General features: G+C 39.9%; 1 protein-coding gene and 2 non-coding genes across 3 annotated transcripts; all 3 read left to right on the top strand.

The window, feature by feature from the left end:
- The first annotated feature begins 159,240 nt into the window (after positions 1-159,240).
- HCN1 (hyperpolarization activated cyclic nucleotide gated potassium channel 1) lies at positions 159,241-958,525 on the top strand. The gene is made up of 8 exons (XM_057495355.1): positions 159,241-160,046; positions 204,827-205,250; positions 376,928-377,089; positions 433,782-434,000; positions 482,979-483,125; positions 501,612-501,852; positions 953,660-953,824; positions 957,472-958,525. Exons 1-8 carry the CDS (start codon positions 159,646-159,648, stop codon positions 958,347-958,349), a joined length of 2,637 nt encoding a protein of 878 aa, XP_057351338.1. The 5' UTR covers positions 159,241-159,645; the 3' UTR covers positions 958,350-958,525.
- Positions 407,376-407,479, top strand: LOC118919959 (U6 spliceosomal RNA). Its single transcript, XR_005027739.2, has one exon. It is a non-coding gene; the product is annotated as a U6 spliceosomal RNA (small nuclear RNA).
- Positions 958,526-1,138,187: 179,662 nt separating the features above from the next.
- LOC118925248 (U6 spliceosomal RNA) lies at positions 1,138,188-1,138,294 on the top strand. Its single transcript, XR_005029960.2, has one exon. It is a non-coding gene; the product is annotated as a U6 spliceosomal RNA (small nuclear RNA).
- The last annotated feature ends 15,139 nt before the right edge of the window (positions 1,138,295-1,153,433 follow it).

The following is a 1,153,433-nucleotide window of genomic DNA, read 5'->3' on the forward strand; positions in this document are numbered from 1 at the left end:
GCCTTAAGGGTTGGGAAGGAAAGGGAGAAGAAGAAAGCATGGAAGAAGTTGCAAGGAACATGACATACGTGGTAGATGAAAAGGCAGATGTGCAGAAGTCATGTTGAAGCAATGAGGTGGCCAGTTTTTCTTGGTAGGAAACTTTACTTAGAAGGGAGTAAGAAGGGCAGGCAAATGTGCGAGTCTGTCAAGGCTTGAATACCAATGCCAAGTGTTACGGGCTGAATGTCCTCACCAACCACGACCAAATCCATGTACTGACATGCTCCCCTCCTGCTGGGACTGTATGAGGAGATGGGATCCTTGAGAGATAATTAGGATCAGATGAAGTTACGGGGGTAGAGCCCTCATGAATGGGATTAGTGCCCTTACGAGAGTCACCGGAGGTCCATTTGCCCTCTACTCTGCCATGGCAGGACACATTGAGAAGCTGGCAGTCTTAACGAGAACCTGACCAGGCTGCACCCTGATCTTTGACTTCCAGCTCCAGAACTGTGAGCAATAAATCTCTGTTGTTTATAAGCCACCAAGTCTGTGGCATTTTTGTTATCACAGCTAACTAATGCACTAGGCTAAAGAGCACAGAGTTATTTCGTGGCATTTTGGAGGTTTGCAGTATTAAATGAACTACTCCTATATGCAAATTTCTGTTTATCCTTCACAGCTTCAAATATTATGTTCTCCTTGATGTTTTCCCCAACTCCTTCAGATAGAATAGAGAATAGGAAAAAGAATCAATAATAAAGAAAGACTAGGGTTGCAGCACAGCAGAAAGAACATTTTTTCTTTGTATATTTGACAGTAATTGATTCTGGTATTATACAGTTCAAGACAGTTGTAAATTTTATGGGTCCTAAAATATAGTATCTTAAAACAAGAAGATTATAGATTCCATGGTTGCAGAGAAAGAAATGAAATATTTAATTTAAAAAAATTTGGTTTGGTAGCAAATACAATCTGAATGAAGAGGCATAGAAAGGGAAAGATTGAAAACCTCGTTTGCTTTCTAATGACTATTTATGATATTATCTCAAGGTGGGCTGGAGACTCAGTTTTGAGTGACTGTCCCTGTGAAGGAAGAGATGTATCCAGCCCTTTCTCCAACCCCAAATGTCTTTTTTTTTTGGAGAGAAGGTTTATCAAAAGCAATTTTTAAAATTGCAACAGGGGAGAGACTGGTAACTTTGTGGATAGGATCGGGGAAGCTAGGTTGAAAATCTGTTGTAATTCAGATGGTGGGCCTGAACTAAGGCAAAGAACATCTGTAAGATGGAGATGAAAAAAAAATAAATTCCAATAAAGGGAATGAGGAAAGAAAGGGTCAGAGCTGAGGACAGAGTGATAAAATGAGACATTTCAGCCACTTGGTAGAAATAATACCATTCTTTAGCAGTTGGCAGGACTATAAAGATCATTTGGTTAATATGATAGGGTGCACTGCGTTCCAGCCTATTTTAAAAAATTGCACTTGCTTTTTAAGTTTAGGTTGTACTGTTTTGGGACCAAGAGCACAAATGCATACTCAATTATCCTTTCAGCCCTCCCCACATGGCCAATACTGTATCCAGGGAAACTGGTCATGTCAGAGTGACATAAAAATGAACTAAGACACAGAGGGAAAAAATGCACTTCACTGCTTGCTTGGGTCAGCTTGCCCAATAAGCAGCCTACATGAATTCCTGATTATCTTTTTTCTCTGCTTGTAATATTTTTTGACTACTCAAGAGGCAGACCTCTTCACACAGATTCTCTAGCTAAATATCCTTCTGTTTTTCTCTGCCTCTTCTTCAACCTTTGAAGCCATCCATGGTGATCAATACCAAAGAAATTTCTATTTGTGTTCCTTCTCCAAGAAAGAAGGCAGACACAGATGGATTCACAGATGGAGGTTTTCATAAACTACACTTTATGGCGTCTCCTTTTGAAGTCATTAGACTAGAAGTGCTGAGTTATGTGTTATTAAGACAGACTCTTGAAACTTTAAAAGGTGGATCATTATTCTATCATTTGTTTAATAAATGCTCCTTTGTTAATACAAAATGATTCTGGAAGCCCCAAAGGTATAAAATCAGGGCACATAACCTGAGAAATCTGTCACATTGTGACAAAACCTACGGAAAACAAAATGTTTTGCTGTTTTATATATACATGTTGTATCAACTATTCAATCCAATATTTGTTGAAATCTTTTCATATATACTACATATTCTTCATACACACACACACACACACACACACGAATTATTCTACTTAAACATTTTCAAAACATCAGTATTGCTAAATATTCCCTAGCCCAAATATTATTTTTATTTGCCCCTGTAAACTCAAATATTTATCTTCTCCTGTGGAATAATACTTAGCATAGGTTTCCTCCAAAAATGAGATAGTGGGCTCCTGCTTTAAACAATGTCTGTTGTTACAAAAATAGCATTCTAAGTAAGTTTTTTTTCAAGTTTCACAAGGTCTAGATACTTTTATTTGTCTTGCATTTGCCCTGTTAACTGATACTTAAAAGAAACTACTTCGCAGTCATGAGTTTCTTGGATTTCTCACTCTTGTGTTGCCAGTGCCAAAACTTGTAGAATAACTAAACTAATCTTTATGTAAATAGAAACATGCTCTACAGTGCTCTACAGCTGCCATCAAGATGAAAATACCAATCTTTTCACCTCACTCTGCTTACACCCAGCTAAGCAGCATCTGTAGCCGAACCTCAATTGCTTCCAAACAAAGAATTTTACTTAGTCCATTTTCATGAAGAAAATATTTGGATATTTTTTCCCTTCTTTTGTTAACATTTTCAGAGTTGTGTGTTAGCAGGATGAGATATTAAGAAATCATTCATTCCTCAAAGAACCCTTGAAAATTTGAGTACCTTTTGCTGTCGTATGGTATGATCACAGTTGCCCATTGCTGGTGTATTTTGATGTAAGGTGTTTGTAGACACGTTCCTAGTCCAATCCTAGGAATGTATACACATACACTATACATATATATAAAATCAGTGGTTAGTCAATCACAGAAATGGTTCTGAAAATCTGTGCTAACATTGGAAAGCCCAAGTGACAAGGAGAGACTTATTGTTATTTTTAGCTGTTAAGTCCAGTGGATAGTGACATGGCATCCCAATATAGCCAGAACTGCTACCAGTGTTTTATCAAGTGAGAGAGAAATAAACATGCTAAGCCATTGCCATGGGAACGAGGACCCTTCTCCCAGTTGAGAACTGCAGTTTGGTAATAACCATCCAACGTATGAAATTCCAGCATTATTTCGGAATACAGCGGGTATAAATTTCAGAGAAAGAACACATTATTAGAAATGAGAATACAAATTAAGGAAAAATCCAGTGTAGCCAGTTATGTAAAATTTCAGAGTCTGGAATGAGTGTACTATCTCCAGTAGACTTTTTTGTTTATTTTAAGCTATAGACATGGCCTCACTTGAAGTACCTGAATGTCAGCTCAGATAAATTACTTCACAGTTAAAAAGATTAGTATAAAAATGAATATGACTCAGACTTGGGAGTGGGAAGTGTGAGAGCAATAGTTTGAAGGCAAGAAGTGTCTGTGAAAGTGTCTAACATAATATCCATAATGAAAAATATAGGGTGGTACGAGTATTATCTTCATAGTTATTGATGTTAATATATGTGGGCAATTTGTATTGTTTTTGAATTAATGTTTATATAATTTTTCCTGAGTAAAATCCAATACTGGACCCTGCTCATTCAAGCAGGAAAACTTTTTTTTATCATGGTTATTCTGTGTCAGTAATGCATAAACTTTTTCTCATGGCAGAGAATCTGAAAAGTTGAGCTTGGGGTAAAATGGTCCAAAATCAAGGATTAAACCTAGGGTTTATATAGTTAGACCTTAGACTTAGTTTTGAATTTTTCCTATTTTTAAAAATTGTCTGTACATATCAGCTCATGAAAGACGTATTTGTCAAAATAAGATAGGATTTTAGGTTTTATTTGTTGATAAATTAAAAAAACTGCAATTTTTCCTTTAGCTGATTATGATAAGTAGAATTCCAAGATGGCCTCCCAGCTTCCCCATTTCTGGTTAGATGATCCCATTCGCTATCCAGGACTATAAATGTGAGTGGATTTTACTTTTGTGATTAGGTTACATTATGGCATGGTTACCCTCAAGACATGGAGATCATCTGGATATGCCTGGCCCAACCACACTAACCATTTAAAAGCAGTTTTTCTCTGGGTGGTCTCAGAAAGGGAATTCAGAGCAATTCAAAGCATGACAGGGATTCGAAACAAAGACTATTCTCTTTTGCTGAGATGGACAAGCCTTCTTGGCAAGGACCTGAGAACATCCTGCAGGAGATGAGATCTGTCCCCTCTCCACAGCTAGTGAAACAGTGGGGACTTACGATCTCAACTGCGAGGGAGTGAATTCTGCCAACAGCCTGAATGAACTCGGAAGCAGGTTCCTTGTCAGAGTTTCCAATTAGGGCAGCCCAGTTGACAGTGTTTTCAGCTTGAGACCTTGAGTAGAAAACTCAGTCACACTGAGCCTGATCTCCTGACCTATAAAACACGAGGTAATAAATGGATGTTATATAAGATTACTAAGCTTGTAATAATTGGATATATAGCAGTAGAAAACAAATACACTGTTTTCTGAACATGATTGTTTTGTACCTAGACAGTCATAGAAGCTCAAAGCTAGACAAAAGCAAAATGAAGATAGTATGAAGCATGTATTGCTCTCTTATAAAATATTTTATAGGTTTCAAACAGAGAAATATGTACTGTCCATGTAAAATTCTTCAGATTACTCTTTTCTTTAATTAACTAGAAATTCCAATGTATTAGTCAGGACTCTTTCTAGAGAAACAGACCCAATAACATCTTTCTCTTTTAGAGAGAGAGAGAGAGAGCCTGAGTGAGTGAGCCAGGGAGCAATATGGGGTGTGGGGGGAGAAGGAGATTGATTTATTGTAAGGAGTTGGCTTACAACATTATGGAGGCTGGGAAGTCCCAAGATCTGCAGTTGGTGAGCTGCAGACCCAGGAGAGCCAGTGGTGTCATTCCAGTCTGAATGCCAGCAGGCTGAAGAAACAGGAAGAACTGATGTTGCAGTTAAAGAACGAAGACAGCAAAAGCTGATACCCCAGCTAGAAGGCAGTCAGGTGGGAGAAGTTCCCTCTTACAGGAGGAAGCGTCTCGGCTCCAACATTTCTGAACCTGACATTGAACCTTTCTATTTATTTTTCATTGACACCCTCTCTGCTTATGTAACCACATGGTGTATGCCCAGCAGTGGTTTTTTTATTCTATCAATTTCATCTCTTGCTGTGTATCTTTTCACAAATCCCTCAGTGCTTTGGTGCATCAGTAATGTCCTTCACATCTTCCATGTACTGTGGATTTTTATTCCTTTTTCATCCCATTTCTTTGGACATTTCAATGGGACTTTTTTTTTTTAAGAAGGAAGAAATAAATAAGGGGGCTAATTTCATCTTCTTGAAATAAAGCCCCAGACTTAGAATATTTTTTTGTAGTTCCTTCAAATATTGTCTATCAATTCTATTACAGTTATCTTTAATACAAATTCATTAATACATTAAGTGGATATCATTGGGACATTTTAGTTTTTCATTAAAAAAATTATGCAGTTCTTTATGCATTTATGTTATCTGATACATTTCTTTTTTTTTTTTTTTTTTTTTTAGATAATTATTTTTTATTGAAGGGTAGTTGACACACAGTATTACATTACATTAGTTTCAGGTGTACAACGCAGTGATTCAACATTTATATACATGATAATTCTAAGTACCAGCTATCACCATACCAAGTTGTTACAATATTTTGACTATATTCCTTATGCTATACATTACATCCCGGTTGCTTATTTATTTTACAATTGGAAGTGTGTACTTTTTCTTGGTTGTTGTTGTTAGGGCATCTCTCATATTTATTGATCAAATGGTTGTTAACAACAATAAAATTCTGTATAGGGGAGTCAATGCTCAATGCACAATCATTAATCCACCCCAAGCCTAATATTCGTCAGTCTCCAATCTTCTGAAGCATAACGAACAAGTTCTTACATGGAGAACAAATTCTTACATAGTGAATAAGTTACATGGTGAACAGTACAAGGGCAGTCATCACAGAAACTTTTGGTTTTGCTCATGCATTATGAACTATAAACAGTCAGTTCAAATATGAATACACATTTGATTTTTATACATGATTTATATGTGGATACCACATTTCTCTCTTTATTATTTTTAATAAGATGCTGAAGTGGTAGGTAGATACAACATAAAGGTAGAAAACATAGTTTAGTGTTGTAAGAGAGCAAATGTAGATGATCAGGTGTGTGCCTGTAGACTATGTGTTAATCCAAGCTAGACAAGGGCAATAAAACATCCACATATGCAGAAGATTTCTCTCAGAACAGGGGGGGTGAGGTTCTAAGCCTCACCTCTGTTGATCCCCAATTTCTCACCTGATGACCCCCCTGCGACTGTGCCTGTCTTAGGTTGTTCCTCCCTTGAGGAATCTTACCCGTCTCTGGCTAACCAGTCATCTTCCGGGGCCATACAGGGAAATGTTAAGTTGGTAAGTGAGAGAGAAGCCTTATTGTTTGAAATGGTTAGCTTTTTATTTCTTTGCATATTTATGCCCTGTGGCTTCTATGCCCAGCATTTGTCTTGAGGTATCTTTACCACTTGGAGGAGTTATGATACTCGGTAAATTTGATATGAGGCACGAATTCTATTTAAGAATTCATTGTAATTAGGAAGAAAGAAGAAAAGCTATAGAAGTAGCAGGCGGGAGAAAACATGGGAAGATTGATTATTTCTTTGACATATCTTCTTGTAGAGTAACTTCAGCATGTATAGATTTTAAGCTACTACTTAAATTGCGCACACACATTAACATAATAGGAGTATAGTTACATAACCAAAGCATACCTGTAATTACCAGCCATCTCCAGTGAAACCAAGAAAACCAGTTAGGCACCCTAGGCATTTGTGAAAACTTATCAATGATATGATGGTTATTATCTAACTGAATTTGAGTAGTTTGAGAAAAATCAGACAAATTAAAACAACCCATTCCTGGGGACTGTTCACATGCCATATGTTCTTTTAACAGTAAATAGTCTGTAGTTGTAATACTTTGGAGCGCTACAATTTGCACTTCTCCAAATTCTTGGTTGAGTTCCAACAGTATAGATCCAGTCAAATTTGTTGTTTTACTGTATGCACAGGCCAGCTTAGATATCTCCTTCATTCCCATGGCAAGTCCAGGAGCTGGTGGGATGAGTGCATCTACAGCTGTGGCAGTGCGTGGATCTTTGTTGGGGTTTTTTGATGATCATCTTCTGTCATGAGTCTTCCCGAGAGTGCTGATGTTGGAAGTTCTCTTTCATATCGTTTCTTAGTTCATTTTCGGGGTAGCCAAATTAGGCTTTGATCCTCTGTATAAACACAAACAGACCCTTGGCCTACACTTTTATATGTCCTTTATATCATTGTGTAGAACTCATTAGAGGTCACCACATAGGAACTGCATTTTTTTTTTTTTTAATCATTAATCTACACTTACATGACGAATACTTTGTTTACTAGGCTCTCCCCTATACCAGGTCCCCCCTATAGACTCCTTTACAGTCACTGTCCATCAGCGTAGCAACCTGTTGTAGAATCACTACTTGTCTTCTCTGTGTTGTACAGCCCTCCCCTTTCTCCCACCCCGCTATGGATGCTAATCTTAATACCCCCCTACTTCTCCCCCCCTTATCCCTCCTTACCCACCCATCCTCCCCAGTCCCTTTCCCTTTGGTACCTGTTAGTCCATTCTTGAGTTCTGTGATTCTGCTGCTGTTTTGTTCCTTCAGTTTTTCCTTTGTTCTTATATTCCACAGATGAGTGAAATCATTTGGTATTTCTCTTTCTCTGCTTGGCTTGTTTCACTGAGCAAAATACCCTCCAGCTCCATCCATGTTGCTGCAAATGGTTGGATTTGCCCTTTTCTTATGGCTGAGTAGTATTCCATTGTGTATATGTACCACATCTTCTTTATCCTTTCATCTATCGATGGACATTTAGGTTGCTTCCAATTCTTGGCTATTGTAAATAGTGCTGCGATAAACATAGGGGTGCACTGATCTTTCTCATACTTGATTGCTGCATTCTTAGGGTAAATTCCTAGGAGTGCAATTCCTGGGTCAAATGGTAAGTCTGTTTTGAGCATTTTGATGTACCTCCATACTGCTTTCCACAATGGTTGAACAAGTTTACATTCCCACCAGCAGTGTAGGAGGGTTCCCCTTTCTCCACAGCCTCGCCGACATTTGTTGTTGTTTGTCTTTTGGATGGCAGCCATCCTTACTGGTGTGAGGTGATACCTCATTGTAGTTTTAATTTGCATTTCTCTGATAATTAGCGATGTGGAGCATCTTTTCATGTGTCTGTTGGCCATCTGTATTTCTTTTTTGGAGAACCGTCTGTTCAGTTTCTTTGCCCATTTTTTAATTGGGTTATTTGTTTTTTGTTTGTTGAGGCGTGTGAGCTCTTTATATATTCTGGACGTCAAGCCTTTATAGGATGTGTCATTTTCAAAGATATTCTCCCATACTGTAGGGTTTCTTTTTGTTCTATTGATGGTGTCTTTTGCTGTACAGAAGCTTTTCAGCTTAATATAGTCCCACTTGTTCATTTTTGCTGTTGTTTTCCTTGCCCGGGGAGATATGTTCAAGAAGAGGTCACTCATGTTTATGTCTAAGAGGTTTGTGCCTATGTTTTCTTCCAAGAGTTTAATGGTTTCATGACTTACATTCAGGTCTTTGATCCATTTTGAGTTTACTTTTTTATATGGGGTTAGACGATGGTCCAGTTTCATTCTCCTACATGTAGCTGTCCAGTTTTGCCAGCACCACCTGTTGAAGAGACTGTCATTTCGCCATTGTATGTCCATGGCTCCTTTATCAAATATTAATTGACCATATATGTCTGAGTTAATGTCTGGATTCTCTAGTCTGTTCCATTGGTCTGTGGCTCTGTTCTTGTGCCAGTACCAAATTGTCTTGATTACTATGGCTTTATAATAGAGCTTGAAGTTGGGGAGTGAGATCCCCCCTACTTTATTCTTCTTTCTCAGGATTGCTTTGGCTATTCGGGGTCTTTGGTGGTTCCATATGAATTTTTGAATTATTTGATCCAGTTCATTGAAGAATGTTGCTGGTAGTTTCATAGGGATTGCATCAAATCTGTATATTGCTTTGGGCAGGATGGCCATTTTGACGATATTAATTCTTCCTAGCCATGAGCATGGGATACGTTTCCATCTGTTAGTGTCCCCTTTAATTTCTTTTAAGAGTGACTTGTAGTTTTCAGAATATAAGTCTTTCACTTCTTTGGTTAGGTTTATTCCTAGGTATTTTATTTTTTTTGATGCAATTGTGAATGGAGTTGTTTTCCTGATTTCTCTTTCTGTTGGTTCATTGTTGGTATATAGGAAAGCCACAGATTTCTGTGTGTTGATTTTGTATCCTGCAACTTTGCTGTATTCCGATATCAGTTCTAGTAGTTCTGGGGTGGAGTCTTTAGGGTTTTTTATGTACAGTATCATGTCATCTGCAAATAGTGACAGTTTGACTTCTTCTTTGCCAATCTGGATTCCTTGTATTTTTTTGTTTTGTCTGATTGCCGTGGCTAGGACCTCTAGTACAATGTTAAATAACAGTGGGGAGAGTGGGCATCCCTGTCTAGTTCCCGATCTCAGCGGAAATGCTTTCAGCTTCTCGCTGTTCAATATAATGTTGGCTGTGGGTTTTTCATAGATGGCCTTTATTATGTTGAGGTACTTGCCCTCTATTCCCATTTTGCTGAGAGTTTTTATCATGAATGGATGTTGAACTTTGTCAAATGCTTTCTCAGCATCTATGGAGATGATCATGTGGTTTTTGTCTTTCTTTTTGTTGATGTGGTGGATGATATTGATGGACTTTCGAATGTTGTGCCATCCTTGCATCCCTGGGATGAATCCCACTTGGTCATGGTGTACGATGGTTTTGATGTATTTTTGAATTCGGTTTGCTAAAATTTTGTTGAGTATTTTTGCGTCTACGTTCATCAGGGATATTGGTCTGTAGTTTTCTTTTTTGGTGGTGTCTTTGCCTGGTTTTGGTATTAGGGTGATGTTAGCTTCATAGAATGAGTTTGGGAGTATCCCCTCCTCTTCTATTTCTTGGAAAACTTTAAGGAGAATGGGTATTATGTCTTCCCTGTATGTCTGATAAAATTCCGAGGTAAATCCATCTGGCCCGGGGGTTTTGTTCTTTGGTAGTTTTTTGATTACCGCTTCAATTTCGTTGCTGGTAATTGGTCTGTTTAGATTTTCTGTTTCTTTTTGGGTCAGTCTTGGAAGGTTGCATTTTTCTAGGAAGTTGTCCATTTCTCCTAGGTTTCCCAGCTTGTTAGCATATAGGTTTTCATAGTAGTCTCTAATAATTCTTTGTATTTCTGCGGGATCTGTTGTGATTTTTCCTTTCTCATTTCTGATACTGTTGATTTGTGTTGACTCTCTTTTCCTCTTAATAAGTCTGGCTAGAGGCTTATCTATTTTGTTTATTTTCTCGAAGAACCAGCTCTTGGTTTCATTGATTTTTGCTATTGTTTTATTCTTCTCAATTTTATTTATTTCTTCTCTGATCTTTATTATGTCCCTCCTTCTGCTGACCTTAGGCCTCATTTGTTCTTCTTTTTCCAATTTTGATAGTTGTGACATTAGACCATTCATTTGGGATTGCTCTTCCTTTTTTAAATATGCTTGGAGTGCTATATACTTTCCTCTTAAGACTGCTTTTGCTGCGTCCCACAGAAGTTGGGGCTTAGTGTTGTTGTTGTCATTTGTTTCCATATATTGCTGGATCTCCATTTTGATTTGGTCATTGATCCATTGATTATTTAGGAGCGTGTTGTTTAGCCTCCATGTGTTTGTGAGCCTTTTTGCTTTCTTTGAACAGTTTATTTCTAGTTTAATGCCTTTGTGGTCTGAAAAGTTGGTTGGTAGGATTTCAATCTTTTGGAATTTACTGAGGCTCTTTTTGTGTCCTAGTATGTGGTCTATTCTGGAGAATGTTCCATGTGCACTTGAGAAGAACGTGTATCCTGTTGCTTTTGGATGTAGAGTTCTGTAGATGTCTATTAGGTCCATCTGTTCTAGTGTGTTGTTCAGTGCCTCTGTGTCCTTACTTATTTTCTGTCTGGTGGATCTGTCCTTTGGAGTGAGTGGTGTGTTGAAGTCTCCTAGAATGAATGCATTGCATTCTATTTCCTCCTTTAGTTCTGTTAATATTTGTTTCAGGTATGTTGGTGCTCCTGTATTGGGTGCATATATATTTAAAATGGTTATATCCTCTTGATGGACTGAGCCCTTTATCATTATGTAATGTCCTTCTTTGTCTTTTGTTACTCTCTTTATTTTGAAGTCTGTTTTGTCTGATACCAGAATTGCAACACCTGCTTTCTTCTCTCTGTTGTTTGCTTGAAATATCTTTTTCCATCCCTTGACTTTAAGTCTGTGCGCGTCTTTGGGTTTGAGGTGAGTCTCTTGTAAGCAGCATATGGATGGATCTTGCTTTTTTATCCATTCTATTACTCTGTGTCTTTTGATTGGTGCATTCAGTCCATTTACATTTAGGGTGATTATTGAAAGGTATGAATTTATTGCCATTGCAGGCTTTAAGTTTGTGGTTACCAAAGGTTTAGGGTTAGCTTCTTTACTGTCTTACTGTCTAACTTAACTCGCTTGTTGAGCTATTATAAACACAATCTGATGATTCTTTATTTCTCTCCCTTCTTATTCCTCCTCCTCCCTTCTTCATATGTTGGGTGTTTTGTTGTGTGCTCTTTTTAGGAGTGCTCCCATCTAGAGCAGTCCCTGTAGGATGCCCTGTAGAGGTGGTTTGTGGGAGGCAAATTCCCTCAACTTTTGCTTGTCTGGGAATTGTTTAATCCCTCCTTCATATTTAAATGATATTCGTGCTGGATACAGTAGTCTTGGTTCGAGGCCCTTTTGTTTCATTGCATTAAGTATATCATGCCATTCTCTTCTGGCCTGTAGGGTTTCTGTTGAGAAGTCTGATGATAGCCTGATGGGTTTTCCTTTGTAGGTAACCTTTTTTTTCTCTCTGGCTGCTTGTAATACTTTGTCCTTGTCTTTGATCTTTGCCATTTTAATTATTATGTGTCTTGGTGTTGCCCTCCTTGGATCCCTTGTCATGGGAGTTCTGTGTACCTCTGTGGTCTGAGAGGCCATTTCTTCCCCTAGTTTGGGGAAATTTTCAGCAATTATTTCTTCAAAGACATTTTCTATCCCCTTTTCTCTCTCTACTTCTTCTGGAATGCCTATGATTCTTATATTATTTCTTTTATATTGATCACTCAGCTCTCTTAAAATTCTTTCATTCCTGGAGATCCTTTTATCTCTCTCTGCATCAGCTTCTCTGCGTTCCTGTTCTCTGTTTTCTAGTCCATTAATGGTCTCTTGCATCTCGTCCATTCTGTTTTGAAGTCCTTCCAGAGCTTGTTTTATTTCTGAATTCTCCTTCCTTAGTTCTTGCATATTTCTCTGCAAGTCCATCAGCATGGTTATGACTTTTGTTTTGAATTCTTTTTCAGGTAGACTGGCTAAATCTATCTCCCCAGATTCCTTCTCAGGGGAAGATGTAGCAGATGCCGAAGCTGTCTGGGTTAGTCTTGTCTGGATCATATTTTTTTGCCTTTTCATGTTGACAGGTGCTATTGACTGTCAGCTGGGAGGGCCAAAATTTTCACTTACTACTGGCCTTTCTTTACTGGGGCAACTGCGACCCCTAGTGGCTTGTGTTGGGTAATTGCGTGTAGAGTGGGTCTTTGTGTCTTGCCTGGCCGGGAGGGAGAAATTTCCCTTTCTGTGGGCGGAATTTGTCTCAGGCTGCTTCTCTGCTTTCGCAGCGCCCGGTGGGGTGATGGATGGGGGGGCTGCTTGACTGTTTGCCTCCGTGAGGGGTCTCAGAGCTGTTGCCCAGGGGGTTAGTGCACCCGGTTTTCCCTGTAATTTCCAGCTGCTGTACTGTGACCTGGGTTTTTTCCGTCAAGCTGTTAAGTCCCTGTCCCTTTAAGACTTTCAAAAAGCCCCCGCTTTTCTTTGTCACAGGGGCATCAGCTTCAGCACCCGCTCAGAGGTCTTACTCCCTGTTCCCCCAGTATCCAGGGCCCCCTGGGCATGTACTGTGTCTGCGCTCTGGCCCGGATGGCTGGGGCTGGGTGTTCGGCAGTCCTGGGCTCCGTCTCCCTCCCGCTCTGCCTATTGCTCTCCCGCCGGGAGCTGGGGGGAGGGGCGCTCGGGTCCCGCAGGGCCGGGGCTTGTATCTTACCCCTTTCACCAGGCGCTGGATTCTCGCTGGTGTAGCTGCAGTCTGGCCACTGTCCTGCGTCTTCTGGTCTCTCTTTTAGGGCTAGTTGTGTTTGTTGTATTTTCAAAAGTATATATGTTTTTGGGAGGAGATTCCCACTGTCCTACTCACGCCGCCATGTTGGCTCCGCCTCCTGATACATTTCTAAACAGTAATTTTTCCAAAGTAACAGTTTTGGAGAAAAAATAAAAACATGTGCAACTACCAACTTTTGGAAAAGCAAGCATTTTTTTTTCTTCCCCTTATCCAGGAATAGCTTATTTTGTGTGAATGTATATACATACACTATACATACATAAAAAATCAGTGGTTAGTCAATCACAGAAATGGTTCTTAAAATTTGTGCTAACATTGGAAAGCCCAAATGACAAGGAGAGACATTGTTATTTTTAACTGTTAAGTCCAGTGGATACTGACATAATTGGAACATACAAAGACTTTCAGACTTTGGCAGGGTTTAATCAGTTACATTCTCATCTTCTGCATTGCAGGGGGCTTCTTCCTGGGCAGAGCACAACTGAAGATCCATGAAAGAGAAGGAAAAGATTGGCTATGGAATACAAAAGGGATGTCTATGACCTAATCCCAGAATTATTTTAATTCTAGGGAATTAAAATTTAAAATAGTCTAAAAATAATAGAGTACCATTACACTTTGGTGTAGATGCTTTGATGTACTGATTATGATTTTAATTTTTATGTATTATCAAAGGCTAAATGAATTCATACATTGGTTGTTTGCCTTTATTTTTGTAGCGACAAGATTAATTTTTTAATTGCATTTTGAATTATATGTATTTTTTGAAGACTATTTTTTTCACATCAGTTTTAGGTTTAAGTACACAGATTTCACATATATTCCCTGCCCTCCTGATCCCATTATCCTGGGTAGCCTTCCCCATTTTCAACGTCACTCACCAGAATGGTAAAATTTTCTTACCAGGAATGAACTACATTGATACATACATCATAACAGCCCCAAGTCTGTAGTTTGCATAAAGTTTCGTTCTTTGTGTTGTACATTCAGTTTAGACATATATATATATATAATGACATTGATCCACTAATATAATACTGTACAGAGTATTTTTGCCACCCTAAGAATCTTCTTTGCTCAGCTTATTCATCTCCCCCACCCCCCCATCCCCATAAAGCACTGATCTTTTTGTCATCTCCATAGTGTTCACTTGTTCAGAATGTCATGTAGTTGGGATCTTACAGTATGTAGCCATTGGCTTCCTTCACATAGTAACATGCCTTTAAGTTTCTTACAAGTGTTTTTATGACTTGATAGCTCATTTTTTTTCAACACTGAGTAATGTCTAGATGTACCAGAGCTTATTTATCCATTCACCTGCTGAAGGGTATCTTGCTTGCATTGTAGTTTTGCCAACCATGAATAAAGCTGCCATAAACATTCATATGCAAGATTTTGGGTGGATATAAATTTTCAACTCCTTTGGTAAATACCAAGGAGCACACTGTTGGATCATATTGTTAAGCTGTCTTCCAAAGGGCTGTACCATTTTGAATTCATACCAGTAGATATGAGAGTTTCTGTTGTTCTACATCCTTACCAGCATTTGGTATTGTCAGTGCTCTGGATTTGGCCATTTGAGTAGGTGTGTAGTGGTGTCCAACTTCTGGTTTTCATTTCTCTGGTGTCACATAATGTGGAGCATCTTTTCATGTTGAATTATTATTATTATTATTTTTTTTTAAGAGGGCATCTCTCATATTTATTGATCATATGGTTAACAACAATAACATTCTGTATAGTGGACTCAATGCACAATCATTAATCAACCCCATGCCTAATTCTCAACAGTCTCCAATCTTCTGAAGCATAACGAACAAGTTTTTACATGGTGAACAAGTTCTTACATAGTGAATAAGTTCTTACATGGTGAACAGTGCAAGGGCAGCCATCACAGAAACTTTCGGTTTTGATCACGCATCATGAACTATAAACAATCAGGTCAATTATGATTATTCGTTTGATTTTTATACTTGATTTATATGTGACTCCCACATTTCTCCCTTATTATTATTATTTTTTTTAAATAAAATGCTGAAGTGGTAGGTAGATGCAAGATAAAGGTAGAAAACATAGTTTAGTGCTGTACATGTTGAATTATTTTTGATGACAGAACTTCAAGTGTCATTTAGGTAGACTTTTTTTTAGGGTTTTCAGCTCTTTGAATGATTTGAATATTAATAGTTTCTGAAGAATCAAATCCCTTGTAGACTGTAATATAAACAGAAAATAAGTTCATTTTCTAAATACATAAATGTAATAGGTCACCAGTTGAACTAAAATAAAAATAGTCAATTTATTGTTCTTGTCCTGACTTTGCACCTCTGTGATATCCTGCCTATGCTGTACATGTGACTCAGTTCCTGTTACAGGAAAAACAACATAGTTGCTGACTGATGACCTTTGGAAGTGGCTGTAAATTTGAGATACGTTATTTCACATTTCTGCATTTTGAGGATCAGGTGAGGATAGTGGAGAGGTGAACAGAATAGAGAATAAATATCTTGCATAGTCAGTGCCCTCAGCTTATTAGTGATGCTATTTCTACTGTTTTTCCAAATGGCTTCATATTAGAAAAGGCATAATTGGGTTTAGCCATCTGGGCACGTGCTGAGAAGTTGTTCATCCTAGGAAACCGGGACATCGTGGTCTCTGGGACTGGACTGTGGAGTAGAGTCAGTCCTCATGATCTGAATGATAAACTGGACATAACAGAGGGCTCTAAGTTGAAGGTTTAAGTAGGAAATCCCCTACCTTCTCAACTGCTGCCCAGAAAGAAGACTTAATCCAGAAACTTCTTTTTACTTACTTTGTAATTTTAAGATGAAAATAGTCATCTTAAAAAGTTACGCTGTGCATATGCATATTGTATATGCATATCTATCATCATCTAAACAAGAGTATGTTCAGATGATAAAATTTTCTTTTTTTAATATTTAGATCTGTTTACATTTTAACATCTACCTTATTATGCTTTGCTTTCATTTACTTTGCTTTTAAAAATTTTTTGACTCTTAACATCAATTTTATCACTCATCTTTTAATTTTTCCCCAAATCTTACTTAATTACTCTTCTGATCATGACTGATTATTTTCAAGGTACTAAATTTTATCTTTCTTTTATCATTTATGTTTACAATACTTTAAAATGTCTACTTTTCATTTTCTTTTTTATTGAAAATGTTCTCTGCTTTTAAATACTGGTAGAATTCCCTTTTAAACATTTGAATTTTAATTCAGCATATTTTTATTCTGAAATTGTTTTCCTCCTAAAAATTCAGAATATTTTTATTCTGAAATTGTTGTTTTCTTCCTATTAAAATATAATCAATTGATTGAAATACTTATGTTGTTTTTCTTAGTTCTTGCTTTCAAGAATTAAGGAAGGAAACTAGAAGCGGGTTCCCTATCTCTGCAGCTTTTACTATTTCTTCTAGACCACACTGCTTTCACTAATAATGTGATCTGACCTACTTAATAGTCGTAGAGAAGCCAAAGCATCGGTTTAATGAGGACATGCAGCTAATCTTGCATTATCGAAGCTATTTAAGGAAAACAGGGCTATACATAATCTACTCAGGTGAAGCATGTTCACAAGGCCATTTCCCTGTTCTGTCTAAAATTCTTTGTTACCATTCATTTTGGAGACACATTATCAAGTTCAGTCTATCAAAATGATAGAAAAGGAAACTCATACTCTTTGAAAACCCAATACATGAACTAACTGGCCTGATATGAGCACCAACAGGCTTTGTAATTTGGTTTAAAAAGCAATATATGCTTCTTCATGGGCAAGGAAATAACAAGTAAAACAATTAGATACCATTTCACACCCATCATATTGAAAAGTAAAGTAAAATTTTCCATTATTGCAAATGTGGCATTACATGTGGTATAAAAGGAGTGAAGAATAATTTTTCAGTATGTGCTAAAATGTACACATATCCTACACTTCATTATTTTTACTACTGGGTTTATACCTTACATCAGTGGCTCTGAAACTTTTGGTCTCAGGACGCAACAGAAATGAAGACTGAGAAATTTTAAATGTTTATTGCTTTATTTTAAAACAACATATACATTTTTATATGGTAAAATAATGTAGTTCATGAAAAATTTGTCTCCAAAAAAAGGGAAATTAGTGGGAAGAGTGGCATTGTTTATATTTCTTTAACTGATATAACAGAACACAGTTGGAGACTTGTATCTGCTTCTACATTCACATTGATTTGGTATGTTGTTTTGGTTGAACTATATGAAGAAAATACATATTTTAAAAAAGAAGAGACATTTAAATAGCTTTTACATATAATTATGGACTAGTCTTCTTTATACTACATCAGAACTCAATATATAGTACTTTTTAAATGTATACTGGCAGTGTAGAGTGTGTAGTCATGTCAATAAACATTTTACACTCTTTTGCACTAAAATCCACTGACCTGCCTTGTACTTTGAATAGGTCTTATAACCACACATACTTTTGTTAAATTACGCGTTGGAAATTTGGAAAATTTTGATTGACTGAGTTATGCATGCAAATCTTTCAGATGTACACTTATGAGAATGAAAAAGGCAAATTGTTTTTTTGTATTACTCTGTGAATGCTTTTGACTTTGCATATGCTCTTAAAACATCTTAGGTACCTTCAGGACTTTCAGACCAAACTTTGAGCACTCATGAATTAGAATAACCCTTAAAGATGTGCACAAAGACACATGAATTATGTGGTTAATTAAAGTTTAAATTATATTGGGGAAAATAAGAAACACCTGAATGTTCAATAGAATAGAAAAACATTATGGTAGAGTCATATAGTTAAATTGAGTGAACTAGGATAAATGTATCCTCATGAAGAAATTTAAAAAATACAATGCTTAGTGGAAAAATTAAGTTTGGGATGATACAATGCACGTAAAATTTAAGAACACATATAAGAAAATGTTGCATATCGTGTATGAATACATAAACATGTGGTAAAATACATGAACTAGATGGGAAAGATACTAACACCAAACTATGTGGGTAAAAGGGAACTGAGCTCCTTAAAAAGCCTCAGAGGAACTATCAGGTCAAAGTCAACAACCTTAAAAAGTCTGGCATTCTCATCAGAAGAAGAGTTAAAGGTTCTCATTTAGAGGCCGTATCTGCACCTGCACTTGCTTTCCTTAGCTATTGAACTTCTGGCCTATATTATATAATCTGTAATAAAGCCTTCATATAAATCTAAACATGAAAAGTTAAATGTTTTGAGGCTATTGAGAGGCATATCAGAGCCTAAATTAATTTCAAATAATAGTGTGGCCTTGGGGTGATAGAAGTAAATGGAGAATCAGTCCTTGACTAATTATATAGAGTTTGCCCCTTTGATAAATCTAAAAAGATTTCTCTCTGATGTGGAAATTCTTGATACTGCATACTCCCAGAATTCATGCTAGACCATTCCTGAGAGAGAGAACAATACACCCACGTATCAGGAATTCTCATTTGGGAAGAGCAAATAAATTCCATATACCAATACTTAATCTAGGTCCTTAGCTTCAAATACGAATAGGCAAAGAAGAATCAACAGTGCTTTTAGGAAGCAAAACATATAGAAAAACACCAAACCAATAAAACAAGAATAACTATCACCAAAGAAAAGAATTAGTAGAGGGTAAGAAAAAAGCTTCATATATACATAATTAATATCCATTGAGATATTTGAGAAGGTATCATCAAAATATTCTAAAAATTAACTGTGCTTTATAGGAAGTAAATATCTGATTACTATAATTAAATATACCTCAATGGATGAACTAATATAAGGGACACAGCTGAAGACAGAGTGAACTAGAGGATGGAGCCAACAGATTGCCTTGGAGAGCAGCGAAAAAAGACAAAGGTTACAAATGTGAATGAGATGAATAGACATAGAGGTTATATTCCAAAGTATGCTTAATAGATATTATAAAAAGGAAGAACATAGCAAATGGAAGGGAGGAAGGAAAAAGGAGAGGAGGGAGAGAAGAAGAAAACAATGAAATAACACAGACCTGGAAAATGACTTGAAAATTCAGATTCAGAGGGTCCACAAAATGGTTTCAAAGTGCAAAACAGAAAAACAAACATAGGTAAAATAAAATAAATAAAGCTATTAAAAATACTTTCATACTAAGATGAAAATCAGGATGTCATCACATTTTATGTATTTTTCATATACAAAATTCATTTGCTATTCTACCAATTATGTGTGTGTATGTGTATATATATATATACACATACACACACATATACTTATATGCTAGGCACATCTATGTGCTTTTAATTAGTACCACCTGATTTTGGAAAGAAGAAATATCACTGAAATTGTAAGTGTGAGTTAAAAAAAATAGAAATATATCACCATAACATTGTTAAATATTATTTCCTTATAATTAATACATAAATTTAGTGCAATTTCTATCCCAATCCTAGAAGATAGTTTATGGACTTTGAAAATTTGATTCATAGGTTCATTTGAGAGAAAAATACTAGTCAACATTTATAAACTTAGTTGGTATTATCTTGTTGGAAATCAAATTATGTTTTGAATTATTGAAAGACATGTATTTGACACCAAAATAAAGAGATTAGTGGAGCTAAAACTTAGAAAGCACACCTAAATGTACTGTGGAATTTAGGGTATAATAAAGGTAGCATTTTATATTAATAAAAAAGATGGCTTATTCAATATATGGTATTGGATAGTATCTATATGACAAATAGATATGCTTTATTTCATTAATAAAGGTAAAATAAAAAGATTGACTCTGTAAAGGGTGCCAAAATAAATGTATGAGAATATTTCTGTGGCATCACTTTGCTACCTTATATATCTGGTAGTCGCTCCCTATCTCTCGCCTTCACCCTCTATCCCTGCCCAGCTATTGTTTTAATCCATAGCTCTCATCTCCACCTGACATTATGTATTTCTATATTGTATGTCTCTTTCAACTAGATTGTATATTACATGAATACAGAGATTCTGTCTGCTTAGTGATTCACGGTATCCCCAGTGCTTTGATAATGCATGGTATGGAGCAGGCACTGAAAAAGTTTGTTGAATAAGGAAATTATCATGATTATTGAGAGCATATTCATATACCATCTACTTTAGTCTTTTGAAGTACAAGTGCAATTATAAAATGGAATATAAAAATGTATTCATTTATCTTTCATGGGAGACATAAACTTAAGATTGATACCCCAAACTTTCATTTGCAAATAAATAAAGTGTTTTCCTTTTCTCTTTGTACCACTGCCATTTTCAACGTATAAAGCATTTGTTTAAGAGGGAGGTTTTGAGGGAAAGAGAAGGCATAGTGTTTTTAATTTACTTTGCATATGCAAAAGGAACTTACTGAAAATGGTGATGCTTCTTTTTAAAATGACATTGGTGACTGAAAGTCATTGTTTTGAAACCTTAAAATATTGTACTCTTCTGGCCATTTTCTAATTTTTGAACCATCTCAGTTGGAATCTTTGTTTATCTCTGCCATTATTTTTTAAATTTCCAAATGTGCATTCTTACATCATTGTTGGTTACAGACTGTACTTGTCTAAGTTGATTTCACAAGAGAACAAATTATCTTCATTGCTTTTTGAAAAGTGCTCTAAAAATAAATCATTACTTGGCTTATGACAAATGAAGTACTTACAGAGAAAAAATTAGTTGATTATTTTGAATTACAAAACAATGTTTACAAAAGTCTGTGGATATGCTCATTAATAAATTAGCAGTTTTAAAATAAACATTTCATCATTACGTCTGCAACATCACAATTTCACACATCTTGATTCTTAAATTCCAAGAATTCAAAGACTTGGATGCATATAAAATAAAGGTTATCTAATTTTATTAATTTTTAGCTTTGTAATACATTAAAAGACTATTATAAGTTAATTCCTATAGTGTTTTTCCTTTAATTTTCATGCACCTACATAATTTAAACCTGAGAGCATGTGAATGTGAGACTAAGATTAAAAATGTTCTACAGTTATCTCATATTGAATACATCATACTTGGTAAAGGAAATTTGAATGAAATCATTTAAGATTAAATTACAGCCTATTGGAGGGTTTTTTAAGACACCAGTGGATTTGGGGGTATATATAGGTTAAATCGCAATCCCTTAAAGAGATTTAATCCTACTGTTGGATAATTTTCTGTGGCTAAATAACCCTATATATTAAAGTCACCAAAAACTTTAGTCATGATAAGAAGCATAGCAGCATATTATAATCCTCATATGCAAATAATTTTTAAGTGAACAGAAAATATAAATAAAGAATTCTATCAAATAATTTTAGTAAATTGTACAGTTGAGATTGTCTCTTTAGGAAACATACAATTTTAGAAGTAAATAAAGTATTTAAATATCCAATAGATCAATAGATGTTACCTAAGTCTGATCATGTATTCTATTTTAAATTTCATCATTTAAATACCTTGAATATGAGAAACTCATAACAAATAAATTTAAAAATTGACCACTGTTTTCTGTTCTCCTGTCATAATAACTATCCATACTTCTTGAGAGGATACTTCCACACTCACCTGATTTGGGAGGCCTTGCTAACGTTTCATTGATTCTATATGAAGCTAAGATTAAGTTTTTATTGATTCAATGTGAAACTAACAGCACAAGATCAGAAAGAATTCAGAAACATTATTTGAATGCAGATACATTGTCTTCCTCTAAATAAAAAAACCCACAAGCCTCCTCAAGAATTTGCATGTTTTGTGGATATATTCCAATAAACTGTAGACCAAGTTTAGTGATGTGAACCGTTAATCCATATTTCTTTAAAGGTAAAAATTGTCCAAGTGAATCATTATCTCCCTCAGGGTAATAATTATATTAAATAGTAGAATTAATAAAGAATGTATTACTTCTGATTTTTACTCTGGTGTCTTTTACCTATCAGTGTCTAGTTTGAATTCCCCTAACTCAAGGGCTTGTGTTTATTTGGGAGATGAACTTTGAAAGCACAAGTAAAGCATTGGGAAAGTGAGACAAGGAAAGTAGAAAAATCATTAAAGAGTGCATTAATAAGCAGGTTTCTGATTTGGGCAAGTAAGGTTCCATGTCATTGACAATTTTGTTGATTTCACTTCAGAACTGGCCCTCCAAGTCACAGGCACTAAGGTATTTATACGCCATTGGGGTCCATTTTTGATGGAACGTTTTCCCTGGGAAATAAAATTTTCAACACTTTTAGGTTGTTCTGTATACAAGAAAAGAAGCTCTGCAGAGAAAGTTCTCAGGAAAAGCATAGTTATTGTCAATAAGATGAGAATTTGAGTATGCCTAATCATGATTGGTGAACCTTGATTGTAGGAAAGCTGTTTTCTTTTTTATGCCTATGCCACACCCTGTGAAATATGAGTCATGTACTCAAATTAATACTGAAAGCAGTATCTTAGGTCTACTAGACAGTGTCTCCTAAATTCCTGAAATTATATTTTTCTTTTCTATTATTACTGGGTTTTCCCATCATTCTCCCGACCTGGTCTTCAAGTCCCATAGTCTGCTTTGTCTATGCCTTACTCTTTTTTGTGTGTGTGTGTTTCCCAGTTTTATTGACATACATTACTGTCAGTTTAAGGTGTACAGCGTGGTTTGATTTACATATATTGTGAAATGATTACCACAACAGGTTGAGTTAACATGCTTTATCTTCTATATATACAATAAAATGTAAAGAAAAGTTTTCTCTTTGTGATGGCATTTTTATAGGATCTACTGTCTTAACTACTTTCCCATATGTCATACAGCAGTTTTAACTATAGTTATCATATTGTACATTAAGTCTCTAGTGCTTATTTATCTTATTACTGAAACTTTGTGCCTTTTGACACCTTCCTCCAATTCCCCTTAGCCCTGCCCTGGTAACTGAAAACCTGAACTCTTTTTCTGAGTTTGGTGGTGGTGGCTATGCCTTACTCTTATACTGAGCCATTTGGCCTGTCTCTGGCTTACCTTCACCCCACTTTTACCCCTCAGCCCAGAGCATTTCCTTGGCCTTCATTGATTTAGTTGTTAGCCACTGAGTCTTTGTTAACTTATGTACTGTGTTCTGTTCTCATCCCCACATGAGTAGGATCAGGTAATTCTCATTTCTCATTATGTCTATAATACTGAGAAAACATGCCCAACTAAATTAAGACAAAGCAGTATTACCTCTTTAGAATGAAATTCTCATTTCACCTGAATGAGTAAATTTATCCAGTAAACTACCAAATGACTCTCTTCTAAATAGATAATCAAAATCTACAGCTGGCCTGGTTGTCATATCAATGAACACCGTGAAACAGTGAGTTTGCATTTCATTCACTGCCAGCAAAAGAATATTTGCATTAATATGTATTTAAATTTGACTCAAGAGTATTTGTGAGAAATTCATGTATTTTTCTTCAAGTTTTGAATAAGCTCATAATACAATTTTCTTCCAACCATTTAAAATAGGATAGAAACATGACTGAAGACACTCTTCAGATAAAATACACTGGTTAATGACATTCACTTAGCATTCCCTAAAGTAAATTATGTTGAGACTGGATTCACTGACTGAGGATCTTATTAGATCAATTTTGAATGCTCCAAAATTGACATGTTACATATTATTTGCAATAGAGTATTAAATCAACAACTTCTTCTCTTATGAAATCTTAACTGTGAGCAGATAATATAGTAGGGAATACTGAAGAAAAGCTTTTTAAAATTACGTTAAAACTGAATTATTTTCTGAGGATTGAGTTACTATGAATTGTAAAACCTGTTTCAATTGAAATAGGAAAACTAAATATGAAATGATTTTTATGTAGTGATTTTGTATTCAGTGACAGTAAGATGTATTTTTTATACAATTAAGAGTAGAACTCTTACATTGAAAGGGAAAGTAGTATTTAGGGTTTTAACTTACCAGTGAAAATATGTCAGTTGCTCTGGCTACTTCTTATCCATATAGATAAGGTTTCTAGAGGCAGAATTTGGTTCTGCATCCTGAAGCCCAAAATACACATAGATAAATTCACACAAAGAGTTTGTAGAGATATTTGAGAGACACCAAAAGTACTGAAGAGAGAAATCTTTATTAACAGGGCAAAAGAAATAATGGTTTAGACCTCTTTATTCTGAGGACGATTTTCACAACTCCGAGCATTTTAAAGTGACAAATGTGAATGAAATAAAATTTATGCTGTGTACTTATTAGTAAATCTTTAAGGATGAAAGCAAGAATCTGGGCTTACTAGGGAACATCAGAGCATGCTAAGGAATAGTTTTGCCCTGAGAAAAATTTGATTAAATCAAAGGAAATTTATATGAGTATATTTTAAAGGGATGGGAGAATTCTGGGAAAATGGCTACCCAGTTCCCAACACCAATTTCCATTCATCCCTGACAGAAATGATAGTGAGCTCTGTAAGTGATTTTCTCATGCCAACTTATGTTCAATATCAAAACCTGATAAAACAATACAGAAACAAATTAAGACTATATGTCAATTATCTGGTAAATATAGAATTAACATTTAAATAAACTGTTACCAAATAAAATTGAGAAAACATTGCTCACAGGGAGGGTACAAGCACCCAGTGGGCAGATAGCAGACTTGAAGAGAGGGATCCTGGCTTTTGGGGTGTGGGACTTTGAAGCTGCGCAGTTGGTGGTCGCTAGCTCATTCCCTAATGTGACCAGGAAGCAAAGCCAGGGTCTGTACTTTGCTGTTGCAGATGTATGATGTCACAGAACCTTAGCTTCGCCAGTTTTGCTCCCTCAAATTCATGGTTGAGGGTGTGCCTGAATTGACTGCATTAAACACTAGGCTGTAACCTATTTCCTGAGCATTTTTAGAGAAAGCCATCTCCCTCTTGTGAAGGCCAGTTTTAAAGTGACTAGACAAATCAAAACTGAGTGGAGAATGTGTTTCAACTGCATCAAATGTAGCTAACAAAATATAGACTGAGAATTAATGATTAGATTTAGTAAGATGAGTTCCTATGTCACCTGAGATGAGCTATTTCCTTGGAGCAGTGAGGTCAAAGCTGGATTAAAGCAAGTCCCAGAGAATGGGGAATAAAAAGTGGAGAAAACCAGTAGAGAAAATATTTAGAAAAATGCTATTTTTAAAGTGAAAAGAAAAATTAATGGTAGCACATGTAATATCTAGAGGGCTTTTTCTTTTTTTTTAATTAAGGTATCATTGATATACAATCTTATGAAGATTTATTTGAGCAATGTTGTGGTTACTACATTCTCCCTATTATTAAGTCCCCACCACACACCCCATTACAGTCACTGTCTATCAGCATAGTAAGATGCTATAGAGTCACTACTTGTCTTCTCTGTGCTATACTTCCTTCCCCATGCCTCCGCTATATTGTGTATGCTAACATAATGCCCCTTAATCCTCTTATCCCTCCCTTCCCACCCACCCTCCCCAGTCCCTTTCCCTTTGGTCACTCTTAGTCCATTCTTGGGTTCTGTGATCCTGCTGCTGTTTTGTTCCTTCAGTTTTTGCTTTGTTCTTATACTCCACAGATGAGTGAAATCATTTGGTACTTGTCTTTCTCTGCCTGGCTTATTTCACTGAGCATAATACCCTCTAGCTCCATCCATGTTGCAAATGGTAGGATTTGTTTTCTTCTTATGGCTGAATAATATTCCATTGTGTATATGTACCACATCTTCTTTATCCATTCATCTACTGATGGACATTTAGGTTGCTTCCATTTCTTGACTATTGTAAATAGTGCTGTGAGAAACATAGGGGTGCATATGTCTTTTTCAAACTGGAGTGCTGCATTCTTAGGGTAAGTTCCTAGAAGTGGAATTCCTGGGTCAAATGGTATTTCTATTTTGAGCTTTTTGAGGAACCTCCATACTGCTTTCCACAATGGTTGAACTAATTTACATTCCTACCAGCAGTGTAGGAGGGTTCCCCTTTCTCCACAACCTCACCAACATTCGTTGTTGTTTGTCTTTTGGATGTTGGCCATCCTTACTGGTGTGAGGTGATATCTTATTGTGGTTTTAATTTGTATTTCTCTGATGATTAGCGATGTGGAGCATCTTTTCATGTGCCTGTTGGCCATCTGAATTTCTTCTTTGGAGAAGTGTCTGTTCAGCTCCTCTGCCCATTATTTAATTGGGTTATTTGCTTTTTGGTTGTTGAGGTGCATCTAGAGGGCTTTTAATCTTTTCTTTCTCTTTCTTCTTTCCATTCTTCCTTCCTTCCTTCCTCTCTGTTACTCTATTTTTTTTTTTCATGATAGGAGGGATTTCAGCATATTTGTTTGTGATGGGAAGGATATACTAAAAAGTGAGAAACTGATGATCTGGCAGTGAGTGTGGACAGTTACTGGAGTAGTGTCTTTGAGTGGTAACAGGAGATGGGATCCAGTGCAGCCGTGGAGAGACTGGTCTAGATATGAATACCGACAGCCTTTCAATAATAAGTTGAGTGAAGACAGAGCCTTGTGCATATAGGCAGGTAGCTTGATGGTTACGGTCAGTGAAACCTGTGGAAATTCTCTGCTGAGTGGTTCTGTTTTCTCAAAATAAGGAGAGATGTGGTCAGCTGAGCATGCATGGGCAGGAGGAGGAGAAATTGGAATGTGGAAACTTTAAGCTGGTAACCAGATATAATCAACTATTTACTTGAAGAGAGTAATTTTCAGATCCTATTTTGTTCCTGGTCAATGATTTTAGGACTACATGCATTTTATTCTGGTTTGAAATGATTCCTTAGATTAAATATTGGACCTTAATTTTAAGATTTAGAAATAATGTGGGTTATATTGTTTTGGATCTATGGTTAGCTTTGATTCTAATGTCTGGTAGCAGCCACTTTTGACTTAAGTATATATGTCAAGTCTTCAGTCTCCGTTATGTGAGGCCAAGCAAACAAAGTTGTATAGTTGGGGTACAAAATACTATAGGTTAAATAAGAGAAAAATTCATCCAATTGAGGATATGGAAAGATGTCTTGGAAGAGATGACATTTCAAGTTTGATGCATTATTATGGATGACATTGATAAAAGACATCATCTATGATAGAAATAAGGGTTCTGACATAGGATCTTGGGGAATGTTTATAATTAGAGGATTGGAAGAGGAAGAGAAGGAAGAATGATGGTTGGGAAGAGGAAAAACAAGAGGAATAAGAGGACTAAGGCAGTTCAGTTCATCCAGTTACTGAAATGCTGCTTTAATGCCGAGCCAGGTATTCTAAGCACTAGAAACCAAAGAGCAAGTCCACACTTCTAAAGCATTCACAGTCTAATGGGAGACTTAATTGGATGTCTCTCCCATGGGTGGAAATTTTTAGGTTGAGGAAATTCTGAACACATTTTAAAGGAGAGAATAAAGAGCCAGAGAATACTGAGAAAACTATAATATGTTGAAGGGTGAGCTGTATAGTCCAGTTATTTATTAGTACACAGATAAGTAAAACCTGACTAATCTGTTGAATTCTTTTTCTTTAAAATCAATTTTACTACGTACATGTAGAAATAATCTTTCATTGACTACTCTGAATATCCACCATTTGTTTCCGCTTGCTCCATGATCTCAGGACACAGCAGTTCTTAGCAATGCTGCTGTGAAGTTGTATGCAGATCAGCTGGCTAGAAGTAACCTTTGAAATTTTGCTGTTCAGTGGAGCATGAGGTCATTAAAGGTGGAATTCTCTTAAGGCTAGCTGGGAACCATTGGTGAGCTGCACAGGTCAGAACTACTACTGAACCTCATTTTCTTCTTATAATAAAGGCTTTCTTGTTATACAGATTTGTTGCCACACGTAACTTGATTTAAGGCGTAACTCCATTAGCTGAATGTCTACATTTAATTTACTGAATAATTCAAATTATAAACTTACTGCACATTGGATTTACCTCCATAAAACATTGCATGTTATTATCTTCCTTTGAACAGTAAGTGTGGAGAAAGCTTAGATCTGTCACTAAAAATATTACAGGCATTATAGTATGCATTCACAAAAATTTCATGGATAGGGATTTTTCTCCCCTTTCTATGTGAGGTCCTATAATATGTTCAGCTTCTCTTATTTTCATCTGGCAATCCTTTTAGGGGCAAAGGTTGCTTGCTGTTTGGAGCAGATCTCAATATTGCTTTAGGACTTTCTGTTATTAGGCACTGGTGACAGGGCTGCAGGCATGTGACCTATTGTATAGCTGGGCCCTCAAGGTAGGACTTGAACTTAAACCCAAGACTCCAAGCTTCTAGTCCCATGCCTCCTCTGTAGTTTACAGTATATATTATTCTTTACTAATGTAATGTGTTTGTTTCCTTTATTATTGTGGATGTTAATTAGTATCACATCTATCTTGATAATTAAGGAACTCTGAATTTCCGAACCCACTTCTTTCGAAATATTTCCTATCATCAGCGTCAGTCTGGTGGTAATCTAGTGCTGTCACTGTCTTTCTAACAAGTGTGATTTGGTGACAAAGTCATGAACTCTAATTGCTGATCCAACTTCATCTTAGGATAGAGGAGAAAAGAAAGAACTTTCTCCTATTGTTATGCTCAGCTGTGCTCTCCCTGCCACTCTGACACTATAGGCTTGGACCCCTAGATTCTGAGCTCTTTCCTGAAACAGCTTTTTCATGTATACACACAGGCAATATTCCCATAGGGTCAGGGTGGCAGGAACAGCAGGGGTTTGTGTTGTATATAACCAGCCTTCTCTAGTGACAGATTTGACCCTGGTATTGAGTCTGAGTCACTTGTTTAGAATCCCTTCACTCATTAAGAATTTATGTAGTGTCTTTGTCCATGACCCCAGATTAGGTCACTTCATTTTATCAGCAACATTCCATATTCCATTTCAAGATACAATTGTCTGACATTTCACTTTTTCTTTTCCAGTCCATTTCTTCATTTCCCATGTCAGTCTTTTTATATCTCTTAGCAATCTTTTAATAGTTCCTTTCATAAAAATATTAATATAACAAACAAACTGAAACCAAACCACCAAACTAAAAAAGAAAATATTGAAACCCCATCCCAGCAGGCATGCAGTGCTATGGAAATATGATTTTTGGAACTGTAACTTCTTCATAGAATCCAGTAAGAATTTGTGTGTGTTTTTAAACATTAAGTCAATTGATAAAATGTCCAAGTCATAGAACAATGGAAATTTTGACAGCGTATTTATGTTAACACATAAATCATATCTGTAAAAAGAAGGAAAACATGCGGAATCTGTTACAAGTATCAGGGACCCCACTCTCACCACCTGCCTTTGTGGACTCAGTTAACACAGGGTATAGAGAAAATTTAAGGCTTAAAATTTAGTTTATCAAGGCCATGATGCATACTTGAATTATTACAACAAGGTGATGGATTCTTCTGGCCTAACTTTGACCATTGTTTATATAATTCAAAAACCCCCTCTTGCTTTGGAACTTCTCATACCAGAATATGATAACGGATAAGAGCACAAACTGTGAACTTAGATTGCTGAATTTAAATTCCATCTCCACTGCTTATTCCCTATGAGAGCTTGAGCAAATTAACTCAGATTGTCAATGTATAAAATGAGAATAATAAATTTATCTACTTCATGATGGTTAAATAAGATATTTCAGTTGAGGTGTTTAACACAGTGGTTCATACAGAACAAATGCAGAACTGTCTTACTCACTATTATAATAGCCCAACTCCCATGACAAGCACTGGGATGGGAAAGGGGATCCTGTGGGTGGTTTGGCTTCTGCCCTGAATGTTTTCTTTTCACTCTCTGAGTGCTCAGCATTTTGTAGTTTACAGAAACATGGTGCTCATGAGCACTTTCAGGTTTCTAAATTGCTTTTCTTTAGCAGCTTGACATTAAGGTCATTTGGTTTCTTTTTCCATGTCCAGTATCACTGAGCCAGATAAATATCAATAAAGTGGGAAAAAAAGTACAACATCTAAGACAAATTGGAGTGCAAATTATAACTGAGTGGACTTGTTTAATAGAGAAGGAAATGCTGGATAATAGAAGTTTCCAATAATTCCTATTGCTCAACTACAGAGGAAAACATAAACATAAAATAAAGCACATAGGATACAAGGTACTTAGTATCCACAGTTACCCTTGGACAATTCAAACCTCAACCTTTCTCTTCAGATTCCATGAAATAAGTCTGATAAAATTTGCAGTTCTTCAGAATAATGTAATCTGAAAATTTATTTAATTACTCATAAGTCATGATTTGTATTAAAGCTTAATGTGAAACTTAGTAGCAGAGAAACCTAATAAATTTATTATTATTTGAATTGTGGCAGAGTTCATCTTATAAAATATTGGGCAAATTTGATTAAGTACTTGGCTTAAGAGCATATGAAGCCAATGGTTGGAACAAGACTGAGGTGTCTCTGATTCATGGCTTTTTAAATCAACTCCCAAATACTATTTTGCTTTACATTTTAACTACATAAAATTCTTTGTGGTTTTGTTTTCTGTATAGAAATGTAGCTCAGACTTTGATTATTTATCTGACTAATCTCCAGACAAAGTTATAAAGATTTAATTATATTAAATTAAGAATCACTTGAACATCAGATATGAAAGTGTTTTTATAAGGATTATCAAAAACATCACATTTAGCATTATTTGGTCAAGATAACCATTCCACCTATCTCTTCCCATCAAAGGGCTTATATTTTTATTAAGTATGTACATGGCCTTGAGTGAATGCAGTTACTTGATCCTAAAATATGGTAATTGAAGTTCTCCAAGTTTTATTTGATGGGCATAGACTATGCAGTTTGGAAGCTGCTTTCTTTTAGAACTAATGGAATTAATATTAGTATTTTTATAGCAGCTCCTATTATCAACCCTATACAATGTTCTGCACAGTGTATGTCTTAGGCCAGGTTCCCCAGAAGTGACCCTAAGATGCGGATCCTTGTTCTACTGGTTTATGGAGAAAGGGCTCCTTGGTGAACCCACTAAGGGAATGGGGTAAGCAGGTGGAGAAAAGTTGAAAAAAGGCAACTTGGATGCACTTTCGGCAAAGCTCTGGAGTCAGCCAGATCCTCCAGAAGTTTGGAGAGGAAGTCGTGCCTCAGGGTGTGTCCTGATTTTAGGTGTGGGAGCTGGCTCTAGTCATTCATTGTTCAAAGATCTTTTTGAGCAAACTGTAAACTCCCAGGCTTCCCCTGCCTGTCTGTCCCCTGGCAAAGCAGCCACAAAGGCAGTTCTCCACAGCTGGGGGAGGGCTACCAAGAAAGCATAAAGACGGTCTATAGAATTCTCTCCGATCTTTGTATGAGCTAAACATCAACATCTAAATTTAATTGAAGAAATTGAATGAACTTTAGCAGATTTTTCAAAATCACACAATAATGAAGGTTAGGAGCTGTATTTGAACAATTTCTAAATCTTCACAATGGTAATGATGTCTCAGATTTATCACAATGCATTGATTCAAGATATTAAAATGAATGTAGTTTTCAAATACCTCAAAAAGTTTTATAAAATATTTGAGAAGGTGGTACTATATTTCATACATATTATTACTGACCAAATAAATCAGAGCTATTAAGTCCAATTTTTTAGTGCTTCCAAATGTAACAATGTGAGATTACTACAGTTGTGTATAAATGGTCATGGAGAGTTTCAGAAGACCTTTAGTTTCAGGATCAGTTAGCAATGACTTATTGATATTAGGAAAAATAATTTACTAAAATGTACAAAATGATGGTGTTTGAACCCACTACTGGAGATTTATCATCTGGGTGCAAGGGCAAGAGCCCCATTTAGAATAAAAGTACCCACTGCTTTAGAATTTACAAGGAGTTTTCTGAACAATATCTCGTTTATTTCCCATAATAATTCTCTGCTGCAGGCTTTTTTTATTGTTCTTATTTTACACATGATGAATTTGGGGATCATAAAGGTTAAGAAAAATTACCATGTCACCAGCTAATTAGATTAATGATGTGAGTGCAGGTATTTTGACTCAAGAGCATCATAGCAGAATCTACTGCACTGGGGGCCAATACTCACATGTGTGCACTGCATATCCACTGTGTTCAGTGTGCCCCTAGATACTTTCATGTGCTTCCTACCAGAAATTAACAGATCGTTCACATAAAACCTGTGTGTGGGGTTGGGGGACAGTAGTGGGCCCACTTGAAAAATTCACAGAAATGCATACACACTCGTTTATCATTTCAGTTGATTCCATGACATCCAAATCCCCAGATTAATAGCCTCATTTTAGAAAACTCACCAAGCATGAGTGGGAGACAAGTCTTTGAGGATGCTTAACTACATGGTCTGCACATGAGAAACTTGGAGCTCAGGAAAGAAAGAAGGAAATATAAAAAAATGGTAGGAAGTTACCAAAGCTTCATTCTCATGTTCATCCATGTTCAAGGATGTCCCTGAATATTCTTCATTCAGTTTTGGGATGAATTGGTCATTATCTTCTAGCTTTTCCAAGTTAACATCCTCTAATTTCCCCCAATTTGTAGTCTCTGTATTCTGATCATCCTGCCGTGTCCACACACTTCCTTGCCCCCAGCCACACACACACACACACACACACACCCTTCCTCATAAAGGCCATGGGTATCAGTGTTCAGGAAAAAAACAAAGACATGCTCATATTAAGATAACTCAAGAATTGTTTTATTAAGGACCTATTTACAAGGATTTGGACAGGCTGCAGAGAATCCACAAAGTACCTTATGGTTAGTAACAATGGGGCTATCCCTAACTTGAGGTCTTGGGAAAGGGTAGAATAATTACTAGAACTTGGAAGCAAAGAGTTGTGTTAATAAGATTGTCTTAAACATAGCTGCGACTTTGGTCCAGGGACACTGCCAGCCTGAGATAAGTATTCAATATAGGATGCAGGGGATACATACTCTGACTTCCCCCTCCTAGGCCCTATGATTTTGTGCATGGGATCCCCATGGTCCAGCCAAACCCAGCGTGAAACATAAAAGAATCATCTGCTTTAGTCCAGTTAGGGCTTCCTCCCAGCAGAAAGCAACTCCAGCCTGGATCCAAATGGGGAAACAATATATCTTCCAAAAAAAAGCAGGAAAACATGTATACAGCCCACTCCTCTTGCCTCAGTCAAGACCCAGATATCATCTACTCAAGGTAGAGTTCAAATTCCTCCTCTTTTTGAAGTCTTTTCTGTGCTCTGCCCCATTCTGAATGTAAAGCAGGCCTTATGCCTTGAAAAGACATACTGTGAGCTGAGCACACTGGCTCTCAATCTGCCCTCTACCTTATTTAAAGAATAATTTCTCTTTAGTTTTATCTTTTTTATTAATTGAGAAGTGTCTTAAATGGAGGAGCTATGTTTTACATAGTTTTGACTCCTTCTTAGCACCCCAGTGAATGTTTGAGTGATAGGCTGAGGGCTCTGAAGATTAGTTTTGCCTATCTTAAAGTGAGGAATAATTACCAGTAATTTTTCTCTTAAAGCATAAATCTCACCCATTTTTTTTTCTCTAAGCTTGCCAGACTAAAAAGCATTTTATCTGGGTTGCTTGGATACTAATGTTTTCTTCTATGCTTTATGAAAAGACTTTGTAATGCCTCTCAAACAATTTGTTCAACCTTTTAATTTTCTCAAGCATGGAAGACATAGCCAGATGCATTCTAATTTTGATTCACTTACTATAACAATAAGATTAACATAACACTTTTCACATATTGATTTATTTTTTCACTCATTTAATACATTCTTTAAGATGATACATATTTTTAAGATATGCCTAAAAATTATAATCAAAGACAGATACCATTAAGTGATTAAAAGGGAACAGCACACTGAAATCAGAAACCAGAGGCTGCTGCTGGTAGGGGGCATGAACAAAGGTTTTCTGGGAGGTTGTGCTAGGGAGGGGGCTGACAGCGGCTTTTTAGACAGACAAGGTAATCTACACCTTTCTGCCTTGGCTGATAACAACCTTTTACTCTGATTCTCTAATCATATTCCTGTTTACTTTCTGCATCTTGGATCAAGAGATCGGTAGAATTAGAAGGGACTTGGTACAACTGATTAGTGATAAAAGTGATACCTGGAACAGAATTGGTCCAAGGATACATAGCCAATTCTAGTGTGTTTTTGTTTAGAAACCATCTTTTGTGTTCCAGACCAGAGTTCATGTTGCCCTTTTTCCTGGAGATATATAATTAACTTAGGAAGCCTGAGGAGAAGAGTGGTAAAGGCACTGATATTGCAAAGGAGTAGAGGGAGTAAATATTTCAGAGCTGACACAAATAAATCTACAGTCCTGCCTGGCTCCTTGATACAGAATATGATCTGTGCACATTCTAAAATCAGAGGCTCTGAAAAGAGCTATAAACCAAAATAGTAAGAGAGTCCTTTTTCCATCCTGGAAGTGTGTTTACAATTTTCTCATAGAATGAAAATCTGAAAATCTGACCTGAATTTAGGGTGGAGAAGACAAGCCAGGTGTTTTTTAAAGGGAGTGAAAAAGAGCATGTTCTAGAAGTGGTGAGACCTAGAGGAGCATAAAATATGTGACTTGGTATCGTTCTTAGATGGGAGATGGGTGTCACACACATGGCAGAGCTTTTGGCAACTGTGAAAAAACATTGTCTTACTTTCTAAACTGATTACAAATGATAAGTAGTAAAGTTATGCATGCCATAGAGTCCACAGTATAACTTATTGGAATGACAGGTTAATGTTTGTAAAGGCAGAAAAGGAGTCTAGATAGAATATACAGATACACTTTTTAAAATAAATATTCCCAAGATTTATAACAAAAAAGTAGAGCTCTCTTTTCCTCATCAAATCATTAGAATAGCTTTTTAAAAACCTGAAGTGGCTAGGAAGAATTAATATAGTCAAAACGGCCGTCCTGCCCAAAGCAGTCTACAGATTCAATGCAATCCCTATCAAATTGCCAACAGCACTCTTCAACGAACTGGAACAAATAGTTCAAAAATTCATATGGAAACACCAAAGACCCTGAATAGCCAAAGCAATCCTGAGAAGGAAGAGTAAAGTAGGGGGGATCTCGCTCCCTAACTTCAAGCTCTACTACAAAGCCACAGTAATCAAGACAATTTGGTACTGGCACAAGAACAGAGCCACAGACAAGTGGAACAGAATAGAGACTCCAGACATTAACCCAAACAATATGGTCAATTAATATATGATAAAGGAGCCATAGACATACAATGGGGAAATGACAGTCTCTTCAACAGATGGTGCTGGCAAAACTACAGCTACATGTAAGAGAATGAAACTGGACCACTGTCTAACCCCATACACAAAAGTAAATTCAAAATGGATCAAAGACCTGAATGTAAGTCATGAAACCATAAAACTCTTAGAAAAAAAACATAGGCAAAAATCTCTTGGACATGAACATGAGTGACTTCTTTATGAACATATCTCCCTGGGCAAGGGAAACAAAAGCAAAAATGAACAAGTAGGACTATATCAAGCTAATTCTTCCTAGCCACTTCAGGTTTTTAAAAAGCTATTCTAATGATTTGATGAGGAAAAGAGAGCTCTACTTTTTTGTTATAAATCTTGGGAATATTTATTTTAAAAAGTGTATCTGTATATTCTATCTAGACTCCTTTTCTGCCTTTACAAACATTAACCTGTCATTCCAATAAGTTATACTGTGGACTCTATGGCATGCATAACTTTACTACTTATCATTTGTAATCAGTTTAGAAAGTAAGACAATGTTTTTTCACAGCAAAGGACACCATCAATAGAACAAAAAGGCATCCTGCAGCATGGGAGAATATATTCATAAATGACAAATCCGATAAAGGGTTGACATCCAAAATATATAAAGAGCTCACATCACGCACCTCAACAAACAAAAAGTGAACAATCCAATTAAAAAATGGGCAGAGGAGCTGAACAGACAGTTCTCCAAAGAAGAAATTCAGATAGCCAACAAACACATGAAAAGATGCTCCACATCGCTTGTCATCAAAGAAATGCAAATTGAAACCACAATGAGATATCACCTCACACCAGTAAGGATCGCCACCATCCAAAAAATAAACAACAACAAATGTTGGCAAGGTTGTGGAGAAAGGGGAACCCTCCTACACTGCTGGTGGGAATGTAAATTAGTTCAACCATTGTGGAAAGCAGTATGGAGGTTCCTCAAAAAGCTCAAAATCGAAATACCATTTGACCCAGGAATTCCACTTCTAGGAATTTACCCTAAGAATGCAGCACTCCAGTTTGAAAAAGACATATGCACCCCTATGTTTATCACAGCACTATTTACAATAGCCAAGAAATGGAAGCAACCCAAGTGTCCATCAGTGGATGGATGGATAAAGAAGATATGGTACATACACACAATGGAATATTACTCAGCCATAAGAAGAAAACAAAGCCTACCATTTGCAACAACATGGATGGAGCTAGAGGGTATTATGTTCAGTGAAATAAGCCAGGCGGAGAAAGACAAGTACCAAATGATTTCACCCATCTGTGGAATATAAGAACAAAGCAAAAACTGAAGGAACAAAACAGCAGCAGACTCACAGAACCCAAGAATGGACTAACAGTTACCAAAGGGAAAGGGACTGAGGAGGATGGGTGGGAAGGGAGGGATAAGGGCAGGGGAAAAGAAAGGGGGCACTACGATTAGCATGTATAGTGTGTGGGGGGCACGGGGAGGGCTGTGCAACAAAGAGAAGACAAGTAGTGATTTTACAGCATCTTACTACACAGATGGACAGTGACTGTGAAGGGGTATGTGGGGGGGACTTGGTGAAGGGGGGAACCTAGTAAACATCATGTTATTCATGTAATTATAGATTAATGATACCAAAATAAAAAAAATAAAAAAAATAAAAAACTGAAGTGGTATTTAACAGCATCCTAGTGATCTATAACAGAGTTGTAAGGTGAGATATAAGGTTTGATTCAGGAAGCTCTTGTCTTCATTTAAAAAATATACAGTCCATATGTTATTTAGATTTCTTAGCTTTTAGCTAATGTCCTTTTTCTGTTCCAGGATCCCATCCAGAATATACTTAGTTGTCATTATCTCCTTAGGATCCTCTTCTTGCCTGTATTATTGCTTAGCATAAAATCCTTCTCTGTTGCTTAAATTACTTGCAAATGTTCTTAAATGGAATGAGGAGGATAAACATAGATAAGAAGTGTGAAGATCAGGATGACGACAAAATTACTTATATTTTATATTTGTATTACATCTGCCTCACTAGTTCTGTGCCTTGGTTTTCCCTTCCTGGTATTTTTAATGTGAACTGAATTTACAGACTGATTTCAGTTCGGGGATGTGCTGCCATCTTGAAACATAAGCAGTCACATGTGAAGAGGCTCTCTGTGTGAGCCAGAAAGTCCCAAATGGAGCCTCTCTCTGTCATAGAAGTGCAACTTAACAATTTTCAAACATTTTATTCGCTCTGCCAATTACATTTTAGCCTCTAGGCTCATTTAAAAACATCACAGGAAAATAGGCAACTCTTGCCAACACAGACAACAGACAGGATTAATCCAAGGCATATTAACAGCACTTTAAAGAACAGCAGAATTGCAACACTATGTTCAGAGCAAAGATAAGCTAAGAGAATTATAGAATTAAGTGGGAGAATACTTTAGCAGAGTTAATTGTTTTGGGGGCTCCTAGAACCAATCTAAGATTGCTTGGAAAAATACATGTATATTTAATATATACTTGTGTATTACTGATTTTCCAAGACTCTGGTGAAGAGGGGAACACAAAGGTGAATTAGACATGATCTTTGTCTTTAAAGGAATGTACAGCATAATCGGGGGCATCACACATGTGTGCACAAATAATGGACAAGGTATTGTTGTGAAAGAAGGTGCTGAACATGAGCTGAGTATGAAAATGGACACTTCCAATGTGCTAAATTAGGTGTGCTGAAGTAGAAAGCTGCTCGTAAATTTTGCCTCAGCCCAGTACTGAGCTTAGCAAGATGGAACAACTGAAAGGCAGCCTGCAAGTAAGGGAGATTTTAGCTGCAGCGTATTGTCTCTTAAGGAATGAGTCTTGCTCGTTTCATTGGCATCAGACCCATAGGGAGCTGTTAAACATTCTTGATGCCTACAGAGCCTCTTAGCGTCACGATGCCAGTGGTAAGGAAAATGACCAATCAGTGGCTAAGAGAGCAGATTGGTCTCTTCGTTTGAAATATGCCTCATTTTTAGTAAGAGTCGGTCTTGTATTAGGACCAAACAGCTGATGAGTGACCAATTCATGGCCCAGTTAAGAATGGCTCCTATTCCTCTCTATATAATGTCTACGTAAATTTCTCTGATATGAAGAGTTACAGAGAAAGACAGACTATAAAGAGTACTATAGTGTCAGTCTCTGCAGTGAATGTAAGATAGGATTTTAACATCTTTGAACTCTAAGGTAGTATTTATGTACATATCCTGAAAACAACAAAGTTGGATGTACTCCAAGCTGCACTGGACTGTATAAAAAAATACTATTTCCCACAGCCCAAGATAACAGTGGAGTCGGGGATGTGTTGAATTGCATCAGGAAAGCATTCACTCATAGGAGAAAGCCCCGATGCTAACTCCATTTGTTTACTTTCTTTACAGCTCATTGAATCTCTGTAGGAAGATGAAGTGGAGTGGGGATGGAAGTTGTAGCATATTTGCATCCAATCTGGATTGGTTTTCCTTTCTGTAGATGTGGCTAAAATTGTTGCAGCTTTATTTAAAATGGTTTCTTTTGTAAATGTAAAATAATAAAATTGCACCAGTCCACAGTGGGCTTTTATTTTCATATAGGAAAAGAAAACTACTAGTGGCTGTGTTTTATTCTTAAATTTTCACAAACTAAAATTCTGCAGAATAAGCACCAGGCAGTCACAGTGCTCAGATGTAAATATAATTGGCCCATGTAGTTCATTCGGAAGAACCTTGAGCTTAGTATGAAATTGAATGTGTCAAAAAAGGGTTTACCAGTAGTTACCTCCAACTGCACATTGTATTCTTGCTACAGTTTCTTAAATCTTCCTACAAGACACTCTGATGCTAATTTGTGAAGCTTGTGTTGCCTTTTAAGTGTACACAAGCATGTTAACCATGCCTACCAGCCATAAAGATAAGCAGTGATGGTAGATATTATTGATTTATGCACAGCAGAGGAAGAGGAGCACAAAAGCAAGAAAGCCTCAACAGGGAAGACTGAAGATCAGAGGGAGAAAACAGTCCTTAGAGTTAGGACAGTACACTCCCTCAGCTGCCACAATTCAGCTACTCATCTGCTGCACCAGTGACCCAGGAAACGGATGCTGCTCGTTTTGGTGCTTAAAACTAAACTCTCACGAGTCATAAATGCATATGAAAACTTCATCAGCCCTGGGAAGTATTTGCAACACATCCTTCTGACTAAAGGTAGTGCTCTAATATGAGCTCATACAAACAATAACACCACCAATAACCCAACAGTTCAAAGTGGGAAAATGACATGAATAGAGACCTATAATGTTTGTAATTTTTAACTTAATTTTTCATTCTCTTAATATCTATTTCATTGAATACTCAAGATTTGCCAGGTATGTTGCTAGGCACTGTGGGTGTGGATGTGGCCGTGATAGGTTTTTTATTCTAAGGAACACCCAGTCACTTTGCTAGAGACAGAAATATTAAGACACAACTTAAAATAACAAAGACATTAACAAACCATTAAGAAAAGGCAGGGAAGTGTCTTCAAAGGAGGAATAGAAGAAGATTTGTGAAGGAATTAAGTGGTCAGTACTGGGATAGAGGGTGACCAGGTAAACGGGGCAACATGAAACACATTTGTTGTAATGAGAGTGGAATTCCTCTTACTCACCTATAAGCAGTGAATTGCATTAGTTTTTTGACTCCCATTCTCCCTCTCTGCCTCTGAATATCTATGGATGAGTAGAGAAACTTAGCCATGAAAAGAAAACTTTATGCATCTAAGTTTTCATTTCTATTTATAACAAAACTGTATAATATAGATATTAGATGGGTTGAATTTTAGAAGGTGATAATTGAGACAGTTCAGAAATTGGAATAGATGCCATCTGGGCCATAATTGTGCCATAAACTTCAAAACAGTCAAACTACTTCAGTCTGACAGTGCATAATAAAATTGCACATGTTTAGTGATACTTTCCAAAACAAAATTTGAATCCTGGAGAATTTTTTGAAAAACAAAATCAACATTTACCTATTATACAATTAAGGAACTGTTTAATATAACATGTTTTAAATTATTGTAAAAGAGGCAGTGGAACAGATTTTAGAGTATTGCAGTATGCATGGCTACTCCTTCCCTGAAGTAGCTTCAAGATTCAAAAAGGGTATGCAGGGGATATGTAGGCAATTTCACAAATAATAATACTATAGCTACATATGCATAAATCACATTTAATGAATTTAAAATAGCCTCTCAGAATACTTTGCTGGCTCACATATCTTCATGGTTCCTTGAAGCTCTGATTAATTACTTCTACCTCCTCCTTAGCTTTCAAATATAATTATCTTAAATAGCACTTATTTCTGGCTGTTGTATACTGTGATGGAGGATAATGGAAATGCAGGTAGGCTGAAATTTCTGGGTGAGGTTTTAGAAGACAAAAGGAACTTTTAAGCTGTAATTTTGTTATATTTTGAGGTCAGAACTTTTGTTTCCTCCATCCAGAAGTGTCCTGCTTCAGTTTAGTAATGAATGCAATGAAAAGCACTCTTCAGTTGCCATTTTACTTGCACCTCTCCTCTACTCCTTCGACTTTTGCAAAAAAGGAAATCACATCAATTTAGAATTGTCTGCTGCAAATCTTGTGATCTCTAATATGGGAGGTTTTTCACTACCTGTTTCATTAAGAGCCGATACTAAACAGTGTTCTCATGCTTTAAATAATTGTGTACTGGCTGCCCAATAAAGAAATCACCCACTGCCTTTCTTCTTAGTGATATACAGTGATGAACATATAACAGTATTTTTGTTTTTTGTATTTCATATCTTACTGGTAGTTATGAATAACTCATTTCCTAATTGTATTAAAATAGCCTTACTAATTTGAATCTGTTCTCCAAAGACACATTCTAGGTTATCAAACTGCCACATGTTCAACTTCAACATAATTTAGATTTCTTGATTAGAATCTCATATGTTTCTAGTGTAGAAAATTAGATAGTTTTGTATGGGCTTAGAGCCCAAAATTCAAGCCCCTGCTCTGTCCCTTCCATTCTGAGTTTCACCATTCACTGGAAAACACTTCCCACCTCTCTGGGTGTTCCCTTAAATATATGACTAACTTTCTAAATATAATGCTTAATGATATCTTGATATTATTTTTCAATTTTAGATTTCCCAGTATGGAGGATGGGGACTTAGTTCCTGTATACTACTACACCAAACAAATTATTTTTTTCATTTTCCCGATGAGTTTTATATCATAATTTTGATTATATCACAATTCTAAGTTTACCTAATCGAGATTATATAAATATTATTCACAACTGAACCAATGGTTTGTGGTGATTTCATTTACTTTCTTATACTCCTTTGTTATTCCCTGAGTTAATAATTGCCTCTTTTTTCATTTGCTCAATTCTTAATTCTATCAGTTTGTAAGCAATCTATGTGCTTCTGTATGGTACTGCATGTCACCTCTTAATATGTGCTAACAAATTTGGAAACTAATAAAATCCATCTTGTTTTCTTAAAGATATTCCTCCTGAAGCCCTCTGTCTTCTTGATTTGATCTAGTGTAGATGATCTTTGGGTCTGCTGCACAAACATATCATGAAATTGCCTTCATTTCTCTTTTGGGTCAGAGCCCTTGTATCCTGGGGCCAGTGCCTTCCACTTAATTCAGTTTCTTCCTTGTTTTGATGGAGCAATCATAGTTCCTGAGAAAGGATTCAGGGGAAATAACTTTTTAAGAATGTGCATGTCTAATAAAATACTCACCTATGCCTATGAGTAAATGACAGTATGGCTACTTCTATAATTCCAGTTAGGGAATTCTTTTCCTTCAGAATTATGAAAGCATTGTTTCTTTGACTTCTAATTTCTAATATTGCAGCTAGAGACATCTAATGCCATTCTGCTTCTTTTGTTTTTCTATAGGAATTGATTCTTTTTTTTTTCTTGGAAAGTCTCAGGGTCATTTAATTGTTCCAACAACCTAAAATTTCATTATGATATAATGAAGAGTAGATTTTTATGTTACTTAAAAAAAAAACTATTCTAAAACTGTTGTATATTTACAGAAATAATTTGAAGGTTTTACCGAGTTCCCATGTACTGTACACCCAGTTCTTCTATTATTAGCATTTTATATTAGTATGGTACATTTGTTACAACTAATGAATCAATATTAATGCCCTTATTATTAACTAAGTTCCATGCTTTATGTTTCTGTTGATTTTATCTAATGCCATTTTCTGTCCCAGGATCCCATTCAGGGTCCTGCATTACCTTTAGCAGTCATGTCTGCTAAGGCACCTCTTGGCTGTCATAGTTCCAAAGGCTTTCCTTGTTTTTGATGATTGACAGTTTGGGGATTTCTGGTCAGATATTTTGTAGAACGTTTTTTCACTGCGATTTATCTGATTTATTCTCAGTATTAGACTAGGATTATGGTTTGGGGAGGAACACCACAGTGGTCAAGTGCCATTTTAATGAAGTTATTTTAAAGTTTCATTTTATCAAGATGATGTATCACTGTTGTGGTGGCTAAGGTGGTGTTTGTCAAGTTTCTCTGCTGTAAAGTCAACTCTTTTCTCACCTTTTTCATACTCTGCTCTCTAAAAGGAAGTCATTATGTACATCCTGCAATTAAAGTGAAGAGAATTATGCTCCCTCTGCTTGAGGGCCAAGTATTGTCATAAATTACTTGAATTATGGGAAATTTGTCTTCTCTCGCCCATATATTTATTGATTCAATCATTTATTTAGATCACTATGGACTAATGGTTATTTATTTTATAATTTTGTGTGCAATCAATACTACAAAATTTATTTTATTGCTCAATTTTTTTTTTTTTTTTTTTACTGTTTTCAATTGAAAGCTCTTTCAGTTGACTCCTAATCACTTTGGTATCTCTTACTATGGTGGGTATTACTTTTTAAGCCCTATAATTCCTTCTGGTACTAGATTATATTCCAAGCTTATCTTGTATATTTCCTTCCCCAGGTCAAACATCAACTGTTTCTTTAAGGAAGCCTGGTTCCTTTTACTGAAAATGATATTAGAAACCAAGATCTGGGTACTAGGTGTGTGTGCTCAGTGCTGGTAGGATATCATTGTTTTTAGTCTCTCTAAACTGACAGAGCAAGAAAATATATGTGTATATACTAACCCATGCATATACACATACCTATTGATATTTCTATATGTAACTATATTGGTCTGTGTTAAGATAAACATGAGTTCATACTGGGGTCTCTAAACCATGCTAGCCTTCTCCACTTGTTTATCTACAAACTACCACTTCAACAATGGGCAATCTGTCTTCCACAATTGGACATTCATTTGGTTAAATGTTTAATTTCACTAAACATAAATCATAGTATGAGAAATATTAACACATAGTCTCCTAGATCACACTTTATCATCTGGAGTACAGTGCTTACGTACAATATTTTGCATTTAGTCTTGCATATTCAATTCATTTCCAAAGTTACTTATATCAGCACTTTTCTGCTACCATCTCCCATTCTCTTAAGTGAAATTACGTAAATTTGTAATACAGTTAGATTATTTTCTTATATCCTGCATTCCATCCTGAAATTCCCCTGACATCCTGAAAACTTTTTTTCAAAACTATGCGTATGGGAAGATTCATCCTTTGTGCTGTCAGTTCTTGTGGGTTTTGACAAATGCCTAGTGTCACATATCCACCATTACAGTATCATACAAAATAGTTAAACCACCCTAGAGAATCACCTTTGTTTCACCCATTCAACTCTTTTTCTGTGAACCCTTGCAAGCATATTATTTTTGCCATCTCTGTAGTTTTACCTTTTCGAGAATGCCATATAATTGAAATCATATAGCATGGAGACTTTTCTGACTGACAGCTTTCACATAGCAGCATGTATACAAGATTCATACATGTCTTTTTTGTGGCTTGATAACTCATTTGTTCTTGTTACTGAATGGTATTTGATTTTATGGGTGTGCCATATTTTGCTTATCGATTAACCTATTGAGGGACATCTTGAACATTCTCAATTTCTGCTGATTACAAATAAAGTTGCCCTGTAAACATACTTGTGCAGGTTTTTTTGTGGAGACAAATATTTAAACCAATTGAGTAAATACCTAGCAGCATATGGTAAAGCTGGGTTTAGTTCTCTCGAGAGCTTACGGTCTTCCAAGGTAATGGTATCATCTTGCCTTTCCATCGGCAGTGAGTAAGAGTTCCTGCTGCGCTGGGGCAGCTGCCTCTAGCGTGTTTGACAGTGGTATTAGTGGCTCTACTTAAATGGTAGTAAAGAAGTTGTATAGCTTCATCAACTCCAATAATCCATCTCTACCTCTCTCTCCACTCTCCTTCATTTCTACTCCAATCTTAGCTCTTCCCATCTTTGTATCCTTATTTCATCTGCTTTAAATCCAGAATAGCTTAACAACTTTATAAGGACAAACATGGTATTTTCTACTTCTATATGACAGAGCTTCCCCTGAATTCTCCAGTTGCCTATGAGCAATAGCCCGAGTCAGTCATTTAAGAGAGAAAGGACTCAGCTGATCGAGTAAGGTCATGATAGAGAATCAGTTTTCCATGGTCCACAGTTTGTCAAATCAAACTTTGATCCTTATAATTATTCCATTTACCTAAATAATATTTACTGCTTCTTATTATAATAAAGTATAGCTTTCTATAATATATAATAAGGATAGCTTTATTTTTAAAGGAAACAAAAGTTTAATAAATAATGAGGAGAGCTTCTATGAACAGAATCATTACCAAGATTTTAAGTGAAGAGTATTGAATAAATAACATGTTGTGGATAATCACTTCTATTATTTTCAATGTAGCCTTCAAGTGGCTAGGTCAATATATGTCTACTATGTCTTTTCGCTTTTCAAATCCTCCTAGTAGGTTAGTGATATTAATTTTCTTTGTGGATATTAACATATCCTGAAATAGCTTTCCTGAGCCAGCATTTCTGAGGCAGTTTATTGTAATACACAAGCAAAGAGAAAGCCCTGTACAATAGAAATTAGGTAAGAATTAGGACACCTACATTTAGTATTCAATTTCACCATAATTTTGCAAAATAAATTGTGGAAAGCATTTTATTTCCTCACCATTTCAATTTTCTATCTGTAAAATGGGAAGGCTGTTAATGTTCTCTAGGTGATATGTTTCTCATAAATCTGGCTTATGAATAGAAAATTTAAAAATATGGCATAAATTCAATACATTTAGAGGGATTATTCTGATGCTAACTTACTCCCAAATTATACTAGGCCATTTTGGAAACTTATTTTAGCTTTGCAAATCGGTATATTTTCCTTGGGTGGGAAGTCGCATGATTAAGTAATTTATTGGGCACCGTCAAAATGAATTTTATTCTGGAGCATAGAGTATAGCTAGCCTGTTAGTGTAGTTAAAATATTTTATTAAAAGAGATTCCTATCTTTGGGGAACTGCATCCCCTACTTATGAATCTTCTTTGTCAAAGGTGACAATATTACAAAACAAAAACAACAAACAAGAGAAAGAAACCAGAATGAACTAGCTTACTTTGAAAGGTACCTTATCTCAGATCAATTCCTTATCCAGTAGCCTGAAATAGTTTTACTAGTTGACAGCTTCATATGTAGCACCATCCTGAATCCAGCTTGCAAAAATATTGACAGTAATGTAACATAACATTATTATTTAAAAACATTCAATAAATAATTCTACCCTGCAATAGGAAAATTACAGTGAACTATAACTTCAGATATGCCACAGACTTCCAGTGTACCTATAGAAAGAAAATTTCTTATTTTCAACCCTTTGGTGAGTCTTTCTATGGCAGAGCTCTCTGCGAACCTCTCTGAACTGTTATAGTAATCTGTGGGTATTGTCCAACAGTTGAGCTATGCAGATGCTCTTTCTTGTTGATGCGTTTACTTTGGTAACTGCTGTCCTGCTCAGTGTTGACTGTCTTCTGCTGGGTGTTAAGCTCTCTTCTCATGTCACAAATGGACCACTGTGGACAAGATGGCCATAGGGAGGCTGTGTAAGTGTGGGGACAGGGACTGTGTGGGTACTATCTGTACTTTCTGCTCAATTTTGCTGTGAACCTAAAAGTGCCCTAAAAGTAGAGTACCTTATTTCAGAAAAGGTAAGACCCTGGAGGCAGAACAGTTATTAATATATTTTTTTACACTTGACTGTAAAGTGTTTTTACTATTTTGTTTCTCTGCAGAATACACACTTACATGTTTTATAGCCCTTTACTTTATATATATGTTCTGGACTGAATTGTGTCCACCCAAAGCTCACATGTGGAGGCTCTAACCCCCAATGTGACCCTATTTGGAAATAAGGCTTTCAAGGAGGTAATTAAAGTTAAATGAAGTTGTAGAGTAGAACCCTAATTCAATAGGACTGTTCTCCTTACAAGAGTAAAAATACCAGGAGAGTGTGCATACACAGAAGAGGCCACATGTATGCACATGAGGGATAACTCAGCAAGGAGGTGTCAGTGTGCAAGTCAGGAAGAGAATTCTCATTGGAAACCAGTCCTATCAGCAATGTGGGCTTAGAGTTACAGCCTGTAGAATGTGAGAAAATAAATTTCTGTTATTTTAGCCACCCTAGCCTGTGGCAATGTGCTGGACAATGCTAGCCTAGTGATATATACACATGTATATACATGGAAATGGAGTACATCTAGACAAGTATCATGATAGAATGAACTTGAACCACTAGACAATGCTGGTGGTGATGCTGATAAGACCAGCATAGGAGATAGGGAAGAGGAGAGTCTCTCTCAATCCTCATCTCCCAGTAGAAGGTTCCCTATTGACCAATTTATCGATTTTTCTCACATTGGCTGAATTTAAAAGGATACAGCTGGCAAAGGAATAATACAATTTTCAGAGTCCCAGGACAGCATCACAGAGCAAAATATGAAAGAGTGGCTATGGAGTTAGGAGACAGTAGCTTAATAATCACATTATATAGCAATAAAATTAGTTGAGAAATAATCTAAAATGGTAGCATGAGGGCTATAAATTAGACAAGCTAGAATGAATTCGTAGACAGTAAAACTTATATAATGAAATGAGTTATTACAGAGTAAAAAGGGTATTAGTACATAATCTTTCTCCAGAGATCTTGAATAGCAGAGATTTTTGACTCCATTGGATGTTTTACTTCTCTCCTATTTGAAGATAGGGAAACATACTATTTTCCAAATTTTTTATTCTAATATCCTTAACATATAAGCTTACTAATCAAAAGGAAGTCTTTTTTATTGATAGATTCATCCTTTGATTCATTGAATACAAACACTCCTGTTGTTAGTAAGGGAATTTGATGCAAGTATGGATCATATGTAAACCTTAACTTAAAGATGTTTAGTCTATTGGACAAAACCATCTATGTTCCTAAGTAAATAAAATATGAGGTACTATATTTTGTATGTGCCTGATAGATTCTTTATGTTCCAGGTGATAGAATATCTGAGAAAGTTGCTTATGAAAAAAACATAAAACTTGGCTCCAATCACTGAAGAGTCCACGCCCTACTGTTTTCCAAAGTAGAGACATTATGGCTTCATTACTCAGTTCTGGTTTCTGCACTACTTGTACCATTTTCAGAGATTCTGGAATGGCAGGGCAATCAAAAAATACAGTCATTGTTGCTCTCTCAATAGGTTCAACAAAGTTAGTACTGAGTCTCACTGTCTGAACTCAGAGTTATAAAAAAGAGTTATACTTGGCCAGGCCTGCTTAATATACTTCTGAATCAGGAATGAGATCAGATCCACTTAAAGTAAAAGGAATGAAGAGGGAGAAAAATGATTTCATAGAAGAGAATTGGGGATTTGTTGCCAAAAAAAAGGCTAATGGCTATATGTCAAAAATGGAACAAGCATCTGGTACATAATGTATTTGTCATAAGGAAAGGCACAGATCTATGGGTGATCAAAGGTAGAAAACATGGTCTTAAGTAAAGTCATTAAAGAGATGATATTTGAGTTTAGCCAAGAGGAATGTTGAAATGCGGTGAATTGAGAGATTACATTCTCAGAAAAGGGAAGTGACTGGCCAAAGACAGAAAGAAAATAAAGGGAAGAATGCCTGGGAAACATTGAAGTGTGGACAGGGCATAAGATGTTTGTGGGAAAATAGTAAGAACTAAGAAAAATAGATTGGCAGCAGATTACGGAGCACTTTGGCAGTCTCAACAATTCAAAGTTATTTCAGTGGGCACAGTGTAACCATTGATTTCCAGCAGAGATGTAATGTAATCTTTAATTAAAGGAGACAAGTCTGATAACACCAGTGCTTAGAATAAATAGGGTTAAAGAAAACAGAGGCAGAAAGACTAGTTAGAAAGTTATTTCCAAAGTCATAACACAAAATAATGAGACTGGGATTATCACAGTAAATTCAGAATGAGAAAAGGCAATGAGTTCCTGTGACGTTGGAGGTGACAGGAGCAGCAGGACTGGATTTGAATGGCAGAGAAAAAGGAGGAATTAAAGATGATGTAGTGGTTGTACATCTGAACACTTGAATACCTTTAATGGACTAAAGGAGGATGTAATGGATTGCAGATTTAGCAGAAAGATAATGCATTTTATTAACTTGTTTTGTGATTTGTGTTATTGAGTTTTATCAGGGACAGAAGTAACAAGAGTATGATAATATATAAAATATGTTGGTTTCCTTTGCTTCTGTAATGAACTACCACAAATTTAGTGACTTCAGTAACACAAATGTATTATCTAATAGTTCTGGAAATCAGAAGTCCAAAATGGGTTTCACTAGAATAAAATTCAGGTGCATTCCTTTGGAAAGTTCTAGGGGAGAGTTTATTTCCTTGCTCCTTCCACCTTCTAGAGGGTACATGCATTCAATACTGTGTGGGCCCTTCCTCCATCTTCAAAGATGGCAGTAAACATCTTCAGATCTCTCCCTGACTCTCACACTGACCTCTGGCTGGATCCCATACTTCTTGCTTGGTACAGGTCCCAGTGATGTCCCTGGAGGGTGGGAAGGGGATACCTGGTAAGCTGAAGAACTCAGTGAGGAGAAGGGTAGAGCCTGCTTTTTCATTGTGGCAGGATAGGATGCTAAAAGGCGGATCCTAAGAGGCAGTGGGAGGCCTTGTTCTGCCAACAGTATACACACACACACATATATAAACACACACACATAAATAAATATACATTATATATATATATATGTGTATATATATATATATATATATATGTGCACTTAGAGAAAAATACATTTGCCCAACATTTTTCTGGGTGGGGATTAGGACAATATCAAAATTGGGTTGGCAATACCAAAAACAAATGCTGTGTCAAGCTGTTCTAGATATATTCTCTTTCAAATTACTAAAATTATTGCAACACTTGGCAACCATGAATTTGAATATTTTTGGTTCTTTAGAATATTGTGGTAAACTGGAAAAAGATGGCTGTCATATTCGAAGATTCTCAAATAAAAGTGGTGTCTATTTCTCTAACTGTTGTATCTAGCCTTAGGAATGTGAGTTGGTTATTAGCAAATATGACACAAGCTGAAGTTTGAAAAGGGCATGCATGTTGAGATTTGCTCTCTCTTGCTTCTTTTTTCCATTAGCATATGAACAAGAAACCACATCAGTCACCCATGTCTGCTGGCCATCCTTGCTATACCAGTTAAGGGCTCAGACATGTGAAAGAGGTCCTCATAGACCATCCACCCCCAGGAAAGTGGTCTAGACCATAAGAAGAATCCAATCAAAAGATTTCACAGAAATGTGAAAAATACTAAATGATTATTGTTTTAAGCCACTAAGTTTTGGGTTGGCGTGCTATGCTGCAAACAAACAAATAAACAAAACCAACTGATACAGAAATTACTATTGTGTAGTTCATCTAGTTTTTGAAGGCAGTTGCCTGTGATAAAAAGCAAAAAGCCCTCTGAATGTCATTGCACTTTTTATTAAATGACATGAATTGACAAATAATGTTTATCCTTATTGTGATATAAAATAATATTTTTATTTGGTATTGTGTCATTTCTGAAAGGTCATATCGGACACACAAATTTTAGTAATTATAAGCCCCAAAGCTGCTTGAGCACTTTAGCTCTCTTGTTTATTCCAGCCTTTTCAATCAAAGATAAAAGTTTTTGGGTGTCTAGTATGACTATCTGTCATATTCTGCCTACTACATTTCACCATAACTTCCTTGAAGACCAAAGTTACTCATCTCAAATAGGAGAGCCCAGGTTCAAATACTTTAGATACTTGACAGTCTAACATTGTCTTCTAAATTGAGAATCTTTAGATTCAGAAGCCAAAATTATGATCCTATTCTCCCCATTTTTGTATAAGTTGAAAAAATGTTAAGTCCATTGTAGGCTAATGCATTAGAGAAAAAAGTAAACATGTGATCTTTAATTCCCAAAAAACTCAAAAGACTAATCCTTCCAAAACAAAAAGGACATGGCAGCTATTCCTGGGTATTTCTGTTCCTGCCTGAACAGGAAAAACCATTCAGGATGCTCCAGATTTCTACTACTTCTTAGTGATATTTATTATTAAAAGGGACATAATTTATGAGATATGTAACCAATATATTTTGTATTAACTGTTAAGTCTTATCATCCTGCAGCTCCTTATCCATTTAACCAAAGACCTACCCAATTTAGGGGGAGGGCAGAGTCATCTTAGAACAATGGACTTGCTTGGAAGTGGCTTCTTAGAGACACAGTAAAAATAATTACTATGAAACAAAGGCCTGAACATTTGGCATATCTTTATTGTTTATTTTCCCTTCTATTTTATGTTCCTCAACTTTGAATTTTAGGAGAGAGGTATATAGTACTCTTCATTCCTAAAACAATACCATGAAAAAGTAAATATTTCAGAGAAGCTGATCCATACATATGTAATTGGGAAAAATGTAGATATTTTACCAAGAATTATAATTTTACATGTATGGTATCCAGTTTAATTTTGAAGAGAGTGTTTTGGATTCTCATTGAGAAAACAGACTGCTGTAATATTAATAACACAATGGGGAATAATTTAGATAAATTCTTTTCCATGTTATTAAACTACTTTACTTAAAAATAAAATAGGATTATTCATATTTGTTTTTTTTTTTTGAGAGGGCATCTCTCATATTTATGGATCAAATGGTTGTTAACAACAATAAAATTCTGTATAGGGGAGTCAATGCTCAATGCACAATCATTAATCCACCCCAAGCCTAATTCTCGTCAGTCTCCAATCTTCTGAAGCATAACGAACAAGTTCTTACATGGCAAACAAATTCTTACATAGTGAATAAGTTCTTACATGGTGAACAGTGCAAGGGCAGTCATATTACAGAAACTTTCGGTTTTGATCACACATCATGAACTATAAACAATCAAGTCAGATATGATTATCTCATGTTTGTTTTTATAAAATGAAAGAAGAGTCTATGAAACTTAGAATAAGTGGTAATTCATTGTGAACCCCCATTTTGTTTATTTAATATACAAAGTGGAAAGGAAGCAATATAATTAGAATTTCATAAACAAAAACTTCAAAACATAAAAATTCAATAATGTTTTTCCAGTTAAAATAATCACATTAGAATCAGTCTTTTTCAAAGTTACAAATAAATTAAATGCCTTTTCCAAAGAGATTGTCTGTAAATTAGAATTTTTAAAAGTTGCCGTATGGGAATGATCTCAGTGCTGTCAGTTTCCAGTTTGGGGAAAGTAGTTGTTGAGCACTGTTCCCAGGGCAATGGATGTTATCATGTTTTTTAATAATTATTTTTATAAGCATTTTCAGTTTTACCCCTTTTTCATTAAAATATTTTCTCTCTAGTTCTTTCTACTTTTCTATCCTGTCTCCTGCTTATTTATATAAAACTTTCATAAATGTGGTTGATCATGGTCATAACTTTGTAATAATAGCATTGTACTAACTAGTTTTTAAGGGGATTTTATTCAAAGAACTAAAAATCCCTCAGATATCATATTAATTCATCGTATATCTTTTCGGTGAGACTAAACAGGTTTTGGCTCTTTTCATAGATAATGTATTTCAATCATTTAATAATTAGAATAAAAATAATATCCCTAGAAATAAAGACACCTGAATGTATTATATAATGTGTTTGTGTTTAATAACTCTTGAATATATATATGCTATTTACTTTTATGTACCTATGTATAAATATTTACTTGGAAGAATAATTTATATAACTTTTAGAAATGATTTTATAGCATGACAGACACATGACCAAGTAAAATATAAAGAACACATTGTAAAAAACTGCAGACACGTCAAGTAGTATTAACTACTTTACACCAGCCTTTAATGCGTATGTCTCCTTCTACTTTTGCAATTTAGCCTCCTTTTTTTTTCTAGAATAACTTTTCTAATTTGAAATATGACCATTTTACTTCTCTATTCAAACCACTTAAATGAGGTTTTACTTTTCTACTGAGTTGTAGAAATGTTCAAAGTCTTTAGGGAGACTTTGTACACCTCCAACAAAACAGTTCCTGTTTCTCCAGTCTCCTCTCCCACCCTTCCACGAGCCAACACGGCACTCCCGACGTATGCAACTACTAATTATTACCCCAATTCACTCTGATGCTTCACCACTCTAGCTTTTTGTTTGTTTGTATACTATTTTCTCACCATTAAGTAACCCACTTTTCCTGTTCCATTTGCAAATCTTTGAAAATTCAGAATAAGCAAATTTCCTCTTGGAAGCTTTTTCTGATCTACCTGTGCAGGGCTAATCACTTCTTATTTTTTGCTACCAGTGTGCTAATTATTCAATTAACAAGATGTACTGAGGAGTATTAATGAATATACTTGTAATTATTTATCTCTCCAAACAGATTGTGAGTACCATGGCAGTAGAGATTTATTCATCTTTGTGTTGAAAGTACCTAGCAGTCATTGGAAAATACAAAGTTCTAAGTGTTGATTAAAGTAATTATATATATAATTATAAAATTATGATAAACAAATATATAGTTCAAAATTATAATATATAAATATATTCTTAGAGTGTTAAACTGGAAAATGTATTACAAAACTAACTTTATTTTCCGTGACCTTCAAGCAGAGGAAAGCATATTGAATCTCTCTGCTTAGGAGAAGGAGGCATGCTGACTTTTCATCTAGCACATAGCCTTCAGTTCTAATAATATATAGTCTATAATGTATATAATGTAATAATATATATGATTATATAATAATTCATTATGCAGTATATATATATTTATAAATACAGTAATATATTCACAAATATAATAATATATGCTTTTATAATAATATATATTATATATAATCCATAAGAAAAAGCTAATTGTATCCAGCCTTGGATATAGCTTTTAATGAATGATACATTGAGCAAAACACGAAGAAAAGATGTCAGAAGATATTTTGCAATTTAATATCCTTTAAAGAAACCTGTATTTTCATGACTCATTTTAATGATTTCAGTTGAGATTAAATTAAAATTTTTTCTTATTAAATTAATCAGTTTTTAGTTAAATATGAGTAACATTGGAATCTTGAGCAAAATGAATCCCACTCATCATACTTGTAATAAAGCTCATTACTTGGCATTTCCCCACTAGAAACCTCATGAGTTTCAAACTGAAAAAAAATGCCTCACAAAGAAAGATAAAAATAAATAAACAACAAAGTACCCTGCCTTATTTTTAGAAAGGAATTATTTTCTTTTGCTAGTGTAGAAATAAAGTTCTTTTGAATCCATGTTTTTTTTTCCAAATATTCTCTCTTCTAAATACACAGAGGAGAAGCTGTCCGTTGTTTTACTTTTACTTCAAGAAACATCAAATGTTCTTTTCTTTGCTGTAAATCATTTTGTATTAGCAATTAAAATAAGTATTTCTTGCACTTTAATCTGATACAGAAGAAAGGTAGAGTCTTTTATTGTATTGTATTTTTATTTATTAGTCACAGAGGAAATAGGCCTGTTTTAATCACACTGCAGGCGAATATTTGATTCAAATGAATGTTTGAAAACAACTATAGGGAATCTTTCCAAAATTTAAAGAACAACAGAAAATTCCATCCACAGAGGGTGGTGTACAGTTGTTTTCACTTGTTAAGTTTTTTATCAGTAAAAGAAAGGAACCAATGGTGACGGCTATCCTCCTTTTTCTCTTCTGTCTGAGAAAAATCCCAGAGAACCATTGGTTTGTTTAATAGGTTTGCTTTATTATAGTGCTGATCTTAAGTTACTAGGTATATAAAGCCTAATAGAATTTTGTCTTTTTCCAATACTGTTTTCATCTCCTCCCCGAATTTATTTTGCAGTTCTTGGTCTATTACCAAACAAGAAATTAAAGAATATTAATTTTCAGTGTATTACTTAGAATAGAATGACCATACAGAGCTTACTCAAACTTGACATGGCCCAAACTGAATTTATTAGGATGACCATGCTGGTACCTTCCAAAATATTCTCATCTATGAATGACATCAGCTTTCAGATAATCACTTGAACCATTAACCTAAACATGATCTGCAACTTCTTTGTGTTTCACCTCTTATATCAAATAAACCTCCTAACAATTCTAAGTTGCCACCTCTCTCACCCCATTTCTACTGTCATAAGACAGATCAGATACAGACATCTGGACTGGATATGATGAAAGACTGAACACAGTGAGCAACCTGAGGATGAGTTACTGTCTCCTCTCGAAGAAAGGCTAGACTTCCTTAAAAGAGGCGGATTGCCCGACTTCAGCGCTCCTCTTCTGCAGCTGAACACTGCACTTGTAGGCGTTCCTCTAGCGCCTCTGTGACTCTCCCAAGGAGAAGTAATGCAGGCGTGCTCATGGTGCTTGCTGAGGTATAATTAATGAAGTCCTTTGTCTCTCTTCCAGAAGTCTGTCATTTACCAAAATCTATGAAACAGTAACATGCTGATTTGTTGTTTGCTAAGTAAAGTAAAATTAACCTTATATCTGATATGAGTTATTTAAGTGTTAAATATGCAGTTATACAGCAATCTCATTCCTAAGTATTCATCCAAGGAAATGAGCACATATGTCCACCTAAGGATCATACACAAACCTTTGAAGCAATCACCCCACACTGGAAATAGGCTAACACCTATTAACTTTGAATAGATGAAGAAACTGTGGTACATCCATAGATGACAATGCAGCAATAAAAAGGTACAAACTAATGTTATGCAATATGATGAATCTCAAAAGCATTATGCTAAGTGAAAGAAGTCATATATAAAGACTCCATATTTTCTGATTCCATTTATGTAAGGTTTTGGAAAAAGCAAAATTATAGAGAATGAAATCCTATCAGTGATTGCTAGGGAAAGGAAAACATGGGAGAATTGACCACAAGGGGGCATAGCGGAGCATTTTGGGGTGATGAAATACTCTGTAACTTGACTATGATGGTGATTATACAACTGATATATTTATCAAAACTCAACAAGCTGAACTTTCCACTTAAAAAGGATGAACTTTATTTTAATTATATTTCTATGAAAAAAATGTTACCTGAAAGTTCAGTTAAATGTTTTATTTTTATTTAAATCAATATGTTTGTTGGAAACTTAAGTACTTAGCAAGTACAGAGAAAGGAGAAATGTAGTTTCCTACCAACAGAGAATCAATGTGCTGTAGGAGAAAGCACGTGTTTCCAGAAGTAAAGATACCAGGGTTGAAATCTTGGCTCTTCTAAACGTGGGCCTTGTCTGAGACGTCTCCAATCTGACATGCTAAGGAACTCAAATAAGAAGGTAGGCTTTGGATGGTTTCTGAAGTGAGTTTCAGTATTTAATCATTCTTGTGAGAGGTTTAAGAACCACCCATATACACTTCCTCTAGTCAACAGTTCTTGCCTAGATTATCCACTAATGTTCACTTCAGCTATGGCAAACTACTAACATCTGATAGAGTTCACTGCACTGATTAGGAGATTTAAGGGATTGTCTTATTTTTATCATTTGTTATCAGTTGATATACAATATTATATTGGTAGGTGGCTGTTGAAAATAAATACACTGAGGTTGCCTAGGCATCATAAAATTTTAAAGTAATTAATGATCGAAATCTAAGTTTCTGGTAATTCCTCACATTTTACCAGTGACTGTCCTGACACTTTTCTTTCTTGTTTATAATTACTGAGCTTGGCTCCCTACCTGGACAGGTTGGTCATTTTCACACCAGGGAAGCCGAGCTCTTCTCTCAGATGTGGTAGGGAGACAAGTCCAGTGTCTGCCCATCTCTCTTTTTTCTTATGTAAAATGATACCCTTCAGCAGCATTCACAGCTGCTGATTAATTCGGTTGGCCAAAGACATAAAGTGACTCAAATCATATTTGCAGCTGAAATTAAATTCAGCTTCCTACTCTAAAGAATATTCAGTGTTGTAATCTTCCTTTTGCCTCAAATGTCATTATTTGTAATTTCTACCTGACAAAATTCTACTCAGTCTCAAAATTCTACTCAATTCCAGTCCTCTGAGGCATAAATAAAAACTTCCAGCATTTTATGCATGTTTCTCTCATGTTTCTATCATGTATAATCCAGTATGTATTATACATAATGAATGCTCAGTAAACATCCAATAAATGAAAAAATGGTTATATGAGTAACTCTAATTGCTGTGATTCATGCTCTCCTCAGACCTAATTAATCATTCAGCCACTTTGATTTTTTAATGTAATACTTTTTGAAGTAAAGCACACATAGAGAAAAGTGCTTCAGGTGTATGTGTGCAATGAGATAAATTTTCACAAAGTAACCACACTGATGCAGCCAGAACCCAGACTGGGAAACAGAACACGATCAGCAGCCCAGAAGCAAGCTCATGGCTCTTCTCAATCCTATTCCTCATCAAAGGTAACCATTATCCTGACTTCTAGCACCATAGATTAAATTATCTGTGTACCTAACACTGAAGAAACCATACTGTTTTGTGTGTATGATTTCTTTATCTGAGTATTGTATTTATGAGATTCACCTATATAGTTGCATTTTTAGCAATAGTTCATTTATTCTAATTGCTGCATAGTAATCCATTGTATAAAAATACAATTATCTACTTTATTGTTATGAGAATTTGAATTGTTTCCAGTTTTTTACTCTTACTTATAATGTCACTATAAACATTTTATACATGGCTTTTGCTGATTGTATGCAAGCATTTCTGTTGAGTATATACTTAGGAGTGAGATTTCTGGGTCAGACATTATTGATCTTTTTTCTAAATATTTCACCAATACACAGTCTTCAACCTTATTTTCACTGAATTAATTAATTCATACTCAGGTAATTTCTAATTAGGACTAGTAAAGTGGCCTCAGAATTGATCTTTCTGCTTTTATCCATTACTACCATCATTTTCCCCATTTTGGCAGAGAAATCTGTATAAAACCCAATTTTCATCATGCCTGCAATTACTTGAAAATGTTTTACAAATTCCTTGTAACTTACAAAAAAAAATTGAAGTTTTATATCTGGCATACAATTTACTTCATGACCTTTGGGTTTTAAATTTTTAGCCTCAAAACCTCCAGTTCTTATGATCATAGTATTTCATTTCAGTGATTTACAATTTCATCACAGCCACTCTTCTAACATATTTAGTCAACACGGACTTTAACTTGAATGTAGAGGTGTTTTCTTTTTGTTGATTTTAGGGAAATTCTTCTTGGCCTAGAGGTCACCCCCATTGAGTTATAGCCTTCTGTAGGCAATGGCTGATCTTTGGCTCACAGAAGATTTTGGTATTACCCTGGTTACTTAACAAATACCGCTGGAGATCCTAAGCCTTGGAGTTGAAGCATAGAACGTTCAGAACGCTGTGTTCACTCTCTAGAGGTGGAGCAACATTGATTGAAGGATCCAGGTAGGCTGAATCCCCAGGTGAAATTTAGTACAGGTTGTAGAACCACATAAGAAGCCATGAAAGAAGCCTACCAAAAGGTTATTGGAAATGTTATTTAAGAGAGCAGTGATTGTGGTTGAGAGGTACAGGAGGAAACTAACTCCTCTCTTGAATTTCCAGAACTTTTTCTTATCTAAAGTGCCTTATTCTCAGGAAGCAGGGACTAGAAGGGAAAATCACGATTATTCATGATCAAAAGTTTGCTTGATGGTAAACTAGAACTTTGGCAGCAACTGAATTGTGAAAGCTTATATGCACCAAGACTTAGAATTCATCTATAAAGTAGAGAAATACCAGTTACTATAGATTAAGTGGACCACTCCAGCGAGGGCAATTAAGCCGAAGAGCAGTACAATAGCATATGTCCTCACAGGCAACTGATCAAATTTAGGGTGTTGGGAAAAAGGAAAAAGGGGACCAAGTTAAAAATAACAGAACTAAGAGCCATGGACCCTTTCTAAAAGTAGTTGGACAATAGCTATTCAGACTGAAATCAATTTGAGTAAGTATGTAATGTTTTGTACAGAGTTAATGGCTGTCTGAAAAAGTGTTTTCAAGTTATACTCCTGCCAGGGCACTCACATAATCTTCTCAAAAAATGGGAGGCTCTGAATCTGCAAATGAGGCAAACATAACAGGCTAACTAATTAACAGGTTATGTGGTAGATCTTGGAAACTCTGAGACACCTCTGTAGAATAACTTCTGGTGGTCAAGGACACTCTTAGAGAGTTCATTGCAAATTTCTGACTCTAGAGACTAAGTCTCAGTTTTTTGCTTATTTTGTTTGTGTGTGGGGTTTGAAAATAAGCTTGATATTATTGTAGGAACTGTTACTGGATATTAGACTGCTAGGATGTGATAGGATCTAGATAAGTCAATGATGGGTAAACATTTATCCAACTCTGATCCGAGAACCATGTTGAATACTTACTAAAATCCAGAATTCTGGGCTCCTCCTCAGAAATAATTGGCTTGGAACCTTCAGACAGAGGGTGAAGAGGCGGTAGCCACCAGGAAAATACATTATAAAATAAACAGCCCAGGTGATTCTCTGTGTAAGAAAATTTGAGAACCTCTATTTTGACAGGGGTCAAAATGTGATAGAAATATATCAGAATCTCTGATACACCATATGGTTAATCTCACACATATCAAAATCTCTGATACACCATATGGTTCATCTCACATACAACCAGTTTAAGAGTTAATACAGGGCAAACTTGAAAGAGTTCAAACTAAACTCTTGGAAGGATTGAGAAATTATGGTACAGTGAGTGAAGACAAATAGCTGGAATACAGATAGCTCCAATCAAAAGAGTAAATTCAAAGTCAAACAAAATTAGCATGGCATGAAGAGATCTGGTCCAACATAGTGGAAAAGATTTTAGGCAGAGGTGGAATCATTTTCTGAAAGTTCTTCTACATGGGAATTTGGCCTGTAGGCTTCTCTTAATAATCTTGGTCATATTTTCAAGTTGGAACTCAATTTGATAAGGTACTGTCACTGTTTTGTGATGTTTGCCCCTATGGGGCTTCAGAATCCACCTAATTCCCTAAAGAGCTTATAGTATTCTCCTCATAACTCCAATCAAAAGAGTAAATTCAAAGTCAAACAAAATTAGCAAGGCATGAAGAGATCTGGTCCAACATAGTGGAAAAGATTTTAGGCAGAGGTGGAATCATTTTCTGAAAGTTCTTCTACATGGGAATTTGGCCTGTAGGCTTCTCTTAATAATCTTGGTCATATTTTCAAGTTGGAACTCAATTTGATAAGGTACTGTCACTGTTTTGTGATGTTTGCCCCTATGGGGCTTCAGAATCCACCTAATTCCCTAAAGAGCTTATAGTATTCTCCTCATAGGAGGAGCCATGTCAGCAGCCTTGGTTAGTACTTGAAAATGTCTGTTTTATTCCTAGTCTGATCAATTTTGTGTGTGTGTGTGTGTGTGTGTGTGTGTGTGTGTGTGTGTGTGTGTGTATTTCTAACCATCTCTTTCCTTGTCCATAGTTAGGAATCTTGTCTGGGTTATAGATCCTGATAATCATGTTCTATATTAATGTTTATTCATAGCAGTTGGTATTTTCATAATCCTAAGAAAGGAAGCACTTTTTCTAAGAATTTAGTGTATAAATATAAAGACAGATAAAGATCTTAAAGAAGGGCGAACACTTTTTTCTTCTTCCAGTAAAACATCAGAGGGATTTTTCCAGTGTTCCTTTTCTCTATTCCCTCTCAATCTCTTGGCTTCTTTAATTTATCCTTTCTTCTCCATCTTCTCTTTCCTGCCATAATCTACTTTATAGTGTTCTGTTATCAAAAATTCATGTGTATTTGTATACTAGAAACAAAGGTTAACCAGTTAATGATTAATAAAACCTTAATGCTATATATTAAAGATAAAAGCATCCATTATAATGCATTTAGAAAATCACTCTGTTAACCAGGGGATGTAAATGTCAGTTTACTTCAGTAATCATTTCTGGTCCCATTATCTCAACCCTCTCACAGATTGTTATATGAACTGCTATTCATCATAGGAATTTTTTAAATGCTCATTTAAAAATAACTATTTCAATTGTACAAAATAAAACTGGCTTCAACTTCTCTTTTACAATTAATAGAGTAGTTCCTATCAGTAACCACTGGGAGGTAGCACATGTATTGTGTTTTCATTACATTTTTGTGTAAAGTTATGAAGCAAGAGTTTATATTACTTAAAATTAATGATAGTATCTTATTATTTGTATTAAATTTCTATTAAAATATATAATTAATAACTGTTCTCAAATTAGTGAATAGCAAAAGCTAAATAGTACAAGCAAAGAAATGCCATCCGTGCTGTGTTAGGAGGCCAGCGTTTTCCATTGAGAAAACACACAATGCTAAATATTTGAATAGTTCCGCATCTCCATCACTTTTTGAAAAGCTGAGGAATAGGAAGTCTTATTTATGTTCAATTTGACAGTAGTTTTGAAACAAAAATAATAATAATTGTGGTTACATGTCTAAGCTCGAAAATAGTATCCAATTAGGAAGCTAATTTACAGACCTGCATATATAACATCTCAGTGGAAACGTATCTCTTCTCTGCATAGATTTTCTTTTAATAGCCATTAAATTGTTACTGCTACTAAAATATATTGCCTGGAATTTGGACAGTTTAGATCTATTGCAGACTCACCACAGTAAGTCAATTTCCTATTCATGACATGCCATTTCAAACTTTATTAGTATGAAAATTAACCTCAAAACATTTTTTAAATGTAGAGTTTAATGTCTTTAAAAGTGTCAGATATTTTGATTTTTTGCCAATGTTAGATATGACAAAATGAAAAACTTTCTTGTTCCAGGAATTTGGGGCTAATTTTTGACTAATGTTGGATTGTGAATCACTTCTTTCTCAGTGCTTAGCTATAATTCAGTAATACTGTATATAATGGAGAAACATTTTGTTATAAGATTATAATTCATAAATTATATCAGAAAAAAAATCACAAAATTAATTCATCAGTACAAGTAATTATTAGGTGCCACATTTGATATAGAGTCTTAAAATAGATCCTTATTAATTTAATGATTGTGAATATTGGTCCTTTAACCAGAGCAAACCATCTTTCAGAAAGAAAGTAAATGAGAAAAATATTCATATGATTGCTTGATTAACAAAAAGAGGAAGTATCTTACACCAGCCATGGTTAGGGAATATCAGGGTGCCTAAAAGGACATTTAAAGACAAGTAGTCTTTTCCTTGATATTGCCTTGGCATTTTAGAAAATCTAAAGAGTAATACCTATTAATTATTACTTTATAATATCAAATGCAATAGCTACTATATTTGTATTGTGAATATTTACTTTGCACTTGTTATTATCCAAATATGTAACTCCATAGCTATTATAATGAATCGATCTTTCAGAAAAGAACTCTGGGTTGATTTTTGCTGTATAATTTAAAGTTGTTTTAGAGCCTACTAGACAGAATAACAGAGTATTACCATTTTGTATTTTAATCTGAGGATTTCTCCTCTTGCTACATGAATCTGCCTACAGAAGTACCAGAGCATGTCCTCTTAGCTCTGCGGGTCACCCCCATGTGTGAATTTAAATAATTAAAGACCAAACATATGATAACCAGAAATAGAGTACAAGCTACCTTAACCAGCCATCATGTAAGTTACTGCTTCATTTAGTTTCTCCATTCCCCTTGAAAACAGAGTGGACTGCTGTTTCTGATACACTGAGAATTCACAAGGAAGAGTTTCCTCTCCATAAGCCTGCAGACGTCTACTCTAAGGTGTTTCTTACATGCTTATCTAGTGCATCAGTCAGGGTTGTTAAGCATCCTCCAGATAGTTTAAGCAGAAAAATTACATGTCTAAAATATGAGATAGCCTACAGAATCTCCAGGAAAGCTGGAATCACAGTCTTTGAGACAGGACTGACCCAGCATTTGAGGAGCTGGAGCAGTGGAACAGGAGTGGAACTCTGGCCCGTCACCTCTCTGTTCCTCCCTTGCCTGATCCCATGTCACCCAAGAGTGGTATCTTGAACATTTCTGTGGACACTTAGTCCACAGGTGGCCTAGAAAATGCAAAGCTGTGGTACTGTTAGCCTTCAGGAGGACTGAGCCAGCAGGAAATTTGAAAAGGACCAACAAAAAACCCCTTTAGCCAGGAAATATTGGGGTTTTGAGTTGCTAGAATATATTCTAGAAGCACATACTTCAGGTAGGTACTTCCTTTTCATCCCAGTTACTCCTTGTTTCATAGGAAGGGGTATGGCCATAACAACACACAAGTTCCTAGGCTCATAAAAGAGATCTTGGCTCGGAGCCAATGCAGTCCGGCACACTGGTGTTACTAACCGTCACTGCTAATGGCTGGCAACTTCATATTAGAATCGCTGTCACACTGCTGAAATGTTCACCACCATTCGCATTAGAAATTCAATCCTTGTAGCCACTGTTTCTCCACAGAAAGAAAATCTAGGTAATTTACCTCTTTCCTAATGCGTCCCCATCTTAACTGGAAGGAGCTTGACCAAGACAATTTCTAGCCTCTGCTTCAGGGAAGCCTAACTCAGAATGTGGAAATTCTCCAAATCCGAGAATGAATGTTCAATATTTTTGCATGTCCCAAGGGCACACTCAGTGTTCATTAGGCTTTGGTTGTGTTTTGTTCCCAAAGCAGTTTATGTTGGTTGCACTTAAGCAATTACATAATTTAAACAAATACTATGTAAATGCATGGAAAGTAAATAAAACAAAATTATTTCTTTGAAAACTTTGTTGAATACTTTGGAAAAACTTGATGAAGGTGAGTTGCTTTTAAAATACTATTAAGTTAGGTGTGGGTGGAAAAATCATGAAGCCCTAAAAGGGACTCATCAGGTTCAGGTTAGGTTTTCATTTCACTCTTAATAAGGCAAAACTTGAAATCTATTATAGATAGCCCATTCTGGGTTTGGATAATGAAGGAAAGACAATAGGTTCCATCAGTCAGCAGACCCATATTTAAAGAAAAGATGTTGGCCCTACATCAAAAGATTGCTAGCACAGTATTTATTAGGATTAAAAACTGGGAGTAAAAAAATCATGGTATTGAACCCTTGAGGAGAGCTGTCTATCAATCTGATAGTCATAGTTTTAAGAAAGCATTAAAGTTGTTTATTGAACAAATGAAAATAAATCCACAATATAGCAAACTTTATTTTATGATTCCTCACTTGGATTGGCTTTTTAAAAACTAACCAGCTGATTAGTCTTGATCCCATTGATAAAGTGTCTTCTCCAAGATGTCCAAATAATTAAAATTATGTTTATAGCTTGAATACTTGTGTTGTTACTTTGATTGAGATTAATTTCCTATGGATTCGATTTTACCATTAAGAAAATAGATGAAATAATAGCCTCAAATTATTTTTGCCAAATATGCACAGATAAAATGAAGTGAAGAATACAAATTAGTATGTATAATTAATTACATCTGCTTCCAAGAAGAGGCATTGATGAGTTTTATATGTCAGCATTGGTTTAAGTTACAAAAGGCAACTGAAACAATTATGTAGTAATTATCTTTTTATTTTTATCATACTCTTCACTATCAGGATCTGTGATATGTAATTTGCTTTTATATCTGCACTTACTATCTTAGTTAGTTGTTATTCAAAGTTAGTAAACATTTTGGATGCATTCTGCTTTAAAAATGAAGTTACTGGCACAGTTGTATTATGGTGTTTTCTCTTGCTACAGTTAGCTCTAGTTCCTAATATTTACTGGGACTCAGTATTCTGATGTTTGTTTCTTCCTAGATCTTTATTGATTCCTGCACTCTGTTCATGTCCTTAATTTGGCTCATCCATCTTTGATAAGAATTACTGACACTCTTAAGGTCATCTCTTATGCAGAACCCCTGCTAAAACCTTGATGGTCAGATTCTGAGTCCTAAGTGCAATTCATGCTGATGTCCATCACCTACTCTTCTATTTCCTGACTGGTTACAGCTTTTCTAGTTCTACTCATTTTCTCCCATTCATCTCTTGCTGAAAACAAAGGCCTCAAATTTTCAGGGAACTGAACTATCTCAGAATATAACTATTAATCCTCTTTGGTTCTTGGTATCATTTATCTTTCCCTTGTACTGCTCTGCTGTATTTATTTTTCTAATTTGTTTTGTTTATCAGCCCATATTTCTGAGACAAATTGATTCTCTCTTGTCATTTGTAAGTAGAGCTCCATCCATTACACCTTAACATATTCAGTCAGGATTGCACCCAGGTACATATAACAGAAGAATCCAACTAAGAATTGCTTAAATAATTAGTCATTTGTCATATATTTTTCCTCCACCACAAGAAATCTGGAGTTAAGAGATCCAAAATCAATTTTTCAGCAGCATACTGTAAATAGGGATCTAGAGTCCTGTCTTTTTGACTTCCTAATTAACTTCCTAAATACTTATGTCCCTTTGCTTTTTCCAATTTTCAGCCTCTTCTTTCTTTCAGGAAGGATACCTTTTTGCCTTTAAACTTCAGAAAATAACTTTACTGAGGTAAAATTGACATGCAGTAAACAGCACATATTTAAAATAAACAATTTGGAAAAATTGGATCTGTGTATACACACACAGTATTGTCACTGCATTCAAAATAATTAGCATACCCATGACCTCTCCAAGCTCCCTAATATCCATCTGTGTTCCTTCCTCCTAACCCCCTCCATCCCATGCTTTTTGTCATTAAAATTTTTTTCCCATTTTCTAGAACCTTATAAAAATGGAATCATGCAGTTTACACACTTTTTATTTTTTTGTATGGCTCCCTTCACTCCGTATAGTTATTTTGAGAGATTCATTCATGAGCTAATATATATCAATAGCAAATTCCTTTTTATTGCTGAGTAATATTCCAGTTTACAATATAACAGAATATGTTTATTCCATCACCCAAAGATAGACATTTGGGCTGTTTTCAGTTTTTCTTTCAACCTTACAAATACGGCTTCTAGGGCATTTGCATAAGAGGCATTATATGGATATATTTTATAATACATTTTGCATTGTATCATTTATTATAATACACAATAAAATATTTATTGTAAATATTAATGTTGTATGAATCTTCGGTTTCCCAAAACAAGTGTACCATTTATATTTCCACAGACTGTACATGAGAGTCCCAGTTGCTCTATATCCTCACCAAACACATAGCATAGTCCATCTTTTTAATTTTAATGTAGTGAGCATATCATTGTGAAATTACTTTGCATTTACCTAGTGACTGGTATTGTTGAGTATCTTTCCATGTGCTTATTTACCATCTTTATATATTCTTTTGCCTGTTTTTCACTTTTTCTTTTTGCCTGTTTTTTACTTTTTACATAAAATCTTTTGCCTGTTTTTACTGGGTTGTTTTCTTAATATTGAGTTCTATATTCTGAATACAAATCCTTAGATATATGATTTGCAAGTATTTTCCCTTACCTACGGATTATCTTGTCATTCTCTTAACAGTGTATTTTGCAATTAGAAAATATTAATTTTAATAAAGTTAGACATTATCAATTTTTATTTATATATTATACCTTTGGCTTCATATAAAAAAAAATTCAACTAACTAAAGGTCGCATGGATGTTTCTCCAGTATCTTTTTTAGAAAGTTTTACTTTGAGGGTTTAAATTTGTGTATGATATATGTTGATTTTTAAAATGTTAAGCAGTATGGGTAGATGTTCATTATTTGTGACAATGACCAAATTTTTCCAGTATCATTTATTGAAAAGACTATCCTTTCTCCACTGAATTATCTTTATACCTTTGTTAAAATCAATTGGTCATATACATGTGAGTCTATATTTTGGAGTATACAATTTTGTGTAGTAAGATGACCAGGACTTTCTTTCAAGCAGTGCACTTCATTCCTGTCCAGAAGAACAGAGGAAATGCTAAAAATCTTTTGAGGCTTAAGGTTTTATTACTTTTTGTTTGTTCTGTAATGAAGCTTTACTGAAGGACTTGAAACTTTGTCTCATGGGCCAAAACTGTTCATATAGCAGAATGTAGTTGCAAGGCAGTGAAAGGATGAATATCTCCAACCACTATAATGGAATATGTCAGGAGAGAATGGGGATGGGGATGATGTTTGAGTAACTGGTCCAGGAAGATTTAAAATAACTTCAGTCATCTGATTTTTCAAACCTTCCTGGCTATTTTGTTATATTTACTATGCTTTATAGCAGCAAGAATTTTTCATCTTCTATATTGTAGAAGGGTTTTCATTTTACATTGGGTATTCCAAGTTCCTAACTTTAAATTATTGGGTGAAGTCATAATTTCTCCAGAATTAAGCAATACTATTGCTGTTTAGACTGAATTTCTTTATCCATTAAATATACTTATCTAACTGTAAATTAATTTTTTTGTAGAAAATTGTCTTATTATAGGAAGATCCAAGTTCTCTATAAGATCCATTTTTGTTACTTTTGGTAGTGAGATTCAGTTATCAAGATCTCTAGTAAGAGCAGAATTTTGGACTAGCTATTCCAGGATATCACTGAACTATAGGTAGTAGATGAGAAGGAACACTCCTGTATAAAGGGTAGTGTTTTTGCTCAAGCAACTAATGCACATGTCAGCTGATACTCCCCCAGCCTTGTGCCACATAATGTGGGTGATACTGGATATTAAAACTGGAAAATATTACATTTTGTATTCAGAGTTTCTTCTGACCATGTAATATTGGCCAAAAACATATACTTTGGAGGCAGCCTTGATGATCATTTTGTTTTCTCTCTTGTGACTCTTTAGCTTTATAAAGAAATGAAATCTTCTAAGTTACTGAAGAACAGACTGATCTTTGACATCTTTGAATCATCCTACAATTGCAGTAACTGCAAATAAATGCCATCAGTATATCTTTAGATGTCGTTAATTACAATATACTGATAAAACACTATTTTTGAATCCATCTTTTCCATGACATAACCTAATATTACCTGGAGGCTACAGCCCAGAAGCAGACGGCAGCAGGAAAAATAAGGTCTACCACTGAAGTGAGGAGAAGTGAATCTTTCCTGGGAATTATTTTCTTATTCTATCTGAAATGTACTGTTGTATAGTGATGATAACACAGATCATTTGGGGGTTCTAATACTAATTCCAACTCTCATTAGCAGAATGAACTTGGGCAACTAGTGAAATTGCTCTTGATTTCTTAATTTGGAAATAGAGATAGTAAAATCTGTTTAATAGGGTTGTAAATTTGTTGTTACCATATGTAGAATATCTTATGTGTAATGAGTACTTTTAAATGGGAGTTAAATATAAGAACACGCAATAATGGTAGAAATAACATGGGGAAAATCATAATTGCTTCCTTTAATTATTTCTCTGAAAAAAAATAAATACTAGACTCTCTATTTCCTTCTATTCCAGAGAACATACTTACATTGCTTACTTTTACATCCCCTTAATCCACCCTTTCCCCAGGAATTTGTTGCTCAGATGTAAATCTTTAATAGTTAATAGTGAGAATAAAACTAAAACATGGTACCGAAAATGGATGCCAAATTCCATTGACTCACCATGGTGGAGGTTTAATAAAATAATCTCTTTTCCCTTGGATTTAGGGCCAGAAACCTTAGGCTAAAATGTAAACTTATGGAATCAACAACTTTAGTATCTCTTCTCAGACTTAAATAGAAATCCAGCTGAATCATTATTGGAATTACAAAATGGATTTAACGTAGATATGAAGGCATTGCTCTTTCAAGTTTGTACTGTTGAAGTCTGTGTATCTACATATTTCTTGAGATTTTCAGCCATTTTCTAGTCACTGAGCTGTCAATGCATCATTGTTCCAGTTTAAAATTCATCTCAAAATTTAAATCTAGGGTTAGTGTCATTGGAGATTTTTCTTATGTTAACAAAATGTGTGAGAAAAACAAACACTGGTGATCCAACATAAACAAAATAAGTCAACTGTTAAGATAAATGGCATTTTGTGATTCCTGACATATTATGGAATCAGGCATAAACTAGATCTCATAGCATTTAGTATCAGTCACCACTGTCTGGACAATTAACTAAAATTTCATATTCCTTGATTAGGGAAGTATAAATAATCTGGTGACTGGGAGAAAAAGACTTCAGTACCTCTACTTTAAATACTTGAGTTTCTGTTATAATTCATTCAGTATGACCACACAGTTCAGGCATACATGTGCTCTTTCTATTTTACATGCAGTCAAAATGTTCTGTGTTAGGATTTCTTTATCTTGTTCTCCAAATTTTATTCTCCTCATAAATGTACCTGATAATTAAGAGCTAGTGGCTGATACATCAAAAATGTAGGACATGCAATGTGGGAAAGGTAAGGGTTGTGGAGTAAGACTCAACGAATTGCAAGTCTCAGCCCCACGATGGATTTGCTTACCCTGGCATCAGGGTTAGAGTTTGGCTCAGGGTCAAGATCAAGTAATTAGAGTTCTGTGTTTCACTTTCCTCGTCTGTAAAATGTGAATAATAACACTTCAGACAGAGCAGTAGTAATAATGGTAATACTAAAAAAGGTTAATAATGAAGTGTCTGACACAGGTTATCCTAAAAAAAGTGAAGCTTTTATAAGAGTATTTCTTTGTGCTTAGCAAGGGTGGGTTTGGATAATATGAAATAACAGGTGTTTTCGCTTTTATGTCTATTACATTTCTGGCTGTTGAGCCTTTCTGTCACACTTTAAGAAGTTTCTCTTCAAGGAACTAAACTCTTAGGGGATAGAATGTTCAACAAATTCAGGGTTGTAAAGGAATTTATTCCCTATGAATTCGGGAGTTTACACAGTGGAGTGTAAAACATGAATTGGGTAAGGAAGCACAGAGCGAGCACTAAGAGTTCAAGAGAGAAAGTAGAGTATTTGTTGCAAGTCTTTTATTTTGCTCTCCCACCTCCATACTGTAAATATCATATCATTAGAAGGATATCATTTAAATCAATGTGTTGTCAAGTGTATGTACGAGTGTGTGTTTGGGTGTGCTTGTACATGTGTGTGTTAGTATATGTTCACACATTTTGAAAAGAAAAAGAGAAGCTCTTTTGGTTTTTTTATCCCTTAATTATTTTCATCCTCTTTCTTTTTTCTTCTCTTTTGTCTCTAAAAAAACCTGGTGCCTAAGAAATATGTTTATTTATGTAATGATGGACATAAAGATTCAGCACAAGTTTAAAATAACAACCACCACACAGCATATTGGGAACATTTTAAACTAAAGCGGGTTATCAGCTCTGATTGAACTGCTCTGGCCATTTGCTGCCTAGATGAAGCTCTGTTGTGCTATCCTTGACTGAAACTCCCAGGGAATGTGCAAAATGTTGCTTTGGAATACAAGGAAGGGAACATCTTAGACGTACAGCTATATGCACTGAGAGGCAGGAAATGGCCAATTCAGCTGTAGTATTATTTCATGTGAGTAACATGTAATGTTTAAACTTTCTCTTTGTTTTTAAAGTAGGAAGAATGGCTGTATACATTACAAAGCTATAAATCATATTTGATTTGAATATAGCTGGCCTTATTAATATCTTCCAATTCTCAATGCCTTTTTATAATATAAAGAAATAGAAAAATCAGTGTATGAAACTCAGATACAGTTCGATGATATCATGTATTTAGCCCAGATTCTGCCTTAGAAATTACCACATAGATGAGCTTGAGGCTATAACATTCAAAAGCATTCTATGAATATTTTGATCGTGAACAAATTTGAGAACTCTTCTCACTTTGAATCCAGGCAATTAAAATGCAATATTTGCCAGTGAATGTAATTTTATGTATATTAGAATTAATGAAGTTGTATTTTCAAACAATAGAAATATCCACTGCACTGAGAAGTTTTTTTGGATATATGGAAACACATTTTATTATACTTTGTTTTCATCCTTTTAATTTTGGGGCCACTGATTATAAAAAGTTTTACCAGGTGACCAGAGTTCATGGCTTCCTGACCCAAAGACAACCTCCTCCTCTTTATCTGAATTAACCAAAGCACCACTAAAAACTCTAGCACCTTAATGAAATATGATGCATAGGTTTACAATGTTCATGTAGCAGTTTTTCAGGCTTATCTGTAGCCCTTTGTGGTCAACACCTTCAGCAAAATCTTAGAAAACTGAGTTGCATCAGTCTTGCCTTTAATGGGTTAAGTGATACCTAGTTTTGTGTTTCTGATTGTCAATAAACAAAACTGGGGTGAATAATCCATAAAATACAAGATAAAGTACTTTTAAAATATTTTCTCACTTCTGTGGTTAATTTATAGCATATGCATTAGGTGTTAGACTTAAACTGATGTCAGTAATCTGAGTTCCTCATGACTAAGAATTCAGAAAGTTCAGTGGCCAATTTGGCCTCACCTATCCAAATCTAAACCTCCATTACTGAGAGAAAACACCAAAGCACTTAAAGGCATTTATATTATATCTAACCAGTTTTATTCGTTAAACCTCTCTCTTGAGGACTTCTTAAAGGTGAAAAGAAACCACCTTCTTCTTCAGCTGCAAAACCACAAAATATTACAATCAAATATTTCATATCGAAGGAAGAAACACAGGGAAAACAGCTAACCCACCCCTACTCCCATGAACAGAATAAACCAGCTTAGATGGAAGAGTGTTGTACAGGCCAGGGGGTGCTGTGATCCCTTTCCTTTCTTAGGGTTGTCTGCCTCAGTGTTGTGGGGGACGTCAGGCAAGACTGTCTTGTGGGAAAACATTTATCTGTTGCTTCTATCCCCTTTAATCCAATGTGACCCATCTAAAATTATGATTAATACCATGATACAGAATTGTTCCAGGCCATTTGTGAGGAGAGTTGAATGGTGTTGCCTGGGAGGCCATGCTTTCAGTGTAATTAAAGATCTGGGGTTTTTTTGTTTAATCCCTAAAGAGAAAATTTTATTTCTGCTATCATTATCCCATCATCCAGAAAAACACAGAAGTCTCAGAATGAACATCTCAATCTACAATAGTATGCAAATATTTTATGGTTAATAAAGAAACCCGTACAAACTGCATAAAGTGATGTTATGTAGTTATTTTCTTGTTTGTTAGTAGCCTCCTCCATGAGACTATAAGCCCTTTGAAGTTCTCTGGGTCACTGCTGCATCTGCTGTGCTCAAAACAAAGCCTGGCACACTATAAAAGTTCAGTAAGTGTTTGCTGGATTAGTGAATCAATAATAAGAGTCCTGTAGCAAGAAGTGAGTATTCTGGCAAGATAACTGTGGTGGGAGGAGAATGATATGATATGGGGTTCTTGAAAAGAAACAAAGACTTCAAGGCCAGGACAGAGACATTCCCCTAAGCCAGAGATATATAGGGAGGATTGAAATGTGGTATCAGAACTCACACCATATCCTCTCTATACTTTCTCATTTATTGCATATAAATAGGAAAATCGCATGTATGTGGAAGTATATTGTTATGTATTATGTACAATATAGGTTACATATAATATACACTTATATATGTATAAATGGGTTTAATTACATATGCATATATATCATAACTTAAACTTTATATATAAGCTTTATTGCATATAAATAAGTATAATAAATCATTTACATATATGTTTGCTATATACATATATAAAGTATACATATATCTATAATACATATATGCGTTATATATATATATAATAGCCAAAAATAGAGGAAGGGTCTCACATGGCATTTATCCAGTATGTTTAAAAGTAGGAGGGAATAGATTTATGATCCTCCTACACACACATACACACACACCTTACATATAGATACTCCAAGAATATACTTCCAAAAGAAAGTCAGTGGGAACATAGGTATCACTGAGTCACAGATAGAGGTGAGATATTAATTAAAGGAGGGTTTATTTATTTATTTTTCTAACTGGTATAATGATTCCCATAGAGAAGGTGATACTCACTTGAGAGTAAGACTAATTGATATCTTTATAAAGACTTCTGGAGATAATAGAATCCCCAGCATAAGAATGAGCTTAAATACAAGGCTGGAAACTTGATTACTGGATGAGAGAGAAGAGAGTATAAAGGAGGTAGATATAAGTTTTTGTGTCTCAAGTGGACATTGGAAAATATGAAAATTTTGCAAAAATTGGATGAAAGAAAATGAGATAGCTGATGGGAAAAGTGAACTGTATAAAGGTAAACATTGAGATTACTGGTCAAATGTCCTTCTAAATTTGTGAAATCATGATATTTTTTGGAATGAGGACACCTTGTTTTTTGCATTTTCCCAGAAGTCTTTGCTTCAGTGGATCAGGCATGAAGAAAATGAACCCTGCCTGAATCAAGGTTTACTTTTGGAATGGAATCTTACTCCTAAAATCTTCCTCAAAGTGGTTTATCCCACAGACATTTTAAATAATAATTGAGTCGCAAACTTTCCTAAATTAAATGGTATTATGTAAATTTTTTTGAAGAAAGCTACCAAAGGACTATTCAAAACAAATTGCCATTTATCCCATTGATAAGAAACCTATGATAATTATGTATGTCATCAAATGCTTTTAGGCCAAAGTGCAGCACTCCTTCTATATGTGGAAATAATAGCTTCTAATGGAGAAATGGCCACCATATAATAAGGTACCATCAGAATTCTTGTTTAATGCAAGTATAGCAAAGCAAAGTGAATTTTGCTTGATTGCAAAGCTCAGGACTACTATCTCAGGTAAGCAATGACCACTCTGATTTTCTTTTTGAATTCAGGATGTTACATACAGTCTACTCCCCCATAAATGTGGAAAGGATACAGCCCTTTAATCACTTCTGCCTGGTCTCACGAGATCATTCTGTGCACTTCCATTTCTTTTTGGAAAACAAGTGTGCAGTTGCTGAGGTTTCTTTATATTTCTCATGCTATAAATAGAATAAAAAAGACTAAATAATATGAGTACAACTCATGTTGGGCACTGAGATGTTTTTAAATCATATTTGAATGGGGGTTTCTTTGTGCTTTTGATAATTCAAAAGAACAGGTAAGATGGTGCTGCCGTATTTTGCAGCTATGAATTTAAGAGAGTGAGATCATTAGTTTTTGCCTTCAACCTGCCACACTATTCATAATACTCTCTTTACTTTCTGTGCTTGCTGGCTTTTGGCACTATATGAAACCCTTCTACACTGAAGTGCTCTATTTAGAATTAAGGCAACTCTGGGTCATGTGGCCTTAGGCTGATACAGAAATTAATTCTTCATGTCTTAGAACTTCTTGCTCTAAGACTGAATAGAAACAGATATAATCAACAAAATGATTTGTCATGTATTTTGATAGTTAATGCACCACTGGAAAATGAGTCATCTTCCTGTGCATATACTTTTTTAAGAATATAAAACACGTTTATGTTGTCATGGAGGACTAAAAATTAGGTGGTTGAGGTGTTTGATTTTTCATTGTTCCTGGCTCTATATTCTTCTTACTTATTTTGGGCTCAACAGAAGCACTAACAGCTCAACTCTGGGAATGAGTTGGCATGTTAGCCTTGACTTGAGACAGCTGCTAAGGCCTGGGAAAGCTCCTGGCCTTTTCCATGCACAAAGCTGCCCATGCTCATGCAGTTTTGAGCTAGCATTTACCCAAAAAGAATTTATTTAATAGTTCCTATTTATAGCATGATCCAGAGCTGAATATAATTTTTAAATGTGTAGAGGTAGAGTTCTTATACTCAATGTAATGGATGAATACAAAATTTGGAATGAATGATATGAGTGAATACTCAAATTTTAGAGATGATGGGTACTAGAGAATGGAGAGGAAATTTTTAAGTAGATGATTCTGAGAAGGTCTTACACAGGCAACATCACTGAAAATAGAACTTTAGTACTTAGTAGAAATAAAAATTAATACACTGAATAAAATATAGTAAAACCAAAATTAAAGTTTCTAGATTAAATAATATTTTCAAATAGTTACAAATTTCCAATATGAAAAAGTTTTGAAAAGAAGACAGGCCGTTAGATTTCATACACTGCTATATGGGTACAAAAGCTTAGGAGTGTATTCACATGTTGTATGTTTACTTATGATGCTTAGAATGTTATGTATCTAGATTTGGATCTTCAGTTCATTTTCTCGATTATTTTTTAATTAATTATTTTTGAATATTGTGTTTGGAATGCCAAAAGAAAACAGTTTTCTATAATTGGGTGCATGAAACAGAGCAATGGTTTGGTCTTGTAAGAGACAGGTCTAGATTAAATTCAAGTTCTGTCACTTACAACTTATTGGATGTGGGCAAGTCATTTACTCCTTGGTTCTAGTTTTATCTATCTGTGACACAGGGGATGAACATATTTGTAGCTGATAAAACTGGAAAATCCTATATAGAAAGCTTGAGAATTGTCAGGGTAGAAAATGGGTGATGGAGATATTAAGGATGGAAAAAGATCAAGTGAGTAGAGAAATTCCTTGGCAGAAATGTCAGGAGGGAGATGACACAGCTAGGTGAGGAATAACTGGAGAAATAGATTCTAAATGAAGATTTTACTATATTTTGCTGTATTACTTATAGAATAAAATTGTATTCTGTATCCTTTATTAATTCTTCAGTAAGTAACTTATTCCTAATTCTAAAAGAATTGTTTATCTTTGGTGAATGGAAATGAGTTAGATCCTGTCTCCAGGTTAAAAAGTGATATTAGCTGCTACTTTCCATGGACGAGTCATATTTAAGATATATTTGTAATGTGGACAATAAAAAATTACTTCCAGGATTGCTATATGTTTATAAAGTATTGAGCATGATATCTGATGTAGAGCATATGCTCAGTGTAGCTTAGCCATTTATTATTTCTAGAGATAGTAGTATCAGCCACAATAATGTATAAGAAATCTCAAAGGTGGACATAAGTTGTATTCTAATGATGTTTTAGCAAAGAGACAGTTTGAATTTTTCCTTCTAAAGTTTGCTTATATAATGAATACATGACTGAATCTTGTCACGATATGAAATTTATCACTTAAATAAAAATTATTATTGTCTACTTTTGACTATATAGCTAAATATGTTGACTTCAATTTAGGGTATATTTTCTCTTGGACTTCAAAATCTGGACAAGAGTATGTAGCAGTAACAGTTTTCAAGGTTAAATAGGTGTTTTTAAAGGCATCCTCCAATGCAAAGTCTGGTTTACAATCTGTCTGGTTTATTTTCCAAACTGTGCAGAATACAGTGAATATTCACATGAACGACACAGTGTTAAACAATGTATTTGCCTTCAAGTGATGAAAAGAGGTGTTGATTGAAGAGGCCCTGGTTGGGTTGGTATTTGTGTGGGGTGTGGAGATGGTCATTCATCCTTTTGTGAGCTGCCAGTCATCATGGAGGACACGTGTCTGTGTGAGGCTGTAAACCGTGGCTCCCTTGGTGCTTTGCATTGCCCGAGCCACGCAGATGCTGCAAGAAACCTCAGCACGCATCACCTCTGGAAGCATTTGACTTTCTCCAGAGAGGTAGCTGGGAAGCTACTTTCCCAGTTCTTCCTGGTTCCCTGTGGATTAAATCAGGCAGACATTCTGTCATGCAAGTCCTGTGTGACTTTAAAAATATAAGTAACACCTTTGGAAAAGAAGTACCCTCTCAGGAAGTCAGCTCTCAAAAGAGATGAAAAAGAAGAGAGAGGAGAAGAAAAAAAAATATTTAGGTATTATATATATGCATATCTGTATTTTAGTTTCTAAAGATGCCACCTGACTGTGTGAGAGAATCAGACATCATTATTATACTAAATACAGCCCTTAATATCCATGAGTATATTTTGAACTAAATAAAAATCAGTCTTTTTCTACTTGTGTTGACACCCAAAAGTTAAAGAATGGGTGTCCCTAATTAATCCTTTAATTAATTTGTCAAAACAATCCCTCTTACCGTTGAATTTTGTGGCAAGTTGCTGACAAGCCAGAGAGAAGACAGTGAAAGCAGAGCCAACAGTTGGTTCAGTTAAAAGAAAGAGAGAATTGCTGACAGAACCTATATATCTATTGTACAAAATCAATGAAGAGATGATCTTTTCCAATTTCATTTGCTTTAAAAAATCATATATAGCAATGTAGAAATATGCTCTTTTCTGGTTAGAATTATTCTGTAGTTAATAGTTTCTGGACATTTTACAGAACACTTTCAGGGTATGTAAATAGGTGGACAAAAAGTTGTAATTTGTGAAGTGACTTTATATCTCAATCTAGAAATTTCTGATTATAGCACCTTATAAATGGTACTGAAAAGCACAATATTTTTCTAATTGTTTTACCCATGAAATGCTTTTTTTCTCAGCATACCTGTGGAGGAATACTAGAACAGTGTTGAATTATCATAATTTGAAGAAAAACTGTATATCCCTGGTGTCTGGGAATGCAAAGATAAATAATCCATAGTGCCTGCCTTTGAGCAGGGGACGGGTAAATCCATCACAGTGAACTGTCACAATTATAAAGATACATTCAATAATGATAATAAAATTCATGTTTCCAAGGTAGTAAAGAGGAGGGAGTGATTGACTTTGCCAAGAAGTTATGTCTTCACAGAGAAGGTTTTGGGAAAAAATTAGTTTGAGAGGATTGGGAAGAGCATTTCATACAGAGAAAATAGTAAATGCAAATCCCTGAAAAATTTTATGCCAGAAAGAAAGATACAAATAAAATTTAATTTTTAAGAGCAATTAATCTAGCAAATTAAGAATTAGTAGGGGAGGTCAGTGACTCAGTTCAGTACACACAGTCACCAGGTGACTAAAAAATTCACTAGACCTCTTCCTCATCACTTTACTGGTGCAGTCTTCCCACCTTTGGGGCTAGGAGGGATTTGAAATACAAAATATCGCCAAACTCATCACTTCAGCTCTAGATTGTGAGTTAACTTGGACTGTTATAGACTGGTCTAGAAAGTTGACATCTGTGTCTATGGCATCTAAGTTCATATAGCTGGGGAATACATAAAGTTTTCAAAGGTCAGAGACTTCCTATATAATCATATGTTTTCATAGAGCAGGATCTAATTTATTCTGTTACCAGGTAGCAGAATGTGTGAGAACTGCTTGAAAATAAGTAGAAAAACTAAGTAGGCTCTCATGCCGTCTGAGAGCTGGCAAAGAGAACAGTGCCATCAAGCTCCACTCTACATTAAAGGGTGGCTGGGAGCCAACCAAGTCCAGCTTTCCACATGAAGGTGAAGCGTGGAGTTGCCACCCACATCACAGCTGGCTTCTCAAGTCATCTCATCAGTGTCACCTACAGAGCATCCTTCGCCTGAGATAATCTGGCAGAATCTCCAACCCAAGGATACTGGGATGCAGCCAGTCTCTCAGCATGGAAGTTAGCTCCCAGAAAGCTCATGTGACTGTTGTGTGTAGGGCTGATGGGAGGAGGGTGATTTGGAGCAGCTTGGACAGTAAAAGCTCCTTATGGGTATAATCACTTATTACTCAGGCTGCTGGACTATTTTTCAGGCAGTGAAAAGCTCCACAAACAATCTGATTTTGTTTACTTTTTAATTTAGTGAAAGATAACTATTTAAATAAGAGAACACCTATCAGCAAAAGTGTGTGGCAGACCACTAAGCAGTGTGTCCCAATAGAGTCTGAATTTGAGAGTAGAAATACTCTATTCATAAATCAGAGCACTCTGACATCTTGTCCAATGGCAGGCTTATTAGGCAGAATTCATGATATTTAATTTAACATAATCTGGGGCAATATGTAGACAGCTCCACTGACTTCTGGAAATCCATCCTTATGATTACAAAGCCAATGACTGTATTGATTCAGAGTTTATTTCTCCCAGGTTAAAGGGAGAGTTCTGTTTCTAAAAAAAAAATTAGTAATATACTTAGGAAAAGCTGAGGTTGCAACTGTGAGTGTAGGCACAGTAGAATAAGGTGGGGCTTGTGGCGCTGGAAGTAGGGGAAGGGCTGATCCTTACCTGTGTGACCTGATATGAAGTTGGTCATGAAGCATCTACACACATTTCCAGATCATCAATCAGTACTACCATTCAAAGAAAGACCTGTTAGGAATAAAAACAAACTACCCAATGGCAGAAGAATCCCATACCAACTATCTCCATTGCTGGCCAGGTCTGTTGTTCTTATGAACTGACAACCAAGGATCTGAAGACACTTGATAAATATCAACAGCATCCGAGAGAAAAGCCTAGATAAACAAACAGAAAGATTAAAGGAGATAGAAATCAGTTTGAAAAGAAGGGTATGATAAAACTATAATTACCATGCTCAGATTAGTTTGAATAAAAAGTACATATCTATTCAAGCAAGAATGGGCTGATTTAAAAGAGAACTCTGAGAGGCTTTAATAAAGTTGTTTCCAAAAAGCAGTAGTTTCCAAAAAGAATGAATTGCAGTACTAAAAGACATAGAAAAGTGTATATTAAAAATGCAGAGCAAAGCCACACAGAGTGAGCAAACAGTAATAAATGTAAATAATGTAATAGATGTAGATAAACCAAGAAGCCCAGCCTTTATGTAATAATAAAGGAAAGAATGCACAGAGAACTGGTGAGGAGAAAAGGATTAAGGAATAAATTTCAGTGAAATAGGAGAAAGAAGTGGGCTATAAAAATATTTTATAAGCATATTTTCTTTTCCAAAAGAAGAGAAAACAAAAATTAAATTGCAGAATGATATATGTAGTGTGTGTTACCATTATCAAAAATTCAATAACATGAAATATTATAGTACTGCAATGTTTTAACACATGATGTGATATGATACATAGTTGTATGTACATGTGTATATGTGAGTGTGTGTTTGTGTAAGGGCTGTATAGAGATTGAGCCAAATCATAAAAATCTGCAAGAGAATGATAGACATAAAAAACATAGTAGTGGCAAACTCTCTTGGACCTAAACATGAGCAACTTCTTTATGAACATATCTCCCTGGGCAAGGGAAAAAAAGCAAAAATGAACAAGTGGGACTATATCAAACTAAAAAGCTTCTGTACAGCAAAGGACACCATCAGTAGAACAAAAAGGCATCCTACAGTATGGGAGAATGTATTCACAAATGACATATCCGATAAGGGGTTCTCAGCCAAAATATATAAAGAGCTCATGCACTTCAACAAACAAAAAGCAAATAATCCAATTAAAAATGGGCAGAGGATCTCAACAGACACTTCTCCAAAGAAGAAATTCAGATGGCCAACATGAACGTGAAAAGATGCTCCACATTGGTAATCATCAGAGAAATGCAAATTAAAACCACAATGAGATATCACCTCACATCAGTTAAGATGGCCAACATCAAAAAGACAAACAAATGTTGGTGAGGGTGTGGAGAAAGGGGAACCCTCCTACACTGCTGGTGGGAATGTAAATTAAATTAATTCAAACATTGTGGAAAGCAGTATGGAGATTCTTCAAAAAGCTAAAACTAGAAATACCCTTTGAGCCAGGAATTCTACTTCTAAGAATTTACCCTAAGAATTCAGCAGCCCAGTTTGAAAAAGACAGATGCACCCCTATGTTTATCACAGCACTATTTACAATAGCCAAGAAATGGAAGCACACCTAGATGTCCATTAGTAGATGAATGGATAAAGAAGATGTGGTACATATACCCAATGGAATATTATTCAGCCATAAGAAGAAAACAAATTCTACCATTTGTACCACATAGATTGGGCTAGAGGGTATTATGCTCAGTGAAATAAGCAAGGCGGAGAAAAACAAGTACCAAATGATTTCACTCACATGTGGAGTATAAGAACAAAGAAAAAACTGAAGGAACAAAACAGCAGCAGAATTACAGATCCCAAGAATGGACTAACAGTTACCAGAGGGGAAAGGACTGGGTAGGAAGGATGTGAAGGGTGTGTGGCAAAGAAAGGGGGCATTACAATTAGCATGTATAATGTGGGGAGAGGCAAGGGTAGGACTGTGTAACATAGAGAAGAAAACTAGGGATTTTACAGCATCTTACTCTGCTGATGGACAGTGACTGTTATGGGGTTTGTGGGCGGGGACTTGGTGAAGGGTGGAGCCTATTAAACACAATGTTCCTCATGTAATTGCAGATTAGTGATACCAGAATAAAATTAAATTAAAAAAAAGAAAAGTTATAATAATTCTCAAGCCAGAGGAAGTTCCCAATGTACAAAAACTTAAGGAGCATTAAGACACATGTTTTAATGCCACCATCATAGACAAATAGTGTCCATCAGGTAGGATGCATGCAGGAGAGTCGTCGTGCGATAGGACTATTGCAGGCAGGCAGTCCCTTCCTGGTCTAGTATAACAAACATATACTTCCTTCCCTTTAGGAGATACTGAAGGGTCTATATATAGTTCTACTGGGGGTGCATGCACTGACCATAATGATAAAACAAAATTCTCCAGTAAGACGCTGCTACACTCCGGCCATTAAGGATACACATCTGTGGGCTTAAGTAGCACCCTGCTGTTATTCCAAGAATACACAGGAGGCCAGATTCCAGTCCTTGTCCCTAAGGTGACAGGAGAGCCATCCATCCTGTGGTCCATGTGTCAAAAGGACCAAGCCCAGATCCAATCTATGGAGACTCTGAGGTTCAGTGCAGTTGGTGCTGGCATCAAAATGTTATTCTCGTGGCCATACCTCAGCTTCAGTGCTTCTTCCTCGGTTTGTACTTTCAGTTGTATAGGCAAAGCAGCCACAAGTGTTGACATGCCTAAGGAGCTCAGGGCTCTCCTTGGAGGTCTCTCTGTTGAAGCCATAGATTGGCAGCAGGCCAGTTACATCATCAAGTGATTGAAGTCCAGTGAGAATCCTGGCCATAGGAACCCCAACTTCCCCACACTCCAGCCCTCCAGTATTCTCGCCTTACAATCTACATGCTTTCAATCTTCCGCAATGGTCCCTGGGCGAGAAAGCTGGAGAACTGTTACAATATTCCACAATAGCAAGTCAAGGTAACAACAGCTTTGAGGTTATAAAAATTAAGATACAGGAGCCAAGATGGCATGTGTAGAGCATCGGAAATCTCCTCCCAAAACCACATATATCTATGAAAATATAACAAAGACAACTCTTCCTAGAATAAAGACCAGAGGACACAGGGCAACATCCAGACCACATCCACACCTGCAAGAACCCAGTGCCTCATAAAGGGGGTAAGATACAAGCCCCAGCCCGGCGGGTCCCGAGCGCACCTCCCCCCAGCTCCTGGCGGGAGAAGAATAGGCAGAGCCGGAGGGAGACGGAGCCCAGGACTGCTGAACACCCAGCCCCAGCCATCCCAACCAGAGTGCAGACACAGTGCGTGCGTGGGGCCCTGGATACTAGGGAAACAGGGCAGCAAGACCTCTGAGCGGGTACCGGAGGCCTGGCGCCAGAGGACATAAGAAAAGTGAGCAGCCATTTTTTTTTCTTTGTTTGTTTTTCTGTTTTGTTTTGGCGAGGCTTTTTGGAAGTCTAAAGGGATAGGGAAGCCAATACTAGGGAAACAGGGCAGCAAGACTGGTGAACAGATGCCTGAGGCTGGCACCAGAGAATAAAGAAAAACGAGTGGCCATTTTTTTTTTTTTTTTAATTAAAAAATTTTTTATTTTTTTTTTGTGGTCGTTGTTTTGTTTTGGCGGGTGCTTTTTGAAAGTCTTAAAGGGGCAGGGTGGGACACTTAATCCAGAGGTAGGGAATCTGGGGATCTCTGGGCACCCTAATCCCCTGGGCTGCAGGGAGCAGGGAGGCCCCTTACGGAGATAAATAGCCTCCAGGGAGCTCCCCCTCCAACGCGACTCCACCACTTCGGAGCAGCTGCCCGAGCCAGGCAACGCCCACAGCAACAGCGGAGATAAACTCCATAGCAGCCGGGCAGGAAGCAGAAGCCCTGTCTGTGCGCAGCTACCCAGCACAAGCCACTAGAGGCCGCTGTTCTCCCAGGAGAGGAGGGCCACAAACCAACAAGAAGGGAAGTTCTTCCAGCCGTCACTCGTCCCAGCTCGGCAAACTATCTCTATCACCATGAAAAGGCAAAACTACAGGCAGACAAAGATCACAGAGACAACACCAGAGAAGGAGACAGACCTAACCAGTCTTCCTAACAAAGAATTCAAAATAAAAATCATAAACATGCTGACAGAGATGCAGAGAAATACGCAAGAGATATGGGATGAAGTCCGGAGGGAGATCGCAGATGCCAGAAAGGAGATTACAGAAATGAAACAAACTCTGGAAGGGTTTATAAGCAGAATGGATAGGATGCAAGAGGCCATTGATGGAATTGAAACCAGAGAACAGGAACGCATAGAAGCTGACATAGAGAGAGATAAAAGGATCTACAGGAATGAAACAATATTAAGAGAACTGTGTGACCAATCCAAAAGGAACAATATCCGTATTATAAGGGTACCAGAAGAAGAAGAGAGAGGAAAAGGGATGGAAAGTATCTTGGAAGAAAGAATTGCTGAAAACTTCCCAAAACTGGGCGAGGAAATAATCAAACAGACCACGGAAATACACAGAACCCCCAACAGAAAGGATCCAAGGAGGACAACACCAAGACACATAATAATTAAAATGGCAAAGATCAAGGACAAGGAAAGAGTCTTAAAGGCAGCTAGAGAGAAAAAGGTCACCTATAAAGGAAAACCCATCAGGCTAACATCAGACTTCTCAACAGAAACCCTACAGGCCAGAAGAGAATGGCATGATATATTTAATGCAATGAAACAGAAGGGCCTTGAACCAAGGATACTGTATCCAGCACGACTATCATTTAAATATGATGGTGGGATTAAACAATTCCCAGACAAACAAAAGCTGAGGGAATTTGCTTCCCACAAACCACCTCTACAGGACATCTTACATGGACTGCTCTAGATGGGAGCTCTCCTAGAAAGAGCACAGCACAAAACACCCAACATATGAAGAATCGAGGAGGAGGAATAAGAAGGGAGAGAAGAAAAGAATCTCCAGACAGTGTATAAAACAGCTCAATAAGTGAGCTAAGTTAGGCAGTAAGATACTAAAGAGGCTAACCTTGAACCTTTGGTAACCACGAACTTAAAGACTGCAATGGCAATAAGTTACTCTACAAGAAGATATGTCAAAGAAATAATCAATCTTCCCATGTTTTCTTCCGCCTGCTACTTCTATAATTTAATTGGTACTTCTATAACTTTTCTTCTTCCTTCCTAATTACAACCCTTAAATAGAATTCGTGCCTCATATCGAATTTACCGAGTATCATAATTCTTCCAAGTGGTAAAGATACCTCAAGACAAATGCTGGGCATAGAAGCCACAGGGCATTAATATGCAAAGAAGTAAAAAGCTAACCTTTTCAAACAATAAGGCTTCTCTCTCACTTACCAACTTAACATTTCCCTGTATGGCCCTGGAAGATGACTGGTTAGCCAGAGACGGGTAAGATTCCTCAAGGGAGGAACAACCTAAGACAGGCACAGTCACAGGGGGGCCATCAGTTGAGAAATTGGGGATCAACAGAGGTGAGGCTTAGAACCTCACCCCCCCTGTTCTGAGAGAAATCTTCTGCATACGTGGATGTTTTATTGCCCTTGTCTAGCTTGGATTAACACATAGTCTACAGGCACACACCTGATCATCTACATTTGCTCTCTTTCAACACTAAACTATGTTTTCTACCTTTATCTTGTATCTACCTACCACTTCAGCATTTTATTAAAAATATTAATAATAAAGAGAGAAATGTGGTATCCACATATAAATCAAGTATAAAAATCAAATGAGTATTCATATTTGAACTGACTGTTTATAGTTCATAATGCATGAGCAAAACCGAAGTTTCTGTGATGACTGCCCTTGTACTGTTCACCATGTAACTTATTCACTATGTAAGAATTTGATCTCTATGTAAGAACTTGTTCGTTATGCTTCAGAAGATTGGAGACTGATGAAAATTAGGCTTGGGGTGGATTAATGATTGTGCATTGAGCATTGACTCCCCTATACAGAATTTTATTTTTGTTAACAACCATTCGATCAATAAATATGAGAGATGCCCTCACAAAAAAAAAAAAAAAAAGTACACACTTCCAATTGTAAAATAAATAAGTAACCGGGATGTAATGTATAGCATAAGGAATATAGTCAAAATATTGTCACAACTTGGTATAGTGATAGCTGGTACCTAGAATTATCATGTATATAAATGTTGAATCACTGTGTTGTACACCTGAAACTAATGTAATGTAATACTGTGTGTCAACTACCCTTCAATAAAAAATAATTATCAAAAAAAAAAATTAAGGTACAGCAAGATTTTGATACAGGTAACAAAAATTATAACAATCCTCAAGCCAGAGGAGGTTCATTAAAATAAAAGTCATAAGAATCCTCAAGCCACATGAGGTTTCCAATGGACAAAGACTTTAGGGGCAATAAGACACGTGTTTTAAGGCCACCAACATAGGCAAATCTTGTCCGTCAGGTAGGACGCATGCAACAGAATTGTCCTGCGTTAGGACTGTAGCAGGCATGCTATCCCTTCAAGGTCTAGTATACCAAATTGTTCAATGGTTACTGTGAGGTCTGTATATAGTGCTACCAGAGGTGCATGCACTGGCCATGTCAATAAAGCAAAACTACAGGATAAGATGCTCATGTGTTCTGGCCATTTAGGGTACACTGCTGTGACCTTCGGCGACCACCCTGCTATTATTCCAGGAATAAACAGGAGGCCAGGTTCCAGGCCTTGTCCCCAAGGTGCCAGGAGAGCTACCTGTCGCTCGTCCATGTGTTGAAAGGTCCAAGGCCACTTCCAGTCAATGGAGTCTCTGGGGTTCAGTGCAGTTGGTGCTGGCTGCAAGATGTTATTCTGGTGGCCGTACCTCGGCTTCAGTGATTCTTCCTCGGTTTGTCCTTTCAGTTGTAATGTGCAGCAGCCACAAGTGTTGACATGCCTAAGGAGCTCAGGGCTCTCCTTGGGCGTCTCTCTGTTGAAGCCATAGACTGGCAGCAGGCCAGTTACATCATCAAATGTTTGAAGTCCAATGAGAATCCTGGCCATAGGAACCCCAACTTCCCCACACTCCAGCCCTCCAGTATTCTCGCCTTACAATCTACATGCTTTCAATCTTCCACAATGGTCCCTGGACGAGAAAGCTGGAGAACTGTTACAAGATTCCACAATAGCAAGAGAAGGTAACAACAGCTTTGAGATTATAAAAATTAAGATACAGCAAGATTTTGATACAGGTAACAAAAATTATAACAATCCTCAAGCCAGAGGAGGTTCCTTAAAACAAAAGTTATAAGAATCCTCAAGCCACATGTGGTTCCCAATGGTCAAAGTCTTTAGGGGTGATAAGACACATGTTTTAATAACACCAACATAGGCAAATATTGTCCATAAGGTTGAATGCATGCAAGACAGTGGTCCTGTGACAGGACTGTAGAAGGCAGGCGGTCCCTTCCAGGTCTAGTATCACAATCTTTTACTTCTTTCCCCATGTGGGTTACTGAAGAGTCTATATATAGTGCTTCTGTAGGTGCATGAACTGGCAATAATGATAAAGCAAAAGTGCCTGGTATGCTGCTCCTTCCTTTCTGGACATTCAGTGTATACTGCAGTGAGATTTACTGACCACCCTGCTGTTATTCCAGGAATACACAGGAGGCCATCTTCCAGGCCTTCTCCCCAAGGTGCCAGGAGAGCCAGCTGTCGTTGGTCCATGTGTCGAAAGGTCCAAGGCCATGTCCACTCAATGGAGTCTCCCGGGTTCAGTGCAGTTGGTGATGGCAGCAAGAAGTTATTCTGGTGGCCATACCTTGGCTTCAGTGATTCTTCCTTGGTTTGTACTTTCAGTTGTGTAGGGGAAGCAGCCAAATGTGGTGATATTCCTAAGGAGCTCAGGGCTCTCCTTGGGGGTCTCTCTGTTGAAGCCATTGACTGGCAGCAGGCCAGTTACATCATCAAGTGGTTGAAGTTCAGTGAGAATCCTGGCCATAGGAACCTCAACTTCCCCACACTCCAGCCCTCGAGTATTCTCGCCTTACAATCTACACATTTTTAATCATCCACAATGGTCCCTGTGCGAGAAAGCTGGAGCACTGTTAGAAGATTCCACAATAGGAACAGAAGATAATAACAACTTAGAGATAATAAAAGTTATGATACGGCAAGATTTTGATACACATAAGAAAAATTATAAGTATCCTCAGTCCAGAAGAGGTTCCTAATAACAAAAGTTATAAAAATCCTCAATCCAGAGGATGTTTCCAAAGCACAAAGACTTTAAGGTCGATAAGACACATGTTTTTATGCGAGAATCGTAGGGAAATCTTGTCCCTCAGGACGGACGCATGCAAGACAGTGGTCCTGTGATAGGACTGTAGCAGGTAGGCGGTCCCTTCCAAGTCTAGTATGCCGTACTTTTACTTCTTTCCCCTTGGGTGTTACTGAAGGGTCTATATATAGTGCTACTGCAGGTCCATGCACTGGCCATAATGATAAAGCAAAACTCCCCGGTAAGATGCTCCTACCTTCTGCCCATTCAGTATACACTGCTGTGATGTTTGGTGGCCACCCTGCTGTTATTCCAGTAATACAAAGGAGGCCAGCTTCCAGACCTTGTCCCCAAGGTGCCAGGAGAGCCAGCCATCATTGGTCCATGTGCCTAAAGGCCCAAGGCCACATCCACTCAATGGAGTTTCCGGGGTTCAGTGCAGTTGGTTCTGGCTGCAAGATGTTATTCCAGTGTCCAAACCTCGGCTTCAGTAATTCTTCCTTGGTTTGTACTTCCATTTGTATAGAGGAGGACGCCATGTGTGCTAACATGTCTACTCCGCTGAAGGCTTCCTTTCAAAAGTGTCTCTGTTGAAGCCGTAGCCTAGCAACAGGACAGTTACAGCATAAAGTTGTTAAAGTTAAGTGAGTATCCTGACCATAGGAACCCGCCATCCCCAAAGTCCAGCTCTCCAATATTCTCACCTTACAATCTACACACTTTCAATATTCTGTAATGCTCCCTGTGCCAGAAAGCTGGAGCACTGTTAAAAGATTCCACAATACAAAGAGAAGATAACAACAAATTTGAGATTATAAAAATTAAGATACAGCAAGATTTTGATACCGGTAACAAAAGTTATAAGAATCCTCAAGCCAGAGTAGTTTCCTAACAAAAAAAGTTATAATAATCCTGGAGCCAGAGTAAGTTCCCAATGCACAAAGACTTTAGGGGCCATTAAACACCTGTTGTAGTGCCACTAACATAGGCAAATCTTAGAATTCATCTATAAAGTGCAGAAATACCAGTTACTATTGATTAAGTGGACCGCTCCAATGAGTGCGATTAAGCCCAAGAGTAATACAATAGCATATGTCCTGAGAGGCAAGTGATCAAATTTAGGGTGTTGGGAAAAAGGTAAAAGGGGACTAAGTAAAAAATAAGAGAACTAAGAGCCATGGACCCTGTCTAAAAATAGTTGAACAATAGCTATTCAGACTGAAATCGATTTGTGTAAGTATGTAAATTTTGTACAGAGTGAATGCTGTCTGAACAAATCTTTTCAAGTTATACTCCTACCAGGGCTCTCACATAATCTTCTCAAAAAAATGGGAGGCTCTGAATCTGCAGATGAGGCAAACATAACAAGGCTAACTAATTGACAGGTTATGTGGTAGATCTTGGAAACTCTGAGACACCTCCTTAGAATAACTTCTGGTGGTCAAGGACACTCTTAGAGAGTTCATTGCAAATTTCTGACTCTAGAGACCGAATCTCAATTATTTTGTTTGGGTGTTGGGTATGAGAATAAGCTTGATATTACATTACTGTAGGATCTGTTACTGGATATTAGGCTTCTAGGATATGATAGGATCTAGATAAGTCAATGATGGGTAAACTTTTTTCCAACTCTGACCCAAGAACCATGTTGAATACTTACTAAAGTCCAGAATTCTGGGCTCCTCTTCAGAAATAATTGGCTTGGAACCTTCAGATAGAGGGTGAAGGGGTGGTAGCCACCAGGAAGATACATTATAAAATAGGCAGCCCAGGTGGTTCTCTTGTGTAAGAAAATTTGAGAACCTCTATTTGGACAGGGGTCAAAATGTGATAGAAATATATCAGAACATACAACCAGTTTAAGAGTTAATAAAGGGCAGACTTGAAAGAGTTCAGGCTAAACTCTTAGGAAGGATTGAGAAATTATGGTACAGTGGGTGAAGACAAATAACTGGAATACACATAGCTCCAATCAAAAGAGTATATTCAGAGTCAAACAAAATTAGCATGGCATGAAGAGATCTGGTCCAACATAGTGGAAAAGATTTTAGGCAGAGGTGGAATCATTTTCTGAAAGTTCTTCTACATGGGAATTTGGCCTGTAGGCTTCTCTTAATAATCTTGGTCATATTTTCAAGTTGGAACTCAATTTGATAAGGTACTGTCACTGTTTTGTGATGTTTGCCCCTATGGGGCTTCAGAACCCACCTAATTCCCTAAAGAGCTTATAGTATTCTCCTCATAGGTGGAGCCATGTCAGAAACCTTGGTTAGTACTTGAAAATGTCTGTATTTACAAGGGTGACTGTTTCACTGCCTTTTGATTCCTAGTCTGATCAACTGTGTGTGTGTGTGTGTGTGTGTGTGTGTGTGTGTGTGTGTGTGTGTATTTCTAACCATCTCCTTCCTTGTCCATAGTTAGGAATCTTGTCTGGGTTATAGATCCTGATAATAATGTTCTATATTAATGTTTATTCATAGCAGTTGGTATTTTCATAATCCTAAGAAAGGAAGCACTTTTTCTGAGAATTTAGTGTATAAATATAAAGACAGATAAAGATCTTAAAGAAGGGCAAACACTTTTTTCTTCTTCCAGTAAAACATCAGGGGGATTTTTCCAGTGTTCCTTTTCTCTATTCCCTCTCAATCTCTTGGCTTCTTTCATTTATCCTTTCTTCTCCATCTTCTCTTTCCTGCCATAATCTACTTTATAGTGTTCTGTTATCAAAAATTCATGTGTATTTGTACACTGGAAACAAAGATTAACCAGTTAATGATTAATAAAACCTTAATGCTATATATTAAAGATCAAAGCATCCATTATACTGCATTTAGAAAATCACTCTGTTAACCAGGGGATGTAAATGTCAGTTTACTTCAGTAATCATTTCTGGTCCCATTATCTCAACCCTCTCAAAGATTATTATGTGAACTGCTATTCATCATAGGAATTTTTTAAATGCTCATTTAAAAATAACTATTACAAGTATACAAAATAAAATTGGCTTCAACTTCTCTTTTACAATTATTAGAGTAGTTCCTATCAGTAACCACTGGGAGGTAGCACATGTATTGTGCTCTCATTACATTTTTGTGTAAAGTTATGAAGCAAGAGTTTATATTACTTGAAATTAATGATAGTATCTTATTATTTGTATTAAATTTGTATTAAAATATATAATTAATAACTGTCCTAAAATTAGTGAATAGTAAAAACTAAATAGTACAAGCAAAGAAATGCCATCCGTGCTGTGTTAGGAGGCCAGTGTTTTCCATTGAGAAAACACACAATGCTAAATATTTGAATAGTTCCCCATCTCCATCACTTTTTGAAAAGCTGAGGAATAGGAAGTCTTATTTATGTTCAATTTGACAGTAGTTTTGAAACAAAAATAATAATAATTGTGGTTACATGTCTAAGCTCGAAAATAGTATCCAATTAGGAAGCTAATTTACAGACCTGCATATATAACACCTCAGTGGAAACGTATCTCTTCTCTGCATAGATTTTCTTTTAATAGCCATTAAATTGTTACTGCTACTAAAATATATTGCCTGGAATTTGGACAGTTTAGATCTATTGCAGACTCACCACAGTAAGTCAATTTCCTATTCATGACATGCCATTTCAAACTTTATTAGTATGAAAATTAACCTCAAAACATTTTTTAAATGTAGAGTCTAATGTCTTTAAAAGTGTCAGATATTTTGATTTTTTGCCAATGTTAGATATGACAAAATGAAAAACTTTCTTGCTCCAGGAATTTGGGGCTAAGTTTTGACTAATGTTGGATTCTGATTCACTTCTTTCTCAGTGCTTAGGTATAATTCAGTAATACTTAATATATAATGGAGAAACATTTTATTATAAAATTATAATTCATAAATTATATCAGAAAAAAATCACAAAATTAATTCATCAGTACAAGTAATTTTTAGGTGCCACATTGATAAAAAGTCTTAAAATAGATCCTTATTAATTTCATGATTGAGAATGTTGGTACTTTAAGCAGAGCAAATCATGTTCCAGAAAGAAAAGAAAGAAAGTAAATGAGAAAAATATTCATATGATTGCTTGATTAACAAAAAGAGGAAGTATCTTACACCAGCCATGGTTAGGGAATATCAGGGTGCCTAAAAGGACATTTAAAGACAAGTAGTCTTTTCCTTGATATTGACTTGGCATTTTAGAAAATCTAGAGTAATATTTATTAATTATTACTTTATAATACTAAATGCAATAGCTACTATATCTGTATTGTGAATATTTACTTTGCACTTGTTATTATCCAAATATGTAACTCCGTGGCTATTATAATGAATCAATCTTTCAGAAAATAACTCTGGGTTGACTTTTGCTATATGATTTAAAGTTGTTTTAGAGCCTACTAGACAGAATAACAGAGTATTACCATTTTGTATTTTAATCTGAGGATTTCTCCTCTTGCTACATGAATCTGCCTACAGAAGTACCAGAGCATGTCCTCTTAGCTCTGCGGGTCACCCCCATGTGTGAATTTAAATAATTAAAGACCAAACATATGATAACCAGAAATAGAGTACAAGCTACCTTAACCAGCCATCATGTAAGTTACTGCTTCATTTAGTTTCTCCATTCCCCTTGAAAACAGAGTGGACTGCTGTTTCTGATACACTGAGAATTCACAAGGAAGAGTTTCCTCTCCTTAAGCCTGCAGACGTCTACTCTTAGGTGTTTCTTACATGCTTATCTAGTGCATCAGTCAGGGTTGTTAAGCATCCTCCAGATAGTTTAAGCAGAAAAATTACATGTCTAAAATATGAGATAGCCTACAGAAACTCCAGGAAAGCTGGAATCACAGTCTTTGAGACAGGACTGATACAGCATTTGAGGAGCTGGAGCAGTGGAACAGGAGTGGAACTCTGGCCCGTGACCTCTCTGTTCCTCCCTTGCCTGATCCCATGTCACCCAAGAGTGGTATCTTGAACGTTTCTGTGGACACTTAGTCCACAGGTGGCCTAGAAAATGCAAAGCTGTGGTACTGTTAGCCTTCAGGAGGACTGAGCCAGCAGGAAATATGAAAAGGACCAACAAAAAGCCCCTTTAGCCAGGAAATATTGGGGTTTTGAGTTGCTAGAATATATTCTAGAAGCACATACTTCAGGTAGGTACTTCCTTTTCATCCCAGGGACTCCTTGTTTTGTAGGAAGGGGTATGGCCATAACAACACACAAGTTCCTTGGCTCTTAAAAGAGATCTTGGCTCGGAGCCAATGAAGTCCGGCACACTGGTGTTACTAACCGTCACTGCTAATGGCTGGCAACTTCATATTAGAATCGCTGTCACACTGCTGACATGTTCACCACCATTCCCATTAGAAATTCAATCCTTGTAGCCACTGTTTCTCCACAGAAAGAAAATCTAGGTAATTTACCTCTTTCCTAATGCATCCTCATCTTAACGGGAGGGAGCTTATCCAAGACAATTTCTAGCCTCTGCTTCAGGGAAGCCTAACTCAGAATGTGGAAATTCTCCAAATCCGAGAATGAATATTCAATATTTTTGCATGTCCCAAAGGCACACTCAGTGTTCATTAGGCTTTGGTTGTGTTTTGTTCCCAAAGCAGTTTATGTTGGTTGCACTTAAGCAATTACATAATTTAAACAAATACTATGTAAATGCATGGAAAGTAAATAAAACAAAATTATTTCTTTGAAAACTTTGTTGAACACTTTGGAAAAACTTGATGAAGGTGAGTTGCTTTTAAAATACTATTAAGTTAGGTGTGGGTGGAAAAATCATGAAGCCCTAAAAGGGGCTCATCAGACTGCTTCTCAGTAGTTCAGTTAGGTTTTCATTTCACTCTTAAGAAGGCAAAACTTGAAATCTATTGTAGAGAGCCCATTTTGGGTTTGGATAATGAAGGAAAGACAATAGGTTCCATCAGTCAGCAGACCCATATTTAAAGAAAAGATGTTGGCCCTACATCAAAAGATTGCTAGCACAATATTTATTAGGGTTAAAAACTGGGAGGGGGAAAAAAATCATGGTATTGAACCCTTGAAGAGAGGTATCTATCAACCTGACAGTCATAGTCTTACAGAAGCATTAAAGTTCTTTATTGAACAAATGAAAATAAATCCACAATATAGCAAACTTTATTTTATGATTCCTCACTTGGATTGGCTTTTTAAAAAGTAACCAGCTGATTAGTCTTGATCCTATTGATAAAGTGTCTTCTCCAAGATATCCAAATAATTAAAATTATATTTATAGCTTTAATACTTGTGTTGTTACTTTGATCGAGATTAATTTCCTATGGATTCGATTTTACTATTAAGAAAATGGATGAAATAATAGCCTCAAATTATTTTTGCCAAATTTGCACAGATAAAATGAAGTGAAGAATACAAATTAGTATGTATAATTAATTACATCTGCTTCCAAGAAGAGGTATTGATGAGTTTTATATGTCAGCATTGGTTTAAGTTACATAAGGCAACTGAAACAATTATGTAAGTAATTATCTTTTCATTTTTATCATACTCTACACTATCAGGATCTTTGTTATGTAATTTGCTTTTATTTCTGCAGATACCATCTCAGTTAGCTGTTATTCAAAGTTAGTAAACATTTTGGATACATTCTGCTTTAAAAGTGAAGTTTCTGGCACAGTTGTATTATGTTGTTTTCTCTTGCTACAGTCAGCTCTAGTTCCTAATATTTACTGGGACTCAGTATTCTGATTTTGTTTCTTCCTAGATCTTTTTTGATTCTTGTACTCTGTTCATGTTCTTAATTTGGCTTAACCATCTTTGATAAAAATTACTGAAGCTCCTAAGGTCAGCTCTTATGCAGAACCCCTGCTAAAACCTTGATGGTCAGATTCTGAGTCCTAAGTGCAATTCATGCTGATGTTCATCACCTACTCTTCTATTTCCTGCCTGGTTACAACTTTCCTAGTTCTACTCATTTTCTCCCATTCATCTCTTGCTGAAAACAAAGGCCTCAAATTTTCGGGGAACTGAACTATCTCAGAATATATTAATCCTCTTTGGTTCTTGGTATCATTTATTTTTTGCTTGTACTGCTCTGCTATATTTATTTTTCTAGTTTGTTTTGTTTATCAGCCCATATTTCTGAGACAAATTGATTCTCTCTTGTCATTTGTAAGTAGAGCTCCATCCATTACACCTTAACCTATTCAGTCAGGATTGCACTCAGGTGCATATAACAGGGGAACCCAACTATAAATTGCTTAAATAATTAGTCATTTGTCATATATTTTTCCTCCACAACAAGAAATCTGGAGTTAAGAGATCCAAAATCAATTTATCAGCTGAATACTGTAAATAGGTACCTAGATTCCTATCTTTTTGGCTTCCTAATTAACTTCCTAAATACTTCTGTCCTTCTTTTGCTTTTTCCAATTTTCAGCCTCTTCTTTCTTTCAGGAAGGACACCTTTCTGCCTTTAAACTTAAGAAAATAATTTTACTGAGGTAAAACTGACATGCAGTAAACAGAACGTATTTAAAATAAACAATTTGAGAAAATTGGATCTGTGCATACACACATAGTATTGTCACAGTACTCAAAATAATTAGCATACCCATGACCTCTCAAAGCTCCCTAATATCCCTCTGTGTTCCTTCCTCCTAACCCCCTCCATCCCATGCTTTCTGTCATTAAAATTTATTTTTTCATTTTTCTAGAACCTTATAAAAATGGAATCATGCAGTTTATACTTTTTTTATTTTTTGCATGGCTTCCTTTACTCAGTATAGTGATTTTGAGATTCATTCATGAGATCATATATATCAATAGTAAATACCTTTTTATTGCTGAGTAATATTCCACTTTACAGTATACCAGAATTTGTTTATCCAGTCACTCGTTGATAGACATTTGGGTTGTTCTCAGTTTTTCTTTCAGCCTTACAAATACGACTGCTGGGGCATTTGCATAAGAGGCATTATATGGACATATTTTATAATATATTTTGCATTGTATTATTTATTATAATATACAATAAAATATTTATTGTAAATATTAATGTTGTATGAAACTTCTGTTTCCCAAAACAATTGTACCATTTATATTTCCATATTCTGTATATGAGAGTCCCAGTTGCTCTGTATCCTCACCAAACGCATAGCATAGTCCATCTTTTTAATTTTAATGTAGTGAGCATATCATTGTGAAATTAATTTGCATTTACCTAGTGACTGTTGTTGTTGAGTATCTTTTCATGTGCTTATTTACCATCTTTATATCTTCTTGGGTGAAGTTTCTGTTAAAATCTTTTGCGTGTTTTGACTGGGTTATTTGTTTTCTTAATATTGAGTTCTGTATTCTGAATACAAACCCTTAGATATGTGATTTGCCGTATTTTCCCTTACCTATAGATTATCTTGTCTTTCCCTTAGCAGTGTATTATGCAATTAGAAAATATTAATTTTAATAAAGTTAGACTTTATCAATTTTTATTTATATATTATACCTTCGGCTTCATATTAAAAAAAAACCTTAACCAGCTGAAGGTAACATGGATTTTTCTTCTGTATCTTCTTTTAGAAAGTTTTACTTTGAGGTTTAAATTTGTGTATGATACATGTTGATTTTTAAAATGTTAAGCAGTATGGATAGATGTTCATTTTTTGTGAGGATAACTAAATTTTTCCAGTATCATTTATTGAAAAGACTATCCTTTCTCCACTGATTTATCTTTACACCTTTGTTAAAATCAATTGGTCATATACATGTGAGTCTATATTTTGGAGTATACAATTTTGTATAGTGAGATGACCACTTTTCTTTCAAGCAGTGCACTTCATTCCTGTCCAGAAGAACAGAGGAAACGTTAAAAATCTTTTATGAGGCTTAAGGCTTTATTGCTTTTTGTTTGTTCTGTAATGAAGCTTTACTGAAGGACTTGAAACTTTGTCTCATGGGCCAAAACTATTCATATAGCAGAATGTAGTTGCAAGGCAGTCTGAAAGGATGAATATCTCCAACCACTATAGTGGAAGATGTCAGGAGAGAATGGGGATGGGGATGATGTTTGAGTAACTGGTTCATGAAGATTTAAAATAACTTCAGTCATCTGATTTTTCAAACCATCCTGGCTATTTTGTTATATTTACTATGCTTTATAGCAGCAATAATTTTTCATCTTCTATATCGTAGAAGGGTTTCCTTTTCACATTGGGTATTCCAAGTTCCTAACTTTAAATTATTGGGTGAAGTCATAATTTCTTCAGGATTAATCAATACTATTGCTGTTTAGACTGAATTCTTTATCCATTAAATGTAGTTATTTAACTGTAAATTTAATTAATTTTTTGTAGAAAATTTGTCTTATTATAGGAAGATCCAAGTTCTTTATAAGACCTATCGTTACTTTTGGTAGTGAGATCCAGTTATCAAGATCTCTAGTAAGAGCGGAATTTTGGACTAGCTATCCCGGGATATCACTGACCCATAGATAGAAGATGAGAAGAAACACTCCTGTATAAAGTGTAGTGTTTTTTTTTTTGAGAGGGCATGTCTTATATTTATTGATCAAATGGTTGTTAACAACAATAAAATTCTGTATAGGGGCTCAATGCACAATCATTAATCAACCCCAAGCCTAATTCTCAACAGTCTCCAATCTTCTAAAGTATAATGAACAAGTTCTTACGTGGTGAACAAATTCTTACATAGTGAATAAGTTCTTACATGGTGAACAGTGCAAGGGCAGTCATCACAGAAACTTTCTATTTTGATCACGCATTATGAACTATAAACAATCAGGTCAAATATGAATATTCGTTTGATTTTTATACTTGATTTATATGTGGATCCCACATTTCTCCCTTTATTATTATTATTATTATTATTATTATTTTTAATAAAATGCTGAAGTGGTAGGTAGATGTAAGATAAAGGTAGAAAACTTAGTTTAGTGTTGTAAGAGAGCAAATGTAGATGATCAGGTGTGTGCCTGTAGACTATGTGTTAATCCAAGCTAGACAAGGGCAATAAAACATCCACGTATGCAGAAGATTTCTCTCAAAACAGGGGAGGAGAGGTTCTAAGCCTCACCTCTGATGATCCCCAATTTCTCACCTGATGGCCCCCCTGCGACTGTGCCTGTCTTAGGTTGTTCCTCCCTTGAGGAATCTTACCCGTCTCTGGCTAACCAGTCATCTTCTGGGGCCATACAGGGAGATGTAAAGTTGATAAGTGAGAGAGAAGCCATACTGTTTGAATAGGTTAGCTTTTTACTTTATAGTGTAGTGTTTTTGCTTAACAACTAATGCACATGTCAGCTGATACTCCCCCAGCCTTGTGCCACATAATGTGGGTGATATTGGATATTAAAACTAGGAAATGTTACATTTTGTATTCAGAGTTTCTTCTGACCATATAATATTGGCCAAAAACACATACTTTGGAGGCAGCCTTGATGAAACCATTTGTTTTCTCTCTTGTGACTCTTTAGCTTTATAAAGAAGTGAAATCTTCTAAGTTACTGAAGATCAGACTGAACTTTGACGTCTTTGAATTATCCTACAATTGCAGTATCTGCAAATAAATGCCATCAGTATATCTTTAGATGTCGTTAATTACAATATACTGATAAAACACTATTTTTGAATCCATCTTTTCCATGACATAACCTAATATCACCTGGAGGCTACAGCCCAGGAGCAGACGGCAGCAGGAAAAATAAGGTCTACCACTGAAGTGAGGAGAAGTGAATCTTTCCTGGGAATTATTTTCTTATTCTATCTGAAATGTACTGTTGTATAGTGATGATAACACAGATCATTTGGGGGTTGTAATACTAATTTCAACTCTCATTAGCAGAATGAACTTGGGCAACTAGTGAAATTGCTCTTAATTTCTTAATTTGGAAATAGAGATAGTAAAATCTGTTTAATAGGGTTGTAAATTTGTTGTTACCATATGTAGAATATCTTATGTGTAGTAAGTACTTTTAAATGGGAGTTAAATATAAGAACACGCAATAATGGTAGAAATAACATGGGGAAAATCATAATTGCTTCCTTTAATTATTTCTCTGAAAAAAAATAAATACTAGACTCTCTATTTCCTTCTATTCCAGAGAACATACTTACATTGCTTACTTTTACATCCCCTTAATCCACCCTTTCCCCAGGAATTTGTTGCTCAGATGTAAATCTTTAATAGTTAATAGTGAGAATAAAACTAAAACATGGTACCGAAAATGGATGCCAAATTCCATTGATTCACTATGGTGGAGGTTTAATAACCTCTTTTCCCTTGGATTTAGGGCCAGAAACCTCAGGCTAAAATGTAAACTTATGGAATCAACAACTTTAGTATCTCTTCTCAGACTTAAATAGAAATCCACGTGAATCATTATTGGAATTACAAAATGGATTTAACGTAGATACGAAGGCATTGCTGTTTCAAGTTTGTACTGTTGAATTCTGTGTATCTACATATTTTTTGAGATTTTCAGCCATTTTCTAGTCACTGAGCTGTCAATGCATCATTGCTCCAGTTTCAAATTCATCTCAAAATTGAAATCTAGGGTTAGTGTCATTGGAGATTTTTCTTATGTTAACAAAATGTGTGAGAAAAACAAACACTGGTGATCCAACATAAACAAAATAAGTCAACTGTTAAGATAAATGGCATTTTGTGATTCCTGACATATTATGGAATCAGGCATAAACTAGATCTCATAGCATTTAGTATCAATCACCACTGTCTGGACAATTAACTGAAATTTCATATTCCTTGATTAGGGAAGTATAAATAATCTGGTGACTGGGAGAAAAAGACTTCAGTACCTCTACTTTAAATACTTGAGTTTCTGTTATAATTCATTCAGTATGACCACACAGTTCAGGCATACATGTGCTCTTTCTATTTTACATGCAGTCAAAATGTTCTGTGTTAGGATTTTTTTATCTTGTTCTCCAAATGTAATTCTCCTTATAAATGTACCTGATAATTAAGAGCTAGTGGCTGATACATCAAAAATGTAGGACATGCAATGTGGGAAAGGTAAGGGTTGTGGAGTAAGACTCAACGAATTGCAAGACTCAGCCCCATGATGGATTTGCTTACCCTGGCATCAGGGTTAGAGTTTGGCTCAGGGTCAAGATCAAGTAATTAAAGTTCTATGTTTTACTTTCCTTATCTGTAAAATGTGAATAATAACACTTCAGACAGAGCAGTAGTAATAATGGTAATACTAAAACAGGTTAATAATGAAGTGTCTGACACAGGTTATCCTAAAAAAAAGTGAAGCTTTTATAAGAGTATTACTTTGTGCTGTAGTGTGGTATCCCTTAGCAAGTGTGGGTTTGGATAATACGAAAAAACAGGTGTTTTCGCTTCTATGTCTATTACATATCTGGCTGTTGAGCCTTTCTGTCACACTTTAAGAAGTTTCTCTTCAAGGAACTAAACTCTTAGGGGATAGAATGTTCAACAAATTCAGGGTTGTAAAGGAATTTATTCCCTATGAATTCGGGAGTTTACACGGTGGAGTGTAAAACATGAATTGAGTAAGGAAGCACAGAGCAATAAGAGCTCAAGAAAGAAAGTAGGAGTATTTGTCGCAAGTCTTTTATTTTGCTCTCCCATCTCCATACTGTAAATATCGTATCATTAGAAGGATATCGTTTAAATCAATGTGTTGTCAAGTGCATGTACGAGTGTGTGTTTGGGTGTGCTTGTACATGTGTGTGTTAGTATATGTTCACACATTTTGAAAAGAAAAAGAAATGCTCATTTGTTTTTTTTTTCCCTTTATTATTTTCATCCTCTTTCTTTTTTCTTCTCTTTTTTCTCTAAAAAAACCTGGTGCCTAAGAAATGTGTTCACTTATGTAATGATGGACATAAAGATTAAGCACAAGCTTAAAATAACAACTACCACAACAGCATATTGGGGACATTTTAAACTCCAGCGGGTTATCAGCTCTGATTCAACTGCTCTGGCCATTTGCTGCCTAGATGGAGCTCTGTTGTGCTATCCTTGACTGAAACTCCCAGGGAATGTGCAAAATGTTGCTTTGGAATACAAGGAAGAGAACATCTTAGACTTACAGCTATATGCACTGAAAGGCAGGAAATGACCAATTCAGCTGTAGTATTATTTCATGTGAGAAAGATGTAATCTTTAAACTTTCTCTTTGTTTTTAAAGTAGAAAGAATGGCTGTATACATTACAGAGCTATAAATCATATTTGATTTGAGTATAGCTGGCCTTATTAATACCTTCCAATTCTCAAAGCCTTTTTGTAATATAAAGAAATAGAAAAATCAATGTATGAAACTCAGATACAGTTCAATGATTTCATGTATTTAGCCAAAATCCTGCCTTAGAAATTACCACATAGATGAGTTTGAGGCTCTAAGATTCAAAAGCATTCTACGAATATTTTGATCGTGAACAAGTTCGAGAACACTTCTCACTTTTAATCCAGGCAATTAAAATGCAATATTTGCCAGTGAATGTAATTTTATGATCATTAGAATTAATGAAGTCGTATTTTCAAACAATAGAAACATCTACTGCACTGAAACAGTTTTTTTGGATATATGGGAACACATTTTATTATACTTTGTTCTCATCCTTTTAATTTTGGCAGCCACTGATTATAAAAAGTTTTACCAGGTGACCAGAGTTCATGGCTTCCTGACCCAAAAGCCAACCTCCTCCTCTTTATCTGAATTAACTAAAGCACCACTAAAAACTCTAGCTCTTTTATGAAATATGATGCATAGGTTTATGATGTTCATGTAGCAGTTTTTCAGGGTAATCTGTAGCCCTTTGTGGTCAACACCTTCAGCAAAATCTTAGAAAACTGAGTTGCATCAGTCTTACCTTTAATGGGTTAAGTGATACCTAGTTTTGTGTTTCTGATTTTTAATAACTGAAACTAGGGTGGATAATCCATAAAATACAAGATAAAGTACTTTAAAAATATTTTCTCGTGTCTGTGGTGAATTTATAGCATATACCTAACACTTAACTTGATTTCAGTAATCTGAGTTCCTCATGCCTAAGAATTCAGAAAGTTCAGTGGCCAATTTGGCCTCGCCTATCTAAATTGAAACCTCCATTACTGAGAGAAAACACCAAAGCGTTTAAAGGCATTTATATCTAACCAGTTTTATTCATTAAACCTCTCCCTTGAGGACTCCTTAAAGGTGAAAAGAAAAGAAACCACCTTCTTCTTCAGCTACAAAACCACAAAATATTACAATCAAATACTTCATATTGAAGGAAGAAACACAGGGGAAACCAGCAAACCCACCCTTACTCCCACGAACAGAATAAACCAGCTTAGATGGAAGAGTGTTGTACAGGCCAGGGGGTGCTGTGATCCCTTTCCTTTCTTAGGGTTGTCTGCCTCAGTGTTGTGGGGGAAGTCAGGCAAGACTGTCTTGTGGAAAAACATTTATCTGTTGCTTCTATCCCCTTTAATCCAATGTGACCCATCTAAAATTATGATTAATACCATGATACAGAATTGTTCCAGGTCATTTGTGAGGAGAGTTGAATGGTGTTGCCTGGGAAGCCATGCTTTCAGTGTAATTAAAGACATGGGGCTTTTTTTGTTTAATCCCTAAAGAGAAAATTTTATTCCTGCCATCATCATCCCATCATCCAGGAAAACACAGAAGTCTCAGAATAAAAATCTCAATCTACAATACTATGCAAGTGTTTTATGGTTAATAAAGAAACCCGTACAAACTGCATAAAGTGATTTTATGTAGTTATTTTCTTGTTAGTAGCCTCCTCCATGAGACTATAAGCCCTTTGAAGTTCTCTGCCTCACTGGTTTATCTGCTGTGCTCAAAACACAGCCTGGGACACTATAAAAGTTCAGTAAGTGTTTGTTGGATTAGTGAATCAATAATAAGAGTCCTGTAGCAAGAAGTGAGTATTCTGGCAAGATAACTGTGGTGGGAGGAGAATGATATGATATGGGGTTCTTGAAAAGAAACAAAGACTTCAAGGCCAGGACAGAGACATTTCTCTAAGCCAGAGATATATAGGGAGGATTGAAATGTGGTATCAGAACTCATACCATATCCTCTATATACTTTCTAATTTATTGCATTTAGATAGGAAAATTGCATTTATGTGTAAGTATATTATATATATTATATACAATATAGGTTACATATAATATATACTTATATATGTATAAATGGGTGTAATAAATTACATATGCATATATATCATAACTTAAACTTTACATATAAGCTTTATTGCATATAAATAGGTATAATAAATCATTTACATATATGTTTATGTTATGTACATGTATAAAGTATACACATATCTATAATATATATATATGTTATTTTGGCAATTTTATATATATATATAATAGCCAAATCTAGAGGAAGGGTCCCACATGGCATTTATCTAGTATGTTTAAAAGTAGGAGGGAATAGATTCATGATCCTCCTATACACACATACACACACACCTTACATATAGATACTCCAAGAATATACTTCCAAAAGAAAGTCAGTGGGAACATAGGTATCACTGAGTCACAGATAGAGAGGTGAGATATTAATTAAAAGAGGGTTTATTTATTTTTCTAACTGGTATAATGAATCCCATAGAGAAGGTGATACTTTAAACACAAGAGAGTAAGACTAATTGATCTCTTTATGAAGACTTCTGGAGATAATAGGATCCCCAGCATAAGAATGAGCTTAAATACAAGGCTGGAAACTTGATTACTGGATGAGAGAGAAGAGAGTATAAAGGAGGTAGATATAAGTTTTTATGTCTCAAGTGGACATTGGAAAAAATATGAAAATTTTGCAAAAATTGGATGAAAGAAAATGAGATAGCTGATGGGAAAAGTGAACTGCATGAAGGTAAACATTGAGATTACTGTACAATGTCAAATGTCCATTTAAATTTGTGAAATCATGATTTTTTTTTCGAATGAGGACACCTTTTGTTTTGCATTTTCCCAGAAGTCTTTGCTTCAGTGGATCAGGCATGAAGAAAATGAACCCTGCCTGAATCAGGGTTTACTTTTGGAATGGAATCTTACTCCTAAAATCTTCCTCAAAGTGGTTTATCCCACAGACATTTTAAATAATAATTGAGTCGCAAACTTTCCTAAATTAAATGGTATTATGTAAATTTTTTTGAAGAAAGCTACCAAAGGACTATTCAAAACAAATTGCCATTTATCCCATTGATAAGAAACCTATGATAATTATGTATGTCATCAAATACTTTTAGGCCACAGTGCAGCACTCCTTCTATATGTGGAAATAATAGCTTCTAATGGAGAAATGGCCACCATATAATAAGGTTCCATTAGAATTCTTGTTTAGTGCAAGTATAGCAAAGCAAAGTGAATTTTGCTTGATTGCAAAGCTCAGGACTACTATCTCAGGTAAGCAATGACCACTCTGATTTTCTTTTTTGAATTCAGGATGTTACATACATTCTACTCTCCCATAAATGAGAAAAGGACAAGCCCTTTAATCACTTCTGCCTGGTCTCACGAGATCATTCTGCGCACTTCCATTTCTTTTTGGAAAACCAGTGTACAGTTGCTAAGGTTTCTTTATATTTCTCATTCTAGAAAGAGAATAAAAAAGACTAAATAATATGAGTACAACTCATGTTGGGCACTGAGATGTTTTTAAATAATATATGAATGGGCGTTTCTTTGTTCTTTTGATAATTCAAAAGAACATGTAAGATGGTGCTGACGTATTTTGCAACTATGAATTTAAGAGAGTGAGATCATTAGTTTTTGCTTTCAACCTGCCACATTATTCATAATTTTCTCTTTACTCTCTGTACTTGCTGGCTTTTGGCACTATATGAAACCCTTCCACACTGAAGTGCTCTTTTTGGAATTAAGGCAACTCTGGGTCATGTGGCCTTAGACTGATACAGTACTTAATTCTTCATGTCTTAGAACGTCGTGCTCTAAGACTGAATAGAAACAAATAAAATCAAAAAAATTATTTGTCATGTATTTTGATAGTTAATGCACCACTGGAAAATAAGTCATCTTCCTGTGTATACTTTTTAAAGAGTATAAAACACGTTTATGTTGTCATGGAGGACTCAAAATCAGGTGGTTGAGGTGTTTGATTTTTCATTGTTCCTGGCTCTATATTCTTCTTACTTATTTTGGGCTCAACAGAAGCACTAACAGCTCAACTCTGGGAATGAGTTGGCATGCTAGCCTTGCCTTGAGACAGCTGCTAAGGCCTGGGAAAGCTCCTGGCCTTTTCCATGCACAAAGCTGCCCATGCTCATGCAGTTTTGAGCTAGCATTTACCCAAAAAGAATTTATTTAATAGTTCCTATTTATAGCATGATCCAGAGCTGAATATAATTTTTAAATGTGTAGAGGTAGAGTTCTTATACTCAATACAATGAATGAATACAAAATTTGGAATGAATGATATGAGTGAATACTCAAATTTTAGAGATGATGGGTACTAGAGAATGGAGAGGAAATTTTTAAGTAGATGATTCTGAGAAGGTCTTACACAGGCAACATCACTGAAGATAGATCTTTAGTACTTAGTAGAAATAAAAAATTAATACACTGAATAAAATATAGTAAAACCAAAATTAAAGTTTCTAGATTAAATAATATTTTCAAATAGTTACAAATTTCCAGTATGAAAAAGTTTTGAAAAGAAGACAGGCCATTAGATTTTACACACTGCTATATGGGTACAAAAGCTTAGGAGTGTATTCACATGTTGTATGTTTACTTATGATGCTTAGGATGTTATGTATCTAGATTTGGATCTTCAGTTTAATTTCTTAATTAATTTTTAATTGATTATTTTTGAATATTGTGTTTGGAATGCCAAAAGAAAACAATTTTCTATAATTGGGCCCATGAAACAGAGCAATGGATTTGATCTTGTAAGAGACAGGTCTGGATTGAATTCAAGTTCTATCTCTTACAACTTATTGGATGTGGGCAAGTCATTTACTCCTTGGTTCTAGTTTTATCTATCTGTGACACAGGGGATGAACATATTTGTAGCTGATAAAACTGGAAAATCCTATAGAAAGCTTTAGAGTTGTCAGGGTAGAAAATGGGTGATGGTGATATTAAGGATGGAAAAAGATCAAGTGGGTAGAGAAATTCCTTGGCAGAAATGTCAGGAGGGAGATGACATAGCTAGGTGAGGAATAACTGGAAAAATAGATTCTAAATAAAGATTTTACTATATTTTGCTGTATTACTTATACTATAAAATTGTATTCTGTATCCTTTATTAATTCTTCAGTAAGTAACTTACTCCTAATTCTAAAAGAATTGCTTATCTTTGGGGAATGGAAATGAGTTAGATCCTGTCTCCAGGTTAAAAAGTGATATTAGCTGCTACTTTCCATGGACGAGTCATATTTAAGATATATTTGTAATGTGGACAGTAAAAAATTACTTCCAGGATTGCTATATGTTTATAAAGTATTGAGCGTGATTCCTGGTGTAGAGCATATGCTCAGTGTAGCTTAGCCATTTATTATTTCTAGAGATAGTAGTATCAGCCACAATAATGTATAAGAAATCTCAAAGGTGGACATAAATTGTATTCTAATGATGTTTTAGCAAAGAGACAGTTTGAATTTTTCCTTCTAAAGTTTGCTTATATAATGAATACATGAATGAATCTTGTCATGATATGAAATTTATCACTTAAATAAAAATAATTATTGTCTACTTTTGACTACATAGCTAAATATGTTGACTTCAATTTAGGATATATTTTCTCTTGGTCTTCAAGATCTGGACAAGAGTATGTAGCAGTAACAGTTTTCAAGATTAAATGGGTGTTTTTAAAGACATCCTCCAATTCAAAGTCTGTTTAGTTTACAATCTGTCTGGCTTATTTTCCAAACTGCAGAATACAGTGAATATTCATGTGATCCACACAGTGTTGACCAATGTATTTGCCTTTAAGTGATGAAAAGAGGTGTTGATTGAAGAGGCCCTGGTTGGGTTGGTATTTGTGTGGGGTGTGGAGATGGTCATTCATCCTTTTGTGAGCTGCCAGTCATCATGGAGGACACGTGTCTGTGTGAGGCTGTAAACCGTGGCTCCGTTGGTGCTTTGCATTGCCCGAGCCACGCAGATGCTGCAAGAAACCTCAGCACGCATCACCTCTGGAAGCATTTGACTTTCTCCAGAGAGGTAGCTGGGAAGCTACTTTCCCAGTTCTTCCTGGTTCCCTGTGGATTAAATCAGGCAGACATTCTGTCATGCAAGTCCTGTGTGACTTTAAAAATATAAGTAACACCTTTGGAAAAGAAGTACCCTCTCAGGAAGTCAGCTCTCAAAAGAGATGAAAAAGAAGAGAGAGGAGAAGAAAAAAAAATATTTAGGTATTATATATATGCATATCTGTATTTTAGTTTCTAAAGATGCCACCTGACTGTGTGAGAGAATCAGACATCATTATTATACTAAATACAGCCCTTAATATCCATGAGTATATTTTGAACTAAATAAAAATCAGTCTTTTTCTACTTGTGTTGACACCCAAAAGTTAAAGAATGGGTGTCCCTAATTAATCCTTTAATTAATTTGTCAAAACAATCCCTCTTACCGTTGAATTTTGTGGCAAGTTGCTGACAAGCCAGAGAGAAGACAGTGAAAGCAGAGCCAACAGTTGGTTCAGTTAAAAGAAAGAGAGAATTGCTGACAGAACCTATATATCTATTGTACAAAATCAATGAAGAGATGATCTTTTCCAATTTCATTTGCTTTAAAAAATCATATATAGCAATGTAGAAATATGCTCTTTTCTGGTTAGAATTATTCTGTAGTTAATAGTTTCTGGACATTTTACAGAACACTTTCAGGGTATGTAAATAGGTGGACAAAAAGTTGTAATTTGTGAAGTGACTTTATATCTCAATCTAGAAATTTCTGATTATAGCACCTTATAAATGGTACTGAAAAGCACAATATTTTTCTAATTGTTTTACCCATGAAATGCTTTTTTTCTCAGCATACCTGTGGAGGAATACTAGAACAGTGTTGAATTATCATAATTTGAAGAAAAACTGTATATCCCTGGTGTCTGGGAATGCAAAGATAAATAATCCATAGTGCCTGCCTTTGAGCAGGGGACGGGTAAATCCATCACAGTGAACTGTCACAATTATAAAGATACATTCAATAATGATAATAAAATTCATGTTTCCAAGGTAGTAAAGAGGAGGGAGTGATTGACTTTGCCAAGAAGTTATGGCTTCGCAGAGAAGGTTTTGGGAAAAAATTAGTTTGAGAGGATTGGGAAGAGCATTTCATACAGAGAAAATAGAAAATGTAAATCCCTGAAAAATTTTAAGCCAGAAAGATACAAATAAAATTTAATTTTTAAGAGCGATTAATCTAACAAATTAAGAAATAGTAGGGGAGGGCGGTGACTCAGTTCAGTAGACACAGTTACCAGGTGAGTAAAAAATTCACTAGACCTCTTCCTCATCACTTTACTGGTGCAGTCTTCCCACCTTTGGGGCTAGGAGGGATTTGAAATACAAAATATCGCCAAACTCATCACGTCAGCTCTAGATTGTGAGTTAACTTGGACTGTTATAGACTGGTCTAGAAAGTTGACATCTGTGTCTATGGCATCTAAGTTCATATAGCTGGGGAATACATAAAGTTTTCAAAGGTCAGAGACTTCCTATATAATCATATGTTTTCATAGAGCAGGATCTAATTTATTCTGTTACCAGGTAGCAGAATGTGTGAGAACTGCTTGAAAATAAGTAGAAAAACTAAGTAGGCTCTCATGCCGTCTGAGAGCTGGCAAAGAGAACAGTGCCATCAAGCTCCACTCTACATTAAAGGGCGGCTGGGAGCCAACCAAGTCCAGCTTTCCACATGAAGGTGAAGCGTGGAGTTGCCACCCACATCACAGCTGGCTTCTCAAGTCATCTCATCAGTGTCACCTACAGAGCATCCTTCGCCTGAGATAATCTGGCAGAATCTCCAACCCAAGGATACTGGGATGCAGCCATTCTCTCAGTATGGAAGTTAGCTCCCAGAAAGCTCATGTGACTGTTGTGTGTAGGGCTGATGGGAGGAGGGTGATTTGGAGCAGCTTGGACAGTAAAAGCTCCTTATGGGTATAATCACTTATTACTCAGACTGCTGGAAGCAGTACACACTACTTTTCAGGCAGTAAAAAGCTCCACAAACAATCTGATTTTGTTTACTTTTTAATTTAGTGAAAGATAACTATTTAAAATAAGAGAACACCTATCAGCAAAAGTGTGTGGCAGACCACTAAGCAGTGTGTCCCAACAGAGTCTGAATTTGAGAGTAGGAATACTCTATTCATAAATCAGAGCACTCTGTCATCTTGTCCAATGGCAGGCTTATTAGGCAGAATTCATGATATTTAATTTAGCATAATCTGGGGCAATATGTAGTCAGCTCCATTGACTTCTGGAAATCCATCCTTATGATTACAAAGCCAATGACTGTATTGATTCAGAGTTTATTTCTCCCAGGTTAAAAGGAGAGTTCTGTTTCTAAAAAGAAATTAGTAATATACTTAGGAAAAGCTGAGGTTGCAACTGTGAGTGTAGGCACAGTAGAATAAGGTGGGGCTTGTGGCGCTGGAAGTAGGGGAAGGGCTGATCCTTACCTGTGTGACCTGATATGAAGTTGGTCATGAAGCATCTACACACATTTCCAGATCATCAATCAGTACTACCATTCAAAGAAAGAGCTGTTAGAAATAAAAACAAACTACCCAATGGCAGAAGAATCCCATACAAGCTATCTCCATTAGCTGGCCAGGTCTGTTGTTCTTATGAACTGACAACCAAGGATCTCAAGACACTTGATGAAAATCAACAACATCGGAGAGAAAAGCCTAGATGAACAAACAGAACGATTAAAGGTGATAGAAATCAGTTTGAAAAGAAGGGTATGATAAAACTATAATTACCATGCTCAGATTGGTTTCAATAAAGAGTACATATCTATTCAAGCAAGAATGGGCTGATTTAAAAGAGAACTCTGAGAGGATTAAAAAAAGTTTCCAGAAAGCAGTAATTTCCAAAAAAAATGAATTGCAGTTCTAAAAGACGTAGAAAAAGAAATTTAAAATGCAGAGCAAAGTCATATAGAGCTAGAAAACATTAAGAAATGTTAATAATGTAATAGATGTAGATAAACCAAGAAGCCCAGCTTTTATGTAATAATAAAGGAAAGAATGCACAGAGAAGTGGTGAGGAGAAAAGAATTAAGGAATGAATTTCAGTGAAAAAGGAGAAAGATGTGGGGTATAAGAATATTTTATAAGCATATTTTCCTTTCCAAAAGAAGAGAAAACAAAAAGTAAATTGCAGAATGATATATGTAGTGAGTGTGTCACCATTATCAAAAATTCTATAATATGAAATATTATAGTACTGCAATGTTTTAACACATGATGTGATATGATACATAGTTGTATGTATATGTTTATATGTGAGTGTGTGTTTGTGCAAGGGCTGTATAGAGATTGAGCAAAATCATGAAAATCTGCAAGAAAGTGATAGACATAAAAAACATAGTAGTGGCAAACTCTCTTGGACCTAAACATGAGCAACTTCTTCATGAACATATCTCCTTGGGCAAGGGAAACAAAAGCAAAAATGAACAAGTGGGACTATATCAAACTAAAACGCTTCTGTACAGCAAAGGACACCATCAGTAGAACAAAAAGGCATCCTACAGTACGGGAGAATATATTTATCTATAAATGACATATCCGATAAGGGGTTGACATCAAAAATACATAGAGAGCTCAAGCACCTCAACAAACAAAAAGCAAATAATCCAATTAAAAAATGGGCGGAGGATCTGAACAGACACTTCTCCAAAGAAGAAATTCAGATAGCCAACAGGCGCATCAAAAGATGCTCCACATCACTAATAATCAGAGAAATGCAAATTAAAACCATAAGGAGATATCACCTCACACCAGTTAGGATGGCCAACATCCAAAAGAGAAACAACAAATGTTGGTGAGGGTGTGGAGAAAGGGGAACCCTCCTACACTGCTGGTAGGAATGTAAATTAGTTCAACCATTGTGGAAAGCAGTATGGAGATTCCTCAAAAACTAAAAATAGAAATACCATTTGACCCAGGAATTCCACTCCTAGGAAGTTAACCTAAGAATGCAGGAGCCCAGTTTGTAAAAGACATATGCACCCCTATGTTTATCGCTGCACTATTTACAATAGCCAAGAAATGGAAGCAACCTAAGTGTCCATCAGTAGATGAATGGATGAAAAAGATGTGGTACATACACCCAATGGAATATTATTCAGCCATAAGAAGAAAACAAAGCCTACCATTTGCAGCAACATGGATGGAGCTAGAGGGTATTATGCTCAGTGAAATAAGCCAGGCAGTGAAAGACAAGTATCAAATGATTTCACCCATCTATGGAGTGTAAGAACAAAGCAAAAACTGATGGAACAAAACAACATCAGACTCACAGAACCCAAGAATGAACTAACAGTTACCAAAGGGAAAGGACTGGGAAGGATGGGTGGGAAGGGAGGGAGAAGTGGAAAAAGGGGCCTTATGATTAGCACACATAATGTGGTGGGGGGCAGGCACGGGGAAGGCAGTGTAATACAGAGAAGACAAGTAGTGATTCTATAGCATCTTGTTACACTGATGGACAGTGACTGTAATGGGGTATGTGGGGGGGACTTGATAATGGGATAGTCTAGTAACCATAATGTTGCTTATGTAATTGTACATTAATGATACCAAAATAAAAAAAAAAGGAAGTGCAAGAAAAAAAAAAGACTGAGGGGAAATTTGACTTTCTGCAAAAAAAAAAAACCATATTGGTGGTTAACTCTGGGGAGGGAGGGAGGAGAATGGGTTTGGGGAAGGATTATATACTGTACTGGGTCCTCAAATCTATCTGTAATTTTAACTCTATATATGAAAGATAAGCAAATATGCATCATTTTAAGATTTGGTAAAGCTGAGTCATGGATCTAAGGGTATTTGCTATATTTCTTTATTTTGTGAAATTTTATAGAATTCATAATTATAAGGTAAAAATAAAATCCTAAATATGTAGATATGGCTATGAAATTCCTGAGAAAATGCCTTGCAAGAATATAACTTTGTAAGTAATGTTTCTTTCTCTTTTTCTCTTTATTGCCTACTGATGTGATAAATTTGAAATAGAGAGATTGTCTTGGGAAATAATTAAAAACAAAGTGGACTTGAGGAGATAGCTGAAATCACACTTATGAGAAGTAGTTAACACTGGGAAGACTTATATGAAGCCCCTAGCAAATTTATTAGGCTCAATATGGAGCTTTACCTACTTTCCTAGAGTGGGAAGCCTTTTGAGGGCAAAGTTAATCTGTCTGTGTGTTGATGAACCTATTGGCTCATGAGTAAATCTTCAATGAATTGGGAATAAAGAGACTATGATGACTTGCTCTAAAGAATAATATGCTTTCTGTTTCACCCAGAATCTTAACGGTATTCAGGATTGAATTTAATTTGTACATTCAATGATGGGAAATTTCAATCATTTTGCCTCTTGAAGTCATTGTGGAATGCTCTAATATTTTTTTCTTGTGCATTTGGAATACTTTTCAAATTAAACATCCATTACATGTCGCTATTCATTTTCAAGTTAGTAGTGGAAAACGAAAGCAAAAGGGATGACAACACAAGTAAATGCTCTGAGCTGAGCAGTTGAATACGCTTCCTCCCCATTCTCGGGAAGCCATATGTAGAGTGTGCTTGATACACACTAAGTGAAGTACTCCTATAAGTGTTCCACAAATATATGGAGAGGTGGGTGACAGAAAGACGTGTTCACATATACCTGCATATAGAAACAAGGAGATGAATATAGATATAGGCATGAATATATAGAGATATATAGAGATGGAGTTAGCTAGGCGAAAATCATCTGAGTAATGCCCTCAATATCTAGGAAGGTATATAGTTATTGTAGTATAATACAGGAAGTGTAATACAGAAATATAATATAATACAGAAAGAAAGCAATGTTATGATTAGCTAGTGAACAACATTCAGAATCTGAGAGAAGAGAATGCTTCTGTATTTTCTCTTTTTGGTTCACACACAGTCCTCTCTCTTCTGCCTTCCTCCCTATTCTCAACCAGTCTCACCTGTTCAGTCTTTTCCATGGCTCTTGTCCCTCTACTGATCTTCTGTCCTGGAGATGCCCTCAAAATCTCAAAAATCATGCACAGTGTGTGCTTCCAGGAAGGGTTGCTTTAAGTCCTTACAGTTTCAATGGAAGTGACTATTAACTTTGATGTAATTTAGAATGAAGCTTCTATTGCTTTGGTGATGTGTCTAAGGTGGAATGTATACCCTCTGGACACACACCTTCAAAATGAAGGAACATGATTTTAACAATTACATTTATATTCAGTTTTTATAAGTTCCTTGTAATATGTATTTTATAATGCTCTATGTTGCAATAATAAATATACATATAGAAGTATATAAAATATAATTAAGTGTAAATGCATAAATGCACATATATTGTGGCCCAATTTGTTTAAATAAGAGAGGTTACTATCAAAGGCTACTCGGTAGAATAAGAAAAACTATTATTGATATTGTTCAACTTTATATGTTAATTTTGCTGCACTTTATACAGTAACAATAGCAACAGAAAACAGTATATTTTTATACCATCTTAATAAATTTGCTTTCCCTACTAGGAATAAAGAGAAGGAAAGAAGGGGCAAAATAAATCTCTCATCCTATTCTATGAGGTAAATAGCATATAAAACGATGATTTTCAAAGTATGTCAGCTCTCTCAGGATGAAATGAAGGATACAGAAAGAACATCGGGTGACCAGATCGCCTTTAATATGCTGTGCCCTGCTGCTCTTCCTGTTCTGCTTCCTTCTTCCCTCCTCCAGCCACCTAGGTCCTTCATCCTCATAAATCAGAGCATGTCATTCTCCTGGTCTCAGCTTTCCATTTCTGCCCGATTCGGTATAAAATCTAAAATCCTTTTTCTGTGCCACAGAGTACATGATCTGGCTACCTCTGTGATCCCATTTCTTACTGCTCTTTTACCTTTGCTCATTGTCTCAGTATAACAAACGCATTCCCTTCTTCCTCAGGGATTTGCATTTCCTCTTCTCTCTGTGTTCAGTATTTTTTCCCTATAGACTCATATGGCTCCCTTTCTTACCTTTATTCATTCCTTCTTTCAAATAGTACCACCCTTTCAAATGACCATTGTGACTAGGATCCCTATGTCACTTTATATCCTCTTAATTTACTTTAATAATCCTCTTGGCACATATTACCTGGTACACTAGACAGAAGTTGAATAAAAAATGAGCTGGGAAAATTCACTCAGTCCTCTTGACTTTAAATTTCTCATTGAAAAATAGGAAAGTCTTAAACAGATCAACTTCCAGGAACCTGTATATATCCATGGAAGTTCATAATGAAAGTACATTTGTCTGATTTGGTTTGAATCAGCAGCATTATTGTTAGTTCATTCAACAATTGCAATTTTTTGGAAGCTTCTTGGCAGATTGCTCTTCTTTCACCAACATTTAGCAACAGTAATATTTTCTTTGGGATGAACACTGTTGAAGCAGATTTCTTTATAGATTGAGAAGAGAGGGGTTACTGACATGGTGAGCAAAGCTACAGGCCCTCTCCCAACATTGGTAGAGCCCAGAGCAAGAGATACACAAACATATTTCTAAATATGTAAACGTTTTAAATTAAACTATTCTCATGGTCCAGACTAGTCCCCTCAGTTCATCTACCCTCACCAAAAACTGTTCCTTGAGTATATGCTTTGACATCTGGAAGCTGAAGGGGCAGCCGTTCTGCCCAGCCCACCATGCTGTACAGAAACCTAGAGGGTAGTAGGAACCTGATGAGAAAAGGCAAGGTGGGGGCAGGGGCCTTGGTGGTTACAGGATGTTCTTGAACTTGTAATAGAGATTGACAAGGTCAAACTCCCCAGAAAGCCAGAAACAGCAGCTTTCCTCCCCTATCATATCACTTTTCTGACTCATAATTTCTAGGCAGTTCAAAGACATATGCCACCCACCTTCAAAGATTTGGGACTGTGAAACTTGAACAAAGACAATCACTCTTTCTCTGTTTTTCCCAGAAAATGGCTGTGATTTTCTCATCTCACCACCCTCCACACACACACATGTATATACATACACACACACACACACACACACACACACACACACACACACACACACACACACACACACACACACAATTTCTAGCCTGAGAGGCTTAGTTCAGCTGAAATATTCATATCTTGTGATTTTTCATCATAACCCAAACTGTTACCAAACTTCCCAGAACTTTTCATGGGTACCCCAAAACAAAAGAGAACATTTTTGTGTCAGTATTTGTAATATGTGTGATACTCTCAAGGCAAATGTTCCTCTTGCCCAGGTCTGAGTACAGGATCAGTAAACAGTGTCATGTCACTTATCTAAAAAAATCACTTAGTTCTCAGGGGTTCAGTGACCCATGGAGGCCTTATATACAGCACTTAATTTTGCAAGAGTGTTATTTCTTTTTCCGATATTTCTTAACAATAAAACAACCTCTACCACTATCATGAGAATTATAAAGTTGGTTTGACAATTACAGATTGATTCATGGGAAAGCCACAATAGTTCAGATACATTGGATGTCATAAATAGTGTACTCCCAAGATGTTTTGCAGAAAATGCTAACAATTTGTGTCTAAAAGTTTTTACTAAATATTAATGTAATTTGCATTCTACTGTATATAAAAAAGACTCTCCTTAAGTGAATCTAAGTTTAATCCTAAGTAATAAATAGCTGCCTCATTGGAAAAATATATGATTTAAACAGAACAACTGTATTAATTTAATTGTCACTTAAGATTAATTGAAATATAGTTGACATACAATCTTATATTGGTTTCAAGTATACAACAGTGGTTCAGCAGTTACATACGTTATTGAATCCTCACCCCACTATCTGTCAGCATAGGAAGATGTTGCAGAGTCACTGGCTGTATTCCCCATGCTGTTCTACCATCCCCTTGACCAACTTATATTACGACTGAGAATTTTTATGCCCCTTTATCCCCCTCACCCTTCATTCTTAAATAACCCAACCCCTTCCCCTTGGTAACCACCAGTCACTTCTCAGTGTCTATGAGCTTACCGCTATTTTGCTCATTTTGTTTGTTTTGGTTTTAGATTCCACAGAAAAAGTAAAATCATATGGTATTTGTCTTTCTCCACCTAGTTGATTTCACTTAGCGTAATACCCTCTAGGTCTATCAGAGTTGTTGCAAATGGAAGGACTTCTTTTTTTCCAATCCCTGAATGATATTCCATTGTGTATATGTACTGCTTATTCTTTACCATTCATCTGTTGATGGATGCTTTGGTTGCTTCCATATTTTGGCTGTTGCAAATAATGTAGCAATAAACGTAGGGGTGCATGTACCTTTTCAAATCAGGGATTTTGTTTTCTTTGGGTAAATTCCTTGAAATAGAATTACTGGGTGGTATGGTATTTCTATTTTTAGATTTCTGTGGAACCACAATACTGCTTTCTACAGTAGCTGCACCAGTTTACATTCCCAGCAACAGTGTAGGAGGGTTCCCTTACCTCCACATTCTCTCCAACACTTGTTATTTCTTTTCTTTTTTGATAATGGCCATTCTAACTGGTGTGAGGTGATATCTCATGATGGTTTTGATTTGCATTTCCCTGGTGATTAGTGACGTGGAGCATCTTTTCATGTGCATGTTGGCCATCCATATTTCTTCTTTGGAAAATATCTTCGGGCCTTCTGCCCCTTTTGTAATTGGGTTATTGGTTTTTTTGGCATTGACAGATATGATTCTTTATGTATTTTGGATGTTAACCACTTATTAGATAAGTCATTTATGTATATGTTCTTCCATACTGTAAGTTACCTTTTTGTTCTGCAGCTGGTGTCCTTTACCTTTTTGTTCTGCAGCTGGTGTCCTTTGCTGTACAAAATCTTTTTTAGTTAATGTAGTTGCACTTGCTCATTTTTGTTTCCTTTGCCCAAGGAGATAGGTCCAGGAAAAATTGCACATGCTTATATTCAGTAGATTTTTGCCTATGATTTCTTCTAAGAGTTTTATGGTTTCATGTCTTACATTTAGGTCTTTAATCCATTATGAGTTTACTTTCATTTATGGAGTTAGACAATTATCCAGTTTCATTCTCTTCATGTAGCTGTCCAGTTTTCCTAACACCAGTTATTGAAGAAACTTTCTTTTCCCTATTGTATATTCATGGCTCCATTATCATGTATTAATTGACCATATATGTGTGGGTTTATATCTGAGCTATCTATTCTTTTCCATTGATCAATGGGTCTGTTCTTGTGCCAGTACTATAGTGTTTTGATTACTGTAGTTTTGTAGCATAGCTTGAGATCAGGGAGCAAAATACCCCAGCAGTGTTCTTCTTTCTCAGGATTGCTTTGGCTATTCAGAGTCTTTTGGGGTTCCATTTGAATTTTAGGATCATTTACTCTAGTTCTTTGAAAATGCCAATGGTATTTTGATAAGGATTGCATTGAATCTGTACATAGTTTTGGGCAAGCTGGCCATTTTGACAATATTAATTCTTCCTATCCATGAGCACGGGACAGATTTCCATTTATTGGTGTTGTCTTTAATTTCCCTCATCAGTACCCTATAGTTTTCAGAGTACAGGTCTTTCACCTTGTTGATTATGTTTATTCCTAGGTATTTTATTCTTTTTGATGCAATTGTAAATGAAGTTTTCAATTTCTTTTTCTGCTAGTTTGTTGTTAGTATATAGGAATGAGACATATTTCTGTATATTAATTTTGTATTGTGCAACTTTGCTGAATCCAGTTATTAGTTATAATAGATTTTTGGTGGAGTATTTAGGATTTTATGTATAAAATATCATATGCAAATAATGACAGTTTTACTTCTTCCTTACCAATTTGGATGCCTTTTATCCCTGTATCTTGTCTGATTGTCGTGGCTAGGACCTCCAGTACTATGTTGAAAAAATATGCTGAAAGTGGACATCCTGTCTTGTTCCTGATCTTGGAGGAAAAGCTTTCAGCATTTTGCCTTTTAGTATGATGTAAATGTGGATTTGTCATATATGGCCTTTATTATGTTGAGGTACATACCCTCTATACACATATTGTTGTGAGTTTTTATTTATAAATGAGTGTTGAATTTTGTCAAATGCTTTTTCAGCATCTGTTGAGATGATCATATGTTTTCTTTTCTTTTTTTATGTGGTGTATCACATTGATTGATTTACAAGTATTGTACCATCCTCGCATCCCTGGAATAAACTCCGCTTAGTCATGATGGATGATCCTTTTGATGTATTTCTGAATTCAGTTTGCTAATACTTTGTTAAGGATTTTTGCATCTATGTTCATCAGAGATATTTGTCTAAAATTTTCTTTTTTTGTAGTTTATTTGTCTGGTTTTGGTATTAGAATTATGCTGGACTCATACATGAGTTTGGAAGTATTCCCTCCTTTTCTACTTTTTGAAATACTTTAAAAAGGATGAGTATTAGGTCTTCTTTAAATGTCTGGTAGAATTCAGTTATGAAGCCATCTGGTCCTGGAATTTAATTTTTGGGAGTTCTTTAATTACCAGTTCTGTTTTATTAGTGATAATTGGTCTGGTCAAATTTTCTGTTTCTTGCTGGGCCAATATTGGAAGGTTGTTCTTTTTTAGGTTGTCCATTTCTCCTAGGTTGTCCAATTTATTGGCACATAATTTTTCACAGTGTTCTCTAATAATTCTTTGCATTTCTGTGGCATCTGTTGTGACTATTCCTTTTTCATTTCTGAATTGTTTATTTTTGTCTTCTCTATTTTCTTGATAAGTCTGGCTATGAGTTTATGTATTTTGTTTATTTTCTCGAAGAACCAGCTCCTGGTTTCATTTACTTTTTCTATTATTTTATTCCTTATTTTATTTAATTCTGCTCTGATCTTTATTATATCCTTTCTTCTACTAACTTTGAGTTTCATTTCTTCTTCATTTGTAGTTTCTTTAGTTGTGAGTTTTCAATGTTTATTTGGGATTGTTCTTGTTTCTTGAGGTAGGCTTGTATTGCTATAGACTTTCTTCGAAGTACTGCTTTTGTGGCATCCCGCAAATTTTGGACTGTTGAATTTTTGTTTTCATTTGTCTTCATGTGTTTCTTAATGTCTGTTTTAATTTGTTCATTGATCCATTGATTATTTAGAAGCATGCAGTTTAGCTTCCAGATTGTGGGGTTTTATTTTGTTTTGTTTGTGTGATTTATTTCTAATTTCATACCGTTTTGATCTGAAAAGTTGCTTGATAGAATTTCCATCTTTTTGAATTTATAGATGCTCTTTTTGTGGCCTAGTGTGTGATATATTCTGGAGAATATTCCATGTACACTTGAGGATAATGTGAATCCTAATGCTTTGGATGCAATGTTTTATAGATGTCAGTTATACCTGTCTGATCTAATGTGTTGTTCAGTGCTTGTGTTTTCTTACTTATTTTCTGTCTGGTTGATCTGTCCATTGAAGTAAGTGGTGTGTTGAGGTCTGTTAATATGAGTGAGTTGCAGTCTATTTCCCCCTTTAGTTCTCTTAGTATTTGGTTTACATATTTAGGTGCTCCTATGTTGGGTGCATAGATGTTTAGAATGGTTATATTATCTTGTTGGATCAATCCCTTTATCATTATCTAATGACCTTTTTGTCTCTTGTTACTTTCTTTGTTTTGAAGTCTATTTTGTTTTATGAAAGTACTGCTACTCCTGCTTTTTGCTTCCTATTATTTGCATGAAATATCTTTTTCCATCCCTTCACTTTTAATCTATGTATGCATTTAGGTCTGAAATGAGTCTCTGGTAGGCAGCATATAGGTGGGTCTTGTTTCTTTATCCATTCTGTCACTGTGTGTTTTGATCAGTGCATTTTGATCAGTGCATCCCTTTACATTTAAGGTAATTATTGATATGTATCTGCTTACTGCCATTTTATTAATTGTTTTCTGGTTGTTTTTGTAGTTCCTCTCAATTCCTTTCTTACTCTCTATACTCCTGTCATATGATGGTTTTCTTTAGTGTTGTGATTGCATTTCTATTTAAATTTATTTTCTGTATCTATAATAGGCTTTAGTTTTGTGGTTATCATAACAGTCACAGATATTTTCATAAACATATAGTAGTCTATATTAAGTTGATGATTTTTCCATTTCAAACACAATATAAAAGTATTTTCTTTTTTTATTTTTCCTCTTCTACACTTTAGGTATTAGCTGTCATAATCTGCACTTTTTTGTGCCTTCTTTGACTGATTTTGTGTATAGTTGGCTTTACTACTTTTGTTATAATTTCATACTTCCTTGGTAAGTAATTGGTCTACTACTTCACTGTGGATTTATTTTTACTGATGAAAAATATGTAGGTTTAAGAACATTTCCATCTACAGAAATCCTTTTAACACATACTGTAAGGGCAGTTTGGTGATGGTTAATCCTTTCAGCCTTTGTTTATCTGGGAAATTTTTAATTTCTCCTTAAATTCTGAATGATAATTTTGCTGGCTAGAGGATTTTTGGTTGAAGGTCCTTCTGTTTCAGTACATTAAATATTTCATGTCACTAAAATTTCCACTGAGAGTCTGCTGATAGCCTGAAGGGGTTTCCCTTATACATAATATTTTTTCTCTCCCTAGCTGCTTTCAGTACTCTCTCTATCCTTTATCTTTGCCATTTTAATAATTATATGTCTTAATGTTGTCTTCCTGGGGTTCCTTTTGTTAGGGGTTCCCTGAACTTCTAGGACCTGGGTGTCTTTTTCCTTCCCCAGATTGGGGAAGTTTTCAGCAATTATTTCTTCAAAGAGACTTTCTACCCCTTTGTCTCTTTCTCTTCTCATATCCCTGTTATGCAATATTATTTCTTTGGTGTTGTCACACAGCTCTCTTAACATCCTCTCATTTCTAGAGATTCTTTTGTCTCTGTTCATCAGCTTTGTTGTGTTCTTCTCTAATTTCCATCTTATTGATTGTCTCCTCTACTTGAAGCAGTGTATTATTCATTCCTTCCATTTATATTCCATTTCAATTACTCTATTCTTCAGCTTTGAGTAACTGTTTTTCAGCTCTTGTATCTCTTTGTTGAAGTCCTCCCTGAGATCATCATACTTTTTCCACATATTAGTAAGCATATTTATGATATCCATTTCATTTTTCCCTCTTTCTGGTATCTTATCCTGTACTTTTGTTTGTAATATTCCTCTTCCTACTTATTTTGTCAGGGTTTCTGTGTTTCTTCCTTTGTATTAGATCTGCTATGCTTCCTGGTCTAGAGAGTAATTACTTTGTGAAGGAGGCATTCTGTGGTGCCTGGAAGCTCAAGATCATTTACTCACTGGTTCTCCTTTGCAGTGGAGCCCCAGTTGCAGCTGGTGGGCTGTGGGCCCACTGCCTTTCTGTGTGTATTTTGGCAGTGATCTATCTCAGTCCACCATGGATGACAGTTCACTTCAGTCAGCTCTTTGTGTGCCCAGCAGTGATGGTGCTTCTGCTGGGATCATTGTAGGTGGGACCACCCTCTGCCTGCCCTGCAGTGATGGTGGTGCTGCTGGGATAACTGGATGGGGGTCGGGGCAGGCATGTGGTGCTTGGGAAGCACTGGGCTGGTCACCTGCTAGGAACAAGGAGCACTTGGAGCTAGCTCCCACAGGTACCTCCCCAGTTGGGTTGAGAGAGGGCCAAGAAAGCTGGGAAGGCCTCCCTCTGCTTGCCAGGCAGCAAAGTCTCCCTTTGCCTTCCATGTAGCAAAGTCTGTCACTGCTAGGCTGGTTGCCCTGGTGGTGCAGTTGGGTGCATAGGGAAGCATCTCAGGGGTGAGCTGCCCATGTGGGGTGTGGGGCCTTTGGGGCTCCTGCAATCCCCCAAACAGTTGGGCTGAGGGAGGGCTGAGGAAGTGTCCACTTGGCCTTTCTCCTGTGGAAGGAGATCTGTCCAACCCGTGTCCCTCTGACACCCTTCCCACTGATGGTAAATCTTTCAAACTGCCACCTCTGTGTGGGGTCTCAGCAAGACCAATGGAGTGTGTCTGTCCTCCACAGGCAGCAGAAGTCTTGGCCTCACATAGTGCTCCAACTCTCCCTGGTGTCCAGCCTCTTTAATCACCAAAACCCAAAGCAATGTGGACTTGTGTTCCCAGAGAAGATCTCCAGGGCCAGGTGTGCAGAGTTCCTGAGTACTTATCCCCTCCCTGCTCCATTCCTCTCCCTCCCACTTGTGGCTGGGATCGGGGAAGGGCTGGGGTCCCTATCTTGGCTCTCTCACTTTACCTTTCTCTGTGTGGTCCTCTCTTCCTCACCAGTGTAGGTGGGCTGTTCTGCAGTCTTCAGGGTTAATTGTGTTTTCTGTAGTTGCTTCCTTGGTGCGTGTGTGTGAGGAGGTTTCTACCTTGCCTTCCTTGACTTTATTTTAATAGGACAGACCATCATATCTGCCAGTGTTGAGAGAATGTGGATAGATCTGGGTAAGACAGTCACCTAGAAAAATATTAATAGGTATAAATATGGTAATAATATTTAAAGACCTCTAACTACATTTCTTACAAAGTACAGGTGCTATATATACTAAATTCCATTTTAAAACAGCATGTTAACATATATGCTAACTTTGGCTTTACTCTAAACTAAGGTTTATGCTAAGGTTGACTCTAAACAAGGAAGTGTCAGCGTACTTACTGAGTTCCTGTTTAGGATAAGGCACAGTGCTGAGTTATCTGGGGAGATACAAAGATGAGGAAGACAATTCTTGATCCTAAGAAGAACTTACTAAGACAAATATATACATTAGTATAGAATATCCTAAAATATGATTGATGTGTTTATAAAAATTTTGGAGACCTCTCTATATGCATTGTCATAAACATCCAAAAAGACAGATAGCCATCTGAGATTATTAATCATATTATGGATAAGGTTATGCCTTAATTTCTATCGTGACTTAGTAAAATAGAGGACTGGCATTGGAGCTATAAGCCTTTGATTCCAAATTGAGTGCTTTTTAATCACATGACGCTTTCTTTTTCTTTTTCAGATGAAACATCATGAATTTTACAGGGCAAATATTTTGGTTTTGGATGAATCTCTGTCTTTAGCTGATGAGAGTTGATATTAGAGAAATCAAATTTATTTTAATATGTCTAAACAATGTATTATTAAATAATATGGTAATAAATCAACTATGGATCCCATAAACAGGATAGAGATTAGATTATCTGAGCTGCTTTCTAAATGGAAGTTGACTCGTCTTGGGGCATTTTTCAGAGATGAGTTGAGACTGAGTGAGGGCTCGTTTGTTCTGTAGGTCTATGTTTTGTAAAGCAATTAAAACAGGGTTGGCTCTTTATAAATGCTTGATATATATTAGCTATTACTGTTTTTGGCTCTTTTTGAGTTCATCAGAGAGCTAAGTAAACCTTTGGCTCAAACAGAAATCCCAGGCAGCAGTCACCAAGCTTCCTGCCAAGCAGGGTAAGTGACAGGTGTCTCACAGAGTGCCTCTCACCCAGAGCCAGGGTCATCCACACGGAAGGCTGCTGGTGAGACTTGTTGCAGCAGTTGGCTTCATAGCTTCTAATTCATCATAAATTCTTGACTGTAAAGAGGGAGAAAGACAAAAGGAGGAAGGAGAAATACATGACATACTGTGCTAATAACTGTCTGATTCTACCTGGCATGGACCCAAATTCCTATGTGAGAGAAGTTTAAATGCTGACAGCAAGCTCACTTGAAATGTATCCGGAACATCAGAGATCACCCAGCTCTGGCCAATAGAGAAATCAAGCTCAGGGCATTTCACTATTGTTATTTTACAAATAATTTTTTCCTGTGGTTATGGTTGTATTCTTTTGCCTTTCTCTGTTTTTTTTTTTTTCTGTAAGGAACACTCTTCTTTGCTCATAATCAGTAAATTTCCTTCTATTTGATTTAGTCTCTACCCTAGACTGTGACCTTCCAAGGCAGAGACCAATGTAATCTTTTCACATCAATAATCCTCTGATCCTATAATAATGTTGTGCAGATAATAATTAAATGAATGATTACTAGTATTAGGTAGGAACTGACAATCCATCCAATTATCTAGAAACTTTTAAAAAATAATTGAGTAAGCCTGGTTCTGTTATAATCCAAATGTAAATAATGTAACAAACACTAAGAAACGATCTATTGAAAATTGAAAATAAGCCATGGCATTATAAGCCTAGTTGTCAACTTGTAAATTTTACAAAGATCAAAGATTATGAAAATAGGTAAAACAAGTTTTTGTTGTGATAAATGGACCTAAAAACTTAGAATCAAAACATTTTCTAGTGACTATGGTACTGTTTGTAAGATATAATTTTATTTTCTCATTTTGAAATACTAAACTCTTATGTGACATGTGGGAGTTAATTTTTGGGCCATTGTAGTCTAGCTGCTAAAAGAATGCAACATATTAAACTGTGTGTGAGGTTTTAAATAAATGGTTCCTTCTGTCATATTTGTAGGACTGAGTCCTACAAATTGCAGTTTGATTTCAGAATCATGTGCATATTCAGCTGATTCTGGTTCTGTGCCATTTAAATGTTATTAGTTCACACTGGAGTAGTGTTAGATGAGTATTTTTCTCTCCCGGAGGATAATTTAGTCTGTTGCATGTTAACCAGTTGACTATATCCCCTTAACTGTAGCTGATGTTAAATAAAACATCTATTTCGGGTAAATTAATGATTTATTTGAAGCATGTTAAAACAGTCCAGCTTGAATTTTCCATTAGAAAACAATTTATTTCAACCTTATTTTCAAAATAAAGTTGTTTTCACTGTAAATCAAATATCTGCTCAGGAGTGTTTCAATTTCTTAGGGTTTTGTAAAGGAAAAACATCAGGTAAACAATACTTTCCCACTCTTTTTTCATTTTATGCACTCTGTCTTTACCACCTTTGACTTACAGGACATAGTAAAGTGTTTGATACATGGAAAGTATTTACTAAACATTTTTTGACTGAGTTAATCAATAAATGAATCCTAACAGTGAACATTCACCTGACTACAGCTTTTTCTTTGAAAGATGAAATGTAATGACATTTATATTGCTAATTTGATGTCAGTCTGACCTTAATTTTTGACGACTCTTTACTCTGTCCTCTTGCATGAGACTAGAACTACACCACGGCTTCCCTAGGATCCTGCAGCCATTTCAACTAAAAGTCCATATATAAATTAGGTAGAATACTGGAATTCATCCAGTTTCTGATCTAGTGTAGTAATCTTTCATGAGCTATGCTGTAATTTCTGGATCAAAAAATCTTGAAAGAGAGTCAAAATCTTTAGAATAGCTATGAGTAGTAGGGTATGCCAGGAACCATAAACAAGTGGTTCTAATTCCCCAATATTCATTTTCAGTGTCCCCATGGTTACAAGGTAAATAGAGAAGCAAAATAATCACAGCACAACACAATTCATTAATGAAATGATCACTTATAAAATTAGTCTGAATTCAAATTTTATTTTTCCTAGTGTTTATATGGCCTGTGTTTTGGATGCTTGCAACAGGACAGTGCAGTACAGAGAAAAATGATGACAAAGTAAAATTGTCAATGTCAAGATTTCATGAAACCAATAATATGATGCCAGACTACTGCTGAAATCCAGTGCCCAACTATTTCCCAGTAGTAAAGGTATAATCAATATACCTTTACTTTGTGTTTATTGCTACAATATAACTTTACATTTGTGTCTATTGTTACTATTGCATAACAATAGACACAAATGCAAAAAAAAATCTCTAACTCTTAGAATAAACAAATGAAATGAATGAAATTGTGTGTGTTTGTGTGTGTTTGTGTGCGTGCATGTGTGTGTTTGGAACAGGTAAATTTTTGGACAAAATTATATGAGGGGAGTAGGTATCTCAAAAGAGAATATTTGCTCATCAAAGAATTAAAGTATCTGATAAAAATGTTGATGAATATTGTATACAAAAATATGATTTATGAATGGTAATTTAGCCATGAAAATCAAATGTGAGGTAAAAGCTGTGATTTTGTGATATCATAAAACTTTGGCCGAAAGATTATTCCTGGAAAAACAAAGACAAAGTTTAATTAATTCACATTCAAATATTAAGTGTATTGGTGTAAGTACTCATTTTGTTAAATACAAAATAAACACTTTGAAAATTTTAGTTTAATTCTAAAATAGAAAATAACAATCAGTTTTAAAAATTATTTAGTTGAGTATCTAATTTATATGGTCATTTTCCAATATAATTTATCCTCATATAACCAAACATCCTATATTTCTAAGCATGATGTTAACAGATCCAAAGATATGGCAACTACAAAATAGACCTTTTTAGCTCCCTTCTGTAATTGCTAGAGATTCATTCTCAACTGAATACACACAGCCTCTGAGACTAACACAACCATGAAGAATGGTGATATAAGACAAACACAGACATCATCAGAAACTCAAGGGATTATTGGAATATAACTAATTAAATGGTAGCATTTGTTCAGCATCATGAAACCAGAATCATGTCTGCTTGAATTTATGGAAGTGCTTCTCAAAGTGTTGTCTACTCACAGACACCACTAGAAATAATGAATCAATCAGAATCTCTGGATTGGGTATCATGATATCTGTATTATTTTACAAAGTCTGAGAGATTCTTATGCATATAAATTTTGAAAACTCATGTTAATTTTAAGTATTGACCATATTCTTCTTAATATACTTGTTTTACCTAAAATTTCTGTCCTTTGGAGATGAGAAAAATATTCTAATATTTTTTTCCCGAAGAATCACTGATCCTATTTCAAACATCTTGATCATGATCAGGCTTTTGGGACCTAGGTAAATTTGTGTCCATTGAAACAAGAAATGGATTTCAATCTTGTCACACATTCTCATATTCCTGCAAGGATCGTTGTTATGGCATTATCTTATGTCATTTGACCTAAGACAAAGTTATCTATTTTCTTATCTAAGAAATACCAGTGGAGTCTATTTGACTGCCATCTGTTATTTTTATTTTATTGTAGGTGTGAAAGCCATTTGTGTTTTTATTATATCTTTATAATATAAAGTTCGTAAAACTCCCAGTAAAGAGTACTCACCAGTCTACCACATACCAGTTACATGTAAAGTTATCTGTAGAATGATATCTCTCACTTTCTACTGCTTTCTAAATCTTTCATCACCTTTTAATTATTTTCCTAGGGCTTACAATCATGCTCTGCCTTTCCTCCTTTAAAAATAAAACAAACAAAGCACCTTCTTCCTTAATGAAATAATCAAAATTTTAAGGATCCTCACTTGATACTTTGAAAAACTTAAATTTAGCAGTTTATTATGTTGTTACATTAACATGAGTTTTGATAATATTGATAAATGATCCAAGAGCAATTTATGTGGATGTATTTATGTATTTACATATATACAAACCCATACATAAGATCATAATTTAGAATAATTAATTGATTAAAATAAAAGTTAAAAATAAATTCAATAATTTTTCAAACTTTAAATTTCAAACTTACAGAAGTTTTGCAAGAATAAGACTTCTATAAAGAACACCTATATACCCTTAACTCAGACTTATTTCTTTTTAACATTGTAGCTCAGTAACTCTTTTTCTGCCCCCTCTCTATATACACTATATATTCTATACCATTTGATACTATACATGGTCCTTTAGCCCTAAATAAACTTCAGTGTTTCACTCAAAATATATTCAAATATTACCAAGAATTGGATATTCTTTTATCAGTTTTGGTAAACTTAACATTGATAAAATACTTAATCTACCATAAGTATTACAATTTTGTTAAGTAACTCTAAATGCTCATTAAAGAACTGTTTTTCCTCTTGTATAAAATCCAGTCTATAATGAGCTCTTAAATTTAATTTTTATGAGTTAACCTGAAACGTTTTCACAGTCTTTCTTTGTCATGAAGACATTTTAAAAGAACTTTTAATTATTTATTGTACTGTTTCTCATTTTGTATTTATCTGATATATATCCTCATGATCAGATTCAGATTATGCATTCTTGGTTGGGAAGAATCCTGAGTGAGGTGTCTTGCTCAGGGAATCACACCTGGAGGTACGTGATATGCCCCTGTCCCTCTCTAGTGAAGACAGTTTGGTCACCGGGTCATTTGTCTGATGTCTCCATTCTGTGATACTACATGTCCTTTGCAAGTAGTAAGCACTCTGTATGAAGACACTGTAAGGTCATGTAAATATGCTACCTGTCATCCATTGGCAATAGCATCCATTGGTGATTCTTATCTGTACCTATCTACCACAATGATTACAAAATATTGCCATACTAATCCATACTTAGTAGTATTTTACTGTAAGCAAGGGTTTTCCTCCTCCCCTCCCTTTATTTGTTTATCTGTCTTTTTAAAAAATTATAACTTATTATTGTCCTTAATTATTTTGATGCTCAAAGTGACCCAGATTTTGTCAGTAGAAGCCCATTCTAGCTGACTCCTGTGTTCTTGTGATAGGCCTACATAATTTTCTTGAACATTTCCTTACTTTCTGGTGTAATCCAATATTCCAAGCCCATCTTCATCTTTGTTGCTCCAGCCCTGGTGTCATTTCTCTAAAAAAACTGAGGATTTTTATAGTGGGGAATAATATTAAAGATATAACCTCTGGTCAATGTATACTTATTTTTATTGTGATGACTTTATTTCTAGGCTATTTTAGCAGTTGAGAGCTAATAAAAAAACCACACACACCTACCTATATACATACTCATTTATACATTACTGATATATATGCATATCCATGTGTATACATGCACTGAAGTATTTTAAAAATCAGGACCTGGCACAGAAACATACCATCCCAATCCATCCTGAAAGGTTTTTCCTTTATTTTCTCCATTTCATATTTGGTGAGTCTTTTCTTCTGCCCTAAAAACCCTGGCCCCCAACAACATTAACACATTTGCTGACAATCCTATAACATATCTAAAATGGTTTAAGAATGGCTTCTTCCATAATAATTGATCAGTAAGTCTAAAATAACTAGCATTTTTTCTGTTCTGATCCAGCAGAAGTATGCCTCTATTATTTGAAAATGAGTCTGCTTTGCTATTTCCCAAGAGGATATATGCTAGCATATATTTATTATTGTTAGTTTTATATTTATATTTTGCAATAATAACGAAAATTCTCTTCCTGTGAATCAGAACATTGTTTCTAATCCATGGATTTAAGCATTTCCTCCTTAAATAACTATGAGGAATTTGTGGAAAGGAGCCCTAGACATAATTAAGTCAAAATACAAATTAGAAACTAAGCAGGACCTTCCCAATTAGCTTTCCTTAGTTTATTGCCATATTCTAAAATCCCTACTTTACTGTAAGTTCCTTCAGCACTTGACTATATTTTCAGAGTCAGTTGTGAAGAAATACAAAAACTGTAGTGTTGAGAGTAAACTTCCCAGTCAGACGAATCTACTTTTGAGGCCCAAAAGCACCATTTTCTAGATGAGTGAGTTCTTTAAGTAAGCATGCAAATAAACCTAGTTAAAAGGCTTGTTTGCAAAAATTCATATGGAAACACAAAAGACCCCGAATAGCCAAAGCAATCCTGAGAAAGAAGAATAAAGTAGGGGGGATCTCACTCCCCAGCTTCAAGCTCTACTATAAAGCCATAGTAATCAAGACAATTTGGTACTGGCACAAGAGCAGAGCCACAGACCAATGGAACAGACTAGAGAATCCAGACATTAACCCAGACATATATGGTCAATTAATATTTGATAAAGGAGCCATGGACATACAATGGCGAAATGACAGTCTCTTCAACAGGTGGTGCTGGCAAAACTGGACAGCTACATGTAGGAGAATGAAACTGGACCATTGTCTAACCCCATATACAAAAGTAAACTCAAAATGGATCAAAGACCTGAATGTAAGCCATGAAACCATTAAACTCTTGGAAGAAAACATAGGCAAAAACCTCTTAGACATAAACATGAGTGACCTCTTCTTGAACATATCTCCCCGGGCAAGGAAAACAACAGCAAAAATGAGTAAGTGGGACTATATTAAGCTGAAAAGCTTCTGTACAGCAAAAGACACCATCAATAGAACAAGAAGGATCCCTACAGTATGGGAGAATATATTTGAAAATGACACATCCGATAAAGGCTTGACGTGCAGAATATATAAGGAGCTCACACGCCTCAACAAACAAAAAACAAATAACCCAATTAAAAAATGGGCAGAGGAACTGAACAGACAGTTCTCCAAAAAAGAAATACAGATGGCCAACAGACACATGAAAAGATGTTCCACATCGCTAATTATCAGAGAAATGCAAATTAAAACTACAATGAGGTATCACCTCACACCAGTAAGGATGGCTGCCATCCAAAAGACAAACAACAACAAATGTTGGCGAGGCTGTGGAGAAAGGGGAACCCTCCTACACTGCTGGTGGGAATGTAAGTTAGTTCAACCATTGTGGAAAGCAGTATGGAGGTACATCAAAATGCTCAAAACAGACTTACCATTTGACCCAGGAATTCCACTCCTAGGAATTTACCCTAAGAACACAGCAATCAAGTTTGAGAAAGACAGATGCACCCCTATGTTTATCGCAGCACTATTTACAATAGCCAAGAATTGGAAGCAACCTAAATGTCCATCGATAGATGACTGGATAAAGAAGATGTGGTACATATACACAATGGAATACTACTCAGCCATAAGAAAAGGGCAAATCCAATCATTTGCAGCAACATGGATGGAGCTGGAGGGTATTATGCTCAGTGAAACAAGCCAAGCGGAGAAAGAGAAATACCAAATGATTTCACTCATCTGTGGAATATAAGAATAAAGGAAAAACTGAAGGAACAAAACAGCAGCAGAATCACAGAACTCAAGAATGGACTAACAGGTACCAAAGGGAAAGGGACTGGGGAGGATGGGTGGGTAGGGAGGGATAAGGGGGGGAGAAGTAGGGGGGTATTAAGATTAACATGCAAGGGGGGGTAGGAGAAAAGGGAGGGCTGTACAACACAGAGAAGGCAAGTAGTGATTCTACAACATTTTGCTATGCTGATGGACAATGACTGTAAAGGGGTTTATAGGGGAGACCTGGTATAGGGGAGAGCCTAGTAAGCATAATATTCGTCATGTAAGTGTAGATTAGTGATACCAAAAACAAAGAAAAAAAAAAAAAGGGCAGTTCCTGTGTGGTAACCTCCAACGAGTTCTACACAAGGGTATAAAGGGCATATAAAAGTGTAGGCAAAGGGTCTGTTTGTGTTTATACAGAGGATCAAAGCCTAATTGGGCTACCCCAAAAATGAACTAAGATACGATATGAAAAAGAACTTCCAACATCAGCACTCTCTGGAAGACTCATGCCAGAAGATGATCATCAAAAAACCCCAACAAAGATCCACGCACTGCTACAGCTGTAGATGCACTCATCCCACCCATTCCTGGACTTGCCATGGGAATGAGGAAGGAGATATCTAAGCTGGCCTGTGCATACAGTAAAACAACAAATTTGACTGGATCTATACTGTTGGAACTCAACCAAGAATTTGGAGAAGTGCAAATTGTAGCGCTCCAAAGTCTTACAACTACAGACTATTTACTGTTAAAAGAACATATGGCATGTGAAGAGTCCCCAGGAATGGGTTGTTTTAATTTGTCTGATTTCTCTCAGACTGTTCAAGTTCAGTTGGACAATATCCACCATGTCATAGATAAGTTTTCACAAATGCCTAAGGTGCCTAACTGGTTTTCTTGGTTTCACTGCAGATGGCTGGTAATTACAGATATGCTTTGGTTATGTAACTATACTCCTATTATGTTAATGTGTGTGCACAATTTAAGTAGTAGCTTAAAACCTATTCATGCTGAAGTTACTCTACAAGAAGATATGCCAAAGAAATAATCAATCTTCCCATGTTTTCTTCCGCCTGCTACTTCTACAGCTTTTCTTCTTCCTTCCTAATTACAACCCTTAAATAGAATTCGTGCCTCGTATCAAATTTATCGAGTATCATAATTCTTCCAAGTGGTAAAGATACCTCAAGACAAATGCTGGGCATAGAAGCCACAGGGCATAAATATGCAAAGATGTAAAAAGCTAACCTTTTCAAACAATAAGGCTTCTCTCTCACTTACCAACTTCACATTTCCCTGTATGGCCCCAGAAGATGACTGGTTAGCCAGAGACGGGTAAGATTCCTCAAGGGAGGAACAACCTAAGACAGGCACAGTCGCAGGGGGGCCATCAGGTGAGAAATTGGGGATCAACAGAGGTGAGGCTTAGAACCTCACCCCCCCTGTTCTGAGAGAAATCTTCTGCATACGTGGACGTTTTATTGCCCTGGTCTAGCTTGGATTAACACATAGTCTACAGGCACACACCTGATCATCTACATTTGCTCTCTTACAACACTAAACTATGTTTTCTACCTTTATCTTGTATCTACTTACCACTTCAGCATTTTATTAAAAATAATAATAATAAAGAGAGAAATGTAGTATCCACACATAAATCAAGTATAAAAACCAAATGAGTATTCATATTTGAACTGACTGTTTAGAGTTCATAATGCATGAGCAAAACTGAAAGTTTCTGTGATGACTGCCCTTGTACTGTTCACTATGTAACTTATTCATTATGTAAGAATTTGTTCTCCATGTAAGAACTTGTTTGTTATGCCTCAGAAGATTGGAGACTGACGAAAATTAGGCTTGGGGTGGATTAATGATTGTGCATTGAGCATTGACTCCCCTATACAGAATTTTATTGTCGTTAACAATCATTTGATCAATAAATATGAGAGATGCCCTCACAAAAAAAAAAAAAAAAGGACAGACTTCCAATGGTAAAATAAATAAGTAACCGGGATGTAATGTATAGCATAAGGAATATAGTCAAGATATAGTCAAGATAAGTAACAGCTTGGTAGGGTGATAGCTGGAACCTCGAATTATGTATATAAATGTTCTACCACTGTGTTTTACACTTGAAACTAATGTAATGTAATACTGTGCGTCAACTACCCTTCAATAAAAAAATAATTATTAAAACAAAAAAAAAAAGGCTTGTTTGTAAATTAAATGAACAGTTTATGTAAAAGTGCTTAGGACAGGGTCTCACACAATAGTAAAGTTTGGTTAGTATTATTGTTACATAAAGCATATGATATCTGCATACATTATTTAATCCACTTGGAATCTTAGTACCTTATTCTAAATTGTGATTGTGTAGTTCCTGATTTTAACTGTATTTCACTGTGGAAATCCACTTAGTAAATAGATTGCTGTATTTTTCAGTCACACATTCTTTCCTAAAGAGATAAATGACGGGGTCAGTTTTTAATTTCTTCCATTAGTTTATTATAGAATAACTCAATCGTTCGCAATTTTGTAAAGCCATAAGATTGCCTGATTCCTAACTAGCACATAGATTCACTGTTCTTCAAGTATATCCAATAAAGAACTGATCTTAAAAATAAAAAGCTTGTAAGTCTAAAAAAGGAAAGGCATTTGAAAGGTATAGCTGAGAGGAAGTCAGTGCATAAAATGCTGACCTTTCATCAAGTACTGATTTTTCTGCTTTCCTGTGGGAGCATTAAGGAGAGAATGATCTCATAGATTTCCACTAATGTTGTGACCTATAGCTTCCACCCAACATTTCTGCCAATTATGGAGACTTCCCTATTGTCTTCACAATGTGCTTACCTGTTTTCTTATGCTAGGTTGACAGCTTGTTCACTTCCCTTGGCCTTGACCTTGGCTTTGACATCCACAGGAGGTAGGCAGGCTGTCAATACTAATATAAGAATAGTGCAAAGAGTGTCTGGCAGCTTGAATCTGGGACAACTTTGGCAGGTCCTGCAGATTTGTATTCTCCATGTGATTATTCAGCTGGCTCCCCCCATCCTAAAATGTTAGAATGCATTCCACTGCTAGACGGCTCATACATGTAATTAGAGAGGCGTGGTTTTTGCTATTCCCATCCCGTCTGCAACAGCTTGAGTACCACTGCATTACTCATTAGGAGTCATAAGCCCTGACCTACTGAATACCCAAAGGGCTCAAAAGCTAGGGGTGGACAGCTTGGAAGGGAGCCAACATTGCTTCTGACCTTGGGTGGTCAAATCAGCCCAAACAAGATTTATATTCTGCATCTCACATTAAAAAAAAAAAAAAGATTTTAAAAGATTCTACTTCTATGTGTTTCCATGAGACCCAGTATTTTTAGCTATATTTGCTTTTTATTTATTAATTTATTTTTACATTTTTAAATTTAGGGAGCTGTGTAAGTTTAGCAATATAGCATAGCAAATTAACAGTTTCCAAAAAGGATTCAAAAAGTAAAAAGTATGAAAATATATATTGTAAAAAATACCCTTTAGTTATCATTTCCATACTAATAATAGAATACATTAATGTTCTTTTTTTAATAATCAGGAGTAAGACAAGTAAAAAAGATTCAGAAGAACTGAATTTGCAACCCCTTTGTTTCTTTCTGGAAATAACTCCCACCTAACTGGCTTTATAATTTGGGCAACTTGGTATTCTAAACAAATCAGGTGGAATATATGAAAACAGGTGTAGGAAGATCTGTCTTTGACATTCTTGCTATTTATTTAACAAAGGCAAGAAAACTGACTGAGTTACAAAATCAAAATGATGAATGAAATCTTCCCAACAATGCTTCTACTCATGCTCCTAATGGGAGTCCAATAGAATATTTTCCCAGTAGTGACATATCTGAATGTTATCCTGACTCTGTCCTCCACTATCATGATCACAGTGACGTCTGAAAATGGAGAAAAGTTGTATGGAGGGAAAGAAGGAAAGAGAGGAAGAGAGGGAATGAAGAAAAGGAGAAAGAGATGGAGAAAAAGAAAGACAAGAAGATAAGGAAGATGATGGGGAGGACAGAATAAAGGCATGAAAGTGGAATAGGGAAATAGTAGAATGAAGTAGTTTTACTTATTTTGTACTCATAAGGATTTTTCTAAAGAAATATAAAAATTCACAAATAATTAACAACAAAATTACCTGTCTTCTGCCTTCTTATACCTCCTCCCCAAGTAACTTCTGTTCTTGGAATTTCTTATCTTAGTAATTAACAACCTCATTATTCCCTTTGTATAGCTGGGAGAACTTGGGGTCATCCTGGCCTCTTCTCTCTCACATCTCACATCTGTGAATCCTGTTGGCTGTACACTCGAAACAAATCTAGAATCCTGTGATGTCTTTTTACCTCCAGCAATATCCCTCTGGTAAAAAGTACTATTGTTTTATGCCTGGACTTTTGCTTTAGCTTGCTAACTGGTTCCATGCTTCCATCACTGCTATCCATCAGTTGAAGTCTCAATGAAGCATCAGGAGATATTCTTTTAAAACATTATGCCACTCTTTAGCAAAAAAATATCTAATGCCTTCCCATCTTACAATGAAAGTCAAAGATTTTACTATGACTTACGAGGTGCTACTTATTCAACTTCTCTGCCTCCACCCTCTGCACCCACATCACAACTATCTTTCTAAACTCAACTGCTACTATTCTTCCCTTACCTCTTGTTCACTTTGTTTAGCAATTCCTTGATCATGTCAAATATGTTCTTGCTCCAGGAACTTCTTGCTTACTATGGTCTATGCCCTTTCTCTGAAAATTATCCTCAGTTTTGCTCAATTAACTTTGTATTAGTAAAGTCTCTCCTGATCATCTATCCATGAATGTCTAATATACATATTTTACTTACTTACTTGTTCATTATCTGCCTCCATCCATTAGAAAAACATGCACTACATGAGAGCAGAACTTTGCTGGTTTAATTCATTCCTCTATTCCCAGGACCTAGAAGCATATGCTACTTCTATCTTACTTGCTATTTAGGTGCTTGGTTATTATTAATTAAATAAATTAATGAAGGATTAGATTAAAGATGTGATTTATATTAGAACAAGAAAAACTGAACGTAGGCAAAATTACAAAGGAAGCTTAGTTCATTTTTGCTCTCCCTCAATCCCTTTTTCACTTTCTTACCCCTGTTCTAGGAGACTGGCAGTAGCAGTGTAATATAAGGAAAATGAACTTTAGGATCAGAAAGTTTGTGACTGACTCCTGGCTGTATGACTTTGGGCAAGTTGCTTATCTTTCTGGGACTTCGTTGTTCTCTACTGCAAAATAGAAATTATAACTTTACCCTGTAGAATTGTTGTGAGTATTAAATAATAAGAAGAATATAAATTGTCTAGTGCAATTTTAGCACATTAAGACATTCAATTATTTCCGTTTTCTCTGGTTTCTCTTTCAGTATTGCTTCTTATTTTCTATTTAATGTTACCCTACAGTGCATGGGACCATATGCTTGAGTGCTTCAGGGTCTGACAAAGGTCTGGAACTCTCTAGAGACTAATGAGGTCTTCCAGTACTTGTCTAATTTCTAAGACATTGCTTTAACTTGAGGCACTAGAGTTGTGTGTATTGCTATATAGCAGAAAGGCCCTGTCAGAGATCCACTCAGATTCCCTCAGATGAATTTTACCACTTTTACACATACCTTCCCTGGATTTTGTGTGCTTCTGCTGCTGACTAGCATCTACTACTTATTTGGGAGGACTTCCCTTGGGCTAATAAAGCTCCTGTGTCCTTGGAGTTAGAGAGTCAGAAATACCTAGGAGTTTACACCACCCCCCTTCACTTCAAGGTCCTTAGCTATTGAATGACTGGTGTGGGAATATAAAAGTTTGATTTCCTTGTCCCTGGTTAGAATAAATTCTGAGATCTCCTCCAGAATCAGGCTCATGCTTCCCCCCATGGGATTTTGCCTGAAATTGCAAATGTCCTTGGTTTCTTTCCCTTTTCTATCTTGTTTCCATCACTCCCTCATGTTTTTCCTGGGAACATTTCCTCAGTATATGACTTACACAAAAATCTTGATCTCAGGTCTGCTTTTGAGGAACCTGATCTAAGATTGTCCCATAAATCAATGTCAGGAGGAATCATTGATAAACTAGAGCCTAGTGTTACTACCTAGTTGTAATTAATCTGAATAATACTTTCCCAACCCTAATGCATTAAGTAATTTGGATTCTCTAACAATTAAGGAATTTTATATAGGAAAAAAGTATCACATTCACCAAAGGGACCTGTTTTCAAAATTGGATCCACTTTTCTTTATTCTCCATTCTTGAAGTAGATAGGCTTGAATTGTGTGTGTGTTTGTTCTCTGCTTGTGTGTAATCTTTAGAGACAATCCTCTAATATTCAATTGATTCCTTAATTTCTCTGTGTTGTTGTTCTTACCTTTACCAAAAAGGCTATACTTACTTATGTATAGCTCATTCTTCAAGTGTAGGCCATTCCCTTCTCAATAAAAACTCAGATAAATTGACACCCTTCTTTCTTTTCTCTAGTTCTGTATTAATCTTCTGTGTAATGCAATTTAGCATATTTTTCAAACACTTGTTCTCTATTTATTCTATCAGTTTTTGAGAGCCAGGAGTCGAAATCTCCATAAGTAATTGTGGATTTGTTTATTACCATAGTTCTATTAGGTCTTCCTTCACATATTTTGCTTGGTATAGGTATATATTTAGTATTGCTGTGTCTTCTTTGTGGAGTTACCCTTTATCACTGTATATCTTTCTCTGTCTCTGGTAATTTTATTTATTTTGATGCCTACTTTGATATTAATATGTTTTTTAATATCATACTTAGTATCATGCTTATTAATACCCATGCTTTCCTTTCTTTTTGCATGATGTAACTTTCTCTATCCTTTCACTTTCAATCTGACTATATCATTGAATTTGGAGTTTCTTGTAGATAACATATTGTTGGGCCATGTTTTTAAATATAGTCTCCCAGGCCCTGTCTTTTAATTAGTTTATTTGGAACATTTATATTCATTATAATTGTTGATCTGTTAGGGCTTAAGTTTGCCATTTTATTCTTTGTTTTCTGTTTTTTCTATCTTTTTCTTCTTTTTCCATTTTCTTTTTCAGCCACTTGAATCTATAAATTTTATCTCTTGCCAAATTTGGGAAATTTTCAGCCATTATTTCTCCAAGTATATTTTAGCCTCTTTCTATTTTCCTCTCCTGGGATTCTGATCCTGGAACATTAATGTTGCATTTTTTTATTGTGGCCCCACAAGTCCCCTGAGGCTTTGTGCATGGTTTTTTCAACCTTTTTTCTCTCTGTTGTTCAGATTATGTAATTCTTTTGTTCTATGTTGTAGTTTACTGATTCTTTCCTCTTTTCTCTTCATTCTGCTGTTGACCCATTCACTGAGCTTTTAATTTTGGTGGTTGTAATTTTCAGTTATAAAATTTCCATTTACTTCTTTTTTATATTTTCTGCTTCTGTCTATTTTTATATTGAGTCTTCCTATTTTTTCATTTGTTTCAGATATATTCATAATTGTTGAAGCATTTTTATCATGTGTGCTTTAAAAATATTTTTTGGATAATTTGAAGTTCTCTGTCATATACCTGTTGATATCTATTGGCTTTTTAAAGAATTCAGTTTGAGATCTTCATAGTAGTTGGTATGACAAATAATTTGCAGTTGAGATTTTTGTACCTTTATATGATGAGACTTTGCACCTGATTTTGTTTTAGATAGCTTTCTCCTGGTAGATCAAGAGATGGTAGGGACATCTCCTTGCTGCCAGGTGAAGGTAGAAGTTCAAGTTCCTCACTCATCCTCAGTTGCTACATGAAGGTGCTGGGTTCCACATTATTGTTGGGCAGTGGTAGGTGTTCTAGCTGTCAAGTGGCCTCCATTGACAATCTGATGGAGGTGTTCTTATTACCACTAGGTGATAATTGAAGTTCTGACTGTCCACTAGGTTTCTTCTGATATCATCCCAATGCAGGGTCGGGGGAAGGTACCTTGTTAGTGCTGAGTGGGTATGTAATCAGGTGTCCCACATAATCTCTACTGCCACTGCAGTTGAGGCAATGGTTTCCCCTTACTAGCTGGCAGGAATGAAAATCCCAGCTCCTGACTTGGTCTTCTCTGACATTACCCTGACAGAAGTGTTTAGGAAGCTTTCTACAGCTTCACAATGGTGGACATCTAGATCCCCCATTTGACCTTTCTTGTTGGGGTGAGGTATTTATTTCCATAGTGTTTTTCTGGAGTAAAGTGTTTATTGTTTAAATAAGCATTTTGTTTTTCTATACTGTCTCCTTCCTGGTCCTTTGGCTAGACAGATAGCATGCTTTTTTTAGGGATTTCTTTTTTTTTTTGTACCCATTGCTGTTTTCAGGTTGCCATTCACTGTAATTTTCAGTCTGAGATATATTAAGTAAAAATAAAACCCAGGGAAGTACTATGATCTGTTCTTTGGGGTCCCAAATTCTTGCCAGTTTACCTTCTTTCCTTTATCTTTCAGCATCTCCTTATGTTTGTTTTCTATATATATATATCAAGTTGTTTTTAGTCATACTTAGGAAGGTATAGGGAAAGTACATCTTCACCGTCTTCCTGGGATCAGGAGTCAGAAGAAATTTTTTGTTGTTGAAAATTTTGAATGTATATGAAGACTTCAATAACTGTTTGCTAATTTATTGATAGGTTGAAATAAACACATAAAACAAATGAGTAATAGAGTAAACTATTATCTAGGATGTAGGTAAATGTATTGGGATATAGTTTTGGTAAATCTTGGACTTAAAATCAGTCATAACTGTAATATTTTAGTTGATCATGTAGCAGATTACATTCCATGGTGTCCTTTATATCATTATTTTTAAATAGTAGATATTGTGATTTTTAGGCCTTATAAATATTAGGTTTTCCCAATATTGAAAACACACCTTGTGTCAAGCCACAGAATTCTTCCCTATGCCCTGAGGAAAATTTATTAAGTGACAGCTCTTATTAAGGTAACTGTATTCTCTCTTCAGAAAAGCTATTTAGGGGCAAGAGAGAGCTTTGCCAAGGTGTCCAGTAAAAATTTGTTCCTGTAATTTTATGTGGGACAAGCATTTTGTGCCTAGGTCACATTAAGATTTATTTTAAACTCTCAGAATGACTAGGAGGAAATTTTGACATTTCAGTGTACACTTAGATAAGATGAACATTCCCATGAAAACTTTAACAATACTTTGTATTTGTGGATGTAATATTTGGAAACTTCTTTAATGTAGCTTTAAGATAAATTCTTTCCATACATTTGTCATTCTAAGTAAGTAAGCTACCTCATAAATTATTTTCAATTCCATTAAACTGCCTAATAAATGTATAGAATTTGAGGCAGCATGTACACAAAAGAGAGAAAATAATAAAGAAGTATCAGAAAGAGAGAATTCCTAATTATGTTTAAAAAGTGATATTCTGTGATTCATCATTAGATTAAAAAATCTGAGTACTTTGTTAAGAAGCTTCTCCTTCCATTAATCTGTGACCTATGAGAGATGAAGAACAACACAACAGAAAAGGAAGAGGATCAGCTTTTAATCCAAGTGGATTAGTTAACCAAAGCCTGTTAACGTGCATTACATGATTTATAAGTTAATGTCCCAAATGTTATGTTAAATTCTTACAAGGGACAGAGTGTTCTAGTTTGTGTTCAAAAAGTCAATGTAAGCTGATCTTAGGGACAATATGTGGCATAAATCCCTATTAAATACCTTATATTTAATTTTATCAATTGTGCTATCATCCAGTTGATAAATGATTCCTTAACAGTGATGTATACAGTCTTAGCTCTTCATTTAGAATGGGGCCGTTTGATATTTTATGGCTTGTAGAGAAGCTGCAAAGGAAATACCGATATGTTGTATAATATTTAACTTTCCACTATTTTTCATATTTATTGATTGCAGCCTCTCAAAAAATCCCTCAAGTGAAGAAGTATATGCATATTTGCTTCTAAGTTAGAGAGGATGCCTTTGAGATACATAGGTAAAGGTGACCCAATAACTGGATTATCAGTGAAGAAAACTAAGATGTAGCCCTAGGTATCATTAATCCATAGTTATCTTATTCTCGGACAAATCTCTTAAATTTATCGTAACCCAGTATCCTCATTCATAAAGTACAAAAGTTGCCCCACACCAGTGACATTCAAGTCATGTTCTCTGGAGACCTATATTTCTTAGTGGTAATCAAGATTGCCTCAGGAGATGGGGTCTTTGGGGTTCCTTCTATAACCAAAGCAGCCTTAGTTCTTTCTGGTTATAGACAGATCACTCTTTAAAATTTAAAATTAAAATATTTTAAATAGTTCTATTAAAAAAAATAAACTTATAAAACCATGCATAAGATTCTATTTGGTTGCTCCCTGCTTTATGGTTATCTGATTTGTCAGAGATTACAGAGGGGGATAGTGGTAGGAAATAAAATTCTTATATCAGAACACAGAGTTTAGATTTTCTATTCTACACTTAGAATAATAAACTTAAGGTAAGTGTGTGTGTGTGTGTGTGTGTGTGTGTGTGTGTTTTAAGTAGAAAGGAAGCTAGTCTTTCATTTTAACAACTAACAGAATTTGGGCCAATTTATACGCCTTCATCTTATTTTCAATTTTAATTGAAGTTCAAGTGTGCACTAAAGCCTTACACAAGAGGCCACTCTCTCTTAAAATAAGCTTTCATTAAATGTGTATATATATTTATGTCAATTATGAACACATTAATATTCATTAAGTATACACACATATAGTGTGTATATCATTAAGTATATATATAAAATTTCATTAAATATATACTTATGTCCATTATGAATACATTAATATTCATTTTATATATATATATTTATAATGCAAGAGGTATATATATATATATATACACACATATAGTGCAAGAGGTATAGAAAGTTAATCTGAAATGTCCTATCACATCGGAAAGCAAGCAAACAATCTATCAAAGACTGTAGAAGGAATTCCAAAAAGACTTTTGATCCACTGTAAAGAAATACTCACTGGCGAGTTTTGGGACATCTTAAACAACAAATAATAAAACTACAATGGATTGAGACACATCAAATACCTTAAAATCTGTGGTCTCATTATCAAACCATAGTTGATAATACTGTATTGTTAATTTGAAAGTAGCCTGGCAAGTGAATTTTAAAAATAGAAAGTGTTAAAAAACAATTTTGAGAATTTGAATAAAAACTGGATGTTTTGGGATACTAAGAAATTATTATTACAATTTTAGGTAACATAGAAGTATGTGATTGTGTTTAATAAGAAGAATATTTTTCTTTTAAAGATATATAATGAAACATTTATGAATGATATTTGATGTCTGGGATTTTATTCAAATGTTCTTGGTTAAGGAAGTGAATAAGAGTATGAATGAAACACAATTATCCATAAATCGACAGTTATTGAAGCTGGGTGACTCTGAGTACATGGGGATATATTACACAATTCTCTCTACCTTTGAATATGTTTTAAATTTAAAAATACAAATTTAAGAGATAGTGTTAAAATTTAAAGTAAGGCTTTAATAACTAAAATTCTAACGCTGAGTTATCTTCATCTTTAGTGTCACTATAAAGTTTCCACAGGTAAGTGATTCTTAGAAGGACCATGAGTCCATCCCCAAACTGTGAATTAACCTGCTAAAACAACACAAAATAGATACCTCAGTCAGGCAGTGGACTTTTCCATTCTAATTGCCTCTGCTATTCTGGGTGTCAAAGACTCTTCCCTTCACTTTGTAAAAGTACAGTTCATATTTGCTTGGAAGAACTGGAGGTGGTGGAATATATGGCAGTGTGATGAAGGTGGTTACAAAAGCCAGTCCAGTCACATAATTCAAGAACAAGAAGTCATCCCATTTCTGCACCATGCAAAGGCTGATGATGTAGCTGGCCGTGGCCTCCACGGTAAGGAGCTAACATGGTCTCTCAGCCTGATTATGCTGCGGCCTTCTCTCATATGCTGAGGATAGGCTGCAGCCCTGGCTTTGGCCCTCTTTCGGGCTTTCTTCTTAAACTTAATGCTTAGCAGACATAAGAGGCTGGCCCTGATTATCTGTACTGAATCAGCATATATCAGAACCCTGTTCTCCAACTCTCAGTCTTCTCTAAGATAAACGTCATCCTGAATCTCTGACCATAACCTAGGTTAATGCACTTTTAGATGACAGGGGAAAATGGGGTTATTGTCCTCAATTTTCTTTTATGTACTGTCAGTGTGGCCCCAACTCTGTAACTGACTTTTCTTGAATATTTTGTTTAATTATCTAAAACCTGGTTTGGAAGCTAAAAACTCAATATGTGTCCTCTCTTGCCTTCCTTTTTTTTTTTTTCTTTTCTCACTCCTTTGTAACAATCCTACTCTTTAGAGCAATGTAGATGGTACTGATGGACTAAAGGAGAACTGGAGAAAAGATAATAATAAAAAATCATATTTCAAAATAATTTCTCACTGTATCAAGGCAACCTAAAGAGATTGCAATCCGGGTCAGAAAACAGTACTGGTAAACAGGATTTCACTGTAGCCTATTGATTTTTGTTTGTTTTGTAACAAACAGACATCTTGCTCTGCTCTAGGAATGTTAGATGAATAATGCATAATCCTTGCCCTTGTTGATCTAACAGCTCATGATACTTCAGATGCCACACAAAGATGTGCTTGAAGTAAAATGGGAGTCTGAGAAGCAGTGCTTTAACTCAGTTCCAAGAAAAGCCACTCAGAAGTGAGAACACTAAAGCTGTGTCTTGAATGATTATTTAGTCAAGTTAAGAAAGGAGAGGGGGCATTTCACATTGAGAGAGGGACAGGAAGAAAGCATATAGGACTAAAGAAGGGTGTTCTGGGCCAATAACTAAGAGCATCCTTGTGTTACTTGGACATAAAATATGAGCCAGGAACAATAAGCAAGTTATGTGCTCATGATATTTGACCAAGAAGGGTTGGGAGCAGGAGAGGAACAAGGCCCTTACATGTTTCACAGATAGTTTTCTCTATGTGAAAATTGACTCCAGGAAGCAAGACTAAATTCCTGGCATGGCTGTTAGAGGCCAGAACTGGAGCAGGGCTAAGAAGAGATGGGGAGGGGGGGATGGTGTTGAGGAAGAATCTTGATTGGCAGAAGTACAGAAAATGTTGTGAATTCTGTAGGCTCCCTTCAATGTCCTTCCCTGGCCTCCACTTCACCATTTACAAGCATGAATGAGAGGCCTTGGATTTTCCCTTGCTCCTGGCAAGAAACTCTCCCCATCTTTTCCCCTCCCAGCACTTCCAGCCTCACCAACATTCTTTGTGTGAACACCATCAGTAGAAATCTCATTACACCCTTTATCCTCACAGTCATCACAAGGTGCCCAAGGATCTCAGGTCATGCTTCCTTGCTAATTCTAATCCCTATCTGGCTCTTTGAGCAGCAACATATTCTTCTACCTTCTAGCACTCCCAGAAAAAAATGCTATTTCTCCCAAATGAATTTTTTCTTGCAGCATTTCTGATATACTATACATTTTACTCATTTGATTGTCCCACTTCCTGACCTCTCCCCTCCACTGTCAACCCTCTACCAGTGCACACCCTAGAATGTAAGTTCTGTGATGGCATCAGTATTTATCTATTTGTTCATGGCTATTTCCCCAGTGTTTAGGACAGCATCTAGCACAATAAACATTAGTTAAATGAGTAAACTTAAAAGTGAAAGTAGTAACAGGGCTTGTCTATCAAATGGACTTAAAGGGTAAGGGAAAAACGACAATTGAGACCGATTTCAGCTTTTTGGCCTCAATGACCAGAAGGTATAATTGTAAATCTAAATATGTGGTTTCTCTTTGTATGCTATACTAATTTTTCATTCCCATGGCACTCTGCAAACAGTTAAATTTATTTGTTAACAACCAGTGAAATTTGTTTCTGGGGAAACCTTTACAGATATTTAGAGATTAATATTTTCAGTGCAATAGTCAACAGAAACAATTTTTAATCCCATTTCCCAAGAATCTGAGGATTCATTAATTATATGTTAAATATCACAGGGTTTCAGGCTATGGAGATAAATTAGTTGCAAGTGCTGTACTGGAACATTGGCATCAAGACTCAAGAAAGAAAATGAAGGAGGAAGAAAAGAGTTAGAAGTTGGAAGGAAAAGGTAAAGGGATTAATTTTTTGACATTTCTAAAGAAAGACAACCTCAACAAAGGACAGATATGGAAGTTCAAGAAAATGGGGGGAAGGAAATTGACAAGTGACATCAAGCCTCACCTCAGCCAAGGATAGAATGTCCCCATATTCTGAGGCATGTTTCAAATTCATATTTTGTTATTCAATAAGAAATTGCTTGATATCTGACTTTTCGATAAAATTCCTCTAACTCTCTTCACCCCATATATACAGTGTATTTGCCAGTATACATATGACTCAAACATATATATACAGAATTTCCTATGGAAGGTTTTACATTTTGGCTCTTGACTTGTTTTGATTATTGCAGAATCATTATATGTAATCATATATAAATAGGTAGGAAAGAAGACAAGTTTAAAAGACATCAGGAAAGAAAGTTATATGGGAAAGTGGAAAGGGAGCTCTCAGGAAAGGAAGTTTTATGGGAAAGTAGAAATAGAGCTCTCAGGAAAGGAAGTTTTATGGGAAAGTAGAAATAGAACTCTCAGGAAAGGAAGTTTTATGGGAAAATAGAAATGTAAATAAAAAATTGCATTTATTGTCACATGCAGTATTTATATACCTTAAAAATATTCTCATTAAATCATTACCATTATCCTGGAAAGTATTTATCATTGTCCCAATTTTACAAATGACAGTGAAGAATAAAGTTACTCAGCTGTAAACTGAGGGAATGGAAACCTAATTCATGTTGTCTGACTTCAGATGGACTGTTCTTTAACATACATTTCATACATATCTCAAAAGAAAAATAATTTTTGTGTGTTAGTTTCTAAAAGCCTTGTACAAAATAAGAACATGGTAATCATGTTTGGATTGCTAACCCTCCCATGCTTTGTTGGCATTTATAAAATTCTACTAAATTTGGCTCAGAAGCAACACACACACTACAAGGAAGCAGTTGTTTTATGAGTGTTTTGGGAAGGAGGAGAGAAAGCAGGAATGCATTGTGGGAGTGCAGACAAAGAGCAGTGTTGTTAATGTGAAGTAGTAACTAAGAAAGGTTTTGAGCTTCAGAATAAGAGTGGGATATATAAAGTAATACACAAGATTAACCTGGATTATAAGAAAATGTAAAGGCTAGGAGTTTCCACATTTGCCATACTGAAATGTTTAAAAATAATTACTTCATAATGGTGTATATGTCTCATATTCAATTGCATTAATATATTTATTCACTGTCTAAACTTAGGCAAGGAAAAAAAATTCAACATGCATTCTTCCACAGAAGAAAAAGAGTGGATAAATCACATAGATATACCATTAGGAGAATAGAATGATTTGAATGAGATATCCAGTAAAGATGTTGCTAATACCATTCTTTTGTTACATTGTACATTCACTAGACTGAAATACTTGTTATTTATTTTTGGCATGGCATGCATTACTTTATTTCATTTTCTAAGTTATAAACAAATGACTTGACCAATGAGAACACAAGCATTCCTAAATATGAATGTTATGAACTTGTGCTGGAGGCAATAAACACCTGTTCACACCTGAGAACCAGTTATTGCATTGTTTCATACCAACGAACAACTTTCCTGGAGATATAGAAAGGGTTTTAATTCTGTGTCTTCTACTTTATGGAATTTGAGATAGTTGAATAGACTCTGAATATTATCTCTAACAGGTGGATGGAGAATATTAAATGAGCTTACATATACAAGCTCAGTGGTTGGGATATGGTAGGCATTCCATAATGACAATTGTTCTTGCCTTTTATTTATTAACTGGGAGTGAAGGGATAAGTGTGGAGGAAAAGGAGAACAGAAAGAGGAAGGAAGAATAGAAGAATGGAAGGACAAAATATAAGTAGTGTAGTGTTATTTTAATCCTTTATTTGAAGAAGTGATTCAATTTCATCAAAAGAGCCATAGAACTCAAATCTTTGAGTGATGTACCAGATGAAACATGGCAATTAAGTGCTGTTACCTATCAGAGATGACTAGGTCTACAACATTTCAATGTTGATCAAGCTCTACAGGTGGAAATATTCCTATTATTTTAATCATTTTGTGGGGAAAATAAAATGCTTCATAATTAAAATGTTACTATAAATGAAGCAAGAAATACTGCTGATAATTAAATGAAAAGATTCTTAAAAGTAAGAAACAGCGTAAGAGCTTGTTTTTAATTATATTTTGCTAACACAGTTTCCATAAATATCATCTTACATTTGGCTTATATCTGCAAAATTCCAACTGTTCGAAAATCTGTACGTAACAAAGAAATGTGTACCATGACCTATGAATCAAGTATTCCTAAAAATGTACAGATAGAGTTTGTTTACCTTTAGATTGATCATTTATTGAAAGAATTAAATTATGCATTAAGCAGTTGGCTTTCAGAATAAGTTTGGTAAAGTGATGCAGATTTTTTAAATATCATAAAACCATAAATAATTTTACAATTACAGATTTTCTGTTAGTCAAAAAACATCAGACATGATTATATATCTACTGTAAGGCTTCTTTCTGGGTATGTGAGAAAATTTTCCCACAGAATACCAATTTGGTACAGAATATTCTACAGTAGAAAATTTGGAAATATAAGAAATTTAATATCTCTGAATTTTGTTCCTTTGAGAAGTGTCTGTAAGGATTTAGGCCAGTTTAATTACAGTATCTTCTCATGGCCTGTCAAGTATTTATCAAACATATTCCCCTGTCAACATAAAATTGGGAGCATTCACTTCTTTTAATAAGTTAGGCAGGTTTGCATATATAATGTGCATAATATGCTCAATAAAATTATTTTTTGCATTTCATACAGGATCTACATTTACTAGAACATACTCACCTGGAAGGAGAAAAACCGCTATTGTGGTTTATCTCCCCATTATTCTCAGTCTCTGGAACCTATAGTTTTCCCAGGTCTGGAATTTATTAAATACTATGAGAATGAATATAATACTTGGCAATTTTAGAGATATCAAGCCTTTATGAGTGCCAGAAAGAACAGATGCCACGCAAAAACAGAATTTTGCAGGGGAAGTAAGCTCTAGAGAAAGTTTCATAAATAAATATAGAATTATGATTTGAAAAGAGCTAGTTCCTTTGTGATTGTTATAGGAAGCTTAAAGCATCTAAAACATTACTATTCTTTTTTTAATGAATAGGAGGTAAGAAATGGAAACTGTTAATTTCCTGTAATGTAGGAGTAGTCTACTATGGTAAAAGTGGGAGTATTACCATAAATTAGTTTGATTTCTAAAGAACAGAAATTTACTCAATATTATAAGAATGTTCAAATGAGCTTTGTGAAAAATTCTCTTTCCTTTTCATATGTGTCTCATTATTCCCCCTATGAATTAATGACAAGTTTATTGAAGATGGTGGGAGGACAAGAGTGTAGGTAACAGGAGACACTTTCTCTGCATTTGCTATTCATCTGCAAGACAAAGGGCAAATGCACGTTACATTGTTTGATACCTGTACCCAGGTGGTAGTCTTCCCAGTGTGCTATTTAACAACAAAACAAGGTATCTGAAGACTCATCTGGGTTCAGTAAAGCATAATGCCATGATCCATTAGTAATGTCCAAAGACACCTGGTGAAAGGGGTGACTGGGCTTTTGCTGAAGTATTTGCAACTCCTGACCTAGAACACTGCTGGTATTTATTGAATGCTGAAAATTTCATGGGAGAATCAGTATTTGTTATTTTAATAGCTTTCTACTTCATCTAAACACAGGGTTTAGAAAAATTCAATTTTTAGTTTTTTGTTATATTGCTAACTACTAATTCTCATGTTGTCTCAAGACTGTGATTTTGATGATGCAATGGAATGGTGAAATGAAAAAAACATGTCATGATAGAGAAAAAAAAAAGATCTATCCTGCTCATGCTCTGGAATTTCTCTCCTCTTATTCTCTTACGTCCCCCAGTGTTCCCATCTTCTTTGATCTCTCTTCCTTTCTGAACAGTATTATTTAAAAATGTTCTTCTCTCTTTGAAGCAGCTAAATTTGAGTTGATATATGCAGTGTATCAGTTCCAAGTTTATCAGTAAATACTCAGCAGGAAGCTACCCCTCACAAGTGCACTTCGGGTTACTGGCAGCCACTATGCTTTGGAAGGCTGCCGTCGTTTTCTCTTGCTTAAATGATGCCACTTGAAAAGACAAATACCACTATAATTCCTGTTGAGTTGGGACACCAGTCTTCATCTAGTACACTATGATTTCATGAGAGCATAAATCAGGCTCACAAGATAAATATCTGAGTCAGCTGTTCCTACTTTTGTATTGAGTCTAATTAAAAGCATGAAACAAATGCTTGTCACACATTCTGCCTCACTGAAAAATAAATAAATATGAAGACAAAGACTTAGAAGATATGGCAGTTGGAATGACAACAGGTAATTTTATCCAGAGGGGCCTCAGTCAGCTATCTAACACCCAGATAGTAAGTTTAACTCAAAGTAGCATAAAACATGTTAAACATGTTAAATGCTAAAGAATTCTAATTAGTACCATGACAAGATATTTTTATTAAGATGGATGGCTGTCAAGTAAATCATAGATGTAGCTAATATTACAGGTGGGCTGTGAAGAGGTCTGGTTCTAGACAACTATATAATCAAAATTCAGACTGGACGCTTAATAGCAAAAAGGGACACCAGGAAAGTAAATAAAAATTACTTAATTTTTTGAGTACTTACTTACTAACCAACAAATTCATTGTATTATAATTGCTGAACTTATAGTTCTTTTCAGAAACCTTTTCCAAAAACAGAATTGTTAGTAAAAATTTAGATCTATTGATACATAGTGTAAAACATTTATGTTGATTATATGAATTTTAAAAATAAATTAAGTAGAATAATAGATGTCCTGAGAGGATTTTACTGATTTGATATGTATTTCTGCCTGAGTATTTTCAAAGGTACTATGTTTTCAACTCTACCAGGGTAATATTTTAAATTAACATTTTTCAACCTAAACTCATCAGTGTTTTCTTTATTTATGATTTATGCTTTATGACTTGTAGGATTTTTAACGTTCTGGTTGTCCTGCCAAATTTTAGATTCTATAGCATCATAGACCCTCTCAATTTCATTTCATTCATTTTCAACATCATAGTTGTAGCAAAACTTTTTGCATGTTATTACTCTGACTTCACCAAACGCAGCCTGGTGGTGGTGCGTATCTTGCAGGTTCCAGCCTGGGCTGTGGTACACAAATCTGCCACCAACGGTTGTCAAAGCCGCCACCTGGTGCTATGCATGTATCAAGTGTATATATGAGTAAATGTGAGTCAGTGTAGACTAGAAAGGGTAATCTTCTCTCATTTACTGTTACATTTTGTTATAAAGATCCCAACACTCTTATTTCCTTTGCTCATACGTGTTAGTGAAACAGTTCTTTCGTTTCCTCTCTCATGGACACTGAGGCATCCATGAGGGTGGGGAGGGGTGAAGCCTAGTAACAGGCACTAACACTGTCTTAACATCAAACTTCTTTGTCTTACGACTGTTTTAGTTAGTGGTTCAGGTTCATGGTGCCTGTCTTCTTTCCTTGGCATGAGTTTTCCTAAGAAGCTTCTCAGTCTTCACACAAATTGGCTTCTGATTGTTCATTCACCAATTTACCAGTCTGCTTATTGACACTCCCAATTTATGTTTGGGCATCCAAAGTCAACCTAGCCCCCACAGAAGTAAAAAGTGTTTAATCAATTCATGACCTGTAGTACCAATTATTTGTACTGAACTCCGGGACCAGGAGTTGCCTACTGCCATTTCAGGCTGAGGTAGTCTGTGAATCTGTGAGTTCCCAATTCTTCGGACTGTCCTTGGAATGACTAATTTACCTTATTTCCAAGTCTTGCTATTCATAAGCATTTCAGTCATGTAATGTTCCTGGAGAGTGACCTGATTTGTAGCATTTAAGTACTTTACAAGACTTCTGATGAATAAGGGAATTTCATTCATTTATTACATACTTAAATACCGAAATATAATATATTATTAATTCCCTCAACTCCTAATACATGCCATATATATGAACACTTTCATTTCTTCTGAAAAGTTACATTTTTTAAGATTCTGGTCATAGGATACTGGCTTTCTTTATCCAAATTCTATTTAGTGTCTCTGTGACAATATACCAACATCTGTTTTTACTTAAGAAAAATAAATTCTTATCAAGCCTAAAATTTAGGGTCATTTCTTTCTTGCATTAAGTAATCTGAATAATTTTCAATTATATTATTGACTCAATAATTTTATTACTATTATATGAAATGACCCTAGTTCTGTAATGCAATGTTTCCATAAAAAATACACATGAAGATGAAAGAGAAATAAATATTTTGTGAAAATTTTTTTACCTTGTAAGACTATCTCCTTAAGCCTATAGTCAGTTGTATTAAAAATAAGGATTGAAATAATTATTTAATTACCAATACATAATCAGATCTTTCATTGTAAGTTTCTTTCCTTGAAGGGAGAAAATATGTCTATTATTTCATTATCTGAAAACAATTTATTGAATAAGACTAGATGGCAAACATTGTTATAAGTGCTGGAGATCCATCAGTGAATGAAGCCTTATGCACTACATTCTGGTGGGGAGACAGACGTCAATAAATATAGAAGTCAAAATATTAAGCATGTCACTTGGTGTCAACAGCAGTGGAGAAAAGTAAAGCAGGGATGGGAGATAAGGAGAAATAGGAGGGGTTGCCTTTTCTGTAAAGCTATCAGAGAAGGCTTTATGGATAAGCTATCCTAAAGCAGACACCGGTTTGAGGTGTGAGGGAAACACGGCAGGTAGAAGGAAGAGTGTTTACCAGGACCTGAGGGAGAAGTGTACCTGGTAGGTTTGAAAAAGAGTAAGAAGGTCTGTGCAGCTGGAGCAGAGTTTGGGGGAGGAGAGGTGGGCAGTGATGTCATAGGGGTATTAGGGCCATTGTCAAGATCATGCCTTTTACTGGGAGAGTCAGTCCCTGGGAGGACTGGGATTAGAGGAATGGCCTGGCTTGGCTTCTGTTACAAAATACTCACTCTGGTTGTGGAGTTTGAGTTTAAATTATAAGAAAACAAAGCAGTGAGAAGTGGTCAGATTCAAAATGTAGCGAAAATAGCGATTGTTGTCAAATTGGATATAAAGTGGAAAGAAACAGAAAGACAAAACCATGTTTTCTATGTGAGCAGGTAGAATGCATTTTAGATTTGTAGTGAATATTTTACAAAGATTGTTAAAAAAAGAAATGGGTTAAGAAACTTTTCTAAAAACAAGTGCTACCAAATAATATTCTTAAAGAACATACACTGAAGTGTACATATATATATTTAGTTAATATAGTTCACATATAAAAGTAATGAAAAGTAAACAGTTTTGATGAATACAGATAGATCAGTGGATCTGTGAGTCCTTTGGTGTGGGAAACAGATGCCAACGCTGGCAAAGGAAATTATTAGACCTACATTAGGAAGTTTCACTAGTCAAGATCCTGGCAAGACAAAGGTGGTATACTTAAAAGATTTAATTGAAGATATTTTAATGAAAGGAGATATGCACACAGAGATATGAGCAGAGTTATGGAAACCAAGGATGGTGAAGCAGCGACTTCAGAGGTAGGCACAGCAGTGACAGGAGAGAGAGAATTAATACTGAAAGGGCATAAACTATATCATTGAGAAGGCTTTACGAGCTGTGGCCATGGAAGGAAGCAGCCTAGAACAGGACCGTGGTGATGGAGGGAGGAAGTGGGACAACGGGAATAAAATCCCTCTTTTCTTCCCCTGCCCTTCCATCTTCTCCTATTCCCTCCTTTTGGCCTTGAGAGACATCAGAGCATATGGAGCCCTGGCAATGCAATCCATGGGTGTCAGCCTTTGGGACACAGAGAGGGAAGAGAGGGGCAGACATTGAGTTTGGAGGGACAAATAAAGAATATACAGTAGAGAATTTCATGGAATTAATGGAATATCTGAACACCAAGACATGAATGAGGACAGGAATCTCTGTAGGAGAAACTAGAGGTTGCATCTCTACATTGTTCTCATGGAAAATTCAGTTTCAACTGCCCACTTTCTCACTTAGTCTGTTCTGAAAAGCTCAGATTCTGGGAGAATAACTTCCATGGTGGTAGGAGAAAGGAAGGGAGGAAGAGTCCTCTGAGTGGAGCATGATCCTAACCATGAGAAGTTAGGAACAGGCTCTAACTCAAAGAAGTGGATTGTAGACAAAATCAACATAAGGCTCCCTCCTGCAATAAAGCATTTATATAATATATATATATATATATATATATATATATATATATATATTATATATCACATTATATTTACCCAAAAGGAAAGGTAAGTTTCTCTAAATGGACACCAGCAATTCAGAAAAGAAGAATGTTGTTTAATTCACATTTAATTCAAATTAAACCTTTGTCCTTTTGTGGGATTCTTTACCCTCTTTTCTCCAGCTAAAATTTTATCCCTAACTCCAGGTCATTTATTTTAAAATCAAAAGCTTAAGAGAGGATTTAAGTGGATAAGTGTAAAGTAATTGCTACTGTTGGGGTGGGAGGAACAAAACAAATAAAACCTCAGAATATAGGGTTTTGTAAATTGCTAGGGACAAGAATTACAAAAATTAACCTCCTTTAACCCAACTTATGCATTCTAAATGATTCAGAGATAAAACCAGTAATAGTCTCATTTGTACTAATATGCAACTTCATTTCCAGACTTCCTCTGAAATTTCTTGCTAAAGAGGTGGAGAAAGTCAGCTGTGAGACTGAAAGTTGATCAATGGCGTCTTTGTTGGTGACAGCACCCACCTCTTCTCTCTTAGACAATGAGTGAGTCATGAGGTTTGGCCTTGGAAGTGAAAGGTTAAGAGGGAACACAGTTCTAAGAAGGAAAATAAAATTCATCAGTTCACTATTGGCAATGGCAAACTGTTAACCCTGTTTTGTCTTGTTCATTCATTCATTCATTCATTCATTCATCTGGTGAGGCATTTAATAATTTTCAACGCCAAGAAACTTGTGAGTTTGAGAAATACATATACTTGTTACTAAAACAGGGAGGAAGTACATCACTGAGTTGGGAGCACAGGTAGCTTTGGAGCCAGATGGAGTATGGTCAAGAGGGAGTGCCAGCCCATTAGGTCAAATTTTTATGTGAATAAACTCTGCATCCTAGCCTGTAAATGTAGACAGTATTTCCCTTAAGAATTTAAAGTGAGATACCTGTGGAGCACATAGCTCAGGGCCTAGCACCAGGTAGGCTGGTATTATCACTAGAAGTTATAGAACTAATATTGCTCATACTCTAGGGTAAAAAATGCACATTGGTAACTAGAATGCCCTGTACTCTTTGCACAGTAGTGAAATGCGTAGTGATATATGGAACAAATCAGTAGCCAAAAATTTATCTGAACAAACATAACAAACTCAAACATAACAAAACTCAAGTGCTATCTTGAGCAAAAGTGGTGAAAGCAAGCATCCTTACCTTGTTCTGCATCCCACAGGAAAAGCTTTCCATCTGTCACCACTGATGTGATATTTGCTGTGGGTTTTTCATATATATGGCTTTTATTATGTTGAGGTTGTTTCTTTCTATCCTAGTTTGTTGAGTGTTATTGTGAAGGGTATTGGACTTTATCAAATGCTTTTTTGTTCATCAATTGACATGACCGTAAGGATTTTTCCTTTGTTTTATTACTGTGGTATATTACATTGGCTGATTTTTGTATGCTGAACCATCTTGCATTCAGGAATAAATCCCACTTGGTCATGGTGTACAATTCTCTGAAAATGCTGATGAATTTGTTTTGCTTTTATTCTGCTCAGAAATTTCACAACAATGTTCATAAGGGGTATTATTTTTCTTATAATTTTCTTATAGTATATTAATCAGGGTAATAGTCTAGTAGAATGAGTTAGGGAGTGTTCTGTCCTCTTCAGTTTTTTTCAAAAAGTTTAAGAAATGTTGATATTTGTTGTTCTTTAAATGTTAATAGAATTCACCAGTAAAGCTATCAGGTCCAGGGCTTTCCTTTTCTGGGAGATTTTTGATAACTGATTTAATCCCCTTACTAGTTCTATGTCTATTCATATTTTCTGTTAATTCATGATTTAGTTTTGTTAGGTTTCATGTTTCTATGAATTTTCCCATTTCATTTAGGTTACCCAATTTGCTGTAGTACTCTCTTACAATCCTTTTGATGTCTATAGAATCCATAGTAATATCCCCATTTTAATCCTCTCTTTTTTTCTTGGTCCATCTAGCAAAGGGTTTTTCAATTTTGTTGATCATTTCAAAGAACTAACTTATGATTTTATTAATCTACTATTTTTCTGTTCTCTATTTCTTATATCTATGCTCTAATCTTTATTATTTCCTTCCTTCTGATGGCTTTGGGTTTAGTTCTTTTTCTAGTTTCTTATCTTTTAAATTTAAGTTGCTAAATTGAGATCTTTTTTTTAAATGTAAGCATTGATAGCTATTACTATGCCCCTTAGCACTGCTTTCATTGAGTCCCATAAGTTTTGGTACGTTCTGTTTTTGTTTTCATTCATCTTAAGTATTTTATAACTTCCCTTGTGATTTCTTCTTGATCCATCGATTGTTTAAGAGTGTGGTGCTTAATTTCCAAAAATTTGTTAATTTTCCAGTTTTATAACTGGTATTCATTCCTTATTCTTTTCCACTATGGTCAGAGAAGATACTTTGTATGCCAGCTACCTTTCAAAATCTATTGAGAGTTAATTGTGGCTTAACATAAGGTTTATGATGGGAAATGTCCCTGTGCACTTGAGAAGAATGTTATGTAGTTGATTACTATGGTGTACTTTGTTGTCTGTTAGATCTAGTTGGCTTATTGAGATGTTTAAGTCCTCTATTTCTTTATTTATCTTCTGTCACGTTGCTCTAACCATTATTGAGTGTAGGGTATTAAAGTCTCCAACTATTATTATAGAACTGTCTATTTCTTCCTTCAGTTCTGCTAGCTTTTGCTTCATAGGTATATTGACAGTCTGTTATTAGGTGTGTAAATGTTTATAATTGTTACATCATCTTCCTGTACTGAACCTCTTATTAATATATAATGCCCTTCTTTGTCTCATAACTTTTTAATGTAAAATCTATTTTGTCTTGCATTAGTATAGCCATCTCTGTTCTCTTTTGGCTACTATTGGATGGAATATCTTTTTCTATCCTTTCACTTTCAGTCTAGTTTTTCCATGTTTACTTTGCATCAATTTTCTAAATTCTATTACTAATTATTATGATGGGCATGCAGTTGATTCTTCTGGGTTCTCACAGAGGCAATATTATTGACTAAAATATGACATATTGTAGACATGCTGGGTATGAGTGTCTTGTTCTGACTTTAATAGTTCTATTGTTTTACTTTAAACATAATACTTGTGCTTGCTTTCCAGACAGTCAAGTTTGCCTGTGCATAAGACACAGAGGGGCTCTAAGGTTGCCTTTGGTGAACTGTCCTTTTCATTATTCCTTACCATTGCCCTCTTTAACAGAGATACATCTGATTTTATTTCCTTCCATATAAAACACATGTTTAATATATTCTTCTATCCTACTAAGAAGACTAAAATGTTTTATCCTTTAAATCTTTGTTTTCCTTAGAATTTTCCAATAAGCTGTCATATTTCAAGTCACCCATCTTTTTTGTTTCATTTCACATGTGCTTACATTGCTGCACAGTGGTTTTTAGTTTCATATCAGTCTGCTGCTGTCTGCAATTTGATATTAAGCAGAGCATTAAAGGTGACAGCACATTTTCAAAGGTGCATGATTGTTGTATGTACTGAACAGCAACCATTACAACTACTGATGGGACATTTTCATGAAATTAATTAATAATTCTCAGAAATCTGAATCCTCTGAAATACAATGCACTTTGATATCATGGACATCTAATGACATAGAATCAACATAATAGCAATCATATTTTTAAGATGACTGAAAAACACACTCTAATTTAACCTGGTGGATTTCAGCCTGAGGTAATACATCAATGAACAGACATGGAAACATGCTAAGAAGAGGTTATCCTCAAAATCCAGACCTGTCCTGGGATATAGTATGCATGCATCTGGAGTGGGTTAGGGGAGGATAGATTGATGGGCAAAAGAAAGTGATAGTAAGAAAGTAATGTTTAGGTCTGGGGCTCGGAAGTGGGAAGATAAGGAAGAGCAGAGCCTAGATTGCTCTTACCTATGATTCTAATCTCTACAATTCTGCTCTGAGCAAATAATCAGTCCCTAATTTCTTCCTTTGTCAAAAAACTTTTCTAGTTATGCAATAAATTCAGAAATAGATCAGAACAATTAAACAATGCCAAAATTTGCCTGTTCCAGCCACCGAAGCCTAGTTTCATGATTGGGTCACATTTCCAATTCTGTCTGTCTCTCATTGTTTTAATTCTTTTGTAGCTTTCACTCTGTTCTGATCTTCTTGGAAGTTCTTTTTTTCTAAGGGAGTTTTTTTGAATGTAAGTACACATTCTAAATGACTTTATCTCCAACAATCTGAAAATAGAGTGAAGAAACTTGACTTTTTCTATTGCTGACAACTTTAGGTTAATAAATTAATATACACATTCTCAAGTTTTAAAAAATCATGTATGTTTTTGAGAATTTAAATGAAAGAAAAAAAGTGGCCTAAAAGTTATGCCTGGAGCATCCAATGACTTGTGACCTTTAAGCATTTCTTTGTTCTATTTTGAAACTTGTTTTTCAGTGATTCTTTTATATTAGTTTATTACAGACATTGAGATTGAAAAAAATTCTGACCAAAATAACTGCCTGGTCATGATTAAGAGTAAGTTAGAATAAAACAAATAGAAGGATTGGCTAGAAGAAAAGATAAACTGACTTAAACTCAGCATAACATTTTAGATGGTATATTTTAAAATTATTATAACATTTAAAATTTATGTTAAAATATACATTGTCATACTCATGACTGAAAATAGTGGGATTGGAGAAGCTGCAGAATGGGAGAAAAAGTAGGAACATCTTTAGTCTAATAAAGAAAAGCTGCCTGAGTAATCAGGCCTTTCTTAGGAAGAATTTTGCTTTAGACCATGTTTGTTTTTATTTATTTCCTTTGGCTTCCTTCTGCCCTTGCTTGGCACCTGGTATTCTCCTCTGAGCTCTTGGATTTCCAAAGGCCCTACTTTGACTGATCAGATCACTCTATTGTTCCTATTTTCTCTGTTGTTTACCACTGAAATTTGGCCACCTGTACTTGGGGTTCTAGTTTTTGATTAGTTGAAAACAGATGGTGTCTGAGTCAGGATGAAGCTCACTGAAAAAAGAGATTTAGCATAGACCACGGTAAGTGGAATGGTAAGGGGAAATTTACAGAATTAGAACACAGGCCTAATGGCTTCTTATTTTGGCTTCTGTTTTTTTTTTTTTTCTCTGTTCTGTGCTTCCTGTCTTAGCCTCTGTTAACCCATGAGGGCATCTAATTGGCTTCCTTTGTGTTTATCTTTGCCTCTACCAAGGTTAACTGGCTTCATCACTGTTCCATTTTGTAGGAAAGCCCCTTGATTGGCCCCACTCATTTTTCCACGGCAGGCAGCTCATCATGGATTCTCTCCCTGAGGGGCCCACTCCTCTCCCTCCCACAAGTACGGCCAAAGCTGATAGGAACCCGTAACATAAGGGATTCTTGGCAGGGCAGGGTTTCCTTTAAAGAGGCTGTGCGCTGGAAGGCAGTGCTGTATCTAGAACAGATGTTTGGGGCCATTTGGGAATCTCGAAGCTCTTCAGACTCCTGCGCTGCCCTGCTGAGTGACTGGTGAGTTTGGCAGCACGTCTTGCTTCCACTAGATAATCCAATGGGTTTGGGGGACACTGAGGGAATAAGAGGATTCTCAGAATGCTTTCCTCAGCATCAGTAGGAAGCTTCAAGTGTGGCTTGAGAATACCTTCCCCCATCTGAAATGGTGATTACATTCTGCATAAAACATCTTGGCTTCCTGGTGAGGTGTAGGTAAACACTGAGCGACATGCATGCCACTTAGTGTGTTTTATTGATTACATAACCTACCACAAATGACAAACCGGCTCTGGCGAGGTTTTCCTAACACATTTTTCTCTCAGTAGTGGTGGCTGGAATATCTGCTCACATGTGTGCTGATCAGTGGCCTTGGTAAGAAGGAAAGCCCATCCCCTGCTTAAGGATCTCCAAGAGAATAAATACGGATAAATGTAAGGAGGTCAGTTGTCTGTCCCTGGGTGTAGTCTTCATCTGAAAATCCCCAAGCAGCTGATTAACCAGACGACTCACACACACACACACACACACACACACACACACACACACACACACACACACGCACGCACAGAATTTCTCTTCTTGAGATTTATTATCCATTGTCAAATCTTACTTTTGTACATCTCGATTTACACGTGAATTTTCGGCATGCGGAGCCAGCCTCTTTACCTTTGCTTAACTACCACCATTCAAACTGGCACTCAGGGTGACAGTGTCTCAGTGAGTTTGAAGATGTTTATTTCTTTTGGACAAACATACATCCGCCAGCTCAGTCTTTCTTTGTTTCTCTCTTCCCTCACGTGCAAACATATAGAGTCTCTCACGACATGTGCAAATAAAAGTCTCCGAGGGCTCCTGAGTTCAATGTCACGCTGGGCCGAAGTGGAACAGGAGTGGAAAGCGTGCGGCGCGCGGGCGGGGAGAGGCCCTTTCCGGCCAGCAGAGGGCAGCCGAGCGGAGGCGCTGGCGCTCGAGGGCTGAGCGGAGCCTCGCCTCGCTCGGCAGCTTCAGCTTCAGCACCAGGTGCGCCGGAGCCCGGAGCGCAGCCGCCGAGGGCAGCGGCGGCGGCGGGAGCGAGGCGCGCAGGGAGCAGCGGCGCGGGCGGGAAGCAGGAGCCGCTGCCGCCGCCGCCGCCGCCGCGACGGGCAGCCGGGCTCGCGGGCAGCCGGCTCGAGCCCCTGCCCCTCAGCCTCGTGCCCCCGGCGCCGGGCGGCCGGCGAGTCTGGAGCGCGCGCGGCCGTCGGCCCCGTGCCGTGGACATGGAAGAAGGCAGCAAGCCCAACTCCTCGTCCGGCAGCCGGGACGATGGCCACAGCGTCTTCCCCGCCAAGGCGCCCGCGACGGGCGCGGGGCCGGCCGCGGCCGAGAAGCGCCTGGGCACCCCGCCGGGGGGCGGCGGGGCCGGCGCGAAGGAGCACGGCAACTCCGTGTGCTTCAAGGCGGACGGCGGCGGCGGCGAGGAGGCGGCCGGGGGCCTCGAGGACGCCGAGGGGCCCCGGCGGCAGTACGGCTTCATGCAGAGGCAGTTCACCTCCATGCTGCAGCCCGGGGTCAACAAATTCTCCCTCCGCATGTTTGGAAGCCAGAAGGCGGTGGAGAAGGAGCAGGAAAGGGTTAAAACTGCAGGCTTCTGGATTATCCACCCTTACAGCGATTTCAGGTGAGGACCCGCGGCACCGCCCCACCCTCCCTTCCGGGCGCGCCCTCCCACCGCGCTTCCCGGCTCCTGGGAGGGGGCGCAGGCGCCCGGAGGGAGGGGCGCCGGGCGCGCGGGGGCGGTGCTGCCGGCGGCTTCCACTCGGGGAGACGAGGCTCCGCTCGTTCAGCTAGCTCCCACCGAGGGGGCTTGTCTCAGGAGTTTTGTTGCTGGGAACCGCGGGGGCCGCCCTCCTGTTTTTGCCTTGAGAACTTTGGGGACAGATGGGGGAAGAAGGCCACGCTGACCCGCGGATGCGGGAGGATGTTAAGTTGGTGTCAGGGAAACTTTTACTTCGGAGATGGGAGTGTAAGGAAGCCGCCAGAAAGCGTCTTGGGGGTGACACCCTTTCTCGCGTTGCTTCCCCAAGAAGTGGGTCCCTCCCAAAGGGGATAAAGGCGCCCCCGGGTTAAGGAGGAGAGGACGGGGCAGCCGGAGACACTGACTCACAGGTCCTTGTGTTCCAGTCGCCCTCGCCCCTGGGGAGAGTTCGTCTGTTTTTCATCTGTCTGCAGGCACTGGGTATCAGTGCATTTCCTCAGAGCAGCGACTGGCAGGCTGAGGAAGGGTGATTTGCGCTTGGATAGTCCTCGAGTTGAGATTTCAGGGGTGCCGGTGCTGCCAGGTTGGGCAGCAGCGTGACAGGAAGCCTGGAGTTCCTGAAACAGACAGGGGGCGTTTTCAGAGCCCCCTTCCTGAGACAGAGAGACTTCCTTTCTTGACCTTGACTTCAAGTCTATTTCAGAAATCTCTTGCCCGTTTCCCAGTTTGGGAACAAGGACAAGAGAGCCGTCAGCTGTTTGGGAAGCTGATTCGAGGATTAAGACGTTGTCTGATCTTATTTGTCACCCAAGTATTTCGCTTATAAGCATGTTCAGAGATTATCAAACGAAGGTCATGAAGTAGACCTTTTTTTTTTTTTTTAACGTGCATTCACCCTGAAGCTCCTGAATAAGATTGGGCTTTCCATTTACAATTAAAAAACAAAAAAAACTCAGGGTGGATTTATTAACTGAACTCTTTCGAAAAAGAATTGACGAAAAGGAGTATGTGTGCAAGCCCAGCAGTTTTTATAGGCTTCTGTTAAACAACAAATGTAGCAGTAAAAAGTAGCATTATTTTGAGTTATGTTTAGAAACTAGAGAATTGCTACTAACCCCTCGCCTTAATGGAGCTGTCCACGGTGCTGAATGACGTTAGTTCTGAAAAACCCACATACTCCTGCCACAGATAGCCTTAGAGTGACTGTCTTTACCCTCTCTAAGATAAATATGTATTGTCTCAGAAATAAATAGCCTCTATTATTTATGCATAGAGTGAATGGTTTTTAGGAAGTACATAATTTTAATTCTTGTTTGCAAAAACACGGAAATTACAAAGGAAGGCAGACTTACAAAACCCAATGACATATGTAGCCTACACAATTGGGTTTGAAATAATGTTCCTATTAAAACTTTTTACTAAATAATCAAGCTTGTTTCCTCCATTAGAAAGTCATTTATAGAAGCAAACTTATAAATGGGCTTGTTCTAAGGTATCTAGGGTATATAAGATTGTCATGTTCTCTAGAATTTTAAAGATTGAGATCAAATGTAGAATACTACTTGTCCCTCAGTCCTCACTGGGAATATGTTGCAATGCATATTACATTTTTTTCATGAAAAAACTTTGTATGGAAACAGCCTTCAGTCTTAGTAACAAAAGTAAGTATGGTCTTTCCAGAAATAAGAGGTTCAATATTCACATGCAAATAAAACACTAATCTTTGTTTATTTAATTTCACACCCAATTAAATAATTACATAAGATACTTTTATTTCTTGAACAATATGGAAAGAGTCTACAGTCTTCAAAATGGTGGCATATGTCAAGTAATTAAACTTCCACCACATACTGGACAAAAACATAGGGCCACCATCAGGAATTGGAAAGTGTGCCAAAATCTTTCAAATGAATGAAATTCATGAAATTAAACATCCTTTACATTTTTCCATAAATCATATAAGACTATATCTCTCTTTAAAAACAAAAACATTGTTATTAATTAAAAGGAAGAAATTGAATTCAGATGATGGTTCAACTTTCTTATTTATTTCAAAGAAATGGAAGATGGTTAAAAAGTGAGCTAATATTCAAACTCCAGTGTAAAGTATTTTGGAATATTTGATATAATTAGAAAAAGAAAATGACAGACATAAACTCTTACCATAATTTAGGTTTTTAAGTGGAAAGTATCTGAAAAAAATAGATTTAAAAGTCATAATTACAATATATATCATTTTCTAAAACAAAGGCAACAATCTCATAAATACCTATTTGCATACATTAAAACACTTAGATGTGTAATTAATGTTTTCATATGATCTCAATGCTAATATAAAATTTCTCAAAACGATGTAATGAAAAAAGCAAAGATAAGGAAGACAAACTTCTGGCAGTATCTTTTCCTTTTCTAAAGGAAAAGCAATATGAGACGAATCTCCAACATAACAGAAATGTTATGGTCATCTGTTCACCTCAGGTACTTCCCTGAAGAAGACACTTTAAGGGGTTTTTTGCTGATTCCTGTAATGCCCAACTTATGATCAGCAATAATTTAGCAACTGAGAAAGTGGCACTTATGAATAAATTTCCATGGAGGGGAGAGCAATACTAGAAATAAAGATACCCAGAGGGTTTTTTCCTTGGCACTTTCATAAGCTTTTGCATGGCCAGGGAAGTTTACTCTGTCTGCTCTTTGGTCAGCCCCACACTGCTGAGTGTAGCGTGAGTCTGCTACTCCAGAGCAGGTCAGGACTTTAATACCATGGCTAATGATCTGGTATTCCTTCTCAGGAAGATTTCTAAGGTGGCTTCCTTCCTACTTCCCTTAGGCGACAGAGTAGTGCTCCCACTGAGACTCTGGGAGAGCTAGCTAGGTGCCTCTTCCACCTGCCAGGGCCCAAGAGTGCTATTGCTGTGTCTGGCAGCTAGTTTTCTCCTACCTCCGGTGGAAGTAGGGCAGAGGCGCTGTATTTCCCTTCTTTCTCAGGAGAGGATGATGTTAGAAACCTTCAGGGACTAAAGAAGAGTCAAATGCTACTGAGTGTTAGAAATAACTGGGTGGGAGCTAGAGAATTTAGTGTGTTTACTTATAGAATGGTTTATAATAATCCAAACTAGGGAAAATAAAGATAGCTACTTAAAAAATAAAATTACACTGATCTTTGCATAGTAATGACATGGTCACAGACTTACCGAGTTTACCTGTGTACACACACACAAAAGTATTTAATGTGGAGGTTAAATATGATGTTTTTTGAGATTACTAACAGTGATTATGTATTTATTAGCTGAAATTTTAATTTTAATTTATTTTATACAAAAGAGACACTGGCCAAGCATTGTGCTTTCACAGCCAATCCGTAGTCATGATATAATCATGTAAATGGATTGAAAGAATAATGTAGAGTACTTCTGTGGATTTTTATCATGCGAGAAATATACCTTGTAGGACTTTATCACCAGACTGTTTGCCTTTTCAGTGATTCTGACATCATTTTGCTGGAGCATGCTTACATAAGGGCTCTTTCAGAAATGATGCTCTTATTCCATATATATTGTCAGCCAACATCTTGCCACTGGTAAGGGAGGATATTTTAATATCTGGACTTGTTATTTTGTCCACTGCTTTTTATCAGTTAGTGTAAATAACTGCATGAAGAGCTTACTGTATCCTAAGTACACAAGGACTACAGATGGAATCACTTCCTGAAGATACTGCCCTTTCTGGCCATCCATCTCTGCCTCCCGGTGCATCCACAACTGTGCTGATGTCAGAGGTCACTGATGTGTTTGGTAGTGAAGGGAGGGTTCACCCATATTACACAGAGAATAAACCCTTGTTTGCAGGAGCTTCTCAGGAGAAAATAATTCAGTCTTCTGGGGTTTAAGGACTAATTAGCCTACTGTTATGTTATCTTTGAGCTGAATGTACCCTGTACTCTCCCAGCAATGCTCCTTTTATTTGCTTTTCATGTCTACACAGCCAAAGTTAACCCTAAAAATTTACTTTTTTCTCTGTTAGGTGAACCTTTTTATTTCTTATGAATTCGATTAAATTTTTCTTAGTCGCCCTAGCAATTGTGAGACCCAATTAAAGTGAAATTATTTGGAAGATTTGGAGTTATGAATTTATTCAGTTCCTTTTTCCTAGTATACATCTTTATTGCATAATACTTAATTGAATGTTATACTCTACTTTATTGAATGTTTCACTATTTAATTGCATTTAATAGTATTACAGTGATATTTTACTATTAAAATATTACAGGATGTTTTCCACTTTTTTCTGACCAGCTTTCCCTTTAAATCTATTTTTGGGGGACTTGTTATAAATTGAGGGTCATTGGGAAGATGAACTTTTACCAATTCATATTAATTATGTGGACCTGTATTGTTAACTTGAATATTGATTAATATTGAAAGAATTTTAAATGCATTGGAATAATGTTACTTATTATCATAGGCTCACTGAAGAAAATCTAATTAAACTATATCTACTTGATTAAAAATCACAAACAACACCAACACCAAAAAGCAACTTAAATAGTATTTGTAATTCTGCATTATTCCACTCAGTGAACCTATGTCCCAAAGTGAGTATGAGGCAAGCAAAATGTGTATGATGTGATTTTCATGTGAGCATTTGCCAGTCTGTTTTTAGCAGGTAATTCACTTTATTACTTAGAGACAAAACATGGGCTCAGGATGAGAACTATCAAATAGAGTTCCTTATAAGTGCAATACAAATTTTGGAAAACAATAGCACTGTAAGAAGTGTACTGAACATTTTCAGCACCTGTGACGAAATTTCATTTTTACCCTTTTGTGTAAAGAAGTAGAAAACTATGAATTAGGCTGCCATCATGTATCTTAGGGCAGAGGTAGCGGTTAATGAAAAACATCTGCATGCACTAGGAAAGAAGATTACATTCACTTACACCAAGTAGTCTCTTCTAAAAATAATTTTCTTTGTGAAGGCATCATGATGTACAACTTACTGTTATTTTGCCTGAAAAAGAAATCAGGGGACATGGCTTCCTTGTGCATCTGTTAATTCTGTGTGTGTGTGTGTGTGTGTGTGTGTGTGTGTGTGTGTGTGTGTGTGTGTGTCTTGAGGATGTGTGACAGGAACTATTCAAGACACATCTGTATATGATTATGGACACATAAGAATAAGCATATATCGACATTGGTTATGCTTGGGTTTCCATTTATCTTACACATTTCACCCAAGTTTGAGTGACAAAATTGATTTCTTGACTCCTTTCAAGTTTTTTAGTTCATTTCCCCATAATAGTTTTTGATTGTTTCATCTAATAACTGATGATCCAGTTAAAGCAAAATGGCAAAATTACACAAGCCCTATATTTAAAATTTGACAGTCTCATTTATATATACCCATTTATATTTTCAAGGCATTAGCTATAACTCTAAATAAGTAAGGCTGGTTACACACACAGGGTTAGCAACTATTTACATTTTGTACATTCAACTTTCTTTCCAATATTTCAGTATTATGAATAGTGCTGCAGCAAACATCTTTGTGTATTACTCTTCGTTATATTCTGGGCAGAGTTCAAGGGATAGAATTACTGACTATAAACTTTAAAGAGATTCTCTGTATGTTGGTTTTACCAATTAATACTGCCACCAGTTGAGACACTTCTTAAAATTATAAGAGTGATGTAGATTCTGCAATGTTATTTCTGTTTAGAGATGCACAGGCAGTTTTAGGACAGAAAGTCAAAGCTGTCCTCTATTCTATTCTTCATAGAGTGGCAAGAGTGATCTTAAAAAGCAAATAATGGTATCTAATGTCTAATAATGTTGTCATGCTGCTTAAAATGCTTTCGAAGCTTCCCATTACTCTTGGAGTACATTTAACAGACCTTCCATGAGCTACAGAACCTTGCATAATTTCAACCTATAGACAATACCTCATCATGCACCACTCACTCTCTTACTGTTTCCCAGCCATTTGTGTAATTTTCACCTGCTAGAACAAGCTGAGTTCTCTCTTGCCAAGAGATTCTGATGTGACATTTAACCCCACTGCCTGACATTTTCTTTTCACTTTGCATTATTCTGCATCATAGCTGGTTTTTCCTACTTTGGGATTTTAGTTTAATCATAGTGACATCCTTAGCACTTCCCCTCTTCATTTTATTTTACATCTGGGCTTCTTGTTCATCAGAATTTCTAATTACATATTTATGTATGTTCTTACACTAGAATTTAAGCTCCATGACCTTATCAATGTTATTCAATTTTCTATTTTTAATGTGCGCATAATAGACTTTTTTTTTCCTGTTAAGCTTTTTCAAATGCTTTACTTTTAACAGCATTTTTTAGGTATAAGTTACATACCATGCAATTTACTCATTTAAATTGTATGAATGTTTTCTAATATGTTCACAGAATCATGAAACCATTACCAAAATCAATTTTTAAAGAATGTTATCACCCTCAGAGGGAGTCCTATATGCATTAGCATTCATTTTTACCTTCCCATTCCCTCCCCTGGCAGTTCTAAGCAACCACTTATCTACTTTCTGTCTCTATGATTTTTGTTTTATTCTGGACATTGCATGTCAGTGGAATCATACAACATGTAGTCTCTTATTGACTTCTTTCACTTAGCACAGTGTTTCCAAGTTTCGTTCATGTTGTAGCATGTTTCAGTACTTTATTCCATTTTTTGCTGAATACTATACCATTATGTGGATATACCAATTTTAATTTATCCATCCATCAGTTGATGGACATCTGGAGTCTTCTACCTTTTGGTCATTGTGAATATGCTGATGGAAACATTCTTGTACAATTTTTTTGTGCAGAAATGTATTTTCATATATCTGAGAAGTAAAGTTGCTGGGTCAATATAATAGACTTTTAACAAATATTATTGACTGAATGGACAAATGATTAGTCTCTGACCATGTACACATTTACTCTTAGAATTAATAAATCCAGAGAAAGAAAGCCCTTTCTTTCTCTACAGCAATTTCTGGCATACCTTTCTTGCTGCCACCTGTCGGTGTGTCCCAACTATTTTATTTTCCTACCCAATGTGCAGATGACTAAGAGAAATTACAGGAAGGTTAAGCAGCATGATATGGTAACATAGATAGATAGTAAGAACCTGGCCAGGAATTCAGCTTTTATGAATCTTAATCCTCTCTTTCCAACTGTTTTACCTAAAAAGAAATAAAATTACTGGTATAAATATTTCTCCAAATCTGCAGAGAAACATTACAGATTAAACCTAATAATTTATTCCTTCTCCCTCTTGAAACCACTTCAAAATAATATGACAAGCACACAGAAAACTAGAGGAAAGAAGAGAAAGCAGAGAACAAGAGATCTCAAATACATTTTAGAAAATAGTGAATGGAGAAGTTATTCTACTTCCACGATCCTTCTTCATTCAACCCCAAAAGTGTTCAGGACATGAAGGTACTAGTTAAATTATTTTCAGGAAAGACAGACTGAAATCAGTAGGATTAAATAAGGTCTCCTTAGTGAGTACTGAACTCTCAATCCTAAAATTTAGAATGCATGAAGACTGGTCATTTCTCTGCAGGGAGGAAACTGGAGAAAAATACCTGCAATGTGAGACATTTCAGTCTTCCAGTAAAAATTCTTATTTATTACCTAAAATCTTGCAAAAAGCCTCACATATGTACAAAGAGACTGTAATTATATTTTGGTATATTACTGTCTAATGGATCTGAAAGCAAAAAGATTATGAAACTTTTGAGACAAGTCTCTATCATAAAAGACAAAAAAAAAAAAGAAAGTACACAGGACAGAGAAGCACTTGGGATAAGGGAAAACTACATTAAAAAAATTACTCTATAAATGATATCTTCGGGAAGATATTTAATCTATGCAATATAAGAGCAATATGCTGTGAAAAGAGTACCCAGAGAATAAAAAAGAGCACTTGGATGTAATAAGGTGTCACATAAAAATTAGGAAACCTTGCCAACTTAGGGCAAAAAGAAGAAAAAAGAATAGAAAATATGAATAATATAAAGGCTAATTCATAAGATTAAAATCTATAAAAGGCATTCCAGAATGAGAACAAAGTGTAAAAATGGACATATGGAATTAACAGAGACATTTTAAACAAATTTTCCAGATAGGGAGTGAAATGTGTTTTCTGAGAAACTCAGAGTGCTTAGCACTGAGAAAGAAAAAGACCCCAGCAAGGGTCATCACACAGAAGTGTCAGGACACCAGTGAATTAGAAAAAAAGTACTGAGTCTTCCTAAAGAGAGACTTAGATATGAAGTGGGGAAAATACGGCAAGCTAAAAGACAGTGCAACCAATTCTACAAAATTCTGAGAGAAAGTGATTTCTGAAAGAATCGTGTATCTTGTCATAATATGAACATTAAATAACGACATTCAGAATTTAAGACTCTAATGTTAACTACCCATGTATCCTTTCTTAGAAAGTGGCTGGATATTGTTCTCCAGCAAAACAGGGAATCACACTAAATGATGTGAAAACTTAGAGAATGAGATATGGGATCTAACCCAGGAGAACCTTGAAAATTAGGCGTACTCCTTAGCAGCTGGCCTTGAGGAAACACAGTTCAGACAAAGACAGGAAAGCAGAGCACTCTGAAGAAAGACTTTCAGGGGGAAAAAAAATGAATATGAGCATTTAAAAAGTAATATTTAATAGGTGTTCCACAGAACATTTGAAACAAGATATCTATGAATTTTATATAAATACCTGTAGGTACATTGAATGCAAGTAAATAAACAAAAGACCTTTATTAACTCCGGAATAATGTGAAGGGGAATAAAGAAGGGAAATTCTTTGCTTGGCTCAGCAATGAGTAACACTTGGTCATAATAATGTTAACAAGATTGATTGATTGAAGCAAAGATTATGGCCCAGTTATTCTGGGAGGGCTAGAGAAAGGTTAAAGAGGGTTCAGTGTTGTAAGAAAGCTAGATGCTCATCTGCCATAATTGGAAATTACCAGGGTTTAAAGTTGATATATCAATTTCTTTTTGAAATATGAATTAAATGTCAACCTATTAGGATGTTTGAATTAGGGAAGTAGGTGTGTTCAGTCAAAAGAATGGGCTATATTCTTCTTATAATTCTTGTAATACTATTCTGTTTAAAAAAAAAAAAAGACTATGGGTATGTTTTGAAGTAAGTTTTGTTAAGAAAACAGACTCTGAAGCCAGACTGTTTAAGTTAGAATCCCACCACCTGCCGCTTTAGTATCTGGGCCTCAGTTTTCTCAATTACAAAACAAGGAAAATGGTACATGTATCTTATGGGACTCTTTGGAAGATACACATTTTATATTGATATAGATATTTAGTGTCTAAATATATACTACTTGGAAATTATGCTCTGCACCTAGTGCTGTGTGTTAGCTATTATTACGACTGTAAAGTTGAAAAAGAATTAAGAAGTGTGAACTCTTTGGAAAAGGAAAACATTGTCTACATGCTTGACAGTCTTCAGAATCCCCAAGCAGATGTGTCTGGAAAGGCAGGGCCATGTAAATCATACGCTAGTCTGTTTTTTTTTTATCGTCATGGAAGTCTGGGCAGCCAAAGCCCTGATGTGCAATGGCAGTTTTTGTGTATGCTATGTGAGACAGGTTTGCTCATGGGGCAATTAGCATTGGAATACTTCTGATACATCCTGTCTCTGCAGAATTTTCCAGATATAGCAGTATTATCTTCTGAGTTGGTGTAGAATTCTACAGTAGTCCAGACTTAAAAATAGCTCTGAGGGATAACTCTAATGGTATTGAGTTGCATGTCTTCCTTCCTGTTTATTTTCATCAGAAAATGGCATAAACCATTTGGGATCTTATTTCAAATCAGTTTAATGTTATATATGAGCCAAATAAGATTATTGATAACTTGCTAATTCATTTTCTTTTTTATTGTTACACTAATAGTCTATGAAAAATGGTTATTTAGAAATGTAATTTAAGAAACATTGCAAATTCAAGAATGATTTTTAAATATCTTTTTTACATCATTTTGGAGCAACATGACTTTCTGTCTTGTAGAAAGTGTGTTAGTCTTATTAAAAAAGAAAGATACCTTATTAAAATTTATACAATCTTAGTTGTTTGAGAGATATAAGCAGAGACTGAGAAAATGGATATTGAAACTTTCATGAGTAGTACTTAGAGGGAGGATGAGGATTTCTTATTTTTTTTCTGTAGAAGGTTATTCATTGTTTAAGTGATTATTTTTTTTAAAAGATTCTTTGTTCTGAGCAATAGATTTGGTATTTGTCTTGAATAGCCCTGTAAGTGAATTATGATGAAGATTAGAGACAGATATGTTGTCTGGGATCATATGTATTTTTTTTAACCTATAAGATAGCAGAAATATATGCCAAAAGCACCTAATTATGGTTGTATATGTACTGAACAATTATAACCCCAGAATTCTGTTAGCTGTAATTATTAATTATACTGATTATTCATGGCTATCTAGTCATGTTAGTAAGTCTTGGACTTCCAGGCTCATAGAATGAGAATCAAATGAAAGCTGTAGTAGACCCTCTACCCTGGAAAAGTGCATATATTCACAGAATTTTGTCTGTGATTTTGGGAGGTTTATGTTCCCTGCGAGCACATTTTTTTTTGAATTCCAAGTTAAGAATCCATGAGCTATCTAATATTTTTAAACAGAAATATGGTACTCAAAACAATGTATGGAAGATAGCAGGAGATAGTGTTTTGTTTGGACCAGCCACTTAAGAATTAGAATTGAAGCCAGAAAGACTTGGCCTTGAGAGAGAGAGAGAATTCCCAGTCAATTAGGTAGTTGTGTTTTGAGGCTTTACCTGGTCCTCAGGAACTGAACAGAGCTTTGTCTGGAAGGGTCAGTCAGTACAATAAGGCACAAAGTTATAACTAGAAATATATCTTGGGTGAATTAATTTATTATTATAAGTTAATAATAAATTAACTTATTTTTTGCAAATGATGTTTACCTTGCCTTAAAAAGATGATTGAACCAACTGATAAATGATAAAATTAACTTTAAAGTTCAGTAAGATGGGTGATTATAAGATAAATATTTAAAAATACATCAGTATCTTTCTTATGTATTAACAACTATGATTGAGAATGTACAAGAGAAAAACATTACTGATTACTGAAACAAAAATATGAACTATTTACCCAGATTCAAATTAATATAATAGATGAGTTATACAATAGTGTTAATCAACTAAAATAATTAAGTAAGATCTATTCTTATCAGTTTGCAAGAAAATTAAATCTAAATATGTTTAAATTTATAAAATCTAAAAATAACTGAACTCAGAGTTTCTAGAAAAATATTAGTGAATTATTTAATAATATTGCTATGGAGGAGAGCTTTCCAACGTATAACTCCAAAGACTATGTAAATTGTTTGAACCTCTCTGAAGGTCAATTTTACCCTATATAGGGTTATTGAAAATGTGTGGGCTAGTAAATTATCTTACAGAAAATATATGATATGTTTGCAAATACGTGCAAGAATGATCCTTATAATAGTTGTCATAACAGATATAACCTGAGTAAAATTTCAACCTTGACTTAAACTCCTAGCCCCACCATTTCTTCATTGAACTTAACACAATTTATTTTGCTAAATATTTTATCTAATTTGATTATTGTCTCCCCTTATCTATAATTAAGCCTCAGTTACAGTGAGGGTTTAAAAATATTTTATTTTAACCACTGTATTCTGAGAGCTGTACCCATGCATGGCATAAAGTAGGCACTCATTAAATATGAATGAATGAAGGAACTTTAGCAACATTATGCTCAATCTTGGTTTTTATACTCGATTTCCAACTAATAGACGGTCTTTTCCCCTGTATTTCCTGCATAAAATGGAATATTTTAACTTAGCTTTAAAAAATTGGGAACATATATTATGGATATCTTGGGATGGCCTTTGTTTTACAGCCCTCTAAAAGCATTTAAATGTCACTGCCTTTGGAATCAATGCTATCGTCATCAAAACAGAGTTGAAAATACATCTCTTTGGGCAGTGACTAAGAACGAATGACATTTCTTTCTTGTATCTTTCATCTTTCTTCTTCTTTTTTTTGCGTTTGCCAAATTGGGCTGTCTTGGTATAACAGTGCACATGTCATTTCAAGCCCTAATGTATAGAGATGGAAAATTCACACTGTCTCTATAGGTATAATTAATAAAGTAATAGGGAATTAATTTTGAATTTTAACTCTGTGGTAAGTAGGTTCTTTAACTATGCTCACTAAACCTAAAGAAAAATCGTGCCAAGCAAAAATTTTCTAAGCAACACTAGTAAACTGGTCCTTGTGTAAAGTTAATGGAAAGGATAATCAGAGATGTTAATTCATGAAAATTGAAGTTGACATAATTTTCAAAAGAAGAAAGGGAACTTCAGTCTGAGAAAATAGTGGTAGCTTAGTTTTTGCACATAATAACCAGAGCAAATAGATAGCAAAACCAGAAACACCATGGACAACATTTTTGGCAAAACTGTCCCCATAATCCTAAATGATAAGTACAGGCATACATACCTTATTTTATCATGCTTGGCTTTGTTGTGCTTTAAGATAGTATGTTTTTTACAAACGGTCTGTGAGGACCGTGCACCAAGCAAATCTGTTGGCGCCATTGTTGTGAAAGCATTGCTGTCCTTATGTCTGTATCACATTTTGGTGATTCTTGAAATATTTCAGACTTTTTCATTATTGTATTTCTTATGGTGATCTGTAATCAGTGGTCTTCGAGGTTACTATTTTAACTGTTTTGAGGGTGCCATGAAAATACCCATAGAAGATGGTGAAATTAATTGATATATGTTGCCCGTGTTCTGATTGCTCCACCAAATGGCTGTTCACCAACTGTTTCCCTCTCCTCAGGCTTCCCTTTTCCCTGAGATAACAACAACATTGAAATCAGGCCAGTTGATAACCCTACAATGGCCTGTAAGTGTTCAAGTGAAACGAAGAGTCACATGTCTCTCACTTTACATCAAAAGCTAGAATTGATTAAGCTGCGTGAGGAAGCCATGTCGAAAGCCAAGATAGGCTGAAAGCCAGGCCTCTTGTACAGTTAGCCAAGGTGTGAATGCAAAGGAAGCGCTGAAGGAAATTAAAATTGTTACTCCAGTAAACACACGAATGATAAGAAAGTGAAACAGCCTTATTGCTGATATGGAGAAGGTTTTAGTGGTGTGTATAGAAGATCAAACCAGTCATATTTCCTTAAGCCAGAGCCTAATCCAGAGCAAGGCCTTAGCTCTCTTAATTCTGAAGGCTAAGACAGGTGAGGAAGCTGCACAGGAAAAGTTGCAAGCTAGCAGAGGTTGGTTCTTGAAGTTTAAGGAAAGAAGCCGTCTGCGTGACATGAAAGTGGGAGATGAAGCAGCAAGTGCTGATGGAGACGGTGCAACAATTTACCGAGAATATCTAGCTAAGATAATTAATGAAGGTGGATACACTTAACAGCAGAGTTTCAATATAAAGAGCCTTCTATTTGAAGAAGATGCCATCTAGAACTTTCATAGCTAGAGAGAAGATGTCATTGCTTGGCTTCAAAGCCTCAAAGAACAGGCTGACTCTCTTGTTAAGGGCTAATGTAGTTGGTGACTTTAAGTTGAAGCCAGTGCTCATTTACCATTCCCAAAATGCCAGGGTCCTTAAAAATTTTTGACAAATCTACTCTGCCTGTGCTCTGTAAATGGAAAACTGAAGTCTGGATTATGGCAGCTCACTTTACAACATGACTTACTGAATTTTTAAAGCCTTCTGTTGAGACCTACAGCTCAGAAGAAAAGATTCCTTTTAAAATATGACTGCTTATTATTGACAGTGCACCTAGTCACCCAAGACCTCTAATGAAGATGTACAGATTGATACTGTTTTCAGGCCTGCTAATGCAACATCCATTCTGCTGGATTCATGGATCAAGGAGTAATTGTGACTTTAAAGTTTTAGTATTAGGAAGTACATTTGTAAGGTTATAGCTACCATAGATGTTCCTCTGACAGATTTGGTCAAGATAAATGCAAAACCTTCTGGAAAGGATTCACCATTCTAGATACCATTAAGAACATTCATAATTCATGGGAAGAGGTCGAAATATCAACATTAACAAGAGGTTGGAAGAAGTTGATTCCAATTCTCATGGATGACTTTGAGGGATTCAAGATTTCAATGGAGGAAGTAACTGTAGATGTGGTAAAATAACAAGAGAACTAAAATTAGAAGTGGAGCCTGAAGATGTGAGTGAAATGCTGCAATCTCATGATCGAACTTGAATGGATAAGGAGTTGCTTCTTACAGATGAGCAAAGAAAATGGTTTCTTGAGGTGAACTCTACTCCTGGTGAAGATGCTCTGAAGATTGTTGAAATGACAACAAAGGATTCAGAATATTACATAAACTTAGTTGATAAAGCAGCAGTAGGGTTTGAGAATATTGACTGCGATTTTGGAAGTTCTATCCTTGGGAAAAATGCTATTAAACAGCACTGCCTGCTGCAGAGAAATTGTGTGAAAAGAAGAGTCATCAATAGAGCAAACATCACTGTTGTTTTACTTTAAGAAATTGCCACAGCCACTCCAGCCTTCAGCAACCACCACCCTGATCAGTCAGCAGCCATAAACATGAAGGCCAGACTCTCCCCAGCAAAAAGATTACAACTTGCCAAAAGCTCAGATGAGGGTTAGTATTTTTAGCAATTAAAGGATTTTTTAAGATATGTCCATTTTTTCAGACATAATGCTATTGTATACTTAATAGGCTACCATGTAGAGCAAACATAACTTTTATATGCACTGGGAAACCAAAAAGTTAATTTGACTTGCTTTAGTAGGATATTTGCTTTATTGGTGAGGTCTGGACCTGAGCTCGCAGTATCTCCGATGTATTATGTAGGTTGGGACAAACCTGTGACAACTGCAAGACCTGTGTTTTTAGAACCTCCTCCTAGGTTTAAAGAAGGAGATATGGGAAACAAAGTCATCTTATATACCTGAGTATAGGTGTACCCCCTGCATACCCAATGGGTATTTGATTGGAAGAGCGTTTGAACTGGGATGGTATTCACACAATCCAATAGGAAACTGTCTGTAGTAATTTGAAGAGGAGAAATGGCTTATACCAGTTCTGGGACAGGAAATACATGTTAAGGCCTGTAACAACTTGACATATGAGACAGTAAAGAAGTTATCAGATACTACCAGGGTAATATAAAGAAGAATCAGGAGCCTGCTTGAAGAAACCAATATAGGCTTCAATAGATAAGAATATCACTGAATTGAAACTCATCAGATGTTTAAATTTGAGTTTATAATGATATAAATAATGGTTACTCACTGAAACTTTATAGGGTACCACTTCATTACCTTGAAACCTGGGTAAATAAAAGGAAAGAATCAAGCACTTACCCTGCTTTACCTATATTATCTGAACCAATGTGTAACCAAATGTAGAGGTGGAAAAGAGTTTCCATATAAAATTACTAAAGCTAATACATGAATAGGTAATGACATAGTTAGAAAGTAATGATTTTATCCACAACCCCCCATTCAATTCATGTATCTAAATGTTGAACATCAATGACCATTAGTTACAAAAAAAGACAAAACTACATACTGCATTTTCTTGCTGAAGGAACATATACCACCTACAGTTTTGCAAGTGGATAGAATCTGAGTCTAACCAGGCCTCTGGGTCCTGGTATCAAACTGCCAGAAATACAGAGTGTGGAGAAACATGCTGAACTTGCACCATGAGCATACAATTAGCAAAACCCAGCATTGAAGAACTAATGGGGCTGCCAACCAGGCTCCTCAACAGGTAAATAAGGAGATGAATGAGATGGAGGGCAGATTGAGGCACTCTTAAAATGGAGGTTTGGAGCAGACCAAACTCTACCATTTCATCACAATTGTGATGAAACTATGGAGAAATTCAAGGAAGCAGCTACTATGAAATTCAGCAGAGCTGTTATGTTAGAGGGTGCCAGGGGACTGTGATTGGGACTGTGAATGTGGACAGGCTTCTTGCATCGGGGGCAAAGTTCTTGTCCTGAGCAGTGATTTCAAGGGTGTTTGAATAAATCACTCTTCTGTGGTTCTCCATCTCTGTTTTATTTTACAATAAAAAGTAAGGGGAAATGAAATGGAAGAGGTCTTAATTTTTTCAAAAAGAAAGATCAGGCTACAATGCAAAAGAAGTACAATATTACTGTTCAACTCTGTGTTTTACTCAGAGATTCTGATTTGTATTTGCAACAAATCCCTAATAATGCTAAGGCAAAGCAATGTAGTGAAACTTTATAGTGAGAAAATTACCCAACATAATCTCAGAAAAGTCAGAACCTTAAATAATTTTAATTTGGTTTGAGGAGACAGTCAACCTCTTTAAAGCTAATCTGTAAAATGTGAGAAAATAATCTGTCCCCTTGAAAATGTAATATGTGAAAAGTGCTTGACATATAGCTAATATTTAACAAATATTAAATTCCCTTTTCATTTCGTTTTTGTTATCCTGCTAATGATTACTCTGTAAGTACAAATAATGAAATAACAGTAGTTTATCTAAAAAACATGGGATTACACACATGAATTCACTCATTCAATAAGTATTACTAAGTACTGAGTATGCTTTCAGGGACTGTTATGTGCATTAAATAAGAAAATAAATGAAACCAAGTCACAACTTTTTGTCTAGTAAGAGGACAAATATATAAGGATATAACTTTAATGGAGGGAAAGAATGCCAATAGGGTAATTGTACAACATGATATACTTCTAGGAAAAAATCATGATGCATTAATTCTATAATAATCATTAGCTAAGGTAAATTTAGAATTTTTTTTACTGTTTATTTCTCAGAATTTTTTTTTGTAAACCTTCACAAATAATCCATACTTTTGCATGTATTAAAAAAAATAAATAGTAATTCCCTACTGGGATAAAATTATCTCAGATTTTTAACATTTAAATCTTTATTAGTCCTTGTTATACTGTTGTGATTTCTGAAAACAGTATTTTTAGGCTTGTTTTAAAAGTCAATCAAGTTGTGAATTATTTCAGAATTTTGTGTTTAAAAGAAAAATCTATTGGAAAATAGCAAAGGAATTTACTTATTGACTAAAATGTGGACTTCTTCTGTATCTCTTCCCTGTGTAAAATAAAGGTAATTTATGTTCGTTCTGTATCAACAAATCAAGTTGGGAAGAGAGAGAAAAGCGCTTAACCTACTTTTCTTTCTTCAGTTTTTAACTTTATCATGCTTGTTAATTGCCTGGGTGTCCTTTAACCATCTATTTCCATGATTCTTTCCCAGAGGCTTGGTTTAATTTTAAAAGTGCAGTGTATTCAGCCCTAATTATGTGAGAACTCACTGCAGGCAAAAAAGCAAATGATAGTAATGACCAAAATGTGTTCTTAAATCAGTGCCACAGATACCACAAACACATAGTTTGTAAACATTGAATAACTAGGAAGTACACCCATATAAGGTAATACTTAAATTTAGTGATGTGAAAATAGGATTCCTTCCTAGAAAATAACTTCACTGTGTTTTTTAAAATATGTATTTTTTGAAGTTTTGCATTTTTTATTTCTTATCAAGTATTTAAATCAGCTGAACATCCACACAGTCTGAAATTCTTTTCATAATCAATATGGTTCTAATTTCTCTGAATTAGAATGAAGTTCACAAAATGTGTAATTTGTATGGGAAATATTGTCCATTGTCTTCTTTGAAAACCAAGCTACTATGTTGACTTAAGTGTCAACAATAAATTAAGATTTTAAGCATTATCTGTCACAGTTATTTTTACATTAACATAATGGAAAGAACTACCATTGAAATGTTTTAACTGGTCACATTGGAAAAAGCAACAGTGGTTTGTGCTACAAAGATGTTCAAAATGCAATATTACCTACTAAGTTCTAACTATGTGCCAGACACTCTTAAGTCTCTTTATATTATTTATGTTATTTGTATATTATATATCTTACTGAGTCCTTTGAGCATCCCTACTAAAGGACTACTTGTGTCATATTATAGTTTAGAAAACCAACTCATGAAGAGGTTAAATGTTCAGACAGCTTCTAAGTGGAGAAGCTGGGATTTGAACTTAGGAATCTGGCTCAGAGCCCAGGATCTTAACCATTATTCTTTGTCCCAGAGGAATTCAATCATATCCTGATCCAGTGACTCAGTTGTTTTCTCTGACTTTATAAGTACTATTAGAGTTTATATATTCTTTTTCTGGTTGTAAGAATCTTAGTTATTTTGAGTGGGAAATTGTGCCCCAAAATTGTGGCAATTTTCTGAGACCTTCATTTCTAGTTCATCATGTTGGATTGGATCCTATGTGTCAAAACCTAATTATTTCAAATGTTCATTTGTTTTTCAGAAAAGCTAAATAATTAACGGTAAAGAGTTAAGGTTAAATATTAAAAACTGAAATGGTCATATCCAGGCAGGAAAATAAAACAGAAATGAAACTATAAAGACTTATTTTAGTTTTTTGACTCTATTTAAGTTTAATACTACAGAAAAATATAAGAACCAGTGAAAACAATTCTACTTCCTAAAAATGCTTTTAGTTTCCTTTCATTTTATTTTTCTGTATTCTTTTTAAACACTAGTGCTTATATACCAAAGTGTACAGACTATTCAAATGAAAATAGCAGTGAAGAGCTGTGCCCATAATGAAGGCACTGGTAGGTGTATGGAAATAGAAAGAGGTCATAAGACTTTAGTTACAGATATTATTGAAGAGAGACATAGTTAATTGCACAAAAAGGACAATGTGTGCCATTAGGTTGCAATGTACTACCATATAAATGTAATATTATATATTACATATAAGGTAGCTTATAAATTTGAGTTCATTAGAGTAAAAATAGATTACAATTGCTTGGGATATTTTAGGAGGATTTTATTAGATTTTGAGTCTACTGAAAAAAGGTAGTTTAGAAAGGAAAGAAACAATGTTTATGTGGCAGAAGCCCCAGAAATTTCCCCCAAACTATAGTCCTGTTGTATCTCTGAGATCATTCCCTCTGGTTTCTTTAAGTCTGATAACAAGATATTCCACTGAATGGACTCACTTATAAACAATTATTCTTACCATTGTTTATTGTAATTTTGGAGCTGTAGAAATAACCTGAAGAAAATAGATGCCAAACAGAATTAGAAGAGAAAAATAGAGATATTGGAGAACTAGGGAGAATCCTGCAGATACTTATCTGTATCAAAATGGGGTAAATTTAAATTCTTGGAAAATGAGATAGGTCATGTTTTCACCAGTATTTCAGATCAGGATTTCCTATAATAATGGTTAATTTTAAAATGCTTTTGATCATTTATTCTTCATAATTTAGGTTAATTTAAATTATTTATAAGAAACATGCTCAAAACACTTGAAACAACGCAAAATGAAGCAAACGCTTGGTTCTCGGTTATTTTTGCTACTTCCATAGCTTACCTCTTTACCTTTACAGACTTTTGAAAAGAGGTATTTATATTCACTATGCCTCTCTTGCTTGTCATTACTTCTAAATCACGTATTACCTGGCATTCCATTTAAGCAGTATCCTAAAAAACAACCTACCAGCCAATACATCTTGTAAGTGTTATTTAACCTCATTTCTAAATCTCATAAATAATTCCCAGACCTTACTTAACTTGAGCCCTTTTTGGCATTTGACATTTCTTCCTGACTTTTCTGACCCTTCTCTCCTCTTATTATTTTCCTACATCTCTGTTCACAGCTTCTTAAAGTCCCTGTCAGGCTTTAACTCTTCTGTTGTCAACTTACATGTTGGTCCTCAAGGTCTAGCTTCAAGGCCTTTTCTTTTTTCACTGTACATATTCTCCTTTGGAAATGTCATCCATTACCATGCCTTGAACTGTTGCTGCCTATATGCTAATGATTCCCTTGTCTATTCCATCCCAGGCCATACTCCTTAGCATCAGAACACATATGCAAGCACCTCTGTGATTTATTATGTTACCTTTGACCTGATAGGCAAACCTCCTTGTTCTTCCATGGCACTCAGCATCAGATGCACATATGCATCTAGAAACACACACACACTCACACACACATGCACCAGGCCCACCATGCCATACATATTGTACCTCCTAAATATCTCCTGAATCTATCTCTGTTTCTCCATCACCATTACCATGGATGAGGTCATCTTCCTCTCTAATTTTTCTATCATGACTCATCCACTGGCTTCTAGCACTGTTTCACATCTGTCTTCCAAACCAACACCATGTTGTTCCTACAACGTTTTGCTTATTATCAACATGCATGCAGTGGTCTTTCATGTGTCTCTAATTTTGCACATTTTTTTCTAAGTATTTAATATATGTCAAGGATAGATGTCTTTTGTGCATTTTTCCAAATACTGAATATTTGCCAGAGGATGCATATATTTAGTATATATCTAAGGACAAAGCCAAAATTTAAAAGCTAAATAAACACCTTTATCTAGTTATCTATTCTTCAGTGTTATGCAGAGGAACTGTGCTAGGTTCCAGAATTAAACTAGAGATAATAAACCAGAGCCAGACTATTTGCAATGAAATTTAAGAGGCAGGGCTGTGAGGAATTTTCTGAAACTCCATAGCTGTGCAATTCAATTCAATACTGATTTACCAATCACCTAGTGTGTGCCAACCAATAAGCTAGACCCAGGATGGAACACTGAAGAAGGCAGACATCGGTCCTGTTTTTTATCGCTTCCAATCTTGTGTGAAATGCATGCATTCAATGAGTAATGAAATATATTCACTGTTAACAGAGGAAATCTATAGGGTAATTTATGGAAGGATAGAGCTGGGGGTTTAATCTAATCCAGAGGCGTTAGGAAAAGCCTCCATGAAAATGTGACAATTTAATCAGAATCCAAAGACAAGCAAAAATGAATGAGGTAAACCAGTAGTTTCAGGTGTGGGTGAAGAAAGAACAAAAAACCTGAAAAATGACACTTGCAGACAAACAACTTCTGATGAACATTTTTTAGTTGTTTTCCATAAGTATTTGTTGGATAGATAAGATAGATGGGCTGATGAGAGATCAATAGGTAGAGAGAAGTATCTCTCAAGGATCACACTGTGTATGGATTTCTTCTATATTGTGTCATCACAGTCTTTGCCTATTTTTCCTCTGGCATGATTGTGTTTGAATCTATTTCCATTCAAAGCTCAGATTTCCCACAAATCTTTCAACACATAAATGATCATTTCTTTACTTTGCATTCTCTTGGAGTTTATTTATAATTCATATTCCATTATCTTGAGCTTACATTCACTTTCTGGTTATTTTAGTCATTCTATTCTTTCCTCTATTTCTTTCCAGAGCTTTTATGTCTTCTACCTCCTTTTGCTTTTGTTCTCTCCCTTACCATTATCTAAATGGCATGAATGTCTTGTTCCAAGACATGCTCCAAACATATCTTACTGAAAACATAGTAACTTTTGCCTTTGACTTCCATGTAGAGAAATAAAAAAAATTAATAGTACAATTATGGTTTTACTTTATTTTATGTAATATGACTTTTGATATAACATTGATAAATAAAACTATATAGGTATATATAGATTTGATTGTGTATGTGTATACTTTTTCTAGAGTAAGTTATACCTGTACTACTCTTTATGTAATGGCAAGACGTATTTTAAAAATCTAGTTGTTTTTCTGAAGATTTCATAGACAATCTAATTCTCATGATGACAAAGCAGACCATACTGGAAAAGCTAAGTGGTAAAGTTCATATGGACATTTGAAATAAAGTGATACATCAAGAAATGTATCTTCTGGGAATAAATCTTATATGGTACAGTCCAGCCATGTTGAAATACTCATACATACACTTACACACACATATTGTATAAATCATGTGAAGCATGGAAGTACACACCCAACTACAGTGGAGAGCTCCCTATGTGTTTTGATCCAATTAATCTATGGTCTGCTTACCAGCCTTTTCCTACAGCGTTTTCCTTTTTCACTAATGTAGCCTCTTCCCTATTAAAAGAGAAAATATCTAACATCAACCATTATTAATGGTATTTAGACTAAGTATATGCACACAGAGGTTACTTAATTTTTATACTTATGTTTGTTTATATCTAGTAGTAGAAAAGAAGTTATTCACAATGGAAAACAGTGAGCACATTACTTAATGCTGGTGGGTGATGGGAGCTATACAGAGATGACCTTAAATCATATTAGGCTTACTTGGCTCTTCCTTAAGGTCAAGCTGACTTAATACTTTGGGATGATCCAGGGAAAGGTCAAAAGATACTGTAAAGTATAACAAATGGAGCTAAAGTTGAAGAACATAAATTTGTGGTGCCACCCTGGCGTGGATGTGTGATTTTTCTCTAAGGTTTAGGTATCTCTGGGAATACAGAGAGAATTCAGATTATGGCCTAGATCCACATTTAGGTCTGGCCAGTGTATGTGTTTGAATGAAGGATCACTAGTGACTCACTGGGCTAGAAAATGAGAACTGTAGGTGATCCACTATGAAATCTAGTACGGTTGGGAAAGAAACAGCCAAAAAAGGTTTGAGTGAATGTATTATAGACATAATATGACTAGTGAGAGAGAGGGACTTGGCTGGCATAAGAGATCTTAAGAAACAAAAGTTGATTTCATGCCACATCTGAAATCAAGAGCAAAGCTGGTATCAGACATGATTTTGAAGGGGCTTTGCAAATTATCTCCAAGTGTGTAGCAGTCTGTCTCTCCTAAAGTAGATCTTGTAAAATTCAGAGTAGTTGTGAGAGTACTAGTTCCAGAAAGGTTATCAAATCATATTCTCCAAGAAATCATATTGTTACTTATTTATATTTTCCTCACCGCAATAATTATTTGGGAATTCTGAAGTTATATGCCACATACATACAACATATATTAAATGCTTTTATGTCCACAATCTCTTACTGAAGATGTATTCATTGTGGACTTTCTTACTTTAAATCCCACAGATATTTTTAGTTGTACTCTAAAATGTATTAGCAAAACATTCAGTTTTCAGGATACTGGGAAATCTTTTCAATTTGTAACATTATTTCCTGATTTATATGTAATGATTAAAAATACACTTAAAATTGTGTTAATTCTAAGAGATGGAAGAGAACACAAAAATTAAGTCTTATCTAATAAAAATGCATTACTATGAGTCCTAGTATAAATCACAAAATAAATATTCTCTGTTTCATCCTTCCAAACTGTTAGTTTATAATGTAAGCATAACATAATATTATGAACAAACATGCAAATTATGTAGATAGAAGATATTCAATGGAGAAATATTCTTTGTAGAATAGAAAATTTCCCTCTTTCTTCCCATTTTTTTTTGTTAGCCGTTTTAATAATTGGTGGCACTTAAAAAATATAGACCTCTAAGTTCTCCTCATAAAATAATTTTAAATGATTTAATTCTAACTGGAGATATTTGAAACTTTTTGAGTATTAATCCCAAAGAGATTTACATAATTCATAATACGCATCTTAGTTGGGCAAATTTGTGTAGATGTGTAGACTAGAAGTCAATCAAAATTAGCATTTTAATATTAAAATTTAAAGCATAATTGTCTCATGGAAAAAGCTTAGTACAATGCCTGAAAGGTCTTCATTTATTATTTAAATGTCTTAGGTTGTTGTTTCATCAAGGAGGCAAACATTATTTTGCCTTAAACATTAAAAGAAAAATTACTTAAAATGTGAAAATAAATAATAAATAATTTGGAGGAATCAATATGTTCATACTTAAAATTGTGTGCACTGAGAGAAAAGAAATACAATGATTTTGCTGTGCCTTGTTGTAGAGAGCACAAGGTGGTGACAGTTGCTTAGGGGTCTATTTTAGAATGTCTTATCAGTTGATTGTAGCTATAGAAAACTGTATTTGAAGACAAACACATTTCTCTGTCACCTCTAACCCTCCATTTGTGATGCTGATACAAGCAAAGAATTGTGCTACTTGAAAAAGCCACTAATGACTAGGGATGCTGGGGTGGAATTTGAAAAGATAACCTAAAGAGCCCCCAATGACCAAATATGGAACAAACCAAACAGCTGAATACAGAAGAATATTGAATTATAACCTGAAGTAAAAATAAGTATCCATGAGTCCATATTGATGTAAATAAGTAACTAAATCAATATATAGAGGAGAAGAGACAAATCTGTGGGTCAAAGAATTCCAGTTAATTTATGTAAATACTCAGCCCTCAAGGACATGTACTGTAATTCCCCATCCCTTAGTTGTGAGCTGTGAGTAGTGACTTCTTTCAAAGCAAGGGTGAAGTGGGAGGAACTTCGCAGTGGAGAAACCTGACCAGCACTACCGCCCAGCTAAGTGATCAAGATTAACCATGCTCACCCATGTTGCTAATTACAGACTTGTGACATGATGTGGGCTCTATCTGTGGCGTTGCTCTCTAAAACCCATAACCCCAGTCTAGTCATGAGAAAAACATCAGAAAAATCCCAAATTTGAGGATACTTTATAAAATACCTGACCCAGTTTTCAAAACTGTCACAAGCAGGAGTCACTGAGCCATGACAGCTAAATTGTACAATGGTGTTCTGGATAGGATCCTGGACCTGAAAATGGACAAGAGGTAAAAAATACAGACATTCGAATGAAGTATCGACTTCAGTTAATAATAATGTACCAATACTGGTTCATTACTTATGACTAATCTAAGATATAAAAATAGGGGAAGCTGGCTATGGGGTATATGTAAGTTTCCGTAAATTTGAAGCTCTCCTAAAACAAAGTTTATTTTAAAGAAAAAAGACAATAGAAACAATCTTTAACATAGCATATTTTTATGACACTGTTTGTATTTCTATGGCAACTTTCTGTTCCAAACACTTAGATCAAAAGCTGTTAACTTTTAGGCAAAATACACCTACTTGCTTATCAGTTATTTTGCCTTAAGGGCCTAACCAGTTCTTAATCCCTTAATAAATCCAGTTATTTTGTTCCAAACTGAATCAATAACATATTTATTTACAGCCTATGAATGCATACTAGAAATACACTTAATGTTGAGGAAGTGTCCTCTGAGAACACTCTATGACTAGTCAGGCCCACTGAAACCTAAGGAGATTTTACTGTCTAGTTTTTTGAGTTCATTATCATGATGCTAATAATATTATTTAAGAAACCCAAAATTTGTAAATGAGTACAATAAAATAACTTTTAGAACTTTCAGCACAAATACCCTAATAAGGAAACCTTCTTATGCACAGTAGATATGTGTCTTGGTAGGATGATCACATTTAATTTGAGGTACAAGCCTAGCAATCCACTCCACAGTTCTGTGGTGTTTTGTGATTGGTCAAATGCATTCCCATAGTCAAACTAATTTATACACGTAGATCAAGCATTGGATAATTTATATTTTACAACATTCTTTCTCTCTCTCTTCTTCCCACTTTCCCATTACATTTTTGAAATTCAGGAGAAAAATTTTAAAATTTAGATTTTAATTAAAAAATTTTAACACTTACTTGGTGCAAACATATTTTTTAATGGATTATAAATTTTAAACTAGCTAAAAAAATGTATTATCTTCTAAGTTAGATTTGGTGACTTTGCAAAAGGTAAATCCTTGAATGTAACAATAGCATTTTCTCTGCCACCTCTGACTCCTTTGTATTAGTGGTAACTTAGAATAGAAACCATATCCCTTCCATAAGGAAAGTCTTAACTATTCTTTATAGTGGAACATTTCATTCAAAGCTTTACTTTTGAAAGTGGATATGTTGAATAACTACATTCAATATAATGAATTGATTCCACATTTCTGATGTGGTTATCATCAAAAAATGTTACACTTAGCAAAGCTTACTTAACTTATAAGTATTGAGTTATTAATTGGAATTGATTTCACCTTTTCTATGTGGTAGTCATCAAAGAATATTACACTTGTCAAAAGCTATTCAACTTAGAAATATTGAGTTATTACTACATATAACTAGGTGCCATAATAGATTCAAAGAAAAATTAGACATGAGTCTCATTCTCAAGGGCCTTACGGTCTACCGGGGGTGGAAGGGTTGGGGGATGAAGCATTTATATAAGGTACTTTAATAATACATAATATCAGATTACCTAATGCATAATGAAAATAACTTCCTGTTAATGAACATTAGGGTTAATGGAATAAAGTGAATACTTGAAACTGCAAAGTTCCAGAGAGTTAGTGGACGTTGGTGGCATTTGAGTTGGACCGTGAGAAGAAGTGGAATTTGGGTGGTGGAGGTAAAGAGGAGAGGACAGACATTTCAAGCACGTGGTTACAACGCTGGTGATAACAGAACTGTTGGAAAGGGTAGTGAGAGATATTAAGGAAGGTGTTTGTTTCTCAAAAATGACTTGACAGTGGGCTTGGGTTTTCTGATTGAGAATGCATTTAATTGATGTTTAAGTACAGGTATTGGCACTTTCCCAGGAATTGAAACCTTTGGTATTATATTGAAAACAACTTGATCATGTGACTTAAAGTGTAACTTAGAGGCATCAAGTTCCTTGTGTCATCCATATGTGTCAGTTACTATTGTAAAGTGAGGTTTAGGAATATGTGTTTGAATCCTTTTTGTTAGGTGCTGTTTACTTAGGATTTTTTTTAAAAAACTAATTTTTTGAGGAAATCTTATTGTGAGTAAATACATTGTAATTAACTTCATTGTAGAATTATGTGAGTATATGTGTTACTAATATCCTCTGGAAAAATATGCATTAAAAGCAGGATTTAGTCATTTAAAAAAAAAAAAAGAGATCTTTTCCCAGTAGATAAATCCTGAGGTAATAGAGCTTATGTTTGATGCAGCTCAAACATTAAAGAAATTTATGTTTGCAAGTCATAGCATAATAAATGGAGGCTTTCTTGGATTGCAGTAGTGTAGGGCCCAACAGTTTAACAAATTTATTCTATTAAATATATGTTCCAGAATTATATAATCTTCTAATGGAAAATGATTTCCTATTAGGAGCGTCCGTCTTGAGGACTAATGCTTACATCCTTTCAGGAAAATGCACTGCTGTGTGCAAAAGCTCCTTTGGGAGTAATATTTTAAAGAGGCCGAGGGCTTGAAGTAGGCATTAAAATTCTCTCTGAGTTTCCATGGTTTAACTAAAAAATATATGGAATGTGTTGGATTTAGGATATGGCAATTACTCTTTTTTTTTCAGGAAAAAGCAAGCCCCAGTAAAGCATAATTTGAACTGGTTTTTCACCCTATGTTCCTAAATTTACTTTTCCTCCTTTTTCTTCAGTCTGTGTGGATTGAATATATCACATCTATGATTCAAAGCAAGTTTCTCCACTTTGGTTTATGTCCCATTATTTCCCCTCATCTGTATTTCTCATATTTTTATTCTTCATAATAATTTTTTAATAGTTTTCATACTGTCAGCTTTCAAATATGATCAGATTTCTCTTAGTCCTGGAAAGTAGAAAACAAGTATATGTACACCCCCCTCTTCCAGTCACAGAGGGGGATGGGGAACATTGCAAGTTACCTAAATAAGGGAATAAAAATTTTATTTGTTCTTCATACTACCCCACTACCATTGCTTTTGTATTGGTAACCCATCTTTGCATGATCAAACCAGAAATTTATGCTCCACTTTCATATTTCTCAAATGTTGAACATTATTTCTTATACCCATTTCCTAGTTTTACCTGTGTTTCTCTAACCTTGAACTTTCTATTATCATTAGCCTCTATTCCTTTATTTCTTCTGTACTCATCATTCACTGCCTCTACTCACATGATTTTTAAACCAGCACCTCCACTTCTGATCCTCAGTCTTCCTACTCTTTAGACTCATTTGTTTTCAACTGAAGCAGAACATTTTCACATGGGTGTTCTTCCAGCCTCCTCAAAATGAATATGCCACAGAGCCAGATCCTCCCAATCACAAATTTCTGTACCAGGCATCATCTTTACTCCTTTATGCTAGATTCTCAGGCTGGGAATCTTAGAATTCACTTTCCCTCGCCACTCTTCCTTCCATTTCCGTACTAGGTATTCTCACAAAGGAAAACCTATTTCCTCTTTGTCCTTTATTTCCACTGTGTCTAACCTAGTCAGACCTTCATCATCCTCATCATCTCATACTACTAAAACCTCCTTCTAACTGAATTCACTTTCCATCCCAATTGATCATTTACATTGCTTTCACAGCAAATTTCAAAGAAAAAAGAGTTATATTTCATTATGCCGCTCAGTTATTCAAGAACTTCCAGGCATTCTTACTGTATTCCATAGTGACTCAAAATTCTTTAGGCTATTTTAAAATTCCTTTTAATGGAAACCATTGTATCTATTCCTCTCTATTTCCAACTTCTCTCCAGAATTCACTCTTCTTCTCTACAAGGGTTGATTTCTGCCCAGTCTCTCAAATACTTTCACACTTCTTTACATATTGGCATATTTTATTCCTCTTGACCCTTTCATTTTGCCTTTCCAAATCCTGCCTGTCATATCTAGCTATTCCAACCCCTTCTCACTCCCCTTCCACATGTGTTGCATTTTTTGCCTTGAGCTGCATTTTCATGAATTTATTGCAGTTAGGTAGTAGTTATTGGCTGGGTCTGGGAAAATTAACCAGCTGTTAAGATCAGTTATACAGTCATTTACACTGATTTTGTCATCATTCGTTTTACTTTTATGCATATGATTCTTAAATGTGCATCACTGCTCTTTGTCCTCTTGTTGGGTGAAGAGCAAAGCCATACTTATTAGATGAATGTAGTTTTTATACACATTTTATGTGAAAATAAAACTAAAGTTTTAGGGAATTTTAGATAAACAATATGCATATTTTCAAGATTTGGATGATACAATAGCTATTGAAGTGTCTGTATTATTGCAGGTGAGAAATAATTCTATTTCCAGGCCAAATATTCTCAACCAAATTTTAAAAATTCAATTAATTTTTTAAAGTTAGGCTTTCTCAGTTTGAGCTTATGTTTTCAGTGAAGACAGTGATTCTCAATAACTCTTGAGGGTGGGTAGAGAACAGTAGCATCATCAATAACCAAAACTACTTCTATTCACTTGTTGAAATCTACATTCTAATTCAGTCATGTGACTTTCCAAGGTTTGAATGCTCATTCATTCAATTAATCATTCCTCAATACAACAATATATTTGGAACATCTACTTTCTGCCAGTATTAAGTCATATGCTGAACTGCTCCCTTTAGGCCTTTCCTAATCCATTTTTTTTCCATCTGAAATGATCTCTAGCCCCAACATCATCTTCAGGTATCAAAATCCCTGGATCAGCTAAATGTCACTTCCTGGCAGTTTCCCCTAGCCCCTGAACTAACTAGTTTTCCTCTCTTCTGAATATCTAAAGTGCTTTGTTTATGTTCTATTAATTGCCATCCAAATTGATCATATTGTACCTTGTATTTTAGTCATTTTCATACATCTTACTTATCATAATGTCTTATAAAGTGTAAAAGATAAAAACTTCTGTTGAACTGAAGTAAAATTTTGTGGCAGTGAAAAACATGCCACTACCAGTACTATGTTTAGGTGAATTATCAAAATAGCATTTCATACTAATCAATATAAGTACATGATGACTTGTCCTGTCTTGGCTTGGGTTATTAAAATCTAACTAATAAGAGACTTAGGAAAATACATATTTATTCCTAAAAGTGAGTCTTGTGAAACATTCAATTTTCATTTTAGAGAATCTTCACTGTCACATTAGTACAAATAAATAACAAAGACATATTAATTATTATGGTATAAGAACTAAACTTATATAACTATCTTGGATTAGTTACTCTGTCATCCTTGGAAAGACACATCTCTCTGTGCTCTCCATGCCAAGCCACTGCCTTCTTCTCACAGAGATCTCCATCTCCGCCTCATTTCCTGGTTTGCATTCTTGTTACCCAAGAATGGATATGGCTTTTGACCATCACTTTGGTTCTTTCTCCCTTTTTGTCTATAATTTCTCCCTTGGAGGACTCATGATCTCCCAGGATGTCAGTCTTTAAATCTATACAAAGACTCTTAAAGTTGTTTCTTCAGTCCTGACATCCCAAGTTCTAGAATATTACAGTTCCAACTCTTTTCTGGAATGTGAATATGAAACATTAAACTCATTATTTCCAAAATTGACCTTAAATTTTCCTTATATCTACTTATAAAACTTTCACGTGATGATTTTCTAGTTTTTCTGGTGTAAGAGACAGACGTTTTGACTCCTTTAATTCCTTCTCAAGACCAGACAATCCTACATCTTATTTTTTTCTCACAGGATTCTTTGCTGTCTTTTCTTTTCTGCCTTCCCCAAGTTAGCTTTCATATTAAATTTCTCAGTTTTTTGCTTTGACACACAACTAACTCCTACCAAATAAAACTCACAGATTTGAGGAGATTGGTTGAACCTATCTCTGTCACTTTATATAAGGAAAAAGATGGAGACCTAGAGCAAGGGAATTTTCTCAAGATTGTAAGGTTTTGATAATACTAAATATCAGAAGTTTAGCACTTGTTCGTCTAATCTAGTCTTTCTGCTATGTCATACTGCTTATATTTAAGTATTTTTTCTAACACCAATAATTTTTTTGGCCAATAATAAACATAAATATGACTGACAAGATAATAGCAGATGACTATTTTGCCTTAGATACATAACTATTATTTTACTATAAAATTATTTTAAAGAAAGGGCAATTAAATTGGAAAATATTTAAGCAAAAAGCACCAACATTATGCTTATTAAATAAGATTCCTGTGACTAAGTAGAGTGCTTGCTTGTCTGCAAATATCCATGAAGGTTGGAATTTGATAAATGGATATCACCTAAGTCCAAATTATGGATCTGTAATTTTGGATGCATTTTCAGTAGTACCTATTTGGAGGGAGGCAGAGATAAATACACAGTTTTGTATTTATGACTATTTTGATGATTAATACTTATTTTCAATTAAGTCACTCCTGTCTATATGAGGAAAATTGTGCTATGACTATGGCATAAACAATATTCTTTTTGTATGTAAAAATACAAATAAATACAAATAAAAATAAATACAATGCATGACACTGTATTGGAAAGAAGCCTGGGTTATTTACCAGAAACCCTGGCTTCAAGCCTCAGATGCCACTAACTAGCACACTGATCTTGGCTAAGTTACATACCATTTTGTTTCAGATTTCCCATCAGTAAACATAAAACTAATAAAACATTTTTGTATGTCTCACAGAACTGTTGAGTAAATACAATGAAAATGATTAGTGTGAACATACTTTATGAATACTCACTTGTTTTATAGCAATTGGAAAATAGCTGTTGTCTAACAAACTCCTACAATGTCATTGTAGTTTGACAACCAAGTTGAAAGGTAGCAAAACAGGGGTGTAAAGGTGATTCACCTTACTAGTATTAGTTCCTAGATTTTCGTCAAGTGAAAACTCAGAGTATCCTAGAATGTTTGGGTTAATAATTTGCAGAACATTTCATATTGATTCTAGGTATAAATTTCTTTCAGTATATGTTTGATAATTTTATGTAATATAAATTTATTAATGGCATCAGTGTCTGCTATTATTTTTCCAGAGTCTATACCATATGTTTGACACAGTGCTAGTACTTAAAATATCTCAACTCATTGTTATTTTTCTTGAAATTTTTTGGAAAATCCAGTAGTTTTCAATGTGAAGGGATTTGTCTTTCTAACATAATACCTCTATTTCTTTGGAAATCCGACATACAATTTTACTCAAAGTATAAGACAAGTGGGTATAAAACAAATAGTTTTCCCTTGAATGTTTGTTTTATAGCAAACAGTGTGAGAATAGCAGCTTCCACTCCCACCAGGTCTCAAGGCAGATTGTAGACCAAACAGTCCTTGAGCTCTGGTCTTAAGGTAAACCACTAGGTCACTTCAGGGGCCCAGGATATTTGAAAAATAACCCTCTAAGCATTCTTAATGCACCTCTTTGCTGCTTGTTTCTTGAAAGTTGTTGGCATTTGTAAGACCAGCCAATATGCATTCCGTGGCTCCTTGTCCACTCTCTTATTGTACCAGTTAAACTAAGTCCTTGTTTACTTTCAAGAATGTGTGAATTTGTTCACGTTTCTTCAAAGTCTTAATCTAGCCAAGTTTTATGAGTTCAGGCTCTTGAGTCTTTCCTCACAAGTTAAGCTTTCCATTTCTTTAATCATCTTCACCCCACCTATTCTTTACTGGAAATCACCTAGCTTGTTCACATTTTCATGATACTAAGGTGCCCAAAACATAGTAAAACATTCAAGGGACAGATACTTGTAAAACTGAAATTACAATACAGTGCCTTTATTTCTTAAAGCCCTGAGAATTCATGCATTCATTTATCCATAGAGAGTGTTCACTCTGGGATTTGTAGATAGTTTACTTAGTTGCAGGCACTGCATTAGTCAGTGTGGATATAATGGGAAGCAGAACAGATGTGTTCCCTGATCATGATACATCCACTGTATGTAGCTGGAGAAACAGACCTTAGAAAAATTGTCCACATACATATAAAAATACAAGGCATTTTCTGTGTGTAATGGAAAAGCCGAGATTATTGGAGACTGTATGACTGGGTTTCTGGCCAGTTCTGGAGGTGATCTCTTCATTCCGTCTACAAATAATTCTCTAGGGCTTACCATGTGCATTGCCGTACTGTGGGCTTTCTGTAAATTCAGTAGAAGAATAAGACATAGGCATTGCTTTCCACAAAAATACCAAGAAATGGCTGTGAGAACTTATGCCCACCCAGATGTTTTTTGCAATCTTGTATGAAGTGTGAATAAATATGTTTAGGATATGTTGCTATTTTTTACTGACCAGTAATTAAAACTAAGTAAAAACAGTGTGCTGGCTAAGAAAATAGTTCTACTTCAAATCCTCATAAATCCTTTTCCCACATCACCAGTTTGCCACCCCCTAAGGCCCCCCAAAACTGTAATTTGGAGATGCCATTGCTTGCTGCTGGATTAGGCTCAATACATTCTAAGGTTCATGTGCCACACATGTTTAGAGGAAAAAGAGGAGTGACTGTGGCTTAGAGACCTGAGGATTGTACTGGAGAAATTGCTTGTCCACTTGTGGGTGGAGAAGGTAAAGAAGTGAAGGGGTGAAATGTAATTCCAAGCACTTCCAGGGAGCAATTGTACAGAAGAAATCAAGAAAAGAGGTGTGAAGGATTAAGTAATTAGATTATGCTGTTTAAAGCTCTGTGATCTGGTTGAGGATTAGTGAGAGAAAAGGTCAGAGAGATTGGGTAGGAATGTGAATGAAGACATCTACATTGATTTTAAATTGCCAAAAGTTTTGGCATGATTTAATTCTCATTAACATTCTATAGGTTGATATTTCTTTTACACTTTTAGGTTAATACATAACACCATATGGGTTTTGAAATAATGACTTTTGAGTTACTAATCTCAAAAGTCAGCCAAGTAATTTCAAGAATTGCTATTTTTGACACATACACAATCCGTTCTTAAGGCTTTACTTTTTTTCCTGTCAGTTATCTCTCTGGTACCAAGAAAAGTCTTAAGATTTTATTTCTTCACAAGTTTTCTGTTCTTGTTATTTGCTTTTTTAGCTGTGGAAGAAACTGAATGCACAACCTGTCACTTACCTGAAGGTGGAAGCCGTATCTTTAAAAAATGAACTGAAATGTACAAATCACAAAAACTCGCAGAATTTACAAAATTTATAATTAGTTGTAACATGTCCTGTAAGTCACCGTGCTATATAGAAAAACACATGTAACTTCCACCTGTTAATGGGATTCAGTTATTTTCAGAGCAACATCATATTATGGATCTATTCTCTGTTGAAGCAAAAAAAGGTTGAAAAGTAAGTGTTACTGAAGGAAGGGATGAAAGAAAAGAGGCCAAACTACTTTGAATTACAATTATGCAGAAATGTATATATATATGCGTTCTTTGTGGGGACTGAAGTGAATTGGAGTGTGTATTTATTTGACTCATGTGTAGGTGACTGAAAATTTCTTCTTGTACTGGCAGCTCTGCTTAAAATACACCCTTGTGTTTGTGTGAATTGCCCAGGCAATTAAAGAAACTTGGTCCTCAATTCTTAAATATTCCACAGCAAATGTTACTCTGCCCACAAACTCTTGATACTTGTTACAGACCTGGGAACATATGCTCCTGGTAGAAGCATTTTCTTCCTTGATGCATCACCCATTCTGTTATTCAGATAATATGCAGCTGCCAGTGGGTAAAATCTTTAATGTATTTTGAGTATGAAGTAACATCGTTAAGTATTATCATTTTAGGGGAAAAAAAGAAGTTAAATGGAAATAGTATTCCCATTTATCCATGTAGAACCTAAATTCCATGAAAATGTATAATCTTCAGCTCTAGAAGTCTGTTAAATAAGTAGACATTGATTATTTTAAAAAGTATGACAAAGAAAATCTATGGTACTATAACATTTATGAGAACTTAACATTTTTTAAATTGAGCTTTTGTTAGATCACATTCTTGGCTGTTCCTGATCATAATCCTTCATTTTAACTGGGAAATCAAGGTTTTAAAATATATGAAAACACTTGATGCAGCCTTAGATTTGTTTTATATCATAATAGCTAAAGTGTTAACTAAAACAGTAAATACACCACCAGACCTTTTAACTTTTCATGGCATTTAATTCCTTTATCTCTACCTTGCATCTGTTTCTTTTGGTATTCCTAGTGACAACCTAGAAACTAGCAGTTTTAGTGCTCAGTAAATTTTGTGGTGTTGTTGCATTTACCAAAACAAGTTTTTGTAATTGTGTAGGTAAAGTATCAATTCACTGACTCTATTAAATCCTGCCCAACTCTCCTGTCTTTCCCCCAAGGAAGACTTGATCGATACTCTGGTTTTGTGTGCTTTAGGATTGCTCTTTATATATAATAGAATTTGTAATATTTTGCAAGACATTTTTTAATTGTGTTCTTAGACCTTTTCTTGAGGGCTGAGCTAGGTCTAATTTTTTTTGTATGTATAATGATAAACCCAGCAAGCAGCACATAGTTGTTGATAAATTAGTGTTTGTGCCATGACTAAAATGCAGGCTCAGGAGCTGCTCAGCAAATGCTCTCTTTGAATTTCCTTAATAATAATAATTTCTTTGAAGAGATGATCAAATTTTCTCTTTTGGAAACCCAGAGTATCTATAGTGTACTAGTTATGAACATGTCTTAGATTCTCTCCTACTTTTATTTAAGTACAAGTTCTTGTTTTCTTATTAAGTTGAAAGTTCTTGAGGGCAGATTTTGCATATAATTTATATTTGCATTTCTCAAAAAGTGATTAGAAAATATCTGCTATGTAGGAGATAGCCGATACATTTACTATTTGGAGAAAATATTTGGTACTAAATTTGACTCTTGCCTTCCAAGTGCTTTTTACCTTTCGATCATCTGAATTGACTTTAGTTTATAAACCAATGAGGTATCTTTGGAGGACAAGGCAGGAAGAATTGAGAAACCCCTTTGAAATAGGCAATACCGTTGCTCCTTTATTTAGAAGATGTGTGCTACTCTGGGTCTAGGGGCAGATGAGCTATCATGATGACTCTCTGGGAATGTAGGTAAGCTCTCAGTGGCTTCTGTACTGAAAGGCACTGAAACAAAAGGCCAGTCGTTAGGCCATACGTGCAGCACTGTAGTCTGTTCTCCTTCAGGGCTTAGACCTTCCACTGTGAAAACAATTTTGTTTTCATTTCAGATGGGTGACTGATAAGGATATGTGAAAATGTGGCTATGTTGCACTATTAAGTGTGATAAAGTGTTTGTTTATTTAATGCTACTCTTAAGTCTTTGAATCATTTATTCAGGTATTGAATATGGCATAAGGAATGTAGCCATGGAAGTTGGCTGTGGAAGTTGAGTTCAAAAGTACATTTCCTCATTTCCTGCCTACAAGAATTTTCGAAAGGTTCTTAGCTGGATGGCTTTGTTAAGTTTAGGTGACACTGCCTACCTCTTTGACTGTTTTGATAATAAATGAGAATGTTTACAAAGTGCTTATTATCTAGTAAATGTTACACTTTGTTGCCCTGATGCTGCCTTCTTTTCAGTATTCAGGAGGTAAATTATTTTATACAGAAATCAAGATTATGAACACATTCTAAAACTTCCAGAAAATATAAGCATTTTGCAGACTTAAGGACACAGTAATATGCTTGGACATTGATCCAGTACCTTCCATCACACCCTCAAACTGGAGCAATAATACAGAAGATCTGTGTGGGATTGGCAGTTTAGGAATGACAAAGAAGATGAGGGTTTGTTGAAATCTGCAGAGTCACAAGAAACACAGAGGAAGTGACCTGTATTATCAGCGACAAGAAAGATAAGATGGATGATTTGAAAATAAGCAATGTGGTAGGAAGATGATGGTAGCAGTGAGGGAAGAATTATTCTGAAATTAAAACCTCCAAACTAGAATAAACCTTACTTAGCTATGTATTTAGACAGGGACGAGTTCAGATATCTTCATTCTTCCCAAAATTTCACAGTGGTTGTATCACAGTCCATCTCCAAACATAAAGCCCTTAGCACCTGAAAGTCACATAACTGAGCTTCAAATTAAAGGTGTATTCAGTGTCTGTGTCATAGGACTATCAGGGACATCACCTAATATCAAGTTGCTTTTAGTCCATCCTTGGAAACAGTTAAAAAGAATGGATATCAGCTTATTGAATTTTACAGTAGAGTGAATGGTGCTAGAACACATTTATATTGGCATGGCCACTGACACTATTTTTACTTTCCTTGAATGAATAAAGTGTTACGAGTCATAAGTAGAGAATAAAATTTAAAAAAATCATTCAATGGTAAATTAAATAAAAATGCTAAGAAGTTAAGGAGTAGTTTTATACTAGATTTTTTAAAGAACTCTATAAATTTGTTCATTAGGAGCTATTATACATTTTGTACTTACCTTTTACAAATTAAGGATTTTTATTTTTATGGAACATCTATATGTCATCATAAAGATAGAATACTGTGGCACAGACCTACTTAATCCTCATGGAGTTCTGTCCCACTCTGTACCTTTTGATTAAAGCTGTAGACTTAGAGAAATACATTGCGTGTGTGACAATTAGGGGTTAACAGGTATTTTAATTCAGTGGAATGAAAGTTGTGGCCTTCATTTGAAATCTTTTTGAATGACATAATGAATTTATCCCTGAATAATATCTTTCTTCCTGTTTTCTAAAGCAAGAAAATTAGAGTCATTAAGAAAAATGCATTATAATTCTACCACTCAAGGAGAAATAAAAAAAGGCTTATTCCTATTCGATTTCCAAACCATCCATAAGATGGTTTGGAATTAAAATAAAAATTAAATCTCAAAATGTTGTGATAAATATTCATTAACATAAATGCGACTAATTTGGGATTTAATCATTGAGAAATTGGAAGTATGTATACTATTTGTTAGGCAATATAAGTATAAAGAAGATTGGCATTTGTGCAAAAGCAGTATTTTCAGACATTGGTAAGTGGTCCTTATCAAATTATTATTGACACAGTAGTATGGTAAGATATTCACTGTTCACTGTTAGGTGTCCTCAAATGCTGGAAATCACATAGAAGATAGAAGTTGAGGCAGGGAGGAGATAAACTCCAGCTGGGCTGGGTATGGGGTAAAAGTGAAAGCTGTGAAAGAGCTGGCATTTAAGTTGACCATTGAAGGAATATTCAGAAATTTAGAGGTTGAGTTTGGGTTTTGGTGGAAGGAAATCTGAAACATTTGTTGGGCAGTAGCAGAGACAAGGAGTCTGAAAAACAGAGTCTTTTTAATTTAGCTGACAACTTTGTATGTTCATAAAGGTAAGCTTGGAAGATACAGAATTAGGACGCTCTATAGAGGATTTTGAAAGATTACATTTTGTTTTGCAAGCAACAGGAAAGTCTGGTGAATATAAATAGGAAGTAATTGGGGCAGGTAGAAACAGGAAAATTAATAAGCAGAATAATGATATAAAAGTAACTTGATGGAGGATGTTGGCAATGGAACAGAATGAAAAGCTGAGTATGAAAACTATTGTATTAGAAGTAATGTATGGCTGGACAAAGGATGAAATGCCAGAGCTGGGCTGACGGAGGAGTCAGGGCTAATTTTTAAGTTTTCTGCGTAGTGACTGGTGAAAGAAAAAAAAAAATTGGAGAGGCTATGCTGTAATAAATGAGAATAAAAGTATCAGGAGAATTATTTTGGGGCCTTGAGGTTAATTGGCTTGGAATTTAAACCTGTTGGGATGGCTGTCCCATTGGGATGTTCAGAGGTCACTAACTATTCAAGGTGTAGTTAGAAATGCATAAGTGCATCTCAGAGGTTAAGGCCAGTAATTGCTTTGAGAATCACTGACATTAACATATTATTAAGGCTGTGGGTGTTGATGAAATCAAAGGGGAGAGTGAGTTAGGAGGATGAAAAGTTGGGTGAGATAGTCATGTAGAATGCCCACCTAATGGTGGAAGAAGAGGATTCAGGTGGAGGTCAATGAAAACAAATTTTCTGCTAATATATAAATAAGAATGATGACGAAAATGCAGAATCACAGAAACCAAAGATTTGGGAGCGTGTAGGAAGAGTGAATAGTCTAAGTTGTAAAATGCTACAAACAAGAGTATTTTTGAAACAGTATATCAAGAGTATGGACCAATGTAAGGCAAATAATATCAGCTGTTAGATTAACACACAATGAAAAAGTGCAGTTGCAGAGGAAGAGAAAACATGTTTACTTTTTCCTGGATTGGTATAGATCTTAGTACTTTTAGAGGGATTACATTTCTATTCCATTAGCTCATTTTAATAAATAAGATGAACTAAAACATAATGCACCTCCTACCCATCTCATGTTCTCATTGGGTAAATTGCTATATTTACTGGAAGGCATCTAAATGCCATCAAGTATGGACTCACTTAGTTTATCCATAAATCGGGCTAAACTTTCCTTCAGTTGCAATCTTAGCAAGGTTTTACTTGTACTAAGAAAGCTAGCATATTTGCAGTTCAGATTGCCTGTATTTGGATTGTTTTCTGGTATCTTCACTCTCCACCCCTGACTAACTAGTGAATTTATCCTTGTAAGACATCCAGGCGTTAGACCAAATAGTAGACCTGATCAAGAAAAGCAAAGCTTAGGAAAGGTGTATGTCCTGCAATATGTGAACCCCAGTGTGAGTGTTCTGTGTATAAGTAAGGTTTATGAGGTGTCAGAGGATGTCTGAGAACCCAGCAGATGTTCAGGTGTTAGCTGCTGAGTTGGTGGAGTGAATTACCGCTGGTAGCACTAAGAATATAGCATATAAGAGAAGTCACTTCATGTTATTGTTCAAGAAATAGGTGCCCCCAAATCAATACATTAATTGATTTTTTTAAATTGAGTCCATTATAAATAAAATTTGAAATGTAATTGCAGGGACTATGGGTTCTATAAAAAATAAATCCAGCTGGACATTTATTTACGTAGATTGATAAACTGGTTTGCAAATGTATGTCCAATTTATGGTTGTTACCTAAAAATAGAATTTTTAGGAGTGAGTCCTAAATATGAGTAATGGGACAGGTTTGTAGTATCATTTGACTGCAGTTATAGGTAAAATAGTAGCCACATATAAATCTTATGCCATTTCAAAAGTTTAACCAGATGTCCTTTTTTCCATTTTACTTAATGACAAATATTAATTTCAAGAGAGAGGAGAGAACCAGTCATTCAAACTGAGAAAGATTTAAAGGCAGTCACCTCTAGTAGTGAAATATGGAAATTATTTAAATATCGTCAAAGCTTTAGTTTAGAAATGTCTGACACATTATTTCAGCTAGAGCAGATATCATAAGGGGGACAGAGGAACATGAAGGACAGTGGGAGATTCTTGTTAGGGTTGTCTTTATTTACTACAAGCCTTACACAAAGAAGCATGACCGCATTTTGAATTCTTCACTGTTCAGTATCATGGACTCATGTTCACGCTGCCACTTTTTCTCTTCTAAACACTTATGGGGAAAAATGAATTTTTAGCTTAAAAATTAATTTGTCTATGAAAATTATTTTCATAGTAATTAAAATTCTATAGTTATTAGTCACATATTATTATAATTGAAATACTCTTTTATTTGTTCTATTTTATCCACTTTCTGTATAAGGTAAAAATGATTACCCAGGTTATTACTCTATTGTAATTGTTAAGACTGTTGGTTTTCCAAAGAGTGTCCTCTCTGCTGTGCTAGTCTTTCAGAGAAAGAAACTTTGTTTATAACAGGCCCACACTCTACACTTTGTATACATCATTGCATGCAGTCTTCCTGCAGAGAAACTCGGGGGGAGGCAGAAGAAAGTTGAACTTAAATACCTTGCCCCTAACCACACAGCTAGTAGGAATAAGGTTTGAACTCTACTTTGCCTTCAGAGTCCAACCAAGATCTCTTACAAATATTGTCTCTCTAGAGCAGGATGAATAGAAGGAGATGGATTTTATAATACACCAAACCACTGTGAAATCCAAAATCGTTTTGTTTGCAGGCTGTCTGACCTAAGAACATATTTGTAATCTCTTTGTTTCCTATTTAATTTATTTTAATGTATTCTGTGTTAGAATACATACAACCCTCAATGAGTGAAAATCCAGTTACTACAAAATGGATAAATTAAGAAATTATGTACTGCATTAATGGCTCTTTGCCATTTTAAAAAGGATTTCTTTAAATATCCCCCACTGAAGTGTATATGTTCATTAAAAATTCAATTGAGAACAAAACAAAATGAACAGAACAGCAGTAGACTCATAGATACTGAGAAGTGACCAATGGTTACCATGGGGGAGGGGTTGGGGCAGGTAAAGAGAGGGTGAGGGAGATAAAGGGGCACAAAAATTCTCATAATATAAGTTGGTCACAGGGATGGTAGTACAGCATGGACAATATAGCCAATGATTCTGTAACATCTTCCTACGTAGACAGATAACTGTACTAGTTAGGGTGAGAATTTAATAATATCAGTAACTGTTGAACCACTGTGTTGTATACTTAAAACCACTATAAGATTTATATAAACTATACTTCCATAAAAAATTCAATTAATATATCTTCTTAGTATTTACTATCCTAGATACCACAGAAGTTAAACAGAAGACAAGATGCAGTTGTAAACTTCAAAGAACTTAAGTCTAGTATTGATGGAGGAAACACAGACAATTAGTATCAAAAGCAAAAATAAAATAAGCATACTGAAAAGTATATACTGCTCTGTGGGCTGTAGAAAAAAACAGAATTGAGAAACGTATTGCTAGAATAGGGCTTGAAAGATAAGTGGAATGCTAATAGGAAAAAATGGTAGAATGGAGGTAACCTAATCTCTTGTACATATACCTAGGTGTGCATGATGGCAAGGTAAGAGCCAAGTACTCTTGCTTGTGACCTGAGGTGCTTGCCATAAAAGTGTTGAAGAGGCTAGAAGGGAGGAGGAGACTATGTTACAGAGTTCCTTGCAAATAAGGCTAAGTTGTTTTTACTTAATTTGAGAAAGTCATTGATGATTTTTTACCTGGCAAGTTACATGTTAGATTAATCTGGGACTGTCGGGTGGAGATGATCAGATTCCATACCTTGAGATATTGTAAGCAAGAGCTCGCTCTCCCTGCACTGGAGATAAAACAATGGGAATGAGAAAAGGGAATGGATAAGAAAGACAATTCTGTCACAAATTTGTAAGATATAGAAACGGAGAGTTAATGAAAAGGGAACGCCTGTGTATCTAAGATAACATTTTCAGAGCAAAGAATCAAGGAGAGAAACTCATGGGCAGATAGGCAAAATAGACCCATGAGGTCAGCATTCAGGAACATACTCCTTGCTTAAAAAACAGAAGTAACATCACACTTCCAGAGTGGGTGGTAACTGTATTTTCCTTGGCTAGTGAAGGAATGAATCCACATGAACCAAAAAAGGTGTTATATTATTCAGGGTCTATAACAAAATCTGGGTTTATGTCAGTACAATAGAGTCAATGTTACTTTAAAAGGAAATTATAAGGTTTAACGGGACTTTATATAAATACTACGACATCTTAATGGTTTCAGACCATTAAGTACCACTTATAAAAAAACTGGTGTAATAAACATTATTGCTATAATAAAGAGTATATGGTACTTTATCCTGTTGACTAAGAGGGATAGAGTATGATTTTTTTCTTAAAAATATAGCTTCTTCCTTAATGATAGCAATGCAAGGATGTCTGTAAAAGTGAGCATTTTTCAATGGGCTCCTGGATGCTCCCCACAGAATCGGGTTCTTTTGATAAGTAAGGAAACGTAAATGAATACTGAGCAGGCCACCAGCACTGTGTGCCATAGTTTGTTACATGCTAGGATGTGTGATTTGCATTTATTATTTCATTTATCCTGTAAAACCCTACACATTTGGTTATATAATAATTTTCATTTTACAGATCGGAAAATTTAGGATTAAAGAATTTAAGTACCTCGTCCCCAATAAACATCTGGTAAGAATTTCTGGTTGAAGGTAGCTGCAGTGGGAATCATAAAGGGAAAATGGGTGACTATAGCTTATATTTAGGTATTAGAACCAAACCGACTTAATGATTGATTAAATGTGAGATTGAGTAGATTTAGGGCCAGAAGTTACCTAGGATGGCTCTAAAGTTTCTGGCTTACAAATCAGATCCAGAGTTGTTCCATTCCCTGATATAGGGAACATATGAGCCATGCATGTGGGAGGTCATGCTGTTTGATATGTGTGTGAAATCCAAGGGGGTAGATTTAATAGGCTGCTGATTATAAAGATTAGGAGGCTTAGAAGACAGGAATGGACTGGAGATAAAGCTTTTGGAGTACTCAGTTATGAATTAATCATTAAAGACATGGATGAGTATATAATATTGCCCAAAGAGCATGTGTAGAATGGAATACCAAAGGGCTCTCTGTGTGACACCCAGGGGAACAGTGGTCGTCAAGGGCAAGGCAGAGAGAGGAGCTTGCAGAAGGCACTGATCAGAGTGTCCAGAGAAGTGAAAATCCTCAGGGCACACAATTTCCTTTTAGAGCCCAGTGATGTCACTGCTTTGTGAAAGAGCTATTACAGTATTGCATCTCCTCTACATCTCTCTTCTGTCCTTAGCGAATTAAATGGCACATTTTACATTTCCATTAAGAGAAGAGAAAGAAAAAAATAGAAGATTTCAATGACATTGCCAGTGCATTATGTATGATTGGCAGGGGTATCTGTATACTTGTCCATAGATTCTTAGGTAAATGTTAACAGAAAGACTGGTGAAATCTTAAAAATGTCAAACACTTATTTTTTATGCAATCCTGAGGGTGGAGATAAGGGGAGAGAAGGTATATTATAGTTGAACAACTGCTTTTATCCCAGTAGTTATTCATAATTCAGAATGATAGTAACTTTGAAAGGGTTATGCAAATGTATACCTTCCCAGAATGTAGCCCAAGTAGTCTAAGTAGGAGAATTAATGTAAGATGAAAATATCTAAGTGAACAGAGACTTCTGTCATAGAAGTTCATATTATTTGTATGATAAATACGCCAGAAGAGGACACCAATGACCAGGATGAAGTAATTCATTTCTGGCGACTACTTCATGGTTATAGAGATGTATCAGTTGTTTTGTTTCTTTAGTTTTGTATATATATACTGTAACTAGTATAAATAGTTCATCTAGTCTGTTAACTGCATTATCAGGAAATTTTGAAAGAACCTGCAGGAAAATAATGTTATAATCATCTTTGATGAATTTAGTTATGCTATGTTAACCTGGAACAAAGTTCCTGGTTTTCTCCCAATTTTAAAGTAAGATGAGACAAGAATGTTTCAGGGAGTAGTTTAGTAGCCATAGACATGTTGAAAATTAAATCAGAAATTTAAAAAAATTTGAAAAATAGTGGCAATCTATTTAAAATAGGTATTCAATGAAGTAGAAATAAAAGTACAAATTTTAGATAGATTCTAGTTTAAAATATAGAATCTGTTTAGTTGTTTTCAGCTTCAGGACAAAATTAGTTTCTCATTTCAAACTAAAGAAGAAGAAAGCATAAATATTTGGAGTACCGCAAAGCTATGGGTTAGTCGAGGATCCATGACTGACCTATTCTGTACTCATAGAGGTAAATCTGCAGTACCAGTATTTTTAATGTAACCTGTTTATTGTATATTTTAATCTGTGATACAAAGTACTTCAGAGTGCCTCCAAAGGAGTCTTCCCAAAATTGTTTCTTATGGTATATTTGTTGGTCTTATACTTCTTGTTTCCATCCATATTGTATGTTAATTTTAAGGGAATTTTTTTTTTTACCAGATATATGGAAGTGTGGGTATTTTGAATTTATTTGTATCACACTTTATATATATATCATATAATTTTCAGAATTGTATAATCACAATGCCATGTTTTAAGAATATATTAATTTTACTTAGATTTAAATGTATAGCCCTAGGAGGAGTTACCATATTTACAAAAACAACACTTTGTTCTTTTACTTAATTATTTAATTATGAGTCAGTAGTAATTTTTTGAGGGGGCAGAAAAATGGCCTGGTTATTGTCTCTATGTTAAAATCTGATTTTTTTTATTTGTTATAGGTTTTATTGGGATTTAATAATGCTTATAATGATGGTTGGAAATCTGGTCATCATACCAGTTGGAATCACATTCTTTACAGAACAAACAACAACACCCTGGATTATTTTCAATGTGGCATCAGATACAGTTTTCCTTTTGGACCTGATCATGAATTTTAGGACTGGGACTGTCAATGAAGACAGCTCTGAAATCATCCTGGACCCTAAAGTGATCAAGATGAATTATTTAAAAAGCTGGTTTGTGGTTGACTTCATCTCATCAATCCCAGTGGATTATATCTTTCTCATTGTAGAAAAAGGAATGGATTCAGAAGTTTACAAGACAGCCAGGGCACTTCGCATTGTGAGATTTACAAAAATTCTCAGTCTCTTGCGTTTATTACGACTTTCAAGGTTAATTAGATACATACATCAGTGGGAAGAGGTAAGATGCATCTTTTACTTTTTTTAATGCCTCTATATCATGAGATTATTAACTATCTCTGTTTTAAAATGAACAATTGTGTTATGTATGATGGATTTTATGAAATTCAAGGAGAAAAATTTCATTTGTTTCTCTGGTACATAAATGATATATTTCTATCTTCAAAAATATTGCCAAATAGTAGGTTTAAATCAACTGAAAAATTTAGTGATTGTAAAGCAATTGTTTTATGCTGATTCAGTTTCTTTTTTTAAAACAAATTCACTTTGGCTAACAAATTTTTATCCTAACCAATGCAACCCCTCCTTTACCATGGGAGGTTGTTTTTACCTACTATGAATACATCAGGTACCATCTTTGACAAAGATGTGTAGGGTCTGATTGCTAATCTAGTTTCTATTGATAGCTCTATGAGATAATGTGGCATATGTTTCCTTTAACATTGAAATTTCAGAGAATTTGTGTTTGAAGAAAATATAGTATTTTTGAGTATTTCCAAGTTTTATATGCAAAGATTAATTTTAGTATAATAATTTTGCTCATGTTGGCTATAATTATTTATTATCATTACTGTTTCTCCCTATTCATTTTATAATACTGAAAAACAGCATACCCAGGAAGGAAATTATTACATAGAAAACACAAATAGTACAGTGAATAAATACAGTGAATCTGGCCAATATTTTGCTGAACAGGGCATCTGTTGTTCTTAGGCAGTTGGTGGGACCCGAAAGGGCTCAGCTAACTGGAGTTTCTGAAGATCTGAGTTAAATGTACTATCACCAAGCAAAGGAGTTTATGTCTCTAATTCCAGAGTCTGCATATTAACATTTTTGACTTTCTTTTTCTTTTAAATCTACTTTTTTCTATTAATTATCACCTGTATTTTATTGTCTGCTTAAAAATGAGGGTCACAAATGCACTGCAGAGTACCTAATTCTGCACTAATGAAAACAATATACTGGCTCTAGATTCATGTTGATTTAATTACTACAGAAATGTTTTTTAGCATTTTTTTTTGTATACCTTTTATTTTCTTATCTCATTTAATTGCTTTAGTTAGGACTTCTGTACTATGTTGAAAAGTGTAGTGAGATGACAATCCTTGTCTTATTCCCCATCTTAAGATCTAGTGTCCTACCGTTAAGTATGATGTTAGCTATGTGTTTTTTTTGTAGATATTCTTTATCAAATTGAGGAAGTTCTCTTCTATTCCTAGTTGGTTGACAGTTTTATCTTGAATGGGTGTTGGATTTTGCTATATGCTTTTCTGCACCTATCAATATTATTATTATTTTTTTAATTTTTATTTTAGTATCATTAATATACAATCACATGAGCAACATTGTGGTTACTAGATATTCCCCATTATCAAGTCCCCACCACATACCCCATTACAGTCACTGTCAATCAGCGTAGTAGGATACTATAGAGACACTACTTGTCTTCTCTGTCCTATACTGCCTTCCCCATGCCCCCTGCTATGTTATGTGTGCTAATCGTAATGCCCCTTATTCCCCTTATTCCTCCCATCCCACCCATCCTCCCCAGTCCCTTTCCACTTGGTAACTGTAAGTCCATTCTTGGGTTCTGTGAGTCTGCTGCTGTTTTGTTTTTTCCATTTTTTTTTTTGTTGTTCTTATGCTCCACAGATGAGTGAAATCATTTGGTACTTTTCTTTCTCTGCCTGGCTTATTTCACTGAGCATAATACCCTCTAGCTCCATCCATATTGTTGCAAATGGTAGGATTTGTTTTCTTCTTATAGCTGAATAATATTCCATTGTGAATATGTACCACATCTTCTTTATCCATTCATCTACTGATGTCCACTTAGGTTGCTTCCATTTCTTGGCTATTGTAAATAGTGCTGCAATAAACATAGGGGTGCATATGTCTTTTTGAAACTGGGCTCCTGCATTCTTAGGGTAAATTCCTAGGAGCTTTTTAGCATTTTTAGGAAGAATTATGTTTTGAAAATTAGGTTTAAAATATCATAAAATGGAACTTTTGTGAGCATTAGCTCTGCTTTCTGTGAGGCTGTAGCAATAGTTTTCCATGTGCTTGTCAATGACAACTGGTTTGCAGGATTTCAGGTAATGACATTCAGTAATAAAACTGCGTGAGACAACTGCTAAAGAGACATAAATATGGATCATTCTTAAAACATGGATGTACATTGTATTTAATATCAGGCGAAGCACATTTGAGAAGTTAGATTCTTGTAATGTGTCTCTGTATAGCACATTTCACCCAAAATTTAATGAATGTTTGGATTTCAAACATTATACCAATTCGAGATTAATATCAAACAAGATGATTATTGATAATAACAGCTAACATTTATTGAGGACTTTTTATATGTAAATAATATATTTGATTCTTTACATGGATTAGTTTGTGAATCTTCCTAATAACTCTGGTACCTTGCCCAGATTTAGAATTAGTAGTAGGTGGAGCTGGGATTCTGACCTTGGAGATCTGACTCCAGAGCCATGCTCTTAACCACAGAACTATAAGCTTCTACTGTAACTATACTCTTTCATTGATAAATACCTTAATATTCCACCATTTTACAGATTAAATAAGAAATTGTAGGAAACTTTTCTTAACTAAGATTGTATCCACACAATATAAATAATTGAATAATTACCTTGTAAAACATGGCCACAAAAAATATTTGAATGAATAGCCTGTGAGAACAGTCACTCCTGATATAAATACCCAGTCAATTAAAAATACAGCAGGCAATGTGACTATCTTCAATGTCTTACAGTTTTAACCCAATTACTCTAGAGAATGGCAGCAGGATGAACAGATGGCATCCTGTCAGGTAAAATGGCAGGGCATGCAGTCATGGAGGAGGACACTGTACACTGACATCCTCTGGTTCCTGGCCGTGCTTATAGGCATCTAGTTTTGTGTAACATGATGGTATGGTTTTAAAGATTCCATGATGTAACTCAGGAGCATCAGCTCACTGCCATCATTACTGTAAAATATAATTTTATATGCACTTACAGGCATTTGGTCACCAAACACATTCAGGCCAGAGCTGTAAGTTGGCAAGGTCTATCTTATAAATAAATGACCTTGATAATTAGTGAACCAGAAGCTCATTTAAGTGAAGAATATTTTCTTTGTTTTATGATATCCCCATAGAATACCACATACATCATGGCTATTTGATGTCCATTAGTAACACTGTTACACAGGGAAGAAACAGTAATAATTAATCCAGAATTTAATATGAATTCATTGTTTCATCATCTACATGATTTAAAACAAAATCACAAAGAAACTGGAATGGTTCCAAACCAGCAAATCTCTACCTGATTTCTATAAATGCCAACAGGATGTGTCTACAAGTAGAAATATAACAAATAAATCAGAAGAAGTTGCTCTGTGAGCATTTGCAATGAGACTGCAGAGAAGATGTGAGTTCACCCACATGTCTTTGAGTTCTGAGTGTTTTAATACTAAGCTGCCAATGCTAAATTCAGCAAATTTGGGGAAGTAACGTGTGAAGTCTGGAAGCTGCCACTGTTCTAAATGAATCATTCCCAAGGAAAGCAGCAGCCTTCTATAGGAAACTGCTTCCATCTTCATGATACTCCCCCCAACCATGTGAATTAGTTCAACTGAAACTAATTTTCAGTTAATTTTGAAGTTAACTAGACTAAGTGCCAAAAGCCAGATAAACTAGAGAAATATTGTGAATGAAATAGAGAAACTTTAAAATTTAGCCCTTATGTTACTACCATTACTAAAATTGAATGTAGTGGCTAATGTAGAAGAAAAGAGCTGATTTGGCTAACAAGTTTATGAAACACATGGTGTTAAGAAGTCAGAAGGGAAGTTGTTTTCATGAAGCAATTATAAGATCAATGGCTTTAGGATAAAAAAAAATAGATCTCTTTGATGCTATACTGTATATGTATTGCCAGGTGAGGCGAAAATCTGGGGCAATTTAGATAGATCATGCCAAAAAATTCCATTTCCTGTAATCTGCAGAAAACTGAGGTGAATTTTTTCCACTCTTGTATTTTGGTTTAAAAAAATCATTCCCTTAATTCAGCATTGTTGTTAATATTGTATTTCAAGTAAAGACAATGACCCAAGTAAGTGTGCTCTTTTGTAACCAGTCACAGGGGGAACCAATTCTCTGTGATCCTCCTAAAAGAAACATCTAGAGAGGAAATCTCTGGAAATTAAATGAAATGTTATTAATAATTTGTGACAGTCACAAACCACTGGAGATAAAGGGTAGATTAAGAATTTAGTAGTTTAAGGTGAAGAGTGTTAGGAACCTTGAATTCTACAGCTTCTGATCCAATTTTGTCAAAGGGGTAGTGACCCTTGTGATTATTAGAGATTAAGGAAATAATAACTAAAGTGAGAAATGGTTGTCTTTTTGTAGGATTCAATGTCAAAGAAAGTGTAAATTCTTCATGAGCAATGTAAAAAAAAGTATGGGAAATAAATGATGCTCATATAATATCTATGGTTTTGTAATACATATGTATAATATTTTATTTTTATTCCTTATTTACTATCCCAGCAATCTTCTTTGTGAAGATTTTAGACATATAATAATTAACTAAATCCATTTTGAGGCACGAAAGAGGGCTTGTAGTTCAGATCTTTACATGTCTGTTTCACTTTCAGGTGAGTCATTGTTTCTGGAACATTGCAATGCTCTTCTAGCAATTGATAATAGATTTTTATATTGGCTTAGAGATAGACTTATATACAAATTATATTTAACAACAGAGCATTAACAAAGAAATTTATTCCACAGGGAGCTAATGCAGACTGCAGTTTCTGTCTTTGGTTAATTTTAGCATTCTAATTGATTTAGATTAGAAACTAACTCTTGCTATATATAAATTGCTTATGTGTAATTATACAATGTATATTCGAACTACTTTCATTTTTTAGAAAATACATAGAATTCTAGGCTTGCCATAAGCAAACAGCAGTGTTTTCCTAAACCTGCCCTCTACTAGAACTAAGAGAGGCTCCCTATTGCCTATCACATCACATCAAATCTGTGTTTCTTTGCTGTGCCTTCAAGGCTCTCCAGCAAACTGTTACCCTGTCTTACCCCGTCTCACTGTTGTCATTTCATATTTTTACCCAACAACTCTTTCCTGTTTGTTTGTTTTCTAGTTTTACAGTGAATCTTGCAGAGAATGATTCTTTCTGCTTCTGTAATTTTGCATGTGCCCCACCTCAGATTTGAAAAGCCATTCTTTTTCTATTACTCCTTTAATAATTGCGCTTAACTCATCCCCAGAAAATACTCTACATCAATGGATTGGGACTATTAAAGATAGTGGTCTGTATCTCTACTTTGAACAATTCTAGTGACTCTGACTGCATTTGCTAATGTTGATAATTGTGTTGCCAATGCTTACTTACATGCATTTTTCCTTTCTTTCATTGGACATAAACATCTCTAGGGAAGAGTTGGTGTCAGCTTTTGCCCTTGAATGTGCCTGTACACTAGTACAGAGTTTTAAACACAATAGGTTATCAGAGCATGCCTATCCTCTAAATCCATCCTCCATGTTCTAAATCCATTAAATAAAATTGCAATGGAACACTCATTCTTCACTCCCAAACTGAGTAGCTTCTATGTGCAGATGTTGCAATGAGAATACAAAGCAGATCCCAGCTTTGTAGGAACAGACGTGTGAGCAAATAGTCACAGATGGTGCTGTAAATGGTGGCATAAAGGAGGGAGTAAACAATGCAGTTTTGCTCAGGCAGGGAGATTCACAGACACTTGAACTGAGATTCAAAGCTGGAGGCTGGATTACCAAGCTGAGCTGGATGGGTTAGGAGTGCATTCCAATAAGAGATGAAATGGAAAAAGTCTAGCACAGTAGTTCTGGATCTTCAGACGCTAGGTTGTCTAGGGAGTGAATTTGGAGGTGTAACTAGGAATTTGTGCTAATGATGGACTTAATCAGGTCTCACTGAGGCATTTTAGGCAGAGGATTTAAATTGTAGCATGTTGCAGAGTGAGGAGGACTGGAGACCACTGAGGATGGAGTTAATAACGCCAGTTAAGAGAGAGATTTATCATTCATTTGCATTATTTTAATATGCAGATAACATAAGGCATGATACTTTTTTAGATATCTAAAGGAGGTTTATCTTTGTAAAGTACTCTTGTCCTTGAAATGTTTGTATCAAATAATTAAATGTGATAAGGACTTATATAAAGTATTTTTGTAATATTTCACAATTTAAATACCAACTACATTTGCTATAGTAATATATTTATGAAATGGAGCTTATACTAGAAATTAGTACATGTGGGTGTTTATTCAAATTGTGCCTTTTATTTTCTGTTTAACCTAGGTAGTAGCACTTAACGTGACTTATTTATGCCTACAAACTTAATACAAGGAACAGTTGTGAAGTTCTAATAAAATGAGATACATGGGAATTATTTAAAATATTTAAATTCATATATACCTCTAATATTTATAAATACGATGATTCGTTTTTCTCAGATTAGCAAACCTACTGACACTAACATTGTTACCTGTGTGTGAGTTGCTTTACATTTTCTGCAGGCAAATATTGATTCTACTAAAGACCACTAGATGTCCTCTTGGTTGTGTTACTTCAAGGTTCTTTATTCTAAAACACCGAAATAGTCTTCTTTGAAATTTTTCATTTATACTGTCTTATAATCATCTAATTTCTTGGCCATCTATGTCTAGATAAAGTAGATGACCATGGATATATCATATAATGTAAAAGTTATTTCTCATTATACTTTCTTCTCAAGGTAACAAAGAGTTTATAAAGTTCCTTCTCTGAAAAATCATTTTTTATTCCAAGAGAATTGTTTTCATATTCTACTGTTCATTTTTTAAGGTGGTATTTTGACAGATGCCCTGAAGTTTTAAGGTATAATATGATGAGTTCTATTTGGATAAGAAATGTTATTAAATCAAGAAAATTAAGAACAGATTAATAAATTGTGTGTGGGTATATGTATATGTGTGTCAGAAATAGGTACATAATCCTATAAATGCCCTTAGTCAGTGCCCTTCAGCAGGTCTGTATAGATCTGAAGCCTTTGATATGGAAATCTCAGTCTAGTGCTAAAATATTAAGATCAGAGTTGAAATGTTCAGGCCCATATTTCAGATTAAAATATTAGACTTTATCAATGCCCTATCATTGGCCTAAAGTATATTCCTATTTTGTATGGTTTTATATGCTTCCATGGCTATATGTTGGTAGTAATCAGATCCAAAGCTTCAAAATTATAAAACTTTCCCCCGTCTCAAGATCTACATGACTGTGTGACATCTCTGTAAAGACACCTCTTGAGCTCCTCAAGCTCAGTATATCCATTTCCCATTTTAAGATCTCTCGTTTATTGTTGCTCAAGTCAGAAATGTAAGAGGTATTATTCACCTTCTCTCACACTCCACAGTTAACAATAACCAAGTCCTAACAGTTCTACTTCTTGATGTGGTTTAAATTCTAATACTCCTTTCCTCAGTCCTCTCTATCATTGTCCTAGTCCAGGCCAAAATCAGGCACTTCCATTTTTCATTTTTATAATAAATCTATGCTTAGGCTTTCCCTTGCTTGCGTTCCCAGGGCCTCAAATGTGATATTTTTGGAAAGCAAGTATTACCGTGTCATCTACCTGCTGGAAACACATCTGACTTTTCATTACCATTACTACAAATTCCAAAATTCAAGATCCTTTGAGATCTGAGTCTTTCGCACTGTAGCCTGAGAAACTACTTGCTAATTATTTTTTCACTGTGCTGAACCTACTTGTCATATCCTCTGTTTTAAAGGCTTTACATGTGTTGTTCACTTTTCCCAGAACTTTTTTCTTTCGGTCTCCCTCAATTTATCCATTACATTTTGTCAGTTGACTTTGACTTTAAGCTTTTTGGGGTGAAATTAACTAATCTCTTAGGTAAAGTTAGTTCCGTCCCTAATATGCTGCCATAGCCCTGCATGGTTTTGCTTTGTAACACTCATCACTTTTGTAATTTTTCTTAAACGATGCCTTTTCATCTACAGTAAGGGCAGAGGTCATAGATTTCCTGTATCTTCAGTTCTTCAAATAGTATTTAGAAAACAATAGTGCACAAGGATATTTGCTAAATGAGTTAAATTATGTCAAGAGAATTTTAGTTCAGTAGAAAAGGCAAAAATGTAAAGAAACACATAAGTATGCCAGCAGATTGTCTTGAATTCAGTATTAAATGTATTTATGATATGATAATAAAACAGAAGAGAAAGATGTATGGAGAGAGTGGTAGAGGTTAGAAGTGAGGTTCTAAATAAGGCATCCTAAACATGGCCACTTTGGAAATTAGGTTTGAAATTATATGTCCATCTAAGTTGAAAAGCCTGGTAAATATTCCAAGGGATGTAAGAAATCATAGACAGTCAGTCAAGTTCCACATTTATAGATGGGGTGATAGTATTCTTCTGCCCAATCTCAGAATTATTCTGAGGCTCAAATAAGATGTTATTGTTGAAAATACTTGGATCTTAAAAGTTTATAAAAATATAAATTATTATCACAAAAGTTTCTAGTGTAAAATATGAAAATTCTCAACAGAGAGTTCTACTCTCAGTCCTTTGCTTTGCTGACTTACTGCCTTTGCAAATATTAAAAGCATTATAAATGTTACTATGTGTTATTTCTGCCCAAAAACTACAAAGTGGAGAATTGAAGCAGCAAATGAACCATGCTGATTTAGGACAGAATGCATTCAGCCTTATATTTATCTGAAGTTACTGAACAAATGTCTCAGTTTTGTCCTTTCATTGTGCATGCAGATGTATCTGGTATTAATGGCTACTGCAATTTTAGACTCATCTGTATGTCGTTAGAGTGAAACTGGGAATGCCATTGGTTTGTGAGTATTGGACACAATTTATGATGTGATTCTTGTTCAAACTTGAATTCTGGTTCAACTGCCAGAATGCTTCATAATAAACATGTGTTACTTTATCTGAGTAGTTACCTCAGTTGAACAGGTCACTTCGGTTGGTGTTATGTACTGCAGTGCACCTGTCTACAAACAAGAAAGGTGTGATGAGACATGACACAAATTGGAAATGAATGGTACAGTGACACTCAAGAATATTTTGTTGTTGCAATGAAGTGAAATTGAGCTTACTCTTATGAAAATGTTGAGTATCTTATCTAATCAGAGAATGTGTTCTTGTTTTGATTGTCAGTTTCTAACAAATCAACCTTTCACTTTAATCAGATATGTCAAAGGTGTTCTTATTAGCTTGAAATATTTTGGAAAAAAATTATGCTTGCATTATGTCAAAAGCAGCAGTTGATTCATTTTCTTTGGTTGAACCATAGTCATTGAAATACATTAGAAATTGTCACAGAAAGTCAGTTTTTGAGGTATTGTAACTGTGTTATGAAAGCTCAACAGTAAATAAAATTAGAACCCTTTAGTTGCAGAGGGTAATGACTAAGAAAGACCTGCTTTGACTTCTTTTTCTGTCTTGCTCCTTAGATTTTGTATTAGAGGAGTCATGTCTTAGTGTGAAAAGGAAATACAGTTGGGTGGTTATTTAATTCTGGTGGCTATTTTGAGTGAAGTCTGCCATTTAGACCATTTTTTTTTAAAGAGAGTCAAAATCTTTTCCCATCTTAAAGTAAAAGTATTTATTGAGTAAGGATTCTGGAAACTAGTCCCAGGGTTCCATATAATTTAAAGTAGTTAGAAAGTAAGAGAATAGCTTTTTAAAGATAATCTTATCCATCAGGAGTGGGAGAATAAAAAAAAATTTGAGGAGACTGGTCCTCAGTGGGAATATTTGCAATAACATGCTATTTATCTCAATGTGCTACTTTTTCTTGTTACTCTTGTGGATTTATGAGTTGGGTGAATGTGCAAAGTAAAGGAAATTCAGTTGAATTGAAATAAACATCAAGCAAACCTTGCCCAGTCATTTTTAGATACTTTCATCTCATTTTAAAATTGCAGATGGCTTCTACTTCTCATATAATAGAAGAGAAAATTCATATGAAAATGCTTTGTAAACTCTAAAATTTTAAGTCTAAATAGCATACAAATTATTTCACTGAGTTTTTTCTCAGAATTTTTAAAAGAATGAAATTCCCATCTTTTTCAGTAATCTACATCACATTAGAAAGTAAAATGTAGAATTTGGATTGTGGTGATGTGTGCTTTGACAAATAAGAATCCAAGAGCTGTAACTAATAGTACCTAACAGTAATATTTGGGGAATCAACTAACCTTGTGGATGTTACCGTGTTTTAGTGTGCAAACCAGTTTTCCATTGCATGATTCATCAACTTGATACTGAAGAGGAAGACAATTGTCCAGGACAACTCCTTCCAGTTGACTGGCAATTAATCACAAGCATTCAAATTTATAGGTTTTAATAATATTGTACAATTAAAAATACTTCCCATTTTTATTTAATCTGAAATTTTGGAAAATTCAGTCTTAGGTAGTCCTTAACCTGGTGAGATTTACCTTCCCTTTTCCATGGCATGTGTTTGTTGTAGAAGCAAAATCATTTTATAATGACAATAATTACCAAAAAATTCTAGTCAATTTATTAGGAGAATTACTTACGAACTTCTCAATTTATGATATTTTAGGCTCACATAAATTAATGACTTTAGAATAATATTAGAACATGTATGGATTCCGAAAGTAGTATATGTTTTCACTCTCCTGACTTGGAAGGCCAGCTTATGAGTAATGATTCTAAAGTTCTAAATGACTGACTCATTTTCTACTCTCAGATATTTCTTGGGAAGTATGACATGACTGATTAAAATTTTACCATTAAGGGATGATTAATATATGTGTCATGGCTTTCTCAGCTTTAAAAGTATCCTGTAGAATCTCAAATATACTTTAAGCCATTTTGGATAACATCTTGGCAGTTGATTGGCTGACAGGTAGTGAGAGTAATTCTCAAGTATTTGAGAGTAATTCTCTACACAAAAAAAGATAGTATATAGATGTGCATGTCACAACTTTAGTGAGAGGTACATTCATGTGAGAAAGGAATTCTGCAAGGATAATGAGACATTTTGTTGGACTTCAGAGGAAACAGGAGGACACCAGAAGCAATAAAAAAAAATATTTCACAGTTTTGCTGAAGTCTTTCCCTGCTGCCAAATTACCAGTATTTGCATAGTATCAAAGACGAATGTTTTAATGTTTCTAAGTGTTATTGCTGGGAATTTTACCAACTAAATATCCACCCTCCTTTCTCATTTAGTTGAATTGTTATTTCTGATGTTCCAAAAAATCTCCAAGGTCTTGAAATTAGAAGATGACTCTGTGGCTTCAGATGAAAAAATTTTTATGTTCTAGTAAAATGCTACTGTTTTTGAAATAATTTTGTTGGTAGCATATATCTTAAATGTATGATTCTATACATCCAGTTAAATATTAGATATGTAATGATATACTATCCTAAATAAAACTAAGAGATGTAGGTAGTTGCTTTTCTGACTCATTTGCAAACTTCATATCTTTTTATTATTATCAAATATCTGGCCACCTACCAGATGCTGAGTACTGTATTACATATAGGAACACATAGATGAATAATTCACAACCACTAAAAGAGTTTTTAAATAAGATTTTGTAATCTAGTGGAGGAATTAGAAAAAGAAATCAACAATCTCAACAGATACGTGTGAATTCCTATCTATTGGAAATTGCTAAATGGAAGATTTTGAGAATAATTCTAACACTACATTTCAGCTCATTCAGAAATTGATTCATTAAGTCCTCTAATGGAGCAAGAATGGGGAGTGGTGGTGGCTGGGCCAGATACTTACCATCCTTTAGTGAGTCAGTTGAAACAGAAAGGGCTGTTAAGTACAATAATAAATGCATATTTAAATGCCATATTATATAACATACCATATTATTATATAAATGTACATATTATGTAAATAAATGTACATAAAATACATATTAAATACTACATTAAATACATATGTACTAAAATGTGAAATTTGCTAAGTTTTACAAATAAAAAGTTTTATTTAAAATAATAATACTTTATTGAGATTGCAAAATGACTTCCTCATACTGGATTATGAAGCATTTGAAACATGAAAGTTTTTAGGAAGAAGAAAGAAAAATATATTTAAATTTCATTTAGCTTCAAAATTTGTAATTAGAGAATTTAGCTTAAAAAAATCTAGTTTCTCTCTCACTTGCTCTCTTTCTTTCTTTTCTATCATATGGATGCTCTCTTGCACTGAGATTTCTAACCAGAAAATATGTTATCACAATTCCTAAATGAATAATCCCTACTGTATCAAGAAACCTGGGTGCCCTTCTGCAAATTGGTTTTGTAGTTATGAAATACCAGCATCATTCAAAATGGCTAGAATTTTTCTTACATTTTACCCTTAAGTATATTATTTGTTTCCTTGCACCTCTACTTCTATTCCTGCATTGACTCACTTATAATATGAGTGGCTGTTGTAGGTATTACTGCATCTCTCTCTCCCTGATGAATCCATGTGTTGATGAATTCTGTCTTCAAACAAAATGCATTCTTTCCACCAAAAACTTGTCTCAAATATCCTTCAATGATAGGACTATTTATTGATGTTGTTTTTATTGTTGTTGTTATTGTTGTTACTGTTGTTGAGAGAAGCTGGAGACAGTGAAATTAACCAGATTCTGATAATGAAATGTATGCTTCAAAATAATAAAGGCCATATAGACAAACCCACAGCTAATGGTGAGAGAAGCTGAAAGCTTTTTCTCTAAGCTCAGGAATAGACAAGGATGCCTACTCTCACCACTGCTATTCAGCATAGTATTGGAAGTCTTAGCCATAGTAATTAGGCAAGAAAAAGAAATAAAAGGCATCCAAATTGTAAAGGAAGAAGTAAAGCTGTCACTATTTGCAGATGCTATGACGCTTATATAGAAAAACCTAATATGGTTTTATATGTATATATATAAAACTGGCCGAACTAATAAATGATTTCAGTAAAGTCATGGGATATAAAATAAACAAAAAGAAATGGAGCTTTTCACACTAATAACAAGGTCCTAGAAAGAAATGAAGAAAGTAATCCTATGTATAGTGGCATCAAAGAGAATAAAATATCTAGGAATAAATAAAAGTGAAAGATCTGTACTCTGAAAACTATTGATGAAAGAAGTTGAAGAAAGCACAAATAAAAGGAAAGATATTTCATGCTGATGAATTAGAACAATTAACATTATTAAAATGTGCATACTCCCCAGAGCAATCTACAGATTCAGTTTAACCCCTATTAAAATGCCAATAGTATTTTTTGCAGAGCTAGAGAAAATAATCTGAAAATTTGTATAGTTGCATATTTTAGAATCCCTCTCTCAGGAATAACCAGTACAAGCAGTCAAATTCAGTAAGAATAATACATTGTGAATTGAACTAGTTGAAAATTATAGAACACTCCAACCAATAAGAGCAGAAAACACCTCTTTTTTTTTTTTAAGTGCATAAAGAACATTCACTGAGAGAACTATTCTGGACCATAAAAAATTTTCAGTAGATTGGAACAAGGCATAAAATTTAAAAATGATTAAAGATATGATAATAGGAGTAACATTTACTAGTAGGCTAAGAATTGTACTTGAGTACTTTTCAATTGTTTGAATTGTTTGAAAAATGAAGCCCAAACAAAAGTAATATATTCAAAGGAAACTAGGTATCTATGAGCAACATTTAAGATATGGTGGTTTAATTCTTGCATTTCAAGTGTTCTCAAGATTTCAAGTATAATAAATTTTCCTTGTAAAAGAATTATCCTGATCATATCATATATTTATAACACTACTCTATTTGATTGGGTAAAGATCTAAAAATTAAGCATTAAATTATTTTTAGTGTGGAGGATAGGAAATTAAATTATGCAAATATCTATCCACATTTAATAAATTATTAAACTCACACTAAATCTGATGTTTTGAAGCTTGGAAATCAGTACTTCCATTAGTAGAATGATTTAAATTCCTATTAAGGTTGAGTTCACTTATAAAAACTAAGTAAAATAAAGCTTGCTTTATAATTGATACCCAAGAGGCATCTTGAAGGAAGTCACCAACTGGCATCTTAAGTGCCAGTTCCCTTTGATGCCTAAAAGAATGTCCATCAGCTTTCTACGTACTTTGTGAGCTTAGGAAAGATGTCATGTGGTAGCACCACTATGGTCACTCCAACTCTTCATGTCTTGTCTAAAATATAGCACATGGCATTTAATGGGGGTCCTACCTTACATTCTTATCTGCCTCTTTTACAAAATATTTGTATGCTGTTTTCAGTCATATTTATGTGCACACAGTACAGTAGAGAGGGAGCAAGACCTATTAAGATTTTGGACCATAGAGTATGATTGGGTTTAAATACTGGCACTGTCATTGAATAGCTGTCCAACTTGAGCAAAATTGTTCATCTCTCCATGCCTCACCTTCTTTATGTGTTTATAGACATAATGATACTACCTATTTAATAGGGTTGTTTGGGGATTAATTCAATTAATATTTCTTAGTGCTTAGAAGAGCATGCAATTTCATAGTAAGTACTACGTGTTTGTAGGGTAAATATATCACATTGTTGCGCAAAACCTTTGAAAGTTTTCTTTTATTGCACTCAGAATAAAGTCTGTACTGTTTAATTTGACTTTCAAAATATCAGCTTATATTTCCAACCTCTACTCTATATACCCAAGCTATATAGTCTAGGCTACTCCTGCATGTCTTTTCACACAAGTAATATTCCCTTGACTATGACACATTACTTTTACTTTTTCCCTAAGTTCTACTCATCTAATGTCTTAATTCAGATATCATTTCCTGCAAGAAACCTTCCCTTGCTCCGAAACTGTGATACACCCTCACAGAGAACTCTGTAATTTACCCCATCATAACATACTATATTTCAACTGCTTTTTACTCATATGACTAGACTGTAAGCTGTTTAAGAGTGGAAGTTATTTCTTGTGTACTGTTTTAATCTATAATTCATATCATACAATATGAACCCATTATATATGTATTCAATAAAACAAGAAAGGATGAATTTAATTAATGATACTATGAATGTATTATAGAAAAGTATAACACATTCCCCCCATCATGACCTCATTCACTGTCTAGAAGGTTGTCTTAAGACCAAAAATATCTATGAGAGAAAAATAGTGGAATGGTCAGGCAGCTCTGTGATTTATTTTGAATAGTTCAAAGTTTAATGCAAGTTAGCCACAGGCCTACTTAGTGACCCATTCAAGATACACCTTTTCTCCATCTCAGTTCTTCCAATGCCAAGTAGAGTTATTAAGCAAATAGCTCCAGTTCTGCTTCCCGGGTACATGGTAGATTGCTCTTCTTGACTTCCTTTTAGCTGGGTGGTGTCATGTGACAAGTTCTGGTCAAAGAGTTATAAAAAATAACTTTTATCTCTTTGAGTCAGATCATTTAGATGTCCATCAAGACCTTCCTGAGCTTTCTATCTCCTTGTTAGAATAACTGGCAATGGTCAAGAGGGAAGCTGCTTGGTCAGTCTGCATCCAGGTCTACAAGGAGCAGGACTACTCGCCCATCCGTGATGACTATGTAGCAGAAGCAGATAAAGACCTCCATCCACTCTGAGAAGCTACTAAGATATCTTGGGCCAGTGTTAACACATTCAACCCAGAAAACAAAAACAAAATTTTGTCCCGATCAAACCATTAACAACTCACAGAACATACACTAAGGAATATTGAGTAAGATTTCTAAAAACAGTTAGAGCACAAGAGAAACACTAAAGAAAATCCTCCTCCAAATTCTATGACACCTTTATTTTCTTCTGTAGCCCCAAGTTTTTAACAGTAAAGTGCTTGTATGACTGAACTGTGAGGAAACAATTTTGATTGTTTTCTTTGGAGAAAAACTGAACTTATTTTTTTTTTAATTTACTTCTAGGAAAGTTCTAATAGCATAATTGGGAGAAATTGTTTATAGAATAATTGTAAAATTTTATCACATTTAAATTATATCTTAACCTGAAACATTTACTTTCTCTGTGTCAAATAAAATAATTTAATGAAATAAATTATCATCTGGAGATTTGGATTAGGTAAAGAGGAAAATAATCTGAACTGTCTGATTTTGCAAGCTGAGTGTTATTTTGCCAATTTGGAAGTGTTCTATTTTGAATTTAGTCATCTCATTAATTGCTTTCCTTTTTTCATAGAATTTTTTTTCTTTATTTTGGATGTCAGAAATAAAATGATATAGCAACTCATGAATACATAAAACCAATGATTCTCCAACCAGGGGGTGGATCACACTGGTTTATTTACCCCAATAACACCTTCATTCAATTGGAATGAAATATAATGCCCAGAATAGAATATATAATACCGAGAGTCCTGAAATAGGATGTACTGGCCCCATGCTAAGTCTCCATAGTCTGTGTGTGTGTGTGTGTCCTGTTAACAGAAATACTTATTTTTTTACAATAGTAAAAAACAAAGACTAATAGATATTTTGTTTACAGTCTTTGTTAGCAAATCTTCTAATGGAAAATGCTACAGAAGAAAAAGACAGGGAAAAATTAATGCTACCATAAAGGTAAAGGTGATAAAAGGAACTCAAAGTATTGGCAGGACCTTGCTTTCTCAGGGAGCAGGGAAAGGTGTTCGTTTCATGAGAATTATTATTAGAGCTGCGATATCTGACCTTTCACTTCCTGGAAGAATAGATATTGTTATCTCACCCAATCACATTGATTGATTTGAAAATATTGAACCATCCTGGCATCCCTGTAATAAATCCCCTTTAATCATGATGTATAATCTTTTTAATATATTGTTGAATTTAGTTTGCTAATATTTTGTTGAGGATTTTTGCATATGTGTTCATCAGGGAGATAGGTCTGTAATTTTCTTTTTCCTTTTTTGTGGTATATGTCTGGTTTTGGTATCAGTGGTGCTGGCTTCATAGTATGAGTTTGAAAGAAAGTATTCCTTTCTTTTCAGTTTTTTGGGAATAATTTGAGGATAGGTACCAGTGCTTCTTTAAATGTTTGGTAGAATTTAACTGTGAAGTTGTCTAGTTCTTAACTTTCTGTTATAAGTTTTAAAATTACTGATTTAATTTTGGTACTTGTAATCAGTCTATTCAGATTTTCCACTTCTTTGTGATTCAGTCTTGGAAGGTTGTATATTTCCAGGCATTCATTCATCCATTTCGTCTAGGTTTTCCAATTTGTGATATATTGCTGTATTTAGAATTCTCTTCATGCTCCTTTGTATTTCTGTGATGTCAGTTGTAACTTTTCTTGTTTCCCTTCTGTTTTTATTTATTTGGGCACTCTCCCTTTTTTTCCTGATGAGTCAGCCAAAGGCTCATTGATTTTGTTTATCTTTTCAGAGAACCAGCTCCTGGTTTTGCTGATTTTTTCTAGTGTGTGTGTGTGTGTGTGTGTGTGTGTGTGTGTCTTTAGTGCCTATTTCATTTATTTCACTCTTATTTTTATTTTCTTCCTTATACTAAGTTTGGGCTTTGCTTATTTTTCTTTTTCCAGTTCCTTCAGGTGTAAAGTCACTGTTTATTTGGGAATTTTCTTGTGTCTTTAGGTAGGCCTCTATCACTATACACTTCCCTCTTAGAACTGATTTTGTGTGTCCCATAGACTTTTTTTTCATTTTGGTATCATTAATATATATAAGCAACACTGTGGTTACTAGATTCCCCCCTTTACCAAGTCCTCACCACATACCCCATTACAGTTATTGTCCATCAGCATAGTAAGATACTATAGAGTCACTACTTGTCTTCTCTGTGCTATACTGCCTTCCTTGTGGGCACTCCTCACGTTATGTGCACTTATTGTAATGCCCTTTATTCCCCGTCTCCCTCCCTTGCCACCTACCCTCCCAGTCCCTTTCCCTTTGGTAACTGTTAGTCCATTCTTGGGTTCTGTGAGTCTGCTGCTGTTTTGTTCCTTCAGTTTTTCTTTGTTCTTATACTTCACATATGAGTGAAATCATTTGATACTTGTCTTTCTCTGCCTGGCTTATTTCACCGAGCATAATACCCTCTAGCTCCATCCATGTTGCAAATGGTAGGATTTTTTTTCTTCTTATGGCTGAATAATATTCCATTGTGTATATGTACCACATCTTCTTTATTCATTCATCTACTGATGGACACTTAGGTTGCTTCCATTTCTTGGCTATTGTAAATAGTTATGCAATAAACACAGGGGTGCATATGTCTTTTTCAAACTGGGCTCCTGCATTCTTAGGGTAAATTCCTAGGAGTAGAATTCCTGGGTCAAATGATATTTGTATTTTTAGTTTTTTGAGGAACCTCCATACTGCTTTCCACAATAGTTGAACTAGCTTACATGCCCACCAGCAGTGTAGGAGGCTTTGCCTTTCTCCTCATCCTTGCCAGCATTTGTTGTTCCTGGTCTTTTCTATGTTGGCCATCCTAACTGCTATGAGGTGATATCTCACTGTGGTTTTAATTTGCATTTCCCTGATAATTAGCGATGTGGAGCATCTTTTCATGTGCCTGTTGGCCATCTGAATTTCTTCTTTGGAGAGGTGTCTTCAGATCCTCTGCCCATTTTTTAATGGGTTATTTGCCTTTTGGGTGTTGAGGTATGTGACTTCTTTGTGTATTTTGGATGTTAACCCCTTGTCAGATATGTCATTTACAAATGTATTCTCCCATACTGTAGGATGCCTTTTTGTTCTATTGATGGTGTCCTTTGCTGTAAAGAAGCTTTTTAGCATGATGTAATCCCTTGTGTTCATTTTTTATTTTGTTTCCCTTGCTCAAGTAGATGCGTTAAGGAAAAAGTTGCTCATGTTTATATTCAAGAGATTTTTGCCTATGTTTTCCTCCAAGAATTTTATGGTTTCATGGCTTACATTCAGGTCTTTGATCCCTTTTGGGTTTACTTTTGTGTATGGGGTTAAATAATAATCCAGTTTCATTCTCTTGCATGTAGCTGTCCAGTTTTGCCAACACCAGTTGTTGAAGAAACTGTCATTTCCCCATTATATGTCTATGGCTCCTTTATTGTATATTAATTGACCATAGTTGCTTGTGTTTATATCTGGGCTCTCTTGTCTGCTCCATTGGTCTATGGGTCTGTTCTTGTGCTAGTACCAAATTGTCTTGATTACTGTGGGTTTGTAGTAGAGCTTGAAGTCGGGGAGTGTAATTCCCTCAGCTTTATTCTTCCTTCTAAGGGTTGGTTCGGCTCTTCGAGGTCTTTTGTGTTCCATATGAATATTAGAGCTATTTGCTCTAGTTTGATGAAGAATGCTGTTGGTATTTTGGTATGGATTGCATTGAATCTGTAGATTCCTTTAGGTAGGATGGCCATTTTCGACAATTTTAATTCTTCCTATCCATGAGCATGGGATATGTTTCCATTTATTGGTATCTTCTTTAATTTTTCTCATGAGTATCTTGTAGTTTTCAGAGTATAGGTCTTTCACTTCCTTGGTTAGGTTTATTCCTAGGTATTTTATTCTTGTTGTTGCAATTGTGAATGAAATTGTTTTCCTGATTTCTCTTTCTGCTAGTTCATTGTAAGTGTATAGGAATGCAAAAGATTTCTGTGTATTAATTTTGTATCCTGCAACTTTGCTGAATTCAGATATTAGATCTAGTAGTTTTGGAGTGGTTTATGTAGGGGTTTTTATGTACAATATCATTTGCAAACAGGGACAATTTAACTTCTTTCTTGCCAGTCTGGATATCTTTTATTTCTCTGTGTTGTCTGATTGCTGTGGCTAGGACCTCCAGAACTATGTTGAATAAAAGTGGAGACAGTGGGCATCCTTGTCTTGTTCCAGATTTTAAAGGAGAAGCTTTCAGCTTCTTGCTGTTAAGAATAATATTGGCTGTGGGTTTGTCATATATGGCCTTTATTAAGTTGAGGTACTTGCCCTCTGTACGCATTTTGCTGATAGTTTTTATTATGAATAGATGTTGAATTTTGTCGAATGCTTCTTCAGCATCTATGGAGAATTTCATGTGGTTTTTATCCTTCGTTTTGCTGATGTAGATGATAATGGATTTTCGAATGTTGTACCATCCTTGGATCCCTGGAATCAATCCTACTTGATCATGATGGATGATCTTTTTGATACATTTTTGAATTCTGTTTGCTAATATTTTGTTGAGTATTTTTGCATCTGTCCCACAGATTTTGTAAAACTGTGTTTACATTTTCATTTGACTCAAGGTGTTTGATTTCCTCTTTGATTTCTTTCTTGACCTATTGGTTTTTCAGTAGCACGTTTAGCCTGTTTGTTTGTGTTTGTCCAGTACTCTCCTTGTACCTGATTTTTAGTTTCATATCGTTGGAAAAGATGTCCAATATGATTTCAATCTTTGAATTTACTGGGATTTGTTTTGTGGCCTAATGTGCTCTGTCATGGAGAATGTTTCGTGTGCACTTGAAAAAAATTTTATTCTGCAGTTTTTGAATAAAATATTCTGTATATCAAGTCCATCTCATCTACTGTATCTTTCAAGGTCAGTGTTTCCTTATTGTCTTTCTATCTGGGTCATCTATCCATTGATATAAGTAGAGTTTGAAGTTCCCTACTATTATTGTATTACTGTCAATTTCTCCCTCAATATCTGCTAATATTTCCTTATATATTTAGGTGCTCCTCTGTTAGGTGTATAAATACTTATGAATGCTACATCCTCTTCTTGGATTGATCCTTTTAAAATTATGTGAAGCCCTATTTCATTATTTATTACATTCTTTTTTTTACAATTTGTTTTTTCTGATGTGAATATTTCTATTCCAGTTTTCTTTTTGTTTCTATTTTCATGGGATATCTTTTTCCATCCCTTCACTTTCAGTCTCTGTGCATCTTTAGATTGAAGTGAGTTTCTTGTAGGCAACATATAGATGGAAAAGCATACAGATGTTTTTCCCATGTGTATTTTGGTGTTTCTTTCCTATTTAACTGACTTCTTTTAAATTAATATTTTTTCTTTTTCTATTTTATCTCCAATATTGAATGATTAACTATGCCTCATTTTTTTCCAGTGCTTGCTCTGTAAAAGGTTTACAATTCATCTTTACCTTATCATAGTCTATATTCCAATAATATTGTACCATTTAACACACAGTATAAGAAATTTAAAATAGTATAGTTTCCATATTTGCTCGCTGTCCTTTGTGTTATTGTTACATAATTTACTTCTATATTTGTTATAAATGCCACAATGTATGATAATTATTTTTGCTCTAAACAGAAAAATGGACTTACCGTTCCTGTTTTTTTCATTCCTTTGTGTAGGTCCAAATTTCCATTTGGTATCATTTTTCTTCTTTCTAAACTTCTTTTAACTTTTTTTTCCTAAAAAGGAAAACACATTATTTTTTATTAAGGTATCATTGATATACACTCTTATGAAGGTTTCAAATGAAAAACAATGTGGTTACTACATTCACCCATATTAACATGTCCCTCCCCATACCCCATTGCAGTCACTGTCCATCAGTGTAGTAAGATGCCACAGAGTCACTACTTGTCTTTTCTGTGGTAGACTGTCTTTCCCTTTTGTAGTAGTGATCTGATGTTGATTAGTTCCTTCACCTCTTTTATGTCTGATAGTCATTACTTTGTCTTTATTTTTGGAAGTTATTTTTGCTGCATATATTTCTAGGGAGCTTTTTTTTTAGTACTATGAAGATATCAGTCAATGTTTTTTCTGCATGCATTTTTGATGATAAGTCTGATGTGATTCTTTTCTTTCTTCCACTGTATGTACTATGACTTTTTCCTCTGTTTACTTTTAAGAATTTCTCTTAAGGATTACTTTTCAACAGTTTGATTTTTGTGTGCCTTAATATGATTTTAATCATGTTTCTTTTGTTGGAGTTTGTTGACTGCTTCGGATCTGTGGTTTATAGTTTTCTTCAAATCTGTAAATAAAGGCTGGAAATTATTTCTTCAGATATTTTCTGTTTCATCTACTCTTTTTTTGAAGCTTCATTCCTGGCCTTTGTAGTGACTTCACACGAATGTGACATGTACTCAGCCAAAGACTCAAGGAATTCTCTCTGCTAGTCTTCAAGCTTTGTCTTGTGAAGCTCCTTTACCTTTGGTATTTTGCCACACACATTCCTGTCACCACTCTGACTCTCAACTCTGTGAGACTTCTGAGCTCTGTTTTGGTTCCCTTTCTTTGCATTGTGCCCTAAAAATTCTCCCTAGGCAGGGGACTGGTTGTAAGGTTAGGGCTCAACTTATTTCCATCCTTTCTTCCACAGATTGTTCTGTACTGCCTGTTATCCAATATCTGAGCAGGAAAGTTTCATGGACTTTTTCAGGTTTTCTATTTTACAGTTGTTTAAACAGAAAGGGAAACCTGATCCCTGTTATTCCATTATGGTTAGAAGCAGAATGATGTGCCTTATTTCAAAATAATCACGTTTTATAGAGATTTTCATTTCAGAGATGGATATAATTTAAAATAATAAGATCATAACGTTTGAAATTTATCTGGTATAACAGCATAACTTACATTACGTTATGGATGAAGAAAAATTGTTACAAATGGCATCATTTGTTTTATACAATTATGTCTATATAGAAGGACCAGGCAAGCAGAATAAATGTGTGCATCACAGAAAGTTTTTTCATAGAAAAAGTAAAGATTATTAAACTGACCTTACATGCTTGTTATTATGCTTAACTAGCCATGATTAGGCTTAAATTATAGCCATTTGAAATTTTAATAATTGTAGTTCGTTAGGTTCTGGCTTCTATAACTGAGATTCCCAGTGCTTTGGGTTAGTTCACCCAGTCAGTTCACTTAGTATGGGCAATTTAAATAAAAGGCATGCTCATTTCATGGACAAAGGATTAAAGAAACAATTCTTGGCCATGATACAAAGTAACACCTACGTTTAGTATGTCATTGTAGACACTCTTGAAGAGGCACATGAATAGTCAAAGCTATTTCTCCCAAGAATACAATACATGTTCAAGCAGCCTAGGGCCTCTTTTTTAATTCAAATATCAAGCATTCTTAAATGATAGAATAATTGTGCAGTTTAGTTATCTCTCACCAAGACAACACTTTTAGAGGGACTTAATAGGAGGTAGTATGACGGTCCTGGCTAAAAATGTTTCATTCCCTTTTTTAAATTGAGACTTTTAAAGTGAGCTTTTTACTCTGTTTTCATTTTGCTACCAATAACCATTTTCAAAACAGATATGGTTCTAACTAATTCTTAACGGCATTCTTCCAATACTCAGGCAGTGGTTTTAATTTCAACCAAATGGATCCATCGAATGAGAATACTTTAGGATAAAATGTTTTCAGTGAAGGTAGTGAATATATTTTAAAGTTATATAATAACTTTACATAAAATGAATAATAATCAAGAATATATTTATGGATCTAGGTTGAAATATACATATACTTTTTGTTCCTTAGTAGAAACACAGATGAGCACCTGTGAAGAGTCAAAAAATGGGATTTCATCTCTGCAGTTATGCTGGATTTATCCATTAACAATTGGCTTGGTTACTTTCTTCTAAAATAGCAGATCTTTTTTACAGCACTAAACTTTTTCCAACCAAGTATTATGAAAATTGTTAAACATATAGAAATGTTGAAAGAATTTCACAGTGAACACATATACTATGTTCTTTAACTAACATTTTACTAAAATTTCTGTATGGCATATTTATCCCTCTATTCACCTATAAAGGTTTTCCCTCAATGCATTTGAAGGGAAGCTGCAGACCACAGATATTTTCCTCCAAATATTTCAGCATTTATCAGATACTCAATATTGAAGCTCTCAATATTATATATATACTATAACATATATCAGCACTTACTTTAATATAATATAGTTTTATAGCATAACAAGAATAAAAATGATCAGGTAGTATGAATAATATTATGAGCACTAAGAAACTTTGAGAGATTATAAAACCCATTCCAGTGACGATGGTTCTCATCATGATTATGTTTATTCAATGACTATCATATTTTCCTTTTCACATCTCTAGCTTCTTTATTCTTTAGTCATTTTTATGATCAAAGTAGTAAAGCTATCCTAACATTAGAAAATATTCTTAATGTCCTTTGATTTGGTTCCTTCACCTCTGTAAAGAGGTTGAATTGGGGGACACTGAATAACTTCCAGGTTTGGCTTTCCCTGATCCTCATTCTTCTCTTCCTAACGCATCAGATACACCGTGCCATGGTTTGTGAAAGCAAATAATTTGGACTCTTTCAAGCTACTGTTCTTACAGCCCATATTCAAAATGTATTCAGTGAGGGAAAAGAGAAGTTGATATTCTACCAATAGACATTTTATAAAGAATTGCTTGCTTCTTAATGCATTTCTGTTCACCAAATATTGTTTACAAGACTTCAGAAAAACTTTCCCTGCTTCTCTGTAGCTTTTCTTCTTTCTTTCCTTTTCCTTTTGTGATTTTTTTTCAAAGTAGGTGATTTCTTGAGAGCTGTATGAAAGGGTCTACAATTTATATAATAAAACAATAATAGTAACAAGTGTTCTCAGCAAGAAGCACCATGGCCCACATTATCCAAGTTCAGGTGTTTGGTGGTCTGCCAGCAGATAGGTGTCATGTAAATACTCAGCGATGTTAGGGAGACACTGACTTTTTTGATTTGTTGTTGTTCTTTGCTTTTTAAGTTCAATTCAAGGCAGTCTCTATCTTAACATTACAGAGCCAACATTTATTTCACCAAGAAAACTGAAAAGAACCAAGTTTGAAAACATAATTTGGCATTTTATTGTGTGTTTATGCTGACAGTGTTCTAGTGCTTCTTACAGACTGAAGTGTCCTAGAAACTGCTAGCTTGCCAGTTCTCTCTTCCGGTGTGGCAATCCATATATTATTCATTTTGCCTCTGTACTTTGTAGGTTCCATAAATAAAATGTGGTATGTTTAAATAAAGGTATCTAAATGTTTTCAAATTAGCTGAGAATATTACTGATACTTTGCTTGTGAATAGTTTATGAAATCATTTGGTATTATGACATTACTCTGATACGCAAACTCATGGGTAATAATCAAGTTAACCATAATAACCTTCCCTGCCACTCAAAGTAAATTGATGTATATTTCCCACCATATCCATTTAGCCCAAAGCTAACCATATTCGTAGACAGAAATATACAAGATAGGTTGTATCTGTATTGACTGTGAACCCTAAATCCACAGTTCTTGGCTTTTATTTCATATGCAAGAAATTAATTTTCTTCTGAAAGAATCTGTGTGGTACAGAGTAGATATTTTAGCTTTTTATTTTGACAATAAGGGACTTAAAAAGAAAGCTGCCATCTACTATTATTACAGTTTCGTATTAACACTAGAAATGTAGGAGGCCATGATGAACAGTCAATGAAAAGCTCCCTTGCTTTCTCGGATTAGTGAAAAATCTCACCATGGCTGCTCCTGGCCCACAGAGGAACATTTGGAGTCATGGCTTAGTCTAAAGCAAATCACTGAGAGGATTAAAGAGAATGTTATACATCCTTTTTCATGTTGCAAATTGATCAAATGCTACCATACCCTGATTTCTGGGAGAGAAGTGACACGTGTAATTTAGGAAAAGAAGACATTCCTGCTATTCAGGTATGAAGCCTTCTAGTGGTTTGGAATGATAAATGGCCTATTTTGCAGGTTCTGCATTTCAGTGTCAGTTGCCAGAAAGAAACCTGTCATCTCAAGAGGAGGAACAAGATGAAATCAGAATTACCAGAATTACAGAATTGTATTTATTCCTGCCTCAAGGCAAAGTCATCTTATTCAGCATCAGTTCTTAAGTGTTTGACTTTGAGAAATATATTTGGAGTAGACTTAGGCAAATTAATGGACCCTGAAGGTCATATATATGTGTATATACATATAAACATATAGCATATGTACACACACACACACACTCAATAATATATATTTATTTTCTGTGTTTTCTTTCTTTTCCAAATTAGATCTTATAACTCCTCTGAATCCTCTAACTAAAATCTTCCAATGACTTACAATAAAGTTTAAATGCCTCAGCATAACCAAGACCATGCACAGTCTGGCCCCTGCTTACCTCCAACTCAGCTTGTATCACTCACTGCTTTTGCAGACTATTCACTAATTTCATCAGAGTTATATTTGTTCCTTGAAACTTGACCCTTCATTAGCAGTTTTTGCATTGGTTGTATTTTCTGCCTCCTCATTCTTAGCTCAGATGTTACCAGAGGGATATTTTCTGAATACCGTTAGCCAAAATAGCTACTTCTCTACGTTTGCTTTCACATTATGATAGGTCTCTTCTTCTTGGCACTTAGGATGGTTTTGTTTATTATGTGTTTACTGGTATATTTCTCTGTCTCCATAAAATGGTAACTGGTTGAAATTAAAATATCTCGGCTTTCTGTATTAGTATCATATTCCCTCCACTTAAATATAGTCCCTGGTACATGGTGAACACTCAGTTGTTTGTTGAAAGGTGTTTTCTGGGAAAAGCCACTGCTGATGGTGGTATTTTTGTGATTTCCACATTAATATTCCAAACCACAGGTCTAGATAATCATGTAATTATTTTTAACAAAGAAGCATTATTAGATGTTTATTTACAATTAGCATGAATAATCTTTCACAATTATCATAAAATTGATAAGTGACAGGAATGTGATATGGTCAGTGTACACATGGTTGAGTTGAAACTTTGTTTCTATTTCTTTTGAGCTCTGTAACCTTGCTAAGCCTCTGTTTCTGCATCTGGATAGTAGGGGTAATAGATAACTCTTGGGAATGTTGGAAATGTTGAAGGAGCTCGTGTATCTGTAAAGAGCCCAGTACAGGGCCTGAACACAGGACATAGCATATGTAAGGGAGTTTCTTAACTGTAAACACAAAACTTCTGTCTGTATCATTCCAAATTTTCTCCTTTTTGCTGTAACTATGCCTTGTATGTAAACAAGGCCAGAGAAATAATTATATAGATGAATCAAAATATGGCATAATAATTTATGGAAATATTTACTTAACTGTGTTTAGGTGTTTATAATAAAGCAATGTATTTCACAAAGCAGCGTATGGTCAAGGCTTAGCTCGGTGCAATTTTGCAACTTTTTAAATTTGCATTTTATTGATATATTTTAAGAACATTGTTGATGCATAAAACAATACCTTTTAGGCTTCCAAAAATATATAGTTTTGCTTTTAAAAAGAAAAATTCCCTTTGTTGCTGAGAATGTTTTGCATTCTACTATTTTAGAGGTAAATTTTTAAATTAGAGCTCTGAATATTTTTCCCATTTCATATCTAAATAATAGAAGCATCATTAATTAAATATGTCCTTCTCTATAATATGTGCAGGCACTAAGTTTACAGAGGATAGTGGTATGAGGTGTTAGGGAAATATGGGCTATAGCAAGCCTGAGGGAACTGGGGTTACCAACCATATTTTTGTACTTGCTGTAGGAGAAGGTAAACCCTCTCTAATTGTACATGCAGATAAATGCTTATCTAATACTAACATGTAATCCAGTACCTCAAATAGCTACATGCTGTTAGATCAAGTGTTCCTATGAAAAAAAACCAAGGATAGTATTTTGGCCAGGAACCTGAGAACAGAGGAGAGACAGTTTATTCTTGTTATCTCAGAGCACTACAGGTTCCTGGCAAAAGGCCCCGTCCGTCCAGAGCTGACTCATAGCTCTATCACCAGTCTGCCTGATTTGTCATCCAGACTAATGCCAGTATGCCTCACATCCCAGTTTGCTTCTGTAAAAGCAAGAAGCCCCAGATTACCATGTGTTTTTCCATCCCTATATGGCTCCACACATCCACTATCCTTTCCGATCACCATCTCCTGCTCCTTTTCAACCACCATCCTCCACTGTTTCCACTGGGCCTGTGGAGAGCTAGAGGATTTATCAACAAAATCCCTCTGGCCTCTAATCCTTCTTTTACATATTCGATTCACTTTTTTTTTCTTGAACTGAAACCTAGTTTCTCACTTAAGGAAACTGCCCTGCAGCCCATGTAAGTGGTGACTTTTCTTTTTATTTCTGCTGATCCCCTAGGCCTGCAAGAAGAATGGGTTTGTTAGTCCTCATTGTCAGTTACAGCCCATTTCCCTCTCTCTAGCCCAGTGCTTCTTGACTCTTCTTTCCTACTATCTCCATATCCAATCTGTTGGCTCTATTTCATAGTAGATCTAGAATATGACCATTTCTAACCAGTTCCACCTTTACCATTCTGTTTCAAGCTACCATCATCTCCCACCTGGGTTATTCTAACACTTTGTTACTTCTACCCTTGTGCCCTTTAGGCTTTCTTTCCCTATGGCTGCCAGAGTGTACCTTTGAAAACCTAAGTCAAATTATGTCATTTCATGGCTCCACATCATCTAATGGCTCCAGTCCCATAAAGAGACCCAGATGGTTCTACATTATCTGATTTACCAATTACCGCTACTATTTTGTCTTCTACTATACAGTCCTTGTTTACGCCTCGCCAAACCGTCTTCAAGCTGTACTAAGAACTTTGCCAAAGATGCCCTTGACTCATGGCCTTTGCACCAGCTCTTTCTTTCACCAAATATTCTGTCATCTTTCACATCTCTACACAAAGGTCAAGTTATAAGTGAGATTGTCTTTATAAACCCTATATAAAGCAAGGATCTTTTCCCTATTGTTGTCCATCCACCCTGTTCTATTTTTCTCTTTGATAGCACTCATCACAACTTTGTGTATTTTACAATTATTTGCACTTCTCCCTCCAGAGTTAAGGCTTGAGGAGAAATGAGCTTTTGTTCATTTTTTATTTTGTCCTCTTTACCAGAACAATTTTGGGGATTTAGCAAATTTATAGTCATTATTTGTTGCATCAGTGTTTAAATTATCTCATCACTCTTTTGAATTAGAATAGAATGGATTCTTTACTTCAGTCACATTTACTTCAGAAACATTCAGTAGATGTTTCTCCTACCTGAAGAGAACTACCTTTCCCAGTCTAAGTGAAATTATAGAGGATGGAAAGGCAATGAATGCAGGATAATAATAGTAGTTAAGATTAAGATTTCTTGGGAATTTCTTATCTAAGTCAAGAAAAGGATATTACATAGCCTTCTTATTTAAAGGTTAGAATTTTAGAGATAGAGTTGATCTTAAGAGAAACTGAGACAATAAGGGGCAAGTGAACATGTCTAAAATAATTAAACTAATTCATGGCAGGCAGGGCTTCATCACATTCATTATTCTCCATTCAGGATTAGTTTATTTGACAGTGAGTATTTACTGAGAACCTACCCAGGGTATCCTATGGGCAAAGATGTACAGACACTATCTTCTCTGATAGATCTTACAGTAGTATAGGAGGTAAATGCTAACAATAATAAAATTAAACACATGGCTGGGCTAAATACTCTGAAGGAGGAGGCACATTTAAAAAGTGGTGTATGTTTGTGAGAGGAAACTGACCCTATCTGAAGGATAAAGTATGCTTTCCCTGGAAAAGAGCAGTCATGAAGCTAATGGGGTTTTGAGTGTTCAGACGGAATTAGCAAGGGGAAAAGAATGGGAACATGTTCCTGGCAAAAAGGCCAGGCATCCCCTAGAAGAAACAGGAAGGAGCCCAGTGCTAGTACTTAACTGAAGGAAGACTTAAGTGACTTTTAATGCTAGAATCCTGCTCTGATATTATTATTGTTATACTGACTACTTACTGAAGAATAATAGATATTGAAAACTGTAACTTAATACGCAACTTAACTATTAATAAAACGGTTCTTTTGCCTGCCTTTTTAGTTTTAGGAATAGGTTTGCCATTAGCTGAAAACCTCAACTTCTCTGGTTTGTGTTGATGGACTTATTTTCACTTCCTATTCTTTCTTTCAAAGAGCCCCTTCCGGACAATCTGGTTCTTTGTCGCTCATCCTTTCTCATACATCTAGCTTCCTATTTTTATTGCTGAATCATACAATCAGGCTTAATTGTCTCTTTCTCCAGCTGGCTCTGTCCTTTTAGAGAAAAAAAATTCTGCTATAGGTGCATTTTTTAAAATTAGGAAAATATGAGTGACTAAATATGGACACAGCTATATTTTAATGGTGAAATCTGAAGTCATAAAAGATGATGAGCGTCTTTCACATTTCATCATGGTGACCAATAGATTTTGAATCATCCTATCACAGGCTGACCTGTAACACTCACTGAAAAATACTTCTAAATAATTCCTTTCAAATAACTTTTAGTTGTTGCTTAAGTATTTTTCTTTTCAGAAATTTTAGATCAATTCAAAATTGAGTCACACAGTTTTTTCAAAGGACTTGTGATTTGAAATAAAAATAGAACTAAAACAAAGTCGGGTTTGGAATTATTGACAAATCATTTGATTTCCCCTCTGTTATCCATGAAGAATGAGATTTCCAAATAAATTCATTGCTTAAATATTGAAAGTGGGATGATTAACCTACTTAAGAAGAAGGCTTATAAGTCCTACTATATGGAAGTCTTTGGATGAATGTTAAAAAAAAATGAAGTTAACATATATGTAAAGTTTCTAAAACACTTTGTTCTCTGTACTTAAAAATAAGAAACAGAACTGATTTTAATATAGTCTATTGGTCATCTACAATTGGTCCTAGTTAGTGAATTGCACTGAAGGTAAATAAAACATTTTTTCTTTCTCAGTTTATTCAAATATTAATGTTCAAATATTTATATTAGGCTTACCTCTTCATAAAAATTTCACTTATATTTTCCCAGATGACATGTTCTAACTCAAGTAGATCAAATAAAAGATTAAGGTTGTTTGATACATTGTGCTTTATGGGCCCAGCATCTGCACTTACATGATATTCAAAATGTGGCCAGAAAACTTTTTTCATCAGATATTTAATTTCCCCCTTTACTGTATTCATATTGACCTAGCTCCACAAATAACTCTTGCTGAAGTATCTCATATTCTAAATTTGATTTATGGGGCTACAGTTAATGAGGAAATAAAGGGAAAACTTAATTTAGCATCTACAGATACTGTGCTAGCACTTCACATGCATTATATCATATAATCCACACAATAACTACAAAGATAGTTATTTATCTCTTTTACGATTGATGAAACTCAAGTTCAGAGAAACTAAGAAACTTGATCATCATAGAAAATCAGTGGAAATGTCCTCTAAAGAAAAATAATTGCTGGTGTACTTATGAATTTCATAAGTATATAATAATGCTCCATTGGCATCTCCATCTTCCATGCTTCACAGTGATTTGGAACACCTTTCCCTGATAGTGAGAGTACTACAGAAAAATAGAATTTAATTCAGTGTGATAACATGAGGTGAAATAAGGCAAACATGAGGAATCACACACTTCTATTTTCGGCTTTGTCACTATCTCATTAAATGAGCTTGGGAAAACATTTAACCTTTCAGAGCCTGACTTTCTACTTCTGGGGGAAAAAAAGAAGTATAACAATTATGAGATTCATCTAACAAGGGTTTTCTGAAGATTAAACAGCATTAATTTTAAGTTCCTGGAATAAAGATTGCTAGAAGCAAAAGCTCATTAAATAAATCATTCTGGTGAGCTCAAATCACCCTTAACAACTGCAGACTTTTTTCATTTTTTCCTAGTTACAAAGGACGCAAATATGTTTTATACCTTTCCCAGCGTCTCTCTTCTACTCAGAATCATTAATTGGGTTGAGAAGAAAGTTGCTGAAAAAGAGACTGATTTCTTCTAGTCTACTTCTATCATTGCTTCTGTGTGCCTTGGTGAAGTCATTTAAATACTGGAACCTCAGTTTTCTCATCTGAATAATCAGGGATTGGATTAGGTGGTCACTATCGTCTTTTTCAACTTTTAAGTTACATCGGTATGATCCAGTCTCCCAGAATAATAGATGCTTGGCACATAATAGATGCTCAGTAAATAACAGGTTGAGTAAGTAATGAATGGCTCATTACGCTGCCTTTATTGGCTTCATTACATGAGGTGATGCAGACCTGTCAGGGAGAGAAACTACAAGGATCCCTGTTAGGGCAATACAGGGGCAGGGGAGCATGTTTGAATGAAATTAATAGTTTTTTCTTATGCTTACCCATGAGAGTTGGGCCTCTGGCAACTTGCTAAAATTGGCTCAGTGTACTGTGTGTATTTGTGTTTCTGATCATCAGCAGAGAACTGCCTTGGCATAATAATCACACAGGTATTATGTTTTACTTGATTTCCTCACATAATTTAGTCCCTTAATACTCTCAGCATTTGTCTTCTGCTACTAGTGAGGTGGTTTTTTTGCTTCTTATTTTGAAATAATTTTAGATTTCCAGAAGAGTTATGAATACAGTAGAGGTTCTGTATCCCTTCACCCAGAGTCCTTTAATGTTGCATTTTATGTAATATATACATTTATTAAAACCCCAAAATTAGTTTTGGTACATTGTACATTGGCACACTATTAACTAACTGCAAACTTTGTTTAGATTTCACCAGTTTTCCACTCACATCCTTTTCATATTCTAGGATTCCAGAACACTTACATCACATTTAATCATCATGAGAACTGATCAGATATTTGCAGAATTTTTTTCTGAAGTTTTATCATCATTGGACTTGAATTACAGCTTTATTTTTTATGAAGAATATTGATGAGGTGAAGTGTTCTTTTCATCACATCTTAGCAGGATATATGACATCAACATGACTTACCACTGGTAATGTTGACCTTGATAACTTGAAGGTGGTGTCTGCTAAGTTCCTCCACTGTAAAGTTACTATTGTTCCCTTTTCTTACTCTGTTCATTAGAAGCAAGTCACTAGGAACAGCCCATATTCAAGGGTAGGAAGTTTATCACTACCACCTGGAGGGAAAAATACCAAAGAATCTGTAGACATGAGTTATAGTCACCACAATAATTAATAAAAATTTTGTGGGGGATGCTTTTAAGTTAAGTGACTATCCTGTTTCCCTTAGAGTTTTGCTCATTTTACCAGTCTTCATGAAACTTGGCTTCAGCAAATATTACTATGGTATCCCAATGGTGATTTTTCTATTTCTCTCATTTCTTCCACATTTATTGTAAATTCTTCTGTAAGGAAAATTTGCCCCTCCTCCTGTATTTAGTTCTTTATTCAGTCATTTGTTCACATTAGTATGGACTCTTGAATATTCATTTTATTCTTTGGGTTTTAATGCAAAACTGTTGTTATTTATTTTGTTGCTCAAGTTGTTCCAGCTGTAGTCAACTCCTTTAAGTTTGCTCCTGTGTCCTTTTGACATGTCCCTAATTTTTTTCCAGCATGAACTTTTGACACTACATGATGCTTTAGATTCCTCATGTATTTTCCCTTCTCTAGCTCTGGAATCTGCAGTTTCTCTAGGAAGTCCTAGATATTCTTATTAGAATAGTGTTTAGAAATTCAGATCTGAGCACCACTTGTGCTTATTGCTACTGAACTATCAGTGCTTCTAGACTCTCTCATCAGGCAGACAGAGGGAGAAGTCTTAATCCAGGTTAGTGTTAATGTATGAACACATTTCTTAAGAGGCTTGGTTTCTATTTCTTCTCATTATTTTAGTCACTTGAAGACTTTAATATGACTGATTATATATTCCCCACTTTTTCTACCAATTAAATGTTAAAGGTAATTTTTAAAGCACTTGGCAGCAAAGGAATAAGATTTTGCAACTATCTAAACTGTAGTGACTCCAAAATTGCACCCTAAATCACTTTTCTAAGTTTCAGGCTTATATGCCTAACTCCTTGCTGAATGTTCTTATTTGAAAATCTGTGTGGTACTTCAAATCCAGTATATTAAAAGGTGCACTCTTCACATACCCTATAAACTGATCTTTCTCCTTTTCCTGTATCTTAACAACAATACCACCCATCCAAGTCATTTAAGTTAGACTTCATCAGCTCACCCATCCAATCATTGAAGTCCTACTGCTTTTACTTTCTAAATAGAATCAATGTTCTTTTCCTTTCCTTCTTATCTTGTTCTAGTTCAGAAATTCATTGCTTTTCTCTGGGTGAATTGCTCCTGTTTCCTAACTGGTCTTGTTTATATGGACTTTTTTCCTGCCCATATCCATTCTTCTCACAGCATAAGCAAAAATCTTGCCATGTTACTTTCTGTTTAAGCTCTCTCAAATGAGTCTCCATGATTTACTGTAATAAATCCAGCTCTTTAAAATATCATACAAAGTTTTCTAAACCTCTGTGTTCCCCAAATCACTGTTGCTAGTGGCTCTTCTAGGGTGCTTCTGTTTCTTAAGTGCTTTTGTGCTTCTGCTTATTGCATCCTTTCAGCAGGAACAATGCCTCCCTTTCTCTCCCCTTTGCCCTCCCTCATCCCTACCCTTTACCGTGTGACACAACACACACACACACACACACACACACACACACACACACACACACACACACACACACACACACACACACACACACACACACACTTCTAGGATTCCTTCCCTGGTTTAGTAGATTTTCAATGCAGCCATGGCTGCCTGCACTTACATCGCTGTTGTTATTATTACTGACTGTTTATAACATGCCAAGAAATCTGCTAAGTCAATTACCTGCTTTATCTTTGTTATCTTCCTTAAATTATTACATCATAATTTCCCATCTGTGTTTCTGGATTCTCAAGTAGAGTGAGCTTCTGAGGAATGCACTAGACCTTCCCTTTGTTGTATCAGTGGTAATCACAGTTTCTGGTGGGTAGCAGGTTTGTCATCTATTTTATAGTGAATGAATGAATAGTTGAGTAGACTCTGGATGAGGGTGGTGTACAGGGAGGTCAGTTATAATCTCAGAATGTTATTTTGTTGAATTCAATTTCTATTCCTAGAAATTTATCATGTTTGCTGCTTAAATGGTATGGATGAGAACTAGGGAGACAACAGACACTGGTTATTTCTTAGTGAGTATTTAGGAGTTCAAAACACTTCCCTTAAGTGTATTACACAATTTTTCTCAATTAATCTTCACAAAAACACTACAAGGTAGGTTTTCTTCCCAATTGTATAAATGAGGAAATTAAAACTTTCACAGAGGTTGTTAGAGCTTCTTTTAGGACTCACAATACCATTTTGTCCATTTTACCTAAAGAGTGGGAAATGAAGTGTTGGGACTGAGCTGTCTTCAGTAGAATTTAGTGAAAATCATGTGCTGCATTTTTATGCCTGGCCCGTAACACCTTCCCACACTTTATCTTCCTGCTCCTCTCCTTGCTGTGGCTTCAGCTCTGGTCACTGCTTGTTGAAGATAGTGGAACCACAAAATGGAAAGAGCCTGAGTCCTGGAATTTCTACTTGGAACAGAGACACTTGTTAAAGCGAAACACCCTTTGGACTTTGAAGAGCATGATTAATTTCTGTTTTGTCAAAAATCTGAGATTTAGAGTTGGTAACAACTTTCTACAGTGGTGTCTTCATCACAGACACCTTCAAGATTAGGATAATCCCTGTGGTATATAGAATATATTTGGTGACTGATTAGACTCCATGACATTTCTATGTTTTTTATTGTGTATTGGAAGTATAGTTGTTCAGTGTTTATGGTGATAAGAGTCATTTTATTTGGCTAAAAGCTGAAAGAAAAATGGAACTAGCTGATAATATTTAAATCAACCAAGTTTCTTTTTAATTTACTGAAGGAGCAAAGAATGTCTTTTCATTAGCTTCTCTCTTTTCCTGGATTTTCAGTGTACTGTAAGGTAAAGATCATGTTTTTATTAATGAAACCATCATTTAAAAAACTTACTGCTACATACCAATTACATCTTTTAGTCACTATCATTTGCATACTTCATAAGTATATAAGATTACTTGAAATGATAGTTTAAAAGTGTCTTTTAAACCTTTTATTTTAGTTAGGTTATTTTTCCAAATCATTTTAGAAAAATAATTTCAGTGTTTTGAGTCGACTAACTATTGTATTTCAAACCATATTATAGGTAATCACTACAGGAGAGTCATTAGTAATCAGAATTTCCTGAAGAGAGGAGTGAGGCCAGTGCGTCATTCCCACGCAACAGTTCATGTGATCAGAGGAGGGCCGGCCAGGACACAGATGCAGGAAAATAGTAGATGACCCCAAGCCACCTATATTTGGCTTTAAAATGAGTCCAGTGGCTTTGAGAAACAGATTTACATTGAAAATTAGATAATATTTGACAACATTTCTATGGTTTTAATCCTTAAGTACATAATAAGTTATATAAAGGGGCTTTGACTGAGAATTGTGGCAAGATCCAAGATGTGGATCAATGGTGAAATGATCCACTGACAGAGCTTCTCTATTCTTGAGTCTTGTAACTAAACGCTGCATTCTGTACCAATATTAATATGTCTGTGAAGCTGCTTAGTTAGCATCTATCTCCTCATATAGGTACCAAAAATTTTTTTTTCATTCCTTGTGATGAGGACTTTTTAGGATTTTCTCTCTTAGCAGCATTCAGATATACCATACTGCAATGTGAACTCTAGTCACAATGTTGTACATGGCATCCCCAGGACTTATTTATCTTATAACTGGAAGTTTATACCTTTTGAACACTATCAATTCTCCCCTCCTCCCCCATATCTTCTCTCCCACTACTGGTAACTACTAATCTGGTCTTTTCTGCTATGAGTTTGTTTTTTTGTGTTAGATTCCACATATAAGTAATATCATACAATATTTAGCTTTCTCTTTCTGACTTATTTCACTTTACATAATTTCCTCAAGAACCATACTTGTCATAAATGGCAGGATTTCCTTCTCTTTTATGGCTAAACAATATCTCACACACACACACATGGACACCCCCCCCCACTGCTTCTATGTCTTCATTACTGTAAATAATGCTGTAATGAACATGGGGGTGCAGATTATTTCTTTGTTGTGGTGATTTTGTTTCCTTTGCACATATACCGGGAGTGGAATTGCTGTATTGTATGACAGTTGTATTTTCAGTTTTTTGAAGCTCATTTACTGCTTTCCATAATCACCGTATACCCATTTACTTTTAGTATAGATCCCACATGTTGTAATTCATTCTAGCTTAAAGATTCTTTTGCATATAAAGAGTAACATACAGTTTAAAAGATAATTTCCATTCTATTTTAAGCTTTGATAATTACTGCTTCCAAGAAAGGTTGTGAATATTTTTCATGTAAATTATTATGAATAAAAGGATTGAAAGAAGCAACGCAAATACCTTGATATTAATGAAAATTGGCGCATTCTATGTGAAGATAATCATTGGAGGTGGAGTGTGGGGTGAATTAATTTGGAGTGTGTCATATAGAAATAAAAAACATAGAAAATGGAAAATCCAAAAACATGGGCACAACATTCTATGTGAAGATAATTATTGGAGGTGGAATGTGGGGTGAATTAATTTGGAGTGTGTCATATAGAAATGGAAGAACATAGAAAATGGAAAATTCAAAAACATATGCAGAACTGAAGTTGCTGCACAGTGCTCCTTATGTACACCAAATTTTACTGTTTTGGTTTCTTGTCTGTTTTTGTCTAGCTAATTCAGTATTCGTGTTTTAAGATAGCCAAAGAGGAAAAATCAGGAGAGAAAGATGAAAAGCCACAGGGATAGCTCACAGACTAGATATCAGTCCCTAAATAATTGATAGGTGATTAGATTTGAAAGGCTTATCAATAACAAGAAACACTCAGGTAACCTTAAACCTGACTATTGTCAATGGGGAGAAGTGATCTATTTCAAGTTTCCTTTACTTTATCTGCTTTGGCAGCTCTTGTGAAAGAACACCATGGCAAGCCCCAGCATAAAAAAATGCTAGAGATCCCTAGTTTGTTGTAAGACATGTGTTTTACAAATATATCCCTATCTTTTCAGGAATATGTATCACTGGTTTTATTAAAATGACAGATCTATATTTTCCTAGGGAACTAGGAGATAGATGGATAGATAGTTATATATAATATGAATAAATAAATGAGGAAAATGAATCACCCCCCCCCCCCAGGGTAGAAATGAAAATGTTGAATTTCTTTGGATCTGCAAAGTTAAGATAGTGAGGAAAGGAAGGACATTTGAAAATGGCAGTTTGGGTTAATAGAGAATTCCTGAGTATCAGTGATCAATATCACAGAACAGATGCACTATAGGTAACTGCATTACCTATAGTGAAGAAATAGGATCTGGGGTGTCATTAGAACATCATTTTCCACTACCTACTGTACTTGACAAGAATAAACCTGAGTCCAAACAGCTGAATTTTACAAATGCATTATTCAACTTACTTTATCACAGTAACCGTTTTTTTTCCTACACTTGAATTTGGAGGGTCCATAAGACTATAGATTATTTACAATACCCTGGATCATACTTGAGAACATTTCTACCACAGAATGCAAACCCTACTGATTTGGTAATGATTATTGGTATAGTAAAAGTTTTTTCTTTAATTTCACTGAGGATTTCTACACTGAAATTAAATTACATCAAATAGTGCATCCCTCTATCCAACATTATTTGTCTTTTTAAATAATGAACTATTTGAAAATAATCATTAGGGATAGCTGCCAGTTGGAGATAGCCTGAATAACAATGTGCATCTCTCAACAATTAGTCTTTGCTCTAGAACATACCCAGTACATAAAACTTACAAGTACCCCTCTGTTTTCCAAGGTCATTTTCATTTAGCCTTTTGAAAACAGAATGGGGCAAAAGGGGATATAATCAAGATAAATGGCTGTGAATTTGTCAGTGAGTTTGAAATGTACACAGAGCTTTCAGGATTCATTAGTGTAGTTGGAAGATTGAACAAATATACCCAAACCAAGAAAAATGTAAAAATACACAAAATAACATGGTTTGATATAAATCAGTAGAGTGCAAATTATATTACATTTAGATGTCTGGAAACAAATATTTTCTTTGCATACTATCATGACATATCAAGATGCATTTATCTTTCAATACGAGAAAATTTAAATGGCTTTGATATTAATAAATATGTATTGTGTTGACTTCAATACACTGCCCTATCCTTTAGGCTATATAGTAGAAACTAAAATTGTTATAATACACACAGCTGGCCTTGAAGAGGTTTATAACCAACTGAATCTGAAATTTAGAATAATATATTTTATAGGCTAAAAGGTATATGAATGGTGCAGGTAACAGTTGTCATTAAAATTTGGAGATCACTGAAGAGTTAGAGGGCTTGATCTAGCATTTTAAATTAGAAACACTATTTAACTAAGAAGGAGACTGAGAAAAATCACGATACCAGAAGTAGTATTTTTAACTATTGGAAGATTAAGCATTACACTTGTGATTTTGATGAAGTTTGTTATTCATGTGTCTCAGAGGTTTTAAATCTGGGAACAAACTTCAAGTTAAACTCTTGAAAAATTTGTTTGCCAACATTTTTGTCCATGGGCAACATAAATATTTAGAGAGAGTATTCAGGTTCATACTTTTTTCCAGCTTCATAAAGTGGCCTAACTTCCCTGAAAGGTTGAGAATCTCTGCTGTGTGTTCAGAACTTTCTCCCACAGATACTTTTTTCATAGTCACTAATCAGCTTAAACTTGACTGTCCAAGTTACTGCATGTTTATGCTAAAATAGGAAATTTTTGACAAAGATGGTCTTGCTAGTCTACAGAACAGTTAATTGAATTTTTAAAATAAAGAACCATATTGAAATATCTTTTTTATGGCATGATAGTGGACTAATACAGTGTATAAATTCTAACATTATTTATGGTTCTTATTTTTAAAAATAAGGTTGAAATGAATGAAACTAATTAATGTTTATTATATAATTAGAAATTTAATGGGTGGAATTTCAATTTCAGGTACCAAATTAAGGTAACATAGTTCAAAACACTGTATTTTTTAAATCATCTTTTACAAATTATATTTTATTATTATTAAACAAATCTAAAATAAAGCTAGTTTTTAAAAAGCAAATAGTTTTCTTTTAGGTTATTCTAGATAAAAACAGTCTTCAAGAATATTCCCATTATTCTTAATTTTATACTATTTGTATTATGGACACATACCTTTGTGCAGAAGTAATTTAATTATTATAAAACAAAGCAGGTGTACAAGTTAAAGGATATTTTAAATTGTTCCCTATTTATCTAGTATTCTCTTCATTCTTCATTAAGTTGTTAAGCTAATTATGTATACAGAAGTAAAAATTAATATCTTACTTAATGAAAATCATATCATTAAATCTAATACCATGAAATCCTTAAGAAAAATATTTCATCATAAAAAGTTTGGAATTAGAATATATAAAAGTATCTTCTTGAAATAGAGTTGGTTGAAATTGAAATGGATTTTCATTCTTCATTTCAGAATAAAAATTCACTATATATTCCAATACCAGTTTTTAATTCTTAACTTCTGTTTTCACTTTTTTTCTGCATCTACAGTTATATTGTTATGCAGATACATGATTTTATGTGTTCACAGATAGTTTCATAAGGGGGTAAATACTTCAGTGCCATTTGTACTATATTGCTTACATTATCAGTGTTATTTTCTTCCAGAATATAAAACCTACAAGTAAAAGAGTTTAAATTAAAAGAGGGACTAAACACAGGGAAAGATATTTATTTCTGAGAGTGATAGCTCCTTGTAATATGTCCTCTATACCACTGTCAAAACCTTCTGCAACATAAACCTTCTCCTCCCGTATCATTCCTTAACTCCTTCATGACTCCTCATTTACTGCAGGATGATATTCTGACATATTAGCATCATACACAAGACCCCTTTTGATCTGACTGTAATTTACCCCAGAAGCAACTTTTACTACCACCTAATGCCAAAGTCTTTTTATCCCAGCTTCACACAGTTACTCTCCATTTCTCAAAGAAGCTATGGCATTTCAACTTGTTTGTACCTCTTGTGAAGTTTCACCCTCCCTCTCAGGCCATTTGTTGGCTTTTCCTCTCTGCTCCTGTTCCATATATAATAGTATGACTGTACTTAAAGTTTTTTTACAAGTCTGTCTCTACCATTAGACTAAAAGATCTTGGAAGATATTTAAAAATAATAAATAAAGATATTTAGTTATATTTTAAAGCAAGGACTACCTTATTCATCAGTGCATCCTTTGGAGCTAGTGGTGCAAGTAGAGACTTCATCTTGGTTTACCAAATTAATTCTCACCAGGCTAGGTAGAATTTATATTGTCACTGCAGTAGCTCTTATTAAGGCCTAATAGTCCTGATTACTTTAGATACAAAAGGACAATGTTAAGGCATGTCCATTGACACATATAAGCTCTTCACTCTGTCCTACCATTATGAAACAGCTATCATACCTAAGATACTTTGAGCACTAATATTCTCCTTAGTCCAACATAGCAAATGGGAAAAATACAGAGGCAGGAGAGTTAACATTCAGTTCCTTTATGACAGCTATAACCATACTGTCAGTGGACACTTGGATCACTCTTAAGTTTTGTTGTTGCAAGCAGTTTTACATTTCTTGTGGTATACATTTGCAAGATTATATGTAAAAGTAGAATTGCCTGCCAAATAATGTTGGGGAGATGGCAAAGATGGTGATATGAGAAGGGAGGCCGAAATCTCCTCCCCAAACCACATATAATATGAAAATACAACAAATGCAACTATTCCTAAGAGTGACCAGAAATAAGACTGTACCAGCCAGTCTACATCTGGGGAAAAGGGTAAAGTAATAAAGCTGCAACCCAGCGGGACATGGGTGCTCACCCTTCCCCAGCTCACCAGTGGGAGGAAGAGAATCAGAGCGGGGAGGGAGTAGAAGCCTAGGACTGCTAAATACCCAGCCCTAGAAATCTACTCCAGGAGCACAAACCCACATTGCATGGTGCTCTGGAGGTCAGAGGGGTTGAAAATCAAAGTCAGAGACTGAGACTCCAACCACATGTGGCCAACAGGTTCCCATGACCAGCTGCTCTCGGGCAAAAGAAAGGCGGAAACTTTCAAAGATTTCCCAACAGTGAGAGGGCTGCTAAAGGGGCAAGGGTTCAGGAGAAGGAACAGGTGGACAAAATCGTTCAGGCACACTCAGCCCAGCAGGTTGGGAACTTTCAGGAGCTTCAGGCACTCCATCCCCCTGGCTGGCAATGCAGCCCCAAGGCACCCCACCGCGATAAGCAGCCTGCTGCTCCTTCGTCCCTGAAGCATCTGCGTACAAAACCGCTGCTCCTGCCATCACTCCAGGCCAGCTGGAGGGCAGCCCGCCTACAGCAACTACACGGATTAATGCAAAGGCTGCCCACTGCACACAATGCTAACTGGCCCTAACAGCGGAGGCAGGCACTCCATCTGGGAAATGGGAAAGGGCTCTGTCCTCCCAGCAGGCATCAGTGAAGCTTGCCTGCAACCCCCTCCATCACTCCAGGCCAGCCAGAGGGCAGTCTCACCTATGGCAGCTTAGGAGATTAACGCAAAGACTGCTCCCTTTGCATGACTCACTGGCCCTGACAGCGGAGGCTAGCTCTGTGGCCAAAAAGCAGGAAAGAGCTCACTCTTTAGGGTAGGAACCTACACTGCTAACCTGTGACCACTGTCATGGCTCCAGGTACTTTGCAGCTCCTGAGAGCAGAGATTCTGGGTACTAGAAGGCACTGCCTACACAAACCTTACATTACTTACTATACAATAGGATTATGAAAAGGCAGAAGAACCTTGTTTAATCCAAAATCCCACAAACACCAGAAAAAGGATTCAGTGAAACTGAAATCACCAATCTTCCTGAGAAAGAATTCAAAATAAATGTCACAAGCATGTTAATGGAGCTACAGAAAAACACTAAAGAGGCAAGAGAGAAATTCAGTAGGGAGATAGAGACCTTATAAAATACAGTAGCTGAAATGAAAAGTACAGTGGAGGGATTTAAAAACAACAACATCGATGGAGCTAGAGGGTATTATGCTCAGTGAAATAAGCCAGGTGGAGAAAGACAAGTATCAAATGATTTCACTCATCTGTGGAGTATAAGAACAAAGAAAAAACTGAAGGAACAAAACAGTAGCAGACTCACAGAACCCAAGAATGGACTAACAGTTACCAAAGGGAAAGGGACTGGGGAGAATGGGTGGCAAGGGAGGGATAAGGGGAAAAGGGGGCATTATGATTAGCACAAGTAATATGGGGGCAGGGCGCGGGGAAGGCAGTATAGCACAGAGAAGACAAGTAGTGTTTCTGTAGCATCCTACTATGCTGATGGACAGTGACTGTAATGGTGTATGTGTTGGGAACTTGATAATGGGGGAAATCTAGTAAACACTATGTTGTTCATGTAAGTGTATATTAATGATACCAAAAAAATTAAAAGAATAAATAAATAAATAAATAAAAATATAGTATCTCCATCTAGGAAAAAATAATAATAATAATCCACTCCAAATGAAAGAGGACACTAATAAATGGAAATACAACCCATGCTCTTGGGTAGGAAGAATTAGTATTGTCAAAATGGCCATCCTGCCTAAAAAGATCTACAGATTCAATGCAATCCCTATCAAAATACCAACAGCATTCTTCAACGAACTGGAACAAATAGTTCTAAATTTCATATGGAATCACAAAAGACCCCAAATAGTCAAAATAATCCTTAGAAAGAAGAGGGGTGGATTATACTCCCCAACTTCAAGCCAGAGTAATCAGGACTATTTGGTATTGGGATAAGAACAGTTTCTTTAGCCATCTGACCCTGATGTTTTTTTTTCTCTTAGAAATACTTTTTAGTAATGACTCGGTTTTCAAATTGTTATTCAGATTTTCTATTTGTACTTGAGTTATTTTAGGTCATTTATATCTCTTTCCAAAGTGTGACTTAAGTTTAAAACTTGAGGGCATAAAATAAAGGTGCTCATATGTTACTTCATTTTAATATCTGCCGTTAATCATACTAGTTTTTTCTTTCTAATTTCTTTGGTTTTATTCTTCTGTTCATTTTCTAACATCTCTAGTCAGGTGCTTAGTTCATTACTCTCCCATCTTTTCTCTAATATAAGCATTAAGTCTGCATTTATACTTCTTAGTACCACTTTTGTATATCTGACAAGTTTCTTGTGTAGAATTATTATTGCTCAGTTTCACATTATCTGGAGATTTAGACTTAGCTATTTTGATTTATAAGTCTGTGTATTTTGATTGATTCCCAACAACTTACTTCTCTTTTCACAACTGTTTTATCTCACTGTTTTTGTTGTTGTTTTACTTTGTTGCCTCCTTGGGGTTGAGTCCTTTTCCTCCCTTCCATTTTCTCCTTACACCACTAATACCCAATTATATTATCCTGTCTCATTGCAAACCCAGGCCTAGAAAGATGGTTGATTTTTGTGGGATGGGTTTTATTTTGATTTATCTTCTGGGAATGTGGCTCTTGTTCTGTGTTTTGGGATATTGGAGGATCTCTCATTCAATGTTCCACCTTCTTCTGGAAGTCCCTGAACTTCTTACCCCACCTGCCTTTTTCACAAAGTGTATACAGTCCTTTCAGATATACTCTAGGCCAGTAGAACTTGACATATTTTCTCAGAATGAATTCCAGCTCCTGAATTTACCATTGTGGAATCCTATTTTCTATTGTTCCAATCTTTTAGTTTTTTTTTTCTTTTCCATAAGCCCAGACATGGGGCATTTATACATGTATACACACACACATACATATCCCCCGGCTCCTGCACCACTCAAGATCTGTTCTGCATCAGGTGGGGTTTCTCTATACATGCACTTTCTCATATTGTCCAAAAGTCTTTTATTTACATTTCTTAGTTGCTTTAAAGCAAATGAAAATTTGTTAGCATATAGAAAATGAGACTTAAGTTTTCCTGAGAATGGATGCCTAAAAAGTGGGGAGTCCTGATGGACTTGATTGTGGGTCCATAACTGGAGGGATTGGCTGTCCTAGCCTTTCTAACCCAGTTTAAGAGTATGAGACAAAATTGAGGTAAAAGTTTTGCATTAAAAAAAAATAAAGGACATGAAGCTAATATTTCAGATCAAAAATTCTTATCTGTGAATTTTGATTTTGTGTCTTATAATTTTCATTGTTCACATGTAAAAGAGAAATGTGAGCTATGCAATTTCCTTAGAATTACCGATTTCCCTCTTTTAAAAACCTTTCAAAAATTCATCCTGTAATCTTCACAGGTGAATTGGCTTTTTTTTTTTAATTTTAATTACAGGAGTACTGCAGCTATTCTATTAAAAAATTCTAAACATAAATCTTAAATATGCTAATAAGCAAAAAATCAAGGTCTTCATATCATTATATCATTCTAATTCACTAAATAACAATTGTCAATTGTTTGATGTCTGTACTTCCAGGTTGTTTATGCAGTCATTTACAATACAGAAAGACTTTACAAAATTTGTATGTTTTTAAAACTTTGATCATGTTGCCCATACCATTATGAAACTAGTTTTTTTCAATTAAAAATCTGTTACAGACATCTTTTCATATTAGCATTAGAGCTACCTTAATATTTTTAAATAATCGTGCAGACTTGTATTCTGTATTTCTACACAATATAATTATTCCTTAACTGATGGGTATTTAGATGGATTCCAGTTCATTGCTATTAGAAACAATGCTATAGAAAGTATTTTTATACATAAGCTCATTGATCAGACTTTACAATTATTTTTGTATAACAAATTCTAGAAGAAGAATTACTGAGTTAAAGACATGCATATTTTTATTTTGAAAGAAAAATCATTAAAATGACAATATTAAAATCATTAAATGTTTGGTTCTAGTCACAAGTATAGAGCTATCCATTTAATTTCAAGCAACCATACATTGCAAAAGCACCTGTCTCAAATATATGCCAACAGGCAAACATTTGCTTTGCTCTTATTGCCTATTTGATTTAGATTATATGCTTACATAATAAGATACTATGTTCTTCTCATTTTCATAAGCTTTTGATAAGCCTTAAATATTAAAAGTTGCAATGTTAATGTTCATGTTTTATTTCTATGGAAATATAGTAGAAATTATTTCAGAAAATATAGTAAAGCAAATCAAAATTTGTAAATTTATTGACACATGGCTAAATCACCTTATTTCTCTGTCCATCCCAAGCAGCAAACTAGTGTTGCTTAATAAAAGGTAAATTCAAGTAAATTACTGTTTAGGCGCAGACTGTGGGTAATTTGCTAATTTTATAAGGGCATAGTTCCCTTTGCCTGTATTTGTGAATTAGTTATGATAATCATTGTCTGGTATTTTGAAGTTGTGTCTTTAGTTTTGTTATTGCTCTCAATTATTCTCTAAGTATTTTCAATTATTCAGTATCCTGTATTTTATTTGAGAATCTTAACATTAAAATATTCAGTAGCTCAAGTGTATCATTTTTAAAAAGTTGTTTGATATATTTAGCTTCTGTGACCATATGACATGTAATTTCTGTCTCTTTATTATTAATACATTTGAAGGATCATTAATCAGCAGAGCACAGAACAGTAGTTAAGAGATGTTTTGTCACCTCTGTGACTGGCTCCTTAATTTCTTACAATGCCACTATTTATTGATTGGACGTTTTTATTGAGTCAAAAGCACAGATATTATTTAATGTTCCTAATTCGAAAGTTGAATAATGACCTTTCTATCAGAGTGGTTCAGAGTGTGAAATTGCCATCCAGTCTGCCTGTTGGCATCTTGGCTATGCCACTCACTAGCCGTACCGCTATAGACATGGGCAACCTCTGGGTAACCACATCTATAAAATGGGAGCCTGAGTTTTATCTTCCTCATTCTGTTGTTAAGATTAAGAAAGGAAATTTGGTTAAACTACATATAAATATATCGGCAGTTGGGTTATTTCTAAAATTCTTCTTGTCATTCCTTTGAATCTATATAAATTATCAAAAATCACTCCATTTGAGTTTGAATTCATTGCAATTATTTGTGAACAATCATTTTAGAGTTCATCACTGTAAAATTTTAAGTAGATAAGCAGTTCCCTTTCAAAATCAATTTTTGTTTTGCGTTATCTGCTATAAGTACTTGGTAACTATTAATAAATTAATCAATTTGTAAAAAGCAAAATAAATAGTTTTATATATATATACTTGCTTTGCTTTACCCCTTAATATACTTGCTTACTCATATATATGCAAAACCATAAAAATAAGTGAATATTTCATTAACTGAATAATCTTAGATTATCTGAATTATCTAAGATGCCAAAAAACAAAAGCAAAACAAAGAAATAGGAACTTACTATAATTGTGATTGAAATATTATATTTATGTCATGAAAGAAACTGTAATGCTTTTTAGAAAAATACCTGGCATTCAGTTACCCACCTCTTCCTGTAATGGTTAAGCTTTATCTTTACGTATATGGAGTTGCCTTTGATGTAAATTTTAAACTCTTCAGGTAGTATTGCTTGGTTTTCAAGTGTGCGATAATTTTCAAACTTGTAATAGAAAAATCACTATAAGGGAAATAGCTCAGAGAGGGAAATAGCTGCAAAATATTTGCAAAAAATAAACCTTTTACAAAAATCAAGAGAGAAAAAACACAGTATTAATACTCTGAATGGGCAGGAAGCCTGTTTTTATATTACTGTATAGCACTGACAGATACCTGTAACATAATAGGTTTCTAAGAAAGTTGAATACACAGAGGGAAATAATCACAGGTGTGTGTCGTGTTGGGATGGGGGTGCCGAATTCATCATCATCATATTGCAGTTGTCTGTTGAATACATATTATTGCTACAAAACATTAGCACAAAAAGAACTAACGTTAAAGAAGCATACATTATAATGAAACCAGTCAAAGTAGGGTTATTAAATACATAATAAATAAAACCCTGTAATAAAAGACAGTCTGCTCTCATTAAGAAAAATTAAATTGTATAAAAGGTTTTCTTCATCAATTATTTTTTAAAACTGGGTATAGATTTAATGTTTCACTACACTCACTCATGTCCCCAGACTAAGTAAGACTATGTTCCTGGCAGTGTGATAGAGAGAATAGACTGGCTACTATGACAATGCTGCCTCTGTAAGCTTTTACCTGGATTTATCCAGAAATTATGACATTAAATGTTTTGTTTTTATTATCAGACTAGCAGCCTTAATGATTCACTTTCTTTTGAATGTGTATACACAGTCTAAAAGTGTTTTTGGAAATGAAGGAAAAACACTATTCAAAAGCAAAAATAATATTTTACTGCAGGGATCAGAAAGAAGACCAGAAACACATTTCTCTTTTTTAAAAAAGCTTGGCAATATAATTCAATCAGTAACTAATTATGGAAAGTTTGAGTAGACCAAAAAAAGGCAAAGCTGTAAAACAATTAGTTGCATTTAATTGGGATTTTAGGGATTGCAATCTGGGAACATAGATTCAGGAGGAAACCCAAATGTATGCTCCAAGAGGGGAAAGGGCTTACTTATGATTTTTGACGGAAAAAAGGGGAACTCCGAGGGGGTTTACATGAGTTGTTTCAAAAGAATTAAGATTGGCTAAAGCTATTGTAACCTACATTTAGCTCCATCTAATTGGTTAGATGGCTAAGGCTATTCCCTAGGCAGGAAGTGCATTTTGTTGGAGGTAGCAGTTGTTTGTCCACGATGTTTATGGTTTGATGGAATAGAAAGTTTAACATTCTTCTGAGAACAGCTAGTTTCACAAAAGAGGAAGTGCATAGACCCAATTTCCTTAATGGCTCTTTGACCCTAATTTAATTTACTCTCATTGTCACTGGTGACTCCATTTTGTCTGCATTTACATTTGTTATATGATTAATCATATTTTTAAATCCATATGGCAATGTTTTCAGTAACTGGTGAGGTTTCATTTTGCTTTATTCTATGCCTTTGGACATAGTCCTTCACAAATTGATTACCACTTTAATGGTTTTGTTGGCAGTAGAGATTTTGTGGGCAAGGATTTCAGCTGTGAATTGCATATAGAAAGCATGTATCTACTTTTCCCATTAAAGAAACAATCATTTAATGCTATATTTAGAGTCCATTTTAAACATTCTATAGAGAGAGCATGAAACAATTATTAATTTAAAAAAGCTACTTGATAGATGTGCTGTCATTTACCTTTATCCATTATTCATTTGTAAGAAGTCATCTCTAAGAAGCTAGATTACATCATCTAACAGCCTTTCCAGACCAAACTGCCTTGTTCATATGTACCACTGCATAGCATTTTATGATTTTTTTACACAAAGATGCTGGAAACAAATTGGCAATTATTCTGGCCATTAGAATATCTTTGAGCCATATAAATCTTAAAGCACATGCCTGAAGGGATGTCTGAAAACAAAAGTGAATTGGTTAGAGATCTTTTTTTTTGGCAGTGCTGTAGCAAGGAATGGATTCAGAGTATATAAGATACTGTGACAACATACATTTGAGTTATCATCTATAATATTATAGGTCATGTTTCTTGGGTATTCCTGAATTTCTGAAAGGATGAGAGGTAGGGAACATTAATCCAGTCATACTGACCTATGAAATATAGTTAGTTGAGATACTTCCATTTCATTGAGCATAATACCCTCTAGCTCCATCCATGTTGTTGCAAATGGTAGGCTTTGTTTTCTTCTTATGGCTGAGTAATACTCCATTGTATATATGGATTTGTTTTCTTCTTATGGCTGAATAATACCGCATTGTGTATATGTGCCATCTCTTCTTTATCCATTTGTGGATAAAATGAGAGTTCCTGTGGCCAGGATTCTCACCTGGCTGTGGTTGACTAGCTCACTGCACACCTGTGGGAAATACATGGCTGTTGACCCTATAAAAATAGCTCCGCCCAGTGCTCTGGGCACTACATGGTGGCAGGGCTGTAAGGCTGCAGGAGAGCAGAGCAGAGGCTGAAGTGGTGGCAGCACCAAGGACAGAGGCCCAGAGGACAGCTGTGTGGGACAACTGTGCAGAGAGGCCCAGAGGACGGCTGTGTGGGACCACTATGCAGCCAGGGAGGCCCAGAGGATGGCTGTGAGGACAGAGGCACCCAGAGGCAAGGGGCGAGACCAGATTGTTGCATGGTCTGAGTTTAACGGGATTTTAGTGACTGACCTGCCACCTAGAAATAAAGTTGGGTATATCCCTTTCACCCCAAGAATGTTTTGCTGTCAATTTTATTGGTCACATTGAATCCATAGTGAACCTGCCTGGGGCTGAAATACATTGGCAAGACACCATTCATCTACTGATGGACACTTAGGTTGCTTCCATTTCTTGGCTATTGTAAATAGTGCTATGATAAACATAGGGGTGCATATGTCTTTTTCAAACTGGGCTCCTGCATTCTTAGGGTAAATTCCTAGGAGTGGAATTCCTGAGTCAAATGGTATTTCTATTTTGAGTTTTTTGAAGAACCTCCATAGTGCTTTCCACAGTGGTTGAACTAATTTACATTCCTACCAGCAATGTAGGAGGGTTCCCCTTTTTCCACATCCTTGTCAACATTTGTTGTTTGTCTTTTGGGTGTTAGCCATCCTAACTGGTGTGAGGTGATATCTCATTGTGGTTTTACTTTGCATTTCTCTGATGATTAGTGATGTGGAGCATCTTTTCATGTGCCTGTTGGCCACACATCTACTTTCATTGATTGTTAATAAGAATAAAAATGACATTTGAGTGCAAAATCCAGGCTTTTTTTGCCACTATGCCAAACTACATGCATGTGTCTATGCCAGTAATTTAATGAATACTCAGAGAGAGTACTTCTCAGACCTTGAATATGAAGAGAAGATTATAATGTTATAAATACATATGCTATCTTAATCACAGGAGAAATAAAGAGAAACTCTGGCACTGTTTTCCCAGTCAGCAATCACATAAGTATTCAATAGGAAGCAGCCAAATTCTTGATTACTTTTGGTATATATGGAAAGTGCGGGAGGCACAAGTATTAGTTTGCTTGGGCTACCATAAGAAAATACCACAGACTGGGTGGCTTAAACAGCAGAAATTGATTTTCTCACAGTTGTAGAAGCTAGAAGTTTAGCAATTTTGTTTTTCTCTAAAGCTTCTCTCCTTCGCTTGCAGATGGCCAACCACCTCCTTGCCGTGTCCTCATAGGGTCTTTCCTTTGTGCATACGAATCCCTGGTTGTCTCTATGGGTCTAAATTTCCTCTCCTTATAAGGACACTAGTCATTTTGGGTTATGGCCTCAATTTAATGGCCTCATTTGAACTTTATTACCTTTTAAAAGATTTTATCTCCAAATACAGTTACATTCTGAGATAGTAGAATTGAGACTTCAACATATGAACTTTGGGAGAGTACAGTTCAGCCCATAATGGTATACATCCCATTCTTTCCCACTTTCTTTCTGGAAAGTATAGATGAATTATCAGGACATGTAGAGATTTTTGTTAGTTTGGTTTAACTATTTTAAACAAAAATATTATTATGCAATATATGGAATCCCTAGGTATTGTTAACTAATCAAATAACTGGGACTCTACTACTATTTCTCTAAAGGATTTTGAGCTACCTGAATGGATACCATGAAGTCCATATACAAAAGACCATATGCATTACTCACAGGAATACATTTTAGGCCCTCACTCAAAGCTGATTTATTTTTAATTTATACATATTTGTCACAGAAATGATAATCTGATTTTCTAGGATTATAGCATTAGAAAGGAATTAGGGTTAGAATTAAGGTGATCTTAGCTCTCATATCCCAGCTTCGATTTTATAGGTGAGAAACACAGTCCCTGAAGGTCAGTGGAAGGATCCACTCTAAAACCTGCCTTCCTGGATGGATATCTACAGCTCTCATATGGGCTGTTTGCCAGTGTGGAGTTGGACTCCAGTGTCTTAGGTTCCACAGAAGCTATGCTTTAGTGGAAAAGGATGCTGAGTTTACCTACCCACAGCGGGGCAAAAACCTTTCCTAGATGTTTTTGTTCCCATATATAGAAGAAAAATCTACTTAATATGACAAGTCAAATGACATTGAAATACATGACCAAGGCCAGATATGTCCATCCACCACCCACAATATACTAGTCACCGTGTATCCACCCTTACTCTGTAATTTGCATAAGCATTATTCATTTTTAGCTTTTTCTGATAGTTGGCTAGAGGTAGTAAAATATGAATAGGAAAATACTTATCTTCTGTCCAACCCTGTACCCTCTTCTCCCATACCCTGTATTGTTTCAGTCTTACTTAATTAACACAGGAAAGAGGTGAAGAACTTAAGCTTCAATTTCTAGATTCTTCACATCCTGCTTCCCAGTGTACTTTGTTCACAGACACAAATTTGGGCTGTTTTTAGTATACTTAAATGCTTTTTCCAGGAAGTGTTTCCTAACTACTATAACTCACAGAGCTCTTTTCTGGAGTCCCCAGTAAATACCCCCTGTCTGGAATTCTCACTTGATTGTCATCTTGGGTGATGTGTGCCTTTTTTCTTAAATGGATTGCAGACCTCTTGGTAGCAGGGGTTTGATTCAATAGCTCTATAAATTTGCTTGTTCTCAGGTCAGGAACTACCAACAAAGTCCATTTCTGTCTCTTCCAACTGTTTCCAGACAGTAGCTTCAAAGTGAGCTGCTCTTAAAAACCTCCCCTTCCAGGTGAGCCAGACTATAGATTTCTGGCAGGATCTTTTGATGGGTAGTATCATTCTTATTATAATTTTACATGGAAAAGAACATTTTCATATGCTCTGAAGTTCATATAGTACACAGTTGGAAATTATTCTTAAAACTATCACTATTTTTATAGAGTAAATCCACATATTTACTTAATCCGTCCTTATAAAATGTCATGGCTGCATATCTAAACACATTACACTAATCACCCATGTTAGCTTGAGGGGGCTTCTTGTTTTTATCCTCCTGAAGCCAGCAGGTGCTGAGTTGTGAGCAGGCCTGGACAAATGGTCATGATCCAAATATCATTTTCTTTTAAGTTCATTGTCTCCATGGACCTTTAATGAGACAAATAAAGTTCCATGTTAAGATCTGCAGTGAATTCAGTCTCACATTTGTTTCAGTGAAGTAGCACAGAAAATTGAAAAGGTTAAAAAAAAACAGAAAATAACTCTGTGTAACCTGCCCATGGAGATTACTTGGCCAATGTCACAGCCAGTTACCCCATGGCAAACATCACCAGAGTCTAAAACATCACAAAACTTTTTTCCCAATGGTGATAAAAAGCAGCTGGCTGTCTATGTTTTTCTAAGAACTGTCAGTCACTGGAAGAGCTTCAAACTGTTCCAAACATAGAATGTCTTTTTTTAATGGAACCCCAGCAGTTTTTTTATTTGAAATCTCTAAGAAGTAACTTTCCTCTTTTAAGATAAACAAACAAGTAATTAACAGCCAAGCAAATAAAAGTACTCTTTGATTTGAAGGAAATTTTAAACACCTCTTCTTTTTCTAGTTATTTCTGGTCTTGCTTTAGATATTCTTCTAATTTTATTTTGGATGATGCAGAAGTTCTGGAGCTTTTCTAATTTAGTTTGTCCAGTCAGCAGCTTTCCCTTCACTATGCAATTCTAATGGAAATTATGAACTACTTATGTGGGAAAAAAATGTGCATAGCATAACATTGAACCATGCACAAGATTTCATAAGATTCATGGGCAAACTGAACCCTTCATATAGGTCCTTGTTTAAAAGCTTTCCCTAAATGGCTCTTTGACAGGGAGAAAGTCACAATTTCACTCTGCTAGCCCATGTTCTAATCCCCTGTTCTGAGAAGGCAATGGCTGGACTTTTTTGCTGTTTGCCATTTAACGTGTTTCATGTCTGTCTCCATGCGTTCTGTTGACCTATGCATGATTGTGTGCATGAACTATTTATTCCTTGGCACTCCTCTTTGTCTAGCTGAATTTCTCTTGAATGAGGAGTCAGACTAAATGAGTTATTTACAGATCACAGTTTTGTGCAAGGCATTGCCACTCTGTATAGTTGGCAATTCAGAACAGCTGATATTTTTGATTACCTCCTATAGGCAAAGCATTGTTCATGCACTGATTTATTTAAGTGTCAGTAACCTCAATGCAATGACCACTATATCCACAAGACACTGACACACACAATGCCTTTTGGTTGTTTGGTTATTGTTTAGTTGTTTCATATAGAGTCACTATATATATATATATATATATACATATATATATATATATAAAGTCAAATATCTTATTAAGATGTAGAGCCAGAGTAAGTTGCTAAACTAAAGGATTTGAATGTCTATGCTCATTTCACTTTAATGTACTTTAAATATATCAAGATATAAACATTTAAATAAATGTTGAGACTATACAACGATTTGTTGAGCTTTAAATATGTCTTTATTTCCTTTGCAAATATACTGAGACAATGATTTGTTGAAATTTAAGTATGGACTAATCAAGAGATAAGACTATTTTATTTAACAAAATTATACAATGCAAAGCACCATAAGGTGTTTGAGCATCTATTTCATAATGTGTATACCAACTGATTATCCTTAGAGCTCCCAACTCAGTCAGAATCAGAATGAAGAAACAAGGTTTCATAAGGAATTCCCAAAAGTTGAATTTCTCCTTGTGCATGACTGGTCCTGGCAGCTTGGATGTTAGAAGGCTTCTGTGTTTTAGTTTTTAAAAGTTTGGAAGTGTCTGAACTTCAATACCTATTGATCTCTGTTACTTGCAAAAAAAATCCTCCTTTTCCTGCTATTACCTGTTTTATCATTTATTTTTCTCTCCTGGGTAAACTCATTCCATGTCCATAACTTCTCATGACAGTGATTTCCACATAAATATTTCACTCTCAGTTCTTTCCTGAGCTCCAATTCCAAATTACCCATAAATGTTTTAACTTAGATATTCTACGGGCCTGAATTTTCAGGTCACTTATCTCCTCCTGGCTAATTAATTCCATTCTATATACCCACATTGATGTAACTCCTCTTCTTTCATAATGATCCAAATAAGAAAAGGTGGCAGGGGGAGATTATTTCTGGTGTGGAGAGATGGTTAATGTAAGGAAGCATCACTAATATGCAGTTGGATTTAGAGCTGGATGTTGTACTAGAGGTAACCTTTAGAGAAATAAAGAATCTCTGTGTGCAAAATGTGTCTGTGTTCTATGTTTTTCTCACCCTTCCTTCCTGTCTTCCTTCCTTTCTCTCATTCTTTCTTCTCCTCCTCCTCCTTGCCTACTACCCTCCCCTTCTCTGTAAGACTCCCTTGTGGCATAGCTAATGATGAGGTTTAATCACCTAAAAATCAGGTAATGCTACAATTAGAATTTGCCTTAGCAATCATTTAGTCTAATGATTTTTCTTTTCAGTTGAGAAAATTAGGATCTAGAAAAGTTAGGTGACATGGTCAACATTTTGTGCTAGGGCTACTTTCCTGGGCTCCTCGGGTATAGTAGACAAGTTGGGAATGCTTCAGTAGGTGGGTTTCACTAGAATTTCCATCATCTGTGACTGATTCAAGCAAAATGGATACATCTTCTTTCATCTCAGAGAGAGGATTCCAGAGGCAACAATTTATCTGAATTGAAAATAGCAGAATCAATATATCATGATACCTTGATGTAATATTGGCCAACTGAATGCAAAGAAAATGCATCACCATCAAACAACAGAGAGAACACCTTTTTCCTCTGAGTCCTGGGACTCTGCAGCACTTGGGGATGGAGGCATGACAGCACTTTCATTTCATCAAGGGAAACAATTTAGTAAATTGCCACTGAATACTCTTAAGAGTCCACTAAGAATTCTGCAAGTGTTAAGGTAGCTCCCAAAGTGTATGGCCCAAGCCTAGGTAAGAACAGGGGAAATTAGGGAATAATAATAACAAAAATAGCTACTTGTAACCATTTAGAAGCCATTCTCTTGTAGCCATTTTGCTCCTCTGCTTCATGTTTGCAGTAGCAAGGTTAAACGAGATTTCTTGCCTGTCTGTTAAACATGTGGGTATACCCATTGGAACTCTGCTCAGGTGTTACCTAGATTTACCAGCTTTACAGTTTTGCTAAATATGGCTCATTGTCAGGGATAAGCAAGGTTGTGATGAGAATATTGAACTTGTTTGCTAGTGTGAATGCAGCACACTGTGTCCCATGTGTCATAGATATGTTTGTGTGCCTGTCTATGTCTTTGTCAATCTGGCAGTCTCTACCAGTGTGTGTGTGTGTGTGTGTGTGTGTGTGTGTGTGTGTGTGTGTGTGTTTGTGTAGGAACTAATAAAGTCATTATTCTAAAAATAAGAAAAGATATGAATAGAATATATGAAAAATATTTCTGTTTAGTGATCCAAAAGATTTGAGGGAAAAGTGTTACTTTCAAGTTAATTTTCCTTTCTGAAAATTAAACTAGTGATTTTGTTAAATATTTTAAAATAAAAGCAGTAGGGTATGTTAAGACATATTTTATTTTCTTAACATTTCCAAAATGTAAATACTTTTAAAAAGTAGTAACCAAAAATTTCTGACAATGCTTTAGTGAAGGTATCTAGAGAGATATGAATAAACTTCTTACTCTAAATCTTCACTAATTTTTCTGTTGTGCTTACATTGAAGTAGACATTACCTATCATGATTTATAAAGTCTTATTATCTGACTATGTTTATGCAAATTAAGATCCCTATAAGGTGTGCAAATAATGGAATTTGTATAGTTATATTAAAATTCATTAACTATACTTCTTTAGACATGTTCACATTTACTGAGTGAAGTACAAGGAAATTAAAAAACAGTTCAAGAAGAAAGCCCATTCCAGGAAAAGAAAACTGCCTAAGCCAAACCAATATTTTTGATTTAGACCATATGATATAATGAAATAAAATGTATTTAAGACTTGAAAATGTATGAATAGAAGAATGCATGGATAATTGAAAATCAACAGCTTACTGGAATCCTCTATTATTTATTTTCTTTCTCTAAGGTAATTTTTGTTCCTATGGAAAATGAAGCATTATTCTAATACCCACAGTCAGTCAAATAATGAACTCCCCATTGACATTCCATTATGAGTCTCATTTACAAAATATCATCAATCATTTATGTCTACTCTTAAGGACTTCTTCATTCTCAGTTTAATTTCTTTATAAATACTAAGCACTTTAATATTTCACTATTTAAAAGCATTTATTATAAATGATATTGAAGGAGAAAAAATATCTATAAGAAATCTATATTCCCATTCACATGGAGGTATAGAACACTCTAGAAAGCACATGTAGAAAATGTCATGTTCACAAAATATCATTTTACTTAATATGGTAGAAAATTTGTCTAGTACATTTCATGGGGTGAACTTTTAAACAAATGTGAAAAAAGGTAGGTAAAGTAATCAAACAACCAATTCTGTTAGTTAGGATATTCCTGAAACTACCCTGAAGTTTTGGGTCTTCGAGTCTGAAAAGGTGTACAAGGACAAAGAGTTTTCTTCATTTAGACAAGAAAAGTGAAAGAGAAAAAAATATCTGTAAGTGGAATAAGTACTACACCCATCCAATTGCTGTCTTTTCTCTGATGATTGATTAATATTACTTTCTAAGAATAGGTTGGGCAGTGTCAAGAGTAAAGGACAAAGAAGCTGCAAGATATCAAATGTGTGCCCAATGTAACCATGAGCCTGCAAATTTATGAAGATCATGGAGCTGTCCTGTTTAGGTCGCTTGTCCAGATGTCAATATATTACTTAAAGAAACTTAACTATCAAGTGATTTTCTTGTCTAATTAACTGTTAGCACTTGCAACCACTGGATAAATAAGAATTATTACATAATGCCAGAATCTGTTGGCATATTAGTGGCCTTACGAAACATATACTCCCATTCACATGGAGGTATAGAACACTCTAGAAATCACATGTAGAACAGACAGAACCTCATTCTTTTCAAGCTTATAACCTCATGTTCTACTACCTCCTTCTTGTCAACCTAAGCCTTTGTTTACACTGTCTTTATTTGTTACTATTAACAACAACAATAGAGAAGACATGTTTTTCTTGCTGAGAAGTATAATGGTCTAATGTAGTCTGGTGGGCAGCCAGTGACATCTTCCTGGAGGGAGTAATCCCTGACTTGAATCTGTATGGATGAATAGGAACCAGTCAAAAATAAAGGGTTTGGAAAGGGATCCTAGGTCTTTTCTTGTTATCATAATGACTGATTGTGGGGAGGGCTTGCTATAGAGGGAAAAAAGTACTGACTCAAATGAGCTATTAGGATTTTGTTTGACCATAAGTCACATTGCATTTCTGTTTGTCATTTGTCAACTTGAGGATTAGGCTAATCTTTTTAGGATATTTTCAAGTTTTGCAATCAGTGATTTCATGTTTTATTTTTCAATCCCATAGTTCGGTGAATATTTAGTTATTAGACTAGTTTTTATAATAACATTATATGAAAATACAAATAATAAAGTTTGGCTAAAAATATCCCTTTTCATATGACAGACTGCTTGCTTTAAGAAGTTTGAAATCATGAAATAACAGTGATGATATCTGCAAAAAATTGTTTGCAATACTGATTAGTCCCACCGAGGTGAGTGAGCACCATACAGTGTAGTGGATGTGTAACTCAGATGTCATTTTCAATTTACTGTATTGTTTTTGTTTTATGTATCTTGCTGCCCATCACAGAATAATGAAAATACCTTGCTTTTTCTTTGCTCTTTGTTCTAGAGCAAAACTGCCTATTTGAATGTCAACCCTGTTGTTTCCACTGTGTGCTTTGGCCAAGTTAATTAAGTTTCTTTGTGACTCTATGTTCTCATCGGTAAAATGGGATATTAATAGTATCTACCATATAGAGCGTTGGGAGAATTAAGTGGATTAGTACATGTAACCACTTAGAACAGTGCCTAGGACAAGTAAATGTTCAGTACTGATGGGCCATTATGATTCAGGAGTCATGCAGTCTCCAAAATTGGATTAGAGACAGTGTGATGGTATAGACACAGCGTGACTGCGGATGTTTGCCTCACCGCCTCCCACTCTTATCTAATGCTTCCTAGAAACACTGGGATAAAGTTGTGAACACACTGGAGAGAGGCTGAACTGGGTGCCTATTCCTTCTTTCTTTTTTCTCCATGGCAACAAGGAAGGAACATATGTATGGCGTTTTAGGTTAAAAGGCTTCAGTATTTTGCTGTCTAGCCAGAATCTGGAATCAATTTATATTCATTGCCAAGAAGAGACCACCTAGTCACTGCCTGGGCTGTGCTCTGAGCCTGGTGTTGACATCTGTGAGACTGTGGGGAAAACAGTAGCAATGGAAACATCCAAATCTTTCCTTACCACACCTGTGAGAGAAGACTCCTTTCTTCCTGGGGTTTAATTGGCTTAACTCTACTGTAACCAATCATATTATATGTGTTTGTGAACCTCCTTACACCAGTGAATTACAGGCATATCTTCAAATACCATGGGTTAGAAATGAGACACACAAAAGAGCAGCTACACTACTTCCAATCAGTATGATCCTTGGCTAATGGGACTTTGAAAATAATTCTTAATATTTACTATCAATCCAGACAATAATATTGTTTTCTTAATTTTTAAATTTTATTTTTTTCCTTCAAATTCATTTAAAAGGACAGATACATTGCTTCATATTTCTAAGCACATTTAAGAAACTAGATCTCAAACATAAGAAAAAATACTTCATGAGATAAGGTTTATGTCAGAAAAGCTCATTTTATAATTTGCATATTAGTTGTCAACATAAATGTTAAGATAACTAAAGAATTATATTAAAGATATTTTAAATGTTTTTTTTCCTCCATGTGAAGATTTGTTATTTAAGGACTGGAGACAAAATCTTTTGTAAAATTACAAATTATTTATTATATGAATAATCATTGTAATATATCTATGCTGGGCCTATAATTTTACATTTCCTATATTCTTATATGGTTGTATTTTAAATTACAAGATGCTTTGCAAATTGAATACAGCATGATTGGTGAAACTAGTTTTATGTACATTTAACCAAAATGCCATATGACATAGCACAGCTAATTCCCCATCTTGACATTTTAAAATTATGCCTAACCACCAAGGCCCAGCACAGAAGTCACCTCTGCTATTCAGCTTTATAGATCATCCTAGCCAGAATAATTTTATCTTCCTTTATGACCTCTAGCAATTTTTGCATATGCATACCGTTCATGTTGCTATAATTTGCATGTGTGTTTTTTCCATATATTATAACATTGAAGGGAGGAATAATTTTATTCATTTTATTTATCTTCTACAACACTCTGATTATAATGGGAAGTTAATAATATTTACCAATTAAGAGTCTTTATAGAGAGAGTAGCTGCCAGTAAAGTTTTTTGATACTCAAACCCAGGAAAAATAAAGGTTAGATTCAGGGAGATAATATTGTAGATGTGGGAAATATTTAGTTCACTCATTTGGTTCAAAGACATATAAAAATATGATTTGTAACATTTAGGATACTGTAAGCTTAAGTAGAAGAATAAAAGCCTGAGTGTATTCCCTTATGAGTGGGAGAGGTGAAGGATAAGGTTTAGGATATTCAAGAATTTGGAAGATGGACCATTTGGGATTTGGGAAATTTACGTAAATTTTTCCAGAGGTAATAGGTATGTATCCTCATGGCATCATAAATAGCAAAAAATTAATTTTTGTCATTCAATGTCATTTTCAAATGGAACATTACATTTAATGATCAGTTATAAGCTGTTTCATTGTCATCTGCTATTGAGCATCTACTTATCTTTAAGTAATTCTTATAAATTTTAATGTAAGAACAGATCTTAAAAATATTTCTTCTAAATACTTTTTTGTTCAGAAACCTCATTTGGTGGTTTTTAAAAACACACATTCTAAAAACATTTCTTATAATGTAAATACCTTTTTTTCAGAGACCTCACTTAATGGTCTTTAAAACACTACTCAGAATGTAATTTCCCATGTCTAAGTGTTAGCAGTCAGCAATAATAGATATCTTAAATCAATCATCTCAGTATTTTCAATCCACATAGTTTTCATCTGAAAGTGAATGGCATGGCATTAGGAGAGCAATTTGTAAGTCTATTTCTGGAAGGCACTATTCCTTTTAGTAGTACACAAATCATTTTTTTCCCCCTCTTCTTTTGGTTTCAGCCCTCTGACAAAATGACTGAACTTGTAAACATACAAAAATTAAGAGAAGTTCACAGTTAGCTGTATTTGCACTAAGACATTATTAGCAATGGGATTTTGGGAGTAGAAAATGGGTCTTCCCTGCTGAGAGAGTGCCTTGGTTATCCCGAGAGTTGAGTTACAAGAAGGCTATCTTAATGAAGTCCAGATTTTGAACTGCAATGCTTGGGGTGGTCATGTTCCTTACTAAATTATAAAAGGAAGGAGAGAAGAAATAGATTTGGGAGAAGGTGGTAAGTTTCATTTTTAAGTGTTTTGAAGCTAGGTTCTTTTGGGAAATTTGAACAGAGACCTTTATATGCATAGATACTATTATGGACATGGAAATTTCTTAATGCTAATAAGCTCTTACCACCAACCTCCCAAGCATGAATTTCTGTGTGCCAAAATATTTTGAGCAGCATGCCACAGCAATTGCTAATGCAGGTGTTTGCTCAACTGTTACTTGTCAATAAGGCCTTTCCTGACTATCTGTTCATTAAAAAAATAAAAGCAGGTCTCCACCTTATCTCCATACTCCCTATTCTACTTCATCTGCATTTTGTCTCTATATTACTTATCATGATTTGACATTTTATATTGCATTTGTTTTTTTTTTAATCTCTTCATCCCACCCACAGCACTACAAAGTCCCTTCATGAAGGCAAGGGCTTAAGTTCAATGCTGTATTTCCAACAGCTAAATTTGTGCCAGACACATAATAGGTCCTCATAATTTTGTTGAGTCAATCAATGAATACTGAGTCAACTGATAATCCTTGAAGTTCTGTTTCAAAAATTTGAATATGTGGTAAGACTATTTCACCATTTAAAGAAATAAACATGTTTCTCCAATTTAAAAACAAAGCCATATGATTCTATTACCCTCAACCTTGGCTATATATAGGTTGAAATATAACAGATGTACATCCACACATACAAAAATGACACAGCCATACTTTCTTGTGAGAAGTGTTTGCAGATTTTTTCCAAATGATGAATCCTTATTATATTAGTCCTGGGCAGACTGCAGGATATCCAGGTTCATTCTTTTTACACACGAGTGACAGAATTAAGTTTTAGGGCCAAAGAATAGCCTAACTATGTACATACCCAGAAGGAGAATATTAAAGGACAATGAGAAATCCTTCCAAGTTTTTCACAATTCCTGTAATTCTTTGATTAAATATTCCATTCCTCTCATTTCAGGTTTGATTTAAAGTACCCGTTAGAATGAAAGTGCCTCTTGAACAGTGTGTATTTATTACTAATCCTTTGACATTAATTAATTACCAAAGCACTTTTATGGTGAGGAATATATTAGTAAACGATAATGGGTATCATGTCTACACATGAATGGAGGAGAGTGGGAAATAAATCTCTGCTTAGGAATCATCAAGCTTCTGTGTTCTGACTGCATCAAACATTATAATTCCTAACAAGGAAGGCCAAGCAAGGACACCCTCAAATGCATTTATAAATAAAATGCAAGTGGCCATAACTCTTACTGACTTTAAAATTAGGATATTTGTTATAATTCATAATAGATAGCCTGAGGTAGAGCAGGTTTGGAGGTAATTAATTTGGTGACTCAAAATTCTCATCAAACATCTCTATTCTTTTATGTCATCCTTTCAGCCCCTCCATCTGCAGTATCTGCTTTGGTCTCCATTACAGCTTGTGTCAGGTCACAATATGGCACAGAAATTATAAGTAGTATAGTGTACAGAAGAGAGAAAAAACACAGCTTTCCTGATTCTCCTTTTAGGAGTCAGGAGATATTTCCAAGAAGCACCCACAAAACCACCCTGCATGCCTAATTTTATACTAATCACTGTCAGGGAGAATGGGACTACCAGGTTTGTCTAATAACCTGGATTTATAGGAATTACATGGGGACTAGTGGACACACAAACTTCTCAATGCTATTAGGAAAGACTGAAGAAATAGCCATAATTAAGATGATGATGCCTGCTATTGGAGCAAAAAGCTCTAGAAACCAGGACAACTTAATTAAATCAATGTACATATGGAAAAGTTGAAAATGTGAACTACACAAATAGCCCTCTGTACTATTTTATTCAACAATACAAACATATCAAATATTTAGATTATCAAGTGAGCAAGATTGCCCATAATCCTTATCAATGCTAATACCAAGAGTTTAAGATGTGAACATGATAGAAAAAAAAAAGATACTTGTCACAGGACAAATTGTTTCATAAGAATTTGAAATCCCTCTAGTAGTTTTTTAAACATTAAATTTCTTTATATGTTTGTCAATGAAACATCAAATAACTCTAGAGTAAGGGTAATAAAAGTTCAAAGAACTATCCAATTTGTCTTTTGATCTTATATCTATTACTCAAAGTTTTAATCTTTTAAAAATTAAAGCAATAACAATGGTGTTTGGGGTGTTTTTTGGGTTTTTTTTGCTTACAACTAGGCCAGTTCAACTATCAAGTTTGCAATTTAGGAGAGAGAGGATGTAGAGATAAAAGTCAGCCAAATCATCTAAGTAATGCTGTAGTGACCTAATATTGAAGATACTTGGCTTGCTGATTTCCATATCTTCTGTGTAAACCATGTTAGCAACAGTAGATTACCTTATCTCTATTATAATTATGCTTCACTAAAGCTTCTCTCCCAGCTGGTAAGCTCGTGTGCTGGTGCAAAGACTATTGCTGTAAAATCTAATTATAATAGATTAGCCTTCCTGCCGAACATGGAGATGATCAGATGAAAAATGAATGAGTCAGTGGATTCTATGCTCTAGATGATATGGAATGTAGGAAAGTTTAAAATAAGGGAAATGTAGGCAGAAAAAACAGAAGATTCTGAGTCAGCTTTTAAAGATGCAATAAAAATACTCTGGGGAAAGGAGAAATGGTGGAAGAGGGGGAGGATCAGATGGAATTAAATATAGGTACAGGATGTTTAAAGTCATGTAATTAAAAATAAAAATAACTTTGATAATTAAAAATAGTGAAATAACTTCAATTTGCACTAACATTTTATGGCACAACTTCAGATAATCCATTTGGCAAGTTCCTACAAACTTCTTACCTTAGTCAGTGGATTGCCACTAGTCAAATCTCTCTGGAAGGTTTGGGAGTTAAGCTTGGTTTTCCCATCAGGTCATTTAAATCAGTTCTCCTCTCTATGTCAAAATATACTAGCACAAGAGGATGTTATATTCTTGGCTCCCAAGCAAGTCATAATAAAAATAATGATAATAGGCCCATATAATCCACTTGCAAAACTATAGATTAATTAGAATGGTATTGTTAATCTTAAACTTCTATTAACAATATTAGCCTTAGATATAAAGTTATTATATCAGTGTAAAAACTAAGTATTTGAATTTTATGAGAACAGGCAAAGACTGTGAAAATTAGATAAATCTTATATTACTGAAGAAATTTATAATAAGTAGTTTTATTTCTGATGTAAATGCTAACAACCAGTACAAAAGTATGAGATCCAATCTAATAAATAAAGTATAACAATAAATTTGATTGAATGTTATGAACTAAAGTTTCAAAGTGAACTCATAGAAGTCTTGAGGTTTCACATATCAAACAGACTTTCAGATATATGTAACAGGCTGGTTTAACAACATCTCTCAATTTTCAAAATGAATTTCTGAAACAAATCTATCTTTCTACAGGGCAAAAGCTTCAGAACTACATAATTTAAAAATAAAGGTAGTTTTTAAAAACAAAATTAATGTTTTGAATAAAAAAATAATTGTAATGCTCCTAAGATTTTAAAGCATACAGTAAAATTCTGTGAGCATTGAAAAACTAATCATAACAATAATAATAATTACAATTGCTAACATTTACTAAGTGCTTAGTAATGCCAGGAAATCTTCTAAACTACACATATTAAGTAATTTGGTCATTACAGTAATTCATAGTTAGACTCTATTAGGATGCCTATTAAATAATGAAAAAATGGAAGGTCATTCTCAGACCAGTGTTACTTTGGTCCAAGTTACCATGCCTTTTCAACTTTTGTTCTTTATAATTATAAAGAAAAAATGTAATAAGAAAATTCAAGGCCTCGTACCTTTCCTAAATCATTTGGGGAAGGTTGAATTGTGTTCATGATAGAATCTTGTTTATTAGGGTAAAGAGTTGAAGATCAAATGTTTTTAAGAAGAAAACTTTGTTCAAAATGTAATTTTTAAAACTCTGATATAAAAAGTAGCTCAAGAAGGAGAAAGGCTTTTCTCAATGTGCAATTACAAATGACAATGATGACTAAAACAGTAGAAATAATAAAAACAGTAACAAAAACCTGGCTACCCATGAGTTTATTGGAAAGAAGGACCTATCATAAGTGATGATAATACCGACTTTAAGTTTTTACTGATAATATAATTTCAGGCCCATCTCTTAGCAAACATCTTAAATACCATAATCATTGTTTTTGCTGTTTCTTTACATATGAATGTTAGATAGAGATGGGATAGGTATAGGTTTAAATACATAACCGTACAGAAATGCGAACAAGTGGAACAGGCTTTTAAGAATCCTGCCAAGAAAGGCCGAATACAGAATCCAGGTGTGTTTTAAAAATATGCCAAACCTAATAAAAATGGTTATTTCAATGGGATTCAGAGTTAGAACTCAGTCTTACCCTCATTTGGTTGACAGGCACTGTTGTAGGTGAGGATTCTTGTTTGGTCAGTATTTCCCACAGAATGCTTTTATCAATTCAGTCTTTTTAAGAAGCTGTGTTCTCTAGTGCCATCATGCTTTTTATTCTTTTTTATGTGTGTCTAAAATAAATGCCCTCTTGTCCCTCACCCTCTATGTTTAGATAACCTGTTAATCATTAAGATTTACTCCTGCATGCCAACATTTAATTCTGAAGACAGCTCAGAGCTATCCTGCAGTGTGCCCCACAACTCCTTCCTGTCTATGGATATTCATCACAGCCCTTTCATCGAATAAGATGTTTTATTACCCATCTTCTCCATTTCTTTACATAAGAGAGAAGTTTTCCTTCTTTGACTTTGTATTCCTAGAACCAAGAACAGTTTTTTGCACATAGGTGTAGAATAATTTTTGAAGAGGGAAGGGAAGTGCCGAGAGAGGATGACCAAAAGAGAGGAAGGTAATTTTGTAATGCAGGCAAATGAGTACATTTCAACTCAATTAATATGTCTTAATTCCACTTTGATGCAATTAGCTCATCTTGATTGTCTTAATTCTTTTGTACACTACACATAATTTTAAAAGCAATTAAGTTAAGTTCCCTTATGAATTAGGGACAATATTGTTAAACCCTGAAACATTTCATGAGCTTCAAGTGGACAAATCATGCAACAACTCAGTCCCTCTGTGACGGGCCTGAATTCTTTGTTATTCTCAACCCGACAGAAAATAACAATGCAGGTACAGGGGCCAGATTGACCTTTATTACATGTGTGTGGCTCATTCCAATATTGACTTGTCTTTATTCAAAGACTTTCTGCTTTGTAAAGCTCCTGTTAGTTGCATAAGAAACCACCTGAGAGTTTTTGCTCAGGCGTTTTCCCTCGTAGGGAGAAACCCATCCTAACGGAAGGCCTGAGCTTAGAGAAAGCCATTGTGAGAGCCATCCACTCAGGCCTGGGAACCTGTTGTCAAAAGAGTGTTTTATTTTAGTCTACCTTCAGTATTCCTTTCGCTCTCAGCTTCCTCAGCTTTCCTTAGCTTCCTTTCACTCTTGTTTTTCTTTGGGAAAAATTACTATCAATTTCTACCTTGTGATTACTGCTTTGTATTGTGCCAGTATACCCTTTTGCTGTTCTGGATTTTTATTTATAAATCTATAGTTACCCTTTGACACAAGGTTTTTAGATACTTAATGCAAATTTAACATTCTAATTTAAGATATATTGTAATATACTTGTGTAGTCATTGTAGAATTTAAGTAGATAAATTCTATATACAGAAACACTGAACTACCTGGAAGTGGAAAGTGCTGAGTAATGAAAAATGAGCATTTGACCATTAACTTTTAGACTTTATAAATATGGGAGAATAATGATGAGAGAGGGCTATTGTTTAAAAGGAAATTAGCTTCCCCCAATTAAGTTATTATATCCTTTTCATTCCTGGAAGACAACTAGGTATAAAGCTCAAAAAGGAGGTCAAATATGTATATAATCAAGGTGGTATTATACTGATCAAGGCTACTAGGGATGAGGAACAAATAGTAATTTCACTGTTAGGAAGAACAAATGAATGCTGGCTTCTGATGGAGAGAGAGTAATATTGACATTTGTGAGAGAGCTATTCAGTTTAATAGAACCTCAGTGAAATGGCAGCATGCGAGTTCTGCTGCTTATCCACAACTCATTACACCACCATAATTTCAAGTTATGCTGAAAATGCAATTCAGTTTTATTAGTGGCCAGAATGAGAATATTCTTCAAAGTAATTTTGTCTCAAGGCTTTAAATCATGTTCAGTTAGGAGAATCCTTACACTGAGAGGGTGATCTTAACATATAGAAATCTTATTTATCATTTTTATAACAATGATTTGACAGTAAGTTGATTTCTTGTTCATACAAGATATCACTCCTCGAGGCAACAGTTTCCTTCATTACAGCTTTGTTTAGTGATGGTAGAACAGGCATCATTATACATACAAACATATTCTATAGAGAAAATCACTTGTCGTGTGTGGGTTAGCTTTTTGAGGTCACCAAGTGCTACAGAGTGAGTAGAACTTGATATGTGCTGGGGAAGACGTCAGCTTAATAACGATACTTCCTCCATTCATTGCTCCCATTAGTTTCTGCAGACAAAAACATCTATAATAAATTTGATACCATTCCCTGGATAGAACATTAGGGAATGTAGCAGAGCATCTGAAGGAATAAAGGAGAAAATACCCACTCCTGTGACATAACTCATGAGTTTGTCCGTCCCATTGGAGGGAACCTTAAATCTGATGATTTTAATTTACCTTTCCCTTCTCTTTTCTCTGATACCTTCTTCCCATGAAGAATTTCAGTTCAATTTAATTTGACTACAATACAGGGAAGATTCTTCTGACAACATAATTATTCTGGGCTATTTTGTAAGGTATTTTTAGTTTACAAGGCTGAGAAAGAAAGGAAGCTCTTAACAAATAGAAATGTGTAGCTTCAGTATGCTTTACAAATCTCTTTATGTTTTTCTCCTGCTGTCTTTTTTTCCCTTCCCCTCTGATACAGATTAATAACAGATGTAATTCAGGCTGCCACCTGTCCCTTGTTTATTTGAGATTATTCCTTTTTATCATCTCATGTTCCTTACTACTGATAATTATGGAAAGCTTATTTTGATATCAGATTTTCTATGAAATATGATCCTTTAAAAAGAATGAAGATAACACTTGGCATATTTGACCTTACACAATTGGACCTGCTTAAAGGAACTTAGAGTCAGAACATATAATTACTATTTTAAGAGTCTACCTTTAAAACAGCCAAGAAAACACACACTGACTTCTTTATGTTTACATGGCATGTCTAATAGAATAAGACTTTGGAGTTGGAGGTAAGAATTTGCTGCAAGTTCATCCACACTTAATTTTCTTATTCGCATTACTTGTAGCGAGTAGAAAGTACATTTGTGAGGTACCAGAGTGGAATTAGTCATTTAAAATGTTTTGTAGAGCAAAATGAAGTTAAACTAACTGAGTGTTTAAATTTTGAAATAATTAACAATTCACCTTTTGTCAAATAAGAATTTTACTACATACATGACTGGGTCTGAGGTTACAGATAGTCAATGGTGAGGCCAGTGCTTTTGCCCAAGTGCCATATGTTTTTGTTCATGTTTCTCTAACCTGTGGACGTACTTGGAGGAACACCTAGTACCAACTAAAATTAAACTAATCTAGATAGAAATTGGAAGAAAACTCATAGGTAATCGAAAGAGGGCCTATAGAGCCAACTTGAAGGACTTAGGCATGGAAGGCAGGAGGACCCTCTCAGTGCTTTAGAGATAATATATTCTTTGTTATGGTACTCCTTTTTCTGGGATTCAGTTCTTTCAACTAAAAATAGAGACCAAAATGCTTACCTTGCAGGATTAGAGATAATGTTTATAAGACACCTTATGAAAGGTGTCTGCTATATGATGAATGTTCACAAACAATTATACATTTACTGAAAAGTACTTAAATAAATTTAACATCTAAAATTTTTTTTTATGAATTGATGTGAAACGTTATTGGAATTTTTGTGGGAATAATTTATATTATCTTAATAAATTTGAGAATGCTTAAGCCTGGCTCCTTTAAATGTAAGAATTCTGATGTAAATCTTACATTTGTAATTCTTATATTACTTTCAACATATGTCCAACTTAAAAGTGAAGAGATAGAGGGATTCTACTATGTACGGTCAAGTTCACTACATAAATTCGCTGCATAAAAAGGAAAATAAATTCAGGTATGTCAAATATTAAATTATTTCCTCTAGATTGATTAAGGGATTGGTTAGGGAAAAGCCATCAAAATACTTAAAATTTATTCCTTGGAATTTAACCCTTTGAGGAAAACTATGTTACAGTACTGTATTCTACTGTTCAGTATCATGTTGTTATGATGTTTTGAAATAATTAACAATTTACCTTTCTTACAAGTTCTAGTTTTACATGGTCTATCACATACCATAAATACTTTGTTTAATCAAAGTAATGTTGCCTTTTATCATTTGCCCATTCAGAAAATGAAATGTCAGCCCTAGTGGTAGGAAATAATTAAATTTATATGAAGTGTGGTCTATACCAGAGAGTTTTTCATCTATTAAGCTATTTTATTCTGAGGTGATCTGTAGGAAGGAAATGTGATACTTTTCCTTTTGGCCTTTTTATCACTTTTACTCTGACAATTCTCACTTTCTTTGTATTCCAAATCACAGGATCCATCTCAGGGGATTACCTTTGTAGCTGTTATTTTTACCCAGATGTTCATTCATAGCTTCTCACTGCAGTGTGTGTGTGTGTGTGTGTGTGTGTGTGTGTGTACTCGTGCATGCATACATGTATAAAATTCATCTATTTTCAGTCAACAGATTTTAAGTCAACAGACTTGTCTAGGACCTTTTCTGTGATATCATTCTGCTGATGAATATCCAGAGGAAGAGGATTGGGAAATACAGTCTGGTAGATTAAGAGGCATGTATATAAATGCAGAGAATAGTAGAATAAGAAAACCACAAAATGTGTGCACTTGGGTATACTGTAATATAATTGCAATGCTGACCACCTGGAGTTAGTGTCAAACTCCATAGGTTTAAAGATATGAAGCCCAACAAAACTGCTGTCACTCTAAATGCCACCCACAAGTTTGGTGAAGGGTCCCCAGGCCACCTGCACTTTTGACCAACTGGCCACAAATCTGAGAGTTCCCATGACCACTCTCAGGTTTGATAATTTATTAGAATGACTCATAAAATTCAATAAAGCACTATACTTATGATAACAGTTTTATTATAAAAGAAACACATGAAGACCAGCTAGATGAAAAAACACATAGGAGAAGGTCTGGAAGAGTCTCAGAGAGCTTTCATGCTCTCTCCCCATGGAACCAGGGAGCAATACATTCCAGGTGCACTGATGTATTCTTTAACCAGGAAGTTTCAAAGTCCAAACTTTTTATTGATTTTTCATTATGTAGGTATGAATGGTTGAAACATTGAATCATCAGCCACATGATTGAACTCAATTTACAGGGTCCCTCCCCTCCCAGGAGGTCACCTCATGGGTCTTTCTGATGACCAGCCCCGTCTAAGTAATATCCATAATATAAACTTAGGTGTGATCCAAGGGGCTCATAAATAACAAAGACACTCTTATTACTTGGGAACCTGGAACAAAGGACAGTGAAATTCTTTATTATGCAATAGTGATGAATCCAATATTAAATAGTGAAGTGTACTTTTCATCTTGGATAATACACATTTTCTCTTTTTGCTACCCACTAGGAAAATCTGATTTATAAAATATGCTAGTCTTTGAAGAATGACTTTAGAAATCAAGACCTAGATGTGTCACAGCTGAACTTTTTGCTAACATAAGTCCTCTAAGTTTTGTTTGCATTTTGTTTAAAGTCAGCTGGAAATTTTAGTCAAATAATTCAGGTATTTGATTTAATAAAAGTCACATTTGGAAGCTTTCTGTTAATAGAAATTATTAAACATAAAGCTTGTATAGAACACACTGTAAAAAAATCAGGATATTTCACATCCATAATTCAGATGTTCAGCTTGTCTTAAAAAATTAGATCCCGAAACCCAGTTCAAGTTCCAACAAGGCAACAGTCAAGTACAGCTGCCTTTTGGGGAAAGAACATGATTTCATTAATTCCCCATGGTTTCCAACATAGCCTATTCTCTCCAATACTAAAGCTTAGTGTCAGTTCTCACTTTTTATTTTTGCTTACACCGTGCGTTTGCTTTATAATAGTGGATAAATATTTCTTTGTATTCATATCTCTATGTAGAATGGAAAATCAAAATCAGCTTAAAAGTGGACATCGTATGTCCTGCATATCAAGAAAACAGAGAATACATGTATTTTTGCGGAAGTGTAAAAATTTCTGCCTGATTCGTATGAAAACCTTCAGCCTACTTGCCACTTTTCCATTATTTTTCTAGCTTCTGTAGACATGTAAGCCCATGCCCTTTGATTTACACTCAACAATCCAAAATTTAAAATATTTAAAGTCCACCACACGAACTCCTTAGGTAATTTGGTTTCCTAGAGTTTCTACTTACAGAACATAGGTACCCTGAATACTGCACTAATATGCATTAGCAGTAAATCATCCTGGTGTCCAAGGGTGTGAGTTTGGACAGTGTGATTTGACCATGTGAAACCTAAGCAACCTATGTAACTTGTTGAAAAGAAAAGAACTTCTGGGAGGATAAAGAGGTGCTGGATTGTGCTTAATCAAGCACCTAAAATAGCTGACTATTCTGGTCCTTGGCATTTCTTTATGTGAAAAAATGGATCGTATTGTTTTGAAGTTTTTGCATGTCAGCATTTCTGAAATAAGAATTTATCTGCCATATTTAATATGCAGTCTTTTCTCTTTAAGCCTCTAAATAAATGCCATTAAATTGATAGCCCCTAAACAAAGAGGAAATTAAGTAATAATTGCATTAATATATACACTTAAAGATCCTGCACAGTAAGTAAAAATGCTAAAGAATTCTGGCATGGTAGCAGTTCTAGAAGTAAAACAGTTTTGGAAAGGTAATCTTTCAGATCACTTGTGTAGGTAGTTGCCTGTTCCCTGAGTGAGACTGACCTGAGTGTGCTATCCTTGACTGTATTTTTAATTCCAGACCATTTCATCTTCCCTACTATCCTTCAAGAGTTGGGATTGCCTTCCTCATATAGGCAAATATATTGAGACTGCATGAAGAGATTCAAATATTTGCTTAAGTAAAACCTTGGTAGAGAATTAAAAAGTTTAAGGGACACTCAGGTGTTCCAGAAGGTCTCTCCCACTTACTCCCATTTGCTCCTTATAGAATTTTTCCTTTCCTTCCTGATTCCTAGTCTCATCAGTGGACCAGAGAGCTTTGGTGATGCCTCTGAGAGGCCCAGAATAAATGCCAGACTTGCCAGGCAATGACCCTCCAGCCTGCAACAGTTACTCCCCCTACACATCTCAGGCAGAGTAAATTTTTGTAAACACTATTTCCCTCAAGTCACTCTGCACCCCCAATCCTCCAACCTTTTCTGCGTGGCTTATGGGGCCCTCCACAAACTGGCTTTTTTATCTCTTTAAATCCTATCAATTGTTAAAAACCCAGTTCAGGTTTCATATCCTCTTTAAGACCTTTTCAAGTTTTTGTTGGACTTGTCTCTGAATTCTTTTTTTTTTCTTTAATTCGTTTTATTATCATTAGTCTACAATTACATGAAGAACATTATGGTTACTAGACTCCCCCTTTCACCAAGTCCCCACCCCCCCCGCAAACCCCATTACAGTCACTATCCATCAGCATAGTAAGATGCTGTAGACTCACTACTTGTCTTCTCTGTGTTGCACATCCCTCTCTACACCCCCCCCCCCACCTTATACATGCTAATCGTAAGGCCACCTTTCTTTTTCCCTGCCCTTATCCCTCCCTTCCCACCCATCCTCCCCAGTCCCTTTCCCTTTGGTAACTGTTAGTCCATTCTTGGGTTCTGTGATTCTGCTGCTGTTTTGTTCCTTCAGTTTTTCTCTGTTCTTATACTCCACATATGAGTGAAATCGTTTGGTACTTGTCTTTCTCCATCTGGCTTATTTCACTGAGCATAATACCCTCTAGCTCCATCCATGTTGTTGCAAATGGTAGGATTTGTTTTCTTCTTATGGCTGAGTAATATTCCATTTTATATATGTACCACATCTTCTTTATCCATTCATCTATTGATGGACACTTAGGTTGCTTCCATTTCTTGTCTATTGTAAATAGTGATGCGATAAACATAGGGGTGCATCTGTTTTTTTCAAACTGGGCTGCTGCATTCTTAGGGTGAATTCCTAGAAGTGGAATTCCTGGGTCAAATGGTATTTCTATTTTGAGCATTTTGAGGAACCTCCGTACTGCTTTCCACAATGGTTGAACTAATTTGCATTCCCACCAGCAGGGTAGGAGGGTTCCCCTTTCTCCACAACCTCACCAACATGTGTTGTTGTTTGTATTTTGGATGGTGGTGATCCTTACTGGTGTGAGGTGGTATCTCATTGTGGTTTTAATTTGCATTTCTCTGATGAGAAGCGATGTGGAGCATCTTTTCAAGTGTATGTCGGCCATTTGAATTTCTTCTTTGGAGAACTGTCTGTTCAGCTCCTCTGCCCATTTTTTAATTGGATTATTTGCTTTATGTTTGCTGAGGTGCGTGAGCTCTTTATATATTTTGGATGTCAACCCTTTATCAGATCTTTCGTTTATGAATATATTCTCCCATACTGTAGGGTACCTTTTTGTTCTATTGATGGTGTCCTTTGCTGTACAGAAGCTTTTCAGCTTGATATAGTCCCACTTGTTCATTTTGCTTTTGTTTCCCTTGCCCGGGGAGATATGTTCATGAAGAAGTTGCTCATGTTTATGTCCAAGAGATTTTTGCCTATGTTTTTTTCTAAGAGTTTTATAGTTTCATGACTTACATTCAGATCTTGGATCCATTTCGAATTTACTTTTGTGTATGGGGTTAGACAGTGATCCAGTTTCATTCTCTTACATGTAGCTGTCCAGTTTTGCCAGCACCATCTGTTGAAGAGGCTGTCATTTCCCCATTGTATGTCCATGGCTCCTTTATCATATATTAATTGACCATATATGTTTTGGTTAATATCTGGGGTCTCTATTCTGTTCCACTTGTCTGTGGCTCTGTTCTTGTGCCAGTACCAAACTGTCTTGATTACTGTGGCTTTGTAGTAGAGCTTCAAGTTGGGGAGCCAGATCCCCCCCACTTTATTCTTTCTTCTCAGGATTGCTTTGGCTATTCGGGGTCTTTGGTGTTTCCATATGAAATTTTTAACTATTTGTTCTAGTTCGTTGAAGAGTGCTGTTGGTAATTTGATAGGGATTGCATCGAATCTGTATATTGCTTTGGGCAGGATGGCCATTTTGACGATAGTAAGTCTTCCTAGCCAAGAGCATGAGATGAGTTTCCATTTGTTAGTGCCCTCTTTAATTTCTCTTAAGAGTGTCTTATAGTTTTCAGGGTGTAGGTCTTTCACTTCCTTGGTAAGGTTTATTCCTAAGTATTTTATTCTTTTTGTTGCAATTGTGAATGGAATTCTTTTCCTGATTTCTCTATCTATTAGTTCATTGTTAGGGTATAGGAAAGCCACAGTTTTCTGTGTGTTAATTTTGTATCCTGCAACTTTGCTGTATTCCAATATCAGTTCTAGTAGTTTTGGAGTGGAGTCTTTAGGGTGTTTTATGTACAATATCATGTCATCTGAAAATAGTGATAGTTTAACTTCTTATTTACCAATCTGGATTGCTTGTATTTCTTTGTTTTGTCTAATTGCCGTGGCTAGGAATAACAGTGGGGAGAATGGGCATCCCTGTCTTGTTCCCGATCTCAGAGGAAAAGCTTTCAGCTTTTCACTGTTCAGTATGATGTTGGCTGTGGGTTTATCATAGATGGCCTTTATTATGTTGAGGTACCTCCCCTCTATACCCATTTTGTTGAGAGTTTTTTTTATCATGAATGGATGTTGAATTTTGTCGAATGCTTTTTCCTCATTTATGGAGATGATCATGTGGTTTTTGTCCTTCTTTTTGTTCATGTGGTGGATGATGTTTATGGATTTTCGAATGTTGTACCATCCTTGCATCCCTGAGATGAATCCCACTTGGTCATGGTGTATGATCCTTTTGATGTATTTTTGAATTCGGTTTGCTAATATTTTGTTGAGCATTTTTGCATCTATGTTCATCAGGGTTATTGGTCTTTAATTTTTTTTTTTTTGGTGGGGTCTTTGCCTGCTTTTGGTATTAGGGTGATGTTGGCTTCATAGAATGAGTTTGGGAGTATTCCCTCCTCTTCTGTTTTTTGGAAAACTTTAAGGAGAATGGGTATTATGTCTTCCCTGTATGTCTGATAAAGTTCCGAGGTAAATCCATCTGGCCCGGGGGTTTTGTTCTTGGGTAGTTTTTTGATTACCACTTCAATTTCTTTGCTGGTAATTGATCTGTTTAGATTTTGTGTTTCTTCCTTGGTCACTCTTGGAAGGTTGTATTTTTCTAGGAAGTTGTCCATTTCTTCTAGGTTTTCCAGCTTCTTAGCATATAGGTTTTCATAGTATTCTCTAATAATTCTTTGTATTTCTGTGGGGTCCATTGTGATGTTTCCTTTCTCATTTCTGATTCTGTTAATGTGTGTTAATTCTCTTTTTCTCTTAATAGGTCTGGCTAGAGGCTTATCTTTTTTGTTTTTTTTCTCCAAGAACCAGCTCTTGATTTCATTGATTTTTTTCTATTGTTTTATTCTTCTTAATTTTATTTATTTCTTCTCTGATCTTTATTATGTTCCTGGTTCTGCTGACTTTAGGCCTCATTTGTTCTTCTTTTTCCCATTTTGATAATTATGATGTTAGACTATTCATTTGGGTTTGTTCTTCCTTCTTTAAATATGCCTGGATTGCTATATATTTTCCTCTTAAGACTGCTTTCGCTGCGTCCCACAGAAGTTGGGGCTTTGTGTTGTTGTTGTCATTTATATCCATATATTGCTGGGTCTCCATTTTAATTCATTGAGTATTTAGGAGCGTGTTGTTAAACCTCCATGTGTTTGTGAGCGTTTTTGCTTTCCTTGTACAATTTATTTCTAGTTTTATACCTTTTTGGTCTGAAAAGTTGGTTGGTAGAATTTCAGTCTTTTTGAATTTACTGAGGCTCTATTTGTGGCCTAGTATGTGGTCTATTCTGGAGAATGTTCCATGTGCACTTGAGAAGAATGTGTATCCTGTTTCTTTTGGGTGTAGAGTTCTGTAGATGTCTATTAGGTCCATCTGTTCTGGTGTGTTGTTCAGTGCCTCTGTGTCCTTGCTTATTTTCTGTCTGGTGGATCTGTCCTTTAGAGTGAATGGTGTGTTGAAGTCTCCTAAAATGAATGCATTGCAGTCTATTTCCTCCTTTAGTTTTGTTAGTATTTGTTTCACATATGCTGGTGCTCCTGTGTTGGGTGAATATATATTTGTAATGGTTATATCCTCTTGTTGAACTGAGCCCTTTATCATTATGTAGTGTCCTTCTTTATCTCTTGTTACTTTCTTTGTTTTGAAGTCTATTTTGTCAGATACTAGTACTGCAACTCCTGCTTTTTTCTCCGTATTATTTGCATGAAATATCTTTTTACATCCCTTGACTTTTAGTCTGTGCATGCCTTTGGGTTTGAGGTGAGTCTCTTCTAAGCAGCATATAGATGGGTCTTGTTTTTTTATCCATTCAGTGACTCTGTGTCTTTTGATTGGTGCGTTCAATCCATTTACATTTAGGGTGATTATCGATAGGAATGTACTTATTGCCATTTCAGGCTTTAAATTCATTGCTACCAAAGGTTCCAGGTTACTTTCCTTACTATCTGAAAGTCTAACTTAACTCACTTAGTATTGTGTTACAAACACATTCTAACGGTCCTTTTCTAATTCTCCTCCTTTTTCCTTCCTCCTTCATTCTTTATCTATTAGGTATCAAATTCTGTACTTTTTGTCTATCCCTTGATTGACTTTGGGGATAGTTAATTTAATTTTGCATTTGCTGCGTAATTAGCTGTTCTACTTTCTTTACTGTTGTTTTATTACCTCTGGTGACAGCTATTCAACCTTAGGAACACTTCCATCTATAGCAGTCCCTCCAAAATAGACAGTAGAGATGGTTTTTTGGGGGTAAATTCTCTCTGCTTTTGCTTATCTGGAAATTGTTTAATCCCTCCTTCAAATTTAAATGATAATCTTGCCGGATAAAGTAATCTTGGTTCCAGGCCCTTCTGATTCATGGCATTAAATACATCATGCCACTCCCTCTGGCCTGTAAGTTTTCTGCTGAGAAGTCTGATGTTAGCCAGATGGGCTTTCCTTTGTATGTGATCTTATTTCTGCCTCTGGCTGCTTTTAACAGTCTGTCCTTAGCCTTGATCTTTCCCATTTTAATTACTGTGTGTCTTGGTGTTGTCTTCCTTGGGTCCCTTGTGTTGGGAGATGTGTGGATCTCCATGGCCTGAGAGACTATCTCCTTCCCCAGATTGGGGAAGTTTTCAGCAATTACCTCCTCAAAGACACTTTCTATCCCTTTCTCTCTCTCTTCTTCTGGTATCCCTATAATGCAAATATTGTTCCGTTTGGATTGGACACACAGTTCTCTCAATATTCTTTCATTTTTAGAGATCCTTTTTTCTCTCTGTGCCTGAGCTTCTTTGTATTCCTCTTCTCTAGTTACTATTTCATTTATTGTCTCCTCCACCGTATCCAACCTGCTTTTAATACCTTCTATCATGCTCTTCAATGATTGGATCTCTGACCTGAATTCATTCCCGAGTTCTTCGATGTCTTTCTGTACCTCCATTAGAATGTTGATGATTTTTATTTTGAACTCCCTTTCAGGAAGAGTCACGAGGTCCATATCATTTAAATCTTTCTCGGGAGTTGTATTAATAATTTTACTCTGGACAAGGTTCCTTTGGCGTTTCATGTTTGTATATGGCGCCCTCTAGTGTCCAGAAGCTCTTTTATGGAACTGCTCAGCTCCTGAAGCAATGTTGGGGGTCACAGGGGAGTGGTACTAGTGCCTGGAGGGAGGAAGAGCTGTTCCCTGCCTCCCGGCTGCTGTGCCTATCTCCACTGCCTGAACCAGCAGGACAAGCACACAGGTATAAGCTTTTGTTCCAGAGCAGCCGGATGGATCCCTGCTTTCCACAAGTTTCCGGAATCCCAGCCTCCCCAGGAACTCTGCCTGTATTAACTTTCCAACCCCATAGTCGTGCAAGTCTCATGAAAGCACCATGAAATGTAGGTTTGTGCTCACAGCGCAGCTCTCTGGAGCTAGGTATTCAGCAGTCCCAAGCCTTGCACTTCCTCCCTGCTCCGTTTCTCTTCCTCCAGCCAGTGAGCTGGGGTTAGGGAGGGGCTCGGGTCCCGCGGAGCCACAGCTCTGGTACGTTACCCAGTTCGGTGAGGTCTGCTCTTTTCTCCACGTGTGTGCAGTCTGACACCGTCCTCTTTCCTGTTGCTCTCTCAGGATTAGTTGCACCAACTATATTTTCTAATTGTATCCAGTTTTAGGAGGAAGCCTCTGTCTCTCCTCTCATGCCGCTATCTTTTGTCAAGAAATCTGTGAATTCTTATTATACTTCCAATCAGCACCATAACACAGTATCCTGCCTTGTCATTTGTCACTTTAAATGCAGTAGTAATCACTCCCATGCTAGGTCTTTAAGTTTTCTGAGGATCCAGACCATATAAACCTATATATACCTTTATGCCAACAAATACAGAATTAAGCACCTAGAAAATGAGCAATATAGAGTTCTTTGATTAATTGGTTGTTTTTTCCTCTCTGGCCTCAGCAAGCAGATCTGTAAAATGGCAGCACTGTGAACAAAATCTTTTCTAACTTTGGTGCTCCCTAGAGTATGGGGGAAAGCCACAAACTTTTATCATTAAAGATAATAAATCTTAGCTGTTGACAAAAAAATTTAAAAAAAAACAAAAAACTTGTATAAAGGACTATATTAAAATTTCGTGTGAAATCAAAGGCAACTAAAGAAATTAAATGGTAGCTATAAAGCTTTAGAATATCTTACATCATGTGCATAAATTTGGATGGAATTCTTGTTTACTCAGTTTTTTTTTTTTACCAAAGTGTAATAAAATGAGAATACCTGAAATTGCAACATTCAAAAGGATCATTAATAGACAACTAACTTGACATATTTCCTCTTTTAAAAATATTTGTTGAAGAAAGATACTCTGAGCAGAGGCAGAAAGATAGGATTTGCAAAAATATTTTCACCAAAAGAGTTACACATTTTAATATGAAAAACTCATGGTATCCTGAAGCTAAAAGAATTGATATGAGCTTAGTAAATACTTAACACTTGTAGATAGATTATTTTTCCCCATTAAAAACTTCCAGTCTATTGAGAAAAGTTTATAAAAAGTGTATTAATAAAAAGTGCAAGCAATGTCATATTTACTAACCATAAAATGAACCATACGAGAAAATTAAAAAACAGTATGACTGTATAAAAAAATAGTCTTCAGATTAATACTAGATACACAATATTAGATTCTGACACAGAAAGTGATTAACATATATAGATATGTACCAAAAATAATTATTCTAATGAATATTTTTAATGTTACACTTCAATTTTTTCATTAATAAATGTACATTGTCTTTATTCATTAGAAATAATTTTATTTTTGAAAATAATTTGGTACAACTATTTTTAGTCCCATCAATATAATACCAATTTATTATCAGCATATAAATATTTGAAAAATAGATAATTTTTATTATTTTTAGAGCTTACTTTCATATTTCAAAATCACTATTGTTTGGACAAAAGATTTAATAAGTCCTCATACTTACAAATGCATATTTGCAATTACTTACATAATAGTTAGATATGAAATAATGACCATTTAGAAATTACAGAAATTCATACCTCAGTAAATTACCCAATAAAATTTAATATGATAGTGTTTCTTTTGGCACAATGATTATAAATGCAACAAATTATTTTTGAAATAATTTAGCCCCATCCTCCAAACAGAATAAATAGTCCTAATAGCTACTTATCTATCTAACTGTAAATCGTTTGGAGGAAGAGTGTAACTGAAAGAAAATGGCTTTTGTCTGTATGGTTATATCACGTTTGATCTTTCAAACATTTTATATTTGTTACTCTAACTTTCATGATAATAGTCCCTGAAATAGCACCATTTGGGAATGGTCTCCTGGTAGATATTCATACTTCATCTTTGACAAAGGTTTTCATACAGGTGTCAGGAAAATATCATCACTGCTGTCATTGATGATATTATATCCCGCTTGATTTTTCTTTGCAGAAAGGCTAGGATAAAGATTATTTGTTTTGCCTTATTTAATGGTGGATCTCTCAGCTGCCTTCCTTAGAAAGAACTGGCCACTGGAAACAGAGCCCACTTCTATTTCTTAATGGAGTCAGCCTCTCATGAGACATAGACTGACAAGAGTGCCAAGAGCATTTTTGAAAGGGTCTGTAGTGATTATGCTCTGGGCCTTGTTCCAAATTCAGGGCCTGTGTTCCAAAAAGCCCTGCTGCAATAGTGTGTGCACATACAACTCCAGATAGTCTTCTCAAAGTTAGAATTTTCCAGGTGCCCGTTTCCTACATTTGAATACAATCAACAAAATGAACACATTTTTACATTAGCAGTAGTTTCAGTGGAGACTTATGTGCTAAGTGGGTATTAAGCATTGAACATGGGCAAATATAAATTCTGAAGTAAAAGCATGCAGTTATGTACCAGTTACTAAGTGCTTTATGTGGATTGTATTAGTTTTCTAGGGCTGCTGTAATGAATACCACAGACTGGATGGTATTCCAGAAACAACAGAAATTAATTTTCTCACAGTTCTGGAGACTAAAGTTAGGTTTCTTCAGAGGCCTGAGACTCTGTGGCTAGTAGATCATCTTATCCCTCTGTATTGTAATGTCATCTTCTTAATAATGATACCAGTCACATTGGATTAGGGCCCATGCTAATGATCTCATTCTAACTTAATTACCTCTTTAAAGGCCTTATTTCCAAGTATAGTCACATTCTGAGATATTGGTGTTAGGACCTCAACATACGAGTTTTGAGATGCACAATTCATAACATATATCAACTCAACTATCCTCGTAACAACCATGTAAGATAGGAATAATTATTATCTCTGTTTTACTGAGGCAGAATCAGGGCACAGGAAGGTTAAGTAAGTAGCTTAAGGTCACATAGCTAGTGACTGAAGGACCTGGGCTTTGAATCCTAGGCAGTCTGTCTCCAGAGTCTGTGCTCTTAATGACTGCAAAATACTACAAAGAATCAATTTTGATATATATTCAGGTACTATACTTAATTAAAAATTGCAACCAGTGTTATTTTTTTTCCCAATAATATGCTATCCATGTGGTAATTTTTATAAATGATAGTAAAGTGGAAGATTTCTTGCTGTGGCATCAATTCCAATACTATGTAGATATACACAAATCATAGACATAAAATTTCAGTACATTACTAAGAAATTAGCATATTAACAAATAACAAGAACCCATGGAAACCCCTGTATTCCTGACTCGTAGCAATGAGAAGGCATTTCAAGCAATTTGGGAGAACTATGTGATAGATTAGAACCCTCTTATTGCATGCTGTTTGCTCAATAATGTAGAACAAGAAAAAGCAGCACTAAAAATATAGTTGACAGTAAAAGATGTAAAAGCTGCAGTTCTTTCCTACTGGAAATTCACATGGTTCAATGATGAGGATTGTGAGAATGTTGGGTTTCTGGATTAATGTGCATTGTCTTGAAGAAAACAAAATAAGAACAAAAACATAAAAAGTTCCCAATTCTGGAAGTGAATATTGGAGTACATTGGGAGAGATTAGGGGAGCTTTGATATTTCTACCTTAATGGTAGTTAAAGCAAACAAAGCTCTAAACTTTCAAGAATATGGGAGGCTCTGATAAGGAAGAGGCATGATAGACCAGTGATGGAATAGACTGAACTGGTGCGAATGGAAAGAATGGAAAATGAAGTTCTAAGGAAAATGCAAGTGAGGAGTGGGTAGAAAAATGGGCTTGAAAGATGAGTCTAGTTTTAGACATGTGATTTTTTGAGGTATAGATGAGATCTTCAAAAGATGAACTTTATCTGCCAGTTGGCAATTCAGAGAAGAGATTGGGGAGGGAGATAAATATTTGGTACCATCCCACAATTATTTGGGAATCAGAGGAAATGGATGAGAGAAGGAACACAGAGGGAAAGAGCATGAGGAAAGAATGAGTTTTGTGGAGTCTCTACATCAGAAAGTTTGTGGAGGAAGTTTTGAATAGATAAGAGACAATCAAAGCAAGTGTGGTCCCAGCATTGAAAAGACCAGGACATCTATTTCTGTACTATCAGTGCTTGTCATCTTACTTAATAGGAAGAAGGAAAGCAGGAGAGTAAGGAATGAATACTGTGGAAGTACAATGTTACTACTCAAGGGTTTTTGGACTCGAGAAAGTAAAGGCTCCATAGAAGTATGGAAGAAGTCATGGTGAGATATGACTAATGTAAAGAAGGAATTAGAAAAAGATATTGAGCTGTAGACAAAGAACAAACAATGGCCTTGTCAGGCTCATTTTATTGTGAGAAAGAATGGGACAGTGTCAGAGGTTCTCACTTTATATGCTGACAACCAGAATTCCTTGGAAAAAGAAGTGAAGGATAGATTTGAGTTAGGGTTTCAGTGGAAACACAGGAGATTGACTTTTTGGATTTTTATAGCAGTCAATCTATTCATTAATAATTAAAGATAATATCACTTATAATACTGAGCTGCTGTATGTTAAAGAAGAAGAATTCAAAGTCTGAGAGTCAAATAAGTAATTACTAGTTACATGGTTATGGAAATGTTTCTGAAATTTTCTGTTGTCTCTTTAAGAAAAAATGAGAATTTCAGAATTTCTTAAATAACATAGGTGAACATTTTGCAATATTTTAAAGGAAAATGATTGTGAACATGTTTATTCCGAACCAGAATGTTTTCATGTGGGTGTTTTTTGCCTTAGGGACATTTTGAAGCAGGCTCATCAAAACAACTATAAAAATGTGAAAATGTTATTTTTTTATTAAAAAGAATCTCTTATTTACATTTCATGCCTGAGCTCCATCTCCATTTCTGAGCATCCATTAGACTTGGAGGAAGGCTAAGTGTTATGGATGGGATGAGATGCTCATGCACGTATTATTAAGAAATAATACAGAACAAAGTTAAACTGTTTTTCAGACCAGATGAGCACATTTTAAGGTCAAATTGACCTTACCAGAATGCACACTGTTTATTTAGGGCAATTTAATAACTCCTTGGTCTTTTTGGTCTCCTGCTGGTTGCCATAAAGACTGGTCTGAATCCCCAGGGTGGATTAGACTCTAGTGTGTCAAGCTAAAGAGTGTCCAGCTTAACAGCCTTAGTTTACTCTGTTAACTAGTTTTTGAGCTCTGCTAGATGTTTACTCTGCAGGAAAGAGAGCAATTTGGTAACCCTAGAGTGAGACTGTTCCTTTCACATCAAAACTGAATTTCATCAAGTTCAAAGACTGTGAGCAAGACAGTATTACATTTGATTAAGAAGAACCTTATATGTTATATTTTATCATACTCATGAAAAACAGAATTTTATAATTGGAAGGGAACTTAGGGGTCTTGCAGTTCAACCCTCCTCCTAACTTGAGAATCTCCCTTTCAATATCTCTGACTAATAATTACTCATTCTGTACACTTACTGCCTGGAAATCACTATTTCATGAGGATGCCTATTCCATATTTCAGTGGGCTTGTTAATTACCTCTCTTTAACATTTATATGTAGGTACTAATTATGAGGAGAAACTTATAAAATATAAATAACTGCTTGCTTGGCGCTTCAAAATTGTGAGTTTCTTTTTGCTGCGTCTAGGCTCTGCTGGGTACAGTTGCTATGAGCCTATCAGTCAGATGGAATATGAAAAGTTGAAATCAGGGGTGGGGCAGGGATTTAGGGCTGAGGCTGGGGCAAGGCCAGACATCCAATAACTAACTTGGATGTTGAGGTCCAGTTAGAATTTGAGGTAAGTGGGAAAAAGCAGAGATGTCAAACATACTATTTGAATATGAGTGACAGAATATTTCACTCTTGTCATTCTTAAAGATAGAGTAGTTGCAATGTACTTCCAGATGTATTTTTTATTGTGATTAATTTTACCATTCTCATCTTATCTGATACTCTTGTAAGATCATATCCCATTATGTGTGTCTCCATCAGCTATTAAGAGGATCTGAATTCACAGTGTCTCGTTTTCTATATACCTTATGTCATGTAGAATATATGTATCTTTGTATTGAACTAAAATTACCTCTCTTTAACATTTATATGTAGGTACTAATTATGAGGAGAAACTTATAAAAATTTGCCTTTACTGTTAAAAAAATTTGTGACACTTATTAAAGTGTTAAGGCAAACTTTATTCAGGTGATATACCTATCACCATAGGTATAAGGACTACTGAAATGGGGTTTTGCAGCAGGGGAGAGAGATGGGACTCAACTCCTAATACAAGAAAAGGTGGGGATATATAGGCCCAGAACAGAGTAAGAGGAAGAACTTCAGGGCTGAGGGGGCATTCTAGCTGAACTGACCTAATAAGATTCTTGCTGAAGACAGACTAGCGTGAGGAGGCATCACATCACCTGGGGGATGGTGGGAGATGACGACTTTGATCAGATACCAAGTGTGTTCAGATATTGAGGGTGGAAAATTCTTGCTAAACTGACTTAACAGGATTTTTGCTAAAATTGGACAATGAAAGCAATGACCATGGAAGCCAAAAGTCTGGGCCTACTTAAGAAGAGAGTTGAGAGAAGCCCTACGAGAATTTGGTCAAGGAGAGAATTTTTGTCATTAGTCACCATGACCTTCCTGAGATTTCACTTCTCTAAGATAAACGTTATTTATGACTGGATGAGGAAAATATAGTATGTTTATGAACTTCTCAAATCCTGCTTAATGTCTTTGTAAGCTCTTACCTTCAAGTCTTCCTTTAAAGCAAAGAGCCAATTAAAAAAAAAACCCAACTGTTTCAGACATGACATTTCCAATACAGAATTAAATGTAGTAATGAGATCTTTGTCATAGAAATCTGCTGTTTACTCAAGGAGCTTATTTCAAGGTTTTTACCCTATTATACTTATGAATAGAATACTTAATAAGTACTAGAAAATAACATTATGGATATAGTAGTTTTGGTTTGTGGCTAAACTGTGTCAACAACTGCATTATAAAATCACAGTTTGAGAGATGCGGTGTACTGCTCAAACATTACAGAGGGAATGTACTGCTGCTGGAGTTAATGGAGAAGTCAGATTTAATGAAGGCTTTGCAGTTCTTTGGAGAAATGTGATGGATTTCACTGAAGATGTTATTTATAGACCAGCCTTTTTTTTAGCTGAAGCTCAAATGCAAAGTTTCAAGATGAATCTGCTTCTGTTAACCACTTTCTTGTTCATGGATTTCTCTTGAAGAAGAAAGGATAATCTCAAGGTGTAATTAAAATTTTGGCAAAAAATGTCAAAGAGCAAATCAGTGGTCACCGTATATATAAATTTATTTTGGGATTTGGATATATGCTATATAAAACTAATGACTTTATGCTTCTTAATCTGTTACCTTTTTGGCTACTTATGAATAATAAATAAAATTACTCTACAAAAATAGTCTTACAGAATTAATACCTTATACATAATTGAGAAATAGTAATTTGTTGAAAAATTTTCTCCACTAAGCTCCACATTATTATTTATTATTATAAATTCTTTTTTTCCCAGTCATCATTCTGTTTTTAATGGTGGGGTATTATAAATTCTTGATGGAGTTGCCCATAGTCTTCCTCCACAGCTACTAAATTGTAGAGGCAAAAAAGCAAAATGATAATTGCCAGAAGTATATATCACTGCTAAGAAAACAGTATGAAAATGAATGTCCTTTAGTAATCGAGTGTCACATATCATGATGCTGACTATAATCTGAATCAAACATGTCCGTCATGAGGCATTGAAAATATATTATACCTTCTTTTTGAAAATAAAGATAGCTTTTACCCATCTTCAACTTGCTACCACTTTGTAATTCTCCATAACTGTCTAAAGATATGATTTCCTTTTTTACATCTGAGAATTCTATTTGTGTCTTGGGATACACTTATTTTTATCCAGATTTGAGCTTGTGGATATATTCCTTTATGGACCCCATCCCCCAAATTGGCAGATTTTACTAAAACCCTCATGTGGCTTTATATTATTTTGGTAAGTTTGATATGAAATTCAATGGGTAATCAATATGTGCATGGTATATTTTCCACCCTTTGATTATGGATTAGTTGTCCATTACTTACTGACCCATTCTTCATTTTAATACCCAACCAGGAAATTGGGGAGAAAATTTTGATAGCCAGACATGCGTATCACAGAATATGAGGTAACTTATCAAAATTTAGACCAGTGAAATAGATATAATAGAGTATTACAGAATGCTAGTATGTAGCAGAGTTTTACTTAAGAATAGGGATAATGAGTGCCATTCCAGAATTATTAAGATCTGTATGCTTAAGATGAAGTCACTTAGTTTTCTGTGCATGGCTTTCAAAAATAGTATGATCCCTTTTCTCTTTTTCTAACAAATGCAAAATCAATAGAAATGAAAATTAGCTGCAGCTGTGATTTTATGAATAACTAGTTTCCTAGAAACTGCTTTGAAAGAAACTTCAATCCACAAATTAGTTTTTTACTGCTCTTCTAATAAACACGTGCAGATGGGAGGTTTATGAGTTTTCACTTTTGCTACCAAAATACATTAAATACATTTTTTGAAGATTACAGTGACTTTTTTTCAAGTTTAAGGAAATATTTAAGTAATTATTATCCTTATGGAATGGATAAATTTGCATGTTTTGCACTTGTTCACTAAAATAAAAAAACTCATCTGTTACAATATTTACCTCTTTTTAAAAAATAATGTGAAGGTTCATTGAAATTTTTATTTATTTAAACAAACAACGAATTCCCATATCATATATAATGGATGACTGTCATCATTTATCTTTTTATTAAATCTAGGCTTATAAAATTCAATTATATAAGGTGCATTTTTTACTATATTCAGTAATATATATATATACATATAAATATTATATATGGTAATGCTTACTATATGCAGGAAATTGGCACTTAATCATCTTGGTGAAAAAAATATAGTCGACCAGAAAACATGTCTTTTTGAAGTTTATAAATTACTTGGGGAGATAAGAAATGTGTCTTCACATTGAGGAGATGAATAGATTGGTAGACCGTAGTCAATTCTAGGCAATTATTAAATACATGATTTTTGAATGCTGGAAAAAAGAGATGATAGTAGATGCTTGGATAGTATACTGTTTGAACATGTCATATTCAAATAACCCTATGTGTTTCTTTGATGAAATTTGTATTCTGATTTCACAAAAAAATACAGAAGGTGTATTATATCTGGAATACAATGAGGGATTTGACAAACTTCTTATGACAATTTAGTGATATAGCTTCTTATAACCAGATAGTAAAAAATATGAATATATTTATGACTATATATTGGATTGACATAGCAATGAAACAAGATACCTGATTAAAGGATTAATCCTAATTAATGAATTAAAGGGCAAACCCTTTTCTCTGACCTAGCCATCAAAACTTTTTATACATTTTACATATTTCTTAGATGAAGACATTGAATGTCCATTTATAAGATTTATGAATTCTTTTTTTTGGTGTCATTAATGTACAATTACATGAGCAAATTATAATTACTCAACACCCCCCATTATCAAGTCCCCACCAAACACCCCATTACATTCACTGTCCATTAGCGTAGTAAGATGCTATAGAATCACTACTTGTCTTCTCTGTGTTGCACTTCTCTCCCCATGCCACCCCCACCACACCATGTGTGCTAATTGTAATGCTCCTTGTCCTTCCCTTCCCACCCATCCTCCCCAGTCCCACTCCCTTTGGTAACTGTTAGTCCATTCTTGGGTTCTGTGAGTCTGCTGCTGTTTTGTTTTTTCAGTTTATTCTTTGTTCTTATACTCCACAGATGAGTGAAATCATTTGATACTTGTCTTCCTCCGCCTGGCTTATTTCACTGAGCATAATACCCTCTAGCTCCATCCATGTTGTTACAAATGGTAGGATTTGTTTTATTCTTATGGCTGAATAATACTCCATTGTATATATGTACCACCTCTTCTTTATCCATTCATCTACGATGGACACTTAGGTTGATTCCATTTCTTGGCTATTGTAAATAGTGATGCGATAAACATAGGGGTGCATATATCTTTTTCAAACTGGGCTCCTGCATTCTTAGGGTAAATTCCTAGGAGTGGTATTCCTGGATCAAATGGTATTTCTATTTTGAGTTTTTTGAGGAACCTCCATATAGCTTTCCACAGTGGTTGAACTAATTTACATTCCGAGAAACAGTGTAGGAGGGTTCCCCTTTCTCCACATCCTTGCCAACATTTGTTGTTGTTTGTCTTTCAGATGGTGGCCATGCTAACTGGTGTGACGTGATATCTCATTGTGGTTTTAATTTGCATTTCTCTGATGATTAGCGATGTGGAGCATCTTTTCATGTGCCTGTTGGCCATCTGAATTTCTTCTATGGAGAAGTGTCTGTTCAGATCCTCTGCCCATTTTTTAACTGGATTATTTGCTTTTTGTTTGTTGAGGTGCATGAGCTCTTTATTTATATTGGATGTCAACCCCTTATTGGATATGTCATTTATGAATATATTCTCCCATACTGTAGGATGCCTTTTTGTTCTATTGATGGTATCCTTTGCTGTACAGAAGCTTTTCAGCTTGATATAGTCCCACTTGTTCATTTTTACCTTTGTTTCCCTTGCCCTGGGAGATAGGTTCATGAAGAATTTGCTCATGTTTATGTCCAAGAGATTTTTGCCTATGTTTTTTTCTAAGAGTTTTATAGTTTCATGACTTACATTTAGGTCTTGATCCATTTCAAGTTTACTTTTGTGTATGGGGTTAGACAATGATCAAGTTTCATTCTCTTACATGTAGCAGTCCAGTTTTGCCAACATCAGCTGTTGAAGAGGCTGTCATTTCCCCATTGTATATCCATCACTCCTTTATCCTATATTAATTGACCATATATGCTTGGGTTAGTATCTGTACTCTGTATTCTGTTCCACTTGTCTGTGGGTCTGTTCTCATGCCAGTACCAAATTGTCTTGATTACTGTGGCTTTGTAGTAGAGTTTGAAGTTGGGAAGTGAGATCCCCCTGCTTTATTCTTCCTTCTCAGGTTTGCTTTGGCTATTTGGGGTCTTTTGTGGCTCCATATGAATTTTTGAATTATTTGTTCCAGTTCGTTGAAGAATGCTGTTTGTACTTTGATAGGGATTGCATTGAATCTGTAGATTGCTTTAGGCAGGATGGCCATTTTGATTATATTAATTCTTCCTAACCAAGAGCATGGGATGAATTCTCATTTCTAAGTGTGTCCTCTTTAATTTCTCTTAAGAGTGTCTTATAGTTTTTAGGGTATAGGTCTTTCACTTTCTTGGTTAGGTTTATTCCTAGGTATTTTATTCTTTTTGATGCAATTGTGAATGGAATTGTTTTTCTGATTTCTCTTACTGCTAGTTCATCATTACTGTATAGGAATGTAACAGATTTCTGTGTATTAATTTTGTATCCTACAACTTTACTGAATTCAGATATTAGTTCTAGCAGCTTTGGGGTGGATTCTTTAGGGTTTTTATGTACAATATCATGTCATCTGAAAATAGTGACAGTTTGACTTCTTCCTTACCAATCTGGATGCATTTTATTTCTTTGTTTTGTCTGATTACCATGGCAAGGACCTCCAGCAGTATGTTGAATTAAAGTGGGGAGCATGGGCTTCCCTGACTTGTTCCTGATCTTAGGTGAAAAGCTTTCAGCTTCTCGCTGTTCAGTATAATGTTGGCAGTGGGTTTATCATATGTGGCCTTTATTATGTTGAGGTACTTGCCCTCTATAACCATTTTGTTGAGAGTTTTTATCATGAATGGATGTTGAATTTTGTTGAATGCTTTTTCAGCATCTATGGAAATGATCATGTGGTTTTTGTTTTTTTTGTTGATGGATTTCATGTGGTGGATGATGTTGATGGATTTTTGAATGTTGTACCATCCTTGCATCCCTGAGATGAATCCCACTTGATCATGGTGTGTGATCCTCTCGATGTATTTTTGAATTCAGTGCTCATATTTTGTTGAGTATTTTTGCATCTGTTTTCATCAGGGATATTGATCTGTAATTTTCTATTTTTGTGGGGTCTTTGCCTGATTTTCATATTAGAGTGATTCTGGCTTCATAGAATGAGTTTGAAAGTATTCCCTCCTCTTCTATTTTTTGGACAACTTTAAGGAGAATGGGTATTATGTCTTCTCTAAATGTCTGACAGAATTCAGCAGTGAATCCATCTGGCCCAGGAGTTTTGTTCTTGGGCAGTTTTTTGTTTACCGATTCAATTTTGTTGCTGGTAATTGGTCTGTTTAGATCTTCTGTTTCTTCCTTGGTCAGTCTTGGAAGGCTGTATTTTTCCAGAAAGTTGTCCATTTCTTCTAGGTTACCAGCATGTTAGCATGTAGATTTTCATAGTATTTTCTAATAAGTCTTTGTATTTCTGTGGTGTCCATCATGATTTTTCTTTTCTCATTTCTGATTCTGTTTATGTGTGTAGATTCCCTTTTTCTCTTAGTAAGTCTGGCTAAGGGTTTATCCTGTTTATTTTCTCAAAGAACCAGCTCTTAGTTTCATTGATTGTTTCTATTGTTTTATTCTTCTCAATTTTATTTATTTCTTCTCTGATCTTTATTATGTCCCTCCTTCTGGTGACTTTGGGCCTCATTCGTTCTTCTTTTCCCAGTTTCAATAATTGTGACTTTAGACAATTCATTTGGGATTGTTCTTCCTTCTTTAAATAGACTTGGATTGCTATATACTTTCCTCTTAGAACTTCCTTCTCTGCATCCCAGAAAAGTTGGGGTATTGTGCTGTTGTGTCTGCATATATTGTTTCGACTCACCTGTTTATCATTATGTAATGTCCTTCTTTATCTCTTGTTACTTTCTTTGTTTTGAAGTCTATTTTGTCTGATACAAGTACTGCAACACCTGCTTTTTTCTCCCTATTCTTTGCATGAAATATCTTTTTCCATCCCTTCAGTTTTAGTCTGTGTATGTCTTTTGGTTTGAGGTGAGTCTCTTGTAAGGAGTATATAGATGGGTCTTACTTTTTTATTTCTTTTATTACTCTTTGTCTTTTGATTGGTGCATTCAGTCCATTTACATTTAGGGTGATTTTGATAGATATGTACTTATTCCCATTGCAGGCTTTGGATTTGTGGTTACCAAAGTTTCAAGTGTAGCTTCTTTACTATCTGACTGTGTAACTTTAACTCACTTATTACACTATTATAAACACAGTCTGATGATTCTTTATTTCTTTCCCTTCATATTCTTCCTCCTCCACCCTTTATATGTTAGGTATTTTATTCTGTACTCTTTTGTGTTTCCCTTGACTGCTTTCATGGATAGCTGATTTTATTTTTTGCCTTTAGTTAGTATTTCGTTGATCTGCTATCTTTGTTGTGATTTTGTTTTCTCTGTTGACATCTATTGAGCCTTAGGAGTACTTCCATCTAGGGCAGTCCCTTTAACATACCCTGTAGAGGTGGTTTATGGGAGGCAAATTGCCTCAACTTTTGCTTATCTGAAAATTGTTTAATCCCTCCTTCAAATTTAAATGATATTCTTGCTGGATACAGTATTCTTGGTTCAAGACCCTTCTGTTTCATTGCATTCTCTTCTGGCCTGTAACTTTTCTGTTGAGAAGTCTGATGATAGCCTGATGGGTTTTCCTTTGTAGGTGATCTTTATTCTCTCTCTGGCTGACTTTAATACGCTGTCCTTGTCCTTTATCTTTGCCATTTTTATTATTATATGTCTTAGTGTTGTCTTCCTTGGGTCCCTTATGTTGGGAGGTCTCTGGGCTTCCATGGTCTCAGAGACTAATTCCTTCCCCAGCTTGGGGAAATTTTCATCAATTCTTCAGAGACACCTTTTATCCCTTTTTCTCTCTCTTCTTCTGGTACGCCTATTATGTGAATATTGTACTGTTTGGATTGGTCACACAGTTCTCTTAATATTGATTCATTCCTAGAGATCCTTTTATCTCTCTCTACCTCAGCTTCTCTGTATTCCTGTTCTCTGATTTATGTTCCATTAACTATCTCTTGCACCACATTCAGTCTGCTCTTAAGTCCTTCTATTGATTGTTTCATTTCTGTTATCTCTCTCCAGACTTCATTCCTTGGCTCTTTCATATTTCTCTGCAACTCCATCAGCATGTTTATGACTTTTATTTTGAATTCTTTTTCAGGTAGATTGCTTATATCTCTCTTGCCAGGCCCTCTCTTTGGCATTTGAGGTTCTCCAGGCATTTGGCTGGAGGAGGTTCTTCTGCCTTTTCATGGTGATGATACAAGTGATTGCTGGCAAGTGGAGCATGTGTCAGCTGGAAGAACAAACTCCCTTCCTGCTTGCTGGTCATTTTACCCTTCTTCCCTGCCTGTGTCAGTTATCCTCACACAGGGAGCAGTCTCTGGGTTAATTCCCTGAGCTGCCTTTGACAGGCCTGCCCTTAGGATGCCCTAGGTCACTGCCAGGGGTCACAGGCATGTGGCGTGTGTTCTCCTGTGAGAACAGCTCCCATTCCTGACTTCCAGACTTTGCGCTGGCTTCCTCTGTACTGGGCAGCTTCATGCTGATGACAGCTTCTGGGTCTTGCCTGGTTATCTGCGCCCCAGGAGAAGACTGTGTGGTTGCTGTGGGTGGGGCTGTTCTCTGGCTGGTCCACAGCAGTGGCACATCAGCTGGTTTGCTTGCAGTGCTGGTGGAGAGGAATGAATGGCAGGCTGCTTATCACCGTGAGGGGCTTCAGAGCTGCATTGCCACCCAGGGGGTTAGGGCACCTGAAGTTCTTTAAGATTCCCAGCCTGCTGGGCTTAGTGTGCCGGGATGATTTTGTTCACCTGTTATACCCTTGTACCTTTAAGACTTTTAAAGCATCCGTTTTTTTCTTTTGTCCCAGGGCAACTGGCCTTGGGGACCCACTCACAGTCTCTGTCTCAGATTTTACTTTTCCCTTTCTCTGATATCCAGTACACCATGCAGTGTGTGTCTGTGCTCCCAATGCAGACTACTAGGGCTGGTTATTAAGCAGTCTTGTGCTTCCACTCCCTCCCCACTCTGATTCTTTTCCCCTTGCCAGTGAGCTGGGGTGGGGGGAATTCTTAGGTCCTGCCAGGTCATGGCTTTGTATCTTACCGTTTTTGTGGGATGTTGAGTTCTTGCAGATGTAGATGTAGCCTGGCTGTTGTACTGTATCTTCTGGTCTCTCTTTTAGGAATAGTTGTATTTGCTGTATTTTCAAAATATGTATGGTTTTGGGAGGAGATTTCCGCCACCCTACTCATGCCACCATCTTGAGCGCCTCCAGATTTATAAATTCTTGACATTGAATAATGTCTTGGCACATAAATTTAGAGCCTAAGATATTGTAACAACTGAGAATGGTCCTCCAAATCAAATCGCATGGATTTTAATGAATATTGATGTATTTTCTGCATTTGGGATCAAAAAACACTTAAAATATAAATACACAATATGAATATATTCATATATATGAATAGGTATGTAAAGCAATATGAAGAAGGCTCAGTAGGCAGTAAGTTCTACTTGAATCTTCAGGGATATGACAGGGAAACTGCTAATAAGATGTCACAAATCTGTTTTAATTAATGTATACCATATCTCCTAGTATATTATCTAACTATTCAATAATTTATATTTCTACCTTAATATGAATAGCTAACTCATACCCAGAATAGTACAAAAGAGAAATTCACCATCCCAAATTGTCCATTCTTGTAGTTTTTCTGTTCCAGCAGCACCTTTTTCCTCAGTTGAGAAAACATATGAGTCAGCCTCAACTTCGCCAACTCCATTCATATAATTAGTGTATCATATGTGTTCTGTGAGTATAGTTGTAGTTGTTTAGTGCTGGGTTGGAAGTGAGCAAATATAGTAATATTCATTCATTTAGTTACTTATTCATTCCTTCATTTAAATATTCAAAAAATGGTTACTGAATACAAGCTGCAAGATTGTACTTTCAAGTGTATAGATCCCAGTTAGGAGATAAACATTTGTAACAGAATTGGAAAACAAAGTAGAAGTACCAAGAGAAATATATAAGTCAAATGTTAATAACAATAAAGAGAAATTATCTCTAAAGTACATCATTAGTTTATCATTATTTGGGAAGATAATACAATTCCATTGGCTTTTCCCCCAGTGTTATCTGCTAACATTATCATTTAAAAAAAATATCTCCCTTTGTAACTGTAACTTTAAAGTTAACAGTTGAATATATCAGTTTTGACTGTCATTTTGATTTTGAAATGGCTCCTGATCAACTTACCAATTTAGTGCAAAAAGTCATTGTGAATAGACATCTAAACTCAAATATTTCTTTCTTATAGGAATAAGAAGAATCTAAAGTTAGAAGAATGATATTACTCTTCAGAGAGAGAGAAAAATGTCAGTTAGCAACTTTTCTGATTATAATCTATTCAAAATGAAATCATATTTGGTCTTGGTTAAAAAATGCATGGTACCTTAGAGTCAAGTTAATTGGTGCCACATAAACAATTTGGGGTTATTTTACTAGGACACAGATTGGGGTCAAAAATAAGAGTTATTATCCAAAGACATAAGGATAAGTACCTTTGTATTTTTATTGTACATATTCATATCCAACCTAATATGTTCTAAAACCAGCTCAAATCTCTTCTGTATGAACAAGTCTTAAATTGCTTGAATATACACTGTACTTTCAATGGCTAGAACATTTTCTTTTAAGTGATGCTGTTCAGTATCTCAGTATAATAGCTTCTTCCAATTTCATCAAGATCTGATTTCAGCTAAGCTTTGTTGGAAACACCAGCCTAATAAAAAACAGCAGAAATCCTGTCACTGGAAAATACACAGAACTCCAACCTCTTCGGTGACTTCATCCGCCTACTGCTTGCCATAGTTCCTAGTTAAGTTCACTGGAGAGCATTTTGTCCTCTAGCAGAACTGTTGCTGTTCTGCTGTTACCACTGAAGTGTTCATTAAAGTAACACCTCAGAAAGAAAGCACAGTGATGTTCCCAAAGAACTGCTAATCTGAAGGAAAGCCTTTATTTTTTTAAAATTCTCTTTTCCTTTGTTAAAAAAAAGCACTTAAAAAAAAGAAAGATTACGGGCAAGGGCAGAGGGGAAAGGGAGTGACTGCATAATGGTCACGGAGAGTTTGCTTAGGGTGATGGAAAGATTTGGAAACAGTGGTGATGGGTGCCCAACAATGTCAGTGTAATTAATGCCACTTAATTATATACTTTAAAAAGCACTAAAACTATGTTAACATATTGTAAGAAGAAAATATGTGCACTAGAAAAAAATTCTGACATACAACAGAGTCAGATACCATGATGTGATAGGATATGTCTATCCTAGTCCAAAAGCTAAAGAAAAAGCATTAATCAACTTAACTGGGAAATTAAGTTGTAAAATGAATTTAGGTCAACATGAATTTCCCAGAAAAAACTTTATATGTTTTAGTATATAATAAGTGGTTATTTTGACATTGCCTGTGTGTAGTTTCAATCTTCATGTAAATAGGAAGGAGAAACCAGTTTTAGTCTCCAAGGGAATGGTGAGGGAGGAAAAGACATAGCTGTGTCCTATAATCAACATTATTATTATTTATTTATTTACTAATTAGGACTATGTATGTTCCTGCTAAAGTAAGAAAAAAAACACTGTGTATTAAATAATGAAACTGATTAACATTTTCTCATGCTTCTGCATATTTATGTCCAGAATAATGACACAATAATACTCAGAAAAAATGTTTTCTGAATTATCTGACTCTTCACAGGAAAATCTTCACTTTAAGCTGCTCTTAAAGACATTTAAACATATTATTTTTATTTTTATAATATACTGTGTAAAAAACTTACATTATACCATGTATGTACTCTAAAGAACGCTGATAAACAGCCATGTGTCCACATATGGCTTAAGAAATAGAATTATATCATTGCCTTTGAAGACCCTCTGCAAATATATTACCCACTTACCCATTCTTTCAGGGGTAACCATTATGAATTAGGTGTTATTTATGTTTTTGCTTTTCCTTATGTCTCTCTCTCTGTCTGTCTGTCTGTCTCTCTCTCTCTCACACACACACACATGCACGCACGCACGCACAGACCCTATCTATATATTCAATTCAGTAAATACAGTAATGTTTAATGAACATGAGGTAACCCTCCTTTGGTGATTAAAACTCATGCAGCCTCAGTGCTACTGGTCTGAATAGTAGTTAAGATTTTATTGTATTGACAATGTGGAATGTGAAAAACATTTCAACTGATTATGACTTGAACTTAATGACGTGGTATTTCTTCAATGTTATTTGACTCCATCTCTCACTGGTATTCCATTTCTAGTTATCCACTTCTTTCACTTGAATTGATTGCAGAAAAATATATAAATTCATCTCGCTTATGGATAATCAAGATTTAAACATATAACACTCAGTTTTTTATATTGTCTACAAATGTGTTTATGTTAGTTTGGCAATTCAGTAGCTTATTTTTCATTTCAAAGTCAAAATTTTGAATGAAAGCTTTAAAATTATTTAAACTGTGGTTATTCATTTTTATTCTGCATTTGATCGCAGAAGGTATCTTTAAGGAAGTGAATGTTAGGCAGATTTGGAGGTGGCTGGCTTACAGCAGGGGGTGGCTGGGTGTTCTAGGAGTGTGCAAGGAGACAGCATGACACTGGTCAGCACAGGGCAAATCTTATTCAGGACAGTTTTCAGCAGAGATGTAGGAGATGCCCAGTAGGTCATAGCTGTAGAGACTTGGTGATAGATAGGCTTTGATAATCAATAAATTATTGCAATTTGTACAGAATTGAGACAGCACTTAGGGGAGCTTTATCAAATACAGTGTGTGACACTGCCACCATTACCTAATGTAGATTCATTTCTACAACAACCATTTTGTAACAATATCTGTGGCATTCAGCCCACAGATTTTATTCATTTTGTAATAGAACAGTATTTTAGGTTTATCCTCTTAGATGAACATTTTTTGTATGCATGTGTGTGCAGAAAACATAGTAAAAACTAAAACATATTAAAAATGATTTGTGTATTTCATTAGAATAAGTCAGCTATATACAGTTATCTCTAGGTTCCAATTTTGTTGTTATATTGAAGGTAGGCCAGTAGTCGAAATACTTCATGTTATAGACATATTGCTCCTTTTTTTTGATTTTGAGATCACATGAGGTTAGAAATACCTACTAGAATTAAAAAAGTAAATTCATGGTGAAATATTTCCATCAAGCAGAACACAGTACATATTAGCAGTTTATAACAATTAGAATATGTAGAGTTTGAACAGCTCAAGAAGAAAATAATTAGAATACCAATAGCAAAATGTATAAAGTAAAGGAAATGTACAATTTATATATTCTGAAATACATAGAATAACAAAGACATGATAAATTGTAAAAACACTAATAATGAAATAAAATAAAATAGATAATATGTTCACTATTTCAGCAATGTTATGAAAATCAGAACAGTAAAAAATGGGTTAGTTTTCTGGGAAGCAGTCACTCATACATTTTGGTTGTATGTATGTATATATATATGTATATACTTTATGTGTGAGTGTGTATATATATATATATATATATATATATATATATTGGCAGAACTCTTTGAAAAGCCGTTAGGCAATTCTACCTAAAAATTTTATACTGTTTGACTTCAATATTTGAATTCTATCTTAATGAACAAACAACATATACAGAAAAGGCTCTATTTGCAAAGATGTTCACTGCAGCATCTGTACAATTATGCACACTTGGAATTAACCCAAACACCCTAACATAGGAAAATGATTATGTATACTACGGCCTATTCTGACAGTGAAATATTTTGGAGACTTAAACATAATTGTATACATAATTAAAAACATGGGGATTTTTCTTACACTGTTAAGGCAAATGAAATTATACATCAAGCTTACTTAAAATTATGCAAAAAGTATGTATATTGGTGTGCACAGGTATGTGTGTCTGAAAAATGATTATCTCCAAATAATGGAGTTGTGCATATATTTTTCTATTTCCACTTCTGTGTGTTTTCCATATTTTCTATTATACATAAGTTCATTTTATAGTTTGAAAGTAAAAAGGTTTGTAGATAGAACACATGGAAGGAAATAAGAAAGAGGAAAAGAAAACAACCAGAATTGATGAACATCTGTTTATGTCGAAGGTTGATTTAATACTTAAATATACAAGGTAGATATTATTATCTGCATTTGACAGATGAAGATACTGATGTTTAAAGGGTCTAGAATTTGAGATATTTGAGACTGATCCTTGGTTACAAATAAAAGGAATTGGGTTTTTAAACTCCAACCTATTGACTTAATGTGACTTCAGTTACCATATTTTCTTCTTTATGAAGTTAGATGATGGATAAAGAATATTAATCATTGTGTGGAAGAGGGAAAAAAAGCCTGTTGGCATAAAATTTATATGTAACTTGAAAATTCTGTCTCCCACTATCTGAGACTTGGAAACTAGCAGTTGAATCTAACCACTCCAGGTCTAGGCCCATCTTAAAGCTGCTTCTGAGGGCATTTAATAACCTTGATTTTCTTTTGTTCTTTACTCACTATCTTTAAAGTCTTTTAATTTCTGGGTGAGTGTATGTGTATGTGTGTGTTTTCCACTGGCTATATCAGTTTAATTACTTTTATTGACATTACAATGTTGATGTATCACTAGGTTTCTTAATACCAATTGGATATTTTTAACCTTATCCTTCTAAAAGCATTAATTGAATATTGCATATGAAGTAGATAAACTCAGATTAAGCCTTTTTTTTGGGCATTTAGAAAGAGCATAGGTTGTAACCTTACAGTTATATCAAATACCAGATCCCAGTTCAGCTGCTCACCAACTACGTAACCTTGGGAAAATGATTGGCATTCATGAAATTTTATTTCTTATTAAGCAAAATTACTGTAGAGTGTATCTCTTAGGGTTGTTGGATAAATTATAATGTATTTATAGAGCATCTTAGACATTATTCTCTACTTGATGGTTAATCAATAAATGGTTTTGATTACTCTTATTAATGGAGTCAATATTTCTGATTTTTATACTAAATATAATATTTAGAATATGAAACCTTTACATCATAGTAATTAGTAAATTCTTGTTTACGAGGTGGAGGAACTCATTGCTTACTATGCTACTAAAACTGAATCCAACACTTCTCAATTAAGATAAAATAGGCATTGGAATGACAAGATCCTCACATTTAGTTCATTTGAATAGTTGAATAGAACAAAACTTAACAAGAATTAACAATACTCCAAACTCTGAAATTAATCTACTGGTACTTACAGTAATTTTGCATCCCTTTCCTGGCAATCACTAACATTAAGTTGTGTAGATTTACTTCTTACTAATACTGTATAGAAGAAAAGTATAACCTGTAGCAGGACCATTGATTATTTAATGGCAGTAGCAGTTTGAACAGCTAGAGGACTATTTCTCCTTTCAGTAAAAACTCTATTAACTTCAAAGTCTATTACAAAGGTAATGTTATCTTTCAGTGCTTGATATTTCTAGCTTTCAAGGTGATTCTAGATATAATTTTTACATGGTTGTAGTCAAGTAGCCAATAGCACAGAAAAGACGAGAAGCAGAAGGACCAAACCGCCCATTCAAGTAGCAAGAGAAGAAGATGGGAAGGTAACTGAGTGACTAAAGAATCTAATAGTACCTTAATTCAACAGAATCAATAAAACAAACACCAATGAAATACCAATGCTTTGTCAGAGAATGAAAATCTAACATTTGGTTAATGTATTCAGATGGGGTTACTATTCATGCAATTTATAATAATATCTTTGAGTCAGGATTTTCATGTTGACTTAAATAATAGTTCAATGAAGAGGCTTTCATCCTTTGGTAAAACTTCAGCATATAGCAAGCATAAAATCTGGACAAAATATTTTTTAAAAAATTATTTGAAAGCACTAGAGATTAGTAAGAGGAAGTGCCTATCTCTCATGGGATTTTTACATTTTTTTTTTTTTTTTAATTCCCAGGGGCATTCCCCAACCCTAATTCAGGTTTGAGACCAGGAAGCTACAACTTCACTAGTCTGGCCTGTCAGAGGACAGAATTTGGGGCAAAAAAGAAGCTGTAAATTTAAGGGGAAATCCTGAAAAGCAGGGATCTTCTAAAGGGATCAAACATCCAAATCTTAGTACAATATCTGCTGAAAATTGTCTGACCTATAAATTATATGTGTTGATTGAGAAATTGTGCATGAGATTGCAGGGAACTAGTAAAAAAGCTGAAGTTAGTAGCTAAAATAACTGAAAATTTTAGCTGTTGCCAACCTCAAGTTAGTCTGATTTTGAAGTTTCAGTTCAAAGTCTAAGAGACTCTTAGAAAAAAAAAAAAGGATTTTCAGAGAAATATAACAAAATCCAGATTCTATTCACTATATCATTTCTAACATTTATTATCTAATCAAAAAACAGTAAACATGAAGAAACAGAAAAACATGACCTATACTCATATTTTCCTGTTTCTTCAATAAACAAGAAAATCAGCAGTTAATAGAATATGACAATGGCATAGTTAAATAATTTCAGTTAGCAGACAAAGATTTTCAGAGTAGCTATTATATTTTCAAGAATTTAAGGAAAAATAAATACATAATGAATGGGCACAGGATGGAATTTCAGCAGAAAAATTGAAACTATAACAAGAAAAATGGAAATTGCAAAGCTGAAAATACAGTAATTGAAGTGGAAAGAAATCACTGAGTAGGTTTAACAGAAGATTGTATATGGTAGAAAACAAGTAGTCAACTTGAAGATGGAATTTAATCTGAAGACAGAGGAAAAAGAGATGAAGAGAAATTAACAAAAAGCCTCACAGATAATTCAAGTGGTCTAATGTAATATAATTGGAATTCCAGAATGAAATGAGAGAAGAATTAGGGCAGAAAAAAATTGTAGACTTCCCAAAGTCATCAATTTATAGATCCAAGAAGTTTAGTGAGCACAAAGAATGAAAACCGTATGTATCTAGACATGTCATAGTCAAACTGCTGAAATCTAAGAAAGAAAATCTTGAAATTAAAATGGGGTTAGGAAGAAGAACTAAAAAATAAAATTAACTGCCAAGCAGAATTCTGTATCCCGTAAAACTGTCCTTAAAAAAATTAATATGAATAAAAAATTATTGATGGACAGGAACCAAGATTTTAATTATATGAGACTAGTACTACAAGATACTAAAAGGAAGTTCTTAAGTCTGAAGGCAAATGGCACAAGATGGAAACTCGCGTCTACATGCAGGAATAAGATTACCAGAAAAGTTTAAAAGGAACTGATGTATATTATGTTTGAAATCAGTTATGTGTGTGTATGTGCATATACATGTATTCATATTTCAGACTGTGTCATTTCAACTTTAACACTGAAAATAACAATTATGGAAAATGCCTCGATACTAAAAATAATGCAAACAACAGTGAGATTTATTGAATTATACATAGAATTTCTGAGTGATGAGTTTTGCTGCTCTATTATCTTTCTCCTCTGGAAGCATATCACTAGAAAATATATTAAGACATTTTCATCTACTGTATCATTCAGGACCAAACATGTTTCTTATTTCTGTGTTATAAGATAGTTTCCTGTTTTGTATTTCAATATAGGAGGGTCTAAATATCATTCATCTTATTGCTTTATGCAAAGATCATTTCCTGTATTTATACTGTGATTTGCATTCTTTTACAATAAAGGCATAATGCTATTGTATTCACTTTTATAGTGCATGGTTTAATCTCATAGCATGTAAATTGTGGCACTCAGCAGAATGCTGATACTTTATTTTGAAAAGATAGGATTGTTAAGTCTTATTGTTTCAGTGTTTCAGTAGCTTTCAAGTCAAGCATATAATTAACGTATGTGCGTGTTATGTCGTTAGGCTTGAAATGTTTTTCACATTTGAATTTTACACTTTGTAAAAAATGTTTTTGTTTTAAAAAGAAGCCATGTGCTTGTAAGCAATTAAAATGGGCTATGTAGTAAATTAATACAAAACATAAGTTTGACTCCTTTATTTCCCAAATCACTCCTCCCAACGAAGGTTGCTGAAACAGTTGACACATGTTGAGTTTGTTTCATTTTTTTTTTTTTTTACTTAGAATTACCCTACAAGCTATGCTAAGCTAGACCCCCATCTTCATCTTCTTTCCTACACTTTCATAAGTTTCTTACATATTGTGTAAGTTAGTTACGTATTTCTCCCTTTCTGGAGCATCACTGGATTGCCCTAAAATCTTAAGCAAAAGTAGTCTTACAGCAAAACCCTGGCAAGAACACTGAACCCCATCCACAGCCATTGATTTATTACTTTCCCTATTTAGGTCAACATTTCAAAGCATATGATGTGGACATTGGGTAGTAAGTAATCCTTAGGTGTCTGAGAGCAGAAATTCGTGCACAGTATAACTGGATTTTCTTATAAATCTCAAATAGTTTTAGCTAATGCATTTTAAAATTATGCCAGAATTATATCACTTCTTGTTCTCTCTTCTCCCCTCCACTGGCCACTTAGCAAATGGCTTCAAGACCACAGAACTGTGCCCTGCCACACTCCGCTAATGACCCTGTTGTCAGCACTCTCTGTCTCTTGAGGGATTGGGTAGTTTGCACGACACACAAAGGCCCTTCCCTGAGCCGTGAGTAAGGGCTGAATTCCAGCTCAGTCCCTGTTCCCCAAGTTTTATTCACTTGGCAAGCCATCCAAAGGAATGCTTTCTTTTCTACATTTATTGGCCTAGAAGGAGAGTCTTTATCTAATTCTTGCCATGCTTGTTGTCCTGTATAGTTTAGTTCTGTGCTTATCAGACAGCACACATAAATTTCAATAAATGAAAATATTCCTTGCATATTGAAACACATTAATGAGAATATGAACCAATGGGTTATCATCCTACCTTGGATTGGCAAATGAGTGCATGTGAGATAGTTTCTCCAGAGCCTTTGACACAGAAAGAAAGAACTCATCTTTATCACATCACTTGACTTGGAGAAACTTTAAATGACATTTAGTAAGGCATTAAATTATTCCATTCCTTGGATTAAACCTAAATTTGTAGGATGTAGAGAGGCACTGACTTGGAGTCCTGTACTTCAGTGGGATGTTTTCCTTTTGTTTGTTTGTTTATTGATTATTTTTGAGTTAGAGTAAACAAAGATTTTAATTTTTTTATTGAAATGTAGTTGATATACAATCTTATATTGATTTCAAGTGTGCAATGCAGTGGTTAAACAGTTAACTATATTATTAAATCCTCACCCCCACTAGTGCGATTACTATCTACCAACAAAGGAAGATGTTAACAGACATTAGCTATATTCACTGTGCTGCACTTCTATGTATTCATTAGCTATATTCACTGTGCTGCACTTCTATTCCTGTGACCAACTTATATATTATGACTGAGATTTTTGTGCTCTTTCATCCCCTTACCCTATCCCCCTACCACAGTCACTTCTTAGTGTCTATGCATGTACTGCTATTTTGTTCATTTAGTTTTGTTTTGTTTTAGTTCCACAAATAAGTGAAATCGTATAGTATTTGTCTTTCTCTGCCTGGCTTATTTCTCTAAGCATAATACTCTCTAGGTCCATCAATGCTATTGCAAATGGCAGGAAATTTTTTATTGCTGAATAATATTCCATTGTGTATATATACCACATCTTTATCCATTCATCTATTGATGGACGCTTAGATTGCTTCCATATCTTGGCTATTGTATATAATGTGGCAATAAACATAGGAGTGCATGTATCTTTTCTAATTAAAAATTTTGTTTTCTTTGGGTAAATTTCTAGAAGTGGAATTACTGGGTTATATGGTATTTCTATTTTCAGTTTTTGAGGAACCTCTATATTGCTTTCCACAGTGGCTGCACCAATTTACATTCCCAAAAACAGTGTAGAAAGGTTCACATCCTTGTCAACACTTGTTATTTCTTGTCTTTTGGATATTTGCCATTCAAAACTACTATGTACTGGCACAAAAACAGACCCATAGGTCAATGGAACAGAAATGAGATCCTAGCTATAAACCCATGCATATATGGTCAATTAATATATTATAAAGAAGACATGACATGAATATACAATGGGGAAAAGACAGTCCCTTCAATAACTGGTGTTGGGAAAAATGGACAGCAAGAGAATGAAGCTGGATTACTGTCTAACTCCATACACAAAAGTAAACTTGAAATGGATCAAAGACCTAAATGTAAGCATGAAACCATAAAACTCTTAAAAGAAAACATAGGCAAATATCTCTTGAACATAAGCATGAACTGTTTTCTCCTGGACACATCTCCTCAGGCAAGGGAAACAAAATAAAGTGAGCAAGTTGGACTACATCAAACTTAAAAGCTTCTGTACAGCAAAGGACACCACCAGCAGAACAAAAAGGCAACCTACAGTATGGGAGAATATGTTCATAAATGATTTATCTGATAAGAGGTTAACATCCAACTATACAAAGAACTCATATGACTAACACCAAAAAAACAAATAACTAGATTAAAAAATGGATGCAGGACATGAATAGATATTTCTCCAAAGAAGAAATACAGATGGCCAATAGGTACATGAAAAGATGTTCTGCATCCCTAACCATCTGGAAAATGTAAATCCAAACCACAATGAGATGTCACCTCACACCAGTTGGGATTTTTATTTTTCTAATCAATTATTTAACAAACGTACAATGTTTATTGAAAACAAAAATTTTTTACATAAGAAACACAGAAAACATACACCAAAGGCACTGATTCTCCAGAGCTTATTGTGAACCTGACACAATTCAGAATTGTGACCTCAGCATAGTAGCTCTCCCCTTAGAACTCAAAATCTTAGCTGTCAAACTTCCCCTAAACTCATTAGGACTCATTTGTCTCAGTGACATGTTCTCGAAAGCCAGTTCATGCCAGGCTGCTTTGTCTCACAGCCACTTTGAATAAGGCCAGTGTTCAAGAAAAAAGAGATCTGTGCTCTGGAATGCATAATACCTCAGGGAACTACATAAAATTTTCTTACCAAAGTTCCACTTGCAAGGAAAAGTGCAGGTTAAGCACTGTCTAAGTAAATTAAATGGTACACAATAAAAATATCCTTTCTATAAAAAACTCAAGTCTGAATACTGTACAATGGTCCAAATGAATATAGTTGAGAGATTCTGATCACCTTGGCTAAGGACAAAAAATAGTGTCAGATAATCTCTTAATACTCAGTTTAGAAGTGCCTTAGTACCATATGTAGTGATATAAAAGTATAACTTAAAACATTCTATTTGTTTTAATTCAAGGGTGGATGGTCTAATCTTATTCCAAGAATAGATGATGGGTGGAATGAATATACCTAAAGCCAGTCTATAAATATAATTTTCTCAATTTAGTTTTTTTTAACAAATCAAATGTAAATGATTCCTAGATTACTCAAGTGGCTGTACTTAATAGTATCAAATTTTGTAACTGAGTATTAAAGGCTGGAAATGACATTGTCTTAAAAAAGTAAACTAATAAAGAAAACACCCAAACAAAAGGCTGCTATAATGATCAATATTGTCTTCAACAATATTGTCTGCCCTGATGTAAAATCACAGAAACTATTGAAGCTAGAAATTTCTATACTATTAAGCATGAGCACAAGTGTTTAGCCTTTGATGTTTTGTTAAGATCTGTGGTCTCTGACCTGGAAGATCCATAGTCTGGTGAAGAAGATGATATTTAGCAAATAATTAAAGTGAGATGAACACTAAAAATAATATGAACAAAGTGTGCAAGTGTAGAGGAGGGAGATTGACTATGACCTAGAAAAGCATCTCAGAGATGTCATATTGGAAAAGAATTTGAAAAAAAAAAGTCTTCTCACTTCAAACTCTTTAATCGTCATGCTCTGTCTCCACACTGCCTCCAAGGTTATGTTTATAAGAAATGGAACCAGCAGAGTGCCAGGATCAGATTTATGGCTTACAGGAAGTGCTAAGTGAGTGGGGAGGCTTTTCAAAGCCCAGCACAAGGGCAGTTAGAGAAGAAGTAGAGGAGGGAGTATGAGGAGAGAACAGAACAATTCAGAGAAACATTTAAGAAGTAGAATTAACAGTGCCAATTAGAGGAAGAGACAAGAAGAAGAAAAATGTATTGTGGAGTACTCAGTTGCACTGTTCCCACAGATTATTTATATGAAACAGCTGAATTTGGGGCAGAATTAATGATACAGCTTTGAGCATAATAATTATTGCTATTTTTTATGTGATGATTTGGTATGTATAATCGTTCCTTTAATTTTAGATTGGCAAACTACACCCAATATTTCTTAGCATTCAAATCCAAAATGTCTGCTTTAAAAAAACCTTTCCACCACCACCACTCTTGTTCTCCTTTGTTCCTGCTCCCCTAGGTCTATGTCCTCCCTTGTTCCTGCTCCCTATGGACCCATGCTGTCAGGGTAACTCCTGTTTCCAGCTGTTATTAGATGTGTGACCTTGGGAAATACATGGAAATCTCCCTGTGTCATCAATGACGTTACCTGTCAAATGGAGATGATAATAGTAGAACCTGCCTCGTAGACTCAGGGCAAGATTTAAATGAGTTAATCTGTGTGAACTTCTCAGTTTATTTATTTATTTTGGAAAACATAATTTAATTAAAGTTAAACTTTGCTATTTGGACCAGATCCTTTGGGAGTGAGTATGAGGAGTACTCTTCAGATTATAGTTATCTTGAAATTGAGAGCCTAAGATGTTCATTGGCCATACATTTTTTTTATCCTAAGGATGGTTATTCATAGAACCCACATCAAAATTCCATAATTATGAAACATTATGAAATGGGTAAAGTATAGTTCTTATTAATCACATAAATGCTAGTAGTTTTTGCTGCTCTCAAAATACCAAACTAAATCTTCATAATAAAACATAAAAAGTGATTTGGCAACTGTGGACAGTGCTAGATTTCCTTAAGAGCTTACCTTATGAGAAAATGTTTATCAGTAACTGCTTTTAAATTCTGGTGAGTACTTTTGATTTTGCCAATTTTAATTTGGTGTTCTGCCCAAGACACCATTTGGATCTGATCAAAATGACTTGGTTTCAATATACTCCTCATTTCTGGATTTTTTCCATAGTCATCACTAATTACCCTCTCTCCAAGCTACACAGTATTTCCTTCATTATCTCGAATATTTTAAGTGAGCAGGAGTCTATGTCTCAAATAAAATACATTGGACAGTCTTACGATTAGAATAAACTTCCACAGAGATCTTTATACTTGCTTCTAGCTCTCAATTGTCTAATGAAATAATGAAAATTGGCTTCATCTGGGTTCTGGTTTGTCCTCATGATTCATTATCTATCTAATTAGTGGCTAATTAGCTCATACACATTGACAGAGTAAGATACAGTGTTTATATGTTTCGTGGGGTGGGAGAGTGTGTTGTCTGCTTTCCTTGGAGTTAGTATATAGTAAAAGAAGGAAATGTTTATTGGGAAAATGATTCTTGAAATCTTTGAACTAGAGAAAAACAGTGTAACATTAATGTGTCATGGTAAACTTCTTTTTCTCCTTTATTCTGAGTGAAAAAATGATCTTGGTAACTTTAAAAAGCATTAGTTCAACTGCCCTGATGGAGAAGAAAGATGACCTATAAAATGATCTTTTTATTTTAAAGCCTAAAAGTATTTCATTTTTTTACTGTAGATATTTCTTGCCCCATTTGTCCCTATTAAACTTTTAAAATAAATGTCACCTTCTACATTTTACTTGTCTTTACTTTCATAATCGTGTCTGTGATCTTTAATTACCAAACCAATTAAATTTGCCATCAGAACTTATACTTTCAATTTTAATGACATGGTCTGTACTTTTCTTAGACTGAGACTCAAAATCACAAGCAAAGACGTTGTGGAAGAATTATCTTGTCATACTTCGTAGATTTTGAAGACAGTGTAGACCTGAAGGCAAAATTTGAAAAGGTACAATGTTTTCTTTGGTCTTCCCATTTTCTCTTTCTGGAGACTTTTGCCAATTTTTCACATTTATTAAGCAGCATGAGCTTTCAGAAGGTTACTTAACCTCCAAGATATGGATTCCACATTGATAAAACTGATATAATTAATGGCACCTGCTTTTTCCTCCTCTTAAATATGTTTTAAGAACCAAAAATCAAAATGAGAATTTTTGTGTTAGAAAAGGGTTATTAATAAAAATATTTACCAATCAGTAAAACACAGTAATGAAAGCCAGTTGTCTACAGTACCATCTATAGTGCATACAAGCCAAAAGACAGTCCTGGTCTAAAACACTTGATATAACTATAATATGATGCATATGAAATATAAGCTATTAGTCATATTGTTCATAGGAATTATAGTATATGATAGTTGGAACAGAGAAACTTAATTTGTAAGTACAAATCAATAACTGTGGGATTTAGGGGAGGTAGTCAGATGTATTTGAAAGAAAAGTGTCCGTCACAGAATGTATCATATCTGATTGCATAAGTAATTAACAATTCTGTTTAGTCTGTTTGAGAATGTACGACATATAGGTGAAGATGTTCATTGCCTAATTGAAATTTATTTACAAGATTAAAACACCAGAATAATAATCCTACATATTATAAAGAAATAAGTGAAACTAAAGCAAATGTAATGATTTTATTTTTCACTTAAAATTTATTATTTTTCTAGGAATATAGAATATCCTTGGGTTAAAAAAAATAATCAGCCCTAACTTTGGAGTCAGATGTAGTTTGGTTTAGATCCCATTTCCACCATTACAGGCCATGTCACTTTTAGCAATTTAAGCTACTAAACATTTATTAAATGTGTACTACATGTCATGCAATGGAAATATAAAAATCAGTGCAATGTGTTCTCTTGTCCTCTCTTCTTATATTCTGTTCAAAAAGATAAACAAGGAAAGAGATAATGATAATGTAAAGGAAGTTTCTGGACCCAAAGGAGGAATATCTATGTCAGTACACGTGTAAAAGGATGTGAATGGCTCTGTGTGGTGGTGGTGTGTGTGTGGGTTTAGGGTGGGAAGTGCCAGGAAAGGAAAACTTCTTGGTAGGGAGCTGAAACCCATGTTGGGCCTTAGTCATTTTACTTATCTTTCCTTGCATTTTCTGAAATTTGGAGGAAGGAGCACAGAGAGTACTTCTGGAGGGCAAGAGGATTAAATACGACTTGCCTCCACCTTTCATAGTCTTAACGATATACACTGGAAGCCTAGGTGACTGGCATGGCTAGAAGGTAACTGGCAGGTTATCAGGATGTAAAGCTTGCCATAGTGTATGAAGGCTTAAGGGATCTGTGATCAGTGGCAGGTAATCAACAACCACTTACTGCTATATCTTCGAGAATTTTATCATGGCTCCTTCATCTAAGCACTAATGTAGGAACTGAGGTTGGATCAGGTCTAAAGGAGGGGCTTATGTGAACACATCAGTGGGAGAAATGGTTGACTAACACCCGCAATCAGAGTCTTTGACATTTTACAGTAAATTCCTTGATTCACTGGAAATTAACCAACTGGAAGACCAAGACTAAATGTTATAGAGAATGTCTAGGGACAGAGCAGAGCAGCAGTAGACTTTAAATCCTAGTTTGTGCAGGTGACTAGTTCTGTGGCCTTGGGCAAATCAGTTCCCTCTCTCATCCTCATATTTCTCACTTGCATTTGAACTTCATTTGGGGAGTTAATAATGCTTTTTTAAACATACTTAATTTATTTAATTTGTTATTTATTTGTTAATATTTATTATATTACATTATATTTAAAATAGATTTTAAAGAAGCGACTGTGTACAGGACTTAACCTATTGACTACTTTGTAAAATAATACTTTCTTCTTTACCTTCATCATCATTACAATTACTTGAGGCAAATGTTCAATATCTCTAACTTAGAAGCAAAATAAAATGAGGCCTATTTTTTCTATGTATATTCATTGCAGATTTATTTATTCAAGGCCAATTTACTTTTACAAGTTTAATTTATTGTGAAAATCTCTTATACTTTATATGTTTTCTTTTTAAGTTAGGAAAAAAGGAAGTTTAATCAAGGTTAGGATAATAAATGCTTGTATTTTAAACTGTTCTTTTCAGTTTGCTAATGAAAAGAGACTCACATTTAAAGAATTTTTCCTAAGTCAAATAATCTTCTGGGTAGAACTTTCAGCAATGTAAGCAAAATTAATTATCCCTTCAAACTACATTTCCTTCTGAATTGTGGTGGTAGGAGAATAATACTGATTAATTCCTGGACTTTGAGATCGCTGCTAGGGGCTACTCTGTGGTTCATTGAGCTCAGGTCTGAAAATCAATGCATGCTTTAATTCAGATGAGTAAATTTAACAGTAAATCTCAAGACAGCAGAGATTTTAACCAAAGATTTTAAAGATAATTTCTATAACCTGTTAGAATTGTCATAGATACTAAATTATTAATAGAATAAGTTTAAATATGTGGCCTGAGATGAAACTGAAGGTAATAAATGTAAAACTCACTGTGGGTAGATGACTTTCATAATAATTTAGGGAAATCAAATTAGAAAGAATATTACTGTAAATTTCTATATTATAAAATAATGGAATAAGATCAAGGTTTTTAGCTCTGTGACTATTAAGAAGGAAAATACAGTTGAATGAAATTTCAAAGTCACTTAAGTTTTAGTCTTCTAAAATTTAGGAATAATTTAAACTGAGTAAAGCAATCTCACCCATGAATAACTAGACTCTAGAATTTTCTTAAATTCATCTGAGTTTTAGTTGTATTGAGAAGTCTCGAATACTCTGTAAAATTACTCTGCCAAAGGTAATCATTTTTCTTCTTTAATAATAGAGTTGAATCAAGATTATTGAAAACTCCTGAGCTATATCTTTGCTGACAATAAGCAAAATTATAAAAAATATTCACTATCTTGAATACATTAATAGGATTCCTTATTGTTTTGGATTAAATTGTGTCTTCTGAAAATATGTTGAAGTCCTAACTCCAAGTACCTCAGAATACGATCTTATCTGGACACTGGGTCATTACACTGGTTACCAAGTTAAAATGAATTGATTAGTGTGAGCCCTAATCCAATATGACTTGATATCCTTATAAAAAAGAGATAATTTGGACACAAAGACATGCACGGAGGGAAGATGATGTAAAGAAACTGAAAGAATGCCATCTACAAGCTAAGGACAGCTGAGGCTGACGGAGCCTCAGAGAGATGCCTGGATCAGATTCCTCCTCAGCCCTCAGCAGGAACAGTCTTGTCAACACCTTGATTTCAGACTTATAGCTTCTAGAACGGTGAGACAGTAAATTCCCGTTTTTCTAAACTACCTAGTTTGTCACACTTTGTTGCTACAACCCTCGAAAACTAATACACCTGCCCTCTGGCTTCCTATTAAGTTTGGCCAATGGGTGGCCCCAGAAGGTGAGAGCAGAAATTGAGGCAAGGTCAGGCCATTTGTTCTCCTGGCCTGCTCTTGGCAAAGACCCTAGGGGCTGGCTGCACTCCCCTTTAGCTTGTCCTGTCCATAAAATTCTCCCCTCTCAATTTCTGATGCTACTCTCTCCTTGTGTCTTCAGGTCCAGAGGTTCAGAGGGCTCCCTGCCACTGCAAGGCTCACATGCACCATCTCTTCCTGCCTCTCCAAATCTTTCCCACCCCTTTGAAAGTAATCCCTTTAGGTTCTTATTAATGTATCTGCTTTGCATGTAACATCTTTGTCTTGGCAAGACTTTGACTGCTAAAAGACCTCTCCTCCTTATGAGAATTGATTACCTTCTATTTTGTACTACTACTGGACTTGTACATATGATCACTCTTATCACAATGTATTACAAGGCTTTGCTTGAATTAAGTCGTAACATCTGTAAGAGAAATTCCTCAAAGCTCCTTATTCTTCATTGTAATGACAGTACATTATACAGGTTCTAGCATAATGTAAGTCCTCAAAATATACTTACTGAATGAATGCATAGGTGAATATTTACTTTTGAAATGTTTGCATAACCTGTTTTAACCACAAAAAGAGACTTCAGGTAGCTGACAAAAATTAGCATCATATAATATTAAATATTAATAGGTAAATAAATTAAAACTAAAGGATAATGAGGTCAGGGAAGAAACATCAATACAGGAATAAGACTAGTATGTGAAATGTCATGATAGGGTATGTACTTGCATGAGGCAAATAACAAATATAGGTCTGTGCCTTCTAACATACATGTGAAGGCAAAAGAAGGTCAGTTACATGAATCACAATGTCTGTAAGTTAAATACAAACTAATTACTTAGGCAATGCATACATATCCAAAAGCTAATACCAGATTCAAATATCAATCTCCTGTGAATCCTCATAAACAGTCAAGCATATCATTGGTGAACAATGACTTCAATAAGCTCCAACAAATAATTAAAAACTGAGTTTCATAAGGATGGTTTTTCACTATATGTTCTTGTGGCCAATGTGTAATGCCTAAATATTGTTCAGTAAAGACTATTTCAATGAAGCAGGCTAAGCAAAACAATGTTAATCAGGTGCCCTGCCAGAATGGATTAATTTAAGCATCCATGCACAGACCTAAAATATAAAGACTGCCTATAGTTTTAATAAAATATTGATTATGTCCATAGTGTTTATATCATAAATATTATTTTTCTCACTATGATTTCTTTATTTTGTGGCAGTGATTTCAAGTCTTAGAAGTACTGAGAATGCAAATAACCATTCTTAACTGCTACAGAATGCATGATTTTACAGAAAGCCAGGCTACAGAGTGAAAACTGCTTATAAATATTTTAACCACCCGGTTAAGTTTATTTCATATTTAACAAACATAAGAGATAAAATGGTAAAAATAGAAATACATTTAAGATGAATAGATGCAAGCAAATTAGTAAAAGCCAGAAAATAAAAGTTTTCCCTTTTGTCCCTCCTAAATTTTCCAAAACAGGTTTCAGTGAATAAGGAGAATTGGAGCCCTGTATCAGCTATTTCAGATGAAAAATATTGTATAAGTAATTTAAAAAAATCCATGTGATAAAATCTAATATTCTGCACATACTTCTTTTTGTTGTCCCAGGAGGAAAAATATACCAGGATGAAGTTTACATAATGCTCACTGCTTGTCCTCAAAGAGAAAAATAAGCATTGCTTACTTTCAGAAGATTACAAATCCAATGCTTACAAATGGCCACATGTGAAAAGTAGAGTTGTTATTGCACTCACAGCAGGCTCAGTTTTGAGTCTGTCTACTAACAAATCATCACATCAAATGAGGAAAAAGTGTGTGTGTGTGGTATTTACATTATATCTTTTGCTTGTCAAAGAAAAAACATTTTTCAGGACCCAACAGATTCCCTCAGTCTCACCTGCGCATCTTGAACTTCTCATAGTGCCTGTGTTCAATGGTCTTCTCATTATCCTTATGAGTTAGGAAGAGAAAACAGATTCTCACTTTCTAGTGTCATTCAGTCTCAGGAGCCAGGCTTTGTCTCTTGTTTCTCCATGTAGAAGCTTTAAATTCCAGTAATGAAATTTGTTATACTCTCTGTTATTAATGTGGCAAGCACATAACTTGATTTTGATGGCTTTCGTCTTGTTCTAATGCTCAGCTACCAGAATGATCTTAGTACCGTCTGTGAAAATTTTGTTTATATTAATTATAAATACAAAACACACACACACACACACACACAGTTCACATCAGTGCTTGTGCCCACCTTTGGGCCACTCAGCACTTGTGAAAATACTTTCGCAGTTTTTCTTAGCCTAGGAAGCTCAGATGTTCCTGGGAGTTTTTTTTATGAAGAGTTCTCTCATTTCTTCCAGTTTGCTTTCCTCATATGCAGGGATTCCCTTAATCTTCTTCAGTACCTTCTTGGCTCAAAGTTCTTCACCATATAATTCGTGTTGCTTTTTGCCGATTAATGATCCCCAGGCTGAATTCTTTCTTTTCCCTAATCTTTCCCCATGTGCGGTTCTGTCTTCATTTCCTGAAAGAAATGTCCATGGAATGGTTCCTTTCTGTACCTTTTCTCTCTCCAGCAGGGCCACAGCGCATCCTTTCTTGGGCCTTCTTAAGCTAAGTATGTTAGGTTTCTTCCACTTTCAACAGGACCTCCCTCAAGTTTTACATATATTTCTCAGGACCATGGTTGTCCCTGTGACACGAGGGGCTTTCCCAGTAGCCAATATGATCCTGCCAGTTCTGTGATCGGGCTGTCAAGCCAATGAGACTGACATGGACAGGAGTCTCTTCAACTGCTCCATACATGTGGGTCATTAGGATGTCTACAATCTGACTTGAGATTTTGCCCACGCAATTTAGGATCTGCTTTCATGCAAAGAGAAATAAATGATTGAGGTGCCAAATATGTCTCTTTAGAGATGTATTCTCCTTTTATATCCATTAAAGAGATGTAAATCCTCTAAGATAAGCTGGTTTATGAAGCCAAGAAATAAGTTTCCTATAAGTTACAAAAAAAAAAATTTCTGTTACCACAAATTGTTACCAAATTTAAACTATGACTTACTCCCATTGGAGAAGGTTTTACTTATGAATTCTGACCATCTTATCTTTGTGTCTCAAGAGTTACTGAAAGAATAGAAAATAAAGAGAAACAAAAGACAATTCTCACTTTGTTAAAAACTGAGTTTTATAATATGTTGTTACTTTACATGAACCATTCTGCTCAGAATTCTGGGAATATGGATGGTACACTGTATTTAAGCAAATGGTGATTGTGTTTTGTAGACTACAAGTACTCTTCTAGTTTAAGGACAGAAAAATTGCTCAGTGTTGAAACAGCCAGAAAAGGCTGGATGAGAGAGAGAAAAATGTGAATTGTGACTAAAAGAATGGTTTAGAATTAAAGAAGTCAATTCCAGTGAGGAGACACCTTATAGAAGGGCAGACGTGGGAATAATCTATGTGTTTGTGTAGTGACAAAGTAAACAGTCACATTGAATGAAGTGTATGTGATGCATATGAAAGTAAAATAAGAAAAGGGCTGAGCTGGAGAAAGGCAAGTACCAAATGATCTCACTCATTTGTGGAGTATAACAACAAAGCAAAACTGAAGAAACAAAAATTAGCAGACTCACAGACTGCAAGAAGGGACTAGTGGTTACCAAAGGGAAGGGAGTTGGGAAGGAGGGAGAAGGGAATTAAGGGGCATTATGATTAGCACACATAATGTAGGGGGGTTATGGGAGAAGCCAGTATATAGCTCAGAGAAGACAAGTAGTGACTCTATGGCATCTTACTGCACTGATGGACAGTGACTGCAATAGGGTGTGTGTAGGGGGACTTGACAATATGGGTGAAGGTAATAACCACAGTGTTGCTCATGTGAAACCTTTGTAAGATTATATATCAATGATACGTTAATAAAAATAAAGATAAGAAAAGGGCTGGAATATTTTAAAAACTAACTGGGTTTTTCCAACTTAGATTTATGAATTAAAAGTTGACTTGCATTTATATATTACAGAGAATCACTTTCTGTGTTCAAAGATATTTTTATATTCTTCTTAAAAGAAAATATTTTGTGGTAAATTTAATGGAATATTTTGATGAGTTCATATTTTGCTGTATTCTGTGGGATACAGTTTTTGACATTGCTCTTTCTGAGTTACATGTCAAAGTTTTTGTTTATTCTTTGAAATCAGTATCAGGTATTCTTAGAAACTGAAAGTATATGATGTTTCATAATGCAATTATGGATTGAGTATGAAGTAGCTGGTAGGAACTCTTTCTCTATATCCATTCCATGCGGAACTCTAATGGCCTCATTTCCTTATAGTATCATTGAATTAATATATCTTTTATACATTAGCTAACCCTAGTTGTTATAATAACATATACTTGGCATTTCTGCTATTCCATAACAGCCATGAAGACAAGAGTCAAGTAAGTGATTTGTATAGAGTAGAAGCTTAATACATTTTTCTTGAATTGAATTGACTGGTACTTAATTGCTGCATGATTTTGTTCATGTTTCTCTAAGATGTCAACAGATGTTCATGGAGTAATTTGTTAAACAAATCATTGACTACAGCAGTTTCAACTGTGACTCTACTGAAGGTTTTGGGAAAACATGCTAAGTTCTTGAAGTTCCTTAATTGGACACCATACAACTAAGCAGCCCCCATTACTGACAATTATGATGTCTTTGGGCAATTAATTAGGTTCTCTATAAGAAAAAAACTAATACAGCATGATGGACTTCACAGAATGTGGAGTAGCAACAGTTGTCATGAGTTTTTAACATCAACTATGATTTTCCTTCTGTCCTCCATATGTTAAAAGGAAAACTGTCACATATGGTCTGTATACCATAATAAGGTTTTGTGGGCATATATCTAATTGTTTAGTTCTTATCTTTAATAAACTATCATTGGATAAACAGAAATAAACAAGGAACCTTAGTACCAATGAAATTTAATACAAAGAACATTTAAAAACACTCTAATTTAAGCAGAATTTTCTGGATAACTGGATAAAAGTTTCAAGACAAATTCCAGTTCAACAAAAATTGAAAAAAATCTATAACAATGAATTACCTCATGAAGCAATGAATTATTTTTGAGATATTAGAGACTGGATTTTTTTTTCAGGAGTTTCTTACATGAATAGAGTTTAGGAGGTTTCATATCAATTCTATAAACATTCACCAAATATGTATACTGTTCAAGGCTTTATGTGTTTATTTATTATTAAGGTATTATTAACATACACTTATGAAGGTTTCACATGAAAAACATTGTGGTTATTACATTCTCCCATATTATCAAGTTCTCCCCATACTCAATGAAGTCACTGTCCATCTGTTCAGTAAGATGCCACAGAGTCACTACTTGTCTTCTCTCTGCTACACTGTCTTCCCCGTGACCCCCCCCGATGCACCACGTGTACCAATCATAATACCCCTTAATCCCCTTCTCCCTCCTTCCCCACCCACCCTCCCCCACCTCTCCCCTTTGGTAACTGCTAGTCTATTCTTGGAGTCTATGAGTCCGCTGCTGTTTTGTTCCTTCAGTTTTGCTTCCTTTCCTCCTAGTTAGATTTTGAAAGATGTGAAGAAATTCAGCAGCTGGGATGGAATGAGGCAAAAGTCATTTCAATTAGCCAGATTAACAAGAAGGAAAGAATTTTGGGTGGGATAGTGTCCTAATAAAGAATGATTAAATATTGAGAGAGAAATATCCTTAAAAAATAAATTTGACCCAACTTTTACCACATCTTGAATTCAGCAAGAAATTTGGTCTTAATTCTTATTTGAAGCATAGTCTTTGAAGATTTTGAATTACATGATCAAATTAGCATTTTAGTAAAATCATCCTAGGTCAACAAGAGTTGGATTGAAGTATAAGTGTGGGAAGTGAAGAGAATGGAAATGAAGAGATTGGCCAGGAAGCTATTTTCATGATTCAAATAAAGGATGATAAGGAGGAAGTAAGGAAATAGAAGGAAAAACAGGGCAGGGTATTTGAGGTAGAATTTTAAAATTTAGGATACTTATTCCTACCACTGTGGAATAATAGTGTAAGACTGTAAGCAGCAGTCACAGGATATGTAAATATATAAGTAATCATAGCTGTTTTTTAGCTCATAAGGTAAGGAGGATAAATTTTGAGAAATTTCATTCAGGATTCTACCATTTTGTCTTTTGGACTTAAGATATTCCTACTATTGACTCTGCTGTAAAATAAAGCTCCTACCTTGTCCTTTTCAGGGGACTGTTAGCAGGTGGAAATTTGTTAGCAAAGAAAAAACAAGGATGTTAATCAATATGCTAGATGTTTCCTTCTTATCCATTGGATCCTTCTGTGTCCTTTTAAAAGATTTATATCATGGAGAAACTTTCAAATTTCTAATGTTTACTTACTTATCTTAATGTGGGTCATAATTCTATGGCAGTCTATGGGTAGTAAGTCTATGTAACTACTTATTCTAACCTGGATTGTTTTATATATTTGAAGGAAGTATCCTAAGTGCAGGTGGGAATTATTTTGATTCTGTAATTTAATCACATAGGAAATGTAGTTTTACATAATTCTTTCCTACCTTCTCACTTTCTTTCCTTTTTAAAAATCTGATACATCCTCCCAAAACCTCTTCTAGGCTTGGCTGATTATTATTATTTTCTGAATTATTTGCATTATAATTTTTCTTCTTGTTTTAGTATGAATAGCACTCTTTCCTAAGCAGAAATAGGTGATATATTTGGTTCTCTACTTCTTAAAGTTATTTGATATTTTTCTGCAACAGAGATTTTTCTTTTCTCTCATATTTATTTTTATTGATTCAATCACCTGTTTATATTATTGAGGACACATGGGTATTCATTTTATAATTTGGGTTATAATCCAACACTATGTCATTTATTTTGTTCTTCAGTTGTTCCAGTTTGGGACATTGGGAGCTCATAGAAAATAGCAATTAGGGGCCAACATCTAGGCACTAGATGTGCTCCCTGTTACTGGGGGTGTTATTTTGTGAACTAAAAAATTTTTCTTCAAACTAAGTAATTGCTTAAAGCATGTTACACATTTGATAAAATCCAAACTCCATTAAAATTCGTGGCAGATATTGTGGATTTCCCCCTGGTATTTATTTTCTATTTGTTTCCTATAATAGGACCCCTGAATATTAACTGGATCTGGGCATCAACAATAAATCCTGCATCTCTAAGCCCCTCTGCAGTTAGGTGTGGCCACGTGACAGTTACTGAGTATGGAATGAAGCCAATAACTTTACAGATCTTACAGTCCTTAAGTGAAGGAGGCAGATCTTTCTTCTGCTGCTGCTTCTTTTTGCTTGGCTGGAATACGGATATGATGGTGGGAGGCAGAGGGGCCAAATTAACTGCAACAACGTGGTAGAAGGACTCGGGTTCCTGTTCTTCATGTAGTCGTCACACGAGGCCTGGAATGCCAATACTTCAAAGAGAGATTAGATTTTTTCTTTTAATCCTTTGTTATTTGGGGTTTCCTATCACTCACACTCAAACCTAATCCTCCTTATATTTGGTATAACATTTTTTATGATATGAATCTTGACTACATCTGGACATGTTGCCCACAACTTCCGACTTTAGATGATTATGTGTTCTAGCCACTTACACCTAATTAAATAAAGATTTATTAAATACTTTCCATGAGCCAAGCTCTGTACTAGGAACTGTGAAGAAATTTAAAAATGAACAAGTTAAAAAGAGTTCCTTCCCTGCTGGGCTATCTGGCAGTCATGTAATAGGAAGTTTTGTGAACACACAATTAAGGTTTTTATGTCATATTTGTATATATGTCTCTACTTGAGATGCCCTTCATTTTCTATTGTCTTCACAGAGATCTCCTAATTGTTTAAGACTCAGTTGAAGCATTACCTCTTCAGGGAAATCTTCCCTGACTTCTGCAGGTAGTCTTAGCCACTCCTTCTTCATCTTCATCAACCTTTAATCTCAATATCAAATCAGATAATTTATGTACTAGACCACAAGCTCCTGAAAATTAGTTGTGTATTTTTACATAAGCATTATGAAAATTTCATATCATCTATGAAAATTCTGGCAGATGCAAGAAGTTGATATAATTCAACTTTATTAATTTACAGTGGATGACATTGCATCTGAAAGAAGGCAATATTAGTATCTACTGTACTATCCAGGGAACTTCCTTTCCCTTATCACAGTGGCAGGGAAGTTCAATGAATGATCCAAAGTTTGCATGATGATTCTAGAATCAAAGTACAGCTTTCCTGATGGCCTGGAGGGTGTTTGAACCAGGGCATATTGAGGTCTGAAGAACAATTACTGTTTACAACAGGATACATTGCAAGAATCATCAATTTTAGATTCCAAATTTCATCTCATCATAATGAACAAACTTGAAAATCCTTCATAATAGCAATACAGATAATATGTATCAATAGCTCTAACACAGCCACTTTTCACTCAAATTAGAATATATCACTTTATTTTGGTTGAACATAAGTTGAAATAATTGGCTAGCATTTGGCGGGCATATAGAGGAAGAAGTCCTATCTTTAAACACTGGAATCACCCTTGGCCCATCGAGATGCTCCTACAGTGAGAGGCATGTACAAACTGAGAAGAAGCACATATAAACTGAGTTTACTTTACAAAAGTTAATTTGTGAATGCAGTTCACGTTCATACTATCGCATGCAGGCCTCAAGTGTAGCAATGACTGGACTCTCCTGGGCTGTTCCAAAGATTGCCTGCTTGCTTCCTTTTTCTCTCACACCTTCCCTTCTTCCCTTCTGTTTCCTCCCCTCCTTCCTTCCCTCCATTTTTTCCCTCCCTTTCCCCTTCCTTCTTCCTGTCCTCTCTTCCTCCCTCCCTTCATTTTTCTTTCTGTCATTCTTTATCTATTTCTCTTCCTCAACCTGTAATCATATATAGCTGTACTCATAAATTTAATATACATGTGATATACTCTGTCATACACTTTAAGTAACCCAAATAGCCTAAATATGTCTCACTCCCATGAATAACCAAATTCCTTGGTTTTTTCTTCCCTGGGATATTACATTTATTGTATGGTAATCTCACTGTTCTTATTTGGTAGAGGGACCCTTATTGTTACAAATATAAAAGATCAATTTATTAGAAAATGATATAATACTGAGGACATGTTAAATACTAGCATCAATAGTAGTAAAAGAAGAAGCATGTTTGTGTGTTGATCATGTTTTAAGGCCTTAAAAGAAAGGTTTTTTTTTTATTCCAGGACATTGGGCAGGGTGGACATAGTAAATATTTGCAGGATTGATAAAATATAATGGTGGGGTTTTTAAAAGCAGACTGAAAACTCAGACAAAATTGTAGCAAATGAGATAAAGATAAAAACCATTGGTTCACCCTGCATAGCTCTTTTGACTTTGGAAAGGCTTCAATCTGGAAGCAAAGCTTTTGACCTTGTGAACAGGCTGTAGTTTTATCTATTAGTTTCTCAAAAGAGAAACTGTTATTGCAATACAGCCTGCTTGTATTCTCTGAAATGTCCTAAATGTACCCTTATCCTATTCAAACCACCCTTTCTTTTATTAATAAAGTTACATTATTCTCTAATATTAATGCAGATATTCTACATAGTAAAGTCTGACCTTTATGAGAATGCTTCAAAATGTCAGTCTTTTCATGGAAGCTGTCCTGTGTTTTGAAGATTTTCAATGTTCTGATTATTAGTACAACATTCCCCTTATCTTTCTCCTCCTAATTTTTTCAGAAAAAGACAGTGCACATTTGATAATAGAAACAGGTAATGTTGACTATTTGAGGGAAAGTTTGTAATTTATCTTCTGTTATTTAAATTACAAAAAGGTAAAAATTATGACCACAGAGAATAATTTGGATTGTAAGAAGGTGAAATGATCTGTCTCCCCATGGCTTTGAAAAGTAGGACACAGTGGCCTTTGTCTGGGAGTTTTCTGTAGTCCTACTTGGAGGTAGGAGAAAGACAAGATGCCCTTTTAAAACCTATTTCCTATTCAGAAATCATCACATTAAGCTTAAGAGCTAGTAGTATTCCTACTTGCCAAAAGCTTTCACAGTAGGCTTTTTTAAAGCTAAGATTGGAGCTCATTGATTTCTATTGTCCTTTAGTTTTCAGTGCTTGGCTTATGATATGTTGCCTCTCTGCATACAGTGTTTACATATATCTTTGATTACCCTCAGAATCCATAAACTTAAAATAAGTTTTTGGTATAATTCTGGTAAAAATATTTTTCTGAAAATACATGAACATGTATTGTATGTCCTTTTAAAATCAGGAATTAAATATTGGTAATGATTATTTTAACATGGAATTATAATATAATAGCTAGAAAATCCTTACCTTTATCTTTATTCAAATACTGATATAGAGTTTGAGAAATCAGTCTATGATTTTTAGTTAAAAAGGAATTTCTGAACATTAAGTTAACCCTTTTGCTTGTAGCTTGTCTTTCTATCCTTCCATTACAAGGGCCTAAATGTCCTTCTTCATCACTCTCACCCCTCAGCGGTGTAATCTGTGGCCCCACTTCTGACCGTGGGAAGGTGCCCCTTAACTGGCAATTTGCAGTGCTGAAGCATTTCTCCATACTACACGTTTATTTCGCTTTGGAAAAGGTGTTCCCTTTTTATGTTGTAAAGCTGTTTTTTCCTGCCACATTTTCCATTGGCCCTTGGAAGCATTTCAAATCTCAACAAGGAGCATGGAAATGCAGTGTGTTTCCCTTCTTTTCCCATCCTGTCATAGTCCTCTTAGCTGCTGCTATGGCAACAGACTGCCAACAGTTGTAGAAGAAACCGTGATCAGACTAAGGCCAGATGGAGGGAGTGGGTGCCAGTGGAGCATTACAGGAAAGCTGTGTGTAGCGCTGATGAATTGAGCTTGGCTGTGTTCCTCTCCAATAGATAGGCAAGACGGAAAGGGAAGGGAAGGAAAAGGGCAGGCACTGTGGAGCACCACATAAGCTGAGCAGTTGTTCACTTGAGTGTGGTCCATGTAAATGGGAAACTTACATCTCCTGCTTAGTTTTTTTTTTTAATGGTATAAAACATGCTAATGTCTATGCTCCATTTTGTTTTAAAAAAGCTTATAATGTGACTTCTGTTCTGACAGGTTATGAAACATTCCCTGTGCAAATTATATTTCATCCTATTTCCCTAGCCTCATGACTAATGATCTCCAGGATTCTTCTTATTAACAGAATACCTCTTTATTGTTGATGGTGACACTCAAAATATTTCATTTCATTAAGAAAAGTCACCATTGGTTTGCAGTTTTGTAGCAGCTAAATGTATTATAGTTAGGTTATAAATATTTTTTGAGAGTTTCTTTACGTTTAACAATTGTGTATTCTCAATGAGCTTGTATGATATAATAATCAAAATAAATATTAAATGAATGGAAAAGAATAACAATTGATTTAATAATAAAAACCAGATATCTGCAGAGAGCTGTACTTGTAAGAAAACAATTTGTTTTCAGGGAGAGGTTTTAAAGCCTTTTCAACTGATAATCAGACCATAAATAACTGGCATTTTGCTTATGCCGCCCACTCAGTCATTATTTTGGCCTGCCACCTATTCAAGTTTGATCCGGCATATCAAATCTTGTGTAATGTTACTTGTTATCAATCCATGATGTTTAACTGTCTCTGGTAGCATTTGATTTTGTTTTACAAAACTATTAAAATAGAGAGTGATGCAATTAGAAAAAAAATCATCAAGAGAAGTGGCACATTCACTGATGTGAATTTTCTTAAATTCTAGAAAAAAGTGTCATTAGAAACTTTAATAAATTGAGATAGCCATGCCATTTTTTTCTGAATATTATTAAACAAAAATGTGAGTTAGCTCACAGAACATAGATTATTTTTCCTCAAATTAAGTGATTTACATTTACATTTACTAAAGATTGAATTAAAAGTAATTATGTCCAAGCTATTAATTTTAGGATTTATTTTTGATTATGCATACCTTGTAACTTGCCTCACCATGGTGACTGATACTGACTAAATTATGTGCTAAGATCAGATAAATCATTGCACAAAGGCAATCCAGTTTTAAATAAGAATTATAGGCTATTGAAGGTACACTGTGAAATTACAAGGTGCTAATTTAACAGTTACTTCTACCATATCTAATATTCATTCACCTAATCCAAAAGTCCTTCACCTGTATGTCTTACATACTGCATATTACACACTACTTTAGTCACTGTGATTATTGTTTATGTCTATGACAAATACGTAAGAATTCTTCATAAATATTTCATCTTTAATAAGCACGTTTCTTTAATTTCAACTTGATTTACAATATCGTGGAAAATTATTCTAAATAAATTAATGATTTTTTTACCTGAACTATTGATTCTTTGCACTTTCAAACCCACTAGGAAATGGTATATTCTGCTTGTCTTAAATTCTATAGTCTGGCCAAGGTTGGACTTAGACAGTGTCTTAGCTAGAACATATTAATTTTAAAGTAAGAAAATTTGTATGTTTTGAAATTGCCCAAACTTATCAAATTTCACTAGATGAAAATGTCATCTGTATTTTTGTCCATATAAACATCTATGGTACAATATTCCCAATAAGGATAAAATCAACCCAAGAAAGATGTTTATTTAACACTATAATATTCTATAAAATATGTATATTACAAAATTATAATAATATAATTGATGAATATTGAATATGTTTCAAAATTATAAACAATCAATGCAGTATGTGTTTCTGTTTTTATATGTATGGGCATTTATGTGGGTGTAGATCTGAATAAAGATTATCAACCAAGTAGGTTGTGAATAGATAATCAAAAAATAAATAATTGGCACTTATAATTTTAAATTTTAATATACTCTAAGGAAGCATATATATTTTAGTACATAAAGTTTACCTTACATAAGAGCAATATATAAAAATACTACATTAAGTCAAGATGGCAGCATGAGTAGGGCGGTGGAAATTTCCTCCCAAAACTGTATATATTTTGAAATACAGCACATACAACTATTCCTAAAAGAGAGACCAAAAGATACAGTACAACAGCCAGGCTACATCTATATCTGTGAGAACTCAGCATCTTACGAAAAGGGTAAGATACAAAGCCACGATCCAGTGGGACCTGAGCACTTCCCCCACCCCAGCTTATTGGTGAGAGGAAAATAATCAGAATGGGGAGGGAGTGGGAACACAGAACTGCTATATAACCAGCCCTAGTAATCTGCACTGGGAGCACAAACACACATTGAATGGTGTACTGGATATTAGAGAAATGGAAAGGTAAGTTCTGAAACTGAGACCGGGAACAGGTCCCCACAGCTGTTGCCTTGGGACAAAAGAAAAGTGGGTGCTTTAAAAGTCTTAAAGGGACAAGGGTTTAGCAGGGGGACAAAATTGTCCCAGCACACTCAGCCCAGCAGGCTGGAAATTTTAAGGAACTTTAAGTGCCCTAACCCCCTGGGTGGCAACATAGCTCCAAAGCCCCTCACGGTGATAAGCAGGCTCCCGTTCATTCCTCCATCTGGCACTACAAGCAAATCAGCTGACGCGCCATTGCTGCAGACCAACCAGGAAGCAGTCCCGCCCACAGCAACCACACAGAGTCTTCTCCCAGCCTTCAGCTAACAGAGCCAGGCCCAGAAGCTGCCCCCTGCACACAGCTGCCCGGCACAGGAAGAGGAAGCCACTGCAAAGTCCAGAAGTCATGAAGGGGCACCATTCTCACAGGAGAACCCACACCGCACGTCTGCGACTCCTGGCAGTGACCTAGGCTATCCCGATGGCCGCACTGCCCACAGCAGCTAAGGAGATTAACCCAGAGACTGCTTGCTGTGTGTGGTTAACTGGCACAGGAAACGGAGAAGGACAAGGCAACCAGCAAGCAGGAAGGGACTTTGTTCTCCCAGCTGACACACGCGCCACTCACCAGCAATCACTTCTATTGCCATGAAAAGGCAGAAGAACCTGGTCCAGTCCAAAATCACTCAAATGCCAGAGAGAGGGCCTGGCAAGAAAGATATAACGAATCTTCCTGAAAAAGAATTCAAAATAAAAGTCATAACCATGCTGATGGAGCTGCAGAGAAATATGCAAGAGCTAAGGGATGAACTCTAGAGGGAAATAACAGAAATGAAACAAACAATGGAAGGATTTAAGAGCAGACTGGATGAGGAGCAAGAGAATGTTAATGGAATAGAAGTCAGAGAACAGGAATACAGAGAAGCTGAGGCAGAGAGAGATAAAAGGATCTCTAGGAATAAAAGAATATTAAGAGAACTATGTGACTAATCCAAACAGAACAATGTTCACATTATAGGGGTACCAGAAGAAGAGAGAAAAAAGGGATAGAAAGTGTCTTTGAAGAAATAATTGCTGAAAACTTCCCCGAACTGGGGAAAGATATAGTCTCTCAGACTATGGAAGCCCACAGATCTCCCAACACAAGGGACCTAAGGAAGACAACACCAAGACATATAATAATAAAAATGGCAAAGATCAAAGACAGGGACAGCGTATTAAAGGTAGCCAGAGAGAGAAAAAAGGTCACCTACAAAGGAAAAGCCATCAGGCTATCACCAGATTTCTCAACAGAAACCTTACAGGCCAGAAGAGAATGGCATGATATATTTAATGCAATGAAACGGAAGAGCCTTAAACCAAGGATACTGTATCCAGCAAGATTATAATTTAAATTTGAAGGAGGGATTAAACAATTCCCAGATAAGCAAAAGTTGAGGGAATTTGCCTCCCACAAACCACCTTCACAGGGTATGTTAATGGGACTGCTCTAGATGGAAGTACTCCTAAGGCTAAATAGACGTCACCAGAGAAAACAAAATCACAACAAAGAAAACAGACCAAACAAATACTAACTCAAGGCAAAAAATAAAATCAGCTATCAACAAAAGCAGTCAAGGGAAACACAAAAGAGTACAGAATAAAACACCTAACATATAAAGAGTGGAGGAGGAAGAACAAGAATGGAAAGAAATAAAGAATCATCAGACTTTGTTTATAATAGCGTACTAAGTGAGTTAAAGTTACACAGTTAGATACTAAAGGAGCTACACTTGAAACTTTGGTAACCATGAATCTAAAGCCTGCAGTGGCAATAAGTACATATCTATCGATAATCACCCTAAATGTAAATGGACTGAATGCACCAATCAAAAGACACAGAGTAATAGAATGGCTAAAAAAGCAGGACCCATCTATATGCTGCTTACAAGAGACTCACCTCAAACCCAAAGACATATACAGACTAAAAGTAAAGGGATAGAAAAAGATATTTCATGCAAACAATAGGGAGAAAAAAAGGTGTTACAGTACTTGTATCATAGAAAATATACTTCAAAACAAAGAAATTAACAAGAGATAAAGAAAGACATTACATAATGATAAAGGGGTCAGTTGAACAAAAGGATATAACCATTATAAATATCTGTGCACCCAACACAGGAGCAGCAACATATGTGGAAACAAGTACTAGCAGAATTAAAGGAGAAAATAGAATGCAATGCATTCATTCTAGGAGACTTCAACACACAATTCACTCCATAGGACAGATCCACCAGATAGAAAATAAGTAAGGACACAGAGGCACTGAACAACACACTAGAACAGATGGACCTAACAGACATCTACAGAACTCCACATTCAAAAGCAGCAGGATACACATTATTCTCAAGTGCACATGGAACATTTTCCAGAATAGACCATATACTAGGCCACAAAAAAGAGCCTCAGTAAATTCAAAAGGATTGAAATTCTACCATACAACTTCTCAGATCACAAAGGTAAACTAGAAATAAATTGTACAAAGAAAATAAAAAGGCTCACAAACACATGGAGGCTTAACAACATCTCATAAATAATCAGTGGACCAATGACTAAATGAAAACAGAAATCAAGAAATATATGGAGACAAATGATAAGAATAGCACAAGGCCCCAACTTCTGTGGGATACAGCAAAGACAGTTCTAAGAGGAAAGTATATAGCAATCCAGGCCTATTTAAAGATGGAAAAACAATCCCAAATGAATAGTCTAAAGTCACAATTATTGAAACTGGGAAAATAAGAAAAAAACAAGGCCCAAGGTCATCAGAAGGAGGGACATAATAAAGATCAGAGAAGAAATAAATAAAATTGAGAAGAATAAAACAATAGAAAAAATCCATGAAACCAAGAGCTGGTACTTTGAGAAAATAAACAAAATAGATAAACCCTTAGACAGACTTATTAAGAGAAAAAGGGAATCTACACACATAAACAGAATCAGCAATGAGAAAGGAAAAATCACTATGGACACCACAGAAATACAAAGAATTATTAGAGAATACTATGAAAATCTATATGCTAACATGCTGGTAACCTAGAAGAAATGGACAACTTTCTGGAAAAAATACAGCCTTCCAAGACTGACCAAGGAAGAAACAGAAGATCTAAACAGACCAATTACCAGCAATGAAATTGAATCGGTAAACAAAAATTACCCAAGAACAAAACTCATGGGCAAGATGGATTCAGTGCTGAATTTTATCAGACATTTAGAGAAGACATAATACCCATTCTCCTTAAACTTTTTCAAAAAATAAAAGAGGAGGAAATACTTCCAAACTCATTCTGTGAAGCCAGTATCACTCTAATATCAAAACCAGGCAAAGACCCCACAAAAAAAAGAAAATTGCAGACCAATATCCCTGATGAACATAGATGCAAAAATACTGAACAAAATATTAGCAAACCAAATTCAAAAATACATCAAGAAGATCATACACCATGATCAAGTGGGATTCATCTCAGGGATGCAAGGATGGTACAACATTCAAAAATCCATCATCATCATCCATCACATCAACAAAAAGGACAAAACTACACGATCATCTCCATAGATGCTGAAAAAGCATTCAACAAAATTCAACATCCATTCACGATAGAAACTCTCAACAAAACAGTTATAGAGGGCAAGTACCTCAACATAATAAAAGCCATATATGACAAACCCACAGCCAACATCACACTTAACAGCAAGAAGCTGAAAGCTTTACGCCTAAATCGGGAACAAGTCAGGGATGCCCACTCTCCCCACCCCACTTTTATTCAACATAGTACTGGAGGTCCTAGCCACGGCAATCAGACAAAACTAAGAAATACAAGGCATCCAGATTGGTAAGGAAGAAGTCAAACTATTCCTGTTCGCAGATGACATGATATTGTACATAAAAAATGCAAAAGAATCCACTCCAAAACTACTAGAAGTAATATCTGATTTCAGCAAAGTTACAGGATACAAAATTAATATGCAGAAATCTGTTGCATTCATACACTAACGATGAACTAGTAGAAAGAGAAATCAGGAAAACAATTGCACCAAAAAGAATAAAATAACCTAGGAGTAAACCTAACCAAGGAAGTAAAAGACCTATACTCTGAAAACTACAAGACACTCTTAAGAGAAATTAAAGAGGACACTAACAAATGGAAATTCATCCCATGCTCTTGGCTAGGAAGAATTAATATTGTCAAAATGACCATCCTACCTAAAGCAATCTACAGATTCAGTGCAATCCCTATCAAAATACCAACAACATTCTTCAATGAACTGGAAAAATAGTTCTAAAATTCATATGGAGCCACAAAAGACCCTGAATAGCCAAAGCAATCCTGAGAAGGAAGAATAAAGCAGGGGGCATCTCGCTCCCCAACTTCAAGCTCTACTACAAAGCCACAGTAATCAAGACAATTTGGTGCTGGCACAGGAACAGACCCACAGACCAGTGGAACAGAATAGAGAGTCCATGTATTAACCCAACCATATATGGTCAATTAGTATAGGATAAAGGAGCCATAGATTTACAATGGGGAAATGACAGCCTTTTTAACAGCTGGTGTTGACAAAACTGGACAGCTGCATGTGAGAATGAAACCGGATCACTGTCTAACCTCATACAGAAAAGTAAACTCAAAATGGATCAAAGAACTGAATGTAAGTTATGAAAACATTAAACTCTTAAAAAAAAAACCATAGGCAAAAGTCTCTTGGACATAAATATGAGCAACTTCTTCATGAACATATCTCCCAGGAAGGGAAACAAAAGCAAAAATGAACAAGTGGGATTATATCAAGCTGAAAAGCTTCTGTATAGCAAAGGACACCATCAATAGAACAAACAGGCATCCTACAGCATGGGAGAATATATTCATAAATGACAGATCCAATAAAGGGTTGACATGCAAAATATATAAAGAGCTCACACACCTCAACAAACAAAAGGCAAATAATCCTATTAAAAAATAGGCAGAGGAGCTGAATAGACAGTTCTCTAAAAAAGAAATTCAGATGGCCAACAGACACATGAAAAGGTGCTCCACATCGCTTGTCATTAGAGAAATGCAAATTAAAACCACAATGAGATACCACCTCACACCAGTAAAGATGGCTACCATCCAAAAGACAAACAACAACAAATGTTGGTGAGGTTGTGGAGAAAGGGGAACTGTCCTACACTGCTGGTGGGAATGTAAATTAGTTCAATCATTGTGGAAAGCAGTATGGAGGTTTCCTCAAAATGCTCAAAATAGAAATACCATTTGACCCAGGAATTCCACTCCTAGGAATTTACCCTAAGAATGCAGCAGCCCAGTTTGAAAAAGACAGATGCACCCCTATGTTTATCACAGCACTATTTACAATAGCCAAGAAATGGAAACAACCTAAATGTCCATCAGTAGATGAATGGATAAAGGAGATGTGGTACATATACACAATGGAATATTATTCAGCCATAAGAAGAAAACAAATTCTACCATTTGCAACAACATGGATGGAGCTAGAGGGTATTATGCTCAGTGAAATAAGCCAGGCAGAAAAAGACAACTACCAAATGATCTCACTCATATGTGGAGTATAAGAACAAAGAAAAACTGAAGGAACAAAACAGCAGCGGAATCACAGAACCCAAGAATGGACTGGCAGTTACCAAAGGGAAAGGGACTGGGGAGGATGGGTGGGAAGGGAGGGATAAGGGGGCCTAAAAAGAAAGGGGGCCTATGATTAGCATGTATAGTGTTGTGGGGGGGTACGGAGAGGGCTGTGCAACACAGAGAAGACAGGTGGTGATTATACAGCTTCTTGCTACACTGATGGACAGTGACTGTGGTGGGGTGTGTGGGGGGGACTTGGTGAGGGGGGAGCCTGGTGAACATAGTGCTCTTCATGTAATTTTAGATTAATGATACCAAAATAAAAAATAATAATAATAATTAATAATAAAATAAATGGGCAGAGGATCTGAACAGACACTTCTCCAAAGAAGAAATTCAGATGGCCAAAAGGCACATGAAAAGATGCTCCACATCGCTAATCATCAGAGAAATGCAAATTAAAACCACAGTGAGATATCACCTCGCACCAGTTAGGATGGCCAACATCCAAAGACAACAGGAAATGTTGGCCACAATGTGGAGAAAGGGGAACCCTCCTTAACTGCTAGTGGAAATGTAAATTAGTTCAACCATTATGGAAACCAGTATGGAGGTTCCTCAAAAAACTCAAAATAGAAATACCATTTGACCCAGGATTTCCACTCTTAGAAATTTACCCTAAGAATGCAGGAGCTCAGTTTCAAAAATACATATGCACCCCTATGTTTATTGCAACGCTATTTACAATAACCAAGAAATGGAATCAACCTACATGTCCATCAGTAGATGAATGGATAGAGAAGGTGTGGTATATATATATATATATATATATATATATATATATATATATATATACACAATGGAATATTATTCAGCCATAAGAAGAAAACAAATCCTACCATTTGCAACAACATGGATGGAAGTAGTGGGTATTATGCTCAGTGAAATAAGCCAGGTGGAGAAAGACAAGTATCAACTGATTTCACTTATCTGTGGAGTATAAGAACAAAGAAAAAACTGAAGGAACAAAACAACAGCAGACTCACAAAACCCAAGAATGTACTAAAAGTTGCCAAAGGATGAGGGACTTGGGAGAATGGGTTGGAAGGGAGGGATAAGGGGGAAAAGGGGGCATTACAATTAGCACACATAATGTAGGGGAGAGGGGGCATGGAGAAGGCAGTACACCACAGAGAAGACAAGTAGTGTTCCTATAGCATCTTCGTACGGTGATGGACAGTGACTGTATTGGGGTATGTGGTGGGGACTTGCTTACCGGGTGAGTCTAGTAACCATAATGTTGCTCATGTAATTGTACATTAATGATTCCAAAATTTAAAAAAAATACTACATTACTAAGGGAAAGATAATGCCCATGCATACATTAGAGTATCATTTTTAAAAACAAAATTAATTTTTTTCTTAGAGTGCAAAATATTCTGGACCAACTGTGATATTCTGCTATTTGAAAAGAATCATTTTTGAAAAGTTTTCAGGTGATCCTGAAGCTTCAATCTTCCTTTTTTCTGGATGTCTGATGTTAACTAATACATACCTCTGTCTCTATCTATCTCTCTGTCATCTGTTTGAGAGTCTGTCTTTGCAGGTTTGTTTAATTACAAAGGAGAAATTTAAAGCTTTTTTTTTAAAACACAGTCAGCTGAGCTATAAAAATCTTCCCCAGTCCAGTTTAACCTTAGTATATGCACAGAGTGTGGCTAACAAAATCTTTTACAAAAATCTTTATGACATGTAATCTACAATGATTTTGTACTGCCACATAAGAATTCTCTTAAAAAAAAAGTAATTCTCTTCATATTTTACATATGAAGTGTGAAACATTTTATAAGTTCCACTGGATTAAAAATTATATTAAATCATGTGAAGGCCCCAGTTTAGCCAGTCTTTGAATCTTTAGGGCTGTTCATCCTCCAGTTTCTTCTCATTCCTCAAAGAGTTGCTGTGAGAATAAAATTCAAAATAAGAGGATTATGGGAAGTACTTACAACCTGGAAAGAAATATATTAAAATGTAATGCAATATATTATTTTAAAAATTCTAGCAACTTCAGAATCACAAAGTTTTCACCAAGGACTTTGATACGCACAGATGCAAAAGGTTTTACTTAAAAACGCATGTTCTTCTGTCATTTAAAGAAGTCTAAGGACCTCTCAAACTTTGGTTGGGCTTATTTGTCAAACCTACGGAAGACGATCTTTTTTGTTTTAAATTGTAAGGATAAAAAAAGCAGTCCAGTGCTTATTCCTACTCTACTGAATGGACCCTTCTAAGAAGTGCTCTGTGGTAAATGTAAGATCAGTTAAAATGTTGTTCATGCTTTGTTACAAATGGTTATATCTTTCCATGTTCAGACAAAATGTCCTAAGTGTCAATGTAGCAAATAATTATACTGACATATATATAGTGGTTGTTAATTATCTATTAGGCCTATATCAGATCTTGAGTTCATGAAGAATACAGAATTTAAGCCAAGCTTTCACTACTTCCTTTCCTTCTTATAGAGGGTCTGTATCATTTCTGTAAGATACACATTTTTTTTCATAAAGCATTTTGGCATTTATTATTTTTCTTATTTGTTCCTTACAATACTCCTCTGATTTTCCCAGCTAACATGAGAGACCTAGAGAGTTGAAACTGCTATTCAACTTAAAATATTCCATGCCATACCCTGTGTCTTATAATAAAAGGAACCCATTAAATGCTGGCAGAGTAAATAAGTTAGTGAACAAATGACGGAGCATTCAGGAAGTCTAAGAAGTTCAGTGAGGATAAGCAACTTACCAGGTAACTCAGCAAGTGACTGGAGAAGGTTAAAGAAGTGATAATGGCTTGGACAGTGTGAAGAACTGGGCACTAGAGGGTAGTAAGTTAAAAAGCCCCTGGAAAAAAGTCTGAAATTCAGCTTTTTGAAACAAGGGATTGAATAAAATTAAGATATAGTTCCTTTTGTCTAAAATCCATTCCATCCTTTCCTACTTTTGTATTATGTCTCCTCGGAGCATGGAAAACACTGTGCGAACGTTGTGAGAGATTAAGGGATAAATTTGAGGCTGCTTTTGGATAAGGCTTCGCATGACAAGGCTTACCAAATATGAGTTAACTTGCAATACCCTTCCAGAAATTAAAAAAAGGTTATTTCTTAAATAGTCTGTGAAATAATATTTCAGAGTTCTGGGGAAGTGAATCCTACTTTATAATTTTCATATGCTGACTCTGAGTGTTCTTCACTTACTACAGTGCTTAAAGATGGCTAGTGAAAAGGAGGTGGGAAAAGCCAAATAGTAAGTTTAGGTGAATAGGGCTTTTTACATAAAAGGTTCATAAGGCAGGGAAGCCAATGGGTGGGCAAGGTGGGCTGTATGAGGAAAGGTTTTCTGTTTAAGATGGAAGCTCTTTGAACAAGTTCATATGTGGAATAGAAAGCCACTTGAGAAGGAGCAGTAATTATAACAGTCTGGGCAAAGGATGGTTGATGGAGAAATGCCAAGTATAATTGGGAAAGTATGGAATGGATTCTATAGCAAAGGTGGAGGAGAGTTTCCTCTACTATGAAAAGAGTAAGAATAGGAAGGAAAGTTGGTTGAACAATTTGATAATGATGGTTGTGTCAGCAGCAGCAGTGGGCACTGTGGTGGAGGTGAGTTGGGGAGGAGGGACAATGGGAAGGGACGTACTGGGAATTGTGGCACCACAGTTTATTCCTCAGAAGAAAGAAGCAAAGTCCTTTGCTTAGAATGCTGAGAAGGAGGAAGGCACAAGGAGGCTGGAAGAGAATGCAGAAGTATAAATAAATAATATTTTAGATACATTAAGTAAAGAAGCTATGAACTGTGGATTTATCAGTCATCGCTGAGGGGCCAGTCAGTTCTGGAAAGTGTGAATTCTTTTTAGTCTATCAGCAAGGCCATCCCCAACATGATTCCTGGCCACCCTTACAAATTTCTTTCTTTGCCACTGCACTGTTGGAATTCTATGACCTAGTCATACTGAATTTCCTTGCAGTTTTCCAAATGAGCAATGCTCTCTCCTGCTTCCATATGTTGGCACATGTTGCTCCCTCTGTTTCAAGTTTTCTTTTATCATGTTTTATCTGGTTGGTTCCTATACTTCAAGATCCTGCTCCAGCAACATCCTCTCCAAGAAGTGTTGTCAGTAGGGTTGCCAGGTGACATAGAGGATCCCAGTTAAATTTAAATATTTGGGACCTATTTATACTAAAAAAAGTATTCATTATTTATCTGAATCTCTATTGATCAGTCTGATTTGTATTTGCCAAACTTGGCAACCCTAGTTGTCAGCCCTAGATAGACTACGTTAGTTGTTTTCTATGTTCTGTTAAAGGACCCACTATGAGATACTGCCTACTATTCTATCTTGACTGTCTCTCCTATTAGACTGTGAAACTTCTTGGGACTAGGGACCATGTCTTGCACTTAGTCACACAGACAATGCCTAGCCCTTCATAGGCTGATTCACCATAGGCTCACCATGCTAAATTATTTAGTGCTTTCACTGGAGAAACTTAGCTGGTTGTCTAAGTAAGGGTTATGGACCTGGCTAAAAAGAAGTAAGTTCAGTTTGACCACTCCTTTTATTGTTAACTGTGGGAATGGAGAGTACCTTACTCTTTGTGGGCATATCTGAGTGGGAGATGCATTGCATTTCAGAAGAATCACCAGTCCTCTGTAGCCCTGTGGTTCTTGGTGTAACTTGTCAAACTGCTTATTATCAGAAAAACACTTTTTTTCTAAAACTGACCCAAATAGGATTATATTTTGTCATTAAATCCCTTCTGGAATTCACGACTATTGCTTCCAGAATAAAATTTAAATGCTATTCCCTGAGTTTCATGGCTCTGCACCTCACCCTCTCTTTTCATTCGCAGTACTTATATTTTTCCTACATGCCCTGGCTTCCCATTATGCAGAACCATTACTTCTCCCCCAAAATGCAGTGAAACTTCACATTGCAGCAACACTATGCTATACCTCAGTCTTCCTCTCTGCTTTAGAAGTCCTTCTCCAAACTGCAACTTAACATATCTTGCCTTCTGGAAAGCCCGTAACTCTCACTCTTCTGAACTCAAACTTAGCTATTCCCTATTTGGGCATTTCTGGAGGTCTTACCTGTGTCAGAATCAAATGAGTACATGTCATGCTTTCCCAATAAATCATGAAATACTTAAAGGAATAAGATGTATTATTTGTTCTTCTTGCAAGTGTACAGTAACTGCTTTACCCAGTGAATTGTACAGTCACAGCTCTAGGGCTGGAACCTTTCATGACACAAGCCTCATTGCCCCTGAGGTGATCTTTGAGACTGTGGTTCCTTACAGAATTGTGGTCAAAATACCCAGTATCAAATCATAGACTAAAAATACTTAATTATAGACTAAAAATACTTAAACATTAAGCATAAGAATAAAGAGCTCACAATAGCTATGATATTATTTATCAAATGTTTGTATGGTTCTGTGTACTTTCTTCAGTGTTCTCTGACTTGCTACATTGCTTTCAAACACATAAGACTACATCCTTTGGAATTTCTGAATTTCTTCCGTTTTTCTCAGTATGAAGATTATTAAGGCAGATTTCAAAGACTAGTTTTTCATGAACTCTGGTAACCCCCAAGGACATTTAAACATATTTTGTGATAATATGGAAGTGGCATATATCTTTTAAAGCAATATTATTCAGAATTCAATGAAAGTACAACCAACTGATACTATTATTTTTGTATTAAAACAGAATATAAACAGTCCGTGCTTTTTGATTGATGTGAACTGCTGTAACATGGGAAAATTACTTTTGTCCAGTGTTTCTCAATGCAAAATATTATTAGAGTTTTACCAAATATTTATTGAGGTACTATTAAGTGTCCGTTAGTGTTTAAGTGCTTGTGACCCATTAATGAAAAAAAATAGAAAAAAATTTCTATTTCCATGAAGATTTTATTTTAGCAGAGAGGCATATAGAAATAAACATAATAAAAGGTAAATTACATGATGTTATGAAATCAAAAGTTTTATGTAAAAAATTATGAAAGCCAAGTAAGAGAACAGGAGCGTGGGAGCAGGGATATCAGGAAGTGTTGGGATAAGGCAGTTTGTAATAATAAACCAAGTGGTCAGGGAAGGCCTCAGTGAAATGTAAAATTTGACCCAAGACTTGAACAAGGTAAGATAGCAGATTGATGGTAATACTGTATGCCTTGATCCAAATTTAGACAATCCTTGTTTAATACCTCTTGCATACTCTTCTGTCAAGATCACTATATTCACGTGCTAGTCTGACTTCTCCTAAGTATGAAAATCAGTAATGTCATGTCTGTTAAAAATAAGAGTCAAATCAATATTTCCAGTTAAAGACCTGTTTCTTCTCTATCACCCAGTCAGTAGGATCTGTGACTGTTTAATCCAGGCTTCCAAGATTAATTCCATCCACATGATGCATATGTAAAATCTTACTTTTTCTAAATTTGGCTTGAAAATGTTGAATATGTTAATTTGATTTTATCTACCTATCTAGACATATTTATCTGAAAGAAAAATTTCACAAGTTTTTACTTCATTTTTTTCCCCAAATTGTGATATATGTAATGTACTACTTCATAATAACAATATTTGTTGATTATTTTGAAATAACAAAAAAATGTTCAAGTCATAGAAATTGGAATAAGAACTCACATCATTTTGCTTATTTTCTCAGGAGGAATAAAAAATCAGAAAAAGCCCTTGTGTATGCACATATGTCTTTGAAAAGTCACTTATAACAATGGGTTTTCATGTTTGTGATGCTCACATTAGGACAAAGCTCTGGTAAAATATGCCTTTTAATTGTGAAATGGCTTAGATATATCAAAAACAGTGTTGGCCCACCATATGTTGTTCTAAGCCATCATCTTACTGATCTTTTAAATGTACTGTGCAATTCTTAAAAATGTATTTGATATTGAACAAGAAATACTTTTAGGAAAGCCTGAGCATGAGTCACCACTTTTATGCTTCCTGTAGAAACTTACCAAGTGCAGAGGATGGCAAAAAATAGAGCTCACCATTTCAAATTCTTAAATATCTAGTGATACTATGTGCTAGATTTTCAGTTTAGTGTATTAATCAGAAACATTTTTCAGTACCCAAGATTATTGTTGAATACACTCTGAAGAAGGACCTAAAGTTGTTAATGTAGTGGCATTACTCTTTTGGCATTAGATAGAAGAATGGTGAAAGTTTAAAGTCTTTCACAGTTCTACAGCATAAGAAAGTAACAAACAATTATTGCTAAAGGAGATGCAAAATGCCCGGTTAGTTACAGGTAACACTAATGGAAGTGTAAAAGAGGTAACCATTAAAAGCAGACAGTAAAGATTGGATTTTGGACAACTAGGATAATTGTGAATATCTGCTTTACCAACTAAAATAGATGGTTTGGTTGGTTACTCATCTTCTTATTTGAAGATTTATATGAATGACCCCAATTTAAAAATTATGATTAAGATTATAAATATTATAATTTTATATATAAATAAAATTGTATGTATGTATATATATTCCTGTACCTTTTTATAATTTTTGTAATAATAAACCTTTACCATATTTCTAAAACATTTCACTTAAATTACACATTAATTTTGATGAGAAATTGTTCTTCTACATGGTGATAATACCACTTGCCATAGTTAGGCTGAGTTGTGTAACCATAATAAGATAACTAAGTCTTCATCATTTGTACCTTAGTGCTTCATTTTATTTTTTAACAGGTTTATTATTCATTCTTTTGAATGGCTTAAAATTTCACCTCAAAATATGTGTCATCAGTAATAGAGAATGAGTGATCCATGCAGTAAAAATTGATGGTGTATAATTCTGGATACATCCTTGAGCAGTGTTATCTTTTATTTAATATCACATGTAATATTTATCTTTTATATGATTCTTAGCAGAAGAATCGTTCTTTATGCCTAGGGTATTGGATAAAAGCTGAGGTTTTAGCAATAACAGTTACAGATTTGAAATATGACTCCACCTCCTCTGGCTTGGTAAAATTTGGTATGTTACCTCATGTCCATGACCATTTGTTTGCTCATTTGTGAAATGGAGATAATTAGGTAATACCTATCTTGACAGTTTAAAAGTGCAAGCACTTACAATTAATCAATATTTAATAGCTATGATTCTTCCTATTACAACATCTATGTAAAAGGATTATGTCCAAATCTACTTCTGAATATGTGGAGTTACCGCTGCTGACACTTTCTATCCATGCTCCTCTATTACTGACATCCACCCTCTGTACCACACATGAGAATATAGCTTCATGATTTAGGAATATTTGATCTTGACCTTTTGGATCTTCCCTAGTATGTAAAGCTGAGAATCTTTTGCCAACTTTCTTTTCTAACCCTGAATTTTGTTCTTTTCTAAATATGTGAATAAATTTCCTTTTGACTCTTCTGTTGGAGAAAAAGAGGGCAATAGCTTTTATGAAGATAAATTACAAATTAATCCCTAGTCCAAAGCACCATTGAACTGGCTGGCTGGCTTAGTTAAAATATAAGTACTTCCCTGCTGTGCAAGTTGTTGGGACTTCATAAAATAGAAATTATTTGTAATGAATGAAACAACATTAGGTTTATGGCTTGTCGTAATTTTTAATAAGACAAAAATTTCACTTTGTGATTTTTGTACTGTTAACCACTTTTCATAGTAATCTCCTTCAATTTTTAATTGTCCATCCAAAACAGGATACATTTCAGAAAACTGGGGAAAAGAGAAGGAAAAGGGAGGAATATGATTTTCATTCAAGGTTTAACAGTACTGATACCATATTCTTAAGTGAAAAGAACCAGAATGAAGTGTGCATGGGAGATAGTCACACAGCAAAAAGTCATCACTTATTTGAACTAAGCTAATACTTTTGAGCCTGCATTGAGGCACAAACCAATCAATTGCTTTTGAATATTTTCCTAGAACTATAGTTCTCCATTAACAAATGTAATAAGTGATAAATACGGAAACTAAGTAGAAAACTACCATATCTGAGTGAACTCTATCAGGATATTAGGGCGTACGTATGAGGAATGAGTTTACCCAAATTGGGTTTTGGCTGTGACTCGAAAAGCAAGCTTACAGTTGCCAAATTGCCACCTGTGCCCTATATACCCCAGGTGTTCAGGCATTCAGAGCAGCTCTTCTTCCTAATGATTTCTGGGCCAGCAGCATTCCCACACACCCAGCGTTAGCTCATGCACTGAATCGATACTCAATTCTGAACCAAACATTAACATTCACCTTGACTTTGACCACTTGCTAATCTTTTTTTTTTAAAGTAATAACATTATAAAACTATAGGCTCTGTACCCGTTAGGATTAGGTTAAGCTGTTATTGTTAGAGACCCAGAATAAAACTAAAGTCCAGGGGTTACATGGCAGCTCCATGGTCATCAGGAATCCAGGCCAATTCTTTATCTCCATTCCACCAACCTCAGCCTGTGGCTTCTTTTATCGACGTTACATTATAATCAGAGTATGACTGCTGGAGCCCTCACATTTTGCCCTCATTTTGAAACAAAGAAGCAGAAAGGCAAAGGGTGAGCTCTCCCTCTTTGAGTCTCTTCCCTTCTTAAAGAGCTTTCCTGGAAGCCCCAATTAAGTACTTCTGTTTATACTTTACTGCTTACTCCTAGCTATGAGGAGCCTAGAAAATGGAACTTGTAGCTAGAAACATTTCTGACACTATCAAAGTAAAGTTACTTTAAGGAAAAAAGGGCAAAGGGCTATTGGATAGGCAACAGGGAGTTTCTGTCATGCCCTTTTTAAAATGTTTAAACTCTTATCAATCTTTGAAGATGTTTCAGCAAATATGTAGAGCTAGTAGCTTCTGTATAGCTGTACCTTAGCTTAGAGACAGTATACATACACCAATAATGTTCAAAGTTTAGTCTGCATAAAAGGGTTTTTTATAAAATATGGCTTCCAGATATTCTGGTTCCACAGATTTCTGAGCTGGTAAGCCTCAGAAATCTCTTTGGAGGTCCTGAGCCATCTTAGAGTTAGTGAAGTCCCCCTAACTGTGTGTGAAAGTCTTCTCTCCAGTATTTCTTAACAGTGCCAAGTCCAGAATTTCTCTTGGGGCATAAGGGTGGGCATCGCTTGAAAAGGGAGAGAATCTCTTGAAGTACAGAGTGTTGGCAGCTGCACAAGGAAAGCTTTCTTATGCAACTGAGGACATGCCTTTAGTCCATATCGAACATCTCGGCAGACAGTTTGTGGGTAGTGAGCCCCTTTCAAGGTTACCACTTCCTGTGAATCTGTTTACCTTCTAAGTCCTGATGTTGCAGTACATGGATGATCATCAGATCTTTGAAATGCTTCAAATTCAGCCTTTGTCCTCTTTCTGTCTTCTCCAGGTACTTGATGCTAGTGAAGTCAGAATTTAATTTATCAGATGAATTATAAGCAAAATGAGAAGGAACAGGTGGGCCAACTGAAGGGAAAATAACAGTAACAAGCCAACCAAGATCACTTACTGCATGCCTGCCAAATGCTTACTTTGGGTGTTTCCTTTTTTAATTTTGAGGACTTCAGTCAATCCTCAATACACCTCTCCAAAGTAGTTATTTTATCATCATTTGATAAATGAGGAAACAGAGTATCTGAGGGTAAACTATTCAAAATTACAGTTGGTAACAGGCAAAGGTAGATTCATTCCTGAATCCGACTTCAAAGCCATATTTCTTTGATTCTGCCATGCTGATTCTACTATGGCAGAAGGAGGGAGACAAACCTAAACCCTGATAATCCTCCTCTCCCTACCTTAACCAGACTGTGTCCACCTCCTAATTAATTGGCATAATAGTAAAGAAGGGGATTACAAAAGGAAAATGGAATAGGTGCAGGGAGCAAGATAGGAGAACCAATCTGTCACCAACTTGCCCTCCCCAGAGAAGTCTCATCTCTCTCCACTCCAGATACTCCCTTACCATCCCAGACTGTTTCCTTTAAATTCAGCTGCCATGTCAGAGTTTGTGAGCTTTCCCATTCGTCAGTCCTCCAGGCACCAGCCCAACCACAGTGTCCAGTCATGGCTGACATCAATCCTCATTCCTCTCCAAACTCTCTCTCCTCACTAACCCCTTAGGTTTGATCCTACCTTGTTCCATCATTCTTCATCCAGTGCTTTCCTACTTCCCATCAGACTGAAACATGAGAAAATACAAATGTGTGATATGTAACCAACTTAATGTCTGGCTCTAAACCTTTATTTAAAAAATCACTGGAATCAAGTTGTTTTAAGTCCCTCATTTTCCTGACAGGAGAAAAGGTGGTGTATGTATCCTTGTGGGTGTCCATGATAGATGTCAGCAGCCAGTAGTGATAATTTATTTCTGCCACTACATGCCCTAAATTATTCCGTTGGTCTCCTATTGGGCTGAGTCAATACCAGGCTGTGTTATGCTGCTCTACTGACATACTTTCTCTTATCTTTACCCTTTTTTCACCTGGGTTCTCATGTGGCTCTTACAAAATTGTTGGACCTTAGTAAGGCAATACAGCACAGTCATTCAGCTCTTTCTTCTGCCATTAACCAACTGATACATTTTTGGACATTATTTAAGCTCTAAGCCTTATAGTCAAACCTTAGAATATTAAAACTACCAGATTGGAGTCTTCAGAATACAGAAAAATGATTCTCAAAACTCACCTGGCACTGTTTGAAAAAAGCTAGCTATATTACAAAACCTATTCCCATGCCAAACTTGTAATCTTATTAGGATCCTTTCAAAGGTGGCATCTAACCTGATGTCCCTAATATTGCAGATCTCTCTTAATTGCCTTCCTTACAAGTTTCCTAAAGTCTACTGACTACGGAAAAAAATCAGGGGCAGGTTCCCTCAAGACTGAGTTAGGAAGCATAATGTTAATGACTGAATAGAATCACACTCAGGTTTCAAATCTTACTCTACTTTGTCCCTGGACTTTTATTCTTGACTGTCCCAGAGCATTCTATGACCATTACAGTCATTTACAGTCATTGTCCAGGAGTTAAGGCACGATCTCTGCCCTCCCTTCTCATTTGAGAGTCTCAGCCCCAGAACACACCACCAGTTTTTACATGTCCATCCTCTCTCTCTCTCTCTCTCTCTCTCTCTCTCTCTCTCTCTCTCTCTCTCTCTCTCTCTCTTTCTCTCTCTGAAGGCTGACAAGCCTTCATGTAAATGCTGTTTCTCCCAGCTGGCTCTTGCATGCTTGAACTTGTCAGAGCTTTCCGTGGATATTAAGTTCTATCCACTTTCTGTAATTTGTTATTTAACAAATGTGTATTAAGATCTAGTGGTATTCCAAATAAGAAATATGTAAGATGTTGAATTTTAAAATTGGAATACAAACTAGCTTATAACAACTGCAGAATGAAAGTTCAGTTGGTCAAGAGAGAAATCCCTGACCTTCTGTATTATAATTTGCTGCATGGAAGAAGTGCTAGACTTAGAATGAGTAGGCTTTTAGTAAGTGAGGTTCAGTGATTTGGATTTTCACTAAGAACTACATGTGATGAGGTATAAACTATGTGAAGGTGTAAACATGTGGGAAGGTGTAAACAGTTTTGTGAGAATACAAATAACTCATTAGTCATAAGCAAAGAGTACATCTAAGCATTTATTTTGGCTCTTTGGAAGTGGAGACATGAGCCACTTAAGTGACAAGCCAGAAGAATTTACTTACCTTAGGAAAGAATGCTAAATCATGAAACATAAGGGATTGTTTGACCAGAAATGTGTCTTAGGAGGTTTACCTATCATTGATATCCAAGACATATTGGAATAAAAGAGGGGAATGTGAACTGACCAGTCAAAATATAAATCCACTGCGTAGAAAGGTGAGGACTTGGCCTTTTTATTCTACATGTTCCTATACTGTTTGAACTTTCACAAAAAGAATGAATTTGTGTATTATTTGTGCAATTCCAATGTTTAGCAAAGACTAAAAGAAAAACAGAACAAACAAGAAATATTTCACAATGATCTCAAAGATTTTCAACTCAGCACTGGCTTAAGAGGTGTTATAAATGGGATGTCAATAACTTTAATTTAAAAATCATAAATGGAGATTGGAAAAAGGGATGGCTTATGAGACTGGCTTAGCAAGTCATAGGTAGTCATAACAAGTGTTTATTACAGACCTAACTTTTAAAATGTATTTGAAAGATCTGACATTCTTCTTCTTCGTTTCCTCTTGGGTTTGGTGATTAAAAATGTGGAACCATATATGTGATGCATCTTCTAACAAAGCTGCTCCTCTTAGGGTGTGTGATATTTTACATACTGCCCTCATCACTTTTCTTATTTTTCCTACCTTTTTTCTACTTATCCTAAGTTCCTAAATTAGTTCTTTATAAGTTTACCTTGTGTTGTAAGCTGTTTAAATTTTTCTAGAATGAAAATAGTCACAAATTAATAAATAAACATATGTAGAGATTCTTGAACTTTAACATGCAAGAGAGAAGCTTATTAGAACTGCAAATGCCCCGTGTGGAATCCCAGAGATGCTGATGAAGTTACTCTATGAGTCACACCGATGTTATGTTAACAAGGACGGTGGTGATTCTATATGTAAGTGGTCTGCTGGCCACACTTTTAGGAATCCTGGTTTAAAGTCTAATCCAGCAACATAAGGGCCACTTTGATTGTGTGTGTCCACAAATCAGGGAGGCTTTCTATGTTGAGCAAATTTTTCACACATTCAGAAGCATGCCAAACTGAGACCTTTGTTTTGTTTTGTTTTGTTTTCAACTTAATTTCAACCCATTAGAGAAGCATTACTCTAGCTACAGTTACATTGTGGGTATTAGTAGAATGAGGTGATTAGGAGACTGAAATAGATTTTATCACATTTTTCCACAGGATGAGATCACTGGCCTTTCTGTCTACTGAAACAGGCATTCATAGTCTCAAGAAGGAATTTTGATATATAAAATATCCTAAAGATTTTTAAAATAATTGATAAATAACCAAGTGAAGAGTTTGTGGGTTATGAATAATGTGATGAGGTGTCAGGCAGCATGCGTTGGGGCAAGGAGTGAAAGGACAGGACAAGGATCCAGAGATCTTCAGTGGATATTGAAAAGAGGGGTAGCTTAGACTGGGGAGAGAGCATAGTCTCAACCAAGACATCAGATTGGAGATAAAGGGAGTGAAGGAAAGAGAATATTCCATTACAAATTAAAGTTATTGACATCCCATTTATATTCACAACTTAATTCTGCGTCACTTCTCAAACTAGTCGTCTCATCCTACTAATGCTCAGCATGTAACTGTAGTCAGCGTAATGCTTTGCTAGTGGGCTGAACTTAAATTTAAAAAAGACAAAATCCAGTTAAGATCCACAGTTTGGCATGCATTTGAATCAGTGAAAATTTTGTTCTACATGGAAGGTCTCCCTGACTTGTAGACTTACACAATTAAAGTGGTCCTTATGTTTATTGGAGGAAAGAGACTTTAAACCAGACTTTAAAAAAACCACAAAATTATTAATTATCTGTTGTCATTATTTTAAAACCACTCATGTTTATGCCACCGTACTAGACTTAAGTTACTCATGTTAAAATCACTCCTGGGATGTGATGTACTTAGAATATACATGGATGAAAATCTTGTCCTTAAACTGATGCCAAAAAAAGGAAGACAGTTTTATAAAATAGATATGGAAAGGATACAACAGAGATCCAAGAACCAGAGGGTGAAAAATAGATAAGCAATTTCTATGAGAAACAGAGAAGGAAGACTTTAAATTCTTATAGAGAAACTAACATTGAAGTAAAAATTCTTATTGGTGATTTGATCATCTGCCCTTATGCTTTACATGTTTATTTTAGTTATTAATGGTTCTTGAAATAACACAAGGTATGGAAAAGTCAATTAAGGTGACCTATAAACAGCATGAATTTTAGGTGTTAAAGATCATAAGACTCAGTTGGAGAAATGAATATTCCCCCTAACCCTAAGCACTAGATGTGATATTTAAATGTAATATTACGAGTTACAGCACTTCCAAATATATCATCTGATGTAGACTGAAACTCCAATTTCTCTAGAATAACTACTTTCATATCTTATTGTTTTTTGTGGAAAACTGAATTATTAATATCAAATCTACTAAGAAATTTTAGGAGCTATGTGAAAATTCTAGCATTGCCAGGATTTAACAGATGTCAATATGAATAATAAAATATTGTTTTTGAGATACTACTATGAATTTCATGTTCCTTAATTTTGCTTATTCATGTCAATATATTGGTAGTGAAAGTCGATAAATCTTACTGTTTGGGGAATCATCTTTTTCTTCTTTAGTTTTTGCTGTTGCAGGCCTTCCTCCTCTTCCTTCTCCCTCTTCCTTCTCCTTCTTTCCTCTTCTCTTTCTATAATTTTTACTATTTGTGTTGCTATTACAATTTCACTTGGATTTGGGAAAATCAGACATACCTAACTGTTTTTACATAGGAATGTCATTTCAGATTTTCCTTGGGTATTTAAGTAAAGCTAAGTAAAACATCCTTCAGTTACTGTATCCTAAGAGTTGGTGTTTTGACTTATTTATTGATAATTATAAATGTTATGTGCTCAGTATTAGTTATGAATTTTTATAGAATATGTAAAAGCATATTTAAGAAAGCGATTAAGTATACAAGACTGCATATATGTATATATATATACATGTTAATATATAAGTGTACACACACATACACACTGGAGCTCACTGGGAAAGGTTCTAAGAAAAGAAGTAAAATGTTTAAGCAGTTAAATGTGGATTTCAAAAGTTAGTTAGGTTTTACAACATACTGCATATACAATACCCTTGAAAAAAACAGTTTGGTTCATTAAATCACAATAAGTATCTGGAAAATGTGAAATGAATATGGAATTGTTTAACATTGCTAGAAACTAGCTTAACAAGACCATTTTAGAATACATAATAATAATAAGCCACTGATATTTTAATTCTATTAAACAGTGTCTGCCAAGATTCTTTTCAGTGTATTAAAAATGTACAATCAGATTATAAAGAGAAGTACTACTTACTGAATTCATACTGCTGCTAAGATGTTATTTCTTTTATTAATCATCGGAATTTTATTAAGAAGGAGATTTTGCCCTCATTTTACAGTTCAAGAGACTGAGGCTTAGAAATGTTAAATAACTTACCACTTGTCACTCAGGATAGGTCAAACCATGATATTGCAGACTCCAAAAATCTGTACAAAATATAAAGTTTATGCTGACTCTGAAATATACTTACTACCTTAGGCCTGGGCACCAAAATTCTAAGTACATTCAAAATAATTCAGATAAATTTATGAATGCTAGATCTCAGTTGGCCAATAAGGGAGAAATGAGTGCAGTATAATATCAAGAGGAAAACATTCTTTTTTCACACTAGACTAGTTTCTTTGCTCTTTCTATATAACAAAAAGTAAGTTGCCAACATAAGCCAATAATTAACTCCTGTTATGAATATGCACTTTGTTTACATTTAGCAAAATAAATTTCTGTATGTCCCATCAAACAATGAGCTATTTGGATTTTTATTTCCACTTCTATCTTTATTTTCATGTTTGGTAGACAATTTCTCCCTTCATAATGGGTGTTATTGCTAGCATGAAGTTTTCTTTGACAATTTCACTTAGCACAATGTCCTTACTAAAGGATGCTTCCACATGATCAGGACAACATTCTTTCCTGAGGAAACAGACTGTGAAAATGAAAACTTGGGAGAATACTGACCAAGTCCATTTGGGATAATGATGGTGAAAACTGTCAAATACCATGACCATTTTCCCATGGTAACTCATTTTGATTTAAGGAAGAAAGAATTTTAGAGTGACTTAAATTTTACATTTACAATAAATGTACCAATTACTTATTTTATAATTTATACATTTATATTTTAGAGAATATTTTAGCATTATCTGGGAAGGTCAGAGTTAAATTGTTTTATTTTTCTTTATTCTGTAAGCAGAATATGTAGAGGCTTAAAGATAATTAATACTGTGTTATTGCAGCTTACTTGATACTCTCATGCATTTCAACTTAGGTAATTTTTAAAATATTGTAGAAAGTGATTCATAATGTAAATGACAACAAAACTAAAAATATACTGTATATTACCTGAAGAAAAATGTCTCTTGTTAGATTCTCATTTTGCAGACTCCAAAAATCTGTACAAAATATAATTCTCATTTTGAGAATCTGACCCCTGAGTTCAGCCTCCTGAACAATATGACAAACCAGTGAGTTTTAGTTTATAAACCCATCTCTTGTATTGATGCTTCTTCAATTCTAAATTTTTCCCAAGAAGAAAGAGGTAGGAATATACAAAAAAAACCTACTGATCTTTTGATTATAAAATATAAGATGTTATATTTCATATCTATATATAATCCTCTTATAGAAAAGGATTTTATATTCTAAAAATGTAGAAAATTATAATAAAGATAATAAATGTTACTATTAATCATTATGTTACCATATTCTTTTTGTCTGTTTTACAGTCCTTTCTTCTAGAAATTCACTTACTTTTTACAAAACATTATTGGTCTTCAGGGCTATGTCTTAGACCACCTTTTATCATTCTACGCACTCCTCATGGATAACTCACTCATTCCACGGTTTTAGGTGTGGCTGGGAAATTGGGAGCCTAGCTTCATGGGGTGGGTCCTGTGCAGTCACCCAGACTTATGAGAGCCCTGTGCTTAGCTTAATGCTCTTTTGACACCATCTCGAAATTCTTAATACTGTTTGACCAAGGAGCCTTGCATTTTCATGTTTCACTGGGTGTTGTGATTTATGTAGCAGATATTGGGAGTTTGTGATGATAGTAAAACTCCAGCCTTTTTCATTTCTAGCCATGAGCTTTGTTACAATCCTTCATCAAAGGGGATATGTTGACATATTCTTTGCACAAAGGTGTCTTCAGATTCCAAACTTCATGTTTGTGAGGCCGAGACCTCAGTGAAGATGACTTTGTCTAATTATTTGTTGGGCTTACGCTCCCCTAAAGTTCGTGATGATAAATTACAGGCTACCAGTGATCCGGACCACAAATACCCCAGTGCCTTCCCAATTCTTACCACTTGACAAATCTCTCTTCTGTATGTCATACCCACATGTCTAACTGCCCTGAATATTTCCAGTGGGGTAACCTATGGGCAATTAAGTTGCAGATTGTATAAAACTGAAATTCTACTTTTTCTCCTTTGAAAAATGGCTTTATATTTCCTATATTGAATCTTGGATACTTCCACTCACCTAAATACCACCAACTACAAACACAGAAGCCACCTTGTCTTTCTCCTCCTCTATTACATCCAATTCATCATGATACTGTCAGTTCTGTCTCTTGCTTTTAATTGCTTCTGCCACTGTTTCATACAGCCATTAACTCAAGCTTAAGTTATTCCAGCAACAGTTTCTCTTTTATAAATCATTCTTCAGTGTAGTTAAAGGAGTGATAGACGAAAAATTCCTATCTGGTCATCTCATTACCCTTTTTTAAGGCTCATATGATAACATTCTTATTTTCCTTATTAAATGATGCTTCTAAAGCCATTCATATTTGAAGCGCCCAGTATCTATCATCTTTCATCACAGCCATTCTCTCCACCAGAAATTCCCTCTCTTTTTCATTGCTCTGCATTCAGATATTTCATAGTAAGTTTCTTTAGGAGACTCTAACATCCAAGGTCTCTCACTTCCAGATTCTTTATCAGCTCATCTCTCTGTTTAGCTCATTTTCCATCACTCTCCCTTACTTCTCAATGTCCATTCCCACCACAGTTTGAGTTAGCTAACTTTTAGACATCAGTCAGGTTCTTGTTTTGCCCTACAAAATCGACACACCTGCACACTCCACACACATCAGTTATTTGACTTTATTTTCTAGGAAAATTCTTCTCCTCCTTCTATGCTAGCCACATTGACCACCTAGCATTTTTTTTAACGGTCAAATATGCACGAACATTAAGACCTTTACATTCATTGATTGATCTCTATCTCTGTCACTGTGATTCTTCTTCCAGAATTATTAAGACTGACTCTGCCACATCATTAAGTCTTTCTTTAATGAGGCCTATCTGCTTCAGTGATCCCAAATTACACTGCAAGTGCCCAACACTTGTCTGACTCTAGCCAAGCAACTTGCACTTACTGAGCTCTCTGGCGTTACTCTTCTTTTCCATTTTTTTCCCATAAAACTTATGATCTTCTTTCCAATATATTACATAATATATGTACTTAAATTTGAATTGTCTGTGTAACCCCTTCCTCCACCATTAGAATGTAAGCCTCATGAGAGCAGACATCTTTGTCTGTTTTATTCACTGATGTATCCTGAGATATATACATATTTGACCACATCTCTGAGTATTTACACAGAACTGACTCTTACATATTTATTGTTTCAAAGTAAATGGAATGTTTAGAAGTATTACTGCATTGTTGTCAGTTTCTTACACAAATGTACCAGTTTATCCAACTGATAGTGAATGAGTCCATTTCTCCATGTCCTCAATAGAAAAAATATATTTCAAATTAACCAATATTATTGGTGAGAAATATTATCTCTTCTTAAAAATTGTTTTATAATTTTTATTATTCAGAGGTTGAACATCATTTATATTTTATTGGCAAAATTTATTTTTTCTTTTGTGGAATGTATTTATAACCATTGCATAAATTTCTATTTGGATGGTAGTGTTTCCCTTGTGTATTTGTTACACATTTTTGCACATTAATTTTTATCTCTTTACCTTAAAAATATTTGATTAAAAATATTATTTTTCTAATAATTTCTCTTCTGCAATCTTCTGTTTATTGCCTATGCTAGCTTCATAAACATTTATAACCAAGTTTATTGACCTCCTTACCAGCAAAAGTAAGGGCTGTATTTTTCTCCTTTTCTCTCTTCTTTTATATAAAAACTACATTTGACTTTAAAATAGTCTTGGCCTTGCTTAGTATTTATCAAAACACATTTTAGGTACTTCCTCTTGTCATATTTCTTCTATAAACCAATTTTAGATCAGCACTCTGAATGATGATATTATTTACCTCAAGATTTACTCTGAGCAATGGGCTTGTGCCCACAATCTTGAGTGATATTGCTATATTGTCATAGTCTACTTATTTCCTCTCTCTTTTGGTTGAATCCCAGATCTTCTAAACAAAGTGATGACATATAAAGGTTTTCTGTTTCTGGAAAAAATGCTTTAATTAATTTTAAGAAATGATGGCATAATACAAAGTGTTGTCATTGACACCATGCTGATTTATACTAGGTGGGAAGATTTTGAAATTAGGTTGGGTGTATGTAATGTTCTGATGTGTTTATAATGGCTTATGTCAATATGCCTTAGGTTGGTGTACATCCCTTGAATAGTACGAAGCCAAATCAGCTAGATCTATGATCTTGCAAATTTGTTTAAAATTTTTATTATTTTTAATTCAACATATGTTCACTGAGCTTTATGTAAAACTGCAAATGTGTGTGAAGTACCCATAATATATTGGAAAACAAACTATTGTCCTTATATACATGCAGCAGTGGTCTAATGAAGAGGAAAATCAAACAGGCGATTATGCCTCAGCCTAATAACTGCTAAACTAAAGGACAGCTTTATTTTAAAATGGGAAGACAGGAGGAAGGATTTCCAATATATTCCCAAGGGGCACAGGAAAAAAGAGGTAAAGGAAGTAAAGGCTACAGGAAGTAAAGGCTATGCTGAGACCTCAGTTTGTAAAGGAGTTAGAAGAAATTATAGAGAACGTGACTAAAAGGTCAAAAAATCCACAGGCAACCAAGGCCACTCTAAAGCTTTTTCTTAAAATGATAAAATGGTGAGATATTTTAAAGTAGTTTAAAAAAGAATAAGTGGTGGCACAAATATGACTCATTGTGAGCACTGTTTATTATTTTTATTTCTGAACTTTTTCTAAATGCATAGACATGGCATTTGAAAATTACATTTCTGTTTGTGAATATTACAGCTTAGCCCTTCTTTTCACATTGTTAATACTCTTTTAGAAAGAATAAAACTGTATGTCATTAAATGAAGTAAAAAAATACTCTTTATTCCAAATGGTATACTCTATGTAAGTATAAAACTTTTCTGTTCTGTTGAAAAAAATGTTTTACTGAAAATGTAATTAAGGTTTCTGTACATCCTTATTTATAGCTGTTGTCTTCTGTCTTTAGATAAATACATATTTATATAAAGTGTGTATATGCATACATAATATATTACATTATATTATATATAATATATGTAAGTATATATATGTGTGTGTGTATATATATATATATATATATATATAATAGAAATATATATAATCTCCAAAGTGGAAGACAGAGAGTTCCTCACAAACCATTTCTATTGTATCCTAGTTTCAGAAAAGATGATAGATTTAAGGACAAGTTTATGTGGTCTATTTAAATAGCTATAAATTAAGACAAAACTATTATTAAAGGGCAGGAAATTATTTAAATGCAAAATTGCATCATCTTTATCTAGAAGAATGTTAACTCCACTTAGAATTAAATGGAATCATGCCTTGAAGTAAATTCTAGTGTGTATATTTTACAGTATCATTACAATTATGTCACCATGGAAGACATATTTGTCTTTTAATCTTTCACAATGACAAGTAGAACACGAGTTTTCTATTGAAAATACATTATCCACTTGAATTGCAAAGTAGATAGGCCTTTTGCTATTAACTTTAATGAATAGGTTTTTAAATATTTTTATAAATTTTGGTGAATAATTTAACAATCATTTGGGATTATGCATTTTAATTTTGATACTTAAAAGAATGAATAGATTTCAATTCAAAAATGTACAGAGGCCAAAATGTGTGAATGTGCCTTTTTCCATTATATTTATTGCTGTGACTCTGAGTAAAGTATATACATATAATTGTAAAGGCATTGTGAAAGATTTAACTGGCAAATTTTAGATTAATTTAAACATGTTTCAGCAAAATGCAAATGTAAGGTTTTTCTCTGTTGTTCAAGATGACCAGGGATGTCAAAGATAAAAAGATGTATTACAAATGTGAGGAAAGGACACACACACACACACACACACACACACACACACACACACACTCCTCAGAATATTTTGAAAGTGAAAACAAGTTAGAGTCAGTGAAATTCATCACAGTATATGGGAAAAGCACTCTAGAGATGAAGAATACTAGTCCTTGAGTTTTATATTGTTAGGGTCAAGGCATTTATTCTCTTTGGCTTCCATTCTTTCTACCCATTCAAAAATAATAAGTTGGGTGACACCTTTTTGCATTGTTGAACTTAGGAAATTGAATGATTTTTGTAGATGCTTATTTATTTAGCATTCTGCCAGGACTGCATTGTTTATGAAAAATGAGAGCTAGCTTTCAGTCCAGTGTAAAAATAATGAGAATATAAGAATGGGTAAGAAGCAGAAAACATTTAAGAGATAAAACATAGGAATGGGTAACATAAGAATGGGTAAGAGAAACTTAGGAATGGGTAAAAAGCACAAAATATTTAGGTGACAAAATTTATGGGAATATAAAGTGAACAAAAAGGGAATTGTCAAGGCTGAATCCTAGATTTCTTGGCTATCTAGGTAAATGTCTTTGCCACTGACTAACATGACTAAAATAGAGAATACTTTTTAAATGAAAGTCCAGGTTTACTTTTGGACAAGTTGAGTTTGATGAGTCTATCTCTCATAGTGAAACAAACAAGCAAACAAACAAACAAACAGATAGATATTTAACAGGGAAAATGTGTCCTATAAAAAGAGCTCTTGCAGGGGAGGTGTGATAGAAGTCAGCTAGACAAATTGAACTCCATAAAGGACAAGAATAAAAATACAATCCATGAATGAGGCTAAAAGAAGTAATCTGATAACTGATGTCTTGAGAAACTAAGGGAGCAGAAAGTTTTGAAAAGTCAATAGTCAAAAGTGTGAAAAGCAATAGAGACATTAAAAGAAAATGTACGTTTCAGAACATAAACAGTTATGACAGTAAGAGGATATTGATGTGAACTTTGGCAAGAAGAGGCAATGGGTACAAAAACTAAACTGTCAGGCTAAGGCAGTGAGTGAAGGTGAGGGAATGTAGCTAGTCAATGGGAGCAATATTTTTCATAGGAAATCTGAGGAGGAGAAAGGGAATGGTGTACAGATGTGGATTCTGGTTAAGAATTTCTTTCCCATTTTATTTTTGTTGTTTTTCATCTTTATTTTTTGATTTTTTAAAGGATGATTTAGATTTGAATTGGTTTATAGCTTAAGGTGTAAAAGTTATTCAAATTAAGGACAAAAGCAGAAGGGAATATCACATTTAATTAAATTTTCCCCTCCTTTTCTTTTTTTCCCCTCTAAATGGTACCTGGTTTAAATTGAATTTTTGGCACACACCAAGTGACTATAGAAGGACAAACCAAAGATGAGAGGTAGGTTGTAAGGAAGAGAGTTTAAGATTGAAAACTTCATATAGGGCCATCAAAAAGATTTCACTGGTGTAAAAGGCAGCCCAAGACAGGGAAACCATTTGAAAAGCAGCCACTCCAACCCAGTCAAGAACTAATGTAGGTCCAGAACATGAATGAGGAAGAAGAAATGAGGAAAGAGAAGAAAGCCAAATAAACAGTAGTCGCTGACTAACTGAATGATCACGAATCTCTAAGCATCTCCAGGTTTGAGCACTTGTACTGAAGCAGCGAATATTCCTGAGTCTAGAAAGCAGATCATTGGTCCCGCTGCCCCTGGAAGAGCCTCAGCCTTGTGTTCCCCTTTGATGTTAGGTCCTCATTCCTCTGGATTTTTTGGTATTGAGTCCACTTTAAAATTCATCTACTGATCATCAATTGCATCTCACAGTTCTCTGTCTTTTTGTCCAGCAATGACAGTTTTACTCTGTGTTAACTTGCAGTCTTGCAATCCCAGTTGGTTTGGTTGTAGACTTAGCTTGTCCATATTTTGGAGCTGAATTTGGTGTCTGTGCTCTGACATGCCCTAGGAGAGAAGTCTATACGACCATAAAATTCAATATTTGTCACACATATTCCACACTAAACATAACTATCTGCTTTATACTGGTTTTACTAAATACTGAATTCTCATTGACAACATGATTGTTGAATATTTAAAAGATATGAGTCATTTTTTTCCATATATTTAACCTACTCATTTATTTAAATTTGCTAGGTGAGCATAACTCTTCTGATTTTCAAATTAACAATAAAATTAATACCTCCTCATCCCTGTCAGTTTGGGCTGCTGTAATAAAACACCATAGACTGAGTGATTTAAAGAAGATACTTATTTCACAGTTCTGACAATTAGTAAGTCTAAAATCAAGTGGTGGGAGATTTGATGTCTGTTGAGGGTCCACTTCCTTGTTTCCAGATGGTCTTATTCTTGCTGTATCCTCAAATGGTGGAGTTTGAGAAAGCAAGCTCTCTGGTCTCTGCATGAAGACCCTACCCTCCTGACCTAATTTACATCCCAAAGGCGCCATTTCCAAATACCATCACATCGGGGTTAAGGCTTCAACATGAATTATCAAGGGATACAGTCCAATCTATAGCATTCTGTTTTAAAGGATAGTTATCCATAAGTTTGGTTAATGAATAAGAGAGGTTCTTAAATCCTTAAAAGAACTTTGTGATATTGACTGCATCTAAGGAATTTTAAAAATTACTTTGTTTCTTTTTTAGGGTAAAAATGTTTCCTGGTAGCTACTATTACCTACTGCTTTAAAAAAAGTACTTTGTAAATATTTTTATTTAAAATTTAATCCTAAGAATTTTAGAATTTCTCTCATTCTGTGTATGCAGTCTAGAAACTGGGCCCTTAAATATACCTATTTCCTTTAGGAAATGTTGGTTCTTTTTGAAGGGAGTTAGAAGAAGGGGTCAGAGAAATATAACTATAGAAGTAGACATATTAAAACTTTTCGCCTTTGTTAGTCTTTAATAAAAATGCATGTTTTTATTTCTAGATAAGCTACTAAACATAATACAAAAATATTCATTTCTGTTAATTCTTATACTACATAAATATACCAAAGGAATGTAATAATGTGGAGTCCAGAATCAATGCTGAATTTAGCAGAAAACAGGACACTGATTTGTGAGTTAGAATGCTGGGTGAAAGCTCAGATAATAATGATAGTAACCTTATGGACTCCTCCATTTAGAACTTGTCAGAAACACTGGAATCTATTGAGTTTAACTCATGCCAACTCAATAAGAATAAGTCCAAATCTTCAGTTTTTTATAGAATAGATTTTGGCTCATCTAGGTGTCTGTTACAGGGTTGGCCCATTAGCTCAAATTGATAATGGATCTGGAATGCCTAAGACACAATGGAGTTTATGTTATCAGATCCACCATGAAAGGAGACCAATATTTTTGTTAATTCAAAATAGCCTCAAAAACTTAGAATAGTCTGCACCCTCATAAAAAGAATATCTGCAATCCTGCAGTATTTAAAAAATTCTGCAAGTGTAACATGCATTCAAAACATTGAAACCAAGCTCTTCTGTTTAATAACAATTTTATCATTATAGAATGTATGACAATGCCTTTAAAAGTAATTAAAACTGTTTTCATACACTCATACATGTAATAATAGTTTAATCACTAGTTTATTTTACACACTTATTATTCAAACCACTATTACATTATTGATACTCAACAAAAAAAGAGGTTTCAATTTATTTCTACTAGAATTAACAGGAAAATATCTCATTAATATCATTGAGATTTTTTAAAACATGAAAGTTTTTGAGTAAGCAACACCTAGATTGCAATATTTATTTTATATTTGCATGAAACTCATTTAATACTATTAACAGGTAATAGGTTTCACACATCCATTCTCCAGTCATTCACCGTATATTTATGGTAATTAATAGTATGCCAAAGACCTTGAGAAACTAAGACAGAAATGACCATCCCCATCAAGTTTATGTTTTAATGGAGACAGTTTGAAGAGAGGGTCATTAAAGTTTTCAAATATGATGACCAGAAGTAAACAATATAGAAGCTAAGAGAAACGAATGTACATGAAGCTTGAGAATTAAGCAGTGTCCAGATCATGAAGGGCCACATATATTATACTTCAGATCTTGGCCTTTACCTCAAATTTAATGGACAATTGGTGAAAATTTCTAAGTATTTGCATTTTAGAAAGAAAACTCCAGTTGCAGGGTGTAGGAAGACAAATCTAGAGATGGAAATAATTTAGGAAGTCTTGAAATAATCCAGGTGAAAGATGAGGATTGTCTGAATTAAGAAATTTGCAGCTCAAGAACTTTCACAGGGGAGATTTATAGAATGTAGTTGTTAATTGGATGTGGAGGCCAAAGAAACAGAGTAAGTCTTCCATTACCCTGATGAGAGGCTATTCTGAGGCTTTATATGTATTAGTCCATGTGAAGAATTCAACTGGGATGTGGAGGGTGGGAGAGATTAATATAGCTTTGGAGATCTTCAGGGTGACTTGATTGTGATTTTTAAAATTAGTGGGGTTGTCTTCAATAGAGGTCAAGGTAATAGAGTTCCCTGCCTATAATAATAGGTGAAGTTATGGATGTGGTATAGTCCCTCAAGGAGAGTGTGTAGAGTGGAACCTGAGTAATTTCAACTCCTACAGAGAGCAGAGAATACATAGTTTAAGGATGCTGACTCTAATTTGACCAAAGAAATGGTAGTAAACAGGAACAATAAAAAATATTTCATGTCAGAAACAGAGAAAACAGTGTTAAGAAGGAGTAAATATAACCTGGTAAACATTTGGGGAGGTCAAGCAAATGTGTTTTACAAGTTGTTCATTAGATAGCAACGAAAGTACATGCCAATTTTACCATTAATGTTTTCAGTTGACAGGAGGCACCAGATTCCAAAATGTTTGAAAGTTGAATATTGGATTTAAAAAATGGAGAATGTGTAAATAATTTTTCAGTATATTTAAAAAGTAGATATTAGTATAGTGGATGGAAAGGAATATGTATGTTCAATGTCCTCTTTTTTTAGTATCAGAGAGATTTAAGCATGCTGAAATGCTGATAAGTAAAAATGTGAAGAAGAGTCTGAGGAAGAAGAGGGAATAAATGAAATAAGGTCACTGAGGATATAGTAAGATAAAGAAAAGAAAAAGAGATGTCAGGGAGAAACAGAGTAAATGAATAATAGAGGTTACTGACAATATTTTCTCAGTAAAATTTGAAGTGAAATATTTTCTTGCTATGGAGTGAGCAGACAAGGAAGGTATGGTGGACTTTGAGAGACCTGGGTAAGTTTAAACTAGTTGCTCTGCAGAATCAGATACATGCTGGCTGGGAATGTGTCAGTATCACCGAACAGTGTTGGAAACCTAGTTGACGTTAAAACTGTGAGGTAGTTATGCAGTTGGGAATTCTCTCTAGCAATATGTAGGAGCTCTTTGCAGAAGTAATAATGAGCACAGTCAAGTTAACCTTGGAACAGGATATTACCATGAAAATACAATAGAAGAGAAGAGAATTGATAATTTTGATAAGATATTGGTTCAAATAATGTTTTTGTGTCAGACTAAATAAGGAAGTGATGAGCAGAGAAAGGTCAGTGGGAGAAAACAGAACTTTCCAAAGACTAGCCATCTCAAACAAACAAAATAACAGTTCAGTGAGAGTAAGACAATGAAAAATAAAAACTAGATAGGAAAAAACATGTCATCAGAGAAGTAAATTGTAGTAATTCAAAGCTTGAATAAGGACAAGTTGCAATGACAGTTTCTGTATGGATATTGATCATGTAACCAGGATGTGACAAAGGATGACAGATATTCTAGAATTAATGGATACCAAAATTATAACAAAATTTGTATATAAATTTATTGTATTACAGGTGCATGATGATTCTATTCAAATGAGAGTCTTCATTCTGTTATCACCAAAAAGTGTTTGGAAAAATATATATAATAATCACAAAGGTCTCTATTTAATAAAATGTGCCACTGCTTTCTGAACTTGGAACTTGCTTCCTTCCTTCTTCCTTTTTTCCTACCCCTATCTTCCTTCTTTCCTTCCTTCCTTCTTTCCTCTTTTGTTCACTTCCTTAAATTATGTAAACATATGTTAAATACCTGCTTTGCCAATATAGTCCTTGACCTCCAGGTGCTCACTGTCTAGTGAGAACACAGACATCTAAACACATAATTACAGTCAAGTATTGAACACTTCATAGGGCTGTTGACATGGCCCTATGGGAAGAAGCTCTTAATTGTTTCCCTAGAGAGGTCAAATAAGTCTTTCCTGAATAAGCAATGTCTGAGCCAAGATTTGATGAATAAGGTCATCAGTAAGAAAAGGGATTGGATGGAAGGCATTATACCAGGAGAGAATAGTAGGTAAACAAATGGAGGTTGTGATCAATCATGCTGTGTAAAGGAAATTATGACAACTTTGGTCTGCTCCATGCATACAATACTTGTAGCAAGTGAAATGCAGAGAGATGGCAGATCACATCAGTCTTTTCTATAAGGCCAAGGAATTTCAACATCATCTATGAATCTCTAACAAAAGTTCAAGCAGGGAACTTCCATGATCAAGTTTGAATCATAGGATGATAATTCTGGCTGCCAAGTAGACTGTATTTTCAAAGAAGATGAGACTGAAGGCTTGAGATAGGATGTAATTAATAATATTGAAGAAATAATAATAGACACAAATTAATTTATGAATTAAATCAGTTACAACAAAGCCCAGCATAATTTTATGAGTGGGTGAGGGACTTGACAAAGTCCAAATTTATTTTTAAATATAAGTGTATGAAACACAAACTATTTACCAGGGGAATTATTGAAGGAGGTTAACTTAGAAGTTGGAAGTATGCTACAGAGACAAATTAGTATAAGCAATGACTGTTGGCACTTGAATAGATCCACAACTAATTGGGATGAACCAGTTAGTCCAAAACAAATATGTAGTTATGAATTTGAGTTGTATAAGACCTCTTACATTAGGGTTGACAAAATCAAATAATTGGGGAAGGGAAGATATTATAAAATAAAGGTTTCTGGTTCAGAAAGATAGATGAGGCACACATGTAGGTTTTCTGTCCCTCCTGAAACTCCAGCACAATTAAAGAATAAAACTGAAAAAAGGAATGCATCTGGAAGAGAACAAGAACAAAGGACCTTTAACAAGATGAGAAAGTTCTCAAAGTTATTAAAGGATTCAAAACCAAAGGGAGCAGAATGTGGAATGGCACAAGGAGAGGAAATCACGTCCTGGAATATTCTATATAGGGGTTTGCAAAAGGAGTGAGAGCCAGTCCATCAGTGAAACCATTGAGACATTTGGAGTTGGAATCAGAAGGTATAATGCAGAAAGTAATTGGGCAGTAGGGCTGAATACAGGAAAGGCACTTCATTTGAGGTCAGTAAGATATCTCCATGATGGTCACCCACAGCCCACTCTCATGCCCTGCACACACACATAGAGAATTTGGGCAGTTTTCACTTAATCCCCATGTAAAACTCCTCTTCTTTTCACTAAATACACAGTTTCAATAGATGCTAGAGGGAGTGGAATCAAGTCTTCAAATATCTGTGAGAACATTATTTTAAATCTAGACTTCTACACCCAGACAAGCTGTTGTTAAAGGAGTAAGATGGAATGATAATTTCACACATGTCCTGGAATGCTCTAAGCACACCTCACCCCAAATAAAGCTGTTATCTTGAGGTTAAAGGTGGCTTGTATGAGATGTGTTAAAGGAAACAATTACAATAGCTCCACAGCAGGTCTAGAGAAAAATGCTTGAAACAAATGGGCAGGCTTTGGAGAACAAAGTGTTTGTGTGACTATGTGAGTGAATGGTGGAGATAACGCCACAAGTACTGGAAAATCAGTGTCTAACGTATTTTGCACAGAGACAATATTTGATAGGTGGTTTTTGGTGATAAGAAAAAACAAATGTATACAGAAAAGACATATTACTTTTAGGGGTCTTTAACATATGGCAGTTTATATAATAATTATAATAATTCTGATATTTAAGTATTTTCAAAATTTCAGGTGAGGTCTGGTGAATATCTTGATGCACTATTATCTGAATTGATGAAATGTTATAATGCATATGTAATTCTGGAAGGTGTCCAACTAGTGAACCTGAAATCATGCCATTTTCCAATAGACTAAATCTTACTCAAATATTTATTGGGTTGCTAAGAACTTTGTCTACACCTATTTACTTTTTAAGTTTTAGTTTCTTTTTGGGAGGTTGCAGTACAAATGCTTTTCTCACTTACTGGGTTTCATCAAATGGCAAAACATGTGGTTTCTTTCCTAAGATTTGTACTTCTATCTTACTGGCTTCATACTCAAAATCATGTACTTAGTGATTTCTTTTGAAAGGCATTTGCCAAGACAGTGAACCAGCACCACTTTTTCTTCTAGAGCAGCTCTGACAAAAATACACTCAAAGAAATTAGAATTGTGACCCTGAGTGGCTCATCTGTCCAGATTAGCAAGATGGCATGCCAATGCATGAGGTCACTCTGATGGCTACTACTAAAAGAATTATGAAGAAGCATTATTTTCACCTTAACAGTTTTCTCCGAATCCAACTTTCCTTTCTCTTGTCTCCCTTATTGACTTCTCCTGTGAAATGCTGCAATGTGCTGCTTTGCACTCTACCTTCCTGGACTATAAATGATGAGTATAGGGTGGGGATGTTGAAAAGACACTGTGCAATTTATCCAGATATAATGGCCTCTATCACATTTTATTACATTTTATACTAACATTAGTTTTATTATTATATTTGTTTGTTTTAACAATAAAGGTTTAGGGGAGTTACCCACATAAATTAGTTTTTACCTTTCATTAATCTTCCAATTGTGTGTGTGTGTGTGTGTGTATGTGTGTGTGTGATGTTGGCTTTTCTGTGTTTTCACTTGTAAAAATTGTACTTTTCCATTTCTTAAGTAAAGGGGATTATGGAATTTTACATGTAGAGTGTACTTTAGTGGCCATTTGTTCCACTCCTTTATTTTAGCTATAAAGCTAAGGCAAATTTTTAGAACTGATTAGGGACTAGACTCTATAGTTTCCTAGATTCCAAGTTATTCGTTTCCCCAGTAGATAATTTTTTAAGTGTTTACATGGCAAAAGCATTTGCTTAGTGTCTTTTTATTTCATGTTAGCTCTATTTATCTCTAAGATTAACAAAATAATTGCCCCAAATTTGAAAAAATGTATGTTTTATACCTAGCCATTTAATGTTCCATGAAAATATATATATGACTAAACTTTAAAGATTTCACCATACTGCAAACAATGCAAGTTTAAATATTTTAAGCCTAAAAAATTGATTGGGATGGCAACATTTATTACTTATTAACTTAATAAAGTTCTTGAGTGTGAAACCAAAAACACTGGAGTAGATTCTTTCTCACAGAATTTATAGGCAATTGAAGACATAACAGTATGTAATATTATTTGAGGTAATACTTAAAAAATATATTAGCAAGAGACCACTAAAATGTATTATGCATTTAATGCATGTCTCAGGGACAGTTTAATGAAATTTGACTAACAAAGATTAGTAAAAAAGTTATTTCTGGATGATATATGAATGGAATGGAAAAATATGTCATATTCTTACTTGGTAATTCAAAGCAATTAAATAGCTATTTATCGACTCTAATATCTGCAAGATGATGTCTATAGATAAACAATTTCTGAGTATATAAAATGAGTTTAAGCATCCTGTTGCTTTGTTTGCTTTGATAGTTCAGTCACCAGCACTTATATATGGAAGTGGTCTTCTGTCTGTTCTAAGAGTGTTCATTATTTGGACAAATTTTAAAATACAAATTAATGAGATGAAGTGTCCGAAGTAAAATACCTGTTTTTACCAAAATTAAGTAAGCTTCTGCATTCCATTGTCTGGTATATTTTTGACCCTCAGAAAGCATAAATCCATGTGACTGGTTTCTTAAACTGAGAAAATGAACTACTGACAAAAACTAGAATAATTTTACTGTTTTTAGTTCAAAATGCAGACACAACTAAATTTATACTTATTGGAGCATGTAACATATTACAAATCTGATGAGATAATTATAGAAAAGAGAGTGAGAAAAAGATTGACACTTAACTATAAGGATAAAAATGAGATTATTATTAGTATTATATTTTTAAATGGATTATTACTCAATCTTCTGTAAAAAACACAGTGTTACAGAAATATCATGTGAAATTCATTCACAAGGGCTATGCAGAATTAATTGCTAATGTGTTTATTTGATTTTGCACCCTCTTTACACACACATGCATACATTCACTTACATATCCATTTATGATTGTTTTATTAAAAATCATTTTTACTGTGTACTAGACAGTAAGAAGAAAATGTTAAAAATGTTCCACTTTTTAAAATATTTAATATTTTCATTTTCAGTTTTCAAGACAGTATTTTCCCAAAAAAAGCTTCAGAAAAAATTTATTATATTTCATTACATCAATATTTTAGTGCTGACTTCATCCTGAAATTAAGTGTGTATGGAAAGCATCAAATAGCCTCCACACAAGCATTATTAAAATAAGGTTGGAAGATCCATCATCAAATATGTTTTTTAAAATTCTCTTCATTTAAATATTTTGATAGATGCATAATTTATGTACATTTTCTACATTTACGGCCATTTGAAATTTGTAGTAAAGGAATAGACAATGTTCTTAAGTTGTTTAATTTTAACTAATTTCATTTTTTTCATGGTACTAATCCACCAAAGTCTCTTTTTAATATTGCCATTTTCAATATTCATTCCTAATTTGACTTTCCCAGTGTGTAAGCTACTGCCTAAAGTAAATTAAGCACATGAGGGTTATGCTTGCTCTTTCATTTCTCTAGGGCAGTGTCCAGTAAACAGATGTTCTGTTACACTGCATAGTCCTCAAATAAGTTAAAAAGATACACTCCTTTATCCTAAGGAATTTTAAAAATGTGAAAATTTGTGTATATTCAGTTAACAAAATGTAACCTATCATAAGTAGTTTGTTTTTTATTTATTCCCAATTGTGAGCTAATACTGACCTCAAATTCAAAGGAAAATGAATGTTTAGTTGAAATGCTTCATCTCCACTAGGTATTCGTTAGCACTGACCCATTTATGAAAATTCTTTGAAGTTGAGTAACCTCTGTGGGAGGAAAAATATTTGCTGAGCATCAATTCTGTATCACCAGACATTGTGCTTCCCAGATTCCAAGGTTTTTACTTTTACAGTTTACACTATAACTGTCTCCTACCAAAAATCTTCAAGAAATCCACATTATAATATTTTACCAATATTCTTATGTTTCCTTAGTAATACATGATCTTCGATTTTTCTAGTAAAGTTAAGCAAATCAATTTTGCATAAAGACATACTTTTCTTAAATGTTTAGGTATATGAAATTATAATCCTTTGTAAAAAATGTATGATTAGAAATGGCTAATATAGAGTAGCAAAGTAATGAAACAAATTAATAGAGTCTAAGTAAAAAATAGTTAAGAAACATGACAATTGTTTTTACAATGAAAATATCTAAAATGGATTATTTTTACTTTATATATACATGTGTGTTTGTTAAAGAACTATGTGGACAAGATCAAAATAACACATGCACAGTTAACCATACTTTATTTTTTAATAGTCATGATTGATAATTAGTTCATTCTATTCTGTAATCAAAACTATACTTCTATAACTATACAATTTATAGTTGACTATGTAAGTACTGTGAAGAGACATAGTGATGAGACTACAGTCCTGTGATGAAGCACAGCCTTTTCTATAGTTCCAGTGATATGATATCTATCCTTCAAAGAAATGCTTTAATAGATGTGTATTTTCTTAAGATCCAATATCTCATTTGGGGAAAGGAAGTCAGCCTTAAATATTTTCTTCACACTCCCGTATTACATGAGGAAGGGAGAGAGGGACAGAGGCACAGGGTAGCTATGACACATACATTCTTCGGGAAATCAAATTTTGCACCAGATGGTAATTTGCACATGTAACTGAAAAGAAAACTAGTGTACCCACTAGGGCAAGCCAGCTTTCATTCTATCTCAGTTTCAATGAGGAGAGTTTTCTGAGAAGCTAAACTGAGAAGACTTAAAAGTAATTAGGAAAGTACCTAGGAAATGAAGATCCTTTTTCAATTTAAAATGTTTTTGAGAAAATGGGAAATTTTATTGCTTCCAAGTATTTGGGGGTAAAGCTAGTGTAGAAGAAGTTAATGATGTTGAATAAAAAATAATTACAGTAATTTGATAATGTTACCACATCCAAAAGCATAAGCAGTAGGCTTGTATTCCATATGTCTCAGTGTTTCAAATTTTATTTTTGTATTAATTCAGTTTTACTGTGCTTTAAAAAAGTGTTCACAACTGGTAGGGGAGAGAGTTGGTTTTCACTATAGATTGAGGAGCTCTAAACTAATTATTTAGGTTCCTGAAGGGAAAAAAGATCAGATTAATGTCAAACATTGGTAGGGACTTATTTTGAATAAAAGGCACCTTCATTTGACACTAGGCAAAAGCCAGTAAGAAAAGCTGCAGATTTATGTTCTTTTGATGGTGTAAAGGGTCAGAATTGAGGGAATTCAAACATAAGAATGCATTTCCTCTGAAAAAGGTAAAAATTTAAGCTGGAACTGAATAGTCATGGACTTTGGGGAATAGGAAGAACAAAATATAGGATAGATGGTGGTAGAAGGACTGAAATGAATAGACCATAGTCAAGGGCCTCAAATAAGGTTAAAGTCATTTAAAAATCTTTAGTAGCACAATCTAGTTTCCTCTCCAATAATCTTAAGTAGCTCAGGTATAGAAAGTGGCTGTTGTGATTAATCAGAAGTCAACATTTTGCAAAAAAAGTCAATGGAAAAATACAGTCATTAATAAATAGAGATACGTTGTGAGTAGAGATTGAAAGGTGGTTATGTGCCAAAAATGAGGAAAAGATATGGGGGGATAGCCAAACAGAAAGAACACTAAAGAAAAGGAATTTTCTTGTACAGCTGGATAAATAATTGTCCAAAAACAGCACAGAGAGCTGGGAAAATGAGGCTACTGCCAGCAGAACCTAAGGCTTAAGAAGTATGAACCAACTGAACCAACTCTGCTTGAGAAAGCGACTAGAGGAGCTGAATCTTTGAGGACAGGGTAAGGAGGACTCATAAGTCTCAGGAAAAGCACAGAAAAGGAAGAATTTTATGACAAGGCTGAGGTAATGAGAAATAGCTGACAATATAGGGGACTTTCTGGAAGGGACAGTAGAAAGAAGAACCCAGGAAAGAAGCACTCCACAGCGTGAGGTGCGCAAGCTTGGGAACGGATAATTGCACTTCAACTCCCTACAGAGGCTGATGGAAATGAGAGGCCCAGATGGTTGACTTCGCTGAAGGTTATGGGCCATTCTGAATGAGATCCTAGCTGGGGTAGGGGGCTGGTGAAATTCGTCCAATGATTGCAGTCACGGGCAGCATTCAAAGAAGTGACTGTGAAGAGTGCTTCTCGTATATCAAGTAAAACCTTCTGTACTTTGTACTTAAAGCATGATTGAGAGCCTGGGCCATTCTCAACATAAGAATTGTAGACGGTCCAGTAGGGCTCTTAAAATACTGGTTAGGATGACTTCATACTGAATCCTGGATATATGTGAGCTGTGAAACAGACTGAATGGCAAAAAGTTTGTTTTCCTGTATTGTGTCATCGTGGCACATAGACACTCCATTTAAAAGTTATGTTCAAGTTGTGCAGGTGCATATTTATAAAGAAAAACAAAAGAACCCAAGTTGTTTTACACCTTAAAAATAAGAATGTCAAAGAGCTGTTTCGGGCCCATTTGATTCTCTTAGTGTTACTTTGATAAGAATTTTGAAGGCATATTCAAAACCTTGAGTCAATAAGGAGATAATAGAAGCAACCTAGACTATAAATGATTCCTCTATGTGATGTCAAAGACTAAGGACAGATCAGTGCATACTATGAAAATTCTTAAATTACTCTTGACAATTCTTGTGGTCAGGTATAGTTGAGGATAGGCTGAGGCCCACTGATTTCATAGGCAGGCTCTTAGATTGAAAGCCTGTGAACCCACTTTATCAAGAAAGAATATGGAAGCATTTTTTAAAAACTCAGATAATTTATGGATATCTGCCATACAACATACTTTAAGGTTTGACCTTTTAAAAACAGGATAGAATACACAAAATACTATACTTATGGTGAATGATTCTGCAAATATTAGGGCAGAATTGGGGCTTATGAATTGAATTTTCTTAATCAGAGCATTTTTCAGTTTTGAAAAGTAATTAGCTGTCCTATCTGGATTCATTGGATTCCAAATGGGCAGAATTCCAGAACTATAATCTAAAATGAATTCAGTGAGAATTTGTGACTAGATCTTTCCTGTCACTGAAATCATATGAACAACACGGTGTTCTGGCCTGGACAAATGCAAAGCCCAGTGCTGCCCACTGACATACTACAGAGTCTAGTTTTTGACAAAAATAAAAAAAGAGCTGCTTTAAAACTCACTTTAATTCCTTTCTTTAGTTCAAGTACCACTTAAAAAGAGTATTGCTAATGGGTCAGAACAGCCTGTTTTTCTGCTACCCACACTGAACACTCAAATCAGGCTTCAAATCAGATTATTTGGAAGGCAGAAAATAATGAAGAGGTTTTTTTTTTTTAATTCCCTGGTTTAAAACACAGAAGCAAAACTTTGCACTCTTATGATCATAAAAGGTGACTTAGGCTTTTTTCTTAAACTCCTGCAGCACTCTCATTCATTCATTTAACAATTTTCTGGGTTTCATCTATGGTGCCATTCTTGTGTGAAGTCAGATTTTCATGCAACAGCATTAAGATAGTTGATTTAAATGGGAATTTATCACTTAAGGATGTCTGCCTGATAAGGTGTAAAGAAACTGAAAAAATTAATGGATTGATGGCACTGAACCAGTGGATCAGGAAGTTGAATAAAGTCATACTTAGATTTATCCTACAGACTGACTTAGGTGATAAATTGTGGCTGTGCATAAATTAAATCAGATATTTCCTTTTTTGGTTAGTGTGGATGTATACTACAGATATATATGTTCCATAAAGAAATAATCTCATTCCAAATCTTCCATACGTAAGGTTTTAACAGGGCCATTAATAATCTTAGCAACTGTCCATATGCTGATTATGTCTGCCATAGTACATTAGTTATAAGCACTCAAGAGACGATCAGTTTGGGCCCAGGCACTGTACACATTCATGTACACATCAAAAGTAATACTACATACAGTATGGTGTTCTTTTATTAGGGAGATATATCAGGATGGAGATACATCCTGAAATTTTGACTACTTGAAATTAGCCTCCAATCAATGTCAAAACTAACTAACCAGTGTCAGAATTGCCAACTTGCTTATGCCTCTTCCAAAGTTCAATTTTGGGGTAGCTTTAAAAAGTGAGATTACATTGAACACATAATGTTAGAAACCAAAAAGGGAAACGGTTTGTGAGATTATGTGAGCTAATCCTGAGCACTCTGTATAGTAGAATTAGTGTATAAATCTAGCAGTAGGACATAATATACTATTATATTGTGAGGTTGAGAATGGAAATTGGTAGAAAATAGGCTTAATTATAGGAATTATCCTGTCAGAATAGGAGTTCAGTAATCACATGGAAGCAAAACAAAACAAAACAAAACAAAAAAAAAGTTTCTAATATGTTATGAAAGGCCTTATATCCCTATTAACTTTCTTTATAAGAGTGGTGGCTTTGTTTCTCTGGAAAATATTTCAGAAATAATAGTGTTTTCTTAAAAGAATTGATGAATAACTGCTAGCATATCTTATCTTAATTTAGTAAAGAGTATCTTAAAAATCCCACAAAAATAATATAATTCCTCAAAAAGAAAGTAGAAAATTGATACAACTCAGCTGTACTGTGAATGGGCTCTAGTTCTCTATTAACATCCCAGACTTCACTCTAAAGTCTGATAATTGAATGACAGTTGCAGCCTGTATGCTTTTAAATTGGCAGAGTTGGAGATATTGTTTACTTCAGATTATCAGGTTTAGTGATTAGTTTCTTATTTGATCCAGAAGTTAATACTCTGTAAATTTACCCTATTACCCAACAGTGAACACTTACCCAAGACAGTGAGCCATTTTGTCAGACTTAGATATACATACAGAATTCTATTACTAAACAAATTTCATTTTTAATCTGTGGTGATATTTTTCTTACTTTAATAGTAGAAAAACTTTAATTTGTGTTTACTATATTGCTTTTAATGAGAAATTATTGATAGCTATGTTGATACAATTTCTGCTTACAAATTCAGCGGCCAAGATATATCAGAGAGAATAACATTAAAGGGATTTTTCTGTGGGTTTGACAAATACAAAACTGAATAACAAAATAGTTTAGAGGAAAATACAATTCTTAATGCTTTAGAGTAAATTGTGTATAGCTGTCTGTAATATCAAAATATGATTGATATGTTTCCTTTAAAGTCTAAGACCCTGATCTTACTTTTAAAAGGAAATGTGTACCTTTCCACAAAGAAGGATTTTTTTTTGTTTACTATAATTACCATGTAAAAAGGAAGATTGTTTGAAGAAATAATTAATGGCTAATAAAAATGTATAGAAGTGAAAAGCGTTTAATTAAAGAGATTTGGTGATTTTATAAAAGCAAAATCCCTGGCGTCCTGTCATCTTACTTCTATATATGTCAGTATGCATCTCTTAAGAATTGTTGAAGTTTCCTTATGAAGATATAGTTTCTAAATCAAAATACAAAATTTGTGTTTTTTTTCCATTTATCAGATAATTTCTCCATATATGGTATCTTTATTACTTCAAAAATAAATCATTCTTTGGACTAACAGTTACCAAAGGGAAAGGGACTGGGGAGGATGGATGGGAAGGGAGGGATAAGGGCAGGGAAAAAGAAAGGGGCATTACAATTAGCATGTATAATGTAGGGAGGGCATGGGGAGGGCTGTGCAACACAGAGAAGACAAGTAGTGAATCTACAGCATCTTACTATGCTGATGGACAGTGACTGTAATGCGGATTGTGGAGGAGACTTGGTGAAGGGGGGAGTGTAGTAAACATAATTTTCTGCATGTAATTGTAGATTAATGATAACAAAATAAAGAAAGAAAGAAAGAAATAATTCTTTTGGTGCATTATACAAAATGTGATTCTAAATATCTCAAAGTATCCTTTTTGTGTTTACACGTTTAAAATTTTTATTTATTAGTTCAGTAGCCCTTTAACAACTAAAAAAAAAAAAGCTTCATCCTAAAATGTAGATCTGCTCCCAAGTGGGTTCTGTTATTCTAGACTCGACGAAATATAAGCAGAAACCATATTCACAGTGGGAGAGTGATAAAACATGAGTTGCTAAAGAAAGGATTCAGATCTGATTCTGTTTCTGGTAATAAGTAGATGAATGAGAAGTTAAAGATAAAAAGTTGTATGTAAGTTTCCACTTCTAAAATTCTGATGGAGGTTGTTGATTAGTCATAATTTTTGTGCTTTCTGAAATAATCTCACCTATTACATTGGATTTTGTTAAAATATAACTAAAAGTAGTTCACAGGAAAGAGTCACCTGTACTATACACAAAAGTACAAATAGAACGAACAATTTTAATTTTTAAACCTGTACCATATAAATAGTACAAATGGAAATAATTTTAATTTTTAAAAGTGTTGTACAAATATTTTTTAATCAAATTCAGAGAACCTTTATGTCAAAGTCCACTATTCATGTTCATTATACACAATAAAGTACATCTACTCATAGCTGTAAAGCTAATTGTGATTAATTAGTTCTCAATCTTTATATTTTACAATTAAACTACTTTTGCTCCTTTTTTTTTTTGTCCTTCAACAAATTCCCTAACTAAAAGAGAGCTGAGAGGTAGAGAAGAGAGTGCCCATCATTTGTCAAATTTCTAAATCTGTTTTAAAGCTGTTAAAGGACAGTAAATGAAAACTAGTGGCAAAATCAATGTTCTTTAAAACATGATCCATGCATTTGAGCGTTCATATGATCTCTGTTCTTCTGGTGAACCCACAGTTGGTTGTAATATTCGTAAAGCAGAGTGCCAGGCCTCAATGCAAAGATAAAAATATGGAATCTCTGTTTCTATTGGTAAAAGTTCTTCCCAGGATTGTATTAAATAACTATTTAAACCACATAATGCCTACTGACATTGGTAGTATTCTTGACTCAAAAAAATTGATTGTAAGTTTTGTAAGAATCAATTTTCTGTTTTGGTCAACAGATTTTTCACATGACATATGATCTCGCCAGTGCAGTGGTGAGAATTTTTAACCTCATCGGCATGATGCTGCTCCTCTGCCACTGGGACGGCTGTCTTCAGTTCTTAGTTCCACTGCTGCAGGATTTCCCACCAGACTGCTGGGTGTCTCTAAATAAAATGGTTGTAAGTAATTTGTATTATTTTACACCCTGTGTTTTCACCATTTTGCCAAAAAGGTCTGATTTTAATGTCAGAATGATCTAATTTTTCTTCCATTAAATGTTCAGAGAAAATTTAAGTTGCTTCTGTGGATATAGAATCATGTTATATTTCTTTTTCTGTAATTATATTTCATTTACATGAAATGTTCCCGGGGATATATGTATTATAGCATCTTCTTAAAATATCTTATTCTGTGTATACTGAGCCATTTTATTTCAAAGATACACCTCTAAACACACATGCATACATGCAATCATAATACAGCGTTCTTTGACTACTGCTTATAATAACTCCTTTCTTTCCACTTTATTTAGCATTTACTATCTTCAAGGCATGCAGGTCTAGGCTTTTTAAACATGCAGAGGCATGAACATCAGTATAAATGCAAATGAGATGTATGACTTGCAATGACATTTCAGATAGTGCTTTTTGCTAAGGAAAACTTCATGGAAGTGGTAGCCTTTAAACTTTACCCTGAAAGATGTGTAAATTTAAAAAATCTGTGAAATATAAATTTGATTTGCATAGTGAAGTATATTCAGATTCATGTTTAATTTTATAGAATATGTTTTGATTTACATAGTGCAACACAAAATAATTGAAATAACAGTGAATATTTTTATATATAAATATGTGTATATATATTCCCAAATACTTTTTTTCCTTATATCTAAGTTCTCATATTTTCTTCTTGCATTACATTTTAATTACATTACCTTTAATAAAGTGATTTTAAAGTTAACTATGCATTAGAGTAGCCTTCTCTGTGCCATTTTATTTTCCTCCCTCTCCCCCTTCTTTCTATCTTTATTCTTTTCACTCCTTTCTTTGAGACATGACGTTGACCTGGATCTCTTCTTCATTTCATTCATATGTGTTTAAATATCACTGCCTCTCAGAAGCCTTCCCTGATCACCGCACTTAGTACATCACCAACTGGTTTACAGTTTACCTTGAAAGAAGTTAGCAACACGCATACACACATGCACACACACTTTTATTACTTATATTTTCCTGTGTCCCCCACACCAGAATGTCAGCTCCATTAGCTCAAAGAGTTTGTCTGTTTTGTTCTGTATTTTATCTCTAGTTCTCGAACAGTGCCTGACAATAATTTTTTGTAATCAAGTCACTTGTCATTGAAAGCTTATTTGAAAAATGGTCCATGTGAGAGTTTCCATTAAAAAAAGCATGGAGTTTGATCAACTCACTTTTCAAATCTGTGAAGTCTCTTTGATTATAGATCTGTCACTTTTACTTACCACTGAAAGTAAAAATATAATGACATTATTAAGGTACTTCTGGAGAGAGGGAGAAAAAAGGAGCAGCTGTATACCAGCTGTGACTGAGTGTATAATATCAGAACACCAACACTACTGCCAAAAGGTGGTTCATTATTGGCACCAACTAATACTTAAGTTTGCAAATAATTATTGTTTTAAATTTTCTGTAGGTATCTTTCAGAAAAAATAGCAATTGTCTTTATTAAAACAGTAAAGAGATTGTTTGGGGAGTATCCATAAAATGCATATGACTGCATAATCATAATGTAGGGCAATGTCCTACCTTATATATCCAGTGACAAGCACATTTAATGAAGAAAAATTTCAATTTGTTGATTATTTTTCTTTAAATGTGTCTGTATGTGCTCACTGGTGTGTGTATATCTGTATTTACTATGTCAGAGTCAGACCTTACTATATCCTAATGTTGTACAAAATACCTTTCCTGAATTTGCAATTTGTTTCTTGGATCTTTTTTTTTTGGTGGGAGAAGGGGTGCTGCAGGTTTACTTATGAAACTGGCTCTTACTTTCTTAACAATTATTAACATTATTTTCATGTTAACAGGGTAGGAAATAGTTAAGTCTATGCTCAACTATGAAGGCCAGAAATTATTTTATATTGTGAATAGTAGTGATATGAAGGAGACAACCATAAAAAACAATTTTTGTACAATAGTCTAATTGGTGTCATTTGACCTTGAAAATACTATTTTGTATCCTAAAGCTATGGAGTTATAGAAAGTCTTCCATTACAACAAAACAAAATGTATTTATACACTAAGAGAGCTATAAAGGAGGAAATTAAAATCCAATGTAAGTAAAAGCACCCCACATTTACATATGCTTAAATACACAAACCCCTGTACTTTGAAATCTGGTATCTTACTTGGTCTTCAAAACAGAAGGATGAGGTAAAGCACTATTATCCCCCATTTCACTGTTCAGAAAACTGAGATTTTAAGAGGTTAAACTAATTATCCAAATCACATGGGTAGTAGATTGATGCAACCAAGATCAGAATGCATATATAACTCTGTAATTTCTATTCTGAACTACATTATATTATATTGCATACATTGTAAAAAACAGTTAAAAAAATAATTACAGAAAATTAAAACTGCAGTCACAGAATGCCAGTTGTAGTAGAAAGTTGCTCGAAAATCAGCATTTGAGCTCTGACATTGAAAAGTGGCAAGAATGATATGAGATGTAGATGTAGAAAAGCAAAATCAAATTGGGAAGGAAAAAATTGAGAATCCAGGTGAGGGTGGATGCAGGACATGATACTTAGCCATTCTTCAGTAGATTATTGACAGTTATGCTTTGACATTTGGCATTGATACTAAATGATTTATGATAAAGATTGGGGTGTTCTATGAATTCCTTGTGTTCTCCCTCTTTTTCATATCTTGTATATTTAAATAACATATATCCTTAAATATTATTTTAAACCCTTCTTAACCATATTTGCATTTGTACCTATGTCCTTTTCTCTCTATATATTTTAAATCCTTTTAAAACACATTTGAATTTATGTCTATATCCATATATATATTTTTCTTAAATCCTCCTTAAGCATATTTGCATTTATATCTATATCCTCTTCTGTATCTATGTAACACTTGCCAGTTATCTATATATGTCCTGCAGAGTCAACGCTATAACTACACTGTATCTTTAACTGGTAACTTGTTCAATATATTTATTCTTATATTAACTGTTTCTAACCTAAATTTCATTCATAGAAGTAGGTTCAGTTCCTCTCAGATAGTTCCTTTACAACTTTATAAATTCTTCACCTAAGAATTCTTTAATGTTCTTTTTTAAAAAAGTCAGTCATTAACCATGATGGGCTACTTGAATTGACAAGGTAGTAGATAATGGCTTGCAAAATGCAATTTGAAGAGGGACTAATCTTGCTCTGCATTTGTAATATTTGTTTTTGCTTTACTCAAGAAATGCTATAATTATAGAATCCTGTCTGAATTAAAATCTTCAATTTATCAAATAATCAGGGTTAAATGAAATTAGTTTTGAAAATTTTGTAATCCCCATGATATTTTGTGACCGTTTTTAGGTGCTCCACACTAAAATTGTAATAGTACATTATAAAGGAATTAGAGATAATGATTGTTGGTTTAAATTATAATTATCTTGAAATATTAATTTTAAGATTCTATGAAAGTAAAAACTGATAAATTTGAACTTGCATATTAATTTTGATATAATTTAAGAGAATGACTTTACAAAATAGATAAAGCAGGATTTGTAGCTAAATAGTATATTCCTAGAACAGTGTTTCTTTAATTGAAGTCTACAGGTTTACTTTCAGAAAGTCCACAGGTTTTCTCCCAACAAGCTTGTAAACCTATGGATATATGTTAGCCATAGTTTGAAAGGTTTGAACATAAACATATTATGAATCTGAGATCATCTGAATACCCTAAATATGGAGACTGGATATGCTTTTGTCATTGAATTGGGCAAGGTATTATATAAAAAATTCTAGTTTATAGGCTTAATAAGCAAATGATTCATTTGGACCAAATGAGGGCTATATGACATTATATTAAATGTTGTACAAAATTTTCACCATAGACAAATTGGAGAAATGGGTTGGAAAACTAAGTCACTCATTACATGGCACACAAATATATCGTAGTGTGTAAAACCACATACTTTATAAAAACTAGTGCTGTAATAGCACTACATTTACATTGTGTACAACTATTTGGTTTTAGCAAAACAACATTATCCATCACAATAAATTCACATTAAGATGTTTATTGATTAATTATTTTGTTAGTATTTGATTTGTAAATTTATGTTTAACTTTACAAGAACTATAAAGATAGGAAACTCATACCTAGTTCATACTTATATTTATTTGACTAATACAATTAAAATAATTTAAGACAACCCAAAGGTAATTCCATGAAGGTAATCTTTTATTTTGTTGCATTTGAAGGTATCTCGGCATTATGTTAATCGCTAGAGATCCCATCCTGGAGGGCAGGCAACATACCTCACAAGTGTCTATGTAACCCACAGATCCTATGCCAGCCTTGCATATATTGCTAAATAAATATTGTTTCTAAGCAAACAAGTAAATTGTCAACAGTATTTAAAAATGGCACATAAAATAGTTATTTTATTATACATTTTCAGTGTTCTTCTTTGGAAAGTTTTTGCTTTAATAATGTGTACATGAAATTATTTTTTCAAAGATAAATAATCACTTGGCCAACTTGTGGACAATGTAGCATACTCAAAATTCATGAAGTCCAAATGAATAAACCTCTAATGCTCTTCATTTCTACATAAATAAGGTACTAATATTTTCTAGAAAAATATTATGATGTATGAACCATACTAGGAATATCAGAGAAGAGAGATATAAAATATCTAAAAGGGTGTAATTAATAAAATCTATGTGGAGAAGGTAAGAGATTTGATTGGAAGAAAATGTAAATCACTACCCAATTTTATTTTCATTTGAGACAGTGTGTCAGGAACACTTACTAATAACCAAGTCATCACACACTGGTTTCCAGTGCCCTTCCTGTTGGATGGGGCCCTGTGGTAGTTATGGTCAAGGGGATCTGAGTGGCCATATCCTATTTCACTTACAGGTCTAGGAATTGAAAAGCTGGTATATAACCCTCCAGTTCATTTTTTCCTCTCCAGAGGTGTGCCTCTTAATTTGTAATGGGCAACATAACATAACTTATCCTGACTCATCTAGACAGCAGAACAGGGAGGGAAAAAACTGGCAGAATTAAATTTGGGGATATGCATTCCAAAATTGCTTCGACCATTAAAACCTCTTTAGGCAACTCACTCAACTTGCCTGTAGTTAATCTATGAAATGAGTGTGTTTTACATACTCTTTGATTTAGGTAATCTGAGTATCTGCTTTCTGACAAGCATTGTCCTAGGCACTGAACATAAAGTAGAGAATAAGAAAAATTCTTGCCTTCACAGTGCTTACTTTCTAACCTGCTTTCATTCATGGCACTTCTTTCCAGGTGCTGAAACTATGCAGAGATTTAAAAATTTTATTTTCTAATCTAAAGGAATAGAAAATTATGTGCAAAGCCATTAATATGAATTTGAATTGAGGCTTCTGAAATGTATGCACTGCCCAGAGATCCCTGAGCAAGGGGACAAGTGCCAGTGCATTATTGAACTCTTTCTGCTTGCCAAGCCATGCATGCATGAAAATAGTCATTCTTACAAATGTCTTTTTCTTAATTTTAGCCACTAGAGACTACTACTTTTTTGTAACACACCATGGTGCACTATTGCCAGTCTTGTGTGGACTGAGATAAAGTCTGTGAGGAATGGGTGGGGGGACACAAAATAGGGGGATATTTATTTCAACTAGTCAGTGGGTTTTTCATAAGAAAACTTTAACTAAGAATGGGCATTGAGACATTTCATTTCTAGCTCAAAATCTGTTAATAGTCAAAATTAACAGGCAGGGGAACTAAAGTAGAAAGAATATTTTATTGTTATCTCCTATTTTAAGTGAATGATTTGGGGAAAAAAAGGAATACATGGTATTCACACATAAGTCCCATATACCTTGGATTATTATATTATTATCTATTGATATTATAGAAAATATATAAGGACATAATTAAAACAGGTTCATTTTTTTGTTTGAAGTCCCAATTAATTAATTACTGAAATAATCATTGATTGAAATAATATAACTAAGAAATGAAGCTAAAAATCTCTTAATTAAAAATGTATTTCACCTCTCTTGAGATCTAGCAAAGTATTTTGGATTTGAAATTCTATAAATTAGAAATTGTATTATTATATTATTGACTTTTTAATAAATAGAATGTTTTGCTTTAACAGAATTTTTTTAAAGTCCTAACAAAAAGTAACTAATTTGCTGACAAGTCACTATGTAACCTTACTGGGAAAAAGGTGCATTCATAGTTCCTATGAGTTATAGTAACAAAGTAGGTCAACAGGCTGCTGAGTGTTGTGATTCTCCGTTGCCATCCTGTATCTGCCTATTAGGACAGCCAGCGTAGTGACTGATCTCATGACCTCATCACAAAAAGTGAATCAATTCACATACTGCATTCTTCTTTCTCAGACATGTATTATTTTCTGGGAACAAACAATGTGGAAACAAATGCTATCTAGGATTTTCTTTACAAACGTGCATTTCAGAAAATCTTTAACATGAATTATAGTTTTGAGAAGTATTTTGAGAAGTATTTTATTGTTTCTGAAGATGTAATATATTCTGGAAATGAGTAACTGCTATGAGAAATTGAAATGGGCTCGTGAATCTTTAGTTCATTTCAGTTATTTTACATTATTCTTGCAACATGCCAATGAGCATAGACAATTTATCAGGTAAGATCTTAAAAATATGTACCAGAATCATTGGCTGGTTTTCTCTATGATATAAGGATATAGAGATGGTTCCAGTGTGACCAAGACTTAAATACCGTTCTAGTACTACCAGCCAGGTGTCTCAGAAACATGGCTCTGCCTAACTAAGCAAGAGTTAATGAACATCTGACTATTGTGCAACCTATTTCATACTCCCATGTATAGAATTATGAGTACTTCCCATCTTTGGACTGTAACTCTTTATTCTAATTGTATGAGCTTGATAGTGATGAAAAAGTACATAGGAAAATTTAAGAATTTGCCACCACCATATCTTTATAATTCATAAAAAGATACATAATAACAAACAACAACATATACTCTGTATTGCAACAGCATTTTCTAGGGCATGTCATAAAATTAACAACAATTTTCTCTAAATATATTCTAATGATAGAAATAAGTGTTAATTATAATACCTACTTATAACATCAACCAAAGCAATTGATATATATATATACAGAGCACCAGTGGCAGCCTTTGCCATTTGATTAATGTAGTAATCTAAGATACTAATTCCTGCAAGTTAGGAAAGGCCTTCAGTAGAAAAATGTTTAATTTCAAATTATATTAAAATGAGGACATAATTGTTTGAACATCTCAGTTTGCTACAAATTATATTTTTGTCTTTTAGGTGATTAAAAAAATTATTGTATTCTAAGATCAGCTATTTATATTTTTTAAAATGTATTTTTAAATATGGATTCTATTTTTTTAATGGAATTATAAGATGATTGGAAAAAAATACCATTTTGGTTAATACCAATACTAGCTCCCCATTGCTCTCAACAAAAACTAAAGCATTAATGCTCCATTAAATACTGACTTCATTCTGTCTAGCAACTTTTGTAATTATGCTGTCAACTAGGTTACCCATCTTTAAGGAAAAAGAAAAAAAGGTTTGGCATAGGTCTGTAATCAGTAAATATTAGGCAAATCAAATTAAAGTCATTATTAATTTACAATTTATTTATGGAAGTCATTCTCCTGAGAATAACTACTTTTCACTCATCACTGTTATTATTTATTTACAATTTCTTCTTACTATTTTACCAGAAAATTAGAACTTAAAAAAGTAGGTCTTTAAAAAAAGTCCTAAAAAGAGATTCAAACACATGTAGATTTTTATACAATTAATCATAGAAACATGGATACCTTATAAGTGGTAGATCTGGATGCTGTTTATATATGAAAATTTATGAGACTGACATGTTCTAATGTCTTCTAATGTATTTTTCTATCATTTAGCTGAATGCTTTGAATGAACAGACTGTTATATAGGTTTAGTGTTCTATAGAAATTAAATGATCACAAAATTTTAAAGAGAAACAAAAAAGAGGATGAACACATTATTTTGCAGAAGAATGGGGAAAAAAAAAAGAGAACTAGGAGATAGGAGCCAAATAGCTAATACATTGAAAGCATATTGCCTTTTTTCTTTCAGGCTGTGTTTCTGCCACTGAGGCCATTCACCATTATAATTAGATGTCTTTGAGGCTGACTCTGTTTCTTCCAAATGAAAGAAAACATACCTTATATCATAACCAGCTATTGGGTTAGATCTTAATACTGTTTCTTTTGTTGAGCTATATTCCTATTAAGATCTTTTATTTCTCATCTAATAAGTAAATGAAATGTTATGGGTATATTTCTGCCAATATTTGTGTAATAACTATTACAATAATTCCTCTAACAGTTAGAACTTCTACCAGGTATCTAATATTTAGTATATTCAATCAGGTATTATTATTGATTGATTCTTTAAGTATTGGACAGTTCTGTGACATCCATTCATAACCATGCTCAGGAAATTGTATATATCCAGTGATGAATAAAGAACTGGTTAATTACAATGTCATATTTTATGATGCTTCTTTACCTTTTAAAAGTACTTTTACATACAACAACCAATATTATGAATACATTATGAACAAAGAAAGAGACATTCAATGTATCTGTCAAAGGTCAAACAGAAAGACAGTGATAGTACTGGATCTAAGACAGCAGTCTTCTCCTTGTACTTTCTGCTATTTCCCATTAACACATGAATGCTTACTGAAAACCTTGAATGAAGAAGTTATGTCTAAGCGATTCAGTAAAATAGAAATCCCATTCCCTTTCATTGTTTTCATAATACAAAGCTTACCAAAACCTCTCTTGAGAAAATAGCTTGAAGGGTAACTGTAAGTAAAATTTATAACCTTGGATTTTTAACATTCTAATGAACAGATATGGACAGAATGACACAAATTCCAAGGTAAATTATAAAATTCAGTGGGTTAGGAATTATGGTCAAAATAATGGCTTTTTGAAACAAATTGACCTAATTGAAGGAGACCGTGTATCAAGCAGATGCACAGCTACTGGAAATCTAGTATGAGGAAAAGTCTGCAATGAAGAGATCTGAAGAAAGCATTAATACATAGGTATTATTAAAGGGCATACTAGGAGACATATACCTAACTAGGTAAGGTGGAGGGAGGATTTGTGGCATTTCATAGGACTGGGAAAGGGAATCAGTGATGGGGATTGGACACTTACTCTTCTTTTAGCACAATACTGAGGAATTCTTGGTTTGCCTGATTGACATTAGTGCCTAAAGCATAGCAGAAATGATAATACTTTGCTTCAACTAAAATTGAAGAATTTGTTGTTTAGGGTTAAGTGTTAAGAATCTGAAAGGAGGCATGCAAGTAATCTTAAATTAAATATGAGAAATGATATTGCAAAGTGGTTAAGGATGGTCAATCTCTGAAACTAGATTGCTTAGATTCATTTCCTGGTTCTTTCATACTTACAGCTACGTGACCTTGGATAAGTGACTTTATCTGTGCCTTGGTTTCCTCATCTGTAATGTGGGATGGGTAATTATATTCACTTCACAAAGTTTTGGAGTAATGAAGGAACTTATATATACCAAATATAAAGACCCAGTTCTTACTAAATTTCTTATCTCAATACACATTATTAACAGTTGTAGTTAAATGTGAGGAGAATTGATTTTTCTTGTCTATGAGTTTGTGCATAACCCTCCCATTAAAAAATGATTTAGGGTAGCTTGATGTACTATATATAATGAAGTAGAAGATGTACTATACATCTATAAATATGAAGAGACATGGAAAGAAAGTTTATATTTCATAAGCCTGGCTAAAGAGACAAAGAGAATTTGAATGTAAAATTGCTTTTATTTTCCTACCACTTCAGAACACTGGATAAAGTGGTTTAAACCCATAAGGATAGCCATAAGTAACATTTAGAATGAGAGAAACATCAATGACATTAAGTAACAGTTGGAGCAAAGAGCAGGAAGTGGATAGACCCTCCAGTTGGAATCCATAGAATGAAATAGACAGCATGTAAGTAGAATATTTTCAGCACTGTTTAATAATGTCTTCTGTGAAGGTGAAATATTTTAAACTGAGTAGACTGGGAATAAATTCTAGGGAAATTGAACTGTGTCACTACTTTGATACTCTAAATGAGCTCAATCCCCTGGCCCATGTGAATTGCACCTTAAAACGGTATCTTGAAGAAGAAATGGTGACTGATTGCATAGGATCTTTTATAAACCAAGAAAATGAGGGGAGAACTTGTTGTCCATGGAATATGTAAACAATGTTTGAGTTTACAATGAGAGAATGAAGATAGGTGCTGCAAATTACAGCCTGTTTTTTTATGCTAATTCCAAGCAAGACTCTGCAGTAAGTTATAAAAGAAATTGTTGTGAGTACTGAGAAAAGGCAGTGTTTCATCAGAGCAAGTACTGGTTTAATGAAAACTTCTCATCAGTTTATCTTTTTCTTCTTTTATATATAAGATATAATTAAAAAACTTGTTGGAAACCTTGCTAAGTTACATATACCAGCCCACTAATTCCTTTTTGAGATAGACTGGTACATCAGACTGGTGGTACATGCAGTTTATATAAGGCTTTCTGCAAAGTTCTTCATGGTATCTTACTATGAAATATTTAGACTAACAGAAAGTAGAAGCCAGTGGGTTAAAAATTGGTCAAGTGAGTGTTTTCTGTTCCTACACTGCAAAGTGCAGGTTACTTGACTGCTATCAATATAGAAAAAGATGTTTAGGACGTCTGTAGGATATGATGTATTTTCCTCATATTAATATTATCTGAGGTCTTTTCAACATAATAATAACCTGGCTGAGGCCATCAGAGATGCAGCTAGCACAAAGTACAAAAGAAATGGCTAAAATGTTGGGTATAGGTTCATATTTAAGATCTTTTTATATAGGAGGATGAACTGAATCTAACAGAATGGATTTTTTAAGTGGCAAAACATAAGGTCTTATAGTAAGATCAGAAAAATGAAAGGAAAGAGACCAGCACAAGAATCAAACATCATAGCTCTCAGCCAAAAGTGTAAAAAATACATAGGGTTTTGGTGACCCTAATTTCAGTATATGTCAATAATTGAGATACTGCCCATGCTAATTTGAAATAGAAATTCTAACCAATGACATTTTTATAAGAAAAAAACTTTAATTTTGGGCATCAAATTCTAAGATCTTTTAATTCTATAGCAATTATTTTCTGACCAGGAAGATGCCTAATTATCTCTTTGAAATGTAAATATTCACTGGTTATCTACCTTTATTCCTAAATGATGCTTTTAAAACTAATTTAGATCCATTTATAAATTAATTTTTATGTAAGATAAATTAAGAGCATCATGACACATCAGTAATTTGTTTTTCAATAACCACTTTTCTGATATAACTCACTTGATATTTAACATAGTATTTAGGTATTAGAGAAAGCATTAAAGCATATGTACATATTGTGAAAACCTACAGAGTTTAGCAGAGGAAATGAAATTATGCCAACTTGAATAAGAGATTTCATTGTTTTTATACTTACCCTCTCAATTATATAAACAGGAAACAGGCTCATTACCTTGCAATGTGTTTTTCGTTGGAGTGTATCTCTTACTGTGTAGCTGAATTTAGTTAGCAAATTTGTATCACTCATTATGACAGATCACTCTGGTGAACTCCTTGATTGAGAAACTCAAGAATATGTGGCTCACCTTCCACAAACAATTAACATCTTGTCTTTTAAACATTTATTCTATTTTTATTACTAGTAATAAAATATTTAAAAATATTTTTAAAGATTTATTTTTATTTTTAATCTATTTTTATTACTAGTAATAAGAAAAATATTTAAAATATAGCAAAAATATTATTCTAAATTATATTTAGTAGAATTATTAAATTAGTCATTTAACTGTTTCCATTTGGAGCACAGAGAAAAAGACTAAGTTATTGCTTAACTTGCTGAGAGGAAGTCAACATTTGTATATTTCACAATTTGACTTCACCAAAAATAATACCACTCCTAACACAATTGTGATTCTTTTGTTTGTTTCATGGCTGATTATTGTAATTGCAGCCAAGTTATGAAAAACTGAAACTACCTCTTCCTAAGAATGCTTGTTATTTCTTTATTTAGAGATAAAGGAGACAACAGATCCTAAGTTAACTCATCCTCTCTCTATGAATTTTGCATTTATAAAATTACATTTCTTTAGAGGATCCAGAGCAAACCTTGGGAAGAAGAGCATTAAACAGTAAACCATCTCATTCATATTAATAAAACAGAACTGATCAAAGTCATTGAGTAGCTCATTTTTTTTCACTTACTTCCTAATAATTTGGTGCAGAAGAGTTCAGTGGCAAGAGAAATGGTGAAAGTATCTGAAATTTATTCTAAAAAATATTTCTTGATTATGAAGTGAATGCAGGTTCAGCTCAAACCAGTGCTCTATGTTATATATGCCTCTTTGTATTGTGCTTCAGCTGAATATATAATGGAGATCCAAAAAATCTTGATTATCAAATAGTGATTTATACTTTAAGTATATATATATATATGAAATACATATTATATATTTATGATGATCCGTTTACCATGATAGGAAAGAAAAATCTTTCACCAACTTTTGAAAGCAAAAGTGCCTGTTCCTATAAAGGTCAACTGAGTCAACAAGAGTAATGAGAAAACATTGTTCACTGAAAATACTATGTAACATACAGATTTGACTGCACATAACCTGAGACTATCAAGGTAAACTAGCTTTTAAAAATAAAAAGAAGAAAATACAGTCAATTTAATCTGAGGTTATTACCCAAACATTGTCTGGCCTATCCAAACTAACTCCAAAATAGATAGCAAACTTAAATGCATACAGGAGCCAATCTAATCATACAAACATGTGAATTAGACCAAGTTTAAGACAAAAAGCAGCCCCTTGCCTCTTAGGAACTATGTAAAGCTTATACCCTAAGAGACATAGCTGCTTCTCAATTTCAGCTGATAATTGTGTGGAAATTTACATCCAATGATGCCCAAAGTTTTCAAGGAAAGCTGGATATTCAAATTTTTATGTAAAATGCCTTAATTTTCTAGATATAACAACATATACATATATATAAACATATTATTTAATTATGTATCATTTTACATAATTATTACTTTAAAAAAATAACATTTTTCCCAAAGAAAAAAACAGCAAGCTTGATTTACAGCCAAAAGGCCATTAGTTTCCAACTTACAAAATTAATCAAAAAGCTGGTAAGGTTGAATACATGCCTTGTGTTACATGCATTGGTTTCTTCCTTAACTCTCATATCAGGCCCTAACAGAATTCTTCCTTTCCTCTCCATTTACAGAAGGGAAAAAAAAATCAAGTAATGTAAAAAGCACCTAGGGAAAATGGAAGAAAGAGAATTTGTCCACATTAGCAGCTCATCCTGGACTTATCAGAATGGTTACATTAATTTGAATCTCATTTTACATGGATATAACTAGTTTGGCAATTTGTTTCAATATAATGATAAATTATTGAACAGCCAAGACTGAAAGAAATGGCTTGATAAAATGCATAAATAGAATTAAAAAGACAAGACAGACAATTTAATTAAATACTGTCTAGGTGAATTCTTTATTTTTGCAAGGGAAAAAATAACGCATTTGCAGTTATGATGTTACTGCCAAACAGCAAGAATTCACCATGGACAATCTATTGAGAAGGGTTTTCTTGAAATTAATATCCTTATCTTCTTTACTTCTCATGTTGTCTACTGCTGAGAAATATCTGATGAGTAATCCATTAATAAATCAAGATCTAGAGCTTTACGGAAGCCATCATAGACAGTTTCAGGGGACCTGGAATTCAAGTTGTTAATTCTAAATATTGCAGATGTAGAAGAGCTTTATTAATTATTGGGTATATATCATCACCTTTATGTCAATGGTAAAATCAGAAATATATCCAGTATCTTAAATTTATCACAAAAGAGATGTTCTTCAGTTTTGAGTATGTAGTATAGAGACTAGACTGAAAAAGATTGGAAGTATTGTGTATGCAATTAAATATATCACCCCCTATCCCCATACCACAGGATCAGTCTGCATCTACTTATTGCATGACATTAGGATTATTAATAACATTTGTCTATCATGTGTCTATTTATTTATTGAGTGACTAGTTTTATCTTTGCTGATCTAGTGGGAAAATAGATTAATAATAAAGCAAAGTCTTGCCCTAGTGGTTGTCTATTTTTCCCAGGAAAATAGAAAATAAAATAAAGAGCTAGAAGACATAATGCCAAGCAGCACAAATCCTACTATGAAGTCTAAAACAAGAGAACAGAATCCAGTGACTTAGGTCAAGCAGATCTAGTTAAGATAGATGGTTCTTAAATGCCATCTCTGAAAAGATGATGTTCAAGCAGAGAACTCAAGGAAATGAAGGAGTGAGTGACAAAAATATTTGCAAGACAAGTAGTCCAGGAGGGAGGCATATCATGTGCAAAGCTAACTGGTGTAGCTGGAGTGGAGTGAGAGAGGAGTACAAAAATGGTGTTGGGAAATGGATGGAGCTAGAGGGTATTTTGCTCAGTGAAATAAGCCAGGTGGAGAAAGACAAGTACCAAATGATTTCACTCATTTGTGAAGCATAAGAATGAAGCAAAAACTGAAGGAGCAAAACAGCAGCAGACTCACAGAACCCAAGAATAGACTAACAGCTACCAAGGGGAAAGGGCCTGGGGAGGTTGGGTGGGAAGGGAGGGAGAAGGGTAATAAGGGGCATTATGATTAGCACACATAATGTAGCAGGGGGCCCGGGCAAGGCAGTATAGCACAGAGAAGACAAGTAGTGACTTTATAGCATCTCACTACGCTGATGGACAGTGACTGTAATGGGGTATGTAGTGGGGACTTGATAATGGGGGGAATTTAGTAACTACAATGTTGTCCATGTGATTTTATATTAATGATACCAAAAAAAAAATGGTGTTGGGAAGACACCCAGGGGCCAGCTAAATCACAAAGGGACTTGTAAACCATGGGAAGATTTGGAGTTTTATTCTTTCTAACATGGAGAGCTGCATGAGACCCAGTTGCCTGTGTTGTGAGAACTCCTACCAGGGCAGAACACAGAGGGAGTACTGTATTCTTATTTCAGAGAAAAAGCTACAAAACCAGGGATGGGATGTGCAGGTCTAAGCAAATTGACAACAAGCAAGCGGTTGAGGCAGAGTAGCAAGCAAGTCCAGAGCAGTGCAGAGGTCTGCTGTGTGTAGTGAAAGCTCAGGGCATCTGGCCAGAGCAACACACAGCAACAACTGAGGTTGACCTGCACCAATGAGGTCCGGCAGTGAGGCAGCAGCCACCTTCCCCCTGGGAGAGCAAGAAGTGCAGTGGCCTGCAGAAGTAGGTCAGACTCATTGGGAAACACATGTAACATATTTCCTAGCATTGGAGGTAGAAGAGGGGGCTGAGTTTGTCTGTAGTAAAGGAGGGAGCAGCTATGAACTTAATTCAGGTATAAATATTAAGCAGACTTCGTGGTATTCTAAAGAGAGATGATTTAGGTAGATTCATTCTTCCATTATGTCAGTCAGTCAGTTATTATTTATCATTTGCCTGCTGTGTGCCAAGCACTGTTGTAGGTACTATTATTCTGCCCTGGTTGGTCTACATGTTAATTAAACTGTTGATGTTAAAACAGTAATTGAGGATAAGCTTGATTTCCTCAAGTATCTTGTTTGGTGAAGAAAAACCAAAACAAATGTTTGATTTCTGGAAGTTTTGGCCTTTCAGTGTTGCTTAAGCTCTTTGATTTATGTTTCTGTCTTCATTATTGAAAGATTCTTAGCATTTATTCCAAATTGAAGCTGATTCCTTGTGTGTGTGTGTATATATATATATATATATATATATATATATATATATATATAATGATATAAAATATTAATGTTTGATTTTTCTTTTACCCTCCCTTTTAATCCCCTTTAATACCACTACTTCCAAAAAGTCCTTGTTAAAATGCTCTGTGTACTTGTGTTTATATCAAATGAAACCATTAGGGATATGCTTTAAAATACTGCCACAATTATAAAAATATTATTCTGTTGGTTAACTGGCCAATTTTTTAACCCTGGAGAGGATTTTCCATGTTTCTATTAGTGATGTGCTCTATCTCACTCTACTTAAGTAGTAATCCAGGGAACCTGGAAAAACTTAAAGGAATTAAAACAGAACTGTTTAAATACAACAGGAGATTTTAATTTAACTCATTTTCCTATAAAAAAGACAAAGATAACATATTTTCAGGTATTTCCCATTTTAACTTGTATTTTTTCTTTTGCTAAAAGAAAAAATTTATTTGAAAAAGTGCCCCTATGTATTTAATTTGAAAGCCAAGATCATTTTGGCCTATCATATTTCCCTGATCATGATATATTTTTCTTGTCTTAAATTTGATTTTATCAAAAGTGTGCTATAGCCAGTCTGATATATGTATGGAATTGTATTAACAAGAGAGAAATTTTCTTTAAGTATTCATTTAATTGAAAAAAGTTACATTCAGGTCTCCTTTCTGTTTTTCTCTCATCACTCCATCTTTTCTGAAGAGAGAAAGCTGCACTTAGACTCATTAGGAAAATGCTTCTTAGTGATTGTTTAGTAAAATTTTAATGGGACTGCTAGTTGAACACATAAAATAATCAATTTATTAAATGGAAATAGCGCTTTATTCAAAATATAATCATGAGGTGAAAATACACACAATTATCAATTGAAATATAACTTCTAGTTCTGCAAGAGTTACAAATCTTCTTACAAAGTAAGATGTTCATGGAACCTGAGGAGTATTCAGAACATTACAGAATTCTTTCATGCAATTGCTGTCATATTAGGCATTTGATAGCTGTGCATAATTATTTTCACAGTGGTTGCTATGAAGAGAGGCATAATTTAAATGCATATTCTTCCTGTAGCTAGGGCTAGAAGAAACACAATCACTATCGTACAGTGAATTAAGGAAGTGTTCCTCTTTCTACTTGGTCCTTTACTAAATAATTGTGCTTTCTATAATGTCAGTCTAATATTTGCTTTCTGTGTATCTCATGTGCACATCATCTCATTTAATTTTCACCAATTTTAATGTGCACATTGCTAATCCCAGTTTTACAATGAGGGAACGGAAATACTGAGTTGTTAATATGTCCCCTATAAATGGTAGAGCTGAGATTTAACTAAGGTGCGTCTAATTCCAAGCCTCAGAACCTTCTTTATTGGCTTAGCCATTCTAACGTCTCAACATCGAAACTCTATTATCTAGTGTCGTAGCTCTGGCTGCCATGAAAAAATACCACAGACTAGGTGGCTTAAGCAAAAGACATTTATTCCTCACAGTTTCTGGAGGCTGGGAGTCCAAATCAAAGTGTCAACCAGTGTGGTTCCTGGCAAGACCTCTGTTCCTGGCTTTCAGAGAACCATTTTCTCAGAGTCTCCACATGACAGAGAGAGTGCAGGCTCTCTGGTCTCTTCTCATAGAGTCTCATGACACAGCCCATTGTGAGGATCTCACCCTCATGACCTCATTTTAACCTAATTGCCTTCCAGAGTCTCCATCTCCGAACACCATCACATTGGGGGCTGGAGCCTCAACATATAAATTGGGGTGGGGGTTGGAGGGACGCAGTTCAACCCATTGTATCTAGCTTGTTTGAACTCTTCTTTCAGTTTAACCCCAGCCTGCCACATATTTTAGGTGATCACAGTTGGAAGTGTCAGCATGTTACTGTTCCACCTGGTGGAGTAGCCAGCTGAGGGTGATCTTGCCTCTTGGTATTCACAGCCTCTGTAATCCCCTCCCACACTGTACCAGGGTTGGTCTGTTTTACCAGTAAATATGGCAGCAGTGCCCTTCTATTTTGGGTTCTCCCTCTCTCTCTCTCTCTCTCTCTTTCTTGGATCACTTGTTCCAAGGGGGAGCCAGCTGCCATGTGTGAGCAGTCCTGTGGAAAGGCACTGAAGTCTCCTGACAAGAGACATGGGAGTAGCTGAAAGTGGACCCTGCATCCCCGCAGATGATGCATCCCTGGCTTATTCTGGACTTTTCTTATGAGAAATCCCAAGCCAGGGGTAGCCAGCCAAGCCACTCCCTGATTTCTGATTCTCAGGGACTGTATGAGATAAGAAATGTTTGCTGTCTTAAGCTGATAAATTTTATGGTAATTTGTTTCACAGCAATAGTTAACAGATGCATCTGGCATTATCTTTTGTTTTCTGTCGATCTAGCCAAAGAAAATTCCAAGCCGCTTCTCCTCTTCACTGAGAACACACCTCAAATGTCACACTCTTTTGAAAACTTTTATTCACTTTGATAATCTCAGGATTTAAAGTTGCATCCTGAGTTAAAAGCACAATATGAAACAGTTGTCATATATACCGTGAATGTGATTGGAGGACACTTGGAAAATATATTCTAGGAAATTATGAAATGTCTTTATTCAAATACTATAAATTTAGAATTTGGGTTATTTAGTGGAAACCAGAATGAAATTTGCTTTTCATTATCTCTGAAGAAAGTATTTCTAAGCAAATTAAAAATAATTTATTTGTGAAGAATAAATTTAAATATTAAGTAAAAATGTTTGCAGTATTTGTGTTTTTTAATCACATTGATAGGAAATGTATATGTATTCATGTTGATGACTACAGTGCAATAGAACTGATTCTCCTGTGAGGCTTGAGTATATCATCATTTATTTCTGAAATTTTTGTATGTGTTAAGTCATTACCCTCATGTAGATACTTAAAAATACCTTTACTGGTATAATGCCCAACTGATAGTTAAATTAGCAACATAACTGCATTTCTTTTTAAAATACTCTGGTTCTGAATTGTCATCAGTTTAGATTGCCAATACTAATGTGATCCACAGCAGGGATATTTGATGTGTTAACATTAAGGAGGCAGCATTATGCAGAACAAAGTGTACTAGATAGATTTTCTAAGTTTTCCCTTATTGAACTGTTTAACCTTGCAAGTTAAGATTTATATTCTGTGGCCTCTCTTTACATATCTATAGAATAAGGAAATTGAACTATTAGTAGTTAGTTTTACAACTCTTTATTCAACAAAAAACTGGAGACAGTCATGTCAAATAAATGTGTGAACAAAAGCATAGCGCTCTGACTGAACTAGAGGTGGGGCCTGGAGCCCATGCTTCTATCTCACCACATCCTTCAAAGACGCTGTCAGTGCTGCAAGAAGCATGGTGTGGCAACTCAATGCATTGCATGCTCTCTAAACCTATTGTGTGTATATATTCCAGAATTATTCAGTACAAATCAGTTAATAAAATATATTTTGTTACTTGCCATGGCAAAGGGAAATTGAATAAAGGGTTTTATTTTGGAGCTGTTGTTCATTCATAACTTCTTTTTACTGGCTCATGAATCATTTGATCATTTCATTATTATTATTACATTGTAATTGGTGACCTCTATACGTAGGCCTTTATCGAAATTCAGTGGGTTTAACCAGCCTGCCATATGAAGTGAATAAATGCAGCAGGTAACACAGGTATAACAAAATGCAGACCCTCCTTTGCCTTAAGCAACACATGTTCAAGCCAAGAATATCTGGAATATCTCATATAGTCTGTTGGGTTTAGATAATGAATTCATTATTGGCTGTGTGCTGGCCTTGGTTAAAACTGATTGGACAGACCCTAAAACTCTGAGAATCTACTGCCAACATGGAATAAAAACTGTGGGAAGGAGAAGATCTGTGCCATAAGGAGCTTTCTCCACTGATATTCACAGAAGCCATATAGCATATTGCACACAAGTGCTGTCTATACATCCTTAGAGTCTTGTATTTATATATATGTATGTTAAACATTTGTAAATAGAGAGAAAACTGAAGCTTAAAGTCTTTTTTGCTGTGGAATAATTCAGGAAGTCCAGATAAAATATTCAAATCCTGGAGTTTTTAGTATGATTTAATTTCCTAGTGAGCAAGAACTCCATTTTGGTTTCTGGGGTGAGGGTGGGGGTCTGAGGAGCAGACCCCAAATCAAAAATGTGCACTTTCTTGAAAACATGTTACTATTTCATTTGTTGCAAATTGTTTTTCCTAAAATGTGCTATAGCAGAAAAAGTTTTTTTCTGTCAATATTATTAAATTTTATTGTGTTTGGTTGAGTTTATCTCTAATATATATATATATATATATATATAGGTATATTTGTGTGAACTGACTCTTTAAAGAATGTTAGAAGAAACTGTCTTTGAGAATTTTGTTAGTAGTTTCCAAAGTCTCATATGTTACCTTTTATTCTTTAGATGGATTTTGAACCCATCTCTAATGTTAATCAATAACAATTTTATTCTTTCATGTCTAACAGGTCCTTATGATTTTTTAAAAGTTTAGTCCTTGTCACTAATAAGGTCTATTTACCTAAGCCTTCTTTATAATATAAATATATTATCCTATTGATAGGTATTTCTGGTTGTTTGCTAGAATCTATTTCCCAAAAAAAATCTCTTTTCTGAATATATATCATTTTACTAAAAAAATATTATAAATTGGGATGACTAATTTTTCAGAGGAAGTTAGAAAAAAAAGGATGAACTTTTTAAGAAAGTTTGAAAGTGAAGTGTATACTTTATTGACTAATTATGTTCTGCAGGAGATATACCAGTCAAGTAAAATGCCTTGAGTATATTTAAACTTAGGTCATTAAGTTTTATACCTTACAATTTTTATGCACTAATAAATATGAATTTTTAATATGTAAATTACTGATTTCATTATTTTCTTTACAATTTGTAATGTTAATTATATCTCAACTTAGCTAGATCTTTTTTTTGCCAAAAAAAGAATTGATGTTCTTCTTACTTTGATATATTGCACACTTTGACTTTAGTCTTAGAAATACATTAGTCTTTATATAATGTCACAAGTGCCATTTTCAAAGAAAAAGAATAATCTATGTTTATATTATTCTTTAACAATATGTTGGCTCTTTTGAAAATAAGAACCTTAATTCTTTTAGAACATAGGATATCTTACAAAAATAGAATTTCATTTTTATTATTCAGTATTTTCCTTTTCAAAGTTTCAAAACACCCAGTGATGACCACTCTATTGGGTTGTTATGGAATTTATAAATATGGTCTATAAAATGCTTAGCACATCTGGCATATGATCAACACTCAAAAATATTAGACATTAGCAATATAATCCTCTAGCATCAAAATTTGGCAAAACTGGCTATTTTAAATTTATTCATACTCTTCATCACTGTTCAGACATTGGCCAAATACCTTTTCAGCCTACAACTCTGATAACTGATGATTCTAATTCCCATATAATTTATTCTCAGGACAATGCCAGTCCTCTCCCTCATGTACATATTATTTTAATTTCTATTTTCTTTTTTTTTTTTTTTAACTATTTAGTTCTACTTCCCTTCTGGATTCCTACTAAGTTTTGTCCAATGTGCAAGAATAATAGTCTTTGTTTCACTTCAAAAGGCTGCCCAGAGATGTTCATTCCAGTACTGTGTAAGCCTTTTTGATTGAAATAGTGCAGGGGCAGAAGTTTTATGGGCCAGACTCTATTTGTCCCTCAAGGGATTATCAATAGTTAGGGAACTATAATCTTATATGTGTTCATAAAAATGAAAAATTTACCACTTTCTTCATAAGTTATTACCTTGTGCCATAAGGCTAAAATATTAAGTATATAAAGCCCTCATAACTGACTTAAAATTCATTTCTTAAAAATTTTCTCCAGAGAAGTGAAAAACACTCTCTATGCTGATGCCTGCTATTAAATCAATTTTTCTGAATACACCTTGTAGGGAGTGAGAAACTGACCTGCATGTTCTTTGACACTGGGACACCACTCCAAGTTATTATTGATGCACAATGCCTGGTTTAACCCCTCCCCATCAAATCACACTGGTTAGGTTTGAGAGTAAACCAACAATGTTTGCAATTTTCCCATATGTGATATTTTATCAATTTGAATTCAGTCATTCAGTAAACATTAATTGAGCACCTACTATACATCAGTCATGTACTAAGACTTGTTTATGCTTTTTGTAATTGAAATTTCCCCAACTATACAACAGAAAATTTGCCGAATATTTAAGTCCTGCCCTTCTGTACTCATTTAATTATCCAGGGATTTAAAAGAAACAAAATATATTGGGAGATATGTGAGTGCTGGGTTTTGTTTATGCCTAAAGGTAATATATAAAGATAAGTGCTCTCCCTTCCCAGCTGTCAGCATTAGCTGAAGTTTCATAGACAACCAGCACCAACTTGTGCCTATACATATACCAAAATATATAGATACGCATATATACTTGGGACTTGTAATTGGCTCAATTCTTATTTATACTGCTGCTACTTACAGTCCATTCTCTTGTCCTTCTTCCTAGAACATCCAGCTTTGAAGTCATAACTGTCTGTCTACTAATCCTTACTGTAGCTGATCCCACTGCCTCTCCTACACATGTAAATTACTTTCCTATTTGCTTGAAGGTCTCAGCCTCATGCTCAGTCATTGAGTCCACAACTACTGCTATTATTTTTCTTGTGTATTTCGATATCGAAAGTGATGACTTTTCCATCCTCTCAAACTCATCTCCCCCAGTGATCTTATCCTCACTCCAGCACAGCAGCTTACTGGTCTTCACACAGACCTTTTCATTACCAATTCTACACCCGCTTCTGAATCTCAACTTCCAACATCCTGCTCCCTAGCCACCACCTTAAAGGACTCGCTCACTCCATTGCCTTGATGCCACAATTTTTACAGTCCACTGGGACCTTCAAACAGCTAACTGATTGTACCTTCTTTTCCTTATCTTTCATGCAACATACATTCTCACCCCACTCCCCAGAAGAGATAAGAGCTCTCCCTCCCCAGCTGTCAATATCAGTTGAAGTTTCAATAGACAACCATCACCAAGTTGTCAGCTGTGTGAGAGAGACATCTCAGAAGAGAATATCTCAGCCACAGTTGAAAAGCTCCATGGGAAGCTCCACACATCAGAGATGAGCCATTTTTGCTGATCTCTGCCCAAATTTCAGATTCACAAGCAAAGTAAAGGATTGCTGGATTTTAAGCCAATAAGATTTAGAACGGTTAAATCATTACAAATCATACATAATGCTTAATATAAAATGAGCAATTGCTTTTATTGCTAGTAAATCAAAATTAATAAATATGTATACAAATCAGCTGTTAACCACTTAAATTACACAAATTTTACTAAAATAATTCATTTTTACAAATTCATAAGTACATAAGTTAGAATGACTTGAAGATTTTTTTAAATGAATGCTTCTGCATTGCTTCAGTTTAGCAGTAAAATGTTTGAAAGGCAGACATCCCCATAGAGATAAAGGAAAAACTAATGACACTTGACATGGATAATCAAAGTTTTAAATAAGAAGAAATCCAAAACTCATTATCACTAACAGCAGAAAATTTGTAACTGACTGAATTCACATCTAAAGTCAAATGGTGCGATGTTACTCAAGTTTTACAGAGTATGAATATGTATGATAGTTAGGGTTTTTTGTTTTTTTTAAAGTATGTAGGAGTTATGATTTCACTTTGTGCCATAGTCTTTGCATTCATTATCTCATTTAATTCTCATAGTGATTCTGCAAGTTTCGTCTGTACTTTTAGGAAGGCCAATACAAGCACAGAGACATTTAGAGGACTCCTTAATGTAAAACAGCTAGCAAAAAGACAAGCAAGAATTTTACTTAAGCTCCATCTCTTTCCATCATACCACAGATTTTACAGGCCAAAGACATACTGTTCTCCTTGAGATAATGTCCTGAAATTTTGAAAATGGAAAGTAATCAAGAACTATCATCTCCATACAATCTTAGCAAAGTAGGATTTGTTCCCAAAGCTGAGGATTAGTTGAACAAGGACATGAAATACTCCCTTAAATTACTAAGAGAAAATTTCATTATCTATTATACCATAATTTCAATCAGGTTGTTTCATCAATGCTAACTAATCAAAATTTTTATGAATTAATACTTAAATTGAAAGTGTTTTCCTAGTTTGTAGTTTTTCCTAGTTCAAGATGACCTTTATTCTTTATATCCATTTTATACTTTGTTTTAATTGTACATATGACTATAGTTACCTAATAAGTACAGATTAGAAAATTAATATTCAATATTGAATTCTGTATTTTTCAATCCCTTGCTTTTAATTAGCAGTTATGAAAACATACATGTGAATTTAAACAGTATATTTTTCAAAACATACTGTTTAGTTTTAGGTATTTTTGAAATTTTATAGGAAGATTAATAAGCTCTGTATTTATTTTGTAAAATCTGTTTTCTTCACAAATTATTTTGTTGACACGCTCATCCATGTCATTGCATGTTGCGGCTTCTAATTCACTCATTTTCTATACAGTATAATATTCCATGCTGTGCATATGCTATTTCTTTTTTTGCTTATAAAGGTATGCTGCTATGAACATTCCTCTTTAAACACACACCCGTGCAGGGATTTCTCTTGGGTATTTAACAATAAGTGAAATTGAAAAGTTGTCAGATAAGAAAATAATGTGGATTAAACAAGTTAACTGTAATGTTTCGAACTGGAATTACAACCCTGTGTGGTTTTAGTATGTCCTTGTAAATTTAAAGAGAATGGGTTGAATATAAGATAAGGAAAGAGGAAGCAGGGCTTACTGTAGCATCTGAGTAGAATCCTGACCTCAATGTTTTCAGGAGCACATTATGTGTGTGTGTGTGTGTGTGTGTGTGTGTGTAACTTGATGATTACATTCTGCTATGAGTTAGAGAGGAAGCTTGGAAGACTCTATGGTACAGAAGCATAAAAAACTGCATTATGTGAACTCTATTAGGTAATACATAGAAAGGTAGGCCACCCAAGGCTGGGGTCCTACTTCCATGATGTTATCAGTGCCCAGCCTCCATCTACCATAGGATGGTGTCACTCAAGGGAAAACTTCCCTACCTAACCATCAAGTTCACGTTTCAGGCAAGAAGAGAAAGGGCAAAGGGCAGAAAAGGAGAACTCCAGTTGAGGGATCTCTTAAGTTTTCAGAACTCCACCTAGTAACTGACTTTCACCTCCATGGATCACTTAGTTACCCTGTTCTTCTAAAAAGTACAAATAATGTCTTTTATTAAGCTGGGCATATTGCCAACCCAAATCTTTTGGGTTCTATAGGGAAAAGGGCATAGATATTGGTAAAGCAATCAGAAGTGTGCCACATCATACAAGAAGGGTGTGGAATAATAGACATCAGTTCTTTTATATATATATTCAGAATAATAGAAATACAAATTTTTAGAGGCAAAAATAAACCTCAGATTACAGAAGTCCAAATTTGCTTTTCAAAATGGAAAAGATATCTAAAGAAGGTACATGACTCCTAGAATTATTAGTGACTGATCTCTTGAGCCAGTAAGGCTTGACACTTGGGCAGTTTTATTTCTGTTCCCCCAGGTGTTTCTCCCCTTTTTACCTGAAGAACTACACAGGCAAGGTCTCCACAGAGAACAGATGACATTCTCAAGTTACAAAATTGAGGGAAGATTTAAAAAGGGGACTATTTACCAAGTTGTGAGGGGGATGTTGGGGACCATGAGGGACAGACAGCAGGGTAACCAGGAATAGTACTCACAGAACTGTTACCAACGAGGAAACCTTAAAAAAGGGAGCTTTTAGATGGGGCTGCATCATTAAGAGTAGTTACCTTTATCAGAAAACACAGCCAGTTCACTCTTCCACCCAAAGTGGAAGCCCCAAAATACTGACTACCTTCATTCCCTCTAATCATCTGTCAGGGATTCCCATTGACTAAATCCAACTGGAAGTCAGAGGCAAGGGAGGCTATTACTGTAATCCAAATTAGGTCAGTTTCCTGGATAAACAGGAGGAGGACAGCCATGGAAAGACAGATTTCCATCACAATAGCTTAGTCTGAGGTCTGCAATAGAAACACTGGTCTACTCAAATATCCTAGAGGACTTTTGGCTCTTGATTTCTCCAGCACCCTGGTTATTAGCACTCCTTTGAGCTTCTAATTAACATACCACTGTCTGCATTTCCTGTAGGATACTGATTTCTTGAATCCAGAGTATCTCCCATTAGCTACTTACAAGTATTGGATAAGCAGCCACTTGGTAAACTGTTCCAGTGTTTCCATGAGACTTCCACCCTAGTAACTATGCCATATGAGTTAAGTTTGCTTGGCAAAGGAAGCTTGGGGTAGTATCATAGCGTACCACACTCCCAGTTCCCCCAAACAAGGCACAAGCTATTAGATACTTTTAAGTGTGCCTAGACTGTCACAATATAATGTTCACCCTCAATGCCTTAAGTGTCCAAGAAGACACCAGGCAATAGCATAAGTTCTTCATCATTGGTGCTTCCTGACACAAAAGGATACGTATGCAAAATACACTCAAGGACACAACTATTTATATCATAATATTCTGTGATGAAGATAAGCCACTCCAATGTAAATGTGCAATTTATGCTCTGGTAATACTTCCAGGTAGGGTTATACCAATGGCATATATAATTAGATACAAATTTCAAAATTAAAAAAAAATGAACTTTTACAGAGAGGTATTAGAACTTCGTACAAACTGGCTTGATTTACACCTTCTGCTCAAAGAAGCAATTCGCAGATGGCTGATGTCCTTAAGCATAGCGTTTGCTTCCATTGCCACAATTGTGTTTGCTTTCTTTTCCCACATCTGTGTTAATCTTAGGACCCAGCTGTTGACAGTTAATATTGATTTAGCAGCATCAGAGTCTAACTGGAAATGTACTATTATTTTCCTCATGGGCTTGCCAGACTGAACAATCCTGACCCTTTTCCTACCGTAATGTCATTTCAAGAAGATCTCATTGCTTGGTTTTAAAAGCTGTATACAAAACAATATTATAGATTAGCAGCCCATTAATGCTATCAGAATTATTCTTTGGCTCAGATGGGCTCTGTGATAGGTGATTGCCCTCACTTTATATATGCACATATCACATATTTAATTATATATTAAAAGAAAAAGAAGTGTTTATAATGGAGCAAACATGTTTAATCTTCATGTTTGCATATATTATTCAATAACTATTGTTCAGTGAATGTTTTCTCACCTTCCTTTGCTTGCATTTCAACAGAGTACTTGTAATCTTTTTCTTCTAACATTCTAAATATGGCAAGGCAGGATTAAAAGATAAACAGATGAATGCATTTTTATCTAACCAGTAAATCAATTCATAGACCTTTGTTGGCTTTTTTCCCCTAAGATGTAATTCACACAAAACTGCCACTTTAGAATTTTGAGGTGCCTACTTTTCCATATGCAAACTTGTGTGGTGATAATGCTATATGCCATTAATAACGGACGCTCCATGCCAGCCTCCAACCTTGTCAGCCTTACTTTGTAAAAATATATACTTTGGTATATTTAGAATATCTACTTTTTTCTACCTCTGTCCAATGGTCTAAGTGAGATTTTAAAATCTGCCTGACAGTTGTTTTTCCTCTTGCTTTTGGTCTCTTTTTTGGGAGCTATCCGGAGGGTTGACATTTTCCACCACACAGTCACACACCTTTAGCATATGACCTTGATCTCTTTTTTTTTTCTGCACCAATGATATGCTAGGTAGCTCCTACTTAAGGAAACTGCTTTTGTCTGCTTGGCCGAATTAAATAGATCACAGCTGACTATGGGTAACCCATTGTTTCATTTATTTACATTTTTGAGTACATTCAAAAGGCCTTAAGAAAAAATTTAGTTTTGTTTTGGGTGCCACGAGTAAAATTACACTGTACTCTTTCCAGTCACCTGCTGAAGGCAATGACCTTGTATTTATTTTAGCAATGAAACTGGATATAACATGATCACCTTCTCTGCAATGGCTATGGCAGGACAAAACAGTTGTTTAAAGGTCAAGGATGACAGGACCTTGTATAGTAAATGTTAACTATAGATTCTGCTCCTAACTCTGACCTTGACCTAATTTAGTACCAAATACTGATTAAAAATGGTTCCTCTGCTAATTGCAGTGTGTTTTTTCCAGATAATAATAATAGAAACATTGCATTACCATGGTAGGCAGGAAGTAAATTATTAGTAGCAATTCGTTCAATGCTGAAGTATCAATAGGCATTAAATACCTCAGACCATCCATCAAAAATAGTCCACTGATGTTTAACGGCTACACACTATGTACCTGACACTGTCCTAGGAGACACTACATTTGAATGTTCTTATTATCCATTGAGTTTTGAGAACTACATAATGTCAAACTAATTCAGGGTTGGTGGAAAAGCACACACCAACTTTCATGTATTTAACTTTGTCCTCTGTTATTTGGTCCATGCATGGGGCATGATTCTGGGAAGCCCACAGCATTTTAAGATTAGGTAGGTAACACAGAATGTTTGCATTTCCTTTATAAGTTTTTAATGTGTTAAGCATAGTGAAGACTAGTAAGGGAAAAGATAAAATTCAGTATCCCTATTTGCCAAAGATTCATGGCTTACTCTGAGATGGAGAAACCTCTGCACTTTTATCTTCTATCCTAAAGAGCATTGAGAACAATCATATCTGATTTTTTTTTTTTGGAAAACAAAAACAATGTTTTATTTTTTTTATATGCACAGTAATCATCAGAAGCTGAATAACAATACCATGTACATAATACTGCATATTAATATATGTGCCACCCATGCTTATCTCACTAGAGTTGTAAGAACTGTTTTCCCTAGGCTGGTCACATTTCTGCATTTGAATAATGGACCACCTTTTTACCTTCAATGTCAATGCTAGATTATCATCCTATGGGAACCAAAAGCAACTTCTGTTAGGTTGTTTGTCAGTTTGTATATTGGCCATGCATTCCATGTTTGTTTCCTGAAGAAAATATGTAAAGGGTGATATTCACATTATTAGAGTGGTGTTTCAGATGTAATTCTCAGCACTTTGAGTCCAGAAAAGCATAAAAATCTCATTGTGATAAGATATTTGCCTTCTCCTGGGAGAAAACAACCAAGAGAAATATTATGAAAAAATATCTGAAAATTATCTAGGGATGCCAGTCTTCTGATAAGGTACTCATGAAGGAAGGAATACTAATACATCTAAAATATTTTGTTTTATTTCAAGTTTTATATTAGTATTTAAATATATGCAGAGTTGTTTATGCCATCTGCTATACAGATATCAGATGGGAGAATAGATGATCAGACTGCTTAAGGACATCTGTTTGATTTCATTAAATTTAAAGTTCACTTTTCAATCACTTCATTCCATTCAGTGGAAATACCCTGAATCTTAATGACAAATCTGGGTTTCCTTTGTGGTTCAGGTGAAGGGATCTGGCTTCTTAACTTCCAGTGCAGTTCAAGGAAGCTATGTTCATAGAACAGAATAATACTTGAATACTGTCAGTAAGTCAGTTAAATATTTTTCCCAAGTTCCATAAATGTCAATCACTGCTGGATGATTGTGATACAGAGATGGCTAAGGTATGGTCCCTGCTTTTAGGGAGCTTTGGTTATACTGGTGAAGGCAAACAAACAGACGGTATAATGCAATCACACGGCAAATGGAAGCACAAGTGCTTAGGGCTATTTAGATGAAAAGATGGACCCAGCTGGGAGGGCTGATTTGGAGGGAGGACTGTAGAGAGATCTGTATGTTTGAGAATGTTGCAAGATGACCTGTATCTTGAAAGACTAGCAGAAGTGTCCAGGCAAAGACGAAGGAGGCCAGAACCCATACTGAGTTGGGGAAAACCACCTTTGTGAAGACATGGTGGAGAGTGAATTGGTGTGTTTGGGGACCTGCAAGCAGTTCAAAGGGGCAAGAACACAGTGTGGGTCTTGGTATAGTGGTTAGGAGAGTTCAGTAGTGTAGCTGGTGAGAGCAGAGGGGCTATAGCGTGACCATCTTGCTGTGATTCCCTTGGTAGGTTTGACTTACTCTTGAAGCCCTGAGGAAACTTAAGGCATGGAGGTGGCTTCAGACTTGCTGCTGGCTGCTGCAAATAGTGGACTGAACGCAAGTTAAAGCAGTGATAGTGAGTTGTCATTCATGTTATAATTTGTAATAATCCACAAGAAAAATGCAAGAAAAGAAAAGCGTTCTTCACTCGGATGAAGAAACGCTCCAGTGCTTGCTTCCACAGCACACATACTAAAATTGGAACCATACAGAGGTCATCATGGCCCCTGCCTAAGGATGAAATGCAAATTAGTGAGGCAGTCCATATTCTTCTGTAACTATGTGCGGTGATGAGAGTTAACTAAACTTATTGTCGTGATAATTTCATAATATATACATATATACATTTGCCCCAGAAGCTAATCCAGGGCTATATATCAATTATATCTTAGTGAAACTGAAGAGTAAAAAAAAAAGAGTTCTATTTTCCTATTCTAGAGAGAAGTAAAAACAAACAATAAAAAGACACCCTATATAGCCTCAGATATAAAGGAGTGGAATCCAAGTCTAAGAACAGATGGATCAGTTTAATACCAGAGACTCCCTATAAGATGATGGTCTCTAGCATCTTACAGGTTGATATTATCTAGTTTTGCCATAGTGTTTATCTCAGAAGTGTAATTTGGTTTTGAAAAACCTTGGAAGGGAAACACCTGGCTTCAGAGTTAGACAATCAAGGAAGAAGTTTACAGAGAACAAGCATGTTTATTAAGAATGACAAGTAATTTTCCGTATTATAAATATGTGAAAATAAAAGTAAACAATAGCAGGGCCTAATATGACTTCAAACCAAGTGATACTATAAGATGCCTTGGAGCGGAGCACTGGGCAGGGTGTGCGTGCCTAGCTGCAGGAAAGATGGGGATGGGCAAAAGAAGAATTATTTTTCATTGTTGTTTGTATGTGTGTCTTGCCAATGGGTTTCTGCCCTGGGCAAATTAACTATGGATTCAGTGAGAGCAAAGAAGGACAATGGAACGTTCTTGGGGTGAAGGGCTTATACCCAACTTTATTCCCATGGTGGTGGGTCAATCACTAGAATCCCGTCCACTCAGAGCAAGTCTGCATGCAGGAGGCCAGTCTCTCCCCCTGGGCCTCTCTACCCTGCAGCCGTCTCAGTCTCTGTCCTCGGTGTTGCCACCACTCCAGTCTCGTCTCTGCTCTCCTGCATCCATGCAGCTGTGCCACCGTGTCACCCAGAGCACTGGGCAGACAGCTCTTTATATAGAGTCAGTAATAACATATTTTCCACTCATGTGTAGTGAGCAAGCTGACCAAGGGCCAGGTGAGAATCCTGGACATAGGAACCTGCACTTTCTCCACAGTGTGTTTGGCTGGTTGCTTTGTGATAAATATGTACTTTCAAGCATGCTAACCTGGGGATTATTGGATGATAAAGTGGAAGCAGACACTGCTTAGCTGCTCTTCTGCTTGGATGCTTTGGGTCTACCCCATGGAGAAAAGGGAAGTATAACATGGAGCTAAATCAAGAGGTGCTAAACTGAGATGGGAGATTTGGGAACAATAGGTTTCACTGATGGTATGTTCAGTTGAGATGAGTTTAGTTTGGAGACATGGAGTTTGGGACTGTTTAAAGCCTAATATAGGACATCAATAAACAAGGTAAGAAGTAAGGAGAGTGGTCTGCTTATTTTGATGAACCATATCCAACTCTGCTCACCTAAGTAATTGAGAGTAAACTAGATGTATTGGGTTTGTTGCTTGTTTTAAGGGAAGGAGCTGCAAGGAGTGGGGAGATGAGATTAACAAATAAATTATTTATTGGAGTGAAACTTGTTAATATAGTTCATATGCATAAAAAACATCTCCTCCTTAGTCTAGTAAATGGCTCAGAACCCCTCTAATACCTTCAGATATATATTTTGATAGATGTAGATAAAGTGAAGGTTTCTATGGGCAGGATTCTCACCTGGCTCTCACTGGCTAGCTCACTACACACATGTGGGCAATATGTTGCTATTGACTCTATATAAACAGCTCCACCCAGTGCTCTGGGCAACACAGTGGCATAGCTGCAGGAGAGGAGAGGCTGGAGTGGTGGCAGCGCAGAGGACAGAGACTGAGACGGCTGCGGGGCAGAGAGGCCCCGAGGCAGAGACAGGCTTGTTGCATGCTGACTCTCTCTGAGTGGACAGGATTCTGGTGATTGACCTGCCACCATGGGAATAAAGTTGGGTATAAACGCTTTCACTCCAAGAACGTTCCATTGTCATTCTTTGGTCTCATTGAATCCATAGTGAACTTGCCTAGGGCTGAAAGGCATTAGCAAAACAATAAGGTAACAGTGGTCAATTGGTTATGAAGGTTTGTGTTCTGGAACTTCTTTCCTTCTCTTATGGTCCACTTTACTAACATCCAAAGTATATTACAAGGCTTAGTTGTTTTTTCATAAACTTTGAGGACAACTTGTTGGGCTTTAAGATATGTGAATTCTGACTTTTATTTTAGCTTTAATCCCTTGTATTCTGTGTCCATAGGGATTATTTTTTATTTTTTCTAGCTTACTGAAAGAGATAATTTACTATGAATGTATTTCATGAAGATTTGCTCCAAGAAGTAATTTATTACCTTTGAAAATGCCTTAGTTCACTATCAATTTGTCTTTAGAAATTTCTTAGTGCATTCTGAAATACAATTTTTTTTCCTGTATGGTTAATATTCTGAAGATCATTACTTTAACCCAATTTTCCTTCCCTTTCTTATTCCTGTACTTATATTAGCATTCTAAATACAAAATGTTCTTCTCCATTCTTTCTATTTCTGAACCTTCTCTGTCTAAACTTCATTGAAATACCCACCCATTTTATTTAGGCAATTTGGTCCTGCATGATGTAGCTAACAAATTACAGAGAAAATATGTAACCAGAACTAAATACGAATATTTTCAAGTTGGCATTCTCAGGAAACCATGTCATTGTCAATATGTAGTGCTAACTAATAGTAATACTAACATTTATACTTTTCATGGCCCCTGTTGTTTTGCTTTACAAGTAATGTCAATACATATTACCTCCTCTGGCAAAGCTGCCCTATATCTCAAAATTGACTATTGTCAGATTAATTTATAGAAATAACTGAAATTTAAAATATTTTAATTTTTTCTTCCTAACTTCTTTTGATACTTCCCCTACCCACTGGCTCACATTTCACCTCCATCATAATCAATAATCAATTACTCTCGTGTGTTACCAATTTTCTACTCGAAGTTTCTGTAAAGCTTTATGTTCCTCATGTGGAAACATACCAGTCTGAATTTTCATCCTTTGCCAACCTTCCAGGATGGCTTGCACTAATCCAACACTTTAACAGACTAGAGGATAAAGAGAATCCATTGAGCCATTCCATTTTAATCACATAATATATTTCTAGTGATGGGCAAAGGTAAGCCATGGGCATACCAAAGCAACAGCCATGTGCCTGTACCCCATCTTATATACCTGGTACATATTGACTTTAATCCTCTCTCCTTTCAGTTGGAAGGTCTTACCTATGACATTTGATTTCAACTCTGTGCATTCAAGCCTCACCTTTCCCTAAAGAATTTATCTTGGGATGTATCTCATGCTGTCTCCATCCTCTGGCAGGTTATACTCACCCAGGTCCAGTGTCTTGAGAGTCAGCCCTGAACCCTGTTGGGAACCTGCAGGCCATGGTAGGAGGATATTTGAATACTGACTTATAAGTAATGTACAAGCATTTAAATCATGACATCCCAGTGATGAGGCATTGACTTTACTTTCTTGCCTAAACCAGGGAGACTCAAGGTAATTTCTAGCCTCTTAGAAGATATGAGAGAGATTTTTAAGTAGGCCATTCTTTGCCTTGATTCTCTGATAAGAGAACCAGGTACTTCCTTCCCAAACCTCATCTGCAGTGTGATCGACGTCATCTCACTGAGGCTGACTGCTGCTTCAGCTACTTCAGTGTCACAGACTCACCAGGGAGAGCACACAAGTTGTACATGAGAAGGGCCACTATGCCACACCTTTTCTAGGCAAGCCTGGGGGTGGGCATACACATATACCTACACCCAAATCTCTATGCACAGATGATTTTGTTAACCCATGTCTCTAGTGCCTAAAGAAATGTGAAGATGAGAGACTTGACTCATTGGAGCATATTAATCGTTTTAGGAGTATTCTGGGAAAATCTGGCATGAGTCATGGAAGCGATGCACAGGAGAAATCATTAAGCTCTGAATGTTTACTTCTTTCCGAACAGTCCCTGTTGAATGAGAAATGCGTGCCATTAATTGCTAAGGTATTCTCTAGCTTTGCTAGTAAGCCATAGTGTTGTCTCCTTCCATATCCAGGAAAGTTAAGGAAGACCTGTATGTGAAGTGTCCGGATGTGTTTGTAAAAGTCAGTCTACCACTTTGTGGCAAATTTGGCATTTTACCTGATTAGTACTATTCCTGTAGAAGATTCTTAAGCAGTGTGCTCCTCTCAGGAAGCACTGATAATTATGCCTCACACCCAGAATTATGGGTGGGTTTGGCTTTAGGTAATATTAGAACTAGAAACAAATAAGAATTTACCAAAGGATTTACAGACCTCCATTTCTGATAACATTTGCCTTTTTATTATGATTCTTTTTCATGCAGAAATAGAATACAAACTTCTTCTTTCCTAAAAGTAAAATAACCTTAATTTTCTTCTTTATGCTATAAAAAAATAGCTAGAATATGTTCATTAGCATGATATCAAATTGAAGCCAATGAAGTTCAGTGGGAATATGCTTCATATTAATATTTGCTTTGACTAGTAATGCCATGGTTGAATATGAGACAATTTTCCATGTGTTTTTGTTCTGATTTGGAGAATTCAAAGGAGCTCATCAGAAATAGGAATTATGTCCAAGTCACCATTTTCCTGATTTTTCTTGTAAGCCAGTAGAATCAAAACCTGGAAGAAAAGGGAGAAAAAAAGTGAGAAAATGAAACAGATTGTTTCAAATTCTCTTATCTGTTTTATAGTTTGTTTTCTTATAGATTTACAAGTCAGCCTGTATCCAAATTTAGGGATATAGCTGAAAGAAGATAGTCTGAGCCTTGAAAAGAAATCTGTCATACACGAACACACTCACACTCACACTCACACACACACACACTCACACTTAATGTAATGTGAGTGGAGAATTGATTTACCAGAGACAGCTGAAACTCTAGGGATTTAACCTTTCTAGGTACTAGTAAAAAAGGTATTTGGTTTGATTCTGTTGGTCAAGAAGCGGCAATCCACCTCTCCTAAGTACTATTTGGTATTTGAATTTTCTGTAATGTTGTTCATGACATGAGAGAGTCCACACGTTATGAAACTTACGTTTGTATAAAGCTTATGTGGATTTGTAATCAAAGCAGAGTATTCTCTCAGAGCTGTAATTGAGACTTCTAGAAGCCTTACATACTAAGAATAAACTAAATACACAACATAGGATAAGAGCTTTAACTTGGGGTTAGGCTTCTAAAAATAACTGTCAGTGCTCAATACTTTCTGCTTTTTGCACAGTCTTAACAGCAGAGGATTTCCTAGGCTTATCTTGTCAAATTGCATAATCGATACGCCAAGTCCTAGCATTACTTGTAATTGAAGGCTTCATTTTTTCCTGCGATTTAAGGTCATGCCTTTGGTATTAAGTAATGTGTACTGTTGCTGATTTGTGTCATTACTTAGCTACAAATAAAGATGAATTTTAAACCTACTTTTTCTAAACACAGTAATTTTACTGTCGGTTCATTATCTTTTAAAGTTGTGATTGAAGTAACTTTAGCATAGAGAAATGGTTTTCTGTGTATTTAGCCATGGATCTAATAAAAGTATATTTGCCTGAAATAGGTAACTCCATAACATTGTGTGCGGCAAACTGATCATAATGGATATCCTCAGCACTTTACCCAGGCATACTGTAATAATGATTTGACTTGTACTGTCAGTTTCAGAGTGGAGATGGTTTTCCTCCTAAATAGCCATATGTGAGCAGAGTACAGGATAGAAATTATGAAGGTACAGCTTGAAATGCACTATGTCTGCAATCAGCAGGCCCGAGACCCAGTGGAGAGATACTACTTCTTTTTTTCCTTCTCTCTTTTCTTTATTGAAGAATAGTTGATATACAATATTATACTGATTTCAAGTATACAACACAGTGATTCAACAGTTGCATACTTTATTAAATTCTCACCCAACTAGTGTAGTTACTGTCTGTCAATATAGAAAGGTGTTACAGAACCATTGCATATGGTCTCCATGCTGTACTAACATCCCCTTGACCAATTTACACTGTGAGTGAGAATTCTGTGCCCCTTTATCCCCCTCACCCCTCTCCATCCCAGTCCCTCCCTCATGATAACTACCCAACATTTCTTAGTGTCTGTGAGTCTACTGCTATTATGTTCATTTTGTTTTGTTTTGTTTTTATACTCTACAAATAAGTGAAATCATATGGTATTTGACTTTCTCTGCCTGGCTTATTTCATTTAGCATATATACTCTAGGTCCATCCATGTTGTTGCAAATGGCAGGATTTCTTTCTTTTTTATGGCTGCATAAGTTTCCATTGTGTATATATACCACCTCTTCTTTATCTGTTCACCAATTGATGGACACTTTGGTTGCTTACATATCTTGGCTATTGTAAATAATGTGGCAATAAACATAGGGGTGCATGTATCTTTTCAAATAAGGGATTTTTTTTTCATCAGGTAAATTCCTAGAATTACTGGGTTGCATGGTATTTCTATTTTTAGTTTTTTGAGGAACCTCTGTACTGCTTTCCACAGTGGCTGCACCAATTTACTTCCCACCAATAGTGTTGGGAGAGTTCCCATTTCTCTACATCCTCACCAACACTTGTTATTTCTTATCTTTTGGATAGTAGCTATTCTGACTGGTGCAAGGTAATATCTCAATGTTTTTTCTTTTGCATTGTCCTGATAATTAACAATGTGGAAAAATCATTTCATGTGCCTGTTGGCCATCTGTATTTCTCTTTTAGAAAAATGTCTGTTCATGCCCTCCAACCATTTTTCTAATCAGGTTATATATTTATTTTTTTGATGTTGATGTGTATGCATTTTTTTAATATTTTGGATGTTAACCTCTTATCAGATAAATCATTTATGAATGCATTCTCCCATACTGTAGGTTGCCTTTTTGCTCTGCTGATGGTGTCCTTTGCTGTACAGAAGCCTTTTAGTTTTGGTTCCCACCTGTTCATTTTTTATTTTGTTTTCCTTTCCCAAAGAGATGTGTCCAGGAAAAAATTGTTCATACTCATGCTCAAGAGATTTTTGGCTATGTTTGTTCTAAGAGTTTTATGGTTTTCTGTCTTATATTTAGGTCTTTAATCCATTTGAAGTTTACTTTTCTGAATGGGGTTAGACAGTAATCCAGTTTCATTCTCTTACATGTAGCTGTCTGGTTTTCCCAACCACAGTTACTGAAGAGGCTATCTTTTTCCCATTGTGTATGCATGGCTCCTTTATCATATATCAATTGACCATATATGCATGGGTTTATATCTGGGCTCTTTATTCTGTTCCACTGATCTATGGGTCTGTTCTTATGCCAATACCATACTGGTTTGGTTACCATAGCTTTGTAGTGTAGCTTGAGGTCAGGGAGTGAAATACTCCCAGCTTTGTTCTTCTTTATTTGCTCTATTTCATTGAAAAATTACATTGGTATATTTATAGGGAATTGAATCTATAAATTGCTTTGGGCAGAATGGATATTGAGATAGTACTTCTTATCATGAGGCCATAGGCAAGTTAATGAACTTAATTCTCATTAATGAGATGAAGATAATGAAGGCTGTTCTAGCTACCAAAAGACTGTCGTGACAGTCATCAGGTCAAATTAGATTCTTATTGTGCAAGAACTATCTAAACCATATTCAATGTTTTTATTGTTGGTGGTATTATGATTACTGTTATGATTATGCAAATCTAATGGAAATAATACTTGCAAGCATGTAGAGATATGAAGGTTTCTTTTTGCTTTTAAGTTTTTAGACAAATCAGATAAAACCTTGGGTAAGTAATATCCAAGTAATTTTCTATGACTTTAAGATATATTGCTCCATGTATATTAGATAATAAAATTAAGTTGGGTAGTTGGAATACATGTATGTATGTATATATGTATTTGTTTATTTACTTCTATATTCATTACATTCTATATTCATGTATTTTAATTTTAAAATATGGTGATTCTGACATTCAGTTTGCTTATAAAAATTATGGAGTAAATTTTTTTCAAGATTTCCTGCAATCCCAGCTTTCTATGAATCTGTATATAGAAGTTAGTCTTCCTTAGGGAAAAATAAATTTTTATGGGTCAACTCTTTTATTTCATTTCATTATCCCTTGTACCTGCAAGGAGTGGAGGCTCTCATTCCCTAGCAAATTCAGGTAGAAAAAGAAAAATTTCAGGGATATGTTAAATGTTAAGAGCAAAGTACTATTACTAGGGTGGGATTTAAGAAAAGCTTGACTTTTGGGATAATGGGAAAGCTCATTTTAACCTCAACATAAATAACCAATTACTATGTAAGCTTCTTATTAACTTATACATTTCTTCTCTATGGTTTAAAATTTTCTGTGTTTTAGTTATGCTTATCTCTGAACATTAGATTTTTTTTAATTCCATAAATTTAATATAATAAAATTTGATTTGTTTTTAAAGAAGTTAGAATTGTACCCAGTATTAGACATTGCTATAAACATTCTTAAATCAAAAATAGATTAAATATTGTTGTTAGATTAAAACACACATATGTAACACACTGTTAATAAATTTAGACCCTGATTTACAGAAGTATTTTAGAGGAAAACACCTTAACACCTTATATGTATCAGCTCTTTTATATACAGCCGTTTTATGTGTCAACATTTTATATAGTGCTTCTCATTTAACCTTCATAAAAAGTACAAATTCTTTCTGTATTACAGACTGATGTGAATGTAAAATATGCAAATTATCTAAGGAGATTATCTAATACCTTATTTTTTATATAGCAACATAGACTTCTTTAAACAAAAAGTGACGTATTTAGTAAATCTTATGATAGCCATAATAACCACCCAAGGGCTATACTTCAGGCTGAAAAGATGTTCTTAACTCTTCTTTTTTTTATGTCTCAAGTGGCTAATTTCCTTATTAAGAGCAGAAGTTTAAAACTAACCAAAAGAATTGTGGTTTTTTTTATTTCACTTAAATTTTAGTAGTTTTTAATACTCCCAATGTTCTAAAACCTCTAATTAGCAGAATAAAACAACTTGAGAATGCCATCAAAACAGATGATCTATTAATTTGAAGATCTTTAGTGCAAAGTTGCCTTGCTAAAATCCTTAAAATTAATTTTAAAAAGTGCATATTAAATAATAGCACATAGGAGCCAACATGGCGGTGTGAGTAGGACAGTGGGAATCTCCTCCCAAAAACATATATATTTTTGAAAATACAACAAATGCAATTAATCCTAAAAGAGAGACCAGAAGACACAGGACAACAGCCAGACTACATTTACACCAGCGAGAACCCAGCGCCTGATGAAAGGGGTAAGATACAAGCCCCGGCCCGGCGGGACCCGAGCACACCTCCCCCCAGCTCCCAGCGGGAGGGAGAGGGAGCCCAGGACTGCTAAACACCCAGCCCCAGCCACCCGCACCAGCGCGCAGGCACAGTGCATGTGTGGAGGGCTGGAAACTAGGGAAATAGGGCACCAAGACCTCTGAGCGGGTGCCGAAGCTGATGCCCCTGTGACAAAGAAAAGCGGGGGCTCTTTGAAAGTCTTAAAGGGACAGGGATTTAACAGCTGGATGGAAACAGCATAGGTCACAGCCCAGTGGCTGGAAATTACAGGGAAAACCGGGCGCACTAACCCCCTGGGCAACAGCTCCGAGACCCCTCATGGAGGTAAACAGCCAAACAGTCCCCCTGTCCATTACCCCTCCGGGCACTGCAAAAGCAGAGAAGCAGCCGAAGGTAGACCACACCCACTGAAAGGGAAATTCCCCCATTCCGCCGGCAAGACACAAAGACCCAGCCTACACTCAATTACACAACACAAGCCACTAGGGGTCGCAGTTGTCCCAGTAAAGAAAGGCCAGTAGCAAGTGAAAAGTTTGGCCCTCCCAGCTGACAGTCAATAGCACCTGTCAACATGAAAAGGCAAAAAAATATGATCCAGACAAGATTAACACAGACAGCTTCGGTATCTGCTACATCTTCCCCTGAGAAGGAACCTGGGGAGATAGATTTAGCCAGTCTTCCTGAAAAAGAATTCAAAACAAAAGTCATAACCATGCTGATGGACTTGCAGAGAAATATGCAAGAACTAAGGAAGGAGAATACAGAAATAAAACAAGCTCTGGAAGGACTTCAAAACAGAATGGACAAGATGCAAGAGACCATTAATGGACTAGAAAACAGAGAACAGGAATGCAGAGAAGCTGATGCAGAGAGACATAAAAGGATCTCCAGGAATGAAAGAATTTTAAGAGAGCCGAGTGACCAAACAAAAAGGAATAATATAAGCATTATAGGGATACCAGAAGAAGAAGAGAGAGAAAAAGGGATAGAAAGTGTCTTTGAAGAAATAATTGCTGAAAACTTCCCCAAACTAGGGGAAGAAATGGCCTCTCAGACCACAGAGGTACACAGAACTCCCATGACAAGGGATCCAAGGAGGGCAACACCAAGACACACAATAATTAAAATGGCAAAGATCAAAGACAAGGACAAAGTATTAAAGGCAGCCAAAGAGAAACAACAGGTTACCTACAATGGAAAACCCATCAGGCTATCATCAGACTTCTCAACAGAAACCCTACAGGCCAGAAGAGAATGGCATTATATACTTAATGCAATGAAACAGAAGGGCCTCGAACCAAGACTACTGTATCCAGCACGAATATCATTTAAATATGAAGGAGGGATTAAGCAATTCCCAGACAACAAAGTTGAGGGAATTTGCCTCCCACAAACCACCTCTTCAGGGCATCCTACAGGGACTGCTCTAGATGGGAGCACTCCTAAAAAGAGCACAGAACAAAACACCCAACATATGAAGAAGGGAGGAGGAGGAATAAGAAGGGAGAGAAATAAAGAATCATCAGACTGTGTTTATAATAGCTCAACAAGCGAGTTAAGTTAGACAGTAAGATAGTAAAGAAGCTAACCCTGAACCTTTGGTAACCACAAACTTAAAGCCTGCAATGGCAATAAGTTCATACCTTTCAATAATCACCCTAAATGTAAATGGACTGAATGCACCAATCAAAAGACACAGAGTAATAGAATGGATAAAAAAGCAAGATCCATCCATATGCTGCTTACAAGAGACTCACCTCAAACCCAAAGACATGCACAGACTTAAAGTCAAGGGATGGAAAAAGATATTTCATGAAAACAACAGAGAGAAGAAAGCAGGTGTTGCAATTCTGGTATTAGACAAAAAAGACTTCAAAATAAAGAAAGTAACAAAAGATAAAGAAGGACATTACATAATGATAAAGGGCTCAGTCCAACAAGAGGCTATAACCATTATAAATATATATGCACCCAATACAGGAGCACCAACATATCTGAAACAAATACTAACAGAACTAAAGGGGGAAATAGACTGCAATGCATTCATTCTAGGAGACTTCAACACACCACTCACCCCAAAGAATAGATCCACCGGGCAGAAAATAAGTAAGGACACGGAAGCACTGAACAACACAGTAGAGCAGATGGACCTAATAGACATCTACAGAACTCTACATCCAAAAGCAACAGGATACACATTCTTCTCAAGTGCACATGGAACATTCTCCAGAATAGACTACATACTATGCCACAAAAAGAGCCTCAGTAAATTCCAAAAGATTGAAATCCTACCAACCACCTTTTCAGACCATAAAGTCATAAAACTAGAAATAAACTGTACAAAGGAAGCAAAAAGGCTCACAAACACATGGAGGCTTAACAACATGCTCCTAAATAATCAATGGATCAATGACCAAATCAAAATGGAGATCCAGCAATATATGGAAACAAATGACAACAACAACACTAAGCCCCAACTTCTGTGGGACGCAGCAAAAGCAGTCTTAAGAGGAAAGTATATAGCAATCCAAGCATATTTAAAAAAGGAAGAACAATCCCAAATGAATGGTCTAATGTCACAATTATCGAAATTGGAAAAAGAAGAATAAATGAGGCCTAAGGTCAGCAGAAGGAGGGACATAATAAAGATCAGATAAGAAATAAATAAAATTGAGAAGAATAAAACAATAACAAAAATCAATGAAACCAAGAGCTGGTTCTTCGAGAAAATAAACAAAATAGATAAGCCTGTAGCCAGACTTATTAAAAAGAAGAGAGAGTCAACACAAATCAACAGAATCAGAAACGAGAAAGGAAAAATCAAGACAGACCCCACAGAAATACAAAGAATTATTAGAGAATACTATGAAAACCTACATGCTAACAAGCTGGGAAACCTAGGAGAAATGGACAACTTCCTAGAAAAATACAACCTTCCAAGACTGACCCAGAAAGAAAAAGAAAATCTAAACAGACCAATTACCAGCAACAAAATTGAAGTGGTAATCAAAAAACTACCAAAAACAAAACCCCTGGGCCAGATGGATTTATCTCGGAATTTTATCAGACATACAGGGAAGACATAATACCCATTCTCCTTAAAGTTTTCTGAAAAATAGAAGAGGAGGGGATACTCCCAAATGCATTCTATGAAGCTAACATCACCCTAATACCAAAACCAGGCAAAGACCCCACCAAAAAAGAAAACTACAGACCAGTATCCCTAATGAACGTAGATGCAAAAATACTCAACAAAATATTAGCAAACCGAATTCAAAAATACATCAAAAGGATCGTACACCATGACCAAGTGGGATTCATCCCAGGGATGCAAGGATGGCACAACATTCGAAAGTCCATCAACATCATCCACCGCATCAACAAAAAGAAAGAGAAAAACCACATGATCATCTCCATAGATACTGAAAAAGCATTTGACAAAGTTCAACATCCATTCATGATAAAAACTCTCAGCAAAATGGGAATAGAGCGCAAGTACCTCAACATAATAAAGGCCATCTATGAAAAACCAACAGCCAACATTATATTGAACAGTGAGAAGCTGAAAGCTTTTCCTCTGAGATTGGGAACTAGACAGGGATGCCCACTCTCCCCACTGTTATTTAACATAGTACTGGAGGTCCTAGCCACGGCAATCAGACAAAACAAAGAAATACAAGGAATCCAGATTGGTAAAGAAGAAGTTCAACTGTCACTATTTGCAGATGACATGATACTGTACATAAAAACCCTAAAGACTCCACCCCAAAACTACTAGAACTGATATCGGAATATAGCAAAGTTGCAGGATACAAAATCAACACACAAAAATTCTGTGGCTTTTTTATACACTAACAATGAACCAACAGAAAGAGAAATCAGGAAAACAACTCCATTCACAATTGCATCAAAAAAAATAAAATACCTAGGAATAAACGTAACCAAAGAAGTGAAAGACTTATACTCTGAAAACTACAAGTCACTCTTAAGAGAAATTAAAGGGGACACTAACAGATGGAAACTCATCCCATGCTCGTGGCTAGGAAGAATTAATATCGTCAAAATGGCCATCCTGCCCAAAGCAATATACAGATTTGATGCAATCCCTATGAAACTACCAGCAACATTCTTCAATGAACTGGAACAAATAATTCAAAAATTCATATAGAACCACCAAAGACCCCGAATAGCCAAAGCAATCCTGAGAAAGAAGAATGAAGTAGGGGGGATCTCACTCCCCAACTTCATGCTCTATTATAAAGCCATAGTAATCAAGACAATTTGGTACTGGCACAAGAACCGAGCCACAGACCAATGGAACAGACTAGAGAATCCAGACATTAACCCAGACATATATGGTCAATTTATATTTGATAAAGGAGCCATGGACATACAATGGCAAAATGACAGTCTCTTCAACAGACGGTGCTGGCAAAACTGGACAGCTACATGTAGGAGAATGAAACTGGACCATTGTCTAACCCCATATACAAAAGTAAACTCAAGATGGATCTAAGACCTGAATGTAAGTCATGAAACCATTAAACTCTTGGAAGAAAACATAGGCAAAAACCTCTTAGACATAAACATGAGTGACCTCTTCTTGAACATATCTCCCTGGGCAAGGAAAACAACAGCAAAAATGAACAAGTGGGACTATATTAAGCTGAAAAGCTTCTGTACAGCAAAAGACACCATCAATAGAACAAAAAGGAACCCTACAGTATGGGAGAATATATTTGAAAATGACACATCTGAAAAAGGCTTGACATCCAGAATATATAAAGAGCTCACACGCCTCAACAAACAAAAAACAAATAACCCAATTAAAACATGGGCAGAGGAACTGAACAGACGGTTCTCCAAAAAAGAAATACAGATGGCCAACAGACACATGAAAAGATGCTCCACATCACTAATTATCAGAGAAATGCAAATTAAAACTACAATGAGGTATCACCTCACACCAGTAAGGATGGCTGCCATCCAAAAGACAAGCAACAACAATTGTTGGCGAGGCTGTGGAGAAAGGGGAACCCTCCTACACTGCTGGTGGGAATGTAAATTAGTTCAACCATTGTGGAAAGCAGTACGGAGGTACATCAAAATGCTCTAAACAGACATACCATTTGACCCAGGAATTGCACTCCTAGGAATTTACCCTAAGAATGCAGCAATCAAGTATGAGAAAGACCAGTGCACCCCTATGTTTGTCGCAGCACTATTTACAATAGCCAGGAATTGGAAGCAACCTAAATGTCCATCGATAGATGAATGGATAAAGAAGATGTGGTACATATATACTATGGAATACTACTCAGCCATAAGAAAAGGGCAAATGCTACCATTTGCAGCAACATGGATGGAGCTGGAGGGTATGATGCTCAGTGAAACAAGCCAAGCGGAGAAAGAGAAATACCAAATTATCTCACTCATCTGTGGAGTATATGATCAAAGGAAAAACTGAAGGAACAAAACAGCAGCAGAATCACAGAACTCAAGAATGGACTAACAGGTACCAAAGGGAAAGGGACTGGGGAGGATGGGTGGGTAGGGAGGGATAAGGGGGGGGGAGAAAAAGGGGGTTATTAAGATTAGCATGCATAGTGGGGTGGGAGAAAGGGGAGGGCTGTATAACACAGAGAAGACAAGTTGTGATTCTACAACATTATGCTACCCTGATGGACAGTGACTGTAAAGGGTTATATAGGGGAGACCTGGTATAGGCGTGAGCCTAGTAAACAAGTATTCATTATGTAAGTGTAGATTAATGATAAAAAAAAAAAAAGGCATTTCTTGTGTGGTGACCTCCAATGAGTTCTACACAAGGGTATAAAGGGCATATAAAAGTGTAGGCAAAGGATCTGTTTGTGTTTATACAGAGGATCAAAGCCTAATTTGGCTACCCCGAAAATGAACTAAGATATGATACGAAAAAGAACTTCCAACATCAGCACTCTTGGGAGGACTCATGCCAGAAGATGATCATCAAAAACACCCCAACAAAGATCCACGCACTGCTACAGGTGTAGATGCACTCATCCCACCAGTTCCTGGACTTGCCATGGGAATGAAGAAGGAGATATCTAAGCTGGCCTGTGCATACAGTAAAACAACAAATTTGACTGGATCTTTACTGTTGGAACTCAACCAAGAATTAGGAGAAGTGCAAATTGTAGCACTCCAAAATCTTACAACTACAGACTATCTACTGTTAAAAGAACATATGGGATATGTACAGTCCCCAGGAATGGGTTGTTTTAATTTGTCTGATTTCTCTCAGACTGTTCAAGTTCAGTAGGACAACATCCACCATATCATAGATAAGTTTTCACAAATGCCTAATTTGTCTAACTGGTTTTCTTGGTTTCACTGGAGATGGCTGGTAATTACAGGTATGCTTTGGTTACATAACTGTACTCATGTTAATGTGTGTGCACAATTTAATTAGTAGTTTAAAACCTATACATGCTGAAGTTACTCTACAAGAAGATATGTCAAAGAAATAATCAATCTTCCCAGGTTTTCTTCCGCCTGCTACTTCTATAGCTTTTCTTCTTCCTTCCTAATTACAACCCTTAAATAGAATTTGTGCCACATATCGAATTTACCGAGTATCATAATTCTTCTAAGTGGTAAAGACACCTCAAGACAAATGCTGGGCATAGAAGCCACAGGGCATAAATATGCAAAGAAGTAAAAAGCTAACCTTTTCAAACAATAAGGCTTCTCTCTCACTTACCAACTTAACATTTCCCTGTATGGCCCTGGAAGATGACTGGTTAGCCAGAGACAGGTAAGATTCCTCAAGGGAGGAACAACCTAAGACAGGCACAGTCGCAGGGGGGCCATCAGGTGAGAAAATGGGGATCAACAGAGGTGAGGCTTAGAACCTCCCCCCCGCCCCCCGTTATGAGAGAAATCTTCTACATACATGGATGTTTTATTGCCCGTGTCTAGCTTGGATTAACACATAGTCTACAGGCACACACTTGATCATCTACATTTGCTCTCTTACAACACTAAACTATGTTTTCTACCTTTATCTTCTATCTACCTACCACTTCAGCATTTTATTAAAAATAATAATAATAAAGAGAGAAATGTGGTATCCACATATAAATCAAGTATGAAAATCAAATGAATATTCATATTTGAACTGACTGTTTATAGTTCATAATGCATGAGCAAAACTGATAGCTTCTGTGATGACTGCCCTTGTAATATTCACCATGTAACTTATTCACTATGTTAGAATTTGTACTCCATTTAAGAACTTGTTCGTTATGCTTCAGAAGATTGGAGACTGATGAAAATTAGGCTTGGGGTGGATTAATGATTGTGCATTGAGCATTGACCCCCCTGTACAGAATTTTATTGTTGTTAGCAACCATTTGATCAATAAATATGAGAGATGCCCTCACAAAAAAAAAAAAATTATTATTATTATAATAATAGCACATAGGAAATACAGCATCATTGCTCATTTTACCTTGGCCAGGCTTTAAGTGAAAGCACACAGCGTCACTGAGGTTTCAGATTGAACCTGCCTTGTTGTGTCACGTGCACCTTCCACATTCTCTGGAGGATTAAGCTTCAGGAAAGGATTTCCTTCCAGAAATGCATCCTATTGGATACCAGGATAGTTTGTTCCTTCCCAGGCTTTGGGGATAGGAGGAAAGGAAGAGAACCCCTTGAGAGTTCTTGGCCAATAGGAATGTATAAAAGTGAAGTATGACTGTATGACCAGGTCATTTTTATTGACTTTAAACTCTCCAGGGCATTTTCCCTCAGAGATTTTTCTCTGAGATAATTTTTCCTCTAAATTCCCTTCAGGTGTTTGTTGGTTGAGATGAAAACACGTATTTTAAAGAATTTCTGTGCTATGGTTATATTCTTAAAATGATAAAAAATTCTGCATTATAATTATGAATTTGTAGCCATGAAATACATGGTTGTAATCTTTGGAATAGAGAGGGTTTCAACTATGGGTGAGACAGAACTGTAACTGAATTTCAGCTTTGGCACCTATGAAGTGTGGGACTTTGAGCAATTTCTTAATTTATCTAAGCTTTGCATTCCTATGTGGATACAGTATTAGGTTTCAAAGAGGTTATGAGGAGCAATAAGATCATATAATAGTACCTTGTGAGGAGTTAATTGCTCAGTGTATGCTAATATCTTCCATTGTTCCTTTATATTTATGCATATATACACAATAGTTTACTGATGCATATATATGCAAAAATATGTAAAATACACTTGCTTATATTTACCTATACAAACAAACAAAGAGGTACCCCATGAAAATATTTTGCTCGAAAGACTAATTGTAATTTAAAATCACACTTAAAATCAAAGTTATGTCTGATTTGGGGCCTTTCTGTAAGAGGTATTAATGAACACTTAGTATAAAAATTGGGTTAATAGACACCAAATTAAGAACTGATTTATTGATTTGTTTTATTTTTATTTTAAAATATTACAACAGAGAATGTAAACTAGTTCAACCATTGTGGAAAGCAGTATGGAGGTTCCTCAAAAAACTAAAAATAGAAATACCATTTGACCTAGGAACTCCACCTAGGAATTTACCCAAAGAAAACAACTTCTCAGATTCAAAGAGACATATGCACCCCTATGTTTATCCTAGCACTATTTACAATAGCAAAGATAAGAGAGCAACCTAAGTGTCCACCAGTAGGTGAATGGATAAAGAAGATGTGGTACATATACACAATGGAATACAATTCAGCCATAAGAAAGAAACAAGTCCTACCATTTGCAGCAACATGCATAGAGCTAGAGGGTATTATGCTCAGTAACATAAGTCAGGCACAGAAAGACAAGTACCAAATGGTTTTCCTCATTTGTGGAGTATAACAATGAAGCACAACTGAAGGGACAAAATAGCAGCAAACTCACAGACTCCAAGAAGGGACTAGTAGTTACCAAAGGGGAGGGGTGGGGGAGGGCAGGTGAGGAGGGAGGGAGAAGGGGATTGTGGGGTATCATGATTGGTGCACATGGTGTGTGTGGGGTCACGGAGAAGACAGTATAGTTCAGAGAAGGCAAATAGGGACTCTGTGGCATCTTACTACACTGATGGACAGTGACTGCAATGGGGTATGTTGGGGACTCAATAATAAGGGTGAATGTAATAACCACACTGTTTCCTTGTGAAACCTTCATAAGAGTGTATATCAATGAGACCTTAATAAAAATAGTATTACACCAACATTAAAAGAAATATGAGAAATAAAATCCATAATCCCTAACAAAATTAAATTTTAATTTAAAAGTCTACTTAATGCAAATTTTATATTTTAGCGTCTTTATTGAAGCAGGAAAAAGTACACTTAGCTCTCCAGATATTAATTGACCAGGGGACAAGCCTAGAAGTTAAAATGACCAGACACCATTCTTTTTATGACAACAGCAATTTAGTTATACAGTAACTTTATATTTTATTACAAAAAACTGAACCCTTCTTATAATGCAAAATGGTGGATATCAGAGGTACAAATGTTTGTGAAGAGATCATAACAGTACAAATAAGAAATTAAATTTCTCCAGCAAAATATATATGCAATGTATATCTTATTTTTTTTAAGTAGTATCACTAGAAGTCATGGCATTGAAATTTTTGGAGATAATGCTTTAAAGAATATAGATATACTAAAAGCCCAAGAGCTTCTATCATGTGAATAGAAAGGAAATAATTCACTACTTCCTAATACATTTAAAAATATAGTGCTAATATTATGTAACAAAGTTGACAAGTCATGATATCAACCCAAACAGTGTTACTAGAGTCTCTTAGTAGAGTCTCTTCCTGCATATTTTGGAGTTAATGTTGGCTTTGCACAGCACCATGCTATGGGGGACATGCTGCATTATATATCTATTTTTAAAAGAAATACTGACTATCTCTATTTTGACCTTATACCCAACATAGCTGGCAGTCTTTTTCTCCAAGTCTCCTAAGAAATGGCGTTCATAATATTCCTACAAATAATTCAATTTAGGATGGCTTCATTGAGTTGATCTCCACTTGTCTTCATACTGACATTATGCCTTAATATGATCTGTAGCAGAAAGTCACAAATAATATTTCATTCAACTAAAAAACCTCAAGGATGTTTCTTACATGTTTCTGTTTGTAATATATAAATTAAGTAACTCGAAAGGACCTATTTCAAAGAACAAAAAAAATTCTAATAACTTAAAAACAGTGATAATTCGATTTTAGTCACTAATCAGTGTAAAGCTTGCTCTAAAGTCTATTCCTGGTTTTCATACTTTAGCACTGTGAAACTCATGAAGAACAACTGCCTACTACCCTGACACTGATCTCTCATACACAGATGAAGTACAGTCATGGCATACTCAAGTGAACACATCTGTTTGGAATTGACAACCAGTTATGCTACATGTCTCATGACTTTAGGGAGCTTATGCTCTGCTATATTCCTTATCTTTACAGTTCCTTCTTGCAACTTTCTATTGCTGTAGTTGTTATAAGTGATAAGTTTATTCAGTGACTGAAGAAATAAACACACTGATCAGCATTTTGTAACCTCCCTCTGCAAAGCTCATTCTCCACCTGGCCTTCTAGTTTCACATTTTGTTACTTCTCTGATTCTTTAATATTTTAGCAGTTGATGTGTGTATTACTGAGTCTAGATTCTATAATTCAGATTTTGCTAAGATTTTTACCTATTAAACATATTCATACTCATATTTTCTTTCAAATGATAAAGAATAATTCAGGTATTCAATAATGGAATATTTTGGCCTTCTAAATTAACAAGATTTCAGTTTATATGAAAGATGATGTGCTGCAGTACTTTTGTTCCTAGGGTAAAACTATAAGTGACTTACAGTTTGAATGTCTTAAGTCAGGAAGTCAGGACACTTTCGAATAAACATTTCTTTTCTTTTTCTTTTTTTATTTTCCATAGCCCTCACCCTGACCCAAATTCAGCGACAATATAAACAGTGTCAAGCAAATACCTAGAGAGCATTTTAAGTTAAACCTAGAGAAAGCTTAAAATATATCTTTTTCTGTATGAAAGTTCCCAGATGGAATAATCAAACTTACTTACGTATGTTGCTGTTAATTTGCCTCTATATGTTTTCCTCAAAAAATTAATTTCAGTGATGCCTCAGTGATTAATTAAATGAGTAAACACTTTGAATAATGAAAAATTAATCTAAGGAGCAATTTGTTGATAAATCATTACCTAAAATGAAAACATGGTAAAACCCTGATTAAGTCAGAGTCTACAGGTAAGTTATCTACTATCAATAGTATTAAAATTATGTGTAAGTTTGTAATATTTGGATCATATGATGAAGCACTCTAGGTATACAATCTCCCATTCATGTTATTACTTTTGAGGTAGATTAAAATGCTATAGAGTCATATTTAAAAAGATGAAAATAGAACATCCATATAAAGAAAAAAGGCATATGGGGAATAGAAACATTCCTGGATTTTCACATAACTATCATATCCTAGTTTTTTTTTTTTCTTTAAGCCTCTTCTTAAACTTATTTTAATTCACTACACCAATAAGGGTTTAAACATGAGATTTGGGCTGATCATTTAGTCATTTGGCCTTAATATTTTGCCTGAAATTATAAATACAGTATATAAAATGAGTAATATTACATAGTGGCTAATCATATGGTCTCTAGAGCCAGACTGCCTGGGTTCCAAACACTGCATCTTCCACTTACAAATTTTCGGCCTTGACAAATCACTGTTTCCTCTGCTTCAGTGTTATCATTTATCAAGTGATGATAAGAATGATATGATGATATGTCTAAATTAGTCTTACATAACAATTGGTGCTTTGAACAGTTTATTTAGTACCATGCATGTTATTTGCATCCTCATATTGCTTCTCAAGATTTACCCTTTGTGTATTTTATCACAGTCTACTTAATTTTCCTGCTTTTACCATTTATTGCTGGGAATACAACAGTGGGCGGGGATTGATGGGAGGGTAGAAGGGATAAAAGATTTTAAAATGGTATAAAATATCATTGCTTTACTTCAGATTCTATTAGCAGCAGCCTCAGAATCACATGGCTGCCACCTAAATGCTCACATTCCACTGTGAGGGCTGGGTTGGCCCTTGTATATACAGTGTGTACAGACAAAATTTAATGTCTAAGGAAAATGATACTGGTCTGGTAGAATAACAGAAAAGATCCTTACATCTAATCATGTTCTTCTGTAAATAAAAACCTATATTACATGAATCTATCTAAATTTTCCATAATCCCTGATTTATTCTTCCCTTTTTCTTTTACCATTCATAAAAATCTAATATGCTATAAATAGGTCATATCTCTACAAAATTAGTGTTGTTTTTATATTTTATGCTTTTCTACTATTTCAGTTTGTCACTTCCCTTATACTTGTAATAACTTTTAAACTGACATTTTTATCTAGTCATTGTTGAATCCGTTCTCCACCTCAGAATTCCTCAACATCACCACTGTTAACAATTTGGTCCAGATAATTTTTGCTGTTGGGAGAGCTTCAGTTGTAGGGTATTTCACAACTTCAGCCTCTACCCATTAGATGTTAATAGCACTTTCCTTAGTCATAAAATCCAAGAGGTTTTACAGTCTTCCCTGGGTGGCAAAATCCTCAGTTGAGAACCACTGCTCAACAATTCCACCTACTCTATCTTAAAGTGCAGTTCAGATTATATCATTCACTGATGAAAAATTTTCAGTGGCTTCCCATATTATACCAAAAACTGTTTTGACTTCCTCTAACTCTGGCCATCACCATGTTTACTGGTATATTCTGCATTCTATCACGTACATTTTCTATAATTTAGACTGGCTCACTTATGAGAAACTCTTTAGATGGATGGATGGATAGATAGAAAGACAGACAGACAGATAGGAGTTATCAGGCTTTCCTACCAAATACCTTGCCTGTCTCACATCCAGCATCATATATCCGGATTTTGCCTGATTAAAACATGATGTTAATCAAATATCTTCACTTAGTAATTCAGTTTAAATCCCTTTTGAAATTGAGAGGTTTTGGCTTTATATACATATTAAAATACATTATAAAGTCACTGTAATTTAAAGCCATATGGCATTAGCATAAAAATAATCAAATAGATCAGTAGTTCTACTGATACTGAGCCCAGAAACAAACAACAAAATATTTAGAGAAAATATATAACAAAGAAGGTATTTTTATGTCAGTGGGGACCAGATTGTTCATTAGAAGTTATATGCTGGCTCAAGAGACAATCCTTTTAGAATGAAATAAAATGTGAACTTCATTTCATATACAAAAAAAAAAATCAAGTAAAAGATTTAATATAACTAAGTGTACAAATAATATCTAAAAATGTCTAAGACGTATGAATAATCTCAGATTTAGGGAGATTTTTTAACCAGTACAGGAAATCCAGCAGCTCTCAAGGAAATAAAGGATTTATTTTTCTTCATAAAATAATCAAAATTTTTGTATGGCAAATTCTATCATTAAAACGCAATCAGGCATACAGTAAGTTACGAATAAATATCAAGTGGTTAATGAATTGATATCTAGTCTTCAATATATATTACAAATAAGGAAAAAATAAGATGTTCATCAAAAATGAGAAAGTCCATTTGTTAATAAGTATATGAATACCTTCTCAACTTCGCTTGTCTAGGGAAATGCAAATAAAAGTTACAATTTCTCGCTATAGAGGATTTCTCACTATACAATTTCTCTCTATAGAGGACTACTATTTCTCATTATAGAAGATGATGTAATGTATTTTGACTTGTTTTTGGAAAATTACAGACTTTGAAACTGTGTTGCAGTATATTTTAAAGTCAAACTAAAAACTTTACTCTTTGACCCAAAACACTCCTGGTAATCTGATTGACAGAAATAAAGGTTATATGTATAAGGTTGTTTATTGCAGAATAGTTTGGAGGGGCAAAAACTGGAAAACAATAGAAAAATGGGTGAACTAACTATAGCATTATCAACAATAGGTTATTACATAGTTATATGAACACAACATTATTTGGAGGAGTTTTTCTGTGATAAAAGCAATATGCAGAGAAGTATAAATGATTGGTTGCATTTCTGTAGGAAAAAAAAAGCCAGAATCCATGTGTGTGTGTGTGTGATTATATCGAAATGAAGAAAGGTAAAGAGAAATGCATACCTGGTTTTGAGAAGTTGTAGGTGAAGAGAAAGGGAGGGAGACATGGATAAAACAAAGAGAAAAGTTGTTCTTGATTTTGAAGAATCAAAAATCGTGTATGAAAGATATTTATTTCAAGTCATTTAAAACTCTGTGCATGTGTTGTGTGCCTAAGGATATAAATGAAAGTGAACATAAACATATGTTCTTATATAAAATAATTTAGCTAACTAACTGCATTACCTTAGGAAACTGAAACTCTCTTCTCCAGTTCCACATACTGGTTCCCCTCGAAAACAAAGAAAAAACAATATGATCAGAATTAAAGTGCAGTCTTCACTGGACATTCATTTGACTTGAATTATTCCCATTATATTTAAGTCTATCAAGATGCCTTAACAACATGTCTTCTTTATGCCCCTGTGTAAGGAGAGGAAATCTTATATTAGATTTAACATCATCATAGTCAAAATTTATTCATTTTCTCTTTCTTTTGACAATAAAAAATGTTCAGTGTCTCCTCTGACTTATGTAATTTAGACTCTAGAACATGTTCAGTGAGACATGGCCCCAGCCTTGATCTATGAAGAGATGCAGGCACATGAAAGATCATCATATAACGGATGGAAGTTGCCATGACAGGTGAATACCTGGAGTTCTGATAGAACCCAAAGATATTTAAAGCCAGTCAGAAACAGATCAAGCTTATTTTCTTTGTATCCATTCTTTGTATGGATCATAGGGATTAAAGACTTAATTTAGTTTATAGTATGGTTTATAATAAATTCATTATTAGTATATCAGTGTATAACTAAGGTGAATTTCAGAAATTTAAATGTTATTTTAAATAACATGTGCATTCAAGGTTCTTAAAGAACACATTGAATTATGTGAATATTAGGTTCATTCCTGTATGTTTATTCATGTTTATTCCTTAGGTTTATTTCATATATGCAAAAAATGTAAGGCATGAATTTTGTTCATTCCCCAAAATGAAAACATGTGCACGGGTTCATTGTACTACTTAACTGGTATAATATATACAAATATTTTTCCCTTTACATTGAATTTCACTTGTATATTTGTGTGTAGTTAAATATAGATAGATTAATATGGCAATATGGCCTCATTTTATAAGTAAATAACAATGATTTCACTTGAAGAAACTTAACTCTTTCAACCAAATGGAGCTCATTGCTTTTATTTGCCAGCAGCCACGTGCAGTTCTAAAGTTCGTGAGGTTAGGCTTTCAAATCTTACCATGTTCTATTTTTTAAATCTATAAAGTTAGTTTGGAAGACCCCATCAAAACGGAGCAGAAATGTCCACATATATTTTATATATTTTCTAAATAACTTGAAATTTTTCTGACAATTCAAGAGTTAACTTGACAAAGGGCAGGGATGGTTTACAGGTGTGCTATGTGGCCCAGCCATTGCGCCGGGACCCACTTGCAGAAGGACCCTGTGTTCAGTTTAATGGTCTGCTGCTGTCTTAAATTCTCAGTAATTTTATCTTCGAATTCATGTTTTGTAAGTGAAGTCCACTGGGACAGTGGAGCATGCACAGGTGCAGCAGAACTGCGGGTAGCAGGTGTGCGTATTCAGGCCCAGGCCTGCAGGCACAACAGCAGAGACAACCTGACCTGGCACTCCTCAGCACTCTGTGTCCCCAGCAGGGACCAGATTAGCAAGGGCAACTGCGACCGTGGCAACCGAGGGAGGTAGGAGTGGCTCCCAGTGCCGGCAGAGAAAGGACGCACAGCGAGAGCCCGTTGCCTGTCAGTCCCAGGAGCCCATCTCTGCGGGACCGACACAGACGTTAAATCTCCTGCTTAAACTCCAAGATAGTGCTTTAGTACTCAAGTAGCAAACTTTGTCAAAAATCACTGCAAATGTGGGAATATAGATTCTTTGCAGTTTACAATGTGAGTTTTGAAAACTGGTGCAACATTGCAAAGTAAATATCCACCAGCCTATAATACAAATTAAATGTAAATATTACCACATTTGATGGAAAGCAACACTGTTTTCATAGGAAGTTTTAAATGAGCCAATTATTAAAAAGGAAGACAATTTTTAAATTAAATTTTCCTTTTAATTGAAAATACACGAATAGAATACATAAATCATTTTGATTATATATAAATCATGAAACTATTCTGGTTTCTTGCATGACCTCAGCAAGTTACAGGAAATGTCAGAAGAAATATTAAAATACCAATGCATACATTTATATTTAACATCATATTCAGCATAAAGACAGTATAAGGGGTCTTTGCTGTGATAGAATTGTTCTTTATTTTGATTATGGTGATGAATACATAAACCTACAATGTGACAAAATTGCATAAACTAAATATATAAATGAGTACATATAAACAAGTGAAATATGAATGAGATTGGTGGATTGTATCCATTTCAGTTTTCTGGTTGTAACATTGTAGTATAGTCTGCAAGATATTGACATTGGGGGAAACTGTATGAAGGACACATGGGATCTCTACTGTTTCCTTAAAAACAGCAAACCTGAAAGTGACAAGGAATGCATGTATTAACAGCAGACTGCTTCTATTTCATAAAGCTAGGCAAGCTTTGAAAAACATCAAGTCATTTGATTGGCAGTTAAGGAGAAGTAGCTGTGTAAATGCTCCATTACAATTTGATTTCTCCATACTCACAATTGTATAATGCTTTTCCGTTCAGGTCATACTCACATTTTATTCTGCTGTCCTAATTGCTTGGTCTATTTTCTTTTCTCTTCTGTTCCAGAATGATTCTTGGGGGAAGCAGTATTCCTATGCACTCTTTAAAGCCATGAGTCACATGCTGTGCATTGGGTATGGAGCCCAGGCCCCGGTCAGCATGTCTGACCTCTGGATCACCATGCTGAGCATGATTGTTGGGGCCACCTGCTACGCCATGTTCGTCGGCCATGCCACAGCTTTAATTCAGTCTTTGGATTCCTCAAGGCGGCAGTATCAAGAGAAGGTAATTTGTTTTATTTCTAACATCTTCAACCAGCTAGTTTGTAAATTGAATTCATGGCGTTCAAGGTAATTAAACTATTCCCTTTATCAAAAATATAATGAGATAAAATGCTTAAAGCAGGAAACACAATCTGTTTAGGTATTTTGAGGTTTCTTCAAAATGGTCCTCAAAACTTTTGTTTCCAATTTCTCTTTGAATATTTTTTTAAAATCTGAATTTGCATTCAAAGAAAAAATAGCTGCAGGTTTCAAAATGTATGAAGCTGATTTAAGGTACCATCATAATTCATTTTCTATTATATTTCAACAGTTAATATAAAGCCTTCTCTAGGATGTGTTAGAAAAATATGTTAGCTGATTAAATGGAGCAGGCAGTCATTGCACATGTCCCTCTGTGCCTTTCTGTATTTTATAATCATAATTTATATTATAATCCATATGCTTAGCTGAACATATGTTGCCCTTATATCTAGATAAGTCATCATACCCTCTAGTCTTAAAAATTCATATTAACAGCTGTTATCATGCATTTGTATGCACAATGTGTTAATTAAAATAATTGCTGTTTTAAACTTTTTTAAAAAGAGAAAAGGTGAATATATGCAATGATTTTTTTCATTGGAGTTTTCTTTTCATGTGCTGAGTTATAATTGGACAGTGCTTATACTCTTGACCAAACATTAACTTCCTCACAGCTAAATAAGAATATTTTATAACTGAAGGAAGAATTTATAACAAGAGGGGTCCGTTGCACATGACAGAGTACTTAGTATGCACCTTGCTAAAGAGGGTTTCTGAAAGTAATGGTTAAAATAGTTGTAGAATACTTCTGGTGAGTGATAACAGCTTAGGCTCATAATTACTTATAAAAAACAGTGGAAGATCACTTCAGTTACATTTATAGAAGTTTTCCACACTATAATCACACAATAGGATAAAGGAAATCTAGATACTTTATTTCCCTTGAATGTAATTACATTGCCACCCACTATTGCAGTGAGCAAGTTGGTATTTTATTACTGAAGTAATGAAAAGATGAACCACCAAAATTGCTTTGAAGTTCATTTTAAAGTAAAGCCTCCAATTAAATAGGAAAGCACAAAGTGCATAGTAAGGGAAAAGAGACTTGATACAATAGTGACTTTGGAAATTATATACTCAAGGCAATTGGGCTAAATTTGTGGAGATTTAGGATAAGACTACAGCATGGTATGTATTGCCATCACACTGTTTCTCTTTTCCCACTCCCTTTAAGTTTGCATCTTTACTACATATTTTCTTAAAAACAAACAAATCTTTGATTTCCAGGGTTTCATTAATTAGCATTGTATTGCACATACATGAATTCATCATTTTTTATCTTTTTAGAGCTGCTTTATAAGCCAAGGTTGATTTGGACACCCAATTTGCTCAACTGTATAATCACAGACATTTATAAGCAAAGATGTTAGGGTGTTTGCCATAAGTCATCAAGTTCTTGATCTTATAAGTGTTCAATATAGGGCAAACATACTGGGGTAAACCCTTGTTTCTTTCTGACATGTGGAACAATTTAATCAGAACAGCTGTTGAAAGAATATAATTTTTTTATATCTCCAAACCAAGGTCTGTCAAGAAGTTTGGTTCTAGAATATTGTACTCATTTTCCAGTCAGCATAATTCAGAGCAGGTCTTAAGGACCTTATGCTATCTTTTTGAATTTTTTTCATTTATGAACAATATGTGTCTGATTTTCAATTTAATCTTGTAGGAAGGCTCTGCATGGTGTATGACTAATTTACAGCATCTTTTGTGATTTGGCCAGGGAATTTTTTTTTTGCTTATTATTATTTTTTAATTTAGGTAAAATTGTCATAACATAAAATTCACCATTAACTCTTTTAAAATGTACAATTCAGTGATATTTAGTCCATGCACAATATTGTTCAATCAGCCCCTCTGTCTACTTCCAAGACATTTTCATCACCCCAAAATTCAATCCATTACCCATTAAGTCATCCCTCCAGCCCCCAAAACAACTACAAGTTTACTGTCAATAGATTTCCCTATTCTGGATATTTCATATAAATGCAATCATACAATACATGACCTCTTAAATGTTTTTGAGGTTTATCCACAGTGTATCATGTATCAGTGCTTCATTCCTTTTTTGGCTGATTAGTTTCTATTGTATGGAAATGATGCATTTTGTTTATCCATTTATCAGTTGATGGACATTTGAGTTGTTTCCACCTCTGGCCATTGTGAACAGAGCTGCTATAAACATTTAAACATTTGTGTACATGTATTTGTTTGAGTACCTGCTTTTTCGAATCTTTTAGGTATATACCTAGGAATGGAATTGTGAGATCATATAATAATTCTGCTTAACTTTTTTAGGAACTGCTTAATTATCTTCGTAGTTAATATTTGTCTTTAGGCATATTGGAACCATCTGCCATGGATGCCTACAAAATTGATATTATTTTCACCCACCATATATGCATTCATAACATCTTTTTTTATGTAAAAGACTTGAACTCTAATTAATACCTTATATAACAGCCATTCAGAATGCACTGGTATTCAACCCACCTAATCTGGCTTCAGAATTCACTCCCAGACATAACATTCTTCTGTCTCTGCATAACTCGTCATACTTTTTGGCTCAAGTGAACATACTGATCAAATTTAGTGTACTGCAAGTCATCCAGCCCACTTCAGAGTCATTTACTTCTTCCTTCCTAGGGAATAGCTGTACAATCTGGATCCCCAACCTTAAGTAGTTCTGTCAACCCAAGAAGTAGCATAAGATCCTCTGATTATGAGTGTTGCTACATGATACACCAGTGCTAGTAATTGGCAGAAGTATAGTAGCAGCAGCAGCAGCAGCCCCATTATCATTGTCATTATTATTATTTTCTCTTTGACCAAAAAATGTGTGATTTTTATACTGTAAAATTGCAGATTAAACTTTTACTTGAAGTGCTATGTATGCTGCTGATTTCATGGGCTATCATGTTTTGTGTTCTACTACTTTTCAGACAGCTACATTTTTCTCTTTTCTCAGATATAGAGACTTTATGGTGTGAGACAGGTGGTATTTAAACTGTGCTTCTCCCAAAATGCTCTGCTCTTATTACCAGCAAACTGTGTGTTTCTGTAACCGGTATATTGAGCAAGCTCAATTTCAGAAATAACCAAAAACGATTGTATTATTTTGTCTCCAAAAAATTGCCACCTTAACTTTATTTAGTGAGGGTCATCTTTTCTGAGAAAATTGAATCTTTCTGCACCCACACTGTCTTGCCAATGGATTTCAGCCCCAGGCAAGGTCACTATGGACTCACTGTGACTAAAGAAATGAGAGTAGAACATTATTGGGGTGAAAAGGTCATACCCAACGTTATTCCCACCGTGGCAGGTAAATCTCTAGGATCCCGTCCATTCAGAGCAAGTCTGTATGCAGCAGGCCCGTCTCTGCCTCTGGGTCTCTCTGCTCGTTCCCCCACCCCCGCCCACCAGCCTTCCCAGTCTCTGTCATCCTTGGTGCTGCCACCACTCCAGTCTCATCTCTGCTCCCCTGCGGCCTTGCAGCTATGCCACTTGTGCTCAGAGCACTGGGTGGAGCTCTTTATATAGAGTCAGTGGCAACATATTGCCCACACGTGTGTAGTGAGCTAGCCGACCAGGGCCAGGTGAGAATCCTGGCCATAGGAACCTTCAATTTATCCACCCACCCAGGGCTTTTTGGGGCCAAAAGCCAGGAGGGAGAAAGGCAGGTTTGCACAGGAGGCTCTCTTCTCCTTTCCATCATGAGCTTACCAGGTGCTGCTGTTTGTTTTCATGGTAGAAGACAGAAGGTGACAGTAAAGGGAAGGGACGTGGCCTGCTACATGGATTCAGCTTGTAACCTTTGGTGGGTCTAGCAGATGATTAAAGCTGACCCCTCCTATGGAGATCCTCTGGGCTCTTCAGGTAAGCCCTGCTGAGTCCCTCACTTGCCCTTCCCTGGATGAGGCCCTGAGAATCTGGTAGTTATCTCCAGCCTCTTTCTGTTGAGGGCTCTGGCTCTGGCAGGTGGCACTCTTGGACAGGACCCAAGATGAAGAAAGCTGGCCCCGCGTATGGCTCACAGGTATCCACAGGGAAGCACTCCTGCAGCCTCTCCTAGCCCCCCTCTCAGCAGTCCGCTGCCTCTCCACCAAAGCAATGAGGAACCTGTATCCGGCCTCCTCCAATTCCTTGGCAGGAATCAGGCCTGAGTGTCCACAGGCTATTACCATGTTCTCACATGTAATTCAAACCCCAGACAGATCTCTCCAAACTATGTGAGCTTATTTCAACGTAGTGTTTTGAAGCTCTCCTGACAGGTCAAGTGTTTAAATCAGCCCTCCCATAGCCCTGTCCCAAAGGGAGCTCGGAAAGGTACTCACAGCAGAGCCGTCACTCTCTCCAAAGAAATCCGCTTACTAATCTCATCAGGAAAGTTCTACCCCTGCCGTTTGGCCTCTGGGGAGCTCTGATGAGACTGAGACCTCTGGGAGTTTTGATACTTTGATCCATGGTGATGTACAGGTGTAAACCCATATATGAGATATCATTTTTTACAACCAATATTCTGATAACTCTAAGATAAGCAGTCAGTAAATGTGAGGAAGAAAGAATATGTCCTAATCTTATAGCCTTTCAGACCTTTTATCTCAGCTCTTCCCAGAGCCCCCTCCATGGATAATGTGAAAAAGTCACATATTCATACACACATATATATTATTGAAGTGAGCTTTTCCTTATAAATGTGTATGTCCTGAACATTCAACGTATTGTCTTTGCCCTCTATGCCACACCCTCATGGATTTTTAGTGCTTAATATGCACTTTGGGAAATATCTATCTAGACAAACACCCACAGTGACCATTCCTTTTTTTTTTAATGACCTTAGGTAGTTACTTTTTTTCTAGATATATCTGCAGTTCATCTAGTCTTAATTAAATGAAACTGCACTTGATTATCCTGTGTCTTTATTCAACTGCAACTTAGTTCTTACATTTGGGCACCCCAGGGAAGCCTACTATTATTTCTAGACTTGTCACTCTCTTTCCTGTCAAATAATTATAGTAATAGCAGCTTTTAGGTGTGCAATTTTCCCTCTGCAACAAGCAGGAATTTTAACACAATGCACATTAGGGTTTTAGAGTAAGGGATTTTCAACCTATCTTGGTATACTTGATGAACATGAGAGACTTTTAATGTGAAATTTGAATATGACCACAGAAAACTTCAATTATATGATGACATTATAAAATGAAACACCTTTATGGACTAAATAGCTTCCTGGATCCAAAGCAGGGGCAGGAATGATTTGTGCTTTCTAATGGTAGAGCACAAGACAGTGAGCTAGTGCTACTCCAAGCTTCAAATATTGATTATGTTTTATGCAATTTTTAAAATTACATGTTCTCAGCTTAATAATGAAAAGAAACTAAAATTTATGCAAAAGGACAAGATGAAAAAGTTACGTTCATCTCTGTAAGAGTTCACATGATGCCTATTAAGGAACATTTGGAATAATAAGGTTCATATTGATGTAAGTAGTCTAAAGCCATACAAGTGAATTATACATAATTCTGTAAGAAACCATACTGAATTATACAATTTTATGTAATCATACAAAAAATAATATTCTAAATGTAGTCAGTTTAAGCAAATACTTTTTCTTGGTTTAAATTAATAATTCATGGATCCTTAGTGTTTCCTTGGAAATGAAGGACTATTGGGATGATCACATACATTTCTTATTCCACAGAAATCATTTTTTTCTCTTTTGATGAGTCTAATCTTCCAAATTTATATAAGCTAATGATATGACCAGAAAGATAAAGCTAAGCATCAAAGCTGGCTCTCATTTCAATCCACTCAAATCCCATCTGCAATAAAGCAGATTTCAGGTCATTTAACATAAAGTGATTATGGTTTATATAGATTTTCTTGGTAATATGCCCTTCAAGAAGAATTTGACTGGAGGAGGACCAATGCCAAATAAACTTCTAAACTCTTATGGGTCTCTCAACCAAATCTTGTTTCCAGCAAAATAATTACTGTTCTCTCAGCAAACCAAATGATTCAGATCTGCCACACCCTTCATCCTACTCTTTTAAATACCTTTACCCCTTTCACTGTTTACTTAGGTTCTGCTTTTCCCTTTGGAAGGCCCTGATATCTTCCTTGATCATCCCAACCTATGGTAATCTGTTTATGGTGTATATTCCACCTCTTCATGAGGAGCATAAACATCATGGCAGGAAGACCTGTCTCTCTGATCTAGTGAATTTCAGCTCCATATTTAGAAACTTCAGTTTGATGTTTAGGATACAGCATTACTCAGATAGAACAGTGAGGATCAAGAATGTTTACTGGTGTCCAGCCTGTATTCTGACATAGGTAAGAATAAGAGTTCATAACTTGAACTTTTCTAAAATCTGTCACTTATGCATGAAAGCATCTTTTAAGAAATATGTATTGTGCTACGTATTTACTTGTATGTAAACATATTGTCTGGGTTGTATAGCATGTGCTTGCTTATGTATGTATGTGTGTATTTAGCTTAAATACAAGTCACTTTTTGGAAAGTAAATTTCCAATATGCTTTCCCTTCTGGAATTCTGAGACTGGTTTCCCTGTAAGTAAGAGGTATATTATCAAAGTGTTTTTCATGAAGTGATTTCTTAGATGCTGGGTTGATCAGGAGTGTGCTCTGCTTTAGGATATGATGGGACCCATTGTCTCAAAAAGATGGATGGGGAAATTTATCACTGCTGTCATGTGATTCTGCGTCTTCAATAAAAAAAATGACTCTATTATCAGAGTGAAGGCATAGCAAACAGGAAAACTTTGGAATAATGGCCATGATGGTTTATGAATAATACTATTACTCAATTAAAATATAGTTATATCCTATTTTCAACCAATCTTCATTCTATCAAGAAATGTAGTCAGTTGAGCCACTATTTGGTTTACCTATTTTGAAGACTCTGATTGTATTTTTCTTCAGAAGAGCAAAAAGACTTTGAAGTTACAATGATCCTGACCTTGGAAAAACATACTGACCCAGTGCTTAAATGAAAAATGACTTGATACCTTCATTTTCACTGGGGACACTGTTAGGGGAAGGATGTATCTCTACAATCCATATGCATTAACAAAACGTTTCACTTGCTTTTCTTCATTATTTATAAAGGTTTTCTTGCTTCCTTTACAAATAAGAATGCCATGAGTACAACTCCCACAGGATTCCTTAATTAGTCAGAAAGATTTCCAATTCGGCTTTACCATATACTTTTGCTTCCTGGCAGCTGAACTTAATGTACTCTGTTATGTTAAAGTGATAGGTTTGCCAAAATGTTCTCAGTCCAGGGAGATCCTGGGACTGGGGAATATCTGCGAGATTTTCTCTTAGGGAAATAGTGGTGCAATAGCCCTTGGGTTACCTTCATATGGCCACTTAAGTTGCTAACAAATCAAGGTCCTGTCAGGATAATATTTTACATTCTTAGCTGGGAAAAATATTTTTTACAGTAACTGAGCTCTGGGCAATATGGTCGTGCAAGTAAAGGAAGGGAGTTTGAGACTGTTAATTTAACTAAAATAGAATTTTGCTAACTGTAAATCTTACACCCTTTGTGGATAAAATTAAGTTTCCGGTGGCCAGGATTCTCACCTGGCACTGTTTGGCTGGCTCACTACACACGTGTGGGCAATGCATCATTATTGACTCTATATAAAGAGCCCTGCCCAGTGCTCTCGGCCACATGGTGGCTGCAAGGCTGCAGGAGAGCAGAGGCTGGAGTGGTGGCAGTGCTGAGGACAGAGACTGGGGAGGCTGTGCAGGCAGAGAGGCCCAGAGGTAGAGACCGGCTTGCTGCAGGCAGACTTGTTCTGAGCAGATGGGATTCTAGTGATTGACCTGCCACTGTGGAAATAAAGTGGGGTATAACCCTTTCACCCCAAGACTGTTCTACTGTCATTTCTTGGGTCACAGAATCCATAGTGAACTTGCCTGGGGCTGAAACCCATTGGCAAGACAATTGGCCAGTTGGCAGGATTCAATGGTGACCAAGGAAAAAGAACAGGCTGCCCTCATGGAAGAAGGGTTTCAGTAGGCTGCACCTATGGATGGGGAGACACTCAAGTGTCCCCCAGTGGACATGTGGTACTGTGAAGGGGTAGAGGACTGGGGTCCAGCCCAAGAGAAAGAAAATTTGTTGCTCACTGAAGTGGTGTCACTATGAAGTGCTGTGGAAATAGTAAAGGACGTAGTGGTAGCCTGAGAGGAAGCAGCACAAGAAGGAGCGGTGGCCTGAGAATGAGTGGCACGAGAGCCGCCAGCTGCTAGGTGCCATGGGGCAGTGAGGAATGTAGTGGAGCCGTTAGCCCCAGAAATGGAGGAGCAGAAATTTGATGAACAGGTGGGGGTGAAGGCCCTGCAGTGCCAGAGGCAGGGGCCCCGCCTTTGTTGAGACCCCACCTGGCTGAAAGCTGGTGGAAAGCCTGAAGGACTGGCAACCGCGGGCTCTTCCAGGAGAGGTGCGGCCCCCTCCCCAGGTCGTGGAGCACTCCATGCTCTGCTTCTATCCTCAGGCTCAAGCACAAAAGGAAATACAGTCTGCTTCTCCAAGGAGGAATTTAAGAGCCCCATGAAGGTCACAGGACCCAGATGAGGGTTGGTTTGAAAAGGCAGGAGCAGGCAGAAGGAAATTGGATGACTGGAGCTGTGGCAACAACTGAGACTGGAGCAGTGGTTCTGGCCGCTGAGGAAGAAGCAAAAGGCAGAGATAAAGCAACAATTGGCCTGTGTGTCTGCAAGACTTTTTGCTGGAGAGGCTGGAGAAGGTGGGTATTGTAAGGCCCACCCGTGGTCCTTTTGGTTAACTCATTTGAATAGAACTGGTTTGAATACAGCCAAGATGACCAGTTGGTGTCAGTGGATCTCCTCAGGCTTGAGGGTTATTATAATTTGTTGTAATTTTTGTTATTTATATATTGTCATACATTATGGAATTTGGGTACAGTGTTCCAGCTTCCTTGCACAGGGACCACTGCAGAGGATTGAGGGCACATAGATTGAGAGGCAAGAATCCTGGAGGGGTCGAATGTGGATAAAATGAAGGTTTCTGTGGCCAGGATTCTCACCTGGCCCTGGTTGGCTGGTTCACTGCACACGTGTGGACAATGCATTGTTATTGACTCTGTATAAAGATCCCTGCCCAGTGCTCTGGGCAACATGGTGGCACGGCTGCAGGAGAGCAGAGCAGAGGCTGGAGTGGTGGCAGTGCCAGGGACATAGACGGGGATGACTGTGTGGGCAGAGAGGCCCAGACGACAGCTGTGCGGGTAGAGAGGCCCAGAGGCAGAGACCGGCCTGCTGTGTGCAGACTCACTCTGAGTGGACGGGATTCTAGTGATTGACCTGCCACTGTGGAAATAAAGTTGGGTATAATCTTTTCCCCTGAGAACGTTCTGCTATCATTTCTTTGGTCACATTGAATCCATGGTGAACTTGCCCGAGGCTGAAAAGCCCATTGGCAAGACACCATTGATTTTCAATATTCATATTTTAGTATGTCCCACTGGGAGATGTGGTATCCCTCTTCACTCAGGCATACTTTCTGTACCAACACTCTGTGTCATATGATGAAATTTCCTACATTGTTATTGTAGGTATTCATGGATTTAGGTACTAAAGATCTGTCTTCACCAATTCTTCATTTAGTTCCTTGCAGTTTAAATATTTATCATTTACAACTCATCTGACTGCTTCTTGTAATGCCTTTAAAATAGAGTTGCAGTTTCTACTATTTCCTTTCATTGACCTATGGATTTAATTTTTCAGAATTGTTTGAACTTTCATTTGAAGGTACCCCCTGAAGTTCCCTTTTAAGTGTTTTACTGTATTGTATTTGTGCCCAAATATGTTATCAGACATAAATACACTATTAAGCACTTTGACAGGGCAGAAAGCTGTTTGTCAGGGATCCACTAATCTGACAAGAACCCGCAATAGACAAGAATCAGTGCATGTAACTTGCATTTGCTTAGTCATATCATTGGGATCCACTGGAAATGGGCCTTGAAGAATGCAGAGGAAATCAGCAGGCGCAGATGGTCACTGCGGGAGAATTGTCCCAGAAAAGAGCCCTAAATCTGAAAAGTTTCCTGGCAGACAGGACAAAATGTGTGAAGGCCCAGAAGTGGACATATGTGGACAAGACGGAATTGTCTAGTTTGAATGAAGCAAAACTACCTTGCTAGGGAAAGTGTGAAATAAGATTGTGTATGGTCTACCTGAAAATAGTTCTGACTGTCAGTGTGATGAGATTTTACACTAGGAAAAAGATATCCCCTCAAAAATTTTAGCAATGAAATGTGGTAAGCAGAGTTGGCTCTTAGGAAAATCACAGCAGCACCTGAGACACGGTGCACTCCTGACCTAGGCTGTAAGTTTTTAAGATCAAACAGAGCACTCCAAAGAGGTGCACTGATAGAATCATGACACAAACAGTAAACAAGAATAGAAACTTCAGTCTTTTAAGTAGTTAGGGACACGCTGATTGGTAAAAATTCTGGAAACAATTATTTTATAGGAAAGTAGGATCCAAATAGTCTTTGGAGATAAGATGAGTAAAGTCCCAAATAATCAATTTTTTATCCATTTATTGCATATATTTATTGAATGCTTGCTATGTCAGGCTAGATGCTACACATACAAAGTAAGCAAATAAACATGGTATCTTCCCTCATCAAGCTTCTTGTAGTACTGTGGGTATGGGGGGCATGACACTCAGAAAAAGATTCATAGAAAACAATAAGTTACTATAAAAATGTTAAAGTCCTATGAAGGGAAATGGAAAGGCATGATAAGAAATGTTACAACTTACACGTGATTCGTAAGGGATGCAGTGGGGGTTGGGGAGAAGAAAAATGATATTTAAGAGGAGACCTGAAGAATGAATGGAAGTAAGATAGTGAAGTGATGGGAGACAGCACTGAGGTGTGAAAAATCTTGCCGTAATTCAAGAAGAGACAGAAGGAAAGTGACTGAATAGAGAGAAAAGTGAAATGGCTTTAGATGAAACTAGAAAGATGGATAGGGTTACATTAGGTGGGACCTCATAGGCCTAGTTAACCATGTTGTATTTTAGCTTAAATGCTGTGAGAGTCTAGTAAGAATTTGAAGCAGAAGAGTAGTAGGATTAAATCTGAATGTTTTTTTAAAGAGTTTTCAGTCAACAATGTGTTTAATAGGATTAAAGGAAGACAAAAACAGTTGAACATTCTTTGATGATTTGATTTGGTAGATGTTCTTTGGAGAATCCCTAATGCTAACTAACTTAAAGACCCAGGTAGGATTTCAATTTTAGCAAATGGAATTTTTAAGTAGGGTGGAATTAGTAAAAGGTCATTCCAGATCTAATGAATAGGACTGAGGGCAAATGCTGAGCTGCTGAAAGAAGATTCAGTGAATTTAAAGAACTGTATGAGTTCACTAATAAACTTCATGACATGAGAGGCCAGGTCAGTGGTGTGGTACTGTTCCACAATGTCAGTTTCAGAACAGGTTCTTCCAGGTTATTCCTTCACTATCCCCTGGGACAGTGCTTCCCAAATTTTCATATGCATTGTGATCACCTGAAGAGCTTGTTAAAACAGATCTGTGTGCCCACTCCTGGATTTCTGATTCATTAGTCCTAGGGTGGCCTGAGAATTTGCATTCCCAACAAGCTGTCAGGTGCTGCTACTGCTGGTCTACAGACACCACCCTTTGAGAACCACAGCCCTAGGTTACTGTTCCTGCCTGTACTTGAAGCCATGCCATGGACGTGTCTGTCCTCTAGGTCACGACAAGAGGAAGGGAATATGGAGAGACTCATGCACCACTTCTAGGCTCACCTTCCATTGATGGAAACTTAGTGATTGCCACTCAAGGAAGCAGAGGAATTTAGTCTAGTTTAGCAGCTCTGTGACCAGCTAACAACTCTGTACATATACAAGAGGCAGAGAAAAGGTTAGGTAGGAAACTAGTGGCTTCTGCCATAGATGCTAGAGCAAAACTGAGCAGGAAAGTGGCTGGGATTTCCTGAGAAACTGATATACTTTGGATGGGTCAGGAGGATTTGAAAGGGATATTAGATGTAAGACCTAAAGCCATTTGTATTTGGTTTCATGAGCAATGGAGAGCCATTGAGACTGAATTATATGGCCTGACTCTATAAAATAGGTGGAAGAATAAAATGGAGGAAGGAACTTACGTTTTCCATTAAGACATAATGAAATAATAAACTGGAATGTATTATCTAGGCTTTTTATGTGCAGTGTCATATCTGCTGGCAGAATACATTAATAGATTAAAATGTAAATACATCAATGAAATATATACTCTTTTAACAAAGATTGCTGTAAAAAATTCATGTACCAATAATTTTATTTCCCAGCCCTTTTCAATTGTGATCTAATCATTCATTCTGAATTACTAACATTGATATTCTGTTATTTTCAATGAAAAACAATTTGTATAAGATAAAATTACAACAGATATATCATAAATAGTACGATAATTCACTCTTGAAGTCAGAATTTTTTTTCTCTCTAAAGAAAGCTTGAAATGGGAACTCATAAGTTTTGAACTAAGTATACTGATAGTGTGAACTTACATTACAAATTTAGAACTTGATATACAAATGATGCAAGTACAGACCACTTTGATGTAAAATATTTTAAATGTTTTTTGACTATACCAATATTTTAAAGGATACAAACATATATTCAAATGATAATATAAGGTGGATGATTATATTCTACATTCACTGTTTAAACTTTGCCAAGTGAAATTAGTATATTGATTTAAAAAGATTTACTGTCCTCCTACTTAACCATTATTATTAAAATTAATGAACTAAAATTCCAAAAGTTATTTAAGCAGTTGGGGAAAAGCCACTATAAAAATACTTAGCATTAGCATATTTAATGAAAAATGACCTTCAAGTTCAGTATTATAGTTTTATTAAGTGATATTTAGAGAGGATTCAAGATGTATATTACGTGACGCAAATAGATTATTTCAACTTTTTCTCAAGTAAGGAAATAAAATACTGAATTGCATTTTAATGTTATTTTTTATTTTTCATTTCCCAGTTGTGGGCTAATCATGAGAACGCTGAATTATTTTTTCATTATTATCAGTAATATCTTGCTTACTTGGAGCTCAGGTTCTCCAAATTAAGCTCTACTCTAAATTTAGGAGAAAAGCAACAAATTTAAAGCAGATACAGCACTGCTAATAGTAGGTGCCTGGAGAGGAATTAGAAGGAAGAATCCACAAAGAAGAGCAGGAACAGGAAAATGATAAAAAGCTACATTCAGCAACTAAAATGCCAGCCCTGTGGCACAATGCAGTGGAGGACCTTGCCTCTTCTGCACTAGTAACTTTCAACTAGTTTAGATCAGGCTCTGCTTGGAGGACTCCCATTCCACATCTGGGCTTCATCAAATTTTGATCTACTTATAAAATGTATTTTTACTACAGTGACGGTTTCTTCTGTTTGAGTAGCATCTGACAGCCAGATTGTAAAGCTGAGCTGGTGCTACAGACCTGGAGATTTGGGAACAGGCTGTAAGCTGGGATGAGGCCCTGAATCACACACCTGCAGTGTCCAGAAACGAATGCACCCCTCAGGCTCCCTGCAAGAGCAGTGAACGTTCTCCGTTCAATGACAGCTGCATGGTGCTCAGATGGAAGATGATAGTGGTGGAACTTTGTTTTCTAGCTTGCCCTAAACTTACTCTTTAATTGCACTTTTCATTTAATTCCTTCATATATTTTATCCAAAATTTTTAATTCTTAAAAACAAACACAAATTCTTAAAAACCCTAAAGACACATTTAAATTGGTGGTAAATATTACTTAGAGTATCTAGAAAATTTACAGTTGATTGAGGAATGAATATTCTGAAATATATTAAAATGTTTCAAGAGGGTGCAAGAATAAAATTCTTAATTATCTGGAAGTTTCTTTATTGGATCTCTGTTCCCTATTTGGATGACTCATTCTTCTCAGCTTCTTGGCAATAATATATAACTTCCTAGTCATCCAAGTTCCAGGAAGTTGTATGTTGGAGAAATCACAAAATTTAAGAAATTAAATTTACAAATAAATTTTCTGTTATTTTTATAAATGATTCAGACGACCAGATTCTCAGTTTGAAGAAATCAATGATATAGTCTTTATTTCAGTAACAGTGGTAGTCCCTTCTATTAGCAATCTGAAAAATTCTAGCAAAAAGAATGATATACTTTATAAAAATATGAAATAGTATCCCATTTTTTCATTTCAGTTTTAGATATTAATGAAAGCTGAATCTACACAGTTCTAAAGAATCATAACAAAAAAACCCAGTAAGTATTCTGAGTATGAATGTACACGAGGTTCCCTAGTATTAGAACATATCTGTAAGAATATAGCTGCATTTTTAAATGGCTAAATTATCATCCAGATTAATATTAATAGACAACATTAGCATAAATATTTTCTTAGTTTAAGAGCTATTAGATTAAATTTGTTTGATGGTCCTATACTGCGGAAAAGGAAGATTTTTCTGCTTAGGTAGCCTTATAATGTCACTCTCAATCGATTCACATTTTAGAGATTAGAAACCTGAGATTCAGGGAAATTAAATTATTCACTTTCACACATCTAACCAGCATAGTGGCAAGAATACCAAGCAACATCTTTACCTCCCTCTGCTGTGCTTTGGAGAGAAGCATACTTCATTAAAGAGGACAAAACTATCAGAAGTACTTTGCAAGTCAGGCTTTGCACTTTTCCTTCCAACCTCCAAAACACTGCAATGTCCAAAAAAGACCTCACTGTGAGCTAAAATTACTATTCTAAGGTTGTAGCATTTGTATAAACAAGTTTTTTGGAAAAAGCCAGCAATGCTCAGGTCAAACACTTAAAATCAGATTAATTACATTCTTCCTTGGATGAGCCCTTGTGCTTGGTGAACCACAGTGTAAGTGGACATTGTATCAAAATATAAATAGCTTTTCACTTAAGATGTTATTTTGCCAGTAGGGCTTAGGTGCTTTGTGCTTTATAAACCATGAACTTACACTTTACAAAATCAATTCTCATGATTTTTATTGACAATAAAGTAGTAGTCCACAGATTACATATAATTCCAAAGGTTTAATTTGGCTGTATTTGATGTAATATACTTACAATTCAGATGTCTGAAGGTTGTTAATGTCCTATGATATTCATCAATCTGATTGTATGCAGGACTTTCATTTAACTGAAAGAAATGTACTTGGCATGCTTTATAAAGTAGCTTTATAAAACCCCTAATATTGCAGAGAGATCTGAAGGGAAACATGAGTGCATACTGTGGCTAAGCATTTATCATTACAACTTCCCAACAAACCCCTAGAGGAGTTACTTTTCCTATTTGTTAGAGAAACTAATATAAATGGATTATCTTATTTATCTGAGGACACAGATCATTTCACTGTTTTAGAATGTAAGTAGTCAATTCCATGTGTTTTGCTAACAACTTTTTATGTTTCCCAGATGTTGTGTATGTTCAATTATTTTGGGGCAAGGACAAGTATATGGAAATACTCCTTTGATTAGTATTTTATTCTTTTATATTTTAATTTTAAAGTGTTACTGAAAAATATTAAGAATTTTTGACATTACCTGCAAGTAATTATTATTTTACATGAGTGAAAGTTAACAAGTTTTTATATTTCCTCATGGAATTTGAAACCTAGCTGTAGATTTTGAAATTATGTATTAATGTTTTAAAATAATAATTGCTAATTGTTCCATAAAAACTAAAGTTATAATAATTTAAAAGACGAGGTGGTGGCATTAAACATACAAAAAATATTATGATCGCGTGTGATTTGTAACAAATTATCAGCGTATTCAAGTGATAATGTTTGCCCTGTTTCCACAATGATGAGGGAGGGGCACCCTAGTATCTATTGTTTTCTGTAGAAACTTACCTGAAATTTGTTTACCATAGATTAGACTTTTGTTAGTTTTGAGAATTTCTCTGCAATTTTTCAGAAAAATACTAAATTATCTTCAAAGGCATCAGGATTCACAGGGAATAAACCTTTTTAATAATTAAAAGAATATGTTCTTCATTTCTGTACCCACTAATCCTACACTTAAGATTCTTATATAAATTAATTTTAAGAAATTGTATAAGGAATCTAACTTTGTTCCCTTGAAAAGAGCTTTGCAATATCATAACAACTCTCTTCTAATGGAAAACACTGTATGATTCAGTGTAGCTGAAGATAGCTGCTAATAATTACTGTGCTTACAGCACACTTGTCTTGACTGTGCTGTTTTCTCTGGAAAAGGAGGTAACATTTAATATTTTCTAGTTTTACAAAGAATAAGAGAATTAACCTCACTTTGAACAAACAATAGGATGTCTTAATCTCATAGTCCCAGGAAGTTTCCTCTGTTGTAAGTAACAAAAAGATTTCTTTATGATCCTCTGACACCAAAGTATAATATTTCTGTATCTGTAGTATATAAAAGGAGGTACAGGCCTAACAAGGAATTCATAGGTGCTCTTTCATGTGTCAGGACCATGAAATCTTAAGTTCTTTAGTTTTTCCTATTTTTTGTGTGTGTGATTAAATATACCTAACATAAAACTTACCATTTAACCATATTTTCATGTCCATTTTCTATAAACATACTTAATAACCCAGAACTCAGCAATCAGAACATTAATGCCCCTCTAACCTCACCCCTAATATAACTCAAGTTCTTACAGAATGTTCACTTAGCATGCACTAGATACCCATAATATATACAGAAAATAATGTATTCACACACTTCGACTTGTTCTTTGAGCTCTTGCTTTTCACTTCTTAATATACTTTAAATGTATTTCCATAGTTGACCTATTTTTAAATTTTTATTTTATTGTCATAATGCATAACATGAGATCTACCCTCTTAACAATTATTTAAGTGTACAATGTATCATTGCTGACTATATGCAGATCCCTAGAGCTTATCATCTTGTATAACTGAAACTTTATGCTTGTTGGTCAGCAACTCCCTTTTTCCTCCTTTCCTCTAGCCCCTGGCAACCACCATTCTCTTCTTTGACTCTATGAATTTGACTATTTTAGATACCTCATACAATTGGGATCCTGCAGTATTTGTCTTTCTGTGACTGGTTTATTTCACTCAGCATAATGTCCTGAAAGTTCATCCAGATTCTTGTATATTGCAGAATTTCCTTCTTTTTTAAGGCCAAACAGTAATACTGTATGTATACACCATATTTTTAAAAAATCCATTCATCTGTTTAGGCTGTTTCCAAATCTTGACTATTGTGAACAGTGCTGCAGTAACGTGGAGTGCTAATAGCTCTTCAAGATTTTGATTTCAGTTCTTTTGGATAAATACCCATCAGAGGGATTGCTGGATCTTGTGGTAGTTCTATTTTTTAATTTTTAAAGGAATCTCCATTGTGTTTCCCATAATGGCTGCACCATTTTGCATTTCCACCAGTGTGCAAGGGTATCAATTTATCCACATCCTCACTATTACTTGTGTTTGTTTGACAGTAGTCATCCTGACAGGTGTAAGGTTATATCTCACTGGTTTTGATTTCCATTATTGTGATGATTAGTGATATTAAACATTTTCCCATTTACCCGTTGGCCATTTGTATTTCCTCTTTGGAGAAATGTCTATTTAAGTCCTTAGTCCATTTTTAAAATTTGGTTATTAGTGTTTTGTTTGTATGCTTTTGTTTTTCTTTTTTACTCTTGAATTGTGCAAGTTGCTTGTAAATGTATGTCACTCCTTTTTTTTAATTGTGATAGGCAACCATCACCATTATCCATCTCTAGAACTTTTTCAGCATCCCAAAGAGAAGCTCTGTACCCATTAAATAATAATTCCCATCCCTTCTATTTGTTTTTGCTATTAAATTTTAAATGCATTTCTACTTTTGCTATCAAGTAGTAGTAGAATGCATTAGCAGATAGCATCAGTTAAAAAATGGAACCTAAGATTGTGTGCTAGAGTGCCCCAAGGTGCTACCCATCCCTTGTTATGCTTTCCATGAAAATATTCATTAGTCTAAGCTTTCTTCATAGGTCTTATATAGAATTATGGTAATCATATTTTTTAATTTATATTTTTTTCCTTGAGAAGGCAAATAAAACTATAGGAACTTTAATAAGATATTCATGGCAATCAAGAAATACCTTGATGTTTTGGGTAAATTATAAAGCTGGAAGTTTATTTACATTTGTTATAATATCCTTTCAGACTTTATCCAGGTCATTTCATTTCATTTCCAAACCAAAATATAAAGCTATTTTGATTAATTCATCATTGACTATCATCTCATAGGATTTTTAAAATTAACTATGGGTATGAAACAAAATCTTATTTTTATCTATTTTAGACAGTTACTTGTTGGCAATTTGTCACTTCTTATGTTAAAGAACGAGTACTCTTGAGATATGGGGACCAAAGTTAAGAAACATCTCTAAGTTTAACTTGACTTCAAAAAATTAATCAAAATTATTTCATGGCTTCAAAATATTTTAGACTATATTAAAAGTATCTTTTGAGGACAGAAAGGGTAATTTTATATTCTATTTACTTCCTAGAACACCAAATAAATATGGCATTGGTGCATAGTTAGTGCTTAGCATATTTCTTAAGTGAACTGAATAAAAGTTAAACAAATAACAATATAATTTGCCTTTGGCTACTGATTTTAGAGTCTCTTTTCTCTTAAGTCTAGTGAAGATTAATTTATCCCTTTTCAAATAAGAGGTCCTTGAATATTGATATAAGTTCCTTCCCTATCATTATTATTGTTGTTGATGATGTTAAAATCATTTCCTCTAACTTTGCATAAATTATTATTTTTACTACATTTTAACAAAAATAATATAAAGGAAGGAGATATATATTTATGATAATGAAGGTTTTATTCTTGAAAAAATAACTTTAAAGAATTAACCTAGAATCTTTTAGTTGATAAATTCTAAACTGGTTCGATAAATTTGAAGTATATTTGGAAAAAATTCAAATAATCAAATAGAAATATTTATTTTATATCATTTCAAACAAAAACTAAAATTACTATAAATTTTTACTTTCAGAAAAAGGTATACTTTTCAGACACACAGTTCAGAGACCAGTTAAGTGAATATTTTCTAAGGAGTGCTGCAAATTAAGAGGAGTAAAAAAGTGATAGGAAAGTGGGCAAGAGAGAAAAATCAAATGCCAGTGACTCAATATTGTAAAGTTCTGGAAGCTGGGAAGTTTGAGATCAAGACACAGGCAGAGTTGGTGTCTTGTTAGAGTGTGTTTTCTGGTTGATAGATGGTGCCTTCTTGGCTGTAATCTTACATGGCAAAGGGGGTAAGGGAGCTTTCTTGGGCCATATTAATTCCTTTGATTCATAAAGACTCTGTCCTCATGACCTAGTCTCTTCCCAAAAGCCCCACCTCCTAATACCATCACCTTTGGGATTAGGTTTTTACATATGGATTTGGGGGTGACAAAAGCATTCAAGCCATAGAAGAGTTATAAAAATATGACCCAAGAATTAACCTTGTACAAAGTACCAAAGAATAATAGAACATGCTGAATGGTATGGTGGCCATGGGGATAAGGAAAAGGTAGCACATTAAGAATTTAGAGACCTGGTTTTATTCCTGATATTTACTAACCAGTTGTGAAACTTGTGCAAATGAATATTCCATTCTGGACCTCGTTTCCTCATCTGTGAAATGAGAGGATTGGAAATCTCTCTCTCTCTCTGGTTCCCTCCAGCTCTGAATGTCTCCCTCTACACTAACTATATGTTAGATCTCCCTCGGATGACCCAGAAGGCACTATAAATATGCATGGGTCATCCTTAAACATATAATTCATTAATGTATAGTACTGGTTGGGGATGTAAGGTAAGGAAATCCCCTTTCTTAAAATTATCTGACTCCTTTTATTCTGTATAAGTGGTCTGCAGGGTTTATGCTAACAATTATTTTTAATATTTAATGCCTTCTTTCTATTTAATGCTCTTGGGGATTTTATTCCACTAGCTTTGGGTTTATAGCTACAACCTAGTTAGTAATGACATTACACTTTCTTAGTAACACCCAGTCGCACTGCTACCTAACTTCCAACAATCTCAAGTAGGTCAGTCACAAAGCTAGAAATAATTAAGCTTAAGTATTTAGGGAAATCGGTGTCAACATGTGTTATAAGAAGTGTTTGCATTTTCTGTGTTCTCAAATGCTTACCATCTTTTTAACTGGTTTTATCAAAAGCCATGAATTTTGTTCTAGATGAGTTTGAGCAGGGAGTCTGACAGCTAAGGCTGTAAAGATTAGGTTGTGCATGATTGTGTGCAAATCAGACCCCTAAGTATTTGGAAAGTTACAGTTAAAAATAGATCAGATCACTAAGAAAGGAGCTAAATAAATACCAACAGGACTAGGCAAGGACAATTCAGTGAAAAGCCAAGAGCGCTTCACCATATAGGTGCCTCTGAAATGAGAGATGAAGTTGAGCAGAAGCCTTAGGAAAAAGCAATCAAGAAATATTGAAAAATCCTGGCAGCAACCTCTGCCCTATGCATGGGACAGGAATTGTTATTCATGATGATTACCATGAATCACCAAGAACAATTTAAACCAGGTTCAGTACTTTCTATTTACTCTGGCCATGAAGTAAAGGGTTTGAGAACATTTTAGAATCGGAGTTCTAAAGCTATTTGTATTATGGAGTTGCAGAGATACCCAAATTTGAGATCTCTGGGGAGACAAAGAAATATCTTCATGTTTTTTTCTTAAAATTTTAGTATCTTTCTATAAATACGTTAATTTTGTACCCTTTCATATTTGAGTTTCCTTGGCCATATTTCTCAAGTATCCTTGTTTGTTGTTCAGGAAACTTTACTAATTAGGTTGGACATAATTTATGAAATTAGTATTTATTTAGCAACACTATGCCATTCACATTTAATCCTTAAATTTTGTATCTATAATTTCTATTATACCATTTTAATAGATGAAGAAACAGAAGATCATCTTGGGACTCAAGTTACAAGTTCAGGGCCACATAAACCAAAAGCAACAGGGCTGAAATTTGAATTCAGATCTGTCTCCAAAGGGAAAGTTCTTTTTAATGTATTCTGTCTTCCCTCCTAAAAAATCTTAAGGGAGGGCATGAATATTTGCTTCATCTTTAGTCCTTGAAAGACACTTCTTCCTTAAATTTTATGGCAAGTTCAGAAGTCAGTTTTAAAGTGAGCACATTTGGTTTTATTATTAATAATTTAAACTAATTATGGAATAGTTTAGGATAATGGAGATTAGGTTCAAGACAAATGAGAAAGTTTATAATTATGTCAAAATTTAGTCTTCGAGCAATCTCTTATATCTCAATATATTAATTACTGGCTCCTGCATTTTACTTCAACTGTAGTTGTCCATTTTTTGCTTGAGCACTTTCCTTTACAGGGATGTTACAACTTCACAGGGCACACGTTTATTTTGAAATGTTTTAATTTTATAATTGTCAAGCCTTCTATTAATTTGGCACCTGTCTCTCTTAGCTCCTAGCCATTGACTCTAGTCTGCCTGGAACAGCAGAGCACACTAAGTCAAAACTTCTCTTCCAATTACTTTCTTTTCCAGGATAGCATTCTTGCTTTTTTCCGTAAATCTTCATATGACATGTTTTCCTCATATTACAAATTTCTGGTTGCTTTCTTATTTTAGACCAGTAGTTCCCAGCCTGGGCTTAACATCTGAATTTCTGGAACGTCTTTAAAAACTAATAATGTCAGGAAGTCACTACAGGTTTTCACTCGCTTCGTTAACAATATGCAACACATATGTTCTGTGTATGAAGCACATGGTTCAGGGTCCCAGCTCCACAGTGAAGTTACTGTGGAGGAATTATAAATCTCATACCTTATTCATTTTTCCAAGTAAAACCTAGCTGTGAGTCTGAATTCTGCCCAAGAGAAGTAAAATTCTCACCAGACACTAAATCCTCCAGCACGGCATGTTTTTTTGCTGTTGTTGTCATGTTATTGTTACAAACTTGAAAACTTAACAAGATGCAGAGCTAAAATTATCCATTCTTAAAGGTTTCCTACATCTGTCATTACATTTTCTTATACTCATGACACAGGATGATCAGTTATTTCAATTAGGTCACACTTCTTTACCAACTACAACTAAAATGCAGAGAAATTTAAACACATACACTGGAATGTTTGGGGGTATAGACTAAAGCCACTTGTCTCCATATGAAAATTTATTTAAAGTTTTACAGTATATCCTACATGTTGTCTTATTTTAATATCACAAGGCTTTAAATTTATCACCACTGAGCAAAACTGATGATACAGGAAGATATATTTATTCCTTGCCTTCTCTGGTACTCTTTTACTCTCTCCTGTGTTCCCAGGCTTGAGGTACCAAGCAGAGTGGAGCTCAGTGAGCAATGACGATAGTAGTAGGAGAAGCCTCAAGAGGCTAGGTAACATATGGCCTTGTATGTGATTGAGAGATTTCAGCTTTCTCTCTAAGACTGGAATAGTTGAAAGATTTTAAACAAAGACGTGACATGGTCAGACTTAAATTTTAAGAGAATAATACTGGTTACTGGGTTGAGAATAAATTATGACCAGTCAAAAGATGAAGAGAGAGACCACTTAGGTTACTGAAATCATCCACATAAGAGATGATGATGACTTGGACCATGTTTGTAGAATTAAGATGACTAGATTATTATAAAAACAGATACAGAAATATTACTCATCAATAAAAATGTTTAAAATTTATTGATACAATGCACAACATGGATGTATCTGGGAAACACGCTAGGTGCAAAAATGCCAGATTTAAAAGGTTACAAAGTATATTATTCCATTTTTGTAAAATTCTTGAGAAGACAAAACAAGTGACAGAAGACAGAAGTTTCCTGGGACTAGGGATGGGAATGTGGGGTGACTACAAAGGATAACAAGGGAAGTTTTGAGAGTGATGGAAGTGTCCTAAAACATGGGCATGACAGTGATTGTTCATGGACAGGTACACTTTAAGTGTACATTATTATGTATAAACTGTAACTCAGTAAAGCTGTAAAGAAAAAATGTGTATCTAATAAGACTCGATGACAGTAGTGTATGAGAGAAAAACTTACAGGAAAACCAACTGAAGTGTTTTTGGTCTCAGCTACTGTTAGGGAAGTGATCATTGTCTGTTATGCAGAGATGAGATCTGATAAGGTAAAATGAGGTTTTGGGGGAAGATTTATGCTTTGGATGGGTTAAATATGAGTTGGTTTATTACACATCCAACTGTAGATTCCAATTAGGCAACTGACATACAAATCTGGATTAAAAGAAGTCTGCACTGCAGGTATACATTTAGGACTTCTCAAATTAAATACGCTACTTAAAGGCAGGAAATTAGAAGACAAACATTCTCTAAGAATGAATGATGGTACAGAAGAGAAGAAGGGCACTAAAATAACTTCCAAATTCTTGTGTCATTTATTATTTCTATTAAATGTCTATAACTCACCCCAGCTGCCTAACTAAACTGTAAGGAAAAAAAGTGTGTGATTGATTGAATGTGCCTGTTTAAGACCCTTTGGCACTGAGAAGAAAAGAAAAAAGAAAAAAATTAAAGTAGTATCATCATTTAGAAGCCTCAATTGATGTTGAGGAATTATAGCTTGAAACCATAAATACTTACTCAATTAAACAGAATCTACTCTTCTCTCAGAATAAAGTCACAAAAAATCTTACTGATTATTAGGAGCAATGTAAGCCCTTGACTCCTTAAAGATTGAGGGAACAAGATTAGAAACTCCCTGGCTTTGCTGTCTCTGATCACCTGGCTTTGACTATGGATATCCAATGACCCACTGGTCCATTTCCTGTATCCACTTCTTCACTTTCTTTGACCAAAAACAGCCAATTCTTTACCTGCATAACACAGGTGTTTTGACTCATCTTCATTTTGTGTTTGATACCACTGGCCTTGGAGTAGGTTCCTAATATTTCAGTAAGCAGCTGCTCTCCTCTTTTGCTAAGATGTTTTCTTGGCAATTGTGTTTTGTATTGTCTTCCTAGAGTAAATGGTTCTAACTTTAACATGACACTTTTTAATTTATACTAGTGAGATTGGAAGTCATTGTCTTCTCTCACCACTTCAGTAAACATACTCTGGAATTTATGATATTGGCTTGGCTCTGGAAAGCCAGTCAAATTTTAGATCACCCAATAATTGTTAGTTTCATAGTAGCTGAGTTGAGAAAACCTGGATTCTTTTCTTTTATAAATTCCGTAACTGGTTTTCTGAAAGCATCTCCTTTCCCTTGGTAAGATAATGAATGATGTTTATGATTCTGGTTTGTTCTCAATTTAAATTTTTCTATGATGAGACTAACAACTGATCAATACTTGGGTCTGAAACATGGATTTTGACTGGTTGTGTTTAATATATGTGTGTTATGCTGCATCATTGCCTCTTAATATCACGTCGGACTTAATAAGTACTATAATAATATCCATTTTAATTTTACCAGATATTATATATTTAAAGAAAAATATGCTTTTAATTGTACAAAATGAATGAGATCTTTGTCACGTTTTTCACTTTTGAAAAGAAAACTAACCCAAAGCAGAATAAACTGTAAGCATTGTAAAAGCTCCTTTCTTTATCAAGTGTATTGCATCTCCATGGTAATTTGATAGTGAGTCATTAATTCATTGTCTTCTTTTAATTATTCTCCAGATGATATTTACTCTTAGTAATTGTTGTGTATCCTCAGATATTCAGTTGCTTTAAATTTAGAAAGCCATGGACAGTGAAATAAAAACAGCTCTATTGAAAACAAACTAGAGAGACTTTCAAAAATAAATCAAGTTGTTACTAATGCTAAGAAATATTTTGATCAGAAATAATGAAGAAGAATATCAGGGATATTTAAATGATATCCTTTGTTTCAAACTACTAACTTTTTAATGCACTTATACAGGACTTACGTAAATAACTCATCACCCATCACTAACAGCTTAAAAAATTGGTTGAGGGTGGTTGAAAGAGGATATTGAGAATACACTATTAAAAGAAATGTTCAACTCTTCATTGCAATGAGGGTCCAACTTAACTAAACTTGCATATTTTCATTAAAGAATTACATATGTAACACAGCTGCTGTATCTCTTACACCAAAAGCAATGGTGTATTTTTTTCCCTGCATATATGTATAACAGTAACAATATTATACACAGCAGTAATAGTAGTATAACTTCATTCAGGTTCCCGGACCCAATTCCAATGTGTGTAAGTATGTGGGAGGGAGTCTTCCCACACATACTTACCCCAAGCAACTCTCAAACACCAGCAGGGTGTTGGAGAACTCAACTCAATTCTGATGCTATCTGCGCAGACAGCACCAGATTCCCAGGTTAAGGGCTCCATCCTCCAAGACAGCCCACTACCGGCCACCCAGACAGCAGTCACAAGGCCCAGGCAGTTCCCTGTGCTTCTGACCTACCAGCTACAGAAGGAGGTTCCCATGACCTCCCCCTTAGGTTCGATTAATTTGCTAGAGCGGCTCACAGAACTCAGGAAAACACTTAGTTCACCAGTTTAATAAAGTTTAATAAAGGATACAAGTTAACTCCTAGATGAAGAGAGATGAAGGGCAAGGTCCCAAATAAAAGAGCTTCTATCCTCGTGGAGCTTGGGGCCTGGTTCCATGGCCTGTGGAGGCGTTCTGGTTCCGCAGGCATAGAAGCTCTCCCTGACCAGGAAGCAGGGTACAACTGAGCAGAGGAGGCAGAGGAGAGAGGAAGCGAGCTCTTCTTTAGGGTTTTGTGAGGGCTTCCTTGCATAGTCATGATTGACTAAATTACTGGCCATTGGCTGATTCAGCCTCCAGCCCCTGTTCTTGGATGGGGGTCCAAACGTCTCTCATTAACATGACAAAACACCGGTTCACCTTTATGACTCTGTTGTTTTCAGGAACTGTGGATGAAGACCAAATATACCTGGGAGATATATATATATTTGGTCATTCATGACCAAATATGTATTTCTTACAACTCATTATATCACAACAGCACACACAACATAGAACACATACACACCCTACATAGCACACATGCACACACACAAAACACACAGGACATAATGTGGCAACAGTCAATGCACCTAAAAATTTGTTCAAATTCATACTGATTTAATCACTCTATACTAACCCAAATTGTTAGTTTAAAAGTTGCAGTCATGCATAGCCTGTAAGATTTAACCCTGGTGTGACATATTACCTCTAGATATATGACTAATGAGCTTCATAGTTTAGGAAACACTTTGTTCTTCACTATCTAATTTTTAAAAATTAAAGAACAAATCATTTAAAAGTTAAAGAACTAAGATACAGATCTTTCAGCTACTTCAAATAAGGCATATTAATCCTCCTTTGAAAAAAAACAAGACTAGACGTTTTGTGACAATGAATAGTTTTTTCATATTTCTCTCCAATGTATCATTAGAATAAGAAAAGAAGTTAAAGGCATTAAATGTTTTACATGTATTTGACGTTATCAAAGACAAATGGCCTTTTTGCTAGTACTTCAGAAGAGTACCTCAGGTCTGGCTCCCAGTCGAGACTAAATAATATAGTTTACAAAAAATATTTTAGAACATTTATAACAAATCAATTCAGCAAATATGAAACACCTACCATAAGTGAATCACTGTGTTAGAAAATAAAGATGCAATGGTAAGAAGACATCTCAGGCTGCTTTTGGTCTAGTAGAGAATACTCATGCCTTTAAGGAGCTTATGATCTTTCAGAGAATACAGACAATGTGATATGTAATTATGATAGATTGACAGGATGTGGACTTGGTGTTATGGAAGTCTAAATGGATCATCTAATCTAATCTGGATCCTTACTGGTATAAATTTTGATAAGCATCATCTAGGACATTATTAGAAATGCCAAATCTCAGTTCCAACCCCATCCTTACTGAAAGTGAATCTTCATGTTAACATGATCCCCATGTTATTTCAATGTATATTAACATTTGACCCAGGTATCAGAGAAAAATACTCAGAGAAAGTGACATTAATAATTAACTCCTAAGTAGGATATAGTTTGTGGAAGATAAAGGTAAAATGTGTTGGAAACAGAAAGATCATTGTCTTAATAAACCATATCTACAGCTTAAAGTACTTGTTGAGTAGAGAAAGTGTAGGGAGAATAAGGGAGGTGATTTCACTTGGGGCATATTGTATGATGTGCTATTGAGACGTGTTTTAAGGGTAGATGTTTAATAGGAAGATGGTCTTGTGAATCTGGAGATCAGGGGTTAGTTCCCTACTGAAGCTGTTGACTTGGAATTGGTGTTTTATTGATATAACTGAAGTCATGTGAGTAGGAAGGGTTGCTCAGGGAAACTGCATAAGGTGAAAGAGAAAAGGCCTTGGTCATAGTCCTTGGAAACACCAACATAAGGAGATGGCAACAAATAAGACTGCAAAGAGCAGCCAGAGAGGAAAGAGGAAAGCCAGAAGAGTGTATAGATGGGAGAAGACAAGAGTTAAGACATCTCTAGATGGAAGGGATCAATAGTTTGTGTTCTCCTCTAGGAGCCTAAGAAAATAATTTGGGTATAGGTTATTTATTGGAGAATAATTCCAAGAAGCAGGATGGAGAAGCAGGAAGAGTAAGACTGGGGAAAAGACAAAGCCAATGAAGTATTTTGTTGAGTTGTTTTCCAATATGGGCAAGTGAGACTTAGTCTAAGAAATATGTAGAATATACTTTAGAATTGTCTCTCTGAACAATGGGAGACTTTGACATTAATCTGTAGACTCAAGTCCCACATTAGTTGAATGTTGCCTTAGGAGGTGCTACCGTGTATGCCTCTCTCTATCCCTAAAATTCCATGCAACTCTAGCTTGAACTGAGCAAGTTTGCTAAGAAAAACTGCAGTAATAAAGATCAAAGCCATTTAGAGCAGGAAATACCCTCAAGGATTTTTTTAAATATCCAAGCAAACACTTTAATTCTATTATAATGATAATAATGAGTGTTTGAATTTCTAGCCATCATCTATTCCCTTTACTTTTATTCTGTAATTACTGAAAAGTTAAACTTACAAAAATGTTTTATATGAACAATTTCATAATTAAGCAATTTCTGCTAATTGCTAAATACCCTGACTGCTTGTTACTTTCTTCCCCCCCCCCCCAATTCCTTGCTTTAGTCTCAAATGGTGTTACACTGACTTTTGGAAAACTTTTTGGAATCTGACCATTCTCAAACCAAACTCTAGTAAGAAGAAGAAAGAAAGAATATTATAGTGTAATCAATTTCCAAGTTTTTTTTGGAAGTCTGACTTTATTTTTAAATATATGAAAGTATAATCCACTGTGAAGTATCTGAATGGATAGTGCTAGGCTCCATAAACAAAAGGGCAAATGCCTTTTTATATTAGAAGAAATCATTCTGGATGGAAGAAGAATAGCATTTTTTATCTGGTATTATTTTCTGTAAGGATGTTAAGATCATTTGTGAGGTTGTAATTTTGTCAGCTTTCCAGACCAAGTATATATTTATTCACTATTTCAAAAATCTTCCCCTGTATCTTGATAGCTGAAAATATTCACTTTCTTATAGAGAAACCCATGTTTCATTATCTTTCAAAAAAAGATAGAAATTGAAGGTAATATGGAAGTATCTCAAACTTCTGCAGAAAAAATAATTTTGCAACCATCTGCTTTTCTTGTGTAATTTGCTTTCAGTTTTTTGCATTTAGTATTCTGGAAGTCAAATTTAGTTATGTTAGGATAACTTATCTTACTCCATGACTTACTCTGATATGACTATGCTGCTTAAAAGAACTTCACAAAATAACCAAGATCCATTTTTGCTAAAAGAAAACATTTTCCTCAGTAAGTATGAATTGAAGATTTTTCTCTGATAGCAGAGTTCTTGCAAATGATTCAATCCCACAGTAAATATTTTTTAAATATTTGATAAACTCATTTGCATATAACCTCTGTTTTTTAAGTTTGAATTTTTTTTAATTGAAGTATTGTTGATATGCCATCTTATATCGGTTCTAAGTGTATAATACAATGGTTCAACAGTAACCCATATTATTAAATCCTCTCCTCTGCTAGTGCAGTTACTATCTGTCAGCATAGGAAGATGTTACAGAATCATTGGCTACATTCTGTACTACCATCCACATGACAAACATATTATGAATGAGAATTTTTGTCCCCTTTATCCCTCTCACCCTCTCCACTCACCTACCACACCCTTCTCCCATGGTAAACACACATCTCAGTGTCTGTGAGTCTACTGCTATTTTGTTCACTTTGTTTTGTTTTTAGGTTCCACAAGTAAGTGAAATCATATAGTGTTTATCATTCTCCACCTGGCTTATTTCACTTAGTGTAATACCCTCAAGGTCCATCCATGTTGTTGCAAATGGCAGGATTTCTTTTCTTTTTATGGAGAAATAGTATTCCATTGTGTTTATGTACCACATCTTCTTTATCCATTCATCTATTGATGGACACTTTGGTTGCTTCCATATTGTGGCTATTGGAAATAATGCAACCTAGCTTTATATATATATACACACACAAAGGGATTTGTTTACTTTTAACTGTAGGATCAAAATAGAAACCATGACTTCAATTACCATATAAATCAATGGCAATACTAAAAATATCTTTGTAAAATATGAGATAGTTTAGTCATAAATCTAATGATAATTGACTTAAAGTGATGATTGACTTTTGATATTTGAAGGGCCGTTTGAAATATTTTATTATTTCTAATTATGTTCAAAATCTATAACATATAATCATTTGAATATATATAATTACATTAATTTTTCATTCCATAAGAAAAATGTCATCTCAGATAACATTTTAACAAAGATGCTTTTGTAGATTGAGTGGTGAACAACAAGAAAAGGCAAAGACAGACATTTAACAAGTAATTGCAGATGCTCTTAGCATAATAAAGGAATAAATTCAAAATTCTTTGTAAGTGTATACCAAAAGGTATTTAAGGGGCCCAGGGAGTCAGACAGTACTTCCTTGATGTAGTAACTTTTGAGGAGAAAATTGAAGAATGAATAGATATTAGCCAGGAAATTATGTGGTGGAAGAGCATTCCAGATAGAGGAACTAGCATGAGCATCCAGAGACCAGAGTACGCTTAAGAATATTAAAAAATTAAATATACTAAGGCATGGTGAGGAGAATGAAAATGGACATGATAGAACAGGAGAGGGCACATAGGCCAAGGAAGTTGGACTTGCTCCTGAAGGCAATGGGAAACCATTGAAAGACTTAAAAGAGAGGAATGGCAATAAGCTTAGCACTTTTAAAAGATTCCTCTGTCTGGATTGTGGACAATGAATTAGATTTGCAGGAAGACATATACAAATAGATATGAAGAATGTAGTTAGAAAGCTGGGAATGAGATTAGTGGAGAGATAAAGTTCCTTTGACTAGAATGATGATGATAATGGAGAGAAATGGGAAATTATTGAAATTTTCAGAGGTAGAATATACATGATTTAGTGATATTTTGAGGACTGGGAGTGAAGGAGTAGGGGATATAAAGTGATTCAGTTTTTTGATAAGGACATAATTTCTTGGATATAAAAATAATAAATGTGTCATAAAAAGTTCCTTTTTTAGATTTGTTGGAATTGTGTACATTTGTCATGCCATCATTCTAGCTCTCTCCTTTTAACCAGAACATGCCAGAAAGATGGTTACACTTGTTATTTCCATTTCCACCTCTTACTTCCATTCACTCTCAAATCATTGCAACCTGTTTTGAATGATCCCTACTCCTAACAATACATACTGTCCAATGAAGCCGTTTAGGGCATAGTCACCAAAGACCTTGCTGAAGCTAAATCCAGTGGACACTTAAAATTATCTCTATTTAGACATCCCAGATATTTCAGAATGAAAATATGCTTTAAAAAAAGCTTTTTTGAAATCTCATATTCCAAACTAAACAATAAAATTATAGAAGTAAAAGATCAAAGGAAAGGAGAAGATATTTGGAATTACAATAATCTCTAAGAATTTCAGGAAATATTCAAGACTATAGGGGAAATGGGAGGGACTGTAGAGAAAATGTAGGGATTATAGAGAAAAATAGGAAAATGCAGAGAAGACTATGTGAAATAAATGATAAGAAACATGTACCAAATCCATCATAGAAGATTGAATTCAAAGGCTCAACATCCAATTGAAGGAGTTCAGCCTAGGATTGCCTATGTAGTCAGATTATGAATCAAGTTCAAATTTAATATAGAGATGTTTTTTAATTTTTTATTTCGATATCATTAATGTACAATTCCTTAAACAACATTATGGTTACTAGACTCCCCCCATTATCAAGTCCCCCCAACATACCCCATTACAGTCACTGTCCATCAACATAGTAAGATGCTATAGAATTATTACTTGTCTTCTCTGTATAAACAGCCTTTCCCATGTCCACCCCCAACATTATGTGTGCTAATAGTAATGCCCCATTTTCCCCCTTATCCCTCCCTTCCCACCCACCCTCTCCAGTCCCTTTCACCTTGGTAACTGTTAGTCCATTCCTGGGTTCTGTGAGTCTGCTGCTGTTTTGTTCCCTCAGTTTTTTCTTTGTTCTTATACTCCACAGATAAGTGAAATCATTTGATACTTGTCTTTCTCTGCCTGGCTTATTTCACTGAGCATAATACCCTCTAGCTCCATCCATATTGTTGTAAATGGTGCGATTTGTTTTCTTCTTCTTTTTTTTTTTTTTGAGAGGGCATCTCTCATATTTATTGATCATATGGTTGTTAACAACAATAAAATTCTGCATAGGGGACTCAATGCACAGTCATTAATCAACTCCATGCCTAATTCTCAAGTCTCCAATCTTCTGAAGCATAACGAACAAGTTTTTATATGGTAAACAAGTTCTTACATAGTGAATAAGTTCTTACATGGTGAACAGTGCAAGGGCAGTCATCACAGAAACTTTCAGTTTTGATCACGCATCATGAACTATAAACAATCAGGTCAATTATGATTATTTGTTTGATTTTTATACTTGATTTATATGTGAATCCCACATTTCTCCTTTATTATTATTATTATTATTATTATTATTATTATTATTTTTAATAAAATGCTAAAGTGGTAGGTAGATGCAAGATAAAGGTAGAAAATATAGTTTAGTGCTGTAAGAGGGGAAATGTAGATGATCAGGTGTGTGCCTCTAGACTAAGTATTAATCCAAGCTAGACAAGGGCAACAAAACATCCACAGATGCAAAAGATTTCTCTCAAAACAGGGGGGGTGAGGTTCTAAGCCTCACCTCTGTTGATCCCCAATTTCTCACCTGATGGCCCCCCTGCGACTGTGCCTGTCTTAGGTTGTTCCTCCCTTGAGGAATCTTACCCGTCTCTGGCTAACCAGTCATCTTCCGGGGCCATCCAGGGAAATGTAAAGTTGGTAAGTGAGAGAGAAGCAATATTGTTTGAAAAGGTTAGCTTTTTACTTCTTTGCAGATTTATGCCCTGTGGCTTCTATGCCCTGCATTTGTCTTGAGGTATCTTTACCACTTGGAAGAATTATGATACTCGGTAATTTCGATATGAGGCACAAATTGTACTTAAGAGTTGTAATTAAGAAGGAAGAAGAAAAGCTATAGAAGTAGCAGACGGAAGAAAACATGGGAAGATTGATTATTTCTTTGACATATCTTCTTGTAGTGTAACATAAGCATGTATAGGTTTTAAACTACTAATTAAATTGCATGCACACATTAACATAATAGGAATACAGCTACATAACCAAAGCAGACCTACAATTACCAGGCATATCCAATGAAACCAAAAAAACCAGTTAGGTACCCTAGGCATCTGTGAAAACTTATCAATAATATGATGGATATTGTCTAACTGAATTTGAATAGTTTGAGAAAAATCAGACAAATTAAAACAACACATTCCTGGGAACTGTTCACATCCCATATGTTCTTTTAACAGTAGATTGTCTATAGTAGCAAGATTTTGGACCACTGCAACTTGCACTTCTCCTAATTCTTGGTTGAGTTCGGACAGTATAGATCCAGTCAAATTTGTTGTTTTACTGTATGCACTGGCCAGCTTAGATATCTCCTTCTTCATTCCAATGCCAAGTCCAGGAACCGGTGGGATGAATGCAGCTACAACTGCAACAGTGCCAGGATCTTTGTTGAAGTTTTTTGATGATCATCTTCTGGAATGACTCTTCCAGAGAATGTTGATGTTGGAAGTTCTTCTTCATATCGCATCTTAATTCTTTTTCTGGGTAGCCAAATTAGGCTTTGATCCTCTGTATAAACACAAACAAACCCTTTGCCCACACTTTGATATGCCCTTTATACCATTGTGAAGAACTTATTGGCGATCACCACACCGGAACTGCTTTTTTTTTTTAAGAGAAAGAAATATTATCAGAAAAATGTATTTCCATAGCTGATCATCTGACACCCTTTAAATGATCAAAATTAAGGATATTTAAAGCATGCATTAATCATTGATTTACAGTTAGTTTCGTCCTATCAGGGAGTAATCCCCCTTTTCTTTCTTTTTTTTTTTGTTATCATTAATCTACAATTACATGAAGAATATTATGTTTACTAGGCTCTCCCCTATACCAGGTCCCCCCCACAAACCCCTTTACAGTCACTGTCCATCAGCATAGGAAAATGTTGTAGAATCACTACTTGTCTTCTCTGTGTTGTACAGCCCTCCCCTTTCTCCCACCCACCCCAATTATGCATGCTAATCATAATACCCCCTTTCTTCTCCCCCACCCTTATCCCTCCCTATCCACCCATCCTCCCCAGTCCCTTTTCCCTTTCCCTTTGGTACCTGTTAGTCCATTCTTGGGTTCTGTGATTCTGCTGCTGTTTTGTTCCTTCAGTTTTTCCTTTGTCCTTATACTCCACATATAAGTGAAATCATTTGGTATTTCTCTTTCTCTGCTTGGCTTATTTCACTGAGCATAATACCCTCTAGCTCCATCTATGTTGTTGCAAATGGTAAGATTTGTTTTCTTCTTATGGCTGAGTAATATTCCATTGTGTATATGTACCACATCTTCTTTGTTCATTCATCTGCTGATGGACACTTAGGTTGCTTCCATTTCTTGGCTATTGTAAATAGTGCTGTGATAAACATAGTAGTGAATATGTCTTTTTCAAACTGGAGTGCTACATTCTTAGGGTAAATTCCTAGAAGTGGAATTCCTGGGTCAAATGGTATTTGTATTTTTAGTTTTTTGAGGAACCTCCATACTGCTTTCCACAGTGGTTGAAGTAGTTTACATTCCTACCAGCAGTGTAGGAGGGTTCCCCTTTCTCCACATCCTCACCAAAATTTCTTGTTGTTTGTCTTTTGGATGTTGGCCATCCTAACTGGTGTGATGTGGTATCTCATTGTGGTTTTAATTTGCATTTCCCTTATGATTAGCGATGTGGAGCATCTTTTCATGTGTCTGTTGGCCATCTGAATTTCTTCTTTGGAGAAGTGTCTGTTCAGTTCCTCTGCTCATTTTTTTAATTTGCTTATTTGCTTTTTGTTTGTTGAGGTGTGTGAGCTCTTTTTATAATTTGGATGTCAACCCCTTATTGAATATGTTATTTATGAATATATTCTCCCATACTGTAGGATGTCTTTTTGTTCTACTGATGGTATCCTTTGCTGTACAGAAGCCGTTTAGTTCAATATAGTCCCACTTTTTCATTTTTGCTTTTGTTTCCCTTGCCTGGGGGAAATAAGTTCATAAAGAAGTTACTTGGGTTTATGTCCAAGAGATTTTTGCCTATGTTTTTTTCTAAGAGTTTTATGGTTTCATGACTTACATTCAGGTCTTTGATCCATTTTGAGTGGTGTTAGACAATAATCCAGTTTCATTCTCTTACATGTAGCTGTCCAGTTTTGCCAACAGCAGCTGTTGAAGAGGTTGTCATTTCCCCCATTGTATATCCATGGCCCCTTTATAGTATATTAATTGAACATATATGCTTGAGTTTATATCTGGACTCTCTGTTCTCTTCCACTGGTCTATGGGTCTGTTCTTGTGCCAGTACTAAATTGTCTTGATTACTTTGACTTTGTATTAGAGCTTGAAGTCGGGGAGTGTAATTCTGCCTGCTTTATTCTTCCTTCTCAGGATTGCTCTGCTGTTCGGGGTCTTTTGTCATTCCATATGAATTGTAAAACAATTTTCTCTAGTTCATTGAAGAATGCTCTAGGTATTTTGATAGGGTTTGCATTGAATCTGTAGATTTATTTAGGCTGGATGGCCATTTTGACAATATTAATTCTTCCTTGGGATGAATTTCCATTTAGTAATGTCCTCTTTGATTTCTCTTAAGAATGTCCCATACTTTTCAGGGTATAGGTCTTTCACTTCCTTGGTTAGGTTTATTCCTAGGTATTTTATTCTTTTTGATGCAGTTGTGAATGGAATTGTCTTCCTGATTTCTCTTACTGCTAGTTCATTGTTAGTGTATAGGAATGCAACAGATTTCTGTGTATTAATTTTGTATCCCACAACTTTGCTGAATTCAGATATTAAATCTAGTAGTTTTGGAGTGGATTCTTTAGGGTTTTTATGTACAATATCATGTCATCTGCAAACAGGGACAATTTGACTTCTTCCTTGCCTATCTGGATACCTTTTATTTCTTTTTGTTGTCTGATTGCCATGACTAGGACCTCCAGAACTATGTTGAATAAAAGTGGGGAGAGTGGGCATCCTTGTCTTATTCCCGATCTTAAAGGAAAAGCTTTCAGCTTCTTGCTGTTAAGTATAATGTTGGCTGTGGGTTTGTCATATATAGCCTTTATTATGTTGAGGTACTTGCCCTCTATATCCATTTTGTTGAGAGTTTTTATCATGAATGGATGTTGAATTTTGTCATATGCTTTTTCAACATCTATGGAGATGATCATGTGGTTTTTGTCCTTTTTGTTGATGTAGTGGATAATGTTGATGGATTTTTGAATGTTGTACCATCCTTGCATCCCTGGGATGAATCCCACTTGATCATGATGGATGATCTTTTTGATGTATTTTTGAATTCGGTTTGCTACTATTTTCTTAAGTATTTTTGCATCTATGTTCATCAGGGATATTGGTCTGTAATTTTCTTTTTTTGTAGTATCTTTGCCTGGTTATGGTATTAGAGTGATGTCGGCCTCGTAGAATGAGTTTGGGAGTATTCCCTCCTCTTCTACTTTTTGGAAAACTTTAAGGAGGATGGGTATTAGGTCTTCACTAAATGTTTGATAAAATTCACCAATGAAACATCTGGTGCAGGAGTCTTGTTCTTAGGTCATTTCTTGATTACCAGTTCAATTTCGTTGCTGGTAATTGGTCTGTTCAGATTTTCTGTTTCTTTCTGGGTCAGCCTTGGAAGGTTGTATTTTTCTAGAAAGTTGTCCAGTTCTTCTAGGTTATCCAGTTTATTACCATATAATTTTTCATAGTATTCTCTTATAATTATTTATATATCTGTGGTGTCTGTAGTGATTTTTCCTTTCTCTTTTCTGATTCTGTTTATGTGTGTATACTCTCTTTTTTTCTTGATTAGTCTGGCTAGGGGTTTATCTATTTTGTTTATTTTCTCAAAGAACCAGCTTCTGCTTTTATTAATTCTTTCTATTGTTTTATTTTTCTCAATTTTATTTATTTTTGCTTTAATCTTTATTATTTCCCTCCTTCTACTGACTTTGGGCCTCATTTGTTCTTCCTTTTCTAGTTTCCTTAATTGTGAGTTTATACTCTTCATTTGGGATTGTTCTTCTTTCCTGAGGTAGGACTGTATTGTAATATATTTCCCTCTTAGCACGGCCTTCACTGTTTCCCACAGATTTTGTGTTGTTGAATCACTGTTGTCATTTGTCTCCATATATATTGCTTGATCTCTGTTTTTATTTGGTCATTTATCCATTGATTATTTAGGAGCATATTATTAAGCCTACATGTGTTTGTGGGCTTTTTCATTTTCTGTGTGTAATTTATTTCTAGTTTCATAGCTTTGTGATCCGAGAAACTGGTTGGTACAATTTCAATCTTTTTGAATTTACTGAGGTTCTTTTTGTGGTCTAGTATATGATCTATTCTTGAAATGTTCCATGTGCACTTGAGAAGAATGTGTATCCTGTTGCTTTTGGATGGAGTGTTCTGTAGATGTCTGTTAGTTCCATCTGTTCTAACACTCTGTCTCTTTACTTATTTTCTGTCTGGTTGATCTGTCCTTTGGAGTGAGTGGTGTGTTGAAGTCTCCTAAAATGAATGCATTGCATTCTATTTTCCCCTTTAATTCTGTGAATATTTGTTTCACATATGTAGGTAATCCTGTGTTGGGTGCATAGATGTTTATAACAGTTATATCCTCTTGTTGGACTGACCCCTTTGTCATTATGTAATGTCCTTCTTTGTCTCTTGTTACTTTCTTTGTTTTGAAGTCTGTTTTGTCTCATACAAGTACTGCAACTCCTGCTTTTTTCTCCCCGTTAGTTACATGAAATATCTTTTTCCATCCCTTTACTTTCAGTCTGTGTATGACTTTGGGTTTGAGGTGAGTCTCTTGTAGAAAGCATATAGACAGGTCTTCTTTTTGAATTCACTCAGTGACTCTATGTCTTTTGATTGGTGCATTCAGGCCATTTACATTTAGGGTGATTATTGATAGGTATGTACTTATGCCATTGCAGGCTTTAGATTCATGGTTACCAAAGGTTCAAGAATAATTCCCGTACTATCTAACAGTCTAATTTAACTCACTTTGTGTGCTATTTCAAACACAACCTAAAGGTTCTCTCTTTTTCTTTTCCTCCTTTTTCTTCCTCCTCCATTCTTTGTATGTTATTAATCATATTCTGTACTCTTTGTCTATCCTTTGGGTGACATCTATTTAGCCTTAGGAACACTTCCATCTGTAGGAGTCCCTCCAAATGTACTGTAGAGGTGGTTTGTGAGAGGTAAAATTCTCTCAACTTTTTCTTATCTGAAAATTGTTTAATCCCTCCTTCATATTTAAATGATAACTTTGCCAGGTAGAGTATTCTTTGATCAAGGCCCTTCTGCTTCATTGCTTTAAATATATCTTGCCACTCCCTTCTGGCCTGTAAGGTTTCTGTTGAGAAGTCTGATGATAGCCTGATGGGTTTTCCTTCATATGTGATCATTTTTCTCTCACTAGCTGCTTTTAAAAGTCAGTCTTTATCCTTGATCTTTGCCATTTTAGTTATTATATGTCTTGATGTTGTCTTCCTTGGGTCCCTTGTGTTGGGAGATCTGTGCACCTCCATGGCTTCAGACACTATCATCTCCTTCCCCAGATTGGGGAAGTTTTCAGCAATTACCTCCTCAGTGACACTTTCTATTCCTTTTTCTCTCTCTTCTTATTCTCGTACCCCTATAATACAAATATTGTCCCATTTGGATTCATCACACAATTCCCTCAGTATTCTTTCATTCTTAGAGATTCTTTTTTCTCTTTGTGCCTCAGCTTCTTTGTATCGATAGATTTCTCTAATCTCTATTCATTTTACTGTTTCTAATTTCTCTAATTTCTATTCCTTTTACTGTCTCTTCTACTACATCTATTCTGCTTTTAAATCCCTCCATTGTATGTTTCATTTCAGATATGGAATTTCTTAATGATTGAATCTCCAGCTTAAATTCATTCCTGAGTTCTTGTATATTTTTCTGTACCTCCATAAGCATGTTTATGATTTTTATTTTGAACTCTCTTTCAGGCAGATTAGTGAGTTCAGTTTTATTTGACCCTTCTTCTGGGGTTTGCGAGATTTTGGTCTAAACCATGTTCTTCTGACATTTCATGTTTCTGTGTGGTGCCCACTAGTGCCCAGAAACTCCAGTCTCTGGAGCTTCTCAGCCACTAGAGTGAGGTTGGGGTCATAGGGGAGCGGAGCTGGTGCCTGGGGTGAGGAAAGATCTGCTTCCTGATTCCCGTCTGTGGTGCCTGTCTCAGGTGTCAGAGCCAGTGGGCCATGCACACAGGTGTAAGCCTCTGTGCTTTGCATCTCTAGCTCTTGTAGGCGGAGCCTCCCTCTGGCTGGACTGATGCCAGCACAGTGACTGCAGGTTTGTGAACCGGTGTTGACAGGCCAGGAGGAAGGCTCGGCAGGCTGTGTGTCACAGTCGGGGGCCTCAGAGCTGAGTAAGCAGCCAGGGGGATGGAGCACCCGAAGCTCCTCAAAGTTCCCAACCAGCTGGGCAGAGCACTCCCAGACAGCCTTGTCCAGCTCTCCCCGCCCCTTCAGCAGCCCTCTCTCTGCTAGGAAGTCTCTCAAACCGCCTGCCTTTCCCTTCTTCCAGAGCGGCTGGGTGTGGATCCTGACCTCCACAAATGGCCAAAATCTGTTTCTCAAGCACTCCACCTGTCTGAGCTCCCCAACGTCCAGAGCACCACACAGTATATGTTTCTTCTCCCAAAGCAGACCTCCAGGCCTGGGGGTTCAGCAGTCCCAGACTTCCACCCCTTCCCCTGCTCCGTTTCTCTTCCTCCCAGTGGTGAGCTGGGGTGGGGGAAGGGCTTGGGTCCCGCCTGATTAAGGCTTTCAAAGTACATTACCCTGTGTTCGTGTGGTCTGCTCTGTTCGTGAGGTCTGCATGCAGTCTGGTTCAGCCTTCTTTCTTGTTGCTGTTTTAGGGTTAGTTGTATCAATTAACTACATTTTCATACTATCTGTGGTTTGGGGAGGAATTCTCCATCTCACCTCTTATGCTGCCATCTTGAATTCCCAATATAGACATTTTAAGATAAAAAAAAATAGTCAAAAAACCTATATCCCACTCAATATGTCTTAGTTGTTTACTTGAAGATTGGGTTCCAGCCACAAGAATAAATAAGCCGAAAGAAGAATCTAAGCTCTAAGAATAGTGCAGCAAACCAGGGATGTTATAAAGGGAAATCCTAAAGGAAAATCTCTGAAGAAAACTCACTACATATTGGGTAGGATGGGAAAGGCAGAAAAAAAGAGTACAATAAGAGATAATTGTGCAAGGAAAAGAAGTCATTAAAAATCTAGGAAACAAAAGTAAATGTCATCACATGCTTTACCTAACATTGTGGTGCAGGATCAGGGTGATGTAAGTACTTTCTGAGTTTGGTAGGTTCAGTTACAGTTATAAAATTGTATTTCAACTTTACATTATACAGATGACAGAAGGTAGAAAGTAGAAGTGAAGGAAGGAGTTTGTTACTTTCATTGGGTGAACTTGTGTAGGGTTATCCAAACAAGAAATTAAAGTATAAATATATCATGTAAAGTTACAAAGGAGACCAAAGGAATTAACGCAAGTGATTCAAGTGACATGAGAAAGGAGGTGAGAAGATATGAGGGACTATAAATGGCTACACCACCTTTTTATGGCAAAAGTTAATAAATGATGCCTATAATTAATCCATATTGGAAATAGAAAGAGAAGCATGCTGCTTGGTGATACAGACAAAACACCTTTTTAAAGTGGTGACATGGGGGAAGTGAAAAGTGGTTTTGAGAACAGAATGTTGTCACTCATTGTAAACACCTAATAGATCTCTGAAGAATCAAATCTTAAGATGTTTAAAAATATTATTTTAAAACCATCAACTTAAATATAGACTTATATATTTAGAAAGCTATTTATGAATGTTATGGTAACCACAAGCCTAAAGCCTATAACAGATTCACAAGAAATAAAAAGAAAGGAATCCTGGAATAACACTAAAGAAAGATATCAAATCATAAGAGAAGTGTGTAACAGAGGAAGAAAAGAACAAAGGAGAATTCCCAAAACAACCAGAAAACATTTAACAAAATGTTAATAAATACACACCTATCAATAATTACTTTAAATGTAAATGGACTTAATGTATCAATCAAAAGACATAGTGTAGCTGAATGGATAAAGAAACAAGGTTCATCTATATGCTGCCTACAAGAAACTCATTTCAAACCTAAAGGCATAGGTAGACTGAAAGTGAAACAGTGGAAAAATATATTTCATGCAGATAAAAAGAGATAAAAGTAGGAGTAGCAATACTTAAATAATAAAATGGACTTCAAAACAAAGAACGTAACAAGAGACAAAGAAGGACAGTACATAATGATAAAGGGATCAGTCCAAAAGAGTATATAACAATTATAAATACCTATGCACCCAACATAGAAGCACCCAAATGTATAAAGCAAATATTAACATACCTAAAGGGAGAAATTGACAGCAGCAAAATAAAACTAGAGGATTTTAATAACCCACTTACATCAATGGATAGATCATCCAGACAGAAAATAAATAAGAAAATAGTGGTATTGAACAACACATTAGAATGGATGGGCTCAAGAGATACAGAACATTCCACCCAAAAGCAGCAGAATATACATTCTTCTAAGTGCACATGGAATGTTCCTCAGAATAGATCACATATTAGGACACAAAAAAAGTCCCAATAAGTTTAAGAAGATTAAAATTTTATCAAGCATATTTTCAGACCACAATGATATGAAACTAGAAATTAATTACATTAAAAAAAAACAGAAAAACAAATCCATGGAGGCTAAACAACATGCTTCTAAACAATCAATAGATCAGTAATTCAAAAGGAAGTTGAACAATACAAGTAGACAATTAAAAGAAACACAACAGTTCAAAAATATGTGACATGCAGCCAAAGGGGTTCTAAAAAGGGAAGTTCATTGCAATACATAGGCCTACCTCACATGAAACAAGAACAATCCCAAATAAACAATTTAATCTTACAGGTAAAGGAACTAGAAAAAGAAGAACAAACAAAGCACAAAGTTAGTATAAGAAAGGACATAGTAAAGATCAGAGCAGAAATAAATAGAATAGAGAAAAAACAATTTAAAAAAATTGGTGAATTCAAAAGCTCATTCTTCAAAAAGATAAAACAGACAAACCCTTAGCCAGACTTATTAAGAAAATAAAAGGACACAAACAAAATCAGGGAAAAAAGGAGAAATTACAACTGACACCACAGAAATTGAAAAAATTATAAGAGAATTCTATGAAAAATTATATGCCAATAAATTAGACAACCTAAAATAAATGAACAAATTCTTAGAAACATACAATCTTCTAAGATTGACCCAGGAAGAAAGAAAATCTGAATAGACCAATTACTAGTAATTAAACTGAATCAGAAATCAAAAAACTCCAAACAAACAAAATTTTAGAACCAGATGGCTTCGCAGGTGAATTCTACCAGATGTTTAAAGAAAAGCTATTGTCTATCCTTCCAAATAAAAGAGGAGGGAGTACTTCCAGACTCATTCTACAAGGCCAGCATTATTCAAATACCAAAACCAGACAAAGACACTACAAACAAAAAGAAAATTTCAGACCAGTATCCCTGCTAAGCAGAGATACAAAAATCCTCAACAAAATACTAAGAAACTTAATTTAAAAATACATCAAAAGTATCATCCATCACAACCAACTGAGATTTATTCCAGGGATACAAGGATGGTACAATATTCATAAATCAATGTGATATACCACATTAACAAAAGAAAGGATAAAAAAAATATCATCTCAGTATATGCTGAATAAGCATTTAACAAAATTCAACATCCATTCATGATAAAAACTCTCAACAAAGTGAGTATAGAGGAAACACCTCAACATAATAAAGGCCATATATGACAAACCCACAGCTAGCATCATACTCAATGTCAAAAAGCTGAAAGCTTTTCCTCTAAGATTAGGAGCAAGACAAGGAGGTCCACTGTCATCACTTCTATTCAACATAGTACTGGAGGTCCTAGCTACAGCAGTCAGACAACAGAAATATATAAAAGGCATCCATATTGGTAAGGAAGAAGTTAAGCTGTCGCTATTTGCGGATGACATGATGTTATACCTAGAAAACCCTAAAGAATCCATCCAAAAACTATTAAAACTAATAAATGGATTCAGCAAAGTTGCAGGATACAAAATTAATACACAGAAATCTGTTGCATTCTATATACTAACAACAAACTAGCAGAAAGAGAAATCAGGAAAAGAATTCAATTTGCAACTGTATCAAAAATAATAAAATACCTAGGAATAAACCTAACCAAGGAGGTTGAAGGCCTGTACTCTGAAAACTGTAAGATGCTCATGAGAGAAATTAAAGAAGACAGCAATAAATGGAAATCTATCCCATGCTTACGGATAGGGAGAATTAATATTGTCAAAATGGCCATCCTGTCCAAAGCAATTTATAGACTCAATATAATGCCTATCAAAATACTAGAATACCCATTCAATGCACTAGAGAAAATAATCCCAAAATTTATGCGGAACCACAAAAGACCCCAAGTAGCCAAAGCAATCTTGAGGAAGAACAACAAAGCTAGGGATATCATGCTCCCTAATTCCAAACTATACTACAAAACTACAGCTATTTAAACAATATGATATTGTCATAAGAACAGACACATTGATCAATGGAATGGAATAGAGAGCCCAGAATAAATCCACACATATGTAGTCAATTAATATATAACAATAAAGGCAAGAATATGCAATGGGGAAAAGATAGTCTCTTCAATAACTGATGTTGGGAAAACTGGACAGCTACATGCAAGAGAATGAAACTGGATTGTTGTCTAACTCCATACATGAAAGTAAACTCAAAATGAATTAAAGACCTGAATATAAGAAATGAGACCATAAAACTCTTAGAAAAAAAACAGAGGCAAAAATCTCTTGAATATAAGCATGAGCAATTTTTTTCCAGACACATCTTTCCCAGGCAAGGGAAACAAAATAAAAAATGAACAAATGGGACTTGTTCAAACTAAAAACCTTCTGTACGGGCAAAGGAAACCATCAACAAAACAAAAAGGCAGTCTACTGTATGGAAGAATAAAGTTGAAATGATATATATGATAAGAGACTAATATCCAAAATATATACAGAAAAAACAAATAACCCTTTTAAAAAATGGGTAGAGGACCTGAATAGACATTCTCCCAAAGAAGAAATATAGCTGATCAAAAAGCACAAGAAAAGATGTTCCACATCACTAGTCATCAAGGAAATGCAGATGAAAGCCACATGAAATATGATCTCACCCAGTCGGAATAACCACTATCCAAAAGACAAGAAATAACAAGTGTTGGCAAGGATGTGGAGTAAAGGAAAACCTGAACTGTTGGTGGGAATGTAAATTGGTGCAGCCAGTATGGAAAGCAGTATTGAGATCCCTCAAAAAACTAAAAACAGAAACACCATATGGCCTAGTAATTCCCCTTCTGGGTATATACCAGAAGAAAACAAAATCACTAATTCAAAAAGATATATGCACTCCTATATTTATGGCCGCATTATATACAATAGCCAAGATATGGGAGTAACCAAAGCACCCATAGTAGACAAATGGATAAATAAGATGCGGTACATATATACAACAGCATGTTTCTCAACCATAAAAAAAGAAATATTGCCATTTGCAACAACATAGATGGAACTAGAGAGTCGTGCTAAGTGAAATAAGCCAGGCATGGAAAGGCAAATACCACAGGATTTCACTTTTATGTGGAATCTAAAAAAACGAAACAGAAATAGTCTGATAGATACTGAGGAGGGACTGATGGTTACCATTGGGGAGGAGTAGGTATGAGTGGGTGAAACAGATGAAGGGGAAGGGGATAAAGAGACACAAAATCTGAATCATAATATAAATTAGTTTCAGGGCTGAAAGTACAGCATGGAGAATATAGTCAATAATTTTGTAACATCATTCTTTGTTGATAGTAACTACATTAGTTGGGGAGAACATTTAGTAGTGTAGCTAATAGTTGAACCACTGTGCTGTGTACTTGAAACCAATTTAATATTGTATATCAACTATACTTCAAGAAAATATAGCAGTAATACAAAATAAAATATGATTTTAAAAATGAAAGAACATTAGAATTTTGAATGGTAATTATTTTATAGTCTCCTTAGATCTGATGGGATAATCTTTTGATTTTATACATTCAAGAAAATTGTATTTGCATCTTTTTCAAAACTCTATTCATCAGTCACTATTAAGTGTATTAAGTCATCTTTTGCATGAAGTACATTACTACAATTAACAAAAACTTTTCAGTTTTATTATATTTTTACTTTGCCAGCTTATGCCTAACTTCCAACCTCTTATTTCATTGTCTAGCTACCACCAGGTGTCTTCTTCAAAGAGTAGTTTGTTATTTTTATTTCTTCACATTACATGGAAGTGATATTTTCTTTCATTCTTGCAAGTCTTGTTAGGTAAGAGGGAAACATAAACAAACAAACAAAAAAAGCTCCTCTTTTCAATAAGTGTTGTATTCTAACAAAGCTAACTACCTCCTTCCCAAATTCACTGGCTATGGTCCAATACCTCTTTTCCTTGAATACATGCCTTTGAGTGCTCCCCTTTTGAAATTTTATCCTTCTTTTGATTCTGCTAATGAAGTTTTTCTGGTTCTGCTTTCACATCTTGTTAATGTCAGTTTTCTCTTAACTTGATTAACCTCCATGACTGAACTGCTTTTAAAACAGAAGTTCCACTTTGTGTTTTTTGTCTCATTTGACACGTTCTCCCTTTGTCATTGACCATGCATGCATTTCTCTTTTCAGTGCCTGACCTACATGTAAGTATTAGGATGTGTCATGGACATCTTACACTTGACTTGTCAAAAACTGACTTTCCTTTTTTTTCCCCTTCTCTAATTTAATTGTGTTTCCTTAGGTCCTAATGTAACACAGTACTTGGCATATAGAAGTGGTTCTGATATTTTAGTTAAAAATTGGACTGCTAAGAGTTTCTGATTCAGGAGGACTGGGTGGAAACTATAAATGTGCATTTCTCACAAGTTCCACAGTGATACTGATGGTTTGTCAACCACACCTTAAGAACCATTGGCACATGGCCTCCAGTTAATATTTGTTAGATTAATAATTGTTAAGAGTCAATGAATGTCTGAAATATGTAATGTAGGCTCAAAAATCAAACTGAAGTCAGTGTAAGTAGATGACAAGAAATATTCATTGACCTTTAGTCTGAAAGAAGGAAGATCATTTGGTGTAACACTCTCTTACTGTAGTTTAATAGACAGAAGTCTAAACAGATTCAACCAACTCTGACTTTCCATAAAAACAAAATAACTTTATATGTAACATTTGTGTTTAGCTAAGCAAGCATTCGTTTTCCAATTCCAGAGATAGACATAGATTATTTTTTTCTCTAGATGAGTAGGCCTTTGCACCTAAGCCACATATTTCCCCCAAATGAATAAAATACCACTAAGTTTGAAAGCTACCTCCACATATCTGAGATGCATGTAAAGAATAGAGAAATCTAGAGCGTAGTATATTGGTTAAGGTGAAAGATTCTCCCTGGTCCAAACACTGTTTGGGCACGCAGTCCTTTGAGAAAAATAAGCAGATTCGTTGACATTTACTGGTTCTGAAGAAAGTTGAATACTTTATTTGTCCAGAACTGAAAGGACTTTCATAAATGCAGTAAATGTTGACACTGTGGCAGTCCTGTTGCCTTGAACTGTTTTATTGTTTTCCCAAGTTCAGATATTTGACAGGGCTCACCAGACTCCGCTCATACGAGACTTTTGTTTAAAGGCAAAGGATACAGTGCAGCAGAGAAAAGAGAATGCAGTCAAACACTCGTGGCCTGACAGCTGCCTCCAGTAGAAGCTCCCTATGGGCTCAATCTTTGGGCAACTCGAGCATGCTGAGTCACTGGCTCCATCTGCTGAGATCTGTACGATCTTGGTTTGGGGAGAGCTGACCAGCAAAGATAGCAGTAGCCCTTTAAGGAGTCAAACCAGGTTAGTCAGACCAAGCAGGCTAGTTGCAAATGATTAGTACAAAAGTTAAACTTTGGAGTTTCCAGTGGAGTTTCAGGTCCTAAATGGTACATCTAATATCCCACTGCCTTCTTTTTGGCCAAGTAAAATCAGATATACAAATGTCTCTAGAAATAAAGATAGAACTTTTCTTGTCCAGCTGCAAATCAGCTTTATCCTACACAGCAGTCTTGTAGAGAAGGCCACTGAAGCTCTTTGTTAAGGACCTGCAAGAGGCGCCAAGCAGACTGAATCCTAGCTCTCTAAAAGTGGGTTACCAAGGTTAGATAAGCGTATGGATTCTGAGCTCATCAGGATAAATGTACCCAATGTTCTCAAGTACATGCTAGAAGCCACTTATACCCAATGACAGGTATACAGATTCTGAGCTCATCAGGGAAATTAACCTAATGTTCTCAAGTACATACTAGAAGCCACTTATACACAGTGACAGTGACAGCATTGTGCCTACATTCAGAATACCTAAATCAATCAAGTTACTTCAGGAAAAATATATAAGGGCCCACAGGCTTTAAATACTCTAGGAGATAGTCTGGTGACCAAATGAAATCTCCTGACAAAGTTTCATTTCCCTTGAGAATACTACTCTCTCAAAGGTAATGTCTAAACAATATGGATATTATATGTCAGGAAAGCATATATGAAAAAATTGAAGAAATACAACAAAATGAACTGCCATTTCTCATTATATGTATGTGTTATCAGTTACCAGTTACAGTTATAATTATGACCAAGTAATTAGGAGGCCTAGGACTTCTAGTCAGAGCTCTGTTACCAGGAAAAAATTTGAGAAAAAAATCTTCCATAAATAATACATAAAATGTGATTAAAGGGAAAATCTTAATCCAATATCTTTACCCAGTTTTATTACCTACTTTTTAAAATTTGCACTCAATGTTATCACTTGTACAATTAAATTTTGGGGTGTTAATTTTTTTTCAATGTGTGGTCTCAGAATCATCTGCATTTGAAGCATCAAGGGATGTTTCTCAGTCATAAATGTATCTGAGTCAGCTAGGGATCTTTCTAAGATGCAGATTCTGATTTCAGATGTCTGAGATAAAGCCTGAAATTCTCTTCTAATATGTTCATAGGTAATATCCATGTTCCTATGTTCCTGTTTAATTAGCAGGGATGTTATTAAAAGAAAAAATATATGCACAAGTGTGTGTGTTTGTATATTAACAAAGGCAGCTTCAATGGAATCAATCTCTGGAGAAAAGCCTAAAAATCTGCATTCCCAAAAGACAACCTCCCTCCAAGTTGTATCACCAATCAGGCTTAAGAACTACTTGGCTAAATGAACTTAAGCATCTGAGTTAAGTTTCAGCTATAAAATTATATGGGTCTAGTCCCACCTGGATATTCTCCTAAATCCTAAATTGAAGTGTGACATACTCTCTTACTTTTCAGGGCATCTGTGTTGCTTGAGAATCTGTGACTTGCAAACAGGTGCCAAGCTCTCTGCCTCCAGATTCAAAATTTACTTAGGTCCAATCTTTTGCTTTAAGGTCTAAGATAAACGTTTTGTATTATCTAAAGTTTTGAGATTCTGTCTCCAAATGTAGAGTCAAAACATCAGCTTCATACTTCTTTTAGAACACAGCATGAAAAAAAAAAAAGCATCACATTTTTTTTCTTGACTTGTCCCTGGCTTTTCTGGGGTAAGACCTTTGAATTCACTCTGACCTCCTTTAATGCTTTCTTTCCATAACCTCTCAGTTCTTGACAGAAAATATTTACTTAAATCAATTACTAATATAGTATATGACAGAGTAGATACATTACAACCTAGTACTTTAGTTCCTTCCCCTTAAATGATTTTTTCATGTTCCTGTTATTCAAATGGTATTGAATGTAGCACAACAAAGTAACATGATGATTTCTCATGCAGCCTAACAATGTTTTCTAATTTCCTTTTTCCTTTCCATGCAGTATAAGCAAGTGGAGCAATACATGTCCTTCCATAAGTTACCAGCTGATATGCGTCAGAAGATACATGATTACTATGAACACAGATACCAAGGCAAAATCTTTGATGAGGAAAATATTCTCAATGAACTCAATGATCCTCTGAGAGAGGTAAGATTAATAGTCCTCAGTCTCCATGATACATGATCATTGTTTCTCTTTTCATAGGAAATCCTCAAGTCCATGTGATGACATTACTCAAAAAAAAAATTCAGAACTAAATGTTAAGGCATCTTGTTTTGCCTTTATTCTCCCTATGTTCTCCAATATATAGGCTTTTAATTGTTGGGGGAAAAATGTACTGGAAAATTGTTCTTCTGATTATGATTGTCAGAACTGTTTTACTTTCTATATCCCTAGTTATTAAAATTCCTTCTTGTATCCTCATTGTCTATACCTTCCCAATATTCCATTCCCTCATCTCATGTTCACCAAGCTACTTATTGTCTGATTTCTATTCTCCTCCCACATTCATTTTTCCCTGTTCATTCCCTGAACCCTGATCAGGACCGACCAGGTCCATTGTGATTCATTTCCTATTCACTAGTTAAAACACTGTACCACATCAATAATCACCTCTGCCTTGCATCTTCTTTCCATCCCTCCCTAGAAGTCAACCTTCTGCCCACTAGAACGTCAGGTGGCCTCATAGACCAAAAGAACATTCTCGATATTTCCTACACTGGTTTGCTGTTTCTTCATTCTTTTACTACCAATCTTCTCAAAACATTACTATATAATCATTACATTGTGGTTTGATCTCCATTTCTTTACCAAAATTTTTGCCTTGAAAGTTATCAGTGATCTGTTACTTATCAAGTGCTTTGTCTTTGAGCCCTTGGTGGTACTTTATAAACTGTTAATGAAACCCATGTGCTGAATCTCTTTTGGGGCTTCTTTAACACTGAACCTATACTAAGCCATTGGCTTTTCATTTTGCATTCTGAATTTATTCTTTTATTTTCATCTCATACTTTAATTTTGTAAATTTGAGTTCCAACTTGTTGCTGTAAGCTCTGTTTTCTTAAAAGCTACATGATACTCCCCTAGCCCTGTGTGTATATATGTACATATACATATACATATATATACATATACACACACATATAAACAGATGTATATATATATATGTGTGTGTGTGTGTATATGTGTATACACACACACACACATATATATATATAGTGACCTATGTAATAAAGTCATTATATTCCATCATTAAAACATTTATCTTTTGAAGTCTCTGTAAATGTTTTAATCATTCTCTCAAGTCCTTTGGAATGTAATTTTTTTTTCCTTTTTTAAATCTCTCCTTTGCACAACCAATCACCATGTGCCAATCACTGTGGCAGTACATCTTACATCTGTGCCCTCATTTTCTTTCTGTCTCCCTTCCTTCATGCCATCACCCTAACCATAGTTCTCTCACATAGACTCTTTGCACAGCCCCTTTAATTTGCCTTCTAGTGTCTGGTTTGTTTTCTCTAATTACCATTTGAAACATGACTGCCAGATTCATCTTTTTTTTATATGTACAAGCTAATCATTTCCCTGCTCAGAAACTTTCACTCTCCACATTACAAATTAATTCAGATACAGCCTCCTTGGGCTCACATTCCAGCCTTTCTGTGCTCTGATCCCAGCTAAATTTCCCATTTTGCTTTTCCCTGCTGCCCTACATGTTCCAAAGTGGCCTGCAGCCAAACTGTGCAACTTGCTGTTTTGCAAAAATCAATTATAATTTCTCACCTTGCATCATATGTTTTCTAGAAATGTCTCTCATCTGTTGGAAAAATCCTGTTCAAGTAATATTTATTTATTTATTACCTTCATTGAATTGCCAGACTAGAGCTGATCTCTCTTTTCTCTGACCTCCAGTGCACGGATTCCTTAATTCTTGTGTGCTATTTATCCATCCTGTCTGTTATCATTATTTTTCACACTTGTTTCTTCACTTTTGTCAAAGATTCCTTAAAAGCAAAGGCCATTGATCATATTTAATTTTTTCTTCAAATTCCTAGTTCTCGTAGCATGTATTAAAAATAATATTTTCATTTCAACAAATACTTTTACCATTTATAACCATTCCTAAGTTTCTGCATCCACTAAAAGTTATTTGATTGTTTGGTTTTGTTTTTAAGTCTTAGGCGACCAGGTAAGGCTCTTGACAATAAAGGGGGCTAAATGTCTGTTGTTGATTATCTAATTTCCATCAATCAAAAATAAATCAAATAAGAATATTATACATCTTTTTGCCTTGCCAAACGCCATGCAAACTTTTAAAAAAATGTTTATAAGCATATCATTTTTTTGCTAGTTTAAATCTATCAATATGTTTTGCTTTATCTCTTTGTTGGATTACATAATCTGTTTTAAATTAAAATACCCTTCCCTAAGAGGCAGAAGCTCAGAACACTGGAACCAAATTGGGTCAAAGGCCTGGAGGGATTCAAAGTCAGGCCAGAGCAAGGAGGTAAAGGTAATCCAAGAGACAGCATCAGGGATGGAATCAAATCAAAAGACAGGAGATAAGATAAAACTAGAGATGTATTTCAAAGATTGAGGGAAATATTCGCATTCCAGCATAAAATATCATTGAAGGAATAGAGAAAGCTGACAGGAAAAGGGAGTATAAAACTGAACCCTAAGGAGAAGCATTCCTCTGTGCTGAAAATTCTCAGTGTAATGTAAAATCAGCATAACAAGAAAATTTTCTTAATCCTGTGTGTTTTATTAACAACTCTTTCTCCTGCCACACTTTAATTTACTCTGAACTTCAATGGGAATAAAATCCACATTTCATTTTTACCCCCTTAGAACCATCCTCAGACATATGAAGACATATGTCCAATTTCCTCATTTCCTACAACTATCCAGTCACTACATTATTTTTTCCTTATATTTTTAGGGTCTAAGCATCTTTTACTGAACTTCTGAAGTGCACTCACAACTTTTCTCCCTGCCCATGATTGCAGTTAGCTCAAATGCATACCATCGCTACCAGATGGATTGATATTTTAAGACACAAGTTTGACTATTCCACTCTCTTAGAACCTGATCATAAACCCCTATGCCCTGCAGGAAAAAGTTCAAGTGCCTTGACGTGGCGCATGAGATGCTCCATGCCCTGCCTCTACCTTCTATTTCTTCCCATTCATACTTCATCACAGGGAATTGTTGATAACTTCCTGGAGGGAAATGCTGCTTTCTCTATCTTCAATCCTTTCTGTTCTGCTCACCTTCTGCTTTCCATTAAAACACTCTTACTAGGCATGAACTTCATAAATTTTCCCTGACCACTCTGACACTGTAATTATAAGTTGTCAGGTTATTGTTCATCTCTTTTAAGACTATGCCCTTCTTGAGACCATGTCTTAATATCTTCATATCTCTAGTGACCAGTATATAGTAGGAACTCATTGAATACTTACTGAGTGATTGGTCTTTAACATAATTATGAATGAAAACAGGGTAAGAATTATGGCTTCTTAATAAAATTAGAGGTCCTAGAAGTGGAAGCATGAAATATGCACACACTTAACACCTTGAAAAAGGTGAAAACAGTGTTCTCCATTTGCTCCCTTGCTCTGCAGCTTTCTGTCATTGGGCATCAGAATCACACAAAAACCTAAATACAATGTTATGCTTAGTTAAGGCTTTATTAGAAGGGAAACAGGATGAGTAGAATAGGAAAGTGAAACATAGTACAGAGATAACAAAAATCATTATTCAGCTAAAACTTGAATCTAATACAGCCAGACATGGTTTCTGAAGAGAAGTTCAAACAGAACGATGAGAAATATATCTTGCTCCCTATTAAATTGAGTAGTATGTGCCTGCTGTTTTAAAGCCATAGTGATAGATCACAATAAATATTTTAGAAGTAGTAAAATATATCATACCACCTTTGAAAGCTGCATCCCACTTAGAAATGAGGCATAAGTTTATGCAAATGAATGTTTTGGTCATTATTGTACTTTCAGTGCCTGGAGAGTGCCTGGCACATGGAAGACATTGAATGACTGATGCAGTAAATGTCAAATGAGTGAAATGAGGTTGCTTAGACAGGGAAAACTGGATTCTTTGATAGGTATTTTGTAATACAAGGTAAAAATATGAGATGTGCTTTGCACACACATATACACATCACATACAAATGCTAATCATTTATTCAATTTTGAGTCAACCACCATTTATATTATAATATGACTTTTAATTTAAAATGCTTAATTGTCCAGGAGGCTTATTTTTATTAAAATATTTTGCATGATTTGACATGCTAATCTATAGTTAAGAGCTGTGATTTCTGTCAACACAAGTCAGCAACATATAAAAATGAAGCATAGCTCAAACCTTCAGACTCTCAAAGACTTACACAAAGTAACTAAAAATAAAGCAAGTAAATGCAATGCTAAGGTAGGTGAAAATTATCCTATATCATAATTAATTAATCTGTATTATATTTTATACCCCAGCCTTTTTTAAAAATGTGTTTGAATAGTTTTAAATATGAAGATTCCCTAAGAAGTAAAATGGGAGAAAAATTTTATCTTTGTGACCTTTGAAGATTCCTACAGAAAACCTCATACTGTGCATATATAAATTAGTTCAGTTCGTAGATATTTCAAAAACACTATTTTTTTTTAAAGCACTCTCTTATTTCCATTTCTGTGGCAGGAATTAGATGATTTATCTTTTTCACATATTGGAGACAAATTGCTGAAATGCCTTTAACAAATACCTGGTTTTGTCTTATTGCTTCAGGCTCAAAATGTTACCTCCTCAGAGAGCCCTTCCCAGAGCAGTATCTAAATTAGTTCTATATCACATAAGCTTTTTTTGTTGTGCACATATCATTCGGTTGTCTTGTTCTCCATTAATATTTATTTGTTAATTGCCCATCTTGCTATATGAACTTGGAATCCAAGAAGGCAAGGACTTTGTCTTTCTTTATTTCTACCATAACTCCAGTCCCTAAATAGTACATACTTAATAACTACTTGTTTAATAAGTAATCAACTGCAAAGTAAATATGGATCTCATACCTGACAAATCATCTCAAAGAATCATTTCTTGTTAGAGCTTAGAGACAGCATTTTATCAATAAAACAGAGGAGCTTGTATGGATAAAAAGTGGTGCCCAGAACTAGGAAGCACTCTGACCACAGAACTTTCTTAGTATTGCTTTAGATTACACTGTGGAAAATACAGTTTCTAATATATAACAAAAGAAGCTGGAATCTTTAGCTTTCTCTGTGATTTTGTTTTGATATAAGCACTATCAGCCAGAAGGTCCCTTTGCATGTGGTTGTTACTATTTTCTTTTCAACTTCCTCCAGATTTATGCATCAATGATTTAGTGCAGAGTCAGCATGTGGTGGGGGCAGTATTTCAAGAGTACCATTGTAGAAGATGTCTAAATGTTCTGTCCAGTCTCTATAGCCTAGTAGCATCCATGGAATACAAAGAAAATAAATACTTTCCTCTTCTTGTATTCTACTCCAACTCATTCTACAATATTGTCAGTGGCTCATAAAACAAATGTTGCTAGTTTCTTTGTCCAAACCTAAGTAGTGAGCCACCTCAGAGTGTAAAAGATTCAGAGTGGTAGATAAAGTTGTGTTCTTCATCCTTGGGCTAGATCATATGATCTGAGCCTGACTCCATTAGAATTGTCAGCATTCTAGAAAGTGATTGTAAAGTCATCTTTAAAAAGTATCTTTATTTCACTGAGAGCAAAATGCATGGGCCAGAACAACTACAATTTTCTGAGAAAATCTTTAAGATGGTACTCAGAAATTTGGCATTTTAAATTAAAGTTATTATTTTATGATGTGTTCAGTATCTAGTATCTATAATGTATAATTTTCACTTTCTGGGTGCTCCATGTCTATGTCTAGTCAAAATTCTGAGTCTGGAAAGCTGGACTTCAGTGATCTCTAGAAACCTCTCCTCTCTCCCAGTTGTTCCTGACCTGGCTCAGCCTGGAGAATTTTCCTTTTTCTTCTCCTTCCACCCATTTATAATATGGTCCTGTTTCCCTGTGGCTATTCAGAAGTATTCAGTTTCATTGTTTTGAATAGTTTAAATCCCTTCTATGATACTCTCACTGACATGAATAGTTGATGCATCCTTTCAGTTATATAACAAAGAATGAATGCGTACTAAGAGGCTGGGCAGTATTATGGTTACGAGCATCGCCCGGTTCCACCAGCCACTTTAAATCCAGCTCCACAACTTACTGTATGTACAACTTGGGCTATTTCATAACTTGTATGTTTCACTTTCCTCATTTTTAAATATGAATGACAATGATAACTGCTTCATAGAGTTGTTATGAAGATTAAATGAGCAGAAAATATTTAAAAATTAGGAAAGTACCTGGCACATAGTAAATACACAGTAAAATTCAATCCTTGGTATTACTATGATTTAATGAAGAATAGGGTATAGACCCAGCCCTCATGGTTCTTACAGCTTAGTGAGATAGTTTATAAATTGTTTATAAATAAACAATTGTAACTTTTTGTAAAGACTGTGAGAGCGTCATTCAGAGGGTGATAGGCCATACATCAGAGGTACAGCCTTATCATGTGTCTCATTTCTTTTGGAATTTATTCTACCCTGCTAATAAGCTCTTTCTTCCTTTTAACAGCCAGCTTTCTGGAGACAATGTCTCAGCTTCAAAACTTGACAATGAAATGTTAGGACCATGAGACTGATGAATGTTTTAGTAAAAGCAGGCAGAATATTTAAAACTAAACCTAATTTAAAAAATTCAGTGAACTATACCCCTTTGCTTATGAGAGCCTTTTGGGATATATACAAAGTAAGAAAGTCTATTTTTAGCATGATCAGATTTATACTGATTTGATTAGAGCAAAATGGCAAACTTAACAGTCCAGAAGGAGGTTAATGCCCTTCTGAGCCTGTCTCCAAAGTTCAGAACTGATCTATTTTTAAACAATGGAGTGTGAAGAGCCATGGGCTGAAAATAGGTACAGATCATGTGTCCCAGTAGAATATAGGACATCAGTATATTTCATTTTCACAGAACATGAACCGGTCTGAGAGTATAATACTGTCCTTCTGACCTTTAATTTGTTAAATAAACTATTAAGAAAGAAAGCATCATTTGCATGCATATTTTAATGAGATTCTGAATTATTTTTTTAAAAGTATATACTTGTTGATTTTTTTTAATTCCCTCTAAAAATGTATTTAGTTAAGATAAGTTGCACAGGCTAGAATCATAGTGTTGTAAAATTATATATAGATCTTATCAATTGTCAGATATTGACTGAACAGACCCAGTAGTAAAAGGCTAGAAAAATTATGTAAGTGGCTTAGTCATGATCACATTACCAAGCAAAGAATTTGGTCTTCTTCTTACCCCTTTGACCCAGAGCTTTTCTCCTGCATCCCTCATTTCTAGAAAACAGACAAAAAAAACATTTATTGATTTCATAACATGTACAAAACATTGACCAGATGTGAAGAGAAGATAAATTGTAAAATGTGGTTTGCAGTCTCAAAATGCTTACTGTATGCTTGTAGAGAGAGAATATAAATACATAGAAAAGAAAAACTATGATCCCTGACTCCCTTTTCTGCACTTCCTTGCTAGCATGGGCTACCTCTTGTCTTCATGATACCAGCCATTCTGTCAGGGGTGAGGTGATCGTGTGGTTTTGCTTTGCATTTCCCTGAGGATCAGTGATGTTAAGAAAAGAAAAACTATGAAGGAAAAAGTTAAAATGCATTCTTAAAAATAGAAGATGTATAGAAAGTCATATATGATTAATTTCCAGAGAAAAGCAGATACTATATAATGAAATTTGAAATGTCTGAAACCACACAACTCCTGGAAGAAAACAGAAGAAGAAAGCTACTTGATGTGGGTCTGGCCATGATTTCTTGGATGTGATACCAAAGGCATGAGCAACAAAACCAAAAATAAGTATGTGGGACCACATCAAATAAAAGGCTCTGTACAGCAAAGAAAACCATCAACAGAATGAAAAGACAGCCTAGCAAATGGGAGAAAATGTTTGCAAACCACATGTCTGATAAAGGGTTAATATCCAAAATATATAAGGAACTCATGCAACTCAACAGCAAGAAAACAAATGGTCCAATTAAAAGATAGGCAAACAGACATTTCTTCAGAAAATACTCAGATGGCCAGCAGATACATTCAAAGATGCTTACTGTCACTAATCATCAGGGAAATGCAAATCAAACCCACAGGATCACCTCACACCTGCCAGAGTGGCCGGTATCACGAAGACAAGAGTTAACCCCTGCTAGCCAGGGTGTGCAGAAATAGGAGTCAGCGGAATTGGATGGAGAGGGGAGAAGATAATTTGCGTGTATTGTTGTAATGAGGGAGAGTCAGACCACTGAGCCTTTTCCTTGAGTTTTCCTGACACTGCTTCATTATTTCCCCTGCCCCATTACTTTCTTTGGCAGTGTTTATTTGGAGGACTTCAAAAATTAGTCCTGTGCAACACTGTATAATTCCATTTGCAGGAGGCCCTGAAATAGGTAAATTCATAGTAACAGAAAGAAGAATAGAAATTATCAGGGATTGAGAGGAGGGAGAAGGGGGAATTATTGGTTAATGGTTACAGAGTTTTTGTTGAGGATGATGAAAAAGTTCTAGGTATAGCTAGTCATGATGGTTACACACCCTTGTGAATACACTTGTGAACTGTACACTTGGAATGGCAACAACTATAAATACTGTTATATATATTTTATGAAAATGTAAAAAATTAATCCTATAAAAAAGCACCTACTCCTGTATCTCATCTCCATGCCATTTCCATCTGCCTGCTGCTCTTTTCACCCAGTTACCCGACATGTTTCCCAAAACTAAATATCTTTCTGAATTTATTTCTCTTCAGACCCAATTGCTTAGATGTTGAAGGATGTGGGTTGTGTCCCACATCTCCTCACGGTGACCCTAACTGGATCATGTGTAGCCCACCACTGCCACACTTTCAGAGCTGAGGTGCTGCTGTGTCCTGGCAGGTATTCAGGAGTGGGGGCTTCATCTTTCCTGCCACAGTTTCATCAGCCTAACTTGCTCTCTGAGTTTGCTAGAGCTGCCCAGACAAAACACAACAGACTGGGTGGCGTAAGCAACAGAAATTTATTGTCTCATAGATCTGAAGGCTGGAAATTCAACATCATGGTACCAGCAGATTTGGATTCTTTTGAGGCCTCTCTCCTTGGCTTGCATGTGGATACACTCTGCCTCCGTCCTGACATGGTCTTTTCTGGTGTCTATCCATCCCTGGTGTCTCTGTGTGTCTAAATTTCCTCTTCTTAAAAGGACAGCAGTCAGATTCGATTAGAACCCACCCATACAGCTTTGTCTTAACTTAATTACCTCTTTCATACAGTCACATCCGGAGGTACCAGGAGTTAGGGTTTCAACACAGGAATTTGGGGGGGACACAATTCATCCCATAGCACATACCAACATGTGCACTGCTCCATACAAATCTAACTAAAGTGACAGATCAATCAATGTTTAATGCATCTTAGGACTCATGCCTGGTTTTAGGACTTGGCTTGATTTTCTTGTGTCCTTTGCACATGTACCTATATTATTATGCACAAATTATTCCTCTTCATGACCTGTTAATGAGGAAAATGAATTTATATAGATTATATTATAAAATTTCAAATGCAGCTTTTTTATCAAAGTCTCCAAATCACCTTATTTCACAATTAAGTCTTCTAATTCATCCTACTGTCTGCTGGTCCTGTTTTAACTCCTGTTCTGCAGATCGCTCTTACAGCTTGCTTACAGCTTGCTGGCCACTGGAGCTGCGTTCTGCTGGGGCTTAAATCCTACTGAGCTTCAGGCTGTGATACTGAAGAATGGGGACAAGATACTAAGTCTCCAGTGAACACTGTTCTTATCAATATTGGATTCCTTGATTTAGGTTTTCTTGGTCTGTTTCTTCCTCTTTTTCTTTCCTTTATCATCAAATTTAAGTGACCAGTAAAAGGATTTTATGTTATCTGCTGCCATCTTACATGGTGCCTAATAAAGCAGTATGTTCCTCTGTTCTAGGAAGGCAAACAAGTGGGACTCCATTAAAACTAAATTTCCGACTTCATTTATGCTCAAATTGTAAGGTTTACATGTGATTTAATACATCAAATCTAAATTGATGCATATGAGAACTATAACTAAAACATTCAAATTTTTGAATGTTAAATTTATTTTGTTCTGATTTATCCATTACAAGCAGGCAGATTTCATTTAAGCCACTTAATCATAATTGGCTATTTGTATATGCAAAGATTTTAGGTTAATTACCTTTTAACTCATAATTGGAGGATATTACAAATCTAGCAATTAATGATGTAGCTGAGTTTCAAAACACAAGTAATTATGAAAAATGCTAAAGCTTGCCAGTATTTAAGAGGCCATTGCAGACTATTTCTCTCTATCCCTATTGCACTTTCTTAGCATAGAGCTGTGATTAACACAAGATGGAATATTGTGTGGCCATTAAAAATAACAATGAGTATGCTGCTTCAAAATGGGAAATATTTTATGTTGCAAAAGTGGAGAAAACCGAAACAGATATTGAATGTATATTATGATTACAACTATATTAAGGCAAATTGATTATCTTAAGGGAATATATAAATATATAAAATTACTTTCAAGAAGATGATGAGAATACAGAAATTTTGTTCTTATGTATTTTAAAGGAAATTTGAATATTCCTTTGTTTTCAAAGACTCTGAAATACAACTTGCTAGCTAATACAAATTACTTAGTTGCTCTTCTGTAACAAGATGGAAAACTACAGTAAACTATATTAATTCATCAATCCTCCCTCTTCTAACTCTAACTCCATTAACTTCCCCAAAGTAAACATTAAAGGTATTTCTTACCTTTGTATTTATTACATAATTTTGAAATTTAAATTATTTAGAAGTTGCAATAAAAGCTCTCTTCACAAAAATAAAACAGATTATCCCAACTGAGAGAGGTTTGTGGTAAATCCTACCTAATAGGACACATAAATCAAGGGAAATACTTTGAGTGTAAAAAAATTGAAGTGGTAACTAAGTTAATGGTCAATATTTGGATGCATGTTTAAAACATTTTTAAGCATTTTAAGATCTGCTTGTATGGGTTGATTTTCCTCTACATGCTTCTACCATGTTGAAATTTACTCCTCTTAAAAATCTTGAGATCTAAATCTAAACCACCAGATCATTATAAGCCAGGTGAGAATGCTCAGGGAAATTTGCTTTTTAATTGCCCTAATGTGCTTGCTTTAAAAAAAATGGTATGTGAATATAATTTACAATTCACTTTCAAATTAATTATATCATTAAGGCAGCTGTATTACACAAATCCTTTATTTTATCCTTGACTTAGGCCAAAAGGGAATTTTATTGACTATGCCCTAAGGATATCCTGTTATTTTCTTCTTCTGAACCAGTGTACCCATCTCGACTTTGGTCTTTAATAACCAGTCCCCAACTCAACTGTTTTTCTTCCTTTTAATCTGACCCAGTATCCTTTTACCAAGTTATCTTGAAATATTTGTTTCTTTGAAATTTTATAGAATATATGGTCTCTACCCATTCACTTGATCTTAACAGACATCATTTTACAATATAGCTATGAGTTATAATAATTAATAATAGATAACCCTGAGTGAATTTATTTAAATGCTTTACTTATGTTATTTAATTTAATCATTGCAGTGATCAGTGATGGAACTGCTAGTATTAACTCCATTTTATAGTTGAGAAAATTAATATTTGAAGTGTCTGAGTCACTTTCTATGGACATAGTCAGTTAGCCTTGGAATCAGGGACTGAGCCCCCCCCCCCACACGTATACACACAGAGTCTAATCTATGTTTATTTTAGTTATTATCTTATACTGAATAGGTACATATATATCTCCCTCCCTCAACTAGATACAGACTTTTAGATACTTCTTTATTTTAGGAAATAATGGTTTACACATCTGACTGCTTATAACTTTAACATAGAGTGTGTTATTAAAAGTATAGTTTGCCTCTAAAACTTCATATAGTTGTCTTAGAGGTAATGATTGCAGAGGACTTCCTTACAGGTTTTCAGTGAGAGCTTTTAAAATTAATTTTGGATATGAATAGACATTTCCAGATACTGATTTACTCCTCTTAAAAATCTTGAGATCTAAATCTAATCTTTCCAAGAATCAACCTAAACTGCATTTTACTGTCTATGGAAGTTTCACATTCCATTTTACGTCTCTCTTCAAGGTATAAATAAATATCAAAAAATTGTGCTTTATGCAAAACTGAAGGAACAAAACAGCAGCAGACTCACAGACTCCAAGAAGGGACTAGCGGTTACCAAAGGGGAAGGGTGGGGAGAGAGGGATAAGGGGATTGGGGGGCATTATGATTAGTTCACATGGTGTGTGTGTGTGTAGTGGGGGTCATGGGGAAGACAGTGTAGCACAGAGAAGACAAGTAGTGACTCTGTGGCATCTCACAAACACTGATGGACAATGACTGCAATGGGGTATGGGGGAACTCGATAATATGGGTGAATGTAGCAACTAAACTGTTTTTCTTGTGAAACCTTCATAGGAATGTGTATCAATGATACCTTAATAAAAAAAATGCTGTTAAATGTAGATTCAGCACTATATTACAAAAAAAATTGTACTTTATGTTTGTCTTGCTGAATTCTTCATTAAATGACATATTTAACTGCATTCTATATTCCAAATCCCCTTACATATGATATCACACTTACTTTACAGCAGCACTTTTTGTCCAGTAGAAATGTAATGTGACTCACATAAGAAATTTAAATTTTTCTAGTAGTTGCATTAACAAATAAAAAGAAATGTGGAATTAGGTATAGTAAATTTTCTTAACCATACTATCATCTCAACATGCAATCAGTATAAAAACATCATTAGTGAAATAGTTTACATTATGTTTTTTGTATTAAATCTTCAGAATCTGATGTATTTTGTTATAGTTAAAGCACTTCTCAATTTGGATGCTAAATTTTCCTCAGAAACCTTTGATTTTTATGTAGATTTCATAAAATTTACAGCTGAAAAAATGTATCCACCTATTCAAGTTTTCCCAACACAATTTAACATTTTCTAATAACTGAACCATCTGCTGTTAATTTTAAACTTAAGTGATTAAAATTAAGTAAATTAAAAATTCAGTTTCTCAGTTACACTGGTCACATTTCCAGTGGTCAGTAACTCCATGTGGCTAATAGCTACCATGTTAGAAAATGTTTCTTTATTAACAGAATATATGCCTTTAAATATCAGGCTTACTTCTTACACATTATGTGTTTTTTTGTGAAATGACAACCTTTTTGAGACTCATTTGGCGCATCTATACCACTGGATCAATAATGCAACTGTTTAGTCGGACTGTGGTTGTAATTAAATGAGAGAACAAAGCTCATCTTCATCGTGGTCATCCCACCACAGTCAGCCCGGTGCACTTGCCTTCCTGCTGGGAACAGCGCCTTCGAAAATCTAGATAGAGCTGCCATCTGTCACGCATAGACCCACACACAGTAAATTCAAACAAAGAATTTCATAATTAACTTCGACATTTTCAGGACTTGCAGTGATTCTAGGTATGTGCAAGGGTAAACTGCTCCCTAAAATCCATCAAAACCCTAAGTTAGGGAGCTGGGTTGCTTGACAGACCACAGTTCTTCATCTTGCAAATATGTGGTCTTGGGCAGATTACTGTCTTTTATAATACGGAGCAATAATAATATCTAAGCATTGGATTTTTGTGAAGGTTAAATAAATTTATATTCACAAAACATGTAGAGCAGTACCTTAGAACTGAGCAAGAATCAAAAAATATTCTCTTATTTTTTATCATGTTCATTCTTAAAATTATCCCTGCCTTAAAGAAACCCCTAACATATCCAATTACTCTGCTTCGAGTCTACCCAGTCCAGGCTACTGAATTGGAAAAAGAAAAAAAAAAAGAAGGGCAAAATCAGCAGCACTTTTTAAAAAATGTTCTAGTAGATAAAATATCACTTGTTATAGATTTGACTACATTGTGTGCCTAAAAATACAGTGTATGCACATGTAGGAACTTAGCAATGTAACAGCAGCTCTGTTTTGCTAAGATTACTCTATGATTCATTATTGTAATGATGGTAATTATATATATAGCTGCCATGTTTAAAACTTTTAGAACTGCTGTGTAGAATAAAATGTAGAATGGAAGAAAACTGTGTTTTACAAAATGGAACTTTCCACAAAGATACATAAGTTACCAATAAAGAATTGTAGTATTAGAAGGAGACTTAAAATATTGCTATTTTTTCAAATAATGACCAAACAAGATATTGCTTAATTTCCCAGCATCTCAGAGGACACACGATTCCCATAGATTTATGCTTAAAATAAATCTTTTTTGAAGAAATCTAAATAGATCAAATGCTGTTTTCCTGGTTGTCATAAAGTGAAACAAATGAAGAATCAAATTGCCAACAAAATAATAATAAAAGATATGCCATGGAGAGTGAAAAGGCAAGCAGACAGAAGATATGTGCAGTGCATATCCCAATAAGGAACTCATGTCAACACTATAAAAAGAACTCCTACAATAGAAAAAAAAGTAGCAAAAACTCTTGACTGGGCACTTCACCAAACAGGATATTCATCAGATTAATAAACCTATGATGATGTGCATAACAACTTTTATCATTGGGGAAATTTAAGACAAAACCACAATGAAAATAATCTAAAAATAAAAAGATATTCCTACATGCCTTATAATGGCTAAAGTTTAAAAAAGTGATAATATCAAATTCGAGGACAACTGGAACTTTATATATTGCTGGTATGTGTGGAAAATGACACAATCAATTTTAGAAAACTTTTGGTGGTACCTACTAAAGTTAAATATAAGTTTGTCCTGTTACTCAGCAATTTCAACATAAAGTAAATAATCAAGAGGAATCAGTGCATAAGACACTTTAAGAATTTTCATAACAGGTTAATTTTGTTAGCTTAAAGCTGGAAGCAACCTAAATGTCATGAAGAGTAGAATGGAAAAGTTTTGGCATAATTATAAAGTGAAATACAGCCTCAAATATAAAAAACGGATAAACTACCACCCTACAACATGAATGAATCACACTGGCTGATGAGCAAAAGAAGCAAGGCATGAAAAGACACATCTATGAATCCATTTATGTGAATTTCAAGAAATAAAACTTCTTGTGGTGATAGAAGGCAGAATAGCTAGAACCTCTGGGGTTACCTGAAAAGGGAAACAGGAAGCCTTCTAATCCATGTTCTGTAAGTGGATCAGGGTGGTTTTACAGGTGCACATACTTGAAAAATTCACTTAAGATTTGTGTGCTTTACTGTATCTGTGTTATACTTTTAAAAAATACTCTACACTGTGACTGAACAATGAACATGAATAATTCCATCATACTTGAACAAAATAATGGGAAGGACTGATGAAAAGACTTTCATATCAGAACTAAGTTGATATTACATCAAAGTAAGATGGAGGGCAGGGTTTTACCTGCTTTTTACAGATAAAAGTTGGTGTGTTTGGAATTTGAGCAGAAGCTTTGTCTATTTTCCCCTACTTTTAATTTTCTCATTTATTTATAAAAGTATGGAATTATGGTTATTTAGTTTATATTTTACAGTTAATCAAATATTACATTATTTTTTTGTTACTCAAACCATTACAGCTTTAGTTATCAGTAACTCTTTCAGGTGGCTCTTTGTAAATACCCTCATCATTGTGGGGTTTTTGTTGATGTTTGTGTTTGCTTTTTTAGCACTTCCATTCTTTATGGTTCTACAAGATACTATAGGAAAGAAGTAATTACATTTTTTTTGTTTAGTGTTAATAGTAAGCTTAGTAATTTGGAGTACCTTATTAAGGTCAGGGCCATGTGTCTCATTCCCTTAGGAACTGAGCATTGCTCCATTTAATGCACATAGACAATACTCATAACTCAGGCTAGACACATTGCTGAAAAACTCATTATAATAACTACAATAAAGAATCTAGATGGAGATTTAAAAATATAGCTTAACTATGTGTTTATTTAAATCAATGTGCTATAAAGAATTGTGATTGATGGAAAAGGAGCTTCAAAAATGTTGTTTTACTTATGAAGGGATATTAATAACTTCATTAAATATGTTCTCTTTAAGAAAATGTGCTATAAAGAAATGTGATTAATGGAGAGGAGTTTTTAAAAGTTTTGCTTCTGGAGTCACATGATTGTTTCTATTGAACTATATGCCCTCAAAGCAAGCAAATTTCATGAGAGGAGGAAGAACTTTTAAATGCAAATTAGTTTCTGTCTCACTACATCTTTTCCTATCAAATTATTTGTTAGAATTTACAGTTTCAGTTAGATAGTATTCATACTGGAGGTAAAGGAGAGAAAGGGAGAAAATAAGTAGACTCTTTCAAGCAATAACAATAATATGAAACTATGCCTGCAGTGTTATAATCACAGTTCTAATGGTATAGCTGAATAAGCTGTGCATCATAGTACAAGAGTTAGTCCTATAAATAAAAACCAGATAATCCTGGTCTTCCCAATTATTTTGTAAAATAACAGGTGAGAGAACAATAAAGAGAGAAATTTGTATAGGGCAAAGAACATGGATGAAAGGATTCCTTACTATTTTTGTTTAAAAATTCTTTTCTCTGCAGCCAGACTTATTTTCATTTTCTACACATTCTTTTTCTATGTCATTTTACATGTAAAATCATTGACTTTCAAAACCCAATTGGGTCATTTTAATGACATATCTCCGCCTTCTTTTGACTCATGCAGTTGCATCGAGCACTTTGAATGGCTCACCTTTTATCTTAATGAGGTTTTATAAAGAAGTATTTTGAATAGAAAAAATAATTTAATTTTTTATACACATAAAACTTGTTTCTCAAGTTATTTGCTTGAAAGAGCATTCCAAGTGATTTGAGTATTTTATTCCCTATAGGAATAAAACTAGACTCTGTGAGCACTTTTTATTTCACTATTGGAACTCCATCTTCCTTCTTTTCTCCCCCACTCCCTTCCTTCTATCCCTGCATTCCTCTTTCCTACCTTCCACCCATCCATGCGTACATATTTATGGAGCATTTAGTGTGTGCTGAACCTTACTGTGGGCCCCTATTCACACTTCACCTCTTAAGCGCCAGATAAAATTGACCATAAATTGCCCTAAATATAGCCTTGTCTGGAGTCAACTGTACATTATTTGAGCTTGAATGATGCTGCCCCCATACTACATGTAATATGTTTCTTTTGTTTTTGTTGCTATGTTCACTTTCTGGTTATTGCTGCTAATTTTTAAATATCTTACCATGAAGCCCCACTATTAGAGATTGCTCTGCTGAACTCACAAGATAATGTTAAAGATAAAACACCTCTTTCATGGTGGACCCAAAATTTTGTGCCCTATATATCAGCTGGAAGTTTTTACCTATTATGGGATAATACCAGGTCATTTTTTGAAGCAAGATTGGGGAAACTGTCTTGATAATGTTAAAACATCCAAATCTTTTTGCTCTTTCCCATCTCTTAGCAGAGTTTACTTCAGTTTCTCTCTCTTAAGTAAAATCACAAAATCAGGTTCAACCCTTTTCTCTTGGGGCTCATTGGAGAAGAATTTCTGAGAAATGGCAATGTGATAAAATATAGAATCTGATTATTCTGTTACATATGAACTTGCAAGATTAAAAACAGTTGATCCCATATCTCTGTTTTGGTACAGAGAGGTGGCCCTATCTCTAATCTTGGACCAGAATCCAAAGAATGAAATCAGAGTTGTAAATCTTCTAATTTACAATCGGCTTTATCCCAGAAATTAAACAAATATTCAGGGAAAGGAAAATATAACTTCTCTCTAGTCCAATACTTCCAATGGAAACCCAAGCGGCTTTGGAAACAGTGATTTTGTGGTCTAGCCCAAAAACATATTGAATTTATAATTATAGATTATACTTACAGTCTCCATTGTGTAACCTTTCTCTACACTTTCCATCGTCCTCCCTTTAATGTGAACAACATAAGAACAAACATCAAAGTGCTCTTGTCTGGCAGCTGAGCCCTTATTTCAGAATTCTAGTCAGGAAAGTACAAGTTAGATGGTTCAACACAATGAAGCACAGAAGCAGTAATGTCTTAGCAAGTAGGAAGTGATGTGGCTTCCTTTCTTCATTAAGAAAAAGCTAAAGGAAGACTAAAATATTTTAGTTTTTATTTTATATAAAAAATAATGGAGGAATATTAAGTTATTAAGATTTATAGATGGTTCGTTCACATTTATTAAATACCCAATATATGCCTATACTACACTAGGTGTAGGAAAATAATTTCAACACAAAAACAAAACATTGTTCATGGCCTTGAAGAGATATGTAGATTAGTAGAATTCATGTTTTTTTGGTTCTTAATTTAAACTGCAATGTTAGGCTAAATGTAGATTTTAATGTCAGCACATGTTTTCTTCCTGGTATGATTAATACATTTCTTAATTTTTGTCTACTTTTATCATCTTAGGAGATAGTCAACTTCAACTGTCGGAAACTAGTGGCTACAATGCCTCTTTTTGCTAATGCGGATCCTAATTTTGTGACAGCCATGCTGAGCAAATTGAGATTTGAGGTGTTTCAGCCTGGAGATTATATCATACGGGAAGGTGCTGTGGGTAAAAAAATGTATTTCATTCAACATGGAGTCGCTGGTGTCATCACAAAGTCCAGTAAAGAAATGAAGCTGACGGACGGCTCTTACTTTGGAGGTTAGTAAACAAAGATTGTGCCAGTTCTTTGATCATGTGTGGATTTTCTTCTTCAGCCTGTTGATATGATAGGTTCCATTGATTGAATTTGGTTTTGAATGTTGGACCAGCCTTGCATACCTGAAATTACTTGTTAATATATAAAAAATGTATTAAAATGTATAGAAAATTGTGGATTTAATTTTCTAATATTTGATCAAAATATGTTTGTCTCAGTTCATGAGAGATACAGCTTCCTTTCCTGTAATGTGTTTTTCTGGTGTTTGTTATTAGTATAAATCTCACCTCAGAGAATGGAATAGTAAGTGTTCTTTCTGCATCTATTTTCTGGAAAAAAGTTATGGAGAATTTATATCATTGCTTCCTTAAATACTTGGTAGAGTTCAAGAGTGAAAAATTCTGATGATACATATTTTTCAAGATTATTAATTATTGATTCAATTTCTATAATAGATATAAGGTTATTCAGGCTGTGTGCTTCTCATTGTATGAATTTCATTAGTTTGTACTTTGTAGGAAATTCTCCATTTTATCTAAATTTTCAAATTTATGGGCATAGAGTTGTCTGTAGTGTTCTTTTATTATCCTTTTCTGTGTTCCCAGCATCACTAGTGATAATCACTCTTTCATCTTTTCTTGTTGATAGTTTGTGTGTTCTCTTTCTTTGTTAGGCTCTCCTAGAAAAAAGTTCTTTAATCTTTTTAAATCTTTTGGTATCATTGATTTCTCTCTATTATCTGTTTTCATTTTATTGATTTCTGTTCGAATTTTTTTTTATTTCCTTATTCATCTTGCTTTAGGCTTCAACTGCTACTTTCTCTTGCTTGCAAAAATGGAAGCTTAGATTATTGATTTTATATTTCTTTTCCTTTCTCACATATGTATTTAATGTCATATGCTATAAATTCCTTTTTAACATTGCTTTTCCTGCCTCCCAAAAATTTGATGTCATATTTTAATTTTCTATAGTTCAAAATATTTGTTTAATTTCTATGGAGACTTCTTCCTTAACCTTTATGCTACTTGAAGTGTTTTAAGCATTTGGAGATTTTCCAGCTATCTTTCTGTTATCAGTTTCTAATTTAATTCCACTGTGGCCTGAGGATTTACTTTGTATGAATCATATTATTTTATATTTGCTAAGTAATGTTTTATGGCTCTGATTCTTGATGAATGTTCCATATGAATGAACTTGGAGAGAATATATATTCTGCTGTTATTGGATGGAACATTCTATAAGTGTCAGTTAGACCAAGTTGATTGATGAGGTCGTTCAGGCCAACTATATCCTTGCTGATTTTTGTCCTGCTTGATCTAATGGCCCCTTTATTATTATGTAATGTCCTGTTTTATCCCTGATAATTTTTCTTATCCTGAAATCTGCTTTGTCTGAAACTAATATAGCTATTCTAGCTTTGATTAGTATTAACACGATATATTCTTCTACATCCCTTGTTTTTTCAAGTTTTTTTATTGTGGTAAAATGCACAAGCATAAAATTTGCCATCTTAACCATCTTTAAGTATACAAACAGTTCAGTGATTCTAAATACATTCATAATGTACTACCACTATCACCATCCATCTCTAGAACTCTTTTAATTTTGCAAAACTGCAACTCTATACCCATTAAACAATAAATCCCCATTCCGCTCTTCCTCCCAGCCCTTGGCAACCACCATTCTGTTTTCTGTCTCCGATCATTTTACTACTCTTAATACCTCACATAAATGGAATCAGAGACCATTTATCTTTCTGTGACTGACTTATTTCACTTAGCACAACATCTTCTAGGTTCATCCATGTTGTATCATATGTCAGAACTTCCTTTCTTTTTAATGGGGAATAATATTCCATTATATGTATATACCACATTTTATTTATTCATCCATGATACACAACTGAATTGCTTCCACATTTTAGCTATTGTGACTAATGCTGCTACAAACATAGATATATTCATAGACCCTGTTTTCAGTTCTTTAGTATACACCCAGAAGTGGAAATGCTAGATCATATGGTAGTTCTATTTTTAATATTTTGAGGAACCTCTATACTATTTTCCATAGTAACTATACCATTTTACATTCTTATCAACAGTGTATAAGTGTTCTAATTTCTCCACATCTTTATCAACACTCATCATATTTTGTTTTTGATTACTCTCCTAATAGATGTGAGATCTTATTGTAGTTTTGGTTTGCATTAATCATTAATCCTCTAATGATTAGTGATGTTGAGCACCTTTTTTATGTTAATTGGTCATTTGAATATCTTCTTTGGAGAAGTATCTAAGACCTTTGCCTATTTTTAAGTCAGGCTATTGTTGGTTTTTAGGAGTTCTCTCTATATTTTAGACAATAATCTCTTATCAGATATATGATTTGTAAATGTTGAATCCCATTTTGTGGGTTACCTTTTTACTTTGTTGATAGTGTCTTTTGATGTACAAATTTGTTTAATTTTCATGAAGTCCAATTTTTCTGTATTTTCTTTGGTCATCTGTGCTTTTGGATCCATATGCAAAAAATTATTGCTGAACACAATGTTGCGAACATTTTGCCCAAATTTTCTTCTAGGAGTTTTATAGTTTTGGGTCTTACATTTATTTGTTTCATCCACTTTTAGTTCATTTTTACATATGGTCCTAGGTAAGGGTTCAACTTCATTCTTTTACTTGTAAATATACAATTTTCCAGAAACATTTGTTGAAAAGACTGTCTTTGCTAAATGATCTTGGCACCTTTGTCAAAAGTAATTTGATCATGTATGTGACAATTTATTTCTGTAAAAACATTTAATTTTTTTAAGACTTTTTTCAGCAGTTTTAGGTTTATAACAAAATGAGAGTAATATGCAGAGATTTCCCGTGTACTCCTTGACCACAGACATGCCTTATCAACATCACTCACCAGAATGGCACATTTTTTACCAATGATGAACCTACATTGCCCATCATAATCACCCCAAGTCCATAATTTATCTTATAATTCACTCTTGGTATTTTACATTTGATGGATTTAGACAAATGTATAGTGACATACATCTGTCATTGTATCATGTGGAGTATTTTCACTGCCCTTAAAATACTCTGTGCTTTCCCTGCTCATCAATTCTCTCTTGCATCCCACCCACCCTCCCACAGCCAGTGATCTTTTTTATTGCCTCCTTAGTTTTGCCTTTTCGGGAATGTCATATGTTGTAATCATACAGTATGCAGCCTTTTTAGATTGGCTTCCTTCACTTAGTGATATGCACTTAAGGTTCTTCCATGTCTTTTTATGAATTGACTGCTTGTTTATTTATAATTTATAGGATAATATTCCATTCGCTGAATGTACCACAGTTTCTTTATCCATTCACCTACTGAAGGACATCTTGGTTGCTTCCAAGTTTGGCCAATTATAGCACAAAATAATTTGCTGTAAACATTCATCTGCAAGTTTTTGTATAGACATAAATTTTCAACTCTTTTGGGTAAATACCATAACAAGGAGTATGATTACTGGATCATGTGGTAAGAGTATATCTAGTTTAATAAGAATCTGCCAAACTGTGTTCAAAAGTGCCTGTACTATTTTGCATTCTCACCAGCAATGAGTGAGAGTTCCTGTTGTTACAGATCTTCACCAGCATTTATTTGGTTTAGAAAATATTCCTGATTTGGGTCATTCTAATAAATGTATAGTAATATCTTGTTGTTTTTATTTGCATTTCCCTGATGACATATGATGTGGAGCACTTTTCATATGCTTTTTTGCCATATATATTTTTTTGTTTATTTTTAATTGAGTTGTTTATTTTCTTGTTGTTGAGTTTTAGGTGCTCTTTGTGTATTTAGGATAACAGTCCTACATCAGATGTGGCATTTGCAAATATTTCCTCCCGGTTTATGGCTTGCCTTCTCATTCTTTTGACACTGTCTTTTGTAGAATAGAAGTTTTTAATTTTAATGAAGCTCTAGTTTATTAAGTATTTCTTTCATAGACCATGTCCTTGGTGTTGTATCTAAAAAAGCATCAGAATACCCAAGGTCATCTAGCTTTTCTCCCATGTTAATCTAAGAGTTCCATAATTTTGTTCTGCCTTTAGGTCTGTTCTGTGATCCATTTTGAGTTAATGTTTGTAAAAGATGTGAGGGCTATGTCTAGAGTAATATTTCTTGCATGTGGATGTTTTGTTTTCCCGGCACCATTTGTCAAAGAGACTTTGTTTCATTGAGTTGGCTTTGCTCCTTTGTTGAACATTAGACTATATTTATGGAGATATACCTCTGGGGTCTCTATCCTGTTTCATTGATCTATATGTCTATTTTTTTTTTTTTTACCAATACCACACTGTCCTGATTACTGTAGCTTTATAGTAAGTCTTGAAGGTGGGTTATCTCTTCATATGTTCTACCTGGCCCACCTTACTAAAGTAATCATATTATTAATATATTATCCACTAAGGTAAAATTCCATTCATATACATCATTAAAATTTCAAATGAAGTATCTTAGTTTCCAGTAGTTCATGATTTTAAAGAAATATTCTATTTTTCTAATATAACATATTTCATCATTATTAATGTCTTTATCCATTCACCTCTTAGCAGTCATTTGTCTTTCTGCACAAAGTGTTCTAACTGAATCATTCTCTTAACTTTCCTTCTTTCAAAACATCTGCCCCGTAAGTTCATATGGTATAGAAATATGAAAAAAAAGCCTACCAGAAGGAAGGTACTCCCATGATTGTTACATTATAAATTATTTGGTATTGAGTGCTGCTTAATCATGCCTAACACTTTGCAAGCCTTGAGGAGACTATATTTTATATAGCTAATGTGCATATTTAGGATTTTTATGCCCAAAATGCATTTGGCCAGATAATGATCATCTGGAATTTTTTAATTTAGAGCCACAGATTTGAAAAACCACAGGCAATCACTATCATGGTGACTATTCATTATTTTTAAGAGGATTGCGGCATCTACCAATCTGTAGTTTACAGTTTACCTCCGATATTCATTCCAGATGAACATTATCTGGCCAAATGCATTTTGGGCATAAAAATCCTAAATATGAACATTAGCTATATAAAATATAGTCTCCTCAAGGCTTGCAAAGTGTTAGGCATGATGTTGAAGCACTCAGTACCAAGTAATTTATAATGTAACAATCATGGGGTTACCTTCCTTCTGGTAGGCTTTTTTTCATATTTCTATACCATATGAACTTATGGGGCAGATGTTTTGAAAGAAGGAAAGTTACACTGTACATTTCTAAAAGCTGATACTGATTTTCTAGAAAGTGAGGGGAATCTGTTGATGGTAAATTCACAGCTTGAGTACCTCCATTCTCCCACTATGTTTATGAGGAGGAGAAGGCAGCAGCAGAGATATACAGTATATCTTGTAGATTTTTTTTTCCTTTTGCTTCCTCATTTGCTGTCTCTTTAGACCATGCTAATGAAATCATTGTTTCAATACTTATAAGACAACTCTGTCAGATCTTTTTGCAGGTTTTATCTCACCTAGAAATGCCAGATAATGTACAACCATAGGGTGAAGCTTGGCTTTATCACTGGGTGAGAGAGCTGTTAACCTGCATCTATATCCTCAAGTCACAGTCCTGTGGCTCTGTAACATCACGTATAAATGCATCAATACATAATAAAGGATTATCCAAATGCCTGAGGCACTTATGAAAATCAGGATAAACATTAAGAAGACATTTGGTTTTGAAGTCGTTATGTCTTTCTCTCTTTAATGAAATAGGAAAGGTAGAAGAGGTCAAAGAAAAAGAGAAAGAGAAAATAATGAAGTCCTTGTTACAATTCTGGATGCTCTTGTATTCCTGTGATTGCTCACATGGAGATTTTATAATTAGAGAGTCTAGGCCACATCTTGAACCTAAAATAAAATCTCCATAAGGCAAGTGTACTTTCCAATCTTCACTTGTAGTTCTAGTTCACACACATAATTTTTTTAAATGCACCTCTACCTAGTTTCCAAATTTCAACATCCACCAAAAACTGGGGAAAGTCATTTTAGTGAAAAACATGGGGTCCTGATTGCAAGCTGAAACAAATCTAGGAGGTCATAACTCACTTTAGAATGTAAAATTGTTTTGAATATTTAAACAATGTTCTTTCTCCTTCTTTGAAAACAAATTGCTAAATTTTGATTACCAATGCTCTTCGGTATTCACATTTTACTTGTGTTATTGGAATGCTAACTTTTGTAATGATAAACTTTGTATGCTATTAAAAGAATTTCTGGTATTAAAGAACAGATGGAAGACCTTTTCCCCATTTTTGGATGCATAGCTCAGAGGGTGAAAAGAAGTAGGGCTTCCTTTCAAGGCCAACTGGAGGAAAATGAAGCAGGATATACAGCACCAATAAGGACAGTCTCTGAGAAAACTCTCTCCCAGATCGATGTTTTCTTTAAGGCTTTTCCTTAGTGTCTGTTTCAATGATTTGAGAGTAACCAATCTTTTGAACCTTTTTCAACTGAACTTTTAAAGCCCCAATTTCTGAATCCATGCCTGTATCCTAGGATTCCCAAAAAAGGGGGCTGCCAGCACCATCCTCTTTGTTTTTCTTCATCCATCCTGCAGCTATTCTTTCCAAAAGGTTCATTTGAATTGTCATGACCTTTGCCCTCTATCTAAGGTAGGTATCCAGATCCTTTAACAAAATCTCCAAAACGCTGTGCAATCTGGCCCAACCTATTTTCCTAATCTCAATTAGTATCTTTGCCCCCCCTTTTTACCAACGCGCAAGACACTAGTTCTTACTTAAGCAAGCAAAGATTGCCTTTGCAAAGGTTTATCGCTTTAGTTAAAAAAAAAAAAAATCTCTCTACGCTCCAGTCTAACTCATTACTTCTCATATTTTTTAAGACACCAATCAAATGTTACTTTTTTCATCTCCTAGGGGCAGATGTTTTTTTCTTTCTGCTTTCATAGCACTTTGACCTTAACTTATTATTGAACCTTTCCTTATTATTTTATATGAAATCTTCCATATTAGATTATGAATTTTCTGAACTTAGGCAGTATGATTTCTTCCAATTTAAAACTGCAGCACCAAAGCACAGTGCTTGAACTGTCACAGATGCTCAGTGAAAATCTGTACAATAAGTAGATGGATGGATGAATATATTTTCCCTTATCTCTTTACTGCTATCTCTTCTGCTTTCTCTCCAACACTAAAATAAGAAAAGCCATCAAGCATCCCATTCACTTTGTTATTATACCATGTTAAACTCACTGTCTTTATCTCAAGATAGGAGATCAATGCGAATAATGATAAATTGCAAGCTGAAACTAAATGAAACACAAACCCACAGCCTATTTCTGAGTGTTAATATTTAAATTACTTTCTGTTTTTAAGTTAATCTCACTGTATTAGGTGTAATTCTAGAATATAAAACAGTCAAATCTAGAGCAATGCTGTCTAGTAGAACTTTCTGTGGTGATAGAAATATACTCTCTTCAACACTGTCCGGTAAGGTAGCCATTGCCATATGCAGCTATTGAGCAATTGATGCTAGTCAGTCGAGGAATTGAATATAATTCTATTGTGTTGCAATTAAGTTAGATTAAATATGAACAGCTACATGTGGCTAGTACCTACCATATTGGGTAAATCAGTTCTAGACTGCTGTAAAAAGGGATGGGAAGGTGTTTGTTTACAAGGCAGTTGTATCTAGAACGGTAAAAAGGGGTATTATCTGCCCTCTCTTATTATCTTCTTGGAAATTTTCCAGTCTTTCAAAAATTCTTTTTCTGTGCTAAACTCCATATATCTGTAAAAGTTAATTTACCTCACAGATGAGGCAAATGTTGTTTCTCCTCTTCCTTTCTTCTTTCTTTAATTCCTTTCCTTTTTTCCTTCAACATATAGATACTGAAAATCTCTAATGTCCCAGGCAGAATTCTAAGTATGTATCATACAGTAACTTGTAAGATGAAACTCTAGTATTCATGGATATTATATGCTACTTACTGGGAGACATCCAGTAAGCAAAAAATAAATGTTGCATGAAATAATTTAAAGTATTAGTAGATGCCATGAAAACAAATCATAAAGCAGGATAATGAAAGAATAGTTGAGCAGAGATGTAAACAAAAAGAGATAGTTAGCCCTATAAATATCTGAGGGAAAAGCATGGGGAATAGCAAGAACAAAGTTCATGAAGTAGGAACATAGGTGGTAAATTCCAGGAGCAAAGGCTAATGTTGCTAGATCAAAGTGAGAGATTGAGAGAGTTATAGGAGCTGAGCTCAAAGTGGTGTCTAGAAAACAGAACTGGACATATGTAGACCATGATGTGTCTGTAAGTTGTGTATCTTACTAACAGACCAAGAACTCTAACATAATTCATGTGGAAAGTTGTGAATGGTGAACAAAAGTGGAGTTAATGAACTGGAGGCCCTTTATGGGGTAAGAAAATTCTTGGAGTTAGAGCAGAAGAATAAATTGAGCTAGATGCCCAAGAAGTGATGATCTGAATGGAAGGTATGGGGTTCGTTAAGCTATCAGTGATAACAAAGTCTAGGATATAACCTTTAAAACAATGGCTACATAGAAGTTTTTAAATGAGAGATTGTTAGTACCGAGCATGCTCAAACCAGTGTGTTGGATGAAGCATCTCCAAGCTTCTTGATGGACACCATGATATATGCTTTAAATGTTATGACAAGAATTATCTATATTTCAGTGAAAGCCTACTTAAACTAAGTTATGGGTATACTTTTAAAACTTTTTCCTGTATACATTATTTATACTTTTTATTTTCTCTCCATCTCTAATTTTTCTGGTTATTTATTTGCAACATTTATATAAAAGATGCAAAGAAACTACAAGACTGAAAAATTCCTATCATACTAAAAACTTACAGATCATCTTATATTTTTATTTGTATCACCAACCTTAGCACATTCCCTGACACATAATTTTTATTGAATAAATGTGGCATTGCAATTTTGGAGCCACCTTTATTTGGATAATATTTCATATCAAATTTCTAATAAATTATCTCTATTTATATTTCTTTTCATTTCTTCAATCATGAAATCATCATGCCACTCTTCTTTGTTTCTTCCGCAAGTTCTTAACAGAAGTTATAAATAGGAACCAAATCATTAGACTTAGTATTTTGCTAGTACCTTACCTAGAACAGAATAGAGCAGCAAGATTACTTTGCAGTTCCTTCTTTGGCTGTCCCTGGGTTTTTTATTTTTGTTGTTGCTGCTCTCTGGTCTCACATCTGGCATTTAGAGCCTCAGAACAGTGTTGCCGACCAAGGTCCTCTTGCCCTACTTCACCTCTGTTCATCCTCTGTCACAGCCAGGTATGATGAATGAGCTCACATTAGTAAGGCACTCTGAGTTCTTTGGGTAAATGCTGTGCAAACTATTATTCTGTTTGACACATAGTTTTAAGAACCACTATCATACTTCACTGTATTTGTGGCATCCAGGAGAGAAAACGAGAAGTGTGCCTCTAGGTGGGAGTCCTTCCACAAAGTGCAAGTACAGCCACAGCATAGAAAGAACTGGGGTTCAGATTTTATTTCTGGCATTTTCTCATTCTTCTCTCATCAATTCTGTTCCCTACTAGCAAATCAGAGTGAGGTGAGGTGAAGACCATCATTTTATGGGAAAAATAAGTGTCATCTTTTGAGGCATGAAATACACATTTGGAAACAAAATCTTTTTGATGTTCTCAAAGTTATATTTATATCCTACAGAAGAGGTAACAGATATGCATATGAAACATGCCTCACGGTGACACATAGTTAAGACCTTTTTTTGGTAAATGGTCCAAAACATACTGTTTCTGATTTGAGGAGCCCACTCTTGAATGGGTTCATTTGGAAGGCAGTGGTGTCCTGTGGTTACTTTATGTGCATCATTGCTGGTGGACAGATGGCTGGTTTCTCACTGTGTCCTCATTTCAACTCTCTCTAGCTTGCTCCTTTTCCATGTGGCCTTCCACTTGTGCTAATGACAGTGTTTTTATTCTTTGCTCTGTTTTGCTTACTCTTAAATTTAGACCCTCCCTTCAACTCTGAAGGTCCACAGTGCTAAAAATATACAGTGGTACCAGTGATCGCCCCTATTACACTATGTACCACATACAATTTAAAAGGTTATGTCTGAGGAGACTAAGCATATTTTATTGCTTGATTGTTCCCCTCTCATAATATTATAAATTAAATGATCAAATTCTATCTTTAGGAACAAAACTGTTAAAGGATTAGGAAGCAGCATAATGTGGTAAAGTACTCAGCATCCACAGAGCCAGGTTCTTGTCCCATCTGTCAGTAGGACCCAACTGTATGTCCTCAGGCAACTTGTTCAACATCTAGGGACTTGGGATCATCATCTGGAAAATGAGATTATTAATGTAGACACTCTCTGCAGCCTCCCAGCACTAGGATTCTGTTGGTGGCATATCCTTTTTTGACAGCTTGCTTGTTATAATAGCTTTGTGAGTATCTAAAATGTCTTCATGCCTATTCTAGAGTCCCCAGTAGTATTTTTGAAAGAAAGCTGTATGTTTTGTTTGTAGTATTCACATCGAAGATATTTTCCAGGACAAGATGCTAGCATTTTAAAAAGAAATGGATGCAGTTAATATTTGTGATGATTCATCTTCTAGGAGAAAAAAAAATTAACTACCACTCTTTTTCATGGGTAGTGAAAAGAACAGGAAGTGTCAGGTGCCGTTTGTAAAGCTCTTTGAAATGTGACAAGGATCATGTTTAAAGGTGTAGATGTCAGAGTCAGATCTTGAGAGGCTGTTGGGCCTTGAAAAAGTCACTGATCTTCTCCAAGCCCCTGTTCCAAATCTGCAAAATCAGGATAATAATAATTCCTACCTCATGAGTCTTGTTTAGAGGACTGAATGATTTAACATAGATAAAATGCCTAACACATCACCTGGCACAGTGTCTACGTCATGATGTTGGGCAGGAACGACAGCACCAGGACTGGTGTAGTATAGAGCAGCGGATGTATAAGACATTCCTGAGGCATGATTGACCCAGTGCTCGTAACAAGTGAATCAAACTGGAGAACTGGATTGTCAATTTGTATGTGCTCCCGATGAGTGTTAGTCTTAATCCAGTAGCAATGAAAGTCACTCTAAATCAGTGGGTCTGACTGGTGGGCGGGTAGGGAAGTGGGGTAGGGTAAATAATCTTGAAATCTATCAAATTGAAGAGCCTCAACTCTAAAAATTCTAGTTTCCTCACTACATACACCAAGAAATAATTGTAGGATTTTATAAAATCCAATTCTCCAAAAACTAGTGCTTAATGTGCCAGGCACTGTACTAAGTAATTTCACATATATTATATAACTCCATATGAGATTAAAATAACTACAAAGATATATAATCTCTACCATTGTCAATATCAATTTCCCAAATGCCTTAGAAGGGAAATGGAAAGATAGACATATGTTTTCAAAAACTAAATTATTCAGAAATATTTTTCTAAAATTAGGAAGGATCTCATACATGATCTCATCCACTTATATAAAAAAGAAGACTGAAATATGCATGGGCCACAGAGATCAGCAGTGACAGGAAAGGACTGTCATTTAGGCCACTGCTCTTCATACAGTAACAGGTATATTTTCTGCAAGTAGTTACCAACAATGTTACTTTATAGCATGTCATAAAACAAGGATTCTTTCCTCTTAATTATGAAACACATTATGAAATTATAAAACACATACACACAAACATACACATATACACAGACAAATTACTTCTAGCCTATTGCTAAATAATCTGTAGCTACTAATTCTAAGCACGCTTCAAGTAAGTGTTACTATTTTGACTTATCTCTTACCTGTGCAGACATGTCTCCATGGTTGAATTTACTTAGAAGTTACTTAGAAGGAAAGAGTAAAATTACTGGCCAGAATAGTCCAGCAGAAAGATAATGAAGCAGAAAATGTCTAGTCACTTTAAATCACATTTCATCACCTGTTTTTCACAGTATAATATGTTTACTGAAATGCTTGAATATCCTTAGCAAATTTAACATGTCAGAAGTACTTAAAAAGTTTCTTTGTACCTCATAACACATGTCACAAGAGAAACACATCAACAACACATTAATGTTTTAATGGCATGTAGTGAATCAGTTCCCTTTGCTGGGGAATGTTTGTGTGCCCCAAATAAAGGAATAAATATTCCAAAGATGTGTCTAAATATTCTTGATGCAACCAAGCCAATTAATAGCCACTCATGCTTAAATAGCCATACTGGACATAAATGAGAACATTAATTAAAATCTAATACAGATCACACTTTTTGAAGAAACAGCACTGGAAATCTTAATTGAATTCATTGTACAATGCAGTAGTTCACTTATTAATTCAGTACATATTTATCCTCTTATTGTAAGGATTTAAAATAAGCTTGTTAAAAATTCTCATTTTCTTGGAATTTATGAGATATTTGTAACTATAGAACAACCACCATGCTTCTTGCCTCACCTAGAGATTGGTAATATTGGTAAAACACTCAATAAATACTGAAATTGCTTTTGTATGCATAACATGCCAGTTTGTGCATGAACTGTTATAAGTTAGAGGAGAGAGAGGATACAGTGTGTTTGGACTCATGGTTTCTAATGGGTTATCTTTTTAAAGAAACAATGTAAATAAGTAAAGGTATCATTATTATCATTAAAAATTTGCCAGAGAGAAATAAACCATAATAGTATTTCTGTATCTTGTCTTCTGTATATCTCCCCTTTTTCCTATATAATTAGAAGTGGAGTATTCTACAGAAAAGTTGATTCCTAGTTTCTGAGAACCTTGAACTTGGTGTAGCTTGTGTTTTGGCATCAGTGCTTTTAAGTGCCAGACTATTCTGGTTATAACTCTATAGCTCAGAGTAAAGAAAGGACTTGAGCTAAGGCATTTGATCATTCTGGAGTCTGGTTTCTCTGATTGGACTTCTTCTTGGGTTAAGTTAGACACACAGGTGCCTGCTCACTTCCTTGCATTGTGTGATGCAGCCTTACTGTGTTCTAGATGGAGATTAATTTTCTTACTGGACTGGATTTCTTTGAGCTTCAGTAAGATAGCTGGGAAGGGTATTCCTCGCTGAGGATGCTACAGTGAAGAATAACATGTATTATAGGATTTGAAATGCTTGTGCTGCAGTCAGATAATCATAACACAGAAAACTTCAGGCAAGCTTTACCTGAGCAAATACCTTCTGAAAGTATCAGTTTGAAACTTGGGCTTCTATTACAGAATATATTCTTGTTCGAGAAATCAAGAAAGGAAATTTAAAAGCATGATCATAACCCCACCCCCTAAATCTGAACTTTATCCAGTAAAAGTTTGCAGTTGTCCAAAACCTTAGTTTTTATAAAGTTCCTTAACAATGTAGCTTTTTAAAAACATAAATTGGCCTGTGGTCTGTGCCCCAAAGAACAATAAGGGACATTTAACCGAGAAGACAGGGAACTGAGGGTGTTGGATGCCTCAGGTGTAAGAAAATCATAGAGTGCTGCCGAATGAATTTCTGCTTTATGGAGTCCCTCTGAGTCACTTATTTGTCATAATTACCATGTTTTTGTGTGAATGTGGCCTTATACCTTGAAATTTTGCTGGAGGGTAGATATTGTTTCAGGGAAAAACAAAAACAAAAATCAACATTCCTGCCATCATTAGTTTGAACATCTTCAGCCAAGTCCTTTTGTCACTAAAACTGTGAAGAGAAAGGAAACTGGTGATAATTGGCCTTGGCTACATTTTCAGATAACAGCCTTGAGATTTTTCTCAGGGATGCAAAAACGAGTAAGAAGCCAAGATATAGATATCTTTAATAACTGAAAGCTAGGATGATTCAGTAAAACTGTTTCAAGTAGAATACCCTTCCAAGTGAAATGCAATGTTTTTAAAATGTTCAAGTCTATAGGGGAACCTCAGAAATACCTAAGAATAAATGTAATTCCCACTGGCTTCTGAGTGAGAAGTCTATAATGATATAAGAAGAGTGAAAATGAGAAAAACAAATGGCACTTGAGGATATAAAATTTCATTTCCAGCCCAGAGAATAACATTTTAGAAAGAGATCTTGGATTTAAAGTTCAATTCTTTGCCTTTGCTGAGTTCATTGGCCCACTTGTGCCTAAACCAAATGCCCAAAGACTGCGAGTAGCCAGGGAAAGGGACAAGGTGGGCCTCCACAGAAAAGGGAAAAGTTATTACTTTGTGAGAGAGGTGACCCTAGGGTTGTCTTGACTCTGCCAGTGACTCAGAAGGGCTGGATTTGCCTTCCCACAAAAGATCTCTAACAACTGATCAGCAAGTCAAGGGCATTGCCATAATTGCAGGGATTTGGACTAGAATCTGATACAGTGGCAGTAGGAACAGAACACAAGGTTTTGAACATGTCAGTGAGGAACTTGCAATTAAGATCAAAGCTTCAGAAACTTCTACATATTTGGGACTGAAGAGAAGAAACTCTTTGAGGAAAAATATAATCATTGGAACAAACCAAAAAAAGATTAAAATAGATACCAAATTCCTGAAACATACACAATCCTGTGATTATCATGTTCTAGACGCACACTCTCACTCTGTCACACCTTGTTTTATTTTTCTACAGCAGTTGTCATTTGAGTCATCTGGAGATTTTCCATGTTTTTCTCTAGAATGTGAGTTTCATGAACATAAGGAACTCTTATACTTGAAGCACCTGGAATGAAAACTGCCCACATTAGACCACAATATACATTTCCTGGATGGATGGATGAATGAAATAATTTCTGAGCTGAGTTGTAAAATGTGAACAGTAGTGTGCTTAGTAAAAATTGGGATGGGGATGGCAAATTGAAGGAAAGCTTGGCTTATTTCAGAGAAAGAAATTATATGGCATCACTTCTGTTCTTTCACTTCAAGAAACTCATTTCTGATAGTCTGAAATCTATGCAGTTCATTCTGAAGTAAAACATGACCCTAAATGTGGACTTGGAAAATTGATTTTAAAGTAGTTGTTTCCCCTGTATTACAGGATAGAAACTTCTGGAAGTCCCACCCACAGTGTAATAGATTTAAGATTGATCAAGATTGTTCTTTCAACTTTAAATGGACCAATCCACTCTTATGGGGCATGGAAAGCAGGGAAGAACACTTAGATAAGATAAAGAAACCTCTTGTCCATATCTCTAAACTAATGACTGTAACATCAAATAGTTCAAAGACTTAACAGTTTGATTTGAAAGTCTCTCTTCTGCAAAGAGAAACTGCCATATGGCCTACATTGTGATCTTTCCATTTACACAGCAATTTAATATGCCTGGTTCATGATGAAATACCAGCTCCCGGCTGGGAAATTAAAGAAGCATTCAGCTCCTCTCAGCAAGAAGGCTTCAGTTTGATATATTCTGTAAACTGGATTCTGCATTAGCCAAGGGAAAGGATTGGCATAGTTAGGAAACACAGTTGGACTTGTTAAAACAAGTGTTTCAGTACACAGATGTTAAGTCTCTTTGGAGCTATGCTTTGGATCACATTGCTCCTACTTAGCTATCAACTAAATATATTTTTGTTTCAGTTCCTTTTAATTTTCATATTTACAGCAATTTATATGAAGGCAGCCTTCTACCTCTAAGGTATTTCAAGAATGTTTATTGGGAAAGAAAAGGCTTACAATGTATTAAAACATTACCTTTCCTTGTGAGTGCATTTTCATTAGCATAATACAAAATCTGTCAAGGTGCCATGGTGGAACAAAGATGACCTCACAAAGACTGAGAATCAAATGGTGGCTCTGTGACCAACTGGTTATTTACCCTTCAGTAGGTCAGTCAAATCTTTGACCCAGGTAGTCTGGAAAATAAGGGTAATAATACTTTGTGAGGCAGTTGCACAGAATAAATGATGATATATGTATATACATGTGTGTCTATGTTCGTGTGTGTATAAAATGCCATATGTGGTTTGGTGAAGTGGATACAGATGCAAAATCAAACATTCATTTGTTTTAATAGTCCATTATATATATCAGCATATTCACACATATCTGTATATTTGTTCAGTAGATACTTGACACAGGGTGGCATACTTGGGCTTGTAGTTGTTGACCCATCTTTCAGTGTCTTTCCATTCCCCCCAGATATTGGACCAGATAACCCTGAAAAATATCATTTTCCAGTGAAATTCCTTAGATAGATTTCATGGTCAAAGTTGATAGCTGGTAACATTTTCATACATGGCAAAAAACACTTTTTACTCCTTTCCTACACTTGCCTACTTGGAACTTAGTCTTTAAATGTACTTCTCCAGGTAACCTGCTCTGAATATTCAGGCTGGTCCACATATCCCTCCTTTCTAACAGTATTCTCTACTTATTTCTCTCTTTTTATTGAATGTATTATGATTCAATTATCTGTGCTTGCCTCCTCAACTGGATTTTTTTCAACTCTGCAACTTTATTCCCTAGTCCAGGGTTTTGTAAGTCTTCAGCAATGTGTGTCAGAATAACCATCCACACACACTCACAAATGAGCATATACACAAACATACTTTGTTTCTCATTCATAGTTTATTTCCCCATTCCAGATCATTATTTTCCTAATTGATCTATTGACATAAAATAATTTTCAACCTATTACATATTAGTCATTAAAATTAATATTGGTTATGTTAAAAATAATATAGTTATCAACTAAACATTAACACTTTACACTCTGACTAATATTCATTTGTTCAACAAGCTTTGAGACTCTACTTTATATGCCATTCACTAAGTTCTGTAATAAGTATGTCTTCAAGAAAGTAAACATGTAGGAAGTCAAATAGATGGGCAGATCACCATAATTCAATGCATTAAGAGCATAAGATAGAATCAAAACTTAAGATGAAGCAATTTAAAAAAAAAAAATCTTCTCTGAAGGAGGTGACACCTAACTTGAGTCCTGAAGGCTGAGTAGGAAGTAGTAGATTGAGGGGATAGCTGTGGAATGAGCATTCCAGATGGAAGGAACAGCAAAGTGTAAAAGCAGAGGATAGAAAAAGCGTGGCATTTTGACGAAATGCACATACAGCATTGAGAGTATTTGGAATGTAGAGTGGGAGGCAGACAGTAACAGAGGAGTTAATCTGGACCTATATATTTGCAAGAAATTAGGATTTCATCCTACAGGTAATAGGTGAGAATTGAAGGCTTTTAAAATGAGGAATGGGATGAACATATTTGCATTCAGGTAAAAAATGTTTTCATAGAGGGAGGCACTGGTGTAAGCAAATAGACAAGAGAGTCTTAAAATAGCTCAGGTAAGAAGTTTTAAGGATTTAAACTAATCCTTGGTAAATGATTAGAAAAAAAACTAAGGATAGAGAATCAGTGGAATTTACAGTCCAGCTGTTTATGGACAGTAAGAGAAAGGGAAGAGTCACAAATGATACCATGTTTTTGGTTTGAATGGCAGAGTAAATGTGATGTCATTTCACATGATAAATGAATATAGGTAAAGTAGGTTTGCAAGGGTAGAAGTGGGAGGATATGAGAGATGAATTGGGTGTTGGACTTGCTAGCCTATGTATTCTAAGACAGGGTAATATGTATCACATTTACGGTGTATCACAACATCTGCCACATTTGCTGTTATTTAATACATGTGTTTGTCCAATATCTATTTGTTGAATTGATGAATGAGTGACCGTCGAGCAGGCAGCTTGTAAATGTTCAGGAGGATCAATAGTCTGCAGTTCCAGGGACCTGCAATATGTAATGAAGATGAAGATGATTCTGGTTCACAATAAATTAGGAAAATTAATTTCTCTTCTGAAAGCTGCCACTAACATGAGAGCAGAAAAGATGATACACTAGCCTCATAAACATCATAAACATGAGGAATTCTCACAAAAGTGTAAGAGTGCATCTGTGTTCCTATTATAAACTATTATAACTTATTTAATATGTTATTAAATTTAGTCCACTACTCCCAGCCCTGCTGAACCAGATCCTGGAAAGAATTAAGCCCTATTGTCTTAAAGTATGTTACAAATAGGGAATTAACTTGGCACCTAAGCATCTAGAATGGTACTACTTATATACCAGCCTTGTGAGCATAAAATAGTCACTGAAACAATTTTCTGTGCTGTATGGTTTAGACAAGGAACCCTAGCTGAGAAAGTCCTCCCCCACTCCTAATGTTAGAACAATAGACAAAGCTTTCAAAAAGCATTTCTAATGTGTTTAAATAGAATTCTCTCATTAATAGTGATAACAGTCATTTTGCAAAGTTCAAAGGTTATCCAAAAAAGACTGCACACTTAAACCAAATGTCCCAGAGAGTTTAATTATACATGCTTTAACGTCTATGACATAATTTTAAGCCTCTGTTGTAAAAATGATGCAAAAGCTGGACGAAGACACAGAGTGATTGCATGTCTGTTCCTTGGATTTTCAGAGCAGGATTTATAGAGATATGAGACCAAAATAATGTCCTCATTAGTAGTGCCATCGGCCCATCAGCATGATGCTTCTAGTACAAGGGGTTTGCTATTGGCATCTGGTAGATGGAGACCAGAGATGCAGCAAAATGTACAGGCACTTTTGTTTGTTTTTTTTTTACAATGTACAGACAGTTCCTGACACCAAAGAATTATCCAGTCTGAAATGTCAGTAAGGCTGAGGTTGAGAAAGTCTGGTCTAGAGAGTCTCATTCAGTTTTACATACTGGAACACAAGTCTGATAATGAAGACAAGTCTGACAATAAGAAGAATAATCTTTTTTGCATTTGTTTTGCTTTTCTCCTGAGATTCTTTCAGCTCTTCCTACATTCTCACTTTATCACTGAAGATTCAACTGTTATCTGTCTTCCTGTTCAGGCATTTCTGCAAATGATGATAATGAAAATGCAACAATAATAAGTAAAAATATACCTCGATAAACCAATATTCTAAAATTAGGGCATTTTGTATTTTACTGGTGTTCAACACAACAAAGCTGCCTTTTGTTTTTAATTAATATCCTCTTAAAATTACTTGATATCCTTTTTTTAATGTTTTTATTTTGATATCATTAATGTACAATTACTTGAACATTATGGTTACTAGACTCCCCCCATTATCAAGTCCCCCCCCACATGCCCCATTACAGTCACTGTCCCATCAGCATAGTAAGATGCTATAGAATCATTACTTGTCTTCTCTGTATATACTGCCTTTCCCGTGTCCCCCCCCCACGACATTATGTGTGCTAAACTTGATATCCTTTTTTGAAATATATGAGTATATTCTTCTTGTCCTGTTAGTGTTATAATGTTATTTTGCTATTTTACTTTATTATTTTACTATTATTATTTACACTATTCCACAATTTATTAGACTATGATATACTATCCTACTAGTATTCTATTAGTATACTATATATACTATAGCATAATAGTATTCTACTATTTAAAATATCCCACAATAAAAACCTAAAAATAAAAAAATATAAGGAAAAAAATGAGCCCTTTTTGTAACCTTTATCTTTTTAGATGTGTTCCCCCTACCCCCACCTTCTCCAAAAACCTAAGAAAAATTTCTAGTTGACTATCTGGCTAAGTGAAGCTTCTATTGAATGTATTTTGAAAAGGTTGGAATCACATCTCAGTTAAGCTTATAAAGCATGAGAAGGTATCTTTTCTCCAGGATGAGACCAGCTCATCTCTGGTGGGAGAGTTGTTGGTATCCATTTATCATACTGACCAAGTAGGTCAGGGAAGAATATTTAAAAAATGTAGTTTGGATAAACTGTGGAGGTGTTTGACCCAGTTCTTCACTTCACTTTGCTGAAAATCACAAACTAAAACATGGTTTAGATATCCTTAATCCACTGATTTCTATTCTCTCTGGACTTTGTGATTTGACTAAATTAAGATATAATAAAGGCCATCTCTTTGGAAGGGAAAAAATCTGTGTAACCTAGGGGTTGACAACATAGGGTCTCTCTCATATATTCATCTTTTAACTTATTTATTGTTTTACAAACCTGTAAGAATTTGAAAACTCTTCTTATCGCAGTACAGAAAGCAGCAGAATATATCATGGTTGGATTTGTCAGTAGGTCTCTTGATATAACCTCTCATTTCAAAACTAGACTTTCTTTCAAAGTTAACTCATTCTGATAATACAAGCAAAAGCATTCTGTAAAATATATTTTACTATTATTATCTCTTTAATCCATATACATTTTACTTATATCAATTAATGCATGCTACTAACTAAACCAACTGATTACTTCTATGGATTAATTTTTATCATCAATGTAGACTTGAGCCTCTATACAAACTTTTTAATTCAGAACTTTAGTGTCATTTTTATGATCGCAATTATTACCTTGAATTTGCTCATTTGTTGTCATATAGAATGATGTTGGTCAGAATGGGACAAGCTCAAAGATATTTACCTTTTTTAGGATTGATTTGTGACTGTGCCTGTTTTCTTAGGGGAATGATAGTAGGATTACTTTGTCTAATAAATTTTTGCTGCTATCTTGCACAAAGATATTTCTAGCTAACCTCTCTCCTGCTACTTTGAATTACTCAGAAGTAAAAAATGAAAACTCCATAGGTAGGATATTAGTTTTTTTACTTACTTCAAGGCCTCTCTGTGCTACATAAGCTGGACTTGAAGAACTCATTGTGGTCTCTCAAGAAAGGGAAAGAAGAAAAGGAAGAGGCTTTTAACAAAATGGGCTGGTGTAAATATCTAAAAAGAGGCCACAGATGGAGATGTATGTGAGTCAGGCACTTCCAGACTGGTGCAGAGGCAAGCTCAGGGTAGCTGAAGTAATGGAGTCTATTGTAAGGAAGCATGAGAATAAAGGCAGCATGGAAAACCAGCACAGGAAAGTCAGAGGCACGCTGTATGGGAAATAAGGATACCCCTGAAGCCATCGCAATTCTAGTAGCCTAAAAGCCACATTAGGGATACACCATTACCATAACTCATGGAGTCTGACTTTTCTAACTGTTCACTCTTTATTTTCTCTCTCTCTTAGACCTATTAGTCACAATACAATATAAACCATTCATATGGAGAAGAATTCTAACCAGGCCTTCCAAAGGGCCGCTGGCCAGGTTGCAGATGACTGTCTTTGAGATACACATCAATCTTGGATGAACCAATTATCACAGATATTCAGAGTCATATGATATAAGCTTACCACTTGTATACACACACAAAAATACTGCTTTCAACCAATTTTATCTACTGGATTAATGTCAGGAATTTTCATGGAAAGAGATTTTCTGTGGGTGCCAAAATTTTGCTTGATTTTTTTTCCAAAACAACCTTTTGTCTTATCTTCACTCACTGGACAGACACCTTCCAGTGGTTTTCCTGTACATCTAGGTTCAAAATTATAGATACCTCATCACCATTCAATTTCTTTTGAAGCTTCATTTTACAGTAACTCAGAGGAGATCACTTCTGTTCTGGGAGCTACAGTTTTTTTTCAGGCAAATCCCTATTAACTCATACCCAACATTATTATCAAAACTTTTTTTACAAATCTTTATTTTAACTGATAAGAACCTACCTCCCAGTTCATTTTACAATTAATTTACATTAATATTCTTGTGTCAAAAAACAAAAGATAGGAAAAAGAACAAATTTACCTTTTAGAGAAAAAGAAGTTGAGTGCCTTTCCCATACATGGCAAAATATCTAGGCAGCTAGAACTCCCAACTCTATTCCATATAATCTTCTTTCCAGAGATAATGCTTCTTTGGAAATACATAAATTCTTTCCTTAACAGCCTTGCAATAACACTGTAAATCAAGACCAAACTTTCATCTATGGAGAAATATTCTCTATGCCAAATCAAACGTCTAGGGTCCTGTGAGGCTGCTGTTCTAGCAATTCCATGAAAACCCATTTCCGAACACTTTGAATCTGTGTTCATGATACTATTTCACTCTAATGTCCTCCTCTCCCCTTCCCTTCCTTTCTTCCTGTCCTCTCCATCCTCAGGGCCTAAGTAATGTTATCCCTATACTGCTTTCAGAGCCTAACGAAGGCCTTTCATGCCACCAAAGGTGTACAGAAAGAACCATACTGTGATGAATGATGATCACACGGATTTTTAGTTGTTTATAAATGTTAAAGTCACCAGCAAACAATTTAGTTTTGAAATTATCCTCAAGATTTTTTATATATATTGTGCTTGGAATTGTAATTATAAACTCTTTAATGCAGGATCCGTGTCTTTCGTATTTCCCATAGTTTCCTTCAGTGTGCTGGTACAGGGAAATCATGTGTTGATTTGAATTCTTGTAACCCTTTAGTTTCTGTTCCTTTTTGCCACTTTTTCCCAATTTCTCTCAAACAAGGAACCCTGCTATAAATGTGAATCTGACAGCTTCAAGACTTCATTTCCCAAAAAGCCCATCATTGGTATCACCTAAAAACTAGTTCTCAGGTGCCCCCAGTCCAGACTCAACTAAATCCTAATCTGCTTTCAGCAAGACAGCAAGGTGATTCTTCTACATATGGAAGTGTGGAAAACACTGCACTAAAGAACCCAGTCTGTATTTGTTGACTACTAATTTTTACTTTATAAAAGCCAAGAAAATGTATAATTAAATCTCTATTTGATGATTCGTGTGTATATGTTTGTGAAAGAATGAAAGAGACAACCAGGAGAAAATTTTGGAGTCAAGTTTTCTGCTCTACTAGACTTATCTCATAAATATCTAGTGAATATATTTTCTATTTAGGTTACTATTTCTCCTGTACTTAATTTTTTTAATGTTGCATAAGCATATTAAACCACATAGGAAAACAGAGCCATCAAGATATCACTTCAAAAAACTCAATTGAGGTATCTAAGGGATAAAATCATTTGATGAATTTTTTAAAGGCTGCTGTTTTTAAGGCATTTATAATTCAGAGTGTTTGATTAACTTTTAAAGAGTTGAGTGTTGGTAGATTTTTAAATCAAAAGGAAAGATTTGGAGTGGTCTGGTGGGTTTTTAGAGATGGATAGAAGCAGGAAAACTAGTCTTACCCTTCTTAAGTTTGATATTTTTATATGATTTTTGTTCACATAACAGATGCCCTTTAATCTTCCTTAAATCACATGGGCTTACATGGGGCTAGGAGTGATTGTTTCTTATCTACCCAATAGATATTCTAAAAATTACTAAGATAGTCCATCAAATATTACAGCTTGCCAAAAACAAGTAGAATAAATATATAGTAGATAACAGTTAATAAATAGTATTGTGTAAAACTGATTTTATGGAGACAAAAAACAGTTGTAAGAGTGACTTGCCAATGGTTTTCAGCCCTAGGCAAGGTTGCTATGGATACAATGTGACCAGAGAAAATGATATCAAACGTTCTTTGTGGTGAGAGGGTTTATTATCTGGCTTGTTCTCCCACCGACAGGTCAACCACTAGCATCTCTCCCTCCGCACAGACCACTGGGCCGAGCTCTATATAGCAACAAAAGTAAGATACAACAAGATACACTAGTATATATAGTGTTCCTGAAGAGCTCATATATAGTGCTACTGGAGGTGCATGCACTTGCCATAATGATAAAACAAAACCCACTGGTAAGATGCTCCTACCTTCTGGCCATTCAAGATATACAAATCTGATGTTTCAGGGCCACCTTGGAGTTATTCTAGGAGTACACAGAAGGCCAGCTTCCAGGCCTTCTCCCCAAAGTGCCAAGAGAGCCAGCTGTCGTTGGTACATGTGTGGAAAGCTACAAGGCCATGCCCACTCAATGGAGTCTCGAGGATTCAGTCCAGTTGGTGATGGCACCAAGAAGTTATTCCGGTGTCCAAACCTCAGCTTCAGTGATTCCATCCTAGTTTTTACTTGCAGTTGTATAGTGCAGGAGGCATATGTGCTAATATGTCCACCGGGCTCATTGCTCCCTTTCGGTGTCTCTCTGTTGAGGCTGTAGCCTGGCAGCAGGGCAGTTACATCATGAAGCGGTTGCACGTCATTGAGGATCATGGTCATAGTAACCCCACTTTCCCAACATTCCTCCAATCCCATAACCTCGCATTAAAATCTACGAGCTTTGAATCTTCTGCAAGACTCCCTAAGCGAGAAAGCTGGAGCATAGTAACAAGATTCCACAATAGCAAGAACACATAACAACAAATTGGAGACCATAAAAATTGAGATACAGTAAGATTTTGATACAGGTAACAAAAATTATAATAATCCTCAGGCCAGAGGAGGTTCCTAATAACAAAAGTTATAATACTCCTCAGGACATATAAAGTTCCCAATGCACAAAGACTTTAGGGGCGATTCAACACATGTTTTAGTGGCATCAACGTAGGCAAATCTTCTCCATCAGGAAGGATGCATTCAGGAGAGCTGTCCTGTGATAGGAATGTAGCAAGCACACGGTCCCTTCCATGTCCACTATGCCATACTTTTACTTCTTTCCCCTTTGGGGTTACTGAAGGGTGTATATGTGGCTACTGCAGGTGCATTCGCTGGCCATTATGTTGAAACAAAAGTCCCCGTTGAGTTGCTTCCAGCTTCTGGCAGTTCAGGATAGACGACCGTGGCCTTTAGCGGCCACCATGCTGTTATTCCAGGAATACACAGGAAGCCAGTTTCCCGGCCTTGTCCCCAAGAGCCAGGAAAGCCAGCCATCGTTGGTGTATGTGTTGAAAGCTCCAAGGCCATGTCCACTCAATAGAGTCTCCAGGATTCAGTGCATTTGGTGATGGCAGCAGGATGTTATTCTGCTGTCCAAAACTCGGCTTCAGTGATTCTTTCTTGGTTTCTACTTGGACTTGTATAGGGGAGGCCGCCATATGTGCTAACATGTCCACCGAGCCCAGGGCTCCCTTCCTCAGTGTCTCTGTTGAGGCTGTAGCCTGGCTGCAGGGCAGTTACATCATAAAGTGGTTGAAGTTCAGTGAAGATCCTGGTCATAGTAACCCCACCTTCCACACATTCCCCCACTCCAGCAATCTCGCCTTACAATCTACACGCTTTCAATCTTCCGCAATGGTCCCTGTGCGAGAAAGCGGGAGCACTGTAACAAGATTCCACAGTAGCAAGAGCAGATAACAACAACTTAGGGACCATAAAAATTAAGATACAGTAAGATTTTGATTTAGTTAACAAAAATTATAATGATCCTCAGGCCAGAGGAGGTTCCTAATAACAAAAGATTTAATAATCCTCAAACCAGGGGAAGTTCCCAATGCACAAAGGATTTAGGGGCGATAAGACACGTGTTTTATTGTCATCAGCGTAGGCAAATCTTGTCCATCAGGTAGGATGCATGCAAGAGAATGGTCCTGTGATAGGACTGTAGCAGGCAGGCAGTCCCTTCCATTTCCAGGATACCATACTTTTTCTTCTTTCCCTGTGGGGGTTACTAAAGGGTCCATATATAGTGCTACTGGAGGTCCATGCACTGGCCATTATGATAAAACAAAAGGGCCAGGTGAGATGCTCCTGCCTTCTGCCCATTCAGGATACACTGCTGTGTCCTTTGGCATCCACCCTTCTGTTTTTCCAGGAGTACACAGGAGGCCCGCTTCCAGGCCTTGTCCCCGAGGTGCCAGGAGAGGCAGCCGTCGTTCGTCCATGTGTCGAAACCTCTAAGGCCATGTCCGTTCAATGGAGTCTGCAGGATTCAGTGCAGTTGGCGGTGGCACCAACATGTTATTGTGGTGTCCAAACCTCGGCTTCAGTGATTCTTTCTTGGTTTCTACTTGGACTTGTATAGGGGAGGCCGCCATATGTGCTAACATGTCCACCGAGCCCAGGGCTCCCTTCCTCAGTGTCTCTGTTGAGGCTGTAGCCTGGCTGCAGGGCAGTTACATCATAAAGTGGTTGAATTTCAGTGAAGATCCTGGTCATAGTCACCCCACCGTCCACACATTCCCCCACTCCAGCAATCTCGCCTTACAATCTACACGCTTTCAATCTTCCGCAATGGGCCCTGTGCGAGAAAGCTGGAGCACTGGAACAAGATTTCACAACAGCTAGAGCAGACACAAACAATGTAGAGACAATGAAAATTAAGATACAGCAAGATTTTGATGCCGGTAACAAAAATCATAATAATCCTCCGGCCAGAGGATGTTCCTAATAACAAGAGATACGTTCATCCTCAAGCCAGAGGAAGTTTCCAATGCACAGAGACTTTGGGGTGATAAGACACATGTTTCAGTGGCATCAACATAGGCACATCTAGTCCGTCAGGTAGGATTCCTGCAAGAGAGCGAAAGGAATGTAGCAGGCAGGCCGTCCCTTCCATGTCCACTATGCCATACTTCTTTCCCCTTTGGGGTTACTGAAGTGTGTGCATATTAGTATTCGAGTTGCTTTCACCCACCATTATGATAAAAAAAAAAATTCCCCGTTAAGATGCTCTTACCTTCTGGCCGTTCAGGATACACGACTGTGGCCTTTGGCGGACACCGTGCTATTATTCCAGGAATACACAGGAGGCCAGCTTCCACGCCTTGTCCCCAAGGTGCCAGGAGAGCCAGCCATCATTGGTGTTGTGTCCAAAGCTCCAAGGCCATGTCCACTCAATGGAGTCTCGAGGATTCAGTGCAGTTGGTGATGGCAGCAAGATGTTATTCTGGTGGCCAAACCTCGACTTCAGTGATTCTTCCTTGGTTTGTACTTGCAGTTGTATGGCGGAAGCAGCTGTACGTGTTAACATGTCCACTGGGCTCAGGGCTTCACCTCTGGGTTTCAGTGTTGAACCCGTAGCCTAGCAACAGGCCACTTACATCATCAAGTGCTTCAAGTTCCGTGAGGATCCTGGCCCTAGGAACCCCATCCTCCCCACACATCCCCGCTCCAGGATTCTCGCCTTACAATCTACACGCTTTCTATCTTCCACAATTGTCCCTGTGCGAGAAAGCTGGGGCACCGTAACAGGATTCCACAACCGCAAGACAATATAACAACAACTTAGAGACAATAAAAGTTAAGATACAGTAAGATTTTGACACAGGTAACAAAAATTATAATAATCCTCAGGCCAGAGGAGGTTCCTAATAACAAAAGTTATAATACTCCTCAGGACATATGTTGTTCCCAATGCACAAAGACTTTAGGGGCGATTCGACACATGTTTTAGTGGCATCAACGTAGGCAAATCTTCTCCATCAGGAAGGATGCATTCAGGAGAGCTGTCCTGTGATAGGAATGTAGCAAGCACACGGTCCCTTCCATGTCCACTATGCCATACTTTTACTTCTTTCCCCTTTGGGGTTACTGAAGGGTGTATATGTGGCTACTGCAGGTGCATTCGCTGGCCATTATGTTGAAACAAAAGTCCCCGTTGAGTTGCTTCCAGCTTCTGGCAGTTCAGGATAGACGACCGTGGCCTTTAGCGGCCACCATGCTGTTATTCCAGGAATACACAGGAAGCCAGTTTCCCGGCCTTGTCCCCAAGAGCCAGGAAAGCCAGCCATCGTTGGTGTATGTGTTGAAAGCTCCAAGGCCATGTCCACTCAATAATTGAGTCTCCAGGATTCAGTGCATTTGGTGATGGCAGCAGGATGTTATTCTGCTGTCCAAAACTCGGCTTCAGTGATTCTTTCTTGGTTTCTACTTGGACTTGTATAGGGGAGGCCGCCATATGTGCTAACATGTCCACCGAGCCCAGGGCTCCCTTCCTCAGTGTCTCTGTTGAGGCTGTAGCCTGGCTGCAGGGCAGTTACATCATAAAGTGGTTGAAGTTCAGTGAAGATCCTGGTCATAGTAACCCCACCTTCCACACATTCCCCCACTCCAGCAATCTCGCCTTACAATCTACACGCTTTCAATCTTCCGCAATGGTCCCTGTGCGAGAAAGCGGGAGCACTGTAACAAGATTCCACAGTAGCAAGAGCAGATAACAACAACTTAGGGACCATAAAAATTAAGATACAGTAAGATTTTGATTTAGTTAACAAAAATTATAATGATCCTCAGGCCAGAGGAGGTTCCTAATAACAAAAGATTTAATAATCCTCAAACCAGGGGAAGTTCCCAATGCACAAAGGATTTAGGGGCGATAAGACACGTGTTTTATTGTCATCAGCGTAGGCAAATCTTGTCCATCAGGTAGGATGCATGCAAGAGAATGGTCCTGTGATAGGACTGTAGCAGGCAGGCAGTCCCTTCCATTTCCAGGATACCATACTTTTTCTTCTTTCCCTGTGGGGGTTACTAAAGGGTCCATATATAGTGCTACTGGAGGTCCATGCACTGGCCATTATGATAAAACAAAAGGGCCAGGTGAGATGCTCCTGCCTTCTGCCCATTCAGGATACACTGCTGTGTCCTTTGGCATCCACCCTTCTGTTTTTCCAGGAGTACACAGGAGGCCCGCTTCCAGGCCTTGTCCCCGAGGTGCCAGGAGAGGCAGCCGTCGTTCGTCCATGTGTCGAAACCTCTAAGGCCATGTCCGTTCAATGGAGTCTGCAGGATTCAGTGCAGTTGGCGGTGGCACCAACATGTTATTGTGGTGTCCAAACCTCGGCTTCAGTGATTCTTTCTTGGTTTCTACTTGGACTTGTATAGGGGAGGCCGCCATATGTGCTAACATGTCCACCGAGCCCAGGGCTCCCTTCCTCAGTGTCTCTGTTGAGGCTGTAGCCTGGCTGCAGGGCAGTTACATCATAAAGTGGTTGAATTTCAGTGAAGATCCTGGTCATAGTCACCCCACCGTCCACACATTCCCCCACTCCAGCAATCTCGCCTTACAATCTACACGCTTTCAATCTTCCGCAATGGGCCCTGTGCGAGAAAGCTGGAGCACTGGAACAAGATTTCACAACAGCTAGAGCAGACACAAACAATGTAGAGACAATGAAAATTAAGATACAGCAAGATTTTGATGCCGGTAACAAAAATCATAATAATCCTCCGGCCAGAGGATGTTCCTAATAACAAAAGATACGTTCATCCTCAAGCCAGAGGAAGTTTCCAATGCACAGAGACGTTGGGGTGATAAGACACATGTTTCAGTGGCATCAACATAGGCACATCTAGTCCGTCAGGTAGGATTCCTGCAAGAGAGCGAAAGGAATGTAGCAGGCAGGCCGTCCCTTCCATGTCCACTATGCCATACTTCTTTCCCCTTTGGGGTTACTGAAGTGTGTGCATATTAGTATTCGAGTTGCTTTCACCCACCATTATGATAAAAAAAAAAATTCCCCGTTAAGATGCTCTTACCTTCTGGCCGTTCAGGATACACGACTGTGGCCTTTGGCGGACACCCTGCTGTTATTCCAGGAATACACAGGAGGCCAGCTTCCACGCCTTGTCCCCAAGGTGCCAGGAGAGCCAGCCATCATTGGTGTTGTGTCCAAAGCTCCAAGGCCATGTCCACTCAATGGAGTCTCGAGGACTCAGTGCAGTTGGTGATGGCAGCAAGATGTTATTCTGGTGGCCAAACCTCGACTTCAGTGATTCTTCCTTGGTTTGTACTTGCAGTTGTATGGCGGAAGCAGCTGTACGTGTTAACATGTCCACTGGGCTCAGGGCTTCACCTCTGGGTTTCAGTGTTGAACCCGTAGCCTAGCAACAGGCCACTTACATCATCAAGTGCTTCAAGTTCCGTGAGGATCCTGGCCCTAGGAACCCCATCCTCCCCACACATCCCCGCTCCAGGATTCTCGCCTTACAATCTACACGCTTTCTATCTTCCACAATTGTCCCTGTGCGAGAAAGCTGGGGCACCGTAACAGGATTCCACAACCGCAAGACAATATAACAACAACTTAGAGACAATAAAAGTTAAGATACAGTAAGATTTTGACACAGGTAACAAAAATTATAATAATCCTCAGGCCAGAGGAGGTTCCTAATAACAAAAGTTATAATACTCCTCAGGACATATGATGTTCCCAATGCACAAAGACTTTAGGGGCGATTCGACACATGTTTTAGTGGCATCAACGTAGGCAAATCTTCTCCATCAGGAAGGATGCATTCAGGAGAGCTGTCCTGTGATAGGAATGTAGCAAGCACACGGTCCCTTCCATGTCCACTATGCCATACTTTTACTTCTTTCCCCTTTGGGGTTACTGAAGGGTGTATATGTGGCTACTGCAGGTGCATTCGCTGGCCATTATGTTGAAACAAAAGTCCCCGTTGAGTTGCTTCCAGCTTCTGGCAGTTCAGGATAGACGACCGTGGCCTTTAGCGGCCACCATGCTGTTATTCCAGGAATACACAGGAAGCCAGTTTCCCGGCCTTGTCCCCAAGAGCCAGGAAAGCCAGCCATCGTTGGTGTATGTGTTGAAAGCTCCAAGGCCATGTCCACTCAATAATTGAGTCTCCAGGATTCAGTGCATTTGGTGATGGCGGCAGGATGTTATTCTGCTGTCCAAAACTCGGCTTCAGTGATTCTTTCTTGGTTTCTACTTGGACTTGTATAGGGGAGGCCGCCATATGTGCTAACATGTCCACCGAGCCCAGGGCTCCCTTCCTCAGTGTCTCTGTTGAGGCTGTAGCCTGGCTGCAGGGCAGTTACATCATAAAGTGGTTGAAGTTCAGTGAAGATCCTGGTCATAGTAACCCCACCTTCCACACATTCCCCCACTCCAGCAATCTCGCCTTACAATCTACACGCTTTCAATCTTCCGCAATGGGCCCTGTGCGAGAAAGCGGGAGCACTGTAACAAGATTCCACAGTAGCAAGAGCAGATAACAACAACTTAGGGACCATAAAAATTAAGATACAGTAAGATTTTGATTTAGTTAACAAAAATTATAATGATCCTCAGGCCAGAGGAGGTTCCTAATAACAAAAGATTTAATAATCCTCAAACCAGGGGAAGTTCCCAATGCACAAAGGATTTAGGGGCGATAAGACACGTGTTTTATTGTCATCAGCGTAGGCAAATCTTGTCCATCAGGTAGGATGCATGCAAGAGAATGGTCCTGTGATAGGACTGTAGCAGGCAGGCAGTCCCTTCCATTTCCAGGATACCATACTTTTTCTTCTTTCCCTGTGGGGGTTACTAAAGGGTCCATATATAGTGCTACTGGAGGTCCATGCACTGGCCATTATGATAAAACAAAAGGGCCAGGTGAGATGCTCCTGCCTTCTGCCCATTCAGGATACACTGCTGTGTCCTTTGGCATCCACCCTTCTGTTTTCCCAGGAGTACACAGGAGGCCCGCTTCCAGGCCTTGTCCCCGAGGTGCCAGGAGAGGCAGCCGTCGTTCGTCCATGTGTCGAAACCTCTAAGGCCATGTCCGTTCAATGGAGTCTGCAGGATTCAGTGCAGTTGGCGGTGGCACCAACATGTTATTGTGGTGTCCAAACCTCGGCTTCAGTGATTCTTTCTTGGTTTCTACTTGGACTTGTATAGGGGAGGCCGCCATATGTGCTAACATGTCCACCGAGCCCAGGGCTCCCTTCCTCAGTGTCTCTGTTGAGGCTGTAGCCTGGCTGCAGGGCAGTTACATCATAAAGTGGTTGAATTTCAGTGAAGATCCTGGTCATAGTCACCCCACCGTCCACACATTCCCCCACTCCAGCAATCTCACCTTACAATCTACACGCTTTCAATCTTCCGCAATGGGCCCTGTGCGAGAAAGCTGGAGCACTGGAACAAGATTTCACAACAGCTAGAGCAGACACAAACAATGTAGAGACAATGAAAATTAAGATACAGCAAGATTTTGATGCCGGTAACAAAAATCATAATAATCCTCCGGCCAGAGGATGTTCCTAATAACAAAAGATACGTTCATCCTCAAGCCAGAGGAAGTTTCCAATGCACAGAGACTTTGGGGTGATAAGACACATGTTTCAGTGGCATCAACATAGGCACATCTAGTCCGTCAGGTAGGATTCCTGCAAGAGAGCGAAAGGAATGTAGCAGGCAGGCCGTCCCTTCCATGTCCACTATGCCATACTTCTTTCCCCTTTGGGGTTACTGAAGTGTGTGCATATTAGTATTCGAGTTGCTTTCACCCACCATTATGATAAAAAAAAAAATTCCCCGTTAAGATGCTCTTACCTTCTGGCCGTTCAGGATACACGACTGTGGCCTTTGGCGGACACCCTGCTGTTATTCCAGGAATACACAGGAGGCCAGCTTCCACGCCTTGTCCCCAAGGTGCCAGGAGAGCCAGCCATCATTGGTGTTGTGTCCAAAGCTCCAAGGCCATGTCCACTCAATGGAGTCTCGAGGACTCAGTGCAGTTGGTGATGGCAGCAAGATGTTATTCTGGTGGCCAAACCTCGACTTCAGTGATTCTTCCTTGGTTTGTACTTGCAGTTGTATGGCGGAAGCAGCTGTACGTGTTAACATGTCCACTGGGCTCAGGGCTTCACCTCTGGGTTTCAGTGTTGAACCCGTAGCCTAGCAACAGGCCTCTTACATCATCAAGTGCTTCAAGTTCCGTGAGGATCCTGGCCCTAGGAACCCCATCCTCCCCACACATCCCCGCTCCAGGATTCTCGCCTTACAATCTACACGCTTTCTATCTTCCACAATTGTCCCTGTGCGAGAAAGCTGGGGCACCGTAACAGGATTCCACAACCGCAAGACAATATAACAACAACTTAGAGACAATAAAAGTTAAGATACAGTAAGATTTTGACACAGGTAACAAAAATTATAATAATCCTCAGGCCAGAGGAGGTTCCTAATAACAAAAGTTATAATACTCCTCAGGACATATGATGTTCCCAATGCACAAAGACTTTAGGGGCGATTCGACACATGTTTTAGTGGCATCAACGTAGGCAAATCTTCTCCATCAGGAAGGATGCATTCAGGAGAGCTGTCCTGTGATAGGAATGTAGCAAGCACACGGTCCCTTCCATGTCCACTATGCCATACTTTTACTTCTTTCCCCTTTGGGGTTACTGAAGGGTGTATATGTGGCTACTGCAGGTGCATTCGCTGGCCATTATGTTGAAACAAAAGTCCCCGTTGAGTTGCTTCCAGCTTCTGGCAGTTCAGGATAGACGACCGTGGCCTTTAGCGGCCACCATGCTGTTATTCCAGGAATACACAGGAAGCCAGTTTCCCGGCCTTGTCCCCAAGAGCCAGGAAAGCCAGCCATCGTTGGTGTATGTGTTGAAAGCTCCAAGGCCATGTCCACTCAATAATTGAGTCTCCAGGATTCAGTGCATTTGGTGATGGCAGCAGGATGTTATTCTGCTGTCCAAAACTCGGCTTCAGTGATTCTTTCTTGGTTTCTACTTGGACTTGTATAGGGGAGGCCGCCATATGTGCTAACATGTCCACCGAGCCCAGGGCTCCCTTCCTCAGTGTCTCTGTTGAGGCTGTAGCCTGGCTGCAGGGCAGTTACATCATAAAGTGGTTGAAGTTCAGTGAAGATCCTGGTCATAGTAACCCCACCTTCCACACATTCCCCCACTCCAGCAATCTCGCCTTACAATCTACACGCTTTCAATCTTCCGCAATGGTCCCTGTGCGAGAAAGCGGGAGCACTGTAACAAGATTCCACAGTAGCAAGAGCAGATAACAACAACTTAGGGACCATAAAAATTAAGATACAGTAAGATTTTGATTTAGTTAACAAAAATTATAATGATCCTCAGGCCAGAGGAGGTTCCTAATAACAAAAGATTTAATAATCCTCAAACCAGGGGAAGTTCCCAATGCACAAAGGATTTAGGGGCGATAAGACACGTGTTTTATTGTCATCAGCGTAGGCAAATCTTGTCCATCAGGTAGGATGCATGCAAGAGAATGGTCCTGTGATAGGACTGTAGCAGGCAGGCAGTCCCTTCCATTTCCAGGATACCATACTTTTTCTTCTTTCCCTGTGGGGGTTACTAAAGGGTCCATATATAGTGCTACTGGAGGTCCATGCACTGGCCATTATGATAAAACAAAAGGGCCAGGTGAGATGCTCCTGCCTTCTGCCCATTCAGGATACACTGCTGTGTCCTTTGGCATCCACCCTTCTGTTTTTCCAGGAGTACACAGGAGGCCCGCTTCCAGGCCTTGTCCCCGAGGTGCCAGGAGAGGCAGCCGTCGTTCGTCCATGTGTCGAAACCTCTAAGGCCATGTCCGTTCAATGGAGTCTGCAGGATTCAGTGCAGTTGGCGGTGGCACCAACATGTTATTGTGGTGTCCAAACCTCGGCTTCAGTGATTCTTTCTTGGTTTCTACTTGGACTTGTATAGGGGAGGCCGCCATATGTGCTAACATGTCCACCGAGCCCAGGGCTCCCTTCCTCAGTGTCTCTGTTGAGGCTGTAGCCTGGCTGCAGGGCAGTTACATCATAAAGTGGTTGAATTTCAGTGAAGATCCTGGTCATAGTCACCCCACCGTCCACACATTCCCCCACTCCAGCAATCTCGCCTTACAATCTACACGCTTTCAATCTTCCGCAATGGGCCCTGTGCGAGAAAGCTGGAGCACTGGAACAAGATTTCACAACAGCTAGAGCAGACACAAACAATGTAGAGACAATGAAAATTAAGATACAGCAAGATTTTGATGCCGGTAACAAAAATCATAATAATCCTCCGGCCAGAGGATGTTCCTAATAACAAAAGATACGTTCATCCTCAAGCCAGAGGAAGTTTCCAATGCACAGAGACTTTGGGGTGATAAGACACATGTTTCAGTGGCATCAACATAGGCACATCTAGTCCGTCAGGTAGGATTCCTGCAAGAGAGCGAAAGGAATGTAGCAGGCAGGCCGTCCCTTCCATGTCCACTATGCCATACTTCTTTCCCCTTTGGGGTTACTGAAGTGTGTGCATATTAGTATTCGAGTTGCTTTCACCCACCATTATGATAAAAAAAAAAATTCCCCGTTAAGATGCTCTTACCTTCTGGCCGTTCAGGATACACGACTGTGGCCTTTGGCGGACACCCTGCTGTTATTCCAGGAATACACAGGAGGCCAGCTTCCACGCCTTGTCCCCAAGGTGCCAGGAGAGCCAGCCATCATTGGTGTTGTGTCCAAAGCTCCAAGGCCATGTCCACTCAATGGAGTCTCGAGGACTCAGTGCAGTTGGTGATGGCAGCAAGATGTTATTCTGGTGGCCAAACCTCGACTTCAGTGATTCTTCCTTGGTTTGTACTTGCAGTTGTATGGCGGAAGCAGCTGTACGTGTTAACATGTCCACTGGGCTCAGGGCTTCACCTCTGGGTTTCAGTGTTGAACCCGTAGCCTAGCAACAGGCCACTTACATCATCAAGTGCTTCAAGTTCCGTGAGGATCCTGGCCCTAGGAACCCCATCCTCCCCACACATCCCCGCTCCAGGATTCTCGCCTTACAATCTACACGCTTTCTATCTTCCACAATTGTCCCTGTGCGAGAAAGCTGGGGCACCGTAACAGGATTCCACAACCGCAAGACAATATAACAACAACTTAGAGACAATAAAAGTTAAGATACAGTAAGATTTTGACACAGGTAACAAAAATTATAATAATCCTCAGGCCAGAGGAGGTTCCTAATAACAAAAGTTATAATACTCCTCAGGACATATGATGTTCCCAATGCACAAAGACTTTAGGGGCGATTCGACACATGTTTTAGTGGCATCAACGTAGGCAAATCTTCTCCATCAGGAAGGATGCATTCAGGAGAGCTGTCCTGTGATAGGAATGTAGCAAGCACACGGTCCCTTCCATGTCCACTATGCCATACTTTTACTTCTTTCCCCTTTGGGGTTACTGAAGGGTGTATATGTGGCTACTGCAGGTGCATTCGCTGGCCATTATGTTGAAACAAAAGTCCCCGTTGAGTTGCTTCCAGCTTCTGGCAGTTCAGGATAGACGACCGTGGCCTTTAGCGGCCACCATGCTGTTATTCCAGGAATACACAGGAAGCCAGTTTCCCGGCCTTGTCCCCAAGAGCCAGGAAAGCCAGCCATCGTTGGTGTATGTGTTGAAAGCTCCAAGGCCATGTCCACTCAATAATTGAGTCTCCAGGATTCAGTGCATTTGGTGATGGCAGCAGGATGTTATTCTGCTGTCCAAAACTCGGCTTCAGTGATTCTTTCTTGGTTTCTACTTGGACTTGTATAGGGGAGGCCGCCATATGTGCTAACATGTCCACCGAGCCCAGGGCTCCCTTCCTCAGTGTCTCTGTTGAGGCTGTAGCCTGGCTGCAGGGCAGTTACATCATAAAGTGGTTGAAGTTCAGTGAAGATCCTGGTCATAGTAACCCCACCTTCCACACATTCCCCCACTCCAGCAATCTCGCCTTACAATCTACACGCTTTCAATCTTCCGCAATGGTCCCTGTGCGAGAAAGCGGGAGCACTGTAACAAGATTCCACAGTAGCAAGAGCAGATAACAACAACTTAGGGACCATAAAAATTAAGATACAGTAAGATTTTGATTTAGTTAACAAAAATTATAATGATCCTCAGGCCAGAGGAGGTTCCTAATAACAAAAGATTTAATAATCCTCAAACCAGGGGAAGTTCCCAATGCACAAAGGATTTAGGGGCGATAAGACACGTGTTTTATTGTCATCAGCGTAGGCAAATCTTGTCCATCAGGTAGGATGCATGCAAGAGAATGGTCCTGTGATAGGACTGTAGCAGGCAGGCAGTCCCTTCCATTTCCAGGATACCATACTTTTTCTTCTTTCCCTGTGGGGGTTACTAAAGGGTCCATATATAGTGCTACTGGAGGTCCATGCACTGGCCATTATGATAAAACAAAAGGGCCAGGTGAGATGCTCCTGCCTTCTGCCCATTCAGGATACACTGCTGTGTCCTTTGGCATCCACCCTTCTGTTTTTCCAGGAGTACACAGGAGGCCCGCTTCCAGGCCTTGTCCCCGAGGTGCCAGGAGAGGCAGCCGTCGTTCGTCCATGTGTCGAAACCTCTAAGGCCATGTCCGTTCAATGGAGTCTGCAGGATTCAGTGCAGTTGGCGGTGGCACCAACATGTTATTGTGGTGTCCAAACCTCGGCTTCAGTGATTCTTTCTTGGTTTCTACTTGGACTTGTATAGGGGAGGCCGCCATATGTGCTAACATGTCCACCGAGCCCAGGGCTCCCTTCCTCAGTGTCTCTGTTGAGGCTGTAGCCTGGCTGCAGGGCAGTTACATCATAAAGTGGTTGAATTTCAGTGAAGATCCTGGTCATAGTCACCCCACCGTCCACACATTCCCCCACTCCAGCAATCTCGCCTTACAATCTACACGCTTTCAATCTTCCACAATGGGCCCTGTGCGAGAAAGCTGGAGCACTGGAACAAGATTTCACAACAGCTAGAGCAGACACAAACAATGTAGAGACAATGAAAATTAAGATACAGCAAGATTTTGATGCCGGTAACAAAAATCATAATAATCCTCCGGCCAGAGGATGTTCCTAATAACAAAAGATACGTTCATCCTCAAGCCAGAGGAAGTTTCCAATGCACAGAGACTTTGGGGTGATAAGACACATGTTTCAGTGGCATCAACATAGGCACATCTAGTCCGTCAGGTAGGATTCCTGCAAGAGAGCGAAAGGAATGTAGCAGGCAGGCCGTCCCTTCCATGTCCACTATGCCATACTTCTTTCCCCTTTGGGGTTACTGAAGTGTGTGCATATTAGTATTCGAGTTGCTTTCACCCACCATTATGATAAAAAAAAAAATTCCCCGTTAAGATGCTCTTACCTTCTGGCCGTTCAGGATACACGACTGTGGCCTTTGGCGGACACCCTGCTGTTATTCCAGGAATACACAGGAGGCCAGCTTCCACGCCTTGTCCCCAAGGTGCCAGGAGAGCCAGCCATCATTGGTGTTGTGTCCAAAGCTCCAAGGCCATGTCCACTCAATGGAGTCTCGAGGACTCAGTGCAGTTGGTGATGGCAGCAAGATGTTATTCTGGTGGCCAAACCTCGACTTCAGTGATTCTTCCTTGGTTTGTACTTGCAGTTGTATGGCGGAAGCAGCTGTACGTGTTAACATGTCCACTGGGCTCAGGGCTTCACCTCTGGGTTTCAGTGTTGAACCCGTAGCCTAGCAACAGGCCACTTACATCATCAAGTGCTTCAAGTTCCGTGAGGATCCTGGCCCTAGGAACCCCATCCTCCCCAGACATCCCCGCTCCAGGATTCTCGCCTTACAATCTACACGCTTTCTATCTTCCACAATTGTCCCTGTGCGAGAAAGCTGGGGCACCGTAACAGGATTCCACAACCGCAAGACAATATAACAACAACTTAGAGACAATAAAAGTTAAGATACAGTAAGATTTTGACACAGGTAACAAAAATTATAATAATCCTCAGGCCAGAGGAGGTTCCTAATAACAAAAGTTATAATACTCCTCAGGACATATGATGTTCCCAATGCACAAAGACTTTAGGGGCGATTCGACACATGTTTTAGTGGCATCAACGTAGGCAAATCTTCTCCATCAGGAAGGATGCATTCAGGAGAGCTGTCCTGTGATAGGAATGTAGCAAGCACACGGTCCCTTCCATGTCCACTATGCCATACTTTTACTTCTTTCCCCTTTGGGGTTACTGAAGGGTGTATATGTGGCTACTGCAGGTGCATTCGCTGGCCATTATGTTGAAACAAAAGTCCCCGTTGAGTTGCTTCCAGCTTCTGGCAGTTCAGGATAGACGACCGTGGCCTTTAGCGGCCACCATGCTGTTATTCCAGGAATACACAGGAAGCCAGTTTCCCGGCCTTGTCCCCAAGAGCCAGGAAAGCCAGCCATCGTTGGTGTATGTGTTGAAAGCTCCAAGGCCATGTCCACTCAATAATTGACTCTCCAGGATTCAGTGCATTTGGTGATGGCAGCAGGATGTTATTCTGCTGTCCAAAACTCGGCTTCAGTGATTCTTTCTTGGTTTCTACTTGGACTTGTATAGGGGAGGCCGCCATATGTGCTAACATGTCCACCGAGCCCAGGGCTCCCTTCCTCAGTGTCTCTGTTGAGGCTGTAGCCTGGCTGCAGGGCAGTTACATCATAAAGTGGTTGAAGTTCAGTGAAGATCCTGGTCATAGTAACCCCACCTTCCACACATTCCCCCACTCCAGCAATCTCGCCTTACAATCTACACGCTTTCAATCTTCCGCAATGGGCCCTGTGCGAGAAAGCGGGAGCACTGTAACAAGATTCCACAGTAGCAAGAGCAGATAACAACAACTTAGGGACCATAAAAATTAAGATACAGTAAGATTTTGATTTAGTTAACAAAAATTATAATGATCCTCAGGCCAGAGGAGGTTCCTAATAACAAAAGATTTAATAATCCTCAAACCAGGGGAAGTTCCCAATGCACAAAGGATTTAGGGGCGATAAGACACGTGTTTTATTGTCATCAGCGTAGGCAAATCTTGTCCATCAGGTAGGATGCATGCAAGAGAATGGTCCTGTGATAGGACTGTAGTAGGCAGGCAGTCCCTTCCATTTCCAGGATACCATACTTTTTCTTCTTTCCCTGTGGGGGTTACTAAAGGGTCCATATATAGTGCTACTGGAGGTCCATGCACTGGCCATTATGATAAAACAAAAGGGCCAGGTGAGATGCTCCTGCCTTCTGCCCATTCAGGATGCACTGCTGTGTCCTTTGGCATCCACCCTTCTGTTTTTCCAGGAGTACACAGGAGGCCCGCTTCCAGGCCTTGTCCCCGAGGTGCCAGGAGAGGCAGCCGTCGTTCGTCCATGTGTCGAAACCTCTAAGGCCATGTCCGTTCAATGGAGTCTGCAGGATTCAGTGCAGTTGGCGGTGGCACCAACATGTTATTGTGGTGTCCAAACCTCGGCTTCAGTGATTCTTTCTTGGTTTCTACTTGGACTTGTATAGGGGAGGCCGCCATATGTGCTAACATGTCCACCGAGCCCAGGGCTCCCTTCCTCAGTGTCTCTGTTGAGGCTGTAGCCTGGCTGCAGGGCAGTTACATCATAAAGTGGTTGAATTTCAGTGAAGATCCTGGTCATAGTCACCCCACCGTCCACACATTCCCCCACTCCAGCAATCTCGCCTTACAATCTACACGCTTTCAATCTTCCGCAATGGGCCCTGTGCGAGAAAGCTGGAGCACTGGAACAAGATTTCACAACAGCTAGAGCAGACACAAACAATGTAGAGACAATGAAAATTAAGATACAGCAAGATTTTGATGCCGGTAACAAAAATCATAATAATCCTCCGGCCAGAGGATGTTCCTAATAACAAAAGATACGTTCATCCTCAAGCCAGAGGAAGTTTCCAATGCACAGAGACTTTGGGGTGATAAGACACATGTTTCAGTGGCATCAACATAGGCACATCTAGTCCGTCAGGTAGGATTCCTGCAAGAGAGCGAAAGGAATGTAGCAGGCAGGCCGTCCCTTCCATGTCCACTATGCCATACTTCTTTCCCCTTTGGGGTTACTGAAGTGTGTGCATATTAGTATTCGAGTTGCTTTCACCCACCATTATGATAAAAAAAAAAATTCCCCGTTAAGATGCTCTTACCTTCTGGCCGTTCAGGATACACGACTGTGGCCTTTGGCGGACACCCTGCTGTTATTCCAGGAATACACAGGAGGCCAGCTTCCACGCCTTGTCCCCAAGGTGCCAGGAGAGCCAGCCATCATTGGTGTTGTGTCCAAAGCTCCAAGGCCATGTCCACTCAATGGAGTCTCGAGGACTCAGTGCAGTTGGTGATGGCAGCAAGTTGTTATTCTGGTGGCCAAACCTCGACTTCAGTGATTCTTCCTTGGTTTGTACTTGCAGTTGTATGGCGGAAGCAGCTGTACGTGTTAACATGTCCACTGGGCTCAGGGCTTCACCTCTGGGTTTCAGTGTTGAACCCGTAGCCTAGCAACAGGCCACTTACATCATCAAGTGCTTCAAGTTCCGTGAGGATCCTGGCCCTAGGAACCCCATCCTCCCCACACATCCCCGCTCCAGGATTCTCGCCTTACAATCTACACGCTTTCTATCTTCCACAATTGTCCCTGTGCGAGAAAGCTGGGGCACCGTAACAGGATTCCACAACCGCAAGACAATATAACAACAACTTAGAGACAATAAAAGTTAAGATACAGTAAGATTTTGACACAGGTAACAAAAATTATAATAATCCTCAGGCCAGAGGAGGTTCCTAATAACAAAAGTTATAATACTCCTCAGGACATATGATGTTCCCAATGCACAAAGACTTTAGGGGCGATTCGACACATGTTTTAGTGGCATCAACGTAGGCAAATCTTCTCCATCAGGAAGGATGCATTCAGGAGAGCTGTCCTGTGATAGGAATGTAGCAAGCACACGGTCCCTTCCATGTCCACTATGCCATACTTTTACTTCTTTCCCCTTTGGGGTTACTGAAGGGTGTATATGTGGCTACTGCAGGTGCATTCGCTGGCCATTATGTTGAAACAAAAGTCCCCGTTGAGTTGCTTCCAGCTTCTGGCAGTTCAGGATAGACGACCGTGGCCTTTAGCGGCCACCATGCTGTTATTCCAGGAATACACAGGAAGCCAGTTTCCCGGCCTTGTCCCCAAGAGCCAGGAAAGCCAGCCATCGTTGGTGTATGTGTTGAAAGCTCCAAGGCCATGTCCACTCAATAATTGAGTCTCCAGGATTCAGTGCATTTGGTGATGGCAGCAGGATGTTATTCTGCTGTCCAAAACTCGGCTTCAGTGATTCTTTCTTGGTTTCTACTTGGACTTGTATAGGGGAGGCCGCCATATGTGCTAACATGTCCACCGAGCCCAGGGCTCCCTTCCTCAGTGTCTCTGTTGAGGCTGTAGCCTGGCTGCAGGGCAGTTACATCATAAAGTGGTTGAAGTTCAGTGAAGATCCTGGTCATAGTAACCCCACCTTCCACACATTCCCCCACTCCAGCAATCTCGCCTTACAATCTACACGCTTTCAATCTTCCGCAATGGTCCCTGTGCGAGAAAGCGGGAGCACTGTAACAAGATTCCACAGTAGCAAGAGCAGATAACAACAACTTAGGGACCATAAAAATTAAGATACAGTAAGATTTTGATTTAGTTAACAAAAATTATAATGATCCTCAGGCCAGAGGAGGTTCCTAATAACAAAAGATTTAATAATCCTCAAACCAGGGGAAGTTCCCAATGCACAAAGGATTTAGGGGCGATAAGACACGTGTTTTATTGTCATCAGCGTAGGCAAATCTTGTCCATCAGGTAGGATGCATGCAAGAGAATGGTCCTGTGATAGGACTGTAGCAGGCAGGCAGTCCCTTCCATTTCCAGGATACCATACTTTTTCTTCTTTCCCTGTGGGGGTTACTAAAGGGTCCATATATAGTGCTACTGGAGGTCCATGCACTGGCCATTATGATAAAACAAAAGGGCCAGGTGAGATGCTCCTGCCTTCTGCCCATTCAGGATACACTGCTGTGTCCTTTGGCATCCACCCTTCTGTTTTTCCAGGAGTACACAGGAGGCCCGCTTCCAGGCCTTGTCCCCGAGGTGCCAGGAGAGGCAGCCGTCGTTCGTCCATGTGTCGAAACCTCTAAGGCCATGTCCGTTCAATGGAGTCTGCAGGATTCAGTGCAGTTGGCGGTGGCACCAACATGTTATTGTGGTGTCCAAACCTCGGCTTCAGTGATTCTTTCTTGGTTTCTACTTGGACTTGTATAGGGGAGGCCGCCATATGTGCTAACATGTCCACCGAGCCCAGGGCTCCCTTCCTCAGTGTCTCTGTTGAGGCTGTAGCCTGGCTGCAGGGCAGTTACATCATAAAGTGGTTGAATTTCAGTGAAGATCCTGGTCATAGTCACCCCACCGTCCACACATTCCCCCACTCCAGCAATCTCGCCTTACAATCTACACGCTTTCAATCTTCCACAATGGGCCCTGTGCGAGAAAGCTGGAGCACTGGAACAAGATTTCACAACAGCTAGAGCAGACACAAACAATGTAGAGACAATGAAAATTAAGATACAGCAAGATTTTGATGCCGGTAACAAAAATCATAATAATCCTCCGGCCAGAGGATGTTCCTAATAACAAAAGATACGTTCATCCTCAAGCCAGAGGAAGTTTCCAATGCACAGAGACTTTGGGGTGATAAGACACATGTTTCAGTGGCATCAACATAGGCACATCTAGTCCGTCACGTAGGATTCCTGCAAGAGAGCGAAAGGAATGTAGCAGGCAGGCCGTCCCTTCCATGTCCACTATGCCATACTTCTTTCCCCTTTGGGGTTACTGAAGTGTGTGCATATTAGTATTCGAGTTGCTTTCACCCACCATTATGATAAAAAAAAAAATTCCCCGTTAAGATGCTCTTACCTTCTGGCCGTTCAGGATACACGACTGTGGCCTTTGGCGGACACCGTGCTGTTATTCCAGGAATACACAGGAGGCCAGCTTCCACGCCTTGTCCCCAAGGTGCCAGGAGAGCCAGCCATCATTGGTGTTGTGTCCAAAGCTCCAAGGCCATGTCCACTCAATGGAGTCTCGAGGACTCAGTGCAGTTGGTGATGGCAGCAAGATGTTATTCTGGTGGCCAAACCTCGACTTCAGTGATTCTTCCTTGGTTTGTACTTGCAGTTGTATGGCGGAAGCAGCTGTACGTGTTAACATGTCCACTGGGCTCAGGGCTTCACCTCTGGGTTTCACTGTTGAACCCGTAGCCTAGCAACAGGCCACTTACATCATCAAGTGCTTCAAGTTCCGTGAGGATCCTGGCCCTAGGAACCCCATCCTCCCCACACATCCCCGCTCCAGGATTCTCGCCTTACAATCTACACGCTTTCTATCTTCCACAATTGTCCCTGTGCGAGAAAGCTGGGGCACCGTAACAGGATTCCACAACCGCAAGACAATATAACAACAACTTAGAGACAATAAAAGTTAAGATACAGTAAGATTTTGACACAGGTAACAAAAATTATAATAATCCTCAGGCCAGAGGAGGTTCCTAATAACAAAAGTTATAATACTCCTCAGGACATATGATGTTCCCAATGCACAAAGACTTTAGGGGCGATTCGACACATGTTTTAGTGGCATCAACGTAGGCAAATCTTCTCCATCAGGAAGGATGCATTCAGGAGAGCTGTCCTGTGATAGGAATGTAGCAAGCACACGGTCCCTTCCATGTCCACTATGCCATACTTTTACTTCTTTCCCCTTTGGGGTTACTGAAGGGTGTATATGTGGCTACTGCAGGTGCATTCGCTGGCCATTATGTTGAAACAAAAGTCCCCGTTGAGTTGCTTCCAGCTTCTGGCAGTTCAGGATAGACGACCGTGGCCTTTAGCGGCCACCATGCTGTTATTCCAGGAATACACAGGAAGCCAGTTTCCCGGCCTTGTCCCCAAGAGCCAGGAAAGCCAGCCATCGTTGGTGTATGTGTTGAAAGCTCCAAGGCCATGTCCACTCAATAATTGAGTCTCCAGGATTCAGTGCATTTGGTGATGGCAGCAGGATGTTATTCTGCTGTCCAAAACTCGGCTTCAGTGATTCTTTCTTGGTTTCTACTTGGACTTGTATAGGGGAGGCCGCCATATGTGCTAACATGTCCACCGAGCCCAGGGCTCCCTTCCTCAGTGTCTCTGTTGAGGCTGTAGCCTGGCTGCAGGGCAGTTACATCATAAAGTGGTTGAAGTTCAGTGAAGATCCTGGTCATAGTAACCCCACCTTCCACACATTCCCCCACTCCAGCAATCTCGCCTTACAATCTACACGCTTTCAATCTTCCGCAATGGGCCCTGTGCGAGAAAGCGGGAGCACTGTAACAAGATTCCACAGTAGCAAGAGCAGATAACAACAACTTAGGGACCATAAAAATTAAGATACAGTAAGATTTTGATTTAGTTAACAAAAATTATAATGATCCTCAGGCCAGAGGAGGTTCCTAATAACAAAAGATTTAATAATCCTCAAACCAGGGGAAGTTCCCAATGCACAAAGGATTTAGGGGCGATAAGACACGTGTTTTATTGTCATCAGCGTAGGCAAATCTTGTCCATCAGGTAGGATGCATGCAAGAGAATGGTCCTGTGATAGGACTGTAGCAGGCAGGCAGTCCCTTCCATTTCCAGGATACCATACTTTTTCTTCTTTCCCTGTGGGGGTTACTAAAGGGTCCATATATAGTGCTACTGGAGGTCCATGCACTGGCCATTATGATAAAACAAAAGGGCCAGGTGAGATGCTCCTGCCTTCTGCCCATTCAGGATGCACTGCTGTGTCCTTTGGCATCCACCCTTCTGTTTTTCCAGGAGTACACAGGAGGCCCGCTTCCAGGCCTTGTCCCCGAGGTGCCAGGAGAGGCAGCCGTCGTTCGTCCATGTGTCGAAACCTCTAAGGCCATGTCCGTTCAATGGAGTCTGCAGGATTCAGTGCAGTTGGCGGTGGCACCAACATGTTATTGTGGTGTCCAAACCTCGGCTTCAGTGATTCTTTCTTGGTTTCTACTTGGACTTGTATAGGGGAGGCCGCCATATGTGCTAACATGTCCACCGAGCCCAGGGCTCCCTTCCTCAGTGTCTCTGTTGAGGCTGTAGCCTGGCTGCAGGGCAGTTACATCATAAAGTGGTTGAATTTCAGTGAAGATCCTGGTCATAGTCACCCCACCGTCCACACATTCCCCCACTCCAGCAATCTCGCCTTACAATCTACACGCTTTCAATCTTCCGCAATGGGCCCTGTGCGAGAAAGCTGGAGCACTGGAACAAGATTTCACAACAGCTAGAGCAGACACAAACAATGTAGAGACAATGAAAATTAAGATACAGCAAGATTTTGATGCCGGTAACAAAAATCATAATAATCCTCCGGCCAGAGGATGTTCCTAATAACAAAAGATACGTTCATCCTCAAGCCAGAGGAAGTTTCCAATGCACAGAGACTTTGGGGTGATAAGACACATGTTTCAGTGGCATCAACATAGGCACATCTAGTCCGTCAGGTAGGATTCCTGCAAGAGAGCGAAAGGAATGTAGCAGGCAGGCCGTCCCTTCCATGTCCACTATGCCATACTTCTTTCCCCTTTGGGGTTACTGAAGTGTGTGCATATTAGTATTCGAGTTGCTTTCACCCACCATTATGATAAAAAAAAAAATTCCCCGTTAAGATGCTCTTACCTTCTGGCCGTTCAGGATACACGACTGTGGCCTTTGGCGGACACCCTGCTGTTATTCCAGGAATACACAGGAGGCCAGCTTCCACGCCTTGTCCCCAAGGTGCCAGGAGAGCCAGCCATCATTGGTGTTGTGTCCAAAGCTCCAAGGCCATGTCCACTCAATGGAGTCTCGAGGACTCAGTGCAGTTGGTGATGGCAGCAAGTTGTTATTCTGGTGGCCAAACCTCGACTTCAGTGATTCTTCCTTGGTTTGTACTTGCAGTTGTATGGCGGAAGCAGCTGTACGTGTTAACATGTCCACTGGGCTCAGGGCTTCACCTCTGGGTTTCAGTGTTGAACCCGTAGCCTAGCAACAGGCCACTTACATCATCAAGTGCTTCAAGTTCCGTGAGGATCCTGGCCCTAGGAACCCCATCCTCCCCACACATCCCCGCTCCAGGATTCTCGCCTTACAATCTACACGCTTTCTATCTTCCACAATTGTCCCTGTGCGAGAAAGCTGGGGCACCGTAACAGGATTCCACAACCGCAAGACAATATAACAACAACTTAGAGACAATAAAAGTTAAGATACAGTAAGATTTTGACACAGGTAACAAAAATTATAATAATCCTCAGGCCAGAGGAGGTTCCTAATAACAAAAGTTATAATACTCCTCAGGACATATGATGTTCCCAATGCACAAAGACTTTAGGGGCGATTCGACACATGTTTTAGTGGCATCAACGTAGGCAAATCTTCTCCATCAGGAAGGATGCATTCAGGAGAGCTGTCCTGTGATAGGAATGTAGCAAGCACACGGTCCCTTCCATGTCCACTATGCCATACTTTTACTTCTTTCCCCTTTGGGGTTACTGAAGGGTGTATATGTGGCTACTGCAGGTGCATTCGCTGGCCATTATGTTGAAACAAAAGTCCCCGTTGAGTTGCTTCCAGCTTCTGGCAGTTCAGGATAGACGACCGTGGCCTTTAGCGGCCACCATGCTGTTATTCCAGGAATACACAGGAAGCCAGTTTCCCGGCCTTGTCCCCAAGAGCCAGGAAAGCCAGCCATCGTTGGTGTATGTGTTGAAAGCTCCAAGGCCATGTCCACTCAATAATTGAGTCTCCAGGATTCAGTGCATTTGGTGATGGCAGCAGGATGTTATTCTGCTGTCCAAAACTCGGCTTCAGTGATTCTTTCTTGGTTTCTACTTGGACTTGTATAGGGGAGGCCGCCATATGTGCTAACATGTCCACCGAGCCCAGGGCTCCCTTCCTCAGTGTCTCTGTTGAGGCTGTAGCCTGGCTGCAGGGCAGTTACATCATAAAGTGGTTGAAGTTCAGTGAAGATCCTGGTCATAGTAACCCCACCTTCCACACATTCCCCCACTCCAGCAATCTCGCCTTACAATCTACACGCTTTCAATCTTCCGCAATGGTCCCTGTGCGAGAAAGCGGGAGCACTGTAACAAGATTCCACAGTAGCAAGAGCAGATAACAACAACTTAGGGACCATAAAAATTAAGATACAGTAAGATTTTGATTTAGTTAACAAAAATTATAATGATCCTCAGGCCAGAGGAGGTTCCTAATAACAAAAGATTTAATAATCCTCAAACCAGGGGAAGTTCCCAATGCACAAAGGATTTAGGGGCGATAAGACACGTGTTTTATTGTCATCAGCGTAGGCAAATCTTGTCCATCAGGTAGGATGCATGCAAGAGAATGGTCCTGTGATAGGACTGTAGCAGGCAGGCAGTCCCTTCCATTTCCAGGATACCATACTTTTTCTTCTTTCCCTGTGGGGGTTACTAAAGGGTCCATATATAGTGCTACTGGAGGTCCATGCACTGGCCATTATGATAAAACAAAAGGGCCAGGTGAGATGCTCCTGCCTTCTGCCCATTCAGGATACACTGCTGTGTCCTTTGGCATCCACCCTTCTGTTTTTCCAGGAGTACACAGGAGGCCCGCTTCCAGGCCTTGTCCCCGAGGTGCCAGGAGAGGCAGCCGTCGTTCGTCCATGTGTCGAAACCTCTAAGGCCATGTCCGTTCAATGGAGTCTGCAGGATTCAGTGCAGTTGGCGGTGGCACCAACATGTTATTGTGGTGTCCAAACCTCGGCTTCAGTGATTCTTTCTTGGTTTCTACTTGGACTTGTATAGGGGAGGCCGCCATATGTGCTAACATGTCCACCGAGCCCAGGGCTCCCTTCCTCAGTGTCTCTGTTGAGGCTGTAGCCTGGCTGCAGGGCAGTTACATCATAAAGTGGTTGAATTTCAGTGAAGATCCTGGTCATAGTCACCCCACCGTCCACACATTCCCCCACTCCAGCAATCTCGCCTTACAATCTACACGCTTTCAATCTTCCACAATGGGCCCTGTGCGAGAAAGCTGGAGCACTGGAACAAGATTTCACAACAGCTAGAGCAGACACAAACAATGTAGAGACAATGAAAATTAAGATACAGCAAGATTTTGATGCCGGTAACAAAAATCATAATAATCCTCCGGCCAGAGGATGTTCCTAATAACAAAAGATACGTTCATCCTCAAGCCAGAGGAAGTTTCCAATGCACAGAGACTTTGGGGTGATAAGACACATGTTTCAGTGGCATCAACATAGGCACATCTAGTCCGTCACGTAGGATTCCTGCAAGAGAGCGAAAGGAATGTAGCAGGCAGGCCGTCCCTTCCATGTCCACTATGCCATACTTCTTTCCCCTTTGGGGTTACTGAAGTGTGTGCATATTAGTATTCGAGTTGCTTTCACCCACCATTATGATAAAAAAAAAAATTCCCCGTTAAGATGCTCTTACCTTCTGGCCGTTCAGGATACACGACTGTGGCCTTTGGCGGACACCGTGCTGTTATTCCAGGAATACACAGGAGGCCAGCTTCCACGCCTTGTCCCCAAGGTGCCAGGAGAGCCAGCCATCATTGGTGTTGTGTCCAAAGCTCCAAGGCCATGTCCACTCAATGGAGTCTCGAGGACTCAGTGCAGTTGGTGATGGCAGCAAGATGTTATTCTGGTGGCCAAACCTCGACTTCAGTGATTCTTCCTTGGTTTGTACTTGCAGTTGTATGGCGGAAGCAGCTGTACGTGTTAACATGTCCACTGGGCTCAGGGCTTCACCTCTGGGTTTCAGTGTTGAACCCGTAGCCTAGCAACAGGCCACTTACATCATCAAGTGCTTCAAGTTCCGTGAGGATCCTGGCCCTAGGAACCCCATCCTCCCCACACATCCCCGCTCCAGGATTCTCGCCTTACAATCTACACGCTTTCTATCTTCCACAATTGTCCCTGTGCGAGAAAGCTGGGGCACCGTAACAGGATTCCACAACCGCAAGACAATATAACAACAACTTAGAGACAATAAAAGTTAAGATACAGTAAGATTTTGACACAGGTAACAAAAATTATAATAATCCTCAGGCCAGAGGAGGTTCCTAATAACAAAAGTTATAATACTCCTCAGGACATATGATGTTCCCAATGCACAAAGACTTTAGGGGCGATTCGACACATGTTTTAGTGGCATCAACGTAGGCAAATCTTCTCCATCAGGAAGGATGCATTCAGGAGAGCTGTCCTGTGATAGGAATGTAGCAAGCACACGGTCCCTTCCATGTCCACTATGCCATACTTTTACTTCTTTCCCCTTTGGGGTTACTGAAGGGTGTATATGTGGCTACTGCAGGTGCATTCGCTGGCCATTATGTTGAAACAAAAGTCCCCGTTGAGTTGCTTCCAGCTTCTGGCAGTTCAGGATAGACGACCGTGGCCTTTAGCGGCCACCATGCTGTTATTCCAGGAATACACAGGAAGCCAGTTTCCCGGCCTAGTCCCCAAGAGCCAGGAAAGCCAGCCATCGTTGGTGTATGTGTTGAAAGCTCCAAGGCCATGTCCACTCAATAATTGAGTCTCCAGGATTCAGTGCATTTGGTGATGGCAGCAGGATGTTATTCTGCTGTCCAAAACTCGGCTTCAGTGATTCTTTCTTGGTTTCTACTTGGACTTGTATAGGGGAGGCCGCCATATGTGCTAACATGTCCACCGAGCCCAGGGCTCCCTTCCTCAGTGTCTCTGTTGAGGCTGTAGCCTGGCTGCAGGGCAGTTACATCATAAAGTGGTTGAAGTTCAGTGAAGATCCTGGTCATAGTAACCCCACCTTCCACACATTCCCCCACTCCAGCAATCTCGCCTTACAATCTACACGCTTTCAATCTTCCGCAATGGGCCCTGTGCGAGAAAGCGGGAGCACTGTAACAAGATTCCACAGTAGCAAGAGCAGATAACAACAACTTAGGGACCATAAAAATTAAGATACAGTAAGATTTTGATTTAGTTAACAAAAATTATAATGATCCTCAGGCCAGAGGAGGTTCCTAATAACAAAAGATTTAATAATCCTCAAACCAGGGGAAGTTCCCAATGCACAAAGGATTTAGGGGCGATAAGACACGTGTTTTATTGTCATCAGCGTAGGCAAATCTTGTCCATCAGGTAGGATGCATGCAAGAGAATGGTCCTGTGATAGGACTGTAGCAGGCAGGCAGTCCCTTCCATTTCCAGGATACCATACTTTTTCTTCTTTCCCTGTGGGGGTTACTAAAGGGTCCATATATAGTGCTACTGGAGGTCCATGCACTGGCCATTATGATAAAACAAAAGGGCCAGGTGAGATGCTCCTGCCTTCTGCCCATTCAGGATGCACTGCTGTGTCCTTTGGCATCCACCCTTCTGTTTTTCCAGGAGTACACAGGAGGCCCGCTTCCAGGCCTTGTCCCCGAGGTGCCAGGAGAGGCAGCCGTCGTTCGTCCATGTGTCGAAACCTCTAAGGCCATGTCCGTTCAATGGAGTCTGCAGGATTCAGTGCAGTTGGCGGTGGCACCAACATGTTATTGTGGTGTCCAAACCTCGGCTTCAGTGATTCTTTCTTGGTTTCTACTTGGACTTGTATAGGGGAGGCCGCCATATGTGCTAACATGTCCACCGAGCCCAGGGCTCCCTTCCTCAGTGTCTCTGTTGAGCCTGTAGCCTGGCTGCAGGGCAGTTACATCATAAAGTGGTTGAATTTCAGTGAAGATCCTGGTCATAGTCACCCCACCGTCCACACATTCCCCCACTCCAGCAATCTCGCCTTACAATCTACACGCTTTCAATCTTCCGCAATGGGCCCTGTGCGAGAAAGCTGGAGCACTGGAACAAGATTTCACAACAGCTAGAGCAGACACAAACAATGTAGAGACAATGAAAATTAAGATACAGCAAGATTTTGATGCCGGTAACAAAAATCATAATAATCCTCCGGCCAGAGGATGTTCCTAATAACAAAAGATACGTTCATCCTCAAGCCAGAGGAAGTTTCCAATGCACAGAGACTTTGGGGTGATAAGACACATGTTTCAGTGGCATCAACATAGGCACATCTAGTCCGTCAGGTAGGATTCCTGCAAGAGAGCGAAAGGAATGTAGCAGGCAGGCCGTCCCTTCCATGTCCACTATGCCATACTTCTTTCCCCTTTGGGGTTACTGAAGTGTGTGCATATTAGTATTCGAGTTGCTTTCACCCACCATTATGATAAAAAAAAAATTCCCCGTTAAGATGCTCTTACCTTCTGGCCGTTCAGGATACACGACTGTGGCCTTTGGCGGACACCGTGCTGTTATTCCAGGAATACACAGGAGGCCAGCTTCCACGCCTTGTCCCCAAGGTGCCAGGAGAGCCAGCCATCATTGGTGTTGTGTCCAAAGCTCCAAGGCCATGTCCACTCAATGGAGTCTCGAGGACTCAGTGCAGTTGGTGATGGCAGCAAGATGTTATTCTGGTGGCCAAACCTCGACTTCAGTGATTCTTCCTTGGTTTGTACTTGCAGTTGTATGGCGGAAGCAGCTGTACGTGTTAACATGTCCACTGGGCTCAGGGCTTCACCTCTGGGTTTCAGTGTTGAACCCGTAGCCTAGCAACAGGCCACTTACATCATCAAGTGCTTCAAGTTCCGTGAGGATCCTGGCCCTAGGAACCCCATCCTCCCCACACATCCCCGCTCCAGGATTCTCGCCTTACAATCTACACGCTTTCTATCTTCCACAATTGTCCCTGTGCGAGAAAGCTGGGGCACCGTAACAGGATTCCACAACCGCAAGACAATATAACAACAACTTAGAGACAATAAAAGTTAAGATACAGTAAGATTTTGACACAGGTAACAAAAATTATAATAATCCTCAGGCCAGAGGAGGTTCCTAATAACAAAAGTTATAATACTCCTCAGGACATATGATGTTCCCAATGCACAAAGACTTTAGGGGCGATTCGACACATGTTTTAGTGGCATCAACGTAGGCAAATCTTCTCCATCAGGAAGGATGCATTCAGGAGAGCTGTCCTGTGATAGGAATGTAGCAAGCACACGGTCCCTTCCATGTCCACTATGCCATACTTTTACTTCTTTCCCCTTTGGGGTTACTGAAGGGTGTATATGTGGCTACTGCAGGTGCATTCGCTGGCCATTATGTTGAAACAAAAGTCCCCGTTGAGTTGCTTCCAGCTTCTGGCAGTTCAGGATAGACGACCGTGGCCTTTAGCGGCCACCATGCTGTTATTCCAGGAATACACAGGAAGCCAGTTTCCCGGCCTTGTCCCCAAGAGCCAGGAAAGCCAGCCATCGTTGGTGTATGTGTTGAAAGCTCCAAGGCCATGTCCACTCAATAATTGAGTCTCCAGGATTCAGTGCATTTGGTGATGGCAGCAGGATGTTATTCTGCTGTCCAAAACTCGGCTTCAGTGATTCTTTCTTGGTTTCTACTTGGACTTGTATAGGGGAGGCCGCCATATGTGCTAACATGTCCACCGAGCCCAGGGCTCCCTTCCTCAGTGTCTCTGTTGAGGCTGTAGCCTGGCTGCAGGGCAGTTACATCATAAAGTGGTTGAAGTTCAGTGAAGATCCTGGTCATAGTAACCCCACCTTCCACACATTCCCCCACTCCAGCAATCTCGCCTTACAATCTACACGCTTTCAATCTTCCGCAATGGTCCCTGTGCGAGAAAGCGGGAGCACTGTAACAAGATTCCACAGTAGCAAGAGCAGATAACAACAACTTAGGGACCATAAAAATTAAGATACAGTAAGATTTTGATTTAGTTAACAAAAATTATAATGATCCTCAGGCCAGAGGAGGTTCCTAATAACAAAAGATTTAATAATCCTCAAACCAGGGGAAGTTCCCAATGCACAAAGGATTTAGGGGCGATAAGACACGTGTTTTATTGTCATCAGCGTAGGCAAATCTTGTCCATCAGGTAGGATGCATGCAAGAGAATGGTCCTGTGATAGGACTGTAGCAGGCAGGCAGTCCCTTCCATTTCCAGGATACCATACTTTTTCTTCTTTCCCTGTGGGGGTTACTAAAGGGTCCATATATAGTGCTACTGGAGGTCCATGCACTGGCCATTATGATAAAACAAAAGGGCCAGGTGAGATGCTCCTGCCTTCTGCCCATTCAGGATACACTGCTGTGTCCTTTGGCATCCACCCTTCTGTTTTCCCAGGAGTGCACAGGAGGCCCGCTTCCAGGCCTTGTCCCCGAGGTGCCAGGAGAGGCAGCCGTCGTTCGTCCATGTGTCGAAACCTCTAAGGCCATGTCCGTTCAATGGAGTTTGCAGGATTCAGTGCAGTTGGCGGTGGCACCAACATGTTATTGTGGTGTCCAAACCTCGGCTTCAGTGATTCTTTCTTGGTTTCTACTTGGACTTGTATAGGGGAGGCCGCCATATGTGCTAACATGTCCACCGAGCCCAGGGCTCCCTTCCTCAGTGTCTCTGTTGAGGCTGAAGCCTGGTGCAGGGCACTTACATCATAAAGTGGTTGAATTTCAGTGAAGATCCTGGTCATAGTAACCCCACTGTCCACAAATTCCCCCACTCCAGCAATCTCGCCTTACAATCTACACGCTTTCAATCTTCCGCAATGGGCCCTGTGCGAGAAAGCTGGAGCACTGGAACAAGATTTCACAACAGCTAGAGCAGACACAAACAATGTAGAGACAATGAAAATTAAGATACAGCCAAATTTTGATGCCGGTAACAAAAATCATAATAATCCTCCGGCCAGAGGATGTTCCTAATAACAAAAGATACGTTCATCCTCAAGCCAGAGGAAGTTTCCAATGCACAGAGACTTTGGGGTGATAAGACACATGTTTCAGTGGCATCAACATAGGCACATCTAGTCCGTCAGGTAGGATTCCTGCAAGAGAGCGAAAGGAATGTAGCAGGCAGGCTGTCCCTTCCATGTCCACTATGCCATACTTCTTTCCCCTTTGGGGTTACTGAAGTGTGTGCATATTAGTATTCGAGTTGCTTTCACCCACCATTATGATAAAAAAAAAAATTCCCCGTTAAGATGCTCTTACCTTCTGGCCGTTCAGGATACACGACTGTGGCCTTTGGCGGACACCCTGCTGTTATTCCAGGAATACACAGGAGGCCAGCTTCCACGCCTTGTCCCCAAGGTGCCAGGAGAGCCAGCCATCATTGGTGTTGTGTCCAAAGCTCCAAGGCCATGTCCACTCAATGGAGTCTCGAGGATTCAGTGCAGTTGGTGATGGCAGCAAGATGTTATTCTGGTGGCCAAACCTCGACTTCAGTGATTCTTCCTTGGTTTGTACTTGCAGTTGTATGGCGGAAGCAGCTGTACGTGTTAACATGTCCACTGGGCTCAGGGCTTCACCTCTGGGTTTCAGTGTTGAACCCGTAGCCTAGCAACAGGCCACTTACATCATCAAGTGCTTCAAGTTCCGTGAGGATCCTGGCCCTAGGAACCCCATCCTCCCCACACATCCCCGCTCCAGGATTCTCGCCTTACAATCTACACGCTTTCTATCTTCCACAATTGTCCCTGTGCGAGAAAGCTGGAGCACCGTAACAGGATTCCACAACCGCAAGACAATATAACAACAACTTAGAGACAATAAAAGTTAAGATACAGTAAGATTTTGACACAGGTAACAAAAATTATAATAATCCTCAGGCTAGAGGAGGTTCCTAATAACAAAAGTTATAATACTCCTCAGAACATATGAAGTTCCCAATGCACAAAGACTTTAGGGGCGATTAGACACATGTTTTAGTGGCATCAACGTAGGCAAATCTTCTCCATCAGGAAGGATGCATTCAGGAGAGCTGTCCTGTGATAGGAATGTAGCAAGCACACGGTCCCTTCCATGTCCACTATGCCATACTTTTACTTCTTTCCCCTTTGGGGATACTGAAGGGTGTATATGTGGCTACTGCAGGTGCATTCGCTGGCCATTATGTTGAAACAAAAGTCCCCGTTGAGTTGCTTCCAGCTTCTGGCAGTTCAGGATAGACGACCGTGGCCTTTAGCGGCCACCATGCTGTTATTCCAGGAATACACAGGAAGCCAGTTTCCCGGCCTTGTCCCCAAGAGCCAGGAAAGCCAGCCATCGTTGGTGTATGTGTTGAAAGCTCCAAGGCCATGTCCACTCAATAATTGAGTCTCCAGGATTCAGTGCATTTGGTGATGGCAGCAGGATGTTATTCTGCTGTCCAAAACTCGGCTTCAGTGATTCTTTCTTGGTTTCTACTTGGACTTGTATAGGGGAGGCCGCCATATGTGCTAACATGTCCACCGAGCCCAGGGCTCCCTTCCTCAGTGTCTCTGTTGAGGCTGTAGCCTGGCTGCAGGGCAGTTACATCATAAAGTGGTTGAAGTTCAGTGAAGATCCTGGTCATAGTAACCCCACCTTCCACACATTCCCCCACTCCAGCAATCTCGCCTTACAATCTACACGCTTTCAATCTTCCGCAATGGTCCCTGTGCGAGAAAGCGGGAGCACTGTAACAAGATTCCACAGTAGCAAGAGCAGATAACAACAACTTAGGGACCATAAAAATTAAGATACAGTAAGATTTTGATTTAGTTAACAAAAATTATAATGATCCTCAGGCCAGAGGAGGTTCCTAATAACAAAAGATTTAATAATCCTCAAACCAGGGGAAGTTCCCAATGCACAAAGGATTTAGGGGCGATAAGACACGTGTTTTATTGTCATCAGCGTAGGCAAATCTTGTCCATCAGGTAGGATGCATGCAAGAGAATGGTCCTGTGATAGGACTGTAGCAGGCAGGCAGTCCCTTCCATTTCCAGGATACCATACTTTTTCTTCTTTCCCTGTGGGGGTTACTAAAGGGTCCATATATAGTGCTACTGGAGGTCCATGCACTGGCCATTATGATAAAACAAAAGGGCCAGGTGAGATGCTCCTGCCTTCTGCCCATTCAGGATGCACTGCTGTGTCCTTTGGCATCCACCCTTCTGTTTTTCCAGGAGTACACAGGAGGCCCGCTTCCAGGCCTTGTCCCCGAGGTGCCAGGAGAGGCAGCCGTCGTTCGTCCATGTGTCGAAACCTCTAAGGCCATGTCCGTTCAATGGAGTCTGCAGGATTCAGTGCAGTTGGCGGTGGCACCAACATGTTATTGTGGTGTCCAAACCTCGGCTTCAGTGATTCTTTCTTGGTTTCTACTTGGACTTGTATAGGGGAGGCCGCCATATGTGCTAACATGTCCACCGAGCCCAGGGCTCCCTTCCTCAGTGTCTCTGTTGAGGCTGTAGCCTGGCTGCAGGGCAGTTACATCATAAAGTGGTTGAATTTCAGTGAAGATCCTGGTCATAGCCACCCCACCGTCCACACATTCCCCCACTCCAGCAATCTCGCCTTACAATCTACACGCTTTCAATCTTCCGCAATGGGCCCTGTGCGAGAAAGCTGGAGCACTGGAACAAGATTTCACAACAGCTAGAGCAGACACAAACAATGTAGAGACAATGAAAATTAAGATACAGCAAGATTTTGATGCCGGTAACAAAAATCATAATAATCCTCCGGCCAGAGGATGTTCCTAATAACAAAAGATACGTTCATCCTCAAGCCAGAGGAAGTTTCCAATGCACAGAGACTTTGGGGTGATAAGACACATGTTTCAGTGGCATCAACATAGGCACATCTAGTCCGTCAGGTAGGATTCCTGCAAGAGAGCGAAAGGAATGTAGCAGGCAGGCCGTCCCTTCCATGTCCACTATGCCATACTTCTTTCCCCTTTGGGGTTACTGAAGTGTGTGCATATTAGTATTCGAGTTGCTTTCACCCACCATTATGATAAAAAAAAAAATTCCCCGTTAAGATGCTCTTACCTTCTGGCCGTTCAGGATACACGACTGTGGCCTTTGGCGGACACCGTGCTGTTATTCCAGGAATACACAGGAGGCCAGCTTCCACGCCTTGTCCCCAAGGTGCCAGGAGAGCCAGCCATCATTGGTGTTGTGTCCAAAGCTCCAAGGCCATGTCCACTCAATGGAGTCTCGAGGACTCAGTGCAGTTGGTGATGGCAGCAAGATGTTATTCTGGTGGCCAAACCTCGACTTCAGTGATTCTTCCTTGGTTTGTACTTGCAGTTGTATGGCGGAAGCAGCTGTACGTGTTAACATGTCCACTGGGCTCAGGGCTTCACCTCTGGGTTTCAGTGTTGAACCCGTAGCCTAGCAACAGGCCACTTACATCATCAAGTGCTTCAAGTTCCGTGAGGATCCTGGCCCTAGGAACCCCATCCTCCCCACACATCCCCGCTCCAGGATTCTCGCCTTACAATCTACACGCTTTCTATCTTCCACAATTGTCCCTGTGCGAGAAAGCTGGGGCACCGTAACAGGATTCCACAACCGCAAGACAATATAACAACAACTTAGAGACAATAAAAGTTAAGATACAGTAAGATTTTGACACAGGTAACAAAAATTATAATAATCCTCAGGCCAGAGGAGGTTCCTAATAACAAAAGTTATAATACTCCTCAGGACATATGATGTTCCCAATGCACAAAGACTTTAGGGGCGATTCGACACATGTTTTAGTGGCATCAACGTAGGCAAATCTTCTCCATCAGGAAGGATGCATTCAGGAGAGCTGTCCTGTGATAGGAATGTAGCAAGCACACGGTCCCTTCCATGTCCACTATGCCATACTTTTACTTCTTTCCCCTTTGGGGTTACTGAAGGGTGTATATGTGGCTACTGCAGGTGCATTCGCTGGCCATTATGTTGAAACAAAAGTCCCCGTTGAGTTGCTTCCAGCTTCTGGCAGTTCAGGATAGACGACCGTGGCCTTTAGCGGCCACCATGCTGTTATTCCAGGAATACACAGGAAGCCAGTTTCCCGGCCTTGTCCCCAAGAGCCAGGAAAGCCAGCCATCGTTGGTGTATGTGTTGAAAGCTCCAAGGCCATGTCCACTCAATAATTGAGTCTCCAGGATTCAGTGCATTTGGTGATGGCAGCAGGATGTTATTCTGCTGTCCAAAACTCGGCTTCAGTGATTCTTTCTTGGTTTCTACTTGGACTTGTATAGGGGAGGCCGCCATATGTGCTAACATGTCCACCGAGCCCAGGGCTCCCTTCCTCAGTGTCTCTGTTGAGGCTGTAGCCTGGCTGCAGGGCAGTTACATCATAAAGTGGTTGAAGTTCAGTGAAGATCCTGGTCATAGTAACCCCACCTTCCACACATTCCCCCACTCCAGCAATCTCGCCTTACAATCTACACGCTTTCAATCTTCCGCAATGGTCCCTGTGCGAGAAAGCGGGAGCACTGTAACGAGATTCCACAGTAGCAAGAGCAGATAACAACAACTTAGGGACCATAAAAATTAAGATACAGTAAGATTTTGATTTAGTTAACAAAAATTATAATGATCCTCAGGCCAGAGGAGGTTCCTAATAACAAAAGATTTAATAATCCTCAAACCAGGGGAAGTTCCCAATGCACAAAGGATTTAGGGGCGATAAGACACGTGTTTTATTGTCATCAGCGTAGGCAAATCTTGTCCATCAGGTAGGATGCATGCAAGAGAATGGTCCTGTGATAGGACTGTAGCAGGCAGGCAGTCCCTTCCATTTCCAGGATACCATACTTTTTCTTCTTTCCCTGTGGGGGTTACTAAAGGGTCCATATATAGTGCTACTGGAGGTCCATGCACTGGCCATTATGATAAAACAAAAGGGCCAGGTGAGATGCTCCTGCCTTCTGCCCATTCAGGATACACTGCTGTGTCCTTTGGCATCCACCCTTCTGTTTTCCCAGGAGTGCACAGGAGGCCCGCTTCCAGGCCTTGTCCCCGAGGTGCCAGGAGAGGCAGCCGTCGTTCGTCCATGTGTCGAAACCTCTAAGGCCATGTCCGTTCAATGGAGTTTGCAGGATTCAGTGCAGTTGGCGGTGGCACCAACATGTTATTGTGGTGTCCAAACCTCGGCTTCAGTGATTCTTTCTTGGTTTCTACTTGGACTTGTATAGGGGAGGCCGCCATATGTGCTAACATGTCCACCGAGCCCAGGGCTCCCTTCCTCAGTGTCTCTGTTGAGGCTGAAGCCTGGCTGCAGGGCACTTACATCATAAAGTGGTTGAATTTCAGTGAAGATCCTGGTCATAGTAACCCCACTGTCCACAAATTCCCCCACTCCAGCAATCTCGCCTTACAATCTACACGCTTTCAATCTTCCGCAATGGGCCCTGTGCGAGAAAGCTGGAGCACTGGAACAAGATTTCACAACAGCTAGAGCAGACACAAACAATGTAGAGACAATGAAAATTAAGATACAGCCAAATTTTGATGCCGGTAACAAAAATCATAATAATCCTCCGGCCAGAGGATGTTCCTAATAACAAAAGATACGTTCATCCTCAAGCCAGAGGAAGTTTCCAATGCACAGAGACTTTGGGGTGATAAGACACATGTTTCAGTGGCATCAACATAGGCACATCTAGTCCGTCAGGTAGGATTCCTGCAAGAGAGCGAAAGGAATGTAGCAGGCAGGCTGTCCCTTCCATGTCCACTATGCCATACTTCTTTCCCCTTTGGGGTTACTGAAGTGTGTGCATATTAGTATTCGAGTTGCTTTCACCCACCATTATGATAAAAAAAAAAATTCCCCGTTAAGATGCTCTTACCTTCTGGCCGTTCAGGATACACGACTGTGGCCTTTGGCGGACACCCTGCTGTTATTCCAGGAATACACAGGAGGCCAGCTTCCACGCCTTGTCCCCAAGGTGCCAGGAGAGCCAGCCATCATTGGTGTTGTGTCCAAAGCTCCAAGGCCATGTCCACTCAATGGAGTCTCGAGGATTCAGTGCAGTTGGTGATGGCAGCAAGATGTTATTCTGGTGGCCAAACCTCGACTTCAGTGATTCTTCCTTGGTTTGTACTTGCAGTTGTATGGCGGAAGCAGCTGTACGTGTTAACATGTCCACTGGGCTCAGGGCTTCACCTCTGGGTTTCAGTGTTGAACCCGTAGCCTAGCAACAGGCCACTTACATCATCAAGTGCTTCAAGTTCCGTGAGGATCCTGGCCCTAGGAACCCCATCCTCCCCACACATCCCCGCTCCAGGATTCTCGCCTTACAATCTACACACTTTCTATCTTCCACAATTGTCCCTGTGCGAGAAAGCTGGAGCACCGTAACAGGATTCCACAACCGCAAGACAATATAACAACAACTTAGAGACAATAAAAGTTAAGATACAGTAAGATTTTGACACAGGTAACAAAAATTATAATAATCCTCAGGCTAGAGGAGGTTCCTAATAACAAAAGTTATAATACTCCTCAGAACATATGAAGTTCCCAATGCACAAAGACTTTAGGGGCGATTAGACACATGTTTTAGTGGCATCAACGTAGGCAAATCTTCTCCATCAGGAAGGATGCATTCAGGAGAGCTGTCCTGTGATAGGAATGTAGCAAGCACACGGTCCCTTCCATGTCCACTATGCCATACTTTTACTTCTTTCCCCTTTGGGGATACTGAAGGGTGTATATGTGGCTACTGCAGGTGCATTCGCTGGCCATTATGTTGAAACAAAAGTCCCCGTTGAGTTGCTTCCAGCTTCTGGCAGTTCAGGATAGACGACCGTGGCCTTTAGCGGCCACCATGCTGTTATTCCAGGAATACACAGGAAGCCAGTTTCCCGGCCTTGTCCCCAAGAGCCAGGAAAGCCAGCCATCGTTGGTGTATGTGTTGAAAGCTCCAAGGCCATGTCCACTCAATAATTGAGTCTCCAGGATTCAGTGCATTTGGTGATGGCAGCAGGATGTTATTCTGCTGTCCAAAACTCGGCTTCAGTGATTCTTTCTTGGTTTCTACTTGGACTTGTATAGGGGAGGCCGCCATATGTGCTAACATGTCCACCGAGCCCAGGGCTCCCTTCCTCAGTGTCTCTGTTGAGGCTGTAGCCTGGCTGCAGGGCAGTTACATCATAAAGTGGTTGAAGTTCAGTGAAGATCCTGGTCATAGTAACCCCACCTTCCACACATTCCCCCACTCCAGCAATCTCGCCTTACAATCTACACGCTTTCAATCTTCCGCAATGGTCCCTGTGCGAGAAAGCGGGAGCACTGTAACAAGATTCCACAGTAGCAAGAGCAGATAACAACAACTTAGGGACCATAAAAATTAAGATACAGTAAGATTTTGATTTAGTTAACAAAAATTATAATGATCCTCAGGCCAGAGGAGGTTCCTAATAACAAAAGATTTAATAATCCTCAAACCAGGGGAAGTTCCCAATGCACAAAGGATTTAGGGGCGATAAGACACGTGTTTTATTGTCATCAGCGTAGGCAAATCTTGTCCATCAGGTAGGATGCATGCAAGAGAATGGTCCTGTGATAGGACTGTAGCAGGCAGGCAGTCCCTTCCATTTCCAGGATACCATACTTTTTCTTCTTTCCCTGTGGGGGTTACTAAAGGGTCCATATATAGTGCTACTGGAGGTCCATGCACTGGCCATTATGATAAAACAAAAGGGCCAGGTGAGATGCTCCTGCCTTCTGCCCATTCAGGATGCACTGCTGTGTCCTTTGGCATCCACCCTTCTGTTTTTCCAGGAGTACACAGGAGGCCCGCTTCCAGGCCTTGTCCCCGAGGTGCCAGGAGAGGCAGCCGTCGTTCGTCCATGTGTCGAAACCTCTAAGGCCATGTCCGTTCAATGGAGTCTGCAGGATTCAGTGCAGTTGGCGGTGGCACCAACATGTTATTGTGGTGTCCAAACCTCGGCTTCAGTGATTCTTTCTTGGTTTCTACTTGGACTTGTATAGGGGAGGCCGCCATATGTGCTAACATGTCCACCGAGCCCAGGGCTCCCTTCCTCAGTGTCTCTGTTGAGGCTGTAGCCTGGCTGCAGGGCAGTTACATCATAAAGTGGTTGAATTTCAGTGAAGATCCTGGTCATAGTCACCCCACCGTCCACACATTCCCCCACTCCAGCAATCTCGCCTTACAATCTACACGCTTTCAATCTTCCGCAATGGGCCCTGTGCGAGAAAGCTGGAGCACTGGAACAAGATTTCACAACAGCTAGAGCAGACACAAACAATGTAGAGACAATGAAAATTAAGATACAGCAAGATTTTGATGCCGGTAACAAAAATCATAATAATCCTCCGGCCAGAGGATGTTCCTAATAACAAAAGATACGTTCATCCTCAAGCCAGAGGAAGTTTCCAATGCACAGAGACTTTGGGGTGATAAGACACATGTTTCAGTGGCATCAACATAGGCACATCTAGTCCGTCAGGTAGGATTCCTGCAAGAGAGCGAAAGGAATGTAGCAGGCAGGCCGTCCCTTCCATGTCCACTATGCCATACTTCTTTCCCCTTTGGGGTTACTGAAGTGTGTGCATATTAGTATTCGAGTTGCTTTCACCCACCATTATGATAAAAAAAAAAATTCCCCGTTAAGATGCTCTTACCTTCTGGCCGTTCAGGATACACGACTGTGGCCTTTGGCGGACACCGTGCTGTTATTCCAGGAATACACAGGAGGCCAGCTTCCACGCCTTGTCCCCAAGGTGCCAGGAGAGCCAGCCATCATTGGTGTTGTGTCCAAAGCTCCAAGGCCATGTCCACTCAATGGAGTCTCGAGGACTCAGTGCAGTTGGTGATGGCAGCAAGATGTTATTCTGGTGGCCAAACCTCGACTTCAGTGATTCTTCCTTGGTTTGTACTTGCAGTTGTATGGCGGAAGCAGCTGTACGTGTTAACATGTCCACTGGGCTCAGGGCTTCACCTCTGGGTTTCAGTGTTGAACCCGTAGCCTAGCAACAGGCCACTTACATCATCAAGTGCTTCAAGTTCCGTGAGGATCCTGGCCCTAGGAACCCCATCCTCCCCACACATCCCCGCTCCAGGATTCTCGCCTTACAATCTACACGCTTTCTATCTTCCACAATTGTCCCTGTGCGAGAAAGCTGGGGCACCGTAACAGGATTCCACAACCGCAAGACAATATAACAACAACTTAGAGACAATAAAAGTTAAGATACAGTAAGATTTTGACACAGGTAACAAAAATTATAATAATCCTCAGGCCAGAGGAGGTTCCTAATAACAAAAGTTATAATACTCCTCAGGACATATGATGTTCCCAATGCACAAAGACTTTAGGGGCGATTCGACACATGTTTTAGTGGCATCAACGTAGGCAAATCTTCTCCATCAGGAAGGATGCATTCAGGAGAGCTGTCCTGTGATAGGAATGTAGCAAGCACACGGTCCCTTCCATGTCCACTATGCCATACTTTTACTTCTTTCCCCTTTGGGGTTACTGAAGGGTGTATATGTGGCTACTGCAGGTGCATTCGCTGTCCATTATGTTGAAACAAAAGTCCCCGTTGAGTTGCTTCCAGCTTCTGGCAGTTCAGGATAGACGACCGTGGCCTTTAGTGGCCACCATGCTGTTATTCCAGGAATACACAGGAAGCCAGTTTCCCGGCCTTGTCCCCAAGAGCCAGGAAAGCCAGCCATCGTTGGTGTATGTGTTGAAAGCTCCAAGGCCATGTCCACTCAATAATTGAGTCTCCAGGATTCAGTGCATTTGGTGATGGCAGCAGGATGTTATTCTGCTGTCCAAAACTCGGCTTCAGTGATTCTTTCTTGGTTTCTACTTGGACTTGTATAGGGGAGGCCGCCATATGTGCTAACATGTCCACCGAGCCCAGGGCTCCCTTCCTCAGTGTCTCTGTTGAGGCTGTAGCCTGGCTGCAGGGCAGTTACATCATAAAGTGGTTGAAGTTCAGTGAAGATCCTGGTCATAGTAACCCCACCTTCCACACATTCCCCCACTCCAGCAATCTCGCCTTACAATCTACACGCTTTCAATCTTCCGCAATGGTCCCTGTGCGAGAAAGCGGGAGCACTGTAACAAGATTCCACAGTAGCAAGAGCAGATAACAACAACTTAGGGACCATAAAAATTAAGATACAGTAAGATTTTGATTTAGTTAACAAAAATTATAATGATCCTCAGGCCAGAGGAGGTTCCTAATAACAAAAGATTTAATAATCCTCAAACCAGGGGAAGTTCCCAATGCACAAAGGATTTAGGGGCGATAAGACACGTGTTTTATTGTCATCAGCGTAGGCAAATCTTGTCCATCAGGTAGGATGCATGCAAGAGAATGGTCCTGTGATAGGACTGTAGCAGGCAGGCAGTCCCTTCCATTTCCAGGATACCATACTTTTTCTTCTTTCCCTGTGGGGGTTACTAAAGGGTCCATATATAGTGCTACTGGAGGTCCATGCACTGGCCATTATGATAAAACAAAAGGGCCAGGTGAGATGCTCCTGCCTTCTGCCCATTCAGGATACACTGCTGTGTCCTTTGGCATCCACCCTTCTGTTTTCCCAGGAGTGCACAGGAGGCCCGCTTCCAGGCCTTGTCCCCGAGGTGCCAGGAGAGGCAGCCGTCGTTCGTCCATGTGTCGAAACCTCTAAGGCCATGTCCGTTCAATGGAGTCTGCAGGATTCAGTGCAGTTGGCGGTGGCACCAACATGTTATTGTGGTGTCCAAACCTCGGCTTCAGTGATTCTTTCTTGGTTTCTACTTGGACTTGTATAGGGGAGGCCGCCATATGTGCTAACATGTCCACCGAGCCCAGGGCTCCCTTCCTCAGTGTCTCTGTTGAGGCTGTAGCCTGGCTGCAGGGCAGTTACATCATAAAGTGGTTGAATTTCAGTGAAGATCCTGGTCATAGTCACCCCACCGTCCACACATTCCCCCACTCCAGCAATCTCGCCTTACAATCTACACGCTTTCAATCTTCCGCAATGGGCCCTGTGCGAGAAAGCTGGAGCACTGGAACAAGATTTCACAACAGCTAGAGCAGACACAAACAATGTAGAGACAATGAAAATTAAGATACAGCAAGATTTTGATGCCGGTAACAAAAATCATAATAATCCTCCGGCCAGAGGATGTTCCTAATAACAAAAGATACGTTCATCCTCAAGCCAGAGGAAGTTTCCAATGCACAGAGACTTTGGGGTGATAAGACACATGTTTCAGTGGCATCAACATAGGCACATCTAGTCCGTCAGGTAGGATTCCTGCAAGAGAGCGAAAGGAATGTAGCAGGCAGGCTGTCCCTTCCATGTCCACTATGCCATACTTCTTTCCCCTTTGGGGTTACTGAAGTGTGTGCATATTAGTATTCGAGTTGCTTTCACCCACCATTATGATAAAAAAAAAAATTCCCCGTTAAGATGCTCTTACCTTCTGGCCGTTCAGGATACACGACTGTGGCCTTTGGCGGACACCGTGCTGTTATTCCAGGAATACACAGGAGGCCAGCTTCCACGCCTTGTCCCCAAGGTGCCAGGAGAGCCAGCCATCATTGGTGTTGTGTCCAAAGCTCCAAGGCCATGTCCACTCAATGGAGTCTCGAGGACTCAGTGCAGTTGGTGATGGCAGCAAGATGTTATTCTGGTGGCCAAACCTCGACTTCAGTGATTCTTCCTTGGTTTGTACTTGCAGTTGTATGGCGGAAGCAGCTGTACGTGTTAACATGTCCACTGGGCTCAGGGCTTCACCTCTGGGTTTCAGTGTTGAACCCGTAGCCTAGCAACAGGCCACTTACATCATCAAGTGCTTCAAGTTCCGTGAGGATCCTGGCCCTAGGAACCCCATCCTCCCCACACATCCCCGCTCCAGGATTCTCGCCTTACAATCTACACGCTTTCTATCTTCCACAATTGTCCCTGTGCGAGAAAGCTGGGGCACCGTAACAGGATTCCACAACCGCAAGACAATATAACAACAACTTAGAGACAATAAAAGTTAAGATACAGTAAGATTTTGACACAGGTAACAAAAATTATAATAATCCTCAGGCCAGAGGAGGTTCCTAATAACAAAAGTTATAATACTCCTCAGGACATATGATGTTCCCAATGCACAAAGACTTTAGGGGCGATTAGACACATGTTTTAGTGGCATCAACGTAGGCAAATCTTCTCCATCAGGAAGGATGCATTCAGGAGAGCTGTCCTGTGATAGGAATGTAGCAAGCACACGGTCCCTTCCATGTCCACTATGCCATACTTTTACTTCTTTCCCCTTTGGGGTTACTGAAGGGTGTATATGTGGCTACTGCAGGTGCATTCGCTGGCCATTATGTTGAAACAAAAGTCCCCGTTGAGTTGCTTCCAGCTTCTGGCAGTTCAGGATAGACGACCGTGGCCTTTAGCGGCCACCATGCTGTTATTCCAGGAATACACAGGAAGCCAGTTTCCCGGCCTTGTCCCCAAGAGCCAGGAAAGCCAGCCATCGTTGGTGTATGTGTTGAAAGCTCCAAGGCCATGTCCACTCAATAATTGAGTCTCCAGGATTCAGTGCATTTGGTGATGGCAGCAGGATGTTATTCTGCTGTCCAAAACTCGGCTTCAGTGATTCTTTCTTGGTTTCTACTTGGACTTGTATAGGGGAGGCCGCCATATGTGCTAACATGTCCACCGAGCCCAGGGCTCCCTTCCTCAGTGTCTCTGTTGAGGCTGTAGCCTGGCTGCAGGGCAGTTACATCATAAAGTGGTTGAAGTTCAGTGAAGATCCTGGTCATAGTAACCCCACCTTCCACACATTCCCCCACTCCAGCAATCTCGCCTTACAATCTACACGCTTTCAATCTTCCGCAATGGTCCCTGTGCGAGAAAGCGGGAGCACTGTAACGAGATTCCACAGTAGCAAGAGCAGATAACAACAACTTAGGGACCATAAAAATTAAGATACAGTAAGATTTTGATTTAGTTAACAAAAATTATAATGATCCTCAGGCCAGAGGAGGTTCCTAATAACAAAAGATTTAATAATCCTCAAACCAGGGGAAGTTCCCAATGCACAAAGGATTTAGGGGCGATAAGACACGTGTTTTATTGTCATCAGCGTAGGCAAATCTTGTCCATCAGGTAGGATGCATGCAAGAGAATGGTCCTGTGATAGGACTGTAGCAGGCAGGCAGTCCCTTCCATTTCCAGGATACCATACTTTTTCTTCTTTCCCTGTGGGGGTTACTAAAGGGTCCATATATAGTGCTACTGGAGGTCCATGCACTGGCCATTATGATAAAACAAAAGGGCCAGGTGAGATGCTCCTGCCTTCTGCCCATTCAGGATACACTGCTGTGTCCTTTGGCATCCACCCTTCTGTTTTCCCAGGAGTGCACAGGAGGCCCGCTTCCAGGCCTTGTCCCCGAGGTGCCAGGAGAGGCAGCCGTCGTTCGTCCATGTGTCGAAACCTCTAAGGCCATGTCCGTTCAATGGAGTTTGCAGGATTCAGTGCAGTTGGCGGTGGCACCAACATGTTATTGTGGTGTCCAAACCTCGGCTTCAGTGATTCTTTCTTGGTTTCTACTTGGACTTGTATAGGGGAGGCCGCCATATGTGCTAACATGTCCACCGAGCCCAGGGCTCCCTTCCTCAGTGTCTCTGTTGAGGCTGAAGCCTGGCTGCAGGGCACTTACATCATAAAGTGGTTGAATTTCAGTGAAGATCCTGGTCATAGTAACCCCACTGTCCACAAATTCCCCCACTCCAGCAATCTCGCCTTACAATCTACACGCTTTCAATCTTCCGCAATGGGCCCTGTGCGAGAAAGCTGGAGCACTGGAACAAGATTTCACAACAGCTAGAGCAGACACAAACAATGTAGAGACAATGAAAATTAAGATACAGCCAAATTTTGATGCCGGTAACAAAAATCATAATAATCCTCCGGCCAGAGGATGTTCCTAATAACAAAAGATACGTTCATCCTCAAGCCAGAGGAAGTTTCCAATGCACAGAGACTTTGGGGTGATAAGACACATGTTTCAGTGGCATCAACATAGGCACATCTAGTCCGTCAGGTAGGATTCCTGCAAGAGAGCGAAAGGAATGTAGCAGGCAGGCTGTCCCTTCCATGTCCACTATGCCATACTTCTTTCCCCTTTGGGGTTACTGAAGTGTGTGCATATTAGTATTCGAGTTGCTTTCACCCACCATTATGATAAAAAAAAAAATTCCCCGTTAAGATGCTCTTACCTTCTGGCCGTTCAGGATACACGACTGTGGCCTTTGGCGGACACCCTGCTGTTATTCCAGGAATACACAGGAGGCCAGCTTCCACGCCTTGTCCCCAAGGTGCCAGGAGAGCCAGCCATCATTGGTGTTGTGTCCAAAGCTCCAAGGCCATGTCCACTCAATGGAGTCTCGAGGACTCAGTGCAGTTGGTGATGGCAGCAAGATGTTATTCTGGTGGCCAAACCTCGACTTCAGTGATTCTTCCTTGGTTTGTACTTGCAGTTGTATGGCGGAAGCAGCTGTACGTGTTAACATGTCCACTGGGCTCAGGGCTTCACCTCTGGGTTTCAGTGTTGAACCCGTAGCCTAGCAACAGGCCACTTACATCATCAAGTGCTTCAAGTTCCGTGAGGATCCTGGCCCTAGGAACCCCATCCTCCCCACACATCCCCGCTCCAGGATTCTCGCCTTACAATCTACACGCTTTCTATCTTCCACAATTGTCCCTGTGCGAGAAAGCTGGGGCACCGTAACAGGATTCCACAACCGCAAGACAATATAACAACAACTTAGAGACAATAAAAGTTAAGATACAGTAAGATTTTGACACAGGTAACAAAAATTATAATAATCCTCAGGCTAGAGGAGGTTCCTAATAACAAAAGTTATAATACTCCTCAGAACATATGAAGTTCCCAATGCACAAAGACTTTAGGGGCGATTAGACACATGTTTTAGTGGCATCAACGTAGGCAAATCTTCTCCATCAGGAAGGATGCATTCAGGAGAGCTGTCCTGTGATAGGAATGTAGCAAGCACACGGTCCCTTCCATGTCCACTATGCCATACTTTTACTTCTTTCCCCTTTGGGGATACTGAAGGGTGTATATGTGGCTACTGCAGGTGCATTCGCTGGCCATTATGTTGAAACAAAAGTCCCCGTTTAGTTGCTTCTAGCTTCTGGCAGTTCAGGATAGACGACCGTGGCCTTTGGCGGCCACCATGCTGTTATTCCAGGAATACACAGGAAGCCAGTTTCCCGGCCTTGTCCCCAAGAGCCAGGAAAGCCAGCCATCGTTGGTGTATGTGTTGAAAGCTCCAAGGCCATGTCCACTCAATAATTGAGTCTCCAGGATTCAGTGCATTTGGTGATGGCAGCAGGATGTTATTCTGCTGTCCAAAACTCGGCTTCAGTGATTCTTTCTTGGTTTCTACTTGGACTTGTATAGGGGAGGCCGCCATATGTGCTAACATGTCCACCGAGCCCAGGGCTCCCTTCCTCAGTGTCTCTGTTGAGGCTGTAGCCTGGCTGCAGGGCAGTTACATCATAAAGTGGTTGAAGTTCAGTGAAGATCCTGGTCATAGTAACCCCACCTTCCACACATTCCCCCACTCCAGCAATCTCGCCTTACAATCTACACGCTTTCAATCTTCCGCAATGGTCCCTGTGCGAGAAAGCGGGAGCACTGTAACAAGATTCCACAGTAGCAAGAGCAGATAACAACAACTTAGGGACCATAAAAATTAAGATACAGTAAGATTTTGATTTAGTTAACAAAAATTATAATGATCCTCAGGCCAGAGGAGGTTCCTAATAACAAAAGATTTAATAATCCTCAAACCAGGGGAAGTTCCCAATGCACAAAGGATTTAGGGGCGATAAGACACGTGTTTTATTGTCATCAGCGTAGGCAAATCTTGTCCATCAGGTAGGATGCATGCAAGAGAATGGTCCTGTGATAGGACTGTAGCAGGCAGGCAGTCCCTTCCATTTCCAGGATACCATACTTTTTCTTCTTTCCCTGTGGGGGTTACTAAAGGGTCCATATATAGTGCTACTGGAGGTCCATGCACTGGCCATTATGATAAAACAAAAGGGCCAGGTGAGATGCTCCTGCCTTCTGCCCATTCAGGATGCACTGCTGTGTCCTTTGGCATCCACCCTTCTGTTTTTCCAGGAGTACACAGGAGGCCCGCTTCCAGGCCTTGTCCCCGAGGTGCCAGGAGAGGCAGCCGTCGTTCGTCCATGTGTCGAAACCTCTAAGGCCATGTCCGTTCAATGGAGTCTGCAGGATTCAGTGCAGTTGGCGGTGGCACCAACATGTTATTGTGGTGTCCAAACCTCGGCTTCAGTGATTCTTTCTTGGTTTCTACTTGGACTTGTATAGGGGAGGCCGCCATATGTGCTAACATGTCCACCGAGCCCAGGGCTCCCTTCCTCAGTGTCTCTGTTGAGGCTGTAGCCTGGCTGCAGGGCAGTTACATCATAAAGTGGTTGAATTTCAGTGAAGATCCTGGTCATAGTCACCCCACCGTCCACACATTCCCCCACTCCAGCAATCTCGCCTTACAATCTACACGCTTTCAATCTTCCGCAATGGGCCCTGTGCGAGAAAGCTGGAGCACTGGAACAAGATTTCACAACAGCTAGAGCAGACACAAACAATGTAGAGACAATGAAAATTAAGATACAGCAAGATTTTGATGCCGGTAACAAAAATCATAATAATCCTCCGGCCAGAGGATGTTCCTAATAACAAAAGATACGTTCATCCTCAAGCCAGAGGAAGTTTCCAATGCACAGAGACTTTGGGGTGATAAGACACATGTTTCAGTGGCATCAACATAGGCACATCTAGTCCGTCAGGTAGGATTCCTGCAAGAGAGCGAAAGGAATGTAGCAGGCAGGCCGTCCCTTCCATGTCCACTATGCCATACTTCTTTCCCCTTTGGGGTTACTGAAGTGTGTGCATATTAGTATTCGAGTTGCTTTCACCCACCATTATGATAAAAAAAAAAATTCCCCGTTAAGATGCTCTTACCTTCTGGCCGTTCAGGATACACGACTGTGGCCTTTGGCGGACACCGTGCTGTTATTCCAGGAATACACAGGAGGCCAGCTTCCACGCCTTGTCCCCAAGGTGCCAGGAGAGCCAGCCATCATTGGTGTTGTGTCCAAAGCTCCAAGGCCATGTCCACTCAATGGAGTCTCGAGGACTCAGTGCAGTTGGTGATGGCAGCAAGATGTTATTCTGGTGGCCAAACCTCGACTTCAGTGATTCTTCCTTGGTTTGTACTTGCAGTTGTATGGCGGAAGCAGCTGTACGTGTTAACATGTCCACTGGGCTCAGGGCTTCACCTCTGGGTTTCAGTGTTGAACTCGTAGCCTAGCAACAGGCCACTTACATCATCAAGTGCTTCAAGTTCCGTGAGGATCCTGGCCCTAGGAACCCCATCCTCCCCACACATCCCCGCTCCAGGATTCTCGCCTTACAATCTACACGCTTTCTATCTTCCACAATTGTCCCTGTGCGAGAAAGCTGGGGCACCGTAACAGGATTCCACAACCGCAAGACAATATAACAACAACTTAGAGACAATAAAAGTTAAGATACAGTAAGATTTTGACACAGGTAACAAAAATTATAATAATCCTCAGGCCAGAGGAGGTTCCTAATAACAAAAGTTATAATACTCCTCAGGACATATGATGTTCCCAATGCACAAAGACTTTAGGGGCGATTCGACACATGTTTTAGTGGCATCAACGTAGGCAAATCTTCTCCATCAGGAAGGATGCATTCAGGAGAGCTGTCCTGTGATAGGAATGTAGCAAGCACACGGTCCCTTCCATGTCCACTATGCCATACTTTTACTTCTTTCCCCTTTGGGGTTACTGAAGGGTGTATATGTGGCTACTGCAGGTGCATTCGCTGGCCATTATGTTGAAACAAAAGTCCCCGTTGAGTTGCTTCCAGCTTCTGGCAGTTCAGGATAGACGACCGTGGCCTTTAGCGGCCACCATGCTGTTATTCCAGGAATACACAGGAAGCCAGTTTCCCGGCCTTGTCCCCAAGAGCCAGGAAAGCCAGCCATCGTTGGTGTATGTGTTGAAAGCTCCAAGGCCATGTCCACTCAATAATTGAGTCTCCAGGATTCAGTGCATTTGGTGATGGCAGCAGGATGTTATTCTGCTGTCCAAAACTCGGCTTCAGTGATTCTTTCTTGGTTTCTACTTGGACTTGTATAGGGGAGGCCGCCATATGTGCTAACATGTCCACCGAGCCCAGGGCTCCCTTCCTCAGTGTCTCTGTTGAGGCTGTAGCCTGGCTGCAGGGCAGTTACATCATAAAGTGGTTGAAGTTCAGTGAAGATCCTGGTCATAGTAACCCCACCTTCCACACATTCCCCCACTCCAGCAATCTCGCCTTACAATCTACACGCTTTCAATCTTCCGCAATGGTCCCTGTGCGAGAAAGCGGGAGCACTGTAACAAGATTCCACAGTAGCAAGAGCAGATAACAACAACTTAGGGACCATAAAAATTAAGATACAGTAAGATTTTGATTTAGTTAACAAAAATTATAATGATCCTCAGGCCAGAGGAGGTTCCTAATAACAAAAGATTTAATAATCCTCAAACCAGGGGAAGTTCCCAATGCACAAAGGATTTAGGGGCGATAAGACACGTGTTTTATTGTCATCAGCGTAGGCAAATCTTGTCCATCAGGTAGGATGCATGCAAGAGAATGGTCCTGTGATAGGACTGTAGCAGGCAGGCAGTCCCTTCCATTTCCAGGATACCATACTTTTTCTTCTTTCCCTGTGGGGGTTACTAAAGGGTCCATATATAGTGCTACTGGAGGTCCATGCACTGGCCATTATGATAAAACAAAAGGGCCAGGTGAGATGCTCCTGCCTTCTGCCCATTCAGGATACACTGCTGTGTCCTTTGGCATCCACCCTTCTGTTTTCCCAGGAGTGCACAGGAGGCCCGCTTCCAGGCCTTGTCCCCGAGGTGCCAGGAGAGGCAGCCGTCGTTCGTCCATGTGTCGAAACCTCTAAGGCCATGTCCGTTCAATGGAGTCTGCAGGATTCAGTGCAGTTGGCGGTGGCACCAACATGTTATTGTGGTGTCCAAACCTCGGCTTCAGTGATTCTTTCTTGGTTTCTACTTGGACTTGTATAGGGGAGGCCGCCATATGTGCTAACATGTCCACCGAGCCCAGGGCTCCCTTCCTCAGTGTCTCTGTTGAGGCTGTAGCCTGGCTGCAGGGCAGTTACATCATAAAGTGGTTGAATTTCAGTGAAGATCCTGGTCATAGTCACCCCACCGTCCACACATTCCCCCACTCCAGCAATCTCGCCTTACAATCTACACGCTTTCAATCTTCCGCAATGGGCCCTGTGCGAGAAAGCTGGAGCACTGGAACAAGATTTCACAACAGCTAGAGCAGACACAAACAATGTAGAGACAATGAAAATTAAGATACAGCAAGATTTTGATGCCGGTAACAAAAATCATAATAATCCTCCGGCCAGAGGATGTTCCTAATAACAAAAGATACGTTCATCCTCAAGCCAGAGGAAGTTTCCAATGCACAGAGACTTTGGGGTGATAAGACACATGTTTCAGTGGCATCAACATAGGCACATCTAGTCCGTCAGGTAGGATTCCTGCAAGAGAGCGAAAGGAATGTAGCAGGCAGGCCGTCCCTTCCATGTCCACTATGCCATACTTCTTTCCCCTTTGGGGTTACTGAAGTGTGTGCATATTAGTATTCGAGTTGCTTTCACCCACCATTATGATAAAAAAAAAAATTCCCCGTTAAGATGCTCTTACCTTCTGGCCGTTCAGGATACACGACTGTGGCCTTTGGCGGACACCGTGCTGTTATTCCAGGAATACACAGGAGGCCAGCTTCCACGCCTTGTCCCCAAGGTGCCAGGAGAGCCAGCCATCATTGGTGTTGTGTCCAAAGCTCCAAGGCCATGTCCACTCAATGGAGTCTCGAGGACTCAGTGCAGTTGGTGATGGCAGCAAGATGTTATTCTGGTGGCCAAACCTCGACTTCAGTGATTCTTCCTTGGTTTGTACTTGCAGTTGTATGGCGGAAGCAGCTGTACGTGTTAACATGTCCACTGGGCTCAGGGCTTCACCTCTGGGTTTCAGTGTTGAACCCGTAGCCTAGCAACAGGCCACTTACATCATCAAGTGCTTCAAGTTCCGTGAGGATCCTGGCCCTAGGAACCCCATCCTCCCCACACATCCCCGCTCCAGGATTCTCGCCTTACAATCTACACGCTTTCTATCTTCCACAATTGTCCCTGTGCGAGAAAGCTGGGGCACCGTAACAGGATTCCACAACCGCAAGACAATATAACAACAACTTAGAGACAATAAAACTTAAGATACAGTAAGATTTTGACACAGGTAACAAAAATTATAATAATCCTCAGGCCAGAGGAGGTTCCTAATAACAAAAGTTATAATACTCCTCAGGACATATGATGTTCCCAATGCACAAAGACTTTAGGGGCGATTAGACACATGTTTTAGTGGCATCAACGTAGGCAAATCTTCTCCATCAGGAAGGATGCATTCAGGAGAGCTGTCCTGTGATAGGAATGTAGCAAGCACACGGTCCCTTCCATGTCCACTATGCCATACTTTTACTTCTTTCCCCTTTGGGGTTACTGAAGGGTGTATATGTGGCTACTGCAGGTGCATTCGCTGGCCATTATGTTGAAACAAAAGTCCCCGTTGAGTTGCTTCCAGCTTCTGGCAGTTCAGGATAGACGACCGTGGCCTTTAGCGGCCACCATGCTGTTATTCCAGGAATACACAGGAAGCCAGTTTCCCGGCCTTGTCCCCAAGAGCCAGGAAAGCCAGCCATCGTTGGTGTATGTGTTGAAAGCTCCAAGGCCATGTCCACTCAATAATTGAGTCTCCAGGATTCAGTGCATTTGGTGATGGCAGCAGGATGTTATTCTGCTGTCCAAAACTCGGCTTCAGTGATTCTTTCTTGGTTTCTACTTGGACTTGTATAGGGGAGGCCGCCATATGTGCTAACATGTCCACCGAGCCCAGGGCTCCCTTCCTCAGTGTCTCTGTTGAGGCTGTAGCCTGGCTGCAGGGCAGTTACATCATAAAGTGGTTGAAGTTCAGTGAAGATCCTGGTCATAGTAACCCCACCTTCCACACATTCCCCCACTCCAGCAATCTCGCCTTACAATCTACACGCTTTCAATCTTCCGCAATGGTCCCTGTGCGAGAAAGCGGGAGCACTGTAACGAGATTCCACAGTAGCAAGAGCAGATAACAACAACTTAGGGACCATAAAAATTAAGATACAGTAAGATTTTGATTTAGTTAACAAAAATTATAATGATCCTCAGGCCAGAGGAGGTTCCTAATAACAAAAGATTTAATAATCCTCAAACCAGGGGAAGTTCCCAATGCACAAAGGATTTAGGGGCGATAAGACACGTGTTTTATTGTCATCAGCGTAGGCAAATCTTGTCCATCAGGTAGGATGCATGCAAGAGAATGGTCCTGTGATAGGACTGTAGCAGGCAGGCAGTCCCTTCCATTTCCAGGATACCATACTTTTTCTTCTTTCCCTGTGGGGGTTACTAAAGGGTCCATATATAGTGCTACTGGAGGTCCATGCACTGGCCATTATGATAAAACAAAAGGGCCAGGTGAGATGCTCCTGCCTTCTGCCCATTCAGGATACACTGCTGTGTCCTTTGGCATCCACCCTTCTGTTTTCCCAGGAGTGCACAGGAGGCCCGCTTCCAGGCCTTGTCCCCGAGGTGCCAGGAGAGGCAGCCGTCGTTCGTCCATGTGTCGAAACCTCTAAGGCCATGTCCGTTCAATGGAGTTTGCAGGATTCAGTGCAGTTGGCGGTGGCACCAACATGTTATTGTGGTGTCCAAACCTCGGCTTCAGTGATTCTTTCTTGGTTTCTACTTGGACTTGTATAGGGGAGGCCGCCATATGTGCTAACATGTCCACCGAGCCCAGGGCTCCCTTCCTCAGTGTCTCTGTTGAGGCTGAAGCCTGGCTGCAGGGCACTTACTTCATAAAGTGGTTGAATTTCAGTGAAGATCCTGGTCATAGTAACCCCACTGTCCACAAATTCCCCCACTCCAGCAATCTCGCCTTACAATCTACACGCTTTCAATCTTCCGCAATGGGCCCTGTGCGAGAAAGCTGGAGCACTGGAACAAGATTTCACAACAGCTAGAGCAGACACAAACAATGTAGAGACAATGAAAATTAAGATACAGCCAAATTTTGATGCCGGTAACAAAAATCATAATAATCCTCCGGCCAGAGGATGTTCCTAATAACAAAAGATACGTTCATCCTCAAGCCAGAGGAAGTTTCCAATGCACAGAGACTTTGGGGTGATAAGACACATGTTTCAGTGGCATCAACATAGGCACATCTAGTCCGTCAGGTAGGATTCCTGCAAGAGAGCGAAAGGAATGTAGCAGGCAGGCTGTCCCTTCCATGTCCACTATGCCATACTTCTTTCCCCTTTGGGGTTACTGAAGTGTGTGCATATTAGTATTCGAGTTGCTTTCACCCACCATTATGATAAAAAAAAAAATTCCCCGTTAAGATGCTCTTACCTTCTGGCCGTTCAGGATACACGACTGTGGCCTTTGGCGGACACCCTGCTGTTATTCCAGGAATACACAGGAGGCCAGCTTCCACGCCTTGTCCCCAAGGTGCCAGGAGAGCCAGCCATCATTGGTGTTGTGTCCAAAGCTCCAAGGCCATGTCCACTCAATGGAGTCTCGAGGATTCAGTGCAGTTGGTGATGGCAGCAAGATGTTATTCTGGTGGCCAAACCTCGACTTCAGTGATTCTTCCTTGGTTTGTACTTGCAGTTGTATGGCGGAAGCAGCTGTACGTGTTAACATGTCCACTGGGCTCAGGGCTTCACCTCTGGGTTTCAGTGTTGAACCCGTAGCCTAGCAACAGGCCACTTACATCATCAAGTGCTTCAAGTTCCGTGAGGATCCTGGCCCTAGGAACCCCATCCTCCCCACACATCCCCGCTCCAGGATCCTCGCCTTACAATCTACACGCTTTCTATCTTCCACAATTGTCCCTGTGCGAGAAAGCTGGAGCACCGTAACAGGATTCCACAACCGCAAGACAATATAACAACAACTTAGAGACAATAAAAGTTAAGATACAGTAAGATTTTGACACAGGTAACAAAAATTATAATAATCCTCAGGCTAGAGGAGGTTCCTAATAACAAAAGTTATAATACTCCTCAGAACATATGAAGTTCCCAATGCACAAAGACTTTAGGGGCGATTAGACACATGTTTTAGTGGCATCAACGTAGGCAAATCTTCTCCATCAGGAAGGATGCATTCAGGAGAGCTGTCCTGTGATAGGAATGTAGCAAGCACACGGTCCCTTCCATGTCCACTATGCCATACTTTTACTTCTTTCCCCTTTGGGGATACTGAAGGGTGTATATGTGGCTACTGCAGGTGCATTCGCTGGCCATTATGTTGAAACAAAAGTCCCCGTTGAGTTGCTTCCAGCTTCTGGCAGTTCAGGATAGACGACCGTGGCCTTTAGCGGCCACCATGCTGTTTCCAGGAATACACAGGAAGCCAGTTTCCCGGCCTTGTCCCCAAGAGCCAGGAAAGCCAGCCATCGTTGGTGTATGTGTTGAAAGCTCCAAGGCCATGTCCACTCAATAGAGTCTCTAGGATTCAGTGCATTTGGTGATGGCAGCAGGATGTTATTCTGTTGTCCAAACCTCGGCTTCAGTGATTCTTTCTTGGTTTCTACTTGGACTTGTATAGGGGAGGCCGCCATATGTGCTAACATGTCCACCGAGCCCAGGGCTCCCTTCCTCAGTGTCTCTGTTGAGGCTGAAGCCTGGCTGCAGGGCACTTACATCATAAAGTGGTTGAATTTCAGTGAAGATCCTGGTCATAGTAACCCCACCATCCACACATTCCCCCACTCCAGCAATCTCGCCTTACAATCTACACGCTTTCAATCTTCCGCAATGGGCCCTGTGCGAGAAAGCTGGAGCACTGGAACGAGATTTCACAACAGCTAGAGCAGACACAAACAATGTAGAGACAATGAAAATTAAGATACAGCAAGATTTTGATGCCGGTAACAAAAATCATAATAATCCTCCGGCCAGAGGATGTTCCTAATAACAAAAGATACGTTCATCCTCAAGCCAGAGGAAGTTTCCAATGCACAGAGACTTTGGGGTGATAAGACACATGTTTCAGTGGCATCAACATAGGCACATCTAGTCCGTCAGGTAGGATTCCTGCAAGAGAGCGAAAGGAATGTAGCAGGCAGACCGTCCCTTCCATGTCCACTATGCCATACTTCTTTCCCCTTTGGGGTTACTGAAGTGTGTGCATATTAGTATTCGAGTTGCTTTCACCCACCATTATGATAAAAAAAAAAATTCCCCGTTAAGATGCTCTTACCTTCTGGCCGTTCAGGATACACGACTGTGGCCTTTGGCGGACACCCTGCTGTTATTCCAGGAATACACAGGAGGCCAGCTTCCACGCCTTGTCCCCAAGGTGCCAGGAGAGCCAGCCATCATTGGTGTTGTGTCCAAAGCTCCAAGGCCATGTCCACTCAATGGAGTCTCGAGGATTCAGTGCAGTTGGTGATGGCAGCAAGATGTTATTCTGGTGGCCAAACCTCGACTTCAGTGATTCTTCCTTGGTTTGTACTTGCAGTTGTATGGCGGAAGCACCTGTACGTGTTAACATGTCCACTGGGCTCAGGGCTTCACCTCTGGGTTTCATTGTTGAACCCGTAGCCTAGCAACAGGCCTCTTACATCATCAAGTGCTTCAAGTTCCGTGAGGATCCTGACCCTAGGAACCCCATCCTCCCCACACATCCCCGCTCCAGGATTCTCGCCTTACAATCTACACGCTTTCTATCTTCCACAACTGTCCCTGTGCGAGAAAGCTGGAGCACCGTAACAATATTCCAAAACCGCAAGACAATATAACAAAAACTTAGAGACAATAAAAGTTAAGATACAGTAAGATTTTGATACAGGTAACAAAAATTATAATAATCCTCAGGCCAGAGGAGGTTCCTAATAACAAAAGTTATAATACTCCTCAGAACATATGAAGTTCCCAATGCACAAAGACTTTAGGGGCGATTAGACACATGTTTTAGTGGCATCAACGTAGGCAAATCTTCTCCATCAGGAAGGATGCATTCAGGAGAGCTGTCCTGTGATAGGAATGTAGCAAGCACACGGTCCCTTCCATGTCCACTATGCCATACTTTTACTTCTTTCCCCTTTGGGGTTACTGAAGGGTGTATATGTGGCTACTGCAGGTGCATTCGCTGTCCATTATGTTGAAACAAAAGTCCCCGTTGAGTTGCTTCTAGCTTCTGGCAGTTCAGGATACACGACCGTGGCCTTTGGCGGCCACCATGCTGTTATTCCAGGAATACACAGGAAGCCAGTTTCCCGGCCTTGTCCCCAAGAGCCAGGAAAGCCAGCCATCATTGGTGTATGTGTTGAAAGCTCCAAGGCCATGTCCACTCAATAGAGTCTCCAGGATTCAGTGCATTTGGTGATGGCAGCAGGATGTTATTCTGCTGTCCAAACCTCGGCTTCAGTGATTCTTTCTTGGTTTCTACTTGGACTTGTATAGGGGAGGCTGCCATATGTGCTAACATGTCCACCGAGCCCAGGGCTCCCTTCCTCAGTGTCTCTGTTGAGGCTGTAGCCTGGCTGCAGGGCAGTTACATCATAAAGTGCTTGAAGTTCTGTGAAATCCTGGTCATAGGAACCCCACCTTCCCCACATTCCCCCACTCCAGTATTCTCGCCTCACAATCTACCCGCTATCAATCTTATGCAGTGGTCCCTGTGCGAGAAAGCTGGAGCACTGTAACAAGATTCCACAATGGCAAGAGCAGATAACAACAACTTAGGACCATAAAAGTTAAGATACAGTAAGATATTGATTTAGTTAACAAAAATTATAATGATCCTCAGGCCAGAGGAGGTTTCTAATAACAAAAGATTTAATAATCCTCAAACCAGGGGAAGTTCCCAATGCACAAATAATTTAGGGGCGATAACACACATGTTTTTTGTCATCAGCGTAGGCAAATCTTGTCCATCAGGTAGGATGCATGCAAGAGAATGGTCCTGTGATAGGACTGTAGCAGGCAGGCAGTCCCTTCCATTTCCAGGATACCATACTTTTTCTTCTTTCCCTGTGGGGGTTACTAAAGGGTCCATATATAGTGCTACTGGAGGTCCATGCACTGGCCATTATGATAAAACAAAAGGGCCAGGTGAGATGCTCCTGCCTTCTGCCCATTCAGGATACACTGCTGTGTCCTTTGGCATCCACCCTTCTGTTTTCACAGGGGTACACAGGAGGCCCGCTTCCAGGCCTTGTCCCCGAGGTGCCAGGAGAGGCAGCCGTCGTTCGTCCATGTGTCGAAACCTCTAAGGCCATGTCCGTTCAATGGAGTCTGCAGGATTCAGTGCAGTTGGCGGTGGCACCAACATGTTATTGTGGTGTCCAAACCTCGGCTTCAGTGATTCTTTCTTGGTTTCTACTTGGACTTGTATAGGGGAGGCCGCCATATGTGCTAACATGTCCACCGAGCCCAGGGCTCCCTTCCTCAGTGTCTCTGTTGAGGCTGTAGCCTGGCTGCAGGGCACTTACATCATAAAGTGGTTGAATTTCAGTGAAGATCCTGGTCATAGAAACCCCACCGTCCACACATTCCCCCACTCCAGCAATCTCGCCTTACAATCTACACGCTTTCAATCTTCCGCAATGGGCCCTGTGCGAGAAAGCTGGAGCACTGGAACAAGATTTCACAACAGCTAGAGCAGACACAAACAATGTAGAGACAATGAAAATTAAGATACAGCAAGATTTTGATGCCGGTAACAAAAATCATAATAATCCTCCGGCCAGAGGATGTTCCTAATAACAAAAGATACGTTCATCCTCAAGCCAGAGGAAGTTTCCAATGCACAGAGACTTTGGGGTGATAAGACACATGTTTCAGTGGCATCAACATAGGCACATCTAGTCCGTCAGGTAGGATTCCTGCAAGAGAGCGAAAGGAATGTAGCAGGCAGGCCGTCCCTTCCATGTCCACTATGCCATACTTCTTTCCCCTTTGGGGTTACTGAAGTGTGTGCATATTAGTATTCGAGTTGCTTTCACCCACCATTATGATAAAAAAAAAAATTCCCCGTTAAGATGCTCTTACCTTCTGGCCGTTCAGGATACACGACTGTGGCCTTTGGCGGACACCGTGCTGTTATTCCAGGAATACACAGGAGGCCAGCTTCCACGCCTTGTCCCCAAGGTGCCAGGAGAGCCAGCCATCATTGGTGTTGTGTCCAAAGCTCCAAGGCCATGTCCACTCAATGGAGTCTCGAGGACTCAGTGCAGTTGGTGATGGCAGCAAGATGTTATTCTGGTGGCCAAACCTCGACTTCAGTGATTCTTCCTTGGTTTGTACTTGCAGTTGTATGGCGGAAGCAGCTGTACGTGTTAACATGTCCACTGGGCTCAGGGCTTCACCTCTGGGTTTCAGTGTTGAACCCGTAGCCTAGCAACAGGCCACTTACATCATCAAGTGCTTCAAGTTCCGTGAGGATCCTGGCCCTAGGAACCCCATCCTCCCCACACATCCCCGCTCCAGGATTCTCGCCTTACAATCTACACGCTTTCTATCTTCCACAATTGTCCCTGTGCGAGAAAGCTGGGGCACCGTAACAGGATTCCACAACCGCAAGACAATATAACAACAACTTAGAGACAATAAAACTTAAGATACAGTAAGATTTTGACACAGGTAACAAAAATTATAATAATCCTCAGGCCAGAGGAGGTTCCTAATAACAAAAGTTATAATACTCCTCAGGACATATGATGTTCCCAATGCACAAAGACTTTAGGGGCGATTAGACACATGTTTTAGTGGCATCAACGTAGGCAAATCTTCTCCATCAGGAAGGATGCATTCAGGAGAGCTGTCCTGTGATAGGAATGTAGCAAGCACACGGTCCCTTCCATGTCCACTATGCCATACTTTTACTTCTTTCCCCTTTGGGGTTACTGAAGGGTGTATATGTGGCTACTGCAGGTGCATTCGCTGGCCATTATGTTGAAACAAAAGTCCCCGTTGAGTTGCTTCCAGCTTCTGGCAGTTCAGGATAGACGACCGTGGCCTTTAGCGGCCACCATGCTGTTATTCCAGGAATACACAGGAAGCCAGTTTCCCGGCCTTGTCCCCAAGAGCCAGGAAAGCCAGCCATCGTTGGTGTATGTGTTGAAAGCTCCAAGGCCATGTCCACTCAATAATTGAGTCTCCAGGATTCAGTGCATTTGGTGATGGCAGCAGGATGTTATTCTGCTGTCCAAAACTCGGCTTCAGTGATTCTTTCTTGGTTTCTACTTGGACTTGTATAGGGGAGGCCGCCATATGTGCTAACATGTCCACCGAGCCCAGGGCTCCCTTCCTCAGTGTCTCTGTTGAGGCTGTAGCCTGGCTGCAGGGCAGTTACATCATAAAGTGGTTGAAGTTCAGTGAAGATCCTGGTCATAGTAACCCCACCTTCCACACATTCCCCCACTCCAGCAATCTCGCCTTACAATCTACACGCTTTCAATCTTCCGCAATGGTCCCTGTGCGAGAAAGCGGGAGCACTGTAACGAGATTCCACAGTAGCAAGAGCAGATAACAACAACTTAGGGACCATAAAAATTAAGATACAGTAAGATTTTGATTTAGTTAACAAAAATTATAATGATCCTCAGGCCAGAGGAGGTTCCTAATAACAAAAGATTTAATAATCCTCAAACCAGGGGAAGTTCCCAATGCACAAAGGATTTAGGGGCGATAAGACACGTGTTTTATTGTCATCAGCGTAGGCAAATCTTGTCCATCAGGTAGGATGCATGCAAGAGAATGGTCCTGTGATAGGACTGTAGCAGGCAGGCAGTCCCTTCCATTTCCAGGATACCATACTTTTTCTTCTTTCCCTGTGGGGGTTACTAAAGGGTCCATATATAGTGCTACTGGAGGTCCATGCACTGGCCATTATGATAAAACAAAAGGGCCAGGTGAGATGCTCCTGCCTTCTGCCCATTCAGGATACACTGCTGTGTCCTTTGGCATCCACCCTTCTGTTTTCCCAGGAGTGCACAGGAGGCCCGCTTCCAGGCCTTGTCCCCGAGGTGCCAGGAGAGGCAGCCGTCGTTCGTCCATGTGTCGAAACCTCTAAGGCCATGTCCGTTCAATGGAGTTTGCAGGATTCAGTGCAGTTGGCGGTGGCACCAACATGTTATTGTGGTGTCCAAACCTCGGCTTCAGTGATTCTTTCTTGGTTTCTACTTGGACTTGTATAGGGGAGGCCGCCATATGTGCTAACATGTCCACCGAGCCCAGGGCTCCCTTCCTCAGTGTCTCTGTTGAGGCTGTAGCCTGGCTGCAGGGCAGTTACATCATAAAGTGGTTGAAGTTCAGTGAAGATCCTGGTCATAGTAACCCCACCGTCCACAAATTCCCCCACTCCAGCAATCTCGCCTTACAATCTACACGCTTTCAATCTTCCGCAATGGGCCCTGTGCGAGAAAGCTGGAGCACTGGAACAAGATTTCACAACAGCTAGAGCAGACACAAACAATGTAGAGACAATGAAAATTAAGATACAGCCAAATTTTGATGCCGGTAACAAAAATCATAATAATCCTCCGGCCAGAGGATGTTCCTAATAACAAAAGATACGTTCATCCTCAAGCCAGAGGAAGTTTCCAATGCACAGAGACTTTGGGGTGATAAGACACATGTTTCAGTGGCATCAACATAGGCAAATCTAGTCCGTCAGGTAGGATTCCTGCAAGAGAGCGAAAGGAATGTAGCAGGCAGGCCGTCCCTTCCATGTCCACTATGCCATACTTCTTTCCCCTTTGGGGTTACTGAAGTGTGTGCATATTAGTATTCGAGTTGCTTTCACCCACCATTATGATAAAAAAAAAAATTCCCCGTTAAGATGCTCTTACCTTCTGGCCGTTCAGGATACACGACTGTGGCCTTTGGCGGACACCCTGCTGTTATTCCAGGAATACACAGGAGGCCAGCTTCCACGCCTTGTCCCCAAGGTGCCAGGAGAGCCAGCCATCATTGGTGTTGTGTCCAAAGCTCCAAGGCCATGTCCACTCAATGGAGTCTCGAGGATTCAGTGCAGTTGGTGATGGCAGCAAGATGTTATTCTGGTGGCCAAACCTCGACTTCAGTGATTCTTCCTTGGTTTGTACTTGCAGTTGTATGGCGGAAGCAGCTGTACGTGTTAACATGTCCACTGGGCTCAGGGCTTCACCTCTGGGTTTCAGTGTTGAACCCGTAGCCTAGCAACAGGCCACTTACATCATCAAGTGCTTCAAGTTCCGTGAGGATCCTGGCCCTAGGAACCCCATCCTCCCCACACATCCCCGCTCCAGGATCCTCGCCTTACAATCTACACGCTTTCTATCTTCCACAATTGTCCCTGTGCGAGAAAGCTGGAGCACCGTAACAGGATTCCACAACCGCAAGACAATATAACAACAACTTAGAGACAATAAAAGTTAAGATACAGTAAGATTTTGACACAGGTAACAAAAATTATAATAATCCTCAGGCTAGAGGAGGTTCCTAATAACAAAAGTTATAATACTCCTCAGAACATATGAAGTTCCCAATGCACAAAGACTTTAGGGGCGATTAGACACATGTTTTAGTGGCATCAACGTAGGCAAATCTTCTCCATCAGGAAGGATGCATTCAGGAGAGCTGTCCTGTGATAGGAATGTAGCAAGCACACGGTCCCTTCCATGTCCACTATGCCATACTTTTACTTCTTTCCCCTTTGGGGATACTGAAGGGTGTATATGTGGCTACTGCAGGTGCATTCGCTGGCCATTATGTTGAAACAAAAGTCCCCGTTGAGTTGCTTCCAGCTTCTGGCAGTTCAGGATAGACGACCGTGGCCTTTAGCGGCCACCATGCTGTTTCCAGGAATACACAGGAAGCCAGTTTCCCGGCCTTGTCCCCAAGAGCCAGGAAAGCCAGCCATCGTTGGTGTATGTGTTGAAAGCTCCAAGGCCATGTCCACTCAATAGAGTCTCTAGGATTCAGTGCATTTGGTGATGGCAGCAGGATGTTATTCTGTTGTCCAAACCTCGGCTTCAGTGATTCTTTCTTGGTTTCTACTTGGACTTGTATAGGGGAGGCCGCCATATGTGCTAACATGTCCACCGAGCCCAGGGCTCCCTTCCTCAGTGTCTCTGTTGAGGCTGAAGCCTGGCTGCAGGGCACTTACATCATAAAGTGGTTGAATTTCAGTGAAGATCCTGGTCATAGTAACCCCACCATCCACACATTCCCCCACTCCAGCAATCTCGCCTTACAATCTACACGCTTTCAATCTTCCGCAATGGGCCCTGTGCGAGAAAGCTGGAGCACTGGAACGAGATTTCACAACAGCTAGAGCAGACACAAACAATGTAGAGACAATGAAAATTAAGATACAGCAAGATTTTGATGCCGGTAACAAAAATCATAATAATCCTCCGGCCAGAGGATGTTCCTAATAACAAAAGATACGTTCATCCTCAAGCCAGAGGAAGTTTCCAATGCACAGAGACTTTGGGGTGATAAGACACATGTTTCAGTGGCATCAACATAGGCACATCTAGTCCGTCAGGTAGGATTCCTGCAAGAGAGCGAAAGGAATGTAGCAGGCAGACCGTCCCTTCCATGTCCACTATGCCATACTTCTTTCCCCTTTGGGGTTACTGAAGTGTGTGCATATTAGTATTCGAGTTGCTTTCACCCACCATTATGATAAAAAAAAAAATTCCCCGTTAAGATGCTCTTACCTTCTGGCCGTTCAGGATACACGACTGTGGCCTTTGGCGGACACCCTGCTGTTATTCCAGGAATACACAGGAGGCCAGCTTCCACGCCTTGTCCCCAAGGTGCCAGGAGAGCCAGCCATCATTGGTGTTGTGTCCAAAGCTCCAAGGCCATGTCCACTCAATGGAGTCTCGAGGATTCAGTGCAGTTGGTGATGGCAGCAAGATGTTATTCTGGTGGCCAAACCTCGACTTCAGTGATTCTTCCTTGGTTTGTACTTGCAGTTGTATGGCGGAAGCACCTGTACGTGTTAACATGTCCACTGGGCTCAGGGCTTCACCTCTGGGTTTCATTGTTGAACCCGTAGCCTAGCAACAGGCCTCTTACATCATCAAGTGCTTCAAGTTCCGTGAGGATCCTGACCCTAGGAACCCCATCCTCCCCACACATCCCCGCTCCAGGATTCTCGCCTTACAATCTACACGCTTTCTATCTTCCACAACTGTCCCTGTGCGAGAAAGCTGGAGCACCGTAACAATATTCCAAAACCGCAAGACAATATAACAAAAACTTAGAGACAATAAAAGTTAAGATACAGTAAGATTTTGATACAGGTAACAAAAATTATAATAATCCTCAGGCCAGAGGAGGTTCCTAATAACAAAAGTTATAATACTCCTCAGAACATATGAAGTTCCCAATGCACAAAGACTTTAGGGGCGATTAGACACATGTTTTAGTGGCATCAACGTAGGCAAATCTTCTCCATCAGGAAGGATGCATTCAGGAGAGCTGTCCTGTGATAGGAATGTAGCAAGCACACGGTCCCTTCCATGTCCACTATGCCATACTTTTACTTCTTTCCCCTTTGGGGTTACTGAAGGGTGTATATGTGGCTACTGCAGGTGCATTCGCTGTCCATTATGTTGAAACAAAAGTCCCCGTTGAGTTGCTTCTAGCTTCTGGCAGTTCAGGATACACGACCGTGGCCTTTGGCGGCCACCATGCTGTTATTCCAGGAATACACAGGAAGCCAGTTTCCCGGCCTTGTCCCCAAGAGCCAGGAAAGCCAGCCATCATTGGTGTATGTGTTGAAAGCTCCAAGGCCATGTCCACTCAATAGAGTCTCCAGGATTCAGTGCATTTGGTGATGGCAGCAGGATGTTATTCTGCTGTCCAAACCTCGGCTTCAGTGATTCTTTCTTGGTTTCTACTTGGACTTGTATAGGGGAGGCTGCCATATGTGCTAACATGTCCACCGAGCCCAGGGCTCCCTTCCTCAGTGTCTCTGTTGAGGCTGTAGCCTGGCTGCAGGGCAGTTACATCATAAAGTGCTTGAAGTTCTGTGAAATCCTGGTCATAGGAACCCCACCTTCCCCACATTCCCCCACTCCAGTATTCTCGCCTCACAATCTACCCGCTATCAATCTTATGCAGTGGTCCCTGTGCGAGAAAGCTGGAGCACTGTAACAAGATTCCACAATGGCAAGAGCAGATAACAACAACTTAGGACCATAAAAGTTAAGATACAGTAAGATATTGATTTAGTTAACAAAAATTATAATGATCCTCAGGCCAGAGGAGGTTTCTAATAACAAAAGATTTAATAATCCTCAAACCAGGGGAAGTTCCCAATGCACAAATAATTTAGGGGCGATAACACACATGTTTTTTGTCATCAGCGTAGGCAAATCTTGTCCATCAGGTAGGATGCATGCAAGAGAATGGTCCTGTGATAGGACTGTAGCAGGCAGGCAGTCCCTTCCATTTCCAGGATACCATACTTTTTCTTCTTTCCCTGTGGGGGTTACTAAAGGGTCCATATATAGTGCTACTGGAGGTCCATGCACTGGCCATTATGATAAAACAAAAGGGCCAGGTGAGATGCTCCTGCCTTCTGCCCATTCAGGATACACTGCTGTGTCCTTTGGCATCCACCCTTCTGTTTTCACAGGGGTACACAGGAGGCCCGCTTCCAGGCCTTGTCCCCGAGGTGCCAGGAGAGGCAGCCGTCGTTCGTCCATGTGTCGAAACCTCTAAGGCCATGTCCGTTCAATGGAGTCTGCAGGATTCAGTGCAGTTGGCGGTGGCACCAACATGTTATTGTGGTGTCCAAACCTCGGCTTCAGTGATTCTTTCTTGGTTTCTACTTGGACTTGTATAGGGGAGGCCGCCATATGTGCTAACATGTCCACCGAGCCCAGGGCTCCCTTCCTCAGTGTCTCTGTTGAGGCTGTAGCCTGGCTGCAGGGCACTTACATCATAAAGTGGTTGAATTTCAGTGAAGATCCTGGTCATAGAAACCCCACCGTCCACACATTCCCCCACTCCAGCAATCTCGCCTTACAATCTACACGCTTTCAATCTTCCGCAATGGGCCCTGTGCGAGAAAGCTGGAGCACTGGAACAAGATTTCACAACAGCTAGAGCAGACACAAACAATGTAGAGACAATGAAAATTAAGATACAGCAAGATTTTGATGCCGGTAACAAAAATCATAATAATCCTCCGGCCAGAGGATGTTCCTAATAACAAAAGATACGTTCATCCTCAAGCCAGAGGAAGTTTCCAATGCACAGAGACTTTGGGGTGATAAGACACATGTTTCAGTGGCATCAACATAGGCACATCTAGTCCGTCAGGTAGGATTCCTGCAAGAGAGCGAAAGGAATGTAGCAGGCAGGCCGTCCCTTCCATGTCCACTATGCCATACTTCTTTCCCCTTTGGGGTTACTGAAGTGTGTGCATATTAGTATTCGAGTTGCTTTCACCCACCATTATGATAAAAAAAAAAATTCCCCGTTAAGATGCTCTTACCTTCTGGCCGTTCAGGATACACGACTGTGGCCTTTGGCGGACACCCTGCTGTTATTCCAGGAATACACAGGAGGCCAGCTTCCACGCCTTGTCCCCAAGGTGCCAGGAGAGCCAGCCATCATTGGTGTTGTGTCCAAAGCTCCAAGGCCATGTCCACTCAATGGAGTCTCGAGGATTCAGTGCAGTTGGTGATGGCAGCAAGATGTTATTTTGGTGGCCAAACCTCGACTTCAGTGATTCTTCCTTGGTTTGTACTTGCAGTTGTATGGCGGAAGCAGCTGTACGTGTTAACATGTCCACTGGGCTCAGGGCTTCACCTCTGGGTTTCAGTGTTGAACCCGTAGCCTAGCAACAGGCCACTTACATCATCAAGTGCTTCAAGTTCCGTGAGGATGCTGGCCCTAGGAACCCCATCCTCCCCACACATCCCCGCTCCAGGATTCTCGCCTTACAATCTACACGCTTTCTATCTTCCACAATTGTCCCTGTGCGAGAAAGCTGGAGCACCGTAACAGGATTCCACAACCGCAAGACAATATAACAACAACTTAGAGACAATAAAAGTTAAGATACAGTAAGATTTTGACACAGGTAACAAAAATTATAATAATCCTCAGGCCAGAGGAGGTTCCTAATAACAAAAGTTATAATACTCCTCAGAACATATGAAGTTCCCAATGCACAAAGACTTTAGGGGCGATTAGACACATGTTTTAGTGGCATCAACGTAGGCAAATCTTCTCCATCAGGAAGGATGCATTCAGGAGAGCTGTCCTGTGAGAGGAATGTAGCAAGCACACGGTCCCTTCCATGTCCACTATACCATACTTTTACTTCTATCCCCTTTGGGGTTACTGAAGGGTGTATATGTGGCTACTGCAGGTGCATTCGCTGGCCATTATGTTGAAACAAAAGTCCCCGTTTAGTTGCTTCTAGCTTCTGGCAGTTCAGGATAGACGACCGTGGCCTTTGGCGGCCACCATGCTGTTATTCCAGGAATACACAGGAAGCCAGTTTCCCGGCCTTGTCCCCAAGAGCCAGGAAAGCCAGCCATCGTTGGTGTATGTGTTGAAAGCTCCAAGGCCATGTCCACTCAATAGAGTCTCCAGGATTCAGTGCATTTGGTGATGGCAGCAGGATGTTATTCTGCTGTCCAAACCTCGGCTTCAGTGATTCTTTCTTGGTTTCTACTTGGACTTGTATAGGGGAGGCCGCCATATGTGCTAACATGTCCACCGAGCCCAGGGCTCCCTTCCTCAGTGTCTCTGTTGAGGCTGTAGCCTGGCTGCAGGGCAGTTACATCATAAAGTGCTTGAAGTTCTGTGAAATCCTGGTCATAGGAACCCCACCTTCCCCACATTCCCCCACTCCAGTATTCTCGCCTCACAATCTACCCGCTATCAATCTTATGCAGTGGTCCCTGTGCGAGAAAGCTGGAGCACTGTAACAAGATTCCACAATGGCAAGAGCAGATAACAACAACTTAGGACCATAAAAGTTAAGATACAGTAAGATATTGATTTAGTTAAGAAAAATTATAATGATCCTCAGGCCAGAGGAGGTTCCTAATAACAAAAGATTTAATAATCCTCAAACCAGGGGAAGTTCCCAATGCACAAATAATTTAGGGGCGATAACACACATGTTTTTTGTCATCAGCGTAGGCAAATCTTGTCCATCAGGTAGGATGCATGCAAGAGAATGGTCCTGTGATAGGACTGTAGCAGGCAGGCAGTCCCTTCCATTTCCAGGATACCATACTTTTTCTTCTTTCCCTGTGGGGGTTACTAAAGGGTCCATATATAGTGCTACTGGAGGTCCATGCACTGGCCATTATGATAAAACAAAAGGGCCAGGTGAGATGCTCCTGCCTTCTGCCCATTCAGGATACACTGCTGTGTCCTTTGGCATCCACCCTTCTGTTTTTCCAGGAGTACACAGGAGGCCCGCTTCCAGGCCTTGTCCGCGAGGTGCCAGGAGAGCAAGCCGTCGTTCGTCCATGTGTCGAAACCTCTAAGGCCATGTCCGTTCAATGGAGTCTGCAGGATTCAGTGCAGTTGGCGGTGGCACCAACATGTTATTGTGGTGTCCAAACCTCGGCTTCAGTGATTCTTTCTTGGTTTCTACTTGGACTTGTATAGGGGAGGCCGCCATATGTGCTAATATGTCCACCGAGCCCAGGGCTCCCTTCCTCAGTGTCTCTGTTGAGGCTGTAGCCTGGCTGCAGGGCAGTTACATCATAAAGTAGTTGAATTTCAGTGAAGATCCTGGTCATAGTAACCCCACCGTCCACACATTCCCCCACTCCAGCAATCTCGCCTTACAATCTACACGCTTTCAATCTTCCGCAATGGGCCCTGTGCGAGAAAGCTGGAGCACTGGAACAAGATTTCACAACAGCTAGAGCAGACACAAACAATGTAGAGACAATGAAAATTAAGATACAGCAAGATTTTGATGCCGGTAACAAAAATCATAATAATCCTCCGGCCAGAGGATGTTCCTAATAACAAAAGATACGTTCATCCTCAAGCCAGGGGAAGTTTCCAATGCACAGAGACTTTGGGGTGATAAGACACATGTTTCAGTGGCATCAACATAGGCACATCTAGTCCGTCAGGTAGGATTCCTGCAAGAGAGCGAAAGGAATGTAGCAGGCAGGCCGTCCCTTCCATGTCCACTATGCCATACTTCTTTCCCCTTTGGGGTTACTGAAGTGTGTGCATATTAGTATTCGAGTTGCTTTCACCCACCATTATGATAAAAAAAAAAATTCCCCGTTAAGATGCTCTTACCTTCTGGCCGTTCAGGATACACGACTGTGGCCTTTGGCGGACACCCTGCTGTTATTCCAGGAATACACAGGAGGCCAGCTTCCACGCCTTGTCCCCAAGGTGCCAGGAGAGCCAGCCATCATTGGTGTTGTGTCCAAAGCTCCAAGGCCATGTCCACTCAATGGAGTCTCGAGGATTCAGTGCAGTTGGTGATGGCAGCAAGATGTTATTTTGGTGGCCAAACCTCGACTTCAGTGATTCTTCCTTGGTTTGTACTTGCAGTTGTATGGCGGAAGCAGCTGTACGTGTTAACATGTCCACTGGGCTCAGGGCTTCACCTCTGGGTTTCAGTGTTGAACCCGTAGCCTAGCAACAGGCCACTTACATCATCAAGTGCTTCAAGTTCCGTGAGGATGCTGGCCCTAGGAACCCCATCCTCCCCACACATCCCCGCTCCAGGATTCTCGCCTTACAATCTACACGCTTTCTATCTTCCACAATTGTCCCTGTGCGAGAAAGCTGGAGCACCGTAACAGGATTCCACAACCGCAAGACAATATAACAACAACTTAGAGACAATAAAAGTTAAGATACAGTAAGATTTTGACACAGGTAACAAAAATTATAATAATCCTCAGGCCAGAGGAGGTTCCTAATAACAAAAGTTATAATACTCCTCAGAACATATGAAGTTCCCAATGCACAAAGACTTTAGGGGCGATTAGACACATGTTTTAGTGGCATCAACGTAGGCAAATCTTCTCCATCAGGAAGGATGCATTCAGGAGAGCTGTCCTGTGAGAGGAATGTAGCAAGCACACGGTCCCTTCCATGTCCACTATACCATACTTTTACTTCTATCCCCTTTGGGGTTACTGAAGGGTGTATATGTGGCTACTGCAGGTGCATTCGCTGGCCATTATGTTGAAACAAAAGTCCCCGTTTAGTTGCTTCTAGCTTCTGGCAGTTCAGGATAGACGACCGTGGCCTTTGGCGGCCACCATGCTGTTATTCCAGGAATACACAGGAAGCCAGTTTCCCGGCCTTGTCCCCAAGAGCCAGGAAAGCCAGCCATCGTTGGTGTATGTGTTGAAAGCTCCAAGGCCATGTCCACTCAATAGAGTCTCCAGGATTCAGTGCATTTGGTGATGGCAGCAGGATGTTATTCTGCTGTCCAAACCTCGGCTTCAGTGATTCTTTCTTGGTTTCTACTTGGACTTGTATAGGGGAGGCCGCCATATGTGCTAACATGTCCACCGAGCCCAGGGCTCCCTTCCTCAGTGTCTCTGTTGAGGCTGTAGCCTGGCTGCAGGGCAGTTACATCATAAAGTGCTTGAAGTTCTGTGAAATCCTGGTCATAGGAACCCCACCTTCCCCACATTCCCCCACTCCAGTATTCTCGCCTCACAATCTACCCGCTATCAATCTTATGCAGTGGTCCCTGTGCGAGAAAGCTGGAGCACTGTAACAAGATTCCACAATGGCAAGAGCAGATAACAACAACTTAGGACCATAAAAGTTAAGATACAGTAAGATATTGATTTAGTTAAGAAAAATTATAATGATCCTCAGGCCAGAGGAGGTTCCTAATAACAAAAGATTTAATAATCCTCAAACCAGGGGAAGTTCCCAATGCACAAATAATTTAGGGGCGATAACACACATGTTTTTTGTCATCAGCGTAGGCAAATCTTGTCCATCAGGTAGGATGCATGCAAGAGAATGGTCCTGTGATAGGACTGTAGCAGGCAGGCAGTCCCTTCCATTTCCAGGATACCATACTTTTTCTTCTTTCCCTGTGGGGGTTACTAAAGGGTCCATATATAGTGCTACTGGAGGTCCATGCACTGGCCATTATGATAAAACAAAAGGGCCAGGTGAGATGCTCCTGCCTTCTGCCCATTCAGGATACACTGCTGTGTCCTTTGGCATCCACCCTTCTGTTTTTCCAGGAGTACACAGGAGGCCCGCTTCCAGGCCTTGTCCGCGAGGTGCCAGGAGAGCAAGCCGTCGTTCGTCCATGTGTCGAAACCTCTAAGGCCATGTCCGTTCAATGGAGTCTGCAGGATTCAGTGCAGTTGGCGGTGGCACCAACATGTTATTGTGGTGTCCAAACCTCGGCTTCAGTGATTCTTTCTTGGTTTCTACTTGGACTTGTATAGGGGAGGCCGCCATATGTGCTAATATGTCCACCGAGCCCAGGGCTCCCTTCCTCAGTGTCTCTGTTGAGGCTGTAGCCTGGCTGCAGGGCAGTTACATCATAAAGTAGTTGAATTTCAGTGAAGATCCTGGTCATAGTAACCCCACCGTCCACACATTCCCCCACTCCAGCAATCTCGCCTTACAATCTACACGCTTTCAATCTTCCGCAATGGGCCCTGTGCGAGAAAGCTGGAGCACTGGAACAAGATTTCACAACAGCTAGAGCAGACACAAACAATGTAGAGACAATGAAAATTAAGATACAGCAAGATTTTGATGCCGGTAACAAAAATCATAATAATCCTCCGGCCAGAGGATGTTCCTAATAACAAAAGATACGTTCATCCTCAAGCCAGGGGAAGTTTCCAATGCACAGAGACTTTGGGGTGATAAGACACATGTTTCAGTGGCATCAACATAGGCACATCTAGTCCGTCAGGTAGGATTCCTGCAAGAGAGCGAAAGGAATGTAGCAGGCAGGCCGTCCCTTCCATGTCCACTATGCCATACTTCTTTCCCCTTTGGGGTTACTGAAGTGTGTGCATATTAGTATTCGAGTTGCTTTCACCCACCATTATGATAAAAAAAAAAAATTCCCCGTTAAGATGCTCTTACCTTCTGGCCGTTCAGGATACACGACTGTGGCCTTTGGCGGACACCCTGCTGTTATTCCAGGAATACACAGGAGGCCAGCTTCCACGCCTTGTCCCCAAGGTGCCAGGAGAGCCAGCCATCATTGGTGTTGTGTCCAAAGCTCCAAGGCCATGTCCACTCAATGGAGTCTCGAGGATTCAGTGCAGTTGGTGATGGCAGCAAGATGTTATTCTGGTGGCCAAACCTCGACTTCAGTGATTCTTCCTTGGTTTGTACTTGCAGTTGTATGGCGGAAGCAGCTGTACGTGTTAACATGTCCACTGGGCTCAGGGCTTCACCTCTGGGTTTCAGTGTTGAACGCGTAGCCTAGCAACAGGCCACTTACATCATCAAGTGCTTCAAGTTCCGTGAGAATCCTGGCCCTAGGAACCCCATCCTCCCCACACATCCCCGCTCCAGGATTCTCGCCTTACAATCTACACGCTTTCTATCTTCCGCAATTGTCCCTGTGCGAGAAAGCTGGAGCACCGTAACAGGATTTCACAACCGCAAGACAATATAACAACAACTTAGAGACAATAAAAGTTAAGATACAGTAAGATTTTGATACAGGTAACAAAAATTATAATAATCCTCAGGCCAGAGGAGGTTCCTAATAACAAAAGTTATAATACTTCTCAGAACATATGAAGTTCCCAATGCACAAAGACTTTAGGGGCGATTAGACACATGTTTCAGTGGCATCAACATAGGCACATCTAGTCCGTCAGGTAGGATTCCTGCAAGAGAGCGAAAGGAATGTAGCAGGCAGGCCGTCCCTTCCATGTCCACTATGCCATACTTCTTTCCCCTTTGGGGTTACTGAAGTGTGTGCATATTAGTATTCGAGTTGCTTTCACCCACCATTATGATAAAAAAAAAAATTCCCCGTTAAGATGCTCTTACCTTCTGGCCGTTCAGGATACACGACTGTGGCCTTTGGCGGACACCCTGCTGTTATTCCAGGAATACACAGGAGGCCAGCTTCCACGCCTTGTCCCCAAGGTGCCAGGAGAGCCAGCCATCATTGGTGTTGTGTCCAAAGCTCCAAGGCCATGTCCACTCAATGGAGTCTCGAGGATTCAGTGCAGTTGGTGATGGAACCAAGATGTTATTCTGGTGGCCAAACCTCGACTTCAGTGATTCTTCCTTGGTTTGTACTTGCAGTTGTATGGCGGAAGCAGCTGTACGTGTTAACATGTCCACTGGGCTCAGGGCTTCACCTCTGGGTTTCAGTGTTGAACCCGTAGCCTAGCAACAGGCCACTTACATCATCAAGTGCTTCAAGTTCCGTGAGGATCCTGGCCCTAGGAACCCCATCCTCCCCACACATCCCCGCTCCAGGATCCTCGCCTTACAATCTACACGCTTTCTATCTTCCACAATTGTCCCTGTGCGAGAAAGCTGGAGCACCGTAACAGGATTCCACAACCGCAAGACAATATAACAACAACTTAGAGACAATAAAAGTTAAGATACAGTAAGATTTTGATACAGGTAACAAAAATTATAATAATCCTCAGGCCAGAGGAGGTTCCTAATAACAAAAGATATAATACTTCCCAGAACATATGAAGTTCCCAATGCACAAAGACTTTAGGGGCGATTAGACACATGTTTTAGTGGCATCAACGTAGGCAAATCTTCTCCATCAGGAAGGATGCATTCAGGAGAGCTGTCCTGTGATAGGAATGTAGCAAGCACACGGTCCCTTCCATGTCCACTATGCCATACTTTTACTTCTTTCCCCTTTGGGGTTACTGAAGGGTGTATATGTGGCTACTGCAGGTGCATTCGCTGGCCATTATGTTGAAACAAAAGTCCCCGTTGAGTTGCTTCTAGCTTCTGGCAGTTCAGGATAGACGACCATGGCCTTTGGCGGCCACCATGCTGTTATTCCAGGAATACACAGGAAGCCAGTTTCCCGGCCTTGTCCCCAAGAGCCAGGAAAGCCAGCCATCGTTGGTGTATGTGTTGAAAGCTCCAAGGCCATGTCCACTCAATAGAGTCTCTAGGATTCAGTGCATTTGGTGATGGCAGCAGGATGTTATTCTGTTGTCCAAACCTCGGCTTCAGTGATTCTTTCTTGGTTTCTACTTGGACTTGTATAGGGGAGGCCGCCATATGTGCTAACATGTCCACCGAGCCCAGGGCTCCCTTCCTCAGTGTCTCTGTTGAGGCTGAAGCCTGGCTGCAGGGCACTTACATCATAAAGTGGTTGAATTTCAGTGAAGATCCTGGTCATAGTAACCCCACTGTCCACAAATTCCCCCACTCCAGCAATCTCGCCTTACAATCTACACGCTTTCAATCTTCCGCAATGGGCCCTGTGCGAGAAAGCTGGAGCACTGGAACAAGATTTCACAACAGCTAGAGCAGACACAAACAATGTAGAGACAATGAAAATTAAGATACAGCCAAATTTTGATGCCGGTTACAAAAATCATAATAATCCTCCGGCCAGAGAATGTTCCTAATAACAAAAGATACGTTCATCCTCAAGCCAGAGGAAGTTTCCAATGCACAGAGACTTTGGGGTGATAAGACACATGTTTCAGTGGCATCAACATAGGCACATCTAGTCCGTCAGGTAGGATTCCTGCAAGAGAGCGAAAGGAATGTAGCAGGCAGGCTGTCCCTTCCATGTCCACTATGCCATACTTCTTTCCCCTTTGGGGTTACTGAAGTGTGTGCATATTAGTATTCGAGTTGCTTTCACCCACCATTATGATAAAAAAAAAAATTCCCCGTTAAGATGCTCTTACCTTCTGGCCGTTCAGGATACACGACTGTGGCCTTTGGCGGACACCCTGCTGTTATTCCAGGAATACACAGGAGGCCAGCTTCCACGCCTTGTCCCCAAGGTGCCAGGAGAGCCAGCCATCATTGGTGTTGTGTCCAAAGCTCCAAGGCCATGTCCACTCAATGGAGTCTCGAGGATTCAGTGCAGTTGGTGATGGCAGCAAGATGTTATTCTGGTGGCCAAACCTCGACTTCAGTGATTCTTCCTTGGTTTGTACTTGCAGTTGTATGGCGGAAGCAGCTGTACGTGTTAACATGTCCACTGGGCTCAGGGCTTCACCTCTGGGTTTCAGTGTTGAACCCGTTGCCTAGCAACAGGCCACTTACATCATCAAGTGCTTCAAGTTCCGTGAGGATCCTGGCCCTAGGAACCCCATCCTCCCCACACATCCCCGCTCCAGGATTCTCGCCTTACAATCTACACGCTTTCTATCTTCCACAATTGTCCCTGTGCGAGAAAGCTGGAGCACCGTAACAGGATTCCACAACCGCAAGACAATATAACAACAACTTAGAGACAATAAAAGTTAAGATACAGTAAGATTTTGACACAGGTAACAAAAATTATAATAATCCTCAGGCTAGAGGAGGTTCCTAATAACAAAAGTTATAATACTCCTCAGAACATATGAAGTTCCCAATGCACAAAGACTTTAGGGGCGATTAGACACATGTTTTAGTGGCATCAACGTAGGCAAATCTTCTCCATCAGGAAGGATGCATTCAGGAGAGCTGTCCTGTGATAGGAATGTAGCAAGCACACGGTCCCTTCCATGTCCACTATGCCATACTTTTACTTCTTTCCCCTTTGGGGATACTGAAGAGTGTATATGTGGCTACTGCAGGTGCATTCGCTGGCCATTATGTTGAAACAAAAGTCCCCGTTGAGTTTCTTCTAGCTTCTGGCAGTTCAGGATAGACGACCATGGCCTTTGGCGGCCACCATGCTGTTATTCCAGGAATACACAGGAAGCCAGTTTCCCGGCCTTGTCCCCAAGAGCCAGGAAAGCCAGCCATCGTTGGTGTATGTGTTGAAAGCTCCAAGGCCATGTCCACTCAATAGAGTCTCTAGGATTCAGTGCATTTGGTGATGGCAGCAGGATGTTATTCTGTTGTCCAAACCTCGGCTTCAGTGATTCTTTCTTGGTTTCTACTTGGACTTGTATAGGGGAGGCCGCCATATGTGCTAACATGTCCACCGAGCCCAGGGCTCCCTTCCTCAGTGTCTCTGTTGAGGCTGAAGCCTGGCTGCAGGGCACTTACATCATAAAGTGGTTGAATTTCAGTGAAGATCCTGGTCATAGTAAGCCCACCGTCCACACATTCCCCCACTCCAGCAATCTCGCCTTACAATCTACACGCTTTCAATCTTCCGCAATGGGCCCTGTGCGAGAAAGCTGGAGCACTGGAACGAGATTTCACAACAGCTAGAGCAGACACAAACAATGTAGAGACAATGAAAATTAAGATACAGCAAGATTTTGATGCCGGTAACAAAAATCATAATAATCCTCCGGCCAGAGGATGTTCCTAATAACAAAAGATACGTTCATCCTCAAGCCAGAGGAAGTTTCCAATGCACAGAGACTTTGGGGTGATAAGACACATGTTTCAGTGGCATCAACATAGGCACATCTAGTCCGTCAGGTAGGATTCCTGCAAGAGAGCGAAAGGAATGTAGCAGGCAGACCGTCCCTTCCATGTCCACTATGCCATACTTCTTTCCCCTTTGGGGTTACTGAAGTGTGTGCATATTAGTATTCGAGTTGCTCTCACCCACCATTATGATAAAAAAAAAATTCCCCTTAAAATGCTCTTACCTTCTGGCTGTTCAGGATACACGACTGTGGCCTTTGGCGGACACCCTGCTGTTATTCCAGGAATACACAGGAGGCCAGCTTCCACGCCTTGTCCCCAAGGTGCCAGGAGAGCCAGCCATCATTGGTGTTGTGTCCAAAGCTCCAAGGCCATGTCCACTCAATGGAGTCTCGAGGATTCAGTGCAGTTGGTGATGGCAGCAAGATGTTATTCTGGTGGCCAAACCTCGACTTCAGTGATTCTTCCTTGGTTTGTACTTGCAGTTGTATGGCGGAAGCAGCTGTACGTGTTAACATGTCCACTGGGCTCAGGGCTTCACCTCTGGGTTTCATTGTTGAACCCGTAGCCTAGCAACAGGCCTCTTACATCATCAAGTACTTCAAGTTCCGTGAGGATCCTGACCCTAGGAACCCCATCCTCCCCACACATCCCCGCTCCAGGATTCTCGCCTTACAATCTACACGCTTTCTATCTTCCGCAACTGTCCCTGTGCGAGAAAGCTGGAGCACCGTAACAATATTCCACAACCGCAAGACAATATAACAAAAACTTAGAGACAATAAAAGTTAAGATACAGTAAGATTTTGACACAGGTAACAAAAATTATAATAATCCTCAGGCCAGAGGAGGTTCCTAATAACAAAAGTTATAATACTCCTCAGAACATATGAAGTTCCCAATGCACAAAGACTTTAGGGGCGATTAGACACATGTTTTAGTGGCATCAACGTAGGCAAATCTTCTCCATCAGGAAGGATGCATTCAGGAGAGCTGTCCTGTGATAGGAATGTAGCAAGCACACGGTCCCTTCCATGTCCACTATGCCATACTTTTACTTCTTTCCCCTTTGGGGATACTGAAGGGTGTATATGTGGCTACTGCAGGTGCATTCGCTGGCCATTATGTTGAAACAAAATTCCCCGTTGAGTTTCTTCTAGCTTCTGGCAGTTCAGGATAGACGACCATGGCCTTTGGCGGCCACCATGCTGTTATTCCAGGAATACACAGGAAGCCAGTTTCCCGGCCTTGTCCCCAAGAGCCAGGAAAGCCAGCCATCGTTGGTGTATGTGTTGAAAGCTCCAAGGCCATGTCCACTCAATAGATTCTCTAGGATTCAGTGCATTTGGTGATGGCAGCAGGATGTTATTCTGTTGTCCAAACCTCGGCTTCAGTGATTCTTTCTTGGTTTCTACTTGGACTTGTATAGGGGAGGCCGTTATATGTGCTAACATGTCCACCGAGCCCAGGGCTCCCTTCCTCAGTGTCTCTGTTGAGGCTGAAGCCTGGCTGCAGGGCACTTACATCATAAAGTGGTTGAATTTCAGTGAAGATCCTGGTCATAGTAAGCCCACCGTCCACACATTCCCCCACTCCAGCAATCTCGCCTTACAATCTACACGCTTTCAATCTTCCGCAATGGGCCCTGTGCGAGAAAGCTGGAGCACTGGAACGAGATTTCACAACAGCTAGAGCAGACACAAACAATGTAGAGACAATGAAAATTAAGATACAGCAAGATTTTGATGCCGGTAACAAAAATCATAATAATCCTCCGGCCACAGGATGTTCCTAATAACAAAAGATACGTTCATCCTCAAGCCAGAGGAAGTTTCCAATGCACAGAGACTTTGGGGTGATAAGACACATGTTTCAGTGGCATCAACATAGGCACATCTAGTCCGTCAGGTAGGATTCCTGCAAGAGAGCGAAAGGAATGTAGCAGGCAGACCGTCCCTTCCATGTCCACTATGCCATACTTCTTTCCCCTTTGGGGTTACTGAAGTGTGTGCATATTAGTATTCAAGTTGCTTTCACCCACCATTATGATAAAAAAAAAAATTCCCCGTTAAGATGCTCTAACCTTCTGGCCGTTCAGGATACACGACTGTGGCCTTTGGCGGACACCCTGCTGTTATTCCAGGAATACACAGGAGGCCAGCTTCCACGCCTTGTCCCCAAGGTGCCAGGAGAGCCAGCCATCATTGGTGTTGTGTCCAAAGCTCCAAGGCCATGTCCACTCAATGGAGTCTCGAGGATTCAGTGCAGTTGGTGATGGCAGCAAGATGTTATTCTGGTGGCCAAACCTCGACTTCAGTGATTCTTCCTTGGTTTGTACTTGCAGTTGTATGGCGGAAGCACCTGTACGTGTTAACATGTCCACTGGGCTCAGGGCTTCACCTCTGGGTTTCATTGTTGAACCCGTAGCCTAGCAACAGGCCTCTTACATCATCAAGTGCTTCAAGTTCCGTGAGGATCCTGACCCTAGGAACCCCATCCTCCCCACACATCCCCGCTCCAGGATTCTCGCCTTACAATCTACACGCTTTCTATCTTCCACAACTGTCCCTGTGCGAGAAAGCTGGAGCACCGTAACAATATTCCAAAACCGCAAGACAATATAACAAAAACTTAGAGACAATAAAAGTTAAGATACAGTAAGATTTTGATACAGGTAACAAAAATTATAATAATCCTCAGGCCAGAGGAGGTTCCTAATAACAAAAGTTATAATACTCCTCAGAACATATGAAGTTCCCAATGCACAAAGACTTTAGGGGCGATTAGACACATGTTTTAGTGGCATCAACGTAGGCAAATCTTCTCCATCAGGAAGGATGCATTCAGGAGAGCTGTCCTGTGATAGGAATGTAGCAAGCACACGGTCCCTTCCATGTCCACTATGCCATACTTTTACTTCTTTCCCCTTTGGGGTTACTGAAGGGTGTATATGTGGCTACTGCAGGTGCATTCGCTGGCCATTATGTTGAAACAAAAGTCCCCGTTGAGTTGCTTCTAGCTTCTGGCAGTTCAGGATACACGACCGTGGCCTTTGGCGGCCACCATGCTGTTATTCCAGGAATACACAGGAAGCCAGTTTCCCGGCCTTGTCCCCAAGAGCCAGGAAAGCCAGCCATCATTGGTGTATGTGTTGAAAGCTCCAAGGCCATGTCCACTCAATAGAGTCTCCAGGATTCAGTGCATTTGGTGATGGCAGCAGGATGTTATTCTGCTGTCCAAACCTCGGCTTCAGTGATTCTTTCTTGGTTTCTACTTGGACTTGTATAGGGGAGGCCGCCATATGTGCTAACATGTCCACCGAGCCCAGGGCTCCCTTCCTCAGTGTCTCTGTTGAGGCTGAAGCCTGGCTGCAGGGCACTTACATCATAAAGTGGTTGAATTTCAGTGAAGATCCTGGTCATAGTAAGCCCACCGTCCACACATTCCCCCACTCCAGCAATCTCGCCTTACAATCTACACGCTTTCAATCTTCCGCAATGGGCCCTGTGCGAGAAAGCTGGAGCACTGGAACGAGATTTCACAACAGCTAGAGCAGACACAAACAATGTAGAGACAATGAAAATTAAGATACAGCAAGATTTTGATGCCGGTAACAAAAATCATAATAATCCTCCGGCCAGAGGATGTTCCTAATAACAAAAGATACGTTCATCCTCAAGCCAGAGGAAGTTTCCAATGCACAGAGACTTTGGGGTGATAAGACACATGTTTCAGTGGCATCAACATAGGCACATCTAGTCCGTCAGGTAGGATTCCTGCAAGAGAGCGAAAGGAATGTAGCAGGCAGACCGTCCCTTCCATGTCCACTATGCCATACTTCTTTCCCCTTTGGGGTTACTGAAGTGTGTGCATATTAGTATTCAAGTTGCTTTCACCCACCATTATGATAAAAAAAAAAATTCCCCGTTAAGATGCTCTAACCTTCTGGCCGTTCAGGATACACGACTGTGGCCTTTGGCGGACACCCTGCTGTTATTCCAGGAATACACAGGAGGCCAGCTTCCACGCCTTGTCCCCAAGGTGCCAGGAGAGCCAGCCATCATTGGTGTTGTGTCCAAAGCTCCAAGGCCATGTCCACTCAATGGAGTCTCGAGGATTCAGTGCAGTTGGTGATGGCAGCAAGATGTTATTCTGGTGGCCAAACCTCGACTTCAGTGATTCTTCCTTGGTTTGTACTTGCAGTTGTATGGCGGAAGCACCTGTACGTGTTAACATGTCCACTGGGCTCAGGGCTTCACCTCTGGGTTTCATTGTTGAACCCGTAGCCTAGCAACAGGCCTCTTACATCATCAAGTGCTTCAAGTTCCGTGAGGATCCTGACCCTAGGAACCCCATCCTCCCCACACATCCCCGCTCCAGGATTCTCGCCTTACAATCTACACGCTTTCTATCTTCCACAACTGTCCCTGTGCGAGAAAGCTGGAGCACCGTAACAATATTCCAAAACCGCAAGACAATATAACAAAAACTTAGAGACAATAAAAGTTAAGATACAGTAAGATTTTGATACAGGTAACAAAAATTATAATAATCCTCAGGCCAGAGGAGGTTCCTAATAACAAAAGATACGTTCATCCTCAAGCCAGAGGAAGTTTCCAATGCACAGAGACTTTGGGGTGATAAGACACATGTTTCAGTGGCATCAACATAGGCACATCTAGTCCGTCAGGTAGGATTCCTGCAAGAGAGCGAAAGGAATGTAGCAGGCAGACCGTCCCTTCCATGTCCACTATGCCATACTTCTTTCCCCTTTGGGGTTACTGAAGTGTGTGCATATTAGTATTCGAGTTGCTTTCACCCACCATTATGATAAAAAAAAAAATTCCCCTTAAGATGCTCTTACCTTCTGGCCGTTCAGGATACACGACTGTGGCCTTTGGCGGACACCCTGCTGTTATTCCAGGAATACACAGGAGGCCAGCTTCCACGCCTTGTCCCCAAGGTGCCAGGAGAGCCAGCCATCATTGGTGTTGTGTCCAAAGCTCCAAGGCCATGTCCACTCAATGGAGTCTCGAGGATTCAGTGCAGTTGGTGATGGCAGCAAGATGTTATTCTGGTGGCCAAACCTCGACTTCAGTGATTCTTCCTTGGTTTGTACTTGCAGTTGTATGGCGGAAGCAGCTGTACGTGTTAACATGTCCACTGGGCTCAGGGCTTCACCTCTGGGTTTCATTGTTGAACCCGTAGCCTAGCAACAGGCCTCTTACATCATCAAGTACTTCAAGTTCCGTGAGGATCCTGACCCTAGGAACCCCATCCTCCCCACACATCCCCGCTCCAGGATTCTCGCCTTACAATCTACACGCTTTCTATCTTCCGCAACTGTCCCTGTGCGAGAAAGCTGGAGCACCGTAACAATATTCCACAACCGCAAGACAATATAACAAAAACTTAGAGACAATAAAAGTTAAGATACAGTAAGATTTTGACACAGGTAACAAAAATTATAATAATCCTCAGGCCAGAGGAGGTTCCTAATAACAAAAGTTATAATACTCCTCAGAACATATGAAGTTCCCAATGCACAAAGACTTTAGGGGCGATTAGACACATGTTTTAGTGGCATCAACGTAGGCAAATCTTCTCCATCAGGAAGGATGCATTCAGGAGAGCTGTCCTGTGATAGGAATGTAGCAAGCACACGGTCCCTTCCATGTCCACTATGCCATACTTTTACTTCTTTCCCCTTTGGGGTTACTGAAGGGTGTATATGTGGCTACTGCAGGTGCATTCGCTGGCCATTATGTTGAAACAAAAGTCCCCGTTGAGTTGCTTCTAGCTTCTGGCAGTTCAGGATACACGACCGTGGCCTTTGGCGGCCACCATGCTGTTATTCCAGGAATACACAGGAAGCCAGTTTCCCGGCCTTGTCCCCAAGAGCCAGGAAAGCCAGCCATCATTGGTGTATGTGTTGAAAGCTCCAAGGCCATGTCCACTCAATAGAGTCTCCAGGATTCAGTGCATTTGGTGATGGCAGCAGGATGTTATTCTGCTGTCCAAACCTCGGCTTCAGTGATTCTTTCTTGGTTTCTACTTGGACTTGTATAGGGGAGGCCGCCATATGTGCTAACATGTCCACCGAGCCCAGGGCTCCCTTCCTCAGTGTCTCTGTTGAGGCTGTAGCCTGGCTGCAGGGCACTTACATCATAAAGTGGTTGAATTTCAGTGAAGATCCTGGTCATAGTAACCCCACCGTCCACACATTCCCCCACTCCAGCAATCTCGCCTTACAATCTACACGCTTTCAATCTTCCGCAATGGGCCCTGTGCGAGAAAGCTGGAGCGCTGGAACGAGATTTCACAACAGCTAGAGCAGACACAAACAATGTAGAGACAATGAAAATTAAGATACAGCAAGATTTTGATGCCGGTAACAAAAATCATAATAATCCTCCGGCCAGAGGATGTTCCTAATAACAAAAGATACGTTCATCCTCAAGCCAGAGGAAGTTTCCAATGCACAGAGACTTTGGGGTGATAAGACACATGTTTCAGTGGCATCAACATAGGCACATCTAGTCCGTCAGGTAGGATTCCTGCAAGAGAGCGAAAGGAATGTAGCAGGCAGGCCGTCCCTTCCATGTCCACTATGCCATACTTCTTTCCCCTTTGGGGTTACTGAAGTGTGTGCATATTAGTATTCGAGTTGCTTTCACCCACCATTATGATAAAAAAAGAAAATTCCCCGTTAAGATGCTCTTACCTTCTGGCCATTCAGGATACACGACTGTGGCCTTTGGCGGACACCCTGCTGTTATTCCAGGAATACACAGGAGGCCAGCTTCCACGCCTTGTCCCCAAGGTGCCAGGAGAGCCAGCCATCATTGGTGTTGTGTCCAAAGCTCCAAGGCCATGTCCACTCAATGGAGTCTCGAGGATTCAGTGCAGTTGGTGATGGCAGCAAGATGTTATTCTGGTGGCCAAACCTCGACTTCAGTGATTCTTCCTTGGTTTGTACTTGCAGTTGTATGGCGGAAGCAGCTGTACGTGTTAACATGTCCACTGGGCTCAGGGCTTCACCTCTGGGTTTCAGTGTTGAACCCGTAGCCTAGCAACAGGCCACTTACATCATCAAGTGCTTCAAGTTCCGTGAGGATCCTGGCCCTAGGAACCCCATCCTCCCCACACATCCCCGCTCCAGGATTCTCGCCTTACAATCTACACGCTTTCTATCTTCCACAATTGTCCCTGTGCGAGAAAGCTGGAGCACCGTAACAGGATTCCACAACCGCAAGACAATATAACAACAACTTAGAGACAATAAAAGTTAAGATACAGTAAGATTTTGATACAGGTAACAAAAATTATAATAATCCTCAGGCCAGAGGAGGTTCCTAATAACAAAAGTTATAATACTCCTCAGAACATATGAAGTTCCCAATGCACAAAGACTTTAGGGGCGATTAGACACATGTTTTAGTGGCATCAACGTAGGCAAATCTTCTCCATCAGGAAGGATGCATTCAGGAGAGCTGTCCTGTGATAGGAATGTAGCAAGCACACGGTCCCTTCCATGTCCACTATGCCATACTTTTACTTCTTTCCCCTTTGGGGTTACTGAAGGGTGTATATGTGGCTACTGCAGGTGCATTCGCTGGCCATTATGTTGAAACAAAAGTCCCCGTTGAGTTGCTTCTAGCTTCTGGCAGTTCAGGATAGACGACCATGGCCTTTGGCGGCCAACATGCTGTTATTCCAGGAATACACAGGAAGCCAGTTTCCCGGCCTTGTCCCCAAGAGCCAGGAAAGCCAGCCATCGTTGGTGTATGTGTTGAAAGCTCCAAGGCCATGTCCACTCAATAGAGTCTCTAGGATTCAGTGCATTTGGTGATGGCAGCAGGATGTTATTCTGTTGTCCAAACCTCGGCTTCAGTGATTCTTTCTTGGTTTCTACTTCGACTTGTATAGGGGAGGCCGCCATATGTGCTAACATGTCCACCGAGCCCAGGGCTCCCTTCCTCAGTGTCTCTGTTGAGGCTGAAGCCTGGCTGCAGGGCACTTACATCATAAAGTGGTTGAATTTCAGTGACGATCCTGGTCATAGTAACCCCACCGTCCACAAATTCCCCCACTCCAGCAATCTCGCCTTACAATCTACACGCTTTCAATCTTCCGCAATGGGCCCTGTGCGAGAAAGCTGGAGCACTGGAACAAGATTTCACAACAGCTAGAGCAGACACAAACAATGTAGAGACAATGAAAATTAAGATACAGCCAAATTTTGATGCCGGTAACAAAAATCATAATAATCCTCCGGCCAGAGGATGTTCCTAATAACAAAAGATACGTTCATCCTCAAGCCAGAGGAAGTTTCCAATGCACAGAGACTTTGGGGTGATAAGACACATGTTTCAGTGGCATCAACATAGGCAAATCTAGTCCGTCAGGTAGGATTCCTGCAAGAGAGCGAAAGGAATGTAGCAGGCAGGCCGTCCCTTCCATGTCCACTATGCCATACTTCTTTCCCCTTTGGGGTTACTGAAGTGTGTGCATATTAGTATTTGAGTTGCTTTCACCCACCATTATGATAAAAAAAAAAATTCCCCGTTAAGATGCTCTTACCTTCTGGCCGTTCAGGATACACGACTGTGGCCTTTGGCGGACACCCTGCTGTTATTCCAGGAATACACAGGAGGCCAGCTTCCACGCCTTGTCCCCAAGGTGCCAGGAGAGCCAGCCATCATTGGTGTTGTGTCCAAAGCTCCAAGGCCATGTCCACTCAATGGAGTCTCGAGGATTCAGTGCAGTTGGTGATGGCAGCAAGATGTTATTCTGGTGGCCAAACCTCGACTTCAGTGATTCTTCCTTGGTTTGTACTTGCAGTTGTATGGCGGAAGCACCTGTACGTGTTAACATGTCCACTGGGCTCAGGGCTTCACCTCTGGGTTTCATTGTTGAACCCGTAGCCTAGCAACAGGCCTCTTACATCATCAAGTGCTTCAAGTTCCGTGAGGATCCTGACCCTAGGAACCCCATCCTCCCCACACATCCCCGCTCCAGGATTCTCGCCTTACAATCTACACGCTTTCTATCTTCCACAACTGTCCCTGTGCGAGAAAGCTGGAGCACCGTAACAATATTCCAAAACCGCAAGACAATATAACAAAAACTTAGAGACAATAAAAGTTAAGATACAGTAAGATTTTGATACAGGTAACAAAAATTATAATAATCCTCAGGCCAGAGGAGGTTCCTAATAACAAAAGTTATAATACTCCTCAGAACATATGAAGTTCCCAATGCACAAAGACTTTAGGGGCGATTAGACACATGTTTTAGTGGCATCAACGTAGGCAAATCTTCTCCATCAGGAAGGATGCATTCAGGAGAGCTGTCCTGTGATAGGAATGTAGCAAGCACACGGTCCCTTCCATGTCCACTATGCCATACTTTTACTTCTTTCCCCTTTGGGGTTACTGAAGGGTGTATATGTGGCTACTGCAGGTGCATTCGCTGGCCATTATGTTGAAACAAAAGTCCCCGTTGAGTTGCTTCTAGCTTCTGGCAGTTCAGGATACACGACCGTGGCCTTTGGCGGCCACCATGCTGTTATTCCAGGAATACACAGGAAGCCAGTTTCCCGGCCTTGTCCCCAAGAGCCAGGAAAGCCAGCCATCATTGGTGTATGTGTTGAAAGCTCCAAGGCCATGTCCACTCAATAGAGTCTCCAGGATTCAGTGCATTTGGTGATGGCAGCAGGATGTTATTCTGCTGTCCAAACCTCGGCTTCAGTGATTCTTTCTTGGTTTCTACTTGGACTTGTATAGGGGAGGCCGCCATATGTGCTAACATGTCCACCGAGCCCAGGGCTCCCTTCCTCAGTGTCTCTGTTGAGGCTGTAGCCTGGCTGCAGGGCACTTACATCATAAAGTGGTTGAATTTCAGTGAAGATCCTGGTCATAGTAACCCCACCGTCCACACATTCCCCCACTCCAGCAATCTCGCCTTACAATCTACACGCTTTCAATCTTCCGCAATGGGCCCTGTGCGAGAAAGCTGGAGCACTGGAACGAGATTTCACAACAGCTAGAGCAGACACAAACAATGTAGAGACAATGAAAATTAAGATACAGCAAGATTTTGATGCCGGTAACAAAAATCATAATAATCCTCCGGCCAGAGGATGTTCCTAATAACAAAAGATACGTTCATCCTCAAGCCAGAGGAAGTTTCCAATGCACAGAGACTTTGGGGTGATAAGACACATGTTTCAGTGGCATCAACATAGGCACATCTAGTCCGTCAGGTAGGATTCCTGCAAGAGAGCGAAAGGAATGTAGCAGGCAGACCGTCCCTTCCATGTCCACTATGCCATACTTCTTTCCCCTTTGGGGTTACTGAAGTGTGTGCATATTAGTATTCGAGTTGCTTTCACCCAACATTATGATAAAAAAAAAAATTCCCCTTAAGATGCTCTTACCTTCTGGCCGTTCAGGATACACGACTGTGGCCTTTGGCGGACACCCTGCTGTTATTCCAGGAATACACAGGAGGCCAGCTTCCACGCCTTGTCCCCAAGGTGCCAGGAGAGCCAGCCATCATTGGTGTTGTGTCCAAAGCTCCAAGGCCATGTCCACTCAATGGAGTCTCGAGGATTCAGTGCAGTTGGTGATGGCAGCAAGATGTTATTCTGGTGGCCAAACCTCGACTTCAGTGATTCTTCCTTGGTTTGTACTTGCAGTTGTATGGCGGAAGCAGCTGTACGTGTTAAAATGTCCACTGGGCTCAGGGCTTCACCTCTGGGTTTCATTGTTGAACCCGTAGCCTAGCAACAGGCCTCTTACATCATCAAGTGCTTCAAGTTCCGTGAGGATCCTGACCCTAGGAACCCCATCCTCCCCACACATCCCCGCTCCAGGATTCTCGCCTTACAATCTACACGCTTTCTATCTTCCGCAACTGTCCCTGTGCGAGAAAGCTGGAGCACCGTAACAATATTCCACAACCGCAAGACAATATAACAACAACTTAGAGACAATAAAAGTTAAGATACAGTAAGATTTTGACACAGGTAACAAAAATTATAATAATCCTCAGGCCAGAGGAGGTTCCTAATAACAAAAGTTATAATACTCCTCAGAACATATGAAGTTCCCAATGCACAAAGACTTTAGGGGCGATTAGACACATGTTTTAGTGGCATCAACGTAGGCAAATCTTCTCCATCAGGAAGGATGCATTCAGGAGAGCTGTCCTGTGATAGGAATGTAGCAAGCACACGGTCCCTTCCATGTCCACTATGCCATACTTTTACTTCTTTCCCCTTTGGGGTTACTGAAGGGTGTATATGTGGCTACTGCAGGTGCATTCGCTGGCCATTATGTTGAAACAAAAGTCCCCGTTGAGTTGCTTCTAGCTTCTGGCAGTTCAGGATACACGACCGTGGCCTTTGGCGGCCACCATGCTGTTATTCCAGGAATACACAGGAAGCCAGTTTCCCGGCCTTGTCCCCAAGAGCCAGGAAAGCCAGCCATCGTTGGTGTATGTGTTGAAAGCTCCAAGGCCATGTCCACTCAATAGAGTCTCCAGGATTCAGTGCATTTGGTGATGGCAGCAGGATGTTATTCTGCTGTCCAAACCTCGGCTTCAGTGATTCTTTCTTGGTTTCTACTTGGACTTGTATAGGGGAGGCCGCCATATGTGCTAACATGTCCACCGAGCCCAGGGCTCCCTTCCTCAGTGTCTCTGTTGAGGCTGTAGCCTGGCTGCAGGGCACTTACATCATAAAGTGGTTGAATTTCAGTGAAGATCCTGGTCATAGTAACCCCACCGTCCACACATTCCCTCACTCCAGCAATCTCGCCTTACAATCTACACGCTTTCAATCTTCCGCAATGGGCCCTGTGCGAGAAAGCTGGAGCACTGGAACGAGATTTCACAACAGCTAGAGCAGACACAAACAATGTAGAGACAATGAAAATTAAGATACAGCAAGATTTTGATGCCGGTAACAAAAATCATAATAATCCTCCGGCCAGAGGATGTTCCTAATAACAAAAGATACGTTCATCCTCAAGCCAGAGGAAGTTTCCAATGCACAGAGACTTTGGGGTGATAAGACACATGTTTCAGTGGCATCAACATAGGCACATCTAGTCCGTCAGGTAGGATTCCTGCAAGAGAGCGAAAGGAATGTAGCAGGCAGGCCGTCCCTTCCATGTCCACTATGCCATACTTCTTTCCCCTTTGGGGTTACTGAAGTGTGTGCATATTAGTATTCGAGTTGCTTTCACCCACCATTATGATAAAAAAAGAAAATTCCCCGTTAAGATGCTCTTACCTTCTGGCCATTCAGGATACACGACTGTGGCCTTTGGCGGACACCCTGCTGTTATTCCAGGAATACACAGGAGGCCAGCTTCCACGCCTTGTCCCCAAGGTGCCAGGAGAGCCAGCCATCATTGGTGTTGTGTCCAAAGCTCCAAGGCCATGTCCACTCAATGGAGTCTCGAGGATTCAGTGCAGTTGGTGATGGCAGCAAGATGTTATTCTGGTGGCCAAACCTCGACTTCAGTGATTCTTCCTTGGTTTGTACTTGCAGTTGTATGGCGGAAGCAGCTGTACGTGTTAACATGTCCACTGGGCTCAGGGCTTCACCTCTGGGTTTCAGTGTTGAACCCGTAGCCTAGCAACAGGCCACTTACATCATCAAGTGCTTCAAGTTCCGTGAGGATCCTGGCCCTAGGAACCCCATCCTCCCCACACATCCCCGCTCCAGGATTCTCGCCTTACAATCTACACGCTTTCTATCTTCCACAATTGTCCCTGTGCGAGAAAGCTGGAGCACCGTAACAGGATTCCACAACCGCAAGACAATATAACAACAACTTAGAGACAATAAAAGTTAAGATACAGTAAGATTTTGATACAGGTAACAAAAATTATAATAATCCTCAGGCCAGAGGAGGTTCCTAATAACAAAAGTTATAATACTCCTCAGAACATATGAAGTTCCCAATGCACAAAGACTTTAGGGGCGATTAGACACATGTTTTAGTGGCATCAACGTAGGCAAATCTTCTCCATCAGGAAGGATGCATTCAGGAGAGCTGTCCTGTGATAGGAATGTAGCAAGCACACGGTCCCTTCCATGTCCACTATGCCATACTTTTACTTCTTTCCCCTTTGGGGTTACTGAAGGGTGTATATGTGGCTACTGCAGGTGCATTCGCTGGCCATTATGTTGAAACAAAAGTCCCCGTTGAGTTGCTTCTAGCTTCTGGCAGTTCAGGATAGACGACCATGGCCTTTGGCGGCCAACATGCTGTTATTCCAGGAATACACAGGAAGCCAGTTTCCCGGCCTTGTCCCCAAGAGCCAGGAAAGCCAGCCATCGTTGGTGTATGTGTTGAAAGCTCCAAGGCCATGTCCACTCAATAGAGTCTCTAGGATTCAGTGCATTTGGTGATGGCAGCAGGATGTTATTCTGTTGTCCAAACCTCGGCTTCAGTGATTCTTTCTTGGTTTCTACTTCGACTTGTATAGGGGAGGCCGCCATATGTGCTAACATGTCCACCGAGCCCAGGGCTCCCTTCCTCAGTGTCTCTGTTGAGGCTGAAGCCTGGCTGCAGGGCACTTACATCATAAAGTGGTTGAATTTCAGTGACGATCCTGGTCATAGTAACCCCACCGTCCACAAATTCCCCCACTCCAGCAATCTCGCCTTACAATCTACACGCTTTCAATCTTCCGCAATGGGCCCTGTGCGAGAAAGCTGGAGCACTGGAACAAGATTTCACAACAGCTAGAGCAGACACAAACAATGTAGAGACAATGAAAATTAAGATACAGCCAAATTTTGATGCCGGTAACAAAAATCATAATAATCCTCCGGCCAGAGGATGTTCCTAATAACAAAAGATACGTTCATCCTCAAGCCAGAGGAAGTTTCCAATGCACAGAGACTTTGGGGTGATAAGACACATGTTTCAGTGGCATCAACATAGGCAAATCTAGTCCGTCAGGTAGGATTCCTGCAAGAGAGCGAAAGGAATGTAGCAGGCAGGCCGTCCCTTCCATGTCCACTATGCCATACTTCTTTCCCCTTTGGGGTTACTGAAGTGTGTGCATATTAGTATTTGAGTTGCTTTCACCCACCATTATGATAAAAAAAAAAATTCCCCGTTAAGATGCTCTTACCTTCTGGCCGTTCAGGATACACGACTGTGGCCTTTGGCGGACACCCTGCTGTTATTCCAGGAATACACAGGAGGCCAGCTTCCACGCCTTGTCCCCAAGGTGCCAGGAGAGCCAGCCATCATTGGTGTTGTGTCCAAAGCTCCAAGGCCATGTCCACTCAATGGAGTCTCGAGGATTCAGTGCAGTTGGTGATGGCAGCAAGATGTTATTCTGGTGGCCAAACCTCGACTTCAGTGATTCTTCCTTGGTTTGTACTTGCAGTTGTATGGCGGAAGCACCTGTACGTGTTAACATGTCCACTGGGCTCAGGGCTTCACCTCTGGGTTTCATTGTTGAACCCGTAGCCTAGCAACAGGCCTCTTACATCATCAAGTGCTTCAAGTTCCGTGAGGATCCTGACCCTAGGAACCCCATCCTCCCCACACATCCCCGCTCCAGGATTCTCGCCTTACAATCTACACGCTTTCTATCTTCCACAACTGTCCCTGTGCGAGAAAGCTGGAGCACCGTAACAATATTCCAAAACCGCAAGACAATATAACAAAAACTTAGAGACAATAAAAGTTAAGATACAGTAAGATTTTGATACAGGTAACAAAAATTATAATAATCCTCAGGCCAGAGGAGGTTCCTAATAACAAAAGTTATAATACTCCTCAGAACATATGAAGTTCCCAATGCACAAAGACTTTAGGGGCGATTAGACACATGTTTTAGTGGCATCAACGTAGGCAAATCTTCTCCATCAGGAAGGATGCATTCAGGAGAGCTGTCCTGTGATAGGAATGTAGCAAGCACACGGTCCCTTCCATGTCCACTATGCCATACTTTTACTTCTTTCCCCTTTGGGGTTACTGAAGGGTGTATATGTGGCTACTGCAGGTGCATTCGCTGGCCATTATGTTGAAACAAAAGTCCCCGTTGAGTTGCTTCTAGCTTCTGGCAGTTCAGGATACACGACCGTGGCCTTTGGCGGCCACCATGCTGTTATTCCAGGAATACACAGGAAGCCAGTTTCCCGGCCTTGTCCCCAAGAGCCAGGAAAGCCAGCCATCATTGGTGTATGTGTTGAAAGCTCCAAGGCCATGTCCACTCAATAGAGTCTCCAGGATTCAGTGCATTTGGTGATGGCAGCAGGATGTTATTCTGCTGTCCAAACCTCGGCTTCAGTGATTCTTTCTTGGTTTCTACTTGGACTTGTATAGGGGAGGCCGCCATATGTGCTAACATGTCCACCGAGCCCAGGGCTCCCTTCCTCAGTGTCTCTGTTGAGGCTGTAGCCTGGCTGCAGGGCACTTACATCATAAAGTGGTTGAATTTCAGTGAAGATCCTGGTCATAGTAACCCCACCGTCCACACATTCCCCCACTCCAGCAATCTCGCCTTACAATCTACACGCTTTCAATCTTCCGCAATGGGCCCTGTGCGAGAAAGCTGGAGCACTGGAACGAGATTTCACAACAGCTAGAGCAGACACAAACAATGTAGAGACAATGAAAATTAAGATACAGCAAGATTTTGATGCCGGTAACAAAAATCATAATAATCCTCCGGCCAGAGGATGTTCCTAATAACAAAAGATACGTTCATCCTCAAGCCAGAGGAAGTTTCCAATGCACAGAGACTTTGGGGTGATAAGACACATGTTTCAGTGGCATCAACATAGGCACATCTAGTCCGTCAGGTAGGATTCCTGCAAGAGAGCGAAAGGAATGTAGCAGGCAGACCGTCCCTTCCATGTCCACTATGCCATACTTCTTTCCCCTTTGGGGTTACTGAAGTGTGTGCATATTAGTATTCGAGTTGCTTTCACCCAACATTATGATAAAAAAAAAAATTCCCCTTAAGATGCTCTTACCTTCTGGCCGTTCAGGATACACGACTGTGGCCTTTGGCGGACACCCTGCTGTTATTCCAGGAATACACAGGAGGCCAGCTTCCACGCCTTGTCCCCAAGGTGCCAGGAGAGCCAGCCATCATTGGTGTTGTGTCCAAAGCTCCAAGGCCATGTCCACTCAATGGAGTCTCGAGGATTCAGTGCAGTTGGTGATGGCAGCAAGATGTTATTCTGGTGGCCAAACCTCGACTTCAGTGATTCTTCCTTGGTTTGTACTTGCAGTTGTATGGCGGAAGCAGCTGTACGTGTTAAAATGTCCACTGGGCTCAGGGCTTCACCTCTGGGTTTCATTGTTGAACCCGTAGCCTAGCAACAGGCCTCTTACATCATCAAGTGCTTCAAGTTCCGTGAGGATCCTGACCCTAGGAACCCCATCCTCCCCACACATCCCCGCTCCAGGATTCTCGCCTTACAATCTACACGCTTTCTATCTTCCGCAACTGTCCCTGTGCGAGAAAGCTGGAGCACCGTAACAATATTCCACAACCGCAAGACAATATAACAACAACTTAGAGACAATAAAAGTTAAGATACAGTAAGATTTTGACACAGGTAACAAAAATTATAATAATCCTCAGGCCAGAGGAGGTTCCTAATAACAAAAGTTATAATACTCCTCAGAACATATGAAGTTCCCAATGCACAAAGACTTTAGGGGCGATTAGACACATGTTTTAGTGGCATCAACGTAGGCAAATCTTCTCCATCAGGAAGGATGCATTCAGGAGAGCTGTCCTGTGATAGGAATGTAGCAAGCACACGGTCCCTTCCATGTCCACTATGCCATACTTTTACTTCTTTCCCCTTTGGGGTTACTGAAGGGTGTATATGTGGCTACTGCAGGTGCATTCGCTGGCCATTATGTTGAAACAAAAGTCCCCGTTGAGTTGCTTCTAGCTTCTGGCAGTTCAGGATACACGACCGTGGCCTTTGGCGGCCACCATGCTGTTATTCCAGGAATACACAGGAAGCCAGTTTCCCGGCCTTGTCCCCAAGAGCCAGGAAAGCCAGCCATCGTTGGTGTATGTGTTGAAAGCTCCAAGGCCATGTCCACTCAATAGAGTCTCCAGGATTCAGTGCATTTGGTGATGGCAGCAGGATGTTATTCTGCTGTCCAAACCTCGGCTTCAGTGATTCTTTCTTGGTTTCTACTTGGACTTGTATAGGGGAGGCCGCCATATGTGCTAACATGTCCACCGAGCCCAGGGCTCCCTTCCTCAGTGTCTCTGTTGAGGCTGTAGCCTGGCTGCAGGGCACTTACATCATAAAGTGGTTGAATTTCAGTGAAGATCCTGGTCATAGTAACCCCACCGTCCACACATTCCCTCACTCCAGCAATCTCGCCTTACAATCTACACGCTTTCAATCTTCCGCAATGGGCCCTGTGCGAGAAAGCTGGAGCACTGGAACGAGATTTCACAACAGCTAGAGCAGACACAAACAATGTAGAGACAATGAAAATTAAGATACAGCAAGATTTTGATGCCGGTAACAAAAATCATAATAATCCTCCGGCCAGAGGATGTTCCTAATAACAAAAGATACGTTCATCCTCAAGCCAGAGGAAGTTTCCAATGCACAGAGACTTTGGGGTGATAAGACACATGTTTCAGTGGCATCAACATAGGCACATCTAGTCCGTCAGGTAGGATTCCTGCAAGAGAGCGAAAGGAATGTAGCAGGCAGGCCGTCCCTTCCATGTCCACTATGCCATACTTCTTTCCCCTTTGGGGTTACTGAAGTGTGTGCATATTAGTATTCGAGTTGCTTTCACCCACCATTATGATAAAAAAAGAAAATTCCCCGTTAAGATGCTCTTACCTTCTGGCCATTCAGGATACACGACTGTGGCCTTTGGCGGACACCCTGCTGTTATTCCAGGAATACACAGGAGGCCAGCTTCCACGCCTTGTCCCCAAGGTGCCAGGAGAGCCAGCCATCATTGGTGTTGTGTCCAAAGCTCCAAGGCCATGTCCACTCAATGGAGTCTCGAGGATTCAGTGCAGTTGGTGATGGCAGCAAGATGTTATTCTGGTGGCCAAACCTCGACTTCAGTGATTCTTCCTTGGTTTGTACTTGCAGTTGTATGGCGGAAGCAGCTGTACGTGTTAACATGTCCACTGGGCTCAGGGCTTCACCTCTGGGTTTCAGTGTTGAACCCGTAGCCTAGCAACAGGCCACTTACATCATCAAGTGCTTCAAGTTCCGTGAGGATCCTGGCCCTAGGAACCCCATCCTCCCCACACATCCCCGCTCCAGGATTCTCGCCTTACAATCTACACGCTTTCTATCTTCCACAATTGTCCCTGTGCGAGAAAGCTGGAGCACCGTAACAGGATTCCACAACCGCAAGACAATATAACAACAACTTAGAGACAATAAAAGTTAAGATACAGTAAGATTTTGACACAGGTAACAAAAATTATAATAATCCTCAGGCTAGAGGAGGTTCCTAATAACAAAAGTTATAATACTCCTCAGAACATATGAAGTTCCCAATGCACAAAGACTTTAGGGGCGATTAGACACATGTTTTAGTGGCATCAACGTAGGCAAATCTTCTCCATCAGGAAGGATGCATTCAGGAGAGCTGTCCTGTGATAGGAATGTAGCAAGCACACGGTCCCTTCCATGTCCACTATGCCATACTTTTACTTCTTTCCCCTTTGGGGTTACTGAAGGGTGTATATGTGGCTACTGCAGGTGCATTCGCTGGCCATTATGTTGAAACAAAAGTCCCCGTTGAGTTGCTTCTAGCTTCTGGCAGTTCAGGATAGACGACCATGGCCTTTGGCGGCCACCATGCTGTTATTCCAGGAATACACAGGAAGCCAGTTTCCCGGCCTTGTCCCCAAGAGCCAGGAAAGCCAGCCATCGTTGGTGTATGTGTTGAAAGCTCCAAGGCCATGTCCACTCAATAGAGTCTCCAGGATTCAGTGCATTTGGTAATGGCAGCAGGATGTTATTCTGCTGTCCAAACCTCGGCTTCAGTGATTCTTTCTTGGTTTCTACTTGGACTTGTATAGGGGAGGCCGCCATATGTGCTAACATGTCCACCGAGCCCAGGGCTCCCTTCCTCAGTGTCTCTGTTGAGGCTGTAGCCTGGCTGCAGGGCACTTACATCATAAAGTGGTTGAATTTCAGTGAAGATCCTGGTCATAGTAACCCCACCGTCCACACATTCCCCCACTCCAGCAATCTCGCCTTACAATCTACACGCTTTCAATCTTCCGCAATGGGCCCTGTGCGAGAAAGCTGGAGCACTGGAACGAGATTTCACAACAGCTAGAGCAGACACAAACAATGTACAGACAATGAAAATTAAGATACAGCAAGATTTTGATGCCGGTAACAAAAATCATAATAATCCTCCGGCCAGAGGATGTTCCTAATAACAAAAGATACGTTCATCCTCAAGCCAGAGGAAGTTTCCAATGCACAGAGACTTTGGGGTGATAAGACACATGTTTCAGTGGCATCAACATAGGCACATCTAGTCCGTCAGGTAGGATTCCTGCAAGAGAGCGAAAGGAATGTAGCAGGCAGACCGTCCCTTCCATGTCCACTATGCCATACTTCTTTCCCCTTTGGGGTTACTGAAGTGTGTGCATATTAGTATTCGAGTTGCTTTCACCCACCATTATGATAAAAAAAAAAATTCCCCTTAAGATGCTCTTACCTTCTGGCCATTCAGGATACACGACTGTGGCCTTTGGCGGACACCCTGCTGTTATTCCAGGAATACACAGGAGGCCAGCTTCCACGCCTTGTCCCCAAGGTGCCAGGAGAGCCAGCCATCATTGGTGTTGTGTCCAAAGCTCCAAGGCCATGTCCACTCAATGGAGTCTCGAGGATTCAGTGCAGTTGGTGATGGCAGCAAGATGTTATTCTGGTGGCCAAACCTCGACTTCAGTGATTCTTCCTTGGTTTGTACTTGCAGTTGTATGGCGGAAGCAGCTGTACGTGTTAACATGTCCACTGGGCTCAGGGCTTCACCTCTGGGTTTCATTGTTGAACCCGTAGCCTAGCAACAGGCCTCTTACATCATCAAGTGCTTCAAGTTCCGTGAGGATCCTGACCCTAGGAACCCCATCCTCCCCACACATCCCCGCTCCAGGATTCTCACCTTACAATCTACACGCTTTCTATCTTCCGCAACTGTCCCTGTGCGAGAAAGCTGGAGCACCGTAACAATATTCCACAACCGCAAGACAATATTACAAAAACTTAGAGACAATAAAAGTTAAGATACAGTAAGATTTTGATACAGGTAACAAAAATTATAATAATCCTCAGGCCAGAGGAGGTTCCTAATAACAAAAGTTATAATACTCCTCAGAACATATGAAGTTCCCAATGCACAAAGACTTTAGGGGCGATTAGACACATGTTTTAGTGGCATCAACGTAGTTAAATCTTCTCCATCAGGAAGGATGCATTCAGGAGAGCTGTCCTGTGATAGGAATGTAGCAAGCACACGGTCCCTTCCATGTCCACTATGCCATACTTTTACTTCTTTCCCCTTTGGGGTTACTGAAGGGTGTATATGTGGCTACTGCAGGTGCATTCGCTGGCCATTATGTTGAAACAAAAGTCCCCGTTGAGTTGCTTCTAGCTTCTGGCAGTTCAGGATACACGACCGTGGCCTTTGGCGGCCACCATGCTGTTATTCCAGGAATACACAGGAAGCCAGTTTCCCGGCCTTGTCCCCAAGAGCCAGGAAAGCCAGCCATCATTGGTGTATGTGTTGAAAGCTCCAAGGCCATGTCCACTCAATAGAGTCTCCAGGATTCAGTGCATTTGGTGATGGCAGCAGGATGTTATTCTGCTGTCCAAACCTCGGCTTCAGTGATTCTTTCTTGGTTTCTACTTGGACTTGTATAGGGGAGGCCGCCATATGTGCTAACATGTCCACCGAGCCCAGGGCTCCCTTCCTCAGTGTCTCTGTTGAGGCTGTAGCCTGGCTGCAGGGCACTTACATCATAAAGTGGTTGAATTTCAGTGAAGATCCTGGTCATAGTAACCCCACCGTCCACACATTCCCCCACTCCAGCAATCTCGCCTTACAATCTACACGCTTTCAACCTTCCGCAATGGGCCCTGTGCGAGAAAGCTGGAGCACTGGAACGAGATTTCACAACAGCTAGAGCAGACACAAACAATGTAGAGACAATGAAAATTAAGATACAGCAAGATTTTGATGCCGGTAACAAAAATCATAATAATCCTCCGGCCAGAGGATGTTCCTAATAACAAAAGATACGTTCATCCTCAAGCCAGAGGAAGTTTCCAATGCACAGAGACTTTGGGGTGATAAGACACATGTTTCAGTGGCATCAACATAGGCACATCTAGTCCGTCAGGTAGGATTCCTGCAAGAGAGCAAAAGGAATGTAGCAGGCAGGCCGTCCCTTCCATGTCCACTATGCCATACTTCTTTCCCCTTTGGGGTTACTGAAGTGTGTGCATATTAGTATTCGAGTTGCTTTCACCCACCATTATGATAAAAAAAGAAAATTCCCCGTTAAGATGCTCTTACCTTCTGGCAGTTCAGGATACACGACCGTGGCCTTTGGCGGCCACCATGCTGTTATTCCAGGAATACACAGGAAGCCAGTTTCCCGGCCTTGTCCCCAAGAGCCAGGAAAGCCAGCCATCATTGGTGTATGTGTTGAAAGCTCCAAGGCCATGTCCACTCAATAGAGTCTCCAGGATTCAGTGCATTTGGTGATGGCAGCAGGATGTTATTCTGCTGTCCAAACCTCGGCTTCAGTGATTCTTTCTTGGTTTCTACTTGGACTTGTATAGGGGAGGCCGCCATATGTGCTAACATGTCCACCGAGCCCAGGGCTCCCTTCCTCAGTGTCTCTGTTGAGGCTGTAGCCTGGCTGCAGGGCACTTACATCATAAAGTGGTTGAATTTCAGTGAAGATCCTGGTCATAGTAACCCCACCGTCCACACATTCCCCCACTCCAGCAATCTCGCCTTACAATCTACACGCTTTCAATCTTCCGCAATGGGCCCTGTGCGAGAAAGCTGGAGCACTGGAACGAGATTTCACAACAGCTAGAGCAGACACAAACAATGTAGAGACAATGAAAATTAAGATACAGCAAGATTTTGATGCCGGTAACAAAAATCATAATAATCCTCCGGCCAGAGGATGTTCCTAATAACAAAAGATACGTTCATCCTCAAGCCAGAGGAAGTTTCCAATGCACAGAGACTTTGGGGTGATAAGACACATGTTTCAGTGGCATCAACATAGGCACATCTAGTCCGTCAGGTAGGATTCCTGCAAGAGAGCGAAAGGAATGTAGCAGGCAGACCGTCCCTTCCATGTCCACTATGCCATACTTCTTTCCCCTTTGGGGTTACTGAAGTGTGTGCATATTAGTATTCGAGTTGCTTTCACCCAACATTATGATAAAAAAAAAAATTCCCCTTAAGATGCTCTTACCTTCTGGCCGTTCAGGATACACGACTGTGGCCTTTGGCGGACACCCTGCTGTTATTCCAGGAATACACAGGAGGCCAGCTTCCACGCCTTGTCCCCAAGGTGCCAGGAGAGCCAGCCATCATTGGTGTTGTGTCCAAAGCTCCAAGGCCATGTCCACTCAATGGAGTCTCGAGGATTCAGTGCAGTTGGTGATGGCAGCAAGATGTTATTCTGGTGGCCAAACCTCGACTTCAGTGATTCTTCCTTGGTTTGTACTTGCAGTTGTATGGCGGAAGCAGCTGTACGTGTTAAAATGTCCACTGGGCTCAGGGCTTCACCTCTGGGTTTCATTGTTGAACCCGTAGCCTAGCAACAGGCCTCTTACATCATCAAGTGCTTCAAGTTCCGTGAGGATCCTGACCCTAGGAACCCCATCCTCCCCACACATCCCCGCTCCAGGATTCTCGCCTTACAATCTACACGCTTTCTATCTTCCGCAACTGTCCCTGTGCGAGAAAGCTGGAGCACCGTAACAATATTCCACAACCGCAAGACAATATAACAACAACTTAGAGACAATAAAAGTTAAGATACAGTAAGATTTTGACACAGGTAACAAAAATTATAATAATCCTCAGGCCAGAGGAGGTTCCTAATAACAAAAGTTATAATACTCCTCAGAACATATGAAGTTCCCAATGCACAAAGACTTTAGGGGCGATTAGACACATGTTTTAGTGGCATCAACGTAGGCAAATCTTCTCCATCAGGAAGGATGCATTCAGGAGAGCTGTCCTGTGATAGGAATGTAGCAAGCACACGGTCCCTTCCATGTCCACTATGCCATACTTTTACTTCTTTCCCCTTTGGGGTTACTGAAGGGTGTATATGTGGCTACTGCAGGTGCATTCGCTGGCCATTATGTTGAAACAAAAGTCCCCGTTGAGTTGCTTCTAGCTTCTGGCAGTTCAGGATACACGACCGTGGCCTTTGGCGGCCACCATGCTGTTATTCCAGGAATACACAGGAAGCCAGTTTCCCGGCCTTGTCCCCAAGAGCCAGGAAAGCCAGCCATCGTTGGTGTATGTGTTGAAAGCTCCAAGGCCATGTCCACTCAATAGAGTCTCCAGGATTCAGTGCATTTGGTGATGGCAGCAGGATGTTATTCTGCTGTCCAAACCTCGGCTTCAGTGATTCTTTCTTGGTTTCTACTTGGACTTGTATAGGGGAGGCCGCCATATGTGCTAACATGTCCACCGAGCCCAGGGCTCCCTTCCTCAGTGTCTCTGTTGAGGCTGTAGCCTGGCTGCAGGGCACTTACATCATAAAGTGGTTGAATTTCAGTGAAGATCCTGGTCATAGTAACCCCACCGTCCACACATTCCCTCACTCCAGCAATCTCGCCTTACAATCTACACGCTTTCAATCTTCCGCAATGGGCCCTGTGCGAGAAAGCTGGAGCACTGGAACGAGATTTCACAACAGCTAGAGCAGACACAAACAATGTAGAGACAATGAAAATTAAGATACAGCAAGATTTTGATGCCGGTAACAAAAATCATAATAATCCTCCGGCCAGAGGATGTTCCTAATAACAAAAGATACGTTCATCCTCAAGCCAGAGGAAGTTTCCAATGCACAGAGACTTTGGGGTGATAAGACACATGTTTCAGTGGCATCAACATAGGCACATCTAGTCCGTCAGGTAGGATTCCTGCAAGAGAGCGAAAGGAATGTAGCAGGCAGGCCGTCCCTTCCATGTCCACTATGCCATACTTCTTTCCCCTTTGGGGTTACTGAAGTGTGTGCATATTAGTATTCGAGTTGCTTTCACCCACCATTATGATAAAAAAAGAAAATTCCCCGTTAAGATGCTCTTACCTTCTGGCCATTCAGGATACACGACTGTGGCCTTTGGCGGACACCCTGCTGTTATTCCAGGAATACACAGGAGGCCAGCTTCCACGCCTTGTCCCCAAGGTGCCAGGAGAGCCAGCCATCATTGGTGTTGTGTCCAAAGCTCCAAGGCCATGTCCACTCAATGGAGTCTCGAGGATTCAGTGCAGTTGGTGATGGCAGCAAGATGTTATTCTGGTGGCCAAACCTCGACTTCAGTGATTCTTCCTTGGTTTGTACTTGCAGTTGTATGGCGGAAGCAGCTGTACGTGTTAACATGTCCACTGGGCTCAGGGCTTCACCTCTGGGTTTCAGTGTTGAACCCGTAGCCTAGCAACAGGCCACTTACATCATCAAGTGCTTCAAGTTCCGTGAGGATCCTGGCCCTAGGAACCCCATCCTCCCCACACATCCCCGCTCCAGGATTCTCGCCTTACAATCTACACGCTTTCTATCTTCCACAATTGTCCCTGTGCGAGAAAGCTGGAGCACCGTAACAGGATTCCACAACCGCAAGACAATATAACAACAACTTAGAGACAATAAAAGTTAAGATACAGTAAGATTTTGACACAGGTAACAAAAATTATAATAATCCTCAGGCTAGAGGAGGTTCCTAATAACAAAAGTTATAATACTCCTCAGAACATATGAAGTTCCCAATGCACAAAGACTTTAGGGGCGATTAGACACATGTTTTAGTGGCATCAACGTAGGCAAATCTTCTCCATCAGGAAGGATGCATTCAGGAGAGCTGTCCTGTGATAGGAATGTAGCAAGCACACGGTCCCTTCCATGTCCACTATGCCATACTTTTACTTCTTTCCCCTTTGGGGTTACTGAAGGGTGTATATGTGGCTACTGCAGGTGCATTCGCTCGCCATTATGTTGAAACAAGTCCCCGTTGAGTTGCTTCTAGCTTCTGGCAGTTCAGGATAGACGACCGTTGCCTTTGGCGGCCACCATGCTGTTATTCCAGGAATACACAGGAAGCCAGTTTCCGGGCCTTGTCCCCAAGAGCCAGGAAAGCCAGCCATCGTTGGTGTATGTGTTGAAAGCTCCAAGGCCATGTCCACTCAATAGAGTCTCCAGGATTCAGTGCATTTGGTGTTGGCAGCAGGATGTTATTCTGCTGTCCAAACCTCGGCTTCAGTGATTCTTTCTTGGTTTCTACTTGGACTTGTATAGGGGAGGCCGCCATATGTGCTATCATGTCCACCGAGCCCAGGGCTCCCTTCCTCAGTGTCTCTGTTGAGGCTGTAGCCTGGCTGCAGGGCACTTACATCATAAAGTGGTTGAATTTCAGTGAAGATCCTGGTCATAGTAACCCCACCGTCCACACATTCCCCCACTCCAGCAATCTCGCCTTACAATCTACACGCTTTCAATCTTCCGCAATGGGCCCTGTGCGAGAAAGCTGGAGCACTGGAACGAGATTTCACAACACCTAGAGCAGACACAAACAATGTAGAGACAATGAAAATTAAGATACAGCAAGATTTTGATGCCGGTAACAAAAATCATAATAATCCTCCGGCCAGAGGATGTTCCTAATAACAAAAGATACGTTCATCCTCAAGCCAGAGGAAGTTTCCAATGCACAGAGACTTTGGGGTGATAAGACACATGTTTCAGTGGCATCAACATAGGCACATCTAGTCCGTCAGGTAGGATTCCTGCAAGAGAGCGAAAGGAATGTAGCAGGCAGGCCGTCCCTTCCATGTCCACTATGCCATACTTCTTTCCCCTTTGGGGTTACTGAAGTGTGTGCATATTAGTATTCGAGTTGCTTTCACCCACCATTATGATAAAAAAAAAAATTCCCCGTTAAGATGCTCTTACCTTCTGGCCGTTCAGGATACACGACTGTGGCCTTTGGCGGACACCCTGCTGTTATTCCAGGAATACACAGGAGGCCAGCTTCCACGCCTTGTCCCCAAGGTGCCAGGAGAGCCAGCCATCATTGGTGTTGTGTCCAAAGCTCCAAGGCCATGTCCACTCAATGGAGTCTCGAGGATTCAGTGCAGTTGGTGATGGCAGCAAGATGTTATTCTGGTGGCCAAACCTCGACTTCAGTGATTCTTCCTTGGTTTGTACTTGCAGTTGTATGGCGGAAGCAGCTGTACGTGTTAACATGTCCACTGGGCTCAGGGCTTCACCTCTGGGTTTCAGTGTTGAACCCGTAGCCTAGCAACAGGCCACTTACATCATCAAGTGCTTCAAGTTCCGTGAGGATCCTGGCCCTAGGAACCCCATCCTCCCCACACATCCCCGCTCCAGGATTCTCGCCTTACAATCTACACGCTTTCTATCTTCCACAATTGTCCCTGTGCGAGAAAGCTGGAGCACCGTAACAGGATTCCACAACCGCAAGACAATATAACAACAACTTAGAGACAATAAAAGTTAAGATACAGTAAGATTTTGATACAGGTAACAAAAATTATAATAATCCTCAGGCCAGAGGAGGTTCCTAATAACAAAAGTTATAATACTTCCCAGAACATATGAAGTTCCCAATGCACAAAGACTTTAGGGGCGATTAGACACATGTTTTAGTGGCATCAACGTAGGCAAATCTTCTCCATCAGGAAGGATGCATTCAGGAGAGCTGTCCTGTGATAGGAATGTAGCAAGCACACGGTCCCTTCCATGTCCACTATGCCATACTTTTACTTCTTTCCCCTTTGGGGTTACTGAAGGGTGTATATTAGTATTCGAGTTGCTTTCACCCACCATTATGATAAAAAAAAAAATTCCCCGTTAAGATGCTCTTACCTTCTAGCCGTTCAGGATGCACGACTGTGGCCTTTGGCAGACACCCTGCTGTTATTCCAGGAATACACAGGAGGCCAGCTTCCACGCCTTGTCCCCAAGGTGCCAGGAGAGCCAGCCATCATTGGTGTTGTGTCCAAAGCTCCAAGGCCATGTCCACTCAATGGAGTCTCGAGGATTCAGTGCAGTTGGTGATGGCAGCAAGATGTTATTCTGGTGGCCAAACCTCGACTTCAGTGATTCTTCCTTGGTTTGTACTTGCAGTTGTATGGCGGAAGCAGCTGTACGTGTTAACATGTCCACTGGGCTCAGGGCTTCACCTCTGGGTTTCAGTGTTGAACCCGTAGCCTAGCAACAGGCCACTTACATCATCAAGTGCTTCAAGTTCCGTGAGGATCCTGGCCCTAGGAACCCCATCCTCCCCACACATCCCCGCTCCAGGATTCTCGCCTTACAATCTACACGCTTTCTATCTTCCACAATTGTCCCTGTGCGAGAAAGCTGGAGCACCATAACAGGATTCCACAACCGCAAGACAATATAACAACAACTTAGAGACAATAAAAGTTAAGATACAGTAAGATTTTGATACAGGTAACAAAAATTATAATAATCCTCAGGCCAGAGGAGGTTCCTAATAACAAAAGTTATAATACTCCTCAGAACATATGAAGTTCCCAATGCACAAAGACTTTAGGGGCGATTAGACACATGTTTTAGTGGCATCAACGTAGGCAAATCTTCTCCATCAGGAAGGATGCATTCAGGAGAGCTGTCCTGTGATAGGAATGTAGCAAGCACACGGTCCCTTCCATGTCCACTATGCCATACTTTTACTTCTTTCCCCTTTGGGGTTACTGAAGGGTGTATATGTGGCTACTGCAGGTGCATTCGCTCGCCATTATGTTGAAACAAGTCCCCGTTGAGTTGCTTCTAGCTTCTGGCAGTTCAGGATAGACGACCGTGGCCTTTGGCGGCCACCATGATGTTATTCCAGGAATACACAGGAAGCCAGTTTCCGGGCCTTGTCCCCAAGAGCCAGGAAAGCCAGCCATCGTTGGTGTATGTGTTGAAAGCTCCAAGGCCATGTCCACTCAATAGAGTCTCCAGGATTCAGTGCATTTGGTGTTGGCAGCAGGATGTTATTCTGCTGTCCAAACCTCGGCTTCAGTGATTCTTTCTTGGTTTCTACTTGGACTTGTATAGGGGAGGCCGCCATATGTGCTATCATGTCCACCGAGCCCAGGGCTCCCTTCCTCAGTGTCTCTGTTGAGGCTGTAGCCTGGCTGCAGGGCAGTTACATCATAAAGTGGTTGAATTTCAGTGAAGATCCTGGTCATAGTAACCCCACCGTCCACACATTCCCCCACTCCAGCAATCTCGCCTTACAATCTACACGCTTTCAATCTTCCGCAGTGGGCCCTGTGCGAGAAAGCTGGAGCACTGGAACGAGATTTCACAACAGCTAGAGCAGACACAAACAATGTAGAGACAATGAAAATTAAGATACAGCAAGATTTTGATGCCGGTAACAAAAATCATAATAATCCTCCGGCCAGAGGATGTTCCTAATAACAAAAGATACGTTCATCCTCAAGCCAGAGGAAGTTTCCAATGCACAGAGACTTTGGGGTGATAAGACACATGTTTCAGTGGCATCAACATAGGCACATCTAGTCCGTCAGGTAGGATTCCTGCAAGAGAGCGAAAGGAATGTAGCAGGCAGGCCGTCCCTTCCATGTCCACTATGCCATACTTCTTTCCCCTTTGGGGTTACTGAAGTGTGTGCATATTAGTATTCGAGTTGCTTTCACCCACCATTATGATAAAAAAAAAAATTCTCCTTAAGATGCTCTTACCTTCTGGCCGTTCAGGATACACGACTGTGGCCTTTGGCGGACACCCTGCTGTTATTCCAGGAATACACAGGAGGCCAGCTTCCACGCCTTGTCCCCAAGGTGCCAGGAGAGCCAGCCATCATTGGTGTTGTGTCCAAAGCTCCAAGGCCATGTCCACTCAATGGAGTCTCGAGGATTCAGTGCAGTTGGTGATGGCAGCAAGATGTTATTCTGGTGGCCAAACCTCGACTTCAGTGATTCTTCCTTGGTTTGTACTTGCAGTTGTATGGCGGAAGCAGCTGTACGTGTTAACATGTCCACTGTTCTCAGGGCTTCACCTCTGGGTTTCATTGTTGAACCCGTAGCCTAGCAACAGGCCTCTTACATCATCAAGTGCTTCAAGTTCCGTGAGGATCCTGACCCTAGGAACCCCATCCTCCCCACACATCCCCGCTCCAGGATTCTCGCCTTACAATCTACACGCTTTCTATCTTCCACAACTGTCCCTGTGCGAGAAAGCTGGAGCACCGTAACAATATTCCACAACCGCAAGACAATATAACAACAACTTAGAGACAATAAAAGTTAAGATACAGTAAGATTTTGATACAGGTAACAAAAATTATAATAATCCTCAGGCCAGAGGAGGTTCCTAATAACAAAAGTTATAATACTCCTCAGAACATATGAAGTTCCCAATGCACAAAGACTTTAGGGGCGATTAGACACATGTTTTAGTGGCATCAACGTAGGCAAATCTTCTCCATCAGGAAGGATGCATTCAGGAGAGCTGTCCTGTGATAGGAATATAGCAAGCACACTGTGCCTTCCATGTACACTATGCCATACTTTTACTTCTTTCCCCTTTGGGGTTACTGAAGGGTGTATATGTGGCTACTGCAGGTGCATTCGCTGGCCATTATGTTGAAACAAAAGTCCCCGTTGTGTTGCTTCTAGCTTCTGGCAGTTCAGGATACACGACCGTGGCCTTTGGCGGCCACCATGCTGTTATTCCAGGAATACACAGGAAGCCAGTTTCCCGGCCTTGTCCCCAAGAGCCAGGAAAGCCAGCCATCATTGGTGTATGTGTTGAAAGCTCCAAGGCCATGTCCACTCAATAGAGTCTCCAGGATTCAGTGCATTTGGTGATGGCAGCAGGATGTTATTCTGCTGTCCAAACCTCGGCTTCAGTGATTCTTTCTTGGTTTCTACTTGGACTTGTATAGGGGAGGCCGCCATATGTGCTAACATGTCCACCGAGCCCAGGGCTCCCTTCCTCAGTGTCTCTGTTGAGGCTGTAGCCTGGCTGCAGGGCACTTACATCATAAAGTGGTTGAATTTCAGTGAAGATCCTGGTCATAGTAACCCCACCGTCCACACATTCCCCCACTCCAGCAATCTCGCCTTACAATCTACACGCTTTCAATCTTCCGCAATGGGCCCTGTGCGAGAAAGCTGGAGCACTGGAACGAGATTTCACAACAGCTAGAGCAGACACAAACAATGTAGAGACAATGAAAATTAAGATACAGCAAGATTTTGATGCCGGTAACAAAAATCATAATAATCCTCCGGCCAGAGGATGTTCCTAATAACAAAAGATACGTTCATCCTCAAGCCAGAGGAAGTTTCCAATGCACAGAGACTTTGGGGTGATAAGACACATGTTTCAGTGGCATCAACATAGGCACATCTAGTCCGTCAGGTAGGATTCCTGCAAGAGAGCGAAAGGAATGTAGCAGGCAGGCCGTCCCTTCCATGTCCACTATGCCATACTTCTTTCCCCTTTGGGGTTACTGAAGTGTGTGCATATTAGTATTCGAGTTGCTTTCACCCACCATTATGATAAAAAAAAAAATTCCCCGTTAAGATGCTCTTACCTTCTGGCCGTTCAGGATACACGACTGTGGCCTTTGGCGGACACCCTGCTGTTATTCCAGGAATACACAGGAGGCCAGCTTCCACGCCTTGTCCCCAAGGTGCCAGGAGAGCCAGCCATCATTGGTGTTGTGTCCAAAGCTCCAAGGCCATGTCCACTCAATGGAGTCTCGAGGATTCAGTGCAGTTGGTGATGGCAGCAAGATGTTATTCTGGTGGCCAAACCTCGACTTCAGTGATTCTTCCTTGGTTTGTACTTGCAGTTGTATGGCGGAAGCAGCTGTACGTGTTAACATGTCCACTGGGCTCAGGGCTTCACCTCTGGGTTTCAGTGTTGAACCCGTAGCCTAGCAACAGGCCACTTACATCATCAAGTTCTTCAAGTTCCGTGAGGATCCTGGCCCTAGGAACCCCATCCTCCCCACACATCCCCGCTCCAGGATTCTCGCCTTACAATCTACACGCTTTCTATCTTCCACAATTGTCCCTGTGCGAGAAAGCTGGAGCACCGTAACAGGATTCCACAACCGCAAGACAATATAACAACAACTTAGAGACAATAAAAGTTAAGATACAGTAAGATTTTGATACAGGTAACAAAAATTATAATAATCCTCAGGCCAGAGGAGGTTCCTAATAACAAAAGTTATAATACTTCCCAGAACATATGAAGTTCCCAATGCACAAAGACTTTAGGGGCGATTAGACACATGTTTTAGTGGCATCAACGTAGGCAAATCTTCTCCATCAGGAAGGATGCATTCAGGAAAGCTGTCCTGTGATAGGAATGTAGCAAGCACACGGTCCCTTACATGTCCACTATGCCATACTTTTACTTCTTTCCCCTTTGGGGTTACTGAAGGGTGTATATTAGTATTCGAGTTGCTTTCACCCACCATTATGATAAAAAAAAAAATTCCCCGTTAAGATGCTCTTACCTTCTAGCCGTTCAGGATGCACGACTTTGGCCTTTGGCAGACACCCTGCTGTTATTCCAGGAATACACAGGAGGCCAGCTTCCACGCCTTGTCCCCAAGGTGCCAGGAGAGCCAGCCATCATTGGTGTTGTGTCCAAAGCTCCAAGGCCATGTCCACTCAATGGAGTCTCGAGGATTCAGTGCAGTTGGTGATGGCAGCAAGATGTTATTCTGGTGGCCAAACCTCGACTTCAGTGATTCTTCCTTGGTTTGTACTTGCAGTTGTATGGCGGAAGCAGCTGTACGTGTTAACATGTCCACCGAGCCCAGGGCTCCCTTCCTCAGTGTCTCTGTTGAGGCTGTAGCCTGGCTGCAGGGCAGTTACATCATAAAGTGGTTGAATTTCAGTGAAGATCCTGGTCATAGTAACCCCACCGTCCACACATTCCCCCACTCCAGCAATCTCGCCTTACAATCTACACGCTTTCAATCTTCCGCAATGGGCCCTGTGCGAGAAAGCTGGAGCACTGGAACAAGATTTCACAACAGCTAGAGCAGACACAAACAATGTAGAGACAATGAAAATTAAGATACAGCAAGATTTTGATGCCGGTAACAAAAATCATAATAATCCTCCGGCCAGAGGATGTTCCTAATAACAAAAGATACGTTCATCCTCAAGCCAGAGGAAGTTTCCAATGCACAGAGACTTTGGGGTGATAAGACACATGTTTCAGTGGCATCAACATAGGCACATCTAGTCCGTCAGGTAGGATTCCTGCAAGAGAGCGAAAGGAATGTAGCAGGCAGGCCGTCCCTTCCATGTCCACTATGCCATACTTCTTTCCCCTTTGGGGTTACTGAAGTGTGTGCATATTAGTATTCGAGTTGCTTTCACCCACCATTATGATAAAAAAAAAAATTCTCCTTAAGATGCTCTTACCTTCTGGCCGTTCAGGATACACGACTGTGGCCTTTGGCGGACACCCTGCTGTTATTCCAGGAATACACAGGAGGCCAGCTTCCACGCCTTGTCCCCAAGGTGCCAGGAGAGCCAGCCATCATTGGTGTTGTGTCCAAAGCTCCAAGGCCATGTCCACTCAATGGAGTCTCGAGGATTCAGTGCAGTTGGTGATGGCAGCAAGATGTTATTCTGGTGGCCAAACCTCGACTTCAGTGATTCTTCCTTGGTTTGTACTTGCAGTTGTATGGCGGAAGCAGCTGTACGTGTTAACATGTCCACTGGGCTCAGGGCTTCACCTCTGGGTTTCATTGTTGAACCCGTAGCCTAGCAACAGGCCTCTTACATCATCAAGTGCTTCAAGTTCCGTGAGGATCCTGACCCTAGGAACCCCATCCTCCCCACACATCCCCGCTCCAGGATTCTCGCCTTACAATCTACACGCTTTCTATCTTCCACAACTGTCCCTGTGCGAGAAAGCTGGAGCACCGTAACAATATTCCACAACCGCAAGACAATATAACAAAAACTTAGAGACAATAAAAGTTAAGATACAGTAAGATTTTGATACAGGTAACAAAAATTATAATAATCCTCAGGCCAGAGGAGGTTCCTAATAACAAAAGTTATAATACTCCTCAGAACATATGAAGTTCCCAATGCACAAAGACTTTAGGGGCGATTAGACACATGTTTTAGTGGCATCAACGTAGGCAAATCTTCTCCATCAGGAAGGATGCATTCAGGAGAGCTGTCCTGTGATAGGAATATAGCAAGCACACTGTGCCTTCCATGTACACTATGCCATACTTTTACTTCTTTCCCCTTTGGGGTTACTGAAGGGTGTATATGTGGCTACTGCAGGTGCATTCGCTGGCCATTATGTTGAAACAAAAGTCCCCGTTGTGTTGCTTCTAGCTTCTGGCAGTTCAGGATACACAACCGTGGCCTTTGGCGGCCACCATGCTGTTATTCCAGGAATACACAGGAAGCCAGTTTCCCGGCCTTGTCCCCAAGAGCCAGGAAAGCCAGCCATCATTGGTGTATGTGTTGAAAGCTCCAAGGCCATGTCCACTCAATAGAGTCTCCAGGATTCAGTGCATTTGGTGATGGCAGCAGGATGTTATTCTGCTGTCCAAACCTCGGCTTCAGTGATTCTTTCTTGGTTTCTACTTGGACTTGTATAGGGGAGGCCGCCATATGTGCTAACATGTCCACCGAGCCCAGGGCTCCCTTCCTCAGTGTCTCTGTTGAGGCTGTAGCCTGGCTGCAGGGCACTTACATCATAAAGTGGTTGAATTTCAGTGAAGATCCTGGTCATAGTAACCCCACCGTCCACACATTCCCCCACTCCAGCAATCTCGCCTTACAATCTACACGCTTTCAATCTTCCGCAATGGGCCCTGTGCGAGAAAGCTGGAGCACTGGAACGAGATTTCACAACAGCTAGAGCAGACACAAACAATGTAGAGACAATGAAAATTAAGATACAGCAAGATTTTGATGCCGGTAACAAAAATCATAATAATCCTCCGGCCAGAGGATGTTCCTAATAACAAAAGATACGTTCATCCTCAAGCCAGAGGAAGTTTCCAATGCACAGAGACTTTGGGGTGATAAGACACATGTTTCAGTGGCATCAACATAGGCACATCTAGTCCGTCAGGTAGGATTCCTGCAAGAGAGCGAAAGGAATGTAGCAGGCAGGCCGTCCCTTCCATGTCCACTATGCCATACTTCTTTCCCCTTTGGGGTTACTGAAGTGTGTGCATATTAGTATTCGAGTTGCTTTCACCCACCATTATGATAAAATAAAAAATTCCCCGTTAAGATGCTCTTACCTTCTAGCCGTTCAGGATGCACGACTTTGGCCTTTGGCAGACACCCTGCTGTTATTCCAGGAATACACAGGAGGCCAGCTTCCACGCCTTGTCCCCAAGGTGCCAGGAGAGCCAGCCATCATTGGTGTTGTGTCCAAAGCTCCAAGGCCATGTCCACTCAATGGAGTCTCGAGGATTCAGTGCAGTTGGTGATGGCAGCAAGATGTTATTCTGGTGGCCAAACCTCGACTTCAGTGATTCTTCCTTGGTTTGTACTTGCAGTTGTATGGCGGAAGCAGCTGTACGTGTTAACATGTCCACTGGGCTCAGGGCTTCACCTCTGGGTTTCAGTGTTGAACCCGTAGCCTAGCAACAGGCCACTTACATCATCAAGTGCTTCAAGTTCCGTGAGGATCCTGGCCCTAGGAACCCCATCCTCCCCACACATCCCCGCTCCAGGATTCTCGCCTTACAATCTACACGCTTTCTATCTTCCACAATTGTCCCTGTGCGAGAAAGCTGGAGCACCATAACAGGATTCCACAACCGCAAGACAATATAACAACAACTTAGAGACAATAAAAGTTAAGATACAGTAAGATTTTGATACAGGTAACAAAAATTATAATAATCCTCAGGCCAGAGGAGGTTCCTAATAACAAAAGTTATAATACTCCTCAGAACATATGAAGTTCCCAATGCACAAAGACTTTAGGGGCGATTAGACACATGTTTTAGTGGCATCAACGTAGGCAAATCTTCTCCATCAGGAAGGATGCATTCAGGAGAGCTGTCCTGTGATAGGAATGTAGCAAGCACACGGTCCCTTCCATGTCCACTATGCCATACTTTTACTTCTTTCCCCTTTGGGGTTACTGAAGGGTGTATATGTGGCTACTGCAGGTGCATTCGCTCGCCATTATGTTGAAACAAGTCCCCGTTGAGTTGCTTCTAGCTTCTGGCAGTTCAGGATAGACGACCGTGGCCTTTGGCGGCCACCATGATGTTATTCCAGGAATACACAGGAAGCCAGTTTCCGGGCCTTGTCCCCAAGAGCCAGGAAAGCCAGCCATCGTTGGTGTATGTGTTGAAAGCTCCAAGGCCATGTCCACTCAATAGAGTCTCCAGGATTCAGTGCATTTGGTGTTGGCAGCAGGATGTTATTCTGCTGTCCAAACCTCGGCTTCAGTGATTCTTTCTTGGTTTCTACTTGGACTTGTATAGGGGAGGCCGCCATATGTGCTATCATGTCCACCGAGCCCAGGGCTCCCTTCCTCAGTGTCTCTGTTGAGGCTGTAGCCTGGCTGCAGGGCAGTTACATCATAAAGTGGTTGAATTTCAGTGAAGATCCTGGTCATAGTAACCCCACCGTCCACACATTCCCCCACTCCAGCAATCTCGCCTTACAATCTACACGCTTTCAATCTTCCGCAATGGGCCCTGTGCGAGAAAGCTGGAGCACTGGAACAAGATTTCACAACAGCTAGAGCAGACACAAACAATGTAGAGACAATGAAAATTAAGATACAGCAAGATTTTGATGCCGGTAACAAAAATCATAATAATCCTCCGGCCAGAGGATGTTCCTAATAACAAAAGATACGTTCATCCTCAAGCCAGAGGAAGTTTCCAATGCACAGAGACTTTGGGGTGATAAGACACATGTTTCAGTGGCATCAACATAGGCACATCTAGTCCGTCAGGTAGGATTCCTGCAAGAGAGCGAAAGGAATGTAGCAGGCAGGCCGTCCCTTCCATGTCCACTATGCCATACTTCTTTCCCCTTTGGGGTTACTGAAGTGTGTGCATATTAGTATTCGAGTTGCTTTCACCCACCATTATGATAAAAAAAAAAATTCTCCTTAAGATGCTCTTACCTTCTGGCCGTTCAGGATACACGACTGTGGCCTTTGGCGGACACCCTGCTGTTATTCCAGGAATACACAGGAGGCCAGCTTCCACGCCTTGTCCCCAAGGTGCCAGGAGAGCCAGCCATCATTGGTGTTGTGTCCAAAGCTCCAAGGCCATGTCCACTCAATGGAGTCTCGAGGATTCAGTGCAGTTGGTGATGGCAGCAAGATGTTATTCTGGTGGCCAAACCTCGACTTCAGTGATTCTTCCTTGGTTTGTACTTGCAGTTGTATGGCGGAAGCAGCTGTACGTGTTAACATGTCCACTGGGCTCAGGGCTTCACCTCTGGGTTTCATTGTTGAACCCGTAGCCTAGCAACAGGCCTCTTACATCATCAAGTGCTTCAAGTTCCGTGAGGATCCTGACCCTAGGAACCCCATCCTCCCCACACATCCCCGCTCCAGGATTCTCGCCTTACAATCTACACGCTTTCTATCTTCCACAACTGTCCCTGTGCGAGAAAGCTGGAGCACCGTAACAATATTCCACAACCGCAAGACAATATAACAAAAACTTAGAGACAATAAAAGTTAAGATACAGTAAGATTTTGATACAGGTAACAAAAATTATAATAATCCTCAGGCCAGAGGAGGTTCCTAATAACAAAAGTTATAATACTCCTCAGAACATATGAAGTTCCCAATGCACAAAGACTTTAGGGGCGATTAGACACATGTTTTAGTGGCATCAACGTAGGCAAATCTTCTCCATCAGGAAGGATGCATTCAGGAGAGCTGTCCTGTGATAGGAATATAGCAAGCACACTGTGCCTTCCATGTACACTATGCCATACTTTTACTTCTTTCCCCTTTGGGGTTACTGAAGGGTGTATATGTGGCTACTGCAGGTGCATTCGCTGGCCATTATGTTGAAACAAAAGTCCCCGTTGTGTTGCTTCTAGCTTCTGGCAGTTCAGGATACACGACCGTGGCCTTTGGCGGCCACCATGCTGTTATTCCAGGAATACACAGGAAGCCAGTTTCCCGGCCTTGTCCCCAAGAGCCAGGAAAGCCAGCCATCATTGGTGTATGTGTTGAAAGCTCCAAGGCCATGTCCACTCAATAGAGTCTCCAGGATTCAGTGCATTTGGTGATGGCAGCAGGATGTTATTCTGCTGTCCAAACCTCGGCTTCAGTGATTCTTTCTTGGTTTCTACTTGGACTTGTATAGGGGAGGCCGCCATATGTGCTAACATGTCCACCGAGCCCAGGGCTCCCTTCCTCAGTGTCTCTGTTGAGGCTGTAGCCTGGCTGCAGGGCACTTACATCATAAAGTGGTTGAATTTCAGTGAAGATCCTGGTCATAGTAACCCCACCGTCCACACATTCCCCCACTCCAGCAATCTCGCCTTACAATCTACACGCTTTCAATCTTCCGCAATGGGCCCTGTGCGAGAAAGCTGGAGCACTGGAACGAGATTTCACAACAGCTAGAGCAGACACAAACAATGTAGAGACAATGAAAATTAAGATACAGCAAGATTTTGATGCCGGTAACAAAAATCATAATAATCCTCCGGCCAGAGGATGTTCCTAATAACAAAAGATACGTTCATCCTCAAGCCAGAGGAAGTTTCCAATGCACAGAGACTTTGGGGTGATAAGACACATGTTTCAGTGGCATCAACATAGGCACATCTAGTCCGTCAGGTAGGATTCCTGCAAGAGAGCGAAAGGAATGTAGCAGGCAGGCCGTCCCTTCCATGTCCACTATGCCATACTTCTTTCCCCTTTGGGGTTACTGAAGTGTGTGCATATTAGTATTCGAGTTGCTTTCACCCACCATTATGATAAAAAAAAAAATTCCCCGTTAAGATGCTCTTACCTTCTAGCCGTTCAGGATGCACGACTTTGGCCTTTGGCAGACACCCTGCTGTTATTCCAGGAATACTCAGGAGGCCAGCTTCCACGCCTTGTCCCCAAGGTGCCAGGAGAGCCAGCCATCATTGGTGTTGTGTCCAAAGCTCCAAGGCCATGTCCACTCAATGGAGTCTCGAGGATTCAGTGCAGTTGGTGATGGCAGCAAGATGTTATTCTGGTGGCCAAACCTTGACTTCAGTGATTCTTCCTTGGTTTGTACTTGCAGTTGTATGGCGGAAGCAGCTGTACGTGTTAACATGTCCACTGGGCTCAGGGCTTCACCTCTGGGTTTCAGTGTTGAACCCGTAGCCTAGCAACAGGCCACTTACATCATCAAGTGCTTCAAGTTCCGTGAGGATCCTGGCCCTAGGAACCCCATCCTCCCCACACATCCCCGCTCCAGGATTCTCGCCTTACAATCTACACGCTTTCTATCTTCCACAATTGTCCCTGTGCGAGAAAGCTGGAGCACCATAACAGGATTCCACAACCGCAAGACAATATAACAACAACTTAGAGACAATAAAAGTTAAGATACAGTAAGATTTTGATACAGGTAACAAAAATTATAATAATCCTCAGGCCAGAGGAGGTTCCTAATAACAAAAGTTATAATACTCCTCAGAACATATGAAGTTCCCAATGCACAAAGACTTTAGGGGCGATTAGACACATGTTTTAGTGGCATCAACGTAGGCAAATCTTCTCCATCAGGAAGGATGCATTCAGGAGAGCTGTCCTGTGATAGGAATGTAGCAAGCACACGGTCCCTTCCATGTCCACTATGCCATACTTTTACTTCTTTCCCCTTTGGGGTTACTGAAGGGTGTATATATGGCTACTGCAGGTGCATTCGCTGGCCATTATGTTGAAACAAGTCCCCGTTGAGTTGCTTCTAGCTTCTGGCAGTTCAGGATAGACGACCGTGGCCTTTGGCGGCCACCATGATGTTATTCCAGGAATACACAGGAAGCCAGTTTCCGGGCCTTGTCCCCAAGAGCCAGGAAAGCCAGCCATCGTTGGTGTATGTGTTGAAAGCTCCAAGGCCATGTCCACTCAATAGCGTCTCCAGGATTCAGTGCATTTGGTGATGGCAGCAGGATGTTATTCTGCTGTCCAAACCTCGGCTTCAGTGATTCTTTCTTGGTTTCTACTTGGACTTGTATAGGGGAGGCCGCCATATGTGCTAACATGTCCACCGAGCCCAGGGCTCCCTTCCTCAGTGTCTCTGTTGAGGCTGTAGCCTGGCTGCAGGGCACTTACATCATAAAGTGGTTGAATTTCAGTGAAGATCCTGGTCATAGTAACCCCACCGTCCACACATTCCCCCACTCCAGCAATCTCGCCTTACAATCTACACGCTTTCAATCTTCCGCAATGGGCCCTGTGCGAGAAAGCTGGAGCACTGGAACGAGATTTCACAACAGCTAGAGCAGACACAAACAATGTAGAGACAATGAAAATTAAGATACAGCAAGATTTTGATGCCGGTAACAAAAATCATAATAATCCTCCGGCCAGAGGATGTTCCTAATAACAAAAGATACGTTCATCCTCAAGCCAGAGGAAGTTTCCAATGCACAGAGACTTTGGGGTGATAAGACACATGTTTCAGTGGCATCAACATAGGCACATCTAGTCCGTCAGGTAGGATTCCTGCAAGAGAGCGAAAGGAATGTAGCAGGCAGGCCGTCCCTTCCATGTCCACTATGCCATACTTCTTTCCCCTTTGGGGTTACTGAAGTGTGTGCATATTAGTATTCGAGTTGCTTTCACCCACCATTATGATAAAAAAAAAAATTCCCCGTTAAGATGCTCTTACCTTCTAGCCGTTCAGGATGCACGACTGTGGCCTTTGGCGGACACCCTGCTGTTATTCCAGGAATACACAGGAGGCCAGCTTCCACGCCTTGTCCCCAAGGTGCCAGGAGAGCCAGCCATCATTGGTGTTGTGTCCAAAGCTCCAAGGCCATGTCCACTCAATGGAGTCTCGAGGATTCAGTGCAGTTGGTGATGGCAGCAAGATGTTATTCTGGTGGCCAAACCTCGACTTCAGTGATTCTTCCTTGGTTTGTACTTGCAGTTGTATGGCGGAAGCAGCTGTACGTGTTAACATGTCCACTGGGCTCAGGGCTTCACCTCTGGGTTTCAGTGTTGAACCCGTAGCCTAGCAACAGGCCACTTACATCATCAAGTGCTTCAAGTTCCGTGAGGATCCTGGCCCTAGGAACCCCATCCTCCCCACACATCCCCGCTCCAGGATTCTCGCCTTACAATCTACACGCTTTCTATCTTCCACAATTGTCCCTGTGCGAGAAAGCTGGAGCACCATAACAGGATTCCACAACCGCAAGACAATATAACAACAACTTAGAGACAATAAAAGTTAAGATACAGTAAGATTTTGATACAGGTAACAAAAATTATAATAATCCTCAGGCCAGAGGAGGTTCCTAATAACAAAAGTTATAATACTCCTCAGAACATATGAAGTTCCCAATGCACAAAGACTTTAGGGGCGATTAGACACATGTTTTAGTGGCATCAACGTAGGCAAATCTTCTCCATCAGGAAGGATGCATTCAGGAGAGCTGTCCTGTGATAGGAATGTAGCAAGCACACGGTCCCTTCCATGTCCACTATGCCATACTTTTACTTCTTTCCCCTTTGGGGTTACTGAAGGGTGTATATATGGCTACTGCAGGTGCATTCGCTGGCCATTATGTTGAAACAAGTCCCCGTTGAGTTGCTTCTAGCTTCTGGCAGTTCAGGATAGACGACCGTGGCCTTTGGCGGCCACCATGATGTTATTCCAGGAATACACAGGAAGCCAGTTTCCGGGCCTTGTCCCCAAGAGCCAGGAAAGCCAGCCATCGTTGGTGTATGTGTTGAAAGCTCCAAGGCCATGTCCACTCAATAGAGTCTCCAGGATTCAGTGCATTTGGTGTTGGCAGCAGGATGTTATTCTGCTGTCCAAACCTCGGCTTCAGTGATTCTTTCTTGGTTTCTACTTGGACTTGTATAGGGGAGGCCGCCATATGTGCTATCATGTCCACCGAGCCCAGGGCTCCCTTCCTCAGTGTCTCTGTTGAGGCTGTAGCCTGGCTGCAGGGCAGTTACATCATAAAGTGGTTGAATTTCAGTGAAGATCCTGGTCATAGTAACCCCACCGTCCACACATTCCCCCACTCCAGCAATCTCGCCTTACAATCTACACGCTTTCAATCTTCCGCAATGGGCCCTGTGCGAGAAAGCTGGAGCACTGGAACGAGATTTCACAACAGCTAGAGCAGACACAAACAATGTAGAGACAATGAAAATTAAGATACAGCAAGATTTTGATGCCGGTAACAAAAATCATAATAATCCTCCGGCCAGAGGATGTTCCTAATAACAAAAGATACGTTCATCCTCAAGCCAGAGGAAGTTTCCAATGCACAGAGACTTTGGGGTGATAAGACACATGTTTCAGTGGCATCAACATAGGCACATCTAGTCCGTCAGGTAGGATTCCTGCAAGAGAGCGAAAGGAATGTAGCAGGCAGGCCGTCCCTTCCATGTCCACTATGCCATACTTCTTTCCCCTTTGGGGTTACTGAAGTGTGTGCATATTAGTATTCGAGTTGCTTTCACCCACCATTATGATAAAAAAAAAAATTCCCCGTTAAGATGCTCTTACCTTCTGGCCGTTCAGGATACACGACTGTGGCCTTTGGCGGACACCCTGCTGTTATTCCAGGAATACACAGGAGGCCAGCTTCCACGCCTTGTCCCCAAGGTGCCAGGAGAGCCAGCCATCATTGGTGTTGTGTCCAAAGCTCCAAGGCCATGTCCACTCAATGGAGTCTCGAGGATTCAGTGCAGTTGGTGATGGCAGCAAGATGTTATTCTGGTGGCCAAACCTCGACTTCAGTGATTCTTCCTTGGTTTGTACTTGCAGTTGTATGGCGGAAGCAGCTGTACGTGTTAACATGTCCACTGGGCTCAGGGCTTCACCTCTGGGTTTCAGTGTTGAACCCGTAGCCTAGCAACAGGCCACTTACATCATCAAGTGCTTCAAGTTCCGTGAGGATCCTGGCCCTAGGAACCCCATCCTCCCCACACATCCCCGCTCCAGGATTCTCGCCTTACAATCTACACGCTTTCTATCTTCCACAATTGTCCCTGTGCGAGAAAGCTGGAGCACCGTAACAGGATTCCACAACCGCAAGACAATATAACAACAACTTAGAGACAATAAAAGTTAAGATACAGTAAGATTTTGATACAGGTAACAAAAATTATAATAATCCTCAGGCCAGAGGAGGTTCCTAATAACAAAAGTTATAATACTTCCCAGAACATATGAAGTTCCCAATGCACAAAGACTTTAGGGGCGATTAGACACATGTTTTAGTGGCATCAACGTAGGCAAATCTTCTCCATCAGGAAGGATGCATTCAGGAGAGCTGTCCTGTGATAGGAATGTAGCAAGCACACAGTCCCTTACATGTCCACTATGCCATACTTTTACTTCTTTCCCCTTTGGGGTTACTGAAGGGTGTATATTAGTATTCGAGTTGCTTTCACCCACCATTATGATAAAAAAAAAAATTCCCCGTTAAGATGCTCTTACCTTCTAGCCGTTCAGGATGCACGACTGTGGCCTTTGGCAGACACCCTGCTGTTATTCCAGGAATACTCAGGAGGCCAGCTTCCACGCCTTGTCCCCAAGGTGCCAGGAGAGCCAGCCATCATTGGTGTTGTGTCCAAAGCTCCAAGGCCATGTCCACTCAATGGAGTCTCGAGGATTCAGTGCAGTTGGTGATGGCAGCAAGATGTTATTCTGGTGGCCAAACCTTGACTTCAGTGATTCTTCCTTGGTTTGTACTTGCAGTTGTATGGCGGAAGCAGCTGTACGTGTTAACATGTCCACTGGGCTCAGGGCTTCACCTCTGGGTTTCAGTGTTGAACCCGTAGCCTAGCAACAGGTCACTTACATCATCAAGTGCTTCAAGTTCCGTGAGGATCCTGGCCCTAGGAACCCCATCCTCCCCACACATCCCCGCTCCAGGATTCTCGCCTTACAATCTACACGCTTTCTATCTTCCACAATTGTCCCTGTGCGAGAAAGCTGGAGCACCATAACAGGATTCCACAACCGCAAGACAATATAACAACAACTTAGAGACAATAAAAGTTAAGATACAGTAAGATTTTGATACAGGTAACAAAAATTATAATAATCCTCAGGCCAGAGGAGGTTCCTAATAACAAAAGTTATAATACTCCTCAGAACATATGAAGTTCCCAATGCACAAAGACTTTAGGGGCAATTAGACACATGTTTTAGTGGCATCAACGTAGGCAAATCTTCTCCATCAGGAAGGATGCATTCAGGAGAGCTGTCCTGTGATAGGAATGTAGCAAGCACACGGTCCCTTCCATGTCCACTATGCCATACTTTTACTTCTTTCCCCTTTGGGGTTACTGAAGGGTGTATATATGGCTACTGCAGGTGCATTCGCTGGCCATTATGTTGAAACAAGTCCCCGTTGAGTTGCTTCTAGCTTCTGGCAATTCAGGATAGACGACCGTGGCCTTTGGCGGCCACCATGATGTTATTCCAGGAATACACAGGAAGCCAGTTTCCGGGCCTTGTCCCCAAGAGCCAGGAAAGCCAGCCATCGTTGGTGTATGTGTTGAAAGCTCCAAGGCCATGTCCACTCAATAGCGTCTCCAGGATTCAGTGCATTTGGTGATGGCAGCAGGATGTTATTCTGCTGTCCAAACCTCGGCTTCAGTGATTCTTTCTTGGTTTCTACTTGGACTTGTATAGGGGAGGCCGCCATATGTGCTAACATGTCCACCGAGCCCAGGGCTCCCTTCCTCAGTGTCTCTGTTGAGGCTGTAGCCTGGCTGCAGGGCACTTACATCATAAAGTGGTTGAATTTCAGTGAAGATCCTGGTCATAGTAACCCCACCGTCCACACATTCCCCCACTCCAGCAATCTCGCCTTACAATCTACACGCTTTCAATCTTCCGCAATGGGCCCTGTGCGAGAAAGCTGGAGCACTGGAACGAGATTTCACAACAGCTAGAGCAGACACAAACAATGTAGAGACAATGAAAATTAAGATACAGCAAGATTTTGATGCCGGTAACAAAAATCATAATAATCCTCCGGCCAGAGGATGTTCCTAATAACAAAAGATACGTTCATCCTCAAGCCAGAGGAAGTTTCCAATGCACAGAGACTTTGGGGTGATAAGACACATGTTTCAGTGGCATCAACATAGGCACATCTAGTCCGTCAGGTAGGATTCCTGCAAGAGAGCGAAAGGAATGTAGCAGGCAGGCCGTCCCTTCCATGTCCACTATGCCATACTTCTTTCCCCTTTGGGGTTACTGAAGTGTGTGCATATTAGTATTCGAGTTGCTTTCACCCACCATTATGATAAAAAAAAAAATTCCCCGTTAAGATGCTCTTACCTTCTGGCCGTTCAGGATACACGACTGTGGCCTTTGGCGGACACCCTGCTGTTATTCCAGGAATACACAGGAGGCCAGCTTCCACGCCTTGTCCCCAAGGTGCCAGGAGAGCCAGCCATCATTGGTGTTGTGTCCAAAGCTCCAAGGCCATGTCCACTCAATGGAGTCTCGAGGATTCAGTGCAGTTGGTGATGGCAGCAAGATGTTATTCTGGTGGCCAAACCTCGACTTCAGTGATTCTTCCTTGGTTTGTACTTGCAGTTGTATGGCGGAAGCAGCTGTACGTGTTAACATGTCCACTGGGCTCAGGGCTTCACCTCTGGGTTTCAGTGTTGAACCCGTAGCCTAGCAACAGGCCACTTACATCATCAAGTGCTTCAAGTTCCGTGAGGATCCTGGCCCTAGGAACCCCATCCTCCCCACACATCCCCGCTCCAGGATTCTCGCCTTACAATCTACACGCTTTCTATCTTCCACAATTGTCCCTGTGCGAGAAAGCTGGAGCACCGTAACAGGATTCCACAACCGCAAGACAATATAACAACAACTTAGAGACAATAAAAGTTAAGATACAGTAAGATTTTGATACAGGTAACAAAAATTATAATAATCCTCAGGCCAGAGGAGGTTCCTAATAACAAAAGTTATAATACTTCCCAGAACATATGAAGTTCCCAATGCACAAAGACTTTAGGGGCGATTAGACACATGTTTTAGTGGCATCAACGTAGGCAAATCTTCTCCATCAGGAAGGATGCATTCAGCAGAGCTGTCCTGTGATAGGAATGTAGCAAGCACACGGTCCCTTCCATGTCCACTATGCCATACTTTTACTTCTTTCCCCTTTGGGGTTACTGAAGGGTGTATATTAGTATTCGAGTTGCTTTCACCCACCATTATGATAAAAAAAAAAATTCCCCGTTAAGATGCTCTTACCTTCTAGCCGTTCAGGATGCACGACTGTGGCCTTTGGCAGACACCCTGCTGTTATTCCAGGAATACACAGGAGGCCAGCTTCCACGCCTTGTCCCCAAGGTGCCAGGAGAGCCAGCCATCATTGGTGTTGTGTCCAAAGCTCCAAGGCCATGTCCACTCAATGGAGTCTCGAGGATTCAGTGCAGTTGGTGATGGCAGCAAGATGTTATTCTGGTGGCCAAACCTCGACTTCAGTGATTCTTCCTTGGTTTGTACTTGCAGTTGTATGGCGGAAGCAGCTGTACGTGTTAACATGTCCACTGGGCTCAGGGCTTCACCTCTGGGTTTCAGTGTTGAACCCGTAGCCTAGCAACAGGCCACTTACATCATCAAGTGCTTCAAGTTCCGTGAGGATCCTGGCCCTAGGAACCCCATCCTCCCCACACATCCCCGCTCCAGGATTCTCGCCTTACAATCTACACGCTTTCTATCTTCCACAATTGTCCCTGTGCGAGAAAGCTGGAGCACCATAACAGGATTCCACAACCGCAAGACAATATAACAACAACTTAGAGACAATAAAAGTTAAGATACAGTAAGATTTTGATACAGGTAACAAAAATTATAATAATCCTCAGGCCAGAGGAGGTTCCTAATAACAAAAGTTATAATACTCCTCAGAACATATGAAGTTCCCAATGCACAAAGACTTTAGGGGCGATTAGACACATGTTTTAGTGGCATCAACGTAGGCAAATCTTCTCCATCAGGAAGGATGCATTCAGGAGAGCTGTCCTGTGATAGGAATGTAGCAAGCACACGGTCCCTTCCATGTCCACTATGCCATACTTTTACTTCTTTCCCCTTTGGGGTTACTGAAGGGTGTATATATGGCTACTGCAGGTGCATTCGCTGGCCATTATGTTGAAACAAGTCCCCGTTGAGTTGCTTCTAGCTTCTGGCAGTTCAGGATAGACGACCGTGGCCTTTGGCGGCCACCATGATGTTATTCCAGGAATACACAGGAAGCCAGTTTCCGGGCCTTGTCCCCAAGAGCCAGGAAAGCCAGCCATCGTTGGTGTATGTGTTGAAAGCTCCAAGGCCATGTCCACTCAATAGAGTCTCCAGGATTCAGTGCATTTGGTGTTGGCAGCAGGATGTTATTCTGCTGTCCAAACCTCGGCTTCAGTGATTCTTTCTTGGTTTCTACTTGGACTTGTATAGGGGAGGCCGCCATATGTGCTATCATGTCCACCGAGCCCAGGGCTCCCTTCCTCAGTGTCTCTGTTGAGGCTGTAGCCTGGCTGCAGGGCAGTTACATCATAAAGTGGTTGAATTTCAGTGAAGATCCTGGTCATAGTAACCCCACCGTCCACACATTCCCCCACTCCAGCAATCTCGCCTTACAATCTACACGCTTTCAATCTTCCGCAATGGGCCCTGTGCGAGAAAGCTGGAGCACTGGAACGAGATTTCACAACAGCTAGAGCAGACACAAACAATGTAGAGACAATGAAAATTAAGATACAGCAAGATTTTGATGCCGGTAACAAAAATCATAATAATCCTCCGGCCAGAGGATGTTCCTAATAACAAAAGATACGTTCATCCTCAAGCCAGAGGAAGTTTCCAATGCACAGAGACTTTGGGGTGATAAGACACATGTTTCAGTGGCATCAACATAGGCACATCTAGTCCGTCAGGTAGGATTCCTGCAAGAGAGCGAAAGGAATGTAGCAGGCAGGCCGTCCCTTCCATGTCCACTATGCCATACTTCTTTCCCCTTTGGGGTTACTGAAGTGTGTGCATATTAGTATTCGAGTTGCTTTCACCCACCATTATGATAAAAAAAAAAATTCCCCTTAAGATGCTCTTACCTTCTGGCCGTTCAGGATACACGACTGTGGCCTTTGGCGGACACCCTGCTGTTATTCCAGGAATACACAGGAGGCCAGCTTCCACGCCTTGTCCCCAAGGTGCCAGGAGAGCCAGCCATCATTGGTGTTGTGTCCAAAGCTCCAAGGCCATGTCCACTCAATGGAGTCTCGAGGATTCAGTGCAGTTGGTGATGGCAGCAAGATGTTATTCTGGTGGCCAAACCTCGACTTCAGTGATTCTTCCTTGGTTTGTACTTGCAGTTGTATGGCGGAAGCAGCTGTACGTGTTAACATGTCCACTGGGCTCAGGGCTTCACCTCTGGGTTTCATTGTTGAACCCGTAGCCTAGCAACAGGCCTCTTACATCATCAAGTGCTTCAAGTTCCGTGAGGATCCTGACCCTAGGAACCCCATCCTCCCCACACATCCCCGCTCCAGGATTCTCGCCTTACAATCTACACGCTTTCTATCTTCCACAACTGTCCCTGTGCGAGAAAGCTGGAGCACCGTAACAATATTCCACAACCGCAAGACAATATAACAAAAACTTAGAGAAAATAAAAGTTAAGATACAGTAAGATTTTGATACAGGTAACAAAAATTATAATAATCCTCAGGCCAGAGGAGGTTCCTAATAACAAAAGTTATAATACTCCTCAGAACATATGAAGTTCCCAATGCACAAAGACTTTAGGGGCGATTAGACACATGTTTTAGTGGCATCAACGTAGGCAAATCTTCTCCATCAGGAAGGATGCATTCAGGAGAGCTGTCCTGTGATAGGAATGTAGCAAGCACATGGTCCCTTCCATGTCCACTATGCCATACTTTTACTTCTTTCCCCTTTGGGGTTACTGAAGGGTGTATATGTGGCTACTGCAGGTGCATTCGCTGGCCATTATGTTGAAACAAAAGTCCCCGTTGAGTTGCTTCTAGCTTCTGGCAGTTCAGGATATACGACCGTGGCCTTTGGCGGCCACCATGCTGTTATTCCAGGAATACACAGGAAGCCAGTTTCCCGGCCTTGTCCCCAAGAGCCAGGAAAGCCAGCCATCATTGGTGTATGTGTTGAAAGCTCCAAGGCCATGTCCACTCAATAGAGTCTCCAGGATTCAGTGCATTTGGTGATGGCAGCAGGATGTTATTCTGCTGTCCAAACCTCGGCTTCAGTGATTCTTTCTTGGTTTCTACTTCGACTTGTATAGGGGAGGCCGCCATATGTGCTAACATGTCCACCGAGCCCAGGGCTCCCTTCCTCAGTGTCTCTGTTGAGGCTGTAGCCTGGCTGCAGGGCACTTACATCATAAAGTGGTTGAATTTCAGTGAAGATCCTGGTCATAGTAACCCCACCGTCCACACATTCCCCCACTCCAGCAATCTCGCCTTACAATCTACACGCTTTCAATCTTCCGCAATGGGCCCTGTGCGAGAAAGCTGGAGCACTGGAACGAGATTTCACAACAGCTAGAGCAGACACAAACAATGTAGAGACAATGAAAATTAAGATACAGCAAGATTTTGATGCCGGTAACAAAAATCATAATAATCCTCCGGCCAGAGGATGTTCCTAATAACAAAAGATACGTTCATCCTCAAGCCAGAGGAAGTTTCCAATGCACAGAGACTTTGGGGTGATAAGACACATGTTTCAGTGGCATCAACATAGGCACATCTAGTCCGTCAGGTAGGATTCCTGCAAGAGAGCGAAAGGAATGTAGCAGGCAGGCCGTCCCTTCCATGTCCACTATGCCATACTTCTTTCCCCTTTGGGGTTACTGAAGTGTGTGCATATTAGTATTCGAGTTGCTTTCACCCACCATTATGATAAAAAAAAAAATTCCCCGTTAAGATGCTCTTACCTTCTGGCCGTTCAGGATACACGACTGTGGCCTTTGGCGGACACCCTGCTGTTATTCCAGGAATACACAGGAGGCCAGCTTCCACGCCTTGTCCCCAAGGTGCCAGGAGAGCCAGCCATCATTGGTGTTGTGTCCAAAGCTCCAAGGCCATGTCCACTCAATGGAGTCTCGAGGATTCAGTGCAGTTGGTGATGGCAGCAAGATGTTATTCTGGTGGCCAAACCTCGACTTCAGTGATTCTTCCTTGGTTTGTACTTGCAGTTGTATGGCGGAAGCAGCTGTACGTGTTAACATGTCCACTGGGCTCAGGGCTTCACCTCTGGGTTTCAGTGTTGAACCCGTAGCCTAGCAACAGGCCACTTACATCATCAAGTGCTTCAAGTTCCGTGAGGATCCTGGCCCTAGGAACCCCATCCTCCCCACACATCCCCGCTCCAGGATTCTCGCCTTACAATCTACACGCTTTCTATCTTCCACAATTGTCCCTGTGCGAGAAAGCTGGAGCACCGTAACAGGATTCCACAACCGCAAGACAATATAACAACAACTTAGAGACAATAAAAGTTAAGATACAGTAAGATTTTGATACAGGTAACAAAAATTATAATAATCCTCAGGCCAGAGGAGGTTCCTAATAACAAAAGTTATAATACTTCCCAGAACATATGAAGTTCCCAATGCACAAAGACTTTAGGGGCGATTAGACACATGTTTTAGTGGCATCAACGTAGGCAAATCTTCTCCATCAGGAAGGATGCATTCAGGAGAGCTGTCCTGTGATAGGAATGTAGCAAGCACACGGTCCCTTACATGTCCACTATGCCATACTTTTACTTCTTTCCCCTTTGGGGTTACTGAAGGGTGTATATTAGTATTCGAGTTGCTTTCACCCACCATTATGATAAAAAAAAAAATTCCCCGTTAAGATGCTCTTACCTTCTAGCCGTTCAGGATGCACGACTGTGGCCTTTGGCAGACACCCTGCTGTTATTCCAGGAATACACAGGAGGCCAGCTTCCACGCCTTGTCCCCAAGGTGCCAGGAGAGCCAGCCATCATTGGTGTTGTGTCCAAAGCTCCAAGGCCATGTCCACTCAATGGAGTCTCGAGGATTCAGTGCAGTTGGTGATGGCAGCAAGATGTTATTCTGGTGGCCAAACCTCGACTTCAGTGATTCTTCCTTGGTTTGTACTTGCAGTTGTATGGCGGAAGCAGCTGTACGTGTTAACATGTCCACTGGGCTCAGGGCTTCACCTCTGGGTTTCATTGTTGAACCCGTAGCCTAGCAACAGGCCTCTTACATCATCAAGTGCTTCAAGTTCCGTGAGGATCCTGACCCTAGGAACCCCATCCTCCCCACACATCCCCGCTCCAGGATTCTCGCCTTACAATCTACACGCTTTCTATCTTCCACAACTGTCCCTGTGCGAGAAAGCTGGAGCACCGTAACAATATTCCACAACCGCAAGACAATATAACAAAAACTTAGAGACAATAAAAGTTAAGATACAGTAAGATTTTGATACAGGTAACAAAAATTATAATAATCCTCAGGCCAGAGGAGGTTCCTAATAACAAAAGTTATAATACTCCTCAGAACATATGAAGTTCCCAATGCACAAAGACTTTAGGGGCGATTAGACACATGTTTTAGTGGCATCAACGTAGGCAAATCTTCTCCATCAGGAAGGATGCATTCAGGAGAGCTGTCCTGTGATAGGAATGTAGCAAGCACACGGTCCCTTCCATGTCCACTATACCATACTTTTACTTCTATCCCCTTTGGGGTTACTGAAGGGTGTATATGTGGCTACTGCAGGTGCATTCGCTGGCCATTATGTTGAAACAAAAGTCCCCGTTTAGTTGCTTCTAGCTTCTGGCAGTTCAGGATAGACGACCGTGGCCTTTGGCGGCCACCATGCTGTTATTCCAGGAATACACAGGAAGCCAGTTTCCCGGCCTTGTCCCCAAGAGCCAGGAAAGCCAGCCATCGTTGGTGTATGTGTTGAAAGCTCCAAGGCCATGTCCACTCAATAGAGTCTCCAGGATTCAGTGCATTTGGTGATGGCAGCAGGATGTTATTCTGCTGTCCAAACCTCGGCTTCAGTGATTCTTTCTTGGTTTCTACTTGGACTTGTATAGGGGAGGCCGCCATATGTGCTAACATGTCCACCGAGCCCAGGGCTCCCTTCCTCAGTGTCTCTGTTGAGGCTGTAGCCTGGCTGCAGGGCAGTTACATCATAAAGTGCTTGAAGTTCTGTGAAATCCTGGTCATAGGAACCCCACCTTCCCCACATTCCCCCACTCCAGTATTCTCGCCTCACAATCTACCCGCTATCAATCTTATGCAGTGGTCCCTGTGCGAGAAAGCTGGAGCACTGTAACAAGATTCCACAATGGCAAGAGCAGATAACAACAACTTAGGACCATAAAAGTTAAGATACAGTAAGATATTGATTTAGTTAACAAAAATTATAATGATCCTCAGGCCAGAGGAGGTTCCTAATAACAAAAGATTTAATAATCCTCAAACCAGGGGAAGTTCCCAATGCACAAATAATTTAGGGGCGATAACACACATGTTTTTTGTCATCAGCGTAGGCAAATCTTGTCCATCAGGTAGGATGCATGCAAGAGAATGGTCCTGTGATAGGACTGTAGCAGGCAGGCAGTCCCTTCCATTTCCAGGATACCATACTTTTTCTTCTTTCCCTGTGGGGGTTACTAAAGGGTCCATATATAGTGCTACTGGAGGTCCATGCACTGGCCATTATGATAAAACAAAAGGGCCAGGTGAGATGCTCCTGCCTTCTGCCCATTCAGGATACACTGCTGTGTCCTTTGGCATCCACCCTTCTGTTTTTCCAGGAGTACAAAGGAGGCCCGCTTCCAGGCCTTGTCCGCGAGGTGCCAGGAGAGCAAGCCGTCGTTCGTCCATGTGTCGAAACCTCTAAGGCCATGTCCGTTCAATGGAGTCTGCAGGATTCAGTGCAGTTGGCGGTGGCACCAACATGTTATTGTGGTGTCCAAACCTCGGCTTCAGTGATTCTTTCTTGGTTTCTACTTCGACTTGTATAGGGGAGGCCGCCATATGTGCTAACATGTCCACCGAGCCCAGGGCTCCCTTCCTCAGTGTCTCTGTTGAGGCTGTAGCCTGGCTGCAGGGCAGTTACATCATAAAGTGGTTGAATTTCAGTGAAGATCCTGGTCATAGTAACCCCACCGTCCACACATTCCCCCACTCCAGCAATCTCGCCTTACAATCTACACGCTTTCAATCTTCCGCAATGGGCCCTGTGCGAGAAAGCTGGAGCACTGGAACAAGATTTCACAACAGCTAGAGCAGACACAAACAATGTAGAGACAATGAAAATTAAGATACAGCAAGATTTTGATGCCGGTAACAAAAATCATAATAATCCTCCGGCCAGAGGATGTTCCTAATAACAAAAGATACGTTCATCCTCAAGCCAGGGGAAGTTTCCAATGCACAGAGACTTTGGGGTGATAAGACACATGTTTCAGTGGCATCAACATAGGCACATCTAGTCCGTCAGGTAGGATTCCTGCAAGAGAGCGAAAGGAATGTAGCAGGCAGGCCGTCCCTTCCATGTCCACTATGCCATACTTCTTTCCCCTTTGGGGTTACTGAAGTGTGTGCATATTAGTATTCGAGTTGCTTTCACCCACCATTATGATAAAAAAAAAAAATTCCCTGTTAAGATGCTCTTACCTTCTGGCCGTTCAGGATACACGACTGTGGCCTTTGGCGGACACCCTGCTGTTATTCCAGGAATACACAGGAGGCCAGCTTCCACGCCTTGTCCCCAAGGTGCCAGGAGAGCCAGCCATCATTGGTGTTGTGTCCAAAGCTCCAAGGCCATGTCCACTCAATGGAGTCTCGAGGATTCAGTGCAGTTGGTGATGGCAGCAAGATGTTATTCTGGTGGCCAAACCTCGACTTCAGTGATTCTTCCTTGGTTTGTACTTGCAGTTGTATGGCGGAAGCAGCTGTACGTGTTAACATGTCCACTGGGCTCAGGGCTTCACCTCTGGGTTTCAGTGTTGAACCCGTAGCCTAGCAACAGGCCACTTACATCATCAAGTGCTTCAAGTTCCGTGAGGATCCTGGCCCTAGGAACCCCATCCTCCCCACACATCCCCGCTCCAGGATTCTCGCCTTACAATCTACACGCTTTCTATCTTCCACAATTGTCCCTGTGCGAGAAAGCTGGAGCACCGTAACAGGATTCCACAACCGCAAGACAATATAACAACAACTTAGAGACAATAAAAGTTAAGATACAGTAAGATTTTGATACAGGTAACAAAAATTATAATAATCCTCAGGCCAGAGGAGGTTCCTAATAACAAAAGTTATAATACTTCCCAGAACATATGAAGTTCCCAATGCACAAAGACTTTAGGGGCGATTAGACACATGTTTTAGTGGCATCAACGTAGGCAAATCTTCTCCATCAGGAAGGATGCATTCAGGAGAGCTGTCCTGTGATAGGAATGTAGCAAGCACACGGTCCCTTACATGTCCACTATGCCATACTTTTACTTCTTTCCCCTTTGGGGTTACTGAAGGGTGTATATTAGTATTCGAGTTGCTTTCACCCACCATTATGATAAAAAAAAAAATTCCCCGTTAAGATGCTCTTACCTTCTAGCCGTTCAGGATGCACGACTGTGGCCTTTGGCAGACACCCTGCTGTTATTCCAGGAATACACAGGAGGCCAGCTTCCACGCCTTGTCCCCAAGGTGCCAGGAGAGCCAGCCATCATTGGTGTTGTGTCCAAAGCTCCAAGGCCATGTCCACTCAATGGAGTCTCGAGGATTCAGTGCAGTTGGTGATGGCAGCAAGATGTTATTCTGGTGGCCAAACCTCGACTTCAGTGATTCTTCCTTGGTTTGTACTTGCAGTTGTATGGCGGAAGCAGCTGTACGTGTTAACATGTCCACTGGGCTCAGGGCTTCACCTCTGGGTTTCATTGTTGAACCCGTAGCCTAGCAACAGGCCTCTTACATCATCAAGTGCTTCAAGTTCCGTGAGGATCCTGACCCTAGGAACCCCATCCTCCCCACACATCCCCGCTCCAGGATTCTCGCCTTACAATCTACACGCTTTCTATCTTCCACAACTGTCCCTGTGCGAGAAAGCTGGAGCACCGTAACAATATTCCACAACCGCAAGACAATATAACAAAAACTTAGAGACAATAAAAGTTAAGATACAGTAAGATTTTGATACAGGTAACAAAAATTATAATAATCCTCAGGCCAGAGGAGGTTCCTAATAACAAAAGTTATAATACTCCTCAGAACATATGAAGTTCCCAATGCACAAAGACTTTAGGGGCGTTTAGACACATGTTTTAGTGGCATCAACGTAGGCAAATCTTCTCCATCAGGAAGGATGCATTCAGGAGAGCTGTCCTGTGATAGGAATGTAGCAAGCACACGGTCCCTTCCATGTCCACTATACCATACTTTTACTTCTATCCCCTTTGGGGTTACTGAAGGGTGTATATGTGGCTACTGCAGGTGCATTCGCTGGCCATTATGTTGAAACAAAAGTCCCCGTTTAGTTGCTTCTAGCTTCTGGCAGTTCAGGATAGACGACCGTGGCCTTTGGCGGCCACCATGCTGTTATTCCAGGAATACACAGGAAGCCAGTTTCCCGGCCTTGTCCCCAAGAGCCAGGAAAGCCAGCCATCGTTGGTGTATGTGTTGAAAGCTCCAAGGCCATGTCCACTCAATAGAGTCTCCAGGATTCAGTGCATTTGGTGATGGTAGCAGGATGTTATTCTGCTGTCCAAACCTCGGCTTCAGTGATTCTTTCTTGGTTTCTACTTGGACTTGTATAGGGGAGGCCGCCATATGTGCTAACATGTCCACCGAGCCCAGGGCTCCCTTCCTCAGTGTCTCTGTTGAGGCTGTAGCCTGGCTGCAGGGCAGTTACATCATAAAGTGCTTGAAGTTCTGTGAAATCCTGGTCATAGGAACCCCACCTTCCCCACATTCCCCCACTCCAGTATTCTCGCCTCACAATCTACCCGCTATCAATCTTATGCAGTGGTCCCTGTGCGAGAAAGCTGGAGCACTGTAACAAGATTCCACAATGGCAAGAGCAGATAACAACAACTTAGGACCATAAAAGTTAAGATACAGTAAGATATTGATTTAGTTAACAAAAATTATAATGATCCTCAGGCCAGAGGAGGTTCCTAATAACAAAAGATTTAATAATCCTCAAACCAGGGGAAGTTCCCAATGCACAAATAATTTAGGGGCGATAACACACATGTTTTTTGTCATCAGCGTAGGCAAATCTTGTCCATCAGGTAGGATGCATGCAAGAGAATGGTCCTGTGATAGGACTGTAGCAGGCAGGCAGTCCCTTCCATTTCCAGGATACCATACTTTTTCTTCTTTCCCTGTGGGGGTTACTAAAGGGTCCATATATAGTGCTACTGGAGGTCCATGCACTGGCCATTATGATAAAACAAAAGGGCCAGGTGAGATGCTCCTGCCTTCTGCCCATTCAGGATACACTGCTGTGTCCTTTGGCATCCACCCTTCTGTTTTTCCAGGAGTACAAAGGAGGCCCGCTTCCAGGCCTTGTCCGCGAGGTGCCAGGAGAGCAAGCCGTCGTTCGTCCATGTGTCGAAACCTCTAAGGCCATGTCCGTTCAATGGAGTCTGCAGGATTCAGTGCAGTTGGCGGTGGCACCAACATGTTATTGTGGTGTCCAAACCTCGGCTTCAGTGATTCTTTCTTGGTTTCTACTTGGACTTGTATAGGGGAGGCCGCCATATGTGCTAACATGTCCACCGAGCCCAGGGCTCCCTTCCTCAGTGTCTCTGTTGAAGCTGTAGCCTGGCTGCAGGGCAGTTACATCATAAAGTGGTTGAATTTCAGTGAAGATCCTGGTCATAGTAACCCCACCGTCCACAAATTCCCCCACTCCAGCAATCTCGCCTTACAATCTACACGCTTTCAATCTTCCGCAATGGGCCCTGTGCGAGAAAGCTGGAGCACTGGAACAAGATTTCACAACAGCTAGAGCAGACACAAACAATGTAGAGACAATGAATATTAAGATACAGCCAAATTTTGATGCCGGTTAACAAAAATCATAATAATCCTCCGGCCAGAGGATGTTCCTAATAACAAAAGATACGTTCATCCTCAAGCCAGGGGAAGTTTCCAATGCACAGAGACTTTGGGGTGATAAGACACATGTTTCAGTGGCATCAACATAGGCACATCTAGTCCGTCAGGTAGGATTCCTGCAAGAGAGCGAAAGGAATGTAGCAGGCAGGCCGTCCCTTCCATGTCCACTATGCCATACTTCTTTCCCCTTTGGGGTTACTGAAGTGTGTGCATATTAGTATTCGAGTTGCTTTCACCCACCATTATGATAAAAAAAAAAATTCCCCGTTAAGATGCTCTTACCTTCTGGCCGTTCAGGATACACGACTGTGGCCTTTGGCGGACACCCTGCTGTTATTCCAGGAATACACAGGAGGCCAGCTTCCACGCCTTGTCCCCAAGGTGCCAGGAGAGCCAGCCATCATTGGTGTTGTGTCCAAAGCTCCAAGGCCATGTCCACTCAATGGAGTCTCGAGGATTCAGTGCAGTTGGTGATGGCAGCAAGATGTTATTCTGGTGGCCAAACCTCGACTTCAGTGATTCTTCCTTGGTTTGTACTTGCAGTTGTATGGCGGAAGCAGCTGTACGTGTTAACATGTCCACTGGGCTCAGGGCTTCACCTCTGGGTTTCATTGTTGAACCCGTAGCCTAGCAACAGGCCTCTTACATCATCAAGTGCTTCAAGTTCCGTGAGGATCCTGACCCTAGGAACCCCATCCTCCCCACACATCCCCGCTCCAGGATTCTCGCCTTACAATCTACACGCTTTCTATCTTCCACAACTGTCCCTGTGCGAGAAAGCTGGAGCACCGTAACAATATTCCACAACCGCAAGACAATATAACAAAAACTTAGAGACAATAAAAGTTAAGATACAGTAAGATTTTGATACAGGTAACAAAAATTATAATAATCCTCAGGCCAGAGGAGGTTCCTAATAACAAAAGTTATAATACTCCTCAGAACATATGAAGTTCCCAATGCACAAAGACTTTAGGGGCGATTAGACACATGTTTTAGTGGCATCAACGTAGGCAAATCTTCTCCATCAGGAAGGATGCATTCAGGAGAGCTGTCCTGTGATAGGAATGTAGCAAGCACACGGTCCCTTCCATGTCCACTATACCATACTTTTACTTCTATCCCCTTTGGGGTTACTGAAGGGTGTATATGTGGCTACTGCAGGTGCATTCGCTGGCCATTATGTTGAAACAAAAGTCCCCGTTTAGTTGCTTCTAGCTTCTGGCAGTTCAGGATAGACGACCGTGGCCTTTGGCGGCCACCATGCTGTTATTCCAGGAATACACAGGAAGCCAGTTTCCCGGCCTTGTCCCCAAGAGCCAGGAAAGCCAGTCATCGTTGGTGTATGTGTTGAAAGCTCCAAGGCCATGTCCACTCAATAGAGTCTCCAGGATTCAGTGCATTTGGTGATGGCAGCAGGATGTTATTCTGCTGTCCAAACCTCGGCTTCAGTGATTCTTTCTTGGTTTCTACTTGGACTTGTATAGGGGAGGCCGCCATATGTGCTAACATGTCCACCGAGCCCAGGGCTCCCTTCCTCAGTGTCTCTGTTGAGGCTGTAGCCTGGCTGCAGGGCAGTTACATCATAAAGTGCTTGAAGTTCTGTGAAATCCTGGTCATAGGAACCCCACCTTCCCCACATTCCCCCACTCCAGTATTCTCGCCTCACAATCTACCCGCTATCAATCTTATGCAGTGGTCCCTGTGCGAGAAAGCTGGAGCACTGTAACAAGATTCCACAATGGCAAGAGCAGATAACAACAACTTAGGACCATAAAAGTTAAGATACAGTAAGATATTGATTTAGTTAACAAAAATTATAATGATCCTCAGGCCAGAGGAGGTTCCTAATAACAAAAGATTTAATAATCCTCAAACCAGGGGAAGTTCCCAATGCACAAATAATTTAGGGGCGATAACACACATGTTTTTTGTCATCAGCGTAGGCAAATCTTGTCCATCAGGTAGGATGCATGCAAGAGAATGGTCCTGTGATAGGACTGTAGCAGGCAGGCAGTCCCTTCCATTTCCAGGATACCATACTTTTTCTTCTTTCCCTGTGGGGGTTACTAAAGGGTCCATATATAGTGCTACTGGAGGTCCATGCACTGGCCATTATGATAAAACAAAAGGGCCAGGTGAGATGCTCCTGCCTTCTGCCCATTCAGGATACACTGCTGTGTCCTTTGGCATCCACCCTTCTGTTTTTCCAGGAGTACAAAGGAGGCCCGCTTCCAGGCCTTGTCCGCGAGGTGCCAGGAGAGCAAGCCGTCGTTCGTCCATGTGTCGAAACCTCTAAGGCCATGTCCGTTCAATGGAGTCTGCAGGATTCAGTGCAGTTGGCGGTGGCACCAACATGTTATTGTGGTGTCCAAACCTCGGCTTCAGTGATTCTTTCTTGGTTTCTACTTGGACTTGTATAGGGGAGGCTGCCATATGTGCTAACATGTCCACCGAGCCCAGGGCTCCCTTCCTCAGTGTCTCTGTTGAGGCTGTAGCCTGGCTGCAGGGCAGTTACATCATAAAGTGGTTGAATTTCAGTGAAGATCCTGGTCATAGTAACCCCACCGTCCACACATTCCCCCACTCCAGCAATCTCGCCTTACAATCTACACGCTTTCAATCTTCCGCAATGGGCCCTGTGCGAGAAAGCTGGAGCACTGGAACAAGATTTCACAACAGCTAGAGCAGACACAAACAATGTAGAGACAATGAAAATTAAGATACAGCAAGATTTTGATGCCGGTAACAAAAATCATAATAATCCTCCGGCCAGAGGATGTTCCTAATAACAAAAGATACGTTCATCCTCAAGCCAGGGGAAGTTTCCAATGCACAGAGACTTTGGGGTGATAAGACACATGTTTCAGTGGCATCAACATAGGCACATCTAGTCCGTCAGGTAGGATTCCTGCAAGAGAGCGAAAGGAATGTAGCAGGCAGGCCGTCCCTTCCATGTCCACTATGCCATACTTCTTTCCCCTTTGGGGTTACTGAAGTGTGTGCATATTAGTATTCGAGTTGCTTTCACCCACCATTATGATAAAAAAAAAAAATTCCCTGTTAAGATGCTCTTACCTTCTGGCCGTTCAGGATACACGACTGTGGCCTTTGGCGGACACCCTGCTGTTATTCCAGGAATACACAGGAGGCCAGCTTCCACGCCTTGTCCCCAAGGTGCCAGGAGAGCCAGCCATCATTGGTGTTGTGTCCAAAGCTCCAAGGCCATGTCCACTCAATGGAGTCTCGAGGATTCAGTGCAGTTGGTGATGGCAGCAAGATGTTATTCTGGTGGCCAAACCTCGACTTCAGTGATTCTTCCTTGGTTTGTACTTGCAGTTGTATGGCGGAAGCAGCTGTACGTGTTAACATGTCCACTGGGCTCAGGGCTTCACCTCTGGGTTTCAGTGTTGAACCCGTAGCCTAGCAACAGGCCACTTACATCATCAAGTGCTTCAAGTTCCGTGAGGATCCTGGCCCTAGGAACCCCATCCTCCCCACACATCCCCGCTCCAGGATTCTCGCCTTACAATCTACACGCTTTCTATCTTCCACAATTGTCCCTGTGCGAGAAAGCTGGAGCACCGTAACAGGATTCCACAACCGCAAGACAATATAACAACAACTTAGAGACAATAAAAGTTAAGATACAGTAAGATTTTGACACAGGTAACAAAAATTATAATAATCCTCAGGCGAGAGGAGGTTCCTAATAACAAAAGTTATAATACTCCTCAGAACATATGAAGTTCCCAATGCACAAAGACTTTAGGGGCGATTAGACACATGTTTTAGTGGCATCAACGTAGGCAAATCTTCTCCATCAGGAAGGATGCATTCAGGAGAGCTGTCCTGTGATAGGAATGTAGCAAGCACACGGTCCCTTCCATGTCCACTATGCCATACTTTTACTTCTTTCCCCTTTGGGGTTACTGAAGGGTGTATATGTGGCTACTGCAGGTGCATTCGCTGGCCATTATGTTGAAACAAAAGTCCCCGTTGAGTTGCTTCTAGCTTCTGGCAGTTCAGGATAGACGACCATAGCCTTTGGCGGCCACCATGCTGTTATTCCAGGAATACACAGGAAGCCAGTTTCCCGGCCTTGTCCCCAAGAGCCAGGAAAGCCAGCCATCGTTGGTGTATGTGTTGAAAGCTCCAAGGCCATGTCCACTCAATAGAGTCTCTAGGATTCAGTGCATTTGGTGATGGCAGCAGGATGTTATTCTGTTGTCCAAACCTCGGCTTCAGTGATTCTTTCTTGGTTTCTACTTCGACTTGTATAGGGGAGGCCGCCATATGTGCTAACATGTCCACCGAGCCCAGGGCTCCCTTCCTCAGTGTCTCTGTTGAGGCTGAAGCCTGGCTGCAGGGCACTTACATCATAAAGTGGTTGAATTTCAGTGAAGATCCTGGTCATAGTAACCCCACCGTCCACAAATTCCCCCACTCCAGCAATCTCGCCTTACAATCTACACGCTTTCAATCTTCCGCAATGGGCCCTGTGCGAGAAAGCTGGAGCACTGGAACAAGATTTCACAACAGCTAGAGCAGACACAAACAATGTAGAGACAATGAAAATTAAGATACAGCCAAATTTTGATGCCGGTAACAAAAATCATAATAATCCTCCGGCCAGAGGATGTTCCTAATAACAAAAGATACGTTCATCCTCAAGCCAGAGGAAGTTTCCAATGCACAGAGACTTTGGGGTGATAAGACACATGTTTCAGTGGCATCAACATAGGCACATCTAGTCCGTCAGGTAGGATTCCTGCAAGAGAGCGAAAGGAATGTAGCAGGCAGGCCGTCCCTTCCATGTCCACTATGCCATACTTCTTTCCCCTTTGGGGTTACTGAAGTGTGTGCATATTAGTATTCGAGTTGCTTTCACCCACCATTATGATAAAAAAAAAAATTCCCCGTTAAGATGCTCTTACCTTCTGGCCGTTCAGGATACACGACTGTGGCCTTTGGCGGACACCCTGCTGTTATTCCAGGAATACACAGGAGGCCAGCTTCCACGCCTTGTCCCCAAGGTGCCAGGAGAGCCAGCCATCATTGGTGTTGTGTCCAAAGCTCCAAGGCCATGTCCACTCAATGGAGTCTCGAGGATTCAGTGCAGTTGGTGATGGCAGCAAGATGTTATTCTGGTGGCCAAACCTCGACTTCAGTGATTCTTCCTTGGTTTGTACTTGCAGTTGTATGGCGGAAGCAGCTGTACGTGTTAACATGTCCACTGGGCTCAGGGCTTCACCTCTGGGTTTCATTGTTGAACCCGTAGCCTAGCAACAGGCCTCTTACATCATCAAGTGCTTCAAGTTCCGTGAGGATCCTGACCCTAGGAACCCCATCCTCCCCACACATCCCCGCTCCAGGATTCTCGCCTTACAATCTACACGCTTTCTATCTTCCACAACTGTCCCTGTGCGAGAAAGCTGGAGCACCGTAACAATATTCCACAACCGCAAGACAATATAACAAAAACTTAGAGACAATAAAAGTTAAGATACAGTAAGATTTTGATACAGGTAACAAAAATTATAATAATCCTCAGGCCAGAGGAGGTTCCTAATAACAAAAGTTATAATACTCCTCAGAACATATGAAGTTCCCAATGCACAAAGACTTTAGGGGCGATTAGACACATGTTTTAGTGGCATCAACGTAGGCAAATCTTCTCCATCAGGAAGGATGCATTCAGGAGAGCTGTCCTGTGATAGGAATGTAGCAAGCACACGGTCCCTTCCATGTCCACTATGCCATACTTTTACTTCTTTCCCCTTTGGGGTTACTGAAGGGTGTATATGTGGCTACTGCAGGTGCATTCGCTGGCCATTATGTTGAAACAAAAGTCCCCGTTGAGTTGCTTCTAGCTTCTGGCAGTTCAGGATACACGACCGTGGCCTTTGGCGGCCACCATGCTGTTATTCCAGGAATACACTGGAAGCCAGTTTCCCGGCCTTGTCCCCAAGAGCCAGGAAAGCCAGCCATCATTGGTGTATGTGTTGAAAGCTCCAAGGCCATGTCCACTCAATAGAGTCTCCAGGATTCAGTGCATTTGGTGATGGCAGCAGGATGTTATTCTGCTGTCCAAACCTCGGCTTCAGTGATTCTTTCTTGGTTTCTACTTGGACTTGTATAGGGGAGGCCGCCATATGTGCTAACATGTCCACCGAGCCCAGGGCTCCCTTCCTCAGTGTCTCTGTTGAGGCTGTAGCCTGGCTGCAGGGCACTTACATCATAAAGTGGTTGAATTTCAGTGAAGATCCTGGTCATAGTAACCCCACCGTCCACACATTCCCCCACTCCAGCAATCTCGCCTTACAATCTACACGCTTTCAATCTTCCGCAGTGGGCCCTGTGCGAGAAAGCTGGAGCACTGGAACGAGATTTCACAACAGCTAGAGCAGACACAAACAATGTAGAGACAATGAAAATTAAGATACAGCAAGATTTTGATGCCGGTAACAAAAATCATAATAATCCTCCGGCCAGAGGATGTTCCTAATAACAAAAGATACGTTCATCCTCAAGCCAGAGGAAGTTTCCAATGCACAGAGACTTTGGGGTGATAAGACACATGTTTCAGTGGCATCAACATAGGCACATCTAGTCCGTCAGGTAGGATTCCTGCAAGAGAGCGAAAGGAATGTAGCAGGCAGGCCGTCCCTTCCATGTCCACTATGCCATACTTCTTTCCCCTTTGGGGTTACTGAAGTGTGTGCATATTAGTATTCGAGTTGCTTTCACCCACCATTATGATAAAAAAAAAAATTCCCCGTTAAGATGCTCTTACCTTCTGGCCGTTCAGGATACACGACTGTGGCCTTTGGCGGACACCCTGCTGTTATTCCAGGAATACACAGGAGGCCAGCTTCCACGCCTTGTCCCCAAGGTGCCAGGAGAGCCAGCCATCATTGGTGTTGTGTCCAAAGCTCCAAGGCCATGTCCACTCAATGGAGTCTCGAGGATTCAGTGCAGTTGGTGATGGCAGCAAGATGTTATTCTGGTGGCCAAACCTCGACTTCAGTGATTCTTCCTTGGTTTGTACTTGCAGTTGTATGGCGGAAGCAGCTGTACGTGTTAACATGTCCACTGGGCTCAGGGCTTCACCTCTGGGTTTCATTGTTGAACCCGTAGCCTAGCAACAGGCCTCTTACATCATCAAGTGCTTCAAGTTCCGTGAGGATCCTGACCCTAGGAACCCCATCCTCCCCACACATCCCCGCTCCAGGATTCTCGCCTTACAATCTACACGCTTTCTATCTTCCACAACTGTCCCTGTGCGAGAAAGCTGGAGCACCGTAACAATATTCCACAACCGCAAGACAATATAACAACAACTTAGAGACAATAAAAGTTAAGATACAGTAAGATTTTGATACAGGTAACAAAAATTATAATAATCCTCAGGCCAGAGGAGGTTCCTAATAACAAAAGTTATAATACTCCTCAGAACATATGAAGTTCCCAATGCACAAAGACTTTAGGGGCGATTAGACACATGTTTTAGTGGCATCAACGTAGGCAAATCTTCTCCATCAGGAAGGATGCATTCAGGAGAGCTGTCCTGTGATAGGAATATAGCAAGCACACTGTGCCTTCCATGTACACTATGCCATACTTTTACTTCTTTCCCCTTTGGGGTTACTGAAGGGTGTATATGTGGCTACTGCAGGTGCATTCGCTGGCCATTATGTTGAAACAAAAGTCCCCGTTGAGTTGCTTCTAGCTTCTGGCAGTTCAGGATACACGACCGTGGCCTTTGGCGGCCACCATGCTGTTATTCCAGGAATACACAGGAAGCCAGTTTCCCGGCCTTGTCCCCAAGAGCCAGGAAAGCCAGCCATCATTGGTGTATGTGTTGAAAGCTCCAAGGCCATGTCCACTCAATAGAGTCTCCAGGATTCAGTGCATTTGGTGATGGCAGCAGGATGTTATTCTGCTGTCCAAACCTCGGCTTCAGTGATTCTTTCTTGGTTTCTACTTGGACTTGTATAGGGGAGGCCGCCATATGTGCTAACATGTCCACCGAGCCCAGGGCTCCCTTCCTCAGTGTCTCTGTTGAGGCTGTAGCCTGGCTGCAGGGCACTTACATCATAAAGTGGTTGAATTTCAGTGAAGATCCTGGTCATAGTAACCCCACCGTCCACACATTCCCCCACTCCAGCAATCTCGCCTTACAATCTACACGCTTTCAATCTTCCGCAATGGGCCCTGTGCGAGAAAGCTGGAGCACTGGAACGAGATTTCACAACAGCTAGAGCAGACACAAACAATGTAGAGACAATGAAAATTAAGATACAGCCAAATTTTGATGCCGGTAACAAAAATCATAATAATCCTCCGGCCAGAGGATGTTCCTAATAACAAAAGATACGTTCATCCTCAAGCCAGAGGAAGTTTCCAATGCACAGAGACTTTGGGGTGATAAGACACATGTTTCAGTGGCATCAACATAGGCACATCTAGTCCGTCAGGTAGGATTCCTGCAAGAGAGCGAAAGGAATGTAGCAGGCAGGCCGTCCCTTCCATGTCCACTATGCCATACTTCTTTCCCCTTTGGGGTTACTGAAGTGTGTGCATATTAGTATTCGAGTTGCTTTCACCCACCATTATGATAAAAAAAAAAATTCCCCGTTAAGATGCTCTTACCTTCTGGCCGTTCAGGATACACGACTGTGGCCTTTGGCGGACACCCTGCTGTTATTCCAGGAATACACAGGAGGCCAGCTTCCACGCCTTGTCCCCAAGGTGCCAGGAGAGCCAGCCATCATTGGTGTTGTGTCCAAAGCTCCAAGGCCATGTCCACTCAATGGAGTCTCGAGGATTCAGTGCAGTTGGTGATGGCAGCAAGATGTTATTCTGGTGGCCAAACCTCGACTTCAGTGATTCTTCCTTGGTTTGTACTTGCAGTTGTATGGCGGAAGCAGCTGTACGTGTTAACATGTCCACTGGGCTCAGGGCTTCACCTCTGGGTTTCAGTGTTGAACCCGTAGCCTAGCAACAGGCCACTTACATCATCAAGTGCTTCAAGTTCCGTGAGGATCCTGGCCCTAGGAACCCCATCCTCCCCACACATCCCCGCTCCAGGATTCTCGCCTTACAATCTACACGCTTTCTATCTTCCACAATTGTCCCTGTGCGAGAAAGCTGGAGCACCGTAACAGGATTCCACAACCGCAAGACAATATAACAACAACTTAGAGACAATAAAAGTTAAGATACAGTAAGATTTTGATACAGGTAACAAAAATTATAATAATCCTCAGGCCAGAGGAGGTTCCTAATAATAAAAGTTATAATACTTCCCAGAACATATGAAGTTCCCAATGCACAAAGACTTTAGGGGCGATTAGACACATGTTTTAGTGGCATCAACGTAGGCAAATCTTCTCCATCAGGAAGGATGCATTCAGGAGAGCTGTCCTGTGATAGGAATGTAGCAAGCACACGGTCCCTTACATGTCCACTATGCCATACTTTTACTTCTTTCCCCTTTGGGGTTACTGAAGGGTGTATATTAGTATTCGAGTTGCTTTCACCCATCATTATGATAAAAAAAAAAATTCCCCGTTAAGATGCTCTTACTTTCTAGCCGTTCAGGATGCACGACTGTGGCCTTTGGCAGACACCCTGCTGTTATTCCAGGAATACACAGGTGGCCAGCTTCCACGCCTTGTCCCCAAGGTGCCAGGAGAGCCACCATCATTGGTGTTGTGTCCAAAGCTCCAAGGCCATGTCCACTCAATGGAGTCTCGAGGATTCAGTGCAGTTGGTGATGGCAGCAAGATGTTATTCTGGTGGCCAAACCTCGACTTCAGTGATTCTTCCTTGGTTTGTACTTGCAGTTGTATGGCGGAAGCAGCTGTACGTGTTAACATGTCCACTGGGCTCAGGGCTTCACCTCTGGGTTTCAGTGTTGAACCCGTAGCCTAGCAACAGGCCACTTACATCATCAAGTGCTTCAAGTTCCGTGAGGATCCTGGCCCTAGGAACCCCATCCTCCCCACACATCCCCGCTCCAGGATTCTCGCCTTACAATCTACACGCTTTCTATCTTCCACAATTGTCCCTGTGCGAGAAAGCTGGAGCACCATAACAGGATTCCACAACCGCAAGACAATATAACAACAACTTAGAGACAATAAAAGTTAAGATACAGTAAGATTTTGATACAGGTAACAAAAATTATAATAATCCTCAGGCCAGAGGAGGTTCCTAATAACAAAAGTTATAATACTCCTCAGAACATATGAAGTTCCCAATGCACAAAGACTTTAGGGGCGATTAGACACATGTTTTAGTGGCATCAACGTAGGCAAATCTTCTCCATCAGGAAGGATGCATTCAGGAGAGCTGTCCTGTGATAGGAATGTAGCAAGCACACGGTCCCTTCCATGTCCACTATGCCATACTTTTACTTCTTTCCCCTTTGGGGTTACTGAAGGGTGTATATGTGGCTACTGCAGGTGCATTCGCTGGCCATTATGTTGAAACAAGTCCCCGTTTAGTTGCTTCTAGCTTCTGGCAGTTCAGGATAGACGACCGTGGCCTTTGGCGGCCACCATGCTGTTATTCCAGGAATACACAGGAAGCCAGTTTCCCGGCCTTGTCCCCAAGAGCCAGGAAAGCCAGCCATCGTTGGTGTATGTGTTGAAAGCTCCAAGGCCATGTCCACTCAATAGAGTCTCCAGGATTCAGTGCATTTGGTGATGGCAGCAGGATGTTATTCTGCTGTCCAAACCTCGGCTTCAGTGATTCTTTCTTGGTTTCTACTTGGACTTGTATAGGGGAGGCCGCCATATGTGCTAACATGTCCACCGAGCCCAGGGCTCCCTTCCTCAGTGTCTCTGTTGAGGCTGTAGCCTGGCTGCAGGGCAGTTACATCATAAAGTGCTTGAAGTTCTGTGAAATCCTGGTCATAGGAACCCCACCTTCCCCACATTCCCCCACTCCAGTATTCTCGCCTCACAATCTACCCGCTATCAATCTTATGCAGTGGTCCCTGTGCGAGAAAGCTGGAGCACTGTAACAAGATTCCACAATGGCAAGAGCAGATAACAACAACTTAGGACCATAAAAGTTAAGATACAGTAAGATATTGATTTAGTTAACAAAAATTATAATGATCCTCAGGCCAGAGGAGGTTCCTAATAACAAAAGATTTAATAATCCTCAAACCAGGGGAAGTTCCCAATGCACAAATAATTTAGGGGCGATAACACACATGTTTTTTGTCATCAGCGTAGGCAAATCTTGTCCATCAGGTAGGATGCATGCAAGAGAATGGTCCTGTGATAGGACTGTAGCAGGCAGGCAGTCCCTTCCATTTCCAGGATACCATACTTTTTCTTCTTTCCCTGTGGGGGTTACTAAAGGGTCCATATATAGTGCTACTGGAGGTCCATGCACTGGCCATTATGATAAAACAAAAGGGCCAGGTGAGATGCTCCTGCCTTCTGCCCATTCAGGATACACTGCTGTGTCCTTTGGCATCCACCCTTCTGTTTTTCCAGGAGTACAAAGGAGGCCCGCTTCCAGGCCTTGTCCGCGAGGTGCCAGGAGAGCAAGCCGTCGTTCGTCCATGTGTCGAAACCTCTAAGGCCATGTCCGTTCAATGGAGTCTGCAGGATTCAGTGCAGTTGGCGGTGGCACCAACATGTTATTGTGGTGTCCAAACCTCGGCTTCAGTGATTCTTTCTTGGTTTCTACTTCGACTTGTATAGGGGAGGCCGCCATATGTGCTAACATGTCCACCGAGCCCAGGGCTCCCTTCCTCAGTGTCTCTGTTGAGGCTGAAGCCTGGCTGCAGGGCACTTACATCATAAAGTGGTTGAATTTCAGTGAAGATCCTGGTCATAGTAACCCCACCGTCCACAAATTCCCCCACTCAAGCAATCTCGCCTTACAATCTAAACGCTTTCAATCTTCCGCAATGGGCCCTGTGCGAGAAAGCTGGAGCACTGGAACAAGATTTCACAACAGCTAGAGCAGACACAAACAATGTAGAGACAATGAAAATTAAGATACAGCCAAATTTTGATGCCGGTAACAAAAATCATAATAATCCTCCGGCCAGAGGATGTTCCTAATAACAAAAGATACGTTCATCCTCAAGCCAGAGGAAGTTTCCAATGCACAGAGACTTTGGGGTGATAAGACACATGTTTCAGTGGCATCAACATAGGCACATCTAGTCCGTCAGGTAGGATTCCTGCAAGAGAGCGAAAGGAATGTAGCAGGCAGGCCGTCCCTTCCATGTCCACTATGCCATACTTCTTTCCCCTTTGGGGTTACTGAAGTGTGTGCATATTAGTATTCGAGTTGCTTTCACCCACCATTATGATAAAAAAAAAAATTCCCCGTTAAGATGCTCTTACCTTCTGGCCGTTCAGGATACACGACTGTGGCCTTTGGCGGACACCCTGCTGTTATTCCAGGAATACACAGGAGGCCAGCTTCCACGCCTTGTCCCCAAGGTGCCAGGAGAGCCAGCCATCATTGGTGTTGTGTCCAAAGCTCCAAGGCCATGTCCACTCAATGGAGTCTCGAGGATTCAGTGCAGTTGGTGATGGCAGCAAGATGTTATTCTGGTGGCCAAACCTCGACTTCAGTGATTCTTCCTTGGTTTGTACTTGCAGTTGTATGGCGGAAGCAGCTGTACGTGTTAACATGTCCACTGGGCTCAGGGCTTCACCTCTGGGTTTCATTGTTGAACCCGTAGCCTAGCAACAGGCCTCTTACATCATCAAGTGCTTCAAGTTCCGTGAGGATCCTGACCCTAGGAACCCCATCCTCCCCACACATCCCCGCTCCAGGATTCTCGCCTTACAATCTACACGCTTTCTATCTTCCACAACTGTCCCTGTGCGAGAAAGCTGGAGCACCGTAACAATATTCCACAACCGCAAGACAATATAACAAAAACTTAGAGACAATAAAAGTTAAGATACAGTAAGATTTTGATACAGGTAACAAAAATTATAATAATCCTCAGGCCAGAGGAGGTTCCTAATAACAAAAGTTATAATACTCCTCAGAACATATGAAGTTCCCAATGCACAAAGACTTTAGGGGCGATTAGACACATGTTTTAGTGGCATCAACGTAGGCAAATCTTCTCCATCAGGAAGGATGCATTCAGGAGAGCTGTCCTGTGATAGGAATGTAGCAAGCACACGGTCCCTTCCATGTCCACTATGCCATACTTTTACTTCTTTCCCCTTTGGGGTTACTGAAGGGTGTATATGTGGCTACTGCAGGTGCATTCGCTGGCCATTATGTTGAAACAAAAGTCCCCGTTGAGTTGCTTCTAGCTTCTGGCAGTTCAGGATACACGACCGTGGCCTTTGGCGGCCACCATGCTGTTATTCCAGGAATACACTGGAAGCCAGTTTCCCGGCCTTGTCCCCAAGAGCCAGGAAAGCCAGCCATCATTGGTGTATGTGTTGAAAGCTCCAAGGCCATGTCCACTCAATAGAGTCTCCAGGATTCAGTGCATTTGGTGATGGCAGCAGGATGTTATTCTGCTGTCCAAACCTCGGCTTCAGTGATTCTTTCTTGGTTTCTACTTGGACTTGTATAGGGGAGGCCGCCATATGTGCTAACATGTCCACCGAGCCCAGGGCTCCCTTCCTCAGTGTCTCTGTTGAGGCTGTAGCCTGGCTGCAGGGCACTTACATCATAAAGTGGTTGAATTTCAGTGAAGATCCTGGTCATAGTAACCCCACCGTCCACACATTCCCCCACTCCAGCAATCTCGCCTTACAATCTACACGCTTTCAATCTTCCGCAGTGGGCCCTGTGCGAGAAAGCTAGAGCACTGGAACGAGATTTCACAACAGCTAGAGCAGACACAAACAATGTAGAGACAATGAAAATTAAGATACAGCAAGATTTTGATGCCGGTAACAAAAATCATAATAATCCTCCGGCCAGAGGATGTTCCTAATAACAAAAGATACGTTCATCCTCAAGCCAGAGGAAGTTTCCAATGCACAGAGACTTTGGGGTGATAAGACACATGTTTCAGTGGCATCAACATAGGCACATCTAGTCCGTCAGGTAGGATTCCTGCAAGAGAGCGAAAGGAATGTAGCAGGCAGGCCGTCCCTTCCATGTCCACTATGCCATACTTCTTTCCCCTTTGGGGTTACTGAAGTGTGTGCATATTAGTATTCGAGTTGCTTTCACCCACCATTATGATAAAAAAAAAAATTCCCCGTTAAGATGCTCTTACCTTCTGGCCGTTCAGGATACACGACTGTGGCCTTTGGCGGACACCCTGCTGTTATTCCAGGAATACACAGGAGGCCAGCTTCCACGCCTTGTCCCCAAGGTGCCAGGAGAGCCAGCCATCATTGGTGTTGTGTCCAAAGCTCCAAGGCCATGTCCACTCAATGGAGTCTCGAGGATTCAGTGCAGTTGGTGATGGCAGCAAGATGTTATTCTGGTGGCCAAACCTCGACTTCAGTGATTCTTCCTTGGTTTGTACTTGCAGTTGTATGGCGGAAGCAGCTGTACGTGTTAACATGTCCACTGGGCTCAGGGCTTCACCTCTGGGTTTCATTGTTGAACCCGTAGCCTAGCAACAGGCCTCTTACATCATCAAGTGCTTCAAGTTCCGTGAGGATCCTGACCCTAGGAACCCCATCCTCCCCACACATCCCCGCTCCAGGATTCTCGCCTTACAATCTACACGCTTTCTATCTTCCACAACTGTCCCTGTGCGAGAAAGCTGGAGCACCGTAACAATATTCCACAACCGCAAGACAATATAACAACAACTTAGAGACAATAAAAGTTAAGATACAGTAAGATTTTGATACAGGTAACAAAAATTATAATAATCCTCAGGCCAGAGGAGGTTCCTAATAACAAAAGTTATAATACTCCTCAGAACATATGAAGTTCCCAATGCACAAAGACTTTAGGGGCGATTAGACACATGTTTTAGTGGCATCAACGTAGGCAAATCTTCTCCATCAGGAAGGATGCATTCAGGAGAGCTGTCCTGTGATAGGAATATAGCAAGCACACTGTGCCTTCCATGTACACTATGCCATACTTTTACTTCTTTCCCCTTTGGGGTTACTGAAGGGTGTATATGTGGCTACTGCAGGTGCATTCGCTGGCCATTATGTTGAAACAAAAGTCCCCGTTGAGTTGCTTCTAGCTTCTGGCAGTTCAGGATACACGACCGTGGCCTTTGGCGGCCACCATGCTGTTATTCCAGGAATACACAGGAAGCCAGTTTCCCGGCCTTGTCCCCAAGAGCCAGGAAAGCCAGCCATCGTTGGTGTATGTGTTGAAAGCTCCAAGGCCATGTCCACTCAATAGAGTCTCCAGGATTCAGTGCATTTGGTGATGGCAGCAGGATGTTATTCTGCTGTCCAAACCTCGGCTTCAGTGATTCTTTCTTGGTTTCTACTTGGACTTGTATAGGGGAGGCCGCCATATGTGCTAACATGTCCACCGAGCCCAGGGCTCCCTTCCTCAGTGTCTCTGTTGAGGCTGTAGCCTGGCTGCAGGGCACTTACATCATAAAGTGGTTGAATTTCAGTGAAGATCCTGGTCATAGTAACCCCACCGTCCACACATTCCCCCACTCCAGCAATCTCGCCTTACAATCTACACGCTTTCAATCTTCCGCAATGGGCCCTGTGCGAGAAAGCTGGAGCACTGGAACGAGATTTCACAACAGCTAGAGCAGACACAAACAATGTAGAGACAATGAAAATTAAGATACAGCCAAATTTTGATGCCGGTAACAAAAATCATAATAATCCTCCAGCCAGAGGATGTTCCTAATAACAAAAGATACGTTCATCCTCAAGCCAGAGGAAGTTTCCAATGCACAGAGACTTTGGGGTGATAAGACACATGTTTCAGTGGCATCAACATAGGCACATCTAGTCCGTCAGGTAGGATTCCTGCAAGAGAGCGAAAGGAATGTAGCAGGCAGGCCGTCCCTTCCATGTCCACTATGCCATACTTCTTTCCCCTTTGGGGTTACTGAAGTGTGTGCATATTAGTATTCGAGTTGCTTTCACCCACCATTATGATAAAAAAAAAAATTCCCCGTTAAGATGCTCTTACCTTCTGGCCGTTCAGGATACACGACTGTGGCCTTTGGCGGACACCCTGCTGTTATTCCAGGAATACACAGGAGGCCAGCTTCCACGCCTTGTCCCCAAGGTGCCAGGAGAGCCAGCCATCATTGGTGTTGTGTCCAAAGCTCCAAGGCCATGTCCACTCAATGGAGTCTCGAGGATTCAGTGCAGTTGGTGATGGCAGCAAGATGTTATTCTGGTGGCCAAACCTCGACTTCAGTGATTCTTCCTTGGTTTGTACTTGCAGTTGTATGGCGGAAGCAGCTGTACGTGTTAACATGTCCACTGGGCTCAGGGCTTCACCTCTGGGTTTCAGTGTTGAACCCGTAGCCTAGCAACAGGCCACTTACATCATCAAGTGCTTCAAGTTCCGTGAGGATCCTGGCCCTAGGAACCCCATCCTCCCCACACATCCCCGCTCCAGGATTCTCGCCTTACAATCTACACGCTTTCTATCTTCCACAATTGTCCCTGTGCGAGAAAGCTGGAGCACCGTAACAGGATTCCACAACCGCAAGACAATATAACAACAACTTAGAGACAATAAAAGTTAAGATACAGTAAGATTTTGATACAGGTAACAAAAATTATAATAATCCTCAGGCCAGAGGAGGTTCCTAATAATAAAAGTTATAATACTTCCCAGAACATATGAAGTTCCCAATGCACAAAGACTTTAGGGGCGATTAGACACATGTTTTAGTGGCATCAACGTAGGCAAATCTTCTCCATCAGGAAGGATGCATTCAGGAGAGCTGTCCTGTGATAGGAATGTAGCAAGCACACGGTCCCTTACATGTCCACTATGCCATACTTTTACTTCTTTCCCCTTTGGGGTTACTGAAGGGTGTATATTAGTATTCGAGTTGCTTTCACCCACCATTATGATAAAAAAAAAAATTCCCCGTTAAGATGCTCTTACCTTCTAGCCGTTCAGGATGCACGACTGTGGCCTTTGGCAGACACCCTGCTGTTATTCCAGGAATACACAGGTGGCCAGCTTCCACGCCTTGTCCCCAAGGTGCCAGGAGAGCCACCATCATTGGTGTTGTGTCCAAAGCTCCAAGGCCATGTCCACTCAATGGAGTCTCGAGGATTCAGTGCAGTTGGTGATGGCAGCAAGATGTTATTCTGGTGGCCAAACCTCGACTTCAGTGATTCTTCCTTGGTTTGTACTTGCAGTTGTATGGCGGAAGCAGCTGTACGTGTTAACATGTCCACTGGGCTCAGGGCTTCACCTCTGGGTTTCAGTGTTGAACCCGTAGCCTAGCAACAGGCCACTTACATCATCAAGTGCTTCAAGTTCCGTGAGGATCCTGGCCCTAGGAACCCCATCCTCCCCACACATCCCCGCTCCAGGATTCTCGCCTTACAATCTACACGCTTTCTATCTTCCACAATTGTCCCTGTGCGAGAAAGCTGGAGCACCATAACAGGATTCCACAACCGCAAGACAATATAACAACAACTTAGAGACAATAAAAGTTAAGATACAGTAAGATTTTGATACAGGTAACAAAAATTATAATAATCCTCAGGCCAGAGGAGGTTCCTAATAACAAAAGTTATAATACTCCTCAGAACATATGAAGTTCCCAATGCACAAAGACTTTAGGGGCGATTAGACACATGTTTTAGTGGCATCAACGTAGGCAAATCTTCTCCATCAGGAAGGATGCATTCAGGAGAGCTGTCCTGTGATAGGAATGTAGCAAGCACACGGTCCCTTCCATGTCCACTATGCCATACTTTTACTTCTTTCCCCTTTGGGGTTACTGAAGGGTGTATATGTGGCTACTGCAGGTGCATTCGCTGGCCATTATGTTGAAACAAGTCCCCGTTGAGTTGCTTCTAGCTTCTGGCAGTTCAGGATAGACGACCGTGGCCTTTGGCGGCCACCATGATGTTATTCCAGGAATACACAGGAAGCCAGTATCCGGGCCTTGTCCCCAAGAGCCAGGAAAGCCAGCCATCGTTGGTGTATGTGTTGAAAGCTCCAAGGCCATGTCCACTCAATAGAGTCTCCAGGATTCAGTGCATTTGGTGTTGGCAGCAGGATGTTATTCTGCTGTCCAAACCTCGGCTTCAGTGATTCTTTCTTGGTTTCTACTTGGACTTGTATAGGGGAGGCCGCCATATGTGCTATCATGTCCACCGAGCCCAGGGCTCCCTTCCTCAGTGTCTCTGTTGAGGCTGTAGCCTGGCTGCAGGGCAGTTACATCATAAAGTGATTGAATTTCAGTGAAGATCCTGGTCATAGTAACCCCACCGTCCACACATTCCCCCACTCCAGCAATCTCGCCTTACAATCTACACGCTTTCAATCTTCCGCAATGGGCCCTGTGCGAGAAAGCTGGAGCACTGGAACAAGATTTCACAACAGCTAGAGCAGACACAAACAATGTAGAGACAATGAAAATTAAGATACAGCAAGATTTTGATGCCGGTAACAAAAATCATAATAATCCTCCGGCCAGAGGATGTTCCTAATAACAAAAGATACGTTCATCCTCAAGCCAGAGGAAGTTTCCAATGCACAGAGACTTTGGGGTGATAAGACACATGTTTCAGTGGCATCAACATAGGCACATCTAGTCCGTCAGGTAGGATTCCTGCAAGAGAGCGAAAGGAATGTAGCAGGCAGGCCGTCCCTTCCATGTCCACTATGCCATACTTCTTTCCCCTTTGGGGTTACTGAAGTGTGTGCATATTAGTATTCGAGTTGCTTTCACCCACCATTATGATAAAAAAAAAAATTCCCCGTTAAGATGCTCTTACCTTCTGGCCGTTCAGGATACACGACTGTGGCCTTTGGCGGACACCCTGCTGTTATTCCAGGAATACACAGGAGGCCAGCTTCCACGCCTTGTCCCCAAGGTGCCAGGAGAGCCAGCCATCATTGGTGTTGTGTCCAAAGCTCCAAGGCCATGTCCACTCAATGGAGTCTCGAGGATTCAGTGCAGTTGGTGATGGCAGCAAGATGTTATTCTGGTGGCCAAACCTCGACTTCAGTGATTCTTCCTTGGTTTGTACTTGCAGTTGTATGGCGGAAGCAGCTGTACGTGTTAACATGTCCACTGGGCTCAGGGCTTCACCTCTGGGTTTCAGTGTTGAACCCGTAGCCTAGCAACAGGCCACTTACATCATCAAGTGCTTCAAGTTCCGTGAGGATCCTGGCCCTAGGAACCCCATCCTCCCCACACATCCCCGCTCCAGGATTCTCGCCTTACAATCTACACGCTTTCTATCTTCCACAATTGTCCCTGTGCGAGAAAGCTGGAGCACCGTAACAGGATTCCACAACCGCAAGACAATATAACAACAACTTAGAGACAATAAAAGTTAAGATACAGTAAGATTTTGACACAGGTAACAAAAATTATAATAATCCTCAGGCCAGAGGAGGTTCCTAATAACAAAAGTTATAATACTCCTCAGAACATATGAAGTTCCCAATGCACAAAGACTTTAGGGGCGATTAGACACATGTTTTAGTGGCATCAACGTAGGCAAATCTTCTCCATCAGGAAGGATGCATTCAGGAGAGCTGTCCTGTGATAGGAATGTAGCAAGCACACGGTCCCTTCCATGTCCACTATGCCATACTTTTACTTCTTTCCCCTTTGGGGTTACTGAAGGGTGTATATGTGGCTACTGCAGGTGCATTCGCTGGCCATTATGTTGAAACAAAAGTCCCCGTTTAGTTGCTTCTAGCTTCTGGCAGTTCAGGATAGACGACCGTGGCCTTTGGCGGCCACCATGCTGTTATTCCAGGAATACACAGGAAGCCAGTTTCCCGGCCTTGTCCCCAAGAGCCAGGAAAGCCAGCCATCGTTGGTGTATGTGTTGAAAGCTCCAAGGCCATGTCCACTCAATAGAGTCTCCAGGATTCAGTGCATTTGGTGATGGCAGCAGGATGTTATTCTGCTGTCCAAACCTCGGCTTCAGTGATTCTTTCTTGGTTTCTACTTGGACTTGTATAGGGGAGGCCGCCATATGTGCTAACATGTCCACCGAGCCCAGGGCTCCCTTCCTCAGTGTCTCTGTTGAGGCTGTAGCCTGGCTGCAGGGCAGTTACATCATAAAGTGCTTGAAGTTCTGTGAAATCCTGGTCATAGGAACCCCACCTTCCCCACATTCCCCCACTCCAGTATTCTCGCCTCACAATCTACCCGCTATCAATCTTATGCAGTGGTCCCTGTGCGAGAAAGCTGGAGCACTGTAACAAGATTCCACAATGGCAAGAGCAGATAACAACAACTTAGGACCATAAAAGTTAAGATACAGTAAGATATTGATTTAGTTAACAAAAATTATAATGATCCTCAGGCCAGAGGAGGTTCCTAATAACAAAAGATTTAATAATCCTCAAACCAGGGGAAGTTCCCAATGCACAAATAATTTAGGGGCGATAACACACATGTTTTTTGTCATCAGCGTAGGCAAATCTTGTCCATCAGGTAGGATGCATGCAAGAGAATGGTCCTGTGATAGGACTGTAGCAGGCAGGCAGTCCCTTCCATTTCCAGGATACCATACTTTTTCTTCTTTCCCTGTGGGGGTTACTAAAGGGTCCATATATAGTGCTACTGGAGGTCCATGCACTGGCCATTATGATAAAACAAAAGGGCCAGGTGAGATGCTCCTGCCTTCTGCCCATTCAGGATACACTGCTGTGTCCTTTGGCATCCACCCTTCTGTTTTTCCAGGAGTACACAGGAGGCCCGCTTCCAGGCCTTGTCCGCGAGGTGCCAGGAGAGCAAGCCGTCGTTCGTCCATGTGTCGAAACCTCTAAGGCCATGTCCGTTCAATGGAGTCTGCAGGATTCAGTGCAGTTGGCGGTGGCACCAACATGTTATTGTGGTGTCCAAACCTCGGCTTCAGTGATTCTTTCTTGGTTTCTACTTGGACTTGTATAGGGGAGGCCGCCATATGTGCTAACATGTCCACCGAGCCCAGGGCTCCCTTCCTCAGTGTCTCTGTTGAGGCTGTAGCCTGGCTGCAGGGCAGTTACATCATAAAGTGGTTGAATTTCAGTGAAGATCCTGGTCATAGTAACCCCACCGTCCACACATTCCCCCACTCCAGCAATCTCGCCTTACAATCTACACGCTTTCAATCTTCCGCAATGGGCCCTGTGCAAGAAAGCTGGAGCACTGGAACAAGATTTCACAACAGCTAGAGCAGACACAAACAATGTAGAGACAATGAAAATTAAGATACAGCAAGATTTTGATGCCGGTAACAAAAATCATAATAATCCTCCGGCCAGAGGATGTTCCTAATAACAAAAGATACGTTCATCCTCAAGCCAGGGGAAGTTTCCAATGCACAGAGACTTTGGGGTGATAAGACACATGTTTCAGTGGCATCAACATAGGCACATCTAGTCCGTCAGGTAGGATTCCTGCAAGAGAGCGAAAGGAATGTAGCAGGCAGGCCGTCCCTTCCATGTCCACTATGCCATACTTCTTTCCCCTTTGGGGTTACTGAAGTGTGTGCATATTAGTATTCGAGTTGCTTTCACCCACCATTATGATAAAAAAAAAAATTCCCCGTTAAGATGCTCTTACCTTCTGGCCGTTCAGGATACACGACTGTGGCCTTTGGCGGACACCCTGCTGTTATTCCAGGAATACACAGGAGGCCAGCTTCCACGCCTTGTCCCCAAGGTGCCAGGAGAGCCAGCCATCATTGGTGTTGTGTCCAAAGCTCCAAGGCCATGTCCACTCAATGGAGTCTCGAGGATTCAGTGCAGTTGGTGATGGCAGCAAGATGTTATTCTGGTGGCCAAACCTCGACTTCAGTGATTCTTCCTTGGTTTGTACTTGCAGTTGTATGGCGGAAGCAGCTGTACGTGTTAACATGTCCACTGGGCTCAGGGCTTCACCTCTGGGTTTCAGTGTTGAACCCGTAGCCTAGCAACAGGCCACTTACATCATCAAGTGCTTCAAGTTCCGTGAGGATCCTGGCCCTAGGAACCCCATCCTCCCCACACATCCCCGCTCCAGGATTCTCGCCTTACAATCTACACGCTTTCTATCTTCCACAATTGTCCCTGTGCGAGAAAGCTGGAGCACCGTAACAGGATTCCACAACCGCAAGACAATATAACAACAACTTAGAGACAATAAAAGTTAAGATACAGTAAGATTTTGATACAGGTAACAAAAATTATAATAATCCTCAGGCCAGAGGAGGTTCCTAATAATAAAAGTTATAATACTTCCCAGAACATATGAAGTTCCCAATGCACAAAGACTTTAGGGGCGATTAGACACATGTTTTAGTGGCATCAACGTAGGCAAATCTTCTCCATCAGGAAGGATGCATTCAGGAGAGCTGTCCTGTGATAGGAATGTAGCAAGCACACGGTCCCTTACATGTCCACTATGCCATACTTTTACTTCTTTCCCCTTTGGGGTTACTGAAGGGTGTATATTAGTATTCGAGTTGCTTTCACCCACCATTATGATAAAAAAAAAAATTCCCCGTTAAGATGCTCTTACCTTCTAGCCGTTCAGGATGCACGACTGTGGCCTTTGGCAGACACCCTGCTGTTATTCCAGGAATACACAGGTGGCCAGCTTCCACGCCTTGTCCCCAAGGTGCCAGGAGAGCCACCATCATTGGTGTTGTGTCCAAAGCTCCAAGGCCATGTCCACTCAATGGAGTCTCGAGGATTCAGTGCAGTTGGTGATGGCAGCAAGATGTTATTCTGGTGGCCAAACCTCGACTTCAGTGATTCTTCCTTGGTTTGTACTTGCAGTTGTATGGCGGAAGCAGCTGTACGTGTTAACATGTCCACTGGGCTCAGGGCTTCACCTCTGGGTTTCAGTGTTGAACCCGTAGCCTAGCAACAGGCCACTTACATCATCAAGTGCTTCAAGTTCCGTGAGGATCCTGGCCCTAGGAACCCCATCCTCCCCACACATCCCCGCTCCAGGATTCTCGCCTTACAATCTACACGCTTTCTATCTTCCACAATTGTCCCTGTGCGAGAAAGCTGGAGCACCATAACAGGATTCCACAACCGCAAGACAATATAACAACAACTTAGAGACAATAAAAGTTAAGATACAGTAAGATTTTGATACAGGTAACAAAAATTATAATAATCCTCAGGCCAGAGGAGGTTCCTAATAACAAAAGTTATAATACTCCTCAGAACATATGAAGTTCCCAATGCACAAAGACTTTAGGGGCGATTAGACACATGTTTTAGTGGCATCAACGTAGGCAAATCTTCTCCATCAGGAAGGATGCATTCAGGAGAGCTGTCCTGTGATAGGAATGTAGCAAGCACACGGTCCCTTCCATGTCCACTATGCCATACTTTTACTTCTTTCCCCTTTGGGGTTACTGAAGGGTGTATATGTGGCTACTGCAGGTGCATTCGCTGGCCATTATGTTGAAACAAGTCCCCGTTGAGTTGCTTCTAGCTTCTGGCAGTTCAGGATAGACGACCGTGGCCTTTGGCGGCCACCATGATGTTATTCCAGGAATACACAGGAAGCCAGTATCCGGGCCTTGTCCCCAAGAGCCAGGAAAGCCAGCCATCGTTGGTGTATGTGTTGAAAGCTCCAAGGCCATGTCCACTCAATAGAGTCTCCAGGATTCAGTGCATTTGGTGTTGGCAGCAGGATGTTATTCTGCTGTCCAAACCTCGGCTTCAGTGATTCTTTCTTGGTTTCTACTTGGACTTGTATAGGGGAGGCCGCCATATGTGCTATCATGTCCACCGAGCCCAGGGCTCCCTTCCTCAGTGTCTCTGTTGAGGCTGTAGCCTGGCTGCAGGGCAGTTACATCATAAAGTGATTGAATTTCAGTGAAGATCCTGGTCATAGTAACCCCACCGTCCACACATTCCCCCACTCCAGCAATCTCGCCTTACAATCTACACGCTTTCAATCTTCCGCAATGGGCCCTGTGCGAGAAAGCTGGAGCACTGGAACAAGATTTCACAACAGCTAGAGCAGACACAAACAATGTAGAGACAATGAAAATTAAGATACAGCAAGATTTTGATGCCGGTAACAAAAATCATAATAATCCTCCGGCCAGAGGATGTTCCTAATAACAAAAGATACGTTCATCCTCAAGCCAGAGGAAGTTTCCAATGCACAGAGACTTTGGGGTGATAAGACACATGTTTCAGTGGCATCAACATAGGCACATCTAGTCCGTCAGGTAGGATTCCTGCAAGAGAGCGAAAGGAATGTAGCAGGCAGGCCGTCCCTTCCATGTCCACTATGCCATACTTCTTTCCCCTTTGGGGTTACTGAAGTGTGTGCATATTAGTATTCGAGTTGCTTTCACCCACCATTATGATAAAAAAAAAAATTCCCCGTTAAGATGCTCTTACCTTCTGGCCGTTCAGGATACACGACTGTGGCCTTTGGCGGACACCCTGCTGTTATTCCAGGAATACACAGGAGGCCAGCTTCCACGCCTTGTCCCCAAGGTGCCAGGAGAGCCAGCCATCATTGGTGTTGTGTCCAAAGCTCCAAGGCCATGTCCACTCAATGGAGTCTCGAGGATTCAGTGCAGTTGGTGATGGCAGCAAGATGTTATTCTGGTGGCCAAACCTCGACTTCAGTGATTCTTCCTTGGTTTGTACTTGCAGTTGTATGGCGGAAGCAGCTGTACGTGTTAACATGTCCACTGGGCTCAGGGCTTCACCTCTGGGTTTCAGTGTTGAACCCGTAGCCTAGCAACAGGCCACTTACATCATCAAGTGCTTCAAGTTCCGTGAGGATCCTGGCCCTAGGAACCCCATCCTCCCCACACATCCCCGCTCCAGGATTCTCGCCTTACAATCTACACGCTTTCTATCTTCCACAATTGTCCCTGTGCGAGAAAGCTGGAGCACCGTAACAGGATTCCACAACCGCAAGACAATATAACAACAACTTAGAGACAATAAAAGTTAAGATACAGTAAGATTTTGACACAGGTAACAAAAATTATAATAATCCTCAGGCCAGAGGAGGTTCCTAATAACAAAAGTTATAATACTCCTCAGAACATATGAAGTTCCCAATGCACAAAGACTTTAGGGGCGATTAGACACATGTTTTAGTGGCATCAACGTAGGCAAATCTTCTCCATCAGGAAGGATGCATTCAGGAGAGCTGTCCTGTGATAGGAATGTAGCAAGCACACGGTCCCTTCCATGTCCACTATGCCATACTTTTACTTCTTTCCCCTTTGGGGTTACTGAAGGGTGTATATGTGGCTACTGCAGGTGCATTCGCTGGCCATTATGTTGAAACAAAAGTCCCCGTTTAGTTGCTTCTAGCTTCTGGCAGTTCAGGATAGACGACCGTGGCCTTTGGCGGCCACCATGCTGTTATTCCAGGAATACACAGGAAGCCAGTTTCCCGGCCTTGTCCCCAAGAGCCAGGAAAGCCAGCCATCGTTGGTGTATGTGTTGAAAGCTCCAAGGCCATGTCCACTCAATAGAGTCTCCAGGATTCAGTGCATTTGGTGATGGCAGCAGGATGTTATTCTGCTGTCCAAACCTCGGCTTCAGTGATTCTTTCTTGGTTTCTACTTGGACTTGTATAGGGGAGGCCGCCATATGTGCTAACATGTCCACCGAGCCCAGGGCTCCCTTCCTCAGTGTCTCTGTTGAGGCTGTAGCCTGGCTGCAGGGCAGTTACATCATAAAGTGCTTGAAGTTCTGTGAAATCCTGGTCATAGGAACCCCACCTTCCCCACATTCCCCCACTCCAGTATTCTCGCCTCACAATCTACCCGCTATCAATCTTATGCAGTGGTCCCTGTGCGAGAAAGCTGGAGCACTGTAACAAGATTCCACAATGGCAAGAGCAGATAACAACAACTTAGGACCATAAAAGTTAAGATACAGTAAGATATTGATTTAGTTAACAAAAATTATAATGATCCTCAGGCCAGAGGAGGTTCCTAATAACAAAAGATTTAATAATCCTCAAACCAGGGGAAGTTCCCAATGCACAAATAATTTAGGGGCGATAACACACATGTTTTTTGTCATCAGCGTAGGCAAATCTTGTCCATCAGGTAGGATGCATGCAAGAGAATGGTCCTGTGATAGGACTGTAGCAGGCAGGCAGTCCCTTCCATTTCCAGGATACCATACTTTTTCTTCTTTCCCTGTGGGGGTTACTAAAGGGTCCATATATAGTGCTACTGGAGGTCCATGCACTGGCCATTATGATAAAACAAAAGGGCCAGGTGAGATGCTCCTGCCTTCTGCCCATTCAGGATACACTGCTGTGTCCTTTGGCATCCACCCTTCTGTTTTTCCAGGAGTACACAGGAGGCCCGCTTCCAGGCCTTGTCCGCGAGGTGCCAGGAGAGCAAGCCGTCGTTCGTCCATGTGTCGAAACCTCTAAGGCCATGTCCGTTCAATGGAGTCTGCAGGATTCAGTGCAGTTGGCGGTGGCACCAACATGTTATTGTGGTGTCCAAACCTCGGCTTCAGTGATTCTTTCTTGGTTTCTACTTGGACTTGTATAGGGGAGGCCGCCATATGTGCTAACATGTCCACCGAGCCCAGGGCTCCCTTCCTCAGTGTCTCTGTTGAGGCTGTAGCCTGGCTGCAGGGCAGTTACATCATAAAGTGGTTGAATTTCAGTGAAGATCCTGGTCATAGTAACCCCACCGTCCACACATTCCCCCACTCCAGCAATCTCGCCTTACAATCTACACGCTTTCAATCTTCCGCAATGGGCCCTGTGCAAGAAAGCTGGAGCACTGGAACAAGATTTCACAACAGCTAGAGCAGACACAAACAATGTAGAGACAATGAAAATTAAGATACAGCAAGATTTTGATGCCGGTAACAAAAATCATAATAATCCTCCGGCCAGAGGATGTTCCTAATAACAAAAGATACGTTCATCCTCAAGCCAGGGGAAGTTTCCAATGCACAGAGACTTTGGGGTGATAAGACACATGTTTCAGTGGCATCAACATAGGCACATCTAGTCCGTCAGGTAGGATTCCTGCAAGAGAGCGAAAGGAATGTAGCAGGCAGGCCGTCCCTTCCATGTCCACTATGCCATACTTCTTTCCCCTTTGGGGTTACTGAAGTGTGTGCATATTAGTATTCGAGTTGCTTTCACCCACCATTATGATAAAAAAAAAAATTCCCCGTTAAGATGCTCTTACCTTCTGGCCGTTCAGGATACACGACTGTGGCCTTTGGCGGACACCCTGCTGTTATTCCAGGAATACACAGGAGGCCAGCTTCCACGCCTTGTCCCCAAGGTGCCAGGAGAGCCAGCCATCATTGGTGTTGTGTCCAAAGCTCCAAGGCCATGTCCACTCAATGGAGTCTCGAGGATTCAGTGCAGTTGGTGATGGCAGCAAGATGTTATTCTGGTGGCCAAACCTCGACTTCAGTGATTCTTCCTTGGTTTGTACTTGCAGTTGTATGGCGGAAGCAGCTGTACGTGTTAACATGTCCACTGGGCTCAGGGCTTCACCTCTGGGTTTCAGTGTTGAACCCGTAGCCTAGCAACAGGCCACTTACATCATCAAGTGCTTCAAGTTCCGTGAGGATCCTGGCCCTAGGAACCCCATCCTCCCCACACATCCCCGCTCCAGGATTCTCGCCTTACAATCTACACGCTTTCTATCTTCCACAATTGTCCCTGTGCGAGAAAGCTGGAGCACCGTAACAGGATTCCACAACCGCAAGACAATATAACAACAACTTAGAGACAATAAAAGTTAAGATACAGTAAGATTTTGATACAGGTAACAAAAATTATAATAATCCTCAGGCCAGAGGAGGTTCCTAATAATAAAAGTTATAATACTTCCCAGAACATATGAAGTTCCCAATGCACAAAGACTTTAGGGGCGATTAGACACATGTTTTAGTGGCATCAACGTAGGCAAATCTTCTCCATCAGGAAGGATGCATTCAGGAGAGCTGTCCTGTGATAGGAATGTAGCAAGCACACGGTCCCTTACATGTCCACTATGCCATACTTTTACTTCTTTCCCCTTTGGGGTTACTGAAGGGTGTATATTAGTATTCGAGTTGCTTTCACCCACCATTATGATAAAAAAAAAAATTCCCCGTTAAGATGCTCTTACCTTCTAGCCGTTCAGGATGCACGACTGTGGCCTTTGGCAGACACCCTGCTGTTATTCCAGGAATACACAGGTGGCCAGCTTCCACGCCTTGTCCCCAAGGTGCCAGGAGAGCCACCATCATTGGTGTTGTGTCCAAAGCTCCAAGGCCATGTCCACTCAATGGAGTCTCGAGGATTCAGTGCAGTTGGTGATGGCAGCAAGATGTTATTCTGGTGGCCAAACCTCGACTTCAGTGATTCTTCCTTGGTTTGTACTTGCAGTTGTATGGCGGAAGCAGCTGTACGTGTTAACATGTCCACTGGGCTCAGGGCTTCACCTCTGGGTTTCAGTGTTGAACCCGTAGCCTAGCAACAGGCCACTTACATCATCAAGTGCTTCAAGTTCCGTGAGGATCCTGGCCCTAGGAACCCCATCCTCCCCACACATCCCCGCTCCAGGATTCTCGCCTTACAATCTACACGCTTTCTATCTTCCACAATTGTCCCTGTGCGAGAAAGCTGGAGCACCATAACAGGATTCCACAACCGCAAGACAATATAACAACAACTTAGAGACAATAAAAGTTAAGATACAGTAAGATTTTGATACAGGTAACAAAAATTATAATAATCCTCAGGCCAGAGGAGGTTCCTAATAACAAAAGTTATAATACTCCTCAGAACATATGAAGTTCCCAATGCACAAAGACTTTAGGGGCGATTAGACACATGTTTTAGTGGCATCAACGTAGGCAAATCTTCTCCATCAGGAAGGATGCATTCAGGAGAGCTGTCCTGTGATAGGAATGTAGCAAGCACACGGTCCCTTCCATGTCCACTATGCCATACTTTTACTTCTTTCCCCTTTGGGGTTACTGAAGGGTGTATATGTGGCTACTGCAGGTGCATTCGCTGGCCATTATGTTGAAACAAGTCCCCGTTGAGTTGCTTCTAGCTTCTGGCAGTTCAGGATAGACGACCGTGGCCTTTGGCGGCCACCATGATGTTATTCCAGGAATACACAGGAAGCCAGTATCCGGGCCTTGTCCCCAAGAGCCAGGAAAGCCAGCCATCGTTGGTGTATGTGTTGAAAGCTCCAAGGCCATGTCCACTCAATAGAGTCTCCAGGATTCAGTGCATTTGGTGTTGGCAGCAGGATGTTATTCTGCTGTCCAAACCTCGGCTTCAGTGATTCTTTCTTGGTTTCTACTTGGACTTGTATAGGGGAGGCCGCCATATGTGCTATCATGTCCACCGAGCCCAGGGCTCCCTTCCTCAGTGTCTCTGTTGAGGCTGTAGCCTGGCTGCAGGGCAGTTACATCATAAAGTGATTGAATTTCAGTGAAGATCCTGGTCATAGTAACCCCACCGTCCACACATTCCCCCACTCCAGCAATCTCGCCTTACAATCTACACGCTTTCAATCTTCCGCAATGGGCCCTGTGCGAGAAAGCTGGAGCACTGGAACAAGATTTCACAACAGCTAGAGCAGACACAAACAATGTAGAGACAATGAAAATTAAGATACAGCAAGATTTTGATGCCGGTAACAAAAATCATAATAATCCTCCGGCCAGAGGATGTTCCTAATAACAAAAGATACGTTCATCCTCAAGCCAGAGGAAGTTTCCAATGCACAGAGACTTTGGGGTGATAAGACACATGTTTCAGTGGCATCAACATAGGCACATCTAGTCCGTCAGGTAGGATTCCTGCAAGAGAGCGAAAGGAATGTAGCAGGCAGGCCGTCCCTTCCATGTCCACTATGCCATACTTCTTTCCCCTTTGGGGTTACTGAAGTGTGTGCATATTAGTATTCGAGTTGCTTTCACCCACCATTATGATAAAAAAAAAAATTCCCCGTTAAGATGCTCTTACCTTCTGGCCGTTCAGGATACACGACTGTGGCCTTTGGCGGACACCCTGCTGTTATTCCAGGAATACACAGGAGGCCAGCTTCCACGCCTTGTCCCCAAGGTGCCAGGAGAGCCAGCCATCATTGGTGTTGTGTCCAAAGCTCCAAGGCCATGTCCACTCAATGGAGTCTCGAGGATTCAGTGCAGTTGGTGATGGCAGCAAGATGTTATTCTGGTGGCCAAACCTCGACTTCAGTGATTCTTCCTTGGTTTGTACTTGCAGTTGTATGGCGGAAGCAGCTGTACGTGTTAACATGTCCACTGGGCTCAGGGCTTCACCTCTGGGTTTCAGTGTTGAACCCGTAGCCTAGCAACAGGCCACTTACATCATCAAGTGCTTCAAGTTCCGTGAGGATCCTGGCCCTAGGAACCCCATCCTCCCCACACATCCCCGCTCCAGGATTCTCGCCTTACAATCTACACGCTTTCTATCTTCCACAATTGTCCCTGTGCGAGAAAGCTGGAGCACCGTAACAGGATTCCACAACCGCAAGACAATATAACAACAACTTAGAGACAATAAAAGTTAAGATACAGTAAGATTTTGACACAGGTAACAAAAATTATAATAATCCTCAGGCCAGAGGAGGTTCCTAATAACAAAAGTTATAATACTCCTCAGAACATATGAAGTTCCCAATGCACAAAGACTTTAGGGGCGATTAGACACATGTTTTAGTGGCATCAACGTAGGCAAATCTTCTCCATCAGGAAGGATGCATTCAGGAGAGCTGTCCTGTGATAGGAATGTAGCAAGCACACGGTCCCTTCCATGTCCACTATGCCATACTTTTACTTCTTTCCCCTTTGGGGTTACTGAAGGGTGTATATGTGGCTACTGCAGGTGCATTCGCTGGCCATTATGTTGAAACAAAAGTCCCCGTTTAGTTGCTTCTAGCTTCTGGCAGTTCAGGATAGACGACCGTGGCCTTTGGCGGCCACCATGCTGTTATTCCAGGAATACACAGGAAGCCAGTTTCCCGGCCTTGTCCCCAAGAGCCAGGAAAGCCAGCCATCGTTGGTGTATGTGTTGAAAGCTCCAAGGCCATGTCCACTCAATAGAGTCTCCAGGATTCAGTGCATTTGGTGATGGCAGCAGGATGTTATTCTGCTGTCCAAACCTCGGCTTCAGTGATTCTTTCTTGGTTTCTACTTGGACTTGTATAGGGGAGGCCGCCATATGTGCTAACATGTCCACCGAGCCCAGGGCTCCCTTCCTCAGTGTCTCTGTTGAGGCTGTAGCCTGGCTGCAGGGCAGTTACATCATAAAGTGCTTGAAGTTCTGTGAAATCCTGGTCATAGGAACCCCACCTTCCCCACATTCCCCCACTCCAGTATTCTCGCCTCACAATCTACCCGCTATCAATCTTATGCAGTGGTCCCTGTGCGAGAAAGCTGGAGCACTGTAACAAGATTCCACAATGGCAAGAGCAGATAACAACAACTTAGGACCATAAAAGTTAAGATACAGTAAGATATTGATTTAGTTAACAAAAATTATAATGATCCTCAGGCCAGAGGAGGTTCCTAATAACAAAAGATTTAATAATCCTCAAACCAGGGGAAGTTCCCAATGCACAAATAATTTAGGGGCGATAACACACATGTTTTTTGTCATCAGCGTAGGCAAATCTTGTCCATCAGGTAGGATGCATGCAAGAGAATGGTCCTGTGATAGGACTGTAGCAGGCAGGCAGTCCCTTCCATTTCCAGGATACCATACTTTTTCTTCTTTCCCTGTGGGGGTTACTAAAGGGTCCATATATAGTGCTACTGGAGGTCCATGCACTGGCCATTATGATAAAACAAAAGGGCCAGGTGAGATGCTCCTGCCTTCTGCCCATTCAGGATACACTGCTGTGTCCTTTGGCATCCACCCTTCTGTTTTTCCAGGAGTACACAGGAGGCCCGCTTCCAGGCCTTGTCCGCGAGGTGCCAGGAGAGCAAGCCGTCGTTCGTCCATGTGTCGAAACCTCTAAGGCCATGTCCGTTCAATGGAGTCTGCAGGATTCAGTGCAGTTGGCGGTGGCACCAACATGTTATTGTGGTGTCCAAACCTCGGCTTCAGTGATTCTTTCTTGGTTTCTACTTGGACTTGTATAGGGGAGGCCGCCATATGTGCTAACATGTCCACCGAGCCCAGGGCTCCCTTCCTCAGTGTCTCTGTTGAGGCTGTAGCCTGGCTGCAGGGCAGTTACATCATAAAGTGGTTGAATTTCAGTGAAGATCCTGGTCATAGTAACCCCACCGTCCACACATTCCCCCACTCCAGCAATCTCGCCTTACAATCTACACGCTTTCAATCTTCCGCAATGGGCCCTGTGCAAGAAAGCTGGAGCACTGGAACAAGATTTCACAACAGCTAGAGCAGACACAAACAATGTAGAGACAATGAAAATTAAGATACAGCAAGATTTTGATGCCGGTAACAAAAATCATAATAATCCTCCGGCCAGAGGATGTTCCTAATAACAAAAGATACGTTCATCCTCAAGCCAGGGGAAGTTTCCAATGCACAGAGACTTTGGGGTGATAAGACACATGTTTCAGTGGCATCAACATAGGCACATCTAGTCCGTCAGGTAGGATTCCTGCAAGAGAGCGAAAGGAATGTAGCAGGCAGGCCGTCCCTTCCATGTCCACTATGCCATACTTCTTTCCCCTTTGGGGTTACTGAAGTGTGTGCATATTAGTATTCGAGTTGCTTTCACCCACCATTATGATAAAAAAAAAAAATTCCCCGTTAAGATGCTCTTACCTTCTGGCCGTTCAGGATACACGACTGTGGCCTTTGGCGGACACCCTGCTGTTATTCCAGGAATACACAGGAGGCCAGCTTCCACGCCTTGTCCCCAAGGTGCCAGGAGAGCCAGCCATCATTGGTGTTGTGTCCAAAGCTCCAAGGCCATGTCCACTCAATGGAGTCTCGAGGATTCAGTGCAGTTGGTGATGGCAGCAAGATGTTATTCTGGTGGCCAAACCTCGACTTCAGTGATTCTTCCTTGGTTTGTACTTGCAGTTGTATGGCGGAAGCAGCTGTACGTGTTAACATGTCCACTGGGCTCAGGGCTTCACCTCTGGGTTTCAGTGTTGAACCCGTAGCCTAGCAACAGGCCACTTACATCATCAAGTGCTTCAAGTTCCGTGAGGATCCTGGCCCTAGGAACCCCATCCTCCCCACACATCCCCGCTCCAGGATTCTCGCCTTACAATCTACACGCTTTCTATCTTCCACAATTGTCCCTGTGCGAGAAAGCTGGAGCACCGTAACAGGATTCCACAACCGCAAGACAATATAACAACAACTTAGAGACAATAAAAGTTAAGATACAGTAAGATTTTGACACAGGTAACAAAAATTATAATAATCCTCAGGCGAGAGGAGGTTCCTAATAACAAAAGTTATAATACTCCTCAGAACATATGAAGTTCCCAATGCACAAAGACTTTAGGGGCGATTAGACACATGTTTTAGTGGCATCAACGTAGGCAAATCTTCTCCATCAGGAAGGATGCATTCAGGAGAGCTGTCCTGTGATAGGAATGTAGCAAGCACACGGTCCCTTCCATGTCCACTATGCCATACTTTTACTTCTTTCCCCTTTGGGGTTACTGAAGGGTGTATATGTGGCTACTGCAGGTGCATTCGCTGGCCATTATGTTGAAACAAAAGTCCCCGTTGAGTTGCTTCTAGCTTCTGGCAGTTCAGGATACACGACCGTGGCCTTTGGCGGCCACCATGCTGTTATTCCAGGAATACACAGGAAGCCAGTTTCCCGGCCTTGTCCCCAAGAGCCAGGAAAGCCAGCCATCGTTGGTGTATGTGTTGAAAGCTCCAAGGCCATGTCCACTCAATAGAGTCTCTAGGATTCAGTGCATTTGGTGATGGCAGCAGGATGTTATTCTGTTGTCCAAACCTCGGCTTCAGTGATTCTTTCTTGGTTTCTACTTGGACTTGTATAGGGGAGGCCGCCATATGTGCTAACATGTCCACCGAGCCCAGGGCTCCCTTCCTCAGTGTCTCTGTTGAGGCTGAAGCCTGGCTGCAGGGCACTTACATCATAAAGTGGTTGAATTTCAGTGAAGATCCTGGTCATAGTAACCCCACCGTCCACACATTCCCCCACTCCAGCAATCTCGCCTTACAATCTACACGCTTTCAATCTTCCGCAATGGGCCCTGTGCGAGAAAGCTGGAGCACTGGAACGAGATTTCACAACAGCTAGAGCAGACACAAACAATGTAGAGACAATGAAAATTAAGATACAGCAAGATTTTGATGCCGGTAACAAAAATCATAATAATCCTCCGGCCAGAGGATGTTCCTAATAACAAAAGATACGTTCATCCTCAAGCCAGAGGAAGTTTCCAATGCACAGAGACTTTGGGGTGATAAGACACATGTTTCAGTGGCATCAACATAGGCACATCTAGTCCGTCAGGTAGGATTCCTGCAAGAGAGCGAAAGGAATGTAGCAGGCAGACCGTCCCTTCCATGTCCACTATGCCATACTTCTTTCCCCTTTGGGGTTACTGAAGTGTGTGCATATTAGTATTCGAGTTGCTTTCACCCACCATTATGATAAAAAAAAAAATTCCCCTTAAGATGCTCTTACCTTCTGGCCGTTCAGGATACACGACTGTGGCCTTTGGCGGACACCCTGCTGTTATTCCAGGAATACACAGGAGGCCAGCTTCCACGCCTTGTCCCCAAGGTGCCAGGAGAGCCAGCCATCATTGGTGTTGTGTCCAAAGCTCCAAGGCCATGTCCACTCAATGGAGTCTCGAGGATTCAGTGCAGTTGGTGATGGCAGCAAGATGTTATTCTGGTGGCCAAACCTCGACTTCAGTGATTCTTCCTTGGTTTGTACTTGCAGTTGTATGGCGGAAGCAGCTGTACGTGTTAACATGTCCACTGGGCTCAGAGCTTCACCTCTGGGTTTCATTGTTGAACCCGTAGCCTAGCAACAGGCCTCTTACATCATCAAGTGCTTCAAGTTCCGTGAGGATCCTGACCCTAGGAACCCCATCCTCCCCACACATCCCCGCTCCAGGATTCTCGCCTTACAATCTACACGCTTTCTATCTTCCACAACTGTCCCTGTGCGAGAAAGCTGGAGCACCGTAACAATATTCCACAACCGCAAGACAATATAACAAAAACTTAGAGACAATAAAAGTTAAGATACAGTAAGATTTTGATACAGGTAACAAAAATTATAATAATCCTCAGGCCAGAGGAGGTTCCTAATAACAAAAGTTATAATACTCCTCAGAACATATGAAGTTCCCAATGCACAAAGACTTTAGGGGCGATTAGACACATGTTTTAGTGGCATCAACGTAGGCAAATCTTCTCCATCAGGAAGGATGCATTCAGGAGAGCTGTCCTGTGATAGGAATGTAGCAAGCACACGGTCCCTTCCATGTCCACTATGCCATACTTTTACTTCTTTCCCCTTTGGGGTTACTGAAGGGTGTATATGTGGCTACTGCAGGTGCATTCGCTGGCCATTATGTTGAAACAAAAGTCCCCGTTGAGTTGCTTCTAGCTTCTGGCAGTTCAGGATACACGACCGTGGCCTTTGGCGGCCACCATGCTGTTATTACAGGAATACACAGGAAGCCAGTTTCCCGGCCTTGTCCCCAAGAGCCAGGAAAGCCAGCCATCATTGGTGTATGTGTTGAAAGCTCCAAGGCCATGTCCACTCAATAGAGTCTCCAGGATTCAGTGCATTTGGTGATGGCAGCAGGATGTTATTCTGCTGTCCAAACCTCGGCTTCAGTGATTCTTTCTTGGTTTCTACTTGGACTTGTATAGGGGAGGCCGCCATATGTGCTAACATGTCCACCGAGCCCAGGGCTCCCTTCCTCAGTGTCTCTGTTGAGGCTGTAGCCTGGCTGCAGGGCACTTACATCATAAAGTGGTTGAATTTCAGTGAAGATCCTGGTCATAGTAACCCCACCGTCCACACATTCCCCCACTCCAGCAATCTCGCCTTACAATCTACACGCTTTCAATCTTCCGCAATGGGCCCTGTGCGAGAAAGCTGGAGCACTGGAACAAGATTTCACAACAGCTAGAGCAGACACAAACAATGTAGAGACAATGAAAATTAAGATACAGCCAAATTTTGATGCCGGTAACAAAAATCATAATAATCCTCCGGCCAGAGGATGTTCCTAATAACAAAAGATACGTTCATCCTCAAGCCAGAGGAAGTTTCCAATGCACAGAGACTTTGGGGTGATAAGACACATGTTTCAGTGGCATCAACATAGGCACATCTAGTCCGTCAGGTAGGATTCCTGCAAGAGAGCGAAAGGAATGTAGCAGGCAGGCCGTCCCTTCCATGTCCACTATGCCATACTTCTTTCCCCTTTGGGGTTACTGAAGTGTGTGCATATTAGTATTCGAGTTGCTTTCACCCACCATTATGATGAAAAAAAAATTCCCCTTAAGATGCTCTTACCTTCTGGCCGTTCAGGATACACGACTGTGGCCTTTGGCGGACACCCTGCTGTTATTCCAGGAATACACAGGAGGCCAGCTTCCACGCCTTGTCCCCAAGGTGCCAGGAGAGCCAGCCATCATTGGTGTTGTGTCCAAAGCTCCAAGGCCATGTCCACTCAATGGAGTCTCGAGGATTCAGTGCAGTTGGTGATGGCAGCAAGATGTTATTCTGGTGGCCAAACCTCGACTTCAGTGATTCTTCCTTGGTTTGTACTTGCAGTTGTATGGCGGAAGCAGCTGTACGTGTTAACATGTCCACTGGGCTCAGGGCTTCACCTCTGGGTTTCATTGTTGAACCCGTAGCCTAGCAACAGGCCTCTTACATCATCAAGTGCTTCAAGTTCCGTGAGGATCCTGACCCTAGGAACCCCATCCTCCCCACACATCCCCGCTCCAGGATTCTCGCCTTACAATCTACACGCTTTCTATCTTCCACAACTGTCCCTGTGCGAGAAAGCTGGAGCACCGTAACAATATTCCACAACCGCAAGACAATATAACAAAAACTTAGAGACAATAAAAGTTAAGATACAGTAAGATTTTGATACAGGTAACAAAAATTATAATAATCCTCAGGCCAGAGGAGGTTCCTAATAACAAAAGTTATAATACTCCTCAGAACATATGAAGTTCCCAATGCACAAAGACTTTAGGGGCGATTAGACACATGTTTTAGTGGCATCAACGTAGGCAAATCTTCTCCATCAGGAAGGATGCATTCAGGAGAGCTGTCCTGTGATAGGAATGTAGCAAGCACACGGTCCCTTCCATGTCCACTATGCCATACTTTTACTTCTTTCCCCTTTGGGGTTACTGAAGGGTGTATATGTGGCTACTTCAGGTGCATTCGCTGGCCATTATGTTGAAACAAAAGTCCCCGTTGAGTTGCTTCTAGCTTCTGGCAGTTCAGGATAGACGACCATGGCCTTTGGCGGCCCCCATGCTGTTATTCCAGGAATACACAGGAAGCCAGTTTCCCGGCCTTGTCCCCAAGAGCCAGGAAAGCCAGCCATCGTTGGTGTATGTGTTGAAAGCTCCAAGGCCATGTCCACTCAATAGAGTCTCTAGGATTCAGTGCATTTGGTGATGGCAGCAGGATGTTATTCTGTTGTCCAAACCTCGGCTTCAGTGATTCTTTCTTGGTTTCTACTTCGACTTGTATAGGGGAGGCCGCCATATGTGCTAACATGTCCACCGAGCCCAGGGCTCCCTTCCTCAGTGTCTCTGTTGAGGCTGAAGCCTGGCTGCAGGGCACTTACATCATAAAGTGGTTGAATTTCAGTGAAGATCCTGGTCATAGTAACCCCACCGTCCACAAATTCCCCCACTCCAGCAATCTCGCCTTACAATCTACACGCTTTCAATCTTCCGCAATGGGCCCTGTGCGAGAAAGCTGGAGCACTGGAACAAGATTTCACAACAGCTAGAGCAGACACAAACAATGTAGAGACAATGAAAATTAAGATACAGCCAAATTTTGATGCCGGTAACAAAAATCATAATAATCCTCTGGCCAGAGGATGTTCCTAATAACAAAAGATACGTTCATCCTCAAGCCAGAGGAAGTTTCCAATGCACAGAGACTTTGGGGTGATAAGACACATGTTTCAGTGGCATCAACATAGGCACATCTAGTCCGTCAGGTAGGATTCCTGCAAGAGAGCGAAAGGAATGTAGCAGGCAGGCCGTCCCTTCCATGTCCACTATGCCATACTTCTTTCCCCTTTGGGGTTACTGAAGTGTGTGCATATTAGTATTCGAGTTGCTTTCACCCACCATTATGATAAAAAAAAAAATTCCCCTTAAGATGCTCTTACCTTCTGGCCGTTCAGGATACACGACTGTGGCCTTTGGCGGACACCCTGCTGTTATTCCAGGAATACACAGGAGGCCAGCTTCCACGCCTTGTCCCCAAGGTGCCAGGAGAGCCAGCCATCATTGGTGTTGTGTCCAAAGCTCCAAGGCCATGTCCACTCAATGGAGTCTCGAGGATTCAGTGCAGTTGGTGATGGCAGCAAGATGTTATTCTGGTGGCCAAACCTCGACTTCAGTGATTCTTCCTTGGTTTGTACTTGCAGTTGTATGGCGGAAGCAGCTGTACGTGTTAACATGTCCACTGGGCTCAGGGCTTCACCTCTGGGTTTCAGTGTTGAACCCGTAGCCTAGCAACAGGCCTCTTACATCATCAAGTGCTTCAAGTTCCGTGAGGATCCTGACCCTAGGAACCCCATCCTCCCCACACATCCCCGCTCCAGGATTCTCGCCTTACAATCTACACGCTTTCTATCTTCCACAATTGTCCCTGTGCGAGAAAGCTGGAGCACCGTAACAGGATTCCACAACCGCAAGACAGTATAACAACAACATAGAGACAATAAAAGTTAAGAGACAGTAAGATTTTGACACAGATAACAAAAATTATAATAATCCTCAGGCTAGAGGAGGTTCCTAATAACAAAAGTTATAATACTCCTCAGAACATATGAAGTTCCCAATGCACAAAGACTTTAGGGGCGATTAGACACATGTTTTAGTGGCATCAACGTAGGCAAATCTTCTCCATCAGGAAGGATGCATTCAGGAGAGCTGTCCTGTGATAGGAATGTAGCAAGCACACGGTCCCTTCCATGTCCACTATGCCATACTTTTACTTCTTTCCCCTTTGGGGTTACTGAAGGGTGTATATGTGGCTACTGCAGGTGCATTCGCTGGCCATTATGTTGAAACAAAAGTCCCCGTTGAGTTGCTTCTAGCTTCTGGCAGTTCAGGATAGACGACCATGGCCTTTGGCGGCCACCATGCTGTTATTCCAGGAATACACAGGAAGCCAGTTTCCCGGCCTTGTCCCCAAGAGCCAGGAAAGCCAGCCATCGTTGGTGTATGTGTTGAAAGCTCCAAGGCCATGTCCACTCAATAGAGTCTCTAGGATTCAGTGCATTTGGTGATGGCAGCAGGATGTTATTCTGTTGTCCAAACCTCGGCTTCAGTGATTCTTTCTTGGTTTCTACTTGGACTTGTATAGGGGAGGCCGCCATATGTGCTAACATGTCCACCGAGCCCAGGGCTCCCTTCCTCAGTGTCTTTGTTGAGGCTGTAGCCTGGCTGCAGGGCACTTACATCATAAAGTGGTTGAATTTCAGTGAAGATCCTGGTCATAGTAACCCCACCGTCCACACATTCCCCCACTCCAGCAATCTCGCCTTACAATCTACACGCTTTCAATCTTCCGCAGTGGGCCCTGTGCGAGAAAGCTGGAGCACTGGAACGAGATTTCACAACAGCTAGAGCAGACACAAACAATGTAGAGACAATGAAAATTAAGATACAGCAAGATTTTGATGCCGGTAACAAAAATCATAATAATCCTCCGGCCAGAGGATGTTCCTAATAACAAAAGATACGTTCATCCTCAAGCCAGAGGAAGTTTCCAATGCACAGAGACTTTGGGGTGATAAGACACATGTTTCAGTGGCATCAACATAGGCACATCTAGTCCGTCAGGTAGGATTCCTGCAAGAGAGCGAAAGGAATGTAGCAGGCAGGCCGTCCCTTCCATGTCCACTATGCCATACTTCTTTCCCCTTTGGGGTTACTGAAGTGTGTGCATATTAGTATTCGAGTTGCTTTCACCCACCATTATGATAAAAAAAAAAATTCCCCGTTAAGATGCTCTTACCTTCTGGCCGTTCAGGATACACGACTGTGGCCTTTGGCGGACACCCTGCTGTTATTCCAGGAATACACAGGAGGCCAGCTTCCACGCCTTGTCCCCAAGGTGCCAGGAGAGCCAGCCATCATTGGTGTTGTGTCCAAAGCTCCAAGGCCATGTCCACTCAATGGAGTCTCGAGGATTCAGTGCAGTTGGTGATGGCAGCAAGATGTTATTCTGGTGGCCAAACCTCGACTTCAGTGATTCTTCCTTGGTTTGTACTTGCAGTTGTATGGCGGAAGCAGCTGTACGTGTTAACATGTCCACTGGGCTCAGGGCTTCACCTCTGGGTTTCAGTGTTGAACCCGTAGCCTAGCAACAGGCCTCTTACATCATCAAGTGCTTCAAGTTCCGTGAGGATCCTGGCCCTAGGAACCCCATCCTCCCCACACATCCCCGCTCCAGGATTCTCGCCTTACAATCTACACGCTTTCTATCTTCCACAATTGTCCCTGTGCGAGAAAGCTGGAGCACCGTAACAGGATTCCACAACCGCAAGACAATATAACAACAACTTAGAGACAATAAAAGTTAAGATACAGTAAGATTTTGATACAGGTAACAAAAATTATAATAATCCTCAGGCCAGAGGAGGTTCCTAATAACAAAAGTTATAATACTCCTCAGAACATATGAAGTTCCCAATGCACAAAGACTTTAGGGGCGATTAGACACATGTTTTAGTGGCATCAACGTAGGCAAATCTTCTCCATCAGGAAGGATGCATTCAGGAGAGCTGTCCTGTGATAGGAATGTAGCAAGCACACGGTCCCTTCCATGTCCACTATGCCATACTTTTACTTCTTTCCCCTTTGGGGTTACTGAAGGGTGTATATGTGGCTACTGCAGGTGCATTCGCTGGCCATTATGTTGAAACAAAAGTCCCCGTTGAGTTGCTTCTAGCTTCTGGCAGTTCAGGATACACGACCATGGCCTTTGGCGGCCACCATGCTGTTATTCCAGGAATACACAGGAAGCCAGTTTCCCGGCCTTGTCCCCAAGAGCCAGGAAAGCCAGCCATCGTTGGTGTATGTGTTGAAAGCTCCAAGGCCATGTCCACTCAATAGAGTCTCTAGGATTCAGTGCATTTGGTGATGGCAGCAGGATGTTATTCTGTTGTCCAAACCTCGGCTTCAGTGATTCTTTCTTGGTTTCTTCTTGGACTTCTATAGGGGAGGCCGCCATATGTGCTAACATGTCCACCGAGCCCAGGGCTCCCTTCCTCAGTGTCTCTGTTGAGGCTGAAGCCTGGCTGCAGGGCACTTACATCATAAAGTGGTTGAATTTCAGTGAAGATCCTGGTCATAGTAACCCCACCGTCCACACATTCCCCCACTCCAGCAATCTCGCCTTACAATCTACACGCTTTCAATCTTCCGCAATGGGCCCTGTGCGAGAAAGCTGGAGCACTGGAACGAGATTTCACAACAGCTAGAGCAGACACAAACAATGTAGAGACAATGAAAATTAAGATACAGCAAGATTTTGATGCCGGTAACAAAAATCATAATAATCCTCCGGCCAGAGGATGTTCCTAATAACAAAAGATACGTTCATCCTCAAGCCAGAGGAAGTTTCCAATGCACAGAGACTTTGGGGTGATAAGACACATGTTTCAGTGGCATCAACATAGGCACATCTAGTCCGTCAGGTAGGATTCCTGCAAGAGAGCGAAAGGAATGTAGCAGGCAGACCGTCCCTTCCATGTCCACTATGCCATACTTCTTTCCCCTTTGGGGTTACTGAAGTGTGTGCATATTAGTATTCGAGTTGCTTTCACCCACCATTATGATAAAAAAAAAATTCCCCGTTAAGATGCTCTTACCTTCTAGCCGTTCAGGATACACGACTGTGGCCTTTGGCGGACACCCTGCTGTTATTCCAGGAATACACAGGAGGCCAGCTTCCACGCCTTGTCCCCAAGGTGCCAGGAGAGCCAGCCATCATTGGTGTTGTGTCCAAAGCTCCAAGGCCATGTCCACTCAATGGAGTCTCGAGGATTCAGTGCAGTTGGTGATGGCAGCAAGATGTTATTCTGGTGGCCAAACCTCGACTTCAGTGATTCTTCCTTGGTTTGTACTTGCAGTTGTATGGCGGAAGCACCTGTACGTGTTAACATGTCCACTGGGCTCAGGGCTTCACCTCTGGGTTTCATTGTTGAACCCGTAGCCTAGCAACAGGCCTCTTACATCATCAAGTGCTTCAAGTTCCGTGAGGATCCTGACCCTAGGAACCCCATCCTCCCCACACATCCCCGCTCCAGGATTCTCGCCTTACAATCTACACGCTTTCTATCTTCCACAACTGTCCCTGTGCGAGAAAGCTGGAGCACCGTAACAATATTCCAAAACCGCAAGACAATATAACAAAAACTTAGAGACAATAAAAGTTAAGATACAGTAAGATTTTGATACAGGTAACAAAAATTATAATAATCCTCAGGCCAGAGGAGGTTCCTAATAACAAAAGTTATAATACTCCTCAGAACATATGAAGTTCCCAATGCACAAAGACTTTAGGGGCGATTAGACACATGTTTTAGTGGCATCAACGTAGGCAAATCTTCTCCATCAGGAAGGATGCATTCAGGAGAGCTGTCCTGTGATAGGAATGTAGCAAGCACACGGTCCCTTCCATGTCCACTATGCCATACTTTTACTTCTTTCCCCTTTGGGGTTACTGAAGGGTGTATATGTGGCTACTGCAGGTGCATTCGCTGGCCATTATGTTGAAACAAAAGTCCCCGTTGAGTTGCTTCTAGCTTCTGGCAGTTCAGGATACACGACCGTGGCCTTTGGCGGCCACCATGCTGTTATTCCAGGAATACACAGGAAGCCAGTTTCCCGGCCTTGTCCCCAAGAGCCAGGAAAGCCAGCCATCATTGGTGTATGTGTTGAAAGCTCCAAGGCCATGTCCACTCAATAGAGTCTCCAGGATTCAGTGCATTTGGTGATGGCAGCAGGATGTTATTCTGCTGTCCAAACCTCGGCTTCAGTGATTCTTTCTTGGTTTCTACTTGGACTTGTATAGGGGAGGCCGCCATATGTGCTAACATGTCCACCGAGCCCAGGGCTCCCTTCCTCAGTGTCTCTGTTGAGGCTGTAGCCTGGCTGCAGGGCACTTACATCATAAAGTGGTTGAATTTCAGCGAAGATCCTGTTCATAGTAACCCCACCGTCCACACATTCCCCCACTCCAGCAATCTCGCCTTACAATCTACACGCTTTCAATCTTCCGCAGTGGGCCCTGTGCGAGAAAGCTGGAGCACTGGAACGAGATTTCACAACAGCTAGAGCAGACACAAACAATATAGAGACAATGAAAATTAAGATACAGCAAGATTTTGATGCCGGTAACAAAAATCATAATAATCCTCCGGCCAGAGGATGTTCCTAATAACAAAAGATACGTTCATCCTCAAGCCAGAGGAAGTTTCCAATGCACAGAGACTTTGGGGTGATAAGACACATGTTTCAGTGGCATCAACATAGGCACATCTAGTCCGTCAGGTAGGATTCCTGCAAGAGAGCGAAAGGAATGTAGCAGGCAGGCCGTCCCTTCCATGTCCACTATGCCATACTTCTTTCCCCTTTGGGGTTACTGAAGTGTGTGCATATTAGTATTCGAGTTGCTTTCACCCACCATTATGATAAAAAAAAAAATTCCCCGTTAAGATGCTCTTACCTTCTGGCCGTTCAGGATACACGACTGTGGCCTTTGGCGGACACCCTGCTGTTATTCCAGGAATACACAGGAGGCCAGCTTCCACGCCTTGTCCCCAAGGTGCCAGGAGAGCCAGCCATCATTGGTGTTGTTTCCAAAGCTCCAAGGCCATGTCCACTCAATGGAGTCTCGAGGATTCAGTGCAGTTGGTGATGGCAGCAAGATGTTATTCTGGTGGCCAAACCTCGACTTCAGTGATTCTTCCTTGGTTTGTACTTGCAGTTGTATGGCGGAAGCAGCTGTACGTGTTAACATGTCCACTGGGCTCAGGGCTTCACCTCTGGGTTTCAGTGTTGAACCCGTAGCCTAGCAACAGGCCTCTTACATCATCAAGTGCTTCAAGTTCCGTGAGGATCCTGGCCCTAGGAACCCCATCCTCCCCACACATCCCCGCTCCAGGATTCTCGCCTTACAATCTACACGCTTTCTATCTTCCACAATTGTCCCTGTGCGAGAAAGCTGGAGCACCGTAACAGGATTCCACAACCGCAAGACAATATAACAACAACTTAGAGACAATAAAAGTTAAGATACAGTAAGATTTTGATACAGGTAACAAAAATTATAATAATCCTCAGGCCAGAGGAGGTTCATAATAACAAAAGTTATAATACTCCTCAGAACATATGAAGTTCCCAATGCACAAAGACTTTAGGGGCGATTAGACACATGTTTTAGTGGCATCAACGTAGGCAAATCTTCTCCATCAGGAAGGATGCATTCAGGAGAGCTGTCCTGTGATAGGAATGTAGCAAGCACACGGTCCCTTCCATGTCCACTATGCCATACTTTTACTTCTTTCCCCTTTGGGGTTACTGAAGGGTGTATATGTGGCTACTGCAGGTGCATTCGCTGGCCATTATGTTGAAACAAAAGTCCCCGTTGAGTTGCTTCTAGCTTCTGGCAGTTCAGGATACACGACCGTGGCCTTTGGCGGCCACCATGCTGTTATTCCAGGAATACACAGGAAGCCAGTTTCCCGGCCTTGTCCCCAAGAGCCAGGAAAGCCAGCCATCGTTGGTGTATGTGTTGAAAGCTCCAAGGCCATGTCCACTCAATAGAGTCTCTAGGATTCAGTGCATTTGGTGATGGCAGCAGGATGTTATTCTGCTGTCCAAACCTCGGCTTCAGTGATTCTTTCTTGGTTTCTACTTGGACTTGTATAGGGGAGGCCGCCATATGTGCTAACATGTCCACCGAGCCCAGGGCTCCCTTCCTCAGTGTCTCTGTTGAGGCTGTAGCCTGGCTGCAGGGCACTTACATCATAAAGTGGTTGAATTTCAGTGAAGATCCTGGTCATAGTAACCCCACCGTCCACACATTCCCCCACTCCAGCAATCTCGCCTTACAATCTACACGCTTTCAATCTTCCGCAGTGGGCCCTGTGCGAGAAAGCTGGAGCACTGGAACGAGATTTCACAACAGCTAGAGCAGACACAAACAATGTAGAGACAATGAAAATTAAGATACAGCAAGATTTTGATGCCGGTAACAAAAATCATAATAATCCTCCGGCCAGAGGATGTTCCTAATAACAAAAGATACGTTCATCCTCAAGCCAGAGGAAGTTTCCAATGCACAGAGACTTTGGGGTGATAAGACACATGTTTCAGTGGCATCAACATAGGCACATCTAGTCCGTCAGGTAGGATTCCTGCAAGAGAGCGAAAGGAATGTAGCAGGCAGGCCGTCCCTTCCATGTCCACTATGCCATACTTCTTTCCCCTTTGGGGTTACTGAAGTGTGTGCATATTAGTATTCGAGTTGCTTTCACCCACCATTATGATAAAAAAAAAAATTCCCCGTTAAGATGCTCTTACCTTCTGGCCGTTCAGGATACACGACTGTGGCCTTTGGCGGACACCCTGCTGTTATTCCAGGAATACACAGGAGGCCAGCTTCCACGCCTTGTCCCCAAGGTGCCAGGAGAGCCAGCCATCATTGGTGTTGTGTCCAAAGCTCCAAGGCCATGTCCACTCAATGGAGTCTCGAGGATTCAGTGCAGTTGGTGATGGCAGCAAGATGTTATTCTGGTGGCCAAACCTCGACTTCAGTGATTCTTCCTTGGTTTGTACTTGCAGTTGTATGGCGGAAGCAGCTGTACGTGTTAACATGTCCACTGGGCTCAGGGCTTCACCTCTGGGTTTCAGTGTTGAACCCGTAGCCTAGCAACAGGCCTCTTACATCATCAAGTGCTTCAAGTTCCGTGAGGATCCTGGCCCTAGGAACCCCATCCTCCCCACACATCCCCGCTCCAGGATTCTCGCCTTACAATCTACACGCTTTCTATCTTCCACAATTGTCCCTGTGCGAGAAAGCTGGAGCACCGTAACAGGATTCCACAACCGCAAGACAATATAACAACAACTTAGAGACAATAAAAGTTAAGATACAGTAAGATTTTGATACAGGTAACAAAAATTATAATAATCCTCAGGCCAGAGGAGGTTCCTAATAACAAAAGTTATAATACTCCTCAGAACATATGAAGTTCCCAATGCACAAAGACTTTAGGGGCGATTAGACACATGTTTTAGTGGCATCAACGTAGGCAAATCTTCTCCATCAGGAAGGATGCATTCAGGAGAGCTGTCCTGTGATAGGAATGTAGCAAGCACACGGTCCCTTCCATGTCCACTATGCCATACTTTTACTTCTTTCCCCTTTGGGGTTACTGAAGGGTGTATATGTGGCTACTGCAGGTGCATTCGCTGGCCATTATGTTGAAACAAAAGTCCCCGTTGAGTTGCTTCTAGCTTCTGGCAGTTCAGGATACACGACCGTGGCCTTTGGCGGCCACCATGCTGTTATTCCAGGAATACACAGGAAGCCAGTTTCCCGGCCTTGTCCCCAAGAGCCAGGAAAGCCAGCCATCATTGGTGTATGTGTTGAAAGCTCCAAGGCCATGTCCACTCAATAGAGTCTCTAGGATTCAGTGCATTTGGTGATGGCAGCAGGATGTTATTCTGTTGTCCAAACCTCGGCTTCAGTGATTCTTTCTTGGTTTCTACTTGGACTTGTATAGGGGAGGCCGCCATATGTGCTAACATGTCCACCGAGCCCAGGGCTCCCTTCCTCAGTGTCTCTGTTGAGGCTGAAGCCTGGCTGCAGGGCACTTACATCATAAAGTGGTTGAATTTCAGTGAAGATCCTGGTCATAGTAACCCCACCGTCCACAAATTCCCCCACTCCAGCAATCTCGCCTTACAATCTACACGCTTTCAATCTTCCGCAATGGGCCCTGTGCGAGAAAGCTGGAGCACTGGAACAAGATTTCACAACAGCTAGAGCAGACACAAACAATGTAGAGACAATGAAAATTAAGATACAGCCAAATTTTGATGCCGGTAACAAAAATCATAATAATCCTCCGGCCAGAGGATGTTCCTAATAACAAAAGATACGTTCATCCTCAAGCCAGAGGAAGTTTCCAATGCACAGAGACTTTGGGGTGATAAGACACATGTTTCAGTGGCATCAACATAGGCAAATCTAGTCCGTCAGGTAGGATTCCTGCAAGAGAGCGAAAGGAATGTAGCAGTCAGGCCGTCCCTTCCATGTCCACTATGCCATACTTCTTTCCCCTTTGGGGTTACTGAAGTGTGTGCATATTAGTATTTGAGTTGCTTTCACCCACCATTATGAAAAAAAAAAAAATTCCCCTTAAGATGCTCTTACCTTCTGGCCGTTCAGGATACACGACTGTGGCCTTTGGCGGACACCCTGCTGTTATTCCAGGAATACACAGGAGGCCAGCTTCCACGCCTTGTCCCCAAGGTGCCAGGAGAGCCAGCCATCATTGGTGTTGTGTCCAAAGCTCCAAGGCCATGTCCACTCAATGGAGTCTCGAGGATTCAGTGCAGTTGGTGATGGCAGCAAGATGTTATTCTGGTGGCCAAACCTCGACTTCAGTGATTCTTCCTTGGTTTGTACTTGCAGTTGTATGGCGGAAGCAGCTGTACGTGTTAACATGTCCACTGGGCTCAGGGCTTCACCTCTGGGTTTCATTGTTGAACCCGTAGCCTAGCAACAGGCCTCTTACATCATCAAGTGCTTCAAGTTCCGTGAGGATCCTGACCCTAGGAACCCCATCCTCCCCACACATCCCCGCTCCAGGATTCTCGCCTTACAATCTACACGCTTTCTATCTTCCACAACTGTCCCTGTGCGAGAAAGCTGGAGCACCGTAACAATATTCCAAAACCGCAAGACAATATAACAAAAACTTAGAGACAATAAAAGTTAAGATACAGTAAGATTTTGATACAGGTAACAAAAATTATAATAATCATCAGGCCAGAGGAGGTTCCTAATAACAAAAGTTATAATACTCCTCAGAACATATGAAGTTCCCAATGCACAAAGACTTTAGGGGCGATTAGACACATGTTTTAGTGGCATCAACGTAGGCAAATCTTCTCCATCAGGAAGGATGCATTCAGGAGAGCTGTCCTGTGATAGGAATGTAGCAAGCACACGGTCCCTTCCATGTCCACTATGCCATACTTTTACTTCTTTCCCCTTTGGGGTTACTGAAGGGTGTATATGTGGCTACTGCAGGTGCATTCGCTGGCCATTATGTTGAAACAAAAGTCCCCGTTGAGTTGCTTCTAGCTTCTGGCAGTTCAGGATACACGACCGTGGCCTTTGGCGGCCACCATGCTGTTATTCCAGGAATACACAGGAAGCCAGTTTCCCGGCCTTGTCCCCAAGAGCCAGGAAAGCCAGCCATCATTGGTGTATGTGTTGAAAGCTCCAAGGCCATGTCCACTCAATAGAGTCTCCAGGATTCAGTGCATTTGGTGATGGCAGCAGGATGTTATTCTGCTGTCCAAACCTCGGCTTCAGTGATTCTTTCTTGGTTTCTACTTGGACTTGTATAGGGGAGGCCGCCATATGTGCTAACATGTCCACCGAGCCCAGGGCTCCCTTCCTCAGTGTCTCTGTTGAGGCTGTAGCCTGGCTGCAGGGCACTTACATCATAAAGTGGTTGAATTTCAGCGAAGATCCTGTTCATAGTAACCCCACCGTCCACACATTCCCCCACTCCAGCAATCTCGCCTTACAATCTACACGCTTTCAATCTTCCGCAGTGGGCCCTGTGCGAGAAAGCTGGAGCACTGGAACGAGATTTCACAACAGCTAGAGCAGACACAAACAATGTAGAGACAATGAAAATTAAGATACAGCAAGATTTTGATGCCGGTAACAAAAATCATAATAATCCTCCGGCCAGAGGATGTTCCTAATAACAAAAGATACGTTCATCCTCAAGCCAGAGGAAGTTTCCAATGCACAGAGACTTTGGGGTGATAAGACACATGTTTCAGTGGCATCAACATAGGCACATCTAGTCCGTCAGGTAGGATTCCTGCAAGAGAGCGAAAGGAATGTAGCAGGCAGACCGTCCCTTCCATGTCCACTATGCCATACTTCTTTCCCCTTTGGGGTTACTGAAGTGTGTGCATATTAGTATTCGAGTTGCTTTCACCCACCATTATGATAAAAAAAAAATTCCCCGTTAAGATGCTCTTACCTTCTGGCCGTTCAGGATACACGACTGTGGCCTTTGGCGGACACCCTGCTGTTATTCCAGGAATACACAGGAGGCCAGCTTCCACGCCTTGTCCCCAAGGTGCCAGGAGAGCCAGCCATCATTGGTGTTGTGTCCAAAGCTCCAAGGCCATGTCCACTCAATGGAGTCTCGAGGATTCAGTGCAGTTGGTGATGGCAGCAAGATGTTATTCTGGTGGCCAAACCTCGACTTCAGTGATTCTTCCTTGGTTTGTACTTGCAGTTGTATGGCGGAAGCACCTGTACGTGTTAACATGTCCACTGGGCTCAGGGCTTCACCTCTGGGTTTCATTGTTGAACCCGTAGCCTAGCAACAGGCCTCTTACATCATCAAGTGCTTAAAGTTCCGTGAGGATCCTGACCCTAGGAACCCCATCCTCCCCACACATCCCCGCTCCAGGATTCTCGCCTTACAATCTACACGCTTTCTATCTTCCACAACTGTCCCTGTGCGAGAAAGCTGGAGCACCGTAACAATATTCCAAAACCGCAAGACAATATAACAAAAACTTAGAGACAATAAAAGTTAAGATACAGTAAGATTTTGATACAGGTAACAAAAATTATAATAATCCTCAGGCCAGAGGAGGTTCCTAATAACAAAAGTTATAATACTCCTCAGAACATATGAAGTTCCCAATGCACAAAGACTTTAGGGGCGATTAGACACATGTTTTAGTGGCATCAACGTAGGCAAATCTTCTCCATCAGGAAGGATGCATTCAGGAGAGCTGTCCTGTGATAGGAATGTAGCAAGCACACGGTCCCTTCCATGTCCACTATGCCATACTTTTACTTCTTTCCCCTTTGGGGTTACTGAAGGGTGTATATGTGGCTACTGCAGGTGCATTCGCTGGCCATTATGTTGAAACAAAAGTCCCCGTTGAGTTGCTTCTAGCTTCTGGCAGTTCAGGATACACGACCGTGGCCTTTGGCGGCCACCATGCTGTTATTCCAGGAATACACAGGAAGCCAGTTTCCCGGCCTTGTCCCCAAGAGCCAGGAAAGCCAGCCATCGTTGGTGTATGTGTTGAAAGCTCCAAGGCCATGTCCACTCAATAGAGTCTCTAGGATTCAGTGCATTTGGTGATGGCAGCAGGATGTTATTCTGCTGTCCAAACCTCGGCTTCAGTGATTCTTTCTTGGTTTCTACTTGGACTTGTATAGGGGAGGCCGCCATATGTGCTAACATGTCCACCGAGCCCAGGGCTCCCTTCCTCAGTGTCTCTGTTGAGGCTGTAGCCTGGCTGCAGGGCACTTACATCATAAAGTGGTTGAATTTCAGTGAAGATCCTGGTCATAGTAACCCCACCGTCCACACATTCCCCCACTCCAGCAATCTCGCCTTACAATCTACACGCTTTCAATCTTCCGCAGTGGGCCCTGTGCGAGAAAGCTGGAGCACTGGAACGAGATTTCACAACAGCTAGAGCAGACACAAACAATGTAGAGACAATGAAAATTAAGATACAGCAAGATTTTGATGCCGGTAACAAAAATCATAATAATCCTCCGGCCAGAGGATGTTCCTAATAACAAAAGATACGTTCATCCTCAAGCCAGAGGAAGTTTCCAATGCACAGAGACTTTGGGGTGATAAGACACATGTTTCAGTGGCATCAACATAGGCACATCTAGTCCGTCAGGTAGGATTCCTGCAAGAGAGCGAAAGGAATGTAGCAGGCAGGCCGTCCCTTCCATGTCCACTATGCCATACTTCTTTCCCCTTTGGGGTTACTGAAGTGTGTGCATATTAGTATTCGAGTTGCTTTCACCCACCATTATGATAAAAAAAAAAATTCCCCGTTAAGATGCTCTTACCTTCTGGCCGTTCAGGATACACGACTGTGGCCTTTGGCGGACACCCTGCTGTTATTCCAGGAATACACAGGAGGCCAGCTTCCACGCCTTGTCCCCAAGGTGCCAGGAGAGCCAGCCATCATTGGTGTTGTGTCCAAAGCTCCAAGGCCATGTCCACTCAATGGAGTCTCGAGGATTCAGTGCAGTTGGTGATGGCAGCAAGATGTTATTCTGGTGGCCAAACCTCGAGTTCAGTGATTCTTCCTTGGTTTGTACTTGCAGTTGTATGGCGGAAGCAGCTGTACGTGTTAACATGTCCACTGGGCTCAGGGCTTCACCTCTGGGTTTCAGTGTTGAACCCGTAGCCTAGCAACAGGCCTCTTACATCATCAAGTGCTTCAAGTTCCGTGAGGATCCTGGCCCTAGGAACCCCATCCTCCCCACACATCCCCGCTCCAGGATTCTCGCCTTACAATCTACACGCTTTCTATCTTCCACAATTGTCCCTGTGCGAGAAAGCTGGAGCACCGTAACAGGATTCCACAACCGCAAGACAATATAACAACAACTTAGAGACAATAAAAGTTAAGATACAGTAAGATTTTGATACAGGTAACAAAAATTATAATAATCCTCAGGCCAGAGGAGGTTCCTAATAACAAAAGTTATAATACTCCTCAGAACATATGAAGTTCCCAATGCACAAAGACTTTAGGGGCGATTAGACACATGTTTTAGTGGCATCAACGTAGGCAAATCTTCTCCATCAGGAAGGATGCATTCAGGAGAGCTGTCCTGTGATAGGAATGTAGCAAGCACACGGTCCCTTCCATGTCCACTATGCCATACTTTTACTTCTTTCCCCTTTGGGGTTACTGAAGGGTGTATATGTGGCTACTGCAGGTGCATTCGCTGGCCATTATGTTGAAACAAAAGTCCCCGTTGAGTTGCTTCTAGCTTCTGGCAGTTCAGGATAGACGACCATGGCCTTTGGCGGCCACCATGCTGTTATTCCAGGAATACACAGGAAGCCAGTTTCCCGGCCTTGTCCCCAAGAGCCAGGAAAGCCAGCCATCGTTGGTGTATGTGTTGAAAGCTCCAAGGCCATGTCCGTTCAATGGAGTTTGCAGGATTCAGTGCAGTTGGCGGTGGCACCAACATGTTATTGTGGTGTCCAAACCTCGGCTTCAGTGATTCTTTCTTGGTTTCTACTTCGACTTGTATAGGGGAGGCCGCCATATGTGCTAACATGTCCACCGAGCCCAGGGCTCCCTTCCTCAGTGTCTCTGTTGAGGCTGAAGCCTGGCTGCAGGGCACTTACATCATAAAGTGGTTGAATTTCAGTGAAGATCCTGGTCATAGTAACCCCACCGTCCACAAATTCCCCCACTCCAGCAATCTCGCCTTACAATCTACACGCTTTCAATCTTCCGCAATGGGCCCTGTGCGAGAAAGCTGGAGCACTGGAACAAGATTTCACAACAGCTAGAGCAGACACAAACAATGTAGAGACAATGAAAATTAAGATACAGCCAAATTTTGATGCCGGTAACAAAAATCATAATAATCCTCCGGCCAGAGGATGTTCCTAATAACAAAAGATACGTTCATCCTCAAGCCAGAGGAAGTTTCCAATGCACAGAGACTTTGGGGTGATAAGACACATGTTTCAGTGGCATCAACATAGGCAAATCTAGTCCGCCAGGTAGGATTCCTGCAAGAGAGCGAAAGGAATGTAGCAGTCAGGCCGTCCCTTCCATGTCCACTATGCCATACTTCTTTCCCCTTTGGGGTTACTGAAGTGTGTGCATATTAGTATTCGAGTTGCTTTCACCCACCATTATGATAAAAAAAAAAATTCCCCTTAAGATGCTCTTACCTTCTGGCCGTTCAGGATACACGACTGTGGCCTTTGGCGGACACCCTGCTGTTATTCCAGGAATACACAGGAGGCCAGCTTCCACGCCTTGTCCCCAAGGTGCCAGGAGAGCCAGCCATCATTGGTGTTGTGTCCAAAGCTCCAAGGCCATGTCCACTCAATGGAGTCTCGAGGATTCAGTGCAGTTGGTGATGGCAGCAAGATGTTATTCTGGTGGCCAAACCTCGACTTCAGTGATTCTTCCTTGGTTTGTACTTGCAGTTGTATGGCGGAAGCACCTGTACGTGTTAACATGTCCACTGGGCTCAGGGCTTCACCTCTGGGTTTCATTGTTGAACCCGTAGCCTAGCAACAGGCCTCTTACATCATCAAGTGCTTCAAGTTCCGTGAGGATCCTGACCCTAGGAACCCCATCCTCCCCACACATCCCCGCTCCAGGATTCTCGCCTTACAATCTACACGCTTTCTATCTTCCACAACTGTCCCTGTGCGAGAAAGCTGGAGCACCGTAACAATATTCCAAAACCGCAAGACAATATAACAAAAACTTAGAGACAATAAAAGTTAAGATACAGTAAGATTTTGATACAGGTAACAAAAATTATAATAATCCTCAGGCCAGAGGAGGTTCCTAATAACAAAAGTTATAATACTCCTCAGAACATATGAAGTTCCCAATGCACAAAGACTTTAGGGGCGATTAGACACATGTTTTAGTGGCATCAACGTAGGCAAATCTTCTCCATCAGGAAGGATGCATTCAGGAGAGCTGTCCTGTGATAGGAATGTAGCAAGCACACGGTCCCTTCCATGTCCACTATGCCATACTTTTACTTCTTTCCCCTTTGGGGTTACTGAAGGGTGTATATGTGGCTATTGCAGGTGCATTCGCTGGCCATTATGTTGAAACAAAAGTCCCCGTTGAGTTGCTTCTAGCTTCTGGCAGTTCAGGATACACGACCGTGGCCTTTGGCGGCCACCATGCTGTTATTCCAGGAATACACAGGAAGCCAGTTTCCCGGCCTTGTCCCCAAGAGCCAGGAAAGCCAGCCATCATTGGTGTATGTGTTGAAAGCTCCAAGGCCATGTCCACTCAATAGAGTCTCCAGGATTCAGTGCATTTGGTGATGGCAGCAGGATGTTATTCTGCTGTCCAAACCTCGGCTTCAGTGATTCTTTCTTGGTTTCTACTTGGACTTGTATAGGGGAGGCCGCCATATGTGCTAACATGTCCACCGAGCCCAGGGCTCCCTTCCTCAGTGTCTCTGTTGAGGCTGTAGCCTGGCTGCAGGGCACTTACATCATAAAGTGGTTGAATTTCAGTGAAGATCCTGGTCATAGTAACCCCACCGTCCACACATTCCCCCACTCCAGCAATCTCGCCTTACAATCTACACGCTTTCAATCTTCCGCAGTGGGCCCTGTGCGAGAAAGCTGGAGCACTGGAACGAGATTTCACAACAGCTAGAGCAGACACAAACAATGTAGAGACAATGAAAATTAAGATACAGCAAGATTTTGATGCCGGTAACAAAAATCATAATAATCCTCCGGCCAGAGGATGTTCCTAATAACAAAAGATACGTTCATCCTCAAGCCAGAGGAAGTTTCCAATGCACAGAGACTTTGGGGTGATAAGACACATGTTTCAGTGGCATCAACATAGGCACATCTAGTCCGTCAGGTAGGATTCCTGCAAGAGAGCGAAAGGAATGTAGCAGGCAGGCCGTCCCTTCCATGTCCACTATGCCATACTTCTTTCCCCTTTGGGGTTACTGAAGTGTGTGCATATTAGTATTCGAGTTGCTTTCACCCACCATTATGATAAAAAAAAAAATTCCCCGTTAAGATGCTCTTACCTTCTGGCCGTTCAGGATACACGACTGTGGCCTTTGGCGGACACCCTGCTGTTATTCCAGGAATACACAGGAGGCCAGCTTCCACGCCTTGTCCCCAAGGTGCCAGGAGAGCCAGCCATCATTGGTGTTGTGTCCAAAGCTCCAAGGCCATGTCCACTCAATGGAGTCTCGAGGATTCAGTGCAGTTGGTGATGGCAGCAAGATGTTATTCTGGTGGCCAAACCTCGACTTCAGTGATTCTTCCTTGGTTTGTACTTGCAGTTGTATGGCGGAAGCAGCTGTACGTGTTAACATGTCCACTGGGCTCAGGGCTTCACCTCTGGGTTTCAGTGTTGAACCCGTAGCCTAGCAACAGGCCTCTTACATCATCAAGTGCTTCAAGTTCCGTGAGGATCCTGGCCCTAGGAACCCCATCCTCCCCACACATCCCCGCTCCAGGATTCTCGCCTTACAATCTACACGCTTTCTATCTTCCACAATTGTCCCTGTGCGAGAAAGCTGGAGCACCGTAACAGGATTCCACAACCGCAAGACAATATAACAACAACTTAGAGACAATAAAAGTTAAGATACAGTAAGATTTTGATACAGGTAACAAAAATTATAATAATCCTCAGGCCAGAGGAGGTTCCTAATAACAAAAGTTATAATACTCCTCAGAACATATGAAGTTCCCAATGCACAAAGACTTTAGGGGCGATTAGACACATGTTTTAGTGGCATCAACGTAGGCAAATCTTCTCCATCAGGAAGGATGCATTCAGGAGAGCTGTCCTGTGATAGGAATGTAGCAAGCACACGGTCCCTTCCATGTCCACTATGCCATACTTTTACTTCTTTCCCCTTTGGGGTTACTGAAGGGTGTATATGTGGCTACTGCAGGTGCATTCGCTGGCCATTATGTTGAAACAAAAGTCCCCGTTGAGTTGCTTCTAGCTTCTGGCAGTTCAGGATAGACGACCGTGGCCTTTGGCGGCCACCATGCTGTTATTCCAGGAATACACAGGAAGCCAGTTTCCCGGCCTTGTCCCCAAGAGCCAGGAAAGCCAGCCATCATTGGTGTATGTGTTGAAAGCTCCAAGGCCATGTCCACTCAATAGAGTCTCCAGGATTCAGTGCATTTGGTGATGGCAGCAGGATGTTATTCTGCTGTCCAAACCTCGGCTTCAGTGATTCTTTCTTGGTTTCTACTTGGACTTGTATAGGGGAGGCCGCCATATGTGCTAACATGTCCACCGAGCCCAGGGCTCCCTTCCTCAGTGTCTCTGTTGAGGCTGTAGCCTGGCTGCAGGGCACTTACATCATAAAGTGGTTGAATTTCAGTGAAGATCCTGGTCATAGTAACCCCACCGTCCACACATTCCCCCACTCCAGCAATCTCGCCTTACAATCTACACGCTTTCAATCTTCCGCAATGGGCCCTGTGCGAGAAAGCTGGAGCACTGGAACGAGATTTCACAACAGCTAGAGCAGACACAAACAATGTAGAGACAATGAAAATTAAGATACAGCAAGATTTTGATGCCGGTAACAAAAATCATAATAATCCTCCGGCCAGAGGATGTTCCTAATAACAAAAGATACGTTCATCCTCAAGCCAGAGGAAGTTTCCAATGCACAGAGACTTTGGGGTGATAAGACACATGTTTCAGTGGCATCAACATAGGCACATCTAGTCCGTCAGGTAGGATTCCTGCAAGAGAGCGAAAGGAATGTAGCAGGCAGGCCGTCCCTTCCATGTCCACTATGCCATACTTCCTTCCCCTTTGGGGTTACTGAAGTGTGTGCATATTAGTATTCGAGTTGCTTTCACCCACCATTATGATAAAAAAAAAAATTCCCCGTTAAGATGCTCTTACCTTCTGGCCGTTCAGGATACACGACTGTGGCCTTTGGCGGACACCCTGCTGTTATTCCAGGAATACACAGGAGGCCAGCTTCCACGCCTTGTCCCCAAGGTGCCAGGAGAGCCAGCCATCATTGGTGTTGTGTCCAAAGCTCCAAGGCCATGTCCACTCAATGGAGTCTCGAGGATTCAGTGCAGTTGGTGATGGCAGCAAGATGTTATTCTGGTGGCCAAACCTCGACTTCAGTGATTCTTCCTTGGTTTGTACTTGCAGTTGTATGGCGGAAGCAGCTGTACGTGTTAACATGTCCACTGGGCTCAGGGCTTCACCTCTGGGTTTCAGTGTTGAACCCGTAGCCTAGCAACAGGCCACTTACATCATCAAGTGCTTCAAGTTCCGTGAGGATCCTGGCCCTAGGAACCCCATCCTCCCCACACATCCCCGCTCCAGGATTCTCGCCTTACAATCTACACGCTTTCTATCTTCCACAATTGTCCCTGTGCGAGAAAGCTGGAGCACCGTAACAGGATTCCACAACCGCAAGACAATATAACAACAACTTAGAGACAATAAAAGTTAAGATACAGTAAGATTTTGATACAGGTAACAAAAATTATAATAATCCTCAGGCCAGAGGAGGTTCCTAATAACAAAAGTTATAATACTTCCCAGAACATATGAAGTTCCCAATGCACAAAGACTTTAGGGGCGATTAGACACATGTTTTAGTGGCATCAACGTAGGCAAATCTTCTCCATCAGGAAGGATGCATTCAGGAGAGCTGTCCTGTGATAGGAATGTAGCAAGCACACGGTCCCTTCCATGTCCACTATGCCATACTTTTACTTCTTTCCCCTTTGGGGTTACTGAAGGGTGTATATGTGGCTACTGCAGGTGCATTCGCTGGCCATTATGTTGAAACAAAAGTCCCCATTGAGTTGCTTCTGGCTTCTGGCAGTTCAGGATAGACGACCATGGCCTTTGGCGGCCACCATGCTGTTATTCCAGGAATACACAGGAAGCCAGTTTCCCGGCCTTGTCCCCAAGAGCCAGGAAAGCCAGCCATCATTGGTGTATGTGTTGAAAGCTCCAAGGCCATGTCCACTCAATAGAGTCTCCAGGATTCAGTGCATTTGGTGATGGCAGCAGGATGTTATTCTGCTGTCCAAACCTCGGCTTCAGTGATTCTTTCTTGGTTTCTACTTGGACTTGTATAGGGGAGGCCGCCATATGTGCTAACATGTCCACCGAGCCCAGGGCTCCCTTCCTCAGTGTCTCTGTTGAGGCTGTAGCCTGGCTGCAGGGCACTTACATCATAAAGTGGTTGAATTTCAGTGAAGATCCTGGTCATAGTAACCCCACCGTCCACACATTCCCCCACTCCAGCAATCTCGCCTTACAATCTACACGCTTTCAATCTTCCGCAATGGGCCCTGTGCGAGAAAGCTGGAGCACTGGAACGAGATTTCACAACAGCTAGAGCAGACACAAACAATGTAGAGACAATGAAAATTAAGATACAGCAAGATTTTGATGCCGGTAACAAAAATCATAATAATCCTCCGGCCAGAGGATGTTCCTAATAACAAAAGATACGTTCATCCTCAAGCCAGAGGAAGTTTCCAATGCACAGAGACTTTGGGGTGATAAGACACATGTTTCAGTGGCATCAACATAGGCACATCTAGTCCGTCAGGTAGGATTCCTGCAAGAGAGCGAAAGGAATGTAGCAGGCAGGCCGTCCCTTCCATGTCCACTATGCCATACTTCCTTCCCCTTTGGGGTTACTGAAGTGTGTGCATATTAGTATTCGAGTTGCTTTCACCCACCATTATGATAAAAAAAAAAATTCCCCGTTAAGATGCTCTTACCTTCTGGCCGTTCAGGATACACGACTGTGGCCTTTGGCGGACACCCTGCTGTTATTCCAGGAATACACAGGAGGCCAGCTTCCACGCCTTGTCCCCAAGGTGCCAGGAGAGCCAGCCATCATTGGTGTTGTGTCCAAAGCTCCAAGGCCATGTCCACTCAATGGAGTCTCGAGGATTCAGTGCAGTTGGTGATGGCAGCAAGATGTTATTCTGGTGGCCAAACCTCGACTTCAGTGATTCTTCCTTGGTTTGTACTTGCAGTTGTATGGCGGAAGCAGCTGTACGTGTTAACATGTCCACTGGGCTCAGGGCTTCACCTCTGGGTTTCAGTGTTGAACCCGTAGCCTAGCAACAGGCCACTTACATCATCAAGTGCTTCAAGTTCCGTGAGGATCCTGGCCCTAGGAACCCCATCCTCCCCACACATCCCCGCTCCAGGATTCTCGCCTTACAATCTACACGCTTTCTATCTTCCACAATTGTCCCTGTGCGAGAAAGCTGGAGCACCGTAACAGGATTCCACAACCGCAAGACAATATAACAACAACTTAGAGACAATAAAAGTTAAGATACAGTAAGATTTTGATACAGGTAACAAAAATTATAATAATCCTCAGGCCAGAGGAGGTTCCTAATAACAAAAGTTATAATACTTCCCAGAACATATGAAGTTCCCAATGCACAAAGACTTTAGGGGCGATTAGACACATGTTTTAGTGGCATCAACGTAGGCAAATCTTCTCCATCAGGAAGGATGCATTCAGGAGAGCTGTCCTGTGATAGGAATGTAGCAAGCACACGGTCCCTTCCATGTCCACTATGCCATACTTTTACTTCTTTCCCCTTTGGGGTTACTGAAGGGTGTATATGTGGCTACTGCAGGTGCATTCGCTGGCCATTATGTTGAAACAAAAGTCCCCGTTGAGTTGCTTCTAGCTTCTGGCAGTTCAGGATACACGACCGTGGCCTTTGGCGGCCACCATGCTGTTATTCCAGGAATACACAGGAAGCCAGTTTCCCGGCCTTGTCCCCAAGAGCCAGGAAAGCCAGCCATCATTGGTGTATGTGTTGAAAGCTCCAAGGCCATGTCCACTCAATAGAGTCTCCAGGATTCAGTGCATTTGGTGATGGCAGCAGGATGTTATTCTGCTGTCCAAACCTCGGCTTCAGTGATTCTTTCTTGGTTTCTACTTGGACTTGTATAGGGGAGGCCGCCATATGTGCTAACATGTCCACCGAGCCCAGGGCTCCCTTCCTCAGTGTCTCTGTTGAGGCTGAAGCCTGGCTGCAGGGCACTTACATCATAAAGTGGTTGAATTTCAGTGAAGATCCTGGTCATAGTAACCCCACCGTCCACACATTCCCCCACTCCAGCAATCTCGCCTTACAATCTACACGCTTTCAATCTTCCGCAGTGGGCCCTGTGCGAGAAAGCTGGAGCACTGGAACGAGATTTCACAACAGCTAGAGCAGACACAAACAATGTAGAGACAATGAAAATTAAGATACAGCAAGATTTTGATGCCGGTAACAAAAATCATAATAATCCTCCGGCCAGAGGATGTTCCTAATAACAAAAGATACGTTCATCCTCAAGCCAGAGGAAGTTTCCAATGCACAGAGACTTTGGGGTGATAAGACACATGTTTCAGTGGCATCAACATAGGCACATCTAGTCCGTCAGGTAGGATTCCTGCAAGAGAGCGAAAGGAATGTAGCAGGCAGGCCGTCCCTTCCATGTCCACTATGCCATACTTCTTTCCCCTTTGGGGTTACTGAAGTGTGTGCATATTAGTATTCGAGTTGCTTTCACCCACCATTATGATAAAAAAAAAAATTCCCCGTTAAGATGCTCTTACCTTCTGGCCGTTCAGGATACACGACTGTGGCCTTTGGCGGACACCCTGCTGTTATTCCAGGAATACACAGGAGGCCAGCTTCCACGCCTTGTCCCCAAGGTGCCAGGAGAGCCAGCCATCATTGGTGTTGTGTCCAAAGCTCCAAGGCCATGTCCACTCAATGGAGTCTCGAGGATTCAGTGCAGTTGGTGATGGCAGCAAGATGTTATTCTGGTGGCCAAACCTCGACTTCAGTGATTCTTCCTTGGTTTGTACTTGCAGTTGTATGGCGGAAGCAGCTGTACGTGTTAACATGTCCACTGGGCTCAGGGCTTCACCTCTGGGTTTCAGTGTTGAACCCGTAGCCTAGCAACAGGCCTCTTACATCATCAAGTGCTTCAAGTTCCATGAGGATCCTGACCCTAGGAACCCCATCCTCCCCACACATCCCCGCTCCAGGATTCTCGCCTTACAATCTACACGCTTTCTATCTTCCACAATTGTCCCTGTGCGAGAAAGCTGGAGCACCGTAACAGGATTCCACAACCGCAAGACAATATAACAACTTAGAGACAATAAAAGTTAAGATACAGTAAGATTTTGATACAGGTAACAAAAATTATAATAATCCTCAGGCCAGAGGAGGTTCCTAATAACAAAAGTTATAATACTCCTCAGAACATATGAAGTTCCCAATGCACAAAGACTTTAGGGGCGATTAGACACATGTTTTAGTGGCATCAACGTAGGCAAATCTTCTCCATCAGGAAGGATGCATTCAGGAGAGCTGTCCTGTGATAGGAATGTAGCAAGCACACGGTCCCTTCCATGTCCACTATGCCATACTTTTACTTCTTTCCCCTTTGGGGTTACTGAAGGGTGTATATGTGGCTACTGCAGGTGCATTCGCTGGCCATTGTGTTGAAACAAAAGTCCCCATTGAGTTGCTTCTGGCTTCTGGCAGTTCAGGATAGACGACCATGGCCTTTGGCGGCCACCATGCTGTTATTCCAGGAATACACAGGAAGCCAGTTTCCCGGCCTTGTCCCCAAGAGCCAGGAAAGCCAGCCATCGTTGGTGTATGTGTTGAAAGCTCCAAGGCCATGTCCACTCAATAGAGTCTCTAGGATTCAGTGCATTTGGTGATGGCAGCAGGATGTTATTCTGTTGTCCAAACCTCGGCTTCAGTGATTCTTTCTTGGTTTCTACTTCGACTTGTATAGGGGAGGCCGCCATATGTGCTAACATGTCCACCGAGCCCAGGGCTCCCTTCCTCAGTGTCTCTGTTGAGGCTGAAGCCTGGCTGCAGGGCACTTACATCATAAAGTGGTTGAATTTCAGTGAAGATCCTGGTCATAGTAACCCCACCGTCCACAAATTCCCCCACTCCAGCAATCTCGCCTTACAATCTACACGCTTTCAATCTTCCGCAATGGGCCCTGTGCGAGAAAGCTGGAGCACTGGAACAAGATTTCACAACAGCTAGAGCAGACACAAACAATGTAGAGACAATGAAAATTAAGATACAGCCAAATTTTGATGCCGGTAACAAAAATCATAATAATCCTCCGGCCAGAGGATGTTCCTAATAACAAAAGATACGTTCATCCTCAAGCCAGAGGAAGTTTCCAATGCACAGAGACTTTGGGGTGATAAGACACATGTTTCAGTGGCATCAACATAGGCAAATCTAGTCCGTCAGGTAGGATTCCTGCAAGAGAGCGAAAGGAATGTAGCAGTCAGGCCGTCCCTTCCATGTCCACTATGCCATACTTCTTTCCCCTTTGGGGTTACTGAAGTGTGTGCATATTAGTATTCGAGTTGCTTTCACCCACCATTATGATAAAAAAAAAAATTCCCCTTAAGATGCTCTTACCTTCTGGCCGTTCAGGATACACGACTGTGGCCTTTGGCGGACACCCTGCTGTTATTCCAGGAATACACAGGAGGCCAGCTTCCACGCCTTGTCCCCAAGGTGCCAGGAGAGCCAGCCATCATTGGTGTTGTGTCCAAAGCTCCAAGGCCATGTCCACTCAATGGAGTCTCGAGGATTCAGTGCAGTTGGTGATGGCAGCAAGATGTTATTCTGGTGGCCAAACCTCGACTTCAGTGATTCTTCCTTGGTTTGTACTTGCAGTTGTATGGCGGAAGCAGCTGTACGTGTTAACATGTCCACTGGGCTCAGGGCTTCACCTCTGGGTTTCATTGTTGAACCCGTAGCCTAGCAACAGGCCTCTTACATCATCAAGTGCTTCAAGTTCCGTGAGGATCCTGACCCTAGGAACCCCATCCTCCCCACACATCCCCGCTCCAGGATTCTCGCCTTACAATCTACACGCTTTCTATCTTCCACAACTGTCCCTGTGCGAGAAAGCTGGAGCACCGTAACAATATTCCAAAACCGCAAGACAATATAACAAAAACTTAGAGACAATAAAAGTTAAGATACAGTAAGATTTTGATACAGGTAACAAAAATTATAATAATCCTCAGGCCAGAGGAGGTTCCTAATAACAAAAGTTATAATACTCCTCAGAACATATGAAGTTCCCAATGCACAAAGACTTTAGGGGCGATTAGACACATGTTTTAGTGGCATCAACGTAGGCAAATCTTCTCCATCAGGAAGGATGCATTCAGGAGAGCTGTCCTGTGATAGGAATGTAGCAAGCACACGGTCCCTTCCATGTCCACTATGCCATACTTTTACTTCTTTCCCCTTTGGGGTTACTGAAGGGTGTATATGTGGCTACTGCAGGTGCATTCGCTGGCCATTATGTTGAAACAAAAGTCCCCGTTGAGTTGCTTCTAGCTTCTGGCAGTTCAGGATACACGACCGTGGCCTTTGGCGGCCACCATGCTGTTATTCCAGGAATACACAGGAAGCCAGTTTCCCGGCCTTGTCCCCAAGAGCCAGGAAAGCCAGCCATCATTGGTGTATGTGTTGAAAGCTCCAAGGCCATGTCCACTCAATAGAGTCTCCAGGATTCAGTGCATTTGGTGATGGCAGCAGGATGTTATTCTGCTGTCCAAACCTCGGCTTCAGTGATTCTTTCTTGGTTTCTACTTGGACTTGTATAGGGGAGGCCGCCATATGTGCTAACATGTCCACCGAGCCCAGGGCTCCCTTCCTCAGTGTCTCTGTTGAGGCTGTAGCCTGGCTGCAGGGCACTTACATCATAAAGTGGTTGAATTTCAGTGAAGATCCTGGTCATAGTAACCCCACCGTCCACACATTCCCCCACTCCAGCAATCTCGCCTTACAATCTACACGCTTTCAATCTTCCGCAGTGGGCCCTGTGCGAGAAAGCTGGAGCACTGGAACGAGATTTCACAACAGCTAGAGCAGACACAAACAATGTAGAGACAATGAAAATTAAGATACAGCAAGATTTTGATGCCGGTAACAAAAATCATAATAATCCTCCGGCCAGAGGATGTTCCTAATAACAAAAGATACGTTCATCCTCAAGCCAGAGGAAGTTTCCAATGCACAGAGACTTTGGGGTGATAAGACACATGTTTCAGTGGCATCAACATAGGCACATCTAGTCCGTCAGGTAGGATTCCTGCAAGAGAGCGAAAGGAATGTAGCAGGCAGGCCGTCCCTTCCATGTCCACTATGCCATACTTCTTTCCCCTTTGGGGTTACTGAAGTGTGTGCATATTAGTATTCGAGTTGCTTTCACCCACCATTATGATAAAAAAAAAAATTCCCCGTTAAGATGCTCTTACCTTCTGGCCGTTCAGGATACACGACTGTGGCCTTTGGCGGACACCCTGCTGTTATTCCAGGAATACACAGGAGGCCAGCTTCCACGCCTTGTCCCCAAGGTGCCAGGAGAGCCAGCCATCATTGGTGTTGTGTCCAAAGCTCCAAGGCCATGTCCACTCAATGGAGTCTCGAGGATTCAGTGCAGTTGGTGATGGCAGCAAGATGTTATTCTGGTGGCCAAACCTCGACTTCAGTGATTCTTCCTTGGTTTGTACTTGCAGTTGTATGGCGGAAGCAGCTGTACGTGTTAACATGTCCACTGGGCTCAGGGCTTCACCTCTGGGTTTCAGTGTTGAACCCGTAGCCTAGCAGCAGGCCACTTACATCATCAAGTGCTTCAAGTTCCGTGAGGATCCTGGCCCTAGGAACCCCATCCTCCCCACACATCCCCGCTCCAGGATTCTCGCCTTACAATCTACACGCTTTCTATCTTCCACAATTGTCCCTGTGCGAGAAAGCTGGAGCACCGTAACAGGATTCCACAACCGCAAGACAATATAACAACAACTTAGAGACAATAAAAGTTAAGATACAGTAAGATTTTGATACAGGTAACAAAAATTATAATAATCCTCAGGCCAGAGGAGGTTCCTAATAACAAAAGTTATAATACTCCTCAGAACATATGAAGTTCCCAATGCACAAAGACTTTAGGGGCGATTAGACACATGTTTTAGTGGCATCAACGTAGGCAAATCTTCTCCATCAGGAAGGATGCATTCAGGAGAGCTGTCCTGTGATAGGAATGTAGCAAGCACACTGTGCCTTCCATGTCCACTATGCCATACTTTTACTTCTTTCCCCTTTGGGGTTACTGAAGGGTGTATATGTGGCTACTGCAGGTGCATTCGCTGGCCATTATGTTGAAACAAAAGTCCCCGTTGAGTTGCTTCTAGCTTCTGGCAGTTCAGGATAGACGACCATGGCCTTTGGCGGCCACCATGCTGTTATTCCAGGAATACACAGGAAGCCAGTTTCCCGGCCTTGTCCCCAAGAGCCAGGAAAGCCAGCCATCGTTGGTGTATGTGTTGAAAGCTCCAAGGCCATGTCCACTCAATAGAGTCTCTAGGATTCAGTGCATTTGGTGATGGCAGCAGGATGTTATTCTGTTGTCCAAACCTCGGCTTCAGTGATTCTTTCTTGGTTTCTACTTCGACTTGTATAGGGGAGGCCGCCATATGTGCTAACATGTCCACCGAGCCCAGGGCTCCCTTCCTCAGTGTCTCTGTTGAGGCTGAAGCCTGGCTGCAGGGCACTTACATCATAAAGTGGTTGAATTTCAGTGAAGATCCTGGTCATAGTAACCCCACCGTCCACAAATTCCCCCACTCCAGCAATCTCGCCTTACAATCTACACGCTTTCAATCTTCCGCAATGGGCCCTGTGCGAGAAAGCTGGAGCACTGGAACAAGATTTCACAACAGCTAGAGCAGACACAAACAATGTAGAGACAATGAAAATTAAGATACAGCCAAATTTTGATGCCGGTAACAAAAATCATAATAATCCTCCGGCCAGAGGATGTTCCTAATAACAAAAGATACGTTCATCCTCAAGCCAGAGGAAGTTTCCAATGCACAGAGACTTTGGGGTGATAAGACACATGTTTCAGTGGCATCAACATAGGCACATCTAGTCCGTCAGGTAGGATTCCTGCAAGAGAGCGAAAGGAATGTAGCAGTCAGGCCGTCCCTTCCATGTCCACTATGCCATACTTCTTTCCCCTTTGGGGTTACTGAAGTGTGTGCATATTAGTATTCGAGTTGCTTTCACCCACCATTATGATAAAAAAAAAAATTCTCCTTAAGATGCTCTTACCTTCTGGCCGTTCAGGATACACGACTGTGGCCTTTGGCGGACACCCTGCTGTTATTCCAGGAATACACAGGAGGCCAGCTTCCACGCCTTGTCCCCAAGGTGCCAGGAGAGCCAGCCATCATTGGTGTTGTGTCCAAAGCTCCAAGGCCATGTCCACTCAATGGAGTCTCGAGGATTCAGTGCAGTTGGTGATGGCAGCAAGATGTTATTCTGGTGGCCAAACCTCGACTTCAGTGATTCTTCCTTGGTTTGTACTTGCAGTTGTATGGCGGAAGCAGCTGTACGTGTTAACATGTCCACTGGGCTCAGGGCTTCACCTCTGGGTTTCATTGTTGAACCCGTAGCCTAGCAACAGGCCTCTTACATCATCAAGTGCTTCAAGTTCCGTGAGGATCCTGGCCCTAGGAACCCCATCCTCCCCACACATCCCCGCTCCAGGATTCTCGCCTTACAATCTACACGCTTTCTATCTTCCACAATTGTCCCTGTGCGAGAAAGCTGGAGCACCGTAACAGGATTCCACAACCGCAAGACAATATAACAACAACTTAGAGACAATAAAAGTTAAGATACAGTAAGATTTTGATACAGGTAACAAAAATTATAATAATCCTCAGGCCAGAGGAGGTTCCTAATAACAAAAGTTATAATACTTCTCAGAACATATGAAGTTCCCAATGCACAAAGACTTTAGGGGCGATTAGACACATGTTTTAGTGGCATCAACGTAGGCAAATCTTCTCCATCAGGAAGGATGCATTCAGGAGAGCTGTCCTGTGATAGGAATGTAGCAAGCACACGGTCCCTTACATGTCCACTATGCCATACTTTTACTTCTTTCCCCTTTGGGGTTACTGAAGGGTGTATATTAGTATTCGAGTTGCTTTCACCCACCATTATGATAAAAAAAAAAATTCCCCGTTAAGATGCTCTTACCTTCTAGCCGTTCAGGATGCACGACTGTGGCCTTTGGCAGACACCCTGCTGTTATTCCAGGAATACACAGGAGGCCAGCTTCCACGCCTTGTCCCCAAGGTGCCAGGAGAGCCAGCCATCATTGGTGTTGTGTCCAAAGCTCCAAGGCCATGTCCACTCAATGGAGTCTCGAGGATTCAGTGCAGTTGGTGATGGCAGCAAGATGTTATTCTGGTGGCCAAACCTCGAGTTCAGTGATTCTTCCTTGGTTTGTACTTGCAGTTGTATGGCGGAAGCAGCTGTACGTGTTAACATGTCCACTGGGCTCAGGGCTTCACCTCTGGGTTTCAGTGTTGAACCCGTAGCCTAGCAACAGGCCTCTTACATCATCAAGTGCTTCAAGTTCCGTGAGGATCCTGGCCCTAGGAACCCCATCCTCCCCACACATCCCCGCTCCAGGATTCTCGCCTTACAATCTACACGCTTTCTATCTTCCACAACTGTCCCTGTGCGAGAAAGCTGGAGCACCGTAACAATATTCCACAACCGCAAGACAATATAACAAATACTTAGAGACAATAAAAGTTAAGATACAGTAAGATTTTGATACAGGTAACAAAAATTATAATAATCCTCAGGCCAGAGGAGGTTCCTAATAACAAAAGTTATAATACTCCTCAGAACATATGAAGTTCCCAATGCACAAAGACTTTAGGGGCGATTAGACACATGTTTTAGTGGCATCAACGTAGGCAAATCTTCTCCATCAGGAAGGATGCATTCAGGAGAGCTGTCCTGTGATAGGAATGTAGCAAGCACACTGTGCCTTCCATGTCCACTATGCCATACTTTTACTTCTTTCTCCTTTGGGGTTACTGAAGGGTGTATATGTGGCTACTGCAGGTGCATTCGCTGGCCATTATGTTGAAACAAAAGTCCCCGTTGAGTTGCTTCTAGCTTCTGGCAGTTCAGGATACACGACCGTGGCCTTTGGCGGCCACCATGCTGTTATTCCAGGAATACACAGGAAGCCAGTTTCCCGGCCTTGTCCCCAAGAGCCAGGAAAGCCAGCCATCATTGGTGTATGTGTTGAAAGCTCCAAGGCCATGTCCACTCAATAGAGTCTCCAGGATTCACTGCATTTGGTGATGGCAGCAGGATGTTATTCTGCTGTCCAAACCTCGGCTTCAGTGATTCTTTCTTGGTTTCTACTTGGACTTGTATAGGGGAGGCCGCCATATGTGCTAACATGTCCACCGAGCCCAGGGCTCCCTTCCTCAGTGTCTCTGTTGAGGCTGTAGCCTGGCTGCAGGGCACTTACATCATAAAGTGGTTGAATTTCAGTGAAGATCCTGGTCATAGTAACCCCACCATCCACACATTCCCCCACTCCAGCAATCTCGCCTTACAATCTACACGCTTTCAATCTTCCGCAATGGGCCCTGTGCGAGAAAGCTGGAGCACTGGAACGAGATTTCACAACAGCTAGAGCAGACACAAACAATGTAGAGACAATGAAAATTAAGATACAGCAAGATTTTGATGCCGGTAACAAAAATCATAATAATCCTCCGGCCAGAGGATGTTCCTAATAACAAAAGATACGTTCATCCTCAAGCCAGAGGAAGTTTCCAATGCACAGAGACTTTGGGGTGATAAGACACATGTTTCAGTGGCATCAACATAGGCACATCTAGTCCGTCAGGTAGGATTCCTGCAAGAGAGCGAAAGGAATGTAGCAGGCAGGCCGTCCCTTCCATGTCCACTATGCCATACTTCTTTCCCCTTTGGGGTTACTGAAGTGTGTGCATATTAGTATTCGAGTTGCTTTCACCCACCATTATGATAAAAAAAAAAATTCCCCATTAAGATGCTCTTACCTTCTGGCCGTTCAGGATACACGACTGTGGCCTTTGGCGGACACCCTGCTGTTATTCCAGGAATACACAGGAGGCCAGCTTCCACGCCTTGTCCCCAAGGTGCCAGGAGAGCCAGCCATCATTGGTGTTGTGTCCAAAGCTCCAAGGCCATGTCCACTCAATGGAGTCTCGAGGATTCAGTGCAGTTGGTGATGGCAGCAAGATGTTATTCTGGTGGCCAAACCTCGACTTCAGTGATTCTTCCTTGGTTTGTACTTGCAGTTGTATGGCGGAAGCAGCTGTACGTGTTAACATGTCCACTGGGCTCAGGGCTTCACCTCTGGGTTTCAGTGTTGAACCCGTAGCCTAGCAACAGGCCTCTTACATCATCAAGTGCTTCAAGTTCCGTGAGGATCCTGACCCTAGGAACCCCATCCTCCCCACACATCCCCGCTCCAGGATTCTCGCCTTACAATCTACACGCTTTCTATCTTCCACAATTGTCCCTGTGCGAGAAAGCTGGAGCACCGTAACAGGATTCCACAACCGCAAGACAATATAACAACAACTTAGAGACAATAAAAGTTAAGATACAGTAAGATTTTGATACAGGTAACAAAAATTATAATAATCCTCAGGCCAGAGGAGGTTCCTAATAACAAAAGTTATAATACTCCTCAGAACATATGAAGTTCCCAATGCACAAAGACTTTAGGGGCGATTAGACACATGTTTTAGTGGCATCAACGTAGGCAAATCTTCTCCATCAGGAAGGATGCATTCAGGAGAGCTGTCCTGTGATAGGAATGTAGCAAGCACACGGTCCCTTCCATGTCCACTATGCCATACTTTTACTTCTTTCCCCTTTGGGGTTACTGAAGGGTGTATATGTGGCTACTGCAGGTGCATTCGCTGGCCATTATGTTGAAACAAAAGTCCCCATTGAGTTGCTTCTGGCTTCTGGCAGTTCAGGATAGACGACCATGGCCTTTGGCGGCCACCATGCTGTTATTCCAGGAATACACAGGAAGCCAGTTTCCCGGCCTTGTCCCCAAGAGCCAGGAAAGCCAGCCATCGTTGGTGTATGTGTTGAAAGCTCCAAGGCCATGTCCACTCAATAGAGTCTCTAGGATTCAGTGCATTTGGTGATGGCAGCAGGATGTTATTCTGTTGTCCAAACCTCGGCTTCAGTGATTCTTTCTTGGTTTCTACTTGGACTTGTATAGGGGAGGCCGCCATATGTGCTAACATGTCCACCGAGCCCAGGGCTCCCTTCCTCAGTGTCTCTGTTGAGGCTGAAGCCTGGCTGCAGGGCACTTACATCATAAAGTGGTTGAATTTCAGTGAAGATCCTGGTCATAGTAACCCCACCGTCCACAAATTCCCCCACTCCAGCAATCTCGCCTTACAATCTACACGCTTTCAATCTTCCGCAATGGGCCCTGTGCGAGAAACCTGGAGCACTGGAACAAGATTTCACAACAGCTAGAGCAGACACAAACAATGTAGAGACAATGAAAATTAAGATACAGCCAAATTTTGATGCCGGTAACAAAAATCATAATAATCCTCCGGCCAGAGGATGTTCCTAATAACAAAAGATACGTTCATCCTCAAGCCAGAGGAAGTTTCCAATGCACAGAGACTTTGGGGTGATAAGACACATGTTTCAGTGGCATCAACATAGGCAAATCTAGTCCGTCAGGTAGGATTCCTGCAAGAGAGCGAAAGGAATGTAGCAGTCAGGCCGTCCCTTCCATGTCCACTATGCCATACTTCTTTCCCCTTTGGGGTTACTGAAGTGTGTGCATATTAGTATTCGAGTTGCTTTCACCCACCATTATGATAAAAAAAAAAATTCCCCTTAAGATGCTCTTACCTTCTGGCCGTTCAGGATACACGACTGTGGCCTTTGGCGGACACCCTGCTGTTATTCCAGGAATACACAGGAGGCCAGCTTCCACGCCTTGTCCCCAAGGTGCCAGGAGAGCCAGCCATCATTGGTGTTGTGTCCAAAGCTCCAAGGCCATGTCCACTCAATGGAGTCTCGAGGATTCAGTGCAGTTGGTGATGGCAGCAAGATGTTATTCTGGTGGCCAAACCTCGACTTCAGTGATTCTTCCTTGGTTTGTACTTGCAGTTGTATGGCGGAAGCACCTGTACGTGTTAACATGTCCACTGGGCTCAGGGCTTCACCTCTGGGTTTCATTGTTGAACCCGTAGCCTAGCAACAGGCCTCTTACATCATCAAGTGCTTCAAGTTCCGTGAGGATCCTGACCCTAGGAACCCCATCCTCCCCACACATCCCCGCTCCAGGATTCTCGCCTTACAATCTACACGCTTTCTATCTTCCACAACTGTCCCTGTGCGAGAAAGCTGGAGCACCGTAACAATATTCCAAAACCGCAAGACAATATAACAAAAACTTAGAGACAATAAAAGTTAAGATACAGTAAGATTTTGATACAGGTAACAAAAATTATAATAATCCTCAGGCCAGAGGAGGTTCCTAATAACAAAAGTTATAATACTCCTCAGAACATATGAAGTTCCCAATGCACAAAGACTTTAGGGGCGATTAGACACATGTTTTAGTGGCATCAACGTAGGCAAATCTTCTCCATCAGGAAGGATGCATTCAGGAGAGCTGTCCTGTGATAGGAATGTAGCAAGCACACTGTGCCTTCCATGTCCACTATGCCATACTTTTACTTCTTTCTCCTTTGGGGTTACTGAAGGGTGTATATGTGGCTACTGCAGGTGCATTCGCTGGCCATTATGTTGAAACAAAAGTCCCCGTTGAGTTGCTTCTAGCTTCTGGCAGTTCAGGATACACGACCGTGGCCTTTGGCGGCCACCATGCTGTTATTCCAGGAATACACAGGAAGCCAGTTTCCCGGCCTTGTCCCCAAGAGCCAGGAAAGCCAGCCATCATTGGTGTATGTGTTGAAAGCTCCAAGGCCATGTCCACTCAATAGAGTCTCCAGGATTCACTGCATTTGGTGATGGCAGCAGGATGTTATTCTGCTGTCCAAACCTCGGCTTCAGTGATTCTTTCTTGGTTTCTACTTGGACTTGTATAGGGGAGGCCGCCATATGTGCTAACATGTCCACCGAGCCCAGGGCTCCCTTCCTCAGTGTCTCTGTTGAGGCTGTAGCCTGGCTGCAGGGCACTTACATCATAAAGTGGTTGAATTTCAGTGAAGATCCTGGTCATAGTAACCCCACCATCCACACATTCCCCCACTCCAGCAATCTCGCCTTACAATCTACACGCTTTCAATCTTCCGCAATGGGCCCTGTGCGAGAAAGCTGGAGCACTGGAACGAGATTTCACAACAGCTAGAGCAGACACAAACAATGTAGAGACAATGAAAATTAAGATACAGCAAGATTTTGATGCCGGTAACAAAAATCATAATAATCCTCCGGCCAGAGGATGTTCCTAATAACAAAAGATACGTTCATCCTCAAGCCAGAGGAAGTTTCCAATGCACAGAGACTTTGGGGTGATAAGACACATGTTTCAGTGGCATCAACATAGGCACATCTAGTCCGTCATGTAGGATTCCTGCAAGAGAGCGAAAGGAATGTAGCAGGCAGGCCGTCCCTTCCATGTCCACTATGCCATACTTCTTTCCCCTTTGGGGTTACTGAAGTGTGTGCATATTAGTATTCGAGTTGCTTTCACCCACCATTATGATAAAAAAAAAAATTCCCCATTAAGATGCTCTTACCTTCTGGCCGTTCAGGATACACGACTGTGGCCTTTGGCGGACACCCTGCTGTTATTCCAGGAATACACAGGAGGCCAGCTTCCACGCCTTGTCCCCAAGGTGCCAGGAGAGCCAGCCATCATTGGTGTTGTGTCCAAAGCTCCAAGGCCATGTCCACTCAATGGAGTCTCGAGGATTCAGTGCAGTTGGTGATGGCAGCAAGATGTTATTCTGGTGGCCAAACCTCGACTTCAGTGATTCTTCCTTGGTTTGTACTTGCAGTTGTATGGCGGAAGCAGCTGTACGTGTTAACATGTCCACTGGGCTCAGGGCTTCACCTCTGGGTTTCAGTGTTGAACCCGTAGCCTAGCAACAGGCCTCTTACATCATCAAGTGCTTCAAGTTCCGTGAGGATCCTGACCCTAGGAACCCCATCCTCCCCACACATCCCCGCTCCAGGATTCTCGCCTTACAATCTACACGCTTTCTATCTTCCACAATTGTCCCTGTGCGAGAAAGCTGGAGCACCGTAACAGGATTCCACAACCGCAAGACAATATAACAACAACTTAGAGACAATAAAAGTTAAGATACAGTAAGATTTTGATACAGGTAACAAAAATTATAATAATCCTCAGGCCAGAGGAGGTTCCTAATAACAAAAGTTATAATACTCCTCAGAACATATGAAGTTCCCAATGCACAAAGACTTTAGGGGCGATTAGACACATGTTTTAGTGGCATCAACGTAGGCAAATCTTCTCCATCAGGAAGGATGCATTCAGGAGAGCTGTCCTGTGATAGGAATGTAGCAAGCACACGGTCCCTTCCATGTCCACTATGCCATACTTTTACTTCTTTCCCCTTTGGGGTTACTGAAGGGTGTATATGTGGCTACTGCAGGTGCATTCGCTGGCCATTATGTTGAAACAAAAGTCCCCATTGAGTTGCTTCTGGCTTCTGGCAGTTCAGGATAGACGACCATGGCCTTTGGCGGCCACCATGCTGTTATTCCAGGAATACACAGGAAGCCAGTTTCCCGGCCTTGTCCCCAAGAGCCAGGAAAGCCAGCCATCGTTGGTGTATGTGTTGAAAGCTCCAAGGCCATGTCCACTCAATAGAGTCTCTAGGATTCAGTGCATTTGGTGATGGCAGCAGGATGTTATTCTGTTGTCCAAACCTCGGCTTCAGTGATTCTTTCTTGGTTTCTACTTGGACTTGTATAGGGGAGGCCGCCATATGTGCTAACATGTCCACCGAGCCCAGGGCTCCCTTCCTCAGTGTCTCTGTTGAGGCTGAAGCCTGGCTGCAGGGCACTTACATCATAAAGTGGTTGAATTTCAGTGAAGATCCTGGTCATAGTAACCCCACCGTCCACAAATTCCCCCACTCCAGCAATCTCGCCTTACAATCTACACGCTTTCAATCTTCCGCAATGGGCCCTGTGCGAGAAACCTGGAGCACTGGAACAAGATTTCACAACAGCTAGAGCAGACACAAACAATGTAGAGACAATGAAAATTAAGATACAGCCAAATTTTGATGCCGGTAACAAAAATCATAATAATCCTCCGGCCAGAGGATGTTCCTAATAACAAAAGATACGTTCATCCTCAAGCCAGAGGAAGTTTCCAATGCACAGAGACTTTGGGGTGATAAGACACATGTTTCAGTGGCATCAACATAGGCAAATCTAGTCCGTCAGGTAGGATTCCTGCAAGAGAGCGAAAGGAATGTAGCAGTCAGGCCGTCCCTTCCATGTCCACTATGCCATACTTCTTTCCCCTTTGGGGTTACTGAAGTGTGTGCATATTAGTATTCGAGTTGCTTTCACCCACCATTATGATAAAAAAAAAAATTCCCCTTAAGATGCTCTTACCTTCTGGCCGTTCAGGATACACGACTGTGGCCTTTGGCGGACACCCTGCTGTTATTCCAGGAATACACAGGAGGCCAGCTTCCACGCCTTGTCCCCAAGGTGCCAGGAGAGCCAGCCATCATTGGTGTTGTGTCCAAAGCTCCAAGGCCATGTCCACTCAATGGAGTCTCGAGGATTCAGTGCAGTTGGTGATGGCAGCAAGATGTTATTCTGGTGGCCAAACCTCGACTTCAGTGATTCTTCCTTGGTTTGTACTTGCAGTTGTATGGCGGAAGCACCTGTACGTGTTAACATGTCCACTGGGCTCAGGGCTTCACCTCTGGGTTTCATTGTTGAACCCGTAGCCTAGCAACAGGCCTCTTACATCATCAAGTGCTTCAAGTTCCGTGAGGATCCTGACCCTAGGAACCCCATCCTCCCCACACATCCCCGCTCCAGGATTCTCGCCTTACAATCTACACGCTTTCTATCTTCCACAACTGTCCCTGTGCGAGAAAGCTGGAGCACCGTAACAATATTCCAAAACCGCAAGACAATATAACAAAAACTTAGAGACAATAAAAGTTAAGATACAGTAAGATTTTGATACAGGTAACAAAAATTATAATAATCCTCAGGCCAGAGGAGGTTCCTAATAACAAAAGTTATAATACTCCTCAGAACATATGAAGTTCCCAATGCACAAAGACTTTAGGGGCGATTAGACACATGTTTTAGTGGCATCAACGTAGGCAAATCTTCTCCATCAGGAAGGATGCATTCAGGAGAGCTGTCCTGTGATAGGAATGTAGCAAGCACACGGTCCCTTCCATGTCCACTATGCCATACTTTTACTTCTTTCCCCTTTGGGGTTACTGAAGGGTGTATATGTGGCTACTGCAGGTGCATTCGCTGGCCATTATGTTGAAACAAAAGTCCCCGTTGAGTTGCTTCTAGCTTCTGGCAGTTCAGGATACACGACCGTGGCCTTTGGCGGCCACCATGCTGTTATTCCAGGAATACACAGGAAGCCAGTTTCCCGGCCTTGTCCCCAAGAGCCAGGAAAGCCAGCCATCATTGGTGTATGTGTTGAAAGCTCCAAGGCCATGTCCACTCAATAGAGTCTCCAGGATTCAGTGCATTTGGTGATGGCAGCAGGATGTTATTCTGCTGTCCAAACCTCGGCTTCAGTGATTCTTTCTTGGTTTCTACTTGGACTTGTATAGGGGAGGCCGCCATATGTGCTAACATGTCCACCGAGCCCAGGGCTCCCTTCCTCAGTGTCTCTGTTGAGGCTGAAGCCTGGCTGCAGGGCACTTACATCATAAAGTGGTTGAATTTCAGTGAAGATCCTGGTCATAGTAACCCCACCGTCCACACATTCCCCCACTCCAGCAATCTCGCCTTACAATCTACACGCTTTCAATCTTCCGCAGTGGGCCCTGTGCGAGAAAGCTGGAGCACTGGAACGAGATTTCACAACAGCTAGAGCAGACACAAACAATGTAGAGACAATGAAAATTAAGATACAGCAAGATTTTGATGCCGGTAACAAAAATCATAATAATCCTCCGGCCAGAGGATGTTCCTAATAACAAAAGATACGTTCATCCTCAAGCCAGAGGAAGTTTCCAATGCACAGAGACTTTGGGGTGATAAGACACATGTTTCAGTGGCATCAACATAGGCACATCTAGTCCGTCAGGTAGGATTCCTGCAAGAGAGCGAAAGGAATGTAGCAGGCAGGCCGTCCCTTCCATGTCCACTATGCCATACTTCTTTCCCCTTTGGGGTTACTGAAGTGTGTGCATATTAGTATTTGAGTTGCTTTCACCCACCATTATGATAAAAAAAAAAATTCCCCGTTAAGATGCTCTTACCTTCTGGCCGTTCAGGATACACGACTGTGGCCTTTGGCGGACACCCTGCTGTTATTCCAGGAATACACAGGAGGCCAGCTTCCACGCCTTGTCCCCAAGGTGCCAGGAGAGCCAGCCATCATTGGTGTTGTGTCCAAAGCTCCAAGGCCATGTCCACTCAATGGAGTCTCGAGGATTCAGTGCAGTTGGTGATGGCAGCAAGATGTTATTCTGGTGGCCAAACCTCGACTTCAGTGATTCTTCCTTGGTTTGTACTTGCAGTTGTATGGCGGAAGCAGCTGTACGTGTTAACATGTCCACTGGGCTCAGGGCTTCACCTCTGGGTTTCAGTGTTGAACCCGTAGCCTAGCAACAGGCCTCTTACATCATCAAGTGCTTCAAGTTCCGTGAGGATCCTGACCCTAGGAACCCCATCCTCCCCACACATCCCCGCTCCAGGATTCTCGCCTTACAATCTACACGCTTTCTATCTTCCACAATTGTCCCTGTGCGAGAAAGCTGGAGCACCGTAACAGGATTCCACAACCGCAAGACAATATAACAACAACTTAGAGACAATAAAAGTTAAGATACAGTAAGATTTTGATACAGGTAACAAAAATTATAATAATCCTCAGGCCAGAGGAGGTTCCTAATAACAAAAGTTATAATACTCCTCAGAACATATGAAGTTCCCAATGCACAAAGACTTTAGGGGCGATTAGACACATGTTTTAGTGGCATCAACGTAGGCAAATCTTCTCCATCAGGAAGGATGCATTCAGGAGAGCTGTCCTGTGATAGGAATGTAGCAAGCACACGGTCCCTTCCATGTCCACTATGCCATACTTTTACTTCTTTCCCCTTTGGGGTTACTGAAGGGTGTATATGTGGCTACTGCAGGTGCATTCGCTGGCCATTATGTTGAAACAAAAGTCCCCATTGAGTTGCTTCTGGCTTCTGGCAGTTCAGGATAGACGACCATGGCCTTTGGCGGCCACCATGCTGTTATTCCAGGAATACACAGGAAGCCAGTTTCCCGGCCTTGTCCCCAAGAGCCAGGAAAGCCAGCCATCGTTGGTGTATGTGTTGAAAGCTCCAAGGCCATGTCCACTCAATAGAGTCTCTAGGATTCAGTGCATTTGGTGATGGCAGCAGGATGTTATTCTGTTGTCCAAACCTCGGCTTCAGTGATTCTTTCTTGGTTTCTACTTGGACTTGTATAGGGGAGGCCGCCATATGTGCTAACATGTCCACCGAGCCCAGGGCTCCCTTCCTCAGTGTCTCTGTTGAGGCTGAAGCCTGGCTGCAGGGCACTTACATCATAAAGTGGTTGAATTTCAGTGAAGATCCTGGTCATAGTAACCCCACCGTCCACACATTCCCCCACTCCAGCAATCTCGCCTTACAATCTACACGCTTTCAATCTTCCGCAATGGGCCCTGTGCGAGAAAGCTGGAGCACTGGAACAAGATTTCACAACAGCTAGAGCAGACACAAACAATGTAGAGACAATGAAAATTAAGATACAGCCAAATTTTGATGCCGGTAACAAAAATCATAATAATCCTCCGGCCAGAGGATGTTCCTAATAACAAAAGATACGTTCATCCTCAAGCCAGAGGAAGTTTCCAATGCACAGAGACTTTGGGGTGATAAGACACATGTTTCAGTGGCATCAACATAGGCAAATCTAGTCCGTCAGGTAGGATTCCTGCAAGAGAGCGAAAGGAATGTAGCAGTCAGGCCGTCCCTTCCATGTCCACTATGCCATACTTCTTTCCCCTTTGGGGTTACTGAAGTGTGTGCATATTAGTATTCGAGTTGCTTTCACCCACCATTATGATAAAAAAAAAAATTCCCCTTAAGATGCTCTTACCTTCTGGCCGTTCAGGATACACGACTGTGGCCTTTGGCGGACACCCTGCTGTTATTCCAGGAATACACAGGAGGCCAGCTTCCACGCCTTGTCCCCAAGGTGCCAGGAGAGCCAGCCATCATTGGTGTTGTGTCCAAAGCTCCAAGGCCATGTCCACTCAATGGAGTCTCGAGGATTCAGTGCAGTTGGTGATGGCAGCAAGATGTTATTCTGGTGGCCAAACCTCGACTTCAGTGATTCTTCCTTGGTTTGTACTTGCAGTTGTATGGCGGAAGCACCTGTACGTGTTAACATGTCCACTGGGCTCAGGGCTTCACCTCTGGGTTTCATTGTTGAACCCGTAGCCTAGCAACAGGCCTCTTACATCATCAAGTGCTTCAAGTTCCGTGAGGATCCTGACCCTAGGAACCCCATCCTCCCCACACATCCCCGCTCCAGGATTCTCGCCTTACAATCTACACGCTTTCTATCTTCCACAACTGTCCCTGTGCGAGAAAGCTGGAGCACCGTAACAATATTCCAAAACCGCAAGACAATATAACAAAAACTTAGAGACAATAAAAGTTAAGATACAGTAAGATTTTGATACAGGTAACAAAAATTATAATAATCCTCAGGCCAGAGGAGGTTCCTAATAACAAAAGTTATAATACTCCTCAGAACATATGAAGTTCCCAATGCACAAAGACTTTAGGGGCGATTAGACACATGTTTTAGTGGCATCAACGTAGGCAAATCTTCTCCATCAGGAAGGATGCATTCAGGAGAGCTGTCCTGTGATAGGAATGTAGCAAGCACACGGTCCCTTCCATGTCCACTATGCCATACTTTTACTTCTTTCCCCTTTGGGGTTACTGAAGGGTGTATATGTGGCTACTGCAGGTGCATTCGCTGGCCATTATGTTGAAACAAAAGTCCCCGTTGAGTTGCTTCTAGCTTCTGGCAGTTCAGGATACACGACCGTGGCCTTTGGCGGCCACCATGCTGTTATTCCAGGAATACACAGGAAGCCAGTTTCCCGGCCTTGTCCCCAAGAGCCAGGAAAGCCAGCCATCATTGGTGTATGTGTTGAAAGCTCCAAGGCCATGTCCACTCAATAGAGTCTCCAGGATTCAGTGCATTTGGTGATGGCAGCAGGATGTTATTCTGCTGTCCAAACCTCGGCTTCAGTGATTCTTTCTTGGTTTCTACTTGGACTTGTATAGGGGAGGCCGCCATATGTGCTAACATGTCCACCGAGCCCAGGGCTCCCTTCCTCAGTGTCTCTGTTGAGGCTGAAGCCTGGCTGCAGGGCACTTACATCATAAAGTGGTTGAATTTCAGTGAAGATCCTGGTCATAGTAACCCCACCGTCCACACATTCCCCCACTCCAGCAATCTCGCCTTACAATCTACACGCTTTCAATCTTCCGCAGTGGGCCCTGTGCGAGAAAGCTGGAGCACTGGAACGAGATTTCACAACAGCTAGAGCAGACACAAACAATGTAGAGACAATGAAAATTAAGATACAGCAAGATTTTGATGCCGGTAACAAAAATCATAATAATCCTCCGGCCAGAGGATGTTCCTAATAACAAAAGATACGTTCATCCTCAAGCCAGAGGAAGTTTCCAATGCACAGAGACTTTGGGGTGATAAGACACATGTTTCAGTGGCATCAACATAGGCACATCTAGTCCGTCAGGTAGGATTCCTGCAAGAGAGCGAAAGGAATGTAGCAGGCAGGCCGTCCCTTCCATGTCCACTATGCCATACTTCTTTCCCCTTTGGGGTTACTGAAGTGTGTGCATATTAGTATTCGAGTTGCTTTCACCCACCATTATGATAAAAAAAAAAATTCCCCGTTAAGATGCTCTTACCTTCTGGCCGTTCAGGATACACGACTGTGGCCTTTGGCGGACACCCTGCTGTTATTCCAGGAATACACAGGAGGCCAGCTTCCACGCCTTGTCCCCAAGGTGCCAGGAGAGCCAGCCATCATTGGTGTTGTGTCCAAAGCTCCAAGGCCATGTCCACTCAATGGAGTCTCGAGGATTCAGTGCAGTTGGTGATGGCAGCAAGATGTTATTCTGGTGGCCAAACCTCGACTTCAGTGATTCTTCCTTGGTTTGTACTTGCAGTTGTATGGCGGAAGCAGCTGTACGTGTTAACATGTCCACTGGGCTCAGGGCTTCACCTCTGGGTTTCAGTGTTGAACCCGTAGCCTAGCAACAGGCCTCTTACATCATCAAGTGCTTCAAGTTCCGTGAGGATCCTGACCCTAGGAACCCCATCCTCCCCACACATCCCCGCTCCAGGATTCTCGCCTTACAATCTACACGCTTTCTATCTTCCACAATTGTCCCTGTGCGAGAAAGCTGGAGCACCGTAACAGGATTCCACAACCGCAAGACAATATAACAACAACTTAGAGACAATAAAAGTTAAGATACAGTAAGATTTTGATACAGGTAACAAAAATTATAATAATCCTCAGGCCAGAGGAGGTTCCTAATAACAAAAGTTATAATACTCCTCAGAACATATGAAGTTCCCAATGCACAAAGACTTTAGGGGCGATTAGACACATGTTTTAGTGGCATCAACGTAGGCAAATCTTCTCCATCAGGAAGGATGCATTCAGGAGAGCTGTCCTGTGATAGGAATGTAGCAAGCACACGGTCCCTTCCATGTCCACTATGCCATACTTTTACTTCTTTCCCCTTTGGGGTTACTGAAGGGTGTATATGTGGCTACTGCAGGTGCATTCGCTGGCCATTATGTTGAAACAAAAGTAACCATTGAGTTGCTTCTGGCTTCTGGCAGTTCAGGATAGACGACCATGGCCTTTGGCGGCCACCATGCTGTTATTCCAGGAATACACAGGAAGCCAGTTTCCCGGCCTTGTCCCCAAGAGCCAGGAAAGCCAGCCATCGTTGGTGTATGTGTTGAAAGCTCCAAGGCCATGTCCACTCAATAGAGTCTCTAGGATTCAGTGCATTTGGTGATGGCAGCAGGATGTTATTCTGTTGTCCAAACCTCGGCTTCAGTGATTCTTTCTTGGTTTCTACTTCGACTTGTATAGGGGAGGCCGCCATATGTGCTAACATGTCCACCGAGCCCAGGGCTCCCTTCCTCAGTGTCTCTGTTGAGGCTGAAGCCTGGCTGCAGGGCACTTACATCATAAAGTGGTTGAATTTCAGTGAAGATCCTGGTCATAGTAACCCCACCGTCCACAAATTCCCCCACTCCAGCAATCTCGCCTTACAATCTACACGCTTTCAATCTTCTGCAATGGGCCCTGTGCGAGAAAGCTGGAGCACTGGAACAAGATTTCACAACAGCTAGAGCAGACACAAACAATGTAGAGACAATGAAAATTAAGATACAGCCAAATTTTGATGCCGGTAACAAAAATCATAATAATCCTCCGGCCAGAGGATGTTCCTAATAACAAAAGATACGTTCATCCTCAAGCCAGAGGAAGTTTCCAATGCACAGAGACTTTGGGGTGATAAGACACATGTTTCAGTGGCATCAACATAGGCAAATCTAGTCCGTCAGGTAGGATTCCTGCAAGAGAGCGAAAGGAATGTAGCAGTCAGGCCGTCCCTTCCATGTCCACTATGCCATACTTCTTTCCCCTTTGGGGTTACTGAAGTGTGTGCATATTAGTATTCGAGTTGCTTTCACCCACCATTATGATAAAAAAAAAAATTCCCCTTAAGATGCTCTTACCTTCTGGCCGTTCAGGATACACGACTGTGGCCTTTGGCGGACACCCTGCTGTTATTCCAGGAATACACAGGAGGCCAGCTTCCACGCCTTGTCCCCAAGGTGCCAGGAGAGCCAGCCATCATTGGTGTTGTGTCCAAAGCTCCAAGGCCATGTCCACTCAATGGAGTCTCGAGGATTCAGTGCAGTTGGTGATGGCAGCAAGATGTTATTCTGGTGGCCAAACCTCGACTTCAGTGATTCTTCCTTGGTTTGTACTTGCAGTTGTATGGCGGAAGCACCTGTACGTGTTAACATGTCCACTGGGCTCAGGGCTTCACCTCTGGGTTTCATTGTTGAACCCGTAGCCTAGCAACAGGCCTCTTACATCATCAAGTGCTTCAAGTTCCGTGAGGATCCTGACCCTAGGAACCCCATCCTCCCCACACATCCCCGCTCCAGGATTCTCGCCTTACAATCTACACGCTTTCTATCTTCCACAACTGTCCCTGTGCGAGAAAGCTGGAGCACCGTAACAATATTCCAAAACCGCAAGACAATATAACAAAAACTTAGAGACAATAAAAGTTAAGATACAGTAAGATTTTGATACAGGTAACAAAAATTATAATAATCCTCAGGCCAGAGGAGGTTCCTAATAACAAAAGTTATAATACTCCTCAGAACATATGAAGTTCCCAATGCACAAAGACTTTAGGGGCGATTAGACACATGTTTTAGTGGCATCAACGTAGGCAATTCTTCTCCATCAGGAAGGATGCATTCAGGAGAGCTGTCCTGTGATAGGAATGTAGCAAGCACACGGTCCCTTCCATGTCCACTATGCCATACTTTTACTTCTTTCCCCTTTGGGGTTACTGAAGGGTGTATATGTGGCTACTGCAGGTGCATTCGCTCGCCATTATGTTGAAACAAAAGTCCCCGTTGAGTTGCTTCTAGCTTCTGGCAGTTCAGGATACACGACCGTGGCCTTTGGCGGCCACCATGCTGTTATTCCAGGAATACACAGGAAGCCAGTTTCCCGGCCTTGTCCCCAAGAGCCAGGAAAGCCAGCCATCATTGGTGTATGTGTTGAAAGCTCCAAGGCCATGTCCACTCAATAGAGTCTCCAGGATTCAGTGCATTTGGTGATGGCAGCAGGATGTTATTCTGCTGTCCAAACCTCGGCTTCAGTGATTCTTTCTTGGTTTCTACTTGGACTTGTATAGGGGAGGCCGCCATATGTGCTAACATGTCCACCGAGCCCAGGGCTCCCTTCCTCAGTGTCTCTGTTGAGGCTGAAGCCTGGCTGCAGGGCACTTACATCATAAAGTGGTTGAATTTCAGTGAAGATCCTGGTCATAGTAACCCCACCGTCCACACATTCCCCCACTCCAGCAATCTCGCCTTACAATCTACACGCTTTCAATCTTCCGCAGTGGGCCCTGTGCGAGAAAGCTGGAGCACTGGAACGAGATTTCACAACAGCTAGAGCAGACACAAACAATGTAGAGACAATGAAAATTAAGATACAGCAAGATTTTGATGCCGGTAACAAAAATCATAATAATCCTCCGGCCAGAGGATGTTCCTAATAACAAAAGATACGTTCATCCTCAAGCCAGAGGAAGTTTCCAATGCACAGAGACTTTGGGGTGATAAGACACATGTTTCAGTGGCATCAACATAGGCACATCTAGTCCGTCAGGTAGCATTCCTGCAAGAGAGCGAAAGGAATGTAGCAGGCAGGCCGTCCCTTCCATGTCCACTATGCCATACTTCTTTCCCCTTTGGGGTTACTGAAGTGTGTGCATATTAGTATTCGAGTTGCTTTCACCCACCATTATGATAAAAAAAAAAATTCCCCGTTAAGATGCTCTTACCTTCTGGCCGTTCAGGATACACGACTGTGGCCTTTGGCGGACACCCTGCTGTTATTCCAGGAATACACAGGAGGCCAGCTTCCACGCCTTGTCCCCAAGGTGCCAGGAGAGCCAGCCATCATTGGTGTTGTGTCCAAAGCTCCAAGGCCATGTCCACTCAATGGAGTCTCGAGGATTCAGTGCAGTTGGTGATGGCAGCAAGATGTTATTCTGGTGGCCAAACCTCGAGTTCAGTGATTCTTCCTTGGTTTGTACTTGCAGTTGTATGGCGGAAGCAGCTGTACGTGTTAACATGTCCACTGGGCTCAGGGCTTCACCTCTGGGTTTCAGTGTTGAACCCGTAGCCTAGCAACAGGCCTCTTACATCATCAAGTGCTTCAAGTTCCGTGAGGATCCTGACCCTAGGAACCCCATCCTCCCCACACATCCCCGCTCCAGGATTCTCGCCTTACAATCTACACGCTTTCTATCTTCCACAATTGTCCCTGTGCGAGAAAGCTGGAGCACCGTAACAGGATTCCACAACCGCAAGACAATATAACAACAACTTAGAGACAATAAAAGTTAAGATACAGTAAGATTTTGATACAGGTAACAAAAATTATAATAATCCTCAGGCCAGAGGAGGTTCCTAATAACAAAAGTTATAATACTCCTCAGAACATATGAAGTTCCCAATGCACAAAGACTTTAGGGGCGATTAGACACATGTTTTAGTGGCATCAACGTAGGCAAATCTTCTCCATCAGGAAGGATGCATTCAGGAGAGCTGTCCTGTGATAGGAATGTAGCAAGCACACGGTCCCTTCCATGTCCACTATGCCATACTTTTACTTCTTTCCCCTTTGGGGTTACTGAAGGGTGTATATGTGGCTACTGCAGGTGCATTCGCTGGCCATTATGTTGAAACAAAAGTCCCCATTGAGTTGCTTCTGGCTTCTGGCAGTTCAGGATAGACGACCATGGCCTTTGGCGGCCACCATGCTGTTATTCCAGGAATACACAGGAAGCCAGTTTCCCGGCCTTGTCCCCAAGAGCCAGGAAAGCCAGCCATCGTTGGTGTATGTGTTGAAAGCTCCAAGGCCATGTCCACTCAATAGAGTCTCTAGGATTCAGTGCATTTGGTGATGGCAGCAGGATGTTATTCTGTTGTCCAAACCTCGGCTTCAGTGATTCTTTCTTGGTTTCTACTTGGACTTGTATAGGGGAGGCCGCCATATGTGCTAACATGTCCACCGAGCCCAGGGCTCCCTTCCTCAGTGTCTCTGTTGAGGCTGAAGCCTGGCTGCAGGGCACTTACATCATAAAGTGGTTGAATTTCAGTGAAGATCCTGGTCATAGTAACCCCACCGTCCACACATTCCCCCACTCCAGCAATCTCGCCTTACAATCTACACGCTTTCAATCTTCCGCAATGGGCCCTGTGCGAGAAAGCTGGAGCACTGGAACAAGATTTCACAACAGCTAGAGCAGACACAAACAATGTAGAGACAATGAAAATTAAGATACAGCCAAATTTTGATGCCGGTAACAAAAATCATAATAATCCTCCGGCCAGAGGATGTTCCTAATAACAAAAGATACGTTCATCCTCAAGCCAGAGGAAGTTTCCAATGCACAGAGACTTTGGGGTGATAAGACACATGTTTCAGTGGCATCAACATAGGCAAATCTAGTCCGTCAGGTAGGATTCCTGCAAGAGAGCGAAAGGAATGTAGCAGTCAGGCCGTCCCTTCCATGTCCACTATGCCATACTTCTTTCCCCTTTGGGGTTACTGAAGTGTGTGCATATTAGTATTCGAGTTGCTTTCACCCACCATTATGATAAAAAAAAAAATTCCCCTTAAGATGCTCTTACCTTCTGGCCGTTCAGGATACACGACTGTGGCCTTTGGCGGACACCCTGCTGTTATTCCAGGAATACACAGGAGGCCAGCTTCCACGCCTTGTCCCCAAGGTGCCAGGAGAGCCAGCCATCATTGGTGTTGTGTCCAAAGCTCCAAGGCCATGTCCACTCAATGGAGTCTCGAGGATTCAGTGCAGTTGGTGATGGCAGCAAGATGTTATTCTGGTGGCCAAACCTCGACTTCAGTGATTCTTCCTTGGTTTGTACTTGCAGTTGTATGGCGGAAGCACCTGTACGTGTTAACATGTCCACTGGGCTCAGGGCTTCACCTCTGGGTTTCATTGTTGAACCCGTAGCCTAGCAACAGGCCTCTTACATCATCAAGTGCTTCAAGTTCCGTGAGGATCCTGACCCTAGGAACCCCATCCTCCCCACACATCCCCGCTCCAGGATTCTCGCCTTACAATCTACACGCTTTCTATCTTCCACAACTGTCCCTGTGCGAGAAAGCTGGAGCACCGTAACAATATTCCAAAACCGCAAGACAATATAACAAAAACTTAGAGACAATAAAAGTTAAGATACAGTAAGATTTTGATACAGGTAACAAAAATTATAATAATCCTCAGGCCAGAGGAGGTTCCTAATAACAAAAGTTATAATACTCCTCAGAACATATGAAGTTCCCAATGCACAAAGACTTTAGGGGCGATTAGACACATGTTTTAGTGGCATCAACGTAGGCAAATCTTCTCCATCAGGAAGGATGCATTCAGGAGAGCTGTCCTGTGATAGGAATGTAGCAAGCACACGGTCCCTTCCATGTCCACTATGCCATACTTTTACTTCTTTCCCCTTTGGGGTTACTGAAGGGTGTATATGTGGCTACTGCAGGTGCATTCGCTGGCCATTATGTTGAAACAAAAGTCCCCGTTGAGTTGCTTCTAGCTTCTGGCAGTTCAGGATACACGACCGTGGCCTTTGGCGGCCACCATGCTGTTATTCCAGGAATACACAGGAAGCCAGTTTCCCGGCCTTGTCCCCAAGAGCCAGGAAAGCCAGCCATCATTGGTGTATGTGTTGAAAGCTCCAAGGCCATGTCCACTCAATAGAGTCTCCAGGATTCAGTGCATTTGGTGATGGCAGCAGGATGTTATTCTGCTGTCCAAACCTCGGCTTCAGTGATTCTTTCTTGGTTTCTACTTGGACTTGTATAGGGGAGGCCGCCATATGTGCTAACATGTCCACCGAGCCCAGGGCTCCCTTCCTCAGTGTCTCTGTTGAGGCTGAAGCCTGGCTGCAGGGCACTTACATCATAAAGTGGTTGAATTTCAGTGAAGATCCTGGTCATAGTAACCCCACCGTCCACACATTCCCCCACTCCAGCAATCTCGCCTTACAATCTACACGCTTTCAATCTTCCGCAGTGGGCCCTGTGCGAGAAAGCTGGAGCACTGGAACGAGATTTCACAACAGCTAGAGCAGACACAAACAATGTAGAGACAATGAAAATTAAGATACAGCAAGATTTTGATGCCGGTAACAAAAATCATAATAATCCTCCGGCCAGAGGATGTTCCTAATAACAAAAGATACGTTCATCCTCAAGCCAGAGGAAGTTTCCAATGCACAGAGACTTTGGGGTGATAAGACACATGTTTCAGTGGCATCAACATAGGCACATCTAGTCCGTCAGGTAGGATTCCTGCAAGAGAGCGAAAGGAATGTAGCAGGCAGGCCGTCCCTTCCATGTCCACTATGCCATACTTCTTTCCCCTTTGGGGTTACTGAAGTGTGTGCATATTAGTATTCGAGTTGCTTTCACCCACCATTATGATAAAAAAAAAAATTCCCCGTTAAGATGCTCTTACCTTCTGGCCGTTCAGGATACACGACTGTGGCCTTTGGCGGACACCCTGCTGTTATTCCAGGAATACACAGGAGGCCAGCTTCCACGCCTTGTCCCCAAGGTGCCAGGAGAGCCAGCCATCATTGGTGTTGTGTCCAAAGCTCCAAGGCCATGTCCACTCAATGGAGTCTCGAGGATTCAGTGCAGTTGGTGATGGCAGCAAGATGTTATTCTGGTGGCCAAACCTCGACTTCAGTGATTCTTCCTTGGTTTGTACTTGCAGTTGTATGGCGGAAGCAGCTGTACGTGTTAACATGTCCACTGGGCTCAGGGCTTCACCTCTGGGTTTCAGTGTTGAACCCGTAGCCTAGCAACAGGCCTCTTACATCATCAAGTGCTTCAAGTTCCGTGAGGATCCTGACCCTAGGAACCCCATCCTCCCCACACATCCCCGCTCCAGGATTCTCGCCTTACAATCTACACGCTTTCTATCTTCCACAATTGTCCCTGTGCGAGAAAGCTGGAGCACCGTAACAGGATTCCACAACCGCAAGACAATATAACAACAACTTAGAGACAATAAAAGTTAAGATACAGTAAGATTTTGATACAGGTAACAAAAATTATAATAATCCTCAGGCCAGAGGAGGTTCCTAATAACAAAAGTTATAATACTCCTCAGAACATATGAAGTTCCCAATGCACAAAGACTTTAGGGGCGATTAGACACATGTTTTAGTGGCATCAACGTAGGCAAATCTTCTCCATCAGGAAGGATGCATTCAGGAGAGCTGTCCTGTGATAGGAATGTAGCAAGCACACGGTCCCTTCCATGTCCACTATGCCATACTTTTACTTCTTTCCCCTTTGGGGTTACTGAAGGGTGTATATGTGGCTACTGCAGGTGCATTCGCTGGCCATTATGTTGAAACAAAAGTCCCCATTGAGTTGCTTCTGGCTTCTGGCAGTTCAGGATAGACGACCATGGCCTTTGGCGGCCACCATGCTGTTATTCCAGGAATACACAGGAAGCCAGTTTCCCGGCCTTGTCCCCAAGAGCCAGGAAAGCCAGCCATCGTTGGTGTATGTGTTGAAAGCTCCAAGGCCATGTCCACTCAATAGAGTCTCTAGGATTCAGTGCATTTGGTGATGGCAGCAGGATGTTATTCTGTTGTCCAAACCTCGGCTTCAGTGATTCTTTCTTGGTTTCTACTTCGACTTGTATAGGGGAGGCCGCCATATGTGCTAACATGTCCACCGAGCCCAGGGCTCCCTTCCTCAGTGTCTCTGTTGAGGCTGAAGCCTGGCTGCAGGGCACTTACATCATAAAGTGGTTGAATTTCAGTGAAGATCCTGGTCATAGTAACCCCACCGTCCACAAATTCCCCCACTCCAGCAATCTCGCCTTACAATCTACACGCTTTCAATCTTCCGCAATGGGCCCTGTGCGAGAAACCTGGAGCACTGGAACAAGATTTCACAACAGCTAGAGCAGACACAAACAATGTAGAGACAATGAAAATTAAGATACAGCCAAATTTTGATGCCGGTAACAAAAATCATAATAATCCTCCGGCCAGAGGATGTTCCTAATAACAAAAGATACGTTCATCCTCAAGCCAGAGGAAGTTTCCAATGCACAGAGACTTTGGGGTGATAAGACACATGTTTCAGTGGCATCAACATAGGCAAATCTAGTCCGTCAGGTAGGATTCCTGCAAGAGAGCGAAAGGAATGTAGCAGTCAGGCCGTCCCTTCCATGTCCACTATGCCATACTTCTTTCCCCTTTGGGGTTACTGAAGTGTGTGCATATTAGTATTCGAGTTGCTTTCACCCACCATTATGATAAAAAAAAAAATTCCCCTTAAGATGCTCTTACCTTCTGGCCGTTCAGGATACACGACTGTGGCCTTTGGCGGACACCCTGCTGTTATTCCAGGAATACACAGGAGGCCAGCTTCCACGCCTTGTCCCCAAGGTGCCAGGAGAGCCAGCCATCATTGGTGTTGTGTCCAAAGCTCCAAGGCCATGTCCACTCAATGGAGTCTCGAGGATTCAGTGCAGTTGGTGATGGCAGCAAGATGTTATTCTGGTGGCCAAACCTCGACTTCAGTGATTCTTCCTTGGTTTGTACTTGCAGTTGTATGGCGGAAGCACCTGTACGTGTTAACATGTCCACTGGGCTCAGGGCTTCACCTCTGGGTTTCATTGTTGAACCCGTAGCCTAGCAACAGGCCTCTTACATCATCAAGTGCTTCAAGTTCCGTGAGGATCCTGACCCTAGGAACCCCATCCTCCCCACACATCCCCGCTCCAGGATTCTCGCCTTACAATCTACACGCTTTCTATCTTCCACAACTGTCCCTGTGCGAGAAAGCTGGAGCACCGTAACAATATTCCAAAACCGCAAGACAATATAACAAAAACTTAGAGACAATAAAAGTTAAGATACAGTAAGATTTTGATACAGGTAACAAAAATTATAATAATCCTCAGGCCAGAGGAGGTTCCTAATAACAAAAGTTATAATACTCCTCAGAACATATGAAGTTCCCAATGCACAAAGACTTTAGGGGCGATTAGACACATGTTTTAGTGGCATCAACGTAGGCAATTCTTCTCCATCAGGAAGGATGCATTCAGGAGAGCTGTCCTGTGATAGGAATGTAGCAAGCACACGGTCCCTTCCATGTCCACTATGCCATACTTTTACTTCTTTCCCCTTTGGGGTTACTGAAGGGTGTATATGTGGCTACTGCAGGTGCATTCGCTCGCCATTATGTTGAAACAAAAGTCCCCGTTGAGTTGCTTCTAGCTTCTGGCAGTTCAGGATACACGACCGTGGCCTTTGGCGGCCACCATGCTGTTATTCCAGGAATACACAGGAAGCCAGTTTCCCGGCCTTGTCCCCAAGAGCCAGGAAAGCCAGCCATCATTGGTGTATGTGTTGAAAGCTCCAAGGCCATGTCCACTCAATAGAGTCTCCAGGATTCAGTGCATTTGGTGATGGCAGCAGGATGTTATTCTGCTGTCCAAACCTCGGCTTCAGTGATTCTTTCTTGGTTTCTACTTGGACTTGTATAGGGGAGGCCGCCATATGTGCTAACATGTCCACCGAGCCCAGGGCTCCCTTCCTCAGTGTCTCTGTTGAGGCTGAAGCCTGGCTGCAGGGCACTTACATCATAAAGTGGTTGAATTTCAGTGAAGATCCTGGTCATAGTAACCCCACCGTCCACACATTCCCCCACTCCAGCAATCTCGCCTTACAATCTACACGCTTTCAATCTTCCGCAGTGGGCCCTGTGCGAGAAAGCTGGAGCACTGGAACGAGATTTCACAACAGCTAGAGCAGACACAAACAATGTAGAGACAATGAAAATTAAGATACAGCAAGATTTTGATGCCGGTAACAAAAATCATAATAATCCTCTGGCCAGAGGATGTTCCTAATAACAAAAGATACGTTCATCCTCAAGCCAGAGGAAGTTTCCAATGCACAGAGACTTTGGGGTGATAAGACACATGTTTCAGTGGCATCAACATAGGCACATCTAGTCCGTCAGGTAGCATTCCTGCAAGAGAGCGAAAGGAATGTAGCAGGCAGGCCGTCCCTTCCATGTCCACTATGCCATACTTCTTTCCCCTTTGGGGTTACTGAAGTGTGTGCATATTAGTATTCGAGTTGCTTTCACCCACCATTATGATAAAAAAAAAAATTCCCCGTTAAGATGCTCTTACCTTCTGGCCGTTCAGGATACACGACTGTGGCCTTTGGCGGACACCCTGCTGTTATTCCAGGAATACACAGGAGGCCAGCTTCCACGCCTTGTCCCCAAGGTGCCAGGAGAGCCAGCCATCATTGGTGTTGTGTCCAAAGCTCCAAGGCCATGTCCACTCAATGGAGTCTCGAGGATTCAGTGCAGTTGGTGATGGCAGCAAGATGTTATTCTGGTGGCCAAACCTCGAGTTCAGTGATTCTTCCTTGGTTTGTACTTGCAGTTGTATGGCGGAAGCAGCTGTACGTGTTAACATGTCCACTGGGCTCAGGGCTTCACCTCTGGGTTTCAGTGTTGAACCCGTAGCCTAGCAACAGGCCTCTTACATCATCAAGTGCTTCAAGTTCCGTGAGGATCCTGACCCTAGGAACCCCATCCTCCCCACACATCCCCGCTCCAGGATTCTCGCCTTACAATCTACACGCTTTCTATCTTCCACAATTGTCCCTGTGCGAGAAAGCTGGAGCACCGTAACAGGATTCCACAACCGCAAGACAATATAACAACAACTTAGAGACAATAAAAGTTAAGATACAGTAAGATTTTGATACAGGTAACAAAAATTATAATAATCCTCAGGCCAGAGGAGGTTCCTAATAACAAAAGTTATAATACTCCTCAGAACATATGAAGTTCCCAATGCACAAAGACTTTAGGGGCGATTAGACACATGTTTTAGTGGCATCAACGTAGGCAAATCTTCTCCATCAGGAAGGATGCATTCAGGAGAGCTGTCCTGTGATAGGAATGTAGCAAGCACACGGTCCCTTCCATGTCCACTATGCCATACTTTTACTTCTTTCCCCTTTGGGGTTACTGAAGGGTGTATATGTGGCTACTGCAGGTGCATTCGCTGGCCATTATGTTGAAACAAAAGTCCCCATTGAGTTGCTTCTGGCTTCTGGCAGTTCAGGATAGACGACCATGGCCTTTGGCGGCCACCATGCTGTTATTCCAGGAATACACAGGAAGCCAGTTTCCCGGCCTTGTCCCCAAGAGCCAGGAAAGCCAGCCATCGTTGGTGTATGTGTTGAAAGCTCCAAGGCCATGTCCACTCAATAGAGTCTCTAGGATTCAGTGCATTTGGTGATGGCAGCAGGATGTTATTCTGTTGTCCAAACCTCGGCTTCAGTGATTCTTTCTTGGTTTCTACTTGGACTTGTATAGGGGAGGCCGCCATATGTGCTAACATGTCCACCGAGCCCAGGGCTCCCTTCCTCAGTGTCTCTGTTGAGGCTGAAGCCTGGCTGCAGGGCACTTACATCATAAAGTGGTTGAATTTCAGTGAAGATCCTGGTCATAGTAACCCCACCGTCCACACATTCCCCCACTCCAGCAATCTCGCCTTACAATCTACACGCTTTCAATCTTCCGCAATGGGCCCTGTGCGAGAAAGCTGGAGCACTGGAACAAGATTTCACAACAGCTAGAGCAGACACAAACAATGTAGAGACAATGAAAATTAAGATACAGCCAAATTTTGATGCCGGTAACAAAAATCATAATAATCCTCCGGCCAGAGGATGTTCCTAATAACAAAAGATACGTTCATCCTCAAGCCAGAGGAAGTTTCCAATGCACAGAGACTTTGGGGTGATAAGACACATGTTTCAGTGGCATCAACATAGGCAAATCTAGTCCGTCAGGTAGGATTCCTGCAAGAGAGCGAAAGGAATGTAGCAGTCAGGCCGTCCCTTCCATGTCCACTATGCCATACTTCTTTCCCCTTTGGGGTTACTGAAGTGTGTGCATATTAGTATTCGAGTTGCTTTCACCCACCATTATGATAAAAAAAAAAATTCCCCTTAAGATGCTCTTACCTTCTGGCCGTTCAGGATACACGACTGTGGCCTTTGGCGGACACCCTGCTGTTATTCCAGGAATACACAGGAGGCCAGCTTCCACGCCTTGTCCCCAAGGTGCCAGGAGAGCCAGCCATCATTGGTGTTGTGTCCAAAGCTCCAAGGCCATGTCCACTCAATGGAGTCTCGAGGATTCAGTGCAGTTGGTGATGGCAGCAAGATGTTATTCTGGTGGCCAAACCTCGACTTCAGTGATTCTTCCTTGGTTTGTACTTGCAGTTGTATGGCGGAAGCACCTGTACGTGTTAACATGTCCACTGGGCTCAGGGCTTCACCTCTGGGTTTCATTGTTGAACCCGTAGCCTAGCAACAGGCCTCTTACATCATCAAGTGCTTCAAGTTCCGTGAGGATCCTGACCCTAGGAACCCCATCCTCCCCACACATCCCCGCTCCAGGATTCTCGCCTTACAATCTACACGCTTTCTATCTTCCACAACTGTCCCTGTGCGAGAAAGCTGGAGCACCGTAACAATATTCCAAAACCGCAAGACAATATAACAAAAACTTAGAGACAATAAAAGTTAAGATACAGTAAGATTTTGATACAGGTAACAAAAATTATAATAATCCTCAGGCCAGAGGAGGTTCCTAATAACAAAAGTTATAATACTCCTCAGAACATATGAAGTTCCCAATGCACAAAGACTTTAGGGGCGATTAGACACATGTTTTAGTGGCATCAACGTAGGCAAATCTTCTCCATCAGGAAGGATGCATTCAGGAGAGCTGTCCTGTGATAGGAATGTAGCAAGCACACGGTCCCTTCCATGTCCACTATGCCATACTTTTACTTCTTTCCCCTTTGGGGTTACTGAAGGGTGTATATGTGGCTACTGCAGGTGCATTCGCTGGCCATTATGTTGAAACAAAAGTCCCCGTTGAGTTGCTTCTAGCTTCTGGCAGTTCAGGATACACGACCGTGGCCTTTGGCGGCCACCATGCTGTTATTCCAGGAATACACAGGAAGCCAGTTTCCCGGCCTTGTCCCCAAGAGCCAGGAAAGCCAGCCATCATTGGTGTATGTGTTGAAAGCTCCAAGGCCATGTCCACTCAATAGAGTCTCCAGGATTCAGTGCATTTGGTGATGGCAGCAGGATGTTATTCTGCTGTCCAAACCTCGGCTTCAGTGATTCTTTCTTGGTTTCTACTTGGACTTGTATAGGGGAGGCCGCCATATGTGCTAACATGTCCACCGAGCCCAGGGCTCCCTTCCTCAGTGTCTCTGTTGAGGCTGAAGCCTGGCTGCAGGGCACTTACATCATAAAGTGGTTGAATTTCAGTGAAGATCCTGGTCATAGTAACCCCACCGTCCACACATTCCCCCACTCCAGCAATCTCGCCTTACAATCTACACGCTTTCAATCTTCCGCAGTGGGCCCTGTGCGAGAAAGCTGGAGCACTGGAACGAGATTTCACAACAGCTAGAGCAGACACAAACAATGTAGAGACAATGAAAATTAAGATACAGCAAGATTTTGATGCCGGTAACAAAAATCATAATAATCCTCCGGCCAGAGGATGTTCCTAATAACAAAAGATACGTTCATCCTCAAGCCAGAGGAAGTTTCCAATGCACAGAGACTTTGGGGTGATAAGACACATGTTTCAGTGGCATCAACATAGGCACATCTAGTCCGTCAGGTAGGATTCCTGCAAGAGAGCGAAAGGAATGTAGCAGGCAGGCCGTCCCTTCCATGTCCACTATGCCATACTTCTTTCCCCTTTGGGGTTACTGAAGTGTGTGCATATTAGTATTCGAGTTGCTTTCACCCACCATTATGATAAAAAAAAAAATTCCCCGTTAAGATGCTCTTACCTTCTGGCCGTTCAGGATACACGACTGTGGCCTTTGGCGGACACCCTGCTGTTATTCCAGGAATACACAGGAGGCCAGCTTCCACGCCTTGTCCCCAAGGTGCCAGGAGAGCCAGCCATCATTGGTGTTGTGTCCAAAGCTCCAAGGCCATGTCCACTCAATGGAGTCTCGAGGATTCAGTGCAGTTGGTGATGGCAGCAAGATGTTATTCTGGTGGCCAAACCTCGACTTCAGTGATTCTTCCTTGGTTTGTACTTGCAGTTGTATGGCGGAAGCAGCTGTACGTGTTAACATGTCCACTGGGCTCAGGGCTTCACCTCTGGGTTTCAGTGTTGAACCCGTAGCCTAGCAACAGGCCTCTTACATCATCAAGTGCTTCAAGTTCCGTGAGGATCCTGACCCTAGGAACCCCATCCTCCCCACACATCCCCGCTCCAGGATTCTCGCCTTACAATCTACACGCTTTCTATCTTCCACAATTGTCCCTGTGCGAGAAAGCTGGAGCACCGTAACAGGATTCCACAACCGCAAGACAATATAACAACAACTTAGAGACAATAAAAGTTAAGATACAGTAAGATTTTGATACAGGTAACAAAAATTATAATAATCCTCAGGCCAGAGGAGGTTCCTAATAACAAAAGTTATAATACTCCTCAGAACATATGAAGTTCCCAATGCACAAAGACTTTAGGGGCGATTAGACACATGTTTTAGTGGCATCAACGTAGGCAAATCTTCTCCATCAGGAAGGATGCATTCAGGAGAGCTGTCCTGTGATAGGAATGTAGCAAGCACACGGTCCCTTCCATGTCCACTATGCCATACTTTTACTTCTTTCCCCTTTGGGGTTACTGAAGGGTGTATATGTGGCTACTGCAGGTGCATTCGCTGGCCATTATGTTGAAACAAAAGTCCCCATTGAGTTGCTTCTGGCTTCTGGCAGTTCAGGATAGACGACCATGGCCTTTGGCGGCCACCATGCTGTTATTCCAGGAATACACAGGAAGCCAGTTTCCCGGCCTTGTCCCCAAGAGCCAGGAAAGCCAGCCATCGTTGGTGTATGTGTTGAAAGCTCCAAGGCCATGTCCACTCAATAGAGTCTCTAGGATTCAGTGCATTTGGTGATGGCAGCAGGATGTTATTCTGTTGTCCAAACCTCGGCTTCAGTGATTCTTTCTTGGTTTCTACTTCGACTTGTATAGGGGAGGCCGCCATATGTGCTAAAATGTCCACCGAGCCCAGGGCTCCCTTCCTCAGTGTCTCTGTTGAGGCTGAAGCCTGGCTGCAGGGCACTTACATCATAAAGTGGTTGAATTTCAGTGAAGATCCTGGTCATAGTAACCCCACCGTCCACAAATTCCCCCACTCCAGCAATCTCGCCTTACAATCTACACGCTTTCAATCTTCTGCAATGGGCCCTGTGCGAGAAAGCTGGAGCACTGGAACAAGATTTCACAACAGCTAGAGCAGACACAAACAATGTAGAGACAATGAAAATTAAGATACAGCCAAATTTTGATGCCGGTAACAAAAATCATAATAATCCTCCGGCCAGAGGATGTTCCTAATAACAAAAGATACGTTCATCCTCAAGCCAGAGGAAGTTTCCAATGCACAGAGACTTTGGGGTGATAAGACACATGTTTCAGTGGCATCAACATAGGCAAATCTAGTCCGTCAGGTAGGATTCCTGCAAGAGAGCGAAAGGAATGTAGCAGTCAGGCCGTCCCTTCCATGTCCACTATGCCATACTTCTTTCCCCTTTGGGGTTACTGAAGTGTGTGCATATTAGTATTCGAGTTGCTTTCACCCACCATTATGATAAAAAAAAAAATTCCCCTTAAGATGCTCTTACCTTCTGGCCGTTCAGGATACACGACTGTGGCCTTTGGCGGACACCCTGCTGTTATTCCAGGAATACACAGGAGGCCAGCTTCCACGCCTTGTCCCCAAGGTGCCAGGAGAGCCAGCCATCATTGGTGTTGTGTCCAAAGCTCCAAGGCCATGTCCACTCAATGGAGTCTCGAGGATTCAGTGCAGTTGGTGATGGCAGCAAGATGTTATTCTGGTGGCCAAACCTCGACTTCAGTGATTCTTCCTTGGTTTGTACTTGCAGTTGTATGGCGGAAGCACCTGTACGTGTTAACATGTCCACTGGGCTCAGGGCTTCACCTCTGGGTTTCATTGTTGAACCCGTAGCCTAGCAACAGGCCTCTTACATCATCAAGTGCTTCAAGTTCCGTGAGGATCCTGACCCTAGGAACCCCATCCTCCCCACACATCCCCGCTCCAGGATTCTCGCCTTACAATCTACACGCTTTCTATCTTCCACAACTGTCCCTGTGCGAGAAAGCTGGAGCACCGTAACAATATTCCAAAACCGCAAGACAATATAACAAAAACTTAGAGACAATAAAAGTTAAGATACAGTAAGATTTTGATACAGGTAACAAAAATTATAATAATCCTCAGGCCAGAGGAGGTTCCTAATAACAAAAGTTATAATACTCCTCAGAACATATGAAGTTCCCAATGCACAAAGACTTTAGGGGCGATTAGACACATGTTTTAGTGGCATCAACGTAGGCAATTCTTCTCCATCAGGAAGGATGCATTCAGGAGAGCTGTCCTGTGATAGGAATGTAGCAAGCACACGGTCCCTTCCATGTCCACTATGCCATACTTTTACTTCTTTCCCCTTTGGGGTTACTGAAGGGTGTATATGTGGCTACTGCAGGTGCATTCGCTCGCCATTATGTTGAAACAAAAGTCCCCGTTGAGTTGCTTCTAGCTTCTGGCAGTTCAGGATACACGACCGTGGCCTTTGGCGGCCACCATGCTGTTATTCCAGGAATACACAGGAAGCCAGTTTCCCGGCCTTGTCCCCAAGAGCCAGGAAAGCCAGCCATCATTGGTGTATGTGTTGAAAGCTCCAAGGCCATGTCCACTCAATAGAGTCTCCAGGATTCAGTGCATTTGGTGATGGCAGCAGGATGTTATTCTGCTGTCCAAACCTCGGCTTCAGTGATTCTTTCTTGGTTTCTACTTGGACTTGTATAGGGGAGGCCGCCATATGTGCTAACATGTCCACCGAGCCCAGGGCTCCCTTCCTCAGTGTCTCTGTTGAGGCTGAAGCCTGGCTGCAGGGCACTTACATCATAAAGTGGTTGAATTTCAGTGAAGATCCTGGTCATAGTAACCCCACCGTCCACACATTCCCCCACTCCAGCAATCTCGCCTTACAATCTACACGCTTTCAATCTTCCGCAGTGGGCCCTGTGCGAGAAAGCTGGAGCACTGGAACGAGATTTCACAACAGCTAGAGCAGACACAAACAATGTAGAGACAATGAAAATTAAGATACAGCAAGATTTTGATGCCGGTAACAAAAATCATAATAATCCTCCGGCCAGAGGATGTTCCTAATAACAAAAGATACGTTCATCCTCAAGCCAGAGGAAGTTTCCAATGCACAGAGACTTTGGGGTGATAAGACACATGTTTCAGTGGCATCAACATAGGCACATCTAGTCCGTCAGGTAGCATTCCTGCAAGAGAGCGAAAGGAATGTAGCAGGCAGGCCGTCCCTTCCATGTCCACTATGCCATACTTCTTTCCCCTTTGGGGTTACTGAAGTGTGTGCATATTAGTATTCGAGTTGCTTTCACCCACCATTATGATAAAAAAAAAAATTCCCCGTTAAGATGCTCTTACCTTCTGGCCGTTCAGGATACACGACTGTGGCCTTTGGCGGACACCCTGCTGTTATTCCAGGAATACACAGGAGGCCAGCTTCCACGCCTTGTCCCCAAGGTGCCAGGAGAGCCAGCCATCATTGGTGTTGTGTCCAAAGCTCCAAGGCCATGTCCACTCAATGGAGTCTCGAGGATTCAGTGCAGTTGGTGATGGCAGCAAGATGTTATTCTGGTGGCCAAACCTCGAGTTCAGTGATTCTTCCTTGGTTTGTACTTGCAGTTGTATGGCGGAAGCAGCTGTACGTGTTAACATGTCCACTGGGCTCAGGGCTTCACCTCTGGGTTTCAGTGTTGAACCCGTAGCCTAGCAACAGGCCTCTTACATCATCAAGTGCTTCAAGTTCCGTGAGGATCCTGACCCTAGGAACCCCATCCTCCCCACACATCCCCGCTCCAGGATTCTCGCCTTACAATCTACACGCTTTCTATCTTCCACAATTGTCCCTGTGCGAGAAAGCTGGAGCACCGTAACAGGATTCCACAACCGCAAGACAATATAACAACAACTTAGAGACAATAAAAGTTAAGATACAGTAAGATTTTGATACAGGTAACAAAAATTATAATAATCCTCAGGCCAGAGGAGGTTCCTAATAACAAAAGTTATAATACTCCTCAGAACATATGAAGTTCCCAATGCACAAAGACTTTAGGGGCGATTAGACACATGTTTTAGTGGCATCAACGTAGGCAAATCTTCTCCATCAGGAAGGATGCATTCAGGAGAGCTGTCCTGTGATAGGAATGTAGCAAGCACACGGTCCCTTCCATGTCCACTATGCCATACTTTTACTTCTTTCCCCTTTGGGGTTACTGAAGGGTGTATATGTGGCTACTGCAGGTGCATTCGCTGGCCATTATGTTGAAACAAAAGTCCCCATTGAGTTGCTTCTGGCTTCTGGCAGTTCAGGATAGACGACCATGGCCTTTGGCGGCCACCATGCTGTTATTCCAGGAATACACAGGAAGCCAGTTTCCCGGCCTTGTCCCCAAGAGCCAGGAAAGCCAGCCATCGTTGGTGTATGTGTTGAAAGCTCCAAGGCCATGTCCACTCAATAGAGTCTCTAGGATTCAGTGCATTTGGTGATGGCAGCAGGATGTTATTCTGTTGTCCAAACCTCGGCTTCAGTGATTCTTTCTTGGTTTCTACTTGGACTTGTATAGGGGAGGCCGCCATATGTGCTAACATGTCCACCGAGCCCAGGGCTCCCTTCCTCAGTGTCTCTGTTGAGGCTGAAGCCTGGCTGCAGGGCACTTACATCATAAAGTGGTTGAATTTCAGTGAAGATCCTGGTCATAGTAACCCCACCGTCCACAAATTCCCCCACTCCAGCAATCTCGCCTTACAATCTACACGCTTTCAATCTTCCGCAATGGGCCCTGTGCGAGAAAGCTGGAGCACTGGAACAAGATTTCACAACAGCTAGAGCAGACACAAACAATGTAGAGACAATGAAAATTAAGATACAGCAAGATTTTGATGCCGGTAACAAAAATCATAATAATCCTCCGGCCAGAGGATGTTCCTAATAACAAAAGATACGTTCATCCTCAAGCCAGAGGAAGTTTCCAATGCACAGAGACTTTGGGGTGATAAGACACATGTTTCAGTGGCATCAACATAGGCACATCTAGTCCATCAGGTAGGATTCCTGCAAGAGAGCGAAAGGAATGTAGCAGTCAGGCCGTCCCTTCCATGTCCACTATGCCATACTTCTTTCCCCTTTGGGGTTACTGAAGTGTGTGCATATTAGTATTCGAGTTGCTTTCACCCACCATTATGATAAAAAAAAAAATTCTCCTTAAGATGCTCTTACCTTCTGGCCGTTCAGGATACACGACTGTGGCCTTTGGCGGACACCCTGCTGTTATTCCAGGAATACACAGGAGGCCAGCTTCCACGCCTTGTCCCCAAGGTGCCAGGAGAGCCAGCCATCATTGGTGTTGTGTCCAAAGCTCCAAGGCCATGTCCACTCAATGGAGTCTCGAGGATTCAGTGCAGTTGGTGATGGCAGCAAGATGTTATTCTGGTGGCCAAACCTCGACTTCAGTGATTCTTCCTTGGTTTGTACTTGCAGTTGTATGGCGGAAGCAGCTGTACGTGTTAACATGTCCACTGGGCTCAGGGCTTCACCTCTGGGTTTCATTGTTGAACCCGTAGCCTAGCAACAGGCCTCTTACATCATCAAGTGCTTCAAGTTCCGTGAGGATCCTGGCCCTAGGAACCCCATCCTCCCCACACATCCCCGCTCCAGGATTCTCGCCTTACAATCTACACGCTTTCTATCTTCCACAATTGTCCCTGTGCGAGAAAGCTGGAGCACCGTAACAGGATTCCACAACCGCAAGACAATATAACAACAACTTAGAGACAATAAAAGTTAAGATACAGTAAGATTTTGATACAGGTAACAAAAATTATAATAATCCTCAGGCCAGAGGAGGTTCCTAATAACAAAAGTTATAATACTTCTCAGAACATATGAAGTTCCCAATGCACAAAGACTTTAGGGGCGATTAGACACATGTTTTAGTGGCATCAACGTAGGCAAATCTTCTCCATCAGGAAGGATGCATTCAGGAGAGCTGTCCTGTGATAGGAATGTAGCAAGCACACGGTCCCTTACATGTCCACTATGCCATACTTTTACTTCTTTCCCCTTTGGGGTTACTGAAGGGTGTATATTAGTATTCGAGTTGCTTTCACCCACCATTATGATAAAAAAAAAAATTCCCCGTTAAGATGCTCTTACCTTCTAGCCGTTCAGGATGCACGACTGTGGCCTTTGGCAGACACCCTGCTGTTATTCCAGGAATACACAGGAGGCCAGCTTCCACGCCTTGTCCCCAAGGTGCCAGGAGAGCCAGCCATCATTGGTGTTGTGTCCAAAGCTCCAAGGCCATGTCCACTCAATGGAGTCTCGAGGATTCAGTGCAGTTGGTGATGGCAGCAAGATGTTATTCTGGTGGCCAAACCTCGAGTTCAGTGATTCTTCCTTGGTTTGTACTTGCAGTTGTATGGCGGAAGCAGCTGTACGTGTTAACATGTCCACTGGGCTCAGGGCTTCACCTCTGGGTTTCAGTGTTGAACCCGTAGCCTAGCAACAGGCCTCTTACATCATCAAGTGCTTCAAGTTCCGTGAGGATCCTGGCCCTAGGAACCCCATCCTCCCCACACATCCCCGCTCCAGGATTCTCGCCTTACAATCTACACGCTTTCTATCTTCCACAACTGTCCCTGTGCGAGAAAGCTGGAGCACCGTAACAATATTCCACAACCGCAAGACAATATAACAAAAACTTAGAGACAATAAAAGTTAAGATACAGTAAGATTTTGATACAGGTAACAAAAATTATAATAATCCTCAGGCCAGAGGAGGTTCCTAATAACAAAAGTTATAATACTCCTCAGAACATATGAAGTTCCCAATGCACAAAGACTTTAGGGGCGATTAGACACATGTTTTAGTGGCATCAACGTAGGCAAATCTTCTCCATCAGGAAGGATGCATTCAGGAGAGCTGTCCTGTGATAGGAATGTAGCAAGCACACGGTCCCTTCCATGTCCACTATGCCATACTTTTACTTCTTTCCCCTTTGGGGTTACTGAAGGGTGTATATGTGGCTACTGCAGGTGCATTCGCTGGCCATTATGTTGAAACAAAAGTCCCCGTTGAGTTGCTTCTAGCTTCTGGCAGTTCAGGATACACGACCGTGGCCTTTGGCGGCCACCATGCTGTTATTCCAGGAATACACAGGAAGCCAGTTTCCCGGCCTTGTCCCCAAGAGCCAGGAAAGCCAGCCATCATTGGTGTATGTGTTGAAAGCTCCAAGGCCATGTCCACTCAATAGAGTCTCCAGGATTCAGTGCATTTGGTGATGGCAGCAGGATGTTATTCTGCTGTCCAAACCTCGGCTTCAGTGATTCTTTCTTGGTTTCTACTTGGACTTGTATAGGGGAGGCCGCCATATGTGCTAACATGTCCACCGAGCCCAGGGCTCCCTTCCTCAGTGTCTCTGTTGAGGCTGTAGCCTGGCTGCAGGGCACTTACATCATAAAGTGGTTGAATTTCAGTGAAGATCCTGGTCATAGTAACCCCACCGTCCACACATTCCCCCACTCCAGCAATCTCGCCTTACAATCTACACGCTTTCAATCTTCCGCAGTGGGCCCTGTGCGAGAAAGCTGGAGCACTGGAACGAGATTTCACAACAGCTAGAGCAGACACAAACAATGTAGAGACAATGAAAATTAAGATACAGCAAGATTTTGATGCCGGTAACAAAAATCATAATAATCCTCCGGCCAGAGGATGTTCCTAATAACAAAAGATACGTTCATCCTCAAGCCAGAGGAAGTTTCCAATGCACAGAGACTTTGGGGTGATAAGACACATGTTTCAGTGGCATCAACATAGGCACATCTAGTCCGTCAGGTAGGATTCCTGCAAGAGAGCGAAAGGAATGTAGCAGGCAGGCCGTCCCTTCCATGTCCACTATGCCATACTTCTTTCCCCTTTGGGGTTACTGAAGTGTGTGCATATTAGTATTCGAGTTGCTTTCACCCACCATTATGATAAAAAAAAAAATTCTCCTTAAGATGCTCTTACCTTCTGGCCGTTCAGGATACACGACTGTGGCCTTTGGCGGACACCCTGCTGTTATTCCAGGAATACACAGGAGGCCAGCTTCCACGCCTTGTCCCCAAGGTGCCAGGAGAGCCAGCCATCATTGGTGTTGTGTCCAAAGCTCCAAGGCCATGTCCACTCAATGGAGTCTCGAGGATTCAGTGCAGTTGGTGATGGCAGCAAGATGTTATTCTGGTGGCCAAACCTCGACTTCAGTGATTCTTCCTTGGTTTGTACTTGCAGTTGTATGGCGGAAGCAGCTGTACGTGTTAACATGTCCACTGGGCTCAGGGCTTCACCTCTGGGTTTCATTGTTGAACCCGTAGCCTAGCAACAGGCCTCTTACATCATCAAGTGCTTCAAGTTCCGTGAGGATCCTGGCCCTAGGAACCCCATCCTCCCCACACATCCCCGCTCCAGGATTCTCGCCTTACAATCTACACGCTTTCTATCTTCCACAATTGTCCCTGTGCGAGAAAGCTGGAGCACCGTAACAGGATTCCACAACCGCAAGACAATATAACAACAACTTAGAGACAATAAAAGTTAAGATACAGTAAGATTTTGATACAGGTAACAAAAATTATAATAATCCTCAGGCCAGAGGAGGTTCCTAATAACAAAAGTTATAATACTTCTCAGAACATATGAAGTTCCCAATGCACAAAGACTTTAGGGGCGATTAGACACATGTTTTAGTGGCATCAACGTAGGCAAATCTTCTCCATCAGGAAGGATGCATTCAGGAGAGCTGTCCTGTGATAGGAATGTAGCAAGCACACGGTCCCTTACATGTCCACTATGCCATACTTTTACTTCTTTCCCCTTTGGGGTTACTGAAGGGTGTATATTAGTATTCGAGTTGCTTTCACCCACCATTATGATAAAAAAAAAAATTCCCCGTTAAGATGCTCTTACCTTCTAGCCGTTCAGGATGCACGACTGTGGCCTTTGGCAGACACCCTGCTGTTATTCCAGGAATACACAGGAGGCCAGCTTCCACGCCTTGTCCCCAAGGTGCCAGGAGAGCCAGCCATCATTGGTGTTGTGTCCAAAGCTCCAAGGCCATGTCCACTCAATGGAGTCTCGAGGATTCAGTGCAGTTGGTGATGGCAGCAAGATGTTATTCTGGTGGCCAAACCTCGAGTTCAGTGATTCTTCCTTGGTTTGTACTTGCAGTTGTATGGCGGAAGCAGCTGTACGTGTTAACATGTCCACTGGGCTCAGGGCTTCACCTCTGGGTTTCAGTGTTGAACCCGTAGCCTAGCAACAGGCCTCTTACATCATCAAGTGCTTCAAGTTCCGTGAGGATCCTGGCCCTAGGAACCCCATCCTCCCCACACATCCCCGCTCCAGGATTCTCGCCTTACAATCTACACGCTTTCTATCTTCCACAACTGTCCCTGTGCGAGAAAGCTGGAGCACCGTAACAATATTCCACAACCGCAAGACAATATAACAAAAACTTAGAGACAATAAAAGTTAAGATACAGTAAGATTTTGATACAGGTAACAAAAATTATAATAATCCTCAGGCCAGAGGAGGTTCCTAATAACAAAAGTTATAATACTCCTCAGAACATATGAAGTTCCCAATGCACAAAGACTTTAGGGGCGATTAGACACATGTTTTAGTGGCATCAACGTAGGCAAATCTTCTCCATCAGGAAGGATGCATTCAGGAGAGCTGTCCTGTGATAGGAATGTAGCAAGCACACGGTCCCTTCCATGTCCACTATGCCATACTTTTACTTCTTTCCCCTTTGGGGTTACTGAAGGGTGTATATGTGGCTACTGCAGGTGCATTCGCTGGCCATTATGTTGAAACAAAAGTCCCCGTTGAGTTGCTTCTAGCTTCTGGCAGTTCAGGATACACGACCGTGGCCTTTGGCGGCCACCATGCTGTTATTCCAGGAATACACAGGAAGCCAGTTTCCCGGCCTTGTCCCCAAGAGCCAGGAAAGCCAGCCATCATTGGTGTATGTGTTGAAAGCTCCAAGGCCATGTCCACTCAATAGAGTCTCCAGGATTCAGTGCATTTGGTGATGGCAGCAGGATGTTATTCTGCTGTCCAAACCTCGGCTTCAGTGATTCTTTCTTGGTTTCTACTTGGACTTGTATAGGGGAGGCCGCCATATGTGCTAACATGTCCACCGAGCCCAGGGCTCCCTTCCTCAGTGTCTCTGTTGAGGCTGTAGCCTGGCTGCAGGGCACTTACATCATAAAGTGGTTGAATTTCAGTGAAGATCCTGGTCATAGTAACCCCACCGTCCACACATTCCCCCACTCCAGCAATCTCGCCTTACAATCTACACGCTTTCAATCTTCCGCAGTGGGCCCTGTGCGAGAAAGCTGGAGCACTGGAACGAGATTTCACAACAGCTAGAGCAGACACAAACAATGTAGAGACAATGAAAATTAAGATACAGCAAGATTTTGATGCCGGTAACAAAAATCATAATAATCCTCCGGCCAGAGGATGTTCCTAATAACAAAAGATACGTTCATCCTCAAGCCAGAGGAAGTTTCCAATGCACAGAGACTTTGGGGTGATAAGACACATGTTTCAGTGGCATCAACATAGGCACATCTAGTCCGTCAGGTAGGATTCCTGCAAGAGAGCGAAAGGAATGTAGCAGGCAGGCCGTCCCTTCCATGTCCACTATGCCATACTTCTTTCCCCTTTGGGGTTACTGAAGTGTGTGCATATTAGTATTCGAGTTGCTTTCACCCACCATTATGATAAAAAAAAAAATTCCCCGTTAAGATGCTCTTACCTTCTGGCCGTTCAGGATACACGACTGTGGCCTTTGGCGGACACCCTGCTGTTATTCCAGGAATACACAGGAGGCCAGCTTCCACGCCTTGTCCCCAAGGTGCCAGGAGAGCCAGCCATCATTGGTGTTGTGTCCAAAGCTCCAAGGCCATGTCCACTCAATGGAGTCTCGAGGATTCAGTGCAGTTGGTGATGGCAGCAAGATGTTATTCTGGTGGCCAAACCTCGACTTCAGTGATTCTTCCTTGGTTTGTACTTGCAGTTGTATGGCGGAAGCAGCTGTACGTGTTAACATGTCCACTGGGCTCAGGGCTTCACCTCTGGGTTTCAGTGTTGAACCCGTAGCCTAGCAGCAGGCCACTTACATCATCAAGTGCTTCAAGTTCCGTGAGGATCCTGGCCCTAGGAACCCCATCCTCCCCACACATCCCCGCTCCAGGATTCTCGCCTTACAATCTACACGCTTTCTATCTTCCACAACTGTCCCTGTGCGAGAAAGCTGGAGCACCGTAACAGGATTCCACAACCGCAAGACAATATAACAAAAACTTAGAGACAATAAAAGTTAAGATACAGTAAGATTTTGATACAGGTAACAAAAATTATAATAATCCTCAGGCCAGAGGAGGTTCCTAATAACAAAAGTTATAATACTCCTCAGAACATATGAAGTTCCCAATGCACAAAGACTTTAGGGGCGATTAGACACATGTTTTAGTGGCATCAACGTAGGCAAATCTTCTCCATCAGGAAGGATGCATTCAGGAGAGCTGTCCTGTGATAGGAATGTAGCAAGCACACTGTGCCTTCCATGTCCACTATGCCATACTTTTACTTCTTTCCCCTTTGGGGTTACTGAAGGGTGTATATGTGGCTACTGCAGGTGCATTCGCTGGCCATTATGTTGAAACAAAAGTCCCCGTTGAGTTGCTTCTAGCTTCTGGCAGTTCAGGATAGACGACCATGGCCTTTGGCGGCCACCATGCTGTTATTCCAGGAATACACAGGAAGCCAGTTTCCCGGCCTTGTCCCCAAGAGCCAGGAAAGCCAGCCATCGTTGGTGTATGTGTTGAAAGCTCCAAGGCCATGTCCACTCAATAGAGTCTCTAGGATTCAGTGCATTTGGTGATGGCAGCAGGATGTTATTCTGTTGTCCAAACCTCGGCTTCAGTGATTCTTTCTTGGTTTCTACTTGGACTTGTATAGGGGAGGCCGCCATATGTGCTAACATGTCCACCGAGCCCAGGGCTCCCTTCCTCAGTGTCTCTGTTGAGGCTGAAGCCTGGCTGCAGGGCACTTACATCATAAAGTGGTTGAATTTCAGTGAAGATCCTGGTCATAGTAACCCCACCGTCCACAAATTCCCCCACTCCAGCAATCTCGCCTTACAATCTACACGCTTTCAATCTTCCGCAATGGGCCCTGTGCGAGAAAGCTGGAGCACTGGAACAAGATTTCACAACAGCTAGAGCAGACACAAACAATGTAGAGACAATGAAAATTAAGATACAGCCAAATTTTGATGCCGGTAACAAAAATCATAATAATCCTCCGGCCAGAGGATGTTCCTAATAACAAAAGATACGTTCATCCTCAAGCCAGAGGAAGTTTCCAATGCACAGAGACTTTGGGGTGATAAGACACATGTTTCAGTGGCATCAACATAGGCACATCTAGTCCGTCAGGTAGGATTCCTGCAAGAGAGCGAAAGGAATGTAGCAGTCAGGCCGTCCCTTCCATGTCCACTATGCCATACTTCTTTCCCCTTTGGGGTTACTGAAGTGTGTGCATATTAGTATTCGAGTTGCTTTCACCCACCATTATGATAAAAAAAAAAATTCTCCTTAAGATGCTCTTACCTTCTGGCCGTTCAGGATACACGACTGTGGCCTTTGGCGGACACCCTGCTGTTATTCCAGGAATACACAGGAGGCCAGCTTCCACGCCTTGTCCCCAAGGTGCCAGGAGAGCCAGCCATCATTGGTGTTGTGTCCAAAGCTCCAAGGCCATGTCCACTCAATGGAGTCTCGAGGATTCAGTGCAGTTGGTGATGGCAGCAAGATGTTATTCTGGTGGCCAAACCTCGACTTCAGTGATTCTTCCTTGGTTTGTACTTGCAGTTGTATGGCGGAAGCAGCTGTACGTGTTAACATGTCCACTGGGCTCAGGGCTTCACCTCTGGGTTTCATTGTTGAACCCGTAGCCTAGCAACAGGCCTCTTACATCATCAAGTGCTTCAAGTTCCGTGAGGATCCTGGCCCTAGGAACCCCATCCTCCCCACACATCCCCGCTCCAGGATTCTCGCCTTACAATCTACACGCTTTCTATCTTCCACAATTGTCCCTGTGCGAGAAAGCTGGAGCACCGTAACAGGATTCCACAACCGCAAGACAATATAACAACAACTTAGAGACAATAAAAGTTAAGATACAGTAAGATTTTGATACAGGTAACAAAAATTATAATAATCCTCAGGCCAGAGGAGGTTCCTAATAACAAAAGTTATAATACTTCTCAGAACATATGAAGTTCCCAATGCACAAAGACTTTAGGGGTGATTAGACACATGTTTTAGTGGCATCAACGTAGGCAAATCTTCTCCATCAGGAAGGATGCATTCAGGAGAGCTGTCCTGTGATAGGAATGTAGCAAGCACACGGTCCCTTACATGTCCACTATGCCATACTTTTACTTCTTTCCCCTTTGGGGTTACTGAAGGGTGTATATTAGTATTCGAGTTGCTTTCACCCACCATTATGATAAAAAAAAAAATTCCCCGTTAAGATGCTCTTACCTTCTAGCCGTTCAGGATGCACGACTGTGGCCTTTGGCAGACACCCTGCTGTTATTCCAGGAATACACAGGAGGCCAGCTTCCACGCCTTGTCCCCAAGGTGCCAGGAGAGCCAGCCATCATTGGTGTTGTGTCCAAAGCTCCAAGGCCATGTCCACTCAATGGAGTCTCGAGGATTCAGTGCAGTTGGTGATGGCAGCAAGATGTTATTCTGGTGGCCAAACCTCGAGTTCAGTGATTCTTCCTTGGTTTGTACTTGCAGTTGTATGGCGGAAGCAGCTGTACGTGTTAACATGTCCACTGGGCTCAGGGCTTCACCTCTGGGTTTCAGTGTTGAACCCGTAGCCTAGCAACAGGCCTCTTACATCATCAAGTGCTTCAAGTTCCGTGAGGATCCTGGCCCTAGGAACCCCATCCTCCCCACACATCCCCGCTCCAGGATTCTCGCCTTACAATCTACACGCTTTCTATCTTCCACAACTGTCCCTGTGCGAGAAAGCTGGAGCACCGTAACAATATTCCACAACCGCAAGACAATATAACAAAAACTTAGAGACAATAAAAGTTAAGATACAGTAAGATTTTGATACAGGTAACAAAAATTATAATAATCCTCAGGCCAGAGGAGGTTCCTAATAACAAAAGTTATAATACTCCTCAGAACATATGAAGTTCCCAATGCACAAAGACTTTAGGGGCGATTAGACACATGTTTTAGTGGCATCAACGTAGGCAAATCTTCTCCATCAGGAAGGATGCATTCAGGAGAGCTGTCCTGTGATAGGAATGTAGCAAGCACACTGTGCCTTCCATGTCCACTATGCCATACTTTTACTTCTTTCTCCTTTGGGGTTACTGAAGGGTGTATATGTGGCTACTGCAGGTGCATTCGCTGGCCATTATGTTGAAACAAAAGTCCCCGTTGAGTTGCTTCTAGCTTCTGGCAGTTCAGGATACACGACCGTGGCCTTTGGCGGCCACCATGCTGTTATTCCAGGAATACACAGGAAGCCAGTTTCCCGGCCTTGTCCCCAAGAGCCAGGAAAGCCAGCCATCATTGGTGTATGTGTTGAAAGATCCAAGGCCATGTCCACTCAATAGAGTCTCCAGGATTCAGTGCATTTGGTGATGGCAGCAGGATGTTATTCTGCTGTCCAAACCTCGGCTTCAGTGATTCTTTCTTGGTTTCTACTTGGACTTGTATAGGGGAGGCCGCCATATGTGCTAACATGTCCACCGAGCCCAGGGCTCCCTTCCTCAGTGTCTCTGTTGAGGCTGTAGCCTGGCTGCAGGGCACTTACATCATAAAGTGGTTGAATTTCAGTGAAGATCCTGGTCATAGTAACCCCACCGTCCACACATTCCCCCACTCCAGCAATCTCGCCTTACAATCTACACGCTTTCAATCTTCCGCAATGGGCCCTGTGCGAGAAAGCTGGAGCACTGGAACGAGATTTCACAACAGCTAGAGCAGACACAAACAATGTAGAGACAATGAAAATTAAGATACAGCAAGATTTTGATGCCGGTAACAAAAATCATAATAATCCTCCGGCCAGAGGATGTTCCTAATAACAAAAGATACGTTCATCCTCAAGCCAGAGGAAGTTTCCAATGCACAGAGACTTTGGGGTGATAAGACACATGTTTCAGTGGCATCAACATAGGCACATCTAGTCCGTCAGGTAGGATTCCTGCAAGAGAGCGAAAGGAATGTAGCAGGCAGGCCGTCCCTTCCATGTCCACTATGCCATACTTCTTTCCCCTTTGGGGTTACTGAAGTGTGTGCATATTAGTATTCGAGTTGCTTTCACCCACCATTATGATAAAAAAAAAAATTCCCCATTAAGATGCTCTTACCTTCTGGCCGTTCAGGATACACGACTGTGGCCTTTGGCGGACACCCTGCTGTTATTCCAGGAATACACAGGAGGCCAGCTTCCACGCCTTGTCCCCAAGGTGCCAGGAGAGCCAGCCATCATTGGTGTTGTGTCCAAAGCTCCAAGGCCATGTCCACTCAATGGAGTCTCGAGGATTCAGTGCAGTTGGTGATGGCAGCAAGATGTTATTCTGGTGGCCAAACCTCGACTTCAGTGATTCTTCCTTGGTTTGTACTTGCAGTTGTATGGCGGAAGCAGCTGTACGTGTTAACATGTCCACTGGGCTCAGGGCTTCACCTCTGGGTTTCAGTGTTGAACCCGTAGCCTAGCAACAGGCCTCTTACATCATCAAGTGCTTCAAGTTCCGTGAGGATCCTGACCCTAGGAACCCCATCCTCCCCACACATCCCCGCTCCAGGATTCTCGCCTTACAATCTACACGCTTTCTATCTTCCACAATTGTCCCTGTGCGAGAAAGCTGGAGCACCGTAACAGGATTCCACAACCGCAAGACAATATAACAACAACTTAGAGACAATAAAAGTTAAGATACAGTAAGATTTTGATACAGGTAACAAAAATTATAATAATCCTCAGGCCAGAGGAGGTTCCTAATAACAAAAGTTATAATACTCCTCAGAACATATGAAGTTCCCAATGCACAAAGACTTTAGGGGCGATTAGACACATGTTTTAGTGGCATCAACGTAGGCAAATCTTCTCCATCAGGAAGGATGCATTCAGGAGAGCTGTCCTGTGATAGGAATGTAGCAAGCACACGGTCCCTTCCATGTCCACTATGCCATACTTTTACTTCTTTCCCCTTTGGGGTTACTGAAGGGTGTATATGTGGCTACTGCAGGTGCATTCGCTGGCCATTATGTTGAAACAAAAGTCCCCATTGAGTTGCTTCTGGCTTCTGGCAGTTCAGGATAGACGACCATGGCCTTTGGCGGCCACCATGCTGTTATTCCAGGAATACACAGGAAGCCAGTTTCCCGGCCTTGTCCCCAAGAGCCAGGAAAGCCAGCCATCGTTGGTGTATGTGTTGAAAGCTCCAAGGCCATGTCCACTCAATAGAGTCTCTAGGATTCAGTGCATTTGGTGATGGCAGCAGGATGTTATTCTGTTGTCCAAACCTCGGCTTCAGTGATTCTTTCTTGGTTTCTACTTGGACTTGTATAGGGGAGGCCGCCATATGTGCTAACATGTCCACCGAGCCCAGGGCTCCCTTCCTCAGTGTCTCTGTTGAGGCTGAAGCCTGGCTGCAGGGCACTTACATCATAAAGTGGTTGAATTTCAGTGAAGATCCTGGTCATAGTAACCCCACCGTCCACAAATTCCCCCACTCCAGCAATCTCGCCTTACAATCTACACGCTTTCAATCTTCCGCAATGGGCCCTGTGCGAGAAACCTGGAGCACTGGAACAAGATTTCACAACAGCTAGAGCAGACACAAACAATGTAGAGACAATGAAAATTAAGATACAGCCAAATTTTGATGCCGGTAACAAAAATCATAATAATCCTCCGGCCAGAGGATGTTCCTAATAACAAAAGATACGTTCATCCTCAAGCCAGAGGAAGTTTCCAATGCACAGAGACTTTGGGGTGATAAGACACATGTTTCAGTGGCATCAACATAGGCACATCTAGTCCGTCAGGTAGGATTCCTGCAAGAGAGCGAAAGGAATGTAGCAGGCAGGCCGTCCCTTCCATGTCCACTATGCCATACTTCTTTCCCCTTTGGGGTTACTGAAGTGTGTGCATATTAGTATTCGAGTTGCTTTCACCCACCATTATGATAAAAAAAAAAATTCCCCATTAAGATGCTCTTACCTTCTGGCCGTTCAGGATACACGACTGTGGCCTTTGGCGGACACCTTGCTGTTATTCCAGGAATACACAGGAGGCCAGCTTCCACGCCTTGTCCCCAAGGTGCCAGGAGAGCCAGCCATCATTGGTGTTGTGTCCAAAGCTCCAAGGCCATGTCCACTCAATGGAGTCTCGAGGATTCAGTGCAGTTGGTGATGGCAGCAAGATGTTATTCTGGTGGCCAAACCTCGACTTCAGTGATTCTTCCTTGGTTTGTACTTGCAGTTGTATGGCGGAAGCACCTGTACGTGTTAACATGTCCACTGGGCTCAGGGCTTCACCTCTGGGTTTCATTGTTGAACCCGTAGCCTAGCAACAGGCCTCTTACATCATCAAGTGCTTCAAGTTCCGTGAGGATCCTGACCCTAGGAACCCCATCCTCCCCACACATCCCCGCTCCAGGATTCTCGCCTTACAATCTACACGCTTTCTATCTTCCACAACTGTCCCTGTGCGAGAAAGCTGGAGCACCGTAACAATATTCCAAAACCGCAAGACAATATAACAAAAACTTAGAGACAATAAAAGTTAAGATACAGTAAGATTTTGATACAGGTAACAAAAATTATAATAATCCTCAGGCCAGAGGAGGTTCCTAATAACAAAAGTTATAATACTCCTCAGAACATATGAAGTTCCCAATGCACAAAGACTTTAGGGGCGATTAGACACATGTTTTAGTGGCATCAACGTAGGCAAATCTTCTCCATCAGGAAGGATGCATTCAGGAGAGCTGTCCTGTGATAGGAATGTAGCAAGCACACGGTCCCTTCCATGTCCACTATGCCATACTTTTACTTCTTTCCCCTTTGGGGTTACTGAAGGGTGTATATGTGGCTACTGCAGGTGCATTCGCTGGCCATTATGTTGAAACAAAAGTCCCCGTTGAGTTGCTTCTAGCTTCTGGCAGTTCAGGATACACGACCGTCGCCTTTGGCGGCCACCATGCTGTTATTCCAGGAATACACAGGAAGCCAGTTTCCCGGCCTTGTCCCCAAGAGCCAGGAAAGCCAGCCATCATTGGTGTATGTGTTGAAAGCTCCAAGGCCATGTCCACTCAATAGAGTCTCCAGGATTCAGTGCATTTGGTGATGGCAGCAGGATGTTATTCTGCTGTCCAAACCTCGGCTTCAGTGATTCTTTCTTGGTTTCTACTTGGACTTGTATAGGGGAGGCCGCCATATGTGCTAACATGTCCACCGAGCCCAGGGCTCCCTTCCTCAGTGTCTCTGTTGAGGCTGTAGCCTGGCTGCAGGGCACTTACATCATAAAGTGGTTGAATTTCAGTGAAGATCCTGGTCATAGTAACCCCACCGTCCACACATTCCCCCACTCCAGCAATCTCGCCTTACAATCTACACGCTTTCAATCTTCCGCAGTGGGCCCTGTGCGAGAAAGCTGGAGCACTGGAACGAGATTTCACAACAGCTAGAGCAGACACAAACAATGTAGAGACAATGAAAATTAAGATACAGCCAAATTTTGATGCCGGTAACAAAAATCATAATAATCCTCCGGCCAGAGGATGTTCCTAATAACAAAAGATACGTTCATCCTCAAGCCAGAGGAAGTTTCCAATGCACAGAGACTTTGGGGTGATAAGACACATGTTTCAGTGGCATCAACATAGGCAAATCTAGTCCGTCAAGTAGGATTCCTGCAAGAGAGCGAAAGGAATGTAGCAGTCAGGCCGTCCCTTCCATGTCCACTATGCCATACTTCTTTCCCCTTTGGGGTTACTGAAGTGTGTGCATATTAGTATTCGAGTTGCTTTCACCCACCATTATGATAAAAAAAAAAATTACCCTTAAGATGCTCTTACCTTCTGGCCGTTCAGGATACACGACTGTGGCCTTTGGCAGACACCCTGCTGTTATTCCAGGAATACACAGGAGGCCAGCTTCCACGCCTTGTCCCCAAGGTGCCAGGAGAGCCAGCCATCATTGGTGTTGTGTCCAAAGCTCCAAGGCCATGTCCACTCAATGGAGTCTCGAGGATTCAGTGCAGTTGGTGATGGCAGCAAGATGTTATTCTGGTGGCCAAACCTCGACTTCAGTGATTCTTCCTTGGTTTGTACTTGCAGTTGTATGGCGGAAGCACCTGTACGTGTTAACATGTCCACTGGGCTCAGGGCTTCACCTCTGGGTTTCAGTGTTGAACCCGTAGCCTAGCAACAGGCCTCTTACATCATCAAGTGCTTCAAGTTCCGTGAGGATCCTGACCCTAGGAACCCCATCCTCCCCACACATCCCCGCTCCAGGATTCTCGCCTTACAATCTACACGCTTTCTATCTTCCACAATTGTCCCTGTGCGAGAAAGCTGGAGCACCGTAACAGGATTCCACAACCGCAAGACAATATAACAACAACTTAGAGACAATAAAAGTTAAGATACAGTAAGATTTTGATACAGGTAACAAAAATTATAATAATCCTCAGGCCAGAGGAGGTTCCTAATAACAAAAGTTATAATACTCCTCAGAACATATGAAGTTCCCAATGCACAAAGACTTTAGGGGCGATTAGACACATGTTTTAGTGGCATCAACGTAGGCAAATCTTCTCCATCAGGAAGGATGCATTCAGGAGAGCTGTCCTGTGATAGGAATGTAGCAAGCACACGGTCCCTTCCATGTCCACTATGCCATACTTTTACTTCTTTCCCCTTTGGGGTTACTGAAGGGTGTATATGTGGCTACTGCAGGTGCATTCGCTGGCCATTATGTTGAAACAAAAGTCCCCATTGAGTTGCTTCTGGCTTCTGGCAGTTCAGGATAGACGACCATGGCCTTTGGCGGCCACCATGCTGTTATTCCAGGAATACACAGGAAGCCAGTTTCCCGGCCTTGTCCCCAAGAGCCAGGAAAGCCAGCCATCGTTGGTGTATGTGTTGAAAGCTCCAAGGCCATGTCCACTCAATAGAGTCTCTAGGATTCAGTGCATTTGGTGATGGCAGCAGGATGTTATTCTGTTGTCCAAACCTCGGCTTCAGTGATTCTTTCTTGGTTTCTACTTCGACTTGTATAGGGGAGGCCGCCATATGTGCTAACATGTCCACCGAGCCCAGGGCTCCCTTCCTCAGTGTCTCTGTTGAGGCTGAAGCCTGGCTGCAGGGCACTTACATCATAAAGTGGTTGAATTTCAGTGAAGATCCTGGTCATAGTAACCCCACCGTCCACACATTCCCCCACTCCAGCAATCTCGCCTTACAATCTACACGCTTTCAATCTTCCGCAATGGGCCCTGTGCGAGAAAGCTGGAGCACTGGAACGAGATTTCACAACAGCTAGAGCAGACACAAACAATGTAGAGACAATGAAAATTAAGATACAGCAAGATTTTGATGCCGGTAACAAAAATCATAATAATCCTCCGGCCAGAGGATGTTCCTAATAACAAAAGATACGTTCATCCTCAAGCCAGAGGAAGTTTCCAATGCACAGAGACTTTGGGGTGATAAGACACATGTTTCAGTGGCATCAACATAGGCAAATCTAGTCCGTCAGGTAGGATTCCTGCAAGAGAGCGAAAGGAATGTAGCAGTCAGGCCGTCCCTTCCATGTCCACTATGCCATACTTCTTTCCCCTTTGGGGTTACTGAAGTGTGTGCATATTAGTATTCGAGTTGCTTTCACCCACCATTATGATAAAAAAAAAAATTCCCCTTAAGATGCTCTTACCTTCTGGCCGTTCAGGATACACGACTGTGGCCTTTGGCGGACACCCTGCTGTTATTCCAGGAATACACAGGAGGCCAGCTTCCACGCCTTGTCCCCAAGGTGCCAGGAGAGCCAGCCATCATTGGTGTTGTGTCCAAAGCTCCAAGGCCATGTCCACTCAATGGAGTCTCGAGGATTCAGTGCAGTTGGTGATGGCAGCAAGATGTTATTCTGGTGGCCAAACCTCGACTTCAGTGATTCTTCCTTGGTTTGTACTTGCAGTTGTATGGCGGAAGCACCTGTACGTGTTAACATGTCCACTGGGCTCAGGGCTTCACCTCTGGGTTTCATTGTTGAACCCGTAGCCTAGCAACAGGCCTCTTACATCATCAAGTGCTTCAAGTTCCGTGAGGATCCTGACCCTAGGAACCCCATCCTCCCCACACATCCCCGCTCCAGGATTCTCGCCTTACAATCTACACGCTTTCTATCTTCCACAACTGTCCCTGTGCGAGAAAGCTGGAGCACCGTAACAATATTCCAAAACCGCAAGACAATATAACAAAAACTTAGAGACAATAAAAGTTAAGATACAGTAAGATTTTGATACAGGTAACAAAAATTATAATAATCCTCAGGCCAGAGGAGGTTCCTAATAACAAAAGTTATAATACTCCTCAGAACATATGAAGTTCCCAATGCACAAAGACTTTAGGGGCGATTAGACACATGTTTTAGTGGCATCAACGTAGGCAAATCTTCTCCATCAGGAAGGATGCATTCAGGAGAGCTGTCCTGTGATAGGAATGTAGCAAGCACACGGTCCCTTCCATGTCCACTATGCCATACTTTTACTTCTTTCCCCTTTGGGGTTACTGAAGGGTGTATATGTGGCTACTGCAGGTGCATTCGCTGGCCATTATGTTGAAACAAAAGTCCCCGTTGAGTTGCTTCTAGCTTCTGGCAGTTCAGGGTACACGACCGTGGCCTTTGGCGGCCACCATGCTGTTATTCCAGGAATACACAGGAAGCCAGTTTCCCGGCCTTGTCCCCAAGAGCCAGGAAAGCCAGCCATCATTGGTGTATGTGTTGAAAGCTCCAAGGCCATGTCCACTCAATAGAGTCTCCAGGATTCAGTGCATTTGGTGATGGCAGCAGGATGTTATTCTGCTGTCCAAACCTCGGCTTCAGTGATTCTTTCTTGGTTTCTACTTGGACTTGTATAGGGGAGGCCGCCATATGTGCTAACATGTCCACCGAGCCCAGGGCTCCCTTCCTCAGTGTCTCTGTTGAGGCTGTAGCCTGGCTGCAGGGCACTTACATCATAAAGTGGTTGAATTTCAGTGAAGATCCTGGTCATAGTAACCCCACCGTCCACACATTCCCCCACTCCAGCAATCTCGCCTTACAATCTACACGCTTTCAATCTTCCGCAGTGGGCCCTGTGCGAGAAAGCTGGAGCACTGGAACGAGATTTCACAACAGCTAGAGCAGACACAAACAATGTAGAGACAATGAAAATTAAGATACAGCAAGATTTTGATGCCGGTAACAAAAATCATAATAATCCTCCGGCCAGAGGATGTTCCTAATAACAAAAGATACGTTCATCCTCAAGCCAGAGGAAGTTTCCAATGCACAGAGACTTTGGGGTGATAAGACACATGTTTCAGTGGCATCAACATAGGCACATCTAGTCCGTCAGGTAGGATTCCTGCAAGAGAGCGAAAGGAATGTAGCAGGCAGGCCGTCCCTTCCATGTCCACTATGCCATACTTCTTTCCCCTTTGGGGTTACTGAAGTGTGTGCATATTAGTATTCGAGTTGCTTTCACCCACCATTATGATAAAAAAAAAAATTCCCCGTTAAGATGCTCTTACCTTCTGGCCGTTCAGGATACACGACTGTGGCCTTTGGCGGACACCCTGCTGTTATTCCAGGAATACACAGGAGGCCAGCTTCCACGCCTTGTCCCCAAGGTGCCAGGAGAGCCAGCCATCATTGGTGTTGTGTCCAAAGCTCCAAGGCCATGTCCACTCAATGGAGTCTCGAGGATTCAGTGCAGTTGGTGATGGCAGCAAGATGTTATTCTGGTGGCCAAACCTCGACTTCAGTGATTCTTCCTTGGTTTGTACTTGCAGTTGTATGGCGGAAGCAGCTGTACGTGTTAACATGTCCACTGGGCTCAGGGCTTCACCTCTGGGTTTCAGTGTTGAACCCGTAGCCTAGCAGCAGGCCACTTACATCATCAAGTGCTTCAAGTTCCGTGAGGATCCTGGCCCTAGGAACCCCATCCTCCCCACACATCCCCGCTCCAGGATTCTCGCCTTACAATCTACACGCTTTCTATCTTCCACAATTGTCCCTGTGCGAGAAAGCTGGAGCACCGTAACAGGATTCCACAACCGCAAGACAATATAACAACAACTTAGAGACAATAAAAGTTAAGATACAGTAAGATTTTGATACAGGTAACAAAAATTATAATAATCCTCAGGCCAGAGGAGGTTCCTAATAACAAAAGTTATAATACTCCTCAGAACATATGAAGTTCCCAATGCACAAAGACTTTAGGGGCGATTAGACACATGTTTTAGTGGCATCAACGTAGGCAAATCTTCTCCATCAGGAAGGATGCATTCAGGAGAGCTGTCCTGTGATAGGAATGTAGCAAGCACACTGTGCCTTCCATGTCCACTATGCCATACTTTTACTTCTTTCCCCTTTGGGGTTACTGAAGGGTGTATATGTGGCTACTGCAGGTGCATTCGCTGGCCATTATGTTGAAACAAAAGTCCCCGTTGAGTTGCTTCTAGCTTCTGGCAGTTCAGGATAGACGACCATGGCCTTTGGCGGCCACCATGCTGTTATTCCAGGAATACACAGGAAGCCAGTTTCCCGGCCTTGTCCCCAAGAGCCAGGAAAGCCAGCCATCGTTGGTGTATGTGTTGAAAGCTCCAAGGCCATGTCCACTCAATAGAGTCTCTAGGATTCAGTGCATTTGGTGATGGCAGCAGGATGTTATTCTGTTGTCCAAACCTCGGCTTCAGTGATTCTTTCTTGGTTTCTACTTGGACTTGTATAGGGGAGGCCGCCATATGTGCTAACATGTCCACCGAGCCCAGGGCTCCCTTCCTCAGTGTCTCTGTTGAGGCTGAAGCCTGGCTGCAGGGCACTTACATCATAAAGTGGTTGAATTTCAGTGAAGATCCTGGTCATAGTAACCCCACCGTCCACAAATTCCCCCACTCCAGCAATCTCGCCTTACAATCTACACGCTTTCAATCTTCCGCAATGGGCCCTGTGCGAGAAAGCTGGAGCACTGGAACAAGATTTCACAACAGCTAGAGCAGACACAAACAATGTAGAGACAATGAAAATTAAGATACAGCCAAATTTTGATGCCGGTAACAAAAATCATAATAATCCTCCGGCCAGAGGATGTTCCTAATAACAAAAGATACGTTCATCCTCAAGCCAGAGGAAGTTTCCAATGCACAGAGACTTTGGGGTGATAAGACACATGTTTCAGTGGCATCAACATAGGCACATCTAGTCCGTCAGGTAGGATTCCTGCAAGAGAGCGAAAGGAATGTAGCAGGCAGGCCGTCCCTTCCATGTCCACTATGCCATACTTCTTTCCCCTTTGGGGTTACTGAAGTGTGTGCATATTAGTATTCGAGTTGCTTTCACCCACCATTATGATAAAAAAAAAAATTCCCCATTAAGATGCTCTTACCTTCTGGCCGTTCAGGATACACGACTGTGGCCTTTGGCGGACACCCTGCTGTTATTCCAGGAATACACAGGAGGCCAGCTTCCACGCCTTGTCCCCAAGGTGCCAGGAGAGCCAGCCATCATTGGTGTTGTGTCCAAAGCTCCAAGGCCATGTCCACTCAATGGAGTCTCGAGGATTCAGTGCAGTTGGTGATGGCAGCAAGATGTTATTCTGGTGGCCAAACCTCGACTTCAGTGATTCTTCCTTGGTTTGTACTTGCAGTTGTATGGCGGAAGCAGCTGTACGTGTTAACATGTCCACTGGGCTCAGGGCTTCACCTCTGGGTTTCATTGTTGAACCCGTAGCCTAGCAACAGGCCTCTTACATCATCAAGTGCTTCAAGTTCCGTGAGGATCCTGGCCCTAGGAACCCCATCCTCCCCACACATCCCCGCTCCAGGATTCTCGCCTTACAATCTACACGCTTTCTATCTTCCACAATTGTCCCTGTGCGAGAAAGCTGGAGCACCGTAACAGGATTCCACAACCGCAAGACAATATAACAACAACTTAGAGACAATAAAAGTTAAGATACAGTAAGATTTTGATACAGGTAACAAAAATTATAATAATCCTCAGGCCAGAGGAGGTTCCTAATAACAAAAGTTATAATACTTCTCAGAACATATGAAGTTCCCAATGCACAAAGACTTTAGGGGCGATTAGACACATGTTTTAGTGACATCAACGTAGGCAAATCTTCTCCATCAGGAAGGATGCATTCAGGAGAGCTGTCCTGTGATAGGAATGTAGCAAGCACACGGTCCCTTACATGTCCACTATGCCATACTTTTACTTCTTTCCCCTTTGGGGTTACTGAAGGGTGTATATTAGTATTCGAGTTGCTTTCACCCACCATTATGATAAAAAAAAAAATTCCCCGTTAAGATGCTCTTACCTTCTAGCCGTTCAGGATGCACGACTGTGGCCTTTGGCAGACACCCTGCTGTTATTCCAGGAATACACAGGAGGCCAGCTTCCACGCCTTGTCCCCAAGGTGCCAGGAGAGCCAGCCATCATTGGTGTTGTGTCCAAAGCTCCAAGGCCATGTCCACTCAATGGAGTCTCGAGGATTCAGTGCAGTTGGTGATGGCAGCAAGATGTTATTCTGGTGGCCAAACCTCGAGTTCAGTGATTCTTCCTTGGTTTGTACTTGCAGTTGTATGGCGGAAGCAGCTGTACGTGTTAACATGTCCACTGGGCTCAGGGCTTCACCTCTGGGTTTCAGTGTTGAACCCGTAGCCTAGCAACAGGCCTCTTACATCATCAAGTGCTTCAAGTTCCGTGAGGATCCTGGCCCTAGGAACCCCATCCTCCCCACACATCCCCGCTCCAGGATTCTCGCCTTACAATCTACACGCTTTCTATCTTCCACAACTGTCCCTGTGCGAGAAAGCTGGAGCACCGTAACAATATTCCACAACCGCAAGACAATATAACAAAAACTTAGAGACAATAAAAGTTAAGATACAGTAAGATTTTGATACAGGTAACAAAAATTATAATAATCCTCAGGCCAGAGGAGGTTCCTAATAACAAAAGTTATAATACTCCTCAGAACATATGAAGTTCCCAATGCACAAAGACTTTAGGGGCGATTAGACACATGTTTTAGTGGCATCAACGTAGGCAAATCTTCTCCATCAGGAAGGATGCATTCAGGAGAGCTGTCCTGTGATAGGAATGTAGCAAGCACACTGTGCCTTCCATGTCCACTATGCCATACTTTTACTTCTTTCTCCTTTGGGGTTACTGAAGGGTGTATATGTGGCTACTGCAGGTGCATTCGCTGGCCATTATGTTGAAACAAAAGTCCCCGTTGAGTTGCTTCTAGCTTCTGGCAGTTCAGGATACACGACCGTGGCCTTTGGCGGCCACCATGCTGTTATTCCAGGAATACACAGGAAGCCAGTTTCCCGGCCTTGTCCCCAAGAGCCAGGAAAGCCAGCCATCATTGGTGTATGTGTTGAAAGCTCCAAGGCCATGTCCACTCAATAGAGTCTCCAGGATTCAGTGCATTTGGTGATGGCAGCAGGATGTTATTCTGCTGTCCAAACCTCGGCTTCAGTGATTCTTTCTTGGTTTCTACTTGGACTTGTATAGGGGAGGCCGCCATATGTGCTAACATGTCCACCGAGCCCAGGGCTCCCTTCCTCAGTGTCTCTGTTGAGGCTGTAGCCTGGCTGCAGGGCACTTACATCATAAAGTGGTTGAATTTCAGTGAAGATCCTGGTCATAGTAACCCCACCGTCCACACATTCCCCCACTCCAGCAATCTCGCCTTACAATCTACACGCTTTCAATCTTCCGCAATGGGCCCTGTGCGAGAAAGCTGGAGCACTGGAACGAGATTTCACAACAGCTAGAGCAGACACAAACAATGTAGAGACAATGAAAATTAAGATACAGCAAGATTTTGATGCCGGTAACAAAAATCATAATAATCCTCCGGCCAGAGGATGTTCCTAATAACAAAAGATACGTTCATCCTCAAGCCAGAGGAAGTTTCCAATGCACAGAGACTTTGGGGTGATAAGACACATGTTTCAGTGGCATCAACATAGGCACATCTAGTCCGTCAGGTAGGATTCCTGCAAGAGAGCGAAAGGAATGTAGCAGGCAGGCCGTCCCTTCCATGTCCACTATGCCATACTTCTTTCCCCTTTGGGGTTACTGAAGTGTGTGCATATTAGTATTCGAGTTGCTTTCACCCACCATTATGATAAAAAAAAAAATTCCCCATTAAGATGCTCTTACCTTCTGGCCGTTCAGGATACACGACTGTGGCCTTTGGCGGACACCCTGCTGTTATTCCAGGAATACACAGGAGGCCAGCTTCCACGCCTTGTCCCCAAGGTGCCAGGAGAGCCAGCCATCATTGGTGTTGTGTCCAAAGCTCCAAGGCCATGTCCACTCAATGGAGTCTCGAGGATTCAGTGCAGTTGGTGATGGCAGCAAGATGTTATTCTGGTGGCCAAACCTCGACTTCAGTGATTCTTCCTTGGTTTGTACTTGCAGTTGTATGGCGGAAGCAGCTGTACGTGTTAACATGTCCACTGGGCTCAGGGCTTCACCTCTGGGTTTCAGTGTTGAACCCGTAGCCTAGCAACAGGCCTCTTACATCATCAAGTGCTTCAAGTTCCGTGAGGATCCTGACCCTAGGAACCCCATCCTCCCCACACATCCCCGCTCCAGGATTCTCGCCTTACAATCTACACGCTTTCTATCTTCCACAATTGTCCCTGTGCGAGAAAGCTGGAGCACCGTAACAGGATTCCACAACTGCAAGACAATATAACAACAACTTAGAGACAATAAAAGTTAAGATACAGTAAGATTTTGATACAGGTAACAAAAATTATAATAATCCTCAGGCCAGAGGAGGTTCCTAATAACAAAAGTTATAATACTCCTCAGAACATATGAAGTTCCCAATGCACAAAGACTTTAGGGGCGATTAGACACATGTTTTAGTGGCATCAACGTAGGCAAATCTTCTCCATCAGGAAGGATGCATTCAGGAGAGCTGTCCTGTGATAGGAATGTAGCAAGCACACGGTCCCTTCCATGTCCACTATGCCATACTTTTACTTCTTTCCCCTTTGGGGTTACTGAAGGGTGTATATGTGGCTACTGCAGGTGCATTCGCTGGCCATTATGTTGAAACAAAAGTCCCCATTGAGTTGCTTCTGGCTTCTGGCAGTTCAGGATAGACGACCATGGCCTTTGGCGGCCACCATGCTGTTATTCCAGGAATACACAGGAAGCCAGTTTCCCGGCCTTGTCCCCAAGAGCCAGGAAAGCCAGCCATCGTTGGTGTATGTGTTGAAAGCTCCAAGGCCATGTCCACTCAATAGAGTCTCTAGGATTCAGTGCATTTGGTGATGGCAGCAGGATGTTATTCTGTTGTCCAAACCTCGGCTTCAGTGATTCTTTCTTGGTTTCTACTTCGACTTGTATAGGGGAGGCCGCCATATGTGCTAACATGTCCACCGAGCCCAGGGCTCCCTTCCTCAGTGTCTCTGTTGAGGCTGAAGCCTGGCTGCAGGGCACTTACATCATAAAGTGGTTGAATTTCAGTGAAGATCCTGGTCATAGTAACCCCACCGTCCACAAATTCCCCCACTCCAGCAATCTCGCCTTACAATCTACACGCTTTCAATCTTCCGCAATGGGCCCTGTGCGAGAAAGCTGGAGCACTGGAACAAGATTTCACAACAGCTAGAGCAGACACAAACAATGTAGAGACAATGAAAATTAAGATACAGCCAAATTTTGATGCCGGTAACAAAAATCATAATAATCCTCCGGCCAGAGGATGTTCCTAATAACAAAAGATACGTTCATCCTCAAGCCAGAGGAAGTTTCCAATGCACAGAGACTTTGGGGTGATAAGACACATGTTTCAGTGGCATCAACATAGGCAAATCTAGTCCGTCAGGTAGGATTCCTGCAAGAGAGCGAAAGGAATGTAGCAGTCAGGCCGTCCCTTCCATGTCCACTATGCCATACTTCTTTCCCCTTTGGGGTTACTGAAGTGTGTGCATATTAGTATTCGAGTTGCTTTCACCCACCATTATGATAAAAAAAAAAATTCCCCTTAAGATGCTCTTACCTTCTGGCCGTTCAGGATACACGACTGTGGCCTTTGGCGGACACCCTGCTGTTATTCCAGGAATACACAGGAGGCCAGCTTCCACGCCTTGTCCCCAAGGTGCCAGGAGAGCCAGCCATCATTGGTGTTGTGTCCAAAGCTCCAAGGCCATGTCCACTCAATGGAGTCTCGAGGATTCAGTGCAGTTGGTGATGGCAGCAAGATGTTATTCTGGTGGCCAAACCTCGACTTCAGTGATTCTTCCTTGGTTTGTACTTGCAGTTGTATGGCGGAAGCACCTGTACGTGTTAACATGTCCACTGGGCTCAGGGCTTCACCTCTGGGTTTCATTGTTGAACCCGTAGCCTAGCAACAGGCCTCTTACATCATCAAGTGCTTCAAGTTCCGTGAGGATCCTGACCCTAGGAACCCCATCCTCCCCACACATCCCCGCTCCAGGATTCTCGCCTTACAATCTACACGCTTTCTATCTTCCACAACTGTCCCTGTGCGAGAAAGCTGGAGCACCGTAACAATATTCCAAAACCGCAAGACAATATAACAACAACTTAGAGACAATAAAAGTTAAGATACAGTAAGATTTTGATACAGGTAACAAAAATTATAATAATCCTCAGGCCAGAGGAGGTTCCTAATAACAAAAGTTATAATACTCCTCAGAACATATGAAGTTCCCAATGCACAAGGACTTTAGGGGCGATTAGACACATGTTTTAGTGGCATCAACGTAGGCAAATCTTCTCCATCAGGAAGGATGCATTCAGGAGAGCTGTCCTGTGATAGGAATGTAGCAAGCACACGGTCCCTTCCATGTCCACTATGCCATACTTTTACTTCTTTCCCCTTTGGGGTTACTGAAGGGTGTATATGTGGCTACTGCAGGTGCATTCGCTGGCCATTATGTTGAAACAAAAGTCCCCGTTGAGTTGCTTCTAGCTTCTGGCAGTTCAGGATACACGACCGTGGCCTTTGGCGGCCACCATGCTGTTATTCCAGGAATACACAGGAAGCCAGTTTCCCGGCCTTGTCCCCAAGAGCCAGGAAAGCCAGCCATCATTGGTGTATGTGTTGAAAGCTCCAAGGCCATGTCCACTCAATAGAGTCTCCAGGATTCAGTGCATTTGGTGATGGCAGCAGGATGTTATTCTGCTGTCCAAACCTCGGCTTCAGTGATTCTTTCTTGGTTTCTACTTGGACTTGTATAGGGGAGGCCGCCATATGTGCTAACATGTCCACCGAGCCCAGGGCTCCCTTCCTCAGTGTCTCTGTTGAGGCTGTAGCCTGGCTGCAGGGCACTTACATCATAAAGTGGTTGAATTTCAGTGAAGATCCTGGTCATAGTAACCCCACCGTCCACACATTCCCCCACTCCAGCAATCTCGCCTTACAATCTACACGCTTTCAATCTTCCGCAGTGGGCCCTGTGCGAGAAAGCTGGAGCACTGGAACGAGATTTCACAACAGCTAGAGCAGACACAAACAATGTAGAGACAATGAAAATTAAGATACAGCAAGATTTTGATGCCGGTAACAAAAATCATAATAATCCTCCGGCCAGAGGATGTTCCTAATAACAAAAGATACGTTCATCCTCAAGCCAGAGGAAGTTTCCAATGCACAGAGACTTTGGGGTGATAAGACACATGTTTCAGTGGCATCAACATAGGCACATCTAGTCCGTCAGGTAGGATTCCTGCAAGAGAGCGAAAGGAATGTAGCAGGCAGGCCGTCCCTTCCATGTCCACTATGCCATACTTCTTTCCCCTTTGGGGTTACTGAAGTGTGTGCATATTAGTATTCGAGTTGCTTTCACCCACCATTATGATAAAAAAAAAAATTCCCCTTAAGATGCTCTTACCTTCTGGCCGTTCAGGATACACGACTGTGGCCTTTGGCGGACACCCTGCTGTTATTCCAGGAATACACAGGAGGCCAGCTTCCACGCCTTGTCCCCAAGGTGCCAGGAGAGCCAGCCATCATTGGTGTTGTGTCCAAAGCTCCAAGGCCATGTCCACTCAATGGAGTCTCGAGGATTCAGTGCAGTTGGTGATGGCAGCAAGATGTTATTCTGGTGGCCAAACCTCGACTTCAGTGATTCTTCCTTGGTTTGTACTTGCAGTTGTATGGCGGAAGCACCTGTACGTGTTAACATGTCCACTGGGCTCAGGGCTTCACCTCTGGGTTTCATTGTTGAACCCGTAGCCTAGCAACAGGCCTCTTACATCATCAAGTGCTTCAAGTTCCGTGAGGATCCTGACCCTAGGAACCCCATCCTCCCCACACATCCCCGCTCCAGGATTCTCGCCTTACAATCTACACGCTTTCTATCTTCCACAACTGTCCCTGTGCGAGAAAGCTGGAGCACCGTAACAATATTCCAAAACCGCAAGACAATATAACAAAAACTTAGAGACAATAAAAGTTAAGATACAGTAAGATTTTGATACAGGTAACAAAAATTATAATAATCCTCAGGCCAGAGGAGGTTCCTAATAACAAAAGTTATAATACTCCTCAGAACATATGAAGTTCCCAATGCACAAAGACTTTAGGGGCGATTAGACACATGTTTTAGTGGCATCAACGTAGGCAAATCTTCTCCATCAGGAAGGATGCATTCAGGAGAGCTGTCCTGTGATAGGAATGTAGCAAGCACACGGTCCCTTCCATGTCCACTATGCCATACTTTTACTTCTTTCCCCTTTGGGGTTACTGAAGGGTGTATATGTGGCTACTGCAGGTGCATTCGCTGGCCATTATGTTGAAACAAAAGTCCCCGTTGAGTTGCTTCTAGCTTCTGGCAGTTCAGGATACACGACCGTGGCCTTTGGCGGCCACCATGCTGTTATTCCAGGAATACACAGGAAGCCAGTTTCCCGGCCTTGTCCCCAAGAGCCAGGAAAGCCAGCCATCATTGGTGTATGTGTTGAAAGCTCCAAGGCCATGTCCACTCAATAGAGTCTCCAGGATTCAGTGCATTTGGTGATGGCAGCAGGATGTTATTCTGCTGTCCAAACCTCGGCTTCAGTGATTCTTTCTTGGTTTCTACTTGGACTTGTATAGGGGAGGCCGCCATATGTGCTAACATGTCCACCGAGCCCAGGGCTCCCTTCCTCAGTGTCTCTGTTGAGGCTGTAGCCTGGCTGCAGGGCACTTACATCATAAAGTGGTTGAATTTCAGTGAAGATCCTGGTCATAGTAACCCCACCGTCCACACATTCCCCCACTCCAGCAATCTCGCCTTACAATCTACACGCTTTCAATCTTCCGCAGTGGGCCCTGTGCGAGAAAGCTGGAGCACTGGAACGAGATTTCACAACAGCTAGAGCAGACACAAACAATGTAGAGACAATGAAAATTAAGATACAGCAAGATTTTGATGCCGGTAACAAAAATCATAATAATCCTCCGGCCAGAGGATGTTCCTAATAACAAAAGATACGTTCATCCTCAAGCCAGAGGAAGTTTCCGATGCACAGAGACTTTGGGGTGATAAGACACATGTTTCAGTGGCATCAACATAGGCACATCTAGTCCGTCAGGTAGGATTCCTGCAAGAGAGCGAAAGGAATGTAGCAGGCAGGCCGTCCCTTCCATGTCCACTATGCCATACTTCTTTCCCCTTTGGGGTTACTGAAGTGTGTGCATATTAGTATTCGAGTTGCTTTCACCCACCATTATGATAAAAAAAAAAATTCCCCGTTAAGATGCTCTTACCTTCTGGCCGTTCAGGATACACGACTGTGGCCTTTGGCGGACACCCTGCTGTTATTCCAGGAATACACAGGAGGCCAGCTTCCACGCCTTGTCCCCAAGGTGCCAGGAGAGCCAGCCATCATTGGTGTTGTGTCCAAAGCTCCAAGGCCATGTCCACTCAATGGAGTCTCGAGGATTCAGTGCAGTTGGTGATGGCAGCAAGATGTTATTCTGGTGGCCAAACCTCGACTTCAGTGATTCTTCCTTGGTTTGTACTTGCAGTTGTATGGCGGAAGCAGCTGTACGTGTTAACATGTCCACTGGGCTCAGGGCTTCACCTCTGGGTTTCAGTGTTGAACCCGTAGCCTAGCAACAGGCCTCTTACATCATCAAGTGCTTCAAGTTCCGTGAGGATCCTGACCCTAGGAACCCCATCCTCCCCACACATCCCCGCTCCAGGATTCTCGCCTTACAATCTACACGCTTTCTATCTTCCACAATTGTCCCTGTGCGAGAAAGCTGGAGCACCGTAACAGGATTCCACAACCGCAAGACAATATAACAACAACTTAGAGACAATAAAAGTTAAGATACAGTAAGATTTTGATACAGGTAACAAAAATTATAATAATCCTCAGGCCAGAGGAGGTTCCTAATAACAAAAGTTATAATACTCCTCAGAACATATGAAGTTCCCAATGCACAAAGACTTTAGGGGCGATTAGACACATGTTTTAGTGGCATCAACGTAGGCAAATCTTCTCCATCAGGAAGGATGCATTCAGGAGAGCTGTCCTGTGATAGGAATGTAGCAAGCACACGGTCCCTTCCATGTCCACTATGCCATACTTTTACTTCTTTCCCCTTTGGGGTTACTGAAGGGTGTATATGTGGCTACTGCAGGTGCATTCGCTGGCCATTATGTTGAAACAAAAGTCCCCATTGAGTTGCTTCTGGCTTCTGGCAGTTCAGGATAGACGACCATGGCCTTTGGCGGCCACCATGCTGTTATTCCAGGAATACACAGGAAGCCAGTTTCCCGGCCTTGTCCCCAAGAGCCAGGAAAGCCAGCCATCGTTGGTGTATGTGTTGAAAGCTCCAAGGCCATGTCCACTCAATAGAGTCTCTAGGATTCAGTGCATTTGGTGATGGCAGCAGGATGTTATTCTGTTGTCCAAACCTCGGCTTCAGTGATTCTTTCTTGGTTTCTACTTGGACTTGTATAGGGGAGGCCGCCATATGTGCTAACATGTCCACCGAGCCCAGGGCTCCCTTCCTCAGTGTCTCTGTTGAGGCTGAAGCCTGGCTGCAGGGCACTTACATCATAAAGTGGTTGAATTTCAGTGAAGATCCTGGTCATAGTAACCCCACCGTCCACACATTCCCCCACTCCAGCAATCTCGCCTTACAATCTACACGCTTTCAATCTTCCGCAATGGGCCCTGTGCGAGAAAGCTGGAGCACTGGAACGAGATTTCACAACAGCTAGAGCAGACACAAACAATGTAGAGACAATGAAAATTAAGATACAGCAAGATTTTGATGCCGGTAACAAAAATCATAATAATCCTCCGGCCAGAGGATGTTCCTAATAACAAAAGATACGTTCATCCTCAAGCCAGAGGAAGTTTCCAATGCACAGAGACTTTGGGGTGATAAGACACATGTTTCAGTGGCATCAACATAGGCAAATCTAGTCCGTCAGGTAGGATTCCTGCAAGAGAGCGAAAGGAATGTAGCAGTCAGGCCGTCCCTTCCATGTCCACTATGCCATACTTCTTTCCCCTTTGGGGTTACTGAAGTGTGTGCATATTAGTATTCGAGTTGCTTTCACCCACCATTATGATAAAAAAAAAAATTCCCCTTAAGATGCTCTTACCTTCTGGCCGTTCAGGATACACGACTGTGGCCTTTGGCGGACACCCTGCTGTTATTCCAGGAATACACAGGAGGCCAGCTTCCACGCCTTGTCCCCAAGGTGCCAGGAGAGCCAGCCATCATTGGTGTTGTGTCCAAAGCTCCAAGGCCATGTCCACTCAATGGAGTCTCGAGGATTCAGTGCAGTTGGTGATGGCAGCAAGATGTTATTCTGGTGGCCAAACCTCGACTTCAGTGATTCTTCCTTGGTTTGTACTTGCAGTTGTATGGCGGAAGCACCTGTACGTGTTAACATGTCCACTGGGCTCAGGGCTTCACCTCTGGGTTTCATTGTTGAACCCGTAGCCTAGCAACAGGCCTCTTACATCATCAAGTGCTTCAAGTTCCGTGAGGATCCTGACCCTAGGAACCCCATCCTCCCCACACATCCCCGCTCCAGGATTCTCGCCTTACAATCTACACGCTTTCTATCTTCCACAACTGTCCCTGTGCGAGAAAGCTGGAGCACCGTAACAATATTCCAAAACCGCAAGACAATATAACAAAAACTTAGAGACAATAAAAGTTAAGATACAGTAAGATTTTGATACAGGTAACAAAAATTATAATAATCCTCAGGCCAGAGGAGGTTCCTAATAACAAAAGTTATAATACTCCTCAGAACATATGAAGTTCCCAATGCACAAAGACTTTAGGGGCGATTAGACACATGTTTTAGTGGCATCAACGTAGGCAAATCTTCTCCATCAGGAAGGATGCATTCAGGAGAGCTGTCCTGTGATAGGAATGTAGCAAGCACACGGTCCCTTCCATGTCCACTATGCCATACTTTTACTTCTTTCCCCTTTGGGGTTACTGAAGGGTGTATATGTGGCTACTGCAGGTGCATTCGCTGGCCATTATGTTGAAACAAAAGTCCCCGTTGAGTTGCTTCTAGCTTCTGGCAGTTCAGGGTACACGACCGTGGCCTTTGGCGGCCACCATGCTGTTATTCCAGGAATACACAGGAAGCCAGTTTCCCGGCCTTGTCCCCAAGAGCCAGGAAAGCCAGCCATCATTGGTGTATGTGTTGAAAGCTCCAAGGCCATGTCCACTCAATAGAGTCTCCAGGATTCAGTGCATTTGGTGATGGCAGCAGGATGTTATTCTGCTGTCCAAACCTCGGCTTCAGTGATTCTTTCTTGGTTTCTACTTGGACTTGTATAGGGGAGGCCGCCATATGTGCTAACATGTCCACCGAGCCCAGGGCTCCCTTCCTCAGTGTCTCTGTTGAGGCTGTAGCCTGGCTGCAGGGCACTTACATCATAAAGTGGTTGAATTTCAGTGAAGATCCTGGTCATAGTAACCCCACCGTCCACACATTCCCCCACTCCAGCAATCTCGCCTTACAATCTACACGCTTTCAATCTTCCGCAGTGGGCCCTGTGCGAGAAAGCTGGAGCACTGGAACGAGATTTCACAACAGCTAGAGCAGACACAAACAATGTAGAGACAATGAAAATTAAGATACAGCAAGATTTTGATGCCGGTAACAAAAATCATAATAATCCTCCGGCCAGAGGATGTTCCTAATAACAAAAGATACGTTCATCCTCAAGCCAGAGGAAGTTTCCAATGCACAGAGACTTTGGGGTGATAAGACACATGTTTCAGTGGCATCAACATAGGCACATCTAGTCCGTCAGGTAGGATTCCTGCAAGAGAGCGAAAGGAATGTAGCAGGCAGGCCGTCCCTTCCATGTCCACTATGCCATACTTCTTTCCCCTTTGGGGTTACTGAAGTGTGTGCATATTAGTATTCGAGTTGCTTTCACCCACCATTATGATAAAAAAAAAATTCCCCGTTAAGATGCTCTTACCTTCTGGCCGTTCAGGATACACGACTGTGGCCTTTGGCGGACACCCTGCTGTTATTCCAGGAATACACAGGAGGCCAGCTTCCACGCCTTGTCCCCAAGGTGCCAGGAGAGCCAGCCATCATTGGTGTTGTGTCCAAAGCTCCAAGGCCATGTCCACTCAATGGAGTCTCGAGGATTCAGTGCAGTTGGTGATGGCAGCAAGATGTTATTCTGGTGGCCAAACCTCGACTTCAGTGATTCTTCCTTGGTTTGTACTTGCAGTTGTATGGCGGAAGCAGCTGTACGTGTTAACATGTCCACTGGGCTCAGGGCTTCACCTCTGGGTTTCAGTGTTGAACCCGTAGCCTAGCAGCAGGCCACTTACATCATCAAGTGCTTCAAGTTCCGTGAGGATCCTGGCCCTAGGAACCCCATCCTCCCCACACATCCCCGCTCCAGGATTCTCGCCTTACAATCTACACGCTTTCTATCTTCCACAATTGTCCCTGTGCGAGAAAGCTGGAGCACCGTAACAGGATTCCACAACCGCAAGACAATATAACAACAACTTAGAGACAATAAAAGTTAAGATACAGTAAGATTTTGATACAGGTAACAAAAATTATAATAATCCTCAGGCCAGAGGAGGTTCCTAATAACAAAAGTTATAATACTCCTCAGAACATATGAAGTTCCCAATGCACAAAGACTTTAGGGGCGATTAGACACATGTTTTAGTGGCATCAACGTAGGCAAATCTTCTCCATCAGGAAGGATGCATTCAGGAGAGCTGTCCTGTGATAGGAATGTAGCAAGCACACTGTGCCTTCCATGTCCACTATGCCATACTTTTACTTCTTTCCCCTTTGGGGTTACTGAAGGGTGTATATGTGGCTACTGCAGGTGCATTCGCTGGCCATTATGTTGAAACAAAAGTCCCCGTTGAGTTGCTTCTAGCTTCTGGCAGTTCAGGATAGACGACCATGGCCTTTGGCGGCCACCATGCTGTTATTCCAGGAATACACAGGAAGCCAGTTTCCCGGCCTTGTCCCCAAGAGCCAGGAAAGCCAGCCATCGTTGGTGTATGTGTTGAAAGCTCCAAGGCCATGTCCACTCAATAGAGTCTCTAGGATTCAGTGCATTTGGTGATGGCAGCAGGATGTTATTCTGTTGTCCAAACCTCGGCTTCAGTGATTCTTTCTTGGTTTCTACTTGGACTTGTATAGGGGAGGCCGCCATATGTGCTAACATGTCCACCGAGCCCAGGGCTCCCTTCCTCAGTGTCTCTGTTGAGGCTGAAGCCTGGCTGCAGGGCACTTACATCATAAAGTGGTTGAATTTCAGTGAAGATCCTGGTCATAGTAACCCCACCGTCCACAAATTCCCCCACTCCAGCAATCTCGCCTTACAATCTACACGCTTTCAATCTTCCGCAATGGGCCCTGTGCGAGAAAGCTGGAGCACTGGAACGAGATTTCACAACAGCTAGAGCAGACACAAACAATGTAGAGACAATGAAAATTAAGATACAGCCAAATTTTGATGCCGGTAACAAATTCATAATAATCCTCCGGCCAGAGGATGTTCCTAATAACAAAAGATACGTTCATCCTCAAGCCAGAGGAAGTTTCCAATGCACAGAGACTTTGGGGTGATAAGACACATGTTTCAGTGGCATCAACATAGGCACATCTAGTCCGTCAGGTAGGATTCCTGCAAGAGAGCGAAAGGAATGTAGCAGGCAGGCCGTCCCTTCCATGTCCACTATGCCATACTTCTTTCCCCTTTGGGGTTACTGAAGTGTGTGCATATTAGTATTCGAGTTGCTTTCACCCACCATTATGATAAAAAAAAAAATTCCCCGTTAAGATGCTCTTACCTTCTGGCCGTTCAGGATACACGACTGTGGCCTTTGGCGGACACCCTGCTGTTATTCCAGGAATACACAGGAGGCCAGCTTCCACGCCTTGTCCCCAAGGTGCCAGGAGAGCCAGCCATCATTGGTGTTGTGTCCAAAGCTCCAAGGCCATGTCCACTCAATGGAGTCTCGAGGATTCAGTGCAGTTGGTGATGGCAGCAAGATGTTATTCTGGTGGCCAAACCTCGAGTTCAGTGATTCTTCCTTGGTTTGTACTTGCAGTTGTATGGCGGAAGCAGCTGTACGTGTTAACATGTCCACTGGGCTCAGGGCTTCACCTCTGGGTTTCATTGTTGAACCCGTAGCCTAGCAACAGGCCTCTTACATCATCAAGTGCTTCAAGTTCCGTGAGGATCCTGGCCCTAGGAACCCCATCCTCCCCACACATCCCCGCTCCAGGATTCTCGCCTTACAATCTACACGCTTTCTATCTTCCACAATTGTCCCTGTGCGAGAAAGCTGGAGCACCGTAACAGGATTCCACAACCGCAAGACAATATAACAACAACTTAGAGACAATAAAAGTTAAGATACAGTAAGATTTTGATACAGGTAACAAAAATTATAATAATCCTCAGGCCAGAGGAGGTTCCTAATAACAAAAGTTATAATACTTCTCAGAACATATGAAGTTCCCAATGCACAAAGACTTTAGGGGCGATTAGACACATGTTTTAGTGGCATCAACGTAGGCAAATCTTCTCCATCAGGAAGGATGCATTCAGGAGAGCTGTCCTGTGATAGGAATGTAGCAAGCACACGGTCCCTTACATGTCCACTATGCCATACTTTTACTTCTTTCCCCTTTGGGGTTACTGAAGGGTGTATATTAGTATTCGAGTTGCTTTCACCCACCATTATGATAAAAAAAAAAATTCCCCGTTAAGATGCTCTTACCTTCTAGCCGTTCAGGATGCATGACTGTGGCCTTTGGCAGACACCCTGCTGTTATTCCAGGAATACACAGGAGGCCAGCTTCCACGCCTTGTCCCCAAGGTGCCAGGAGAGCCAGCCATCATTGGTGTTGTGTCCAAAGCTCCAAGGCCATGTCCACTCAATGGAGTCTCGAGGATTCAGTGCAGTTGGTGATGGCAGCAAGATGTTATTCTGGTGGCCAAACCTCGAGTTCAGTGATTCTTCCTTGGTTTGTACTTGCAGTTGTATGGCGGAAGCAGCTGTACGTGTTAACATGTCCACTGGGCTCAGGGCTTCACCTCTGGGTTTCAGTGTTGAACCCGTAGCCTAGCAACAGGCCTCTTACATCATCAAGTGCTTCAAGTTCCGTGAGGATCCTGGCCCTAGGAACCCCATCCTCCCCACACATCCCCGCTCCAGGATTCTCGCCTTACAATCTACACGCTTTCTATCTTCCACAACTGTCCCTGTGCGAGAAAGCTGGAGCACCGTAACAATATTCCACAACCGCAAGACAATATAACAACAACTTAGAGACAATAAAAGTTAAGATACAGTAAGATTTTGATACAGGTAACAAAAATTATAATAATCCTCAGGCCAGAGGAGGTTCCTAATAACAAAAGTTATAATACTCCTCAGAACATATGAAGTTCCCAATGCACAAAGACTTTAGGGGCGATTAGACACATGTTTTAGTGGCATCAACGTAGGCAAATCTTCTCCATCAGGAAGGATGCATTCAGGAGAGCTGTCCTGTGATAGGAATGTAGCAAGCACACTGTGCCTTCCATGTCCACTATGCCATACTTTTACTTCTTTCTCCTTTGGGGTTACTGAAGGGTGTATATGTGGCTACTGCAGGTGCATTCGCTGGCCATTATGTTGAAACAAAAGTCCCCGTTGAGTTGCTTCTAGCTTCTGGCAGTTCAGGATACACGACCGTGGCCTTTGGCGGCCACCATGCTGTTATTCCAGGAATACACAGGAAGCCAGTTTCCCGGCCTTGTCCCCAAGAGCCAGGAAAGCCAGCCATCATTGGTGTATGTGTTGAAAGATCCAAGGCCATGTCCACTCAATAGAGTCTCCAGGATTCAGTGCATTTGGTGATGGCAGCAGGATGTTATTCTGCTGTCCAAACCTCGGCTTCAGTGATTCTTTCTTGGTTTCTACTTGGACTTGTATAGGGGAGGCCGCCATATGTGCTAACATGTCCACCGAGCCCAGGGCTCCCTTCCTCAGTGTCTCTGTTGAGGCTGTAGCCTGGCTGCAGGGCACTTACATCATAAAGTGGTTGAATTTCAGTGAAGATCCTGGTCATAGTAACCCCACCGTCCACACATTCCCCCACTCCAGCAATCTCGCCTTACAATCTACACGCTTTCAATCTTCCGCAATGGGCCCTGTGCGAGAAAGCTGGAGCACTGGAACGAGATTTCACAACAGCTAGAGCAGACACAAACAATGTAGAGACAATGAAAATTAAGATACAGCAAGATTTTGATGCCGGTAACAAAAATCATAATAATCCTCCGGCCAGAGGATGTTCCTAATAACAAAAGATACGTTCATCCTCAAGCCAGAGGAAGTTTCCAATGCACAGAGACTTTGGGGTGATAAGACACATGTTTCAGTGGCATCAACATAGGCACATCTAGTCCGTCAGGTAGGATTCCTGCAAGAGAGCGAAAGGAATGTAGCAGGCAGGCCGTCCCTTCCATGTCCACTATGCCATACTTCTTTCCCCTTTGGGGTTACTGAAGTGTGTGCATATTAGTATTCGAGTTGCTTTCACCCACCATTATGATAAAAAAAAAAATTCCCCATTAAGATGCTCTTACCTTCTGGCCGTTCAGGATACACGACTGTGGCCTTTGGCGGACACCCTGCTGTTATTCCAGGAATACACAGGAGGCCAGCTTCCACGCCTTGTCCCCAAGGTGCCAGGAGAGCCAGCCATCATTGGTGTTGTGTCCAAAGCTCCAAGGCCATGTCCACTCAATGGAGTCTCGAGGATTCAGTGCAGTTGGTGATGGCAGCAAGATGTTATTCTGGTGGCCAAACCTCGACTTCAGTGATTCTTCCTTGGTTTGTACTTGCAGTTGTATGGCGGAAGCAGCTGTACGTGTTAACATGTCCACTGGGCTCAGGGCTTCACCTCTGGGTTTCAGTGTTGAACCCGTAGCCTAGCAACAGGCCTCTTACATCATCAAGTGCTTCAAGTTCCGTGAGGATCCTGACCCTAGGAACCCCATCCTCCCCACACATCCCCGCTCCAGGATTCTCGCCTTACAATCTACACGCTTTCTATCTTCCACAATTGTCCCTGTGCGAGAAAGCTGGAGCACCGTAACAGGATTCCACAACTGCAAGACAATATAACAACAACTTAGAGACAATAAAAGTTAAGATACAGTAAGATTTTGATACAGGTAACAAAAATTATAATAATCCTCAGGCCAGAGGAGGTTCCTAATAACAAAAGTTATAATACTCCTCAGAACATATGAAGTTCCCAATGCACAAAGACTTTAGGGGCGATTAGACACATGTTTTAGTGGCATCAACGTAGGCAAATCTTCTCCATCAGGAAGGATGCATTCAGGAGAGCTGTCCTGTGATAGGAATGTAGCAAGCACACGGTCCCTTCCATGTCCACTATGCCATACTTTTACTTCTTTCCCCTTTGGGGTTACTGAAGGGTGTATATGTGGCTACTGCAGGTGCATTCGCTGGCCATTATGTTGAAACAAAAGTCCCCATTGAGTTGCTTCTGGCTTCTGGCAGTTCAGGATAGACGACCATGGCCTTTGGCGGCCACCATGCTGTTATTCCAGGAATACACAGGAAGCCAGTTTCCCGGCCTTGTCCCCAAGAGCCAGGAAAGCCAGCCATCGTTGGTGTATGTGTTGAAAGCTCCAAGGCCATGTCCACTCAATAGAGTCTCTAGGATTCAGTGCATTTGGTGATGGCAGCAGGATGTTATTCTGTTGTCCAAACCTCGGCTTCAGTGATTCTTTCTTGGTTTCTACTTCGACTTGTATAGGGGAGGCCGCCATATGTGCTAACATGTCCACCGAGCCCAGGGCTCCCTTCCTCAGTGTCTCTGTTGAGGCTGAAGCCTGGCTGCAGGGCACTTACATCATAAAGTGGTTGAATTTCAGTGAAGATCCTGGTCATAGTAACCCCACCGTCCACAAATTCCCCCACTCCAGCAATCTCGCCTTACAATCTACACGCTTTCAATCTTCCGCAATGGGCCCTGTGCGAGAAAGCTGGAGCACTGGAACAAGATTTCACAACAGCTAGAGCAGACACAAACAATGTAGAGACAATGAAAATTAAGATACAGCCAAATTTTGATGCCGGTAACAAAAATCATAATAATCCTCCGGCCAGAGGATGTTCCTAATAACAAAAGATACGTTCATCCTCAAGCCAGAGGAAGTTTCCAATGCACAGAGACTTTGGGGTGATAAGACACATGTTTCAGTGGCATCAACATAGGCAAATCTAGTCCGTCAGGTAGGATTCCTGCAAGAGAGCGAAAGGAATGTAGCAGTCAGGCCGTCCCTTCCATGTCCACTATGCCATACTTCTTTCCCCTTTGGGGTTACTGAAGTGTGTGCATATTAGTATTCGAGTTGCTTTCACCCACCATTATGATAAAAAAAAAAATTCCCCTTAAGATGCTCTTACCTTCTGGCCGTTCAGGATACACGACTGTGGCCTTTGGCGGACACCCTGCTGTTATTCCAGGAATACACAGGAGGCCAGCTTCCACGCCTTGTCCCCAAGGTGCCAGGAGAGCCAGCCATCATTGGTGTTGTGTCCAAAGCTCCAAGGCCATGTCCACTCAATGGAGTCTCGAGGATTCAGTGCAGTTGGTGATGGCAGCAAGATGTTATTCTGGTGGCCAAACCTCGACTTCAGTGATTCTTCCTTGGTTTGTACTTGCAGTTGTATGGCGGAAGCACCTGTACGTGTTAACATGTCCACTGGGCTCAGGGCTTCACCTCTGGGTTTCATTGTTGAACCCGTAGCCTAGCAACAGGCCTCTTACATCATCAAGTGCTTCAAGTTCCGTGAGGATCCTGACCCTAGGAACCCCATCCTCCCCACACATCCCCGCTCCAGGATTCTCGCCTTACAATCTACACGCTTTCTATCTTCCACAACTGTCCCTGTGCGAGAAAGCTGGAGCACCGTAACAATATTCCAAAACCGCAAGACAATATAACAAAAACTTAGAGACAATAAAAGTTAAGATACAGTAAGATTTTGATACAGGTAACAAAAATTATAATAATCCTCAGGCCAGAGGAGGTTCCTAATAACAAAAGTTATAATACTCCTCAGAACATATGAAGTTCCCAATGCACAAAGACTTTAGGGGCGATTAGACACATGTTTTAGTGGCATCAACGTAGGCAAATCTTCTCCATCAGGAAGGATGCATTCAGGAGAGCTGTCCTGTGATAGGAATGTAGCAAGCACACGGTCCCTTCCATGTCCACTATGCCATACTTTTACTTCTTTCCCCTTTGGGGTTACTGAAGGGTGTATATGTGGCTACTGCAGGTGCATTCACTGGCCATTATGTTGAAACAAAAGTCCCCGTTGAGTTGCTTCTAGCTTCTGGCAGTTCAGGATACACGACCGTGGCCTTTGGCGGCCACCATGCTGTTATTCCAGGAATACACAGGAAGCCAGTTTCCCGGCCTTGTCCCCAAGAGCCAGGAAAGCCAGCCATCATTGGTGTATGTGTTGAAAGCTCCAAGGCCATGTCCACTCAATAGAGTCTCCAGGATTCAGTGCATTTGGTGATGGCAGCAGGATGTTATTCTGCTGTCCAAACCTCGGCTTCAGTGATTCTTTCTTGGTTTCTACTTGGACTTGTATAGGGGAGGCCGCCATATGTGCTAACATGTCCACCGAGCCCAGGGCTCCCTTCCTCAGTGTCTCTGTTGAGGCTGTAGCCTGGCTGCAGGGCACTTACATCATAAAGTGGTTGAATTTCAGTGAAGATCCTGGTCATAGTAACCCCACCGTCCACACATTCCCCCACTCCAGCAATCTCGCCTTACAATCTACACGCTTTCAATCTTCCGCAGTGGGCCCTGTGCGAGAAAGCTGGAGCACTGGAACGAGATTTCACAACAGCTAGAGCAGACACAAACAATGTAGAGACAATGAAAATTAAGATACAGCAAGATTTTGATGCCGGTAACAAAAATCATAATAATCCTCCGGCCAGAGGATGTTCCTAATAACAAAAGATACGTTCATCCTCAAGCCAGAGGAAGTTTCCAATGCACAGAGACTTTGGGGTGATAAGACACATGTTTCAGTGGCATCAACATAGGCACATCTAGTCCGTCAGGTAGGATTCCTGCAAGAGAGCGAAAGGAATGTAGCAGGCAGGCCGTCCCTTCCATGTCCACTATGCCATACTTCTTTCCCCTTTGGGGTTACTGAAGTGTGTGCATATTAGTATTCGAGTTGCTTTCACCCACCATTATGATAAAAAAAAAAATTCCCCTTAAGATGCTCTTACCTTCTGGCCGTTCAGGATACACGACTGTGGCCTTTGGCGGACACCCTGCTGTTATTCCAGGAATACACAGGAGGCCAGCTTCCACGCCTTGTCCCCAAGGTGCCAGGAGAGCCAGCCATCATTGGTGTTGTGTCCAAAGCTCCAAGGCCATGTCCACTCAATGGAGTCTCGAGGATTCAGTGCAGTTGGTGATGGCAGCAAGATGTTATTCTGGTGGCCAAACCTCGAGTTCAGTGATTCTTCCTTGGTTTGTACTTGCAGTTGTATGGCGGAAGCAGCTGTACGTGTTAACATGTCCACTGGGCTCAGGGCTTCACCTCTGGGTTTCATTGTTGAACCCGTAGCCTAGCAACAGGCCTCTTACATCATCAAGTGCTTCAAGTTCCGTGAGGATCCTGGCCCTAGGAACCCCATCCTCCCCACACATCCCCGCTCCAGGATTCTCGCCTTACAATCTACACGCTTTCTATCTTCCACAATTGTCCCTGTGCGAGAAAGCTGGAGCACCGTAACAGGATTCCACAACCGCAAGACAATATAACAACAACTTAGAGACAATAAAAGTTAAGATACAGTAAGATTTTGATACAGGTAACAAAAATTATAATAATCCTCAGGCCAGAGGAGGTTCCTAATAACAAAAGTTATAATACTTCTCAGAACATATGAAGTTCCCAATGCACAAAGACTTTAGGGGCGATTAGACACATGTTTTAGTGGCATCAACGTAGGCAAATCTTCTCCATCAGGAAGGATGCATTCAGGAGAGCTGTCCTGTGATAGGAATGTAGCAAGCACACGGTCCCTTACATGTCCACTATGCCATACTTTTACTTCTTTCCCCTTTGGGGTTACTGAAGGGTGTATATTAGTATTCGAGTTGCTTTCACCCACCATTATGATAAAAAAAAAAATTCCCCGTTAAGATGCTCTTACCTTCTAGCCGTTCAGGATGCATGACTGTGGCCTTTGGCAGACACCCTGCTGTTATTCCAGGAATACACAGGAGGCCAGCTTCCACGCCTTGTCCCCAAGGTGCCAGGAGAGCCAGCCATCATTGGTGTTGTGTCCAAAGCTCCAAGGCCATGTCCACTCAATGGAGTCTCGAGGATTCAGTGCAGTTGGTGATGGCAGCAAGATGTTATTCTGGTGGCCAAACCTCGAGTTCAGTGATTCTTCCTTGGTTTGTACTTGCAGTTGTATGGCGGAAGCAGCTGTACGTGTTAACATGTCCACTGGGCTCAGGGCTTCACCTCTGGGTTTCAGTGTTGAACCCGTAGCCTAGCAACAGGCCTCTTACATCATCAAGTGCTTCAAGTTCCGTGAGGATCCTGGCCCTAGGAACCCCATCCTCCCCACACATCCCCGCTCCAGGATTCTCGCCTTACAATCTACACGCTTTCTATCTTCCACAACTGTCCCTGTGCGAGAAAGCTGGAGCACCGTAACAATATTCCACAACCGCAAGACAATATAACAACAACTTAGAGACAATAAAAGTTAAGATACAGTAAGATTTTGATACAGGTAACAAAAATTATAATAATCCTCAGGCCAGAGGAGGTTCCTAATAACAAAAGTTATAATACTCCTCAGAACATATGAAGTTCCCAATGCACAAAGACTTTAGGGGCGATTAGACACATGTTTTAGTGGCATCAACGTAGGCAAATCTTCTCCATCAGGAAGGATGCATTCAGGAGAGCTGTCCTGTGATAGGAATGTAGCAAGCACACTGTGCCTTCCATGTCCACTATGCCATACTTTTACTTCTTTCTCCTTTGGGGTTACTGAAGGGTGTATATGTGGCTACTGCAGGTGCATTCGCTGGCCATTATGTTGAAACAAAAGTCCCCGTTGAGTTGCTTCTAGCTTCTGGCAGTTCAGGATACACGACCGTGGCCTTTGGCGGCCACCATGCTGTTATTCCAGGAATACACAGGAAGCCAGTTTCCCGGCCTTGTCCCCAAGAGCCAGGAAAGCCAGCCATCATTGGTGTATGTGTTGAAAGATCCAAGGCCATGTCCACTCAATAGAGTCTCCAGGATTCAGTGCATTTGGTGATGGCAGCAGGATGTTATTCTGCTGTCCAAACCTCGGCTTCAGTGATTCTTTCTTGGTTTCTACTTGGACTTGTATAGGGGAGGCCGCCATATGTGCTAACATGTCCACCGAGCCCAGGGCTCCCTTCCTCAGTGTCTCTGTTGAGGCTGTAGCCTGGCTGCAGGGCACTTACATCATAAAGTGGTTGAATTTCAGTGAAGATCCTGGTCATAGTAACCCCACCGTCCACACATTCCCCCACTCCAGCAATCTCGCCTTACAATCTACACGCTTTCAATCTTCCGCAATGGGCCCTGTGCGAGAAAGCTGGAGCACTGGAACGAGATTTCACAACAGCTAGAGCAGACACAAACAATGTAGAGACAATGAAAATTAAGATACAGCAAGATTTTGATGCCGGTAACAAAAATCATAATAATCCTCCGGCCAGAGGATGTTCCTAATAACAAAAGATACGTTCATCCTCAAGCCAGAGGAAGTTTCCAATGCACAGAGACTTTGGGGTGATAAGACACATGTTTCAGTGGCATCAACATAGGCACATCTAGTCCGTCAGGTAGGATTCCTGCAAGAGAGCGAAAGGAATGTAGCAGGCAGGCCGTCCCTTCCATGTCCACTATGCCATACTTCTTTCCCCTTTGGGGTTACTGAAGTGTGTGCATATTAGTATTCGAGTTGCTTTCACCCACCATTATGATAAAAAAAAAAATTCCCCGTTAAGATGCTCTTACCTTCTGGCCGTTCAGGATACACGACTGTGGCCTTTGGCGGACACCCTGCTGTTATTCCAGGAATACACAGGAGGCCAGCTTCCACGCCTTGTCCCCAAGGTGCCAGGAGAGCCAGCCATCATTGGTGTTGTGTCCAAAGCTCCAAGGCCATGTCCACTCAATGGAGTCTCGAGGATTCAGTGCAGTTGGTGATGGCAGCAAGATGTTATTCTGGTGGCCAAACCTCGACTTCAGTGATTCTTCCTTGGTTTGTACTTGCAGTTGTATGGCGGAAGCAGCTGTACGTGTTAACATGTCCACTGGGCTCAGGGCTTCACCTCTGGGTTTCAGTGTTGAACCCGTAGCCTAGCAACAGGCCTCTTACATCATCAAGTGCTTCAAGTTCCGTGAGGATCCTGACCCTAGGAACCCCATCCTCCCCACACATCCCCGCTCCAGGATTCTCGCCTTACAATCTACACGCTTTCTATCTTCCACAATTGTCCCTGTGCGAGAAAGCTGGAGCACCGTAACAGGATTCCACAACTGCAAGACAATATAACAACAACTTAGAGACAATAAAAGTTAAGATACAGTAAGATTTTGATACAGGTAACAAAAATTATAATAATCCTCAGGCCAGAGGAGGTTCCTAATAACAAAAGTTATAATACTCCTCAGAACATATGAAGTTCCCAATGCACAAAGACTTTAGGGGCGATTAGACACATGTTTTAGTGGCATCAACGTAGGCAAATCTTCTCCATCAGGAAGGATGCATTCAGGAGAGCTGTCCTGTGATAGGAATGTAGCAAGCACACGGTCCCTTCCATGTCCACTATGCCATACTTTTACTTCTTTCCCCTTTGGGGTTACTGAAGGGTGTATATGTGGCTACTGCAGGTGCATTCGCTGGCCATTATGTTGAAACAAAAGTCCCCATTGAGTTGCTTCTGGCTTCTGGCAGTTCAGGATAGACGACCATGGCCTTTGGCGGCCACCATGCTGTTATTCCAGGAATACACAGGAAGCCAGTTTCCCGGCCTTGTCCCCAAGAGCCAGGAAAGCCAGCCATCGTTGGTGTATGTGTTGAAAGCTCCAAGGCCATGTCCACTCAATAGAGTCTCTAGGATTCAGTGCATTTGGTGATGGTAGCAGGATGTTATTCTGTTGTCCAAACCTCGGCTTCAGTGATTCTTTCTTGGTTTCTACTTCGACTTGTATAGGGGAGGCCGCCATATGTGCTAACATGTCCACCGAGCCCAGGGCTCCCTTCCTCAGTGTCTCTGTTGAGGCTGAAGCCTGGCTGCAGGGCACTTACATCATAAAGTGGTTGAATTTCAGTGAAGATCCTGGTCATAGTAACCCCACCGTCCACAAATTCCCCCACTCCAGCAATCTCGCCTTACAATCTACACGCTTTCAATCTTCCGCAATGGGCCCTGTGCGAGAAAGCTGGAGCACTGGAACAAGATTTCACAACAGCTAGAGCAGACACAAACAATGTAGAGACAATGAAAATTAAGATACAGCCAAATTTTGATGCCGGTAACAAAAATCATAATAATCCTCCGGCCAGAGGATGTTCCTAATAACAAAAGATACGTTCATCCTCAAGCCAGAGGAAGTTTCCAATGCACAGAGACTTTGGGGTGATAAGACACATGTTTCAGTGGCATCAACATAGGCAAATCTAGTCCGTCAGGTAGGATTCCTGCAAGAGAGCGAAAGGAATGTAGCAGTCAGGCCGTCCCTTCCATGTCCACTATGCCATACTTCTTTCCCCTTTGGGGTTACTGAAGTGTGTGCATATTAGTATTCGAGTTGCTTTCACCCACCATTATGATAAAAAAAAAAATTCCCCTTAAGATGCTCTTACCTTCTGGCCGTTCAGGATACACGACTGTGGCCTTTGGCGGACACCCTGCTGTTATTCCAGGAATACACAGGAGGCCAGCTTCCACGCCTTGTCCCCAAGGTGCCAGGAGAGCCAGCCATCATTGGTGTTGTGTCCAAAGCTCCAAGGCCATGTCCACTCAATGGAGTCTCGAGGATTCAGTGCAGTTGGTGATGGCAGCAAGATGTTATTCTGGTGGCCAAACCTCGACTTCAGTGATTCTTCCTTGGTTTGTACTTGCAGTTGTATGGCGGAAGCACCTGTACGTGTTAACATGTCCACTGGGCTCAGGGCTTCACCTCTGGGTTTCATTGTTGAACCCGTAGCCTAGCAACAGGCCTCTTACATCATCAAGTGCTTCAAGTTCCGTGAGGATCCTGACCCTAGGAACCCCATCCTCCCCACACATCCCCGCTCCAGGATTCTCGCCTTACAATCTACACGCTTTCTATCTTCCACAACTGTCCCTGTGCGAGAAAGCTGGAGCACCGTAACAATATTCCAAAACCGCAAGACAATATAACAACAACTTAGAGACAATAAAAGTTAAGATACAGTAAGATTTTGATACAGGTAACAAAAATTATAATAATCCTCAGGCCAGAGGAGGTTCCTAATAACAAAAGTTATAATACTCCTCAGAACATATGAAGTTCCCAATGCACAAGGACTTTAGGGGCGATTAGACACATGTTTTAGTGGCATCAACGTAGGCAAATCTTCTCCATCAGGAAGGATGCATTCAGGAGAGCTGTCCTGTGATAGGAATGTAGCAAGCACACGGTCCCTTCCATGTCCACTATGCCATACTTTTACTTCTTTCCCCTTTGGGGTTACTGAAGGGTGTATATGTGGCTACTGCAGGTGCATTCGCTCGCCATTATGTTGAAACAAAAGTCCCCGTTGAGTTGCTTCTAGCTTCTGGCAGTTCAGGATACACGACCGTGGCCTTTGGCGGCCACCATGCTGTTATTCCAGGAATACACAGGAAGCCAGTTTCCCGGCCTTGTCCCCAAGAGCCAGGAAAGCCAGCCATCATTGGTGTATGTGTTGAAAGCTCCAAGGCCATGTCCACTCAATAGAGTCTCCAGGATTCAGTGCATTTGGTGATGGCAGCAGGATGTTATTCTGCTGTCCAAACCTCGGCTTCAGTGATTCTTTCTTGGTTTCTACTTGGACTTGTATAGGGGAGGCCGCCATATGTGCTAACATGTCCACCGAGCCCAGGGCTCCCTTCCTCAGTGTCTCTGTTGAGGCTGTAGCCTGGCTGCAGGGCACTTACATCATAAAGTGGTTGAATTTCAGTGAAGATCCTGGTCATAGTAACCCCACCGTCCACACATTCCCCCACTCCAGCAATCTCGCCTTACAATCTACACGCTTTCAATCTTCCGCAGTGGGCCCTGTGCGAGAAAGCTGGAGCACTGGAACGAGATTTCACAACAGCTAGAGCAGACACAAACAATGTAGAGACAATGAAAATTAAGATACAGCAAGATTTTGATGCCGGTAACAAAAATCATAATAATCCTCCGGCCAGAGGATGTTCCTAATAACAAAAGATACGTTCATCCTCAAGCCAGAGGAAGTTTCCAATGCACAGAGACTTTGGGGTGATAAGACACATGTTTCAGTGGCATCAACATAGGCACATCTAGTCCGTCAGGTAGGATTCCTGCAAGAGAGCGAAAGGAATGTAGCAGGCAGGCCGTCCCTTCCATGTCCACTATGCCATACTTCTTTCCCCTTTGGGGTTACTGAAGTGTGTGCATATTAGTATTCGAGTTGCTTTCACCCACCATTATGATAAAAAAAAAAATTCCCCTTAAGATGCTCTTACCTTCTGGCCGTTCAGGATACACGACTGTGGCCTTTGGCGGACACCCTGCTGTTATTCCAGGAATACACAGGAGGCCAGCTTCCACGCCTTGTCCCCAAGGTGCCAGGAGAGCCAGCCATCATTGGTGTTGTGTCCAAAGCTCCAAGGCCATGTCCACTCAATGGAGTCTCGAGGATTCAGTGCAGTTGGTGATGGCAGCAAGATGTTATTCTGGTGGCCAAACCTCGACTTCAGTGATTCTTCCTTGGTTTGTACTTGCAGTTGTATGGCGGAAGCACCTGTACGTGTTAACATGTCCACTGGGCTCAGGGCTTCACCTCTGGGTTTCATTGTTGAACCCGTAGCCTAGCAACAGGCCTCTTACATCATCAAGTGCTTCAAGTTCCGTGAGGATCCTGACCCTAGGAACCCCATCCTCCCCACACATCCCCGCTCCAGGATTCTCGCCTTACAATCTACACGCTTTCTATCTTCCACAACTGTCCCTGTGCGAGAAAGCTGGAGCACCGTAACAATATTCCAAAACCGCAAGACAATATAACAAAAACTTAGAGACAATAAAAGTTAAGATACAGTAAGATTTTGATACAGGTAACAAAAATTATAATAATCCTCAGGCCAGAGGAGGTTCCTAATAACAAAAGTTATAATACTCCTCAGAACATATGAAGTTCCCAATGCACAAAGACTTTAGGGGCGATTAGACACATGTTTTAGTGGCATCAACGTAGGCAAATCTTCTCCATCAGGAAGGATGCATTCAGGAGAGCTGTCCTGTGATAGGAATGTAGCAAGCACACGGTCCCTTCCATGTCCACTATGCCATACTTTTACTTCTTTCCCCTTTGGGGTTACTGAAGGGTGTATATGTGGCTACTGCAGGTGCATTCGCTGGCCATTATGTTGAAACAAAAGTCCCCGTTGAGTTGCTTCTAGCTTCTGGCAGTTCAGGATACACGACCGTGGCCTTTGGCGGCCACCATGCTGTTATTCCAGGAATACACAGGAAGCCAGTTTCCCGGCCTTGTCCCCAAGAGCCAGGAAAGCCAGCCATCATTGGTGTATGTGTTGAAAGCTCCAAGGCCATGTCCACTCAATAGAGTCTCCAGGATTCAGTGCATTTGGTGATGGCAGCAGGATGTTATTCTGCTGTCCAAACCTCGGCTTCAGTGATTCTTTCTTGGTTTCTACTTGGACTTGTATAGGGGAGGCCGCCATATGTGCTAACATGTCCACCGAGCCCAGGGCTCCCTTCCTCAGTGTCTCTGTTGAGGCTGTAGCCTGGCTGCAGGGCACTTACATCATAAAGTGGTTGAATTTCAGTGAAGATCCTGGTCATAGTAACCCCACCGTCCACACATTCCCCCACTCCAGCAATCTCGCCTTACAATCTACACGCTTTCAATCTTCCGCAGTGGGCCCTGTGCGAGAAAGCTGGAGCACTGGAACGAGATTTCACAACAGCTAGAGCAGACACAAACAATGTAGAGACAATGAAAATTAAGATACAGCAAGATTTTGATGCCGGTAACAAAAATCATAATAATCCTCCGGCCAGAGGATGTTCCTAATAACAAAAGATACGTTCATCCTCAAGCCAGAGGAAGTTTCCGATGCACAGAGACTTTGGGGTGATAAGACACATGTTTCAGTGGCATCAACATAGGCACATCTAGTCCGTCAGGTAGGATTCCTGCAAGAGAGCGAAAGGAATGTAGCAGGCAGGCCGTCCCTTCCATGTCCACTATGCCATACTTCTTTCCCCTTTGGGGTTACTGAAGTGTGTGCATATTAGTATTCGAGTTGCTTTCACCCACCATTATGATAAAAAAAAAAATTCCCCGTTAAGATGCTCTTACCTTCTGGCCGTTCAGGATACACGACTGTGGCCTTTGGCGGACACCCTGCTGTTATTCCAGGAATACACAGGAGGCCAGCTTCCACGCCTTGTCCCCAAGGTGCCAGGAGAGCCAGCCATCATTGGTGTTGTGTCCAAAGCTCCAAGGCCATGTCCACTCAATGGAGTCTCGAGGATTCAGTGCAGTTGGTGATGGCAGCAAGATGTTATTCTGGTGGCCAAACCTCGACTTCAGTGATTCTTCCTTGGTTTGTACTTGCAGTTGTATGGCGGAAGCAGCTGTACGTGTTAACATGTCCACTGGGCTCAGGGCTTCACCTCTGGGTTTCAGTGTTGAACCCGTAGCCTAGCAACAGGCCTCTTACATCATCAAGTGCTTCAAGTTCCGTGAGGATCCTGACCCTAGGAACCCCATCCTCCCCACACATCCCCGCTCCAGGATTCTCGCCTTACAATCTACACGCTTTCTATCTTCCACAATTGTCCCTGTGCGAGAAAGCTGGAGCACCGTAACAGGATTCCACAACCGCAAGACAATATAACAACAACTTAGAGACAATAAAAGTTAAGATACAGTAAGATTTTGATACAGGTAACAAAAATTATAATAATCCTCAGGCCAGAGGAGGTTCCTAATAACAAAAGTTATAATACTCCTCAGAACATATGAAGTTCCCAATGCACAAAGACTTTAGGGGCGATTAGACACATGTTTTAGTGGCATCAACGTAGGCAAATCTTCTCCATCAGGAAGGATGCATTCAGGAGAGCTGTCCTGTGATAGGAATGTAGCAAGCACACGGTCCCTTCCATGTCCACTATGCCATACTTTTACTTCTTTCCCCTTTGGGGTTACTGAAGGGTGTATATGTGGCTACTGCAGGTGCATTCGCTGGCCATTATGTTGAAACAAAAGTCCCCATTGAGTTGCTTCTGGCTTCTGGCAGTTCAGGATAGACGACCATGGCCTTTGGCGGCCACCATGCTGTTATTCCAGGAATACACAGGAAGCCAGTTTCCCGGCCTTGTCCCCAAGAGCCAGGAAAGCCAGCCATCGTTGGTGTATGTGTTGAAAGCTCCAAGGCCATGTCCACTCAATAGAGTCTCTAGGATTCAGTGCATTTGGTGATGGCAGCAGGATGTTATTCTGTTGTCCAAACCTCGGCTTCAGTGATTCTTTCTTGGTTTCTACTTCGACTTGTATAGGGGAGGCCGCCATATGTGCTAACATGTCCACCGAGCCCAGGGCTCCCTTCCTCAGTGTCTCTGTTGAGGCTGAAGCCTGGCTGCAGGGCACTTACATCATAAAGTGGTTGAATTTCAGTGAAGATCCTGGTCATAGTAACCCCACCGTCCACACATTCCCCCACTCCAGCAATCTCGCCTTACAATCTACACGCTTTCAATCTTCCGCAATGGGCCCTGTGCGAGAAAGCTGGAGCACTGGAACGAGATTTCACAACAGCTAGAGCAGACACAAACAATGTAGAGACAATGAAAATTAAGATACAGCAAGATTTTGATGCCGGTAACAAAAATCATAATAATCCTCCGGCCAGAGGATGTTCCTAATAACAAAAGATACGTTCATCCTCAAGCCAGAGGAAGTTTCCAATGCACAGAGACTTTGGGGTGATAAGACACATGTTTCAGTGGCATCAACATAGGCAAATCTAGTCCGTCAGGTAGGATTCCTGCAAGAGAGCGAAAGGAATGTAGCAGTCAGGCCGTCCCTTCCATGTCCACTATGCCATACTTCTTTCCCCTTTGGGGTTACTGAAGTGTGTGCATATTAGTATTCGAGTTGCTTTCACCCACCATTATGATAAAAAAAAAAATTCCCCTTAAGATGCTCTTACCTTCTGGCCGTTCAGGATACACGACTGTGGCCTTTGGCGGACACCCTGCTGTTATTCCAGGAATACACAGGAGGCCAGCTTCCACGCCTTTTCCCCAAGGTGCCAGGAGAGCCAGCCATCATTGGTGTTGTGTCCAAAGCTCCAAGGCCATGTCCACTCAATGGAGTCTCGAGGATTCAGTGCAGTTGGTGATGGCAGCAAGATGTTATTCTGGTGGCCAAACCTCGACTTCAGTGATTCTTCCTTGGTTTGTACTTGCAGTTGTATGGCGGAAGCACCTGTACGTGTTAACATGTCCACTGGGCTCAGGGCTTCACCTCTGGGTTTCATTGTTGAACCCGTAGCCTAGCAACAGGCCTCTTACATCATCAAGTGCTTCAAGTTCCGTGAGGATCCTGACCCTAGGAACCCCATCCTCCCCACACATCCCCGCTCCAGGATTCTCGCCTTACAATCTACACGCTTTCTATCTTCCACAACTGTCCCTGTGCGAGAAAGCTGGAGCACCGTAACAATATTCCAAAACCGCAAGACAATATAACAAAAACTTAGAGACAATAAAAGTTAAGATACAGTAAGATTTTGATACAGGTAACAAAAATTATAATAATCCTCAGGCCAGAGGAGGTTCCTAATAACAAAAGTTATAATACTCCTCAGAACATATGAAGTTCCCAATGCACAAAGACTTTAGGGGCGATTAGACACATGTTTTAGTGGCATCAACGTAGGCAAATCTTCTCCATCAGGAAGGATGCATTCAGGAGAGCTGTCCTGTGATAGGAATGTAGCAAGCACACGGTCCCTTCCATGTCCACTATGCCATACTTTTACTTCTTTCCCCTTTGGGGTTACTGAAGGGTGTATATGTGGCTACTGCAGGTGCATTCGCTGGCCATTATGTTGAAACAAAAGTCCCCGTTGAGTTGCTTCTAGCTTCTGGCAGTTCAGGGTACACGACCGTGGCCTTTGGCGGCCACCATGCTGTTATTCCAGGAATACACAGGAAGCCAGTTTCCCGGCCTTGTCCCCAAGAGCCAGGAAAGCCAGCCATCATTGGTGTATGTGTTGAAAGCTCCAAGGCCATGTCCACTCAATAGAGTCTCCAGGATTCAGTGCATTTGGTGATGGCAGCAGGATGTTATTCTGCTGTCCAAACCTCGGCTTCAGTGATTCTTTCTTGGTTTCTACTTGGACTTGTATAGGGGAGGCCGCCATATGTGCTAACATGTCCACCGAGCCCAGGGCTCCCTTCCTCAGTGTCTCTGTTGAGGCTGTAGCCTGGCTGCAGGGCACTTACATCATAAAGTGGTTGAATTTCAGTGAAGATCCTGGTCATAGTAACCCCACCGTCCACACATTCCCCCACTCCAGCAATCTCGCCTTACAATCTACACGCTTTCAATCTTCCGCAGTGGGCCCTGTGCGAGAAAGCTGGAGCACTGGAACGAGATTTCACAACAGCTAGAGCAGACACAAACAATGTAGAGACAATGAAAATTAAGATACAGCAAGATTTTGATGCCGGTAACAAAAATCATAATAATCCTCCGGCCAGAGGATGTTCCTAATAACAAAAGATACGTTCATCCTCAAGCCAGAGGAAGTTTCCAATGCACAGAGACTTTGGGGTGATAAGACACATGTTTCAGTGGCATCAACATAGGCACATCTAGTCCGTCAGGTAGGATTCCTGCAAGAGAGCGAAAGGAATGTAGCAGGCAGGCCGTCCCTTCCATGTCCACTATGCCATACTTCTTTCCCCTTTGGGGTTACTGAAGTGTGTGCATATTAGTATTCGAGTTGCTTTCACCCACCATTATGATAAAAAAAAAAATTCCCCGTTAAGATGCTCTTACCTTCTGGCCGTTCAGGATACACGACTGTGGCCTTTGGCGGACACCCTGCTGTTATTCCAGGAATACACAGGAGGCCAGCTTCCACGCCTTGTCCCCAAGGTGCCAGGAGAGCCAGCCATCATTGGTGTTGTGTCCAAAGCTCCAAGGCCATGTCCACTCAATGGAGTCTCGAGGATTCAGTGCAGTTGGTGATGGCAGCAAGATGTTATTCTGGTGGCCAAACCTCGACTTCAGTGATTCTTCCTTGGTTTGTACTTGCAGTTGTATGGCGGAAGCAGCTGTACGTGTTAACATGTCCACTGGGCTCAGGGCTTCACCTCTGGGTTTCAGTGTTGAACCCGTAGCCTAGCAGCAGGCCACTTACATCATCAAGTGCTTCAAGTTCCGTGAGGATCCTGGCCCTAGGAACCCCATCCTCCCCACACATCCCCGCTCCAGGATTCTCGCCTTACAATCTACACGCTTTCTATCTTCCACAATTGTCCCTGTGCGAGAAAGCTGGAGCACCGTAACAGGATTCCACAACCGCAAGACAATATAACAACAACTTAGAGACAATAAAAGTTAAGATACAGTAAGATTTTGATACAGGTAACAAAAATTATAATAATCCTCAGGCCAGAGGAGGTTCCTAATAACAAAAGTTATAATACTCCTCAGAACATATGAAGTTCCCAATGCACAAAGACTTTAGGGGCGATTAGACACATGTTTTAGTGGCATCAACGTAGGCAAATCTTCTCCATCAGGAAGGATGCATTCAGGAGAGCTGTCCTGTGATAGGAATGTAGCAAGCACACTGTGCCTTCCATGTCCACTATGCCATACTTTTACTTCTTTCCCCTTTGGGGTTACTGAAGGGTGTATATGTGGCTACTGCAGGTGCATTCGCTGGCCATTATGTTGAAACAAAAGTCCCCGTTGAGTTGCTTCTAGCTTCTGGCAGTTCAGGATAGACGACCATGGCCTTTGGCGGCCACCATGCTGTTATTCCAGGAATACACAGGAAGCCAGTTTCCCGGCCTTGTCCCCAAGAGCCAGGAAAGCCAGCCATCGTTGGTGTATGTGTTGAAAGCTCCAAGGCCATGTCCACTCAATAGAGTCTCTAGGATTCAGTGCATTTGGTGATGGCAGCAGGATGTTATTCTGTTGTCCAAACCTCGGCTTCAGTGATTCTTTCTTGGTTTCTACTTGGACTTGTATAGGGGAGGCCGCCATATGTGCTAACATGTCCACCGAGCCCAGGGCTCCCTTCCTCAGTGTCTCTGTTGAGGCTGAAGCCTGGCTGCAGGGCACTTACATCATAAAGTGGTTGAATTTCAGTGAAGATCCTGGTCATAGTAACCCCACCGTCCACAAATTCCCCCACTCCAGCAATCTCGCCTTACAATCTACACGCTTTCAATCTTCCGCAATGGGCCCTGTGCGAGAAAGCTGGAGCACTGGAACAAGATTTCACAACAGCTAGAGCAGACACAAACAATGTAGAGACAATGAAAATTAAGATACAGCCAAATTTTGATGCCGGTAACAAAAATCATAATAATCCTCCGGCCAGAGGATGTTCCTAATAACAAAAGATACGTTCATCCTCAAGCCAGAGGAAGTTTCCAATGCACAGAGACTTTGGGGTGATAAGACACATGTTTCAGTGGCATCAACATAGGCACATCTAGTCCGTCAGGTAGGATTCCTGCAAGAGAGCGAAAGGAATGTAGCAGGCAGGCCGTCCCTTCCATGTCCACTATGCCATACTTCTTTCCCCTTTGGGGTTACTGAAGTGTGTGCATATTAGTATTCGAGTTGCTTTCACCCACCATTATGATAAAAAAAAAAATTCCCCGTTAAGATGCTCTTACCTTCTGGCCGTTCAGGATACACGACTGTGGCCTTTGGCGGACACCCTGCTGTTATTCCAGGAATACACAGGAGGCCAGCTTCCACGCCTTGTCCCCAAGGTGCCAGGAGAGCCAGCCATCATTGGTGTTGTGTCCAAAGCTCCAAGGCCATGTCCACTCAATGGAGTCTCGAGGATTCAGTGCAGTTGGTGATGGCAGCAAGATGTTATTCTGGTGGCCAAACCTCGAGTTCAGTGATTCTTCCTTGGTTTGTACTTGCAGTTGTATGGCGGAAGCAGCTGTACGTGTTAACATGTCCACTGGGCTCAGGGCTTCACCTCTGGGTTTCATTGTTGAACCCGTAGCCTAGCAACAGGCCTCTTACATCATCAAGTGCTTCAAGTTCCGTGAGGATCCTGGCCCTAGGAACCCCATCCTCCCCACACATCCCCGCTCCAGGATTCTCGCCTTACAATCTACACGCTTTCTATCTTCCACAATTGTCCCTGTGCGAGAAAGCTGGAGCACCGTAACAGGATTCCACAACCGCAAGACAATATAACAACAACTTAGAGACAATAAAAGTTAAGATACAGTAAGATTTTGATACAGGTAACAAAAATTATAATAATCCTCAGGCCAGAGGAGGTTCCTAATAACAAAAGTTATAATACTTCTCAGAACATATGAAGTTCCCAATGCACAAAGACTTTAGGGGCGATTAGACACATGTTTTAGTGGCATCAACGTAGGCAAATCTTCTCCATCAGGAAGGATGCATTCAGGAGAGCTGTCCTGTGATAGGAATGTAGCAAGCACACGGTCCCTTACATGTCCACTATGCCATACTTTTACTTCTTTCCCCTTTGGGGTTACTGAAGGGTGTATATTAGTATTCGAGTTGCTTTCACCCACCATTATGATAAAAAAAAAAATTCCCCGTTAAGATGCTCTTACCTTCTAGCCGTTCAGGATGCATGACTGTGGCCTTTGGCAGACACCCTGCTGTTATTCCAGGAATACACAGGAGGCCAGCTTCCACGCCTTGTCCCCAAGGTGCCAGGAGAGCCAGCCATCATTGGTGTTGTGTCCAAAGCTCCAAGGCCATGTCCACTCAATGGAGTCTCGAGGATTCAGTGCAGTTGGTGATGGCAGCAAGATGTTATTCTGGTGGCCAAACCTCGAGTTCAGTGATTCTTCCTTGGTTTGTACTTGCAGTTGTATGGCGGAAGCAGCTGTACGTGTTAACATGTCCACTGGGCTCAGGGCTTCACCTCTGGGTTTCAGTGTTGAACCCGTAGCCTAGCAACAGGCCTCTTACATCATCAAGTGCTTCAAGTTCCGTGAGGATCCTGGCCCTAGGAACCCCATCCTCCCCACACATCCCCGCTCCAGGATTCTCGCCTTACAATCTACACGCTTTCTATCTTCCACAACTGTCCCTGTGCGAGAAAGCTGGAGCACCGTAACAATATTCCACAACCGCAAGACAATATAACAACAACTTAGAGACAATAAAAGTTAAGATACAGTAAGATTTTGATACAGGTAACAAAAATTATAATAATCCTCAGGCCAGAGGAGGTTCCTAATAACAAAAGTTATAATACTCCTCAGAACATATGAAGTTCCCAATGCACAAAGACTTTAGGGGCGATTAGACACATGTTTTAGTGGCATCAACGTAGGCAAATCTTCTCCATCAGGAAGGATGCATTCAGGAGAGCTGTCCTGTGATAGGAATGTAGCAAGCACACTGTGCCTTCCATGTCCACTATGCCATACTTTTACTTCTTTCTCCTTTGGGGTTACTGAAGGGTGTATATGTGGCTACTGCAGGTGCATTCGCTGGCCATTATGTTGAAACAAAAGTCCCCGTTGAGTTGCTTCTAGCTTCTGGCAGTTCAGGATACACGACCGTGGCCTTTGGCGGCCACCATGCTGTTATTCCAGGAATACACAGGAAGCCAGTTTCCCGGCCTTGTCCCCAAGAGCCAGGAAAGCCAGCCATCATTGGTGTATGTGTTGAAAGATCCAAGGCCATGTCCACTCAATAGAGTCTCCAGGATTCAGTGCATTTGGTGATGGCAGCAGGATGTTATTCTGCTGTCCAAACCTCGGCTTCAGTGATTCTTTCTTGGTTTCTACTTGGACTTGTATAGGGGAGGCCGCCATATGTGCTAACATGTCCACCGAGCCCAGGGCTCCCTTCCTCAGTGTCTCTGTTGAGGCTGTAGCCTGGCTGCAGGGCACTTACATCATAAAGTGGTTGAATTTCAGTGAAGATCCTGGTCATAGTAACCCCACCGTCCACACATTCCCCCACTCCAGCAATCTCGCCTTACAATCTACACGCTTTCAATCTTCCGCAATGGGCCCTGTGCGAGAAAGCTGGAGCACTGGAACGAGATTTCACAACAGCTAGAGCAGACACAAACAATGTAGAGACAATGAAAATTAAGATACAGCAAGATTTTGATGCCGGTAACAAAAATCATAATAATCCTCCGGCCAGAGGATGTTCCTAATAACAAAAGATACGTTCATCCTCAAGCCAGAGGAAGTTTCCAATGCACAGAGACTTTGGGGTGATAAGACACATGTTTCAGTGGCATCAACATAGGCACATCTAGTCCGTCAGGTAGGATTCCTGCAAGAGAGCGAAAGGAATGTAGCAGGCAGGCCGTCCCTTCCATGTCCACTATGCCATACTTCTTTCCCCTTTGGGGTTACTGAAGTGTGTGCATATTAGTATTCGAGTTGCTTTCACCCACCATTATGATAAAAAAAAAAATTCCCCATTAAGATGCTCTTACCTTCTGGCCGTTCAGGATACACGACTGTGGCCTTTGGCGGACACCCTGCTGTTATTCCAGGAATACACAGGAGGCCAGCTTCCACGCCTTGTCCCCAAGGTGCCAGGAGAGCCAGCCATCATTGGTGTTGTGTCCAAAGCTCCAAGGCCATGTCCACTCAATGGAGTCTCGAGGATTCAGTGCAGTTGGTGATGGCAGCAAGATGTTATTCTGGTGGCCAAACCTCGACTTCAGTGATTCTTCCTTGGTTTGTACTTGCAGTTGTATGGCGGAAGCAGCTGTACGTGTTAACATGTCCACTGGGCTCAGGGCTTCACCTCTGGGTTTCAGTGTTGAACCCGTAGCCTAGCAACAGGCCTCTTACATCATCAAGTGCTTCAAGTTCCGTGAGGATCCTGACCCTAGGAACCCCATCCTCCCCACACATCCCCGCTCCAGGATTCTCGCCTTACAATCTACACGCTTTCTATCTTCCACAATTGTCCCTGTGCGAGAAAGCTGGAGCACCGTAACAGGATTCCACAACTGCAAGACAATATAACAACAACTTAGAGACAATAAAAGTTAAGATACAGTAAGATTTTGATACAGGTAACAAAAATTATAATAATCCTCAGGCCAGAGGAGGTTCCTAATAACAAAAGTTATAATACTCCTCAGAACATATGAAGTTCCCAATGCACAAAGACTTTAGGGGCGATTAGACACATGTTTTAGTGGCATCAACGTAGGCAAATCTTCTCCATCAGGAAGGATGCATTCAGGAGAGCTGTCCTGTGATAGGAATGTAGCAAGCACACGGTCCCTTCCATGTCCACTATGCCATACTTTTACTTCTTTCCCCTTTGGGGTTACTGAAGGGTGTATATGTGGCTACTGCAGGTGCATTCGCTGGCCATTATGTTGAAACAAAAGTCCCCATTGAGTTGCTTCTGGCTTCTGGCAGTTCAGGATAGACGACCATGGCCTTTGGCGGCCACCATGCTGTTATTCCAGGAATACACAGGAAGCCAGTTTCCCGGCCTTGTCCCCAAGAGCCAGGAAAGCCAGCCATCGTTGGTGTATGTGTTGAAAGCTCCAAGGCCATGTCCACTCAATAGAGTCTCTAGGATTCAGTGCATTTGGTGATGGCAGCAGGATGTTATTCTGTTGTCCAAACCTCGGCTTCAGTGATTCTTTCTTGGTTTCTACTTCGACTTGTATAGGGGAGGCCGCCATATGTGCTAACATGTCCACCGAGCCCAGGGCTCCCTTCCTCAGTGTCTCTGTTGAGGCTGAAGCCTGGCTGCAGGGCACTTACATCATAAAGTGGTTGAATTTCAGTGAAGATCCTGGTCATAGTAACCCCACCGTCCACAAATTCCCCCACTCCAGCAATCTCGCCTTACAATCTACACGCTTTCAATCTTCCGCAATGGGCCCTGTGCGAGAAAGCTGGAGCACTGGAACAAGATTTCACAACAGCTAGAGCAGACACAAACAATGTAGAGACAATGAAAATTAAGATACAGCCAAATTTTGATGCCGGTAACAAAAATCATAATAATCCTCCGGCCAGAGGATGTTCCTAATAACAAAAGATACGTTCATCCTCAAGCCAGAGGAAGTTTCCAATGCACAGAGACTTTGGGGTGATAAGACACATGTTTCAGTGGCATCAACATAGGCAAATCTAGTCCGTCAGGTAGGATTCCTGCAAGAGAGCGAAAGGAATGTAGCAGTCAGGCCGTCCCTTCCATGTCCACTATGCCATACTTCTTTCCCCTTTGGGGTTACTGAAGTGTGTGCATATTAGTATTCGAGTTGCTTTCACCCACCATTATGATAAAAAAAAAAATTCCCCTTAAGATGCTCTTACCTTCTGGCCGTTCAGGATACACGACTGTGGCCTTTGGCGGACACCCTGCTGTTATTCCAGGAATACACAGGAGGCCAGCTTCCACGCCTTGTCCCCAAGGTGCCAGGAGAGCCAGCCATCATTGGTGTTGTGTCCAAAGCTCCAAGGCCATGTCCACTCAATGGAGTCTCGAGGATTCAGTGCAGTTGGTGATGGCAGCAAGATGTTATTCTGGTGGCCAAACCTCGACTTCAGTGATTCTTCCTTGGTTTGTACTTGCAGTTGTATGGCGGAAGCACCTGTACGTGTTAACATGTCCACTGGGCTCAGGGCTTCACCTCTGGGTTTCATTGTTGAACCCGTAGCCTAGCAACAGGCCTCTTACATCATCAAGTGCTTCAAGTTCCGTGAGGATCCTGACCCTAGGAACCCCATCCTCCCCACACATCCCCGCTCCAGGATTCTCGCCTTACAATCTACACGCTTTCTATCTTCCACAACTGTCCCTGTGCGAGAAAGCTGGAGCACCGTAACAATATTCCAAAACCGCAAGACAATATAACAAAAACTTAGAGACAATAAAAGTTAAGATACAGTAAGATTTTGATACAGGTAACAAAAATTATAATAATCCTCAGGCCAGAGGAGGTTCCTAATAACAAAAGTTATAATACTCCTCAGAACATATGAAGTTCCCAATGCACAAAGACTTTAGGGGCGATTAGACACATGTTTTAGTGGCATCAACGTAGGCAAATCTTCTCCATCAGGAAGGATGCATTCAGGAGAGCTGTCCTGTGATAGGAATGTAGCAAGCACACGGTCCCTTCCATGTCCACTATGCCATACTTTTACTTCTTTCCCCTTTGGGGTTACTGAAGGGTGTATATGTGGCTACTGCAGGTGCATTCACTGGCCATTATGTTGAAACAAAAGTCCCCGTTGAGTTGCTTCTAGCTTCTGGCAGTTCAGGATACACGACCGTGGCCTTTGGCGGCCACCATGCTGTTATTCCAGGAATACACAGGAAGCCAGTTTCCCGGCCTTGTCCCCAAGAGCCAGGAAAGCCAGCCATCATTGGTGTATGTGTTGAAAGCTCCAAGGCCATGTCCACTCAATAGAGTCTCCAGGATTCAGTGCATTTGGTGATGGCAGCAGGATGTTATTCTGCTGTCCAAACCTCGGCTTCAGTGATTCTTTCTTGGTTTCTACTTGGACTTGTATAGGGGAGGCCGCCATATGTGCTAACATGTCCACCGAGCCCAGGGCTCCCTTCCTCAGTGTCTCTGTTGAGGCTGTAGCCTGGCTGCAGGGCACTTACATCATAAAGTGGTTGAATTTCAGTGAAGATCCTGGTCATAGTAACCCCACCGTCCACACATTCCCCCACTCCAGCAATCTCGCCTTACAATCTACACGCTTTCAATCTTCCGCAGTGGGCCCTGTGCGAGAAAGCTGGAGCACTGGAACGAGATTTCACAACAGCTAGAGCAGACACAAACAATGTAGAGACAATGAAAATTAAGATACAGCAAGATTTTGATGCCGGTAACAAAAATCATAATAATCCTCCGGCCAGAGGATGTTCCTAATAACAAAAGATACGTTCATCCTCAAGCCAGAGGAAGTTTCCAATGCACAGAGACTTTGGGGTGATAAGACACATGTTTCAGTGGCATCAACATAGGCACATCTAGTCCGTCAGGTAGGATTCCTGCAAGAGAGCGAAAGGAATGTAGCAGGCAGGCCGTCCCTTCCATGTCCACTATGCCATACTTCTTTCCCCTTTGGGGTTACTGAAGTGTGTGCATATTAGTATTCGAGTTGCTTTCACCCACCATTATGATAAAAAAAAAAATTCCCCTTAAGATGCTCTTACCTTCTGGCCGTTCAGGATACACGACTGTGGCCTTTGGCGGACACCCTGCTGTTATTCCAGGAATACACAGGAGGCCAGCTTCCACGCCTTGTCCCCAAGGTGCCAGGAGAGCCAGCCATCATTGGTGTTGTGTCCAAAGCTCCAAGGCCATGTCCACTCAATGGAGTCTCGAGGATTCAGTGCAGTTGGTGATGGCAGCAAGATGTTATTCTGGTGGCCAAACCTCGACTTCAGTGATTCTTCCTTGGTTTGTACTTGCAGTTGTATGGCGGAAGCACCTGTACGTGTTAACATGTCCACTGGGCTCAGGGCTTCACCTCTGGGTTTCATTGTTGAACCCGTAGCCTAGCAACAGGCCTCTTACATCATCAAGTGCTTCAAGTTCCGTGAGGATCCTGACCCTAGGAACCCCATCCTCCCCACACATCCCCGCTCCAGGATTCTCGCCTTACAATCTACACGCTTTCTATCTTCCCCAACTGTCCCTGTGCGAGAAAGCTGGAGCACCGTAACAATATTCCAAAACCGCAAGACAATATAACAAAAACTTAGAGACAATAAAAGTTAAGATACAGTAAGATTTTGATACAGGTAACAAAAATTATAATAATCCTCAGGCCAGAGGAGGTTCCTAATAACAAAAGTTATAATACTCCTCAGAACATATGAAGTTCCCAATGCACAAAGACTTTAGGGGCGATTAGACACATGTTTTAGTGGCATCAACGTAGGCAAATCTTCTCCATCAGGAAGGATGCATTCAGGAGAGCTGTCCTGTGATAGGAATGTAGCAAGCACACGGTCCCTTCCATGTCCACTATGCCATACTTTTACTTCTTTCCCCTTTGGGGTTACTGAAGGGTGTATATGTGGCTACTGCAGGTGCATTCGCTGGCCATTATGTTGAAACAAAAGTCCCCGTTGAGTTGCTTCTAGCTTCTGGCAGTTCAGGATACACGACCGTGGCCTTTGGCGGCCACCATGCTGTTATTCCAGGAATACACAGGAAGCCAGTTTCCCGGCCTTGTCCCCAAGAGCCAGGAAAGCCAGCCATCATTGGTGTATGTGTTGAAAGCTCCAAGGCCATGTCCACTCAATAGAGTCTCCAGGATTCAGTGCATTTGGTGATGGCAGCAGGATGTTATTCTGCTGTCCAAACCTCGGCTTCAGTGATTCTTTCTTGGTTTCTACTTGGACTTGTATAGGGGAGGCCGCCATATGTGCTAACATGTCCACCGAGCCCAGGGCTCCCTTCCTCAGTGTCTCTGTTGAGGCTGTAGCCTGGCTGCAGGGCACTTACATCATAAAGTGGTTGAATTTCAGTGAAGATCCTGGTCATAGTAACCCCACCGTCCACACATTCCCCCACTCCAGCAATCTCGCCTTACAATCTACACGCTTTCAATCTTCCGCAGTGGGCCCTGTGCGAGAAAGCTGGAGCACTGGAACGAGATTTCACAACAGCTAGAGCAGACACAAACAATGTAGAGACAATGAAAATTAAGATACAGCAAGATTTTGATGCCGGTAACAAAAATCATAATAATCCTCCGGCCAGAGGATGTTCCTAATAACAAAAGATACGTTCATCCTCAAGCCAGAGGAAGTTTCCAATGCACAGAGACTTTGGGGTGATAAGACACATGTTTCAGTGGCATCAACATAGGCACATCTAGTCCGTCAGGTAGGATTCCTGCAAGAGAGCGAAAGGAATGTAGCAGGCAGGCCGTCCCTTCCATGTCCACTATGCCATACTTCTTTCCCCTTTGGGGTTACTGAAGTGTGTGCATATTAGTATTCGAGTTGCTTTCACCCACCATTATGATAAAAAAAAAAATTCCCCGTTAAGATGCTCTTACCTTCTGGCCGTTCAGGATACACGACTGTGGCCTTTGGCGGACACCCTGCTGTTATTCCAGGAATACACAGGAGGCCAGCTTCCACGCCTTGTCCCCAAGGTGCCAGGAGAGCCAGCCATCATTGGTGTTGTGTCCAAAGCTCCAAGGCCATGTCCACTCAATGGAGTCTCGAGGATTCAGTGCAGTTGGTGATGGCAGCAAGATGTTATTCTGGTGGCCAAACCTCGACTTCAGTGATTCTTCCTTGGTTTGTACTTGCAGTTGTATGGCGGAAGCAGCTGTACGTGTTAACATGTCCACTGGGCTCAGGGCTTCACCTCTGGGTTTCAGTGTTGAACCCGTAGCCTAGCAACAGGCCACTTACATCATCAAGTGCTTCAAGTTCCGTGAGGATCCTGGCCCTAGGAACCCCATCCTCCCCACACATCCCCGCTCCAGGATTCTCGCCTTACAATCTACACGCTTTCTATCTTCCACAATTGTCCCTGTGCGAGAAAGCTGGAGCACCGTAACAGGATTCCACAACCGCAAGACAATATAACAACAACTTAGAGACAATAAAAGTTAAGATACAGTAAGATTTTGATACAGGTAACAAAAATTATAATAATCCTCAGGCCAGAGGAGGTTCCTAATAACAAAAGTTATAATACTCCTCAGAACATATGAAGTTCCCAATGCACAAAGACTTTAGGGGCGATTAGACACATGTTTTAGTGGCATCAACGTAGGCAAATCTTCTCCATCAGGAAGGATGCATTCAGGAGAGCTGTCCTGTGATAGGAATGTAGCAAGCACACTGTGCCTTCCATGTCCACTATGCCATACTTTTACTTCTTTCCCCTTTGGGGTTACTGAAGGGTGTATATGTGGCTACTGCAGGTGCATTCGCTGGCCATTATGTTGAAACAAAAGTCCCCGTTGAGTTGCTTCTAGCTTCTGGCAGTTCAGGATAGACGACCATGGCCTTTGGCGGCCACCATGCTGTTATTCCAGGAATACACAGGAAGCCAGTTTCCCGGCCTTGTCCCCAAGAGCCAGGAAAGCCAGCCATCGTTGGTGTATGTGTTGAAAGCTCCAAGGCCATGTCCACTCAATAGAGTCTCTAGGATTCAGTGCATTTGGTGATGGCAGCAGGATGTTATTCTGTTGTCCAAACCTCGGCTTCAGTGATTCTTTCTTGGTTTCTACTTCGACTTGTATAGGGGAGGCCGCCATATGTGCTAACATGTCCACCGAGCCCAGGGCTCCCTTCCTCAGTGTCTCTGTTGAGGCTGAAGCCTGGCTGCAGGGCACTTACATCATAAAGTGGTTGAATTTCAGTGAAGATCCTGGTCATAGTAACCCCACCGTCCACACATTCCCCCACTCCAGCAATCTCGCCTTACAATCTACACGCTTTCAATCTTCCGCAATGGGCCCTGTGCGAGAAAGCTGGAGCACTGGAACGAGATTTCACAACAGCTAGAGCAGACACAAACAATGTAGAGACAATGAAAATTAAGATACAGCAAGATTTTGATGCCGGTAACAAAAATCATAATAATCCTCCGGCCAGAGGATGTTCCTAATAACAAAAGATACGTTCATCCTCAAGCCAGAGGAAGTTTCCAATGCACAGAGACTTTGGGGTGATAAGACACATGTTTCAGTGGCATCAACATAGGCACATCTAGTCCGTCAGGTAGGATTCCTGCAAGAGAGCGAAAGGAATGTAGCAGGCAGGCCGTCCCTTCCATGTCCACTATGCCATACTTCTTTCCCCTTTGGGGTTACTGAAGTGTGTGCATATTAGTATTCGAGTTGCTTTCACCCACCATTATGATAAAAAAAAAAATTCCCCTTAAGATGCTCTTACCTTCTGGCCGTTCAGGATACACGACTGTGGCCTTTGGCGGACACCCTGCTGTTATTCCAGGAATACACAGGAGGCCAGCTTCCACGCCTTGTCCCCAAGGTGCCAGGAGAGCCAGCCATCATTGGTGTTGTGTCCAAAGCTCCAAGGCCATGTCCACTCAATGGAGTCTCGAGGATTCAGTGCAGTTGGTGATGGCAGCAAGATGTTATTCTGGTGGCCAAACCTCGACTTCAGTGATTCTTCCTTGGTTTGTACTTGCAGTTGTATGGCGGAAGCACCTGTACGTGTTAACATGTCCACTGGGCTCAGGGCTTCACCTCTGGGTTTCATTGTTGAACCCGTAGCCTAGCAACAGGCCTCTTACATCATCAAGTGCTTCAAGTTCCGTGAGGATCCTGACCCTAGGAACCCCATCCTCCCCACACATCCCCGCTCCAGGATTCTCGCCTTACAATCTACACGCTTTCTATCTTCCCCAACTGTCCCTGTGCGAGAAAGCTGGAGCACCGTAACAATATTCCAAAACCGCAAGACAATATAACAAAAACTTAGAGACAATAAAAGTTAAGATACAGTAAGATTTTGATACAGGTAACAAAAATTATAATAATCCTCAGGCCAGAGGAGGTTCCTAATAACAAAAGTTATAATACTCCTCAGAACATATGAAGTTCCCAATGCACAAAGACTTTAGGGGCGATTAGACACATGTTTTAGTGGCATCAACGTAGGCAAATCTTCTCCATCAGGAAGGATGCATTCAGGAGAGCTGTCCTGTGATAGGAATGTAGCAAGCACACGGTCCCTTCCATGTCCACTATGCCATACTTTTACTTCTTTCCCCTTTGGGGTTACTGAAGGGTGTATATGTGGCTACTGCAGGTGCATTCGCTGGCCATTATGTTGAAACAAAAGTCCCCGTTGAGTTGCTTCTAGCTTCTGGCAGTTCAGGATACACGACCGTGGCCTTTGGCGGCCACCATGCTGTTATTCCAGGAATACACAGGAAGCCAGTTTCCCGGCCTTGTCCCCAAGAGCCAGGAAAGCCAGCCATCATTGGTGTATGTGTTGAAAGCTCCAAGGCCATGTCCACTCAATAGAGTCTCCAGGATTCAGTGCATTTGGTGATGGCAGCAGGATGTTATTCTGCTGTCCAAACCTCGGCTTCAGTGATTCTTTCTTGGTTTCTACTTGGACTTGTATAGGGGAGGCCGCCATATGTGCTAACATGTCCACCGAGCCCAGGGCTCCCTTCCTCAGTGTCTCTGTTGAGGCTGTAGCCTGGCTGCAGGGCACTTACATCATAAAGTGGTTGAATTTCAGTGAAGATCCTGGTCATAGTAACCCCACCGTCCACACATTCCCCCACTCCAGCAATCTCGCCTTACAATCTACACGCTTTCAATCTTCCGCAGTGGGCCCTGTGCGAGAAAGCTGGAGCACTGGAACGAGATTTCACAACAGCTAGAGCAGACACAAACAATGTAGAGACAATGAAAATTAAGATACAGCAAGATTTTGATGCCGGTAACAAAAATCATAATAATCCTCCGGCCAGAGGATGTTCCTAATAACAAAAGATACGTTCATCCTCAAGCCAGAGGAAGTTTCCAATGCACAGAGACTTTGGGGTGATAAGACACATGTTTCAGTGGCATCAACATAGGCACATCTAGTCCGTCAGGTAGGATTCCTGCAAGAGAGCGAAAGGAATGTAGCAGGCAGGCCGTCCCTTCCATGTCCACTATGCCATACTTCTTTCCCCTTTGGGGTTACTGAAGTGTGTGCATATTAGTATTCGAGTTGCTTTCACCCACCATTATGATAAAAAAAAAAATTCCCCGTTAAGATGCTCTTACCTTCTGGCCGTTCAGGATACACGACTGTGGCCTTTGGCGGACACCCTGCTGTTATTCCAGGAATACACAGGAGGCCAGCTTCCACGCCTTGTCCCCAAGGTGCCAGGAGAGCCAGCCATCATTGGTGTTGTGTCCAAAGCTCCAAGGCCATGTCCACTCAATGGAGTCTCGAGGATTCAGTGCAGTTGGTGATGGCAGCAAGATGTTATTCTGGTGGCCAAACCTCGACTTCAGTGATTCTTCCTTGGTTTGTACTTGCAGTTGTATGGCGGAAGCAGCTGTACGTGTTAACATGTCCACTGGGCTCAGGGCTTCACCTCTGGGTTTCAGTGTTGAACCCGTAGCCTAGCAACAGGCCACTTACATCATCAAGTGCTTCAAGTTCCGTGAGGATCCTGGCCCTAGGAACCCCATCCTCCCCACACATCCCCGCTCCAGGATTCTCGCCTTACAATCTACACGCTTTCTATCTTCCACAATTGTCCCTGTGCGAGAAAGCTGGAGCACCGTAACAGGATTCCACAACCGCAAGACAATATAACAACAACTTAGAGACAATAAAAGTTAAGATACAGTAAGATTTTGATACAGGTAACAAAAATTATAATAATCCTCAGGCCAGAGGAGGTTCCTAATAACAAAAGTTATAATACTCCTCAGAACATATGAAGTTCCCAATGCACAAAGACTTTAGGGGCGATTAGACACATGTTTTAGTGGCATCAACGTAGGCAAATCTTCTCCATCAGGAAGGATGCATTCAGGAGAGCTGTCCTGTGATAGGAATGTAGCAAGCACACTGTGCCTTCCATGTCCACTATGCCATACTTTTACTTCTTTCCCCTTTGGGGTTACTGAAGGGTGTATATGTGGCTACTGCAGGTGCATTCGCTGGCCATTATGTTGAAACAAAAGTCCCCGTTGAGTTGCTTCTAGCTTCTGGCAGTTCAGGATAGACGACCATGGCCTTTGGCGGCCACCATGCTGTTATTCCAGGAATACACAGGAAGCCAGTTTCCCGGCCTTGTCCCCAAGAGCCAGGAAAGCCAGCCATCGTTGGTGTATGTGTTGAAAGCTCCAAGGCCATGTCCACTCAATAGAGTCTCTAGGATTCAGTGCATTTGGTGATGGCAGCAGGATGTTATTCTGTTGTCCAAACCTCGGCTTCAGTGATTCTTTCTTGGTTTCTACTTCGACTTGTATAGGGGAGGCCGCCATATGTGCTAACATGTCCACCGAGCCCAGGGCTCCCTTCCTCAGTGTCTCTGTTGAGGCTGAAGCCTGGCTGCAGGGCACTTACATCATAAAGTGGTTGAATTTCAGTGAAGATCCTGGTCATAGTAACCCCACCGTCCACAAATTCCCCCACTCCAGCAATCTCGCCTTACAATCTACACGCTTTCAATCTTCCGCAATGGGCCCTGTGCGAGAAAGCTGGAGCACTGGAACAAGATTTCACAACAGCTAGAGCAGACACAAACAATGTAGAGACAATGAAAATTAAGATACAGCAAGATTTTGATGCCGGTAACAAAAATCATAATAATCCTCCGGCCAGAGGATGTTCCTAATAACAAAAGATACGTTCATCCTCAAGCCAGAGGAAGTTTCCAATGCACAGAGACTTTGGGGTGATAAGACACATGTTTCAGTGGCATCAACATAGGCACATCTAGTCCGTCAGGTAGGATTCCTGCAAGAGAGCGAAAGGAATGTAGCAGTCAGGCCGTCCCTTCCATGTCCACTATGCCATACTTCTTTCCCCTTTGGGGTTACTGAAGTGTGTGCATATTAGTATTCGAGTTGCTTTCACCCACCATTATGATAAAAAAAAAAATTCTCCTTAAGATGCTCTTACCTTCTGGCCGTTCAGGATACACGACTGTGGCCTTTGGCGGACACCCTGCTGTTATTCCAGGAATACACAGGAGGCCAGCTTCCACGCCTTGTCCCCAAGGTGCCAGGAGAGCCAGCCATCATTGGTGTTGTGTCCAAAGCTCCAAGGCCATGTCCACTCAATGGAGTCTCGAGGATTCAGTGCAGTTGGTGATGGCAGCAAGATGTTATTCTGGTGGCCAAACCTCGACTTCAGTGATTCTTCCTTGGTTTGTACTTGCAGTTGTATGGCGGAAGCAGCTGTACGTGTTAACATGTCCACTGGGCTCAGGGCTTCACCTCTGGGTTTCATTGTTGAACCCGTAGCCTAGCAACAGGCCTCTTACATCATCAAGTGCTTCAAGTTCCGTGAGGATCCTGGCCCTAGGAACCCCATCCTCCCCACACATCCCCGCTCCAGGATTCTCGCCTTACAATCTACACACTTTCTATCTTCCACAATTGTCCCTGTGCGAGAAAGCTGGAGCACCGTAACAGGATTCCACAACCGCAAGACAATATAACAACAACTTAGAGACAATAAAAGTTAAGATACAGTAAGATTTTGATACAGGTAACAAAAATTATAATAATCCTCAGGCCAGAGGAGGTTCCTAATAACAAAAGTTATAATACTTCTCAGAACATATGAAGTTCCCAATGCACAAAGACTTTAGGGGCGATTAGACACATGTTTTAGTGGCATCAACGTAGGCAAATCTTCTCCATCAGGAAGGATGCATTCAGGAGAGCTGTCCTGTGATAGGAATGTAGCAAGCACACGGTCCCTTACATGTCCACTATGCCATACTTTTACTTCTTTCCCCTTTGGGGTTACTGAAGGGTGTATATTAGTATTCGAGTTGCTTTCACCCACCATTATGATAAAAAAAAAAATTCCCCGTTAAGATGCTCTTACCTTCTAGCCGTTCAGGATGCACGACTGTGGCCTTTGGCAGACACCCTGCTGTTATTCCAGGAATACACAGGAGGCCAGCTTCCACGCCTTGTCCCCAAGGTGCCAGGAGAGCCAGCCATCATTGGTGTTGTGTCCAAAGCTCCAAGGCCATGTCCACTCAATGGAGTCTCGAGGATTCAGTGCAGTTGGTGATGGCAGCAAGATGTTATTCTGGTGGCCAAACCTCGAGTTCAGTGATTCTTCCTTGGTTTGTACTTGCAGTTGTATGGCGGAAGCAGCTGTACGTGTTAACATGTCCACTGGGCTCAGGGCTTCACCTCTGGGTTTCAGTGTTGAACCCGTAGCCTAGCAACAGGCCTCTTACATCATCAAGTGCTTCAAGTTCCGTGAGGATCCTGGCCCTAGGAACCCCATCCTCCCCACACATCCCCGCTCCAGGATTCTCGCCTTACAATCTACACGCTTTCTATCTTCCACAACTGTCCCTGTGCGAGAAAGCTGGAGCACCGTAACAATATTCCACAACCGCAAGACAATATAACAAAAACTTAGAGACAATAAAAGTTAAGATACAGTAAGATTTTGATACAGGTAACAAAAATTATAATAATCCTCAGGCCAGAGGAGGTTCCTAATAACAAAAGTTATAATACTCCTCAGAACATATGAAGTTCCCAATGCACAAAGACTTTAGGGGCGATTAGACACATGTTTTAGTGGCATCAACGTAGGCAAATCTTCTCCATCAGGAAGGATGCATTCAGGAGAGCTGTCCTGTGATAGGAATGTAGCAAGCACACGGTCCCTTCCATGTCCACTATGCCATACTTTTACTTCTTTCCCCTTTGGGGTTACTGAAGGGTGTATATGTGGCTACTGCAGGTGCATTCGCTGGCCATTATGTTGAAACAAAAGTCCCCGTTGAGTTGCTTCTAGCTTCTGGCAGTTCAGGATACACGACCGTGGCCTTTGGCGGCCACCATGCTGTTATTCCAGGAATACACAGGAAGCCAGTTTCCCGGCCTTGGCCCCAAGAGCCAGGAAAGCCAGCCATCATTGGTGTATGTGTTGAAAGATCCAAGGCCATGTCCACTCAATAGAGTCTCCAGGATTCAGTGCATTTGGTGATGGCAGCAGGATGTTATTCTGCTGTCCAAACCTCGGCTTCAGTGATTCTTTCTTGGTTTCTACTTGGACTTATATAGGGGAGGCCGCCATATGTGCTAACATGTCCACCGAGCCCAGGGCTCCCTTCCTCAGTGTCTCTGTTGAGGCTGTAGCCTGGCTGCAGGGCACTTACATCATAAAGTGGTTGAATTTCAGTGAAGATCCTGGTCATAGTAACCCCACCGTCCACACATTCCCCCACTCCAGCAATCTCGCCTTACAATCTACACGCTTTCAATCTTCCGCAATGGGCCCTGTGCGAGAAAGCTGGAGCACTGGAACGAGATTTCACAACAGCTAGAGCAGACACAAACAATGTAGAGACAATGAAAATTAAGATACAGCAAGATTTTGATGCCGGTAACAAAAATCATAATAATCCTCCGGCCAGAGGATGTTCCTAATAACAAAAGATACGTTCATCCTCAAGCCAGAGGAAGTTTCCAATGCACAGAGACTTTGGGGTGATAAGACACATGTTTCAGTGGCATCAACATAGGCACATCTAGTCCGTCAGGTAGGATTCCTGCAAGAGAGCGAAAGGAATGTAGCAGGCAGGCCGTCCCTTCCATGTCCACTATGCCATACTTCTTTCCCCTTTGGGGTTACTGAAGTGTGTGCATATTAGTATTCGAGTTGCTTTCACCCACCATTATGATAAAAAAAAAAATTCCCCGTTAAGATGCTCTTACCTTCTGGCCGTTCAGGATACACGACTGTGGCCTTTGGCGGACACCCTGCTGTTATTCCAGGAATACACAGGAGGCCAGCTTCCACGCCTTGTCCCCAAGGTGCCAGGAGAGCCAGCCATCATTGGTGTTGTGTCCAAAGCTCCAAGGCCATGTCCACTCAATGGAGTCTCGAGGATTCAGTGCAGTTGGTGATGGCAGCAAGATGTTATTCTGGTGGCCAAACCTCGACTTCAGTGATTCTTCCTTGGTTTGTACTTGCAGTTGTATGGCGGAAGCAGCTGTACGTGTTAACATGTCCACTGGGCTCAGGGCTTCACCTCTGGGTTTCAGTGTTGAACCCGTAGCCTAGCAACAGGCCACTTACATCATCAAGTGCTTCAAGTTCCGTGAGGATCCTGGCCCTAGGAACCCCATCCTCCCCACACATCCCCGCTCCAGGATTCTCGCCTTACAATCTACACGCTTTCTATCTTCCACAACTGTCCCTGTGCGAGAAAGCTGGAGCACCGTAACAATATTCCAAAACCGCAAGACAATATAACAAAAACTTAGAGACAATAAAAGTTAAGATACAGTAAGATTTTGATACAGGTAACAAAAATTATAATAATCCTCAGGCCAGAGGAGGTTCCTAATAACAAAAGTTATAATACTCCTCAGAACATATGAAGTTCCCAATGCACAAAGACTTTAGGGGCGATTAGACACATGTTTTAGTGGCATCAACGTAGGCAAATCTTCTCCATCAGGAAGGATGCATTCAGGAGAGCTGTCCTGTGATAGGAATGTAGCAAGCACACGGTCCCTTCCATGTCCACTATGCCATACTTTTACTTCTTTCCCCTTTGGGGTTACTGAAGGGTGTATATGTGGCTACTGCAGGTGCATTCGCTGGCCATTATGTTGAAACAAAAGTCCCCGTTGAGTTGCTTCTAGCTTCTGGCAGTTCAGGATACACGACCGTGGCCTTTGGCGGCCACCATGCTGTTATTCCAGGAATACACAGGAAGCCAGTTTCCCGGCCTTGTCCCCAAGAGCCAGGAAAGCCAGCCATCATTGGTGTATGTGTTGAAAGCTCCAAGGCCATGTCCACTCAATAGAGTCTCCAGGATTCAGTGCATTTGGTGATGGCAGCAGGATGTTATTCTGCTGTCCAAACCTCGGCTTCAGTGATTCTTTCTTGGTTTCTACTTGGACTTGTATAGGGGAGGCCGCCATATGTGCTAACATGTCCACCGAGCCCAGGGCTCCCTTCCTCAGTGTCTCTGTTGAGGCTGTAGCCTGGCTGCAGGGCACTTACATCATAAAGTGGTTGAATTTCAGTGAAGATCCTGGTCATAGTAACCCCACCGTCCACACATTCCCCCACTCCAGCAATCTCGCCTTACAATCTACACGCTTTCAATCTTCCGCAGTGGGCCCTGTGCGAGAAAGCTGGAGCACTGGAACGAGATTTCACAACAGCTAGAGCAGACACAAACAATGTAGAGACAATGAAAATTAAGATACAGCAAGATTTTGATGCCGGTAACAAAAATCATAATAATCCTCCGGCCAGAGGATGTTCCTAATAACAAAAGATACGTTCATCCTCAAGCCAGAGGAAGTTTCCAATGCACAGAGACTTTGGGGTGATAAGACACATGTTTCAGTGGCATCAACATAGGCACATCTAGTCCGTCAGGTAGGATTCCTGCAAGAGAGCGAAAGGAATGTAGCAGGCAGGCCGTCCCTTCCATGTCCACTATGCCATACTTCTTTCCCCTTTGGGGTTACTGAAGTGTGTGCATATTAGTATTCGAGTTGCTTTCACCCACCATTATGATAAAAAAAAAAATTCCCCGTTAAGATGCTCTTACCTTCTGGCCGTTCAGGATACACGACTGTGGCCTTTGGCGGACACCCTGCTGTTATTCCAGGAATACACAGGAGGCCAGCTTCCACGCCTTGTCCCCAAGGTGCCAGGAGAGCCAGCCATCATTGGTGTTGTGTCCAAAGCTCCAAGGCCATGTCCACTCAATGGAGTCTCGAGGATTCAGTGCAGTTGGTGATGGCAGCAAGATGTTATTCTGGTGGCCAAACCTCGACTTCAGTGATTCTTCCTTGGTTTGTACTTGCAGTTGTATGGCGGAAGCAGCTGTACGTGTTAACATGTCCACTGGGCTCAGGGCTTCACCTCTGGGTTTCAGTGTTGAACCCGTAGCCTAGCAACAGGCCACTTACATCATCAAGTGCTTCAAGTTCCGTGAGGATCCTGGCCCTAGGAACCCCATCCTCCCCACACATCCCCGCTCCAGGATTCTCGCCTTACAATCTACACGCTTTCTATCTTCCACAATTGTCCCTGTGCGAGAAAGCTGGAGCACCGTAACAATATTCCAAAACCGCAAGACAATATAACAACAACTTAGAGACAATAAAAGTTAAGATACAGTAAGATTTTGATACAGGTAACAAAAATTATAATAATCCTCAGGCCAGAGGAGGTTCCTAATAACAAAAGTTATAATACTCCTCAGAACATATGAAGTTCCCAATGCACAAAGACTTTAGGGGCGATTAGACACATGTTTTAGTGGCATCAACGTAGGCAAATCTTCTCCATCAGGAAGGATGCATTCAGGAGAGCTGTCCTGTGATAGGAATGTAGCAAGCACACTGTGCCTTCCATGTCCACTATGCCATACTTTTACTTCTTTCCCCTTTGGGGTTACTGAAGGGTGTATATGTGGCTACTGCAGGTGCATTCGCTGGCCATTATGTTGAAACAAAAGTCCCCGTTGAGTTGCTTCTAGCTTCTGGCAGTTCAGGATAGACGACCATGGCCTTTGGCGGCCACCATGCTGTTATTCCAGGAATACACAGGAAGCCAGTTTCCCGGCCTTGTCCCCAAGAGCCAGGAAAGCCAGCCATCGTTGGTGTATGTGTTGAAAGCTCCAAGGCCATGTCCACTCAATAGAGTCTCTAGGATTCAGTGCATTTGGTGATGGCAGCAGGATGTTATTCTGTTGTCCAAACCTCGGCTTCAGTGATTCTTTCTTGGTTTCTACTTGGACTTGTATAGGGGAGGCCGCCATATGTGCTAACATGTCCACCGAGCCCAGGGCTCCCTTCCTCAGTGTCTCTGTTGAGGCTGAAGCCTGGCTGCAGGGCACTTACATCATAAAGTGGTTGAATTTCAGTGAAGATCCTGGTCATAGTAACCCCACCGTCCACAAATTCCCCCACTCCAGCAATCTCGCCTTACAATCTACACGCTTTCAATCTTCCGCAATGGGCCCTGTGCGAGAAAGCTGGAGCACTGGAACAAGATTTCACAACAGCTAGAGCAGACACAAACAATGTAGAGACAATGAAAATTAAGATACAGCAAGATTTTGATGCCGGTAACAAAAATCATAATAATCCTCCGGCCAGAGGATGTTCCTAATAACAAAAGATACGTTCATCCTCAAGCCAGAGGAAGTTTCCAATGCACAGAGACTTTGGGGTGATAAGACACATGTTTCAGTGGCATCAACATAGGCACATCTAGTCCGTCAGGTAGGATTCCTGCAAGAGAGCGAAAGGAATGTAGCAGGCAGGCCGTCCCTTCCATGTCCACTATGCCATACTTCTTTCCCCTTTGGGGTTACTGAAGTGTGTGCATATTAGTATTCGAGTTGCTTTCACCCACCATTATGATAAAAAAAAAAATTCCCCGTTAAGATGCTCTTACCTTCTGGCCGTTCAGGATACACGACTGTGGCCTTTGGCGGACACCCTGCTGTTATTCCAGGAATACACAGGAGGCCAGCTTCCACGCCTTGTCCCCAAGGTGCCAGGAGAGCCAGCCATCATTGGTGTTGTGTCCAAAGCTCCAAGGCCATGTCCACTCAATGGAGTCTCGAGGATTCAGTGCAGTTGGTGATGGCAGCAAGATGTTATTCTGGTGGCCAAACCTCGACTTCAGTGATTCTTCCTTGGTTTGTACTTGCAGTTGTATGGCGGAAGCAGCTGTACGTGTTAACATGTCCACTGGGCTCAGGGCTTCACCTCTGGGTTTCAGTGTTGAACCCGTAGCCTAGCAACAGGCCACTTACATCATCAAGTGCTTCAAGTTCCGTGAGGATCCTGGCCCTAGGAACCCCATCCTCCCCACACATCCCCGCTCCAGGATTCTCGCCTTACAATCTACACGCTTTCTATCTTCCACAATTGTCCCTGTGCGAGAAAGCTGGAGCACCGTAACAGGATTCCACAACCGCAAGACAATATAACAACAACTTAGAGACAATAAAAGTTAAGATACAGTAAGATTTTGATACAAGTAACAAAAATTATAATAATCCTCAGGCCAGAGGAGGTTCCTAATAACAAAAGTTATAATACTCCTCAGAACATATGAAGTTCCCAATGCACAAAGACTTTAGGGGCGATTAGACACATGTTTTAGTGGCATCAACGTAGGCAAATCTTCTCCATCAGGAAGGATGCATTCAGGAGAGCTGTCCTGTGATAGGAATGTAGCAAGCACACGGTCCCTTCCATGTCCGCTATGCCATACTTTTACTTCTTTCCACTTTGGGGTTACTGAAGGGTGTATATGTGGCTACTGCAGGTGCATTCGCTGGCCATTATGTTGAAACAAAAGTCCCCGTTGAGTTGCTTCTAGCTTCTGGCAGTTCAGGATAGACGACCATGGCCTTTGGCGGCCACCATGCTGTTATTCCAGGAATACACAGGAAGCCAGTTTCCCGGCCTTGTCCCCAAGAGCCAGGAAAGCCAGCCATCGTTGGTGTATGTGTTGAAAGCTCCAAGGCCATGTCCACTCAATAGAGTCTCTAGGATTCAGTGCATTTGGTGATGGCAGCAGGATGTTATTCTGCTGTCCAAACCTCGGCTTCAGTGATTCTTTCTTGGTTTCTACTTGGACTTGTATAGGGGAGGCCGCCATATGTGCTAACATGTCCACCGAGCCCAGGGCTCCCTTCCTCAGTGTCTCTGTTGAGGCTGAAGCCTGGCTGCAGGGCACTTACATCATAAAGTGGTTGAATTTCAGTGAAGATCCTGGTCATAGTAACCCCACCGTCCACAAATTCCCCCACTCCAGCAATCTCGCCTTACAATCTACACGCTTTCAATCTTCCGCAATGGGCCCTGTGCGAGAAAGCTGGAGCACTGGAACAAGATTTCACAGCAGCTAGAGCAGACACAAACAATGTAGAGACAATGAAAATTAAGATACAGCCAAATTTTGATGCCGGTAACAAAAATCATAATAATCCTCCGGCCAGAGGATGTTCCTAATAACAAAAGATACGTTCATCCTCAAGCCAGAGGAAGTTTCCAATGCACAGAGACTTTGGGGTGATAAGACACATGTTTCAGTGGCATCAACATAGGCAAATCTAGTCCGTCAGGTAGGATTCCTGCAAGAGAGCGAAAGGAATGTAGCAGTCAGGCCGTCCCTTCCATGTCCACTATGCCATACTTCTTTCCCCTTTGGGGTTACTGAAGTGTGTGCATATTAGTATTCGAGTTGCTTTCACCCACCATTATGATAAAAAAAAAAATTCCCCTTAAGATGCTCTTACCTTCTGGCCGTTCAGGATACACGACTGTGGCCTTTGGCGGACACCCTGCTGTTATTCCAGGAATACACAGGAGGCCAGCTTCCACGCCTTGTCCCCAAGGTGCCAGGAGAGCCAGCCATCATTGGTGTTGTGTCCAAAGCTCCAAGGCCATGTCCACTCAATGGAGTCTCGAGGATTCAGTGCAGTTGGTGATGGCAGCAAGATGTTATTCTGGTGGCCAAACCTCGACTTCAGTGATTCTTCCTTGGTTTGTACTTGCAGTTGTATGGCGGAAGCAGCTGTACGTGTTAACATGTCCACTGGGCTCAGGGCTTCACCTCTGGGTTTCATTGTTGAACCCGTAGCCTAGCAACAGGCCTCTTACATCATCAAGTGCTTCAAGTTCCGTGAGGATCCTGACCCTAGGAACCCCATCCTCCCCACACATCCCCGCTCCAGGATTCTCGCCTTACAATCTACACGCTTTCTATCTTCCACAACTGTCCCTGTGCGAGAAAGCTGGAGCACCGTAACAATATTCCACAACCGCAAGACAATATAACAAAAACTTAGAGACAATAAAAGTTAAGATACAGTAAGATTTTGATACAGGTAACAAAAATTATAATAATCCTCAGGCCAGAGGAGGTTCCTAATAACAAAAGTTATAATACTCCTCAGAACATATGAAGTTCCCAATGCACAAAGACTTTAGGGGCGATTAGACACATGTTTTAGTGGCATCAACGTAGGCAAATCTTCTCCATCAGGAAGGATGCATTCAGGAGAGCTGTCCTGTGATAGGAATGTAGCAAGCACACGGTCCCTTCCATGTCCACTATGCCATACTTTTACTTCTTTCCCCTTTGGGGTTACTGAAGGGTGTATATGTGGCTACTGCAGGTGCATTCGCTGGCCATTATGTTGAAACAAAAGTCCCCGTTGAGTTGCTTCTAGCTTCTGGCAGTTCAGGATACACGACCGTGGCCTTTGGCGGCCACCATGCTGTTATTCCAGGAATACACAGGAAGCCAGTTTCCCGGCCTTGTCCCCAAGAGCCAGGAAAGCCAGCCATCATTGGTGTATGTGTTGAAAGCTCCAAAGCCATGTCCACTCAATAGAGTCTCCAGGATTCAGTGCATTTGGTGATGGCAGCAGGATGTTATTCTGCTGTCCAAACCTCGGCTTCAGTGATTCTTTCTTGGTTTCTACTTGGACTTGTATAGGGGAGGCCGCCATATGTGCTAACATGTCCACCGAGCCCAGGGCTCCCTTCCTCAGTGTCTCTGTTGAGGCTGTAGCCTGGCTGCAGGGCACTTACATCATAAAGTGGTTGAATTTCAGTGAAGATCCTGGTCATAGTAACCCCACCGTCCACACATTCCCCCACTCCAGCAATCTCGCCTTACAATCTACACGCTTTCAATCTTCCGCAATGGGCCCTGTGCGAGAAAGCTGGAGCACTGGAACGAGATTTCACAACAGCTAGAGCAGACACAAACAATGTAGAGACAATGAAAATTAAGATACAGCAAGATTTTGATGCCGGTAACAAAAATCATAATAATCCTCCGGCCAGAGGATGTTCCTAATAACAAAAGATACGTTCATCCTCAAGCCAGAGGAAGTTTCCAATGCACAGAGACTTTGGGGTGATAAGACACATGTTTCAGTGGCATCAACATAGGCACATCTAGTCCGTCAGGTAGGATTCCTGCAAGAGAGCGAAAGGAATGTAGCAGGCAGGCCGTCCCTTCCATGTCCACTATGCCATACTTCTTTCCCCTTTGGGGTTACTGAAGTGTGTGCATATTAGTATTCGAGTTGCTTTCACCCACCATTATGATAAAAAAAAAAATTCCCCGTTAAGATGCTCTTACCTTCTGGCCGTTCAGGATACACGACTGTGGCCTTTGGCGGACACCCTGCTGTTATTCCAGGAATACACAGGAGGCCAGCTTCCACGCCTTGTCCCCAAGGTGCCAGGAGAGCCAGCCATCATTGGTGTTGTGTCCAAAGCTCCAAGGCCATGTCCACTCAATGGAGTCTCGAGGATTCAGTGCAGTTGGTGATGGCAGCAAGATGTTATTCTGGTGGCCAAACCTCGACTTCAGTGATTCTTCCTTGGTTTGTACTTGCAGTTGTATGGCGGAAGCAGCTGTACGTGTTAACATGTCCACTGGGCTCAGGGCTTCACCTCTGGGTTTCAGTGTTGAACCCGTAGCCTAGCAACAGGCCACTTACATCATCAAGTGCTTCAAGTTCCGTGAGGATCCTGGCCCTAGGAACCCCATCCTCCCCACACATCCCCGCTCCAGGATTCTCGCCTTACAATCTACACGCTTTCTATCTTCCACAATTGTCCCTGTGCGAGAAAGCTGGAGCACCGTAACAGGATTCCACAACCGCAAGACAATATAACAACAACTTAGAGACAATAAAAGTTAAGATACAGTAAGATTTTGATATAGGTAACAAAAATTATAATAATCCTCAGGCCAGAGGAGGTTCCTAATAACAAAAGTTATAATACTCCTCAGAACATATGAAGTTCCCAATGCACAAAGACTTTAGGGGCGATTAGACACATGTTTTAGTGGCATCAACGTAGGCAAATCTTCTCCATCAGGAAGGATGCATTCAGGAGAGCTGTCCTGTGATAGGAATGTAGCAAGCACACGGTCCCTTCCATGTCCACTATGCCATACTTTTACTTCTTTCCCCTTTGGGGTTACTGAAGGGTGTATATGTGGCTACTTCAGGTGCATTCGCTGGCCATTATGTTGAAACAAAAGTCCCCGTTGAGTTGCTTCTAGCTTCTGGCAGTTCAGGATAGACGACCATGGCCTTTGGCGGCCACCATGCTGTTATTCCAGGAATACACAGGAAGCCAGTTTCCCGGCCTTGTCCCCAAGAGCCAGGAAAGCCAGCCATCGTTGGTGTATGTGTTGAAAGCTCCAAGGCCATGTCCACTCAATAGAGTCTCTAGGATTCAGTGCATTTGGTGATGGCAGCAGGATGTTATTCTGTTGTCCAAACCTCGGCTTCAGTGATTCTTTCTTGGTTTCTACTTGGACTTGTATAGGGGAGGCCGCCATATGTGCTAACATGTCCACCGAGCCCAGGGCTCCCTTCCTCAGTGTCTCTGTTGAGGCTGAAGCCTGGCTGCAGGGCACTTACATCATAAAGTGGTTGAATTTCAGTGAAGATCCTGGTCATAGTAACCCCACCGTCCACAAATTCCCCCACTCCAGCAATCTCGCCTTACAATCTACACGCTTTCAATCTTCCGCAATGGGCCCTGTGCGAGAAAGCTGGAGCACTGGAACAAGATTTCACCACAGCTAGAGCAGACACAAACAATGTAGAGACAATGAAAATTAAGATACAGCCAAATTTTGATGCCGGTAACAAAAATCATAATAATCCTCCGGCCAGAGGATGTTCCTAATAACAAAAGATACGTTCATCCTCAAGCCAGAGGAAGTTTCCAATGCACAGAGACTTTGGGGTGATAAGACACATGTTTCAGTGGCATCAACATAGGCAAATCTAGTCCGCCAGGTAGGATTCCTGCAAGAGAGCGAAAGGAATGTAGCAGTCAGGCCGTCCCTTCCATGTCCACTATGCCATACTTCTTTCCCCTTTGGGGTTACTGAAGTGTGTGCATATTAGTATTCGAGTTGCTTTCACCCACCATTATGATAAAAAAAAAAATTCCCCTTAAGATGCTCTTACCTTCTGGCCGTTCAGGATACACGACTGTGGCCTTTGGCGGACACCCTGCTGTTATTCCAGGAATACACAGGAGGCCAGCTTCCACGCCTTGTCCCCAAGGTGCCAGGAGAGCCAGCCATCATTGGTGTTGTGTCCAAAGCTCCAAGGCCATGTCCACTCAATGGAGTCTCGAGGATTCAGTGCAGTTGGTGATGGCAGCAAGATGTTATTCTGGTGGCCAAACCTCGACTTCAGTGATTCTTCCTTGGTTTGTACTTGCAGTTCTATGGCGGAAGCAGCTGTACGTGTTAACATGTCCACTGGGCTCAGGGCTTCACCTCTGGGTTTCATTGTTGAACCCGTAGCCTAGCAACAGGCCTCTTACATCATCAAGTGCTTCAAGTTCCGTGAGGATCCTGACCCTAGGAACCCCATCCTCCCCACACATCCCCGCTCCAGGATTCTCGCCTTACAATCTACACGCTTTCTATCTTCCACAACTGTCCCTGTGCGAGAAAGCTGGAGCACCGTAACAATATTCCACAACCGCAAGACAATATAATAAAAACTTAGAGACAATAAAAGTTAAGATACAGTAAGATTTTGATACAGGTAACAAAAATTATAATAATCCTCAGGCCAGAGGAGTTTCCTAATAACAAAAGTTATAATACTCCTCAGAACATATGAAGTTCCCAATGCACAAAGACTTTAGGGGCGATTAGACACATGTTTTAGTGGCATCAACGTAGGCAAATCTTCTCCATCAGGAAGGATGCATTCAGGAGAGCTGTCCTGTGATAGGAATGTAGCAAGCACACTGTGCCTTCCATGTCCACTATGCCATACTTTTACTTCTTTCCCCTTTGGGGTTACTGAAGGGTGTATATGTGGCTACTGCAGGTGCATTCGCTGGCCATTATGTTGAAACAAAAGTCCCCGTTGAGTTGCTTCTAGCTTCTGGCAGTTCAGGATAGACGACCATGGCCTTTGGCGGCCACCATGCTGTTATTCCAGGAATACACAGGAAGCCAGTTTCCCGGCCTTGTCCCCAAGAGCCAGGAAAGCCAGCCATCGTTGGTGTATGTGTTGAAAGCTCCAAGGCCATGTCCACTCAATAGAGTCTCCAGGATTCAGTGCATTTGGTGATGGCAGCAGGATGTTATTCTGTTGTCCAAACCTCGGCTTCAGTGATTCTTTCTTGGTTTCTACTTGGACTTGTATAGGGGAGGCCGCCATATGTGCTAACATGTCCACCGAGCCCAGGGCTCCCTTCCTCAGTGTCTCTGTTGAGGCTGAAGCCTGGCTGCAGGGCACTTACATCATAAAGTGGTTGAATTTCAGTGAAGATCCTGGTCATAGTAACCCCACCGTCCACAAATTCCCCCACTCCAGCAATCTCGCCTTACAATCTACACGCTTTCAATCTTCCGCAATGGGCCCTGTGCGAGAAAGCTGGAGCACTGGAACAAGATTTCACAACAGCTAGAGCAGACACAAACAATGTAGAGACAATGAAAATTAAGATACAGCCAAATTTTGATGCCGGTAACAAAAATCATAATAATCCTCCGGCCAGAGGATGTTCCTAATAACAAAAGATACGTTCATCCTCAAGCCAGAGGAAGTTTCCAATGCACAGAGACTTTGGGGTGATAAGACACATGTTTCAGTGGCATCAACATAGGCACATCTAGTCCGTCAGGTAGGATTCCTGCAAGAGAGCGAAAGGAATGTAGCAGGCAGGCCGTCCCTTCCATGTCCACTATGCCATACTTCTTTCCCCTTTGGGGTTACTGAAGTGTGTGCATATTAGTATTCGAGTTGCTTTCACCCACCATTATGATAAAAAAAAAAATTCCCCTTAAGATGCTCTTACCTTCTGGCCGTTCAGGATACACGACTGTGGCCTTTGGCGGACACCCTGCTGTTATTCCAGGAATACACAGGAGGCCAGCTTCCACGCCTTGTCCCCAAGGTGCCAGGAGAGCCAGCCATCATTGGTGTTGTGTCCAAAGCTCCAAGGCCATGTCCACTCAATGGAGTCTCGAGGATTCAGTGCAGTTGGTGATGGCAGCAAGATGTTATTCTGGTGGCCAAACCTCGACTTCAGTGATTCTTCCTTGGTTTGTACTTGCAGTTGTATGGCGGAAGCAGCTGTACGTGTTAACATGTCCACTGGGCTCAGGGCTTCACCTCTGGGTTTCATTGTTGAACCCGTAGCCTAGCAACAGGCCTCTTACATCATCAAGTGCTTCAAGTTCCGTGAGGATCCTGGCCCTAGGAACCCCATCCTCCCCACACATCCCCACTCCAGGATTCTCGCCTTACAATCTACACGCTTTCTATCTTCCACAATTGTCCCTGTGCGAGAAAGCTGGAGCACCGTAACAGGATTCCACAACCGCAAGACCATATAACAAAAACTTAGAGACAATAAAAGTTAAGATACAGTAAGATTTTGATACAGGTAACAAAAATTATAATAATCCTCAGGCCAGAGGAGGTTCCTAATAACAAAAGTTATAATACTTCTCAGAACATATGAAGTTCCCCATGCACAAAGACTTTAGGGGCGATTAGACACATGTTTTAGTGGCATCAACGTAGGCAAATCTTCTCCATCAGGAAGGATGCATTCAGGAGAGGTGTCCTGTGATAGGAATGTAGCAAGCACACGGTCCCTTACATGTCCACTATGCCATACTTTTACTTCTTTCCCCTTTGGGGTTACTGAAGGGTGTATATTAGTATTCGAGTTGCTTTCACCCACCATTATGATAAAAAAAAAAATTCCCCGTTAAGATGCTCTTACCTTCTAGCCGTTCAGGATGCACGACTGTGGCCTTTGGCAGACACCCTGCTGTTATTCCAGGAATACACAGGAGGCCAGCTTCCACGCCTTGTCCCCAAGGTGCCAGGAGAGCCAGCCATCATTGGTGTTGTGTCCAAAGCTCCAAGGCCATGTCCACTCAATGGAGTCTCGAGGATTCAGTGCAGTTGGTGATGGCAGCAAGATGTTATTCTGGTGGCCAAACCTCGAGTTCAGTGATTCTTCCTTGGTTTGTACTGGCAGTTGTATGGCGGAAGCAGCTGTACGTGTTAACATGTCCACTGGGCTCAGGGCTTCACCTCTGGGTTTCAGTGTTGAACCCGTAGCCTAGCAACAGGCCTCTTACATCATCAAGTGCTTCAAGTTCCGTGAGGATCCTGGCCCTAGGAACCCCATCCTCCCCACACATCCCCGCTCCAGGATTCTCGCCTTACAATCTACACGCTTTCTATCTTCCACAACTGTCCCTGTGCGAGAAAGCTGGAGCACCGTAACAATATTCCACAACCGCAAGACAATATAACAAAAACTTAGAGACAATAAAAGTTAAGATACAGTAAGATTTTGATACAGGTAACAAAAATTATAATAATCCTCAGGCCAGAGGAGGTTCCTAATAACAAAAGTTATAATACTCCTCAGAACATATGAAGTTCCCAATGCACAAAGACTTTAGGGGCGATTAGACACATGTTTTAGTGGCATCAACGTAGGCAAATCTTCTCCATCAGGAAGGATGCATTCAGGAGAGCTGTCCTGTGATAGGAATGTAGCAAGCACACTGTACCTTCCATGTCCACTATGCCATACTTTTACTTCTTTCTCCTTTGGGGTTACTGAAGGGTGTATATGTGGCTACTGCAGGTGCATTCGCTGGCCATTATGTTGAAACAAAAGTCCCCGTTGAGTTGCTTCTAGCTTCTGGCAGTTCAGGATACACGACCGTGGCCTTTGGCGGCCACCATGCTGTTATTCCAGGAATACACAGGAAGCCAGTTTCCCGGCCTTGTCCCCAAGAGCCAGGAAAGCCAGCCATCATTGGTGTATGTGTTGAAAGCTCCAAGGCCATGTCCACTCAATAGAGTCTCCAGGATTCAGTGCATTTGGTGATGGCAGCAGGATGTTATTCAGCTGTCCAAACCTCGGCTTCAGTGATTCTTTCTTGGTTTCTACTTGGACTTGTATAGGGGAGGCCGCCATATGTGCTAACATGTCCACCGAGCCCAGGGCTCCCTTCCTCAGTGTCTCTGTTGAGGCTGAAGCCTGGCTGCAGGGCACTTACATCATAAAGTGGTTGAATTTCAGTGAAGATCCTGGTCATAGTAACCCCACCGTCCACAAATTCCCCCACTCCAGCAATCTCGCCTTACAATCTACACGCTTTCAATCTTCCGCAATGGGCCCTGTGCGAGAAAGCTGGAGCACTGGAACAAGATTTTACAACAGCTAGAGCAGACACAAACAATGTAGAGACAATGAAAATTAAGATACAGCCAAATTTTGATGCCGGTAACAAAAATCATAATAATCCTCCGGCCAGAGGATGTTCCTAATAACAAAAGATACGTTCATCCTCAAGCCAGAGGAAGTTTCCAATGCACAGAGACTTTGGGGTGATAAGACACATGTTTCAGTGGCATCAACATAGGCAAATCTAGTCCGTCAGGTAGGATTCCTGCAAGAGAGCGAAAGGAATGTAGCAGTCAGGCCGTCCCTTCCATGTCCACTATGCCATACTTCTTTCCCCTTTGGGGTTACTGAAGTGTGTGCATATTAGTATTCGAGTTGCTTTCACCCACCATTATGATAAAAAAAAAAATTCCCCTTAAGATGCTCTTACCTTCTGGCCGATCAGGATACACGACTGTGGCCTTTGGCGGACACCCTGCTGTTATTCCAGGAATACACAGGAGGCCAGCTTCCACGCCTTGTCCCCAAGGTGCCAGGAGAGCCAGCCATCATTGGTGTTGTGTCCAAAGCTCCAAGGCCATGTCCACTCAATGGAGTCTCGAGGATTCAGTGCAGTTGGTGATGGCAGCAAGATGTTATTCTGGTGGCCAAACCTCGACTTCAGTGATTCTTCCTTGGTTTGTACTTGCAGTTGTATGGCGGAAGCAGCTGTACGTGTTAACATGTCCACTGGGCTCAGGGCTTCACCTCTGGGTTTCAGTGTTGAACCCGTAGCCTAGCAACAGGCCACTTACATCATCAAGTGCTTCAAGTTCCGTGAGGATCCTGGCCCTAGGAACCCCATCCTCCCCACACATCCCCGCTCCAGGATTCTCGCCTTACAATCTACACGCTTTCTATCTTCCACAATTGTCCCTGTGCGAGAAAGCTGGAGCACCGTAACAGGATTCCACAACCGCAAGACAATATAACAACAACTTAGAGACAATAAAAGTTAAGATACAGTAAGATTTTGATACAGGTAACAAAAATTATAATAATCCTCAGGCCAGAGGAGGTTCCTAATAACAAAAGTTATAATACTCCTCAGAACATATGAAGTTCCCAATGCACAAAGACTTTAGGGGCGATTAGACACATGTTTTAGTGGCATCAACGTAGGCAAATCTTCTCCATCAGGAAGGATGCATTCAGGAGAGCTGTCCTGTGATAGGAATGTAGCAAGCACACGGTCCCTTCCATGTCCACTATGCCATACTTTTACTTCTTTCCCCTTTGGGGTTACTGAAGGGTGTATATGTGGCTACTGCAGGTGCATTCGCTGGCCATTATGTTGAAACAAAAGTCCCCGTTGAGTTGCTTCTAGCTTCTGGCAGTTCAGGATACACGACCGTGGCCTTTGGCGGCCACCATGCTGTTATTCCAGGAATACACAGGAAGCCCGTTTCCCGGCCTTGTCCCCAAGAGCCAGGAAAGCCAGCCATCATTGGTGTATGTGTTGAAAGCTCCAAGGCCATGTCCACTCAATAGAGTCTCCAGGATTCAGTGCATTTGGTGATGGCAGCAGGATGTTATTCTGCTGTCCAAACCTCGGCTTCAGTGATTCTTTCTTGGTTTCTACTTGGACTTGTATAGGGGAGGCCGCCATATGTGCTAACATGTCCACCGAGCCCAGGGCTCCCTTCCTCAGTGTCTCTGTTGAGGCTGTAGCCTGGCTGCAGGGCACTTACATCATAAAGTGGTTGAATTTCAGTGAAGATCCTGGTCATAGTAACCCCACCGTCCACACATTCCCCCACTCCAGCAATCTCGCCTTACAATCTACACGCTTTCAATCTTCCGCAATGGGCCCTGTGCGAGAAAGCTGGAGCACTGGAACGAGATTTCACAACAGCTAGAGCAGACACAAACAATGTAGAGACAATGAAAATTAAGATACAGCAAGATTTTGATGCCGGTAACAAAAATCATAATAATCCTCCGGCCAGAGGATGTTCCTAATAACAAAAGATACGTTCATCCTCAAGCCAGAGGAAGTTTCCAATGCACAGAGACTTTGGGGTGATAAGACACATGTTTCAGTGGCATCAACATAGGCACATCTAGTCCGTCAGGTAGGATTCCTGCAAGAGAGCGAAAGGAATGTAGCAGGCAGGCCGTCCCTTCCATGTCCACTATGCCATACTTCTTTCCCCTTTGGTGTTACTGAAGTGTGTGCATATTAGTATTCGAGTTGCTTTCACCCACCATTATGATAAAAAAAAAAATTCCCCGTTAAGATGCTCTTACCTTCTGGCCGTTCAGGATACACGACTGTGGCCTTTGGCGGACACCCTGCTGTTATTCCAGGAATACACAGGAGGCCAGCTTCCACGCCTTGTCCCCAAGGTGCCAGGAGAGCCAGCCATCATTGGTGTTGTGTCCAAAGCTCCAAGGCCATGTCCACTCAATGGAGTCTCGAGGATTCAGTGCAGTTGGTGATGGCAGCAAGATGTTATTCTGGTGGCCAAACCTCGACTTCAGTGATTCTTCCTTGGTTTGTACTTGCAGTTGTATGGCGGAAGCAGCTGTACGTGTTAACATGTCCACTGGGCTCAGGGCTTCACCTCTGGGTTTCAGTGTTGAACCCGTAGCCTAGCAACAGGCCACTTACATCATCAAGTGCTTCAAGTTCCGTGAGGATCCTGGCCCTAGGAACCCCATCCTCCCCACACATCCCCGCTCCAGGATTCTCGCCTTACAATCTACACGCTTTCTATCTTCCACAACTGTCCCTGTGCGAGAAAGCTGGAGCACCGTAACAGGATTCCACAACCGCAAGACAATATAACAACAACTTAGAGACAATAAAATTTAAGATACAGTAAGATTTTGATACAGGTAACAAAAATTATAATAATCCTCAGGCCAGAGGAGGTTCCTAATAACAAAAGTTATAATACTCCTCAGAACATATGAAGTTCCCAATGCACAAAGACTTTAGGGGCGATTAGACACATGTTTTAGTGGCATCAACGTAGGCAAATCTTCTCCATCAGGAAGGATGCATTCAGGAGAGCTGTCCTGTGATAGGAATGTAGCAAGCACACGGTCCCTTCCATGTCCACTATGCCATACTTTTACTTCTTTCCCCTTTGGGGTTACTGAAGGGTGTATATGTGGCTACTGCAGGTGCATTCGCTGGCCATTATGTTGAAACAAAAGTCCCCGTTGAGTTGCTTCTAGCTTCTGGCAGTTCAGGATACACGACCGTGGCCTTTGGCGGCCACCATGCTGTTATTCCAGGAATACACAGGAAGCCAGTTTCCCGGCCTTGTCCCCAAGAGCCAGGAAAGCCAGCCATCATTGGTGTATGTGTTGAAAGCTCCAAGGCCATGTCCACTCAATAGAGTCTCCAGGATTCAGTGCATTTGGTGATGGCAGCAGGATGTTATTCTGCTGTCCAAACCTCGGCTTCAGTGATTCTTTCTTGGTTTCTACTTGGACTTGTATAGGGGAGGCCGCCATATGTGCTAACATGTCCACCGAGCCCAGGGCTCCCTTCCTCAGTGTCTCTGTTGAGGCTGTAGCCTGGCTGCAGGGCACTTACATCATAAAGTGGTTGAATTTCAGTGAAGATCCTGGTCATAGTAACCCCACCGTCCACACATTCCCCCACTCCAGCAATCTCGCCTTACAATCTACACGCTTTCAATCTTCCGCAATGGGCCCTGTGCGAGAAAGCTGGAGCACTGGAACGAGATTTCACAACAGCTAGAGCAGACACAAACAATGTAGAGACAATGAAAATTAAGATACAGCAAGATTTTGATGCCGGTAACAAAAATCATAATAATCCTCCGGCCAGAGGATGTTCCTAATAACAAAAGATACGTTCATCCTCAAGCCAGAGGAAGTTTCCAATGCACAGAGACTTTGGGGTGATAAGACACATGTTTCAGTGGCATCAACATAGGCACATCTAGTCCGTCAGGTAGGATTCCTGCAAGAGAGCGAAAGGAATGTAGCAGGCAGGCCGTCCCTTCCATGTCCACTATGCCATACTTCTTTCCCCTTTGGTGTTACTGAAGTGTGTGCATATTAGTATTCGAGTTGCTTTCACCCACCATTATGATAAAAAAAAAAATTCCCCGTTAAGATGCTCTTACCTTCTGGCCGTTCAGGATACACGACTGTGGCCTTTGGCGGACACCCTGCTGTTATTCCAGGAATACACAGGAGGCCAGCTTCCACGCCTTGTCCCCAAGGTGCCAGGAGAGCCAGCCATCATTGGTGTTGTGTCCAAAGCTCCAAGGCCATGTCCACTCAATGGAGTCTCGAGGATTCAGTGCAGTTGGTGATGGCAGCAAGATGTTATTCTGGTGGCCAAACCTCGACTTCAGTGATTCTTCCTTGGTTTGTACTTGCAGTTGTATGGCGGAAGCAGCTGTACGTGTTAACATGTCCACTGGGCTCAGGGCTTCACCTCTGGGTTTCAGTGTTGAACCCGTAGCCTAGCAACAGGCCACTTACATCATCAAGTGCTTCAAGTTCCGTGAGGATCCTGGCCCTAGGAACCCCATCCTCCCCACACATCCCCGCTCCAGGATTCTCGCCTTACAATCTACACGCTTTCTATCTTCCACAATTGTCCCTGTGCGAGAAAGCTGGAGCACCGTAACAGGATTCCACAACCGCAAGACAATATAACAACAACTTAGAGACAATAAAAGTTAAGATACAGTAAGATTTTGATACAGGTAACAAAAATTATAATAATCCTCAGGCCAGAGGAGGTTCCTAATAACAAAAGTTATAATACTCCTCAGAACATATGAAGTTCCCAATGCACAAAGACTTTAGGGGCGATTAGACACATGTTTTAGTGGCATCAACGTAGGCAAATCTTCTCCATCAGGAAGGATGCATTCAGGAGAGCTGTCCTGTGATAGGAATGTAGCAAGCACACGGTCCCTTCCATGTCCACTATGCCATACTTTTACTTCTTTCCCCTTTGGGGTTACTGAAGGGTGTATATGTGGCTACTTCAGGTGCATTCGCTGGCCATTATGTTGAAACAAAAGTCCCCGTTGAGTTGCTTCTAGCTTCTGGCAGTTCAGGATAGACGACCATGGCCTTTGGCAGCCCCCATGCTGTTATTCCAGGAATACACAGGAAGCCAGTTTCCCGGCCTTGTCCCCAAGAGCCAGGAAAGCCAGCCATCGTTGGTGTATGTGTTGAAAGCTCCAAGGCCATGTCCACTCAATAGAGTCTCTAGGATTCAGTGCATTTGGTGATGGCAGCAGGATGTTATTCTGTTGTCCAAACCTCGGCTTCAGTGATTCTTTCTTGGTTTCTACTTGGACTTGTATAGGGGAGGCCGCCATATGTGCTAACATGTCCACCGAGCCCAGGGCTCCCTTCCTCAGTGTCTCTGTTGAGGCTGAAGCCTGGCTGCAGGGCACTTACATCATAAAGTGGTTGAATTTCAGTGAAGATCCTGGTCATAGTAACCCCACCGTCCACAAATTCCCCCACTCCAGCAATCTCGCCTTACAATCTACACGCTTTCAATCTTCCGCAATGGGCCCTGTGCGAGAAAGCTGGAGCACTGGAACAAGATTTCACAACAGCTAGAGCAGACACAAACAATGTAGAGACAATGAAAATTAAGATACAGCCAAATTTTGATGCCGGTAACAAAAATCATAATAATCCTCCGGCCAGAGGATGTTCCTAATAACAAAAGATACGTTCATCCTCAAGCCAGAGGAAGTTTCCAATGCACAGAGACTTTGGGGTGATAAGACACATGTTTCAGTGGCATCAACATAGGCACATCTAGTCCGCCAGGTAGGATTCCTGCAAGAGAGCGAAAGGAATGTAGCAGTCAGGCCGTCCCTTCCATGTCCACTATGCCATACTTCTTTCCCCTTTGGGGTTACTGAAGTGTGTGCATATTAGTATTCGAGTTGCTTTCACCCACCATTATGATAAAAAAAAAAATTCCCCTTAAGATGCTCTTACCTTCTGGCCGTTCAGGATACACGACTGTGGCCTTTGGCGGACACCCTGCTGTTATTCCAGGAATACACAGGAGGCCAGCTTCCACGCCTTGTCCCCAAGGTGCCAGGAGAGCCAGCCATCATTGGTGTTGTGTCCAAAGCTCCAAGGCCATGTCCACTCAATGGAGTCTCGAGGATTCAGTGCAGTTGGTGATGGCAGCAAGATGTTATTCTGGTGGCCAAACCTCGACTTCAGTGATTCTTCCTTGGTTTGTACTTGCAGTTGTATGGCGGAAGCAGCTGTACGTGTTAACATGTCCACTGGGCTCAGGGCTTCACCTCTGGGTTTCACTGTTGAACCCGTAGCCTAGCAACAGGCCTCTTACATCATCAAGTGCTTCAAGTTCCGTGAGGATCCTGACCCTAGGAACCCCATCCTCCCCACACATCCCCGCTCCAGGATTCTCGCCTTACAATCTACACGCTTTCTATCTTCCACAACTGTCCCTGTGCGAGAAAGCTGGAGCACCGTAACAATATTCCACAACCGCAAGACAATATAACAAAAACTTAGAGACAATAAAAGTTAAGATACAGTAAGATTTTGATACAGGTAACAAAAATTATAATAATCCTCAGGCCAGAGGAGGTTCCTAATAACAAAAGTTATAATACTCCTCAGAACATATGAAGTTCCCAATGCACAAAGACTTTAGGGGCGATTAGACACATGTTTTAGTGGCATCAACGTAGGCAAATCTTCTCCATCAGGAAGGATGCATTCAGGAGAGCTGTCCTGTGATAGGAATGTAGCAAGCACACGGTCCCTTCCATGTCCACTATACCATACTTTTACTTCTTTCCCCTTTGGGGTTACTGAAGGGTGTATATGTGGCTACTGCACGTGCATTCGCTGGCCATTATGTTGAAACAAAAGTCCCCGTTGAGTTGCTTCTAGCTTCTGGCAGTTCAGGATACACGACCGTGCCCTTTGGCGGCCACCATGCTGTTATTCCAGGAATACACAGGAAGCCAGTTTCCCGGCCTTGTCCCCAAGAGCCAGGAAAGCCAGCCATCATTGGTGTATGTGTTGAAAGCTCCAAGGCCATGTCCACTCAATAGAGTCTCCAGGATTCAGTGCATTTGGTGATGGCAGCAGGATGTTATTCTGCTGTCCAAACCTCGGCTTCAGTGATTCTTTCTTGGTTTCTACTTGGACTTGTATAGGGGAGGCCGCCATATGTGCTAACATGTCCACCGAGCCCAGGGCTCCCTTCCTCAGTGTCTCTGTTGAGGCTGTAGCCTGGCTGCAGGGCACTTACATCATAAAGTGGTTGAATTTCAGTGAAGATCCTGGTCATAGTAACCCCACCGTCCACACATTCCCCCACTCCAGCAATCTCGCCTTACAATCTACACGCTTTCAATCTTCCGCAATGGGCCCTGTGCGAGAAAGCTGGAGCACTGGAACGAGATTTCACAACAGCTAGAGCAGACACAAACAATGTAGAGACAATGAAAATTAAGATACAGCAAGATTTTGATGCCGGTAACAAAAATCATAATAATCCTCCGGCCAGAGGATGTTCCTAATAACAAAAGATACGTTCATCCTCAAGCCAGAGGAAGTTTCCAATGCACAGAGACTTTGGGGTGATAAGACACATGTTTCAGTGGCATCAACATAGGCACATCTAGTCCGTCAGGTAGGATTCCTGCAAGAGAGCGAAAGGAATGTAGCAGGCAGGCCGTCCCTTCCATGTCCACTATGCCATACTTCTTTCCCCTTTGGGGTTACTGAAGTGTGTGCATATTAGTATTCGAGTTGCTTTCACCCACCATTATGATAAAAAAAAAAATTCCCCGTTAAGATGCTCTTACCTTCTGGCCGTTCAGGATACACGACTGTGGCCTTTGGCGGACACCCTGCTGTTATTCCAGGAATACACAGGAGGCCAGCTTCCACGCCTTGTCCCCAAGGTGCCAGGAGAGCCAGCCATCATTGGTGTTGTGTCCAAAGCTCCAAGGCCATGTCCACTCAATGGAGTCTCGAGGATTCAGTGCAGTTGGTGATGGCAGCAAGATGTTATTCTGGTGGCCAAACCTCGACTTCAGTGATTCTTCCTTGGTTTGTACTTGCAGTTGTATGGCGGAAGCAGCTGTACGTGTTAACATGTCCACTGGGCTCAGGGCTTCACCTCTGGGTTTCAGTGTTGAACCCGTAGCCTAGCAACAGGCCACTTACATCATCAAGTGCTTCAAGTTCCGTGAGGATCCTGGCCCTAGGAACCCCATCCTCCCCACACATCCCCGCTCCAGGATTCTCGCCTTACAATCTACACGCTTTCTATCTTCCACAATTGTCCCTGTGCGAGAAAGCTGGAGCACCGTAACAGGATTCCACAACCGCAAGACAATATAACAACAACTTAGAGACAATAAAAGTTAAGATACAGTAAGATTTTGATACAGGTAACAAAAATTATAATAATCCTCAGGCCAGAGGAGGTTCCTAATAACAAAAGTTATAATACTCCTCAGAACATATGAAGTTCCCAATGCACAAAGACTTTAGGGGCGATTAGACACATGTTTTAGTGGCATCAACGTAGGCAAATCTTCTCCATCAGGAAGGATGCATTCAGGAGAGCTGTCCTGTGATAGGAATGTAGCAAGCACACGGTCCCTTCCATGTCCACTATGCCATACTTTTACTTCTTTCCCCTTTGGGGTTACTGAAGGGTGTATATGTGGCTACTTCAGGTGCATTCGCTGGCCATTATGTTGAAACAAAAGTCCCCGTTGAGTTGCTTCTAGCTTCTGGCAGTTCAGGATAGACGACCATGGCCTTTGGCAGCCCCCATGCTGTTATTCCAGGAATACACAGGAAGCCAGTTTCCCGGCCTTGTCCCCAAGAGCCAGGAAAGCCAGCCATCGTTGGTGTATGTGTTGAAAGCTCCAAGGCCATGTCCACTCAATAGAGTCTCTAGGATTCAGTGCATTTGGTGATGGCAGCAGGATGTTATTCTGTTGTCCAAACCTCGGCTTCAGTGATTCTTTCTTGGTTTCTACTTGGACTTGTATAGGGGAGGCCGCCATATGTGCTAACATGTCCACCGAGCCCAGGGCTCCCTTCCTCAGTGTCTCTGTTGAGGCTGAAGCCTGGCTGCAGGGCACTTACATCATAAAGTGGTTGAATTTCAGTGAAGATCCTGGTCATAGTAACCCCACCGTCCACAAATTCCCCCACTCCAGCAATCTCGCCTTACAATCTACACGCTTTCAATCTTCCGCAATGGGCCCTGTGCGAGAAAGCTGGAGCACTGGAACAAGATTTCACAACAGCTAGAGCAGACACAAACAATGTAGAGACAATGAAAATTAAGATACAGCCAAATTTTGATGCCGGTAACAAAAATCATAATAATCCTCCGGCCAGAGGATGTTCCTAATAACAAAAGATACGTTCATCCTCAAGCCAGAGGAAGTTTCCAATGCACAGAGACTTTGGGGTGATAAGACACATGTTTCAGTGGCATCAACATAGGCACATCTAGTCCGCCAGGTAGGATTCCTGCAAGAGAGCGAAAGGAATGTAGCAGTCAGGCCGTCCCTTCCATGTCCACTATGCCATACTTCTTTCCCCTTTGGGGTTACTGAAGTGTGTGCATATTAGTATTCGAGTTGCTTTCACCCACCATTATGATAAAAAAAAAAATTCCCCTTAAGATGCTCTTACCTTCTGGCCGTTCAGGATACACGACTGTGGCCTTTGGCGGACACCCTGCTGTTATTCCAGGAATACACAGGAGGCCAGCTTCCACGCCTTGTCCCCAAGGTGCCAGGAGAGCCAGCCATCATTGGTGTTGTGTCCAAAGCTCCAAGGCCATGTCCACTCAATGGAGTCTCGAGGATTCAGTGCAGTTGGTGATGGCAGCAAGATGTTATTCTGGTGGCCAAACCTCGACTTCAGTGATTCTTCCTTGGTTTGTACTTGCAGTTGTATGGCGGAAGCAGCTGTACGTGTTAACATGTCCACTGGGCTCAGGGCTTCACCTCTGGGTTTCACTGTTGAACCCGTAGCCTAGCAACAGGCCTCTTACATCATCAAGTGCTTCAAGTTCCGTGAGGATCCTGACCCTAGGAACCCCATCCTCCCCACACATCCCCGCTCCAGGATTCTCGCCTTACAATCTACACGCTTTCTATCTTCCACAACTGTCCCTGTGCGAGAAAGCTGGAGCACCGTAACAATATTCCACAACCGCAAGACAATATAACAAAAACTTAGAGACAATAAAAGTTAAGATACAGTAAGATTTTGATACAGGTAACAAAAATTATAATAATCCTCAGGCCAGAGGAGGTTCCTAATAACAAAAGTTATAATACTCCTCAGAACATATGAAGTTCCCAATGCACAAAGACTTTAGGGGCGATTAGACACATGTTTTAGTGGCATCAACGTAGGCAAATCTTCTCCATCAGGAAGGATGCATTCAGGAGAGCTGTCCTGTGATAGGAATGTAGCAAGCACACGGTCCCTTCCATGTCCACTATACCATACTTTTACTTCTTTCCCCTTTGGGGTTACTGAAGGGTGTATATGTGGCTACTGCACGTGCATTCGCTGGCCATTATGTTGAAACAAAAGTCCCCGTTGAGTTGCTTCTAGCTTCTGGCAGTTCAGGATACACGACCGTGCCCTTTGGCGGCCACCATGCTGTTATTCCAGGAATACACAGGAAGCCAGTTTCCCGGCCTTGTCCCCAAGAGCCAGGAAAGCCAGCCATCATTGGTGTATGTGTTGAAAGCTCCAAGGCCATGTCCACTCAATAGAGTCTCCAGGATTCAGTGCATTTGGTGATGGCAGCAGGATGTTATTCTGCTGTCCAAACCTCGGCTTCAGTGATTCTTTCTTGGTTTCTACTTGGACTTGTATAGGGGAGGCCGCCATATGTGCTAACATGTCCACCGAGCCCAGGGCTCCCTTCCTCAGTGTCTCTGTTGAGGCTGTAGCCTGGCTGCAGGGCACTTACATCATAAAGTGGTTGAATTTCAGTGAAGATCCTGGTCATAGTAACCCCACCGTCCACACATTCCCCCACTCCAGCAATCTCGCCTTACAATCTACACGCTTTCAATCTTCCGCAATGGGCCCTGTGCGAGAAAGCTGGAGCACTGGAACGAGATTTCACAACAGCTAGAGCAGACACAAACAATGTAGAGACAATGAAAATTAAGATACAGCAAGATTTTGATGCCGGTAACAAAAATCATAATAATCCTCCGGCCAGAGGATGTTCCTAATAACAAAAGATACGTTCATCCTCAAGCCAGAGGAAGTTTCCAATGCACAGAGACTTTGGGGTGATAAGACACATGTTTCAGTGGCATCAACATAGGCACATCTAGTCCGTCAGGTAGGATTCCTGCAAGAGAGCGAAAGGAATGTAGCAGGCAGGCCGTCCCTTCCATGTCCACTATGCCATACTTCTTTCCCCTTTGGGGTTACTGAAGTGTGTGCATATTAGTATTCGAGTTGCTTTCACCCACCATTATGATAAAAAAAAAAATTCCCCGTTAAGATGCTCTTACCTTCTGGCCGTTCAGGATACACGACTGTGGCCTTTGGCGGACACCCTGCTGTTATTCCAGGAATACACAGGAGGCCAGCTTCCACGCCTTGTCCCCAAGGTGCCAGGAGAGCCAGCCATCATTGGTGTTGTGTCCAAAGCTCCAAGGCCATGTCCACTCAATGGAGTCTCGAGGATTCAGTGCAGTTGGTGATGGCAGCAAGATGTTATTCTGGTGGCCAAACCTCGACTTCAGTGATTCTTCCTTGGTTTGTACTTGCAGTTGTATGGCGGAAGCAGCTGTACGTGTTAACATGTCCACTGGGCTCAGGGCTTCACCTCTGGGTTTCAGTGTTGAACCCGTAGCCTAGCAACAGGCCACTTACATCATCAAGTGCTTCAAGTTCCGTGAGGATCCTGGCCCTAGGAACCCCATCCTCCCCACACATCCCCGCTCCAGGATTCTCGCCTTACAATCTACACGCTTTCTATCTTCCACAATTGTCCCTGTGCGAGAAAGCTGGAGCACCGTAACAGGATTCCACAACCGCAAGACAATATAACAACAACTTAGAGACAATAAAAGTTAAGATACAGTAAGATTTTGATACAGGTAACAAAAATTATAATAATCCTCAGGCCAGAGGAGGTTCCTAATAACAAAAGTTATAATACTCCTCAGAACATATGAAGTTCCCAATGCACAAAGACTTTAGGGGCGATTAGACACATGTTTTAGTGGCATCAACGTAGGCAAATCTTCTCCATCAGGAAGGATGCATTCAGGAGAGCTGTCCTGTGATAGGAATGTAGCAAGCACACGGTCCCTTCCATGTCCACTATGCCATACTTTTACTTCTTTCCCCTTTGGGGTTACTGAAGGGTGTATATGTGGCTACTTCAGGTGCATTCGCTGGCCATTATGTTGAAACAAAAGTCCCCGTTGAGTTGCTTCTAGCTTCTGGCAGTTCAGGATAGACGACCATGGCCTTTGGCAGCCCCCATGCTGTTATTCCAGGAATACACAGGAAGCCAGTTTCCCGGCCTTGTCCCCAAGAGCCAGGAAAGCCAGCCATCGTTGGTGTATGTGTTGAAAGCTCCAAGGCCATGTCCACTCAATAGAGTCTCTAGGATTCAGTGCATTTGGTGATGGCAGCAGGATGTTATTCTGTTGTCCAAACCTCGGCTTCAGTGATTCTTTCTTGGTTTCTACTTGGACTTGTATAGGGGAGGCCGCCATATGTGCTAACATGTCCACCGAGCCCAGGGCTCCCTTCCTCAGTGTCTCTGTTGAGGCTGAAGCCTGGCTGCAGGGCACTTACATCATAAAGTGGTTGAATTTCAGTGAAGATCCTGGTCATAGTAACCCCACCGTCCACAAATTCCCCCACTCCAGCAATCTCGCCTTACAATCTACACGCTTTCAATCTTCCGCAATGGGCCCTGTGCGAGAAAGCTGGAGCACTGGAACAAGATTTCACAACAGCTAGAGCAGACACAAACAATGTAGAGACAATGAAAATTAAGATACAGCCAAATTTTGATGCCGGTAACAAAAATCATAATAATCCTCCGGCCAGAGGATGTTCCTAATAACAAAAGATACGTTCATCCTCAAGCCAGAGGAAGTTTCCAATGCACAGAGACTTTGGGGTGATAAGACACATGTTTCAGTGGCATCAACATAGGCACATCTAGTCCGCCAGGTAGGATTCCTGCAAGAGAGCGAAAGGAATGTAGCAGTCAGGCCGTCCCTTCCATGTCCACTATGCCATACTTCTTTCCCCTTTGGGGTTACTGAAGTGTGTGCATATTAGTATTCGAGTTGCTTTCACCCACCATTATGATAAAAAAAAAAATTCCCCTTAAGATGCTCTTACCTTCTGGCCGTTCAGGATACACGACTGTGGCCTTTGGCGGACACCCTGCTGTTATTCCAGGAATACACAGGAGGCCAGCTTCCACGCCTTGTCCCCAAGGTGCCAGGAGAGCCAGCCATCATTGGTGTTGTGTCCAAAGCTCCAAGGCCATGTCCACTCAATGGAGTCTCGAGGATTCAGTGCAGTTGGTGATGGCAGCAAGATGTTATTCTGGTGGCCAAACCTCGACTTCAGTGATTCTTCCTTGGTTTGTACTTGCAGTTGTATGGCGGAAGCAGCTGTACGTGTTAACATGTCCACTGGGCTCAGGGCTTCACCTCTGGGTTTCACTGTTGAACCCGTAGCCTAGCAACAGGCCTCTTACATCATCAAGTGCTTCAAGTTCCGTGAGGATCCTGACCCTAGGAACCCCATCCTCCCCACACATCCCCGCTCCAGGATTCTCGCCTTACAATCTACACGCTTTCTATCTTCCACAACTGTCCCTGTGCGAGAAAGCTGGAGCACCGTAACAATATTCCACAACCGCAAGACAATATAACAAAAACTTAGAGACAATAAAAGTTAAGATACAGTAAGATTTTGATACAGGTAACAAAAATTATAATAATCCTCAGGCCAGAGGAGGTTCCTAATAACAAAAGTTATAATACTCCTCAGAACATATGAAGTTCCCAATGCACAAAGACTTTAGGGGCGATTAGACACATGTTTTAGTGGCATCAACGTAGGCAAATCTTCTCCATCAGGAAGGATGCATTCAGGAGAGCTGTCCTGTGATAGGAATGTAGCAAGCACACGGTCCCTTCCATGTCCACTATACCATACTTTTACTTCTTTCCCCTTTGGGGTTACTGAAGGGTGTATATGTGGCTACTGCACGTGCATTCGCTGGCCATTATGTTGAAACAAAAGTCCCCGTTGAGTTGCTTCTAGCTTCTGGCAGTTCAGGATACACGACCGTGCCCTTTGGCGGCCACCATGCTGTTATTCCAGGAATACACAGGAAGCCAGTTTCCCGGCCTTGTCCCCAAGAGCCAGGAAAGCCAGCCATCATTGGTGTATGTGTTGAAAGCTCCAAGGCCATGTCCACTCAATAGAGTCTCCAGGATTCAGTGCATTTGGTGATGGCAGCAGGATGTTATTCTGCTGTCCAAACCTCGGCTTCAGTGATTCTTTCTTGGTTTCTACTTGGACTTGTATAGGGGAGGCCGCCATATGTGCTAACATGTCCACCGAGCCCAGGGCTCCCTTCCTCAGTGTCTCTGTTGAGGCTGTAGCCTGGCTGCAGGGCACTTACATCATAAAGTGGTTGAATTTCAGTGAAGATCCTGGTCATAGTAACCCCACCGTCCACACATTCCCCCACTCCAGCAATCTCGCCTTACAATCTACACGCTTTCAATCTTCCGCAATGGGCCCTGTGCGAGAAAGCTGGAGCACTGGAACGAGATTTCACAACAGCTAGAGCAGACACAAACAATGTAGAGACAATGAAAATTAAGATACAGCAAGATTTTGATGCCGGTAACAAAAATCATAATAATCCTCCGGCCAGAGGATGTTCCTAATAACAAAAGATACGTTCATCCTCAAGCCAGAGGAAGTTTCCAATGCACAGAGACTTTGGGGTGATAAGACACATGTTTCAGTGGCATCAACATAGGCACATCTAGTCCGTCAGGTAGGATTCCTGCAAGAGAGCGAAAGGAATGTAGCAGGCAGGCCGTCCCTTCCATGTCCACTATGCCATACTTCTTTCCCCTTTGGTGTTACTGAAGTGTGTGCATATTAGTATTCGAGTTGCTTTCACCCACCATTATGATAAAAAAAAAAATTCCCCGTTAAGATGCTCTTACCTTCTGGCCGTTCAGGATACACGACTGTGGCCTTTGGCGGACACCCTGCTGTTATTCCAGGAATACACAGGAGGCCAGCTTCCACGCCTTGTCCCCAAGGTGCCAGGAGAGCCAGCCATCATTGGTGTTGTGTCCAAAGCTCCAAGGCCATGTCCACTCAATGGAGTCTCGAGGATTCAGTGCAGTTGGTGATGGCAGCAAGATGTTATTCTGGTGGCCAAACCTCGACTTCAGTGATTCTTCCTTGGTTTGTACTTGCAGTTGTATGGCGGAAGCAGCTGTACGTGTTAACATGTCCACTGGGCTCAGGGCTTCACCTCTGGGTTTCAGTGTTGAACCCGTAGCCTAGCAACAGGCCACTTACATCATCAAGTGCTTCAAGTTCCGTGAGGATCCTGGCCCTAGGAACCCCATCCTCCCCACACATCCCCGCTCCAGGATTCTCGCCTTACAATCTACACGCTTTCTATCTTCCACAATTGTCCCTGTGCGAGAAAGCTGGAGCACCGTAACAGGATTCCACAACCGCAAGACAATATAACAACAACTTAGAGACAATAAAAGTTAAGATACAGTAAGATTTTGATACAGGTAACAAAAATTATAATAATCCTCAGGCCAGAGGAGGTTCCTAATAACAAAAGTTATAATACTCCTCAGAACATATGAAGTTCCCAATGCACAAAGACTTTAGGGGCGATTAGACACATGTTTTAGTGGCATCAACGTAGGCAAATCTTCTCCATCAGGAAGGATGCATTCAGGAGAGCTGTCCTGTGATAGGAATGTAGCAAGCACACGGTCCCTTACATGTCCACTATGCCATACTTTTACTTCTTTCCCCTTTGGGGTTACTGAAGGGTGTATATTAGTATTCGAGTTGCTTTCACCCACCATTATGATAAAAAAAAAAATTCCCCGTTAAGATGCTCTTACCTTCTAGCCGTTCAGGATGCACGACTGTGGCCTTTGGCAGACACCCTGCTGTTATTCCAGGAATACACAGGAGGCCAGCTTCCACGCCTTGTCCCCAAGGTGCCAGGAGAGCCAGCCATCATTGGTGTTGTGTCCAAAGCTCCAAGGCCATGTCCACTCAATGGAGTCTCGAGGATTCAGTGCAGTTGGTGATGGCAGCAAGATGTTATTCTGGTGGCCAAACCTCGAGTTCAGTGATTCTTCCTTGGTTTGTACTGGCAGTTGTATGGCGGAAGCAGCTGTACGTGTTAACATGTCCACTGGGCTCAGGGCTTCACCTCTGGGTTTCAGTGTTGAACCCGTAGCCTAGCAACAGGCCTCTTACATCATCAAGTGCTTCAAGTTCCGTGAGGATCCTGGCCCTAGGAACCCCATCCTCCCCACACATCCCCGCTCCAGGATTCTCGCCTTACAATCTACACGCTTTCTATCTTCCACAACTGTCCCTGTGCGAGAAAGCTGGAGCACCGTAACAATATTCCACAACCGCAAGACAATATAACAAAAACTTAGAGACAATAAAAGTTAAGATACAGTAAGATTTTGATACAGGTAACAAAAATTATAATAATCCTCAGGCCAGAGGAGGTTCCTAATAACAAAAGTTATAATACTCCTCAGAACATATGAAGTTCCCAATGCACAAAGACTTTAGGGGCGATTAGACACATGTTTTAGTGGCATCAACGTAGGCAAATCTTCTCCATCAGGAAGGATGCATTCAGGAGAGCTGTCCTGTGATAGGAATGTAGCAAGCACACTGTACCTTCCATGTCCACTATGCCATACTTTTACTTCTTTCTCCTTTGGGGTTACTGAAGGGTGTATATGTGGCTACTGCAGGTGCATTCGCTGGCCATTATGTTGAAACAAAAGTCCCCGTTGAGTTGCTTCTAGCTTCTGGCAGTTCAGGATACACGACCGTGGCCTTTGGCGGCCACCATGCTGTTATTCCAGGAATACACAGGAAGCCAGTTTCCCGGCCTTGTCCCCAAGAGCCAGGAAAGCCAGCCATCATTGGTGTATGTGTTCAAAGCTCCAAGGCCATGTCCACTCAATAGAGTCTCCAGGATTCAGTGCATTTGGTGATGGCAGCAGGATGTTATTCAGCTGTCCAAACCTCGGCTTCAGTGATTCTTTCTTGGTTTCTACTTGGACTTGTATAGGGGAGGCCGCCATATGTGCTAACATGTCCACCGAGCCCAGGGCTCCCTTCCTCAGTGTCTCTGTTGAGGCTGAAGCCTGGCTGCAGGGCACTTACATCATAAAGTGGTTGAATTTCAGTGAAGATCCTGGTCATAGTAACCCCACCGTCCACAAATTCCCCCACTCCAGCAATCTCGCCTTACAATCTACACGCTTTCAATCTTCCGCAATGGGCCCTGTGCGAGAAAGCTGGAGCACTGGAACAAGATTTCACAACAGCTAGAGCAGACACAAACAATGTAGAGACAATGAAAATTAAGATACAGCCAAATTTTGATGCCGGTAACAAAAATCATAATAATCCTCCGGCCAGAGGATGTTCCTAATAACAAAAGATACGTTCATCCTCAAGCCAGAGGAAGTTTCCAATGCACAGAGACTTTGGGGTGATAAGACACATGTTTCAGTGGCATCAACATAGGCAAATCTAGTCCGTCAGGTAGGATTCCTGCAAGAGAGCGAAAGGAATGTAGCAGTCAGGCCGTCCCTTCCATGTCCACTATGCCATACTTCTTTCCCCTTTGGGGTTACTGAAGTGTGTGCATATTAGTATTCGAGTTGCTTTCACCCACCATTATGATAAAAAAAAAAATTCCCCTTAAGATGCTCTTACCTTCTGGCCGTTCAGGATACACGACTGTGGCCTTTGGCGGACACCCTGCTGTTATTCCAGGAATACACAGGAGGCCAGCTTCCACGCCTTGTCCCCAAGGTGCCAGGAGAGCCAGCCATCATTGGTGTTGTGTCCAAAGCTCCAAGGCCATGTCCACTCAATGGAGTCTCGAGGATTCAGTGCAGTTGGTGATGGCAGCAAGATGTTATTCTGGTGGCCAAACCTCGACTTCAGTGATTCTTCCTTGGTTTGTACTTGCAGTTGTATGGCGGAAGCAGCTGTACGTGTTAACATGTCCACTGGGCTCAGGGCTTCACCTCTGGGTTTCAGTGTTGAACCCGTAGCCTAGCAACAGGCCACTTACATCATCAAGTGCTTCAAGTTCCGTGAGGATCCTGGCCCTAGGAACCCCATCCTCCCCACACATCCCCGCTCCAGGATTCTCGCCTTACAATCTACACGCTTTCTATCTTCCACAATTGTCCCTGTGCGAGAAAGCTGGAGCACCGTAACAGGATTCCACAACCGCAAGACAATATAACAACAACTTAGAGACAATAAAAGTTAAGATACAGTAAGATTTTGATACAGGTAACAAAAATTATAATAATCCTCAGGCCAGAGGAGGTTCCTAATAACAAAAGTTATAATACTCCTCAGAACATATGAAGTTCCCAATGCACAAAGACTTTAGGGGCGATTAGACACATGTTTTAGTGGCATCAACGTAGGCAAATCTTCTCCATCAGGAAGGATGCATTCAGGAGAGCTGTCCTGTGATAGGAATGTAGCAAGCACACGGTCCCTTCCATGTCCACTATGCCATACTTTTACTTCTTTCCCCTTTGGGGTTACTGAAGGGTGTATATGTGGCTACTGCAGGTGCATTCGCTGGCCATTATGTTGAAACAAAAGTCCCCGTTGAGTTGCTTCTAGCTTCTGGCAGTTCAGGATACACGACCGTGGCCTTTGGCGGCCACCATGCTGTTATTCCAGGAATACACAGGAAGCCAGTTTCCCGGCCTTGTCCCCAAGAGCCAGGAAAGCCAGCCATCATTGGTGTATGTGTTGAAAGCTCCAAGGCCATGTCCACTCAATAGAGTCTCCAGGATTCAGTGCATTTGGTGATGGCAGCAGGATGTTATTCTGCTGTCCAAACCTCGGCTTCAGTGATTCTTTCTTGGTTTCTACTTGGACTTGTATAGGGGAGGCCGCCATATGTGCTAACATGTCCACCGAGCCCAGGGCTCCCTTCCTCAGTGTCTCTGTTGAGGCTGTAGCCTGGCTGCAGGGCACTTACATCATAAAGTGGTTGAATTTCAGTGAAGATCCTGGTCATAGTAACCCCACCGTCCACACATTCCCCCACTCCAGCAATCTCGCCTTACAATCTACACGCTTTCAATCTTCCGCAATGGGCCCTGTGCGAGAAAGCTGGAGCACTGGAACGAGATTTCACAACAGCTAGAGCAGACACAAACAATGTAGAGACAATGAAAATTAAGATACAGCAAGATTTTGATGCCGGTAACAAAAATCATAATAATCCTCCGGCCAGAGGATGTTCCTAATAACAAAAGATACGTTCATCCTCAAGCCAGAGGAAGTTTCCAATGCACAGAGACTTTGGGGTGATAAGACACATGTTTCAGTGGCATCAACATAGGCACATCTAGTCCGTCAGGTAGGATTCCTGCAAGAGAGCGAAAGGAATGTAGCAGGCAGGCCGTCCCTTCCATGTCCACTATGCCATACTTCTTTCCCCTTTGGTGTTACTGAAGTGTGTGCATATTAGTATTCGAGTTGCTTTCACCCACCATTATGATAAAAAAAAAAATTCCCCGTTAAGATGCTCTTACCTTCTGGCCGTTCAGGATACACGACTGTGGCCTTTGGCGGACACCCTGCTGTTATTCCAGGAATACACAGGAGGCCAGCTTCCACGCCTTGTCCCCAAGGTGCCAGGAGAGCCAGCCATCATTGGTGTTGTGTCCAAAGCTCCAAGGCCATGTCCACTCAATGGAGTCTCGAGGATTCAGTGCAGTTGGTGATGGCAGCAAGATGTTATTCTGGTGGCCAAACCTCGACTTCAGTGATTCTTCCTTGGTTTGTACTTGCAGTTGTATGGCGGAAGCAGCTGTACGTGTTAACATGTCCACTGGGCTCAGGGCTTCACCTCTGGGTTTCAGTGTTGAACCCGTAGCCTAGCAACAGGCCACTTACATCATCAAGTGCTTCAAGTTCCGTGAGGATCCTGGCCCTAGGAACCCCATCCTCCCCACACATCCCCGCTCCAGGATTCTCGCCTTACAATCTACACGCTTTCTATCTTCCACAACTGTCCCTGTGCGAGAAAGCTGGAGCACCGTAACAGGATTCCACAACCGCAAGACAATATAACAACAACTTAGAGACAATAAAATTTAAGATACAGTAAGATTTTGATACAGGTAACAAAAATTATAATAATCCTCAGGCCAGAGGAGGTTCCTAATAACAAAAGTTATAATACTCCTCAGAACATATGAAGTTCCCAATGCACAAAGACTTTAGGGGCGATTAGACACATGTTTTAGTGGCATCAACGTAGGCAAATCTTCTCCATCAGGAAGGATGCATTCAGGAGAGCTGTCCTGTGATAGGAATGTAGCAAGCACACGGTCCCTTCCATGTCCACTATGCCATACTTTTACTTCTTTCCCCTTTGGGGTTACTGAAGGGTGTATATGTGGCTACTGCAGGTGCATTCGCTGGCCATTATGTTGAAACAAAAGTCCCCGTTGAGTTGCTTCTAGCTTCTGGCAGTTCAGGATACACGACCGTGGCCTTTGGCGGCCACCATGCTGTTATTCCAGGAATACACAGGAAGCCAGTTTCCCGGCCTTGTCCCCAAGAGCCAGGAAAGCCAGCCATCATTGGTGTATGTGTTGAAAGCTCCAAGGCCATGTCCACTCAATAGAGTCTCCAGGATTCAGTGCATTTGGTGATGGCAGCAGGATGTTATTCTGCTGTCCAAACCTCGGCTTCAGTGATTCTTTCTTGGTTTCTACTTGGACTTGTATAGGGGAGGCCGCCATATGTGCTAACATGTCCACCGAGCCCAGGGCTCCCTTCCTCAGTGTCTCTGTTGAGGCTGTAGCCTGGCTGCAGGGCACTTACATCATAAAGTGGTTGAATTTCAGTGAAGATCCTGGTCATAGTAACCCCACCGTCCACACATTCCCCCACTCCAGCAATCTCGCCTTACAATCTACACGCTTTCAATCTTCCGCAATGGGCCCTGTGCGAGAAAGCTGGAGCACTGGAACGAGATTTCACAACAGCTAGAGCAGACACAAACAATGTAGAGACAATGAAAATTAAGATACAGCAAGATTTTGATGCCGGTAACAAAAATCATAATAATCCTCCGGCCAGAGGATGTTCCTAATAACAAAAGATACGTTCATCCTCAAGCCAGAGGAAGTTTCCAATGCACAGAGACTTTGGGGTGATAAGACACATGTTTCAGTGGCATCAACATAGGCACATCTAGTCCGTCAGGTAGGATTCCTGCAAGAGAGCGAAAGGAATGTAGCAGGCAGGCCGTCCCTTCCATGTCCACTATGCCATACTTCTTTCCCCTTTGGTGTTACTGAAGTGTGTGCATATTAGTATTCGAGTTGCTTTCACCCACCATTATGATAAAAAAAAAAATTCCCCGTTAAGATGCTCTTACCTTCTGGCCGTTCAGGATACACGACTGTGGCCTTTGGCGGACACCCTGCTGTTATTCCAGGAATACACAGGAGGCCAGCTTCCACGCCTTGTCCCCAAGGTGCCAGGAGAGCCAGCCATCATTGGTGTTGTGTCCAAAGCTCCAAGGCCATGTCCACTCAATGGAGTCTCGAGGATTCAGTGCAGTTGGTGATGGCAGCAAGATGTTATTCTGGTGGCCAAACCTCGACTTCAGTGATTCTTCCTTGGTTTGTACTTGCAGTTGTATGGCGGAAGCAGCTGTACGTGTTAACATGTCCACTGGGCTCAGGGCTTCACCTCTGGGTTTCAGTGTTGAACCCGTAGCCTAGCAACAGGCCACTTACATCATCAAGTGCTTCAAGTTCCGTGAGGATCCTGGCCCTAGGAACCCCATCCTCCCCACACATCCCCGCTCCAGGATTCTCGCCTTACAATCTACACGCTTTCTATCTTCCACAATTGTCCCTGTGCGAGAAAGCTGGAGCACCGTAACAGGATTCCACAACCGCAAGACAATATAACAACAACTTAGAGACAATAAAAGTTAAGATACAGTAAGATTTTGATACAGGTAACAAAAATTATAATAATCCTCAGGCCAGAGGAGGTTCCTAATAACAAAAGTTATAATACTCCTCAGAACATATGAAGTTCCCAATGCACAAAGACTTTAGGGGCGATTAGACACATGTTTTAGTGGCATCAACGTAGGCAAATCTTCTCCATCAGGAAGGATGCATTCAGGAGAGCTGTCCTGTGATAGGAATGTAGCAAGCACACGGTCCCTTCCATGTCCACTATGCCATACTTTTACTTCTTTCCCCTTTGGGGTTACTGAAGGGTGTATATGTGGCTACTTCAGGTGCATTCGCTGGCCATTATGTTGAAACAAAAGTCCCCGTTGAGTTGCTTCTAGCTTCTGGCAGTTCAGGATAGACGACCATGGCCTTTGGCAGCTCCCATGCTGTTATTCCAGGAATACACAGGAAGCCAGTTTCCCGGCCTTGTCCCCAAGAGCCAGGAAAGCCAGCCATCGTTGGTGTATGTGTTGAAAGCTCCAAGGCCATGTCCACTTAATAGAGTCTCTAGGATTCAGTGCATTTGGTGATGGCAGCAGGATGTTATTCTGTTGTCCAAACCTCGGCTTCAGTGATTCTTTCTTGGTTTCTACTTGGACTTGTATAGGGGAGGCCGCCATATGTGCTAACATGTCCACCGAGCCCAGGGCTCCCTTCCTCAGTGTCTCTGTTGAGGCTGAAGCCTGGCTGCAGGGCACTTACATCATAAAGTGGTTGAATTTCAGTGAAGATCCTGGTCATAGTAACCCCACCGTCCACAAATTCCCCCACTCCAGCAATCTCGCCTTACAATCTACACGCTTTCAATCTTCCGCAATGGGCCCTGTGCGAGAAAGCTGGAGCACTGGAACAAGATTTCACAACAGCTAGAGCAGACACAAACAATGTAGAGACAATGAAAATTAAGATACAGCCAAATTTTGATGCCGGTAACAAAAATCATAATAATCCTCCGGCCAGAGGATGTTCCTAATAACAAAAGATACGTTCATCCTCAAGCCAGAGGAAGTTTCCAATGCACAGAGACTTTGGGGTGATAAGACACATGTTTCAGTGGCATCAACATAGGCACATCTAGTCCGCCAGGTAGGATTCCTGCAAGAGAGCGAAAGGAATGTAGCAGTCAGGCCGTCCCTTCCATGTCCACTATGCCATACTTCTTTCCCCTTTGGGGTTACTGAAGTGTGTGCATATTAGTATTCGAGTTGCTTTCACCCACCATTATGATAAAAAAAAAAATTCCCCTTAAGATGCTCTTACCTTCTGGCCGTTCAGGATACACGACTGTGGCCTTTGGCGGACACCCTGCTGTTATTCCAGGAATACACAGGAGGCCAGCTTCCACGCCTTGTCCCCAAGGTGCCAGGAGAGCCAGCCATCATTGGTGTTGTGTCCAAAGCTCCAAGGCCATGTCCACTCAATGGAGTCTCGAGGATTCAGTGCAGTTGGTGATGGCAGCAAGATGTTATTCTGGTGGCCAAACCTCGACTTCAGTGATTCTTCCTTGGTTTGTACTTGCAGTTGTATGGCGGAAGCAGCTGTACGTGTTAACATGTCCACTGGGCTCAGGGCTTCACCTCTGGGTTTCACTGTTGAACCCGTAGCCTAGCAACAGGCCTCTTACATCATCAAGTGCTTCAAGTTCCGTGAGGATCCTGACCCTAGGAACCCCATCCTCCCCACACATCCCCGCTCCAGGATTCTCGCCTTACAATCTACACGCTTTCTATCTTCCACAACTGTCCCTGTGCGAGAAAGCTGGAGCACCGTAACAATATTCCACAACCGCAAGACAATATAACAAAAACTTAGAGACAATAAAAGTTAAGATACAGTAAGATTTTGATACAGGTAACAAAAATTATAATAATCCTCAGGCCAGAGGAGGTTCCTAATAACAAAAGTTATAATACTCCTCAGAACATATGAAGTTCCCAATGCACAAAGACTTTAGGGGCGATTAGACACATGTTTTAGTGGCATCAACGTAGGCAAATCTTCTCCATCAGGAAGGATGCATTCAGGAGAGCTGTCCTGTGATAGGAATGTAGCAAGCACACGGTCCCTTCCATGTCCACTATACCATACTTTTACTTCTTTCCCCTTTGGGGTTACTGAAGGGTGTATATGTGGCTACTGCACGTGCATTCGCTGGCCATTATGTTGAAACAAAAGTCCCCGTTGAGTTGCTTCTAGCTTCTGGCAGTTCAGGATACACGACCGTGCCCTTTGGCGGCCACCATGCTGTTATTCCAGGAATACACAGGAAGCCAGTTTCCCGGCCTTGTCCCCAAGAGCCAGGAAAGCCAGCCATCATTGGTGTATGTGTTGAAAGCTCCAAGGCCATGTCCACTCAATAGAGTCTCCAGGATTCAGTGCATTTGGTGATGGCAGCAGGATGTTATTCTGCTGTCCAAACCTCGGCTTCAGTGATTCTTTCTTGGTTTCTACTTGGACTTGTATAGGGGAGGCCGCCATATGTGCTAACATGTCCACCGAGCCCAGGGCTCCCTTCCTCAGTGTCTCTGTTGAGGCTGTAGCCTGGCTGCAGGGCACTTACATCATAAAGTGGTTGAATTTCAGTGAAGATCCTGGTCATAGTAACCCCACCGTCCACACATTCCCCCACTCCAGCAATCTCGCCTTACAATCTACACGCTTTCAATCTTCCGCAATGGGCCCTGTGCGAGAAAGCTGGAGCACTGGAACGAGATTTCACAACAGCTAGAGCAGACACAAACAATGTAGAGACAATGAAAATTAAGATACAGCAAGATTTTGATGCCGGTAACAAAAATCATAATAATCCTCCGGCCAGAGGATGTTCCTAATAACAAAAGATACGTTCATCCTCAAGCCAGAGGAAGTTTCCAATGCACAGAGACTTTGGGGTGATAAGACACATGTTTCAGTGGCATCAACATAGGCACATCTAGTCCGTCAGGTAGGATTCCTGCAAGAGAGCGAAAGGAATGTAGCAGGCAGGCCGTCCCTTCCATGTCCACTATGCCATACTTCTTTCCCCTTTGGGGTTACTGAAGTGTGTGCATATTAGTATTCGAGTTGCTTTCACCCACCATTATGATAAAAAAAAAAATTCCCCGTTAAGATGCTCTTACCTTCTGGCCGTTCAGGATACACGACTGTGGCCTTTGGCGGACACCCTGCTGTTATTCCAGGAATACACAGGAGGCCAGCTTCCACGCCTTGTCCCCAAGGTGCCAGGAGAGCCAGCCATCATTGGTGTTGTGTCCAAAGCTCCAAGGCCATGTCCACTCAATGGAGTCTCGAGGATTCAGTGCAGTTGGTGATGGCAGCAAGATGTTATTCTGGTGGCCAAACCTCGACTTCAGTGATTCTTCCTTGGTTTGTACTTGCAGTTGTATGGCGGAAGCAGCTGTACGTGTTAACATGTCCACTGGGCTCAGGGCTTCACCTCTGGGTTTCAGTGTTGAACCCGTAGCCTAGCAACAGGCCACTTACATCATCAAGTGCTTCAAGTTCCGTGAGGATCCTGGCCCTAGGAACCCCATCCTCCCCACACATCCCCGCTCCAGGATTCTCGCCTTACAATCTACACGCTTTCTATCTTCCACAATTGTCCCTGTGCGAGAAAGCTGGAGCACCGTAACAGGATTCCACAACCGCAAGACAATATAACAACAACTTAGAGACAATAAAAGTTAAGATACAGTAAGATTTTGATACAGGTAACAAAAATTATAATAATCCTCAGGCCAGAGGAGGTTCCTAATAACAAAAGTTATAATACTCCTCAGAACATATGAAGTTCCCAATGCACAAAGACTTTAGGGGCGATTAGACACATGTTTTAGTGGCATCAACGTAGGCAAATCTTCTCCATCAGGAAGGATGCATTCAGGAGAGCTGTCCTGTGATAGGAATGTAGCAAGCACACGGTCCCTTCCATGTCCACTATGCCATACTTTTACTTCTTTCCCCTTTGGGGTTACTGAAGGGTGTATATGTGGCTACTTCAGGTGCATTCGCTGGCCATTATGTTGAAACAAAAGTCCCCGTTGAGTTGCTTCTAGCTTCTGGCAGTTCAGGATAGACGACCATGGCCTTTGGCAGCCCCCATGCTGTTATTCCAGGAATACACAGGAAGCCAGTTTCCCGGCCTTGTCCCCAAGAGCCAGGAAAGCCAGCCATCGTTGGTGTATGTGTTGAAAGCTCCAAGGCCATGTCCACTCAATAGAGTCTCTAGGATTCAGTGCATTTGGTGATGGCAGCAGGATGTTATTCTGTTGTCCAAACCTCGGCTTCAGTGATTCTTTCTTGGTTTCTACTTGGACTTGTATAGGGGAGGCCGCCATATGTGCTAACATGTCCACCGAGCCCAGGGCTCCCTTCCTCAGTGTCTTTGTTGAGGCTGAAGCCTGGCTGCAGGGCACTTACATCATAAAGTGGTTGAATTTCAGTGAAGATCCTGGTCATAGTAACCCCACCGTCCACAAATTCCCCCACTCCAGCAATCTCGCCTTACAATCTACACGCTTTCAATCTTCCGCAATGGGCCCTGTGCGAGAAAGCTGGAGCACTGGAACAAGATTTCACAACAGCTAGAGCAGACACAAACAATGTAGAGACAATGAAAATTAAGATACAGCCAAATTTTGATGCCGGTAACAAAAATCATAATAATCCTCCGGCCAGAGGATGTTCCTAATAACAAAAGATACGTTCATCCTCAAGCCAGAGGAAGTTTCCAATGCACAGAGACTTTGGGGTGATAAGACACATGTTTCAGTGGCATCAACATAGGCACATCTAGTCCGCCAGGTAGGATTCCTGCAAGAGAGCGAAAGGAATGTAGCAGTCAGGCCGTCCCTTCCATGTCCACTATGCCATACTTCTTTCCCCTTTGGGGTTACTGAAGTGTGTGCATATTAGTATTCGAGTTGCTTTCACCCACCATTATGATAAAAAAAAAAATTCCCCTTAAGATGCTCTTACCTTCTGGCCGTTCAGGATACACGACTGTGGCCTTTGGCGGACACCCTGCTGTTATTCCAGGAATACACAGGAGGCCAGCTTCCACGCCTTGTCCCCAAGGTGCCAGGAGAGCCAGCCATCATTGGTGTTGTGTCCAAAGCTCCAAGGCCATGTCCACTCAATGGAGTCTCGAGGATTCAGTGCAGTTGGTGATGGCAGCAAGATGTTATTCTGGTGGCCAAACCTCGACTTCAGTGATTCTTCCTTGGTTTGTACTTGCAGTTGTATGGCGGAAGCAGCTGTACGTGTTAACATGTCCACTGGGCTCAGGGCTTCACCTCTGGGTTTCACTGTTGAACCCGTAGCCTAGCAACAGGCCTCTTACATCATCAAGTGCTTCAAGTTCCGTGAGGATCCTGACCCTAGGAACCCCATCCTCCCCACACATCCCCGCTCCAGGATTCTCGCCTTACAATCTACACGCTTTCTATCTTCCACAACTGTCCCTGTACGAGAAAGCTGGAGCACCGTAACAATATTCCACAACCGCAAGACAATATAACAAAAACTTAGAGACAATAAAAGTTAAGATACAGTAAGATTTTGATACAGGTAACAAAAATTATAATAATCCTCAGGCCAGAGGAGGTTCCTAATAACAAAAGTTATAATACTCCTCAGAACATATGAAGTTCCCAATGCACAAAGACTTTAGGGGCGATTAGACACATGTTTTAGTGGCATCAACGTAGGCAAATCTTCTCCATCAGGAAGGATGCATTCAGGAGAGCTGTCCTGTGATAGGAATGTAGCAAGCACACGGTCCCTTCCATGTCCACTATACCATACTTTTACTTCTTTCCCCTTTGGGGTTACTGAAGGGTGTATATGTGGCTACTGCACGTGCATTCGCTGGCCATTATGTTGAAACAAAAGTCCCCGTTGAGTTGCTTCTAGCTTCTGGCAGTTCAGGATACACGACCGTGCCCTTTGGCGGCCACCATGCTGTTATTCCAGGAATACACAGGAAGCCAGTTTCCCGGCCTTGTCCCCAAGAGCCAGGAAAGCCAGCCATCATTGGTGTATGTGTTGAAAGCTCCAAGGCCATGTCCACTCAATAGAGTCTCCAGGATTCAGTGCATTTGGTGATGGCAGCAGGATGTTATTCTGCTGTCCAAACCTCGGCTTCAGTGATTCTTTCTTGGTTTCTACTTGGACTTGTATAGGGGAGGCCGCCATATGTGCTAACATGTCCACCGAGCCCAGGGCTCCCTTCCTCAGTGTCTCTGTTGAGGCTGTAGCCTGGCTGCAGGGCACTTACATCATAAAGTGGTTGAATTTCAGTGAAGATCCTGGTCATAGTAACCCCACCGTCCACACATTCCCCCACTCCAGCAATCTCGCCTTACAATCTACACGCTTTCAATCTTCCGCAATGGGCCCTGTGCGAGAAAGCTGGAGCACTGGAACGAGATTTCACAACAGCTAGAGCAGACACAAACAATGTAGAGACAATGAAAATTAAGATACAGCAAGATTTTGATGCCGGTAACAAAAATCATAATAATCCTCCGGCCAGAGGATGTTCCTAATAACAAAAGATACGTTCATCCTCAAGCCAGAGGAAGTTTCCAATGCACAGAGACTTTGGGGTGATAAGACACATGTTTCAGTGGCATCAACATAGGCACATCTAGTCCGTCAGGTAGGATTCCTGCAAGAGAGCGAAAGGAATGTAGCAGGCAGGCCGTCCCTTCCATGTCCACTATGCCATACTTCTTTCCCCTTTGGGGTTACTGAAGTGTGTGCATATTAGTATTCGAGTTGCTTTCACCCACCATTATGATAAAAAAAAAAATTCCCCGTTAAGATGCTCTTACCTTCTGGCCGTTCAGGATACACGACTGTGGCCTTTGGCGGACACCCTGCTGTTATTCCAGGAATACACAGGAGGCCAGCTTCCACGCCTTGTCCCCAAGGTGCCAGGAGAGCCAGCCATCATTGGTGTTGTGTCCAAAGCTCCAAGGCCATGTCCACTCAATGGAGTCTCGAGGATTCAGTGCAGTTGGTGATGGCAGCAAGATGTTATTCTGGTGGCCAAACCTCGACTTCAGTGATTCTTCCTTGGTTTGTACTTGCAGTTGTATGGCGGAAGCAGCTGTACGTGTTAACATGTCCACTGGGCTCAGGGCTTCACCTCTGGGTTTCAGTGTTGAACCCGTAGCCTAGCAACAGGCCACTTACATCATCAAGTGCTTCAAGTTCCGTGAGGATCCTGGCCCTAGGAACCCCATCCTCCCCACACATCCCCGCTCCAGGATTCTCGCCTTACAATCTACACGCTTTCTATCTTCCACAATTGTCCCTGTGCGAGAAAGCTGGAGCACCGTAACAGGATTCCACAACCGCAAGACAATATAACAACAACTTAGAGACAATAAAAGTTAAGATACAGTAAGATTTTGATACAGGTAACAAAAATTATAATAATCCTCAGGCCAGAGGAGGTTCCTAATAACAAAAGTTATAATACTCCTCAGAACATATGAAGTTCCCAATGCACAAAGACTTTAGGGGCGATTAGACACATGTTTTAGTGGCATCAACGTAGGCAAATCTTCTCCATCAGGAAGGATGCATTCAGGAGAGCTGTCCTGTGATAGGAATGTAGCAAGCACACTGTGCCTTCCATGTCCACTATGCCATACTTTTACTTCTTTCTCCTTTGGGGTTACTGAAGGGTGTATATGTGGCTACTGCAGGTGCATTCGCTGGCCATTATGTTGAAACAAAAGTCCCCGTTGAGTTGCTTCTAGCTTCTGGCAGTTCAGGATACACGACCGTGGCCTTTGGCGGCCACCATGCTGTTATTCCAGGAATACACAGGAAGCCAGTTTCCCGGCCTTGTCCCCAAGAGCCAGGAAAGCCAGCCATCGTTGGTGTATGTGTTGAAAGCTCCAAGGCCATGTCCACTCAATAGAGTCTCCAGGATTCAGTGCATTTGGTGATGGCAGCAGGATGTTATTCTGCTGTCCAAACCTCGGCTTCAGTGATTCTTTCTTGGTTTCTACTTGGACTTGTATAGGGGAGGCCGCCATATGTGCTAACATGTCCACCGAGCCCAGGGCTCCCTTCCTCAGTGTCTCTGTTGAGGCTGAAGCCTGGCTGCAGGGCACTTACATCATAAAGTGGTTGAATTTCAGTGAAGATCCTGGTCATAGTAACCCCACCGTCCACAAATTCCCCCACTCCAGCAATCTCGCCTTACAATCTACACGCTTTCAATCTTCCGCAATGGGCCCTGTGCGAGAAAGCTGGAGCACTGGAACAAGATTTCACAACAGCTAGAGCAGACACAAACAATGTAGAGACAATGAAAATTAAGATACAGCCAAATTTTGATGCCGGTAACAAAAATCATAATAATCCTCCGGCCAGAGGATGTTCCTAATAACAAAAGATACGTTCATCCTCAAGCCAGAGGAAGTTTCCAATGCACAGAGACTTTGGGGTGATAAGACACATGTTTCAGTGGCATCAACATAGGCACATCTAGTCCGTCAGGTAGGATTCCTGCAAGAGAGCGAAAGGAATGTAGCAGTCAGGCCGTCCCTTCCATGTCCACTATGCCATACTTCTTTCCCCTTTGGGGTTACTGAAGTGTGTGCATATTAGTATTCGAGTTGCTTTCACCCACCATTATGATAAAAAAAAAAATTCCCCTTAAGATGCTCTTACCTTCTGGCCGTTCAGGATACACGACTGTGGCCTTTGGCGGACACCCTGCTGTTATTCCAGGAATACACAGGAGGCCAGCTTCCACGCCTTGTCCCCAAGGTGCCAGGAGAGCCAGCCATCATTGGTGTTGTGTCCAAAGCTCCAAGGCCATGTCCACTCAATGGAGTCTCGAGGATTCAGTGCAGTTGGTGATGGCAGCAAGATGTTATTCTGGTGGCCAAACCTCGACTTCAGTGATTCTTCCTTGGTTTGTACTTGCAGTTGTATGGCGGAAGCAGCTGTACGTGTTAACATGTCCACTGGGCTCAGGGCTTCACCTCTGGGTTTCATTGTTGAACCCGTAGCCTAGCAACAGGCCTCTTACATCATCAAGTGCTTCAAGTTCCGTGAGGATCCTGGGGGAGGAACCCCATCCTCCCCACACATCCCCGCTCCAGGATTCTCGCCTTACAATCTACACGCTTTCTATCTTCCACAATTGTCCCTGTGCGAGAAAGCTGGAGCACCGTAACAGGATTCCACAACCGCAAGACAATATAACAACAACTTAGAGACAATAAAAGTTAAGATACAGTAAGATTTTGATACAGGTAACAAAAATTATAATAATCCTCAGGCCAGAGGAGGTTCCTAATAACAAAAGTTATAATACTTCTCAGAACATATGAAGTTCCCAATGCACAAAGACTTTAGGGGCGATTAGACACATGTTTTAGTGGCATCAACGTAGGCAAATCTTCTCCATCAGGAAGGATGCATTCAGGAGAGCTGTCCTGTGATAGGAATGTAGCAAGCACACGGTCCCTTCCATGTCCACTATGCCATACTTTTACTTCTTTCCCCTTTGGGGTTACTGAAGGGTGTATATTAGTATTCGAGTTGCTTTCACCCACCATTATGATAAAAAAAAAAATTCCCCGTTAAGATGCTCTTACCTTCTAGCCGTTCAGGATGCACGACTGTGGCCTTTGGCAGACACCCTGCTGTTATTCCAGGAATACACAGGAGGCCAGCTTCCACGCCTTGTCCCCAAGGTGCCAGGAGAGCCAGCCATCATTGGTGTTGTGTCCAAAGCTCCAAGGCCATGTCCACTCAATGGAGTCTCGAGGATTCAGTGCAGTTGGTGATGGCAGCAAGATGTTATTCTGGTGGCCAAACCTCGAGTTCAGTGATTCTTCCTTGGTTTGTACTGGCAGTTGTATGGCGGAAGCAGCTGTACGTGTTAACATGTCCACTGGGCTCAGGGCTTCACCTCTGGGTTTCAGTGTTGAACCCGTAGCCTAGCAACAGGCCTCTTACATCATCAAGTGCTTCAAGTTCCGTGAGGATCCTGGCCCTAGGAACCCCATCCTCCCCACACATCCCCGCTCCAGGATTCTCGCCTTACAATCTACACGCTTTCTATCTTCCACAACTGTCCCTGTGCGAGAAAGCTGGAGCACCGTAACAATATTCCACAACCGCAAGACAATATAACAAAAACTTAGAGACAATAAAAGTTAAGATACAGTAAGATTTTGATACAGGTAACAAAAATTATAATAATCCTCAGGCCAGAGGAGGTTCCTAATAACAAAAGTTATAATACTCCTCAGAACATATGAAGTTCCCAATGCACAAAGACTTTAGGGGCGATTAGACACATGTTTTAGTGGCATCAACGTAGGCAAATCTTCTCCATCAGGAAGGATGCATTCAGGAGAGCTGTCCTGTGATAGGAATGTAGCAAGCACACTGTGCCTTCCATGTCCACTATGCCATACTTTTACTTCTTTCTCCTTTGGGGTTACTGAAGGGTGTATATGTGGCTACTGCAGGTGCATTCGCTGGCCATTATGTTGAAACAAAAGTCCCCGTTGAGTTGCTTCTAGCTTCTGGCAGTTCAGGATACACGACCGTGGCCTTTGGCGGCCACCATGCTGTTATTCCAGGAATACACAGGAAGCCAGTTTCCCGGCCTTGTCCCCAAGAGCCAGGAGAGCCAGCCATCATTGGTGTATGTGTTGAAAGCTCCAAGGCCATGTCCACTCAATAGAGTCTCCAGGATTCAGTGCATTTGGTGATGGCAGCAGGATGTTATTCTGCTGTCCAAACCTCGGCTTCAGTGATTCTTTCTTGGTTTCTACTTGGACTTGTATAGGGGAGGCCGCCATATGTGCTAACATGTCCACCGAGCCCAGGGCTCCCTTCCTCAGTGTCTCTGTTGAGGCTGAAGCCTGGCTGCAGGGCACTTACATCATAAAGTGGTTGAATTTCAGTGAAGATCCTGGTCATAGTAACCCCACCGTCCACAAATTCCCCCACTCCAGCAATCTCGCCTTACAATCTACACGCTTTCAATCTTCCGCAATGGGCCCTGTGCGAGAAAGCTGGAGCACTGGAACAAGATTTCACAACAGCTAGAGCAGACACAAACAATGTAGAGACAATGAAAATTAAGATACAGCCAAATTTTGATGCCGGTAACAAAAATCATAATAATCCTCCGGCCAGAGGATGTTCCTAATAACAAAAGATACGTTCATCCTCAAGCCAGAGGAAGTTTCCAATGCACAGAGACTTTGGGGTGATAAGACACATGTTTCAGTGGCATCAACATAGGCAAATCTAGTCCGTCAGGTAGGATTCCTGCAAGAGAGCGAAAGGAATGTAGCAGTCAGGCCGTCCCTTCCATGTCCACTATGCCATACTTCTTTCCCCTTTGGGGTTACTGAAGTGTGTGCATATTAGTATTCGAGTTGCTTTCACCCACCATTATGATAAAAAAAAAAATTCCCCTTAAGATGCTCTTACCTTCTGGCCGTTCAGGATACACGACTGTGGCCTTTGGCGGACACCCTGCTGTTATTCCAGGAATACACAGGAGGCCAGCTTCCACGCCTTGTCCCCAAGGTGCCAGGAGAGCCAGCCATCATTGGTGTTGTGTCCAAAGCTCCAAGGCCATGTCCACTCAATGGAGTCTCGAGGATTCAGTGCAGTTGGTGATGGCAGCAAGATGTTATTCTGGTGGCCAAACCTCGACTTCAGTGATTCTTCCTTGGTTTGTACTTGCAGTTGTATGGCGGAAGCAGCTGTACGTGTTAACATGTCCACTGGGCTCAGGGCTTCACCTCTGGGTTTCAGTGTTGAACCCGTAGCCTAGCAACAGGCCTCTTACATCATCAAGTGCTTCAAGTTCCGTGAGGATCCTGGCCCTAGGAACCACATCCTCCCCACACATCCCCGCTCCAGGATTCTCGCCTTACAATCTACACGCTTTCTATCTTCCACAACTGTCCCTGTGCGAGAAAGCTGGAGCACCGTAACAATATTCCACAACCGCAAGACAATATAACAAAAACTTAGAGACAATAAAAGTTAAGATACAGTAAGATTTTGATACAGGTAACAAAAATTATAATAATCCTCAGGCCAGAGGAGGTTCCTAATAACAAAAGTTATAATACTCCTCAGAACATATGAAGTTCCCAATGCACAAAGACTTTAGGGGCGATTAGACACATGTTTTAGTGGCATCAACGTAGGCAAATCTTCTCCATCAGGAAGGATGCATTCAGGAGAGCTGTCCTGTGATAGGAATGTAGCAAGCACACTGTACCTTCCATGTCCACTATGCCATACTTTTACTTCTTTCTCCTTTGGGGTTACTGAAGGGTGTATATGTGGCTACTGCAGGTGCATTCGCTGGCCATTATGTTGAAACAAAAGTCCCCGTTGAGTTGCTTCTAGCTTCTGGCAGTTCAGGATACACGACCGTGGCCTTTGGCGGCCACCATGCTGTTATTCCAGGAATACACAGGAAGCCAGTTTCCCGGCCTTGTCCCCAAGAGCCAGGAAAGCCAGCCATCATTGGTGTATGTGTTGAAAGCTCCAAGGCCATGTCCACTCAATAGAGTCTCCAGGATTCAGTGCATTTGGTGATGGCAGCAGGATGTTATTCTGCTGTCCAAACCTCGGCTTCAGTGATTCTTTCTTGGTTTCTACTTGGACTTGTATAGGGGAGGCCGCCATATGTGCTAACATGTCCACCGAGCCCAGGGCTCCCTTCCTCAGTGTCTCTGTTGAGGCTGAAGCCTGGCTGCAGGGCACTTACATCATAAAGTGGTTGAATTTCAGTGAAGATCCTGGTCATAGTAACCCCACCGTCCACAAATTCCCCCACTCCAGCAATCTCGCCTTACAATCTACACGCTTTCAATCTTCCGCAATGGGCCCTGTGCGAGAAAGCTGGAGCACTGGAACAAGATTTCACAACAGCTAGAGCAGACACAAACAATGTAGAGACAATGAAAATTAAGATACAGCCAAATTTTGATGCCGGTAACAAAAATCATAATAATCCTCCGGCCAGAGGATGTTCCTAATAACAAAAGATACGTTCATCCTCAAGCCAGAGGAAGTTTCCAATGCACAGAGACTTTGGGGTGATAAGACACATGTTTCAGTGGCATCAACATAGGCAAATCTAGTCCGTCAGGTAGGATTCCTGCAAGAGAGCGAAAGGAATGTAGCAGTCAGGCCGTCCCTTCCATGTCCACTATGCCATACTTCTTTCCCCTTTGGGGTTACTGAAGTGTGTGCATATTAGTATTCGAGTTGCTTTCACCCACCATTATGATAAAAAAAAAAATTCCCCTTAAGATGCTCTTACCTTCTGGCCGTTCAGGATACACGACTGTGGCCTTTGGCGGACACCCTGCTGTTATTCCAGGAATACACAGGAGGCCAGCTTCCACGCCTTGTCCCCAAGGTGCCAGGAGAGCCAGCCATCATTGGTGTTGTGTCCAAAGCTCCAAGGCCATGTCCACTCAATGGAGTCTCGAGGATTCAGTGCAGTTGGTGATGGCAGCAAGATGTTATTCTGGTGGCCAAACCTCGACTTCAGTGATTCTTCCTTGGTTTGTACTTGCAGTTGTATGGCGGAAGCAGCTGTACGTGTTAACATGTCCACTGGGCTCAGGGCTTCACCTCTGGGTTTCAGTGTTGAACCCGTAGCCTAGCAACAGGCCTCTTACATCATCAAGTGCTTCAAGTTCCGTGAGGATCCTGGCCCTAGGAACCACATCCTCCCCACACATCCCCGCTCCAGGATTCTCGCCTTACAATCTACACGCTTTCTATCTTCCACAACTGTCCCTGTGCGAGAAAGCTGGAGCACCGTAACAATATTCCACAACCGCAAGACAATATAACAAAAACTTAGAGACAATAAAAGTTAAGATACAGTAAGATTTTGATACAGGTAACAAAAATTATAATAATCCTCAGGCCAGAGGAGGTTCCTAATAACAAAAGTTATAATACTCCTCAGAACATATGAAGTTCCCAATGCACAAAGACTTTAGGGGCGATTAGACACATGTTTTAGTGGCATCAACGTAGGCAAATCTTCTCCATCAGGAAGGATGCATTCAGGAGAGCTGTCCTGTGATAGGAATGTAGCAAGCACACTGTACCTTCCATGTCCACTATGCCATACTTTTACTTCTTTCTCCTTTGGGGTTACTGAAGGGTGTATATGTGGCTACTGCAGGTGCATTCGCTGGCCATTATGTTGAAACAAAAGTCCCCGTTGAGTTGCTTCTAGCTTCTGGCAGTTCAGGATACACGACCGTGGCCTTTGGCGGCCACCATGCTGTTATTCCAGGAATACACAGGAAGCCAGTTTCCCGGCCTTGTCCCCAAGAGCCAGGAAAGCCAGCCATCATTGGTGTATGTGTTGAAAGCTCCAAGGCCATGTCCACTCAATAGAGTCTCCAGGATTCAGTGCATTTGGTGATGGCAGCAGGATGTTATTCTGCTGTCCAAACCTCGGCTTCAGTGATTCTTTCTTGGTTTCTACTTGGACTTGTATAGGGGAGGCCGCCATATGTGCTAACATGTCCACCGAGCCCAGGGCTCCCTTCCTCAGTGTCTCTGTTGAGGCTGAAGCCTGGCTGCAGGGCACTTACATCATAAAGTGGTTGAATTTCAGTGAAGATCCTGGTCATAGTAACCCCACCGTCCACAAATTCCCCCACTCCAGCAATCTCGCCTTACAATCTACACGCTTTCAATCTTCCGCAATGGGCCCTGTGCGAGAAAGCTGGAGCACTGGAACAAGATTTCACAACAGCTAGAGCAGACACAAACAATGTAGAGACAATGAAAATTAAGATACAGCCAAATTTTGATGCCGGTAACAAAAATCATAATAATCCTCCGGCCAGAGGATGTTCCTAATAACAAAAGATACGTTCATCCTCAAGCCAGAGGAAGTTTCCAATGCACAGAGACTTTGGGGTGATAAGACACATGTTTCAGTGGCATCAACATAGGCAAATCTAGTCCGTCAGGTAGGATTCCTGCAAGAGAGCGAAAGGAATGTAGCAGTCAGGCCGTCCCTTCCATGTCCACTATGCCATACTTCTTTCCCCTTTGGGGTTACTGAAGTGTGTGCATATTAGTATTCGAGTTGCTTTCACCCACCATTATGATAAAAAAAAAAATTCCCCTTAAGATGCTCTTACCTTCTGGCCGTTCAGGATACACGACTGTGGCCTTTGGCGGACACCCTGCTGTTATTCCAGGAATACACAGGAGGCCAGCTTCCACGCCTTGTCCCCAAGGTGCCAGGAGAGCCAGCCATCATTGGTGTTGTGTCCAAAGCTCCAAGGCCATGTCCACTCAATGGAGTCTCGAGGATTCAGTGCAGTTGGTGATGGCAGCAAGATGTTATTCTGGTGGCCAAACCTCGACTTCAGTGATTCTTCCTTGGTTTGTACTTGCAGTTGTATGGCGGAAGCAGCTGTACGTGTTAACATGTCCACTGGGCTCAGGGCTTCACCTCTGGGTTTCAGTGTTGAACCCGTAGCCTAGCAACAGGCCTCTTACATCATCAAGTGCTTCAAGTTCCGTGAGGATCCTGGCCCTAGGAACCCCATCCTCCCCACACATCCCCGCTCCAGGATTCTCGCCTTACAATCTACACGCTTTCTATCTTCCACAATTGTCCCTGTGCGAGAAAGCTGGAGCACCGTAACAGGATTCCACAACCGCAAGACAATATAACAACAACTTAGAGACAATAAAAGTTAAGATACAGTAAGATTTTGATACAGGTAACAAAAATTATAATAATCCTCAGGCCAGAGGAGGTTCCTAATAACAAAAGTTATAATACTTCTCAGAACATATGAAGTTCCCCATGCACAAAGACTTTAGGGGCGATTAGACACATGTTTTAGTGGCATCAACGTAGGCAAATCTTCTCCATCAGGAAGGATGCATTCAGGAGAGCTGTCCTGTGATAGGAATGTAGCAAGCACACGGTCCCTTCCATGTCCACTATGCCATACTTTTACTTCTTTCCCCTTTGGGGTTACTGAAGGGTGTATATTAGTATTCGAGTTGCTTTCACCCACCATTATGATAAAAAAAAAAATTCCCCGTTAAGATGCTCTTACCTTCTAGCCGTTCAGGATGCACGACTGTGGCCTTTGGCAGACACCCTGCTGTTATTCCAGGAATACACAGGAGGCCAGCTTCCACGCCTTGTCCCCAAGGTGCCAGGAGAGCCAGCCATCATTGGTGTTGTGTCCAAAGCTCCAAGGCCATGTCCACTCAATGGAGTCTCGAGGATTCAGTGCAGTTGGTGATGGCAGCAAGATGTTATTCTGGTGGCCAAACCTCGAGTTCAGTGATTCTTCCTTGGTTTGTACTTGCAGTTGTATGGCGGAAGCAGCTGTACGTATTAACATGTCCACTGGGCTCAGGGCTTCACCTCTGGGTTTCAGTGTTGAACCCGTAGCCTAGCAACAGGCCTCTTACATCATCAAGTGCTTCAAGTTCCGTGAGGATCCTGGCCCTAGGAACCCCATCCTCCCCACACATCCCCGCTCCAGGATTCTCGCCTTACAATCTACACGCTTTCTATCTTCCACAACTGTCCCTGTGCGAGAAAGCTGGAGCACCGTAACAATATTCCACAACCGCAAGACAATATAACAAAAACTTAGAGACAATAAAAGTTAAGATACAGTAAGATTTTGATACAGGTAACAAAAATTATAATAATCCTCAGGCCAGAGGAGGTTCCTAATAACAAAAGTTATAATACTCCTCAGAACATATGAAGTTCCCAATGCACAAAGACTTTAGGGGCGATTAGACACATGTTTTAGTGGCATCAACGTAGGCAAATCTTCTCCATCAGGAAGGATGCATTCAGGAGAGCTGTCCTGTGATAGGAATGTAGCAAGCACACTGTGCCTTCCATGTCCACTATGCCATACTTTTACTTCTTTCTCCTTTGGGGTTACTGAAGGGTGTATATGTGGCTACTGCAGGTGCATTCGCTGGCCATTATGTTGAAACAAAAGTCCCCGTTGAGTTGCTTCTAGCTTCTGGCAGTTCAGGATAGACGACCGTGGCCTTTGGCGGCCACCATGCTGTTATTCCAGGAATACACAGGAAGCCAGTTTCCCGGCCTTGTCCCCAAGAGCCAGGAAAGCCAGCCATCATTGGTGTATGTGTTGAAAGCTCCAAGGCCATGTCCACTCAATAGAGTCTCCAGGATTCAGTGCATTTGGTGATGGCAGCAGGATGTTATTCTGCTGTCCAAACCTCGGCTTCAGTGATTCTTTCTTGGTTTCTACTTGGACTTGTATAGGGGAGGCCGCCATATGTGCTAACATGTCCACCGAGCCCAGGGCTCCCTTCCTCAGTGTCTCTGTTGAGGCTGAAGCCTGGCTGCAGGGCACTTACATCATAAAGTGGTTGAATTTCAGTGAAGATCCTGGTCATAGTAACCCCACCGTCCACAAATTCCCCCACTCCAGCAATCTCGCCTTACAATCTACACGCTTTCAATCTTCCGCAATGGGCCCTGTGCGAGAAAGCTGGAGCACTGGAACAAGATTTCACAACAGCTAGAGCAGACACAAACAATGTAGAGACAATGAAAATTAAGATACAGCCAAATTTTGATGCCGGTAACAAAAATCATAATAATCCTCCGGCCAGAGGATGTTCCTAATAACAAAAGATACGTTCATCCTCAAGCCAGAGGAAGTTTCCAATGCACAGAGACTTTGGGGTGATAAGACACATGTTTCAGTGGCATCAACATAGGCAAATCTAGTCCGTCAGGTAGGATTCCTGCAAGAGAGCGAAAGGAATGTAGCAGTCAGGCCGTCCCTTCCATGTCCACTATGCCATACTTCTTTCCCCTTTGGGGTTACTGAAGTGTGTGCATATTAGTATTCGAGTTGCTTTCACCCACCATTATGATAAAAAAAAAAATTCCCCTTAAGATGCTCTTACCTTCTGGCCGTTCAGGATACACGACTGTGGCCTTTGGCGGACACCCTGCTGTTATTCCAGGAATACACAGGAGGCCAGCTTCCACGCCTTGTCCCCAAGGTGCCAGGAGAGCCAGCCATCATTGGTGTTGTGTCCAAAGCTCCAAGGCCATGTCCACTCAATGGAGTCTCGAGGATTCAGTGCAGTTGGTGATGGCAGCAAGATGTTATTCTGGTGGCCAAACCTCGACTTCAGTGATTCTTCCTTGGTTTGTACTTGCAGTTGTATGGCGGAAGCAGCTGTACGTGTTAACATGTCCACTGGGCTCAGGGCTTCACCTCTGGGTTTCATTGTTGAACCCGTAGCCTAGCAACAGGCCTCTTACATCATCAAGTGCTTCAAGTTCCGTGAGGATCCTGGCCCTAGGAACCCCATCCTCCCCACACATCCCCGCTCCAGGATTCTCGCCTTACAATCTACACGCTTTCTATCTTCCACAATTGTCCCTGTGCGAGAAAGCTGGAGCACCGTAACAGGATTCCACAACCGCAAGACAATATAACAACAACTTAGAGACAATAAAAGTTAAGATACAGTAAGATTTTGATACAGGTAACAAAAATTATAATAATCCTCAGGCCAGAGGAGGTTCCTAATAACAAAAGTTATAATACTTCTCAGAACATATGAAGTTCCCCATGCACAAAGACTTTAGGGGCAATTAGACACATGTTTTAGTGGCATCAACGTAGGCAAATCTTCTCCATCAGGAAGGATGCATTCAGGAGAGCTGTCCTGTGATAGGAATGTAGCAAGCACACGGTCCCTTACATGTCCACTATGCCATACTTTTACTTCTTTCCCCTTTGGGGTTACTGAAGGGTGTATATTAGTATTCGAGTTGCTTTCACCCACCATTATGATAAAAAAAAAAATTCCCCGTTAAGATGCTCTTACCTTCTAGCCGTTCAGGATGCACGACTGTGGCCTTTGGCAGACACCCTGCTGTTATTCCAGGAATACACAGGAGGCCAGCTTCCACGCCTTGTCCCCAAGGTGCCAGGAGAGCCAGCCATCATTGGTGTTGTGTCCAAAGCTCCAAGGCCATGTCCACTCAATGGAGTCTCGAGGATTCAGTGCAGTTGGTGATGGCAGCAAGATGTTATTCTGGTGGCCAAACCTCGACTTCAGTGATTCTTCCTTGGTTTGTACTGGCAGTTGTATGGCGGAAGCAGCTGTACGTGTTAACATGTCCACTGGGCTCAGGGCTTCACCTCTGGGTTTCAGTGTTGAACCCGTAGCCTAGCAACAGGCCTCTTACATCATCAAGTGCTTCAAGTTCCGTGAGGATCCTGGCCCTAGGAACCACATCCTCCCCACACATCCCCGCTCCAGGATTCTCGCCTTACAATCTACACGCTTTCTATCTTCCACAACTGTCCCTGTGCGAGAAAGCTGGAGCACCGTAACAATATTCCACAACCGCAAGACAATATAACAAAAACTTAGAGACAATAAAAGTTAAGATACAGTAAGATTTTGATACAGGTAACAAAAGTTATAATAATCCTCAGGCCAGAGGAGGTTCCTAATAACAAAAGTTATAATACTCCTCAGAACATATGAAGTTCCCAATGCACAAAGACTTTAGGGGCGATTAGACACATGTTTTAGTGGCATCAACGTAGGCAAATCTTCTCCATCAGGAAGGATGCATTCAGGAGAGCTGTCCTGTGATAGGAATGTAGCAAGCACACTGTACCTTCCATGTCCACTATGCCATACTTTTACTTCTTTCTCCTTTGGGGTTACTGAAGGGTGTATATGTGGCTACTGCAGGTGCATTCGCTGGCCATTATGTTGAAACAAAAGTCCCCGTTGAGTTGCTTCTAGCTTCTGGCAGTTCAGGATACACGACCGTGGCCTTTGGCGGCCACCATGCTGTTATTCCAGGAATACACAGGAAGCCAGTTTCCCGGCCTTGTCCCCAAGAGCCAGGAAAGCCAGCCATCATTGGTGTATGTGTTGAAAGCTCCAAGGCCATGTCCACTCAATAGAGTCTCCAGGATTCAGTGCATTTGGTGATGGCAGCAGGATGTTATTCTGCTGTCCAAACCTCGGCTTCAGTGATTCTTTCTTGGTTTCTACTTGGACTTGTATAGGGGAGGCCGCCATATGTGCTAACATGTCCACCGAGCCCAGGGCTCCCTTCCTCAGTGTCTCTGTTGAGGCTGAAGCCTGGCTGCAGGGCACTTACATCATAAAGTGGTTGAATTTCAGTGAAGATCCTGGTCATAGTAACCCCACCGTCCACAAATTCCCCCACTCCAGCAATCTCGCCTTACAATCTACACGCTTTCAATCTTCCGCAATGGGCCCTGTGCGAGAAAGCTGGAGCACTGGAACAAGATTTCACAACAGCTAGAGCAGACACAAACAATGTAGAGACAATGAAAATTAAGATACAGCCAAATTTTGATGCCGGTAACAAAAATCATAATAATCCTCCGGCCAGAGGATGTTCCTAATAACAAAAGATACGTTCATCCTCAAGCCAGAGGAAGTTTCCAATGCACAGAGACTTTGGGGTGATAAGACACATGTTTCAGTGGCATCAACATAGGCAAATCTAGTCCGTCAGGTAGGATTCCTGCAAGAGAGCGAAAGGAATGTAGCAGTCAGGCCGTCCCTTCCATGTCCACTATGCCATACTTCTTTCCCCTTTGGGGTTACTGAAGTGTGTGCATATTAGTATTCGAGTTGCTTTCACCCACCATTATGATAAAAAAAAAAATTCCCCTTAAGATGCTCTTACCTTCTGGCCGTTCAGGATACACGACTGTGGCCTTTGGCGGACACCCTGCTGTTATTCCAGGAATACACAGGAGGCCAGCTTCCACGCCTTGTCCCCAAGGTGCCAGGAGAGCCAGCCATCATTGGTGTTGTGTCCAAAGCTCCAAGGCCATGTCCACTCAATGGAGTCTCGAGGATTCAGTGCAGTTGGTGATGGCAGCAAGATGTTATTCTGGTGGCCAAACCTCGACTTCAGTGATTCTTCCTTGGTTTGTACTTGCAGTTGTATGGCGGAAGCAGCTGTACGTGTTAACATGTCCACTGGGCTCAGGGCTTCACCTCTGGGTTTCAGTGTTGAACCCGTAGCCTAGCAACAGGCCTCTTACATCATCAAGTGCTTCAAGTTCCGTGAGGATCCTGGCCCTAGGAACCCCATCCTCCCCACACATCCCCGCTCCAGGATTCTCGCCTTACAATCTACACGCTTTCTATCTTCCACAATTGTCCCTGTGCGAGAAAGCTGGAGCACCGTAACAGGATTCCACAACCGCAAGACAATATAACAACAACTTAGAGACAATAAAAGTTAAGATACAGTAAGATTTTGATACAGGTAACAAAAATTATAATAATCCTCAGGCCAGAGGAGGTTCCTAATAACAAAAGTTATAATACTTCTCAGAACATATGAAGTTCCCAATGCACAAAGACTTTAGGGGCGATTAGACACATGTTTTAGTGGCATCAACGTAGGCAAATCTTCTCCATCAGGAAGGATGCATTCAGGAGAGCTGTCCTGTGATAGGAATGTAGCAAGCACACGGTCCCTTACATGTCCACTATGCCATACTTTTACTTCTTTCCCCTTTGGGGTTACTGAAGGGTGTATATTAGTATTCGAGTTGCTTTCACCCACCATTATGATAAAAAAAAAAATTCCCCGTTAAGATGCTCTTACCTTCTAGCCGTTCAGGATGCACGACTGTGGCCTTTGGCAGACACCCTGCTGTTATTCCAGGAATACACAGGAGGCCAGCTTCCACGCCTTGTCCCCAAGGTGCCAGGAGAGCCAGCCATCATTGGTGTTGTGTCCAAAGCTCCAAGGCCATGTCCACTCAATGGAGTCTCGAGGATTCAGTGCAGTTGGTGATGGCACCAAGATGTTATTCTGGTGGCCAAACCTCGAGTTCAGTGATTCTTCCTTGGTTTGTACTTGCAGTTGTATGGCGGAAGCAGCTGTACGTGTTAACATGTCCACTGGGCTCAGGGCTTCACCTCTGGGTTTCAGTGTTGAACCCGTAGCCTAGCAACAGGCCTCTTACATCATCAAGTGCTTCAAGTTCCGTGAGGATCCTGGCCCTAGGAACCCCATCCTCCCCACACATCCCCGCTCCAGGATTCTCGCCTTACAATCTACACGCTTTCTATCTTCCACAACTGTCCCTGTGCGAGAAAGCTGGAGCACCGTAACAATATTCCACAACCGCAAGACAATATAACAAAAACTTAGAGACAATAAAAGTTAAGATACAGTAAGATTTTCATACAGGTAACAAAAATTATAATAATCCTCAGGCCAGAGGAGGTTCCTAATAACAAAAGTTATAATACTCCTCAGAACATATGAAGTTCCCAATGCACAAAGACTTTAGGGGCGATTAGACACATGTTTTAGTGGCATCAACGTAGGCAAATCTTCTCCATCAGGAAGGATGCATTCAGGAGAGCTGTCCTGTGATAGGAATGTAGCAAGCACACTGTGCCTTCCATGTCCACTATGCCATACTTTTACTTCTTTCTCCTTTGGGGTTACTGAAGGGTGTATATGTGGCTACTGCAGGTGCATTCGCTGGCCATTATGTTGAAACAAAAGTCCCCGTTGAGTTGCTTCTAGCTTCTGGCAGTTCAGGATACACGACCGTGGCCTTTGGCGGCCACCATGCTGTTATTCCAGGAATACACAGGAAGCCAGTTTCCCGGCCTTGTCCCCAAGAGCCAGGAAAGCCAGCCATCATTGGTGTATGTGTTGAAAGCTCCAAGGCCATGTCCACTCAATAGAGTCTCCAGGATTCAGTGCATTTGGTGATGGCAGCAGGATGTTATTCTGCTGTCCAAACCTCGGCTTCAGTGATTCTTTCTTGGTTTCTACTTGGACTTGTATAGGGGAGGCCGCCATATGTGCTAACATGTCCACCGAGCCCAGGGCTCCCTTCCTCAGTGTCTCTGTTGAGGCTGTAGCCTGGCTGCAGGGCACTTACATCATAAAGTGGTTGAATTTCAGTGAAGATCCTGGTCATAGTAACCCCACCGTCCACACATTCCCCCACTCCAGCAATCTCGCCTTACAATCTACACGCTTTCAATCTTCCGCAATGGGCCCTGTGCGAGAAAGCTGGAGCACTGGAACGAGATTTCACAACAGCTAGAGCAGACACAAACAATGTAGAGACAATGAAAATTAAGATACAGCAAGATTTTGATGCCGGTAACAAAAATCATAATAATCCTCCGGCCAGAGGATGTTCCTAATAACAAAAGATACGTTCATCCTCAAGCCAGAGGAAGTTTCCAATGCACAGAGACTTTGGGGTGATAAGACACATGTTTCAGTGGCATCAACATAGGCACATCTAGTCCGTCAGGTAGGATTCCTGCAAGAGAGCGAAAGGAATGTAGCAGGCAGGCCGTCCCTTCCATGTCCACTATGCCATACTTCTTTCCCCTTTGGGGTTACTGAAGTGTGTGCATATTAGTATTCGAGTTGCTTTCACCCACCATTATGATAAAAAAAAAAATTCCCCGTTAAGATGCTCTTACCTTCTGGCCGTTCAGGATACACGACTGTGGCCTTTGGCGGACACCCTGCTGTTATTCCAGGAATACACAGGAGGCCAGCTTCCACGCCTTGTCCCCAAGGTGCCAGGAGAGCCAGCCATCATTGGTGTTGTGTCCAAAGCTCCAAGGCCATGTCCACTCAATGGAGTCTCGAGGATTCAGTGCAGTTGGTGATGGCACCAAGATGTTATTCTGGTGGCCAAACCTCGACTTCAGTGATTCTTCCTTGGTTTGTACTTGCAGTTGTATGGCGGAAGCAGCTGTACGTGTTAACATGTCCACTGGGCTCAGGGCTTCACCTCTGGGTTTCAGTGTTGAACCCGTAGCCTAGCAACAGGCCACTTACATCATCAAGTGCTTCAAGTTCCGTGAGGATCCTGGCCCTAGGAACCCCATCCTCCCCACACATCCCCGCTCCAGGATCCTCGCCTTACAATCTACACGCTTTCTATCTTCCACAATTGTCCCTGTGCGAGAAAGCTGGGGCACCGTAACAGGATTCCACAACCGCAAGACAATATAACAACAACTTAGAGACAATAAAAGTTAAGATACAGTAAGATTTTGATACAGGTAACAAAAATTATAATAATCCTCAGGCCAGAGGAGGTTCCTAATAACAAAAGTTATAATACTTCTCAGAACATATGAAGTTCCCAATGCACAAAGACTTTAGGGGCGATTAGACACATGTTTTAGTGGCATCAACGTAGGCAAATCTTCTCCATCAGGAAGGATGCATTCAGGAGAGCTGTCCTGTGATAGGAATGTAGCAAGCACACGGTCCCTTCCATGTCCACTATGCCATACTTTTACTTCTTTCCCCTTTGGGGTTACTGAAGGGTGTATATGTGGCTACTGCAGGTGCATTCGCTGGCCATTATGTTGAAACCAGTCCCCGTTGAGTTGCTTCTAGCTTCTGGCAGTTCAGGATAGACGACCCTGGCCTTTGGCGGCCACCATGCTGTTATTCCAGGAATACACAGGAAGCCAGTTTCCCGGCCTTGTCCCCAAGAGCCAGGAAAGCCAGCCATCGTTGGTGTATGTATTGAAAGCTCCAAGGCCATGTCCACTCAATAGAGTCTCCAGGATTCAGTGCATTTGGTGATGGCAGCGGGATGTTATTCTGCTGTTCAAACCTCGGCTTCAGTGATTCTTTCTTGGTTTCTACTTGGACTTGTATAGGGTAGGCCGCCATATGTGCTAACATGTCCACCGAGCCCAGGGCTCCCTTCCTCAGTGTCTCTGTTGAGGCTGTAGCCTGGCTGCAGGGCACTTACATCATAAAGTGGTTGAATTTCAGTGAAGATCCTGGTCATAGTAACCCCACCGTCCACACATTCCCCCACTCCAGCAATCTCGCCTTACAATCTACACGCTTTCAATCTTCCGCAATGGGCCCTGTGCGAGAAAGCTGGAGCACTGGAACGAGATTTCACAACAGCTAGAGCAGACACAAACAATGTAGAGACAATGAAAATTAAGATACAGCAAGATTTTGATGCCGGTAACAAAAATCATAATAATCCTCCGGCCAGAGGATGTTCCTAATAACAAAAGATACGTTCATCCTCAAGCCAGAGGAAGTTTCCAATGCACAGAGACTTTGGGGTGATAAGACACATGTTTCAGTGGCATCAACATAGGCAAATCTAGTCCGTCAGGTAGGATTCCTGCAAGAGAGCGAAAGGAATGTAGCAGGCAGGCCGTCCCTTCCATGTCCACTATGCCATACTTCTTTCCCCTTTGGGGTTACTGAAGTGTGTGCATATTAGTATTCGAGTTGCTTTCACCCACCATTATGATAAAAAAAAAAATTCCCCGTTAAGATGCTCTTACCTTCTGGCCGTTCAGGATACACGACTGTGGCCTTTGGCGGACACCCTGCTGTTATTCCAGGAATACACAGGAGGCCAGCTTCCACGCCTTGTCCCCAAGGTGCCAGGAGAGCCAGCCATCATTGGTGTTGTGTCCAAAGCTCCAAGGCCATGTCCACTCAATGGAGTCTCGAGGATTCAGTGCAGTTGGTGATGGCAGCAAGATGTTATTCTGGTGGCCAAACCTCGACTTCAGTGATTCTTCCTTGGTTTGTACTTGCAGTTGTATGGCGGAAGCAGCTGTACGTGTTAACATGTCCACTGGGCTCAGGGCTTCACCTCTGGGTTTCAGTGTTGAACCCGTAGCCTAGCAACAGGCCTCTTACATTATCAAGTGCTTCAAGTTCCGTGAAGATCCTGGCCCTAGGAACCCCATCCTCCCCACACATCCCCGCTCCAGGATTCTCGCCTTACAATCTACACGCTTTCTATCTTCCACAACTCTCCCTGTGCGAGAAAGCTGGAGCACCGTAACAATATTCCAAAACCGCAAGACAATATAACAAAAACTTAGAGACAATAAAAGTTAAGATACAGTAAGATTTTGATACAGGTAACAAAAATTATAATAATCCTCAGGCCAGAGGAGGTTCCTAATAACAAAAGTTATAATACTCCTCAGAACATATGAAGTTCCCAATGCACAAAGACTTTAGGGGCGATTAGACACATGTTTTAGTGGCATCAACGTAGGCAAATCTTCTCCATCAGGAAGGATGCATTCAGGAGAGCTGTCCTGTGATAGGAATATAGCAAACACACTGTGCCTTCCATGTCCACTATACCATACTTTTACTTCTTTCCCCTTTGGGGTTACTGAAGGGTGTATATGTGGCTACTGCAGGTGCATTCGCTGGCCATTATGTTGAAACAAAAGTCCCCGTTGAGTTGCTTCTAGCTTCTGGCAGTTCAGGATACACGACCGTGGCCTTTGGCGGCCACCATGCTGTTATTCCAGGAATACACAGGAAGCCAGTTTCCCGGCCTTGTCCCCAAGAGCCAGGAAAGCCAGCCATCATTGGTGTATGTGTTGAAAGCTCCAAGGCCATGTCCACTCAATAGAGTCTCCAGGATTCAGTGCATTTGGTGATGGCAGCAGGATGTTATTCTGCTGTCCAAACCTCGGCTTCAGTGATTCTTTCTTGGTTTCTACTTGGACTTGTATAGGGGAGGCCGCCATATGTGCTAACATGTCCACCGAGCCCAGGGCTCCCTTCCTCAGTGTCTCTGTTGAGGCTGTAGCCTGGCTGCAGGGCACTTACATCATAAAGTGGTTGAATTTCAGTGAAGATCCTGGTCATAGTAACCCCACCGTCCACACATTCCCCCACTCCAGCAATCTCGCCTTACAATCTACACGCTTTCAATCTTCCGCAATGGGCCCTGTGCGAGAAAGCTGGAGCACTGGAACGAGATTTCACAACAGCTAGAGCAGACACAAACAATGTAGAGACAATGAAAATTAAGATACAGCAAGATTTTGATGCCGGTAACAAAAATCATAATAATCCTCCGGCCAGAGGATGTTCCTAATAACAAAAGATACGTTCATCCTCAAGCCAGAGGAAGTTTCCAATGCACAGAGACTTTGGGGTGATAAGACACATGTTTCAGTGGCATCAACATAGGCAAATCTAGTCCGTCAGGTAGGATTCCTGCAAGAGAGCGAAAGGAATGTAGCAGGCAGGCCGTCCCTTCCATGTCCACTATGCCATACTTCTTTCCCCTTTGGGGTTACTGAAGTGTGTGCATATTAGTATTCGAGTTGCTTTCACCCACCATTATGATAAAAAAAAAAATTCCCCGTTAAGATGCTCTTACCTTCTGGCCGTTCAGGATACACGACTGTGGCCTTTGGCGGACACCCTGCTGTTATTCCAGGAATACACAGGAGGCCAGCTTCCACGCCTTGTCCCCAAGGTGCCAGGAGAGCCAGCCATCATTGGTGTTGTGTCCAAAGCTCCAAGGCCATGTCCACTCAATGGAGTCTCGAGGATTCAGTGCAGTTGGTGATGGCACCAAGATGTTATTCTGGTGGCCAAACCTCGACTTCAGTGATTCTTCCTTGGTTTGTACTTGCAGTTGTATGGCGGAAGCAGCTGTACGTGTTAACATGTCCACTGGGCTCAGGGCTTCACCTCTGGGTTTCAGTGTTGAACCCGTAGCCTAGCAACAGGCCACTTACATCATCAAGTGCTTCAAGTTCCGTGAGGATCCTGGCCCTAGGAACCCCATCCTCCCCACACATCCCCGCTCCAGGATCCTCGCCTTACAATCTACACGCTTTCTATATTCCACAATTGTCCCTGTGCGAGAAAGCTGGAGCACCGTAACAGGATTCCACAACCGCAAGACAATATAACAACAACTTAGAGACAATAAAAGTTAAGATACAGTAAGATTTTGATAAAGGTAACAAAAATTATAATAATCCTCAGGCCAGAGGAGGTTCCTAATAACAAAAGTTATAATACTCCTCAGAACATATGAAGTTCCCAATGCACAAAGACTTTAGGGGCGATTAGACACATGTTTTAGTGGCATCAACGTAGGCAAATCTTCTCCATCAGGAAGGATGCATTCAGGAGAGCTGTCCTGTGATAGGAATGTAGCAAGCACACGGTCCCTTCCATGTCCACTATGCCATACTTTTACTTCTTTCCCCTTTGGGGTTACTGAAGGGTGTATATGTGGCTACTGCAGGTGCATTTGCTGGCCATTATGTTGAAACAAGTCCCCGTTGAGTTGCTTCTAGCTTCTGGCAGTTCAGGATACACGACCGTGGCCTTTGGCGGCCACCATGCTGTTATTCCAGGAATACACAGGAAGCCAGTTTCCCGGCCTTGTCCCCAAGAGCCAGGAAAGCCAGCCATCATTGGTGTATGTGTTGAAAGCTCCAAGGCCATGTCCACTCAATAGAGTCTCCAGGATTCAGTGCATTTGGTGATGGCAGCAGGATGTTATTCAGCTGTCCAAACCTCGGCTTCAGTGATTCTTTCTTGGTTTCTACTTGGACTTGTATAGGGGAGGCCGCCATATGTGCTAACATGTCCACCGAGCCCAGGGCTCCCTTCCTCAGTGTCTCTGTTGAGGCTGAAGCCTGGCTGCAGGGCACTTACATCATAAAGTGGTTGAATTTCAGTGAAGATCCTGGTCATAGTAACCCCACCGTCCACAAATTCCCCCACTCCAGCAATCTCGCCTTACAATCTACACGCTTTCAATCTTCCGCAATGGGCCCTGTGCGAGAAAGCTGGAGCACTGGAACAAGATTTCACAACAGCTAGAGCAGACACAAACAATGTAGAGACAATGAAAATTAAGATACAGCCAAATTTTGATGCCGGTAACAAAAATCATAATAATCCTCCGGCCAGAGGATGTTCCTAATAACAAAAGATACGTTCATCCTCAAGCCAGAGGAAGTTTCCAATGCACAGAGACTTTGGGGTGATAAGACACATGTTTCAGTGGCATCAACATAGGCAAATCTAGTCCGTCAGGTAGGATTCCTGCAAGAGAGCGAAAGGAATGTAGCAGTCAGGCCGTCCCTTCCATGTCCACTATGCCATACTTCTTTCCCCTTTGGGGTTACTGAAGTGTGTGCATATTAGTATTCGAGTTGCTTTCACCCACCATTATGATAAAAAAAAAAATTCCCCTTAAGATGCTCTTACCTTCTGGCCGTTCAGGATACACGACTGTGGCCTTTGGCGGACACCCTGCTGTTATTCCAGGAATACACAGGAGGCCAGCTTCCACGCCTTGTCCCCAAGGTGCCAGGAGAGCCAGCCATCATTGGTGTTGTGTCCAAAGCTCCAAGGCCATGTCCACTCAATGGAGTCTCGAGGATTCAGTGCAGTTGGTGATGGCAGCAAGATGTTATTCTGGTGGCCAAACCTCGACTTCAGTGATTCTTCCTTGGTTTGTACTTGCAGTTGTATGGCGGAAGCAGCTGTACGTGTTAACATGTCCACTGGGCTCAGGGCTTCACCTCTGGGTTTCAGTGTTGAACCCGTAGCCTAGCAACAGGCCACTTACATCATCAAGTGCTTCAAGTTCCGTGAGGATCCTGGCCCTAGGAACCCCATCCTCCCCACACATCCCCGCTCCAGGATTCTCGCCTTACAATCTACACGCTTTCTATCTTCCACAATTGTCCCTGTGCGAGAAAGCTGGAGCACCGTAACAGGATTCCACAACCGCAAGACAATATAACAACAACTTAGAGACAATAAAAGTTAAGATACAGTAAGATTTTGATACAGGTAACAAAAATTATAATAATCCTCAGGCCAGAGGAGGTTCCTAATAACAAAAGTTATAATACTCCTCAGAACATATGAAGTTCCCAATGCACAAAGACTTTAGGGGCGATTAGACACATGTTTTAGTGGCATCAACGTAGGCAAATCTTCTCCATCAGGAAGGATGCATTCAGGAGAGCTGTCCTGTGATAGGAATGTAGCAAGCACACGGTCCCTTCCATGTCCACTATGCCATACTTTTACTTCTTTCCCCTTTGGGGTTACTGAAGGGTGTATATGTGGCTACTGCAGGTGCATTCGCTGGCCATTATGTTGAAACAAAAGTCCCCGTTGAGTTGCTTCTAGCTTCTGGCAGTTCAGGATACACGACCGTGGCCTTTGGCGGCCACCATGCTGTTATTCCAGGAATACACAGGAAGCCAGTTTCCCGGCCTTGTCCCCAAGAGCCAGGAAAGCCAGCCATCATTGGTGTATGTGTTGAAAGCTCCAAGGCCATGTCCACTCAATAGAGTCTCCAGGATTCAGTGCATTTGGTGATGGCAGCAGGATGTTATTCTGCTGTCCAAACCTCGGCTTCAGTGATTCTTTCTTGGTTTCTACTTGGACTTGTATAGGGGAGGCCGCCATATGTGCTAACATGTCCACCGAGCCCAGGGCTCCCTTCCTCAGTGTCTCTGTTGAGGCTGTAGCCTGGCTGCAGGGCACTTACATCATAAAGTGGTTGAATTTCAGTGAAGATCCTGGTCATAGTAACCCCACCGTCCACACATTCCCCCACTCCAGCAATCTCGCCTTACAATCTACACGCTTTCAATCTTCCGCAATGGGCCCTGTGCGAGAAAGCTGGAGCACTGGAACGAGATTTCACAACAGCTAGAGCAGACACAAACAATGTAGAGACAATGAAAATTAAGATACAGCAAGATTTTGATGCCGGTAACAAAAATCATAATAATCCTCCGGCCAGAGGATGTTCCTAATAACAAAAGATACGTTCATCCTCAAGCCAGAGGAAGTTTCCAATGCACAGAGACTTTGGGGTGATAAGACACATGTTTCAGTGGCATCAACATAGGCACATCTAGTCCGTCAGGTAGGATTCCTGCAAGAGAGCGAAAGGAATGTAGCAGGCAGGCCGTCCCTTCCATGTCCACTATGCCATACTTCTTTCCCCTTTGGTGTTACTGAAGTGTGTGCATATTAGTATTCGAGTTGCTTTCACCCACCATTATGATAAAAAAAAAAATTCCCCGTTAAGATGCTCTTACCTTCTGGCCGTTCAGGATACACGACTGTGGCCTTTGGCGGACACCCTGCTGTTATTCCAGGAATACACAGGAGGCCAGCTTCCACGCCTTGTCCCCAAGGTGCCAGGAGAGCCAGCCATCATTGGTGTTGTGTCCAAAGCTCCAAGGCCATGTCCACTCAATGGAGTCTCGAGGATTCAGTGCAGTTGGTGATGGCAGCAAGATGTTATTCTGGTGGCCAAACCTCGACTTCAGTGATTCTTCCTTGGTTTGTACTTGCAGTTGTATGGCGGAAGCAGCTGTACGTGTTAACATGTCCACTGGGCTCAGGGCTTCACCTCTGGGTTTCAGTGTTGAACCCGTAGCCTAGCAACAGGCCACTTACATCATCAAGTGCTTCAAGTTCCGTGAGGATCCTGGCCCTAGGAACCCCATCCTCCCCACACATCCCCGCTCCAGGATTCTCGCCTTACAATCTACACGCTTTCTATCTTCCACAACTGTCCCTGTGCGAGAAAGCTGGAGCACCGTAACAGGATTCCACAACCGCAAGACAATATAACAACAACTTAGAGACAATAAAATTTAAGATACAGTAAGATTTTGATACAGGTAACAAAAATTATAATAATCCTCAGGCCAGAGGAGGTTCCTAATAACAAAAGTTATAATACTCCTCAGAACATATGAAGTTCCCAATGCACAAAGACTTTAGGGGCGATTAGACACATGTTTTAGTGGCATCAACGTAGGCAAATCTTCTCCATCAGGAAGGATGCATTCAGGAGAGCTGTCCTGTGATAGGAATGTAGCAAGCACACGGTCCCTTCCATGTCCACTATGCCATACTTTTACTTCTTTCCCCTTTGGGGTTACTGAAGGGTGTATATGTGGCTACTGCAGGTGCATTCGCTGGCCATTATGTTGAAACAAAAGTCCCCGTTGAGTTGCTTCTAGCTTCTGGCAGTTCAGGATACACGACCGTGGCCTTTGGCGGCCACCATGCTGTTATTCCAGGAATACACAGGAAGCCAGTTTCCCGGCCTTGTCCCCAAGAGCCAGGAAAGCCAGCCATCATTGGTGTATGTGTTGAAAGCTCCAAGGCCATGTCCACTCAATAGAGTCTCCAGGATTCAGTGCATTTGGTGATGGCAGCAGGATGTTATTCTGCTGTCCAAACCTCGGCTTCAGTGATTCTTTCTTGGTTTCTACTTGGACTTGTATAGGGGAGGCCGCCATATGTGCTAACATGTCCACCGAGCCCAGGGCTCCCTTCCTCAGTGTCTCTGTTGAGGCTGTAGCCTGGCTGCAGGGCACTTACATCATAAAGTGGTTGAATTTCAGTGAAGATCCTGGTCATAGTAACCCCACCGTCCACACATTCCCCCACTCCAGCAATCTCGCCTTACAATCTACACGCTTTCAATCTTCCGCAATGGGCCCTGTGCGAGAAAGCTGGAGCACTGGAACGAGATTTCACAACAGCTAGAGCAGACACAAACAATGTAGAGACAATGAAAATTAAGATACAGCAAGATTTTGATGCCGGTAACAAAAATCATAATAATCCTCCGGCCAGAGGATGTTCCTAATAACAAAAGATACGTTCATCCTCAAGCCAGAGGAAGTTTCCAATGCACAGAGACTTTGGGGTGATAAGACACATGTTTCAGTGGCATCAACATAGGCACATCTAGTCCGTCAGGTAGGATTCCTGCAAGAGAGCGAAAGGAATGTAGCAGGCAGGCCGTCCCTTCCATGTCCACTATGCCATACTTCTTTCCCCTTTGGTGTTACTGAAGTGTGTGCATATTAGTATTCGAGTTGCTTTCACCCACCATTATGATAAAAAAAAAAATTCCCCGTTAAGATGCTCTTACCTTCTGGCCGTTCAGGATACACGACTGTGGCCTTTGGCGGACACCCTGCTGTTATTCCAGGAATACACAGGAGGCCAGCTTCCACGCCTTGTCCCCAAGGTGCCAGGAGAGCCAGCCATCATTGGTGTTGTGTCCAAAGCTCCAAGGCCATGTCCACTCAATGGAGTCTCGAGGATTCAGTGCAGTTGGTGATGGCAGCAAGATGTTATTCTGGTGGCCAAACCTCGACTTCAGTGATTCTTCCTTGGTTTGTACTTGCAGTTGTATGGCGGAAGCAGCTGTACGTGTTAACATGTCCACTGGGCTCAGGGCTTCACCTCTGGGTTTCAGTGTTGAACCCGTAGCCTAGCAACAGGCCACTTACATCATCAAGTGCTTCAAGTTCCGTGAGGATCCTGGCCCTAGGAACCCCATCCTCCCCACACATCCCCGCTCCAGGATTCTCGCCTTACAATCTACACGCTTTCTATCTTCCACAATTGTCCCTGTGCGAGAAAGCTGGAGCACCGTAACAGGATTCCACAACCGCAAGACAATATAACAACAACTTAGAGACAATAAAAGTTAAGATACAGTAAGATTTTGATACAGGTAACAAAAATTATAATAATCCTCAGGCCAGAGGAGGTTCCTAATAACAAAAGTTATAATACTCCTCAGAACATATGAAGTTCCCAATGCACAAAGACTTTAGGGGCGATTAGACACATGTTTTAGTGGCATCAACGTAGGCAAATCTTCTCCATCAGGAAGGATGCATTCAGGAGAGCTGTCCTGTGATAGGAATGTAGCAAGCACACGGTCCCTTCCATGTCCACTATGCCATACTTTTACTTCTTTCCCCTTTGGGGTTACTGAAGGGTGTATATGTGGCTACTTCAGGTGCATTCGCTGGCCATTATGTTGAAACAAAAGTCCCCGTTGAGTTGCTTCTAGCTTCTGGCAGTTCAGGATAGACGACCATGGCCTTTGGCAGCCCCCATGCTGTTATTCCAGGAATACACAGGAAGCCAGTTTCCCGGCCTTGTCCCCAAGAGCCAGGAAAGCCAGCCATCGTTGGTGTATGTGTTGAAAGCTCCAAGGCCATGTCCACTCAATAGAGTCTCTAGGATTCAGTGCATTTGGTGATGGCAGCAGGATGTTATTCTGTTGTCCAAACCTCGGCTTCAGTGATTCTTTCTTGGTTTCTACTTGGACTTGTATAGGGGAGGCCGCCATATGTGCTAACATGTCCACCGAGCCCAGGGCTCCCTTCCTCAGTGTCTCTGTTGAGGCTGAAGCCTGGCTGCAGGGCACTTACATCATAAAGTGGTTGAATTTCAGTGAAGATCCTGGTCATAGTAACCCCACCGTCCACAAATTCCCCCACTCCAGCAATCTCGCCTTACAATCTACACGCTTTCAATCTTCCGCAATGGGCCCTGTGCGAGAAAGCTGGAGCACTGGAACAAGATTTCACAACAGCTAGAGCAGACACAAACAATGTAGAGACAATGAAAATTAAGATACAGCCAAATTTTGATGCCGGTAACAAAAATCATAATAATCCTCCGGCCAGAGGATGTTCCTAATAACAAAAGATACGTTCATCCTCAAGCCAGAGGAAGTTTCCAATGCACAGAGACTTTGGGGTGATAAGACACATGTTTCAGTGGCATCAACATAGGCACATCTAGTCCGCCAGGTAGGATTCCTGCAAGAGAGCGAAAGGAATGTAGCAGTCAGGCCGTCCCTTCCATGTCCACTATGCCATACTTCTTTCCCCTTTGGGGTTACTGAAGTGTGTGCATATTAGTATTCGAGTTGCTTTCACCCACCATTATGATAAAAAAAAAAATTCCCCTTAAGATGCTCTTACCTTCTGGCCGTTCAGGATACACGACTGTGGCCTTTGGCGGACACCCTGCTGTTATTCCAGGAATACACAGGAGGCCAGCTTCCACGCCTTGTCCCCAAGGTGCCAGGAGAGCCAGCCATCATTGGTGTTGTGTCCAAAGCTCCAAGGCCATGTCCACTCAATGGAGTCTCGAGGATTCAGTGCAGTTGGTGATGGCAGCAAGATGTTATTCTGGTGGCCAAACCTCGACTTCAGTGATTCTTCCTTGGTTTGTACTTGCAGTTGTATGGCGGAAGCAGCTGTACGTGTTAACATGTCCACTGGGCTCAGGGCTTCACCTCTGGGTTTCACTGTTGAACCCGTAGCCTAGCAACAGGCCTCTTACATCATCAAGTGCTTCAAGTTCCGTGAGGATCCTGACCCTAGGAACCCCATCCTCCCCACACATCCCCGCTCCAGGATTCTCGCCTTACAATCTACACGCTTTCTATCTTCCACAACTGTCCCTGTGCGAGAAAGCTGGAGCACCGTAACAATATTCCACAACCGCAAGACAATATAACAAAAACTTAGAGACAATAAAAGTTAAGATACAGTAAGATTTTGATACAGGTAACAAAAATTATAATAATCCTCAGGCCAGAGGAGGTTCCTAATAACAAAAGTTATAATACTCCTCAGAACATATGAAGTTCCCAATGCACAAAGACTTTAGGGGCGATTAGACACATGTTTTAGTGGCATCAACGTAGGCAAATCTTCTCCATCAGGAAGGATGCATTCAGGAGAGCTGTCCTGTGATAGGAATGTAGCAAGCACACGGTCCCTTCCATGTCCACTATACCATACTTTTACTTCTTTCCCCTTTGGGGTTACTGAAGGGTGTATATGTGGCTACTGCACGTGCATTCGCTGGCCATTATGTTGAAACAAAAGTCCCCGTTGAGTTGCTTCTAGCTTCTGGCAGTTCAGGATACACGACCGTGCCCTTTGGCGGCCACCATGCTGTTATTCCAGGAATACACAGGAAGCCAGTTTCCCGGCCTTGTCCCCAAGAGCCAGGAAAGCCAGCCATCATTGGTGTATGTGTTGAAAGCTCCAAGGCCATGTCCACTCAATAGAGTCTCCAGGATTCAGTGCATTTGGTGATGGCAGCAGGATGTTATTCTGCTGTCCAAACCTCGGCTTCAGTGATTCTTTCTTGGTTTCTACTTGGACTTGTATAGGGGAGGCCGCCATATGTGCTAACATGTCCACCGAGCCCAGGGCTCCCTTCCTCAGTGTCTCTGTTGAGGCTGTAGCCTGGCTGCAGGGCACTTACATCATAAAGTGGTTGAATTTCAGTGAAGATCCTGGTCATAGTAACCCCACCGTCCACACATTCCCCCACTCCAGCAATCTCGCCTTACAATCTACACGCTTTCAATCTTCCGCAATGGGCCCTGTGCGAGAAAGCTGGAGCACTGGAACGAGATTTCACAACAGCTAGAGCAGACACAAACAATGTAGAGACAATGAAAATTAAGATACAGCAAGATTTTGATGCCGGTAACAAAAATCATAATAATCCTCCGGCCAGAGGATGTTCCTAATAACAAAAGATACGTTCATCCTCAAGCCAGAGGAAGTTTCCAATGCACAGAGACTTTGGGGTGATAAGACACATGTTTCAGTGGCATCAACATAGGCACATCTAGTCCGTCAGGTAGGATTCCTGCAAGAGAGCGAAAGGAATGTAGCAGGCAGGCCGTCCCTTCCATGTCCACTATGCCATACTTCTTTCCCCTTTGGGGTTACTGAAGTGTGTGCATATTAGTATTCGAGTTGCTTTCACCCACCATTATGATAAAAAAAAAAATTCCCCGTTAAGATGCTCTTACCTTCTGGCCGTTCAGGATACACGACTGTGGCCTTTGGCGGACACCCTGCTGTTATTCCAGGAATACACAGGAGGCCAGCTTCCACGCCTTGTCCCCAAGGTGCCAGGAGAGCCAGCCATCATTGGTGTTGTGTCCAAAGCTCCAAGGCCATGTCCACTCAATGGAGTCTCGAGGATTCAGTGCAGTTGGTGATGGCAGCAAGATGTTATTCTGGTGGCCAAACCTCGACTTCAGTGATTCTTCCTTGGTTTGTACTTGCAGTTGTATGGCGGAAGCAGCTGTACGTGTTAACATGTCCACTGGGCTCAGGGCTTCACCTCTGGGTTTCAGTGTTGAACCCGTAGCCTAGCAACAGGCCACTTACATCATCAAGTGCTTCAAGTTCCGTGAGGATCCTGGCCCTAGGAACCCCATCCTCCCCACACATCCCCGCTCCAGGATTCTCGCCTTACAATCTACACGCTTTCTATCTTCCACAATTGTCCCTGTGCGAGAAAGCTGGAGCACCGTAACAGGATTCCACAACCGCAAGACAATATAACAACAACTTAGAGACAATAAAAGTTAAGATACAGTAAGATTTTGATACAGGTAACAAAAATTATAATAATCCTCAGGCCAGAGGAGGTTCCTAATAACAAAAGTTATAATACTCCTCAGAACATATGAAGTTCCCAATGCACAAAGACTTTAGGGGCGATTAGACACATGTTTTAGTGGCATCAACGTAGGCAAATCTTCTCCATCAGGAAGGATGCATTCAGGAGAGCTGTCCTGTGATAGGAATGTAGCAAGCACACGGTCCCTTCCATGTCCACTATGCCATACTTTTACTTCTTTCCCCTTTGGGGTTACTGAAGGGTGTATATGTGGCTACTTCAGGTGCATTCGCTGGCCATTATGTTGAAACAAAAGTCCCCGTTGAGTTGCTTCTAGCTTCTGGCAGTTCAGGATAGACGACCATGGCCTTTGGCAGCCCCCATGCTGTTATTCCAGGAATACACAGGAAGCCAGTTTCCCGGCCTTGTCCCCAAGAGCCAGGAAAGCCAGCCATCGTTGGTGTATGTGTTGAAAGCTCCAAGGCCATGTCCACTCAATAGAGTCTCTAGGATTCAGTGCATTTGGTGATGGCAGCAGGATGTTATTCTGTTGTCCAAACCTCGGCTTCAGTGATTCTTTCTTGGTTTCTACTTGGACTTGTATAGGGGAGGCCGCCATATGTGCTAACATGTCCACCGAGCCCAGGGCTCCCTTCCTCAGTGTCTCTGTTGAGGCTGAAGCCTGGCTGCAGGGCACTTACATCATAAAGTGGTTGAATTTCAGTGAAGATCCTGGTCATAGTAACCCCACCGTCCACAAATTCCCCCACTCCAGCAATCTCGCCTTACAATCTACACGCTTTCAATCTTCCGCAATGGGCCCTGTGCGAGAAAGCTGGAGCACTGGAACAAGATTTCACAACAGCTAGAGCAGACACAAACAATGTAGAGACAATGAAAATTAAGATACAGCCAAATTTTGATGCCGGTAACAAAAATCATAATAATCCTCCGGCCAGAGGATGTTCCTAATAACAAAAGATACGTTCATCCTCAAGCCAGAGGAAGTTTCCAATGCACAGAGACTTTGGGGTGATAAGACACATGTTTCAGTGGCATCAACATAGGCACATCTAGTCCGCCAGGTAGGATTCCTGCAAGAGAGCGAAAGGAATGTAGCAGTCAGGCCGTCCCTTCCATGTCCACTATGCCATACTTCTTTCCCCTTTGGGGTTACTGAAGTGTGTGCATATTAGTATTCGAGTTGCTTTCACCCACCATTATGATAAAAAAAAAAATTCCCCTTAAGATGCTCTTACCTTCTGGCCGTTCAGGATACACGACTGTGGCCTTTGGCGGACACCCTGCTGTTATTCCAGGAATACACAGGAGGCCAGCTTCCACGCCTTGTCCCCAAGGTGCCAGGAGAGCCAGCCATCATTGGTGTTGTGTCCAAAGCTCCAAGGCCATGTCCACTCAATGGAGTCTCGAGGATTCAGTGCAGTTGGTGATGGCAGCAAGATGTTATTCTGGTGGCCAAACCTCGACTTCAGTGATTCTTCCTTGGTTTGTACTTGCAGTTGTATGGCGGAAGCAGCTGTACGTGTTAACATGTCCACTGGGCTCAGGGCTTCACCTCTGGGTTTCACTGTTGAACCCGTAGCCTAGCAACAGGCCTCTTACATCATCAAGTGCTTCAAGTTCCGTGAGGATCCTGACCCTAGGAACCCCATCCTCCCCACACATCCCCGCTCCAGGATTCTCGCCTTACAATCTACACGCTTTCTATCTTCCACAACTGTCCCTGTGCGAGAAAGCTGGAGCACCGTAACAATATTCCACAACCGCAAGACAATATAACAAAAACTTAGAGACAATAAAAGTTAAGATACAGTAAGATTTTGATACAGGTAACAAAAATTATAATAATCCTCAGGCCAGAGGAGGTTCCTAATAACAAAAGTTATAATACTCCTCAGAACATATGAAGTTCCCAATGCACAAAGACTTTAGGGGCGATTAGACACATGTTTTAGTGGCATCAACGTAGGCAAATCTTCTCCATCAGGAAGGATGCATTCAGGAGAGCTGTCCTGTGATAGGAATGTAGCAAGCACACGGTCCCTTCCATGTCCACTATACCATACTTTTACTTCTTTCCCCTTTGGGGTTACTGAAGGGTGTATATGTGGCTACTGCACGTGCATTCGCTGGCCATTATGTTGAAACAAAAGTCCCCGTTGAGTTGCTTCTAGCTTCTGGCAGTTCAGGATACACGACCGTGCCCTTTGGCGGCCACCATGCTGTTATTCCAGGAATACACAGGAAGCCAGTTTCCCGGCCTTGTCCCCAAGAGCCAGGAAAGCCAGCCATCATTGGTGTATGTGTTGAAAGCTCCAAGGCCATGTCCACTCAATAGAGTCTCCAGGATTCAGTGCATTTGGTGATGGCAGCAGGATGTTATTCTGCTGTCCAAACCTCGGCTTCAGTGATTCTTTCTTGGTTTCTACTTGGACTTGTATAGGGGAGGCCGCCATATGTGCTAACATGTCCACCGAGCCCAGGGCTCCCTTCCTCAGTGTCTCTGTTGAGGCTGTAGCCTGGCTGCAGGGCACTTACATCATAAAGTGGTTGAATTTCAGTGAAGATCCTGGTCATAGTAACCCCACCGTCCACACATTCCCCCACTCCAGCAATCTCGCCTTACAATCTACACGCTTTCAATCTTCCGCAATGGGCCCTGTGCGAGAAAGCTGGAGCACTGGAACGAGATTTCACAACAGCTAGAGCAGACACAAACAATGTAGAGACAATGAAAATTAAGATACAGCAAGATTTTGATGCCGGTAACAAAAATCATAATAATCCTCCGGCCAGAGGATGTTCCTAATAACAAAAGATACGTTCATCCTCAAGCCAGAGGAAGTTTCCAATGCACAGAGACTTTGGGGTGATAAGACACATGTTTCAGTGGCATCAACATAGGCACATCTAGTCCGTCAGGTAGGATTCCTGCAAGAGAGCGAAAGGAATGTAGCAGGCAGGCCGTCCCTTCCATGTCCACTATGCCATACTTCTTTCCCCTTTGGGGTTACTGAAGTGTGTGCATATTAGTATTCGAGTTGCTTTCACCCACCATTATGATAAAAAAAAAAATTCCCCGTTAAGATGCTCTTACCTTCTGGCCGTTCAGGATACACGACTGTGGCCTTTGGCGGACACCCTGCTGTTATTCCAGGAATACACAGGAGGCCAGCTTCCACGCCTTGTCCCCAAGGTGCCAGGAGAGCCAGCCATCATTGGTGTTGTGTCCAAAGCTCCAAGGCCATGTCCACTCAATGGAGTCTCGAGGATTCAGTGCAGTTGGTGATGGCAGCAAGATGTTATTCTGGTGGCCAAACCTCGACTTCAGTGATTCTTCCTTGGTTTGTACTTGCAGTTGTATGGCGGAAGCAGCTGTACGTGTTAACATGTCCACTGGGCTCAGGGCTTCACCTCTGGGTTTCAGTGTTGAACCCGTAGCCTAGCAACAGGCCACTTACATCATCAAGTGCTTCAAGTTCCGTGAGGATCCTGGCCCTAGGAACCCCATCCTCCCCACACATCCCCGCTCCAGGATTCTCGCCTTACAATCTACACGCTTTCTATCTTCCACAATTGTCCCTGTGCGAGAAAGCTGGAGCACCGTAACAGGATTCCACAACCGCAAGACAATATAACAACAACTTAGAGACAATAAAAGTTAAGATACAGTAAGATTTTGATACAGGTAACAAAAATTATAATAATCCTCAGGCCAGAGGAGGTTCCTAATAACAAAAGTTATAATACTCCTCAGAACATATGAAGTTCCCAATGCACAAAGACTTTAGGGGCGATTAGACACATGTTTTAGTGGCATCAACGTAGGCAAATCTTCTCCATCAGGAAGGATGCATTCAGGAGAGCTGTCCTGTGATAGGAATGTAGCAAGCACACGGTCCCTTCCATGTCCACTATGCCATACTTTTACTTCTTTCCCCTTTGGGGTTACTGAAGGGTGTATATGTGGCTACTTCAGGTGCATTCGCTGGCCATTATGTTGAAACAAAAGTCCCCGTTGAGTTGCTTCTAGCTTCTGGCAGTTCAGGATAGACGACCATGGCCTTTGGCAGCCCCCATGCTGTTATTCCAGGAATACACAGGAAGCCAGTTTCCCGGCCTTGTCCCCAAGAGCCAGGAAAGCCAGCCATCGTTGGTGTATGTGTTGAAAGCTCCAAGGCCATGTCCACTCAATAGAGTCTCTAGGATTCAGTGCATTTGGTGATGGCAGCAGGATGTTATTCTGTTGTCCAAACCTCGGCTTCAGTGATTCTTTCTTGGTTTCTACTTGGACTTGTATAGGGGAGGCCGCCATATGTGCTAACATGTCCACCGAGCCCAGGGCTCCCTTCCTCAGTGTCTCTGTTGAGGCTGAAGCCTGGCTGCAGGGCACTTACATCATAAAGTGGTTGAATTTCAGTGAAGATCCTGGTCATAGTAACCCCACCGTCCACAAATTCCCCCACTCCAGCAATCTCGCCTTACAATCTACACGCTTTCAATCTTCCGCAATGGGCCCTGTGCGAGAAAGCTGGAGCACTGGAACAAGATTTCACAACAGCTAGAGCAGACACAAACAATGTAGAGACAATGAAAATTAAGATACAGCCAAATTTTGATGCCGGTAACAAAAATCATAATAATCCTCCGGCCAGAGGATGTTCCTAATAACAAAAGATACGTTCATCCTCAAGCCAGAGGAAGTTTCCAATGCACAGAGACTTTGGGGTGATAAGACACATGTTTCAGTGGCATCAACATAGGCACATCTAGTCCGCCAGGTAGGATTCCTGCAAGAGAGCGAAAGGAATGTAGCAGTCAGGCCGTCCCTTCCATGTCCACTATGCCATACTTCTTTCCCCTTTGGGGTTACTGAAGTGTGTGCATATTAGTATTCGAGTTGCTTTCACCCACCATTATGATAAAAAAAAAAATTCCCCTTAAGATGCTCTTACCTTCTGGCCGTTCAGGATACACGACTGTGGCCTTTGGCGGACACCCTGCTGTTATTCCAGGAATACACAGGAGGCCAGCTTCCACGCCTTGTCCCCAAGGTGCCAGGAGAGCCAGCCATCATTGGTGTTGTGTCCAAAGCTCCAAGGCCATGTCCACTCAATGGAGTCTCGAGGATTCAGTGCAGTTGGTGATGGCAGCAAGATGTTATTCTGGTGGCCAAACCTCGACTTCAGTGATTCTTCCTTGGTTTGTACTTGCAGTTGTATGGCGGAAGCAGCTGTACGTGTTAACATGTCCACTGGGCTCAGGGCTTCACCTCTGGGTTTCACTGTTGAACCCGTAGCCTAGCAACAGGCCTCTTACATCATCAAGTGCTTCAAGTTCCGTGAGGATCCTGACCCTAGGAACCCCATCCTCCCCACACATCCCCGCTCCAGGATTCTCGCCTTACAATCTACACGCTTTCTATCTTCCACAACTGTCCCTGTGCGAGAAAGCTGGAGCACCGTAACAATATTCCACAACCGCAAGACAATATAACAAAAACTTAGAGACAATAAAAGTTAAGATACAGTAAGATTTTGATACAGGTAACAAAAATTATAATAATCCTCAGGCCAGAGGAGGTTCCTAATAACAAAAGTTATAATACTCCTCAGAACATATGAAGTTCCCAATGCACAAAGACTTTAGGGGCGATTAGACACATGTTTTAGTGGCATCAACGTAGGCAAATCTTCTCCATCAGGAAGGATGCATTCAGGAGAGCTGTCCTGTGATAGGAATGTAGCAAGCACACGGTCCCTTCCATGTCCACTATACCATACTTTTACTTCTTTCCCCTTTGGGGTTACTGAAGGGTGTATATGTGGCTACTGCACGTGCATTCGCTGGCCATTATGTTGAAACAAAAGTCCCCGTTGAGTTGCTTCTAGCTTCTGGCAGTTCAGGATACACGACCGTGCCCTTTGGCGGCCACCATGCTGTTATTCCAGGAATACACAGGAAGCCAGTTTCCCGGCCTTGTCCCCAAGAGCCAGGAAAGCCAGCCATCATTGGTGTATGTGTTGAAAGCTCCAAGGCCATGTCCACTCAATAGAGTCTCCAGGATTCAGTGCATTTGGTGATGGCAGCAGGATGTTATTCTGCTGTCCAAACCTCGGCTTCAGTGATTCTTTCTTGGTTTCTACTTGGACTTGTATAGGGGAGGCCGCCATATGTGCTAACATGTCCACCGAGCCCAGGGCTCCCTTCCTCAGTGTCTCTGTTGAGGCTGTAGCCTGGCTGCAGGGCACTTACATCATAAAGTGGTTGAATTTCAGTGAAGATCCTGGTCATAGTAACCCCACCGTCCACACATTCCCCCACTCCAGCAATCTCGCCTTACAATCTACACGCTTTCAATCTTCCGCAATGGGCCCTGTGCGAGAAAGCTGGAGCACTGGAACGAGATTTCACAACAGCTAGAGCAGACACAAACAATGTAGAGACAATGAAAATTAAGATACAGCAAGATTTTGATGCCGGTAACAAAAATCATAATAATCCTCCGGCCAGAGGATGTTCCTAATAACAAAAGATACGTTCATCCTCAAGCCAGAGGAAGTTTCCAATGCACAGAGACTTTGGGGTGATAAGACACATGTTTCAGTGGCATCAACATAGGCACATCTAGTCCGTCAGGTAGGATTCCTGCAAGAGAGCGAAAGGAATGTAGCAGGCAGGCCGTCCCTTCCATGTCCACTATGCCATACTTCTTTCCCCTTTGGTGTTACTGAAGTGTGTGCATATTAGTATTCGAGTTGCTTTCACCCACCATTATGATAAAAAAAAAAATTCCCCGTTAAGATGCTCTTACCTTCTGGCCGTTCAGGATACACGACTGTGGCCTTTGGCGGACACCCTGCTGTTATTCCAGGAATACACAGGAGGCCAGCTTCCACGCCTTGTCCCCAAGGTGCCAGGAGAGCCAGCCATCATTGGTGTTGTGTCCAAAGCTCCAAGGCCATGTCCACTCAATGGAGTCTCGAGGATTCAGTGCAGTTGGTGATGGCAGCAAGATGTTATTCTGGTGGCCAAACCTCGACTTCAGTGATTCTTCCTTGGTTTGTACTTGCAGTTGTATGGCGGAAGCAGCTGTACGTGTTAACATGTCCACTGGGCTCAGGGCTTCACCTCTGGGTTTCAGTGTTGAACCCGTAGCCTAGCAACAGGCCACTTACATCATCAAGTGCTTCAAGTTCCGTGAGGATCCTGGCCCTAGGAACCCCATCCTCCCCACACATCCCCGCTCCAGGATTCTCGCCTTACAATCTACACGCTTTCTATCTTCCACAATTGTCCCTGTGCGAGAAAGCTGGAGCACCGTAACAGGATTCCACAACCGCAAGACAATATAACAACAACTTAGAGACAATAAAAGTTAAGATACAGTAAGATTTTGATACAGGTAACAAAAATTATAATAATCCTCAGGCCAGAGGAGGTTCCTAATAACAAAAGTTATAATACTCCTCAGAACATATGAAGTTCCCAATGCACAAAGACTTTAGGGGCGATTAGACACATGTTTTAGTGGCATCAACGTAGGCAAATCTTCTCCATCAGGAAGGATGCATTCAGGAGAGCTGTCCTGTGATAGGAATGTAGCAAGCACACGGTCCCTTACATGTCCACTATGCCATACTTTTACTTCTTTCCCCTTTGGGGTTACTGAAGGGTGTATATTAGTATTCGAGTTGCTTTCACCCACCATTATGATAAAAAAAAAAATTCCCCGTTAAGATGCTCTTACCTTCTAGCCGTTCAGGATGCACGACTGTGGCCTTTGGCAGACACCCTGCTGTTATTCCAGGAATACACAGGAGGCCAGCTTCCACGCCTTGTCCCCAAGGTGCCAGGAGAGCCAGCCATCATTGGTGTTGTGTCCAAAGCTCCAAGGCCATGTCCACTCAATGGAGTCTCGAGGATTCAGTGCAGTTGGTGATGGCAGCAAGATGTTATTCTGGTGGCCAAACCTCGAGTTCAGTGATTCTTCCTTGGTTTGTACTGGCAGTTGTATGGCGGAAGCAGCTGTACGTGTTAACATGTCCACTGGGCTCAGGGCTTCACCTCTGGGTTTCAGTGTTGAACCCGTAGCCTAGCAACAGGCCTCTTACATCATCAAGTGCTTCAAGTTCCGTGAGGATCCTGGCCCTAGGAACCCCATCCTCCCCACACATCCCCGCTCCAGGATTCTCGCCTTACAATCTACACGCTTTCTATCTTCCACAACTGTCCCTGTGCGAGAAAGCTGGAGCACCGTAACAATATTCCACAACCGCAAGACAATATAACAAAAACTTAGAGACAATAAAAGTTAAGATACAGTAAGATTTTGATACAGGTAACAAAAATTATAATAATCCTCAGGCCAGAGGAGGTTCCTAATAACAAAAGTTATAATACTCCTCAGAACATATGAAGTTCCCAATGCACAAAGACTTTAGGGGCGATTAGACACATGTTTTAGTGGCATCAACGTAGGCAAATCTTCTCCATCAGGAAGGATGCATTCAGGAGAGCTGTCCTGTGATAGGAATGTAGCAAGCACACTGTACCTTCCATGTCCACTATGCCATACTTTTACTTCTTTCTCCTTTGGGGTTACTGAAGGGTGTATATGTGGCTACTGCAGGTGCATTCGCTGGCCATTATGTTGAAACAAAAGTCCCCGTTGAGTTGCTTCTAGCTTCTGGCAGTTCAGGATACACGACCGTGGCCTTTGGCGGCCACCATGCTGTTATTCCAGGAATACACAGGAAGCCAGTTTCCCGGCCTTGTCCCCAAGAGCCAGGAAAGCCAGCCATCATTGGTGTATGTGTTGAAAGCTCCAAGGCCATGTCCACTCAATAGAGTCTCCAGGATTCAGTGCATTTGGTGATGGCAGCAGGATGTTATTCAGCTGTCCAAACCTCGGCTTCAGTGATTCTTTCTTGGTTTCTACTTGGACTTGTATAGGGGAGGCCGCCATATGTGCTAACATGTCCACCGAGCCCAGGGCTCCCTTCCTCAGTGTCTCTGTTGAGGCTGAAGCCTGGCTGCAGGGCACTTACATCATAAAGTGGTTGAATTTCAGTGAAGATCCTGGTCATAGTAACCCCACCGTCCACAAATTCCCCCACTCCAGCAATCTCGCCTTACAATCTACACGCTTTCAATCTTCCGCAATGGGCCCTGTGCGAGAAAGCTGGAGCACTGGAACAAGATTTCACAACAGCTAGAGCAGACACAAACAATGTAGAGACAATGAAAATTAAGATACAGCAAGATTTTGATGCCGGTAACAAAAATCATAATAATCCTCCGGCCAGAGGATGTTCCTAATAACAAAAGATACGTTCATCCTCAAGCCAGAGGAAGTTTCCAATGCACAGAGACTTTGGGGTGATAAGACACATGTTTCAGTGGCATCAACATAGGCAAATCTAGTCCGTCAGGTAGGATTCCTGCAAGAGAGCGAAAGGAATGTAGCAGTCAGGCCGTCCCTTCCATGTCCACTATGCCATACTTCTTTCCCCTTTGGGGTTACTGAAGTGTGTGCATATTAGTATTCGAGTTGCTTTCACCCACCATTATGATAAAAAAAAAAATTCCCCTTAAGATGCTCTTACCTTCTGGCCGTTCAGGATACACGACTGTGGCCTTTGGCGGACACCCTGCTGTTATTCCAGGAATACACAGGAGGCCAGCTTCCACGCCTTGTCCCCAAGGTGCCAGGAGAGCCAGCCATCATTGGTGTTGTGTCCAAAGCTCCAAGGCCATGTCCACTCAATGGAGTCTCGAGGATTCAGTGCAGTTGGTGATGGCAGCAAGATGTTATTCTGGTGGCCAAACCTCGACTTCAGTGATTCTTCCTTGGTTTGTACTTGCAGTTGTATGGCGGAAGCAGCTGTACGTGTTAACATGTCCACTGGGCTCAGGGCTTCACCTCTGGGTTTCAGTGTTGAACCCGTAGCCTAGCAACAGGCCACTTACATCATCAAGTGCTTCAAGTTCCGTGAGGATCCTGGCCCTAGGAACCCCATCCTCCCCACACATCCCCGCTCCAGGATTCTCGCCTTACAATCTACACGCTTTCTATCTTCCACAATTGTCCCTGTGCGAGAAAGCTGGAGCACCGTAACAGGATTCCACAACCGCAAGACAATATAACAACAACTTAGAGACAATAAAAGTTAAGATACAGTAAGATTTTGATACAGGTAACAAAAATTATAATAATCCTCAGGCCAGAGGAGGTTCCTAATAACAAAAGTTATAATACTCCTCAGAACATATGAAGTTCCCAATGCACAAAGACTTTAGGGGCGATTAGACACATGTTTTAGTGGCATCAACGTAGGCAAATCTTCTCCATCAGGAAGGATGCATTCAGGAGAGCTGTCCTGTGATAGGAATGTAGCAAGCACACGGTCCCTTCCATGTCCACTATGCCATACTTTTACTTCTTTCCCCTTTGGGGTTACTGAAGGGTGTATATGTGGCTACTGCAGGTGCATTCGCTGGCCATTATGTTGAAACAAAAGTCCCCGTTGAGTTGCTTCTAGCTTCTGGCAGTTCAGGATACACGACCGTGGCCTTTGGCGGCCACCATGCTGTTATTCCAGGAATACACAGGAAGCCAGTTTCCCGGCCTTGTCCCCAAGAGCCAGGAAAGCCAGCCATCATTGGTGTATGTGTTGAAAGCTCCAAGGCCATGTCCACTCAATAGAGTCTCCAGGATTCAGTGCATTTGGTGATGGCAGCAGGATGTTATTCTGCTGTCCAAACCTCGGCTTCAGTGATTCTTTCTTGGTTTCTACTTGGACTTGTATAGGGGAGGCCGCCATATGTGCTAACATGTCCACCGAGCCCAGGGCTCCCTTCCTCAGTGTCTCTGTTGAGGCTGTAGCCTGGCTGCAGGGCACTTACATCATAAAGTGGTTGAATTTCAGTGAAGATCCTGGTCATAGTAACCCCACCGTCCACACATTCCCCCACTCCAGCAATCTCGCCTTACAATCTACACGCTTTCAATCTTCCGCAATGGGCCCTGTGCGAGAAAGCTGGAGCACTGGAACGAGATTTCACAACAGCTAGAGCAGACACAAACAATGTAGAGACAATGAAAATTAAGATACAGCAAGATTTTGATGCCGGTAACAAAAATCATAATAATCCTCCGGCCAGAGGATGTTCCTAATAACAAAAGATACGTTCATCCTCAAGCCAGAGGAAGTTTCCAATGCACAGAGACTTTGGGGTGATAAGACACATGTTTCAGTGGCATCAACATAGGCACATCTAGTCCGTCAGGTAGGATTCCTGCAAGAGAGCGAAAGGAATGTAGCAGGCAGGCCGTCCCTTCCATGTCCACTATGCCATACTTCTTTCCCCTTTGGTGTTACTGAAGTGTGTGCATATTAGTATTCGAGTTGCTTTCACCCACCATTATGATAAAAAAAAAAATTCCCCGTTAAGATGCTCTTACCTTCTGGCCGTTCAGGATACACGACTGTGGCCTTTGGCGGACACCCTGCTGTTATTCCAGGAATACACAGGAGGCCAGCTTCCACGCCTTGTCCCCAAGGTGCCAGGAGAGCCAGCCATCATTGGTGTTGTGTCCAAAGCTCCAAGGCCATGTCCACTCAATGGAGTCTCGAGGATTCAGTGCAGTTGGTGATGGCAGCAAGATGTTATTCTGGTGGCCAAACCTCGACTTCAGTGATTCTTCCTTGGTTTGTACTTGCAGTTGTATGGCGGAAGCAGCTGTACGTGTTAACATGTCCACTGGGCTCAGGGCTTCACCTCTGGGTTTCAGTGTTGAACCCGTAGCCTAGCAACAGGCCACTTACATCATCAAGTGCTTCAAGTTCCGTGAGGATCCTGGCCCTAGGAACCCCATCCTCCCCACACATCCCCGCTCCAGGATTCTCGCCTTACAATCTACACGCTTTCTATCTTCCACAACTGTCCCTGTGCGAGAAAGCTGGAGCACCGTAACAGGATTCCACAACCGCAAGACAATATAACAACAACTTAGAGACAATAAAATTTAAGATACAGTAAGATTTTGATACAGGTAACAAAAATTATAATAATCCTCAGGCCAGAGGAGGTTCCTAATAACAAAAGTTATAATACTCCTCAGAACATATGAAGTTCCCAATGCACAAAGACTTTAGGGGCGATTAGACACATGTTTTAGTGGCATCAACGTAGGCAAATCTTCTCCATCAGGAAGGATGCATTCAGGAGAGCTGTCCTGTGATAGGAATGTAGCAAGCACACGGTCCCTTCCATGTCCACTATGCCATACTTTTACTTCTTTCCCCTTTGGGGTTACTGAAGGGTGTATATGTGGCTACTGCAGGTGCATTCGCTGGCCATTATGTTGAAACAAAAGTCCCCGTTGAGTTGCTTCTAGCTTCTGGCAGTTCAGGATACACGACCGTGGCCTTTGGCGGCCACCATGCTGTTATTCCAGGAATACACAGGAAGCCAGTTTCCCGGCCTTGTCCCCAAGAGCCAGGAAAGCCAGCCATCATTGGTGTATGTGTTGAAAGCTCCAAGGCCATGTCCACTCAATAGAGTCTCCAGGATTCAGTGCATTTGGTGATGGCAGCAGGATGTTATTCTGCTGTCCAAACCTCGGCTTCAGTGATTCTTTCTTGGTTTCTACTTGGACTTGTATAGGGGAGGCCGCCATATGTGCTAACATGTCCACCGAGCCCAGGGCTCCCTTCCTCAGTGTCTCTGTTGAGGCTGTAGCCTGGCTGCAGGGCACTTACATCATAAAGTGGTTGAATTTCAGTGAAGATCCTGGTCATAGTAACCCCACCGTCCACACATTCCCCCACTCCAGCAATCTCGCCTTACAATCTACACGCTTTCAATCTTCCGCAATGGGCCCTGTGCGAGAAAGCTGGAGCACTGGAACGAGATTTCACAACAGCTAGAGCAGACACAAACAATGTAGAGACAATGAAAATTAAGATACAGCAAGATTTTGATGCCGGTAACAAAAATCATAATAATCCTCCGGCCAGAGGATGTTCCTAATAACAAAAGATACGTTCATCCTCAAGCCAGAGGAAGTTTCCAATGCACAGAGACTTTGGGGTGATAAGACACATGTTTCAGTGGCATCAACATAGGCACATCTAGTCCGTCAGGTAGGATTCCTGCAAGAGAGCGAAAGGAATGTAGCAGGCAGGCCGTCCCTTCCATGTCCACTATGCCATACTTCTTTCCCCTTTGGTGTTACTGAAGTGTGTGCATATTAGTATTCGAGTTGCTTTCACCCACCATTATGATAAAAAAAAAAATTCCCCGTTAAGATGCTCTTACCTTCTGGCCGTTCAGGATACACGACTGTGGCCTTTGGCGGACACCCTGCTGTTATTCCAGGAATACACAGGAGGCCAGCTTCCACGCCTTGTCCCCAAGGTGCCAGGAGAGCCAGCCATCATTGGTGTTGTGTCCAAAGCTCCAAGGCCATGTCCACTCAATGGAGTCTCGAGGATTCAGTGCAGTTGGTGATGGCAGCAAGATGTTATTCTGGTGGCCAAACCTCGACTTCAGTGATTCTTCCTTGGTTTGTACTTGCAGTTGTATGGCGGAAGCAGCTGTACGTGTTAACATGTCCACTGGGCTCAGGGCTTCACCTCTGGGTTTCAGTGTTGAACCCGTAGCCTAGCAACAGGCCACTTACATCATCAAGTGCTTCAAGTTCCGTGAGGATCCTGGCCCTAGGAACCCCATCCTCCCCACACATCCCCGCTCCAGGATTCTCGCCTTACAATCTACACGCTTTCTATCTTCCACAATTGTCCCTGTGCGAGAAAGCTGGAGCACCGTAACAGGATTCCACAACCGCAAGACAATATAACAACAACTTAGAGACAATAAAAGTTAAGATACAGTAAGATTTTGATACAGGTAACAAAAATTATAATAATCCTCAGGCCAGAGGAGGTTCCTAATAACAAAAGTTATAATACTCCTCAGAACATATGAAGTTCCCAATGCACAAAGACTTTAGGGGCGATTAGACACATGTTTTAGTGGCATCAACGTAGGCAAATCTTCTCCATCAGGAAGGATGCATTCAGGAGAGCTGTCCTGTGATAGGAATGTAGCAAGCACACGGTCCCTTCCATGTCCACTATGCCATACTTTTACTTCTTTCCCCTTTGGGGTTACTGAAGGGTGTATATGTGGCTACTTCAGGTGCATTCGCTGGCCATTATGTTGAAACAAAAGTCCCCGTTGAGTTGCTTCTAGCTTCTGGCAGTTCAGGATAGACGACCATGGCCTTTGGCAGCCCCCATGCTGTTATTCCAGGAATACACAGGAAGCCAGTTTCCCGGCCTTGTCCCCAAGAGCCAGGAAAGCCAGCCATCGTTGGTGTATGTGTTGAAAGCTCCAAGGCCATGTCCACTTAATAGAGTCTCTAGGATTCAGTGCATTTGGTGATGGCAGCAGGATGTTATTCTGTTGTCCAAACCTCGGCTTCAGTGATTCTTTCTTGGTTTCTACTTGGACTTGTATAGGGGAGGCCGCCATATGTGCTAACATGTCCACCGAGCCCAGGGCTCCCTTCCTCAGTGTCTCTGTTGAGGCTGAAGCCTGGCTGCAGGGCACTTACATCATAAAGTGGTTGAATTTCAGTGAAGATCCTGGTCATAGTAACCCCACCGTCCACAAATTCCCCCACTCCAGCAATCTCGCCTTACAATCTACACGCTTTCAATCTTCCGCAATGGGCCCTGTGCGAGAAAGCTGGAGCACTGGAACAAGATTTCACAACAGCTAGAGCAGACACAAACAATGTAGAGACAATGAAAATTAAGATACAGCCAAATTTTGATGCCGGTAACAAAAATCATAATAATCCTCCGGCCAGAGGATGTTCCTAATAACAAAAGATACGTTCATCCTCAAGCCAGAGGAAGTTTCCAATGCACAGAGACTTTGGGGTGATAAGACACATGTTTCAGTGGCATCAACATAGGCACATCTAGTCCGCCAGGTAGGATTCCTGCAAGAGAGCGAAAGGAATGTAGCAGTCAGGCCGTCCCTTCCATGTCCACTATGCCATACTTCTTTCCCCTTTGGGGTTACTGAAGTGTGTGCATATTAGTATTCGAGTTGCTTTCACCCACCATTATGATAAAAAAAAAAATTCCCCTTAAGATGCTCTTACCTTCTGGCCGTTCAGGATACACGACTGTGGCCTTTGGCGGACACCCTGCTGTTATTCCAGGAATACACAGGAGGCCAGCTTCCACGCCTTGTCCCCAAGGTGCCAGGAGAGCCAGCCATCATTGGTGTTGTGTCCAAAGCTCCAAGGCCATGTCCACTCAATGGAGTCTCGAGGATTCAGTGCAGTTGGTGATGGCAGCAAGATGTTATTCTGGTGGCCAAACCTCGACTTCAGTGATTCTTCCTTGGTTTGTACTTGCAGTTGTATGGCGGAAGCAGCTGTACGTGTTAACATGTCCACTGGGCTCAGGGCTTCACCTCTGGGTTTCACTGTTGAACCCGTAGCCTAGCAACAGGCCTCTTACATCATCAAGTGCTTCAAGTTCCGTGAGGATCCTGACCCTAGGAACCCCATCCTCCCCACACATCCCCGCTCCAGGATTCTCGCCTTACAATCTACACGCTTTCTATCTTCCACAACTGTCCCTGTGCGAGAAAGCTGGAGCACCGTAACAATATTCCACAACCGCAAGACAATATAACAAAAACTTAGAGACAATAAAAGTTAAGATACAGTAAGATTTTGATACAGGTAACAAAAATTATAATAATCCTCAGGCCAGAGGAGGTTCCTAATAACAAAAGTTATAATACTCCTCAGAACATATGAAGTTCCCAATGCACAAAGACTTTAGGGGCGATTAGACACATGTTTTAGTGGCATCAACGTAGGCAAATCTTCTCCATCAGGAAGGATGCATTCAGGAGAGCTGTCCTGTGATAGGAATGTAGCAAGCACACGGTCCCTTCCATGTCCACTATACCATACTTTTACTTCTTTCCCCTTTGGGGTTACTGAAGGGTGTATATGTGGCTACTGCACGTGCATTCGCTGGCCATTATGTTGAAACAAAAGTCCCCGTTGAGTTGCTTCTAGCTTCTGGCAGTTCAGGATACACGACCGTGCCCTTTGGCGGCCACCATGCTGTTATTCCAGGAATACACAGGAAGCCAGTTTCCCGGCCTTGTCCCCAAGAGCCAGGAAAGCCAGCCATCATTGGTGTATGTGTTGAAAGCTCCAAGGCCATGTCCACTCAATAGAGTCTCCAGGATTCAGTGCATTTGGTGATGGCAGCAGGATGTTATTCTGCTGTCCAAACCTCGGCTTCAGTGATTCTTTCTTGGTTTCTACTTGGACTTGTATAGGGGAGGCCGCCATATGTGCTAACATGTCCACCGAGCCCAGGGCTCCCTTCCTCAGTGTCTCTGTTGAGGCTGTAGCCTGGCTGCAGGGCACTTACATCATAAAGTGGTTGAATTTCAGTGAAGATCCTGGTCATAGTAACCCCACCGTCCACACATTCCCCCACTCCAGCAATCTCGCCTTACAATCTACACGCTTTCAATCTTCCGCAATGGGCCCTGTGCGAGAAAGCTGGAGCACTGGAACGAGATTTCACAACAGCTAGAGCAGACACAAACAATGTAGAGACAATGAAAATTAAGATACAGCAAGATTTTGATGCCGGTAACAAAAATCATAATAATCCTCCGGCCAGAGGATGTTCCTAATAACAAAAGATACGTTCATCCTCAAGCCAGAGGAAGTTTCCAATGCACAGAGACTTTGGGGTGATAAGACACATGTTTCAGTGGCATCAACATAGGCACATCTAGTCCGTCAGGTAGGATTCCTGCAAGAGAGCGAAAGGAATGTAGCAGGCAGGCCGTCCCTTCCATGTCCACTATGCCATACTTCTTTCCCCTTTGGGGTTACTGAAGTGTGTGCATATTAGTATTCGAGTTGCTTTCACCCACCATTATGATAAAAAAAAAAATTCCCCGTTAAGATGCTCTTACCTTCTGGCCGTTCAGGATACACGACTGTGGCCTTTGGCGGACACCCTGCTGTTATTCCAGGAATACACAGGAGGCCAGCTTCCACGCCTTGTCCCCAAGGTGCCAGGAGAGCCAGCCATCATTGGTGTTGTGTCCAAAGCTCCAAGGCCATGTCCACTCAATGGAGTCTCGAGGATTCAGTGCAGTTGGTGATGGCAGCAAGATGTTATTCTGGTGGCCAAACCTCGACTTCAGTGATTCTTCCTTGGTTTGTACTTGCAGTTGTATGGCGGAAGCAGCTGTACGTGTTAACATGTCCACTGGGCTCAGGGCTTCACCTCTGGGTTTCAGTGTTGAACCCGTAGCCTAGCAACAGGCCACTTACATCATCAAGTGCTTCAAGTTCCGTGAGGATCCTGGCCCTAGGAACCCCATCCTCCCCACACATCCCCGCTCCAGGATTCTCGCCTTACAATCTACACGCTTTCTATCTTCCACAATTGTCCCTGTGCGAGAAAGCTGGAGCACCGTAACAGGATTCCACAACCGCAAGACAATATAACAACAACTTAGAGACAATAAAAGTTAAGATACAGTAAGATTTTGATACAGGTAACAAAAATTATAATAATCCTCAGGCCAGAGGAGGTTCCTAATAACAAAAGTTATAATACTCCTCAGAACATATGAAGTTCCCAATGCACAAAGACTTTAGGGGCGATTAGACACATGTTTTAGTGGCATCAACGTAGGCAAATCTTCTCCATCAGGAAGGATGCATTCAGGAGAGCTGTCCTGTGATAGGAATGTAGCAAGCACACGGTCCCTTCCATGTCCACTATGCCATACTTTTACTTCTTTCCCCTTTGGGGTTACTGAAGGGTGTATATGTGGCTACTTCAGGTGCATTCGCTGGCCATTATGTTGAAACAAAAGTCCCCGTTGAGTTGCTTCTAGCTTCTGGCAGTTCAGGATAGACGACCATGGCCTTTGGCAGCCCCCATGCTGTTATTCCAGGAATACACAGGAAGCCAGTTTCCCGGCCTTGTCCCCAAGAGCCAGGAAAGCCAGCCATCGTTGGTGTATGTGTTGAAAGCTCCAAGGCCATGTCCACTCAATAGAGTCTCTAGGATTCAGTGCATTTGGTGATGGCAGCAGGATGTTATTCTGTTGTCCAAACCTCGGCTTCAGTGATTCTTTCTTGGTTTCTACTTGGACTTGTATAGGGGAGGCCGCCATATGTGCTAACATGTCCACCGAGCCCAGGGCTCCCTTCCTCAGTGTCTCTGTTGAGGCTGAAGCCTGGCTGCAGGGCACTTACATCATAAAGTGGTTGAATTTCAGTGAAGATCCTGGTCATAGTAACCCCACCGTCCACAAATTCCCCCACTCCAGCAATCTCGCCTTACAATCTACACGCTTTCAATCTTCCGCAATGGGCCCTGTGCGAGAAAGCTGGAGCACTGGAACAAGATTTCACAACAGCTAGAGCAGACACAAACAATGTAGAGACAATGAAAATTAAGATACAGCCAAATTTTGATGCCGGTAACAAAAATCATAATAATCCTCCGGCCAGAGGATGTTCCTAATAACAAAAGATACGTTCATCCTCAAGCCAGAGGAAGTTTCCAATGCACAGAGACTTTGGGGTGATAAGACACATGTTTCAGTGGCATCAACATAGGCACATCTAGTCCGCCAGGTAGTATTCCTGCAAGAGAGCGAAAGGAATGTAGCAGTCAGGCCGTCCCTTCCATGTCCACTATGCCATACTTCTTTCCCCTTTGGGGTTACTGAAGTGTGTGCATATTAGTATTCGAGTTGCTTTCACCCACCATTATGATAAAAAAAAAAATTCCCCTTAAGATGCTCTTACCTTCTGGCCGTTCAGGATACACGACTGTGGCCTTTGGCGGACACCCTGCTGTTATTCCAGGAATACACAGGAGGCCAGCTTCCACGCCTTGTCCCCAAGGTGCCAGGAGAGCCAGCCATCATTGGTGTTGTGTCCAAAGCTCCAAGGCCATGTCCACTCAATGGAGTCTCGAGGATTCAGTGCAGTTGGTGATGGCAGCAAGATGTTATTCTGGTGGCCAAACCTCGACTTCAGTGATTCTTCCTTGGTTTGTACTTGCAGTTGTATGGCGGAAGCAGCTGTACGTGTTAACATGTCCACTGGGCTCAGGGCTTCACCTCTGGGTTTCACTGTTGAACCCGTAGCCTAGCAACAGGCCTCTTACATCATCAAGTGCTTCAAGTTCCGTGAGGATCCTGACCCTAGGAACCCCATCCTCCCCACACATCCCCGCTCCAGGATTCTCGCCTTACAATCTACACGCTTTCTATCTTCCACAATTGTCCCTGTGCGAGAAAGCTGGAGCACCGTAACAGGATTCCACAACCGCAAGACAATATAACAACAACTTAGAGACAATAAAAGTTAAGATACAGTAAGATTTTGATACAGGTAACAAAAATTATAATAATCCTCAGGCCAGAGGAGGTTCCTAATAACAAAAGTTATAATACTTCTCAGAACATATGAAGTTCCCAATGCACAAAGACTTTAGGGGCGATTAGACACATGTTTTAGTGGCATCAACGTAGGCAAATCTTCTCCATCAGGAAGGATGCATTCAGGAGAGCTGTCCTGTGATAGGAATGTAGCAAGCACACGGTCCCTTCCATGTCCACTATGCCATACTTTTACTTCTTTCCCCTTTGGGGTTACTGAAGGGTGTATATTAGTATTCGAGTTGCTTTCACCCACCATTATGATAAAAAAAAAAATTCCCCGTTAAGATGCTCTTACCTTCTAGCCGTTCAGGATGCACGACTGTGGCCTTTGGCAGACACCCTGCTGTTATTCCAGGAATACACAGGAGGCCAGCTTCCACGCCTTGTCCCCAAGGTGCCAGGAGAGCCAGCCATCATTGGTGTTGTGTCCAAAGCTCCAAGGCCATGTCCACTCAATGGAGTCTCGAGGATTCAGTGCAGTTGGTGATGGCAGCAAGATGTTATTCTGGTGGCCAAACCTCGAGTTCAGTGATTCTTCCTTGGTTTGTACTGGCAGTTGTATGGCGGAAGCAGCTGTACGTGTTAACATGTCCACTGGGCTCAGGGCTTCACCTCTGGGTTTCAGTGTTGAACCCGTAGCCTAGCAACAGGCCTCTTACATCATCAAGTGCTTCAAGTTCCGTGAGGATCCTGGCCCTAGGAACCCCATCCTCCCCACACATCCCCGCTCCAGGATTCTCGCCTTACAATCTACACGCTTTCTATCTTCCACAACTGTCCCTGTGCGAGAAAGCTGGAGCACCGTAACAATATTCCACAACCGCAAGACAATATAACAAAAACTTAGAGACAATAAAAGTTAAGATACAGTAAGATTTTGATACAGGTAACAAAAATTATAATAATCCTCAGGCCAGAGGAGGTTCCTAATAACAAAAGTTATAATACTCCTCAGAACATATGAAGTTCCCAATGCACAAAGACTTTAGGGGCGATTAGACACATGTTTTAGTGGCATCAACGTAGGCAAATCTTCTCCATCAGGAAGGATGCATTCAGGAGAGCTGTCCTGTGATAGGAATGTAGCAAGCACACTGTGCCTTCCATGTCCACTATGCCATACTTTTACTTCTTTCTCCTTTGGGGTTACTGAAGGGTGTATATGTGGCTACTGCAGGTGCATTCGCTGGCCATTATGTTGAAACAAAAGTCCCCGTTGAGTTGCTTCTAGCTTCTGGCAGTTCAGGATACACGACCGTGGCCTTTGGCGGCCACCATGCTGTTATTCCAGGAATACACAGGAAGCCAGTTTCCCGGCCTTGTCCCCAAGAGCCAGGAGAGCCAGCCATCATTGGTGTATGTGTTGAAAGCTCCAAGGCCATGTCCACTCAATAGAGTCTCCAGGATTCAGTGCATTTGGTGATGGCAGCAGGATGTTATTCTGCTGTCCAAACCTCGGCTTCAGTGATTCTTTCTTGGTTTCTACTTGGACTTGTATAGGGGAGGCCGCCATATGTGCTAACATGTCCACCGAGCCCAGGGCTCCCTTCCTCAGTGTCTCTGTTGAGGCTGAAGCCTGGCTGCAGGGCACTTACATCATAAAGTGGTTGAATTTCAGTGAAGATCCTGGTCATAGTAACCCCACCGTCCACAAATTCCCCCACTCCAGCAATCTCGCCTTACAATCTACACGCTTTCAATCTTCCGCAATGGGCCCTGTGCGAGAAAGCTGGAGCACTGGAACAAGATTTCACAACAGCTAGAGCAGACACAAACAATGTAGAGACAATGAAAATTAAGATACAGCCAAATTTTGATGCCGGTAACAAAAATCATAATAATCCTCCGGCCAGAGGATGTTCCTAATAACAAAAGATACGTTCATCCTCAAGCCAGAGGAAGTTTCCAATGCACAGAGACTTTGGGGTGATAAGACACATGTTTCAGTGGCATCAACATAGGCAAATCTAGTCCGTCAGGTAGGATTCCTGCAAGAGAGCGAAAGGAATGTAGCAGTCAGGCCGTCCCTTCCATGTCCACTATGCCATACTTCTTTCCCCTTTGGGGTTACTGAAGTGTGTGCATATTAGTATTCGAGTTGCTTTCACCCACCATTATGATAAAAAAAAAAATTCCCCTTAAGATGCTCTTACCTTCTGGCCGTTCAGGATACACGACTGTGGCCTTTGGCGGACACCCTGCTGTTATTCCAGGAATACACAGGAGGCCAGCTTCCACGCCTTGTCCCCAAGGTGCCAGGAGAGCCAGCCATCATTGGTGTTGTGTCCAAAGCTCCAAGGCCATGTCCACTCAATGGAGTCTCGAGGATTCAGTGCAGTTGGTGATGGCAGCAAGATGTTATTCTGGTGGCCAAACCTCGACTTCAGTGATTCTTCCTTGGTTTGTACTTGCAGTTGTATGGCGGAAGCAGCTGTACGTGTTAACATGTCCACTGGGCTCAGGGCTTCACCTCTGGGTTTCAGTGTTGAACCCGTAGCCTAGCAACAGGCCTCTTACATCATCAAGTGCTTCAAGTTCCGTGAGGATCCTGGCCCTAGGAACCACATCCTCCCCACACATCCCCGCTCCAGGATTCTCGCCTTACAATCTACACGCTTTCTATCTTCCACAACTGTCCCTGTGCGAGAAAGCTGGAGCACCGTAACAATATTCCACAACCGCAAGACAATATAACAAAAACTTAGAGACAATAAAAGTTAAGATACAGTAAGATTTTGATACAGGTAACAAAAATTATAATAATCCTCAGGCCAGAGGAGGTTCCTAATAACAAAAGTTATAATACTCCTCAGAACATATGAAGTTCCCAATGCACAAAGACTTTAGGGGCGATTAGACACATGTTTTAGTGGCATCAACGTAGGCAAATCTTCTCCATCAGGAAGGATGCATTCAGGAGAGCTGTCCTGTGATAGGAATGTAGCAAGCACACTGTACCTTCCATGTCCACTATGCCATACTTTTACTTCTTTCTCCTTTGGGGTTACTGAAGGGTGTATATGTGGCTACTGCAGGTGCATTCGCTGGCCATTATGTTGAAACAAAAGTCCCCGTTGAGTTGCTTCTAGCTTCTGGCAGTTCAGGATACACGACCGTGGCCTTTGGCGGCCACCATGCTGTTATTCCAGGAATACACAGGAAGCCAGTTTCCCGGCCTTGTCCCCAAGAGCCAGGAAAGCCAGCCATCATTGGTGTATGTGTTGAAAGCTCCAAGGCCATGTCCACTCAATAGAGTCTCCAGGATTCAGTGCATTTGGTGATGGCAGCAGGATGTTATTCTGCTGTCCAAACCTCGGCTTCAGTGATTCTTTCTTGGTTTCTACTTGGACTTGTATAGGGGAGGCCGCCATATGTGCTAACATGTCCACCGAGCCCAGGGCTCCCTTCCTCAGTGTCTCTGTTGAGGCTGAAGCCTGGCTGCAGGGCACTTACATCATAAAGTGGTTGAATTTCAGTGAAGATCCTGGTCATAGTAACCCCACCGTCCACAAATTCCCCCACTCCAGCAATCTCGCCTTACAATCTACACGCTTTCAATCTTCCGCAATGGGCCCTGTGCGAGAAAGCTGGAGCACTGGAACAAGATTTCACAACAGCTAGAGCAGACACAAACAATGTAGAGACAATGAAAATTAAGATACAGCCAAATTTTGATGCCGGTAACAAAAATCATAATAATCCTCCGGCCAGAGGATGTTCCTAATAACAAAAGATACGTTCATCCTCAAGCCAGAGGAAGTTTCCAATGCACAGAGACTTTGGGGTGATAAGACACATGTTTCAGTGGCATCAACATAGGCAAATCTAGTCCGTCAGGTAGGATTCCTGCAAGAGAGCGAAAGGAATGTAGCAGTCAGGCCGTCCCTTCCATGTCCACTATGCCATACTTCTTTCCCCTTTGGGGTTACTGAAGTGTGTGCATATTAGTATTCGAGTTGCTTTCACCCACCATTATGATAAAAAAAAAAATTCCCCTTAAGATGCTCTTACCTTCTGGCCGTTCAGGATACACGACTGTGGCCTTTGGCGGACACCCTGCTGTTATTCCAGGAATACACAGGAGGCCAGCTTCCACGCCTTGTCCCCAAGGTGCCAGGAGAGCCAGCCATCATTGGTGTTGTGTCCAAAGCTCCAAGGCCATGTCCACTCAATGGAGTCTCGAGGATTCAGTGCAGTTGGTGATGGCAGCAAGATGTTATTCTGGTGGCCAAACCTCGACTTCAGTGATTCTTCCTTGGTTTGTACTTGCAGTTGTATGGCGGAAGCAGCTGTACGTGTTAACATGTCCACTGGGCTCAGGGCTTCACCTCTGGGTTTCAGTGTTGAACCCGTAGCCTAGCAACAGGCCTCTTACATCATCAAGTGCTTCAAGTTCCGTGAGGATCCTGGCCCTAGGAACCCCATCCTCCCCACACATCCCCGCTCCAGGATTCTCGCCTTACAATCTACACGCTTTCTATCTTCCACAATTGTCCCTGTGCGAGAAAGCTGGAGCACCGTAACAGGATTCCACAACCGCAAGACAATATAACAACAACTTAGAGACAATAAAAGTTAAGATACAGTAAGATTTTGATACAGGTAACAAAAATTATAATAATCCTCAGGCCAGAGGAGGTTCCTAATAACAAAAGTTATAATACTTCTCAGAACATATGAAGTTCCCCATGCACAAAGACTTTAGGGGCGATTAGACACATGTTTTAGTGGCATCAACGTAGGCAAATCTTCTCCATCAGGAAGGATGCATTCAGGAGAGCTGTCCTGTGATAGGAATGTAGCAAGCACACGGTCCCTTCCATGTCCACTATGCCATACTTTTACTTCTTTCCCCTTTGGGGTTACTGAAGGGTGTATATTAGTATTCGAGTTGCTTTCACCCACCATTATGATAAAAAAAAAAATTCCCCGTTAAGATGCTCTTACCTTCTAGCCGTTCAGGATGCACGACTGTGGCCTTTGGCAGACACCCTGCTGTTATTCCAGGAATACACAGGAGGCCAGCTTCCACGCCTTGTCCCCAAGGTGCCAGGAGAGCCAGCCATCATTGGTGTTGTGTCCAAAGCTCCAAGGCCATGTCCACTCAATGGAGTCTCGAGGATTCAGTGCAGTTGGTGATGGCAGCAAGATGTTATTCTGGTGGCCAAACCTCGAGTTCAGTGATTCTTCCTTGGTTTGTACTTGCAGTTGTATGGCGGAAGCAGCTGTACGTATTAACATGTCCACTGGGCTCAGGGCTTCACCTCTGGGTTTCAGTGTTGAACCCGTAGCCTAGCAACAGGCCTCTTACATCATCAAGTGCTTCAAGTTCCGTGAGGATCCTGGCCCTAGGAACCCCATCCTCCCCACACATCCCCGCTCCAGGATTCTCGCCTTACAATCTACACGCTTTCTATCTTCCACAACTGTCCCTGTGCGAGAAAGCTGGAGCACCGTAACAATATTCCACAACCGCAAGACAATATAACAAAAACTTAGAGACAATAAAAGTTAAGATACAGTAAGATTTTGATACAGGTAACAAAAATTATAATAATCCTCAGGCCAGAGGAGGTTCCTAATAACAAAAGTTATAATACTCCTCAGAACATATGAAGTTCCCAATGCACAAAGACTTTAGGGGCGATTAGACACATGTTTTAGTGGCATCAACGTAGGCAAATCTTCTCCATCAGGAAGGATGCATTCAGGAGAGCTGTCCTGTGATAGGAATGTAGCAAGCACACTGTGCCTTCCATGTCCACTATGCCATACTTTTACTTCTTTCTCCTTTGGGGTTACTGAAGGGTGTATATGTGGCTACTGCAGGTGCATTCGCTGGCCATTATGTTGAAACAAAAGTCCCCGTTGAGTTGCTTCTAGCTTCTGGCAGTTCAGGATAGACGACCGTGGCCTTTGGCGGCCACCATGCTGTTATTCCAGGAATACACAGGAAGCCAGTTTCCCGGCCTTGTCCCCAAGAGCCAGGAAAGCCAGCCATCATTGGTGTATGTGTTGAAAGCTCCAAGGCCATGTCCACTCAATAGAGTCTCCAGGATTCAGTGCATTTGGTGATGGCAGCAGGATGTTATTCTGCTGTCCAAACCTCGGCTTCAGTGATTCTTTCTTGGTTTCTACTTGGACTTGTATAGGGGAGGCCGCCATATGTGCTAACATGTCCACCGAGCCCAGGGCTCCCTTCCTCAGTGTCTCTGTTGAGGCTGAAGCCTGGCTGCAGGGCACTTACATCATAAAGTGGTTGAATTTCAGTGAAGATCCTGGTCATAGTAACCCCACCGTCCACAAATTCCCCCACTCCAGCAATCTCGCCTTACAATCTACACGCTTTCAATCTTCCGCAATGGGCCCTGTGCGAGAAAGCTGGAGCACTGGAACAAGATTTCACAACAGCTAGAGCAGACACAAACAATGTAGAGACAATGAAAATTAAGATACAGCCAAATTTTGATGCCGGTAACAAAAATCATAATAATCCTCCGGCCAGAGGATGTTCCTAATAACAAAAGATACGTTCATCCTCAAGCCAGAGGAAGTTTCCAATGCACAGAGACTTTGGGGTGATAAGACACATGTTTCAGTGGCATCAACATAGGCAAATCTAGTCCGTCAGGTAGGATTCCTGCAAGAGAGCGAAAGGAATGTAGCAGTCAGGCCGTCCCTTCCATGTCCACTATGCCATACTTCTTTCCCCTTTGGGGTTACTGAAGTGTGTGCATATTAGTATTCGAGTTGCTTTCACCCACCATTATGATAAAAAAAAAAATTCCCCTTAAGATGCTCTTACCTTCTGGCCGTTCAGGATACACGACTGTGGCCTTTGGCGGACACCCTGCTGTTATTCCAGGAATACACAGGAGGCCAGCTTCCACGCCTTGTCCCCAAGGTGCCAGGAGAGCCAGCCATCATTGGTGTTGTGTCCAAAGCTCCAAGGCCATGTCCACTCAATGGAGTCTCGAGGATTCAGTGCAGTTGGTGATGGCAGCAAGATGTTATTCTGGTGGCCAAACCTCGACTTCAGTGATTCTTCCTTGGTTTGTACTTGCAGTTGTATGGCGGAAGCAGCTGTACGTGTTAACATGTCCACTGGGCTCAGGGCTTCACCTCTGGGTTTCATTGTTGAACCCGTAGCCTAGCAACAGGCCTCTTACATCATCAAGTGCTTCAAGTTCCGTGAGGATCCTGGCCCTAGGAACCCCATCCTCCCCACACATCCCCGCTCCAGGATTCTCGCCTTACAATCTACACGCTTTCTATCTTCCACAATTGTCCCTGTGCGAGAAAGCTGGAGCACCGTAACAGGATTCCACAACCGCAAGACAATATAACAACAACTTAGAGACAATAAAAGTTAAGATACAGTAAGATTTTGATACAGGTAACAAAAATTATAATAATCCTCAGGCCAGAGGAGGTTCCTAATAACAAAAGTTATAATACTTCTCAGAACATATGAAGTTCCCCATGCACAAAGACTTTAGGGGCAATTAGACACATGTTTTAGTGGCATCAACGTAGGCAAATCTTCTCCATCAGGAAGGATGCATTCAGGAGAGCTGTCCTGTGATAGGAATGTAGCAAGCACACGGTCCCTTACATGTCCACTATGCCATACTTTTACTTCTTTCCCCTTTGGGGTTACTGAAGGGTGTATATTAGTATTCGAGTTGCTTTCACCCACCATTATGATAAAAAAAAAAATTCCCCGTTAAGATGCTCTTACCTTCTAGCCGTTCAGGATGCACGACTGTGGCCTTTGGCAGACACCCTGCTGTTATTCCAGGAATACACAGGAGGCCAGCTTCCACGCCTTGTCCCCAAGGTGCCAGGAGAGCCAGCCATCATTGGTGTTGTGTCCAAAGCTCCAAGGCCATGTCCACTCAATGGAGTCTCGAGGATTCAGTGCAGTTGGTGATGGCAGCAAGATGTTATTCTGGTGGCCAAACCTCGACTTCAGTGATTCTTCCTTGGTTTGTACTGGCAGTTGTATGGCGGAAGCAGCTGTACGTGTTAACATGTCCACTGGGCTCAGGGCTTCACCTCTGGGTTTCAGTGTTGAACCCGTAGCCTAGCAACAGGCCTCTTACATCATCAAGTGCTTCAAGTTCCGTGAGGATCCTGGCCCTAGGAACCACATCCTCCCCACACATCCCCGCTCCAGGATTCTCGCCTTACAATCTACACGCTTTCTATCTTCCACAACTGTCCCTGTGCGAGAAAGCTGGAGCACCGTAACAATATTCCACAACCGCAAGACAATATAACAAAAACTTAGAGACAATAAAAGTTAAGATACAGTAAGATTTTGATACAGGTAACAAAAGTTATAATAATCCTCAGGCCAGAGGAGGTTCCTAATAACAAAAGTTATAATACTCCTCAGAACATATGAAGTTCCCAATGCACAAAGACTTTAGGGGCGATTAGACACATGTTTTAGTGGCATCAACGTAGGCAAATCTTCTCCATCAGGAAGGATGCATTCAGGAGAGCTGTCCTGTGATAGGAATGTAGCAAGCACACTGTACCTTCCATGTCCACTATGCCATACTTTTACTTCTTTCTCCTTTGGGGTTACTGAAGGGTGTATATGTGGCTACTGCAGGTGCATTCGCTGGCCATTATGTTGAAACAAAAGTCCCCGTTGAGTTGCTTCTAGCTTCTGGCAGTTCAGGATACACGACCGTGGCCTTTGGCGGCCACCATGCTGTTATTCCAGGAATACACAGGAAGCCAGTTTCCCGGCCTTGTCCCCAAGAGCCAGGAAAGCCAGCCATCATTGGTGTATGTGTTGAAAGCTCCAAGGCCATGTCCACTCAATAGAGTCTCCAGGATTCAGTGCATTTGGTGATGGCAGCAGGATGTTATTCTGCTGTCCAAACCTCGGCTTCAGTGATTCTTTCTTGGTTTCTACTTGGACTTGTATAGGGGAGGCCGCCATATGTGCTAACATGTCCACCGAGCCCAGGGCTCCCTTCCTCAGTGTCTCTGTTGAGGCTGAAGCCTGGCTGCAGGGCACTTACATCATAAAGTGGTTGAATTTCAGTGAAGATCCTGGTCATAGTAACCCCACCGTCCACAAATTCCCCCACTCCAGCAATCTCGCCTTACAATCTACACGCTTTCAATCTTCCGCAATGGGCCCTGTGCGAGAAAGCTGGAGCACTGGAACAAGATTTCACAACAGCTAGAGCAGACACAAACAATGTAGAGACAATGAAAATTAAGATACAGCCAAATTTTGATGCCGGTAACAAAAATCATAATAATCCTCCGGCCAGAGGATGTTCCTAATAACAAAAGATACGTTCATCCTCAAGCCAGAGGAAGTTTCCAATGCACAGAGACTTTGGGGTGATAAGACACATGTTTCAGTGGCATCAACATAGGCAAATCTAGTCCGTCAGGTAGGATTCCTGCAAGAGAGCGAAAGGAATGTAGCAGTCAGGCCGTCCCTTCCATGTCCACTATGCCATACTTCTTTCCCCTTTGGGGTTACTGAAGTGTGTGCATATTAGTATTCGAGTTGCTTTCACCCACCATTATGATAAAAAAAAAAATTCCCCTTAAGATGCTCTTACCTTCTGGCCGTTCAGGATACACGACTGTGGCCTTTGGCGGACACCCTGCTGTTATTCCAGGAATACACAGGAGGCCAGCTTCCACGCCTTGTCCCCAAGGTGCCAGGAGAGCCAGCCATCATTGGTGTTGTGTCCAAAGCTCCAAGGCCATGTCCACTCAATGGAGTCTCGAGGATTCAGTGCAGTTGGTGATGGCAGCAAGATGTTATTCTGGTGGCCAAACCTCGACTTCAGTGATTCTTCCTTGGTTTGTACTTGCAGTTGTATGGCGGAAGCAGCTGTACGTGTTAACATGTCCACTGGGCTCAGGGCTTCACCTCTGGGTTTCAGTGTTGAACCCGTAGCCTAGCAACAGGCCTCTTACATCATCAAGTGCTTCAAGTTCCGTGAGGATCCTGGCCCTAGGAACCCCATCCTCCCCACACATCCCCGCTCCAGGATTCTCGCCTTACAATCTACACGCTTTCTATCTTCCACAATTGTCCCTGTGCGAGAAAGCTGGAGCACCGTAACAGGATTCCACAACCGCAAGACAATATAACAACAACTTAGAGACAATAAAAGTTAAGATACAGTAAGATTTTGATACAGGTAACAAAAATTATAATAATCCTCAGGCCAGAGGAGGTTCCTAATAACAAAAGTTATAATACTTCTCAGAACATATGAAGTTCCCAATGCACAAAGACTTTAGGGGCGATTAGACACATGTTTTAGTGGCATCAACGTAGGCAAATCTTCTCCATCAGGAAGGATGCATTCAGGAGAGCTGTCCTGTGATAGGAATGTAGCAAGCACACGGTCCCTTACATGTCCACTATGCCATACTTTTACTTCTTTCCCCTTTGGGGTTACTGAAGGGTGTATATTAGTATTCGAGTTGCTTTCACCCACCATTATGATAAAAAAAAAAATTCCCCGTTAAGATGCTCTTACCTTCTAGCCGTTCAGGATGCACGACTGTGGCCTTTGGCAGACACCCTGCTGTTATTCCAGGAATACACAGGAGGCCAGCTTCCACGCCTTGTCCCCAAGGTGCCAGGAGAGCCAGCCATCATTGGTGTTGTGTCCAAAGCTCCAAGGCCATGTCCACTCAATGGAGTCTCGAGGATTCAGTGCAGTTGGTGATGGCACCAAGATGTTATTCTGGTGGCCAAACCTCGAGTTCAGTGATTCTTCCTTGGTTTGTACTTGCAGTTGTATGGCGGAAGCAGCTGTACGTGTTAACATGTCCACTGGGCTCAGGGCTTCACCTCTGGGTTTCAGTGTTGAACCCGTAGCCTAGCAACAGGCCTCTTACATCATCAAGTGCTTCAAGTTCCGTGAGGATCCTGGCCCTAGGAACCCCATCCTCCCCACACATCCCCGCTCCAGGATTCTCGCCTTACAATCTACACGCTTTCTATCTTCCACAACTGTCCCTGTGCGAGAAAGCTGGAGCACCGTAACAATATTCCACAACCGCAAGACAATATAACAAAAACTTAGAGACAATAAAAGTTAAGATACAGTAAGATTTTCATACAGGTAACAAAAATTATAATAATCCTCAGGCCAGAGGAGGTTCCTAATAACAAAAGTTATAATACTCCTCAGAACATATGAAGTTCCCAATGCACAAAGACTTTAGGGGCGATTAGACACATGTTTTAGTGGCATCAACGTAGGCAAATCTTCTCCATCAGGAAGGATGCATTCAGGAGAGCTGTCCTGTGATAGGAATGTAGCAAGCACACTGTGCCTTCCATGTCCACTATGCCATACTTTTACTTCTTTCTCCTTTGGGGTTACTGAAGGGTGTATATGTGGCTACTGCAGGTGCATTCGCTGGCCATTATGTTGAAACAAAAGTCCCCGTTGAGTTGCTTCTAGCTTCTGGCAGTTCAGGATACACGACCGTGGCCTTTGGCGGCCACCATGCTGTTATTCCAGGAATACACAGGAAGCCAGTTTCCCGGCCTTGTCCCCAAGAGCCAGGAAAGCCAGCCATCATTGGTGTATGTGTTGAAAGCTCCAAGGCCATGTCCACTCAATAGAGTCTCCAGGATTCAGTGCATTTGGTGATGGCAGCAGGATGTTATTCTGCTGTCCAAACCTCGGCTTCAGTGATTCTTTCTTGGTTTCTACTTGGACTTGTATAGGGGAGGCCGCCATATGTGCTAACATGTCCACCGAGCCCAGGGCTCCCTTCCTCAGTGTCTCTGTTGAGGCTGTAGCCTGGCTGCAGGGCACTTACATCATAAAGTGGTTGAATTTCAGTGAAGATCCTGGTCATAGTAACCCCACCGTCCACACATTCCCCCACTCCAGCAATCTCGCCTTACAATCTACACGCTTTCAATCTTCCGCAATGGGCCCTGTGCGAGAAAGCTGGAGCACTGGAACGAGATTTCACAACAGCTAGAGCAGACACAAACAATGTAGAGACAATGAAAATTAAGATACAGCAAGATTTTGATGCCGGTAACAAAAATCATAATAATCCTCCGGCCAGAGGATGTTCCTAATAACAAAAGATACGTTCATCCTCAAGCCAGAGGAAGTTTCCAATGCACAGAGACTTTGGGGTGATAAGACACATGTTTCAGTGGCATCAACATAGGCACATCTAGTCCGTCAGGTAGGATTCCTGCAAGAGAGCGAAAGGAATGTAGCAGGCAGGCCGTCCCTTCCATGTCCACTATGCCATACTTCTTTCCCCTTTGGGGTTACTGAAGTGTGTGCATATTAGTATTCGAGTTGCTTTCACCCACCATTATGATAAAAAAAAAAATTCCCCGTTAAGATGCTCTTACCTTCTGGCCGTTCAGGATACACGACTGTGGCCTTTGGCGGACACCCTGCTGTTATTCCAGGAATACACAGGAGGCCAGCTTCCACGCCTTGTCCCCAAGGTGCCAGGAGAGCCAGCCATCATTGGTGTTGTGTCCAAAGCTCCAAGGCCATGTCCACTCAATGGAGTCTCGAGGATTCAGTGCAGTTGGTTATGGCACCAAGATGTTATTCTGGTGGCCAAACCTCGACTTCAGTGATTCTTCCTTGGTTTGTACTTGCAGTTGTATGGCGGAAGCAGCTGTACGTGTTAACATGTCCACTGGGCTCAGGGCTTCACCTCTGGGTTTCAGTGTTGAACCCGTAGCCTAGCAACAGGCCACTTACATCATCAAGTGCTTCAAGTTCCGTGAGGATCCTGGCCCTAGGAACCCCATCCTCCCCACACATCCCCGCTCCAGGATCCTCGCCTTACAATCTACACGCTTTCTATCTTCCACAATTGTCCCTGTGCGAGAAAGCTGGGGCACCGTAACAGGATTCCACAACCGCAAGACAATATAACAACAACTTAGAGACAATAAAAGTTAAGATACAGTAAGATTTTGATACAGGTAACAAAAATTATAATAATCCTCAGGCCAGAGGAGGTTCCTAATAACAAAAGTTATAATACTTCTCAGAACATATGAAGTTCCCAATGCACAAAGACTTTAGGGGCGATTAGACACATGTTTTAGTGGCATCAACGTAGGCAAATCTTCTCCATCAGGAAGGATGCATTCAGGAGAGCTGTCCTGTGATAGGAATGTAGCAAGCACACGGTCCCTTCCATGTCCACTATGCCATACTTTTACTTCTTTCCCCTTTGGGGTTACTGAAGGGTGTATATGTGGCTACTGCAGGTGCATTCGCTGGCCATTATGTTGAAACCAGTCCCCGTTGAGTTGCTTCTAGCTTCTGGCAGTTCAGGATAGACGACCCTGGCCTTTGGCGGCCACCATGCTGTTATTCCAGGAATACACAGGAAGCCAGTTTCCCGGCCTTGTCCCCAAGAGCCAGGAAAGCCAGCCATCGTTGGTGTATGTATTGAAAGCTCCAAGGCCATGTCCACTCAATAGAGTCTCCAGGATTCAGTGCATTTGGTGATGGCAGCGGGATGTTATTCTGCTGTTCAAACCTCGGCTTCAGTGATTCTTTCTTGGTTTCTACTTGGACTTGTATAGGGTAGGCCGCCATATGTGCTAACATGTCCACCGAGCCCAGGGCTCCCTTCCTCAGTGTCTCTGTTGAGGCTGTAGCCTGGCTGCAGGGCACTTACATCATAAAGTGGTTGAATTTCAGTGAAGATCCTGGTCATAGTAACCCCACCGTCCACACATTCCCCCACTCCAGCAATCTCGCCTTACAATCTACACGCTTTCAATCTTCCGCAATGGGCCCTGTGCGAGAAAGCTGGAGCACTGGAACGAGATTTCACAACAGCTAGAGCAGACACAAACAATGTAGAGACAATGAAAATTAAGATACAGCAAGATTTTGATGCCGGTAACAAAAATCATAATAATCCTCCGGCCAGAGGATGTTCCTAATAACAAAAGATACGTTCATCCTCAAGCCAGAGGAAGTTTCCAATGCACAGAGACTTTGGGGTGATAAGACACATGTTTCAGTGGCATCAACATAGGCAAATCTAGTCCGTCAGGTAGGATTCCTGCAAGAGAGCGAAAGGAATGTAGCAGGCAGGCCGTCCCTTCCATGTCCACTATGCCATACTTCTTTCCCCTTTGGGGTTACTGAAGTGTGTGCATATTAGTATTCGAGTTGCTTTCACCCACCATTATGATAAAAAAAAAAATTCCCCGTTAAGATGCTCTTACCTTCTGGCCGTTCAGGATACACGACTGTGGCCTTTGGCGGACACCCTGCTGTTATTCCAGGAATACACAGGAGGCCAGCTTCCACGCCTTGTCCCCAAGGTGCCAGGAGAGCCAGCCATCATTGGTGTTGTGTCCAAAGCTCCAAGGCCATGTCCACTCAATGGAGTCTCGAGGATTCAGTGCAGTTGGTGATGGCAGCAAGATGTTATTCTGGTGGCCAAACCTCGACTTCAGTGATTCTTCCTTGGTTTGTACTTGCAGTTGTATGGCGGAAGCAGCTGTACGTGTTAACATGTCCACTGGGCTCAGGGCTTCACCTCTGGGTTTCAGTGTTGAACCCGTAGCCTAGCAACAGGCCTCTTACATTATCAAGTGCTTCAAGTTCCGTGAAGATCCTGGCCCTAGGAACCCCATCCTCCCCACACATCCCCGCTCCAGGATTCTCGCCTTACAATCTACACGCTTTCTATCTTCCACAACTCTCCCTGTGCGAGAAAGCTGGAGCACCGTAACAATATTCCAAAACCGCAAGACAATATAACAAAAACTTAGAGACAATAAAAGTTAAGATACAGTAAGATTTTGATACAGGTAACAAAAATTATAATAATCCTCAGGCCAGAGGAGGTTCCTAATAACAAAAGTTATAATACTCCTCAGAACATATGAAGTTCCCAATGCACAAAGACTTTAGGGGCGATTAGACACATGTTTTAGTGGCATCAACGTAGGCAAATCTTCTCCATCAGGAAGGATGCATTCAGGAGAGCTGTCCTGTGATAGGAATATAGCAAGCACACTGTGCCTTCCATGTCCACTATACCATACTTTTACTTCTTTCCCCTTTGGGGTTACTGAAGGGTGTATATGTGGCTACTGCAGGTGCATTCGCTGGCCATTATGTTGAAACAAAAGTCCCCGTTGAGTTGCTTCTAGCTTCTGGCAGTTCAGGATACACGACCGTGGCCTTTGGCGGCCACCATGCTGTTATTCCAGGAATACACAGGAAGCCAGTTTCCCGGCCTTGTCCCCAAGAGCCAGGAAAGCCAGCCATCATTGGTGTATGTGTTGAAAGCTCCAAGGCCATGTCCACTCAATAGAGTCTCCAGGATTCAGTGCATTTGGTGATGGCAGCAGGATGTTATTCTGCTGTCCAAACCTCGGCTTCAGTGATTCTTTCTTGGTTTCTACTTGGACTTGTATAGGGGAGGCCGCCATATGTGCTAACATGTCCACCGAGCCCAGGGCTCCCTTCCTCAGTGTCTCTGTTGAGGCTGTAGCCTGGCTGCAGGGCACTTACATCATAAAGTGGTTGAATTTCAGTGAAGATCCTGGTCATAGTAACCCCACCGTCCACACATTCCCCCACTCCAGCAATCTCGCCTTACAATCTACACGCTTTCAATCTTCCGCAATGGGCCCTGTGCGAGAAAGCTGGAGCACTGGAACGAGATTTCACAACAGCTAGAGCAGACACAAACAATGTAGAGACAATGAAAATTAAGATACAGCAAGATTTTGATGCCGGTAACAAAAATCATAATAATCCTCCGGCCAGAGGATGTTCCTAATAACAAAAGATACGTTCATCCTCAAGCCAGAGGAAGTTTCCAATGCACAGAGACTTTGGGGTGATAAGACACATGTTTCAGTGGCATCAACATAGGCAAATCTAGTCCGTCAGGTAGGATTCCTGCAAGAGAGCGAAAGGAATGTAGCAGGCAGGCCGTCCCTTCCATGTCCACTATGCCATACTTCTTTCCCCTTTGGGGTTACTGAAGTGTGTGCATATTAGTATTCGAGTTGCTTTCACCCACCATTATGATAAAAAAAAAAATTCCCCGTTAAGATGCTCTTACCTTCTGGCCGTTCAGGATACACGACTGTGGCCTTTGGCGGACACCCTGCTGTTATTCCAGGAATACACAGGAGGCCAGCTTCCACGCCTTGTCCCCAAGGTGCCAGGAGAGCCAGCCATCATTGGTGTTGTGTCCAAAGCTCCAAGGCCATGTCCACTCAATGGAGTCTCGAGGATTCAGTGCAGTTGGTGATGGCACCAAGATGTTATTCTGGTGGCCAAACCTCGACTTCAGTGATTCTTCCTTGGTTTGTACTTGCAGTTGTATGGCGGAAGCAGCTGTACGTGTTAACATGTCCACTGGGCTCAGGGCTTCACCTCTGGGTTTCAGTGTTGAACCCGTAGCCTAGCAACAGGCCACTTACATCATCAAGTGCTTCAAGTTCCGTGAGGATCCTGGCCCTAGGAACCCCATCCTCCCCACACATCCCCGCTCCAGGATCCTCGCCTTACAATCTACACGCTTTCTATATTCCACAATTGTCCCTGTGCGAGAAAGCTGGAGCACCGTAACAGGATTCCACAACCGCAAGACAATATAACAACAACTTAGAGACAATAAAAGTTAAGATACAGTAAGATTTTGATAAAGGTAACAAAAATTATAATAATCCTCAGGCCAGAGGAGGTTCCTAATAACAAAAGTTATAATACTCCTCAGAACATATGAAGTTCCCAATGCACAAAGACTTTAGGGGCGATTAGACACATGTTTTAGTGGCATCAACGTAGGCAAATCTTCTCCATCAGGAAGGATGCATTCAGGAGAGCTGTCCTGTGATAGGAATGTAGCAAGCACACGGTCCCTTCCATGTCCACTATGCCATACTTTTACTTCTTTCCCCTTTGGGGTTACTGAAGGGTGTATATGTGGCTACTGCAGGTGCATTTGCTGGCCATTATGTTGAAACAAGTCCCCGTTGAGTTGCTTCTAGCTTCTGGCAGTTCAGGATAGACGACCGTGACCTTTGGCGGCCACCATGCTGTTATTCCAGGAATACACAGGAAGCCAGTTTCCCGGCCTTGTCCCCAAGAGCCAGGAAAGCCAGCCATCGTTGGTGTATGTGTTGAAAGCTCCAAGGCCATGTCCACTCAATAGAGTCTCTAGGATTCAGTGCATTTGGTGATGGCAGCAGGATGTTATTCTGTTGTCCAAACCTCGGCTTCAGTGATTCTTTCTTGGTTTCTACTTCGACTTGTATAGGGGAGGCCGCCATATGTGCTAACATGTCCACCGAGCCCAGGGCTCCCTTCCTCAGTGTCTCTGTTGAGGCTGAAGCCTGGCTGTAGGGCACTTACATCATAAAGTGGTTGAATTTCAGTGAAGATCCTGGTCATAGTAACCCCACCGTCCACACATTCCCCCACTCCAGCAATCTCGCCTTACAATCTACACGCTTTCAATCTTCCGCAATGGGCCCTGTGCAAGAAAGCTGGAGCACTGGAACGAGATTTCACAACAGCTAGAGCAGACACAAACAATGTAGAGACAATGAAAATTAAGATACAGCAAGATTTTGATGCCGGTAACAAAAATCATAATAATCATCCGGCCAGAGGATGTTCCTAATAACAAAAGATACGTTCATCCTCAAGCCAGAGGAAGTTTCCAATGCACAGAGACTTTGGGGTGATAAGCCACATGTTTCAGTGGCATCAACATAGGCAAATCTAGTCCTTCAGGTAGGATTCCTGCAAGAGAGCGAAAGGAATGTAGCAGGCAGGCCGTCCCTTCCATGTCCACTATGCCATACTTCTTTCCCCTTTGGGGTTACTGAAGTGTGTGCATATTAGTATTCGAGTTGCTTTCACCCACCATTATGATAAAAAAAAAAATTCCCCGTTAAGATGCTCTTACCTTCTGGCCGTTCAGGATACACGACTGTGGCCTTTGGCGGACACCCTGCTGTTATTCCAGGAATACACAGGAGGCCAGCTTCCACGCCTTGTCTCCAGGATTCTCGCCTTACAATCTACACGCTTTCTATCTTCCACAATTGTCCCTGTGCGAGAAAGCTGGAGCACCGTAACAGGATTCCACAACCGCAAGACAATATAACAACAACTTAGAGACAATAAAAGTTAAGATACAGTAAGATTTTGACACAGGTAACAAAAATTATAATAATCCTCAGGCCAGAGGAGATTCCTAATAACAAAAGTTATAATACTCCTCAGGACATATGACGTTCCCAATGCACAAAGACTTTAGGGGCGATTAGACACATGTTTTAGTGGCATCAACGTAGGCAAATCTTCTCCATCAGGAAGGATGCATTCAGGAGAGCTGTCCTGTGATAGGAATGTAGCAAACACACGGTCCCTTCCATTTCCACTATGCCATACTTTTACTTCTTTCCCCTTTGGGGTTACTGAAGGGTGTATATGTGGCTACTGCAGGTGCATTCGCTGGCCATTATGTTGAAACAAATGTCCCCGTTGAGTTGCTTCTAGCTTCTGGCAGTTCAGGATACACGACCGTGGCCTTTGGCTGCCACCATGCTGTTATTCCAGGAATACACAGGAAGCCAGTTTCCCGGCCTTGTCCCCAAGAGCCAGGAAAGCCAGCCATCGTTGGTGTATGTGTTGAAAGCTCCAAGGCCATGTCCACTCAATAGAGTCTCCAGGATTCAGTGCATTTGTTGATGGCATCAGGATATTATTCTGCTGTGAAAAACCTTGGCTTCAGTGATTCTTTCTTGGTTTCTACTTGGACTTGTATAGCGGAGGCAGCCATATGAGCTAACATGTCCATCGGGCTCAGGGCTCCCTTGCGGGTTGTCTCTGTCGAGGCTATAGCCTGGCTGCAGGGCAGTTACATCATAAAGTGCTTGAAGTTCTGTGAAATCCTGGTCATAGGAACCCCACCTTCCCCACATTTCCCCACTCCAGTATTCTCGCCTCACAATCTACCCGCTATCAATCTTCCGCAGTGGTCCCTTGGCGAGAAAGCTGGAGCACTGTAACAAGATTCCACAATGGCAAGAGCAGATAACAGCAACTTAGAAACCATAAAAATTAAGATACAGTAAGAGATTGATACAGGTAACAAAACTTATAATGATCCTCAGGCCAGAGGAGGTTCCTAATAACAAAAGATTTAATAATCTTCAAACCAGGGGAAGTTCCCAATGCACAAAGAATTTAGGGGCGATAAGACACGTGTTTTATTGTCATCAGCATAGGCAAATCTTGTCCATCAGGTAGGATGCATGCAAGAGAATGGTCCTGTGATAGAACTGTACCAGGCAGGCAGTACTTTCCATTTCCAGGATACCATACTTTTTCTTCTTTCCCTGTGGGGGTTACTAAAGGGTCCATATATAGTGCTACTGGAGGTCCATGCACTGGCCATTATGATAAAACAAAAGGCCCAGGTAAGATGCTCCTGCCTTCTGGCCATTCAGGATGCACTGCTTTGGCCTTTGGTGGGCACCCTTCTGTTATTCCAGGAATACACAGCAGACCAGGTTCCAGGCCTTGTCTCCGAGGTGCCAGGAGAGCCAGCAGTCGTTCGTCCATGTGTCAAAACCTCCAAGGCCATGGCCACTCAATGGAGTCTCCAGGATTCAGTGCAGTTGGCGGTGGCAGCAACATGTTATTGTGGTGTCCAAACCTCGGCTTCAGTGATTCTTTCTTGGTTTCTACTTGGACTTGTATAGGGGAGGCCGCCATATGTGCTAACATGTCCACCGAGCCCAGGGCTCCCTTTCTCAGTGTCTCTGTTGAGGCTGTAGCCTAGCTGCAGGACATTTACATCTTAAAGTGGTTGAAGTTCAGTGAAGATCCTGGTCATAGTAACCCCACCTTCCACACATTCCCCCACTCCAGCAATCTCGCCTTACAATCTACATGCTTTCAATCTTCCGCAATGGTCCCTGTGCGAGAAAGCGGGAGCACTGTAACAAGATTCCACAGTAGCAAGAGCAGATAACAACAACATAGGGACCATAAAAATTAAGATACAGTAAGATTTTGATTTAGTTAACAAAAATTATAATGATCCTCAGGCCAGAGGAGGTTCCTAATAACAACATATTTAATAATCCTCAAACCAGGGGAAGTTCCCAATGCACACAGGATTTAGGGGCGATAAGACACGTGTTTTATTGTCATCAGCGTAGGCAAATCTTGTCCATCAGGTAGGATGCGTGCAAGAGAATGGTCCTGTGATAGGACTGTAGCAGGCAGGCAGTCCCTTCCATTTCCAGGATACCATACTTTTTCTTCTTTCCCTGTGGGGGTTACTAAAGGGTCCATATATAGTGCTACTGGAGGTCCATGCACTGGCCATTATGATAAAACAAAAGGCCCAGGTGAGATGCTCCTGCCTTCTGCCCATTCAGGATACACTGCTGTTTCCTTTGGCATCCACCCTTCTGTTTTTCCAGGAGTACACAGGAGGCCCGCTTCCAGGCCTTGTCCCCAAGGTGCCAGGAGAGCCAGCCGTCGTTCATCCATGTGTCGAAACCTCTAAGGCTATGTCCGTTCAATGGAGTCTCCAGGATTCAGTGTAGTTGGTGGTGGCACCAACATGTTATTGTGGTGTCCAAACCTCGGCTTCAGTGATTCTTTCTTGGTTTCTACTTGGACCTGTATAGGGGAGACCGCCATATGTGCTAACATGTCCACCGAGCCCAGGGCTCACTTCCTCAGTGTCTCTGTTGAGGCTGTAGCCTGGCTGCAGGGCACTTACATCATAAAGTGGTTGAATTTCAGTGAAGATCCTAGTCATAGTAACCCCACCGTCCACACATTCCCCCACTCCAGCAACCTCGCCTTACAATCTACACGCTTTCAATCTTCCGCAATGGGCCCTGTGCGAGAAAGCTGGAGCACTGGAACAAGATTTCACAACAGCTAGAGCAGACACAAACAATGTAGAGTCAATGAAAATTAAGATACAGCAATATTTTGATGCCGGTAACAAAAATCATAATAATCCTCCGGCCAGAGGATGTTCCTAATAACAAAAGGTATGATCATCCTCACGCCTGGGGACGTTCCCTATTCACAAAGACTTTGTGATGATCAGACACATGTTTTAATGCTGTCAACATAGGCAAATCTAGCCATTCAGGTAGGATTCCTGCAAGAGAGCGAAAGGAATGTAGCAGGCAGGCAGTCCCTTCCATGTCCACTATGCCATACTTTTTCTTCTTTCCCTTTGGTGTTCCTGAAGTGTATATATATTACTTTCGAGTTGTTTCACTGACCATTATGATAAAAAAAATTCCCCGTTAAGATGCTCTTACCTTTGGCCATTCATGATACACGACTGTGGCCTTTGGCGGGCACCCTGCTGTTATTCCAGGAATACACAGGAGGCCATCTTCCACACCTTGTCGCCAAATTTCCAAGAAAGCCAGCCATCATTGATGTTGTTTCGAAAGCTCCAAGGCCATGTGCATTCAATGGAGTCTGCAGGTTTTAGTGCAGTTGGTGATGGCAACAAGATGTTATTCTGGTGGCCAAACCTCGAGTTCAGTGATTCTTACTTGGTTTGTACTTGCAGTTGTATTGTGGAAGCACTATATTTGTTAACATATCCATGGGTCTCAGCTCTTTCCCTCTCAGTCTCAATGTTGAAACCATAGCCTAGCAACAGGCCCCTTATGTCATCAAGTGCTTGAAGTTCCTTGAAAATCCTGGCCCTAGATACCCCATCCTCCCCTCACACCCTTGCTCCGCTATTCTTGCCTCACAATCTACATGCTTTCTATCTTCTCCAATTGTCCCTGTGCGAGAAAGCTCAAGCACTGTAACAAGATTCCACAATGGCAAGAGCGGATAACAACAACTTAGAGAACATAAAAATTAATATACAGTAAGCTTTTGATACGGGTAACAAAAATTATAATAATCCTCATGCCAGAGGACGTTCCTAATATTAAAAGACATAATAATCCTCAATCCAGTGGAAGTTCCCAGTGCACAAATGATTTCGGGGCGATAAGACACATGTTTTAGTGCCATCAACGTAGGCAGATCTTGTCCATCAGGTAAGATGCTTGCAATTGAATGGTCCTTTGATAGGACTGTAGCACACGAGCAGTCCCTTTCATGTCTAGGTTACCATACTTTTACTTCTTTCCTCGTCGGGTTTCCTGAAGGGTCTATATATAGTGCTACTAGAGGTGCATGCACTGGGCATTATTATAAAACAAAAGTCCCAGGTAAGATGCTCCTGCCTTCTGGCCATTCATGTTACACTACTGTGGCCTTTGTCAAGCACCCTTATGTTATTCCAGGAATACGCAGAACTCCAGCTTCCAGGCCTTGTCTCCAAGCTGCCAGGAGAGCCAGCGATCTTGCGTCCCTTTGTCGAAAGCTCCAAGGTCACGTCCATTCAATGGAGTCTCCAGGGTTTAGTGCAGTTGGTGATGGCAGCAATATGTTATTCTGGTGTCCAAACCTCAGCTTCAGTGATTCTTTCTTGGTTTGTACTTGGAGTTGTATAGGGGAGGCAACCATATGTGCTATCATGTCCACCTAGCCCAGGGCTCCCTACCTGGGTGTCTCTGTTGTGGCTGTAGCTGGATGCAGGGCACTTACGTCACAGAGTGGTTGAAATTCAGTGAAGATCCTTTTCTAGGAACCCCTCCTTCCACACATTCCCCCACTCCAGCAATCTCGCCTTACAATCTACATGCTTTCAATCTTCCCCAATGGTCCCTGTGTGAGAAAACTGGAGCACTGTAACAAGATTCCACAATAGTAAGAGCAGACAAAAGAATTTAGAGACAATGAAAATTAAGATACAGCAAATTTGGTGCAGGTAACAAAAATTATTATAATCCTCAGGCCAGAGGATGTTCCTAATGACAAAAGATATAATAATCCTCAGGCCAGAGGAAGTTCCCAATGCACAAAGACTTTGGGGCGATAATACACATATTTTAATTCTATCACCATAGGCAATTCTACTCCATGAGTTACGATTCCTGCAATAGAGTCTTCCTGTGATAGGAATGTAGCAGGCAGGCAGTTCCTTCCATGTCCACTATGTCATACTTTTACTTCTTTCCCCTTTGGGGTTACTGAAGGGTGTATATGTGGCTACTGCAGGTGCATTCGCTGGCCATTATGTTAAAACAAAAGTCCCCATTGAGATACTCCTACCTTCTAGCTGTTCTGGATACACTACTGTGTCCTTTGCGGCCACCCTGCTCTTACTCCAGGAATACACAGGAGGCCCGCTTCAGTTGGTGATGGCAGCAAGTTGTTATTCTGTTGTCCAATCCTCATGTTCAGTGATTCTTCCTTGGTTTGTTCTTGCCGTTGTATAGTGGAGGCAGCTATATCTGTTAACATGTCTGCGGGTCTCCAGGCTCCCTTTCAGGGTCTCTGTGCAACTAATCGTTCAAAAGCAATTTCTTCCTGCTTTTCACTAGTATGTGTCACTGGCTCCAACAAGTGTTGGAGTTCTTCACTCAAGGGGCTACTAGAGAGGGCACTATGATCCTCTAGTAACCACCGCCCTCGTCTAGTGTGAGTTTTTATGCCACTCTACTTTGAGGGATCATTCACCTGCTGCGTCTTTATTTTCTTTTCAACCATTGGTCATGCTTTCAGTACAGGAGGTGCCAGTGCCTCCAGCATCACCCTTCATCCTTGTCCAGCTCCTCCATTCTAAAGCTAATGGCACCTTTCTCTCCAGTCCCCCTAGTGCCTCCTCTGCTCAGTGCGTCACAGCAATTCTAGGTCAGTCTTCTGCACCTCTCTTACCTTCACCTCAATGCTTTGCCGCTGGTGTTGTCATGCCACCTCCACCTGTAGTTCCCTCAGGATTTTGTCTTTTCGCTTGATGGCCTTTTCCTCCTCCAGAGCATGTGGCGGTGCTGCCATCTCGTTCTGTAAAGAATGTTTTACCTCTTCAATGGCACCTCACTGCCGGCGTTCTCGAACTGCCTCTCTCACATCAATGCCATTTCCTTCTTCAGGGAATCCACAGAAACTTACAACTCACGTTTTTGTGCCTCCATTTTTGGGGTTTTTTTTTGAGGAACATATCCTTCTCTTTTGTAGACTTTTTTAATGCTGTGAGAAGCAGCCAACCCCCAGTCCCCACTGCCTCACAGGCCCTCTGTTTCTCAAAGGACCTACTTACTATAACCAAGGGCCACCCCTACTGCCTCAGGTGTCACCTCCACTTGCCTCCAGTCCTGGGGTGGGGCCCAGTCCTCTAGGAGGCAAGCCACCTCAGACCACATACCCATTGGGGGACAAGACACTGTCTTCCCATTCACAGGGGCAGCTTGCTGGAGCACCCCTCCCATAAGGGCAGCCTGTCTTTTTCCTTGGTCAACAATGAACCCTGCCGACTTCGCCAATTCTCTTCCAGTGGGTTTCAGCCCAGGCAAGTTCGCTATGGATTCAATGTGACCAAAGAAAATGACAGCAAACATTTTTTGGGGTGAAAGGATTTATTACCCGGCTTGTTCTCCTGGCGGGTCGAACAAGGTCGAACACTAGTTTCTCTGTCTCCGCCCAGACCACTGGGCCGAGCTCTCTATTTAGCGCAGTTATAGCTTATTGCCTAAAGGTGCGGAAGCAGCAGCCCAGCAACAAGCCAGTTACATCATCAGGTGGTCAAGTTCAGTGAGGATCCTGGCCATAGGAACCCCACTTCCCCACAAAGAGTCGCACTGCAATTTAAAGACACAAACACCCTAAGTAAGGGGAAGAGGCTGAGTAGTAGAAAATACAAATCTTAATGGAAACATCTACATATCCAACAGAATGAAACAACCAAGTCATAAATATGTTTACAACCAGTAGGAACCAGATAAAAGATAAGAGTGGTGTGACTTCTGGTGGTTAGGATCAAAGCTGCTCCAAAAGATGTGGCTGTTGGGAATGTTGTGTTCAAATGTAAGGATGTCATTTCATGAAGAATATTTAAAAGTTGGCATAAGTCATTCTGCTTGTCATTTATTGATTCACTCAATTCTTATTTCATGATATTATGAGAGTTAGTCTAAGGAATTCTAGACATTGCCAATGTGATTGTTGTACTTTACATTAAAGATCTTATAATTTAGGGTAGTATACACATCACATAAACAAGGAAGTTCAATTATGTGCTGTAGGGGCTAAGATGCAAGACTATCAAGTATCAAGGTAGAGTGGAGGCTCAAAGATAAATTCTCCTTGGGGTAATGAAGAAATTGTGTCCATGGGTGTGAAACCATCTTATTTGAGATATGTCTAAGGAATCGGGATGGTTAGTTTATGAACAAATTGTTTATGAGAGGGTAGAGGGTATTAGAGATGATAGTTAGATTGCACTAATTTGGAGTTCCTGGCTGTAGGAAACATTATTTTTCCCTTGGTTCTAGCAGGTAAAGCCAAAATGAGAAGAGAAAAAATACAGGGAAGAGAAGGAACATAAGGGGTAAAGGAAGTGACTCTCTTTAAGACTCTCACTCTGTGCTAGGCTTGTACCAGGCACTGTATAGGAACCATTTTAGTTAAGTTTGCCAGTAAATAACTTGTGTGAGATGCTGCTACTTGGTTGACACTCAGAGCTCCAGGCAATCACCCTACTTCTTTTTTTAAGAGAGATGATTTGACCAAACATAAGGGGAGAAAAGATTTTTTTGACAAGGCAATAACTAGATGATCTAAATAATCATAGATAACAACATGAACAGTAGTAAAGGACACTAGTAATTGTACAAATAATGACTGTGTGTGTGAGAGCTGAAGTAGGTTGTATCTTTAGAAAAAAAGCAAAATTTGGTATTCTAGTTCAGAACATTTATCATGATATATAATCTATCTACATATATTTGCATAATTATTCCTTTATAATATTTGTATTTGGAAATATGCTATATCCAACCTGTTTCTGAAGATTACAAAAAACATGAAATATTTCAAAGTACATCAAATACTACAAAATTTCCATCTATTTAATGCTCTCTTCTACTTTAAATTTCCTTAGATCCTATTCAAATCCATCTGACATCTAAAGTTCTTCTACCAGCCAAGCTTTATATGCAAATTGATTTAAGCCAAGTGTTACCATCTCTTATGCCACAAGAGATGATATTTTACTAGTTCACTAGTATAAATACAGAAAGATTTCAAATACAAATATAGAAAGAAAACCAAAAAGTAATACCCTTGCACATTATTATAAGACAGTAGATTAGAAACCTAAGCAATTTATATGAAATTAGTATTATGATGCACAACAGAGAGTCACTTTTATTTCACGATATTGGGTTTATAAAGGAAGGTAGCAGCTTCCTGCTGAAGGTTACTATGAACAGCTGAATATAAATTTTCCAAAAAAGTCTAGAAAGTTGGGTTACATATATTTCCTTACAGATTTCTGTTATAAGTTCCTGATAATTCTGTGTTAATAAAATGGCAAACTGTGTTTCAGAGGTCAGAGAAATATTTCTGAGTTGCAAAATTCTTGAGGTTATTTGCTCTAATGTATAATAAAATGACTTTATATAGGTGATGATAATGTCAGGTAGACTGAAATGTTTATGACCAAGGTTAACTAATATAAGCAAGAAGAACATTGGATATATCTCATATTCTAAGGACTATTGAAAGCATATATGCATATATATATAGGCCAAATTAAATCTCCTGGGACATACTCCTTATAATGTTAAAACTGGAAACAGAATTTTCCAGTGTGCCTGTGATGGGGTGCATTACTGTCAGTTTTCCTCTTCAGTAAGTGAAATAACTCACCCTGTTAAGAAAATAATTTTACAGGATAAAGTAAAGAAAAACAGAAGAATCATACAGAATTAAAATTAATATACCGTCCTCATTATTTGTGCAATTGATTATAATTTAGGTATTTGTATCCAGATTAAATGACCTGTTTCCAAGTAAATTTGAACTAAATTTTTAAGGCACTGATTGCACTTCTAGGAAATTCCTAGTTGAATTCTCAGAGAGTGAATAAATGAAATAAAAAACGGAAAGAGTGTAATAACCAATAAGGTCTAGAAACTATGCCAGAAGATTCTTTAAAAAGCTTACATCTGTAGGCTGCACTTAACTTGTTCTTAGGGAGTGCAATTTTATTTCATTTTATATTTTATTTTCTATATGAAGTCAATTTCAGCCCCCAGAAGTAAATTCATGTTATACCTGGTAAGTAAGAACATATATCTACACTTGAAGAAAACATTACCAAAACTTTCAGATACTTTCTTCAGTATAGCCATTGCACAAAAAACCCAAAGATATGCTGTGTTACTTAAAGAAGGTACATGGAGCATTTGGCAAGCTCTTCTACAAAGGGAGGAGATACCTAGCAAGAGAACTGATATCACATCATCTAAAACTTAAGAATAGCATTGTCTTGCCAGTGGGTTTCAGCCCCCGGCAAGTTCGCTATGGATTCAGGGTGACCAAAGAAATGACAGTAGAACGTTTCTTTGGGGTGAAAGAGTTTATTACCCGGCTTGTTCTCCCAGCGGTAGGTAGAGCACTAGCGTCTTTGCCTCCGCCCAGAGCACTGGGCCAACCTCTCTCTATAGCACAATAATAGCTAATTGCCTACGGATGTGGAAGCAGTAGCCTAGCAACAGATCAGTCACATCATCAAGTGGTTTAAGTCCAGTGAGGATCCTGGCCATAGGAACCCCAGCTTCCCCACAAGCACTTAGTGTGGGCCTTGGGTTCATCCACAATTATTGAGCTCATAAGCATTTTAAAATAACTTGCTCTGGGCTCAGAACTCAAGGGGGCAGGCACTAGAAGGTACACAGTAATCTTACTGAATGACTGTTGTCAGTAAAATGTCTTAAGCCATCTAGGGAGACAAAATCAATACTCAGGATACAATTAGAAAATCCAATACAAGAAAATAAAAAGTGATAAATTAATATGTACATAATTTCTAAGGAACCTGAAGGATAGAATGGGATACAGATGACTAAATTGATTTTTCTCTCTGCCTTTACCCAAACCCAAATGCACATACACAAAAAGTGAGTAAATAACATAGGATTCTCTTTACTTATGGAGTTCTCCAAAATAATTTAATATCGGGATAATATTAGTCACAGAGAAGCCCCTACTGCATTCATACTGAATAAGGAAATTTAGTTTATGAAATCTAAGACTCACTTATAATCTAAATGTTTACCTTTGTTCATTGCTGGATGTGTGGCATTTCTTCATTTATTCATGGTAGAAGCAACGAACAGGGAGGCTTGAGGCTTTAAAGGAAGAAGGCACAATTTGAAGTTTTTTGCACTAACCAGTGACTGTTTCCACTCTTATGAATATGCCTTCATTTGTTCTATTTCTCAATAAGAAATCATTGAGGACTTGCTGAGAGATAATGGCTCATGAGTTTATGTTGGTAATAAATGGAGCCCTTTATTTAACTTCTGAAAGGACTTTGTTACTGTAAGTCTACATGTAGCCCTTAGTTTTTCCCTTGATTGAAACTGACTGTATAGAGCATGTTGCTATTTAATTCAATGACTCATTGCAGCAAACATTAAGCCCCTCCTAGATGCCCTTAAGGCTTAGAAGATTAAAAGATCATTGAGACTTTACAATAAAAAATGACTGTCATCTGAGGTTATGGGTTAAATGTTAATAAAACTCTGGAGATTTAATTGAATTTTACCTTTTATAGATGAATAAATTTCCAGAGGATATATGTATTTGTCCAAATCCTTACAGCCAACGGTAATCAAACAGGGATGCATCATCTGAAGGGATGAAGATTCCACTTTCAGTTACTTAAATGTGTGTTGGCAGGAGACTTCAGTGCATCTGGACAGGGCAACTCACACATGGCAGCTGGCTCCTCCTTGGAAGAAGTGATAAGAAAGAGAGAGAGAGGGCAAGAGGAAGGAAAGACAGAGAGACAAAATAGAAGGTGCACTGCTGCCATATTTTACTGGTAACACAAACCAACCCTGGTACAGTGTGGGAGGTGATTACAGAGGCTGTGAATACCATGAGGCAAGATCACCCTCAGCTGGCTACTCCACCAGGTGGAAAAACAGCATGCTGATACTTCCCACTGTGATCACCTAAAAGATGTGGCAGGCTAGGGTTAAACTGAAAGAAGAGTCAAACAAGCCAGATGCAATGGACTGAACTGCATCCCTCTGACCCCCACCCCAATTCATATGTTGAGGCTCCAGCCCCCAGTGTGATGGTGTTTGGAGAAGGAGCTGCCAGGAGGTGGTAGGTTCCAGTGAGATCGTGAGGGTGGGGCCCTCCTGTGACGGGGTCAGTCAGGAGACATTGTAAGAAGAGACCAGAGAGCTTGCTCCCTTCCATGAGTGGAGCAGAAGAAGGTGGCCTTCTGGGAGCCAGGGAGACAGCTGTCAGCAGCAGACCATCCTACTGTCACCCTAATTTTGGACCTCCAGCCTCCAGAACTGTGATAAAATAAATTTCTGTTGTTCAAGCCAGATTTTTTTTTAAGTATGCTGGTGGTTACTGATGAAACTTAGAAGGAAAGAGAGCTTGGAATATATATATACATATATATATATATATATGTGTGTATATATATATATATATACAGAGGGCTACGGCCAAGGAGGAGGATCTCCCTGCAGAACCCACAAGAGGCTCCTCTCTGAGACACGACCACAGAGGGCCCTGGGAAAGTGGAGAAGATGGATGATTTCCTGAAGTCCTGTGTATGGTACACGAGGGCTCTCTGTCTCTTAGTCCACATGGCAGAACAGCCTAGAGCCAGGCATTTTTATTCTCCTAAGATGGGAGTAGGGGGAGGCCAGAGCCAGTGGTTCTCTCATAAAGCAAGTGAACAAGCTGGGGAACTAGTACAGTTATGAGAGATATTGGAGACCCTGGAATAAAGCCTTCCCCATGCTGGCATTCCGGGAAATACGAAGACAAACTCCCCACCTCTTCACTCTAGAGAGAAAGTCCAAGTCCACAAATTATGCCACACACTGGAGTTTTCATCCTTAAATGTGGTCATCAGTGAGTTTCCTGAAAATATTATTCAACATTCAAGGGAAAGATCTAGACACAGAGGCAGAAACAAGCAAGTCCAGAGAGTAAAGAGGAAGGATTCAGAAAACAGAAGAGAAATTAAAATGTAAACATAAAAATGAAATATAATGACAAAAGCCTTTTTTTCTTTGCATTTTGTTTTATTGCAGTGTATTTTACATCTATAATCCACCCACTTAAAGTGTATGATTCAATTATTTTTAGTAAATTCACCATATTATGAAACCATCCCCATCCATCAGGTTTGGAACATTTTTCATCACCCTGAAAAGATTCCTTGTGTCCATTTCATGTTAATCTCCTTTCTGACTCAGTGCCCCAAGCAACTGCTCATCCGTTACCTGTCTCGATAGGCGTCCCTTTTTTGGATATTCCACACAAATGGAATCATATCGTGTGTAGACTCTCATGTCTTGCTTCTCTCACTTATGTTTGTGAAGCGTACTGAGGCTTATCCAAGTTGTAGCACATATGTGTAATTCAGCATCAGAACTCTCAATACCTATTGGGAGACAGAGGATATCATATCTACAACAAAAGAGAAGGATATAATGACAAAGCAACAAACATAGGAAAATGGAAAGTGCTGGAAATTAAAAATGTACCAAAAATTTTTAAATATATCAAAAACAATGGAAGGTAAAATTGAGGAAACCTTCTACAAGAGTAATAATCACTATTAACAGGTTTGTTTATGTTCCTTCATATCTCTTTTTTGTATTCTTTGTGCTTGGTTTTTTATTTTTTAAATAAAGTTTTTAAAATAAAAGCTATACTTGTCCTCAAATAAAAATAATTTATATGAGGGAAAGTGAAAAAGAAACAAAAATAGAAAGCATACCTACAAAAAGGACTGTTTTCCATCCAGAGCAGGACATGTGGGTAGATTTTATTGTCATCTTACTTTTTTGTGATCATCTTTATCATATTATACTTCAAATCTTATATCTGTGTTTTCTCACTTAAGCTTTCATGACCTTTTTACCATAATTACACAGACCTTAAAGGCTTTACTTTTAATAACTGCCTCATAGTTCATCTGGTGGCCATATAATTATGAATCTTGACTTGTTGAACATTTAGGTCATTCCCATGTATTCAGATGTATAAATAAATGTACATCACCACATAAACAACATTGTTCTAATTTCTAGGTTAGATTGTCAAGTGAGATTCCTGGGTTGATGAGTAAGGATATTTGTTAAGACCTTTGTTACATATTATTGGGTTATTTTCCCTGAGGTTCATAACCATTCTACATGGTGACTTGTTCGGATTTGAAACCAATGCTCAGCAGTAAAACATTTCTCATTAGCTTCTTTGCCATATGTAGCATTTGTAAATTATATAATATGGCATTAATACTTAAGTGACAAAGGGATTTAATTTTGGGGTAGTATTGAAAATAGTTCCTTTTATTACATTTTTTTAGAGTAGCCAGGAAATTACATGATGTGAAAATAAGCTTTACACTTAACTGATGACCAATATAGATTCCTACACACAACCAGTGCGCATGTGCATGCACACACACACACACACACACACACACACACACACACACACACACACATGAGCACTCACACAAACATGAACACTTGGCAAAATTAATTATTAAGTTTCCAACATGTTTATCAGCATGAACAACAACAAACATAATTGGGGGCTTAGGTGCATTTCCTAAAATCCTCTCTATGCTTTTTTAGTACTACCACAGTGCTTGCCTTCTGTATCATTATCCTTACCAGAGTGCATTTAAATGAACACTTAAGATGAACTCTTTTTTTATTACCACCAATATAGATGTAACACAAAGTAAAGGTTATGTATGACTTAACCTTTCCAACCCTAATATCAAGTCCACGATGTCTACCACATAATTTACTAATGATATTTATCAACATGAACTGAACTTCTTTAAAAAAGTTCAGAGAAGTGTGAATTTAGGCCCCTTTTGGTAGTTATTTTGCTGTATTTCCTTTAGTTAAGCAACTTTGCCTTTCAGAAATGCCAGTCATTTTCCTTTCCTTTCCAAACAAATCTTTATTTCTTGTTTTTCTAGAGATCTGCCTGCTGACCAAGGGACGCCGCACTGCCAGTGTTCGAGCTGATACATATTGTCGTCTTTATTCGTTGTCTGTGGACAATTTCAATGAGGTCCTGGAGGAATATCCAATGATGAGGAGAGCCTTTGAGACAGTTGCCATCGACCGACTGGACCGGATAGGTACTCTTTCTTCAGTTTTCTAATCTTCTTTGTGCACAATGTAGTTTTAATCCAGTGGACTGATGTATGTTTGCCATCGTAAGTCCTAAATGTAGGTCGTAGATTGCTTGTTAATTAACATACAAATTGCAGTTGGCTCTAGCCATATTTCTACTACCTAACTTTTTTAAGTATTCATCTCTATTTTTACTAGCTACAAAATCTGATTTCCCCAGTTGATACCAAGACAATTTGAATCCTCAAGTTAAAAGCAATGATAAAAATACTAGGTAGCACTAAAATTGAACTAAAAATACATAGTGAGTCTACATCACAAACCAAATTTTATTATGAAGGTTTTTTAGTTTTTAAGGATCAACTTTGCATTTTTATCCTTAGATTGAGAATTGGAAATTTGTGCATTTTAATTGTCTCAGTAGAAACTTCTGGAATTGTTTGTAATACAGACTCAAGCAGAAAAAGCCTCAATAGAAGTGCCTTATATGGATGCTTTACTTTGCAAATATCAATTTATTTCAAAGTCTTCTCTGCTCTCAAATAAAAAAATGTAAATTAGACTTTAGTAGATATACTAGTTTACAGATTTGATTAATTGCTATAGTAAAGTTAGATCAGCTGGACTTGCTGTTCACTTCCCAAGATACGCTGGAACATTCCAATGTCAGAAGGTGGTATGGATTCATTTTCCACACCTAAATCCTCTTCTCCCACCCTACCCTGCTCTGCCCCCTTGCCCTACTTAACTTTACTCATCCCTCCTTAGTTTAGACCTCACTTCCCTGTAAAAACCCTCTCTGACTTCCTGTCCCACTAAGAGTCTGAGTATGCTGGGTATGTTCTCCCAGACTCATCAGAAGGTCTTCCATTACAACATTGCCTTCATTATTGTAATTGCTTCACAGACTCTGAGACTTATGAATGCAGAGATTGTGTCTAATTCACTATTACACTCACAGTTCCTAGTACACCATGAATATTGTAGAAGAGAGGTAGGGAGGGTTGATGAATCAGTGAACTCGAAGGAGAAAGGGCTGGGATCTTTGGGAGTAAGCAAAGAGGTCCTTCAACTGCTTCATTCTTATTAGAGGTAAGGACTTCTGACTGATAAAGTCTTGCATCAGCTTTTCTTCTACACTTTACTTTTTTTTTTTCACTCTATATTAGTAGGACAAAAACTCCTTGAGGGTCTGAAATTCAGTTAGAAGTAAGGGTGGTATTTGGACATTGCCTTTAAACATAACACACATATTAGAAATTCACATTGACAACTTAGAGATGTAAGAGGACATAGTGTCCAGGAAGACAAAGCCCATTAAAGAAGTGAGTACTCCTGAAAGCATCTTTACTTAATTTGAAAATAACATTCCTCTTTGTGGTGTATGAGTTCTCATGGTAGAGCTAGGAACTAACTTCTGAGCATAGGAGTTCTTTCCTAAGCCAGCTACACAGCTTTAGAGAAAACATTAAAATCAGGATATTTCAATAGAGAATTTCTGTTAATCTCATAAAGAGGGTTAAAATTTCACTCTTATCTAATTTATTACAGTTAATTTTTATAAAGAAGTTGGCATGAAATGGTTTGCAGTCAATAATGTGGGCCATAAAATTGCTAATAAGCACCAAGCATTTGCAGTTTTGATACCTAAAAAGTTGTAACATTATACTACAAGTTACAGTATTTTTCTACAAGTCCATAGATACTTAAAATTATGAAATACTGACTATTCACATAATCACACAGAAATATCATCCTTCTCCATTTTATGGCTATTGCTTATGAATGTATACAGTATTTAGTGTTAACGAATCTCTCTATAAAATAGGAAATTTAGTTAAGGACAACTTTATTGCTAAAAAAATGGATTGTGTACCCAGGAGGCACAGCCCTTGGTTGTCTATGAACCAAAAGTGTGACCAGAGGAACAAAGGGAGAGGATTGTTTCTATAGTAAAAGTTTCTGGCCAGGTTTTGGCACAGGCCCATTATGTAAATGAGGGAGGCAAGCTTGTTACATCTGGATTGGTTGATGCAAGTTACAGCTGATTGATTTTCCAGCCCTTGTCTGTTTTGGCAGGAGTAGTGGGACCATGTGAGGGACTGGTTTGGCTTTGGAGAAAATGCTTTATTTTGTGGGTCTTCCAAGAACACAGAATAGTGTGTCACCTCTTGTTAACACATGGGTATCCTACTCTGTTTTGCTTTGGGCCTCAGTGAGCCTGACAGAAGCCATCTTGTTTTCTGGCATAGCTGGATTTTGGGAAAGGCTAAACTCATTTGCTTTCATGTTGTTTTCACATTAGTTAAGACAGTATGCTCAATCATCATTTATATTTATTACTAACATAGGAGGTTTTGTTCTTTGGGAAGTTTGGACAATTCTGTAAAGAGAGACAGTAACTATTTGGCAGTCATCTAAAATGATAGTTTTACCAGTCAAGTAAATTATATTTAGCAATATGACAAATTGATTTACTTTTCTGTTACTGTATTATTCACCTGGGTATTATTTTATCAAGAGGCCATAAAAAAATCACCAATTTTCTCCTCTTTCTTCAATCTAATTTTAATTCTGATGGTCATACTGCCAGAGAATGTCCACTTACTGCAAACCACTCCAATACCAATGTCATCAAAGAAGGAGACGTAATGCTTATTGAGGTACTAGAGTGAGCCAAGAGCCTGCCCTCTAGCAGGTCTCTTCAATCTCACAATCTCTCAGAAGAGGAAAGATTATGAGGTGGTTCTTGATCTGACTATACATAAGAATCCCCTGGGGACATTTGCTTTTGAAGTACTTAAATCTAGACTCCCTGTCTGGTTATTCTGATTTAATTGGCAGGGTACAGGTGGCAATCAGTATGTTTTAAAACTCCAAAGATGAGAAAAATATGAAAGTGCTGGGGAGGATCACTTGCATAGGCCTTGCCACAGTGCTTCACAAACGTGCATGTGAGAATCACTCAGGGATCTCAGTAAAATGCAGTATCTGGTTCAGAAAGTGGGGTGAGACCCAAGAGGCTAGAGAGCCCTCAAGCGATACACATGCGGCTGGCTGGTTGTCTGTAGTAAGGATCTACAAGCAGATTTATGTTTTCTCTCTCCAGTTCTATTAGTTTTTAACCACATTTTCATGGGCATTGTTCTTAACCTTCCTGTGTCCCATTCTCCTTTTGGGTGAAGTGGGATTGTGAACACGCCTACCCCCTAAGAGCTGAGGATTAAAAACAATAAATCTCCCTAAAGCCTTCAGTTGAGTGTCTGTCAGATAGTAAGTGTTCCATTGTCTTTCTTGAAAAGGTAGCTTTCAACTGAAGTTTTTTTTCCAGGCCCATCCTGATCCAAATGCCCTCTCCTCTCCCACGCTTCAAGGCAGCCCTCATGTTAAATATCTCCATTTCTTCTGTAAAATGGCAGCCATCTTACAGACTTTTCAACTTGACTTGCATAGTAGGTAATATTCATCAGAGAGACAACAGGAAGCGTGCAGGGCAGGAGCCACACTTTGCATTTGCTGTCGAGGTGAGTACTTGCTTTTAAGCCTCTCCATTAAACACTGGCACACTTCGGTTCTCAGAAGCCACTCTCACTTGCAGTTGTCGTCAGTCATTTGTAGGCTTTCTAAATGCCCTTCTTTGTTCTGCTGACAGGAAAGAAAAACTCAATTCTTCTGCAAAAGTTCCAGAAGGATCTGAACACTGGTGTCTTCAACAATCAGGAGAATGAGATCCTGAAGCAGATTGTGAAACACGACAGGGAGATGGTGCAGGCGATAGCTCCAATTAATTACCCTCAAACTGCGGCCCTGAATTACACGTCTTCGACCACAACGCCCACCGCGCGCGTGAGGACCCAGTCCCCGCCGGTGTACACCGCCCCCAGCCTGTCTCACAGCAACCTGCATTCCCCCAGCCCCAGCACGCAGACGCCACAGCCCTCGGCCGTGCTGTCGCCCTGCTCCTACACCACGGCGGTCTGCAGCCCACCAGTGCAGAGCCCGCTGGCCACGCGAACTTTCCACTACGCCTCTCCCACCGCTTCCCAGCTATCGCTCACGCAGCTGCCAACACCGTTACCGCAACCGCCGCCACCGCAACCGCCACAGCCGTCGCAGCCTCAGCAACCGTCCAGCAGCTCCACGCCCAAGAACGAGGTGCACCGCAGTGCGCAGGCGCTGCACAACGTCAGCCTGACCCGCGAGGTCAGGCCTTTGTCTGCCTCGCAGCCCTCGCTGCCCCATGAGGTTTCCACTCTGATTTCCAGACCTCATCCCACCGTGGGCGAGTCCCTGGCCTCCCTTCCTCAACCCGTGACAGCAGTCCACGGCCCGGGCCTTCAGGCGGGGGGCAGGGGTACTGTCCCCCAGCGAGTCACCCTGTTCCGACAGATGTCGTCGGGAGCCATTCCTCCCAACCGAGGAGCACCCCCACCTGCGCCCCCTCCACCAGCAGCTGCTCTTCAGAGAGAGTCCTCAGTCTTAAAAACAGACCCAGATGCAGAAAAGCCACGATTTGCTTCAAATTTATGATCTATGCTGATCGTGAAAGCAGAAAGAAATACTCTAATTTAAACTGAGGATACTCTCAGATCTTATTTTCCTCTGTCTCCTGATAGATCCCCTATAGCCTACTATGGAGAGGTATTTTAGACAGCTCTGACCTACATGCAAAATGTAAAAAAAATACATATATATATATATACATATATACTATTAAATATATATCTAAATTCCTAAGAGAGTTCGAAAGGCCTGTTTAGCATTCAGTGTTATATGTCTTCCTTTCTTTACATCATTAAAGGATTTAAAATGTTGTTGTAAGATTATTTATTTTTAGCCTACTTTTACTGAATTCCTTTGATATATGTATTTCTCTATTTTATGAAGAGTTCTTTGATTCAATGGAAACAAAAACAAAACTGATTTTTAAAAAGGCAACTCAAGTGAGCTACTGAATAGCACCAATCAGAACTTTCATTAGCTGTGTCTCTGCATCTAAATTGTTAATCATTAATTATGAAGGATTACACAGCAAATCCCATTTTATAGGTCTAAATTATATTTAGGTGCTTTCAATTTTGAATTAAGGTAAAGAACACACTATATGCCTGGCCATGGTTGGAGACTAGCATTGCCACTTACAGAATCTCTCTAACCTCAGATGTGTTCACTGTCCTTTCAGAAAGCTGAAGGGTATTTGTCTTCATGTTATCAGACTTTTACCGAGACTCAATCAACGTTAGCTGTGAATAACTTTTTCAACCCAAATGAAATAGCTATTCTGTTCTGTACGAAGGTAAAAGTCATCGTTTAAGAATTTAGTTTTATTGCTTTACTTCAGAACTTAAGAGTTTTAAATTTTACAAAACTTAATTGTGACGCTTACTCAACTGTAATGCAATGGCTTGAAACCTACAATATTATTTTAACCTGCAATGTTTTAGGCAAACTTGTATGCTCAGTTCCACAAATTGCTTGTATTATACCAAAAATCATTACTTTTCTTCCTTCTTGCCGTAATCAAGCATCTGAAACTAGTCCCTGCATGCTTTTTGGTAAAAAGAAGAGCTTCAAATCAGTCATTATAGGAAAAGACTTAAAACTATTTCTCACTTCTAGAAAAGAATAACCATTCATTAATTGCTTATCTTAAAATTCCTCTAAGGCTGACTTGGATCTCTGACCTAAATCTAGAAGTGAGGTTTTCACTTTCATTTAATATCATTACTGTTATCATTTAGATAATGATTTGCAAAACCACAGCTTGATTAGGAGTTGCCAGGGTGTCTGTGTCTTCACTGTAGTTGGTAGTTTACTGTGGTATTAATTTAAGGAAATAAATGCACTATAGCATCAGGTCCGTTTGGGAACACACACTCTGCCCTGTGTACATTACAACAAAATGGTTAGTAAACCTTTAAGCCATGTGGTGACTAACATAGCCCTTAAATAGGAGGTTTGTTATTCAAACGCGCCGAAAAAAATGTATGGACAAGGTGACAGAAAGCAGGGGTCAAACTGAATGTCTGTGAGCATTGTTTGTTTGTCTGTTTCCTTAACTCCATGATCTGTGAGCATCTGCTGCTTCTCAAAGTCCCTTAGTAATCATTTGTGCCTAATGACCCCACGATTGTGGTGGCTGATTGGAACACAATTGGATGATTCCTAATAACCGACTTCTGTAAATAACCCAAGTTAAAAAAATGACCTGAAGCGGAGGTCTTCGGTATCTTTGACACGGGCGATACATTTAAGAAGAACTTAACAAAGATCACACATTAAATGGGACAGGGCCTCCACATAGACTTGAGGACAGAGAAAAAAAAAAAGCAAAAACTCTAAAATGGATCCACGCTGCCGGTTATGCCTTTTACGGATATAATACCTATAATACCAAAATGAGTTGTTATGCTTAACTTCTAACAGATCCCAGCTTGTGTGGAGGTTATCAACAATGCTAGCCAATGTATTATCACTAACATGGTGGTGACATGTGATGGCATGTTAGGAATGGTGTAAGAAAGGGATTGTTCAGTCTACCTAAAACTGTGGGAAAGCTGTAAGACCATTTACATATCAGTACAAAACTCCTTTATTTTATTAAAATATTGAGAATTAACTTCAGTTTATTAAGGTCATGTATTGGTCCTTTAAACTATTAAAGGTTTACATTTGATAGGACTAATGGGTTTGGTAGTGAAATATTTTTATATATATAAATTTTTGGTTTTTTTATTTTGAGCACTATTGGGAAATGTAAGCAAAATTGAATTGCATGGTCTTTCAGTGCAACCATAAAATTTTTATTCATTTTGTAATAGAATGGACAAAAAACTAAGGTTTATATGTTAAACTAATAAAATGATACAGGGTAAATTATATATATATAGATGTATGAATATATATACTTAGGTTAAGAAAAAAATTGACTCACTTTCCTGTAATATAAAAGTCCATTGTTAGTTGAAAAGTCACCTCTTTTCTCTGTACATAGTTAAGCCCCCAAGTATGGAGTTTTAATCTATACAGAAAGAAATGTATTACTGGAAAGACTGGTCTTTCTGCTGGGAAAATAGCTGATTCTTACAACTGTATGATCAGGGATGAATTAGAATATTTCTTTTGTCTTTGCTCAAAGCCATACATATATAAATATATATAAAGATTATTAATAAATTCAACAGAAAATAAACTAAAATCATGAATATTTTATTTTATCAATATACTCTTAATCAAACATTTTGTTTTATTAATGAGTACAGATTTGCCTCTTTTTGCATCGTAAGATTTCAAAGAGGGCTTATATTTGCACCATTATAAAATTAATTATAGATACTCTATAGTTGCAGAGAGAAATGTAAATAGAATATTGGTTTTCCAGTTACTCCTGTATTTTACTTCTCCCTATAGTACAAGTTAATCATTTTTAAAAATTCTTTGCTTCTTTAGTATGTGGTAACAACGAGTTTCAAAACACACCCATTTCTGTGCTATTATTGGATATAGGGATGAAAAATAATTGTCCTATAATTTACTTACACAACCTATTTTATGATCGCCTTGGGTCTTGAAAAGGCTTTGGATAGTGCTAGAAACTCCCTCTTTTTGAATTCAGATCTAAAAGCCTGACAGTTTATTACAGTGAGTGAAGAATTCTCAAAAACATAAGGATAAATGGCAGGAATGGCAGTAGATGCTATTCATCAAATAAATAACGTGTCTTCAGGTCTGAGTGGCCACTCCATAAGTGAATGATTCTCTGATGGATTCTACTCCACTTTAAAAAGGTGGTTATTTTACCATTTCTAAACTTTAAGTGAGGTAACATCCACAGGACACTATAAAGTGCAGTCAAATTATTAGAATAATTCCTAAAGTACAGTCAAATTATTAGAATAATACCTAAGGGACATATGTGATATAAAGAATGTAAGTATTTAAACTTTTAGGTCTATTATCTCAAAGCCTGAATTATTTATACTTCAAAGTATAGGAGGTTTCTATAATCTTCCAGGCCTATTTTTAAAGACTCCTGCCTTCTTTTTCAACTTAGGTGTTTATATTTGCCAATTTTACTATGCTACTTTGTTTTTATGGACCTCAGTTTCATTGTTTATAACATTAATCTGTTTGAATAAGATTTCTCTTTTATACTTCTTTCCAGAATATGTATCTTAAAACCCAGATATGGTTATTTTGTTCATATACACTACACCTAGCAAAGTTCTATTACATGCTCTGCCTGTTCAAAAAATTATTTATGCTGTACAATACAAAGGAAATGTGGTCCTTGTAGAATAATTGCATGCTGAGCATCAATAGTACTCTGAGTCCTGAAAGTTATGGTCAAATATTTAAGCAAGTGTGATTGGCTGCATGCACTGAATTGTTAGCTCAGTTTATGACTTTACTCAGTATGTCCTTTTTCCAGGAAAATGGGATGGAACAAAGAAGATTTGCTAGTGTATTCAGAGTTAAGTAGACCTATTGGCACTGGAAAGCAGTGACTTTCTGAGCAATTTTAATTTTTTCCTTTTAAAAATGGCATCTATTTTTTATAAACTGGCCAACAGTGAAGTCAGTTATGCGGAGAACCCCTGCTTTGAGAAGGAGAGAAGAAAGTATGAATTAACCTCTGCCTAAATTCATCAAGGATGTAGGAACAAACCTGGCCAGAAAACCATATTCATCCTCCTCCCATTTTGGAGTTTTGACCAAAGGCCACATTCCTTCCTCCCAGGGGCAACGGACATTTCCGTTCATATTTTCCATTTTGTTCTTCATCATTTCCTTCATAGCTTTAGGGTATGAAGTGTATGAGCTTTACTATATAGGAAAGATTTTATGTCATAGTCACCAATCTGTTGCTAGGAAAAGATAACTTTATTATAATTGTTTAGAATCATATCAGTTATTTTGAAATACTTGATGGAGTCTCAGTTTTGGCCACTCTCTCAATGAAATTACACTACCTTTTCTCCAAATCCAAACATGTTCTCTCTCTGCCGAGTAATCAGAAAAGGAGATTGTCACTCTAAGCAGCACAGCGATGAGGGTAGCCTGAGCGAGGCATTTGCCTCATGCACAAACTTTGGGGTGCCAAAAAAATCAATAATCAAGACAAGTAATGTTTTAAACAATATTAACAAATTAAAATTAAGGTAATAATTATGAGGCAAATGTCAATTTTAAATTAAAACAGAGACCCAGCCCTGCGCCTGCCTGACCTTGCCTCAGTTGCCTCACTCTAATCCTGGCCTGGCTCCCTATGGAGACTTCCATGGGACAAAGGGATTCAAAGGATGTCTGTGATAAAAGTCTTGCCCCACTTTGCTTTGACACACACTCTGAGAATTGTTTAAAAGGAAATGAAAAGGACCTATGCATAAGGTTCAGGGTTTGTTTCCCAAATCCCTGAGTAGAGAGAAAAAGTAATATATTAAATGCTAACCTTTAACTCATAAAGCTAGCTGAAGGAGCTAACCTTTAACTGATAAAGGAAACCTGCTTTTTTCTAAAATAGGGATGTTCAGTAGAACGCAGGTGACTGGGCCCCTCGGTAGTACAGTGCTGCTGGCCGGTATGACAGGCTGATGGAGAGTAGAAATGGAATGGGAAATGGAATGGGTTTTAAACCTTCTAAACACCCTGAAGAGTTTTATCATCAGGCCAATGGTTTTACAGTTTTCTCCTTTATCTTCCCAATTTTACAGAACCCGGATTATCAGCTGGGAGGACACATGTTAAAATGTGTGTGTTGCTAATGTGACAGGAAAAATAATTTATGACAGAGCAAAATTAGGGGCTACTTAGAACCTAATGCAGCCTTGTGGTGATGCCGGATCCTAAGGAAAGTCCTAGGTCTGCTGAACAGGGTAATGGGAATGAGAAATTGAAACTGAAATGACACTGCTTAAGACAAAGAATATAGGGGCCTGGAAGGGTCTGAAGGTAAGTTAGAACCTGTATGGAGGAAAAGGAGTGACGAAATAGCTTTGGTTGAAACAAAATGAGTACTCCAGGTCTTGCTGGAGGCACTACACTCAAGGGTTGATGAAAATAGGTAGTCTCTGGAGCTATTTCATTTTTAATGTAGAATCAATGGTCATCCCTCCCAAAGGGAAACATCTCTTTATTTTTTTAATTGTAAATAGTTAAATAATAACATTTGAGCCAAGGAGAGTATTTATTCAATTGAACACATCTGAATAAATAAGTAAATAAAATAATTGTTCAAAAGGTAAGCACTGTTTTATGTTTTTAATAAAACAATTGAATACAAGCCATTCAGTTATTCAGACATTTTTTTAAATAATGAAGGTGTTTTACAAAAACAAAAACAAAAAGATAAACCGAATTGTTATTTAACCAGACTGATCATAGCTTTCCCCAGAGAAAATTCAGATTTGTAGAAGCAAAGATATTTCCTTGACAGATTCTTAATCTCTTTTAACTTTATGAGGGAAACTCCTCAGAAGTGGGAAATCTATTTTTTAAAGAAAAACATGAAGAAGTTTGAAAGATTTGAACAGTTTGCCAAATGCATTCTCATTTTCTCCTTGTAATACTTTTGTCTAACGCCTTAGTTTCCAAATATTTAATGATAAAAGTTGTTTGCCTAACTCTTCTCTAAAGACCTATTACCAACATACTGTAGTTCCAGTGAAAATGTGCAGCTCTGCAAAGCATCATATGCTGATATCTACCATAATGAAGTATTTCATTTGAGAAATATTAAATAGTATTTAATAAAGGCCTATAATTCATAGCATGCAAATTCCCTATATATCTTCATACAAAAGATCAATACATAAACTGTATTGCCATGTAAAGAGACTGATGGGAAGATGATTATTATCCTTCCCACAGTAATTGTCTTAAAATGCTTAGCACATATCCCAAAGACGTAAGCATGAATCAAAAGAGATTTGTCTCCCCAATTCAAAACAGCTTTCAGGACCAGTAGCAAGAGCATATGAGTATCCTCAACCGCCGTTTATCTCTACTTGGTAATAATAAGGCCCATTTTGGGAATCAGCTAAAACTCATTAGAAGCCCTAATTTCTCAATGCAGTAGATGATCTAGTTTAGCATCACTATCTGTGATCAAAAACAAAATGTGGTCATTTTTATGTATGGCTAATAAATTATCTCTCAAGGCCCTCTAGACATGTTCCAAAAGCTTTTTGATATGTATACAGCTTTACAAACTCAAACTCTCAAGAATCTAAAGATCTGTGCTATTTACTTATAAAAGTCTAATAACTTTATAACCTTATATGTAACCTAAGTTGTATTTACTCTCATAGAAGAACAATGATCAAATCCATCAGTTTGGGCTGTTTTGCATAGCTATTTATAAAAGGATGATTATTTGCATATGACATTCTATATTTCTATGGGTAAATGAACAAATAATTTCTCCACATTTGAAACTCCTAGATAATGGCTTCTGAAGGTGATACTTGTAATTAAAATTTAATTTTTCTCAAGCTAATTTATTACTAGCCTTCACATGAACACATAAGCAGGAATGTATTACATGATTTTGTTCATTGCTCCAAGCTTTGAATATTGGCAAGTTTTAAGACTTCAGCTAGACTGTTAAAACAATTTTTCAGATAAATCAGTTACAAACATTCAAAATTTTAGTTCAAATATTTTGACAAGAGTTCTGAGTAAGTTAATGCAAAGATTCATTCTAGATTGAATCATTTTGCAAGAAAAAAAGGATTGGTTGACAATGATTTTTTAGAAAATTACTGGTCATAGATTATTATCATGAGCTTTACTTCCTAAGAGAGTGAAATATGTCTCAGAAGTGCTGGCCTTAAGTAATTTTGGGAAATACCTTTTTCTTTTAGATGTAACAAACATATATGAGAGTAAAATGCAAAATGCAAACTTCCCTGAATACATTAAGTCACTTCAATATCTATCTGACTTATATCTACCTAAGCAATTAGTATTTCTGCAAAATGTTAAGTATCTCTGATAGCTCATCTAATTCCTTCCTATTGTCTCAGTTCAACATATTAAAACACATGTTACTTTGATGACAAAAACAGCAAAGTTTCTAAAGGCGCTCCATCCTTCCAAAATGAAATAGTTGACAAGAGTCAAATCCTCATGTTATGTAAACAGACCACAGCTTTGGAAATTTTGAAAAGGGCTTTCATGCCCTCAGATATGAGGACATGAAAAATTAGGGAGATTAAACGCCAGCTAAAAATAAAAGAAAGATACGTCACATCTGAGTTCTTAAACTATCCTAACCTAATCTTTTATACATAAACACAGTTCAAGACTTCTTCCTCCCCATTTTACCAGGAATTGTTTCAGGATCCACAGGGCCTAGAGACCCTTGGATTCACAAGGAAACAAACTTTGCCGGCAACGTACACTGGAAAAGCAATGCAGGTAACAGTGATGAAAAGGGGAAATGACACTGAAAGAGATCAAATAAATATCTGAAAAGTGATTTAAATATTCATTTTGATAGCAAGGAGTGCTGCAGTGTTAGTTCTAAAGAACAAAAGGGAATATGACATTGAAGAAGTTAGGAAGATTTACTATTAGAACAGCATAGACTTTGGTTGATTATCAAGGGACTGCTTTTTTCATCACTTACTACCAAATTCCTTCTGGAATATGTGCATAGATTCCTCAGTCTCTTTAACGATGTGCTTTGTGGGCATTTAACATTGTATTTAATAATCTCCTTATTTGCTATGAGGAAGCCTCTCCAATGACCATGTTCCTTTATTATAATGGAGCTAAGAATATGTTCCTTAAGCAAAGATGTGCATTCCAAAGGAAGTCGTGAAATCTTTATAAACAACAAATGAAAAAATAAGACAGAACTGGTTAGTTTATAAGGACAAGGAGAATGCAAAGGGGAAGGAAGCAGCCTTACTAACTGTCAGCTATAGGAACTCAGTTTCAGCAAATCAGAAATACAAGATATAGTAAGAAGGAGGAAAGTTTTGGAAAACGAAGACATTTTTATGCCTCTGTTTCAGAACTAATCTTACTTCTCTTCTCTATGAAATGTCAATTGCATCAGTATGAATCCTAGGCACATCAAGAAGAATGCAACTATTTTGGAGAGAGGAGGGGGTGGATTGAACTAAAAATGTGAAAAGACCTAAAAACATGGTCTATTCCAAAACAAAAAGCAGCATTTCAGCTTAGAGAGAAGCCAACCTATTAGCGGACCAAGAACGGCTCAGCTGGGGGTGGGAGGTGGGGAACCTCTCGGTGCGCAGGCCACGTGGAAGGTTTCTGCTACCACTAGATCATGACCAAGAGTGAAAAGTTGTCCACATTTTCCAGAACTTAAACATAAGAAATCAGCTAATACTATATATACACACAAAACTGCACACTGTCAAAGATATGTATCTTCTCATGTACTTAGAAATAGTAAAATTCTCTCTGTAAAGAGTTCCATCCAGTGAGTACCAGTCCCTAGAGAGTGTGGTTTGTATGGGGAAAATGAGAATCTAAGAAAATTTTTCTGATATAAGTATGTACTAATATATGTCTAAAAATTATTTTACATACATACCTTTTTCAGTCTCATGCATAGTGCACATAAGACATACATGTATTCATTAATAAAAATTTTATTCTATCAATGACTATCATTTCAGAGAGTAATAGGCCTATTACAAAATATTAGTTATAAAAAGGAAGCATTGATAACATTAAGAACCATTGTCCTAAATGCTAATGTGTACAGTGATTTGTGCTGCATTCTTGTAATGGCCTTACTGCTGAACAGATATTCTAATCTTTATGTGATAGTACATTTTATAATAGAAAGTATTTGGAGTTCACAGGCATAAAAATAAGAAAAGGCCACAGTGAGGAAAAAATTATCAAATTAATTTGAAAATAGCAAACTGGACTCTCTTTCCTACAGATTGTCTATCATCAGATTTATAAAAATTGAAATATAAAATAAAGTTATTGAAAATAACCTAAGAATGGAAGGAATGTGGGCCTTATTTTGCAATAATTAATTAATTGGTTAATCTTGCAGACTGCCTAGTAGTAGTTGATCGTTTGAATAGCCAGAGGAATCAGCTGAACGGTAACATCTGAAGAAGTTCTATTGGTCCTTTTATCTATGATATGTACCCTACATTGCTTGGAGTTCCTGTTATTTAATCACTCCATTTGGTTTCATTTGTGTCCATTTTCTTGTATATATATTACCTTAGAGGTTCAATCTAATTCATCAAATTCATTTCTTAAGCACATATGATGTGGCAAGAAACATTCTAGACAATGTGGATATGGCTGTGAAAAAGGACCCAAATTTGTGCCTTCATAAGTTTGTATTCTTCTATGAAGAAACACATAATAAATAAAACAAATAATAATTTAGATAGTGAGAAGAGCTTTGGAAGAAAACAATGCAGAGAAGAGAGAAAGGACAGTCAAAAATAGGGATTGGGGAAGGTTTGCTATTTTTAAGTGGCATAGCAGGGAGGGCTTTATTGAGCTGATCATTAAACAGGGACCAAAAAGGATCTATCAACCGACATAACTAGGTGTCCTCCTGTACCATGCTATTGAAAGTAGGTGCATAGACCTGCAGCACCTGTATCATACGGGAACTTGGAAGAAGTGCAGAATCCTGAACCTTACCCTGTACCTACTGGCGAGAGTCTGAATTTTACCAAGATCCTTAGGTTATTCATATGGGAATTAATATTTGAGAGTACAGAGCTAGTAAATTCCTAAGAGAGGTAAATAAATTTTAAGGGCATTTGAGGAAACTTCCTGGTGTAAGAACATTTCTAGGGATGCCAAGTGAATGTCGGACATCATAGCAAGGGTTCTTGGCTAGACGGGAAAAATGGGACATTACATAAGCATGAATATCAATGAGAAACAAAGCTAGACACTTGTGAAAGCCAGTAAGGCAAATTTTATTCAGACAATTGTAGTAGGGGAGAGAGTCTCCATGTAAAGTGAGTTTACTGAAATCCACTGGTTAAAAAAAAATTCGGGGAGGGGCAGGCTTTTAAAATGCTGGGATGTACTAAAGAAAAGTTCTAAGAATGTTTTGGGAGGTTGATCAGTATTAGGACATCAGAGTTTGTTGACTGGCCCTTCTCCGTTGGAGAAACAAACTTCTCATATCATTAGGGCAGGAGACAGTTTTACAAAATGGAGCAAAGTACCCACCATAGTTAGGTTCTTATTCTCTCACAGGAACTAGGAAACAGGAGAGCTATGTCTGTGGATGTTTATTTACTTTTCAAAGAGATGGCTCCCAGGTCCTTGAGGAGATATTTCTTGGTGGTATAATTGCAGCTCAAAAAAAAGAAAAGAGAAAGGATTTATAATTGCAAGTTTTTTAAAGAAACCACTCTAAGAAAAGGGAGTGGCCTATAGCAGAACAAACAGCAAATTCTTTTGGCAGTGTTTAGGTTTCTTAGAAAACTATTTTGAGGGGGGCTGGGATCATTCTAGGGAGATGTTCTTGGGCCAACAGAAGCCATGCTAGTGTTCAGTCAATACTTTTACTGTGAGAATTTGGGGGCTCTTGGGCAGAATTGTTGGTGGTGAGAATTTTGAAGTTCTTATGAAGATATTGAAACTGATGACCAATCACCTATTTAATACTTTTACCCTGGACCATCCCTAGACTTATTCTTGGTCACACAGCCTTTCCTAGCCTTCATCCTGGCACTTCTTAATAAGATCTAGGAAGGAATAAATTAACATGTGTTAGGTGTTATCAGATCCTTATTTGGGATGAATTTTGGTACCATAGTCATCAATGTTCCTTAATCTCACATCTGTCCAATGTGTCTATTGTTTTTTGTAATATTTTTTAAAATTCTAACAACGATACATTGACATTGTAAAAATAAATTTGGTCAATGTTTTATAAATGATTTTTTTTTCTATTCATCTGCCATATGTATATATCTGCAGTGCTTAGAAAAGCTGGCTACAAAAACTAGCCCTACCACTTCCCATGTAGCCATGGTAGAATTATATAATCTTGTGATATTTCAGTTTCTATAATCAGAAAACGGAGATTTGAAATAGCTTCTGCTTCATAGAGTAGTTATGAAGATTAAATGAAACAAAGTTAGCAAAAAGTTTATCCCAACTCTTGGCTCACATCAAATATTCTAGGTGCAATAAGCAGAAATTTCTAAGTCATACTGGATATGTAGAATATAAACTATATGAAACTGACGTCTCACTCCCAGTGGAAGGAGCTATGCAGGCAATTTTGATTTTCCAGGGGAATTCAGGCTTCTATTCACTACAAATTTCTCAAGGCCTCCAGGCCAATGGCAGCTGACATTTCCAGATGACTTCCATGAACAACTGGCAACCACTTATCAAGTCTTCTTGGCTGTCTATCAGCTAATTACTGATGCTGCTTTCTCATGTCTGTCCTGCAAAAAGTAAAATAGCAAGAGGTCATTGTTCTTCCACTGGCACTCTGGCTGCATCAAGATTCTCCATGAGATATGATGCAGAGAAGGGACCATTAGTCTTTAACATATATCTTGTGACAGTAGAATTTATCTCAAAGCCTGGAACATGAGAAGTCAAGCTCCAGATAAGACACCATGTATGACACACTTGATAAATGTTATTATAATCATGCCTCTTTAGAATAGGAATCTGCAATAGAGTGTAGTAGTCACCATGTTGTTGGTGAAATTGATGGTGATTAAAATGTGTGTGTGTGTGCGTGCACACATATGAGTTTGGTTACACATATAAAGCCTTGTCTTAACGATTTATTTAGAAATCTTCTGAAAGACATTACACTCTAAGTATGCTCCTCTTGGAAGTACTGACCTAGTCAAGATGTCTCATGCCTATTTGATGTTCTGAGAGTGATGGCAACCATAACTGAAGCTCTGTAGGTGCCTATGTGCAGTCACACTCCTCTGGCATGATAAATTCACATCCTTCCCCAAGAATTTGACTTTCTACCCTGCCCTTCCCTTTAAATGCAGGCTTATTACTGGACAGCAAGCTGTTTGGAAGGAGTTATAAGACCATTTGTTTGGTTTGTTTTTTTAGAATTGATACTTTAAAACCTCCTACTACAATTATAAAACCATAATATCTTTTAGGCACATAGGCTCCACAGAAGATCATCTGGACTCAGTTCCTAAAGTTTTGTCCCCAGCAGGAGCTGAGACTTCAACCTCTCACTACTTTGTGACTTATACAAAAAAAAATGTCAGAAAGAAAACACTCATTTCATGTCAGAGTATCTTAGTGTTACAGGGATGAACATTGTTTGAGATCTGTAGACAGATGATAAAAATATGAGACTAAAATAATCAAAGCTGAAAAATTAAAGCTTCTGAAAGTTCAAAATCAGCTGCATCTCTGTATAGTAGGTGTCATATTCTGTACTCTTTCTGTATTCTTTGACTAACTTTGTGAGTAGTTGATTTAATTTTGTCATTGCTTAGTAATTAATTGGTCTACTACCTTTACTGTGTCTTTATTTTCTCAGGTGACAGCTATTTAGCCTTAGGAGCATTTCCATCTAGAGCAGTCCCTTTAAGAGATCTTGTAGAAATGTTTTGGTAGTGGTGAATTCCCTCACCTTTTGCTTATATGGAAGTTGTTTAATCCCTGCTTCAAATTTAAATGATAATCTTGCTGGGTAGAATATTCTTGGAAGAGGCCTTTCTGTTTCATTACATTAAATATATCATGCCACTCCCTTCTGACCTGTACGGTTTCTGCTGGGGAGTCTGCTGTTAGCCTGATGGGATTTCCTTTATATGTGATCTTTTTCTCTCTCTGGCTGCTTTCAGAACTCTCTCCTTGTCCTTGATCTTTGCCATTTTAATTATAATATGTCTTGGTGTGGTCTTCCTAGGTTTCCTTTTGTTGGGTGATCTTTGTGCTTCTATGACCTGTCTATTTCCTTCCCCAGAATAGGGAAGTTTTCAACAATTATTTCCTCAAAGAGACTTTTTATCCCTTTGTCTTTCACATCTTCTTCTGGTACCCTTATAATGCAAATGTTTTTCTGTTTGAATTGGTCACACAGCTCTCTTATTATTCTTTCATTCCTAGAAATCCTTTTTTCTCTTTATTCCTCAGCTTCTTTGTTTTCCTGTTCTCTAATTTCTATTATTTCATTTACTGACTCCTCTACCTCATCTAATCTACTGTTAAACCCCTCCATTGTATGTTTCATTTCAGATACTGTATTCTTCAGCTCTGAGTGACTTTTTTTTTTTGAGGATTTCTATCTCTTTGCTGAAGTCCTCCCTGAGATCTTGAACACTTTCTGTAAATCTGTGAGCATGTTTATGACTTTTATTTTGAAGTCTTTACCAGGAAGATTGGTGATTTCAGTTTCACTAAGCCCTCTTTCTGGTGTTTTTCCTTGAATTTTTGTTTGGATCAAATTCCTCCATCTTCTCATTTTTTTTTTAGTGTTTCTTATGGGTTAATGGGTTTTTGTAGGAGGCACTCTCTACTGCCCAGAAACTCAACTTCCTGTGCGGGAGCCCCAGCTGTTGTTGTCAGGGCAGTCTGTGTGGTATCTGTCTGCCTTGCTCATAGTGTTCTTATTTCAAGTGGGCTGATCATGGGAGTAATAACACCCCACAGGACTGGAGGAGAGACCTCCTGGGGCTTGGCTGTGCATGTGCATGATGTTCTGCTGGGCTGGAGCCCAAAATAGGGCTGAGCAGGCTTGGGGTTCTACCCATGCCAGCCTGGTGTAAAATTTGATTTCACTGCCCATCAGGCAGGTCACATGTCACTGGGAGGAGACTCCAGGCTGTGTTGCCAGTGAGGTGGATGGAGTGTCTGAAGCTCCTCAGGGCTCCCAACCTGCTAGGCTGAGGGCTGGCTGGGAGGTATTGTCCATCTGACCTTTCTCCTAAACAGAGACTGATGCCTGGGTTCTTGTTCAGAGTCGAAGAATGAACTTCACAAGCACTCAAGGTAGGAGAGCAAAGCAGAGATTTTTATTTAGAGATAAAGTGAGGACAGAGCTCCTGGCTCACCCCAGGAGGGGACAAGAAAGCCCAGGGTGGTGTGGTTGTCTAGGGGATTTATAGGCAGTTAAGAGATACCGGGCTAAGGAGGCAGACCTGCTATGTGGTCCCAAAATGTTTATCTTCAAAGAGACGTTAAGTTTCTCTAGGTTATTTACAAGAAATTTACTGCTCTGATTTCCTCCCAGGATAGCAGCTTCCTGGTCTGGTAGCATATCAATCAAGACTGCTTACTTTGCTCCCAAGGTGAGCTGAGTTATTGTCTGTTTGTTAAAGAGTATGTTAAGAAACTTACTTTTTAACTAATTAGGTTTTAAAATGCAATCTTATCTTCAAGATGGAATCCTTCCTGTTTTTACTATGTTATTTTGGCTTGCTTCCTAAATCAATTGCCCAGGTTGCAAATCATTGATTAGGGCTGGAGGAGGAAAAGCAGCACCTGGATAAAGTAAAAAAAATAAACCGAGCACCCCAGCAGGCCAAAGAAAATCCCACAATGGATTCTCTTGCTTTGTTTTTGTCCAGAGGCCCTCACCCTACTCTGTCTAAGCCCATGGTCCCTGTCTCAAGAGCACTGTGCAATCCTTGTCCCGCTGGCACCCCTCTCATTGCTGGGAAGTCTTTCAAACTGCCTGCTCTGATTTCCTTCTCAGGGGGGCCTGTAGAGCATGACTCTTCAGCCTCCCCAAGTATTCCACCCACCTCTGTGGTTCAGCCCCACCTATCACCAGGGCACCATGAAATGTGCTCTTGTGTTCCCAGAGCAGATCTCCAGGGCCAGGTATTCAGTGTCCTGGGCTTATGCTCCCTCCTGTCTTGGTTCCTCTTCCCCCTACCTGTTGGCTGGGGCTGCGGGAGGGCTTAGGTCCTGCTGGATCATGGCTTTGTCACTTGACCTTTTTCTGTAGGGGCTTCTCTTCTTCCAAAGATGTAGGTGGTCAGTTCTGTAGTCTTTTGGTTGATTTCAGGCCTAGTTGTATTTGCTGTATTTTCATGTTCTATGTGATTTTTAGAGGAGGTTTTTGTCTTGCCTTCCAACACCACCATCTTTTTTTTCTGTTTCCTTTATTAGCACATTTCTTACTTCAGTGACAAGTTCCTGCCTGTTATGCATATATAACAAAACCTATAATTCATATTATAGTATACATATGATAAAAGTGAATTCATTTTTGAATCATTCAACCTCTGTTTTTTACATGATTCCATCCTTTCACAATCTCTCAGTTCTTTTACCAGGAATAAAATAGATCTGATATCACTGAAAATTAGTGTGAGTTAATTAGCTCTGTAATTTTCCCAGATATGTTTGATGGGAGGGAAGAGATTTTATAGAGAAGAGGCATTAAGACTGAGAGAAGTCTTAATTATAACCCCCTCAAATTTTAGCCACAACAGAGAGTCAATGGCATATGAGAAACCAACAAGATGTACTTTTATAAAGAATATCACCATATAGCATGAATTAGATGGCAGTGGCTAGAATCTTATAAAAAAAAGTTAACAGATTTGTGCAGATCTCCTGACATGAAATTCAGTTTCCAGTCTGAACTTAATGATTCACATAAATGAAAGGTGATTTGTACAAATCACAAATTTGAAAAACTGAAGCATTGGATCAGTTACATAAAAGATAATAAATATCATTCAGTGAATGAGTGAACAAATTAAAACTATCCTAAATACCCTACTAGAAGAAATAAAAAGGAAAGAAATATTTCGTGTCTATATTAGTAGCTGGTGCTTCTTTCTCTTAAGGGATAATTGGGGGAATCTTGTCATTGAAGGTATTAGCTACACAATCAAAATTCTTTGAGATAAAGTTCACCTTTGTGCATTGCCCAGCACTTTTGGCAACACAAGTTAGCTTCCGTAAAATGTTTCTCTAGTCTAAAATAACTGATGTGGATAAAATGATAGTTCCTATGGCCAGGATTCTCACCTGGCCCTGGTTGACTAGCTCACTGCACACCTGTGGGCAATACATGGCTGTTGACTCTATAAAAAGAGCTCTGCCCAGTGCTCTGGGCATGACACGGTGGCAGGGCTGCAAGACTGCAGGAGAGCCGAGCAGAGGCTGGAGCGGTGGCAGCGCCATGGACAGAGAACCAGAGGATGGCTGTGTGGGACGACTGTACAGAGAGGCCCAGAGGACAACTGTGCAGACAAAGGGGCCCAGAGGATGGTTATGAAGAGAGAGGGGCCCAGAGGCAGAGACCAGCTTGCTGCACGCAGACTTGCTCTGAGTGAACGGGATTTTAGTGACTGACCTGCCACCTGGAAATAAAGTTGGGTATAACCCTTTTACCCCAAGAATGTTTTGCTGTCAATTTCTTTGGTCACACTGAATCCATGGTGAACTTGCCCAGGGCTGAAACCCATTGGCAAGACAACTGGAAAATCTGAAGTTAAGGGTTTCAAAACAGCTATGCATAAAACAATATATTTCTGTGACCTGATAGACAATAATAATTGTTGAATCATCTCCAAGAAGTATAGCTTCTAAGGTTTTGAACCACAGCAAACAATCATTAGTTAGATATCATATATAGTTTTTACCTGTCCCCAATTTGGCCATGTTGACTATAGATTCACATTTTTCATCTTAAATAAAGTAAACCTGCCTGTGACTCCCATTTGACCAAGATGGCCTCAATGTTCCCCTGCATAACTAAACTTTAGACAGGCTTCTTCCTAATTATAGTCCTCTAACATCCTTTTCTAAGAGCATTTGCTTTAGGAAACTTGCTCTTGTAAATTCTTTCTCTGCCTTTTTGAGATACAAATTTTCTACAACCCTGGAGAGTCTTTTACTATGATGATGTGGGAGCCCTCTTTTTTGAAATGTAATAATCAAAAAAAGTTAGAGCTCCTTTCTTCCAGTCTCCCAAGGAGGGTAGGAACCTAATTTCAGTAAGTGACAATTAAGCACAGATGGCCCAGTCACATCGACCAGCCTCAGTACAGTATCCTCTCATACCTTTCCATCAGCTTATCTCAGCATTCGATATGCCTCCTACCTTTTGTTTCCACATAGTTGAGTTTTTTCTTTCTCCCCTGTTACAATAATCTTGAATAAAGTCTTTCTTGCCTATGTAACTGGCCAGGTGAAATTCATCTTTTGCACCTTGTAGTTGCAAAATCTAATGCAGCTCCTTTTTCTCCCAGTTCAGACTTATTTCCTTTGCATTCTCATTGAGTCTTTTTTGCCTCATTTTCTAAGATTCTGCTTCTGCTAACATTTTATAAGTTACCTTATTACCTAACTTAATTTTTTTCTCAGTTTTCATTTTCATCAACCTCTCTTTTCTTTTGAAATAATAGCCTGTCCCATCCTTAATCCCAGTACAATTCTTGAAATTTCTCCCTTAACTTCCATGATTCAATTTTCCAATACATTATTTATAGGACTCCTTTTATTGTCTTTTACCCGCTTCAGCTTTAAACCATTCAGAGTTGAATTGTTTCATCCTCTTAAACCATAAAAGTTCCCTATTCAAAGTTCCTAATTTTGTTAGTGGCACCATATTTTTAACAGCACCCTAATTAGAAAGTATGGTCTACAATTGGTCTTTTTCCCTTTGCTGTTTTAATGCCTAAACATAGCTTGATACATATCCTACATTTTTGGCCCTCCAAATTATTTCATATTCAATCAGCCAACTCCATTCTCACTATCATTATCCTAATTCAAGGTCCTTATCTTCAACTTTGGTTTTTCAAAGTTTAGTTTCTTCAAAATTTTCCCTCACTTAAAACTCTCCTATATCTATATAGTTCACATAATCTTCCTAAAATACTATTCATTTCACTTTGCTGTCCAGATTAGAGATTATCTCCAAATGAAACAAGTCAATCTAAGTTATCTGCATAAACATATAAAAATAAGTCTTAAATCTTAAGAATGAAAAGTGCACTGTATTCTGTACACATACACATAAATATGTATTTATATATATAAATTACTGTGATTTAAATGAATTCAATATGTAGTTATAGTTTTCTTCAAAATTGAAGGTCCAAATCAGGACACATTTGGGAGTGCAAGGGGAGTCTCTTAAGAGCTATGCTGGGGAAACAGAACTGTGCCAAGTAAACTGTGACTTCTGAGTACCCTACATTTTGTTCCTCTATCTTCTCTACGACTAGTTCAAGCTGGGCCCAAATCTCCACCAACTCTTGTGAAATAATTAACCAATCAGTAAGGACAATATGTAGATTAACTTTCTCTAACAGTAGGTAATAACCAGTGTTTTTGTAAGGCTCCTATTTAGAAACAGCTGTAGATAAAATATGATGGGGGAAACTTTGGTCAGATATTCCTTTAGTGATTTCTTCAATATTTTACTCAATTCAAAGTGAACTGGCTGCCCCCAAAGCCTAGAGTTGCCAACTCAGTGCCAAGTTAGTACTTTATACTGGTTATTTCCCTATTTAATTTTCTTTGAGTACTTGTTCTAAAACAGTTTGTATGGCTGGATCATCTAGGCCCATGGGGACACTGAGAAAGAAGAGAGAGATAAAGCCAAAAAGATAAAGCTTCAATTTTAGAGAATACTATTTAGTCAAATATCTTCAGTAACCATCTCATACTGTTGGTCCTGTTCTTTACTACCTATAGAATTCAAGGTCTGTACTACATATTTGGGTACATATGGATAAACTGGGTTGTATTGTTCATGGAATTGATATACTCAAATGTCTCTCAGACTAGATTAAAGGCCTTCAAGAATGTCAGTTATATACTTCACAATGTTGAGTACAGAATAAACATTCAGAATATAAGGAAGTGGTTGTTGAACAGAAGGTCATTAAATTAGATTTCTTTGATATTTTTTATCTCTTCATGCTGTCCTAAGACCTGCTGCTTTTCTCACTCTTCAAAAATTCCTAAACTATTCAACTCCCTGATTAAGGTGAAGCAATGTAGAGTGGTGGTTGAGAGTTTGGACTCTGGAGCCAGAGTTTCTCATTGAGAACAATAGATCTGCCACTTCGTACCTGGGTAATTTTTAGCAAGTCATTCAACCTCTCTGAGTCTAAATTTCCCCCTCTGTGAAATGGAGATGATAATAACAATGATGCACCTTCCTTTTGAGACCCCTGATAAAACGACTTGACCTCTAGTGTGAATGCTTACAACTGTATTTAACACACAGAAAACATTGAAGACTCCTAAGTCTCCAGCTCCAGTTAATCCTCTCTTCTGAACTCCAGACCCATCCATCACTCACTTTTTCCATATGTATATTCCACAAGTACCCAAACGTGTCCACAATTGAACTACATATTTCCCCGCAAACCTATTGTTCTTCCTGTGTTTTATATTTCAGTACCACCATAACTGAGGTGCCCAAATCATGAATCTGAAAATCATACCTACACTTTACTTCTTTTGACCTCACATTCAACAATTCCACTACTAGTTCCATCCCATTATTATATTTTTGGATCCCTTTTCTCTACTTTTAAGACAACATCTGAGAGCAAAAACCCTTTCCAAAGTACAGCTACTACAGCCAGTCTTTTGTTCCCACTCCCTCCCGCATTCTCTTCATTCTGTGCAGCAAACACCCAGGTGGCCAAGGACCAGCAGAAACTCTCTTTGGTGGGGAAAGAAGGGAAGTTGATTGTTAAAACTCATAATTTCTACATTTCTTTTCTGCCTCTCACATAATAAAAAGGACAATGTTTTTATAAAACAGTTGATTCTCCTAACATGGCTCCCCGTTCATCTTTCCAAGTCCACCCTTCTCATATTTGTCACTAATTAGTCCAAAATAATGGAAAAGTCAAAGGAAATGGGGAAATAGCAGATTACATACTTATTTTAAGTTGTGCCATTTTGTGCCATTTTGCCCATTTTTTTCCTGAGTTTAGGTGGACAGATCATCTTCATTTCTCAGCTATGAAATCTGAAGGTACTGAATCACTTTAACATATGTTAAAGCCACTGTTTGAATGTCAAGGCCTCTGAGAGTGACGGCAAGTTGTCTTTTTTGACCCATCAGTCTTTCTCTGCACCTGGTAGATGCAGCTGACTGTCTTTGTTGTTTCTGTTTCCTTTGTTACTTTGAGAGAACTGGAAACAGTGCAGTGTTTTCTGAGTGATGACTTCATGTTCTTTTTAAAGTGTAGGTCAAATGAGTGTAAACACATGCACACCTACAGACACACCCACATATATCTTACGTTTTTCCCTCCTCTTTATCCTTTTATCCACCATTATCCATTAGCTATAGAAGAAATGAATACCCAGAGTAACAGGAGCAAGATCTCTTTTCTTTAAGCAAATATGTTCCAAGGAAATAAAATAAATTTTTCTTGTTCCTCTGCAGGGGTTCAGATGGTATATATGTATGTAAATTTACTTTAAATGTATAGTGGTTTCTTTTTTCTTCTGGGTATGTAGGAGGAATAGAAGGATGTTCAGTAAGGATAATTTTGAAATATTTTACCTTGGTATCATTGACTAAATGACTTAGCAATTCAAGTCAGTCATTTCATCATCTACATTTTTATTTTAAAATTTGCTGCTTAGCTGAATATTGTTTTTTAATGTCTGTAGGTAAGTGTAACTCACATTTTTCTACAAGCCACCCACACTGGCATGGTGACAATCAAATTTTAATTCTATGGATGTTTTATTCTCTCTATATATATATTTGAACAAATACATTTCATATTATTATATATAATATATAAATATATAATAAAATGTTTACTTAATTAATTAATACTTTATACTTGTGGCCTGGCCTTATGACCTTTTTTTTTGCCAATAGGATGCAGTAGAAATCAATAAAGTCCAGATTCAAACCTAGGCCTCAAGAGTCCTGGCATACTTCCCCTTCCCCTTTCTTTTTTGTAGCACTGTCCAGGCACAGTATAAGAAGCCCAAAATAACCTGCTAAGGAAATAAGAAACCATGGTAAGCAGAGACATGACATGACAGTTAGGCGGATCCTAGACCAGCAAGATGAACAGCTGACCCCAATTGTACAAATGAGACCAGATAAGACCAGAAGAACCACTCAACTAACCCAATTCAAATGATCACCCCGTAGAATTATATTGTAAACAAATGGCTGCAACTTAATCCACTAAATTAGCAGGTGCTTGGCAATGAAAGCTAGTTGATAAAGTCTCATTTCCCCAGCTACTGTGACTGGTTAAAGGGGTAAAATAAGCTAGGTCAGTTCAAGTTCTTCCTTAGAACATTTTCAACTGGAACTAGGAGAGAAATAACTTTTTTTCCATGAGTTGTCTCTTTGGAAGTATATGAGTATAAAACTTTCTAAACCCAGGTGTCCTATTACAGGAAGGAAACCATCTGCAGGAAAAAAAAGAATAAAGCTTAATTACAAGGAAATGATAACAAGAAACAGAAAAAGTGAGAAAACTCCTTTTGACAGTCTATCCATCTATGATTCAGTGTCTCTTAAGGTCAGATTGACTCCTGCCTCTTTACTGGAGTTTAGTTCTAAGTCAGTAAATTCTCCTGTTTTGTTTTAAACTAGTACCAGTTGGGTTCCTGTCACATGCAATTGAAAGAGCCCTTACTCAAACTGCCCAGCCAATCAGTGAAGAAACAAAATCAAAAGTGATTGAGTCACTAAACAAGCCAATGCTTCACACATAGAATAAGCCATTCAGTCAATGAACACTTGTTTAGGATTCACTCTAGTAGGTTGGGAGATGGGAGTTTTATCTTATCTTTAAAGGATATGTATTCAAGTAGGGAAGACAGACTGGCCACCAATAATTAAGACTTACAATCAGGACATAAGAGGTGCTCATATAGACTAAAATAGTCACTAGTAGTCTTAACAAGGTGAAATCTCAGTTTAATTTTCTGCTCAGTGAAGAGGTCAAAGAAAGCAATCTAGTTAAGAGATCATGGTCGTAGCCTTATTTCCAACAAAATGTACCCTTCATTGATTAACTGATGCTCCCAAAGCTAGAATTTTATTTTTTTTTAAATAAAATGGTGAAGAAAGGAAGAACAAAAGCTAACATTTTTAGACACCTACTATGTGTCAGAAATTATATAAGTCACTTTGTATATCATTTCTGTCAAATATATTTTATAAAGGATTTTGATTATGTCAATATATTTTCACAACAAACCTGTGAAATAGGAGATATCATATCTCATTTAAGTTTAATATTTAATTGTAAATTATCACTGAATTAAGATGTCTGCAATAGTTTGTTTTACATTTAAGAATATAGCTTAAGTTTCTTGTTGCCTGTTTCCTTTAATATACTCCCAGAGAATATTAATAACACTGCAATTAAATATTTTAGGTGAAATTGCAATGCATAAATTATCCATTAGAGTTGAAAACTCAAGTTTCTGGTTCTCAGTAGGATTCTTGAGTTTATCTTTATCACATACTTCTTAAAATTGGCAAACTAATTTTGCTTTCTTACCCAATATTCCCTTATGAAAATTGAAATTTTTCAAAAGAACAGTGTAATCTGTGCTCTTAGCCATTACATGTGATGTTTTGCAATATTTGTATATATATATATATATTTCTGGTTATGAAAGACAGAGAAAATATTGATAGCATAGGTGAATAAGGATAACTGAAAGGAAAAAAGTCTTTTAAAAAGTGAAAGGAGATGGAACCATGAGTACCAGCAGGAATTGATTTCTGATAGGTGACATTTTCCCTTGAATCAGATGAAAAAAAGAAATGACGGGTGCAGTTGCTGTTGGCAGTGCTGTGATCGGTGATGACGATGGTGGTGGTGGTGGTGATGTCCAGGGCAGCTTAGAGATGCAGAAGCTCACATGTAATGATTTCTGTTTTTACAACACTCCATGAAAGACTTACTGCCAAGTGAGGGTGAAGAGGGAAGGCAGATTGCTTATGGAGAGAGAACGTATGAAAAGGGAGCACTATGGGGAAAGATTTAAAGGTGGTCACTCACATTGGAGTATCTTTCACATTTTTTACCACATCCTTCATTGACAATATGTGACATAGTTGTGTAATTTTCCCCAGTGAGATTCAGTTACTGACTTTAGGTATGGAGAGGTCAGATGGTAAGGTGCATCCAGAGTTGAGGATTAGAGGTGCGGTTAGTGTGAAATGTGTCCCTGTGATCCTTCAGGATTGGAGTTAAACACCTGGGATCAATTGGACCATTTCCTCTCCTGAGATTGGTGTGACTATGTAATTTCTGCTGAGCATTTGGTAAGACAAATACCAAATGGTTCCTCTTATAAATACCGTGTAAGTATCTAAATAGGCTCATGGGGACAGGAAATGGGACGGTGGTTTCTGGGGGCTGAGAGGAGAAGGTGGGGAGTTGTTGCTTAACGGGTATACATTTTCACAATGCAGGATGAATAATTGTAGAGACCTGCTCTGCAACACAGTATCTATAGTTAACAGTATGGTATCATGCACTTCAAAATATGTTAAAAGGATAGATCTTAATTTAAATGTTCTTCACATGCACACGCACAAAAGAATCCAAGAACATTTTTGGAGATGATGGATATATTTAGTAGTGTAAGACCCAACGGCCTTATTCCGGTCTGCGCTTTCCCCCCAGTGAGGAGATGAAGGCCACGGCAGATCATGCAACAAGCAAGAGGTTTATTGTTATTCCAGCTAGCTGGGGTCCAAGTGTCTGCCCGACACAGCGGGTTTCAACAAGGACCCGGAGCACTTAGAACTAAGGGTTTATATAGCATTTTCAAAGCACTTAACTCTTAATTTCCCACAGCTATACATTATTCTTGCAAGACATACATCCTGGGGTTAGGCAGGATAAGACCATTCTTTAATTGTCAGGGCGGATATACATCCTGGGGTTAGGCAGGATAAGACCATTCTTTAATTGTCAGGGCGGTTCCACCTTATTCCGGTGCTTAAGATTGATTAACTTGTTTTTCTAGGCCTTACCCAGCTCCAGGTTTTCTTTTTAAGTCACAACCTCAGAAAACGGCTTCTAGGCCCTTAAAATGGCTACTCTTATGCTAACTTATTTCTATTCTTACAGTAGCTTGACTATAATGATAGTGTCATGGATATATGCATATGTCCAAGCTCATCTAAAGGTGCACATTAAACGTGTGTAACTTCTTATACACCAATTATATCTTAATAAAGCTAAAAAAAATTAAAAAGTCAATGTGAAGCTGGAAATGGATTAGTCATGTTTTAATTAAGCAAAGAAAATACATGAGCAGAGAGAACACGGCGTGTGCACATGTATAGAGTGTAAACCAAAAATCAGAAATTCATTGATAGACAGAGAAGGCCAATGTAGTCTGGGAATGAGACTGCCCCAAAGGGCAATACAAATATAGAGGGGATTGACCAATACATTCTGAAAGGTAGCATAGACTACTCTGAATTGAATGATTTCCAAAGTGTTTCAGTCAGTGATCATTTGGTTCCAAGGAACAGAACTCATTCAATGTCGCTTAGGAAACTAAAGATGAATTTATTAAAAGGATGAAGCTGTGTGTCACAGACCAAAATGACAGTAACAAGGAATTCATAAGGTACTAAATTTTGGCTTTAGAAAGTCAAAGGTATGGCCTCTGAACTTGGACAGCCAAAAGTTTCAGTTGACCATAAGATTAATAGAAACCAGAAGGTTGGTATGCTTTTCAATGAAGCTGGCAATCTGTAATAGAGGTGTGTGTCCAGAACAAGGGAAGTGTTCACATTAGCACATTGTGTTCTGATCCCACTATGAGAGTGGAGCAACCAGGATGGTGTGTCTTTCATTAAATATAAGTTGTACTAGATCAGCAAGATTTTTCTCTCTTGCTCACTAGTGTCCCCAGAACATAGGTGCTCAATATATATTTTCTGAACAACTAAAAATCACATTGTATTAAAAAGACTTGTCATAACTAGGACTGTCTCACTTGGAGATTTGGGCAAATGGTGGTGAGATTTCTTAAACATCTGAAAACTATGCTCATTCCCATTAGCTCAAGAGGGCAGAAATTTAAATTAAATACTCAATCTTTAACTTTTTGTAATCCTCTCACACTCAGAGTATCTAGTAATGTTCTTTGTCTCATTAGGGACCTAAATCTTTACACTAAGCTTGTGCAACTATATCTGAACACACACCCTGCCTTATGCCCAGGAAGTGTCATCTTGAAATAAAACAGAGATAAATAACCATGTATTCCCGCACAAATACTGTTCTAATTGAATAGTGTTTCCATTTACCCCCTTGCCCCTTGATAGCAAGGATGGCAATTTTAACCTTAATCATTTTTTCACAGCCTGTATGAACCCAAGATGGATAGTCAAGCTGATCATCTGGTGCACACCCGCTAGCTGATTATCTGGTGCATAACTGTAAGCATAATTAGAGCTAGAATATGAAGTTTTGTTCATCAACTAAATTAAAAATTGCTTAAACAATGTGTGGCATCAGTGTTTCAACAATCAGCTATCTTTTGGGTTCTCTGAACATCAAGTTCTTAATAAAGCAAGCACCTTTTATTTTTGTTTTGGAGAGATTGATCTTTTTTTCCTTATGCTGTGGGTCATCGATTCTGTGGGACCTAGGTATGGCCTAGAAATCTACATTTTTAACAAACACTCAGGGTATAGTAGATAGGTGGTAGACAACACTTTGAGAAGCAGCGATGTGTTAAGGAGAGAAGAAAATGGAACTGGTTTCCAGACATTGATTGACTGGAATTATGCATTTTCATTTGAGTGAGAAGTTTCTAGGCTTAACTATGCTCTATGGAAAAGCTAGTAAAAAGTTCTATTAACATTTCCAGGCTAATCCTTTAATGTTGTTCCTAACAGGCAGAAGTTCCATATTACTTAAGATCTACTTCTGTGGAAACACAAAAATCATTTAAAGTTGTCTACCATTCAACTTTAGCTATAGAACCTGTATATATAGTTTCTAAGTATCCCTTCAATCAACATCAAATCATACCTGGTAGAACCTTTCCCTGTTGGACACAAACCACAACCCTAAGTGTTAAGACATTCAAGAAAGAAGTCAGAAGTCACGCAGAAATATTTATTTTTGCTACACCTCCAACAGCTCCTTCTCTTTTTATTCCTGGATCTCTCTCCTTCTGCTGTACTAGTGAGTTCTCTTGAAGTACGATGGTGCTGGAATAATAGTCCATTTTCTCTCCACTGGGCTCTTAACATGTTTATTTGCTTGCCTTTTCTCTAACTTCCCTCAGCTTCCATTTTCCTATCTTCACTGTTGAGAAGACTTAAAATTTTTTTTTTAAGTAGGAATGATTCCCTTAGTCAATCTCTCTCTGATCACCATAAACTGCTAAATTTATGCTTATAAATGAATGTATCTTCCATTCTGAAAAATGTAAAAGACCTACTTCATGAGACTGAAATGACACAAAATAAGCATTTAAAGAGGAAGTTGCATCCAGGTGCAAAGTAAAAGGATTGGGGGAAATTGTAAGAGATAAAATGAGTCAGCAAATAGGTAGCCCCAGGATGGAGTTAATTAAGCTCCCTATGAGTCAGAAGGTAGAAGGCAGTACACTAATGGGGCAACTGGAAAAAATATGGGGAGTTGGGACATGAAAAGGAACCTGAAATGTGCAGTGAGCTGTGAACTCAAGAGAATGAGAATTTGATGTATTTTTGTCTTAGTGGCTCAGGAGAATAAGGATATATTATTTTTGTCTCAGCCCCTCATGGATCAGGAAAAAACGGAAAGAAAAGGAAATATTTGCAAAAAGAATGTTTATTGTTGTTTTTATCCATATTTTCTGTTAGCATTTAAGAAAATAACCTTTAACCCTTTCAACCACTCTTTAAAGTAATTGTGGTGGTCTGTGGAATTAATTAAGCAAAAGACCATTAGACAGAGGAATTCTAATACCCTAGCAGCCTGGTAAGCAAACTGAAATCTGAGCCTATAAATAGTTCAAGGTTAAGAAATCAAAACCTAAGGACAAACAATCACAGACAACTAGAATTTTCCAAATAAAGCACTTAAGCTATAGCCAATAAAGTAATTTCCTTGCTTTGCTTCCACCTTTTCTTATAAAAATCTACCCCAAAGCTCTTATCCTTGGAGTACTCCTAACTGCTTCCAGTTGATGCTGCCTGATTCCAGTTGATTTCAGCCCAAATAAACAACATTTTTAATATGCCTCAGTTTATGTTTTAACAGGTCTCTATTTACAGACAAAGAAACAGAGATTCCAGGAAGTGAAGTAATTCATCCAAGAGCACAGGGCTACTATGAAATTTCATTATTTAAACTCAAAATTTATGTTTCTTTCTTTCTGCCAAAGAGAGAACTACAGAACTAAGAATCATAAATTCATAGGGCTCGAAAAAAGAAACTGCAATTTTGGAGAAAACTATATCAACAAAAATTCATTCAAAATTTTTGATTAGTGTTAAACATGCTCATGGGTGCTATAGCTTCTGGGGAAATGGCACTGGACAAGACAGATAAAAGATGGACAATAAACACACTGTGCCTCTGATTTGCTTACCTGTATCTGGTCCTATTTTGATTTGCTTTACCTCCAATAAAGTAACTGAAGGAAAATATGCTTTCTCTGAGGAAAGAGAATAGAAGATAAGAGAAATGAAAATGATGAGACTTGGGAATGTCCTCCAAAGCCAAACATTTCCTTTGCCCACGTTGTCAGCAACAAAAGTAACCGGTGACAATGAGACTTGGGATGTCAGCAGGGAAGGGAGTTTGCTTCACTGCTCCTTTACAACAGGGTCCAGAAAGGCTTTTAAAAAACCATAAATAGTAAACAGTGGAGCTGCAGACATTTGCATTGAGCCCATACACTCTGAATCCTTTGAACTGTTAGGCAAAAACATAAATAAATGTTTAAAACTCTCCAAGGAGCTAAAAAATATTAAGAAGAAAGTGAGGATGAGAGTTTATGATCTTATATTTAGTTTCACCCTTTGTCCTTTTTCCTCTATTGCTTTCTTTTGGATTAGTGATTCTTTTCCTGATTGGCTGGTATCTGTTGACTGAATAACTCTAGCTCTTTGTTGCTTTACTTAAGTAGTTGCTTTAGGGTTTAGATGATATATATTTACATCATCACTCTCATCTATACTGTACTGCTTCACAGGTAGTAGAAGGACCTTCAGTTGTATAGTTTAATTTCTCCCCTCCAGGCCTTTGTGCTCTTATTATTTATTATTTAATTTCTATATATGTTATAAACTTGTTATATATTGCTGCTGTTTGTACTTTAAAAATAGTTGATTATCTCTGCAAGAAATAAAGTAAGAGAAAAAGTTTGCAGTTAACCATGCATTAACCATTTTTGATGCTCATCATACCTTTATGCAGATCCAGGTCTCCATCTCTTTCCATTTTCTTTCTGCCCAGTGTGAGTTTCCAGTCCTCTTTCTTCTAAGCCCTTCAGCTGTTGTCTTCCCCAACCTCAACTGCACTTGCTGATCTGTATGCAACTGAGTACTTGGGTGTGGCCCTCTGCAGTCGTCTGGGGTGGTCTTTGTGTGAATCTCCCTCCTCTCCAAGCTCTGACCTGTAAATTCTAGTTACCTGGTCTTTTCCAGATTTGCAGCTGTCTTCTCCACTGAAGAAGCCCACCAGCCTCTGCCTAGGATCCCCTTCTTGAGCCACTACTTGGAAACTTTCTGCATGCAGTGAGCTGGGCAACTATATGTCTCAGCTTGTTTGTTTCCCATATCCCAGGGATCACTATCCTTGGCTGACTGCTGTTCAGTGACTTGAATGTGGTTTCTTCCATGTAGTTTGCCCAATATCTTAATTGTTTCAGGTGAGCAGATATATTTATCACTTGTTACTCTGTCTTGATTTGAAGCAGAAATCCAAAGCTATATTACTTTAACAACTCTCATATAATGCTCACTATATGTGAATCCCTGTTTTATGTATTTTACAAATATTAATTTATATAATTCTCATAACATCCCTATGAAATAGCTAGTACCCTAACCCATAGACAAGCAAACTGAGACACACAGAAGATGAGGCCACACTGGTAAGTGAGATAGCCCATTTTAACTACCAATGATCACTGGCCTACAGAGACCAGCCACTAAAATGAATTTCAAAGATTCTGGCCTTCCTAGTCTGACCAAGGTACTTCTCAGGGTCATGATCAAGAGGTAAAGAGAAGAGTAATGCATGATAACTCTACTTCAACATCTAAGTGTTTGAGTCCCTATTTCCACAATATACTAAAGACTTCTGGCATTTCAAAATCATTTACAGTAGGTCACTATTGAGTTCAATTTTCAGTCAATCAATCAAGATGATATTTAGAAGTATTTTAAGCTGCTTAACCAAGAACATTCAATTCAGAATCTCTGGTAATATTTCAATATACAAAACCCACTCTAAAATTATATTCTTCTCTACCAAAACAGTTTTCATACAAATTTTCCTGATTTTTACTGTAATTATCAGTGTCTTGCAATTCCTTTGGTGTGAATGCTCCTCTACCTGATGTGAGCATTACTGACCTAAACACACACACACAGACTTCACAAATGGGATCTGACAGTAATTAAACAACTGCAGTAAGGGAGATTGAGAAGTTGGAGAAATTTGAAGTGTGAGAGGGACTTGACCCATTGTTGCTAAATGGGACCACAATAAAACAAAAATAGGAATGGAGGCAGTCCCTAGGAGCAAAAACCTGTCCCCCATGGATAACCAACAAAGAAACAGGGATTTCAGTCTTACAGCCTCAAGGAACTGAATTCAGTCAATAACCTTGTGGGCAAAATTGCAATATTTCCAGACTATCTCACCTGGCTTTAGTGCATCTGCATATCCATAGGTGTTTCCAAGGGATGGAGACTATTAGTTCATCTACATATCAATAGGTAATTACAAGGGCTTGTGAGGGTTTACCTGGACTGGAGAGGTTGGGTGGAGCTCTTCTGTAGCAGTCTAGTCAAGAGAGAGACAGGATGACTGCTTGTAAGAAATAAACGGGTTCCTTAATTTTATTTCTCCCTTTGACTGATTTCAGTTTTAGAGGTATTTTGCCCTGGGATTTTCTCCCTGGAGTTACAAACCTGAATGAGCCTGGGAGCAGATTTATTCCCAGAGCCTCCAGAAAGGAATGGAACCTTGGCAACACCTTGATTTGTGCTTTGTGAAATTCTAAGAAGGACCAGCTGAACCACACTATACTAGGATTTCTGACCTTCAGAACTGCAGCATAATAAACGAATGTTATTTTCAGGGCCTAAACTTCTGGAAATTTGTTATGGTAGCCACAGAAAATTAATACACCTGTTATTTTCCTGAAAATTTATGTCTGAAACTAGTACTTATTCCAATTCATATATTGATGAGATAATGAACAGAAACAAGCAGGCTGTTTTAACTTGATTATTAATATTGAATTTATTAGAGATATTAAGTACCGCACACTGTCAAGAAAAAGGAAAAAGAAACAGCTTCTGAAAATGACAAGAAACAACAGTTAAACATCAGTTCCTTGGCCAAAACATGCCTGAGAACTGATGTGATGAAGACATTCCTATCTCTCCCATGGCACAGTATGCTTGCTCCACTAATTCTGCCATCTCTAGATGGTGTATATATGCAGCCTTAACCACTGACCCCATTGCTTTGAGCAACTGCTTGCAAATGCTACTGCCACCACCACTAGAAACTAGTCTTTACAGCCACTCTTTTATGCCATTATTATGGCCTTTTAATTCAACATCTGGAAATGGGTGCACTTGCATGGCTATCTCTAGCTTTCACGCATACACCTGAACTGCGTTGCAGCTGGAAAAGTGACATTTGCTATTTTCAGACATTACAGAAAGATATGAGCTCTGCCGACTACCATGTAGTTGGGAGTATTCCAAACAGACACGAAGGGTTTTCACAGGATGGGCAGACAGATGTTCAGTACACCCAATTATTCGGTTCACTTGCCTAAAACGTTTGAAAGTCCTGTCTTAGGATCCTCCAGATCCCTGCTCTCCTCAACTTCTTAAACTGTCTGTGGCCTCAAGTATCATAGACTATATGCCCAGATGTTTGGTTAATATCTAAATTTTTCCTTTTTCCCAGTAAGATGGTTATATCATTAGCATAGAGATTATAGAAGCACAGTGGTGGGACAAATAAAATATAAAATGTACTCTTTGAATCTCAAGTGAGGTGAGCTTTGCAATGTCTCAGGCTTTTAACATTTGTTTTATCAAGTATAGAAATGATAATGAGCCTAGCTCAAATGTGTATTGATTAGTTAATTGATTTTATAAAACTATTCAGAGAAACCCCAGAAGAGCTAAATCTGGAAGACAAATTGTGAATAGAGGGTGGAGAGGCAGAGGGTTCAGAATGTATGAATTATGTCTGTAAAATTACGTCTTCTATCCCAGATACTGACTTTTGCCGCACTGCATGCATCATGGACTGAATGTTTGAGTCTCTTCAAGATTCATATGGTGAAATCCTAACTTCCAATGTGATGGTGTTTGGAGGTGGGGCCTTTAGGAGGTGACCAGGTCATGAGGGTGGAGCCCTGGTGAATGGAATTAGTGCCCTTAAAGAGATCCCAGGGGGCGCTCTCGCTCTTTCCACCATGCGAGGTTACAATGAGAAGACGGTAGTCTGCAACCCAGATGATGGCCCTTGTCAGATCCTGACATTCTGGCACCTGATCCCAGTCTTTCCAGTCTCCAGGACGGTGAGAAATCAATATCCATTGTTAATAATCTACCTGGTCTATGGTACCCTGTTAGAACAACCTGAACAGACTAAAAAATTATAATATATATATAACATATATATGTGTGTATGTTAGGAATACATGTATCTATGTTATATATAGATATTATCTATACCTAGAAATATATAAATTTTATATAGGCATATATATATTTAGAAAGATATTTATATCTTTCTCTGCTGTTTTTTCTTCCCCCTGCTGACTAGTGGTGTTCTAGATGAATTGCCCTTTACCCTCTCCATTTCCTGATCTCTCAACTCCTGACTTTCTTAGAAGAGCAATGATATATGACTCACATAACACTTTTCTTGAATGACCTGTATATAAGGAGCTGATTATTTAATTAAAGGAAGCAATGAAGTAGCTTAGAGCATTCTTATCTTGTTTATATATAATCCATGTGACCTTCAAACTAACCCCCAAAATTAAATAGGATCACTAAACAAATAAGAAAGACGAAATGATGGCTGGGTAGAAGAATGTACAGCAAACAAGTCACTGAAAATTATAGTGAGTAGGCATGGCATATCATGGTTTACCATATGATTCTTTTAGTGTTATGTAATAAATAACTTTATTTTAAAAGTAAATGTTAGGAAAAACAAGGAATGTTTAAGATAGAAAAAGCTTTGGGATTCATATAGCACAAATTCATCATTATGTGACAGTTTAGCGTACTCAATACTAATTTTTTGTGTGAATGAATGGAATGAGTTTGACAAATAATATCAAGACTCAGGATGGGTAAGGGGACTTATAAATTGCACAGCTAGTCACTGGGAGAGTCACACAGCTTGATTCAGGCCTCCTGACTCCCAAACAGGTGATCTCTTTTTTTAGTCTGTGTTTACATTTGGATAACTAGTCATAGTCACAATTAATATGAAGGAGGTCTGGCTTGAGACACACATGGGCAAGTTCTTTGGACATAGTGTGGCATCTGACATAAATAAGGAAGTCTTCCTTTCTTTTCAAGAAACATTGTCTAAGGATGCTCTAATGATTTGAAATCTAATCTCATCACCTTAAAGCTAGAATCATTTCTAATATATCCTCATTCTAAGTCCTACCTCTACCATTGATTCATCAGGATTTCCCTTTGCCATGTATGCATGTGTGCCAGATGGGTTGAGGGAGGGTGACGGTGGTGAAAGTACACCCACTCCTACACAACTCAGGAGGGTAGGGGTAACTCTCTCTTTCTTTTCCACATCAACAAGTCACATTCTGATATCCAACAAGTTTGGTGATGGATGCATTTCAGAATTCAGAATATTTCAAATTTTAAAAAGGTGTATTATGTATGCATGCATTAAATGTTATACCTCCAAACCGGCATGGGAAGTGCCCCATAATCAAATATATTAATATAGCTGAAGTGAAACATATGGACACTTACACTAAATGGGATAAAGACCATAAATTGCCGCACATCGATTCAAGTTTTTCTCTTAAATAAGAAACCAAGACAAAATTACAAAACTTTCTGAATTTCATGACTGCAGATAAGAGATTGTGTGTCTACACCTGCACTGCAGTTATCTTAAAACTCTGAAGATTGGGGAAATGGGGAATGCTTCACAAACATGCTGCATGCTCTTCATGTCTGCTGAGTTCTCCGCTTGTACTGAAGAGAAGAGGAGAGGAGGCTGACACAGATTATAGAAGAATTTAGATAAACAGAACGTAGTTTGCTGGTTTTTTCTACATTGCTCCCGCTAGACTAGCAATTCTGTTGTGTTAAGCAATATGCTAGGCTCATGGTACATACTAAAACAAATTGGTGTGAAAAATGGCATGAATGATTGACCAAAGAAACTCCCCTCTTCACTTGGGTGACCACCCTACATCATTTTAACATTTCATCTGTTATCTCCTGCAGGAGTTCCTCCGTCGCTCCTCAGATGGGTTAAGGATCTATTGCACATATTCCCATAGCCATCCCTATTGGTTTTCTACATACTATCTTTTCCCACTGTATTAATCTCTTTCCTTATCTGTCTTCTACACTTTGAGGAGGATAAACACTGAAACTTTTCATCTCTATTTGTTCTTGGCATCCAGTAGGTTCTTTATTATTGAGTGATCCAGTAGTTTTTAATTGAATGAATGGGCAAATAGCTGTTCATTAAACAAGCATACTGACTGATAGAATCGCATATTCTACTGGTTCCCAGTTTGACAGTATTAAATAAAATCAAATGTTAGTCTATGATAGACTTTTCCAGGTAACAGTGAAAAGAGGACTAAAATACATTCATTTAATGGATAAGGATTCATGAAAAGATATCACAGGACTGGCCTAGCTTCCAGATTTTACAAAGGTGGGAGTCATATATCAGAATACAATGCCTAGGCAGGGCTTTGCTTTAATGCTCTGCTTCCAGGAACACGCAGTGACTCTTGTCTCTGTTGCTTATACTTCTGCAGCCACCTCTAAATAATTTGTCTCACTTTCTCTCAACTTCATATCTGTATTCATTCATGTCTTTTAAAGCTTCATGGTTTTTTATATCTCTTTTCTAAGGAATATTTTTGCCTTGGTCTCACTGTATTTAGTCACACACATACACACACACACACACACACACACACACACACACACACACACACATGCAAAATTCAAAGGATAAATGTCTTATCTTGCTTATGGTTGCCAATCAGTCCTGAGATCTTCCAGTTTGCAAAGTCACTGTAAGAAGTCACAGACACTGTGTTTGAAGCAGAGAGCAGTACCCAATTGTACGAATTATGGCTAAGGTAGTAGAGACAGGAGGTTAAAAGCAAGCATAAAGAGCCACTTCTTGCAGCTTTGATCAGATCCTCTGAGCATAAGTGCCTCTTTGGAGTGTAGACTCACAAGATGGAATTCATTCTTTCTACCTCTGTTGCACTAATGAATTCCATTATTGTCTCTACTCGATACCCAACTACTCATTAATATGCCTCATCAGCTTGGCATCCCATTAGCACACATAAGTCAGTTCAGAGTTCAAACTATGGTCAATAATTCTGTGGGTAACTCTGTAAAAGCACCATGTAACCCTGTTTTACCACTTCAAGAGCTCTAATCAAAGTAAAACAACACCCAAAACATCAGTAACACTAGTCATCTTAAATTCTAAGTAATAAAAGCTCTAGAAATTTAATAAGCAAACTGACTTGTCTTCTGCCTCAAGTAAGGTTAAGTAAATCACATAGCATAGTAAAAAGACACAAAATCTTTGTTTCTGATATAAACACAAACAGTAAGCAGAAATAGTGCCAGTCTGCCTAGAAGTAGCCCCTAAATTCATGAAGCCTTGAGCCTTTTTTTGAAAAAGTACTAATAACGCCCTTATAAAAACAACTCAGTTCCTAACTTCTAAGAAATGATTTCTGAAGATATATGGTAACATTTGCAGATATATAATCATGTGAAGAGATGTGTGTTTGTTTGCTTTTTTTCAATCATGGACTGACTACCTGGACCGTGGTAACCTTCTGGGCTTTTTATTTTTTTCTTTTAACACTCCCTGTGTCTTTTTGTTGCTGTTGTTTGTTGAGAGTTGGGGAGGGGGGAGGATAGTGATTAGTTCTCTTGAGAGCTTAATATTTTTTATTTAAATTTTATTTATTTATTTATTTTTGTCTCTGGGCTTAAGTCTAGAGACAGAGTACTCAGAGCTGTGAAACCAGGGCAGAGCTTATAAAGTTCACAAAAAATTTGAGGAACTGGTGGGAATGGAGTTTGTATATGGGAGTAGAAGTAAGCCATCTATAGAGGGAATAGCATGAATTAAATTATGGGAAGTCACATGTCCAAAATGAGGCAGGCGTCCAGTTTAGATGGACCACAGGTCTCACGTGGTAGTATGACCATAACGTAGAAAAGATAATAAAAACATCTCAGACGGTATGCCACCACTGGTGCTTTTAGCCAAAAAAGCCAGACATACTTCATTGGCTTTTTTCTCAGAAACCACACAAACCACCATGGGAATATGGAGAGTAAGATTATTTTCCCTCACAGTCTTCCAGTGTGCCTTGCTGCTTGTACAATATCACTTCTGTCCTACAGCTCAGAGAGGAATGTCCTATTTGAATCTTAAAGTGAAAATATAAAAACACATTCCTCTGTGTCACATACAGTGATGAAATATACAAGATTGGTTATCACAGCCACACTAGATAATAAATGCATTTCAGTAATCATGTACAGAAATTATTTACCAGCCTCCCACATTTCCTGGGGGAATAAGTTCCCCTGGCATTTACTCCCTATAGAGTTAAATTAAACTTGTTGTGTTTCCTGATGTGAGTTAAGTATCCATCTGTGGCTCTGATTACCACCATCATTATGTGCTATTAACCAATGTGGAAATTACCAAGTTACGTAATGATACCAGTCAGTTAGCACTATTTGCCTTAGTACGCTTACTTGAAAGCATTTTCTTCAAAGAAGACTTTAAAATTTAAATTTGTCCTTTCAACAAAGGAGATACAGCTTTTTGGTGTGTGTTTAAAATATTGTTTATATGTTACTATTATAATATGTAATATATTAGATATAATAATATCATTCTTAAATTATTTGTATTATTTCTCCAAAGCCTCCATCAAGTGTGAATAATAATCATTGATTTACTATGGAATTAAGTACAATTGCCTAGGATGATAATGGCTGTAGAAACCAGACTTGGCTATTCTGGGGGGTAATTAAAAGAGTGATCTTTTCAGAATTTCAATTTCAGGCTTTCTCACTGAGTAAATTATAAAGATGTACCCCAGGGAACTTCAAGGAAGTAATGAAGCTTTCATTTCCATATGTCAGATTAGTTTTTTCCTAGTGTATTTATTATCAGAAAAGGCCATGAGCTAATTTCTTGGCTCATACAAAGCATAAAAGAAGACCCTGCACAATATTTTCTAATAAAAGGTGCAGGAGAAAGTCAGTGCTAATGGGAATTGGCTGCCCAAGTGTTCTTTCTGCTTCTGTTATGCTCTAAGACTGTCTGAGTTGCATTCATGCACATGGAAACTGGCATGTAAACAAGAGAATCCATCTTGAAAAGGGATATGACATTGTCTATCCACACTATGTACAACTCTACCAGTGTCAAGGCCATTCAGTACATCAAACAGTGGAAAACACATTTTGGAGTAGCCTGCTTTATAATATCTTAGCCAAACTGCTTGTTGCAATGAAGTTCACTGAATCTCTCCAGCTGGATATTTTAATAAAGTACTATTTTAGAACGGAATTCTAAAATTACAAGATTCTATTTTGAAGTACTTTGTAACTGGCCTGCACACGTTACAGATACAGAGGGCACGGCTGATCCCTGGTGGACGGGAACAGTCTCAGAGGTCTGAGCTACGTTGTGCTCACCGTTTCATCTTCCTTTTTGTCAGGATGTGGTACTCATCCCGTGCTCTTGGCACATGCTGGGATCCTAGTCACTCATAATACTGGTGATGTTTTAGAAACTAACCCTCATCTTTATTCTAGTTCCAGGCACAGGCACTATTTTATATAGCTTGGGATTATGTTTCTTAAGGAGGCAAGTTTTGCTGATGGACCACCCAAATATACCAAGAAGTCCAGCCATTTCATAAGAGGAGCAAACTCTCATTAATAGATCTCTTGGTGGCACGAGGCCACAGAGCTGTTATCAGCATCTCCAGATACATCCACAAAGTTCTCAAGCTAGTAGGAGTTGATCTACCATTTAGCCTTTGTAAAATAGGCCTTTGAGCACTCTGGGTGTGCTCAGTGGAAAATTATTTTACCACATTATCTATTAGGGTCGTAATATTATAGAGAAAATATGATAGAACTACATGTGTATAGAGCTATTTCAGTTTAGTGTGTAGTGTGGGCATGATAATCAGATTTGAGTAACTAATGTAGAGAATAAATTTTCTTTTATTTGAGAGGGAGAATAAATATAGAACTCTCACGTAAAGATGTTCTCCATTTTTACTCCCAAGTTAATTTTGGTTTTGAGCAACTTGGAATAAATGCGTTTAAAAGAAATGGGTAAATCTTCCACTCCTGCATTCACACAGTACTCAAGAAAATCCATCATTTGAGCTTGTAAGTGGATTAAATGGGCAGTCAAACAAATCTTCCATTGTCAAGACAACTTGAGATAATGTATGTGTTCCACTACTTAGATCACGAAAGTCATAAACCTGCCAAAACAGTGCATCATTTGAATTGAAAAAGTAAGATAGACTTCACCTCAGAAGTATTTATAAGATATAGTTTATTGGGTCTTTAGAATGATTTGTTAATATACATCCTCTTAACAGTAATGCAGCATTGAGAAAATGCTTTACCATTGGTAAAACTTAAATTCAGAAAATAGTTTAAGAAAAATATTTCACCACTTTCCTTGTATATTTTCCTAAATCAAGTTAATGCTTCACTTGATCCAGCCAGTCACAAAAGCCATAAAAATTGCAGTAGTGTAAATTGTAACTGATTATTGAGAAAGCAGACATACAGAAAACTAAGTGGTAATAAAATTGATTAATACAAACAATATAGGGAATGGAAAGAAAACATTTCCTGGTCAATACTCATCATGAAAACACAAATATAATCCTAAATTTAAGACTTTCATACAATTACATCTCAATAAAAGTGTATGGTATCAGAATTACCCTTTTGCTCAATGTATCATTCATGTTACTCATCATTCACAAAAAAGAGGAAATATGATTCCAGGTGTCTGTTAATTAATTCTATTAATACTATCATAAGATACCACCTCCATTTTTCACATGAAAAACTTAAAGGATTGGAAATCGAATGATGAGACTAGGAAAATAAATTCAGGCCATACTCTTCTAGGGTTCAAATGAAGTCTAAACTTCCTAGATGAAAAGATAGTTATCTATAAAAAAGCAGAAGACATAGCCTCTGACCTGAGATAATTCTACCAAGCGAAATAAAACTATAAACAAATATCTACAGCACAACTTAGTGAATGAGATAAACCTGTATGTAAAATGACCACAATATCTATCATATTGCAGATTATATGTGATATCTATTATATCACAGAGGTACCTATAATGTTCTATGGTATCAAAGAAAAAGGAAACCAAAATCTACAGGAGGCATCAGAAAAGGTTTGCTGACGTAATGAATGTATGGAGTTGAGCCCATATGTCAGCAGAGATGGGAAATTTGTCAAGCAGACAATGATGAAAAGGAAATTGGGGAAGGTATATTAAGAGTTATTATGTGCCATGTAGTGGAGTTTAACTTTTCCTACTGCCTTTGCAGGATTATTGAAAGATATTAGAAGGGGTAGCAACATAATAATATTGCTGTTTTAGAGTAAGAGTTTAGCAATGACATCCAACTTGTATTTAAGGGGCTTGAACGAAGACAGAGATACTGGGAAATTCTATATAAAAAACAGTGAGAACTTCTTCCAGGGCAGTGAAGGTGAAAGGGAGCAAGATGACAGAAAAGATATTTAGGAAAATTGAATCAATAGGATTTGGCTATATAGAATAACAGGAAAAAATTGCATTTATTGGCAAGTGTTTTATTCATTCAAACAGAAGAACACCAAAGTTTTGTTTTACTTTCTGCTACAGGTGCTTATAGATGCTTTCATGTATACAATCCATGAGGGCATTCTTAAAGAAATTAGTATCAGAGCACAATTTTTTAAAAAAGGAGATACCAATTTTAAGACAGATTAATTGCTAAAGAGGAAGGAACATTAGTTAGCATTGAAATCAGGTCCTCACTCTGTTACTAACATGTTTGGAAAGTAAATGATCTTCTCTGGACTTCACCTTGACTGATTATATATGGTAAGAGTAAGGACAATAATAGTTATTTTTTAATTCTTAACCACAGAGTTCTCTTGGGTCCTCTTCTAAAAATAGCACTTTGTAGTAGTTGTAAAGGTATGTGAATGAGGACCATTATTCTTACCTAGATAACAAAGTTAGCAGTGATAATAAATACCTGAGTCTGTTTAAGATGGTGGAATACATAAATAAAAAAATAAAGACCTTGAATAAATCATAAGCTACAAAGGAAAAAAGAGATCAATAGTTTGAATATTTGTTTCAAAGGCTTGTCATGATCAAATGTGATACTGTACAAAATAGTGCTTTGAAAGTGAGGAAACATTAAGACACTATTTTTCTACACACAACCATTATAAGAGATATCCATGGTTCCAAAGACCAGAGTGGCATTCAATATTTATTCAACAATTACTGAGTATTTACTGAGTCAGGCACTATTTCAGGCATTGACTTAAAACTCTGAAGAAAATGCCAGATTCTCATTATGCAATCTCAGAGTTTTTTCCATGCAGTCAATCTTTATTATAGCAGTATTCACATATTCACATCAAGTACATAGAAATCTTTTGCCTTTTATATAATACAGTTTTAAAATAACTTTACACAGAAATAAATTTCTTCAATCTGAATTTCAGCTTTTTAAAAAATTTTATTCTCTGTGCTTTCTATCCAAAATGAAGAATATTTTCTACTGTATAAATTGACATGAGAAAAACTCCAAAGTACAAATAAAGGGACCTGAGCAGGAAAGAGAATCAAAGTATCAAGAAGTAGGTATGGGGGAGAATTAAAAAAAAAAAGAGTAAAGCAAGTATTGTGGATTAGGAACAAGGAGGAGGTGACATCCATTTGAGGGAAAATAGGTGTCTTTTTATATGAATTGAAAAATAAGCTTTAAATATAGTTATTCCATAATAATTTTTGCAAAGAGGTCTGTGGACAATTTAAAAGTCCCCATCTTTTCACTGGGCATACCCCAGACTCCAGGAGAACCTTTTAAATGTTTGAGGGGAACTCAAGTGAACTAAACCTGAACCTTTGACAGCAAGAGAGAGGAGAGGTATGTGTACGGGAATTAACCTAAGGTTTGGGGTGGTAAACCAGGGACCATTAAATCGCTGCAGTTAAAACATGAAGGATTTTCCCTTACCTCTTCCTTAAAGAATTGTTCTCAAACTTAGAAGTAAATGAAAAGGTGGGCAGTGATTTCCTTTGTCTTAGTCTAAAACAAAGAGCAATCATAACTACTGAATACAGTTCAAAGGGGCCTAATATTGATGAATGGTCAAATTAAATCCCCTGATCAGTTGAATGGTCTTATGTTAGGAAAGGGTCAGAGTATACAACCAATTATTGAGATTATCACAAAAAAACATCACACTGTGATAGAGCCCTTCTGATCAGACGATACCATTCAGGCCAAACAGAGACTTAACCTGTGGCATGGCCAAAGAAACAGAGGATGCAATGAATTCATTTTCAAATTTTCAAATGAAATTTTAGATTAAAAATTTGAGATACGAATGATTGTAAAGGACATTTACATTATTCTTCTTGACTTATCCGGCTTATTTAGAAAAATATCTGACTAATACCTCTTAATTTCAGAGTAAAATCATAGAGTTCTAGTATATTGGAGATAGAAAGACAGATTGTTTAAACCAGTGCTATTCGACAGAAATTTAAGATGAGCCACATAAATAATTTAAAATTCCCCGGTAACCCTATTAATTAAGGAAAAGGGAACAGGTGAAGATAATTTGAATAATGTATTCTATTTAACTAATGTAGCCAAAATATTACTACTTCAACATGAAACCATTATAAAAAAGTATTAAGATATTTTACATTCTTTTTTTTGGAGGGGGGTAACACAGTCTTTAAATCAGGTGTGCCTTTATACACTCACAGTTCAGACTAGTCACACTCAGTTCAGACTAGTCACACTCAAATTCTTGGTAGCTACATATGGGCTAGGGACTGTTGTATTGGAAAGCACAGTTCTAATCCATATTTAAGGTATGTAGAAAACAAGATCCTAGATTAATAAATTTGACCAAAGTCCCAGAATGAAAACTGTGCAATCTGACTCATATACATCATTCATAATATTGGGTTTATGAGAAACAACTGTTGGCTACTTCTGGACACTTATCACGTGCCAAGTACTACTCCAAGCCCTGTACCTTTATTAACTCATGTAAGGGTCACAACAATGATGAAGGTGCTCTTTTTCTCTTTAATACTAATGAGGGAACCGAAGCATGAACCAGTTAAGTCTTGAGTTAAGGTACCAGCTTCTAAGTGGCAAAAAAAGGATTTGAACAGAGTCTGCCTCCCGTCTGTATTCTTGGCCATGACAGTTTTCTGGCAAAGGGTAAAATAAATGAGTTTCTATTTTATAGCTGAAAGCAAAGTACAAAACAATACCGCCAGTCAAAGGCAGTATGTGCTTAATGTTTTCATCAATAATAATGTTTGTTGTACTCAACTAAACTCTTGAAATAATGTTGTTCTAGAGAGCTGAAAGCATCCTTTTCAGAAAACCCACCGCCTTTCTGGCAAAATAGGTTGTTATGGGCTGAGTTTCAGAGTTTGGCACCCCTTCCAGACAAGCTTTAGGATATTTCCCTTTCTTTTCCTGATTTTTCAATTTGGTGGATTTCTTTTAGCCTCTTGCTCTTGTTTTGTTTTATTTTGTTTTTGTCTGCTTGCTTTAACAGTAAATACCAATGGATTGGTATTTTTTCAATAGTTCAGGACATTTATTATTAAGCATTGCTGTTAATAAAATTTCCCTGCATATTTACTTCCATGACCTTGTCCTTATACTGAATGCTGATACATACGGGGCTATTTTTGTTCTATGAACAAATAACCAACTGACTGACTTCATACAAAATTAGCCTGTCAAACAACTTGTTTGCATTAAAAATATTTATCTCAGACATAATAATCGATAAATATTTAATCAATTTCTTTATGAAAGAAACTGATTTGACTTATTAACAATATTAAAGTTAATATATCATGGATCATCTATCCACGTTGGAAACTTTCAAGGTCAAAGTATTAGTGCCAAATATAGGGGTGTGCTTTTGTATGCATTCCATTCATTTAAACCAGTTAGTAGTTTATATTAAGAATCTTTCTCCTCTTCTCCCTCTGAGAGAAAACAAGACACATCCATGTTTAAAAGCTACATCATGCAAAGTCCATTGCACTTAGTCTACCAATTTCCTCCCAATTGAGATGAAAGGTTATGCAGATTGAATAGGTCATGATTACCTAGGTTTTGCTCATCTTCTGACACTTCAGAAGTAGAAAAGACCCCTGACCTGCTCACACAGACCATTGAACCAGGCACATCCCTCACCTGCTGAGTAACCGTTCTAATGACCTTCTGCTCATTATACAACCTTCCACCCTAAGGCATCAGATTCGAGGGAAATGAAGACATTTGCTGAAGAGGTGGCAGCTGTTGTAGACCATGTTCACTGTCACTCAAGAACTCCAGTTGACTATTTTAAGTCAAAGGACTTTTAATATAATTCCTTTATTTTAGACAGAGTCTAGAACTGTCTCTCTCTTGACTACACTGTTTCAAATATGGCTCATGTTGCCACAATTAACTAAAGGCAGTTTTTTCCTCAAGTTTTAAGTTGACAATAAATTGATGACAATTCTTTTACTTCAGATTTTCTAATCAAGCTTTCCTGTGAAAAGTCAAGCAAATATTGATTTTTAACCATTTTAAATGGCTGTGCAGATGAAAGTAATTTCCCTGATTATTTCATGGCATTCCAACCTTAGATGCACAAACACAACCCTAATGTCAGTAGATTCATAATATGCATTCTGGGGTTGTACTTCTGTAGGAAGCATCATGACTGTATTGCCACATGTGAATTTCATTTCCCTGTTATGACTTCTGCCATTCTTGTTCCTGCAAGGCTATATTTTACAGAACAAAAATGGCCTATGTTTGGTTATAAAAAAATCAGTGTATGCTCATTACAAATGCTGAACAGCAGATCAAATTATTGTTACTGAGTAATACCACCATTAATTTCTGTGGGGAAAATTGCAATATTTCTAGAATCTCTTGCCTGCCTTTAGAGCATCTGCATATCAATAGGTGTTTCAAGGGGTGGAGAGTCTTAGGCCATCTCCATATCAATAGGTAATTACAAAGGTATGCAGGATTTATCTGGACCAGAGAAGCTGAGTGGAGTACTCTTCTGTTGCAGCTGGGTCAAGAGAGAGACGGGGATGACTGCTTGTAAGAAATAAATGGGTTTCTCAACTTTATTTCTCCCTTTGACAGATTTCAGTTTCAAAGGTATTTTGCCCTGGGATTTTCCCCCCAGAGTTACACTTTCTTTTAGCTTGAAAGTGTTTTACATTGAATCTCTATTTTCCTATTTGTATAGGACTCTTATTTTTTGTCCTGAATAACTTCCATCTTACTTAAAAGAAAAATAAACTCTGATTTAAAACTGTATTAGGATATCAATGCACATAGCAAAAAAAGGATAAAGTAGTACGGGTAGTTTTGACTATCTTAGAAGAACATTTTCTTAGAGTTCCCTACTGGATTAGATGTTAGAGCTCCTATTTGAAAACTTCAAATCTACAGTACTGCCAGGAAGGCTGTATTGGAAAGACATAACTAAGCTTCTTAAATATTTAATTGTGACAGTTTCTTAAATGTTATTGTAATGGTTAATTAGATAAAATACAGAAAAAAAGATTTTTATTGTTATTATCTTAATAAAATAATACAACTAAAGCCCAGGTTTAATGATATCATCCTGCTCAGAAACATTCAGTCATTCTCCATTTGCCTCCAGAATAAAATATGAACCCTCTCAGTTGTATTTAAGGCCCCCATAATGTGACTTGACCTCTCCCACCTGTCTTATCTCTGTTAAATTCCTTACACAGTAGTCAATGTTATTCTTAAAAATATTCAGGAATAAGATTAAAATGCCTCCCTTGATAACCCATGTCCGTGTTAAGCATTCTTATCTTACTCTGATTTCTTTCTGCTATTAACCAGATAGTTAAAATACTCTCAGTAAACATTCCACTTCAATTCCAGACAGGAAGGCTGCCTTGAAGAGAATAGGCTACATCAATATAATTAATATGCTAAATCAGCAAATAAAGAAATGCATTATTACTATCCCATAGAGAGGCTCCACACAAATACACAATACTGGTGCCTTCAGTGGACTCTGTTTTGAAAATGTTTCTGTTGCACTTCACTTCCTCACCTTGGCTTCCAATAGCAATATACGCACCAAGATACAGTGACATCATTGCTCATGTCATAAGAAACCCACCCTGCAGGAGATGTTAGGCTAGTGGAAAAGATTTTAGTGATTGAAATTTTAGAATAATAAATTGACTCCTTTAAAAATAATACTCTTAAAGTATATGCCATAACAACTAACAACAGCGAGACTAATTCTTTCCTATATAGAAAGATATATCTTCTTCTAGCTTCTTTAAGGCCTATTTAGTTACTTTCATCAGTTTTGTCATGAAATATACATCCTTACCTCATAATGATCGATTGCCACATAATTCACTGACCAGAATAATTGCTGAACTTTCTCAGTGAGCAAGGAATTATGTTAATATACAACCTTAACATTAACAATATAAATTCTCTTCAAAATAGAATTATCTTGTTTGCAATGGATGGGAAACTGTATTCCAAGTGATCTTTAGAGTGATGCAAATACACTTTTATATATAAGAGTTTGGAATATTGGGCCCCTACACCTGACATTTCTAAACCTAAGAAACTAGGAATGATGCTGAAGTGACCTGACATCTTTTGGGATCCACTCCCCACCCCCCCAACAAACTTCATAGGAGGGGAAGATTGCTTGCCTGTAAAGTTAGCCAGTAGACACTAGCAATACTGAAGCTCAAGTGACCCTGTGCCTCTAAAAAGAACATGCTTCATCTCCAGTATTGCCTCGTCTATGGACACCACCACCACTAGGTACAAATGATCCTTCCTTTCTCTGAGCTCCATAGGATCTTGTTGATGTGGTAGCATTATTGATTATTTTAAATATATATCTTGCACTAGCCTAAGAATATCTGGTAATCAGAAACTGTCTTATTCATTTTTGATTCCCCAGAACTAGCCTCACTAACAGTAGATGTTCAGTAATGATTTGCCAATGAATGAGTGTAACATTTCAAACCTCTTTGGTTTTCTTATTCTTTAAACAAATGTAGCACTTTCACTCAGCATTTTGATAATTAATGAAGTGTTGCCTGTAGTTGTGGCATGGTCATTTAATGTAGACAGGACCGTAAGGTCAAGAAACTGGTTATATGTCTTTTTTGTATCCCACTTAGTTTTCCAATCACTGGAAAAATAGTAGATGCAAAATTGTTGAGTAGGTAATACTGTAATTTCTCACTACTTAATTTATTAATAAAATATTTATTGAGCAACCACTATGCCAAGACAGTTTTGGTCCTCAGGTCAGGATTATTTCTTAAAAAGATAAGTTCAAGCATGACTCCAAACCCACTGAATCAGAAATTCCATGAAAAGAGCTGAGAAATCTATGTTTTGAAACCTAATAGGTGATGCTGATAATCAGCTAAATTGGAGATTCTTGCACTGGAGTTGACCAAGAGATTAAAAAAAAAAGCATGAGATTGAGGATAACTAAGACACAGGGTGTCCTGTGTCAATCTCTTGCCTGGCAAGTGGATCTGGACTCACAAAGAACCCACCACTAGGATAAAAAAATCAGAACCATCTTAACAAATAACCAATTACTTTAAGAGAATACATGATTGAAATACATATATGAATGTTTTAAACTGTGGAGTGGTTTCCTGAGACCTAAGTCTCTTACTTCTGAATATGATCAGAAGGTGAATTAACTATTCATGTCAATACATTCCCATTGAGTAAGGAATTTAGGAGGGTAAAAAAGGAGGACTAAATGACAAAATGAGAGAATGGCAGAAATGCCTCAACTGGAACAGTGGACTAGCAGGTTGACACATACAACTGTGGTTCTATGTGTGGTCCAGCATTTCATGGGATCATAGAAAAATCAAGTGTATCTTGTATTCTCATTCTTGGATTGACAGAAAATTTGCCTTTTGAAATATTAGGAAGTGTGTTTGGCTAATCATACAAGACAACCTTTGAGCCTAATGAACTGCTACAAGTGTAAAGCTAAGAGAAACCTACTCTAAGTAAAATAGTTTAGATAGACATCATCAATCTTTAATCAGATGTAATATATAATTTTACATCCCAAAGACAGCTTGGGACAAAAAGAAAGTCACAGAGAAAATCAAACCAGTGTGAAATTATGTACACAGAACTGATGAAAGCCTACACTGGCTTATAAGCGGTTCCTGAATGATCAAAGACAGATGGGAATTTTTTTAATGGTTACATCCTCTCATTTTCAAATGAAAATATACATCATCTGTAGACTTGATTTCTGATATTTTTAGGCTGAAGAGAAGGCTTTCTAATAACACAGTAATTTTTAATGGGTTAGTATCTGAAAATAGTGTTTTTAGGGAATATTTATCATTAGGTGTTCATTAAAGGGCTGCAAAGTGTTCATAAGGTATTCTGCGCAGTTCATGTAATTGATCTGCAAATAGATGGCATTAAGAAAGTCCGGTCAGAAGTGTAACAGGTAGTTTAATGAGATTTGAATGTGCACAGTCAGGTTGCCAATAGCATAATTGCAGACATATATTGTAGATATTGTGAATTGGGTTCCAGACCACCACAATAAAGTGAATACTGTAACAAAGCAAGTCAAGTGAATTTTTTGGTTTCCCAGTTTATGTACAAGTATGTTTACACTATGCTACAGTCTATTAAGTGTGCAATAGCATCATGTTTACAAAAATAATGTACATACCTTAGTTGAAAAATACTTTATTGCTAAAAAATGCTAACCATCATCTGAGCTTTCAGTAAGTCATGATAATCACTCATCCCAAATCACCATAACAAATACAATTATAATTTAAAAGTTTGAAATATTTAGAGAATTATCAAAATGTGACAGAGACACGAAGTGAGCAAATGCTGTTGGAAAAATAGTGCTGATAGACTCACTCAATGGAGGTTTACCACAAACCTTCAACTTGCTAAAAACTCAGTATCTGTAAAATGCAGTAAGGCAAAACAGTAAAATGAGATATTCATGCATAATGCTGACACTAAATGCAGTAACATGCTTTCATCTTCAGTGAGCTAAAGGAAAATTTGAAATTTGGTGATTATTTCATTGCTTTTCATCCTGAAAATTAGAGCAACTTTGAAACTAATAGATATATAAGTAAAACCATAGGAGACATTTTGCAATACAAGAAGACACAAGGCTAACCTGATTTCCTTTCCACCACCATTTTTTCCCCTTTCTACCCATATTCTGTTTTAACCATCTCGAACCTGAAAAGAAACCCACTGCATTCTGTTTTCTTCTGACTGTGCATTGTGACTTCTTGCTCTAAGCTTCTTACTTCATAAAGACCAAGTAGTATTTATAAGGATGTGTGATGGAAAAACAGGAAATACATCTTTCCCTCTGCTAAGTCTAGTGGATCTTCAATATTGTTAAATCAATTAATTAAACATAAATTTGTTAATTACCTTCACTATGTCAGTACTGTGTACAATATTACCTCCTTTCAATGAGCTGTAACTGAATTGGAGTAACGATACCTTTAGCCATGAGTTAATTAGGTAACTGCACAGGACAGTATAGGTTTAAGTGTTGACTGCGTTTTACTGACTCTCAGTTCACATCAGAAGTTTAGGTAAGTGGAGGAGAGAAGTGAAAGATCGGGGGTTGGTAGAATGATGAGAACCTGCAGGAACAGATACTTAGTAAAATATCATACTTCATGCTAATTATTCAATTTCCTCCATTTTACTCTGAATTTATCCACAATTAAGCCTTTCAGATAAGCTCCATTTCCAGGAGCTTTTATAGTGAAAGGAAGAGCAACAAGAAATGTATAAAGATGAACAAAGCCGCTTTGATCTTCTACTCTCATCTCTCCTACTATTATCTCAGCATCTGAGTTTTTCTAGAGAAATAACTAGACCCAGAAATCAGAGGTTCCTGGGAGCATTCCAGGAGACTAAATTGCTTAGTCTGGATTCTTCCATTTTGAAGAAAGCAGGCACAATATCTATACTAACCTTTCAACACCTAAACAAACAGGTGGGGGATATGTTGGGGAAGACTGAAAAAAGTAAAGGCCTAGGTTTGATTATTTATTTGCAGGAATAATTGTGTTACATGTTTGCAAGCTAGTTTGTATGACTTTGCTTATGCATTTCCCATACATTTACATGTCATTTTCAGAAAATACTTACTCTCACTGTATCAAATTGGATCAAGTAATTAGTTCAACAATGTCCAACTGCTGCCTAATTTACTGTTCTTTAAAGCGGAGGTAATACCCACAGATGCTATAGTAGGTAAATGGACAAAGTAACTTTAAATTCAATGGATTTGAATTCAAAATAATGCACGCATGTTACCAAATTCTTGATCATTTCTAGGACAAGCACTTCTTTCAAAACTCCTTGCAATTGATCTTGTAAACTTCCCAATTCATCAGACTTATTTTGGGAAAAAGTACTAACTGTTCTTCTCTTAGTGTGTCCAATTATTAGACAGGAAGGATATTAGAATAACCAGGAAGCCAGGTAAATTAAGGATAATGTCTGCAACTTTAAAATAAATGTTACGTCCTTTCCCAAGAAGTTCTTAAAGGAGCATTTTTTAATTTAATCAAAAGTCATAGGCATAAATGTTATCCTGAGACTGGAGGCTGATGGAATGAAGTGGAGGAGAAAAAGGAGAACCAAGCCTGTGGCAGGATTCAAAACTCGGCTCAACATCCATTGTCTCAAAGGTGACTGTGTCATAATGACAGATCACAAAGGGGGAGGACAAATGATGAGCAGGGGTGGGGTGGGGGTGGAACTAAACACAGGCTCAGAATGCTCATTAGTTACATTAATCTTGACCTAATGGAAGTCTTGGCTTAGGAAGGTGGCACTTACATGAATGAGACTACTGTTCTAAATGCAGGATGCTGGCAGAACAGAAAGTAAATTATCAGAAGGTCATGGGCCATAGTCTCGATATTATTTTGTGGATTCTGAGAGATGAGTGATGAAAAATAACCATTGCTTAAATAATATTTGGTAATGAAAATTGACTTCAGATGCCATAAACATTTCAGATGCACACACACACACACACACACATCCTCGAACAGATCACTATGCCTCTATGAGAATCTCCCTGGAGATATTCTGTTTAATCAAACATATTCGCCTTGTTACTTATGTGCATTTTTAAAATTTGAAAACTGGAAAGAAGGATGAGTTGCAGGAAAAAGTAAAAGTGTGTGCTGACATTATTCTATCAGTTAAGTGTATTTGGACCCCAAAGCTTTTAAAAATAATTAATGGTTGAACTGCAAGCATATCTGAGTTTATAATTTACCGTTTCCTTTACTTATAAAGTAAATGAGAACTGCTGTTGTGGGAATTTTTTTACTTTGGTTTTTTCTTTAGCATTGGAATTGAGGCTGATCCAAGAAAACAATCTCTGCTCTGTATCCAACAGCAGGAAACAAATAGATCACTATTACCAGACGAAGTTATGAGATAGTGCTGTAATGAATTCTGGTAATGAATGTTTTACTGAAACTGGCTTATCTGCCAGACTGTCAATGTGTGATTCTGGACAATTCAAAGCATGAACTATATACCACTTTTCAAAAGTGTTTCTTTAACTCCTGAAAGGTTTACAGGACAGGAAACAATTAATAATATGTATATCTGTAGGCTGAGGGAAATGTAGGGCATGGGAGGAGAAAAGAGAGAATAAGGAATATTAATCTTTTGAAATTAACTAGAACTTGGGTCCCCGTGGCTGTTCACGAGGTACCATAAGGGTCCTCTATCTTTTAAAGGAAGAATTAGGAACTAAACAACCACAGACCCTTTGTGAAAGGTATTTAGGCTTGTATTTCAAGTTCTGTATCTAATTGCATGGAGAGCTAATTGCATGGAGAGCTAATCGTAAACCAACATAAACCTAAGGAAGAGCATGCCGAGGAAAGGATTTCTCCTCCTGTACACAGTAAGTTTTTCTATAGCTTTACATTTTCCTAAACAACCAGTTTCTCAGGTTTTAGGTACAGCTCGGTTCATTTTCACCATGTCACTGTGGGATAAGTGATAGTTAAGAATGATAAAGGAATTATAGATTATTCCCTAAGCCTTTGGACCCAGTCAGTATCTTTGAAGCTAAACCGCTGATTAAAATTATTCAGCAAAATGTTCAAAACAGAGAAAGATGCCTCCTTCCTGAAGCTTACATTCTACAGGGGCAAGGCAAACGATGTTAAAATGTATTTATCTATTAATAAATGAATAGTACTTACTATGGGTTAGGTACCTTCTAAATGTTTTACATATATTAATGCATTTGATCCTTGCTACAACCTGAAGTGGTAGGTGAAGTGGTTTGCTACCAGCTACTTGCAGGTGGACTGAACCAAGTTATATATGTCTGCCATAAACCCTAAAGCGACCACCATGAGGCCAGTAATGCTGATACTCAGACTTGATAGAAACATGAAGAGAAATTAGGTCAATATTTTTCATGAACACAGATGAAAAATTCTTATAAAATCTTAGCAAAAGCAACCTGATATTTTATTTAAAAACTATGCAAATGGAAGTACAAGATCTCCAAGTGGGGTTTATCCCAGAGATGCAAAGTTGGTGTCCAGTCACTCTTCCCCTTTCCAACTCCACTGCTAGTTTGCTAATTAGTATTCATTCTACCTTACCTTGTCTGGGAAGTTTGCTTTTAATTTTTATTCCAAGGTCGATTAGTGTCCCCATCTCCATTTTTTTTTCAGCTCCTTGTTTTTCTCTACTCATTCTGGCAATTATTATGCTATTTTGTAGTTATTTCTGCCATGAGATTACAACTTGTTGGAAAATAAGCTGTGTTTACACATCTCTGGATTCTCAAAACCTCTCATACTTCTATTGCTCAATACATATCTTTTGTATTGGACAGATTGGGCAGAAGTAAAGTGGAACCCAGATAGGCCCTAACTGCAAAATTGTCCCTATTTTCTTATTGTTAAAATTCCTTTATTAAAGTCTAGTCTCTGTCTTTGGGGAGAATGCTTTGTCCTTTTATTAGCATGCAAATATTTCTGACTACTTAACACATTTCAGTCTTTGTCAGCTATTTACATCCTAGTGTTAACTGGTTTATGAGAGTCTTTCTAATGCTATAGTCTACTTCCAGCAGGCTTTAAGAAGGGAAACATATATAAGGAGTGTGTGTATGTGTGTGTGTTTGAATGGAAAGAAGAGAGGGAAGGTGGAGGGGAAACAAAACAGATAGGAGAAAGAGCCTAGATTTAGTACCTGGATGGAAAGATCATTGATAAAGTTTACCGCTACCAAGGATTGCCTAGAAGCAAAAGGAACAAAACAAGTGAAATTCCAGACAGAATGACTTGGTACCTGGGGAAACTAGTAAAGTGGAGTCACTGACTAGTGTTCCTTAAATATTCGTTCAACATCTATTAAGAGAGAATGACAAGGCAATGGGATATTACTCAGCCTTGAAAAAGGAGATCCTGACAATGGAGACGACATGGATGAGCCTGGAGGATATTATACTCAGTGAAATAAGCCAGACACAGAAAGAGAAAAACGGAATCATCTCACTTATATGTAGAATCTAAAAAAAGTTGAATATGTAGAAATAGTAAAATGGTGGTAACCAAAAGCGAGGAGGTGAGAGAAATGGGGAGCTGTTAGTTAAAGGGTATCAATATGTAGCTATGTAGGATGTATAAGTCTTGAGATCTATAATCATTTCACTAGATATATGTTTACTGAATCATTATGTTGTATATCTTAAGTATGTATAATTTTTATTAAAAAATAAAAACAAAGACTTAGCAAGATTATCTATTAATTCATATTGGTAACAGATATATACTTCTCATCTGCTTTCTCTAGTAGAAATAGAGTTAATGCACTACCAAAAAAAATTCTGCAAAACATCTCTCACTTTTCTATCCACATTTTGTTGTTTTTGATACTTCAGTTCTGCACACGCATGTATATGTAGTTTTCTTACTCAGTTTCTCTAAAGGCATGTTGAAGGGCTTCTCCTGTAGATAGTTCAAAAAACCACTCTTTTCTGGTAAACAGATACAGGCCGTGCAGAATTATTTTTTTAGAATTCAGTTAGTTTTCATCCTACACAAGCTTCACAGAACAACACAGCTGCGTTAACCTGTCATATAGAAACCCATTTTAATTACAGGGGTTCAGGTTCTAGAGTCTTGCATTCAAATCCCAGCTCCTTTTTCTCCCCCCTGTCTTTGTAGCACTGAGCAATTTAACCTTTAAACCTCATTGTTTTTCAGTGTTTTAAGGTAACTTTTAATTTGAGAACAGTTTTAGGTTTACAGAATTATTGCAAAGATGGAACAGTTCTCACATACCCCACATCAGTTTCCTGTATTACTTACTATATTACATTCATATGATACATTTGTCATAGTGAACGATGAACTGGCACAGATGCATGTTATTAACAAGTTCATACTTTATTTGGATTTCCTTGGTTTCTGCCTATTGTCCTTTTCCTATTGCAAAATCCTACCCAGGATACCACATTATATTTAGTGCTCATGTTCCTTAGGCTTCTCTAAACCATGACAGTCTCACAGACTTCCAATGTTTTTGATGACCTTGACAGTTTTGAAGCATACAGGTCAGGTAGTTCTGTAGAATATTCCTCAGTTTGAATTTGTTTGAAGTTTTTCTCTTGAACAGAATGGGGCAACATGTTTAGAGAGGAAGACCATCAATGTAAAGCCCCATTTGCATCACATCAATCATAGTATTGTACATACTATCAATATGACAGATTAGCCTTTATCAACATTTTTAAAAATGAAATGTAATTTTCTGTAAAAAATCCTGTTAAGAGGACAAAAAAACAAGCTAAAGAATTGGAGAAAATTTTGCAAAGACATATGTGGTAGAAGAATCCTATCTAGAATTCATAGACAACTCTCAGTGCTTAAGAGTAAATGGATAAATAAATATCAATCCCTTTAGAAAATGGGCAGGAGGCAAGAAGAGAAATTCACTAAAGAAGATATAAAATGGCAAATAAGTACATGAAAAGATGTTCAACATCACCAGCCATTAGGAAATGCAAGTTGAGACAATAATGAGATATCATTACATATCTTTTAGAACAAAAATAAAAAATAGTAATAATACTAAATACTCATGAGGATGTAAAGAAATGCATTTCTCATATGTTGCTCATGGATATGCACAATGGTTTAGCCACTCTGGAAATTAGTTCAACAGCATACGTTTGCTATAGGACTCAGCATTCACACCTGTGGGTATTTACCTCATAAAAATGAAAACATACCTGCACCACAAGATGTACATGATTGTTCATAGGAGCTAATTTATAGTAGCTAAAACTAGGAAAAAGCCAAAATATACTAAGGTGAAGAGTTAAATAAACTGTAATACATCAATGCCATGGGATAGTATTCAACAATAACAGGGCACATACTGTTGACACATGCAAGAACTGGGATGGATCTCAAAGATCTTATTCTGAATGAAAAAAAAAACCCAAAAGTTCACGTATGGTATAATCCTATTTATATAACTTTCTTGATATTGCAGAGATAGATAACAGATTGGTGGTTGCCAGGGTTTAGGGATGGTGAGAGATGAAGGGTGGGTATAACCATAAAGGAGAAGCACAAGATAGATCTTTGTGGTGATTGGATGGTTCTGCATATTGATTGCTATGATAGGTAAATCTACACATGCAGTAAAATACAATTTATTCCAGTGTTGATTTCCCATATTGCATGGTAGAGAGGTGGTAGACATTTTGTGCAGTATTTGTAAAAGACAAGGCAGAGGATTCTATGAGATCATAAACCAAAGGACTTACTCTAAAAGAATTGGCATGAAAAGTCTGAGAGAGGCAGTTTGGGGAAAATGTGTTAGGACTCCATGGTATTTTACTTTTCTACAATGGGAAAGAGAGAAAGGACCAAGTAAGAAAAAACTTAAACTATGGGCCCTGAAGTCTAATGCATATTTTGAAAGGCCAAATTGAAAAATGGGCTTGCTCTAAGTTCTGAATGAGGAAGGTTGCTGCACTGGGGAATTTCTAGACTGAAGATTTTCTCAGTACCAAGGATGCATTATTATTTTCCAAGGACCAAATCTGAATGTTCCAGAAGAATATGGAGGCACTCCAAATCTTGACTGATAGTACTTTTTGGAAGTAGATATAATACCAGTATACAAGTTGAAGTACTGAATTTGCAGGCACTGAAGAAAGAAATATAATATCAGATAGATGAAAAAGCACAGCCCACAGCTTGGGATGCACAGTCAAATGGTCCTGGAAGAGAGTTTCTAGTGAAGCAATAAAACTATGTTTTCTCTCAAAACCATCAAGCCCAGAAAGCACCAAAGCAAATTATGCTGATATAAATTAAGAAAGACATCATTTGCCTCTTAAATCTTATCCCTCTTAGGCTTCATTCCTGGGAGAACCAGAGGAGTTTAAGTGGAGAATAACAGAAATAGAAGAAATTAAGAAATTGACCATTCCCTATTTCCTAAACCTAAGGCAGATCTTTTAATTCCTAAATGTTTCAGTGTGTATTTCCTAAATACAAGGACATTATTTTACATGCTAATACAATGATCAAAACCAGTAAATTATATTGATTCACTAGTATCTAATCTATGGACTTTTTAAAACATTTTACCAATTGTCTCACTAACATCCTGTACATCAAATTAATATTTATATATATTTCTGACCCATTATTAGATCCAAAACCATAGTTAACATTTATATGTCATGAATATTTAGATGTCTTTAATCTGGAAGAGTTTGACAAATCTTTCATGATCTTCTCATGTTTGATGAGCTCAGGCCAGTTTGTATATAGAACATCTCTTAATTGTATTTGTTTGTGTTGAGATTTCCTTATGAAAAGATTCAGGATCTGCACTTTGGCAAGAGTATTATCACAAAAGTGATATTGTATCCTTCTCAGTGCATGATATCAGGAGGCACATGATACAGAAATGTCTCATTACTGGTTAATTTTGATTACTTGGTTAGATTGTGTCTACCACATTTGTACACTATAATGTTACAACTCTTTGTAATTAATAAGTATTTTGGGGGGAAATTCTTTGTGCCTCAGTAAGTATCCTGTTTCTCATCCCTACAATTCACTCACATGATTCCTGGCTAAACAAATATTATGAAAGTAATGTTTGTGAAATGATGATTTTTTAATTCTATTATCTCTTCTATGTTTATTGAGATTCTTTTATAAGAGATTTCCTATCTCCCCTTTTATTTATTTTATTCATTTATATTGGCATGGACCTTTGAACTTGATACATTTTATGAGTCATGATCTGCTAATATCATTTTTTTGATACCTAAATTCTCCCAGATTTGGTCAGTGTCAGCCACTTCAAGGAAGCACCTATGCTGTTTCCTCATTATTCCTTGAACCCTTTCTTTTCTTGCTATTTATAATCTGATCTTTGTATGTTCTTTGCACCAGTTCACAAATCAGTCATTTCCATGAGAACCTACTTTTATTGGAGAATGGTATTTAGAAACCAAGATCTCAGTAATAGGTGTGCTCATTGTGACTGCAGTGTCTTGCTTCTAGGCCAATAACAGGCAATGTTATAAATTACACACACACACACACACACACACACACACACACACACACACACCTATATCTACTTCTGTATCCACATATCTACCTATATATATTTAAAACATGATTTCATAACTATGCCTTCAATTCTAACCCAATACTACACACACTTGTTACCTTAGCCTTATTTAAAATATCTATCCCTAGAGCTTGCCATGGGGCCAATCTCACCCAAACCATAGGCTGCTAGACAATGGAGTGAAAACACACTGAATGTTGCAAAAAACTTCAACAATGTACAGAACACCTGGTAATCATTTCATATGTCCCACTGCATCTATTTGAAAGCAGGAGAGTGGGGGAGGTACTCATTTTGTGCAGCTCCTAGATCATTTCCACATTTCCATTTTAGAATTCCAGGGGGAGGGCTTTCATATTTTGAGCCAAAAAGTAAAAACAATGCTTTAGGTCCTCTCCTCAACCCATATATTTTTGTTATTATCATTCATTGAACAAAAAGAGGTGGGTGGGGGGAGAAAAATTATAAATACATTCTCATGCTTCTTTTATTTCCAAAATGTGAAGAAAATATAATATTATTATCTATTACAAAGAAAGTTTGGCAATAAATTTAATGTATTTTAAGAAATTTAACATATTTTAAGATAGAACCAAGCATGATCTTTTCTTTCTGTTATGGCAAGAAAAGAAAAGTGGAAATGATGTCACTGGTTTAATAATAAAACATTTCCAAGTTTCCTTATACTGAGATTTAGTAGTTTCAACATTTCTATTTTCTCTTTATGACATGTTATATGACTTTGCAGTGTGGGGAAATTTTTTGCACAAATAAAAACATTTAATTTGACACCTTTAGTTTTTAATTTCTTCTTTCTAAATGTGTCTTCTTGTGCCTTAAAAGAAAAAGAAAAAAACCCTACAAGAACTGCTAAATATGATGCATATCTGCCAAGAAAAGTCTCATTCTTAGGAAAATAGATAATCACATTAGGATAGCTTGATAAAAATGAGAATTATTTGTAAGCCTTAAGAGAAATCATTAGTATAAATAGGGATGCTTAAAGAACATACCATATAAGGAAAAAGGAGAGTCTTTCCTCATTACACTGACTAATTTATGCAGAAACTAAACATAATATAATAATCATGGTGTATTTGTTTTCACTGCATTGTTTGAATTAATGTCTCCAAGGAAAAGATAATCAAGTGAAATCAGCATTAAGAACACCTTTCATGAATTTCAAAGGCCCAAATTAGCATTAACTATTTGTTATTCCAAATACCAATCTTCAAAGCTATCTTCATGAAATTATCTTTGTTTTTAGAATATATTCCTTATTATTTGTTCAGTGTTTTTTGAATGTAGCAAAAGCTCCCCAAACTAAAAAATCATGGGAATGAATTTTCTAATTAAATTCCCTAAAAGGATATAGAAACAGAGATTATAATTCCATCCTGATTCATGAGTAGAATCTCCTTGGTGCTCAGTCCACTTTACAGTGATAGGGAAAGGGAGACAAAGGACCACACTTCCTGATAAGCAGTAAGCATATTGTGATAAATAAGGTGAATAACCCCAAGGACTGTTAAGACTTACATGGACCTCACCACCATAATAGACAAGATAGAGCCTCTGGAGTGGGGTGGGGTAAAGGGAAGGAATCAGAAGCCTGTGGAAGGAATGGGGAACAGTGAGCTGTCCTTACAGTTTCATCTTATTACTTCCCATGGATACCATACAAATGACAGAGAGGGTAGATAATATTCAGACAATAGTGTGACCCTCTGGCTCAGTGGTATTATGTGCAACACCCATATACACTGCTTTTGGATGCCAGAAGCTTAGTGTCCTATGGGGGTCTGAAATAAGTTATTTGGTGACACATTTTAGGATCTTTTCTAGATCCTATCTCCCGTCTCCACATGGAAGAATCAAGAATTTAGACAGAGCCTGACTCTTAACAATTCTACAGGATGGTGATGACCCAGAGAAACATTGTTTTATTGCTGAAGATTTTCTTCATGATCACAGTATACTCATAATGCCAGTAAGAGATATGTATTAAATACAGATATCCTTTAGCACTTTTTCCTTTTCTTTTGTAAAAGGAGGAATCTATCAATATATCCAGAATATGAAACTGTGTTCATTATATCACTTATATGTCATCAAATTTCTAGGTAAAAATATAAAGAATGGGCTTTTTAAAAATTAAAGATTGCCTCCTAAGTAAACAAATATTTATCATCTAAATGTTTATGAATTTTGAAACATTGAATTTAAAAAAAAAGAATGTCAAAGATATCCACAGATGCCTTAGTGGTGAGGGTCAGATGCCTGGGCTTCCTGTCATATAGTCAGTTTGGCTTCTTCCCTGGATTACCTGACCTGATTCAGCCTTCAGTTCCATTTCCTTCACCTTTCATCTCTGTGTAGAGATAAAGGAATGGCTTGGAGGAGAAGCTTGAGGAAGAGATTATGGATAGAATTTTGGGGGTAAAAGATTCTGCAGAACTCTGGAAGTAGGTAAAGGGAATGAGGGGTGTATTGAATAAACATTCTTTCCTAACACCAGCTGGAAGCATCTTTTAGTCCTTACATCAACAAGCTAAATCGTTCAACTCAATTTCTCAGGAATACCAAGCTGAACTCTGTTAGGATGTTGCTCCAGTCTGATGGCAGAAGACCCCTATTCCTTTATTTTCTATGTTTCCAGCTTGGTTACTTGATTTTCTCCCTATGTGGATAGTTGTACAGTGTAGATTGCTTTTATTCTCCCTTGTGTCTCAGATCAGCTGGTACAGATTTAAATGCTCTAATGCTCTAATAGGAAACTCTAACGGAATCTAGGTTATGCAAGATGGGGGGTTCTTTGTCTTATGCAAATCTACTGAATTCCTAAATCTAAGAAAACAGGTGGTATATACAACAGGACCTCATTTTCAGGATAGCCTAACATGTTTGTATTCTCATAGAGTAGTCATGGAGCAGGGGAGGGGAGCCAAACCAATATGTGCATGAGGAGGAAGGTAACTGGCAGAAGCAAGATGAGAAAGAAAACAACTGCAGAGGAATCTGAAGTGATGCGGAGCCAGACATTTTAGAAAAGAATGATTAACAAATACAGATGGCAGAGATTAAGAACTGACTTTCTGGAGTCAGACCACCTAGATTTGGAATGAAGCTTAACATCTTCCTGCTTTGATGCTCTCATAAGAAATGGGGGCAGTCCTCTTCACTATCTATTTTTAAAGTTGTTATGACAACTGCAAGGCCTATCATTAGTAAGCTAATTATCTTATCAAAAATGTTCTGATTAATAAACTACTATCAGAGGGAAGGTCTCTGGTAACATGCCCCAAGAATCTTATTTCACTCTAATCTGTTCCACATTTTCATCAATAAATTATGCACCTTTTACTTATCAACATATGGTTACCTTGGATCTAGGTAAGATAAAAACTATGTTAGAAGAAAGAATAGGCAGTAACAAAATAATTTGGCTCCTGGAGATTGTGGGATGATCTGACAAATTGAAATTTGGTATTTATAAAAATGATGAGGCCTTATTTATGTTAGAAAAACCAGTTGCTTAAGCATAATCTGGGGGGTGGGGGCAGGGCAGATAATTTAACCCAGTAGGTATAAACCAAATGTAAGATGCTAAATCAACTAGAACCTTATCACAGAGTAGCTCAGTGAAATAAGTGTTAGAAAAGTCATTATTACTTTAGGCTGCATAATAGATTTCCTCTTTCCAAATAACTTTAAATCATAGCTCTTCATTCAACTTTGGATGGCATAGATAAACTGTTTCTCATGCAAAGGAGAATAGCCAAGTTGAGGAAAGTGTTGAACAGAAAACCATGGACCCCAAATGGAGTCCCTTATGTTAAGGCCCCATGTCAGCAAACTAAGATTTAATGCCTAACCTAAATGCAGTTTCACCCCCTAACCCCACCCCAGGAGTGTAAACTCTAATTAATCAGCATGGAACTTCCTGATCAGCACTAGGACATTTACTAATAAACCCGTCTAGTCTCCTTATACAATGCCCCAAACAATGAATTCATTGCTAATAAAATTCCTTTAAAACTACTTCGCTACCTTTAAAAACCTTTACTTTTTAATAGCTTAATGGAGCTCCTTTCTGTTTGCTAGACAGGATGCTGCCCAATTCATGAATTGTTCAATGGAGGAATCAGGGTAAAAGGAAGTAGAAATGCTAAGCCAGATAGAAGAGAACAGAGAGGAAACTTGAAAAAAAATTCTCTTCAAATATTTAAGTGGCGTAGTTATCAATTAGAGACTAGTTGTAGACCTAATAGTTTGAATCTAAACAACAGTAGGAAGAGAAAAACAGATTTGAATCACTCTATGGAAGAATTTCATTCTTTTTTAAATGTAAAGCTTTTAATAGTAAAATCCATAGATTTTTATAGTAGAAATTTTGAAAAATTGAGAGAAGTCAAAAAGAAAAGAACTGTGCACAACCTCAGGAATGTGAAAACTTGGTCCCCTGGAAACAACTGAATATAAATTACTTATAATTTGCCTCACTGTTCAAGACTCTTCAAATTCATTATTTCTGATACTTTTCTCACTGAATTTGGAAATAACTGGAAAAATGTCTTCAAGGAATCAGAAAACTAAACAGAAAAGATAGGAGATTTTGAGAATGCTCACAGTGTGACCACTCTTATTAGCCTGTCTTGTGATGTGGTCTGTTTTGTTGGAGTGAGAATTATTTTGTTCCTGCACCTCATGAAATATGCAATTACTGTCCCTCAATTTCACCCAAGAAATTAAAACTGTAATTTTGTATTCTCTGAAGATCAGTCAATAACTGTATAAAGCACTTTATTATTTAACAGAACACTGATGTTCAGTTGTTAAGAGCCTTTTTCTTTTCTATTTTTTCTTAGTTTATAATAAAGGTTATGATTATGTAAGTAGATGCACCTCCCAGCTAATCATTAACCAAAACTATGTCACATAAACATCTCAGGCCTTCAGTTCACTGTATCCACCCGCTAACCCCATTAATTTGCTAATTGCGTATGGCTTCTGCCAGTGACTCACCAGAATCCTTATTGAGGCAAAGTTAACAAGCCATTTCAAAGATGCTAAACTACAGTTTCAGTTGCCTTCTCCATGCTTAATAGACTCTTTTTTCCTCTGTGACAATACTTGGAATCATTCAGGAAGAGGTTTCCTGTTTTTTGTCATTTTACACCCATTATCTTGTTCCACTGCTATCTTGACATGTTCCCTTCTCACAGCTTTGATTCAGGAGACTAAGATAATAAATGAGTTTAGGCTGTGTTTGGAAGAGACTAGAAATTCTCAGGAATGACTCTCCTCTGCAAAGCTTGCACAGCTTCACTCTGCCCCCATTTGGCTCTGCAGGCTGGCCACAGCCAGTTCCCTCTGACTAGAATCATTATTTCCTCCCCAGAGGGGTTCACACTTACTTCTGGGGTGGAAGAGGTGACCTTTGTGCTGAATATTGCTACTAAGTAGTTGAGTCCATTGCTCATGGGATTTCCCTGAAAACTCGAAAAGCAGTGTAGCTGAGCCATGCATAACCTTGCTGTATACCTCCTCAGGAACAATTTCTAGAGACTAGACAAAGATCTCCATTCAGTACCCCCAGACTATTTTACCTAAACTATGTCACCTTCTCTGGTCAGCTATTCTAAAATAGGAGCTCTCCTATCAACCTCTCTCCCTTATCCTGCTTTATTTTCTTCTCAGCACTTTCAGCATCCGACGTATTACACTATTTTGTTATTCATCCTCCCATTCCTTGGAATGTAAGCACCATGAGAGCAGGACCTTTGATGGCTTTATTGTGCATGGTTGTTTTCTTGCCAGCAGAATAAGCACACACATCAACATATACACAGAAATCAAGAGCAGCTTGTAAGATCATCCTCTCCTATGATAAAGGATATGTGCTCACTTAATATATTTGTTGACTGAGTAAATGCATTAATGAAAGAATGATTTTGATTTTGACTGTCGGTCAAAGATTGTTTTTCTAAATAGAGAACCAAAAGAATAACCGGGAAGAAAAGAAGAAATGAACAAATGGGACAACCCTATTATCCTCTCTTCATAATTGAGGAGGGTTATGAGGAAGGCAGGGAGCTTTTCTTTGTAATTATTAATAGTGAGATTATGAGAAAACCCTAGATGATTGAAATAAAATATCAAGTCAGTGTATCCCACTGGATGATAAATAAATTGAAATTTAATAGAAGAGTTAGAAAAAAAATTCATCTTACTCCCTATTTCACTGGAGACATAATTTTAACTTTTTGGTTAGAGGTGCTGACAATTTTCTCATCAAAAAAGCACAGCTAAAGGGAACAGTAAGGCCTGCCAGAATGTCTTCTATCTCAAGGTGCAATTTAAAAATAATTTTCTGTCTTCTCTAAAGATATGGAAACAGCGTGAGGAGAGCCCTGAGTGGGACCCAGCAGACATCGGCATTTTCCATCCATTAATAAACATTGGCTTGACCTGCCTTTTAAAGACTGACCAAGTTGGTCCCCAGGACACTTCCAGGTTTGCTGCATGTCATCTGGACCACAAAGAGGTCCTGGCAGAAAGGATCAAGTTTAAAGATCCCAAGGACCTGGTGGCACCACCTCACCTTACAGTTGCTGAGAGAGGCTTCTTGATTTAGGTGTATATATCAATGTACAAATGCTCTCAGCAGCCTGGAAGGGAGCCCAGTACAAGAAAAAGTGTTATGCTTCTTTTTGCCAAGTGCCATTAAAAGCTGTGGACCATGCCCAGACTGACTTATGAGATGCTCCTTAACTTTTTGGCTTACTTAGTTTATCTTTAGTGTCAGTACAAGGTTTCTCTATAGCCATTTCTCAGTCCTAAATTACAGCCAGGACGGTTTGGGGAAGGATCTTCCTCCACACTTGGTAGTTAGTAAGATGTAAGAAAAACTGAATTTCACAATGTTCATTAAAAAACAGTGCAATTTAAAAATAATTTTTAAATTGTATACAGTACTATTTATGTGCAAAGAGCTGTTTCTATGTGGACCTCTTTAAAAGGAAGATCTTCCAATTTCTGATAGCTTTCTGTGAACAGTCCCTAACAATAATTTTATTCCTTTACAAGAAAAAGAAAATTTCAAGTTTGATTTGTCAAAACTTTATCTTTACATTTTTTTCCTCTTTACATCCATTCTTGCTCATAAAGCAGATCCCTGAAGCCATCTGTTTACCTCTGGCTAAAAGAATTCTGAAGAGTTCTACTATACCAGGGCATTTACTGCATTATTAGTTTGTTATTAGTTTTGATGGGTCATAAGCCCCCAACTGGTGTGGACCATGTTTTATTCAGACCTTAGTACCAAAGGAATAGTCATAAATGAAATTATCACTGCATTTATTGAGAGTTTATCATATGCTTGGTATAACTTTAGACAGTTTACATACATTAAGTCATTTTGTCTTTACATCAATTCTAGGAAGGATAATTATGGTTTATAGGTAAGGGAGCAGAATCAGAGAGAAGTCAAGTCACATATCTAGGAAATAGTGGAGGTGAGGTTCGAAGTCATGTGAATGTCACCAGATACTCTTACCTGGAGTATATGTTCAGGTCTTCAAACACATGCTGAGTGAACAGTTATTTACCTGTTGAGTATATAGAGTTGTTGGAGGCTTTGTATAGCCAACATGATCATATGCCCTCCAAAACAGTTCTGGTAATGCGCACAGTTCATTTTATTAGTATTTCCATTGCTAACTGTTCCAGTAGTGTCCTAGATGCCTCACCCTGGCAGGATAACTGTTGTGGTAGCCTTTGTTTGCTTACCAGGACCAGAAGAGTACCAGGAGAATATTTGGGTAAAAGTGGCAGAATATAAGATTAGTAAGCAATAATTCATTGTCTTGGGGGGCACTGTGTCAGGATACTATACTTGAAACTCTGTCAAGGACCTCCAAGAATGTGACAAACTCGGTGTTTGGAAGACTCTTAGAAGTCTAAAGAAAGACTTGGCTAATGCTGAGCAAAGTAAAATGCCTGAGTTGCCTTGGAAGATGGTAAAGGAAGAAATAAAATAGATTGAGAGAAGTAGGAATTGGAATGGGTATATTATGTAAATTAAGAAAATTCCCCAGAGAACTGTGTACCATGGAAGAGCTCAGAGGACACACTATTTACCAAATCTATTAGAAATGATCTGGAAAAAGGGACATCAGCATCACTAATTTCAGAGGTGGCTTTCTGTAGGTCAGGGCTGATGGCAGGGGAAGTAGTTGCTGACTTGGGCTTATTAATATTCCATGGAGATGATGAGACCCCAGTGTAATAGAAGCCAAGTGGTGGTGCTTAATGGCCAAACAATTTCTGTAATGGCTGACAAGGTCAAAGAGATGGCCAGTGGGCCTTGCTTAACCCACACAGAGTTGTGCAGCTGGCTAATAGAACATGGTGTCCCTACAAAAAAGGAGGGAACTATTTTCTTTTTAAGATTAACATCAACAACCAAAAGAAAGCAAGAATGGAGAAACAAGAGCCCGAGAGTGCTAAAAAGTCACAAATTTAAGCCCATTTCCAAATCTAGAGCCCATTGCTGAGGTGATTGGTTCACTAAGAGGAAGCAACATGAAACACCATGGCAAGGATATACTGTAAAGATTCTACCAGTCCTTCCCCACAGCAACCTTGGGCTATTTACTTAGGTGGTTTTACCCTGGGAAGATAATGCCCAGATCCCAAAGACTATTGAACACAGTGTCTGAGTTGATTCCCAGAGAACCAAAGAGTCATCACGGCTACCCTGTGAGTGCAGGGGCTTACAGGGGCCAGCGGATGAGTGAGCTTCTGGCACATAGTGTCCATGGTCAAGTGTTCTTTCTCCATTAGAGCCCAGTTATTCACCAAGAGCTGTTTCTCAAAAGGTTTATATTCTAGCAATGACATCACATTTGGATGCCACCAGGGCTTCTACTTAGTTAAGCCTACATTAGTTTACAATCTACATGCACTATCCTGGATTCATCTAGATTCTAAAAGGATGAAATGGAAAATTGGCAAATTAAATCTGGATATGGTTAATTTTACATATCAACTTGACTGAGCCATGGGGTGCCCCGACATTAGTTAAACATTATTCTGGATGGGTCTGTGACAATGTTTCTGGATGAGGTTAACATTCGACTCAGTAGACTGAGTAAAGCAGATTGCCTTCTGTAATGGGAGCAGGTCCCATCTAATCAACTGAAGGCTTAGCTGGTTGACCCGGGACATGGGTTTTTTCCTGCCTTTGGACTCAAACCAGAACACTATCTCTTGGGTCTCAAGCCTGCTGGCTTTCAGCCCAGAACTTACGTCAGCCCTTCTGGTTATTAGGCCTTTGCACTTGGACTGGAGCTATGCCATTAGCTCTCCTGGGTCATAAGCTCACCAAGTGAAGATCTTGGATCTTCTCAGCCTTCATAATCATGTGACATGATTCCTTATAATAACTATCTCTTTCTATAGTAGATGATAGGTACAGATGATAGGCATAGATAGATGATAGATAGATTAGATAGATGATGATAGATAGATAGATAGATATAGATGATAGATGATAGATAGGTAGATAGATAGAAAGATAGATAGATGGTAGATAGATATAGACAGACAGATTCAAAAGCTGTGTTTGAAATTCATCGGTGAGTTTGCACCAAGGCTCACTTCCTGCTGGAAGCTGCCTATCAATGACTGGCAGGAAGAGATGGTAAAGCAAGCCTATGTGCAGGAGAGGTGTGGCTCCTTTGACTAGCAATACTGGCTCAAGGACTTCTTAGTGGCTTTGTCAACATGACTTTGTCAACAAGACTTTTCTGATATAAACTTCATCACAGGGTTTAGACTTATATCACAGGTCTGTCGTCTCTCTTAGTTCCCTTTATATCATAAGTGTTTTGCCAAGAAATTTCTTTAATATCTGATCACATCTTGGTGTCTTCTTGAAGGGCCTGAACAAAAAAGAAGCTTACCTTTCAATTTTGTCTTGTTTTGGATTCTCCCTAAAGTAGTACTTGAGATAACTTCTTGGGTTCAGTTTATTTAGAAGATGATCCTGGGATGCTGAAGTGGGTAAGCAGAGAGAGGGAGACAGGGAAGCAGGGAAAGCCAATACACAGATTACTGTTGTGGGCAATGAGGACTCAATTCTGCCAGACCTCCTGAGAAGGATATGACGCCTCCCAGAATTTTCCTCCTGAAGGGCAGAAGCTGGCTTACCCATGAGCTGCTATTATTCCCCCATTGTTTGAGGGTTGCTCCTTTGTTCCAAGCTGCGTTGAGTTGGCTCCTGCACACCAAAGAATACCCTTTGTGTCAGAGTGCAAGTCATATAGTGTATGAGAGAGCAGACACGTTGTTTATCTGTTCCTCATAGAATTTCCAGTGCCTTACACATACTTATTGCTCAATAAATATTGAATGAATGAACTTATTGATTGTTAAAGATCATTTACTTAAGTAGTCTTTAGGCACCAGTCCATAGATGGACAATATCAGAATCATCTGTGAAAATTTTAAAAATCAAATATTCTACCCTATCTTTTGAATATCAGTGATTCAATAGTCCTGATATAACCCAACAGTTTTTAAAATATTATTCTGTGATTTAAAGGCAGAGCCTGCCCTGATCTGATTGCACTGATCTGTTGATCTGATTCCATCAACTGCAGCCCTTCGCTCTTTGCTCCTAGTGGAAGGTGTCTTGTGGTATGTTCTTCCCAATACCCAAACTGCAGCACTTTAGGTTTTGTATATAAGCCTTTCAGTCAACCTGACGCCTCTCATTTGTCAGGGGTTGACGGCACTTGTACAGACGGAAATAAAATCTGTAATTAAATATCCTTTAAGGTATAGAACTTAACAGTTTCCCATCATGGATTAGTATTACTTCATAAATAGACTGATGTAAGTTTCACATCTTTTGATTTTCCAGTTAGGAATTATCAGGAGTCAATGATTACAAGCTTACGAGGTATCATCAAAAGAGGTGTCTCAGAGCTCGTGGGCTCTGGTGTCATGACTGGAGAGGGTCTCAGGAGGAGACGCGAAAATGACCTGAGCCCAGGCTTTCAGCATTGTTCAGTTTCACGTCTCATAGGTTTTAATTCTCTCTGCCATCTAATCACATAAACTCAGGGATAGAAAAAGAAGGTTTCTACAATTTCAGGAATGAAGTCTTAAAAAGTAAAGGAAGTAGATCTAAGAAAGAGGATTTAGGAACTTTAAGCTATAAATGCATGAGTCACATTTGTCCTAGAATCTCCTGGGCACAGCTTTTAGTTTAACACGCATGGTGAAGCAGCTATTAAGTGAATAAATGAATATGTGAAAAATATAGATTGACATCTATCTGTATGGATAGATAATGTCATTCTCCTATAGATAGAATATTTATATACTTTTTTCACTTGAGTATAACATAAGAAAATCATTCAGTGAAAAACCTTATAGACATAATTTTAATGGCTGTCTTATATTCTTCTATGTATATATTCTTTATTAGTTTAAACATTTCCATATCATTATTTAGTTTCATTTTCCTTTGTTTCCCTTGGTATCAATCACATGGCCATGATCATATATAGAGAGAAAATTTTTTCTCCATTAACTATTATTTCCTTAATTTCATAAAAGAGGAATTATGATGTTGAAGAGTGTAAATGTTTTTATATTTCTTGATGTGGTATTTTTAAACCCTTGAGGAAATACCAAATTAAAGAGAAAAAATGCACAAAAAGATATATGCAGATTCTAGTGTTTCTATTTTTAGTATAGAATTACTTGGACTAAAACTCTGGAATAACATGCAAAGAAGAGTGGGAATGCATGTGTCTGAAGGAGTGCTTTCCACTAGAGAGCATGATGGAAGCATGACCATTTTTCTCCTTTCCTACAATTCATTCGCTTTCTTTGATTATCACACTGTAAGTTTAAGAAACAGCTGTGAACTGTAGTGCACAAATAGGAAGATGGTATGCATTTTTTCACTCAATAAACATCTATTGACTAACCACTATATGCCAGGAAACAGTCTAGGTACTGGAGATACAGATGTGAAAGAGAAGGAGCAGGCCTACTGAGGAGTAAGGACAGTAAGTGCCGGGCAGAGACCCAGAACAGGTCTTGTCTAGGAAGTAATTGATTCCATGCTTTGGTTTTGGAGGTCAAAGAAAGCCTCACTGTGGGAAACAAACAAGCTCAGATGTGAAGGGCAAGTAGGAATCCTACTGATTTTAGAGAAAAACCATGTAAGGCAGGATGAACAGTGAAAACAAGTGTTCTCAGTGAAAGCTTGCTCTGTTATAGGAAATAAAAGGGCAGTGTGACTAAAATCTGTCATTTTCATAAATTAAGAAAACAGGAAAAAATAAAACAATATATATTTGAGGTATATGCTACTTTATCATTAGACATCTTACATACATTCATAGTAAATTATAATTTTAGAAGATATATTTAAATAATATTTATGCTCGTCATTACTTCAAGATTATAGTAGCTATTATGTCTGTTGCTAAGTATTATTATTTATTGTTTCAATCAAATAGTATATATATTACTATAACAAAAGATATTTTGATGACTACATCAATGTAATTGGTTTTCTTTTTTAACTTTATGCCTATAAAACATTATTCTGAGAAAAAGTCCAGAACTTCATCATAGAGTTGGAAGAATTCATGGCACCAAAAAGGTTATGGACCCCTCTTTAAGGAAAGGAGGAGGCCTGTGGGATTTTTTCCAACCATATCATAGAGGGTGTATCATTAGTTCATGGCTTGTCCATGCCATTGAGTCAATTAACCCAAATAACTACAGCAAAAATTAGTATCATGTGCTTTTTTCTTTCTCTGTTTTCTTTTTAATAGACTTTTTAAATGATTAGTTTTATATTTACAGCAAAGCTGAGTGGAAGGTACAGAGATTTCCCCTATATAACCTGCTTCACTCATGCGTTATCAACATCCCTCACCACAGTGGTACATTTGTTAACAAATGATAGGCCTACAGTGACATATCAGAGTCCTCCCAGATCCATAGCTCACATTAGGGTTCACTCCTGATGTTATACATTCTATGAGTTTGGGTAAATGGATGATGACATATATCCACCATTACAGTACCTTATGGAGTGTGTCACTGCCCTAAAAATCCTTTGTGCTCCAACTATTCATCCCTCCTTACGCACTAGCCCCTGGCAACCACTCCATACTTTTTGCCTTTTCTAGAGTGCCAAGTAGTTGGGATTATACACTACGCAAACTGGTCAGATTTTCTTTCACTAGGTAATATACATTTACTCCATGTCTTTTCATGACAAAAAGCTCATTTCTTTTTAGCACTGAATAATAGTACATTGTCTATATATACCACAGCTAATTAATCCATTTACCTCCTAAAGGACATCATAATTGCTTTAGGTTTTGGCATTATGAATAAAGCTGCTGTAAACATCCATGTGCAAGATTTGTGTGGACATAAGATTTTAACTACTTGGGGTAAATGACAAAGAGCATAATTACTGGTTTGTATGGTAAATGTTTAGTTTTGTAAGAAACAGCCAAACTGTCTTTCAAGGTAATTGTACCATTTTGCATTCCCACCACCAATGAATAAGTTCCTGTTGCTCCACATCCTCACAAGCATTTGATGTTGCCAGTGTTCTGAATCTTGGCCATTCTAATAGGCATACAGTAGCATCTCATTGTTGCTTTAATTTGCATTTCCCTCATGACATATAATGTGAAGCATCTTTTCATGTGCTTGCTTGCCATCTTTATATCTTCTTTGTTGATGTCAGAGAAAATAAGCTGATAAATTAGTTCATGAAATGCACAGTTTCTGCCTAGCAAAGGGCCTTTTATTAAAAGGTGGTTGGTAAATATTTGTTTAGGGAATTGGATTTGGCTGTAAAGAATGTAGAACCCATCTAATAGGTGATTTCCTTTCTTAAAAGTTAAGTTTTCCCACATTGAGGACCTGTTCTAATTTTAAATGTTTAAATATTTAAGCAATCAAAAAATCCTTTAGGAAGTAGTGAACAGAATTGACTCGTAGGCAACACTTCAAGCAGACATGCTTTATTAGAGGGCCATAAAACGAACCATTAAATGAACAGGATAATTTCTCAGCTTTCTAACTGCCATTTAGCAGTTGCTCAGAAATCCTTGAGAGGGCTTCACCTTTCATTAAATGAAATCCCAACTGGATCATTTAGATATGACAAATAATTTGGCCTCTTCAACCCTGCCAACACAGGTAGAAAACTGGATGAAAATTGAATTATTGTGTATCAACCTCTGTATCTCAGCTTATTTTCTCTGTACAAAGAACAAGTAAGCATTTTCCATTTACTCATAGTGGAAAAATATTCCTTAGAATTGATTATAGAAGTCTTTTCTATTTAAACAATCCCTGGAGTCACCATTTTAAATGTGTAAGGATAATTTGGTGCAACATATTTAGCACTTACTCAGAAAATGGAATACACTTACTTGATAAGTGAAGAGCTTGAACTATGCATGCTTTAATCAGAAAGTCATGACATTTGCATTTAAATTTTACTCTCACAGGTCAGAATGAAGTAATAATTATGAATATGCATGACTCAAGATGTGGAAAGGTCATTATTTATTATGTTTCCAGTACATTCTATTACCTCAAAAACAATTGAGAAGTTTTGTTATGTATAGCAGGTGGTTTTATAAATACCAAATATGTTTCAGAAATTCCTCGATATCCAATGGATTGGAAAGGCTATTTTCTAGGACTCTTAGAATTTTATTCTACATTTTTAATAGCTTTTTTGAAGCAAAATTGGTTGCAGTTTTACTTATTAATAAAAAATTTTATTTAGCAATAGTTTTAGGAACACAGAAAAGTTACAATGATGTACACAGACTTCCTTTACACCCCAACCCCAATTTCACCTATTATTAACATCTTATATTACTATAGCATATTTGTCACATACTATAGCATATAGCAATGTGATAATGACACATTATTATTAACGAAAGTGCATGCTTTAGTTAGATGTCCTTAGTGTTTACCTAGTGCCCTCTTTCTGTGCAGGATTCCTTTCAGGGTATCACACTGCACAGTCATTGTGACTCCCTTAGCTGCTGCTTAGTCGTGACAGTTTCTAATAATTTTCTTGTTTTTGATGAACTTGACAATTTGAAGGATTACTGGTCAGACTTTTTGTAAGAATGGAGATTGTCTGATGTTTTCCCCATGGTGAGAGTGGGGTGATATATTTTTGCGCGGATGACCACAGAGATAAAGTGTCGTCCCTCATCACATCACATCAAGGGAATGTATTAACATTACACTGTGGGTGGTATTAACACTGATCACATGACTTGAGGTTGTGCCCGTCAGGTTTCTGTGCTATTCCTTTTCTCCCTTCCCACATCGTATGTGTTGGAAAGATCACAATGCGTGACCCGCACTTAAGGAGGGAGTAGTTGTGCTTCACCTCCATGAGAACAGAGCATCTACAACAGTTATTTTAGAATTCTTCTACATGGGAGATTTGTTTAATCTCTCTTTTTATTTATTTTTTCAGTCATTTATTTCTATAAGTATGGACTCATAAATATTTATATTATATACTCTGGGTTCTAATTCAATACTGCTATATTTATTTTTTGCTCATTGGCCCACCTTTGACCAATGGGAGCTCTGTCAGTTGGTTCCTGTGTCCTTTTGACATCCCCTTGTCATTGTAGTTTATGTTCTAGTACTTTCTTCCGTTCAGACACTGTATGATGTTCCAGGCTCATCTGATACATTTGTTGCTCCAGCACTAGCATCAGACATTTCTACAAGGAGCCCTGAGCTTATTTTATGGGAGGAAAAATGTCTGGGTGCTAGAAGTGCTTGCTGCTATTGAGGCGCTGTTATTTCCAGGCCCTCTCAGCTGGCAGAGCAAAATATATATCTATGTTTGTATAGCTATTGTAAATATTTCTATATGCATTCATCTAAATCCATGATAAGCTCAACAGGAGTTCATATTGTCTCCAACTTTAATTCATTATCACATGCATCATTCTACTTTCCCCTTGCTTGTCTGTTACCCTCCACGCTAAGAGTGAGAACCATGACGCCCGCCTTTTACTATCTGTGTTGAGCGTGGTGGATCTTGCTTGCAGTCTTTGACATGGTTATAGCCAGACTGTCTAGATCTAAATAGCGAGGAACTGAACCAGGGCCGAATGGGTGTATCTGTCTCTTTACTGTCAGAATCTCTCCGTATAGTCTCAGCAAATGAGCGAGTTTGGGTTTCCTCAGAGCAGGGCAGCGTCAGGGTGGCAGGCTTCTTACATCGTGGTTCAGGTGAACCAGGCAGGAACTCTCTCACCTTTTATGACCCAGCTTTGGAAGTCATACACCACTACTCCTGTCATATTTTATTGGTCACCCAAGTGCTAAGGTCAGTTCACATTCACGGGGAGGTACATAGCCTCCAGTTCCATGGCAGGTGTGTTAAAGAACTTTTTTATTTAATTAAAACTGTTATAATACTACACTGCTTTTCAGGACAGTACTGTTTATTTTTATTATTTCCAAGTTATAGATAATAAAACTGAGGATGAAGGAGGCAATATTACTTGAATAAGTTCATATTGTCAGAAAGTCGTAGAAGTAGACCCAAATCTGGCCTGTTTGGTTCAAACCCCATATCCAATAGTTATTTTCCATAAAATTCTCTTGGTAAAAAAGCTATGAGGACCAAAAACATCACAGAAGAATTTTAAAGTAAAGAAAAGTCTGAAATCCAGTGATAATCAGTCAAAATGTTACAATACTTAGATGTTATAGGGGAGAAAAAAGTTTTCCTCAAACCTCTTAGGGTCCCTAAATGGGTCTGAAAATTAAACTGATAAAGATTTTAACAGGAATAAAGCATACACATTTTACTGAATTTTTACATGTACATGAGAACTTTTACAAGAGAATGAATACCCAAAGAAGTGACCAGAGGAAGAAGCTTTTATGCCTTTTTGATAAAGAAATGATAAATTTGTGAAGAATTGGTAAGACCAGAGGGGTGTGGTCTGGAATAGTAGGTGGTGAAGAAGGAGTTAGGAAGATAAGGGTGAGTTAACAAGTTTTGTTTGTACAAATTTCTCAACCTGAAATTTCCCATCTCTGGTTCTAATAGTGTCTTCCTTCCTCCTGGTACAGGGAGGGTTACTTTGGCATGGGATTTTTTATGACCTGTTTCAGAAAAGGGAAAAGGAATGGGGGAAGGTCAGAATGATGGCCCTGATTCTGCTATTTTCTCAGACTCCTTTTGCTTGAGATACTCAGTATGACAAAGTGCCATATTTTCTGGTACCATGTCCTGAACCCCATCAATGCCTATTTGGTTTTGACTTTTAAATAGTCTGTGGGTCATCAAGGCAATTTACTGAAGCAATTTTACATGGTGTGACAGAAAAACATGTAATGCCATGGATATTTGTTATGACATGTGGTTATGCCAAGAAACTATTGGGTAGCTTTTTCAGAATCAATCCTCTCCTTCAGTCTGAGTTACAAGCCTGTTTAACCTATAATTCCAAACCTGAAAACTCAACCATTTGAAGCAAGACAAACACTGACTGGGAGTAGAGGAAGGTATTCTAGGAGACAAAACTGTCAGTGTACTTGTTCTGATTTTGATTGAGAACTATTATATATCAAATTTGCCTGTAAGCTAATTCAACATTTATAGAAAACAAACCCAGGCAGATGACAGGAGATATGACAACTGGGTAAAGAAAACAGGAAATGGTGGGAAGAACTCATTCTGTTTTACAAATATTTACTGAATGCTCACCATAGGTTACTATATGCCCTGATTTGGGGAGATTATATCCTATTGAGTAAAATTAGATAATAGATAAGTAGACACATAAACAAATAAGATATTTTTAAAATGGCATCCACTGGGAAGAAAATTTTAAAAAGATAATCGGATGGAGAAAAAAAATCTTGAGGTTTTGTCATTGGATGACTTTTGACCTGAAAACTGAATGGAGAGGAGCCATCTATATATTTTGTAGAAGACTATATCACAAAGAGGAAATACTAAGTGTAAGATGTATGGATTTGTACAGCAAATTAATCTCTGCCTTAGAGTTTATTTAATGTAAATGGCACTTGGAAGCAACTTACATTTTCTAAAAAGAAAAGTGACAGAATCCTCAAAACTCTGATGATAAGATTTTTAAGGCACAGGTTTGAGATCAGAAGAACTGGACATGTACCCAATCTGCAGAAGTCCACTGTTGTGAGAGGGGCAGGTTCAGACCTCTTACCTTCTTTTAGTTCCTTAGAATGCACTGTTTCCTCCATCTTTGTACATGTGCTAAGAGACTTTGTACATATACTTTCCTCTGCTTAGAAAGCTTTCTCCATCTTCATTTAGTTAACTGTTACTTAACCTTCAGGTATCAACTCAAATACCACATTCTTTACAGTCCTTATTACTGTTTGCAGTGACTTATTTGGATGATTTATAATCCTGTAAAGAAAGGACCAGTGTCTGTTTTTCTCAGTGGAGATTATCCTTAGGGCCTACCTGAGAGATAGGGACCATTTCCACGGAAGCTGGCTTGAAGGGACCTGTGAAAGCTGAGCAAAATTCCTTGGAACCTCTCCTCTTATGTCCAACATATCCTTGCTGATTTTAATGGAAGTAGACTGGTGTACAAATCTGCAATAAACGAGTTCTGAAAATGGGCCACAGAATGCCATACACAGCATTTTGTGCCCCTTGGAATTAGTTAATTGGCTTTTTATTTATTTATTTTTAGTAAAGAGTCAGAAGCACCTTAAATTCAGAGGTGGGTACATCAAAATAAAGGTCTATCACAAAAAGCAAATTGCTAACAGTTTTGTGGATTGTATTTCAGACGATCTTTTAGAATCAACTCCTAAAAGCATACCTGGATACGGAGGTGGAGCAAGTAAGAATTCTTTATAGCATTTGTTACTTCTGAATGTCTTGTACATTCTGAGAAATCTTTCTTTTAGTAAAATGTATTGCAATTGTGAAAACTAGATAAATTGCCTATCATCATGGTAGATCAAGAATAATATGCTTGATTTAAGTAGCGAGCTTTAAAGTGTATTTGAACATCATTTCTAAAAACTTCTCATGCTGTTTTCTTAAGACTTTGTAAAGAAGTAAAATGCATCTTGCACTCTGTATTGGAATGCTTCATTATTTAGAAGTCATCTAAATATATTGCATTTTTTGGGCCATGAGAAGCCATTTATTCTACAAAGTTCACACCCTCACATACACACACACACACACACACCTTATAAAGATATATGTATTCCTCACATAGTTAAAATAAAACATTGGAAGGTTTACATTTTCTTACTTGACTGAAATTAGTTGAGAACGTCAATATTACTTTCTCTTTCAATTATGTTGAAAGTTATAAAAAAATTTTCTTCAGAGGAGCAGACAATGCCATGAGAGATTATTTATGGCTCAAATACATTTCTTCCATTCCCAAAAATAACATATCATGGAAAAATTATAATTACCTTTTTTACCTGTGTTTGTAATTTAAAAAAGGAACAAAGCGGAAGTTTTTAATACTGGAGAGAGGAATTCAAGCTCAAGTAAGAGCAGGTGTTAGGGGAGTGCCAGGGCAGGTGGAACTAGGATGATACTTAGGTGACAAGATGTCCTATTATACAAAATGGCCTTTGGCAATTACCTGATGAAAGGGAAATACATGAAATTGCCTTTACATTGTTTATTGACCTTTGAATTACATAAATGTTGAATTATGCTCAAAGAATAAAGAAGTGTTATTATACAGGATCTCAGGACGGGGAAAGAAAAAAAGGTTTGTTAAAATTCAGAAGTCATGTTACTATGAATACATTGCCTAATCTTAATATTCAGAAACTAAAATAACTTTAAGTATAGCTGAATATCATCTTGAGCCTATTTGCCTATTTGGAGTCAGCAAATTCTTCAAAATACTTATCTAAAAATTATTGCTAAAAACTGATCAAAAAAGTCAGTAGAAATGAAGAATTCTGGAAAAATATAATTAGAGATGCTTTTCTTTGGTATTTCCTTATAAAACTTTGTCCTGAATGATAATTAAACTGCTGTAACCACTTTGATGGAATTCTGGAGTTTATGTGCATTTAATTAATATTATCTGTTTTTTTTAATATAGGACTGAATATATGACTAACTGGACATTCAAAGAACGTAAATAGCTCTAAACATCTAGTGGAGAAGAGAAATCAAATGTAACAAAAATGTTATGAATGAATATTGGTTTGTGTGTGTAAATGGCCAAAACAATGTGAATTTAAAAGAGAGAAGGAATCTGATACATCCCTTGGGATTTAGCAGCAGCAAATTGTGTTAGGACTTGAGACATAGCAGTTTAGCAAAACTGCTGATTGTACCAATGGACTCTTGAGTTAGCATATTTCAACATCTCAGGTCAGTTGTGAAACTTCTGTGTCTGGAGAAAAGGTGAGTCTTTAAATTGCAGGTTTGATCCAGCCTGGAGACAAGGGCACAATCCCTACAATTTTACTATTTTTAGCTAACTCCCTACAAGTCCACTTGCTTTGGTTCAAACCATAGTCACTTCCCCTAAACAGTATCTTTGTTAAGATGAGTGCAATGGGTTGAATGGTGTCCCCCAAAATGATATTTTTGTGTCTTTACCCCAGGAACCTGAGAATGCGTCCTTATTTGGAAAAGGGTCTTTGCAGATATAATTCAGGATTTTGAGAGGAGATCATCCCGGATTATGTGGATGAGCCCTAAATCTGATAGTGTTTCTGTAAGAGGAGAAGACACAGACACAGACACAGAGAAGACCCCGTGACTATGAAAGCAGAGGCAGAGGAAGTTATGTATTCAACAAGCCAGAGAACACCTGGACTGCCAGAAGCTGGAAGAGACAAGGAAGAATACATTCCTGAGACTTCAGAGGGAACACAGCCATGCTAACACCTGGATTTCAGATTTCTGGCCTCCAGAAATGTGAGAGAATACATTTCTATTGTTTTAAGCCACCAAGTTTTGTTAATTTGTTATAGCAACCACAGGAAACTAGTGCATGTGCTTCTAGCGAATCTCGGCTTCTTTGTTTGCTCAAATGTTCTAAGTTCTTGCCTTTACCTTTCTTAGAACTTGTTATACCCCCTCTCTGCACAGGCTTCCCAATAATTTGGAGGATTCCCTTCCTCACTCCATTCAGGCCTCTGCTCGAATACCACTGTTAAGAAAAGCTTCTGCCAATCACCTAATCTAAAAGAGCAGCCCCATCTCTCACTTCCTCTTCTATTTTTCTTCTTAGCATTGACTATCACCTATCACTAGTATGAAACTATCACAAGGATGGTGATCTTACCTGTCTTATTTACTGCTATAGATTCTACTCTAAGGCTCTTCCTTGCACATAGTAGTTACTCAATAAATATATGCTGCATGGATGAATGAAATAGAGACCAAGTCTCTTTTTCTTCTGTTTTTTTAGGGGATAGACAGTCAGACAGGAAAGAGAACATCAAATAACTGGAAATCCAATATACTAGTGACAATAATTTAAAACCAGCAAGATTATGTTAGTGGTAGCCTCTAGATACCTGTAACAAACTCATTAATTGTAAAAGAGAAAGATCCCAAATTCATTGTTGGTGCCAGAATATTAAGAACATATATCTGTAAAGTTGGTATCAATGGACTATCTGTGAATTGACTCTAATACTGAGATGCATTATATGACTAATTTTTCATTTTTATCTCTGATATTTACATAGCTGCAGCTCTTAATTTTTAAGCACTAAGTGTCTCTATCCCTTGTTCCCTTTCAAGTAGTTAATGATGTGTAAACACATTTTAAATACAATAGGAGACATGCTATTTAAAGAACCCCTGCTGGTTTAAGTAACTGCTTTTTATTATAATGAAATGGTCAACGCTCAATTTTTCCAAATCAATTGTTTTAAATAACACATTTGCCACTTTGGTGATAGATGAACTTGGCTCTTTTAGTTGAGTTTTTTTTTTCTTTTCATGAATCAGAGAAGAGCTGAAGAGGGTAACATCTTTATTTGCTGCTGGGAGGAGGGAATTGCAGGACAAGAATTAAGGAATGCCATTTTTATACAATGTTATTGTGGAATCTTTTAACTTTCATAAGAATGAATGATTGAATCATTAACATTTCTTTCTTCAGACATCATCATTGTTTCCAAACATTTTGCGAAATCATAAAAACCACACATATTCTCTCAGTCTGCAGGATGAGGATTTATTATTTTATAATCTTCAGCTAATTTCAGATTTGATAGGCTTGCAATTATCTGGTGCATATTAAAACAAAATATGGACTATTTTTAAGATTTCTGTTAAAATTGGTCAAGTGAAACATTTATTTTTGTGATAAAGGAAGAGTAACTACTTTTGCCATATTGTTGTTTGATTCTAAAGAATCAACTGATGCAAATAAACTGTAGACTTTACTTCTTTTTTCATTTAGAGTTAGAATATCAAAGAGTTATCTTTCAAAGTATTCTTTAGTAATAAGCATCACAACACTGACCCAGCTCATCAAGTAAGTATTTTTTCTGTGAATAAAGACCTAAGGGAAAATGTTCGTTGGATGTTTTACTTGGTTTAGTATATAGAAAAAAAGACAGAAATCTATAGGGTGGTTTTGGAAATACAAGAATGAGGAGGTCCTTACAGAAAATGGTGTAAAAGGAAGAACAGCCAAAGACGACTTTGTACGAGGCTGTTACCATAGAGAGAGGTTCGATCTGGACTGTAATGCTGAAACAAGGAGGGGAGGGTCTTGAAGGGCTTGTGTGACTTAGAGGGAAAGTGCTGGAGGACACGGGGGGATTGATCAGTGGGATGTGTTGAGCTTAAGTTATTTCATGAATGTGCAAATATTTTTCTCTATAATTAGGCCACCTGTCTTTGTTAATCAGCACCCATGGAAATGAGGCTCCTACTCTTACACAATGACTGGGAGATATGGGTGCTGTTTTTCTTGATGATTACATTTCAGTGTGATGGTTCCCATGTCCTTGTGAAAGACATCCCTTCATTGTGAAGCCAACAAGAGGCTTTAAAAAGTATTTACCTTTCACAGGGGCAGAGAAATAGCTTACAATGATAAGTTTTCTAAAGATAATGCTCTAGGTACAGGGAGGGATAGGAACTCTGTATTTAGGCTATCTGAATTCATATCTAAAAGGGCCGGTGTGACAGGGAGGGAGGTCAGGGACTTAGAGGCAGAAAGAAGTCCAGCTATAGTTCAGTCAAGATGAGGGAAATCTGGAGGCCATCTTGTCAATGGCACCTTAAATTTTAAAAATTTGCTGCACTTGATAGATACTGGGGATTCTTTTCTTAATGATCTGCTTTCAATGTTTTACTTATTTAATTATTATAAAGCAGTAAAACAGAGGTGCTTATGTCCTTTAATTCTTAATGGCTATAATATATTCAATCATTATTTTTCTGTCAGTCACTCAATACTTTTAATGTGGAATAAGGGTATTTAGATCCCACAGTTATACAATGTAAACATGGCTGGCCTGTTTATTCCAAAATTATTTGACTATAATTACAAGGTAATGACAGCCTCTTCAGTGCTGATAGTAAGAATCAAGGCCCACCAGAAAGGGTAAACAAAAACATTTAGATCTTTCCTTGCTCCTGCAATTTTGGCCACACTTTGGTTGGGTTACATGAAGAAGATACCAGAATATTAAGAAACAAATACTCCAAAATAGGAAATAAGGAAAAGATGATTGTTTAAGCATTTAATATCATTCTATAGCACTGTCTAATCGGCTCACCTCATGTCATCTTACTCTGTAGGGATTTGTAACTTTGTTTAATATACTACTCACTATTGATTATGTCTAGACATTTTTTTAGCCCTGGAAAATTAGAAACTAACTTACAGGAAACTGATAAAATGCAGTGATTTTCTGTCCATTAGAGAATATTGCAATATTGCATCAAAAATTATGCTTTATTGTCCATTGATAATTAAATAATTTATAACAATTTAACACTGTATTTCAAAATTTTATTTTCATAGGCTATACAATGTCAGTTTTCAAAATGTCTTTGGAAATAGCTTTGTCATCCTTCTAGTTTCCTAAATTGTAACATGTGCTTAATATCTAATTGTGTGTGAATTATTCGTTTTTTTACTTTGAGAATTATACTTTGATAAGAGGCTATAGAGAAAATCCTTAGAGTCCTTTAGTTTGGGAATATAATGAAACCAATCCATTCCTGATTCCCTTCTTGCCTTTTGCTTTCTTGCTTTTCCAGTACTGATGCCTTCCTGCTGTCACTTACCAACCTGTTCCTGAAATCTACCCAGCTACTAACAGACCAAAGAGGTGAGGTGCATGTGTGCATGTGAGTTAGTGTGTGAGCAAAACAAAATGGCAGATAGGAAAGCAAGAAGAACCAGAGCTATTAATTTTTATTCTACTTTCTGAAGGACCCATAATCTATACATGTGGATGAGAGAATTACCAATATGTACAGAAGCCGCTCTACTCTAGGGAAAAGAAACAATATTGGTACAACCTTAGTGATAGACTGAATTGTGTCTTCCCAAAATTATTTTGAAGCCCTAATTTCTAATGTGACTGTATTTTTAGACAAGGACTTTAAGGGGGTAATTAACGTTAAATGAGATTATAAGTGTGGCCCTAATCCAATATGACTGGTGTCTCAATAAGAGGAGGAAGAGACCCCAGGAATGCAGGCCACATGAGAACAGGGTGAGAAGAAGGTCATCTACAAGCCAAGGAGAGAGGCCTCCGGAGAGATCAGACCTCCCAACACCTTCATCTCTAGAAGTGTGAAAAAAAAAATTTCCCTGTTTAAGTTGCTCAGTCTACAGGGTTTTATTATGGTAATTCTAGCAAACTAATACACTAACATTTATTTTTCACTACTTAGAATCAACTTATCTGGAGTTTTTAAAAGCATGTCTTACATGCATATCTGATATTTGCTCTTACTTTTAACATGCAAATTTATTTTCAGTAGATGTGATATAATAAGCCAAATAAATGACCAGAGGAGCACAATTTCAGTGGTTACTGAGTTAGTGGATGCTGAATTAGCTTCATTCACATTCAGTTTTTCCCAATTACTAAAGTAGAATCTATCAGAAAAAAATTAATAGTTCATAGTTATGCATAACAACATTAAATTATATATAGCTATAATAGCTGTTTTAGAGTTTCAGTCCTCAAAATACTTTCTTTCGCAAACAAGGTAAGTTTCAAAAATCTCTAAATAATGTATTCTTTGTTACAAATATTATCCTTAATAGGCATTATCTCTTTTCTTGCAGCCATATTTAGTGGACACCCTGGTCCACTGCCCAGTTTGATTCTTCAGGACCAAGCCACCTATTTCCCCAACTGCTGGGAACATTACCTGCTAATTATTCAGGAATGAGTCCATATCTAGGAATTGCTGTTTGCTGAAAAGAGCCACCATGCCAAAATTATGTCCTTTTATGGGTGCAGGCAACATCCAAAGACTGATAGATATGTGGTTAAAAAGTCTAGCCCCCTTTTCTCAATTTAGAACCACTCTGAAAGGCCATTCCAGCCCTAAGATTTCCTGAGGAATTGGTTGCCTCTGTTTCAACTTCCTGAAGCTCACTTTCTTCTCAAGCCTGTGCCCCTCACTTCCTTAAAGGTTTTGTTTCCATGAGCACACACTAAAAAGCCCCTTGCATACAAATCTCCATCTGAGAACCAGTTTACTGGCGAAAAACAAAACAGTAACAATTTTTTTTTAACCTCAAAAACTAAGAGAGTTGGCAATAAAAATGGTCCTAAGTAGCAGACTCAAACAGATTTTGGAACTAGATCACCCTCTGGCCAGTTCCCAATGAGAACTACATTTGGAGCACAGATACACTGTAGTGGTACAATTATTAAGACTTTTCATTGGTGTTGAAAGGGGATGTGATTGAATGCTTTGATAGACACCAGACAATTGAGAGGGTTGGTGGAAGTGGTTACTTTAAAGACTATGAAGTCATAATGGTTATTTATGAGGACTATTAAGTCATAGGAGAAAGACAAGCTAAAGTTGAGGGTGATCAATTTGAAATGAATGATGAAAGGGGACCTCTTTGGAAACATATAGAAAGACTGATCTGTAGCTGGAGGACAGAAAAAGCTAAAGATTAGGCTCAACACTTAATTATAAAGATATAAGGGCACCAGAGAAGGTTTAATTTTCAATGCTGTACCAAGATCATGACCTTGACTGGGAATAAATAGAATCCTGAGACTTGGAATGGAAATACATAGGTCACTGTATTCAGAAATCTTGAATCTCTAGATTTTCCAAAATTCTCTAACCCTGCAAAAATCCCCCGCCCTCCTTGCTTGAAGATGACCAGAGGACTATGCTTTCAAAGACAACGCATCCCAGCCCACATCAGCCTCTGCTCTCCCCTGCCCTCCAGGCTTGAATATGACTAGGAATAGTCACAATACAACCTGAATAGAAAATTGCTGGATTGGATAAGAAAGAAAAGGAACTGTACGCCAAGGAGTGGCAGGATACAGCCAATATGCACTACCAAGGTCCAGGAGAATATGCATGGGTGCTGGATCAAGGGTAATGAAATATAAAATAGGATAAAGAGGAATTTATTAAAAAGAGATTATTCTCTTATGATTCAAGATTTAACACCCAGGCAAGAAGCTTGGCAGATGTTGCTGGCATGTGTGAGAATGGTTGTTGGAAGCTTTGAAAAAGTGATGTCCCACAGTGAGTCATGAAGAAATATCAGGACTCCATTCACCAGAGTGTAGGAAAGTATCAAAGACTCTGAGTGGGGCTGCTACAGAATATATACACACATATGTGAGGCTGGAAAACCCACCCATTCACCATGTTCCACATGGAGACCCAGAAGATTGTCCATTTTCCAAAGTTGTAAGTTATGTGCTGGTGAGAGGAGCACCAGGATCATTGATAAGCTCACTGGTGGATGTTCTCTGTAGGCCAGGGGAAGAAGAGGAGGTGCTTTCACAGAAGTGGTGTCCTTGATAGAAACAGGAATGATAGTCTCCTGAAGTAACAGAGGCCAGCTGCAACAGTTACCTGCCAGAAACCATTCAGGTGGAACCACTAAAATGAGTGGTCAAGGAAAGAGAAGAGAACTGTGGAGAAAGATAAAGAACACAGTGGCCATGATACATGGACAGTCAATAGAGTATTACTTAATTTATACAAAGAAAATAAAGAATGGGGGTGGGGAATCTGAGGGTAGCCACCTCAATCCAAGAATGTTTTACCTGGTTTCTGTACTTCAGCCAGTTCTTAGACCCGAAACTCACTGAAGAAGAGACTGGGTCCTAATGAGGATCTGTGGCAAAAAGAAATCACGGCAACTATATATGATAATGACTCTTTCCGACCTTCTTCAAAAGGACTCCTAGCCATTCTTAAGTACCAGTGGGCACAGGATCCCTGAGGACATTGATACCTAGGAACCGGAAGCAGGTAATAAGTAGCTGTGTCAGGTTTGGCCTGGCATGGTTCCACTGAGTCCACAGACTTCTCCACTTGTCACTTTTTTAACCTCTCAATATAATTGAAATGGACATATTTGGAAGTTGTCAAAACCGCCACATTGTTTGCTTGGCCTTTAAGGTTAGAACTGTACAGGAATGATGAAGGTCAAGTATAAGTCTGAAATTGGCCTCCATGCCTATAACTGCTCAGCCAAGAAAATTAAAATTTAAATTTAAAAAATCTATCCCAGAAGGAGAAGCAGAGATTCATGTTAATTATAAAGACCTAAAATATGTAGGGGTGGGGATCTGTAACATCATCTATTTTATCATTCTGTCCCTTACAAAAAAAAATTAAGCAAATAAAATAAACAGTAGACTATCATAAACTCTGCTGAGTAGAAGTTCCAATTTTATTTCATATTGAAACCTCTGGGGGAAAATATTTTCCCAGCCTGGGGCAAATTACCTTGGAAACCGAAATCAGTCAAAGGGAGAAGTAAGGTGGGAGAAACCCATTTATTGCCTACAAGCAGTCATCCACTTGTGCTTGCCTGTGTCACTCATGACCTGGCTGCAAAGGGCCCCACCTAACCTCTCCAGTCCAGATAGGCTCATGCTCCCCCATGTAATCACCTATTGGTATGGAGATAGACTACTTCTCTCCACCCCTTGGAAACACCTATAGATATGGAGATGCACTAAGGTCAGGAAAGAGATTCTGGAAATATTGCAGTTTTACCCACACATATGAATTCAAACAGCAGCAAAGTTAATCTGCCCGTTTTAACTGATTGTAGGGAAAATGGAAGTTCCATGTTCAGGATCGTCACCTGATACCCACTGTGTATGAGCGATGAGGTAATACTTAGCCCGCTGCACAGGCACATGCTTGCATACCCATTGGCAATAAGCCATTACTACTGGTACTGCTATGAGTTCCATCTGGGGCTAAGGAAACTGGGAAGCAGGAGAGCAGATCCTGGGGCAGAGAGCCTGGAGTAGAGAGCAGGAGAGAGGAGAGAGGGGAGCAGAGCCTGGGGCAGAGGCTGAGCTGGGGCAGACGGAGGTGGACGGGACTCCAGCACTCAACCTGCCACCTGAGAATAAAGCTTGGTATAAGCCCCTTTTTACCTGCAATGTTCCATTGTCATTACTGGGTCTCACCGAATCCATAGTGAACTTGTCTGGGGCTGAAACCCACAAGTGAGACATTGATCATGTAATTTAACTAGAGACTGGGTTACATAATTATAAAATTAATGTTTCAAGAGAACCTTTTTTCACTTAATTTGGTTTGAATTCTTTTAGAGAAACATTGATTGTATTCTTGTTCAACAATATCTTATATTTTTCTGCAGTGTCTTGCCTTTTCTTTCATGTGCAGCATTTATTCTCTCCTTTAGTATCTTTCCCCCCATCCCATGCACTTGAAAATTTATTTTTATCATCTCCTTTTCCATTTTACTCTTGTTTCTCTTGTTTCTGTTTACTAAGAAATTTAGACAAATGCCATTCAGTGAATTTACTAAGAACTTCCTTCTTGCCCCTTAAAGAATGACTTAAAATATGAGAAGATATAGTTTCAGAAAAGCAATGTTATAATATTGTAGAAAATATTTTCTGTATTAAAACTAGTAGATTATCAAGATAAATCAATGCATCATACTATAACATCAATGCTTAGCTCAACCTTATGCACTGCTGATATGTATGGTTAAGACTAAAGTGTTCATTCACTGGGAGCATTAACTTTGTAAAGAGCAACCATACCTTCCATTTCAGGTTTTGCCTTTATGCTTGACACTTAGCAAAATAACTTTACCCAATGTTGCTTCATTTATTTTTCCTCTAGGAAGCAAAAATTCTTAGTGATTTTTCTCTGTTCAACTAGGTGGTGGTTCCATGGGTTTTCTTATATTTCTGTTTTTTATGCCTTTTGTATACCTGAAATATTTCATAACTATAAAAATAATTATTATGTTATACAATTAAATTACCTTTTAAACTCTGAAAGTGGTAGAGACACAAAGAATAGATAGTTCAAAGACTGTTAAATCATATGAACAGTGATCAAACCTGGACATCTGATTTGCTGTAATTACTATGAATCTAGATCCTTTTGAAATTAAATAATTAAGGAGGATGAGATGAGATTATAAACATGTTAAAGATATGAGTATTTGCTAGAGAAAAGCTTAATTCTTATAAAATGAACCTGAGGAATCCAATTAAACTTCTAGAATCACAAACACAGCTCTGAATAATATTGAAGATTTTTCTCTGATTACTAATGAGAAGCCTTTTGCCAAAAGGTTATTGTTAATTAGAACCAGTGGAATTATGTCTATGTGATTCAGAAACTAACTGAACTGCTGTTACATTAGAATGCATTCAAGAACAGCAATTATAGGAACTACCAAGCAGCCTTTATAAGGTGCTGGCTATACATCCATAAAATTTTGTGTAATATAATTGATCCTATTTTAGAAGAGTATATCCCTTTCTTAATATTGGATATAAAAACAATCTTTCCAAAGTAATCTCTCTTTTTTCCAGCTTTATTGAGGTAAAACTCACAAATAAATGGTATATATTTAAGATGTACAGATGTTAATTTGGTATGCATATATATTGCAAAATCATGACCACAGTAAAGTTAGTTAAAGCATCCACCACCTGACATAAGTAAGTGTTTTTGCATGGGTGGTGAGAACGTTTAAGAGCTATTCTCTAAACAAATTATAGGTGTACAATACAGTATTGCTAATTATAGTCACCCTGTTACACATTAGTTCCCCAGAACCTCGTCATCTTAACACTGAAAGTTTGTACTCTTTGACCAACATCTCTCAATTCCCCCCGCAACCCAACTCCTGGCAACTACTATTCTACTCACAATTCCTGTAAATGCCAATTTTTTCCCCTGTTCTTTGCTTTAATGCAAATTCAATGACCACTTGCAAAATAGAAATCTAAGCTTTGTTGAAAAGTAAATTTTATAGGGCACTGTCCTCTTATTCATGTTTAATAAAAAGTAAAATTGTAATTATAGAATGGTCTTTGTCTTAGAAATATCCATTTATGTTGACATCTAATAATTTTTCCCTTTTTTTATTTGAACGTGTGCTAAAAACCCTGACACAGGTATCTAGAAGCCAAGGGGCCAGAGTTACCTCTGACATGTGACTAAAAGCTTGTGTCAAAGGAAACTACAAGTATTTTCTAGGAAGAGAGCTGTCACTAGAAACCAACCCTGCTGGCACCTTGATCTTGGACTTCCATCATCAAGAACTGAAAAAAATTAGTTTCTGTTGTTTATGCACCCATTTCTGTGGTATTCTATTATGGCAGCCCAAGGAGACTAAGAGATTTGAATGAAAAATGTGTATTTTATTTTAATTTCTCAATGGAAGTAAGATTAAAGAGATTTGTTTTCCTTGATGTCTGAGATTCCTATCTGTTGGGAAGTTGAAAGATTTTATACTTGTGGATTCTCACCCAAGTAGGGACTGCTCCAGTTTCCACCGGAAACTCTCAAGGATGTATTCAAAGTGCCCACCTCCAACCCTCTTTTATCCTGAGCCTCATCAAAGACTTCCTAGTATTTTAGCAATGTTCATTATGGTGGCTGATAGATATTAATTAAAAGATTCATCTTACTCAAATAGATGAAAATATTTGCCAATATCTCTATTCGAAGTGGTCTTAATACAGACCTTCAGAAGACGAAAAATTTGTTCTAAGTTCAATACTGTTCTTTAAGACTTCCCCTTGAGAATGAGTGAGTTTATTGATAGTAGGTAAGAACTTCAAATGCTGCATTGGTTTTTGACAATACTATTTAAAAAGCAGTGATTTAAGCCCCTTGGGCTGATTAATTTGACAAACTTCATGACAGTTGATGTTTCTTTCAGACATTTTGGCTGGGTTTTTAATGTTTATGCATGGCAATATAGAACACAGTAAAACTAGTTGTGTTGCCAAGCACTAGACGTACCTCATCTGTATAGTTTCCAAAATTTTGTCCAAGTAGAGGTTTAACACTGCAAATAAATCCTTCATCACAAGGACACTGTAGCCTTTGAAAGCTTTGAAAAGAGGCTCCTACAGTAGAGAATCTTCTTGGACAGTATCATGGTGAACGTAACAGGTAAATACCAGTGTTTGGCTGGACTGAAGGAATACCTAGGTTCATGTTTATGAAAGTTGAAGGTAAGTTAAATAGCTTCCTGTTTTCATAACTGTTACATAGCTGACCTGTTGCAATGTATTATATAAATGTATTACTGATTCTAGAAGTAATGATGTCATTTGACTGCAGTATTGCTTTAAAGTTTTGTTCTCTGCTCTAAGACATAAACCAGATTGACCATTTAGAAGACATATGGCTTCACCCCTAATCTACGTTCATTCAAAGTAACTTCCAAGGTATTAATACAGCAGTGATTGGAAAGGAATTTAGTCTCTGCTTACACATATTTATCTAGTTAAAATATGTATATAACTGTCCAAAAATTGGGCAGTTAAATAAATACTACTAATTATATTGGGATTTTTTTCAAGAGACTTCCTAAAATTCTTATCTTGAGTCATAGTTTGGGGATGGTCAAATAAAAATACAGACCTGTAGCTCAGCCATTGGTAGTGTTGGGGATAGGGACATTCCTTCTACCCCTCTTGGTTCTTTTGGCAGTTAAGACTTAAAGTGACACAAGACAGAATGGCAGAAAAAAACAAGAGGACTCATAGATATAAGACTCAAGAAGTGACCAAAGCAGGCTATAAACCTCTTAGACAAACAAACAATAAATTTGTGAAGGACAAGACAAAGAAACTTAGGCTTGAGTATTAATTACACAAGAGGCTAAGCAGAACTGGTTTACAGAGACTTCTCCACCCTGAATTTTCTATCTGGTAATAAGGCTGTCTTTACACTTCCTGGTACAGGGGAGGCGCTTTCCCTTGGGAGACTTATTTCCTGCTTTCAAGAGAACAGAAAGGAAGGTCAGAATGTCCAGCTTGTACTTGCTGTTTTTAAAGTAACTTTAATTTTTAATGATCAGCATGTGACTTGGGCCTGTTTTGGAGCAGCCTTCCCTGGACCCCTCCCTGCCCTGCCCTTCTCTGTGGCTTCCACAGGTGACCGGCATCAAAGCGCGGAAGAGAGAGAAGCATGTTGGTGCTCTTTGGGGCTCTTCTAGAAAACATTTTCTCAAGATCCATACCATCTTTCCCTCTTCAACCCTCTTCAGTTTAGAGGTCGTCAGATTCCCTTTCAAGGTGGAGGGATTCACCCAAGGACTTTTCTCATTAATAGCACCATCACTTAATAGCTTTGTTCTTTTCCAAGAGGAAAGAGCAATATGAAATTAAATATTAAATGTGTTAAACAAATTCAGATCATTAGATATGATGTTCCAAATGTTAATTTCTCCTCTTCAAATGTTGACACTAACAACTTTGCATTAAGATTAAAACTAAATTTTATTCATTGTATTATGCCTCAAAGATATTCTCTATCTTTTTTCCCTTATAACAGGTTTAAAATAATAATATAGCATGTATTTAATACAATTCTTCAAATTATAGGTCATGGCATGATTTTTAGATTTATTAAATAAACAAATAGTTTTACTGTGACGTCTGTGATAGGTCTGTTAGAAAAAAATAACCCAATTGGGGGAGAGTAGAGTAGGAAAATTCAATCACCTTCCTGTATTCAATTGCCAAAAAGAAATTGTAAGCAGCTCAAATAGATTTGAAAGTCCATGAGTACAGTGAACTTGTGTTATTTTTCTTTCCCTGCAGTGTTAAGTGCTAAGAGCTGAATAAGTTCTTTTTGAATGAATGAATGAAGAAATGAAAGAAAATGATACCAAAGCCATTTTCCACAGAATAAAAAAATAATTCCATAATTGTATAGTTTTGTTTTCTGTTTATTCTAATATGTACTTGGAAAGATATTTTTTACTCTGCCAGTGAGCTATCCTAGGATGGACATGGTCATGTATCATACCCAGATGTAAGCATTCCATAGTAAGGCAAGGGCCACAAAACCTACTTATTTACACATTTTCCACTTTTGCTATTTTCTTCCTCATTTTATCGTAACCAACTTCAGTGGAGTTTGAAGCACAAAGAATAACCAGCAATCAAGGATTCAAATTCCTTTGAAATTTTTTTTTTACTTTGTGTCATCTGTCCTTCTAGAGAAAGATTCATGGAAATTTTATGAAAATTGAAGTACCCTTATTTATATGTTTTATTTTTTCTAAGGAGAATCTAAAATATTCCTTACACTCTTAAAGGTTGTCAGACTCCCAAAGTGTTTAGAACCGTTGTTCACATATGCACTATTTATTTCTAGGGAACTGGGAACTAGATTCACTTTTTTAGAGATCTGGTTAAGTGGTATTAACACAGTGAAGATAATAAAATCAATTCAGTGAAGATAATCAGTCCATATATAACAACATTCGGTGGTTTAATCACACCGAAGTATTAAGCAAGATATATCCCACAGAAATTCCTAATTTCTTTGTCAATCTCAGAAAGAAAGAAATATTTGGAAATTCAAGTTAGTTTTCCATTGAATGATTCAAGTGTGAGCCAAATAGTGATTCTAATGATTCCTTTAGAGCATTTATTAAAAAAGAAAGACTAACAAGTCATGGCACTTGATCTACTTTTTCACTGTGCTTTCCCCCCAAATATCATGAATGACCTCTAGCCACTGGTATCTGAAGAGGGCCAAATGAAACTAAATAAATCAGAGAAAGATTTCTATGTAAGGCTTTCTTTGTGAAATCTTAGGAAAATCTTCATTCTTTTATTTCTAAAGGGTAAGTAGTAAGCTATAATTATTCTTGTTTGAACTGGATTATATCTGCTTCAACAGTACATTACAGATAATATTCTGCTGACAAAAAAAGAAAATAAATAATGTTGAAGTAAACTGCCACTGCATTTAATTGAAGCATAGCTGGTCAGGAAATCTAAAGGGCGATAATTGCATTGGATCTATTGGAAACATGATCTTTCTAACTCTGCCCAGCATGTAACTAATTCTCACTTTGAAAATTGCAAATACTTAACATGTCACCATCAAGTTGTACAGTGAAATGAACTTAACACTTGGGAAGATAATTCAATTTAAGGGAGAAAATACTTTAAAAAATCCCATTGTGTCAACTTTTTCTGTCGGTAAAGTGTAGACCAGACAACAAGAAGATGGAAAGCCATGTGTATGTGTGGGCTTCTTCACTTGCTAATGCTAAGGAATATAAAGATGAGCATGGTTGCTCTTAAGATTACAAGGGATGTAGTAATATAAAGAACAAATTATGATATTGTAGAAAGAAAAGAGACAAGTTTATGATAAAACTACAGGCTGCATTTGGAAGCAGCAGCTGTGATGGGGATTATTAGTTTTGGTGATGGAATGAGAAAGTCTTCCTGAAAGAGATAAATAACATCTGGCCTGGATGTTGAGAAATAAGCAGGATTTCATTAAATTCCTCCTATTTAAAAAAAAACCTCAGGGACAACTGTAACAAAATATATCAGTAGCTTAATTTTGTAAATCAAAAAATAGCATAAACAGCTTAAAAATAGACACCAAACAGGCAGAGACATAACAAATTCTAGTGTGAAAAATGTATACCATACAATGGTGGGTTATGGAGATGAAATATCCTGTGTCCCACAAACACTACTGGCCCGATGAGCCTAGGGCGTCTATGTATTGCATTGCAGGAAAATGCCCTGGGTTTTTTAATTGGCATATGGGATTTAACCGTGTCCCCAGTCTGCTGTGTGGTGGGAGGTTCAGCCATCAGCTGCTAGGCTTGGTGATGGGTCTGCTGCAACCAGCCTCACAAGCCAAGTCTCTCTGTTAAATTGTGGGGAAAAACATGCTGAGCTAAAGGAGAAGCTGCTGAGATATGTAAAGAAGATACCTACATGTTTGTTAAGAACATAAGCAAATTTTAAAAGCAAGATTAAGAAACAAATTTTTCATTTTATGACCCTGTTGGGCGAGGAGGGGCAGGTAAGCTGCAATGTGGAGGGGGCAGAGGTAGGGACTGGAGGGAATTCCTTGGCTCACTATTCTTCTGTCATTTCTTATTCATTTTTTACAATATAAACAGCTTCTCTGTTTCAACAATCGCCAGCTTCACCCAGCATTGGTGAAGTTTAAAATATGGAGAAGTTCAGAGAGGGCATCAGGAAGCATAAAATCAAATATTTTGTGTTACTGAAAAGTCAGAAGAACAAAAGGCAGGAATTAATATTTCCTCAGGGTCAGGAAGATCAGGATTTTGTTTAAAGCAGTCAGCTATAAAGAGCCCTGGTCTTAGTTTGAACATGCTCAGTTTGACTGTGCAAGCCTGCTCTGTATGCTCTCAGGATGTCTGCGCTACGCCACCAGGGAAAGGGACTTCCCCGGGGCGTAACAGTGCGTGAAAAGGTAGAGAGCCTCCTTAGACCTCGAGTCAGGGTAAATGTTTGAGGATACTGGGGAGAGAAGAGGGTGATATTGTTGAATCCAGAATGTAAATGACCTTAAATGCAGGACTAAAGGAATTTTAGACTTTTGTCCGATAGTCCTTGTAGATTTATTAATGTCTTATGCGTAGGGACGACGGCATGTGGGTTTCAGCAGCGTCTCTCTAAAGGGAGCTTCAGGGATATATTAGCCTAGAGGCAAGACACAGGCAGTTAAGTGGGAGGCTGAGGAAATAATGCAGGTTAGAAACACAGTGTAAATTCAGGAGATAACAGAGCTGTGAAAAGGAAAGAATGGCTTTAAGCGACATTTTGTAGGTAACACTAGGGGCTTGGTTTTGCATCGTTAATAGTACAGCAAAATATGACTGGAAAGACAATGATGCCGTTACTGATACTGCAAGTCCTCAGGAAAGAAAGAGAAGATTTGGGGAGGTCTGTGATGGATTAGTTCCATTTTAGATTCCTTGACTTAAAAATGTTCATGAAAATTCCAGTAGCAGATACCCAAAAGGCAACTGACAGCTTCGGTGGCTTGACATAACAGAAGTTTCTTCTTGATGAGAATTTCAAAATAGGCATTCCTGATCAGTGAGCAGCAATCCTACAAGCAATTATGGAAGAAATCAGGCTCATTCCAAGTTATCCTAACACATGACTGCTGAAGTCACTGATTTATCTGCATCAAGGGAAAACAGGACCAACCTGGGAGATAATCATGGCCTCTGCCTGGAGGTAGTGTAGTAACACACACCAATTCTACTCACATCCTATTGGCTGGAATTAAGTATTTAGCCACAGGTAATTGTAAGGGAAGCAATAACAAGTATTCTAGCTCACGTTCAATTATTGCTACTAACTTGTGGGCCTGAGTGTCGGTGGACAGGTGAATTGAGGAGTCATTAGCCATTGGGTGAGACAGTGGACCTGGGCAACAGGGGTCTCTTTCCTAGGTGCAAAGGTTTGGAAGCCTCCCTATATTATAAATATCTTTTCATGTTCATTATGAAGGTTTTTAGAAGTTCAGGGACTGAATAACAAAGGGAAATATGGGAGAAGAACTTGTGAGTGAACTGAGGCCCCCGCCAGAGAGTGCCAGGGGAGAGGCTGTGCATGGGTGTGTGTGGAGGGGAGGAGAACATCACAGCCTCTGCCCTGGGAAACCAGGGGCAGAGAGGCTGGCTTTTTAAAAACTATGGCTACCTCTAATCACCCAGATGAGGTATCTCAGTAGCCCAGGATCCCCAGATAACTGTTCTCACTCTTTCATTACTTCTTGGCTTGGGACAGTTTTGGAAGATGTTAAAAATAGCTGTGATCTTACCCTAAGCTGGAAGAGAAAAATGTGTAGAAGACAGACTTGCCCATCTCTGAGGGACATGACAAGACCAGTCCCCACCTTGGGTTCAGGAAGGTCCAATCAATACCCAGAAATCCTGGGCTGGCCCGGTTTTTGTGATGCTCCGCTCCAGCCAACCTCTGCTACCATTCAAGGTACTAAGCAGGAGGGCTGCCCCAGAGCCTTTATCCTTGAGGTCATATGGTGGTGCCTGGAGAGTGGGATATGGGATCTGGATGGAAATGTGGAGCCACAGAGGTGACTTATATTGTAATTTTTTAATATGTAAGCACATGATACACTGTCTCCATTTGTGCTTTTGCACTGGACCTTGCAAATGTTGGCAGAGGACCTGGTAAATGTAATTTTAAAAGTAAAATGAGGAGAGAAATAAGTGAAGAGGATAGAGATTTGAACCATGGGGAAAACCAACAATAGAGAATCATCAGGGAAGGGTGCAGGAGACTGAGGAGTGTTGAGAAAATCAGAAGGAAAACCAGGGAAGAGCTGGGTTGTAGATGTAAAGAGGGGAGAGGTTTTCACAGAGCAGTATATACTCTCAATGGTTACAGAAAGATCAAGAAGTATATGGCATAATGGCTGATGAAATTTAGCTATCTAGAGAGTCAAATGACAGAGCAAAATAAAATGTTTATCTTGACACAGCAGAATTTTCTCCTATAGTTCTTGTGTAAGGTACAAGATGGCTCTGAGTCAGCTGGATAAATCAGAGCCAGGGGCTTGTGTGGAAGACCCCCATCCCAGGAAGAAGATTCAGCAGTTTAGTATATTTAAGGTCTGTATTGTGAAATGTTTCTGCATATTTTCTTTCTTTTTTTTTTTGACTGCATCCATTGGATATAATTGACCTCCCAAATGAAGTGTGTTCTCTAATGCTAACTGACATGAATCACTGCTATTATTCTGACAGTTTCAATGGGAACTCAATTACCTCCCTGCCTAGTTCTACTCCACGATGCAATTCGAAATGCAGAACTTTAATTCACATGACAACTTAGCTTTCCCAGGCAAAGAGAGCTGACTCTAAAGGTTACTAGATCTTGAGCAGTTTTATAAACACTTATACTTAGTGGAACTAAGACATTTTCTTATCATTTATTGAAGAGTGTTCTTCAAAATGAGGATCAGCAGAACCTATGATTTTACATAAAATGTATGTCAATTGTTTCAATAATCCCTGTATATGTGTGTTTTAGGTACATGGTATTTCCATCATGTAGCAGTCTCTGTTCCATCAGACCTGCAGCATCTCTGTCCCTCTTGAAGACAGACCACCCCAGAGGGTGTTCAGGGCATTGCAGTAGCTGGATGACTCCATCTTCAGTTAGTGAGAAGATTGCCAAGAAGAAACCCTGTTTTTGCCATTGACACTTTTGCAGTGAGTGAAAAGTCTCTCTCAGGAAAGCTAGACACGAGGCTTTGCCTCCAGCTTCCATGTCCTGGACCTCAGTGGCTGCAACTGCTGCTCTGGCTTTAATTGGTGCCACAGTCCTAGCAAGATCCTATTGGGTTGCCCATCAAGTTTTCTTTCCCTACCCCGGCTTTTATCAAATCAACCTACATCTGGGTCCTCGAGACCTCCACAGATCCCTCTGCACCTCTCTTTTCAGTCATAGCCCATACTTCCTTCTGTGCTCTTATTGTTTCAACCTCCCCCAGATCTGCTAAAGTACAAGTAGCCTCACTTATGGGTTGCCCTATGTGGGGGGCAAGAAGAGTCACGAGAAACCCAAAGAGAGCTGGGGGAGCTGTATGCAGCACCAGATTTCTCATTTTTACAGTTAACAACTCCTCATCAGGGCCCTGGAGGGGGGTGGTCCATATTATACATTATATTTTTCATGTCCAACTCCCATAACACCTGCTGAAGCTCTGCATATGTTTTCCAGCTAGTGGGTATGATAAATAACACTGATTAGTCCAAACTGCCCTGATGGCTGCTGTCAGCCAATCCAGAAGTGCCTGATTCCCTGAGGTATGATGGGCACTTTGCAACCATTGCCAGAGGGAAGGGTGAATCATCAGGGAAGCCAGTCTACCCATTTCAGAACCCGATATAACAATGTTTTCCATCCCCATATCCCAAAGACACACATGGCACAGGTGAGTCATCACCCCTCCACTGCAGCAGACACTGGGGCCTCCCCACCATCCACAGACAGGTTTCCAGGTATCTCCCCACCATCTCTAGGGGCACCACTCTAGCGTCGCATCCATGGAGACAGATTTCAGGTTCAGAGGTCCTGCTGACTAGTGCCAGGTGTAACTACAGGGGGAAAATATATTCCCAGCCCAGGGCAAATTACCTTGGAAACCGAAATCAGTCAAAGGGAGAAATAAAGTTGGAGAAACCCGTTCATTGCTTAGAAGCAGTCCTCCACTTATACTCACCAGTGTCTTTCGTGACCTGGCTACAAAAAGGGGACTCCACTCAACCTCTCTGGTCCAAATATGCCCCTTGCTCCCCCTTGTAATCACCTGCATATTTTGCAATCAACTGTTGATATGGAGATGGATTACTTCTCTTCACCCCTTGGAAATACCGATTGATATAGATATGCACTAAGGCCAGGCGAGAGATTCTGGAAATACTGCAATTTTACCCACAGGCCAAAATCAGTCAAAGGGAAAAAATAAAGTGGGAGAAACCCATTTACTGCTTACAAGAAGTCATTTACTCCCATTCACCTGTGTCTCTCCTCATCCTGGCTGGGAAGAAGCCCAAAATAAAAAAAAACTCTCCTGTCCCAGGGCGTACTTGCCCCTCCACCCACCTTGCAATTACCTATTGATATTTAGATGGACTTCTTCTTTCCACCCCTTGGAAACATATGGAGATGCACTGAGGCCAGGAGAGATTCTGGAAATACTGCCATTTTGCCCACACCATATATATACATGTACACATATGTACACACATTTTTTTGTATTTATATGTACATATGTAGAGATATGAATATACATACAGACTTAGATGTATAGTGTACAGTGTGTATATAAATATGTATATATATACATAATTTTATCTTTAGGAAAAAGATGCATGTTTCTTAGGTATTTCTGTAAAGGTCTGAATGTATATAGACAGACAATCTTCTACTTTCTGTAGTTTAACCCTGAACTTTAATGCTGGTTCATTATTTTTCATACACGTAGTCATCATTGGTATTATTTCCCCCAGGTACTTCAATTTTGTGTGGGTTTTTTTTGGCCCATACTCAACTTGACAGCTAAGCTTCTGACTTCAAAGAAAGCAAAAAGAATCCCTTTTCTATCCACTCATCTCAGCCCAGAATATCACTGAAGAGCACATTCCCTTTTTCCTATGATTGTAGCTGTGTGAGCTATGCTAGTCTTCCCGAGAGTGGGTCTGAGGGATGCCACTCCTTGTTGTCTTACGGAGACCAACCTACAGTTATTAGTGGAAGCTGTTTATGATACAGTCACTGATAAGCTGTACAATTTGAGCAGACCCACTAGGCATGAGGTGACTTTTAATTAGGGCAAGATCACCATCAGCAGAACAGGTCCCTCTGTGGTCTCTGGATATTCTCATTTGACAGATTAAACACAGTCTTTCAAACTTTGATGCTATTTTAAATCAATATTTATCAAGCATACGAAACCTGGGGATAAGGATTGCTTGACAGGAGGTAGATTTTACTCTTCTTAATTTTATTACGTCAAACGTTGCAAAGTGGTATGAGTTAATTATTGAGATAATTCAAGCTAAGTATAGTTTTGCCTCTACCACCTGCTGGAAAAGGCAGTCTCGGGCATGCAGTCTTTCCACTTCCACTTAGTTGCTTAAGAATAGGCCTTGGGCCAGGAACACTTCCTTACCATAGATAAAGAGTCCTCACAGCTGGTGCTGGACTTACTGCCTCCTGTGGGAATATCCTTCCTGTTTCAGAGTCAGTGTGTACCGCTTGTTCTGCATATGCATGGGTATCAAAAAGCCCCTGGCCAGCCCCTCTGCTGTATCTGTGCCCTTGAGAAGGGAATGGGTGGAGGTCTTCTGCAGCAGCTGAAGCTGAGGGTGTATAGGCCAACCGCCCAGTGTCGGTGCCAGGAGGGACTGGCTGATCATGGGGACCCGACACACTCAGCTGAAACTGATCTTGCTCTGTTTCTTCTGTATGTGAGGAAAGCATTGTTTCATCCAGCGCTTACATGCATCGTGTTTTCCTTGGAGACTCTGATACCAAGATTCAGCCAGCAGAGCGTTCACACTTTTACTCCTGGTGATAGGCAGCAGGTGCCATTAGCTTGATACTAACCAAAAGACTATAGGTAGAATTTGCATCATTTTGCATTTTACGTTTTTCAACTTAAATGACTGAAACAAAGAATTATTCTGATAATTCTATACATAGGTCATACCATATGTATATATAATGAGAGAGAAAAGCGAGAGAGAATTATGGGTACAAAAACCAGTTAATGCATCCTTAGAAAGGCTCAGCTCCCCCTCCCACCACCAACTACATGTTCTGCTTGTCCTTTTAGTGGCTTCTTGTTGTATCCCACCATTCCTGCCCAGACACCTTCATTATCTTTTTTCTCCTTGTCTCCTGATACCACTGACTGTCTCAGCCTCCTGGGAATGATGACTGGACATTAACATGGCCTGGAAGCTGCCGCAAAGCAGCACAGGAACTTCATCTTCCAAATCCAAACCAACTTGACCTACAGAGGCTCTTACTTCCCCACTAGCTGCTTGGAGGTGCTGGGTAACACAACCAGAGATGGCAGAAGAGGTGAGGCCTTATCAAGTGAACTTTGACCAATGCGACATAGGAGACCAGAGAGAGCCATCTGGTAAATTGCTTGCTCTTTATCTTTTAATGGATGTTCTTAGATTCCATTTAGACTTTCAGGGAGGTGCCACAAGACTTAAGAATAGCCATGTCTTCTTATATTCCTTGACCAGCCTCGTAAGACTAAATAAAAGCATACAATGCCAAATCAAGAAGAGGATTGGATTCAGAGCATAAATTTGCAAAGATATTTTCTTTAGCCTCCTGCAGCCAATGAATTCATTTTCCTTTAATAAGAACTTTAAAGTTAATACAAGAATATTCTGTGTATTATTTATAGTCTTTTTTTGTGTAACAAGAACATAAGAATAAAAGTGTATTTAGAATTCCCTCCCGCTCAGCTTTGGAAGAAAAACAGGTTCTGAGGACTCTGCTTTTTGCTCCTTGGAGCTGTGATGGATGGGATTGCAAATGGTGAAGCAGTGAGATCTGCAGGAGAAAGGGCACAGCTACCCAGAGAAGCGTCAGAAAGAGAGTGAAGGAGGAGGAAATGAAAGAGGGGATGACTGCTTTAAGCAGCAGCAAAGACAAGCAGAACTTTATGAGGAAGAATAAATATCCCCGAATGTTTAGAAAGCTTAAAAATTTTCTGTAAACTCCACCATCATGACCCTAAATAGAACCGTCAAGGAAGACCTTCATTACTACTTAAGGTTTGGTGTTTCACTTTAATACAACACAATGCTAACGGGGATCTGGAAGCAAGTCAAGATGGCCTGATTTTATTCAGATTACATGTGGGAACATTCCATGTTGGGTAACTACTTAGTAACATTTGCAGTTTATATCACAGTGTGAGTACAGTTAACCTTTACCATTGGGTGTCTGGATCTGAAGTCCAGGTTAAAGAACTATTTCTGGGTGTACTGTGATCCTGATGATAAAAACCTAATGATACACACTCTTATTGTGTAGTGGCATTCAGCTCTAAAAATTAAAATGTAGCCACACAGCTTGCGAAGTTCAAGTAGCAGAGATGTAACAGAAACACCCTGTAAATCAGGTGAGCGGACATAGCCGCCTCTCTACCCCATCCCTGAGTCCTGGCAGGTGTGCGCTTTGCAGTAGCCCTCCTGTCTGTGCTGGATGGCCATGTCATGATGTCCTGCAGCCCTTGTTCTGTATGTCTGACTGACATCCCCTCAGATACCTACAGTCAGGTGTGCCATCTCACATCCTGCCTCTGATCTCTCTTCTCGGGAAGCAGAGATCTGCTGAGCATTACTTTGAAGCCAGTAGAGTGGTAGCTCAGCATGACCTCATTATCAGGGACCTTTACTTAGTCCTTTGATGCTAATTCATCCAGAAACTGGAAGTGAGAACTCTGGCAAGTTCCACTGTTGTACTTACCTGTGTACAGATTCAGTTCAGGGCATACTAAAGGCACAGACAAAGCAGGGCTCAGCCCTGGGGAACAACATGGCCCTAACAACTTCAGGTCTGAGACCAGGCAGGTGACTGACAGATTGAAGTCAAACATAAGAGAACCACTAGTACTCTGCTGTCTATTCACCTGTTCCTCCTTCCCATCTCTATCTACTCTTGCCAGGTTCAATTTTCCTCCAGCCTGCAGCTAAGTTTGGCCAGGAGGAGGCCTTGGCAGAAGGCTGGAGGATAAGGGGAGGGGTAAGTTGGAGTATGTCTTTCCCTGTCTATTGTGGAAGGCTCTCTGGAAGCTCCTCTGTGGCTCTGCCTTTCACAAGGTTTGCCAGCTCCTGGCTGTCCTCTGGTGTGGCCCTCCAGGCCTTGGGGTGCTAGCTATTCCTCAATGTTGCTAATATCTGCCTCGCCATCCTATGTTTAACTCTTGAGCTTTTCATTGCATGCAAGGAGTTATCTGTGCTAAATTTACTGTTTAAAATATTATGTTGAACCATATACAATTGCTGATATTAAACTAAAAGTGATCAGCAACAATGGCAATCACTTATGGCTTTACCAAATGCCCAATAATTACTGTTGCCTGTCTAGATTCTAACTGATATACACCCCAAACTTAACTTAGGGAAGTTAAGGCACTTAAACCTCTAATATAAGTGGAGTGTGTAGAGACTTGGGAAAAGTTAAAGAAATAAATCTTATTTAAACTGGCATTTTAAAGATAAGCAGGAGTTTGCCAGAAAGAAGAAATGAATTGGTGAATGACAAACTCTGAGAAAGACTAAGGTTAAGAAAAGACAGCATCTGGGCAGAGAGCAGTTTGCAATGGCTCTAAGTCAGGATTTAAATCTGATGGCAACACAGAAATCAGAAAACCCAGGTATTCATTTGCTAGGGTTGCCATTACAAAGTACTTCAAACAAGGTGGCTGAAACAGCAGAAATGTATCATCTCACAGTTCTGAAAGTTAGAGATCGAAGATCAAGGGTCAGTAGGGTTGGTTCTTTTCCAGTGCTGTAAGGAAGAACCTTTTCCAAGCCTTTTCCCTACTTTCTAGTGGTTGGCTGGTGATCTCTGATGCTCCTTGGCTTGTAGACAAGTCATTCCAACCTCTGCCTTCACGTTCACATGCCTTTCCCCCTGTGTGCATGTCTGTGTGTCCAAGTTTCCCCTTTTTATAAGGACATGGGTCATACAGGATCAAGGCCCACCGTAATGATGTAACTTTACCTCAAGTACCTCTGAAAGGCGCTATCTCCAAATCAGATCACATTCTGAGGTACTGGGGCTGAGGACTTCAACATGTGCATTTGAGGAAGAAGTAATTCATCTTCTAACAACCAGTCATAACATTTTGCCATAATTCAAGCAAACAATAAGGGGAACTATAACTAATTACAGGTAGGATATTGAGAAAAAAGTGATACTTAGACTGTAAGTCTATAAGAATGGCACATTGACTATGAAACAGGTGAGAAAAAAGCAAGCACTAGAGTTGGCATCAAATATTCTTTTCAAGGAAATTTGGGAGATGGGTGAGGCCTTTAAATAAAAGAGGAAATATAAGCGAGAAAGCAAGTTCACTGGACTTCTAAAAAATGACTGAAAGAGATTAGAGGTATGGAAAGTTGGGGTTCTGATATGCTGAATTTGAAGTACGTCCAGAACACTTAACTGGAGATATCCAGCAGGCCATGAAAATCTGGGGTCTGGAACTCTGGAGTTAGTTCTTGGGTTCAGGTCCCATCCCTTCTTCTCCTGATGACTTTGGACAAAACACGTATGCTTTCTAAGCTGCATTTTCCTTATTTGTGAGATGTGGATGTTAGCAATGTTTTGATGGATTGTTGGAGGATGAAAGATACAAGCCCCATGTTAAGCCATTTAATGCCTGGCACTACGAAAGTGTGTCATATTGGTTATTATTCCCATGATTACTCTTGCTGCCTTACCAATATTGATATCTGGAGTGGATCTGCAATTCAGTAAATGGAGAATGGCATGGAAAAGCAATCTAATGTCCCTGTATAACACAATGGAATGGAAGGGACACCGAAGGTTTAAAAGAAAAGAAGATATATTCCTCCTACCTTTTTGGAAGACAGTGTAGGAGCCAAGGGCAAGCGGCCCCAAGATGTGCCATTTGGACATGTGGATTATGTCAGAGCTGAAAATAGTCAAGGTCCAAAAGACCCAGGAAGAAACTCTGACCTTTCCCCTAACTGCCTAAAATGAATTAGATAGAGGATTTGCTCCTGGAAGAAGCTATCACCACAGATAAACTTTATTATTAACATGAATTGGGGTTGTAGCCAAGGAGGAATTTAGCAAAGTCTGTTTGTTAAAATTCCTCTCTGGTGTGGCCCAGCAAACATTTGTTTACCAATCATGGGCTCTTTTTCATCTTCCTGTGAATTGCTTTCCTTTCCTTTGAAGTCCAGACCCCTACCTACTTCTCAGTTCAGGCTGACATATATAATAACTTTGTCCCTGACTGTCTTTGGAATTGCATGTGTGTAAGGATTCCCCTTATGTGCATAATTAAACTTCATTTTCTTCTATTAATCTGTCTCATCAGTTTGATTCTTAGACCAGCTAGGAGAACCTTAAAGGGTAGAAGGAAATTTTTCTTCCCCAAAAGTAGTAAGAAGACCAGAAGAAGTCCTGCCATCTTTGCCTAATATATTTACTAAATTCCATGTGCCCCAAATTATTCTGAGTTTATTATTATCCAGGTAGATAGTACAATAACTCTTTAAGAATTACTAATTCCTCTGAAAAACACTTAGACATACTGTAAATATATAAATAATAGTACTCTGGTTCTTTCCCTACTGATAAGAAATCATGTTCTGTATTAAATTACTTGAACCCACTCATCACCAGGAGGAAACGATCAAGCAAGAAAGAATTGAAGGGGATCCTGCCAGAGGAGCCCCACTGTATCACAAGCAGTAGTATTTACTTTTAATAAACACCCATCACTTTTCAAAATCTTCCCTCAGGGAAAGAGATAAAAATTGTAACCTGTGTATAATTGCATTCACATGCACATTCTGTGAAAATTTCCAAGCCTCCCTCTTGAAATACACAAAGAAAAGAGAGCTGGGGAAGATTGAAAAGGTAAATGAAATGCTCTATAGAACTGCAATTAGCCACACACATTTACACAAAATGGGAATGTGCATGTGGTGAATTGAACATTTGCCGGTCATATGACAATAAAATTAGGAATAAACCTGCTTGGAATTTGACAAAGATGCTTCTCCTCCTCAATATTTTAGAGTGCGAGTTAAAATTTTTGTGACATCTAACTCTTAGAATCTTAGACTTCCAGAAGATTTTAAGGTTCATTTTGCTCAGTGTTTCTCAAACAGCTCCTGAATTGAGACTTCTAGTGACAGCTTTTTTCAGAGGGAGGACAGGGAGAGTTGGGGGAAAGTGATTATTCACTTGACACAACTGTGTGTTTAATTGACAAATAAATTACACACTGAGGGTGGTAGGAGCAGTTTGGAACAATCTGAAATAGAGTGATAAAAGTTTAGAGCTGAAATGGTCCCTCAGGGAACATCCTATCTCACCCCCACATTTTATTTATGCAGTAACTAAACTCAGAGAACTTGGGTGACATTTTTATGAAGTCTTAATGACTAAAGGGCAGACTGGAACTATACCTTCTGATTCTGAGTCTAGAGTTCATTCCATTTTATCATGATGAGCAATTAGAGAGTATGGTATTAAAAACAAAAGAGAGCTGGGGAAGATTGAAAAGGTAAATGAAATGCTCTATAGAACTGCAATTAGCTGCACACATTTACACAAAGTGGGAATATATCATCTTCCTGAGTTCCTAATCCAAGCGGAACCGAGGAGGATAAAGATTTTAGCTTTCCTCTCCACCAACCATACAAGCCAGGCACAGTACTGAAGCAGGCATGCTGCGAACAAGAGGGACTCCATTTCTGAACAAGCCTCCCTCTTGGGACATGTACCTAACTTGAAAACACCTTCTTAGAATAGCACTTGATCAAGCACAAGTTTTGGGTTAACTTGGCCTTTGACAGTTTACTCTAAACATTTTTTTTTCTTATGCCTCTTTTCTAGGGCATCAAAAGAAACCTTTTGACTAACAGACTGTGAGATTATAAACTGACACCTGTCAAACGTCAAAGTGGTGCCTTACCTGAAGACATATTGGCATGAAATTATCAAAAAAGATCAATCATTGCCATGCCTCTAAACCCCTGGACTGTGAAAGACTGCCTTTATAAACCCCACACTATCTCCTATCCAGTGGGCCTGACTTCTTTTAGTATATAAGCTATCTCTCATAAACTACACCTGCTTTCTTTCTTTCGTGTTCAATGTTCATTTCTATAACACTGAAACTCAAGAATCTAGTCTTTGGGGGTCTGGTATCATTGGAAGGCCTGGCAGTATCTCAAATATAAAATGGTCCAGTCTCCTGAGAAGGAACCACAGTGAAGGAGAGAAGCACTGGGTGAGTGGTTTGACCCACTAAGTGAAACAAAAATAAGTCAGTTTCCCACTCTGGTGTTGCTATCTTGATTCCTGGGGGAAGCAGGTGACGAAGGAGGGAGAAGGTAGGTGCAGCCGAGAATGGAGGGAGAAGAAATTGCAATCTTGCTAAATTAGATGTTGGTTTTCTTTGTGCTTTGCAAACTTTAATTAAGATTACAGGCTGATTTCCAGCCAAACCAAGCCATGTGGAATTGAAAAATGCTTCAGTGTGCCAAAGCATCCAGCATCCAGAAGGGAAAGTAAAACCAAACCAAACTAAACCAACAAAAATACACACACACACACATACACACACACACACACACACACACACACACAGGCACCACAGCCCAGCAACATGTAACATATGATGTCACACAACTTGATAAACAAAGCAAACACTGTTTTAAAAGTGAGAATTTGAATCTAAACCCATTTCTATTCACTCCATTGTGTTTTCAGATTCTATCTCTCCAGCATTTCAAAGCTTCTCCCCATTTGACGCTCACTTTACTCTCTAACCCTTATTGATGCTGAACATATTTTTATTGTACTGGAATTACTGAGGGTGAGAGAAAATGACTGCCACTTGGCCATAAATAAGCCATATTCTGCTGGCAGAGAGAAAAATCAGCCATTTTTGAGCTGCCTCTGTGAAAAGCAATATCAGGCGCCTGCAGATGCACAGCTTTGTCACATCTCCTCAACCCTATTGTACAGATGAGAAAACTGAGGCAGAGTGAGTTCAACTGACTTGCCTAAATGACTGTAATGTGGCAGAGAAGGTTTTTATACAAAGTCTGCCAACTAAAAAACCTAGGCTTTTTTCCTATCATATCTCAATGCCTCTGACATGAGTGATTTACTGGAATGATCAGTTTAGAATTTATATACTTGCATCCATATGCAAACATTTTATATATTTCTATAATTAGAAATGCTGTTTCTTGCTATTTTTCCTCCTGAAGAACAGGAAAATTAATACTAAACCAATCAGACAATTTCTTAACATGAGTTCTATTATCATAATTATATTTATTGTTAAGACATCAATTTTCATCACTTCTGTAAGAATTTTATTGCAATTAAAGCATCACTTTTTAAATGGCTCATCAGAGTAATTTCATAAGCATACACTCAAAAAATTTAGATTTCACTCATGTCATGTCTCTTGGGATCAAGTTCAGAATAATGAGTTGTGCCTTTTACTCTTTTTGAAAAATCAGTATCATGAAGTTGAACTTACATGATATGTCCATTGTCTCTAAGTCTGTGAGCACATGGGTCATTTTCTACATGGCTGGAATAGGTCTCTGTAATGTTAATATTTTAGATGTCTACCTGCTTAAAAATTGAATTTAGGTGCAACACTTTTTTTTTGCTTACAGAAACAGTTTTGACTCTTGTACAGGACTCCCAAACTATTGCTAATCAAATTTGTTTATACCTAGGTAAGGTGGCAGATAAACTAGCATTCTATAGAAGAGGTGGGGTGGGGTGGGGTCTTCTTAATATAGCCATTATTATGTGGGTTGCTCTTCCATTAAGTGCATGTTTACCCATGTCATCCAGCAAAGTCACACCAGAGAACTATGTTTAGTGCCAAAGTCATCCATTTGGGCATCTTTTTGTATTCCTGTGCCCAGTGCAGATGGCAAATAGACAAGTACAGCCAACTTGACCTGAGGATAACGAGACCAGGGGCTCAGATTCCTTCAGGGTGAAGACCTCTGTCGTGCTACCTGCTAAACCGCCAAGACCAGCAGAAGTGCTAGATGAGGGTGAGAGTGGCCTGGAGTGGATAGTGGCAGAAGGTGCTGATCAGTTCTGGCCAAGACCAGCAGCAGAGGCCAGAGATCGGGTTGAAGTTCATCCCAACACCCTTCTTCTTCTACTTTTTCCCCAGGAAGAAATATCCGATTGCAATCTGGAGGAACTGCTCCCGTAACGTGTATGAACAAAGATGGTGTGAGAGGCAGGAAGAGAGGACTGTGTGGACAAGGAGGTGCACTGTGCAGAGTTCCCAAAATAAATGACTTGCCACCCAGCTGAGGGGAGCATGGCCAGCAGGAGCCTTCAGCCATCGTCCCCTTCTGAGACTGCTTCTGCTGCTGGAGGCCACCCTCCTCCCGGAGGCAGTCCACTCCAAAGGCTGATTAATGGAGGGCACGTACTAGGGGTACAATAATTATTTTGGTGAGAGTCTAATCACATCATTTATAAACTACAACTAAAATAAAACCAGTTAAATGACATAACTCCTTTTCGTGCACTTTATGGCCCATAAAACATCTTATTTCAATCCCATCCTGTTCCTTTCTGACTTTTCCATCTGTTTTAGGCATTGCACCATCTGTGACTCTTTCCCTAACCATCCCCCACCTATAGTTTAAGTCTGGTTTAAATATAGTTTTCTTCATACACTTTTATCTGATCCTCTGAATCACAAGTGATCTTTCCTTCCTATCCTGCCTCTCAAGCATATTTTTTGTGTCTCTTTTTATGCCTACGATCAGATACTGCCTTAAACTAGTTTCGAAAACACTTTTATTTACCTTACCTTAATTTTAAACTCTGGAAGACAGTAAAGACATTCTTTATCTTCTGAGTTCTTGTAATATTCTCTGAGTACTTTGGATATAATAATTCAATAAATGTATATTCAGTATATTTGTAATAGATTCTTATGAACAGTAAGAAAAAAATGAAGCAGAATATCCCTAATGGGGTAAAAATAAGATTCCATATGAACAAACAGAGAGGAAGGTAACTAACTACGATTCTCAGAACTCTATTTTCCCATGGCTGATGATTCATACACTTGGTGTAAGAAAAGCCAAAAAAGATGAGTGAAGCATTCCAATTTCCCTTTGTGGAAAGTCCTCTCTTCTTATGTTGTATAATGTACAAGGTGGGAGTTTCCATTTTTCCCCCGAAATATCCTCTTTGTACATGCTTAGAGGAGAGTCACTCTCAGTAGCGGTATTTTTAAAAAATATAACTGAACTTTAAATTCAAGAAAATCTAAATAGAATAAGTATTCTGTGAGGAAAGAACTTGATGAGGCATAAATGAAAACTACCTTAAATTGTCAATTATCTCTGTTGGTATGTAATCCAAATGATACCTGAGGTAGAATTGTTTATACTCCTTCAAAAGCAGAAGCATAATTGCCTATTGCTGAAAGAATGCCGTTAGTCAAATCTAAGTGATCTTTAACTGTTAGTGTTGCGCGGTTTCGTCCAAAATGCTTATATTTCCCTTGGGTATTTCCTTTGAATGCATATTTGGTGTACAGCCCAAAAGCCAAGATACTTGTGCAATTTGTTGCCTCTTGTTGGTTACTTTGTGAAAGGATTATTGCATAAATTCTATCTAGTATGTTCAACTAGATTATAACATTTCCATAATAATAGATGCTGTATTAATCTACAGATATCATTTATAAGCTTTTTCTTGTTCAAAGGAAAATGGATTTTTTCTAAATAATGTTCCCTAATTCAAAATGTGTTATGTATTTGGGACATATCGTACATAAGTATTTGGCACAATAAAGCCCAAACCTCATATTTCTGCACTTCCTCACCTAAAGAGCTTAATGACATGCTCTACCCTGCCATCTCCACTCAAAACACATAATCTAATTAACTGTTTTAGAGATACTGGCTGTCAGGAACAAAGGTGCAAATAGTACACAGACCACTGCTCTCTTAGCTAGCCACAGAAATGTGTTCTCTCCACTACCAACAATATTTCGCTTCCCAACACAGATCTAACGATCAGGTGCCTTTCTTCTGTGACAGCTGTAATCATTATTAGGGATAAACCCTGAAAATAAAGTTGCCAGAATGTTCTGGAAGAGTTCAGACCTAAAGCAACATATTCACTACCCTTTTTACAAAACTATTGTGTAAGTGAGTATCTCCATATTGATGATTACAATTGCACAGAAGATGTTTGTAGGCAGATCTGGATCTTTTTATGGTTGTACTGTATCAATGTACTGTTGATTGAGACTGCACAAATAAAATTCTGTTGTTAGAGGATGTGAAAGAAACTAGATGAAATAGGAAGCTACATGCAGTTCAAAGTACTGAGGCAGAATGCTTCTGAGGAGGAGGAATTGTCCTCTACCTTTAAGGTACTCCTAGCTGCTCTGAGAACCAAATTGACATTAGATCAACAGGAGAGAAAAACAAAGTTCAATAACATACATATGGGGAAGACATGGACTTGGGTTCCAAAGACAGTCAGGGAAGATCTGAGACTTCAGAGGAAAAGGGAAGCAATTCACAGGAATATCAAAAGAGCAGATGTTTGATAAACAAAGTACTTGATGGGCCACACAGAAAGATGCCGCACAGAGAGAGATTTTAAGGCACTTCGCCACATCCCTGCCTGTCTACCCCCCAGTTTACATTATAATATAGTTTCCTTTGGCGGCAGCTCTTCTCCTGGAGCAGTTCCTCCATCTAAATTATTTTAGGCAATTGTGTGTGGGGTCTTGGGGAGTGGGGGTTGTCAAAGTATCCTCCTGAGTTTTGGAGCCTTAATGGTTTTTTGGGTCAAAATAATCTGCATGTCACAATGGCACATCTTGGGTCAGCTTGCCCTTGGTTCCTACCATGCTATAATTGAGAAGGAACCCTATAATTCAGGATGTTTTTCAGATGGAGGAAAATTGGAGCATAGGTCCTGAACTGTTCCATTAGTGTCTACCTTGTTCTAAGCACTTGATCTCTGATTCTCTGTTGTCTCATCGGTGCACTCAAGAGTTTTTGTAAGAACTCATGCAAGTGTCTTACACAATGACTGGCTCTTAGGGAACACTTAATTCTACTTTCCTTTTCATGACTATTCAATACACTTAAATAAAAGTACCTTTACTTCTTCTGAGTAAGGCTTAGAAAAAAAAGTCAAATGATTCACTCCAGGAATTTAGAGTTATAGAGTATTTTGAAAATTGTTTGGCATTCAGTGGCCTGTTATTAGTAATCCATTCTTGACTGTAGTATTCTACAAGAAATTGGTTTGACATAACAGCGTTTTCTAGAATTTCCCCTCATCCCCTGCTACCTATATGAACAGTGTAATACCCTCTACCTTACACCAGGAACCAGGGCTTTTTGGATGACTCCACTTGGGGAGCATTACTATAGGAGTGCATGGAAGGTATTCCATACCAGAAAGATCTGTACATAAGTGTCAGGTAGCTAGGGAGACATGAATGGGTCCCAACCTGTCCTGGACAAGGTCCTCCCCCTTTCCACCTAACCCCTTGTCACCAGATGGCAGAACACGCCCTATACCCCTCTTGTTTGTGGTTGAGTCTCCTGCATTATTAGAGCCAAATAAGATGTAAAAAGCCCAATGTGGCTTGCAGACGACCAACACAGGTTGGCTACAGGCACACTAAGACCCAGATGGTGAACTGGAGCTGCCTCTGGGCTCATTACATCATAATTATAATAACTTTACATTGTGGTTTTGGCCCTCCCTCTCCCCCACCATGGGTTTCACTTGGGTAATTATGTCAGGCAGCAAAATAGATATGAGCTGGGTGGAAAGAGAATAAGGCCATTAAAGCCCACTAGAAGGGACTCAAAGAGTTAACCAGATAAAAGGAGAGAGCCAGAAAAGCCTCAGAGTTAATCAATCAGTTAAAGCTCAAAAGGCCAGGAGTAACTTGAAATGGCCAGATATTCCCCAGATAAAGAAAAGTATCCCAGCACAGCACATGTCCTCATTGTGTCAATTAGATCATGCCATTGTAAGATTCACTTTAGCCTGCTAAAAGGCCCAGTTTATTCTTTAACTTAACCCATATGCTGTTTTGTCCTCCTCCAGTTCCTAATCCAGTAATTTGCAACCTTGGCAGGAGATAAGCATCAAGGTTAACTTTTTCTGCCTAAGATGAAAAAAGCCCACAGATAAATAACATAGTAAGAACAGGAAAGATTTCATCTTAAAGCTAAGATTCCATTTTAAAAGCCAGGAAGTTAGGAAGTAGGATTTCTAACTTATTCTTTAGCAAACAGATAATAACTCAGCCCTTCCTGGGGACAGCCCAGGCCCTTGACTGACATATTCCCAGAGGGAAGCTGCTATCCTGGGGAGGAACCGGATCAGTAAATTTCTTGTGTTCATTTTGCAAAATTACCTAGAAGACTGATAATAGAAGAGATTTACTGTCTCTCACCAAAGATAATGATCTTGAGACCACTTAACAAGTCTACACCCCCTAGCCTTTTGTCACATTCCTGAAGAATCCTTAAAAGGGGGAACCCCCAATCTTTCAGGGCAGCTCCTCTTTGAGGATGCCCACACTTTCTCTCTCTTTAAGTGTGTAACTTTAAATAAAACTTTTACTCTGCTTCACTACTGTATCTCCCATTCAATTCTTTGTTGCGGCAGGGTCAAGAAGTGAGGAACATAAACAACCACCCCCTAAAACTCATGATAAGAGTCTGAGCACTAGGAAGAAGGTTGTATTACCTGAAACTGTCAATCAACATGTCAGTTAAATGACATAACATTCACATAGACTTTCCACCATTTTAAAAACCAACCCTAATCCTAATAGCTGAGCTGTTTCTGGTTTCCAGACAGCCCACTCCCCACCCTTCTCCAGAATGTACTTTTGCTTTGTTTAATAAACTTCTGCTGCTTACGATTGTTCTAAGTCTGTCTCTTGACTGAATTCTTTCCTTTGAGAAGACAAGGACTGACAAAACACAGCACACTCAACTGGTAATAAAAATGGACTTATTTCAAAGCCACACTGATGTCCACTCCAGGAAACAAGAAATTAAACTATTTTTACTGTTTTTTTCCAGAATGAAACTTTAATTTCTCTTCATGGGTGTTGTTTAATAGGTATTTTTTCACACGCATTGCCTTTAATTCAGCAGGGTTTTAGGAACTGTATTTACTAGATGGTCATTTTAAGCTCTTTATTTTATATGGTGAGTGAAAGACCCAAGAAGCAGGACTCATCCTGAGGACACCACGTGCCCAGCATTTCCAGACACTGGGGCCCGTTGCTCCTTTTCTGCCCCTACAGAAAAGGATCTGAAGGAGAAGGGAAGGAGATTAACACTTACGCAGTTTAACCATGTGTCAGGTACTAAACTGTGTACTTTATGTATTATTATTTATTGCACTTTACTGTCATCTTAAATTAAAGTAAGTTGGTCTGCTTTGTTGTTTTTTACCATTTTAGAGATGAGGATGCTGCTCCAATTTGTCTCATCACATATTCATCTGGGAGCCAAAAGGAAATAGGGTAAATTGAACTTTGGAATAATTTATGTGATTATGTCATTTTTAAATTCATTAAGAAATGGAAAACATGAAATTTATTTACCTTTTTAGGTCAATTATTACTAAAATTTTTTCTGACTAATGTAAATATATGTTAACAAATATTTGGATAACAGAAAAGAAAAAGGAAATCAGAAAATATACTACTAGAGAAGCCACTATTAATATTTTGTTATATAACTTTCCATAGGCTTCATATTTTACATATATATGTATTATATATATATAATGCCATAGTATAAAGTACATATGAATATAGATTTGTATATTTCATAATTTTATTGAGTTTTTAAAAATGTACAAGTAATACATTTTTTCATAATATATCCCCAATTCTACAAAAGTTCTGTATTCAATAACCATTGACTTCATTCCTGGAAAAAAATACTCTTGCATCTCCCAGCTGAATTTGCTATATATTTTCCAACAGGTTATCTGCATGGACAGGCACATATTTTTTTCTTTTTACACAAACAGCAACATAAATTACACATTAGTATGTGTCTCATGTTTTAAATGTCAGACCCGCTCAGATTAGCATCTACAATATCAGTGCTGATTGGTTTCATATTGATTAGCTCGTTGATAGACAGTTATATGAGTTAACAGTGAATATGTGATTATAGTCATGATTTTCAAAGCTTTATATCTAAAATATATTAGAATGTTTCAAATAAGTGTGATCTAGTTTCAGTCTATTTTAGCCAACAGATTGTTAATTCCACTTTTTTTGTGTGTGTAGCTTCTGAATATTACAGATTAATTTGATTTATGGATAGTTTATCCATTTGTTAATCTTAAGCTCAATACTTTATTTTCTAATATCTTCTAACTGGTTATTTTTAATTGAGTTTATAACCTTATTGAATTATGGTTTCTAATACTTTCAGACAATTTTCTTTGGCTTTCTAAGTGTCATCAACATCTGAAAATAGTGACAATTTTTGTCTCTTCTTTTCCAATCTGTATCCCTTATATGCACTTCTCTTGTCCAGTTACATTGAGCAGCACTGCCAGAAAAATAGTAGACAGCAGTGGTGATAGGATTCATCTTAGTTCTTCCTGCCTTCAAAGGAAGTCATTATTTTATAAAAGAAATTCTAATTGCCATCAATTAGGAGATAAGAAAGCACATTGAACCTCGGGCACATACTATTCTTTTTATAAGATTATCTTATTCTTCACTGAGGGAATCTAGATTAATGCTTTCCAATCCAGACAACTGGTTTTCTATCTAACTTCCTGCTACAGGTTCTGTTGGAAGTGATCCTTTTGCTCAATGTTGTAATTTGATAAAAATTCCAGAGAATTTGATGTCCAAGTTAAAATAAACTTTCTTTGGAATAGAAGACATTATTGCCTAGATCTTATACAAACTGTCATTCAGTTGTGTTTTACAACACTACTCCTGTATCAAAATAACTCAGATGAGTTTCCTTAAATTGAGCAGAAAAAAACCTCATGAAGAGTTATGAGCATACAATATGATAACAGTTGCATTGCCACAAATGATCTTATCAGGCAAAGGTAAGAATTCAGGTGCTGAAATGCACTCTGCATCCTAAACATAGTAAGGTTACCCTGACTATGCATATTTTGCAAACATTTAAAATTTTTAAAGTACAATGTGTTGAATTATTGAGTTTAATTCCCTCACTCAGACAACAAAATAGTGGAGGATGTATTATGTTTCCCCTTACAGAGGCCATCAAATGAGAAGCCAAGTCTCTCCCCTGGGAGTCATTCAGGCACACAGTGGCTGTGGTCTCCCATGCATGTCCCGAAGCCTGACATAAGTCCCGGGCACACAAAAGCCGTGGATTTCTTAAGCTCTATAGCCTCACATGACATTTGGAATGGGAGAGGGGAAAGCATGTCTTCCCCCCACTGACTTCTCAGTATGCACTTCTGCTCACTGCACAGCTGGAAGAAGAAAATCTGGAAGTTATTATGTTGTACAGTTGTTATATTTTATTATTATCCCCTGGTTATTAAATACTTATAAAGTTATTTCCTGAGAGAAATATGAACTATTCATTTGAAGTAGTATCTCAAGTACTATTGATCAAGGTGTTTGATTTAACAGCATTTTATGTTTATACATAAGAGTTATAAAAGGAGTAGATTAAGCTCGCTTAATTTACAGGATAAGGATATGTGATGAATTAAGGCTAAGTTTTCCAAAATGATCAATGCCTACATTTAAAATCACCAGAGAGAAAGATGCTTTTTACTAAAGTCCTAGAAAAGAATACATGGGTCATTTTATCTAGTCTTTCCTTTAAGGAACTACTTTTCTTATATAAAACATTAAACTGTTATGTGTTCACAAGTTCCATAACATATCTTAATGCTGGAATACTGTTTTTAAAGACTTACAAAGAAAATCTTCTCCATCACACTCAGTTTGTAACCTAAGAGAATATACTAACATTGCATATTTCCTTCTGTTTTCTTATCATTGTTATCTTTGGACAATTAACATTAGTCCTATGTTATAATTTTTTTGGAAGCACTAATACTTTGTTAATCCACAATTAGAAGTTTGGATCTATTTATCCACATTTGTATTTATGTTTTAGCCTTAGTGCCTAAAACAGAAATTACTATTCATAAACAAAGAAGAGCTATTTGAATATGCAGGAATGCCATACTTTTTATGTTGCTAACACAAACTTCACTTTATTGAAAGAAATATCCCAAAACAAGTCTCTGAAAATACTAAACCACGAAACTCATGTTCCATATACATTTGTATTGTCTGTTACTAATAGTCAAGTTGTGGCTTTGTGAAAACTAAATTAAAAGACCTCTGAATGAACAAATATTATATCTGGCCATATAAGTGCAAACAGTGCTGCATGCAGTGATGTAAATAACCCTGGGAATAATTATTCTGTGTTGATGATATCCTAGATATTTGAATAGAGAGTAGGAACTTTTAAGTCAGCCACCTGGTACTAACAGGTGCGGTACTTAATGCATTCAGACTTGTTTTCTCAGCTGTAAAATGAGTGTGTGTGTGTGTGTGTGTGTGTGTGTGTGTGTGTGTGTGTGTGTGTGTGTGTGTGTGTGTGTGTAGCTGGGGATCATGCAGAACAACACTACTAAATAATGTTATGATTTCTTTCTAGTTCTAACTTTTCATGCCTGTGAGGCTGATTATTATGCTTCTTTTAAGCCTGACATTTATCACATTTGATCCATTTTAGATTCTGCTAGCTCTTCACATTCTACCTCAGCTGTTGTTTGCACTCCCATGATCCCAGCCTTACCACCTCATCCTGAACTCTTGGTTCATTTTCCCAGCTGCCCCTGAACATCCTGACTGGGATGGTCATTCAGTCATTTCTTCATTTATTCTACACATTATTTATATATGATTTTTTAAATTAAAACATTTTCTGAGGTTTATTGAGGTAAAATTGACAACAAAAATTGTATGTATTTAGATTGTAAAAACCGATTTTTTAAATGTGTACATGATGATTTAATATACATATACATTGTGAAATGATATACACAATCAAGTTAATTAACATGTTCACCACTTCACGGTTAATTTCTTTCATGATGAGAACACTTTTAACATATACTCTCAGAGTATTTCAACTATTCACAGTATTTTTGTTAAATTTTTTATTAAGGTATTATTGATATACTCTTATGAAGGTTTCACATGAAAAAACAATGTGGTTACTACATTTACCCATATTATCAAGTCGTAGTAAGATGCCACAGAGTCACTGTTTGCCTTCTCTGTGCTACACTGTTTTCCCCGTGACCTCCCACACTATGTGTACTAAACATAATAGCCCTCAATCCCCTTCTCCCTTCCACCCCCTACCCTTTGGTAACCACTAGTCCCTTCTTGGAGTATGTGAGTCTGCGTCTATTTTGTTCCTTCAGTTTTGCTTTGTTGTATACTCCACAAATGAGGGAAATCATTTGGCACTTGTCTTTCTCCACCTGGCTTATTTCACTGAGCATAATATCCTCCAACTCCATCCATGTTGTTACAAATGGTAGGATTTGTTTCTTTCTTATGGCTGAATAGTATTTCATTGTGTATATGTACCGTCTCTTCTTTATCCATTCATCTACTGATGGACACTTAGGTTGCTTCCATATCTTGGCTATTGTAAATAGTGCTGCAATAAACATAGGGATGCATATTTCTTTTTGAGTCTGAGAAGTTGTATTCTTTGGGTAAATTCCAAGGAGTGGGATTCCCAGATCAAATGGTATTTCTATTTTTAGATTTTTGAGGAACCTCCACATTGCTTTCCAAATGGTTGAACTAGCTTACATTCCCATCAGCAGTGTAGGAGGGTTCCCCCTTCTCTGCATCCTCACTGGCATTTGTTGTTCTTAGTCTTTTCAATGCTGGCCATCCTTACTGGTGTGAGGTGATATCTCATTGTGATTTTAATTTGCATTTCCCTGATGATTAGTGATGAGGAGCATCTTTTCATGTGTCTGGTGGCCATCTGAATTTCTTCTTTGGAGAATTGTCTCTTCATATCCTCTGCCCATTTTTTAATTGGGTTATTTGATTTTTGAGTGTTGAGGCATGTTGAGTTCTTTATATATTTTGGATGTCAACCCCTTGTCGGATATGTCATTTACAAATATATTCTCTCATACTGTAGGATGTCTTTCTGTTCTGTTGATTGTGTCCTTTGCCATACAAAAGCTTTTTATTTTGATGTAGTACCATGTGTTCATTTTTACTTTTATTTCCCTTGCTCAAGGAGATGTGTTCAGGAAGAAGTTGCTCATATTTATATTTAAGAGATTTTTTTGCCTATGTTGTCTTCTAAGAGTTTTATGGTTTCATCACTTACATTCAGGTCTTTGATCCATTTTGAGTTTACTTTTGTGTATGGGGTTAGACAGTAATCCAGTTTCATTCTCTTGCATGTAGCTGTCCAGTTTTGCCAACACCAGTTGTTGAAGAGGCTGTCATTTCCCCATTGTATGTCCATGGCTCCTTTATCGTATATTAATTGACCATATATGCTTGAGTTTATATCTGGGCTCTCTAGTCTGTTCCATTGGTCTATGCTTCTGTTCTTGTGCCAGTACCAAATTGTCTTGATTACTGTGGCTTTGTAGTAGAGCTTGAAGTTGGGAAGTGTGATGCCCCGAGCTTTATTTTTCCTTCTCAGGATTTATTTGGCTCTGCAGGGTCTTTTGTGGTTCCATGTGAATTTTAGAAGAATTTGCACTAGTTCATTGAAGAATGCTGTTGGTATTTTGATAGGGATTGCACTGAATCTATAGATTGCTTTAGGCAGGATGGCCATTTTAACAGTATTAATTCTTCCTATCCATGAGCACAGGATGTGTTTCCATTTATTGGTATCTTCTTAAATTTCTCTCATGAGTCTCTTGTTATTTTCATAGTATAGGTCTTTCACTTCCTTGGTTAGGTTTATTCCTAGGCATTTTATTCTTTTTGATGCAATTGTGAATGGAATTGTTTTCCTGATTCTCTTTCTGCTAGTTCATCGCTAGTGTATAGGAATGCCACAGATTTCTGTACAAGCTATTCCCATGGGATGAGGAGTGAGAATATAGATAGCAGACTGGCCAAAACCACCTAGTTCCAACATGGAGTAGAAATTGACCCAAACTTCACCCCAAAATCCATTACCATATATAGGAAAAATGGAAGTACCATGGCCAGGATCGTCAGCTGGTACCCACTGTGTACATGTGATGAGGTAATGCTTAGCTTACTGTGCAGGTGCATGCTTTCATACCCATTGGCAGTGAGCCATTACTGCTGGTATTGCTATAAAAAGAGTTACCCCGTGCTAAGAACAAAGCCTGGCAGAGACAGCAGAGACTGAGGATCAAGAAAGCAGAGCCTGGAGTGGAGGCAGCATCTGGGACAGAGGCTGGAGCTGAGGCAGAGACTGAGAAGGGCTTGCTACTTTAGAGCTTGACCTGCCACCATGAAAATAAAGCTTGGTATGAGCCCCTTTTTACCTCCAATGTTCAGTTGTCATTTTTCAGTCTCCCTGAATCCATAGTGAACTTGCCCAGGGCTGAAACCCTCAGGCAAGACACCATAGTAAAAAAATCACATCTCCCTGCATCACAGCAGTTCTGATGGGAACCAAATATAGTAAAAAATCCCTCTGCCCAATGTGAGGGCGGAACAAGCCCAAACTCCAGGAAGACTACACCTGTTGCTTTGAAACCTAATCTTACTTAGTGAATATTCATCTCCCTTCACATAAAAAATGCTCCCTATTGTCTCTCCACGACTTCATCTGTGTCTGCCCTACCCCAGCTCACCCAGAAAGTCGTCTCTCCTTTAAATTCTAAATCTCTAAATAAACAATTAAAACTCAACAACTTTTCTGCATCTGTTCTTAAATTGTTTCTTGCAATGAGATCAAGGACCCATCTCCAGTAACATTAGGACTTCAGGTGTTTAGTTTTCCAACATGAAACATTCTAGGATTAGACAGACACTTTACTGTATCTACATACCTACCCCACAGCCACTATTTTAATAAAAATTAGATTTGTGTTTGCAACATGACATGCACCTATCATCCACAAAGAACAGAGATTACAAAACATGGCTCAGTAAAATCTGTATGGTATGGAGTATATAAAAGTTAACATTTGCTAAAGTGGGGCAGTTTTTCATATACCTATTACTTATATATAAATTTTTATTACTCATAATATTCTATCTTAAATTCTACTGTCTAGGCCATTTTCAATATAAGGGAAGAAATACTAAGGTATGTATCCATATAAATGTATGAAAATTAGCTATTACTTATTTTAAACAACTGATGGTAAATGGTAACCTTGGTGGGAGTCAAATGTGAAAAGGAAAACTAAATTCTGCCTCATCAGTTCTATCATTTCATTTGAAAATATTGTTGTGGGGCAGCTGCTTCTGGGGAGGTCTCCTCCTGAGCACTAGGTGAAGCCTCAACTGGACAGGGAGGGTTCTTAACTCTGAGTGAGAATTCTCGAGCAGTTTGGGCGAGTGTAGGTAAGGAAGGAAATCATTAAAGTGAGAGTAGCAGCGAATGGCAGCAGCTGTGCAGGCAGCAAAGCGCAAGGAGGAGCAGAGGGAGGAAAGGGAAATTCACCGAACTCCTGCCGAGCCCAGGGCAAATCCCTTGCCCACTCCTAAAGCCAAGGTCACCTGGTGTCCAGTGTCTGCTTGAATCTGCGCGGTGTGGGGACTAAGCTCCTACCACCCCCAGACTTGGGAGAGCTGCAGAGCACCAGATGGAGTGAGATTATGTTCTGAGAACTTCCCAGAAGAAAGATTTCTGGGCAGCCTACTAAAGAGCGTGATCGCACAGCAGCAGTCTTGTCTGGGTCAGCCCAAATCAGAGCTCTCAGTAGCCCTTCCCTACTTGTCTGAAGTAGGACAGAGAGAGTGAAGACTTGTGCTTAAGTATTGAAAATTGACTGAAGAAGTAAAGTAACGAAGACTCTTACCACTGGAAGAACACAGAGACAAAACGCAGTAAGTTGAGTAGTGAGAAGTCTATTTAAGGCAAAGTACACGCTTGAAGAAAGGGGAGTATGGGCAACCTCAGAGAGGAGGCATGTTTAAAGGCTTAAGATTCTATCTTTTAAGGCTTTTAAGAATGGAGCAAGGGATGGGGGGACATAGGCTTGACATGAGGTCTGATGATGTCTATCTCTGGTGAGAGCCATTATGTCATTATCCATAGTCAGTCCTCTAGATATTCTGTAAGATAAACTTAACACACAGAATTTCATGATCCTGTTCTTCTCCAAGATAGTCATTACCCTCAAGCACTGGGAACATGTCATTTAGGACTGCTTGCCTTGCCTTAAGATAGGGTAAGTTATTGGCTGATTACCATAAAATATGTTAGGAATCTTATCTCCTAACTCCCTGGTTTTTAAAATGGAATCTTAGCCTTAAGATGGAGTCCCTCCTATTCTTACTGTACTGTTTACATTTCAGCATTTTTCATCATAGGCAGGAAAAATTAATTATGATGCTTGTCCCATGTCCCTGCTCTACCTCAATATCATATAAGCAGTGCTCTTTTTCTTTATTTTTTCATATCTTTCAATGTTTTTTTCTCAACATCGTTAAACAAACATCAAAATCTAGGTGGTTGTTGGGGGTGGAAGGAAACAAAGGAGAAAAAACATTTTGATTTTAGGATTGAAAGAACTTCAGAAGAGGCTCCCTTCAACTTGTGGTGTCAGAGTTGCTACAGAAAATAATTAAACACATACACCACCAGACCAAGCTCACAGAGAAGGTATTAGTAGCTCTGAGGAGAGGTTCAAGGGATCTGTATTTTTATAGAATTGTCCAGGTTATTCAGATGCAGCTGGTCCATGAATCAGCATTTGGGAACACTGACATAACTAGCCGGTCTCATTCTTTTTACAGGGGAATTAATGGAAGCTGGGTTAAGGGCATTTTCAGTTGTCACTTAGTTGCTTTTTTGAAAGAGATACTAACTTAGCAGGAACTAAAAGAACAATAATCCAGTTTTATACCATGGCCAGAAGGCCTAATTTTCTTAGAAGGCCAGGTTCAGAAATTATCCTAGAGGGCAGTTGATTCAAATTAACATATTTAATACATTGTTCTAGAGAGAGAGAGAAGAAACAGCATCATGTAGGAGGAAATGGGACTTTAAAGACTGACTCTATTTTCTTTCTTATCTGCATTGTACCAATATATTGCCCAATAATCCTGAGGCAGAAGTATTACAATATTATTACTCAACCCATACAACTCAGCAAAGGAAGTTCAAGAAGACGGAGTAAGTCTACAAAAGCAAATGAAGCCATAAACTAAGAATACAAATTTGGATTTCCCTGACCAGAAAGCCTGTGCTATTTTCACTACACCTAAAATATTTTTAAATTTAAAAGTGTCACATGCAGTTAACATTTGGATTATCATTATTTCCTCAAATGTACTTTTTCCCTCTCTGCGTGTGACCGAGACTCCGCCTTGGCCGCCTCTCCAAGGACTGTGCCTCGCCCAGCCTGTCCTCTCTCTGTCCTCAGCCTCTCCTCCACTCACCCTTCAGTTCCTGACGTCAACATGTCCCACGCCTTCGCCTGGTAATTCGCAAACTGTTCTTAGGCTCCCTGGCTTCTAGGGCAGGTGAAGCATATAAGGCTCCACCTCCACTGCCTAGCGGACAGTTCCAGATTTGTTCGGTTTCATACATATAGGTGACACAAAATACTTCCTGAATAGGATCTTGCAAATAGAAGCTGGAAAATGCCTACACATTAAATAAAAAGTATTAGAATCATACTTTATATCAGCTTTATAGCCAGTACTTTCTTACGTTAAAACTATAAGATGAAAAAATCAAACTATTGTGTTTCTTGTATCACAATAATATATCAGTGCAAAAGGAACACTGTACTTGGAGGCATTTTCTGTTGTAGAAAGAGACTAGACCCCATACCAAAAAAAGAAGTAGTTAGCATCGCCTGGTTGACAGATAAATTCTAATGAGTGTGACCCCCAGGTACTTCTGGGAGTACTTCAGGATAACCTGGTACCAAACCATCCTAAGGACCTCATTTGTCGTCATCTCTAAAGCTGTATAATGTCAGAGGAGGCCTATTTTGCTACCACCTTTGAACAGACCATGTGTCATGCTCATGCAGGGTCCCCAGTGAGGACTCACTGCTGAAATTTAAAAGTTTGCCTTATTTCTGTAACAACATGCTAAAGAATATTACCTGTACTGAGGACTGAGAGGCTGGTCAGAGGTATCCCACTGCTCAATGCGCTGCACACACACAGTACTGTTCCCAAAGCCCCTCTGACTCCAGGGACCTTTGGAACCTGCTTATGACACTAAGCTTCCAAATTCCAAAATGCCGTTATCGCAGGTGAGTGATTGCAACAGGTCTGGGGTTTTCTTCTTCCCTGTCACTGTGCTGGAAGGATTAGAATGCAACACTGACCCTTTTATGATTTAAGAAAAAGCAAGAATTTTGAATTCAATAGCCCTGTACATACTTAGATGACAGTACCTGAAGTAAATAATGAATAAAGCAATGAATAATGAGTAATGAATAATAAAATAACGAGTAAAACATTAGGGACCTGAGGCCCTACTATCATACAAACTGGAGGTAGGCTTGGGCTTAGTACATATGCCCTTCATATGTCTGCAGAGCTCTGGTTTGGATATTGGATTTTCTTACTTTAAAGGAATTTCACATTTGAAGTTTGAAGTTTTTCTTTAAAATACTTGAAGTTTGAAAAACTTGAGGTTTAAAAAAAGCTAAACACAGAAAAACAAAACAACAGTAAAAGAACAACTTGGGGTCCAATATTTTTCTTTGAAACATTTAGTACATGAAGGAGTAATCTTCTTTGGCCCTGAGAGGAACTGAACCTAATAACTTTTATTTTCCCATTTACAAAGCCTCTCCTTACCCTTCCTCCTCTATTTCTTCTGTTGCTCAAGGGTGGTTCAAGTTTCTGGAAGGACCAAACACGGAAGCAGCTGATGGGGGAGGACAGGCCTAGGAGGTGCTTCGAAGACGTGTCCCCCACAGGGGACAGAAGGGCAGTGTTCATTACCACCATTCAGTGTGACCACTTCATGACAGAACTGCACGCATACAACACCAGCACTTTGTTTTTTTTTCCAGAAAGCGTAAGGAATGGGATAGCATCATCACTGCGTATCACAATCCCTTTTTACCCATGACATAATTAGCAAAAAATTTCATGAACTTCAGATTTTTCTTAACTTTTATCTCTAGCTTTTATAATGTTGAATTTATTAATGAGAATTTTGTAGAAAGCATATCACACAGTTACTATTAGAATATCACTATGTTAGCCAAAATATTTGCCTGAACATTTTATGAGAATTTATGATGTGACAGGCATTGCTGTAAACACAGTACATGGGACTAACTGATTTAATCCTCAAATCAACCTTACCAGTACACTTTTATTTGTTTAATTTTTTTAACCTAAAATGTATAGCTGAACAAATGGAAGTGCATAGAGACTAAGCAATTTTCCCAGGTCTTGGAGCAAGTGAACAGTAGAAGCAGGATTTGAGCAGCAATCTGGCTCCAGAGTAGATGCTTAAAAGCTATTGAATAACTTACATGGATTTGCCTGGTGGATCTGGATTTGAAGTAGAAAACCAGTAATATTGAGGAGCTTTCACTTTATGGTCATTTCATAAATAACCATGGAAAGTTCCTAAGATGGAAGAGAAGCAGTGATTTGTCAGGAGGGCTCAGGGGCAGCACAGAAATCTCACCTCATTAATTAGGGACTGAACTGAAGAGATCCAAAGAAAGGATGCATTTCATAAATATTCGTAGCACTTTTCCTGGAACTTCTCTTCTCTGCTCTCTTTTCTGAGCTAAAGCAGCCAGGGACTCTGATTTTATCTAATCTGATCCAGTTTGCCCCCCTCTTGGCTTCTTCCTGGTTCAATGGTTTTGCAGATGGCTTTGCAGAGAGAAGGTTGGTCAAATCCCAGCTCAAGCCAGTTTCCCCCTTTGTAAAATAGTCATAGTGTGAGTATCTACTACACAGTCGTTGGAGGGAATCAGTGCAATAGTCCGTGTGATGTTTAGCATAGAGCCTAGCAGAGTGAATACTGTCAGCTGTTAGTCATGCTCTTAATGTTCTTTTTCCTTTTTCTTTTGCTCTTTGCCTTCTCACTCTGCTCTTCCTCTTCCCTAGATGCTAGATTACCTTCTAATACTTAAGTTAATGTTCAGTTGGAGATTATCAGTAGTTGAGGTCCATGCTCGTCTAGACTGAGGTCTTTTCATTGTTTATCTGGAAGTAATCTGCTATCTCAGCTGAAAATCTTTTGAGAAAGGGCATGTTTCCTTGGACTGTGGGGTTGAGGCCGTCTTGTGTGGAAGTACTTTGTGAATCAGTCAGTCCTCCTGGACAAATACAAAGACATGCTGCATTTTGAAACAGAAAGTTGTCCCATTTAGGTTTGGGGTTAAACACAAGGGAAGAGGTTGCTAGCACTTCCGGAGCACCTGCTCTGTGTTTGGGGCTGGATAAGCATGCTCATAAAGATGCTCATTTAATATTCCCAATGATGTATAAATGGATTATAACCCTCATGTGACAGATGAGGGCTATGAAACAGAAATGGTAACTCATTGTCTCAAGTGCCACATGTTTCATTTGACTCAAAGTCCAAAGGACTTCTGTAGCTCAAAAGAATATATCTGAACATATATCATTAAGACAACACAAAATAGACTGGTGACTCAGAATAGACAATTCAGTTAAACAAAAGGCACATAAAACACCATTCAAATATGACTAAGTCCTCTGCAAATAATAAAACTGGTTTTGCTGAATGCCCTGAGTGGAAAGAAAAGTGAATTAAAAGAATCTGTACTCCTCAGATTTTGCACTCTACAATTATGTAGTATGTTCCTCAGAACTGAAATTGCAGAATTATTTTATTGCTGTCCCTATTTATTGATATATCTATTTGAGGGAAAATGATTTTCCAGATAACCAGGATCCAGAGCTCTCTTCACTATTACAACCATCACCAGCATTCTTTCCTCTAAATTCATATTCTGTGTTTTGTTTCCCCTTTCAATGTGGCTCTTACTAACTTTTCCAATTTTCCTTTCCTTCTCTTACCCTTCTCCCATCCTTATCCCAAGATGAGTCCAACAAAAGCTGTAAGATCAATACTTCAAAATAAGTACAATGTTCCATGCTAGTCTGCATTTTCCAAAGAAAGCAAGCTTATCAGAGCTTCCTAGATATAACCAGAACTTTCCCCTCTGGATCGGAAGGAGATGCATAGGTTTGCTCTCCAGCACCCAGTCCATTTAGCCTTGGGACCCAGCACCATTCTGTTCTTCCCCCTTATCCTCTGTAGTTAGTATTCCTTATTCTCATGCGTTTTCCTATCAAATGATGCTGATGTACATTTAAAGCTCCTCACTTCTTAAGAAGATGTGTATCTGTTCAGAACATGGTGTTTTGTAGGCACTGTCATGCATGTAACATGTGTTTTCTGCCTTGTGTTGTCTGGCCATTTAGCTGCATTAATCTGGAAAGTTAGTGCCTCCATTCGTGTTACAAATATTTACTAGCTTCCTCTACATACCAGGTGCAGGAGAGCCTGCCTAGACTAGGGGTTCCTGGGTAGAATCTGACATACAGCTGGATGTGTAGTAGTTATATATGTAGTTAATGGTTCATCAAAATTAGTGATTGAGATGAAATCCAAACAAAAAAAATAGCCTTTTAGACATAGAGAATGATTTAAGTTAAAATCAGAAGTTTTGCCTATATCCAGGAATTGACCAGAAGCTGAATTGTATCAGTTTCTTAAAGCATGTATTATAAGACAGTAGGATGAATTTCTCTGTACTTCCATTACAATTGCCAGGCATAAATGCAGCTCTAGAAATCAAATTAACACTTAAAGACCATAGTTCATAAATGTATAAATCAATAAACGTGTTTATTCATTCAACAAGCATTATGGCACTCTTTATGAGAACCAAGCAAATCCTGTGAAACATATTAAAGACAGAGGGACAGAAAGATGTATTCCTTGTTCTCAAGTATCACATTCTATGGGGAAGCTGGATACTCAAATGGGCAGTTTCAATAAATTGTCATAAATATTAACATAGAGATGTACAACAGACTATGAAGGAGTAAAACGAAATACAAAGTTTTCTCCTTTATCATGGTGTGGCAATTAGAGAGACTCAACAGATTAGCCTGCTGAGAATGGGGAGCGTGGGGAGGCTCTCAGAGTCAAGACATGATTGCAGATAACGGCAGGCAGCAGCCATTGTTTTCCAAAGTTGGAGTGTCAGGTAAGCGGGATGTGAAGTGAGGCAAGCTGGGGGGCCCAGCGAGCTGGCAGCCTTGTGAGCCATGGGAGCAGTTTGAACAGACTCTATGAATGGTGGCAAGACTGATGAATTTTTAAAGTGGAGGCATGGCATGACCTGCATTGTAAAAGCAGAAGAGCTTAGAGGCACCAGCTCCAGAGGCGGGGCAGACTGAAGAGCAGAATAGTGCTGATAAATAGGTTTACCTCCATGCGGGGGCAAAATTCATAGCCCATTGACTTTGGAGAGTTTCTATTCTCTGCTGCCCACCCATCCGCAAAAAGGTGAAAAAGAAAGCTAATAATTTAGGTTTAGGTAGATAAAAGAGCCATAACCTAAAACCTTTCTGTGTGTGTATATATATATATATATATATATATATATATATATATATATATATATAGCTTTTTTTAAGGGGGAATGTTTTCTTTATATACCATATTAATGAATTTGGGACACTTGTCATCATATTGATGAATTTGGACACTTGCCATCAGTGACTAAGGTTGTCACTTAGTTGGTTACATTTGACTTAGTCCGTAAGTGGCATAACAGTTTTGAGTTAAAGAATCAGAAAACACCCTAAATATGCCAAATAGAAGGGTATCTGATGTGAGGATTTGTACACAGCAAAGCTTGAATGATCAGAGGTCAGGGAAACTGTTTTCAGCTTTCAGAAAATCAGGCAATTACGGGAATTTCAAGAAACTATCACTGACTAGCTCCTTGCCTGAAGCATTTAAGCAGGTACTCTGCACGATGCCTGGAATCTGCTGACAAATCACCTAACTGCTCTCACCTGAAGTTCAAAGAGCACCCACCTTGTTGAAGGAACAGTGATGTCTACTTCTCTTCCACTTTCTAAATCATGCATGCCTCTCAGTGATGAAACCTAAGCTGGCAATGGCAAGAGAGTCAATCAAATGTAATTGCCAGATGTAAAAGACATGTAGAAAGAAAGAGAATGGGGTTAAGAGGGCAGTAGATGCACTGGCTCACATGGCGTGCCATTCTGGGAGTCACTCACCTTGCATTTGCTCAGCCTGGTGCCCAAGTAAGATTTGGCTTATGTGTTAAAAGAGAAGCCCAAGTGTCAGAAAGAAGGTCATTAGATTCTAACGAAGTTTGAACATTTAATAAGTACAAGGGTATAATAAACAAAGTAATTGTAATCATGTAGTCACTAACATGAATTTAAGAATCATTTCTGAATATTAATATTCAGCTTGAGTACATAAATTCCATTTCTATGTTTTCACTTGAAAATACTTAGAAATACAAATTGAATTGCATCTGAAATAATTTCTACTAATCTGTCAGTTAAAAGAGGAATTGAACAAAATACCAATTATTTTGAAGATATATAAATAGAATTTATAATGAAACTATTATATAATATAAGTACTATATGCAAAGGACTATGTTTTTCAAGGCTGATTTTGAGCTTTTTATTATTTCAAAATTTGGTTACCAGATATTTTCCATTTCTACCTATTTTCTCATTCCTTATTTTTTTAATCCTGCAGAGTTAAACCACAAAGAATTTGTTAAAGATGAGAAAGGTAGGTTCTCTAAAATTATTTTTCTCCTATACATATAATTAGAAAATACTGAATTGTTTTCTATTAAATTTAGCCTGATATAAACTGTACATTAAAGGGATATTAATATTCTTTTCTAGAAGTTAGCTAATTATTTGTTCTTATATTAAAAATAGAAGGCATTTCATTTAGATTGTAAACCCCCTTAACAATAACATAATATAAATGGTGGCTAATATTATGGAAATAATTTTTATAAATATAATTCTAATTATATCCCTCAGCATATAACACCAAAGTGAAGTCCTTCTATAGGAAGTAATATAAAGTTAATACTGAAGTGTTTCCATTGTCAGAATAACAATAATAATAATAATGAATCTTGTCATGATGAAACTCAGTAATAATAATAAAAGTAATAATCTCTAAAACTTGTATTCCATAGAAGTCCTACAATTAGAGTGTTTCTTCTCCAGTATCCTTTAAATATAGTAATAAAATCTAAAAGGAATCAATTACATGTAAAATTCTAACCAAAATAATATAATTCAATAGCTGTATTACCTGCTTCAGAAGACTGTTATAATGATTAAATGAAGTAATCACTGAATACTATTATTCTTGCTACTAAAGAGGGATTATTTGACAATTCTTGGAATGAAGAGAAAATACAAAAGGTGTGCCATTGATATAATGAGACAAGAGAAAACTTAGAAAGCAAATGATTTATATACTGCATATAATACTAAATCCTCTAAAAAATTCTATTAACATTTCTGATTCATTTCATGACACATTTATTGTAACTTATAATCAGAATCTTGCCTACTTTGCTCATTGAATTAGTGGCTATAAGGAAGTAGGAACTCTACTAAGAACTGGAAATACTTAGGAGGTATTTTTCAGTAGAGGCTGAAAAATAATTACTATGCATCTGCTCTCCATTAGAGCTTACAGTCTAATGGTGGAGCGGGCATTGATAAAATATTCAGACAAACAGCTCTATAACCATAATTGTGAAAATGGCAATGGCGGAAATGTACAACAAGGCTTTTTAAGAATAAATAATAGAAGGATGTGACTCAGGCTTAATATCCAGAAGGAACTCTCTGAGTGACATTTAAGATAGAATATGAAATATTATTAGTTGTTATGCAAGCTAATGAAAAGGAAAGGCTGGAAGGAAAGAAAAGAGGGTGTTCTAGGCAGTGACAAACAGGCTATGAGTGGAGAAGAATTCTAACACATTCGTTTAGTGGAGAAAGAATAATGAAGAAAATATATTACCTGCTATTTTGGAATTCATATTAGTAAGGTGTCTACCCATGAGACTGTCAACTAGTGAACATGAAAGAAACCAAACCAATACAATATTAAAGTTTAGACTGTTTATAGTTCATACATTCTGTTGAAAATAAAACAAAAATCTAGACTAATAAAGCTATTTCTGATTTTATTATTTGTTTGAATTTACAAAACTTGTATATAGGTACTTGACATCAAATTGAGTGTTTCTCAAAGTAGAATCCAAGAACAATCTGAAAATCAGTCAGCAGAGAAGCGTGTTAAGATGTGTATTCTTGGACTTCCAAATGTCTCTTTTACACACACTGAATGAGAATCTCTGGGGTGAAACTCATGCATTTGAATTTTCATAAACTTCCCTGGTTGTATTTATGCACACCAAATTTTGAGAATCATAAATGTGGATGCAGGGGGGGTACTTGTTACTTTTCCCATGTTCCTGCCAGAATCAAAAGAGAAATAATTTCTGCTTTCTTTGCCGCTTGAAGAAAGTTGGAATAAGCATTCTAGAATTCTCCATGACCTTTAGTTTCTCCCTCCTACTGGAGGAAGTATACCTTATATGACTGGTGAAATTAGGGAACCTCTAACATCCATAGTGTCCATTGACAAAAGGAAGAATTGCTGCACTAAAATGAAATAGGCACAAAACTGGCTCTGTCATTTTCCTCTCTTTAACTAACACCATCTCAGGCAGAACAAATTTTTCTCCTTGTCTCCCAATAGTCACATGATAAACCCACCAAGGCAGGACTCCTCCCTCAGGGCAGAGGTTTGCAATCTCCAGTAAAAGGGAACTTAAATTCATTTCAGAGAGAGAGGTAGGAGGCAATGACACAGATTTAATCCAGAGTTATCAGAAATCCTTGTGTTGTAGATGTTAAAGCTGCTATTTTATTTCATTTTCCCCCTTACAACTTGGTCAGAGGATGGGATGTGGCAGATGAAGGACTGGTACCCTAAAACCTCCAGCACATTAAAATTCAGGTAAAAATCTCTACAACTTCTAGGGATTGTATCTTTAAAAAAGGAAGGGTATGTGACAGAGAGTGCCTAGATGAAAACAGCTTGGCTCAAGGCCCATGATTTGTAAAAACTTTAAATCACTAAAGTAGTGATAGGATTCTTCAAGCTTCCAGAGGGTTTGGGGGAAGACAGCTCATATGCAAAGAATGAAGAATCAGAATGCTTTCAGACTTAACTCTGAGGGCTAGTAGATAATGGAATAATGCCTTTAAAATCTTGAAGGAAGATGATTTGCAACCTAAACTTCTATGCATAGCCAAACTATCAATCAAGTAGGAAGGTATAATCAAACAATGTAGGGTCTCCCATTTATTTATCTCCCATAAACCCTTTCTTGGAAAGCTACTGGAGAATGTACTCCACCAAATCAATGGAGTAAATCCATAAAGAGCAAGACACTGCATACAGAAAACAGTGGTAATGATGCAGGTATAGAGAGGATAATGGTAAAAAGAAATCATAGAATTATAACAGTGGACCAGATATGCAGTGCAATTAGTCTAGATAAAAAAATCTCCAAGATGGATATCTCCAAGAAAATGAAAATTGAACTAGGAAGTCACCTTACATGATTGCCTTTGTGGAAAGTAATACTTTTGCTTGGTGTAGTGAGAATTAGTAATGGGTACCAGAAGTTTAAGCAGAGAGGAAAAAAAGCCAATTATTAACTCCTGAAAAAATTAAGAGAGGATACATAATCACAATACATTATAATCCTCATCTCTGAATAATATTTTCATATATCACATTTTCAGGGATGGGAGAGGAGAACTGGACAGGGTGGCAGGGGAATGAGCTAAATCATAATCTACTAAAATGGGTAAACAATCATGTCTAAAACTGATAAATCAAAGATAGAACTATATTAAGTATTTTAAAACACAGTGCCAGAATATGGAGTTAAATAAGTTGGAAGTCATTGCCCCTAGGATGGGTGAGGATGATGTAGGGGAAGTTCTTGCAGATAACATGTTATAGGTGTTTTAGTATCATTTGAATTATTATAATGTGTTCATATATTTCTTTGAGAAAATAACACTTTTCATAAAAATGAATTTTAAAGCTAGAGTAAATTTAAAGTAGAAAATGCTTAAAATTTATAATAATCTCTTAATAACAAAAGAGAGAAAAACATTTCTCCCTCATCAGATTAGCAGAGTTTAAAAAGAGGAGTGAATGAGCACTTATCTGCATCTGATATATTGCATGGTTTCCTCACTGCTTTACCTATGGTGGCCTCTTCCCACTAAACTGTAAGCTCCATGAGGACATGGACTCATTATATGCAAAACTGTGTGAAAAAACCTATTGATATTGTATCAATGTAATAGATGCTTGGAAAATATTTTCATTAAAATAATATAACAGAATAGAATGTAGGTATTATTTTGTATTAAACAATTAAAATATTGATCTAGAGATAAATTTATTATATATTAAGAAAGGAAAGAGGGTACAGAGCATGATATGATATATTTCTACTTTTATAAGATAACAAATATTTGTGTGCACAGAAGAGAATCAAATATATCATTTAATATGTTTCTACCTGCCTATTTTTATTTCCTGAACTTTTTTCTAAGAAACATTTATTTTATACAATGAAAAAAAAACAGTTCATGTTTAATTCATAAGATAATCATTACGAGTTGAGTTATTTTAGGAATGGCAATGAACTCTTTTACTCTTTTTCCATAAATCCCTCTATAAGGCAAATTCCAAGTTGATTTAGTGATTGTTAACACCTTGACTGTTCAAACATCTCACCCTCCCAGAGATGGGATGCAATTATTCTGCTAGGCAACATTATTGGTGAACAACTTCACAATTAACAATCTAACTACGAGTTACTAGGGTGAGATTTATAAAACATAAATGAAAATCAATAGTCATATTCTGGGAAACAGAAAAAAAAGAGCAATTTTCTGATAAAATCTCCTCTGCCACCTCATAACAGGTTTCCACTGCACCCTGTTCAGCCACCATTTGGTGGAACCACCTGTTTCCTGAATTTAAGCATCCAAGACACTCAAAGGTCTTCTGAGAGACACAATATAGATTGTGATTTAAGAGTATAGATTCTAGGACCTAACTTCCTGGTTTCAAATTCTACTTCTGCTATTTACTAGCCCTGTGTTGACTTGGGTCAATTTGTGTAAATTCACTGAGCCCAGTCTTAACTGTGAGGCTATGTGGAGTGTCATTTCTTGAATTCTTCTGAGTTATTACACGTGTAACTCCAGGGGGGAGGGTGTTCTCAGCCCAGGGCAAGTACCCGCTGTGAACCTGCTGAAACCGAAATAAGTCAAGAGAAAGGGTAGGATGGGAGAAAGGCTTTTAATTTCTTACAGTTGCTAGCCAAGCCCCACTATGTCTGACTCCTCTGGCCACAGTTCATGCTCTACAGCCATGACAGGCTCTCTCCTTCCCTGCCCGCCCCTTCCAGGAGGAACTCCATGGGTGGGTCCTTGGTGACTGGCAGATACCAGACCAATTATGTACCTTGTATGGGGGGGAGGAGAGAATGGCCGTATTCTCTCCACCCCTTGCCCTGGATCATCCACTGGAGGCTGAGAGAAGCTGCCGCAGTAATGGGCTAAGGTGGGGGGAGGGTGAGATTCTGGAAATTCTGCCATTTACCCTACAACATGACTCATAATATGTAAATTACTGTTAATAGTACTTTAGCACACCTATGTATATAAGCATTTACTCGTTATACTAATAATATTTACTTGTATGTATTCCTATTAGCATTTACTGATACATATTATTTGTGTGTTGTTATATGTATGCATATATATACATTTATATATATATATATATATATATATATATAATGTCATACACACATTACATTTACTTTTCCTAACCACATTGGTTGCCAGCGATGAGCTAAGGTGTTCCCATCCTGACTTGGGCAATGAATTAGGATATACATTAATGTGTAACAAAACAAAAAAAATTTTGAAACAAGAAAAATTATTTACAGGAGGAAAATAAGAGCACCAAGGAGGTAGAAGGAGAAGTAATAATAAAGGAGTTCAGAAGGACAGAGGGAGGATGTCTTGAAAATTTTGTTAGGAAGTTGAAAATGGAAAAAAGAGTTTGAGAAGAGGATATGAAAGCATCAGAAAATGGAGGTTTTAAGATAATCCTGCTTTTTGTTTTATTCGTAAACAACCCAAAAATTGGAGATTTTTCTTTTCAGGGACTATTTCTTTGAATTGCCACCACACACAGGCTGGGCTATGTGGGTTACCCAGCCCTTCAAGCAGAGATTACACTTCTGGAAATGAAGTGTCAAGCTGAGAATGCCCCCCTTCTGAGATCTGTACCCTTCTAACCCAACTCTAAATCAACAGAAATGACCAGGTAGTAGGGACAGTATGTTTCTTCACAGTGTGAGGCTCCATATGTTTGTTTCTGAGTCTTTCATTTCAGCCTTCCATGTTCTCTCTGTTTTTGGATAGGTTGATTTTTTCCCCCTATCCTCATGGCCTCAGTCTTAAGTAGCTATTGAAGAAAGGAATGGGAATATCAACCAGAACAACTGTGCTCAGTGTGCATTCCACATAGCAAGCTGACACTAAATTACCATTGCACAATATGTACCTGGGCGAGCATTATGCCTACAGCTTTCTAACTTGGTGATATTCGTTCCTTATCTGAAATAGTAACTTTTAAGTTTTTCTTGTTCCAATTTCTGACTAGAGAGCAATTTCCTTCACCTTGAACAGGAAACATTATGGCTTCTGTTCTGCTTTCTGGAGATTTATTGGAAGCTCTGACATTTCTTATAGTATTTGTTAATGTCTTCATATTTTCTAAATTACATATTCTGGGGAGGATTGAGACCCAACTATAATCAATATTCTATTCACTATTCTGAAACCAAAGATAGGAATTCATTAAGGAAGCCAGCTATTGGAGATGTCTAAATGTTGCTGTGCTTTAGTGAGAGGAACATGCAATTGGAATTAAAGTACTAAAACATTTTGTAGGAGAGTTGTTTATAGACTCTCTAAGTCAATTGGTTTACAGTTACAATTGGATTAAAGAGAAAATACTAGCTAATTGTCAGGGAGGTTGAGAGAAGGATTCAGTAAAAAATGTATTATATGGTGTCCATTATTGTGACAGATACAGTTGTCACTCTACCTACATCTGATAGGCACTCAACTCAAAGATTTTCAGCTGTAAGCACCTATGACTCTGCCTGGAGGATTTCTATGACCACCAAGTTTTTAGCAAAGGCTCTCAATAATTAGGCAGAGAGAATAATGTCTACTGGCTGCTACTTAGCCTCTATACTTGGCTACTCCACTGCTTACATCATAGTCCATGAATGGAATTGTATAAAGGATTAAGACTATGCATGGGCTACTTCTCACCAAGGCTGATTTAACTACTGCTATCATGCAACTGGCCTGATAGAATGTTGAATGGCTTCTCAAAGGTACAACTCAAAGTACCAAGTTGGAAAGAATGACACTATAGGTTCAGTACACTTTCTTTCAAGATATATTTTGAACTAGTAACAATTAGGTAGTCCCTTGATCTTATCAGCTAGAATACTCAGATCCAATAAAGAAGGGCTAGAAATACAAGTGACCTCTGAATTAATGTGGGTTCTCCCAAAGAGAGCAACTGAAGCAAGAATCCCAAAGCAAATAATTTATTGAAGAGGCAAAGGGCACACAAGTGGAGTGTGAAGTGACAGAGAGAAGGACAGGAGCTAATAAATGTTGCTCTATCATATGGTTTACACAGCGAGCTATATAGTCTTGCATCTCCTGGAATAACTGAGCTCACAGAAGACCTATGGTTTAGAGTTATACCATTAAGAGACAAGGGATCTGGGATATACATACATAATTCCAGCAAATAACTTGTTGAGGACTGCTCCTAGAGGCTTCGGTTAATTTCCAGACATTCAGGCAAAGAAATGAAGATGCCGGCAGCTGGAAGTCAGGCCAAGCACTGGGGCACTCAGGTTGAGGGTATGGGGAAGATATCAGTTGGGTCTGTCACACCCTTTCATCCACTTGGGGAATTTGTTTTCTGTTTATTCAACTTTAAGATATGCCAGATTAAAGATCCTAATGGATCGAGTGGAGGAACCTTCTTTCAGGTGATACAGTAAGGTGTCCATATAATACAGTGCCATGGCTGCCACCTAGTCATTCAGGTTTTTCTGCCAGTAGATCTCAACTTAAAAGGGAATTACTCTACTGGCAGTGGTAATTGGTCCTATTTTTAGAACTAGAGTGGCCTCTGTATAATGATGGAGGGGAGGAGCATGTCTGGAATTCAGGGGAGTCACTAAGGCAGCTGTTGGTGCTTCCACACCTGGTAATAACTGTGAATGGACAATGTCAGCAATTGCCACTTGACAAGAGCACGGTGACCAGGTGCCGAGATGCCTCAGTGCTTTTCCCATTGGGCAAGTGACCTAGACCAGCAGAAGTGATGCCTGAGGCTGACCGGAATATCTAGAGCGGCTGGCAGAGGAGGCAAGGAAAATGATTATGGTTCTGGACCCAGATGGAGGAGTGAGGAGTGTCCCTTGTTATAAGTCCTGGTTTTGTTGTCATTGTTGTATAGGTAAATGAGAGAAAGAGAAATACAAGGAACTATAATGTAAGTTCTAAAAGTGTGTACTTTAGATATGAATTGATATAGGCCACAAAATGCTAATGTGGTTGGAATAATCAAAATTTTATTATCAATACAGGAAATGTTATCCAGATAAGGTTCTTAAATATAACTGTTAACATGTCAGCTAGCATGCTAACTGGACAATGTCAAAATTCTACATATATATGCTTAGCAAATATAAGTATGCACACTTTGCTATCTGAAGAGATACTTCCTTTGCTATGAGTGAGTGAAGAGATTATTCTAAGCCAGAGGAAAAAAAACATAAAAATCGTATTTTCTTTTCTCATATACTCTACCACTATCTTACAGTTAATAATCTCCATATGTTATAAAATATCGTAACTTCAATTTTTTTCTCTCTGAAATTATTATATAATTCCTAGTCATCAAGCATAATATGTGGTGACCTCTTCACAATAAATCAGTTTTCAAGCCCTACTGTTTTATTTAGGACTACAGAAATAGGTCAGTTTTAAAAGACTGGGCAGCTTTAAAGACTCCTCTTGTATGAATTCTTCATACCTGATATACTTGCTAATTTCCTCCCTCCATAGGGGAACCAATATTCATTTATATAGAACTTGACACACCTATCTGGCAAAATAACTAAACCAAGAATCACTTCTGGAAATACTGTTGACAAGAATTATTTCCTTAGAATGGTGGTGTAATGTTATTCAATTGGCCCCACATATTTGATACATAACATTGTGATACTAAATTCCAAAACATTCCATAACATGCTCACTCTCACCTTCTTTCTAATGTAAGATAAAGGATAACTTTTTTGCATTTAGATTTGATGTCCAATTTATAATTTTACATATTAAAAGATGATAAAATAAAAGGCAACTGCATGAGATTCATAAAATTCAATTTGGTTACCTTGTCTTGGATTTGTGATACTTATTTCCTTAGGTATATTTTAAAGTTGCCTCATAACTTTTTAAAACAGGCATGACATAAATTATAAATATTTCAATATTTAATATGTATAAGACTTTATGATGGAGTGATTCAATAATCAGACATCAGCCAGATAGCACATGCTGAGGACTTACTGGGTATGGAATACCGTACCTAGGGTTGTGGAGAGATGGAAAAGAAGAGATTACTTCCTTCAAAACACTATACATGGCAGGATAAACTATGCCACCCTTGCCCTCTAGGAGCATATACTCTGCTAAGAATGGCAGGTAAATAAAGCACAAGAAAAGCTTTAAGATGGAATATTTACAGGACACTGTGGTAACCCAGAGTATAGTTATGGCTCCATCTGAAGAAGTCAGGGAAGGTGTTTAAGAAAAGATGAAGCTGGTAGGGAGTCTAATAGGACTACAAGTTGACCAGGAAAAGATAGGAAGAAGGATACTCAATGCTGAGAACCTGCAGGGCAAAGGCTTGGATTTACAAGAAAGAAGGCATAATAAGATGATGAAATGTTCTCTGATAGGACTGCACCATGGGTACCAGTTTCCTTAGTAGAAATGAGACTGAGTAGGCAGGCAGCAGTGGAATTTTTTGTTAGATTCCTCCATCATCTTTAAAAAATTATATGATATTTGAATTTTTCTATCTAAAGTTACCATTTCATGTTAATATATAAAACTGGTTTTCCATGCAATATTTTATTCAAATGGGAAATCCCAGATTTGCTAAGTTGTTTTTATTGTTTCAGGAATACCTATCATAGCTCCATATGCCTTTGAAAATCTAAGAAGTAGAAAAGTGTAAGAGGTTCAAAGTAAATGAGAACACCTAAGAGTTGCTTGAGTTACACAAAGTGAGCTGTAATTATTGGTAAGTACTAGAAAATTTACCACTGAAACTTTCTGGCTATATGTACATACCATGGGGAATTCCTGTGAATGAGTGTTGTAAGAACTGGGATTTCACTGTTAGTATCTTAGGCATTGCCTCAGTAACTCTAAATTAGTTTCAACTGTGTACTTACATCTTGGAGAGCTTTTTTTTTTCTAGAGAAAAAAATACATATTATGTCAAAGGAATAAAATTTGTAATGATGTTGGTCACAACCAATTCATTTTCTTTCCATTGTCAAAATATGAATGTGCCATTGACAGGGAAAGGATAAAAGTGCATTTTGTTCTCAGAATAAAGTTAGCAGCTGAGCAATTTTGGTTGTTGACCAACGAATAGACTTCTGAGTACATTTAGTTTGTGGAAAAAATAAAGGAGTTTTGTTAAATCCATTGTGTCAATAAAAAACTAAAATGTCTGTGAAGATACATGGGGCCAGAATTCATGTATCCAGCCATTTTCTTTAACAAGCTAATATTATACTATTGCATTTCATAACTGAGATAATCACCCTTTTGTATTTGCTTAATCAATTAAAACGATTGACCTTACGGTAGTTTATACCTCTTAAAAGAATAATAAAATATTCTCAAAGCCCGTTTTCAAAGATGAAGTTTTTGATACAAATTTGTAGAATAAATTACATGTCGGGGATATCTTGCTCTTGAGGTGAAATTTTATATTTAAATATTTCCTCTCATCTTTCCTAATAGGAATATATTAGATGATCATTAAATTACTGAGATTTATAAAAGGGCATTAAAGAATGTTTTCCACATTTTGCATTGTTAGAATAAAAATGTATGGTTGTATTAGATTCCAGAAATATTGATGCCTGAAGGGCCATTCCTGTAAGTACTGAAAACTGAAAAGAAATCCAGAAGACATTCTCTGAGCTGCTCTGATTCTTCCAAGGTCACTTTCAAATCCAGATAACTGAATCTGCCAGTAAAGTCTGTCCAAACAATGGATGTCAGGACAATAATACTATACGAGGGCCAATTTTTTATAACAGCATAAAACTTAAGAGTTCATGCCATGAAATGTGAATTGGTATTACATAAAACTATAATAATTAAATCGCTGTTTTCTTTGTCATATGGCATTTATTCATTTTTTAATTTTCAAATGATTCAATCAAACCCATGGCACCATTGTTAAACTGAACAGTCCAGAGGACTAGATGCCTTATTTCAATGTCTATGGAAGAGAAATTAGCAATTTAAGAGACACATTTACATTTGTACTATGTACAATAAATGTTGAAAAATAGAGATACAGCATTCTTTTTGGTCTTTATGGTTCAAGCTAGACTGCTCCACAGAATGCAGAATAGCATTATGCACAAAAATGCAGGGATTAGGAATTACACTCTTCAGGAAAAATAAGCATGTTTTTGTTTTCTTTACTGAGCACTAAAAAATTTGAGCTAGATAAATTGAGTTCAATTCCCATTGTGTAACTAAGCAAGTTAGTGTGATTATTTATGTAGCCATTCATTTAGTCACAACAAACTTCCTAATGGGCTTGCTGATGGCCAGGTACCTGCTAAATGCAGTATAAAGTCAGATTAGGCAAGGAGTTTACTCTGTAACTGGAACTTAGTTAAACTCTTCAAGTTTCAGTTTCCCAATCTGTAATTAGATTTTTTCCCCCTTTTCCCTAGTGATAAGGATATTAGCAATCTTGACTATTAAACTGGTTAAATTTGATGTATTCACATGCACACATGTGAGCACTTCATACAGGCACATGCACACACAATCAATATAAAACTTCCTTCTCTAAATTTTTTAATCCTACAAAATGATTTTACCTGTGTCCTTAATCGAATAACATTTTATGCATACACATGGAAAGAAAAAAATTATTTGTTAATAGTACCACAAAATTTAACTTCAAATCCACAGTAAGTAGTTTTGCAGGGGTTGGGTAATCACCGTGGTTATTTTTTGTTTGAAGATAGCTAAATGTGTTTGATGTATGAGATATGTATTTCTTTTTCTGAGAAACATCCACTACTGCATTGGAACTGGGCCCCTACCTCCTTTGATAAAAAGGCAGATACCTGTCACTCTAAATTCACAGTACCCAGACTGTTCAGGACTGACATAGTTGTCAGTTGGGACTTTAGAAGTAGATTTATGGTTGAAAGCAGATAGGAAACTGAAAAGAAACAGGGTGAGTCATTATGAACCTTGTGAATAAAATAACTCATATCTTTGCACAAGAGACACAACTACTAATATATAGGGCACAATGACTCATACATAGCTGTTGGCATCATCCTGTTAGTTAATAATAGTTAATCAGAGCCTTTCAGGTGTAACCTGAATAAGACAAAGAACAGATATATGAGCACAGATGGGGAAAGCATACTGCAACCCTTCACTCCTGAGGTATTTTCTATATCCCAGGTAACCGTCACTACCCAAATAGATCCATATAGCTTTTCTTATTTCCTTTTGTCTCAGAATAACGAACATAAAAGTATGTAAGGTACAGCATGGTGACTGTAGTTAAAAATACAGTATTGTATGCTTCAAATTTGCTAAGAGAGTAGATCTTAAGTGTTCTCATGACACACACAAAAATTGGTAACTGTGAGAGAATGGATGTGTCAATCAGTTGTGTGGCAATCATTTCAGAATGTGTATGTATATCAAATCATCACATTGTACACTTTAAATATATACAATTTCTATTTCTCAATTAAACCTCAGTAAAGCCAGAAAAATAAAAACAACCAAAGTTGCAGAAGAAAAAAACCTTTTATGTACTTTAGTGAAACTAACAGGAATATGTCTGGTATTATATGTAGTGTGTAGGTGGAAGTCTGTCCATACTGTTACTCTGATCTCTCTTCAGAATTCTTCAAAGACAATTGCTTCTAAGACCTTATTATTTTACCAGTTTCTATTGTCATCATCTTGTCTTACCTTCTCTATGAGTGATACACGATCGATGGTTTGTGGTGTAGTGACCCCACCTAGTTTTTCTTCAAATATCCCAAAAAAGTATGTATAACAAATCTATCTTTTTTGTCTGGTGTTCTTTACTGAGCTTTCTCTTGTTGTTGCTGTTTTTTAACCCATATAAATATGAGGTAAATGACCCATATCAGTAACTACAGGAACACTCCAACATCCATGTATTCAACCCTTAAATATTAGACTACTTAATTCCTACATAGTTTTATTCTGTGTAATCTTTCCTAGTTTTGCTTAATTTTCTTGAAATACAGTTTAGCTCACTATTAAAACCAGACCCTACTATCTGGAATTATATTCCTTAGGATCTCCTCAAATTTTAGTACTCTCCTAGGCCATGTATTTAAAAACTGGTAAGAGCTATCTTAACAAATTAATCTTTTTCTACCTTACTTAGAAACTTGCAGTGTTAAGGAAAAGGTCAAATCTCGATGCTTCATATTCTGCCCCAAAAGAAGGAAAGAAAAGGAATTTAAAATTAACATTTTGAGATTTCTTTTCTTGACTACTGAAAATCAAACCACCAATGCTTTCATTAAAATAAGTGAGGAAAGAATTGAAAGAGCAGATATAAAAGGAAGATTTACCCTCCACACTCAGAAAATATTTTTTGGTAAATTTTTCTGGGGAAACCAAACCAACCCATTATAAGGTTGTCCCATAAAAACAGTTTGTTATTAATAGACATTGAAGATACTGCCTCAGTTGGGTCAATGAATGAATGTCTTCTGATTTTAATTTTGAATAGACTTCACACTCATAACATACTCAGCACTTTTATAAATGCTCTATTTATGAAAGATGTATTTATAGCCAATGTAAGAGAATTCATCCTCTCTTTATTTTAATTAAGGAAGCCAAGTAGAGATTAAATTAAATCTGATTTGCATCACATGTTACTTGCTATATCTTGAAGAAGGCACACAAACAAAATGTGGTCCTTGAAAAAGGACCAAATTACCACTTTCCAAACGAAGGAACAGATTAAAGTGTGATGGTATTCAAACCCGTTAACACTTTAATGACAAAACTGATCTTAATCCTTTAAAGACAATTCATTAGAGTTAGAACTGAGGTCACATTTGGTCTGGTCAGTGCTTCTATTCACTCATAAGAAAACATATGGTACCGATGACAGCCAGTTTCAGATATTTCTTACCCATTTATCTCAGAGCTGGTTATCTCTTATCTTCAAAATATATCCTCTCCTCTCATTACTAGGTTACTATTGCCCAGTATTCATAAGGAGAGTTGCTCCAGAAATATCTGGTATAATGAATGGAAATAGACTAGGATTCAAGGACTAATAGAAAATAAAATATGAATCCTGCCTCCTTGGAGGAATATAGAACTATGGCAATACAGAACAATGAAATAAGCTTTTTTTTTTCCTTTTATAGAAAGGTATAGAACCTAATCTACTGACAATGGACCCAAATTTATTGAGTAAAAGCCTTCTGGGGACAAAATCTCTACTGCAATCAGTGGTTTCAAGGTCATACTCCAAACCTTAGAGATGTGTATTGAGGGAACAACTTTACTGGAAAGGGAACCAGATTCCTTGATAGATTGTTAGCCTCATGCTTTGAGGGAGTTTTCAGCACACCTTGAACATTAACTTAATAGTTAAGCCTGGTAGGTTAAGCAAGCAAGCAAGAAAAAAGTTGGAAAATTCTGGGGATATGGAGGACATTTCTTCCACACTCTTGAGCTCATTAGTGTTTCATTCCTGATTTAGCTCCAGTCCCACATTCTCTCTGCCCCAAGACAGTGGAATCACCAGTCTGACTGGAAAGGAGCTGTCCTCAGGAGCACACTCTCTACTCTGCTCCTCCAGCAGGTCAATCTGTCCGATTTAGGGGATCACTACTGGTAAACTGGCTTGCTCACAGATATGTGACATTCACTTATGTCACTGTTAACAACAAAACTGAAAATATTTTGGCTACCATAAGTCTTAGTCCTCAGTTGGTTCAGAACTATGGCTATTAAGATAAAACTACGTTTTGCTGATTTGCAAATTCAAGTTTCTTAATATCTTAAAACTTTCTCATGGTACTAAAAATAAAACATAAATGGGCATTAAATTAACTAATGAATGTAAAGTGCTTAGTACAGGCATACCTTTTTTATTGTGTTTCACTTTACTGTACTTTGCAGATACTGTGTACATTTTACAAATTGAAGGTTTGTGGCAACCCTGCATGGAGCAAATCTATTGGTGCCATTTTTCCAATAGCATTTGCTCACTTCATGTCTCTGTGCCACATTTTGCTAATTCTCACACTATTTCAAGCTTTTTCATTACTATTATTTTTTTGGAGTTAAAAATAATTATTTTTATCACTGTCATGTGTCTAGGGGAATGTTCTTATAGCAGATCACTAGAAAACAAGAGAAAGCCAAGGCACATAAGCACATTTTAGACTTCCATTATGTCCATTGGTCCATTGGTCCATTGGTCAAAGCAAGTCATATGATCAAGACCAACATCAATGAAGTGGGAAATCTACCAGCCTTAAGAGGGGAAAAGAAGTGATTATTTGCTTAGCAATAATTTGTGTCAATGTGCAAAAGGTATGTTCTTGTATGTGCATTCATATATATACAGTGGGTGTGTGAGTGAATGATTACTTTTAATAACCACTTCTTTGGGCCCTTACCACCTGATAATTATGTCTTTCTTGAGTTCATATAAACTCATAATTTTAAAAAAATGTGGCCTTACTTTGCTCCTATTACTAGGGATAGAGAATTAGAATAGAGACAGTGGGCTCTGCCCATCATCGTGAGTAAAACCAATCATTTTCTTATGACTAAAACTATTTCAGTACCTATATTTCTTCCCAGTTTACCTGCTCAGGAGATCAACTTTCCAATGATGACACTTGAGCTTACTTCCTTCTCTTTGAAAAGGAATGTACTTGGAAGACTTGGATCCGATCACAGTTTGTAAACTAAATTTGCATTTCCTACTCCTTTTCATCATTTTTTTGGTTATGATTTGTGATCAGATTACGATTCACTGAAAGCTCAGATGATTAGCTATTTTTTGAATAAGGTGTGCACATTGGCTTTTTAGATATGATGCTATTGCACACTTAAGAGACTATAGTATGTGTACACATAACATTTATAGGCACTGGGAAACCAAAACATTCATTTGACTCGCTTTATTGCAATATTCGCTTGATTGTGGTGGTCTGAAACAGAAGCCCCAGTATGTCCCGTGTGTGCCTGTAACCGACCACAGTACCTGGGACACTGTCATACCCCTTTTCCCTTCTACCTCCAGGTCCTGCTTTAGCTGCTGCCACTGAAGCTACAACTGCAGCTCCTGCTGTCACTACTGCCTGTGTTACTATGTGTTGTGCTGACAACAGGAAAAATGAGAAAACAAACCAAGAAATGTATTATCAACAACCATCAACTATTTTCTTTCATTAGATGTTCACCGAGAGCCTTATAGTTTTAAACTGTGTGGCTTCACATTTGCAAAGTTGTTACTGAACACTGAAAACTGATTCTGAAGATGGAGTTATCTTCTACTACCATTAACCTGCTCTGCAATTCTAAGCAAATAACTTCCTGAGTCTATAAAGAATGGAAATGACCAACAGTTCCCTCATGAGTAATTATCACATACGGGAATACTGGATTGTAAATGGCTGATAGTATTATCCTCTTTGGCTGAATATCCTAATAGAGTTTTTCGGCATTTCTAAACACTTCTCAAACCAAAGCATGGATACAGCCAATACCCAATTGCCTTGAATGAGGATGGGAGGTATATCTCTCTGCCATCCACTAGTATAATCTTCCCCTACTGAGTTTAGCAGAAAGCAGTTCTAGAACTGCACCTTGGAATAAGCACACCAAGACTGTAGGCTTGCTTTTCACAATGAAAAGAAAATTCTCCTTCTGAATGAGTCACAACATTCTAAAATCATCCTGCTACAAAATACAACAAATTTTTCTATGTTTGGAATTCAGAAGGTCACAAATTTCCTTATTCAAACTCTACTTGAAGAAGAGAGTGATGAGCAACAATTCTGGCCCACTTCTCTCACCATTTTCTGTAGGCACAGGAAGGGAATCTGTGCCCCACAGGGCCAGTTTTTTTGGTCATCCTCTGGCACTGGTGCTTTGATAACAGAGTCCTGAAAATACCTGTTTTTAGCTCCATTACAGGTAATTTTGGAATGGCTCTTAAAAGGCTCTGACAAGGCTTTCAGCTACCTTTGTACTACTGAGAGTTGCATCCACACCCATCCTTCCCAAATAGATCCAGTTTTTACCTCTTCCTGTCCACAAACTACACTGCTTCTCTTTCATTCTTGTCTTAGGATTTAGAATGGAATGTTTCATTCCTTGTTCTTTAATCATTTGTTTGTTGGAAGGGCTCATTTGTCACCACCCAGACCTACAATATAAATCGTGTCTGCATATAAGAAAACTAATAAGTTGGTCCAAAACCCCAGATAATACAAACTGAAGGAACGTGAACTTTTAATTTGATGGGTCTTGGCACAAAGAAAATGAGAACTGATTGCATCTTTGGAAAAGAATAAATGTTAACCTTTGAATTGGTCACAGAGGGGTAATAGTAATATTAAAATTCTGTTATGTTTTTATGAATATGCTGAGAAGTGAGCCATTAATTAACTTACAGGATCAATTAGGTGAAAAGTTTTAAGTTGGGCATTTTTATTTTATATTATAGTGGGCCACTGTTTACTACAAAAGGGTACCATTTTATAGAAATGTCCTCTTAGTCATCTTCAAATTTGGAAGCTGGACATCTCTCAAGCTGATATGTGTACTGTGTCTGTATTGTAGGTTATCTGTCCAATCTTCTTTCTTGGCCTCATGGCTTTTACCACTTACAGGTAAAAAACTCTCTTACCTAGTTGTTTTGAATGCTCCATCAGCTACCAATAAGACAATGGGTTATACATTAGTGCATTTTAAAATATGAGAAACTTTTGAATAGAAAGGGTATCCTGCCAATGAAATTTTCACTGTACCTTTTATGTAATTTTGTATGTCCGATAATCTTAACCTCCCGCTACCTAAAGCCAATGAATGGCAAGTATAATGAACAGTTTTGCTGATCTCTCCCAAGATGATTCCATTGTTTTCCAAAAGTGAAAGAAAACGAGGCTGTCGTTGCCATAAATTTTTAATACTGGAGCAGTATGCTCTCCAGAATTTTGCTAAAATGTAATTAGAAGCTATTAAAATTATGCTATGGTTATATCCTTTGGATATTCTGTCTTATAAGTAACCAAGTTCGATGCTTTTCCTGATTTATAGAATATGAATAAAAATAACACAATACACACAGCATGAGTTATTTGTACAATTAAATCTTGTAGTTGCCATGATAAAGAGGCAGCACAAGCTTGTGTGATGTTACTACAGATCCATTTAATAAATTTTAATATGCATCTATATAGAGCTCTTTTTTTACTTTTTTTACTGTATTTCACATTGAATTTACAGGTTGGCTAATTAAGTGGGTTGACTCAGCATCCTAAAGAAAGCCTCTAAGTTCTGTTGGTTCAGAGCAGTCCAATACTCATCTACCATCTTAGGATAAAGTTTATTAATAAAAGGATCCAAGCTCATTAATTTGCTTATTCAGACTCTTAGTGAGCACCTCATATGGTCAGAGCCCTGGAATAGCAGCAGAATGAAGGATACTTAAAACATGCCTTTTCAAAATGTAAAAATCATTATTATTTTATTTCTAATTAATATGTCCCAATAATTCTAACCATTTTTGTTTTAATAAAAGTGCACTTCATCTGAAAAGTACAAACAATGGGACATGACTATGTATACAGATGTGACATAAAGCAGTGTATAGCATGTGTAATATAAGTGGTGTCACACAGGTCTTAAAGCGTTCCGAGGACAGAGGAGTTCAATTCATGAAAGCTTTTGTGTAAAGGATGGAGCTTATGGATCCAGTGGAGATTTTATTTCTCATGATGATGATAATATGGGGGGGAGGGCTGTAGACAAAACCCAATAATTTGCATATGGAAGAAGACCAAGTCATACAAATTATATTACTTCAAGTAGTATAATAGATATGGCACCATTTGGAACTGATGAAGCAACTGAATCATTTGTGCCTAAAATTATAGATATTACTTCTTGAATTACCATATATATGGCTATTCAAATTTATTTTTATAGATATTCAGGCAGTTTTCTGCTACTGAAGGAGAAAACGTTATATGTGTTCCAGTTGGTTATTTTTAACATACAGCATCAATTACACTATATGGTTATACAGACAATTAGACAGCTTCCAAGCTTAGAAATAAATTTAGCTCAGTCATCCACAAATATTCAAAGTCAATTTAACACAGGATGCTATTCATCAAGAATAAGCCACTCAGAAAAGTGCTAGTCAGTAGGTGCCAATTTTCCCAAAAAATATATAAATAATTACACCCTCTCTTCTCACTCCCTAATATTTCAGCCCAGAAAAGTTTCTGAATGGGTTTGGTGTCAATATCCTCTTATCAGCAGCCACCACTTCACATCACATAGTTTAAAATCCTATTTTCAGTATTTGGCAGTTAAAATCTTTTGGAAAAAATAAAAAGAAACTATTGAATTGATCGTGGATTTTAGTATATCCCATTACAGCTGGTATCACTCAGATTCTCAGTTACTTTTCCAAAGCATCAGAATCAACTTTTTATGAAACTTTTAAGATTCTATTTTTATTACTTAGAGGAAAAGATTCAGTTTATGTATGTCCATTCCTTGTTTCAATATTCTGCAAATATTTATTGGCTAGAGTGGGAGCGGGGAGGCCGGTAGACATCTGAGCCCAGAGCCTGCCCAAATATGGCATTAGCTCAGAATGCCTCACACACTGAATCTGTTACTCGAAGAATTATACCCACAGTGTAAGGTGGAGTGGAACCAGGCCCACCATTTTCCCAGGTGAAATGCAAGGAACATTTCCTGGGCATTGAGATGAACAGGACAGACTGAGAGGTCGCACAGTACCCTGGGACTCTTGGGAACTCATAGTACCGCTTCATATGACCCAGATGGCCATAAACTTCAAGCTGTCATTTAAAGTTCTCAGACTTGTGGTCCCCGGAATAATAACCCCTAAAAGCAAATTTATGGAGGCCGTAGAGTCTAGTGATTAACAACACAGACTCAGGCCAGACCCCTGTGATCAAACCATGGCTTCTCCCCACCACCTACAACTGCTGAGGGTGTTTTTTCTTCTGCAAAATGGGTTTCACAATTAAAACATTTTCATTAAGAACTATTATGATGATTAAATGAAATGACATGAATAAAGTATTTCAAAGAGTTGCATGACTATGTTAGATACTAACCGTCAATATTGCCATTGCTATCTGAGGAAGACACCCTTATTGCAGTTATCCATGAATACTCATCTTGCAGACACCCTATTGCAGGAATTGGAGAAAAACGATCTTGATCATATTTTATACACACATACATATATATTTATATCAGAAGATGCTGGTAGGTAATAGGGCACAAAGCTAATAGTGGGTATGTCCAGATTATGCAATTACAGTTATCGTTAATTTCTCTTTACACCTTTCAATATTTCATAAAATATTTCAATTTAATATCAGAAAAGATGTTATTAAAATACTCAACAATCTAGGGAAAAACTTATTCAGCCTCTCTATTTACAGATAAATAAAAATAACAAAAACAACAGCTGATGTTTATTACATATTTAGTGTGTGCTCTGTTCTAGGAGTTTGTATGTTTTAAATTAATTAATAATGCTCATTACAACCCTATGAGGTGATATAACTTTAAAACTCTTTATGTTTTGAAAATAATTTAAGATTCATGCAAAAGTTGTGAAGATAGTACATATAGTTGCCCTGTACCTTTTACACACACCCTGGAACAATTTTCAAAACTGAGAAATTAACAATAGTTCTACACTATTAACTAAAATACAGACTTTATTCAGATTTCATTAGTTATTTCCAAAATCATCCTTTTTCTGTTGCAGATAAGCCAGGATACCACATCACATTTACTTAGTCTCCTCTAATCCTCTAATCTGTGACAGTTTCCCAGCTTTTCTTTATTTTTCATGACACTGACACTTTTGAAGAGTACTCGTCAAGTTATTTTATAGAATGGCCTTGATTTGGGGTCGTCGGATATTTTCTCATGATCAGACTGGGGTTATGCATCTTGTTGAAGTACCCTTCTCAATGCATTGTATCACAGGGTACCTTATATCGGCATGAGTTGTTACTAGTAATATAAAGAACATTAACTGCCTTGCTAGTTAATAAATATTTGGGAGGGGAGACACTTTATAGTCATGCAACTATTGTCATTCTCTTTAAAATTCTGCCCACGAATTTTAGCCTTCATCCTTGGACTTTGCCAGCAGCAATAATTACTAACTGTGATGTTTTAAGGGTGATTTTCCATTCCTTCATTCCTTCTACATCATTTGGAATTCTTCTGAATGAAAACTTGTCTCTTCTCCCCGACTTATATATTTAATCAATCTTTTTTTATATATCAGTGTTGATTTATAGATGTTTATTTCACTCTTTGGATGTTTTATTCTTTATATTTAGTCCAGTATTACCATTACTTATTCTGTTGGTCAAATTGCTACAGCTTTAGCCATTTGGAGCTTTTTAAAATGTCATTTAGATATGCCCCTATCCTCATCTCATATTTTCCTGCCCTAATTCTAGAATCGGCAGGTTCTGCAAAGAGCACTGGTTCCTATTATTGGAGAATAGTATGTATAAATAAGTCTAGGAATTAGATATGTTCACTGCTACTACTTCTAGTACCTCTTGGTGGAAAGAGCTAGGAACTATGTGTTGGTACTATTGGATGTGTGCATAGATATGTTAGGCAGAAAGACAGAAGTGAGCGGGATGAAGAGGAGAGAGGGGCCCCCAAAGATGATTCAGGGAATTGATCAAATAGAGCCAGAAAGGCAGAAATGACTCAGAGAGTTCATCAGATGAAGCCACAGGGTCCAAGAGTGCCTCAGGAAATGTCCAGGGCCTCCCTAAATAAGAAACCTCAGAAGCACAGCACAGCCCCTGTCCCCATTTGACCAATCAGAACAAGCCTGGAGAGCTCACCGCTGTCAATCAAGGACCTCTCTGCCCTGCCAAAGCCACACAAAAGAAGGCTCAGAATGAGCATCTGGGCCTGTCTTACCTTAGGCAGGCCCGCTCTGTTACTCTACAGAATGCATTAAAACTTACTTTGCTTTCTTGACTTGTTTTTTTGTCTTACTATATCCGACTTCCCTGTGACACCGAGCCTCGTTCTTTCCTTCCTAACAGATATATATTCATTTCAGTGCCTTTTATCTGTATACATATATTAGAAAAACATGAGTTCACACTGTCCAGCACCACAGGGTTTATTCGAATTCCTCTTTGTTAAGTTAAAACTTTCTCTACCATTAGAAATGGTAGAAACTTCACTCCCTTTATGTACATTTTGTTTACTTATTTGCTCAACCTCGGTATACATATCCTGTAGATTCAGAACTGCTAACATATGCCCCAAGAGGAATGAATTTACAAAATAGTGCACAGTGCTTATCTATAGTTTTTTTTTTGTCTTTAGCGTCATGAAAGCCAATCAAAACAACGATTTACAAAGTTTATTAGGTCCGCTCCTTTTGCCTGCCTGTGTGACCCCTCCATCACCGTGGGCCTTCTATCCCGAGATTCTTGACATCATGGTTGATTTTTCGATTTGCATACAGTTGAGCACGCTCTGTGGTTTTGATAAACGCAGGGTCTCATCTCCCAATTATAGTATCATACAGAACAATTCCATCTCCCAAATCTTTCCACGTGCACCCCTGTTGTAGTCAGCTCTTCTCCCACTGAACCCCTACAATCCCTGATCTGCGCTCTGTCCCATAGTTTGCTTCCTCCAGGATGTCATAGAAACAGGGTTATATGAGCTTTTGGGGTATGGTTTCTTTCAATGTGCAAAATGAATTACAACAAAAAAAGATCTCATTTCAAAGGTAATTTAAAAAAAGAAGAAAGAGCAAAGAAAAATTCTGCTGTGGAAAGACTATTTTTAAAATATTTTAAAACGTTTTTAGTTCTAATAGTAAAAGTGAGCCATTTCTAAATTACTCAAATCTGCATTCTCGAAGGACCTAAAATGGAATTTTAAAACTTTTTAAATGGAGAGTTTTAGTGGATTTTGAAAGCATCCTTTAGAAATATAAAAATTCATTAGCATTACAATAAACTTATAAGAAAAACTGAGAGCAAGAAAGTTGAAAACGTAGAGGCAAACTTTAAAATGTTGCATTTTTTGTAACTGAAAAAATGGGTTCCCTGGTTTTATAAATCTTATCATCGGTATACAGTCTTCCCAATTTATGTATATTTTGGAGGTAAGTTTTATAAGTATGTCAGCTATTACAATAAAGTGCAAAAATATATAGAACTTAGATCAGGATTTCTAATCACTTAACCACAAAGTATTAAATCAAAATTTCAAAAATATTAAACAATTATACTATTGTCACTGTGTATTTCTGATTAATAATTACAATTAAGAGTACTTCAAAATATTATTTAATTTATATTCATTTTGTCTTTTAATGTATATTCTTGAGCATGTTTTTAAAGAAAAACCATATTGGTTAAAATATGGGAAATATATGTAATTTATAAAAGTTACATGGATAAAGGGGGCATTACGATTAGCATGTATAGTGTGTGGGGGCGCATGGGGAGGGCTGTACAACACAGAGAAGACAAGTAGTGATTTTACAGCATCTTACTATGTTGATAGACAGTGACTGTGAACGGGAATGTGGGGGGAACTTGGTGAAGGGGGGAGCCTAGTAAACATAATGTCCTTCATGTAATTGTAGATTAATGATACCAAAATAAAATAAAATAAAAAAACTCTTAGAAGAAAATATGGGCAAAACTCTCTTGAATATAAACATGAGCAACTTTTTCCTGGATACATCTCCTCGGGCAAGGGAAACAAAATAAAAAACGAACAAGTTGGACTACATCAAACTAAAAAGATTTTGTACAGCAAAGGACACCATCAGCAGAACAAAAAGGCATCCTACAGTGGCATCTTACTATGCTGATGGACAATGGCTGCAATAGAGGGAGTGAGGACCTGTATATGGGTGAATGTTGAAACCGCAGTGTTGTTTATGTGAAACCATCATAAGAATGTATATCAATGATATTTTAATTAAAAAAAGTTTATGAAAAAAAAAAGTTACATGGATATCTGGGAGTAGATAGCTAAAGTTTTATGTTATAGTAAATGAGCTAATAAAGAATGTCTATAGTCTACTACAACAGCACAGGCTTAATTATATAGTGTCTCATAGGCCTGGGAGTACAGTGGGTAAATGATATATTTATACAATACCTGTGAAATCTTTGCTCAAGAGTGTGATTGCTATATTCACAGACATGTTTTCCCTGCATTAAAAAATGTGACACATTAGGCAGAAATCATTAAAACTGGATGGTTGAAGTAACAGTATTTTGAGAGAGTGGCCCTAGTACCTGTCAGTATAAGGCCTCCCCATAGCAGAATATTCCAAAAGAGTTGGGAGGGGGAGGCATGTGTGCTATATTGAAGCATTCAGGCAGAGAAAAAGTTAGAAGCATTCAACTCTCTCCCCTTAAAACTGTTTTTAAATATTAAAAACAAATACCCTAACAAATTTCTGTGCACAAAATGTTTAAAGGTCAGAACAAAAGTTCATTTTAAGTCATTTAACAGCAGAATCTTTTCATACTTGACAATAAAGTTTCGTTTTTAGATTTGTGACTTCAAAATATACTGTTAATATAATAACATTTGTATATATCCAGCTTCCTAATCACCTCCTGAGGACTTATATTTTTTTACTCTTATTTGACCAATCATTAGATCTGGAAATAATCCAGTGAATGTGCTCTACTATACATTGCCCAGGAGAAATATTGGCGTAGTTAAATGCTGACTTGGGTGTTGGCAATGAGTTCTAATCACTTTGATTTCCATAGAAAATTACTTAGTGTTGCTGATATTAATGTTGAGTCCTTTATTTACCTTGTATATAAATATTATTTATTTAATCCAGTCAGGCATCAATTAAAAACATATAGAAAGTAAAATAATAATAGCTAGAATTTAGGAACTGGACTCTGGAAATTTTCCTCTGCCATTATTTTCTACTTCTCAGCAGGAAAAAGGAATTTAACAAAAATGGACTGGATTCCTCCTCTTGAACAACTGAGAAGACAACAGTTTGGCACAGCCAAAGATAGAGCGATGTTTCTGAGACTGAATTGCTCTTGCCTGGGTGGAGGAGACCAAACTACTACTTCTGAAAAAATAGACAGTCTGCCTGGCAAAATGCTTTACTTGAAAGATCACAGCAGGTTCAAAACAAGGAACTGTTTTATTCTTTTTTTCTTGTGGGGTTTTGCTTCCTAAAAAGAACTTACTTAACCTGTTATGAAACCCACGTCATTTAGTGTTCCTGAAAGATACTTAGCCATGTTTATCATTGTATAAAATGTCACAAGATTGAGTCCATAAAAAGAATCATTTTCCATGAAGAACCTATTTTATAAGAGTTAAAGCCTTATAAAATTTTAAAAAGACAATATCAGAATCATCATTTTCATCTCTTTCTTCCACACCTGTGCAAACTATCTTTTTTATTTTTATTTAATCTCTTATTTTTCATTCCTTATCAAATATTGAGAATACAGCTCTGGAGAATTAATGTACATTTTAGAGCTTTGAGAACAAATATTTATTTCTGTCTCCTGTTTTCCAAGGTATTTCCTCAAGGCTGTGTTCTCATGGCAGTTGAACCATTGTCAATAATAAAGTAGAATATAGATTAGCCTATTAAAGACTAACACACACCAAAACACATAATAATAAATTGATGAAAATAGATAGGTAGACTAATATTCTATTGAACTGACTTTGAAAAATGATGATCTTGTCATACACAGGGAATTCCCTTCTGAATGATACCCCACTTAGTCTGTGAGCAAATATACTTGAAATAGAGTTTTTCATCTAAGTTGAATATTCCTACTACTCCATATTCCCAAATGAATCAGTTCCCCATTTTCAAACAGCAAAAATTAATTACAAATTAAATTTATTTTTCATGTCTTCTCTTTGTTCTAGGAAATGCAGTGTTCTTTTAACTACTGTAACAGAATATTGTGCTTTAAATACATATATATGTATATGTATAGCATTATATAAGAGCAAATAACATCTATTTATATATTCTAGATTGTAACCAAATTGTTACATCCTATAAAATACTTTAATCAAAAAGAAGATTCAGAAGAATCCAAAAATAATAAACTTTGATTTTTGAAGAGTATTTTCAGATGATCTACATATTATTATTATATATATACATTGCTTCACTATAATAAATCACATAAAACAAGTTGCATTTTACTCTGGCTATCTGTCTTTACTCAGTTAAATTGGGGATTTGAAAATACTATTACTCAAAAGATTGCTATTTAGCATGAGAAATTCCACAAAAAAATTATTGTTTTTTCAAAAACATTGATTTCCTTTTGTGAAAGCAATTTAAAAAATAAAATCCAAGATTCTCCATTACACTCCATTTTTTTTTAACATTGGAAGATGAAGTTCTGCTTTAACAATAAGTGCTTTTTATAAATTTATCTTTAACTCTGTTGGCAAACTTATTTAACAAGCTGGGGCACATTTTCGAGGGAAAAAACATAGCGTGCCAAAACAGAAATATGTACTTTTGTTATGGTATTCTGTTTCCTTCCCTTTGCTCACCAGATCCATGAAATAATAGAAGTGAGAGGCTACCCTGATTGTGTGTCTCAAAAACTGGGTTGAAACCTGTTCTTCATTAATTGAGGATTACTGAAAGGACATTTTGTAATGATACTATTTTACTAGACATAAACTTAAGCATGAGTATGCACACCAAACTACAAAGGATGTACAGAGTGTTACAATGTATCTTTCATTTCTTCTTCGTTAAAACATGGATGAGAACCTTTAAGCAAGTTGGCCAAGACAAATACGTTTCTTACCCAGTCCCTTCTCATTGTGTTGTCCAAATTTTGCTGATTGCCAGTAGGTATTAAGTCATCTCCTCTGGGATTGATTCACTTACTTGTTTGGGAACCATTACTTGCAGGTAAGTCTCAAATTTTGTTAACGGATTGCCCAGAGATCTGAGTTAAACAAAGCCATTATGAATTGATTTCCATGGAGATTTGTTCCACCAACATCTCTACAAACTGTGAGGGCCTCTTGAATCTGCTCACCTTTGCCCTAATGCCACAAAAGTTGCAGGCATCTAGGCTATGACCTGAGGAGGGTTTTATTCTACTTCTGCTAGCTAGCTGTGCTGTCTAATTGGATTCCAACCTAAAAACAGGCCTCTCACTAATAGAATTAGGGGTATGAGGCCACTTCCTGTGTGGCACCACTAACTCCCACTCTGTGAATAATCAGGATTTTCCTGTTTAATAATTTCTGGTCTTGTTCAACAGTATCTTGGGTAGGCTGTACTACAATTGAGAAGATAACTGAACTGTATTTTTCCCTTTCTGAAACAGCTGCTTGTTAAGTGAGACACTTTTAGAAGCTCTGAAATTTCTATCAGGTTTGCTGCATTAATGTAATTGTGCTACCTGAGTGAGGCATGGATTACTAATCCTTAATTCACAGAAGTAAATATTCAACACTTGACTTTCACAAGCCCATCTTTTGTACACTATTCTTAATAAAGCCTCTGGCATGTCCAGATTAATGGCCTTTATCCTTTGTCCACTGGTTCTTTTGCTAATCTATAAACCTCCCAGTACGCTTAAATCGCTTGGAATAGAGTCATATGGCTGTTTTATTCTCTTTGAAATTCAATGTCTTCTTCACAAATGATATTTTAAAACGTGTGTTGAATGCTTGCCATGATTTAGTTTTCTAATCCTGCAGCTATCTGCACACTATAAACCTTTGACACTATCAGCCCTTGTACACTATTATCCTTTGATGATGAAATCCATTCCTGAAAAAGCAATAACTTAGCAAAACATGCTAACAGACAACAGCAAGACATGCTCAGAAAAAAGTTTACAGACATTGAAGAGTTTTCATTGATACTAAAGAAAGTCACTTCTCAGCCTTTTAAATTATTTGAAAGGAATATTTCTACATCTGTAAGAATATCTAATAGAATGAAAGTTCGTAGTCATATTTATAGCAAAACTCTCTGACAATATCATCTATTGGAAAAACATCGCCACAGATAAGGATTGGTCCTGCTTCTTCAGCCAGTTGTATAAACTAAGTGCACTGCAGAGTGGCTTCTGTAGGCTAATTTTAATAATTTACAAGTTGTCTTTTCAATGTGGGTGGTCACCAACATGGTTTCACCAGATTTAACATGTGTTATATGTTGGTGATCAACACTACCCCTTCCTTTCTAAGTTTGTTCCTCTACTGCAGGAGCTGGAAGACTGGAAACCACATTTTCTATATTCACTCATAGGATGATTATGGTTTAGTTTCATGCACAAGATTTAAAGGAGGAAGAGAAGTGGAACCATTATTGTTGAAACAGGAGTGGGGGAGGTCTATGAACTTTAGTAGTTGAACTAGAAAAGACCTTGCCAGGATTTCTCTGCATTCTTCTACGAATCACTGACTTCAGAACTGCAGACAGCTACAGTCACTGAGGATATTTCCTTGTTTTGTCATTATTTCCTAAACATTGGTATTGGCTTCCCTGATCTAATTCTCTCAACCTTCTGACAATTTTGTACGTCTCTCATTCCCTATTTTGAATCCCTTCCTAAGTGAAATATATTACAGCAGTGTTTGTTTTCCTAATCGAAGCTTTACTTATAAGACACCTACAAAACAGTTTCTCACTGTTAACTTACTTAACCCAGATTTATGTTCTCCTTAACAAACTGGCAGGCTGGTAAAAGAGCAGACATTGATAACATATTTTGGAGGAAAAATCCCTCATTATCTGAGCATTAGTCTTTGACTCTGTTTTTTGAGAATAACATGCTTCCTGAACTCATTCTAAAAATCCTTGCTACAATTTGTAAATTGCTACAATTATATATAATCACTGAGCCTTCATGCCAAACACAGTGGAGAATAAATTAAAAACAACTTTTGAGATACATACTTATATGATTTTGGAAGAATTAAGAATAAATACAATGCATGTGCATTCTATATACACATACAAGAACCTGAGGAAGAGAAAGTGAGATAGACAAATAGGTCAAAAACCAAAAATCCAGAGTCAAGAGGGATGCATTAATTAAGCAGAGAGCCTTCCTGCATACACAAGGCAGTGAGAAGACATATATGCCTGACTCTTGCATGAAGGTTATGGGTGTGGAAGGGCATATGCTGAGTTAAGAGAAAAATGACATTTCATTAGTTGAAGATGCTGAGGAAAAGTATTCTATTTTCAATTGTAAATTAATTGGACACTGTTTATGCTCACAGGCTTATTAGTAGAGCTGAGTTACTGTGAAACTCAAGTGTGAAAAATGACCTTTTCTTTAGAAAACAATGCTGGTTTTAAATTTCTAATAAAAGATTCTCTCATGTAAATGACCATGTATTCTGGGAGCAAATTAACTTTAAATCTTACAAAGGTACTTTAATGTGAAATAGCCTATTCCATGAAAGTTAGATATCTTTGCAATAGAATGACCAACCAAGAAGGAATAAATTAAATATCATCTTTTTTTCATAGATGAAATTCTTTATATGTCACTCTTGAATTGACCTAGTTATGAGTTTTTTTAAATGCTAATTGTTCATAGTTGTACATCTAACTAGAATAAGCTTCTTTTGAATTGAGAATAGATGGTATTTAATATTTCATGTATGTATCTATGACTGTTAGAGCTAACTGTGGTTCACCCTTTTAAGACTCAGTAGAAATGTCTATTCCTTTGGAATAACTTGATATACATATGGCCAAGGGAATAGATAGATCTATTTAATGTTACTTAATACTTAACCAAGCTTAAGTCATAGAATATGCCAAAATATTGTGTAAGAATATACAAACTTACATAAATTTGGTACCAAGAAACATTCTGTCTACAATCTAGAAAGTTAAGGCTAATATATATGTGTGTATGTATATATAAAATACATACTATATATATTAATTATATGTATATAATCAATATATTATAAAGGCTATTTATACATGTTAACATATTTATATATATATAATATTTATGTATACTAATATATTTTAATACATTTATCACAGATTTTGTTTTACTGACCTTAAGGAAAAAAGAGCCATATTTGTGGTCAGCATAGTAGATCCAGAGCAAGACAAAAACAGATTCTATATAGATATCTACTAAATACTTATACAATGATATATTTGTATATTCATTTAATGAATCAACAACAGCAGTAGCAAGCTTTTATGAAATATGAACTAGCTACTCTATCAGTAAGCATCAAAGATGCTCAGAAGAACATTATGCAAGTTTATAGGTATTAATTTAAGCTCTATTGTTTATTCAAAAGAAAGTAAGTTCTGAGATGACTCTTTGTATTTTCAACTGAGGGAGAAAGTAAATCATAGTGGAAATGTCAATAACAAACTAATTAAAACTTCAAATGAAAGGAAAGACTCATTTAAGTAGTTCATTACATATATAGTTTGAATTCAGCAATATATCTCTGTGTGTATGCATTTCGAAGCTATTTTGATCTCTCTCCTCTCCTCCCTGCATGGTATTTTTTTAAAACAACTATTTATATAGCATTTCCTATGTGCCAGACACCATTCACAATGCTTTATCAGTATTAACTCATTTAATGATCTGAGTTCTACTCAACTTTTAGTTCAATTATTCTACAATTATATCTTTTATTTTCATCATGATAATAAAAGTAACACAATCTGCTTTAGATATAACCTTAAACCTAAGTATGAGTTCATCATGGAATGTCCTATTATGTGCTCTACTATATATAATATTGCTTGCTGTACTACAATCTATTTATATGCTGGAGCCCATGAAATTTCTATATGGAGAGTTGACTTTGGTTGGGCAGTGCCCGGGGACATACTCAAGGAGGGTACGAAGTCTATAGCTTGTACTTCTCCAGTCCTTCCCTCAATTATAGTTTTCCACTATTGCCTGTTGCCCAGCCCCCTAAACTGCATGTAATATATCAAATAAATGCATAAATGTGTTCATATCAGCATTGTCCAATGCTCATCCCACACTAGTTCTTGAGGGATCCTCTGATAAACAAGCAAAAAACAATTAAAAGATGACATAATACTAGAAATAAATATATAAGTTATTCTGTTGAAATACGTATTCTAAATGTCTTGAGAAATCTGGCTGTCCTAAACATATTTGACTAAAAAAATCCCTTCCCCACCTTATTTTTCAATTAACACCTCTACAGATTCTGAACAACTAGTATGCTAGAGAAGAGCAATACTGGTCTACACCAGGGTTCAGCAAAAAGTCTGGTTTGTTATTTGCCCTTCTTTTTTCACCAAGACAATGGTGATGACTGTATTTTTCAATGTTCTATCATCAAGACTTCCTGCTTATGTGAGAAGTCATATATTTTACCTGATAAAAAATGCGGTTGCAAAGCTCTAAATAAATCAGTAACTATTCTAAATACAGGCATTAATGCATGGCAGAGAGTAGTCCGGGGTAAAATATAACTACTTCAGTATTTCATCCAGATTGTGTTCTGTCCAGGTCCGCACATATGCCAAATACAAAAACAAAAAAGTTATTTATGACACTGTTAAGTTGAGCCCATGTCTAGACAGTCTGCAATGTATGTGACTATGAAATCTCAGCTATATAACCATGTGATAATTGCTCAGACAAACCTGTTGGCATACTGAATTACTATTCATGATGGTCATAACAATACCCAGTTTAATATTAAATATCAGCTTAGGCACATAGTTTTCCTTACAGTGTAAACTGGTATAACTTTGAAATCCTTTCTTTGTGACTAATGTGTTGACATTCATTAATATTTATTATCTTATCTACCTAATTGTAATTTTTAATCACACTTTGATGAAAAAACTACAGTTCCTTCTTCAAATTAGATCAATACAAATCTAATTACTTTGGCTTGTTTGTAACATTTTTATTCTTGACAAAGTATTCTCTGGTTCTGCATATAACTGGCATGGCAATCAATAATAATTAACCAAAATTAAGCCCAAACAAGAGGTAAATACTCTCCTTGAAAGGCAATAAGGCTCACTGGAAAGATTACCAGTCTAAGTGTCAAGAGGTGTAAATTTAGCCCTAATTCCTCTTTTAACATATTACATAGGCTTTGTTAAGCAACAAACCTCAATATTATCACTGATGAAAAAAAAAAAACCACCACTTTTGTACTTTGAAGACCTTTTCACATCTAAGATTCTGTATTTCCTACATTTTTAAAGCACATATACTATACTGCATATTATACACTATAAGAGGTATTGGCTAAACACAAATATTTTAATATTTTATTATTTTCACTAGGAAGTCATATTTAAAACACGAATTTACCTTTATAGCATGCTCTCTCTCTCTCCCTCACTCTGTTTCTTTCTTTTTCATTCTCTCTCTCTCCTTAACAAAATGAGATCATATTAAAGACATTACTCTGTAACTTCAATTTTCCTCCCAGTTAATTATGTATACTTGGGTGTTCTTTCTGTTTAGTACATAAATATCTACCTCACTGTTTGTGATAGCCGCATAATGATCCATAATACAGATTTACCAATGTCTTTTGATGACCATTCAGATTCAGATGTTGGGGAGGAAGAAATTTCTTGTTCCACTTAACGTTCTTCTAACTGGTTTAAGAATCAAATTGACATGAGACAGACTAACAGGAGAAAAATTAAAGTTTAATTATGTATGTACAGGGACTCCACAGACATAGATTCCAAAGACAGTCAGGAAGAACGACGTGTACATGTCATCCTGAACCAAGGCGAAGGGGGTCTAAGTCTGGGTCTGAGAGACTTTAAAGGAAAAGGAAGAAAATCACAGGAATATGAAAGAGTAAAGGTTTGATAAACAAATGTTTGCTGGGCCACACAGAAACAATGGGGCACAGAGAAAATTAAACAGACTTAGCCACATCCCTCCTTGTCTACCAGGCCTAGTTCATATTATAATATAGTACCTATGGTGACAGCTCTCTTCCTGGGGCAGGTCCTCTATCTGAATTCTTTTAGGCTGTTGAGGGGAAGGCCCAAGTTTCTGTCTGAGTCCTTTGGATCTGAACATAAGAGAAGATGATTAATGGGAAAAAATTTGACACAATACAAAATGGAAACTAAAAATTAGACTGGGAAATTATAACTGACAATTTCAGACCCTTTTATTTCAAGAGGCATTCTGTTAAATTTTTTAGGCTTTCATCATAGATACGATCTTTAGGCAAATTAATAAATGACCCCATTAGAGGAGCGTTTAATGAATCTGCCTACAAAAGTAAATGCTTTTAAAAATTACAGCCAGCTCATTAAAATAATGATGGCCAAGTTAGAGTTTTTGGTTGCTCTGTAGAGACTGTGTATGTCTCTGTCCTTGTGGGGACATCCTTTCCTCTTCCTGGGTTATCTGGGCAGAGCTGCTTCTGTTCTAAATGCATATTGTATAACTGATTTCATAATATTCTGCGCCCTCTGTGGTCCTAGTTGCATAGGTAATCAGGGTTTTATTTAGAGGGTGTAATGCAACAGACAGAGCATTCATTTTCACACTGTGACATCTAAGTCTGCAGAGAGTTGATTGTCCAGAAATTTTGTGTAGTCTTCCTCAGCCTACAAACAAGAATTAACAATACATTTTGAAATGAACATAATTAAGTCAGTGAAGAAATAGGATCATTTTAACTGTAATACCTGTTTTCTTATCATTTTGGAGAATTTTAGATGAAGCATTCCAGTTTTTTTCTCAGCAACCTGCCTGCTATTATTTTTCATCTAATGGGAGAGTTTTCTTTATCTCTTTGAATTTTGCATATAATTGATAAATTTATTCATATCACTGATTCAGCTTTATTTGGAAGGCATATTTTACAAGGTTGTGATTCTAATCACCTTCCGAAAAATACCAGCGGCCCATAAGGTAAACATACATATCAACCCTAGGAAAAAGAAAAATGAAACTTTAAGATATTTTCAATTATAATTGAATGAGGAATTTAGTTAGAAATTGGAATTTATAGCTAAATCTAAATCAATCTCTAATCTTTCTAAGCCATAGATGCATAAAAATTAATTACAATTAAGAAATAACATTTAACTGCATTTATTCATATGTATGTGGCCACCCATACAATTTGCTCTGTATGAAATTTTATTTAATCTATATTTAATAGTAAGATGTCTTTGTTCTTAACAACTATCCATACTTTATATTTGTACTTGATATATTTTTCTTATATTATTTTGGTCATTTGTTCCTGGTTTAGATATCATTATTCATACAATTATAGAAACTAACTGACACAAAAAAAGAAATCTGGGACTTCTAGTCTCTAGAACTGTGAGAAAATTAATTTCTGATGCTCAAGCCACCAAGCCGATGGTAGTTTGTTGTGGTAGCCAAATCCAAGACACCACCCCAGGAAACAAAATAGTCACATGCTTGCAACTGGAATCATCACAAATTGGGAACTGTAATTACAAACCACAAGAGGTGTGTACTATTTTCCACCCTAATTGTTTTTCCTACAGATTTGCAAAACTTGCTAATGCTAACTTCTTCCCTGGTTCTGAAATTCCAAGATTCACATCTCTGCTTTATTATTACATTTGCTGTGGTGTCTAATTTCTTGCTCCTTTCATCCTCATGCTCCCACTCTCTCCTCTGGCCCTGAAATCGTTCTCTCTCTCTCTCTCTCTCTCTCTCTCTCCCCCTCCCTCCCTCCTGCATGTTGGACTCTTCATAAGCTCTTTTCTAAATTTTCACTCATAAGGAAAGAACTATTTAAAGCTTTTTAAGGAAATTCTATGGTTCACTTGAGAGCCCATCCAGAATCCCCTAAAGTCACATATTACACCTCTGGCACTTGGATGTAGGGAACAAAACCAGTAGCTTACTCTCTTCCACAGTGGTCTTTACTACAGCTAATAGCAGAGAACAAAGGGCCCTATAGGAAAGATCACCAACTATTCAAATGGAGAGCTGCTACAACACAAAGTAGCACAAGAGCTCAGTGGTTCTCACTCATATCTGCATGTGACACAAGATGCAAAAAGATGTTATGATCCAGCTTTATATATGTTAAATATTACTGAACACCTGCAATTAGGGCAAAAAGAACCAAATTGACATGCTTTGGGTAATGTGTAGTTTGGCATACACAATAGACATATGAAAAAGTTTGCTTTTATATTCACTAACAAAATAAATAGTAGCTGCACAAGTATAAGAAATAAATATCATTTTATACCAAAAAATTAGTCACAGACTCAGATTTTTCATTTTCAATAATAGATAAAGAAGGCAGAAAAACTCAGAAAATGGAAGATTTGAACAGTATTATAGATCAACTAGGTATAACACACATATGTACAACACTTCACCCAACAACAGGAGAATACATCTTATTTTCAAGTGCACCTGGAACATTCACCAGGATAAACCATACGTTTTGCCATAACGGATGCTTCAAAAAAAATAAAAGGATTGAAATAATGCAAAGTATGCTATCTGACCATAAAGGACTAAAGTAAGGAATCAGTACAAGAAGTAAAACTGGGATATTTTTATATATGTGGAAATTAAACTGTACACTTCTGCATAATGTCTAAGTAAATAGGGAGCATATCACAAGGGATATTAACAAATACTATGAGATGAAAGAAAATGAATACTCAGATACCAAAATTTATGAAATTCAGCTAAAACAGTGTTTACAAGGAAATTTATATTGTAAATGCCTATATGAAAAAAGAAGTTCTCAAATCAACAATTTAACCTATCACATTACCAAACCAAAAAAAGAGAGGGAAGAAAACAAAGCAAACAAAGGCAGAGAAAGTTAAGATTTATGTGATAATAAATGAACATTAAAAAAATAGAGAAATTTAACCAACCAACTTCTCACATCACAAAGGTATAAAACTAGAAATAAACTGTACAAAGAAAACAAAAAGGCTCACAATCACATGGAGGCTTAACAACATGCTCCTAAATAATCAATGGTCAATGAACGAATTAAAACAGAAATAAGCAATACATGCAGACAAATGAAAACAATAGCACAGTGTCCCACTTTCTGTGGGATACACCAAAGGCAGTTCTACAAAAGTATATAACAATCCTATTTAAAGAAGGAAGAAGAATCCCAAATGAATAGTCGAAATTCACTTACTGAAACTGGAAAAAGAAAAAATGAGGTCAAAGTCAGTAGAAGGAGGGACATAAAAAAGATCAAAGAATAAATAAATAAAATTGACAAAAATAAAAGAATAGAAAATATTAATGAAAGCAAGAGCTGGTTCTTTGATAAAATAAACAAAATAGATAAACCCCTAGCCAGACTTATCAAGACAAAAAGAGAATCTACACACATAAATAGAATCAGAAATGAGAAAGAAAAAATCACAATGGACACCACAAAAATAAAAAAAATTATTAGACAATACTATGAAAAAGTATATGCTAATCAACTGGATAATAACTAGATAACCTAGAAGAAATGGACAACATTCTAGAAAAATACAACCTTCCAAGACTGACCCAGGAAGAAAAAGAAAATCTGAACAGACCAATTACCAGCAATGAAATTTAATTGGTAAACAAAAAACTACCCAAGAACAAAACCCCAAACCAGATGGCGTCATCACAGAATTTTATCAGACATTTAAAGAGGACCTAATACCCATTCTCTTAAAGTTTTCCCAAAAGTAGAAGAGGAGGGAATACTTCCAAATTCATTCTATGAAGCCAGCATCCAAAACCAGGCAAAGACACCACAAAAAAAGAAAACTACAGATCAATATCCTTGATGAACATAGATGCAAAAATACTCAACAAAATATTAGCAAACCGAATTGAAAAATACATCAACAGGATCATCCATCATGATCAAGTGGGATTCATCCCAAGATGCAAGGATGGTACAACATTCAAAAATCCATCAACATCATCCACTATATCAATAAAAAGGACAACAATCAAATGATCATCTCCATAGATGCTGAAAAAGCATCTGACAAAATTAAACACCTATTCATGATAAAAACTCTCAACAAATAGGTATAGAGGGCAAATACCTCAACATAAAAAAGGCCGTATATGACAAATCCACAGCAAACATCATACTTAACAGTGAAAAGCTGAAAGCTTTTCCTCTAAGATTAAGAAAAAGAAAAGGATGCCCACTCACCCCGCTTTTATTCAACATGGTACTGTAGGTCCCAGCCATGGCAATCAGACAACACAAAGAAATTAAAGGCATCCAGATTGGTAAGGAAGAAGTCAAACTCACACTGTTTGCAGATGACATGATCTTGTACATAAAAAACCCTATAAAGAATCACACCAAAATTACTAGAATATCTGAACTCAGCAAAGTTGCAGGATACAAAATTAATGCACAGAAATCTGTTGCATTCCTATACACTAATGATGAACTAGCAGAAAGAGAAATCAAGAAAACAACTCTATTCACAATTGCATCAAAAAGAATAAAATGCCTAGGAATAAACCCAACCAAGGAAGTCAAAGACCTATAACCTGAAAACTACAAGACACTATTGAGAGAAATTAAAGAGGACACTAATAAATGGAAATTCATCCCATGTACTTGGGTAGGAAAAATTAATATCATCAAAATGGCCATCCTACCTAAAGCAATATACAGATTCAATACAATCCCTATCAAAATATTGACAACATTATTCAATGAACTGGGACAAATAGTTGTAAAATTTATATGGAACCACAAAAAAACCTAAATAGCCAAAGCAATCCTGAAAAGGAAGAATAAAGCTGGGGGGATTATGCTTCCCAACTTCAAGCTCTACTACAAAGTCACAGTAATCAAGACAATTTGGTACTGGCACAAGAACAGACCCACAGACCAGTGGAACAGAATAGAGAGTCCAGATATTAACCCAAACATATATGGCCAATATTTATATGATAAAGGAGCCATTGATATACAATGGGGAAATGACAGTCTCTTCAACAACTGGTGTTGGCAAAACTGGACAACTACATGTAAGAGAATGAAACTGGATCATTGTCTAACCCCATATACAGAAGTAAACTCAAAATGGATCAAAGACCTGAATCAAAGTCATGAAACCATAAAACTGTTAGAAGAAAACATAGGCAAAAATCTCTTGGACATAACATGAGTGACTTCTTCATGAACATATCTCCCCAGGCAAGGGAAACAAAAGCGAAAATGAACAAGTGGGACTATACCAAGCTGAAAAGCTTCTGTACAGCAAAGGACACCATCAGTAGAACAAAAAGGCATCCTACAGTATGGGAGAATATATTCATAAATGACATATCCGATAAAGGGTTGACATCCAAAATATATAAAGAACTCACACACCTCAACAAACAAAAAGCAAACAATCCAATTAAAAAATGGGCACAGGACATGAACAGACAGTTCTCCAAAGAAGAAATTCAGATGGCCAACAGACACATGAAAAGATGCTCCACATTGCTAGTCATCAGAGAAATGCAAATTAAATCCACAATGAGATATCACCTCACACCAGTAAGGATGGCCAACATCCAAAAAACAAACAACAACAAATGCTGGTGAGGATGTGGAGATAGAGGAACCCTCCTACACTGCTGGTGGGAATGTAAATTAGTTCAACCATTGTGGAAAGCAATGTGGAGGTTCCTCAAAAAACTCAGAATAGAAATACCATTTCACCCAGGAATTCCACTCCTAGGATTTTATCTTAAGAATGAGAATCTCAGATTCAAAAAGACATATGCACCCTTATGTTTATCACAGAACTATTTACAATAGCCAAGAAATGGAAGCAACCTAAGTGTCCATCAGTAGATGAATGGATAAATAAGAGATGGTATATACACACAATAGAATATTATTCAGCCATAAGAAGAAAACAAATCCTACCATTTGCAACAACATGGATGTAACTAGAGGGTATTATGCTCAGTGAAAGAAGCCATGTAGAGAAAGACAAGTACCAAATGATTTCACTCATCTGTGTAGTTTAAGAACAAAGCAAAAACTGAAGGAAGAAAACAGCAGCAGACTCACAGAACCCAAGAATGGACTAACAGTTACCAAAGGGAAAGGGTCTGGGGAGGGTGGGTGGGAAGGGAGGCATAAGGTGATTAAGGGGCATTATGATTAGCACACATAATGTGGGGGGGTGGGCACAGGGAAGGCAGTATAGCACAGAGAAGACAAGTAGTGACTCTACAGCATGTTACTATGCTGATGGACAGTGACTGTAATGGGGTATGTGGTGGGGACTTGATAATGGGGGGAATCTAGTAACCACAATGTTGCACATGTGATTGTATATTAACGATACCAAAATAAAAAAAAATAGAGAAATTCAACAAAAACAAAACTTGTTTTTATTAAAGATTTCTAAACATGACAAACTGTTTTCTAGACTAACCAAATAAAGAAAGGAGAGAAATCAAATTAGGAAAATCAGGAATGAAAAGGAGAAATAAGTATCAGTCTTACAGGTAGTGAAAACATTATGAGTGAATAGTTTGAACAATCATTCTGTCAATAAATTGCACAACTTACATAACACAAATTCCTAGTAAGATGCAAACTACTGAAAGTGACCCAATTAGAAATAAAAAGACTGAATAGACTGATAACAAGAAACTGAATTAGTAATCAAATACTCTCACAAGGAAAATTCCTGTCCCAAATGACTTCACTTCTTGTATTCTATTAAATATTTAAAGAAAAATTAACACTGTACTGTCATAAACTCTTCCAAAAAATAGAATGGACAGAAACATTACCCTAAAGTTATAGGATGTTAGTATTACTTTGACACCAAAACCAAAGATATCACCAGAAAAGAAAATTATAAGCTAACATTCCTTTGAATATAAATACAAAAATCCTACATCATGGTCAAGTGGGATTTATCCTAGGAATATAAGGTAAATTTAGCATATGGAAATCAACTAATATAATACATAATACACCATGTAATAGGATAAAGAAGGACAAGACAGGATCTTCTCAATAGAGTCACAAAAATCATTTGACAGAACCCTACATGCTTTCTTGATAAAATCACCCAATAAATAGGAATGAAGGGGAACATCCTTAACCTCATAAGATCATTTATGACAAATCCACAGTAGTATCATAACTAATGGTAAAATATTGAATGATTTCTCTTTAGGATCAAGAAAAGATGAGGTGTCCACTCTTGCCACTTATATTAAGCATTGTTTTGGAGGTTCTAAGCAGGAAAACTATGGGAAAAAATACAATGCACTGGAAAGGAATAGATAAAATCATCTCTCATGATTTTGTTTATAGGAACCTGTAAAATTATCATAAGTAGTAAATGAATTTAATAAGGTTTCAGGATGCAAGATCAGAATACAAAAATCGATACAAAAATCCATTATATTTCTTTACACTAACAATGACTAATTTGGAAATGAAATGAAGGAAACAATGTCATTTAGAATAACATCAAAACTATTTTTAAGTAAATTTGTAAAAGTAACTGCAAGACTTGTTACACTAAAAACTCCAAAATATCATTGAAACATTTTAAAGAAACTAAATAAATGAAAATACATTTCACATTTGTGGATTGGAAAACTTAATATTGTTAAAATGGTAATACTCCTCAAATTGATCTACACATTTAGCACAATCCCTGTCAAGACTCAGCTGCCTTTCTGTAGAAACTGATAAACTGATCCAAAAATTCTTGTAGAAATGCAAGGGACCAAAATAGCCAAAAAAAATCTTGAGAAAGGAGTACCAATTTGGAGTATTCATGGTTCCTAATTTCAAAACTGACTATAAAGTTACAGTAATCATGACACAGTAGTATTGGCATAAGAATAAACATATAGATTTATGTATATGTAATTGAATTGAGAGTCTAGAAATAAACCCTTACATTGATGGTAAATTGATTTGCATTAGGGTGCCAAGAAAAGTATTGGGGATACAATAATTTTTTCAACAAATAATTGTGGGGCAAATGGATATCCACTTGCAACAGAATGAAGCTGGATCCCTACCTCACACCATTTCCAAAGAGTAATTTAAAATTGATCATAGACTTAAATAAAAGATAAAACTATTAAATTATTAGAAGATAATTTATAACTATAAATCTTCAAGCCTTTTAATTGGCCAATATTTTATATATATATATATATATATATATATATATATATATAAAACACCAAAAACACAAGTGGCCAAAGGAAAAGAAAATTGGTAAGTCAAACCTCATCAAATTAAAAATTTGTACATCAAAGAATACAATCAAGAAAGTGAAAAGACAAGCCAAAAAAATTGGAGAAAATATTTGCAAATCATATTTCTCAGAAAGGTATAGTATCCAGGATATATAGATAACTCTTACAATTCAACATTAGAATTTCAGTAATGGGGCAGATAACTGTTGTTTGATATGGCCAAAGAAAGAATCACAAAACAATGGTGCTTGGATTAGGCCCTAAAGAACGAGGAAGGAGATACATAAAGATAAGGGCAATTTTAAGCAAGGCAACTATGCATTACTCATTGTCTATTTGGTCAACCTTACATATATTTTGCATATATATTTCTAAGTGATTGTATCTTGAGGACATTGGAAGGGGCATTCTATGACATTGTATTGCATTGTATTTGAGCTATCGTAGGTGATTATTGTATTCAGTGATTGATTAGACATGAAATATAGAGAGATAATTTGCATACAAGAAACATCTTTCATGCACACTGGGGCCCTCTGAAGTAACACAAATTTCTGTTTAAATGATATAAAATATATTACTTCACATTGTAGAGTATTTTCTGGCTTTATAGGTTCCTTTTAGCAAATGGCAACCATACTATCTGAAACAAAAGGAGGACATTCAGTCTGGCATGTAGCAGAAAAAGGGGTATTTTAAATTGGAGCTAACAATGGCATGAGCCAAATACTCAATGTGTAATATCAAACTTCAAGAAACTTTGCTACCATAGAGGCCTGGTTCCAGACTTGTTCTCACCCTTATTAACTATTTTATCTTTGAGCAATTCACTTAGTCTTCCAATGTCTCATTATTTCCTTATCTACAAAATAAAGGAAATAACAAATTCCACATCATAGAGCTGTGGTAAAAAATTAAGAGAAAAGAGCTTTGCCACAAAGAATATGCTAAATCAATTTTAGCTATCACTATTACTGTGTAATGTGAGTAATATCATCTTTGTTAAGGTTAGGTTATTATAATAAGCCACTCTGAGACATAGGAATAACAGAAAGTGGTAATTTAAACTTGCCTTTAGTAGATTACATTGAAGTGTGGAAGTGTCTTAAGGATCGTGCCAAAGGAGAAGCTGTGCCCAGTGTGCGAAAGCAGTATCTCCTCTCACAGTACATTATGTCCAGTCCTGAAGATACAAGTTGACACACTATTTCTCCATTCAATTTTTGACTTTTTGACAGACAACTCAACTAACCAAATATAGAGAAAGATACTATTCCCTAGATATTATAAATAAGAAAGCAGGACTGGTAACCAGGGTACAGCTTGAGCAAGAGGTTTAAAAGAGGCTCTTAGTGCCCCCTAGTGTTAAGTACATGTTTTGTTTTGTTTTTCTAAGTAGGTGTTTGTTACCAGAGATTCCAAAGTTTGAAGCAACTAAGCTTTGTTCAAATGATCCTTCATGTTAGTCTGCTTAAAAACGCACATACACACAATTCTTCTAAGACAGAAAAGGCTTAAAACTCTAAAGATGCACAATTTTGCTTATTCACTAAAAAGAGGCCAAAGTACAAGTAAGACATATATCTAGCAGAGCAAATTAAATCTTATATTTAAATATATTCATTTGTTGAAGCAATCAGATAATCAGAATATGTGTATTTGAGTAGAGTATTTAAGCCTATGTAACTCTAACTGAAGCAACTTAATGACTTAGTCTAGTTAAACTCCTTACCTCAGCTATTTTTAATGGAAATGCTGACATCCTTAATACAGAGATCTGAACACTTCTATTCTAATAGTATATATAGCCTGCAGGCAAGTCTCACCAAAATGTGCTGAGTTAACTTCTCAGGTTTGGGGTTTTATTTCACAAGGGAAGCATGTTTAATGCAAGCCCTTCAAATAGTCTAAGTGATTGTAGATAAGCACTTAATTAAGTAACTAGTTTTATTTTATAGTTGTAAATAGCATAGAAGTCTCAAAGTTATAGAAATTGGAAATTACTTCTGTAGTTTAATTTTAAAATATTTGGTATTTTTGCTGATTAAATTTGCTTTTTGACAACCTTTTATAAAAGCGACAGATAAAATTTCAGAATATTTATAACTAGCCTAAAAAGAACTGAAATAGGTAATCAGAAATACTTAATTGGCTTGATTTCAACCTAACGTTTCTGTCAATGTGGTTACATTAGACAAGATTTTTATTCTTTAACAGGGAAATCATGTTTGATGTAAAGTTGGTCTTAACAAACCTTAAGTTTGAATTAAGATTTTTTTTGTATTTATTTTTATATAGTCCTTCCAAAATCCCAGGAAAAACACGTTTACTGGTTGTTAAAGTCTGGTTTTGTATCCTAGTTTTGCTTTGATAAGGATCATTCTCAAGTTTTATTTTAAATTTCTTTAAAATTTGAGGAAGGGGGCAGCAAGCTATCATTCAAAGAATCAGGCAATGAGTTTTTATTCATTATGCACTCAAACCATACCATTTCTTCCCCATAATTTCCCAGTACAGTTACTCATCGTGAACTCTACTGATTCTGCACAGTAACTCCTCCCCAAAACTCATTCTTAGGAGACATGGAATGTATTTTTAATCTACTCCTTCTATATCCCTTAATTCAAATGCAGAAGAGTTTAAGGTCATGATTATATTTGATGAGCTTCTCCTGGGTGTGAGATCAATTAGTAAAGAGTGACAGTTTTTTCCAAGAACAGATACTGAAGTAATCAGGACAGCTGAAATCACCCTTTCGTAAGAATGTTGACATATATACTAGAAAGAGCTATCAAAAGCAGGTGTTTAGACTCTGAAGAGTAAATGTACAATTATATATGTCAACTGTTGTTATGTATATATATATATCATTTTTAGTGAAGGAATCAAACAGTTGCCGTGATGATTATCTATGCATGTTACTCTATTTTTATATGATTTTTATGCAATAACCTCTAAAATAAGATACCATAAAATATGTTCACAGTCAATGGGATCTACTTGGACTTATTTTCAAGGATATTATAAAGCAAAAAAAAATGAATATGAGTAAGATGAAACTTTTTTGGTGGATCATAATTATAGCAAATAATATGGGAAGAAAGCAGAGAGCAGTACAGTGCCTTTGCAATATAAGAATTAGAGTGTCTTGTAGAATAGGAAGGGGACTGAATTTTAAATACAGGTACAAAATCCCACAATTTTTTCTTACATTTTGCTTTTTCCACTGATGCCTTTCCTAGAGCAATGGGACAATCATCTTTCCCAAGATAACACACAAACACTATTACACAAATTGGGGAGCAGAATATTTAATGAGACCATTGAAGGGAGTCATCTACAATTATCTAAGTACAGTATGCTTATGAAAGGCCATAGAAGTAATAAAATATGAAAGTTTTAAAAATAATTTCATTCCCAAACAAGATATCTCTGGCTTAAGTTTGGAGACTCTCTCACCATTGTCCATTAGTATCAAACAAACACATTTGAATATCTTTGGGGGTTTGTTGAAAACAACAAACACATAGTTTCTACCCTTTATAGAATTACTGCCCAAGTCAGCCATCATCCACTCTCTGAACGGAAAATATATGAGGAATTTCCTGTGCAGAGGCTGGGCAATGGCCTCACATGCTCGCTGATAAACCCATAGGCCACTCGGTCTCTTATTAACCAGAACCTTTGACTTGGACTTGTCACATCATTGTCACCTCATACTCCCCAGTCCAGGTCATTTGGACTCTGATTCTTCCATTTTTTTTCCGGATCCCCCATTGCTAATGCCTATAGCTTGACTGCCTTCCCTCGATTGTTTTTGCCAACTCAGTCCAGATTAACCTCACTCACTGACCTGCCTCCCTCAGCCTGTCCTACTACTAAATGAATCCTGGTGTGACTACTCTGAATTAATATTAACCAAGCAGATCTAAATATCTCAGATCAAAAAATGCATACAATACCTACTAATTATCTATTTTTAATTTTTACACATCATGTAGAAGTCACAACCAAAATCAAAGAAAACTATGTAGTGTCGGGTTGGAGGTGCAGAAGAATAGCCACGGGAGTTCCAGGTCTACCACTGAGACACAAAATGTCGAAGAGGCACAACTTTCTAAACCATGGTGAACTTTGTTACCGTGAAAGGAATCTCTTTTTTCAGTACTGGGTGAAAATATAAACTATGAAAGTTTTATTTAATATTTTGCACAGTGCTGGAAAGAGAGTAAGTTCTCAATAAATCAAAAATGACCAATAGAGGAGAAAGAGAGAGAGGAAAGGAGGGGAAAAAAATGAGGAAAATAGGAAGGAAGAAAGGAAGTGGTATGAACAGACCTAAACTAAACTGGGCAATCAGTGAGTGACAAGTTCTTTTGATAAGCAGGGCTACTCTCTTGCCGTATACAACCCTTATGTGCAAAGGACCCACCAAGGGAGATGAGACCATGCAAATGAGAGTTAGACCAAATACTGTTGAATCACAAGTATTTACTAGCAAGCATACAAAATAAAATACAATAAAGCACAAATAGATACAATGTACTTCCATAAAGGTCTGGAAAACTCCACTCTGTCCTCAGACAAGCCCTTTGCCTCAGATGTTTACTCTGAGGCAGATGCAAAAACATTCTCTGTTAGGCATCCTTTTACTTGAGTCAGCCAAGAGTTCTCCATGAGCTCTGGAATTTCCCTGACTTAGAAGCCTTAGTTATGCACGGGTGGCATCTGCACAATCCTGCTCACCAACCACATGTCTTAAATACCATTTCCATTAAAGAAACAAAAATCTCCTAATTTTTTACATATCTAATGCTAATTAATAAACTCCTTGATATAGATATTGACACTTGATTATGATTTTGATCCACCAAAAAAGTATTTTTATAAGGCATCTATTTTTTTTCCCGAATACATTGACAAATTAGAGAACCAGTATCCCTCAGATTTACGCCAGAATTGGAATATTCTAGGACTATATTTGACCTTAGTAGTCTTTAGGAGATTTTACTTAATACATTTATATCTTATCTTTTCAATGAAAAGACAGCTAGCCAGATGTCATATTTCTAGAAAAAATACTTTAAAAATTGCTACCGACAGACTATTTGGCTCTTCTTTGTCCATATACTGAAAAGCATCATCTTATTGAAATATATTAATAATTGAAATAATAGAAGGTAAAGAATAAGGTTATTGTCTGTCCTGAACACCTTGAAGCTCTGTGTCTTACAATCTGATAATCAATTATTATAGATTTTTAGTTGAAGAAATAGCTAATCAGGACAATATTTAAGCTTAAAACATGGCAGGAAGAAATTATATTAAACGAACAAGAGAGTGTTATATAAATATAAGTAAGATCTTTATTAACAAATTGAAACAGAGAAGTGAATAATCCCTAAGGACTTTCAGGGGAAAAGTGACCTTCACCAAATATCTAGACAAGGAAAAAAACCCACAAATTTCAACTAACCAGGAGTTAAAGGACCAGAATCTTTAATAGTTACTGCAATGCTTGGCTTTTAGAAGAAAGAAATTAATCAAGCATTAGTAAAACTATCTTACAGATTCTCTCCATTGTATTCCAGGTTTACTTTAAGCAAAATGGGGAATAAGTGAGATTTCTTCTGGCATCTTTCCCCACTTTGAGACCTTCATGCTGTCTATTGGCTGACAAGTACCCTTCACGTAAGCCTGAAATCTTACCTTTATACATTCTGCTATAAAAATGTCCCAGTTTTGGGTCCACTCCTTGTATACTTGTTCTTTATATTCAGTGGTGACAAACCATACAGGCTCAGATTTCTGTAGTAATAAAAACTTTTTTCTCTCTCACATTGATTTGCATTTTAATGGGGAATTCTGAACATGAGTAGGTTCAGAGCTCAAGTCACTACACCTTCATTCATTTGAAAATTAGATGAAAGTAAGGAAATCTCCTATTATCACTTCAGTCATTTACTTAGCCAGGTTCCCACTTTGTCTGCTTCTGGCTATGATCCTTTGGGTGGGTGCTAGGTAAATTCTTAAAAATAAGTAAAAGTGATGTCTTATAAATGTAATTAATCACTGAACATGTCCCAGAAAAAGAGTTAAATAAAATATCCTATTCTATAGAATGTTGGATTGATCACAATGCCTTTTGAGCATTTATACATTTGCATTGCTTTGTAAACAATGCCATCTGCCCAAGTCCCCCATCCATTTTAGATTTAAAACAATGCAAGTAGCTTAAGCAGTTTGCTATTGAATATGACATTTGTAGTAGCAACCTTGCATTTAAAGCGGGTAGAAAACTTCTGTGTCACTGAGAAATTGTCTTTGATGAAATGTTTTTTACTACCAATTAATGCAACACCTGTCATCAATTAGAAAAGGCTTAGGTACAGTTTAAAACAGGTTCCTTTCTCTTGTATATTAGAATAATTTATCTCTAATAAGGCTGGCAGATTCCATTTATAGTAGATTCATTCAGGATAATATATGACTGCAAGTCTTTGTTGAAAGTCAATCCTTCTAAAAACTAAACAACAAATTAATGGAATTAGTTGCAAGCATAAACACTTGCAAGCAAATAATATGTGTCAATGACATACTTGCTCAATCTTTGATTTGAATGATCAAGCCCTTCCTAAAGACAACTTGGTTAATATGTATATGCTATTGGAACACTTTTCTGTAAATTGCTTTCTTTATAATGAAGTTTTCTACTTAGCTAATAAGATTTAGAATTCAAATTTTTTGTGACTATAATACCAAAATTTTATTAAAATAACATTGACTTCTATTAAAATTCTTAAAAATTAAAAAGAAGAAAAAATTACCATAATTTGAAGATCCATAGGATTGATCAACAGTACATAAGTACCTGATTCACTGGTTTAAAATCAAAATGAAACTTAGAAATATATTAAAAACTTAAATGATTGTCATAATGTTGGGTCCATATTTTTAAGGTTTGAAATCAGTACTCACAATCGTAAAATTCATCTTCATAAACACTGGAAAGTGTCATGCATTAAAAGATTAACAAAGTTTAAGAAGGAGTTAATTTAATAAGCTTAGGCATTCTTTTATGAAAAAAAATTAAAGCTGGTTTGAACTTGATTTTTAAATAGGCTGCCTTTCCACCTCAGCACCTCTGGTTATTTTTCATTTCTCAATCCCTCAGGAAGTAGACTTCACTTTGGAAACTGAGATATTTTATGCTACGTATCCATTTTTTTCCTGTAATAGCTTTTCTTATAGAAAAATTTAATCCAACTCAACGATCTCTGTAAACTGAAAACACATTGCTCTGAAAATGCTGCTGGCGAGTGTCTATCTGGCAGTCTAGCCCTTCAGTTACAGCACTCTTCCTTCCACTAGTTGCCAAACATCCTTACTCTGCTCCCTCCCTGCTCAGAGCATCCATGGAATCACCCTTATGAATGTGTGCCCTCCTTTATGTATCCTACATTCTACTGAGAGCGTCCCCACCCTAACCCCACCAAAAATCTCCTGCCTTCTGCTTAATCCAGACAGGATAGCATATACCAACCAAATGTGACAAAGATGCTAATACGCATGTTAATATATTCATTTTACCTTCTGCTAGCTGGAGGTAGTGCTATCAAAACATAGTGTCTCTAATGTTGGAATTTCTACATAAAGTTGTGTTAACCAAACTTTTCAATGGCTATTCCCTTTCACAAAAAAATGCATCCTTGCTTAAGCCATCTCCATGGAGGACTACCCCCAACATACATTTTAGATTCCCTCTGCTCCAATGAGTTTAGACTGTTCATAAACCAAATCTGACTTTAACTCCACCTCTGCCATCATTTTGCCAACTATGTTCCGTCACTCTCTACCCACCCTTCAAAGTTTAGTTGAAGTCTTAGCTTTTCCATGATTCCTAAGAGCAACCTGGAATACAGAAGATTTACCTTTTCTGAAAGACAAACCATGTCAACAGGACAAATACTGGGACCTTGATTACCTTTCAGGTATAATCCTAAGGTACAAATTGTTGGGGTTTTATTTTCTATGATTTTTGATAGAATTTTTCAATTTTCAATGAAACTTTTCTAAGGGCAAGATTTCAGTTGTTATATCTGCTGTACCCTGGTCATGCCCTACATCTGCAGGTGACAAAATTCCCATTTGATGTCGACTCCTAACATATAGAATGAACATGAACATGTTTGTAGGAAATGGTGTGTCAAAAGATGATAGCTCATTCTTAATGTGCTCAATAAATGCATACCTATTAATTTTTGGCTTTATTTGTAGAATCTAACTTAAACCCAGTGGAAATTCAAGTAACAAGAATGTGGGCATTTAATAATCAAAAAAGTATTATGAGAACAAATTAAATACCATTAACAAGTACCGCACCTATGTCTCCATATGCTTCAAAACCAAAAGAAATAGTACATAAAAACAAACAAAAATACCCTTGTTTTCTTTCATTTATTTAATTTATTTTTTAAAACTTTCTGTTTTCATGAATAGAGGATTACATCACCTAAACAGGAACTGCTGTTAACTCAGAATTTAGGTCTGAGGGAATTTCACCATCACAGTATGTCAAATTATCAGTACTCATTGAATGAGTACAATTCGAAGATATTTGTTTAGTAGGTAGAGTGAAGGCATAAGTATAAATTATCTGGCACTTCAGAAATTATTACGCACTTAGAGAAAAAAATTTCACCTTGCACTTAAAAGTGTTGATGTAAAATATTAACCAATGTTTTGGTTAATAATTTAGAAAAAACGATTTTCTTTCTAAAACATATAAACCAGTGGTTCTCAACTGGGGAGAGGTTTTGTCCCCTGATAATATTTGGCAATATTTCAAACAATTTGGTCACAATTTAAAGAGTGTTTCTGGCATGTAGTAGGTAAAGGCCAGTGATGCTAGTTAACATCGTAAAAAAGCACAGGATAGACCCTCATAACAAAGAATTATCCCACCCCAAATATCAGTATTGCTGAGATTTAAAAACTCCAAAGTAATCCAAGAAAGGAAATATTTCACCAAAATGCACATCTTTCCTTTTCATATTGTTAAAAAAGTAGCTCATGTGTGTGAGTCTACTTGGGGGCAGAAATGTATTGTCTGCTTCTGTCTAAAAGGTGGAATGCAAAACAAGATCTGGGAAGCAGGGCAGAGGATAAATAAAGAGGATTAATATCCATGTAAACTGTGTTGCTGGAAGATTTCAGTGACATGAGCATAATGAATGATGAACACCAACCTTCACTTGCACCCCTGCAGTCTTGCCAGCTTGGAGTCTGAACACTACAGAGTACCAGAGTAAACCATTCAAATCTGTTCAAAACCTTTGGATGGCCTTCCATCACGCTGAACAGAGGCAAGTTTATACTGATAAAACACCTGTGTTAAAGAAGAAGGATCACAGATAAACAATTCCACTTCATACCTCAAGGAGCTGGGAAAAAAAAAGAACAAAATAAACCCAAAGTCTGTAGAAGAAAGGAAATAATAAAGATTAGAGCAGAAATAAATCAAATAGAGAAGAGAAAAACAACAGAAAAAAACCTAACAAAACTAAGAGTTGATTTTATAAAGTCAACAAGCGCTTAGCTAGACTAACTAGATTAACTATTGAGAAGGTTCAAGTAAATAAAAGCAGAAATGAAAGAGGAGATATTATGATGAATGCCTCAGAAATAAAAAGAAAAAAATTACAAGGCACTAGTTATGAACAATTGCATGCCAACAGACTGGATAGCCTAGAAGAAATGGATAAATTTTTAGAAACATACAATCTACGAAGCCTGAATCAAGGAGAAACAGAAAATCTGAACAGATCAATAATAAATAAGGAGGTTGGAGTAGTAATTAAAAATCTTCCCACAAAGAAAAGCCTAGGACCAGATGGCAATTCTACCAAACCCTGAAGAAGAATTAATACCAATCCTTTTTAAGTTCTTCCAAAAAATAGAGTAGAGGGAACACTTCCAAACTCATTTTATGAGGCCAGCATCACTCTGATACCGAATCCAGCAAAAACAAAAGAACTGCAGGACAATATTTTTGATGAGCATAGATGCAAAACTATTTAATAAAACACCAGCAAACTGATTTAACAACACATCAAAAAAGATTGTAATGTTGGACCAAGGATGATTTATCCCTGGGAACAATGTTAACTTAAGTAAATCAATCAGCGTGACTCGCCACATTAGCAGAACGGGAGAGCAAAGCCACATAGTCATGCCAGGAGATGCAGAAAAAGTATTTGACAAAGTTAAACATTCACTAATGATAAAAACTCTCAAAAAACAGGCACAGAATGAATTTGCCTCCACACAAGGAAAGTAACTCAATCCCTGGTTCCTTCTCTGTTCCCATATCCTACCACTGTGTCTCGCTCCCTGTGTTCAAGCTACACCGGCCCATTTAGGGTTCCCTATAAACACACCCCAAGCATACTTCTATCTCAGGGCCTTCCCTCTGACTGGGCCCTTCTTCCACCAGAACTCTTGAGGCTTCTTCCTTCACTGTATGTTATTAGTGATGTTTCTGCTCCAATGTCACCTCTGTATTAAAAAAGTAGCTTTTAGTGCTTGCTTCGACAGCACATATACTAAAATTGGAACAATACAGAGAAGATTAGCATGGCCCCTGTGCAAGCATGATACACAAATTTGCGAAGCGTTCCATATTTTTATAAGAACTTGTTCGTTATGCTTCAGAAGATTGGAGACTGTTAAGAATTAGGCTTGGGGTTGATTAATGATTGTGCATTGAGTCCCCTATAGAGAATTTTATCGTTGTTAAAATTTGATCAATAAATATGAGAGATGCCCTCCCTCTCAAAAAAAAAGGGGGGGGAAAAGTCAATTTCTTATCCTATTTGTTATCCTATCAGTTCTCTTAAAACATTTATTTGAGAACATTTCTGCTTCAGAGTATATCTATTAGTTTCCTATGACTGCTGTAATAAATTACCAAAAAAATTTAAAAAAAAAAGTAGCTTTACCACTTGCTATTCACTTGTGCTGTTTTACCTCCTTCATTGCATTTTTAATTAACTGGCATCTGACAATCTTTTTTTATTGGTTTGTTTGTTTATTGTCTTCTCACCTCTCCATCACTACTATAATTAAGTGGAATATTTGCCTATCTCTTCTGTATCTTCGGACCCTAGAAGAGTGCCTGAAAAATGGTAATCTCTTCATAAATATTTGTTAATCAATATATGAGAGAATCAACATTTAAGATGTTCAAGCCAACCAAACATTAAAATAATATTTCTTGTGCCTTGATATTCTCATTGTATACCTTATTTTTTCAAACAGAGGAAAAGATTAGACCTATCTAAAATCTAATCAAGTCCCTTTCCAGAAGGACATTGGAGGAAAAAACACAAAACACACATGGTAGGAAAACTTAACTGTTCCAGCCAAGGCTACTAATATTTATAAACAAATTCTTTTTTGGGAATAGAAGTTCCATTTTCTGTGCTACAATGTGTGTATTTCAGTACATAGAATAAAGGGCAGGTGTCAGGTGTAAAGTTTAGTACATAAAATAAAGGTATATAAAGGTAAAACACAAAGAAAAGAAAGGGAATAAAATTAACTGATAAAAAAGAGGAAATGTGGGAAACTAAAAATGAAGTAACCTTTCAGAGTGATCGGTTAATTGGATTTTCTAACAGACTAGATCTGTGCTGAGATCCTGCATGCCTTCCCTGGGATGCCCAGAAGCAGAGGCTGGGCTGTGGTTTCCTGTTTAAGTACCCCAGAGATCAGTGGGGGAGTAAGGGAAAAAGGAAGAGAAGAGGAAAAGCCAAACTGGTACCATTACAAGCAAAGTCCCATCTCTGCCTGATTCCTCCTGGAACGCTGGAGTGTGAACCAATTTAAGAGAGCTGGGCTTGCACACTCCCACCGTAGTCTATCACTGACAATGAGCCCATAACTCACGGATGTGCGCTCCCAGGCACTGGCAGTGCTGAGCGGCTGGGCCGAGCAGCCACACTGGTGAGCTAGTGGGAACAAAGCAGGGCAGAAACTGAAGGCTGGGTATCTAAAATAAATCAAGGTAATAAGAGGGGCAATAAGCATAGCTCTGACAGCCACTGCTACCCTGGCTTTTGATTTAGGGCAAATTACTAATTTGCCAGGAGTCTTTATGTTTTATATAAAGGAATCAATGCTACTTCATAGGTGTTTAAGATGAGATTGAAAGATGAGAAAAAAAATGGGTGCTTACACATTAAGTTTCAATTATTGTTTCTACACCGCTGAATTTAGGATCTGCATTTGTTGTGCCTTTTAGCACATTATTGAGTTTCTAGAGAAGGATGAAAAATATCTGACCACTGGAGATATGAAAGCTGCAAAATGCTCCACAATACACAAAAGCAGAAAGCTCTAAGCCACTCTCTGGCACAATAAGCAAATGGATTATCAGATATCAGAGAAGCACTTTAATTTTAATGTGTTAACAAGGAATAGGGACTCAGAAACACCATTGTACCTTAAAACCTCAATCTTTAGTTCCCCTTTCTACAATTTCAAAGAGCAAGCAACAGATTTCTCAATTATAATTAGAATAAAGCTGTCATATGTTTTATTTCCTGTTTCTCAAACTGATCTCCATTAGCTGGAGCAGCCTGGTTTCACTGAGGATCATTTAGATCCAGGATAGCCTGAGTTTAACGAATTAAGGGACTCTTTTCCTTTTGAATGATAATAAATGCATTCCAATGATATGGACAATCACATTAAATATCTAGGACATACAATTAAAAAAATCATTTAGCCAACGATACACTCTTAATGAAGACTTTGGATATACATTTAATTATCACACTTCAGCAACTCCTTTTTTGGAATGAGAATTAAAGTAAAATGAATAAATAACTTACCAGCATCAGATGATTTTCTTTCATTATAAAATCAGCCTTCCACCCAGCAGAATTTTAATTATTAATGAGTTCTTGATAATTTGTGTGCATGTATTTGTTAGAAAAGCAGAATTTATATTTCCCAGTTAATATTTCTGAGAAACAAACTATTGATTTAGTGACTCCCATTTTAGTGTGAGGGGTATGTGTTGATGCATGTTAGAAGATCTTAGAAGAAACTTTTTCTGAATCCAGGGAGATGTGGACCAATGATTAAAGTCAATAGAGCAAGGAAGAGAATGCCCAGGCAGTTGCTGAAGTGGGACATGCCATCTAATTTCTTGGCACCATAGTTTCTGTGATTATTTCTTCCCCAGTAGGAATTGGTGGGTGGGGGATAAAAGTTTTATGCCCTATTCCTGCTCCATGCACACAAAAGAGACAAGCTGTCAGGTTAGCTTTGGCACATGATTCGTGTTTATGGACACACTGAATAACTGATTGACAGTATATCACTAGGAGAGACTCCAGTCATCCTTTTCTCCAAAATAGCAATGACAGGAAGAGATACAAAAAGGGTGGACTGAGAAACACCTTGTAGGAAATATATTTGTTCATTTCCATAAACAAGTCTCCTTGTATTAGTTAGCCCTTAGTAAGATAATGCTGCATAACAACCACGAAGTCTCAGTGGCATACAGTGATTATTATTATTCTTATGGATTCATTGAGTTAAGCTCATCTAACCTAGGCTCAGCTGGGCAACTCTGGCTCAGACTACAGTGAGTGGTGCAGCCGGGCTCACTGCATGTCTGTGAGTCAGGGGAAGCAGCTCCTTTCTTCATGTCTCTCATCCTCCTTAGATGAGCATGCTGGGCAGGCCATCTGTTCTCTCTGCAATGTCAGAAGCTCAAGAGAGCAAGCCACAGCACGGAAGGCCTTTTTAAGCTTCAGCCTGAACCTGACACAGTGTCATTCCTGCCTGCATTCCACCAGCTAATGCCATTCATAAGCCTAGATTCAACGGTAAAGGAAGTCCCCTTTGCACATGCATAGGACATGACAATGGTGGGCTTGCAGGAAAGGCTAAAGAAATAGGGCCTATAATTAAATTACTTCATTTCCCTAGTTTTCAAGTTTGAAGACTTACTGCTACAGATACTTATGTATATTAAGAAATGTCTTCTTGAAAGAAAAAAAGAAAGTTAAAGTAATGTAAGTAATTGGTATGAAGGTTTTAATAGCAAATCTATACTAATTTGCCTATTTTAAAGTTTATTTTTTTGTCAAACTTCTACAAATATGTATGTATGCATATATAGAGATTTTCAATTGTACTTTCTGTACTAAAACTCTTAGAATTATGATTGTTTTAGATGAATCACAAATGCTAAAATGAAAATATTTCTAGTTTTGATAACAATTTACATACAATAGTAGCTTGCACTAAAAGATGCGTCAACTAGTAGCTTGTCTATTAAGAAATGATAGGACTCAAAACGACTTATTTAGCATTATGTCTGTAATCAGTCAGAAAAAATTCAATCACAGAGATGACTCAGCCTGTGCTTGTGACAGGCTGGGTAAACTTTGGAGAATTCTTTCCTTAGCATCAGTGTAAAATGAGGCAATTGTTACTTAAGTAATCTTAATAATCTGCCTTTTTCTAGGCACACTAAAAATCTGTGGTTGAGGATTTAAGAAGAAACAATTCTTTTATTTTCCCCTTCAGAATGCCCTCTTTTATTGTCTGTGGTTGATCTGATGCCAGAGTTTTAAGATAAACAAAACCAGCTGAAATGTCTAGCAGATGCACACATTTAAAGCTCTCCTCAGACACAAAAAAGCCTGAGAAGTGTCTCATGGGCGTGTTCTGTGTATAGCTTGAGAGGAAGTGACTGATTCTATAATAGCGAAGACTAAGTTCAGGTGTTCAGGTCGAGGACAAAGCCAACCCTGACTTACACAACTCAATTTTGTATTGAACCCCCAGGGAGAATTATGAAAGGATCACAAGTCCATAAATGAACACAACAGAGAATTGACTTAAGGCACATGATCACCTGTACATAAAAGTAAAGCAACATCTACATAAATATAACAACTTTCTACACTTCAGAAATCTGATTTAAAAAGGTGAAACTAAAAAAAGGAGAATAATCGCTCATTTTTAATGAGAATCATGATTCTTTTAGCTCTTTATTAGAGTTAACAGAGTGTTCCTGCCCAACATCATCTTTACTCTAGGAATAACATCTCCCTGTCTGTTTTTCATATCCAAAATGGATATTTAATATGTTCCTTGGATTGTATGGCTTAAGAAATATCACCAATAAAATTAATGAAGATTGTGGATGTAGAGAGCTAGCATAAGTGTTATTACCAGGATCTACACTCTTCACATTTTATTAAATCATATAGATTAATATTCACCCCTTTTTTTTTCTTTTTACATTGTATTAATAACACCTATATCTATCCAGTTGCTAAAATTTCAGGAATATCATAGAGTAAAAAAAGAAATATCCTGTTCTGATACAGGAAAAGTATTAGATATTAAATATTCATTCAAAATTTTAAAAGAAAAAAGCTTCAAATAAGAACTGAAGGTTATCTATAAAAATTATCTATAAAATAGGTTATCTATAAAAAATTTGTAACAAACATCATTCATAGTGGTGAAAACTTGGAAGCATTCCCTTAATGCTCACTCTCAGTGATCTTTTTCAGCATTATACTGGAAGTTCTAAATATTTCAGTAAGAAAAAGAGATAAAAGTATAATAATATTGTAGGAATAAATAAAGTGTCAATGTTCACAGATGGTATATGATTGTTTAAAGACTATCACATACAGCCAAACATGTTATGAGCAGACCAAATCTAAGAAGCACAGTTCAATTCAAAATCTGTATTAGGTTACTAGGCTGCCATTCAAAGTACCAGAGGCTGGGAGGCTTAGCCGGCAGAAATTTATTGTCTCACATCTGGAGACTAGACTTCTGAGATCAAGGTGTTGACAGCGCTGGCTTCTTTTGAGAGCTCTTTCCTTGGTGTATGGATGGCTGTTTTCTGTGTCTTCACATGGTCTTCCCTGTGTGTCTGTCCTAACCTCTTCTTTTAAGGACACCAGTCACATCAGAGGAGGGCTCACCCTAGTGACCTCATTTTAACTTATCTCTTCAAAGAACTTATATCCAAATATAGTCACATTCAGAAGTAGTGGGGTTAGTTAGGACTTCAATATATGAATTTGGAGGGGACAAAGTTCAGCGTAGCAAAACCCAAGAGTATATATAGACAAATTATTAGTATTAATGAAAGTTTAGCAACTGTTGGATTTTTTTTTAATGTCAGTAATGATAAAATATGAAGTACCTAGAAGTCAATCTAACAAAAGATTCACATGACTGTTTTGTAGAAAACTGAGCAGAAAGAATTAATTTATTCCAAGCTGATGTGTGTCATGTCCTCCTATAAAGTTATATGGAAAACTAGCTACACCAAGTTTTTGGGCAATCACTTTGGTAGAGTGCTAAGGTTACAAATCAGGCCACTGGACTTCCACATGGTACAGGGGGATCTTAAAAGCATGGATCCCAGCTCCTTAATCTCAGTAGGGGAGACCTGCATGCTACCCATCATGAATGCTGATATGGCAGACACAGGGTGGATGTCTGGTTTGGAGCATATAAAAAACCCAGTGTTTCCAAGTCATTCATCTTTGTTCATCAAAAATCTAAACCTATTACAAAAGACCTGAATACCTAGAGGTATGGACCCTAATTCATGGATAGGAAGACTCAATATTATAAGAATATAAATTATCCTCAAATTAATCTACAAGTTCCATGCAAATTCAGTAAAAATTTTAGCATGGATTTTCAGAGTACTTGATAAGCTGAATTATATGAAACAACAAAGGGTTAATACAAGATGAAGAAGAATAAGGTGGGATAAATGTAATATTCTACCATAAAAAACTATTATAAAAATATGTATTTGTGCTAGTGGGTAGGGAACAAAATTAAGAACATGTTTATCAAAACACAGCCTAATGAAAACAAAAATCAAGTCACTGAATGGGAATTTATCTCGTTCTGTCTTTGTCACTTAGTTAATTTTCCATGAGGCAGCCAGGATGATTCTATAAAACACAAGTAAGGCCAGTTTTCTGCTCAAAACCCTCCAATGACTTCCTAATTCACTCAGAGTGAAAGACCCCATCTTACTTTGCTATCCACGTTCTCTCATGACCTGACTTCCCTCTGTTTTTCTGACCAAAGTAACTCTCTCCTTTGACTTCTTTGCTCTTCCTCAGACACACCACCCAGGGCAGCCTCAAGGTCACTGCCCCACTGGTTCTCCTGGACAGAATCACTCTCCCCCTCATTCCACTTCATTCTCTTCTTTTGTCTCTGCTCTAATATTTCCTTTTCAGGGAGGTCGTCCCTGATGAGTCTATGAAAATACAGCAGCATAGCATTCTCCTCCTCATTAATTGTTACATCCCTGCCTTGCTTCACTTTTCTCCCAAGTATCTATCACAACCTGACTTAAACATTGGTTTTTATTTTTAATAGACTTTATTTTTTGAGCAGTTTTAGGTTTACAGAACAATTCAGTGGAAAGCTCAGACAGTTTCCATAAACTCCTTCCCCTATGCCTTAATTTTTCTCTACTGTTAACATCTTGTATTAATATGGTACACTTGTTATAATTGATGAGGCTATATTGATACATTAATCAATTAAAGTCCATAGTTTATATTAGGGTTCACTCTTGGTACATTCTATGGATTTGTATGAATGTATGATATATATATATCCAGAATGGTTTCAGAATAGTTTCACCACCCTAAAAATACTCTATGCTCCATCTAGTCATCTCTCCTGTACCCTGACAATCGCTGATCTTTTTACTGCCTCCATAGCTTTGTTTTTGTCCAGAATGCCATATAGTTGGAATCATAGAGCATGTACCCTTTTTGGATGGGCTTCTTTAACTTGGCAATATATATTTGAGGTTCCTTTGCATCTTTTGTAGCTTGCTAGCTATTTCTTTTAAGTGCTGGATAATATGCCACTGTATGGACATATCATAATTTGTTAATCCATTCAACTATGCAAAGACAACTTGGTTGTACCAAGTTTTGGCAGTCATGAATAAAACTGCTATAAACATTGCTGTGGAGGTTTTATGTAGACATAACTTTTCAACTCATTTGGATAAATACCAAGGAGTGTGATTTCCAGATCTTACGGTAAAAGCGTAAGAACCAGTGGACCGAGCACACAGGTATAAGCCAGTAAGAAACTGTCAAGCTGACTTCCAAAGCAGCTGTACCATGTTACATTCTCACCAGCAATGAAGGAGAAGTCCTATTATTCCACATTCCTGTGAGTATTTGGTGTTGTCAGTATTTGGTATTTTAGCCATTCCAGTAAGCAAGTAGTGGGGTATCTTGTTTTAATTTGTAATTCCCTTATGACACATGAGATTGAACATCTTTTCATATGCTTATCTGCAGTCTGTATATTTTCTTTGGTGAGGGGTCTGTTCAGATCTTTCACCTATTTTTTTTTTAATTAGGTTGCTTGTTATCTTTTTTGAAATTAGGTTGCTTGTTTCCTTTTTTGTTAACTTTTATGAGTTCTTTGCATATTTTGGATACCAATCCTTTAGCAGATATGTATTTTGGAAATATTTTCTTCCAGTCAGTTGTTTTTCATTCTCTTAAACACTCATGTTTATAATCTTTTTTTCTCCCTAAATAAAATATATGCTTTGTTAAGTTTGGAATGTGTCTGCTTTGTGTATACCTGTAATCCAAGCACCTAGAAACTTGTATTTTCCAGGCTCATAATTGGAGCTAAGTATATATTTTTTGAATGACTGAAATAAAAAGATGAGAAATTGGCACACTTATAAACAGTGAAGGATTAATAGCCAAAAAATATTATAAAATTGACAAATCAAACAAAAATACAATTAATCCATTAGAAAAACAGGAAAACATAGTAACTGGTAATTCACAGATCATAACTCACAAATTGCTAAAACATTTTAAAAGATGGTTGACTTTATTGGAAAATGATGAAAATGTTAATTAAAATCACAATGCAACAGAAAGATGGCAGCATGAGAGGTGAGACAGAGGTCTCCTCCTAAAACCCCACATAATATGAAAATATAATTAATATAACTAATACTGAAAGAGCAACAGGAAAGAAGGCTGTACCAGACTGCATATACCTGAGAAAAGAATAGACCTCACAGAACAGGGTAACGTACCAAAGACATGACCCGGTGGGACCCAAACCCTTCCCACACCCCAGCTCACTGGCGGGGGGGAAGAGAAACAGAGTGGGGAGGGAATGGAGGCCTGGGACTGCTGAACACTGAGCTCTGGAGATCTGCTCTGGGAGCACAATCCTTCATTGCATTGTGCTCTGGTGATTAGGGGGGTTGGAAAGCTAAAACAGACAGAATACCTGAAGAGACTGAGATTCCAGACACTGGTGGAAAACAGAGATCCATATCTGGCTGCTCTGGGACAAAAGAAAGACGGGCAGTCTGAGAGACTTCATAACAGTGAGAGGGCTGCTAAAGGGGCAAGGATTGCACAGAGCTTACTGCTCAGGAGAAAGGACAGGTAGACAAAATTGTCTGGGTGCACTCTGCCCAACAGGTTGGTAACTTTCATAATCTTCAGGTACTCTAGCCCCCTGGTTGGGTACACAGCTCCAAGGACCCCCTCCATGATATGCAGCCTGCTGTACCTTCCTCCTGGCCAGCTCGCACCTGGCTTGCAAACCGGCAAACCCTGCCTTGGCATCAGGCCAGCCAGAGGGAGGCCCCACCCACAGCAGCCACAAACGCAAAACATAGAGGCTTGTATCTGTGTGCTCGGCCCACTGGTTCTAACAATGGAGACAGGCACAGCAGCCGGGATGCAGAAAACAGTTCTTTCCTCTCCCCAGGAACCGACACCACCCCCCTGCAATCCCCAACATTGCTCCAGGGGCTGAGCAGCTTCAGAGACTAGAGCTTCTGGGCACTAGAGGGTGCCACATACAAATATGAAAGGTCAAAGGAAACTGGTTCAAAGCAAAGTCCTACATATACCAGATAAATAATCAAATGAAACTAATCTCATGAATCTTCCTGAAAGAGATTTCAAAATAAAAATCATAAACATGCGATGGAGGTTCAGAAAAATACTCAAGAACTCAGGAACGAATTCTGGTCAAGAACCAATCATTACAGAACACAGTATCAGAAATGAAACTCACAATGGAAGGTTTTAAAAGCAGATTAGATACGGTTGAGGAGATGATAAACAAAATAGAAATTAGAGAAGAGGAATACAAAGAAGCTGAGGCATAGAGAGAAAAAAGGATCTCTAAGAATGAAAGAATATTGAGAGAACTGTGTGACCAATCCAAATGGAAAAATATTCATACTATAAGGGTACCAGAAGAAGAAGAGAGAGAAAAAGGGATAGAAAGTGTTTTTGAGGAGGTAATTGCTGAAAACTTCCCCAATCTGGAAAAGGAGATAGGCTCTCAGGCCATGGAGGTGCACAGATCTCCCAACACAAGGGACCCAAGGAAGACAACACCAAGACATATAATAATTAAAACGGCAAAGATCAAGGATAAGGACAGACTACTAAAAGCAGCCAGAGAGAGAAATAAGATCACATACAAAGGAAAACCCATCAGGCTAACATCAGACTTCTCAGCAGAAACCTTACAGGCCAGAAGGGAGTGGCATGATATATTAATGCAGTGAAGCAGAAGGGCCTCAAACCAAGAATACTTTTATCCAACAAGATGATCATTTAAAGGAGGGATTAAATAATTTCTAGATAAGCAAAAGCTGAGAGAATTTAGCTCCCACAAACCATCTCTACAGTGTATATTGGAGGGACTGCTATAGATGGAGGTGTTCCTAAGGTTTAGTAGCTGTCAACAGAGGTAACAAAACCACAGTAAAGAAAGTAGAACAGTTAATTACTAAGCAAATGCAAAATTAAATCAGTCAAGGGATACACAAAGAGTACAGAATATGATACCTAATATATAAAGAATGGAGAAGGAAGGAAAAGGAGGAGAAAAAAAAGAACCTTTAGACTGTATTTGTAATAGTACACAAAGTGAGTTAAGTTAGACACTTAGATAGTAAGGAAGTTAACCTTCAACCTTTGGTAACCATGAATCTAAAGCCTGCAATGGCAATAAGTACATACCTATCAATATCACCCTAAATGTAAATGGACTGAATGCACCAATCAAAAGATGTGCAGTCACTGAATGGATAAAAAAACAAGACCCATCTACATGCTGCCTACAAGAGACCCACTTCAAACCCAAAGACATACACAGACTAAAAGTGAAGGGATGGAAAAAGATATTTCATGCAACTAATAGGGAGAAAAAAGCAGGAGTTGCAGTACTTGGATCAGACAAAATAGACTTTAAAACAAAGAAAGTCAGAAAGAGACAAAGAAGGACATTACATAATGATTAGGGGGTCAATCCAACAAGAAGATATAGCCATTATAAATATCTATGCACCCAACACAGGAGCACCTACATATGTGAAACAAATATTACCAGATTTAAAAGGGGAAATAGAATGCAATGCATTCATTCTAGGAGACTTCAACATTCCACTCACTCCAAAGGACAGATCAACCAGACAGAAAATAAATAAGGAGACAGAGGCACTGAAAAACACAGACATCTACAGAACTCTACACCCAAAAGCAGCAGAATACTCATTGTTCTCAAGTACACATGGAACATTTACAAGAATAGATCATATACTAGGCCACAAAAAGAGCCTCAATAAATTAAAAAAGATTGAAATTGTACCAACCAGTTTCTCAGACCACAAAGGTATGAAACTAGAAATAAATTACACAAAGAAAATGAAAAATCTCACAAACATGTGGAGGCTTCACAACATTCTCCTAAATAACCAATGGATCGATGACCAAATAAAAACAGATCAAGCAATATATGGAGACAAATGACAACAATAATTCAACATTGCAAAATCTGTGGCATGCAGAAAAGGCTGTGCTAATAGGGAAGTATATTGCAATACAGGCCTACCTCAGGAAAGAAGAACAATCCCATATGAACAGTCTACACTAACAATTAACAAAACTAGAAAAAGAACAAACGAGACCCAAAGTCAGTAGAAGGAGGGACATAATAAAGATTAGAGCATAAATAAATAAAATCGAGAAGAATAAAATAATAGGAAGAATCAATGAAAACAAGAGCTGGTTCTTTGAGATAATAAGCAAAAAAGATAAACCACTAGCCAGACTTATCAAGAATAAAAGAGTCCACACATAAACAGAATCAGAAATGAGAAAGGATAAATCACTACGGACACCACAGAAATACAAAGAATCATTAGAGAATTCTATGAAAAATTATATGCTAACAAACTGGATAACCTAGAAGAAATGGGCAACTTTCTAGAAAAATACAACCTTCCAAGACTGACTCAGAAAGAAACAGAAAATCTGAACAGACCAATTACCAGCAATGAAATTGAACTGGTAATCAAAAAACTACCTAAGAACAAAAGTCCTGGACCAGATGGCTTCACCGCTGAATTTTATCAAATATTTAGTGAAGACCTAGTACCCATCCTCCTTAAAGTTATCAAAAAGTAGAAGAGGGAATAGTTACAAACTCATTCTATGAGCCAGCATCACTCTAATACCAAAACCAGGCAAAGACCCCACAAAAAAAGAAAATTACAGACCAATAACCCTGATGAACATAGATGCAAAAATACTCAACAAAATATTAGAGACCAAATTAAAAAATACATCAAGAGGATCACACACCATGACCAAGTGGGATTCATCCCAGGGATGCAAGGATGATACAATATTAGAAAATCCATCAACATCAGGACAAAAACCACATGATCATTTCCAAAGATGCTGAAAAAGCATTTGACAAATTTCAACATCCATTCATGACAAAAACTCTCAACAAAAAGGGTATAGAGGGCAAGTACCTCAACATAATAAAGGCCATATATGAAAAACCCACAGCAAACATTATACATAACAGCAAGAAGCTGAAAGCCTTTCCTTTAAGATCAGGAACAAGACAAGGATGCCCACTCTCCCCACTTTTATTCAACATAGTTATGGAGATCCTATCCATGGCAATTAGACAACACAAAGAAATAAAGGGCATCCAGACTGGTAAGGAAGAAGTTAAACTGTCACTGTTTGCAGATGACATGATATTGTACATAAAAAACCCTAAAGACTCCATTCCAAAACTACTGGAACTAATATCTGAATTTAGCAAAATTGCAGGATACAAAATTAATACACAGAAATCTGTGGCATCCCTATACACTAACAATGAACTAGCAGAGAGAGAAATCAGAAAAACAGTTCCATTCACAATTGCATCAAAAAGAATAAAATACCTAGGAATAAACCTAACCAAGGAAGTGAAAGACCTATACTCTGAAAACTACAAGACACTCATGAGAGAAATTAAAGAAGATATCAATAAATGGAAACACATGCCATGCTCATGGATAGGAAGAATTAATACTGTTAAAATGGCCATCCTGCCTAAAGCAATCTACAGATTCAATGCAATCCCTATCAAAATAGCAACAGCATTCTTCAATGAACTAGTGTAAATTGTTCTAAAATTCACATGGGACCACAAAAGACCCTACAGAACCAAAGCAATCCTGAGAGGGAAGAATAAAGCTGGGGGATTATGCTCCCCAACTTCAAGCTGTACTACAAAGTCACAGTAATCAAGATAATTTGGTACTGGCACAAGAACAGACCCATAGACCAATGGAACAGACTCAAGAGACCAGATATAAACCTAAGCATATATGGTCAATTAATACATAATAAAGGGGCCATGGATATACAATGGGGAAATGACAACCTCTTCAACACTGGTGTTGGCAAAACTGGACAGCTACATGCAAGAGAATGAAACTGGATTATTGTCTAACCCCATACACAAAAGTAAACTCGAAATGGATCAAAGACCTGAATGTAAGTCATGAAACCATAAAACTCTTAGAAGACAACATAGGCAAAAATCTCTTGAATATAAATACGAGCAACTTATTCCTGAACGCATCTCCTAGAGCAAAGGAAACAAAAGCAAAAATGAACACATGGGACTACATCAAACTAAAAAGCTCTGTACAGCAAAGGACACAATCAACAGAACAAAAAGACATCCTTTAGTATGGGAGAATATATTTGTAAACGACATATCTGACAACGGGTTAACATCCAAAATATATAAAGAACTCACATGCCTCAACACCCAAAAAGCAAATAACCCAGTTAAAAAATGGGCAGAGGATATGAACAGACAATTCTCCAAAGAAGAAAGTCAGATGGCCAACAGACACATGAAAAGATGCTCCACATCACTAATCACCAGAGAAATGCAAATTAAAATCACAATGAGATATCACCTCACACCAGTTAGAATGGCCAGCGTTGAAAAGAGTAAGAACAACAAATGCTTGTGAGGATGTGGAGAAAGGGGAACCCTCCTACACTGCTGATGGGAATGTCAGCTAGTTCAACCATTGTGGAAAGCAATATGGAGTTTCCTCAAAAATCTAAAAATAGAAATACCATTTGACCCAAGAATCCCACTCTTTGGAATTTACACAAAGAAGACAAGTTATCAGATTCAAAAAGACATATGCACCCCTACATTTATAGCAGCACTATTTACAATAGCCAAGATATGGAAGCAACCTAAGTGTCCAACAGTAGATGAATGGATAAAGATGTGGTACATATACACAATGGAATTCTTTTCAGCCATAAGAAGAAAACAAATCCTACCATTTGAAACAACATGGATGGAGCTGGAGGATATTATGCTCAGTCAAATAAGCCAGGAGGAGAAAGACAAGTGCCAATGATTTCCCTCATTTGTGTAGTATAACAATGAAGCAAAACTGAAGGAATAAAATAGCAGCAGACCCAATGACTCCAAGAAGGGACTAGTGGTTACCAAAGGGGAGGGGTGTGCAAGGGCAAGTGGGGAAGGAAGAAGAAGGAGATTGGGGGTTGTTATGTTTAGTACACATGGTGTAGGGGGTCATGGGGAAGACAGTGTAGCACAGAGAAGGGAAATAGTGAATCTGTGGCATCTTACTACACTGATGGACAGTGACTGCATTGGGGTATGGGGGGGACTTGATAATATGGATAAATGTAGTAACCACATTGTTTTTTCATGTGAAACCTTCATAAAGTGTTTATCAATAATACCTTAATAAAAAACATCACAATGTAACACAATTTCATACACCTCCATCTATAATATAGTTGACATATTGATACATACATCACTTGCTATTTATTTATCTTACCACCACATAACAACCATAAACCCAAATCCATAGTATAAGACATTACTAAAATTTTCTGCTACCTATTTTTTCTTTCCCATTCTATCTATCTATACCTTGCCTCCCATAGAGAGAATCACTTTACTGGTCTTTGAATTTATCATTCTCCTGCTTTCAAGAAAGAGTATTTGTATGATACTGAAGGTGGACTTCTTAAAGTTGCTTTTATCATTTAACTGTAACTAAGATTTATCCACATGTGTCCACAGCTCTAGTCTGACAAAATTTAATACAGTACCAAGTGTGGATGAGGATATGAAGCATGAATAAATCTCCAAAATGGCTTATGGGAATGTAAATTGGTACTAGAAATTTGGAGAACAAGTTGACATATCCAGTCTAGTCAAACATTTAACAATTTTGTGACCCAGCCATTCAACAACTAGGCTATGGTCTACAGAAACTCTGACATAGATACATAAAAACCCACTCACAAAAATATCAATAGAAATCATTTTATTAAATACTAAATTGGAAATAGCCTAAT

The sequence above is a fragment of the Manis pentadactyla genome, chromosome 2, assembly GCF_030020395.1.
Source record: "Manis pentadactyla isolate mManPen7 chromosome 2, mManPen7.hap1, whole genome shotgun sequence".
In the NCBI taxonomy this organism is placed as follows: domain Eukaryota; kingdom Metazoa; phylum Chordata; class Mammalia; order Pholidota; family Manidae; genus Manis; species Manis pentadactyla.

Bases quoted from the DNA above. Each gene is read 5' to 3' on its own strand.
- HCN1 (XM_057495355.1), top strand. From the start codon at position 159,646: ATGGAAGAAGGCAGCAAGCCCAACTCCTCGTCCGGCAGCCGGGACGAT. The intron at 483,126-501,611 runs GTAAGATTAATA...TTATCATCTTAG, and splicing joins TCAATGATCCTCTGAGAGAG to GAGATAGTCAACTTCAACTG. The intron at 953,825-957,471 runs GTACTCTTTCTT...TTCTGCTGACAG, and splicing joins CGACCGACTGGACCGGATAG to GAAAGAAAAACTCAATTCTT.